The following is a 1,004,301-nucleotide window of genomic DNA, read 5'->3' on the forward strand; positions in this document are numbered from 1 at the left end:
GACTGCCTCTCCTGGTATGCCCCACAGAGGAACCTACGGTCTGCAAATAAAAACATCCTGAAGGTCCCAGGCCACAGAGAGGTTAGGCTGGCCTCAACTAGAGCCAGGGCCTTCTCGGCTGCGGCTCCAATCTGGTGGAATGCTCTGTCACAAGAGACAAGGGCCCTGCGGGACCTGACATTTTTCCGCAGGGCCTGCAAGACAGAGCTGTTCCACCAGGCCTTTGGTCAGGGCGCAGCCTGACTCCCTCCTCTGGCAACCTGCACAAAACTTTGCTTAACGGTTGCCATTAATTTGATTTTAATTAATTTTTATAATGAAATGTTTTTAGAATGTTGGATTATTTGATTGTTTGATTATTTGATTGTTGTTAGCCGCCCTGAGCCCGGCTTCGGCTGGGAAGGTCGGGATATAAATAAATTTATTATTATTATTATTATTATTATTATTATTATTAAAAAGAATAAGACTTTAAAAGGGGGGAGCTGCTGAGCTGCCTTTTGTCGTCTGTGTACTAAAAACCTGTGGACTGAGTCTAGGTGAGCGGACCTTGTAACTGTGGAATAGTTACGGCTAATGGTGTAGATAAGCCTGAGAAAAGCAAACCTAAAGACAGAAGAGGCTCTAAAGCACTAACTTTTGAAGAGTCGGTGATGCAAATGTTGACTGAAATAAAAATAGATGTAAGAGGAACCCAACAGAGCGTACAGGAGCTTAAACAAGAATTTGTAGATTTGAAAAAAGAAATTAAAGAAGTCAAGACAGAAGTTACAGGTCACAAGACAAGATTGTCGGAATTGGAAAGTCCCTCAGAGTCCCTGATGTGGAGAGGAACCAACAGGAAGCGCTTAAGGCAATTGCATTTTTGCCTGGAAGAATCTGGGACCAGAAAGAGGAGGAGACACAAGAAGATTGGAAGAAATTTAAAGAATATTTAGCTAAATATTGTTATATATGATAATGAGAAGTCACTTGAAATTAACAAATAGGCTTAGGACTAAAATATGAACGTGTGGTAAAATATGAAGGATTAGAATACTAATAAAAGAAACGAGGATAGTAAATAGGAGATCATTTTATTAGAAATATTATTTTGGAGAACTGTAACAAGGTGATCCAATGAAATTCAGTTGGGGGGGACTCGATGAAGTCAGTTAACAATGTAAGGTAAATTGGGTTTTGAAAGGAATAATTGTTTCTATGTTTTTCTTTTATATTCTAATGTGTTTTCTTTTGTTGTGTGTTGTGTTGTGTTGTGTAATGTCATTTCTTCTTAGAAATTTGGAAAAGCAATTAAACAAAATTGAAAAAAAAAATTGAGGAGGCCACCCCCCCAGGTTTTGTTTTTATTAAAAAAAAGCAACCTTTTATTCTTCCACAACTTGTCATACAATTTCTCTTTCAATTTGCCCTCTTAAAAAATTTAAAAATAAATGCACAAGGTCATTAGAAAAACAAAATACAAGAAGATACAAACGTGGACAAGTCCGATCTTTGCGGGACAAACACAAAAGTTGCTTTGAAGGAGGCTTTCCCAAAGTTGGGTCCCCAACAGCACCCGGACTACAGTTCCCATCATCCCTCCCCATTGGTCCTGTTAGCTAGGGATGATGGGAGTTGTAGTCCAAAAACTGCTAGAGACCCAAGTTGGCTTTAAAGGGAAAGTAGGCTGGCCCTGTGACACCCTCTGTTGGCTAATTGGAATTTATAGAGCGCAAAACTGAAGTTTGATCGGCACTTCTACCTCTAGGGAGCTTCTAGGTGCTTTCTGCACCACCTAGAGTACCCACAGAATTGTGGCTTCTACTGGCAACACACACAGGAGAACAAATGAATGACAAACACAAGAGGCAGGAAAAAACCTGGAAAGGGCCATACCAAATGGACATCGGTGTGAAGAGGTCACTTTCCCCACTGCTGAACAATGCCACAGGTAGAGGTGATGAAATGCTAAAAGTGTTCTCCGGGGCAAGGGGAGCTGCTGAGAAATGGAACTACGGGCTCAAAGTATTACTTTCTAAAAAGTTGCCATTATAGGCATTGCCATTCAAATGGAGTGCATGAATCATGTGATTGATAGTGCAAGGCGGGACTTACCTGGCCCCCACCAATATTTTATTCAAGTCGGCACCACTGGGTCGGGTGGTTTCCCAATTAAAAAAAAATACATAAATCTCCTTCCTTATACAATATATATTTTACAATATAAACATACAGGATAAAAGCATGGCTTTCTCAAAAACAAGCCAACCCAGATAAATCTCTCCATTTTTATTCTTTTATTTTCTTGGATGGAGTTATAAACTTTGTTGATCAGGGGCCTGCTGTGGAAATAGTGCATCTCGATTTCAGTAAGGCTTTGGACAGAGTCCCCTGCGACATTTATGTGAGGAAGCTGGTAAAATGAGGCTGAATGAGGTAACTGTTAGGTGGATTTGACTGACCAAACCCAAAGAGGACTCCTTCATGGTTCCTCCTCATCCTGGGGAAAAGTGACCAGAGGGGTCCTGCAGGGTTCTGTCCTGGGCCCGTTGTTGTTCAACGTCTTTATAAATGACATGGATGAAGAAATTGAGGGGATGCTCCTCACATCTGCAGACGACACCAAACGGATCATAATGGCACCCTCTCTCTTCTTCAGCAACAGACAGGAAGACAAAGAACAGTGCAAAAGCACAGCAGAGCGGAAGAGATAAGACTGACTTCTGTTCTTACACTTTCCAAGCCTAGGAAAGTAAACAGGGGCATGTGACATACTAGCCACATATCCAGCAACGGGAGGAGTGAAATGCTAACACAGCAGACATGATTGCAGGTGATATAAGGGAAAAAACCTGCTCCTTTTTCCTTATGGGGTACCCAAGGGCCCATATACAGTCCTTTTGTAGGTTCTCTATCGGTAGGAGAAAATAACAGAGACCAACCAGAGAATATTGAGAAGCAAAGCAGCTAGTAAGCCTGTTCTTTATTAACTTTTGCAACAGGGTTCTCCACCCACAAGCAGGAGAGAGGAGGAGGACCCCGAGCCATGCATGAAAGCCCTTCTATAGACATTTTTAATTGCCCGCCCTGGAGTCCAAGACCACCCCCAGATACATCATACATACATCACAGAAGGGGTGTAGCCCAAGACTACCCCCCAGATGCATCATACCTACGTCACAGAAAAAGCGGTCTACAACAGAAATCTGAGTGCGTTGTTTGTACCTTGTCTGCCAGGTTACCTGTTAATGGTCACTTGACTGGATTACCAGGGGAGCCTGGCCATTCTTTTGTAATGATAATACTTCATTCCTGAGCCAAGTCACAGGCCCACCCTATTCACACCTTAAATGTGCCCTTAAGGCAGCATTTGTGAGAACAAAGACAACGGGGAGGTTTTTGCATTTCCTTTGACCTTGTAGAGAAATATTTGAGGTGAGTGAAAGAGTCAAAATGGCTTTAGGGCTTTTCCTGTGGGTTTTGGACATGTGGTTTATATATTTATATATGTATTTGCTTGGTACATTGAGGAACATTTATATAATATATCCTAAAAAATTATTTTAACCATTTCCCCCTTTAGGGCTATATTTTTTTCTAAATAATAACAAATAATAACCTGGTTTGTTGTAAATGGATGCCTTCGTGTAAATTTTAAGAGACTTGCATGTCAGGCATCTTGAGAGCCAGTGTGGTGTAGTGGTTAAGAGCGGTGGACTCGTAATCTGGGGAACAGTGTTCGCTTCCCTGCTCCTCTACATGCAGCTGCTGGCTGACTGTGGGCCAGTCACACTTCTGTGAAGTCTCTCAGCCCCACTCACCTCACAGGGTGTTTGTTGTGGGGGAGGAAGGGAAAGGAGAATGTGAGCCACTTTGAGACTCCTTTGGGTAGTGATAAAGCGGGATATCAAATCCAAACTCCTCCTCCTCCTCCTCCTCCTCCTCCTCCTCCTCCTCTTCTTCTTCTTCTTCTTCTTCTCCTCCTCCTCCTCCTCCTCCTCCTCTTAAGGCTATTTGCACGTGTAGCAGTGCACATAGCTGGACATAGGATATCACATAAAAAAATAATACAGTTGAAGCGTAAGGTTCATAAATATGTAAGAAAAGACAGGTATATGTTCCTTTTTGTGTGTCTGTATATATGTGATAGAAACTTTAATCTATTTTACAAGATGTAATACACACACACACACACACACACACACACACACATATATATAATGCATTGCAAGGATATTAATAAAGCTGGGGGGGGAGGAAAGTGTGAGGCAAGGGGGAGGCGGTGCCAGAATTTGGCATCGTCCAGGGCAGCACCACCATTTGAAATGCCACGATCCGCCATTGCTCTGACCTCTAGGGTGTGTCCTTTTCTTACCCAGCACCCCAATCTCTGTGCAACAAGAAACTCCAGGGGTGCTTCTCCTTACCCGGGGTTTAGTTTTCTGGGAATGAAGGTTAGCAGAGACTGTGGCATCTTCAGGATACCTGGTTTTATTTGCACATATATGCAACCTGAGCATAGGATGGAGGGGCTCTTAGCACCTCCCCTTACAGATCTTGCTTCTGCATTAGGTTTCCCATAAAGCCCCAAGCCCAGCTTTGGAGTCTGGCACAGAGCAGGAAATAATTTCAAGAGGGGCAAATCTAAGGTTCTGCACACGGAGATCAGATTCTATCCAATTCAGTTTTCTTTGTGGGGCAGGTATAGGACCATGAGCACTCACCCCAATTTCTTAAAAGTCTTCCCACCACACTTTTCAATGCATTTACCCTTCATTTTCCAAACTGCAAAAAGGCCAGATTATTATTATTTTCTAAGTGGATTTCTTTATATATATATATATATATATATATAATATTTTATTAAGTTTTACACAAATAAAAAGCATGTAAAAAACAGACATAACATAAGAATAAAAGAAAAAATATACACAGATAAAAAAAAGAAAAAGAAAATTTTAGCATATAAAAAAGAACTCACATTCCAATTATAACATTCAAAACCTTATTTTCCTTCCTTCCACCCGCCTCCCGATCCTGTATTCTATGTGATAATTAGTTCAGCAAGATCATTCTTATTAATTTTCGTCCTTCATCCCTCCCTTTGTACTCTTATTTAACTTAATCACTAGAACCCCTTCTTTTCCTTTTCAATGTCCTCAACATTCAAAAATTTTACAATGTTTTTGTAAATAAAGTTTAAACTTCTTCCAGTTCTCTTCCACCTGCTCTTCTCCTTGATCTCGAATTCTGCCGGTCATTTCAGCCAGTTCCATATAGTCTATTACTTGCATCTGCCATTCTTCCCGGGTGGGTAGATCTTGCGTCTTCCAATGCTTTGCAATGAGTACTCTTGCTGCTGCTGTAGCGTACATAAAAAAAGTTCTGTCCTTCTTTGGCACCAATTGGCCGACCATACCCAAAAGAAAGGCCTCTGGTTTCTTCAGGAAAGTATACTTAAATACCTTTTGCAGTTCATTATAGATCATTTCCCAGAAAGCCTTAATCCTTGGGCACGTCCACCAAAGGTGAAAGAATGTCCCTTCAGTTTCTTTGCATTTCCAACATTTATTATCGGGCAAGTGGTAAATTTTTGCAAGTTTGACTGGGGTCATGTACCACCTATATATCATTTTCATAATATTCTCTCTTAAGGCATTACATGCTGTGAATTTCATACCGGTGGTCCACAACTGTTCCCAGTCAACAAACATGATGTTATGACCAACATCTTGTGCCCATTTTATCATAGCAGATTTTACCGTTTCATCCTCAGTATTCCACTTCAACAGCAGGTTATACATTCTCGACAATATCTTAGCATTGGGTTCTAACAATTCTGTTTCCAACTTTGATTTTTCCACCTGGAAACCAATTTTCCTGTCCAAATAATAGGCCTCTCTTACTTGAAAATAATGTAACCAGTCTCGCACCTTATCCTTAAGTTTCTCATAACTTTGCAATTTCACTTTATCTCCCTCCTGCTCCAGAATTTCCCAATATTTTGGCCAGTTAGATTCCATGTTAAGGTTTTTTCAGGGCCTTTGCTTCCATAGGTGAGAGCCACCTAGGGGTTTTATTTTCCAATAAATCTTTGTATTTCATCCAGACATTAAACAATGCTTTCCTGACAATATGGTTTTTAAATGTCTTGTACACTTTAGCCTTACCGTACCACAAATATGCATGCCACCCAAAAACGTTATCATATCCTTCCAAGTCTAAAATGTCCGTGTTTTCAAGAAGTAGCCAATCCTTCAACCAGCAAAAAGCTGCTGCTTCATAATATAACTTAAAGTCCGGCAGGGCAAACCCCCCTCTTTCTTTTGCATCAGTAAGAATTTTATATTTTATTCTGGGCTTTTTGCCCTGCCAGACAAATCTAGAAATTTCTTTTTGCCACTTCTCAAAACAGTCCATTTTGTCAATGATTTGTAGCGTCTGAAACAAAAACAACATTCTTGGCAATACATTCATTTTGATAACAGCAATTCTACCCAGTAAGGAAAGTTTCAAGTTTGTCCAAATTTCAAGATCTTTTTTCACTTCTGACCAACACTTCTCATAATTGTCCTTAAATAAATTTACATTCTTCGAAGTCAAGTTCACCCCTAGGTATTTCACTTTTTTCACCAATGTTAAACCTGTTTCTTCCTGAAACCTTTCCTTCTCTACTGCAGTCAAATTTTTCTCTAAAACCATAGTTTTAGATTTATTCAATTTGAAACCTGCCACCTGACCAAATTCTTGTATTATTTCCAGTGCTCTTTTAGAACTAGGGATTGGCTCCTGTAATGTCAATACTAGGTCATCTGCGTAGGCTTTAAGTTTGTAGTGTTTGTAGTATTTTTTAAGTGGATTTCACAGTTGGGGATGTTTAGCCTGGAGAAGGGGAGACGGAGACGTGACTTGAGAGCCGTCTTCAAATACCCAAAGGGCTCCCACATGGAAGTTGCAAGAAGCTTGCGCCTGCTCCTGCTCTGGAGACAAGGACCCAAATGACTTGCGAAAAAGGAGATTCCAACTAAAGAACTGTTGTGCATCCATACGGCTATGGAAAGGGTGAATGTCTTCTAGAATTCTCAGGTGTCACCAGAAGAGGAAGCCGTTCTTTTCAGTTAGGTCTGTTCTCAACTGCAGAGGATGAGTAGCCTTGGGAGCCTCTTGGGGAGATGGAAGTGATGAAAGGACTGAATCCATGGGGGAGAGCTACTTGCTCCGAGATGGGGGGACCTTCGGGCAAAGGCCAGCAGAGAAGGGATGCTGTTGGCCGCTGGTTTCTGTTCCTCCCCACTTTCCCAAAGGGCGTAACATCGGAGGTCCTGTGGGAGGAAAGATGCCTCAGAGTCAGGGGCCAGCCTGGGCCAAGGAGGCCCCCACTGCCCCCACCACAGAGTCCCTGGCATCCCTTTACCATCTCTGATGCCATCAGGACACTTATGTTAAGCAGGAGAAGGAAGTGTGGAGCGTTGGGGGTCTCTGTCAGAGCAGATGATGGAAGTGCCACTTCAGTTCCTGTGCGAGAGGCCCATGTTCAAGCCAGCAGGTCCACGAAGGGGAAGGAGGGAAAGAGAGAAGAGATTTTGAGCCCTGAGTGCAGTTGTGGAAGTGTGTGAAGAGGAAGAAGAAAGAGCCATGTCAAGAGAAGTCAAGACCAATGACAAACCTTCCTGTTCACCTCCTGTTCTTCCTTCAGGAGTGCCTCAAACCTCCTGCGGACTATTGCACTGCAGAGGTCAGAGGAGAAGTTTGGATTATGGGGCACTCGTCAAAACGCCCCAGGCGCCCCCGGATGTCCTGGAAGAGAGAAGGGGAGGAAAGTCAGGTCCTTCCGGGGGCATCAGGAGGGCACCTCTGCAATCCCCTGACAGCTCCCTCCTGGGGTCCCTCACACAACCAGAATGGACTCTGCAGTGTGATTCTTGGGCAGCTGGATGGTCCAAAGGCCCCTCAGTGCTGCTGCCTCAAAGGAAAAGTAAAGAGGACTAAGGACAGACCTCCCTGTCCTCTCATTCCTTCCCTCTAGTTGGCCTGGAAAGTTGTGTGGAGAATTGAGATGCCCATCTCTGAAGTGGAGGACCCCCCCCCCCAGCAGGCTCTGGAAGTGCCACTTCAGTTCCTGCGGGAAAAGAGAGAAGAGAGGTTGAGTGCTGGGTTAAATCTTGCAAGTGTGTGAAGAAGAAAGAGCTGAGCAAAGGGAAGTCAAGACAGAGGAGATACTTCTCTGTCCTCCACCTTCTCAGCCCCTTTCAGCACTGCCTCATACATCCTGTGCACAATCACATTGACCATATCTGAGCTGAACTTTGGCCTCATGATGCTCCAGAGATGAAGGGGGGAGAGGGTTAGATGCTGCCTCCTCCGAGTCTCCCTTGCCCCTTCTCCCTCCTGCCTGCTCTTCCCCACCCGGAGCTCCCCCTGGAGGTCTGCCCCCCACCCACCCCCACAACCCACCCATCCCAAAGACCCCCCCACCTCAGCTGGAGGAGGGCCTCCAAGGCCAGGGCCAGGCTCAGGGATTGATCCCTGAAGCGCTCCAAGTCCCCCAAGATGTCCTGGAAGAGAGCAGAGGAGGAAAGCCAGCTCTTTCGGGGGGGGGGCAGCCAGAGAACTGCACCCTGAGGTGCCCCCTAGCCCTTCGGTGTCCACACGTGCTCACCTATCACCACGGGGCTCCTCCGGGACTTGCAGCGGGGCCACCCTGTTCCTCCTCTGGCAGCTGAACAGGGCCCTGAACCACCTGAACCTAGAAGAGAGGAGCAGGGGGGAGAGAGCGACTCAGGAGCCCCAATGGGTGGGGTGTGTTTGTGTCTGTGCGGGGGGCTGAGATAGGAAGGTGGTGGAGTCTTCCTTGGAACCAGAGAGACCCCCATGAAGGGGGAGAAGGCCGATGGCATTGGGCAGCTGCAGAGATGCAAGATGGAGCCAGGGAGAGGGGTAGTGGTTGGAGGGCTGGACTAGGAGGACCGGGAAGAGCAGGGTTCGAATCCCCACTCAGCCATGGAGCTCCCTGGTGGACCTTGGGCCAGCCTGGCCTACTTTGCAGGGCTGCTGGGAAGATAAAAATTGGTGGCAGGGAGAACCATGGAGGCCACTTTGAGCTCCTGGGAGGAAAGTGGGCTAGGAATGTCCTAGTAAATGTAAATGATGAGAGGGGATAGAGAAGGAGAAGGCAGGGAAAGAGTGTGGAGGAGCTGAGCTCTCTGGAGAAGTCGGGCCGGGTCAATTTCCAGAGAGCCAAGACTGTGCAGGGGACCCCAGGACTCCCCCCCCCCCAGGAGACCGAGAAAGGGAAAGAATCCTACTTACTCTTAGGATATAGTTCCCTTCCACCTTAAATGGTCAGGCATGATTGTTGTGTGTCACATGCCTGTTTACTCCCAGCACTGTTCTCTCTGGGAACTTCCGTTTTGTATATAGTTTTTGTTCCGGCTCTTTTCCTGGACACGGATGCAAGCAGTCATGTTTTTCCTTTGATCTACGTTGAATAAAGCTGTAAATTTGCTCTCCTGTCTGAATCTTCCATTGTGGAGACTGCTGAAAAGGGTGTGCACGAGTCTTGGAATGTCTCTGAAGCTCGTGTTGCTAATTGACTGGTGCTGTCTTACGGGAGACCGGGAGTTCGTCCGGAGACGACGTGGAGGCCTGCCTGATTCCTTCGTCTCCCTGGCAGTATCCCAACCCTTACAGCCTGCCCATTTCGTCCAGGAAAAAATCCCACCTTCCTCTGCAGTTCTATGGGAATTATTATCCTGAAGGCAAAGGTGGCCCCAGAAGGTTTGTCTGTGTGTCTTTCCTCTTTGCCGAAGCCTCTTGCAGTTCTCAGCCCTGCCCACTTGATGTCGCAAAAAAACCAGCATTCGCTAGCAAGCGTTGGAGTGAAGCCTTCTAAGGCTCTGCGGTCACCACAATAAAACAACAAGAGCCATGACTTAAAACTGCCACCGCATTCCTGCTTTCCCTGAAGAGGGTCTCACATAGTCTGCAAGACCGTTCCCCTCAAGCCCTGCCTCCTTGACATCCGATGCAACTTCAGGTGTGGGGCAGGTGAGGCCATGACTTTCTGCAGAAACTCAGGAGGCCACAGGAGACAGTGATGGGCATCAATGGATTGCTGTGGGTTTGGGAGGGTCAGTATGGATGGGGCCTGGGAGCCTCTCCGCTTTATGCTTCAGTTATATATTTCTTGTTGTTGTTGTTTAGCCGTTTAGTCGTGCCTCACTCTTCATGACCCCCTGGACCAGAGCATGCCAGGCACTCCTGTCTTCCACTGCCTCCAGCAGTTTGGTCAAACTCATGCTGGTCGCTTTGAGAACACTGTCCCACCATCTCGTCCTCCGTCGTCCCCTTCTCCTTGTGCCCTCCATCTTTCCCAACATCAGGGTCTTTTCCAGGGAGTCTTCTCTTCTCATGAGGTGGCCAAAGCCTTGGAGCCTCAGCTTCAGGACCTGTCCTCCCAGTGAGCACTCAGGGCTGTATATATGTGTAAATGTGTGTGTGTGTGTGTAAATAAATCCATATAACCTAAAGACATCACAGTCTTTGCTGACCTTCCTTCTGAGAAAATGCAACCTGGAATCTCCCACAGCTCAGAGTATTGTACGTTTGACAAAGTCCCCCGTGATATTCTTGTGAAGAAGCAGGTAAAATGTGGGCTGGACAAGGTAACTGCTAGGTGGATTTGTAGCTGGTAACTGACTGAACCCAAAGAATGCCACTAATGGTTCCTTATCACCCTGGAAAAAGTGACAAGTGGGGTGCCACAGGTTTCTGACCTGGGTGTATTATTGTTCAAAATCTTTATAAATGACTTGGGTGAAGAAACTGGGAGGGATGCTCATCAAATTTGCAGATGACACAAAATTGGGAGAGGTAGGTAATGCTCCAGACGACAGAATCAAGATGGAGAACAGGGCCAAAATGAACAAAATGAATTTCAACAGGGACAAATGTAAGGTTCTGCACTTAGGCAGTGCAGAAAAGAGCCTGGAAAAGAGGAGACTGAGAGGAGATTTGACGGGCCATTGCATGGAAGAGGGAGCATGCTCCTGCTCTGGAGCTTGGGACCCAAAACAATGGCTTCAAGTCACAAGCAAGGAGATTTCAACTCAACATCAAGAAGTACTTTCTGACAGCAAGGGTTGCTTGGCAGTGGAACAAACTCCCCTGGGAGGTTGTCAATACTTGGAGGTCTTTAAGTAGAGGTTGGATGGCCGTCAGTCCTGGATGAGATCCTTGCATTTCAGGGGGTTGGACTAGATGTCCTTTGGAGTCCCTTCCAAACCTATGATTCTATGAGTGCATGTTAGTATGTGTAGCTTGGTATTGTGTATACCAGCAGTGAGCCTCCCGGTTTTCAAATGCCCGGTCTTCAAATGCCTCAGCGCCATTCAGGATCTGGCTTCCATAATCTCCCTCCCAGACTCTGGCGTATCACAGTGGCCAAGAGGCAGGTTTTTTAGAGTTCTGGGTGATCCTACTGCCCTCTGCCTCCCTGTCACGTGGGCGCTTTGCGAATGCTTGCAGCCCCGCTTTAGTTAATGAACTAATCCCTGCGTCTGTTCCGTTCACAGTGACGGAGGGGAATGCGTTTGGGCAGATGAGCTGCTGTTAGGAGCACCCCAGAGGGATGCTGTCTGGAGAGCCTGCATTCAGATCACCTGTCTTCTGCATGAGGTGGTGCCCTTTGCCTTGGGGACAGCCTCCTTGTCAGAGGGATGGAGTTGACACGATGGGCCCACGGCTCCCAACTGATTCCAGCTGCCCAAGAGGCAAGCATCCCTATCCATCCTCTCTGAGACGTGACAATCCCCTCCGATGCTCATCAGCTTGTTAAATAACAATTCGGCCAACCAATGGGATAGAGGCCGTGATGATGACAGCATTTTGACTGGACTGAGATGCGGGGTGGGGTGGGGAGGGCAGAGCAGGGTTATCTAACAAGCCTCAGTTCTCGTTAACCATTTCCTTAATGTGACATCTGGTTCATTTAGGGGGGAAAAAAACTGCAGCTGCAGAATGCAGGTCTATTCTCGTCGGTCCTTTTCACAATGTTGTTTTGTAGACTTCTGTGTTCCTTAATAATAATAATAATAATAATAATAATAATAATAATAATAATTTATTTCTACCCCACCCATCTCTGGGTGGCTTCCAGCAGAATATTAAAATACAATAGTCTATTAAACATTAAAAGCTTCTCTAAACAGGGCTGCCTTCAGATGTCTTCTCAAAGTCTGGTAGTTGTTTTTCTCTTTGACATCTAATGGGAGGGCATTCCACAGGGCGGGTGCCACCACCGAGAAGGCCCTCTGCCTGGTTCCCTGTAACTTGGCTTCTTGCAGGGAGGGAACCATTAGAAGGCCCTCGGAGGTGGACCTCAGTGTCTGGGCTGAAAGATGGGGGTGGAGATGCTCCTTCAGTTATACTGGACTGAGGCCAGTACTGGGCTGGCACCCACCTGTAAGTCTTGAGCCATTTTGGGTTGGGCATCAGTGTCAAACGTGCCCACGGCCTCCCTTTGCCAGCCCTGCCGTGCCTTAGCTTTTGAACTGGACCCATGCCAGCAGCAGCAGCAGCAGCAGCAGCAATTAACGCTTCACATGCTGAGAAAAGACATTTTCAATTAGATTTTTACTAGTACCCCAAGATCTATCAAATGGAGTCCTGATGCAACCCCCCCCCCAAAAACCAAAAAACCCATACACTTAGAATGCAAGAATTCAGAATTTCATGGAATCTTAGAGTTCGAGGGACCCCCAAGGGTCATCTAGTCTGACCCTCTGCAATGTGGGAATCTCAGCCAAAGCATCCATGACAGATGGCCACCCAACCTCTGCTTAAAAACTTCCAAGGAAGGAGGTTTTGTTCTGCATGCCAAAACTGAACAGAGCTCACAGGCCGCCCACCCCAGAACCTCCACTCCTGGTTACCCCTTGCTCTCAGCTTTGCTCTCAGCTTTCCCCCAGAGAATCCTGGGAAATGTAGTGTGTTAAGGGTGCCAGGAAACTACAGCTCCCAGGATTCTTTCCTGGGGAGCCGTATGGAATGTGCTGTACATTTACAGTAGGAATGCAATCATTTTAGCAATGCAATTCAGGGTGGTGGTGGGGTGTTATTTTTTGTGCCACCGTGCTTAAAAAAAATTGGGAGGCATAAATTTTTGTCAATCTAATTCAAGTCATCTAGAGATCTGCCAGTAGAGTCCTGTGTACCTCCTGCCCACTGCTGGCATCAGGAATGTTCTCCCCTCTTAAATATAGGCTGTGTTCTTGCCTCCCCAAGGGTTGGGGCTGGGCCAGCGGCCAGGGAGAGAAGGGGCTAAACTTCTGCCTTCTGTCATCTGAATCATCCAGGCAGGCATTTTCCCCACCCCACCCTAAATGGCGAATGACAGACTTTTCTGGAAATTCCCACAGAGGTAAGGTTAGCTGGGTGATAAAAATGGCGATTATCTTTTGCCCAAAATGCTTTGCTGCTTTTTCTACCAGTCAGTTTCATTGCAGCTGGAGGGGTTCGGGCGCAGATTTAGATTTGTGCAGTTAAAGTGTGTCAAAGCATGCCACTTTTATTTATTTATTTATTTTATAAAAAGTGCTCCACCCCCACCCACCGGTTTGGAAAACTAATTGAAGTGGGAAGCAGATAGCTCAATTGGGAGAGCATGAGACACATATTCACCCAGTGCTTTTCCAGCTGCACTGGCTCCCGGTGGAGTACAGGGTCAGATTTAAGGTGCTGGTTTTGACCTTTAAAGCCCTATATGGCCTAGGACCCATGTACCTACGGGACCGCCTCTCCCAGTCTGCCCCACGGAGAGCCTCAAGGTCCATAAATAGCAACACCCTAGAGGTCCCAGGCCCTAAGGAAGTTAGATTGGCTTCAACCAGAGCCAGGGCCTTTTCAACACTGGCTCCGGCCAGGTGGAACGCTCTGTCTCATGAGACCAAGGCCCTGCAGGATCTGATTTCTTTCCACAGGACCTGTAAGACGGAGTTGTTCTGCCTGGCCTTTGGCTTGGAATCAACTTGATCCCCTCCCCCTCTTTCTTTTTTCCTTTCTCCTCCTGTGATGAGGCTGCATTTTAATGTTTTAATGTTGTATTTTAATCTTGTTTTTTAAGTTGTATTTCAATCAACTTGTTTTTTATTATTGGTTGTTAGCCGCCCTGAGCCCGGTCTTGGCTGGGGAGGGCTGGGTATAAATAAAATTTATTATTATTATTATTATTATTATTATTAGGGTCAAGGGTTCGAGTCCCATGTTGGGCAAAAGATTCCTGCATGGCAGGGGTAGGGTTAGATTGCCCTCGTGGTCCTTTCAATGGTTCAATGGTTCTATGGCATGTAAACTGCAAGCCAGTCAAAATGGATGGATGTTCACTGTCCTATGATCTATAGCTGAGGGAGAAATTTGATTCTGTTGGCATTTTAATCCAGCTCTCCACCAGGGGAGCCAGAAGGTAGCTTCTCCTGCAAGTCAGCTATGCAGATCCACGTGTGTGTGTGTGTGTGTGTGTGTGTGTGTGTTAGTATTAGGTGCAAGCAGTGGGGCTCCCTGCCCCATCATTGCCTCCTCGGCCCCACCTGCCCCACCTCTCTGGGGTCAAACAGCCTGCTTTTGGAAAGCCCTACATTAATATAATAAAATGACCTATTGGCTGGGGATCTTTAATCTCCCCATGAAAATATTGACAGATGTTCTTTTTGTAGATTAACAGGATCCTCGGCACATGCTTTTCAGATGAACCCAAAGCACAGACTCAGAAGGAGGGCTGGCTGGGGTTTGCTGGCGGCTTCATTTATGGCCAAGCCATCCAGGCTGCGAAGAGTGGAAACTACCACTCACAACACAACACTTGGGCAACTCAATAGCTTTCATTGCAAGGATAGAACACAGGTATGGGTGTGGGTGTCACTGTAATAATAGCAAAAAGCAAAGCTATTGCAAATTTGGACAGAATCTAGCCTCTAAATCTAGGAATGCAGATACAGAGAGCCAGTGTGGTGTAGTGGTTAAGAGCAGTAGTCTCGTAATCTGGTGAACCGGGTTCGCGTCTCCGCTCCTCCACCTGCAGCTGCTGGGTGACCTTGGGCCAGTCATACTTCTCCGAAGTCTCTCAGCCCCACTCACCTCACAGTGTGTTTGTTGTGGGGGAGGAAGGGAAAGGAGAATGTTAGCCGCTTGGAGACTCCTTAGGGTAGTGATAAAGTGGGATATCAAATCCAAACTCCTCCTCCTCCTCCTCCTCCTCTTCTTCTTCTTCATAGTCCTGCTTTCTTTTGTCTTGGTCAGCCCACACCTGGAGTCCTGTGTCGAGTTCTGGGTGCCACAATTTAAGAAGGATGTTGACAAGCTGGAAGGTGTGCAGAGGGCAACCAAGAGGATCAAGGATCTGGAAACCATGCCTGATGAAGAACGATTGAAGGAGCTGGGTATGTTAAGTTTGGAAAAGAGGAGGTTGAGAGGTGATATGAAAGCCAAGCTTGTTTTCTCCTGCTCCAGAGGAGTGGATCCAAACCAGTTCGTTCAAATGACAAGAAAGGAGATTGTGACTAAGCATTAGAAAGAACTTAGAGGAGGAGGAAACATTGTCTCTACCCACTTGGTCTGTGCCAAGCATAATTTTAAAAATTTCCTTCATATTGCCTCTTACCTTTCCCCCCTAAATTTAAAAGTCCCAAATGCTGCAATCTTTCCTTACAGAGGAGTCACTGCCTCCCCTTTATCATTTCGGTGGTCATTTCCTAACAAGTTTAATTAATAATAATAATGTCAATATATACATTTATTATCCTTGCACTTATTTAAGAATGTATACATCCATAGAAGAGAGAATCTCTGCCAGATTAGGAACAGTGGAGCTGAAATGTAGACACGGGATCTCAAAAGAGAATTTGCACTACACCCTTTTTTTTGCACCCCCCATTGGGGAGAAGTCAACTCTGCACCAGGTTGGTGCAAAACCTAGTGGGCCATGAAGTTGGTTTGTCAACATTCTGTTCTGGAGATTTGCTGTGACGATGAGCCCCGAAAATCTCTGTTCACGGCAGATGCACCTTAATTTCTCAGTTCGGATATCGACAGCTGTTAAATGAAACATGCAAGACAGGATTGCTCAATTGGATTACACAACTTTCATCATGCATTTGTTTTTACCACAACTTTTCGCCAGGAATCTGCGTGGACATTTGGAAAAGCCTGTGGAAGGAGACATACCGTTCCGTTTGCAAAGCTTTTGCCCCTGAGAGATCTGAAGAGGCTACTTGTTCCCTTTTATCGACAGCCATTGCCAGAAAAGAAAGCCACACAACAACAAAACATTAAACACAATGCACAAAGGTTCTGCATCATACAGCACAATCCGTAATAATTAAACCAACAAAATCTGCAGGATAATTGTGGAGCCTCTAAAACAAACATCCTTTCTGGGTCCAGGACCAGCAGAAAAAAGCGTGATTAATAGCCAGAACAGTTTCTCTTCAGAAGACAGGCTGCCGAATTGTTTGCTTAGCCATTTCCCTCTTAATGCTCGATCTAGGGGACATTTCCATACATTATGGTGCCGGATTTCCTGTCCAATTCATATGGGCACATCTGACTTTGAAAACACAGCCTGCTCCATCATCGTGAAATTACAGCCGCTTGCCATCTGGCTGAAATTGCAGGGGGGTCTGCTTCCCTGGGTTTTAGAACTTAAGACAGTAGTAGCTAAGTAATGGAGACGGACTGTGCTGAAGTAAGCAACTTCCAGCCAGCAGCGCCTATCAATCAGTTATCTCAGTTTCATTGGATGCATAAGAAGCTAAGGAGAGCGTGCTGGGATCAGGCCAGTGGCTCATCAACAGATGCTTGTGGGAAACCTGCAATCAGGATTCGAACACAAGAGTAGCTCTCCCCTCCTGTGACTCCCAGCAACTGCTGTGCTGAATGTGGAGGCAGAGAAGAGTCATCCTGGCTAGTAGCCATCAATAGCCCTCTCCTCTATCAATTTGTCCAATCGTCTCTGAAAGCCATCTAGGTTGCTGGCCGTCACTGCCTCCGGTGGCAAGGAGTTCCATGGTTTAACTACGCACTGCATGAAGAAGTCATTTCTCTGTCCTGAATCTCCTCTGGATGTTCATGAGTTCCAGTGTTATGAGAGGAAGAAGAATATTTCTCTCTCCACATTCTCCGTGCTGTGCATAATTGTATAAACTTGTGTCAAGTCGCCTCTTCACTCGCCTTTCCTCTGAACTAAAAAGTCTCAAATGCTGCTGACACCAGTCAAGCTTGCAAAAATTTATCATTTGCCCGATAATAAATGTTGGAAATGTAAAGAGATTGAGGGTACATTCTTTCACCTTTGGTGCACATGACCAAAGATTAAGACCTTCTGGGAGATGAACTATAACGAAATGAAAAAGGTATTTAAATATACCTTCCAGAAGAAACCAGAGGCCTTTCTCTTGGGCATGGTCGGCCAATTGGTGCGAAAGGAGGATAGAACTTTTTTTATGTACGCTACAACAGCAGCAAGAATACTCATTGCAAAGTATTGGAAAACACAAGATCTACCCACCCGGGAAGAATGGCAGATGAAGGTGATGGAGTACATGGAACTGGCTGAGATGACTGGCAGAATCCGGGACCAAGGAGAAGAGTCGGTGGAAGAAGATTGGAAAAAATTTAAAGCTTATCTTCAAAAATACTGTAAAATTAAGGATTGTTAGAAAGATGTTGGAAAAAGAAAATTATGTGGTTTTGGCAGAAATGACATAAAGGATTAAGTAAAAATGAATTGGTGAAAGAGAGAACGTAAAATTATAGTATATTAAGACAAATTATTAAGATAAAAACAAGGTTGGAAGGATTTGCTGAAATAACAATTTGAATTAGAATACAAAAATGGGAGGTGTGAGGAGGTCAAGGAAACAAGTAAAGGAAAGAAAGCTATGTAAAGGTTCGATTTGTTCTTTTTTTAATTGATTGTATTTTTTCTGTCTTTTTTATTTTTCTTTTTTCTCTTTTTTCTTTTTGTAACCTTTAAAATTTGAATAAATATTATTATTATTTTTTTAAAAAAGTCTCAAATGCTGCAATCTCCTTTTGATAATTTTGGTTGCCCTTTTCTGAAACTGTTCCAGCTTTGCAGCATTGCATCAGGAAAAGACTGAACTCGCCGTTCCCTGGAAAGTTCCTGAGACAGTTCTCTTTGCAGAATGACATTATAAACCCTTACAATTCGGGACTCTCTCAATTTTAATTGTTATTCAAAAGCCACTTCTTCAAATGCCAATATGTGAAATTATCCTGGGTGGGAAACATCAAGTTGAGAATCTCTTTCTTTTTCTTTACCTCTGCCTCATTTGGTCCATTTCTTCCTGGCCTCCTTTGCAAACGTGGAAGGTCGGCGGGTCCCAGCAATGCCATCCAGCCTGACCTCTGCTAATTGAACAGCCTCCAGCCATATCTATATCCAGCGCCGCTTAAATCGTTCTTGGCTGAAACGTTTGTCTGCGAAGGTCAGCTGGCCTTGCTCTGATGGCTGCGGGTAATGGAGAATCTGTCTGTTCTGATGAAGATTTAAGCGGTGGTGCTTAAAATAAGACCTGTCTCTTTTTTTTCTAGTTTAGATTTCCCTGCCTTCAGCTCCTGGCTCTTGGCTGTTCTTTACTGCTGTCTTCTGCTGGGTGAAGGACTGGACCAGCGTGTGCTAAACTTTTTCTTTGCGAAGGTTTGTATACATTGCTGTTGCCAGAGGCGCTGAGAACATGGCTCCAGAGGGCACCAAGAATTGGGAACCGACTGCCCCTAATCTATCACCATTTTCTCTTTGGGTGAAGCACCCAAGATGGTCAGGAACAGCTGGGTGACAGAATGAATTCTTGCTCTACATTGGAACATCTCTCTCTACTGTGTCTCTTGGAAAGCTGTGTTATGCGCAGTTATTTCAGAAACGCACTTACCCAAGTTCTGTCTCCTTGGAATGAAGGTCAGCAGAGACTGTGGTGTATTTAGGATTTATGTGTTTGTGGGAGATTTGCAGCCCTATCTAAAAATGCACATTCCTGCAAGTTAGCATGTGAAGGGGTTAAGACCACAGAGCCACAGGCGGATCGGCAGGCCCAGACCATAGAAATGGAGCTGGTAGAAAGGGCTCTGTGTGATGTCATTTCCCCATCCCTCCTGAGGGGGAAGGAGCATATAGTACTGTATTTTTCTGTGTATAAGACGCCCCCTATTTTGGGGGACTCAAAATTAAGAAAATGCACCATGCACTGTCTGTGTATAAGACGGCTTCTTATTTTAAACTTCAGAAATTTAGGAAAAAATATAGTCTTATACACAGAAAAATATGGTAATTCCTATTCCTTTTCTCTTCAACCAATGATGGGAGCAGAAGTATGTATATTGCACTTGGGCAAAAAAAATGAGAGGCACAAATACGAGATGGGTGACACCTGGCTTGAGAGCAGTACATGTGAAAAAGATCTAGGAGTCTTGGTTGACCACAAACTTGACATGAGCCAACAGTGTGACGCGGCAGCTAAAAAAGCCAATGCAATTCTGGGCTGCATCAATAGGAGTATAGCATCTAGATCAAGGGAAGTAATAGTGCCACTGTATTCTGCTCTGGTCAGACCTCACCTGGAGTACTGTGTCCAGTTCTGGGCACCACAGTTCAAGAAGGACACTGACCAACTGGAACGTGTCCAGAGGAGGGCAACCAAAATGGTCAAAGGCCTGGAAACGATGCCTTATGAGGAACGGCTAAGGGAGCTGGGCATGTTTAGCCTGGAGAAGCGGAGGTTAAGGGGTGATATGATAGCCATGTTCAAATATATAAAAGGATATCACATAGAGGAGGGAGAAAGGTTGTTTTCTGCTGCTCCAGAGAAGCAGACACGGAACAATGGTTCCAAACTACAAGAAAGAAGATTCCACCTAAACATTAGGAAGAACTTCCTGACAGTGAGAGCTGTTCGACAGTGGAATTTGCTGCCAAGGAGTGTGGTGGAGTCTCCTTCTTTGGAGGTCTTTAAGCAGAGGCTTGACAACCATATGTCAGGAGTGCTCTGATGGTGTTTCCTGCTTGGCAGGGGGTTGGACTCGATGGCCCTTGGGGTCTCTTCCAACTCTATGATTCTATGATTCTATGATTCTATATCCAGCTACTGTACTCCAGCCTCAGGCAAATGCTTATAAATGTAAGTCTCTTGTCTGCGTTTATTTTACTGCTGTTGCTGCTGACTCATGACTATGAGTAAGTAAATCATATTTTAAACTTACATGTGCAGCTATGCAGAAATTAGAGGGGAATGTGCCTAAAATTCATATATTTGTGAAAATAACATGTATAAATGCCTTATATCAGTCAGTACCGCCTACTAAAACTTGATTGCTAAGAGAAATTTGCACCAACATTTTCATCAGGATTTTTGCAAACTGCTGCAGCAATATGCACTGAATTTAAAACTGGAAAAATGAGAAACTTAGAAAACCAAAATGGAGAGCTGTGCCTATCCCTAATCTGGAGCAGATCTCTCCATCTCTTTGCATCTCAGGCAATGCCAACTTTTGCAAGGTGACCCCCCAAATCCTGCTACCGGCCATATGTCTTTTATTCAGGGTCCCATAATAAGCATCAGGGAAGTGGAAATAATGGTCCCAGGTGTCCTGGGTCTATTCCAGGGCAGATCCTTGGCTGCATGGAAGAATATCAGAATGTGAAGGAAGCAAACAATTACTATATTGTGCAGGGTTGAGAAAGGCACACAGCGTGGGTTGCTATCTTTGGACCTGAAATGCCATGAAGGCTTCCTGGGTGACCTTGAAGCCAGTCACCGCCTCTCTGCCTGGCCTAACCTACCTCACAAGGGCGTTGTGAGGATTAAATGAGGAAGGAGGAGAGGCACCTTCAGCTCCTGTGAGAAAAATGGTGCCATACAAATGCAATAAACAATTAAATAGTCACTCTGATGCCTTGAAAAGAGCTCAGCTCAGATTTAGCAGAGTCCTAAATTGCCTCTTTAATTGCCAGTGACAAAAGACTCCTGCATGATGATTCTCCTGGGGTATCACCCATTGTCTTGTCTTGCTCTGTGGGTGGACCCAACAAGGAAGTCTGGGGAAGTGCTGGCAACTGAGCGATGCAGAGAGCTCTTGCTATTTTAGTTTCTTCTTCTTCTTCTGAGGCCGAGAAGAAAGAACGGGCAGCAGCGTGTCCTTCTCCTGTATTGAGCCAACTGCAGCTGGCTGCCTTGGTTGGCAGCCCAGGGAGAGGAAAAAGCCGATGCGCTCAAAGAGCGAGAGAGTGATGATGAATTGTCACTGTCTCCTTGGTGAGCGATCGCTTCCCAAATCCACTTTGTTCTAGCTTTTAACAGCAAAACAGAGCTGCCGCGCACTCAAATTCGGTTTTTCATTTGGCCACGCAGCTGTGTGCTCCTGGAATCTCATCAGTTCTGCTGGGATAGGAAATAAACCCATTTGCAAAGCATTTGGACCAAGCGTTTCCCAGTATCCAGAGCCAGGACTTTATGCCTTCATTTCCACCCCTTTCTAAAAAACTAAAAAACAAAGAGGGTAGTGAATCACAAACACAGAGGCATACACGCCACTAACATGTTCAAAGCAGGGCTTCTTGCTCGCTGATCAGTCCTCGCAGATTCTCAACCCCAAATCCCACTTCCATTGGGCTTCTCATATATGACACCAGCCCACATTAGAACATAGGGATGGCGCCATCTAGAGCAGTATCCTGCTGTCTCAGTGGCCAACCGGTTGCCTTTATGGGAAGCTTGCAATCAGGATTTGAACACAAGAGCCCGCTCCCCTCCTGCAGTTTTTAGCAACTGGTGTTCAGAAGCATCACTGCCTCCAACCGCGGAAGCAGATAATAACTCTAGATCAAGGGAAGTAATAGTGCCACTGTATTCTGCTCTGGCCAGACCTCACCTGGAGTACTGTGTCCAGTTCTGGGCACCACAGTTCAAGAAGGACACTGACCAACTGGAACGGGTCCAGAGGAGGGCAACCAAAATGGTCAAAGGCCTGGAAACGATGCCTTATGAGGAACGGCTAAGGGAGCTGGGCATGTTTAGCCTGGAGAAGAGGAGGTTAAGGGGTGATATGATAGCCATGTTCAAATATATAAAAGGATGTCACATAGAGGAGGGAGAAAGGTTGTTTTCTGCTGCTCCAGAGAAGCGGACACGGAGCAATGGTTCCAAACTACAAGAAAGAAGATTCCACCTAAACATTAGGAAGAACTTCCTGACAGTGACAGCTGTTCGACAGTGGAATCTGCTGCCGAGGAGTGTGGTGGAGTCTCCTTCTTTGGAGGTCTTTAAGCAGAGGCTTGACAACCATATGTCAGGAGTGCTCTGATGGTGTTTCCTGCTTGGCAGGGGGTTGGACTCGATGGCCCTTGTGGTCTCTTCCAACTCTATGATTCTATGATTCTAACCATCATGGTTAGTAGCCATCGATAGCCCTCACGTCCTCCATGAATTTGTCCAATCCTCTTTGAAAGGATGACCATCTGTCATGGATGCTTTGGCTGAGATTCCTGCATTGCAGGCAGTAGGACTAGGTGACCAACTTGACAGTTCTATTATCCTAAAGACATCTAGGCCATTGGCCGTCACATGACTATTGCAGGCACTACAGTGGTACCTCAGGTTAGGAATTTAATTTGTTCTGGAGATGCGTTCTTAACCTGAAACTGTTCTTAACCTGAGGTACCACTTTAGCTAATGGGGCCTCCTGCTGCCGCTGTGCTGCCAGAGCACGATTTCTGTTCTCATCCTGAAGCAAAGTTCTTAACCCAAGGTACTATTTCTGGGTTAACGGAGTTTGTAACTTGAAGTGTCTGTAACCTGAAGCGTATGTAACCCGAGGTACCGCTGTATATAACAACAACACATTATTATTATTATTATTATTACCCCACATATCTGGCTGGATTTCCACAGCCACTCTGTGCAGTTTCTGACAAAACATTAAACTACAATAATTCATCAAATATTAAAAGCTTCCCAAAACAAGGCTGCCTTCAGGTGTCTTCTAAAAGTCAGATAGTTGTTTATTTCTTTGACATCTGGTAGGAAGACATTCCACAGGGCTGGCGCCACTACCAAGAAGGCCCTCTGACTGATTCCATGTACCTTCGCTTCTCACAGGGAGGGAACCGCCAGAAGGCCCTCGGAGCTGGACCTCAGTGTCCGGGCTGAATGATGGGGGTGGAGACACTCCTTCAGGTATACTAGACCAAGGCTGTTTAGGGCTTTCAAGGTCAGCACCAACACTTTGAATTGTGCCTGGAAACGTACTGGCCAATGTAGGTCTTTCAGGACCAGTGTTATGTGGTCTTGGCGGCCGCTCCCAGTCACCAGTCTGGCTGCCACATTCTGGATTAGTTGCAGTTTCTAGGTTACCTTCAAAGGTAGCCCCACGTAGAGCGCATGGCAGTAGTCCAAGCAGGAGATAACCAGAGCATGCACCACTCTGGCAAGACAGTCCGCGGGCAGGTAGGGTCTCAGCCGGCATACCAGATGGAGCTGTTAGACAGCTGCCCTGGACACAGAATTGACCTGTGCCTCCATGAGTCCAAAATGACTCCCAAAATGACTATATACTGCAGCCATGTTCGGCTGTTAACCACCATTTTTTCTTCCTGATCTGAGAATGTCTTGTCCAGATTTTGAGCTAAACATTCTCAGTGAGGTCTCTTGGGCCTGGGCTCCTTGGCAGGAACTTGGCTGGAAAAAGAGAACTGCGAGCTGTGCCTTCTTTCGATAAACCACCTCTTAGCATTGCATCGACTCCCAAGGTGACAAATCACCAAGCTCCCATTCCTCAAGTTAATGAGACCTTCCGAGCTGGGGCCCTGGGCTGTGCGTCCCCATTTCTGGCCATTATGATCTTGCACTGAGTCATCGAAAGAGAACTGGCATGCTTAGTAGGCCAGTAAACCTTTGAACGCCATCAATTCTTTCCAGGTTGGCTGGTGTTCAGGCAGGCTTGCCTGCCAACCCAAAATGCAGGACAGCCCAGATGACATTCAATGAGAATTAGACAAAAATCCATGGAGGAGAGGGCTTCTATTGGCTATTAGCCACTGTGGCCGTGCCTCTGCCTCCACAGTTTGAGGTAGCAATGTTTCTGAATAGAAGTGGCTGGGAATTGCAGGTGGGCAGAGTGCCCATGAGTTCAAATCCTGCTTGTGGACTTACCAGAGGCATTTGGTCGGCCACTGTGAGAACATGATGGTGGATTAGTTGTAGAATCAGAGTCGGAAGGGACCATGGGGGAGGGGGGGGTCATGTGGTCCAATCTCCTGCAATGCAGCAATCTCTCCCCCCCCCAACATGGGGCTCAAACTCACAACCCTGCGACTCTAAGAATCTCGTGCTGCAGTGACTGAGCTAACCCAGCTTCTGTCCTGATCTGCCAGCGAGGCTCTTCTTACGGCATGTCCTTATAATACCCCAATTCTGCTGGTAAAGTGTGTTTCTGAGAGGCCAGGCACTCACAGAATCACACCAGATGGATATTTATAATGTCTGCCTGCCTCTTTATGTCTCGGCTGAAGCTCCAAATCCAGAGGTTCCAAAGGGCTTGAGAGGCTGAGATCTCAACAAGGAGGGTCTCCCAGGAGGTGGCCAGAATCATAGAATCATAGAATTATTGAGTTGGTAGGGACCCCAAGGGTCATCTAGTCCAACCCCTGCAATGCAGGAATCTCAGCTAAAGCATCCGTGACAGATGGCCTTCCAAGCTCTGCTTAAAAACCTCCAAGGAAGGAGAGTCTACCACCTCCCAAGGGAGACCCTGTTCCACGGTCGAACAGCTCTTACTGTCATAAATTCTTTTCACATCTTTAGTTGGAATAGCCTTTCCTGCCACTTGCAGCCATGAGTTCGAGTCCTACCCTCCAGAGCAGGAGAAAACAAGCTTGCTCCCTCTTCCATGTGACAGCCCTTGAGATATTTGAAGATGGCGCTCATATCTCCTGCCAGTCTCTTCTTCCCCAGGCTAAACATACCCAGCTCCTTCATAAGGCTTGGTTTCCTGTCCTAAATTCCCATCACCCCTAGAGCTTTTCGTTTTGCGGGCTGGTTTTAAGTCTCAAATAGCATGTGCCTATTCACCTTGCCGACAAAGGTCCATCTAGTTAAAGCTCTGGTTTTCCCAGTAGTGATGTATGGAAGTGAGAGCTGGACCATAAAGAAGGCTGATCGCCGAAGAATGGATGCTTTTGAATTCTGGTGCTGGAGGAGACTCTTGAGAGTCCCATGGACTGCAAGAAGATCAAACGTATCCATTCTTAAGGAAATCAGCCCTGAGTGCTCACTGGAAGGACAGATCCTGAAGCTGAGGCTCCAAGACTTTGGCCACCTCATGAGAAGAGAAGACTCCCTGGAAAAGACCCTGATGCTGGGAAAGATGGAGGGCACAAGGAGAAGGGGACGACAGAGGACGAGATGGTGGGACAGTGTTCTCGAAGCTACCAGCATGAGTTTGACCAAACTGTGGGAGGCAGTGGAAGACAGGAGGGCCTGGCGTGCTCTGATCCATGGGGTCACAAAGATTCGGACACGACTAAATGACTAAACAACAACATTTGCAAGCATCTATTTATGTAGCTGGTAAATCGCTTTCTGGTTAATTATAGGGGAAACCAGGGGAACTCAAGATTATGGGGAATGCTGCATCAGAGGGCATCTGAGCTGCAGAAGTTAGGACAGGATAAGTGATGCTGAATTCACAGAGAATGCTTCGGCAAACATTTTAAACAATAGCAGTTTGTTTTGTTTGTAATGACTGCATGCCAAATGTTTAAACAAGGAACATGGTGCCTCCTTGGTTAACCCAGAGTAAATACCACCCCATGTTCCCATACCCGCAGCTACTTAAATCCCTACTTTGTCCCTAAGCATGGAAGGGTAGTTTTGTGCAGTGGTTAGAGTACTGCACAAGGACCTGGGTTCACATCCCCACTCAGCCATGTAGCTCAGCGGGTGACCTTGGACCAGTCGCTGCCTCTCAGCCTAAGCTACCTCACAGGGTTGTTGTGAAGATAAAAATGAGGAGGGAAACTATATGTGCTGAGCTCCTTGAAGGGAGAAGTGAGATACATATGCAATGAACCAGCAAACAAATACAGTGGTGCCTCGCAAGACGAAAAGAATCCGTTCCGTGAGTCTCTTCGTCTAGCGGTTTTTTTGTCTTGCGAAGCAACCCTATTAGCGGCTTAGCGGCTTAGCGCTATTAGCGGCTTAGCGGCTTAGAAAAAGGGAGAAAAAAGCGAAAAAAATCGCAAGACTCGCAAGACGTTTTCGTCTTGCGAAGCAAGCCCATAGGGAAATTCGTTTTGCGAAGCGCCTCGAAAAACGGAAAACCCTTTCGTCTAGCGGGTTTTTCATCTTGCGAGGCGTTCGTCTTGCGGGGCACCACTGTAATAGTGAAATCCCTCTTTCACCACCCTGGGAGTAAGGCAGGATGTCTCAAGGGACAGACGAGGATTAAGTTATGGTTACCAGGCGTCCCCGTTTCCCAGGGACAGTCCCCGGATTTACAAATCTGTCCCCGGACAAAATATGTCCCTGGATTTCAGCGATTTGTGAGAGCGCCGGGAGAAGAGAAAGAGAGGTTTTGACAGCTGTCAAAGAGCTGTTAAAGCGGAAGAACAAAAATGAGAACTTTGTTACGAGGACTTTGCCGGTTACATTTGTTATAAATTGGGTACAAATTGCTTAAAACAAGGAATAACAAGTTATTTTGACTGGTGGGCGTGATCTGGAAGGGAACTGAGTTATTGCAATCCACCTAGAGGAGCTGAGGGATATTACAAGTATTGTTGGCTTGGAACTTGAATAGAACTTTTTATCTCCTGGGAAACTGCAGGAATGGAACACTATTTTGTCTACAGAGGTCTACACACTAAAGGAGACAATAGATTTATCTATTGAAGAATGGAAGGGACTTGGCATAATGTTTTGTTCCTGAATAACAGAGCCTCTGCAGAGGAATTAGCAGCTTTTGGAATTAGAACATTTGTGCAGGAGAGCAGGAAAAAAAAAAAGGAGGAGAGGGATTAACAAGAACAACAAGAACAACAAGAATTGGATAAAGTTGGAAGTGGGAACATTTGGGACATCCAGATTTGAAAAGTCTAAGAAATAAAATTGGAGTTTTAAATCTGGATGGAAGAAATGGGCCTTTTTGAGATAGACTCCTTCCAAGATTGGACATTCGAAATTAAAGATGACTGGTAAAGGACTATGGCCTAGATAGATGTGGGAGCTCCAGGAAGACACCAGACGTTGATGAACATTGGGAACGCAACCGGGAAAGGGGGGAGGGAAATTTGGAATCCAAAGGGTGTAAAATTATATTTGATTATCTTAATTATATTTTTACAATTTTATTTTAATTAATTATATTTGATTATTTTAATCTGTATTGTATATTAAAGGAGGGAACGCGCGGAAGGGAACAGGTCGATTTTAGGGGATGGGAAAATATTTTTAAAACTGGGCTAATGATAATAAGTTCAAAATCTGGGATAAGAATTTGCTGAATTCATTTGTAAGAATTGGAATACAAGAGGGGGAGGGGAGGGGAAGTCCTGGAAAGATGCTACTGAAAATAAGATTTCAAATTGGGATGTTTTGTTCTTTTAATTTTTTTTGTAATTGGAAATTTCTAATAAATATTATTTTTTTAAAAAAATATGTCCCTGGATTTCATTAATGTCCCCGGATTTATCTTTTAAGTGTTGTAGATTTAATAGTAGGGAATGAATGTTGCGTGATCAGTTCAGCGGCGCAAGACACATCGTATGGGGACTTCCGGCGAGGCAACATGGCGGGCGCCACGGCAGCGGGCAGCTCCTGAAGCCAGCCAGAGCTAACTGCGCTACCAGGCTGGCTCTGGGCTGCGGAGACTGCTGCTGCCACCGCCACTGCTGAAGGGGAACTGGGGACACCCAGCATGTCAACTGGGGGAGCTGCTGACCCCCCCCCAAGCCAAATTGAGTCCGGAGCAAGAGCACCCGGCCGACTGCCTAGCAGTGCTCTGGGACAGGAAAACCCTGGAGCCGATGCAAGGAGAAGGAGGAGAGGAGAAGGAGAAGGAAGAGAAAGAGGAAAGAGAAAAAAGAGGGGAGCCCTGACCTTGTTGCGCCACCGCTGAGGAGGAGAGGTAGGAGAGCAATGGGAGGGCAAGGACACGTGGCCGATCCCAGGCCTGATCCGAGCCTACTCCATGGTGGCTAGAGCCCCGAGAGAGCAGGCCGGGGCCCAGAGGAAGGCCATGCGACAGAGGAGACCACAGAAGAGAATATATTACTTCTTTAAAAAAATTAAATAACTTTTTTTTAATAACTCTTTTTTCTCTGGGGAGACCCAGCCACATGGGCAGGGTACAAATAATAAGTTATTATTATTAAATTATTATTCTCCTTTCAAAAAAAAAAAGTGTCCCCGGATTCTTTGAAAAAAATCTGGTAACCTTAGATTAAGTCATCCGAACCGTCAGCTCTGAATTTGCCAGGTGGGGGACAGTTAAATAAATAGTCAGAGTGGGAAAAAATCCTGGCATGGCTTATTAAGGTGATGAACAGGGAGGCAGAGAACAGGATTCCCTGCCCAGCAGCTGCTGGAGAGATGATGTGAGCAGTCTAGTCTTGTCACGTTAACGCTACGCTGTCATTGCAGAATTCTCTCTTTTTCCACGTTTCTTTTGGAGATGGAGGGAGGGAGCAGGGATTTGTGTCACGCCAACTTTCAAAGTCAACTTGTGCATCTCTCCCCAGCTGCCCCCACCAACCCAGGCCAACCCTCCAATTTGGGAAGAGAGCTGATTTTCTCCTCCGCTGGTCTCCAAGGGTGTCTCTCGGGAACAGCGAGCAGCACCGTGCAGTTTTAACCCAGGAACGCTCCAAACAATACGCACCAATTATTCCCATTTCGCGGCACATTTCACAAGTGGCACGTCAAGGCTTTGTGGCGACACTTTCCGGGCCAAAGGAATGGGGTGTCGTCGCTCAGAAGAGGGACGGGCTGGTGTGATTTCATGTACATAGAAGCTGTGCAATTTCACCCAAAAGGTACAGGGGACTGTTTGTCATCACTCAGTGTGTGGCAGGCACTCTGCACATGCTCAGATGCCCCCAGTATTATTTTTATCTCCCACTGTGAGAACAGGATGGTGAACCAGATGGGTCATTGGCCTGATCCAGCTGACTCGTGTTTTTATGTTCTTACATATTTATTATTTAAATTTATTCATTGCATGCAGGCTCTGTTAAGATGCCAGCTCCGTGATTGCAGTCATGAGATTGTTGTCTATCACATGACGGTGTATGTTTTGACTCCACGGAGTGGGAAGTGACGGAGACAGGATGTTTGTGTTCCTGTGTTCCGTGAAGTGGGACTATTGTCCTTTGTTCTTTTTCTCTTTGCTGTCTGATGCTAGAGAGAGAGGGATCCATGTTGCAGTGCTCCGTGTGTGTTTATATGTAAATAAAGTAGATTAGCCGATTAGAGTTGCTGAGGTCTGTCACACAAACCGCGAAGACTCTGTGGAACCCTAAGTGTGCCGATGTCTGTTGGCATCGGCCACTGTGATGTTCGGGCAGAAGAAAGCTTTTGAAGCTCCCAAACGATCGACCAGGAGAGAGAGAACATGCCAGTTGGGCGTGTGTCTTTGCCAGGGTCCTACTCGAGAGTAGGACGGGCTCCTGACAGGCTATACCTTTTTCTCCAAGCAGCTCAACGTTGCATACATGGTTCTTCCCTCTCCTCATTTAATAATATTAATAACCCATCTGGCTAGGCTTCCCCAGCCGCTCTGGGCGGCTTCTAACAAAAGATTAAAAATACATTAAAACATCAGTCATTAAAAACTTCCCTAAACAGGAAGCCTTCAGATGTCTTCCAAACATTGGATAGTTGTTTATCTATTTGACATCTGATGGGAAGGCATTCCACAGGGTGGGCGCCACTACCGAGAAGGCCCTCTGCCTGGTTCCCTGTAACTTCACCCTGTAATTTAACCCCCACAACGACCCTGTGAGGTAGGATAGGTGGAGAGGCAGCGACTGGCACCCAAGGTCACCCAGTGAGCTTCATGGCTGAGTGGGGATTCAAACAATGGTCTCCTGGGTCCCTTGTCCAACACTCTTAACCATTGGCCATATGTCTTTCAACTAACTAAGCCAGGGGTCAGCAAACCTTTTCAGCAAGGGGCTGGTCCACTGTTCCTCAGACCTTGTGGGGGGCCGGGCTATCTTTTTTTTGGGGGGGGGGAATGAACGAATTCCTATGCCCCACAAATAACCCAGAGATGCATTTTAAATAAAAGGACACATTCTACTCATGTAAAAACACGCTGATTCCCGGACCGCCTGTGGGTCGGATTTAGAAGATGATTGGGCAGGATCCGGCCCCTGGGTCTTAGTTTGCCTACCTATGAACTACGTCATTCACTTGCTAGACATTTCCCCACTCACTTTCCTAATTGTAAAATGGTGTGTGTGTGTGTGTGTGTGTGTGTGCGTGAAGTGTTAATTAAAGTGGATATGTTGCACAGAGGTGCTCAAGCACTTCGACCCACTTTAGCGGCTCGAGTCTAAATCTCAGGTGTGCACCTAAATCCCTTCTGCCTGCTGCTTTCAGCCTGGAGGGCCCCTCGCCTCCCGCTTGAAGGGCCGCTCTTGACCAGTGCTTAGACTGAGCCTCCTCTCCCCCCATCATCACCGCCTTTCCTTGAGCTGCCTTTCAAAGCACTCTGCTTCCCCATCACAGCAGAACCGGCCGCTCGCTGCTTCCCAAAGCCACCCCAGAGATATCTAGCGGGATTTATTTTTTCATTATGGCAGAGTGAGAGATTGTCTCATCAGGAGTGGAAGTCCTAGCCCTACCAGATGCCGAGCTTGCAGGAAAATGGGGGGTGGGTGGGTTATGGGGCACTTGGAGGGAGGGGGGCCATGGTGCTTAACCCCTCTCACAGCCACAGATCCCCCCCCCAAAATACCCCCCTCTCCCCAGATCACCTTCCTAGGCAGACTCACTTAGAGGTTTTAAAGCCTGACTAGGGGTGGGGGTGGTAAAACAACAAGGGCCTGTCTGAGTGTGTGTGTGTGTGTGTGTGTGTGTGTGTGAGAGAGAGAGAGAGAGAGAGAGAGAGAGAGAGAGAGAGAGAGAAAGAAAAGAATCAGGGACCAGGGAAATGCCATTTCTTGCCTGCTGACTGTCCCTTCCCAATTCTCCCTGTCTCTGGAAAAGTAGTGTTGTTCTTTTGATGCTCTTTACTTCTCTCTTTTTTGTTTCTGAATACTGTATTTTATTCTCTCATTTCCTCTGACCTGCCCAGAAAGCCTATGAAAAGTAATTAGATAAGCATTTTGTGGGTTTGCCGGTGTGTGTGTGTGTGTTTGTGTGTGTCTGTGTGTGTCAGCCTGGATGATGACCTGAGATCCTTCCCATTCTTGGGGGTCCTTATGCAGTGAGGGTTAGAATAGGGAGGTTTTAAATGTTTGAAGTTTTACTGTACTAAATGTTACAGGTTTACAGCTGTGTTGGTCTGCCGTAGTCGAAATAAAACAAAATAATAATAATAAAAATCCTTCCAGTTGCACCTTAAAGGCCAACTAAGTAAGTTATTGGTGTGAGCTTTCGTGTGCATGCACACAACAGTTTGTGCTTAATGTTTTTAATTTGTTGGAAGCCTCCCAGAGTGTTTGGGGCAACTCAGTCAGATGGGCATAAATTCATCATCATCATCTAAGAGAGCATTCTATTGCTGAACTGGTGAGACACGTTTCTTTGCAAGACCTCAGCTGGCCAGCACCCCAAAAAAGATGAACTGGGTTGCAAGGGTGACAACTAAGTGAGGGGGCACTGTGGGCAAATGGCTGGGCCTTTCTTCCAGCCCCCTCACCTATCTGTTGGATAGGAGAACAAGACCCAAAGCAGGGAGTGTGAGCTGAGCTGGAAAACAGACTGGAAGCTGGAGACACAGAGACCCGCTTGCTCTGTGCTGGATCCACAGCTGTGGCAAATGGAGAAGCAAGATCTGCTGGGCCCCTCCGTCTTATGTTCAAGTTGTATATATGCCTAAATTAAACCATAAATCCTAGAGACACCGCAGTCTGCGCTGGCCTTCGTTCCAAGAAAACTGTACCCTGGAATCTCTCGCTGCTCAGAGATTGGGCTGACATGGACCTGTTAGCCATACAGACATACACAGAGGGGACTCAGTTTCTGTCCAGGTGATAAATTTCTATTGGAAAGGGTGGTGTGTGTATGTTTCAATGCCCCCCTTTACATCCTGAGAAGGCCCATCGACATGGCTGCATTTGGGAGAAGGCAAAGGCTCATCATTCTGGGTCGCATGCATGCGCAGTCTGGAACAGGCACCATGTTTGGTATGTTGGGGACAGAAACAGGACCACTGGCTTGACAGGGGATTGTGGTTCGGGCAGAATCCAGAGGACCAGATGGAGAGGCCTGGGCTTGGGAGTCCCACACCCCTGCCCTAGAGGCAAGCCCGCCCCACAGTATAGAAAGGAGGGCACTGTACACATAGACCCTAGGCTCCACCTCAGCAGGACTGCCTCTGCCTTTGGCTTGACCAGGCATACAAGCCATACATTTTAAGCACAAGCCCCCCTCTGAAAAATCCCAGGAACCACAGTTTACCCACCGCAACACTACAATTCCCAGCACCCTTAAACTACAGTTCCTAGGATTCGTTTGGGATGGGGAATGTGATTTAAGTGCATGTGGCATGTAGACAGCCCCAAGACCGGAGGCACAGCTGATACAAAGTGTTTGGGCCAAAATGTCAGAGTGAGGCATTATAAGAAAACAGAGACGAAGGCCATTGTGAGCGTTAGCACACCCCGCCCCCCCTGAAATAATCGACCTGCGTTATTTCCCCCAAGATGAAGGCCGTCAGCAGCCTGGGTGGCAAGCCTGTTTTCCCTTTTTCTTCTCCCCGACATCCTTTTGAATAGCTGGAACTGTCAATAGGTTATAAACAGCGCACTGTCTGATTGCTCTTTCGGCGTGAAAGCAAATGCTCCGCTGTTACTCAGCAATTGCACAGAGTCCGCACAGCCATCCCCTGGAAGTGAGGTGATTTATTCGGGCACCACAGGGAGTGATTTCACGTGGGCCTGCAAGTGGGGTCAGCTGAACGAGATGGCCTGACTCAGGCACCAGGTCTGGGGATATCAAGAGAGGATCTGCTCAATGGCAAAACATGGCTATCTATTCAATGCATTGAATTTTTTTATGGTGTATGCAAAAGAGTTGCCATGGAGTGTTGGAAACTCAGATTTATAATGGCACCTTCAACCTGGGTCACAGCTGCAACCATGCAATGTCTGTCCACCGGAGTTTGGACCGGGGTACCTTCCAATGCCACAATTCTGCAATTCAACGATTCTATGACCTCAACTACATTCATACAGTCACACCTTGGAAGTCAAACAGAATCCGTTCCAGAAGTTCGTTCGACTTCCAAAACGTCCAGAAACCAAAGTGCGGCTTCTGATTGGCTGCAGGAAGCTCCTGCAGCCAATCAGAAGCTGCGGATGCCCTGTCAGACGTTTGGCTTCCAAAAACAGTTTGCAAACTGGAACAGCCACTTCCAAGTTTGCAGCGTTCGACTTGCAAGGCATTTGGGATCCAAGGTACGATTGTTTGCTCTTACAGTATGCAAGGAGGAGAAAAACAGACAGTGGAAGTGGTATTGAATTAAGTGCCATGAACTAAGGCAGAGGTTGTTAAACTGTGGCCGCTTACCTGGCACTCAGAAATCTCCACGTGGTTGCAATTAGTGCCAGTATCAAACGCATCTGGCTAATTTCTAACACTGCTGCCGGGTGGGCATAAGGACATCAACAGAGCCTGGATCAAGCCAAAAGTCCATCTGGTCTAGCATCCTGTTCTCTCGCAGAGGCCCCTGGGAAACCCACAAACAGGGCCAAAGGCAACAACACTCTCCCCACAACGCTCCCCAGGATCTGGTATTCAGAAGTAGACTGTGATGGAGCATAGCCCTGATGGCCAGCAGGAGTTGATAGCCTTAACTGCTATGGACAGGCCTAATCCTTTTTTTAAGCCAGCCAAGTTGGTGGCCAGTCACGTTCTAAGGATGATGGCAGGGGAATGGACACTGGGCACCCTGAACGGTCAAGGCCACAACATTGCTCCACATCTCATCTATTCTCATTCCTGCAAATGTTTCAGGAGCATATATAGCTTGCTGATATTACAAGTGGCTCACCAATCTAAATGGCCTGACTCCCCAGTGCAATTTATCCCACACCTAAAATCAGGACTGCTGCACCTCAGGGATGTGGCAAATGCTTTCCTGGCAAATGGCCACCCACAACAAACATTTAAAGCACTCCCAACGCACTTTGAAAGCATGTAATTTCACCCAGAGAACCCCGGGAAATGTAGTTTCTACCTTCCAGAGCTATAATTCCCAGCACCTTTCTTTTTTTAAAAAAGCTACAGCTGAGGGAATTGGGTATGTCTAGCCTGATGAAGAGGAGACTGAGAGGAGATAAGCTAGCCATCTTCAAATATCTCAAGGGTTGTCACATGGAAGAGGGAACAAACTTGTTTTCTCCTGCTCTGGAGGGTAGGACTCGAACCCGTGGCTTCAAGTTACAAGAAAGGAGAATTCAACTAAACATCAGGAAGAACTTTCTGACAGTAAGAGCTGTTCAACAGTCTCCCTCGGGAGGTGGTGGACTCTCCTTCCTTGGAGATTTTTAGGCAGAGGTTGGGCGGCCATCTGTCATGGATGCTCTAGTTGAGATTCCTGCATTGCAGGGGGTTGGACTAGATGACCCTTATGGGTCCCTTCCAACTCTACAATTCTATAGTTCCCAGGATTCTTTTGGGGGTAGTCCTGTGCTTTAAATGTATGGGGTGGATCTGTCCTGAAGGAATCAATGGCAGTGGATGATCTGCTTTCAATTTAAAACATTCACGAACATAGCCCACATCAAAAATATATACTGCAACCTATTTTCTTTCCAGTGCTTCAAAACCGATTTTTAACTGATGCTGGAAAACAAAACAACCTCAAATTTCTCTGAAAACAATCTCCTCACTAACAATGAAGGAAGCTGGAGAGAAAAGAGATGGGAGATTTTCATATGGCTGTCAGGACCACAGACAGGCACCATCTCTCCTAAATGCAACAATGTTTGTTTCCTGACTATCCTTCTTCTGCAGGGTGGATTGAGAACACAAGAAGCTGCAGGATCAGGCCAATGGCTCATCTGAGTCCAGCATCCTGTCCTCACAGCGGCCAACCAGATGCAGGATTCGAACACCTCTCCCCTACTGTGGTTTCCAGCAAAACGTATTCAGGAGCATTGCAGCTTCTGACCAGCGGCCATTGACAGCCCTTTCCTCTGTGAATTTGTCCAATCCGCTTTGAAAGGTTGGTGTTCATCACCGCCTCCTGAGGACGTTTGGACGTCCTTTTCCTGGTGCATTCACGATTCGCACTCATGATGCTATGGGGAGGTCACAGGTGACCCCACTTTCTTTCTTTTTTTAAATTTCTTTTTATTGTTTCACTTAAATCACCAAAAAAACCAAAAGAAAAAACAAAACAACAGTTTCAGAAAAAAGAAAAAAAAAAGAAAAAATATCCATACATAACACAAAAATAACATCAATTTCCGTTACAGTTCTATGTCTTATTCCTTGAACCTTTATATCTTTAGACATTTAGATCTTTCCTCTACACACCTATTGACCTCCTTCCCTCCTGATTTCGGGCTTCTTGATAAAAAAAAAACTTTTTTCTGCAGCTAATAATTATTGATGGTTTGCACATCATAAGGTTTATATCAGACCTGCTGTAGTTTTTAAATTTCTATAGTTTCCTTCAATATATACCATAAATTTATTCCAATCGCTAATAAACTTTGTATTTTTTTGGTTTCTAATTTTTTGCGTCATTTTTGCTAGTTCAACATATTCAAATAATTTTGTTTGCCAATCTTTGACCGTTGGGGTATTTGAACTTTTCCAATTTTGTGCAATTCATATTCTGGCCGCTGCTGTCGAATATTGGAATAGTGTCTTATCTTCTTTTTTAATTTCGTCCCCAATTATTCCTAATAAAAAGGCCTCTGGTCTTTTAGGAAAAGTGTATTTAAATATTTTTTTTAACTCGTTATAAATCAAATCCCAGAATTTCTTCATTCCTTCGCAAGTCCACCACATATGGTAGAAGTTGCCTTCTTTGATTTTACACTTCTAGCAGGCCTTATTTCCTGTTTTGTACATTTTTCCTAATTTTGCTGGTGTGGTGTACCATCACACCACAGGTGACCGCACTTTCAATCCTGCTTTTGCCTGCAAAGGCTTTGGGGTAAAGATACCCCTTCATTTCCAATCAGTGCCTAACCCGTAACTTCCAGCTGAAATCCCAAATCTTTTCACACCACAAACGTTCAGAGAAGCTGCACACAATGGAGGCTGCATTTCAGGCACACAAAAGCCAGAGGAGTCCACACAAACACACACCTCTCCATCCCTCCGCTCAGGCAAGGAAGAGGCATTGCCACAGTTCTAGAACACAGTCCATCCGGCACAAGTAACAGAAAGTGGGGGGAGGGACTTGGGAAGACCCCACAGGGCCAGACAGTGCTGCCTCGAGGGCCACCGGTGCTCTACAGAAGTGTCTTTATCCCCAGTTGAACGTATGAAGCCCATACGGTGTCAGACTATTGGTAAAACTAACCCAGAACTGTCAGCTCTGGCTGGCAGAGGCTCTGCAGACCCCGTGCAGTGACAGGCATTTCCCATCACCTGCAATCTTTTCTTCTTCCTCTTGTAATCTGGAGGTCAAAGTGGGATCTTCTGCAGGCAAAACAGGGGCTTGAACCCTGAGCTATATATGCACCCCCACCACAGAGATCAGAGTTCCCTGCAGATCCCAGCAGATAAGCAGACGCCAGATCAGCTTACTACACTTTTAGAGTGACCGACTTTCACCTCTTTATCTTCATGGCAATGCTCGTTTTTATGCGCAAGCTCTAGAAGCATGCATACTAATATAATTAATGAATTTCCCAACTGGGCTTCCTCCAGATGTTTCAGGTGACAGTTCTCATCAGCCCCAGGCCGAAACATCTGGAGAGCACCTGGCTGGGAGTCCTGGGACAAGGGACATAGGTGCCTCGGAAACCTTTTAAGGACTTTGGGAGATGGGCACTTAGGTGTAGCGCACCTGTGGCCGTCCTGATTTTGCAGAACAGCTCCTCCCATGAACCCCAGCAAACATGGAAGGTGCAGTCCAAAGGTCCCCCTCCTAGCAGAAGGAGGGAATCCAGCATTAGAAAGGAAGGGCAAGGAAGGTCCCAGGCCTCAGAGAGGTTAGGCTGGCCTCAACTAGAGCCAGGGCCTTTTCGGCTGCGGCTCCAATCTGGTGGAACGCTCTGTCACAAGAGACTAGGGCCCTGCGGGACCTGACATCTTTCCGCAGGGCCTGCAAGACAGAGTTGTTCCACCAGGCCTTTGGTCAGGGCGCAGCCTGACTCCCTCCTCTGGCAACCTGCACAGAATATTGCTTAATTGGTTGCCACTAATTTAATTTGATTTTAATTTTTATAATGAATATTTTGAATGTGTGATTATTTGATTATTTGATTATTGTTAGCCGCCCTGAGCCCGGCTTCGGCTGGGGAGGGCGGGATATAAATAAAATTTATTATTATTATTATTATTATTATTATTATTATTATTATTATTATTTTTGGGAAAGTTAGAAGACATCTGAAGGCAGCCCTGTTTAGGGAAACTTTTAATGTTTGATGCATTACTATATTTTAATATTTTGTTGGAAGCCACCCAGAGTGGCTGGGGAAGCCCAGCCAGATGGGCGGGTGTGTGTGTGTGTGTGTGTGTTATAAATAATTGATGATGATGATGATGATGATGAGGATGTTCATCCACCATGGATCATCAATCCAGACTGGTGTGTCCTAAGCAAAGAGAAGCAGCTTTTCCCAAAGAGCAAGAAACAGATCTAGATGAATTAGACAAGACAAGCAGCATGCACATGCCCACCAACAAGGAAAAGTGGGTTCATTAGTTAATAATGAATTTTTGTGACCTGGCAGTGCTCAAAACACACTAATTTACTCTTTGCTTGTGTGCCCCAAAGGTGGAAATGGCTAGTCAGGTTTTCAGCATGGTCCAGAAAGGGTCAAGGAAAAGCCAGCTGAAGTCAGTACCTGTTGGCCTGTGCCCATGGCATCACCGACACACCAGCAAGCCAACCCTGGAGCAGGGCCACAGCTGGCTTGCTAACAACACTGTCTTGGTTTTTAGCAGGAGATGGACACATTGCATACTCTTTCCATTGGAGGGAGACGTCCAACTGACGTACAATGGGGAGAGAAAACAGAAGACGGAGGCATCTCTTGGGCACGGGAAGCAAGACACTTCCACGAACACTCAGTAAAAGAAACAAGTCTGTCTGTGGTGCAGCATACCGGGGATAGCTCAGTTGGTAGAGCACGAGACTCTTAATCTCAGGGTCATGGGTTCAAGTTCCACACTGGGGAAATGATTCCTGCATTGCAGGGGGTTGGACTAGATGACCCTCATGGTACCCCTTCCAACTCTACAATTCTACGTCCAGGGGATTTCTTCCCAGCTCTGCAAAATAAGATCTATCAAGGGCATGGGACAATTCCATACAACAAACAGAACGGGATGTTTTGCTGGGCTGCAATTCCTGCGCCCCTCCTTCCAGCATCCAGAATCACATGGAGGCTAAAAATATAAACATCCCCCAAGTATGGAATGCAAACAGAGAGCCAGCCAGCCTTCTCCATTCTCCTTTCTGGGGGTTAACCGTGGATTTCAGTTATATTTGCATCAGCATAATGCATGAGCGATGCACATCACGTTCCAACATAACGCTGGTTTGCAAACCCACTACAAACCACAGCTTTGCTCCTTCTTTTACGAGGGGGATCTGCTTTGCATCGACTTACCTTGAAATAACTGTTGGTGCCAGGAAGGGAATGAAGAACGAGATGATAATTGGTTGTTATTCCCTTTTATCCTCCAGAAGGAGAAGCTATTCCCATCTCGTTTGTGATTTGCAAACCATGGTTTGTAGGGCAGCCCCCCCCCCAACAGCCACGCCAGAGAGAAAAAGCTAAAAGGAATAACTTTGCAGCAGCCGAGAGGGTATTCTGAAATTATTGCAATAAGCTTTATAGAAAAAAGTACAATACAGTTAAGAGATGCAAATTTCAATTTCTTTGCTCTAGGCAGAGACTAACAACGGCTTTCGGCATGACAGGTAGCGCCACCAGCCAGAGGAACTGTCGTGCACCGGGCTGGAGCTCACCCTGCCGTGCCCCAAAACCACGCTAACAGGCACTGTTCTAAAGCAAACTTGTGGAAGAATGAACTAGAACGAGCGTTTCAAACCCCCCCCCCCACACCTGATACAAAGATCAGCGAAAACGGCCCTAATCTAAGTCATCTGTCATTACTTCACAGTTTGGGAAATTAAGTCTTCGTATTTTATGCGTGCTTCAGAGTCATGCAACCAGCCAGCCAGTCTAAGTGGGGAGGGTTTGCTACTGTTGAACATTTGCATTCTCTTCTGTAGGGCAGGGGGGAGCACAACCAACCATTAATTTCCTCAAAGGAAAGCAAAGAGAAAATTACATCCTCTCTCTCTCAGGTCAGGTCCTTCCTCCGCAAATGTTTCTGTGCTGAGCTGCCTAACATTTGGGTAGTAGTTCTTTGGTGGCTGGGAAACAGAAATAGTATTTTGGGGTTTTTTTTGGGGGGGTGAGTTGAAGAGAACTGAGTCAGCTTCAACTGACGACAGTAAAAGCAGGGGGCGTGTTGGGGTTGCAGGGTTCCAGCCAATAGAACTCAGATTTGGTATCCCTCACTTTTGCCAGGGAAAACTGGCTTTGCTGGAGGAAACAGGCTGTGCAAAGGAGAAAGGGAATAGAGTTTTCTTGCTCTCCCAAAGAAAATCCAAGTTTTATATGTCCAGGGTTTCCCCCCATTTCTTTCTCCAACCATGAAGACCGTGGCTGCAGGTTGCACCCAAAGCTAGCAGCGTAGACCCTCTGGAATCAATGAGCCTGAGTTAGTCATGCCCATTGATTCCATTAGGTCTACTCTGAGTAAGGCTAGCACTGGAAGCAAGAGCCCAGCCCCCTTGTTCCTTAAACACAGGGGGATGGAGAGAGGCGAAAGAGGAAGGTCAGCTTTAAACTTTTTTCTCACTGCCCGGTGATTCCAGGGGACACTCCCCCCCCCCTGCAATGCAGTTCTAAAGGCAATTAAACTGCCACCCTAAATCCACTTACTTGTACAATAGCGACACTGAAATCCATGGGCCTACTCCAGAAAGAAGCTGTTTGAAGATGGCAGCTCAACAGCCTTTCTTTGGCGAACTACTGACTCTGGAGTAATTTGTCGATTTCAGTGGGACTACTCAAAAGCAAGGCAGCAAGACCTTTCTCTGCGAGGACAATGCCATGGTGGCGAGTGTGTGTGTTTGGGAGCAGAAGGGGAGATGATTCTGCTATAAACCTGTTGTTCCCTGAAGCTTGGAGGTCTGTAAGGAATCAATCCTGACCATGCCAAGGCAACTGCTGCGTCAGCCTTCTTCTGCGCCTAGAGCTGAGAATGGGGCAATGGGTTAGCGGCAGGCAGAATAATGTGGGGTTTTCATGCACCAGTTGTTGTTTTTTTACATGTTTACTTGGCAGCAAGTCCAATTTTAGTTCAACAGGACTCACTTCCAGGGGAGTCTGCTCAGGATCCCAGCTTTCCCCCTATTTGGGGGCAGATTAGAATTGGGGCCAAATAATTCCTAACACTCCCAGCTCCCCCTAGATAGGAGCCTATCGCTGCATAGTGCTGTGTCCAGAATGGGCAGATTCCTTCTTACTGGGTGACGGTTTGGGAGGCATTTTAAATTATAATTAGACAAAGCACACACAGACCCGATGTTGGGAGGGCTGGGCGTACCTTAGTGGGTAAAAAGCTGAGTGCCCCCAAGTAGGGTGCAACTGGAAAACGTGTCCTTTTGGTTTGTGGGAGGTGGGGGAGAGATTGCCCACACAGTCCCCTCGAGGCTGGCTTTAGGGTGCCTGCAGAGTCAGTCGTGAGCCACCTTTGGGGTTGAGGGGGTCCTCTGCACCTTGCCTGGGGCGATGTCCCTGCACCCCCCCCAACAGGTAGAGTTTTGGACAAGTTTGCAGAGCTGGGTAGTGGGTTTCCACTTGTCCGTCCATCCCCCCCACTTTGGAAGACCAGAAAGGAAGGTGTCACCACCGCCCTTCTCAAGTTGTTGTTTTTTTTTGGGGGGGGGTGGAATGAAGCTCCCCAAGGCCTGCTGCCAGCTTGCCTCAGAGGTCTCCGGGGCTGGCCCGTCGCGGGTCGCTGTCCTGCTCATAGCGGTAGTGATACCCCTCCATCTGGTCCCGGCAGGCTTCTCGGAGATTGCTGAGCCACCGCTTGATGCCCTTTCGGTTGAGGTAGAGCACCATGAGGAAGACAACGCCGATGAGCGCCAGGACGATGCCGAAGAAGACGTACGAGGCCGTCTCCATCTCCTCTTCCTCGGCGCCACCGGGCTCCAGCAGCGCCCAGTCCGCGCCGTCGAGGCATTCCAGCTGCAGGAGCCGAAGGCGCCACAGCAGCCGGTCGCGCAGCTGCGGCGGCGAGGCGCAGCGCAGCCGGCGCACCCCGGGCGCGCGCCACGTGGCGTTGCGCAGCCAGAGCAGCAGGGGCCGCAGCGAGGCGCAATCGCAGTGCAGCGGGTTCGAGTCCAGCAGCAGCCGCACGCGGCCCAGCGCCGCTAAGCCGTCCAGGCGCTCGGAGCGCAGCGCCCGCAGGGAGTTGTTGCGCAAGTCCAGCTCCTCCAAGCCCGGCGGCAGGGCCCAGGGGGCCGGCAGCTGCCGCAGCCGGTTGCCGGCCAGCTCCAGGCGCACCAGGCTTAGGTTCAAGAGCGCGCCGTCCAACAGCTCGGCGAAGGGCGGCGCCCCGGGCGCCAGCAGAGCCTGGTTGAGGCGCAGCGTGCGCAACCGCGCGCAAGAGGCAAAGGCGCCCGGCGCCACGGAGCGCAACGGGTTGTGGCTCAGGTCCAGCGTGGCCAGGGCGGGCAGGCCGGCGAAGGTCGCCTCCTCCAGCGTCTCGATGTGGTTGTGCGTCAGTACCAGCAGCGTCAAGTTGCCCAGCGGCCGAAGGGGCTCGCCGCGGGCCCAGCCTCCGGCGAAGGCGGCCGTGCGCAGCACCGTCAGGTTGCCGCCGACGATGGAGAGGTTGTGCACGGCCCGGGGCAGCTCGTCGGGGGGCTCGAGGAGGCGCACGTAGCGGCACTGCACGGTGTCCGGCGTGGCGAAGCAGAAGCACGACGGGCAGCTCCGGCCCGCCTGCAGTAGCGGCAGCAGAAGCATGGCGGCGACGCCGGCCAGCAGCCCGACGAGGCGGCGGCGCAGAAGGAGCCGTCCGGGGCGCCGGGCCATGCTATCCCCGCTTGGGCATCTCTGCGGGGCGCAGGGGACGGGTGGACGGAGCCCCCGTCGCCGCCGCCTGCTTCCTGCCCGCCTTGCAGCTCCTCCTCCTCCTTCCTCGGCGGTGCGGCGGCGGAGTTAGACGGTCACCAAAGCTCCTGTCGCTGCGAGAAGCAGCCGAGGCTGCCCGGAGCCCGAGGAGTCCCGGCGGTGGCGGCGGTGACTCATGGCGGTGCGCGGCGTCTGCGGCGAGCGAGCAGGACCGGAGGCTTCCCCCACGCCGGTTCCGAGGGGGCGGGAGGAGACAGGGGTCCTGGGTAGGGTGGGGGCGGAGGATCGCGGGCGTCGGAGGAAGGCGGCTGGCGATCTCCTCTCTCCTCTCTCCTCTCTCCCCTCGTCGTCTTTGGCTGGCAGGTTAGTGGCGCAGCGCCCGGACGGCAGGATTAGGGGAGAGACTCGCCCCTCCGCCGGCCAGGTGGTTTCTGGCTCGAGGTTGGGGCGAGGGAGGGGCCGGCAGCGGCTGCCTGAGATTGGCTGGCAGAGGCTGAGCGCAGGCCCGCTTCCCAGCCGGCCGGGACAGCTGGAGGGAGGCGGGGAAGAGGGCGTCCCTCGCCCGCAGGGGCGTCCCCCCGCCCCAGCCCTGAGGTGAAGCTGCGAGGCCTGACCTGGAAGCCCCCTCCATGAGCAGGAAAGCGCTCCCCCTGTCTGAGGCTGGCCCCGTCCAAGTTAAGAAGCCATCGCGGGGACTGCTTTCCGGGGGGGGGGGGAGGTCCACGAAGGGTCTGCGCCGAGCAGGGGACAGGGAGGGCACAGTGCCTCCCCCACCCCAGCCCTGCACTCCAGACCCTGGGAGCTCTGGGGCAGAGAGTTCCCCAGCCGTCTAAGTGTCTCCCCTGCAGCCCCTTCCTCCTGCCTTCCATACGAGTGGATGGAGACCTTTTTTGCGCCATTCGTGCCTTAGGCATAGCAGGGGAAGGCGTGCCAAAAATGCGGTCGGGGTGTGTGTGTGTGTGTGTGTGTGTGTGTGTGGTGGCGGCGAGGAGGACACCAGTAACCCCCCTCCTCTCGCGAGCCAACTCCACTATGCTCTGTTATGCACAAAGCGATGCATTCCCCGCCCCCCCCCCGTGTTTCCGTGCCATGAGGTTTATCTGCCATTTTATCCCGCCTTTCAGGATGCACGTTCTTTCAAGGCGGCTTACAAGCAACGTCTAAAAAACACCGCACCAACAAAACCCCAGCAAACAGTATCAAAATATAAGCAGTCGACAAGGTGGGTGATGGGTGGATGGGAGGGGTCGCAGAGGGGCTGGGGCAGGGGCAGACCAGCAGGCCTGGAGCAGCATCAAACAGCTGTCATTAGGGACGCTGGTGGCACTGTGGTCTAAACCACTGATCCTCTTGGGCTTGCTGATTGATCTGCGGTTTGAATCCTTGCGACGGGGTGAGCTCCCGTTGCTCTGTCTCAGCTTCTGCCATCCTAGCTGTTCGAAAACATGCCAGTGCAAGTAGATAAATAGGTACCACTGTGGCAGGAAGGTAAACGGCGTGTCCGTACACTCTGGTTTCCATCACGGTGTCCCGTTGCACCAGAAACGGTTTAGTCCTGCTGGCCACATGATCCGGAAAGCCGTCTGTGGACAAACACCGGCTCCCTCGGACTGAAAGCAAGATGAGCACCGCAACCCTGTAATCGCCTTTGACTGGACTTAACTGTCCTGGAGTCCTTTAGCTTTACCGTTAGGGTTGCCTGCCTGCCTCCCTTGCAGCTTGGCTAGGGCATTCCAGCAGCTTGGGTGGCCCATGTGGGGAGAGACAGGAGGACTGCTACACATTGTCAGAGTCTCTCTCTCTCTCTCTCTCTCTCTCTCTCTCTCTCTCTTGTTACTGGCTTCTAGGATAGGCAGCCTGACCTTAAAGACTCCAGCTGCATAATGCAAACTTTGTCATCTGCCACGCACCCCATTTGGGTAGCAAAGTTGTAGTTGGTGACAGATGCAGGATGCGGGCCTCCACAGGCTACAATGGTGATGGATTAACTCCATCTCCAACTGTCCGGATCCAAGTTGCATTCAAGTTGACTCAGGGTTATTCACACATGCATGCCAGAATGGAGAATGGTTGCATTTACATCCCACCTGAGTGGCACATGCGGTTCTCCTCCTCCTCATTTTATCCTCACAACAGCCCTGTGAGGAAGGTTAGGCTGAAAGGCAGCGACTGGCACGCAGGGTCACCCAGTGAGCTTCGTGGCCGAGTTGGGATTTGAACCCTGCTCTCCCAGTCCTGGTCTGGCGCCCTAACCACTACACCATGCTGCCTCTCAGCGGGGCCTGTTTCCCCCTTGCCATTCAAAGCATTTCACCCAAGCAGCTGGGGAAATGCTTTAGTTGAGAGCCCTTGCCTTGCACAGGGTTGGACTAGATGACCCTTGGGGGTCCCCTTCCAATTCTGTGATTCTAAAATTCTACGAATACATTTCTTAACCGGAGACCTTGAACTGCAGCTGTCATAAAATTAAGGAATGTTAGAAGGATGTTGGAATGAAGTAATGTGGTTTTAGCAGAAATGATATAAAGGATTAAGTAAAAATGGATTGTTAATTGATGAAAGAACAGAACGTAAAATTATAGTATATTAAGATGAATTATTAGGATAAAAACAAAGATATGAAATATCTAATTGAATCAGGATACAAAAAAGGGAGGTGTGAGGAGGTCAAGGAAATAAACAAAGGAAAGAAAGTTATGTAAAGGATTGATTTGTTCTCTTTTTTTCTTTTTTTTGTTCTAGTATTTTTCTGTTTAAATTGATATGTTCTTTATTCTTTCTTTTTGTAATTCTTTAAAATCTCAATAAAAATCTATTGGAAAAAAAATAATGAACTGCAGCTGTCAATCAGGGTGAACAATACTGGACGGACCAGCGATTTCACTCATCTCAGAGCATATGCTGAGCCTGCTGGCTCTGGCCAGTGGCAGGTAATCCAGCCCAGCATCCTGTTCTCGCAGGGGCCGACCAGATGCCTTTCCTGGGAAGCCTGCAAGCAGACCTGGACTGCAGCAGCGTGTCCCCTCCTGCAGCTTCCAGCGGCTCCTTCACAGGCCAAAGCAGCAGCTGGTGCAATCTGCCGCTCTTGTGGTTGTTGAGCTCCTTGGTTTTGTGATGGGATCTGGACAGAGCTGCAAGGCTTCAGCATGGAACTCCCTTCCAAGGGGAGGCAGGCATTCCCCCTCTTTTCCTTGCGTTCAGGAAACGTGCAAAGACTCCCTTATTTATCCAGGCTTTCGGCAGGCAGCTTTTATGGAGTTTTTACAGTGCTGTCTTTACAGGATGTTATAGGGCTGTTTTGATTCAATTATCGCGAGCTCCCCTGGGCTCCCTGCAGCGAGGAAGGGTGGGTGATAAATCTGAAATAACAACATGCTAACTGTTGCACTCGGGTCCTGCTTGTGGGGTTCCCATGGGTGCCTAGGGGGCTGCTGTGGGAACGGGATGCTGGACCCAATGGAACATTCGCCTGATCACAAGGGGCCTAGGAAGCTGCGTTGCGAAAAGGAAGGCTGCAAAGTTTGGGGCTTTTTCATTTGGAGAAAAGGCAAGGAAGAGGTGACAGGATAAAAGTTTGTGAAATTATGCATGGCATGGAGCAAAGGGCAAAGAGAAAAGCTTTTATTCCACCTCTCATGATGCCAGAACTTGTGGATCTCCACTGAAGCTGAGTGTTGGAAGACTCAGTGCAGATAAGAGAAAGTCCTTCATGCAGCGCATACTTAAACTATGGAACTCCTTGCCACAGGAAGCAGTGATGGCCACCAACGGGATGGCTTTAAATGAGGATTCAATAAATTCAGGGAGGAGAGGGCTATCAATGGCTGTTCCAGGATGGCTGTGTTCTGCCTCTAGGGTCAGATGCAGCGATGCTTCTGAATCCCAGTTGTTGGAAACCCCAGGAGGGGAGAGTGGGTCTTGGGCCTGAATCCTGCTTGCCTGGTTTCCCATAGGTATCTGGTTGGCCACTGTGAGAACAGGAGACTGGACTAGACCAGGGGAGGACTAGACCAGGAGTCTTTCTGTGGGATGTGAAACACAAGAGCAGTCAAGTACAACATTCCTAGAGTGAACATGTTTACACATGGGGAGGAATGTTTGTCCAGCCAGCAGGTAAACTTCCTGTTTCCTTCTGGGCTGGGACAGACTTCCTCTGCATGTGACTAGAGGTGGGCGTGGCCTCACCTGTGCAGGTAATGACAAAAGCACAGGGCAGGGCAGCCATCTCTCTTCTTTGACTACATGCATCGAAGAAGCAACATCTGCTTAGCCAAAGATGCTCTCTTGGCCAAGAGAGGACAAAGGGACTGTCTTCTTATGAGATAGTTTCCAGGTGTATTTTACTTTTCTAAGCTAAGTCTTCCTTCTGGGATCCAATTGTGAACAGAATGATGTGTGAGTAAACCTTTTTATACTTTTATAGAAGACTGTGTCATGTCTTATCTTTTATGAGGGAATAAGGGGGAAATACCAGAACAGTTATTCTAGAGGCTTTAGTGAGCCTTAGCAAACACATCCGCCATGAGTTTAAAAAGGGGAATGTTACTCTGCTAAATTGTGAACTTGTTAACACAAGTTGGAAAGGCTATAATCAGACAGTATATCCTCTCCTGCATCCCTGAACATTCCCACACTTTCAAATTCCAGCAGCGCCCTGGGAGAGGTCAAAATTCGGCACCCTCCCCACCTCTTGCCTTCTGTTCTGCTTAAGGCACTGCAACATGGTCACAGAATTGGACCTTGGGGTCCCTTCCAACACTATGATTCTGTGATAGCAGAGGTGTCCTGCAGCACCCCCTGGGATCACCTCCCAGTGTGGCAGAACCAGTTGCGCTGCCCCCAATCCGCCTCTGGCTAGATGAGCCATTGGCCTGATCCAGAAGGCTCTCCTATGACTACTTCCTCCTCCTCCTCCTCCTCCTCCTCCTCCTCTGCCTGCTGATCCTTTGAATGGTGAATGCCGAAAACTGACCCTGGGAACTCTGCATGCCAAGCAAATGCTCTGCCGTGCAGCTGTGGGAATGCCCTGATTGCGGGAGGGTGAGATCTTTTGAACACAGCAACCCATTTCCTTCTGCGGTGGGTGGGTGCGCCTGTCAATGGGGCCAGAGGCAATAATAATAATAATAATAATAATAATAATAATAATAATAATTTTATTTGTTCCCCAGCCATTTGACTGGGTTGGCTGTGGCCATTCTGCCTGGATTCCAACAAACTACAGTCATACCTCTTGTTACGTTCAGTTCAGGTTATGTCTTTTCAGGTTGCGTCCCACGGCGACCCAGAAGTACCGGAAAGGGTTACTTCCGGGTTTCACCGCTTGCGCATGCGCAGACGCACAAAATGACGTCACACGCATGTGCAGAAGTGGCGAATCACGACCGTCGTGTGCGCAGACATGCAGACCTGGGTTGCGTTCTGTTCAGGTTGTGAACAGGGCTCCGGAGCGGATCCTGTTCGCAACCAGAGGTACCACTGTACACCTCTTTTTGCATTGGATGTGAATGTTACCTTTGTACAAGAAGCTCATTTCTACACACACACACACTTCTGCCCTCCTTCTGGGCATGCGAGAGGCATCATCAGAATTCAAGGACACGGGTGCCTTGCCAGGGGGTTGGCTAGATGTCCCTTCCAACTCTTATGATTCCGTGACACATCCCAGCCCTGCAGAAGCACTCAGAGAAGGTGCAAAGCAAAGCTGGAGAAGTGCGTGGTCTGGAGAGTGTAGCAGGGGCCAGCAAGGGAATATGGGGGGGGGCACATTTTGCCCCTGTAGCTGAGGTGTCCCCCCCCCTCCGATGCATAGGATTGCACCACCTATCTGTGCTGGATTATTATTTTTTTAAAAGGGAAAGCTGGAATTTCAAAGAAAGGTCTGAGAAGGGGCCCAGGCCCTGCCGCCCACGTCCTCCAGCTGGAAGCAGCCCTGACCTCTAACGAACGCAGCAGCAGCAGCGTGTCTCTTGTTCCTCTCCCAAGGCTTGCCTTCCCTCCCCCCCCAAACCCCTTTCTTTATTTAGCTGCCTGAAATGTTGCACCTTTATAAAGATTTCATCAGTGGCCTTTCCAGAAAGAGCTTGGCTGGCACAGGGCAAGGGAGGAAGGAATGGGAGAAGCGGGTGTTGTATTGAAAGAGTCCCTTCTGTGTGAGCGCTCGTCCCCCACCCACATTATCCTGATTTATTTATCTCCTCCTCTTCTCCTCTTCTTGCAGGATTCTTCCCTGATTTAAGTCGCTGGCAGGATCCCTTCCCCCAAGCCCCTGTGACACTCAGCTTCTCTGCAGGCTCCAAATGGTGCAGCCCTCAGACAGTGGAGGAAATGCACAGGCATAAATGGGGCATAATAGAACAATGGGGTGCCATTGTGGAGAGGGGAAGGGAACCTCTAATTCTGCCCCCCCCCTGATGTTCAGTTGCTGGCCTTGGGGCCAGACTCTGTCTCTCAGCTGGAGAGTGACAGCCGGGGAAGGAGAAGAGCTGCGTTGGCTAAAAAGGTAAAGTCAAACATATTCAGGAGACACAAAGGAGAGTTTCCATATAATAGAGTTGGAAAAGGACCCCGGGGTCATCTAGTCCAACCCCCTGCAATGCGGGAATCACACAAACTCTGTTTGAAAACTTCCAAGGAAGGGCAGTCCACTCCGCTGTTGAATGGCTCTTACGACCAGAACATTCTTCCTAACGTTTATTCAGAAGCTCCTTTCCTATCATTTGAATTCATTTGAAACCTTTATAGGTTTTGACCTGTAAAGCCTTAAACGGCTCAAGACCACAATACCTCAAGGACTGCCTCTTCCCATATGAACCCTGAGATCATCTTCTGAGGCCCTCCTTCATGTACCTCCTCCTCGAGAGGTCCGGAGGGTGGCAACACAAGAACAGGGCCTTCTCTGCAGTGGCTCCCCGTCTGTGGAATGCTCTCCTCAGGGAAGTTCGCCTTTAGGTGCCAGGCAAAAATGTTCCTTTTAAACCAGGACTTTGGTTGATCTCATTGACATCCTATGCCCTTTTAAAACTGGCCAATCAAATCAAATTAAATCACATCACATAAATTCCGAATTACAAAGCCGAATTTTAATTTTTTGGGGGGGACCCATATTTCAAGATCCGAAGGGGGATTCTGATCATCTTCTTGCTACTGCGTTAATGTCCAAATCAGTCCAAACAGAGTTCATAATTCTATCCAGTCTTACCTTGCTGTTTCCACATCACATCTTGTTCATATATTTTCTCTTTTTTCTTTATGATCTCTTCTGATAGTCTCCTTAAGCCGATAAACACCAATAATAATCCTGTGTGAATTTTCCCGTTCTTCCAATCCTCAAATCGAGATGGTTTCCATATATCATCGCCTTCATAGATAACATCGCTCTTTCCATCATTAATCTCGCAAAACTGTCGCTCTTAAGTCCCACTGAGGAGTTTCACCCACAATATAAAAACAGCTCTATTTCTCTATTTCTCCTCTCAGACTTAAGTCCTCCGACAGAACTTCCCAATATGGCGACGGCATTTTTAACTGCGTCATTCCAAAGCCCTTATACATTCCACGCTCTTCTTAAAACATGCCTTGGTTCGAAAGTTTATCTCCACACAGCCTTAAATCCACAGCTTAAGTCCTTAAAACGACATTTCTGACTCGTGAGGGGGGGGGGATTCTTGTTTAATCACATAAGGAAAGAAAGGAAAGTTTTTTTCCCCCTCCCCCATCAGTCATTTGCCATACCGAGTCTTGGCGTATCGTCTCATGATTTCTCTTGTTCCTCCGACTCGTCTTATTTTATCAGAGATCTCTTCTGTTAACAGTCTTTACTCCCCCTTCTTCCTCGAGATATGTGCATTCCTTCATCCAAATTGTTTCTTTTGAAGTTCTTGCAGCTAGTGGCGCGGATCAGGGACGGCATCCAGGAGCACCGGAATCCCACAGGAGGGCTTTGTGCCTAGTGCCCCCATCCCCACAAATTCGGGGGTGGTATAGGGCACAGCAGGCAAGGCAGTCCCCACCACCATCCTGGGGGGGTAGGGAGGCTAATTACTCCCATCATAGCCTCCAAATTACCTCGTGTGGGTCAGAGAGATGCTATTGTCAGCCATCTTCCAATGCGCCCCCTAGTGGCCCCCCTGTTGGGTTGCTATTTTTATTATGTATTTTGTGGTTTTATACCTTGATTTTATTCTGTGAACTGCCCTGTGACCCCTGGATATAGGGTGGTATATAATTTCTAATTATTATTATTGTTATTATTTCTTCATTGGTTCAAGGCCTACCTTCTGGAGCAGTAGAAAACAAACTTACTCCATCTTCTGTGTGACAGCCCTTCTTAAATTGTGGTGCCCAGAACTGGACACAGTATTCCAAGTGTGGTCTGACCAAGGCAGAATAGAGTGGAACTATGACTTCGAACTATGACTTCCTTTGATCTGGATGCTAGACTTCTGTTGATGCAGCCTAGAATAGCCTTGGCTGTTTTTTTTGCTGCTGCATCGCACTGTGGACTCATGTTAACCTTGTGATCCACTAAGACCCCTAGATTTTGATCTTGTGGTTGCTTTGGGGGGCAGGACCTTGGCTGCAAATGATTAACTAATGCAACCAATAATTAGAATGGTGTTTGGGGTGTTTTTGCACTTCAAGCATTCAAAACGCTTTCAATACGATATTGCATTAATCTTTGCAACGGCCTTGCAAGGGGGGCCAGTCTAGGGCTGGCTTGGCTGTACAGTCAGGGGCCTAAGGCTGGCACAGTTCAAGAGATACCTGCCTCTCGAGGAACCCCATGTGCGTCTAGGCTGCCTTGCGTCCTGGCTGACTCCTGCTATGAATGGGCTTCATTCCAGAACAGTCCACGACATTGAGCTCCCAGGAGGTTTTCTGGCACACTTTAATTTTGCAAGCTGCCTCTGGCAATTCAACACAACTGCCTAAGCTTTAATTGCAGGTATGAAAAACCTAACAGTTAACTGATCAAGCCACTGGCCTGTTTTGGCTCCAAAGGAAATCCCTTGGGCAAAGGAGTGGAAGAGCTCAGGAAAAAAATAACCCAGAAAGCCACTCCCTAGCTCAGCCTTGGGAAACAGAATTCATTTTTGCACTGTCAGCTTTCAGGTTGCCAACTTTTCAAATAGACCGTGCTCCTCTGCCTTTAAGAGTAGCTTCTATTTGTATACATTTCACGGTGCTAATTCTGCCTCCTTTCTTTCATGGAAAGCCCCCATCTTCTGGTTTCTGTAGGTCGAGCGACAAATAATATGCTCTTATTTGTTCTTTGGGTATGGTATGGTATATATTAAAATCTATATTTATTATTATTGATTTTATATCAAAGGTTCACTTAGTCCAACCCCCTGCAATGCAGGAATCTCAGCTAGAAAATTCCTGGCAGACGGCCATCCAATCTCTGTTTTAAAAACCGTTAATGAAGGAGAGTCACAAGCCCCCGAGGGAGACTGTTCCACTGTCAAACAGCTGTTGCCATCAGAAAGTTCTTTCCTATTTAGTTAGAATCTCCTTTCTTGGAAGGAACAGCTAGACTAGTGACTTGGAGGGGCCGCTGAGGCCATATAACACTGGTCCTGAAAGTCTTGCATTGGCTCCCAGTACGTTTCCAAGCGCAATTCAAAGTGTTGGTGCTGACCTTTAAAGCCCTCAACGGCCACAGCCCAGTATACCTGAAGGAGCATCTCCACCCCCATCGTTCTGCCCGGACACTGAGGTCCAGCTCCGAGGGCCTTCTGGCGGTTCCCTCACTGTGAGAAGTGAAGTTACAAGGAACCAGGCAGAGGGCCTTCTCAGTGGTGGCACCTGTGGAACACCCTCCCATCAGATGTCAAGGAAATAATCCACGGCTTTTAGAAGACATCTGAAGGCTACCCTGTTTAGGGAAGTTTTTAATGTTTGACATTTTTACAATTTTTTATATGCTGTAAGCCACCCAGAGTGGCTGGGGGTAACACATTTATTATTATTATTATTTGAATCCATTGGTTCAGGTCTTCCCCTCTGGAGCAGCAGAAAACAAGCTTGCTCCATCATTCATGTGACAGCCCTTGAGATATTTGAAGACGGCTATTGTATCTCCTCTCAATCTCCTCTTTCCCAGGCTAAACATACCCAGCTCCTTTCATCTGCACATGTTTTAGTTTGTTAACATCCTTCTTAGATTGTGGCACCCAGAACTGGACACAGGACCCTAGGGAGGGTCTGACCAAGGCAGAATGGACTACTCCTATGACATACCTTGATCTGGACATTAATTTTTGATTTCTTCATCCTTCCTTTCTTTCCTGTGGCAATACAGTACTTGGGGACTTGGCAATCAGGTGTTTTTTTATTTTTAATAATGTGGAATTCTTCCTGAAAGTCTTGACACATTGCCAGTTTTCTTTTCAACCTCTGGAATTGCTAATGTTCAGGGCTCCCTGTCAAAAACGTCCCTGTGGGATGACAAAGGGAGGAACTTTGACCCCTCCCTCCCTTAGCACCCCCCAATATCTCATGATTCATCGTAAATCTGTTAGGGTTCGGGAGAGAACTCCTTTTCCTATGAGCCAGGGGCACGCAGCAGGCCCCTGTCCCTGAAAATAGATGCCGTTTCCGCTGCCCCTTCCACATTTCTGCCCAAATATTCCTGTGCCATGAATTATTCAGCCGGCCTCTAATAGAATCTCAAGCCCTGGGTGGCTCAGGAGCTCTTGGCAAGATGCAGGCGGCATTGAGTCGAGTCAGCCCTTGTCGCATTCAAATGTATCCAAACCGCCCACTCGCAGGGAGACTTTTCTTAGCTCCAACAACAATTAGGTCTCTCCGTCACCCCCAAAAGTGTGATATATTTAGCTGACCGATGCCTCTTTTGGAAGGGCACCCCCCTGCCCCAGCAGGCAGAGCTGACGGATTTACATCCCTGAGATGTTTTTCTCCTTCACGACCCTTGACAACGACAACAGCCACCCCCTTTCCAAAGCAAATACATTGGGGGTGTATTTGTGTGGCCGCCTTGGCCGAGGTGACTGAGTGCCCTATTTCTAATGGTTTTGAAGATGCACCGGTTTCCGTGTGAAAAGCAAAACCAGACTGGCCGCCGAATCTCCCCTGGGCCCTAGCAATGGTATCAGGTCCATCACGGCCCCTGCTTTTGGAAGTCACAGCAGCGCAGTTAGCCACCATGGCTACGCAAGTCCATCAGGGGGTTTTCAGCTGCTGTTCTAGCTGTGCAGGTGGTTGCAATTCTATGGTTCTACCTGCAATGTCATAAGCCGTGTGGCCCTGTTGGGATTGGGACTGGGTTGGCAGGCCCCAACACAGGAGGAGGAAGAAATGGGGGTTCTGATTGGTGGGAACCAGGCAGTGCCATAACTGGGGGGGGGGGCGTCTAGCTGGGTTTGGTGTTTTTTTGCCCCAGGTGAATCCTCCATTGAGGCTCCCAGCCTGTGTGTGTGTGTGTACACAAATTCATGAGAGCTGTGTGTGCCTAACTTAGTTTTTGACCTGGGTGAAATAAAGCCTAGTTTTGCCCCTGAGCTAGCTACTTCCTCCACTGATAGATGTGGGGATGTTCAGGGTGGCAAGAGAGGATATATTGTTTATTAATATCCTTCCTAACTTGCAATAACAAGTTCTCTTATGTAGCAGAGTTTACATTCCCCCTTTTACTTGCACAGCAGAGAGCTGGTTGCAGGCTTGTGTGAGCCTCTCACTATTATACAATTCAGTCTGTCTCAGATTGAATTGTACGTTCCTGGTAAGTGCCCTTGAATCCCTCTCAAAAGAATAAAGATGCCATAATCTTATTCAAAGTCAATAAAAGACGTTTACTCACTTCAGTTCATAGTTGGATTCCTGAAGGCTGACTTAGTTACAAATATGTACATGTGGATCTACCCCATATGGAGAATAATCCCAGTTACTGCAGGCTAGCAGTCCAGCAGTTCACACGATGAAAGGAAGATGGAAGAGGAGGAGGTGTGCTGTGTGACTCGTCCTTTTGGTACCTGAACAGGTTGGGTCACGCCCACCTTCTATCACATGCAAAAGGAAGGATGCTCCAGCCAGGAGGAACAGGAAGTTTCAACAGGCTGGACCAAACATTCCCTCAAATGTCTTCTCTAGCATTGCAAGGAATGTTGTACTTGACTGCCTCTCATGAATCACACCCCACAATAGGAACAGATCCACCCCCGAGGGAACATGCCTTCGCAGTTCCCATATTCTCACAAAGTGAGTGTTTCTTATAATTGAGTACACTGGACCTCATTTATTTATTTATTTATTTATTTATTTATTTATTTATTTTGCAATACATATGTGAGATCTTTACATATTGATACATATACATTATATTCATAAATTCACATTTTCACATTTCATTATGTACCAACATTTATCCATTTCTTATTTCTTGCCCTGTGCCTTCCCTTCACCCGTGCGCGACTTCCTTGTTATTATTTTGTAACTTTATTATTGAGATTGTAATTTTGTATCTTAATAATTAAACATTCAATCTTATATATCTGCTTAACTTAACTTTGTGAAATCAGTCTATACATATCAATGCATTCTTGTTGGAGCATCTTTTGATCATGTGTTCTTCTACAACATTTCCATTCCTGTTTGAGATTTTGATTAGATTGCATTCTAATTGTTGCCGTCATTTTTGCTAATTCAATCATTTCAAAAAAATTATATTTCCAATCTTTCAATGTTGGTACTTCTTCTGATTTCCAATTTTTTTTACAATCAATAACCTTGCGGCAGCTGTTGCATGTGAAAAGATTCTCTTCATGTCTTTGGGGTTGTCATCTTTAGAAGAACATTAGAAGAGCCTGCTGGATCAGGCCAGTGGCCCATTCAGTCCAGCATCCTTTTTTTTTTTTTTTTGGAATAAATTTTTATTAGGGTTTTTTTAAAGGTTACAGAAAAAAAAAGAAAAAATATACATCAAAACAGAACATTCAAAAAAGAAAAAGAACAATACATAAAAAACAAACATCATCCAAGAATAGAAAAAAACAAAACAAAAAAACAAAACAAATCAAGCCTTTACATCACTTGCTTTCATTCGCTTACTTCCTTGACCTCCTCGCACCTCCCATTTTTGTATTCGAGTTCAGTTAGATATTTCAGCAAATCCTTTCCATTCAGTCCAGAATCCTGTTCTCCCAGTGGCCGACTTTAGGAAAACTAGCAAGCAGGACCCAAGCCCAAGAGCAATACTCTTCCTCCCTGAGTTTTCCAGCAAGTGTTGCTGCCTCTAACTGTGGAGGCTGAGCCGAGCCATTGTTCTCTAAAGCTCGGCAGACAGGGCATGGAAACTGTTAGGACGTCCATTGCTTCCCTCCAGTTTGGAACGTCTTGCCTGATTCCTGAACTCTTCTGCCATGTCTCCACCAATAAGTATCACTTCGCCCTTGTTCACTTAAGAAATAAAGGGCTTTTTCTGAAGCGACTTACAGCTCAGTTGAGATGATGCAACAACCCAGTAATATGAGGAATCCTTCAAAAGTACAGTAGCAGTACTGGTGGCACCCTAAAGACCTGTGCTTGCAATGCAGGGACGGAGCACTTGTTTGTTTGTTGCATTTCTTCTCCACCTTTTCCTCCAAGGAGCTCCAGGTGGTGTGCACCATTATCCGTCCCCCTCATCTAATCCTCACAACGACCCTGTGAGGGAGGTTAGGCTGGGAGGCAGCGAATGCCCCGTGGCCACCCAGTGAGCTTTGTGACTGAGTGGGGAATTTGAACCCTGGTCTCCCAGGTCCTTGTCTGACCCACTAATAACCACTGCACCACACTGCCTCTTTTAGCTCCTCTTTCTACCTGTGTTGGGTGTGAGGCAGGGCATCTATGGTTGGAGGCAGGGAATCACAGGTGCAGAGGGCGCTGTTGCTTTCAGGTCCTGTTTTCAGGATTCTCTTTGGGGGGATCTGAATCGCCATTGTGAGAACAGGATGCTGTGATGGCCTGGGACTCTGGCTTGGGCTCGGAGCCAGGGGAGTCTCAGTCCGCACTGAACCCTTTGCCTCAGGCATCATCTGAACCAAGTCTGGGGCCTGATTCTGAAGAGCCCCAGTCTGCACAGGTTCCCCTGCAACAAGCACCAGCTGGGCCGAGTCAGGGGCCTGAGCCTGTCCTGGCTCCAGATGCGGGGATGACCTCGTTGCCTCCAGCTGGGCCATCACTTACAGCTGCTCCACTACCGCTTGGGTCAGGGGAGGCTGAGGCAGCCCCTGGGTCTGGTAACCCACCGATGTCTCCCGACCTGCAGAGACTCAGGTCTGAGAGAAGGAGAGACCTGAGTACTCACAGGAGGAGTGCTTGCCTTCAGGTGAGACAGGGAGGTGAGTCGCTGGGGGATCAGGACCGGCCACTACCCCAACAAAGATAAAAGGCTGTCGGACCCCACCCCAGGTTGCGGGAGCAACATTGCTGTTGGCCAGAACCTGCCTGTGAGCCTGTGCCTGACCTTGCCTGGTTTCCTGCCTTGGCCCTGTCGGACTGACTCCTCGCGGAACCCTTGGATTCAGGACCGGACCTGGACTGCGTTGCTTGGGTTACCCCCGGGCCCAGAACAGTTGCAGGACTTGATGTTCCACTGGCCTTATCCATCTCCTGACTGGACGCTGAACCTGTGCTTCTGTTCTGGTGTGGCATGATGAAGCTGCGCATGGAAGTGCAAGCAGCATTGAAATGATGAGCTCAATTCACCCACCAGCATCTGAGTGTGAACCTGTGAGTTGCCCTGTTCAAGAACATCCACCAACTAAAATGATGTTATCGACTTTTGCTCAAAACCCTTTGGCAACCAGCCCACAATTCTGGCTTTCACCCAAGCCAGAGTCTGGCAATGCTCCACAGAGTCTGCAACATGTTGTTGTGGGCCCCACTTCTTAAAAAAAAAAAAAGCCAAACTCCAGTTACGTGTCCATAGCTGTGTATTTTGGTAGTGAATTTCATAACTCCCGAAGGCAGGACTCAAACCAATGGAGTCAAAGGAAAGAAGATTCTGGCTAAACATCAGGAATAACTTTCTGACCATAAAAGCTGTATAACAGACTCTCCTTCCTTGGAGGTTTTTAAGCAGAGGTTGGATGACCACCTGTCATGGATGCTTTAGCTGAGATTCCTGCATTGCTGGGGGTCAGACTAGATGACCCTTGGGATCCCTTCCACCTCTACCATTCTATGAGTCTAAGCCCATTGCACGTTTTCTTGTGAAATTGTTTATTTTTACCTCTTCTAAACTTCTCGGCAGCCTAGACAGCTCAGCTCCAGTAATCCAAAGGTAAAGTGCCTTTGACTGGGCAGGATTCATTTTTAGCTCACATCCACCATTGCATAGGGCTGAGATTAAGGCAGGGGTCAGCAACCTTTTTCAGCCGTGGGCCGGTCCACTGTCCCTCAGACCATGTGGTGGGCTGGACTATATTTTTTTTTGGGGGGGGAGGAATGAACAAATTCCTATGCCCCACAAGTAACCCAGAGATGCATTTTAAATAAAAGGACACATTCTACTCATGTGAAAACATGCTGATTCCCGGACTGTCCGTGGGCCGGATTGAGAAGGCGATTGGTCCACACCTGGCCCCTGGGCCTTAGGTTGCCTACCCCTGGATTAAGGCAATGCTTTATTTATTTCTTATTTAAAACACACACACACACACACACACACACACACACACACACACCCTGCTGCGCTTTGAACCTCTGATCAAAGCCAAGCAGATCAGCTGAGGGAAAAGCAGGGTGGGGACATTCAGTTTATTTGTGGTTTACCAACTGGGGGGAAATGGCAATGGAGATGTTTGAAAATCGAAGCGAGTTCAGAGAAGGCTTTCAAGGGAGATGCAAGGCAGCTGGAGAAGGAGAGGTCCTCCACCTTTCATCGCCTGCTGGGGCTGTTTCAAGATGTTTTGCTGACTGCAGCGTTGTCTTTAACGGTAGTCCCCCCCCCCCCGCTCTGCGTTTTCTGCTCAGTTCTTGTTTGATTGTTCTCCTGGCTGCTATTTTCAAACAGACTTCCCCCCTCTTTTCATTAGGACGTGGCAGGAGGCTGGAGGGCCTTTGAGGAGGGCAGGTAGCTCGCTGGCGTGCCACTGCTCAGCTCAAAAAGCACCCAGGGCTGCTCATAAATCTCAAACACCCACATCACCCCCACCCCTCCCTGCCTCCTTCCAAATGATCTTTCCAAAACGTCAAAGGGGCAGCCATTAAACCTGACTCAGCAAGGCCAGGGTGGAAGGGAATAGCCGGGCTGCAGCCGCGGTCAAGAGGTCAGCCTAAACACTGAGTTGAGTTCACATGAGCAGCTAGCATGGTGTAGTGGTTAGAATGCCGGACGAGGACCTCAGAGGCTGGGGTTCAAATCCCCTGTCAGCCATGAAACTTGGGGACCTTGGGAATCAGTCACTTTCTCTCAGCCAAACCTACCTCACAGGGTTGTTGTGGGGGTTAAATGAGGAAGGGGACATTGTACGCTACTTGGAGGGGGGGGAAAGTGGGATATAAATCCATTAATCATAGAGAATCAGGCTTGGAGAGGTGATGAGAAAGTAGGGGGGGGGAATATTATTGCACACACCCCAATCTCCAAGAGACTCCAAGGGTTCCCACACTGACCCAGAATTTGATTTCCTTGGGGTTGGCCTAGAGTGTGGTTATGATTATGATTATTTATGATTATTTATGATTATTTGGGTGCAGAAAGGCATAGCTAGGTAGCTCAGGATCAACATGCAGAGAGCTGCTGCCGCTCCTGCTCCCCTTGTTGAAGGCAAGCTGACAGAGAGTAGGAGCTGTCCAGGGTCCTGACTGCTGCGTCTTGTATGCTAAGCCTTGCGGTGCTTGTCTTGAGCTGGCCAAACAGAGGCAACTTTTCCTTGCCTGCCTTGAGCTGGGACTGGTGTGGCCTCACCTATCATAATGCTGCCCTGCCAGTAGATGGTGCTGATCAGGCCCACTCCCCACCCCCAGCCTGTCTCAGGGCCAGGGAAGCTTCCAAAGAAGACCTGGATGCCAGACTGATGCGCAGGCAGGGAGTTTTTTGTGCTATCTGGAGGATATGCCCACCAGAGCTCAGAGAAGGTGGCACCCCTGCAAAGCAACAGAAGTTGACAGCTTGAAAGAGAGAGAGAGAGAGAGAGAGAGAGAGTGTTTTACTGTAAGGGGTGCTAAATCTCTGACTCTGGGGATGTGATGTGTGGCAGCGTATCTGACTCCCCCCCCAGGATTGCTTGATTTCACCTGCCTCCACTGCTGGTCTCCTTGTATATTTGCAACTTGCTATTGTTGGCATCCATCTGTCTTGAGAGACAATGGAGTGCGCCTCCAGGGGACAAGTCAAAACTCTGTGTGAGCAGCACCAAAGTGACTTCTAAAGGGTGCAAGACTGGGCCGTGTGCATGGAGGTCCTGGGCTCCCAGATGAGAAGACCCACCTCTTGGCCTCACTAAGGTGGTCCAAAGGAAAGCAGAGCAAGACATTTGGCACCAGCTTGGCTGCAAAGGTTGCTGGAAGGAGGCAGATAAGGCACCATCCAGCCGTCTTGGGGACTCCGCTCCAGATTTGTGTAGGCTTTTCTCCTGAGCCTTTCCCTCTCCTGAAGATATCCGTCAAGACAGTGGGTATGGATTTTTCCTTGGGGTTCCCCCCTGATCCTTTTCTTCTCCTGAAGATATCCTGCCAGGCAGCAGAGGTTTAGGATCAGAGTTTCCCTTCTCCTAGATGGGCTCCCTTCCCTAGCTGATGACCCTGGGAAGAGCAAATATTATGCAAATGTCTTACATCTCCTCTTCCTGAAATGGCTTCCCCTCCCCTTTTTAAATGGTTTTTATGGGTTTTAGAAGGCATATGGTAAACGTAGAACAATAGAGGCAAAGTGCATTAATGTCCGCAACAGCATTTGGAGTGGTAATACAGAGGTTCATATCTCAGATCTTCTGAGGAAGTGCACAGTGGAGCTCAATAAAATTTAGAGCACATGTCCCAACATTAGCAGAAGTTATTAAGCAGGATGTGAGCTCTCAAGTAGCGGCCTCTGCAATGCAAGCTGACCCATTGGAGGTTGCAGTAAGTGTTCGCCCTTGTTCACTTAAGAAATAAAAGGCTTTTCTGAAGCTACTTACAGCTCAGTTGAGATGATGCAACGATCCAGTAATATGAGGAATCCTTCAAAAGTAGCAGTGCTGGTGGCACCCTAAAGACCTGTGCTTGCAATGCAGGGATGGAGCACTTGTTTGTTTGTTTGCTTGTTTGTTGCATTTCCTCCCCACCTGTAGGAATGAAAATCACGACAGACGAGTAGCAGGTGTCATGAGAGGCGTCTGCCGGGGAAGCCCCGGGAACTCTCTTTTATTGAATATTACAAACATTGCCACAGGTGTGCTTGTGGCTGATTGGTTGATACAAACACAAAGAAACTAGTTGCTCATTGGCTAACATGAATACAAGGCGGGGATTACATGTGAGAGGTGGGAATTACATGTGAACATTTATCACCGATAGATTAAAGGCTGGGAAACGAGGTTGGAACCAGACAGGCATGAAACCTCCTAATTAAATTATAACTAAAGATTGATATAGCATAAAACAATTACTAATGATTGATCATAACATGAAAGAATATAATAATCAAGTTCTATAGATGTGGTCGGCTATGCATGGAGAACAGGTCAACATGAACTTAAGATGAACTGAGCAAAGGAAGGAATGTCTTGGTGTTTGGAACAGGTCTGTACAGTGTGTGCAGAAACAGGGCAGAAGCAGGAAAAAAATTATAAGCAAGACTTCCCAGAATGCAAGAGAAAAGAAGCAATGCTTCCCCATAATGCAACAGTTATGTGCAGAAGGAAAACATATGTGCAGAAGGAAAACTTCCCTTTACCCACCTTTTCCTCCAAGGAGCTCCAGGTGGTGTGCACCATTATCCGTCCCCCTCATCTAATCCTCACGACGACCCTGTGAGGGAGGTTAGGCTGAGAGGCAGCGAATGCCCCATGGCCACCCAGTGCACTTTGTGACTGAGTGGGGGTTTTGAACCCTGGCCTTCCAGGTCCTCGTCTGACCCACTAATAACCACTGCACCACGCTGCCTCTTTCAGCTCCTTTCTGGGCAGCCTCCAGACACTAGAGGTGGGCAGGGCCCGAGGCCAAAGGCAGGCCGAACAAAAAATGTAAAATTACCATTGTACCATTCGCTGGTCTCTACACACCCTCACGAGCCCCTCCCTGACCTCCGTGCAAGAGGCATGGTTTGATTTGAAGAGCACGTTCCAGCCAGCAAAAATAAATAAATCAGGAGGCTGTGAAGCAGGGCTGGAGAGGGGTGTGGCATGGGTAGGAGGTATAGCCTTAGAGTCCCGAGGGCCAGGTTGTGTGGCCTGCAGGGCCACATTAGCCCCTCGTACCTGATGCTCCCATTCCTGCTGCAGTGACTGGCCCCAAAGCAAACACGACGCTGCCTCCTTTATTTATTTATTTTTAAAGATCCACGCGTTCACCGCAGAACAATTGTCTATTCACTGCACAGCCACGGGTCCTGCACCTCCAGCTACTTCCCGGTGGCTCCAAAATAATGCCAGGCATGCAAATCCCGGCCCTGGCTCGACACAGCTTGGCCTGTGATATCTCATAAGCTCCCAGGCAGAAAATTGTTTTGACTGCAACTGGTCAATTCCCTCTCAAGAGGACTGCAGTGCAAAGGTAGGAAGGAAAAGCAACACAGGCAAGATTTGTTACTGGGGTTTTACAGGCAGATGTGATGTCCTTCCTCAATGCAACATTGCTGGAAGTTCACTGAGGTGTGTTGGGGTTACAGTGGCATGCGAAGCCTGCTCTAGGGCCTCTCGGGGGGGGGGGGCTGTCCAAAAATTGGATGCCGGTATGCTCATCACATCAAGAGTCAGGGTGCAGAGAGACAGGGGAGACCCCCAGTACAGCCGGTTGTTTTTAACCAGTCTGCGGAAGCCGGAAAAATACTGATGCCAACTTGTGTTCTCGTTGCCTTACAAAACCACCTGACAGTCTTACGGAAATGTTCACAATTTACAAATGCAAAAAAAAGCAGGGCTCTGCTCCCAAATATCACAACATGTTTTGCTTTTCTGAATGGTGCTGTTTGCAGCATATACATAATTAGGTAAAATAAGGTAATTTTGGAAAGCTGCAGAGAGGTATGTGCGATTTGGTTCAAATGGGAGGGAGCTGGTGGGTGAAGCGTGGACTTCATTAAGGAATCCCTTTCCATTTCCCCCATGATTTGAGCAATTATCAGTGACATATATATGTATATAGAAAAAATAAAAACAATCAGAATGCAATGATAAGGATAAAACTGATTCTAGAGAAGATGAGTAGCGGTGGAGGGAAGTTAAACAGGGTGGTGGGGTTATTTTATTTTGTTTATGTTTTTTTCTTTTTTCTTTTTTGGGATATTGTATAATGATTTAATGTATAATAATTTAGCTGCGTGCAAGGGGAGGAAGGAAGATGGCGTCCACCAGCCGGGAGGATGTGCTGCCAAGAGTGACGTGTCCAAACCATCCAAATTCCATATTGGTGGAAGATTACAGAGCTGGGAAATGACTGGCAGAATCCGAGACCAGGGAGAAGAGTCAGTGGAAGAAGACTGGAAGAAATGTAAAGACTATTTGCAGAAATATTGTAAAATTAATGAAAGTTAAAATGATGTTGGATTGAAACGAAGTGGTTTTAGCAATAAGGTTAGAATGAATTTGCAAAAATAGATTGATAACAGATGAAAATATAAAGTTACAATGTGTTAAGACATTGGATTAAGATTAAAACAAAGAGGGAAAGGATTTGCTGAACTAAATATGTGAATTGGAATACAGAAAAGGGAGGTGTGAGGGGGTCAGGGAAATAAGTAAATGAAGTATAAGCTATGAAAAGGTGGATTAGTTTTTAATTGTGTTTTTTTTCCTATTTTGTATTTCGTAACTTTTTTCTTGTATCTCTGTACTTTTGTATCTTTTCTTTTTTTTTCTTTTGACATCTATTTTGTAATCCATTTCTTCTTCTAAAACCTTAATAAATATATTTTAAAAAATGTATAATTTAACGTTTCTTTTCTTTTCTGTTATGTATTAATTCTCTTTTTTAAATTAAATTATATGACGGAAAATCTAGATAAAAATACAAAAAAATGCCAAAATAATAATAATAATTTGAGCGGGGGGGGGTCTCAAAGCAAAAGGGCCAATATGCACCCCCCCTTCTCTATTTCATTTAAATCAACAGGTGGTCATGGCCAGCTTAGTTTCTCCCCGTGATGCACATTCTGTGTGATTGATTTTATTCTGCTTTGGGAACGGAGAAATTTTGCACGGGAGGGAAGCCGGGAAGTTCTTAGAATGCATCCTGAGCGCAGCTGATGAAATACAGGTGGCAGCTCTGAGCGCCTCTTTCCAGCCGACGTTCCCCAATGTCCCAGTGGTCTTCAGCGTTTCCAGGCTAATGGGCTTGAGCAAATGGATTTGCTGTCCGCCTCCTGGCCATTCTCGCTTCTCAGTCTGGCAGCCGGACCTTCAGTGCCTCGGTTTATTTCCCCAGCGCTAGATTGTAATTCAGACCATGTCAGACCAAGGAGGAGATACCCAAGTGATGGAGGATGGGGAGGTTGGTTGCAGTGGAAGCAGGGAAAGCCCCGCACAACTTGGATGCAGGATACCTTAAGGGCCACCTTGCACCTTAGCTCAATAACTGAGATCTTCTGCAGGAGATCTTCTGCTAAGTCACTCCTCATGTTTCAGAAGCCCTAATGGCATCAGTTAGATGCATCAGTTAGAAATCGAGGATTTAGTGCCACTGTGTCAGGAGCCCAGGTTTCCAGCTTGATAACACAGTAAGCGTAGGTAATTAAAAAGGAGGATTCATTGCAAAAACAAACAAATAGCTCCGGATGGCTCTAACAAAGCCTCCGGCATCATTACTCAAGATAACGCTTCTGAAGACTCCTTCCGTCATCGACAGAATATATTGATCTTACTGTTAAGATTCCTGTTCTGTGATTGCAGTCATGGGATTGTTGTCTATCACATGATGGTGTATGTTTTAATTCCACAGTGTGGGAAGTGACGGAGACAGGATGTTTGTGTTACTGTGTTCCGTGAAATGGGATTATTGTCCTTTGTTCTCTCTCTTTGCTGTCTGATGCTAGAGAGAGAGGGAGCTATGTTGCAGTGCTCTGTGTGTGTTTATATGTAAATAAAGTGGATTAGCCAAAATGCTGAGTTGTTGAGGTCTGTTACGCAAACTGCAAACACTCTGCAGATTCCTAAGTGTGCTGATGTGTGTTGGCATCGGTCGCTGTGATGTTCGGGCCGAAGAAAGCTTTTGAAGCTCCTGAACGAATGACCAGGAGGGAGAGAACATGCTGCAACCTCTTCCTCTTCTGAGAGGCTGACTCTGAGTTTGTTCGTGCCATTTTTGTGCTTCCTGTGAGCTTTGGCTGTGTTCCAGCCCGCTCTCAGCTACTGCCTTATCCGCTGGCCTGTCTGCAGCTGCTGGCTCTCCCCTGCCTGACTAACACCTGAGCCTCTCTGTTCCTGGCTGCTTTCTGCAGTTGGCTGCTAACCTTCACTTGGAGCTGGCTCATTCCTGACACACTGGTCTCGTTGATGTGGAACCCCTCTTCTAGCAGAGATTTGGCAGAGGCATCCTCACTGTTGAGGCTACTAGACATGATAATATGACTCTAAGATTGGAGGCAGCAGTACTTATGAATACCAGTCACTGGAAACCATGGGGAGGGAAAAAGCTCTTGTGCTTGCGGGTTTCTCACTCTTAGCCACCGTGAAGACTGGAAGCTGCACTAAATGGGCCATTGGTCTGATCCAGCAAGATTGCCTTGCGTTCTTATGACTTTCAGGCAGTGCCAGATTTACGCATCAGCTAAACAAGCTATAGCTTAGGGCCCCACTCTCTTGGGGCCCCCCCAAAAAATGTAAAGGGGAAAACACCTGGATGTACATTTCCAAAATATAAGATAAAAAGCAAATAAAATAAAACCTACATACAGCAACAGAGTTTTGTTGTGATGTAAGTCATGGTCCCTAAAATATCCCTGGTTTGCTCCTTTCTGTATATGCATTCTGCATGGACTGGCTTCATGGCAACATGTACAAATTACTTTAGATACCTATTAGGTCCATAAATTACCATCTGGCATATATTCAGCACAAAAAAGTGACAATTTGTTGTTGACTAAGGACAGCTGGACATATAAAGGGCCCCATTACCTTCAGTAGCTGAGGGCCTCATCAAACCTAAATCTGGCCCTGCTTTCAGGTGTCTCCTGGAGAATTTTAAACACAATAAGCCCATTCAAAAAGTTGTTTAAACTTCCTACTAGAGAAGAATGGCAAACCAAGCTGATGGACTATGCTGAGATGGCAAAGCTGACTGGAAAACTCAGAAACCAAGAGGACAAAAACTTTATAAATAAAGAATGGGGGGAAATTATAAATTACGTAGGAGACCATTGTAAGCAGATGGCAACAAGAGCAGGATTTTGATTCACTTGTAGTGTAAAAAATATTATGGACAATATGGTTTGATATTAAAATTGGAGTACGAATGAAAATACAGTTGTAGATGTTCAAAATAAGACTTCACGGAGGGGATGGGGGGAATCTCAAGATTCGGAGAATCTCCTTATACAGATATGTTCTTATTAATTTGTATTTATTCTTACTTTGTATTTGTAAAACCAATAGAAATGATTTTTTAAAAAAGTTGTTTAAACTTTTTAAAGATGAGCCAGAGCTTTTTGTGACCATTCCTGTATTGTATTTGCGGCCATTTATTGCTTCATGGTACATTTTGTTGTATTTTACATGAAGGGTAGTCCGTCATCTTTGATAAACAAAATGAAATAAAAGTTGCAGGCTTGTGAGCGTTAGGGATTTGTTTTGTCAGGGACTCCTAAAAGGGACAGACCATGGCTCTGTGTGTAGAGCATCTGCTTTGAGTGCAGAAGCTCTGATGTTCAATCCCCAATGGGCTGTGAGAGGCTCCTGCCTTAAATCCTGGAGGTTTCATTGCTGCCAGTATTGAGCTAGAGAGACCAATGGTTGACCAGTTCCAACAACAACTTTTTAATTCTACCCTGGCCATCTTGCTGGGTTTCCCTAGCCATACGGGGTGGCTCCCAACAGAACAGTAAAAACACAATAAAACACCAGACATTAAAAGCTTCCCTAAACAGGGTCTTCTAAAAGTCACATAGTTGTTTATTTCCTTGACATCTGATGGGAGGGCGTTCCACAGGGCGGGTGCCACTACCGAGAAGGCCCTCTGCCTGGTTCCCTGTAACCTCACTACTCGCAGAGAGGGAACAGCCAGAAGGCCCTCGGCGCTGGACCTCAGTGTCCGGGCAGAATGATGAGGGTGGAGACGCTCCTTCAGGTCTACTGGGCCAAGGCCGTTTCGGGCTTAAAGGTCAGCACCAAATCACAGGAGGGGAGAGTGTTGCTCTTGTGCTTGAATCGTGTTTGCCACAGGCATCTGGTTAGCCCTTGTCAGAAGAGGATGCTGGACTAGATGGGCCACTGGTCTGATCCTGCAGGCTGCTCTTATGTTCTTGTAAAAAAAAAGAAGAAGATAAAGGACCTCTGACAGTTAAGTCCAGTCGCGAATGACTCTGGGGCTGCGGTGCTCATCTTGCTTTACAAGCTGAGGGAGCCAGTGTTTGTCCACAGGCAGTTTTTCTGGGTCATGTGGCTAGCATAACGAAGCTGCTTCTGGCGAAACCAGAGCAGTGCATGGAAATGCTGTTTACCTTCCCGCCGGAGCGGTACCTATTTATCTACTTGCACTTTGACGTGCTTTCAAACTGCTAGGTTGATAGGAGCAGGGACCGAGCAACGGGAGCTCACCCCATCGCGGGGATTTGAACCGCCAACCTTCTGATCGGCAAGCTCAACTCTCTGTGGTTTAAACCACAGCACCACCCACATCCCACATGTTCTTGTACCTAAAGTCATTTCCCAATACAGCTTTCTTCTTCTTCTGCTGCTGCTACATCCTGCCTTCCCCTCTCCCCCAGAGGGTCCCTCACAAGCAAGCCCTGCTTCTGCTGACTGCAAAAGGAGCAAGGAGCTAATAATATAAGCACTTCTTAGCTGCTGGCTAATGTGACACTGCAGCGATAATGGCCCAGGCAGCAGGCATGGGGATCAATGTTCCTTTTCTGTTCTGCATAGAGAGCATTGTGACGTTGCAAATGGATGCCAGATACTTTAGTTGTCATGGCTCCCCAACCCCAAAGGATCTGGAAGTGTAATTTATGGGGGAAGTACCATGGGGCGGCATCTAAGGCACTCGTTCTGTTAGTGCAGTGGTGCCTCGCAAGACGAAAAGAATCCGTTCCGCGATTCTCTTCGTCTAGCAGTTTTTTCGTCTTGCGAAGCAAGCCCATTAGCAGCTTAGCGGATTAGCGCTATTAGCGGCTTAGCGGCTTTTAGTGGCTTAGTGGATAAGCGGATAAGCGGCTTAGCGGCTTAGAAAAAGGGGGGGGAAGGGGGGAAAAGTCGGAAAAACTCGCAAGACATTTTCGTCTTGCGAAGCAAGCCCATAGGGAAATTCGTCTTGTGAAGCACCTCCAAAACGGAAAACCCTTTCGTCTAGCGGGTTTTTCGTCTTGCGAGGCATTCGTCTTGCGGGGCACCACTGTGTTAGGATTCACACTTACATATTGGGATGTCCCCCAACCATCTCCTCTGCCTGCTCATGCCCTGTTTGTGGGATGTAATCCATTGGTGCAGTCAAATGCAGCATTCCTTATTTCCCTAGCATGGGCACAGGCAGGGGGACATCCAGTCAATGTAACTTCCTGTTCTGCTGGTCTGGAGCCTCCTCCCCCTGCATGTAACCTGGGAGATGCGCCTGGCTCTGGCTGACTCCATAAAAGAGCCAAGTCACACAGCCATTTTCTCAGACTTGAAGTTGTCTTGTTCCAGTGTTGTCTTGTTCTCTCTTTTGCTGCCACGCTGCTCTCCTGCAGCCGCTTTGTTGTCTTAATGTAATCTTGCTCTCTGCTGGCTCTCAGCCAGTAGCACGTGAGTTCAGTCTCCCTATGAAATGAACTCAGTTTCTTTATGTAACTACCAAGTAAAGCCTGCCTTTCAGGGATCAAATCGTGAACTGAAATGTGAGTAAACTTCTTGTTACTTTACTCAGAAAGACTCTTGTGTCTTTATTCTTTTAGGAGGGTTCAAAGGGGACACCAGGAAATAATCTTAACTAAGAGATTCAGAGGGATCTGCAAACTAGCTTCCAGCTATATTGAGGGGGATCTGCTCTGCTACATCACTCACTAGCGTGAGAGAAGGAAGGATAATGCTTATTCAATATATCCTTTCCTATCCTCAGCATTCCCACACTGTTCACCTTTCCAGATCTTCTCCAGAAGGTAAGGGGGAAACCCAGAACAGATGCAGGAGGACAAGGGGGAAGTTCCATTATGCAAATGCATGCAAATCTTTGTGGTAACATAATGAATTCATAGATTCATCGAATTCTAGACTTGGGAGGGGTCCTGAGGGTCACCATATACCTAAAGCACCCTGCCACCAGCAAGAATCCTGGGAACTTTGGTTTGTTAAGGGTGTTGCATATCTGAAAGACTATATCCCCCCATATGAACCTGCCCTGGTTCTGGGGTCTTGCGGGGGAACCCTTCTCTCAGTCCCACCATCCTTACAGGGGCACTCGGTGGGGATGGAGGACAGGGCCTTCTCCGTGGTGACTGCTCCCAGGCAACTTTGGAACTCCCTGCTTAGAGAAGCCAGACCAGCTTCCTCCTTGCTTCCCCTCTGCCACCAGATGGAGACTGTTTTATTCTGACAGGCCTTTGGGAACCGACTAGGGGTTTGTTTTTTGTTTGGTTTTCTTTTAGGAAATGGCCTTTAAACAGTGCTGTTCTGTTTTTACTACCTGTATTTTAATAGATTTGTTTTTATACAGTTTTAATTCCGTTTGAGTCCAATTACTTTTCAACAGTTTTCTTTCCTGTGCTTCTAGCTGTTTGTATTTTAACTGTGTTGTTTTATTTTCTGTAAGCTGCCTTGAGTCTGGCGGGAACGCCAGAGCATAAATAAATGTAGCAATAATAATCTGTGGGGTGCAAACTGCCGTTCCCATGTTTCTTTGGGGGGGGATGTGCTTTAAAGGTGCTTTATTTTTATGGTGTGTATGATGCCTTAGACATCACAAGCCCACCCCTCTCCTCCTGAGCTAAGGAGGGGGAATTAGCATTCCTCCAGTTAATTATGGTTTTGGTGTCGCTGTCCCATTTAGGATAGCCCTTGACCCCTATTTCCCCTTGCCGCTGCTGGGTGACAAGCTCACAACAGGCATGCATCAAATTTCCTCCCCAATCATCATGAGCCAGCCTCACATAATGCTTAAGCAAGCATCTTTGCCTGCCTGCCTGGTCCTGGCACTCGGCTCCTAGGCGTTCTGCACCTCTCAGATTTATGAGCAAATTTAGTGTTCACGGAAACTGAAGGAGGGCAATTGCCGAGACAAGATCAACACTTGCCCATAAAACTCCACTAAGGCGCTCTGTTCCTGAAGTAGCCCTTGCCTAATAAGGATGTGCAGGATGGCTCGCCTTGCCATTTGTGCAGTCTTTAAAGCAAGTGTGTTTATGTTTGTGTGTGATGTGCCCATGCCCTTTTATTTTTTTACCTTACCATGCATGTGCTGAGGTGCCCACAGATTCATTTGCTTTGACAGGCCCGCAGGGAACACAAACTACTGTTTCTGGAGCAGCTACTAAGCCTGTTACCAGTTTTGAAAGCTTAATTAAAAATAAGGGGAGAATCTATCTATCATCGATCTATCTATCATCATCTATCTATCACACACAAGGAGACACTCGTGTAATTCATATCAATTAATCTATAGTAACTACTAACTTTCTGCTGCTATAAAATTTCTATCACACAGGAATATGAATCTCCATTTTACTTGCAGATATACACTAACTAGTTGGTGGGATTAGTTTCTCTTAGGGCTCATCCACACTTAAAATGCCCCATGCTTCTATGGTCTGTATCTTAAAGTTGTGTGTGTGTGTGTGTGTGTGTGTGTGTGTGTTGTTGTTGTTGTTGTTGTTGTTTTTGTTTTTGGCCCCTGTAGGTTCCCCAGAAAAAAATGCTCTTTACGGCTGAATCAGAACAAATATCAATTTGGTAAAGGTAAAGGGACCCCTGACCATTAGGTCCAGTCGCAAACGACTCTGGGGTTGCAGCGCTCATCTCGCTTTACTGGCCAAGGGAGCAGCCATTTGTCTGCAGACAGCTTCCAGGTCATGTGGCCAGCATGACTAAGCCGCCTCTGGTGAAACCAGAGCAGCGCACAGAAACGCCGTTTACCTTTCCGCCAGAGCGGTACCTATTTATCTACTTGCACTGCGCGCTTTCGAACTGCTAGGTTGGCAGGAGCTGGGACTGAACAATGGGAGTTCACCCCGTCGCGGGGATTTGAACCGCCGACCTTCTGATCAGCAAGCCCAAGAGGCTCAGTGGTTTAGACCAGTGTTTTTCAACCATTTTTGGGCAAAGGCACGCTTGTTTCATGAAAAAAATCACGAGGCACACCACCATTAGAAAATGTTAAAAAATTTAACTCTGTGTCTATATTGACTATATATATAGTAATTCTCTTGAATAGGAATCAAATAAACACAAAGAAAGTATTTTATAATTACTTTATTATGAAATAGTAAGTAAACAGAAATATGAAAAATTATAAAATACTTTATTTTTAAATCTTTTGAATTTTTCAATTTTTCCCACGGCACACCAGGCAACATCTCGCGGCACACTAGTGTGCCACGGAACAGTGGTTGAAAAACACTGGTTTAGACCACAGTGCCACCCACGTTCTGTTCCTGTCTGTATCTTATATGCTTTTGAACTGCTAGGTGGGGAGGAGCTGAGACAGAGCAACGGGAGATCACCCCGTTGAAGGGATTTGAACCACCCATCTTCTGATCAGCAAGCCCTAGGCTCAGTGGTTTAACCCACAGCGCCACCCGCGTCCCATAGCAATTCAGATTTCCCCGCAATTGCTGTTTGCTCCAGTTCAGTGGTAAAGAGCAGGCTATTGCGCATCTGGTTCGCATCTGAATAATCCTTTATATAGGTAGGGGGCACTGGGGGCGAGTTTATGGAACCAAAAATGTTCAGGGACCACAGCGATGGCAGATTGTATCTTCTGCCCTTCTGAGATCTGCTTTGCCTGAGCCTTTTAAAGAGCCATGAACAGCCTTTCTCTTTCCCCACCTTAAGCCCCTTTGAGAGCTTGGCTAATAAAAATAGCTGTCCTTTTCCGGGAGGGAGAGATGGGGTGCAGTCAGTCAATCAATTATCTGCAGCCCATCATAAAGCAGGAAACCACGCTGGCTGGGCGGTGAGGTGGTAAACAATATGGCAATGCAATCTTACCAATCTGTTAGCCGTGCATTACTGCCATGTCAGCAAGCCTCTGGGTGAGATCAACGGCTCCCCGGTCCGCCCGGAACATCTGTGCTGCTTTTGCATTTAACTTCTGCGTGGATCCAAAATTGGCCTCCACAGTCACTTACGGACTCACTGTTAAGACTGTGGGTAGGCAAACTAAGCCCCGGGGGCCGGATCTGGCCGAATCGCCTTCTCAATCCGGCCCATGGACAGTCCGGGAATTGGCGTGTTTTTACATGAGTAGAATGTGTCCTTTTATTTAAAATGCATCTAAGGGTTATTTGTGCGGCATAGGAATTCGTTCATTCCCCCCCCCCCCAAAAAAATGTAGTCTGGCCTGAGGGACAGTGGACTGGCCCCCTGCTGAAAAAGTTTGCTGGTCCCTGGTTAAGACTGTGTTCATGAAAGGCAATCTTACTCAGCTGCTGGGCTATTCTTCTTTGGCAATCCCTCGTAGCCGAGTAAGATTGTCTTCCATAAACACAGATTTAGCAGTGAGTTCATAAGTGCCAACCTAGCAGTTCGAAAGCACATCAAAGTGCAAGTACATAAATAGGTACCACTCCGGCGGGAAGGTAAACGGTGTTTCCGTGCGCTGCTCTGGTTCGCTAGAAGCGGCTTAGTCATGCTGGCCACATGACCCGGAAGCTGTACGCCGGCTCCCTTGGCCAATAAAGCAAGATGAGCACCGCAACCCCAGAGTCGGCCACGACTGGACCTAATGGTCAGAGGTCCCTTTACCTTTACCATAAGTGACTGTGGAGGCCAATTCTGGCTCCACATGTCCGTCCACACTGGGGACATTGGTTTCCGGGCAGGAGTTGATCACGGTGTGGATTTGCAAAGCATGCCTTCCTCTTAGCACGTTTCTCCCTTGCGTCCTGAGTTCGAGTGTCTTCCAAGCCCATGACACCTTTGGTCAAGGCTGTTCTCCAACTGGAGCGCTCGCAGGCCAGTGTTTCCCAGTTGTCGGTGTAACATATACTACATTTTTTAAAATTTGCCTTGAGAGAGTCTTTAAACCTCTTTTGTTGACCACCAGCGTCACACTTGCCAAGAGTTCAAATGCACCCACTTGGCCCCAAAGCTTTGTGAGTGTGACTTTGTTTTTTTTAAAAATAATTTTTATTAAGGTTTTCCAAATTAAAACAAATTAAATCCAATTTATAAACTTTTTCCAATAACTAGGACTTCCCCTCCCCACCCCCTCATGTATTCCAAATCTTCCAAATAAACAATTAGGTTCAACAAATTCTTATCCCCAAATTGCAATCATCCTCCATTACCCAGTTTAGCGTAATTCCCATCCTCCTAAGATCGATCTATTCCCTTCCATGAGTTTCCCCCTTTAATACAAATAAAAAACAACAACATAGAATTAAATAATAATTTTACAACCTTTGGATTCCAACTTTCCCTCCCCTTTTTCCCTGTTACGTTCCTCCTAGCCCTCCATCTCTAATATCTTCCTGGAGTTCCCACATTACATTAAACCCACATCCCTCTGATTCTTTGCCAGTCTTATTAATTGCGAATGTCCAATCATTTAATTACGAATGTCCAATCCTAAAAAAAAGTCTATCGAGAAGAGGGTCCATTTCTTCTATCCAGATTTTTATATCCAGGAGTAGAAACTCCAATTTTAATTCCATAAGCTTGTCAAATCTGGATATCCCAAATATCCCCTTTCCCATTTCTGTCCAGTTCTTGTTGTTTCCTTATTCTTGTCGGCCATTCTCCTCCTTTTTGTTTCTCTGTTCTCCCACAGAAATGTTCTTTCTCCAAAAGTTTCTAATATCCCTGCAGAGGCTTGTTGTTCAGGAACAAAACATTACATCATGATCCTTTCATTTTCCAACAGATAGTTCCATTGTTTCCTATAGTGTGTAGACCTCTGTAGACAAAATAATGTTCCATTTCTGCAGTTTCCCAGGAGATTAAAAGTTCTATTCAACTGCACAAGTTTCCTGTCAAAAACACATGCAATATCCCTCAGCTCCTCTAGATGGATTCCCATAACAAAGTTCCCTTCCAAAGCCCATCCACCAGTCCAAATAGCTTGTTTATCCTTATTTGAACAATTTGAAACAATTTATACCCAACTTATATCAAATGTAACCGGCAAAGTCCATAACCAAGTCTCTGTTACATTCTTCCGTTTTGACAGCTCCTTGACGGCTGTCAAAACCTGTCAAAACCTCCGTTACTCTTCTCCAGGCATTTTCACGAATCGCTCCAGGGATTCCGGGGGGGGGGGGGGTGTTGCTTTTTAATACAAATTCCACTTTTCTCCTCCGGCTCAATCTTATAAATTTCCCTCGCGAAGTTGCTAATTCGGTGAAATAAGGTTACTCTCGATCTTAGTTATCCATTCCTTTGTTTTGGCTCTTCTACAATTTAGGGGGGGGCTGACTTCCTTTTTTCCACCTCCCCCGTTCGCTCCAAATTTTAAAAATTTGTCCCCTTTTTTTTAGTCCATATTCCAATTACTCACGGGTTCTTCTTTTAGATCCAAATTTTCAATAGAAGAAGTCAGCGCTCTCTGCCGGATGGCATGCGGCTGCGCTCGGCAGGGATAGCAGAGAACTCAAGCACCACGCTTCTCCCCGGCACCCGATCCAGAGCCTTTAAAAAGGCTCCTTCACGAGTCGGGAGGGCGCTAACGGTGCCAGCCGAGTCTCCATGTCCACGGCCTCCTCTGGCCGTGGTTTTTAAGGGTCCCCGCATCGCCGGTGCGGTAGGACCCAGCCCCTGCCGAGCAGACTCCCTCCGGAGCTCGGAGGGAGTCCGCCATTCGGCGATGGCGCCAACCCGGAAGTCTGTGAGCGTGACTTTGGGGGCCAGTCACTTCCCTTTCTCAGCCTAGCCTACCCCACAGGGCCGCTGTGGGGATTAATTGAGGAGCAGAACCATGTATGCCACACAGGTCTGCTGAAGCTATCAAAGACCCCACTGATTTTGGCAGCATCAAAAAGATTTAAATTCTTTTTTTAGAAGTCAGCACAGCCCTGGGGTGTGGGGGCAGAGAGGCCTAAACTTCTCAGCTTAGCCCACTACCCTTATGAAGATGCTGTTTGCCCTCTCCCTTGTCATTGGATCAACCATTTGAGGTGTCGATCCGACCTGTATGTGTGCATCTATCCATTTATGCATCTGCCCATGCTCATTTCAAGGGCGGTTGTGCAGGATGGGTTCCTGGTAGATCGGTCCCTGCGGGTCAAATTGGTCCATCTCACACTCTGCTGCCTTTATCAGTGTCTGCATTTTGTTTCACCCTCCCCTCCCCTTCCCAAATTCAGCTGCTTCAGATGGACGGCCACCTCTCCATTCATTCATTCGTCAGCTGATGATGGAAATCATCTCCTGCTTTGCATCCAGCAGGGAAGACAAAATCGCATTCGGATGCGTCCAATTACTCTTAATCCCTCTTTTTCTTTGCTTCAGAGGCACTCGGGGATTCATTAAAGCAGGGAAACGGTGTTTGCTCTCTGAATTCACAGAGCAGAAAAGAAGACAGCTGGGTGGGGAAGGGCAGGGAGATTTGATGGTGATTTTTGACCACGGCTGTTTCCACACAGCCCCCCCCCCCGATCCCAATCATAATGAATAAAAAAGGTTTATTCATTGTGACTATGCATTGCACTCTGATGGATAGCAAAGGTATCCCTGCCAGTTCTGCCTCCAGAATTGTATGATCAATACCTGTCCAAGGGGCATTCTTGTAAGTGGGCTGTTTAAGATTCCTAGCCAACCAGTTTAGCCAAAGGCAAAACGGATATTGAAACAGACAAATGATAAAAATGGGTGGCCTTTGAAGGAGCTGGGCCATGTGACTTGTCTCTTTTTTTAACCTCATAATTAGGATTGGAAGAGAAGTCTGATTTGCATTAAAGGCCAAACTCATTTATTGTTTATTCACTTGGAATCACACTTCCCGAAACAACAAGCCATCCTTTGAAATTCCCACTTCTCTGAGTTCTGCAATGCAGCCAGCTGACATATGTACCAGACAAAATGGCACACAGAAATGGGTGTTTGTTTTGTTTCCTTTTTAGCCTACCTTGCCCCCCCCCCCCAGCAGCTTAAGGCGGTATACATGGTTCTCACTCCTCAGAACAGGGACCACAGCTGGGATACTGTGTCCAGTTCTGGACACCACAGTTGAAGAAGGATGTTGACAAGCTAGAAGGTGTGCAGAGGACGGAGACCAAGATGATCAAGGGTCTGGAAACCAAGCCTGATGAAGAGTGGTTGAAGGAGCTGGGTATGTTCAGCCTGGAAAAGAGGAGACTGAGAGGAGATCATAGAATCATAGAATCATAGAATCATAGAATTGGAAGAGACCACAGAGGCCATCGAGTCCAACCCCCTGCCAAGCAGGAAACACCATCAGAGCACTCCTGACATATGGTTGTCAAGCCTCTGCTTAAAGACCTCCAAAGAAGGAGACTCCACCACACTCCTTGGCAGCAAATTCCACTGCCGAACAGCTCTTAATGTCAGGAAGTTATTCCTAATGTTTAGGTGGAATCTTCTTTCTTGTAGTTTGGAGCCATTGCTCCATGTCCGCTTCTCTGGAGCAGCAGAAAACAACCTTTCTCCCTCCTCTATGTGACATTCTTTTATATATTTGAACATGGCTATCATATCACCCCTTAACCTCCTCTTCTCCAGGCTAAACATGCCCAGCTCCCTTAGCCATTCCTCATAAGGCATCGTTTCCAGGCCTTTGACCATTTTGGTTGCCCTCCTCTGGACACGTTCCAGTTTGTCAGAGCCCTCTTCAAATACCTCAAGGGCTGTCACATGGAAGAGGGAGCAAACTTGTTTTCTCCTGCACCGGTGGGTAGGACTTGAACCCATGGCTTCAAGTTACAAGAAATGAGATTCTGACTAAAACATTCGGGGGAAAAACTTCCTGACACTAAGAGCCGTTTGACAGGGGAACAGACTCCTACGAGAGGCAGCGGACTCTCCTTCCTTGGAGGTTTTTAAGCAGAGGATGGATGGATGGATGGATGGACATCTGCCATGGCTGCTTTAGCTGAGATTCCTGCCTTGCAGGGGGTTGGACTAGATGACCCTCGGGGTCCCTTCCAAATGTATGGTTCTATGATTTAATCCTCACAACAGCCCTGTGAAGTAGGTTAGGCTGAGAGGCCGTGACAGGCCTCCGAAGGTCACCTGGTGGGGATTCAAATTCAATGGAGTTTACTCCCAGGAAATTGGGCTAGGATTGTACAAGGGGATATACAAGTCTAATAAAGCAAATCAAATAAGTCAAAGTATCTAGAGGACACCAGGTTATATACTATTTATACGTACTATTTATAAATACAGTATAGGCATTAAAGCCTCTCCAGATATCAAATGCTAGAAGTTAAATATAAAATCTGGCCAGAAGCCAAATCATGACATTGAATGCTAGCTATCAGATATTTGACGGATATTGTCAGCTTTTGCTGCGATGGATTTTGAAGCTCAAATTCCTTTTTATCAGCGTTACCATTCCAAACCTCAAAAGCACCCAGAGGCGATGGAGGAGAGAGCTGAACAGAAACCGTCTTTCCTTTGCTGCCTCTGAAGTCATTCTGGGGATTTTTCCACTTAAAGAGGCACTTTTGCAAACTTTGTGTGCGTGCCAGATTTGCTGCGGGATATGCGTTTTCATAAAAGGTGTTCTCAGCACTTGGCCGGCCTGGAGCAAACATTTTCCCGGTCATCAGAAATGCACGTTCTTCCAGCGTCACCAACCGAGTCGGCATTACGCAAGGGACGTGGGCCTCCGGCGTGGCATTTTCTCATCTCTCGCTCTTTCTGTGAGAAATATGAGGTTCCTCCTTGCAACAGTTATGGGCTTTGGATACTTGGGCCTCAAGGCTCTTTGGGAAAGAAAGTGCAGCTTTTTTGGAGTCCTCAAGGATGACTCAACGTTTACAGATGAGACAGAAGCCCAGCACAGGGACCCGATCCAGCACCCCTCAGCAAATTTTTCTGCCCTCCTCCCGAAGATCTCCACCCCACCTTTCTGAATGCAGCAGGGATGTCTTACCCATAGAGGCTAGTGGCTCAGGGTGCCAGGGCGCCAAGTTCTGGAGAGCGCCAGGGCAGAGGCAGAGGCTGGACATGGCGCCTCCCAGCATCAGCTTGCCGGCCTTGCCCGCCTCCGCCATGCCACGCTGAAGCAGCGCTGTGCCCAGAGCCTCTGCCTGCCATGGCTACCGCAGCACAAAGCGGCCAGCTATCCCTGTCCAGGCAAGACTTTAGCTGGCATATCAGACAAAACTAGTAAAAAGCACTCCTGCCCACAGAGGAGACTTGGGTCTCTAGTCTGCCTCGAGGAGTACCCCCAAGCTACGTGCTTGCTCTTTTCCAAGGCATTTTCCCTTCACTTATTGCAGCTGATCCTTTGGGGAAGCGGGTTTCTTGCACGAGGCTGCAAATCAACAACAACAACAACAGCAACTTTGTTATTTATCATACTGCCCATCTGACTGGGTTGCCCCGGCCACTCTGGGCGTCTCCCAACAAAATATTTAAAATGCAACAAAACACCAGACATCAAAGACTTCCCTATAACAGGGCTGCCTTCAGAGGTCTCCAACTGCACAACGTGAATTTGCCTCCATCCCTCCTGAAAACAGTGGCAACCTGGAAGGGCCCTCGCAAAGAAGGTGGTGGTGGTGGAGGAGGAGGGAAACAGACTGAAAACACAAATAGGCTTGAGAAGCCAGCTCTAAAACAGAAGGATGACAGAGTTGTTGAGGGACCTGCAGATTAAACCGCCTTCCTTTCATTGCTCCATCGTAACCAACTTAGAAGAGAGAGTGTGAATGCAACTTGGAGAAAACAAACGGTTTCTTCCACATGTCCAGGGGACCTGATGCCTCGGTGCATACGTCTCAAATTTCAGTGTGACACTAACATTTGGCACCCCTGCCTCTCACACTCTGTCCTACCCTAAAACCATCTCTGATTGCTTATTCCCAGCAAAGAACATGCCCTGTTATCCCCAAATTTCTGTTTCTGTGATGCTGTATTGTTCTACTGAGCTTCCAGTTTCTCTGTTTTTGTGATGCTGTTTTCTTGTTTTTATGTATACCGCTTTTAGAAACATTGAGATTTCAAAAACTCTAAGGTGGCTTAAAAACGCTTCTGAATCAGTGCAGAATCTTTGCAAACCGTCTCAGCAAATTCGCCTAGCGATAGAAGGTGGACTTGTGTGAATTCATTCCTGTTCTCCTCCCACCCCCTTCCACTTCGCCCTGAGCAGAGTCCGGGCTGGTGGTTGCTGCATCCATTTTGCCAGGACTTCCCTGCAGCGATGAAGCCTTGGTCTGCGTGTGGGTGGAGGCAGGAAGCAGATTTCAGCCAAAGGACCCGGATCAATAAGCTGGCTGCCCCTGCAGTATCTCTGGACTGACAGAGGCAGAGAGGGGAAAGGAGGAGCTCTCTCCTGCTCATCCTTTGGGATAAACGGAATAGCCTTAAGCTTTTAAACCCATCTAGATTTCTGCATAATTACATGCAGCCAACCTGACTTGGACGAAGTTTGATTCGAAGCCTTAATTGAATGGGCCAGAGACAGAAGTAAGCTGGAGGGCTTGCCAATTAAAAGCCATCTGCTTCCGAGTAATCTGTTTCAGGCCTGGCATGCTGCAACCGGATTGGAGGACCACCCTCATGGGCTCTTCCAAGAGCTGTCCAGGAACACTGATGCTGGTTGCACCTCACAGAATTGTTGAGTCGGAAGAGACCACGCAAGGGTAATCTTCTCTAGCCCCCTGCAATGCAGGAATCACAGCTGAAAAATCCCTCACAGGTGAACCAGAAGCTTTTCTGTTAGGAATTACAGGAAGAGAAATCAACAGAAGTGACTATAAACTTTTTCAATATGCAGTGACTGTGGCAAGAATTTTAATGGCCCAAAAATGGAAACAAGAGGAATTGCCGACATTGGAAGAGTGGAGGCTGAAACTTATGGACTTTGCAGAACTAGATAAAATGACTGGGAAAATCAGATACCAGAAAGACCACAAGTTCACTCAGGACTGGAGAAAGTTTACGACCTATCTGGAAAATATTTGTGATGAAGAGACAACGCTAGTTGGATTTAAAGAGGCTTTGTGATGAGAAAGGGTATTGTAAAGGGAAAAGGAGCTGTAATAATAATAATAATAATAATAATTTATTATTTGTACCCCGCCCATCTGGCTGGGTCTCCCCAGCCACTCTGGGCGGCTTCCAACAGAGATAAAAAATACACTAAAATGTCACATATTAAAAACTTCCCTGAACAGGGCTGCCTTCAGATGTCTTCTGAATGTCAGGTAGTTGTCCATCGCCTTGACATCCGATGGGAGGGCATTCCACAGGGTGGGCGCCACCACCGAGAAGGCCCTCTGCCTGGTTCCCTGCAACTTGGCCTCTCGCAGTGAGGGAACCGCCAGAAGGCCCTCGGAGCTGGACCTCAGTGTCCGGGCAGAACGATGGGGGAGGAGACGCTCCTTCAGATATACTGGACCGAGGCCATTTAGGGCTTTAAAGGTCAGCACCAACACTTTGAATTGTGCTCGGAAACGTACTGGGAGCCAATGTAGGTCTTTCAAGACCGGTGTTATATGGTCTCGGCGGCCGCTCCCAGTCACCAGTCTAGCTGCCGCATTCTGGATTAGTTGTAGTTTCCGGGTCACCTTCAAAGGTAGCCCCACGTAGAGCACATTGCAGTAGTCCAAGCAGGAGATAACCAGAGCATGTACCACTCTGGCGAGACAGACCGCAGGCAGATAGGGTCTCAGCCTACGTACCAGATGGAGCTGGTAAACAGCTGCCCTGGATACAGATTTGACCTGTGCCTCCATGGACAGCTGTGAGTCCAAAATGACTCCCAGGCTGCGCACCTGGTCCTTCAGGGGCACAGTTACCCCATTCAGGACCAGGGAATCCTCCACACCTGCCCGCCTCCTGTCCCCCAAAAACAGTACTTCTGTCTTGTCAGGATTCAGCCTCAATCTGTTAGCCGCCATCCATCCTCCAACCGCTTCCAGACACTCACACAGGACCTTTACCGCCTTCACTGGTTCTGATTTAAAAGAGAGGTAGAGCTGGGTATCATCTGCATACTGATGAACACCCAGCCCAAACCTCCTGATGATCCCTCCCAGCGGCTGCATGTAGATGTTGAAAAGCATGGGGGAGAGGACAGAACCCTGAGGCACCCCACAAGTGAGCGGCCAGGGGTCTGAACACTCATCCCCCACCACCACTTTCTGAACACGGCCCAGGAGGAAGGAGCGGAACCACTGTATGACAGTGCCCCCAGCTCCCAGCCCCTCAAGACGGTCCAGAAGGATGTCATGGTCGATGGTATCAAACGCCGCTGAGAGATCCAGCAGAACTAGGAAACAGCTCTCACCTTTGTCCCTAGCCCGCCGGAGATCATCAACCAGTGCAACCAAGGCAGTTTCAGTCCCATGATGAGGCCTGAATCCCGACTGGAAGGGATCCAAATGGTCTGCTTCTTCCAGGCATGCCTGGAGTTGTTCAGCAACCACTCGCTCAATCACCTTGCCCAAGAATGGAAGGTTTGAGACTGGGCGATAATTGGCCATCGTGGCCGCATCTAAAGATGGTTTTTTAAGAAGCGGTTTAATAACCGCCTCTTTCAGCGGGTCTGGGAAGGCTCCCTCACGGAGGGAAGTGTGGGATGTAAACACAGGAGCAGTCAATGACAACATTCCTAGAGTGTACATGTTAGAACATGGGGAGGGATGTTTGTCCAGCAAGCAGGTAAACTTCCTGGGGACGGACTTCCTCCGCATGTGACCAGAGGTGGGTGTGGCCTCACCTGTGCAGGTAATGATAAAAGCACAGGGCAGGCAGCCACTCTCTCTCTTGCCTCTTGCCTCTTGCCTCTCTGCCATCTTCATCTTCTGAAGGAGCAACATGCCCTCTTGGCTCCCAGCCAAGAGAGGACAGTACTATCTTGCTACAAGATAGATTCTAACTGCATGTAACCTTTTTAAGCCTGCCTACCTTCTGGGATCATATTGTGAACAGAACGTGAGTAAACTCTTTTATACTTTTATAAAGACTGTGTCGTGTCTTGTATTTTAAGAGGGAACAAAGGGGAAATTACCAGAGTAATTATTATAGAGGTTCTAGCGAACCTGTGCAAGCGTTACCGTTGCGAACTTAAAGGGGAATGTCTATAAACTCTGCTGATATTTTGGGAACTTGTTAGTACAAGTTGGATAAGGATATAATTAGTCAATATATCCTCTCCTGCACCCCAGAACATTCCCACAAAGGGTTATGGGCCCCAGTATTGCATATTTCTGCGTATTTTTGAAGGATTGCATTGGATTGTGATTTTGAGTTGAGTAGTATTTTTCTGAGTTAACTTCCTGGTAAGCACATGGTCCTTTGTTCCATTGTGCAGTGGGGATTAAGCAACCCCCCCCCTTCCCTCAGAGTTCACAGTGACCCAAGGCAGTGAAGAATTGTTTTGTATTTTGAGATTTTTGAGATTTTGATTTTGAAATTTTGAAGAATTTTGAAATTTTTGGATTTTAAGATGGCTAGAGCAGCTTTTGATAGTGATGCAAAGCTAGGAATACCTGTGCTGAATGAACACAATTTCATGCACTGGAAGCAGCGCTTGATAGCATGTTTAGATTATAAGCACATTTTGGAAGCTTTAAACCCTCAACCTACGGGATCGTCTGAGGAAGCTTTAGCCAAGATAAGTGCTTGGAAACGCATGAACAGCGAAGCTAGACACATAATTTTGAGTGGACTTCGTGATGAGCAGCTATCATTAATAAATAGTACAGATGATGCATCTCAAATCTTAAGAGATATTGAGCGCGTGTATGGAGAATCTAGCATAAACTGCTTCAGAAACTTGGTGTGTAAATTAACCAGAGTGAGGATGAATTCAAAAGAGGAATTCACAGAGCACATCAACAAGTTTACTGAGATTATTCAAAGAATTGATTTGACTCCCAAAGCTTTTGATGAAGATACAAAGATAGCATTTTTGTTGTCATCACTTGGACCACGCTTTAGCGCATTTGTAAGTTTGATGGATCATAGACAAGGTCTGACTTTTAAAGACTTGATTGGTTATTTAAAAGAAGAATGCAGAGATAGAGCTGAATCTCCAGTGAGAAATGCTAGAAGCAAGGACAGCAGTTATGCATCTAGGCAATGTACAAAGTCCAAAGAGATGCCTAAGAAAGTGATTTGTTTCAATTGTAACAAAGAAGGACACATTGCAAAGAATTGCAGGGCTCCTAAAGCCAAGAAACCCCACCCCTTTGAGCCAAAAGGAGAAAAGAAGGGGAAATGTGAATGCACATGGCTACTGCAAGAAAGGAATTTAACTGTCCAGAATCGTGAGAATAGACGTAATAAATGGATAATTGATTCAGGTGCCAGCTCACATTTTTCGTATAAAAAGGACTATTTTAATGAGATAAATGATGAAGAAGGATCTGAAATTGAAATTGCAGATGGGAACATTGTTAAAGCAAAAGGTGCAGGTTCCATGAGTCTGAAATGCAATATAAACAATGAATGCATTGAGAACACAATCTCTAGAGTTTTGTATGTACCAGAGCTGAGCTGCAATTTAATCAGCGTGTCCACACTGGACAAGAAAGGTTTCCAGATCACATTTGGAAATGGAGAATGCAAGGTGACTAGAAATGGCAAAGTGTTTGCTCAAGCAGAGCTAATCAATGGTGTATATGAGCTTGATTTTTCAGAGAATCAGTCTGCAAAGGTGGCACATTCCAGCCAGAAGGATGAAGCAGATCTGGACCTGTGGCACAGAAGGCTTGGACATAGAGACACCAACGTCATTCTGGATCTACAGAAAAGAGATCTTGTAAGAGGTTTGCAGGTAAAGCAGAGCAACAAAGCTCCAGCAAAGTGCATAAGCTGTATTACTGAGAAGGCTGTAAAACCTTCATTTCCACGTTGTGCAGAACAAAGAAGCAACAAAGTGCTTGACATAGTGCACACTGACATATGTGGACCCATGAATGTTCCCTCACTGGGAAAGAATAGATATATTTTAATATTTCTGGATGACTTTTCAAGATTTTGTGTTGTGTATTTCCTCAAAGAGAAGAGTGAGACAGTGGACAAGCTCCAGGAATACATTGCCATGGTCAAGAACAAATTCCAGAGAGCTCCAACTGTGTTAATGAGCGACAATGGAGGTGAGTACTGCTCAAATGAAATGCAGGCTCTCCTGGCCAAGGAAGGAATTGCACACGTAACCACAATTCCTTACACACCACAGCAGAATGCCATAGCTGAGAGAAAGTTTAGGTCCATTATGGACATGACAAGGTGCATGCTAAAGGATGCATGTTTGCCACAGAAGCTGTGGGCCGAAGGAGTGTACACATCGGTCTATTTGCAGAATAGACTGCCAACTAGAGGTGCAGAGCGCACACCATTTGAACTTTGGCATGGGAAAGCTCCCAATCTGTCGCACATACGTGTGTTTGGAAGTCCGTGTTACTTCCACGTGCCCAAGGAACACAGACACAAGCTTGACTCCAGGGCAAAAGCAGGTATCCTGGTGGGATACGCCTCTGGAGGCAAAGGATATAGAATTATGGACTTACAAACTGGTAAGACAAATGCATACCATGCGGTTTATGTTGATGAATATGGAAAGGTAGACACTAAGAACACTGTTGTGGATTCTTCAGATGAGTCAGAAAGGACTCAAGAGTTTGTATATTTCCCTTTTGAGACCCCACAAAGTAATAATCTGCCTTCAAGTGTTACAGCGCCCCCTACAGGCGACGCACCAGAAGACGCAGAGGACCAGAACCCTGGCGGCACCAGAGACGAAGATGAGGACTCAGATGGGGACATGCCTGCGTTGGAGGAGGATGAGGAAGCTGATGCGGTCCCAGAACCAGAGGTCAGACGCTCGTCCAGAACCAACAAAGGTGTCCCACCATTACGGTTGTCCTACTTTGCAGGGTCGGCGTTTCCACAGGAACCTTCCACTTGGGAAGAGATACAGGAGATGCCAGCTGCAGAAGCCAGTCTCTGGAGGAAGGCCGCACAGGAGGAGATGGATGCACTGCATCAGAACAAGACGTGGACACTCACTGAGCTGCCTCCCGGTAAGAAGGCCATTGGCAGTAAATGGGTTTTCAAGGTTAAGAAGGGGTCAGAAGGAGAAGTGCAGCGCTACAAAGCTAGACTTGTAGCACAGGGATTTTCACAGCGTTTTGGTGAAGATTATGATGAAGTTTTTGCACCAACCGTGAGGTACAGCAGCGTAAGAATGCTTCTAAGCATTGCAGCCTCCAAGAAAATGAGAGTGAAACACATAGACATTGCTACCGCTTTTCTACATGGGCAGATTTCTGAAGAAATTTATATGAAACAGCCCAAAGGTTTTGTGAAACCACATGAGGCACATTTAGTGTGCAAACTGCAGAAAGGACTTTATGGACTTAAACAGGCTGCTAGAGCCTGGAACCAGAAGTTGCATAAAATGCTGACGCAACTTGGGTACAAGCAAGGCGACGCTGACAAGTGCTTGTACAGTAAGTCAAATAATGGACAATTCTCATATATCTTAGCATTTGTTGATGACCTGATTATTGCCACAGCAAGTGAGAAAGACTATACACAGATAGTAAAACACCTTAGCAAAGAGGTGGAGGTCAAGGAGCTAGGAGATGTCCAGTACTACCTCGGGATCCAGGTGGAAAGAGAAGAGGACGGCTCATTTCTTCTCAGCCAAAGACAGAAGATCCACGAGCTAATTGAGCACATGCAGATGCAAGACGCACATCCAGTTGCTACACCGATGGCTACTGACTTCCTGAAGAATCAGCAGGATTCGAAGCAGTTGCCAGACAACAATGACTACAGGTCGGCGATTGGTAAACTTTTGTATTTAGTTACCACATGTAGACCTGACTTAGCAAATGCTGTGGGGATTCTTAGCAGAAAAGTGAATTCTCCCACTGAGCATGATTGGGCAGGTGTAAAGAGGGTGGTGCGATATTTGAAGGGTACCATGAATTGTAAATTAAGGTTACCAGCCGTCAGAGACCCTAAGTTGGTTGGGTATACTGATGCGGATTGGGCTGGGGATAATGCTGATTATAAATCAACAAGTGGTCATGTTTTCATGTTTGGTGATGGACCTGTTTCATGGGGCAGTTATAAACAGAGCTGTGTAGCATTATCTTCCACAGAATCAGAATACGTTGCAGCAACAGAAGCCTGCAGAGAGATCGCCTGGCTTGATCAACTCATAAAGGACTTTGGGTTGGTGAGAAAAGGGCCTGTCAGCTTGCTAGAGGACAATCAAAGTTGCCTGAAGCTGACGCAGAGTGAGAAGTTCCTGGCCAGAACAAAACACATTGGGGTTAAATACCACTACATACGCCAGATGATCCAGGATGGACTTGTGGAACTATCCTACTGCAGCACCCAAGAGATGACTGCTGACATCCTGACGAAACCCCTACCAAGAGAGAGTTTCCAGAATCTACGTGTCAAGCTGGGACTCTGGGTGGTTGAATAAAGTTGTTTATGTTTTGTATAATGTTGTATTGCCTGAGAAGGGGTATGTGGGATGTAAACACAGGAGCAGTCAATGACAACATTCCTAGAGTGTACATGTTAGAACATGGGGAGGGATGTCTGTCCAGCAAGCAGGTAAACTTCCTGGGGACGGACTTCCTCCGCATGTGACCAGAGGTGGGTGTGGCCTCACCTGTGCAGGTAATGATAAAAGCACAGGGCAGGCAGCCACTCTCTCTCTTGCCTCTTGCCTCTTGCCTCTCTGCCATCTTCATCTTCTGAAGGAGCAACATGCCCTCTTGGCTCCCAGCCAAGAGAGGACAGTACTATCTTGCTACAAGATAGATTCTAACTGCATGTAACCTTTTTAAGCCTGCCTACCTTCTGGGATCATATTGTGAACAGAACGTGAGTAAACTCTTTTATACTTTTATAAAGACTGTGTCGTGTCTTGTATTTTAAGAGGGAACAAAGGGGAAATTACCAGAGTAATTATTATAGAGGTTCTAGCGAACCTGTGCAAGCGTTACCGTTGCGAACTTAAAGGGGAATGTCTATAAACTCTGCTGATATTTTGGGAACTTGTTAGTACAAGTTGGATAAGGATATAATTAGTCAATATATCCTCTCCTGCACCCCAGAACATTCCCACAGGAAGCATTTACCACCCCACGAAGCCCATCGCTCAGTCCTTCCCGGCTAGCTTTTATAAGCCAGGATGGGCAAGGATCCAGGAGACAGGTGGTTGCCTTCACTCGTCCAAGCAGCCTGTCCACATCCTTGGAGGTAACAGATTGAAATTGATCCCACACAACTTGACCAGACAGGACTCTAGCACTCTCCCGCCCCGGCCCTGCTCCCACGGTGGAGTCTACTTCTTCCCGAATCTGAGCGATTTTATCTGCAAAAAAATTTGCAAAATCATTGCAGGAGAACATGTGGCCCGTACTGGGCCCCGATGTTACAGGTGGTTCCGCTAAATTGCGAACCACCTGAAAGAGTCTCCTGCTGCTGTTTTCTGCAGATGCAATAGAGGCGGTGAAGAAAGTCCTCTTCGCCGTCGCTATCGCCACTTGGTAGGCTCGACGTTGAGCTCTAACCCGTGTCCGGTCAGATTCAGAATGAGTTATCCGCCACCGGCGCTCTAGCCGTCTCAACGATTGTTTCATTGCCCTCAGATCCGTGGAAAACCACGGGGCTCTCCGGGCTTCATGCAATCGGAGAGGGCGCTTCGGAGCCAAACAGTCAATAGCCCTGGTTAACTCCACATTCCAGCGGGCCACCAGGGAATCGGCTGAAAGGCCATCAACATGGGATAAAGCATCCCCAACCACTCTCTGGAAACCATTTGGATCCATTAAGTGGCGGGGGCGGACCATCCGAATCGGTCCCACCTCCCTGCAGAGGGGATGGGTCGCAGAGAAGTCCAGTTGCACCAGGAAGTGGTCTGACCATGGCACTTCTTTCGTTTCGCTTTTACTTAGTGTCAGATCACCAACATCCGTAGAGGTAAACACCAGGTCCAAGGCATGTCCGCGGCTATGGGTTGGGCCTGACTTATTCAGGGACAGCCCCATGGAGGCCATGCTTTCCACGAAGTCCCGAGCGGCCCCTTGTAAGGTCGTGTCGGCATGGATGTTAAAATCCCCTAGGACGACCAAGCTAGGTGTCTCCAGGAGAACATCCGCCACGACCTGAAGCAGCTCGGGCAGGGAATCCTTGGTGCAGCGGGGAGGTCGGTACACCAGAAGGAATCCTGTACTGCCCCTATTGCCCAACTTCCAGAACATGCACTCAGAAAACTGGGTCTTCCCAATAGGACGCCTGGTGCAAACTAATGACTTCCTAAAAATCACTGCAACCCCCCCTCCCCGCCCACATGACCTGGGTTGCTGTGCGTAAGAGAAACCTGGTGGACAAGCAGCGGCAAGGACAGGCCCATCTGCTTCATCCAACCAAGTCTCTGTTACACATGCCAGGTCAAGTCCTCCATCCATGATCAAGTCATGGATGGCAGTGGTCTTATGAATCATTGACCTGGCATTGCACAGCAACACTTTCAGGTCATGTGGGTATCCCTTGCTGATTCTAGTATTCATCCGGTCAGGACCAGACCCAGAGGCAGGGATAGTCCTCAGACAACGACTAAACCTGCCTCCTCTGTAATGACATGGTCTGGTCTTAGCGTAACTCCTCCTCCTACCCGTGATCACTGAGATCGGTTGTCCCAGTGCATTCCCCCCTGTGAAGCATATCCCAGCCATTTTGTGGGCTGGGGCCCATTCCCCGGCAGCCCTGACCCCTCCCCTTAAGAACAAAATAACCCCTTTAAAAAACAAAACAAAAAAACACACAACACAAATAAAACAATATAAACAAAAAACAATAAAAATTACAAAAATTACAAAAACATAAAATCAAACAAATTCCCAGGCCCAATGAACATCCACCGCACCCCCCCCCCACATACAAAAAATTCAAAATAAAAATTTTAAAACATTTTAAAAGCACTCTGCACCCCTCCAGCAGTAACAGCAACTGTTCTAGTGAGGCCCGTCAGGCCCTGCCCCAGGCCAGATGGTGAGTGGCAGGAAGGAGCAGGACCCCATACACTCACTGGCAATATAATTATAAAGGAAATGCGGAACAAATATAAAAGTATGAGGATTGTGGGGGGAGCTGGTGGAAGTCAAAAAATTGTAATGTGTTGAATATGACTGTGTTTAAATAATTTGTAAAAGAAAAATCTTTTTTAAAAAATTAATAATAAAAAAAGAAAAATCCCTCACAGGTGGATGTCCAATGTAAGGAGAAGAATCTGCTGGATCAGGCCCATCTAACTTTAGCAATCATAGAATTGTAGAGTTGTGAGGGACTGCCAGGGTAATCCCTGGTTCCTTCTTTGGCGATCCCTTGTAGCCGAGTAAGATGGTCTTCCATAAACACAGTTTTAACAATGTGTCTGTAAGGGACTGTGGAGGCCAATTCTGGATCCACACGTCCTTCCACAGTGGGGACCTAGGTTTCTGGGCGGGAGTTGATCATGGTGTGGGTTTGCCAAGCGTGCCTTCCTCTTAGCTCATTTCTCCCTTGCGTCCTGAGTTCAAGTGTCTTCAAAGGCCATGACACATTTGGTAAAGACTGTTCTCCAACTGGAGCTCTCGCAGACCAGTGTTTCCCAGTTGCCGGTGTTTATAATACATTTTTAAAAATTTGCCTTGAGAGAGCCTTTAAACCTCTTTTGTTGACCACTAGCATTATGCTTTCCATTTTTTAAGTTTGGAATAGAGTAGTAGTTGCTTTGGAAGACGATAATCAGGCATTCACACAACATGACCAGTCCAACGAAGTTGATGTTGAAGAGCATTGCTTCAACCCCGGATATCTTTGCTTCTTCCAGTACACTGGCCTTCGTTCGCCTGTCTTCCCAAGCAATGCTGGAATCTCAGCTAAAGCATCCATGACAAATGGCCATCCAAGCTCTGCTTAAAAACCTCCAAAAAGGAGAGTCCATCACCCTCCATCCCACAGCTGAACAGCACTTACTGTCAGAAAGTTCATCCTGATGTTTGGTTGGAATCTCCTTTCTTCTCCCTCCAGAGCAGGAGAAACCAAGCTTGCTCCATCTTCCATGTGGCAGCCCTTGAGATATGTGAAGATGCCCCTCTCCTCTCATAGAATCATAGAATCCTAGAGTTGGAAGAGACCACAAGGGCCACTGAGTCCAACCCCCTGCCAAGCAGGAAACACCATCAGAGCACTCCTGACATATGGTTGTCAAGCCTCTGCTTAAAGACCTCCAAAGAAGGAGACTCCACCACACTCCTTGGCAGCAAATTCCACTGTCAAACAGCTCTTACTGTCAGGAAGTTCTTCCTAATGTTTAGGTGGAATCTTCTTTCTTGTAGTTTGGAACCATTGCTCCGTGTCCGCTTCTCTGGAGCAGCAGAAAACAACCTTTCTCCCTCCTCTATGTGACATTCTTTTATATATTTGAACATGGCTATCATATCACCCCTTAACCTCCTCTTCTCCAGGCTAAACATGCCCAGCTCCCTTAGCCGTTCCTCATAAGGCATCATTTCCAGGCCTTTGACCATTTTGGCTGCCCTCCTCTGGACACGTTCCAGTTGGTCAGTCTCCTTCTTGAACTGTGGTGCCCAGAACTGGACACAGTACTCCAGGTGAGGTCTGACCAGAGCAGAATACAGTGGCACTATTACTTCCCTTGATCTAGATGCAATACTCCTATTGATGCAGCCCAGAATTGCATTGGCTCAATATCCCCTTGGGTGAAAAAAAGGATGCCCATGGAGAAGGCCCCCTTCTTGCTCTGTTGATCTTCCGCCTCCACGGGGACCCTGCTGCAGCTGTAATCATTTCTCTGATGTGGCAATTAAATTCGTTTCCTGCGTATATTACAAGCAGACAGATTAACTTCCCACTGCTGCTTCGCACTCAGCCCTCGCCATTCAATTCAATCTTCATTAAGAGGAACATACGCCTTTCGCAGCAGGGAAGTGGAAGGCTAATTACCAAAATATTTAAGGTTGTCTCCTGGTGGTGCCAAGACCTTTCAAACTTCCCTGCATGGGGCTGGGCCCCTCTGAAGCACCCAGCCCTTCTCTTCTAGGGTGGCAAATTCAAACACATGGTGTCATCATGCGCCACAATAAACCAGAGGCAATTTTGCAGAATGAGTCTCCGAAGATGCTGTGAATTTGCTCATGCTTTCATCTGCATCCCTTAATTATTTGTTTATTTATTTTAAACAATTTTTAAAAATAGGTTTTTAAACAAATGCAAACACAAAAAACAAGAACCATTAAACACTTATCCAGCGGTACATCTACTAGTGTTTTTTTATATCCCTTGACTTTAGACATAAGCCTACACAGTCCATTTTCAAACATTTACTTTTTTATTTTTAAACACAAAGGGTGCAGAAAGTCGTCAGAGCGAGGCTCTCACAATAATGGCATGCATAATTCTACATAGGTGTATTGAACTAGCCCATATTTCTTTCATAGGTGCATGTAAGGAGCTGTGCAAGTTATTGTTTGAAATGCAAGATTAAAAAAAAAAAGTCCCACCAAATTGCATAAAAACTTTATTTCCTTTCATCACTCAGACCTTGTGGGTTATCCTTCAGCAATTGTGAGGTTCCACAAGTTCTTATACCCCAACCCAAGAGTCAGATCATTTAAGTTCTTCCATTTTTGTGCAACAGGGAGACTGGCAGCTACCAGAAGCCAAGTTAGCAGTTCCTTCGAGGAGAATTATTTTAGAGCATTGTTACAAAAGTTGGGTGCCTCCCCTTCTCTCTGTAGAGATTCCTGGAGGTTCCAGGCACTCACCCCGGGTCTGTGGTCCTTTGGAGAATTGGGACACGGCAGAGTATTGTAGCTGTAAGAAATATGGTTGATTCGTCTATTTACACCTTCAGTCTGCATGGGGGGAGTCCAGATCTTACAGCATGGTCCTTTCAAGAGGGGCTCCTTGGGGTCCAAGGCATCTCTCCCAGCCAGCCAGCCTTCAGCCAACCTGCCCAAGATGGATCCCAGTCTTTCTTCTTCCTTCCTCTTCCCAGCACACTTTGCTAAGAACTCTCTTTTCCTGTCACCTCACAACATTCCAAACCCCCAGTCTCTGTTCACACCTCAGGGCAAGCGGGAAGGACAGTTTTCTCACATTGCCCATGGCTCTCAATGTCCCAGTATTGTTTCTTCATGGCCAGGTCATTTTGCACAGGCCAGCCCAGGAATTCCTCAGCAACTTGTATTTCTCCTTTCCCAAATCATCAAAATCCAACCATTTATAAATTTCTAGTATTTAGGGCAGCGGTCAGCAAAATTTTTCAGCACGGGGCCGGTCCACTGTCCCTCAGACCTTGTGGGGGGCTGGACTATATTTTTGTTTTTTTTTGGGGGGGGATGAACAAATTCCCATACCCCACAAATAACCCAGAGATAAATTTTAAATAAAAGCACACATTCTACTCATGTAAAAACACACTGATTCCCGGATCATCTGTGGGTCGGATTGAGAAGACGACTGGGCCAGATCTGGCCCCAGGGCCTTAGTTTGCCTACCCATGGTTTAGGGGGTTCCCCTCTAGCGCTGTGGGTTAAACCACAGAACCTAGGACTTGCCAATCAGAAGGTCGACGGTTCGAATCCCCACGAGGGGGTGAGCTCCCGTCGCTCAGTCCCAGCTCCTGCCAACCTAGCAGTTCGAAAGCACCTCAAAGTGCAAGTAGATAAATAGGTACCGCTCCGGCGGGAAGGTAAACAGCGTTTCTGTGCGCTGCTCTGCTTCACCAGAAGCAGCTTAGTCCTGCTGGCCACATGACCCGGAAGCTGTCTGCGGACAAACGCCGGCTCCCTCGGCCTATAGAGCGAGATGAGCATGCAACCCCAGAGTCAGTCATGACTGGACCTAATGGTCAGGGGTCCCTTTACCTTTTACTCCCCAATCTATAACACCATCATCCCATATATTCAATAGTGCTGTTTTTCTATTTATCTATTTTGCATTTGTATCCCACCTTTTCTTCCAAGGGGCTCCTGGTTGTGTACATGATTATCTCAGTCCTCGTTTACGACAACCCTGTGAGGTAGGCTAGGCTGAGAGGCAGCAACTGGGCCCCAAGGCATCTCTCCCGCTGAATGTCATGGCCCAAGAAGGAGAATTCAAATCCTTTTTTTTATATATAATGATATTTATTAAGTTTTCCAACATAAGAAAAATTACAAAAATAGAGAAAAAAAGAAGACAAGGAATACACAAAATACAAAATAGAAATAACAAAGAAAAATCAAAAAGAGTTAAAACTAAATCCCTGTTTCTATTATCTTACCACTCAATTGCTTATTTTCTTGACTTCCTCACACCTCCCTTTTTTGTATTCTATTTGATAATTGGTTCAGCAAATCCATACCCTCTTAATTTATCCTTAATTTCTTATCTTCACATATTATAAACTTCAATTTTTCGTCTAAAATCAATCCATTTTTACATATTCCTTTGCCTTATTGCTAAAACCTCTTCATTTCATTTCAACATCATTAACATTCAATAATTTTATAGTGTTTCTGTAAATAGTCTTTAAATTTCTTCCAGTCTTCTTCCACCGACTCCTCTCCCTGGTCTTTGATTCTGCCAGTCATTTCTGCCAATTCCATATAGTCCATTACTTTCATCTGCCATTCTTCCACGGTGGGTAAATCTTCTGTCTTCCAATACTTTGCGATGAGTATTCTTGCTGATGCTGTAGCATACATAAAAAGAGTTCTATCCTTCTTTGGCACCAATTGGCTGACCATGCCCAGGAGAAAGGCCTCTGGTTTCTTCAAAAAAGTATACTTTCATACCTTCTTCATTTCATTATAGATCATATCCCAGAAAGCCTTAATCCTTGGGCACGTCCACCAAAGGTGAAAGAATGTACCATCAGTCTCTTTACATTTCCAACATTTATTATCGGGCAAATGATAAATTTTTGCAAGCTAGCCTCTCTCAGGCCCTGCTCTGAAGCTCTAACCACTACACCACACTGCCTTCCTGATGCTTCATCCTTGCATTTTTCTTACGCTTGCAAGGCAAGCCACGATGGTTGTGTTCTATCTCCACTGACGATGGAGGAAGCCTTGCCTTGAATGCCAGTTGCTGGAAACCACAGGAGGGCAGAGCGTTGCCCTTCGACTCAGATTCTGCCTGCAGGATTTGCACTGGGGCTTCCAGCCGGCTGCAGGCTTGCTCTTCCTCCGCTGCCATTCTGAGAAACCTCTCTCCATCGTTTCATTTTTCAATTTTTTAAGGGAAGTTGAAGGGATGAATCAATAGGCTGCTGATATTTATTCCCCGAGATGAAGGCCCCATTAACGGGACGCAAGTGCTCCTCCGTGGCGGGGCCCAGATGGATTGTTACAAATGGCCCAGCTCAATATTCAATTACCTGTTCTGCAAGAGTGGCCCCAGGCAAGACAAAGGGAGCTGCCAGGAGGCGCCGTCCAAATGGAGACAGATCTGGGGGGGGGACCTGAGGCGCTCCATGTGGCTCCCCGTGAGCGAGGGAAGGCTTATCATAGAACTGTAGCACCCTAGGGTCATCTAGTCCAACCCCCCAATACAGGGATCCCAACTGAAGCATCCCTGAGGCTTCCCCCAAAGTGGAGATGTCGGTAGTGGCGCCTGCCCTATGCAACCATCAGATGTCAAAGAAATAAACATCCCATCAGATGTCAAAGAAATAAACAACTATCAGACTTTTTGAAGACATCTGAAGGCAGCCCTGTTTGGGGAAGTTTTTAATATTTGAGGAATCGTCGTATTTAATATTCTGCTGGAAGGCGCTCTGAGTGACTGGGGAAACCCAGCCTGATGGGCAGGGTATAAATAATATATGTGTTTCTTGTCCCTAGAATGCAATTCTCTCCCCATTCCAACCAACTACAGTGGTACCTCTGGTTGCGAACAGGATCCGTTCCGGAGCCCCGTTCGCAACCTGAAAGGAATGCAACCCACGTCTGCGCAAGTGCGGGTCGCAATTCACCGCTTCTGTGCATGCGCGTGATGTCATTTTGCACATCTGCGCATGCGCGAGTGGTGAAACCCGGAAGTAACTCTTTCCAGTAAATCCGGGTTGCCGTGGGATGCAACCTGAAAAAACGTATCATGAAGCAAATGTAACGAGGTATGACTGTACATTAAAATTAACCTCCACTTTAAGCCTTCCTGGTGTAGACAGACAGACAGACAGACAGACAGACAGACAGACAGACAGACAGACACACACACACACACACACACACACACACACACAGGAGTGTGGATCTTTGTAAAAAACCACTGCAAGGTCAAAAGATGTGGCTGCAGGGAGGAGGTGGAGATGCTGTTGGTCCAACCCAGGCTGTCCTGTCACTCAGAAATGTGCAAGCATGGCATGAGGAGGATATTGATAAATGGGAGGCCAAAGTGAGCTGGTCTGACACCCAAGCAGCTCCAGTCTATCATCCTTACATTTCTGCCCATTCCCCATCAGCAAGAAGCTTCGCCGATACATTCATCAAATGCCCAAAGGAATTAAGGAGCTGGATGACAAAGTCATCATCAGTTTAAGAAAGGCCAACGATCCCAGGTAGGAGACGGATAAGGATTGCTGTCCCGCAACACCGCATGAACATTCACGCTCGTGGAGGCTGTCTCAAGTAACCATCTTGTCAGGGAACTTTGGGCGGGAGGGACGAGTGGGTGTCTAAAAGAGAATCATGAAATTGTAAAATTGTAGAGTTGGAAGGGACCCTGGGGGTCATCTAGTCCAATCCCCTACAATGCAGGAATCTCAGCTAAAGCATCCATGACAGATGCCTGTCCGATCTCTGCTTAAAAACCTCCAAGTCAGGAGAGTCCACAAACTTGAAATATTTACATTGGCTCCCAGTACATTTCTGAGCACAATTCAAAGTGTTGGTGCTGACCTTGAAAGCCCTAAATGGCCTCGGCCCAGTAGACCTGAAGGAGCGTCTCCACCTCCATCGTTCTGCCCGGATGCTGAGGTCCAGTGCCGAGGGCCTTCTGGCTGTTCCCTTCCTGCAAGAAGCAAAATTACAAGGAACCAGGAAGAGGGCCTTCTTGGTGGTGGCGCCTGCCCTGTGGAACGCCCTCCCATCAGATGTCAAAGAGAAGAACAACTACCTGACTTTTAGAAGACATCTGAAGGCAGCCCTGTTTAGGGAAGCTTTTAATGTTTAACAGACCACTGTATTTAAATACTTTGTTGGAAGCCGCCCAGAGTGGCTGGGGAAGCCCAGCCAGATGGGTGGGGTATAAATAATAAATTCCATTCCATTCCATTCCATTCTATTCTATTCTATTCTATTCTATTCTATTCTATTCTATTCTATTCTATTCTATTCTATTCTATTCTATTCTATTCTATTCTATTCTATTCTATTCTCTCCTGAGGGAGACTGTTCCACTGTCTAACTCTCAGAAAGTTTTTCCATATGTTTAGTGAGAGTGCTCAGTATTTAAATCCATTGGTTTTGGTTCTCCCTTCTGGAACAGCAGAAAACAAGCTTGCTTTTTTCCAATAGTGGATGATGGCTATCCCATCTCCTCTCAGTCTCCTCTTTTCCAGGCTTAACATAACCAGTTCCTTCAACTGTTCCTCATAAGGCTTGGTTTCCAGACCCTCCATCGCCCTCCTCTGCACACCTTCTAGCTTATCAATATCATTCTTAAATTACGGCACCCAGAACTGGACTCAGGACTGCAGGTGGGGTCTGACTGGGGCCGTATTTATAGCCTCCTCTTCACTGACTCTTTTTTATCGCAGAGGAGGGAACAAATATACAAAATGTACAAAATCACACAAACAGGACCAAAAGACCACGTAACTGTTCGATCAAAAGGTAAGCAAGCAAGAAGATGACTACAAAAACTAATATTTCCAGTTTAACCAGATACCTAGTTGAAAACAAACAAAGCATTTGGATAGATTGAAACAGATTGAACCATCTTAGTGGTCTTAGCAACACTTCCCACTCTGTTTTCCACTTATGGCAGATCACTCAGTCCCCCGCTCTCTCACACACAAGGAGGGCCCCACTCTGTGGCAACAGATTCTTACTTTGATGTTTTGAGTAACTTAGCAGCATTCACCCTCACTCGCCTGACCTGGACCTTCAGCCCATCACCTGTGGTCCTTCTTTGTGTGTCTCCTCCACACAGCGGCGGAACTAGCTGCTCAGGCACCCGGAGGGGCGCACATGCCATGCACCCACGAGAGGGGCTCGCCCCCCCACAGGGTGGAGTGATCCACCCAGGCGGTGGAGCGATCCACCCAGGAGGGCGATCAGCATGGCAGTGATCTCCCCGGGGGGCTGATCGGCACGGCGGCGATCTGCCCAGGGGGGATTTTGTCACTCCCCTCTGGGATGACACCCAGGACGGCCCACCCCCATGCCCCCCCTTCCTACTCCCCTGCCTCCACGTGAGGTCTGGAGGGTGGCAACATGAGAACAGGGCCTTTTCTGCAGTGGCTCCTTGTTTGCTTGTGGGACACTCTCCCCAGGGAGCCTCGCCTGGTGCCATCGTTACATATCTTTAGGTGCCAGGCAAAAACATCCATCTATAATCTTCTGTAGTCTTTTAGAAGTGGGTGGGATGTTTTTAATGTATTTTCTCCCCTTGGTTTTAATGTATCTATGTAGGGAGAGGTTTGTCTTTTTAAAAGGGTCTTGTTAAAGTGCCCCAAAAGCTACCTCCTTCTTGTACCTCCTTGAGAGGTCCGGAGGGTGGCAACACGAGAACGGGGCCTTCTCTGCAGGGGCTCCCCATCTGTGAAATTCTCTCCCGGGAAGTTCGCCTGGCGCCTTCATTTTACACCTTTAGGCACCAGGCCAAAACCTTCCTTTTCAACCAGGCCTTGGGTTGATTTAATTGACATCCGACACCCTTTTAGAATGCGGCTTTTTTGGGGGGGGGGGTTATTGGGTTACTGCTTTTGGTTTGATTTTATATGTTGTGGTCTTCTTGTGAACCACCCTGAGACCTCCCGTTAGGACAGCGTATAAGTAGAATAAACAAAACACAACACAACACTTCTCCACAGAGTCCTGACATCAGCAGCCACCTCTGCAAGCGTTTTGGAGAGGCAATGGCTGGCAAATCCGTGGATCCCTTTCTGATTGCTTTCGGGCCACTTTGCTGCTGTTCTGCCTTGCACAGGAAAACGAGGAAGCTTCATCTGAAGTGGCCGTGCCAAGAGCATTCAGTTCAGGCTGCTGAGAGTTTGCTCTGAGCACACTGGAACCAGCAAAGCGGCTTACGGCTGAAAACAAGGGCCTGAAAACAGACACACTCCTCTTGCCAAAGTCCACTCTGGCGGATCCCTTTTCTCTTCTGGCAAGGCTCTGCGGCTTTTGGTGCAGCCTTGCCCAACCTGGTGCCCTCCAGTTCCCTAATAGGGATGCAGTCCAAAAGTGCACCAGGAGGGCACCAGATTGGGGGGTGTCTGGTTTAGGGCACTGGTGGTTAGGGCTACTTCTTCACACAGCACAAACTACGGAACTCCCTCCCACAGCTGCCTTTTAAAACGGGTTGGAGAATTCATGGAGGAGGAGAAGTCTAGTGATGGCTACCAGCAGCTGTGCTTCTGAATGCCTGTTGCTGGAAAGGGACACAGGAAGGGAGAGTGGCTCTTGTGTTCGAATCCTGCTTGTGGGTTTCCCATCTGGTTGGCCACTGTGAGAACAAGATGCCAGGCTCCATTGGCCATTGGCCTGATCCAGCCGCCACTTCTTACGTTCAGATTAAAACTGTTGCGGATGGGTGTGGACCACAACCTTAACACGAGTCAACTGTGTGATGCAGCAGCAAAAAAACCACACTGTGTCCAGTTCTGGGCACCACCATTTTAGAAGGCTATGGACAAGCTGGAATGTGTGCAAAAGAAGGGGGCCAGCATGCCCCACTTTGGGAACTACTGTGCTAGATGCTTAAAATGCATCTGTAATTCGGCATGCAAAATGTTTTTCTTTATCCGTTCGTGTTGCCTTGGTGTGATTAAAATGCAGAGCACATCAGGTGTGTTATGTGTGTGTGTGTGTGTGTGTGTGTGTGTGTATTTGGCCCTGCTCGAGGAATAAGCTGGTTGCCTTCGTAGCCGCACTGAGTAGAAGATTACAGGGAAACAAAAGCCTCCTTTCAAAGATCATATCTGGCTCTCTGCGAGGGAATCCGTGGGCGAGCCTGAGAACAGAATGCAGCCACCTTGGCAGGTAATCAAAAAAGATCTAGGATTGCGATTCCTACATTTTGTTCTCTCTGCGGAGGCTAATCTGATGGGGGCTTTTCGGTGCAACCCCGACATCATCACCTTTGAGAGTCAGGAGGAGACTGCCTGGCTAGCTGCCCCCACCAGCAACATTTGGGAGCAAGAGAGCAAGGGGGTTGGGATAGATCCGGCCCCCGGAGGCATGTTGCGCTCTTATGGCATGAACGGTTTGGACACAGAGGAACAGTGGGAGGCACCAGCTGGGGAACCCCCAAGGGAAGAAGGCTCAGGGTGGCCAGAGGGAGAAGACAAATTCCCCTCTCCCCTGGTTTCTCAGTACCAGGAGAGGCATGAAGCAGGAGCAGCAAAGGCAGCCATGCCAGTGTAGTCTCAGATTGCTTGGGGAAAACCCTGGAGAGGGGGAGACTTAGGCAGCTGTGGGAAGGCAGGACCCTTCAGTCTCTGGAACTTCCTCATAGGGGCAAGACCTATAAAGAAGAGTTGCTGTGCTCATTTGGCCCAGCACTCCTGAGCAGACCCTGCTTCTTCTAATAAAGACTTTACTTACTCTGTGTGACTTATTGCTGTCTTGCTTCTGTCATCCAAGGACCAGGCCTGCAACCCACGGCTGTCTCTCCCGACTAGGGTTGGGCATTTCACTTTCTCATTATTACCATCTTACGTTTGGCTCGCCACATTTCCACATCAGCAGGTCATTCTCTTTTTTAAAAAACCCTCCTGAAAATTCATTAGCATTTTAAGACAAATTTCTCCTAACGGACACACTTTTTTGGGGTGCAATTTGTTACCATGCATATGCATTTTTGCAAAGCCATTTCCCCTGATATAACACTGTTTTGTCTGTTATGTTCATGAATACTATATGCATTAATATACACACTTTACCCGGGGCCAGCCCAAGACATTTTGCCGCTGGAGGCAAATGAGAATGTGGTGCCTCGCTACCTGGTATTTACATGGAGAGTGCCCCAGAACCTGGGGCTCTGTTGCTTTCCCTTTCACTCTCCAAGCTCAGAGCAGTGAGCCTGGCAAGCTGGCAAGTGGGGAGCTTAACTTCCGGACCAAGACGGTCTCCAATAATGGGGTTGGTGTTCGCTCACCTTCTTGCTTGCCCACTCACCCACTTGTCTCTGTCTATTCCCCCACAAGAATATGATCTTTCTTCAGAGTGTTGGTGGTTCAGTCAATCACAGGGCTTAACATCCCACCTATTCCCCCTCGTTCAGCTTCCCCATTTCCTGAAACCCTTAGAAAGAAGCAAAATAAGTCAACACCTGAGCTTCTTGAGCTGTGCTTGCTCTCTTTAGAAATCAGACCTGTGGGAGGATGTGCAGCCAAAATCACAAATGCATGATTGCTAGATAGCCACAGCTAGGGGACTCTATGATGTCACTATTAGAATTCCTGCTCCGTGATTGCAGTCATGGGATTGTTGTCTATCACATGATGGTATATGTTTTGACTCCACAGAGTGGGAAGTGACGGAGACAGGATGTTTGTGTTCCTGTGTTCCGTGAAATGGGACTATTGTCCTTTGTTCTTTTTCTCTTTGCTGTCTGATGCTAGAGAGAGAGGGAGCCATGTTGCAGTGCTCCGCGTGTGTTTATATGTAAATAAAGTAGATTAGCCAAAATGCTGAGTTGCTGAGGTCTGTCATGTGCATGGTGCACAAACTCTGTGCATCCCTAAGTGTGCCAGTGTCTGTTGGCATCGGTCGCTGTGATGTTCGTGCTGAAGAAAGCTTTTGAAGCTCCCGAACAATCAACCAGGAGGGAGGGAACATGCCAGTCGGGCATGTGTCTCTGCCAGGGTCCTACTCAAATGTAGGCTCAACTCCTGACAGTCGTACCCTCTTAACTTGTGTGGTGGAAAAGGGAACAATAGAAACTTCCTGTCACTGCACACTCTTCTTCTTACCTGTGATGTGAACTCTCCCCTAGAGAGCACGCTCCATTTTGAACTGGACTATGGAATTTTATAAGTTTTAAGAATTATTCCCTGCCTGATTTTCGCTGCTGTTGAAGATGCTGGCAAGACTTCTAGTGTGAGTAAACCTTGTATTTTTTTGTTTTACTTAAACTGTCAGAGTGTTGTTGTTTTTTTGTTAAGAGGGAAACATAGAAGGGAGAAGGCAAACCAAGCCTGCCGATAGCATCCTTGCACATCATGATTGTTCTAGAAGCTTATGCAACCTTGTCCTAAATAACATCTAAAGATAAGTTGCACATGGATGGTGATTTTTCTCTGCTGACATAGGTATTTGCATTCTCACACAAGTGAGAAAAGGAGGAAGGATAATTACTAAATAAAACTTCCTCTCCCACCCATCAAAATTCATGCAAAAAAAGACCCTCTTCTTTTTCTGTGCAGGCCCAGAATTTGCAGCCGCAGACTCCCTTCCTCTAAATCCGTGCCCTGCAGGAAAGGCCAGCTGGCAGCTCTGGTGTTAAAAGAGGAATCCCATTAAACATGCATATGTTTACAGCGGGAGGGGTGGGGGAGCTAAATGGAAGTAAGTGCAAGTAAATGGGAGCCATTAACAGGGAGGCAAAGGGAGCAACTGCTTAATGCACACATTGTTAAATTCTCAGAGGGGAACCGTAATGGAGTCACGAGGAGGCTCTCCTCTGATGGGCTGGCATCCCATTGGCAACTGGCACCGGGAACAGGAGCAGGATCGTGCCGCGGAAGGGCTCCACCTGTCAGGCGTTTGCCTGCCTCAGTGTCGTGCCAAGCGAAGGCGGCGCAGGCTGTCAATTTCAGCATTTGGGCTGAGGAGTGAGAGCTGAAGTTTCAGCCCGGGAGAGAAGGGCAAGCAAGGACAGAGACTGCCGGCCAGTGTAGGCAATCCTGAGATAAGGCAGGTTCTTTTGCTCCCAGGACTCTCCCACTCTCAATGCCCTGGCACAGGCACCCAGAGGCCAAGATTCGAAAGAGGACGGAAACTCCGGGGGCCTTTCGAACTCACAAATCGTGCACGTCTGAACTTCTGGGAAACTTGAAAAATGCAAAAATCAACACTGCAGCCTCGAGAGCTGGCAACTCTGCAGTACTTATTTACCTCTCAGATTCATTTATCCAGCCAGAACATGGAAAGTCTAATCATAATGGCTAGCTTCCCAGAGATGCTGTTAAGGATTAATGAGTTTTTTTTTTAAAGGTTTGTTTTTTTTGAGGGAGGAAAAAAGACCCAGCAAAGTGCTTTTCATGCTCCAAGTACTGAGTAAATAAGTATTATTATTCACAGTGTTCTTAGGCTAATGTAGCAGGGAAGGAAATGGGGTGGCTGAGTAGCATCGTTCCCCAGGGGGTCAACTCATTAGTTCATGCGGGATTCAAAAATAATTTTAAGGGGAAGGGTTGCAGCTAAAGGTACAGCAGAATGTCACAGGTTGAACCCACAGCAGAATTTACACACAGGGCTGGGAATGCCCCTTCTCTGAAACCACGGAGAGAGGCTGCCGGTCTGTGCTGGCAGTATTGAGGTAATGGACTGAGCATTTGACTTGAAGTAACAAAGCGATAGAATTTGCAGAATTAGCAAACATAAGAGCCAAAATGAGGAACCAGGATGAGAGACAGATAAGGGGCGAGTGGAAAGCCTCAGGGAATATTTTAAAGGACATGATACAAAAACTAACCTACAGGTAGGGGCAATTTCACGAGCAACAGTCAACAACAGCAAAGGAATTAAAAGGGTGGGGGACAGGGTGAGAAAATTAGCAGGTAGGCAGCAGATGAATGCCACATATCTAGAATGCCACGGAGTGTTGGGTTGGGAAGTCTGCAGAGAAATTTCGTATGATGGAAAATGTATGATGTGTACATAGAAATATGGAAAATGCATAAATAAATGAGAGAGAGAGAGAGAGAGAGTCTGACTTGATGTAAATAATAATAATAATAATAATAATAATAATAATAATAATTTATCATTTATACCCTGCCCATCTGGGCAGCTTCCAACTGAATATTAAAAACAATACAGCGTCAGACATCAAAACCTTCCCTAAGCAGGGCTGCCTTCAGTTGTCTTTTAAAACGAAAATAGTTGTTTATTGCCTTGACATCTGCTGGGAGGGCGTTCCACAGGACGGGCACCACCACCAAGAAGGCCCTCTGCCTGGTTCCCTGTAACCTCACTTCTCGCAGGGAGGGAACCGCCAGAAGGCCCTCAGCGCTGGACCTCAGTGTCCGGGCAGAATGATAGGGGTGGAGAGGCTCCTTCAGGTCTACTGGGCCGAGGCCATTTAGGGCTTTCAAGGTCAGCACCAACACTTTGAATTGCGCTTGGAAACGTACTGGGAGCCATTGCAAGACTTTCAGGACTGGTGCTATATGGTCTTGGCGGCCGCTCCCAGTCACCAGTCTAGCTGCCGCATTCTGGATTAATTCCAGTTTCCAGATCACCTTCAAAGGTAGCACCATGTAGAGCACATTGCAGTAGTCCAAGCGGGAGATAACCAGAGCATGCACCACTCTGGCGAGACAGTCTGCAGGCAGGTAGGGTCTCAGCCTGCGTACCAGATGGAGCTGGTAAACAGCTGCCCTGGACACAGAGTTGACCTGCACCTCCATTGATGGCTGTGTGTCCAAAGCAATATCCTATCTTCCTAATAATTCCAGTAGGACATTGAGGTTGAGGCTGTCCCATTCTGGCTCCTAAAATCCTGCCGGTGGTTGGAAATACTACATAAAAGCTTAGGAACATAGGAACATAAGAACAGGCCAGGTGGGTCAGGTCCATGGCCCATCTAGTCCAGCCTCCTGTTCTCCCAGCGGCCAACAAGATGCCCCCATGGGAAACCTGGAAGCAGGATTCGAGCGCAAGAGGAACCCTCTCCCCTCCTGTGGTTTCCAACAGCTGGGATCCAGGGGCATTTCTGCTTCCAGCTATTGAGGGAGAGCACAGCCACTCTGGCTACTAGCCATCAATAGCCCTCTCCTCCAGGTATTTGCCCAATAATCCTTTTTCAGAGCCATCCTAGTTCATGGCCATCCCTGTCTCCTGTGGAAGGGAGTTCCACAGGTTAATTATGTAGGTGTTATGTGAAGAAGTACTTTTTAATCTGCCCGGAATCTTCCAACATTCAGATTTATTGAATCTCCATGATTTTTAGTATTATGAGAGAATGAGAAGAGCTCTTCTCACTCCACTCTCTCAGGGCCATGTATAATTTCTATGATGTTGCCTTTTCACTATGCTAAAAAGTTCCAAATGCTGCAACCTTCCTTCATAGGGGAGTCATTCCATCCCCTAAGTTTAGGGACCCTTGTTGTGCACATCCAAGTTCCTGAGGAGTGAGGTGTTTCTGCTTTTGGAGGCAGTCAATGGAGATTTATGGTGTTGATGTTTATTACGCCTATAAGTGAGGATAAGACGGTAGCTGGCAGCCTTAACTCGAACAGATATTTCTGCCCAGAAGATTTCTTGGGGAACTCCCAATGCGTCACGTTGGATGCTCACAGAGAGCAAGTCAGGCCTCTGGGCAAATCTTTGGTATTCCTCACACACGCAGGCATTTTAATGGCATAAATTCCATGGGAGATGGGCAGATGGGCAGAGAAAGACTTCCAGAAAGATTTCCAATCGTTAGCTCCTCTAGCAACAAATCGCCTGTCCTTGCCCAGCTTTCTAGATCTGCAAAGACCCAACAAAAGGGAACCTGCCAGGTTCAACTGATTTGGCCTCTTTTGCCGCTTCATTTTACCGCCAGGGTCTTGGAGTTTGGGGAGACCCTTGAGAGGTTATTCAGCACCACACCTGATCAGATAGGATATAATTCCCTCCATCATGACCAGGGCCGGATTTAGGTTTGATGAGGCCCTAAGTTACTGAAGGCAATGGAGCCCTTTATATGTCCAGCTGTCCTTTGTCAACAACAAATGGTCGCTGTTTTTGTGTGTTGAATATATGAAATCAATCCGGATGCATAAGACTCATGCCCTTAGTCTATGCTGCCTGATCATCAGTCTACAAGCACTTTTTAATATTAGATAACAGGTACAAGAGCTTTGGCCACCTCATGAGAAGAGAAGACTCCCTGGAAAAGACCCTGATGTTGGGAAAGATGGAGGGCACAAGGAGAAGGGGGCGACAGAGGACAAGATGGTGGGACAGTGTTCTCAAAGCTACCAGCATGAGTCTGACCAAACTGCGGGAGGCAGTGGAAGACAGGAGTGCCTGGCGTGCTCTGGTCCAGGGGGTCACGAAGAGTCAGGCACAACTAAACGACTAAACAACAACAACAGCTTGACCTACATTCAACTGTGCTGCGCTGTAGGCTGCAGCTACATGCTGCCATGCAACCCGTCCATGCAGAATGTAAGCACCCTATATATAGAAATGAGCAAACCAGTGATATTTTTGGGATGTGTGAGGAGGAAGGGATCGAGTCCTCCGATCCTAAAGTAATCATCATCATAATTCAGAAATGGTAAAACTGACCGGGAAGCTCAGGAACCAAGAAGACCGAAACTTTAATAGAGAATGGGGGGCGGATTATAATTTACCCAGGAGGCCACTGTAAGCAGATGGAAACATCAGCAGGATTGCAATAACACTTGTAATGAAGCAGGTACTATGGAGACCAAATGGAGTGATATAAAATATGGATTATGGAATAATATGCTGCCAAAAGGTTGACAACTGGACCCATGGAGGGGAAGGCAGGAAGCCCAGAGATCCGGAGAAATCTCTAAATATGGATATGTGTTTTGTATTGTTATAATTCTACACTTGTGAAATCAAATCAAAATTATTTCCATATATATATATATATATATATATATATATATATATATATATATATTTGCTTTCGTAGATTTTCACGGGTACAGGAATGCAGGTTTTGGTGTCCTCGGGTGTCTTCCCGTGTAAAAGTTGGGGTGTCTAGGCGACGTTTCGACGAGGTCTCACTCGTCATCTTCAGGCTGGTGCTTTCGAGCCGAAAGCACCAGCCTGAAGATGACGAGTGAGACCTCGTCGAAACGTCGCCTAGACACCCCAACTTTTACACGGGAAGACACCCGAGGACACCAAAACCTGCATATATATATATATATATATAATAAGATTGTGGGATCGAGGAATCATGGAATTGTAGAGCTGTGAGGGACCCTGAGGGTAATCTAGTCCAATGCAGGAATCGCAACTACAGGATCCCTGACAGATGGCCACTCGATCTCCAGCGAAGGAGATTCCACCAGCTCTTAGCATCAGGAAGTTCTTTCTAAAGTTCAGTCGGGGTTTCATGGCCTGTAATTTGAATCCATCAGTTCAGGTCATACCCCCCTGGAGTGGCAGAAAACAGGTTTTCTCCATCTTCCATGTGCTCCATCTTCAGATGTGGAATAAAAGCCTGTAAACAGATGACATGGCAGCCAGGAGGAGGCACGTGAGTTTTCCTGGAGGGAAAATGGAGGGAAAGTTGGCACCCTATAGACTCACACACACCCCCACCTCCAGGACTGTGGGCGATGAGGCTGAAGAGCTGATAATCATTCCTTTTCTCCTCGATAATATTCAAGATATCTTATGCTCAACGGGAAGAGGGTCTGTTCTGCAGCAGAGAGCGGAGTCTCATAAATATGTTCTTATCAACTGTCGAACTAGACAAGAGGGACTGAGGAAAGGAGAGATAAAGGATCAGCTATTAACAGAACATGCCCCAGCTTCGCAGAGTCAGAATAATCGTGCCATGGAGGGCCCTTTGCACGTGCAGCCCGTGAAATAAAAACACACCAAAAAAAACCCCAAACCGACTGACTGAGCGCCGTACCTCTACATCTGATTTTAAGCCTTGATTTACGGCCTGGAAAATTACATTTTAATTGTGCACGTCTCCATTTTTAGATGTACTTGTCTCCCATCCGCCCCACAATCAGTCAAGAAAAGATGTTCTTTTCTAGCGGGACGAGGGGGGGGGGGAGGGAGAGAGAGGGAGGCTGCATTTCAGATAGAAAGATGCTCTCCCCTTGGCTAAATTTGGATCGCTGGTGTCAGGTGAAAATGGCTCCCTCCCACCCCACTGAAGTCGATTGAGGCATAATTGGGTTTGCGAGAACAGCATTTGTTTTCTCAGACATAAAAGCAGACAAATTGCTGCTAGCAACACTCCACTCTGTGCCCCAAGAGATCAGAACTGGGGAGGGGGAGAGTTGTAAAACTCTGCTTTTTTGAGTGGTGGGCAATAGAGAATTTTGTTTCATCCCCCAACTTTAGAATCATAGAATTGTAGAGTTGGAGGGGAGGTCATCTGGTCCAGCCCCCTACAATGAATAATAATAATAATAATAATAATAATAATAATAATAATAATAATATTTTTTTATTTATACCCTCCTCCCCCAATTCCCGGTTCAAAAACCGGGCTCAGGGTGGCTAAAAACAAATTTAGAACACTTAATTGGAAAAGCAGCATAAAAGACAGTATAAAAACATGAATAACAATAAAATTCAAAAATCAAAAATCAATTAGATAATCCCCAGGGCTAGCTGGCTGAATTGGTCCTACTTGGGCCAGTGAGGAGGCCAGGGGAGAATTAGCTGTGGGGTCTCAGAGCAGGTGGGACATGGGTGGTGCTGTGGGTTAAACCATAGAGCCTAGGACTTGCAGATCAGAAGGTTGGTGGTTCGAATCCCCGCGACGGGGTGAGCTCCCATTGCTCGGTCCCTGCTCCTGCCAACCTAGCAGTTCGAAAGCACGTCAAAGTGCAAGTAGATCAATAGGTACCGCTCCGGCAGGAAGGTAAACGGCGTTTCCGTGTGCTGCTCTGGTTCTCCAGAAGAGGCTTAGTCCTGCTGGCCACATGACCCGGAAGCTGTACGCCGGCTCCCTTGGCCAGTAAAGCGAGATGAGCGCCGCAACCCCAGAGTTGTCCGCAACTGGACATAATGGTCAGGGGTACCTTTACCTTTACCTTAGAGCAGGTAATCTTCATAAAAGTGGAGGGGGAGGGAAGAGAAGGGAAATAAAAGATCAGACTGAATTCAAATTAAAGGCCAGGCAGAATAGCTCTGTCTTACAGGCCCGACAGAAGGAGGTTAAATCCTGCCGGGCCCTAGTCTCATGGGACAGAGTATTCCACCAGGTCGGAGCCATCACTGAAAAGGCCCTGGCCCTGGTGGAGGATAGTCTGACTTCCTTAGGGCCTGGGACCTCTAAACTATGGTAATTCATGGACCTTAAGGTCTTCTGCGGGGCAGACCAGGAGAGGCAGTGCAGTAGATACGGGATAATGCAGGAACAAAAAAGGGTAACTTTTCATATTTTTGTTTTTCAGATGCAGCATAGCTCAAAGAAGCCCCAGCAAATATTAAGGAAACAGAAGGAAAACATTGTAATATAGTACAGGGGTTGGACAGATTCGTGGAGGAGAGGGCTATTGATGGCTGCTGGCCACAATCCTTATGCTTTGCTTCTACAGTTGGAACTGCAGGAGGGGAGAGTTGCTCTTTCGCTCGGATCCTGCACGCTGGATTCCCACTGGGAATTCTGTTTGGCCACTGTGGCAACAGGATGCTGGTCTAGATGGGCCACTGGCCTGATCTAGCAGGCTCTTCTTAAGTTCATATGGATTGCCCTGAGACAATGGACCCTGTCCTGTGGAACACCCTGCCACTAGAGCAGGCATCCCCAACCTTTGGCCCTCCAGATGTTTTGGACTACAATTCCCATCATCCCTGACCACTGGTCCTGTTAGCTAGGGATCATGGGAGTTGTAGGCCAAAACATCTAGAGGGCCAAAGGTTGGGGATGCCTGCTCTAGAGGTTCAGAAGGCACTTCTGGTGCCTGTGCCAACTTTTAAATGCTTGCTGAAAACATATCTATTCTGCCAGGTCAATGCAGGCAAGTATGGGTACATCCTTCCACTGATGCCTGTTCGGGTTTTAATTTGCTTTTAGCTACTTAACAATTTCCCTGCATGCACTCTACGTGGGGCTACCTTTGAAGGTGACCTGGAAACCACAACTAATCCAGAATGCAGCAGCTAGACTGGTGACTGGGAGCGGCCGCCGAGACCACACAACACCAGTCTAGAAAGACCTACATTGGCTCCCAGTACATTTCCAAGCACAATTCAAAGTGTTGGTGCTGACCTTTAAAACCCTAAACGGCCTCAAAGGCCCAGTAGACCTGAAGGAGCGTCTCCTCCCCCATCGTTCAGCCCGGACACTGAGGTCCGGCGCCGAGGGCCTTCTGGCTGTTCCCTCCCTGCGAGAAGTGAGGCTACAGGGAACCAGGTAGAGGGCCTTCTCGGTGGTGGCGCCCGCCCTGTGGAACGCCCTCCCATCAGATGTCAAGGAAATATACAACTACCAGACTTTCAGAAGACATCAGAAGGCAGCTCTGTTTAGGGAAGTTTATAATGTTTGATAGACTATTGTATTTTTATATTCTGTTGGAAGCCACCCAGAGTGTCGCCAGATGGGTGGGGTATGTATAAATAAATAAATAAATAAATAAATAAATAAATAAATAAATAAATAAATTTATTATTATTATTATTATTATTATTATTATTATTATTATTATTATTTTATGGTTCTCTATTGTCGCAAACTGCTGTGATGTATTTTAATGACCCTCTCCTTCCTTGGAGGTTTTTAGGCAGAGTTTCGGTGGTCGTCTGTCATGGATGCTTTAGGTGAGATGCCTGCATTGCAGAGGGTCAGACTAGATGACCCTCGTGGTCCCTTCCAACTCTAAAGATTCTATGATTAGCATATCAATATTTCTAAATAAATAAATAATAAAAGGTGACTGGGCACACAGAGGCCACCGTGGAGTGGGTGGGTGGGGGTCAGTGGGGGTGTCACTCGTACCCTGAAAAATAAGGGCCTTTGCTGGGTATACCTTGACCTTGGTCTCCCTTGGCCAATTCCGTTCGGAGGAGCATTTATTTATATTCTGCGTCTCGTCTTTCCCGGGGAGTTTTTGCAGGAGACTCTAAGTGGAAGCCCATTAGAAGCCCTAGATTGATATCAGCAATGTAAAGGAGATGTCTTGGGCCGGGCGGGGGTGGTGGTGGAAAGGTGGGCATTTATAATAAATGAAAATAAAATAAATACAGGTCTTTTACGCAGCCGAGATCCGACGCTCGGGCCGATGCTTCTCATTTGACTGCCATCCATAATTTATAAACCTCCATCCGGCAGAAGCTTCCAGAGCAGATGAGTCTCAACTTTAAATAAATGGCGAAGGGGAAAACCTTTTGCAATATTGCATCACCTTCGCTTCTCTTTAACTTCTCAAAGCGCCTGCACGGTTTGTTTATTTCTTATGACGGTACCCCACCTTTCATTCGAGGGGCTCAAGGTGGCGCAGCTGGTTCTACTCTTCTGGTTGTCAACAGTCCTACAAGGTAGCTTCGGCTGAGAGGCAGTGACTGGCTGAAGGTGACCCAGAGAGTTTCCTAGCTGGGAGGGGAAATATAGAATTGGACGGCACCCCGAGGGTCATCTAACCCAACCCCCTGCAATGCAGGAATCACAGCTATTGAATCCCTGACAGGTGGCCAGCCAGCCTCTGCTTAAAAACTTCCAAGGAAGGAGTCCTTCTGAGGGAGACCGGTCCACTGTCTTCTTTTTCGTGTTTAAGTCAGAGTCTCCTGTCTTAAGAATCTGGATCCAGCAAAGCGGAATCAGGAGTCTCGCTCCCTTTCCGTTTCCCCCCAGTGAGGTCCGTCTGCTACTCTGCAAGGAAAACTGACAGCTGCACCCTGGGCATTCATCTCCACCCCCCTCTGTCAATTTCTCGGGCCTATTAACTCCCCACAGGCTCTTTCGTTTCCCTAATATCCAATCTCTTTGTGCAAATTGCATCCAAAAACTCTGCAAGCAAGGTTTGGTTATTGGCCTTGAACAGGCTTCCTCAAACTCGGCCCTCCAGATGTTTTTGGCCTACAACTCCCATGATTCCTAGCTAGCAGGACCAGTGGACAGGGATGATGGGAACTGTAGTCTCAAAACATCTGGAGGGCCGAGTTTGAGGAAGCCTGGCCTTGAATTTCCATGCTGAGGCGTTCTGTGCAGGGTTCCTTTCCAACTATAGAATCTCACACTTCTTCTTCTGTGGCGATGCCTCGTAGCTGAGTAAGATTGTCTTCCATAGACACGGTTTTAACAATGAGTCCGTAATTGACTGTGGAGGCCAGTTCTGGACCCACACGTCTTTCCACAGTGGGGACCTAGGTTTCCGGGCAGGAGTTGATCACGGTGTGGATTTGCCAAGCGTGCCTTCCTCTTAGCACGTTTCTCCCTTGTGTCTTGAGTTCGAGTGTCTTCCAAGCCCATGACACCTTTGGTAAAGGCTGTTCTCCAACTGGAGCGCTCGCAGGCCAGTGTTTCCCAGTTGTCAGTGTTTATACTACATTTTACCATTTTTCAGTTCAGAATAGAGTAGTTGCTTTGGAAGACGATCATCAGGCATCTGCACAACATGACCAGTCCAACGAAGTTGATGTTGAAGAATCATTGCTTCAACGCTGGTGATCTTTGCTTCTTCCAGGTCACTGGCATTAGTTCGCCTGTCTTCCCAAGTGAGGTGTAATTTTTTTCAGAGACATCAGAGTTCTGTGCAGGGTTCCTTCCCAACTACAGAATCACACACACACACACACACACACACACACACACACACACACACACACACAGCCAACCATGACATCACATCCTGCAGCTCCTGAGGCCACCAGGCTGTAGCGACAACCCTGCAAAGGGCAGTGAGAGACAGTGGCGTAGCGTGGGGGGTGCAGGGGGGCCTGGCCGCACCGGGCGCAAAATTTGGGGGGGGGGGCGCGCTCGCCGCCTCCGGAGTCACCGAAGAGCCTCGGGCGCAGGCTGTAGCAGAGCCCCATGTCTCGCGGAACCGACGAGCTGTGCGCGCGTCCGGGCTGAAGGCGTCCGGCAGGCAGCGGCTGTCAGGGCCGCGGAGGGCGCGCCAGGCAACCCCTCCTCACAGCCCTGCTGCTGCTGCAGCTGCTGGGACATGTTGCATTTTCCTCGCTTCTCTGCCCTCCTCCTCCGGGCAAGCGGCGTCGTTTGGGTGGCAGCGCCAGCGGCAACTCGCCTCAGATCACCTGACATGGACCCACCGCCTCCGCCATGGCTACCTTACCGTAAATACCCCAGCCCAGGCAGCAGCAAGAAGAAGCTGGCAGCGGCGGCAGGTTAGGGGTTAAATAGCATAGTTGCCTTTCTTGAAAATTGATTAGTACTCACACCAGAAGCCAACCTTAGGGTTCCCTTCTATCTTCCTGCAAGATTTCATCAAAAGCCCAACCTATTTCTTTTTTTCCTTTTTTGGGGGGGTGGGGGTAGGGGTGGGATTTTGAATTTTAGCCATATAACCCAAATAACAAAATACAACTTCAGGAGACAAAAACTAAACAGAACAGGACCAAAGCTGACATGGGAAGATACATTCACAAGAATAAATTATGAAGCTGGTTATCTGGATATTTGCGATAAGACGCAGACAGGAACAGGACATGGGGGGCGCCGTGGTCTAAACCACTGAGCCTCTTGGGCTTGCCAATCAGAAGGTCGGCTGTTCGAATCCCCGCGACAGAGTGAGCTTCCGTTGCTCGGTCCCAGCTCCTGCCAACCTAGCAGTTCGAAAGTACACCAGTGCAAGTAGATAAATAGGTAAGGTAAACGGCATTTCCGTGCGCTGCTCTGGTTTCACCATAAGCGGCTTAGTCCTGCTGGCCACATGACCCAGAAAAACTGTCTACAGACAAAGGCCGGCTCCCTTGGCCTGTAAAGCGAGATGAGCGCTGCAACCCCAGAGTCGTTTGCAACTGTACTTAACTGTCAGGGGTCCTTTACCTTTACCTTTTTTTACAGACAGGAAAGTGGAAGGTACTATCATAAAAAATGAGAAAGCAAGAAGTCTGGCCCACATGACTTACAAGATATACCGAAAAATAAACCTGTAGCTGAAATCACGGTGATGAATGGAAGAAATTTCAGGGAAAAGGGAATTGTGGATAAGCCCTCCGTTTGTGACAATTTTGCTTTGTTCAGAAGGGAAGCCTGACTTCTAGGGGGCTGACCCTTAAATTATTTATATCTGTTCCCTCTGCAATGTTATGTGGGTGGGGAGTGTGAATCCCATTCCATATTGACACGCAGACAATGTTGGATTCAAGGACAAGTCTTTAGGCACATAGATTAAGCAAATGCATTTCCTTCTTCTTAGAAGAATGTAATAAAGCATTACAGGAAAAAAAAGAAAAGATTAATAAGGTTATCAATAAAACATTATAAAACATTACAGAGAACAAACTACCATTACAAATCTAAAGTATAAATTATTGATGTAGAGCAGAGAAGGCTCCTATTAAATCATAATTACGTAAATCAGCAATGCTATTCTAGCAGAGATGCAAAGAGGGGTCTGGGACCTCTCAGGTGAAAGAGATGCTCAAAGTAAAGGATATTTATACCCTGTTTTTCCTTTGAAGGAGACGCGTTTTTCTGAACTTTCTTATTTTCCAATACTATCCAAATGACATGAAAGTGCACCACAAGACACACTTCGCAACTTTTGCAATAATTTTGATTAAACACCATCTACTCTCAGCAGAGGAAGAAAACAATTTTAGAAACATCTGATGAAACAACTTTGATATACAGTGGTGCCTCGCAAGACGAAATTAATCCGTTCCGTGAGGCTCTTCGTATAGCGGTTTTTTCGTCTTGCGAAGCAAGCCCATTGACAGCTTAGCGGATTAGCGCTATTAGCGGTTTAGCGGCTTTTAGCGGATCAGCTGATAAGCGGCTTAGCGGCTTAGGAAAAGGGGGGAAGGGGGGGGGAAAAACCGCAGGAACTCGCAAGACATTTTCGTCTTGCAAAGCAAGCCCATAGGGAAATTCGTTTTGCGAAGCGCCTCCAAAACAGAAAACCCTTTCGTCTAGCGGGAAAGGGTTCATGTTCCAAGAATGTGTCCGGCTTACTCAATGCTGTTTTTCTAGAAAAAGAGGTGCCAGAACTTACCATGAATGCCTCCCTTGTTCTCTTAGAATGGCAATAGCACCCACCTGAGAGGTGCAGGAACTGAGTTCCAGTGAGTTCCGGCTGAAAAAAGCCCTGCTTACACTAAGCCAGGCTACTGGTCCATGAAGGCCAATATTGTCTCCCCAAACTGGTAGCCATATTCCAGGGTTTTGCCGTCACCTGCTTCCTGAAATCCTTTTAAATGGATGGAGAAAAGCAGCAGTGCTGCAGCAGAGCAGGGATGAAGTGAAGCCTCTGGTTTTGTATTGTTCAACTGTGGAACTCTCTGCCACAGGAGGCAGGGATGGCCACCAACAGGAATGGTTTTAGAAGAGGATTGGACAAATTCGTGGAGGAGGAGAGGGCTGTCAATGGCTCCTCGTTTGCTGAATGGTTCATCAAAGCCCTGGGCAGGCTCCTTCAAGCTCTAAAAGTGAACTCTCTTTTTTTCATTTGTTAACAGTAGAGTGCCTCTCGTTTTAATTCAGAATCAAAAGCATGTCTCCTACAAGTGTAAAAACCATAAGAAGATCACTTATGGGTCAGGCCAGTGGCCCGTCTGTTCACACTGTGGCCACCCAGATGCCCCCCAAGAAAAAATTGCAAGCAGGATTCAAGTTCAAGAGCGACTCTCCACACTCTCAAGACCAGTAAGTGGTAAGCAGAGTCATATTGCGTCCAGCAGTGGAGAAGGAACATAGCCAATGCAATTCGCAGCTGTTATCACAGAATTGCAGAGTTGGAAGGGACACCCAGGGTCATCTAGTCCAACCCGCTTATCCTTACCCCCTGTTAATTGCCTTATCCTGCACACTGCCTCTAATGGAGGAGGTAGAATATAGCAATCATGTCTAGTAGCCATTGATAGCCCGATCCTCTGCGAATTTATCAAATCCTTCTAAAAAGCCGTGCAAGTTGGTGGCCATTACGACTGACCCTCCAAGTGTCCCTATTTTCCAGGGACAGTCCCGGATTTACTGAAGCTGTCCCAGTGTCCGATTTGACCCTGGAATGTCCCGCTTTTCCTTAGGGTGTCCCTATTTTCACGGGAGAAATGTTGGAGGGGATGGAATAGGACGTCCCTATTTTCACTGGAGAAAAGTTGGAGGGGATGGAATAGGACGTCCCTATTTTCATGGGAGAAAAGTTGGAGGGGATGGAATAGGACGTCCCTATTTTCACTGGAGAAATGTTGGAGGGGGTGGAATAGGACGTCCCTATTTTCATGGGAGAAAAGTTGGAGGGGATGGAATAGGACGTCCCTATTTTCACGGGAGAAATGTTGGAGGGGATGGAATAGGGTGTCCCTATTTTCACAGGAGAAATGTCGGAGGGGATGGAATAGGACACCCCTATTTTCACTGGAGAAATGTTGGAGGGGTTGGAATAGGACGTCCCTATTTTCACGGGAGGGTATGGAGTTATGTGACCCCTTAACCAAAGAGCTAAGCACATAACTATAAAAACTGAAAGCAGTTCTGTACAGTGGTAGCTCGGGTTACATACGCTTCACGTTACATACACTTCAGGTTACAGACTCCGCTGACCCAGCAATAATACCTCGGGTTAAGAACTTTGCTACAGAATGAGAACAGAAATCATGCTCCGGTGGCAGGGCAGCAGCAGGAGGCCCCGTTAGCTAAAGTGCTGCTTCAGATTAAGAACAGTTTCAGGTTAAGAACTGACCTCCGGAACGAATTAAGTACTTAACCCGAGGTACCACTGCATAGGGAAGGTTTTTTTTTAATGTTTAATGTTTTGTTATGTTTTTATATATGTTGGCAGCTGCCTAGAATGGCTGGGACAACCCAGTCAGATTGGCAGGGTATAAGCATTGTTATTGGTGTTATTGCTGTTATGATGATGATGATGATGATGATGATGATGATGATGATGATGATGGAATAGGACGTCCCTATTTTCATTGGAGAAATGCTGAAGGGTATGTTACTGCCTCCTGTGGGAGCAAATTGCTTACAAACGTAGACCAAGCATTATGTGAGGTCTGTAACAGCACCAGGTCTGCAGATCAAAGCTGCCAAGTTATGTCTCTGTAACTTTTGGATACAGTCAGATATGACTCCGTAACTCAAGCTACTGGGCTCTGGTTCCATCCATTTCCTTCAGAGAAAACAGGTCAATTATTTCTCTGCCTGGATTGCTCTCACTGGACAATACAATATTTCCCCAACTCTTTCCCCCCACACCTTCCCATTCCCATCTCCCCTAATTGTTCCTCGCAGGCATCTGATTCATGTACAGCCAATTTCTCTGCTGCTGCCACTTCCGCGCTTGACCTGCACTGAGAGCTTCCTGCGAAGTCAGGATGTTTTACTTCTGCCAAAGCCTCGCGGCTTTGTGAACAAATGGGGCAGCCTCCGTGTCTCTTTAGGTGAAAGTCAGGAGGGAACAAAAATGGCAGGCCCAGGAAATGAAATCCCAAGATTGTTCTGAAGAAAAAGTTGCCCAGAGGGAGAAATGCTTCGTTTCTGAAGATGAAGAAGATTTCTCAGGAAGGCAGATGAGAAAGAAATGAAGGGAGGAAGGTTAATTTTCAACCTCTGCCCCTAAAGAATATAATAATTGCGCAGCCTGGGGGTCATTTTGGACTCACAGCTGTCCGTGGAGGCACAGGTCAGTTCTGTGTCCAGGGCAGCTGTTTATCAGCTCCATCTGGTACGCAGGCTGAGACCCTACCTGCCTGCGGACTGTCTCGCCAGAGTGGTGCATGCTCTGGTTATCTCCCGCTTGGACTACTGCAATGCACTCTACGTGGGGCTCCCTTTGAAGGTGACCCGGAAATTGCAACTAATCCAGAATGCGGCAGCAAGACTGGTGACTGGGAGCGGCCGCCGAGACCACATAACACCGGTCTTGAAAGACCTACATTGGCTCCCAGTATGTTTCTGAGCACAATTCAAAGTGTTGGTGCTGACCTTGAAAGCCCTAAATGGCCTTGGTCCAGTATACCTGAAGAAGCGTCTCCACCCTCATCATTCTGCCCGGACGCTGAGGTCCAGTGCCGAGGCCCTTCTGGCAGTTCCCTCATTACGAGAAGCAAAGCTACAGGGAACCAGGCAGAGGGCCTTCTCGGTGGTGACACCCACCCTGTGGAACGCCCTCCCACCAGATGTCAAAGAGAAGAACAACTACCAGACTTTTAGAAGACATCTGAAGGCAGCCCTGTTCAGGGAAGCTTTTGATGTTTAATAGACTATTGTATTTTAATATTCTGTTGGAAGCCGCCCAGAGCGGCTGGGGAAACCCAGTCAGATGGGCGGGGTATAAATAAATTATTATTATTATTATTATTATTATTATTATTATTATTATAATATCAGGAGCTATTTTGGAAAGCCCTGAGACTGAACCTCTTCAGATTGCTAAGATGAGTCAGACTTCCCCAACCTAGTGCTCTCCAAATGCTTCAGATGCATCAGCCACGACCAGCATGGTCATATTCCAGGGGGTTAGGCTAGATGACCCCTGAGGGTCCCTTCCAACTCTACAATTCTAAGAGATGTTGGGGGCATGGTCTTGCTGACTGCAACTAATGGGAGCTGGAGTCAAAAACATCTGAAGGGCCCCTGGAGGTTGGGGAGGGCTTGGACTACTCCTGTAATGGATAATTTGTTCCCAAACTCGAAAAGAGTGCTGAGCTTCCCTTTGAGGCATCTAGTTGGCCACTGTGAGAAGAGGATGCTGGACTACATAGGCCATTGGCTGGATCCAGCAGCCAAGTTCTTTTGAAGCAACTGGATGCACAAAAAACTGACCCTTTTTGGAATAAAACAGTGTCCTGACCCATAACTTCGATTCAAAACTTTACTTGCAGAACTTTCTTCAATACAGAATGAAAGACAGTAAATGATGTGTCCAAACAGTTGTACAAAAATCTTGTGCATGCCCAGCCCAGGCTCAGCACCTTAAAAATAACTTTACTTCTTCCAGAAATCAAAATTGTGTCTCTCTCTCTCACACACACATTCCAGCCTGAATTGGCCTGTATCCTGCCTAAGGCTTCCTAGCGAGCCATTATCACAGCTTATTCCCACCCTAGCTGGGAACAAAAGACCAAAGGCAATTCGCTTCAAATGGCATTTTGCAATTGAATATTTCTCCTGTGTTCTAAGGTTAAACACTCATGTGTTAGGTAGTAGAGAACAACAGTTAATTATCAACCCATCTAGGTGCTTAGAGAGCTCTCTTTGCTCTTCTTTAGCTTCAATGGAATCTTCCCATTAAACCCTTTCAGCAAAACACACAAACATTCTCCATTTCAGCGTGAATTAACCAATTATACTTAACAGGGTGGCTCTCACCAAATGGGCTCTGGCCTGATTCATGGGCATCTAGGTATAACTGCTCTTTCCAATTTGCACCAAAGGTTGTTCGTCAGCCAGCTCAATGGGTCTTTGATGAGCACTGATAGGTCCAGCCAAATATGCATGGCACGGGGGGGGGGGGGACCTCTCTCCACTCTCTCCATGCATTGTTTTTTTTAAAAAATCTCACTCCTATTACTCACATTTTCTCTAAACTGAAAATCTCCAACTTTATAAGCTCTCCTCCCAGAAAAGCTGCTCCAGCCCCTTGATCATTTCTTTCGCCCTCTTCCTGAACCTTTTCAGACTTGATATAAAGATGGCCTTTTGCAAGGAGAAGAATCATAGAACTGTAGAGTTGAAAGAGACCTCAAGGTCATCAGGCCCACCCCCCTGCAATGCAAAACCTCTTTCATGAAATATCCGTGTTTAGGGTGAGAAGGCTGGGCAAAACTGAGATGGCTTGAACCTTAAGAAGCTGTTTGTCTGAAGACAAACCCATTAACGGGTTTCTTTATTGCAGAACAAACTGTTCTGTGGAAGTAATAATAAGCCTGGCCAGGAGCTCTTCTTAAGGGAGATGGATCTTGTGACGGATGGAAGAAAACAATTCAGAGATAGGCAGAGAGACAAAATCTGGGAAGGCCAGAGAAATGTGTGTCCAGGGAAGACTGTCAGCTGTCAGCTGAATGATGGAGCAGAAGGACGGGGCTGGGGGAAGCTTTCTCAGAGCTAGGAAACAGGCATTGCCCTTCATGGCTGCCCCTATAATGCCAAAAGTGTTCTCTCCACACGCACCCAAAAATATCAGGTCATAAATATAAGGAATATGTGGTATGGTCAGCCTGGATAGCTCAGTTGGTTAGAGCATGGTCCTGATAACACCAAGGTTGCAGGTTTGATCCCAGTATGGGACAGCTGAATATTCCTGCATTGCAGGGGGTTGGACTAGATGATCCTCAGTGTCCCTTCCAAATCTATGATTCTATAGTCCAACAGGTAGATCACGATCTACTGGTAGAACATGGGGTGTTCCTGGTAGATCTCTGGTGTTCCTGGTAGATCTCTGGCCCCTCAGTGATCTACTCCCCCCCAAAAAGCTCTATAACTTTGGCTTCCCCAAGAAAGCTCAAGAATTTTGCCTTTCCTAAAACAGTTCAACAACTTTGGTTTCCTAAAAAAAAAAAGCTCACCAACTTTTCTTCCTAGCAAAAGGTGGGCCATCACATTAAGTTCCACTATCGGACTGGGGATTCAGAACCCTCAACTGTGTTTTATATAATCAACTTTTGATTATGTTCTTTGTATATCGCAATGCTCCTTCAGTTCCATTCATTCATTTGCTCCCTAAAAACTCAACAAGTTTGATCCATCCAACGACAATGGGTAGATCACTGCCAGGTTTTTTTACACTGTGAGTAGATCTCAGTCTATTGGGAGTTGGACTCCCTGCTACAGTACAGTATATGAAGCTGAATGCTGGAAGATTCAGGACAGAGAAAATGAAGTCCTTCTTTATAGTTGAACTATGGAACTCCCTCCCACAGGAGGCCACTAACTTGCATGGCTTTAAAAAAATGATTAGACAAATTCGTGGAGGAAGGGCCTATTGATGGCTATTATCCATGACCCAGAAGCTGTACGCTGGCTCCCTCGGCCAATAAAGTGAGAAGAGCGCCGCAACCCCAGAGTCAGCCACGACTGGACCTAATGGTCAGGGGTCCCTTTACCTTTTTATCCATAACGTGGATAACGTGATAAAAAAGTATAAGGCAGCTTTCTGCATTCTAGGACTGGTTTGGGGGCTACAGTACTTTGACTACACCCTGCAGGAACATTAGCTTTTGCAAAGGCTGAAAACAACCACAAACCTCAAACCATGCCTCCCGCTAGCAGAGATGATATAATGTACGCTCTTCAAAGTTCTGTACATTCAGAGGCACAAAGCCTTTAGAAGTCTCACTGTGGGATCTGCGCTGCGCTGATGCTCTAAATCACGTTTTATTATTACTGTTTTTGCAAAAGGCAGGCGGTGATCCTGAATATTAAGAGGCCTATTAGCAAGGAAAAGTTGTCACACTATAAGCATTTGTTTATCCAGAAAGGAATGTGTGAAATCCCCTGGTAGTTTGATAAAGGACTCGCTGGTGCCTTGTGGTTTTCGTTCCCATAAAATCTCTTCCCTGTCGCTCTCTGCTTCTGGACTTTGGGCAGAACAGCTTCAGAGGCAAGCATTTAAAGAAATAGTTTACGTTACCTTACATTGGCCCTCCCTTTATAAATCTATCGTTTAACAGAAAGGTTGTACGTTAAAATGGTGGCGAGAGTGGACAGAGCATTGGGCAGGGTGGCAAGGACAGAGCATTGGGCAGGGAACGGGCAAAGACCATAGTTCATGGCGGGGGACAGGAAGCAGAATGAAGAAGCTGGGCTATTTTCAACCTTGAAGAAGAAGGATATTGGAATGTGTGCAGAGGAGGGCGACCGAAATGATCACAGGTCTAGAAACCAAGTCTAAAGAGGAACTGTTTAGCTTGCAGAAGAGAAGACTAAAAGGAGCTTTGACAGCCATCTTCAAATATCTGCTCTGCTGCCACATGGAAGATGGAGCGAGCTTGTTTTCTGCTGCTCCAGAAGGTAGGACTCAAAGTAACGGATTCAAGACTGAAGGTACATTCTTTCACCTTTGGTGGACATGCCCAAGGATTAAGACCTTCTGGGAGATGATCTATAATGAAATGAAAAAGGTATTTAAATATACCTTTCTGAAGAAACCAGAGGCCTTTCTCCTGGGCATGGTCAGTGCCAAAGGACAGAACTTTCTTTATGTATGCTACAACAGCAGCAAGAATACTTATTGCAAAGTATTGGAAGACACAAGATCTACCCACGCGGGAATAATGGCAGATGAAGGTGATGGACTACATGGAACTGGCAGAAATGACTGGCAGAATCTGAGACCAGGGAGAAGAGTCGGTGGAAGAAGAATGGAAGAAATTTAAAGTTTATTTACAGAAACATTGTAAAATCAAGGAATGTTAGAAGGATGTTGGAATGAAGTTACGTGGTTTTAGCAGAAATGTTATAAAGGATTAAGTAAAAATAGATTGTTAATTGGTGAGAATGTAAAGTTACCTTATATTAAGATAAATTATTAGGATAAAAACAAAGATGGAAAGGATTTGCTGAAATAGCTAATTGAACTAGAATACAAAAAAGGGAGGTGTGAGGAGGTCAAGGAAACAAGCAAATGAAATATAAGGTATGGAAGGATTGATTTGTCTTTTTTTCTAATTGTTTTTATTCTTCTGTTTTTTTGTTCTTTTTTTTCTTTTTTTTTGTAATCTTTCAAAACCTCAATAAAATATTATTTTTTTAAAAAACAAAGTAACGGATTCAAAAGACAAGGATATTCCGAATGAATCTCAGGAAGGACTAAACTGCTGAGATAATGTACATGGAGCACACTGGCCATTTTAATGCATTATTTCGATGCTTGTCATCATGAGGAGTCGGGAGTGTTGTTATACATTTGGATTGCCAAAATGAATTCTGTTTGGTTCTTCATCACCTCTTCAAAACAAGGTTTCCTGACTGGCAAGCTGCATTCATGACATAAATATAAAAATTATACACTGCTGGCTGTCCAATGTTTACTATTCCTGCGAAATGTGAATACCAAAAACCAGGCCCGGTTTGTGGAGGCAGATGGGCTGTAAAAGGAGTTTTGAAATCCCATTGGCACAGCCCAGAAATATTTTGAGAACATTCAAATTCATCAGCGTGGGTGGGGAGAGTGGAATTCATTCCCTCTGGACAGAGCCTCTTCCCCCCAAAAAAACACAACCTAGTCCTTTATTTCCCTTCTCTGTTCTCGCTTCGCTGTGTCCAATTCCCCCCACCCGTAATTAGAAGCTGTGGTATCTGGAGCACTTAAAAGTTTCGTGAGATTAATTTGACAGTCGTTTAGTGGAAGACGGATAGGGGACCCCTCCTGTAATGGGGAAATGTCTGTTTGTCCAAAGACGGATTGCTACAATGTGCTCTCAGCAGGGTAAGGGGCCGAGATTCCGGTTACAGGAGGGCAAGACTTGCTAGCAGCGCCAAGATGAGCATTAATTGTCTTAGCTTCACGAGGAGGTGCATATTGGGAAGAAGGCAGGGACAGGCAAATCCCCCCCCCCCCCAGCCAAAACAAGGTGGGTCCCATCCATCTTGGACAGCGTTCCATTTTGCAAACCATCCGGCCCGGCCTTAATGATTTGGGGAAACAGCCGATTGCAGATTGAACGAGCAAATCTTTAATTTATTTAGCCCAACAGATGGAGGGGATGGGATTGTGACTGGCAGATCCCAAATCTCCCTGGGCGCAGAAAACTGCAGGCAGACTGGCAGTGATGTTTGTCGGGGGTTATTTAAACGAAGCAATCTGGTGACATAGGTGATGATTGACACCCAGTGAAGAGAGGCACCGGCAGCTGCAGAGAGAAAACCCTCCCCAAGACACAGGCACCACGGGCCACGCGATATCGGCCTCCCAAGCCCCAAGGGTGAATTGATGCATGCTGGGTCAAAAAATATTAATTTCACATATATGGTCATGGAGTCTGAACCAGGGAAGGTGGAGCAGGAAAGAGACCCTGGGGTCACAATAGAAAGCTCGATGTTGAACCGGTGGGTGGCAGCTGTGAAAAAAAGGGCAAATTCCATGCTAGGGATCATTAGGAATGGAATTGAAAATAAAACTGCTGACATAATTCCTCAAGCCGTCAAGGACTGCCTCTTTCCATATGAACCTTCCTGGACCCTGAGATCATCATCTCAGACGATCTTCTTTGTGTGCCTTTTCCTTGAGAGGTCCGGAGGGTGGCAACACAAATATAGCTGACTCCCTGTTTGTGGAATGCTCTCCCCAGGGAGGTCTGCCTGGTGCCATCATCATCATCATCATCATCATCATTATTATAATTTTGAATTTATATACTGCCCTATACCCAGAGGTCTCAGGGCGGTTTACAGAACAAAATCAAAATACAAAATACAAAACCACAAAAGTTATAATCAAAATAAAAACAACTACCCAATTATACACCTTTAGGCACCAGGCAATAAAGTTCCTCTCTAACCAGGCCTTTGGCTGATTGACACCCGAGGCCCTTTTAAATGTGTTGGGAAGGGTGGGATTATTGGGTTGCTCTTGTTTTTATTTTTAGTATGTATTTTGTGTTTTTATATTGTGATTTTATCTTGTGAACTGTCCTGAGACCTGTGGGTACAGGGCAGTATAGTACTCCTACTCCTACTCCTAACAACAACAACAACAACAACATTATGCAAATATATGTTGTGACCACATTTGGAATATTGTGTACCGTTCTGGTCGCTTCATCTCAGAAAGGATATTGTTGAGTTGGAAAAGGTTCAGAAAAGGACAATCAAAGGGACTGAGCGACTCCCCCTATGAAAAAAAAGTTTGCAGCATTTGGGGCTTTTCAGTTTAGAGAAAAGAAAAGTCAGAGGGTTCCCAGGGACATCTGATGGGCTGCTTCTTGAAAAAACAGGACATTCCTCTCATGCTGTGAGTATCCTGATCCAAGAAATGCACAGACACACCCGTGCAGAGCTGATGGTCCAAGCCATGGGTAGGCAAACTAAGGCCTGGGGGCAGGATCCAGCCCAATCGCCTTCTCAATCCGGCCTGCAGATGGTCTGGGAATCAGCATGTTTTTACATGAGTAGAATCTGTCCTTTTATTTAAAATGCCTCTCTGGGCTATTTGTGGGGCCTGCCTGGTACCTCATGTAAAGAGTAGAGGTAAAGGTAAAAGGAACCCCTGACCATTAGGTCCAGTCGTGACCGACTCTGGGGTTGCGGCGCTCATCTCACTTTACTGGCTGAGGGAACTGGCATTTGTCTGCAGACAGCTTCCAGGTCATGTGGCCAGCATGACTAAGTTGCTTCTGGCAAACCAGAGCAGCACATGGAAATGCTGTTTACCTTCCTGCTGGAGCCGTACCTATTTATCTACTTGCACTTTGACGTGCTTTCGAACTGCTAGGTTGATAAAGAGTAGAATGTGTGCTTTTATTTAAATACATCTCTGGGTTATTTGTGGGGCATAGGAATTGGTTCATTTCCCCCCAAAAAGTATAGACTGGCTCCCCACAAGGTCTGAGGGACAGTGGACTGGCCCCCTGCTGGAAATGTTTGCTGACCCCTGGTCCAAGCAAAAGAGCTGCCAGTATTCCCAGAGTAACAGCAAAGCAAGGGAAGGGAAGTTCAGCATCCTAGAGAGGGAACAAAGTGTAGGTTTCTGCATGGCAGGGAGTAATCATAGAACCACAGAATCTTAGAGTTGGATTGGACACCCGCCCCCCCCCCCCGTCATCTAGTCCAACCCTCTGCAGTGCAGGAATCTCAGCTGAAGCATCCATGACAGGTGGACACTCAATCTCTCCATGTCAGGAGAGCCCACCACCTCTCGAGGGAGACTCTTCCGCTTTGAAATAGCACTTACTGTCAGAAATTTTTTTTCCAAATGTTTAGCCGGAATCTCCTTTCTTGTAACTGTTCTGGGCACCACAGTTCTGGGCACCACAGTTCAAGAAGGACACTGACAAACTGGAACGTGTCCAGAGGAGGGCAACCAAAATGGTCAAAGGCCTGGAAACGATGCCTTATGAGGAACAGCTAAGGGAGCTGGGCATGTTTAGCCTGGAGAAGAGGAGGTTAAGGGGTGATATGATAGCCATGTTCAAATATATAAAAGGATGTCACATAGAGGAGGGAGAAAGGTTGTTTTCTGCTGCTCCAGAGAAGCGGACACGGAGCAATGACTCCAAACTACAAGAAAGAAGATTCCACCTAAACATGAGGAAGAACTTCCTGACAGTAAGAGCTGTTCGACAGTGGAATTTGCTGCCAAGGAGTGTGGTGGAGTCTCCTTCTTTGGAGGTCTTTAAGCAGAGGCTTGACAACCATATGTCAGGAGTGCTCTGATGGTGATTCAGGAGAGGCAAAGGAAGTCCTTCTTCACACAATGCCTATTCATTTATTTATTTTTGAAATTTTATTGATTATTTTCACATAACAAATTATTTCAGCAATTATTTTTCCCCCTCCCACCCCCACAACCCCCTCCCTCCCCCCATGACTTCCCTCAGCTCCTCTTTCTGATTTATCAGCACATATTGTTCCCTGCATATTATAAAAATGTAAAAATCTCTAACTTATCCATCTATTATGTTAACAAATAAATTTGTGCATGTTTATTCAAAACCTGCCAAGGAGTCCAATTCATTTTGTTGTTTCTTTAAGTACTTTGTAAAAGGTTCCCATTCTTCTTTAAAGTCACAGTTGTCCTTGTCACGTAGTTTATGCGTCAATTTTGCCAGTTCCACATAGTCCATCAATTTTTCTTGCCGCTGTTCTTTTGTCGGGATTTCTTTGTTCTTCCATCCTTGTGCTATTAAGACTCTGGCCGCCGTTGTCACATACATAAATATATCCCTCATTTTCCTTGGCAGGTCTTTTCCTACAATCCCTAACAAAAATGCTCCAGTCTTTTTTTACAAATGTTAATTGGAACATTTTCTTCAACTCATTATACATCATTTCCACACAGTGCCTATTCAAACTATGGAACTCCCTGACACAGGAGGCAATGATAGGCTTTAAAAGAGGATTAGTCAAATTCATGGAGGAGAGAGCTGTCAATGGCTACTAGCCAGGATGCCTATGCTTTGATTCCACAGCAGTTGCTGGAAACCAGAGGAGGGGAGAAGACTCTTGTGTTCGAATCCTGCTTAAGGGTTTCTCGTAATGGGCATCTGGTAGGCCCATGTGAGAACAGGATGCTGGACTCAGAGGGCGACTGGCCTGATCCAGCAGGCTCTTCTTATCCTCAACCCAATGAGAACTGAGCACCTTTTACTTGGTATTATAAGTGAGGACATTGATAGACAAGACATTAAATTGTTTTTATATGCAACAACAGCGGCAAGAGTATTGTTGGCCCAGAAATGGAAGCAAGAAGAAATTCCAACGAAAGAAGAATGGCAGACAAAATTAATGGACTACGCAGAACTGCACAAGATGACAGGAAGGATTCGAAACCTGCTAGACCAGAGATTCACAGAAGATTGGAATAAATATGTGAACTATCTGAAGAGCAATTGTAATCAACAAATTACGCTAGTAGGACTACAAGAAGTCTTGTAAGGAGGGATATATGAAATATTGCAAAGAAGATAAAGAAGAGAGACATTGTAGCACCCTGCTTGTGGTTAACGCTTAGCTGGAATGAAATATTCAACGCAGCAATAGAGAAATTAAAATAATAATTTATTTGTCAGACAAATAAATGAGAGGCACAGTGGTATATGGTTACCAAGCTCTGTCCTGGCCTCCTGCCATTATGGCCAGCACTTATATTTCCTTAACCCAGCCCCCTTGCTCCTCCTGTGGCTGCCTCTGTCCAATCAGCCTGGTTGAAATTCCTATTGGCTGTTTGCTAGAACCAATCACAAAAGATACACCCATTTCCTTTTGCCTTTTATGGGAAATAAAAGCTATATATTCTTCTATCTATAAATGACAAATAAGTAGTCATTTATCTTACATTTGTCTCAACAAGGAACCTTAATTACCAGCTCACCTCTTGCCCTCCTTGCCCTATTGCCCTCCAAAACAGATGGTTTAATAGTTTTAAATTTTTATCTTAAACAGATGTCAAGGATCTTGAGTTCACATCATCATTGAAAGATCTCCTTCTTTTGGAGGTCTTTAAACAAAGGCCTGACAACCATATGTGTGCTCTAATGATGTTTCCTGCTTGGCAGGGGGGCTGGGCTGATGGCCCCTGTGGTCTCTTCCAACTATATGAAATAAGAATCTAGCATAAGGATAGATAGCTTTTTAGAAGAATAAACCTTCTCAAAGTAAAAAGGAAGGAACAGTTTACAGCCTCAAAATAAAATAGGAGGAAACCTCTTCTTCTGTTTACACCCCCCATTTCCAGCCAAGCCAGTTGCTTTTTCCATTTGCTCTTGACCTTTTAACCTTAGGAAAATATGGCTCAAGTTTAATGGGAGGCACATGGTTTTATTTTACTATTTACCAACTCTTAATTATGTTTTTCTCAGCCTTTTTTATATTCTGTAATATGTAGGGTCAGTGTAACCTTTGCTCTCAGCCTGTAATTCCCTTTTTACGACTTTGAGAATTGTTTTCTGCTATAAATCAGGGGGCCCCCTTGTCCAGGAGGATAAACATCTTGCCAAAGTACTTAGGCAGCTGGTCTTCTGCCTGGCATAAAACATTTGAAAATCTTTAAGCTCATTTTAAAATACAGGCCCTGATCGAAATATAAGCCTTGATAAAAATGCAGGCTATGATTAGATGCCTCAACATTAGTTATGATAATTAAAAGTAATAGTGAAAGTAAGAAATGTAAATTAAGTGGAAAAGGTTAGAAAATTTTCAGATGTGATTGACGGAAGTCAAAAAAACTGTATAAGATATAAAAGTATGTTTTATAATGTTGAAAATGATATGTTAAAAATCAATAAAAATATATAATAATAATAAAAAGAGAGAACTGAGCATCTTCAGCAGCAAACTTTTGCAGGGCGTGTGGGAACGGAATGGAGTCTTGCGCAAGAGGACACGGCTGGCCAGAACAGTGAACAAGAAAACGCCACCATGCAAGATCTGGTTGCTGCTCCTACTGGTTTTCCAAATTTGACCAGAAGCCAAGGAATTCTGCCAGCTCACCACCTGTCCAGACCTCCCTACAGGGCTCAGCTGACCCAGGAGGCCTCCCAGAATGATAAAGTCAGCCTCAGGGTCAGAGTGCAGCCGGCCACATTGCCTTGGCGTGAGCCATTCCGGGGGCTCCCTCCCGAGGAAGCAGGGAACCTCTCTCCTGACCGGAACCCGGGCTTCACTTTATTTTTGTTAATAAACTCTCCTTCGACCTTCCTTCCTCCCACCGAGAAACTTAGTCAGATTGCTGAGTCAAGGCAATAAATCCAGCGCATCTCGCTCAGGAAAGAAAAATGATTACCCGGCTCTCGATAATGAGTGAAGGTTTATGGCTCCAGCCTGCAGTGCGTGCCGCTGAGTGACCTCGCTTTGCTGCAGAAAATAATTCCTTTTTTCCTTTTCGCACAGGATGGCAGGTGCGGGGGCTGGAGGGAGGGAGGGAGGGAAAATCACAGTCAGCAAGGCTCAAACCTGGGAGGATTTTTTTTGGGGGGGGGGGACCTCCTCAAACATATTTCCTAGGCTGACCTCAGTGGCAAGAATGTAAGTTTCAATTCTCCAGGTTCTTTTATTTCTTCCTTTTAAAAAGAATTTGTGGATTCTCATAAATTGGGGGGGGGGAGGTTTGAGAGAGTGGAGTGCTTTGAAATGACCGCTTTCAAACCTGTCAGCAAGACTCAAGGTTCAGATTGTTGTTTGTATAAGTGTCCCCCCCCCCAAAAAAAAATGAGGATGGAGGTGCCAACATTTTAAATTTTTAAAGTTTGGGTTTGTGCCTATTTTCATTCCTGGCATTTGCAGATCATCTGAGACTGGATGTTCAATCTTAATCGAATGTGTTGCCCAGCTGGCCTGGTAGTGACCATAGAATCATAGAATTGTAGACCTCGTGGGTCATCTAGTCTAAGAACATCAGAGCCCGACAGATGAGTGAGAACACAGGCTGCTGCTGCTTTTGGCAAGAGAAGTTGATGAACTATGCAGAACTGGCAAAAATGGCAGATAGACTAAGAGAAAAAGACAACAGTGACTTTGAAAAAGATTGGGAACCATTCATATTACATCTGCAGAAACAAAGAAAGGCAATAGACTTGATGGCAGGATTTAAATAAACATTCACATTATCAGCATTTAGAATATAGTGAAATATGATGGTGTAGTTAGTTTTATTTTTATGTTTTTAGGCTTGATATTATGTAATTAATAACTTTTTTTCTGTTAAGAGATAGCAAAGTGGGTGAAAATAGAAACAAACGGAAGTTGGGGGAAGCCCTGGAGGGGAGGGAGGGAGGAATATACAGTGGTACCTCAGGTTACAGACGCTTCAGGTTACAGACGCTTCAGGTTACAGACTCCGCTGACCCAGAAATATTACCTCGGGTTAAGAACTTTGCTTCAGGATGAGAACAGAAATCGTGTTCCGGCGGCGCGGCAGCTGCAGGAGGCCCCATTAGCTAAAGTGGTTCTTCAGGTTAAGAACAGTTTCAGGTTAAGAACGGACCTCCAGAACGAATTAAGTACGTAACCCGAGGTACCACTGTATAGTAAATGTTAAGTATTTGAGATGTTTGCAATGAATGAAAAAGAAAAATGGTTTTGTTTTGTTTTTAAGAACACAGTCTGCTTTAATTCAGCATCCCAATGCCAAACACCTACCAGAAGCCGGGAAGCAGGTCCTGAGCACAGCAGGTGTCTCCTCGCTTGTGATCGCAAACAACTGACTTTTGCTTGTCTCGTTTTAATAAAGACATAGGGAGAGCCTGCTGGGTCAGGCCAATGGGTCAGCTAGTGTGGGAAACCCGCAAGCAGGATTTGAACACAGGAGCCCTCTCAACTCCTGCAGTTTCCAGCAACGCGTTCAGAAGCATCGCTGGCTCCAGATACGGAGACAAAGCATAGTCACCCTGGCTAGTGGGCCTCTTCTCCATTTCTCTCACCCTCTTTTGAAGTCATCCCTGCCTCCTGTGGGAAGGAGTTCTGTGGTGTGCTGGCCCCGGGGGTAACCCATGAAACGCGGTCCAGGACCGGTTAGGAATCCGAAGGTTCCGCTGGGAGTCAGTCCAACAGGGCCAAGGCAGGACATGAGGCAGGAAACCAGGCAAGGACAGGTACAGGATCTCAGGCAGGTTCCAGCAAGCAGCTCCCGCAACCTGGGGTGGGGTCCAACAGCCTTTTATCTTTGTTGGGGTAACAGCTGGTCCTGATCCACCAGCAACTCACCTCCCTGTCTCGCCCGAAGGCGAGCACTCCTCCTGCAAGTACTCAGGTCTCTCCTTCTCTCAGACCTCAGTCTCTGCAGCTCGGGAGACGTCGGTGGGTTACCAGACCCAGGGGCTGCCTCAGTCTCCCCATACCCAACCCGTAGTGGAGCAGCTGTAAGTGATGGCCCAGCTGGAGACAACAAGGTCATCCCCGCATCTGGAGCCAGGGCAGGCTGAGGTCCCGACGCAGCCCAGCTGGTGCTTGTTGCAGGGGAACCTGTGCAGACTGGGGCTCTTCAGAATCAGGCCCCGGACTAGGTTCAGATGCCGCCTGGGGCAAAGGGTCCGGTGCCAACTGAGCCTCCTCTGGCTCCAAGTCCGAGCCCGAGTCCCAGGCCATCATATACGGTATAACTATGTGCTACATGGATAAATCCTTTCTTTTATCTGTCCTGAATCTTTCAGCTTCCTTGCATGGCCACGAGTTCTAGTGCTGTGAGAGAGGGAGGAAAACTTTTCTCAAACTGTTTTCTCCATACTGCGTTGGTTCCCAGGGCTGTCTTTAGCAGATGTGGCCCCGGGGAGCAAATATCCGCCCAGCGCCCCCAAATTACCACGGATAGTGTTGGGGTGGCTGTAGCTGCGCACTGCCAGCCATGGGGGTGGGGTGCAACTCTCCCCCATGCTGCTGCGGGAGAGTGATCCCCGCAGAGGCTTGGGAGTGAAGTTGAGCCCCTCCCAAGCCTCCTCAGGAGGAGAGCGATCCCTGCAGAGGCTTGGGAGGCTTGGGAGGAAAGCTGCACGCCTGCCAGCCTTATGGTTGGCGGGGCACAGCTGGCGAGCGTGCAGGGAAAGGGGAGGCTGAGGGCAAAGCCATGCAGCTCCCCCACTTGCTGGGGCGCCCCTGAGAGGCCGACGCCCTCTGGGAAAGACGGCTCTGTTGGTTCCCTCTTGCAGAAACGCACCTTGGGTCTAATCTAGCAGAGCTCTTTTTGTGCTGAAGATGGAGAGTCAAGCACAATTTGAGAATGTGCAAATGTAGAAAGGGGCGGCGGGGGGGGGGGATATACCACTCCTCCTGTTTCTTTTGCTTTGTATTTAAATTTCATTCTGGAAGTGAACAGAGAACAACAGCTGAACAATGGCTCCAAAAGGCCAAGCGTTTGCACTCATTGAAGCCCCCTGGCACTTCGGAAGCCAGCATGGTGTAGTGGTTAAGAGCGGTGGATTCGTAATCTGGTGAACCGGGTTTGCTTCCCCGCTCCTCCACACGCAGCTGCTGGGTGACCTTGGGCCAGTCACACTTTTCTGAAGTCTCTCAGCCTCACTCACCTCACAGAGTGTTTGAAATTGAAATTGAAATACTTTATTGTCACTTGTACAACTTGTATACAGTGAGATTACACGAGCACCCCCCACTCAGCTCTCTTAGTCTTAATTCCCCTCGTTTACTGACACACACACACCAAACCTGAAAGTCAGTTGCCCTGTTGTTATCTTTTCATTCCGCAGCCTACCAGCCCACGGATAGAAGCTGTTCTTTACCCTGTTGGTGCGACTAATCCTGCTTCCATATCTTCTGCCTGAGGGTAGGAGATCAAGAAAGTGCCGGCCAGGGTGTGAATCATCCCTGAGAATTTTCCTCACTCTCCTGAGGCAATGTTCTTCCGCTATTTCATCCAGCGGATTCATGGGACAGCCCATAATGTCTTGTGCTGTATTCACCACCCTCTGTAGGCACTTCCTATCCATTGATGTCAAACCAGCGTCCCACACCATGATGCAGTAGGAAAGGACACTTTCTATTGTGGACTGGTAGAAGGAGATCATCAAATGTTGTTTGACATCGTTCTTTCGCAATACACTGAGGAAATGGAGTCTCTGTTGGGCTTTCTTAACCACCTGGCTTGTATTTATTTTCCAAGTAAGGTCTGCACTGAGATAAACTCCTAGGATTTTTTATTATTATTGTTAAAATATTTCAACATTAATACACATACAAACATACAAACATACATTTCATATAACATACCTACATACATACAACATACCTACACTCAATCCCACAGATAATTCCCATCACCCCCCCACCCCTCACCCTTTGTGTTAGACTTCCAATCTACTCAATTGCAATTTCTTTCCACTTCTATTACTTTCTTTCACACACCTTTAACCTAATTTCATGCTTCTTTTTCTGTTACACATTGCTATCCATCTTATTTAGTATTCCAATATTTGAAACGAAACTTGTTTATTCTAATAGGAGTTCTGATTTTTCGATATAGTTTTGCATGTATCTTTTAAACACCTTCCAGTCCCTGTCTGCCTTCTCTTTTGAGATCCTTCCAATTTCTCCCATTGTTTTGGATATATTGTAGTACTCCAATAATTTGGCAAGCCACTCTATTTTTGTTGGTACAATACCACTTTTCCATTTTTTTGCAATCAATAGCCTTGCGGTTACTGTTGCGTATAAATATAAGGTCTTGTCTTCTTCCTTTGGGCTTCCTGGTACTATTCCCAATAAAAAACCTTCTGATGCTTTCCTAAATGAATATCTGAACATTTTTTTCATTTCGTTATATACTGTTTCCCAAAATTGTTTGATGTTTAAACAATTCCACCATATATGTATCATAGTACCTTTTCCAGTGTTGCATCGCCAGCAGACATCGCTACAATTTTTATTCATTTTTGCTATTCTTTCAGGTGTTAAATACCATCTGTGTTGCATTTTGAGATAATTTTCTTTCAATATATAACACATAGTAAATTTCATATCTTCCTTCCACAATTTTTCCCATTGTTCAAACATAATATTTTCCCCAATATCTTGCGCCCATTTGATCATTGATGCTTAAACCAATTTATCCTTTGTTTCCCACTCTAAGATCAAATTATACAATTTAGTTATATTTTTTGATTTTTCTTGTATTAAGTATTTATCGAATTTTGATATTTCTTTTTCAAATCCTAACTTTTTGTCTTTTGCTAATCTGTACTTAATTTGAATATATTGAAACCAATCAATAATATGAGCTTTAATTTCTGTATAATCCTTTAATTCCAATTCTTCATTTTCTTCCTTTAATACCATTTTATAGGTAGCCCAGTTTCCTTTCATATTTAATTTTTTCACTGCGACAATTTCTGCTGGCGATGCCCACCAAGGAGTTTTCGGTTCTAGGAGTCTTTTATATTTCTTTCATATTTTATATATAGACTTTCTAACTATATGCCCTAGGAAGCCTTTATGCACTTTGACTTTTTCATCTATTAGATAGGCATGCCATCCAAATCTCGTCTCTACTCCCTCTAAATCCAATACATCCGAGTCATCTAATTTGATCCATTCTTTTAGCCAGGTCAGACCCACCGCATCATGATATAACTCCATGTCAGGGAGGCCAAATTCTCCTCTCTCCTTCTTATCTATCATTATTTTGTGTTTTATTCTTGGTTTTTTCCCTGACCACACGAATTTAGCCAAATCTCTTTTCCAATTATTAAAACATTTATCTCCTCCTAGTATTGGGATATTTTGAAATAAAAACATCCTTGGTAATATGTTCATCTTTATTACTGATAGTTTCCCTAGTAAGGAAAGATTTAATTTCCCCCATACTTGCAAATCATTTTTTATTTCATTCCATGTTTTCCCATAATTCTCGTTACTTAAATCTATAGTGTTTGATGTTAAATTTATTCCAAGATACCTTATTTTCTTTTTAATTTCCAATCCTGTAATTTCTTGTAATTTCACTTTATCGTTTTCTTCCATATTTTTCACTAGTATTTTGGTTTTCCCATAGTTTAATTTGAATCCTGCTAATCTGCCATATTCATTTATACATTCCAATATTCTAGGTGTGCATTGTAGGGGATTTTCTGTTGTGATCATAACGTCATCTGCAAAGGCTCTTAACTTGTATCTTTTTTCACCAACTACTATTCCTCTTATTTGGCTGTCCTGCCTTATTTTCTTGAATAGAACCTCTAATACTATTATAAATAACATTGGGGATAGGGGGCATCCTTGTCTTGTACCTTTAAAGATATTGATTTCTTCTCCAAATTCTCCATTAATAATAATTTTTGCTTTCTGTTGGTTATATATTGCATTTATACCTTTTTGGAATTTTTCGCCTAGACACAATTCTTTTAATAGTTTTTTCATAAATTCCCATGAGACTTTATCAAAAGCCTTCTCCGCATCAATTGAAATCAGGGCTGCTTGATAAACTCCTAGGAATTTAAAGGAAGAGACTCTGTTGTGGGGGAGGAAGGGAAAGGAGATTGTTAGCCGCTTTGAGACTCCTTAAGGGGAGTGAAAGGCAGGATATCAAGTCCAAACTCCTCCTCTTCTTCTTCTTCTTCTTCTTCTTCTTCTTCGCCTTGATCTTTATTGGCAAAGCAGAAATTAATCAAAAGGAAAGTGTAGCAGCAGCAGCAGCACATATATCCAAAGCTATGGTAGTGATGGTCACTGACTAGGATGGCTTTAAAAGAGGACTGGACAAATTTGTGGAGGAGGAGGGGGCAGTCTCTGGCTATTAGCCACAATGACTCTGCTCTGCCTCCACAGTCAGAGGCCGCAATGATTCTGAATACCGGTTGATGGAAACCAGAGGACTGTAGAATTGCTCTTGTGCTCAGATCCTGTTTGTGGGTTTCTCCTTGAGGCAACTGGTTGGCTACTGTGAGAACAGGATGCTGGACTAGTTGGGCCTTTGGCCTATTCCAGCAGGACCACTCCGGTTTTCTTATATTCTTAACCCAATCTTCCAGGTAATAGAATCAGACACTCATAGAAGAGCTGAATGGAGAAATATGTCCCAGATGGGGATCAAACCTGGAACCTTCGCATTATCAGCACCATGCTCTAACCAACTGAGTGGTCCTTGGGCAAAGAGGAGTTTTGCCCACTGTCTGCTGCCTGATGGATCCTGAGATTTAAGGGATTGATCCTGGCATGCTCTAAATCTAAAGGATGAGCTCTTTGCAGTCCTTTGCTGTGAAAGACTGCTGTTCCATCTTGAGTGAGCCGTCAGGGACAAACTGTGGATGTGTATTTTGAGATAGATATTTCAGTGTGGATTTGTGCACAGATTTTTAAAAATAAAAAAGGGAAGATCAACATAGAGATGGGTGGCCATCTGTCAGCAGGGGCGTTGAGTCCCCATTTTGCTGCCTGAGGCGAAATGGAAAAATAGCAGCAGCACCTGCAAAGAGAGGGGCAATGATGGACAGTTTCCGGTGAGATCCGGCAAGATCTTGTGGAGTGTGTGAGATCTCGTGAGATTTGAGCAAATCTCCCAAAATCTCTCCAGAAGCGGTTGCCAACGCTTCTTCTCCACCAGCGGTGGAGCTCCTGTAAGACTGCAAGAGATCCTCTGTGGGAGGATTTGCCAAGTCACAGATTGCATGACGGCTAGATAGTCTTAGACAGGGGACTCCATGAGTATACTCAGGTATACAGGCCTTGGTCCTGTATACCCGAAGGAGCGTCTCCACCCCCATCGTTCTGCCCAGACACTGAGATCCAGCGCTGAGGACCTTCTGGTGGTTCCCTCATTGCGAGAAGTGAGGTTACAGGGAACCAGACAGAGGGCCTTCTCGGTGGTGGCACCTGCCCTGTGAAACGCCCTCCCATCAGATGTGAAGGAAATAAACAGCTATCTTATCTTTAAAAGACATCTGAAGGCAGCCCTGTTTAGGGAGGTTTTAATATTTAATGCTGTATTGTTTTTAACACTTGATTGGGAGCCGCCCAGAGTGGCTGGGGAAGCTCAGCCAGATGGGCGGGGTATTATTATTATTATTATTATTATTATTTCATATCCTCTAAACATTTGTGATAGGAAGGGGAACAATAGAAACTTAATCTCTACTTCTTCCCAACGCTGACACTCCTCCTCCTACCTGTGATGGGGGAAGAACTATCTTTCCTCTCCTCCGGAGAGCAATCTACATATTGAACTGAACTATGGATATTTGTGGGACGCGGGTGGCGCTGTGGTGTGAACCACTGAGCCACTTGGGCTTGCTGATCAGAAGGTCAGTGGTTTGAATCCCCGCGATGGGGTGAGTTCCTGTTGCTCGGTCCCAGCTCCTGCCCACCTAGCAGTTCTAAAGCATGGCAGAGTGCAAGCATGTCAAAGTGCATATAGGTACCGCTCCAGTGGGAAGGTAAATGGCATTTCCGTGCGCTGCTCTGGTCCACCAAAAGCGGCTTAGTCATGCTGGCCACATGACCCGGAAGCTGTACCCCGGCTCCCTCAGCCAGTAAAGCGAGATGAGCGCCGTAACCCCAGAGTCGGTCACGACTGGACTTAACTCTCAGGGGTCCCTTTACCTTTTATAGATATTTGTAACATTTAAGGATGATTGCCTATCTGATTTTTATTGTTGTGTTTGTTGAATCCTGGCAAGACTTTTGATGTGAGTAAACCTCACATTTCCTTGCTCGCCTAAGAGTCTAAGTGTGGTTTCTTTATTAGGAGGGAAGCATAAAAGGGAACAAGGGACGCAGGTGGAGCTGTGGGTTAAACCACAGAGCCTAGGAATTGCTGATCAGAAGGTTGGCAGTTCAAATCCCCGCGACGGGGTGAGCTCCCGTTGCTCGGTCCCAGCTCCTGCCAACCTAGCAGTTCAAAAGCACATCAAAGTGCAAGTAGATAAATAGGTACCGCCCCGGCGGGAAGGTAAACGGTGTTTCCGTGCGCTGCTCTGGTTCTCCAGAAGCGGTTTAGTCATGCTGGCCACATGACCTGGAAGCTGTACGCCGGCTCCCTCGGCCAGTAAAGCGAGATGAGCACCGCAACCCCAGAGTTGGCCACGACTGGACCTAATGGTCAGGGGTCCCTTGACCTTTACCTTCATAAAAAGGAAAAGTTAATGCCTAAAGCATCCTTGGATATCATAATTGCTCTAGAAGATTATGCAACATTTGTCCTAACAGCCTCCAGAGATAAGCTGTGCATGGATGGTGGTGCTGAACTCTTCTGAAGCAGATATTTGCATTGTCACATAAGTAAGGAAGGATAATTACTAAATAAAATATCCTCTCCTACTCATCTAAATCCATCCAACTATCTCTACAGCAGCGGTTCTCAACCTGTGGATCTCCAGATGTTGTTGGACTACAACTCCCATCATCCCTGAGCTTTGGCTTTGCTAGCTAGAGATGATGGGAGTTGTAGTTCAACAACATCTGGGGATCCACAGGTTGAGAAAGGCTGCTCTACAGGTTCGACATGGGTGGCCCAGCCCTGCCTGTCCTGGGTGCTTTAGCTGAGATTCCTGTGTTGCAGGCTTTTGAAGGAGATGACCTCTGAGTCCTTTTCAACTCCACAATTCTATGATTCTACCAAACAGGATGAAATGGGCTCACAAGTGAAGGCGTACAGAAATGGCACACCCAGGAAAGAGACAGTTCTGCTGCAGCCTGACTGGTTGGGGGAGTCCTTCAAGCAGGGCTGTTTATCATCTTGCCCGCATGTGTTGGTTGCTGGGTGGGGAATCTTCTCTATGGGAAGATCAGGGAGGAGAGCTAAATCTCATGCTGTGGGCTCATCTTGACGAGCGCGTAGTGAACCGGAATGACATTTGCCAATTGGAAATCCCTGTGGCAAGTTACGCAACTGAATTATCCGTCCATATGGCAGACAGTGGAGTCCGCAGTTAATTGATTTAATCTAATCATATGCAGCCAGTCGCTAGTTGTACTCAAATGCACACATACGCAGCCCAAACAGCCACCCCCACCACGGGCACCTTAACGGGAGCCAAGGAGCCCAGCACATCATGTTCCCTTGCTTCACAATGACATGCGCTGCATCGTGAAAAGCTGCTGCAAATCGTCAGGGTGCATTAGGGAGTACAAATGGGGAAAGTGTCCACTTTTAATTGCATTAGAATTAGCATGTAATCAGTGAGAATGGAAAGGATTTTAAAAGGCAACCCTTCTCTCTCTTGTATATCTGAAGTGAGTATTTCTTGAGCGTTTCTAATCTCTGTTAATGTTGGCAGCGGACAAGGAAAGCTGGCATTTCCCAGTGCTTTTATTGTTTACCTCTTTGTAAAAAATACTTGTCATAGAATCGTGGGGGTGGAATGGACCCAAGTATTCCCAACAGATGACCTTCCATTTTTGCTCCTTAAATTCTCCCCAAATGCATTATGAAAGCCTGTATTCCTGGACATACACCACAACTCAAAACAGTACCCCATTCTGTAAAACCCATTCTTATTAAGTGATCCACAAGTTTCCACAAACCTTTGCAACTATCTACAGTAGTACCTCAGGTTACATACACTTCAGGTTACATATGCTTCAGGTTGCAGACTCCACTAACCCAGAAATAGTGCTTCAGTTTAAGAACTTTGCTTCAGGATGAGAACAGAAATCGTGCTCCAGCGGCACGGCGGCAGCTGGAGGCCCCATTAGCTAAAGTGGTGCTTCAGGTTAAGAACAGTTTCAGGTTAAGAACGGACCTCCGGAACGAATTAAGTACTTAACCCGAGGTACCACTGTATAACCCTAGGTGCTGCCATTGAGAGAAATACTATTGGTGTTTTTTCCCATCAATTCCTGGTTTATTAAGACCATGCAAATACAAATTCAGTAATGCAAGGTCTGAAGTCTTTGTGACATGCTGATGTATAATCCTACTTATTTCATTAAATGTTGTTGTTGCTGTTGTTGTTAGTCATTAAATACTTGTTCCCCCCAAAATTGCCACCTTTGGGCATGTCCAAAGAGCTGCCTTTCCCCAGTGCTGTTAATGGGAAAAATAAATTATCTGAGAAGGCCATCCAAAGGGGACATTGTTAAGAGGTCCCCAGGGGTCATGAAACCCTGACCGTTTCTCCTGGGGTCCCCAGATATCTTATCCCCTCCCTGCTTTTCCTGAAACTTATTTTTTTAAAAAACAAACCTTTGTTTACAGGATCTCCAAGAGCTGTGCTGGCAAGACTTTGCCCACCCACCTTAATTTGCAAAGAGGCCTGAATCTGTCTATTCAATATTGGCATATGCCAATATTTCACAAGTGTTTGTGATGGGGCTGAGCTTTCTAAGGGCCAAGGAATGTCCTTGATGCTCACCTATTCTGCTGGGAGGTCGTACACTCAGTGCTGTTTTTTCTAGAAGAAGAGGGGCTGGAACTTACCATGAACGCCTCCCTCGTTCTCGTAGAATGACAATGGAGCTGGAACTGAGTTCCGGTGAGCTCCAGCTGAACAAAAAGCCCTGCTTACAGTAAGCCAGGCTGCTGTTCCATGAGGGCCAATTCTGCCTCACCTAACTAGTAACCACATTCCAGGGTCTCAGACGGAGTGAGGGTCTTGCCATCCCCTGCTCCCTGAAATCCTTTGAAATGGATGGAGAAAGCCAGCAGTAGTGCAGCAGAGCAGGGATGAAGTGAAGCCTCTGGTTTTGCATTGTTCAACTGTGGAACTCTCTGCCACAGGAAGCAGGGATGGCCACCAACTTGGATGGCTTTAGAAGGGGACTGGACAAATTTGTGGAGGAGAGGGATAGTGATAGCTACTAGCCAGGATGGAGGCGGTTCTCTCTCATTGGGGCTCGAAGGAAAGAGGCCCTCAAAATTAAGGCTTCTTGGTTGTGTGTGCACGAGAACTTGCAGTATTGCAAGGCGGCTGGTTCAAACCTGGACCCCAAGAACAGACGGCACCTTTGCTCCTTCTCTGTTCCAATTAAAGCATCCCGCTCCAGCTTCATGAATTATGTATCTTCCCCTGCCGCTGCCGCTCGGCTTTCCTCCCGATTAATTTCTGCTTTCCCGATAAAGATTAAGGTGCTGAAGTGCCAGGAGGGTTTAATAAGTGCAAACGCCTGGCCTTTTGGAGCTATTGTTCAGCTGTTGTTCTCGGTTCGCTTCCAGGGTGAAATGTAAATACAAAGCAAAAGAAACAGGAGGGGGGGCGTATCCCCCCCTTCCTACTTTTGCAAAATCTCAAATTGCACCTGATTCTCCGCCTTTAGCACAAAAATAGCTCTGCTAGATTGGAGCCAAGGTACGCTTCTGCCAGAGCGAGCCACTGTGGTGTGGGGAAAGCAGTTTGAGAAAATGTTTCCTCCTCTCTCACAGCGCCAGAATTTGCTACTAACTTCAATAGCTTCTACAAAGGATTAGACAAATTCTTGGCCCAACACTACACACAACCTCTCTATTCATGGCAGTATATCTCCAGATAGCAATAAGGGGGTGAAGTCGCTTCAAGGGAGCCAGTGTGGTGTAGTGGTTAAGAGCGGTGGACTTGTAATCTGGGGAACCGGGTTTGCGTCTCCGCTCCTCCACCTGCAGCTGCTGGGTGACCTTGGGCCAGTCACACTTCTCTGAAGTCTCTCAGCCCCACTCACCTCACAGAGGGTTTGTGGGGGGGGGGGGAGGGAAAGGAGAATGTTAACCACTTTGGGGAGTGAAATGTGGTATATCAAGTTCAAACTCCTCCTCCTCCTCCTCTTCTTCTCCTTGGTGGTGTAACCTGGGGAGCACAGGGGTGGCTGTCCTGGGTTCAAAATTGTTAGGAGTGCAAAATTTCAACACCCGGTGCTACCTCAACACAGCTGATCACTTCCGTTTCTTCTCTGTTGGAAATGGCTTCTTGATGTGAACCAGGAAGTGACCTCTACAGACAACGGAACAACTCTTCTTTTCTTACCTCTGTGGCTGTGACCCCCTGGGTGTCATGGATGCTCTTAGGCAGTTGAATGCGCATGCGTACTGCGTCCGTTTCCTGCCCTCTCCCCACGGCCCTGGGCACTGGCAACCCCTTGCTACACCACTGATTCAACTAAGTCTTGCTTTATGGGCTTCTCTGTGGTATCTGAAAGACAGAAAGGACTTCTTAACACAGCGCATCATTAGACTCCCACAGGAGTGATGGCTATGGATGGCTACTAGCCAGGCTGGCTGTGCCACAGTTGGAGGCAGCAATGCTTCTGAATACCAGATTCTGGAAACTGCAGGAAGGGAGAGCAGCTGTTCCTAAGCTCTCATATGGCTTGCCTTTGCTGGAGAGAGAACGCAGGGTCCGATATACCCCTTGCATGCATTTCCCAGAGAGACTGTTCTTTGTCCTGATGTGATCAGAGCTGTACCAAAGGATGAACTTGCAGCTTGCTATTGGTTCGCCTGATGGTGGGAGAGACAGCGCTCATTAGCACCCCAAGGTGCAGTTGTGATATTGTCGTCAGCACCCTGCTGTGTTGCTTACCTTAATTACTGCGAAGAGAAATTGACAACGGCAAGTTATTGAGAAGACGCGGGTTTCTAGACCTCAGGGCTCTCTCCCCACTGCGGGAACCTAATCAAGAGGCGTGAATACCTTGCAGACTCCCCGGCCGGAGTGAAGCAACTGTGTGCAACATTGTCCTCTGCTGGACAGAACTGGGTGTGCCAGGGGCGATCAAAGGCTAATCGGCACCTGGAGCAGCGTGTCGGGGGCAGGGCAAACCGCCCGGTGGGGCATGTTCATGCGCCGTACTTGCTGATGGCGCTGCTCAACAGCTGTTCGGATGGCGGTGGGATCCTCCGCTCGTGGCGGTGCGATCCGTCACCCCCTCAGAGATGGCACCCGGGGCAAACCGCCCCCACCCCTTTCCTCCACCAATGGGGTGTGTTCACCTTTGCACAAAGCAGGTGAGATGATTTGGTGATCCACAGGCATCCTTTAGTTTTGACCTGAATGTGGTTCAGGTGAAGCTGGGTTAAAAATCCCTGATTGGACCATTCATCTATATCGAAAGTGTGTCTGTCTGTGGCTGGATACACACCGTACCCAAAGAAGCCTGGAAACTATAGTTTACCACCAAAAGAGATACAATTCCCAGCACAAGGGCTTTTTTCCCCAGGAGGAGCTTACAGGAACTCAGTTCTTGCACCTCTCAGGTGGGCACCATTGCCATTCTAAGGGAATGAAGGAGGGGTTCATGGTGGGTTCCGGCACATCCTTTTCCAGAAAAATAGCACTGCAACAGCACTCTTATCAAACTACTAGGCATGGACCAAAATGCAGCAAGCTGGAAAGGGGAAGATAGAGTTCTTTGGATTCTCAGCTGAAAGAGCTGGTTTTTGGAAAAGGTATGTTTTGGAGCCTTACACCATTGTATGTAAGAATAGCAACTTAGAAGAAGAAGAGTTTGGATTTGATATCCCGCTTTATCACTACCCAAAGGAGTCTCAAAGTGGTTAACATTCTCCTTTCCCTTCCTCCCCCCACAACAAACACTCTGTGAGGTGCGTGGGGCTGAGAGACTTCAGAGAAGTGCGACTGGCCCAAGGTCACCCAGCAGCTGCATGTGGAGAAGCAGGGAAGCGAACCCAGTTCACCAGATTATGAGTCCACCGCTCTTAACCACTACATCACAATGTATTTTTTATTGTATTTTGCAACATTTAAACCAAGTAACGCTTTAAAATTTTGTGTGTGTGTGTGTGTTAAGCTTTTATTTCTACACAAAACATCCCCTACCCCCAGGCTTATAATCTAAAAAACCTCCCACAACACACAAGGAAAAAGGCTCAGGGAGGGAAGAGGAAAGCAAAAATCAAAACTCTGCTACAACTCCCAGCATGGCTGTGTTGCCTCAATTCAAATCTGGTGAGGTCATAATTAGATTCAGGGGGGAATTCTTTCCAGGGCCACATCCCACCTGTGGAGCAGTATCTGGCCATACCTGGCCTAGGTAAGGTCTTCTCTGTTGGTAGAGGAAAAGGTGCTGCTTTGCCACCCTGGAGTCCCCAGGCAGCCCCTCCAGCATAAAGCAGGGCTTCTTGTTCTCTGTGTGAAGGTTTTTGGATTTGTAGGGCCCCTAGGTGTGGGGTACTTAAAATGCAGTCAAACCAACAATTCATGTCTTGCTAGATAGGCACGTGATGGGAGCTGAAGCTCACAGAGTTTTCCTGTAACTTTGCTAGAGAGAACTCTGTGAGAGACACTACCAGTGTGTCCTGACCATAGCTGTCAAATTTTCCCTTTTCTTGTGAGTAATCCTATTCGGAATAAGGGAATTTCCCTTTAAGAAAGGGAACAGTTGACAGCTATGGTCCTGACAGAGGGAGTAGCTATATACAGTGATACATCGGCTTACAGACGCTTCAGGTTACAGACTCTGCTAACCCAGAAATAGTACCTTGGGTTAAGAACTTTGCTTCAGGATGAGAACAGAAATCGTGTGGCGGCAGCGGGAAGCCCCATTAGCTAAAGTGGTGCTTCAGGTTAAGAACAGTTTCAGGTTAAGAATGGACTTCCAAAGAATGGACCTCCAGAACGAATTAACTTCTTAACCTGAGGTACCACTGTATCTTCCTGCCTGCCTGGGTAGAGCCTCTTCTTCTTTCCGTCTCTCCAGCAAGCCCTCTGTACTCTTGCAGGCTGCTTCCTGCTTTGCATTCCCTGTTTCCCCTTCATCTGGCACCAAAGGACAGAAAGGGCTCACAACATGAGTTTGACCAAACTGCGGGAGGCAGTGGAAGACAGGAGTGCCTGGCGTGCTCTGGTCCAGGGGGTCACAAAGAGTCGGACACGACTAAACGACTAAACAACATAAATGATTTCCTTTCCTCTTGGGTTTTTTGAGTTGTAATGAAAGCTGCAGAGGGAGGCGTGAAGCGCAGGGTAGGAATGTGGGAATCCCGCCATGCCCGGTTCTCCTCCTTTAGGATTTCCTCCTGCAAAATCCCTGCTCGAGCTCCAATTTAAATGCAGCTGGGTGGGGAATGTGCTGTTCCCACTGGACCTGCCCCAGTTGCCGCATTGCAGACAGGTAAGCTTGGCATTGCCAGGTCAGCAGCATCCCAGAACTTGCGCAAGGCCCCAATCCCTGCTGATGTCATGGGAGGAGGCCCCTGGCGATGGAAGTTAATTGGGAGAGGGAAGCGCAGGAACACAGACCCCTCCCTCCCCCCAAAAGGGTATGTGTACTATAATTTGCGGGACACGGGTGGCGCTGTGGTCTAAACCACTGAGCTTAAGGCTTGCCAGTCAGAAGGTCGGCGGTTCAAATCCCCGCGACGGGGTGAGCTCCTGTTTGTTTGGTCCCTGTTCCTGCCCACCTAGCAGTTCGAAAGCACACCGGTGCAAGTAGATAAATAGGTACCGCTCTGGCGGGAAGGTAAGCGGCGCTTCCGTGCACTTCTCTTGTTTCGCCAGAAGCGACTTAGTCATGCTGGCCATGACCTGGAAGCTGTCTGTGGACAAACACCGGCTCCCTTGGCCTATAGAGCGAGATGAGTGCCGCAACCCCAGAGTCGTTCGCGGCTGGACCTAATGGTCAGGGGTACCTTTATCTTTACTATAATTTGCAGCCAGCTCTTGCCAGGCTGATGCACACAAGCTGCAGTCAGTCTTCTTAAATCATCATCATCATTAAAGACCCACCCGAAGATTGAAGCCGTCCACCTGGCACCGGAGGAGGCTAGGCAACCTGGAAACTTCAGGTCAGACCTGGATGTCTGACAACCCCAGACATGTTCCCTGCCTCCTGGAGAAGGTTACTGTAGCTGTGATTCCTGCATTGCAGGCGGTTGGACTAGACTAGAGGACCCTTTAAGTTACCTCCAACTATGCAAGTCTATGATTGTATGAAAGAGGAGAGCCTGCTCTATGTCCATAGGCTCCTCTGAGGTTTTGTTCTCATGCCGGCCAGGCAGGGACATGACGGAGGTGGTGAGGCCAGCAAGAATGGCTCCTCTCTCTCTCTCTCTCTCTCTCTCGGCTGCAGCACAATTGTAAATGGGTGGCCCCCTCCCCTTGGCAGCACGGATGGCTGAGACACTTCCATCATTCTGGCGCCAAGTAAAGATGTCTCGCTTTGCCTGGACAGTTTGCAGGTTATTAGAGAACTCCTGTGCAATTTCAAATAGCTTTAGCATTGCATTTTTAGCATCTCTCACTATGTTTATAGTTTGGATGGCTTTTAAGGATCTGGGCTCATGTGCTATTTTAACATGTGTTTTTCACCCCACCCTGTGATTGATGACTTGGCTATAATTATGCCAAGTGGGCAAGCAAATGGAGAACAACCAAATGAGGTTTAAGGGAATTTTCGAATGCATTCAAGAATAAAGAAGATGTTTGCAGTACACTTGTTTCCCTATGGTAGGTGTGCTTAGGGATAAAAAGGGGAAAGGGGACACCCTGACCATTGGGTCCAGTCGTGGCAGACTCTGGGGTTGCAGCGCTCATCTCGCTTTACTGGCCGAGGGAGCCGGCGTACAGCTTCCAGGTCATGTGGCCAACAGGACTAAGCCGCTTCTAGCGAACCAGAGCAGCGCACGGAAACGCCGTTTACCTTCCCGCCGGAGCGGTACCTATTTATCTACTTGCACTTTGACGTGCTTTCGAACAGCTAGGTTGGCAGGAGCAGGGACCGAGCAACGGGAGCTCACCCCGTCACAGGGATTCGAACCGCTGACCTTCTGATCGGCAATTCCTAGGCTCTGTGGTTTAACCCACAGCGCCACCCGCATTCCTTGCTGAGGGATAAAGCAGCACATAATGTTGAGTCTGCGGGGATATCTGCCACAAGGTTCATTTTGTGCAGTTTCTCAACAGATGTACACATGCGAAGCTGTGGAACGCCATGCAAAACATAATCTTGGTACAGTAACATCCCCAGTTATCTTGAGATTGCTTTATTTGAAGGATGAATCCAGCCTCATATAACCTGCATGCTTAACTCTAGTTAATACATGAAGGGGTTAAGATCATAGAGTAAGCTGTCTCATCATGTTTTGCTAATTCAAACCCCCTCACCTTGGGAGGAAGGGTTACCAAACTTTTTGCCCTCTCTTTTTCCACCATATGAACACTACTACCAGGGAGGTCTAAGCTGGATGCTCCAAGCTTAGACCGCATGGCTTTAGCAAGCCATCTTTGTGTTTCTATACAAATAATTTTGAAGTATTCACCATTTTGAAACTAAGTTAAACTTCCTGTCTTCTCTTGCTGTTGTATAAAGCAGTTTTCCCACACATCATGGATTTTTAGATGTGCTTTTCTATTTTCATTTTTTTTTTTGCATGCACACTTTCTACTGTATGCATTTTTGCACATATTAGTTAGCTAGAGAACTGCACTGCAAAATTCAGAGAAGTGTGGCGTTCAATCAGCAGTTCTGTTTCAGTTTGCATATTTTTTCAGGAATTGCAAATTAGGTAAGTTGATCTTTAAATGCAACTTGTGTCAAAATCTCCCCTCATTGAAATGTGTCATGCTGTAGTGCTACAGCAGGGATCAGACTGGGGTGGAATCTACACACATATAAAAAACGTTGTGAAAAAGCTTTTATTAAAAAACGTTTTGAAAAAATATATCAAATTTTGCGTAGCTCACTGTCGCCATCTAGTGTCCCATCTGTATATTGCACTTTAGAACACATTTAAAATGTTATATTTACAGCTGTGTAGATGAGTCCTGGCAGTCCCCAAAATTCTCTCTTCCGCAATCTCAGGAAGTGAAACCAGCTCCCCTGCCCCCCTCCCAAATGCATCTGGTTTCCTTAATCACAGCCATTTCTCCAACCCAACACAGCAGCCTCTGAAGCCAGAAAGGCCATGATCGTGACTGGCAACACACACACACACACACACACACACACACACACGCATACACACACAATTATTCCCCTTCACAAGGCCTAGTGAGATTGCCCATTGTTCTGGCTTGAATGGCTAGCAAATTACTCCAGCCTTTCCTTGTCAGAAATGAGTTTCCTAATTTTGAGGTGGGTAATTGGTCCGGCTTTTTATCATTGCATCATGCAGACTGCAGCAAAATTATTGCAAAAGATGCCTCTTACTTTTTTGGGGGGGGGGGCATGGAATATTTGCAGACAATGCAGTTAGGCTCATTTCCTGCTCATTTCCGGCAATCGCCAGGACTAAAGAACAGCTGTGCCATTTCAATACAATATTCAGCCCATGCCTATCCAACTGTCTCCTGCTTGAAGCTTCTTCTTGCTCCCTGATGGATTTGAGCTCCAGCATTTAACCAGGAGTTACCTGGTGGGGTTTTTGAGGGCGCCTAAGCTCAGCCCTTGCACCAGAGTCACACATACTCTGTTCTAGCCAGGTGTTTTCCACTTTATGCAGAGTGGTTCTCTGATTCTCAGGGAGAGGGTCTTCCAGATCATTGGCGACAACCTGGACCTTTATAACACGGAGGTGAAAAGGACAGAAATTGAGACCTTCTGCATGCAAAACAGAGAAATTGAATTGCAGAGTTGGAAGAGACCCCAAGGGTCAAGTCCAATCCCCTGCGATGCAGGAATAAATAGCTTACCTTATTCCAGTGGTTCTCCATGGATGTGGCAGGAGAGCGTGGCAAGGGTGGCAGGAAGATTCAAGGACAAAGAAACATTTAAACATTTTAGCATAGTATCGTAAATTTGTTTGGGTGTTCACCCAGAAACAGTATCCACGCCTCTCTTCAAGAGCACTTTTATATTCTTCTACCATTCTCTATACTGTTGTGATCAGGGATTTTCAACTCTGACAGATATGCAAGATCAGAAAAGAGCAAGGCTTCTTTGCGCTGATGAGATGAGCATTTGTTTGTCCCAAGTCAGGCCTAATATACCGTACCTTTTCCGTGTACAAGACAAGGGGGTTTTTTACTCTAAAATTATGTTCAAAAACTTGCCTCGTCTTATACATGGAGAGTGAATGGGGTGGACGGGTGATTGGCTGCAGCTTCTCTAATTGGGTTGGTGATTGCCTTCTGCAGCAAACACTGCTGTTGATTGGCTGCCGCTGCCAGTGGACAGGTAATTTTTTTTTTTTTTTGCTGGGGAAGGGTCTGTTTGCGGTTGGTTGTCGCTCTGGCAAGTGGGCGATTGTATGCTGCTGGTGATTGTCAGCGTCGATGGTGCATTTGAGCAATTTGTGGCAATTCCCTCCCCCCCCAAAAGCTGTAAAAGCCTGGGCAATCCTCTACAAAAAAAGCTCAACAACTCTGAACCATCTCCTCCTGTCTTATAGACAGAAAAGTACGGTAAATGCGATTACCCAGCAAAGGGTAATCATCACATACAGCTCCCTGACTTAAGGTACATATAAGGTACACCTGACTTACATATAAGGTACACCTGACTTAAGGTACATATGTAAAAGGTTCGTTTATAATTATATTTTGAGAATGATCCCTGTTAGTCATCACATACAGCTCCCAAGTTAAAACAGTACAACGCATCATCAGAGATCTACAACCTCTCCTGGACAATGACAGTTCTCTTTCTCAAGCTCTGGGAGGAAGACCTTTCATTGCCTACAGACAGCCACCCAGTCTTAAACAACTCCTAACCCACAATAATACTACAACCAGACCTAACACGGACACTGGCACCAGAGCCTGCAATAAACCCAGATGCCAACTTTGCTGCCACATACACCCGGACAACACCATTACTGGCCCCAACAACATCACACATACCATCTCGGGACTATTTAATTGCTCATCGTCTAACATTGTGTATGCCATAAAATGCCAACAGTGTCCTTCAGCTCTCTATATTGGACAAACAGGCCAGACCTTACGCCAAAGAATAAACGGACATAAATCGGACATCAGGAATCACAAGACAGAGAAACCAATAGGAGAACATTTCAATCTCCCAGGACATTCTATACAAGATCTCAAAGTAGCTGTTTTACTACAAAGGAATTTCAGAAATAGACTGGAAAGAGAAGCTGCTGAATTACAACTTATCACCAAACTCAAAACCATGGAGAAACCTGGTCTGAACAAAGACCTTGGATTCTTATCTCATTATACATGACAAAGCCATTTTTCACCTTTTCACCCCTTGCTTTTTCCTGTAAGACCTATTGCAGTCGTTAAGAGTCGTCAACAGGCTCATCACAGCTATCTGCCAATCACCCATTCCCACCACCCTTCTGAGTAATACCCCTCCCCACCTTCTCACTATATAGAAGGGTCTGGAAACTTCTGTTTCAGTGTATCTGAAGAAGTGTGCATGCACACGAAAGCTCATACCAAGAACTGACTTAGTTGGTCTTTAAGGTGCTACTGGAAGGAATTTGTTTTGTTTTTACCCAGCAAAAGTAAGCTCACACCTCTCAGTGACTTTGTATATGTGCAGCTTGAACCTGTGACACAAACATGCCCTGCGATGTGCTGCCACAGAGCTTTGAGGACTCCCAGTCCCTTCACTGAATTTTTTTTGGGGTGCATCTGCTCCCCACACAATTGGCACACCTGACTTAAGGTACATATGTAAAAGGTTCGTTTATAATTATATTTTGAGAATGATCCCTGTTCTTATGTAGCTGCCTTGTTTTACACTTTCTCGATGCCCCATGATCACATTATAAAGTCGTGTCCTATGTTATAAACTGAGCGCTCCAAGTTCTTCCTTATTGTTTTCCAGTGTATTTCTTATCAATACAAAATTCAGGCTAAGTTGAAGGTGCTGGTTTTGGTGTGTATAAAGCCCTAAAACAGCTGGGGACTAGAAGACCTGAAAGACCACCCACCCCCTTATATACTCAATGGATCGCTGCCCCCTGCAGGTGAGAGACTCCTTTAGATACTATGTTATCAGGAGGTCCAGTCCCTATGGGATAGGAATCAGGTCTTTAGTGTGGGGGCACTGACCCTTTGTAATTCCCTCCCCCTGAATATTAGTCAGGCACAGACTCTGTAGTCTTTTCAGCACCCGCTGAAAACTTTCCTCTTCTAGCAAGCTGTTGAAGTCAAGATCTTTCCCAGGTTGCATCTGTACTGGAATAGTTTTAATATGTGTGTATCACTTGCTGCCCTGAGATCCTCTGGGAGGAAGGGCCGCCGAACAGAACTTACAAGAAAACAATGTTTTCATCAAGATATGCATTTTTACATACCTTATGTTTGGAGAACTGTGCCTCCAAATTTGGAGAAGTTTGAACTTTGGAGGTTAGGTTTTTCAGTTCGCTTATTGGTTTGGGAGATATGGATCGGGTAGGGTTGCCTACTAGCACATCTCTCTCCCATCCTTACTCCCTAATCTGGAGAGGGGACGGCTCACTGACAGAGCACTGGTTTTGCACTCGGAATTCCCCAGCTCACTCCCCAGGATTTTGACTCAAAAGGATTGCAGGATTGAGATACCTGATCAGCGGCTAAGAGCCAGGAGAGACTCACTGGACTGACTCAGGAGAGGGCAGCTTCATATGCTTACTCCCAAACCCCAGCTTCTGACCATCCCTCGACCCACACACTTCCAAGGCTCGCTTTTATTTTTTGAAAGGACAGTTGAGATTCTCCAGAAGTTGAATGAAGCAGCCCATACCCGTTCCAGCACTTTCCTGACCCAATCGTGGACAAAGTGTGATGACTTCTGTAGACTCCCCATAACATGACATGTTCCAAACAACACTTCCCCCTGGAGTCAGACTAACTTGCCCCAGTGTAACTGACACAAACTTTTAATAAACGCACAATGCCACAGGATATATTATTGTCAGTGTAAGCTTTCTTTTATACAAAAGCGATTACTCCTGGAAGGAATTATTCCAGCCCTTACTGGTTCTCTTCTTTGAGAGTCCATGTAATCCAGTAGTGACAGCGTCTGGCTTTAGAACAGCCAGTCCACCCGACTCTCTTGGACGAGGTCGTTATCTCAGTTCTCTGTCCGTAAAATGGGCACGTTAAGGTGCCACTTCCCTGTGCTGTTACTATACGTAAAGGGGATATCGTGATGAAATTGTAGGGCGTCGCTGCTTCCTCCATGAGGATAAGAAGGGTTCAACCACAAGGATTCTCCTTCTTTCTGTAGCAGACCAAGGCAGCCTCCTCTTGCTGCTGCCATTGCCCAATTTCCCACTGTTCTTCATCTTGAACCAGCAAAACAGAACCACAGGCTTCCCTCCAGGAAGGAAATATAAGACGTTGCACCCCAGGTGGTACGCAGCGTCTAATGATCAGCTTGGGGATCCTATTATTACTGACAGGTGGGTTATATGTTTATGTATAATATTTATATCTTGCCCTTTGCCAAATGGCACTTGGGCAGCTAACACCAAGTTGTATGTACAAAAGGAGGAACGGATAAAAGTGCCAAAACACAGCACGAGGAAGTCTCCTCTGTCTTCAGTCTCGTTCTGTTCACATAGCAGCTGGGACTCATGCTTAACCTCTGCAGCTCGGCCTCTTCTTTTGGTGGAATAGAAATTGGTTCTGGTGCATTGGTCAAGCAGCTGACTCCTGGAGCACTGACGGAGAGCTGGTGCCAGATTCTCTGCGGGCTCCACTCTCCTTCTTTTTTAACATGAAGTATAGAATGCACAGCAACGCAAAGCAGCTTGCTTCCAAAAAAATCTGAAGGCCAACAAACCTGAGGGCCCAAAAAATTAAAAGGAAGAAATCAGTGAGGTCAAAGGGACCACAGTGCAGCATCTACCTGCCTGCCTAGCCAGCCTTCCATTTTAAAATGGATGCTAGGCTTCTTCTCCACTCCCCAGGAATCCAAATTCGGCCACATGCCCTGCCTTGGGCTTGAAAGGACTACTGTGGCTAAAATTAAGATTCATACAACTAACCCTATCTTCTGACCTAGAGGAAACTTCTGAAAGTCATCGTTATCTGAAGAGATGGTCTGCACAGAAGGAAGAAACTCAGTAAAGCCAAAAGCAGTTGAAGGGCAAGTGTTATGCACCTGGCCACCTGAACAGATGGCCAGTCTTGTGGGACTTTACATCTATTTTGCTTTGTCTTGTTTTCACTTCTCTGTATTTTAAAATTGCTGTGCCATGAGATCAGTCGCAATGAGGGGCAGGGTATGCATTCTTTAAAATAAGCAAACTCCATCTTTTGCTGTTGCCTTTCAACCTGACCCTTGTCTGTAGATAGTATTGATGCCACAAACACACACACACACACCAAATTAGTGACCTGTTATGGGGACAAAGAGAGGGGCTCAGTAGGAGGCTTACCTGTGCCGGAATAATACATTGTTATAGTATCTGCAGGCTGTTCTCTTTTGGCACTTGTATTGCCACAGGACGCAGGCTGTGTCAATGAGGCTACCGTACACCACTGGCGCAGGCAACCAGGCTAGAAAAGCAAGCAAGAAGTTCATGCCACGTAAGAGTTGGCCTCCCCCAGACCTTTCCAACAGCAGCCCTGATATTGCCAGATTTCAGCCTGGACCACTTGGCCATTTTGCAGGTTTTGGAGAACTGAAAGGGGTTAGAGAAGCACTGCGCTGAAGACCCCCAAGCAGCTTGAAAAGTGCTTGCTGGCCTCTCAGTAAGAAATATGGAAGTAGCCAGGCAGTTTCATTGCAGGGCAGAAGAGAGTCACTGTACCACACGATGCATGGGGCCCCAATCATTGGCATCCTCTTTTGGAGCAGCCTAAATAAGGAAGGCACTTCATTATTACGTATGCCTGAAAGAGCAGCTTCAACTCAGTTTGATATTGGCTGATCTAGATAAGAGACACAGATGCCTCCACACCATATCTATGCCACTGCATGCTTACTGTACTCCATTGTAGTAAGAGCAATGATTGTATTTCAGGTCCCCTGTCCCTTCATGTGTGTCGTTTTATAAAAATAAAATAAAATTATTTGGTATGTGTGTGTCTTTAATTTGAGGGGCTCAGTAAAAGGTACTGGGGTAAGTTAAATTGCAATGGAAATGTACGTGGGGGTGGGGACACAACCACCTATCCAAGGTACTGGTGGGAGCCAAATGATCCCAACATGCTTAACACTTTGCTTTAACAGTACAATAGCTATATCTCCACATTTGGGGATGAGGTGCAACCAGAAGTGATTTTAGACACAGTTGGTGGAACTGCCTGAAGCTAAAAGAAACTGGCAAGAAACAACAACCAATACAAGATCTGTTTTGAAACTCCAGGTTCAGAAAGATTTCTGAATTTTTCTGTTTATGTAGTTGAAAAGTGCAACACCCAGTGAAGAGGGAAATTTGTTATTTCAGATAATAGTGGTAGCACCAATTCCATATGCAAAATATTGGTGGAGAAAGGAAATGCCCCCATTTGGCGGAATGTCACATCAAATTGTGGGAAATGGCTGTTTTGAGTAAAATTACTTGTGTTTGTTTCAGTTCCACAAGCAGAAAAAGAGGGTAAACAGATCTGAACAGGACTGGACACAACTTATATAACTTTGGGGTAGTAAGCAGGTGGAGGTTATTATAATTCTCCATTTTATGAAATGTGATTATGATTGCTTTTAAGGCTTACATTTTCTCTTTCTACTCATTTTTTAAATTTTACCACCTATTTCCCCCCTCTTTTTATCTTTTTTATAATTAAGAACTAGATGGACATTTCTATATTATTATTGATTACATATATTATAATCTCACGAATTGTGTGTGTGTATATCACTATTTACTATGATTTATTTGTCATTAAGAAAACTGATGATAGCATATGTTTGATTTTAAAACAAAACAACAACACCTACTTTATGTTGATGTGGCAGATAAAATAAGGCGGTGTTAGCTATTTCATATACAGTCATACCTCGGGTTGAAGTAGCTTCAGGTTAAGGATTTTCGGGTTGCGCTCTGCGGCGACCTGGAAGTAACGGAGCATGTTACTTCCGGGTTTCGCCGCTCGCGCATGCGCATACGCTCAAAATGCCGTCACACGCATGCACAGAAACAGTGAACCGCGCATGCGCGGACTGCGTTCACTTCATGATGCGAACGGGGCTCCGGAACGGATCCCGTTCGCATCCAGAGGTACCACTGTATTTTGGTTCTTTTTCTCAAGAAGGGTTTGAGTTGAAGAAAAACATTGCATTAGTAAGCAGGGGTCTGCCAGGCACAATGGGAATTACTGTATTTTTCTGTGTATAAGACTAGGTTTTCCCCCTAAAAAATAATGTCCAAAATGTGGGGGCATCTTATACACAGGGGCCATCTCCCCCATTTTCTTAAATTGGAGTCCCCCAAAATAGGGGTCGTCTTATACATGGGGGTGTCTTATAGATGGAAAAATACAGTAATATTGTTTGGGGGGAACATTACATTATCACCCCTGCATAATTGCGCACCTGTACTATAAAAAAACTTATGTTGTATCTTACATTTGGAATAATTATTCAGTATAGTGTGTGTGTGCTTTGACTATGAATTTATTGGGGCCTATTGGACCCCAGTCAAATCTGTAAATGCTTCTTGAATGTGTCCACAAGTTAAAATGCACAGAAAGCAAAGATTGCTCTGGCTTCTGAGATTTCACCCTGCACACTCAACAAGTGTTCAAGTTTTCTGTACAACCACCAAGGCTGGAAATTTCCTTTTCAGGATGCGAAATTCGCCCCCCAACAGCAAACTGACTGTGCCCCAAATACACACGCACCACTTGCCTCTGGCTTACCTAGAACTCTCTGCATGAGGAACTGTATCCCTATGGCAAAAGACTTATCTTCAGGGTCAACGTTTCTGAAAGAGAAAGCCAAAAAGGATTGGTGGGAGCCCAAGGGGCATGTCTGCAGAAGGCTGTGAGCCCTTGGGGACTCTTCAGGCTAGGTGATCTGCTGTTACGCTAGAAAACAACTGCTTGCGAAAATGTGCACATTAGTTGAAACTGCATGCAAAAATGTGCTTATTGGGAGAAATCCACAACAGAACATGGGTAAATTTTCATGAGGGTTAATAACCATATATATGCAAATTGCTGCAGAAATCTGGAAAACTGAATTTAAGATTGGAAGTTGGGGGGGGGGGGGAGTCAACTAAGAGAATTGAAATGGACAGATCCTTCCAGCCCTTGTTCCAGCTTTCTGCACATGAGGTGTATTTTTCAGAAGAGATTCTTGCTGCTCCTAATGCCTGGAACTTTTTTTGAAACACTTTGTGGTGGCACTTCCTTCTCGCTCTCTCCCTTAAAATCCCCCCCCCCCGAAACTCACTTTTCACAGGAGGCTTATGCCCTTATTCCTTACTCCCACTGAACTGAGCTCAAGAGAGAGCATTTAGCTGCATTTGTTCATATTCATATTTTTGCTTCCTTTGCCTTTCCCATTCCTGCCCCATAGCTGCCATTTCTTCCATTGTCAAAGTTTAGACTATAGGCTCTTTGGGGGCTGGGAGTCTGTCGGTGAAGTGCCATGTAATTCCCGGTGAACACTAATCAATAAACAACTGGGCATAAACTGTTGGCTGTTTTTTTTTAAATGAACCATCTCTTCCCTCCCCTTTGTGAAGGACAGACATTCAAATACAGCAGAGCCCACAAATGCATCTGATCTAGATTCCTTGACAGAGAAAGGCTGCTGCTCAAATGTTCCTAGGAAGTACTTTTAAAATGTCACGAAGTACCTCAGAACAAGCACAAAGCCCGGTGTGTGTGCGAGGCTCCCCAGGAACGTGGACAAGGAGGCGATGGTCACAAAAGGCATCAGGAAATTGGAACAGTGGAAGCTGCAGCTCCCAGGTGTAGCGTACCCATAGCCGCCGTCGACAACAATGCAGTTGCAACTGGTGTAGTTCTGAGGGAAGGGGCAGGAAGTCAGAGAAGGAACAACGGCAACAGTACCAGGGGCAGGTGGGAGGAAAGGTTAAGACTGATCTCCTCCTTCCCTTCTCCCCATTGCCATTCCCCCATCTTGAATAAGGAGCATCCATTAATCTAAAAGCATGAATCAAAGAAGAAGAGGAAGAGGAGGAGGAGGAGGAGGAGGAGGAGGAGGAGGAGTAGTTTGGATTTGATATCCCGCTTTATCCCTACCCAAAGGAGTCTGAAAGCGGCTCACAATCTCCTTTCCCTTCCTCCCCCACAACAAACACCCTGTGAGGTGAGTGAGGCTGAGAGACTTCAGAGAAGTGTGACTAGCCCAAGGTCACCCAGCAGCTGAATGTGGAGGAGCGGGGAATCGAACCTGGTTCACGAGATTACGAGTCTACCACTCTTAACCACTACACCACACTGGTGTGGAGTTGGAAGGGACCCCAAGGGTCATCTGGCTAAACCCTCTGCAATGTAGGAATCTTTTGCCCAGCATGGGGCTCATGTGTATTTCACATTAGCAGTGCCCATTTTCAAGCCTGCCTGAGGGATCCTGTATGTGGAGGGGACTGTGTGTGGTTCCGTAAGGCCTAACTATGTGTGGCAGGCAAGAGCATGTAGCGGACTCTGGATGACAAAACAAAAGAGGGCAATTTGCAGCAGAGGCACGGAAGAGGTAGGGACACCTCCCACCTGATGCTTCTCCACTCCAAGCCCACCACTTTCCTGACCACTTTCCTCTTGCAGGCTTCTTTATGAAGATCTAGAAGAATCTATACTCACCAGAACTTTCTGTGTTTCGGATTCGATATTTAGCCCCGTGCAGCCAGCGTAGCAAGGGGAGATGTATTCAATACCATTCGCACCGCACACAGGGTTATAGGCTGACGGGGAGCATTTGCACATTTGGTTACAATCGAAAATGTGTTCCTCAATTCCAGAACTGCAAAAGGAAGAGCACAGAATTAGGTCAGCAAGAGCATCATGGCCCTGGGACATTTTTGCATGCGCTTGCACAAAGGCTTATGCAAATATTTATTGGGGCTGTCATTCAGTACAAGACACCATAGTCAACTGATCGTATGAGTTTTACTTGATTAAATCGGCTTTCCTACAAAAAGCTTTCCTTCCTTCCTTCCTTCCTTCCTTCCTTCCTTCCTTCCTTCCTTCCTTCCTTCCAGAATCAGAGAGTTGGGTCATTTAGCCCAACCCCCTGCAATGCTGGAATCTCAACTAAAGCATCCATGACAGAGTCTTCGTATGTGATGCTTACATGTGTCACAGCGGGTGGCATCCCAGTGCCAGGAACCGCTGAGCACTGCAACATGTGCTGAGAGGCGTAATTGCAGCCCCTCAGGCTAGAACCTTCTCGATCTGGCCTGGCTCCATATTCCTAGCTTCCTTTATGAGCCGACCTTGTTGCTTGAGCTGTGGCTCTAGAGGACCTTTTCATTTCCAGTCTTCTTCTTCAGCCCTGACTTTCTCCATACTGCAGAGGTAAAATTCATGTTAAATTGCTGTTTTAGGGGTTGTTATTAAAAGTCTGGAACAGATTAATCCATTTTGCATTACTTTCTATGGGAAAGCTGCCTTGGTTTTGGAAAGCTTTGGTTTTGGAATGGATTTCTGGAATGCATTAAGTTTGAGAACCTAGGTACCACTGTACTTAATCGGTGTGAAGTGGAGGTCAAGGTATGGATAGGGGCAAACTTGATGCTCAGGTTTCTGCCAGAAGACCCCTCCCAGGTTACGAAATAGCTCTGGTGCATATATGATGTATGTATGTTGCTTCACTAAGGGTGTTGTGGGTAAAAAGGAAAAGTTATAAAAAAGGGAGCCATCCTTTGTTCGGGGCTTCTTTCTGCTTTTTCCATGTGGTGGCTGAAAGTCCTGCAACAGTCTTCTAAATAAAGATCAGTCCTACAGGCTGCTGTTTTGCTCCTATATTCCTAGCTGGTGTCTTTGTTTGGCAATGCAAGTGAGCCCAAAGATTTTCCTATAACAAGGTGTAGACAGAAAATGGGTTTCCTGCAGAGCAAAGAGGAGGGAGTGCCAAAGAAAAAAGGAAGACTTAAGGAAGGAGCCAGGAATCGAGGCATGTCAACTGAAAATCCCTACAGTTAAAGACTTTCATTTTTCTTCAAACCTAAACTTCTATGGCCTTAAACTGGATAACTTCCCCACATCTTCCTTTAAACAGGCATGCTTGTATACCTTCCAGAAAGGTCTAGTCCTGCCACCGTCTGCGTCTGGCAGCCCAAGAAGAAGAGCGGCACGTCACAGATGGTACAGAGACCCATGCTGATTACGCTCATCAGGGCGATCTGGGTGAGGGAGAGGCGGCAGTTCCTTATGATGGCACCTCCAAGGGCGATTCCGAACATGCCACTCGGGATGTTGACAGCTCCTGTGGGATGGTGGTGATGATTTGTTAAATTTGTATACCAACCTTCACACGAAGATTGCAACATAAAACTACAAAATCCGAACACAAAATACATTTTTAAAAAGCAACGATAACCCTGCCTGTTCCTTCTTTAAACTGCAGGGGTTTTGTTGCAATCAAGTGGTATGTGGATTTTGTTAGATATATAAACAATGCAGAGATCCACCAGCAGAACAACCTTTCCCTGCCCACAGCCTGCTTATTTTAAAGAAGCTTCTTTAAAAAGGGGTGGAACTGGGCGGGGGTGGGTGTTTGCAGTTTTTCCTAACGGTGCTTCAAATATACGTGATTTCACTGGTGTGCACGGTGCCTCGGGATGTAACCCCCTTGTAAATGGGGGGGGGGGGTTGGCCTGTACAGTTGCACCCACATTCCTGCACTTCTATTGGCCATGCATTTGCCATTTTAGAGCAGGCAGTCCACATACAACCAACAACAGATTGACAAGGGTTTCTGATTCCCAGTTGTTTAAGAACAGTGACCGTGAAAAGGCTCTTGCACCCACATTGAACCACTGAAAGAAATCTGGGTGGGAGGAAACCAGGAGTTCTTTTTGTGTCAAAAGCTCAGGCCTGGTACTGAAAAGCAAATTCCTGGGCTGAGCAGACACTCAGACTCAGATGCCCACCCCTACTTTCCTCTGGGCTCTTGGGAATCCATTAGATTCCCAAAGTACATCCTACAACAAAAGCCTAAAGACTGCTCACCACCTGATGCAGAGCACAATCCCTTCCCATCTCTTGGCAAAGAGATGTAGGGATAACATGGTGCATTGTTTTCTCTATTGATTTCAATGGGTTTACCCTGAGTAAAACTTAGCTGGATACCACTCATGATTTTTGCCCTGAAAAAATTGAACGCTGGCAAAATTTGGCACAACACTGCCCCTTACTAAACGCGACAGGAATGGGATCTAAATGACCTTGAGATCTTGTGATCTGGAAACAAGGAAGTAGCACACACCTAGGATCATGTTGGCAACAGATGCGGACAGGGAGAACTGTCTCTCCAACAGTTTGGCCATGAAGGTTGCTATGCCAGCAATCATGCCAGAGAGGTTGACCATAGCCAAGATGACCACAACCAAGATGGGGTTCTTCATCAGCCTCATGAAAACCACAGGAAACACTGCAACAGAAGAAAGAGTAGCAAATTATAATTAATAATAAGAATAGGCATTATTCTGTTGCTGTTTCTTGCTGCCACAGACTAAGTAGGTAGTTCTCAAAGTGGGTGCTTCTGCTCCTGGGGGGCAGTGGGGATACCTAAGGGGTGCTAAGTGGCAAGGGGACACCGGAGGTATAAATGAGTGCCAGACTTTGAAAAGCTGGTGTCACTGGATCAAGTTAATCAATTTTTGTTGAATTCGTTAAACTAAATAGTTTTAATTGGGTTTTAAATAAATTTGCAACTACTGTTTGGAATTCTGGATTTTGTTGTGTTATTATCTTCTTTGTGGGTTGTGCACACCATTTTTCTGAATAATGTTTTTTATCGGGTAGGGTAGAGGGAACTGGGTATAGGTTTATGGAACCAAGTGGGCGGTGGTGTGAAAAAATTGGGAGCCACTCAGCTAACTCTTTTTTGCCTTGAAGTGGCGGCAACAGCAAGTATGGTAGTTTAGGTAGTTTATGGTAGTTTAGGGCAGCCAACACAGGGCGGCAACGTAATGTATATGTAGGAAGGAATGGCAGTTTAGCCTGTCCAACCAAATCTGTTGCTCAGAATAAAGAACTAGCTGGGGCTTAAAAGGACTTAAAAGGGTACCGTATTTTTTGCTCCATAAGGTGCAGCGGACCATAAGGTGCACCTAGTTTTTAGAGGGGGAAATCAAGAAAAAAAATAAAAGGAGTCACACACCCTTTAAGGAACGTGCTTTTCTACGAGGAGGGAGAAGGGACTGACTGGCCACATCAGTCCCTTCTCCCTTCCGGGGAAAAGCCCGCAAGAGCCACGCGGAGCTTGTGTGAGGCTCTTGGGGGCTTTTCCTGCCTGCCTCCCCCCTGCATTCGCTCCATAAGACGCACACACATTTCCTCTTACTTTTTAGGAGGGAAAAAGTGTGTGTTATGGAGCAAAAAATACGGTATGTTTAGCATGGGAAAGAGGTGACTTGAGAGGAGATATGAGAGCCACCTTCAAATATCTTAAGGGCTGTCACATGGAGGAGGGAGCAAGCTTGTTTTCTGCTGCTCTAGAAGTGAGGGCCAAAACCAATGGATTTAACTAACAAGGAGTTTCTGACTAAATATTAGGGAGAAATTTCTGACAGCAAGAGCTGTTTGGCAGTGGAAGGGTCTCCCTCGGGAGGTGACAGACTCTCCTTCCTCGGATGTTTTGAAGCAGAAGTTGGATGAGCATCTGTCATGGATGCTTTAGCTGAGATTCCTGCATTGTAAGGGGCTGGGCTAGATGACCCCTGGGGATCCCTTCCACCTCAACAATTCTATGACTCTATGACCAGTGGAGCCAGTGTGGCCAGCCGACTGAGTGCTAAGTGAGGTGTTTGAGGCTTGTATGGCAGTTGACACCGTGCCCTTCAGGAACCTGCATTTCAGAGGACATGTGGTAAGTTACGCTGTCAGATGACTAAGAAATGGGGGGGGGGGGGAATCTGCAAGGCTCGCAGAGGAAACAGTTCCCTGGTGGTTGGGCCAGGAAGGCTCTGAAACCTAGCTGGTGGAAGCCCAGGTCACACAGAGAGACCCCCTTTCCCTACTTCTTTTTCCTTTTTATGGAAAAATTCCAATGGCAGAATAGTAGTGCCAGTGGTTCTGTGCAGCTCATTTCTGCTTGAGACTCTTGATCCACAGAGGATGATGGCATGGCCCAACGAGTCGGGCCACCCCTCACATGAGCAGACTTTGCGCTCAACATCATCCCCGCAAAGACTTCTGCCAATGTACAAGGTGTTGTTCCTTGGCAGTTCATCAGATATCATTTTATTTGTATGCCGCCTTTCCACAACTCAAACAAATGCTCAAGGCAGCCTACAACATGAAATACACACACACATAACTTCAACAAAAGTAGTCATAAACAGGAAGCAAAGCATTAAAAAACATATAACCAAACTGAACAATTTCCACATAAATCCTAACAGGATCTAAAACGAAGATACAGTGGTACCTTGGTTTGAGAACAGCTTAGTTTATGAACAACTTGGATTAAGAATGCTGCAAACCCAGAAGTAGGTGTTTTAGTTTGTGAACTTTGCCTTGGAAGCAGAACATGTTCCGCTTCCTGTTGAGTGTGTTCCATTGTAAATTGAATCCCCTGCTGCTATGGGAAAGTACACCTTGGTTTAAGAACACTTTGGTTTAAGAATGGACTTCTGGAACGGATTAAGTTCGTAAGCCAAGGTACCACTGTACAAAAAACCATCAACAACTCCTCAGCCCAAGAGTCTTTTGCAGTTCAGCTAATAAAGCACCCCCTTTCCTCTGGGTGGTAAGCTCAGGAGCTGCTGGATTCCTCTATTGCAGTAGAATGCTCTCTCTCTCTCTCTCTCTCTCTCTCTCTCTCTCTCTGGAATTTGTCTCCCTGGCTGATTAACATTTTCTTGGCCGTCCAGAAGCACAGTGGCAGATTGGAAGCATATTGTTATCTGATGGAAATAAAACTTGCTAGGCTAAAAGTAGGAACAGGGCATTTAGCTTAATCCGGAGGAGAAAGAGAGTGCTTTATTGGACCGGACAGCGAATGTTCCCCATTACTCTGCCTGATAACAGATCTCTAAATCAATCCTAAGTACACTGCATCCCGACAGAGCTTTAAAGCTGCAGTTTTACAGCGTGTCTGGAATTTCCCCTGCAATCGTGGAGAAAGTTATAGGCTCGTCTTTGGCCCTTTATCGCTTTATCATGATGCAGATTAGTAGTCTGGTGGCTGGTTAAAATCTGCCTGGTGTTACCAAGAAGAGCCATTCAGTTGGAATTCTCCACAAACCTATTTTTCCCTGAGCAAATGGACGCAGGGCCATTACGAAGGAACTGGAGGAAGCCATAGTGATTTCAGCCAAACCTCCTTCCAAAGCAGCAGTGTAAGTCTGAATGTTCACAGTGTCTACTACATGCCGGCCTAATTAGAAAATTATTGTTTGTAGATCCAGTTATTAATTCTGAAAAAAGCAACTTCACTAGTGATGGGATCAAGCCTAAATATACATTTCCCGGGAAATGTCTCTACCTTCTCCCATATGGGATCCTGGTAACCTGGATAGGTTTTTTGATTCTTATGTAACTAGATCCAGAATGTAGCCAACATTTCTCTTGGAGACCCGCCCCCCTCTCAAGAATAGGGATGGAGGAGAAATTTAATTCTATTTGCATCAGAAAGAACCATCTGACAGTGAGAGTGGAATCGTCTCCCCCGGGAGGTTGTGGACTCTTCTTCCTGGGAGGTTTTTAAGTAGAGGTTGGATGGCCAGCTGTCATGGGTGCTGTAGCTGAGATTCCTGCATTGCAGGGGGTTGGACTAGATGACCCTTAGGGGTCCCTTCCAACTTTCTGTGATACTATGATTTCATTGAGAAGCTATGTAATTCCCAGTTCCCAGATCAAAATGTGAACCAAACCACAGCCATCCTTAGAAATTTACATTTTAAAAAAAAATTCAATGACCCAACCAAATAATATGTACAATAATGCATATATTGGATGAAATGTGCATAAAATGCATACATTAGTAAAAGTAACATGGAGATGCATTATTTTAGCATGGGGAAATGCTTGCAGAAAAGTGCATATTAGCCAAAAGCACAGACAAAAATGTAAAAAAAAAATCCTTCCAGTAGCACCTTAGAGACCAACTAAGTTTGTTATTGGTCCATTTCATGTGGCTTAATGTGGTACCTTCCATAGTTCTAGTTACAGGTAGGTAGCCGTTTTTTAAATTTTGTTTTGACTACGGCAGACCAACACGGCTACCTACCTGTAACTAGACAAAAATGTGTTTATTAGGAGAAATCCGCCCTAAATGTTTTCTACACTAAAATGTTTTCAAACAGATTTTTTTAAAAAACACAAATCTGCAGGTTGCTGCAGAAATTAGAACTGAACTTCAGACTGGAAAAATGAGAAACTGAGAACTGAAATTGCCATTCATCCATTCCTGCTCAAGACACCCTGCAAAAGTCTGTCCTCTGCTTCTCTTTTTTCAGAGAAGAGAGAAGCAGGCATTCTCAGTAGTGGTGCCCTGTTACGATATGGATGCAATGCAGCTGCAAAGTGCTAGCTTGAAAAGTAAACATGGTGGGAATGTTGGGACTGCCCGTGGGAAACAGAGGGACAGTCAATTCACAGTGCGAAACACCGGAATTAGCTCAGAGTGTAATATGAGCTCTTCCGTTTATTTCCTGTCCAGGAAGTGTTTGTCACTTGACTGCTGGAGTTTGAAGAGAGCAGTCATGTTTTTTGTAATGCTGCAAAGACAGAAATAAAGGCATGTAAATACGTTTCTGTCTATCTCTTTCCCCTGCCGGGGGGGGGGGCAGGAAAGAGGGGTGTGTTCTTCTCACGCTGAGAAGGATCGCCTATTGCAACCTAGCCTGGATCTTGCTGGGGAATGCAGCCAGGGAGGTCAACAGGGAATCATGCCGGGTGCCTGGGAGAGTTGCCAGTTTCTCCTGATAAAGGCTTGATTTCCGACAGATTTCCCTTCAGATGTCAAGGAGACAAAGAAGTACACAACTTTTAGAAGACATCTGAAGGCAGCCCTGTATTAGAAGGTTTTTAATGTTTGATGTTTTTATTATGTTTTTAGATATGCTGGGGAAACCCAGCCAGGTGGTCGGGGTTTAACAACAACAACAACAACAATAATAATAATAACTCCTGTTTGGATGCCCATGCGAGCGGACCTCCTCAGCTCTCGTAGTCCTCCCTTCACCTTACTGCCTCTCCCCATCTCTCTGCCTCTTCTCTATGTTATAGCAGTTTAATCATGAAACTTAAAGGAACATTAGTGTGCTCTCTGGAAAACCTATCTTTTATACAAATAGAAATGGATTTCCATTGAAATTTTCTTGGACAAATAAGAAATACATAATAACAAACACAACATGCATAACAAAACAACAGTGAACTTAGTCTCAGTACTGATTGTTGATGTGCAAGAACAAACAAACAGACAAATAAATGAAGCAACCAGAAGACACAATAACAGGTAAGGTATAGAAACAGCAACCTGGAAGGCCAAAGGAAGAAATTTATTCATTTTTAAGCTGAAGGCCAAAAGTGTTTGGGTATTATACCAGTCCATAATGGGCAATGAAGATCTGTGGGGAGCACTGCTCCCTGCTGTCACAAAACAAATTAAACAAACAGAAACCAGGTAATTGAGCATGAAGTTTTGGATTTTGGATTCAATTTGGAAGGGTTCTAAGGCTGCTTACTTGGGACTGTAGGAAACCTACCCCTTTTCTCTCTATTCTCTGGAACAGTTAATTCCTGCCATTTCTTTTTTCTCTCCATCATCTTCATTTCCTAGATCTCACTATCTCTCTGTCCTCACGTAGTCCAAACCCAGGTTAATTGCATTTGAGCCTTCCCCTGATCTGTCTATGCCCCCATTTAACCTTGCCACATCACGAACATGTTCTGTGTAACTTATACAGCAGCAAACAGACTCTCCATCTCTGTCTACCTCTCTCTCTAGTAGTAATATGTTAGTGCTGCAAACTGCATCCAGTTTGCTTGCACACAAGACGTTAGCCACAATCGATATCCATCCTTGTCTTTTCTTTATGAAATATCACACTAAACTCACTTGGATCCAAACTGATAAACAATCTAGCTGCATTTTAAGCAGGTAATGTGTACACAGTTTAAGTACAAGTTCTTGGTAGGTTGGTTCAGGTTGTGTGGGTTAGGGTAGCCTGTGTATAATCTTGTTCTGCTCCAAAACTGCATTCGGTCCTTCAAGATGCAAAGCTATATTACTTGGGATTTATTTGTTTTGTAATTAAGTGAGTGCAGCAACCTGTGTGGTGTGCAACAAACTCTGGAGCAAATAGCCCAAAGATTCATGCCTACATGGGGAAACATGGGTGCCTGTGTAATGTGTGAACCAAGACATGTGTAGGCTTCATAACTTGGGTATGCAGAGACGAGCAGGGCTTCTAGATGGGCAAATAAACACAAGCTTACTTCCGATGAACTGTTTCAGAGTGTAGTCTTTCAGTTCTTTTTCTTTACTTCTTTCGGGTAGGAAGTCGTTGTTTTGAGCTTCTGAAGGGCTGTTCTGGGGCGACTCTTCCTAGAAATGGGCAAGTGACATTACATTAGACATGAACACAAGGCTATGAGTCAGTGTGGTCAGAGCGTCAGACTAGAACCTGGAAGAGCAGCTTTCAAATCCCCGCTTGGCCATAAAGCTCACAGGTGGCCTTGGGCCAGCTACTGCCTCAGCCTAAACACAGGGACTTTAGGGGGATTAAATGAGTAGGGGGAATAAACCACGTATGCCATCTTGAGCTCCTTGGAGAAAATGGGGGTGTGTGTGTGTGTGTGTAATATACCAGTAAATGCAATAAATAAAGAAACAGTAATATTCCTGGGAAACCTCTGGATCAGTCCACCAAAGCGAGAATCCTGCACAAAAGACCAGGAGTCCTTAAAGCTGGGCTTTGGTCTCTCCATAGTCCACTTTGTCAATCTCACTCCCAAACTCAAATGAACTCAACCTCACTTTTTATCCCCCCCGCCCCCCGCTTCAGTCAGAATTGCATCCTACTGCTGTTTCCCTTTTTGCTACGCCTCCTTTGCCACACGACCGCAACCCACTGTTTCCGCAGAGCGATGCAACCCCACTGCACACTTGGTATTTTATCGGTTTCCATTATAGGCCAGCTACTATTATATCAGCCAGCTACTAATCTGATAAGTTTAGCAGCTGGCTGATTCAAATCATTTTCCACTGGATTAGCTAACTGCATTCTGCTTCAGTCTGATCCAAACCCACCCACAGATTTCCATAGACATTTTCAGCAGGGGTATAACACACACACACGTGCACACAGAGTCAACCCACAGCTTCCATCCATTTAACCTGTGCAATTTCAGCTTTATGCATTTGACCAAAAAATGATATATTTAAAGGAGGGGGGCATCCAGGAAAAAAAGTCAGCAATCCCACCCACCGTTGTATTTGCCTTGGGATCCAGGAGTACCCACCCCCAAGCTACAAATCTGCTTCAGAGGAAGGGTAACCCCATCAAGAGCAGGTAACCTCCCAATCATCCAGTCTAAGGAACTGCCCCCTTAGGACTGAGCTTCTGTTTGTTGGGTTTCATCCAGTCCATTACAGAGGCAAGGCAAGACAAAAGTCCAGCACTTCCACTGCCCCACCTGCAGATGTAAAGGAGAGGTAGAGCTGTTATGTCATCAGCACATTGCTGACAACGTATTCCAAAGCTCTGGATGACCCCACCTAGTGGTTTCATGTAGATGTTAAACCTCCTAGGGCATAAAATTGAGGCCTGAAGAACTCAACACAGAAGGCTCTGTGGAGCTGAAGAGCACTCCCCAAGCATCACCCTCTGGAAGCAAGCATCCAAGCAGGACTGGAACCACAAAGCAGGGCCGCCGCCACCCCAACTCAAGACAGCTACTCCAGAAGGATATCATGGTTGGTGGTATCAAAAGTTGCTGAGAGGTTAAGGAGAATTAACAGGGACACATTTCCCATGTCTCCCAACAGTGGTCATCATATAGAATGACCAAAGCAGTTTCTGTGCTAAAACTGGCCCTAAACCCCAATTGAAATGGATCTAGAAAATCAGTTTCCTCCACCTGGTCCATAACCACCTGCTTAATAACCTGGCCCAAGAAAGGGAGATTGAAATCCGAAGACTCAGTGAGGTCGCTAACATAATACATCCTTTTATCACTCTGCTGCTTTTGTAATCTTGTTCTCCTCAAATCCGCTATTTTGCCAAGAAAAAGGCTAGAAGAGAGTTTTTGTCCTTCTCTTTGTTAAGGCTATTGGATCTCCTCTGTGGACTTTGTTACAGTGGACGGCCCTGTCCCCGAGATTCCCTAGGGGCAAATCAATTTGACTCTGTGCAAATAGCATGGCATAAAATCAAATGGATGCAGCAAAGTCAGCACTCCACTTAAAGCCAGAAAAGATCCATTTAAATATCCTTCCGTGGAGAGGTTAATGCCTGCGTTGTCTTTCTGGTGAAGTGACATTTAGCTGGCCTGGCTCTCAGCTTCATGGCACTTAGTAGCTGAATGCTGAATCTGGCTGGTACGAGTACAGTTGGTTTACTATGAAAGCTAAAACACTCATTACACGGAAGTGTGTGAATATGTATAAACCCTGACGATGGCTTGTTCTGGGAAGCAGCATCCGGAGGAAGAGACTTGGAGAAGCAGCAGGTCGGAATGCTTAACCCCCCCCCACTCCTGAAATCACTTCTTTCCTCTACTGCTGCTTACCCCAACCTCTACAATATGGTTACCAGACATCCCTGTCTCCCAGGGACAGTCCCCGGATTTACAAATCTGTCCCTGGCCAAAATCTGTCCCCGGAATGTCCCTGGATTTCATTTAACGTCCCTGGATTTATATTTTAAGTGTTGTAGATTTATTAGTAGGGAATGAATGTTGCGTGATTGGTTCAATGGCACAAGGCACATCACATGGGGACTTCCGGCGAGGCAAAATGGCAGATGCCACGGCAGCGAGCAGCTCCTGAAGCCAGCCAGAGCCAACTGTGCTACCAGGCTGGCTCCTGGCTGCTGAGACTGCCGCTGCCACGGCCGAGGGGGGGGGGCACTCAACCCCCCCCCCATGACCCAAATCAAGCCGGGTGTGAAAGTGCCCGGCCACCCGGCCGACAGCCCAGTGGCACTCTGGGGCCAGGGAAACCCTGGAGCCAATGCAGGGAGAAGGAGGAGAGGAGAAGGAGAAGGAAGAGAGAGAAAGAGGAAGGAGAAAAAATAGGGGAGACCCGACCTTGCCGCACTGCTGCTGCCGCCGCTAAGGAACAGAGGTAGGAGAGCACTGGAAGGGCAAGGAGACGGGGCCAAGCCCAGGCCTGGCCTGAACCTACTCCAGGGTGGCTAGCGCCCCAAGAGAGCAGGCTGGGGCCCAGAGGAAGGCTGCACAACAGAGGAGACCACAGAAGAGATTACTTCTTCTTCTTCTTTTTTTTTTTTTTAAAAATAACTTTTAAAAAAATAACTCCCCTTTTCTTCTCTCTTTTTAAAAAAAGTGTCCCTGGATTCTTTGGGGGGAAATCTGGTAACCTTACCCTACAAAGGCTTGTGAGGGTAAACATGTCTGGAATGCAGTTGGGGAAAGCAGTTGCATCAGAAAAACCAGAGGGGCAGGGAAGGGTTAAGCATCTGTCTCCCCCTACCACTGCCTCAGCTTCAGTTTGAGTACTCCTCACGAGGAGGAAACCATGACCGTCACATTCTTTTGGGGCAATTCTCTTGGGGCTTCTTGCATCGTGATGAAACTTTGCAGGCCACTTGGGCTGAGGCTTCCACTGAGAAATGCAGGTGGAGCGGAGGCAGGAAAAAAGCAATTACCCAGCTTGGGAAGTGGCCAGGACATCAAAACTTATCACTGCTGCTCTTACAGCGCATGCCAAGGGATTGTTAACAATCAGGAGCAACCAGGGTCTCGGGTTTATGTCTCACTGGAAAAAGAGCAATTCATTTGAAAATGCTGCTTTTCCTCCACACTTCTTGCAGCAAACTGTTTGCCAGTGATCACTCCGCAGAGCTCACAAAAAGCAGAAGATTGTATTTGCTTGATCTGATCTTTTGGAGAAACTGCTCTTAATCAAGGGGGAAGCAACTTAGCAAACAAATGAGACTTTTCCTACTGCCACCCTTCACAGCCCATCTTCACCTTCTCTAAGAATGCCTCTGGATCAGATATATATCTGTGACTCATCACCTTTCTTTCTTTGTTTCAGTGTTCTATTTCCTGGTGTTCTCTCACTAGGGCTGGCCCTAAAAAAAGGTAAAGGTAAAGGACCCCTGACAGTTAAGCCCAGTCGCAGAGGACTCTGGGGTTGCGCCGCTCATCTCGCTTTACAGGTTGAGGGAGCCGGCATTTGTCCACAGACAGTTTTTCCGGGTCATGCAACCAGCATGACTCAGCTGCTTCTGGTGCAACGGAACACGGAAACCAGAGCAGCGCATGGAAACGCCGTTTACCTTCCCGCTTTCAAACTGCTAGGTTGGCAGGAGCTGGGACTGAGCAATGGGAGTTCACCCCATCACAGGGATTCAAACCGCCGACCTTCTGATCGGCAAGCCCAAGAGGCTCAGTGGTTTAGACCACAGCGCCACCCACGTCCCTAGGGCTGGCCCTACCATTAGCCAAAATGGGGTGGCCGCCTCAGGTGGCAGATTCTGAAGACCAGGGAGTGAACAGAACTGATGTGCCTGCTCTGTGCTCCCTATGCTAGTCTGCTGCCCTCAAGTGTAGAGGAGGACACTGTCTATTTGCCAGTGATGAAGTAACTGGTCTTCTGTACGTCGTTTGTGGAGGCACCATTTTCACCTTCACTTTAAGCAGCAAAAAGGTTTGGGCCTTCCTTGTCTCTCACACAGGACACAAAGATAGAAACTCAGCCATCCTTCTGCCACATGGCCAGCACACTTTGTCGCGAGACTTGCACCCACTTCCACCTTCACGACTTGAAATTTGATGGTGCACCTACTCATGAAAGGCTTGTCTGGGCTTCCTGTTTCCGGTGTGCCAGGGGATGGACGCCTCTCCCAACACCGTGGAGCAAGATAGATGGAGATAATCAGAAAATGATGGGGGAAATTGCATTTTCTGCATTCCTCTTTGATTGGAAGAGGGACCTTGCTCTCACCCACAGTTTGCCTGGCGGTCTGGCACTCTCTTCCTCATGGAATGCGAGGGCAGGCAAAGGCACTGGGCGCGTGGAGTACTCTGGCTGCTGCGACCATGCCCCCTGCCCCCCCGATCCCTTTCCTGGAAGCACAGGTTATCCTGATAATTGGGTTTGTTTAATTGGAATAAACTACGGGCGCCTTCTAGAGATGGTGAGATAAAAAACTGTGAAAATGAACCCAGCTACAAGGATTTAAAAGGTTTAGATTGAGAGGGGATTTCATTCGGTGAAAGAGACAATGCGGGGAGAGGAGTTCACGCTTTGCTTATATCAAAGTTTTTCTCTACATTTATGATATGAAAACCCTCCCCTGAATGCAGGGTTTTTTTAAAAAAAAATCTGTACAAGTGTGGAAGGAAGAAATTGGAATATAAATGTGGAATTTAACAAAACTGGAACTGCACATGCGTGAGAGAAAGGAACTGAGAGGGAAGGGAGGGGAAAAACACTATGCTTCGAAAATATGGAGCAAAGTCCTCTCTAACCTCCTTTATCCACAAAGGAATGTGTTTGAGATAAGGACAATTGGCCATAAATCAGCAGCAGGGAAGAAAGGAGTCTACCAGCTGCGGGAATAGAAATTTTTGGATTAACTATTTGCAGTCTGAATTCAGACCATTCTTCCTAGGCTGGAAAAATGGTGAAGATGGCTTGACGAAGTGATGCAGTGACTTTTGGAAACTGAGATAACCGCTTCTCCCGAGACATGACGGGAACCATAAACAGTTGTAATAATGAAGGATATAACACCATATGGACAGGAAAACATCATGGGGTGGGGGGAGGAAAATGTCACACGCAAGAAAGAATAAGGATTACAGTTAGAGTTCCTCACTTGGAACTTCATAAATTACCTAATATACCAACATGAATGAAATCACAAGATTGTAGCTCTTATATAAGGAATTATTATATCTAAATGGAAAGTAATGGAATTTATTAAGATTTTGGAATGCAAGAAAAATGTCCACAACCCTGTGGGTTAAAAAGGTTAGACTAGAGTACCATGGTTGTTTTACAGGAGGGCACAAATCTGGATTCAGGTGTCTCTGGTCCAAGCCCAGCACCCTACCCACTAAGCCGAAGTGGCTCATGCGCCAGTGTTTTGAATTGCCTTACTTTCCATTTCAAGAGGAAAGAGATCGTGCCTTGAGAATAGCTATTCTCAAGCGTGTCCTTACCTCTCTAGGCAGCTCTTTTGGAAAGAAGAAATAAGGTATTGAAGCAATGGCGACCACGCTGGCGGAAATTATGAAACCGAGCCACCAGGCTCCAACCCATCGTGGATCTTTGTTATTAATGTGAATGTCCGCTGAAACACAAAGCACATGGAAGAGCTCAAAGATTCGCTTGTGCTTTGGTGGCTGATAGCACAACTCTCAGAGGCCTCAACAGCTGCCTACCCCTTTTGCCAGGAACATAGACTCGGGCTCATCCAGATTTGCTTTTACACCACCTTTTAAGGCATAAAAAGGCTGAAATAGATCTGTGGCGTCTGCCTGTGTCTGTCTCTGGAAGTGGCACAGGTGGAAGCTGCAGATCCATTCTGGTCTTTTTCTTCTGCCTGCATCTCTCTCTGTTGCATGGCTCTGTCTCCATCTCACCACTCACCACATTTTGCTTACACCTGGTGAGTGACATCTCATTCTCTAGAACAGGAAGATGAAGAAAATTTAATCTGTTTTGGTCAATTTGGGTTAGCTCATTATCTGTTTAAAGATAAAGAACATGAAAACTTACTGTATCACTACAGCAACACCTGATATCACTACAGCAAAATAATATTTTGTTGTCTAATTTTAAAGTTGGTATTTTTCAGGGAAAGTTTAGTTGTTAATTTAAAAACCAGTGCTTAGCTAAGTTTTAGTTTCTTTTGTTTGTTTGGTGAATAAAAATAATATCCTTTATGATTATGAGTATCAGTTCAATATTTTTTTCCCTTTTAGAGGGAATCAAATCCCTGGTGAAATGTGCTATGCATGTCTATGGGGTCAGGGCACAAATATCTTCATTTTAAACTGTGTTTGACATCCTATAATCCTGCACATCTTGTAGTGGCTTCCCGTGAAGGACGTCATTTGCTCAATGAGCCCGGGTTCTTTTAAACCCAGCTCCTACACTAGCAGATTCCATTTGCTCGCCTGTCTTTGTGTACATTTGTTTCTATGAAATCTGAACCCTGGTGGCTTAGGACTGAAGCAGTGGCGTAGCGTGGGGGGTGCAGGGGGGGCCGGCCGCACCGGGCGCAACATCTGGGGTTAGGGCAAATCCACGGGTTAGGGGGCGCAGGGGGCGCAAATTACTTGCCTTGCCCCGGGTGCTGACAACCCACGCTACGCCACTGGACTGAAGTCATAAACCTCCACTCTGAGACACAGGAAGGTCAGTAGTGCTGACTTCAGCTAAGTACACCTTCACTTATGGACTCATTGTTAAAACCGTCTTTATGGAAGACAATCTTACTCGGCTACAAGGGATCGCCAAAGAAGAAGAACACAATTACCAGACATAGTGATAGACATCAGAGCAGAAGCACAAATTCTGGCCCACACTTCCTTCCTTCTGTGTCTGCGAGATTTACTCACTCACAAAGATGCTCACACAGAACATTTGTTAACTCACCTGCGGGAATTTTATCAATGTCAACAAAATAGCGCAACGTAGCTGCCCCCACGATGAATGCTAATGCAGGACCCACTGTAGTTGCAGCAAAGAGGATTCCTGTAAAAAAGGAAACAGAACGTCTGCTCAAGTAGCAAGCCCACTAAGCATCTTTCAAAATTTGTCCCAATGAGTTTATTTAACATTTACTGTATATACCGCCCTGATTGTGGTAAAATCTATAAACTGTTTATCCTCTAAGTGGGGCTGGAATAATGAGGTGGATTCACACAACTCACTCTTTTCCAGGGGATTTCCAACCCTAGTTGAGATTCGGTTTGGGTATGTATGCATCATCCCAGTCTTGTGAATGGTTCAGTGTATGTGCAGATGCATATCCAGATCAGTGGCAAGTCCATGCCATGTTTTAAATTTTCCAGACAGAGGCTGCTGTACCCCCATCCAACCAAATGGTGGCAAATTCCTGCCCAGGCTAGCTAAAAAGGTAAATTTAGTATGGTGGTGGTGGTGGGAAGCTTCCTGCTAAGTAAAGAACTTCCTGACAGTAAGAGCTGTTCGACAGTGGAATTTGCTGCCAAGGAGTGTGGTGGAGTCTCCTTCTTTGGAGGTCTTTAAGCAGAGGCTTGACAACCATATGTCAGGAGTACTCTGATGGTGTTTCCTGCTTGGCAGGGGGTCGGACTCGATGGCCCTTGTGGTCTCTTCCAACTCTATGATTCTATGATTCTAAGGCCTGGTGGTAAAACGAAAAAATCAAAAAACAGTCAGCATCTACTCAAGGAAAGGAGATCACCTAGAAAAAACCACACACACATACCACCATTGCCTAGGGATAAGGGTCCATTTCAACCCAAAAAGTAAACTGTAAAGCCAGCCTCCTGACAGGCCTCTTGCAGCCTCATGTTCAACTGTAGCACCCACTACAAGGTTCATATCCTGCCAGCTGTTTTATTTTATGATTAAATTTATTTTATGCTTTGACTGCTGGTTTTGTAAATCACTTTGCGGGGGCTACAACAGGGGAGCAATTTTTGTTGGGACTGCAACAGAGAAGAAAAAGTTTAACTCCTTACTCACTGCAGGCCTGATGAAAATCCCTCCTCCCAGCTATTAACATTAACATCATTAACATTAACATTAACACATCTAGTTTGGCCTTTGGGTTCCTCCACACTTCCAGTTGTCCCGTGCTTTCAGTTTCCCATTCCATTCACAGGGAAAACCAGCTCTTTAGCGCTCAACTGGAGCAAACATCCATCTGGGGAAAACTCAAATTGCCATTTGCTCTGACTGAGTGCTGAAAAGCGGTTTTCCCCAGGGAGAAAACAGCAGGACAAGAGGATTAGTGGATAAGCCTCTTGTTTGTGGTCCATCCAGACAATCTGTTTGGGAACCACTGCTTTATCTCTTCTTTCCTTGGCTCAGGGCCCTCCTTCATCCATTCTCAGGTGCGCTGCAGGTCACAACTCAAGACAAGATGCCTATATGGTATAAGGCACTAGCCTGGGCAGCTAGCCTTTGTTTCTAGCATCTTACCTATATAGAGAGGGGAGTTGCTCTTACTGGCAAAATCATCAATGTATGAGATGCCGAAGGGCTGGATGGGGACCCCGCCAATCCCCAGCAGGGTCTGCCCAAGTAAGAGCAGCATCACAACCACTTGGGTTTCTTTCTTTTCGGATTTAGTGCATATTTCTGTCTCATTCCGGTTTGGGAGGCATATGTCTGAAGTGGTACTTTCAGAACCTGTAGAGGCAAAAGGAGATGCTATCAAGCTGCCACACCCATCTATTGTTTTACTGCTGGGTGAAACTCCCTTTGGAACTGGGCACAGCAAACAGAGCTATTGAGCAGCAGCAGCAACAACAACAACAACACAAAGCTGGTTTCTGTTCTCTTAGCATCTTCTCTTACCCGTCCCTACCCAGCCTCTATATGGAAGGATGCTACAGCAGCACACAGTCATGCAAGGAGGAGCATTCTGATAGGTGGCTTATGACCAGGTTACTTCAGAAACTGCCAAGTCTTTGAGACTGGCCCTGAAGGCCCTGCAGTGGTGGACTTTTGGGTCTCAAATACCGTGACACCTTGTGCCGGCACCAAAATTCTGCCTAGAGCTGTGTCTCATTCAGCTGCAGTCTCCGCATCCAGTTCTGGTACAGCAGGCTTGTTGAAGGTTTGGTGGAGGCAGTGATGGCCACCAACTTGGATGACTTGAAAAGAGGGTTAGACAGATTCATGGAGGAGGGAGCTATCGATGACTACTAGCCCCTTATGGCTGTGCACTGCCTCCACCAGTTGCTTGGAAACGATAGGAGGGGAGAGGGCTCTTGTGTTCGAATCCTGCTTGCAGGTTTCCCACAATGGGCATCTGGGTGGCCACTGTGAGAACAGGATGCTGGACTCGAGGGGCCACTGGCCTGATCCAGCAGATTCTTCCCATGTTCTTATGAATCATGGACCGGGAGAGAAGGGAAAACCCACTCTCATCACTGTCTCATGCTATTCGTTTAATGGAATGTGCACTGAGAGCCTCATTATTGCCCCCACCTCATCAGACTAGCTGAAATTGGCAATAGAGTCTAACGTAGCTTCCTGTATGGCTTTGGAAAAGAATTTATTGCCAAAATGTTTTTTTGTGTGTTTTTAAATGTATTAGTTTATTGGTAACAATGAATTTAAGTTTATGTTGTACAGTTGTACAGTATAATAAAACATAATTGAAAAACTAAATAAAATAAAATAAAAATGGAATTGGGTGTGTGTCAGTGTCCAACTCTTGGCTTGATTGTCTGTGGTTTTCTAATGCAAAATGAAAGTAGTTTTCCCCCCTCAATTCCAAATGTGAACCTCCATACTGAAAAGCTACCCAAGGAGATTTGGGTAGAGACTGTGAGGAGATATGTTAGCCATCTTCAAATATCTCAAGGGCTGTCTCACGGATGATGGAACAAGCTTGTTTTCTCCTGCTCTGAAGAATAGGACTCGAACCAATGGCTTCAAGTTACAAGAAAGGAGATGCCAACAAAACATCAGGAAGAACTATCTGACAAAATAAAAAATTGTCCAGTAGCACCTTAGAGACCCACTAAGTTTGCTCTGGGTATAAGCTTTTGAGTGCGTGCACACTTCTTCAGATGCATGCACACAAAAGCTTATACCCAGAACAAACTCAGTGGGTCTCTAAGGTGCTACTGGACAATTTTTTAATTTATTTCTACTGTGTCAGACCAGCACGGCTACCTACCTCAGCTATCTGACAGTAAGAGTTTTTCGACAAGGGAATGCTCTCCCTCGGGAGGTGGTGATTTTAAGCAGAGGTTGGATGGCCATCTGTCATGGATGCTTTAGTTGAGATTCCTGCATTGCAGGGGGGTTGGACTAGATGACCCTTAGGGGTACTTTCCAACTCTACATTTCTATGATTCTATGAATCAACAGTTTCCCCAATTCCAACTGCAAACCTTTGTGGTGAAAAGGTCCCCAAGGAGATCATACATAGGAAGTCCTTACCAGTAACGGAGCGATCATATTCGTAGGGTCCCGAGATAAAGTGAGGAAGTGACATGACCAGACCAGCAATGGAGACGAGGACAGCCCCATAGCCAATGAAGCGGGGCCTGTGGACTCTGCAGCCCATGTAACTCACAAAGATGATCAGCAGCGTGTTTCCCACCTGGGTAGTGAGATGAAAGGTTGAGAGGCCTCTTAGGACGTTGGGGAAGCCACATCCTTATGAAAGATAAAAGCAGGGGAGGAAAGATGGAAGCAGCAGCAGCAAAGGTGGTACCTCGTTGAAGGAGACCACGGTGCCGGCCATCTGGCTGGACAGTCCAAAGCGCTTCTCGATTGTGGAAATGGAGCTTTTCACAAGGCTAGACGTCATCAGCTGAGAGAACTGCAGAAACCCCTGGCAAAAAACGAAGAACTGCAGAAGGAGAGAAAAAGAATGAACAAAAATCAAAATGGAACCTGAGAAACCTGAGGCTGTTCTGCTGCACTGGGAGTAACGAGTCCTGACTCGCTCCTCACTCGGTAGTCTGTGCAGGGCACACAGCAGCTGCTCTCCAACCCACCTGCCAAGTCTCTGCCTCCTTTCCCTTCCCTGTCACAAATACCTGTGGTCCCAAACCCCAGTTCTAACTATCATGTTTTGTGATGTATCTGTGCAGAGTTAAAACTGTGGGATAACCAGTCTCAAATAACGGTCTAATTAATGCATGAAGGGGTTAATACTGTACACTGTCCTGCCTGGCTTAGCTATATCCACTCCCCTCACTTTGGGATGAAATGATTAATGAAGCTTTTGTTCCAGAGAAGCTCAATGTGTGAGGAGGTCTCAGCTAGTTGCTAGTTGCTGCAGCTCAGACTGCATGGCTCTTACAAGCCAGTCTTGAGTTCCTGTGCCAATAATTTAGGAACTTTCACCACTTTGGAAATATGCCAAGTTTTACTGCCTGTGCAACTTTTTATGAATGCTGTATGGAAAAGCACAAGAATATGACCTTCGGAGGGTTTGTAAGTAAACCATTTTTAACTTACCAAAGGTGTGGCCTTTTTCTGTGCTCAGGGAAAAGGGAAGTTTTGGAACTCACAAGGGCATATTTTAAAGGTCTTCCATCCTACATTTCCACACTTTATTTTGCTGCATGTTTTGTGATTTAAAATCTCTGTTTGGGTTCTCTGACCAAAGAGTAATTTTATTTCGGCACTGCATGTGGGTTGGGCTAGTTGACTCTTGCAGTCTATTCCAACTCTACAATTCTATGACTAATATGGCTCTTAGTCTGAGGCAAAATAGAGGGATTGGGAGCTCAAGGAATGAGTACGGTTTTTGTTTTTTGCCACTAACTGTGTGTGCAAATGCACAAAAAACAGACTGCTTGTGAGCCATACAGTGGTGCCTCGCAAGACGAAATTAATCCGTTCCGCGATTCTCTTCGTCTAGCGGTTTTTTCGTCTTGCGAAGCAAGCCCATTGACAGCTTAGCGGATTAGCGCTATTAGCGGTCTAGCGGCTTTTAGCGATCAGCTGAGAGGCGGCTTATCAGCGGAACAGCTGATAAGCGGCTTAGCGGCTTAGGAAAGGGGGGGGAGCGAAAAAACCCGCGGGAACTCGCAAGACTTTTTCGCCTTGCGAAGCAACCCCATAGAGAAATTCGTTTAGCGAAGCGCCTCCAAAACAGAAAACCCTTTCGTCTAGCGGGTTTTCCGTCTTGCGAGGCGTTCGTCTTGCGGGGCACCACTGTAAATACAAGATGGGAACCTGCATGTGTGATAGTCACACTAATGTTACATATTGACGCTGCCTTTCAAAATGGTGGTGCTTTTCTGCTGTCACACACCAAGTCTCAACAATCAAGGGTGGCTCCCTACAAACATCACTTTAGATACCCTCTTAAAGTTAGAAGATGATTTGACACAGACTTTAAAACCTGTGTGCATGGCTTTTAAAAAAAATGATCAGAGGTGTTTTAATTTCATGCCACTTATCTTGTGGGCTTTTAAACTGTTGCGAGCCACTAATCTGGAAGACTTAAAAACAGCCAGGTTATCGAACACTCAATTAAGTGCCATTATCATTGGATTTGTTTTGTTGCAACTTGAAATAATGGCAGGATGTGTGTGTGTCATTAACAAGGAACCATAATCGACTGGGGGAACCCTCATATGGTGACTTGAGTGGGGCTGCACAAAGGCCTCATCCTCAGCATGGGGAGGGTCCCACCAGAATGATCTACTCAGTGGTAGGCCCAGATGTCTGGCAATTCCCTGATGGTGACTGAGTCAGCAGGGTGGGGTGCGAGATAGCAGCCAGCAGTGGCACTGCCCGAGAGTAGGATCCTTGCCCTATGCCATACACACCTCTACTATCATTATAATAAATGAAAATGGTGCCAGACTGAAATATCCCTGAATATATAGGGAAACAATATCTGGGATACAGCAATGTCTGTATCCCAGACACAAGGAGGGCAATTAAGGGCAAAACAAATAGAGACACCTTCCAAGAAATGTGGACCCCTTTCTTTAACTATATTAATGACCAAAATCAAGACCTTCTTATACCAAATGCTGGATATTCTCAGCGGAGAGGTGATGTTAAGTAATATGTTTGAATGTTGAATGTGCAAGTGTATGTTTAGGGACAATGGATAAAACAAACACCATTAGCTATACTGCTGGATAAGTGTTTAATGGTTATTGTATTTGATTAAAAACCAATTGTTTAAAAAGAAAATGGTGGCGATGTTTAACCCATTCCTTAGCTCAGTGCGTTCATTGCTCACTCGCTGCACATGGCGCAAAATGTGGAAAGTTTTGAATACCAAGTGGAAACTAATTATAATCACTGCAAACTGAATAACATTTTCTCCACAGTTTGCCCCCACACCCCAGTTTAAAGAAAAGGGGAAGCAGGGAGCCAACCCCGGGGTGTTTTACATTTTTACACATGCAACGAACATCTATTTTTAAAAGTCCACTATCTTGGAAGCAGCAGCTTCCAACCTGCTTGGAATGTTTTTGCTCACAAAGGCAAAGATAAGAGTTCCTGGGGTTGCAGCCAGCTTGCCGGAACAGCCAAGCTTCCTCTCTGACACAGGAAAGGGTCAGGTGGGCAGATGGCTTTGAAGTGCCTAGAAGCAAGTTCTGGATTCAAGTGCAAGAGAGGCACTGAAGGTCAAGTGAGCCAGCAGGTAACAGATGTGCTCTGAGAGCTCAGGCACAAAAAGGCCACAGCGTGAGCTGCTTATTCTCATTTTGAGCTCTTCTGGAAGTTTGAGAAGAAACTTAAAACATGCCATGCGAAGCTGCCTCATGCTGCACCAGACTGATGTTTTGCCTAGTCTTCCCCCAAGCTGGTACCCTCCAGTTGTTCTGTACTTACAACTCCCACCACCCCCAGCCAGCCTGGCTGTGCTTTCATCAGTCATAGCACCATGCAGATGTGCAGGTTGGGGTTGACAGATGTAGTGCAAAACCTCTGGAGGGTACCTGCGTGGGGAAGGCCGACTGAACCCAATATTGCTTTCTCTGACTGAAAGCAGCTTTCCAGGGGCCCCAGCAGGAATCCTTTCCAGTCCTACCTCCTGAAATCCTTTCAAGCCTGCAATTCTGGGGACTGGTCACCAAACCAGTCATGAAGTTAAATGTGCTGTTTGAAATTGTGTGCATCATTTAAAAATGTTTTTGAAAACACAAAACTATAACCAGCAGACATCCTACAGGAGGGGGTTGGTTAACCTTGCCCTGGCATGCTATGGTTCTAATGAAAATCACATTATTATTATTTTTTAAAAAAATTAAATTAAATTTTACATAATGTACTGTATTTCCATTTAAACATATCAGTCACCTTTATATTTAGGATTCTCAGAATCCCTTGACTTCCCTTCACCCTTTGCTGATTTCCATTGTGCATCCCTTTTTATTCAGATTATCTTTTCTAAAAACTTTTGCAGGATTAGAACAATACACCCCTTCAAAGCTGCCATTTGGAAGCACCCACTGGCAGAAAGGAAACTGCACTTCAGTGTACTTTTCTTCCTTGGAGCTCTGATCGGGCAGAAGGGATTAATCTGGCTCCTGGTACTTACTTTGATAGTGAAAAATGAGCCTGCATGAGATATTCGTTTGAAGAGACGACTGCCCCCTTCGTCTGGCATTTTTTAAATGTGTGCTTTGTGTCTCTGCAAAAGAGAAATCAGGCTGTTAAACGCTGTACCTAAGTTTCTCCACCTGGTTTAGCACAGCATGACATTGTTCAGAGGGAGACTGTAAGCATCAACAGGACTCATGGGCAATCACAACAAACATATTTGTCAATAAGAACGAGCCCATTAATTGCTGGGGGTTATGGGGTGCTTTAGGGACGTGGGTGGCGCTGTGGGTTAAACCACAGTGCCTTGGGCTTGCCAATCAGAATGTCAGCAGTTCGAATCCCCGCGATGGGGTGAGCTCCCGTTCCTCGGTCCCTGCTCCTGCCAACCTAGCAGTTCAAAAGCACGTCAAAGTGCAACTAGATAAATAGGTACCGCTCCGGCAGGAAGGTAAATGGCATTTCCGTGCGCTGCTCTGGTTCGCCAGAAGCGGCTTAGTCCTGCTGGCCACATGACCCAGAAGCTGTACGCCGGCTCCCTCGGCCAATAAAGTGATATGAGTGCCGCAACCCCAGAGTCGTCTGCGACTGGACGTAATGGTCAGGGGTCTCTTTACCTTTACCTAAGGGGTGCTTGTCCCGCTGGGAATACTCACTGTTTACTGCTGAATCGGGGGGGGGGGGGGGAAACTCATGAATTAGTTTTTCTGTGGATTGATGCTTGTTCCAATTCAGCAGTATACAGTGGGTTTTCCCTGGGAAAGTGGCAGAACAAACACAAAACCACTCAGAGACATACCTAGAAAGCAAAGGAGAAATGGAAGACCTCTCGGATCCGTGCATGGGACAAGCAGAAGTGTGGCCAAGCCCTAAGTTAAAAAAAAAAAATGGCAGTGGGCTTTGGTTAAACATGCTAGCATGTAACATTCACTTTCCCCTAAGCACACCAAACTCCACCATGCACAGAGAACCTGGAAAGAGACAAATCACATTTCTATAAAAGTGTTCAGCAGCAGAGTACTCGAATCTCAATAGTTTCTATCCATTACTATTGAGTAATAGTTCTAGTACCGGAACCGCCTTGCCTCTGAGTACCAAATGCTGGGAACCATGAGTATGGAAAGTGATGTTGTGGTCATGCCCTGCTTGCAGAGTTGCTATAGGTATCTGGTTTGTGACGATGAAGGACGTGCCTGGACCAGCTACACTTCGAGTGGGTGGAGACTAGTCTTACGCTTGTCCAAGAGACACTGAAGCCTCACAGAGACCCTGAGCAACTGGCTCTCATTGCATCTCTCAGTCCTCAGGGATGAATTACAGACCCTCCAAGTGTCCCAATTTCCCAGGGACAGTCCCAGATTTACAGAAGCCGTCCTGGTTTCTGATTTGATCCCAAAATGTCCCACTTTTCCTTGGAAGGGACACCTCTATTTTCATCAGAGAAATGTTGGAAGGTGTGGAATTAAATGAGGACAGAGGAATTTGTTCCAGCACTTGTGGGTCAGGCCACACACCCCACACACCCAGTTGTAGAACGACAGTGGCAATTTCCTTATCCACCAATACAGACTCACATGTGTTAAGGTGTCATGGAAAAATCAATGCTGTTGATAATCACAGTTGCAAGAACTCTGAAGCCCATGAAGAATGCTGTTTTATTTCTATAAGGACATCATCCGAAGCACTAATGTGAATGTGGAAGGAGGAATATTTGATATATTATACTTCATTATTTCTCTATAATTCTCTTTGCCCCCTAAGAATGAGGAAAATTGAGAGGCTAATGCAATTTGATCACATTTCTGCTGTCAGGCTTGATCTTGTCAAGACAAGCAGAGCTGGATTAAACCATGATGCTTCTGTAACTCTTAGCAGAGAGAAAATGAGCACAAGGCATCAATCCAAGAACACACGCTGTATGGCATCAGCTGACACTTGTATATAGTTTTCATCAACTCCTGAATAGCGAGCTGTGGCTCTTTCAAACCTATTCAATTATAGGAGAAATCCAGAAGAGGGACTGAAATGGAAATGGCTTTAACTAATCACTCCACTTCCCCACAAACTACTGCCTGCAGTCATATGAGCCTATGAAGCTGCCCTTTTACACCGTGTCAGTCCATCAGCCTTCTTTTAGTGTTATTCATTAAATTTGCATCCCCTCTTTCTACCAAAAGCTGAAAGCAGCATACGTGGTTCTTCTCTTAGCCTGACAAGCATGTAAGGTGGGTTGGTCTAAGACTACGCCCAAGTCACCTATGAACTTCATGACTGAGTGGGAATTTGAACCCGGGCCTAGCCAGTTCCAGCCCAACACCTTAACCACTACACAATGCTATGTCCTCGCTTGGAGTGCTTTGTGCAGTTCTGGCTACTGCACCCCACAATGGACAACACAGAGGCTGAGTCTACCTAGCACAATGTTGACCAGCCTTGTCAACCATTCAGTCACCAGAGCTACCAAAAATGACAGACCTTTTCTCTGACAGTAGGTCTGCGTGTATATACATACTTTGCCACTGGGAGAAAGTTCCCCAAGGACTGCCCTGCAGTGTCAAAACAGCAAGCAACTCCGACTTGTTAATGTAATTAAATTGACTGTGCAAGTATCAACAAATTACTCACATGAAGCTAATTAAAAAGGGAGAGAATGTTCACATTGAAGCTTAATTACCTAGATGTTTGTACATAAATCGCTTTGCAACGCTCAGATGGCGAATGCTCTACACAGCACTGCAAATTTATCTTGCCTGTAATTTCTGGCTTCTCCTCAAGAACTGAACATAAATCTTGAGAGATTGTTCAGATCCTTTCAAAGAAGCAAGAACCGTAGCTTCGCTCTGAGTGCAGCGTCCCACTATCCCCTTTCCTGCAGCAACTGCGTGACAACAGCTCAGCTGTAATGACAGAGAGGAAGTAGGAGCTGGGCTGTCTATTCCTATAAAGCTTTGAAGGATTTGGGAGCAAAATACAGTGATGCCCCGCAAGATGAAAAACTCGCTAGACGAAAAACTCGCTAGACGAAAGAGTTTTCCGTTTTTTGAGGTGCTTCGCAAGACGAATTTCCCTATGGGCTTGCGAGTTTTTCCCTCCCCCCCCCTTTTTCTAAGCCGCTAAGCCGCTAATAGCTGCTAAGCCGCTAAGCTGCTAATAGCCGCTAAGACGCTAATAGCCGCTAAGACGCTAGGGCGCTAATAGCTGCTAAGACGCTAATAGCGCTAATCCGCTAATCCGCTAATAGCCGTGCTTCGCAAGACGAAGAGACTCGCGGAACGAATTAATTTCGTCTTGCAAGGCACCACTGTAATGCCTTCTTCTTCATAAGTCTGCTATCCCACAGTATTCTTCACTGGCGGTCTTGCTCCACATCCCACTGCCATCCAAAGACCAGTTTCCTGGGATACAGGAAAGGACATTTTCAGGCACATCACCCAGATAGTGGAAGTCACTTGGTCCCTTCCCTGTTGGATTTTCACTGTTTTGTAAACCATCCCTAGTAGATGGCTCCATAGCCTACTTCAACACCTGCAGTTTTACAGACAGCCCACCACCATCTCCCTAGGTCACTGGGTTCCACTGTCAGACTGCTCTTGCCATCAAGAGCTTTCTCCTAATGTTCAGGTGAAATCTCTCCTCCCATATCCTTACACTTACACCCTCTGGACAACAGAAAACAAGTCTTTGCCCTCTTCTATGCAACAACCCTGCTTTTTTGGCCCTCTCAGTCTTCTCTTCTCCAGCTTATACCCAGTTCTTTCAACCTTTCCTCAAAGAATCATATAATTGTAGAGCTGTAACCATGAGGGCCATCTAGCCCAACCCATCTGCAATGCAGGATTCTTTTGCCCAACATGGGGCTCAAATCCATGACCCTGAGATTAAGGCTAGATCTATACAGATATATTTTAAAAAAACAAACCGCTATTAAAAACTCTATATGAAGAAAAGACGTTCCCAGGCAATCTGCCATTGACTTTGGATTCTCCTCTACAGCGCCAACCGGTGTCACATTTTTAGAACACGTTTTTAACATTACAAATTGACCTGTGTTGCTGAGTCCGAAGAGACCCATGCTCTACTGACTGAGCTATCCCTGCTCTTTGGACTTGCTTTCCACATCCATTGCCATCTTAGTTCCCCTCATCTGAATTCACTCCAACTTTTCTATACTCTTTTTAGGGTGACACCCAGAACTGGACACAACCTCTGGATGAGGTTATAAAATGGAATATAGTAGAGCCGATACTTCGAAACCGTGGTTCTGTGAACAAATCCTCCTCTTCTTTGGTGATCACTCGCAGCCGAGTAAGATTGTCTTCCATAGACACGGTTTTAACAATGAGTCCGTAAGTGACTGTGGAGGCCAATTCTGGACCCACACGTCTTTCCACAGTGGGGACCTAGGTTTCCGGGCAGGAGTTGATCATGGTGTGGATTTGCCAAGCATGCCTTACTCTTAGCACATTTCTCCCTTGCATCCCGAGTTTGAGTGTCTTCAAAGCCCATGACACCTTTGTCAGCATCACCCCTGAGCCAGTGTCACCAACTGGACTCATGCACTTCAACCCCGACTGGGCTAGGCGAGCTGGGTAGCACTTCCAGAGACCACCTTTTACACAGGAACAGGTCAAAGTGCTGTGGACTCACAGCTTAGAGTTGTGAGCACTGGATTCACTTCCACAATACAGTCGTTGCACAGCAGAGTATAGCAGAGTCTAGCAGTGTATAAACAACTCAGAGAGCAGCTCTGTAGAATATCTTCTTTTATTCTATAACTACAACTATAATACAAAACTATATACAGAGCTAAATAGGTCTAAGCATAAATGAATGCTGCATTGAGTGTCTGCAGCTGCTCTTAGCAGCAACCTTATCTCTACACACGATCTCTAACACTCAGTCTCTCTCTCTCTCTGACACACTGACTGACTTGGTGCTGGAGCTGAATAAGTAGAAAGCAGAACACTGCTCCTCCTCTCTGGAGAATCAGCAGACTCGTCAGGAGATTCTTGGATATGGGAGGGGTGAAATCTCCTCAACCTTTGGTCAAAGCTGTTCTCAAAATCACATTCTCTCTCTCTTCATCACAATGCTGACACATGTTCAGTTGAAACTGACTGCCTCCCCAACAACCTTTTTACATATGCTACTCTCCAGTCAGTTGCTTGCTATGCCTGTGCACCTCCTTTTGCGGTTTTGGCTCAAATGCAGAACTTTGCTCTTGTCTGTGTTGCCCACTTGCTGTGTCTTGAACTGGTCGTCTTGAAAGACCCTGTGAGTCCACTAGTTAATTTCTGAAGCCTATTTCTGTAGAATTGCTTTTACTGGAGCAGTACAGTGGTACCTTGGGTTACAGACGCTTCAGGTTACAGACTCCGCTAACCCAGATATAGTACCTCAGGTTAAGAACTTTGCTTCAGGATGAGCACAGAAATTGCGCACTGGCGGCGCGGCAGCAGTGGGAGGCCCCATTAGCTAAAGTGGTGCTTCAGGTTAAGCACAGTTTCAGGTTAAGAACGGACCTCCAGAACGAATTAAGTTCTTAAGCCGAGGTACCACGGTATTTGGATAGCAAAATGTTGATTTGATTGTAGTATAGAGTTCACATAGCCCTGGATAAAGGACTAAATACTGCAATGCTCAAAAGGACTTGCCTCACTTTGGAAATGTAATCAGGAAGAAACTCTCACAGTGGGAGACATCAAAATGGCAGCAACGGCTGGGTCATTCCTTTCAAATGAAGACACTGACCCTATTACAGAGACCTTTCAAGCGGACAAAGTTTCTAAGAGACGTTGAAAACTGTTTACTTATCACACGCTTTGAAGTCAACTGGAGCTCCGGGAAATAAAGTTCAACTGCCATAAAAGTTAGTGGGACTTTCCACATTTTTGATAGGGGTTACGGTAGCAAAGAAAGTTACATTTAAAAAAAACATGAAAGGGCAATCAAATTTAACTTCTCAGAAGTGTTCTATAGAACAAGGTTTCCTTGTTTAAGGACAAAAGTGAGTGGTTTCCTCTTTGCAATCACTGAAGCCAACGACTCTGTGATAAGCAAAGCACCCATTGTTTGTTCTTTATGGGAAGAACATAACTTGCATCTCAGTCATGCAACATATACTTCAACACATAATTAACAAAGTTACAGAGTTTCAATTATTTGTTTGGCCATGGAGCATAACAGTGACAAATCTGCAGTTTAAATTATTTGTTTGGCCACGGAGTGTAACAGCAATTAACAATCAAAGTCAAAATAACAAATAAATAATGAAGTTTCAAGGATGTAAAATTCCAGCATTTCAGACATGGGTTTCACACTCCACCTCAGTCACCATTTCATTTATTCAGATAGCAAAAACACATTTTAGAGAATGCATGTAAATTTCATTCATCCGCAAATATCAAAATGCACTGGATGCTTGTTTGCTATTGCCAGAGCAAAGGTAGCTAGTTGCTTGCTGCATTGCCAACTTGTTTATCACTAGGGAACAGGAATTTGTTTCCCCCCCCGGTAAATTAGACCAATATTCACGACCTTTGCAGAGATGAGAAATTTTGCATATACACTGTCAAAAACAGGACAATCAAATAAATAGTGTGGAACATCCTCAAGGACTCCCTGTGTGAATTATATGGGATTTGTCAGCACTTCCCATATCAGAATCCTGAAGGCATTCATAATTCATACATAGATTTCATTGCCACAGTTGAACATAACTGGTAGGTGCGGGTGGGTATGTGGATGTGTGCATGGGTGTGGAGGGGTTTAGGGGAGGGGTAGCACCTCTGGTGAGGGGCACATCGTACTTCTTCTGGGGTAGTTGGTCCACCTTTGGTGCCCACTCAGCTCTCATCTGTGGCTCCTAGAAGCTGTCCACATGTGACAGGGGCCACACCCCAGGAGCAGCTTCAACTGGCCAGCTAAACCAGGTGATGGCTCTCAAAACCTTGGTAAGTTAGGGACTCCCCTGCATGCAAAGACAGGTTCTGGCAGATTGAGTGGATGAGACCAAGAGTGGGTCAAACAGTCAAGAAGGCAGTTTCTGCACATGCTGTAATGTAGAGGAAAATGATGGGCAGATGGGGCTTGTTAACCTAGGAAGGCAGCCCATCTAGGAGAAGAAATACAGTGGTACCTCGGGTTAAGTACTTAGTTCGTTCCGGAGGTCCGTACTTAACCTGAAACTGTTCTTAACCTGAAGCACCACTTTAGCTAATGGGGCCTCCTGCTGCTGCCGCGCCTCCAGAGCACTATTTCTGTTCTCATCCTGAAGCAAAGTTCTTAACCTGAAGCACTATTTCTGGGTTAGCGGAGTCTGTAACCTGAAGCGTCCGTAACCTGAAGGGTATGTAGTCCGAGGTACCACTGTACTCTGGTCCTAAACAGGGCCAGATTGAGGTTTGGTGAGGCCCTAAGCTACTGAAGGTAATGGGGCCCTTTATATGTCCAGCTGTCCATTGTCAACAACAAGTTTTCACTGTTTCTTGTGTTGAATATATGCTATATGGTAATTTATGGACCTAATGGGTATCTAAAGCCATTTGTACAGGTTGCCATACAACCAGTCCATGCAGAATGTAGGCACCCTATATATAGAAATGAGCCAACCAGTGATATTTTAGGGAGCAGGCTAGCAGGCAGGGCCCATTGCTTACATCACAGGAGCCTACACAACACAAAACACTGTTGCTGTCTGTAGGTTTTATTTTATTTGTTTTTTATCTTATATTTCGGAAATGTACATCCAGGGGTTCTTTTCCTTTAAATATTTTGGGGGGCCCCAAGTGAGTGGAGCCCTAAGCTATAGCTTGTTTAGCTTATACGTAAATCTGGCACTGGTCCTAAACTTTTGCTAGCTTGTGGCTATACTTACTCGTGAGAAACGCTTTGGGAGCAAACCCCAAGGAAAAATCCACACCCACTGCCTTGTGGGACATGTGCTGATGTGCTCTGAGGAAATCAATTTTAGGTGCCAAGTGTTTAGGATGCAACTCCGCCCACTGCCCCTTGTGAGATACTTGAGACTAGCTTCTAGCCCAGCCCAACAGTTTGCCCAAGGCCTCCGAAGGAGGGAAGGGCATTCGCTATCACCCATCCATTCTCCCAGCCTCCATGCTTCTCCTTTGGGCTTCCCCTCCTTTTCTCTAAAATTAAAGAATGACGTATTCAACCTAAGAGGCAAAAAAAATTGTTTCATATGAGTCAGGGCACCTCAGAGCACAGCAAAACACATTTGTAATGTGTGGCTCAGTCCTGAAAAATGTAAAGCAATAATCTCTACTCTTGTACAGAGTATATTACACTAGAGTAATCATAATCAGTCTCTTATGTCTGAGGTTAGGGAGAAAATACACAGAGCCCAACCCTTTCATTTTAGAATTTCACTGACCAACAAACAAAAAGCAAGCAAGAAATCATAACAGCAGTATTTTCCTCCAGTCTGCCTTCAAGATATTCTGAATTTACGCTGGGGGTGGACTGGAAATACTCTGCAATTGCACGTGGATCAGGTCAACCTGCCCAAAGGCTGCTGCAGCTTCTACAAGCAATCTAAACTATAGGAAGGAAGCCAGTTCAACAGATTATCTGTGATCCAGACAGCTCCATCAATTAATGAAGCCACCTTTTGTGAAACATATAGTACAACTTGCTCTTGGGTGCTGCTATTAACTGGGGAAAGGAGAAATGACTCCTTTTAAGAACTCTGGATAAAATATATTGTGAAGAAATTCATCTCAATGGCACAATGGCTCAGTGCAGACAACAGCAGTGAATAGCTACACTACAAATCAGGGGAAAGGTTATGGTACCTTTTACTGGCATAGGAAAGAAAAGTAATTGATTTAAAACTGTTTTAACTCAGTTAATGCACCTTGAATCCAGGATCCTTTAACCACACAGTTCAATAAGCCCCTGGGTCAATTCAACCTCAGAAGTGGTGATTTCTGAACTGGATGTAGTTGTGCTTATTCCATGACTGAGAGATGAGTCTGGATGTGGGCTGATCTGAACTCTGGTCCCATGGGTCCCAATCCAAAACTTTTTTTTTACACTAAACCGCAATATTACACAATAAGCCCTGGAGAACTGCAAAGAACTAATTGCCAGTGACTGTGATCCTCAAGCCACTTCCTCCACAGGGAGACCCATTTGCCACTAACCGGACTGCTGCAGGAGCTGCAAACTGTAGTGCAATTTTCAGAAGCTGCCAGCTTAATCTACGACGTTTGCTCTGCCATGTGATTTCAGCGACATCTGGATGAATGATAGGGCAGGCACTCTGTACTGTTTGTGGCAGAAATATTGTGCAGCTCCTGCAAAACAATTTGTTCATCTGCTGGTGCCATAATTAATTCATGTCACAAATGGGTGCCCTCCTAGCATTATTTAATAGGATGCAGAAAATGCTAATTAATTATGTATAGATGCTGTTTTACACACACACACACACACACTTTTCTTGACAGTGGAACTTTAGTCTGAGTGTGAACAGTGAAAGCAGGTGATGTCGAGTGAGGCGCTCTGTGGTATGTTTCATGTTATGGAATAAGCACATTTTGATCTTAACCACAGATCACAGTCCACTTGTTTCGGAATTTTAAGAAATATTATAGAAGAAGAAATCTAGGCCATCCCCTTTCATTTGAGGGCAGAGCTCCTACTTGAGAAAATTTTAGACTCCAGGAATGTGCTTGCTGGCATACTCAGACCTTACTGGCCAATCCTATGTATATTTGGTCTGCTTTCAAAAGAGCTTACTTTCAATTATTTGCACATTTGCTCCCTCCTATGATTCACAGATGAATCTAGGGACATGCTTGTGTAGGACCTGAATTTTGATACCATGAATTGCTGCCCAAGACACATATGCTATTATACACATTAGGGAAGGGTTTTGCTGAGTGCCGGAGCATTTCATTTGCATGCTGAAGAGCTACTGGGCTCAGTATCCTGCAACTCGTGTTATGGATTGGGAAAAACTCCTGTATGAAACCCTGGAGAGCCATTGCCAGTTACTGCAGGTAATACTAAGGTTGGAGGGCTAAAGGAAGATTTGATCGATATGAGGCAGATTTGATCGACTGCTCAAAATATTCCTCAGCAGCTGCAGAATGCAAAACAGCCGGCTAGACCCTGTGTGATGCCATTTCACATACCGTAGCTGCTGCAGAATATATTGAACTGTTGATTACATATCGTAGAGTAACTCTATTTTTCAGGCATATCTCGTAACAACAATAAAGAATAAACAAATACAGCAGGTGAGAAGGGCTTTCCACAAAAGGAACATAGGAAGCTGCATTGCTGTTGTTTAGTCGTTTAGTCATGTCTGACTCTTTGTGACCCCCTGGACCAGAGCACACCAGGAACTCCTGTCTTCCACTGCCTCCCACAGTTTGGTCAAACTCATGTTGGTAGCTTCAAGAACACTGTCCAACCATCTCGTCCTCTGCTGTCCCCTTCTCCTTGTGCCCTTCATCTTTCCCAACATCAGGGAGTCTTCTCTTCTCATGAGGTGGCCAAAGTATTGGAGCCTCAGCTTCAGGATCTGTCCTTCTAGTGAGCACTCAGGGCTGATTTCCTTCAGAATGGAGAGGTTTGATCTTCTTGCAGTCCATGGGACTCTCAAGAGTCTCCTCCAGCACCAGAATTCAATCAGTTGTTCCATATCGAGTTCTAACTGTAGCTTCTTGTCCCACATAGAGATTTCTCAGGAGACAGATGAGGTGATCAAGCACTCCCATTTCTTTAAGAACTTGCCATAGTTTGCTGTGGTCGACACAGTCAAATGCTTTTGCGTTGTCAATGAAGCAGAAGTAGGTGTTTTTCTGGAAGCTTCTAGCTTTCTCCATAATCCAGCACACATTTGCAATTTGGTCTCTGGTTCCTCTGCCCCTTCGAAATCCAGCTTGCACTTCTAGGAGTTCTCGGTCCACATACTGCTTAAGCCTGCCTTGTAGAATTTTAAGCATAACCTTGCTAGTGTGTGAAATGAGCGCAATTGTGCAGTAGCTGGAGCATTTTTTGGCACTGCCCTTCTTTGGGATTGGGAAATCCCAAATCCTCTGGCCACTGCTAAACCCTGCATGGTACTTTGCAGTGCAATCTTATACATGTCTAGACTACCGCAATGCACTCTCTGCGGGGCTGCCCTTGAAGATGGTCCAGAAACTGCAGCTAGTGTAGAATACTAAGTCTAATGGGACTATGTGTCACTGATACTCACAGCACTACACTGGCTCCCATTGAGCTACTGTGTCCAGTTCAAGATATTAGGACCAGCGCACAAAGCTCTATACAGTATTCAGATTAAAATTCAGTTGGACTTACTCTCAGGTAAGCATATCTAAGATTACAGCATTAGGGTTCATGCACATTTTTTAAAAAATTAAATTTTATTTAACAAGATTTGTATATCACTTTTTTAAAAACCCTCTAAGGAGTTTATATAAAATGGTATAAAATAGTCATTAAAAATAGCATCAAAAAGAAGCTTTAAAACAGATTCACTATAGATGCATCCATCCCCCATGCAGAGAATTAACTTCTAGAGACTCTGGCAGGGATACTAAACCCTGAAGAATGACAATGTTAGCAAATTACTGCTAGTTGAATTTCAACATGGCCTTTCCTTGGAGACAGAAATAGGAGCAGTGATTGTGATTTACCGGAGTTGGGTAACAGAAAACAAGGGCTGTCCTTGGCAAAGAGAGACAGCAGAGTGGCAGCCAAACATAAGACTGTAGCCAAATAAAATAATAATAATTTTTCAATTGAATTGTGTTATCTGGCACTTTGTATGCTTTTGTAATGTTGTGAACTACCATCAGCCAAAATATTTCATGCTCCAGGGAGACCTACAGAGCAAATTTGACATTTGTTAAAATTTCAAAATAATTGAAGGTGATACTGATGGTGGTGGACAGGCTGCCTTTCAGGGAAGCTTGTCTGCCATTAGTGATCTTCTCAATTGAAGAGCTCTTGGTAACCAGAATTTGATTAAACCACAGTCCTAGTTGCTGTTTGTCTCTAATGAGGAACATTCCTAGTTTTGCAAAATTGACTACAGTTGTGCTCCCTGCTCCACAGACCACCATTATCTCCCTAGTCCTTAAATCATCATCTCTCCTTATGAGGGCAATAATTTACTTTACTAGTTGACAGTTTCTGGAATATTGGATGAAAGGTAACTGAGAACCAGGAAGAATGATTTCCCACAAACTCCAAGGGCTCATTGCCCATTACATAAAAACAAAATACAGTGGTACCTCGGGTTACAGACGCTTCAGGTTACAGACTCTGCTAACCCAGAAATAGTACCTCGGGTTAAGAACTTTGCTTCAGGTTGAGAACAGAAATTGTGTGGCGGCGGCGCTGCAACAGCGGGAGGCCCCATTAGCTAAAGTGGTACCTCAGGTTAAGAACAGTTTCAGGTGAAGAATGGACCTCCAGAACGAATTAAGTTCTTAACCCGAGGTACCCCTGTATATGTATCTTTGTAAACAAAAGCGCTAAAAACAGATTTTTGCCATTCAGATATTGCAAAGAACATTACTAAATCTTCTGGCAAAACAGCAAGCAGCCTTTACGAATATGCGTCTAGGTTAACATCCAATATAGATTAGCAGTGAGTGATACCGACGACCAGAAATAGGAAACATAAATAATAAAAGAAGAAAATTTTGCATTATATATGGAATATCAAATCAATTATAATTAGGCATGTGCAGCAAGGAAAAATAAAAAAAAGAAGTAGCTTGTCTGTCTAGTCTAGCAGCCTGTTCTCTCAGTAGCCAACCAGGCGCCCCCAAAATAAATCTGAAAGCAGGAACTAAGTGTAACAGCAACTGCTCTTCAGGGCCATACTTCCTCCAGCACTGAAGAAAGCATTCATGTTCTTAATAGAACAGAAAGCTTCCCTAATACAAACTGGAGTTCTTGTTACAAAAGGAAGCATTTTCAGGAACATTCAGGAACAGAATAATTATCCATTTCACAAGCTCCTGGGATAATTGGCTACAAACCAGGTTCCTTCATAGGAACTCTGAAACGGAAGAAAATGTCTACAGTATAGTGTTGTCATTTTCTAAAAGTAGAGGAAACTGTATAGACAGCTGCCCTCTAACTGCTGACACAGCTGTTGTTATCACCACAGCCTGAGTTTAGCAAAATCAGTGCTGGAGGTTTTGCTGTATTTGCTAATTTGTGCTTTCTCTGACATGTAATCACTTTGCCCTCCTCTGGGGGCTGGTGGTCATTTTGCTGAGGCCATTGTACAAATGTTTGAGGGCACAGAATTACATAAATATCTGCTATTCTCAGCTCTACCCAAAGCCCTTTGCATTTCCCTTGAAAGTCCCCTTTTCTCCTGTTTACCTTATGTGGCTTGAGGAGTTATTTGGAGAAAGGTTAGGGTGCACACAGAGCAGCAGCCTGAGCAGCGCCAGAGTGGAAATCAACATTTGGGTTGGACATGAGTGCCACAGCAGTGCTCTGCTCCCATGTGGTTCCCAGCATCTGGTATTCAGAGTAGGGATAGGTCAACCTGTCAATTTTGGTTTCTCTTAGTTTCTAAGATTTCCAACCTTAGGTTTAGTTCTCCATAACAGTATGTGAATACATTTTTGTAAAAGTCCTCATGAAAATTAATCAGCATTTTGGTGCTAATTTCTAATATAATAATATAATTTATACACATTTTTGAATGAAATTTTACTTAATTAAAAAAACCATATTTGCAAAGCAACTTCAATAAAATGCTTTTGGTATGTTATTTTCACTAATATATGCATTTCTATGCACACTTTACTTGGGTATATGCATTTCTGTATACATTATTCAGCTGGAGAACAGGACTGCAAAATTCAGAATAATTGTGGATTTAGAAGAATGGTTGTGCCATTCACATATTGTTCTGAAAAGTGAAAATTAGGTAGGCTCACCTTTAAATGCCCCAAACCCCACCAGCTCTTGAGTACATTGGTGTCTCTGTCATTTGCCAGACCTATCATCTAGCCCATGGGTAGGCAAACTAAGGCCTGGGGGCCAGATCCGGCCAGATCGCTTTCTAATTCCGGCCCACGAACTGTCCAGGAATCAGTGTGTTTTTACATGAGTAGAATGTGTCCTTTTATTTAAAATGCATCTCTGGGTTATTTGTGGGGCATAGGAATTCATTCATATTTTTTTCCAAAATATAGTCCAGCCCCCCACAAGGTCTGAGGGACAGTGGACCAGCCCCCTGCTGAAAAAGTTTGCTGACCCCTGCTGAGTCTGGGCTGAAGACTGTGTTGGCACAGCAGCTGTCATGCCTCGTTCTAAATGCATTTCCAGACAAAGCAGGTGAGAACACATGTGCTTTTTAATAAAGATCAATAAAGATCTTAATAAAGATCAATAAAAGTTATGGAATGGATATCAGCCATAACAATCCTTACAAAGTTTCCAATAATAGAGGCAAGGTGAATCAATAACCCAGCTCAGTAGAAGGTAGATTCCGTAGAAGGTCCCTTTTGGTTATGCCTTTTGGAAACTTGGTGGAACTTCTGAAAGCAAAGATTAGAGAAGGGAAGGGCCATATAATGCAGTGGCAAAGCATCTCCTTCGCAGGCAGAAAGTCCCAGGTTCAGTACCCCAAGGTAGGTCTGGGAAAGACTCCTTGCTGAAAACCTGGAGAGCCTCTGCCAGTCAGTGTAGACAATACTGAACTAGATGGACCAATGGTCTGACTTAGTATAAGGCACCTTCCTATGTTCCTTCCTATGTAGATTTTAGTCCAATAGTTACCGAATGAGGGCGGGGGGTGGTTCTATCCTTTTCACTCCAGGTGAGTTCTGTAAGGTAGAACAAATGGGAATGTTAAAAACAGATCTATTAATGTTTTGGGGGTGTCAGACTAGATAGGACAGAGCAGTTGAAGAAACATTCCCTGAAAGTCTACACAGACTGAAAAGATATGCTTGCGAGATCTCTTGCATATGGACAGCAAAGAAACCCAAGCCACAAACAGCTTTAAAAGGCGCTATAAAGAAAAGCCAGTTAGATTTACCAGTTTTACCAGTTAGTTTACTTGGGTTTAGTTTTCATTGTATCTTATGTTGAAAACTCTCAATAAAATTAATTAAAAATAATAATAAAGAAAAGCCATTTAAGGCAGATTAGAGACCTAGAAAGACCTCCAAAGAAGGACTTGTTTTCTGCTTGGGAAGTGGGGCTCTTCAGTTAAGAACCAGGAAATTGAATAGCATTCTGTCTGATACTTACAATTGCTTTTCACCGTCTTACAGCTGCCTCAGCCAGCAGTTTATGGCTGGATGTTCACTTTAGCCCCAGTTAGAACAGGATCTCCGCACTGCCTTTCTTCCCCTTAAAAGTACGCAGAGCCAGTTCCCTCCCATTTGCCAGCAACATTTTGGAACCGAACTCAGAGAGGTGGAGTTAGTAGGCTATACTAGTTTATTTGGTTGTAAACCACAGCACTGAAGCAACCACCGTGAACTCTGTAGGGCTGTCCTTTAGCAGCAGCTTGGTGAGAAGAAAGCGCTCCTCAAATTCAGGCTTATGTGCCAGCCATAATTTGTGGCCACCGCTGTCTCCTTCCCCGCACCCTACCTCACAAGTCCTCTGGTTTGCTGGACAATTTGGCAGATGGGAAGGAGCACCCTCCATATCACACTGAGCTTTGAAACAGGTGGAAGCAGCCCAAGTCTCAGTGCAAGAATCTTCTGCCTGCTCCAAAGCCTGGCACAATTTGAGAGGGCCCCCTCCAGAGCCCGGGGAGGGGAAAGGATCCCCTCATTGCACTGAGCGGGCAACAAGGGCACTTGGTCCCTGGAAATTTGGCAAATGGATACATGGGCATCCCTAAGTACAGTGAGAAGACATTAGCAGGTGATGCTATTGATCTCTATGCTGAGAAATTAGCTTCAGTGGCTGATTTCTGCACATCCAGAAGCTGTTAAAGGCAAGAGAGCAGGCAAGGCAGGCTTTCCTGCTCAGTTTTGGATCTGTGCCCACACTCAAGGACTCCTCATTCCCCTCACAGCCTTTATGTTTAAAGGCTTTTCTTGTCTTGTCACTCTGTCGCAAGGGCTCAAGACAGACCTTGTTCCCCTTTATTTTTCACACCATGAACGTGTGAAGCAGATTAGGACAAGTCGAAACAGCATGCCCAAGGTCACCTGGCAAGCTTCACTGCAAAGCTCAGATTGAACCAGCGCCTCCACTGTCACAGCCAGTAGTTCCTCCACCCACCCACCATCGCTCAGCAAAAGAAGCAGAAGCTGATCTTTGCAGTTAGTCACTCCAGGAGAAAGAAACGAATAAACTATATTGGTTTGCTTGTGACTCCATCCCATAATTCACTCCCACAGCTCATTTTATGGTTCTAAATTTTGACAGCAGCTTCCACAGCTAGCAATGTTGGGTTTGAACTTACAATATGCTGATGACACTCAGCTTTGTCTCGTGTGTGTGTGTGTGTTTACTCAAAGATATACAGAAATACAAACCCATTACAAAGTATCTTTTTATAATACACTGAAATAAAACAGCTACTTAATCTTAAAAAGAACAAGGGCAGGAAGAATTCAAAAAAGGGGAAAAGACAGACCTAAAGAGAGAGAAAGCAAAAGAAGAGAAAGAGAGAGGAAAGATAAAGGGAAGATAAAAGGACTTCTGGGTCTCTGTCCTGCAGCTAATTAATTAAGATCCTGCCATTCTATCTTCTATAAACCAGTATTTTTTCAATCTTTAAATCCAGATATTACAAGTTCATTTTCTCTCTCACACAAAAAGTCTATAAGAAATTTCCAGCATTTTATTGCGAAAGTCTCCCAATAAATATATTTATTTGTTATTTATATTTATTTGTTATAAATATATTTTTGTTTGCAGTTTTGACTGATTTACAATTTTTTAACAGCAATTTCTCATAATACAATGCATTCTGTGTTATTTTCACTATCTCCATTTTATACACACTGTCCCCTAATATATATGGTTTCATACACCGTGTTTGGTTGGAGAACTGCATTGCAAAATTCAGATATATGCAAATATTGCGGGATAGCTGTGTTTCAGTTCTCATATTGTTCCTGAAAGTGCATACAGTATTTGATAGATGTGACGAGCCCTGCTCCCATTCCTAGTCAAGACAAGAGCTGGGAGCATCCAACATAGATTGGGATAGCATCTTAATAGAGCAACAGCAGTGGAAAAGGTTAGATACCAACTAACCATGGTGCAAGATGGAGAGTTAGGTACAGGACAGGCGCCAAGTTGACAAGCAACAGCAGGGGCTCACAGCTTAAAAGGAGGGCTTTGGAGGTGGTGGTGGTGCTAGCAAATGCTTACTTACAGTTAAGGCCCTTTTAAAGGAAGGACATGACTTGATTAACTGTCATGAATGTGGACTCTGGTCATTGAACCTTTAAGAGCAACCAGCCACATTTGCCATAATACAAAAGTGCTGTTTACAACTACATGCATATGTCACCTGCATAAATATGGAGAACCGAATTTAAGATTGGAAACTTGGAAAAATGAGAGAGACAACCAAAACTGACAGATCTTTCCATCCCTAGTCTTGGCCTAGCTTTGGCCCTGATTCCAAATCTCTCCTTCCTCCACTCGAGCATTCTCAGCTGTTAGCACCTGTTTACCCTGAGAGATCCTGCAAGGATTTTAGCCTCTGCAGCCACAATTATTAAGAGATCAACAGACTGGAAGCCTTAGGTTAGATTCTGGAAAAGAGACAAAATGACAATCTTGAATTGCACAACTCCGAGGTTCAACGAAGTGGATCTAAACAAGCCACAGTTTGGTTCCTGCAAAAGTCAAGCTCATCGCCTCGCCTTCCTTTTTTCAGGTCAAAAGCACTCAAGACACTTTCGATTCTTCTTCCTTAGCAGCGCTTCACTAGACTCCTGCTGACTCCCTAGCTTCTTGTTTCTGAGCATTAACACACCTACTAGCAGCAGATTCTTCCCCTTCCCTTCTTAAGGAGTCTGCAGGGTAGAGGAGTGGATGGCTGCCCTGTTGCTTTCTGCTGGAACACGCCGTTCTGCTCTTCATTCACAGCCTCTGGAGGAGGCTTTCTGAGCTTCCCAAGATTAGAAGTGCCTAATCAGGGGAGAAATAGCAAACGAGTAAAAAAGCAACAGCAGCAGCTTTTTATATCCTAACAGGAACTGGAGTTTGTTCCTAAACTTTGGAGAGTTGAATAATTTGGATCTTATTCTGAATATAAGACCTTTCTAAACATTACCTGCACCTGGGAGCTTTATTTATCAGACAAAAAGCCTCACACAGCTATATCTGAAAGCAGACAATTTTGCCTAAAATGGTCTGTGCCATTTTAGAAAGGGAGAAAGGGTATAATCTTCCATGTAACAGCCCTTAGGATATTTGAAGATGGCTATCATATCTCCTCTCAGTCTCTTTTCCAGGCTAAACATACCCAGCTCCCTCAACTGTTCCTCATAAGGCTTGGTTTCCAGATTGTCGTTCCTCATTGATTGTCTTGGTCCCCGTCCTCTGCACACATTCCAGCTTGTCAATATTCTTCTTAAATTGTAGCACCCAGAACTGGACACAGTATTCCAGGTGTGGTCTGACCAAGGCAGAATAGAGTGGTACTATTAATTCTGTTGATACAGCCTAGAATAGTCTTAGCTTTTCTTTCTTCCTTTTTGATGCTGCGTCACACTGTTGACTCATGTTAAGCCTGTGGTCTACTAAGATCCCTTGATCCTTTTCACATGTGCTGATACCAGGTGCCCGCCCCCCAGCTTATATTTGTGCATCTGGTTATTCCTGCCTAAATGCAGAACCTTACATTTGTCCCTATTTTTTTCCAGCTTCAAACATATTTTTTATTAAAGGTTTCTTGGTTTACAAAAGTATGTGCAATGTCTCTTTTTTCAAGTTACATTTTCTACAGATCAGTTTCATTTCTTGAGACATTAGTGTTACATTAGGAAGAAAAGGTGGAAAGAGGTGGAGGGGGGCATGGTGAGTGGCGTTGGGTGGCAAAGCTTCTATTCTACTTAATGTATGGGTGGGGTTTTGTGTCAACGTCACTTGTGCAGGTTCTCGCTACTATTCGCTTGTGTTACTTTGGTGGTGAGAGAGGTTGGGGTTGGCCTAGGGTGTGGTTGTTTGTTTGTGATTGGCTGTGGTGAACTTTGTTTCCATGTGTGAGTGGGGTGGGTGGGTGTTTTTGTATCAGGTTAGCCATATTGATTCATATGCTGTTGGCAGATTCTTGTCATTGTCTTGTTGGGCTGTGTATGTGATATAGGGGAGCCATACCGGGGTGAAGGCGTCTTCTTCTATTTGTCTCCGTGTCACATTCAGTTTATTGGTTAGTTTTTCTAATAAGGCTGTTTCCTATACTGTTTGATATCATTGATACATGCTTACTGCTGACAAGTCTCTCCAGTGTCTGGCTATGATGTTTCTGTTCCTATTGAAATTCATTTTGTTAGTTTGGGCCCAATTCTCCAATTTGTTCAGGTCATCTTGGATTCCAATTCTGTCTTCTTTCCATGTGCTCTGGCACTCATCATGGTCCTCCCTGCACCAATAACGGTTTAGTCATGCTGGCCACATGACTAAGAAAACCATCTGTGGACAAACGCCGGCTCCCTTGGCCTGAAAGCAAGATGAGCGGCCCTTAGTGGCCTTTGATTGGACTTAACCGTCCAGGGGTCCTTTACCTTTGTACCTTTTTTACCATCCACAGATTTGATGAGTATCCACTCAATACCTTCATCCAAATCATTTATAAAGACGTTGAACAACAGGCACAGGACACAACCTTGCACCACCCCACTTGCCACTTTTTTCTAGGATGATGAGGAACCATTCATGAGCACTTGGGGGGTTTGGTCAGATAACCAGCTACAAATCCACCTAACAGCTACATTGTCTAGCCCACATTTTAGCAGCTTCTCCATGAGAACATTGCCATGAATGGTCACCCACAGACACATAAGCAAAGCCATGCAGGATCAGTCCAGTATTCTGTTTCTCATGGTAGCCAGGCAGATGCCCTTGGCAAACCCATAAGAAGGACAAACCCATAAGCAGTTGCTTCCTGGCAACTGGGGTAACAAATTTGATAAATTGTTGACAAGTGGGATGCACGCAGAGACCAGGAGGCCCCCAGTTTGTGTCTCAGCTGACCCTGACAGGTAATTCCACCCAGTTCCAAGTGAGAAAAGGGGAAATCCTGTTTGGAAAAGAGAACAAATCCTTGCAACTGCTTGCGTGTCTCAGCCTTTGCTGAGGCGCTAAGCTACACACACTAGGACAAGTTAGGTTTGTTGGACTTGTCTGTGCAATTTGCTGCAAAACCTCATACTGAATAGCAGAGCAGAACAATGCTTTAAGAGGCTATAAAAACAAAATTATAATAGCAAATCAATCCTCCCAAGCAATCTCGCCCACAGGCTACGAACAGAGTACAATAGAAACACTAAAAGACATTGAATGCAACGCTGTGGTTGTATCTGCTGTGGTTCATCACTAGAATTTGCACTTGACTGGGAGAAATTCACATTAATGTTCTCCAACCAAACTAAATGATTAAAATATGGCTGGCAGGCATATCATTCCACCTGGGATTCCTGCAGGTGCAGTGCTTCCCATCAGCCTAAGTAAGATTTCAATGACCATCCACTATATTTTCTCATTATTTCTCTGTCCTGCTTCCTGCAGTCTGCTTAGGGAGAGATTGTGCAACCTTATTTGATGGGCCAGGAAGGACAGAGATATAGAGGATAAAGCATTTTGGGAAAGGTCACAAAAGTGATAATGAATTCACCAGAGGGCGAGTGTTACAAACTGCACCAAAAACAAAAGGGAAGCCTCCTAAATCAAAACAAGAAACAATGAGTTGAAATGAAGAGCAGTGCTTCTGCCAGGACAAAAGAAAATTAAAACGAAAAATGTTGCAGGAGAAAGAACTGCAGGCTCAGAGAGCACTCCTCGGTTTTTATTTTCACGAATGCTGCCACCTAAAGACCAGGAGTCACATTTACAACTCTACAGTTGAGAGATGCCGGGGGGGGGAACCTACAGCAAATACCGGTAGGCTCAGATAATCTGCTTCATTCAAGAGTGTTTGGACTTGAACTGCTACCACCATCTAGACCACCATCTAGACCACCAAAGAGGGGATATTTTGGGCTGAGCAATCTACTGGATCCAGAGAAGATTTATTAAGGAACGGTTGCACAACTGCCTTCTTCAAGGCACTTGGGAACACTCCCTTCCATAAAGTGGTATTAATAATCTCCCGGACACACACAGTCAATGCCTTCCCGCAAAATGGAAGTAGACAAAATGGGCAAGGACTGAGAACACAAGCACTTTACCTACATCCTCAGGCTGCATTGATTGAAACAGAGCAATTATTTCCTGAAGTTGAGATAAGGGGCAACAACATTATCCTTGCAAACAGAGGCACCAACATCTCAAGATGATTGAGGGGGCTAAAACGCAACAACCTGACATTGCGAGGAGCCAGGGGGCAGAGCTGAACACCCTCTGAACATTGAGGGGGCCCACCCCCCCAAAAAAACATGGTGTGTGTGTGAAAGTGCCTTGACCCCTATGAGTTTGCCTAGGCTTGCACAAGAACTTTCAACAGAAAGTTTTGCATTATAAATTAGGTCAAAAAGAAGAAGAAAAGAAGGTCTCTTGACAGCATCAGAAGTGATTCTTCATTATGGCTACTTATTATAGACTAGCAAGATTGTGATTATTCTCAGTTACCTGTTCCTCCCATTACAGCGTAACATTTCCATTAAAACCGTGCATCTTTAGAGAGTTGGCTGCTCTGTAGAGCCATTTATCATGCACCCAGAGCACATGGCAATATGGGGTGAAATGTCTGGAGACCAATATAAAGCAGGTCATTCTACAGGGAAAACTATAAAGAATAATACATCCGAGGAGAAGTGGCAGTGAAGTCACACCCTGTGGCCTAGAAGCCATTCTGCACATATCAGAGCTGTTTTTCAGTGCAGAAAGGGGGCATGACATTTTGTTCTGTCATGTACCATCTTCCACCTGCACCTCTCACAAGTCATTCTAGTTACAAGCTGGGAATTGAGATATATTTCAACCATTAAGGTGTCTGATGTAATTTTTATGAACTCTGGGTTTAAAGTTATACATGTATAATTCATGCAACCATATTAAATTGCTCTCTTATTACTCCTCTCTTCATTAATCTCCATCTGATTTATAATACTGGCTGGAAATCATCTGAGAACTAATGATAAAAGCTCAGCTGAAATTAGATGATCACACCATAAATTTCCCCCAACTTTGGAAAGACCGACAAATACAGAGCACTTTACTTTTCCTATGCGAACACATAAGTTCCAACTCCACGGCAATAATGAATACATTGCTTCAATGCTAATTTACCTAACACTTCAGCAAACTGTCTTTTTCCCCAAAAACACACACAAAACAAAACTGTTTTGTTGCAGTTTCACCCATTGAATGTATCCTAGCCTTTCACTGTGTGCTTGGGCCAAGGCATCTAATAACCCAAGAGCCCTCCTGAATCAGATCAAAGGTCTATCTAGACCAACATCATCCTCTTTCTACAGCAGCCAACTGGATGATGCCCCAATGGGAAGCCCATGTGCAGAGCAGGAAGGCAACATCACCCTTCTCCACCATTTGCTCTTTAATGACCATTATTTTTCAGAGATACAGGAATATCTGTCAGGGCTTAATGGTAGATCTATCCTTCATAGATAATCAAACGATGAGACATAGCTGAGTCAGGCTCAGTTCCCAAAATGGCCAAGAGGGCGTGGAGAGATCATCAGGAAGTGGGGCTGATAGGGTCTGGAAACAAATAAGAGTTGTAGTGTAAAGGTAATGAAAGTAGAACAAACCAGGACCGAGCATGGAATATAGACCCTGCAAGTGTCCCTATTTTCCAGGGACAGTTCCAGATTTACAGAAGCCATCCCGGTTTCTGATTTGACCTTGGAATGTCCTGCTTTTCCTTAGGACATCCCTATTTTCATCAGAGAAATGTTGGAGGGTATGCAGTTATGCGATCCCCAAGCCAAGGAGATAAGTAACTGTCCAACCTTTAGAAGGCATCTGAAGATAGCCCCTTTAGGGAAGTTATTGTAATCTTAAATGTTTTATTATGTTTGTATATATGTTGGAAGCTGCCCAGAGTGGCTGGGGCAACCTAGTCAGAAAGGTGGGGTAAAATAAAATTATGATGATGATGATGGAATAGGGCATCCCTATTTTCATTGGAGAAATGTTGGATTGTATGGGAATAGCTTTGTTAAGTTGGTAAAGTTTATAAAAGAAGACAATGTTTATTTGTTACAATGACACACACACACCCCGGCCAAAAAAAATTAATAATCTGGGACTAGAGCTGCCCACAAACATACGGTAAATATTGAGTTACAGATAGGTAGCCGTGTTGGTCTGCCATAGTCAAAACAAAATAAAAAAATTCCTTCCAGTAGCACATTAAAGACCAACTAAGTTAGTTCTTGGTATGAGCTTTCGTGTGCATGCACACTTCTTCAGATATCCGAAGAAGTGTGCATGCACACGAAAGCTCATACCAAGAACTAACTTAGTTGGTCTTTAAGGTGCTACTGGAAGGAATTTTTTTATTTGGTAAATATTGAGTTGACTTGGAACCCTCCTGCCTGGGAAAGATGTCAAAAATATTTCTAGTGGGGATACAGAGTTTTTTTTTTTTTAAAAAAGCAACATTTCTGAGAGAAATTCCGCCCGTTCTTGGATTTAATCCCTCAGAGCCTGCTTTCAGCCCTGCCAACTTTAGAGAAGAGCTTCTCCTGCTCAATAGCCCTGCTCCAAAAGGTGACTCCAAGGAAGGGGGTGTCAATGAGGATGAGCATCGAGGCCTTTTCAACTGTAACCTTTAGAGTCCTTCCTCAAATGTAGGCTCAGTTACTTAAAGCATTTCTGACTATCAAGGTCCTCCAAGGCAGCTTGCAGGTGCTCATTTTCATTAATATCAAAAAGCCGACCAAGTATTACTTTTGCTGTCCTTGCTTTTCAATGCTCTGCCCACACAAACATTTGAATTGAACAATGTTCTGTTAATGGGACGTTAGCTGCTGTAATGAGCCCTTAATGTTGCACTGTACTATAAATTGAAATGGATTATAGCGGCATGCTAGCTGGCTTATTCAATTTTAATATTTTTAGTTTAATTGTGTTAGGGTTGATGTATGGAAATGAGCCTCCTACGCTTGCCGATTGCAAGGTTGGCAGCTTGAATCTGTGCAATGGTGTGAACTCTGTCCCAGCTTCTGCCAACCTAGCAGTTCGAGAGCACACTAGTGCAAGTAGATAAATAGGTACTGCTGTGGTGGGAAAGTAAACGGCATTTCCGTGCACTCTGGTTTCCATCACGGTGTTCCGTCGCACCAGAAGAAGTTTAGTCCTGCTGGCCACATGACCCAGAAAGCGAGATGAGCACCACAACCCCATAGTCGCCTTTGACTGGAAAACCATCCAGGGGTCCTTTACCTTTACCTTTTACATTATGGAAATATGCTTTTAGAGATGTCTCTGTATCATACATAGAGCCCTGCTGAATACAACTGAGGGTTCACCTACCTACACCTGGAATCACAGAATTGTAGAGTTGTAAGGGACCATGGGAGTCATCTAGTCCAAACCCCTGCAATTCAGGAAGTTCTTAACCAACTTGGGTTGCGAATTTAAGCCGCACTTTTCACGGTCGGAATTTGGGGGGAAAGTGAGGCTTATATTCAGGCCAATACGGTAATCAGGGCTTGAAGCCATAAACACCATCCCATCAATGCTTTCCAGCAACTGGTGTTTAGATTACTGTCATGTACTTTATATGGGGCTGCCCTTGTGCTTGGTTTGGAAGCTGCAGCTACTGCAGAATACTGTGACTAGAGTACTGAGTGCGCATATTATACTGGTGTGCAAGGATATGCACTGGCTGGCTATTTGAGGTTTTGTTATTAGCACATGAAGTCCCAAACAACTTGAACCAGGATACCAAGCAAACTACCTCCTCTGCTATAAACTAGATCAATAGAAATGAACAACAACAGCCTTCACATTCACCAGAAGAGACTTTACTTGGGCAGCAGACTGCTTTCTGGAAACCTCTTTGTTGTTTTTAGTTTATAGCATCAACCCTCTGCATTTCTGTCCCACAAGAGGTTTGGGAAGCTCCATCTGTGGGATGTTTCAAATGTCTCCTAAAAGTTTGGTTGTTTACTCAGGCCCATTGGAGATGTTTGAGAGTGTTACCTTGTTCAGTGGCTGTTTTAAATGTTGCATTTGAAAAGTATTAATTGTATTCTGAACTTCTTTCATATCTTATTGTACTTTGATTCCTTTTCTGTACATCAGATGCAGATTTTTGTTAAGCGGTATATACATTTTCTGAATAAATAGTAAGTGGCATACTGAATCTGAAAGCTCCATGCGTATTTTACTTTTACAACAGCGGCATTTAAATGTTTTGGAGCAAGAGTGCCTAGGCCTAGGTAAGAATTGCATTCAGCCTCTGTCCTCATTATTTACTACATCACCAGATCTGAGACTATCATCAAACTTGAGAGAGACCATTAACAACTCTCAACTATTTTTAATTGAACAATTTGGCACCCGAGAGCCTGCTGTCCTCCTGCTACATTAAGGAAACAATTGCAGCTGTAAACATTTTGTAATTGGAACATTTGTTTCAAAACATGTTTGTTTCAGTTGCCTCAATTGGGCATCCTGGCAGGAAACAACTGTGCAAATTGGTTGTCTCTTAGTGCTGCGGATTTGTCCAATAGTATTGGTGCCATAATTAAAATCCAGGGATGGAGTGATTGCGTGCACAGTAGCAGGTTGCTGCTGCAGGGCCCAATCCAAAAAGCGCACTGACTTGGAAGCACAAGCTGATTGTGGTCAGATGGGGACTATGGAAAGCATTTATTCATGTAGACACTCATGGGTGGCTCCGGGGGGGGGGTGTGTGCAACCACCTTCCCCAAAACCAGAAGCTGCTTCCTCCACTTACCCTCCATTGCTGTACCCCTGTTATGAACATATACTGCTATTTTTCTTTCACAGATCCTAATATATGTGATACAACTCACCTACCTATAAATATGCTCTGCCCCTTCTGTGCCCCCCCCCAAGAAATTTCTTTCTGGTGACACCATTGTACACAATCCATATGAACAGTATAACACTGAAGAGGCTCTTTGCTAAACAATGACTAATATGTGTTTAGTCTTTAGTGTTTGTTGTATAAGAACTAGGAATCAGCCAGGTTGCTGCAAACAGAATCATAGATTCATAGAGTTGGAAGAGACCACAAGGGCCATGGAGTCCAACCCCCTGCCAAGCAGGAAACACCATCAGAGCACTCCTGACATATGGTTGTCAAGCCTCTGCTTAAAGACCTCCAAAGAAGGAGACTCCACCACACTCCTTGGCAGCAAATCCCACTGTCGAACAGCTCTTACTGTCAGGAAGTTCTTCCTAATGTTTAGGTGGAATCTTCTTTCTTGTAGTTTGGAACCATTGCTCCGTGTCCGCTTCTCTGGAGCAGCAGAAAACAACCTTTCTCCCTCCTCTATGTGACATCCTTTTATATATTTGAACATGGCTATCATATCACCCCTTAACCTCCTCTTCTCCAGGCTAAACATGCCCAGCTCCCTTAGCCATTCCTCATAAGGAATCAACGCAGGCCAAAATGTGTAGCTTCTCCATTCTATGAAACTAGGGTCTGGGTGGCCTGTGGAGGTCTTTTGCAAAATCAAGATTTATTTATTTATTAAATAAATAAATAAATAAATAAAAAGCTCTCCTAATGCAGGGGAGGTGGGGGGGGGGGAGACCCATTGTGCAATTGGAAATCCTTGCATGGGGTTTCTGCTGACAGGACATGAAATGTGAATCTTGCCCATAGTATTTGACAAAAATGGAACTGTAGCAGAAAGAAAACAGTGCTGATTGTGACAATATATGTCAGAAGGGAATCACCACCTTCTTACAACCCTAGTATTCAGCCATTGTTTTAGGAGAGCTGTGATCTTTCGTTAATCTCACTTTTTGTCATTCTATCAGGTGGTCCATGTTGAAGGTTCTGCTTATATATTCTATTTTAAACTCTCTAAAGCAAACCTTCTGCACTATTTTGTTAAAAACTCAAGTAAAATTATTGCTGTTAGCCAATTTCCAATTGATTGTAGAATGCAATGTGATAGAATCTTATTCTCCAATATGCCTATGATACAGATGTAGATTATATCTTTGCATTTGTAATAATGCTCGTTTGATTGTCAAAAATGTGATTGGATTTTGTTCTTATTGGAGGTTTTAAATCTGAGAAATAATGAAAAAGGCATTATCTCCTCATTTATTATTTCCTTATATATATGCAAATTATCTTAAAATTATATTCTGCAATTAAATGCTTAAAAACCAGCCTTCTGGTACTATTCACATTGTTCTGATGAAAACACTAAACAAAAGAGATGGATAATATTTGGGGAGGTAGTCAGGAGAGACATGGCATTTCACAAGTTTTTTCCCCCAGTGCATTCAGCACTCCTCAGTCCACCCTACACAAATTGCTGGGGGAAGCAGGGCTCTCTTTGCCCTAGCAGACCCCCCCAAACTTCCTAAAACCCAGGAACTCTGAGACCAACACACCCTGCGTTTCCTTGTAAGTTACTCAGTGTGTAAAGGTAGCCCACACTCCTTGAGGCTCTCCCAGATCTCAGAAGAGCATCCTGGTCTCATACAACAACTGACCCTAAACTTCTTGCAGCATGAATTCCAAGCCTCTAGGCTCATGGGGATTCCAGACCCCCTAAGTGTCCCAATTTTCTAGGGACAGTCCCGGATTTGCAGAAACTGTCCCAGTTTCTGATTTGATCCCCGAATGTCCCACTTTTCCTTAGGGGGTCCCTATTTTTATCGGATAAACGTTGGAGAGTATGGAAGCTGGTATTGGTGCGGAGGGAGGTTAGCCGGGGGGGGGGTACCCTATTGGTACAAATGGGGATGTTTCTCCCAATGCAAACAGCAAGGAGAAAAGTGTTAGATTTCCCGCCTAACCCTGATCCCAGTCATAATCAGCCCCCTTTTCCTGCTGATGCTATTTGCATTTGTAAGTACCTGCATGTCCAACAGAATGGTGCATTTAACCATCTGGTCCTTTAATTCAGTGAGTCCCTCGTTGCCCAGGGCTAACTAAAGTGTGAAACAAACAGCCTTTCACTAGCACTTTCTATAACAAACTTGTTCTGAGCTCAGTCATTGACAGTTCTTGGGTCCCTCTGCTGGACCATGCCTTAAAATGGCAAGCCGATATATCACATTCCAACAGAAATTAGCAGTAGCTAAGTCTCATTCTAGTACTTTGTACTGCTTAGGCATGCCTAATGCTTGCTGAGCTGTGTCCATGATCCATGTTGCTCCATTTTTATATACAGTAGATCACTATAATATATTTAATAGTATAGTCCATAGCATATGAGATCAAGATACAATGAGTATGATCCATCTAAAATTAACTGTTGCCAGCTCTTACTGAGGGAAATTTAAGCAGGTGCTTAACACTCCCACTGAAATCAATGGGATTTGAAGGATAATATATATCGTTTAATTCCACAGCAGTTAGCAAATATTTATCCTAATGTAAGCAGTAGGTGTTGGAGATATGGTGGGACATAAATAGGTTGTCAGAAGTTATTGAAAAGAAATTATAAAAAATATAGCAAATATGGTTTGCTGCTCCATAACACCAAACTCATTATACATAGCTTAGGGTATCTGAAAACTGAAATACAATTAGAACATTCTATTTGAATTGGGAAATTAATAATAGCAGCAAAAATACCGATCACGCTCACTGAAAATGAGTGATTTAAGCAAAATGGTATGTTGCTATGATATCCAGACTTACAGAATTTGTACATTTAAGAGAGTATGGCAAAGAACCATGCTGATTATATAAAGCAAATATTCAAGGCTGGGTAGGGAGCATTTGGCCTTGCCGATGTTGTTGGACTAAAACTCACATCATCTCTGACCATTAGACATGCTGGTTGGGGCTGATGGGAGTTGGAGTCCAGCAACATCTGGATGGTCAATTGTTTCCCACTCCTGATTTAGGATGATAGCCAGCTAAGTCATACTCAGAACTGAGACCCACTGAATTCAGTGCACTTTAGTCAACATTAAATTTCACTTGTCTACTCTGATTATATATTTATTTATTTACCAGTAGACCTTCACCGTGAGGTCCAAGAGGTGGTCCTCCACAAGGTCTGAGGGACAGTGGACCGGCCCCCTGCTGAAAAAGTTTGCTGACCCCTGATCTAATTTTATATATATATATATATACATACATACATACATACATACATACATACATACATACATACATACATACCCCGCCCATCTGGCTGGGTTTCTCCAGCCACTCTGGGCGGCTTCCAACAAAATATTAAAATACAATAGTCTATTAAACATTAAAAGCTTCCCTAAACAGGACTGCCTTCAGATGTCTTCTAAAAGTTTGGTAGTTGTTCTTCTCTTTGACATCTGATGGGAGGGCGTTCCACAGGACGGGCACCACTACCCAGAAGGCCCTCTGCCTGGTTCCCTGTAACTTGGCTTCTCAGAGTGAAGAAGGCCCTCGGCCCTGGACCTCAGCGTCCGGGCAAAACGATGTGGGCGGAGACGCTCCTTCAGGTATACTGGACCGAGGCCGTTTAGGGCTTTCAAGGTCAGCACCAACACTTTGAATCGTGCTTGGAAACATACTGGGAGCCAATGTAGGTCTTTCAAGACCGGTGTTATGTGGTCTCGGCAGCTGCTCCCAGTCACCAGTCTAGCTGCCGCATTCTGGATTAGTTGTAGTTTCCGGGTCACCTTCAAAGGTAGCCCCACATAGAGCACATTGCAGTAGTCCAAGCGAGAGATACCTAGAGCATGCACCACTCTGGCAAGACAGTCTGCGGGCAGGAAGGGTCTCAGCCTATGGACCAGATGGAGCTGGTAGACAGCTGCTCTGGACACAGAATTGACCTGCGCCTCCATGGACAGCGGTGAGTCCAAAATGACTCCCAGGCTGCGCACCTGGTCCTTCAGGGGCACACTTACCCCATTCAGGACCAGGAAGTCCTCCACACCTGCCCGCCTCCTGTCCCCCAAAACAGTACTTCTGTCTTGTCAGGATTCAACCTCAATTTGTTAGCCGCCACCCATCCTCCAACCGCCTCCAGACACTCCAGACTCCAGAGAGTGTCACAGGTACTCCAACCTGCATCCATACCTGCCACCATCTCATAGAATCATAGAATCATAGAGTTGGAAGAGACCACAAGGGCCATCGAGTCCAACCCCCTGCCAAGCAGGAAACACCATCAGAGCACTCCTGACATATGGTTGTCAAGCCTCTGCTTAAAGACCTCCAAAGAAGGAGACTCCACCACACTCCTTGGCAGCAAATTCCACTATCGAACACCTCTTACTGTCAGGAAGTTCTTCCTAATGTTTAGGTGGAATCTTCTTTCTTGTAGTTTGGAACCATTGCTCTGTGTCCGCTTCTCTGGAGCAGCAGAAAACAACCTTTCTCCCTCCTCTATGTGACATCCTTTTATATATTTGAACATGGCTATCATATAACCCCTTAACCTCCTCTTCTCCAGGCTAAACATGCCCAGCTCCCAATGTGCACTTGCCCTTGTCTCAAAGGCTGCACCCCCTGAGAGGCCAGGCAACCCTGCCCTCCTTTCTCAACAGACCCTTACTCACTTTGGCTGAAGGTAGACACATAGGAAAGCCTCCCCAACATTCATAACTCAATGAAGGTTTGTCACCTACCAGTAGCTGCTTCCTCCTCAGGTGTCGCCACTACTTATGTCTACACTTGGATGATGAGGCATGTCCTTGTGGCAAGTGTCCTTGAGCAACTTTTTTGACTCCAAACGTCAAAGGCATAAGTCCTTCCTCGGCACACCAACTTAGCTGAATTACTCCAGTCCACAGGTGAAAGAATTCTGGAAAAGGGTGAGTTGAATCAATGGGGGGGGGGGAGGCAAAGTGCTCTCCACTAACAGCCGGTCCCAATTTCAGACATGAGTTCTACCTTGATCATTCAACATATTTTCTTGTCCTGAGATGAGGAAAAGGGACAGAACAGCCCTGAAAAGAAGAAAAGAAAAGCAAAATATTTTTAGCGATCACAATGTTCCTGTTAATGATATTTATTTCAAAGCATTTCTACAATGATTTACAATGTCGTATTTTAAAAATCTCCAAGTGGCATACAGCATAAAACAGTAAAGAATATAATTAACACAAAAATATAACATTAAACCAGTAAATAGCAGTATGAAGCATATAAAAACAAATTAATATTATGGGTCAAGGAAAGCCTGGGCAAAAAGGCATGTTTTTATGAAACATCTGGGGAAACTGATGGCTGCTGTTTCCCACAGGGCAGGAGAAAGGGAATTCCATTGTAAAGGGGCATTAGTGGAAAATTAATTTTCTCATATATTTTAGTGGATTGTGCTCTAGAACTATAGATGTTGGAAATTTGAGATTTTAGGAGTTGAATGAAAAATTTCGGCCTAGCTTCATTACATTTTTTTTTTTAAAGTGGACTTCTTAGGTTTTCTTTGATAAACTGCTGCTGTTTCAGCTGTCTAAGTGCTTTTGAAAAGACACCAATTTCCATTGTATATACAAGTTACTAATAAAGGCCTACCCTTCTATAGACCTACATGAGCACTTAAATTATGTGTGGTGGGAAAGTCTATTCAGCGTACCCTATGGAATATTAAAGAGCGGTGACCCAAAAATGGGAATTTTCTCTTTCGCAGTCACCACCTAAATGAATGCAAGCTGCACAAAGACACAATAATAATTAAGACTTTTCCATCAAAGGGGCATTGTCTTCCATTCCAGAGATTCTGTGGGGCTGCGTTCTCTGATTTCCTCCATTTTCTACCCTTTACAATGTATTCATTATGTATTTACTTCACAGAGTTTACATGCACCTGATTGTACGGAAACAGCAACCACCCAAGTAGTTTACAACAAACGAATAAAGCAATTAAATTATCGGTGGAAACAGTTAAACAACACAATGTCGCCACCGTTTTGCAAGAGACCGTACGTATCGTGCTTTTCCGTGTATAAGACTGTTTTTATTTATTTTAAAAATTATATTCAGCATTGTGGGTCTTCTTATAGACGGATACAGTCTCCCCCCATTTTCTCAATTTGGAGTCTCCAAAAGCAACGGGCGTCTTATACATGGGGGTGTGTGATACACGGAAAAATACGGTATGTTTTGTCAGGTGGGCCCAACGGCCCTAAGTGGTGCCTACGCCTTCCTCTTTCGTCCTGAGATGTCCCATGCTACTCCCAGGGTGCTTGTGAGGAGGCGGCCATCACCCTAGGCAGGCAGGCTGGGGGCGAAATCCGGGACGTGCCGCCCCATGGCACCCCTCCAAGGAGCATTTCCTCGCAAGGGAAAAGGCCCTCTGCACATGGCAGGTGGCGCTTTGCCCCCGACGTGCTGCCTTTCCAGAGCAAGAGAAGCATGCATGCCACCCCGCCTTCCTCGGAAGGGCAGGAACTCTGCACATGCACAGAGGTGCCCGGCCTGTGCGGTGGGAAGCATCCATTTCCAACAAAAGGCCCCTTTCCGATGCAGATCCTCACGCTGCTTGAGGGCAAGGGGGCAATATTGCAGGGGGGAGCTGCTCTGGCCCCCTCGAGAAGGGCAGCCTTGGGGGGGGGTGTCCAAGCCACAGGCGCGCATGAAGGGTGGAAACCAACCACAAGGGTCTTTTCCTGGCTTGTTTTCTCTCTTTTGGTTTTGTTTGGTTTTGCTGAACAAATCCTGGCTCGGAGGGGGGAGAGGAAGGGGGGCAAGAGAGGCGGGAAAGGGTCTGGCCGGCCCCCCTGCTTCAGGCTGCGGCCTGGTGCGCTGCCTCACCTCCCTCGGCTGCCGCCCGGTTGCCGCGGGCAACGGCCATGTCAGCAAGAGGAAGGCCAGGCCATTGTTTCCTTGTGGGAGGGGCCAGATGTGGGAAAGGGGCGGAGCCTCAGAGCCTGGGCCAGAGAAGGCCACAGTGGGCCAGTGGGTGGGTGTTTATTCATTCAGTGTCGGCTTATTCATTGTTATATTTGCAATGTGTTCTTTATTTTCCAAAACAAATTCTAATAATACAGTGGTGCCCCGCAAGACGAACGCCTCGCAAGATGGAAAACTCGCTAGACGAAAGGGTTTTCCGTTTTGGAGGTGCTTTGCAAAACGAATTTCCTATGGGCTTGCTTCGCAAGACGAAAATGTCTTGCGAGTTCCTGCGGGGGTTTTCCCCCTTCCCCCCTTTTCCTAACCCGCTAAGCCGCTTATCAGCTGATCCGCTAAAAGCCGCTAAACCGCTAATAGCGCTAATCCGCTAAGCTGTCAATGGGCTTGCTTCGCAAGACGAAAAAAACGCTATACGAAGAGCCTCACAGAACGGATTAATTTCGTCTTGCGAGGCACCACTGTAATAATAATAAATTTTATTTATACCCTGCCCTCTCCAGCCAGAGCTGGGCTCAGAGTGGCTAACACCAGCAAAATTACAGTAAAAACATAATAGGAAAAGGAAAAAAGAATACAATTTAAAATACAGGTTAAAATGCAATTTAAAATGCAGCCTCATTTTAAAAGTAGCCCACTGACAAAGAAAAATACAAAGCGTTAATATCTCTCCCCCCCCCCCCTTGAACCAAATCAAGACTTTGCTATAGATACAATAGAAACACAAAAAAGGGAGGGGGGAAATAGAGAAGGGGAAAGAAAGAAAGATGATGTTGCTGTTGTTGATGATGATGATGAAAGAATAGAAAAGAGGTTAAAGGCGAAAGATAGAAAAATAAGATTCAGAGAATAAAGAACAGGCAGTGGGGCTTGGGAAGTAGCTGAGGCCATAAAAGAGAGAGAAAATCACCACATAAAAAAAGAGAGAGAAATAAAAAACAGCTACGAAACAAGGAAAGCTGGTAGCGGCACGATATACGCAGGCTGCCTCTGTTGGCTGTATAGCTCCGCGGACCTGAAAATGAATCAAAACATCTCTGCAAACATATGCAAACAGCAGGCAGGTTCAGTACACAGTAGCAGCACTACGGAGAAATGGGGGAAAGTGTGATAAAGCCAGAATGGCAGTTCCAGCTGAGGGCCAAACGTATTTAAAATGCATCTCTGAGTTATTTGTGGGGCATAGGAATTCATTCATTCCCCCCCCCCCCCAAAAAAATATAGTCCAGTCCCACACAAGGTCTGAGGGACAGTGGACTGGCCCCCTGCTGAAAAAGTTTGCTGACCCCTGTTTTAGATCCTGCCATCACTATTCCAGTTGTGTTTGCATGAGTAACATTTCTCTGCCAGCATGAAAATGCAATTACTGTAAGATACAACATATTGGTAGAAGTTGACAGCATCTGCCATAATTGCTTAGCATCTATAAGTTCTTCATGCACCTTATCTTCTTCTTATTGTTGTTGTTTTTAAATAATGTTTTGAAATTTATTTTTCATGGTACAGAATATATATTTTGAGAAACATTATTTTATTCCTGTATCTTTCACACACACATATTCCTGGAAGCGGACGTCTGTATTATAATGTCCATATGGCAGACTGGATGATTTGGATAGGCAGGAGGCTCATAGTTCTGGGTGAATGGATCATTATCTAGGGATGGGTTTGTGATGGATGCTAGGACCTACATTGGCTCCCAGTACGTTTCCGAGCACAATTCAAAGTGTTGGTGCTGACCTTTAAAGCCCTAAACGGCCTCGGTCCAGTATACCTGAAGGAGCGTCTCCACGCCCATCATTCTGCCCGGACGCTGAGGTCCAGCGCTGAGGGCCTTCTGGCAGTTCCCTCATTGCGAGAAGCAAAGCTACAGGGAACCAGGCAGAGGGCCTTCTCGGTAGTGGCCCCCGCCCTGTGGAACGCCCTTCCAGCAGATGTCAAAGCGATAAACAACTACCTGACATTCAGAAGACATCTTAAAGCAGCCCTGTTCAGGGAAGTTTTTAACGTGTGATATTTTACTGTATTTTTGGTTTTTATGCAAGCCGCCCAGAGTGGCTGGGGAGGCCCAGCCAGATGGGCGGGGTATAAATAATAAATTATTATTATTATTATTATTATTATTATTAGGACTGAATACTGACTTGTCTCCCCTAGTTACAAAGGTTGAGACTCTAAACTAGAAGAACTGGCTGATGCTGAGAAGAAGTCATCCGTTGTGTTGAACATTAACCACAATGATGTGGGGAAATCTGAGTTGTGAGGCCCTAGAACCAACCAGGGGGGAGGTGACCCAGGACTTAAGTGGCGCTAAGGACCTGGTGTGAGATGCAAGTGTCATTAGATCATGAAGATGCTTTATGAATACGCCTATAAATAAGTAAATATAGTTGTCAACATTATATAATAAGACTTTAAGAAACCTCAATCCTAAAGGTTGTATACAAAGGTAGTCCGACTCAGCAGAGACCCACAGAAATTAATAAAATTTATTATTATTATTATTATTATTATTATTATTATTATTATTATTATTAAATACAGCCCTATGTTCTTTAGTGATGCAGCTGACATTACAGTGGTACCTCAGGTTACATACGCTTCAGGTTACATATGCTTCAGGTTACAGACTCCGCTAACCCAGAAATAGTGCTTCAGGTTAAGAACTTTGCTTCAGGATGAGAACAGAAATCGTGCTCCGGCGGCGCGGCAGCAGCAGGAGGCCCCATTAGCTAAAGTGGTGCTTCAGATTAAGAACAGTTTCAGGTTAAGAACCGACCTCCAGAATGAATTAAGTTCTTAACCAGAGGTACCACTGTACCTTTTGCCCAGTGGAACATGGTCTAGGGGAGCAACAACTGAAGGCAGAAATGTGCCCATACTCCCATGAGAACCCACAATACCAGATTGGGATTATAGGATTATAGGATTACCTCTATGATCTCTTTTCTAGACACCTTGTGCATTCAAACAATGGAGAACTGCATCCTTACCTGTAGTTTGGTTCACTACTTCTTCATTTTTGGTTTTCCTAATTTTCAAGACCATCAGACCCCTTCTTCTTTTCCTTCTTCTTCTTGATATTTTACCTCTTAATCCTTGCCAGTACCTTCTCCATCATCCTGGCAGTGGTCACAGATGCAAAACTCCCTAACTAATCTCTCTTCTTAGACATTCTGCTCACCACCACAACTATTCCCAAAATGTTGGAAATGTTTTTGGTCAGTTCTAAGCATATCTATGCCCAGGGGTGTTTCCTGCAGATTTATTGCTTCCATGGGCTAGTGGTGACTGAAACGTTCCTCTGAGCTGTCATGTCGTATGACCACTATGAAGCCATCCGCAATCCTTTGCATTCCACAGTCCGAATGACAAAGAAGGTGAATATCTGGTTGGCAGCAAATGCCTGGTTCTCTGCGTTATTGGTCCCGATCCCAGCTGGACTTTAGTGGAACGCCCAAAGTTTATCATTGCTTTTGTGACCACTTGGCTGTTGTCCAAGCAGCTTGTCCAAATTCCTACACTTAATTTCAGAATTTTTTAGAATTTACTATTGCTATGATTGTCTCCCTTTTAGGTAAAGGCAAAGGGGCCCCTGACAATTAAGTCCAGTCGCGAACAACTCTGGGATTGCGGCGCTCATCTCGCTTCACAGGCCGAGGGAGCCGGCGTTTGTCTGCTTCCACAGACAGTTTTTCCGGATCATGTGAAGCACACGGAAACACCTTTTACCTTCCCGCCGGAGCGGTACCTATTTATCTACTTGCACTGTGTGCTTTCGAACTGCTAGGTTGGCAGGAGCTGGGACCGAACAACGGGAGCTCACCCACTGCTGACCTTCCAATCAGCAAGCCGTAGCCAGTGGTTTAACCCACAGTGCCACCCGCATCCCGTTTTACTTCTCTCCATTTCTTACACTCACATAATTATCTCTGTCATGCGCCTCAACTCCAGAGAAGGACGCAGTAAGGCTTTTTCAGCCTGCTTCTCCCACCTGATTATGGTTAGTATTTACTACGCCTCCATTGCCATGGCGTAACTCTCCTACAAAGCCAATATGCCCTTTGATGTCCATGTCATGATTAGATTAGATTAGATTAGATTTATTGCGGCCATTGGCCCATAACGAAAACAATACATCCAAATTTATCCATAAACAATACAATTTGAACAGTTCCAAGTTAAAACACCCATATAAAACCAATTTTACTTCAGTTAAGTAAACACTATACACAATAAGCTCCCTCTATGTAAACCGCAATTCAAATCCATCAAATTTGGGGGGGTATGCGTCTTGGTTCTGGGACTTATTAATGGTTCTTAAGTTTAGCTAAGCTGTCAGAGTCATACAGTGCTCCATTTCTCCTCTTTTGAAATAAAACATTAATCAGGTATCTAGCGACTGCAAGGGATCTACTTGTATCTTCGTCGTTTAATAGGTATATTATTTGGGCATCCTGAGGATTGTCAGCAATTCTCGATAAATATGGGGCCAGAAACTTGGACCGTGAAGCCGAATGTAATGGACAACAGAAGATTATATCATATAACGATTCTATAGATCCACTTTTACAGTCGCAGAGGAGTGAGATCTGTCCGTTGGAGAGTCTGTTACCCAACACATTTGATGGGAAAACATTGAATCTAGCCTTTATAAAGGCATACCTGTGCGTCACCACAGATAAGGTAGTTAAATAAGATGGAAGTTTCGTTGGAGGTGTTAAGCCAAGGTTTATCGGCGAACAAGTGCTACCACCTGTCGCAATATTAAATTGTAAATCCATCTCTAATTTGTGAGTTGTAATTCTCTTGGCAGAGATTAAATCCAATTTTAATAGTTCAGATGGAGATAGTCCAAGGGACACAAGTTTCCCATGTATTATTTTTGCCCAGGGGCTAGGGAAGTCATCTCTCCAGAGACACTGTATCAAGTGGAGATTTGGAAGTTTATGCCATAATGCCAACCAGTAACAGAGGATGCATTTCCGTAATGTGGTTTCTAGGGATGTAACATTTAGTTCCAGTCGTATAGTAGTATTGCTTACACACCTGGGTAATTTTAGCAACCTTCTTAGAAGCTGGTTTTGGATTACCTCCAAATGGGTTAGATTGACAAAGGACCCCCATATTGGGATTGCACATGCTATTGTTGCAATCACCTTTGCCTTGAAAACGTTTAACACTGATGGAATATGGAAAGCCCCATCTGAGAAGAAAAAACGCAGTAGCGCAAAGGAAAGGGCTTTAGCTCTATTTAATACATATGCCAGATGGACCTTCCAGCCCATGTTGTGTTGGAGAAGGACTCCCAAGTACTGAAATTTAAAGACTTGGTCAATAGCTTTTCCGTCTATTCTCCAATTATAGATTTTTCGACTCTTGGTGAAAATTAGGACTTTGGACTTAACATGATTAATTGTAAGAAAATTTGATTTGCAGTAAACATCGAAATTTTTTAATGCCCTCCTGAGGCCAACTCTTGAGAAGGATAGGATCACTGTGTCGTCTGCGTAGAGTAGAAGGGGGCAACGATATTGGGCAAGACGGGGGACGTGGATCGTTTCTTGAGAATCTATCTATCATGAGCAATGCAGTTTTTGCTATTTCAACCCCTTTGGTCAGTCCTCTCATTCATACCCTCAGGAATAAGGAAGTGAAAAGTGCTGTGAAGAAGTTTCTTATCGTCAGATTTTTTTCCTTCATGGGCTGAAGATGGAATCTGTTCAGGCACTGCAGGCAGTGCTTGGGAATGACGCATAAACACCCCAGACATAAGTTATTGGTGACTAACTGATCCTGTTACTCTCAATGACAATTCAGATTGGGAACACTGGCTATAAAGTTGTCTGTGAGGAATTAAACAGCAGGCTGCTATAACAGTGTCTGGAACTTATCTACCATCTGATTTGTTTGTCCTGATAAACAAATCTGTTTATCCTTGCAGCTTTGCTTTTAATGTACACTGTGTATTTTCTACTTTTAAAAATACTTTTAATTATTTAAGAAAGGACATGCATTTCAATAGCATAGAAGCAAGAGAGAAAGAAAGAAAGAAAGAAGAAGGGAGGGAGGAAGCAAAAACAATTCAACAGGGTTAAAATTAAAATTCAACATAACCACAAAATGCAAATTTGAGTCATTTCAGTCACAATCCCTGAAAAGAATTATTATTATTAGCGGGAATAGTAATTTTATTTTTTTCCTAAATAAGCAATAGCTTGCCTGTTTAACATGATATGGTCCATACCTTTCAAAAGAAAATGATGCAGAGTGGAGAGTTGGTTATTGCAGCAAGATATAAATAATGCTATGAATAATAAGATCATAATTGCATGGAAGCTCAGCGGAAGCAAATCACTTGGGCCTTATGGCCATCTGAGAGTGAAGTCAGTGATTTGCAGCTTCTAGCAAAATCTCTTCTAAAAGAGAGGCTCATAGATCCAGAGAACAATCTAGGAAAGCCGATAAATAAAATAAAATAATAAATAAATACAGTGGCATCAATCTTGCATGCTCAACCACAGAACTGCCACAAGCATAGTAGAAAGGTGTGGAGGAATCCCTTTTAAAAGTAAAAGGGGCATGCAGGTGATACTAGCGACCCAATCCTTCCACCCTCTCATGACTTACCTTACCTCGCACGCAGTTATATGAATTCTAAGGCCATATATATATATATATATATATATATATGCAGGTTTTGGTGTCCTCGGGTGTCTTCCCGTGTAAAAGTTGGGGTGTCTAGGCGACGTTTCGACGAGGTCTCACTCGTCATCTTCAGGCTGGTGCTTTCGGCTTCTTGTTACTGGAACAGAGCAGGATCTCAGTGTTTGAGTTCCTATAAATACTGTAGAGGGGGTGTGGTGTATAGCCTCCAATGTTCTGGGCAGAGAGGAAGTTCCCAGGCTAGTGTGCCTTTTCTTCTTTTGTTCCTTAATTACTTGAGAGATATCTTGAGTGATTTCTTGAGTGATATCCTGAGTACCACTTAGGTGGGTCATTAGGTGTGGATTAGTTGCTAAAGTCTTTGTGTCTTGACCTCTTGAACTTTGTGAAGAGTTTTCCTGAGAAGATGGCTGTACTGTACTTAGTTGTGCTCTGGCTTGGCTTCATGTATAGGGGCGAGCTGTGGTTTTGTGGCTTGTGTCAGCCAGATCTGTGTAGGGATTGCAGGGGGGTGCAGCATCCGGAGGTGCCACCATGGATTGGCTACTGGATGGTGTCTGTAATTCATCTGTGGAGAGGGTCTGGGTTTGGGTCTGGTGTGGTTGATTGGTGTTGGCGTTCTGTGTGCCTCTGGATCTGGTGTCAGTTTTTGTGGGGAGGGCTAATTTCCAGATGTCTGGCAAGCGGGATGTGTCGTCACGCTTGTTCATGTTGTGAGGGTGTTTCTCTATCTCGATGGCTTCCATGATTATTCTCTTGTGGTGATGTTCCGTGTTAAAGAGCAATTTGGAATCTGCAAAATTAATTTCGTGTCCTGTTTCTTTCATGTGTTGGAAAAGAGAGGAAGTTTTTTCTTCTTTTTTGACGGCATTCTTGTGTTCTGCGATACGTGCATTTATTCGTCTGTTTGTTTGTCCAATGTACGTGGCTGGGCAGACTTTGCAGGGTATTTCATAGATCCCTTGGTTTTCCAACTGGATTTTATCCTTGGGGTTTCTGAGGATATTGGCTATTTTTTGGTTGGTGCAAAAGGCTGTTTTGATATTGTGTTTATGGAGGATTTTGCTAATTTTATCTGTAGTGCCCTTGATATAAGGAAGGAGGGCCATGCCATTGTTTTCTTCTGTGTCTTGGTTTTTGGGGGGTGTTTCCTTTTGGATTAGCTTCGTAATCCTGTTTTGCTGGTATCCATTGGCAATTAACACGTTTGAGAGATTCTGTAACTCAGTTGTCAAGTGGTCTTTGTCAGCCAGGCGTTTGGTTCTGGAGATGAGAGTCTTGGCTACGGAGTTTATTTGTGCAGGGTGGTGGTGTGATTGTGCATGTAAGTAGCGGTTGGTGTGTGTTTTTTTCCGGTAGATAGTGTGTCCTAGGGAGCCATCAGGTTTTTTGTAGATTAGGACGTCAAGGAAGGGAAGTTGGTTGTTGGCTTCTATTTCCATAGTGAATTGTATTTTGGGGTGTAAGTTGTTGAGATGTGTGAGGAAGCTATCCAGTTTTTCCTTCCCGTGTGGCCAAATTACAAAGGTGTCGTCAACATATCTGAGCCAAAGTTTGGGTTTGTGTTCTGACTTGTCTAAAGCATTGGTTTCAAAGTGTTCCATGTACAGGTTTGCGATGACCGGTGAGAGGGGTGATCCCATAGGTGCTCCTTCTATCTGTTTGTATCTTTGTCCATTGTGGATGAAGTACGTGTTGGTTAGGCAGTGGTTGGTCAGGTCCAAGATGTATTCGGGGGGATTGTATTTGTTTTGAATAGCTGTCAAGGCTTCATTAATGGGCACTTGTGTGAAGAGAGATACAACATCGAAGCTCACAAGTAGGTCATTAGGATGTAGGTTTTGCTTCTTTATTGTTTCTATGAACTGGAAGGAGTTTGGTACGTGTGAAGAGATGGATTCTGCATAGGGCTGAAGTTGCTTGGCGAGAAATTTAGCGAGATTTTGTAGAGGTGAGCCTATGGAGCTGACTATTGGTCTGAGTGGTGTTCCTTCTTTGTGTATCTTGGGGAGGCCGTAGAGTTTGGGGCATCTGGATGATTTTTCTCTGGGGATGATTCTTAGCTGGATTTCTTCACTGATAGGAGAGGCTTTTATTTTGGATTTGGTGGTTTTTTCCAGGTAGGTGGTGGGATCTGTTTTTATAGGTTTGTAGGCAGGATCTTGACCCAAACCCAGACCCTCTCCACAGATGAATTACAGACACCATCCAGTAGCCAATCCATGGTGGCACCTCCGGATGCTGCACCCCCCTGCAATCCCTACACAGATCTGGCTGACACAAGCCACAAAACCACAGCTCGCCCCTATACACGAAGCCAAGCCAGAGCACAACTAAGTTGTGCTGGACCCGGGGGAAAGGTACCGTGAGCGTAGTCTGAGTCCACGCGAAGAGGGGCGAGGTCCGAGGCGGAGAGCCGGGCGGGGAACAGGAACGCTGGAACAGGAGGCCGAGCAGGGTACAGGAACACCGGATGGTCAGGAACAGGAGGCCGAGCAGGGAACAGGAGCACCGGATGGTCAGGAACAGGAGGCCGAGCAGGGAACAGGAGCACCGGATGGTCAGGAACAGGAGGCCAAGCAGGGATCAGGAACACAGGAAGGTCCAAAGCCAACAACGACGTTGCTCCCGCAACCTGGGACCGGGCTGACTGGGCTTTTATCCTCTTCTAAGGCCAGGGGTGGTCCCGGCCCCCAGGAGCCCCGCCTCCTCTGGCCTTAAGGCGAGCACTCCTCCTGGGAGCAACCAGTTCCCTTCGCCTCTCTGCCCTAAGCCTCTGCAGATCAGGAGAGGCCGAAGGGCTACTGGGCCCTGGAGGAGGCTCACCTGTAGCCACTGAGTCCTCAAGCCCCTCTGGGGCCTGAAGGGTTTCACCTGGGGCCAGCTCCTGGTACTCTGCCACAGGTGCAGGCTCTTCAGCATCTAGGCCTTGCCCCAGTTCAGCCGGCCCTGGAGGCGGGGACTCCTGTGCAGGCTGGGATTCCTCTGGTTCATCCTCTGAATCGGAATCCCAGGCCATCACACCATCCCCCCTCCCAGGCCCCCCCCTCAACCGAGGGTCCGGACCCGGCTTGCCGGGGTACGTCGCATGGAACTCTCGGAGGCAGGCAGGTGCGTGGACGTTGGCCGCTGGTTCCCAGGAACGGTCCTCCGGTCCGTACCCCTTCCAGTCAATGAGATACTGCAGCTTTCCCCTGCGGTATCGGGAGTCCAGGATGCGTTCCACCTCGTACTCAGGCTCTCCCTGAACCAACACTGGCTGCGGTCGGGGACGGTTCGGGTGGAACTCGTCGGGTGGGGCCACTGGACTCAGAAGGGACCTGTGGAAGACCGGGTGAACCTTCAGGGTTGCGGGTAACCGGAGACGGAATGCCACAGGAGAGACTTGGTCCACGATAGGGAACGGGCCGGTGAATCGGGCGTCCAACTTCCGCGAAGGTCGAGAGGGGTGGAGGTGGCGAGTGGAGAGCCAAACCAGGTCACCGACGCGAAGTTCCGGCCCCACCTGGCGGTGGCGGTCGGCCTGGGCTTTGTACGCTTCCTTGGCCTGGTGCAGTTGCTCCACCAAAAGCTGTTGCTGGGACTGGAGCTCTTGAAGCCACTCCGTCACCGCCGGGACCGCGGATGCCGGCAGCACATCTGGAAACAGCCGTGGATGATAACCGTAACTGGCCTGGAACGGGGTCTGCTGGGTGGACGCATTCACCGCGTTGTTGTAGGCGAACTCCGCCAATGCCAGGTGGTCGACCCAGTCATCCTGCTGGTAGCTGCAGTAACACCGGAGGTACTGCTCCAGCACCGCGTTCGCCCGTTCCGTCTGGCCATCGGTCTGTGGGTGGTAGGCTGACGAGAGGCAGACCTCTGTCCCGAGGGTCTGGTGTAATGCTCGCCAGAACCGGGATGTGAACTGAACGCCCCGGTCGGACACCACGCGCTCAGGTAGGCCATGCAGGCGGAAGACATGCTGAAGGTACAGCTGAGCGGTTTCCTTGGCTGTGGGTACAGATGGGCAGGGGGCGCAGTGCACCATCTTGGTGAAATGGTCGGAGAAAACTAGGAGGCAGGTACAACCACGAGACGGGGGTAAGTCCACTACAAAGTCCAACGAAACCGTGTGCCAAGGGCGCGGTGGAACTGGCAATGGCTGAAGTAGGCCGGGGGGTCGCCCGGTAGGGCCCTTGGCGCGCCGGCAGACATCACAACCAGCAACGTATCGAGCCACGTCAGCCTTCAGGCGGGGCCACCAAAACTCACGACTGACCAGATGGGTGGTCCGATACCGTCCAAAGTGCCCCGCTGCTGGGGCATCATGGGCCATCCGGAGAACCTCCAGCCGCAGTGGCCCTGGCGGGATGTACAGACGACCGTGGTGCAGCAGAAGGCCCTGATGCAGGACCAGCCCCGGATACTGTGGGCTGGACCCTTCAGCCAGCTCCTGGAGTCGTTCCTGGGCCCAAGCGTCGACCCGCTGCTGTTTCCGCACCCGAGCCTGCAGTGGCTCTGCCTCCTGGGTGGCCAGGAATGCAGCTGGAGGTAGGATCGTGGTGGGTTCTGCTTGCTGTACCGTGTCTGAGTTGTCTTCAGGTTTCCGGGACAGGGCATCCGCCTTCTGGTTCTGAGAGCTAGGGATGTAGCGGATCCGGAACTGGAACCGGGAAAAGAACAACGCCCACCGGATCTGTCTTTGGTTCAGCTTGCGGGTGGTCTGGAGGTACTCCAGGTTCCGGTGGTCGGTTCTCACCTCCACCGGATGTCGTGCCCCCTCAAGATGGTGGCGCCAGACCTCAAAGGCCACCTTGATGGCCAGTAGTTCCTGCTCCCACACAGTATAGTTACGCTCCGCTGGTAGGAGCTGGCGGGAATAGAAGGCACAGGGTAAGAGTGGCGCTTCAGGTCCATTCTGTTGAGACAAGACGGCACCGAGAGCCGTACTGGAGGCGTCGGTCTCCACCACAAAGGGTCGAGAGGGGTCAGGATGTTGTAAGATTGGCGCCCTCTGGAAACAGGCCTTCAACCCCTGAAACGCCTCCTCTGCCTCCTTGTCCCAGGAAAACAGCGTCTTTGGGCGCAGTAGCCGGGTCAACGGGGTGGTGCGATGAGCATAATCTGCGATGAAGGTCCGGTAGTAGTTGGCGAACCCCAGGAAACGCTGTAGGTCCTTGCGGTTCCGGGGTGCCGCCCATTCTCGAACCGCTGCCACCTTCCCAGGGTCCATCTGCACCCCATCTGGAGAGAGCCGGTGTCCAAGGAAGTCCACAGTCCGCTGATGGAACTCGCACTTGCTGAGCTTTGCGTACAAACGGTGCTCACGCAAGCGCTGCAGCACGGTCCGGACATGTCCCTCATGGCGAGCCGGGTCACGGGAGTAAACCAGTATGTCATCCAAGTACACCACCACGTACTTGTCTAACAAGTCCTGGAACACGTGGTTGATGTAGCGTTGGAACACAGCAGGCGCGTTGCACAAACCGAAAGGCATAACCAAGTATTCGAACTGCCCGTACCGGGTCCCAAATGCTGTCTTCCACTCATCCCCGGCTCGGATCCGAATCAAGTTGTAGGCCCCCCGGAGGTCCAGCTTGGTGAACACCTGTGCCCCTTGCACCCGCTCCAGCAACTCTGAGATAAGGGGCAAGGGGTACCGGTCTGGGATGGTAATTTTGTTCAGGGCTCGGTAATCATGGCAAGGGCGAAGTTCCCCACATTTCTTCTTAACAAAGAGCACTGGTGCCGCGGTAGGCGAGGTGGAAGGCCTAATGAACCCACGCTCCAGGTTCTTGCGCAAGAAGTCCTGCAAAGCCTCGCGCTCTGGCTCTGTTAGAGAATATAAGCGACTCACTGGTAAGGGCGCTCCGGGCTGGAGGTCTATGCCGCAGTCAAAAGGCCGATGCGGCGGCAGCTGGTCTGCCCCCCGTTCCTCGAACACGTCCTGGTAGTCCTGGTACACGGCTGGGAGCGTGGGTGCTGCCTCCTCCGTGGGCGCGGCCGCCAGCGTCTCGGATTGAGCATGGGAACATGGGTCTGGGAAGTGCACAGTCCGTTTGACCCAGTCAATCTGAACGTTGTGAGCTTCCAGCCAGTCCATCCCGAGCACGAGGGGGAACCGGGGCATAGAGGCAATGTCCAAAGTTCGCAACTCCCGGTGCTGCTGGAGACACAGGACCAGGGGCTGGGTCTCCTGAGTAACGGCTCCTGAACGTAGAAGCCGTCCGTCAATTGCTTCCACCTGGACCGGTTCTGGCTTGTTCCGAAGTGGCACCTGATGATGGGCAGCAAAAGCAGCGTCCATATAAGAACGGGTTGCTCCTGAATCCACCAAAGCATGGGTAAGAATCCAGGGCCCACCTGGAGGGTATAAACGTACCGGAACCATAAGATGTTGCAAGTCCATTGGTGCGGGCCCATTCTGCGCTGTTTGGGACCCCCGGTAGCTAGGGCCATCAGCTACTGGGGGTTGGCGGTTTCCCTGCGGCTGGCGTTTCTCAGGGCAGGACCGAGCGTAGTGTCCACTTCCGCCACAGTAGAGACATAGATTCCCCTCCCGACGCCGCACCTTCTCTGCGGGGGAAAGGCGTGGCCGCACTGCCCCGAGCTGCATAGGCTCCTCCGATAACTCAGTTGTGACCGTGGGGCTGCCGGAAGAAACTGGTGCCGAGAACTGGAGGTGTCGTCGGCCCCGGGCCTGGCGACGATCCTCCATCCGGTCGTCTATCTGTAGACTCCGTTGAATGAGAGTGTCTAGCGTGGTGGGGCGTTCCATTGTGGCCAGCTGGTCCAGTATCTCGTCCGAAAGCCCTTCGAGATACTGGTCCCGCAATGCCGAGTCGTTCCAGGTCAAGTCCTGTGCCAACAGCCGAAACTCCGTGGTATATGCGGCCACCGTGGACTCGCCCTGTTTCAACTGCCGAATCGCCCGGTTGGCTTGACTCCCTTTCTGGGGGTTGCCGAACGCGGCCTCCAAAAGATTGCAAAACCCCATATAGTCTGCCAGCAAGGGGGAGTCTTGCCGGAGTAGCGGCAACGCCCACTTGGCCGCCTGGTCCTTTAACAAACTAATCAAAAAGTGCACCTTGGTGCGGTCGTCAGGGAAGTTCCGGGCTCGCCCCTGAATATACAGCTTGGCTTGGGCGAGGAACATGGGAAAGCTGGCCGGGGCCCCATCAAATTTCTCGGGCAAAGCCACTGGGTACTTGCCAGGAGCCGGGGCGTCGGCCCCAGGAGCCGGTAGGGCTTCCAAGCGCTGCTGAAGTGCCGTAACCGCGTCGCTGAGCTGCTGCACGGTGTGAGTCAAGGCCTGGTTCTTCTGGGCCAAAGCCACCAGCGCAGCCACCTGGTCAGCCATGGCCTCTGGCTCTTCCCGAACGCACCCCAACGAAGGGGGAGTGCGGGTGTGGCGGGAGCAAACTGTGCTGGACCCGGGGGAAAGGTACCGTGAGCGTAGTCTGAGTCCACACGAAGAGGGGCGAGGTCCGAGGCGGAGAGCCGGGCGGGGAACAGGAACGCTGGAACAGGAGGCCGAGCAGGGTACAGGAACACCGGATGGTCAGGAACAGGAGGCCGAGCAGGGAACAGGAGCACCGGATGGTCAGGAACAGGAGGCCGAGCAGGGAACAGGAGCACCGGATGGTCAGGAACAGGAGGCCAAGCAGGGATCAGGAACACAGGAAGGTCCAAAGCCAACAACGACGTTGCTCCCGCAACCTGGGACCGGGCTGACTGGGCTTTTATCCTCTTCTAAGGCCAGGGGCGGTCCCGGCCCCCAGGAGCCCCGCCTCCTCTGGCCTTAAGGCGAGCACTCCTCCTGGGAGCAACCAGTTCCCTTCGCCTCTCTGCCCTAAGCCTCTGCAGATCAGGAGAGGCCGAAGGGCTACTGGGCCCTGGAGGAGGCTCACCTGTAGCCACTGAGTCCTCAAGCCCCTCTGGGGCCTGAAGGGTTTCACCTGGGGCCAGCTCCTGGTACTCTGCCACAGGTGCAGGCTCTTCAGCATCTAGGCCTTGCCCCAGTTCAGCCGGCCCTGGAGGCGGGGACTCCTGTGCAGGCTGGGATTCCTCTGGTTCATCCTCTGAATCGGAATCCCAGGCCATCACATAAGTACAGTACAGCCATCTTCTCAGGAAAACTCTTCACAAAGTTCAAGAGGTCAAGACACAAAGACTTTAGCAACTAATCCACACCTAATGACCCACCTAAGTGGTACTCAGGATATCACTCAAGAAATCACTCAAGATATCTCTCAAGTAATTAAGGAACAAAAGAAGAAAAGGCACACTAGCCTGGGAACTTCCTCTCTGCCCAGAACATTGGAGGCTATACACCACACCCCCTCTACAGTATTTATAGGAACTCAAACACTGAGATCCTGCTCTGTTCCAGTAACAAGAAGCCGAAAGCACCAGCCTGAAGATGACGAGTGAGACCTCGTCGAAACGTCGCCTAGACACCCCAACTTTTACACGGGAAGACACCCGAGGACACCAAAACCTGCACTCCTGTACCTGTGAAAATCTACGAAAGCATATATATATATATATATATATATATATGTGTGTGTGTGTGTGTGTGTGTGTGTGTTCATAAATGTACATGCAAACACATACAGAAGTATATGAACAACGTGTCTGAAAGAGTACAGGAGAACAATCCTGAAGCCAATTTGACTCTCCTAAATTGACCTCAAGTATTTCTCTGCAAGGAGGAAGGAAATGGGAAAAGCTTTCCAATTGTCTTTGGACTGTAGGAGCTTAGACCTCCCTGTAAATACAGTCTGGCAAGTGAGCACACTATTGATATGTGTAAGAGATTCAGGAACTAAGTATTTGCCAACTCAGAGGAATGGCCAGGCTACCCAGAAAAGGCAGTCAAATAAGGCATTCTCAGGTATCCTGGCAGACAGCAAAGAAGCAATAGACTCAAATTTCTGCTGGGGACCACCTCTTTCTGTGCTGTATGTATGATGTTTTGGGGGCATGGTCTTGAGCTACAGGGGAGGCAATTTCAAAAGTCTATATAAGGGCTTGCATAACAATGTTCTCTCCTCCCTCCGGCGTGTGGTGAGGGGAGCACCCTGTCGCAACAGATCAATAAAGATCAGGCTTACTAGCTGCATTGCTTCTCAATATTCTCTGGTTGGCCTCTGCTATTTTCTCCTACTGATAGAGAACCTACATAAGGACTCTATACTATGGTTACCAGACATCCCTGTTTCCTGGGGACAGTCCCCGGATTTACAAATCTGTCCCCGGACAAAATCCGTCCCCGGAATGTCCCAGGATTTCATTTGATGTCCCCGGATTTATATTTTAATTGTTGTAGATTTATTAGTAGGGAATGAAGCGTGATTGGTTCCATGGCACAAGACACATTGTATGGGGACTTCTGGTGAGGCAAAATGGTGGGCGCCACGGCAGTGAGCAGCTCCTGAAACAAGCCAGAGCCAACTGCGCTACCAGGCTGGCTCTGGGCTGTGGAGACTGCCGCTGCCACCGCCACTGCCGAATGGGGAACCGGGGACACCCAGCATGTCAATTGGGGGAACTGCTGACCCCCCCAACCTAAATCAAACCAGGAGCAAGAGCGTCTGGCCACCTGGCTGACTCTGGGGCCAGGAAAACCCTGGAGCCGATGCAGGGAGAAGGAGGAGAGGAGAAGGAGAAGGAAGAGAAAGAGAAAGAGGAAAGAAGAAAGAGAAAAAAGAGGGGAGCCCTGACCTTGCCGCGTCGCCGCTGAGGACGAGAGGTAGGAGAACACCAGGAGGGCAAAGACACATGGCTGATCCCAGGCCTGACCCGAGCCTACTCCATGGCGGCTAGCGCCCCGAGAGAGCAGGCTGGGGCCCAGAGGAAGGCCACGCGACAGAGGAGACCACAGAAGAGAAGATATTACTTCTTGTTTATTTATTTTTAACAACTTTTTTTTCTCTTTCCAAAAAAAAAAAAAAGAGAGAGAGAGAAAGTTGTTGCCGGATCATTTGAAAAAAAAATCTGACAACCTTACTCTATACGCACTGGCGGAGGAAGAGGAGTGGGGGGGGGGCGCACCGTCCCCAGTAGGGTGCCATGGCGGCTGTTCCCCCCACCCGTGCTGGGAGCCCCGCTCTGCAGGCAGAGCACCACGCCCCCAAGACGTGAGCCACGCCCCCATAATACCCGCCAGCCCCGCCCCTGCTTGCTCTCCGCCCTCCAGTGCCGGAGCATGAAGCTCTGTCACTGTCTATACGGGCCCTTGGGTGCCCAAGGGAAAGGAGTAGGGTTTTTTTTCTTATAACACACACCATGAAGCAGATCACAGTGGGGGTGGGGGTGGTGATATTATTATTATTTTATTATACCTCACCCAACTGGCTGGTTTTCCCCAGCCACTGTGGGTGACTTACAGCATATCTTTTGTTGTTGTTTAGTCGTGTCCGACTCTTTGTGACCCCCTGGACCAGAGCCCGCCAGGCACTCCTGTCTTCCACTGCCTCCCGCAGTTTGGTCAGACTCATGTTCATAACTTCAAGAACACTGTCCCACCATCTCGTCCTCCGTCGTCCCCTTCTCCTTGTGCCCTCCATCTTTCCCAACATCAGGGTCTTTTCCAGGGAGTCTTCTCTTCTCATCAGGTGGCCAAAGTACTGGAGCCTCAGCTTCATGATCTGTCCTTCCAGTGAGCACTCAGGGCTAATTTCCTTAAGAATGGATGCGTTTGATCTTCTTGCAGTCCATGGGACTCTCAAGAGTCTCCTCCAGCACCAGAATTCAAAAGCATCCATTCTTCAGCCTTCTTTATGGTCCAGCTCTCACTTCCATACATCACTACTGGGAAAACCAGAGCTTTAACTAGACGGACCTTTGTTGGCAAGGTGATGTCTCTGCTTTTTAAGACGCTGTCTAGGTTCGCCATTGCTTTTCTCCCAAGAAAGCATATATATAAAACAGTAAAACACTGAACATTAAATTGGGCTGCCATATGTCTGGATATTCAACAAGTTGTTGGTTTTTGCTTTTTGAAATATGGTGGTCCTACATTAAAGAGGAAGGGCACACCAGGAAGTACCTGGAAAGGGGCGGAGTCGGGAGCCGAGTGACAGCTTGAGCTCTAAAGGGGTGGGGCTTGGAGCAGCTGCAGCTGTTGCTAAGGTTTTATTTGGCACACTCTGCGTTGTTGGGCGGAGTGGCATTTGGCAGGACCGGAGCGGATTGGTGCCTTCGTTGACTTTGATTCTGAGGGGGCAGGATCCGAGTGCTCAACAAGCCAACCAAAGAGCTGGGAGGGAGGGACTCGAAACTGAGCCCGCTTGCTATTGGAGCTCTTGAGTCTGAGGAGGCAGTTTGAGTTTCGAACGGTGCAATGGGGGCTTTGAGGGGGCGGGCCTCCGGGCTGAGTGGCAGCGGAGAGCTTGGGATGCTGAAACCAAATGACAGTTGGACCACTTGAGGAGGGAGGAGGGGAATGTTTTGGCAGGAAATGGCTGAGGAGAAGCTGCTCAAGGCCTTGACTTGGTTTTCCCCACAGAGGCTGGGGATATTTTGCTCTGAGGTGGTGCTAGAGATGCTCCTCCTCCTTCTCCTTCTTGGAGCTGGTGTGTTTTTCTTAAAAATAGAATAAAATCCCATACCCTCAGTATAAAGGGTGCCTCCTACAAAGCAGGGATGAGGAACCTCTGTGTGGCCCTCCAGATGTGGCCCCCAGGTCCTGTCATCCCTGGCCAACAACATCTGGCAGGCACCAGGTTCCCCACCTGCTGCCCTGTGGAGGTGGGAAGAAGCCGAATGTTGGAAGAGTCAGGGCAGAGGAAATAAACTCCTGATTTGCGCAGTTCAGCTGTGGAACTCCCTGCCACAGGAGGCAGCGAGGGCCACCAACTTGCACGGCTTCCGAAAGGGTTTTTAGACCAATTTGTGGAGGGGGAGGCAGCTATGGATGGCTGCTAGCCGCAACGGCTGAGCTGTGCTTCCCGGGTTGAAGGCAGCAATGCTTCTGAATCCCACTTGCAGGAAACTGCAGGAGAGGAAACGGGTCTTGCGTTCGAGTCCTGCTTGCGGGTTTCCCACTGAGGCCCCTGCTTGGCCACTGTGAGAACAGGATCGTGGACTAGACGGTGGATTATAGTTTGGTCATTGTTTGTTGTTAATTGTTAAGAATGAATTATAGTTTAGTAATCATTTACGGTAATTGTTAAGAGTGGATTGTTAAGAGCTGATATTTTGAGAGTTGGTTTTATTCTGCACTATTATATCCCAATGGATTGTTGAATGTTGCTTTATTTGATATAATCTCAAAGTTAGGTTTTTATTATGACTTTTTTGGTATTGGATCTGATTGCTATAAGATGTGTGGTCTTTTGCTGGGTATTTTCTTGTTTCCTCAGCTTATAAACCACCTTGCGTATAGTATGTGATGTAGAAAATTTAAATGAAACGAAATGAAATTGGCCTGATCCTGCAGGCTCCTCTTATGTTCTTATGAATGGGCTGCTGCTGGGATGGGGGACAGTCAAGGCTATACCCTACTTTTCCGTGTATAAGACTAGGGCTTTTTTTTAATTTAAAAATTATGTTCAGAATTGTGGGTCGTCTTATACACGGATACAGTTTCCCCCCATTTTCTCAATTTGGAGTCCCCCAAAATGGGGGGGGTGTTATACACAAGAAAATATGGTAATTGTAAATGTATTTTAAAACTTTTGTTGGAAGCCGCCCAGAGTGACTGGGGAAACCCAGCCGGATGGGCGAGGTATAAATAATAAAGTATTATTACCGTATTTTTCTGTGTATAAGACTAGGGTGTTTTTTTTACCAAAAAATTAGGTTTCAAATTGGGGCTCATCTTATATATAGGTAGTGCTGAGGAGTGTTTTCTTAATTTGGAGCCCCCCAAAATAGGGGGCATCTTATGCATGGGGGCGTCTTAAACACGGAAAAATCCAGTATTATTATTATTATTATTATTATTAAAAATACGAGGACACTTCATTTCCTTCATTCCTCTCCCTTCCTCCATGGGGCTTTCCCTTTGCACCTCAGCAACGGCACTCGATTCTTTGCAGCTGAGCAACCAACAAATGCTCAGGTGCTCTCAAGATGCAAGTTTCAGCTCCCGTGGCATTTCCTTTGGCAACTGGAAGGCCTTGGGCCAAATGTGTGCTAACCGGCCCTCCAGCTGCCAGCCTAGTGTCATGATCTGGTTTATGGGCGGTCGAAGTCCCAGCTGAGGACGTCGGGACAGGGGGCAAGACAGCGGGGTGGGAGCAGGAACGGGAGTCCGGAAGCCAAGGGTCTGAGGGTCAGAGAGCCGGGAGTTAAGAAGCCAAGGGTCCGAGGATCAGGAAGCAAGGAGTCAAGAAGCCAAGGGTTTGAGGATCCAGAAGCAAGGAATCAAGAAGCCAAAGGTCCGAGGATCAGGAAGTAAGAAGCCAAACTCAGCAAGGCAGGAAGTGTGTTGCTGTGGCAAAGAGCCAAAGGGAAATGCTGACCTTATATCTCTTCCCGGCTCTTGCCACCAAGTGCTGTGAGTTACCAAGTGGCCTCACCTGTGTGGCCTTGCCTTGCCTTTTGAGAACAAACTTAGGAAAGCCCCAGTCCTACGAAGCCTTACCGGTCACAGGGCCTGGCTCCTGCACGCACTCCTGACACCTAGAGGCAAAGCGGCGTGAACAAAGTAGGCTTGCGGCAACAGAACGTAGTAGCAGAAGATGGAGACCTTCCTTTGAGGAAGACCTTTGGCTGGCTGGCCCTGCAGTCCTTTGTGCAGTTGGACTGCTGGAACAAAAGGAGTGAAGCAGTACAACCATGTAGAGGATTAAGCCATTGCAATTTGTTTGCACATGGGGCTTCCTTTCAAGATTTCCTGGAAACTCCAAAACAGATACTTGGCCAGGTCTTAAAGAGGTCTTACTCAGCGACGGAGGAAGCCTCTTGGACACCTGGGGCGGTGCACCCATAGGGGTGGGGCAAACCACTCATAGGGGCATAGGGATGTGGCATGGTACCGATAGGGACATGGCATGGTGCCCATAGGAATGGCCCATCCTTTTGGGCACTCTGTGCGTCCCACCCGCTGCCTCCCCCCCAGCTGTAGGGCAGTTGAGGCCCCACACCACGCCCCGTCCTTATGGGCGCCGGGTGTCCCTATTGTTGCGGTGGCGTTCCACCCACAGGGGCAGTCAGCGCAGTGATGATCCGCCCAAGGGGGATTTTGTCATACCCCTCCCAGGGATGATACCCAGGGCGGACCGCCCACACTGCACCCCCTTTCTCCGCCACTGCTCTTACTGAGCTGCCCCTTCATTTCAGGAATCAGGGTTTGATAAGTATTTCTGATAAGCTTTAAATGGCTTGCCAGCTGAAAGACTGCTTCCTACCATGCCAGCCTTCCCAATCCTTATTCCTAGTCCTTTCCTCTGTTATCCTGAAGCACGTGAAAGTAAGGTAGGTACCCACTTAGAGTGAACAAGGATCAGGCAGACACAGCTTTGGAGAAAAAGAAGGTGAGGTTTTATTGCTGAGCAATAAGGACCCAGTTGGAATCTCTTCCAAAGAACTGGGACCCCGAGAAAGACAAATCCTGAGGTCTTTATACCTGAGCAAATCACAGCAAATCACAGATCATGAGACAGTCATGAGACAGTCATGAACGCCAGCGCAAATTAGCCAATTAGCGTGCTTCTTGCCATGTTTACGGCTCCTGGTCAAGTGCAGAGTTCTACTCCCAACTTCTGCTTTCCGTCGTCTGCACAAATGATGCACAATGATGCACAATCTGACCTTTTCCCTAGTTCTGACAGAACAGGGAGTTTTGGAGTTTTTGTGGTTTGGCCCTTCCTGTTCTTGTGGATTATTTTAGCCTGCATTTGAGGGGGATTTTATACCAGTGTCTCTGATTCATGTCTTCCCCTTTGTTCAGGGTACAAGGATGTTTCTAGGGGAAAGGTCAGTTCTAAAGTTGCTGTTCCAAGCAGTTTGCAGTTAGCCAAGGCAAAAGCTTTCCTTTGATTCAAAATGGATTATAAAAATACTGTAAGCCCTGATTATGTGTGAGCATATGTGAATATATTGATTACTGATAACTGATTATATGAATAGCATAAGGGTAGCCCTTCTTTCCTTGCCTCAATCCCACCATCTATAGTCACACATGTGGTGGCTGGAGCAGGCCAGGGCACACCATCTGTGATAATTCTTCCTTGGGCAGGTCCATCTTGCCCCCTCTGGTGTCATTCTGGTGCCATGCCTACAGTTGGCACCAGACAGTTTTATTTGCCTTGGCTTTAACAAAATAAACAGTCTAGCTAAGATGGCTATAGGTTTATCTGTTCTGCTGAATTTCACAGGCTGTTTTTAATAGATTTTTTTGCTGCTTACTTTTATCTATTCACTTGTTGATTTTCATGTTGTTGCTTTAATTGCTATCTCTTGTTTTATCATGCTGTTGTAAGCTGTCCTTCACTGAAAGGTGGCATCAGAACCTTTTAAATAAAATTTGCCGCCTGGAGATCTAAGTACAGCTAAATTTGGCTCCAAATGTTGATTTCACTGTTCTGTTTCTTTGTAGGTTTTGTACAACCAACACAAAGATACATTTACTCTGAAGTAATAGTGCCAAAGCGGCTGGAATCAAGGGGTAGCAAAGTAATTTTCCTTTTGAATAGCATTTGAGTTGCTCCAGATATTTCTTAAAACTTAATTTCTTAAAATGCAATCAGTGATCTAGTACTTACTAGACCAGAGCTTTCAAAACTTTTCATGTTGGTGACACACTTTTAGACATGCATCATATCGTGACACAGTCATTATTATTAACATTTATTGAATTTATATATCGCCCTATACCTGGGGGTCTCAGTAATTCAGTTTTACTAGCAAACCGGAGGTTCAAATAAATCCTTTTCCAGCTCCAGGAGGAACATGGGGAGTGTCTACACGATACACACACTGCAGCGTCGCAACACATAGTTTGGAAAGCTCTGTACTAGAGTTTGGTGTGTGCGTGATATATACTATACTCATACTCAGACATATACATATCTTCTTTCTTCTTTGGTGTTCACTCATAGCCGAGTAAGTTTGTCTTCCATAATTCTGGACCCACACGTCCTTCCACAGTGGGGACATAGGTTTCTGGGCGGGAGTTGATCACGGTGTAGATTTGCCACGCGTGCCTTCCTCTTGGCACGTTCTCCCTTTCGACCTCAGTTTGAGTGTCTTCAAAGCCCATGACACCTTTGGTAAAGGCTGTTCTCCAATTGGAGCGCTTGCAGGCAAGTATTTCCCAATTGTTGGTGTTTATACTACATTTTAAGGGACGCGGGTGGCGCTGTGGGTAAAACCTCAGTGCCTAGGACTTGCTGATCGTAAGGTCGGCGGTTCGAATCCCCGCGGCGGGGTGAGATCCCGTCGTTCGGTCCCAGCTCCTGCCTACCTAACAGTTCGAAAGCACCCTTAAGTGCAAGTAGATAAATAGGTACCGCTTTATAGCGGGAAGGTAATGGCGTTTCTGTGTGCGGCGCTGGTGCTGGCTCGCCAGCTGCAGCTTCGTCAGGCTGGCCACGTGACCCGGAAGTGTCTTCGGACGGCGCCAGCTCCCGGCCTCAAGCGAGATGAGCATGCAACCCTAGAGTCGGACACGACTGGCCCGTACGGGCAGGGGTACCTTTACCTTTACCTTTATACTACATTTTAAAAGATTTGCCTTGAGAAAGTCTTTAAACCTCTTTTGTTGACCACTGGCATACATACATACACACTGATGGAGTTCATTGCTTGTAGAATATTATTTTTCTATTTTAATTGCTGGATGGCTGTGAGTTAACATTTACTATACCTATCTCCCTGACACAGTCTCTAGTCTGACATGACTTCACCTCCCTTTCAATCTTATTGGAGAGTTTGGGAAATTGTGCCTTGGCTGTTTCCAGGCCTGTTCTTCTTTAAATCACAATAGCATAATCTTGCTGAAACAAGTTTGGAGAAAGGAAAGGGGAACTAAAATGAATTCTTTTCTTCTCTGTACAAACACTAATTTTTAAAAAGTAACAACAAAAGATAATCAGTGTCTGATTTCCCTATCAAAATTTATTGCTAGTTTTGACATCATTTGCTCCCAGAATGTGGTACATAGAGGTATAGTCAGAACACTGATAGACATGAATAGGTCTAATCAAGTTTACAACCAACTGATTTATATAAATAAGTACATAACTGTTAGATTAAGCTTTTCTCATAAGCTCCACCCTCTCCAAGCTTGAACACATGATAAATTAAGAGTAAATTCTCAGGGAGGATGGTAATGAGAATTAATTAACTGTTCTGTATTCCCCCCCCCCTTGTCTAACTTTAGACAGATATATCTTATATTATTAAAATGGAAGAAAATGACAGAGTTGTTCATCTTAAACAGAGGTAAGTGGCGGCATCCATTGATAAATTGTTGAATGTGCGACTTCTGACCTGTAGTGGTTCTAGGGGTTGCTCGTGCGTAAACCGGTGCAACACCTGGCTGGGTTGCCTGAGTGAACCCATTCTGTCCGGACAGCCACTCACCTGTGGCTGTCTCAATCGCTGGCAGAATCCGTCAGTGGGCGTTTCCTGAACTTCTTCCAGCAAAGAAGCTCTTTGACGCCTAGTCTCCTCCTACTCTCTCTGCGTGAAAGCCTTCTGTGCAAGGAGGGCGTGGGCAGCGGAGGACCCCTACTCTCCCCGCTGGTCTCAGGCAAGGAGTCATGGGACCGCCTCGCCGATTCCCCCATCTGCCCGCCTTCTCCACTGGTGCTACGCTGATTTCCTTCCTCAGGAGATGGGCTGCCTCTCCCCATCCCGGGACACTCTCTGGAACCCCTCCGGAGCCCGCTCTCTCCCTCCGGCCCTGATGGCAGTTCCCTGACATGACCCAAGAGGCATTCCCTGTAGATGTGGAAGACTACTCTCTTTTTTTCTTATTAAGATATAATATAAGAATAAGATGTGAAAATAGAAATGAAAGTTTGAGCCCATCGCTGAACAAAGTAACTTTCAGAGGAGTAGCTATCTTAATCCATTGCAGTACTTTACCATGCCTCAGAGATTGCAACTAGCCAACTATAATTCTGCCATTTAATTTATTTTAAAACTTTCAGATCTTTTATAACTGCAAATATGCCTATTTATACATATAATGTGAAGGGAGACCGGATTGCAGATTATCCATATATTCAGGTAAATTTTATTCCATATGCACCCCAATAGTTTAAGGCATTAGGAAACATGTGCCCATTTTTTAAAAAATGGGCATGTGAAAATGTAATTTTTTTACGGTAAATTCTGAAAGTTTATGTAGAACTCAGTTAGATTTATTTTCAGTGTCTGGAGTATCAATACTTCTGGTTGAAACCCAATATCTTTTTCAAACTGTTCTGCATTTTGCTCCTTTTACATTTTTTAATATGTAATTGTTTTTAACTGTTTTTATATATGGAACTGTTTTATATACAGTGGTTCCTCGCAAGACAAAATTAATCCGTTCTGCGAGTCTCTTCGTCTAGCGGTTTTTTCGTCTTGCGAAGCACGGCTATTAGCGGATTAGCGGATTAGCGCTATTAGCGACTTAGCGGCTTTTAGCAGCTTATCGGCTTAGCGGATCAGCTGATAAGCTGCTTAGCGGCTTAGAAAAAGGGGGGAGGGGAAAAAAACCCGCGGGAACTCGCAATACATTTTCGTCTTGTGAAGCAAGCCCATAGGGAAATTCGTTTTGCGAAGCGCCTCCAAAATGGAAAACCCTTTCGTCTAGCGGGTTTTCCGTCTTGCGAGGCGTTCGTCTTGCGGGGCACCACTGTATATCATACTGTAAATCGCTTCAAGATGCCTCATGAGAAGTGATTCAGAAATAATAATGTGTGGGTTTTATGATGAATCACCTGGATTTGTGCAGGATGTCTAAATTATTAACCCTGAACTGAGCATGGTTCAATCATTTTGTCAAGCTGTTCTATTCAACTTCATTTGATTTTTTCCCAAGGATGTGTATTTGGTCCTTGCAGGATGACTGCTATTACGGTGGATATGTAGAAGACGCCTTAGACTCTCAGGCCTTCCTCTCTACCTGCTTTGGGCTTTGGTAATAAAGATTTTGGGGTAGAACTGAAAGAGAGCTATATACCATGAGCCTTAAGTTGTGAATAATTGTGCCTCTACAGCTATTCTCAGAGTAGATTTTATGCAGACCTCTCTCCATAAGAGTTGGGTAAAGCAACTGTCTAAGTTTAGTTTAGTTTTCATTTCTTGTATATGCAAACACAATGATAAGGCACTGTAGAAAGCAGGCAGTTTTTGGGACCCAAGACATACTTGTTATACCTTCAATTCTAAATATATTATACTTTCAATTCTAAGTAGCAAAATAACATCAATTCTTAAGGAGCTATATGATGAAATGATTCAAATTATGAATCTTCCAAGTACATGGAATGAAACCTCATAGCAATATACATAAAGTTGAATGCCACAGGCTGTTCTCCATCTTAAATGTGGATTATAAATTTTTGGTAATTATAACGGCAAACAGATTAAACTATGTTATAGGGCAGTACATCAATGAACATCAAAGGGCTTTATTAGGGAAATATCTCTCAAAGATAATATACAAGCCATGATAAATATATTAGACAATGCAACCCATACAACAAAACCTACTGTTCTATACTGAGTGGGAACTCACCTAAGCTAAAATTTGATTGGGCCAGCCAGATAAATATGATCCAGGACCATCAATTGCCTTTCCCTGGCTTAATGCATTTGCTGATTTGTTGACCCTAAGTCTCTGTCTTTTGGGTTTCCGCCCCAACCCCCCAGGGGACATGTGCAAATTGGGACTTTATGCTATGAAATTGAACCTATTGAGAATTCTTCCACATTTCAACACCTTATTTATCGAAAGACTCCAGAGGACCTTGAACCGTGCAGAGGAATAATTGAAGATGGAACATATTTAGGAAGTGAAGCTGGAGAAATAAGAATAGTTGACAGTGATGGCCCAATTCCTTCTGCCACGGGAGTAAGTAGTTTTTGGTTTTGCTGAATCCATACATTAAATTGATTTTATGTACCAAATGTGGCTTAAATATTCAAAGCCTAAGATCCTTCTTCCCTGTTTGGGTATGTAGAAAGATATGTTCCTGACTGCTGGTAGAAGGGAAATGGAAAAGCGCGGTTCCCACCATCAATTTTGATAGTTTCTGCCATTCCACATTGCTGCTTGGTGGGAAATAGATATTGGTGACATCCTCTCTTGCTGAATATGTTGCTCTTTGAAAGAGAGTAGGGATGGAAGTCTTAACTGGGAAGGATGTGGAGTGTGAGCAGGGGCACCGACTTGCCCCCCACATTGAGGGGGCCCGGCGTCACATGACATATGCACAACATCATGCGCTGCGTGGGAGGTGCCAGGGGGGCCGTTGCCCTGAGCGTGCAATCTGGGGAGATGCAAACCAGGTGCCCCCTGCAGAGATCCCCGTTGCGCCCTGCCAGCGGCAGGGGCTGAAGAGCACGGAGAGTGAAGATGGCCCTCTGTGCCTCGCCCCCGCCAGCACACAAGCGCAATCGGCAGTTGGGGGATGGGGAGCTCGGAGGGTGTGTTTGCAGGTGGGAGGCTGATCTGTTTGGGGGCCCCTCAATATTGGGGGGCTTGGCCCCCTACCCACAAATATTAAGGGGGACGAAGCCCCTTCTACCCTGTATAGTTGACGCTCCTGAATATGAGAAAGGAGAAGAAGGGAGACGATAGTGTAAGTTAGGGGCACATTTGGTTATTGTATCTGCAGAAGAAACGTTTTGAAAGAGGACGATCTCTAACACTTAACATACAAAGTTAAAAACAGTTTAAAACAACATTTAAATGTTTAAACTTTTTAATACTGCATTTTCAATTGTTGTAACCTGCCCTGGGAACTTTGAGTTAAGGGTATGTAATAAATTAAAATAATAATATTATTCATTTCAATCTATTGTTGCAATTCTTTTGTTGCATACGATTGTACTTTTATTGTAAGGGTGATTCTTAAGTTTGGTTCTATGTAAGCCACCTAGATAACTTCTCTTATCGGGTTATAAATAACTAAACCAATAAATTTAACTAGGGTAAAGGATGGATGAAATAGAATTATTGGGGTAAGAGCTTCTAGCTGAATAATGGGTATAGTTGTTTATTGTAAGGTTAATTTTAGGTGATAGGCCTGTTTAGGTTTCTTCTAAAGGAATATTCATGGTACATTTCTGCAATGAAACTTTGTTATATGTATTTTTTTTCCAGTTAGATGATCTTGAATATGACCTGCCTATCAGATATCTAGAATATTATGCTGTTGTTGACAAAAGCACGGTAAATGTTGCCACAGTAAATGTTGCCATATTTATTTACTAGCAGCCTCATATTTGGTGTTGCTCAGGAGTTCTGAGACCAAAATATCAATGCACTTTTTAAAAGTTTGATGTCCACTGTCTTGAGTCAAAATGTTGTCCAACTGTATCTAAACATAGAGAAAAACCTCCTAATGCAAAATTTTGTTATATATTAAGAGGTGTACAAATGCATATCAAACAGACCTTTCCACCTTAAAATATATGGTAGGCTTATTACCACTGTTTATATCCTGCCTTTCATGATATAAATCATGCCAAAGTGGCTTTCGAGTAACATATGTATAGTAATACACATGCACATATAAATACACTAAGGCAACAAACACCACTATTGCCTCATTACGTGAACATCACAACACACACAACAAACACCACAACACACACTTAACTAGCTGTAAAGTAACATAAACATGATATGTAATAAAACTGTAATTTTAATCGTCATATCAAAAAGCACAGTTCCTGATGGCAACATATAATATCTTCTATATGTACAGTGGTACCTTGGGTTACAGACGCTTCAGGTTACAGCTCCGCTAACCCAGATATAGTACCTCAGGTTAAGAACTTTGCTTCAGGATGAGAACAGAAATCGTGTGGTGGCGGCGCTGCGGCAGCAGGAGGCCCCATTAGCTAAAGTGGTACCTCAGGTTAAGAACAGCTTCAGGTTAAGAACAGACCTCTGGAACAAATTAAGTTCTTAACCCGAGGTACCACTTTATTGGTAGCGTACAGTCCAAGGATTGTCAAGTCCAAAGATTACAATGCAGTTCCTGTTGGCAACGCCATTTCATTCTGATATCTTCCTTCTGCGTCATCCTATGTCTGAAAGTGTGACAAACGGAACCGATTAGTAACAAAAGGCAGCTAATAGTAGAATAGTTGTCAGGATACACCCTTGTTTCACCCATTGGGCTTCTTCAGCGACAAGGTTACCAGGAAATTCCTCAGTGGGTTTTAGGGGTTGCTTCTATATAAGCATAGTTTTAATGGTTATTGACATTGAGCATCTTTGACTGGCAACTTCTGCGTTCCTGAGGACTACTTTCTACTGAAAAAAACCTACTGAGGCCACCTCACGAGAAGAGAAGACTCCTTGGAAAAGACCCTGATGTTGGGAAAGATGGAGGGCACAAGGAGAAGGGGACGACGGAGGACGAGATGGTGGGACAGTGTTCGCGAAGGTACCAGCCTGAGTTTGACCAAACTGTGGGAGGCAGTGGAAGACAGGAGTGCCTGGAGTGCTCTGGTCCATGGGGTCACGAAGAGCCGGACATGACTAAACAACTAAACAACATTGTGTGTGTTGTGGTGTTCATATACATACACTGACACATACACCCACCCCCACACCAATCAACATAAATATTACAGGTCTCTTTCAAGTTTGTTTTCAGGACTACAGACTTCCAGTTAAAACATATTGAGAATTTGAGTTATTAGGATGTGTATAGTTATCCTTGGCTAGCTAAATGGAATAATCAGGATACCGGTAGTTTATTGAGGGGGGAAATTATATTACTAATTTCAATAGTTGTTGAAAGATGCATATATCCCACACCTTTTTTTATATCGATTGTAGTTTCTAATAGTATGGAGTATTTGTATTCATTTAGAATCTTAGGTTTATGAAACTCTCAACATACGATATTTTAATGAAAATTATCCAAAGGAGTATTAATGATGAGGAGGGAATTTGAATGCATCTGAAGAACCCATGTCATAGTTAAACATTTTGTCTTTCATTTTCTCTCCTTTAGTTTATTCTCAATCATCGCAATGAAACTCAGTTAGTGTTGATAATGCTTCGTATGATCTCTGATGTCCACAGCGTGAGTATATTTTATAAGACCTTTTCTGTGAATCTCATGGAGAACTGATTGCTGCCCCAATGGAAAACAAATCAGATTGTATCCAATATTTTGGTTTAGCTTTGATTGGGGAGTAGTGTGTCCACCCAAACACAAATGGTAGCAGCAAACAGGGGTGTGTGGTCCGCCCCGGGTGTCATCCCTGAGGGCGTGTGTCAGAGCTACCCCAAGGTCCCAGCTCACAGAGGACCAACGCCAGGTCGTCGTTATGTACAAAAGTCTTTATTGAAGTTCAGTTTCCATTTCAAAGCCGCAGCGCGCAGCTCTACGTCTTAAACCCTAGACCGTCGAAGTCCCGTCTGAATCTCCTCCCCCCTGACACCAGTTTAAGATCCTAGCCCTGCTCCACCTCTTCCGCTGCTCTCTCCTCCTCTGGGTCCTCCTGCCCGCTGGGGCATTCCCCTTTCTGGACTCTTCTGACGCTGAGTCGCCTGACTCCTCCCCCTGCCTCCGGCGGGCTTTAGGACCTGGTTCCCAGTCCTCATTCTCTGCTGTCCCGCGCTCCTGTACATTTGAACTTGCCTCTCGCGCCAACCCAGTGACCTTCCTCCTGACCGTTACACTGCTTCTGTCACTGCTTCCCTCTTCCGGGAGGCTTGCTGGACTTGACCTCCCCTCCTTTGCCTGACTCTCCGATGGAGGCGTGGTCATCCCTGACTCATCTTCTCTCCCTGGTGGGGGGATACGCTGGCCCCGATACCTGGGACTCTTCCCCCCCACTATGCTCTGGTGGGGAAGCTGGTCCTGATTTCCAACTGCTGCTCTGGGAGTCCCCGCTGGCCCCTTGCTCCTGGAGTATCCCCCTTGGGAACCCCCTTGCCCTGGCCACCGGCGCCCCCTTCTGTGAATCTTCCGATTCGCTGGAGAGGCTCATGGAATCTCTCAGGCCACTGTCATCTTCTCCTACGCTCCCCTCGGATTCTTCCCCTTCGCTCTCCATCTCCTCCCTTCCCTGTGCTTCTGCTCTTGAGCCCCTGACAGCGTGTATAAATGGCACACTGTGGGGGGCAGCACTTACCGCCTGCAGCGTGCCCAAGCCACACGCCTCTTCTGCGAGTGGTGCGGTGGCTCAGGGCCCCACACTGCCTGAAACAGCAGTGTGGGGCTTGTGTCCGCCAGGCGGACTCGCCGCAGCACTTCCGTGCACAACTTGCCCCGCCAATGCCGCTCCGGGTGCCGGGGCAGCTAGCTACGCCCCTGGCAGCAAAGATGGGCCTTAGGATCTTTCTAATTCAGGTCTCATTACACACAGAAATGTGATTTTCTTCTGGATTTGTAATTAGAAATCTAGTTCATCAGGTAGAGTTCTTAATGGTTGTTTGGCCCTAATTTGGCCCTGCAAATATTCTTGTGTTTTTTTAAATCAATTTAGTGGTGCCCTAGAATTATTTCTTACCCTTAAACTTATTGTTTATATTTTATAGTATTTTTAAATAATGTTTTTCTTTGCATATAGTAAGTGTAGCCTCAGGCCATATCCAGTCTAAATAACAAACAGGTACACTTCCAGAAGACTAGAAAATTCAGGTGTGCCTTAAACTGGAGCTAACCTCTTTTAACTACATTGTTTTCTCCAAAAGAAAGATGTGAAACAGAATGATAACTGACCAGGGAGTCTCTAATCCCTTTGTTTGTGATTTCGTTTTCTTGAGAGATTCAGTCAAAAATGACCTATTTGAATTATTGTGCCCCAGTATTCTAAGCGTAATGTTTTGTCCTTCCATTTGTGCAAGTGGGAGGCACTTGTAGAGACAGCCTGTGAAGGTAGGGTACTTACTATTTATTATTTTTCACTTTATTTCATACCATGAATTTTCAGTCGTGAAGGGCTGTTAAGGTAGCTTACAAATAAGACCATAACAAATAATGTAATAGAACATAATACAATAAAGAATTTATAGCAGTAAAATAGCATAAAATATACTGCAAACAAACACTTAAAAAGCAACAGCATTATAAAAACAGAACAGCATCAGCATTCAAATTACTGAGGGATTAGTGTGATTTAGAGTACCACTATCAGGTTTTTTGGAAGAGAAGGGTTTAACAAAGAAAAAGGAAAAAAAAAGACACAAGACTACAGAACTTAACCCCAAAAGGGAATTTGAAGACAAGGGGAAAATACTACAAAGCATCAATCTCTGAACCATTGTTAGAAATATAAATTGGGAAAGCTATCTTTGAAAGAGTGGGGGTGAATGAGACAGACAGAGAGAGAGAATGTGTTGGAAAGCAAGGACGAAAAAGTGACGGGAGAGAGACAAGGAGATAAGGGGGATTGTTACCTGTCCCTAATCTGTTGAAACAAATGAAGAAGTACAGTAAGTATGCTTGGCAGCATATTACATGCAAAAATTGGACCAGCTGTTCTCAGGCTTTAGTAGGGCAACCAGAAGCAGAAGCAGAAGGACTGGGAGCATAGGTGTAGCCAGGATTTTTGTTGGGGGGGGGGACTTTGTTGGGGGGTGGCAGAACCAATGTGATTGGTCAATTACCGGTAGTTAAATATTTTTATTGTTTTACTTGATCTAGGGGGTCAGCTGCCCCCCTCTGCCCCCCGGCTATGCCCATGTCTAGGAGACCAGGCATCCCCAAACCAGAGTAGGATTTTCAGTGGGCATGAATGCAGGGTGTACACCCAGCTAGAAGTTCCAAGAGACATTGCTCTCAATAATACATCAAACATAGGAGTCCAAAAACAATTATAACCTTAGGAAAACAAAAGTATATTAAAAATTGTCTGCTGTAAAAGAAGTTCCATTGGATTCAAGTGGTTTGAAAGTGCCAGGGATGATTTCTGCAAATTGTTATAAAGGCTGTGTATAAGGTTTTGGTATGCTTCATCGAAAACTGGCAGAGTGATCCTTCAAAGAAATGTGGAGTTGGAAGGGACTCAAAGGGTCGTTTAGTTCAAACCCTAATGTCCCATTTCCTTGACATCCAAATGCAAACAAGATATTGTTCTGCAGCTTCCAAGTGCTGTGACATTTGTATCGATGTAGAAATTGAGGGGTTTAACTTATTTAAAAGGAATATACCAAACATGAAGGGAAGAAGAGTAGCATTATATGTAAAGGTGTACACTTGAGAAGCAATTCATGACTTGGAGCATGGAAGACAGATTGAGAGTGCATAGGTAAAAATTGTAGGAGAGGGAAATTGTGGTGTTACTGTGGGTGTCTGCAGTAGAACTCAAGCCAGGCTAAAACTTTGATGATGCCTTCCTAGAGCACATTACCAAACATTCAAAAAGGAGAGAGATATTAGTCATGGGAGACTTCAAGTACCCCAATATCTGTTGGAATTCAGACTCTGCCAAGAATGTAAGGTCCAACAAATTCCTCCATTGCCTTGCTGACAATTTCCTTTCCCAGAAGGTGGAAGAAGCAACAAGGGGATAATCTCTCATGGACCTGGTCCTCACCAACAAGAAGGAACTGCTGGACAAAGTGGAAGTCCTGGGAACCTTGGGAGGAAGTGATAATGTCCTCTTCAGTTTCATTATACAGAGGCAAGAGAAAACTGAGTGTAGTTGGGCATTCACTGGCAGATGGAGATCCAACCTCTGCTTAAAAACTTCCAATGAAGGAGAGTCCACCACCTCCTGAGGGAATCCGTTCCACTGTCAAGCTACTCTTACTGTCAGAAAGTTCTTCCTGATGTTTAGTTGGAATCTCCTTTCTTGTAACTTGAGTAAGAGTTGTTCTTTCTCAACAGGTCCCTTTCAACTCCACAATTCTAGGTTTCTTTGCTTAATCATAGCCGCGAGGGATGGGCACTGTTCCTGACCACCAGGCAACATTGCTGTTGGCTCTTGACACCATAACAACTATGAAAGGGAAAACTGGAGGTGGTGGGTGGGCCAAAATGGAGGCATTTTGGCAACAATACTATGCATTATAACTGCCCAATTTGGTGTTTTCTGTTTTCAGATATACTTGCCATTAGGTCTTCACCTTTATTTGGTAGGATTGGAGTTGTGGACAGAAAGAGACTACATAACAATTGATACTGAGAATCTTGGCGTGACTTTAGCTGCATTTTACCAATATGCCATCTCTGAGCTTCAGCCAAATGTGCATTTTGATCATTCAGGAATAATTACGTAAGACTATACAGTTTCTTTCTTGAAATTGTCTGCCTTCTTTTTCAACAATATGAAAAGGCCAGATTATTATTACATTATCTCATCATCATCATCATCATCATCATCATTATCATCATAAAGAAGCCCAGAGTGGCAAATACACAAGTAATGAATTCATTTGCACCCGTATCAGTTTATAGTAGGAACCCTAGCAAGGACCCTTCCCTTGTCTTTGGTCTTAGCTTATTTATTCATGATTATTATTGTTCATTCATACTCCAGCTTCTTACAAAATATACACAGGGAGGAAACTTACATTAAATCTGTAGATTAAAGGAAGATTAAAATGTTCTGTTCATAAACTTGGGCAAGATAGCTGCTCTGTAACTTTTGCAATGTTTTATAACTATAACATGTACAGTAATATCTTCTGTTATGTTATAGGGCTAAAGGGTTTCCTGCTGGACTTTCTTGGGGGGACCGGTTTTGTCTTTACACTCTAGTTTCAGTGTCTGCTATTCATGTAGGTGATTATCAGTATCTTTATTTTTGTCTTTGTAACATATTCCTAAAATTAGTAGACTGCCAGAGGGAGGAAGGTAAATAGGGGTTCAGCCACTAGTTCTCCAGACCTTCCTTTCCATTCCATTGCATTCCATTCAGGCCAAGCTACCTGTGACCTAAGGAAATTTGCTGCAGTTTTTTTTATTTTTTAAAAAAAGATGTAAATAACACAGCTGCCAAGGAAAGGAGATTTGGCTCAAATGTGGATTGTAGATTGAGGCAAGAGTGATAGTTCTATCACCATTCACCCCTTGTACAAATAAAACTATTATTTAATTAACTTATTAGTTGCTTTACACAAATGTCTCATAACCATATAAGAATAGGCAGCTGGATCAGGCCAGTGGACCTGAGTACAGTAGCACCTTGCCCTCCTGCAGTTTCCAACTGTTATTCAGAAGCATACTGCCTCTGACTGGAAGCAGAGCAGAGCCATTATGGCTACACCATGGCAGTAATCCAGCCATGAGGTTAGCTGGGCCTAGATCATTGAAGCGAGTTTATTCCCATCCAGACAGAGCTGCAGCTGGGCCACCAGCTGAAGCTAGTATAAGGCAATATGACCAGTTCTACACCCAGTGGCAAAAATCAATTACCCCCAAGCAGTACACTTGATCCTTCCGGGTGAGTGCAACCCCATTGAAAACATCTTTACTGAACCTATGCTGAGTAGGCACTTGGTTACAGCCTTCAGTGTCCATCCATCATTAAGAAGAAGAAGAAGAAGAGTTTGGATTTGATATCCTGCCTTTCACTCCCTTTAAGGAGTCTCAAAGTGGCTAACATTCTCCTTTCCCTTCCTCCCCCCACAACAAACACTCTGTGAGGTGAGTGGGGCTGAGAGACTTCAGAGAAGTGTGACTGGCCCAAGGTCACCCAGCAGCTGCAGGTGGAGGAGCGGAGACGCGAACCCAGTTCACCAGATTAGGAGTCTACCGCTCTTAACCACTACACCACATTAGCAGCTGAATCTAACCTGGCCCAGCACCATAGTTAGGGAAATGGAGGTGGCCTGCATGGGGAAGCACAGGGGCTTCTAATCAAGTGATGAGGCTGCAGTGCCATGGGAAAGGCCCCGACTAGCTCCATCTGAGTGAAAGTGATAGGGAGGAGAAAGAGTGATTGACCGGGAGGATGGGACCATGTCTGGCATCAGACCTCGGGCATGGATTGGGGTGGGGTGGGCGAGTGTTTGGAAAGGGAGCAGCCCGGGTTTTGGGTTATGTCTGTGCTGGTACCACAGCTGGCATCATTGGGGACTGCTGTGTAGTTTGGAAAGGTTCACAGGAGGTGGTGGATGACTAAATTTGTGTCTCCTCTGTCAAACTTGAGGGGATGCTGATGGGAAGGAGGATGAAATCTGGTGGCTGTTGGTCTAGGAAGTGGGGTGGGAATGGGTCAGGCAGGTCAGCAGGGGCTTTTGGTCTTCTGTCTCATGGCTGATCCCACTGAGAGTGGAGGAAGCAGCTGCTCTTCTTCAGGCCTCCATGTGAACTACTCAGCTTGGGACTGGGGGCAGAGTGGGCTGTTGAAAAAGAGGAAAGGGGCGAGGACAAAACAAATCCAGGTCTCAAAATGTATTAAGGCATAACATGGGGGGTGGCGGAGAGAAAGACAACTTCCTTTCAATAGCACAAATGCTGAAATCATCTTCCAAAAAATATAGTTGTAGGGTAGAACCCAATTGACATATTTTTAAAGCAGTTGAAATATACTCAAAGGATGTAAATGAAGTATGTATTTATTGAAAGTGTTTGATATTCTGATTACCTCAGTCCCTTCTTTCCTTTTCCTCATTGTATCTCAGACATACAGAAATCCTAAAGTTGATGCTGAAACAATTGCGCATGTGTTGGGTCATTCTCTTGGCTTTGGCCATGATGACACACCCTTAAACAAAGCTCGGGGCTGTGACTGTAATTGCACCAAGCCTGGCAGGTGTATAATGGCAGCAACCGGCAATCCGTGAGTAGTCCTTAATTGATTTCTTTCTTTCTAGTGTTTTTTGTCTGGGTTTGGAAAGAAAAGCTGGTCACGTTATATTTTTGCTCAGTTCATTTCTTGCCACTAAAGACATTCTGCTCGGCTGTCCTTCTTAGAGTCAAACTACAGATTACATTCAGTATCCCATTAGTGTTGTGTGCTTGACTTTCATTCCCCCACTGCAACCCTGATCTTAATTGCCCTTTTCATCAACAAGCATGATGACGAAGCTGCTAATTATGTGCTTCAGGTAACTTGTAGGCAGTTCCACCTGAAAGTTATTTTGTAATCCCTCTTGAAATAAATGGGAGCTATGCTAGAGTACGTCATTCTCAATAATTTTGTGGAGAACTGAACAGTTTCTTGGTAGATTTCCCACTGGAAGAACCTTCTACAGTACACACACATTAAGCTCCTTTGTGGATTTTCTTTGGAGAAGATAAGCAAGATAAGAATTCTCTTTAATTATCAGATAGATGAAATTAAAAAACTATATTTTTTTACAAAGTGTTGTTATGAGTTTGTGGGTTCTAGACACCCTAAATTCCTGGGTTCAGTAGATGACAGAATTTACCATTTTTTTTGCACTATAAGACTCACTTTTTCCCTCCTAAAAAGTAAGGGGAAATGTGTGTGCGTCTTATGGAGAGAATGCAGGCTGCGCAGCTATCCCAGAAGCCAGAACAGCAAGAGGGATTCCTGCTTTCACTGTGCAGTGATCCCCCTTGCTGTTCTGGCTTCTGAGATTCAGAATATTTTTTTTCTTATTTTCCTCCTCCCAAAACTAGGTGCATCTTGTGGTCTGGTGCGTCTTATAGAGCGAAAAATATGGTAATTAAGGCTTGGGGTGTCAAAAGCTAAGCTAGTCTCCTGTGTGAAGTGATAGCTAAACCTTGTATATTGAGATGTGTACTAAATACCGTATTTTTCGTCCCATAGGACGCTCCGTCCCATAGGACGCACCTACTTTTTTGGGGGGGAGGGGGAAATAAAGGAAAACTTTTTTTCCTTTATTTCCCCCCCAAAACCAGGTCGGGGAACAGTGGGATGGTGGCGCTGCGCCTCCCCGCTGTCCCCCGAGCTTGTGGGGCTGGCCGATGTCTGTCCGGCGCGCGGTGCGCTCTGCTTCAGGGCGCCGTGCGCGCCGGGCGGCAGGCTGCTATCCGCAGCGTGGGGAGCCCTGCGGGGAACTCCTGCAGGGCTCCTCACGCTGCAGATGTCTGTCCGGCGTGCGGGGCGCTCTGCTTAAGGGCACCCCGCCCGCCGGGCGGCAGGCTGTGGACACCTGTGCGAAGCACGGGGCGTCCTCCAAAGGTTGCCCCGTGCTCCGCGCTGCCGGCTGCCCCGAGTTCCCTCAGGCACGCAAGGCTTGCGGATAGCTTCCTGGAGCCTGGAGAGCGAGAAATGTCGGTGCGCACCAACGCCTCTCGCTCTCCAGGCTTCAGCGAAAACCTGCATTCGCCCCATAGGACGCACACACATTTCCCCTTCATTTTTGGAGGGGAAAAAGTGCGTCCTACAGGGCGAAAAATAAGGTACTTATAAAACATCTGGAATCAGGGTATGTTAACAGCTAATTAAGTCAGACTAGCCTCCCGGGAGGGGCAATTAGCCTTTAGAACAAAGGAACCCGGTATGAGATGGCAGGTGAGTGGGGCTTACAGTGTATTCCTCATTGAGTAGCAGCATGGTGCAGTTATTCCTGGCTTCCTTAGTCTAAGCATCTGGCTGTAACCTGTATTATTAAGGAATAAGTGGTTTTATACATTTTCTCCTAGTGTGTTTCAATATTTTGAGGATTTGAAATAATTTAACTATTTTTGTTTCTATCTATTGTTGTACAGCACCTTAGAAGAATTTGTACCCTGAAAGGCAAGATACAAATTAGTATAGTAAATATATTTAATAAATCATTTCATCATACTGGATAATAATTTCTCCTCTGTTACAGAACGTGCTCAAGGCTGAGTAACTGCAGCAGGAAGGTATATTATGATGCAATAAGAAAACCAGGAAAAGAATGTCTTATTGACATACCTAGCAATGTAATTATCAAAAAGAAGTGTGGAAATGGTGTCATTGAGGATGACGAAGAGTGTGACTGCGGCCATGATGAGGTTAGTCATTAAGACTGTTCTTAAAGATGTGCACAGAAGAATTAATAAAGTGTGGATGTATATCTTTTCCGAGCTGTGGAATTGCTCAGGAGGACAATGACCGATTCTAAATTTTCAGTCTGCTCCGAAATCTTCTGTTCTGTATTCTTAGCAAATCAATGCTACTGTTGTTTCATACTTAAATAAGTTAACAGAGCTTATTTAGACCAGCATAGCCTTATACTGTCTACTCAGATATAAGTCCTGTTATGTTAAATGCGACTTATTCCCCAAGGAAATGCACATAGGAATACAGCCTAGATCATTACTTTTCAGGACCAAATTACTTCGCTAAAACTGCTAGTCTGAGAGCCTTTTCTCACACAGAGAGAACAAGAGTAGGGTGAGAATTGTTTTTCTATGGTGTAATCTCTTCCGAGTAGGGAGTATTATTATTTTATTTATTTATATTCCACCTTTTCCCCAGTCTGTGAACAAGTGAAAAACAAAGAAAAGACAGTCATTAAAATGTAATTGGACACTAACAGAATTAAGATAGTATTAAAAGATCCATTAAAAACACAAAACACAGAAATAACTATAAAAACATAACAGCCCTTTCTCCTGCAACGGTATGGGCAGGTCCAATAGCGTAGGTCTTTCTCTTAGAATGGGTATATTTATTATATGAAAACATGCCAGTTAGGTATGAAAGAGCCAAGAAAATGGCTTTGAATACTCCACCCACACTTCACAGCTGCATAGAAAAATGGCTCCCACATCACTGAGAAAGGGGCCTCAATTTTCAGTTTTATTGAGTCAAGACATTTCCCCCTGAAAAACAATTACTGGATTACACCCACTTTCTTTGGCTGATAGGGCAAGGAATGATGTGAATCATAAGTAGGGAGATAGCAAGAAGTAGCTGAGCACAGGTTCAAGTTGCCCTTGCGACACATATTCCTACAAGAGGTATTAAGTAAGTTGGTGTGTGTTATTAAGTACATACATTAAGACTCTGTACACACCATACCTTTAAAGCACCCTTCACAAGAATCCTGGGATCTGTAGTTTACCCCCTAGGTAAAGGTAAAGGGAACCCTGAGCATTAGGTCCAGTCGTGGCCGACTCTGGGGTTGCGGCACTCATCTCGCTTTACTGGCCGAGGGAGCCGGCATACTGCTTCCGGGTCATGTGGCCAGCATGACTAAGCCGCTTCTAGTGAACCAGAGCAGCGCACGGAAACACCACTTACCTTCCTGCCGGAGTGGTACCTATTTATCTACTTGCACTTTCACATGCTTTCAAACTGCTAGGTCGGCAGGAGCTGGGACCGAGCAACGGGAGCTCACCCTGTCATGGGGGTTCGAAACACCGACCTTCTGATCAGCAAGTCTTAGGCTCTGTGGTTTAACCCACAGCGCCACCCGCGTACCAGTAGTTTACCCCCTACACAGCTATAATTTACAGGATTCTTGAGTGTGGGGTTGTATATTCATATGCAACTTAAGGTGACTTTAAAGAGAAGCTCATTGCAGTGGCACTCTGTCCCTGAGAGGCGGAAGGTTTGAAAAGCACAGGTACAGAGGAAACCCATCATCCCCACAAAGTTCTGTTTTGCAAATCTCTCAAGGCAACAACAATGAAAGAGCTGCTACGCTATAGCATTCAGTATATTTTTTTCTTCTTTTATCAGGAACTAGAAGAGGCAGGGATCCTGAATATATTTCTGCAGCCAATTACAAAACTTTCAGGGGCCAAAATACAGTCTCAGGTGAGTGGATAAAATATTAGTAGAATTACACTGTTTCCTACATCAAATTTTGCTACATGTCTTTGGGTCTCCCAGTAGTAGTAGTGTCTTTGGTTGTGTGATGAGGAATGCCAGCTGGCTAAACACCACATAGGTAGGCCATTAAGTTTTACCCTGTATGAAAGGAAGTACAAGGAAGTTTAGCTGCTTTTTGAAGCATGCGATAACAAAAAGATGTTTTGTCCCAGCTGGATATTGAAGTGTTCTGCTTTATTTACATGTTTCCACATAAATATCAGCTGTTCTGTGGACCATACTAGCAGTCTCCAAAGTTTCATGATGGGATTTGTTTGTCGTGAAACCCTCATGAAAATTCCCTTAGCAGTAAGAAAGCAGTCAAGATGTTGAGTGACTAAGCCACTGCCAAGAAGTTCTACAGGACACACCCCTGGAAGCTGTGAAGGAATTTTGGGGCTGCTTTGTGACTCTGCCAATGTTAACATAACAGATACAGAGCTGGACTTACATCAGCAGCCAACATCTTCACAGGAGAGGAGACATGCATTGACTGGGGGGGGGGGGGCGGAGAATCACTTTATTTTAAATATATTAGCCTTGCCTTTAATGATCTTGCTTGGAAGATTAAAAGCATCGCACTTGCCTCAGAAGCTGCTTCACACAAGTTAATGAAAATTGTAGTAATGGCTTTACAATGAATGATAGTTTCTGTATCTTGTAAAGGTTACGTTCATATATTTAAAAGAAAGTGATTTAGTCAGCCAATACATGTTTCAGAGGTTTTGCAATATTTAGATTTATTTAAATTGATTCAGTGGTAGAAGCCAGGCAGCAGTGTAAAAGAGTAAATGAAGTAAAGTGTTTTGTAACTCCCTTTTAGTTTTTTAGACAGTGGATGCAAAGATCAGAGAACCAATATTTGTTTGCTGATGACTCACGGTCTAAAGTTATGTCTGTAAGTTTTTGGTAAAATATTATTTAAATTATGTCATTTCTTGTCACACATAACGCTACACTGAATGTTTGCTACTATGTTAACTCATGTAATGTAAATGGCTTTTTGAAAAAAAATGTTAAAACAACTTGACAACGTTGATGTTGGGACTCTGTTGCGATCAGGCAAGCCTGGTTAAGAGAGTCATTCCAGCTGTGGTGGGGTGTCATCAGTATGGGAACTTGGATATCCCAGTACTCCACAATGTATTTAATCCTGCCCCAACTGCTCTCTGGGTACCAGTTAGTTTCCAGCCCCAATTCAAAGTGCTGGTTTTGACCTATAAAGCTTTAAACAGCTACGAACTGCAATACCCCAAGGACTACCTCTCCCCATATGAACAGACTCAAACCCTGAGATCATCCTCAGTCTTGGTCCAGTCTACCTGAAGGAGCGTCTCCACCTCCATCATTCTGCCCAGACACTGAGGTCCAGCGCCAAGGGCCTTCTGGCAGTTCCCTCCATGCAAGAAGCAAAGCTACAGGGAACCAGGCAGAGGGCCTTCTCAGTAGTGGCACCCACCCTGTGGAACGCCCTCCCACCAGATGTCAAAGAGAACAACAACTACCAAACTTTTAGAAGACATCTGAAGGCAGCCCTGTTTAGGGAAGCTTTTAATGTTTAATAGGTTATTGTATTTTAGTGTTCTGTTGGAAGCCGCCCAGAGTGGCTGGGGAGACCCAGTCAGATGGACAGGGTATAAATAATGAATTATTATTATTATTATTATTATTATTATTATTATTATTATTATTTATTAATGCTCTGAGTCCCTTCTTCATGTGCCGCCTCCGAGAGAGGTCTGGAGGGTAGCAACATGAGAGCAGGCTTTTTCTGCAGTGGCTCCCCACTTGGGAATGCTCTCCCCAAGGAGGTTCATCTGGTCTCTTCATTATACACCTTTAGGTGCCACGCAAAAATGTTCCCCTTTAACCAGGCCTTGGGCTGATTAACATCTTATACCCCTTTTAAATGTGTTTGTGGGAAGGGGTGGAGAGGGGGGTATTGGTTAGTGTGTGTGTGTGTTTAATTTTTGCTTTTATATTACATACATATTTTGTGTTTTTTATATTGTATTTTTATGTTGTGAACTGCCCTGAGATCTATGGATGAAGGGTGGTATACAAATTTAATAAATAAAAGAAATGTAAACTCAAAGGTACATTTGTTGCACCTCTGACCCATTTAGTCACATGCTGCTCTCCCCACTATTTCTTCCACTTCATCTGTTAGCTCTTACAGATTCTTCAGTATAGCCTGTCTTGAATTTTGTGGTGTCGCTTGCGATATGTCAGCCCTCTAGTTTAGGGCTGATCCTTTTAAATATCTGTAATCCTTCCTGGTTTTGTGACCTTCCTAAAGTTGCTTAATTGCACTGCCTACTCCTTCATTCAATGTTTAGATCAAGAAAGGGATCTGCAGGGCCTTGTTTCTGTACCATGAAGCATTCAGGAACTAATATGTGTTTCTCTGATATTTGAAAGTAGATACTATGAGCCATGCCACAACTCTTTCATTTTTTATAGGAAGAGGGTGAATCAGGGATCATCAGTTCATTAACGGATAGCAACTTTCCAGAATTCCAAGGGCCCAGTGTAAGTTGTAGATTAATAAGAAATTTAAAGACTATCTACAGAAACAGTGTAAAATTTATGAATGCTAAAATGATGTTGGATTAAAAATAAGTGGCATTAGTGGCAAAGTTAGAAAGAGTATGCAAAAATGAATTGATAAGGGATGAAAATATTTGAGTTGCAATATGTTAAGATATTGTTAAGTTAACGATGATAATTGAAAGAGGGCAAGGATTTGCTGATTTGATTATGTAAAAGGGAATACAAAAAGGGGAGGTGTGAGGAGGTCAAAGAAACAAGCTAATGAGTTTTAAAGTTAAAAAAGGAAAAATTGATTTTTTCTTTTTTCTTTCTATCTTTTTTTATTTTTGTATTTTGTACTGTATTTTGTTTTTTTGTTTTTTTCTTTTCTCGCTGTATTTTGTTCTTGTGTATTTATGATTTTGTAAAATCTCAATAAATATTTATATATATATATATATGAAAAAGTAAGTTGTAGATTAATGTTATAATGCTAAGATATGGAATGTCTGTATTCCTTAAAACGTTTTCCTTTTCCTTACAAGTGCAATGGTGACCAAACATTTTACAATCTCTTGATTAAAATATGGTACGCCTGCTGGGAAGTCAGATAAAATTGCTTTTGGCCGCAATCCCCCAGTTTCTTGACCTCATATAAGCAAAAAAAAAGACAAGCCCTTGCCTCAAAAGCAATCTGCAGTTTAAGTTTAGACTGAGGATGGAGGACATCTGGTGGTCCAGGCAGCTTGGCAAATGTAATAAATGAATATACCCGATGGCATAGTTAGTCTAAGAGACTGCACTTAAAGTACAGTATTGAGAGATAATTCCTTCTTTTGCAGGAATGCCAAAGGAATGGCTGTTGCCAAAAGGACTGTAAATTATCACCAGGCATTGAATGTCTTTATGGACTTTGCTGCGAGAGATGTAAGGTAATATAAAAAGGGCATATTTCAAATAAATGTAATAACTAGGGATGCCCTGAACTCCCCTCCTGCACCCACCCATGGCCAGCCCAATAGATATTTCTGCCCAAAGTGGAGCACTAATTTTTTTTACCCTGTCAGAGTAATGCTACATCATCATATAGCATTGTTTTTATGGCTTTGGGATGAAGGTGTTTATGCCCACCCATCCCACCCCCAGCCAGCCTTGTCAGAGGAATGCTATGCCAACATCTTGTGCTGTATCCCAGTTCCTGTTCAGGAGCTGGTTGCTCTCCATGCTCCGTACTCCCATCAGACCGGAAAAGCCCTGCTTGAGAAGAGGGGAGAGGATAGATAAAGCAGTCTGCCACTTACCACCAGTTACTAAACCCCCCCCCCCCTCAAGAGCCAGCCTCTACCTTCTTAGGTCTTCCTTTTCCATTACAGTGGTACCTCAGGTTACATACGCTTCAGGTTACAGACTCCACTAACCCAGAAATAGTGCTTCGGGTTAAGAACTTTGCTTCAGGATGAGAACAGAAATCGTGCTCCAGCGGCGCGGCGGCAGCAGGAGGCCCCATTAGCTAAAGTGGTGCTTCAGGTTAAGAACAGTTTCAGGTTAAGAATGGACCTCTGAAACGAATTAAGTACCCGAGGTACCACTGTACTCTTTCTGAAGCATATAAGCCATCAATCATCAGGAGGCTAGAGTCATGCAGCCTCTTTCCACCCACACCCATGGTCTATGGTTACCAGATTTTTAAAAATGAATCCGGGGATGCCTCCCCCCCCCCCTTTTTGGAAGCTGAGTAGAAACAGGGAGTCAGTAGTGGGGATGGTGAGGCAAAAGACCCTTGGCCCAAGCACACATGCATATTGTATAAAGGTGCAAAGCCCTGGGCAATGGCCGCCCACCCGCGACTCCTGAGCCTCCCCCAATCAGTCAAAACAAAGGGGGAAGGGGGCAGGAGATTGGGGGAGGCTCAGGAGTTACAGGCGCGCGGTGCGCCATTGCCCAGTTTTTAAAAAACTCTGCGCATTTATGTTTCACAGGGTGCAAAAGAAGGGCTTTACACCTTGCCCGGCAGAGAAACTGCGCCCCTCCTGGACAATGGTGTGCCACCTGCCCGCAACTCCCGAGCCTCCCCCGATCAGTCAAAACAAAGGGGGCAGGGGGCAGGAGATCTGTACCCCCGGATGTCCCCGGTTCCCCTGTGGCAACGGCAGCGGCAGTAAGCAGCTCCTGAAGCCAGCCAAAGCTAACTGCGCTACCAGGCTGGCTCCGGGCTGCTGAGGCTGCCTGCCGCTGCCACGTTTCCCGGGGACAGATTTGCAAATCTGGGGCCATTCCAGGGACAGAATTTGTCCAGGGACAGATTTGCAAATCCGGGGAAGTCTGGTAACCCTACCATAGTCAACATCCAGCCATCCTGGCTGATGACTGGTTAGGCTACTCGTGAGCAAGCAAGCAGTCTAGAAGCAGCTTCTCCACATAGTGTCATTCTCAGGTATTGGGGGAGGGGAAAGAAAATGGTGGCTCTCACCTGTGGCCACTGTGAGGTGCCCCATACCAGGATGGAGAATTTTGCCTTTCCTCAACATGGTCCCCTGACCCACAGATTTTATGAGAGGACTTGGCTCCCCTGTCATTGCCCCCCATTTGTCTGAAATTTTATCCCTTTCAAGGAAAAAATTCAGTCATTTTTAGAAAACTCCCAAACCCCTGGCCCCCCACATTTAGGCTGTACTTTGAATACATAGAGTACTTCCTAGCTGTCATCTCATTTGGCCACACAATGATCCTGAAGAGTAGAAAGCAATGGTGAATTGCCCCAGGCCATCTAGTGCATGAATGGCTGTTAGGCCTTGAATTCCCATGTCACTATCCACTGTGCCCCATGAGCTCCAAGAGCAATTTATGGCTACAGCAAGAATTCACTTCAGCTTTGTCTGATTTAATAAGATGCTCTTTGGCTGGGTTTCCCACACAATTTTGCACACAGCATAATTCCCCTTGATACTTGGGCTTCCAGCAGATTGCAGAATGGGCTTGTGACAGCAGCCAAACCACCAGAAGCTGTACATTATTGACAGAACCCCATGCTTCAGCGCCAGGGGACATGGGAGTAGGTTTTTATTCTACGGTGAAAGAGGAAATCTTGGAAGTCCAGTTTTGCCTATTTGAGGCATTGCAGGAGCTTCACTGAGCTCAAGAAAAGGACTAAAAATGAGACCTGAGGGTTCATTTACATGGTGCTTTGCGCTCAGACTCACCAAGGCAGATAGAAAATGACATTTATGACAGGGAAGGAAGCATTTGACATTTTTCCCACCTGCAATTTCCTATACTTTGAATTCCTCTGTAAGTTGTCCACTCATGCACACTGCAGGCGCATATATTTTCAATGCATTTCCAAGGTCATGCATGAGTTTTAAACCTCATTGAGGGAGCTGCTTGGGGCAGCCAGTGTTATAGCAGAGAAATGGCAGATACGGAAATAATTTTATTCCTCCACTGAGTTGCTTTGTCAGTGCCAATGCAACCAACATTGGGACTTTAATTTGTGTAATTTAGCTCCACAAGTAATTTCCGTTTCTGAAGGGAAAACATGACACGCCTCTGTTGAAGAGTCAGAATGAGAAGCTTCAATTGTTGTTTCCAACAGTTGTTAGAAGAGGGAACAGTGTGCAGAGAAGCTGTTTCCGAGTGTGACCTTCCGGAGTACTGCAATGGGAGCTCTCCTCTTTGCCCGCCAGACGTCCATAAACAAGATGGGATGCCATGTAGCAACAGTAACAGCTGTTTTATGGGGAATTGCATTGACCTCCACAAACACTGCACATCTCTTTTTGGCCAAGGCAAGATTAACCTTTGCTTCGGGAAGAAAAGGAAAAATCTGCTCTATTCCTTAACACATGAGTGCCATCTGGGAAGAGGGCTTCGGGAATCTTCTGCTACGTTGTGTGTCCTGACTAATTTTTCTCTTTAGCCTTTGCTTAGTGGATGTCAGACTCTAGGGTTCTCCCAAATTTATCCATGCTGTTTGTTGGCGTAATGAGGAGAGAGTTGAAATTCCCCAATCATTTGAGGGTGGGTGGAACAGAAACATTCTTTTAAAAGCCTCCATTGAGAAATTGCCGGCCACGTAATGATTAATGCAACTTTGTTGTTGGTTAATATGGGTGGCTGAAAGTAGTGGTGGGCTAAGAGGTTGATTTGAAGGAGCGGGGGGGGCGGGCCCCCTGATTCCTTCAACAATATTAAAATAGTATTAAATAATACTGAAACTGAATCCACAGTTATCTCAAAATCCCCCACCCCATTAACAAATGCTGAAATGTGGAGCTGTGGGGTTTCCTGAATATTCTCCAGGGAAGAATTGAAAGTCTTCAACAGTTGGGGAGGAACTCAAAAAAGTTTTGTTTTCCAAAAACTTACAATAGAATAATTTTTTGAGAATTTTCAGTCCAGCTTGCTAACAAGTGTTGGTGAGGAAATTCAGTGAGCCAACTTTATGGATACTGAATTTCCAGCTCAGCCAAATTCACAGATTTCTGCTCATTATAGGGTCCCAGGTGCAGAAAGCCCAGATGATGTGTTACACACTCATTTTAATAACAGTTAAGATGAACATTGTTACACACTCATTTTAATAACAGTTAAGATGAACATTGAAAGCTGATAGAAAGAACAGTACAATAAAACATGTCCTACATTTTCTATTTTTTCTGCTTCACAGGGGCATAAACATTCATGGTATGGTACATTGTAGTATCTACCCTTCAGTACTGCAGATGGGAGCACATTAAATTTAGCCTGAATTTTGGAATAGTCACCTTGATCAGATGATCATCAAGGAGAGCCCACCCTCTAAAAGTTGGAAAGATAGAAGCTACACTTAATATAATTTTGCAACTCGAAATCTCAGATGCATTGGCATATGTTTTCTTTGGCTTTTGCATAACTCATAGCAAGAATGGCATTTGGTTTAGTACTTTCTCATTTACTATCTTCTTCCACTGTTACTGAAATGTATCAGTAAGGGTTGGCAGTGGCGTAGCATGGGGGGTGCAGGGGGGGCCGGCTGCACCGAGCGCAACATCGGGGGGCACGCTCCACGGGTTAGGGGGCACAAAATCCACGGGTTAGGGGGTGCAAATTACTTGCCTTGCCCCGGTTGCTGACAACCCACACTACGCCACTGAGGGTTGGTAAGGGCCAGGGGGCCAGGCCTTCAGGCATGAATAACAGTTTTAACCAGAAATTTAACTTATATATCCAGATCTGAGACTCAATAGAAATTTGTCTAGCCTCTAATTGTGAAGGTTTGTTGGGCACACATCTTGGAAGGCTGAGAACAGTTCTCAGAAATTTTGTTTGGACAGATTCTGGAGTCTCAAAACTGTTAAATGTACACACTTCTGCTCCAAATAACATTTGTGGCAAGATCGTAACATTAAACACTTAGATAGCCTCTTTTATATGCCTTAATTTAGTTCTTGCCAGTCCTCATTTTTTCACTCCTTCCCCTCTCTGCAGGTGCAAAACAGGCCCCACTGACTTGTTTCAAGAAAGTGAATATGCGAGGCGACCAGGCTGGCAACTGTGGCAAGGATGGACTAGAATACAGGAAATGTTATGAAGAGTAGGTTATACCTGTGGGCAGGTATCTTATTTTCTTAGATTACTCATTCCATTTTCCATAACATTAAAAACAGTTTAAGACAAATTGCAGTCACAGTAGGATGGGCCCAATGTGTGTGTGTCTGTATCTCCCAAATGTCAAAGGCCATGGTGAAGATGCTCATCGTCAGCGCGTGGCAAAATCTGTATAATGAAGGTGCCAGATGCACCTGTGTGGAGAGGGAATGTTACAGCACAGCGGCTGCCATGGAGAATGCCCTCTTGCAGCCCTACTGCCAGGTTTCTGAAAGCAGTGGAACTATGAAGATATCTCCCTCTCCTGTTATTTTGGGGCTCATCCATGCTTACCTTTCCCCCTGTGCTTTCCTGGTTCATGTCCGAGCACTTTTTCTTGTCCTGCCAATTTCCCCAAGAAAACCTGCTCTTTAATGCTGAATTGGAACAGACAGCAATTCAAGTTTTCCACAGATTACCGTTTGCACCAAGTCAGTGGTAAAGAGTGGGTTTTCACAAGGGAAACACTGGGTCAAAAAAGTGTTCAGACACAGACCTGGAAAGCCCAGTCCTGTGCCTAGAAATGTGGAGAAAAGTTAATCGTGGATGAGCCCTTAAGCATGTGTATTTTCCCTCACAGCCTTCGGCCTCTTCAGTGAGCTGTTATCTCCTCCTTACTGTAAACTGTACCTCATCTGGATTCCTGGGTGGCCAGAGCAGCTGACACTGAGAATGGAGGAGATATACTTTTAAAACACATCCAGTGTGGGGGATAACAAGCCTCACATAACCAACATGCTTATGTTGAATTAATGCATGAAGGGGTTAAGACCATAGAGTAAACTGTCCTGCCAGGCTTAGCTTACTTACCTTTGGCAGGAACTATGTAATCAGACATACTGTTTTTTGCCAATCTACCTGAGAAGCTCAGTGTGAGAAGGGTTCAGACCTCATGACTCTCACAACTCACTGTTGAGTTCCCATACCAATAATTTAGGAACTTTCACCAAGTAACTAAGCCACGTTTTACTGCCTGTGCAACTTTTCTGACTTCTTCATGGAAAAGCACATGAACCTGACCTTGGAAGAGTTTGTAAGTACTGTAAATCATTTTTAACTTACCAAACGTGTGGTCTTTTTCTATGCTAGGAGTGGGAAGCTTCGGAATGAACTCGGAAGGGCATTTTTTAAAGGTCTGGCTCTAACAGCCTGTATTTCCACAATTTACTTTGCTGCATATTTTGTGATTTTGAGTCTCTGCTGGGGTTCTCTCACCAAAAGTATTTGCCTCAAACTTGAATCTTAGCATCCAGGAATTCTTCTTTTCTACCTTTATTTTTTATTCTGCTCCAACATGATGCACATTTAAAACACATGACTCCCCCCAAAGAATTCTGCAAACTGTCATTAAGGGTCCTGGGAACTGTAGCTCTGTGAAGGGGAAACAAAGGTTCCCCGAATTCTTTTGGGGAAGTCACATACTTTAAATGTGCATCCATTGTGCTTTAATTGTCTGGTATGTTGGAAGAATGGCAGATGCAAGTAATAGACTATATGGAATTGGCAGAAATGACTGGCAGAATCCGAGACCTGGGAGAAGAAGCGGTGGAAGAGGACTGGAAGAAGTTTAAGACTTATCTGCAGAAATACTGCAAGGTTTATGAATGCTAAAATGATGTTGGATATAAAAATAATATGGCATTAGTGATACAGTGTTAAAAAGTATGCAAAAACGTAATAGAAAAAGGGTGAAGGATTAAAGATATATTACGTCAAAAGTAAACAATATTTTAAAGGTGTTTAAACATAAGGAGGAAGGATTGGAGACATAATAGAAGTGATTTTAATAATTAGAAATGAGTTTTGAAAGAGGGTAAGGATTTGCTGTATCTGATTGGACAAAGAGGAACACAAAAAAGGGAGGCACGAGGAAGTCAAGAAAGAAAGTTTTGTAAACATAAATTTAAAAATTGGAGTTTTTACTTTTAATTTGTTTTTTTTTTGTATTTTGATATATGTTTGTGATTGGTTTTGCTCTTTGGAATTTTTTCTGTTTTTCTGTAAAAATAAATAAATATATTTTTTAAAAAAATAAATAAATGTCTGGTATGGATCTGCCCAAACATTTTTCCTTCCTCGCTTTTCTTTCAGAGATGTTCTTTGTGGAAGGCTCCAGTGCACCCACGTTAATAAAATTCCCAAAATGTTAACAGGACAAAGTGTAGTCCAGACTCCAGTGGAGGGTACATTCTGCTGGGGTTTTGAACGTCATATTGGCCAGCATGTTTATGATCTTGGAGCAGTGAGAGATGGAACAACCTGTGGACCTGACAAGGTAGCTTTGGCTGGATCCCTTGCTTGGCTCTGATTTCTCAAATTCTAACTTGGGATGGGGTGGCAATTTGCTTTGCTAGGGAGTACAGTCTTCTCTGAATATGGTTTCCTGATTTTTATTTATTTATTAATTGACTGATCTGGCAAGTCATTTGGTTGGCCTTTGGCAACAGCACTCCCTGCCTAGTTAAGAGTGTGTACAGAGCGGCATGCACAATTTGAGCAGTGAGCCCACTATGGAAGTGCAAGTCCCCACATTTTAGGCATGTATACGTTCTTCTCTGCCAGACTTAGGTCAGGGGAAACCTGTTCTTCTGCGCTGATTGGCTACTGCTCATTTTAGTCATCAGACCGCTTTCCCCTTTCTTAGGGCAGGACGATACACATTGCTGACTAGCTGGTCCTTAGGTCAATCAGGCAGCTTCCTCTCTGCTTCTCAGAGCAGTTATCAAAATATGAAAATGACCAGGCTAAAAGCAATAATAAAAAATAAAGCACAGAACAAATGTTCAAAAAGTTGGCCATGCAAGAAGCTTTAAAAAAATAACCACACAAGTGGATAGGTCACCTGAAACAAGGCGATGCTGGATCTGGAGCCCTTATGTGTGTCATTAATGAAGGAAAGAGTGGGGGAAGCACAGCTTTCTCTGCAGCAGCAGAACCCACACCTCCTGTTTCAAGGTCTGCTTGTGCACAGCCCAGGAGTATTCAGCAGGAGTCTTGGCTTCCAAACTGTCAGAATCCAAGCTGTTCGGCTGCCAGTGCACTATATAAAATTAACATTTCATACATCCCTTTCCAGATATGCATGAACAGATCTTGTGTTGACCGGGCCGTTTTGAATTATGACTGTGATTTTTCAAAATGTAGCAACAGAGGGGTAAGTAGTAAAAAAAAAAGGAAGAAAATATGCCATCCCTTGAGACCTGCTCAGGTTAATGTTGAACCCACAATTGATCTGTGGAAAGAGGCAATAACTTCAGTGTTTGACATGATCACCCTTGGGTGTCATGCAGAACATGGGCTCCTTGTTGTGAAGTGCTTAGGTAGGTGGCTAGAGTGATGGTGGGGAAAGGCATCTGACCAGGGGTTAGAGCATGGATCTGGCCCAATTGCCCTCTCAATCCAGCCCACGGATGGTCCGGGAATCAGTGTGTTTTTACATGAGTAGAATGTGTGCTTTTATTTGAAATGCATCTCTGGGTTATTTGTGGGGCATAGGAATTCGTTCATTTTTTTCTTCAAAATATTGTCCGGCCCTCCACAAGGTCTGAGGGACAGTGGACTGGCACCCTGCTGAAAAAGTTTACTGACCCCTGGATTAGAGCCCATTTTAAAGCCTATTGTGTTGTGATGAGGGTAACAAAGGAGTTGTTTTCAGTACTGTTGCATGCAGAGTATTGTTGGTAGAGGTTTTGTTGCATTCTGGAACCCAGGACACCAAGGGGGAGCCCGTAGCAACTTCCTATGAAGCATTTGCAAAAAAAACCCACGTTGACAAGAACATTCCTTTTACAACAGTGTTTTGTTTTGTTTCGTTTTTTTACATCTGCTGGCTTTGCTAGTGGCAAACCTGCACTTGCCATCCTTGTGGAAGTTCTTGTTTGAATACAATATTAGCCAAGTAGGTTATATGTGCCAGTTGCTGCTTGACACCCTTGATGTTTTCCAGGTGTGCAACAGCAAGAGAAACTGCCATTGTTCCTACGGATGGGCCCCTCCCTTCTGCTCCGGCAGAGGGTTCGGTGGGAGCATTGACAGTGGGCCGCCTCCGAGTAATGTGAGTAAGTATCCATTGGGTTTGGTACTTTGGCGTCTTCGCTTTCAAGGGGCTTTCCTAGATCCAGTCACTAAAGGACATTCTTGCCTGTGGTTCAGCTATGGATCCCCCAGCTCTGCAGATTATTTCAGGACATGACAAATGCTGGAAGTCGTGACTGCTTGCAGGTCTGAACGTATAAAATACTTCGTTCTTTCTCATTTTTGCCTGCAGTGGCTACCAGTCTCGTCATTGTGACAGGCACCCTGGCTGCGTTGCTGTTCCTTGCTCTGGGTTTTGTTGCCACACTTAAGAGAATGCAATTGGGGGCTTGGTAAGTAAATGATAAGGCTGACTGTGACTGTTATATCTTAAGACAGCTGTTAATTGTTTTGCTGCAACGCTGGAACCATATTGAAGGGCTACTAACTTCTCTGTGGTTTTCATCAATAGGTTTGCTAGAGTGATCTGGAAAAGAATAGGATCAGGAGATACAGTAAGTTACTGAAAGCTCTTTTCTGGGAGGTCCAAAAGACTTACAAATCCAGATTCTTATTACTGACCACAGAGGAGGAAGTCTGTGAATGTTGATGATCCACCAAGATTTCAAATATTTCCTTTAGAACATTGTCCTGCAAAACATAGATCTTAAGGTCAAATCTGTTCTCTTTCAAACATTCTATATCCGTTCCACTGACCTTTGCCAGACTTTGATCTTTGGAATAAAACAAAGTCCTGATCTAGGTACCATAAAGTGTGGCTTCACTGGGCTTCCTGTACCTCATCTTGCAAATTTATGCTTCATGATTGAAAAATAGTTAACATCATTGTTTCACTATCATCACAATGAGCTATATGGCCTTTAATGTTGCTCTCTTTAGACCCAAGCTACAGAAAGATAATTTTAGCCTACCCTTAGGGATGCTTGCAAAATTTCTCTCATTCAGATTTCTTCCTGGATTTTGGAGCTGAGAATTAACTTACCAAACTGGAACCAATGCAGTCAGAATTCTCCATTGTTCAGTTTTTAATACTCCCCCCCCCCAAAAAAATTAAGCACAGAGACCATCTATGTACTTATGGTGGTCTGAATTTCTCTCTGCATTTTAACTGGACCCACTTGAAAACAGAGAAGCAATTTTAGCACACAAAGCAAACCCAAAAGGAGCAAAAAAGGGACAAAGCAAAACAAACCAGGTTAAACACCTGGCTATCCTTAACTTAAACAACTTTCCAACAGCTTAAGACTGGCACGGATACCCTCTGGCCAAATCATTTCTCCTAGTGTAATGCACAAACATTCAAAACACTGAAGAGCAAGGAAGGACAAGTTTGGCTTAATTCCACCTGCAGACTGGCTTGCTCACATTCCAAACCATCTATGTGCTAGATCATAGAATCATAGAGTTGGAAGAGACCACAAGGGCCATCGAGTCCAATACCCCCCTAAAAAGATCTTTAGTTCTTTTTAAACTGTCCAGTTTCTTCACGCCATCCTATAAGTCAGGGCAGTCCAAGATGTGGCCAAGGATTTTTGGCAGCCCTTGGCAACATTTGACACACAACCCCAACAGCCCTTGTGCTGCCTTCCCAAAACCAGGTAAGCAAGGTGCTGGGCTTTGGGAAGGAGGTGTGAGCCTCTGACAGGCTCCTAGAGTCCTCCATTCACCTTCCCAAAGCCTACTAAGAAGAGTTTGAATTTGATATCCCCGCTTTATCACTACCCGAAGGAGTCTCAAAGCAGCTGAAATTCTCCTTTCCCTTCCTCTTCCACAACAAACACTCTGTGAGGTAAGTGGGGCTGAGAGACTTCAAGTGTGACCAGTGGCGTAGCGTGGGGGGTACAGGGGGGACCGGCCGCACCGGACGCAACATCTGGGGGGGGCATGCTAATCTAGTGGAAGAGACTCGAGTGCTAAAATCCATGGGTTAGGGGGCGCAAATTACTTGCCTTGCCCCGGGTGCTGACAACCCACGCTACGCCACTGAGTGTGAGTAGCCCAAGGTCACCCAGCAGCTGCATGTGGAGGAGCGGGGACGTGAACCCGGTTCTACCGCTCTTAACCACTACACCACACTGGCTCTTTCCCAGATTTGGGAAGAAGAGGGAGGGTTCTAGGACCCTGCCAGAGCCTTGCCCCAAAGGCCTAGAGCCTCCATTAGCCATTTTTGGGGAGGCAGCATGAGGGCTGGGGAAGGGCTCAAATTTTGGCCTTGTGCAACCCATGGGATCTCTGTCAAAGGCATCTTGCAGCCCACTTGGTATGAAAAGTTGGACTGCCCTGCTGTAAGTCTCTCTCTCTCTCTCTCTCTCTCTCTCTCTCACACACACACACACACACACACACACACACACTGATGGGACGGCACCTGTTTAACAAGGGAAAGCCTCTGAACTCAGCAGCAGTCAACTGCTCTTTCAAATAGGAAACAAACACCTTTGTTTCCTGTACAATGTTGCAGGGAGCAGCACTAAGTCATCACATAGTAACATTCTTGCAGCATCCTTAAAAGAGATTTTTAACTCAATAGCAGCCAGCTGCTGAGTGCAGCAAGTTATATGGGGTGGGGGTGGGGAGACAGTGATGATTCAGCCAACCTGTCTAATAGCGAGTACCCTCACATCCCAAACTTTTTACAACCTTTGTGAGAGTTCTGTAAAAGTGGCAGAAATTCTTCACCCACCTTCTCTGGAAAATGCCCTATAAATTCACCTCATCACTGTCCCAGCTGAGACATTTTGTGAGCCAAATGGGATATAGTAACCCTCATTTCTTATCTTTTAGGGATCACAAGCAAGCCTCGGGTCAGAATGTAGCATGTCACTGAAAAGCCGAGAGTCGGACATAACAACTGAAACTAGACTGTGCTGCTAGACAGAAGAAAATAACAGGTGCGCCCAAGAGAGATTTATTGTGTCTCATCAATTTCCTCAGTGTTGTTTGGTCTGCTTGAATCTTGTTGTTGAATCTTTCTGTTTTTTGCCTTCCCACACTTCAAATAAAATGAGCTCTCTCTTGAACATTGCACATTATGTGCCATTTATGTGGTCTGTTCTGCATGTGTATACAGTGGTACCTCGGGTTACAGACGCTTCAGGTTACAGACTCTTCTAACCCAGAAATTGTACCTCAGGTTAAGAACTTTGCTTCTGTTAACGGAGAAATCTGAGGGCTCCCTTGGACAAAAAACAAGAAGAAGGACACCAGCCAGGAATACCAGAGCAAAACAGCAGCCAGTAGGCTTGGTCTTTATTGAAGACTGTTGCGACAGGACTCCCACCTGCCACCAGGTAGAACAAGGTGGAAGCCCTGAACAAAAGAAGACCCCAACTTTTATTAGCTACTAATCCCCCATTCTACACCCCTAAGACTACATCATGACTACATCATTGACACATCACAAAGAGGAGGGGTTCAGGGAGGAGTTGTGGTGGTAACCTGAGTCTCTTGTCACCTGTCCAGTTCCTCCTTTCCCCCTCCCCATGATTAGAGGGAAGGGCTGGTCACTGTCCTTTGTTTCAGTCCGTACTGAATCCACTTCCATATGCAGGTCCTTTGTGAGTGTAAAGATCTTCTGCCTAGGACCATCAAGGTTGGCATGCCAACTGGGTAGGGCTCGCTGCAGATGTGTTGGCTGCCTTGTGTCAAGTCTCCCCTCTTTGATAGTCCTTCCTTCATGGTGTAAAATAAAAGTGGAACGGTACAGATCTGATGTATGGCTGATTTGTGTGAGTGTGTGTGTGCCGTGTTTGTACAAACTGAATGATTGGGGGTGGGGTTCCTGCAACAATTCAGGATGAGAACAGAAATTGTGCTCCGGGGCGCGGTGGCAGCAGGAGGCCCCATTAGCTAAAGTGGTCTTCAGGTTAAGAACAGTTTCAGGTTAAGAACAGACCTCCAGAACGAATTATGTTCTTAACCCGAGGAACCACTGTATGTCAGGCATGAGCTGCCACAGTGACTTGGAGAAAACAACATGTTGCATTCTTCTGTTCAAGGGATTTGTTTCAAAATAAATCCCCCCCCTTTCTGAATCTGGTTAAAGATGCCTGACTTACTTCCACAAACATCTAAAGAAGCAGGTTCTAAGCCACGGACCCTTAATGCCACAGGAAAAATGTATGTGATCCTTTAAAGCAGTGATGGCCAAACTTGGCCCTCCAGCTGTTTTGGGACTACAATTCCCATCATCCGTGACCACTGGTCCTGTTAGCTAGGGATGATGGGACTTGTAGTCCCAAAACAGCTGGAGGGCCAAGTTTGGCCACTGCTTTAAAGCCATCCAGTGTTTTCCTTACCTCTGAAGAAAAGGCACGAGCAATGGATCTGGTCCAATGTTTCAATCTCCTGGTTTTAAAATAGTACATTACTAGCATGGGGAAATATTCCAAGTGCATTCATCTATCCAGCCACCAGGTGTCACAGTTGCCTTATATTGACCATCCGAGAGAGCATTTTTCAGAGAAGGAAACATGGAGGCATGGCTGTATGTAATGAGCCCCCAATTTCTTTCAAAAATGCCACATCTCTTACTATCGCTGGCATGCTGAATGCAGTGCAGAACATAAAGAAATGACACAATCTCTCCCTGGAGGGCTTATGAGAAAACTAAATTGATTCCTGTTTTGCAGGGGGTTGGACTGGATGACCATTGGAGTCCCTTCAAACTCTAGAGTTCTAGGATTCTAAGGCAGGAGTGGGAGATAAGCTGGGCTGCCTTCTCTTCTCTTCCTACCCCCTTGCAGGAATCTTGTGTGTATCTCAGTCATGTGACAAAAAGAAAATCAGCAGGTCAACTCTCCTCATCATGAGGAAAATATTGGAAACTAAGCCTTATGAGGAACAGCTGAAGGAGCTGGGTATGTTTAGCCTCGAAAGAAGGGGACTGACAGGATAGCCATCTTCAAATATTTCAACGACTGTCACATGGAAGAGAGAACAAGCTTGTTTTCTCCTGCTGGAGAGGGTAGGGCTGGATGTAGACACCTCAAAGAAGCGATTCAGTTAAACGCATTGCAAACTCATACAGTGAAATCCGGGAGGGAAAGGTGGGACTCCATCTGGTGCCACAGTGTTATATATCACATATACAACACCTATAAAATGCTTTTTCTTTACCAATCTAAATCTAGCTGAGTCTTGTAGGACTTGAACCAATGGCTTCAAGTTGCAAGGAGTTTCTGACTAAACAGTGGCGTAGCGTGGGGGTGCAGGGGGGGGCGGCCGCACTGGGCGCAACATCTGGGGGGGCGCGCTCGCCGCCTCCGGAGCCGCCGAAGAGCCTCGGGTGCAGGCTGTAGCAGAGCCCCATGTCTCGCGGAACCGACGAGCTGTGCGTGTGTCCGGGCTGAAGGCATCCGGCAGGCAGCGGCTCTCAGCGCTTGCCGCGGTCCCCGCGTGCCAGGCAGCCCCTCCTCACAGCCCCGCTGCCGCTGCTGCTGCAGCTGCTGGGCCATGTTGCATTTTCCTCGCCTCTCTGCCCTCCTCCTCCTCTGGGCAAGCGGCATTGTTTGGGCAGCCGCGCCAGCGGCAACTCGCCTCAGATCACCTGACACGGACCCGCCGCCGCCACCGTGGCTACCTTACCATAAATACCCCAGCCCAGGCAGCAGCAAGAAGAAGCTGGCAGCGGCGGCAGGTTAGGGGTTAGGGGCGCAAATTACTTGCCTTGCCCCGGGTTAGGGGGCACAAATTACTTGCCTTGCCCCGGGTGCTGACAACCCACGCTACGCCGCTGTGACTAAACATACAGAAAAAAGCTTTCTGACAGAGCTGTTCGACAGGGGAACGGTCTCCCTCTGGATGCTTTCCGCATTCTGCTTTCTGCGATGTCTCCAGGGCCAGATTTAGGTTTGATGAGGCCCTAAGCCACTGAAGGTAATCGGGCCCTTTATATCATAGCTGTCAACTTTTCCCTTTTCTTGTGAGGAATCCTGAAATATACTCAGAGTGGCAAAGTAATTTCATGCTCTTTATTCAGCTCATAGTGGTGAGGAGGAATGAATGAAAATCCCCTCAATGTATCTGCTTTATATACATTATTTACACAATGGGCTGCACATGATTGGCTAATTCTGGAATTCTACTGTAAGCCAATCAGGTTGTGGATTCACTTCTATCTGGAGCATGATTGGGTGGTTCCTGCCAACCAATCATACTGCTGCATTGTTCTAGGACCAATCAGACTGCTGCAGTTTGGATCCTATTCAATTCAGTACATAACAAATCCTATTCGGAATAAGGGAATTTCCCTTTTAAAAAAAGGGAAAGTTGACATCTATGCTTTATATGTCCAGCTGTCCTTTGTCAACAACAAATTGTCGCTGTTTTTTGTGTTGAACACATGCTATATGGTAATTGATGGACCTCCAAGAGAGTGGCTACAGCTTGTTTAGTTTATACCCAAATCCGGCACTGGATGTCCTCCACTTCCAGCGCTCTAAGCCTCGCCGCCTCTTCCTCGGGGCGGAGACTCCGGGGGGATTCCCCCGCTCTGGCCCCACCCCTGGGCGTCGACGTCACTGGGAGTTCCCTCCCCCTTTGGCCGCGCGTCGCCCTTTGTCATCCGGGCCCCCGGGGCTGCCTCGGGGCGCCATGGCCGAGAGTGGCGGCGGCGGTGGGCGGCTGTGTCGCCGCTGCTGGAAGCGCCACATCGTCCGGCAGCTGCAGCAGCGGGATCGGGCGCAGAAGGCGCGCTTCCTCGACCTGGTGGAGGCCTGTGAGTCGGCGAGGCGCAGCCGGAGGCAGGGCGGGGACAGGGCCGGCGGTGCCTTCTGCACGTACCCAGAGGCAGTCTTGCCAGCCACTCCCCCTGCGGAAAGCGCTCCCGGGGAGCCCGTGTCGGGCGGCTGCGGAGGGAGCCGGGGGTCCCGGGGTGGGTGCGCAGGTTTGCGCCGCGGATCTCCGCTGGTGCTTAGCCAGCTCCCGTGCTTAGGGACCAAGTCCCGGGAGGCGCCAGAGCATGTACAGAGTGCAGCCTTGATTCAAGTCCGAGAAAAGGCAGCAGCGAGAGGGGGCAGCGCCGATTGCACAGATGGACATTTGCTGCCCCCCAAACCCTTAATAATGCAGTTATTTTACTGCCTGCAGGCAGTGGCGTAGCATGGGTTGTCAGCACCCGGGGCAAGGCAAGTAATTTGCGCCCCCTAACCCTATCCCTAACCCCCAGATGTTGCGCCCGGTGCGGCCGGCACCCCCTGCACCCCCCACGCTACGCCACTGCCTGCAGGGTTTTTTTTAGGTGTGTGCGTGTGTTTTGTTCTGCTTTCCGTGAGCAACAACCACCACCCAGAACGGTAAACATTTGTTGCGCTCTTCTTAACAAGCCAATCTTTTTGTTGCACCCATACGGGAAGACAACGCCACCAACTGAGGGCGGGATGAATAAGGAAAAGGAGAGAGGGTGGCATTAAAAGAAAACATTTCTATACTTGCTATCTTCTGCGTGCTTCTCTTCCCGGCTTCCCCATCTCTTGTAGCAGGGAATATCTTTTCGTTTTTATTCTAAACAAGATCCAAAAGGGCCACCCCCCAGGATCCTCCTAGGATTCCTCCTCATATTGCAGAGGATGCAACTCCTGAATCCTCGTCCAATTTTTGGACCCCACCATCTCCCTTTCCCTCCAGATTGACACCTGCTCGCTGCCTGGGTTGACACTGACCATGACTGATGGCACTGGAATGTTTAATTCCCCATTGGAGGGGGAAAGAAGGAGTTGGGTTTGATTCCATCGTATCTCGAGCCATATCCTTTATTAACAAGAAGCACAGTATCCCTTTTTTAAAATAGCAGCACAGTAATTTGCCGTCCATCTCAGTCACAGCTGCCACTAGGGAGAAATTACCTTGACACTTTAGATTGGATACCCTCTGGATGCAAGCTTGATGTAAAAAGATTTTCCAAGTTCGTTTTGGGAACATGTGGATGGCTGCACGCATGCAAGACTTAACACCTGTGCATGTGTTGGTCCTGGAAGACAATACTGTATGCTTGGTAGCTGCTTTTTTAAGTAAAAAAATCAATATAGTTTGGAAAAAAGGCAAAACAAAACCCAGAACATTTCCCAGAACTAAACAGGCATTTTGGTTTTAAGGTGGTGCCTTGTTGTGGCCAGAGTTTGTGCAGAGTCATGGCACACAAATAGCTACTTTGCAGAAATCATATGCACTGCCCCAACGCACCCTCAGACTCAGTCTAACCTAACCTAATATGTGATTGATTATGTGGGGCAGGGCTTACCTGCCCCCCCATATGTTATTCAAGTTGGCACCTCTGCTTGCATGCTAGCTTTCTGTCTGCAAGGATTTTTTTTTAAAAAAAAAATGTACGAACATTCCACAAAGTATGGTTTCCCCTCACAGTCTGAAATGGTACAGCCCAGAGACAAGTTTGCCACCTCAATGAGAACTAGGTGCTTGGCTGAACGACTACTTGAATCCTGCCCGAGTGCAACACTTGCACTCACTTTCTCTCTCTCATCAGTCTTTAGGGAAAAGAAATTGGGAAGGTGAACGGTAAAGAAGGGGGATTTTGATCTCTCCTTTTTAGCCCACTGTTTGCTTTCACTGATAGAAGTGTCCCCAAGTCACGGCTGCTGGATAAATAATTGCCAGAGAAATGAGGATTTGTACAGTTCAGAGAGAGGATGGTATCTTGGCTAAAGCATGGCTAAAGTTTGTGCTCCTGATTCATCCTGGTGTGACTCTATTTGGTTCCTCTATTGGGGGCGGGGGGGGGGGGGCGTTGCAGAGCCCTGAGGACTAGCTTGTTGGCACTTTATACATGGGAAGAGTTTGTAAGACCAAGTCGTCAGCACCTGGGAAAGATTCTTTCGTGTTGCAGGTCTGTTCCACTGTGAACAGCTCTTCTGAATGTTTAGTCAGAATCTCCTTTCTTGCCATATGATTCCACTAATTTGACTCCTACCATCCAGAGCAGGAGAGAACATAATGGCGCCATCTTCCATGTGACAGCCCTTTAGATATATCTCCTCTCAGTCTCCTTTTTTTCCAGGCTAAACATGTCCAACTCCCTCAACCATTCCTCATGAGGCTTGGTTTCTAGACCCTTGATCATTCTTGGTCACCCTCCTTTGCACACCTTCCAGATTGTCAACATCCTTCTTAAATTGTGGTGCCCAGAATTGAACACGGTATTCCAGGTGGGGTCTGACCAAGGCAGAATAGGTAAAGGTAAAGGGACCCCTGACCATTAGGTCCAGTCGTGACCGACTCTGGGGTTGTGATGCTCATCTTGCTTTATTGGCTGAGGGAGCCGGCGTACATGTGGCCAGCATGACTAAGCCGCTTCTGGAGAACCAGAGCAGCACACGGAAATGCCGTTTACCTTCCCGCTGGAGTGGTACCTATTTATCTACTTGCACTGGCGTGCTTTCGAACTGCTAGGTTGGCAGGATCAGGGACTGAGCAACGGGAGCTCACCCCGTCGCGGGGATTCGAACCGCCAACCTTTTGATCGGCAAGTCCTAGGCTCTGTGGTTTAACCTACAGTGGCAGAATAGAATGGTAGTATTACTTTCCTTGATCTGGACACTTGACTTTTGTTGATTCAGCCTAGAATAGCGTTTCTTCTTTTGCTGTTGCATCACACTGTTGGCTTGTCCCCATTGAAATTCATTTTGTTGGTTTGGTTCCATCTCTTCAACCTGTTAAGAGCATCTTGAACCCTGATGTTGTCACCTGATTATCTACCGCTCCCAGTTTTTGTGTCATCTGCAAATTTGACAAGCATCCACTTAATTCAATCATGAAAGTCAAGGAATTTTTGTTGTGGGATGGGCTGCTGAATATTCCCACCAGATCGCTGTTTCTCAGCCCTACATGTTTGCTAATTAGCAAAGCAAAAACTGCAGGAAGCCTGTGATTAAGATCTCTTGGTTTCTATCCAAGCCTTGATTCTCGGTAATCCACATGTTCAAAGGTCTCTCTGTTTTATCTACATCTATATAAAGATGACGCGAGTGGAAAACCCCATCAATTACATTATCACTTCTTCAATTAGTGCACTGATTCAATCTTCACTTTCTCTCTTGTGCGATTAAGAAATAACATTCGCCATGGTAAATAGAGACCCTGGCTAACAAAGAAGAATTGTCACAAGGGGAATGACCCATTAATTCATTTCCCTGTGTGATTTAAAACCGTTTTATCCCCTGGTTTCAACATCGCTAGAGAAAGGAGAAGTGAGCAGTTGGCATTTGTTTGGCCTCGCTGCTTTGTGACCACAAATGTCCTGCTAGCTGGAAGGATCCTCTCCTCCACCCATGTGATCCTGCCCATGTGCAAAGATCCTCGATAAAAGTAGCACTGCGAGACCTGCCTCTGTCTGAAGCAATGTTTTGCAAAATTCGCTCCCTGGGAATTGTCTGCTCCCTCTCATCTTCTACAAGCTGAAGAGCTCAGTCCTCCCTGAAAGGCATCTTGCTCTCTCTTTTCATAGGCTTAGCATGATTTCTCTCCAATTCCTGGGCTATCCAGCATCATTTAAAATATTGATGGTTGCAATTAAACTAAGGCTGGAAATGTAGCGCTGTCAAAATTATCCCCCCTCCCCCTGCTTACGAAAAGGGCAATGAGATCATCTTTGTTTTCCTGTCTGTTAAAAGCATTGCTAATTTGTACTGTTTGCGGATTAGTAGACCAATGAAGGGAACATTCCTTTAATCATCTTCATCATCATCTGTGTAAAAGGACATTCTTTGAAAAGGCAGAACAACGGCAAACAACTCTTGGATATGTTGGGGAACGCCTCTCTTCCTCTGAGCGGGCTTGAGCCAAGAATGGCTTTTCCTAATAGCTCTGCTTCCGTTTTGGTCTTGGACAGTCAGCCCAGAAAGGAGGCCTCAAATCTGTGCTGGTGATCATAGAATCATTGAGCTGTAGAGTTGGCAGAGACCCCAACAGTCATCTAATCCCCTGTTATGGAGGAAGCGAGGGACCTCCCTTACCTGCAAAGACAGGCTCTGGCAGATTGAGCAGACAAGACCAAGAGGGGGTCCAACGGTCATGAAAGCGGTTTCTGCACATGCTGTAGAGGGAAGTGAGGGGCAGATGGGATGGGAGCCTGTCTAGGAGAAGGAAAACTCTGATCCTAAACCTCTGCTGCCTAGTGGGAGAAGAAAAGGCTAAGAGGTAAACCCTACACAAACCCAGATTGGAATCCCTAAGACGGTTGGATGGCTCCTTGTCGGCCTCCTTCCAGCAACTCCTGCAGCCAAGCTGGTGCCAAACGCCTTGCTCTTTGGACCACATCAGCGAGGCTGAAAGGGGGGTCTTGTCATCTGATCAGCCCAGGATCTCCTGGGACAGGGGTCAGCAAGGTTTACTGGCCATGGGCTGGATCACTCCCACGGAGATCGTCCGTGAGCCGGACTGGCGCAGCGCAATGCCATTAACTGTGTCTCCGCAGAAGCGGTTTTCGGCATCTGGACATGCGCAGACGCGATTTCTGGTATCTGTGCATGTGCAGATGCCATTTCCGGCACCACTCGGTGAGTCCTGGCGCCGTGCTGCATTGCTTAGCGCAGTACGCGGGGGACTTGCCAAGCGGGTGGCTCGGTTTGTGGGTTGCTCATGAGCTGGTAAAACTGTCTTCGTGGGCTGCATCCGGCCCATGGGCCGCACGTTGCTGACCCCTGTCCTGAGAGGTCACAGCAGTTTGACTTCACCCCTAGAGGCACACTCCATTGCCTCTCAAGGCAGACAGATGCAATATGTTCCTCATCTTTTTCTGAGGGGCTCAGTTCTCCACAGGTATGGAGGTTTCACAAGCACCCTATAAGAGAGAGTGATTGACCCGTGGTCACCCTATGATCTTCATTGCTGGGAATTTGAACTCAGAACCCCGGGACTCTGGCAGCCAGATACCGGCATCACCAGCCCCTCTCAATGTGCTGCGGCGCCACCAAGGCAGATGGCCACAGGGAGGCATGGCAAATTCTGGCAAACCGCAGACAAACGGATGTGCAGGTTCCATTTTTGGGTGAGACCACACGCAGCAAAGTGCGGAAGGGGAAATCATTTTAGCATCCTCTTTTCTGCGGCATGTTGCAACGTTCGAAAGAGCAGTAGGAAAACAATGTAATGCAACGTAAGTCAGCCTCCTGGGAAGAAGGAACAGCCGCCGTTCTTTGGAGGAACGGATGCAGTTTCAAAAGCTGGCACTGCCCAGTTTCTGTTTTCGTAAAGGCATTGCAAAGATTCTGCAAGGAGGCTGCCATCTTGTATGCATGCACCTGAGAGTTCAGAAAGTCCCATTGAGCTCAGCAAGACTTGCTCCTGACCCAGTATGGATAGGAGCCAGGGTGGTCTAGTGGTTAGAATGTCGGACTAGGACCCGGGAGACACGGGTTCAAATCCCCACTTGTGGACGTGAAGCTCTGTCAGTGCCTCTCAGTATAACCTAGTAGCCTTCGATAGCCTGTCAACTTGTCCCACCCTCCTTAAAAGCCTTTCAAGTTGGGAGCCGCCACTGCCTCCTTAACAGCCGCGACCTGTAGGGAAAGAGCTGGTCTCACAGGTATTTGGGGATTGATGTGAGTTGGAGTCGAGCAGCAGCTTCTGCATCCTGATTTAAACTACTGCTTCCGTCCATTGATTCCGGTTGGTGTGCTCTGTGTAGTAATAATAATAATAATAATAATAATAATAATAATAATAATAATTTATTTGTACCCCACCCATCTGGCTGGGTTTCCCCAGCCACTCTGGGCGGTTTCCAACAAGGATTAAAAATACATCAAAATGTCACACATTAAAAGCTTCCCTAAACAGGGCTGCCTTCAGATGTCTTCTAAAAGTTTGGTAGTTGTTGTTCTCTTTGACATCTGGTGGGAGGGCATTCCACAGGGAGGGAGCCACTACCAAGAAGGCCCTCTGCCTGGTTCCCTGTAGCTTTGCTTCTCGCAATGAGGGAACCGCCAGAAGGCCCTCGGTGCTGGACCTCAGTGTCCGGGCAGAACGATGGGGGTGGAGACGCTCCTTCAGGTATACTGGGCTGAGGCCGTTTAGGGCTTTAAAGCCCAGCACCAACACTTTGAATTGTGCTCGGAAACGTCCTGTGTATGACCAATGTTGCTGTTATTGATACACCTTTCCCCTACCATTCCTCTAAGGAGCTCAAGATGGTGTGAAGATTTCCCCGCCCGTTCTTTGAGCCTCACAACAACCCTGTGACGCAGACTAGGTGTGTCGAGAGATGGTGCATAGCCCAAGGTCCCCCACTGGGCTCCATGGCTGAGTAGGGATTCGCACTCTGCTCTCCCAGGCACTGGCGGAGGCGGGGGGAGCGGGCTGCTCCAGGTACCATCCCGGGGGGTTGCTATTGCGGCTGTCTCCCCAGACGTGCAATGCGCGCCACCCTGCACCGGGCACCATGCCCCCGCGGGCAGCGGGCCACACCTACGGGACATGCGCCAGCCATGCCCCCGCCTGTTCTCCACCCCCGGTGCCCCCACTTCTCCCAGATCCCAGTGTGACACTCTAACCCTTTGGTTCTCAAACATTTTTCTCTGGGCCACACTTTCAGAATAAAAATTTGCTCGCCCCACGCCATTTTTTTTGCGGATAAGAAATGCACCGGAAAACAAAAAGCAACGACTCCCAGCAGCGCTGAATTTTATAACCTAGAACACGATGACTTTAAAATACAATCATGGGGCACCCAGAAAGTATAAAACAAGGCATCTACATAAGAACAGGAATCAGTCCCAAAGTATAATTAAAAAGAAGCCTCTTACAGATGTACTTTAAGTATTTTGACATTATAGATTGCCCTTCAATTTTACCACAGGCCTTGCCGTTCTCTCCTGCTATACCCTTGGAGAACCTGCTCTAACCACTGTCCTGCGTTGCATCCAATAACCAAAGAGTTTTTTGTTCCGCGCTTGCCCCCAGGCTGTGGCCACCCAGAAGGTTTTGGTGTCTGGCCAAGATTTGGTGCTGGATCTCAGCATCCTCTCTCCAGCTGCCTCTTTGCCTTGGGTAAAGGGACCCCTGACCATTAGGTCCAGTCGTGGCCGACTCTGGGGTTGCATCACTCATCTCACTTTATTGGCCAAGGGAGCTGGCGTACAGCTTCCGGGTCATGTGGCCAGCATGACTAAGCTGTTTCTGGTGAACCAGAGCAGCGCACGGAAATGCCATTTACCTTCCCGCCAGAGCGGTACCTATTTATCTACTTGCACTTTGAAGTGCTTTCGAACTGCTAGGTTGGCAGGAGCAGGGACCGAGCAACGGGAGCTCACCCTGTCACGGGGATTTGAACCACTGACCTTCTAATCAGCAAGTCCTAGGCTCTGTGGTTTAACCCACAGAACCACCCTACTGAGCAGTGAAAAGCATGTGAGGATGGCCACTGCGAGCAACTTTCGAACGGACCCTTTTTACATCCAGCTAGGCTGCCTGAGCATCTTAAAAAGTAGAGACATCACCTTGCCAACAAAGGTCCATATAGTTAAAGCTCTGGTTTTCCCAGTTGTGATGTATGGAAGTGAGAGCTGGACCATAAAGAAGGCTGATCGCCGAAGAATTGATGCTTTCGAATTCTGGTGCTGGAGGAGACTCTTGAGAGTCCCATGGACTGCAAGAAGATCAAACCTATCCATTCTGAAGGAAAACAGCCCTGAGTGCTCACTGGAAGGACAGACCCTGAAGCTGAGACTCCAATACTTTGGCCACCTCATGAGAAGAGAAGACTCCCTGGAAAAGACCCTGATGTTGGGAAAGATGGAGGGCACAAGGAGAAGGGGACGACAGAGGACGAGATGGTGGGACAGTATTCTCGAAGCTACCAGCACGAGTTTGACCAGACTGCGGGAAGCAGTGGAAGACAGGAGTGCCTGGCGTGCTCTGGTCCAGGGGGTCATGAAGAGTCAGGCACAACTAAACGACTAAACAACAACAAGGCTGCCTGAGACCCGGAGTTTGCACACGAGCCCCAGCTGTGGCCGGTTCCCTCCTAGCACTGGAGCATGCATGCGGGTAGACCTGAGCGTCATCCAAACACCATCTCAAGTAGCTGTTTTATCCCTTCCAAAACTGCACCTGTGCATATTTCTACTCAATGCAGAATCATGCCGCAATAAGATGACTCTGCACTGCAGCAAAAGAACGTTGTTAGAATCCTAGAACTGTAGCGTGGGGGAGGGGTTCCCAAAGGTCCTCTAGCCCAACCCCTTGCAATGCAGGAATCGCAGGTAAAGGATCCCTGACAGGTGGCTGTGCAACCTCTGCTCATTCTTTCCCCGCCACTAAAACTTGCACTAGTCCAGAAGTAGCTAAAGTCACTTGTATTTTTTGCTGCAAGGCGGTTTGCCCCGTTCATCCTGCGTACAAGCATTCAGTGCTCTGTGCGGCTTCGTAACCATGGCAACCGGTCCGAATCGGCAGGATCCGCTCAGCCCTCTGCTAGATTGGGGAGAGGTTTTTTATTCAGTGAGTGACTTCGTGTACCTCCTTGTCCTCTGGGCTCTTTTTACGGCTTATGAAATTACAAAATGCAGGCCAAGGTTTCCGACAATAAAACCAGTTATAAGCTACACAAAACAACAGCGGGAGAGGAGGCCTTGTAGAATACAGAATAATCGCAGCAGCATAAAACCAGCTTTACTAGCAAGGGGGAAGACGTTGGGGGAAGAATTTTTTAAAGCACCAGACGAATATGGCCATTGTTAAGTCTGGGAGAATAAAAAGTTCTTATTGCAAAAAAGGGCACATGTGTCGTGGCAATTATAGCAATGAACAATTGGAAAGTGAAATACTGTATTCAGCTATTATGGGTTGTAGCTTTGATTCCATCCTTTGCTCATTGTTTTGGCTCCTTACATCTCCCGTTGTTGTTGTTGTTGTGTTAGCCTGTTCAACAATAAACAGCCTCTTGCTCTGGGCCTACAAAGTACCGGTAAGTAATTTTGTGTTGTATGAAATAAGAACCTGCATTGCAGAGGGTTGGACTAGATGACCCTTGGGGTACATACAGTACCTATAATTCTATGATACCAAGAACTTAAGAGCAACCATGGCTGTTAAAGGCTGAGCTGGCATGAAGCCAGATATATCTATATATGAATTTTCTATTGTCCTAAATCAGCATAGATCTGGTTTAGTGTGCTAATGAGACTTTAGTAAAGAAGAGTCATGTCTTGATAATTTTGTATTGATTTGAAATACAGTGGTGGAAAAAGTTTCCCATTTGGAAAAGGAGTTGCACTAAAATATTAGATTGCGGGTGGGGGTGGGGGACGCTCAATCAAGTTCACTTGCGAAAAATGTCTCCTCAGGAGTAAGTTCCATTGAGTTAAATCGGCTCCTGTGCTGGTAAATGGCTATAGGATTGCAGCTTTGGTGGGGTTTCAGTGTTAGGTTTGAACAAATTCAGAATTTTACTTGGCTTTTAAAAATTAGAATTCTTGCAGCTACTTTAAGCATTTTCCTACGTTAGATTTCAAGAGGGGGAAAAAAAGAGGATTGAAAACTGTTAACTCACCAATTTTGCAATGCCTGAAGAGCTGAGCACACAATTATATTTGCTTCCTAGCAATAGGCACCTGGAAAAAGTTAATCATCAATTTGATTTAGATATGACTGCTCTGTTTGACCCGCATTGTGTTCTATTCACCATGCAACCTGTTAATTTATGAAACAATCAGGGCCGGTGTTATGTACTGTAGTTCGCACCCTGGGCCAGCAGGGGGATACTGTAGATAGTTATGCAAATAAGGGATTGAAAGTGATGTTCAATGATTGGATAGTTTTAGAAAATGGTTACAGTTACCGTATTTTTTGCTCTATAGGACGCACTTTCCCCCCTCCAAAAATGAAGGGGAAATGTGTGTGCGTCCTATGGAGCGAATGCAGGCTTCAGGCAGCTATCCGCAAGCCTTCTGAGCGCGGCGGGAGTTCCCGCTTGCTGTCTTGGCTTCTGTGCTCTTTGGGGCTAAATTTTTATTTCTTTATTCCCCCCCCTAAAAACTAGGTGCGCCCTATGATCCGGTGCGCCCTATGGAGCAAAAAATATGGTACATTGTACTGGAGCTCTATATAAGCAGGCTGACTGAACCCTTCAGTTCAGTTCTGTCCTGGCCTGTGAATAAACAAGAGCTGTTTGAAGAATCGCTGTGTCGTCTGATATGTTCATCCACAACTTAACAGCTGGATTTAGGTTTGATGAGGCCCTAAACTGCTGAAGGTAATGGGGCCCTTTATATGGCAGGCGGGGCCCATTACTTACATCATAGGAACCTACACAACATAAAATACTGTTGCTGTATGTAGGTTTGATTTTATTTGTTTTTTATCTTATATTTTGGAAATGTACATCCAGGTTTTTTTTCCTTAAAAATTTTTGGGGCCCCAAGAGAGTGGGGCCCTAAGCGATAGCTTGTTTAGCTTATACGTAAACCAAGCACTGGGAAACAATGTATTTCTAAAAGTAGAATATCTTTGGCAGAAAAAGTACGATGGGAAAGTCTTCCGTCCTGCATCGCTGCCAGTGGGAGATGTGTTGCCATAAATTCTCCAGGAATCTTATTCTTTGGTCTTCCCTTTCATAGCATCCATCTTCTTTATTTTCTTGTAGATAACAAGCTCTTGGAAAAATCCAACCTGGAAAACCTCACTGCAAAGCTGCAAGCAAAATCTCTGGATAACTTGCGAGGATTCCCTCCCAGGTATCAAAACCTCAGTTCTCTCCCTGTCTTTGTGTCAATATGTAGTTTAGTCCTGGCTTTAGTGGGTAGGAGTCGGGAGTTTCCTGTTGCTGTTCTGCTCTGTTTTTCTTATTTTTCTTTTTCTTGCTTCCTGTGACACCCGCGCTGGGTGATGGTTGGTAGGCTCAGAGGCCTCTTCTCTCTTCCCCCTCACGATGACTGTGCAGGAATTTTACTCAGTTGTGGAAGTAAACACACAGGCAACTTGTCTTGGCACCGCACAGGACCAAAATAACTCAGAATAGCAGCGGCTGTTCCTTGCACATTTACAATGGGCGCTTTTTCCCATTTGCACAAGTCTTGCAAGGCTAGTTCAGCTCTGCCTCTCTCCTGGGCAGAATCTGTGCTGAGTCAGGGACCTTGGCAGTACCAGGGTTGCCTTGGGAGGGTTGTGCGTTCAAATTCTGCTGGCTGCAGATTAGTAGTAGCACATCTGAATTTCCTTCTCATGCACCCAGTCCGAGTGCTAAGTGGGTGTCAGGGAACTGCCATCGGAGCTAGAGGGAGAGGGAGGGCTCCAAAGGGATTACGGAGAGCGTCCCGGGAGGGAGAGAAGCAGCCCATCTTTTGGGGAAGGAAATCAGCGTAGCACCAGTGGAGAAGGGGGGCAGATGGGGGAATTGGCGAGGTGGCTCCATGACTCCTCGCCGGAGACCAGCGGGGAGAGCTCGGGTCCTCCGCTGCCCACACCCTCCCTGCGCAGAAGACTTCCGCACAGGGAGAGTAGGCGGAGACTAGGCGTCAAAGAACTTCTTTGCTGGAAGAAGTTCAAGAAACGCCGACTGACGGATTCTGCCAGCGATTGAGACAGCCACGGGTGAGTGGCTGTCCGGACAAAATAGGGTTCACCCAGGTAACTCAGCCAGGTGTGGCGACGATTTACGCACGAGCAACCCCTAGAACCATTCCAGTAGGGCTGGGCGATATCTGGTTTTCAGTATCTTGATATACCACCGGTGTTATGAGAATTGTAAGCTCTAAGATATAAAACAATGTTCATAAATGTACCAGCCAAACACATACATAAATATATAAACCACATGTCTGAAACAGTACAGGAAAACAGTCCTGAAGCCATTTTGACTCTTTCAGGGACCTCGGCTATTCCTCCGCAGTTTGGATGGAAATGGAAAAAGCCCCGCCCCCCCCAATCTTTGTCTCTGTGCTCACAAATCCTGCCTTAAGGGCACAGTTGTGTATGAATAGGGTGAGCCTGTGACCTGGACTGGGGAATTCAGTATTTATCATCACAAAAGAATGGTCAGGCTGTCCAGGTAAACCCATCAACAGGTTTCCTGCCAGACAGGATTTCTGCTGTAGACCGCATCCTTCTGTGATGTATGTATGAAGTTATGGGGGGTGGTCTTGGGCTACAGGGTGGGCAATTTCAAAAGTCTCTATAAGGGCTTGTGCACCATTGTTCTGGGTTCCTCCTCCCTCCTGCGTGTGGTGAGTGAGGACCCTGTTGCAACAGTTTAATAAAGATCAGGCTTACTAGCCACTTTGCTTCTCAATATTCTCTGGTTGGCCTCTGTTATTTTCTCCTACCAATAGAGAATCTACGTAAGGACTCTATACTGGCTCTTGGGTACCCCATAAGGGAAAAGGAGCAGTTTTTTTCTTATAACACCAGCTAAGAATCACGATATACTGATATTTCACAATGTCTGAAATAGGATGGACTTAGGTAGAGACATTGGCTGGCTTCACGGTTTCCCCCACATTGTGATTTTTGCATAGCAGACACGCATACATCATGATTCAAGACATATTGCCAGGTCAAAAATCATGAAACTGATATCACGATATGGGCTGCAAACCGGTTTTCTACGATGTATCGCCTAGCCCAAACACACATCATGATTCAAGATATATTGTCAGGTAAAAAACTATGAAACCGATATCACTTCAAACCGGTTTTGGACGATACATCAATCGATCACCCAGCCCTAGTGATAAGTGTTTTTTCACTCTCTCAATTCACATAGAACTAAAGGAACCACCTCAGTTAGCTTCAAGAATAGTTTCTGATCTCTTAACCTCATGCCCCCATTGCAGCCTGCAGGGGTCTGTGTGTCTGCAAGCCTTTTATTTCTTGGGGCACTGCAAAGAATAGAATACAGAAGAACAGTCCTGTATACCTGAAGAAGTGTCTCCATTGTTCTGCCCGGACACTGAGGTCCAGCTCTGAGGGCCTTCTGGTGGTTCCCTCCCTGCAAGAAGTGAAGTTACAGAGAACCAGGCAGAGGGCCTTCTCGGTGGTGGCGCCCGCCCTGTGGAACGCCCTCCCACCAGATGTCAAAGAGAACAACAACTACCAGACTTTTAGAAGACATCTGAAGGCAGCCCTCTTTAGGGAAGCTTTTAATGTTTAATGCTGTATTGTGTTTTTAATATTTGGTTGGGAGCCTCCCAGAGTGGCTGGGGAAACCCAGGCAGATGGGCGGGGTATAAATAATAAATTATTATTATTATTATTAGTAGTAGTAGTAGTAGTAGTAGTAGTAGTAGTATTAGTATTATTAGTATTAGAGTTTTCTGGATCAGGCCAGTGGCCCATCTAGTCCAGCATCCTTGCGTCACAGTGTCCAACCAGAAAGAGGGAACATGCAGGTTTCTCACACAAAGAAGAAGTATAGCGTTTGTACATTTTCCTCAGGTCTTACCACTGCTAGAAACTTTCCCTTTTTCAAAGGAAATCTGGGTGTCTGAGGTTTTTGGTTCATCTGGGGCCGAAGGGGGCGGTTTCCCCCCACCCAGGACACCCACACCCAGTGTGTGTGTGTGTGTGTGTGTGTGTGTGTGTGTGTAAAGAGCTGCCACAGCAAAAGATGACGGAGAAAGTGGATTAAGAGAAATCTCTTTTACGACGCTGGAACTGAATCAATTAAATTGATTGGCAACAGATTTTGCACAGACAAAGGGAAGCCTGTCTTCAAACAGCACATAGCGGATGCACGGAATTCACTGGTTAGCGGCTTTGAATTAGAAACAAAAAGGCATTCTCCCGAAGTTGATTTTCCATGCCCAATATTAATTTCCATGACTGCAAGAACTGTGGGGTTCACACAGACTGTTGGTTGCACAGATTAATTCATGGAGCACGGATCTGGGAGCCTTGCTGTCTAAACAAAGCCTCTATTTTTTAAGGCAAAGTGCCTCTGGGTACCAGTTGCCAGGGAATATGATGGGGAGGGTTTGTTGCTTCCAGCCCTGCTTGCGGGCTTCTTCATGCGGTGCGTGGTTCAACTGTGGAACTCCCTGCCACAGGAAGCAGTGATTGCAACCAACCTGGATGGCTTTTAAAGAGGATAGGACAAATTCACAGAGGGCTATTGATGTCCAGTGGCCAGTCTGATTTTCTCATCTGATTTTGCTTGTGTTTTTGCAGACCCGTCCAGGAGACCAATGACTGTTTCTTGGGTGCAGTCTTGGGCTCTGCAGAAACAACAGAGACCCTGAAGGGGATTCATGAGAGACATTTGGCGGAGCTGGAAAGCATCAATGGGGAGGTAAGCTGGCACAGGATTGGGCCTGGGAATTTGGGCGAGACACCTCTCCCACATCCAAGGAACAGGAGAGGTCAGGGAAATGGGACAGAAGGGGTAAGCAGAATTATTCATTGGTCCATCACCCAGTGCTGAATTTACATATAAGCTAAACAATCTATAGCATGGGTAGGCAAACTAAGGCCCGGGGGCCGGATCCAGCCCAATCGCCTTCTCAATCCAGCCTGCGGACAGTCTGGGAATCAGCGTGTTTTTACATGAGTTGAATGTGTGCTTTTATTTAAAATGCATCTCTGGGTTATTTGTGGAGCATAGGAATTCATTCATTTATCCCCCCCCCCCAAAAAAAGTATAGTCCGGCCCCCCGCAAGGCCCCCTGCTGAAAAAGTTTGCTGACCCTTGATCTATACCTTAGGGCCCACTCCCTTGGGAGCCCCCAAAAAATTTAAAGGGGAAAAAACCTGGACGTTCATTTCCAAAATATAAGATAAAAAACAAATAAACTAAAGCCTACATACAGCAACAGTGTTTTGTGTTGTGTAGGCTCCTATGATGCAAGTAATGGGCTCTGCCTGCTTGCCTGCTCCCTAAAATATCCCTGGTTTGCTCCTTTCTATATATAGGGTGCCTACATTCTGCATGGACTGGCTATAACAGTTACTTTGATAAAATACATATTTTGTTATGTTCATATGACTTTAGATACCTATTAGATCCATGAATTACCATCTAGCATATATTCAACACAAAAAACTGACAATTTGTTGTTGACAAAGGGCAGCTGGACATATAAAGGGCCCCATTACCTTCAGGAGCTGAGGGCAGGCACCCCCAAACTCGGTCCCCCAGATGTTTTGGGACTACAACTCCCATCATCCCTAGCTAACAGGACCAGTGGTCAGGGATGATGGGAATTGCAGTCCCGAAACATCTGGAGGTCCGAGTTGGGGGATGCCTGACTTAGGGCCTCATCCACCCTAAATCCGGTCCTGCCATCACCCATTCCAGCTTCTTGTTTGCCCTGATGCCTTCACCTTCTCCAGGATGTCTCCCCTCCCAAGGCATGATCCAGTCTTTCATTGAAGGAGAAGCCTGCAGACCAGCTGACCAGGGGACTGCTCTCTGTTCTTTTTCAGCTTGCCTATAGCATCTATGAATGGAACTTGCAGCTCAAAGCGAAAGATGCCGAACTGGAGGAACAGAGGGGCAGGTAACGTTCCTCCGTCCGGCTCCTTCTATGGCGCAACGGCTCTTTTCGATTCTTTCCTTTTGGGGGGGGGGCAATGGTGGGAGAAGTTCTACCCTTCAGGTCCAGGACAGACATAATACAATGGTACCTCTGGTTATGTACTTAATTTGTTCTGGAGGTCCGTTCTTAACCTGAAACTGTTCTTAACCTGAAGACCACTTTAGCTAATGGGGCCTCCCGCTGCTGCCGTGCCGCCGGAGCCCGATTTCTGTTCTCATCCTGAAGCAAAGTTCTTAACCTGAAGCACTATTTCTGGGTTAGCGGAGTCTGTAACCTGAAGCATATGTAACCTGAAGCGTATGTAACCCGAGGTACCACTGTACAGTCATACCTCGGGTTAAATGTGCTTCAGGTTGAGCATTTTCGGGTTGCGCTCCGTGGCAACCCAGAAGTAACAGAGCGCGTTACTTCTGGGTTTCGCCGCTTGCGCATGTGCAGAAGCTCAAAATGACGTCATGCACATGCGCAGAAGCAGGTTGCGTTCGCTTTAGGATGTGAACGGGGCTCCGGAACTGATCCCGTTCGCATCCAGAGGTACCACTGTAATCCTTTGGGAGCCAGGTATGCAAGGCTGGGGGACGACCGCGATTTATCAGTTCCGCTTCCGAGTGGGAGCGGGTTGCGCTCGGGCTACCAAGTCCCACCACTGTCTCAGCGTGGTGGGGGGTAGCATCCTGCTGAGGGTGTCCCGGCCACGCCATTTGCCAGACGGCCAATTAGGGAGCTGTGGGGGCGTGGCCGGGGCCAATTTAAACCGTGGCTTGACTCGGAAACTCCTCTTTCAGCCTCTCGCCGCTGATCTCCTGCCCTCCACCCTCTTTTAGGAAGGGTCGCTGGCCTTGCTATGGACTTCGGTTGGTCACCACTGAAGGGTCTGGGAGGACGTTTTCCACTTGGCAAATCAGCACCAGCCACTTGGTTTTCGCCTACTTTAGAATGTATTTCAATTAATTGAGTGTGATTTTATGTAAACTGTGCTATTTTTACTGTTGTTAGCCGCTCTGAGCCCGGTTTTGGCTGGGGAGGGTGGGATATAAATAAAATTATTATTATTAATATTACCTCGTAGCAATCGTCACAACTTTGTAAGGTTTAATGGTTAGGCACTGGAATAGCGGTGTGGCGGGGAGGTAAGGTGCAGCCATCACCTGCCCCTCCATGTGTAAGGGTATTCTGTTAAAGCAGTGTTTCTCAACCTGTGGGTCCTCAGATGTTCTTGGACTACAACTCCCATCATTCCTAGCCAGCATGACCAGTGGTCTGGGATGATGGGAGTTGTAGTCCAACAACATCTGGGGACCCACAGGTTGAGAACCGCTGTGTTAAAGGAATCTGGGAGTGTGGATCTCTTCCAAAGCCCAGGGAGGGGCTAGGGCCATACCGCAATCCCAGCGGGAACCCAGGAGATCTTTGAGTCGATCCGCATCAGCTGGGCTCCCCCAACCGGTAGTTTACCCTTCCAGACTTCCTGCACGGGGAGCAGCAGTCAGACATCGTCTCTTGATGCCAATGCCTAAGCCAGTACCCCTCACATTATGTAACCAATCAAGTTGTGGCCTAAATTTTGGGCATTAACATTAAACTAAATTCTGTGTCCTTGTGCTTTTATTCTCCTGAGACTGGCTTGGGGGTCTTGAAGCGCAAACCAGGGTTGCCAAATTAAATAAATATTTTTGGGGGAGGGGGAAGGTGGGGGAGCTCCCCACAAATTTTGTTTATTTGTTTGTTGGTTTATTGTGGGCCCCGGCGCAGTGCCACCCCCCTCCCCGGGCAGTGGCTAAATGTAAGATGTGATGAATAAACTCAAGCAGACAATGATCAGGATGAGAAATGGCCACAACTTTATTGATTACAGATACAGTGGTGCCCCGCAAGACGAACGCCTCGCAAGACGGAAAACCCGCTAGACGAAAGGGTTTTCCGTTTTGGAGGCGCTTCGCAAAACGAATTTCCCTATGGGCTTGCTTCGCAAGACAAAATGTCCGCTAAAATGTCCGCTAAAATGTCCGCAAGACAAAAATCCGCTAAAAGCCGCTAAACCGCTAATAGCGCTAATCCGCTAAGCTGTCAATGGGCTTGCTTCGCAAGACGAAAAAAGTGCTATACGAAGAGCCTCACGGAACGGATTAATTTCGTCTTGCGAGGCACCACTGTACAGGTGGATTTTTGGCTCAGTCATTGGGTAAATATATCCATCCCAGCCCACCCAGACAAAACACAATACAGTCATACCTCGGGTTGAAGTTGCTTCAGGTTGAGCAGTTTTGGGTTGCGCCCCACGGCGACCCAGAAGTAACGGGACATGTTACTTCCGGGTTTCACCGCTTGCGCATGCGGTGAAAATGACGTCGCGCGCATGCGCAGAAGCGGCGAATCACGACCTGCAGATGCGGGTTGCGTTCACTTCAGGATGCGAACGTGGCTCCGGAACGGATCCTGTCCATATCCAGAGGTACTACTGTAATGATTTAATTTTGCAAAGGTAAGGAGACTCAGTCCTCCCAAATTAATGCTCAAAAAACCCCTCTCCCTGCCTCCACAGTTGATGGCAGCACTGCTTCCTGGAAATCACAGTTGGGGAGAGCTGCTTCTGTGTTCGAATCCTGCTTACGGGTTTCCCCTAATGGGCACCTGGTTGGCCCCTGGGAGAACCGGATGCTGGGCTGGAAGGGCCTCGTCCAGCTGGCTCTTCCGACGCCCTGCCTTCACCCTTTGCTTTGGTCTGCTCCAGGCTGGCCGGTCTGAGCGGCCACGTCTCTGAGCTGGAGGCCGAGCATCTCCTGCTGCAGGAGCAGGTGGAGGAGCTGAGCCGCAGGACCATCGCCATGAAGGAAGACTACGTCTCTCTGCACCAGCGCTACCTGCAGCAGGATGGGGAGTTCCGCCGGGCGGCCGAGAGAGGCCTGGAGCTGCTCAGGTGCTTCATGCAGAAGAAAGCGGAGGCCGCCGAGCACAGGAACAAGGCCCTCGAGAGGTGGGCGACCCCCCGCACGCGAAACGGAGAGGGTGGTCAGGGCATGGGGGGCAGCAGCGGTTCAGATCCGGAGAGTCTGGAACGGGGGAAGTGTGGGCTGAAGTGCCCCCTGCTGGCTAAATGAATGAATCTTTATTTGCGCCAGCCATCGGCCATAGCAATAAAACGCGAATACAATATTCAAAGAATAGAAAGAAAAAGGCAAGTACTGTATTTTTTGCTCTATAAGATGCACCAGACCACAAGACACACCTAGTTTTTGGAGGGGGAAAACAAGAAAAAAATATTCTGAATCTCAGAAGCCAGAACAGCAAGGGGGATCGCTGCACAGTGAAAGCAGGAATCCCTCTTGCTGTTCTGGCTTCTGGGATAGCTGCACAGCCTGCATTCGCTCCATAAGATGCACCCACATTTCCCCTTACTTTTTAGGAAGGAAAAAGCGAGTCTTATAGAGCAAAAATTACGGTATATAAAACACATTTTTAGGGTTTTGAATCCGTAGTCAAATAGTGGATCTTATTCTGATTGCCCCAGCTAAAAACCTTGCAGCCTTTGCTGTCACCTGCTCATCTTGATCTGCCAAGAGAAAGGACACGGTGACAGTGGCTGGGCGAACCGGAATGGACAATAAAATAGGGGTGATAAGTCTTTATAAAGAGTGCAAGCCAGAAGGGCATGCGCCGCCGATTCGTCACTGCCATCTTCACAGGGACATAAGCGTTTTTCGTGTGGAATCTGTTGGAATCGTCCCTCCAGTACAGCCCAGGGCAAGACATTCAATCTTGCCAAAGTAAAAGCGACCCCCTGCTGGCTGTTTGCAGGAATAGCCTTTGTGTCGCAAATGGGATAAGATTGGGGAGGTGTCAGGTGCTGACTCTCTCAGCACCAAAAGATACACGTCCCAATTTTCACCAGGGTTTTGAAATACGGTCTTTGAGCAGTGAGAAACTCTGGGGTTTAACCCAGGCACTTGCCCCAAGTTTGGTTTCCTTGGAATGAAGGCAATGGCATGCTTAGGATACAGTCGTACCTTGGAGGTCGAACGGAATCCGTTCCAGAAGTCCGTTTGACTCCCAAAATGTTCAGAAACCAAAGCACAGCTTCCGATTGGCTGCAGGAACCTCCTGCAGCCAATCGGAAGCCCCCTCAGACATTCGGCTTCCAAAAATAGTTCGCAAACCGGGAACCAAGCTGTTCGAAAACCAAGGTACGACTGTATATGGCTTTGTTTGTACATATATACAACCTGAGCCCAGGAGGGAGGGGCTCACAGCATGAACAGGAGCTGATTGAGGTTTGATGAGGCCCTAAGCTACTGAAGGCAATGGGGCCCTTTCTACGTCCAGCTGTCCTTTGTCAACAACAAACGGTCACTGTTTTTTGTGTTGCATATATGCTGTATGGTAATTTATGGACCTCATAGGTATCTAAAGCCATCTGCACGTGTTGCCCTACAGCCAGTCCATGCAGAATGTAGGCACCCTATATATAGGAATGAGCAAACCAGTGATATTTTAGGGAGCAGGCTAGCAGGCGGGGCCCATGACTTACATCAGGCATAGGCAAACTCGGCCTTCCAGTTGTTTTGGGACTACAACTCCCATCAACAGTGAGTGAGTGCTTTCCCCCCAAACCTCTGGCTATATATACAGTCATACCTCAGGTTACAGACACTTTGGATTGTGCGATTTCGGGTTGTGCACTGCACCGAACCCAAAAGTACCGGAATGGGTTACTTCCAGGTTTTGGCGCTTGCGCGTGTGCAGAAGTGCCTAATCGCGACCCACGTGTGCGCAGACGCGGTGCTGTGGGTTGCGAACACTGCGGGTTGTGAACGCGCTTCCCCCATGGATCACGTTCGCAACCCGAGCGTCCGCTGTACATGATTTACACAATGAGTCCTGTGTGATTGACTAATTCAACTCCCCTCCTGGAGCCTGATTGGACTGTTCCTGCAGGCCAATTAGGTTGCTGATTCACTTCCTCCTGGAGCTGGATTGGGCGGCTCCTGCAGACCAATCAGGTTTCTGCCTTCTAGGATCCTACCTGCCTATTGTTCTAGGATCCAAGCTCAGTACATAACCCGTGACCTCACCCCATCCTTGACAGAAGCACAGCCTTGTCTCCCAAAAGGACCTGGAAAATCTAGCAAGCAGAACATCTGGAAGGAGCATGTCTTGCGCACCCCCTGATGCCCTTCCTCTCCTTGCAGGGCAAAGCAAGACCGGCTGGCCAAGGAGCTGAAGAAGGCAGCCAGGACCCCGGTTGGCATTAAGGTGTAAGTCCTGCTTGTGGGTCCTCAAAGATCTTCGGATAATAAGAATAAGGATGATAATAATAATAATAATAATAATGAATTTATTTTATCATTTAAACCCTGCCCATCTGGCTGGGTTTCCCCAGCCACTTTGGGCAACTCCCAACAGAATATTATTATTATTAATAATAATAATAGCAGCAAAACATCAAACATTAAAAAACTTCCCTAAACAGGTCTGCCTTCAGATGTCTTCCAAAAATTCAGATAGTTGTCTATTTCCTTGTCATCTGATGGGAGGGCGTTCCACAGGATGAGCGCCACCACCAAGAAGGCCCTCTGCCTGGTTGAAAGGCAGAATATATATCTATATCTCTCTCTATAGCATCTATCTATCTATCTATCTATCTATCTATCTATCTATCTATCTATCGTCTATCTATCTATCTATCATCTATCTATCTATCTATCTATCTATCTATCTATCATCTATCTATCTATCTATCTATCATCATCATCTATCTCTATCTATCTATCTATCTATCATCTATCTATCTATCTATCTATCTATCTATCTATCTATCTATCTATCTATCATCTCTATCTTCTATCTATCTATCTATCATATCTATATCTATCTATCTATCTATCTATCTATCTATCATCTATCTATCTATCTATCTATCTATCATCTATCTATCTATCTATCATCTCTATCATCTATCTATCTATCTATCTATCTATCTCTATCATCTATCATCTATCATCTATCATCTATCTATCTATCTATCTATCATCTATCATCTATCATCTCTATCTATCATATCTATCTATCTATCATCTATCATCTATCATCTATCATCTATCTATCTATCTATCTATCTATCTATCATCTATCTATCTGTCTATCTCTATCATCTATCATCTATCTATCATCTATCTATCATCTATCTCTATCTATCATCTATCTCTATCTATCTATCATCATCTATCTATCTAATTTATCTAGCCTCATCTTCCCTGTCCCCCTCTCCTCTTGGTTGAGCTGAAACAAGTTGTTGGGCTGGCCACCGAAATGTTTGTATGTAAACCAGATTCTCCTGCTGACGATGCAGAGGGAGCTGCAAAGAGCCTGAGTTAATTGGTACGTTGATTGTTGTGTCCCCAGGGCTGCTGGCTAATTAAATACCCAGGGGGGAGGGAGAGAGCAAGACTGCTGCTGAAATGCACAATATTGGGCCCATGCTCCTCATGCTGAGCACAACACCTTTCTGCCAAGACCTAAAATGCTCCAAAGCTGCTAAGTGGCAGTTCACTCTCTCCGCAAGTCAGCCGGTTTGTCTGTGTCCCTCCAGGTGGCCTCTGGGACGAAGAGACCTTTTCCTGTCATTAGGAAGGCTCTGGGAATTCCCTCTGGCTTGATCTGCACCTCCCAGATTACGTGGACAGCTCTGAAACTTAAAAAAATAAATCATATTTTATTTGAAATACTTCTCTAAGCAAAGTATAGGAGGAAAGGAAACAAAAAGTACATAAAAAATTGTCTATTATGAAAGTATATAAGTGAAATTAGGGACACGGGTGGCACTGTGGTCTAAGCCACAGAGCCTAGGGCTTGCTGATCGGAAGGTCGGCGGTTCGAATCCCCGTGAGGGGGTGAGCTCCTATTGCTCAGTCCCTTCTCCTGCCAACCTAGCAGTTCGAAAGCACGTCAAAGTGCAAGTGGATAAATAGGTACCACTCCGGCGGGAAGGTAAACGGTGTTTCTGTGCGCTGCTCTGGTTCGTCAGAAGAGGCTTAGGCATGCTGGCCACATGACTCGGAAGCTGTACGCCGGCTCCCTTGGCCAATAAAGCGAGATTAACGCCGCAACCCCAGAGTCAGCCACGACTGGACCTAATGGTAAGGGGTCCCTTTACCTTTCCCTATAAGTGAAATTAGTATTCCAATACATAGACATTTATTTGCAAGCTTTCATATGTGTGTGTGTGTGTATGTAAGACGACCCCCCTTTTCTTAACATAATTTTAAAAGAAAAAAATCCTAGTCTTATACACGGAAAAGTACGGTTTGTGTGTGTGTGTGTGTGTGTGTGTGTGTGTGTGTGTGTGTGTATCTATCTATCTATCTATCTATCTATCTATCTATCTATCTATGCAATTCAAATGTCATTATATTTCCAGATTTGGAACTTGGTTATCCACCAGCTGATACACTTCCTGAATGCACCGACACAAGTTTTTAACCTTTCTAAAAAATAATAATAATAATTGAGAACCACTGTGTCAGACTAGGATCTGAGAGACCCAGATTCAAATCCCCACTCACTGCCTCTCAGCCTAACCTACCTTACAGGGTTGTTGTTGCTGTTGGAGGAATTAAATAGGGAGATCCGTGTGCTCTTCCTTGAGGCCCTTGGAGAAAGAAGGGGATCTTTAAATGCAATAAATACATTAAAATGTTGTTGATCTTGCTCTTGTGCTCCCTAATTTTCTGCACCTTTTCTCTTCGCCAGAGAGCCAGAAGTAGGGAAGGCTGATGAGCAAAAGATGTCCCACAGAGACGCCCAGGAGGAGCCTGGCGAAAAGATGTGGAAAAGGCCTTTTCGGTGAGGCATGAACTGTGGAGCTCATAGTTTTTGTATTGCTATTATTTGCATTAGCTTCCTTTTAAATTGGTTGGAGTTTTGCATCATTTCCTCCCATCAAAGTCTTGGAGCAAGAAAAAGAATGCAGCACATAGAAAACATGACAGTTTTTTTAAAAAATGCTGATAAAAACAATCATAAAAATCCATCTTAAGAGTTTCCTGCGTTTGAGGGATGCGTGCAAAGCCTACCATTGTCTTTGCTGTGGAGAGAGTGAAATTCTGTGTGGAATCTCCCCTTAGAATCTCGTCCTCGCAGGCAGAAAATTTGAGAGGGGCTTAGGCAGGAGCTACAGGAAGAGCCATCGTTTGAGGGGCTTGTCTGTGCATGTTTGTGGCACAGGAAAATTGCGAACTCTTTTTAAAAATAATATTTTACTGAATTTCCATTTTATAATTTGTAAATGTATCCTTACTTTTTGCTCATATGAGCTGGTCGACTCGCCCCCTCCACCTTGTGGTTCCCATAATTCCGTTCAGTATCATTGCATTTGTATCCCTTCCTATTTACCTTTCATCCATTTCAATTACTGCAATTTTAAATAAACATAAAAAGGTAGGAATCATAGACATTGCAAGTCTTCTTAAGTCAATTCTGCTAGTGTTGCTAATTGCAGTTGTTCTTCAAGCATTGTATAAATCCAGTCTTTTTGGAAAGCTTGATCAACGTTGGTTTTGGATTTTCCTAGGCAGCTTCGCTAGTTGTGCATATTCCATCATCTTCATCTGCCACTCCTCCATCGTTGGTAACCCCTGTTGCTTCCATTTTGGGGTTAAAAGAGTCCTTGCTGCCGTAGTTGCGTACAGAAACAATTTTTGGTCTCTCCTTGGAATTTCTTCCCCTACTTTACCCAGTAGAAATGCTTCTGGTTTTTTAAGAAATGTATTTTACGATCTCTTGCGGAACTAGGGAACAGCAGATTTCTCCCGGGTCCACTCTGTGGTTCTGCAGTTCAGCTATGGCACAGCTTGCTCTGGCAAGAAAGGAGCTGTTTAGAAAGCTGGAAATGAATTTTGCACATGGGAGGAACGAGAAACGAAACCCAAACCACTTTCCTGGAAGGAAAAAGTAGTTCTACCTTGTTTACACACTTTTGTCTACTTGAAGAAGCCATGTTCCAATCTGAAAAATACAAATATTTAGGTTACAAAACTATAAAAATAAAGAAAACTTAAGTTTGCAAAACAATAATTACCATGTGGTTAGGGTAGATCAACGTGTCAGTGTCCACTTATCTCCAGTGTAAATATGACATATCGGCAAAAGTCGAAAATTACAAGATAACTATAGCATGTACATGAAAATCGATTTCAGATTTGAAATCAGCATTGAAAGAACATATTCTCATGCAACAGAAAATGAATTTTTTTTTTTTGTTCCCCAGTGTAATTCCTGTGTTCATCACTTTTTTCCTCTTGACTTCTTGTTTTAGATCTGCTTCTGCCACTTCCATGACCCTCACCAGATACGTGGGTGTTTTCAAGGGTTTGTTTGAGTAAGTTGGTTGCTCCATTTCTATGCATTCAGAGTTACTTGGGTCTGGAGCGTGTGTTTGAATTGCCCCCAAAGAATCAAGATAAGATCCTGAATCATTTTGATGATACTAGCTTTTTATCTGGATCAACTGGGGGTAAGGTAGCAAACTTCAGTGTTGCACAGATCTCTTCTCTACGGGGATGGAAAATTGAATATATGTGTTGAATATAGGCTATATGGTAATTTATGGACATAATAGGTATCTAAAGTCATTTGCACATCTTGCCATACAACCAGTCCATGCAGAATGTAGGCACCCTATACAGTGGTACCTCGGGTTAAGAACTTAATTCGTTCCAGAGGTCCGTTCTTAACCTGAAACTGTTCTTAACCTGAAGCACCACTTTAGCTAATGGGGCCTCCTGCTGCCGCTGCACCGCTGGAGCACGATTTCTGTTCTCATCCTGAAGCAAAGTTCTTAACCCGAGGTACTATTTCTGGGTTAACGGAGTCTGTAACCTGAAGCGTATGTAACCCGAGGTAGAACTGTATATAGAAAGGAGCAAACCGGTGATATTTTAGGAGCAGGCTAGCAGGCGGGGCCCATTACTTACATCATAGGAGCCTACACAACACAAAACAAAACAAAACAAAACAAAACAAAACAAAACAAAACAAAACAAAACAAAACAAAACAAAACAAAACAAAACAAAACAAAACACTGTTGCTGTATGTAGGTTTTATTTTATTTGTTTTTAATCTTATATTTTGGAAATGTACATCCAGTTTTTTCCCCTTTAATTTTTTTGGGGGCCCCCAGGAGAGTGGGGCCCCAAGCTGTAGCTTGTTTAGTTTATACGTAAATCCAGCACTGATTACATAGAGGGCTAACAAATTCATTGTAGCCAAGAGTTTCTGTAGCAATGTCCATCTTCCCTCCCTCCTTCCCACTTCCAGAACTATAGACTTAAAAGTTTACATAACTGAAAGTCAAAACTGGCATTTTACTCCTCACCCCTGTGAAAGATTTGTCACTAGCTTCGTGCATTTTCACAAACTTTCAAATGCACAACCTTTAACTTGTATCCCCTGTCCGGGCAGCCTTCTTCCACGTTTGAAGTTGATCCATTTCCTGGTTCTCAGTTCCTTGTGGTTTTCCCTGAGGTCTCATTCAGAGCAAATAGGGTTCCTGCAGACCATGGTTGTATCCAAAGTGGAACTGGAAACTGCAGCTTCGATGAGGTCCCCAGTGCTTGTTTGCAGGCGAACCAGTTTACTTGATTTGGACGTCCTTCTAAGCAGCTTAGCTGTGTGGCTTTTGACTGTCTGAAGACAGAAGAACCTGTAATACTTAATTTGACGTCACAGCAAGTTCAAAATTGCTATGGTTTAGGGAAGTTCCCTGTTTAGGGAAGTTTTTAATATTTGATGTATTATTGTATTTTAATCTTTTGTTAGAAGCCGCCCAGAGTGGCTGGGGAAACCCAGCCAGATGGGCGGGGTATAAATAGTATATTATTATTATTATTATTATTATTATTATTATTATTATTAGGAAGTTGGAGGGAGGGGGAGAGCAAGAAATGCTAGGTGATAATGTCTGTATCCAAGACAGTGCAAAACTTTCACCTGTTAGTTTCAGGATGAAACGCGGAAGCTCCTTCAGCAACCCCTCGGAGGAACGGTACTATTACATTCCCTCCTGTGCGGCTGCCTGCCTTCCGTCAAGAGTGAGCGACGAACAGGTAAATCTGAAATCCCCAAGCACCAGGTGCCACCTCACCTGGGTGCCACATAAGAAGAGCCTGCTAGATGACTAAAAACAAGTAACGTGTATATAATTGTAAGTGCACAGGGTAAAATAAGACTTGGGAAGGGGGGGTGAGAGAAAAAGGAAAAGGAGAAAGAAAGAAAGAAAGAAAGAAAGGACACTCATATACAAAACAAAACAAAAGCAGAACTTATAAACATTACAAGATTGTTACTGTAGCTAACCCACATTTAATCTAATATAGAAATTAACCCCAAATATCGTTAAATTGGTCCATGGCAAGTCTACAGTGGTACCTCGCAAGACGAATGCCTCGAAAGACGAAAAACTCACAAATCGAAAGAGTTTTTCGTTTTTTGAGCTGCTTCGCAAGACGGATTTCCCTATGGGCTTGCTTCGCAAGACGAAAACGTCTTGCAAGTTTGTTTCCTTTTTCTTAAAACCGTGCATTCACTTCAAGGAGCAACTCATAGCACGCGGTGTGGTAGCCTTTTTTGAGGTTTTTGAAGACTTTGGTGATTTTTGAAGCTTTTCCAAAGTCCGTGCTTCGCAAGACGAAAAAATCGCAAGACGAAAAAACTCGCAGAACGAATTAATTTCGTCTTGCGAGGCACCACTGTACGTTTATACACTCATGTGTTGCAAATTTGTATATATCTTCTAGCCATTCGCCGAAGGGAGCTGCATTTTTATGGATGAACTGGGGAAAATAACTACTGCTATTATTTCTTATTGCATCTATACCCCACCTTCTCCTCCATGGAGCTCATGGTGGTGTGCAGAGTTCCCCTTGCCCATTCTGTCCTCACAACAACCCTGTGAGGTAGGTTAGATTGTGACTGTCATCCAGTGAGCTTTGTGGCCAAGCGGGGATTAACCCCTGATCTCCCAGGTTTCTAGTCCAGCACTCTAACCACTACACCACACTGGTTCCACGGGTGTCGGAGACAGTACTGTCTGAATGCGAGTTGCTGGGAACCGCGGGTGGCGAGAGGGCTCTTGTGTTTGAATCCTGCTTGTGGGCTTCCTATGGGGGCATCTGAGAACAGGATGCTGGACTAGATGGGCCATTGGCTGAATCCAGCTGCAGGGCTCTTCTTAATAATTCTTGATAATTTGTGCATCTGGCTCCTAGTCGTTTTCCTTGCACACGCTGACAGAAAGGGAACGCGACTGGAGGATGAGTTTGGGTTGCAATTGTCCCCACCGGCAGAATTCCCATATCTACTCCAGAAGAGAAACTTGTTGGACTTCCATGGCACCCCTGCCTGGTCTACATAATAATAATAATAATAATAATAATAATAATAATAATAATAATAATAATAATATATTTATACCCCTTCCCTTCCCAGATCAGAAAACCGGGCTCAGGGTGGCTAACAACAAATTTAAAACACTTAATTGATGCAACCAAAAACAGCATAAAATACAGTATAAAACGTGAATAATAAATTCAGAATTCAAAAATCAATTTAGGGGGGAAATCCAATAAACATTAGATGATCACCAGGGCTAGCTGCCTAAATTAGTCCCACTTGGGCCAGTGAGGAGACCAGGGGAGAATTAGCTGTGGGATCCCAGAGTGGGTAATCTTCATAAAAAGGGGAGGGGGAGGGAAGGAAGGGGAATAAAAGATCAGGCTAAGTTCAGATTGAAGGCCAGGCGGAATAGCTCTGTCTTACAGGCTCGACGGAAGGAAGTTAAATCCTGCAGGGCCCTGGTCTCCTGGGACAGAGCATTCCACCAGGTCGGAGCCATCACTGAGAAGGCCTTGGCCCTGGTGGAGGATAATCTGACTTCCTTAGGGCCCGGGACCTCTAAACTATGATTATTCATGGACCTTAAGGTCCTCTGCGGGGCATACCGGGAGAGGCAGTCCCGTAAATACGAGGGCCCTAAGCCACAAAGGGCTTTAAAGGTCAAAACCAGCACCTTAAACCTGACCTGATACTCCACTGGGAGCCAGTGCAACTGGTAAAGCACTGGGTGAATATGCTCCCATGGCAGGGACCCCACGAGGAGCCTCGCTGCAGCATTCTGCACCCGCTGGAGTTTCTGGGACAGTTTCAAGGGCAGCCCCGCGTAGAGCGAATTACAGTAGTCAAGCCTGGAGGTGACCATTGTGTGGATCACTGTGGCCAGATCAGGGTGGGAAAGGTAAGGGACCAATTGCTTTGTCCTTTTCCCCTTTCTCCAGGAAGGCCACGCCTCCGAAATCAACGCTGCCAGGTTCAGTCCCAATTCATCCGTGCTGGCCACTGGCGGGGCCGACAAGCTGATCAGGCTCTGGAATGTGGCAGGAGGTGAGCAGATGCGCAGAGGGGCATTAGTTGACGGTTGCACGCAGTGGGTAGCGCTGGGGTCTCAGCCACCGAGACTTGGGCTTGCCGATCAGAAAGTCGGCGGTTCGAATCTACATGACCGAGTGAGCTCCTTTTGCTCTGTCCCAGCTCTTGCCAACCTAGCAGTTCGAAAGCACGCCAGTGCAAGTAGATAAATAGGTACCACTGCGGCGGGAAGGTAAACAGCATATCCATGTGCTCTGATTTCTGTCACAGTGTCACGTTGTGCCAGAAACAGTTTAGTCCTGCTAGCCACATGACCTGGAAAACTGCCTGCGGACAAACACTGGCTCCCTCGACAATGAAAGCGAGATGAGCACTGCAACCCCATAGTCTACTTTGACTGGACTTAACAATCCAGGGATCCTTTACCTTTTACCTTGATAGGGACATGGGTGGCGCTGTGGTCTAAACCACTGAGCCTCTTGGGCTTGCCGATTGGAAGGTTGGCAATTCAAATCCCCGCGACGGGGTAAGCTCCCGTTGCTCTGTCCCAGCTCCTGCCAACCTAGCAGTTTGAAAGCACACCAGTGCAAGTAGATAAATAGGTACCACTCTGGCGGGAAGGTAAACGGCATTTCTGTGCACTCTGACTCTCATCACAGTGTCCTATTGCGGTTTAGTCTTGCTGGCCACATGACTCAGAAAGCTGTCTGCAGACAAACACTGGCTCCCTCGGCCTGAAAGCGAGATGAGCGCCACAACCCCATAGTCACCTTTGACTTAACCATTCAAGGGTCCTTTACCATTTTACCTATTGCACACTATTTTATTTTTTAATGTATAAAAGTATTAGAGATCTCTGCCAGCTGTCTGCTCGGGCTGGCAACTGTCCGACTCAAATCTCTTGAGATCACGCAATTGAGTTGCTGCCTCTGCCTTTATAAGAGATTTCTGGCCTCGGCTCTAGGCTTTGTTTCCGCATCAGTCTTTTCTTGAGGCTCGTTCATTCCTTAAACGAAATGAAACGAAACAAACAAACAAACAAAAAGTCTTGCCGATGCACCGGAAGTAGAAGCCACATTGGATCTTATCAGGTGTGCGAGAGATTTTGCTTAGCTGAGCTTCAGTTCTGCAGGTGAGATAAGATTTTCACAAGGCAGAGTCGTGGAACAAGGAGAAAAGATCTCAGATCCAGGGTGGGGGAATCTCTCTCTCTTTGGAAAGTGCACTGTCTGCTTCTTGCAGAGTTTCCTGGTGCTTTTTTCCATATTCAGGGAAGTGTCGGTTCTTATTGTTGCTGCTCTAGGCCACCTTGCCTGTTCTGTTTTGCCTTCCTGCAGGCCGAATGGAGAAGATGAAGACACTGCAAGGGGCTAACGGAGGCATCACCAGCATCGAGTTTGACCCATCGGTGAGTGTGAATCGCAGCAGGGCAAACGCCGCTGGTTGCTTGGAGGAGGCACCGTGGTTTGGGCTTGCCTGGAAGTTGCGCTCCATTTGCAAAGGCCCTTCCCTCCTTGCCTTTTACAGTGGTACCTTGGGTTAAGTACTTAATTCTTTCCGGAGGTCCATTCTTAACCTGAAACTGTTCTTAACCTGAAGCACCACTTTAGCTAATGGGGCCTCCCACTGCCGCCGCGCGATTTCTGTTCTCATCCTAAAGCAAACTTCTTAACCCAAGGTACTATTTCTGGGTTAGCAGAGCCAGTAACCTGAAGTGTCTGTAACCTGAAGCATATGTAACCCGAGGTACCACTGTACTGAACAAGCCAAGCGGTTTATCTAGCCCAGGCACATGCAACTCTATAGAGACTGCGATCTACTCCCAGTATAATAAAACTGGCAGTGATCTACCCATTGTCATTGCCCATAGCTGTTCAGCTTTTTTAGGGTGGGGGGAGCCCACAGTTGGTGAGCTTCTTTTCGGGGGGAGCCCAGAGTTGCTGAGGTTTTTGGGGGGAGGGTTGCCTTTAATCGCTTACCCAACAGTCCAAAGCCATCCCTTTGTCCCCCACTCTGCCCCCAGATGAAGGGAATAAAACCTTTCACAGCACCGCCAACGGCGACGATGGGGCATAGCGACAGGGGCGGGGCACCTCATGATCGCTCAGGAGCAACAGGGCAATCTCTTTTTTTACTCCCGTGATTGACCTGGAGAACCCTGCTGACCTACCTGTCGATTGTGGTCGACCGGTTGGACATTGCTGATCTAGCCCAATATTGTCAACTCGGACTGGCAGCAGGCCAAGGAAAGTCTTTCCCATCACAGTGGAGCAAAGGATACTAACTTCACATGTACTCTAACTAAAATCATATAAAGAATAAATTATTATTATTATTATTATTACTACTCACCAGCCTGGTTCCTTCAAGATGCTTTAGGCTACAGGTCCCATCAGCCCCAGCGAGCGCAGTAGTCCAATCCATTGGGAGGGCACTAGGAGACTGATCTGTGAGTTTCACGCATTAAAGCCTTATCTCTTGTTCCTGCACTGCAGAGGGTTGGGCTAGATGACCCCTGGGGGTCCCTTGTGACTCTACAGTTCTAGGATTTTAGCATCTGTACATTAGAGGAGTGTCAGGATGCTGGACTAGGTGGGGCATAGGCCTGATCCCACCAGGCACTTCTTATGTTCTTCCTCTTCTTCCTCCTCCTCATTTCATATCACTTCCGCTTTATTTTTTTTTTTGGGGGGGGGGGGCTGGAATCTCAAAGCAGTTTGCAACCTACATCAAGTAAAACAGTCTGGAATAAAACACTACTGACGAAAGTCAAGTACGTACACATTCAAAGCAACACAACTGGCTGGAAGCAAAAATATTATCTTAAAGATTTCCAAAAGAGGTCAACTGCAGATTGCACTTTGAACCCGGCAAAGTTAACAACAACAACGAAAATGATCTTAAACGTTTCAGGAGAGAACATTGCTCAATATAAAATGTCCAATATAAAATGCACGTTGAAAGCAGCATCATTCACGGGGGGGGGGGGCCCACTAGGGGCGCAATTGGAAGATGGCTGACAATAACATCTCTCCGACCCACACGAGGTAATTAAGAGGCTGTGATGGGAGTAAACAGCCTCCCTGCCCCCCCCAAGCGTGGGGGGGGACTGTCCTTGCCTGCTGTGCCCTATACCACCCCCGAATTTGTGGGGGTGGGGGCACTAGGCAGAAAGCCCTTGTGCGGATCTCGGCGCTCCTGGACGCTGTCTCTGATTCGTGCCTCTAGCTGCAAGAACTTCAAAAGAAACAATTAGGAGAAAGCTAATGCACATATTTCAAGGAAGAAGGGGGAGTAAAGACTGCTAACTGAAGAGATCTCTGATAAACAAGACGAGTCGGAGGAACAAGAATAAATCATGAGAAGACACACCAAGGCTCGGTATGTCCGGCAACGGGACTGGATGGGGGAGGGGAAAAAACTTTCTTTTCTCTATGTGATTAACCAAGAATCCCCCCCCCCCACAAGTCACAAGTCAGAAATGCCGTTTAAATGACTTAAGCTGTGGATTTAAGACTGTGTGGAGATAATTTTCTAACCAAAGCATGTTTCAAGAAGATCGTGGAAAGCATAAGAGCTTTGGAATGACGCAGCAAAAAATAGCGTCGCCATTTTGGCAAGTTCTGCTGAAAGACTTATGTCTGGGACGAGGAACAGATCTGTTTTCATATTGTGGGTGAGCCTCCTCAGAGGGACTAAAGAGCGACAGATTTGCGAGATTAATGATGGAAAGAGTGCTGTTATTTATGAAAGTGATGATATATGGAAACCATCTTGATATGATGATTGGACGAACAGAAAAATTCACACAGGATTATAATTGGTGTTTACCTGCTTCAGGAGATTATCAGAAGAGATCATAAAGAAAAAAAGAAAAATATACGAACAAGATGAGATGTGGAAACAGCAAGATAAGACTGGATAGAATTATGAACATTATTTGGACAGATTTGTGGATATTAACGCAGCAGCAAGAAGATGATCGGAATCCCCCTTCGGAACTTGAAATATGGGTCCCCCCAACAAAAAAATAAAATTCGGCTTTGTAATTCGGAATTTATGTGATGTGATGTGATTTGATTTGATTGGTCGGTTAATAAAAAATATTTTTTTAAAAAAAGAAAGAAAGCAGCATCATTCGCAAGAATAAAAAAGATTATCATAAGCACAGGACAGAGAGTCAGGGGTAGATCAAACATTACCTCTCAGCTGCAACCTTGCTATTTTAAAGGCGAGTGTGGCCTGGTCTAGACTGAACACCGCCTGTCTAATTATTTGTCCCCATGGTAAATTGTGAGGCTCTTAACCTCAGGGTCGTGGATTGGAGCCCAGTGTTTGCCAAAAGATTCCTGCATTTCAGGGGGTTGGATGAAATGACCCCTGTGGTCCCGTCCAACTCTACAAACATGTGATTCTATTATTCTAGGAACTGCCTACCAACTGTACCTCCAACTTATAGGGATCGAGCCACACTCTGTTAGCATTGTCATTTTGACAGATCAGGTAACAGAAGAAGGAAAAGACCCTCTCTCTGCCATAGTGTGCTGACCTTTAAAGCCCTAAATGGCCCCGGTCCAGTATACCTGAAGGAGCGTCCCCATCCCCATCGTTCTGCCCGGACACTGAGGTCCAGCTCCAAGGGCCTTCTGGCGGTTCCCTCACTGCGAGAAGCCAAGTTACAGGGAACCAGGCAGAGGGCCTTCTCGGTGGTGGCACCCGCCCTGTGGAATGCCCTCCCACCAGATGTCAAGGAAATAAACTATCTGACTTTTAGAAGACATCTGAAGGCAGCCCTGTTTAGGGAAACTTTTAATGTTTAATAGGTCATTGTATTTAGTGTTTTGTTGGAAGCCGCCCAGAGTGGCTGGGGAAACCCAGCCAGATGGGTGGGGTATAAATAATAAAGTATTATTATTATTATTATTATTGCCCCTGGTATTCGGAGCGTGCAGTGCCCAAATATTATGGAAGGGCTGAACTCCTGGTGTGAGACAGTTTCCAGTGGGGGCTCTTTGGAAGGGGGTGTTTCCTGCCCACGTCCACCAGGGGGCAGCACGGGGCTTCCTGCGGAGGCTGTTGCCATGCCAACGCGGTCCTTTGCAATCATCATTCCCACCCCACCAAAAGAGATTTCTCATCCTCCTAAGATAAGAACCAAAGGCAGGGAGGAGCTGCAGCCGCCTGGCGGAAGGGACTGCAGAATGAACTTTTCCAAGCTCATTAGTGGGATGAATGGCCGTCCCAAAAGTCAAACAAAATGCTAGGCCAGGCATGTCCAAAGTCTGTTTCGGGGGCCGAATCCAGCCGGCCGGCCAGTTTAATCTGGCCCCTGTGGCAATTTACAGTTTATTTCCTGGAGTAAAATCCTAAAAAAAGGTTAACATCTTTGGTCGGCCCTTTGGTTGGCCCTCACGACCCTTCACTTCATCAAATCTGGCCCTCTTTGAAAAAAGTTTGGACCCCACTGTGCTAGGCTGTTGGAAAAGAAGCAGGGAGAAGTACAGAAGGAAGCCCTCCCCCTCCAAAAGGGGGCTCTGCTCCCCACAATGAGTTCTCCTCTTAGAATCATAGAGTTTGAGGGGGACCTCGAGTGTCATCTAGTCCAACCCCCTGCAATGCGGTTCGACATGAGAGCAGGAAGGGTGGACTAAGCAGATGGAGAGATGTCGGCTTCCCTCGTACTCCTAGAACGTGGGGAAATATCAATTTCCGTGGAATGGCAAGAGCTTCAGGGGGACAGACATGCAGAAGGGCCTCATTACCCAGCTTAACTTACAGAATCCATTGCAAATTGATATTGTTGTTGTTGTTGTTATTTGAATTTATATACCTGGAGGTCTCAGGGTGGTTTGCAGAACAAAATCAAAATCAATCAATCAATCAATCAATCCAGAGACCCAACAAATCGTTACAAAGCAATGCACAATTCAGACAGCCTACCTCCAGGTTAAACAAGCATTCTGTTCAGACTTAAAGATAGGGATCATTGGTTCTTGCAACCACTGATAAAAACTTCGCCACTGCTAATGTTCTAGTCCAGGGGTCTGCAACCTTTAAGACAAAAAGAGCCACTTGGACCCGTTTCCGAAGGAAAAAAAACTGGGAGCCGCAAAACTCGTCATTATAAAAATAACTTTTTTGTCACTTTTTTAAATTATTTATTTGTTTGACCCCTCAGAATTACTCCTCCTCATAGAAATAAACGTTAAATTAACAAGTTACCTTTTTGTGTGTGTGTGTTCTTCACTCCCCTTCAAAACAGTGACCAGCGTACATGCCTCCTTTCAATGCAGTGACCAGCGTACATGCCCCTTACAATGTAGTGGGCGGGCGGGCGGGAAGGGGACGTTGGGACGGTGCGTGACTAACGCATGCACCGCCCCCGTGCGACGTCACAGCCAGTACAGCGCCCGCCACAGTGGGGAGTGTCGGGGCACACAATGCGCCTCCTCCCCTCGCTAGTATCCGCCCCGGAGCCGCGGCAAAGGTGTAAAAGAGCCACATGCGGCTCCGGAGCCGCGGGTTGCAGACCCCTGTTCTAGTGTTTGTTCGGTCTTCCAGTAGGAACCTGACATAGTGAGCCTCTGGTTTTCCCAGGAAAGGTACCAGCAAGGGTAATATCAGTTCGGCAGTGGCTTGCAAAATCAAAAACAGTGGCGATTGCCATTTTCTTTCCCCCCAAAGTCCCTGTTCCAAGGTGCTTTCTGAATTTTGGGGAATTCAAAATGGTTGCCGCTCACTGGCAGCTACCATGATAGTGGGGGGTAGCTGAATATATACAGAGACCCCACACGCTTCTGCAGAGCGGGTTCAGCCAGCAGCTTATTTTTTTTATTTTACTGTGTTCAATATCTCTTCAAAGTAAAAGTAGTGACTGAAGCAGACTTGTTTTAAAAAATGCATTAACGAGGCTGTGCAGTTCTGTCCATTCCTGCTTTTAATCCTGGACTACTAGGGGAAACATTTTTTGTGAGTCGTTTCGGTTCAGCCCCACTTGCCCGTCTTACAGATCTTGAAACAATCCCAGTGCCGAGCCAAGTCCCACAGCCAGGGCAGAGCAGAGGTGGCTGGTCTGATTACTCTCCAACCTCTCTCTCTCTTTCTCTCCCCGGCAGGGATTTCACGTCTTGGCTGCTACATACAACAATGCTGCTCAGCTGTGGAAGGTTGACGACTGCCGTTTCAAGGTGAGATCAGCTGGGTTCCTTTCGCTTGTGGCGGAGGGGTGCATTTGTGCGATGGGAAACTATTAAGCCAAGTTTCAGGGCCGATGAAGGAATCTGAACCCACTCTTTATTGTGGAATCGGAGCAAATGGCAGTCCATGGAAAAGCTGAATTGCCATTTGCTCCAATTCAGCTGCGGAGATCGGTTTTTCAAGGTTTACAAAATTGTGCCTGGCCTGGAGAAAAAAAGATAGAGAAAAGTTTTCCTCCCTTCCTTGTAACGCTAGAACTCATGGGCACCCAGTGAAGCTGAATGTCGGAGATAAAAGGCAGTACTTAACGCGGTGCTTGTTTAAACTATGGAACTCCCTGCCACAGGAGGCAGTGATGGCCACCAACATGAATGGCTTGAAAAGAGGATTAAACAAATTCATGGAGGAGGAGAGGGCTGTTGATGGCCACTAGCCAGGAGGGCTATGCACAAATTCTGTTTGTGTTATTTATTTATTAATCAAATTTATATACCGCCCTATACCCAGAGGTCTCAGGGTGGTTCACAGAACAAAATCAGAATATGAAGCCACAATATATATACAATCAAAATAAAAACAGCAACCTAGTAACAACCCCCCCCCTTTAAAAAAAGAACCACATTTTAAAATGTCAGGTCAATCAAATGCCTGGTTGAAAAGGAACTACAGAGAAGGCCCTGTTCTCATGTTGCCACCCTCCAGACTTCTCAGGGAGGAGGCACACGAAGGGGGGCCTCAGAAGGTGATCTCAGGGTCTGGGTGGGTTCATATGGAAAGAGGCAGTCCTTCCGCAATGGGTCTCTGGTTGGCCACTGTGAGAACAGGGCCCTGGACTAGGTGCACCGTTGGCCTGATCCAGCAGGGTCCTCTTAGCTTCTTATGTTCTCAGAGCTTCCATTCTTCATGCCCAATAGCACTAAAAAGCAACTAATCTCTTAACGCCCCAAACTCTTCTCTTGCCTAGGAGGTTCTGACGGGGCACACGGACAAAGTGACGGCGGCCAGGTTCAGAGCCACCCGGCACCAAGCTGTGACAGGCAGCCGGGACAGGACAGTGAAGGAGTGGGATTTGACCAAAGGGGCGTGTAAGTGATGGCCAGCTCTTCCTGTGGGGATGGAGGGCCCTGATCCAGCAGCACATCATCATCATTATTATTATTAAATTTCTATACCGCCCTATACTCGAAGGTGTCAGGGCGGTTCACATAAAATATCAAATACATAAAATCATTTTTTTAAAAATAATATTTATTATGAGTTTAAAGATTACAAAAAGAAAGAAAGAAATTTTAAACAAAACAATATAATACAATACCAAAAACATAAACAAAAACACAACATAGAACATTGAATTAACAAAACAAAACAAAAACAATTAAAAACACTTCCAATATTTTCAATCTTAACTTTCATACACTTGTTTCATCGACTTCCTCATGCCTCCCTTTTTGTATTCCACTTCAATTAACTGTTTCAGCAATTCCTTTCCATCTTCCTCTGTTTTCTGTCCTGTAATTTATCTTAACATATTCTGACCTAGTTTTTTCCCTTTAATACATTAACAATCTATCTGTACCTAATTCCTTATAACATTTCTGCCAAAGCCATATAACTTCATTCCACCATTTTTCTAAAGCTGCTTAATTTTACAATATTTCTGTAAACAATTTTTTCCAATCTTCTTCCACTGACTCTTCTCCCTGGTCTCGGATTCTGCCAGTCATTTCCGCCATCAAATACATAAAATCAAAACCAACAACCCAATAAAAAAAACTCCCAAGGAGGCAGCATTTTTTTTTTAAAAAAAAAGGGGGGGGCAGGATGTAGATCAAGTCAGGCAAAGGCCTGGTTGAAAAGGAATGTTTTTGCCTGGTGCCTAAAGGTGTACAATGATGGCGCCAGGCAAACTTCCCTGGGGAGAGCATTCCACTGACGGGGAGCCACTGCAGAGAAGGCCCCGCTCTCGTGTTGCCACCCTCCGGACCTCTCAAGGAGGAGGCACACGAAGGAGGGCCTCAGAAGGTGATCTCAGGGTCCGGGTAGGTTCATATGGGAAGAGGCGGTCCTTGAGGTATTGCAGTCCTGAGCCATTTAAGGCTTTATAGGTCAAAACCAGCACTTTGAATTGGGCCTGGAAACGAATCGGTAGCCAGTGCAGTTGGACCAGGATTGGTGCAATATGCTCAAACCGTCTTGCTCTGGTGAGCAACCTGGCCTCTGAGTTCTGCACCAGCTGAAGTTTCCCAACCTTTTTCAGAGGCAGCCCTAGGTATAACGCAGTAATCTAAGGTAATCTAAACAAGCTGGGCATGTTTAGCCTGGAGAAGAGGAGGTTAAGGAGTGATATGATAGCCATGTTCAAATATAGAAAAGGATGTCACATAGAGGAGGGAGAAAGGTTGTTTTCTGCTGCTCCAGAGAAGCGGACACGGAGCAATGGTTCCAAACTACAAGAAAAAAGATTCCACCTAAACATGAGGAAGAACTTCCTGACAGTAAGAGCTGTTCGACAGTGGAATTTGCTGCCAAAGAGGGTGGTGGAGTCTCCTTCTTTGGAGGTCTTTAAGCAGAGGCTGGACAACCATATGTCAGGAGTGCTCTGATGGTGTTTCCTGCTTGGCAGGGGGTTGGACTCGATGGCCCTTGTGGTCTCTTCCAACTCTAGGATTCTATGATTCTATGATTCTAACCTTGAGGTCACCAGAGCATAGACAACAGTAGTTAGCCTATCCCTGTAGTTAGCCTATCAACAGTAGTTAGATACACCCCTGATAGGGGCGTATCTGGGCCACCAGCCAAAGCTGATGGAAAGTACTCTGGGCCACTGAGACGACTTGAACCTTAAGCGACAGCAAAGGATCCAGGAGGACCCCCAAGCGATGAACCTGCTCCTTCAGGGGAAACTTAACCCCATCTAGAGCAGGCAACCTCTCAGCCATCTGGTCTGAGGAACCACCCGTCAACAGAGCTTCAATCCATATCTGGCTGCATCCCGGTTGTGTAGTTACCTATCCAGAGGCCCATCTCCTTTCCCTGATGCAACTGTCTATGGCTTTTCTGGCAGGCTACAGAACCATTGACGTCTTCTCCTATTGCAACGATATTGTGTGTTGCGACACCTTCATCATCAGTGGACATCACGACAAGACCATCCGTTTCTGGGACAGCAGGTGAGCCCACCAAGCAGCCAGATGATGATGCAACCAGGGTTGCGCCTTGTCGTTTGGCGGGGCCTTTTCAGTTGTGGCACCAATTTTTTTTTCATTACATTGTTTTACTTGGTAAAACCTGCACACCAGCTGACAGTTATTTTTTTTAAAAAAATGCATCAAAATGGTTTACAAAGAGAATAAAACAATGAATGTTTGGTAAAAGCAACTGAAATGATAAAATAAGCAGTAAACTAAAAGCAAGCATTCTACATGTCTGGCTAGGCTTTGTCCAACCAAAAGCAAGGGCCAAAAAGAGAACGGTAATGTCAATAGGCAGGGAGTTCCAGAGTGTCACAATGAAAGACTGATTTCTTTGGAATGCAGAACCGCAGTTATTTGGTACTGCTGGTTTCTGCATCTTGTCCACTGTCTTCCCAATGAAGATCTAGGCTCCATCTTCATGCTCTTTCTTCCAGCTTGTCGGAATGAGGGCTGCTGGGCTTTCGCCATCTGCTCAAAAGGGGACTGAGACCCCCTCTCATTTTTTCCATATTTCTCATTGCATCTGGTCAGCCCGGTAAGAAATGGATGCAGGTTTAGATGGGTCTTCATTCTCATCCAGCATCAGAGCTCTATTTATTTTCAAGATTCCCTGTTTATGATGCATCTGATGCTCCCATCTAATACTAATACTACTACTACTACTACTACTACTACTACTACTACTAATAATAATAATAATAATAATAATAAATTTATTCTTTATACCCCGTCCATCTGGCTGGACTTCCCTGGCCACTCTGGGCGGCTTCCAACAAAATATTAAAATACAGTAATCCATCAAACATTAAAAGCTTCCCTAAACAGGGCTGCCTTCAGATGTCTTCTAAAAGTCAGGTAGTTGTTTATTTCCTTGACATCTGGTGGGAGGGCGTTCCTACTGGGTAGGCGCCACCACCGAGAAGGCCCTCTGCCTGGTTCCCTGTAGCCTCACTTCTCACAGGGAGGGAACTGCCAGAAGGCCCTCGGAGCTGGACCTCAGTGCCGGGGCTGAATGATGGGGGTGGAAACGCTCCTTCAGGTATACTGGCCATTTAGGGCTTTAAAGGTCAGCACCAACACTTTGAATTGTGCTCGGAAACGTACTGGGAGCCAATGTACGTACTGGGAGCTTATTCTATGATACGTTTGTTAGTCTTCAACGTGCCAAGGCTCGTAAAGGTAAAGGATCCCTGTACGGTTAAGTCCAGTCAAAGGCGACTATGGGGTTGTGGCGCTCATCTCGCTTTCAGGTTGAGGGAGCTGGCGTTTGTCCACAGACAGCTTTCCAAGTCACGTGGCCAGCAGGACTAAACCGCTTCTGGCACAACAGAACAGTGTGACGGAATCCAGAGTGCACAGAAACGCCGTTTACCTTCCCGCCAGAGCGGTACCTATTTATCTACTTGCACTTTGACATCCTTTCGAACTGCTAGGTTGGCAGGAGCAGGGACCGAGCAACGGGATCTCACCCCGTCGCAGGGATTCAAACGGCCGATCTTCTGATCGGCAAGTCCAAGAGGCTCAGTGGTTTAGACTACAGCGCCACCCTCTATCCCTGCCCTGCCTCTCATTTATTACTGCTGCTGTCTTTGTTCTTGGCTGGGTCAAAGAGTGGTTTGGTGCTATTATTGTTTGGTGGTTTGGTGGTTTGGTGCTATTATTATTTGTCTGCTTCCTTTCCATAGTTAAAACTATGCTTGAGGCAGCTTACAACATGGACACATGGGCATAATTACAAAACTATAAGCAAAGTAGTCATAAGCAAGAAATAAAACCAAAAGTGAAATAATCCCCACCTAACTCATAATAAGATATAAAAACATTTCTATGGGTAACAGCAAAATTAAAACCCCTGGTTCTTGGGTCAGGCTTATTGAGTTGTTTATATTCTCAGGATCATGTGGAGCTCTTTAAGCTGAGTTGACCAATCCAGCACAGTGGGAGGCGGAGGAATAACCTCATCTAAGATTAACCTGTTGAGGTCCCTCTTTCTCTCTTCCTTTTGAAGAAAATAATGAGTAATTTTACTCTGTCTCCTTCTGGGGAACTGATTAACGGGACTGGCATGATTCCCAGATCTTTACAGATCTTTCTAGTACGTACCATAGTAAATATAGTTGGTTATCGACGGTTTGCTGAAGTCAATTATCTCCAAATACATTGGCCTTGAATTTACAGGGCCAGAGTCAGTGCCATCCAGCAGAAAAAAACACTTTGGGGGTTCACTGTAGCTGCCACTTGGGCTCGCTGGCAACTCTGACGATTAGGGTGTTTCTCTTCCTTAATTTATAGCTTGTCTCTAATAAAGTTTGACATGACCTTTCATTTGGCAGTGCCTGGCAAGGTGCTCAACCCAGCCCAGCCCAGCTTCTTGCAGCCTCACAATATGGGGGAGTTAGAGCAGTAAAATAACAAGATAAAACAATATTAAAACAACAAGACGCAGCACTAGAGGAAGCATTAAAAAAAGTTAAAAAGTACACTGGTATCTCTGGATGCGAACAGGATCCGTTCTGGTGCCCCGTTCACATCCTGAAGCGAACGCAACCCGCGTCTGCGCGTTCGTGGGTCGCGATTCGCCACTTCTGCGCATGCGCGTTACATCATTTTGAGCATCTGCGCATGTGCGAGCAGCAAAACCCGGAAGTTACGCATTCCGTTACTTCCGGGTCGCCGCGGAGGACAACCCGAAAACACTCAACCTGAAGCAACTTTAACCCGAGGTATGACTGTACAACAGAAGAGAGGGATAAAAACAAGTACTGAGAGTTGATTATAGAGCAAAAAACTTGCCTTGAAATGAGCCTTAGAGCTGAAGACCCTCCTTCCTCTCGTAAATCACTGCTTAAGACCTCTGAAATTAAAACCTGACCCCTCAACAAACCTCCCTAAGCAATTCCCTCTAACTTGGAATCCCTGTACTGCAGGGGGTTGGACTAGATGACCGCTGGGGCACCCTTCCAACTCTACAAGTCTCTGAGGGCCGCAAAATCTCTTCCCTTCCCCACCAGCCTCTTAACAGACAAGCAACAGGTTGCTGTTACTGCTGCTGCTATTTCCGTGCCTTGCCTTCCCTATTTATAGCTGCTGTCCTTTGACGGGTCTGTACTGCGTGTGACCCCCCCAACCGCCTCTCCTTTGTTACTGAGCTCTTGTTCTGTGAATCAGGAAGGTCAGGATGCTAATGGATGTCCTGCTATTTTGCCTGCATCCCTATGAGCTCAGAGTGCCATTCTCACAGAGGAGAGAGATCTTTACCTGGAAAGAAAAGGTCTGTGTGTGACGGCCTTTGAGCCAGGGAGATGCTTTTGTTGTTTAGTCGTTTAAAAAACCTTTTAACCAAGGATACAGGAACTTTTTCAGCAAAAGCTCCATAGAAATGAATGGGAGGTGCACAAGAACATGATTTCTTTACAAAATTGATATACAGCTTGATCGTAAAAACAAACAAACCTCAAAGCGGTTTACAACCCAAATATGTCAGGTTAACAAACAGAGTAAAACAATGCAACTGTTAGTAAAAACAATCAAAACATTCAAAAAGTGAATTCCAAATGCCATTAAAATTGGAATTAATTTTTATAAACAGTGTATTAGGTTAAGTTTGTTGTTGTTGTTGTTTAGTTGTTTAGTCGTGTCCGACTCTTCGTGACCCCCTGGACCAGAGCACGCCAGGCCCTCCTGTCTTCCACTGCCTCCCGCAGTTTGGTCAAACTCATGCTGGTCGCTTCGAGAACACTGTCCCACCATCTCGTCCTCTGTCGTCCCCTTCTCCTTGCGCCCTCCATTTCCCCCAACATCAGGGTCTTTTCCAGGGGGTCTTCTCTTCTCATGAGGTGGAAGTCTTGGAGCATCAGCTTCACGATCTGTCCTTCCAGTGAGCACTCAAGGCTGACTTCCTTCAGAATAGATCGGTTTGATCTTCTTGCAGTCCATAGGACTCTCAAGAGTCTCCTCCAGCACCATCATTCAAAAGCATCCATTCTTTGGCGATCAGCCTTCTTTATGGTCCAGCTCTCACTTCCATACATCACTACTGGGAAAACCAGAGCTTTAACTATACGGACCTTTGTTGGCAAGGCAATGTCTCTGCTTTTGAAGATGCTGTCTAGGTTTGTCATTGCTTTTCTCCCAAGAAGCAGGTGTCTCTTAATTTCGTGACTGCTGTCACCATCTGCAGTGAACATGGAGCCCAAGAAAGTAAAATCTCTCACTGCCTCAGGGAGATGCTAGGGGTCTGCATTTCATCTGCCCAGCTACCAGCCCTGCCTCTTCCATTGCCTGCCTCCTTCCTGGAGACCCTAATTCAGTGACTCCCAATTAGCTGAGTACTGCAGATCCCCTGTTTTCCAAAAGCCAAGCTATGGACTCTCTACTTTTGAAGATGTGGATATCTCTGTGGTAGTTTTTGTTCCCTGAATGGTGCCACAAAAATCCCCCAACATGTCTCAGCGCAAAACCCAGAGCGCTGGAATGTCATGGCAAGAAAGCACATTCCTCATGTCTACCAGCTTTAGGATGCCCAGAATTACTATGCAAATCATCTGAAGAGGTGTGCATGCATACGAAAGCTCATACCAATAACAAACTTAGTTGGTCTCTAAGGTGCTACTGGAAGAAATGTTTTTTTATTTTGTTTTGACTACAGCAGACCAACATGGCTGCCTACCCATATGCAAATTATGTTAATTACATGCAAATCAAGTTCACTAATTGCTTGCAGCTGTCTGGCTATTAATATGTTTGTAGTATGTAATCCTCAGTGTTAAATAAACTGCCTGGTGGTGTTATTGTTTTTAAATCATTATTATGCATCATTCCTGAATTAATTCATTCATTTAGACACCACTTAATGCCAAAATAGGTGTTTAAGCGGTTTATTAAAAAACTGTTCTGCAAACGTTAAAGTAAAAACCTGCAATTAAAATATGCACAGATAGGAGAAATTCCATGAAAACATTAAAATATAAGCACCTGTAATTTAAAATATGCAATTAAACAACCCTATGAAAAACAACACAGCAATTTAAACAGGAGTCTTTGGTCCAGAGTACTTGCACCAATAGGGACACCTCCTCTGGAAACCGGCAGAATGCCACTCCAGATGGGGCTCTCATATTTCAGCAAGATGTTTAATGACGACATGGTAACTCCACAATGCGCCCTGCCATTTTCTTCCTCCAGAGATCCCCGCTGCACACAGGTGATCCCTGTGGAAGGCAGGGTGACCTCCTTGAGCATCAGTCCCGATCAGATGCACCTGCTGAGCTGCTCCAGGGACAACGCCCTCAAAGTCATCGACCTTCGAATGCACAACATCCGGCAGGTCTTCAGGTGAGGAGCCAGGGACCGGGGGGGGGGGGGCATGGCGGGCTCCTGGGCAGCACTCAGCCAAATCCATAGGAGGTCAGGCTTGGACATGGGAGGGCTCCCTCTCTTTGGCGATCCCTCGTAGCCGAGTGAGATTGTCTTCCATAAACACGGTTTTAACAGTGAGTCCGTAAGCGACTGTGGAGGCCAATTCTGGACCCACACGTCCTTCCACAGTGGGGACATTGGTTCCCGGGCGGGAGTTGATCACGGTGTGGATTTGCCAGGTGTGCCTTTCTCTTAGCACGTTTCTCCCTTGCGTCCTCAGTTTAGTGTCTTCAAAGCCCATGACACCTTTGGTCAAGGCTGTTCTCCAACTGGAGCGCTTGCAGGCAAGTGTCTCCCAATTGTTGGTGTTTATACTACATTTTTGAAGATTTGCCTTGAGAGAGTCTTTAAACCTCTTTTGTTGACCACCAGCATTACGCTTTCCATTTTCAAGTTCAGAATAGAGTAGTTGCTTTGGAAGACGATCATCAGACATCCGCACAACATGACCAGTCCAACGAAGTTGATGTTGAAGAATCATTGCTTTGACACGGGTGATATTTACCTCTTCCAGTACAGAGCCCATTAGGCTCAACTTTGCCAGCTGCCCATCACCTTGATTCCAGCCTCAGTTCCCATCTGTAAAATGGGAACATTGTGACCCACCTACATAGGCCTGTTTTGAGGTGGAATGTGACAAGGGCTGCATCCATACATTTACCAGTGTTGGGATGCCAGAGCTGAATCTGTGCAGGATCAGGCCTTCCTTAAGACTTTCAGGATCATGTAGGTTTCAGGTGTGCATTCACAACATGGCTTGCTTGCACAGGGGGGAATCTTGCATGCAGATAAGTGCCACGGATAAAATAATAATAATAATAATAATAATAATAATAATAATAATAATAAATTATTTATATGCTGTCCAACCATTCTAGGTGGCTTCTAACAAAAGATTAAAAATACATTAAAACATCAGTCATTAAAAGCTTCCCTAAACAGGGCTGCCTTCAGATGTCTTCTAAACGTCAGATAGTTGTTTCTTTCTTTGACATCTGATGGGAGGGCGCCACCACTGAAAAGGACCTTTTGTGACTCCTTCAGACCAGCTGCTTGGCAGGATGTGAGACTCAGATAATAGCATCATCAGATTTGAGTATGACCACAGGAACTGGCTCAAAAACGAGAGTCCTCTCCAAATTTAATGGCAGAACTGCACAACATGAGGGTACCAGGAAGTTCCAGCCCTTCATGATCCTGATTGTGCTCATGGAAGAAGGGAGACCATTTTCAGAGAACCATCAGGCTTGGAGGAGAGTTGATCTTCGCACCCACTCCCCTTCCTTGCAATGCCCTCCCCATCTCTGTATCTGTAGATGTGAGTTCAGCACGTTCCTCTGCCAAAACAACGCGTCGTTCATTTCACCCCAACTCAAAACTGAACATGGACCTCTCAGGTTGAGAATTAAAATTGCTGGCAAGATATTTTCCAACCAGGACTCAGCTATCAGTGTAATTGCCTGCTGCCTTCAAAGAAGAGGCTAGAAGCACCCAAAATATTCTTTAGCTCAGATTGCAGTTGAAGCCAGAAAAGAATTTCTGGCTTCTCCTTGGTTTGAGGAAAGAGCTCGGCCTGTTTCCGAACCAAACCCACAGGCAGGTTTCTCATTTCTGTTCCTAACAGGGATGGATTTTTAAGATCCTTTGGTTATCGGGTATCACAGGAAAATCTGACCAGTATGTAAGTCGTTGAAACATGTGAACCTGGATGAGATGTCTCACTTTCTGTTTGCACGGAGTTGGCAAGGGTTTACGACCACCTTTTTGTTTCCATAGGGCTGAGGGATTCAAGTGCGGTTCCGATGGGACCAAAGCAGTATTCAGGTGAGTCTGGCACTTTGGAGTAAACAGGTAAGTAGATCATCCAGCTTTCCCCAGCCAGCCTGGTAACTTTCAGATGATTTTCACTACAACCAGTGCTGGATTTACGTATAAGCCAAACAAGCTATAGCTTAGGGCCCCACTCTCTTGGGGGCCCCAAAAAAAATTTAAAGGAAAAAAATACCTGGATGTTAATTTCCAAAATATAAGATAAAAAACAAATAAAATAAAGCCTACATACAGCAACAGTATTTTGCGTTGTGTAGGCTCCTATGATGCAAGTCATGGGCCCCGCCTGCTAGCCTGCTCCCTAAAATATCGCTGGTTTGCTCCTTTCTATATATAAAGGGACACGGGTGGCACTGTGGGTTAAACCACAGAGCCTAGGGCTTGCTGATCAGAAGGTCGGTGGTTCAAATCCCTGCGACGGGGTGAGCTCCTGTTGCTCGGTCCCTGCTCCTGCCAACCTAGCAGTTTGAAAGCACGTCAACGTGCAAGTAGATCAATAGGTACTGCTCCGGCGCGAAGGTAAATGGCGTTTCTGTGCACTGCTCTGGTTCGCCAGAAGCAGCTTAGTCATGCTGGCCACATGACCCGGAAGCTGTACACCGGCTCCCTCAGCCAGTAAAGCGAGATGACCGCCGCAACCCCAGAGTTGGTCACAACTGGACCCTATACCTTTACTTTAACATTCTGCATGGACTGGCTGCATGGCAACATGTGCAAAAGGCTTTAGATACCCATTAGGGTATATTCAACACAAAAAACAGTGACAATTTGTTATTGACAAAGGACAGCTGGACATATATAAGGGCCCCATTACCTTTGGTAGCTTAGGGCCTCATCAAACCTAAATCTGGCCCTGGAACCAGGTATCCCTCTTCTCCTTCATCCCAGTGATTGACAGGCTTTCCTTCCCTCTTTCTCCAGCCCCGATAAAAGCTATGCCCTGGTTGGCTCCGCAGACGGCGCTCTCTACCTGTGGAACATGGAGACGGGGAAGCTAGAGACCAGCCTGCCTGGAGTACACAGGTGAGAACCTTCTAGGGGTTGGAGTACACCAAAATCTGGATTATTTTTTTTAAAAAAGAGCCTCTCCGTTTTCTCTCAGGCTGTCACCCCCCCAACACACTTAGCTTTAACAAGAGTACAGAACTGTGTCGTCTACTGAAAGTACACTACAGTCTCCACTTATGTGCATTTAACTTTAACTGTGCGTGCTCTTGAAGGCAGGCTGGTTGAACATGTGCAAGTCAAATTATCCAAGCAAGGCAAAGAGCTTAAAAGGTCACAGAATCACCAAGTTGGAAGGGATCATCTGAGATTCATCTAGTTCTGCCCCCTGCAATGCAGGAATATTCAGCTGTCCCATACGGGGATCAAACCTGCAACCTTGGTATTATCAGTACCATGCTCTAACCAATTGAGCTATCTGTTGGGGTTACCTGGTGCTTAAAGAGCTTTGAAGGTCTCTGCTCTGCTTGGATGATGTGACTTGCATGATTTGACTTGTGCAATTTCAACCAGCCTGCACTTCAGTGCTCGAGGCCTCCTCGGTGGGCATCGAAGGCCACTGTCCTCTAGGAAATCTCTTTCCTGTCCTGGCCCCCCTTAGCCATCCTAGAGGGAAGCATGACAGCTTAACTATAAAAACAACCTCAAAGCAAAAGCAATAAAGATATCAATAAGAAAAACGAACAGCGAGATAATGCAAAACTTTCACAAATGGAAATAACCATCGGCTAAAAAAACTAAAGCACACGTCGACTTTCTAAACATCCAGGTAGGTTTGTCTAAACAAGAATGTTATTAGTGGGCACTGTAATAAGTACAGCGAATGCGCCTGCCTGACATCATGAGGCAGGGAGTTCCACAGCCACATGGCGGAACGGGTGTTTTGCAGTGCCTGTAGCAGTGCACGTTCCACCAGTTGAAGTGGTTGAGTCACCACATGCGGTGGGAGGCAATCTCACAGGTAACCTGGTCCCAAAGTGTTAAGGCAGCGGCTCCCCGTCTGTGGAATGCTCTCCCCAGGGATGTTCGCCTGGCGCCTTCCTTATACACCTTCAGGCGCCAGGCAAAAATGTTCCTTTTTAACCTTTTTAACCAGGCTTTTGGTTGATCTTATTGACATCCTGTGCCCTGTTAAAATATGCTGGGGTTTTTTGGTGGGGGGCTATTGGGTTGTTGTTTTTATTTTTACTATGTATTTTGTGGTTTTAGATCTTGATTTTATTCTGCGAACAGCCCTGAGACCCCCAGGCGCTGTGGTCTAAACCACTGAGCCACTTGGGCTTGCTGATCGGAAGGTCGGCGGTTCGAATCCCCAAAACGGGGTGAGCTCCCATTGCTCTGTCCCAGCTCCTGCCAACTTAGCAGTTTGAAAGCACACCAGTGCTAGTAGATAAGTAGGTACCGCTCCGGCAAGAAGGTAAACGGCATTTCTGTGCACTCTGGCTTCCGTCACGGTGTTCCGTTGCACCAGAAGCGGTTTAGTCCTACTGGCCACATGACCTGGAAAGCTGTCTGTGACCGGCTCCCTTGGCCTGAAAGCGAGATGAGCGCCACAACCCTGTAGTCACCTTTGACTGGACTTAACCGTCCAGGGGTCCTTTACCTTTTTTTTGCCTAGAATTTATGGACATTTGTGGTATAGGGTGGTATATTAATGATAATAATAATAATAATAATAATAATAATAATAATAATAATGATAATAATATGATAACAATTGTAAAGGTAAAGGGACTCTTGACCATTAGGTCCAGTCGTGGCTGACTCTGGGGTTGCGGTGCTCATCTCGCTTTATTGGCCAAGGGAGCCAGCGTACAGCTTCCGGGTCATGTGGCCAGCATGACTAAGCCGCTTCTGGCAAACCAGAGCAGCGCACAGAAACGCCGTTTACATTCCTGCCGGAGTAGTACCTATTTATCTACTTGCACTTTTGATGTGCTTTGGAACTGCTAGGTTGGCAGGAGCAGGGACCGAGCAACGGGAGCTCACCCCGTTGCGGGGATTCAAACCGCTGACCTTCTGATCGGCAAGCCCTAGGCTCTGTGGTTTAACCCACAGCGCCACGCCACCTAATAATGTAGCACCCTCTTAATATGGTGTGAGGAGTGGGTGTGATCTGTCATCATGGTGCCTCTCTGTTTTCCGTCCATGTGCCTCCAGCTCACCTGTGAATGCTGTGGCCTGGAGCCCCTCTGGAGCCTACATTGGGAGCGTGGACCGAGGCAGGAAGGTGGTCCTCTGGAGCTGAGCTCTCGCCCTGTGGCCACGTGGAGATGAGGACAATATCAGGCTCCTGTCTCCCTCTGAGGCTACCTGTGTCTGTTGCTGCTGGTCTCTGGGCTCAAGAGAATGCCCAGGGACGTCACAAGTCTGTGGGCTGGCTCCCCATGTTCAAGTAAGCACAGACCTCTGTCTCCAAGCAGCCAGGACAGGAAAGGAAAAGGTGGGCCTGGCACACAGCGCCTTCAGGTCCGAGAGAAGAGACTCCAGCCAGCCTGCAGACTTTTGGTATCTGAGACGGCTTTGCAAGAGAGCTGGACAAATTTGAGAGCAATTGGTGGAACCTAATCATTGCTGGAAATAATAGCTATACAGTGGTACCTTGGTTCTCAAACTTAACCCGTTCTGGAAGTCCGTTCCAAAACCAAAGCGTTCCAAAACCAAGGCGTGCTTCCCCATAGAAAATAATGCAAAATGGATGAATCCGTTCCAGACTTTTAAAAACAACCCCTAAAACAGCAATTTAAAGTGGATTTCACTATCTTAGAGACCATTGATCCATAAAATGAAAGCAATCAACAACGTACTGCAGTCACACAATCTATCAATCATTCAGTAGCTGAACAGTCACAGAAACAAAACCAAAAAAAGCTGCAGAAACAAAAACGCAAAATAAATACCAAAAACAGACAGACCTCATTGTAACACTCAAATCAGAAGTGTAACACTCAAAATGGGAGCACATTCGGCTTCTGAAAAATGTTCGCAAACCGGAACACACACTTCTGGGTTTGCAGTGTTTGGGTTCTAAGTTGTTTGAGTTCCAAGGTGTTTGAGAGCCAAGGTACCACTGTATTTAAAAGTTTATTGCAAACTGCCAGGAGAACTTTGTTGCCGGGCAGGAAATAAATATGGCAACCAAAATGGTCAAAGGCCTGGAAACGATGCCTTATGAGGAACGGCTAAGGGAGCTGGGCATGTTTAGCCTGGAGAAGAGGAGGTTAAGGGGTGATATGATAGCCATGTTCAAATATAGAAAAGGATGTCACATAGAGGAGGGAGAAAGGTTGTTTTCTGCTGCTCCAGAGAAGCGGACACGGAGCAATGGTTCCAAACTACAAGAAAGAAGATTCCACCTAAACATTAGGAAGAACTTTCTGACAGTAAGAGCTGTTCAACAGTGGGATTTGCTGCCAAGGAGTGTGGTGGAGTCTCCTTCTTTGGAGGTCTTTAAGCAGAGGCTTGACAACCATATGTCAGGAGTGCTCTGATGGTGTTTCCTGCTTGGCAGGGGGTTGGACTCGATGGCCCTTGTGGTCTCTTCCAACTCTATGATTCTATGGTTAGCAATAAAACAAGCAAAAGAGCATCCTTCCCCAGAGGCAGTCTACCTCTGAATTGTAGGTGCTGAGGACAAGGAAGTGAAGAAGATGACCAACCTCCTGCTTTGCATCCGAACAGCCACTTTTGGAAACAGGATACAGTTCAAGATCGGAGCCAGCAAACCAAAAGCAGGTGTAAGCGTCTGAGAATAGCCACACCTGCCTTGTGAGTCTTCCTTTCCACTATAGGCAGCTGTTCCAGCCAGTCAGATGCAGAGGTTGGGCTCGATGACCTTTAGTGGTCCCTTCCTACCCTGCAATTCTGTGATTAAGCAGTCCTTTCCCCCTTGTGTGCCTAGTGGCTTCTGGAATTGCGTGCCAGGTGAACCCAGGTCCAGTCCCCCGAGGCACTTCTGACGTCCAGCTTCATACCTGGCTGAGAACCATTGATTCATTTCTCGGGCCACCTGGGACAATCCCAGGCTCCGATGCTTGGGGAAAACACTCCTTGAAGAAACCGATGCCTTTGGAACTCCCTGCCACAAGTCAGGGGAGAGAAGCCTGTGAGAGTCGGAGAGCAATCGGATGGCTTTTATACTGGATGATGGGAGATGGAGCGACAGATGATGGAGCACTTTGTCCTTAGGGAAGGTAACTGCAGACAAACTGCAGAGTACTGTAACAGACTACACATTTTTCCAAATTTTGAAATGCAGTTTTCATTTTTTAAAAAAATGAAAAAAAATGTATATGGGATGCTTTTTAAAGGAGGGGTGCTGAGAAAGCATGTAGCTCTTTTTCTCTGTGTGTAAAATCCACAGCAAATGGGACAGAATAAAGACTGGGCACATGAAAATTGACATGGAACAGAACTAGGCTGGTCAACAGAGCTGCAACTAGAAGCTGGTAGAAGGTCCCGGCATCTCTGTTCAAAGCGCATGGCGTCTCTGCTGCATGCCTGGGAGAGCTGCGTCCATCAAGAAAGGCAGTCTTGGCCTGATTCTCTCCATGAGAGACCACAAGATCCTAGGCCCGTGTCTACGCAGAATACATGCTTTGAGTGCAGAAGGCCCCATGTCAAGTCCCATCATCTCTAAACAAAAAATGGATTTTGGGCAGTAGGGCAAGGAAAGAGCAGCTTTGGGGCTGCTGCCAGCCAGAGCGTGCAAGGCTGGGTTAGATGGGCAAAGCCTCTGACTCAAGCATCCAAACACTGCATTTCCTGCCAGCTTGAACTGGTCAATTCCGGTTTTCTCCCCATTTCTCATTTTTCCATAGTTCACATTTCTGGATCAGTTTGCAATTAAAAAAAAGAATAACCCAAACGTGTGTTTTTTCTCTTAATATACAGGTTTCTGTGTGCAGTTTTGCCTAATGAACATATTTTTTGCAAACAAATGCAATACATCATTTGGCTGGAATGTAGCCGGCTGTGCAAAGACAAGGAGTCAGATCCCTTGCTCCACCCTCTTTTAGCTCTGGCCCCGCCCACCTCTGGCCCCCACAAGGCCGCCCATTAAGGAATGCAGCCCTTGGGGGGATGAAAAAGCTCCCCCACCCCCTGATATATTGCTAAACAGTAATCCTATTGCCTGCCCCAAACCAGCAGCTTCCGGGAGGGTTTAGAATTCCGAATGTGTAATTCCAATATTTGCATCTGCTTTGCATGCAGAAGGTTTTGGGTTCAAATCCTGAATCTCCAAGAAGGGCTGGGAGAACCAGTCAGTGCAGGCATTGCTGAGCTGAATGGGCCAATGATCTCATACCGCAGTTTCCTATTCATTTTATTTAATCGGGTTTAGATACTGCTTAATCATCAAAACTGGCAGCTTAAAAAATAAAATACATGTCAACATTCCATGCCTGGGTAAGGTAGCCTGAACAGAAAATATTCTTAGCAGGTGCCAAAAACAATACGGTGAAGGGATCTGCCTTAATATCAATGGGCAGGGAGTTTCCAGAGCGGAGGTACAGCTGCATTTTTTGTTCCTTTTTTGTTGTTGTTTTTTTTAAAAGATATTTATTAAGATTTTACAATAAAAAGAAACATAGGTAATAGAAAAATAAAACAGACATACAACAAAAAGAAATACATCCAAAGAGAGAAAATACAAGAAAAAAAAGAACAAAAAACAACATCAATATAAACATTGGAAAGAAAGAAAAATCAAATTTTTAACTTCATAATTCTATAACCCTCTTTCTTGACTTCCTCACATCTCCCATTTTTGTGTTCCCCTTTACACAATCGAGTTCAGCAAATCCTTACCCTCTTTCAAACCTCATTTATGATTATATGTTTCAACCTATTATGTCTCCAATTTTTCTTCTCTTTTCGCATCAATTTTTACCTATTCTTTATAACTTAATCCCTTGTACCACTTTATATACATTTGACATAATATTACCTTGGTCTTTCCCCCCTTTCCTTTTTAATCATTTTTGCATACTCCTTTTAACCATGTCACTAATGCCATATTATCTTTATATCCAACATCATCTTTGTTCCCACCCTGCATATACACATGCACTCTCTCAAACCCCCACAACATGTTATTTGCAGCTGGGCTCACTGGCTTGAGTTACGCACTTTGGGGTGGGCCTTTGCGCTTGTGAAAGGGCTGGCGTCTGGCCTGCCCTGTGTTCGTTCAGGGTCTTCCATCACATCCTCATTGCTTGGTTTCAGTGAAAGTGCAAAAACGAGGAAAGCTTTATGGACAGAATGAGAGCGTTTCTCACAGAAGTTCATGCCCAGGTGTGTGGATTTAAGACAATATCAGAGGGGCAGCAGCAGGCACCTCGAATCCTGAGGCATGAACAGGCAGATGCCAACCATTAGCGGCCGAGTCTCTTACTCTCAGGTTCGTGGGTTCAAGCCCCACCGTGGGCGAAAGATCCCTGCATTGCAGCCGGTTGGAATTAGATGACCCTCAGGGAAGATTGCCACCTGTTCTTTATAATACAGGATTGTCCCATATTTCAAATGTCAAATGCCACGTCCTGTATTGATAGAGTTTTCTCCTTTATTTCAGGTCCCCTCTCTCCCCCAGGATAGGGGTCCTCTCCAAACGCATGTGTTTGAGAGGGTGTGCAAAAGGCCATGTATTTAAACTCTGGGTTGCCAAGCACAGACAGATCCACACATTCCTGTGTGTGTACCGGCACGTGTGTGACAAATTCCAGAGGGTCAGGCTGCAAGAGACTGTAATGGATTGCTTTGAAGTCACTTCAGCACCAAAGGGAAAAAATATCGCCCCTCCCAGTCCTTGATTTTGGCAACCCTCCTCTCGGGTCCCTCCCAGCTCTACAATCCTACGCATCTCCCCACCCGCCCCATCTTCCTTCCAGCCTGCCAGCCTTTCCGCCAGCCTCGCTCCACGCGCCCTGACCCCGCGCGCGCTCCTTTCCGCGCCGGGGCATCGTGTGAACGCGTCCCGAAGGCGCGCCGCGTGTCGAGATCAGGCGGGCAGGGCGGAGGCGAGCCATCCTTGGGATTGGGGGGTTTTGTTTGCCGGCTCGGCGGTCTGCCGCTCGTGACGCGCGCGCGGAGGAGGGGAATCCGGGGCGCGCGCCTGGGCTGCTGCTTAGCGGCGCCTCCTCCTCCTCCTCCTCCTCCTCCTCCTGCTGCTGGCGAGCGGCCGGTCCCTAAGCGGCGCGGGGGAGGCATGTCAGGGCGTCTCTAAGCGGGCAGCTCCCTCTCCGCCCCCGCGCGGACTCCTGCTGCGAGGCGGGCGCCGCTTCCTCTCCTCTCGCTCCGTCGCTGCGCTGCGCTCTGGCTGCAGCTGGTGGCTCCCGACGCGCAGCATCCGCCGCCACCGGGCGGAGCTCCGTCCCTGCCCTGCCCGGGCTGCGCAGGCCGGGAGAAGCCGAGCCCCATCGCCCGCCGACGGACGACCAAGGAGCGCGCCCCCGCCTCTCGCTTTCTCCGCGCCCGGCAGCAGAGACGCCAGCGGAGGCCATGGGCGACAAAGGCACCCGGTGAGTGCGCCGCGCCCCGCGGAGAGGGAGGTTGGCTGGCTGGCTGGGGGGGGGGTCTTTCTTGGGTGGGGGCTTCACAGGGCCGCGCCTGGAGGGAGATGCGGGTCCGGAGCGGGACTGCGGAGCAGCCGCGCTTGGGACCCGCGTCGGGCGCGTTCTGACGAGCGTTTGCGCCCCGGTATGGGCGACGTGGACCCAGCAGCAGCAAGCCGCGGTGTCTTCCCACCCGGAGGCTGCACGACGGCTCCGGTCACGTTGATGCAGTGTGTGCGGCACGTGTTTGGCTGCGTTCGCACTTGATACACGCGCGCAAAACGTAACGTGTGAAGAGGTGGCGCGGGTGGCGTCTGTTTGAAAAGCGGGCGGGGGGCGTTGGGAGACAGCTCGGGACTGATGTAAAAGGGTACTTGGAAAATACGAACAGCTCTGCAGGTGCGTGGCAAAGTAAATCGCGCTGGTTTTGGTGTAGGTTCTTCCTGAGTGAGTGTGTATCTGCTTTGCAGCCTCGCATGACTAGCACCAAAGAGGTGGGGGATTCCTGCTTTTATGCAAATTTAAATAACAACAACACCACTAATTCTCGAGAGAGCCAGAAAAGAAGGTGGAAGTCCAGGCTGGTATTCGGAACATAGGAAGTAGCTGCCTTCTGTTGAGTCAGATCCCTGTCCTGCCTAGCTTAGTATTGCCTGCACTGACTGGCAGCAATGACTCTCCTGAGCATCTTCAGCCCTACCTAGAGATCAAACCTGCCCCCTTTGGCTTGCTCTACAGTTGAGCTGTGGCTTGTCTGCCATGAGGTCAGGAGTCCGTGGCGGGATCAATGCTGCTCATGTGTTTTTCACAGCAGCCACACAACATCATTGGCACAGATATGCCAGCCTTTATTCCTTTAACCAGGATTCAGATTTTCTGTTGTTGTTATTTAGTTGTTTAGTCGTGTCCGCCTCTTCGTGACCCCCTGGACCAGAGCACGCCAGGCACTCCTGTCTTCCACTGCCTCCCGCACTTTGGTCAAACTCGTGCTGGTAGCTTCGAGAACACTGTCCCACCATCTCGTCCTCTGTCGTCCCCTTCTCCTTGGGCCCTCCATCTTTCCCAACATCAGGGCCTTTTCCAGGGAGTCTTCTCTTCTCATGAGGTGGCCAAAGTACTGGAGCCTCAGCTTCAGGATCTGTCCTTCCAGTGAGCACTCAGGGCTGATTTCCTTCAGAATGGATAGGTTTCATCTTCTTGCAGTCCATGGGACTCTCAAGAGTCTTCTTCAGATTTTCTGTAGAAAAGATAATAATATATCTATATATATAAAATTGCCCACGACCTGCTGGTCTCGCCAAGAAGCCTTCCATGTCTTGTTGGCTGCCAGTTAGTTCCCAGCAAGGGGCGAAATGACGTTGTAACTAATTGGGGCTGCATTGGCTCAACAGGCTGAGGCAGGTTGAAGGCTGATGGCTTTTATATCCCTCTGAATCATTTACGTTTTTATTTTTGTGGACCTGGGCCATGATAGTAAAACAGAACCTCCATGTTCAGGGGTAGTATACCGCTGGGAGTTGGGGGCAGGGGAGGTCAAGGGAAGTAGTAGTTCTACTCTATTCTGCCTTGGTCAGACCCCACCTGGAGTCCCGTGACCAGTTCTGGGGACCTCAGTTTAAGAAGGAAGGTGGGCAGAGGAGGGCAACCAAGATGATCAAGGGTCTGGAGACCAAGCCAGATGAGGAACGGTTGAAGGAGCTGGGTATGCTTAGGAAAAGAGGAGACCGAGAGGAGATCGGAGAGCCACCTTCAAATATCTCACGGGCTGTCACATGGAAGAGGGAACAAGCTTGTTTTTCTGCTGCTCCGGAGGGCAGGACTCGAACCCATAACTTCAAGTTACAAGAAAGGAGATTTCCGACTAAACATCAGGAAGAACTTTCGGATGCGAAGAGCTGTTTGACAGTGGAACGGTCTCCCTCGGGAGGCGGCGGAGGTTTTTAAGCCGAGGTTGGATATCCATCTCCCAGGGATTCTTCAGCTGCATTGCAGGGGGTTGGAGTAGATGGCCTTTGGGGATCCCACCCAATTCTGTGAGATGCAACGTAGAGTGTGGGGTTGCCGCTTGTCAGGTTATCAGACGCACGCTGGCTGCCTGCCTGCGTTTGGGGCCTGAGTGCTGGACCAGGCGGAGGTTTTTGCGTTTAGCAAGGCTCTTTCTGGCGTGTGTGTGTACAAATGCAGCCATTTCTCGAGCACATTCTCAAGTGCCTCTGGTGTGCTGCCCCTCTTCCTTGCGTAATGCCTGAGCTGGTGACAGATTGTGCGTTGTTCGGCACCGGGGCTGTGGCAGGGAGGAGAGCCGCTTAAAATTATGGTTGCCTTTGCTGACAGGCTCACTGTGGGCCTCCTTTTCCCAAACCCTAGGAAATAAAACGGTGGCCAAGTTCACGGCGTATTCGGGATTTGTAAAGAAAAATGGATTTGTGTATGGATTTACAGTGCAGTGATCACCATGTCTGCTCAGAATTAATGCGTGCCTAGTTCACAACAAGTAGAGAAGGACATGAGCTGAATGGCTTTCCTTTCTTTTTTTTCTTTCAAACGCTCCCTGTCTGAAACCCTGGAGAGACAGGGCTGCCAGTCAGTGTAGACAATAATGGGACCAGTCTGACTCGGCTGCTTCCTAGCCTGGTGCATGAGACTGCATCCTCAGTTTCCAGGGACAGCTCATTTATCTCCTTATTGCAGGCACCCCCAAACTCGGCCCCCCAGATGTTTTAGGACTACAACTCCCATGTTTTAGGACTACAACTCCCATCATCCCTAGCTAACAGGACCAGTGGTCAGGGATGATGGGAATTGCAGTCCCCAAATATCTGGAGGGCCGAGTTTGGGGGTGCCTGCCTTATTGGTTCCAGTTTTTCTTCTTTGGAAGAGGAGAAATGGATGATTAGCGTATTGGCCCGAATATATGCCTCACTCCCCCCACCCTCAAATTCCGACCGTGAAAAGTTAAAGTGCGGCTTAACTTACAAAAATTGGCTCTTTTACGATATCGCTGCTGAAACAGACATACGGTAAAACGGAACAGGTGTGAGTGCCTGCGGAATTTTAAGGGAGTGGCTTATATTTGGGTATTGTCTTTCTTTCTCTCCCCCCCCCCCCGAATTTTAAAGGTGTGACTTATATTCGGGTGCGGCCTATATTCGGGCCAATATGGTATTGTTTTTAATCTTCATGGCACTTGGTCGATGGCTGACGAGATTCTCTGGACGCCTTCACGGAAACATTGAAATACCAAACCCAATTCAAAATATAAACACTAAAACCAAGATGACGCCCCAGCCGCTCCCCTTCCTCTCCCCCCACCCTGCTTGGATATATGAGAGGCAGTGTGGCATAGTGGTTAGAGCAGTGGCCCTCAAAGGGTGTGGCAGGGGAGGGTGGCAAGTGTAGCGGGAAGGTTCAAGGACAATCAAAGAACCATTTAAACATTTCAGTGCAGTAGTATAGTATAGTTAGCATCAAAATTAGTTGTATTGGATATATAGCCAGAAACATTTTCCACACCTCTCTTCCATAGTTAACGCTAAAGACTTCACTTCTGGTTAGTGAGCCACCATATCTGCTAGAGGGCCATGAACATTTGTGTCCGGGGCTTTTAAGAGTCACCTACTCAGCTACTATCTGGAACCAAAGCATTATTTTCAGCTCTCCTACCCCACTGGAATAAACGAGGGCGTTTTCAATTTTCGAGAGGAGGATGTCGATGTTTGGGAGAGGCAAAGCGTCTCTGGGAGGAAGTTCCGCCCTGGACTCCTGGGAAAACAGGATGCTGGACTTGATGGGCCTGATCCGGCAGGCTCTTCTGATGCTCTTAACCAGGGGTCAGCAAACTTACTGTGCCCGGGCCGGTGTCTCCAGCACTGATTGCGCGGTGAGCCAGAGGGCGGGGGAGCGTGTGCCCATACGCGTGCACACATGCTATTTCCAGCGCACTTCCGGGTCGGAGGAGCACCGGAAATAGCTTGTGCGCATGTGCACAGGCCTCCTCTGACCCAGATGTGCACTGGAAATAATGCTTGCGCATGTGCAAATAATGCTTGCGCATGCGCACAAGCGATTTCCGGTGCTCCTCCGACCTGGACGTGGGCAGCTGTGCAGTGCAGCACCGGTAAGAGCAGGCAGCGGGGGTCTCCGTGGGCCGGATAAACGAGTCCCTCGGGCCTTATCTGGCCCACGGGCATTAATTTGGGGACCACTGCTCTTAACTGATGGTAGCAAAATTCCATTGCGCTTTCCCTTTCGCCTGGTCCTGTGTCTTCCATCATCGGGGTCCTTGGCTGTAGCCTGTCGTGCCAGTGTTGCAACCCAGGATTGATGCTGGGGTACACAAACTGCTTGGTTGGCACCCTAACACCATAAGAAAAGTTTTGCTGGATCAGACCAAAAGTCTGTCTAGTCCAGATATTGATTGATTGGGGGTCGCTTTTGCAGCTGGACCAGATTGTGCTGAATCGCATTGTGTGTGTGTGTGTGTGTGTGTGTGAGAGAGAGAGAGAGAGAGAGAGAGATATGCTCCATATCAGTTGTGTGATTCACCTGCCAGAATTCATAGACAGAGGAAGGTTCCATCAACATACAATGTCGTCTCCAGCAATCTTCCTCCTGTCTAGCTCCTCCTGCTTCTAAAACCTTCAGCAGATCAGAGGCCTTTACATTTGCCTCTTGTAGCGTCTGAGTTTATTATCACAAATCCTAAACCTGCTTCAAGCCAGGAGCCTGGGATTTGTGATGAACTGGTGAATCTGAAACAAGTCCTTGTGAAAACCAGTTTAGGGAACTTCCACTTTCATTGCCATTTATTTGTGTGAGGCCTTTCCATAGTTAAACCAGGCTCAAGTCTGCTCACAATGGAAAAAAGATTTAAATAATTGCAAAAGTATAACAAAAGTAGTCATCAGTAGGGCTGGGCGATATGTCATGCAAAACCTGTTTAAAGTCCATATCGTGATGTCGGTTTCATAATTTCTGTCCTGGCAATGTATCATGAATCGTGATGTGTGTGCTGTGCAAAAATCATAATACAGTGGTGCCCCGCAAGACAAATGCCTCGCAAGACGGAAAACCCGCTAGACGAAAGGGTTTTCCGTTTTGGAGGTGCTTCGCAAAACGAATTTCCTATGGGCTTGCTTCGCAAGACGAAAATGTATTGCGAGTTCCTGCGGGTTTTTCCCCTCCCCCCCTTTTTCTAAGCCGCTTATCAGCTGATCCGCTAAGCCGCTAATAGCGCTAAGCCGCTAAGCTGCTAATGGGCTTGCTTCGCAAGACAAAAAAACCGCAAGACGAAGAGACTCGCGGAACGGATTCTTTTCGTCTTGTGAGGCACCACTGTATAGGAAAAACTGTGCAGCCAGGCAATGCCTCTGCGTAGCTCCATCTTTATACTGATACATCACAATGTCTGAAATACCGCGACGTTTAGCTGGTGATATATCGCAATGTTGAAAACCAGATATCGCCCAGCCCTAGTCATCATCAGTAAATAAAAACATCTCAGTAAGTGTGCAGTAAAACTGAAGCACCTCCACCTAACTTGTAATCAGGCTTGGCAATAACAATTGAAAAAATAGAATACCAGCAACAGCAAAAATTAAGCACCTCCAAAATTAAACCCACCGAGTCTTGGCTTTGCAACTGGAACGTCCAGGAGCCACTCCTAGGCGTTGCCAACATCCCTTTGCAGCGGAGCCGTCAACACGCATGGTGCTGTGCTGTGGCCGCCCAGTGCTCTTCTTTCTCATTACTTGCGGCCTTTGTAAACACTCTCGCCTTGATCTCTCCGCCACCGAGCCATGTTTGTTTTCCAGCTCCCTAGCAGCGTTTCCCAAACATGAGGGGGGACGAGGGAGGTCGCGCTGGCTGTGCGTTCTGCTGCCACGCAGGCTGTGTGTTCCCTACATTTCCCGGAGCAGCATGGCAAACCCCGAGGACCAGAAGAAGTTAAGAAAGAGCCTGGCTGCTGGATCGAGCCCATTTAGTGGGGGGATCTTGTTCTCGCAGTGGCGACCCACATCAGGGAGATGGCAGGCAGGATCCGAGCTCAGCGGCAGTGCTCTGAAGACAATCCTTTTTTGCGCAGCGCACAGTTAAACAGTGGAACTTGCTTCTGTAGGAAGCTGCCATGGCCAACAACTTGGATGCCTTTAAAAGAGGGCTATCAGTTGTTACTAGCCAGAATGGCTATGCTCTGCCTCCATTGAAAGAGGCAGCATCGCTTCTCAATAGCAGTTTCTGGAAACCACAGAAGGCGAGAGTTGCTCTCGTGTTTGGATCCTGCTTGCTGGTTTACAACAACAACAACAACAACAACAATTTTATTATTTATACCCCACCCATCTGGCTGGGTTTCCCCAGCTACTCTGGGCAGCTCCCAACAGAACGCTAAAAACACAATAAAACATCAAACATTTAAAACTTCCCTAAACAGGGTTGCCTTCAGATGTCTTCTAAAAGTCAGATAGTTGTTTATTTCCTTGACATCTGGTGGGAGGGCGTTCCACAGGGCAGGCGCCACCACCAAGAAGGCCCTCTGCCTGGTTTCCTGTAACTTTGCGTCTTGCAGGGAGGGAACCACCAGAAGGCCCTCGGATCTGGACCTCAGTGTCTGGGCTGGACGATATGGGTGGAGACGCTCCTGCAGGGATACTGGTATCTCGTTGGCCACTGTGACAACAGGCTTCCGGACTAGACCGTTGGCTTGATCTAGCATTCTCTTTTTATTTCCTTATGATATTCAGGACAAACACTATTCTGTTGTAAGCTCACACTTGTGGAAAAGCTCTGTCTCTCCTCCCCGAAAGGGGCCACCATGTTGAGTCTTTCTCAAGCACTGTTGAGTGCGGGTTGCTACAAGGAAAGGAGGGTCACCATGGCGGAGCTGGGCCTAAGAACAGAAGAAGAGGCTGCTGGGTCCAGATTTGAACACGAGACCTCCTGCCCCTGAGCTGCCGCCTTCGCATGCCCATTCCTCCTCTTTTTTACCCTTTGCACACCCAGCAATGCCAGCTGCTGCAACATCCCCGAGCATTGCACTGAAATGTTGAGTGGGTTGGGTTTCCTTCTCCATTCAGTGTGTTCAAAGGAAATCGATGAAATCGCTTTAATATTCTGCTCTTGCCACATGGAAAGAAATAAAAAACCCCATAAATCTTCGAAACGGAGATCAAACAAACACCACTCAATTATCGGCGACTAAATGGAGTGATCCTTAGCTATGGAGCATCCCAGACGCGTGCCTAACGAGCTCGTTAGTTCCTGAGCCTAACCAGAGCGGCTGGCAGTGGTGAACTACCATGGCGGGGCAGGTGAGGCAGAGAGGCATCGGCAGAATAAGCTTTTGTGGCTCCGACTCTGGGGCCAGAACAATGACACCTGTGGCTCAGGTTCATTTGTGACCTCTCCCCCCCCCCCCCGGCCACCAATGATCATCATCACCATCATAATTTTATTATTTATATTCTGCCCATGTGGCTGCATTGCCCCAGCCACTACGGGCGGCTTCCAACACGTATAAAAACATAAGAGAACAAGCATAGGCAAACTCGGCCTTCCAGATGTTTTGGGACTACAACTCCCATCATCCCTGACCACTGGTCCTCTTGGCTGGGGATGATGGGAGTTGCAGTCCCAAAACATCTGGAGGGCCAAGTTTGGGGATGCCTGTAATAGAACATTATAAAGCTTCCCTATACAGGGCTGCCTTCAGATGTCTTCTAAAAGTCAGATTGTTTCTTTTGACATTGGGAGGGTGCCACCACCGAGAAGGCCCTCTGCCTGTTTCCCTGTAACCCTCACAGCGAGGGAACTGCCAGAAAGCCACTCTGGCCAGCTCTCAACAGAATTAAAAGCACAATAAAACATCAAACATTAAAAACTTCCCTAAACAGGGCTGCCTTCAGATGTCTTCTAAACTTCAGATAGTTGTTTATTCTCTTGACAACTAATGGGAGGGCGTTCCACAGGGCAGGCACCACCACCGAGAAGGCCCTCTTCCTGGTTCCCTGTAACCTCACTTCTCACAGTGAGGGAACTGCCAGAAGGCCCTCAGAGCTGGACCTCAGTGTCCGGGCTGAACTATGGGCGCCAATGAAGGTCTTTCAGGACCGTTGTTATGTGGTCTTGGCGACTGCTCCCAGTCACCAGTCTAGCTGCCACATTTTGGATTAATTGCAGTTTCCAAGTCACCTTCAAAGGTAGCCCATGTAGAGCGCATTGTCACTGCCTCTCAGCCTAACCTACCTCACAGGGCTTTCGTGGGAATTAAATGAGGAAGGCGAGAACCACTTGGTCTGCCAAGGTCTTTGGAAAGGTGGAATGTGGAGGCAAAAAATGAATCACACTATCTGGAGATTCAAGTGGTGCGGTCACTGGGCTGTACCACTTCACGTTGAAAGAGGGGCCGGTGTGCTGGACGCTCCTGTTTGCCCAGGAAAAATCCTTCACATACCTTGTGAGTTCGTTGGTGGAGGGAATGGTTCTGATCTGCTTTCGTCCTGACACAATAGCTTCATATCTGCAGGGACTTAAAAGAATTATGGAAGGCCACTTTTAGCTGGCATGAATAGTGTTGCCTTTTCAGCTCTAAGAACAAGTGGTATGAAAGGATGGTCAAGAGGTGTGAATGCTTCACTTTCGTTGTCTTGAGTACACAACTTAGGGACCCCTCCCGATGCCTTAAGATGAGGTCACAAAATCAGGTGCAGCTGTTTTATTTTATTTTTATTTTTATAATAATTTTTATTGTTATACATTTTATAAATTTCCATCCAATTTTTCGTTTAAACCCGCATACAACAAATCATAGTTATTTTTTGACTTCCTTCAGCGTCTCTGACAATCATCCGTGGTTATACCTTTAATACACATTCCCTTTTTTCGTATTGCCATTTTTCCTCCTTACTCCCATTATTTCTAATAAACAATACTTATTTTCTTTTTTTACAGTGCCTCTTTAAATCCCACTAGCGTTGTATTCACACCACATATATTTTTCAGATAATCCACAAATTTCACCCAGTCTTCGATGAACTTTTGATCTTTAGTATATCTGATTTTCCCAGTTAATTTATCCAGTTCTGCATAGTCTGTCATTTTTAGTCTCCATTCTTCTATTGTCGGTATTTCCTCTTGTTTCCACTTCTGGGCCAACAGGATTCTGGCTGCCGTTACCGCATACTGGAAAAGCTTACAGTCCTTTCTTCTGATGTCCTTTCCTACCATACCTAAGAGAAAAGCTTCGGGTTTTTTCACAAAAGTATATCTTAACATTTTTTTCAACTCATTATATATCATTTCCCAAAAACTTTTCCCAGGTGCAGCTGTTTTAGCGTACCTGAAGGTAATGACTTGTGAAGATTGCATTTCAAACCATGGCTTTTTTAAAAATCACATTGTTCATATTTGTTGTTGCAGATTGAATGCCCTTTCGGGCAGGATTTCTCACACTCCCCACCCAAACACTTTCATTGCGTGTATAGCATATCATGCAGGTTACATGTGACAACGGCTGGAAGCGTCCGTTTCAGCTGTACGCATGGGAGAAACATAAAAAACCGGTTACTAAAGTTGATACAGTGGTTATTATTGTTGTTTAGTTGTTTAGTCATGTCCGCCTCTTCGTGTCCCCATGGACCAGAGCACACCAGGCACTCCTGTCTTCCACTGCCTCCCGCAGTTTGGTCAAACTCATGCTGGTAGCTTCGAGAACACTGTCCAGCCATCTCATCCTCTGTCGTCCCCTTCTCCTTGTGCCATTCATCTTTCCCAACATCAAGGTCTTTTCCAGGGAGTCTTCTCTTCTCATGAGGTGGCCAAAGTATTGGAGCCTCAGCTTCAGGATCTGTCCTTCCAGTGAGCACTCAGGGCTGATTTCCTTCAGAATGGAGAGGTTTGATCTTCTTGCAGTCCATGGGACTCTCAAGTGTCTCCTCCAGCATCAGAATTCAAAAGCATCCATTCTTCGGCGATCAGCCTTCTTTATGGTCCAGCTCTCACTTCTATACAGCACTACTGGGAATATACAGTGGTACCTCGGGTTATGTACTTAGTTCGTTCTGGAGGTCCGTTCTTAATCTGAAACTGTTCTTAACCTGAGGTACCACTTTAGCTAATGGGGCCTCCCGCTGCCGCTGCGCCTCCGGACCATGATTTCTGTTCTCATCCTGAAGCAAAGTTCTTAACCTGAAGTACTATTTCTGGGGTTAGCAGAGTCTGTAACCTGAAGCGTCTGTAACCCGAGGTACCACTATAAGTAGCACAAGACATGAAGTGCTGAAACTGAATAATAATCCAGACCGATGGAAAGGCAGTTGGAGAATTTATTGTTTTAATTATGCACGGAGTCCTGTGCCCTGATGGCGATATGTAGATAAATGTTAACAATACTAAAATAAAAACGTGATTGTATGTCCCTGTTCCCTTTTTCTCCAAAATGGTTCCTTCTGTATTGCTTACTTCGTTAACTGTTCTTGTGACCACGACCGAACAGGGATTCATTTTTTTTCCTTTTTTTTAGACGTAGCTATCTAGATTTCCTGCCCTGCAGTCTTCCCCAACCTGGTGCCCTCCTTCTGTCTTGAACCACAACTGCTGCTTAAAAATATACAAGAACAGAAGGAGCTGCTTTTTGCCGACTCCATTTTGTCTACTCTGACTGGCAGTGGCCCTCCAGGGTTACAGGCCATAGCTTTTGCCAGCCCTGCCTGGAGACACCGGGAATTGAACCCGGTACCTTCTGCAGGGCAAGGCAGGCACTGAGCTGGAAGCCCTCCCTGGAGCTGCGCAGTATATTTGCAGGCCGACTGTGCCATGTTCACTTCTAAGCTTCTCAGCATTTGCGTCAAAATTTTGATAGGTCTTCAGAGGTAAAGGTTCTGTTTCCGCACAGAGAGTGGGGGGGGGGGGAGAGATTGCTGCCTGCTTCCCATAATCCACTTGCATGCTGGGAACAAAACATGATGTTCAGCTTCGCTTGGAAAGTTCAGAAATGTCGAAAGCTCTCTTCTTCAGGGAGGAGAGCGGAGCGAATTGATTTCCCCCAGTGCACTTCCTCAGTTAACTAACTCTGAGCCACACACTACCTGTGTGTGTGTAGGAACATCTCATTGCTGATATGCAAAATTTTACATGTTCTTTGTTTTTTCCCATATAGCAAGGCATTTTTCATCTTGTTTTCAAAGCCTCTGAGTAAGCCAGCTTGAGGCAGGCTTGAGATGTGTCATCTTTGTTACTTCAGGCAAGCAGTGTTAGAAACTCAGATATAGAAGCTAGGCACCAAATAAACCAGGGTTACAGTCCACCCTAAGCCAGGGTTGCTTGGGGCATGGGTGGCGCTGTGGTTTAAACCACTGAGCCTCTTGGGCTTGCCAATCAGAAGGTTGGCGGTTCGAATCCCCGTGGCGGGGTGAGCTCCCATTGTTGGGTCCCTGCTCCTGCCAACCTAGCAGTTTGAAAGCACAAAGTGCAAGTAGATAAATAGGTACTGCTCCGGCGGGAAGGTAAACGGTGTTTCCATTCGCTGCTCTGGTTCGCCAGAAGCGGCTTAGTCATGCTGACCACATGACCCGGAAGCTGTACGCTGGCTCCCTTGGCCAGTAAAGCGAGATGAGCACCGCAACCCCAGAGTCGTCCGCGACTGAACCTAATGGTCAGGGGTCCCTTTACCTTTAAGCCAGGTTTACAGTGACTAAATGACAAAAAAGTCCTCCTTAGATTGTGTTATGTAGTGAAGTTTCACCCTGGGCCAGCAGGGGGATACTGTATATAGTTTTCACTCAGGTCTGTAGATAGTTTTCCCTCAGGTCCGCGTCAGTTATTTTAGGCGGGAACTCTGGGCTGTTGTTGTTACAATGTTGACAGCCGGCTGCCTATAAAAGCAGGCCGGCTGAGCTGTTTGCAGTCAGTTCTATTCCAGCTTACGAAATAAAGAGCTACTTGGAGAAATCGCTGTGTCGTCTGCTATGTCAACCCACAACATAACACTGGCGACGAAGGTGGGATACGCGACGCAAGCTGAACGTCACGGTGCTCATTGAAGGAGCTCCATGTGACATGGAGATCGACACCGGGTCTGCCCTGTCCATCGTGTCGTGGAGCACCATCAAAAGACTGGTACCCAGAGTGTCCAAAAGGCAACTCGACTCTCACCGCGTACACCTGAGAGACTACCAGGGAAACGACATTCCCGTGGTAGGCGTTGGCCGGTTCCGGATTGCCTTCAAGGATTTTTCGGGCCTGCTCCGGTTGGTGGTGGTCGAAGGTCAGCGGCCAAGCCTCCTAGGGCTAGACTGGTTTGATGCCCTCGGCCTGGAAGTCACCGGCATCAACTGCATCTCTAACGCAGAGACTGAGGGTCTGGTCAAAGACTTTGCCGAGGTTTTTGACGGCACCTTGGGGCAATATACAGGTACGCCCATCTCCTTTAGCCTTGATCCACAAGTCGCCCCCATCAAGCTAAAGCCATGCCGGGTTCCCTTTGCTCTCAAGGCTAAGGTGGACGAACAACTGGACAAACTGATCGCCCAAGGAGTTTTGGAGCCGGTTGACCACGCCAAGTGGGAAACCCCCATCGTCACGCCTGTCAAGCCAGATGGGTCGGTGAGAATCTGCGCTGACTACAAGTGCACGATCAACAAGGCACTTCAGCAGCACGCTTATCCGGTTCCTGTTGTCCAACACCTGCTGCATTCCCTGGGTGAGGGTAAGGTCTTCGCTAAGCTGGACCTTGCCCAAGCCTATCAACAACTGCCCGTCGATGATGCCACTGCTGAAGCCCAGACGATCGTCACCCACCGTTGCCGCCGGTTGCAGTTCGGGGTGAGTGTGGCTCCTGGCATTTTCCAAAGCCTTATGGAGCGTCTCCTGCAAGGGCTTCCGGGCGTGGTACCATATTTTGATGACGTCTTGGTGTCTGCAGACTCACACCAGCAGCTGTTCGAGCGCCTCCGTGCCGTGCTGACCAGGTTCCAAGAGGCCGGGCTCAAGGTAAAGAGGGAGAAGTGCCAGATCGCCATTCCACAGGTAGAGTTCCTGGGCTATCTTATCGATGCCTCCGGCCTTCACCCGACCACATCCAAGATCCGCGCTATCCAGCAGGCCCCCACCCCAAAGAACAAGACGGAGTTGCAGGCATTCCTGGGGCTGCTGAACTTTTATAACATGTTCCTGCCCCACAAAGCCACAGTGGCTGAGCCTCTTCACCGACTCCTTAGTACAAAGACGCCTTGGGCCTGGGGTCATCGGGAGACGGCGGCCTTCAACGCGGTTAAGGCTCTCCTTTCTTCAGACAGTGTGCTGGTACAGTACAGTGAATCCAGGCCGCTGGTCCTTGCCTGCGACGCCTCACCTTTTGGCATCGGTGCTGTCCTTAGTCACCGTTTTCCAGATGGAAGAGAAGCACCACTCGCCTACTTTTCCAGGACACTATCTCTGACGGAACGGAATTACAGCCAGCTCGACAAGGAGGCATTGGCACTTGTGGCTGGAGTGAAGAGGTTCCATGAATACCTCTATGGCAGGACTTTTGACCTCATCACTGACCACAAGCCACTCCTAGGCCTCCTCACCGGTGATCGTCCAACTCCACCGGTCCTCTCGCCACGCATGCTGCGATGGACTGTTTTTGTGATGGCCTGGGATTCCGATTCAGAGGATGAACCAGAGGAATCCCAGCCTGCACAGGAGTCCCCGCCTCCAGGGCCGGCTGAACTGGGGCAAGGCCTAGATGCTGAAGAGCCTGCACCTGTGACAGAGCATCAGGAGCTGGCCCCAGGTGAAGCCCTTCTGGCCCCAGAGGGGCTTGACGACTCAGTGGCCACAGGTGAGCCTCCTCCAGGGCCCAGTAACCCTTCGGCCTCTCCTGATCTGCAGAGGCTTAGGGCAGAGAGGCGAAGGGAACTGGTTGCCCCCAGGAGGAGTGCTCGCCTTAAGGCCAGAGGAGGCGGGGCTCCTGGGGGTCGGGACCGCCCCCGGCCTTAGAAGAGGATAAAAGCCCAGTCAGCCTGGCCCCAGGTTGCGGGAGCAACGTCGTTGTTGGCTTTGGACCTTCCTGTGTTCCTGATCCCTGCTTGGCCTCCTGTTCCTGACTATCCGGTGTTCCAGTTCCCAGCTCGGCCTCCTGTTCCAGCGTACCTGTTCCCCGCCCGGCTCCCCGTCTTGAACCTCGCCCCTCTTCGTGTGGACTCTGCTTACATCCACGGTACCTTCCCCCGGGACCAGCACAGTTTGCTCCCGCCACACCCGCACTCCCCCTTCGTTGGGGTGCGTTCGGGAAGAGCCAGAGGCCATGGCTGACCAGGCGGCTGCGCTGGTGGCATTGGCCCAGGAAAACCAGGCCTTGACCCACACCGTTCAGCAGCTAAGCGATGTGGTTGCGGCGCTTCAGCAGCGGTTGGAAGCCTTTCCAGATCCTGGGGCCGACGCCCTAGCTCCAGGCAAGTACCCAGTGGCCTTGCCAGAGAAATTTGATGGGACCCAGGCCAGTTTTCCCATGTTCCTCGCCCAGGCCAAGTTGTACATTCAGGGGCGAGCCCGGAACTTCCCTGACGACCGCACCAAGGTGCATTTTTTAATCAGTTTGTTAAAGGACCAGGCGGCCAAGTGGGCTTTGCCACTGCTCCGGCAAGACTCTCCTTTGCTAACGGACTATGTGGGGTTTTGTAACCACTTAGAGACTGCGTTTGGTAACCCACTGAAGGAGAGCCAAGCCAATCGGGCGATTCGTCGGTTGAGACAGGACAAGTCCACAGCCGCCGCCTACGCCACAGAATTTCGGCTGTTGGCACAAGACTTGTCTTGGAATGACTCTGCACTACGGGACCAGTATCTTGAGGGACTGTCGGACGAGATACTGGACCAGTTGGCCATGATGGATCGTCCCACCACACTGGATACCCTCATTCAGCGGAGCCTGCAGATAGACGATCGGTTGGAGGACCGTTGCCAGACCCGGGACCGCCAGCACTCCCGACTCCTGGCGCCAGTCCTTCCCAGCAGGTCCACGCCCACAGCCGAGTTGCCAGTCGAGCCAACGCCGCTCGGGGCTGCGCGACCTCGGCTCTCCCCCTCGGAGAAGTCGCGGCGTCGGGAGGGGAACCTGTGCCTTTACTGCGGTGGGGGTGGACATTACGCCCGTTCCTGTCCCGAGAAGCTACCAGTCGCAGGGAAACCGCCAACCTCGGTAGCCGAAGGCCCTAGCAACGTGGGGTCCCAAACCATGCAAGAAGGGCCCTCACCAGTAGAATTGCGACATCTCATGGTACCGGTGCGTCTCTACCCTCCAGGTGGGCCCTGGATTCTTACCCACGCTTTGGTAGATTCGGGGGCAACCCGCTCCTATATGGACGCTGCCTTTGCCGCGCATCATCAGGTGCCACTTCAGAACAAACCAGAACCGGTACAGGTGGAGGCAATTGACGGACGGCTCCTGCGTTCGGGTGCCGTCACTCGGGAGACCCAGCCCTTGGTCCTGTGTCTCCAGCAGCACCGGGAGGTGCGAACCTTGGACATTGCCTCCATGCCCCGGTTCCCCCTGGTGCTCGGAATGGACTGGCTAGAGGCTCACAACGTTCAGATTGACTGGGTCAAACGGACCGTACACTTCCCAGATCCATGTTCCCATGCTCAGTCGCAGATGCTAGCGGCCGCACCCACGGAGGAGGCAGCACCCACGCTCCCAGCCGTGTACCGGGACTACCAAGACGTGTTCGAGGAACGGGGGGCAGACCAGCTGCCGCCGCATCGGTCTTTTGACTGCGGCATAGACCTCCAGCCCGGAGCGCCCCTACCGGTGAGTCGCTTATACTCTCTAACAGAGCCAGAGCGCGAGGCTTTGCAGGACTTCTTGCGCAAGAACCTGGAGCGTGGGTTCATTAGGCCTTCCACCTCGCCTACTGCGGCACCAGTGCTCTTTGTTAAGAAGAAATGTGGGGAACTCCGTCCTTGCCATGATTACCGAGCCCTGAACAAAATCACCATCCCAGACCGGTACCCCTTGCCCCTTATTTCGGAGTTGCTGGAGCGGGTGCAAGGGGCACAGGTGTTCACCAAGCTGGACCTCCGGGGGGCCTACAACTTGATTCGGATCCGAGCCGGGGATGAGTGGAAGACAGCGTTTGGGACCCGGTACGGGCAGTTCGAATACTTGGTTATGCCTTTTGGTTTATGCAACGCGCCTGCTGTGTTCCAACGCTACATCAACCACGTGTTCCAGGATTTGTTAGATAAGTACGTGGTGGTGTACTTGGATGACATACTGGTTTACTCCCGTGACCCGGCTCGCCATGAGGGACATGTCCGGACCGTGCTGCAGCGCTTGCGTGAGCACCGTTTGTACGCAAAGCTCAGCAAGTGCGAGTTCCATCAGCGGACTGTGGACTTCCTTGGTCACCGGCTCTCTCCAGATGGGGTGCAGATGGACCCTGGGAAGGTGGCAGCGGTTCGAGAATGGGCGGCACCCCGGAACCGCAAGGACCTACAGCGTTTCCTGGGGTTCGCCAACTACTACCGGACCTTCATCGCAGATTATGCTCATCGCACCACCCCGTTGACCCGGCTACTGCGCCCAAAGACGCCGTTTTCCTGGGACGAGGAGGCAGAGGAGGCGTTCCAGGGGTTGAAGGCCTGTTTCCAGAGGGCGCCGATCTTACAACATCCTGACCCCTCTCGACCCTTTGTGGTGGAGACCGACGCCTCCAGTACGGCTCTCGGTGCCGTCTTGTCTCAACAGAATGGACCTGAAGCGCCACTCTTGCCCTGTGCCTTCTATTCCCGCCAGCTCCTACCAGCGGAGCGTAACTATACTGTGTGGGAGCGGGAACTACTGGCCATCAAGGTGGCCTTTGAGGTCTGGCGCCACCATCTTGAGGGGGCACGACATCCGGTGGAGGTGAGAACCGACCACCGGAATCTGGAGTACCTCCAGACCACCCGCAAGCTGAACCAAAGACAGATCCAGTGGGCGTTGTTCTTTTCCCGGTTCCAGTTCCGGATCCGCTATATCCCTAGCTCTCAGAACCAGAAGGCAGATGCCCTGTCCCGGAAACCTGAAGACAACGCAGACACGGTACAGCAAGCAGAACCCACCACGATCCTACCTCCAGCTGCGTTCCTGGCCACCCAGGAGGCGGAACCACTGCAGGCTCGGGTGCGGGAACAGCAGCGGGTCGACGCTTGGGCCCAGGAACGACTCCGGGAGCTGGCTGAAGGGTCCAGCCCACAGTATCCGGGGCTGGTCCTGCATCAGGGCCTTCTGCTGCACCACGGCCGTCTGTACATCCCGCCAGGGCCACTGCGGCTGGAGGTTCTCCGGATGGCCCATGATGCCCCAGCAGCGGGGCACTTTGGACGGTATCGGACCACCCATCTGGTCAGTCGTGAGTTTTGGTGGCCCCGCCTGAAGGCCGACGTGGCTCGCTACGTTGCTGGTTGTGATGTCTGCCGGCGCGCCAAGGGTCCCACCGGGCGACCCCCCGGCCTACTTCAGCCATTGCCAGTTCCACCGCGCCCTTGGCACACGGTTTCGTTGGACTTTGTAGTGGACTTACCCCCGTCTCGTGGCTGTACCTGCCTTCTAGTGTTCTCCGACCATTTTACCAAGATGGTGCACTGCACCCCCTGCCCATCTGTACCCACAGCCAAGGAAACCGCTCAGCTGTACCTTCAGCATGTCTTCCGCCTGCATGGCCTACCAGAGCGCGTGGTGTCCGACCGGGGCGTTCAGTTCACATCCCGGTTCTGGCGAGCATTACACCAGACCCTCGGGACAGAGGTCTGCCTCTCGTCAGCCTACCACCCACAGACCGATGGCCAGACGGAACGGGCGAACGCGGTGCTGGAGCAGTACCTCCGGTGTTACTGCAGCTACCAGCAGGATGACTGGGTCGACCACCTGGCATTGGCGGAGTTCGCCTACAACAACGCGGTGAATGCATCCACCCAGCAGACCCCGTTCCAGGCCAGTTACGGTTATCATCCACGGCTGTTTCCAGATGTGCTGCCGGCATCCGCGGTCCCGGCGGTGACGGAGTGGCTTCAAGAGCTCCAGTCCCAGCAACAGCTTTTGGTGGAGCAACTGCACCAGGCCAAGGAAGCGTACAAAGCCCAGGCCGACCGCCACCGCCAGGTGGGGCCGGAACTTCGCGTCGGTGACCTGGTTTGGCTCTCCACTCGCCACCTCCACCCCTCTCCACCTTCGCGGAAGTTGGACGCCCGCTTCACCGGCCCGTTCCCTATCGTGGACCAAGTCTCTCCTGTAGCATTCCGTCTCCGGTTACCCGCAACCCTGAAGGTTCACCCGGTCTTCCACAGGTCCCTGCTGAGTCCGGTGGCCCCACCCGACGAGTTCCACCCGAACCGTCCCCGTCCGCAGCCAGTGTTGGTTCAGGGAGAGCCTGAGTATGAGGTGGAACGCATCCTGGACTCCCGATACCGCAGGGGAAAGCTGCAGTATCTCATTGACTGGAAGGGGTATGGACCGGAGGACCGTTCCTGGGAACCAGCGGCCAACGTCCACGCACCTGCCTGCCTCCGAGAGTTCCATGCGACGTACCCCGGCAAGCCGGGTCCGGACCCTCGGTTGAGGGGGGGGCCTGGGAGGGGGGATGGTGTGATGGCCTGGGATTCCGATTCAGAGGATGAACCAGAGGAATCCCAGCCTGCACAGGAGTCCCCGCCTCCAGGGCCGGCTGAACTGGGGCAAGGCCTAGATGCTGAAGAGCCTGCACCTGTGACAGAGCATCAGGAGCTGGCCCCAGGTGAAGCCCTTCTGGCCCCAGAGGGGCTTGACGACTCAGTGGCCACAGGTGAGCCTCCTCCAGGGCCCAGTAACCCTTCGGCCTCTCCTGATCTGCAGAGGCTTAGGGCAGAGAGGCGAAGGGAACTGGTTGCCCCCAGGAGGAGTGCTCGCCTTAAGGCCAGAGGAGGCGGGGCTCCTGGGGGTCGGGACCGCCCCCGGCCTTAGAAGAGGATAAAAGCCCAGTCAGCCTGGCCCCAGGTTGCGGGAGCAACGTCGTTGTTGGCTTTGGACCTTCCTGTGTTCCTGATCCCTGCTTGGCCTCCTGTTCCTGACTATCCGGTGTTCCAGTTCCCAGCTCGGCCTCCTGTTCCAGCGTACCTGTTCCCCGCCCGGCTCCCCGTCTTGAACCTCGCCCCTCTTCGTGTGGACTCTGCTTACATCCACGGTACCTTCCCCCGGGACCAGCACAGTTTTCCTGGCTGCCTACCACTACCGGCTCATCCATCGCCCGGGGAAATCGATGGGCCATGCCGACGCCCTCAGCCGTTGCCCTCTTCCAGCATTTGTGGAAGACCCGGCTCCAGCTTCATCGCTCCTTCTGATTGAGGATCTTCCGGCAGCGCCTGTATCAGCTGCCACTGTGGCCTCCGCGTCTGCCCAGGATCGCACCATCAGCCGGGTGCTCAACTGGGTGTGGAGGGGGTGGCCACAAGGGCCTTTTGCATCAGAGTTCCAGCCCTTCGCAACCAGACAACATGAACTCTCAGCTCATCGCGGCTGTCTGCTGTGGGGAGACCGCGTCGTGATTCCCCAGGGACTCCGTCAGCGCGTCCTGGAGGCTCTGCATGTTGGCCACCCGGGAATTGTCAAAATGAAGGCGTTGGCTCGGTGTTACGTCTGGTGGCCTAATATGGACGATGCCATCGCTGCCTGGGTGTCCGCCTGTCAAGCGTGCCAAGGGTCGAGACCTGCACCACCGGCAGCTAAGGGACACACCTGGGAGACGCCAAAGACACCCTGGTCGAGGGTGCACATTGATCTGGATGGCCCCTTTCACGGCCGGACCTTTATGGTAGTGGTGGACGCCTATTCCAAATGGCTGGAGGTCGCCCTGATGCCCTCCACCACTACCGAAGCTGTCATCCGGGTGCTGCGAGGCCTGTTTGCAACGCATGGGTGTCCTGATGTCCTTGTCTCTGACAACGGACCACAGTTCACGTCAGGCACGTTTGAGCGGTATCTTTTGGACTGGGCATCCGCCATGCCCTAACGGCACCCTTTCATCCATCCAGCAACGGGCAAGCGGAAAGAATGGTGCGCTCGGCAAAAGAGGCACTGGCGCGCCTGGACCGGGGAGACTGGCATGAGCGGGTCGCCGAATACTTGTTCGTGCAACACATCACCCCTCATGCGGCCACAGGGAGGAGTCCTGCTGAACTGCTTATGGGCCGCCGCCTCAGGTCACCGCTCGACCGGCTACACCCGGACTTTGCCGTGGCTGAACCCCCAGGCTGTGTCAATGCGCCACGGTCATTTGTCCCAGGAAACCAGGTCTTTGCCCGGAACTATGTGGGGGACATTCCTTGGGTGCCAGCCACAGTAGTGGGAGTCACTGGACCTCGCTCGTACCAGGTGGCACTCGAAGACGGACGCTTGTGGCGACGGCACATAGACCAGCTTAGGCGCAGGGTTGGGGACTTGGACACTACCGAGGTGCCCCCAACTGCGTTTGCGGCTCCAGAAGAGACACGTACAGATGGCGAGGCCCCACCTACACCTCCCTCGCAAACTGCCAGCGTGGAGCCGAACCAAGCCGCTTCAGAGGGTCTGCCAGACTTACCACAGACTCAGACCACTCCACTTGCGGAGGCTCCACCCACAGCAGCGGATCCAGGGGAGTTGGTTCCAACGCCACCTAGGGTCGCACCACAGCCTCAGCAAGAACTGTGTGGCCCTCCGGACTTGGCTACCAGTCCCCAGCGGTCTGGCAGAGTTCCCAAGCGCCCAACTTATTTAAAGGACTACGTTGTTGGACATGTATCACTGTTGGTCTAAGTATGGGAAATGTAACCGATATGCTTTTGTGCCTAATTGAACCATTACGCGTAGTGCTGTATATAAGGAAACCATTACGATTGTAACTAACGCCTTGTCTCGGTGGGGAGGGGTGTTATGTAGTGAAGTTTCACCCTGGGCCAGCAGGGGGATACTGTATATAGTTTTCACTCAGGTCTGTAGATAGTTTTCCCTCAGGTCCGCGTCAGTTATTTTAGGCGGGAACTCTGGGCTGTTGTTGTTACAATGTTGACAGCCGGCTGCCTATAAAAGCAGGCCGGCTGAGCTGTTTGCAGTCAGTTCTATTCCAGCTTACGAAATAAAGAGCTACTTGGAGAAATCGCTGTGTCGTCTGCTATGTCAACCCACAACATAACAGATTGGGGTTACGGTCCCCCTCAAACCAGGGTTACAGTCCTCCTTAAACCAGGATTACAGTTGTCAAAACAGAATGCTTAATTGCCATTTTGGGGCAAGACAGTTCTAAAGTCTTATTTTTCTTTTTTTTTTAATAATATTTATTAAGGGGTTTTTTGATTACAATACACAAAGAAAAATATACAAAGATATCACATATCATAACATATTTTCTTATCTTCTTTGGACTTCCTCACATCTCCCGCTCCTGCGTTCCAAATTTATAAAAATTAAACCAGCAATTTATCACCTTATCCCCACCTTACAATCTAATTTTCCAATGTTATGTCTTAAATTTTAGATACGTTTATTTCACTCTTTAAAACATTAAACTTAGCCTAATAATTATCTAAAAATTTGATTTTTTTCATGAATTTAACTTATCTTCATAGTTCACTTCGTCTGTTTCAATGGTGCCAAGTTGTTTATGATCAAACATCCTGCTTAACATTCATACAATTTACAATATTTTTGCAAATAAATCTTAAATTTTTTCCAGTCTTCTTCCACCGTCTCCTCTCCCGGGTCTCGGATTCTGCCCGTCATCTCGGCCAGTTCCATATAGTCTATCAGTTGCATCTGCCATTCTTCCAGTGTGGGTAGATCTTGAGTTTTCCAATGCTTAGCAACGAGTATCCTTGCTGCTGTTGTTGCATACATAAAAAATGTTCGATCCTTCTTTAACACCCCTTGGCCAACAATACCCAAAAGGAAGGCCTCTGGTTTCTTAAGGAAGGTATACTTAAATACCTTTTTCAGCTCATTATATATCATTTCCCAGAAAGCCTTCACTTTAGGGCAAGTCCACCAAAGGTGAAAGAACGTTCCTTCATTTTCCTTACATTTCCAACACTTATTATCAGACAAGTGGTATATTTTTGCAAGTTTGACTGGGGTCATGTACCATCTATATATCATTTTCATTACATTTTCTTTCAAAGCATTACATGCAGTGAAATTCAGCCCAGTAGTCCACAACTTTTCCCAGTCCTCAAACATAATATTATACCCAATGTCCTGTGCCCACTTTATCATAGCCGATTTAACCGTTTCATCTTGTGTGTTCCATTTTAACAGCAAGTTATACATTCTTGAAAGTACCTTAGTCTTAGGCTCTAACAGTTCCGTTTCTAACTTCGATTTTTCCACCTGGAATCCTAACTTTTTATCAAGTTTAAAAACTTCTTTAATCTGAGCATAGTGTAACCAATCTCGCACTTTGTCTTTCATTTTCTCCTGACTCTGCAATTTCCAGTTGTCTCCGTCTTTTTCTAATATTTCCCAATACTTCGGCCATTTGGCCTCCATATTGAGTCTTTTCCGGGCCTTAGCTTCCAATGGTGAAAGCCACCTTGGAGTTTTATTTTCCAATAAGTCTTTGTATTTTGTCCAGACATTAAACACTGCTTTTCTGACAATATGGTTCTTGAAAGTCTTATTAATCTTAACCTTGTCATACCATAAATATGCATGCCAACCAAACGCGTTGTCGAAACCTTCTAAATCTAATACATCAGTGTCCTCGAGGAGCAGCCAATCTTTTAACCAGCAGAAAGCTGCTGATTCATAATACAGCCTTAAGTCTGGCAGGGCAAAGCCCCCTCTTTCTTTCGCATCAGTTAGTATCTTAAACTTAATTCTGGGCTTTTTGCCCTGCCAGACAAATTTGGAAATGTCTCTCTGCCACTTCCGGAAGCACTCCATTTTGTCCACAATCTGTAATGTTTGAAATAAAAACAGCATTTTTGGCAATACATTCATCTTTACAGCAGCGATTCCGCCTAACAAGGAAAGTTTCAGTCTTGTCCAACTTTCTAAGTCTCTCTTAATTTCTGACCAGCATTTCTCATAATTATCTTTAAATAGACTCAGATTTTTTGCTGTTATGTTTACCCCTAGGTATTTTACTTTTTTAACCACATTTAACTCTGTCTCTTTCTGAAACCGTTCTGACTCTGTAACTGTCAAATTTTTCCCCAATACCTTAGTTTTCTGCTTGTTTAGTTTAAATCCCGCTACCCGACCAAACTCTTGAATCAGTTGTAATACTTTTTTCGTACTAGATTCTGGCTCCTGTAGGGTCAAAACTAGGTCATCTGCAAACGCTTTAAGTTTATATTGTTTCGCTCCGACCTGAATTCCTTCAACCAACCGGTCCCCTCTAATCATGTTCAAGAGCACCTCCAGGACCGAAATAAATAACAATGGGGAAATAGGACAGCCTTGTCGTGTTCCTTTTTCAATTTTGAACTCTTCTGTAATCACATTGTTGACTATCAGTTTAGCCTTTTGTTCTGAATAAATTGCGTCTATCCCATTTCCAAAACCCCGTCCCACTCCCATCCCTTCCAAATTTTCCTTCATAAATTTCCAAGAAATATTATCGAAGGCCTTCTCCGCATCTATGAAAATTAACACTGCTTTTGTATTAATATTTGTTTGCAAAAGTTCCAAAATATCAATAATGTTCCTTGTATTAGCAAACAAATGTCTGCCTGGGAGAAAGCCTGCCTGATCCTTATGAATTACCTGATTTAAAACTTTTTTAAATCTACTTGCTAAAATGTCTGCAAATATTTTGTAATCCACATTTAGAAGAGAGAGTCTTATTTTTCAAAGGGTTGACTGGCTGTGATTGATTCACAGTTGAACATCTGGCTAGTTCAGGTGACAACCTCGGTTAAGAACTTTGAGAACTTAAAGAAGAAAAGTCCCCCGATCCAGGGGAAGTCCACACATCTAGTGGCTTATTCCGGGCGTGTGTTGTTGTTTTTTTAAAATGATGGCACGGACCATTCATAACGTAAATACCGAGGGCAGGGGGCTGGGAAACCCAAAGGCAAGCAAGCCATCGCGATACCTGACTGGCCACCTTAGGGCTTGATGGCCCCTGGCTGTTTTCCAGCGGGGCTCCTTGACAAGGCAGCCTGAATAGAAGTGCATTTGTTGGGACGGTGAAGGGAAACTCCTATGTGGAGCCTAAGCCAACTGCTTTGAGCCAAATGGCGGCTCTGCTCCTGTTATGTACTGAAGTTCTCACCCTGGGCCAGCAGGGGGATACTGTAGATAGTTCAGGTCCACATATGCAAATAAGGGATCGAAAGTGGCGTTCAGTGATTGGATAGTTACAGAAAGTTGTTACAGTTACGTTGTACTGGAGCTCTATATAAGCAGGCTGGCTGAACCCTTCAGTTCAGTTCTGTTCTGGCCTGTGAATAAACAAGAGCTGTTTGGAGAATCGCTGTGTCAACTGATATGTTCACCCACAACAGGGGAAACTGTAGATAGTTCAGTACATAACAGCTCCCCCTTAGCGTTTGATGTTTGTCCAGTGCAGGGGTTGGCAACCTAAGGCCCGTGGGCCACAAGCGGCCCACAGGGTTTTTTTAACCAGCCCACGAGCCGCCCCCAAACTGGGCCGCCTGCTTGGTGAGTCCTTGCATGCTGTGCTAAATTGGTGCAGCACAGCACGGGGACTCGCTTCCGCGGCACCGGAAATCACGTCTGCGCAGATGCCGGAAATCGCGTCTGCCTGGCGTGCTCTGGTCCATGGGGTCACAAAGAGTCAGACACGACGAAACGACTAAACAACAACAACAATATGATTTGTTTAAATTTCTAATAAAAAATATTTTTTTTTAAAAAAAAATAATCACTTCTGCGCAGATGCAGATGCCAGAAATCACGGGCGGGCGGGCAATCCAGCCCACGGAGAGATCTCTGCTGGAGTGAACCGGCCCAGGCGAGGTCAACCTTGCTGACCCCTGGCCCAGTGCAACCGTCCTGGCTGCCGTCCAAGGAATGTGAAGAGGAAGGCAGCTCCGAGCTTTGCAGAGATGACCCTGCTGTTTGGGACCGGGGTGAACTTTTCAAAAGCTTCCCTTCGGCCAGATCCTTGCAAATTCAGAATCCCTGGGGGAATTGGCTTTGCTGGGAGTTTTGCTTGTTTCCGAGAAGGAAGCGGCAGCTTTCTGGGAAAAGCAATTTGCTCTTTGCTGTTTGATTGGAAGACCGAACCAGAGGCTCCAAACATTTCTGCAGGGCCTTTTTGGGTCTCAGTGCCAGGCGAGAAATACGGGGCGAAGAAAACAACACAGCGCTAACTTTTCAAGAAAGGCCGACCTCTGTGAGAGATCTGCTATCGTGTCACTAATATCCACTAACAATGGGCCGTCCTAATAGTTTGTGCTTTAAAATGTTGAGTGGGAAGTTCTTCCACGCACTGAAAATAATGGGAGAAGGTGCAAGGACGTGGGGTCATTTTTGTTTAGACTTGGCTACTCAGATATCTGGAATGCTGATGTGTTTTTAGCTTATTGCTGTTTTTAAGTTTTGAATTTTTAATTTTTTTTAATTGAAAAGTAAGTATGGAACTGTAAGTGCACAAGGTAAAATAGGAAGTGCAAACGATAATTTAAAAATAAACACCCATGTAAACAAACAAACGGAAAACCTAAACTTTACATGATTGTTATTGTAGTTAACCTAAACTTAACCTAATACACTGTTTACAAAAACAAATTCCAATTTTAATGGCATTTGGAATTCACTTTTTGAATGTTTTGGTTGTTTTTACTAACAATTGCATTGTTTTACTCTTTTTGTAAACCTGAGAAATTTGGGTTGTAAACCGCTTTGAGGTTGGTTGGTTTTCATGATCAAGCTGTATATAAATTTTGTAAAGAAATCATGTTCTTGTGCGTCTCCCATTCATTTCTATGGAGGTTTTGCTGAAAAAGTTCCTGTTTCCTTGATTAAAAGGGTTTTTTTAAAAAAAGAAAATTCAGTTTTAAAACTTCCCTAGCAAGACTATTTTTTAAAAAACACGATGACAATTTTTTGAGCATTTATCCTGATCTGTTTTCACCAAGCTTGCAGGAGGTCAGACGATGTCTGCTATTTACTGAGCGTTCATTCTTATATGTTTGCACGGAGGTTACACAGTGTTGCACCAAACCATTGTTATTGCACACTTTAAAGTGCTGTTTCCCATCGCTTTACTTACTGCAAGGAATTCGAGCTTTCAGGGGATTGGGTTTGCTATGCAAGAGTGCCAAATGGACTTCAATTCCAGTACAGTTGTACCTTGGTTCTCAGACGCCTTGGTTCTCAAACGGCGAAAATCCGGAAGTGTGTGTTCTGGTTTTCGAACGTTTTCCGGAAGCCGAATGTCAGATGTGGCTGTCGGCTATTGTTTCCGGGGCGCCTGCACCAATCAGAAGCTGTGCCTTGGTTTTCGGACATTTCGGAAGTCAAACAGACTTCTGGAACAGATTAAGTTTGGCGCTTTTGTTTTTGCTATTTATTTTGTGCTTTTGTTTTTGTGGCTTTTTCGGTTAATTTGTTTTTGTGGCTGTGTGGAACCCAGTTCAGCTACTGATTGATTGATTGATTGATTGATTGATTGACTGAGGAAATGGATAAAAGCCCCCCCCCATCCAAACAATGACTGTCATTTAATTTTAATTTTTATCATCTACAATACTGTCTTATTTATTTTATAGTACAGTACATTGATTATTACTTTCATTTAATGGATCAGTGGTCTCATTAGATAGTAAAATCCATGTTAAATTGATGTTTTAGGGGTTGCTTTTAAAAGTCAGGAATGGATTAATCTGTTTTGCATTACTTTCTATGGGAAAGCATGCCTTGGTTTTGGAACGCTTTGGTTTTGGAACGGATTTCCGGAACGGATTAAGTTTGAGAACCAAGGTACCATTGTATGTGACTGAATCAGACCTGAAAATAGCATCAGCCCCCCCTAATAATAATAATAATAATAATAATAATAATTTTTTAAAAAATGTTTTTGTCACTCTTTATGCTGCGTCATGAAGAGCTTCAAGTCACTCAAAAGCTCCCAGCATTTTGGATGCTGCCTAATCCAAGAACTGGCAGCCATCACCCTGTTTTGCTGCTTCTCGTTTTCTCTGCGACACCATCTGCTTCTCCCCCCCCCCCCAAAAAAAAGAACCGAGTGAATCTGCTGAATATTTAGGTTTCCTGGCTGACATTGCCCTTGGCTCTCCCCTCCCCCATCCTTTCTTTCTTTCCAGCTCTTGGACCCTGGAGAAAAGGCACTTTGACATTAAAAATCTTCTTCTGAGCCTCGAGGGTTGCTATTTATCCGAGACATTTCTGAGCAGAAAAACGTTCCGATCGGGATGTTGACAGCTCCAAGGATTTGCTAGGTTAGAGTGTCCTGCTCTTGGGCTACATCAGCCTTTCTTCCTGGATTTATGCAGCCTGTGTTGTGTTCTCGGTGTCAGAAACTCCTTGCTTCCTTATCTGCTGAGATTCCTGGCGTTTCTCGTCGCTCAGATTGTGCAAAACTCGGCCCGCTTCATTCGTCTCCAAGGGAGTGTTGGCTGCTTTGCAGACCTGCCCCTGTGCACACAGCATAAATCAGGACGGGGGCCTTTTGCTCCCGGGGTCTCATGTCCCTCCTTTCCTTAGCACCCTCTGCTCATCACGTCCTGCCTTGCGTTGCCAGGACGGATCTAGAAATGCAAAAAACGTTATCTGCCCTGCCTGCCTGCCTGCCTTTGCAAGGCACCAGCCGAATCGTAAAGCTGAGGTTTTGCGCCAGGGGACCCAAACGCTGCGCCAAGCAAAGTGGTTCGCTCACATATATTTTCCTAGCCTCTGCATAATTCATCCTGCATCTGTGTCCCTTGTGCGGGGAGAGATTTGGTTTTGCAGGGCCTTGACGCCTCCCAGCCTTTTGCTTTATGTTCAGGCCTGGAGAACAAGCTGTGCGCTGTTTTAAACTGGCACCTTACAATTCCTTAGAATCTTAAGGGTTGGGAAGGGACCCCATCAGGTCATCTAGTCCAGCCCCGGCTGCCGTCTCAGGGAGCTCACGGCTCCAGCACGCTGGATCCGTCACCACCCAGCCTCTGCGTAAAACCCTCTAGCAAATGAAAGTCCACCATCTTCGAAGGCAGCAGCTCTTACTGTGGCTTTTTTAAAAAAATAAGTGTCCTGCTTTGATTCCCCTGCCCACATGTTTTACATCGTTCTTTTTGCACTCTAGAAATTCTAACTTAAATTTTTTAAAGTGGGTATTTTGTTCCTATTTTTAAAAGACATCTGAAGGCAGCCCTGTTTAGGGAAGTTTTTAATATTTAATGCTGTATTGTTTTTAACACTCGATTGGGAGCTGCCCAGAGTGGCTGGGAAACTCAGCCAGATGGGCGGGGTATAACTAATGAAATATTATTATTATTATGACATATTCCAGGGGCTGGGAAGCTGGGGTCCAGGGGCCCAAATTTAGCCCTCCTTCCTGGACTCTCTATCAGGGCCTTGGAACCAGTGTTAGAAACTCAGGTGTTTAAGATAGGCTCCAAAACAGAATGCCTAGTTACCAGATGGTTCAAAAGTCTTACAGTGGTACCTCGGTTTAAGAACAGTCCTGTTTACGAACTATTCGGTTTACGAACTCCGCAAAACCAGAAGTAGTGTCCCGGTTTGCGAACTTTACCTCGGTCTAAGAACGGAATCTGAACGGTGGAAGGGCATCAGCGGTGGGAAACCTCATTAGGAAAAGCGCACCTTGGTTTAAGAACAGTTTCGGTTTAATTTCGTAAACCGAGGTACCACTGTATTTTTTTTCAATGCGGCTTTTTGGTTCCTGAAATTCTTTCTGATTGTGCAGATAAAAAATAGCAGAATACTACAGGATGTGTGGCTTGTGTGTGAAAACAGGCAAGATCCACGGATCCCCAGGCATGCGCCTCCAGATGGTGGAGACATCAGGCACCACCCTGGAACCTGGCCATCTTCACTTGGTTGCAAGTGGCCAATAAGGTAAAGGGTAAAGGGACCCCTGACCATTAGGTCCAGTCGTGGCCGACTCTGGGATTGCGGTGCTCATCTCGCTTTACTGGCCAAGGGAGCCGGTGTACAGCTTCCGGGTCATGTGGCCAGCATGACTAAGCCACTTCTGGCGAACCAGAGCAGTGCACGGAAACACCGTTTACCTTCCTGCCTGAGTGGTACCTATTGATCTACTTGCACTTGGACGTGCTTTCAAACTGCTAGGTGGGCAGGAGCAGGGACCGAACAACGGGAGCTCACCCCGTCGCGGGGATTCGAAGCACCGACCTTCTGATTGGCAAGTCCTAGGCTCTGTGGTTTAACCCAGAGTGCCACCCACATCCAAACATTACTTGATGCAGATGTTTTGGACTGCAGCCCCCATCCGAGGGAGGGCCGCAGGCAGGATTGAGAAGGCGATTGGGTTGCTTACCCCTGAGTAAGACCATTACCTCAGCTGGCCTCTTGAGTCACAACCCCTTCAAATTGAGCTTGGTTGCAAGAGTTACAGCGAAGAGAGTGTGGGTCAATGGGTGGGTTTTTCCTCCAGCCCCCTCAGCTATCTGCTGGGTAGGAGCGAGAGAGTTGTGTGAGAGCTGAGCTGGATGCAGGCTAGAAGCTGGATACAGAGACCTGCTTGCTTTGCGCTGGACCCAAAGCTATGACAGATGGAGAAGCAAAATCTGTTTTGGTGCTGATGCTGCGAACCCCTCCGTCTTATGCTCAGGCCATTTATATTTGCAAATAGGTAAAGGTAAAGGGACCCCTGAAAGTTAAGTCCAGTGGCGGACGACTCTGGGGTTGTGGCGCTCATCTCGCTTTATTGGCTGAGGGAGCCAGTGTACAGCTTCCGGGTCATGTGGCCAGCAGGACTAAGCCGCTTCTGGCAAACCAGAGCAGCGCACAGAAACGCCGTTTACCTTCCCGCCGGAGCGGTACCTATTTATCTACTTGCACTTGGACGTGCTTTCGAACTGCTAGGTTGGCAGGAACAGGGACCGAGCAACGGGAGCTCACCCCGTCGTGGGGATTCGAACCGCCGACCTTCTGATTGGCAAGTCCTAGGCTCTGTGGTTTAACCCACAGCGCCACCCGCGTCCTAAAGTAGCCAATAGCCAGGTGCAAAATGTACCTGGTGGATTTCGAATGCTTCTTGCCACACCCTTCGCGCTGCTTCGCCCTCTCAGCTATGTCCATATATTGGTGTAATGAAATTTATTCACTGCTTGAATGTAACAAACACACACCTCAATGTGGTTGACAAAGGCACGTCCCCGGCCCCGCATTGTCCTTCGAAGAGGAGGCCTGCGATCTTGAGGAGTGCGTTCCGGGCCTTGGATGAGTCTTTCGGAAGTTTTGAACAAACTGTTTACACAGCCGGCCAGGGCTTCCTAGCAATTGCGCTCGTTCCCAGGCCATTTGCGAGAGGTCGAGCGGCAAGCGCTCTCTGATTTATTAAAAGTCGGCTCCGGGCGGGCGGAGGATCACATCTTGCTCCTCCGAACCGTGCTTCTAAACCACCATCGCTGCCTATTGCACAACTAATTGCAACACTCTTAATGGCTTGGTTGATGTAAGGAAGGGGGACCAGCTGTTTGTAGCAGCTGCTGAAACCGGCCAGGATGGGAAAGGCTATGGGGAAGAGCCCTGCTTTTTCATGATGTCAAGTCCAGTTAAATGAGTGTTTGTTTGTTTTTTAAAATACCGTATTTTTTGCTCTATAAGACTCACTTTTTCCCTCCTAAAAGGTAAGGGGAAATGTGTGTGCGTCTTATGGAGCGAATGCAGGCTGCGCAGCTATCCCAGAAGCCAGAACAGCGAGAGGGATCGCTGCTTTCACTGCACAGAGTTCCCTCTTGCTGTTCTGGCTTCTGAGATTCAGAGTATTTTTTTCTTCTTGTTTTCCTCCTCCAAAAACTAGGTGCGTCTTGTGGTCTGGTGCGTCTTATAGAGCGAAAAATACGGTAATTTTTATTGAATGATTTTATGTTACAAAGAACATTACCGCCATGCGTACCCCACAGTGCAACTGAGAAATGAAAATTACATACATCAATATTTTGTTTGTTATTTGTTATTTACCGTCTTATTTCCTCCCAAACATTCCATACGAAACCCACACCTGTGCACACACACAGAGAAATAGATAATGATAATATTGAAAATAAATATTTCCCCCCTTTTATCTTACAAAATCTTTTCTTCAGTTTTGACTTCCTGTCAAGTCCCTCTGCATATGTTTTATCTTACAACTGAATGTACGCAAAACAATAAATCTTTCTATATAAATTTTCCAACACATTCTGAAAACATAATAAATCCTTAATTGTTATCCACCTCCGTTTACTTCCTTTGTCACTCGAATGCTAGCACGGAGTCAAAACTATTTTGTTTTTTTGAACATATCTTCTATAACCATTAAATGAGTGTTTTGAGAAGTGCATAAGAGCCAGATGTTGGATCAGGCCAGGGGCGCATCTAGTCCAGCATCCTGTTCTCACATTCAGTGTTCGAAATTTCCCAGGCGCCAGGTGCGTTTTGCAACCAGTGTGGGTCGAATTGCAGCCACACGGAGAGCTCTGGGCGGCAGGTTGGTGACTGACAAGTCTACCTGGCTGGCCTCCCCAGCTTTCTTAAGCAAGCAAGCAGAAGATTTGAAACCTGATCTCCCAGGTCCTGGTCCGACACTCCAACCACTATACCCCACTGTCTTCCTAGAGTCCTTCTGCCATGGGGAAGTACCGTAGATTCCGGCGTATTAGGCGACTGGGCGTATTAGACGACCCCCCCAAATTGGCAGCTCCATGCCGGGAGAAAGCCGTACCCAGAATATAAGACGACCCCCGACTTTTAAATCTCTTTTCCGGGGTAAAAAAGTCATCTTATAGACCGGAATCTATGTTAGGTAATTCATATGTGGAAAGCAAAATGTCCCTTAGAGACAGATCTGGAGTATTTTCCTGGAAGTGTGACTTTGTTTTACTCTGGATTGTTTGATGTTTGAATGTGTTATATACCACTTTGAGATCCCACCCCCCTTAAAATATAAAGCGTTAGAGAAATGAAATGAATATTAATAATAATAATAAGTCACGATTCCCGCATTGGTGGGGGTTGGACTAAATGACCTTTGGGGGCCCCTTCCAGCTCTACATCCAGTGATCCTAAGCCAAGCAAAATCGGGGAGCCTGTTTTCCAGATTTCCCGGACATGCGAGAGGAGAAGGCATCTTTCTTTTCACCAGGATTGCAGCTCCCGAGTGACTCTCTTTCTATGCAGTCAGCTGGCAGAGCTCATATTCGGCTGGAATATTGATTTTGCAATGTATACATTGAATAGCTTTTCCCCAAGGAGCTCCATTTATGTTTGAGAGGCACTGGGATATTTCAGAAGAAGCTGTTGATTGCAAATAATGGCCCAGGTTGTACGGTTCTTCTAGGATCTGTAAACTGCGGGTTTTTGTTTTGGTGTGTTTTTTAAGGGCTTTTTTAAAAATTTGCATTTTATTTATTTGTTAACACTCTTATATTACACCGGTAAACGTTGTCATATTACATTACAGGACTTACTATAATATAATTTCCAACATGCATACAAAAATTATATCCGAAAAACAAAAAACAATTCTCCTCCCCCCAAATCATATACTTACCAACACACTAGACTTCCTGTCTATCCCGCTGTATATTCCTTTTTTACAAATGAATGTACTCCTAATATTGTATACTTCTTTACATTTTATCTAATACATTCCTATATCAATATGTGCTCTTAGTCTTCTTTCTCAACTCAGTCTCACTCCAACATCAGTTAAGGGCTTTTCTAATCTCTCACCCTTCCTCCCATCCTGTCACACGCTGACGTTGAAACAAACACACTGACTTGTCTCAAGACAGTTCCCAGTTCAGAGGTATTGCAAACCTGGAGCGTCACCCTGAAACCACAACATGGTCTGGGGAGGAAGAGTGCTCCTGGCCCTGTAAACCGTGGTTTGTGAAACTGGAATGATCACCTGGATTCCTAAGAGCAGAAGAAGGGCTAGTTGCTGTATCAGGCCAGTGGCCCACCCATTGTCCTGCTCTCATGGCGGCCGACCAGATGCCAGTGGGAAGCCCAGAAGTGCAGGATCTGAGCGCAACAGCTGGGATAGCTCAGTGGGTAATAATAATAATAATAATAATAATAATAATAATAATAATAATAATAATTATTATTATTATTATTATTTATGTATACCCTGCCCATCTGGCTGAGTTTCCCCAGCCACTCTGGGCGGCTCCCAATCAAGTGTTAAAAACAATATAGCATTAAATATGAAAAACTTCCCTAAACAGGGCTGCCTTCAGTTGTCTTTTAAAAGTAAAATAGTTGTTTATTGCCTTGACATCTGGTAGGAGGGCATTCCACGGGGCGGGCGCCACCACCAAGAAGGCCCTCTGTCTGGTTCCCTGTAGCCTCACTTCTCACAGGGAGGGAACTGCCAGAAGGCCCTCGGAGCTGGACCTCAGTGTCCGGGCTGAACGATGGGGGTGGAAATGCTCCTTCAGGTATACAGGACCGAGGCCATTTAAAGGCTTTTATGGAAAATGCATCTCTGGGTTATTTGTGGGGTCTGCCTGGTGTTTTTACATGAGTAGAATGTGTCCTTTTATTTAAAATGCATCTCTGGGTTATTTGTGGGGCATAGGAATTCGTTCATTCCCCCCCCCCCAAATATAGTCCGGCCCACCACAAGGTCTGAGGGACGGTGGACCGGCCCCTTGCTGAAAAAGGTTGCTGACCCCTGGTCTTACTAATAAACTTGCCTGACCATTTCATCAGCCTCCTCTTAGATTCCAAACCTCTGCCTGAGCACAGGACCCCAAGTGTTGGAAAGGACACAGGGCACCATCGAAACGACCTTGACAGATTAGAGAACTGGGCCAAAACAAACAAGATGAATTTTAACAGGGAGAAATGTAAAGTATTGCACTTGGGCAAAAGAAATGAGAGGCACAAATGCAAGATGGGTGAGACCTGGCTTGAGAGCAGTACATGTGAAAAGGATCTAGGAGTCTTGGTTGACCACAAACTTGACATGAGCCAACAGTGTGACGCGGCAGCTAAAAAAGCCAATGCAATTCTGGGCTGCATCAATAGGAGTATAGCATCTAGATCAAGGGAAGTAACAGTGCCACTATATTCTGCTCTGGTCAGACCTCACCTGGAGTACTGTGTCCAGTTCTGGGCACCACAGTTCAAGAAGGACACTGACCAACTGGAACGTGTCCAGAGGAGGGCAACCAAAATGGTCAAAGGCCTGGAAACGATGCCTTATGAGGAACGGCTAAGGGAGCTGGGCATGTTTAGCCTGGAAAAGAGGAGGTTAAGGGGTGATATGATAGCCATGTTCAAATATATAAAAGGATGTCACATAGAGGAGGGAGAAAGGTTGTTTTCTGTTGCTCCAGAGAAGCGGACACGGAGCAATGGTTCCAAACTACAAGAAAGAAGATTCCACCTAAACATTAGGAAGAACTTCCTGACATTAAGAGCTGTTCGACAGTGGAATTTGCTGCCAAGGAGTGTGGTGGAGTCTCCTTCTTTGGAGGTCTTTAAGCAGAGGCTTGACAACCATATGTCAGGAGTGCTCTGATGGTGTTTCCTGCTTGGCAGGGGGTTGGACTCGATGGCCCTTGTGGTCTCTTCCAACTCTATGATTCTATGATTCTATGATTCAAACTGACCCCCCCCCCAAAAAAAACCCCACTACTGTCCAATAAGCTCCCTTGCAGTGGGTGGCTGCAGCAGTTCTTGGCAGTTGGGGGAAAGTCAAATGGCCTGGGTGCCCACTCTGGCTGGTACCCGAGGATCCTGGCTTCTGTTTTTGGAGCAAGCCAATGCCGACGTCCCCTCGATCCTCGTCTTGGCTGTTTCTCTGTGCCTGAACCACTGTTCATAATCTTCTGAGATAGCATTACTAGAATCCAAGCTCGAGTGCGGCTCATCCACAGAGACACCATTATTCGTGGCTTAAAGCCAGGGAAGAGGCTTTAATAGCATTATAAATAAAGGAGAGCGGAGAGATCAAAAGGCTCCTTTTGTCTGAACGCCGGCCGCCTGTGTGCGCTGCTCTTTTGCCGTCAAACCGGGAGCCAAAATTCCAGGACTAGACAAAAACCCACATATTTTGCAAGCGCACACCACAAGGGCGATAAATGATGCATGGGCCATTTGATTTGTGGGCAAAAAATGCCGCCTCGCAGATGCAGAGAGAGCAATCACTTGTTCAAGGAAGTGTCACCTGGGTTTGGTGTGGGAATATTTCTCTCTCTGTGTGTGCGCAATGGTTTTCCAGCTGTTAACTTTGCCTTTCTGGCAGCTGGAGGCAGGTAAGGCAGCAAACCGGCCTTCTGAGCAACAGCAGGATTTGGCCAAGCAGAAAGACGCAAGTGGGTGTCTGTAACATGCAATAATATTAATAATGATGGTGATTTTACGCATCACTTGAGAAGACAGGCGAACTAATGCCAGTGACCTGGAAGAAGCAAAGATCACCAGCGTTGAAGCAATGATTCTTCAACATCGACTTCGTTGGACTGGTCATGTTGTGCAGATGCCTGATTGTCGTCTTCCAAAGCAACTACTCTATTTCAAACTTAAAAATGGAAAGTGTAATGCTGGTGGTCAACAAAAGAGGTTTAAAGACTGTCTCAAGGCAAATTTTTAAAAATGTAGTATGAACACCAACAATTGGGAAACACTGGCCTGCAAGAGCTCCAGTTGGAGAACAGCCTTGACCAAAGGTGTCTTAGGTTTTGAAGACACTCAAACTCAGGACGCAAGGGAGAAACATGCGAAGAGAGAAGAAACGTTTGGCAAACCCTCACCATGATCAACTCCCGCCCGGAAACTTATGTCCGCATTGTGGAAGTATGTGTGGATCCGGAATTGGCCTCCACAGTCACTTACAGAATCACTGTTAAACCCCTGTTTATGGAAGACAATCTTACTCGGCTACGAGTGATTATCAGAGAATAATAATAATAATAATAATAATAATAATAATACAGTGGTTCCCCGCAAGACAAATGCCACGCAAGACGGAAAACTCGCTAGACGAAAGAGTTTTCCGTTTTGGAGGTGCTTCGCAAAATGAATTTCCTATGGGCTTGCTTCACAAGACGAAAATGTCTTGCGAGTTCCTGCGGGTTCCCCCCCCTTTTCTAAGCCGCTAAGCCGCTTATCCGATAAACCGATAAGCCGCTAAAAGCCGCTAAACCGCTAATAGCGCTAATCCGCTAAGCCGTCAATGGGCTTGCTTCGCAAGACGAAAAAACCGCTAGACGAAGAGACTCGCGGAACGGATTCTTTTCGTCTTGCGAGGCACCACTGTAATAATATTTATACACCACCCATCTGGCTGGGTTTCCCCAGCCACTCTGGGCAGCTTCCAACACATATAAAAATAAAATAAAGCAGAAAACATAAAAAACTTCCCTGTACAGGGCTGCCTTCAGATGTCTTCTAAAAGTTGTATAGTTCTTTATCTCCTTGACATCTGATGGGAGGGCATTCCACAGGGCGGGTGCCACCACCGAGAAGGCCCTCTGCCTGATTCCCTGTAATTTCGCTTCTTGCCGTGAGGGAACCGCCAGAAGGCCCTCAGAGCTGGACCTCAGCATTGTAGTGCTTCTCCCTTTCTCATAACACTAGAACTCATGGATCTCCAATGAAGGGGGCGGTTGGAAGATTCAGGACAGATAAATGAAAGTAGTTCTTCATACAGCGCAATAGTTAATCTATGGAACTCGCTCCGGCTGGAGGCTGTGGGCCTGGGTAACTCAGTTGGTTAGAACGGGTCCTGGTAGCACGAAAGTTGCAGGGTTGATCCCCATATGGGACAGCTGCATGTTCCTGCATTGCAGGGGGTTGGACTAGATGACCGCCAGGGTCCCTTCCAGCTCTGTTAGGGTTGCCATATTTCAAAAAGTGAAAATCTGCACAAAAAGGTTGTTCAGCGTTTTTTGGTAAAGTTGTTGAGGGTTGTTTTTTGGGGGGCTATTTTTAAGGAAATTTGCCAAAATCTACACGTCTGACACGGGTTGCCATTACGTCTGGATTTTCCTGGACATTTAAGCGCTTCCTGACCGGACACTGCTTCTGGCTGCCGTATTCCGGCTTCATCTGGGATATTCCTGATATCCCAGGATATCAGCCCTAAGGCAGCCCTAACCTCTAGGATTCTAGGTGGCTTTCAAAGAGAGCGAGAGAAATTCACGGAGGAGAGGGCTAGAACCACAGCAGGGAAGATTCCTGTTGTGCCCCGATCCTGCTGGCAGGTTTCCCACCGACCCTTGGTTCCCCACTGCGAGAGGATGGATGCTGGACGGGCCTTTTGGTCTGATCCAGCTACAGGGCTCGTTGCTCCCCCCCCCCCCCGGTGACGGTGAAGCCTCCCCAACCTTTTCCTGGGACCTGCCATCTTCCTTTCCGGGAGCAAATGCGTTGAGAGCCCGGTTTGCAGCGATCCTTCTAATTACGTTTCCAGCAATAAGTGGATTAAGGAGGTGAAAGGCAGTCCAGAGGAAACAGATGGAGTCTCTGTGAGATGGCGCAAGGCTTTTGAGGTGGCAGAAGGCTGCTTATGAGCGCAGCTGCTTTAGCTTTAGCTTCCTTCCCAGGAGAGTCAAGACTTGTCTGGTCTTCCCTGGTGGAGAAAAGTCTAGGAAAGAATCGGAATACCATAGTTGAAAACTACTGCTAGAGGACAAGAATCCCAAGACTGCATTAAATGTAGCTAAATTGTGTGCGGCTGCAATCAATCGCAGCAAGCATGTGGTAGCCCATAATGACCAAACCCCTAAATGTTAATTACAGGGGGCACGCTAATAATTAATTTTTAATTTTTATATTTAAATCCTTGTTATATTCATATTGTCTCTTGTAGGTATTTTTGATATTTTTTATGATCTGTGATATTGTGTGTGTTGACGCTGGTCTGTGACCGTATTAATAAATTCATTCATTCATTCATTCTTTCCGAATTCTAATAAGAAAGGGCTGGTGGGGATGGGCTGCAGAGACCAGCTTTGTAATGGTCTTTGTTGGGGGGAAATCTCCTCTTCCAGCATCCTCAACTGCTCTTTGTTTTTGTAGCCTTCATGCTTTAGGATTCCCTAAGCCGAATGCAGGACCGGGAATTAAACCAAGTAGCTGGCTGGCCTTTTTCTGCCCTAGCCAGAGACTGGAGCGGAAACCCACCACAAATTCGGTTTGATGTGTTGAATTTGTGCCCGGCTTCCATCTTTAAAAATCCCGAATTGAAAGTTCAGAAAATAATAATGTAATAGTAAAGCCAGGCCCTTGGGGTGGGGGTGGGGGGAGGATAATCAACTAAGTTTTACTTAGAGTCAGGGCTGGTCGATATATCAATATACAGTGGTGCCTCGCAAGACGAAATTAATCCGTTCTGTGAGGCTCTTCGTATAGCTGTTTTTTTGTCTTGCGAAGCAAGCCCATTGACAGCTTAGCGGATTAGTGCTGTTAGCGGTTTAGCGGCTTTTAGCGGATCAGCTGATAAGCGGCTTAGGGCTTAGGAAAAGGGGGGGGAGGGAAAACCCCCCGCAGGAACTCGCAAGACATTTTCGTCTTGCGAAGCAAGCCCATAGGGAAATTTGTTTTGCGAAGCGCCTCCAAAACGGAAAACCCTTTCGTCTAGCGGGTTTTCCCTCTTGCGAGGCATTCGTCTTGCGGGGCACCACTGTATATTGTCCTAAACCAGTCTATATAATGATAAGGGTTTCATAAATTTTGACCTGGCAAAATATCGTGAATCAGGATGTGTGTTAGGACTGGTTGATATATCAGTATATTGTCCAAAACTGGTTTCAAGTCCATATCATAATATTGGTTTCATAATTTTTGACCTGGCAATATATTGAGAAACATGATGTGTTTGTGTGTGCTATGCAAAAATCACCATGAAGCCATACAGTGCCTCTACGTGGCACTATCCTTATTTCAGACATTGTGATATATCGCTGTATCACGATGTTTAGCTGGTGATAGATCACAAAGCCCTACTCAGAGTAGACCTGTTGAAATTAATTGACCCAGCTTAGCCAGGTTCATTAATTTCAAGGTGTTTGCTCTGAGTGAAACGTGGCTGAATACCCTCCCATCAGCATTATAAAAAAATACATTTAAAAGTACAGCCTTGGGCTGGGGTCAAAGAAACCCTACAAGGTTCGTGCCCAGCGGGCCTCCTTGGAAGAAGCATCCCATAACTGAGCAGTCAGGGGGTCCTGTTCTCACTTCACCACCTTCCAGACTTCCCTCAGGGTTGGACCACTGAAAAGCTCATTGCGGCATGATCTCAGGGTCCAGGCAATCCTTTTATAGAGACAACACAAGGCAACACAAGGCGGCCTAGGACCCTCGTACCTACGGGACTGCCTCTCCTGGTCTGCCCCGCGGAGGACCTTAAGGTCCACAAAGGTGGTTAGACTGGTCTCAACTAGGGCCAGGGCCTTTTCAGTACTGGCCCCGACTTGGTGGAACGCTCTGTCACAAGAGACCAGGGCCCTGCAGGACTTGACATCTTTCCGCAGGGCCTGCAAGACAGAGCTGTTCCACCTGGCCTTTGGTTTGGACTCGGTCTGACCCTTATGTTTCCCTCCCCTTATGGTTTTGATCTATGGGCTACTATTAAAATGAGGCTGCATTTTAAATTGCATTTTAACCTGTATTTTAAATTGGTCCCCCCCCCCATTATGTTTTTACTGTAATTTTACTGGTGTTAGCCGCCCTGAGCCCGGCTCTGGACAGGGAGGGCGGGGTATAAATAAAATTTATTATTATTACTGCTGGGAAAACAATCATGCAAAGAAAGAGGGCTTCACATGTCATCCTCAGATGAAGGGCAGTATTGAATTCAATAAATAAAAATAAAAGTTGGCATCCGTCTGTCTCACGAGACAATGGAGTGCACCTCCAAGGATCTATAAGGCGCTAGGTGGCTTAGGCTCAGGCTATCTGAAGGACCGTATTCCCTCATCTGAACCTGCCCAGGATCTAGGGTCCCTGGGGGAGGCCCTTATCTCGTTCCCACCACCCTCCCAGGTCTGTTTGGTGCAGACATGGAGCAGGGCCTTCTCCGTGGTGGCTCCTCCTAGACCACTTTGGAACTCCCAGCCTAGAGAAGCCAGACTGGCTCCCTCCTCTCTGTGCAAGCTGTTTTATTCTGACAGGCATTTGGGAATTGACAGCCTTTTTCTTAAAATAAAAATAATAATAATGCAAGGGGCTTTAAATGGTGCAAAGCTCTTTGCCTTATTGCTATTACCTGCATTTTAATAGATGTAGTTTTTGTATTTTGTTTTAGTTATCTTAGATTTCAGTTTTCTTTTAATGACAAATTTTATACGCTTTTAGCTATTTTGTATTTCATCGGTGTTGTTTCAGTTTGTGTAAAAATGGCAGGCTATAAATAAATATAATAATTATAATAATTATGATACATGTGATTCCCAGCAAATGTGGAGTTAGAAGGAAGCTTGAAAGGCGCTAACCTAAAAACACGGACTTGGGAAATCGGGGGGCAAAGCCTGAGTTACTGCTTTGTTTTTTTGCCTCAACGCGCCCCCCCCCCCCGGCCAATTCTGAAACGGATGAAAATAGAGTTGGCCAAACAGTGCTGTTTGTTCCCAGGGAATTTATTAATGCTGGTTTACTTCAAAGTGGATTACAAATAAAGCAGATTAAGCTCCTTGCTCCGTCAATCCCTGCACAGCCACCTTCTCACTTGTCCCAGAACCTCCCCCCCCCCGCTTGCTTTCTCTCACATGTGCAAGGTTAAGGGGATGGGAGTGACTACCGTATGAAGAATGGTCGCAGCCTTTGGGCCTTGTTTAGTTTAGAGAAAAGACGATCGAGAGGCCATGTGCTAGAAGTTGATAAAATTACGCGTGGCACAACACCTGAATTTGTGAACATCTAAGGAAGCACGTTAAAGACCAACTAAGTTAGTTCTAGGTATGAGCTTTCGTGTGCATGCACACTTCTTCAGATACACTGAAACAGAAGTCACCAGACCCTTCTATATAGTGAGAAGGTGGGGAGGGGTATTACTCAGGAGGGTGGTGGGAATGGGTGATTGGCAGATGGCTGTGATGAGCCTGTTGACGCCTCTTAACGACTGCAATAGGTCTTACAGGAAAAAGCAAGGGGTGAGAAGGTGAAAAATGGCTTTGTCATGTATAATAAGATAAGAATCCAATGTCTTGGTTCAGACCAGGTCTCTCCATGGTTTTAAGTTTGGTAATAAGTTGCAATTCAGCAGCTTCTCTTTCCAGTCTATTTCTGAAATTCCTTTGTAATAGAACAGCTACTTTGAGATCTTGTATAGAATGTCCTGGGAGATTGAAGTATTCTCCTACTGGTTTCTCTGTCTTGTGATTCCTGATGTCAGATTTATGTCCATTTATCCTTTGGCATAAGGTTTGGCCTGTTTGTCCAATATAGAGAGCTGAAGGACACTGTTGGTATTTGATGGCATACACAATGTTAGACGATGAGCAATTAAATAGTCCCGAGATGGTATGTGTGATGTTGTTGGGGCCAGTAATGGTGTTGTCCGGGTGTATGTGGCAGCAAAGTTGGCATCAGGGTTTATTGCAGGCTCTTGTAGTTTGGAACCATTGCTCCGTGTCCGCTTCTCTGGAGCAGCAGAAAACAACCTTTCTCCCTCCTCTATGTGACATCCTTTTATATATTTGAACATGGCTATCCTATCACCCCTTAACCTCCTCTTCTCCAGGCTAAACATGCCCAGCTCCCTTAGCCGTTCCTCATAAGGCATCGTTTCCAGGCCTTTGACCATTTTGGTTGCCCTCCTCTGGACACGTTCCAGTTTGTCAGTGTCCTTCTTGAAGTGTGGTGCCCAGAACTGGACACAGTACTCCAGGTGAGGTCTGACCAGAGCAGAATACAGTGGCACTATTACTTCCCTTGATCTAGATGCTATACTCCTATTGATGCAGCCCAGAATTGCATTGGCTTTTTTAGCTGCCGCGTCACACTGTTGGCTCATGTCAAGTTTGTGGTCAACCAAGACTCCTAGATCCTTTTCACATGTACTGCTCTCAAGCCAGGTCTCACCCATCTTGCATTTGTGCCTCTCATTTCTTTTGCCCAAGTGCAATACTTTACATTTCTCCCTGTTAAAATTCATCTTGTTTGTTTTGGCCCAGTTCTCTAATCTGTCAAGGTCGTTTTGAAGTGTGATCCTGTCCTCTGGGGTGTTAGCCATGCTTCGCAGAGTTAAGCTATGGAACTCCTTGTCACAGTACGCAGGGGTGGCCACCAGCGTGGATGGCTTTAAAAGAAGATGGGACACATTCATGGTGGAGGAAAGGCTATCGGTGACTACCAGTCAGGGTGGCTCTGCTCTTCCCTCCCCAATCAGACGCAGCAAGGCTTCTGAAAACCCAGTTCCTGGAAACTGAAGGAGGGGAGAATTGTTCTTGGGCTCAGGTTCTGCTGGCTGGCTTCCCACAGGCCTTCTGCCTCTCTGCACCCCCTTCTTGCCCCCCACATTCATGTGTTCTGTGGCAAGTGTTGGTGCTGACCTTTAAAGCCCTAAACGGCCTCGGCCCAGTATATCTGAGGGAGCGTCTCCACCTCCATCGTTCAGCCCAGACACTGAGGTCCAGCTCCGAAGGCCTTCTGGCGGTTCCCTCACTGCGAGAAGTAAGGCTACAGGGAACCAGGCAGAGGGCCTTCTCGGTGGTGGCTCCCTCCCTGTGGAGCGCCCTCCCATCAGATGTCAAGGAAATAGGCAGCTATCTTATTTTTAAAAGGCAGCCCTGTTTAGGAAAGTTTTTAATATTTAATGCTGTATTGTTTTTAACACTCGATTGGGAGCCGCCCAGAGTGGCTGGGGTATAAATAATAAATTATTATTATTATTATTATTATTATTATTATTATTATTATTATTAGCGGAGTGTATCGGCAGGGAGCTGTTGGTGCTTTCCTCGCAGCCCTGAAACAAGCTGTTCCTCTCTCTGGGAAGCTCCCTGGGATTGATCTGATGGCAGATCGATGTTCATCTGTCACTTGTTTCATTAGGCCAACGATCAGGGCCTGGCAAGCTTCGGCGGGGGGTGGGTGGGGCGAAGGGTCTGTCCAAAGTTGGGTTGGGGTATTTTGGCGCTCATGTCAAGGACATTGGAAGTGGGGGCTGGGGGGGGGGTATTCTTTTGCAGCTCCTTTTTCTTGACTGCGCCCAAGAGGAATCGCAACAGGCTTCCTGAGAGCTAAACGATACCTGCGAGCGTGGCTCTGTGACATAAACATGCATTTGGCGCACTCCATGGGGAAAACATGCCTCTGTGCGTGGGGACTTTATTTTTCTTTTCGTGTTGCCTCTTTATAGCCTGTTTGCAACTACAGTCATACATCAGGTTGAAGTTGCTTCAGGTTAAGCGTTTTCGGGTTGCACTCTGCGGCGACCCGTAAGTAATGGAGTGTGTTACTTCCGGGTTTCACCGCTCGCACATGCGCAGATGGTCAAAAAGATGTCACACGCATGTGCAGAAGTGGTGAATCGCGACCCGCACATGCACAGAAGCAAATTGCATTCGCTTCAGGATGCGAACGGGGCTCCATAATAGATCCCGTTCGTAGTACCACTCTACAGTCAAACCTCAGTTCTCAAACTTAATCCGTTCCGGAAGCCCGTTCGGCTTCCGAAACGTTCGACAACCAAGGCGCGGCTTCCGATTGGCTGCAGGAGCTTCCTGCACTCAAACAGAAGCCACGTCGGATGTTCGGCTTCTGAAAAACGTTCAAAAACCAGAGCATTTACTTCCAGGTTTTCATCATTCGGGAGCTGAAACATTCCAAAATGGAGGCGTTCGGGATCCGAGGTTTGACTGTATCATGTTGCCCTTTCCTCTCCGTTTCTCTAAACTCAGAAGTCCCAAATGCTGCAAGTTTTACTCATAGCAGAGGGGGTTCTGTTGCTCCATCTCCTTGATCTTTCTGGATGCCCTTTTCTGAAGCTTTTTCCGACTCCTTCCAACATCCTTCTTGAGATGAGGCTTGAGATGAGGTGGCCAGAACTGCGCACCGAATTCTATGTGGGGTCTCACCATAGATTTACAACATGACGATACTGGCAGTTCCGTTTTCAGTTCCCTAGCGTGGAATTTGCCTTTTCCACCCCTGTCTGCGCATTTCACTGACTTTCCTTCCTGGCCACCCACCCTGCGCTTTGCAAGCCAAATACTCCCCCTCATCCCAGGGGGTTGGACTAGATGACCCTTTGGGTCCCTTCCAACTCTACAGTTCAGGGATTCCACCCCTCCCCCTGCCTTCCCTGAGCTGCTCTTCCACCCCCTCTCCTTTTCTCAGTGCCCTGTGCCATCCTGTCTGCATTTGCTGGTGCCAGGCGGACGGGGCGACATCCAGTCGCTTGTAAAAGGCTTGCAAAGGATTTTGTGCTTCTGACATGCTGTTCTTCAAGGTATTGGGTTGTCTCCTGTCTTTCGTAGGGGAAAGCAGAGAAGACGCTCTCTCATGCACCTGCCATCTTGCCCCTCTCATTTATTTTCTGCCTGCTTTTTTGCAAGAACCAATTTCTGTTTAACACACACACACACACACACACAGAGAGAGAGAGAGAGAGAGAGAGAGAGAGAGAGAGAGATCCACCTCTTCCTAGTCACGGTGCCCTAGACTTGCTCTCCTTTGCAAATCTGCAACCCTTCCTTTGAAGCAGCTGATTCCATCCAGGGCCGTCTCACCCATAGAGGGCAGTGGCGCGGGGCACCGGGGCGCAAAGTTCTGGAAGGCGCCAGGGAAGAGGCGGAAGCTGGACACGCCCCCCCGCCAGCATCAGCTTTCCGCCCTCGCCCGCCATGCCACGCCAAAGCATCACTGCACCCGGAGCCTCCGTTTGCCGTGGCCACCGCGGCACAAAGTGGCCAGCTGAGCCGGGAGGCGCCACGTTTGGCCTCCACCTCTTCCCCGCCGGAGGAACTGTCCTCCAGCCCTGCCAGCAACGCCCTAAAAAACTCTGGGAAATGGGGGTGGGGTGGGCTCTGGAGGGAGCTTTGCACCACGGCGCCGGATATGCTTAAGACGGCCCCGATTCCATCCACTTCTAATCGGTTTTCAGTGCTGCTCCTCAGTGGTGTAGCATCATTTGCCGGTGCCCGGGGCTCGTGTGAACACTGGACAGGGTGAGGGGTTGCATGTACTCTGAGAATGGGGGGGGGGTCTGCACCAGCCCAGCCCTCACCAATGATGTTGCCAGAGTGACCCCACCCTCACTGGGGCCACGCTGAGCCTCTTGCCAGTCAACGCAGTGGGGAGCCCGGCCAGGCAACACTGAAAGGCGCACCAGACTGGGCCTTGCTGGGGTTGCCTGTGTGGTTTGCACCCCCTCAATTGTGTGCGTGGGGCCCCCCAGCACCCCCCATGCTATGCCCCTGGTGCTCCTGTGCTGTGACTTAGAAAAGTTGCCCCCAGCGCCAGGATTTTGTGGCTTCCGGGAGATGGGCTTCTGACGTCCCCCTCTGCTGTCACAGCTGTCTTTTTCCCCAGGATATTGATAACCTGGAAGGTGTTCAGAGGAGGGTGACCAGGATGATGAAGGGTCTCGAAACCAAGCCCGATGAGGAACCTTTGAGGGAGTTGGTTATGTTTAGCTTGGGGGACCGAAAGGAGATAGGATGGCCCTCTGCAAATATCTGAAAGGCTGCTGCATGTGCTCTGGAGTTCTCCAGAACATCTGTAGGGCATCAGGTCTGCAAAGGCCAACTTGCAAAGATCACCAGATCACCTTTCCAGGGAAGCAAAAGGTTGGATACCCTTTAGGGATGTTTACTCCAGATGTACCTCTTGACTGTGTGAACACAGGAGAGGCAACTGAATAGTTGGGGCGTCTTTGCAAGATCAATCGCTATGTGAGCAGGTTGTGCGGCTGTCTTCCATTGGGTAGGAATGGTCTGTTGCGAGGCAGGTGGCCAATCTGCCTTGGCATCTGCTCCTGGCCTGTAGCAAACGTAACAGATGAAGTTAAGCAGTGGAACTCCCTGCCACCTGAGGCAGTGAAGGCCACCAACCTTGATGGCTTTAAAAAAGGATTGGACAGATTCGTGGAGGAGGAGAGGCCTATCGAGGGCCACTAGCCAGGAGGCCTAGGCTGTGCCTCCAGAAAGTCTTGTTTAGTTGCTGCGGCTTTGACCAACCACTCTGTCTTTCTGTCTTCTGCCTTGCTTCTCAGTCGTGACATGGCGGCAACCTACAAATACAGGTACCTCCTTCTTTTGCCCTGACTTCCTGCTCCCTTGAGTTTTCTGCATGCGGAATGCTGCACTTTTGCCCATTTGAAGTCATCACATTGGGGCCATGGACGTTTGGAGGGTGCTGGGTTGCATAACACCCCCCCTCCATGGTGCGTCTTCTGCTTGTGGGGCGGGGGGGGGGGGAGTCGATAGCACCACTGGGGCTGAGGAGAGCAGAGAGAGGCAGAATGTGGCGATCAAAGTGAAGACGCATTCTCACCATCACTATGTGCACTGAGACAACTGGTACATTTCACAATACGGCTTTGCAAATTTATAAAATTCTGCATGGCATGGAGAAATTGGATAGAGCAATGATTCCTCACCCCGCATCACACCAGAATGAGATGTGCCACGAAGCTGAACATTGGGAGATTTGGAAGAGATAAAAGAAAACACTTATTCACGCAGCACTTAGCTCAGGGGTCCCCAAACTAAGGCCCGCGGGCTGAATAAGGCCCAAGGGACTCGTTTATCCGGCCCACGGCAACACCCGCTGCCGCCACCCACTCTTACCGGCTCTGCGCTGTGCAGCTGCCCACTTCCGGGTCGGAGGAGCACCGGAAATAGCTTGTGCGCATGCGCAAGCGTTATTTGCGCATGCACAAGCTTTATTTCCGGTGCACATCCGGGTCGGAGGAGGCCCATGCATATGCGCACAAGCTATTTCCAGTGCTCCTCTGACCCAGAAGTGTGCTGAAAATAGTGTGTGCGCATGCTTATGGGCACGCGCTCCCCCGCCCTCCACCCGCTGTGCAATCGGTGCTGAAGACACCGGCCCAGGGGGGCGTAGGTTTGCTGACCCCTGACTTAGCTGAACTCTGGAACTCTATGCCCCAGGAAGCAGTCATGGCAGGCATAGGCAAACTCAGCTCTCCAGATGTTTAGGACTACAATTCCCATTATCCCTGACCACTGGTCCTGTTAGCTAGGGATGATGGGAGTTGTAGTCCCAAACATCTGGAGGGCCAGAGTTTGCCTATGCCTGAGTTATGACCTATCTAGATGACTTTAAAAGAGGATTAGATGAATTCCTGGAGGAATGGATGACTCTGCTCTGCTTCCTCAGTTGGAGGCAGTGATGCTTCTAAATCCTCGTTGCTGGAAACCGCAGGTGGGGAGAGTTGCTGTTAGAATCATAGAATCCTAGAATCATAGAGTTGGAAGAGACCACAAGGGCCATCGAGTCCAACTCCCTGCCAAGCAGGAAACACCATCAGAGCACTCCTGACATATGGTTGTCAAGCCTCTGCTTAAAGACCTCCAAAGAAGGAGACTCCACCACACTCCTTGGCAGCAAATTCCACTGTCAAACAGCTCTTACTGTCAGGAGATTCTTCCTAATGTTTAGGTGGAATCTTCTTTCTTGTAGTTTGGAACCATTGCTCCGTGTCCGCTTCTCTGGAGCAGCAGAAAACAACCTTTCTCTGGCAGTAAGAGCTGTTTGATGACGGAATGGATTATTACCAGAGGAGTCTACAGAATCAGGCTCATCTAGTCCAGTATCCTGGTCCCACAATGGCCAGGCAGATGCTGCAATGGGAAACCTGCAAGCAGGATGCGAGCCCATTGCATGTTGATTGCCCTCTTAGAAGACAAAGTCCAGCAACTGGAGGAACGTGTAGCTACGCTCCAAAGAATTAGAGAGCTGGAGCTCTTCTTGGAAGCAACAGAGCACACTGTCTCCACCAAGGAGGAGACAGGGGACTCCCCAGAGAAGGAGGCTAGTTCACCAACACAGGAGCCACATATATGGAGAAACGTGACTCAAAGAACTTCCTGACAGTAAGAGCTGTTTGACAGTGGAATTTGCTGCCAAGGAGTGTGGTGGAGTCTCCTTCTTTGGAGGTCTTTAAGCAGAGGCTTGACAACCATATGTCAGGAGTGCTCTAATGGTGTTTCCTGCTTGGCAGGGGGTTGGACTCGATGGCCCTTGTGGTCTCTTCCAACTCTGTGATTCTATGAGATTTCTTCTGAGCGAACAGCAGCTGTTGTGCTCATGTGCGGCTTGCAGACTTCCCAGAGGCGTCTGGCTGGACACTGTGAGAGCAGGATGCTGGCGTAGAGGCCCTTCTCTTGGTCCTGCCCCCCTCACAGGCCTGCTTGATGGGGATACAGGGAGAGGGTCTTCTGGGCGGCTGCTCCCAGACTTTGGGACTCCCTTCCTGGCTCCCTCCTCGTCGCCCTTCCTCTGGCAGGTGAAGACCTTCCTTCTCCCAACTGGCTTTGGGGAACCCCCTGCTTTTAATGAAAGGGCTGGTGCTGTTTTGGGGGGTCCTCTGCATTTTAAATAGATATTTTGTGGGGTGTCTTTTTAAGTGATTGCGCCCCCCCCATGTTTTTAGCTGCTCTTATTTTATCTGTAAGCTGCCTAGAGTCCCTGTCATGGGGATGATGATGAAGATAGACAGACAGATAATTTATTATGGTCAGAGACCAGCTCGCATAACACAATAAAAACAGCGTTCATAAAGATAAAATATACATTCGGTGCAGATTGCAGCAATAGCTCATGAGTTAAAATTGAGATACTGTATGTACATACACCTGTCCAACTGAGATTTGGGCTGCCATAAAAATTGACTCTGAGGCGCCCCAAAGGGTGACTTCTGCATTTCCCTGGTAAGCTATTTAATTCTAGAGGATGACCTGTGCCTACAAATCTGGGCGCAGAATCTGGCTACCAGCCAGGTCGTCTTGTGATCTTTGCCTAAGAGGAGAGAATCCAGTTTAGACTTGTCTGAAAGATGGTGATGAAGAGAGATGGTCCCCCTTTGACCTGACCCAGGTGGACTCATCTTATGGTCTTTTGGGTTGGTGGAAGAGAGAGGAAAACAAGCCCACCCGCAGCTTAGCTACCTTTATGCTTTTCCAAGAATGTCTCTGGGTGCTTTGCTTCCACACACACACACACCCTTTCGCCTGCAGCTGAGCATCTGGATCATATTGTGGCGCTCATTTCCCTCTGTTTACATCCCAGCTGGTCCCAACTCTTGCCAGTTCCCCTGGCTCCGTTCCTGGTGTTCTAGGAAGTTGGTTTCCCTTGGCAGGGCGCCCCGCAATGCGCGCTCTGCCTGCGGAGGAGGGCGGGCACCTGGGGCTTTTGTGGTTTGCAGCAGGCAGCACCTCCGGAAAAGAGCTGCTCGCATTCTGTTGAAGGACTCAGAGGCTCAGCACCCGGAATCCACCAGCAGCCCTGACGGTGCCGGACATAAGGAAACGTAAAGAGCCCCGTGGGATCAGGCCCGATGGGACCATCTCCAGCATCCTGTTCTCGCCATTCTCAGGGAGTCGCCTGGGGGGGGGGGAAACCAGAGAGCCCCGTTGTTCTTGGCATCTGTCTGTCTCAAAGGATAATGGAGCGCACCTCTGGGAGTGAAGTCAAACTGCGGCATTAGCAGCACCCTGAGGTGCAGGCCTGGGCAGTGTGTACGAAGGTCTTTCTGGGGTGCCCAGGCAACAAGACCCTCGCCCCCTCCCGGCCTCACTGATGTGGTCCAGAAGCAAGCAGAGCAAGACATTTGGCACCAGCTTGGCTGCAGGAGTACAAGGTGCCATCCCACCATCTTGCAAAGCTTCCCCATATAGTCATGTTGTTGTTGTTGTTGTTGTTGTTGTTGTTGTTTAGTCGTGTCCGACTCTTCGTGACCCCCTGGACCAGAGCACGCCAGGCACTCCTGTCTTCCACTGCCTCCCGCAGTTTGGTCAGACTCATGCTGGTAGCTTCCAGAACACTGCCCAACCATCTGGTTCTCTGTCGTCCCCTTCTCCTTGTGCCCTCCATCTTTCCCAACATCAGGGTCTTTTCCAGGGAGTCTTCTCTTCTCATGAGGTGGCCATTGGAGCCTCAGCTTCAGGATCTGTCCTTCCAATGAGCACTCAGGGCTGATTTCCTTCAGAATGGAGAGGTTTGATCTTCTTGCAGTCCATGGGACTCTCAAGAGTCTCCTCCAGCACCAGAATTCGAAAGCACCAATTCTTCGGTGATCAGCCTTCTTTATGGTCCAGCTCTCACTTCCATACATCACTACTGGGAAAACCAGAGCTTTAACTATACAGACATAACTATATGAAGTGTCAGACACAACTAAACGACAAAACAACAACAACAAACACACATGCAACAAACACACAAACCCACCAGCAGAATTCAGGCGCAACTGCTGAACTGGCATTCAGAAGCGGCTCCCTCAGCCGTTCCTCCCAAGGCTTGGCTTCCAGGCCCTTGATCATCTTGGCTCAAAGGCGCTGGGGTCAGAGGAAGAAATGCTCCAGCACCTCTGCTTTTTTCCTGTTGAAAATCAGGCCTCGTAATAACGCGAAAGCTTTCCTGGTAGAAGGAGACCCTGGGGAAGGGAGCTGCTGCTTGTTCTATCCTTGTATCATTAACGGAGATGAAATGGAAGCGAGCTTTTCTTGGAGGGTGGTAGGTGTCAAACAAGCTGGGCTTTGGCAGGAGAGCAAACACCATCTGTAGTTTCAAAACGTGTGCGAGAGAACAAGACCCGAGCCCAGTAGGCGGCGAAGAAAGGTCTGCGAAGATCGTCCGCGGAATCTTTGGCATGGGGCAGAATTATAAAAGCTTAGAACCTCAGTGTGAAAGGTGTCCCCCCCTCCCTCCCTCCTGAGATAATTACCCAAAGCAATTTCCGGGAAGGAAAAATGTCTGTGTAAAGTGGGGGCATTTGGTTTTCCTGCCTCCAATTGACAGCGGAAGACTTGTGGTTACGGATGCTACAGGGAGATGTGAAATTCACTAGCGCTGGGGGTTTCTTATAGACCACCGCAGAACCCAGGTTGGGATTGAGTTGCATCCCACCATCAAGGTCGTCATGCAGTTCAAGTTTTTTTGGGGGGGGGTCTTGTCCAGCAATCCCACCTTCTCCCCCCGTTCAAGACCAGTCTTTTTGCTAAAAGCCACAGCCACAGCAGAATGTCCCACCAATTTAGAAGAAGAAAGATAATAGAATTATAGAGTTAGGCGGGACCCCCAAATGTCATCTAGTCCAACCCCCTTGCAATGCAGGAATCTCAGCTAAAGCATCCCTGACAGATGGCCACCCAACCTCTGCTTGAAAACCTCCAAGGAAGGAGAGCCCACCACCTCCTGAGGGTAAATGTGAGGCAAAGGACCCCTGGACGGTTACGTCCAGTCCAAGGCGACTCTGGGGTTGCGGCGCTCATCTTGCTTTCAGGCCAAGGGAGCCAGCATTTGTCCACAGATTTTCGGATCATGTGGCCAGTAGGACTAAACTGCAACAGGACACTGTGACGGAAACCAGAGCGTATGGAAACACCATTTACCTTCCCGCCACAGTGGGACCTATTTATCTACTTGCACTGGCATGCTTTCGAACTGCAAAGCTGGCAAGAGCTGGGGCAGAACAACGTGAGCTCACCGTCTTGTGGGGATCCTGATTGGCAAGTCCAAGAGGCTCAGTGGTTTAGACCACAGAGCCACCCACATCCCTATCCAGGTAAAGGTAAAAGGTAAAGGACCCCTGAACAGTTAAGTCCAGTCAAAGGCGACTATGGGGTTGTGGAGCTCATCTCACATTCAGGACGAGGGAGCCGGCATTTGTCCACAGAAGGCTTTCCGGGTCATGTGGCCAGCAGGACTAAACCGCTTCTGGCGCAATAGAACACTGTGACGGAAACCAGAGAACACGGAAACACCATTTAGCTTCCCACCACAGCGGTACCTGCTTATTTACTTGCCCTGCCATGCTTTCAAACTGCTAGGTTGGCAGGAGCTGGGACAGAGCAACGGGATCTCACTCTGTCACAGGGATTCAAACCGCTGACTCAAGAGGCTCAGTGGTTTAGACCACATCGTCCCCCACGTCCCTACCTGCGAGGGAGTCTGTTCCAATGTAGAACAGCTCTTACTGTTAGAAAGTTTTTCGGAATGTTTAGTCGGAATCTCCTTTCTTACCACTTGAAGCCATGGGTTCGAGTCCTACCCTCCAGAGCAGGAGAAAACAAGCTTGTTCCCTCTTCCACATGACAGCCCTTCAGATATTTGAAGGTGGCTATCATATCTCCTCTCAGTCTCCTCTTTTCCAGGCTAAACATACCCAGCTCCTTCAACCGTTCCTCATCAGGCTTGGTTTCCAGACCCCTAATCCTCTTGGTCGCCCTCCTCTGCACATGTTCCAGCTTGTCAACACCCTTCTTAAATTGCCATGCCCAGAACTGGACACAGTATTCCAGCTGTGGTCTGACCAAGACAGAATAGAGCGGGACTACGACTTCCCTTGACCTGGACACACATACTTCTGTTGACGCAGCCTAGAATAGCATTCGCCTTTTCTGCTGCTGCTTCACACTGTTGGCTCATGTGGTCCACCAAGACTCATAGATCCTTTTCACATGTCTTGCTGGTGAGCCAATAGCCCTCTCCTCCTAACCTTATTTTAAAGCCATCCAAGCTGGTCGCTGTCACCACGTCCTGTGGGAGAAAGTTCCACAGTTTTAACCATGCTCTATGTTAAAAAGTGCCCTTTTATCTTTCCTGAATCTTCAGCTGATAAGAGGCCTGTCCTCCGTAAGGCAGGACACACATGGCTGCCCTATCTCAGATAGAGGCCTAATGCTCTTTGAGCAGTAGAGGGATGTCAGTGCCTAAAGTGGAAACAGACCCCTTGCCGGCCCCACATTCCAGCTTATGCGCAGCTTGGCTCGGCTTCCTCTGGGGAGCAGCGCTGCCCTCTGTTTTGAACTGACGTCCTCTTGTTCTGAATGTTAAATGTCAAGACATTCCGAAGCTGATTATTTGTTGATCTGTCCGCTCTGGAAAGTTTTATCTTGTCATCAAGCCCCGGCTTATGCACTTTAATATCTATACTGTTAATGGAGAAATCTGAGGGCTCCCTTGGACAAAAAACAAGGAGACCAGCCAGGAATACCAGAGCAAAACAGCAGCCAGTGGGCTTGGTCTTTATTGAAGACTGTCGCGACAGGACTCCCACCTGCCACAAGGTGGAACAAGACGGAAGCCCAGAACAAAACAGCCCCCAAACTTTTATTAGCTGCTCATCCCCATGTTACACCCCCCAAACATCACTAATACATCACAGTTACATCATGAAAGGGGAGGTCTGGTGGCAGTAATCTGAGCATCCTGGACCCTGCCCCATGGTTCCCCTTGCCTTCCACCAAACACTCATCAAGTGTAACGAAAGAGATATTTACATTTTCCTGTTTCCCAGCCAAGTTCATCACACCCTTTTGTCTTCATCTGGGTTTGTTATTTCTAGAATGCCTACCTGTCTGGCACTCGGGTATCAGGATGCCAGGAATTATCACTCAGGCAGAGGGGCTGCTGAGTAGCTGAGCTCACATGTCTATATGAATTTCTGAAGTTTTCCCAGTGAGCCAGTACACAGGTACACTGATCAGTGAATTCTTACATTTGGTATTCTGCAGCAGAGGCCCTTTGAATAGATAGGAAGAAACTGTGATGAATAGTTTTGTGGGGACAAACCACAAAAGTCACAAAAGTGATTGTGCTGATTTTGGTAGTGGGCTGCATGTGCATGAAATCTGCTGGAGGGGCAACCCCCCCAACCTATACATAAATTCCTGCAACAATACCAATCTGATTGCTCTGGGAGCCTTTTCGCTGTGCTGCATTTTAGCTGTGCAGAATTTGCATCAGATTCTTTTATTCCTCCTCCAACACCCCCCCCCTTATCAGATCTGCTGGCTAGCTTAATTTTAAATGCTGTTGTTATCATGGTGTAGATTCTAGGGCCCCTTCTTGGTAGTTGTGGACAGCCCTCTTCACTATCCAATCCTCTTTTAAAACCATCTAGGCTTGGTGGCCTCCTGTGGCAGAGAGTTCCATAGTTTAACTATGCACTGCATGAAGAAGTAACCTTCTTTTCTCCATCCTGAATCTTCCTTGGATGTTCATGAATTCCAGCGTTATGAGAGATGGAGAAAAACTTTTGAGATTCCTGCATTGCGGGGGGTTGGCCTAGATGACCTCTGGGGTTCCCTTTCCAGTCCACGATCCTAAACCTCTTTGTCCAAGTAGCACTCTCAGCCTATCAGGTATCCTAACATCAGGGGAAGCTAAAAGCAGGCTTACCTTTTTTTTGGTTCTGCTGCTGACCTAGCCTGGCCCTCGATTTTCAGCTTTCTCATGCAATGGATTTGCAGTGACTCAGAAGCAGCTGCAGGAGGTTTACTCTGTGTGCAAGGCAGAGTGACAGCTGGGTTTTATTTTTTTTAGTTTAGAGGAAAGGTGAGGAAGAGGCAACATGATAAACGTGTATAAAATTATGCATCTCGTGGTGAAAATGGATAGAGAAAAGATCCCTATCTCTTAACAAATCGACCTCTCACTGTGTAGATTTGCCAGCTGTTTTCCCCACCCCAGCCTTCCTCAGAGGGCTCCTTTCACTTTTTAATCAGCTGCGTGGCAGGCAGAAATCCAACTGGGGAAGCATTGCCAGCCCAGTGCTTTTCATTTGGGCAGGGGGGCGGGAGCCTGTTGGATTCCTGCTTCTCTGCAAGCAGGGCTGGTACTGCAGCCCAGAATGGCATCGATTCAGTCCGTAACTGGTTAAAGACTTAGGTCTGCGTTGAGAGTGGGAACCAAACAGTTCCTTTGTACTTTGAAAGCTGCTGCATGTTCAGGGAAGGGCCTCTGTTGTTGAGCTGGGCAGCCTCTCATGCCTGGGGAATTTGGGGCTTGGAAAATGTGTTTGCACTCCCAGAGATTTGCAAATGGGCTTCCTTAATTAACCAGCAACAGAAACAACAACAACAGCCAAGCGCTAGGACGAGTTGCCTTCCTCTCCCTCTCCCAAGAAACATGATCTGACTTATCAGAGCCACAGAAAATTAATTTCAAAGATCAAGCGTAATATACACAGGAAGTATACTTGTTCTTCGGAGACAGGTTCCATTTATTTGTTGCGTATGTAGCCCAGCTTCTTCTTTCCAAGGCGGCGTGCGTGGTTCTCTGGGCCCTCATTTAATCCCTCATTACAACCCTGTGGTGGGACGCGGGTGGCGCTGTGGGTTAAACCACAGAGCCTTGGGCTTGCCGATCAGAAGGTTGGTGGTTCGAATCCCCGCGACGGGGTGAGCTCGGTCCCTGCTCCTGCCAACCTAGCAGTTCGAAAGCACGTCAAAGTGCAAGTAGATAAATAGGTACCACTCCGGCAGGAAGGTAAACGGCGTTTCCGTGCGCTGCTCTGGTTCGCCCTTGGACAATAAAGCGAGATGAGTGCTGCAACCCCAGAGTCGGTCACGACTGGACCTAATGGTCAGGGGTCCCTTTACCTTTACCTTTACCTTTACCTTTTACAACCCTGTGAGGTAGGTTAGGCAGAGAGGCAAGGACTGGTTTTGGGGGTCGCTTCATCATGGCTGAGTGGGGGATTTGAGTTCAGCAGCACTCTAACCACTACACCACCCTGTCTCTTGACACACGTTCCTCAGCACACACATGAGCCAGTCCTCTGAGGGCAGGGCAGGGCGGAAATAGCCGTGTTTTCCTCCTCCTCTGCCCGTAAACCGCGGCTTGGCTCGCTGGCACGAGCAGCTGAAAGAACTTCCCTCCATGCCGTGAAAAAACCTTCGCTTACTGATTTCAGCGCAGAAGCACGCCAAGTTGTTTCTTTCTCTTAGTCAGCTGGCAGCCTTCACACCCCGATTTGGCTGCGTTTGGACTGGGCTCAAATAGCACCTTCTGAGATTTGTGCTACCGCATTTATATCCCATCTCCCCCCCCCCCAAAGGAGCTCGAGATGGAATGCAGAGTTTTCGTCCCACCACCCATTTCATTTTCACAGCAACCCTGTGAGGCAGGTTAGGCTGTGCTTCGTGGCTGACACTAACCACTGCACCACCGCTGCCTCTCAAGGCCAGACATCCTTGCACAGAGCGGTCCTGACAAGAGGCCCGGCAAAACTGATGTGCTTTTGATAAGAGACATGGGAGCCAGGCAGACGTTCAACAGGTGCAGCTTTTCCGCTGCAGGGAAGAGAAACGCCACCTTGCGCAGGAAGGCCTGCGACAGGAGCAGCGCCAGGAATGCAAATCCCCCCCCCCGTTTCCATGGCAATGGGAGAGCGATAGAGAGCTGCCACCATACCTGAACCTGCTACATTTACGGGGGCTTTTTCCCCTTTGGAAGGGGACGCCTGGGCGTTGGAAGAGAGCGCTTTCTCTCCCACATGACTCAGTTGGAAAACTACTGCGGGGAGCCTTGCTAGCTGAGTTTCTTTGCTGTTTCTGCTCCAAAGTTAATCCTCCCTGAGTCTCGGAGGAGCTGGAAGCACTTAGCGGATCGATAACCCGGAGAGAGATGAGTGAGTGGTGCAGCATGAGGGGCCCTGTTTGGCACACAGGACCAGCCGGCATGGAGAAGGCTTGGCTTCCTGGCCCTTTTTTTTAAAAAAAAATATTTATTAAGATTTTTAAATACAAGTATAAACATAATAACCAATATAACATGTATCGTAGCATAGTTTCATAACTTCTTTGGACTCCCTCACGTCTCCCGCTCCCACTTACATCATTGTAAATTTTTACCAGCAATTTATCATCTTGTTTACATTCTTGTGCCCCATTCATTTAAATATACTCTAATAGTTCTCCAGAAGATTTATATTTCTCACTTGTCATCCCAGCTTGTCATCAGCTTGGCTTCCTGGCCCTTGGACACCTGGGTCCCCACCTACCTTTTACCCCGGGGTGAGGGGGAACTTGTTCCGCCCGGGGCCGGATTCCCTTCCGACCAGCCTCTGGAGGGCCATGTCCTCAGGTAGGGGGAGAAGCAAGGCTGGTGTGCCCTGGGGAAAGTAGCAAGGGCCAAGTATGAAGGTATGAAGGGCCACATTTGACCGGCACCGGGTGTGAGGTTCCCCAGCCCTGCCTTACCCTACAAGCCACGACTCTTCCTTCTCCTGCCACCAGCCATATAATGCTGAGCTGCTGTGGCAGATTCGCTAAGAGCAGGCGGAAATCCTCTTTTTGGTGCAAATCCTCTTTTCTGCTAAATCTGCACCTTGGTCCGGCATGCTGTGTGTGTGTGTCTTTCTGTGTGTGTATGGCCACAGACGTGGATGGCTGCTAGTCATGATCAGGGCCGGATTGAGGTTTGATGAGGCACTCATCAGGTAATGGGGCCCTTTATATGTCCAGCTGTCCTTTGTCAACAACAAATGGTCGCTGTTTTTTGTGTTGAATATATGCTAGATGGTAATTTATGGACCTAATAGGTATTTAAAGCCATTTGCACAGGTTGCCTTGCAACCAGTCCATGCAGAATGTCGGCACCCTATATATGTTGTTGTTTAGTCATTTAGTCGTGTCCGCTTCTTCGTGACCCCCTGGACCAGAGCATGCCAGGCACTCCTGTCTTCCACTGCCTCCCGCAGTTTGGTCAAACTCATTTTAGTAGCTTTGAGAACACTGTCCAACCATCTCGTCCTCTGTCGTCCCCTTCTCCTTGTGCCCTCCATCTTTCCCAGCATCAGGGTCTTTTCCAGGAAGTTCTCTTCTCGTGAGGTGGCCAAAGTCATGGAGCCTCAGCTTCAGGATCTGTCCTTCTAGTGAGCACTCAGGGCTGATTTCCTTCAGAATGGAGAAGTTTGATCTTCTTGCAGTCCCTGGGACTCTCAAGAGTCTCCTCCAGCACCAGAATTCAAAAGCATCAATCCTTTGGCGATCAGCCTTCTTTATGGTCCAGCTCTCACCTCCATACATCACTACTAGGAAAACCATAGCACCCTATATATAGAAAGGAGCAAACCAGTGATATTTTAGGGAGCAGGCTAGCAAGCGGAGCCCATGACTTATATCATAGGAGCCTACACAACACAAAACACTGTTGCTGTATGTAGGTTTTATTTTATCTGTTTTCTGTCTTATATTTTGGAGATGTACATCCAGTGTTTTCCCCTTTAATTTTGTCCCCCCCCAAAAAAGAGTGGGGCCCTAAGCTATAGCTTGTTTAGCTTATACGTAAATCTGGCACTGGTCATGATGGCTGTGCTCTGAGTCCACAGTTGGAGAAAGCAGGGACCGGCAAGAGGAGAGAGGGCTCTTTTGCCCGGATCCTGCTTGCGGGTTTCGCACCAGAGGCATCTGACCAGCCACTGTGAGAGCAGGATGCTGGGCCAGGTGGGCCCTGATCCTGCAGGGATCTTCTTAGCTTCGTAACATCTAGAGGGCCTCAGTTTTTGCCCTCGGTGTTAGAGCCTGCTGGTGAATTTTTCCCCACACCCGATTTCCCTCTCCTCATCTGCCTCCCACCCTCCCTTCTTCCACCTTCCTGCGCATGAAAGCTCTGAGGCCTCCTGCAAAGCAGAGCTGCTCCGAGACAATTTGGCGCCGCCAGAGCGACTGGAGCGTGCCCCTCGATGGCACCGGTGGCGCTGCCACTCTTTGCAATGTCCTCAATCTCTTTGAGGAAGCAGGCATTGTGCCGGCAATTACTGGGCCCCCCACGAAAGTATGTGCTAAATGTTTCTGCCAATAGCTCCTCTGCCTATTAGGGAATTAATCTGTTTTGCTGTTCCTTTCCCTTTCATCACTGCCTGCTTTTCCTCTTTTGTTTTAGGCTGTGGAGGAGAAAATTAAGGAAGGATGGAGAGAGGAGGGAGGGAGGGAGGGAGAAATAGCCCTGTGCTGCCCTGAGGTTTGCTCTGCTGTTTTCTAGCGCTGGGGTGGGGGACCTCAGGCTGCACCCCTCACTTACCCAGCTTCATCCCCAGATAAATTTGTGGGCTCTTGACAATGCCTCTCACTTGTCTGGTGTCAGGAGTGGGTCAGCAACAAATCACACGGCGTCAGTGAAGTTGGCTCTTTATTCAAGGAAACGAAGTCAACTCAGGAGGCCAGCTACTCTTCCTGGTAGAACTTGCCCCAATGAGGCAGTTTGGGGGACTGAAGGTCCCTGCCTTCTGACAGATCTCTTGTCTTCTCCTCCCATGGATCCTTCCCAAGCAATCTGAGACTCTGCCATCCCCTCTCTCTTTCTCTGCTCCTCCCTCTTTCATACCTCTTCTGGTTCTGGGAAATCAGGGGAGAGGGGAGCTGGTTGCAAGAGAGGGAGACATCATGGCTTCTTCACCAGCCTGCCGCATCTCTACCTCTTGGCCCCACTCCTCACCAACCTCCATTTCTGAGTCTGGATTGCCCTCTGCCTCAGAGTCTCCCCACTCACTAAGCCCTGTTGCTTCTTCAGCTTCCGACGCCAACTCCTCCCAGTCTTCTCCTCCTTCTCCCTCTGACCACTCATCACCATCTCACCAGCACTCCCTGGGCTCTGAGTCATCTTCCCATTCCATGACACCTACTATAAAAAGATAGAATTTATGGCCCACCCACTTTTGACTTTGGCCACATTCACCCCATGACATGTGGTCCCCGGAAGATTTCTCAGGAGACAGAGTAGCCCCAGGGCTTAAAAACATTGTCTCCATCCCTCTGCAAGCGGTTCTGCTCTGCAAGGGATGGTCTTGCGAACTTGAGAGGCAGCATGGATCAGGCCAATGGCTGTGATTCCTGCATTGCAGGGGGATTGGACTAGATGACCCTCGGGGTCCCTTCCAACTCTATGTATCTGAAAGTGTCACAGTCAGGGAAGGGAAAGAGCCAGAAAGAGCTCTGATCCTGCGGTTTGCAAGTGCCTCCTTCCTTCCGATTAATGTCACTCCTGGATTTGAGGGGGGCGGGGGAGCGCAAGGTTTTATTTTTTATTTTTTAATCTCTTTTGGCTGGTTTCCATCCCTGACTTCCAGTGGCTACAGATGGAAGCCAAAAGCTGCTGCAGTGCCAAACTTCTCGGCTTATTGAATCAATAAAATAAAAAGCCTGGGGAAGAATAATGGCTAATCAATAATGGATTGAACGTGGGGCCGTTTCCTTCCTCTCTGCGTAAGCGGCCATCTGCCCTGAATTGGATTTGATATACTGCCGGCCTCAGTTGGTGGGCCAAGGGAAAAAGTGGTGTTGGGTCACAGCCTGGCTATTTAGTGTTTCCCTTAATATACTCAATGCCTGAGTGTGGATGGCGATTATTCGGAATACAATTCGGTGCCTAGAAAAAAATGGGTTGTGCAACTGACATCTGGGCCCTTGGTATCATACAGGGTTTTCCAAAGTTGGGGCTCCAGCTGTTTTTGGACTACAACTCCCATCATCCCTAGCTAGCAGGTGCAGTGTCAGGGATGATGGGAGTTGTAGTTCAAAAACAGCTGGAGACCCAAGTTTGGGAAGCCCTGGTATAATATGTTCTTTCTCTGCGAAGCAGGAGAGACGGTAAAACTAAGTGGGAGGGCATTTACAATTGTCTGCCTGAAATGCTGAAGAATTGGTCCCACTTAATATAGAACGTCCTGAGCCAGATGGACCCGTCGTCTGACTTGGCGTAATGCTTCTTAAATTCATATGCAACATATAATCACATATCCGTGCAGAGTTTGTGCAGATACACTAGGAAGTCGAATCCTGTTTTTGGGTTTCCCATAATGGGTATCTTGGGACGTGGGTGGCTCTGTGGTCTAAACCAGTGTTTCCCGACCTTGGGCCTCCAGCTGTTTTTGGACTACAACTCCCATCATCCCTAGCTAGCAAGACCAGTGGTCAGGGATGATGGAAAAGGTTGGGAAACACTGGTCTAAACCACTGAGCCTCTTGGGCTTGCTGATCGGAAGGTCAGTGGTTCGAATCCCCACAATGGAGTGAGCTCCTGTTGCTGTGTGTCAGCTCCTGCCAACCTTGTTGTTCGAAAGCACACCAGTGCAAGTAGATAAATAGGTACTGCTGTGGCAGGAAGGTAAATGGTGTTTCCATGCGCTCTGGTTTTTGTCACAGTGTCCCGTTGCACCAGAAGCGGTTTAGTAATGCTGGCCGCATGACCCAGAAAGCTGTCTGTGGACAAACACCGGCTCCCTTGGCCTGAAAACAAGATGAGAGCCGCAACCCCATAGTCACCTTTGACTGGATTTATCCGTCCAGGGCTCCTTTCCCTTTCCCTTTAATCTGGTTATCCCCTGTGAGAACAGGATGCTGGACTAGATGGGCCAATGGCCTCATCCAGTAGGCTCTTTTTAGGTTTCTAAAGCCCCCCGATTTTGAATTCTGGTGCTAGAGGAGACTCTTGAGAGTCCCATGGACTGCAAGAAGATCAAAATAATTCGTTCTGAAGGAAATCAGCCCTGAGTGCTCACTGGAAGGACAGATCCTGAAGCTGAGGCTCCAAGACTTTGGCCACCTCATGAGAAGAGAAGACTCCCTGGAAAAGACCCTGATGTTGGGAAAGATGGAGGGCACAAGGAGAAGGGGACGACAGAGGACGAGATGGTTGAACAGTGTTCTCAAAACTACCAGCATGAGTTTGACCAAACTGTGGGAGGCAGTGGAAGACAGGAGTGCCTGGCATGCTCTGGTCCAGGGGATCACAAAGAGTCGTGCTTAACTAAATGACTAAAGACAACCCCCCCCCCCGAGGTGCCTCGTTCTTGTGCAAAGAGGTTTGGGAAAAATGTGTAACTCTAACTTGGGCCTTCTGTTATGCTTAAACCCTGAAAGGCTCTCAACTAAATTTCCTGAGCCCTTGGACAGCTAAATGGAGCAAAGATCTGAAGGCCATTTCTGATGAAACACATTTCCGTTCACATGAATTTGCTAAACTGCATTTCGGACCTCCCCAACCTGGTTCCCTCCAGATGTTTTGCACTACGACCGGTGCTTTTCTTCTCGAAAAAATGGTGCAGGTACAATGTACCCTTGATAATTTTTTAAAAAACACCGATGATGACTCTTATCGGGCTCAGCCAAGCGCAGCACGATGAGAGCTGTAGTACAAAAACAGACAGAGCGCCCCAAGTTTTTCTATTTTTTAATTTTTATTTATTAGATTTATATACTATTAATATTAACAATACTGCCCTTCATCAAAAGATCTCAGGGCTATAGACTATATGGAATTAGCTGAGATGACTGGCAGAATCCGAGACCTGGGAGAAGAGACGCTAGAAGAAGATTGGAAGAAATTTAAGATCTACCTACAAAAATATTGTAAATTATATGAATGTTAAGAAGGATGCTAGAATATAAACAACTGGGCACCATTAAGTTAAATATGTGATATATGAAGATAAGTTAAATTTAAGAAAAGAAAAATTTTTGGAGAATTTTTATGATATATTTAATACTTTAAGATTTGAATAAAGGATATCTAAAATTAGAGATACAATATTGGAAAATTAGACAACAAGAATGAAAATAAGGGGATAAATTTGTTGGAAAAAAATTTTTTTGGTCAGGAAAGCAGGAGCGGGGGATGTGAGGGAGTCCAAAGATGATAAGAAAATTATGTTAAGAGATATGCTTCATTGTTTTGCTTATTGGTATTGTAATTAAACTAAAAAATTGTTAATAAATATATTTTAAAAAAACACACAAAAAAAACACAAAAGATCTCAGGGCGGTTCCCAAAATAAAGAAAGTTGGGGACGGAGACTGAAAGGAACGCCTTCCGCTCAGCAGGGTGAGGAGAGAATTTGCTGCTTGTGCATCGGCAGAAAAGAGTGTTTGTTCGCGCTATCAATATCCATCACTGAGCAAACACTCTTTCCCACGAGTTTACCTAAGTGCTCAATGAGCAGAGCAGAAAAAGATAGCACAGCTGTTGTGAATTGGGATCGATTCACCTGGTATACAAAGCAAGCCGGCCGACCTGAGTTCACCTGCTCCGTTCGGCAGCGGTTTCCCCCATGTGTGTGCGCGGACGCATGTAGCACGTTCCATGCGTCAGGCTGAGTGGTTTGCGCTAGGGAGAGCTTCTGCCACCAGGCACTGAGTGCTTTCATCTCTCCCTGCGCTCATTAACATGCCCCAGCTTGCTCCACTCTCGCTCTCCCTGTAATGCAATAATCTGATGCTTGAAACTTCCTTATCAGATTTGCTGGCTTTAAAGAGATTTCGGCTGCCAGAGGTTCGGGTGCTCTGTTTGATGTGCCTCATTTGCATAAGGTGGGAGGGAGAGACGACAGCAGGAGGAGGGAGGAGGGGGCACATCGAGAGGCCTGCAGGAGCATCAGTCCAGACTGCTCATTATCATCCGCTGAAGACTTACATCACAGCCCCCAGCAAGAAAGGAGGGAAGAGAAACACTCACAGATAAGGAAAGCAGGCTGTCAGAGAAGCCACAGGAACCCCGTATGTGCCAAAGCCCTCCAGAGGCTGCTTGCCAGCCAGCATATGGTGTCAGCCACATGGGGCAATGCTATGAGCCACTACCACAGCTACGAGATGCATACCTGCTAGGGACAGGCTGGGCCCAGGCGTGGAGGAAGGGGGGCGGTGGGGGCGGAGCGCCCCGGGTGTCACCACTGAGGGGGGTGAAAAAATGCCGGGTGGCACTCACCAGTCGTACTTTGGAAGCCGGACGGCTTGGCTCCCGAACGAGTCGACTCCCAAATGATTGAAACCCAGAAGTGAGTGTTTCAGGATGCTCCTGCAGCCAATCGGAAGCTGCACTTTGGTTTTCAAACCATTCTGGGAGTCAAACGGGTTCCCAGAGCGCATTCTGTTTGAAAACCAAGGTACCACTGTATCTGAGTTTCTGACAGGCTCCGCACTGTCGCTGCAACTACATCCCAGGGGCCCAGACCTGTGGTTGGTTGCGATTCATGTGCAGAACGGCCATACCTGAGCCTCAGCTGATTCCCTCCCCCCTGGAGGCCTTTGGGCAGAGAAGTCTCGCCAGGTGCTCCAAAGGTGAGCCGCTGCCTCCTTCTTTCCTGTCCTCTCTTGACACCTCAATTTGTCTAATTAGTTAAGGCTCCGTTGTCAGCCTGCCTGGAAAGCAGCCTTGCTAATTTCCTATTGAGCGCCAAACAAACAGAGAGAAATGCAGGGCTCTCAGCCGCAACCGGGCAGCAGCTAAGCTCGACCTGCCGCAGGAGACCATAAACTACTTTGGTCTGTTTGCACAGGTTCCCTCCCCCCCCAAAAAAAAATTCAGGCGAGAGATGTGGAAGCTCAGGACAAGCCGCGTGGAGAATCGTATTTGCTGTTCCGCAATTTATGATGCGTTTCAAACAACCTTGTCTGCAGCACGCTTAGCCGGCATCTGTCAGCAAGACCCAAATTGCCCCCACAATATTTATTTCGAAGGGGGTTTTCTCTGGCAATGTTTTCAGCCTGATACATCAATATTAGGTCCTGTTTTCCGAAGTTGGGGTGGGGCATTTTCTGAAAGCAGGGTCCCCTGGGGTGCTGTTCGAATGAATCCTGCAGCTTTTGAGTCGACCTCATCAGTTTTGGGAGACTTGTAGCTTCTGAGAGTTGTCAGCCTTTGCCTCGCCCTGGAGCCACAAGTCACTGAGCAAGAAAATGTCACAGTTGTGAATCATTATTAAATCACAAAGCAGCACACAATTCTCCTATAGGGTCAGGTGATGTGTAGATACATTATCCAAAATTGGTCTGAAGTCCACATCATGATAACGGTTTCAAAATATCTGACATGGCGATATATCATAGAATCATGAATGTTTACTTGGAATCTCCTTTCTTGTAACTTGAAGCCATGAGTTCGAGTCCTATCCCCTGGAGCAGCAGAAAAACAAGCTTTCTCCCTCTCCCATGGGACAGCCCATGAGATATTTAAAGGTGGCTCTCCTATCTCCTCTTGGTCTCCTCTTGGCCCCAGGCTAAGCATACCCAGCTTCCTCATTCAACCGTTCCTCATCAGGCCTGGTTTATAGGCCCTTGATCATCTTGTTCACTTTCCTCTTCCCACCTTCCAGCTTGTCAACATCCTTCTTAAATTGTGCTGCCCAGAATTGGACACGGTATCCCAGGTGTGGTCTGGCAAAGGCAGAATAGAGTGGAACTATTATTTCCCTTGATCTGGACACTTGACTTCTGTTGACGCAGCCTAGAATAGCATTCACTTTTTTTGCTGCTGCATCACACTATTGGCTCATGTTAAGCTTGTGGTCCACTAAGACCCCTAGATCCTTTTCACATGTACTGCTAGTAAGCCAGGTGTCCCCCGTCCTATATTTCTGCAGCTGGTTCTTTCTGCCCAGGTGCAGAACTTTAACCTTGTCCGTCTTGAAATTCATTTGGTTAGCTTGCGCCTCGTTCTCCAATCTGTTAAGGTCATTTCAAATTCTTATTCTGTCTTCTGTGACATTAGCTACCCCTCCCAGCTTGGTGTCACCTGCAAATTTAATGAGCATCCCCTCAATTCCTTCAGCCAAGTCGTTTATAAAGACGTTGAACAACAGCGGGCCCAGGACAGAACCCGAATCGCAGTTGGTATGTGTTTGTGATGTAAAAAAATGCTGTGTGGGGGAAACTGTCAAACTGGTCATCACTTAGCAATATAGAATCGTAGAGTTGGAAGGGACCCCTACGGTCATCTAGTCCAAACCCCTGTGATGCTGGAATTTCAGCTAAAGCATCCAAGACCGCCCTCTGCTTAAAAACCTGCAAGGAAGGAGAGTCCAGAACCTTCAAAGGGAGACCGTTCCACTGCTTCTCTCAGGATTCCTTCTGCCCCTGTTGCTCTGTACTATAAAATAACAGTTGTAATATTTTGATGTATTTTTAATTTTTGTTGGAAGCTGCCCAGAGTGGCTGGGGAAACCCAGCCAGATGGGTGGGGTACAAATAAATTATTATTATTATTATTATATGTTAAATGCAAGTAAAATGTATCAGCTTTAAACTACTAAATACTAGAAGTTGCCAGTAAATTAACCCGTTTGCCTCTACATAGTTCCATCCTTATTCCAGGCATTGTGTTATCACAGTACATCACAATGTTTAGCTGGTGAAAACCAGACATTGCTCAATCCTAGCTCCACCTCATGGGAGGGCTGGGTTCAGGAATACCAAAGAAGAATATCAATAACTCTAGAATGATCGGTTGCAGAGCTTTATTAAAAGAAGGTCTAGACTTCCAGCAAATCAGCCTACCGGGTCTCCCAGTCTTTGCAGACACGGGACGGACACCACAGCAAGGAGATGGCTTGTCCACAACCAAGCTAACATGCATTTATGCACAAAACAGCATACACCAGTTTGCCCAGACCCTCCCCTCCCAACTGGCCGGTGAGGCCATAGGTGGCAGCTGTCCAGAACTTCTCCCCTCTCTGGGCCTCGAGCCCAGTATCCCAAAGCCTAACGATAAGTGCTGCATCAAAGCCAGCCAATTAGCATACATCAAAGCAAGTGAATGCATAAGCATGTATGAGCTCACTTGTGCAACAACAGCCAATTAGTTCGGGGTTATCTTGACTGCCAAGATGGCGTTTGTAGGCCTTCCGGAATGTTTCACATTTGGCTCAGCAGAACCGGACAAGGAAATAAGAACATAAGAAAAGCCTGATGGATCGGACCACTGGCATGTCCAGCCCAGCATTCTGTTCTCACAGTAGCTACCCAGATGCCCATTGTGGACAGCCCACAAGCACAAGAGCCCTCTCCCCTCCTCTGATTTCCTGCAGAGCGAAGAACATTGCCATCCTAGCTAGTAGCCGTTGATAGACCTCTCCATGAATTTGTCCAGTCCTCTTTTAAAGCCATTCTGTACGTTCTTGGCTTGCCATCTGCATGTGGAGCATATTTTGGAGGCAGCCATGCTTCTGAATCACAGTTGCTGGAAGGCCACAGGAGGGGAGAGTTGCTCTTGTGCCCAAATCCTGCTTGAGGGTTTACCATGGGGCACCCGGTTGGCCACTGGGAGAACAGGATGGATGGCCTAGATCAGCCTTTCTCAACCTGTGGGTCCCCAGATGTTGTTGAACTGCAACTCCCGTCACCCCTAGCTAGCAAGGCCAGAGCTCAGGGGTGATGGGTGTTATTGTAGTCCAATAACATCTGGGGACCCACAGGTTGAGAACCGCTGGCCTAGATGGACCATTGGCCTGATCCAGAGCAGGCTGTTATGTTCTGTGATTCTTATGACCAGACCTGGACTCCCTGAAGGATCAGCTTGAAACCTTGGAGCCCAGAAGGAGCCCAGGGCTACAAAGGATGTTGTTGGCCTTTTAATGGGCCACATGCAGCATTCAGAGGGTGGAGCCTCTTGTCAATGAATCTGTAGCCCAGGCTCTAAAGATCTGCCACTTGGCCCAGGACATCGCTGAGACAACTCACATCTTCTGCCTCAGCAGTAGGGTTGCTAACCATAGTCCTGAAACCTACACCATGGCCCCTCTCCAAGGTGCTGATCCTCACGTTGTCTAGCCCAGCGGTTCTCAACCTGTGGGTCCCCAATGTTGTTATTGGACTACAACTCCCATCATCCCTGAGCTCTGGCCTTGCTAGCTAGGGGTGATGGGAGTTGTAGTTCAAAAACATCTGGGGACCTGCAGGTTGAGAAAGGCTGGTTTAGCCCAATGGTGGAGACCCTATGGCGCGCATGCCAGAAGAGGCACTCAGAGCCCTCTCTGTGTGTACGCGCACCGTCGCCCCAACCCACAACCGGCAGAAGGCGAGGGCGGCCCATCGAGTCCCCAGCTCAATTTGTGTCTGAGTAGAAGCATCTTGGATGGGGTGTCAGGGGGTGCAAATCGGAGCCACAACCTTCAGGCCTGCATTTTCCCTTGGTGAGCCTTGGCTGTGTGGGGGGAGGGTGCAGTGCTCTGCACGCGCTCAGAGGCACACTGCCACCTTGGTGGGCCACCAAGAGTTCTGAGCAGCCACCTTCCTCCTGCTGCTGCTGCGAGGTTGAGGCTTTACACACCCTCCGGCCAGGGCCAACGGGAGGTGCCAGCCAGGGCGTGTCACACGGGGGCCAGCAGGGGAGGACGGCATTGCTGGCGAGCCTTAAGAAGCCACTTTGTTTGGGGCCAGGTAGCCAGGCAGGGCCGGCTCCGTCCCGTCCTCGTTGCCCCTCGCCCCTCACTTGCATTTTTGGAGGACACTCCCTGCTGCAGCCCCCCCACACAAACTCTGAGACAAGCCTAGCAAAATTTCTCTGTGCATCTGTTGACTCCCTTGAAAGGCGCTGGACTCTCCTTCCTTAGGGGTTTTTAAGAAGAGATTTGATGGCCAGCTGTTGGGGATTCTTTAGCGGAAGTTCTTTTTTTTTTAAAAAAATAAATTTTATTAGTTTTTTAACATATCATTTTCAACAACAATTAAACCTACTTTTGTATCTTATACAATTTTTTTGTCTTCCATCAACCACATCTGAAAATTTTCCAATCTATTCACTGAATTTACAATTCTTACTTTCACTATTGCATTTAAATCTCATAACTAATATCTCTATTCCTTCTCTACTTTGCAATGTTTCATATATTCCTCCTTACAAAACTTATTGTAGTCCTACTAGCATAATTTGTTGTTTACAGTTGGTCTTCAAATAGTTTGTATATTTCTTCCAATCTTCTGTGAATCTCTGGTCCCACAGGTTTCGAATTCTTCCTGTCATTTTATCTAATTCTGCGTACAGTGGTACCTCAGGTTAAGTACTTAATTCATTCCGGAGGTCTGTTCTTATCCTGAAACTGTTCTTAACCTGAGATACCACTTTAGCTAATGAGGCCTCTTGCTGCTGCCGCGCCACCAGAGCCCAAGTTCTGTTCTTATCCTGAAGCAAAGTTCTTAACTTGAAGAACTATTTCTGGGTTAGTGGAGTCTGTAACCTGAAGCATATGTAACCTGAAGCGTATGTAACCCGAGGTACCACTGTAGTCCATTAATTTTGTCTGCCATTCTTCTTTTGTTGGAATTTCTTCTTGCTTCCATTTCTGGGCTAACAATACTCTTGGCGCTGTTGTTGCGTATAAAAACAATTTAACATCTCGTCTATTAATGTCCTCACCTATAATACCAAGTAAAAATGCTTCTGGTTTTTTTAAAAAACGTATATTTCAACATCTTTTTCATCTCCTTATATGACGCTGCACTTCTATGATCCGGCTGCAAAAGAAGAGGGAGGAACTTACTTCATATTCTCCCCCTGAAATCTCACCCACAGGCCAAGTCCTGATACGCCTTGTGTCAATTTGCGTTGCAGGGAGTTGGTTAGTCACTATTCCTACATGGCAGGGGGGTTGGACTAGATGACCCTTAGGGTCCCTTCCAGCTCTACAATGCCAAGATTCTAAGTGATGCCCTGCCTGCTTCCATTTCAGCATGCTTTCCCCCTGCAAAAATAGCACTCTCGGGGACAAACTAGACATTTGGGAGCGTTTCCTCCCGAGATTTCAGAGGAATACTTTCCATTGGGAAATCTTTTTTAAAAAAATAATATTTATTGCTTTTAAACACTACAAAGAAAAAGAAAGAGAAAAGAAGAAGAAGAAGAAAGAAAACAATACAATACAATGTATAAACAACACACAACACAACACTAACACAATAAACTAAACAAAACCAAACAAAAACAATTTAAAACACACATCTTACCATACCAATATCTTAACTTCCATTCCCTTATTTCAACGACCTCCTCACACCTCCCTTTTTGTATTCCACTTCTATTAATTGTTTCAGCAAATCCTTTCCATCTTCCTCTATTTCTGTCATATAATTGTCTTAACATATTTTAACCTTATTTTCCCTTTAATACTCTAATAATCTATTTATACTTAATTCCTTATAACATTTCTACTAAAACCGTATAACTTCATTCCAACATTTTTCTAACACTCATTAATTTTGCATTATTTCTATAGTCTTTAAACTTTTCCCAATCTTCTTCCACCATCTCTTCTCCCTGGTCTCGGATTCTGCCAGTCCTTTCCGCCAATTCCATATAGTCCATCAACCATTGGGAAATCTTAACAGGGTGGTTCAGCAGGACTTCAAAGCACACACAGAGTTCCCACCCCCTTCACCTGGGAGCCAGACACCCTCCCCACTTGTTGGATTGAAAGTAAAGGATTTTCAGTCCTTCTGCCCTGGTGACTCTTATCTTATAAACTCTGGTGCTTTAGCGAGGATGAGTGTCTGGCTGTTAGTTCTGCGATAAGGGGCTCCGTGAAGCATCTGCAACCTCCTTTTATAGATTTCTGGTTTGTAACGAGCTGCTTAAGACGATAGCTGCGCCTGTACATCCTCTGGTGGATATTAACAAGGCTTTAGCGAAGGTGGAGAAATGATTTAAGGAACATAGATAAGGATGCAGAGACCAGCCGCCACACAGGCTGCGAAGGCTTTGAAGTCGTGCTGTTGGAAAATGGACAACGTGTTAAAAGATGAGTTTCTGCAAGAAGAGAGAGAGAGAGAGGAGCGCAGAGGGGCCATGCCTGCACATCGCAAGAATAAGGCTTTGTTTCCAGTAGTATTGCCTGGCTTATTGGCCGTCTTAACAGGGCGATGCAGCAGCAAAAAAAGCTAATGCTATTCTCGGCTGCGTCCACAGAAATCTGGAGTCCCAATCGAGGGAAGTCATAGTCCTGTTCTATTCTGCCTTGGTCAGGCCGCACCTGGAATACTGTATCCAGTTCTGGGTACCACAGTTTAAGAAAGCCACTCCCGGCTGCATCACCCTCTGGCCAGCCAATCGGCTGGCTCTGGGGGCGTGGCCTGCCCTATTTAAGGCAGGCGCGGCTGGGAATCTCCCTCTTTTCCCACCTACCAGCTGTTCCTGTTTTCCCACCCTCCCACCCTATAAGGTTCTCGTTCCTTGACCTTGCTATGGACTTTGGTTGGTCACCATTGAGGAGCCTGTTAGGAATTTTTCCGCTTGGCAAATTGGCACCAGCTACTTGGTTTTCGCCTACCTGGTAGCAAACCGTCACAACTTTCTTGGTCTTGGCGGTTAGGCATTGGTATTGGTATAGTTCTGTAGATGGAAGAGGGGAGGTAGCATCATCACCTGCCCCACATATTGAAGGGTACTCCGATAAAGGATTCCAGGGGGCATGGCCCTGTCTGAAGTTCAGGGACAGGGCCTAAGGCACGCCCCCTATCGGTGACCCTGGAGGAGTTCCTAGTTGATGTGCATCAGCAGGACTCCCCCTACTGGTGGTTAACCCTTCCCGGACTTGAAGCGGATGGGCTGAAGCCGGATATAGTCTGTTAGGACCAATGCCTAAGCCAAAACCGCTCATCACCTGTAACCAATAAAGTTGTGGCCTTATTTAGCCCATTAACCTTAATAATTGTGTCATGTGTCATTATTTCCAGTGGCGGGGGGGGGGGGGACACTCACCACGCAAGGATATTGACAAGCTGGAAGGTGACCAAGATGATCCAGTATCTGGAAACCAAGCCTTGTGAGGAGTAGTTCAAGGAACTGGGTATGTTAAGCCTGGGAAAAAGGAGACTGAGAGGAGATATGATTGCCACCTCCAAATATCTAAAGGGTTGCCACATAGATGGAGCAAGCTGGTTTTTCTCCTGTTCTGGAGGGTACAAGCCAAAGGATTCTAGTGGCGAGAAAGGAGATTCTGATTAAACGCTAGGAAGAACTTTCAGGCCGTAAGAGCTGTTTACAGTGGGAGAGGTTTGTTGGGCTTGAATCCTGCTTGCAGGGGTTCCCTGTAATGGGCACCTGGTTGGCCACTGTGAGAACAGGACACTGGACTAAGATGGGCCTCCCTGGGCCTGATCCAGCTGGCCTTTCTTAAGTTTGGATGTCCTGAGCTCCTGTCAGGGTTGTGGGTTCGATCCCTGCATTGGGCAAAAGTTTCCTGCCTTGCAAGGCTTTGGACCAGATAACCATTCCGACTCTACAATTCTATGAGTCTCCAAATGCCACGCACTGGATCCGACCCCTTCCCCAAATTGGCCCCCCTGCCAAAACGGTACTGGGTCTCTCCCCTCTTCCCCATCCTTGCCCTCAGATGCCTCTGTCTTGCTGCTAATTTGCATGGCGAAGAGCTTCCCTTAATGAGCTCCCTGGTAGGGAAACAGCTGTGGCTGTCATGGCAACTGCCGGGCTTTGACATCCCTCCTTGGGAGGAGTCTCAGCAGGTGCTTTGGGGGGGGATCCCCCCTCCCTGCCTCTGCTCCTCCCCCAATTCATCAATCTCCCCTTTTCGGCCAGGTATGGTGTGTGTGTGGCTGTCTCTGTTGGGGGGGGGGTTCCAGATGGGGAGAGAGAGTCCCCTTGCCTTGCTGGGCACCCAAGCTCATTAGCGTTTTTTATTTCCTAGGGAGGTCGCGCTAATGATTTACTCAAGTCACTTTGATTCTCATTTGGGGAGGGGGGAGTGCCGTGCAAGAGAGAGAGGGAGCACAGCAATGAAAAATTCATGGGACCATGACTAAAACATGACAGCCCGCAAGGTGTCTACAGATTTGCTGGGAACGCATGGTGCCAACGGGGGAAGGGGAAGTGATGCTTTATTGCAAATAATTTGTTGTTGTTTAGTCATTTAGTCGTGCTCGATTCTTCGTGACCCCCTGGACCAGAGCACACCAGGCACTTCTGTCTTCCACTGCCTCCCGCAGTTTGGTCAGACTCATGCTGGTACCTTCGAGAACACTGTCCCAGCATCTCGTCCTCCGTCGTCCCCTTCTCCTTGTGCCCTCCATCTTTCCCAACATCAGGGTCTTTTCCAGGGAGTCTTCTCTTCTCATGAGGTGGCCAAAGTATTGGAGCCTCAGCTTCAGGATCTGTCCTTCCAGTGAGCACTCTGGGCTGATTTCCTTCAGAATGGAGAGGTTTGATCTTCTTGCAGTCCATGGGACTCTCAAGAGTCTCCTCCAGCACCAGAATTCAAAAGCATCCATTCTTCGGCGATCAGCCTTCTTTATGGTCCAGCTCTCACTTCCATACATCACTACTGGGAAACCCATGGCTTTAACTATACGGACCTTTGTTCGCAAGGTGATGTCTCTGCTTCAAGTTACAAGAAAGGAGTTTCTGAATAAACATCAGGAAGAGCTTTCCGACAGTCAGAGCTGTTCAGTGGTGGAACTGTCTCCCTCCAGAGGTTGTGGACTCTCCTTCCTTGGAAGTGTTTAGACAAAGCTTGGATGGCCATCTGTCAGGGATGCTTTGGCTGAGATTCCTGCATTGCAAGGGGTTGGACTAGAAGGGACCTCAGGGTCCCTTCCAACTCTACGATTCTGTGATTCTATGAGCCCAGTACAGAAGGTGCTAAGAAGATGGCAGGCCGGGAGGAGGAGGGGTTCATCTGAGGCAGAGAACTGGCAGAGAAAAGGGCTGTGGTTCAGTGGCAAAGCCTCTGTTTCAGATGCAAGAGGTCCCAGGTAGCGCTGGGAGGAAACCCAGAGCGGCTGCCAGTCAGGGTGGACAATATGGATCTCGATGGACCAGTGACCTGATTCTGAGGGAGGCAGATTCCCTCCCTGCTTCCCTCTGAAGCTGCAGAGACGTGGAATGCTCTCTTGCTTTTGAAACATCCGGCTGCTTCTTGGGCTGTGGCCGGGTGGTTTGTTTTCGTGCTTCTCTGGAAGCAGCTGGGTTGTGACGAATAATAGCGGGATTTCCTTTGCACCGCCGCCTCAAGAAAAACCTTTGAAGGCCCGTGGGCTGGGAAGCGGCTGCTTGCTTGCTTGCTTGCATCCCAGCCTCCCCCCCCCCAATACCTCGCCCTGGCGTTCCAGCTGAGAGCTTTCCGTGGATTTGGGGAGGCCCCCTTGAGACCCAGTCAAGGAACAGCTTTCTCTCTCTCCCTCCCTCGGTCGTGACTGCTGCCGGCTGCTCGCTTGGCGAGCCGGAGAGCCCTGATGAAGGGGGCGCAGGGAGATTCGGCTAACAGGCCCCCCCTTGGCTTCAAAGGCAGGGATGGAGTCTTCAGGAACGCGGTTACAGAAGACTTGACAAAGCGGTAAGGGATTGTGCGGGGACGAGATCAGAGGATGCCGCAGCCAGAGCCTAGTCAAGGAAAATCATTCCCCGAGAAGGGAGGCACAGCGCCGGTACAGCAGATTTATTTTTCCAGAGCAGCGGTTTCTTTTTCTTACTTGCGGAGATGCATCAATTGCTGTTTGCTTTTCGTCTCCCGCAGCTGTCCCCCGGGAAATGAAGAGGGTTGGGTTTTTTTTGTAGTATCACCCAAAGTCTTAAGTACCTAACGATGTCATTGGGCTTCTACCTCTTTGGGGTGCTATTGGACAGTGCCTGTGACACCACTGCTGGCTGGCACTCAGGGTGGTCCTCACCCTCTCTCGTGCTGCGCATTTTTGGAAACTTAGAAAAGAGTTTTCTTTTCTTTTTTTAAAAAAAGCAGTAGGTTTGTCTTTTGGTAAAATCCTTGTTCGCTTGGGTGGATGAGCTATCCAGCAAGCTCTTCAAATGCGGGAGGGGAGCGCTTCAAAAATAACACCCTTCCTCTTTTTGCTTTTTATTAATGCATTTTCACTCCAGTTTCCTGAGCTAGAGTGCAAGAGAAAGAAAGAGAGAGAGAAGGAGAGAGAAAGGGAGGGGGGAATTTATTGGACAGAAAACACGTTCTCCGTAAGAAAAGAGCAAACTGTGTGTTTTTTCCTAGGGCAGCCTTTCCCAACATTGTACCCCCACCCAGATCTTGCTGGACTTCAACTTCCAGCACCTGTGCTGACTGGGGGGGGCGAGTTGCAGTCTGGCAACATCTGGAGGACACTGGGTTGGGAAAGGCTGCCTTAGAGCAGAAATGCAATTTGCCTGTGTTCATCTCTGGGATTGCACAGGCACTAGGAAATGCACACCTGTGAGGTAATGCTTAATAAATCTCACATGAGCGAGACTGTTCATTAAGACCCCCATCGCAGACCCACTGCAGGCACCTCTGCCTTCAGGCTCAGGCTGGTAGCAACTGGGGGAGCATGGCCTTCTTGGTGGTGGCCCCCTCAATTAAGGAGCGCTTTCCCCAGGGAGGCTTGCTTGCCGCCTACTTTACTCTGGCTAAGGCGAAAGGTGAAGCTGATTTGAATCTCTTGTGGTGTTTCAAATAATAGAACCATAGAAGTGCAGAGTTGGAAAGGACCAAAAGCGTCATCTAGTCCAACCCCCTACAATGCAGGAATCTTTTGTCCAATTGGGGACTCAAAGCCACAACCCTGAGATTAAGAGTCTCATGCTGTACCAACTGAGCTATATTGTAGTGAATATCATTTGTTTGGTTTTGTATATTCTCAAACTTAATCCGTTCCAAAACCAAAGCGTTCCAAAACCAAGGGGTGCTTTCCCATAGAAAGTAATGCAAATTGGATTAATCTGTTCCAGACTTTTAAAAACAACCCCTAAAACAGCAATTTAACGTGGATTTTACTGTCTAACGAGACCATTGATCCATAGAATGAAAGCAATCAACAATGTACAGTGGTACCTCGGGTTAAGTACTTAATTCGTTCTGGAGGTCCATTCTCAACCTGAAACTGTTCTTAACCTGAAGCACCACTTTAGCTAATGGGGCCTACCACTGCTGCCGCGCCGCCGGAGCACGATTTCTGTTCTCATCCTGAAGCAAAGTTCTTAACCCGAGGTACTATTTCTGGGATCGCGGAGTCTATAACCTGAAGCGTATGTAACCTGAAACATATGTAACCCGAGGTACCACTGTATTGCAGTCACACAATCAATCGGTGGCTGAACTGGGTTCCACACAGTCACAAAAACAGAACAAAAAAGAGCCACAAAAACGCAAAATAAATAGCAAAAACAGACTTCAGCGTAACACTCAAAACAGAGCACAAACGGCTTCTGAAAAAAGTCCACAAACCGGAACACTTACTTCCGGGTTTGCAGTGTTTGGGTTCCAAGTTGTTTGAGTACCAAGGCATTTGAGAACCAAGGTACCACTGTATAATGTTACTGTTGGTCTCCTTTTCTGTTTTCTTTGTGTGCGCATTTCAAATTGTGTCCATTGCAAATGGATTGGTTTGAACCTTTGACACGTGGAGGCGTTTGCCTCCTTGGTGGATTTTGATTGATTGATTGATTGAAAGGCTGGATACAGTCATAAGCAGAGACCTGCAGCTGAATCAGGCCAGTGGCCCCTTCTAGTCTAGCATCCTGTTCTCACAGTGGCCAACTAAATTCCCAGTAATATGAGAAGCCTGCAAGGGGGATCCAAGTGTAGACCCCTCTCCCCTCCTGCCATCTCCAGCAATGGGTATTCAAAAACATTGCAGCCTCCAAAAGTGAAAGGAGAGCAGAGCCATTGTGGCCAGGAGCCACCAGTCGTCTTATCCTCCAGGGCAGAATGGTTTTAAATCGATCGATAAAAGCATTCTCTAGAAATGCACCTGCCCTTCTTGGTCCAGAAATTGCTCGCAATTTCATCTCTTCTCTGCTGATGTAAGCTCCTTGCTTAAAGGTAAAGGTACCCCTGACCATTAGGTCCAGTCGCGGACGACTCTGGGGTTGCGGCACTCATCTCGCTCTATAGGCTGAGGGAGCCGGCGTTTGTCTGCAGACAGTTTTTCTGGGTCATGTGGCCAGCAGGACTAAGCCGCTTCTGGCGAAACCAGAGCAGTGTACGGAAACGCCATTTACCTGGAGCGGTACCTATTTATCTACAGTGGTGCCTCGCAAGACGAAAAGAATCCGTTCCGCGAGTCTCTTCGTCTAGCGGTTTTTTTGTCTTGCGAAGCAAGCCCATTGACGGCTTAGCGGATTAGCGCTATTAGCGGTTTAGCGGCTTTTAGCGGCTTAGCGGATAAGCGGCTTAGCGGCTTAGAAAAAGGGGGGGAAAGGGGGAAAAACCCGCAGGAACTCGCAAGACATTTTCGTCTTGCGAAGCAAGCCCATAGGAAATTCTTTTTGCGAAGCACCTCCAAAACGGAAAACTCTTTCGTCTAGCGAGTTTTCCGTCTTGCGAGGCATTCGTCTTGCGGCGGGGCACCACTGTACTTGCACTTTGACATGCTTTCGAACTGCTAGGTTGGCAATGGGAGCTCACCCTTTTGCGGGATTTGAACTGCCGACCTTTTGATCAGCAAGCCCCAGGCTCTGTGGTTTAGACCACAGCGCTACCCGTGTCCCACCCAAGCTCCTTGCTTAGGTACAGCATAACAGAGGAACACAAGGAGAGTCTCCTGGATCAGGCCGATGGCCCCTTCTAGTCCAGCATCCCATTGTCACTGGGACCAACCAGGGTTAGGTAAAAGGTAAAGGACCCCTGGACGGTTAAGTCCAGTCAAAGGTGACTATGGGGTTGCGGCGCTCTTCTCGCTTTCAGGCCGAGGGAGCCGGTGTTTGTCCACAGACAGCTTTCTGGGTCATGTGGCCAGCAGGACTAAACCACTTATGGCGCAATGGGACACCATGATGGAAACCAGAGCGCACGGAAGCAGCGGTCTCTATTTATCTACTTGCACTTTGACGTGCTTTCGAACTGCTAGGTTGGCAGGAGCTGGGACAGAGCAATGGGAGCTCACCCCATTGCAGGGATTTGAACTGGCGACCTTCTGATCGGCAAGCCCAAGAGGCTCGGTGGTAGACCACAGCACCACCCGCGTCTGTGTACAGAACATTGTCCATGCACACTGCCTCCGGCTCAGTGGCGGATTTACATATAACCTAAATAAGATATAGCTTAGGGCCCCGCTCTCTTGGGGGCCCCAAAAAATTGTAAAGGAAAAAAAAACCTGGATGTACATTTCCAAAATATAAGATTAAAAAACATAAAATAAAACCTACATACAGCAACAGTGTTTTGTTTTGTGTTGTGTAGGCTCCTAGGATGTACGTCATGGGCCCCGCCTGCTAGCCTGCTCCCTCAAATATCACTGGTTTGCTCCTTTCTATATATAGGGTGCCAACATTCTGCATGGACTGGTTGCAGGGCAACATGTGCAAATGGCTTGAGACACCTATTAGGTCCATGAATTACCATATAGCATATATTCAGCACAAAAAACAGTGACCATTTGTTGTTGACAAAGGACAGCTGGACATATAAAGGGCCCCATTACCTTCAGTAGCTTAGGGCCTCATCAAACCTAAATCCGGCCCTGTGTGCTGCCCTAAATCCTTTTCTGCTGTGGAGGCAGAGATAGCCATAGCGGCTAGTAGCCACTGACAGCCCCCACCTTCTCCACAAATTTGCCTCTTGAAGCCATCTAGGTGGCTGTCCATCTCTCCCTCCAGTGGCAGGGAGTTCCATAGTTTAACTATGAGCTGTGTAAAGGAACTCCTTCCTTTCCTCTGTCCCAAATCTTCCAACATTCAGCTTCATTTAGATGCTCGTGAGTTCCAGCGTAATGGGGTGGGGGTAGGAGGTTAGGAACATTTCTCGATTTGCTTTTCTTCACACAATGCATAATTTTGCAAACTTCTCCACCCCCTCAATCCCTCGGGATGAGGCGTTGGCCTGAAGCCCTCACCGCCCTGCTTTTGCATTAGCTTGCAAACCGTTTCCCCAAAACAAAACAAATTCCTTCCAGTAGCACCTTAAAGACCAACTAAGTCAGTTCTTGGTATGAGCTTTCGTGTGCATGCACACTTCTTCAGATTCCCCAAAAGTTGCACTTAAGGGCATGTTTTAAAATGTGAAAAGGTTATTTCTAAATGTTTGGGCGCAGGCCGGACGGTAGAGGAAAGGGAAGCTGGGGGGTAAACAAGAGGGAGAGAACAAGGTGGTTTGTGCCATTATTTTAAGTTGCAAATCACCCCGCGGGGCACAGACGGAAATGTAGTTTGTGCATGTGCTAAATAAATAAATAGCAATAAAAATACAAAATTCTCACCTGCATCTTCAGGATAAGGCAAGCTGCAGATTAAAATGATCAACGAATAGTGGTGGGTCAGGGGTGGGGTTTGGACAATATCTTCTGGTGTGGTCACTTTCTCCAGTCTCTTGCTGTGTCTTCGCTTCCTTTTCCATCCTGGCATCCTCCAGATGTTTTGGACTACAAAACCTCTGGCGGGCATCAGGTTGGCAGGGGCTGCTGCCCTAGGGAGCAGTCAGCGCAGTCCCCTAGAACTGATGGGAGTTGTAGTTCAGAACTTCCAGGGCAGGGTCAGAAACTCAGCTATAGAAGCCAGGCGGCAAATGGCTTCTTAAACCAAGGTTGTGGTCAGCAAAACAGAATACCTAATTACCATTATGGGGCAAGTCTTATTTTTCAAATGGTGGACTGACTGTGATAGATTCTCCATTAAATATCTGGCTAGTTCAGAGGACCAGTAAAGAGCTTTGAAAAATCAAAGAAGAAAAGTCTCTTGATCCAGGGACAGCCCACATATCTATTGGCCTATTCCCACCTCTTTTTCTTCGTGACCATTCATAAAGCAACAATTAACTACAACTTTGTTCACTGCTGCTGCTCAGGCTGCACATAAAAAGCAATTTGCTTCCTGAAATTCATTCTGATAGTGTAAATAAAATAGAACGGATAGAATTCTACAAGATGGGATCCTAGTGAGTGAAAACAAGATCCACAACAACAACAACAACAACAACAACAACAACAACAACAACAACCCCTTCATGGATCACTGCCTTGCCGTGGCGAAGGGGCTTGAATAACTCGGAGAAGCTATGAGCTATGCCGTGCAGGGCCACCCAAGATGGACAGGTCATAGTGGAGAGTTTTGACCAAACGTGATCCACCTGGAGCAGGAACCGGCAAGCCACTCCAGTATCCCTGCCAAGAAAACTCCATGGACAAAGACAACAGGCATATAAAAGCTATGTTGGGAAAGATGGAGGGCACAAGAAGAAGGGGACGACAGAGGATGAGATGGTTGGACAGACAGTGTTCTCGAAGCTACAAACATGAGTCTGACCAAACTGCGGGAGGCAGTGGAAGACAGGAGTGCCTGGCGTGCTCTGGTCCAGGGGGTCACGAAGAGTCGGACACGACTAAACGACTAAACAACAACAACAACAACAACAACAACAATTCGATTGGGAACAATTCGAACACTCGATTGGGAGCTGCCCAGAGTGGCTGGGGAAACCCAGCCAGATGGGCGGGATATAAAAAATAAATTATTATTATTATTATTATTATTATTATTATTATTATTATTAGACTGTGCGCTGCACAAAGAAGGGCGCTTCTTCCTTTTATCAGTCCTGAGTCGCCAGTTTGGGGTTGTTGGCAGCGGCGGCGTCTGGCTTGCGCAGGAAGTTTAGATTTTCTGATGGCAACGGAGGAATGGAAAACCCCAGAGGGAAATCCCCGGCTGTCATTTACCGCGCAGCAATAACGAGGACAAACTAGATTGCCACCAGCTTGTTCATTTGCCTGCTCGGCAAAGCTTGTCACTTAACGATGGAAATCTCAGTTTGACTCTCTCATTACTGCAGTCAGGGATGTCGTAGAATCGAAGAATCGAAGAGTTGGGAGGGGATCCCAGCGGTCATCTATTCCAACCCCCTGCAATGCAGAAATCACACAGTGTCTGTATCTGTATTGGAGTCAAACTGGGGTCTGGTGTTGTTGTTTTTGAAAAGGTGCAACTTGAGAAATCAGTTGCTCCAGATGTAGCACTCCGGGTTCTCTGTGGGGCGGTGTGTGTGCCGCAGCCCTGATTGACTTCTCGCAAAGCGAGGGGTGGATTGGGTCACTCCATTGAGCTGAATGAAGAGGCTGTGGCAGCTCAAGGGATTCTGTTTGCCTGACTCCTCCTATTATTCATTTTTCTTTATTTGTGTAGCCGAAACAGCTGCAAAGCAAGATACATAAAGAAAAGATAAAATACAAAACAAAATAAAAAAATTCCTTCCAGTAGCACCTTAAAGACCAACTAAGTCAGTTCTTGGTATGAGCTTTCGTGTGCATGCACACTTCTTCAGATACACTGAAACAGAAGTCACCAGACCCTTCTATATAGTGAGAAGGTGGGGAGGGGTATTACTCAGGAGGGTGGTGGGAATGGGTGATTGGTAGATAGCTGTGATGAGCCTGTTGACGACTCTTAACGACTGCAATAGGTCTTACAGGAAAAAGCAAGGGGTGAGAAGGTGAAAAATGGCTTTGTCATGTATAATGAGATAAGAATCCAATGTCTTTGTTCAGACCAGGTCTCTCCATGGTTTTAAGTTTGGTGATAAGTTGCAATTCAGCAGCTTCTCTTTCCAGTCTATTTCTGAAATTCCTTTGTAATTTCGTCAACAGGCTCATCACAGCTATCTGCCAATCACCCATTCCCACCCCCCTTCTGAGTAATACCCCTCCCCACCTTCTCACTATATAGAAAGGTCTGGTGACTTCTGTTTCAGTGTATCTGAAGAAGTGTGCATGCACACGAAAGCTCATACCTAGAACTAACTTAGTTGGTCTTTAAGGTGCTACTGGAAGGAATTTTTTTATTTTGTTTTGACTATGGCAGACCAACACGGCTACCTATCTGTAACTAAGATAAAATACAGTCATACCTTGGGATAAATATGCTTCAGGATAAGTATTTTTGGGTTGTGCTCTGCGGCGACCCAGAAGTAACGGAGCATGCGCGGAAGTGGCGAAACGCGCTGTTGCGTCTTACGTTCCGTTCACATCCCGAGGTACCACTGTACACTGCAAAAGTTGAGATAATAATGATAATAATGATCATACTAGTAATACATTTTTATTTATACCCCGCCCTCCCCGGCCAGAACCAGGCTCAGGTTAAAAATTACAATAAAACGTAAAAGAAAAAGAAAAAACTGTTAATTAAAATACGGGTTAAAATACAGTTTAAAATGCAGCCTCATTTTCGTAGTAGCTCATAAATCAAAACCATAAGGGAAGGGCAGTATAAGGGTCAGACTGAGTCCAAACCAAAGGCCGGGTGGAACAGTTCTGTCTTGTAGGCCCTGCAGAAAGATGTCAAGTCCCGCAGGGCCCTGGTCTCTTGTGACAGAGCATTCCACTAAGTCGGGGCCAGTACTGAAAAGGCCCTGGCCCTAGCTGAGACCAATGTAACCACCTTGCAGCTTGGGACCTCCAAACTGTTATTTGTGGACCTTAAGGTCCTCCGCGGGGCATACCAGGAGAGGCGGTCCTCTAGGTATGAGATAATTATTCATACCAGGCGTTCTGTCCAATAAAAATGAGCTCTACTTATAATCCATGCAGACCTTTCTCAGAATTGCCACTGTAATGGCAAAATGGACTGCCTGCTCAGAAATGTTAAGCGGACCTAATAGAAAGTTGATCAGTTATTTATTTCAGAAAATTTATACGACTCTTGATCTCTCTCTCTGTGTGTGTGTGTGTGTGTGTGTGTGTATCAAAGCAGTTCACATGAAGTTTCAACAATAACACCAGGAAATTTTTTGCAGCCATACTTTAAAACTTAGAAAAGTTGAAATACTAAAACAGGTGAGAACTACCTCAACTTCCTAAACATCTAATTATCCAGGATATGTGTCAGCTGAGAGTTTTAAATCTTTGAAGAAAGCTGTTCTTAAGTCCCCATCAACTGGGCAAACAAGCAAGTGATGGGGTAAAAGTTCAGACACGTCACCCAGTCAGGGAATTCTCTGTGAATTGTTGGGATTTGTGAACAGAATATAGAGTTCTTGGTGGTGCGCAAGCTTAACATGACTCAACAATGGGATGCAGCAGCAAAAGAAAGGCTAATGCTATTATGGGCTGCATGGACAGTAGTATAGTGCGTCCAGGTCAAGGGAAGTCATAGAGCAGTTCTATTCTGCCTTGGTCAGACCACACCTGGAATACTGTGTCCAATTTGGGACACCACAATTTAGGAAGGATGTTGACAAGCTGGAAGATGTGCAGAGGAGTGCAACTAAGATTATCAAGGGACTGGGATCCAAACCTTATGAGGAACGGTTGAAGGAGCTGGATATGTTTACCCTGAGAAAGAATAGACTGAGAGGAGATAGGATAGCCATCTTCTAATATCTCAAGAGTTGTCACATGGAAGAGGGAACAAGTTTGTTTTCTCCTGGTCCTGAGGGTAGGACTCGATGTTCAAGTTACAGGAAAAGAGATTCCAATTAAACAAGAAGAATGGTGAGAGCTGTTTGACAGTGGAAAGGGGTGGACTCTCTTTCCTTGGAGGTTTTTAAGCAGAGGTTGGATGGCCATCTGCCATGGCTGCTTTAGTTGAGATTCCTTCATTGTAGGGGGTTGGACTAGATGACCCTTGGGGTCCCATCCAAGTCTACGATTCTATGCTTTGCACATTAGTTCCTGTGTGCTGAAGGTCTCTCTCATTCCCCCTCGCTCACCTTTTCCTTCCTCTTTTTTTTTCAGGGTGTTCAAGAAAGCCAGTCCCAATGGGAAGGTAAGCTGTACTTCTTCGCCAGTTCTTTGGGTTTCTTTCTTTTGGGGAAGTGGGAGAGAAGACGGAGGGGGAGGGATTTTGTTCTCATTATTTATTTCTGGGAATGGGGAACTTGCATCCTCCCTCCCTCTGGATGCAGGACTCAGACTCGGAAGAAAGCCTTCTGCTAAAAGCTTTAAGGCATCAATGAGTGTGGCAGGTCATCAAGGCAAGGCACAGCAGGTGTAAGGCATTGCTACACAAGCTTTGCATATTCTAGATGGATTGTTGAATATTTCGTTATTTGATACAAGTTTTATTATGACTTATTTGCATTGGATCGGATTCTTATGGGGTGTGCAATCTTTGTTGTATATTTCATAGAATCACAGAATCATGAAGTTGCCCGTCTGGTTCAACCCCCCGCAATGCACGAATAATATTTTGCTGTTTCTCCTTCTTACAAGCTGCCTTGTGTATTTGTTTAGTCGTTTAGTCGTGTCCGACTCTTCGTGACCCCCTGGACCAGAGCACGCCAGGCACTTCTGTCTTCCACTGCCTCCCGCAGTTTGGTCAAACTCATGCTGGTAGCTTCAAGAACACTGTCCCACCATTTCGTCCTCCGTCGTCCCCTTCTCCTTGTGCCCTCCATCTTTCCCAACATCAGGGTATTTTCCAGCGAGTCTTCTCTTCTCATGAGGTGGCCAAAGTATTGGAGCCTCAGCTTCAGGATCTGTCCTTCCAGTGAGCGCTCAGGGCTGATTTCCTTCAGAATGGAGAGGTTTGATCTTCTTGCAGTCCATGGGACTCTCAAGAGTCTCCTCCAGCACCAGAACTCAAAAGCATCCATTCTTCAGCGATCAGCCTTCTTTACTGTCCAGCTCTCACTTCCATACATCACTACTGGGAAAACCAGAACAGAACAGAACAGAACAGAACAGAACACAACACAACACAACACAACACAACACAATACAATACAAGCTGTGGTGGATACTTGCTTCTGCCCCTTCACATAAATATATCTTTCTAGTTGTTTGTTTTTGACTGTAAGCTTCCTTGAGTCCCTGTCTGGACTCAATAAATAAGAATTATGTGCAGCTTTGATTATTCTGCGAACCACCCTGAGATCTTGTGACGGTCCATAAATCTAATAAATAAATGAATGTCAAAAAAGGAGACCCCGACTAAACATTAGGAATAACTCCCTGGGCGCAAGAGCTTTGACTCCCTCGGGAGGTTGTGGGCTCTCTTTGCTCGGGGGATTTTAAAGCAGAGGTTGGGTGGTCAAGGGTGCTTTAGCTGCAATCTCTGCATTGCAGGGGGTTGGTCTGGATGAGCCTCGTGGGCCCCTTGCAGCTCTACAGTTCTGTGATTCTAAGACTCTTTGCATCGCTGTGGCAAGAAAAAAAAGCAACTAATGGCTTTAATAAATAATAATAATAATATAATAATAATAATAATAATAATAGTGAGTATACTGGCAAGCTTGTTCAGAATGCCAGGAAACACCATTTGGGCCGTCCTTCAGCTTGCCAGCAGGCTAAGTGCTTTTCATCCAAGGCAACAAAAGCCTCCTTGCATACTAGCATCTTGTTGCTAGGCGAGCTCACCTGTGCTGCCTCAGCCTGACCCTGATACATATCACTCAGTGCTCTTATAAGAGGGGAAGGAGGATGCTGGATCGGATTGGCTGAAGGCGGGGAGACAATCCCCAGGCCTGGAGGGCTTGCATTATCCTGACTGTGCAAGGCTGGGAGAGATGGCTGTTAACTGTGTGAGTGTCTGGAGGCGGTTGGAGGATGGATGGCGGCTAACAGATTGAGGTTGAATCCTGACAAGACAGAAGTACTGTTTTTTGGGGACAGGAGGTGGGCGGGTGTGGAGGACTCCCTGGTCCTGAATGGGGTAACTCTGCCCCTGAAGGACCAGGTGCGCAGCCTGGGAGTCATTTTGGACTCACAGCTGTCCATGGAGGCACAGGTCAATTCTGTGTCCAGGGCAGCTGTTTATCAGCTCCATCTGGTACTCTGGCTGAGACCCTTCCTGCCCACAGACCACACTGTCAGAGTGTTGCATGCTCTAGTTATCTCCCGCTTGGACTACTGCAATGCACTCTATGTGGGGCTACCTTGGAAGGTGACCCTGAAACTGCAGCTAATCCAGAATGTGGCAGCCAGACTGGTGACTGGGGGCGGCCGCTGAAACCACATAACACTGGTCCTGAAAGACCTACACTGGCTCCCAGTACATTTCTGAGCACAATTCAAAGTGTTGGTGCTGACCTTGAAAGCCCTAAACGGCCTCGGCCCAGTATACCTGAAGGAGCGTCTCCACCTCCATCGTTCTGCCCAGACACTGAGGTCTAGCGCCGTGGGCCTTCTGGCGGTTCCCTTGCTGCAAGAAGCCAAGTTACAGGGAACCAGGCAGAGGGCCTTCTCAGTGGTGGCACTCGCCTTGTGGAATGCCCTCCCTTCAGATGTCAAAGAGGAAAACCACTACCAGATTTTTAGAAGACATCTGAAGGCAGCCCTCTTTAGGGAAGCTTTTAAGGTTTAATAGACTGTTGTATTTTACTATTCTGTTGGAAGCCGCCCAGAGTGGCTGGGGAAACACAGCCAGATGGGCAGGCTATAGTGAAATTATTATTATTATTATTATTATTATTATTATTATTATTATTAACATTTTCATTATTCAGTTTGGGCAATGAAAACGAAAGACTCGGCTGGGTCGCTGAAGACTCTTTCTGACTCGGCCGCGGGGCTTGCCTCTGAGCTGACTCCAAAATTGCTTCGTTGCATTTTGAATACTATTCCCCCCTTCCCTTTTTCCATGGGACATGAGTTTCTCCAAAGCAGGACTCTTGCTTGCTGTGGGTGGGTGGATAGCGGGGCTGAACCCCACACCTTTTGTGAACTAGGAAACACTGTTTCTGCAAATTCAGAACAAGAGGAATAAAACAGGCAAACACCCAGAGCTTTCTCAAAAGGCATTCTGAGTATTGGACGGGACCGTGGTTCAGTGGTAGAGCAGCGTTCAGCGGGTTCAGTCCTGGAGCGTCACAAGGGTGAGGTGGTGGTGCGTGGAGGACATTGTTTCAGAGAGCTTCGGCTCTGTGGATATTTCCCTTTGATAAACAATAGGTCTGCATGGAACAAAGAGGGACAGGCCGGAATTGGGGCAGCCAGCCTCAGGGGGTGGTAAAGGGGTGCAACAGCAGTGGGAAGGTGTCAGGATGCCTGGGTCCCCAACTCCCTTCCAGGCAAGGAAAAGGCAGTTTTCAGTGGGCTCTCTGGATGACCTATTTAGTGAGCATTCATCCTCATTTGCCTGCACTAAGCTTTCCAGGATGTTGTGTTACATCTGGTGTTGACATTTGTTGCGATTTGTTTGTGGGGAGCTTATACAACTCTGAGCGCGCCTCCTGCCCTCCATCTTTATTTGCTTGTGGCATGTTTACACATCTCCCCATGAGTCATTGGTTGGCGTCTCGCTTTTCCAAACAGCAAAACGTCCAGCTGTTTTGCTTTTTGAAGCAGTTTTGTTTTGCCGTGTGGCAGAGCACTTCGATCCACTTCAGCTGTGTTAAACTAGCTGTTGCACAACACCACAATGTCTGAGAGGGAGTCCAAGGCTTCACTTTCCTTGGAATGGAGGTCAGATGAGACTGCGGTGTCTTTAGAATACAGTGGTGCCTCGGTTTACGAACTTCATCCGTTCCAGAAGTCCGTTCTTAAACCGGAACCGTTCTTAAACCGTGGCGCACTTTCCCTAATGAGGCCTCCCACTTCCAGTGCCCTTCCACTGTTCGGCTTCCATTCTTAGACCAAAGTAAAGTTCGCAAACCTGGATACTACTTCCGTTGAACCGAATCGTTTGTTCTTAAACCGAGGTACCACTGTATCTGCTTATACAGTAGACGCTCAGGTTGTGAACGTTATCCGTTCGGGAGGCACGTTTGCAACCCGCAGTGCCATGCCTGTGCACGCACAGGTTGCGATTCGGCGCTCATGCGCAAAGCGCGATTTAGCGCTTGTGCGCATGCGTGACTGCTGAAACCCAGAAGTAACCCGTTCTGGTACTTCCGGGTTTCGGCACGTCCATAAACCGAAAAAACACAACCTGAAGCATCTGTAACCTGAGGTATGACTGTATTTCCACACATATATATAACCTGAGCATAAGATGGAGTGGCTCAGAGCATCGATACCCCAACAGATCTTGCTTCTCCATTTGCCACCATTGTGGATCCAGCCCAGAGCAAGCAGGTCTCTGTGTCTCCATCTCCCAGCCGGCTTTCAGCTCAGCTCAAACACAACTCTCTCGCTCTCGTTCTCCTACCCAGCAGATAGGTGAGGGGCCTGGAGGAAAGGCCCAGCCATTTGCCTGAAGGGTACTCTTGCTTAGCGGCAGCTCTTGCATCCCAGCTTATTCTTTGGGGATGCTGTTGAGGACACTGAAGTGGACAGCAAAGGCCATTGTCCTGCAAATATTGTGCTGATGCCTGATTATCGTCTTCCAAAACAACTACTCTGTTCTGAACTTTAAAATGGGATAAATAAAAAAATTTAAAAAATTGTCCAGTAGCACCCTAGAGACCAACTAAGTTTGTTCTGGGTATAAGCTTTCATATGCACGCACATTTCTTCAGATAAATGGAAAGCATAATACCAGTGGTCAACAAAAGAGGTTCAAAGATGCTCTCAAGGCAAATCTTTAAAAATGTAGTATAAACACTGAGAATTGGGAGACACTGGCCTGCGAGCGCTCCAGTTGGAGAACAGCCTTTACCAAAGGTGTCATGGGCTTTGGAGACGCTTGAACTCAGGACGCAAGGGAGAAACGTGCTAAGAGGAAGGCACACTTGGCAAATTCACACCGTGATCAACTCCTGCACAGAAACCAATGTCCCCACTGTGGAAGGACGTGTGGGTCCAGAATTGGCCTCCACAGTCACTTACGGACTCACTGCTAAAACCGTGTTTATGGAAGACAATCTTATTTGGCTACAAGGGATCGCCAAAGAAGAAGAAGACCTACAAATAAACATGTCTGAGCAGCACAGCAACATCCTCTGTTAGATTCCAACCTTCCTTGGGTACAGGACCCAAAACATTGGAGGGGACTCCAGGCATCATCCAGACTGACCCCACCCCAAACCGAAAACATGATGTTTTGGTATGCACTCGAATCCTTCTTGCATGATAATGACACCTTCACAACCACCCTGCGAGGTAGGCTCGGCTGAGAGACGCTGACTTTTCAATTCCCACATGGGTGCCTCTCCTGAACAGAGAAGCAGGTGTCTGCCCACCTGGGCTGACAGACGGTGACCCAGGCCTCTCCAGGGGCAGACAGACCTTCCTGGCGGAGGTCGTTCCAAGGTTGCCGTTGAGCTGCATTCACAGCTGGAGCTTGGCCTTCAAAGAGATTTTGAGCCACCCCTGGTGTCCTTCGCAAGGCAGATTCGTCAGCAGGCGACTCTTTTGATAACCGGAGTTGTTTTCCTCCCAGATGTCGGCTGCCGGCGACGGTGAGTCATGCAGCCGCCTCCCGAGCCCAAGCCCTCGAAATGTGATTGAGATGGAGGCTTATTCAATAACCTAATTGGATGAACTGCAGGGTCAGGGAGCTAATCAGCCACGCCTGGAATTCCTGGGGCTTTGCAAAAGCAAGACTATCGCGCTTCGTACGGCTGATGCTGAAGCCGGGGGGGGGGGGGCTGGGGAAGGGGGAGATGGAGACAGAGTCTGGGGGAATAAGGGGAGCAGGTGCAATGCAAAGAGCCCTGCTAGATGGCTGATTGTAGAATCGTCAAGTTGGAAGAGTCCCCCAGCGGTCAAGCACCAGATCTCACGAGATCTTGGATGCTTTAGTTGCTGGGAAAACCCAGCCAGATGGGCAGGGTGAAAATAAAATAATAAATTATTATTATTATTATTATTATTATTATTATTCTTCTTCTTCTTCTTCTTCCGGTTCCTGCATTGCAAGAGCAGTGGACTGGATGATCCTTGGGGGTCCCTTTCCATTCTTGCCAGTCCTGGGCTGGGCAGCCCAGTGGCCTGACTCATCCTAGGGCAGCTTCCCGCAGCTGGGCTTAAGAGTCAAGAGTATTCATATGTGGTTCTTGTGCTAATAATAGTAATAATAATAATAATTTATTATTTATACCCCACCCATCTGGCTGGGCCTCCCCAGCCACTCTGGGCAGCTTCCATAGAAACAAAAAATACAGTAAAATATCACACGTTAAAAACTTCCCTGAACAGGGCTGCCTTAAGATGTCTTCTGAATGTCAGGTAGTTGTTTATCGCTTTGACATCTGGTGGGAGGGCGTTCCACAGGGCGGGCGCCACTACTGAGAAGGCCCTCTGCCTGGTTCCCTGTAGCTTTGCTGCTCGCAGTGAGGGAACCGCCAGAAGGCCCTCGGCGCTGGACCTCAGCGTCCGGGCAGAATGATGGGGGTGGAGACGCTCCTTCAGGTATACTGGACCGAGGCCGTTTAGGGCTTTAAAGGTCAGCACCAACACTTTGAATTAGGTAAAAGCTTGCTAGGAAATGATATATAATGAAACAAAAAGGATGTTGAAAATAACCTTTGTTGAACCCCCCCTCCCCCCAAAAAACCCCAGAAGCTTTTGGGAATTACAGGGCCACAACTACTTAACCTGTATAGAAACTTATTCATATATGTTACTACAATGGCAAGAATGTTACTCACCCAAAAATGGAAAGAAGCAAAAGCCCCAGTAAAGGAAGAACGGATACAAAAATTTGTGGAATATGCAGAAACGGCAAAACTTACCGGAAGGATAAGAAATTCAAGATAAAAACCTTTTTTTAATAAAAGACTGGAAATGGTTTATTGAATACTCACAGATAAACTGTGAGCAGATAAGAACATTGGCAAGACTATTGTAATAACCTGCCGTTTCATAAGAGTTTATATTTAAAGAAGACGAATAAATGAGCAAATTAAGTCAGTTTGGACGTGCAGAAGATATTAAAAATAAATTTAAGGAACCGCAGAAAGAGGGGGGGGGGAGGAAGCCAAGTTTTGAAATGTCAAAATGATTGTGAAATTAGTGAAATGTATAAACTTGAAAAGCATATCTTTAAAAAAGAGAGTCGAGGGTACCTGCTGATGCCCCTTTCCACACCTGCTTCTCTCTCCCTTCCCACTTGAGAGCTGGGCTCGTAATTGTTTTTAATGATGCGCCTGATGTAGCCGCCCCTGTGATTAAAACCCTTTAATGTGGTCCTGTTCAGGCAGCGCATAAAGGTTTGAGAGGAGCTCTCTGGCCTTCCATGGACTGCTTATCTCTAGCCTTCCTGGAGGCTGGAAGGGAGGAAGGCAAGGTCTGCATTTGAATTTGAATCAAGTGGATGACTCACTGCCTCTGCACCAGGAGCGATTCCTGGAGTGCCTGTCGCTGTTTCCGAAGGGCCCTATCCTGCACTGCCTCCCTCTCCACTGGGGCGGCTTCTTATGGCAGCCTCATGGGCACTCTGCGCTCAGCAGACACCCCCACAACTGAGGGTTTCACGTACCGGTTAAGCAGGAAGATAGTCTGCATCAAGTCTGGTCCTGATGTTAGTGAGGTTTAGGCCTGGGCAATCTATCAGTGAGTGAGAGCAGGGAGAGATTTTACTTTCTTGGGCTCCATGATCACTGCAGATGGTGACAGCAGTCATGAAATTAAAAGACCCCTGCTTCTTGGGAGAAAAGCAATGACTAACCTAGACAGCATCTGAAAAAGCAGAGACATCACCTTGCCAACAAAGGTCCGTCTAGTTAAAGCTCTGGTTTCACCAGTAGTGATGTATGGAAGTGAGAGCTGGACCATAAAGAAGGCTGATCGCCGAAGAATTGATGCTTTTGAATTCTGGTGCTGGAGGAGACTCATGAGGGTCCCATGGACTGCAAGAAGATCAAACGCATCCATTCTGAAGGAAATCAGCCCTGAGTGCTCACTGGAAGGACAGATCCTGAAGCTGAGGCTCCAATACTTTGGCCACCTCATGAGAAAAGAAGACTGCCTGGAAAAGACCCTGATGTTGGTAAAAGATGGAGGGCACAAGGAGAAGGGGGCGACAGAGGATGAGATGGTGGGACAGTGTCTTCGAAGCTACAAACATGAGTCTGACCAAACTGCGGGAGGAAGTGGAAGACAGGAGTGCCTGGCGTGCTCTGGTCCAGGGGGTCACGAAGAGTCGGACACAACTAAACAACAACAATCTATCAATATATCATCCAAAACCGGTTTGAAGTGTGTATCGTGATAACCTGCCTCATAATTTTGGACCTGCCAATGTATTGCGAATCGTGGCATGTGTGTCTTCTCTGAAAAAATCACGATGTGCCAACATGTATAGAACAAAAAATGAATGTTGGAAATGTAAGGAGAAGGAAGGTACTTTTTATCATATGTGGTGGACATGTAAAGAGGTAAAAGCATTCTGGGAAATGATATATAATGAGTTAAAGAAAATGTTTAAAAACACCTTTGTTTAAAAAAACCAGCAGCTTTTTTATTGGGAATAGTGGGTAGAGAGATACCGAGACAAGATAAAAAATTATTCTTCTGTGCAACAAGTGCAGCAAGAATTTTGTTAGCCCAAAGATGGAAACAACAGGTGCTCCAAACAAAGGAAGAGTGGCAGTTGAAAATGATGGACTTTGCAGAACTGGCGAAACTCGGGGAAAGAATCCGGAACCAGCGAGACCAAGCATTCCGAAAGGACTGGAACACATTTATATTATATTTGAAAGACAACTGTAAGCAATTGACATCATTAGCAGGGTTATCTGCAGATCTGTAAGGTGAAATTGCTACCTATTCAGGTTGAGTAATATAATATTTTAGGTAATGATACAACAAGGATAGGAAACGAAGCAAAATGTAAAGATGTAAAGTTTAATTTTGTAAACCATCAGACGGGAGGAAGAGAAGTTGTTGAGCTCAGTCGAGCCAAAGAGAGAAAACAAGAGGGTTATGATGTTACGTAATGTGATTATACATAAATCCAATAAAAATCGTTTAGAAAAAAAGAAAATGTGTCTCTCTATTCCGGCAGCCCCCGCTAGCTCAGCCGGCTCAGCTCTCCCTGCGTCCTGCAGCGGGGCCGAGAATCACAATGTGGGTGGAACCGTGCAGCCAGCGAATGCCTCTATATAGCTCCATCCTTATTTCAGACGTTGCGATCAATATATCGCAATGCTTAGCTGGCAATATATCACGCTGCTAAAAACCACCTATCGCCTAGCCTTGGTGAGGTTGATGCTTCTGGTGGCAGCTGATGCCACTGGGGAAGAAGACGTCTACACGCGGCACATAGTTGGAACTGTGTAACTCTCTCCTGCAAGAGGCAGTGAGGACTCTGCCATTGTTATGTACTGAGTTGAATAGGATCCAAAATGCAGCAGTCTGATTGGTCCTAGAACAATAGGATCCAGAATGCAACAGTCTGATTGGTCCGCAGGAGCCACCCAATCCAGCTCCAGGTGGAAGTGAATCGCAGCAAACACTCTTTAACATTCTGGATGAAAGAAAATATGATGTGACTCTGACTGAACTCCTTCGGGGTCTTAGGACCAACAAAGAGAACTACCAACATAGTTGGCAGAGAGGGACTGACAGAGAATCAGACGCCTCGGATGTGAGGAATCCGGGCTAAGAACTATTTTTTGTTTGTTTTTTTTTAGACATTTGTCTGGGAAGGGACAGAAACCGGGGCGGGGGGGGGAGAGAATAGAACTATAAAATGTTTTGTTTTGTTTTACTTGGTCAATGTGACCTATAATTAATAGAATAAAGGGAAAATTTGTGGAGGGGAAGTTAGATCGACCTTAAAAAAAAAGAAATTAATGATTATAAGAGAATTGGATAAGTTGAATATAGATAAACGAAAAGAATTTAATTTTTAAAAACAATATGAATATCTTTAAGAGGTTAGGTAAGAACTTGCTGAATTAATTTTGGAACTGGGATGTAAGAGGAGGGGGTGGGGGGAAGTCAATGAAAGTGGGTAAAGAAAATTAGGGTATGTAATTGTATTTGTGTGTTTGTGTGTTCTTGTCTTTGTGTGTGTGTTTGTTGTTATAAAATGTAAAAACCCAATAAAAATTATTTTTTTAAAAAAACAAAAACAAAATGCAGCAGTCTGATTGGTCCTAGAACAATAGGATCCAGAATGCAACAGTCTGATTGGTCCGCAGGAGCCACCCAATCCAGCTCCAGGTGGAAGTGAATCCGCAACCTGATTGGCCTACAGGAGAATCCCGGAATTAGCCAATCACATGGAGCCCATTGTGTAATAATGTATATAAAGCAGACACTTTGGGGGGACTTGTATTCCTCACTACTATGAGCTGAATAAAGAGCATGGAATCCACACTCGACTCCGAGTATATTTCAGCCATCCTTTCTCTCTCTGCTCCTCCCTCTTCATACCTCTTCTGGTTCTGGGAAACCAGCAGGGATGGGAGCTGGTCGCACCAAGAGTGGGGGAAAGCCTGACTTCTTCACCAGCCAGATTCCTTGCTGCCTGTCTGCCCCCCTATTCTCCAGCTTCCCCTTCTGCCACTGATTCTGGACTGCTGTCTGTCAAAGACTCTCCCAGCTCACTAAACCCTGTTGCCTCTTCAGCTTCCAACACCTCCTCCTTCCTGTCTTCTCCCTCTGACCACTCATCACCCCCAGTCCCCTGGCTCTGAGCAAAATTGAGGTTTCTAGAAAGTGTGTTGAACTGTAGGCATTGAAAGTCTTCTGACCATTGAGTAATAAACAGTGTTTATCCTTCCAGGCATGGAGCTTAAGTCTCTTGGTGGCCATAAAGACTTGCAAAACCCGGATAAAGCTGCTTTGGAGCCCTGGGGGAAGGCTGATCTTTGCCAGGTTTACAAGAAACCATTCCCCTCCATTGCCGATTCCTGTGATCCCATGGGGTTGAGATGGATGACCCTTTGGGTCCCATCCAGCTCTACAGTTTTATGGAACTAAGAGCACACAGGCCCGTTTTGGCTGCTGGCGGGTAACTGAGCGATTAGGGCCGGACGGCTATAAAGCGGGAATTGAACAAAGCCTGCCTGGTTTTCCGCCACAAGCCTTGTAAATCTTTCTTCCTAAATGCTGCGTAAGATGGATGAGCCTCTGAAAACTAGACATGGTCCAGCACAGCAGTAGGGAAGATCATGCAAATTCTCCCTTAAGCTCCTCTCGGAGCCATCTGTCCGCCAAAGAAGTGCTCAGCTTAGGTTGCCTTTGTTAGTCTGCCCTCCTTTCTTCAAAGCTGTTGTTTTTGTCGTTTTAATTTGAAGTTGATCGAGGAAGAGTTTACAGAGAGCAGAGCTCACCCCTGCCCAATTTTTATTAGCAAAGCCCTCCTTACTCTGGGAGTAACTTGGCAGCAAATGTCAGCAGCAGAGCGCAGGCTGGGCATATAAGAGACCCCACATCCTACCCTCGGAATCTCCAGCAGAGAACTGGAGGTTTGGGTAAACAGTGGAACAGTTTGTCTGCATGCAGGTTCAGACCCCAGTAGGACTGGGTGATATATCAAAATATCGCCAGAAACAGGTTTGAAGTCCATATTGTGATATCGGATTCATAATTTTTGACCTGCCAATATGTCAATAATAATAATAATAATAATAATAATAATAATAATAATAATAATAGTAATAATAGTCATATCTCAAGTTGAATGTGCTTCAGGTTGAGAGCGTTCAAGTTGCGCTCCGCAGCAACCCGGAAGTAACGGAGCATGTTACTACTGGGTTTTGCCGCTCGCGCATGCGCAAACGCTCAAAATGACGTCACGCCCATGCGCGGAAGCGGCAAAACACGACGCACCGTCACGTCTTGCATTCCATTTGGGATGCAAACAGGGCTCCAGAACGGATCCCGTTCGCATCCCAAGGTAATAATAATAATATATTACTTATACTCTGCCCATCTGGCTGGGTCTCCCCAGCCACTCTGGGCGGCTTCCAACAAAATATTAAAAATACAATAAAACATCAGACATTAAAAACTTTCCCTAAACAGGGCTGCCTTCAGATGTCTTCTAAAAGTCTGGTAGTTGTTTATTTCCTTGGCATCTGACGGGAGGGCGTTCCACAGGGCGGGTGCCACCATCGAGAAGGCCCTCTGCCTGGTTCCCTGTAGCCTCACTTCTCGCAATGAGGGAACTGCCAGGAGGCCCTCGGAGCTGGACCTCAGTGTCCAGGCTGGACGATGGGGGTGGAGACGCTCCTTCAGATATACTGGACTGAGGCTGCTTAGGGCTTTCAAGGTCAGCACCAACACCTTGAATTGTGCTTGGAAATGTACTGGGAGCCAATGTAGATCTTTCAGGACTGGTGTTACGTGGTCTTGAAGGCCGTTCCCAGTCCCCAGTCTAGCTGCCACATTCTGGATTAGTTGTTGTTTCCAGGTCATCTTCAGCCCCACATAGAGCGCATTGCAGTAGTCCAAGCGGGAGATAACCAGAGCATGCACCACTCTGGCGAGACAGTCCACAGGCAGGAGGGGTCTCATCCTGCGTACCAGATGGAGCTGGGAGACAGCTGCCCTGGACACTGATGATGCAAATCCTATATCAGTTATGTCACAGTGTTTAGATGGTGATAGATCACAAAGCTGAAAAGCAGATATCGCCCAGCCTTAACCCCCAGTGGCATCTTCAGGTAGGGATTGTGGAGACCCCCCAACCCATTGCTGCCAGCCAGTGTAGGTAGTACTGAGGCAGATGGACCTGTGGCCTAACTCAGAAGCTTCCTATGTTCCTACGAACTGCTTTCTAAAAACTCTGGAGAGTTGCTGCCAGCCAGGGATGACGCTGGCTCAATGGTTGGGATGGGACAGATTTCTGTGCCCCATTGAAGTGGCAGCAGTGGTTGCTGTTATGTGCAATTGCTGCGTGTGGTGTTTTACAAGAAAGTAAGAGCCTGTTGGATCAGGCCAGTGGCCCATTGAGTCCAGAATCCTCCTCCCACAGTGGCTAACCGGATGCCCACTATGGGAAACCCTCAAAGCAGGATTCAAACTCAAGAGCAATTCTCTTCTCCAGCAACTGACACTGAGAAGCATTGCTGCTTCTGACTGTGGGATTATTTATTATTTACTTGTTTAGATTATGTATTTATTCATTAAAGTTATATACAGTCATACCTCGGGATAAATACGCTTCAGGATAAGTATTTTCGGGTTGCGTTCCGCGGCGACCCGGAAGTAATGGAGTGCGTTACTTCCGGGTTTCACCGCTCGCGCATGCACAGTCAAATGACGTAATGCGCAGAAGCGGCCAAACGCGACCCGCGCAGTCGCGTCTTATGTTCTGTTTAGGATGCAAACGGGTCTCCGGTACGGATCCCGCTCACATCCCAAGGTACCACTGTACCACCTTTTTTTGAAATTTTAATAAACATCTTTGTTGATTTAAAATACTATCAAATACATTACAAATGGTTACAACAGAGTTTCACACGAAAATGAAAAAAAGAATAACAAGAATAAAAATAAAGAGCAAAAAAGAGTTAACGTTAAAATAAAAGAATATCGGTTGTATTATCATATCATGACCAATAAAGTCTTCTGGAACAAAAACGTCCAATCATTCTCATCGTACTTTTTCTAATATCTTGATTTTATTGCACAGTTTATTTTAGAGCTTTTCCTACATATTCTTCTAAGATATTTTTTCCCATTTATTTATTATACACAAGTATCATTCAATTCTGCCAGGATAGTTTCATTTTTACAGTGTGATCTTATATACTCCATGAATAATATCCATTCTCTATATACTTTTTGATTTAGGACTCCCCTAACTTTTCCGGTCAGCTTCGCTAAGTGAATATACTCTACCATGAGTGTTTGCCAGTCTATTATTGTTGGTATTGTTTCACATTTCCAACTTCTGGCTACGAATATTCTTGCAATCATAATTGTGTATTATGATTGAATACATAAACAGTGGTCTTGTGTTTTGCTTTATTTCTGTTGGTAATATTCCTAGAAGGAAAATCTCCAGTCCTTTTTTTGATGTTAAGTTTAAATAATTTTTTTAATTCGTCATATATGTTATTCCAAAACTCGCTTATAACCATACAAGTCCACCACTATATACCGCCTTTCATCATGAGACCACAAAGCAGTTTACAACATAAAAACAAATAATATTAAAAATCACACACACACACACACTTTAAAAGGCCCTATGTGTATTAACGGCTGAAGGCCTGGTTGAAGGGGAATGTTTTCTCCTAGCATCTGAAAATATATAGTGAAGGTGTCAGGCGAGCATTCCACGAGCGGGGACCCACTGCAGAAAAGGCCCCTCCTCGTGTTTTCACTAGATGCGATCCTGCTGTCATGCCTCTCACAGCCCATCTGCTTTGCTCACATTTTAAATGGCTGATGGCGCTTGCGCGGCTGTGTGCGCATGCGGACATTGGTTGATAACATAGTGAGAAACCCTACTGTTGAATCAGCTGGGTGCTGACAGCCGCCTTATGCCTTTGTGTCTCCTCTCTGCAGCTCACCGTCTACCTGGGCAAGAGGGACTTTGTGGACCACATAGATGTCGTCGATCCAGTGGGTAAGTGAGCTCTGGGCTGGGTCCGGCGCCCGCTGAAGTGCCGCAGACCGCCCTCAGGCGCTGTTCTCTTGAGACATCCGTCTCGTGGGTCCGGGAGATGGTCCTACAGACCTGCGATGCAGCTGCCTTGCCGAAGCAAGAAAGGATTCCTTCATTGCAGAGGGTTTGGCCAGATGACCCTCGTGGTTCCTTCCAGCTCTGCAATTCTGTGATGCTATTGTTCTATGGTGTGAAGGGCTCAGATGGGAGATTACCTGGGAGGAGGGGAAAAGCAACAACAACCTCAGGCACCGCTTCTTTAAAAAGTCACAGTTCTTCTTTACATTCATATGTGATGTCGTTTCGCGGCATCGCAGTGAAGGCGGTGAAGGTCCTTTGTGAGTGCCTGGAGGCGGTTGGAGAATGGATGGCGGCTAACAGATTGAGGTTGAATCCTGACAAGACAGAAGTACTGTTTCGGGGGGAAAGGGGGCGGGCGGGTGTGGAGGACTCCCTGGTCCTGAATGGGGTAACTGTGCCCCCGAAGGACCAGGTGCGCAGCCTGGGAGTCATTCTGGACTCGCAGCTGTCCATGGAGGCGCAGGTCAATTCTGTGTCCAGGGCAGCTGTGTCCATTGTTCTGCCTGGACACTGAGGTCCAGCTCCAAAGGCCTTCTGGCGGTTCCCTCCCTGCGAGAAGTGAAGCTACAGGGAACCAGGCAGAGGTCCTTCTCAGTAGTGGCTCCCTCCCTGTGGAACGCCCTCCCACCAGATGTCAAAGAGAACAACAACTACCAGACTTTTAGAAGACATCTGAAGGCAGCCCTTGTTTAGGGAAGCTTTTAATGTTTAATAGACTATTGTATTATAACATTCTGTTAGAAGCCGGCCAGAGTGGCTGGGGTATAAATAAATAAATAAATAAATAAATAAATAAATAGCTCAGCAAGGCAGTGGGGCTTCCCAGGCTGCCCCTGTGGGGCTGGGACCTGGGACCGGCTAGGGTGAAAACAGTTCATGTCGTCCGAGGAAGCACGTGTCGATGGTGGCACTCATCTCTCGGTTTCTGGGAAGATCACAAATCTTACTCATGGTCTGGGGCATTCGAGGCTTCTGCTGTGAGTCACACTTAGGCTGCAGATGAGAAACCCACTCTGGCCAAAGGGGTGAATGAAATAATTCACACAAAATGCAGTCTGGTTGTATTCAGGCACAGCTCTATCTATCACGCTGCTTCTTAGTTACAGAGTTCTTGGGATGGAAAGATAGAGGGAGAGATGAGGAGTTAAACATCACTGGGCTTAAGCCCAGAGCAGGTGGAGAGGCCCTCCAGCCCCCTCTCTCCCACTCTCATAGAAATCATCAGATTGTTGAATTGGAAGGTATCTAGTCCAGGAATTGCAGGTGAAGAATTCCTGATAGATGACCATCCAACCTCTGCTTAAAAACCTCCAAGGAAGGGGAGTCCGCAACCTCTGGAGGGAGACTGTTCCACCGTTGAACTGCTCTTACTGCCAGAAAGTTCCTCCTGGTGTTTAGTCAAAATCTCCTTTCCCCTCATTTGAATCCATTGTTCTGGGTTCTCGCCTCTCCTACGCAACCTGATGGAACGGCTGGTTGCCTCACACGTTAAGCTGAATCGGATCCTTGTGTTTGTGTGTCTCAGTGGAGAATTCCTTGCAGGAAGTTTTAGCTTGCCTTGTTTATCATCCAAATATAAACATCTAGATAGGAGGCAAGGTGATGCCACGGGCAGAGCCCCCAAATGTTCATTTTTCTCTGCCGTGCCAATTCAGACAGATCCAGGTTTTAAAGCTGATTGGCACCAATTAGCTCCAAAAGTGCCACAGCCCGTACTGGAGTCCGTAGCCCTATTGCGCATGCTGCAACAGTGCCAACAGTTCCTCGCTCTGCGGCTTTGTGTGCGTGGTGCTTTCTGCTTCCTCCGGTTATTTATTAAGGCCAGCGGGCTTCACGGAGCCTCCATCACCTCTGATCCGGAGGATTCCTGTTGCGGATGTCGGGTGTTTTGCTTTGTTCTCTGCCCCCCACACCACCACCCACTATTTAATTACCGCCCTTCCTCTGGTGGCACATTGAACCAGCAGCAAAGGCTTTTTCCTGTCTGCTAATTTCTCCACCCTGGAAATCTGCAAAGCCTGACTCATCTCTGCAGCAACCTTTGCTCCGACGGGAGCTGATCCTGCGGATTTGACGTTCCCCAGCAGCTCTCAGTTCTGTCCTGTCTTCACAGAACCGTAGAGTTGGAAAGGGACCCTTAGGGTCATCTAGTCCAACCCCCAGGAATGCAGGAATTGGCAGCTGTCCCATACGGGGATTGAACCAGCAACCTTGGCGTTATCAACACCAAGCTCTAACCACCTGAGCTATTCTCCCCATTTAAGAAATTAATTGGCTTCAGCATTTAGAAGGGGAGGGGGGAAGGCTCAAACTTCTCCATCTCATCTGTGCTTCAGAACTTTGAGGTTTCCATATCAGGGGCAAATCCTGATACAGTTGCATATGGGCAGCTTTAATTACTGCCACAAACCACCCAATCTATGAGTGGCAAAAGGTTCCAGGCACTCACCTGGGTTCCTTGGAAGGTCAGCAGAGACTCTGGCACCTTTAGGATATCTGGTTTTATTTGCACATATATAAACCTGAGCATGATAGGGACGCGGGTGGCACTGTGGGATAAACCACAGAGCCTAGGGCTTGCCAATCAGAAGGTCAGCGGTTCGAATCCCTGCAATGGGTTGAGCTCCCGTTGCTCGGTCCCTGCTCCTGCCTACCTAGCAGTTCAAAAGCACACCAAGTGCAAGTAGATAAATAGGTACCGCTCCGGTGGGAAGGTAAATGGCGTTTCCATGCTCCTCTGGTTCACCAGAAGCGGCTTAGTCCTGCTGGCCACATGACCCGGAAGCTGTACACCGGCTCCCTCGGCCAATAAAGCGAGATGAGCGCCGCAACCCCAGAGTCGGCCACGACTGGACCTAATGGTCAGGGGTCCCTTTACCTTTACATTAAACCTGAGCATAAGGCTCGGGCTCACAGCATTGACACCCAAAGAGACCTTGCTTCTCCATTAGTCTCAACTGTGGATCCAGCCCAGATCAAGCAGGTCTGGGTGTCACCATCTCCCAGCCAGCTTTCAGCTCAGCTCAAACACAACACTCTGGCTTCTCCTACCCAGCAGATAGGTGAGTGGGCTGGAGGAAAGGCCCAGCCATTTGCATGAAGGGCACTCTTGCTTAGTAGCAGCTCTTGCATCCCAGCTTATTCTTTGGGGATGCTGTTGAGGACAGCAAAGGCCATTGTCCTGCAAATAAACATGTCTGAGCAGCACAGCAACATCCTCTGTTACATTCCAACCTTCCCTGGGCACAGGACCCAAAACATTGGAAGGGACTCCAGGCATCATCCAGACTGACCCCACCCCCACCCGAAAACATGATCAAAATAATAATAATAATAAATTGTCCGGTAGCACCTTAGAGACCAACTAAGTTTATTCTGGGTATATACTGTTTGTTCAGATATACTGAAACAGAAGTCACCAGACCCTATATATGGGGGGAGGGTGGGGTGGGGTTTTTCTCAGAAGGGTATTTGGAGATGCATGATTGACCCAGTGGGTATGGTAAACCTATGGACAAACTGTTAACACCTGCAATTAGTCCTACAGGAAAAAGCAAGGGATAGTATGCAGATGGCCAAAAATAGCTTTAGCATGTGTAGTGAGACAAGAATCCAGTATCTTTATTAAGACCAGGTCTCTCCATAGTTTTCAGTTTAGTGATAAGTAATTCAGCAACTTCTCTTTCAAGTCTGTTTCTGAAATTCTTTTGTAATAAGACAGCTACTTTGAGATCTTGTATAGAATGTCCTGGGAGACTGAAGTGTCCTCCTACTGGTTTCTCTGTCTTGTGATTCCTGATATCAGATTTATGTCCATTTATCCTTTGGCGTAGGGTTTGGCTTGTTTGTCCAATATAGAGAGCTGAAGGACACTCCTGGCATTTGATGGCATACACAATGTTAGAAGATGAGCAATTAAATAGTCCCGAGATGGTATGTGTGATGTTGTTGGGGCCAATAATGGTGTTGTCCGGGTGTATGTGGCAGCAAAGTTGGCATCTGGGCTTATTGCAGGCTCTGGTGCCAGTAACAGATAGGTAGCTGTGTTGGTCTGCAGTAGTCGAAACAAAATTTAAAAAAATAAAAAATTCCTTCCAGTGGCACCTTAGAGACCAATTAAGTTTGTTGTTGGTATGAGCTTTTGTGTGGATGCACACTTCTTCAGATACTGGTTCTCTGGTACCAGTGTCCATGTTAAGTCCGGTTGCTGTATTATCGTGGGTGACTTCTGTTTCAGTGTATCTGAAGAAGTGTGCATGCACACGAAAGCTCATACCCAGAACAAACTTAGTTGGTCTCTAAGGTGCTACTGGACATTTTTATTTTTATTTTTTCCCGAATGCGTCAGACCAACACGGCTACCCACCTGAATCCAAAACATGATGTTTTTGTATGCACTTGAAACCAGATATCGCCCAGCCCTTTTCATCCCCACATCCCGGGTTCTGAGACTTCTCAATACTCCCACTGTTCCTCTGCATCGAACCAAGACGTGTCGCCTGCTATGTTTCCGTGGACAGAGCTGGGAAGCTATACTAACCCATGCAGAGCAGAAGTACCAGTGCTGCATTGCCTTCATACCTGCCTCTCGTTCCTTTTGCAGATGGCGTCGTGCTGGTCGATCCAGAATACTTAAAAGAAAGGAAAGGTAACTCCGGCGTTTATGTGTGTGGGGGTACCTCAGGCTTTGGGGCTGGATGCGGCCCTCCAGACCTCTCTGTCTGGCTCTTGGGAACCTCCCCAGGTCAGGACCCCTTCCCAGGCCACGCCTTCTCTCCTCGAGCCGCACCCCTCACAGTCCTTGCCCCACACCCTCCGAAAAGGCTTTTGACTGGCTAGAATGGGCCCTTGAATGGTCAGAGTGCCTCCTTGCTTGTCTGGATGGAAAGGTGGGCGATGGGAGGGGTGGAAAACTCTGACCTGCGCCTGGAATCCTGCAAAGGTGAGTTTTGTGCCAGTTGCCTGCTTTATTACCGTATTTTTCGCTCCATAAGACGCACCAGACTATAAGACGCACCTAGTTTTTGGAGGAAGAAAACAAGAAAAAAAATATTCTGAATCCCAGAAGCCAGAACAGCAAGAGGGATTGTTGCGCAGCGAAAGCAGCGATCCCTCTTGCTGTTCTGGCTTCTGGGATAGCTGCACAGCCTGCATTCGCTCCATAAGACGCACACACATTTCTCCTTACTTTTTAGGAGGGAAAAAGTGAGTCTAATAGAGCAAAAAATACGGTATTTTATTATTTACTTATTGCCCAATTTTCCTCCAAGGAGCTCAGTGTGGTGTACGTGCTTCTTTGCTCCTCACAACAGCCCTGTGAGGTAGGTTAGGCCGAGTGACTGGCCCAAGGTCACTTCGTGAGCATCATGGCCAAGCTGGGAGTTGAACCCCCGTCTCCCGGGTCCTAGTCCAGACCTTTAACCACTACACTACCTGACTTTTGCCTCTGGCTTTGCTCACACCTGGCAAAGCGGCCCCCGGAAAGCTTCCCTCTGCTGTCTTGTACTTGCAAAGGCTTTCTTGTTCATTTCTTGTCTACATGGTCCTCCTCCCATCCTCACAACAACCCTGCGATGTAGGGCAGGCTGAGAGGCAGCACCCAAGGTCACACCCAGCGTGCTCCGTGGCCAAACGGGAATTCAAACCCAGGCACTCTAACTACTACACCAGGCCCAGGGCCTTTTCAGTGATGGCTCCGACCTGGTGGAATGCTCTGTCCCAGGAGACCAGGGCCCTGCAGGATTGAACTTCCTTCCGCAGGGCCTGTAAGACAGAGCTATTCCGCCTGGTTTTCAATTTGAACTTAGCCTGATCTTTTATTCCCCTTCCTTCCCTCCCCCTCCTCTTCTTATAAAGATTACCTGCTCTGGCATCCCACAGCTAATTCTCCCCTGGTCTCCTCGCTGGCCCAAATAGGACTAATTTAGCCAACTAGCCCTGGTGATCATCTAATGTTTATTGGATGAATTTCCCCCCTAAATTGATTTTTGAATTCTGAATTTATTGTTATTCATGCTTTATATTGTATTTTATGCTGTTTTTTGTTGTTGCATCAATTAAGTGTTTTAAATTTGTTGTTAGTTGCTCTGAGCCCGGTTTTTTGAACTGGGAAGGGCGGGATATAAATAAATTATTATTATTATTATTATTATTATTATTATTATTATTATTATTATTATTATAGTGTATTTAAAAATGGGGTTTCAGAGGTTTTTTTAGGGGTTTTTGAATGTTTTATGTAGTTTTATGTAGTTTTGTGGTAGTTTTATGTATTTTTTATGTAGTTTTATGTAGTTTTTCAATTTCATTGTTCTGCAAGGGACAATGACAATAAAGATATCATTATCGTTATTATTATTATTATTATTATTATTATTATTATTATTATTATAGTGTATTTTAAAATGGGGTTTTAGAGGTTTTTTGGGGGGTTTTTGAATGTTTTATGTAGTTTTATGTAGTTTTATGTAGTTTTGTGGTAGTTTTATGTATTTTTTATGTAGTTTTATGTAGTTTTTCAATTTCATTGTTCTGCAAGGGACAATGACAATAAAGATATCATTATCGTTATTATTATTATTATTATTATTATTATTATTATTACACCACACTGCCTCTTGGCAATGTCCGATGACTCCATGAGCTCGGCTGTTGGCGGCTGCCCCATTTCTCATTCTGCGGTTGTGCTGCGTCGCTCGAAAGCCGCCTTGGGGTTCGGAGGGCAGCGCAGAAACGCGCCGAGTCCGACACAAGCCCTGGGCGCGGGTGGGCAACGGGGGCCACATCCGGCCCTCTGTCTTGTCCTTTGTGCCACATGCCTTCCTCTCTGCCCCGCTTGCAGTTTTCGTGACCCTCACCTGCGCCTTCCGCTACGGCCGCGAGGACTTGGACGTCCTGGGGCTGACCTTCCGCAAGGACCTCTTTGTCGCCAACATCCAAGCCTTCCCTCCGGTCACTGAGGAGAAGAAGCCTCTGACGCGGCTCCAGGAACGGCTGATTAAGAAGCTCGGTGAGCAGGCCTACCCTTTTACCTTCGAGGTACGGATCCTACTTTCTCCCCCCTACCTTTAGCTCCCCTCTCCCCCCCAGCCCTCCTTCGCCAGTCGCCCCACCCCAGGCGACGCTTGCACCTCGTCGACAAAAAATTCTCACAATTGGGCAAAATTTCTGGCCACCCAAGGGCCACGCTTTCTGCTGGGCGGGACGGGTAAAAGGGGGTTGGGCTGGATGACCCTCGGGACCCCTTCCACCTAGACAGTTCTAGGATTCTGTGAAAAGGCCACCCTTCTGTCTGCGGTGCATCATTAGCCTGTGGAACTCTCTGCCACTGGAGGCAGTGAAAAGCATGGTGGCAGGTGGCTGGCAGGAAAGCCAAGGGACCCCCCAGGAGTTTAGCCCTGATCCAGAGTTTCTCACGTTTTGGAGCTGTGCCATTTCTTTCTTTTGACTACTTACGCTATGCTGCAATGATGTCTTTTTTTTTCATGATGCTTTGAACTATATAGAAAGGCAGCATATGAATAAAAATATGTATGTAGAGTTAAACTATGGAACTCTCTGCCACTGGAAGAAGCAATGGCCAGATACCTAGGGGACTTTAAAAGAGGATTGGACAATTCATGGAAGAGAACAGGGCTATCTTATGATGGCTACTAGCCAGGTTGGCTATGCTTTGGCTCCATGTCGGAGACAGCAATGGTTCTGAATGCCAATGGCTGGAAACCATAGAAGGGGAGAGGGCTCTTGAGTTCGAATCCTGCTTGTGGGTTTCGCTTTGAGCCACCTGGTTGGCTGCTGTGAGAGCTGGCTGCTCGACTAGATGGACCCTTAAAAAGGTAAAGGGACCCCTAATCATTAGGTCCAGTCGCGGACAACTCTGGGGTTGCGGCGCTCATCTCGCTTTACTGGCTGAGGGAGCCGGCGTACAGCTTCCAGGTCATGTGGCCAGCAGGACTAAGCCGCTTCTGGCGAACCAGAGCAGCGCACGGAAACGGCGTTTACCTTCCTGCCGGAGTGGTACCTATTTATCTACTTGCACTTTGAGGTGCTTTCGAACTGCTAGGTGGGCAGGAGCAGGGACCGAGCAACGGGAGCTCGACCCATCGCGGGGATTTGAACCACCGACCTTCTGATCGGCAAGTCCTAGGCTCTGTGGTTTAACCCACAGCGCCACCCGCGTCCCTAGATGGACCCTTAATGAAATGTTAATACATACACAGACTTTGGCATTGTTGGTCAGCCTGGTGACGCTGTCCCTTACGCGGGACATTTTTCCCGTTCCAGATCCTTCCTAACCTTCCCTGCTCGGTGACGTTGCAGCCGGGACCCGAAGACACAGGAAAGGTAAAAAAAGAAAGAAAAGGAAATAAAGAGAGGAGTAGGGAAAGGGTGCCGACGACAGCCCTGGTAAATTGGGGCAGTTTCAAGACATCGTAATGCTCCTGCACGGAAGGCAGAGGCCCCTTCTTTTCTTCATGCTGCCTTTCCCCAACCTGGTGCCCTCCGGGTGTGTTGGGCTTCAGCTCCCATCAGCCTCTGCAAACTTGCTTGACAAACAGGGATCATGGGAGTTGTAGTCCAATGAACCAGTTTGGGGGAAGCTGCCTTAATGCATTATTTTGGGAGCTCTCTCAGCAGGCTTTTGTTTCTTTCGGTGTGTTCCTTTAAGAGACCACAGTTGACAACAGCGCCGTTTGCTGGCCATTAATTTCAATGCCATGCAATGTACTTCAGTCCACTTAAGGGTTGTACAGTTCATCATTACATGTCTTTCGGCGCCAGGTGAAAATATTCCTCTTTACCCAGGCTTTCGGCCATTAAAAATAATCTATGACCTATTAAATGTAGGGGGGCATGTTATTATGCTGTGTATGTCTTTAATGTTGTACACTGCCCTGTGAACTTTGGTCAAAGGGTAGAATAATAATAATTATTAGAATAATAGTGATAATTAGAATAATAGTGTGTTGATTCCAAGGATCATCAAGGCAGTTTTCCTTTTTGAGGCCTTTTCCTAAGGCCAACAGGTCAAGATAAGGGGAAGCAGAACTTAAAACTGGTTTAGGATTTATTATTTATTTTTTTCATACTACAGTGGTACCTCGGGTTACAGACACTTCAGGTTACAGACTCCCGCTAACCCAGAAATAGTACCTCGGGTTAAGAACTTTGCTTCAGGATGAGAACAGAAATCGTGCTCCAGCGGCACAGCGGCAGCAGGAGTCCTCATTAGCTAAAGTGGTACCTCAGCTTAAGAACAGTTTCAGTTTAAGAACAGACCTCCAGAACGAATTAAGTTCTTAACCCGAGGTACCACTGTACTTATACACCGCTTGGTTGTAGGAACAAACCTCAAAGCGGTTTACGAAAAGATGAAGCGGTAAAACCGAGAAGAATTTAAAACCGTATGTTTTAAAAAAGTACAACAATTTAAAATGCCGAAGCAGATTGAAATTCACATCAAGAGTCTCAGCATCTGGGTGGTTGTTGTTGTTTAGTCGTTTAGTCATGTCCGACTCTTCGTGACCCCCTGGACCAGAGCACGCCAGGCACTGCCTCCCCCAGTTTGGTCAAACTCATGCTTCGAGAACACTGTCCAACCATCTCGTCCTCTGTCGTCCCCTTCTCCTTGTGCCCTCCATCTTTCCCAGCATCAGGGTCTTTTCCAGGGAGTCTTCTCTTCTCATGAGGTGGCCAAAGTCTTGGAGCCTCAGCTTCACAATCTGTTCTTTCAGTGAGCACTCAGGGCTGATTTCCTTCAGAATGGAGAGGTTGGATCTTCTTGCAGTCCATGGGACTCTCAAGAGTCTCCTCCAGCATCAGAATTCAAAAGCATCTGGGTAGGCGTGTGTAAAAAAGAATTTTTTGAGCAGACACCGAAAAGAGTACAGTGGACGCACGGGTCGCGAACGTGATCCGTGCGGGAGGCACGTTCACAAGCCGCAGTGCCGCGTCTGCACGCACGCATGTGCAGGTCGCGATTCGGTGCTTCTGCGCTTGTGCAAAGTGCGATTTAGCACTTCTGCGCATGTGGAAGTGCCGAAACCCCGTAGTAACCCGTTCCAGTACTTCCGGGTTCTGCGCGGTGCACAACCCGAAAACGTGCAACCTATAGCGTCTGTAACACGAGGTATGACTGTACATCAATAAGCAGGGAGTTCCAAAGTGAAGATGAGCAGAGGTGCTCCTCTTGGTTTCACCGCTGCCCTCAGAAGTGTGGCAAAAGGCGGCCTGGGAGAGGGCTTCCTCTGTGGTGGCCCCCAAATTGTGGAACACCCTCTCCACCGAGGCTTGCCTGGCACCTTCCTTGCGAAGCTTCTGCCCTTTTATTTTGTGTGGCCGGACTCCTCGCAATCTGCCAAGGATGCTTTAGTTGCTATTTCTGCATAATGGAGTGGGGGGGTTGGACTAGATGTCCTTTGGGTTCCCTTCCAACTCTATATCTCAGTGATTCTTTGGCTTAATCTGTTCTTGCTTTTGTTCCAAACTGCTTCTATCTGCCATCGTTCTTGACGCTGCTTCTGCTTCCTTCTCTTCCCTCCTAGGCTTGCGGTGTTGACTATGAAGTGAAAGCTTTCTGTGCAGAGAGTCTGGAGGAGAAGATTCACAAAAGGTGGGTGCAGTGACTCTCCGGGTTTTGCAAAGGTAAAGGGACCCCTGACTGTTAGGTTCAGTCGTGGACGGCTCTGGGGTTGCGGCGCTCATCTCGCTTTATTGGCCGAGGGAGCCAGCGTACAGTGTACATGTGGTCAGCATGACTAAGCCGTTTCTGGCGAACCAGAGCAGCACACGGAAATGCCATTTACCTTCCCGCCGGAGTGGTACCTATTTATCTACTTGCACTTTGACGTGCTTTCAAACTGCTAGGTTGGCAGGAGCAGGGACCGAGCAATGGGAGCTCACCCCGTTGCAGGGATTCGAACCACCGACCTTCTGATCGGCAAGTCCTAGGCTCTGTGATTTAACCCACAGCACATAGATACATTGATCAGTGAATTCTTACATTTGATATTCTGCAGCAGAGGCCCTTTGAATAGATAGGAAGAAACTGTGATGAAGTGTTTTTTGGGGACAAAAGTGATTGTGCTGGTTTTGGTAGTGGGCTGCATGTGCATGATATCTGCTGGAGGGGCAACCCCCCAACCTATACATAAATTCCTACAACACCCCTCAATGTCCGCTCTCCCGCACCCCTGCAGGAACTCGGTGCGCTTGGTGATCCGCAAAGTCCAGTATGCGCCGGAGCGGCCGGGGCCACAGCCAATGGCCGAGACCACCCGGCAGTTCCTCATGTCGGACAAGCCCCTGCACTTGGAAGCTTCCCTGGACAAAGAGGTATCTTGTAGGCCTTCATTTTGTGCCCGTTTTCTAGAATCCGCTCTTGCTGTCTTCCCTTCCGGGATTGGGTTGTAGTTTGGGCCAAGTCCTGACTCCACTCGGAGGCTGCCTGCTTGTTTCGGGCGGACTCTCGGGGGTGGCCTTGCCCAGGGTCTGATTTAGGTTTGATGAGGCCCTAAGCTACCGAAGGTAATGGTTTCTCAAACTTGAGCATCCAGCTGTTTTGGACTACAAATCCCATCACTGGTCCTCATAGCTAGGGATGATGGAAGTTGTAGTCCAAAAACAGCTGGAGACCCAAGCCTTCATCCCACTGCCCAGGAGAGGCTTTGCGTGGCTATCCCAGAAGCCAGGACAGCAAGCAAGAGGCTATCCCAGAAGCCAGATCCCTCTTGCTGTTCCGGCTTCTAGGATTCAGAATATTTTTTTTTCTTGTTTTCCTCCTCCAAAAACTAGGTGCACTTTTGGTCTGGTGCATCTTATAGAGCGAAAAATACGGTATATTAATAGTGAAATACAATTAAGAAGAAGTGTATTAATAGTGAAATACAATTAAGAAGTATATGAATAGTGAAATCATTATTAAGCTCTAACTTAAAATGATTTCTGATTCATAACAAACTTAATAATGAAAACACATTGGCATTTGGCAATAACAAAAGTTCCCTTAGAAACACAGTTTACAAAGACTCATAACCTAGTCTCTAGAAATTTGCTATAACATGAAATAATAATAGGAATATATGATGCAAACTACTAATAATGATAAATAGCAGAATGTAGGAACCCTATATATAGAAAGGAGCAAAGCAGGGATATTTTAGGGAGCAAGCAGGGCTCATGACTTACACCATAGGAGCCTACACAACACAAAACACTGTTGCTGTATGTAGGTTTGTTTGTTTTTTATCTTATATTCTGGAAAAGTACATCGAGTTTTTTTCCTTTAATTTTTTGGGGGCCCCCTAAGCTATATCTTGTTTAGCTTATACGTAAATCCGGCACTGCGATGCCTGCTTGTACAGGGGACTTTTGGGGACGGTCTCGCCCCGCAGACCTTGGCCCCGCAATTGCGCTTCTCAGGTGGGGCGCTGCTGATGGAGAACTGCGTGCCCCGGAGCTGTGCTTTGTTCGTACACAAAACGGGACTTCTAGTGTTGCTCCTTCAGCCCTCTGGAACAGTGTTAATTTAGAAAGCCCTGAACAACTTAGGGCCAGGGCACCGCAGAGATCGCCTGAAGCCTTATATTCCAGCTAGTTCACAGAGGTCATCTGCAGCACCCTTGTTGGTCATTCCTCAAGTTCGTGAGCCTTTGGTGTCTTTGGCCTAGCCCTGTGGAACTCTGTGCCACTGGAGATCCAGCAGGCAACTTCTGTGCCAACTTTTAAATCCCTGCTGAAAACTTTTCTGTTCCACCTGCCTTATGCAGGCAATTAAGAAGTCATCCACCAAATAAAGAATGGGGAAAGTTTACAATCTATTTTTTTGGGGGGGGCTATTGTAAACAATTACACACATTGGTAGGATTGACAGAAAACTTGTAGTAATAATTTGAACTACGGAATGATAAAGGATTTATAAGAATAGGGCTATGAAACAGATGCAGAGGGGAAAATCATTATATTAGGATCCACAATATGGGGAGGGGGAGGGAAGTCAAAGGGGATTTTATGTTTTTATTTCGCTTAGAAAATGCAAAAATAAACTTTTTTAAAAAGAGAGATTTCTCTTTTAAAAAAAAGAATACATACTTCACAGGGGTTAACTGATGTATTTCTATAACTTTGTAATTGTTTTTATTGTGTGGTATTATGTTTAATTGCTGTAACCTGCTTTGGTCTATTTTTTATGACACAGCAGAATACAAGTTTTATAAATTTATAAAATGAGAGAGGTTTTTAATCAGGAGGTTGGATGGCTGTCTGTCTACGCTTTTTTGCAATCAAATGGTATGTAAATTTTATGAAATGAAACAAATGAGTAAAACAAACTTCATTAACTTCTGGCTGTGAGGTGGTTTATAAATCTGTTAAATAAATAAACTCCCATGGTGATTCTTTCCAAGAGTGAATTCCAAGGTGCATCTGCCGGAATTGTCAGATTGTGGGCGCCCTTTCCTAAAATCTCCTCCCTGAGGACTTGTCACTTGTGTTCTCTGTAGATTTACTATCACGGGGAGCCGATCAGCGTCAACGTTCACGTGACAAACAACACCAACAAGACGGTGAAGAAGATTAAAATCTCAGGTGAGCCTGGATGCCTCTCGGGGATCACTTACCTTGTGGGTGGGTCAAAGGAACAACCAGGCAAAGGAGAGGTGGCTTGAGTTTTTGGGGCTGCCCCCCGTGACTTGGTTCCAGCCCCAGTATACCTGAAGGAGCGTCTCCACCCCCATCATTCAGCCCAGACATGGAGATCCAGCTCCAAGGGCCTTCTGGCGGTTCCCTCACTGCAAGAAGTGAAGTTACAGGGAACCAGGCAGAGGGCCTTCTCGGTGGTGGCACCCGCCCTGTGGAATGCCCTCCCATCAGATGTCAAGGAAATAAACAACTATCTGTTTAGGGAAGCTTTTAATGTTTAATAGTCTATTGTATTTTAATATTCTCTTGGAAGCCGCCCAGAGTGGCTAGGGAAACCCAGCCAGATGGGCGGGGTATTATTATTAATAATAATAATAATAATACAGTGGTACCTTGAGTTACAAATGACTCAGGTTACAAATGCTTCAGGTTACAAACTCTGCCAACCTGAAAGAGTTACCTCTAGTTGTGAACTTTGCCCCAGGATGAGAACGGAAATTGTGTGCCGGCGAAAGCACGCCTCTAGTTAAGAACTGTTTCAGGTTAAGAACGGACCTCCAGAATGAATTAAGTTCAAAACTAAAGGTATCACTGTAATAATAATAATAATAATAATAATAATAATAATAATAGCATTATTCTGAACAGTGGTTTGCACACCCCACTAAGGAAGATAATAACACAATAACATTCAAAACCACTGATCTAATGTCCTCTCTCTCTCTCTCTCTCTCTCTCTTTCTTTCTTTCTTTCCTTTCATTTGCAGTTCGCCAATACGCAGACATCTGCCTCTTCAACACAGCCCAGTACAAATGTCCCGTCGCAGTGGAGGAAGCAGAGTGAGTATTGTCGTTTGGCTTTCTCCATCCACGTGGGCACCGTGTAGCAGACAGGACTCTGCCCGCAAGGGGCTTACAGTCTGAAGAAGCCCCAGCCAACATGTCCAGGAAGGATATGGGCTGTGATTAAGCAGCGTCTCGAGGGCACCAGGTTGGGGAAGGTTGAGCTGGAGCCTGAGAGGCAAAAGTCACCAGAGGGTTGACTGTGAGGAAGCCAAGCTTGCTTTGATTTTGTTATGAATTGAGGTGAGGACTGTTGGGATACTGCCAGGGAGACAAAGTCCATCATGGCCCCCAAGCCGCCTCCGGACATCCATCGATCTCCCGTAGACAACGCAGTATCATTCAATTAGCGACACGAGCTCCAGAAATAGCTTGCCACATTCCAGAGCTCATGCATGCTCTATCAGCAGAATTCACACAGCGAAAGATGCACGCAGGAGAGCATTATTTACAACTTTATTCAGCGTTGGTCAGAACAAAGAAAACATGACTGCCTGCTTCGGTATGCTCAGGCAGAGAGAGAGAGAAACGAAAGCAAAGACACAACAGAAATATCCTGTGAACAGGAAATACGCAGACTCTGTGACTCACAAAGCCTGCTCCCTTTTAAGGTGGAACGGAAATATCCTAACATCCTCCCCCTTTCCGTGTAACCTGTAGTACCTGTGGTTCAACCCAATTGCAACCTCTGTACGTAAACCTTAAGTTGTTCTCTGTTAACAACCTTAGACAACAGATCAGCAGGAATTTCATTTCCTGGCATGTAGGACACCTGAATGAGTCCTTTCTGAATACACTCTCTTGCACGATGTAGCTTAATCTGCAAGTACTTGGTTCTTTGCTTGGAACTCTCTGAGTTCAGCAAAGCCAAACAGGATCTATTGTCTTGATACACTTGTACAGTATAGGACATTTCACAGAAACCCCAATGTCCTTAAACAGTTGCATCAACCATTCACAATCCATGAGTGAAAATGACAGAGCATTGAGTTCTGCTTCACAGGAACTTAGGCTCACTGTCGTCTGCTTCTTGCACAGCCAGTCAAACAGACAGTGGTTGTACATGTAGCATACTCCAGAAGTGCTTGTACCATCCGTGGTGTCACTTCCAAAACTAGCATCTGCAAAGATTTCAAGACCTCCAGTCTTCTGACTGGTGAACCTCAGCCTGCAGTGCAAAGTCCCTTTCAAATAGCGGGCTATGCGCTTCAGAGCTTTCCAATCCTGAACAGTAGGATTGTTAGCATGTCTGCTAAGCAGGTTAGTGCTTACAGCTGTGTCAGGTCTTGAGCATCTAGCAATGAAATTCAACTTGCCTAGAATGCAAGTGTACAGCGTAGTGTCAGAAAACGCTTCAGCAGTACTATCTACCTGGTAACCTGTCACCAGCGGTGTGTCTGCTGGGTTTGCATCAACCAAATTCAACCTGGTTAATACATCAGCAATTTTCTGTGTTTGGTGTACCAGAAAATTACCTGCTTGGTCCCTCTCCACCTGCAGAGAAAGATAGTTGGATACCTCACCAAGATCCTTCATGTCAAAGTGCTCCTTCAGCTGAGCTAGGGTGCTTTGGTACAAAGCCTGATTCTTCCAAAACATCAGAAGATCATCAACAAAACATAAACAATATAGTTTGTTTTGCCCCTCCTCCTTGACAAACACACACGGATCAGCTTTGCCCTGGTGAAAACCTAGAGAAAGCAATGTCTCAGTGAGTTTTGTGTTCCAACACCTGGCACTCTGCTTGAGACCATATAAGGATTTCCGAAGTTTACAAACCATTCCCTTCTGTATCTGCATTCCTTTTTTTAAAAAAAAATTATTAGCAGGCCAATCACATCACATTATTCAGATCACATTAGTTCCAGATTATACAGCCAAATTTTAAATTTTGTTGAGGGTACCCATACATCAAGCTCCGCACGAGTCCAAAATTCCGGATAACTCCAGGCATCACTTATTTTACTGCATTAATTAGTCAGTTCTATCCAGTTCGATCTGGATAGTCTTTTATTACTTTCTTTCTCATCTTGTTGTAGTCATATATTCCTTTCTTTGCGATCTCTGATGATTCTCACAAGCAGACTGAAAGCTGGTGTCTCTGTGTGGGTTTTGTACTCTTCAAAAGCAATATCTCTCTGGGACAGCCTCTGTTCAACGCTTCCATAAACAAAGTTAATCTTCGGTCTGTCCTTTATTTTTTCTCAGGCTAGCCAAATAAATCAAATAGATCAGGGGGCTTTGTCAGGTCAAACTTACATTCCAACACTCCTTCTTTTTCGAACAATCCTGATTCTCCTCCCCCCTGTCCTTCTTTCTCCGACAAGCCCGTCTTGGTGAGACGCCATTTTTTAACTGCGTCATAAAATTTTTCCACTTTCTCACTGTTCACCAATCTTCTCTCCTGTTGTAATCCATTCCCACACAGTTCTTAAAATCCTGCTTATGATTAGTAAAAACGCGACAATCTTATTTCTTTCTGGGGTGAAGGGTTATTTTTATCACATCGTACAAAGAAAAAAAGGGAGTTTTTCCTCCACCCCCCCTTCGTTCCAAACATACAGTCTCCTGGTGGTAACTCATCAAAAGATTTACTTATCCATCCGTCACTCCTGGTCACAGAGATCCAAAAAACACAGCCCAGTGGGGAATTAACCACACACCGTGGTAGCAGAATACCGGTCGGCCATTTGGGGGACAAACAGAATACTTCACGGTTGAGGAAGGGGAAGGGAGTGGAATACTTGGGAGATAGCACTGCACGCTGCAACATCTTGTTGCAGTTCCCTCCTACTGCAGCCAGGCTTCCTACTGGGAAACATGGCTGCCAGGCAGCTGCAGCGATGTGCAGTCGAGGTTTGAGCCCGCTGCACCTTGTTCTCTTTCTCTCCCCCCCCCCAAATAATCTTTATTAGTTTTCCGGTTACATACTCAACATACACATAATGTGTTGCATTTTACATTTATACTTCCTCCTAAGTGCTGACTTCCCTCCTTCCTTCTTCTGGTTTTTTATATCACATATAATTTTATGGCATTATTTTCGTCCATTTTGTATATTGTTATTTATTTTCCATATTTGTCCATAGTACGGTGGTACCTTGGGATGCGTGTGATGTCATTTTGAGCATCTGCGCATGCGCGAGCGGCAAAAACCGGAAGTAATGCACTCCATTACTTCCAGGTTGCCGCAGAACGCAACCCGAAAGTACTCAACCTGAGGCACATTCAACTCGAGGTATGACTGTATATCCACAAACAAATCAATCCTCCTGTTTATACAATTCTTGTTGTCCGTCTGCATTCATTTACAACTACTGTTAGTTATATTAATCTCTTTATACATTTTGCTTTGCGCCTTGCTGTCTTTCACCCATCTGTGGTTTTATCCCCGTCTCCAGCGACGTGGTGGCTCCCAGCTCCACCTTCTGCAAAGTCTACACGTTGACCCCGTTCCTCGCCAACAACCGGGAGAAGCGCGGCCTCGCCCTGGATGGGAAGCTCAAGCACGAAGACACCAACCTGGCCTCCAGCACACTGTGAGGTTTTTTCCTACCTACCAGCAGTTGGGGAAGGAGGAGGCAGCTGGGTTCCTTTGCTGAGCATACTGCGGGTGGAGTTTGGTGTTTTCTGTTTTCATGTAGCACCCAGAGCTAAGCAGTTAAGAAGGAGAGGCTGCAGGATCAGGCCAGTGGCCCATCTAGTCCAGCATCCTCTTCCCACCAGATGCCCATTACAGGAAATGCGTGAGCAGGGTCCCAGCACAAGAGCCCTTTCCCCAATTGCAACTTGAATTAAGAAAGCTTGTGTGCTGGTCCCGTGGGCTACCCGAGAGGCTAGATCCAAGTCCGGTCCGTGGTCAAAGGTGCAACGTGGAGGCAGTCTGTAGTAGCTGAAGCTGGGTGCGGGGCAGGGAGTTGGGTGAAGTCAGGAAGAGGCTTGCAAGCAGGGAGCCAGGGCGGGTCAGGAGCTCAGGCAGGAACTAGCAACCAACAATGTTGCTCCCGCAACTGGGGACTGGGGCTGGCCGGCTTTTATCTGCCCTGAGGCATAGGGCGGCCCTGATCCTCTGGTGACTCACCTCTCCTGGCCTGGAGGCAAGCACTCCTCCTGCGGGAACTCAGTTCCCTCCGCATCTCTGCCCTGAGCCTCTGCAGCTCAGGAGAGTCTGGAGGGTTACCGGACCCAGAGGCAACCTCAGCTTCCCCTGACGGGGCTGAGAGTGGAGCACCTGCAGGCAATGGGTCCTCTATCACCTCAGGAGCCAGAGCAGACTCAGCTGGTGCCTGCACCTGAGGATCCAGCACAGGTGAGGACCCTTCAGGCTCAAGCCCCAGCCCCGACTCAGCTGGTTCTGGAGGCGGGGAATCCTGCGCAGGCTGGGATTCCTCAGGTTCAGCCTCCGAGTCTGAATCCCAGGCCAACATCTTGATTGCAATTTTCTTTCAAGATCATATCCAATATTATTTTGACCCGTCATCGTGGGGCCCCTAAAAGGTGTGGGGTCCACAGGTCGCTTGCCTGCTCTGCCTATTTGGTAATCTGGGAATGGGAAACGCTCGTTAGAAAAGACCACCCCGGAGGAACGTTGTACAAAGCTCACACAGGTTTCGAACACGGCAGTAATGATAATAATAATTTTTTATTTATACCCCTTCCCTTCCCAGTTCAGAAAACTGGGTTCAGGGCAGCTAACAAATTTAAAACACTTAATTCTAGAAGCAGCATAAAATACAGTATAAAAACATGAATAACAATAAAATTCAAAGTTCAGAAATCAATTTGGGGGAAATCCATCTAATAAGCATTAGATAGTCACCAGGGCTACCTGGCTGAATTGGTCCTACTTGGGCCAGCGAGGAGACCAGGGGAGAATTAGCTGTGGGGTCTCAGAGCAGGCAGTCTTCATAAAAGGGGAGGGGGAGGGAAGAGAAGGGAAATAAAAGATCAGGCTGAATTCAAATTAAAGGCCAGGTGGAATAGCTCTGTCTTACAGGCCCTGTGGAAGGAGGTTAAATCCTGCAGGGCCCTGGTCTCATGGGACAGAGTATTCCACCAGGTCGGAGCCATCACTGAGAAGGCCCTGGCCCTGGTGGAGGATAGTCTGACTTCCTTAGGGTCCAGGACCTCTAAACTATGGTTATTCATGGACCTTAAGGTCCTCTGCGGGGCAGACCAGGAGAGGCGGTGCCGTAAATACGAGGGCCCTAAGCCACAAACGATCACTTTGACTCCATGCTCTTTTTCACACTCTCACTCCTCCAGGTTGAGAGACGGCGCCAACAAGGAGGTCTTGGGCATCATTGTCTCCTACAAAGTGAAAGTGAAGCTGGTGGTCTCTCGCGGCGGGTGAGTGCTGCTCAGTTCTGCAAAGTGCCATAATGCCTTCTTTCCGCTTTGAGGGATTTGGGGAGAGCTCCGAATCGCTCCTCCGGGTCCCTCTTCCCTGGAGTCCACAATCCCTGGCAGCAGCCCTAGAGACAGCCTCCTAAGGATGCCCCATTGAACTTGAGGGGCGGGCATCTAAATAACAGCTGTGTGGTGGCCAGGGAATTCCGACCCAGCAATTCCGCATGCTCCCATGTGCCGATGAGCCACCAAGCCAGTTGGGTAACCCCGCCCCCTTGCGTCATGCCCCACGCCACCCCCAGTGATGCCCTCTGTCTTGGTGGCGGCACCAGGAGATCTGCGCCATGAGGCTCCGCAAACCGGAGGCTCCAAAACGGTGTGGGGTTGTCGAGCTTGCACGCAAATCCCAGTCCCCTTGACTGTGCCGCTGTGATTGTCGCAACCTCTAACCAATTCTCTCCATCTCCTTTGATAACACCAGCCTGCTGGGAGACCTTGCCTCCAGGTAACGCCCTCAGACTCCGCCTGCTGCGGCTGACCGTGGCCCCCACCCCAACCCAGCATGCTTGGGGAGCCCCCCCACCCCACTTTTCTCATCTTCCGCTCGACATCTTTTTCTCCTTTTTATTTTGCCATCTCCGTCATTTCTCTTCCTCCATCAGAAGTTTTCGTTTTGCACTTGGACCCCTCCAAGCTGCCACATCAGACCAGCCTCAACACCCCACCCGGTGCCCCTCCAGATACTGGTTCTCTAGTCCAGGGGTCGGCAAAAAAATTTAGCCGTGGGCTGGTCCACTTGTGGCAGGGAGCTGGAAGAAGAGGCGACAGGGGCAAACAGTCAGCCCCAACTTCTGCACTTACCTTCCCAGGGGCTGCCACCGTCGCTGCTGCTTCTCGTGAGTAGGCAGAGCAAGCGCGTCCGCTCTGCTCTCTGGCCCACAGGAGCACCAGGGCGGCGGTGGCGGATGAGGAGGGAAGATGATTGGCGTGAAAGGGCTGGATAGGAGAGGGGCTGCTTAAAATGGCGCTCAGCCAGCTCAGTCCAGCCTCCTTCCTCCTCCATGTTGCAAAATATGAGTCAGCAATATCAGAAGCAACACGATGCCCAGAAGCAATAGCAATCTGAAAAACTCTATGGAATAAATCAAAACGTCAAAACTAACAAACCGAAGTCTCTGAAAGTCCTTAAATGAATCACGGTGCCAGACTTTACCCAGCGGAGAGCAAGCTGTGAAGCTTTGTATAATCAATAATTTGCCCAATTCTGATGTTCAGCTCTGAACTCTGCTGAACGGACAGTCCGCCGGGTGGATCCTGAAGGCCATTGGGCCTGATCCAGCCCGCGGACCTTAGTTTGCCGACCCCTGCTCTAGTCCAACCCTCTTCAGTGGACGAATCTGGGAGCCCCTACATGGCAGGTGGCCATCTGAGCACTTTGAAAGCTCCAAGGAAGGAGAATTCACCTCCTCTTAGGAGAGTCGGTTGCGCCGTCTGAAAAAACCTCTCACCGCGTGGCTCTGCTGAAGGTATCTCCACAAATCCTGCAGCTGTGCCGTCACCTTATGGTAGCTCGTAATGCAATCCTGTAGCTCTTGGAATCATAGAGTTGGAAGGGACCTCCAGCGGCCATCTAGTCCACCCCCTGCAGTGGAGGAATCACAACTAAATCATCCAGGGCAGATGGCCACCCAGGCCCCCTTTGGGGAAAAAAACCCTCCAGGGAAGGAGACCCCCCTAACTTCCAAGGGAGTCCATTCCGTGGTCAAACAGCCCTCCCCACCAGAAAGTTATTCCTAAGGTTCAGTGAGAATCTCTTTTCTTGCAATCGGCTTAAAATTCCCTTCCATCCCCAACCAAGGCCTTTTGTGGCCTTCCCAGAAGGATTTATGTGTTGGAAGCCACCCAGAGTGGCTGGGGCAACCTGGCTAGATGGGTGGGGTATTAATAACAGTAATAGAAAGTTAAAATTGGAAGGAGATAATATAATGTATGTAAAAATCCCGAACTCGAATAAAACTTCAATAATAATAATAATAATAATAATAATAATAATAATATGGTTTTCCACCATTGGCAACAAGATGGGGTCTGGGTCTGATCCAGCACAACTCTCTCTAGATACATAAAGGGGAACAGGCAAATTCATGGAGCTCTTTATGGATGGCCAAATGAAGAACAGGAGGACACAAAAAGGGCTCACTTGTGGCCCATCCTGCTCTCCCGGGGGCCAGCCAGATGCTCCATAGGGAAACCCGTAAGCAAGATTCAAACCCAGGATCAAACTCCCCTCCTGCAGTTTCCAGCAAGTGGTATTCAGAAGCATTGCTTCCTCCAGCTGTGAAGAAGAGCCTGGCCGTCCTAGTTAGTAGCCATTGATAGCCCCCCTCCATGAAATGGTCCAGTCCTCTTTTAAAGCCATCTAGGTTGGCGGCCACCACTGTGCTTCCTGTGGCAGGGAGTTCCGCAGATCAACTGTGTGCAGAAGTGCTTTCATTTATCCGTCCCAAATCTTCCAGCCTTCAGCTTCATTGGACGCCCATGAGTTTCCACGTCTTGTCCTCCCACCCAGAGGTGTTCCGGGTGCAAATGCTCCAAACCTCTTGCTTTTCCTGGCTTGAGAGCAGTACATGTGAAAAGGATCTAGGAGTCTTGGTTGACCACAAACTTGACATGAGCCAACAGTGTGATGCGGCAGCTAAAAAAGCCAATGCAATTCTGGGCTGCATCAATAGGAGTATAGCATCTAGATCAAGGGAAGTAATAGTGCCACTGTATTCTGCTCTGGTCAGACCTCACCTGGAGTACTGTGTCCAGTTCTGGGCACCACAGTTCAAGAAGGACACTGACAAACTGGAACGGGTCCAGAGGAGGGCAACCAAAATGGTCAAAGGCCTGGAAACGATGCCTTATGAGGAACGGCTAAGGGAGCTGGGCATGTTTAGCCTGGAGAAGAGGAGGTGAAGGGGTGATATGATAGCCATGTTCAAATATATAAAAGGATGTCACCTAGAGGAGGAAGAAAGGTTGTTTTCTGCTGCTCCAGAGAAGCGGACACGGAGCAATGGCTCCAAACTACAAGAAAGAAGATTCCACCTAAACATTAGGAAGAACTTCCTGACAGTAAGAGCTGTTCAACAGTGGAATTTGCTGCCAAGGAGTGTGGTGGAGTCTCCTTCTTTGGAGGTCTTTAAGCAGAGGCTTGACAACCATATGTCAGGAGTGCTCTGATGGTGTTTCCTGCTTGGCAGGGGGTTGGACTCGATGGCCCTTGTGGTCTCTTCCAACTCTATGATTCTATGATTCTATGATTCCTCGCTGTCTCCAGCAGATTTCGCTTTTGAGAGGTTCCTCCCGTTCCAGGGGCTCAGCATCCTCTCTCAGCCACCCTGATTCATTGATGACAGCAGGCAGCATAAAACTGAGATGCTGCAGCGAGTTAAGGGCTCAAGTCCCAAGAAGATGCATCCCCAAAAGCAGCTCCCTCTGATCAGCTGGGTGCATCTTGATCTCAGATCTATGCAGCAAGAGAGATTTAGCTCAATGCCGCCTCCTGCTGGCAGAGAACAGCCAGCCCATTATTTTCCTCTCCTGGGCAATAACTTTACACTTGTACTCCATTGGAACTGAATTTGCAGAATCATGGAAGTTGTAGAGTTGGACGGGACCAGTTGCATGATGGGCGCCATTTATTTATTAACAACTTTTATATATCCCTCGACCGTCAGAAGACTTCAAGGCAAAAGCACAGCGTAAAACATTTAAATCGTGGATTACAACCCCGCACACAGTTACAAACCGGTGTTTATAAGCATTCGGAAGGCGATTTCAAAAATCAACTCTAGCTAAAAAGAAATAAAAAGCCTGTGATGTCCATGTGTCTGGACAGGCTTAGCTCAGGTGATTAGAGCGTGGTGCTGATATTGCCTAGGTTGCAGGTTCGATCCCCGCATGGGACAGCTGCATATTCCTGCGTTGAAGGGGGTTGGACTAGATGACCATTGGGGACCCCTTACAACTCTACAATTCTATGATTCTGTGGTTCAGGGTGGATAAAAGAAAGTACTTCTTCACGCAACACAATGAGAAAAGTCATCTAAAAGAAAAAAATGACAGCAATAGTTTAAGACTTTCAAAAAGTTAGCAATAGACTAATTCAAACTCAATGTTCTAGACATCTGGCTAGGCTTGTCCAAACAAAAGCTGAAAAGGGCACCGCGAAAATGCCTTCCTCGCGTCAACAGGCAGGGAGTTCCAAAGTGCAGGTGCCGCCATACCAAACAATCAAGTTACAGTGGTACCTTGGTTCTCAAACTTAATCCGTTCCAAAACCAAATTGTTCCAAAACCAAGGCGCGCTTTCCCATAGAAAGTAATGCAAAAGGGATTAATCCGTTCCAGACTTTTAAAAACAACCCCTAAAACAGCAATATAACATGGATTTTAATATCTAACGAGACCATTGATCCATAAAATGAAAGCAATAATCAACGTACTGCAGTCACACAATCAATCAATCAATCAATCAGTAGCTGAACTGGGTTCCACACAGTCACAAAGACGAAACAAAAAAAGCCGCAAAAACGCAAAATAAATAGCAAAAACAGGCAGACCTCAGCGTAACACTCAAAACGGAGCACGTTCGGATTCCAAAAAAGGTTTGCAAACCGGAACACTTAACTTCTGGGTTTTACAGTGTTTGGGTTCCAATTTGTTTGAGTACCAAGGCGTTTGAGAACCAGGGTACCACTGTATTGACTTTTGGAACTGCAACCCCCCCCCCCAATCCCAGCAAAGCAGTCCCCCTCCTCCTTGTTCAAGCCCCTCACAGCTATTCAGTCGTGGTCCCAAACATCTGGGGGTGCTGCAGGCTGCAGAAGGCTTCGCTAGAGCCTGAGCAAACTAACTCGGACTGTTTTGGGGCGCTCCTTGGGGCTGCTCACTCTCTTGTCTCTCTTTCCAGCGACGTGGCGGTGGAGCTGCCATTCACCCTCATGCACCCCAAACCCAAGGAGGAACCTCTGCAACGGGATGGTGAGTTGAGTGTCTGCCACACTCCGCAAGGGGGCTCTGCTTGGCGGGGGTCTCGTTGGTGTGGGAATGTTCAGGGTGGCAGGAGAGGATAGATTGTTTATTAATATCCTTCCTAACTGGCGCTAGCAAGTTCTATAACTCAGCAGTGTTTTACATTCCCCCTTTTTACATGCACAGCAGATTGGTTGCAGGCTCGTGTGGGCCTCTCACTATTATACAATTCAGTCTGTCTCAGATTGAATTGTACATTCCTGGTAAGTTGCATGGCAAGTTCCCACCCCCCAGCCCACCCCACCCCCCGTGGAAATAATGACATATGACACAATTATTAAGGTTAATGGGCTAAATAAGGCCACAACTTTCTTGGTTACAGGTGATGAGCGGTATTGGCTTAGGCATTGGTCGTAACCGACTATATCCGGCTTCAGCACGTCCGCTTGAAGTCCAGCAAGGGTTAACCACCAGTAGGGGGAGTCCTGCTGATGCACATCAACAGGGAGAAATGTAAAGTATTGCACTTGGGCAAAAAAAATGAGAGGCACAAATACAAGATGGGTGACACCTGGCTTGAGAGCAGTACATGTGAAAAGGATCTAGGAGTCTTGGTTGACCACAAACTTGACATGAGCCAACAGTGTGACGCGGCAGCTAAAAAAGCCAATGCAATTCTGGGCTGCATCAATAGGAGTATAGCATCTAGATCAAGGGAAGTAATAGTGCCACTGTATTCTGCTCTGGTCAGACCTCACCTGGAGTACTGTGTCCAGTTCTGGACACCACAGTTCAAGAAGGACACTGACAAACTGGAACGTGTCCAGAGGAGGGCAACCAAAATGGTCAAAGGCCTGGAAACGATGCCTTATGAGGAACGGCTAAGGGAGCTGGGCATGTTTAGCCTGGAGAAGAGGAGGTTAAGGGGTGATATGATAGCCATGTTCAAATATATAAAAGGATGTCACATAGAGGAGGGAGAAAGGTTGTTTTCTGCTGCTCCAGAGAAGCGGACACAGAGCAATGGTTCCAAACTACAAGAAAAAAAATTCCACCTAAACATTAGGAAGAACTTCCTGACAGTAAGAGCTGTTTGACAGTGGAATTTGCTGCCAAGGAGTGTGGTGGAGTCTCCTTCTTTGGAGGTCTTTAAGCAGAGGCTTGACAACCATATGTCAGGAGTGCTCTGATGGTGTTTCCTGCTTGGCAGGGGGTTGGATTCGATGGCCCTTGTGGTCTCTTCCAACTCTAGGATTCTATGATTCTAACTAGGAACTCCCCCAGGGTCACCGATAGGGGGCATGCCTTAGGCCCTCACCTCCCTATGCTTCGGATAGGGCCACGCCCCCCAGAATCCTTTAATGGACTACCCTTCAATATGTGGGGCAGGTGATGGCGCTACCTCCCCTCTTCCATCTACAGAACTATACCAATGCCTAGCCGCCAGTACCAAGAAAGTGATGATTTGCTATGAGGTATTCAAAAACCAAGTGGCTGGTGCCAATTTGCCAAGTGGGAAAAATTCCTACCAGGCCCCTCAACGGCGACCAACCAAGGTTCCATAGCAAAGTCTAAGAACGAGAACCTTATAGGGAGGGAGGGTGGGAAAAGCAGGAATAGCTGGCAGGTGGCAAAGAGGGAGATCCCCGGCCGCGTCCTGCTTTAAACAAGGCAGGCCACACCCCCACAGCCAGCTGATTAGCTGGCCAGGAGGTGATGTGGCCGGGAATCCCCTCAATCATGCGGGGGCTGGGGCCGTGAAGCCCACAACTCCACCTCCTCCGAAAGGTGGAGTGGCTTTCCCTTTAATCCCTCTTAAAAGAAAAAAGACACGACAATCTTATTTAAAGTCAATAAAAGAAGTTTACATCAGTTCACAGTTGGATTCCTGAAGGCAGGCTTAGTTACAAATATGTACATGTGGATCTACCCCATATGGGGGAATAATCCCAGTGCTTCTGCTAGCTAGCAGAGCACTCCTAGCTAAAAAGCTGGTCCAACGAAGATTGAAGTGAAAAAGGGAGAGAGTTCTGGGTGACTCGTCCTTTTGTTACCTGGACTGGTAAGGTCACACCCACCTCTAGTCACATGCAGGGGAAAGGGATGCTCAAGCCCAAGAGGAACAGGAAGTTTCGACTGGCTGGACCAACATCCCCTTGCATGTCCACTCTAGGAAAACAAGGAATGTTGTACTTGACTGCTCCCAGCAGATTACATCCCACAGTTGGGAGCATCTCGCTTTGGAAGGACCCAGTTTCAGCCATGAGGCTGGAAGCCCGAACTTGTTCCACGGCAGCGCGGTTGTTAGGACGGAGCTTGTGCATCGACGGGACCTGTGCCCCAGAGCAGCCTTCCCAATGTCAACCGGCAGGGAGTTCCAACGTTTAGGTCCTGCCATACCAAAGGACTGAGTTCTTCCAAACGGTAGAACGAGCCAGTTTCACAGGCTTCGGACTCCATCTATTGTTGGACTACAACTCCCATCATTCCTAGCTAGCAGGACCAGTGGGGAGGAATGATGGGGGCTGGTACCCCCCCCCAAAAAAGCTCAATAACTCTGGGCAATTTCTCCTCTAAAAATTTATTTGTTGCGGTCCCCAAAAATACATGAGGGGGTGCTATACACAGGAAAATATGGCAAACAGTGGACGCTTGGGTTGTGAATGTGATCTGTGCGGGAGGCACATTCGCAACCCGCAGTGTTCACAACCCGCCGCGTCTGTGCATGTGTGGGTTTCAATTTGGCACTTCTGCGCATGTGCAAAGTGCAATTTTGCACTTCTCTGCATGCGAGGCTGCCGAAACCCAGAAGTAACCCGTTCTGGTACTTTGGGTTTTGGCGAGTCCGTAACCCCCCCCCCCCCAAAAAAAACAACGTAACCTGAAGCGTCTGTAACCCGAGGTATGACTGTACTGTGATCCTTTTATTTGAGTCCTTTGAGTATAGGGCGGTATATAAATTCTTAATAATAATGATGGTGATGATGATGTTGGGGAAATAATGGCTGACTTCCGGCGCTCGATAAAACTAACCGTTTCCCCCGATTCCGTTTGTTCAGTTCCAGAAAATGAAGCTCCGATTGACACAAATCTCATAGAGCTTGATACGAAGTAAGCCGGACTCACTGTGGGGGGAGGACGATGGGGGGCGGGGACGTCCACATGGGGAATCCTGCATCCTTTGCATGTCTCTCCATCATCTGCATGTAGCTCGATAGGGAGTCACTTCACTTCCTCCGCATGCCGCTCGCTAACCGACTAACTTGCCATCCTCCATGGAAAGGTCTGCGGCAGCCTCTTTCTAACGCTCTTGCATGTAACACGAAATCTGCATTTTTTTCTTCTCTTTCCCCCCCCTCCCTTCCTTTGCATGTTCCCAACCATCGCCTCTTCTGCATGTCCCACGGAGCAGGAAAAACACAGTAAGAGCTCTCCTAATCTCTGCCTTTGCTCAGCGGTTGCTTCTGTGTTCCCTTGGGCAGGGCGAATCCTGCACTGCAATCGGGTTGGGCTAGATGACCTGGAGAGGTCCCTTCCACCGCTACAATTCTTGGGCTGTGCCCAGGCTTGCTGCTTCTGAGCAGAAAGTGGCCTGAGAGAAGCTCTGCGCCTGACACTTTCGCCCCTGACTTTTCACCTTTGATCCAACAGGCTTTGCAGGTTTCGGAAACAAACCGAAAACATGCAGCACCTGTTTGAGCAGAGGCGAAGCATCGGTTAGATCTTGCAGCTTGACTTCGCTTGCTCAGGTTTCTGGTAGGACAGAAATTTGGGGGTTGGGGCAAATAATCTCTCCCCCCCCCACACACCCAATTCAGGAGACGTCATAGAACAGCCCAGACAAATTCTTATCAGGGTGCACAAAAGTTTGCTAAAAGTTTCATAAGGAAACAAAGAAAGTTTCTCAATGGGAAAGGAGGAGAGGAAGACCACAATTTTATATCATGTTTCCCAGTCTCTGTCTGGGTGCCTCCAGATGGGGGTTATTATGGGATGGGGGCTCCTCCTGCACTCAGGGGTCTGCAGTGCCCACAATATATTGTTGTCATCAAAACGCACGTATTTCCCCCAGTTCATCTGGATTTAGCCTTTTTTGGAGGAAATCTGTTGTTGCCCATGACTTGCTTGCAATTCATCATGATTATCGTTATTTTTACTGCACGTTTACGTCGATTTCTACAAAATATGTCTCTAACACGGTGTACAAACGTCAACAAGTGCCCGGCAACTTGTGAATTGTTTAAAGCCAAAAGCACGGAATGAAAGAGAATGCAACGGAGAAAATAAATTAATATTAGGGGCCACCCCCAGAAAAGGCCCTCTCCCAGGCTGCCATTCTCCCCTCTTCTGAGCGCAGTGGAACAACCAAGAGGGGGCCCCTCTGCCCATTTTCACTTCTTGCCTAGTGATCTCGCCCGGGTATCGCTTCCACCTCTACATTTCTGCGCTTCTGCAACTGCCCCAGAGGTACCTGCCTAGTCCTAGCCCCACGTCCTCATCTTTTGCGGCTCTTCGCCCATTTTCCCCTCTCACTTTCTCTCTTCCGCTAGTGATGACGACATCGTTTTTGAGGACTTTGCCCGCCAGAGGCTGAAGGGGGTGAAAGACGAGAAGGAGGAGGACGACGACGGGATGAGCTCCCCACAGCTGAACGACAGATAAACTGGATCTCCTCCCCGTGGGTCTCTCTCTCCGTTTCCAAGTCCTGACACCTGAGCACTAGGCTTCTTATCTTTTGTATAAAGGTTTCTTTCTTTTTTCCGGGTTTGGGGTGGGGGTCGAGTTCCTTTGTTTTTTAAAACACTGACCAGGAACCTGTGGGGTGAGTCGGGGAGCTTGCAAAAGCCTTGGGTTCTTTTCCCACCCGCTCTGCGAGCCACAGATTTTTCTGGCGGCCTCCAAGGAGGGCGAATGCCCACCCCCCTGTGAGCCACGCTGGATGGGGGGCTGTGTGTGCGTGTTTTCTGTCGTTGTCGTCGTTTGCCCAGGAAGGAGCAGCGGCCTTGCTTGGTAACTGTGCTCTGCTTTCTGCTGGGGGCTCCATCCCAGTGTCCCCACCCCACTGGCTCCAGGCCCTGCTTCTTCGCACCTCGCTCCGTTCACCTGCGGAACCCCCTGCCACAAGATGCGGCAATGGGCGCCTCTCGCCCTGACAGTTCCCAAGGCGATTTTGGAGGCCTGTCGGCTGTTAAGCCAGGAGGCGGCACGCCTAGAGCTGGCTGCCGTGGTCTTTGGGTCGGATCCAGTCGAGTGCTGTACTGTCTTCCCAGGTTTTCCATCTCTTGCCCCAAGGGCCTTTTTGAGATGCTTAGAATATTAGAATATTAGAAGAGTTGGAAGGGACCCTGTGGGTCATCTAGTCCAACCCCCCTGCAATGCAGGAATCTTTTACCCAATGTGGGGCCCTGAGTTCAAGAGTCTCATGCTCCACCCACTGAGCTGTCCCAGGTCCAAGGAGGGGCTATGACTCAGTGAGGGAGTTTATCGGCAGGCTCATTCCCCATCATCTCTAGATAAATGGAACTAGAAAAAGATGCACAAGTTGATGGAATTGAGATGAGGGGTGAACAAAGGCAGCAGTCCGGTTTTGCAGAATTGGAGAATTCTCCCTTCCAAACCCGTATTGCATGTTCTAGACGCTTTAGCTTCATAGAATCGCAGAGCTGGAAGGGAACAATAAAGATATCGTATCGTATCATATCGTAACGTGCAAAAGATGTTCGGTGAAGTTGCTCCGATTCCAGCTCCTGAAAAGGTTGTGCTTTGGGGCAGCTGCAGCTCCCAGGAGTTACTGCCCTGGGTTCGAATGCCGTGATTTGCTACATTCGGCTCCGAGAAGCCAATCTGGACTGGAGGGCAAAACCTGCCACTCATGTTTCCATCGCCAGGCCAGCATGAGGGGTCTCTTTCTTCACACAATGTGATTTCAGTGAGCAAGGACTATGCATTTGTTATCTTATTAATTCCATAAAATATATACAGCTTGATTGTTCAAACAAGCAAACCTGAAAGTCGTTTACAAAGAGAACGAAGCGATAAAATTACCAGTAAAAGAATCTCTTTGATATTTTGAAAGAGAAAGTATGTAATAAACTGAGAACATACTAAAACATGCATTGACGTTCCACCTGTCCGGACAGGCTTGTTTATAAATAAGAATGGTTTGGGCAGGCACCGAAAATAGGACGGTATCAATGAGCAGGGAGTTCCAAAGTGTATGGGAGCCGACACATTAAAATGTTGATTTCTTACCAGTGTGGAACAGGCACCTGTAGCATTGCCGGTTTCTGCAGGTTGGCGCGGTCGGAAGGACACCTGAGGTTGGTGCCATTATCACAGACAGGCTGTCTCTCTCTCTCTTGAACAGGCAAAATTTCCTGCCAGGAATGCTGTCTTTTTATGCTGTGAACTTCCCTGAGCTCGACAGGTGAAACCTAATAAATTTAATAATAAATCTGCAGAGGTGGGCTCTGGAGTTGAAATTTAGTAACAGCAGCCTTGGTTCATCCAGCTCAGCACTATCTGCACTGGCTAGAGTCCCCCTCTCTCTCTCACCTGCGAATCCCCTCCCGCCGTGCGTTTACCTGCCTCACACCTGATGCCATAAACCAGCTTCAGGTGTAGGGTCAGGTGGGTGTGGTCTGGCCAAAACAGCCTCATGGGCCAAGGGGGAAGGCGTCATGGGCCAAATTCGGCCTGAGGCCCCCCCCCATTAAATATTGTTGTTCTTTAGTTGTTTAGTCATGCCCGACTCTTCGTGACCCCATGGACCAGAGCACGCCAGGCACTCCTGTCTTCCACGGCCTCCCGCAGTTTGGTCAAACTCATGTTAGTAGCTTTGAGAACACTGTCTCACCATCTCGTCCTCTGTCATCCCCTTCTCCTTGTGCCCTCCATCTTTCCCAGCATCAGGGTCTTTTCCAGGGAGTCTTCTCTTCTCATGAGGTGGCCAAAGTCTTGGAGCCTCAGCTTCAGGATCTGTCCTTCCAGTGAGCACTCAAGGCTGATTTCCTTCACAATGGATCGGTTTGATCTTCTTGCAGTCCATGGGATTTTCAAGAGTCTCCTCCAGCACCATAATTCAAAACCATTAAAGATACAGGGACCTAAGACTTCTCTCAGGTGCGATATTTGTCCAGCTGGTCTCTCAGGGACTTGGGCAAAGGATCCCAGAGCCTGGCCCTTTCTTGGTGGGAGACGCCTTTGGGGTTGGAGCCTTGGGAACACTTGCATGCAAAGGAGTTAGGCTCTTTTGCTACAGCCCTTTTCGCCCTATGGGAGAAGAGGAGCAGCTGGTTGATGCTAGAACTGGGAAGAAAGAGGAATTGCAGGAAATGAACAATGGCTGCATGAGCTGATAGAATTTGCAGAACTAGCAAATGACAGCCCAAAATAAGGAACCAAGGCGGCAGGTAGATAAGGAGCAAGTGGGAAAGCTTCAGGGGGGGCATTTAAAAAGATTTGTTCTTTAGTCGTTTAGTCATGCCCGACTCTTCGTGACCCCCTGGACCAGAGCACGCCAGGCACTCCTGTCTTCCACGGCCTCCCGCAGTTTGGTCAAACTCATGTTAGTAGCTTTGAGAACACTGTCCCACCATCTCATCCTCTGTCTTCCCCTTCTCCTTGTGCCCTCCATCTTTCCCAACATCAGGGTCTTTTCTAGGGAGTCTTCTCTTCTCCTGCGGTGGCCAAAGTATTGGAGCCTCAGCTTCAGGATCTGTCCGTCCAGTGAGCACTCAGGGCTTTAACTATACAGACCTTTGTTGGCAAGGTGATGTCTCTGCTTTTTAAGATGTTGTCTAGGTTTGTCATCACTTTTCTCCCAAGAAACAGGCGTCTTTTAATTTCGTGACTGCTGTCACCACCTGCAGTGATCATGGAGGCCAAGAAAGTAAAATCTCTCACTGCCTCCATTTCTTCCCCTTCTATTTGCCAGGAGGTGAGGGGATACTACACTAAAATTTCAAGTTAGGGCAACTTTATGAGCAACAGTGAGCGAAGACATGAAAGAGGAAAAAATAGGGGGGATGAATTATTTGATATGCAGCAAAACAAGTTAATTCTAGAATGCCTTTTGGGAGTCTTGGGTTGGGAAGTATGTAAATATTGCATGATGGAAAAGTATGCCGTGTGTATTGAATACAGTTAGACCTCGGGTTGAAGTAGCTTCGGGGTGAATATTTTCGGGTTGTGCTCCGTGGCGACCCGGAAGTAATGGAGAGTGTTACTTTCAGGTTTCGCCGCATGCGCAGACGCTCAAAATGACGTCACACACATGACGGAAGCGGCAAAACGCAACCCATGCACACACATCTTACGTTTACTTCAGGATGTGAATGGGGCTCCGGAACAGATCCCGTTCGTATCCAAAGGTACCACTGTACTGGAAAATACTTTAAAAAATAAAAAAAGGAAGAGGGGGAGCAGCAAGGCTTTCTCCAAATGACCCAGAAGCGTCAGGAAGGAGGTCTGCTGTCAACAAAAGGATGGCAGGCAAGATTTTTGTCTATCCCAAAAAAGGATGTGCTTTTACTAATCTGGCACGTAGAGCCTCTTCCGCTGCCATTTGTCAGCAGAGGACTGGGGACCGGTTCCCTGAATTTCTCCAGGGGATGAATCATAGCATTGCAGAGTTGGAAGGGCCCCCAAAAGCTGTCTAGCCCAACCCTGCTATGCTAGGGAAGATTTGGAGACCGTTCTGCAAAGCAGCCTTCTTTCCCCAAGGAGCTGAGGAAAAGGGGAAAGCGGAATAGATCTTCTTCGCAAAAAATGTTTTCCAAGATGTTTTGGCTCAGCTGCACCAAAGTAGCATCTGTGTGCCTCGAACACTTGCAGAAATCAGCTACCTGGAAAAGCTTCATGTACTCCTCGTTCCATTTACAAGGGCTAGATTTCAGTTTTGCACGCAGATCAGATATTACCACTGCAGTCGTAGTTACTATTATTAGAGTATGAGAAATCGGTAGAAACAATTGGCCAAGTATGTATATTATTCATTATTAAATTTGCATGCCACCCTTCATCTGAAGACCTCAAGGCAGTTCACAACGTAAAAAATACAAGAGAAAAGCACAAAACACGTAGTAATATGTAGAATGCAGTATGCTGAAACGGTCTTCCTCTAGTGAACAACCTAGTGAGGTTGCCCTCTGACCAAGAGGGGAAAAAATCAGGTCCTTCCTACTTCTGTGCTTTTAGAAACAGTTTGATGGGCAGAATCGTGCCACTGAAGTGTGGAGTGAAATCAAACCAAGCTGCCGGTTAATGAAATTCCCTTTAGAGTCAGTCTTAGGCAAGAGAGGCCATCTCAAGAAAGCGGCGGCGGAGTTTTCACAAAACCGCTTTCCAATGGCTTTCTTTTCTTCTCGCAAAAAGCACTCTATTAAATACCCCCAATAAATATTCCTGCATAGCAAGGGGGTTGGACTAAATGGCTCCACAGTTCCCCTTCCCAAGCTTTCTGCAAAAGCAGCAGCAGCGGTGGCAACTGCGCCTGTCCAGGTTTTGTGTTCGGTCCCCCCCGCGATTGTGTTTCACGTTGCTGTGTTTTGCAGCTTCCACATTTGCTTAGAACCGTTTTGGGTCTTGGAGGCCCCTGCTAATAAGTGTGCATTTGGGGGGTTTGAGAGGCAAGCAGAGCACAGTTACGGCTGCCCCTTTCCCTGGGAAAGAGGGGGAGGAAGGATGAAGGCATCCTGGGCGAAGGGAGCCCTTTGCAAACTCTAGCTAAGCAAACCAGGCAGTCCGTTTTGTAACGTGGTTCCTTTGTACTGTTCTTTAAGGGGGGGGGTAGGAAAACACGTTGGCTCCCTCCACTGTATCCGTGACGTTTTCTGTGTTTTTGTCAAATAAATTATTCTAGTTTATTAATCTTAGAAAAATACAAAGTGCTCTCGCAGGGTCCCTGACTTTCTTTGTGTCTCTCTTACTTGAACCGGAGTTGTTTTGCCAGAAATGCCCACAACAGACACTGGGAATGCCTTTTTTGTTGTAGTTGGTCAGGTATGACTAAAGCAGCCCACCCCCGGCCTGGTGTCTTCCAGATTTTTCTCCCCCACCTCAACTTCCTATCAAATATTTTGTTGCATGTAGTGTCAGCGCTGAAAAAAAAGAGAAAAGTCCCCATGGAAAACAGTAATGCGGAGCGGCGGGGTGAAATAAAAGCTGCAAACCGTTGAACCAAATTACAGGTATTTTTGACTACAATTCCCATCATCCATAGTATGACAGCGCTGAATGATGGAGTTTGTAGTCCAAAACTTCTAAAAGGCTCCTGGCTGACTATGAAGTCCACACTTCCCTTATCTCAGTCCATGGAAGGATAGATTCCGAAAGCAAAATGATACTAGTGTTTTGGAAAAAAACAAAACTTCTTGCAGGTTACATGTACACACACCACAGGAAACAATAGGAGCAGAGTGTTGTTGCCCCAAACCCCATTCCCTCCAGGGAGTTCTCCTGTTTCCCCCTTCATGGTTATTCGTTGCTTCCATGGCAGAGTGCCACAAATTCAAACATCCATCTCTGCAAACGTCTTCTTCCCTGATGTGGCATCCCAAGTTGGTGGTGTCTGTTGCGATGCGACATCTCCTCATCAACTGCCTCCCTCCAGAGTCCAATTTGTTGCTGTTATTATTGCTGTTATTATTATCCTCCCAGGAGTTCAAGGGGGCGTACACACTGCTCCCCATTTAATCCTCAGAATAACAACCCTGCGAGGTAGGATTAGGCTGAGAGGCAGCGGCTGGCCCAATTTCACCCAGGGAACTTCATAGCTGCGTTGGGATTTGAACCCCTGTCTCCTGTGTCCTTGTCCAGCACTCTAACCACTACTCCACACTGGCTGCCCAGCGTGCCAAAAACATCAAGTTTCCACCCTCCTTCCTCACTGAGTCTGGCAGGTTTCTCTGCTCTAAAGAGAGTGGTTTATTCCTGGCTCAATGACAAAAACCGGGGGGGGGGGGGGGAGACACTTTTTGCATGTTTGGCTAATGGTGAACACTCACTTGGGGGTAGCCCTAGAAGGTGCCACATTCAAAAGGCTTCAGGAAGAAAATTAAAACCTCCCAGCTTAGGAAAACTCATTTATTGTTAAACTTAAGTACAGCATTCCAACTGCCAGGGCTTCACTGGTAAGTTGGTCTTTTGTTTTATTCACTGCTTCGGATTGTGTGTGCGGATTGTATGAACAAATAGAGCCATAAAATGGGTACCTAGTGATAAGGGAGGTCTTCGGGGGAAAAGAGTGATGAGGGGGTCTACACCCCATTTTACAGGGCTCTGTGTAGTTTGCACAAGCCCAACGGGCAAAGCTTAAAAACCATCCTGCACGCAGCCCGTAAAACTGTTTGAACGTGACGTCCTAAGGGCAGGCAAGGACCCTCTGAGACCCCCTTCCCCTGCTCCTAAGGGGGAAGAACGGAACAGCCCATTTGCGTCCTGGAGGGTCACTAATCTCACCTTGATCTTGGCCACCCCTGAAAGCCAGAATGCAAAGATGGCTTCTACTGAACAACTTTGACCGTACCTACAATCTCTTTAAAGGGGGGGGGGAGCAAATGCACTGCAGTAATACTTAAGAAGCAGAAGGGGAGGCAGCCCACAAACGGTTTTCCCCTTTGCTGATGTCCGCAGCTGAGACCTACAGAGCCTAATTCTCTCCCCTGCACAATGCCTGCATCACCAATTTATTTAACTCCTATATTGAGCCACCACCGGACGAAAAAGTCCTCTGGGTGCGTAGGAGCCAACTTCTAGGGGCTGAGGGGTCTTCGCACCCCCATAAAATATTTGAGGGGACCAGGCCCTTCCAAAGCTACTGGGTATTGCCATTCAAATGGGGGGGGGCTGCATGCTACACATTGCAATCGATTAAGGGGGAGTAGGGCTTACCTACTGCCCTCCCCAATATTATATTCAAGTTGGCACACCTGTCCGGGTGGGTAACAAGTAAAAACCAGAAATATAAAACAGAACACCGAAATGTAACGCAGGAAAAAATCAGAAACGACACTGGTACAACAACTGTAAAAAGAAGGACAAACCTGGTACCTTAAAAGGTCATTGTGTGGGCATCAGGTTCTCTTTTGGGGGGGGGCAACACTAAAAAGACCCCCAGTTTTGTAGCTAGCCTCATTTGCTTCGTTTTGCCCACTCTGTCCTGCGTTCCTATGTGACACAACTGGCAGAGGTTTGCAGCCACAGAGTACTGAAGATATTGGGCTTGGACCTTCTCAAATCATTAGGAAGAACTGCCGCGCAGGGCGAGCTCCACAAAGATGCAACCCCCCCCCCAAAAAAAACCCCCTTCCGTTGCAAGATATCCAATTGCTTCCAGGGGGTGCGACTGGACCCCTTCATTTCTCCAATGTGCAGTGTAGAGAACTGGGCTAGCTGGCCGCGCAGAGCTCAGACCAGTCCCACACGTGCAGCGACCCATCGCTCGCCGCTGACAGCAACGTCCGGGGCTTGGAGGGGTGCCAGGCGTGGGTTGTGACGACCGGGGCAGCGACTCCAGCTTTGCCCGCCCCGCTGAAGACGTGCCCTTTGTGGACGAAGGCCGGTTTGGCGTCCTGCACGGACGGGACCCAGTTGTGTGTGTCGTAGACCCGCACAGTTCCGTCGAAGCCTGCAAAGGGGGGGGGGAGGGGAGAGGTGAGCACTTCCCAGCACAGAGGAGGGAGAAGAGGGAAGGAGCATGGAAAGTACCTAACAGGATCAGGGCCCTGGCAAGGGCAGTATCCTGCTCTCTCACAAGCAGGGCGCTTCCATCGCCTGCGGTTCCCACCTGCTGGTAAAGGTAAAAAGGTAGAGTACCCCTGGATGGTTAAGTCCAGTCAAAGGCAACTACGGGGTTGCGGCACTCATCTCAATTTCAGGCCGAGGGAGCTGGCGTTTGTCCACAGACAGCTTTCCGGGTCATGTGGCCCGCAGGACTAAACCACTTCTGGCGCAACAGAACACCGTGATGGAAACCAGAGCACAAGGAAACGCCGTTTACCTTCCCGCCGCAGTGGTACCTATTTATCTACTTGCACTTTGACGTGCTTTTGAACTGCTAGGTTGGCAGGAGCAGGGACCGAGCAGCGGGAGCTCACTTCGTCGCGGGGATTCGAACCACCGACCTTGTGATCGGCAAGCCCCAGAGGCTCGGGTTTAGACCACAACCTACCAGCTGGTATTTGGAGGTGAAACTGCACCCCAAATGCGGAGGCTGAACAGGAAAAGGGGTGCAGGCCCCTGTGGCTGCACCTGAGCATGCGACAATTGGAGAAATGTTGCTCCAGCCATGCTCAGAGATCGTGGACCTGCAGAACTGGAAAGGACCTGAGGGTTGTCCAAATTCCACCCTCCCTACACATTTTTAAAGGGCATAGGATCCTCACCACATTTAAAATGTTTCTCAGCTTTGAAGTGAGGTTTTGCTGCAGAGCCTGGCAGCTGGGCAAGAGGCTACTGTAACCCAGCCCAAAGGGCACCTCTCCACTGGATCGGATTCCCATTTTACAGAAGCGGAGAACCGTGGCTGTTTTGCCAAAAGCTCCCCTGTCAAGTCAAAAGTTGTGTCTCCAACCAGATAGGGCCCCTGAGGTGGTTGACTTGCCCCCACACCCCATTCCCTCAGTTTTTCGGTAGCCCTTGAGCCAAGACTAGGACACCGGTGGCACTGTGGTCTAAACCACTGAGCCTCTTGGGCTTGCCGATTGGAAGGTCGGCGGTTCAAATCCCCGCGATGGGGTGAGTTCCCGTTGCTCTGTCCCAGCTCCTGCCAACCTTGCAGTTTGAAAGCACACCAGTGCGAGTAGATAAATAGGTACCACTGCAGTGGGAAGGTAAACGGTGTTTCCGTGCGCTCTGGCACTCGCCATGGTCCTCTGTACGGCAGTAGCAGTGTAGTCCTGGCCACATGACCCAGAAAACTGTCTGTGGACAAACGCTGGCTCTCTCGGCCTGAAAGCGAGATGAGCACAACCCCAGAGTTGCCTTTGACTGGACTTAACAGTCCAAGAGTCCTTTACCTTTAAAGCCTAGGCAGCATGACACTAGCAACTAAATTTCTCCCCACCCTCCAAATTCTGGCACAAACAGGACCAAAGAATTACCGAGATCTCCGCCCCACAGGCTTACCTGAGATGGCCAGGTGTTCTCCAAGCAGAGGGGCAAAGGAGACCGAGAGGAACCCTGCCCCACAGTGGCCACCCGTGGACACACAGCACTGAGCCATCTTCACAGCTCTCGTGGGGTTTCTGAGGTCGGTTAGCATGACACGGCCGGCAGAGGAGAGGCGGGCCACCAGCCGCCTGTCCCCAGAGGATGGCAGGGGGCCGCAGCAAACTCCAGCACACCAGCTCTGCCCAGGCAGCGCCTCAGAGACGTGGGCATCCTCAGCGACCCGCAGGAGACCCTGCGGCTGCCTGGTGTCAGCCAAGAACAGCTGCCCCTTCATGCCGCAGGCCAGGACGGCAGCTTCGTCCAGGAACTCCAGGGTGGCAACCTCATCGGTGTTTGTGGAGCCTACAGAAGGAAACAAGAGCACAAGGGGGTTGTGGAATTGTATGCTTGGAAGGGACCCCCAAAGGTCATCCAGTCTAACCCCCTACAATGCAGGAATCTCTCTCATATATATATATATATATATATATAAATTTTTATTAAATTTTTCCATTACAAATAAGTCCATACGACCATGTTTACAAATTTCCAGTTTTTGAACTTCCACCAGCACCTCCATCAATCATCCATTTTTCCTATCTTCACGCATTTTCTATATATAATATTGCCAGTTAATATTATCTTTCCATCTCTGTTTCTTTTTTACAATATACCTTGTACTATCACAAAACCTCCTTAAAACCCACTAGCATTGTCTGTTCATCACATATAGTTTCCAGATAATCCGTAAACTTTCCCCAGTCCTCGATGAATTTGCGATCTTTCTGGTATCTAATTTTTCCAGTCATTTTAACTAGTTCTGCGTAGTCCATAAGTTTCATTCTCCACTCATTCAAAGTCGGAATGCAGGAATCTCAGCTAAAGCAAACAGGACACATGGCCGTCCAAACTCTGCTAAAAACCTCCAAAGAAGGACAGAGCAACACCTTGAATGGCTCTTCCTGTCAGAAAGTTCTTCCTGATGTTGATTCGGAATCTCTTGTAATCTGAAGCCAACTTTTGAGGGTTGGATCAGTAGCTGGGTAATGGGACTCTTAATCTTAAGAAGACTCTCTTTTTTAAAAAAACCCAAAAACTTTTTAATTGATTTTCCAATAAAAAAAATCCAATTAATATATCCAATCATAATACTCCAATTAAAATAAAAAACTAAAATAAAAAAGACCAAATTATAGTCCAGATTATAATTATTAATTTTTCGGAGCTCCCCACATCTCCACATCTCAGTCCTGCCTATTCTCGCTGTTTCCATATTTTCCACATCTCGATTTTAACGCTTTGTAATTCTCTGTCCCTGAGCCCAGGATTCTCGATCACGTCAAACGTCATCTAGAGGGGGGAGAGTGCGATCTCCAAAGGCTGAGCGATCTCCAAATGACTGATATTTGTGGAATACGATTTATCTATATTGCAAACAGCTTTGCCTAACATTCAGATCGTGGGAAGTCAAAAATATTAAGATTACAATTTGGAAGACAACTGGACTTTTTATTTTTGTTTGTTTTTATTGCGTCTCCACCCGCATCGTTCAGCCCAGAGACTGAGGTCCAGCTCCGAGGGCCTTCTGGCGGTTCCCTCATCGCAAGAAGTGAGGTTACAGGGAACCAGGCAGAGGGCCTTCTCGGTGGTGGTGCCCGCCCTGTGGAACGCCCTCCCTTCAGATGTGAAGGAAATAAGCAGCTATCTTATTTTTAAAAGACATCTGAAGGCAGCCCTGTTTAGGGAAGTTCTTAATATTTAATGCTGTATTGTTTTTAACACTCGATTGGGAGCAGTCCAGAGTGGCTGGGGAAACTCAGCCAGATGGGCGGAGTATAAATAATAAAATATTATTATTATTATTATTATTATTATTATTATTATTATTATGGGTTTTATCCCACAAGACCGAAGGCTACCTGCCACGAAGATGGTTCTCCTGGATTCCATCTCGGTCACCTGAACATCGCTGACCCGCAGGCCATGAAGGACCCACGCCGATTTGGAGAAAGCAGTTGCAATCTTTGCCCAGCAGTGCTCCTTTCCTTGCGTGGTGCGGACAGCGTAGAGGGGCTTAATAACATCTGGGGGAGGAAGGGAAAAGACAGTTACTGTCAGCATCGCCCTTGAGCCAGTGTCACCAACTGGACCCATGCACTTCAACCCCGACTGGGCTAGGCGAGCTGGGTAGCACTTCCAGAGACCACCAGGTCAAAGTGCTGTGGACTCACAGCTTAGAGTTGTGAGCACCGGATTCACTTCCACAATACAGTCGTCGCACAGCAGAGTATAGCAGAGTCTGGCAGTGTATAAACGACTTGGAGAGCAGCTCTGTAGAATATCTTCTTTTATTCTATAACTACAACTATAATACAAAACTATATACAGAGCTAAATAGGTCTAAGCATAAATGAATGCTGCACTGAGTGTCTGCAGCTGCTCTTAGCAGCAACCTTATCTCTACACACGATCTCTAACACTCAGTCTCTCTCTCTCTCCGACACACTGACTGACATGGTGCTGGAGCTGAATAAGTAGAAAGCAGAACACTGCTCCTCCTCTCTGGAGAATCAGCAGGAGATTCTTGGATATGGGAGGGGTGAAATCTCCTCAGTTATCCCCAAGATATGGCTGTGTGTGTCTCTACGCTCTCTACAACCCCCACAATCCCTGAGCACTGCCTGTGCTGGCTGGGGCAGCTGGGAATTGAAGTCGATCAATATTGGGGTGGGGTCTCTATACAAGCACCAGCAAACTGGAATCTGGAACCCAGAAGCGCCAGTTACGGCCGAGCGAAGTCGGTCGGGTTCGAACTGGAAACTCACCACTCTTGCGGTGCGCGTTTAAGGAATCCCGATTTAACGGCTGCAGAAAGGGAGATGTAATTGTGGATTGGAGAATCTCATGACCTGGAGGAATTGGGTGGAGGAAAGCTTTCCTGTAGGGGTGCAAATATCCAGAGTGTGGGGGTCAGGTGGGATTACTATGAGGGATTGTGAAATGTGGAGCAAGCCATTGTGTCCGCGATGAAAGCATTGCGTCGACTGGGTTTGATTCATTGACAATAGTTTCTGATCGAATCCCACAAGCCTCTGCACCTCTGCCATTTGCTTTCTCTACGCCTGACAGGCACGTATAAGCATTCTAAATACACAGACCAGTTGCCGGTTGCTTCATCAGGCATCCTGGGTCATAAAGATAGAAGGTAGTTTCTTTGACGTAGCTATTGTTAGTTTTGTTAATCTTAGGGCCATGAAGAGAGTTCAGGAAGAAAGTTCACAAAGAGATGTTAAATACTACCCATCCTTCCTCTCCTGTTTACTGCTGTCTATGATCTCTGGAGTTTGCTAAAAGCATTCCTCCTTGCTTCCTATTTTATTTACTCTGAACTACATATGCATGCTCAAGTAGGAAATAGTTTCTTTGTAGTTAAAAGAATTTCTTCTGATCTGACTTTGTCCCACGTGGTTTTTTTTGAAATCCTCAGAGGAAATCTGAACACTGTGTAATAAGTTCTTTTGTGAATAAAATGACCTGGGCCAAGGGGTGGAGAGAGAATTATACACACTCCTCCCAGAGTCTTGCTGGTCAAGCCCCGTATGTATTTTATTAATCCTTCCTTACTTTGGGAATGCCACACTCTCCTCCCTCCTTTTATAACACATGAACTCGCAGACATTTGGTGAATGTCGGAGAACTCAGGGCATGCAGCAGAAAGCTGTTCTTCAAGAGTTAAACTGTGGAACTTCCTGCCACAGGAGGCAGTCATGGCCACCTGCTTGGGTGGGTTTAAGAGAGGATTAGGCAAATTCAAGGAGGAGGAGAGGGCAATCGAAGGCTACTACTCCGGATGGCTCTGCTCTGTCTCCAGAGTCAGAGGCAGCAATGTTGCTGAATCCTAGTTGGTCGAAGCCACAGGAGGGGAGAGTTGTTCTTGTGCTCAGATCCCACTTGTGGGTTTCCCAGAAGAGGCATCTGGTTGGCCCCTGTGAGAGCAGGAGGCCTGGACTAGATGGTCCTTTGGCCTCATCCAGCAGCCTGGCTTTTGTGACATTATCATGCAGCAGAGACCCCTTATGTTAATTATAAAGTAGAAAATATTAGTTTCAGCCTTTCGCGCACGTGGCAAGCCTCATGGTGCAGTGAAAGGAAATAATAATAATAATAATAATAATAATAATAATAATAATAATAATTTATTATTTATACCCCGCCCACCTGGCTGGGCCTCCCCAGCCACTCTGGGCGGCTTCCATAGAAACCAAAAATACAGTAAAATATCACACGTTAAAAACTTCCCTGAACAGGGCTGCCTTAAGATGTCTTCTGAATGTCAGGTAGTTGTTTATCTCTTTGACATCTGCTAGGAGGGCGTTCCACAGGGCGGGCGCCACTACTGAGAAGGCCCTCCACCTGGTTCCCTGTAGCTTTGCTTCTCGCAATGAGGGAACCGCCAGAAGGCCCTCGGCGCTGGACCTCAGCGTCTGGGCAGAATGATGGGGGTGGAGACGCTCCTTCAGATATACTGGACCGAGGCCGTTTAGGGCTTTAAAGGTCAGCACCAACACTTTGAATTGTGCTCGGAAACGTACTGGGAGCCAATGTAGGTCTTTCAAGACCAGTGTTATATGGTCTCGGCGGCCGCCCCCAGTCACCAGTCTAGCTGCCGCATTCTGGATTAGTTGTAGTTTCCAAGTCACCTTCAAAGGTAGCCCCACGTAGAGTGCATTGCAGTAGTCCAAGCGGGAGATAACCAGAGCATGCACCACTCTGGCGAGACAGTCCGCGGGGAGGTAGGGTCTTAGCCTACGTACCAGATGGAAATAAACTATGGAAAATAAACCATGTAGGTTTTCTTTTGAATTAGGGGTTTTTGTACTGGAAACTGCCCTGCAATCTTCAGATGCAAGGCACTATACAGGTGAATTTAATAAATAATAATAATAATAATAATAATAATACATCAAGCAGTGACTTGCTGACTGACGCACCTGTTTCATCCTGCCCCACGTGCCACACCTGCAGGGAGCCGTCTGATGGGCCACTTGTCACCAGCAAGCTACAGCCACAAGCAAAAAAGAGTTAGGAATGCTTGGGAAAGGGGACACAGGTGGGCTTCCACTCACACACAAACCCCAGAAAGAGGCATCCTTGACATATTGTCAACTGAGAACTCCAGTTCGGGATGACCAAGGCTCCCGGCTCCCGAGGCTGTCAGCACAGTCCGCTCTGCACTGCAAGGACACTAGAACTACCGTATGTTTCCGTGTATAAGACAAGTATTTAATACATGTTACGGAAAAATCTAGGTGCGAGGCTGCTCAGTCCCCCAGCTGGTTGGGCAGAGCCCGCGAGTCCCTGCGGAATAAAAGAAGGAATCCAGCCACCAACCGGAGCAAATAGCTGTAGACCAAAGTTTATTGCGCAACAGGTTCAAAGAGGAATTTCGAAACCCGAGGATGGGGTGACAAGGACTTTTAAAACTTTCCCACCATATCCCAGAATACAGTTCGTACAGCATCATTGATACATCACTGACATGTCACAAAAGGGGAGGGGTAGACAGGGGTTACACTAGTTTAACTTTGGCAAACATGTTCAGACAAGTCCTTGGTACAAGATTAGCATAAGCAGACATGGCAGGGCAGGACTCAGGTATAAGATTAGCCTAGGCAAACACCTCTGAAGTCCCACCACCCAAAGTCCAATAGAACTTCCTTTGCATGTCTGGACCGCCTGGCAGGTCTGGTGATGGGATTAGGCTTCCCTTGGAGAACAATTAGCTTACCTCTGGGAACTTCCTGGGGTAGGAGGTATGGGCAAAATAGGTCCGCTGGTTATTGGCTACTGTGGCAATTGGGTGGGTGATTGGCGATTACGTTTTTCGAGCGTGCAGATGATTGGTGGCTTTGCCGATGTGTGTGTGATTGGCTGTTGCGGTCCTGCGGGAGAGGGATTTTTGGCAACCCCCCCCCCCAAAAAAAAGCTCAACAACTCTAGCAATCTCTCCCAAAGAAAGCTCAACAACTCTGTGCAATCTCTCCCCCCCCCCAATTTTCTCTATTTTGAGTCTTATACATGGGGGCGTGTTATACACGAAAAAATACGGTAATTTAGGTACCACTTCTGTACCGAATGCTCTAGGCAGGCTTTGCACACCTAGATAACCAGCAATCAGAAAATAAGGATTTTCTAAATCTTATTTTTCTTTCTCTTTTAACCTATTTTTGTTCTCTTTATTTCTAACCCCACCCCCCAGCTTTTTGTGTTTTTATTGTATCTAGATAATATTCCTTTAAGAAAAGGAAAGGATATTAAGTTCTGTATTTTTCTCTAGAAAACCTTAATAAAATTTATATATTAACCAGCAACCGAGAGGCCAAGTCCTTTTAGCACCACTGACCTGGTCTTTGGCACATGCTTCAGCATGCACACCGGGTGATCGGAAAATCCACCATGTTCAACCTTGAAATCTCTTTCTGGACATAAGCCCTGTTTAAAAATAAATAAATTAAGGAGTACAGTATATTAAGATAAATTATTAAGATTAAAACAAAGTTGGAAAGGATTTGCTGAAATATCTAACTGAATTAGAATACCAAAATGGGAGGTGTGAGGAGGTCAAGGAAGTAAGCGAATGAAAGCAAGTGATGTAAAGGTTTGACTTGTTGTTGTTGTTTTTCTGTTATTGGATGATGTTTGTTTCTTATGTATTGTTTTCTCTTTTCCTTTTTTGATTGTTCTGTTTTTGACCTATATTTTCTTTTTCTGTAACCTTTAAAAAAATCCCAATAAAAATTTATTCAATAATAATAATAATAAATAAATAAATTAAGGGTTCCACCCGAAAACCATCCTGCAGCTAAGGATCCATGCCTGGGCCTCAGCCGAAAAGAGACCCAGGAGAGCATTTGCACAAACATCTATCTCTTCTGAAGTTGGGGGGTGGGCCCAAATGGGGAGGGGAAATCTCCAAAGTATTATCATTAACATTACCCGGTTCTCCTTTGCGTAAAGTCGCTGAGGCAGCAGAAGCTGAAGGATTTCATTCCTTCTTCCATTTTCATACCCCGCCACACAAATACCTAAAGAAATCAGACCAACATTGTTCCTTTTTAAAACATTAAGTTTTTTGTTTTTTAAAAAATATGGGGGATCAAGAAAAATATGGGGCGTCGTGCCCAACTGTCAGCTGGTAAAAGGTAAAGGTAAAGGACCCCTGAAACTGGTAATTGATCAAATTACTAGGAATCTGAATTCGTAGAAAACAAAACAAAAAGTGGAAGCAAAAAAAATGCCAAAGAGAAAGAAAACAAAAACTCACTTTTTTCTCCCGTCCACTCAATGACTCTGGTGGGATCGTGAAGCTCAAACAGGTGGAGATCGTTGTACCTGGAAACACGGGAAAGAGAAGTGGGAGAGAAATACAATGAATGGATGGATGGATGGATGGACAGACAGACAGACAGACAGATGGACACTGAGTGACTGGGATGGCTCAAAGGGGCAGAGCAGCCCTTGCTCCCCAGTGGCCACGGAGGCAAAGTGGGAGCCCAAAGCAGGACCCACCTCTTCTCCCCTCCCAATTCCTTTCTCTTCCCCCCTCCCCTCCCTCTCCCCTCTTCTTCTCCCCCATCTCCTCCCCTCCTCCCTCCCCTCCCTTTCTCTTTCCTTCTCCCTCCTCTTCCCCCCTCCCTCTCCTCTCTTTCCCCTGCCTCTCTCCCCTCCCCGCTTTTTCTCCCCCATCTCCTCCCCTCCTCCCTCCCCTCCCTTTCTCTTTCCTTCTCCCTCCTCTTCCCCCCTCCCCTCCCTCTCCTCTCTTCCCCCTGCCTCTCTCCCCTCCCCTCTTTTTCTCTCCCATCTCCTCCCCGATCTCCCCTCCCTCTCCCCCCTCCCCTCCCTTTCTCTTTCCTTCTTCCTCCTCTTCCCCCCTCCCCTCCCTCTCCTCTCTTCCCCCTCCCTCTCTCCCCTCCCCTCTTTCTCCCCCCATCTCCTCCCCGATCTCCCCTCCCTCTCCCCTCTTCTTCTCTCCCCTCCCCTCCCTTTCTCTTCCCTCCTCTTCCCCCTCCCCTCCCTCTCCCCTCTTTTTCTCCCCCATCTCCCCTCCCTCTCCCCCCTCCCCTCCCTTTCTCTTTCCATCTTCCTCCTCTTCCCCCCTCCCCTCCCTCTCCTCTCTTCCCCCTCCCTCTCTCCCCTCCCCTCTTTCTCTCCCCCATCTCCTCCCCGATCTCCCCTCCCTCTCCCCTCTTCTTCTCTCCCCTCCCCTCCCTTTCTCTTCCCTCCTCTTCCCCCTCCCCTCCCTCTCCCCTCTTTTTCTCTCCCATCTCCTCCCCGATCTCCCCTCTCTCTCCCCTCCCCTTTCTCTCCCTCCCCTTTCTCTCCCCCCTCCCTCCCCCCCCCCCGCTGACTCACAGTCTCAAGGACTCCAGCAGCCACTCCTCCTCTCCCTCTTCTTCCTGTTCTCCTTCTCCCTCCATCCTCCTTTCCTCCCAAAACTTGCAATCGGCGCGGAGCCAGGGCGGCCCGTCACGTGAGAGCGCCCCGTCACGTGAACCGGCCTCCTCCACGTGTCCGCCCGCTTCCCTCCAATCGCCGGGCGCGCGGGGTGGGCGGGGCCTCGCTCGGAGAAAGCCCCTCCCCTCCCGGCCAGCTGCGAGCGGAGGAGCCTCTCGCCCCAGGCGGGACCTCCGCGCTGTCCTCTGGGGGTCCCGCGGGTTTCGTGGCCCTTGGGGGATCCGAGGGGGGGGGCTCGCGTGACTCTCCCTCCCCCGCCCTATTTCATCCATCACAACAACCCTGCAAGGTAGGCTAGGCAGAGAGGCGGCGACTGGACCCCCAGGTCTCGCCTCCTGGGGAGATTCGAACCCGGGTCTTTCCCAGAACCGCTGCTCCACACTGGCTCTTGGTGGGCTGGGTGGGTCTTTGGCTTTTCTGGGGGTCCTGGGTTCAAGGTGTTGCAGGATTTTATGTATAGGTGGGGGGGTTGCCCCTCCAGCAGATATCCTGCACATGCAGCCCACTACCAAAACCAGCACAATCACTTTTGTGACTTTTGTGATTTGTCCCCACAAAACAATTCATCACAGTTTCTTCCTATCTATTCAAAGGGCCTCTGCTGCAGAATACCAAGTGTAAGAATTCTCTGATCTATGTACCTGTGTACTGGCTCACTGGGAAAACTTCAGAAATTCATATAGACATGTGAGCTCAGCTACTCAGCAGCCCCTCTGCCTGAGGGATAATCCCTGGCATCCTGATACCTGAGTGCCAGACAGGTAGCCGTTCCAGAAATAAACCCAGATGAAGATAAAAAGGTGTGATGAACTTGGCTGGGAAACAGGGAAATGTAAATATCTCTTTTGTGACACTTGTAACAAAAGTGTTTGGTGGAGGGCAAGGGGAACCATGGGGCAGGGTGCTCAGATTCCTGCCACCAGACCTCCCCTTTCATGATGTAACCATGATGTATTAGTGATGTAGTTGGGGGGGTGTAACATGGGGATGAGCAGCTAATAAAAGTTTGGGGGCTCTTTTGTTCGGGGCTTCCATCTTGTTCCACCTTGTGGCAGGTGGGAGTCCTGTCGCGACCGTCTTCAATAAAGACCAAGCCCACTGGCTGCTGTTTTGCTCTGGTATTCCTGGCTGGTCTCCTTGTTTTTTGTACAAAGGAGCCCTCAAATTTCTCCGTTAACAAAGGGAAAGTGGCAAGTGATGGTGCCCACCATGGGTGACGCTGTTGTTGTTGTTGTTTAGTCTTCGTGACCCCCTGGACCAGAGCACGCCAGGCACTCCTGTCTTCCACTGCCTCCCGCACTTTGGTCAAACTCGTGCTGGTAGCTTCGAGAACACTGTCCCACCATCTCGTCCTCTGTCCTCCCCTTCTCCTTGGGCCCTCCATCTTTCCCAGCATGAGGGTCTTTCCCAGGGAGTCTTCTCTTCTCATGAGGTGGCCAAAGTCTTGGAGCCTCAGCTTCACGATCTGTCCTTCCAGTGAGCACTCAGGGCTGATTTCCTTAAAAATGGATCGGTTTGATCTTCTTGCAGTCCATGGGACTCTCAAGAGTCTCCTCCAGCACCATAATTCAAAAGCATCCATTCTTCGGCGATCAGCCTTCTTTATGGTCCAGCTCTCACTTCCATACATCACTACTGGGAAAACCAGAGCTTTAACTACAATGGTGCCTCGCAAGACGAAAAGAATCCGTTCCGCGAGCCTCTTTGTCTTGCGGTTTTTTCGTCTTGCGAAGCATCCCTATTAGCGGATTAGCGCTATGAGCGGCTTAGCGGCTATTAGCGGCTAAGCGGCTATTTGCGGCTTAGCGGCTTAGAAAAAGGGGGGGGAGCGAAAAAAATCGCAAGACTCGCAAGACGTTTTCGTCTTGCGAAGCAAGCCCATAGGGAAATTTGTCTTGCGAAGCACCTCGAAAAACGGAAAACCGTTTCGTCTAGCGGGTTTTTCGTCTTGCGAGGCATTCGTCTTGCGGGGCACCACTGTATACGGACCTTCTTAGCTTGGGAGACGTTAAGAGGGGCAAATTCTTGGAGGAGGAGGCGGCCATTCGGTGGCTCCTCGCCAGGGCGGCTGCGATCTGCGGCAGTGCTTCTGGCTGCTGGGAATCCCAAGCAGGGAAAGGGCAGCTGAGATCAGGTCTCGCTGCAGGCTTCCCACAATTATTATTTCATTTATTAAATTTGCACACCGCCCACACTGTGAGAACAAGATCCTGGACTAATGATTCATCAGTATTGCGTTCAGGTGTCTTTTGCACAACAACCCTGCAAGGTAGATGCAGCCGAGAGATTGACTTTATACCTACTGATGTGACTCAGTTTTTTTTTTTTAAAAAATATTTATTAAAGTTTTGAAAGTTACAGAAAGAAAAAAGAAAAAGAATTAAACATAACAAAACCATACAATACAATACAATACAAAGACAAAAATATTACATATACATAACATAAAACAAAAACAATTAAAAAAAAGAAAAAAGAAACACCACCAATACTTTCAATGTTATCAACTTTCTTTTACTTGTTTCAGCGACCTCCTCACACCTCCCTTTTTTTTGTATTCCACTTTGATTAATTGTTTCAGCAAATCCTTTCCATCTTCCTCAAATTTCTATCCTATCATTTAACTTAACAAATTCTAACATTATTTTTTTCCTTTAATCCAATTACAATCTATTATACTTAATTCTTTATAACATTTCTGCTAAAGCCATGTAACTTTGTTCCAACATCTTTCTAACATTCCTTAATTTTACAATATTTCTGTAGATAATATTTAAATTTCTTCCAATCTTCTTCCACCAACTCTTCTCCCTGGTCTCGGATTCTGCCAGTCATTTCTGCCAATTCCATGTACTCCATCACCTTCATCTGCCATTCTTCCCGGGTGGGTAGATCTTGTGTCTTCCAATACTTCGCGATGAGTATTCTTGCTGCTGTTGTTGCATACATAAAGGAAGTTCTTTTTTTAAAAAATAATATTTATTATCATTTTTTTGATAATGATAAAGGAAGTTCTATCCTTCTTTGACACCAATTGGCCGACCATGCCCAGGAGAAAGGCCTCTGGTTTCTTCAAAAAAGTATATTTAAATACCTTTTTCATTTCATTGTAGATCATCTCCCAGAATGTCTTAATCCTTGGGCATGTCCACCAAAGGTGAAAGAATGTACCTGATGTGACTCAGTTGTTTGCCAACCTGGTGCCTCCTCCAAATACTCATGGGGGACTGTCCCGAAGTGTCTGCAGTCCTTCCCTGACCCAGCATCTCTCCCCCCCACTGCCCCACTGCCCCTTTTCTCCCCGCCATTGCAGCCACTCGACAGCATTTAGAACGAAAATGGAGAAAGAGGGAGCAGGTGCAATGTTAGGGGTTGGTCTAGATGACCGTCAGGGTCCCTTCCAGCTCTACAATTCAATGGTTCTTTGTGCATGGGGGAAAGGGCAAAGATGCACTCATGTACCAGCTAAACCAGCTTTCTTCTTCCTCTTCTGTGGCATAGCTCAGTTGGCAAAGCATGAGAGTCTTGATCTCAAGGTCATGGGTTCGAGCACATTGGGCAAAAATAAAATAAAATCCTGCATTGCAGCGGGTTGGCCTAGATGACCCTCAGGGTCCCTCCCAATTCTATGATTCTTTCCTTGGGTTCTGCTTCAAGTAGCGCTTGGGAGCAGGGTTTCTCTCTTCGTAGGCTTTGCACCACCGTGATCTGAATGTATACCCTGCCTATTTTTCAAATCCGTCTGAAGCAGTAAAACGACAAAATAATATATAAAATGTCTGCGGTACATAAAAAGTAATGGTGTGAAACCTTGGTTAATGTAGCAAGCCCAGAAATCAATTAAGCAAATGGAAACAGCAGTTCATAAAGCAGCGGTTTAGAAAGAGAGGGAGAGCGAAAACAGACAATGGAGCAGAAAACACTCCTCTAGAGGTCTTTCTTAAACAACCAAATGCCTGGCGATGGGTTTCATGCGGAAGGGCATTGCACAAGGCAGGCGCCATCACCGAGAAGACCCTGTTGCTTATCATTGCCCCTGCCGTCCCTCTCACCTGGAGCCAGGCCTCAGATACTGGATGGAGCAAGCAGAGAAAAATAGATGAAATAAGGTGGGCAGCTCCTAAGCTGTTTGGGGCTTTAAAGACACCATTTGAAACAAATGACACACATCTGTTTAGTCCTGCCTTCCAGCATAGGGTTGGGGCATGTGGTCTTTGTGTCCAGGACTCAGCCAGAAGCCTAGAACCAGTTCACTTTCCTGGCAATTCTCAGGGCCTGGGAAAACAAAGAGTGACCTTTGAGCAGTAGGGTGAGAACCTTTTGACATCCCCCCCAAAAAAAAAGATTATTTCCTATATCATAAAGGGATAAACTTATGCTTAAAAGGGGTCTGATTCCTCTCAGTTGTGAAAAAAGGGCACCCCAAAATGAAAAGTTGGAATCACCATATAGGTAACATTACTACTCATAAGTATAAGCACTGTAAAAAAAAAAAAAATACAACTTAATGGATCTGTTTAGAACTTTTACATCTGTCTGGAACTTCCTAAAACTGTTTTGGAGAATTGCCGGATTCATCCATCCAGATCGCAGGAAGTAATCGGTGCACATCACACAATCAAAGCAAATTTTATTGCAGCAGAAGCAAAGGCCAACTGCAACCTCGGTTTATTCTAAGCAACAATGTACAAAACATTGTGCGAGTATTAGAGAATTTGCCAGCTCTATTTTTCCTGTATTATAAGACACGCTCTGCATATTACACAACACGTTGTACAGTTACATATACAAACACTGATTGATTTCGAAGTGAGCTTTTTCCAAGAGATTTGGAAATGACAGTTCATTCCTTTGTTTTTTAGGCAAAGCTGGCTAAGCTACAGGAACACGAGGTTGTTAAAAGTTGCAACCCTAGTGGGCAGCTTGTGGGGCAGATGTGGGTCAGTAGACCGAGGAGCCAGACTTAAGCTCTGGGGAAGAGTGTTGCGAAAGGACCTTGTTGTTGTCCCAGCCTTCATGCTGCAAGAAGGCCACTTTGGAGTGATATAAGACCATAGCGAGAAGCCAAAATATCCAAAGAGGAAAGTTAAATTTAACGTTAGAAGAAAACAGACATGCATGAGGCGTGAGGTTGATGTGTGATTTATTTCTCAGAACTGAAGTGTCGATTTGTGCCTGGAGCAGACCAGTGACAAATATATACAGCACTGGAAGACGGAACACTTTGTTCAAAGGCAAATGATGAGATTGGGCAAAGAAACAAGAGATTCAGTAGCGGAAGGGGATGCTGGGTGAGCAGCCGGCAAAGCAGCAGGCAGAGGGGAGCGCCCTCCCTTCTCCACCACAAGCTCCCCCGCAATCTTCAGGTATGAGAAATGTCTTCTGCTGCACGAGTTAGCCAGACTCAAGTCCGCAGCAGAGCAACATGCCCTCGGTTGATTGTTGGCTCTCCGTTGACCCCTAAAAGATGAGAAAGGAGGGGTTATCCTGGACTAGGTGGCTTTCTGTTACAGGGGAGTTCTGAGTTCTTTACAACAACAACAACAACAACAACAACAAGGCATATCTAACTCTTGTTGGGGACGCAGGTGGCGCTGTGGGTTAAACCACAGAGCCTAGGGCTTGCCGATCAGAAGGTCGGCGGTTCGAATCCCCGCCATGGGGTGAGCTCCAGTTGCTCGGTCCCTGCTCCTGCCAACCTAGCAGTTCGAAAGCACGCCAGTGCAAGTAGATAAACAGGTACCACTCTGGCGGGAAGGTAAACATTGATTCCATGCGCTCTGGTTTCTGTCACGGTTTCCCATTGTGTCAGAAGCGGCTTAGTCATGCTGGCCACATGACCTGGAAAGCTGTCTGCGGACAAACACCGGCTCCCTCGGCCTGAAAGCGAGATGAGCGCCGCAACCCCATACAGTGGTACCTCAGGTTACATATGCTTCAGGTTACAGATGCTTCAGGTTAAAGACGCCGCTAACCCAGAAATATTACCTCGGGTTAAGAACTTTGCTTCAGGATGAGAACAGAAATTGCGCGGCAGCAGCAGCGAGAGGCCCCATTGGCTAAAGTGGTGCTTCAGGTTAAGAACGGTTTCAGTTTAAGAACAGACCTCCAGAACGAATTAAGTTCTTAACTCGAGGTACCACTGTAGTCGCCCTTGACTGGACTTAACCGTCCAGGGGTCCTTTACCTTTACCTTACGAGGCCCTGAAATTTGCCTGACCTTCCGATGCAAGCCACAATTTGCAGGATATGCAGAAGTCCCCGTGGCCCCCTCCCCCCCTTCTGCCTTGGTTCCTTCCTGGGAACTGACCTAAGCAGCGTCCTCCGCAAGGTTACAGAGGGATGGTGTGTCAGTCGCTCTGTTCCTCTTCATCGCTGAGCTGCTCCTGGAATGAGGAAAGCAGGCATGAAAATCATGTGTGATGTCACACCCCACAACTCCCCATTTCGCCCCTAGTATAGGCTAGGTAATCCTTCAGCTCAGATGTAGTTTTAACTAGATTTATGGGATACAGACCACTCCCCCCGCCAGCAGACCCATACAAGGGACTGAAAACCACATGCCAGACCTGCAGTGATTTGACTCTGCAAAGTGATGCAAGCCGTGCGAATAGGAAGCTGAACCAATTGGGCCCTTGGCCTGATCCAGCCGGCGCTTCTTATGTTCTTAAGCCATTGTTTGCCCAGATGTGCCTGAATGTAGTGATCTGGGAAGCGGGGGGGGGGGGGCTGACCTCCAGGGTAATGATGGACGGATGATGTGTCTCTCAAACTCGGGTCTCCGGCTGCTGTTGGACTACAACTTCCATCACCCCTAGTCAACAGGACGAGTGGTCAGGGATGATGGGAGTTGTAGTCCTGCAACAGCTGGGGCCCTGAGTTTGAGAGATGTTGGAAGGGCTTATTCACACATATGTTTTTCATTTTGGCCCTGTACTTCCCTCGTAGAACATCACTCTTTAAAGCTGAATCAGAGCAAAAGTCGATTCGGGTTTTCCGCAGGTGGAGGTTTGCTCCGATTCAGCTTTAAAGCGCTGGTTTTTGTGGGGAGAAAGGGTGCCTGACCACAGAGCTTTGAATCGTGAACTGTGCCTGGAAAAAGCAAAGGGAAGTGTGGCCCAAGCCCTTCGCTCCACCCCCTTTCCACGTATCCCCATAGCTTAATTCACTGCACCCCATTTCTGCATTTAATGTGCAGCTTAATAATAATCATAAGATTAAGATTTTAACATTTTACATACCAGGAGACCTGGAAAAACGCAATTGTCACTTGCTCTGGCTGCACCCAGAGAAAATGGGGCTGGGAATGCCCCCTGGGAAGCAACAGGATGTGACCATGTCCCATTGCTCACATGGACACCCTACAGCAAAAAAAGACGGCTAAACCCATTTGGGGGATATTTTTTGCCTTAGGTGGGCCCTGTATGGCAAGGAGGGGGAAGGGGGTAGGTATGTGCCCGGGCAAGTGACAGGGTGCCATCCTATCCAGTCACTTTGGGGGCAGCATTTGTGACCCCCATTTAACAGCGCATGGCAGTAACCAGCATGCAGTCATGGTGTGGTTTTAAAAGAGGATTAGGCAAATTCATGGAGGAGGTGAGGGCTACCAATGGCTCCTAGTCACAGAGGCTCTACTCTGCCTCCACAGTCGGAGGCAGCTATGCTTCTGAACACCACTTGCTGGAAACCGCAGGAGAGGAGAGTATTGCTCTAGTGAGGTCCAGCTCCGAGGGCCTTCTGGCGGTTCCCTCCCTGCGAGAAGCAAAGCTACAGGGAGAGGGCCTTCTTGGTAGTGGCACCCTCCCTGTGGAACGCCCTTCCACCAGATGTCCAAGAAATAAACAACTACCTGACATTTAGAAGACCTCTGAAGGCAGCCCTGTTTAGGGAAGTTTTTAATGTGTGACATTTTAATGTATTCTTAATCTTTGTTGGAAGCCTCCCAGAATGGCTGGGGAAACCCAGCCAGATGGGCGGGGTACAAATAAATAATAGTAAGTGCAGGGGTCAGCAAACTTTTTCAGCAGGAGGCTGGTCCACTGTCCCTCAGACTTTGTGGGGGGCCAGACTATACTTTGGGGGGGGGGAATGAACCAATTCCTATGCCCCACAAATAACCCAGAGATGCATTTTCAATAAAAGGACACATTCTATTCATGTAAAAACACACTGATTCCTGGACCCTCTGCGGGCCACATTTAAAAGGCAATTGGGCCAGATCCGGCCCCAGGGTCTTAGTTTGCCTACTCATGCTCTAGTGCTTAGATGCTCTTCCATTATATATTTTTTAAAAAAAGAAAAGAAAAGAAAATGGAAAGCCCAGCGAGAAGGCCTTCTGCTCTCGAACCTTCTAGGAACTTACAGTACTTTCCGAAGCAGAATCGATGGGTTTCGGAGATATTCTATCACTGAATAGTCTTCCAAACCTGTTGTGGCGAAACAAGAAGAGTTGAATGGCCGACTACATGGAACTGGCGGAAATGACTGGCAGAATCCGAGACCAGGGAGAAGAGTCGGTGGAAGAAGATTGGAAAAAAATTAAAGTTTATCTACAGAAACATTGTAAAATTAAGGAATGTTAGAAGGATGTTGGAATGAAGCTATGTGGTTTTAGCAGAAATGTTATTAAGGATTAAGTAAAAATGGATTGGTAATTAGTGAAAGAGGAGAATGTAAAATTATAGTATATCAAGATAAATTTTTAGGATAAAAACAAAGATGGAAAGGATTTGCTGAAATATCTCATTAGAATACAAAAAAGGGAGGTGTGAGGAGGTCAAGGAAATAAGCAAAGGAAAGAAACTTATGTAAAGGTTGGATTTGTTTTTTTGTTTTTTTAATTGTTTGTATTTTTTGTGCTTTGTTTGTTTAACTTTTTCTACTTTTCTTTCTGTAACCTTCAAAACTTTAATAAAATCTATTATAAAAAAAGAAGAAGAGTTGAATGGCCATTCTGACTGTTAATCAGTTAATCCCTGCAACAACCCTGTGAGGTCTTTAAGAGACTGGTGACTGACTCCAAGGTCTCCAGTGAGCTTCATGATGGAATGGGGATTCGAATCCTGGTCTCCCACATCCTAGCCCCACACTCTAACCACTACTCCACACTGGCTTCCTAGAGGACTTCTGCTGTGGGGCAGCACTATACATTATGTAGGCAAGTAAATGTGGGAAAAGCAAAGTGTTGCTTAGAGAAGGATCTGAAATATTTTCCTTGAAGATGGAATTTGCTTTTTTCCTGGATTGTTTTATTGGATGCTTTATGCTTTTTTCTTCTTCTTTGAAATATAAGGCAGTACAGAAATGAAAATAATACTAATAAGAACAACAAAACCCCACTGGAAAAAAGGCACCTAGACGTTTGTTGTGGCAACCATAACCCAGGTTTAAGGCGCCATTTGGCAATTATCTTATATATCTGAGTTTCTAACATTGGCGGCGCAGACATGTTTTTATCCCGTGGAGAAAGAATGGAGGAGACTTTTCTTACCAGGTCTGTATAGAGTTCCTGAACATTATAACAGTAGCCAGCAAAAGCACGCCAATCCCAAGCATAGAGCTCAGCATTACAACCCTCCTAGTGCCTGAGAGAAAGAGGAAGAGAGGGAATTAGTATTCTGCACTTCAGTGCTAAAGGGGACACACGGACACACACACACACACACACACTTAAGCCATCAGCAATCCTGGATCTCATTCTTGTACTTCCAAACTCTGGGCTCATCCCTCTTCCCTTCCACTTTCTTCCAGGAAAACCCACTCTTTAGCACTTGTTACAGATAGGTAGCCGTGTTGGTCTGCCATAGTCAAAACAAAACAAATTCCTTCCAGTAGCACCTTAAAGACCAACTAAGTCAGTTCTTGGTATGAGCTTTCGTGTGCATACACACTTCTTCAGGGACCCCTGACAGTTAGGTCCAGTTGTGGACGACTCTGGGGTTGTGGTGCTCATCTCGCTTTACTGGCCGAGGGAGCCGGCGTACAGCTTCCGGGTCATGTGGCCAGCATGACTAAGCCGCTTCTGGCGAACCAGAGCAGCGCAAGGAAACGGCGTTTACCTTCCCACTGGAGCAGTACCTATTTATCTACTTGCACTTTGTGCTTTCGAACTGCTAGGTGGGCAAGAGCTGGGACAGAGCAACAGGAGCTCACTCCGTCGCGGGGATTCGAACCGCTGACCTTCTGATTGACAAGCCCAAGAGGCTCAGTGGTTTAGACCTCAGCGCCACCTGTGCCCTCTTTAGCACTTAAGTTGCAGCAAATGCCATTCCAGAGAAAACCCAATTGACATTTGCTCTGATTCAGCGGTAAGCTGAATTCACTTGTGCTTTATCTTGTATTTTATTCTGTGAACTGCTCTGATACCTTTGGTTGAAGAGGGGTATATAAGCCTAACAAATAAAATAAGCTGGGGGGGGGTCTTGGGGGCAAGCGAAAGTGCAGAGGAGCCCACTGTATCACCTGCGAGCGTCTCATGGAGACAACGAATTTCAAAAGCCCCAAGATGGATGGAACATGTTGCATCCAGCAGGACACCAACTGTAATGTAATTTATATAATTGAATGCAAAAAGGGGGGCGTTGTTCCAGTGCATAGGCAAAGCTGCAACTGACCTACGGGCATTTTTTTAGGAACCGCAAATCGGCATTTTAGACAAAAAATATATATAAGAGGAATCTGTTTCCTTCGATTCTGAGAACTGCAGCTTGCTAAAGAGATGCCAAATGGATCCAGCAATGTTTGCAGAAAGGGAGGACTTCTGGAGAAAGTTTGGGAACCACTCCTTTAAGAATCTAGGATGGATCTGATGCAAGATGTGTCAGCGGTCCAGAGATTTCCTTGGACTGTTCAGGGAAACAGCACAGGTGTGAACTTCTCTGCCGTAAGAGCAGCAGCCAGTCCCTGGGGATGACCACAGGAAGAAGATACTCACTCGATAGTTCCGGAGCGGGACCGCTGTCCAGGCTTCCTCCAAATCCCTTGCCAGCACAATAGGGAGGGGCCCATCCATAACTGCAGTGGCAGTTCTTGTTGCTGTTGCAGAACTGAAATACACCAGGCATTTGAGCAGCAAACAAAGGATTTATTTCCAAGATCTTTTCCATGTTCTACAGCTCCGACGCAGGAGGCTGCCTTCTCCTGAATCAGACCGCTGGGTAGCTCAGTACTGCCACAGCGATGGGGGTCTCTGGGGTTTCAGGCAGGGGGCCTCTTCCCCAGCTCTACCTGGGCTTGTCATTGGAGAATTGGAACCCAGGACCTTCTGCTTGCAAAGCAGCTGCTCTGCCACTTGGCTACAGACCTTCCACAGCATCCTATCTCAGGTAGTGCAATGGGACAGAGTGTCTGGCTGTTGACTGAGGACTCCCTGGTCCTGAATGGGGTAACTGTGCCTCTGAAGGACCAGGTGTGCATTCTGGGAGTCATTTTGAACTCACAGCTGCCCATGGAGGCGCAGGTCAATTCTGTGTCCAGGACAGCTGTTTATCAGCTCCATCTGGTACGCAGGCTGAGACCCTACCTACCTGCGGACTGTCTCGCCAGAGTGGTGCATGCTCTGGTTATCTCCCGCTTGGGCTACTGCAATGCGCTCTATGTGAGGCTACATTTGAAGGTGACCCAGAAACTACAACTAATCCAGAATGCGGCAGCTGGACGGGTGACTGGGAGCGGCCGCCAAGACCGCATAACACCGGTCCTGAGAGACTTGCAATGGCTCCCAGTACGTTTCCGAGCACAATTCAAAGTGTTGGTGCTGACCTCGAAAGCCTTAAATGGCCTTGGCCCAGTATACCTGAAGGAGCATCTCCACCCCCATCATTCAGCCCAGACACTGAGGTCCAGCTCCGAGAGCCTTCTGGCGGTTCCCTCGCAGTGTGAAGTGAGGTTACAGGGAACCAGGCAGAGGGCCTTCTCAGTGGTGGCACCCACCAGATGTCAAGGAAATCATCAATGATTTGAATTTCAGAAGGCATCTGAAGGCAGCCCTGTTTAGGAAAGCTTTTAATATTTGATGAATTATTGTATTATAATATTATGCTGGAAGCCACCCAGAGTGGCTGGGGAAGCCCAGCCAGATGGGCAGGGTATAAATAATAAATTATTGTTGTTGTTGTTGTTGTTGTTGTTGTTGTTGTTGTTGTTGTTGTTGTTGTTGTTGTTGTTGTTGTTATTATTATTATTATTATTAGAAGGTTGGTGGTTTGAGCCCACCCAGGGACAGCTGTGGCCAGCATTCCTGCATTGCAGGGGGTTGGACTAGATGACCCTCGGTGTCCCTTCCAACTCTACGATTCTGTGCTCCTATGATACTTACCCCCTGGTTGTTACATCTTGTGAAATTGCAATCATAATTCAGAACTTTCAGGTCAACGCATTCTCTTTTTATGCATATCTAGGAAAAAGGATATATAAATGTGTTAATGGGCAGCAGCAAAGCCCAATTTCTTCTACTTTTGCAGAAATCCAGAAAACTGCTGAGCAGATGCATCCTGTGGCAGATGGTTGTGTTGACCTTTCAATTCCACCTTAAGGAACAGGCATGAGATTGTTGTGTGTCTGTTTACATTCCAGCATAGTATGCTGGGAACTTCCGCTTGTGTATAGCTTTGCTGTTCTCTCTGAGATGACATGAGGGAGAGACGACATGTTTCTTTGTTCTGATTTATGTTTAATAAATCTGTAGTTAAAGTATGACTTCACAAGCCTCACACCTATTCTGTGTGCGCAGTACACTCTGCTAATAGCATGCCCTGGCTTCTGAAGTCTGGGTTGCTGGGCAGGTGGAAGGAGACGGTACAGCTGGGGCTTATCAGCTAGCCTCCCAGCCGACAGGTTGATTTGCAGAGCCACAATATTACAGTCTGGCCATCTCTAAACATATTATCTAGTGAAGTCAAGGCAAACCCTTCGGTGGATACTTATTTATTGAGTCTAGCCTACTCTTAACCAAGACAATATATAATAATTAGTGCAGCATTTTTTGAAAGCCACGGATTCCTGGCAGCCCAACCAGGTAAAAAGACTAAACGCCACAGCACGCCCAGCTGAGAACCATCTGCAGAAGCGCTGTAGGCAATCTTGCCTCCAGGCATGGTGACCTCTAAAATGGCCATCCGCTAAACCAGCAGTTCTCAACCTGTGGGTTGTTGGACTACAACTCCCATCATCCCTAGCTAGCAAGGCCAGAGCTCAGGGATGATGGGAGTTGTAGTCCAACAACATCTGGGGACCCACAGGGTGAGAACCACTGCCCTAAACCCTCCAGGACTTGCCCCTTCAGCCCTACTCAGAGGTAACCGACGTCACCTTGTTGTCCCCACACACTGATCCATCTGCTATCGCTCCAGCGTCATGCATGTCGTCCCCTTTGTGGGAAACTATGCCCCAACACAATAGGTTGTCCGTGGGAGTCTGAACTACAGATTGTTCAGCTGCAAATCTTGGGATTTTATTGATGTTGATGCATTGGATTCTTCCGCAAAGGACATCTCTGCAACGAAAAGTGAGAAGGGAAAGAGAGAGTACATACAGCTCCTTCTCCACTCAGAGCAACCGTCCCGGGATGCCTGGTGGCCCGATTCAACCTGGCTTGTTAATCTCACTAAGGACAAAGCATGGGGAACTTTTTATTTTTATTTTTTTACCAACAACCAAAACACAAACAGTGAACAGTGGCTGATATATTGGGTATACATAATCAATAATAACATATTTAAATCAACCATATGTACAATTCTATATACCTTAACACTCCTCCATCCACAAGGTTTATTTAACTTTTAACATTTTAATTGCCCCAAATTGTTCAAACCTACCCAAATAGTTCAATATCTTCTCAAACCAATTCTCCCCTTTCTCACTGACCTTAAATCCTTTTATTCTGTGCATCTTCACAGTTAGATATTCTAAAATTATAATATTATTCAGTTTTTTCCTCCGTTGGTTCACCCCTAGCTCTTCTGCATTTTTCCAGTTACTCGCTATAACCTGTCTGCCTGCAATTACCATCAATTTTACCCATTTACATTCCTCTTTTGTTTTTAACTCGGTGCTACTCAGACGAATAAGAACCATTAATTTAGATATTCTGCATGGGGAACTTTTATCAGCTCTTCAGGGACAGCAGCGGCTCTGGACCAGGAGAAAGGGACCCTGAACTTTCAAAGTCATCCTAAGGAAAGGGAGCTTTAGGCTGGCTATTTTTACCAAGGCCCAACAAGATACCCCTCCTGCCTCCAGTGTCAATGACGACGATGTGTTTTTAAAGGTTAATGACTGATTTTAAGAATGGTTCCATCTTCATGGTTTAAGTGGGAAAATCCAGTCCCCTTAAGATGGATATATCTGTTGCCAAAAATCTGGGTCCTAAAACTGAGTAAAAACTTGAAATTCCAAAAAAACAAAAAGCAACTACAGTTAGATTTCTCTAGGAAGTTTCCTAGAGGAGTCGTGCCTTAATTTAAGACCACTGGGCACTTGGAGCCAATATTTTCCACGCACGATCTTCCTAGTAACTTCCCCCACCCCTTATTTCATACGCTGTATAACTTAAATGTATGAGTATGCCTTTTTCTTGCTAACTGTATTAAATCTGAGAGGGAATAAAAAAAGTTCTTATATGTACCGTATTTTTCGCCCTATAGGACGCACTTTTTCCCCTCCAAAAATGAAGGGGAAATGTGTGTGCGTCCTATGGGGCGAATGCAGGCTTTCGTTGAAGCCTGGAGAGCCCCAGCGCCAGCCCCACAAGGTCGGGGGACAGCGGGGAGGTGGAACGCTGCCATCCCGCTGTCTCCCGATGTGGTTTGGAGGCTGACGGGGAGAGACGCATGCTTCTCACCACCGCCAGCCCCGCAAGCTCCGGGGACAGCGGAGAGGCGCAGCGCGTCTTCCCGCTGTCCCGGACCTGGTCTGAAGGCGGGCGGCGGGGAGAAGAGTGCTTTTCCCCGCTGCCCGCCCCACAAGCTCCCGGGACAGCTGGGAGGCGCAGCGCGTCTTCCCTCTGTCCCCGGACCTGGTCTGAAGGCGGGCGGCAGGGAGAAGAGTGCTTCTCCCCGCTGCCAGCCCCACAAGCGCCTTGGGGGGGGGGATATTTTTTTTTCCTTTCTTTCCCCCCCCCCAAAAAAACTTGGTGCGTCCTATGGGCCAGTGCGTCCTATGGGGCGAAAAATACGGTATATATTTGTTTATAGCCCTCCTTTTTCCCCTGACAGGGACCCAGGCAGCTAACAGATAAACCTAAGAACTTCTAAAGAAGAATCTTTCAAAAAATAAACTCTGATAAACTTAAAGCTATATGCATATCTGCCACAACTGCAGCTGCCCACCAAGGAGAACCAGCCAGGAGCTTGCCGAGCTGAGAGGGCGAACGCAGGGACTGGCAGGCGACCGCCACAGGAGCACAGCGAAGTCTACCTGTTGCCTCGCACATGACGCCCCCAAGAAGGTTAGGGGGCGCAATCCTTGTCTCGCCCCGGGCACTGGCAACACACGCTACGCTACTGATCAATCGCTCCCTTTGCATCGGACCCAGCAGGTTGGACCCCTGCCCCCAGGTAGAACCTACTCTTCTTTGCATTTCTTGTACCCAAATTTATTCCTGCCGCAGTTGCCAATCCGATCTCCTCTCACGTTGACTTTTTTGTAGCAACTCAGCGGAGCACTTTTTGCACCTTCGGATTTGGGAGAAAGAGGAGACAGAGAAAAGAGGGGGAAAGAGGGCATATGTCAGGAGCAAAGTGTGTGTACGTTCACAAATAAGACAAGGAAGGCATCCCCCCACCCCATCCAAATAATCTGAATTTATTTAAATGGCTAGCTCTTAAAATGGTTGGCCTCTTTTCTTTCGCATCACATCTCTAGCAGGTAAACAGTGATACCCAAAAGCAGACCCACTGAAATCAACAGACTTAAGATACTGAAATTTGGGACATAACTGCAGCCTGACCTCCTGAACTTCAGATTGAAGTCCCAAACAACCCTGCTTGGGCAATAGCCTCCACCCTAGGGTTGCCACACATCCAGACATAGCCAGTATTTGGACCTTGCAAACAGCGTCTGGCCGGAAAGTGTAGGGTGTTTTTTGTGTGTGTGAATTTCATTAAAAATAGCTCAAGAACTTTTGAGATTTTGCAGGAAAAAAGCAACAACGTTCACCTTCTGAAATATGGCAACACAGGTGGTGCTATGGTCTAAACCACTGAGCCTAGGGCTTGCCGATCAGAAGGCTGGCGGTTTGAATCCCCGTGACGGGGTGAGCTCCCATTGCTCGGTCCCTGCTCCTGCCAACCTAGCAGTTTGAAAGCACACCAGTGCAAGTAAATAAATAGGTACCACTCCGGCGGGAAGGTAAACGGCATTTCCGTGCGCTGCTCTGGTTTGCCAGAAGCAGCTTAGTCAAGCTGGCCACATGACCCGGAAGCTGTACACCGGCTCCCTCGGCCAGTAAAGCAAGATGAGTGTCACAACCCCAGAGTCGGCCACGACTGGACCTAATGGTCAGGGGTCCCTTTACCACGGGTCCCTTTACCACCTTTTTACCATGGAAGAGTATTGGTCATCATGTGCATAGGAGGTGCATATGGGTTCTATACCACTTGCATGATTTGGGTAAGTTACAACCAGATTCCTCTAAGGACTTGGGTAAAATGTCTCTCTCCCATCCATAACAATTTAAGAAACCCCAAGGCTCCTTCCAAAAGCATAGCCAAGTTAGCTGAAAGTTCTACTGTGGCGGTTTCCTTCATGCAGCTAGAATAATTTGTGCCCAATCTGTGTCATTGCAGCAGCTCAGCCAGCGGCTGAAGGAGCTGGAACGCAGGAAGGCTGGTCCCAGGCAGTTTCAGTATTTGTTGATTTGTGCATGAGAGGGAAAGAATCGCGAGCGAGAAATTCAGTGTGAGGTTGCCAGAGGGAACCTCATTGATACAGCATTTGTCCCTCCTAGGAGAAGGCTCACAAATTCCTGATCACAGAGGTGGAGATGGGGTAGAAGTTCCTTAAAGTCCAGTTCGCCCTTAAATGTGAACCAGCCCAAATCACACTTTCTGAAATGAGGGGCAAACTGAAACACAACCATCCATCAAAACTCACACCTCTCTGGAGGTTGCAATGCACTTTTCCCATCAAGGAGGAGAAAATGGATGTGCTCTGGCAAAGTGTGCATAAAAATTAGCCAAAATATGCAAAATTGCATTATGCTAAGGGAAATTACTTTGCAAAAATGTATATTAGGAGAAAGTAGCTCTGAAATGCTGATTAAGTTTCGTGAGGATCTGGAAATAATAATAACAATAACAATTATTATTATTATTCACAAGCTGAAGTGGAAATGTGGAGACCCGAAGATTGGAAAACTGAGAAACCGAAAAGTTCAGATCTGCCCTCCCCTATTCAGAGGCACATTTAGGGACACTTTGTACAGGACAACACAAAGCTGCTAGCTATTTTGTATTAAATCATGCCAGCCTTGCCTTTGCCGAAGATCTCTTCACACTGCTGGTGAGCATTGAAGCATTTCCCCGAATAGCAAATGTCATTGGTGCCGCACGGCATCCCGTTTTGCTTGTACACATCCGGGGGGCATTTGGAGGAAACCCCATTGCAGTATTCAGGGAAATCACATTCAGAAGCCGCTTCCCTGCATTCTTTCCCTTCGGTGACAATCTGTTGGAAAGAAGAACCAAACCCCACACTGTGGCTGCTTTCTCAGAGGATGCAGAAACATTTATTATTGTTACTATTACAGTGGTGCCTCGCAAGACGAAAAGAATCTGTTCCGCGATTCTCTTTGTCTAGCGGTTTTTTCGTCTTGCGAAGCAAGCCCATTGACGGATTAGCGGATTAGCGCTATTAGCGGTTTAGCGGCTTTTAGCGGCTTTTAGCGGTTTATCGGCTTAGCGGATAAGCGGCTTAGCGGTTTAGAAAAAGGGGGGGAAGGATAAAACCCCCGTAGGAACTCGCAAGACATTTTCGTCTTGCGAAGCAAGCCCATAGGAAATTCGTTTTGCGAAGCACCTCCAAAACGGAAAACTCTTTCGTCTAGCGAGTTTTCCGTCTTGCGAGGCATTCGTCTTGCGGGGCACCACTGTACTGTTCAAATTATTGACTGCCTACATACAAGAGGCTCTGGCTTTGTAACACCACATGGAAATAGGCACATAACAGACAAGATGTGGAATAAAATGTTCCTGGCATCTGTCTGCCTTGAGAGACAATGGAGTGTGCCTCTGGAGGGGAAGCCAAACTGCTGGGGAATCACAGCGTCTGCTGCGGCCGCAGAGGCCAGTAACTTGTAGCTGCGGCCTCCCACTTTGTTTTTGCTGCCTGGGCTGTGTGTCTGGAGGTCCTGGGCTGCCCAGACGACAAGACCCCCCTGTTGGCCTCGCTGATGGGGTCCAAAGGAAAGCACAGCAAGATGTTGGGCACCAGCCTGGTGCAGGAGTTGCTGGAAGGAGGCGTACAAGGTGCCAGCCAGCCGTCTTAGGGACTCTCAAAGGACCTGTTGATGGCATTTTACCACTGTACTGTGGAGAGTGTATTAACTTATGGTCTGTGTGTGTGGTTTGGGAGCTGCATGGCCAGGGGAAAAACAACGCTGTCCAGGGTTGTAAAGACTGCGGAGAGAAGAATTGGGTGCACTCTTCCCACCTTGGATCAAATCTATGCTTCCAGGTGTCACAAGGAAGCTGCAGAGATAGCGCAGGATAGTGCGCACCCCGGAAATGATCTCTTCCAGCTTCTGCCTTCTGGAAGAAGGTCCAGGGTTATAAAGACTAGGACTAGCCGCCTGAGAAACAGTTTCTACCCAAATGCAATTTTGGTTTTAAACACAGTGTTAAGGTAGTCTCTATGGGAATATATTGTATTTAATTATGGGGTATCAGAGTTTTTAGGGGGCTAACCAGGATGGGATAGCTGGAATAGCAGGCTTGTTGGTTTTTGAATGTCTGATGTACATTTTTTCAATTTCATTGTTCTGTATGGGACAATGACAATAAAGATTATTGTATCGTATCATTCTGGATTTGTGTAGCGTTTGTTCCTTAGGCTTTTCTTCTCCTGACGATGTCCCACAAGGCAGCGGAGGTTTAGGATGAGAGTTTTCTTTCTTAGCCTCCCTTCCCAGGCGGACGAGCCCCATCTGCCCCCGTCTTCCCTCTTCATCTCGTGCAGAAACTGCCTTCTTGGCCGTTGGACCCACTAATGGTCTAGTCCTCTCAATCCGCCAGAGCCCAACTTTGCAAATACAGTGGTGCCCCGCAAGACGAAATTAATCCGTTCCATGAGGCTCTTCGTATAGCGGTTTTTTCGTCTTGCGAAGCAAGCCCATTGACAGCTTAGCGGATTAGCGCTATTAGCGGTTTAGCGGCTTTTAGCGGATCCGCTGATAAGCGGCTTATCAGCGGATCAGCTGATAAGCGGTTTAGCGGCTTAGGAAAAGGGGGGAAAAAGGGAAAAAACCCTGCAGGAACTCACAAGACATTTTGTCTTGCGAAGCAAGCCCATAGGGAAATTCGTTTTGCGAAGCACCTCCAAAACGGAAAACCCTTTCGTCTAGCGGGTTTTCCGTCTTGCGAGGCGTTTGTCTTGTGGGGCACCACTGTAAATACAAATAATCATGCAAAGAAGAGAAAGTGCATCAGTGTGGGATATGCAAACAGATCTATGCAAACCTGGGTTCTCTAGCTCAGCAAGTTCCTTCCTGGCTGGCAGTGTTGGACTTGTTGAAAAACAAGGCTCTTAAAAATTGTATTGCCTACGATGAGCGCATTTTGTTTGTAAAATGGTGCTGCGTTGGATGTAATCATAAAATAAAATGAGGATGGGTAAGTATTGGGGGGCGCTAAATAAGAAAGGCATAAATGCAGATAATGTAGCATATGTTTGGCCTTCCCCAACTCGAGATGGAGAAGAAATTCGACCCAAAGAAAGAGACCACGTGCATTATCTCATGAATAAGATAACTATCTGCACAAGGATGTCACCAAGGCGTTTGTTGGAGATTTGACAGACCCAGAGAGTAAGGATTTTAAGCACCAAACCAGAGGCTAATGACAGCTGCTGTGGCGATCTTACCTTGCAGTTGTCACAGCAGAGTCCATGAGTACACACTGCGTTTGGTTTCCGCCTGCAATCCTCTTGGCAGCAATCATTTTTCTGGCACTCCTGTCAGAAAAGATTGTAGGCTAGTTAACAGCTTCTTGGACCAAAAGCACCTTCCAGATCTGTTCCTCTCCCCCTTCTCTTCGCCCCCCCACCCCCGCCAGACCTGACCTGGGAGTGGAAGCTGTGGCTGCGCATGAAGGAGATGTCAGATCTAGGTTCAAAACGAAGGAGCTTCTTGTGGGGGTGCCTGGTCATGCTCTCTCCAAAAAATGCACCCGGGGCCACAGCACCCCTCCCAGTCTCCCCCCCCACACTACACTAAACCTCTGATCGCAGAGCCTCAAGCTCAACTTCATTCATACACACACACACACACTTTATTGAGATTAAAAAGAAGTAACAAACAAAAGGGTTATCCAGAAGAAAGAAAGGAAAATGGTAATATTAGTTACATCACATCACAATATGTTCTTCTTGAACTTCTAACAACTTCCCGCCACCCCATCATGCACCTGCCTCTTAGTCTATCTAGCGCACTATTTAATTTCGTTTTCTTTTGTTAAGTTTCGTCAGTATTATATTCTCCTACCATTATCCATCATACCACAGAAGTCATTCAAGGGCTGCCACTGACGTCATGTTATTACAGTAATCCTTAAGGTATTTTTTTTGTACATGTTCCCATTTCCTGATAAATGTTTGGTCAGTGTGAACTCTCTGTTTTTCTGTCAATTTTGCCAACTCGGCATATTACAACAGTTTATTTTGCCACTCCAGCTTTGTCGACGTTTTCTCTCCTTTCCAATTTGTAGCGATTCATACTCTTGCAGCTACTGTGGCATACAAGAATATTTCTCTCGCGTTTTTAGGTATATCTGGGTCTAGTACTCCAGGAGGAAAGCATCCAGGTTTTTTAAAATGAAATAAAAAAATTCCTTCCAGTAGCACCTTAAAGACCAACTGAGTTAGTTCTAGGTATGAGCTTTCGTGTGCATGCACACTTCTTCAGTGTGTATCTGAAGAAGTGTGCATGCACACGAAAGCTCATACCTAGAACTAACTCAGTTGGTCTTTAAGGTGCTACTGGAAGGAATTTTTTTATTTTGTTTTGACCATGGCAGACCAACACGGCTACCTATCTGTAACTTTAAAATGAAAGATACCTTAATCATTCTTTTGAGCTCATTATAAATTACATCCCAAAATTCCTTTATTTTCTTACAGGTCCACCACATACCGTATTTTTCACTCCATAAGACACACTTTTTCCTTCCTAAAAAGTAAGGGGAAATGTCTGTGCGTCTTATGGAGCGAATGCGTGGTCCCTGGAGCAAAAAGCAGATCGTGCTCTTTTTTTTTTAAAGAGGGAAGTGGGTGTTGAAACAGAGTGATTGGGGAGAGAGATAAGGGAGGCTAGAGATAAAGGAGGCTGCCTGGGAGGCGGGAGGTAAAGACAGCAAACTTGCAAAGGGGGGAAACAGGAAGACTAAAGCAATAAGGAGAGAAATTAGAAGAACAGGAGGAGCAAAAAACTGCTCCATCTAAGGAAAAGACACTAAGGCAAACAAGAGGGAAGGGAGTGTTGAAAGGAAACAGCGGATTGGTGGGATCGGAAGAGAGATAAGGGATGCTAGCAGAGGCTGCCTGGGAGGGGGGAGGTAAAAGCCCATGGATCCTCAGGATTTTTGCATTGGGTCACCCCAAATTCATCAGATCACATAGCATGTCCATGGCTACAGCCTGCAGCAAAAAAACCACACACCCACTGTTGCGTGGGGCCGCAATGGTGCAAAAACGTGGTTACAAAGCACGGATCCACATGGATCCTCAGGATTTTTGCATTGGCTCACCCCAAATTCACCATCAGATCACATGTCTGTGGCCGCAGCATGAACCACAAAAATCATACATCCACTATTTCGTTCAGAATTTTTTTCTTCTTGTTTTCCTCCTCTAAAAACTAGATGCGTCTTATGGAGCGAAAAATACGGTATGTGGCATTCAGCCTTCTGCTTCCCCACATCTCCAGCAGTTACTTGAAATGTTCTTATACATTTTAGATCGTTTTAGTGGTGTCAGCTCAACTTCCAGCTGCCCTCAACCCTCACTCCCAGTGGGCCACTCGCCATACAACAACGGGAAGATCTACATTAGGCTTCGCAGGATCTGTGCAGGCTCCATGGGGCCAGAGCAGTGCTCTTGAATGACAGCAACAAAGGGCAGTTGGGTTTAGCCACAACTTACCTCCAGCCTCTTCAGTTCTTGTACTCTGCTTTCCGATAGCGAAGCAACGTCCTGCAGTTCTTTTAGGTCCTTTTCCAAGAAAGAAAAAAGAAAATTACAGAGTCTCCCGTCTCACCCACGCTTTCATTTCTGCCAGTTTTAAAATACAGTGGTACCTTGGTTCTCAAACGCCTTGGTACTCAAATGCCTTGGTTCCCAAACGCCAAAAACCCAGAAGTAAGTGTTCCGGTTTTTGAATCTTTTTCGGAAGCCGAGCATCCGATGCGGCTGTCGGCTATTGCTTCCAAGACGCCTGCACCAACCGGAAGCCGCGACTTGGTTTTCGAACATTTCGGAAGTCAAACGGACTCCCGGAACAGATTAAGTTCGAGAACCAAGGTACCACTGTATTTTGTGCTTTTGTTTTTGCTATTTATTTTGCGTTTTTGTTTTTGAGGCTTTTTTGGTTAATTTGTTTTTGTGACTGTGTGGAACCCAGTTCATCTGACTGTGTGTGATTGTGTGATTGTGGAAATGGATAAAAGCCCCCCATACAAAAAATGACTATCATCAGTGCAAGTAAGGTGGGCGGGGGGATTTTATTTTTATTATCTACAATACTGTCTTATTTATTTTATAGTACAGTAAAATGATTATTGCTTTCATTTTATGGATCAATGGTCTTGTTAGGTAGTAAAATTCATGTTAAATTGCCATTTTAGGGGTAGTTTTTAAAAGTCTGGAACAGATTAATCCGTTTTGCATTACTTTCTATAGGAAAGAGTGCCTTGGTTTTGGAACGCTTTGGTTTTGGAACGGACTTCCGGAACAGATTAAGTTTGAGAACCAAGGTACCACTCTCTCTATAAATTTTTTAAAAAACCTTTATCATTCTGTGGGTTGGTTTGTGAAACAGAAAAACAGGAGATACTTGTGAGCATTCATCTCAGTTGGTTTGGACAAAGTTTGTAGGGAGATTCTACTACGTTTGCTGTTTAGTGGGCATTCATTCTGATTTGTGGATGTGGATATCATTTTACAAAATTTATTATACTGCTTGATTGTAAATGAACAACTCCTCCTTGCCAAAAATATAAAACGAAGCATTAATATTCCAAAAATGATTAAAATAAACAGTAGCCAAAATGTATTCTAAGTTCTAATCTGCCATCAAGTCACCAGGGGATTCTCAACCAGAGAAGACACATTCAATCTATATGCTTCCCCTGGAATGTATTCCAGGATTTGGGATTTTAAAATGAGAATTAAACTGGAGATAATGTGCCTGGGAAGCAAAGTTAAGTTCATGTTTTAACGAAAGGAGTTGTTAATTTGCTAACAAAACAGGATGCAAGAACCTTAGGGCAGATTAAAAAGCAAGGAAACTCCATGCCTGTCAAAGCAGAAAACATATATATTTAATAACACCCCCTGCACACATAAACTCTAACCTCAGGCCTACCACAGTCACATTCTTCCTCGCCTTCCACCACTCCGTTCCCGCACATCTTTATGTTAAATGTATCCTTAGAGTAGCTTTCAAATGAGTCTCTAGGCAGATTCAGCAAACAAAATTTTCCCCGGTTTGCTAGGAATTCGTAATATGCATTTTTGCTGCAGTTACTAAATCGGTGACACCCTCTGCAATAAAAGACAACAAACTGTTAGCAGAACAGCAGACCTTTTATTTTACTTTTTATTTCCACGCTGCTCGTTAACAAACAAAAAGGCTTCCTGGGTGCTTGACAAATGAAAGTTAAAACTGCAGCATGTAAAATGGAGCGCGGCCATAAAATCCAAAATGATTAAAAGAGCCTGAGAATAAAATAGGCAATGGAAAAGAATGGCGCAAAGGGCATAAAAATAACTTAAGCCTGGGGAAATGAAAAGGACCCTTGCCTGCTCCTGAAAATACCTCGTTGGCGACGGAATTCCACAACCTGGGGGCCACCATCAAGAAGGATCTCTCCCTGTGGCACCTGCCCCACCTCATCACGGCTAGGACCCTCGTACCTATGGAGTCGTCTCTCCTGGTATGCCCCGTGGAGGACCTTAAGGTCCATAAATAGCAACACCCTAGAGGTCCCGGGCCCTAAGGAAGTCAAATTAGCCTCGACCAGGGCCAGGGTCTTTTCAACACTGGCTTCGGCCTGGTGGAACACTCTTGTTCTTAAGTTATACTTTAATCAATTGTTTTAACACCTGGTGTTAGCCACCCTGAGCCCAGTCTTGTCTTGGCTGGGGAGGGCATGGTATAAATAAAATTTATTATTATTATTATCATCATCATCATCATCATCATCATCATCTGGTGGAGAAGAGGCTCTGGAGGTGATCTTGAGACTCAAGCAGGTATATATTCCTTCAGGGAATGTGGACCCAAAACATTCAAGGTTAAGACCAGCTTTGGAAACAGACTGGTGTGATATGATCATATTGGTCAGTCCCAGTTACCAATCAGTTCAACTGAAATCATTGGGTCGTGCTTCCCCCCCAAAATAAATATGTCTGAGGGGGGTTGACTGGTCAAGTTAAAGGACCCCTGGGCAGTTACGTCCAGTCTAATTTGGCTAAAGGGTGTGGCGCTCGTCTCTGCTTTCTGGCCAAGGGAGCCGGTGTTTGTCTGCCGGCAGCTTTTCAAGGCTGACTGGAGAATATAACCAACAAAGATGCTGTATTTCCAGGTTGAAAGAGCACTGACCCCCTACTTACGCAACGGCTGAATGCATGATGCAGCGGCCACGCTCCGAGGTGCAGGTGCAGTCACACCTTCTGCCTTTAAGCTCTGGAAGGTCGTCATGGACAAAGCCAAAGACCGCGTGGCCCAGCTGATGGGCGGCTGATACGCCGTCATTTGTTAAAGACAAGGATGTCTGTATGCAGGGAAGGAAAAAGAAGGACAGGGAATTGAGCCCAAAGGCGATTGAAACCTTTCTGAGAATGCGCAGCATTTGAGGAACTTCAGTAACAGTTGCAAGTTAGACATAAGAGCTAAGATATAGTAAGAAAAAGTTAAATGATGATAAAACTGTGTATTGGCAATAAGTAATATGAAATTGAAATAAGGATGCAATTGAAATAAGGGTGCAATACTCTCCCCAATGCTTTTTAACATCTTTATGCGCCCCCTCGCCCAGCTTGTCCGGAGTTTTGGGCTGGGCTGCCATCAGTATGCTGATGACACCCAACTCTATCTGTTGATGGACGGCCACCCGGACTCTGCCCCAGACACACTGATCAGATGCTTGGAGGCTGTGGCTGGATGGTTACGTGGGAGCCGGCTGAAGTTAAATCCTTCGAAGACAGAGGTCCTCTGGCTGGGACGGGACGACAGGGGGCTGAGGGGGCAACTCCCATCTCTTGCGGGGGCGCAATTAGTGCCAGCACCGTCTGTTAAGAGTTTGGCTGTAATCTTCGACACCTCCCTTTCCATGGAGGCGCAGATTGCAGCTATAACAAAGGCGGCATTCTTTCATCTCCGCCAAGCTAAGCAGTTGGCTCCTTACCTCTCACGCCCCGACCTAGCCACTGTGATCCACGCGACGGTCACCTCCAGACTGGATTATTGTAACTCGCTCTACGTGGGGCTGCCCTTGAGACTGACCCAGAAACTCCAGCGGGTGCAAAATGCTGCAGCGAGACTCCTTACGGGGTCTTCGCTTAGAGATCACATTCATCCGGTGCTATACCAGCTGCACTGGCTCCCGGTGGAGTACAGGATCAGGTTTAAGGTGCTGGTTTTAACCTTCAAAGCCCTATACGGCCTAGGGCCCTCGTACCTACGGGACCGCCTCTCCTGGTATGCCCCACAGAGGAACTTACGATCTTCAAATAAAAACATCTTGAAGGTCCCAAGCCACAGAGAGGTTAGGCTGGCCTCAACTAGAGCCAGGGCTTTTTCGGCTGCGGCTCCAACCTGGTGGAACGCTCTCTCACAAGAGACAAGGGCCCTGCAGGACTTGACATCTTTCCGCAGGGCCTGCAAGACAGAGCTGTTCCACCTGGCCTTTGGTCAGGGCGCAGCCTGACTCCCTCCTCTGGCAATCTTTACAAAACTTTAGTTTATGGTTGCCAGCAATTTTGATTTTAATTCATTTTAATCCATTTTTATAATGTTTTATAATGTTGTACTGTTTTAGTGTTGTTAGCCGCCCTGAGCCCGGCTTCGGCTGGGGAGGGCGGGATATAAATAAAATTTATTATTATTATTATTATTATTAAGGAATAGACGGGAGGTCAGGTCTATAGTGTTAAGACCAACTTATGTTTTATTGTTTGTTAAGAAAATTTTGTGTTTATTGTTATTCCTGTGTGTAATTCTGTATCTGTGTTTTCTTTTCTTTTCTTGCTGTATCAATCAAAAATAAAATAAAATAAAATAAACCTTTTTGAGAATGCAGGAGTGCAAAGGACTGCATGCGAATTGTGGTTCCGCAGGGAGAGGAGATTATCCAACGCTTTTTGCAAAAAAAACCAAACCCATTTTGGGTTGCACAATAAAGCGGCAAAACAGCAGCTCCAGGTTTATGCAGGGTTAACTCCATAGGCATCTGGCTGACCCTCGTGAGAACAGAATGCTGGACTAGATGGGCCATTGGCTTGTGGATCCAGCAGGGCTTTTCTTACATGGTCGATATAAATGTTATCACAGGGAAAATCAAAGAAGTTTATCACCATGTTGTGACTTGTACACAGAAATTGGAGGAAATAGATAAAATGTTGAGTCGTAAAACAAAGGTCTGATTTTTCAGTATCCAATGGTCATACGGTTTCATTCTGTTCAGTTGGTATTTTGTACTGTTGGTCTTGTCATTACAGTGGTGCCTCGCAAGACGAAATTAATCCGTTCCGTGAGGCTCTTCGTCTAGCGGTTTTTTCGTCTTACGAAGCAAGCCCATTGACAGCTTAGCGGATTAGCGCTATTAGCGGTTTAGCGGCTTTTAGCGGATCAGCTGATAAGCGGCTTAGGGCTTAGGAAAAGGGGGGGAAAGGGAAAAAACCCCGCAGGAACTCGCAAGACATTTTCGTCTTGCGAAGCAAGCCCATAGGGAAATTCGTTTTGCGAAGCGCCTCCAAAACGGAAAACCCTTTCGTCTAGCGGGTTTTCCGTCTTGCGAGGCGTTTGTCTTGCGGGACACCACTGTATTATTATTATTATTATTATTATTATTATTATTATTATTTCAGACTACTATGGAGCATCACTGAAAACCTATTAATTTTAAAAGTAGTATACAGTGGTACCTCGGGTTACAGACGCTTCAGGTTACAGACGCTTCAGGTTACAAACTCTGCTAACCCAGAAATAGTACCTCGGGTTAAGAACTTTGCTTCAGGATGAGAACAGAAATCTCACGGTGGCGGTGCGGCGGCAGTGGGAGGCCCCATTAGCGAAAATGGTGCTTCAGGTTAAGAACAGTTTCAGGTTAAGTACGGACCTCAGGAACAAATTAAGTTCTTAACCTGAAGTACCACTGTACAGAGAAGCCGCAAGCAGCCTATGTTAGCAGCTGGTCAATATAGGAACAACTGTCTAGAAACTGGTGCTGGAATTTTGAATTTAATTTCCCCCTTCCCTCCTTGTCCCCTTCGCCTTGTGTATTGTGTTTTTATTAATTTCATTCTTTGTTTATTAGAATATGTAAGCCTGTCTTGTTTGGATTTCACGTAAACTGCTCTGGAGGGAGTCTTTTTGGCTGGAAAGTGGGGTACAAATAAATATGCATCATAGCTTAACGCTAGTGCATAAAAACATGGAACTGGCAAGGTCACATGAAATAATGTGCCACACCACTTACTCTGACAGAAGAAACTGAGACATAATCCTGAAGACAAAAACGTTCTTCCCACGAGTTCCCAAAGGAATTATGTTGACCCACAGCCCTGGAAAAGAGAAGATGTTGACATTCAGGGCATAACTGGATCCTTAAATGATAGGCGCAAGGATGGGTACAATCAGCACCAAAACCACTTGGACCAGCATCATCTGATGCTGTGCTTCTTCCGTGACACTTATAGCATGGCATTAGTGCCCCAAACGCAGCCAAATTCCAACCATGAAGTCAACCGGGCATTGTTAGACTGTGGCACTCCCTGCTACAGGAGGCAAAGATGGCCACCAACTTGGATGGCTTGAAAAGAGGAGTGAGGAGATGTGTGGAGAAGAGTTCTTTCGATGGCTACCAGCCTTGATGGCTACTCTCTGCCTTTACCGTCGGGGGCAGGAGTGCTTCTGAATGCTGGTTGCTGGGAACCGCAGAAGGGGAGAGCGCTCTTGGTTGGCCCCTGCAAGAAGAGGATGCTGGAAGAGAGGGGCCATTGGCCGGATCCAGCAGGCTCCCATTTTTTAAATTTTATTTTTGAACAGTTTTATTTGAGTTTGGGATTTTTACGTACAGTATATTATCCCCTTCCAATTTTTGAATTTCCCATACATTTTTTTCCTTTCCCTCCCTTCCACACCACCACCACCCATATGCATTGGAAGGGTTCAAACAATTATCCTCAGCCACGGGCATAGTGTCTTTAGTTTCCACCGAATGTCTTTTGTTCCAGTAGTTTCTATCCATTGAAGATAGAGGTTCCATCTGTTCCTTATCGTGGTGGGCTTGACCTCCCACGTTGTTTCTTGTGACACGACTGAGACAACGTCAGACTGAATAAGTTCAAACCAATAACTATTCCATGCCTCTACTGTCCATTTTCCTCTCTCTTTCCAACCTAAAGCTATCGTTGCCTTTCCCACTAATATAGCTTTGAAAATAAACTGGTCCCCTTTCTCTACAGGCGTGTTTCCAAGAATACCCATTGTCATGAAATCAAAGTCTATTGAAAGCTTCACTTTAAACAGTTCATTAATAACCTTTAGGGTTTTATTCCAGAATTCCTTTACCTCTAGGCATTCCCAGTAGGCTGTCATTATGCACCTAGCCAGCAGGGAGCATTGCGCTTAGCGGCACTGCTAGCCAAACACCCAGACTGTCAGGATGAGTTCATCCTACACTGGAGTAGGACCCTGGCAGAGACGCATGCCCGACTGGCATGTTCCCTCCCCTCCTGGTCGATTGTTTGGGAGCTTCAAAAGCTTTCTTCAGCCTGAAAATCACAGCAACGGATGCCAACCGACACCGGCACACTTCAGGATCCGCAGAGTTTGTGCGTCATGCGTGGCAGACCTCAGCAACTCAGCATTTTGGCTAATCTACTTTATTTACATATAAACACACACGGAGCACTGCAACATGGCTCCCTCTCTCTCTAGCATCAGACAGCAAAGAGAAAAAGAACAAAGGACAATAGTCCCAATTCACGGAACACAGGAACACAAATATCCTGTCTCCGTCACTTCCCACTCTGTGGAGTCAAAACATACACCATCATGTGATAGACAACAATCCCATGACTGCAATCACAGAGCAGGAATTCTAACACAGACTGCATCCCCTCCAACACTTTCCCCAGCGAAAACAGGGGAGTCCTATTCTGTTAGATTTGACCAGCTCCGGCCCATCTGGAGCTGGTACAGGCTCGTCTTATTTTGAGCCCAAGCAGAGCGTCGTCACACAGCAGAAGGATAAGCAGGTAATGTGCTACATGCTGAAGTTTATTTACAAGCTATGCTGAGAGCATACAAACATACATCTTGCCTCTGTGAGAGCAGAGAAGCAACTTCCCTCTCGACAGAAAGAAACCAAAAGAACACTGAAAAACAGGAAACCAGTGTACGTCACATCCAGTCTCCCATTCCCGTGGGAACCCAACAGTAACTTGAACTGTGGAATGTAAACATTGTCTTGTGACATGCAGTTGCTGCTCAGTGAGGGAAATAGAAACCAACATATTCCTCCCCTCCACCATTTTTCCAGTGAAGGGAATCCAGTCAGAAAAGGCAGGTTGGGGTAGAGATGATGGATGTTGTACATGGAGATGGCTAGAGAAAAGTGTGTCTCCCTCTCCTAATAGTGAAGCCCAATGGGACCATCCTGTGAAGTGAAATGGCTGGGGCTGGACTAGATGAGTCTTGGGACCCTTCCAACTCAACAATTTTCTATGCTTTGTAGGAAGGTTCAGAACAGGCCAATGAGTACTTCACACAGGGCATAGTTGTTGTTGTTGTTTAAAAATGTATTATTAAATATAGTGCCCATAATCTATAATATACTATACATTCAGATATTGAATTTCTAAAAGAAATGGGGGAAATGTTGATATTCCTTGGGGGACAGGAGACGGGCAGGTGTGGGGGACTCCCTGGTCCTGAATGGGGTAACTGTGCCCCTGAAGGACCAGGTGCGCAGCCTGGGAGTCATTTTGGACTCACAGCCATCCATGGAGGCGCAGGTCAATTCTATGTCCAGGGCAGCCTCCATCTGGTATGCAGGCTGAGACACTGTCTGCCCGCACACTGTCTCGCCAGAGTGGTGCATGCTCTGGTTATCTCTCGCTACTGTAATGCGCTCTACGTGGGGCTACCTTTGATGGGGACCAGGAAACTGCAATTAATCCAGAACACGGCAGGTAGACTGGTGGCTGGGAGTGGCTGCCGAGACCACATAACACCAGTCTTGAAAGACCTACATTGGCTCCCAATACATTTCTGGGCACAATTCAAAGTCTTGGTGTTGACCTTTAAAGCCCTAAATAGCCTCAGTCCAGTATCCCTGAAGGAGCGTCTCCACCCCCATTGTTCTGCCCGGACACTGAGGTCCAGCTCCAAGGGCCTTCTGGTGGTTCCCTCATTGCGAGAAGCAAAGCTACAGGGAACCAGGCAGAGGGCCTTCTCGGTAGTGGCGCCTGGCCTGTGGAACGCCCTCCCACCAGATGTGAAGGAAATAACCAGCTATCTTATCTTTAAAAGACATCTGAAGGCAGCCCTGTTTAGGGAATTTTTTAATGTGTGACATTTTGATGTATTTTTAATCCTTGTTGGAAGCTGCCCAGAGTGGCTGGGGAAACCCTGCCAGATGGGCGGGGTACAAATAAATTATTATTATTATTATTATTATTATTATTATTATTATTATTATTATTATTATTGATATTAGCAGCAGCAGGCAGGCAAAGCAGGGTGACCAAACACTCCCAGCAACGCAAATGGGGAAGAGTCTCACGTGAATAAAGAGGCGTGGTCGAAATGGACTTGGGTCCGGAGCTCAGAGGTGATGTAGTCGTGAAACGCTTGCAAACCGGCATCGCTGCCTGCCAGATCTTGCCGTGTCCACACCTCTATTCCTGTCAAAACAACGTGAAGACCTATGTCGTCATATATCTGAAAACAGAAAATAGGAAATCGTGTGCTTATAAAAACATACTGATAATATAGAGAGAGAGACACATGTGCATAAGATAGCGTGAGACTCTTAATCTCAGGGTCATGGGGTTCAAGACCCGTGTGGCGCAAAAGACCCAACCCCCAGGGTCCCCTTCCAGCTCTACAATTCTATGGTTCTATAGGCAGACATAGTTATAATAATGCTGATCTACCTTACAGGGTTGTTGTAAGACAAAGCATGTGTTAAGTGTTTTGAACACATTACCATCAATCAGATGTTCATTATTAATAATATTTATTTACAGTGGTACCTCTGGTTGCGAACGGGATCCGTTCCAGAGGCCCGTTCACAACATGAGCAAAATGCAACCCGTGCCTGCACATACGTGGATCGCGATTCGCCGCTTCTGCACATGCGTGTGACGTCATTTTGCACGTCTGCGCATGTGTGAGCGGTGGAACCCAGAAGTAACCCTTTCCGGTACTTCTGGGTTGCCGCGGGACACAACCTGAAAACGCTCAACCTGAAGCAAACGTAACATGAGGTATGACTGTATTTATTTATTGTTATTATTATTAAATACATTTCTATGCCTGATGCCCTGGCAGTTCACACCAAAGTAATCAATTTATGTGTTCAGAGTCTCTCCCACCTGCTACGCTGCAGAGCTCAGTCTTAGAATCATAGAATCATAGAGTTGGAAGAGACCACAAGGGCCATCGAGTCCAACCCCCTGCCAAGCAGGAAACACCATCAGAGCACTCCTGACATATGGTTGTCAAGCCTCTGCTTAAAGACCTCCAAAGAAGGAGACTCCACCACACTCCTTGGCAGCAAATTCCACTGTCGAACAGCTCTTACTGTCAGGACGTTCTTCCTAATGTTTAGGTGGAATCTTCTTTCTTGTAGTTTGGAGCCATTGCTCCGTGTCCGCTTCTCTGGAGCAGCAGAAAACAACCTTTCTCCCTCCTCTATGTGACATCCTTTTATATATTTGAACATGGCTATCATATCACCCCTTAACCTCCTCTTCTCCAGGCTAAACATGCCCAGCTCCCTTGTAGTTTGACTACAGAAAGTCCCCAAGCTACAGGAAAGTGGTGTATCGAGTCAAGGCTTGAGACACGCAAGGCAACTTGTTAAATCTTAGACTCATAGAATTGTAGGGACCCCAAGGGTCATCTAGTCCAACCCCCTGCAAGGCAGCAATAACTGCTTACTACTCACCCTATACATTAGGAGAGACTCTCACCCATTATGCAAAAGGTGTGGCAGGAGTCTAACCTAATCAGGTCACACCAGGGACATTTTATTTGATTTAATTCACACAGAAAAGGGGAACTACTTCCTTATTAATGAAAGTTTAAAATGGAAAATGCTTAAATGGTGTATCGCTAACACTGGGTTTGCCCCACAGTAGTTAACACAGTAGAAAACTACTGTGGACTCTGAGCTCTTGCCGAGCTGATAATTAACTGTTGTTTGCTGCTAGCTAACAGGTGAGTGTTGTAACCTTAAATCAGCTGAAAAAGGCATTGAGCTGCAAATTCGCCTTCTTGAAAGGGTTGTGACTGTTAGTTTTTCTCTGAAAGCGACAGAGAACAGAAGTATGTGATAATGGCTCTCCAAGAAACTGGAATGAGGGAGAGAGACACATTTTGATTTCTGGAGTTATCTTTTATTGTAACATGCTGAGCCTGTGCTGGACAGCACAATACATCGTAGGGATGTTTTGGGTGTATATTTGATGTTTTAATTCTGTTATGAAGAAAGTTCTGAAAGTTCTGCAAGTGAAAGTTTGGATAATGTTTTTATGGGCCAGGACAATGATTTCTTCCAAAAGGAGCCAGTTCTTATGCTTCCAGTTCCTTCAAACTGCACAGTATTAATACCTGCAATATGTTCAGCTTATCACCCTTTTCATTTGACTATTGCGGCAAGAAAGTTTTGCTCCCGCTAACACATAAATCCCCCTTCTCCCTCTTTGCAAAAGGGAAACTCTTCCCCAAAGACCAGAGTGTCTCACAGTGCCTTTGCATGCAATGTGCCCTTTGTCCTCCGTTCTTGAAGTTAAGATCGTGCTTTTCACCTCTTTCCTCTCCCAGGCAAAACAAAGAACATTATTCAGAAATTTCCAATAAACATACTTACATTGTGAAGGACAGATAGAATCTGAAGCACCATCAATATCACCTGAGTCACGTTTTTCTTTTTCTGCTGATACTAAAATAAAAGAAGTTCTTTATAAGCTAGGGCTGACATCTTTCTTTATTGCTTTTGACCCCCCTCCAACCCCAGGCGACACCCAAGTGGAATAATGACTCAAGATAGCGTGTTATGGGATTAAAATTTTGGCCACAACTTTATTAAAACTTCAGATGTAGGAAGACCTTGGCTTAGGCATTGGGCATTTATTCCTCCCAGTCCCCGGCTGGAGATCTGGGGAACATCAGGGCTATCCAGAATGTGTGGGGATTGGGCTGGCTCTGGAGAAAGTCTGTTCAAGCAGAGAGCCCATCCCCCAATTCGCCACTACATGGGGGAGACCAATGACAGCCTCTCGGCTTATGGCCAATGACTCCCCTCAAAACAACCGCTTTAACGGGGAACCCTGGGATCGACGCCACGGGGGGCGTGGATCACCGCTTCACGCCCCCCCATTTAGGGGAGATAGACTAAAGCAGGCACATCCAACAGGTAGATCGTGGTGATCTACCGGTAGATCACTGGACGTCTGTGGTAGATCACTGGTAGATCACTGGCTCCCCTAAAAAAAGCTCAACATTTTTGCCCTGCATGGCTTTTCCCCTCTCTAAAAAAAAAGGAGGTCAACAACCTTGACTTGAACCCCCCAAAACAGGGTAGATCACTGTCAGTCTCTTGGGAGTTGGCCACCCCTGGACTAAAGGATTCTGCCCAAGGCCTGAAACCGCCAAAGTTGTGGCGTTTTGCTACGGGGAAGGCGAAACCTGCCAATGCAGGAAAATCCTTTTCCGGCCCTTCAACAGCTACCATGGCGTAGCAGTGCCCGCATACCTGTGAAGAAGAGGTTAACCTGTGAAAGAAGGCTTAACTGAGGGAGGGCAGGGTGGGAGGAGCTCGACTGGAAACTCCCAGGTAAGTTCCGCCCACTATTGTGTGGGCAGGGCAATCCCTCCCCTTACCCGGCCAACTCTTTCCTGGCAATGCCTCCCCAGCTGGGATTGGGTAACTGGCAGAGTGTCCAGCCTGGGGGGGGGGCGCAAATCCAGGCTGCACTGCCGGGAGCCATATGGGGTCGTGGGGACTGCGCACAACCACGCAAAAGGTGTCCCCCCCCATTTGATGTGGGGAGCGGTCATTCTATTGCATTTTATCTTGAAATGCTTTTGAAGACTGCCAAAACATGCCACACCACAGGGCATTCCAGGCAGGTACTGTCTTTCGATAAAATTCCACTGTCAGGGTAAGTACAGTGGTGCCTCGCAAGACGAAAAGAATCCATTCCGCGAGTCTCTTCGTCTTGCGGTTTTTTCGTCTTGCGAAGCACGGCCATTAGCTACCTAGCGGATTAGCGCTATTAGCGGCTTATCGGCTTAGCGGATCAGCTGATAAGCGGCTTAGTGGATCAGCTGATAAGCGGCTTATCGCCTTAGCGGATCAGCTGATAAGCGGCTTAGCGGCTTAGAAAAAGGGGGGGGGAGGAAAAAAACCCGCAGGAACTCGCAAGACATTTTCGTCTTGCGAAGCAAGCCGATAGGAAATTCGTTTTGCGAAGCACCTCCAAAACGGAAAACTCTTTCGTCTAGCGAGTTTTCCGTCTTGCGAGGCATTCGTCTTGCGGGGCACCACTGTAATTAGGCTCTCTTCAGCCAGTGTGGTGTGGTGGTTAAGAGCGGTGGACTCGTAATCTGGTGAACCGGGTTCGCTTCCCCGCTCCTCCACATGCAGCTGCTGGGTGACCTTAGGCCAGTCACACTTCTCTGAAGTCTCTCAGCCCCACTCACCCCACAGAGTGTTTGTTGTGGGGGAGGAAGGGAAAGGAGAATGTTAGCCGCTTTGAGACTCCTTAAAAGGAGTGAAAGGCGGGATATCAAATCCAAACTCTTCTTCTTCTTTTTATATTAACTTTTTCAATCCACTAATCAGTGAGAAGAATTGCTTGTCCTCTAATCTGAAAGTCGATATCCCTCTTTCTTAAGCCTATGCTGTTGAGTGGACTTAAGCACTACAAGGAAGCTGCTAAGCAGGCAGTCAGACATGCATAATAATAATAATAATAATAATAATAATAATAATAATAATATACGCCCATCTGGCTGGGTTTCCCCAGCCAGTCTGGGTGGCTTCCAACACAATATTAAAATACAGTAATGCCTCAAACATTAAAAGCTTCCCTAAACAGGGCTGCATTCAGATGTCTTCTAAAAGTCTGGTAGTTGTTTATCTCTTTGACATCTGGTGGGAGGGCGTTCCACAGGGCAGGTGCCACTACCGAGAAGGCCCTCTGCCTGGTTCTCTGCAACCTTGCTTCTCACAGGGAGGGAACCGCCAGAGGGCCCTCGGAGCTGGACCTCAGTGTCTGGGTAGAACAATGGGGGTGGAGACGCTCCTTCAGATATACTGGACCGAGGCCGTTTAGGGCTTTGAAGGTCAGCACCAACTCTTTGAATTGTGCATAACTCTTACAGGCGGAGAATCCAGGTTATCGCCACTTACGATGGAATTGTCGCAAACAGCAAAATACTCCAGGTATCTGGATGGTGCATCAGGTCCGGGAAACTCTGTCTGAAATGAAATGCACACAGCTCAGGGTTTGTGTGTGTGTGTGGGGGGGGGTGGGAATCAAAGCAATGTAGAGCTGCAGACATTGTACCACTTCCGCAGGCAATCCATCGGGCTGGAAGCGGAAGATGCAGCTGACAAATCTGATGGATCTAATCTTGGGTGCAGCCCAGTCAAGTCCATCAGGAAAGAATCATAGATTCATAGAATCCTAGAGTTGGAAGAGACCACAAGGGCCATCGAGTCCAACCCCCTGCCAAGCAGGAAACACCATCAGAGCACTCCTGACATATGGTTGTCAAGCCTCTGCTTAAAGACCTCCCAAGAAGGAGATTCCACCACACTCCTTGGCAGCAAATTCCACTGTTGAACAGCTCTTACTGTCAGGAAGTTCTTCCTAATGTTTAGGTGGAATCTTCTTTCTTGTAGTTTGGAACCATTGCTCCGTGTCCGCTTCTCTGGAGCAGCAGAAAACAACCTTTCTCCCTCCTCTATGTGACATCCTTTTATATATTTGAACATGGCTATCATATCACCCCTTAACCTCCTCTTCTCCAGGCTAAACATGCCCAGCTCCCTTAGCCGTTCCTCATAAGGCATCGTTTCCAGACCTTTGACCATTTTGGTTGCCCTCCTCTGATGGATCTAATGTTGGGAGCAGCCCAGTCAAGCCCAATGGGAAACAGTAATGATAGACTGGGCGAGAGACTTTGGGTGTAATATACAACTTACAGCATGGGAGAAGTTATGGAATTGGGATTTAAAATTCACAGCATGTTACACGTTGAAAGAAAATTATATGAAAAGCATGTATTGAAACATCCTTCACGTTAGAGAGGCATAAATGTTACTTCATGTACCTGAGGCTGCTTAGAACATTGTTTCCCAAACTTGGGTCTCCAGCTGTTTTTATTTTTGTTTTTTTAAATGATATTTATTAAGTTTTTAACAAGAAAAAGGTTACAAAACAGTAAACAAAGAACACACAAAGAAAATACAAAAACCAAAAATTTAACGTAAAAGGAAAAAAAATAAAAAAATAAAAAATAAAAATCCCTCTTTCTAATATCTTACCACTCATTTACTTATTTTCATGACTTCCTCACACCTCCCTTTTTTGTATTCCATTTAAAAATTTACTCAGCAAATTCATACCCTCTTAATTTACCCTTGATTGTTTATCCTCACATATTATACAGTAACTTCAAATTTTCATCTAATATCAATCCATTCTTGCATATTCTTATTTTGCCTTATTACTAGAACCACTTCGTTTCATTCCAACGTCATTAACATTCAATAATTTTACAGTGTTTCTGCAGATAGATTTTAAATTTCTTCCAGTCTTCTTCCACCAACTCTTCTCCCTGATCTCGGATTCTGCCGGTCATTTCCGCCAGTTCCATGTAGTCCATTACTTGCATCTGCCATTCTTCCAAGGTGGGTAGATCTTGTGTCTTCCAATGCTTTGCAATGAGTATTCTTGCTGCTGCTGTAGCGTACATAAAGAAAGTTCTCTCCTTCTTTGGCACCAATTGACCGACCATACCCAGGAGAAAGGCCTCTGGTTTCTTCAAAAAGTATATTTAAATACCTTTTTCATTTCATTATAGATCATCTCCCAGAAAGCCTTAATCCTTGGGCACGTCCACCAAAGGTGAAAGAATGTACCTTCAGTCTCTTTACATTTCCAACATTTATTATCGGGCAAACGATAGATTTTTGCAAGCTTGACTGGAGTCATGTACCACCTGTATATCATTTTCATAATATTCTCTCTTAAGGCATTACATGCCGTAAATTTCATACCTGTGGTCCACAACTGTTCCCAGTCAGCAAACATAATGTCATGTCCGATATCTTGTGCCCATTTTATCATAGCAGATTTTACCGTTTCATCCTCAGTATTCCATTTCAACAGCAAGTTGTACATTCTTGATAGTATCTTAGCTTTGGGTTCTAAGGGTCTCCAGCTGTTTTTGGACTACAACTCCCATCATCCCTAGCTATCAGGACCAGTGATGGGATTTGTAGTCCAAAACTGCTGTATGCTCAAGTTTGGGAAACCCTGTCTTAGAACATGGACCCGCCCCCCGGTGGAATAGAGTTTCCACTGACTCCTCAGGTTTCGTGGACGAAAGCTTACCTTCTCCTCGGAGGACACTGTGGCTGGAGTAAATTCTATCTCATGCCTTGGCAGCTGCTTCTGGGGGTCAGGGATCCCTCTGCATGGCTCCTGCTGCTCTGGGGCCATGCGGTAGAGAAAGTGTTGGTGCGTAGAGGAACCCTCAAAAGGATGTATCTCATACTGCAGTTGTCCAATCTGTATATGTCCCCTGAAAACCAAAATGAAAGGATAATTAGGAGTGGTTCGGCAAGCTCTACAGTCGTACCTTAGATCCCGAGTGCCCTAGAACTCAGATGTTTTGGCTCCCAAACACCGCAAACCCAGAAGTGCTTGTTCCGGTTTGTGAATGTTGGAACCAGAATGTCCGACAGGGCTTCTGCGGCTTCTGATTGGCAGCAGGAACTTCCTGCAGCCAATCAGAAGCTGCGATTTGGTTCTTGAATGTTTTGGAAGTTGAAACGGACTTCCGGAACAGATTCTGTTTGACTTCCAAGGTATGACTGTACAAGGAATCCAATAATAATAATAATAATAATAATAATAATAATAATAATAATAATAGCTTATTTTATTATTATTGTACTTTTTCATGCAATGGATAAGGGAGAAGCTTTTGAGAGACCTTGAGCTCCGCTGAGGAAAGGTGGGATACATAATAAAAGTCTGGTCGGTCTACATAAAAGCACAACAACATTCAATACAATGAGACGTGAGACAGAAAAAAGATACGGGCTTGTTGGCAGGCGAAAACTGTATGTGGAAGTTTTGGTTCCCACCTCAAAAACAAGTTCCAAAGGACATTCTTAGAGAGACAAAAGATGCTCTGCCCATTAGCCGCAATGTGGGAAGCATCTTCCCCCTAAGTACTGGTACTTAATGCCTCCTTTATCCTAACCCCCCCCCTCCCATCAGCCACAATATTTTCAACGCCTTGGAGATAAGGACATTACCAAAGCCCATGGCAGGTAGACAGGATGACGTTGGAGTCTGGCAAGGCTTCCACATATCCTCCGTAATAGCAGTCAACCTGGAAGGTTCAAAAACAGCCCTTTGAAACAGGTCGGAACAGAACTGAATTGACCAGGGTTCCTTCTACCCAAAGGAGCCACTCAGTAATAATAATAATAATAATAATAATAATAATAATAATAATAATAATATTTATTATTTATAACCCGCCCATCTGGCTGGGTTACCCCAGGCACTCTGGGCAGCTTCCAACAGAATATTAAAATACAATAATCTATTAAACATTAAAAGCTTCCCTAAACAGGGCTGCCTTCAGATGTCTTCTAAAAGTCTGGTAGTTGTTTTTATCTTTGACATCTGGTAGGAGAGCATTCCACAGTGCGGGTGCCACCACTGAGAAGGCCCTCTGCCTGGTTCCCTGTAACTTGGCTTCTCGCAGTGAGGGAACCACCATAAGGCCCTCAGCACTGGACCTCAATGTCTGGGCAGAACGATGGGGGTGGAGACGCTCCTTCAGATACACTGGACCGAGGCCGTTTAGGGCTTTCAAGGTCAGCACCAACACTTTGAATTGTGCTCAGTAACATACTGGGAGCCAGTGTAAGTCTTTCAAGACTGGTGTTATGTGGTCTTGGTGGCCGCTCCATGTCACCAGTGTAGCTGCCGCATTCTGGGTTAGTTGTAGTTTCCGGGTCACCTTCAAAGGCAGTTCCACATAGAGCACATTGCAATAGTCGAAGCAGGAGATAACTAGAGAATGCACCAATCTGGCGAGACAGGCTGCGGGCAGGTAGGGTCTCAGCCTGCGTACCAGATGGAGCTGGGAGACAGCTGCCCTGGACACAGAATTGACCTGTGCCTCCATGGACAGCTGTGAGTCCAAAATGACTCCCAGGCTGCGCACCTGGTCCTTCAGGGGCACAGTTACCCCATTCAGGACCAGGGAGTCCTCTACATCCGCCTGCCTCCTGTCCCCAAAAAACAGTACTTTTGTCTTGTCAGGATTCAACCTCAATCTGTTAGCCGCCATCCATCCTCCAACCGCCTCCAGACACTCATACAGGACCTTTACTGCCTTCACTGGTTCTGATTTCATAGAATCATAGAGTTGGAAGAGACCACAAGGGCCATTGTGTCCAACCCCCTGCCAAGCAGGAAACTCCTTTATCCTAATTTGAAAGAGAGGTAGAGGTGGAGCTCAGGGCTCAAGGACAGGAATCTTGGCTAACCGACACACATTGTGGTTCGTAACTAACCTACAAGCTGATCGTTTATTAATGAAACGGGTGGAATTTATGGCGAAGGAACTGAACTGCATGGTTGAAGTCAGAGGGCAGAGATGGCAAGAACCTGATGGGACGGGATTCTTTTTTGATTTCATTTCCATTAGACGGTTACAAAGACACTTCTGCTCCAAGAGCAACAGTGAGGAGCAGGGAGCTGCTGTATTCACAAAGTCCTCACACTGATCTCTGGCAATATTGTTTGAAAGCAGGAGGCGACACAATGGATGGGTGTCCTTCTTCCCTTCTCAGCTTTCAAGCAGATACTCAGGAGTACGGACCATTATCCAACTGGGGCTATGATTGCGGGATGGTGTCAGCAAGAGGCTTAAAAGCCCCACAAATGCCACATGTACATGCCATCCCCTCACTAGATTTGGGCACCTGTGCTTAAATACTGCCCAAGACAAACCGAGGGCAAGACCAGACCCTCCTGGAAAACAGGGACAGTCCTGGATTTACAGAAACCGTCCCAGTTTCTGATTTGATCCCAGAATCTCCCGCTTTTCCTTAGGACGTCCTTATTTTAATCAAAATGTTGGGGGGAGGGTTGGAGTTATATGACCCCCGGGCCAAGGAGATAAGTAACTCTATGACCTCTAGAAGACATCTGAAGGCAGCCCTGCATAGGGAAGGCTTTTTTTAATGTTTAATGTTTTATTATGTTTTAATATAGGTTGAAAGCTGCCCAGAATGGCCGGGGCAATCCAGTCAGATGGACGGGGTATAAATCACATCTAATAATAAAAATAATACAGCCATACCTCGGGTTGAATGTGCTTCAGGTTGAGCGCTTTTGGGTTGCGCTCCACGGCAGCCTGGAAGTAACAGAGCGCATTACTTCTGGGTTTCGCCGCTCGTGCATGCGCAGACGCTCAAAATGACGTCACACACACACGCATAAGCGGCAAAACGTGACCTGCGCACACAGAGACGCACCGTCGTGTCTTACATTCCATTCAGGATGAGAACGGGGCTCCGGAACGGATCCTGTTCGCATCCTGAGGTACCACGGTAACAATAATAGAATAGGAGGTCTCTATTTTCATCGGAGAGGGGCTACCTGAAATGACTGTGAACTACATTATGATCCCATCTTACACAGAGGTTACATTCCAAGGACGGCGCATATAAGCGCATTGAACCTGCACATGCATGCTTACCCTTCTGGAACCAGCGCACTGCGTGGGCTCTGGGCTGCTCTTGCGAGATCTCGCCAGAGATTTTGCGGGGCCGTTCCCAGGCTCCCAGCCCAGTGAGCAGGACAGAGAGCTTAAAAGCTCTCTCCATGCCAGGAAAACTTTGCACGCATTTAATTTGCACAATTCCAATCGCACAAGGTTGAAATGGCGCAAGTCAAAAGGGAGATCTCCCTTTTCCGGAAGAAAAGAATGGCCAGTGGCATCAACTTGGGCCCCAGACTCCAGATATTAAATCTCACTCTATATTTATTAAAATAATCCATGTTTAATGTCATCTTTGCCCTTCTAAAAATATGAATAAAATGAACCTGGATATATGGGTTCTGCACTTGACGTTTTCCTTCTGTATTAAAGGAGTAAACAGGCATATTTCGAAATATAAAGAATCTGCAAATAGAAAGCTTGCATTAGAAATGCAGGGTGTACTTGCAAAATGCTGCGTCTAGACTCAGCAAACGATTTCTGATTATTGCCACTTCTGCTTGTCATTCCAACAGAATGTTCCTATTGACATTTTGCTATGAAAAAAGCAACCACTTACTTCTGTCGAAGGTGAATAGTTCTGTCAGATCCTTCAATTCTAATTACATAAGACACTTCTTTCTAAAGGATACAAATGAAATATATATATATATACAAATTATGTCTACAGTTAGACTATTCTGTATACTTCCATAATAGAATTGCTACTATTCTTTAGCTCCCTCTCTTAGTCTTAAAAAAGCAGTAATACGGACTCAAAAACTGTTCTTCATTTTGGATTGAGGTTTTTCTTTCTTTCTTTAAGGGGTTTTTATTGCAGATATAGGGAATGTTATTAATTGCTGTCCTCCCCCATCTGGGCATTGTGTGATATCGCCCCCTAGAGTCCATATTTAGAACTGCTGCTTTTAACAACTGACAAAGCCTTAGCATCTAGAAACAGGGCATTGGTCGGTCGGCCCAGTACAGAATATCGAATGCTATTTAGATCACCTTCCTCAGAATAAAATAAAATAAAATAAAAGCCTCCTTCTGGCTTTGTCCTCTGCTGCTGCCTGGAACTGCAGTCTGGAGGGCAGGGCAGGGTCATGGTGGGGGCAGTGACGGATTTACGTATAAGCTAAACAAGCTATAGCTTAGGGCCCCCCAAAAAAAATTAAAGGAAAAAAAACTGGGCGTACATTTCAAAAATATAAGATAATAATAATAATAATAATAATAATAATAATAATAATAATTTTTTAAAAAACAGCAACAGTGTTTTGTGTTGTGTAGGCTCCTATGATGTAAGTCATGGGCCTCGCCTGCTAGCCTGCTCCCTAAAATATCACTGGTTTGCTCATTTCTATATATAGGATGCCTACATTCTGCATGGACTGGTTGCATGGCCACATGTGCAAATGGCTTTAGAGACCTATTAGGTCCATAAATTACCATCTAGCATATATATTCAACACATCACCTTGCCAACGAAGGTCTGTCTAGTTAAAGCTATGGTTTTCCCAGTAGTGATGTATGGAAGTGAGAGCTGGACCATAAAGAAGGCTGATCACCGAAGAATGGATGCTTTTGAATTCTGGTGCTGGAGGAGACTCTTGAGAGTCCCATGGACTGCAAGAAGATCAAACCGATCCATTCTGAAGGAAATCAGCCCTGAGTGCTCACTGGAAGGACAGATCGTGAAGCTGAAGCTCCAAGACTTTGGCCACCTCATGAGAAGAGAAGACTCCCTGGAAAAGACCCTGATGTTGGGAAAGATGGAGGGCACATGGAGAAGGGGACGACAGAGGACGAGATGGTTGGACAGTGTTCTCGAAGCGACCAGCATGATTTGGACCAAACTGCGGGAGGCAGTGGAAGACAGAAGTGCCTGGCATGCTCTGGTCCAGGGGGTCACGAAGAGTCGGACACGACTAAACAACTAAACAACAACAACAACATATATTCAACACAAAACCAGCGACCATTTGTTGTTGACAAAGGACAGCTGGAAATATAAAGGGCCCCGTTACCTTCAGTAGTTTAGGGCCTCATCAAACCTCAATCCGGCCCTGCCCGCAAGGGATGGAACCATCCTCCTGATACAGGGGCTTCGGCTGTACGCCCACAACTCTACTGGTACCCTACCTCATCCCTGTCTCACAAAGAGCAGCAGTGAGTAGGTGTTGGGAGCGCCCCCCCCCAAATCAAACCTGCTGCTCCTACTTTTTGTTACGATATGGATGCAATGCAGCTGCAAAGTGCTAGCTTGAAAAGTAAACATGATGGGAATGTTGGGACTGCCCGTGGGAATCAGAGGGACAGTCTATTCACAGTGTGAAGCACCGGAATTAGCTCAGAGTGTAATATGAGCTCTTCCGTTTATTCCTGTCCAGGAAGTGTTTGTCTCTTGACTGCTGGAGCTTGAAGAGAGCAGTCACGTTTTTTTGTAATGCTGCAAAGACAGAAATAAAGGCACGTAAATACGTTTCTGTCTATCTCTTTCCCCTGCCGGGGGGGGGGGAAGAAAGAGGGGGGGGTGTTCTTCTCACGCTGAGAAGGATCGCCTATTGCGACCTAGCCTGGATCTTGCTGGGGAATGCAGCCAGGGAGGTCAACAGGGAATCATGCCGGGTGCCTGGGAGAGTTGCCAGTTTCTCCTGATAAGGCTTGATTTCCGACACTTTTCACCTCAAAATCATCACGGCCTCAAAATGTGAAGGGAGCATAGCCATAGCGGCTAGTCACCCTTGATAGCCCTCCCCTCACCGCGTGAATTTGCCTAATCCCCTTTTAAAGCCACTCAAGTCGGTGGCCATCCCTGTCTCCAGTGGCAGGGAGTTCCGCAGATTACATGCCACCCAAAAAAGCAGTCAGTCACCCCGGGGGTATTACGAGGTGAGGTAGGCAATCGATCGATGAGTTCGGACAGGTGGCGTGTCAGCAAAATTACCTTAGTGGAGAAGCCAGATTTCGGATCAAGCGTTTGTGGGATCACCACTTCGGAGTAAAGGTATTTAGAGGCTTCCATAAGTCCTGGGAAGAAAAGCAGTTTTTCAAAGGGCAAAAAGTGTGTTCAGAGACTTGCCATAAGCACACTGCCTTTGGAGCCAGAGAGGCAGGGCAGATGATGCTGAAAATTGCTCGGAACGCCTTTCCTGATTGGCTGGGAGCTCTGGACCATTTCACCCCTATTTCTTAATTATATAACGCTCTGTAGTTGCTCAGAGACACTCTTGGGTTTCTTATTTTATCTGCTCCAGAGCCAACACAAGCTAGCAGTGGTGTGGTGGTTAGAAGTGTTGGGCTAGGACCTGAAAGACCAGCGTTCAAATCTTCCCACTTGGCCGTCATGAAGCTCTCTGGGTGTGACGTTGGGGGCCAGCGACTGCTTCTCAACCTAGCCTTTTTTTCGGGGGGGGTATTAATATTTTATTGAAAATGGTTCAATTTTAAAGAAATAAAGTGATACAAAGAGAAGAGAAGAAATATAAAATGGCACAAAAATGTGTAGAAATATATATATATGAAAAATACCCTAATCCATACATTATTTTATAAATTTGATATTATTATCCTAATACACATGTAAATTAAGGTTACCAGATTTTTTTCAATTAATCCACAGACACTTTCCAACTTCAATGGATTTTGTATGGGGACTGATTTGTAAATCTGGGGACTGTCCCCGGGAAACAGGGATGTCTGGTAACCTTAATGTAAACATTAATAGCCTACTACATTTTGTATAAACTCATTCCAAATACTGTCACATTTATCCAAACAAAGTCTAGCCCGGTAAGCAGTCTAATTATTGTTGTTGTTATTTTGTTGTTTATACCCCACCCATCTGGCTTTGTTTCCCCAGCCACTCTGGGCAGCTTCCAGCAAAATATAAAAAATAATAATGAAATGTCAGAGATTAAAGACATAAGCTGCAAGCATCAGCAGATTGTTGAGGGGGATCCTATCTAGGCCTATCTGCCTAGCCTACCTCACAGGGCAGGTGTGGGGATTACCGTATTTTTTGCTCTATAAGACTCACTTTTTCCCTCCTAAAAAGTAAGGGGAAATGTGTGTGCGTCTTATGGAGCGAATGCAGGCTGCGCAGCTGTCCCAGAAACCAGAACAAGAGGGATCGCTGCTTTCACTTCTGGGATTCAGAATATTTTTTTTCTTGTTTTACTCCTCCAAAAACTAGGTGCGTCTTGTGGTCTGGTGTGTCTTATAGAGCGAAAAATACGGTAAATGTTGAGTTCCTTGGGGAGGAAAAAGTGGCGTATATAAATGCAATACATAGGACAGGAGACAAATAAACAAACAAACCGGATTCGGGGACCTGAGCATGTATGGACCCCTGGAGCTCCTCAGCTGGGATCCACAGAAGGAGAGACAGGGGAGGGGAGGGTCTCCCCCTTGAAACCCCCCCACACTTTTTACCCACCTGGGCCAAGGAGGAGAAGGATCAGGGGCAGCACCCCCGGGACCGACATGCCCTGCCCTGGCCGAGGCAAAGGGGGCCACATTCCCGGCCTCCAGCAGCTTTTGCCCCCCTCGGGTGTCTCCCGGCAACGGGCCCCTCCCCAGAGCTCCAACTGTCACTCGGTTCCGATTCTGAACGCTCCGCCGCCAATCAAGCCCCCCTCAAGCCCCGCCTCTGGTCCCAGGGACCGCCCCCTGAAGCCGCCGCCAGCCACTCGGGCTGCGAGCCTCTTGGGACGCCTGCCTGCCCATTAGCCCAAACTCCTGCCCTACCCCAACCCTCAACCCTCTGATGGCCAACAGCTGCCAATCAGTGTCAAGCCCCGCCCTGTACGTACTATGGGGTGTATAACCTATAGCAGTCAAGTACAACATTCCTACAGTGGACGTTTTAGGGGATGTTTTGTATGACAGGTGGATATGTCGAGAATATATATATAATAGTGCAGTGGCACCTTAGAGACCAACTAAGTTTGTTCTTGGTATAAGCCGATGGGCAGGCGAACTAAGGCCTGGGGGGCCGGATCCGGCTCAATTGCTTTCTCAATCTGACCCGTGGATGGTCCGGGAATCAGCGTGTTTTTACATGAGTAAAATGTGTGCTTTTATTTCAAATGCATCTCTGGGTTATTTGTAGGGCATAGGAATTTGTTCTTTTTTCTTTCTTTCCCCAAAATATAGTCTGGTCCCCCACAAGGTCTGAAGCACAGTGGACTGATCCCCTGCTGAAAATTTTTGGTGAGCCCTGGTACAAGCTTTTGTGTGCATGCGCACTTCTTCAGATACACACAAAAGCTTATACCAGGGTCAGCAAACTTTTTCAGCCAAGGGCCAGTCCACTGTCCCTCAGACCTTGTGGGGAGCCAGACTATATATTTTTTGGGGGTGGGATGAACGAATTCCTATGCCCCACAAATAACCCAGAGATGCATTTTAAATAAAAGGACACATTCTACTCATGTAAAAACACGCTGATTCCCGGACCTTCCGTGGGCCAGATTTAGAAGGTGAATGGACTAGATCTGGCCCCCGGGCCTTAGTTTGCCTACCCATAGCTTGTACCGAGAACAAACTTAGTTGGTCTCTATGGTGCTACTGGACATATTTTAAATTTTTTATATATGTTTCGACTGCGTCAGAGCAACACAGCTACCTGCCTGAAGGTGGATAAGTGTTTATGTTTGGGGATGGACCTGTTGCATGGGGTAGTTATAAACAGAACTGTGTCGCATTGTCTTGCACAGAAGCAGAGTACGTCGCAGCTGCAAAAGCATCCCGAGAGGTTGCCTGGCTGGATCAACTCATGACGGACTTTGGGTTGGTGAGCAAGGGACCTGTTAAGCTGCTAGAGGACAATCAGAGTTGCACGAAGCTGTCTCTGACTGAGAAGTCCCATGCGAGGATGGAACATATTGGGCTGAAGTACCACTACAGTGGTGCCTCGCAAGACGAAAAGAATCCGTTCCACGAGTCTCTTCGTCTTGCGGTTTTTTCGTCTTGCGAAGCATCTCTATTAGCGGCTTAGCGGATTAGCGCTATTAGCGGCTTAGCGGCAAAGCGGCAAAGCGGCTATTAGCGGCTTAGCGGCTTAGAAAAAGGGGGGGGGGGAGCGGAAAAAATCGCAAGACTTGCAAGACGTTTTCGTCTTGCGAAGCAAGCCCATAGAGAAATTCGTCTTGCGAAGCGCCTCGAAAAACGGAAAACCCTTTCGTCTAGCGGGTTTTTCGTCTTGCGAGGCATTCGTCTTGCGGGGCACCACTGTACATGCTCCCCTTCTGGGAATCTTGATACAATACAGTTCATTGCAGTCTAGATCTCTTGCCCTGATGAATGAAGCTCGCAATCTTTTTTCTTTTTTCTTTTTTCCTTTTCTAGAGGGTCTTTGCTGAAATACATATAGGTACAGTTTGGGACGAAAAATTTTTTTTGGGTAATATCATTTTGACTGACGCTGCCTAACTCACCCAAGGGATAGAAATCTTTTGACCATCTTTCAAGATCCCCTTTAACACTTTTCAGCACGGGTAAAAGTTAACTTGAAATAATTCTGCCCATGATTTTGAGATGTTGATTCCGAAATATTTACTATATTGTGGGCAGAGCTTAAAACTCATATCAGTTTGTTTCTTGGCTTGTGCTTCTGAGGGGACATTCAAACGTAATACAAGGTGTGACCGGAAAGATCGGTGAATGGTCATAGAAATCGGGCAGCAAGAAATATTCAAACATACAATCAACATCGGAAACTCATGAGATGCTCAATTGCATAGGGAGATGAAGCTGGAACTGGAAAGACAGTGTATGAGTGCTTTAAAAATTTTCGTGAAGGACGGCAAACCATCGAAGATGACCCTTGGTCTGGCAGACCACCGACAAGCAGAACGGTGGCAAATGTTGACAGAGTCTGTGAGTTATCGATCGGCGTTTCTCCATCCAAATGATGGTGGAAGAATCGCATATTCTGCGTGAAATAGTTACTGAGGTTACTGAGTTGTCCCACCCTCCATATTCTCCCAACCTGGCCCCACCTGATTTCTTTCTTTTCCCAAACCTACGATGATCATCCTCAGCAATCACCTCTGAGCGTCCAAGCTGTTGTGACGAGGGAAATGAAAGCAGCACGAAAAGCGGACTTCTCCAGAAATTTCCAACTGTTCTACGAACGTTGTCAATGGTGCATTGTATCAGAGGGGGCCTGCTTTGAAGGCCTGTAAGCCATGTACGTTTGAATGTTTCTCGCTGTCCGATTTCTGTGACCATTCACTAAACTTTCCGGTTCCAAATTTGTTTTACTGGCGGACAGGCCAGCTATTTTCACAAATGCTTCAATTTCACTGACGGCCTCCGACATGTGGGTCTGAGACCACCAGGGCGATATCATTAGCAATGAGGTATTCTGTGTCCATTTCTTAATATTCATTTTATTTTCTGAGTGGTTTGGAGAGCATCTGCCAATGGTTCCATTGGGAGGGCAAATAAGAGAGTTGATAAGGGGCCTTCTTGTTTGGTGTCTCTTGGTATGCTTAGGCATCCTGAATCTTGTCCGCACCCCCGAAATACTGCTATAATGTAAATATAAATTCATTTTCAAAGTTCATTTTAGATAATACAGTGGACGCTCGGATTGCGAACGTGATCCGTGTGGGATGCACGTTTGCAACCTGCAGCGTTCTCAACCCACAGCGGCGCATCTGCGCATGCGCAGGTTGTGATTTGGTGCTTCTGCGCATGCGCAAAGCATGATTTAGCGTTTCTGTACATGTGCGACCGCCGAAATCTGGAAGTAACCCGTTTCAGTACTTCCAGGTTTCGGCGGTCCATAACCCGAAAAAACGCAACTTGAAGGATCTGTAACCCGAGGTATGATTGTAATTTGAATGAATAATCCCAATTAACTTTGTCAAAAGCCTTATGAACATCTATGGAGGCTATTACACAAGGTACTCCTATATGATTTTCTGGGTCTTTACTTGGTCTTAATATCCCAACAATTCTAGAATCTTTTCACTACTTAGGCCCTGCCCTTCTATTTGTCTTTGCACATGGGGCATTTGATAGAAATAATAAAAAAATATCCCGGTAGGCCATTCATGGTGCTCTATGTGGTTTACGTTTCTTAATGGCTCAATAAATATCCTCCACTGGTGTTACCAAGAATTGTTTTTGTTCACTGGTGATTTTCTCCGACCTATTAGTTTCTATATATTATTGGATTGAATCTAGGTTCAAATTTTCCTTTGTATATAGTTTATTGTAAAATAATTTGAATTCTTTTCTAATCTAGAGTCGAATATTTGTGACCCACTGCTCACTTTTACAGAGTTGGTTCTATTTTGGAGATTTCGCTGTTTCAATTTATATGCTAATAATGTTGAATTTTTGTAACCAAATTCATATAATTTTTTGTTTGAGTATTGCATTGAGATGGATATTTTCTCAGTTCCTAATGCTTGCAATTCAAATCTTTCCTGCATTATGTTGCTGTATTTTTGTTTTGTTTCCAGTTCGTTTATGCAGTTGTTCAAGTTTAATTATCTCTGCCATTAGAAAGTCTCTCATTTTGATTCTTTTTAATGCTTGCGCTTAGGATTTCACCTCCAAGAAATGCCTTTAGGATGCTAGTTTCTCATAAAGAGGTGCATTGACCCCCAACTTTCCTCTAGCATTTCCCTGTAAATTTTTGGGGTGCAGGAGGGGAGACAGGCCTCCCTTGAGAGCAGAGGGAAGTGGAAATAAATTGCAGTAAGGCAGGCATGTCCAAAGTCCGTTTCAGGGGCCTAACTTGGCCCCTGTGGCAGTTTATTTCCTGGGGTAAAATTGTAAAAAATGCTCAACAAGTTCAATCCCAAAATAAAGTTCAACAACTTTGGTCGGCCCTCACACATGTTCACTTCATTAAATCTGGCCCTCTTTGGAAAAAGTTTGGACACCCCTGCATTAAGGGAAAGGAATGATTTTAAACAGAATGCATAGTAAAAGAAATAAGGGTTTAATAATGAAAATAAAGGTGATAATACAGTGGTACCTTGGTTCTCAAACTCCTTTGTACTCAAACAACTTGGAACCCAAACACTGCAAACCTGGAAGTGCCGTAAGTGTTCTGGTTTGTGAACTTTTTTTTGGAAGCCGAACGTGCTCCGTTTGGAGTGCCACACTTCCATTGTGAGTGTTACGCTGAGTTCTGTCTGTTATTCCTATTTATTTTGCGATTTTGTTGTTGCGGCTCTTTTTTTTTGTGTATGTGACTGTGTGGAACCCAGTTCATCTACTGATGGATTGTGTGATTGCAGTACACTGTTTATTGCTTTCATTTTATGGATCAGTGGTCTTTAGATAGTAAAATCCATGTTAAGTGGCTGTTTTAGGGGTTGTTTTTAAAAGTATGGAACGGATTGATCCGTTTTGCTTTCCTTTCTATGGGAAAGCACGCCTTGGTTTTGGAACAGACTTCGGGAACGGATTAAATTTGAGAACCAAGGCACCACTGTAGAATGAAAGCAGATTCTTCCAGGTCCCAAGAGAAGTGCATAGAATCATAGAATCCTAGAATCCTAGAGTTGGAAGAGACCACAAGGGCCATCGAGTCCAACCCCCTGCCAAGCAGGAAACACCATCAGAGCACTCCTGACATATGGTTGTCAAGCCTCTGCTTAAAGACCTCCAAAGAAGGAGACTCCACCACACTCCTTGGCAGCAAATTCTACTCTCAAACAGCTCTTACTGTCAGGAAGTTCTTTCTAATGTTTAGGTGGAATCTTCTTTCTTGTAGTTTGGAACCATTGCTCCATGTCCGCTTCTCTGGAGCAGCAGGAAACAACCTTTCTCCCTCCTCTATGTGACATCCTTTTATATATTTGAACATGGCTATCATATCACCCCTTAACCTCCTCTTCTCCAGGTTTAAACATGCCCAGCTCCCTTAGCCGTTCCTCATAAGGCATCGTTTCCAGGCCTTTGACCATTTTGGTTGCCCTCCTCTGGACCCGTTCCAGTTTGTCCGTGTCCTTCTTGAACTGTGGTGCCCAGAACTGGACACAGTACTCCAGGTGAGGTCTGACCAGAGTAGAATACAGTGGCACTATTACTTCCCTTGATCTAGATGCTATACTCCTATTGATGCAGCCCAGAATTGCATTGGCTTTTTTATCTGCCGTGTCACACTGTTGGCTCATGTCAAGTTTGTGGTCAACCAAGACTCCTAGATCCTTTTCACATGTTAGTTCATTGTAATCCTGGCCACCCACCTGCACCTGCACCTCCACCCACTGTAACCAGGGGAACTCCCTTCTGCTTGGGATAATAAAATGAAAAGCTCCACCCACCACCTTTCCTCTGGACTGTAAAAGAACAACAAGAACTCTGTGTGGTGTAGCGATTAGAGTGCCAGAGACCAGGGTTCAAATCCCCCACTTGGGCTGGAATTTGGTCTTCGGCCGGTCACTGCCTCTCAGTTTGACCCACCTCGCTGTGCTGGTCCCCTGGGTTACCCGAGAGGCGAGGTCCAAGTCCGGTCCGTGGTCAAAGGTGCAACGTGGAGGCAGTCCGTAGTAGCTGAAGCTGGGTGCAGGGCAGGGAGTTGGGTGAAGTCGGGAACAGGCTTGCAAGCAGGGAGCCAGGGCGGGTCAGGAGCTCAGGCAGGAACTAGCAACCAACAATGTTGCTCCCGCAACTGGGGACTGGGGCTGGCCAGCTTTTATCTGCCCCCAGGCACAGGGCGGCCGTGATCCTCTGGTGACTCACCTCTCCTGGCCTGGAGGCGAGCGCTCCTCCTGCGGGAACTCAGTTCCCTTCGCCTCTCTGCCCTGAGCCTCTGCAGCTCAGGAGAGTCTGGAGGGTTACCGGACCCAGAGGCAACCTCAGCTTTCTCTGACGGGGCTGAGAGTGGAGCACCTGCAGGCAATGGGTCCTCCATCACCTCAAGAGCCAGAGCAGACTCAGCTGGTGCCCGCACCTGAGGATCCAGCACAGGTGAGAACCCTTCAGGCTCATGTCCCAGCCCCGGCTCAGCTGGTTCTGGAGGCGGGGAATCCTGTGCAGGCTGGGATTCTTCAGGTTCAGCATCTGAGTCTGAATCCCAGGCCATCACACTCACAGAGTTGTTGTAGGGATTAAATTAGGAGGGTGGGAGGCCCATGTGCATTAACTTGAGCTCCTTGGAGAAAGGGGCAAGACGTGAATGTATTGAATAAATAAGGACCAGAGACTCCAGAGATCTGCATATGAAATTTATTAGGAAAAGAGAATCCTCGTTTTTGCCCCTTCACATCTATTCAGGGGAGGAAAAGGAGGCAGCCAGCCCCCCTCCCAAAAAACCCAGAATGAATCAACTATCATTAAGAAAAGACAGGAAAGCAAATTGGAAATATTTTTTAACACGGCCCCCCCCCCGCCCCACGCAAAGAGAATATCCCTACTGACCTGACTCTCTCAAACAGTATCTACATGTTGGGATATATATTGTGTATATATATATCTGCAGATACACACACACACACACACACACACACACACACATGACAACACACCCACCCACGTTGAAACCAGTAAGGATATGGCCGCAATGGGCAAACACCAGTGTCACACAGGACACCTCGGCATTGCTCTTTGTGGTGTTGTTATTAAATACAGGACAACTATGCAGCAGGATTCGCACAGACCACTCCTGTCACTCGTGGGGAGGCAGGGAGGGGGCAGAGGATCATCATTTTTATTATTATTATCATTTTGTAATAAATGTGTAACACTTGAATGGTTCTCGGGAGCCCTTGGGTTGTTGTTTGAGTGAGAGAGGACTGATACCGAAAAAGACCCGTTTTTTCCCAAAGATAGAAACTGGCAGTGATGACGGGAACCAGCCGGTGCAGAAAGCCAAGGAAATCTCAGCAAAGATTCGTGTGAGCCGCGTTGCAAAAGGGACCGTGTGCGAGTGCAAAATGAAACCGGCTGCAGAACTAGGGCATCCATTTGACAACCAGGCGCCCTTCAGGTGTTATGTACTACAACGCCCATCAGCCCCTGCCAGCGCAGAGGGGATGGCTGAGGACGATGGTCGTTGTAGTCCCAAACTCCTGGTGGGCAAAGACTGGCCTAGCGCATTAATGCTCGAGGCTGTAAAGATGACGTTGTCAATCAACGGACAGAGCTCAAATGTTCGATTGAGAATGTGAACTTTGACATTCCTGCATTGCAAGGGGGTTGGACTACGTGGCCTCTGGAGGTCCCACCCAGCTCTACAATTCTGTGATTCAGAATGTCCAGAGTTACAAACAGGATGGGTATGGAAGGGGGCTTTCTCTTCTTCAAGCGAAGGAGGAGACCCCACTCTCTAACTTTGATACCCTTTTTGAAAACAGCTCATTTGAAAGTAGCTCGTTCCTGCTTTGCAAGGGGTGGACTAGATGAGCATTAGGGGGCCCTTCCAAGTAGACAAATTCTATGACGCTGCCCAAAACTCCGCCGGTGCCCATTTATGCTCCTTCTCCATGCCATGTCCCCTCTCTTTGCCCTCGAGGTGGTTCTCGGCCTCATATTCCCACACTGCGATCGAACCACCATGGCCCAGGTAAGCCACGGGACTTTCTTTGCAAACACCTTGGCAAAAAAAAAGACACGTGGACCACTGTATCGCCAGCAGGCAGAGAGGGGCCCGCAGGGAGAAGGGAGGTGGTTTGGAAAAGTGCCAACATCTTTGGCGCAGAGATGGCAGATGAAGTTGATAGACTTATATGGAACTGGCGGAAATGACTGGCAGAATCCGAGACCAGGGAGAAGAGTCGGTGGAAGAAGACTGGAAAAAGTTTAAAGATTATTTACAGAAATACTGCAGAATTAATGAATGTTAGAAAAATGTTGGAATGAAGTTATATGGCTTTAGTAGAAATGTTATAAGGAATTAAGTATAAATAGATTAATAGAGTATCAAAGGAAAAAATAAGGTTAGAATGTGTTAAGATAATTATAGGATAGAAAACAGAGAAAGATGGAAAGGAATTGCTGAAACAGTTAACAGAAGTGGAGTACAAAAAGGGAGGTGTGAGGAGGTCGCGGAAATAAGTGAATGAAAGATAAGATACTGAAATTATTTGATGTGTTTGAAATTGTGTTTTTTTTTTTGTTAGTTTAAATGTGTTGGTGTTGTGTAGTGTTTTTGTGTTGTATTGTATTGTTTTTATTTTTTGTAGTGCTTAAATTGTTAATAAATATTATTTTAAAAAAAACATCTTTGGCGCAGAGAGATGCAAAGAAAGCAGGGGAGACAGGGATGGGAAGGTGATTTTCAGCGCCCACAAAACTTTCCCAAAACAAGGCCAGTTTCAGCAGAGATCTGTTTTTTAAAATTTGGTATTTTGAAGGGAACCCCCCCCCCCATGTGCTTTGGGCACTCGCACAGCCACCGGCTGCTGGCAAATGCAGGAGGGGGGGGAATTGCTCTTGAGGTCGAATCCTGATCGCCAGCACCCAGCTGGCCACTGTGAGAAGAGGGTGCTGGACCAGATGGGCCATCGGCCTGGTCCAGCAGGTTCATCTTAGGTTCTTAAACAAGTTTTCAGGAGTGGCACCCTACAGCTATCATTTCCAGCTATTCATCACTCTGTTCTTGTGTTTGGTCCAGAGTGGAGACTCAAGCAAGGAATCATCCCTCTGCCCATCACTTTTAAGAGAAAGAGGGGAGAGGGTGGGAATCACGCTGCCTTACCACTGCTGCAACACGCCTCTCTGGCTTTGCTCCTCGTCCTGAGATTCTCTGCCAAGCGGCTTTCGAAATGGCAATTTAGCGAGCGCAAAAAGGCCTTCGGCAGCATCAGGAATGCAAATCACACCCCTTCTTCTTTTAGCCTGGCATCCTTCAACCCAGAAGTCCCAGCCATACTTGGGTGCTGGATAGTTAAACTATGGAACTCTCTGCCACAGGAGGCAGCGATGGCCATGAACCTTGATGGCTTTAAAAGAGGATCAGACAAATTCATGGAGGAGGCTATCGGTTCTGTTGATGCCATTCTAGGCTGTATCAACAGAAGTCTAGTGTCCAGCTCAAGGGAAATCATAGTCCAACTCTATTCTGCCTTGATCAAGTCACACCTGGAGTCCTGTGTCCAATTTGGAGCACCACAATTTAAGAAGGATGTTGACAAGCTGGAACGGGTGCAGAGGAGGGCAACCAAGATGATCAAAAGTCTGGAAACCAAGCCTGATGAGGAACGGTTGAAGGAACTGGGGATGTTTAGCCCGGAAGAGAGGAGACTGATATGACAGCCATCTTCAAATATCTCAAGGGCTGTCGCATGGAAGATGGAGCAAGTTTGTTTTCTCCTGATCTGGAGGGTAGGACTCGAACCCACGGCTTCAAGTTACAAGAAAGGAGAGTCCGACTTAACATCAGGAAGAACTTTCTGATGGCAAGAGCTGTTCGACAGTGGAACTGTCTCCCACAAGACCTGGTGGCCATCTCCTTCCTGGGAGGTTTTTAAGCAGAGGTTGGAGGGCCATCTGTCATGTACGATCCAGTTGAAATTCCTGTGTAGGTGGGGGTTGGACTAAATGACCCTGAGGGGTCCCTCCTGAATTCACAGTTCTATGTTTCTATAAAATCGCACCGCTTCTTTGAGCCTGACATTCCTCAACCCAGAAGTCCCAGCCATATTTGGGTGTTGGATAGTTATCTATGGAACTCCCTGCCACAGGAGGCAACAATGACCACTATCCTAGATGGCTTTAAAAGAGGATTGGACAAATTCATGGAGACAGCTATCAATAACCACTAGCCTCGATGGATGTGGTCTGCCTGCAAGGTTAGAGGCAGTGATGCTTCTGAACACCAGTTGCCTTTGAATTTGGCTTAGTGTGTCATCTGAAGCTGGGACAATAGGTTAGATCTCTCCACCTTAACAACCTGTAACCATCGGTCAAACCTTGGCTACAGATTGTGGTTATGGATGAGTAGGGGTGAGGGAGAAATTCAATTCACATTGCAAGGTGAATCTACTTAATTTACAGTTTCCGAAGCAATACATAAACTGAAGCACAGCTACCTTTCGAAATCTGCACTTCTCCGAATTTTGCAGATCCGCTTTCCAGCCAAAGCATAGCGTACAAAGATCCCCACGCTCAGCCGACGTGCGCTTCAAACTGCGTATATCGGTGAAAATAATTTGCAAAAGTGCACGTCAGGCAAAATCGCGTACAAAAATATTCACACGGGGGGGGGGGGGAATCTGCGCTGAAATGGCGATGGCTTTTCACAAGGACGATATTGCAAACTGATGTGAAAATGCGGGGAATTGAAGATTGGGGGAAATGAGAAATTAAGAGAAGCTGGAATTGTCAGACTCGCCCATCCCCAGGGAGGAAACGCCTTAATCAAGATCCTGGGTTTGGATGGCATGCTAAGCCAAACCATGGTTTAGTTTTTATGCACCTAGCAAGTTTCCTGCATTGATTTCCTGGTCTGAGCTTTGTATTCTCCAGCAAACTCTTGCTTTTCCCATAACCTGCTAACACCCTGCCCCACAAGTACCCGCAGCCCAGTCCATAAAGGCTTCAAATTGTCAACAGCACCCCCGTTACTGCTCCCACGGTGTCGTGCAATTCAGGGCCTGCCAGGCACCGGAAGCCTGTTCTGGACCCAATCCAGGAACAGCAATACCTTTCCGGGGATCAAGAGGATGCCTGAGGAATTAACCTCCAAATTATTTGTAGAGCTGTCTAGGGTGGAAGAGAGAGAAGGCAGCCCACCACTGACTCGACTGTTTGGGCCCTGTACTCCGAATGGCTTAGCAACCTGAAAGTTCAATGCCAGGAACGAGAATGCTTTGTTTCAAAAGAAGAGGGAGAAGAAACTGGAAGCCTGAACTCAGTGAACCACAATTTGCTAAAGGGGGATGAATGGATCTCCTTCGACTACAGACCTGGCTTGTTCGGTTTAGAATGCCGAAAGAGAAAGGTGTCCTTTCAAGCCTAGAATTGGGCCAGAACAGGATTTCCCAAACTTGGATCTCCAGCCGTTTTTGGACTACAGTTCCCATCATCCCCGGCCACTGGTCCTGCTTAGCTAGGGATGATGGGAGTTGTAGTCCAAAAAAAAAAAAAAAGATGGAGACCCAAATTTGGGAAACTCTGGACTAGATAGTCCTCGGGGTCTCTTCCAACTCTGCAATTCTGTGGTTCTCCTTTGGCAGTGGGTGGCAAGTGCCAGGTTCAACCCTGGCATCTCTAGGTAGACCCCTGGGTGGGTCACTGCCAGCCAGTGTGGGCATTGCTGAGTGTGTGGGACCAGAGGCGCAAGACAGTAGTTCCATGTGAAACAGCTCTCAGCCCAGACTATGAGAAGGAATTGCATTTCTGGGTATAGGAGAGGGGGGTGAGGTGGGCTGCATTCTGCCAGGGCAGTTTTACCTGTTGCTGATCACATTTAGCAATTAAAGCCCTAAACGACTCTGCTACCAGAGCTGGGGAACACACGCACATCTCACCAGGCTACCCAAAGATGACTTTGCCTGACCAGATGCTGACGACGAGCGGGTGAGTCAAGTGGGTTGGGTGGTGTGGGGCAGGGGGGTCGTGCATTCATCCCACTCAACTGCGCGAGGAAGCTTAGAAACGACAGCAAGCTGGCAGGCTCCTAGTCCTCATGGAGGAAGCCGGTCTGCGAGGTGTTGAGGGGTGAGGTGGGGTGAGGCGTAGGTGTCTGACAGAAGGAGCATGGAGAGTGGGGAGAGGGAGGTGGGGGGCGATGGAAGGAGATGCCTGCGGCGGGGAGAGCACATTGTATATATAAATAAGAAGAACCCCCTTTTTTTTTTGTTTCCAAAATCAGCCCCGTTGTTTTCCCGGAAGGGAACAGGGTTGCAAAGTTGCACTTGTGTGTGTCCGGATTCCTCCCCAAGTGGGGAGGTGCCTGGGGGCGTCATTCTGCCTCCATGTGCCCGTCTTCCGAGTCCAGGCACCCGTTCATCTTGAGGCCGTTGTTCTCGCCCATCGTTTGCAGGTCGTATTCCTCGTCCAGAAAGTCCAGGGAGTTGTTGCTGGGGAGGCCCCGGATCGTGAATTTGTGCGAGACCTTCATCCAGTGTTCCCGGTTGCTGGCCACCCTCTCGTACAGCTCGGCCGATTTGGGGAAGAGGTCGTTGAGGACCCTGGGGGGAGGGCATGGGGGAGAAAGAGAGAAACAGAAGGTCCAACAACATCCATGTCGATGAACGCACAATCTGGAGTCGTAGCTATGAGCTGATGATGATGATAATAATAATAATAATAATAATAATAATAATAATAATAATAATAATTATTCAGTCATAAAGGTAAAGGGACCCCTGACCGTTAGGTCAAGTCATGGCCGACTCTGGGGTTGCAGTGCTCATCTCACTTTATTGGCTGCGGGAGCTGGCGTACAGCTACCGGGTCATGTGGCCAGCATGACTAAGCCGCTTCTGGCGAACCAGAGCAGCGCATGGAAACACCGTTTACCTTCCTGCCAGAGTGGTACCTATTTATCTACTTGCACTTTGATGTGCTTTCAAACTGCTAGGGTGCCAGGAGCAGGGACCGAGCAACGGGAGCTCACCCCGTCGCGGGGATTTGAACCGCCGACCTTCTGATCGGCAAGTCCTAGGCTCTGTGGTTTAACCCACAGCACCACCCGTGTCCCTTAATACAGTCATACCTCAGGATAAATGTGCTTAAAGTATTTTTGGGTTGCGCTCTGCGGCGACCCAGAAGTAACGGAGTGCATTGATTCTGGGTTTTGCCGTGTGTGCATGTGCAGACGTTCAAAATGACGTCACGGACATGCGCGGAAGCTGCAAAACGTGACCCGCACATGCGCAGACACGCGGACGCAGGTTGCATTCGCTTCAGGATGTGAACGAGGCTCTGGAACGGATCCCGTTCACATCCCGAGGTACCACTGTAATAATAAATTTTATTTATACCCTGCCCTCCCCAGCCAAGACTGGGCTCAGGGCGGCTAACACCCGATATAAAAACAAATTGATTGAAATACAACTTAAGAACAAGATTAAAATACAGCATTAAAATGCAGCCTCATTTCAGTAGAAACTCAAATCAAAAACTTTTTGGGGGATGAAAACGTCAAGTCTTCACCAAGGCCAACTATCCAGACTGGTCCTACGTGGGCCAGAAAAAAGCCAGGGAAGTCCCCAAATAGGAGTTCCATCACAGAAGGAGAAAGGGAAAAGGAAAGAGGGGGAGGGAATCAAGTTGATTCCAAGCTGAAGGTGAGGCGGAACAACTGTGTGGGGGATCCTTCCAAATCTACAAATCTATGTGGTTGTCCCCACAAAACAGTACTTCTGCCTAGGGCCTTTGGCTTCAGCCAGCAGACCAGCTTTTCTTGTCAATAATAATAATAATAATAATAATAATAATAATAATAATAATAATAATAATAATTTACTATTTATACTCCACCCATCGGGTTGGGTTTCCCCAGACACCTTGGGCGGCTCCCAACAGAATATTAAAAACACGATCAAACATCAAACGTTAAAAACTTCCCTAAACAGGGCTGCCTTCAGATGTCTTCTAAAAGTCAGGAGGGCGTTCCACAGGGCGGGCGCCACCACCAAGAAGGCCCTCTGCCTGGTGCTCTGTAACCTCACTTCTTGCAGGGAGGGAACTGCCAGAAGGGCCTCGGAGCTGGACCTTAGTGTCCGGGCAGAACGATGGAGGTGGAGATGCTCCTTCAGGTATACTGGACCGGGGCCGTTTAGGGCTTTAAAGATCCGTACCAACACTCTGAATTGTGCTTGGAAACGTACTGGGAGCCAATGTAGGTCTTTCAACACCGGTGTTATGTGGTCTCGGCAGCTGCTCCCAGTCACCAGTCTAGCTGCCGCATTCTGTATTAGTTGTAGTTTCTGGGTCACCTTCAAAGGTAGCCCCACATAGAACGCATTGCAGTAGCCCAAGCGGGAGATAACCAGAGCATGCACCACTCTGGCGAGACAGTCTGTGGGCAGGGAGGGTCTCAGCCTGCATACCAGATGGAGCTGGTAGACAGCTGCTCTGGACACAGAATTGACCTGTGCCTCCATGGACAGCTGTGAGTCCAGAATGACTCCCAGGCTGCACACCTGGTCCTTCAGGGGCACAGTTACCCCATTCAGGACCAGGGAGTCCCCCACACCCACTCACCTCCTGTTCCTCCAAAACAGTACTTCTGTCTTGCCAGGATTCAACCTACTGGGGTTCAACATACTGGGAGACAATGTAGGTCTTTCAGGACTGGTGTTATGTGGTCTCGGTGGCCACTCCCAGTCACCAGTCTAGCTACTGCATTCTGCATTAGTTGTAGTTTCCGGGTCACCTTCAAAGGTAGCCCCACATAGAGTGCATTGCAGTAGTCCAAGCAGGAGATAACCAGCGCATGCACCACTCTGGCCAGACAGAGCTTTACTCCAGACTGCAGCCCCCCTCCCTCCACAACCCTCTCCCGCCCCCCAGGGGCTCACTTGTAGATGGGCATGGCAATGTGCTCCATGAAACTGATCTGCAGCTCCGGGATGTAGGCTTTTTCCCGGTCCATCATCTCCATCGGTCGGTTGCCCATGGCCTTCTCCTGCAGAGAAATCGGGGTGTTCAAATTGACAAGGCACAGCTCATTTCCCTGCTTTCCTGTGAGCCCAGAGAGCTGAGGAATGACACCCCCCGACTTTCCACACTCTCGGGGAGAAACAGAGAGCATACCCCCTCCATTTGTTGAACCCTAGCACCCACCAGCCCCGGCCAGAATGGAAGTTGTTGAGGAGATTTCACCCCTCCCATATCCAAGAATCTCCTGACGAGTCTGCTGATTCTCCAGAGAGGAGGAGCAGTGTACTGCTTTTTACTTATTCAGCTCCAGCACCATGTCAGTCAGTGTGTCGGAGAGAGAGAGAGACTGAGTGTTAGAGATCGTGTGTAGAGATAAGGTTGCTGCTAAGAGCAGCTGCAGACACTCAGTGCAGCATTCATTTATGCTTAGACCTATTTAGCTCTGTATATAGTTTTGTATTATAGTTGTAGTTATAGAATAAAAGAAGATATTCTACACAGCTGCTCTCCGAGTCGTGTATACACTGCCAGACTCTGCTATACTCTGCTGTGCGACGACTGTATTGTGGAAGTGAACCCGGTGCTCACAACTCTAAGCTGTGAGTCCACAGCACTTTGACCAGGTGGTCTCTGGCAGTGCTACCCAGCTCACCTAGCCCAGTCGGGGTTGAAGTGCATGAGTCCAGCTGGTGACACTGGCTCAAGGGCGATGCTGACAGTTGTAGTCCAGTGACAACTGGATGATAAAAGGCTCCCCTTTCTTGCACCATGGAATAACCAACGGACTCCCTTGGAAGATCATGAAGTCTCCTTCATTGGAGGTTTTTAAGCAGAGCTTGGGTGTCCATCTGTCCAGGACGCATTAGCCATGATTCCTGCATTGCAGCAGGTTGGGCTAGATGACCCCTGAGGTCCCACCCAACTCTAGAATTCTGTGACCCTCCGATCTTTCCAAATCCAGCCCAGAGCAGGAGATAATTCTCAGTCGTTTTTGAATGTGGAGACATCATTGCAATGTTTCCACGTGATGCTGCAATGCAGGGGCATTCTTGCGAGCATGGATGAGTTGAGATCGTAACTCATCAAACGCCCTGGTCTGGATGTGCTTAACTAAATTCAGATGAATCCCAAGTTGGGGGGGGGGCGATTTTGTCTAAGGAGAAGAGAGCCCCTCCTCAGCAACACGGTCTTCAAAAAACGCTGCAGACAAGCATCTCCTGTGAGTGAAACGATGTCTCTAATTTCACCGTTCGTGGAAAACCTAAGGCTGTACATACTGCTCTGTAACCAAATGTCTCTGAGAAGTTTGTAATAATAATAATAATAATAATAATAACAATAATAATAATAGTAATAATAATAATAATTTATTTATACCCTGCCCACCATCTGGCTGTGTTTCCCCAGCCACTCTGGACGGCTTCCAACCAAATATTAAAAACAATACAGCATCAGACATTAAAAACTTCCCTAAACAGGGCCTTTCAGTTGTCTTTTAAAGTAAAATAGTTCCTTATTGCCTTGACATCTGATGGGATGGTGTTCCACAGTGTGGGCGCCACCACCAAGAAGGCCCTCTGCCTGGTTCCCTGTAACCTCAATTCTGGCAGCGAGAGAACCGCCAGAAGGCCCTCGGTGCTGGACCTCCGTGTCCAGGCAGAACGATGGAGGTGGAGACGCTCCTTCAGGTCTACTGGGCCTTTGAGGCCATTTAGGGCTTTCAAGGTCAGCACCAACGCTTTGAATTGTGCTTGGAAACATACTTGTAAAACCCTGAAAGTTAAACTTCCTGGAACGAATACAAGCCCAGAGGCACAGAGAGATCTGCCGCCGCCCAGTGTTGAATCAGGAGTTTACTGTTGCAATGCACAGCCAGAGAGGGGCACCTGGTGGTGCTGAGCCTCCTGATTGCCTGGTTTGGAATCCAAACCTTTGCAACTCAGAAAGCCTCCAACTGGAGAGATGCAGGAGGACCCAAGAGAGCTCTCCTGGTTCAGATTGTCATCTAATTCATTCCCTCTCATTTACCCATCCAGGATCTGCAGCAGCAGCAGAAGTGGGAGCAGGCAAGGTCTTTTCCCCATCTCTCCATGTCAGCTCAGATGGTGCTTAGCAAGATCCTGGGCACCCTGGGAAATCTGATCTTCCCAGGGCACCCGATGTTCTTTCTACGAGGGAGATCTGGGATCTGCAGCAGCAGCAGCAGCAGGAGGAAAAGTGGAAACAGGGAAGAAGGTTTCCTCCTCAGCACACTCTCCTTCTCTCCTTGACAGCTTGGATGAGGTTTAGCAAGATCCCAGGCACCCTGGGAAATCTGATCTTCCCAGGGCACCCGATGATCTTTCTACGATTGAGACCTCCCCACCAGGCCTGATAAGGGGTCAGCAAGGATTTGGGCAAGGGGCTTATGGGGGAGAGGTGTACACGCATTGTCTTAGGAGCGTTTTCTTACGTACCAGATCTCCTTGGGAGAAGAACTCCTTGTAGATCAACTCCTGGAAAGCAAAAGTCACGGTTTAGGCAAGTTTTAATTAATTTTCCTCAATGTGAAGTCATCTGGCCACCTTCTTCCCTGCTCAGGCGAGCCAGCACGCTTGGCGGTTATGTGCCCCCGACTGTTTGCCCAAATTTCAGCCTCCGACTCTGACCATTGGTACACGCAACCCACAACTGTTTCCTCTGCCTGGAAGTGGAGCCCCAGAGTCTTGGGAAGGTTTTTTTTAATAATAATAATAATAATAATAATAATAATAATAATAATGATAATGATAATAATAATTTATTTATACCCCGCCCTTCCCAGTTCAGAAAACCGGGTCCAGGGCGGCTAACAAGAAATTTTAAACACTTAATTGATGCAACAAAAAACAGCAAAAAATACAGTATAAAGCGTGAATAACAATAAATTCAGAATTCAAAAATCAATTTAGGGGAAAAATCCATCCAATAAACATTAGATGATCACCAGGGCTAGCAGGCTAAATTAGTCCTATTTGGGCCAGCGAGGAGACCAGGGGAGAATTAGCTGTGGGATCCCAAGAGCGGGTAATCTTCATAAAAAGGGGAGGGGGAGGGAAGGAAGGGGAATAAAAGATCAGGCTAAGTTCAGATTGAAAGGCAGGTGGAATAGCCCTGTCTTACAGGCTCGATGGAAGGAAGTTAAATCCTGCAGGGCCCTGGTCTCCTGGGACAGAGCATTCCACCAGGTCGGAGCCTTTTAAAAACAGAGATGCCGTGATTTAACCTGGCACATTCTGCATGCAAAATTCAGGCTACTAGTAGAGCATCAATATGGTTCAAACAATATCCAAGGATCCCTAAGCAATTATGGCAACTCCTTTTCTAACCTCCTGGCAGCAGTGCAACAGGTAAATCTTTTCTAGGCATGGAGAAACAGGCACCCAGATGTCTGTGGGAAACTCACGGTCCAACAGCACCCTACCCTCTTCTAAGCTTTCCAGCAAAATTAAATTAAACAGCAAAATGAAAGTATGACTGCCTCTGACTGTACAGGCAGAGCACAGCCTCTCTCATGGCTTGCAGCCACCAATAGCCTGGTCCTCCTTCAATAATTTGTTTAATCTTCTTTTAAAGCTTTCCATGGTGGTGGCTATCACTGCTTCCTGTGGCAGGGAGTTCCACAGTTTCGTTTCGTTTTGCTTTTAATTTGCACACCGCCTTTCTATATTGCTACACATGAGGTGGTTTACAAGCTGCAAAAAGCAACAACAAAATGGGCAGCAAAGAACACACACCTAATAACAATACAGTGGTACAAACCCTTTGGTTCTCAAACTCTGAAAACCCAAAGTAAGTGTTCCGGTTTTCAAACAATTTTTGGAAGCCAAACGTCCGATGCGGCTGTCGGCTATTGTTTCTGGAGCACCTGCACCAATCAGAAGCTGCGCCTTGGTTTTCGAACATTTTGGAAGTCAAACGGACTTCTAGAACGGATTAAGTTTGGCGCTTTTGTTTTTGGTATTTATTTTGCGTTTTTGTTTTTCAGGCTTTTTCGGTTAATTTGTTTTTTTGACTGTGTGGAACCCAATTCAGCTACTGACTGACTGACTGATTGATTGATTGATTGATTGATTGATTGATTGATTGTGTGACTGTGGAAATGGATAAAACCCGCCCCCCTCCCATCCAAACAATGACTATCATCAGTGCAGGGAAGGAAAAAAATAATTTTTCACTTTTATCATCTACAATACTGTCTTATTTATTTTCTCGGCCAGTAAAATGAGATGAGTGCCACAACCCCAGAGTTGTCCACGACTGGACCTAATGATCAGGGGTCCCTTTAACTTTATCTTACACTGATTATTGCTTTCATTTTATGGACCAGTGGTCTCATCAGATAGTAAAATTCATGTTAAATTGCTTTTTTAGGGGTTGTTCTTAAAAGTCTGGACCGGATTAATCCATTTTGCATTACTTTCTGTGGGAAAGCACGCCTTGGTTTTGGAACAATTTGGTTTTGGAACAGGCTTCCGGAATGGATTAAGTTTGAGAACCAAAGTACCACTGTACAAAAAAGCCACAATAACTTTAAAATAAACAACCTATATCAAATTAAGCAATATTCAACAATCCATTAGAACATAATAGTAAGCAGCAGAATTACATATCAGCAAATAATAATGAAACAGTTTACCCTTAACAATTCCAATAAATTATAATCAATAAGAATCTTGGCAAGTCACAATGCATTAAATGCCACAAAACATATAGAAAGAAATTCTGAATCTTCCAACATTCCCCAAGTTCTTGTGCAGGCATAGGCAAACTTGGCCCTCCAGATGTTTTGGGACTACAATTCCCATCATCCCTGACCACTGGTCATGTTAGCTAAGGATGATGGGAGTTGTAGTCCCAAAAACATTGGAAGGGCCGAATTCGCCTATGCCTGTTCTAGTGTTATGAGAGAGGCAGAAAAACCCTTCTGTTCCCGACATGCCACGCGTGATTTTACGCACCTCTGACTTGCCTTTCCCCAGAACAGAAAAACCCTGGAGGTGGCGACCATTCCTCATGAGGGTGTAGAGGTGAGAAGGCTACCTTGTCATGTATAATCTGGTCGAGATTCCTGCATTTCAGGGGGCTGGACTGGATGACCCTGGGCCCCCCCCTTCCAACTCAACAGCTCTAGGATTCCCACACTCACCGCGATCTTGCGGGTGGTCTTCCAGCCTTTGGTCTGGTCCGAGAGGTCGCATGAGGTCATGAGGAGGCAGAGCAGGAGGCTGTGGTGCTGCTTGTTTTTGGGGTCGTAGCCAACTGCAAAGGGCGAGAGATGGAGGAGGCCTCCTTTTTTGGACTCCGCAGAGACAGCACAAGGCCAGCAAGACCCTCTCCCCAAAGAAATGAGGTGTGGAAGGTGTGGGGTCTCTGTTTTATCCCCCCCCCCATGGCCCTTAGGAGAATCACACCTTGGTTTTAAATACAGTTACAGATAGGTAGCCGTGTTGGTCTGCCATAGTCAAAACAAAATAAATAAATTCCTTCCAGTAGCACCTTAAAGACCAACTAAGTCAGTTCTTGGTATGAGCTTACGTGTGCATGTGTATGAGCTTTCGTGTGCATGTGTATGAGCTTTTCATGTGCATGTGTATGAGCTTTTCGTGTGCATGTGTATGTGTGCTTGGTATGAGCTTTCGTGTGCATGTGTGTATCTGAAGAAGTGTGCATGCACACGAAAGCTCATACCAAGAACTGACTTAGTTGGTCTTTAAGGTGCTACTGGAAGGAATTTGTTTTGTTTTGACTTGGTTTTAAATGCAGTGTAAGGTTTTAAATGCAGTGTAAGGTTTTAAATGCAGTGTAAGGTAGTATCAGGTTTTAAATGCAGTGTAAGGTAGTCTCAGGGATGTGGGTGGCGCTGTGGGTTAAACCACAGAGCCTAGGACTTGCTGATCAGAAGGTCGGCGGTTCGAATCCCCGCGATGGGGTGAGCTCCCGTTGCTCGGTCCCTGTTCCTGCCCACCTAGCAGTTTGAAAGCACGTCAAAGTGCAAGTAGATAAATAGGCACTGCTCAGGCGGGAAGGTAAACGGCATTTTCGTGCGCTGCTCTGGTTTGCCAGAAGCGGCTTAGTCATGCTGGCCACATGACCCGGAAGCTGTACGCCGGCTCCCTCGGCCAATAAAGCAAGATGAGCGCCGCAACCCCAGAGTTGGCCACAACTGGACCTAATGGTCAGGGGTCCCTTTACTTTTACCTTTTAAGGTAGTCTCTATGGGAGTATATTGTATTTAATTATGGAAGTATCAGAGTTTTTGGGGGGTTAACCAGGCTGGGATAGTTGGGATAGTAGGCTGCTTGGTTTTTCAATTTTCAATGTAGATTTTTCAATTTCATTGTTCTGTATGGGACAATGACAATAAATATTACCGTATCGTAAGGGATTCAGAATCACACTCCATTGCCTGTGATTGAATCCCCACCCCCCAAAAAACAGAACTGGGTAAAAATAAGTATTTGGGCCGCAGAAAGAAAGCAGCTTCTCAAGCCAAACAGGTGCCACCTGACTTTATTAACTATAAGCCCCTATTGTCAGAAACGTGAATTCTGGTCCTGCATTGCAGAGGTTGGACTAGATGACCCCGGGTCCCTTTCAACTCTCCGTTCCACGACATGGGAAAAATAATCACTTTTTGGAAGAGGGCCATGAAGATTTCTAATGCAGAAGACTGGAAATCTAAACAAAATATAAGCCGTTGTAGGAACTTTTGTTACTTCTGATTAGATGTTATTGTTATTAGATTCTTTTGTGATTTCTCTCTCTTTTGATTCAATAAATGGTTTTTAATTTTGTATTTCAAATTGTTGCAACCTGCCCCGGTTCCTTAGCACGAAGGGCAGGTAATAAATAATAATATTATTAATAGCACGAGACTCTTAATCCCAAGGTTGTGGGTTCAAGCGCCACATTGGGTGAAATATTCCTGCATGCTGGGGTTGGGCTGGATGACCCTCAGGGTCCCTTACAACTCTACAATTTTTTTTTATTTCGTGATTCGGCGCTTCAAAATCTGGTTTCTTTAGGACTTTGCCTTTTTTTCTTTCTAGCTCTCATACCCTTAGGGATCATAGTTTTCAACTTTTTTCCCTTTTCTTGCAAGGAATCCTATTCGGAATAAGGGAATTTCCCTTTAAAAAAGGGAAACGTTGACAGCTATGCTAGGGATGTGTCTGAAAAGACAAAGGAGGAGGGAGCAGTGTGTTTTAAATTTTTGTGGGTTACTGGAAAACTGAGCTAACTTCTTCTATGGTTCATACCTAATATCTCCTGTGGGCTAGACTGAATTGTGTATTCGAGGAAGATATTTCAACACAAGAAAGCCAATAGATCCCAGCCCCGGATTCTGCTTCCTTGACATAAGACAGGAAGAAGTTGTTTGTGTGTGTGAGTTTGTAGCTTTTATGTAGGGAGACTCCTGTCCAACTTTAGAAATCTGGTGGCCATGCCCTTCACATCTGGCTCCACCTGGTGGACTGGTCAACCCCTGGTTACCTTCTGCCATTTTCTGGAGGTCTTTGAAGATCCTCAAGTGGTGAGCAAGGTCTGTAGCCAGGATAATGTCTCTCATCAAGTCCAGCATCCTTTGGTAATCCTATTGGAGCAACAAGACTGGAAGTTGTGGGGTGTGAAATCACCAAAGCAGTCAAGTACAGCATTCCCTTTTTGCCCAGAGTGGACACACAGGGGAATGTTGCTCCAGCCAGGAGGACTTCCAGGAGGACTTCCTGTCACACCTGGTCCAGAGCATATCCTCCCCCTGCGTGTGACCAGGTAGATGGCCGTGGACCCTATAAAGGGGCTAGTCACACAGCCATCTTCCCTTTACTCTCTTGCTCTTGCTTACTCTTACTCTTGATGCTTTTTGGTGTCTGCTGTCTCTGAAAATTTTCACACATCACTTGGGAAGACAGGCAAACTAATGCCAGTGTACTGGAAGAAGCAACGATCACCAGCGTTGAAGCAATGATTCTTCAACATCAACTTCGTTGGGCTGGTTCTATATGACAACCTCCTGAAATGATGTCAGCTGCTGGTGACAAACGAGACAGCTGCCAGTCATGCTGGTTGATGCTGATGGTAGTCGTGGTCCTGGAGTGCACCAGGTTGGAAATGACGGAGTGTTGAGAAATGACCGGCTTTAACCATCAATGCTTTTTGCTATGAGACCCCGGGAACTGCTGGCCCTCTCCTGACTCACCTTCCGAGAGAAATGATCGAAGATGTTGCAGCCGTGGGTGTTTAAGATGGCGATGGCCTGAGCAAAATGGTGCCTCTGTGCAGAGAGAAAAACATGCCCTTTTAGTGTCCCGGTTCCAGCCCTCTGGAATCAGTTGCCAGCTGAAATTAGACAGGCGCCCCGCATCATGGGGTTTAGGTGCCTACTGAATATGTTTTTGTTTGAAGGAGCATCTCCAAGCCAAGTTACAGGGAACCAGGCAGAGGGCCTTCTTGGTGGTGGCACCCTCCCTGTGGAACGTCCTCCCACCGATGTCAAAGAGAAAAACAACTACCAGATTTTAGAAGACATCTGAAGGCAGCCCTGTTTAGGGAAGCTTTTAATGCTTGATGGACTACTGTATTTTAATATTTTGTTGGAAGCCGCCCAGAGTGTCTGGGGAAACCCAGCCAGATGGGCGGGGTATAAATAATAATAAATTGTTGTTGTTGTTGTTTTAAAAGATGCAGCCAGCTTGCTTTCAGCTGCTCCAGAGGGCAGGAACCTCAACACGGTTTTATTTTCAAGAAGGAGCCAGTTCTCATGCATCCAGCCACTTCAAACTGCACGATATTAATATCTGTAATAGTTTTACCTCCATCACTGAGCCTTCTGAGCTGTACAGGGCAGCCAAGACCGATTTCTAAAAAGAGAAAATAAAGAGACATCACGTCAGGGAACCCAAGCTGCTGTCCTAATCCAGGACGATACGAGACCCCAAACCTCTCCCTCCCTTTCTTGAAGACGGGTTCTGCTTGAATATTTTTGTTTCCCCTTCACATTGTTGCAAGGAATGTTCTTTTCGGCAGGGACACAGGCGTGTTTGGTTTGGAAAGACTGCAGAAACATTTTGAATTGGCGCCATCTGCGTTGCTATTTTGCATTTGCAATATTGCATTTGTATGTTTGTTCTCGGGAGCCTTTTGGGCTGAAAGGTGACATACCGTATTTTTCGCCCTATAGGACGCACGTTTTCCCCTCCAAAAATGAAGGGGAAATGTGTGTGCATCCTATGGGGAGAATGCAGGCTTTCGCTGAAGCCTGGAGAGGGAGAGGGGTCAGTGCGCACCGACCCCTCTCGCTCTCCAGGCTTCAGGAAGCTATCCGCAAGTCTTGCAATCCTGGCGGGAGGTCCCACGGACTCGCAAGGCTTGCGGGCAGCAACCTGCAGCCCAAAAGCTCGGGGGACAGCAGGGAGGCGCAGCGCCACCACCCCGCTATTCCTCGACCTGGTCTGGAGGCTGGGGGGGGGGAGAAGCAAGCTTGCTTCTCCCCCCCGCCAGCCCCACAAGCTCGGGGGATAGCGGGGAGGCGTAGCGCTGCCACCCCGCTATTCCTGGACCTGATCTGGAGGCTGGCGGGGGGGGGGGAGAAGCAAGCTTACTTCTCCCCCCCGCCAGCCCCACAAACTCGGGGGACAACGGGGCAAGCCGCTGCCCCACGGAGGCTAGAGAGGCTGTCCCTGAAGGCAGAAGAGGGAGACGGAGCGCTCGGTCTCCCTCTTCTAGCTTGGGGATGGCTGTGCAAACCTGGGGGGGAAATAAAAATTTTTTCCTTGATTTCCCCCCCCAAAAACTAGGTGCGTCCTATGGGCTGGTGTGTCCTATAGGGCAAAAAATACGGTATATATAAACCGTAATGCGGAATAAATAAAAAATCGTACCGAAGCCACCTGGAAGGAGTTGTTGGTGCCTCTGTGGTCCAGGTCGTGGCACATGCAGGAGATGAACAAAGCAAAGATTTCGATGTCTCTGTCGAAGAGGAAAAAAGCAAAAACCACGTATGAGCTGCGGAAGGGCTCTGAGATGCCTGGGCTGCTCCCAAATTGGGCAGTAGAGGAGGCACCCCATATGCAAACCAGCCCCAGGGGAGTTGGAGGTGGCGTCTTTGCTCAGCCTCCCCAACCTGGTGCCCCCTGCCAACCAAGCACACCCTCAGATCCGAAGTATTTCATTTTCTTAAAGCAGAGGGGGAGGGGACCTTGGCAAGCAGCCAGGGAACACGGGAGCAAGAGGTCAGTATTGGATTCGGAGTCAGGTTGTAGGTCATTAGCTCAGCTGGTAGAGCCTGAGATTCTTAATCTCAGGGTTGAGGGTTTGAGCCCCATGACTGGTCATGTTGTGCGGATGCCTGATTGTCGTCTTCCAAAGCAACCACTCTATTCCGAACTTAAAAATGGAAGGCTTAATACCAGTGGTCAACAAAAGAGGTTTAAAGATTGTCTCAAGGCAAATATTTAAAAATGTAGTATAAACACCAACAATTGGGAAACACTGGCCTGCGAGCGCTCCAATTGAAGAACAGCCTTTCCCAAAGGTGTCATGGGCTTTGAAGACACTCGAACTCAGGACACAAGGGAGAAATGTGCTAAGAGGAAGGCATGCTTGGCAAACCCTCACCGTGATCAACTCACGCCCGGAAACCTATGTCCCCACTGTGGAAGGATGTGTGGGTCCAGAATTGGCCTCCACAGTCACTTACGGACTCATTGTTAAAAACGTGTTTATGGAAGACAATCTTGCTTGGCTACGAGGGATCGCCAGAGAAGAAGATACCCCACCAAGCTCTGCATCACCAGGACACCCCCCCCCCCGTCGCTGCCTCCATGCGCTCTGCGGCTGATCCCTGGCATAAACTCGGCCCCCCCTCCCTTTGGCAAGCAAAGCACCGTCCACCTACTCCAAGTAATTGACCAGCTCCAGATTTTTGTAGAGCAGGTAGCAGAAGTGGGAGACCGAGAAGGCATGGGTCCAGTTGTGGTATGGGGGGTCCCTGTATCCCTTTTTCACCATCAGGCAGAACCTGTGAGGAAATCCCCCCCCCCCCAAAGAAGCCCATTGGTGAGAATGACACTGGTTATTTTCATTTTTATTTAATAGATTTTGCACTCCATTTGGTCATAAAAGAAGCCAACTACTAAGTAGTTTACATTCAATGTACATTAAAATTCAGGATAAATTCAAACATTAAAAAAGCACCAAAGTTAGTCTATTCCTCCCTCCCCCCCCCTCAAAATATTCACGATAAAATGAAGTAGCATATTAATCACATGTCTGGGTAGGCATGCTTAAACAAAAAGGTTTTTTTGTTTGTTTAGCCAATGCTGAAAATACAACAGCAAAAGGCCCTGATATCAATTGACAGGGAGTTGCTAAGCGCAGGTGCTGCCACACTGAAATACCAATTTTGTGCCGCCCTTGGCTCCTTCTGAGGAAGCGTGCGGGATTTAAATGTATAATGGATTTATACATTTATACATTTGTAATAATGGTGATAAGTCTGGAGTGAAAATTATGTGGCACTCTAAAAAGCTTGGCGGGTGAAACCCAGCCATTTGCAAGACTGTTGTTCCTTTAAAAGTGGGCACCTCTTGAATTGCTCTTTCCAAATAACTGAGTCTGCACAGCCAGTTTGGGGCATCTGGTTTGGGCGCTCTCGGTCGCAACCCAGGGGCCAGGCAAGCCCCAGCCTTCCTCCTCCCAGTGGCGGACTGGAGAGTGGAGAGGCAGCTACTGGAGAGAGACCCAGGGCCATCTTACCCATAGGCACCACAGGTGTGGGGCACCCGGGCGCTGGGCTCTCAAGGGTACCAGGCTGAGAGTCTGGGGCCCGAGAGTTGAGTCCGGGGAAGAACCCGTGCATTGGCCGCGGCAGACTCTTCTGCTGTGGGCATGTGCGCCGCGAGTTCGGGGGCAACTGAGCCAGTGAGATGCTGAGAGAGCTTGCTAGCTCAGCCCTCCTGCATGCCTGGGAATGGGCCATTGGGGGGGGGGCGCCAGGTGGATCTTTGCACCCCGGCACTGCATATGCTTAAGACAGCTCTGGACAGACCCTTGCCCCTTCTGCAGCTCCGAGGTTGTGGGGATGGCTGGGGCTCATTGGGGCTGCCAAGGGCCACAGGTGTGGCAAGTGAAAACACGGACCCTCCTGGCTCTGACTTTGTTCCCAGCGTTTGAGTTCAATGGCTCAGCTTCGTCGTGGCCCCGGCTCACGCTAAGCCTGGTGCGCCACAATGGAAGGGCCTTCTCTGTGGTGGCTGCTCCCAGGGAACTTTGGAACTCCCTGCCTAGAGAAGCCAGACCCTGTCCTTCTGCTAGCAGGTGAAGATAGTTATATTCCTGCAGGCATGGCCGGATTTAGGTTTGATGAGGCCCTAAGCTACTGGAGGTAATGGGGCCCCTTTATATGTCCAGCTGTCCTTTGACAACAACAAATGGTTGCTCTTTTTTGTGTTGAAAATATGCTATATGGTAATTTATGGACCTAGTAGGTATCAAAAGTCATTTGCACATGTTGCCATGCAAACACATTAGTATTTGGCAATAACAAAAGTTCCTATAGAAACACAGTTTACAGAGACTCATAATCTAGTCTCTAAAAACCAGTCTCTATGCAACCAGTCCATGCAGAATGTAGGCACCCTATATATAGAAAGGAGCAAAGCAGTAATATTTTAGGGAGCAGGCTAGCAGGCGGGGCCCATGACTTACATCCTAGGAGCCTACACAACACAAAACACTGTTGCTGTATGTCGGTTTTATTCTATTTGTCTTCTATCTTATATTTTGGAAATGTACATCCAGTTTTTTTTCCTTTAGATTTTTTGGGGGCCCCAAGAGAGTGGGGCCCTAAGCTATAGCTTGTTTAGCTTATACGTAAATCCGGCACTGCCTGCAGGTCTTTGGGAACTGGCTGGTTTTTGTTTTTAAGGAAAGTGCTTTTAATAGCACTGTGCTGTTTCTGTTTTTTGATGCTAACTGAGTTCAATTACCTTTTAATAAAGATCTTATACGTTTCTGGTCTTTTGTATTTTATCTGTGTTGTTTTGTTATAAGCCACCTTGAGTCCCAGTCTGGGGGAAAAGCCGGGTGCAAGCAACAGCTCAGTCGGCAGAGCACGAGACGCTTAATCTCGGGGTCGTGGGTTTGAGCTTTACGTTGGGCAAAAAGATTGCAGAGGGTTGGACTAGATGACCCTTAGGGGTCCCTTCCAGCTCTACAATTCTATGGTTCTAATGTGTGAGTCTATGAAAGGGAGAGAAGAAAAAGACAGTCCTCTTGACATCTTACCTGACAAGGGTCTGGCGGTTGATTTTGTAGCTGCTGATGAAATTCATGTCCTGCAACATACTCAGAATGGCCTGTGGAGGAGAGAGAGAGAGAGAGAGAGAGAGAGAGAGAGAGAGAGAGAGAGTATTCAGGAGGTACGCAGAAGCAGCCAATCCCAACTTGATGCCCTCCTTTGGACTACAACTCCCATCAGCCTAAGAGAAAAAGGTAAAGGACCCCTGGACAGTTAAGTGCAGTCAAAGGCGACTATGGGGTGGCGGCACTCATCTCGCTTTCAGGCGGGGAGCCGGCGTTTGTCCACAGACAGGTTTCATGTGCCCAGCAGGACTAAACTGCTTCTGGTGCAACGGGACAATGATTGAAACCAGAGCATATGGAAACAGCATTTACCTTCCCCCTGCAGTGCTACCTACCATATTTTTCGCCCTATAGGACGCACTTTTTCCCCTCCAAAAATGAAGGGGAAATGTGTGTGCGTCCTATGGGGCAAATGCAGGCTTTCGCTGAAGCCTGGAAAGCGAGAGGGGTCGGTGCGCACCGACCCCTCTCGCTCTTCAGGATTCAGGAAAGCCGCAGCGCCAGCCCCACAAGGTCGGGGGACAGCGGGGAGGCGGAACGCCGCCATCCCGCTGTCTCCCGATGTGGTTTGGAGGCTGACGGCGGGGAGACGCGTCTTCCCGCTGTCCCCGGACCTGGTCTGCAGGTGGGCGGCGGGGAGAAGAGTGCTTCTCCCCGCTGCCAGCCCCGCAAGCTCCGGGGACAGCGGGGAGGCACAGTGCGTCTTCCCGCTGTCCCCAGACCTGGTCTGCAGGTGGGCGGCGGGGAGAAGAGTGCTTCTCCCCGCTGCCAGCCCCGCAAGCTCCGGGGACAGCTGGGAGGCACAGTGCGTCTTCCCGCTGTCCCCAGACCTGGTCTGCAGGCGGGCGGCAGGGAGAAGAGCGCTTCTCTCCGCTGCCAGCCCCACAAGCGCCTGGGGGGGGGAAATAATTTTTTTTCTTTATTTCCCCCCCAAAAAACTTGGTGCGTCCTATGGGCCGGTGCGTCCTATGGGGCGAAAAATACGGTATTTATCTACTTGCACTGGCGTGCTTTTGAACTGCTAGGTTGGCAGAAGCTGGGACAGAGCAATGGGAGCTCACTGTGTCACAGATATTTGAACCGCCAACCTTCTGATCAGCAAGCCCAAGGCTCAGGGATTTAGACTACATCACCACCTTTGGACTACAACTCCTCTCAGCCTAAGAAAGCACAGAGGGCATATGTTGTAGCGGTGGAGATCTCCCTCACAAAACCTGGAGCCAATTTCTAAGGAACCCTGTGTTTTGCCTTGTTTTGGAAAGTACAAAATAGGTACGTCTCTCATTAAAATGCAAACCCAACCAAATTTCTCCTCCGCCCTCAACACTCACCATAGATGTGTCGTCCTCCGGAAGGGAACGTGGGGTGTAGGTGAATTTGGCAAAGTTCGGGTCAATTTCTGAGACGGGCACGATTCCTTCGTCGAGGAGCTTGGTGTATTCATCATCTGAAACCTGGAAGACGAAGCAGCGCTTAGCTTTTCAAAAGGAAAAATAGCTGGTGCCTTATTGTTATTATTATTATGTGGAGCAAGCTGTTTTGAGGAGGAGAAATGGTGACGATCAAGACTGCCGGGGGTTAGACTAGATGACAACTGGAGTCCCTTTTCAACTCCATAGGAAGATGTACTTGCAAACTGGCCACAATCCCAACTTTAAGCTAAACTGCCAACACTAAGTCACCTGTGTTAGCATGTTCATTTTCCTGTTTATCAACACATATGCAACCTGGTGCCCGCCGGAGGTTGTTGGAGCACAACTCTTCTCAGGCCCAGCCACGGTGGGAGTTGTAGTTCAACAATGCAGGGGGCCAGGTTGCAAAGGCTGCCATAAGTGAAATAGGATGACAGGAACCTAGGCAGCCGGCAGGTACAGAGTCAGAACCATGGTCTACCCACCTAAGTATTTCCTAGTATCTGCCAGCAGCAGATTCCTGCATTGCAGGGGTTGGACTGGATGACCCTCGGGGTCCCTTCCAAGCCTATGATTCTAACTCTCCAAGGTCTTCCCCAGCCCTACCTGGGCGGTTGGAGGATGGATGGCGGCTAACGGATTGAGGTTGAATCCTGACAAGACAGAAGTACTGTTTTTGGGGGACAGGAGGTGTGTGTGTGTGTGTGGAGGACTCCCTGGTCCTGAATGGGGCAACTGTGCCCCTGAAGGACCAGGTGTGCAGCCTGGGAGTCATTTTGGACTCACCACTGTCCATGGAGGCACAGGTCAATTCTGTGTTCAGGGCAGCTGTCTCCCAGCTCCATCTGGTACGCAGGCTGAGACCCTCCCTGCCTGCAGACTGTCTTGCCAGAGTGGTGCATGCTCTAGTTATCTCCCACTTGGACTACTGCAATGCGCTCTATGTGGGGCTACCTTTGAAGGTGACCCGGAAACTGCAATTTATCCAGAATGCGGCCGCCAGACTGGGGGCGGCCGCTGAGACCACATAACACTGGTCCTGAGAGATTTGCATTGGCTCCCAGTATGTTTCCGAGCACAATTCAAAGTGTTGGTGCTGATCTTGAAAGCCCTAAACGGCCTCGGCCCAGTATACTTGAACCCCCATCGTTCAGTCCAGACACTGAGGTCCAGCTCCGAGAGCCTTCTTTGGGTTCATCCCTGCGAGAAGTGAGGTTACAGGGAACCAGGCAAAGGGCCTTGTCGGTGGTGGCGCCCGCCCTGTGGAACACCCTCCCACCAGATGTCAAGGCAATAAGCAACTATTTTACTTTTAAAAGACATCTGAAGGCTTAGGGAAGTTTTTAATGTTTAATGCTGTGTTGTGTTTTTAATATTCTGTTGGGAGCTGCCCAGAGTGGCTGGGGAAACCCAGCCAGATGGGCAGGGTATGTATAAATAAATTATTATTATTATTATTATTATTATTATTATTATTATTATTATTATTATACCTGAAGATGCTGCCAGGGTTCGAACTCAGAACCTCCTGCATGCCAGGCAGATGCTCTGCCACTGAGCTACGCTATCAGTATGCTGCTGCTGGAGATAGCTCAGGTCTACCCCCCTCAAATGGCCCCCAAGAGGCGGGTGATGCAGCAAGAGGGAGTCAGCTTGTTTTCTGGCGCTCCATAGGGAGGGACTTGGACCAGTGGATTCAATTAACCAGAAATGCAACTGAATATTAGGAAGAACCTTCTGACTGTAAGAGCTGCTCAACAGTGCAATGGTCTCCCTCAGAAGGCGGAAGACTCCACTGGAGGTTTCTAAACAGAGGTTGGATGGCCACTTGCCAGCAATTCTGGAGCTGAGATCCCTGCATGGCAGGGGGTTGGGCTGGATGACCTTCAGGGTCCCTTCCAACTCTACAGTTCTATGATTCCATGATGCCAAAGTAAGCCGGCCTTACCTTCATATGGTACATCATCATTTCGTTGGCCAGGTGGCTTCGGTACTGGGCTTCATGGACCTTCTTGTAGAGCAGAGACTGGAGTGAAGGAAAACAAGAGGTGAGTAGGGAATATGTTAATACAGGGGTCGCCAACCCAGTGCCCACGGGCACCAAAGCACCCATGAAGGTTTCCAGTGGTGCCTCCTGTTAGAATTCCTGCTCCATGATTGCAGTCATGGGATTTTTGTCTATCACATGATGGTATATGTGGGAAGTGATGGAGACAGGATGTTTGTGTTACTGTGTTCCGTGAAGTGGGACTTTTGTCCTTTGTTCTTTTTCTCTTTGCTGTCTGATGCTAGAGAGAGAGGGAGCCATGTTGCAGTGCTCCGTGTGTGTTTATACGTAAATAAAGTAGATTGGCCAAAATGCTGAGTTGCTGAGGTCTGTCGCGCAAGCTGCGAAGACTCTGCGCATCTCTAAGTGTGCCGGTGTCTGTTGGCATCAGTCGCTGTGATGTTTGGGCTGTAGAAAGCTTTTGAAGCTCCCAAATGAACGACCAGGAGGGAGAGAACATGCCAGTCAGGCAGGTGTCTCTGCCAGGGTCCTACTCGAGTGTATGGATGCTTTTGACGTATCTTGGATGCTTTTGTTTTGTTTCTCAAGAAAGCTCTGCAAGTAAAAGCTTGAAAAACCTTTTTATAGGATGGAAATGCATCTCTGTCTTAATGGATCAAAATCTAGTGATCTTCAGCAAGACGGCTGGCTTTGCACCCTCTTTCCTGGAAAGAATACAGTCCATTGCAGTCTCCCCCAACCTGGTGCCCTCCCAGCTGGCGCAGTCGTGGGAGCTTCATCCAAGGCTTCTGGAGAGCACTAGGTTGGAGAAGGCTGGTCCACTGCGCAAGGGAGATGTACAGCTCTACCCAGAGTGGAGAAAAGAGCCAGGGGAACCCAAAGGATCCGGCTTACGTGAGCGATGCTGATGCCGCAGTAGATGGAGAAGGCGGTGGCTAGATCCTCGTCAAACTTGCTGAACCAAGGCCCGTTGATTTTGTTCACCAGCTCAGCCACTCCAATGACCTCTGGAAGAAGCGGAGAAGAAGACAACAGGTGAGTTCTGGCGTTGGATGGGCAGGAGAAGGAACACACCCGATTGCTGTGGGATGCGATACACAGATAGCAGTCAAGTACAACATTCCTTGTTTTCCTAGAGTGGACATGCAAGGGGATGTTTGGTCCCACCAGTCGGAACTTCCTCTTTCCTCCTGGGCTGGGACATACTTCCTTTGCATGTGACTAGTGGTGGGCGTGACTTTACCTGTCCAGGTAACAAAAGCACGAGGCACACAACACTCCTTCTCTTTTCCTCTCTCCTCTCTTTGACTTCCTCCATCATTGGAGCAGCGTTTTAGCTAGAGATGCTCTGTTAGCTTGCAGCCAGCAGAGGACACTGGGATCATCCCCATACGGGATAGATCCACATGTAACTAAGTCTGCCTTCAGGGATCCAACTGTGAACTGATGATGTGAGTAAACTTCTTTTATATACTTTAAACAAGATTGTGGTGTGTTTATTCTTTTAAGAGGGATATAAGGGAACTTAGGTAAAGGTAAAGGGACCCCTGACCATTAGGTCCAGTCGTGGCCGACTCTGGGGTTGCGGCGCTCATCTCGCTTTACTGGCCGAGGGAGCGGCATACAGCTTCTGGGTCATGTGGCCAGCATGACTCAGCCGCTTCTGGCGAACCAGAGCAGTGCACGGAAATGCCGTTTACCTTCCCACCAGAGCAGTACCTATTCATCTACTTGCACTTTGACATACTTTCGAACTGCTAGGTTGGCAGGAGCTGGGACTGAGCAATGGGAGCTCACCCCGTCACGGGGATTCGAACCACCGACCTTCTAATCGGCAAGTCCTAGGCTCTGTGGTTTAACCCACAGCGCCACCCGTGTCCCTTATAAGGGAACTTACCAGGAACTTAATAGTGAAAGGCTTACACAAGCCTGCAACCAGCTATCTGCTGTGTGTTTAAAAGGGGAATGTAAAACTACAATTGCAGTGCATAGTTAGACTACGGAACTCTCTCCCACCAGAGTGAGTGGCTTTCAAAGAGGATTAGATAAATTCATGGAGAAGGAGAGGGCTATCAGCTGCTACTAGCTAGGAGGGCTCTGCTTCTGAATGCCAGTTGCTGGAAAAGAGCAGGAGGGGAGAGGGATCTTGTGTTCGAATCCTGCTTGCAGCATTCCCATAATGGGCATGTTGTTGGTCTGATCCAGCAAGCTCTCCTTATGTTTCCCTTTCTTTCTCCCTTCCAAAGGATGCTCCAATGATGTGCCTTCTTCTTGGCACATCAAGAGGCAAGGGAGCTGTCAGTTACTCTCGAGTAAGTTGGTGAGCCCAGGTGGAGGCGAAGGGGGAAGGGACGTAGATCCTTCTCCCACTTGGGGGAGCACGGAAGACGGGGCACAAGGGGCTTCTCAAACATCTCATTCGCGTGGGGCATTGTGCACACCTGGTGTTGCGCTTCTTCCACACACTCACCCTGGTTCTCGTCCTTGATGGGGAAGCAGAGGATGTTCCGGGTGCGAAAGCCGGTGCTGTCGTCCACCCCCCGGTAGAAGAGCGGGTGCGAATAGGCGTCCTTGATGTTGAGGATCTTCCCCGTGGTTGCCACGTGGCCCGCGATGCCCTGATCGGCCGGAATCCGGAATTCGTGGCTCTGAGAAAGGAGTGCACAGCAGAAGGAAAGCGGGTTACTCCACAGTCTCGTGTGTGTGTGGAACTACCCGCCACCAACCAGCCTTGTTACTGGAAGGGCATCGTTGAGGACTGAGAGGAAGGCCAGCCAATACCCAGCCTTTGGGTTGAAGCCAACAGACATTCTGCCTCAATAGGTAGGAAAGGAGGGGATGGAAGCACAAACTGGTTGGGAGGAGAAGCGGGGAAATTGTCTTCCTTCCATTGAAGGAAATCAAACAAATTGACAGAATAAAAATAACAGAAGTTCAAAAAAAATCAGTGTGGTTTATCCGGAAAACACGTAATATTAACCAGGAGCAGACTATTAAAAGATACTGAAAATTTATCTGCTTGAAATCTAAAGGGATAAATATCTTAAATAAGTGACTTCACCATTGCTTACTTTTCCAATAAAGTGTTATCGGTCGGTAGAGCACGAGACTCTTAGGTTTGTGGGTTCGAGCCCCGCGTTGTGCAAAAGATTTCTGCATTGCAGAAGGTTGGACTAGATGACCCTCGGGGTCCCTCCCAACTCTGCAGTTCTACGATTAGGCTGGTAGACTGCATAAGACCATTAGGAAAGCCAAATTTCATGTTGCACTGTGGGGAGGGAGTCCTAGGTGTCTGTATTTGCTGTATTTAAGATAAAATCCCACCAAACAACTTAGAATTTACCAGGGTCCTCCAAGCCTTTGGCAACATGCAATATGTGACTTGTTATCTTTCAGCTAGTGCTAAATGTCACCTACTTTTGCACCAAAGCGAAAGTCACAAGTGAGGTTTTCAAGTTAGGGGGCAACTGAGGCTCTCACAGCTGCCAGAAATTTGGAGAATTCCTGCGCAGAATTTCTTTCCATTTTTCTCCCAACCAGTGGAGGCTTCCTTCACCAAAGCGTTGGTGTAAAATTGACTTCTAGCTTCCACCCAAAGGTCAGTTACTGCCAAAAGCTTGGCTTGAATGTGCTGGGATTTAAAATGAATTCAAATTCTCCCAATTCTTTTTATTTCATTTTTGCAATAATCTCTCTGGATTCAGACGGTGTAAGAATAAGAGAAGGGATGGGAATTGAGTTTGGCAAAAGATACCTGGAGCCTTAAAAACCACACCGGTGCCAAATTCTCGAGACAACCAAGAAACGAAATATTAAGAGCAGTTTAAAAGAAGTTACATGGATAAAAATAAGGTGGTTCCCACAATTATATCCCCATCCCTTTAGTTCAGGGGTGTCTAACCTGCTGCCTTCCAAATATTGTTAGACCCCCCCACCTCCCAGTAGTCCCAGTGTGGCCACTGGTCAGGGATGAGGATGGTTGGAATTGTGATCCAACCATATCTGGGGGACCAGAGATAGAGATATGAAGCGGGGGTGGGGACTTGGGGGGGGGAGTTTCCCTTCCCCATTTTCCCTATCCCCCCCTTCAATTTGTCCCTAAAAAACTGGATGGAAAACTGGAGAAAAATGACCCCCATTTCTCCACTCCCACTCTCACTGTAGTCTCCCCCCTTTCCTTCCGGTGTCCAGGGCTGGATTTAGGTTTGTTGAGGCCCTCAGCTCCTGAAGGTAATGGGTCCCTTTATATGTCCATCTGTCCTTTGTCAACAACAAATAGTCGCTGTTTTTTGTGTTGAATATATGCTATATGGTAATTTATGGACCTAATAGGTATCTCAAGCCATTTGCAAATAACAAAAGATGTATTTTATCAAAGGAATTGTTGAACTGAAATACAATTAAAAAGTATATTAATAGTGAAATACAATTAAGAAGAAGTATATTAATAGTGAAATAATTATTAAGCTATAACTTAAAATGATTTTTTTATGCATAACAAACACATTGCAAACACATTGGCATTTGGCAATAACAAAAGTTCCTTTAGAAACACAATTTACAGAGACTCATAATCTAGTCTCTAAAAACCAGTCTCTATGCAACCAGTCCATGCAGAATGTAGGCACCCTATATATAGAAAGGAGGAAACCAGTGATATTTTAGGGAGCAGGCTAGCAGGCGGGGCCCATGACTTACATCCTAGGAGCCTACACAACACAAAACACTGTTGCTGTAGGTAGGTTTTATTCTATTTGTTTTTTATCTTATATTTTGGAAATGTACATCCAGGTTTTTTTCCCTTTAATTTTTTGGGGGCCCCCAAGAGAGTGGGGCCCTAAGCTAGAGCTTGCTTAGCTTACACGTAAATCTGGCACCGCCTGTGGCCCTTACCTCATCATCCACCACGCCCCCGTCAAAAACCTTGGCCACCAGTTCGTGGCTGCTTCTGTCCAGCAGGAATACAGAGCATCTGCAAAAGAACAAGCCAAGTTGAGATACGGGCTCGATAAACCACCGTCGCCAGGATCCTGACCGTTCTCTGGGACAAGCGAGGGGGAACGCAACCTCTGGGCCTGCGCATGGGTCAAAGTGGTGGTGGTGTGAGAAACGGTGAGGTCCCAGAAGCATCATGAGACAACCACGTATCTGATAAAGGAGGAGATAATTGCCACCATAGCAGGGACACCCAAGGGACTCATCCCTTTCGGGGGTGGCACTTTAGGGATGGAATGAGGGCGTGAGTCAGCCCCCCATGTTCTAAAATTATAGTTTCGAAGGGGGTGTGGTTGGTAACTTGGGTGTTGTTTATTTGGGGTAGGGTGGTTTTAAATTGTTCTCTATTTGCTAATTTGTATTTGTGATTTGTACCTTTTGGTTTTGTAAGGTTGGTTGATATTCTACAGCCTTTTAAATGTGTTGCAGGAGAGGGTGTTATTGTCTCATTGTTTTTGCTTTAACCGTTTACTGGAATGTTTTTTTACCTTGTATTATTATCCTGAAATCTTGTGACAATATATACCGTATTTTTCGCTCTGTAAGACACACTTTTTCCCTCCTAAAAAGTAAGGGGAAATGTGTGTGCGTCTTATGGAGTGAATGAAGGCTGCGCAGCTATCGCTGAAGCCATAACAGCAAGAGGGATTGCTGCGCAGCGATCCCTCTTGCTGTTATGGCTTCTGGGATAGCTGTGTGAAGCCTCTTCAGGGCAGCGGGAGAGTTCCTCTCGATGCACTGAAGAGGCTTCGCGTTGCTTTCACTGAAGTTTTGCCTTGCTTTCTTCAACAACATTTGATTCAGAATATTTTCCCCCCCTTGTTTTCCTCCTCCAAAAACTAGGTGCGTCTTATGGTCGGGTGTGTCTTATAGAGCGAAGAATACGGTAACTCTAAAGATAAATACAAAAATCTAAATAACTGGGCTGCAGCCATATGCTGTTTATTCCAGTTCCCCGAAAGGTTTCCCTAACTGTTCATTTCCGCATTTCCGCATTCTGCCTGAGCCTTTGGATCGCATGAGTGCCACTTCCGGAAATATAGCAGAATACAGTCGGGGGCAGAGTTTGGTCTTTCAAATTCTAGCAGAGCCCTGTGCAAGCCCAACATTTGGCGCCTCTTGCTTTCTGTTCTGCTCAGTTCCCTACATCATAGTTGCAATGCCCTGTGCAGGGGAACACATCTTGCCGCCCTAAATCCGTTTCTGATACAATACGATCACAACTTACCGTATTTTTTCTGTGTATTAGACGATGTTTTTTGACTAGTACGAAAGAGGCTGCCCATATAAGATCAGTGTACACAGTTGGGCCTGGTGAGCATTTACGGTTCCCAACCCAAGTCCTGCGGAAAGCCATCTAATTCAGATTTTAATTTTATCCTGACTTATTTTTAAGAGGTGATTTAATTATTGTTTGATTTTATATCAGTGTTTATATTTGATGTTAGCCGCCCTGAACCCGCTCTCAGCCGGGGAGGGTGGGATACAAATAGAAGTTTATGATGATGATATCAAAAAAACTGGGGTCATCCTATACATGGATAGTGGCATGGGGGGGGGGAATCTGCACACCCGCCAGCCAGCTGTTTGGTGGGCACGCAACTCCCCCCCATGCCGCTGCAGGAGGCACGTGCCAGCAGTGGCCAGGGGGGGCAGCTGCCCACTTTGCCAACCCCCAGCAACGGCCCTGCTGGAGTGATGGCGTGCATGCAATTCCCCCTAAAAGCTCAGCGACTTTGGGCCCCCTCCCTTCATTTTCTTTAAATTTAGTCTCCCCAGATAGGGGGCGTCTTATACATGGGGCGTCTTATACACGGAAGAATACGGTATGCGGTGGTTCGGCTGCAGCGGTTCCATGCCGTCACAAAAACTGTGTATACCCAAACCGTTAGATCTGCCTTGTGGCTAGAAGCTGAGGAGGAGGAGGCGGAAGGAGAAAGAATCCCCTGAACTTCCAGGATCCACATGCCGAGTGGGCCTTGCCCACCAAACAAGGTGGAGAACTTAAAAGCTCATTTTGCACCAGGTAACGCAAGAAGACCTGGCAGAAAAAAACACACCTGCTGAGCCATCTGCAGAGCTGGATTTAAGTTTGATGAGGTCCTAAGTCAGGCACCCCCAAACTCAGCCCTCCAGATGTTTTGGGACTACAATTCCTACCATCCCTGACCACTGATGATGATGGGAGTTGTAGTCCCAAAACATCTGGAGGGCAAAGTTTGGGGATGCCTGCCCTCAGCTCCTGAAGGTAATGGGGCCCTTTATATGTCCAGCTGTCCTTTGTCAACAGAAAATTGTTGCTGTTTTTGTGTGTTGAATATATGCTATACAGTAGTATCTTGGGTTACAGATGCTTCAGGTTACGGACGCTTCAGGTTACAGACTCCCCTAACCCAGAAATAGTGCCTCGGGTTAAGAACTTTGCTTCAGGATGAGAACAGAAATCGTGCTCTGGCGGCACGGCGGCAGCAGGAGGGCCAATTAGCTAAAGTGGTGCTTCAGGTTAAGAACAGTTTCAGGTTAAGAACGGACCTCCGGAACGAATTAAGTTCTTAACCCAAGGTACTACTGTAAGGTATTTATGGACTTAATAGGTATCTAAAGTCAATTGCACATAACAAAATATGTATTTTATCAAAGTAATTGTTGAACTGAAATACAATTAAGAAGAAGTATATTAATAGTGATTTTTTTGGGGGGCCCCAAGAGAGAGGGGCCTTAAGCTATAGCTTGTTTAGCTTAAACGTAAATCCAGCACTGGCCATCTGCCTTGCTTGGGGAGCAAGCCTCCTCAGTATCCCAGCTTTGGGAGGCTAGGGATCTTGTGCGAAGTCTTGTGGGAATTCAGATTTGTCCTGTGGGATCTCGCACGAACATCCCAGAGTTGGTGCTGTGAGCAAGCCAGGCCTCGCAAGTGAGGCAGAGAGCTTTTAAGCTCTTTAAACGCCCTGTAACCCCGAGTGTGGCTGGAGCAACCCAGCTAGATGGACAGGGTATAACTAATACAATTATTATTATAAGCAGAACCGGAGCAAAAGGAGCTTTTAATCTCTCTGTCTTGCTTGGATTTAACTTGGGCGGTTTCAGCCAACCTGCCTTCAGCTGCGTATGGTTGATATAGGGCAAGTTACACGGGTGCAAGAGGTGACTGTACTGCCTGGTGCAGGTTAAGCGCTCATTTCCACGTTATTTAGAAATGGATTTTTGCCGGAAGCAAATAGCGCAGAAATGCATGCCAAACTTGTGCTATATTCCACTTGATTTCCGGAAGCAACTTCTGCATCACGTGAAAGTTGGAACAGGATGTGGAAACTAAGAGATAGGGGAATATGGGTGCACTAAAGCCTCCTTTAAAACGCAGGTGGCACTGTGGGTTAAACCACTGTGCCTAGGACTTGCCTATCAGAAGGTCGGCAGTTCGAATCCGTTACTGGGTCCCTGCTCCTGCCAACCTAGCAGTTCGAAAGCACGTGAAAGTGCAAGTAGATAAATAGGTACCACTCTGGCGGGAAGGTAAACGGCGTTTCCGTGCGCTGCTCTGGTTCACCAGAAGCGGCTTAGTCCTGCTGGCCACATGACCCGGAAGCTGTACACCAGCTCCCTCGGCCAGTAAAACGAGATGAGTGCTGCAACCCCAGAGTCGGCCACGACTGGACCATTGTCAGGGGTCCCTTTACCTTTACCTTAAGCTTCCTCTAGCTCATTTCTCCAAAACAACCCCAAATTCATTTAAAAATAAACAAAGAACAGGGAGAGGGAACAAATTCCTTGTGGGGGTGAGGCATTGGGAATCCAAAGTCAGTCCAAACCCGTATGGCTAAATTCAGAAATGAAGTGTGTTTGTCCTGCTGTTCCCACACCATGTTGGAGGCAATTTTCCGGGGTGGTGTGTGTCTGTTCTAAATATACCGAGCCATGAAAAGACCCGCCTGGGATCCGTCCCTTGGCCAGAGGGTCTGGTGTCTCAGGGCGGGGGCTTGCTTTCAGGAATGTCAGCCCCCCTGGCTTCACGTTCCACCAGAGGGAGCTCCGTGCGGGAGACTCACATTTCGGCGTTGCTGAGATTCCGGGCCTCTGTGATGATCTCTTGCAGCAGCACCGAGACGTCATCTGCGAAGGGTCAGAGAAGCAGTCAGTTAGGAGACCCAAAGGCCACTGAGCGGCTTGTGGAAGATTGTTCTTATTATTGGTTATGGCTAATCTTAATTATATCCCGGCCGGGACTCGAGGAGGGTTGTAGAAATTAAGAGGAAGTCGGAATACAAAAAAGCTGGAAACATATTGAAGGTGATTGTCGAAAAACAACTGGACTGCAGCAGAGCTAAAGCAATATAAAGATCTATGAAAATACAGTGAAAACGGCACAGCGCTGTTGAAAAGCCCTTGGAAAACAGGCAGTTTTCCAGGCCTGCCAGAATAAAACAGTCTCCCGTGGCTGTTGGCATGACAGCAAGGAAGGAGCCAGTCTGGCTTCTCCAGGGAGCGAATTCCAAAGTTGTCTGGGAGCAGAAACCCCCGAGAAGGCATAACCTGCCAAGCGCCCCAGAAAAAACGGGGGTTTTTTGCACGAGAGCACTGTGCCCATTTTGGGTGCTGTGATTTTGCGCAGTGCCCAGAAATGCATATGTGAGATTTTGCCCTGAAAAAGGCATTTTTGGGGGGAGGGGAGCGAGAGTGAGGCATGGGTCACATGACTCGCCCGGGAAGATGTCCTCGAAGACAGGCACCCTGGTTTTGGGAAGGTATGAGAAGGCCCTCTGACACGTCCCCACCAAGCGGGGATTCAAAGAAGAGCATCTCTGAGCATCTCTGAATATCTCAGAGCCCAGGAAGGAGAAGGCCCATCTTGGACCTAAGCCATACAGGGGGAAGGGGGAGAGTGCGGTCTCCAAAGGCTGATCGATCACCAATGACTGATATTTGTGGAATACAGTTTATCTACATTGCAATATTGCAGTTTTGCCTAACAATTTAGCTTGGAAGGTACTGGTTCAATAAAGCTCAAAAGGAAGGTTTGGACAATTAATGATTGGGAGTTGCTGCGCCATTAAGCTCCAGATAACAGACTTCGACAACATCCCGGATTGGAACGGAGTCAGAGGAAGCTGCACTGATAAAAAGACAGTTGGAAAAATATACACTAACAAAGCTGTATTCGACAGATGAAAGTACATGGTGTTTGACATGATTGAGAATCGTGGACTCAGGGACGGAGAATTCTAAAGCATCAAAATCGAGATGTGGAAAATATGGAAACAACGAGGAGAGGCAGGACTGAGATGTGGGGATACGCTTCAGAGATCCAGACCGTGGGGAGCTCTGAAAAATTAATAATTACAATTTGGTCTTTTTTATTTTAGTTTTTTTAATTTTATGATTGGATATATTAATTGGATGTTTTTTATTGGAAAAATCAATAAAAATGATTAAAATAAATAAATAAGCCATACAGGACTTCCATCACATCAGCTGGAAACTCCAGGCTCAGTTTCTATCCCATCATCTTCCTTCGCTCAGCACAAGAGAGAGCGTCAAGCTGTGGCGAGTCTCAAATGCGGAGAGAATTCTGGGGTCCAGAGGGAGGACCAGAAAGGCACCCCTTTTCCCTGCAGCCCTTTCCCCCCTTCAATGTATTTAATATTATCACATTTAGACTCCACCTGTTCATAAAAGAAGCTCGAGGTGCCATGCAGGATTCCCCCCCTCTTTTCCCATTTTACCCTCCCGACAACCCTGTGAGGTAGGAACAGTGCATGGCTCAAGGGCACCTGCTGAGGTCAACGGCTTAGCAATGGCCTGGCATAGTCCATTGAAAATGTTCCTCGTTGAATATCATGACTGCGGGGGCACACAGAGGCCTTTTTGGCCCTTCAGGATTTCATTGCAAAGCTCCCCCATTGTTTGTTGTTGTTGTTGCTATTATTCCCATTTTACAGATGGGGACTGAGTCCCAAGACTATACTGGGGGCAGCTATGGAGGAGGATACCTACCGAGGTGTGTGAAGAGATTCTTGGCTACTTGCAAAAGAGCCTGAGGGGAGGAGAGAGAGAGAAGGAGAGAGAGATGAAATATATAAATCTTGCTCCTTAATTCTGAAATGAAAAGCAGGTGATACCTTCCCTCTTCATTATTCATACGACGCAGCATCGAAATGACAATGTAATTAGAGTTACAACACTATGTAGTATATGAGGTCCTCCCAACCTTCCTGATGTGGTCTAAAGAGCAATACGTTTGGTACTAGCTTGGCTGCTAGACAGGGCCGGATTGAGGTTTGATGAGGACCTCAGCTCCTGAAGGTAATGGGGCCCTTTATATGTCCAGCTGTCCTTTGTCAACAACAAATAGTCGCTGTTTTTTGTGCTGAATATATATGCTTGATGGTAATTTATGGACCTAATAAGTATCTCAAGCTACCATGCAACCAGTCCATGCAGAATGTAGGAACCCTATATATAGAAATGAGCAAACCAGTAATGTTTTAGGGCAGAGGTCAGCTAACTTTTTCAGCAGGGGGGGCGGTCCACTGTCCCTCAGCCCTTGTGGGGGGCCAGACTATATTTTGAAAAGAATAATAATGAAAGAATTCCTATGCCCCACAAATAACCCAGAGATGCATTTTATGTATGGAGGTTTTATTTTATTTGTTTTTTATCTTATATTTTGGAAATGTACATCCAGTTTTTCCCCCTTTAAATTTTCCCTTTAAATTTCAAGAGAATGGGGCCCTAACCTATAGCTTGTTTAGCTTATATGTAAATCCAGCACTGCTGGAACAAAAGGTGGACAAACCACCCCAGAAGGAACACAATGGTTTTTAAAATCCAGCAATTGGTGTATAAATTTTATGAAACAAACAAACAAATAAATCCTTCCACGCCAAATCAATTTCCATGTGTAGCAGTATTAGCAATAAATCAGCTTTGCTCCTCAGCCAATGCTATTTATTGCCCTGCAGCACCAGCTGCTGCCACAAGAGGGTGCTCTTTGCACGCAGTTGGCACAGAAATATTTTAGAGTTGAGAAAGCCGTCCTTTAATATTTTCCTTGATTTTTGCCACCTGTTTGCTCCAAGCGACAGTGAATGGTTCTCCTCCACCCCTCGCTTTATCTCCGCAACAACCCTGCGAGGTGACTGGGCCCAAGGTCAGGCCCAATGAGCTTCATGGCTGAGTTGGGGAGGGATTTGAACCCAGAACTCTTCCTGGTGCACTCTAACCACTGCAGGGGGTTGGACTAGATGATCCTCGGGGTGCCTTCCACCTCTGCAATTCTGCGTTCCCATGTCCTTGCTGTATATATGCTCCTTGGAACCTAACTTTCAAACCAGAGGTTTCCAAACAGAGGTTGAGCTGTGATTCGAGCATAGCGGGGGTGTGTGTGTGTGTAGGACTGGATGACCTCTGGGGAACCCTTCCAGCTCTAAGGTTCTAGGATTCCTCGATTCCTGCCCCCTCTTCCGCAGCAGCCTCCCAGGCTCTTTTGATCTCAGCTTGCTTCCCGGAACCTGCTTCCGTCCTTCCCTTTCATATCGTCACCTGGCTGGCTCTAATGAGGCCGGGGGCCTTTGAGAAGGCGACTGCCTGCGTCCCCCTTGCTGCTTGAGCTCAGCGGCCGCTCTGTGAGATGCCCAGGAGCCTGCAGAGAGCATCCCTTGATTCTGATTCTAGCGTCAGCAGGCCAGCAGGTGGGGAAAAGGAGACCAGCAGCATCTACAAGAGTTTCAGTCGGCAGGTCAAAAACTTTGCCTGGCTCCGGCAAAGGAAAGTTCCCCCCATGCCGGGCGGGCGTTTGGCAGTAGGACCAAGGAAGGTGAAGTTTCAAGGGTGGGGGGCAGATGAGAGTTTGCTAAAGAGGCGGACGTTCAGAAAAGGGCAACCTTTCGGACATGGTAACCCCGGGGTCAGCAAACTTTTTCATCAGGGGGCCGGTCCACTGTCCCTCAGACCTTGGGGGGGGGCGGACTAGGTTTCGAAAACTATAAATACCCTGCAAGCCAGTCCTGAAACTGCCTTCGGACCTGGAGGAGGAACGCACTCTGCACGCGCACAGGAGCACATCTCAGCGCTGCCCACTCACCGGCATTGTTGACAGACAGCAGCCGCTCCCATCGGCCTATCCCTGCGGAGCTCCTAGGCGGTGTGCACTATGCGCTGCAGCCTGTTGTTTGAGGACAGGTCGGTGGACAGGCCGCGCATGCAGAGCACCGGACAGGCAGCACATAGCTCACCCTCCAACTGCTCCAGCGTGGCCGCCGAGAGCGCCACCAGCAGCAGTGCCGACATGGGTGTCAGGGGTGGGGCCAGCAGGCGCACCAAGCTCTGGCTGAAGCCCCACAACGTGCCCATAGAATCATAGAATCATAGAGTTGGAAGAGACCACAAGGGCCATCGAGTCCAACCCCCTGCCAAGCAGGAAACACCATCAGAGCACTCCTGACATATGGTTGTCAAGCCTCTGCTTAAAGACCTCCAAAGAAGGAGACTCCACCACACTCCTTGGCAGCAAATTCCACTGTCGAACAGCTCTCACTGTCAGGAAGTTCTTCCTAATGTTTAGGTGGAATATTCTTTCTTGTAGTTTGGAACCATTGCTCCGTGTCCGCTGCTCTGGAGCAGCAGAAAACAACCTTTCTCCCTCCTCTATGTGACATCCTTTTATATATTTGAAGATGGCTATCATATCACCCCTTAACCTCCTCTTCTCCAGGCTAAACATGCCCAGCTCCCTTAGCCGTTCCTCATAAGGCATCGTTTCCAGGCCTTTGACCATTTTGGTTGCCCTCCTCTGGACACGTTCCAGTTGGTCAGTGTCCTTCTTGAACTGTGGTGCCCAGAACTGGACACAGTACTCCAGGTGAGGTCTGACCAGAGCAGAATACAGTGGCACTATTACTTCCCTTGATCTAGATGCTATACTCCTATTGATGCAGCCCATCACGATGACAATGGCGTTGCCCAGACCCGCTGCCCACCCGCCAGCCTCTCCATCCATGGCCGCACCGGGTTGACCTCAGCCACGGGGAACTTCCTGCAGGCAATCTGAAGCCCTGCCGGCATCACCATCCACCCAGAGCTGCCCGCAATTCGGATGGGCCGCAGGAGCTTTCTGCAGCTGATCTGAAGCCTCGCCAGTGTTGCCGCCTTCCCAGAAGCCTTGCCAGCGTTGTGGACGTCAGTCCCCGCGTGGCGAGGTATCTGCAGTGCATGGGGACTGACCGAGTGGGCAGCAGGGTCCGCAGGCTGGATTTACGAGCCTGGGGGACCGCATCGCACCAACCCCTGCTGTAACTACTACACCGCGCTGCCCTGCCATATCAACAAACTACAGTGCCTTTGTAACAGTTGAACTGATGCAAGCACGTTGTCTGGAGATGCCCTTGAGATGCAGAGCTCCAGACCCACGTCTCCAGCGCTGCCCTAGAGGACCCTAGGTGTGCCCGCCTGCCTGCCCCTCACCTGACACTCGCATTTCAGCTTCTGCTCCTTCTGGAAGGCCAGTGTGCTGGTCAGCACCGTGGAGGTGTAGCAGAAGCAGTGCTGGATCTTGTGCTCGTCCATTTCTGAGTAGCTACAGGGGGGGGGGGGAGAGAAGAACAGCAACCATGTTAATTCTGTACTGCGGAACTACCCGCCGCTGGAGTCGCATTTGCCACCATCCCTCCCCACTTCTGTAGCAAGCTTCCATAGAAAGAAATTTCAATGGCGCTTTTGTGGAAGCTCCCCCCGCCCCAAAGAAAACAGCAACCAGGTCACATCAGTTATGATTTTGTTGCAAAATATATTCCTGGCAGGACTGAGAGTCTAGACTGAGAGACCATCAAACTTTGCAGGGGAGAATCCTTGGCAGCGGCTCTGTTCTGACTCCTGTCCGCAGCCGGCATGGAGCCTCAAACTCACCTCTCTCCACCGAGCTTGTTGAAGGCACAGGCCAACGCCACAACTTGCGAGGTGGCTCTGCTGATCACCGGGACGCACAGCATGGCGGTCACCTCAAAGCCCAACATACTATTCAGCTGCTTATGCTCCTCCTGGTGGGGAGAGACGAAGGGCTGGTCATCCGGGGGACGGGAGCAGAGTTGGCAGGTTCCCTTCTATCTGTGGTTGGCTTGGTGGGGTGGGGCGTCTCGGTCTCGAGGGTTGAAACATCACAGACCCTGAGATATTAGGGTCCAAACCTGAGACCCAGGGAACTCCCCTGGCATTCCCTCCAACATCCCTCAGATAAATGCTGGGATATGGTTGCCATATTTCAAAAAGTTTCTGAGCTTTTTTGGGGGGCGGGTGACAAAGTTGTTGGTTTTTAAAAAACTATTTTTAAGGAAATTCGCCCCCAAATCAACACCTCCGATATGGGTTCCCATATGCCCAGATTTTCCTGGGCATTTTACCAATACAGTCATACCTTGGAAGTCGAACAGAATCCGTTCTGGAAGTCCATTCAACTTCCAAAAGGTTCGGAAACCAAAGCACGGCTTCCGATTGGCTGCAGGAATCTCCTGCAGTCAACCGGAAGCCCTGTCAGATGTTCAGCTTCCAAAAATAGTTCGCAAAACGGAACAGTTACTTCTGAGTTTGCAACATTTGGGAGCCAAAACGTTTGGGAACTAAGCAGGGTAGAAACTAGTTCTATTTCCCCCTTTTAATCAAACCCATCCCCGTCACAACCGCCAGAGCCAGCCTGTGGCGCCTCGGCAAGCTCTTTTGCTCGGCCGATCTGTCATCCATGCCTCAGTCAACAAATAGGGCAGGACGGGGAGTTAAACACATTTCTGGCTGGTCCAAAATCGCAGGACGCCAGCCTTGCATGGACACTGCCTGGCAGCCGACTGCCAAAGCAGAAAAAGGGAGAGGGCCGGCACCCTTTCCCTGACCGGCCAGATTTCCCTGCGTCCAGCCAAGCCACCGCATGATTGAGACGTGATATTAGTCCACCCTGGAGCGTGACAAATCTAGCCGAGAGAGAGGAGGTCTGGGGCGCGAGAGGGCTCTTTAACTGGGCCAAAGTGGTTTGAGCTGAGCACATTGCGCTTAAAGAAGAGGTGCAGGCTGAATGGATCAGTGGTCTTGTGAGATAGTAAAATCCATGTTAAATTGCTGTTTTAGGGGTTGTTTTTAAAAAGTCAGGGACGGATTAATCAGTTCTGCATGACTTTCTAAGGGAAAGCGCGCCTTGCTTTTGAAACGCTTTGGTTTTGGAACGGACCTCTGGAACGGATTAAGTTTGATAACCAAGGTACCACTGTGTGTGTATATATATTCCAGGAAGATCTGCCTCCGTTTTGCAAACTGAATATGAAAGGGCACATTCCAAACAGCCCCTGCTGGGTTGGCGGTTCACATGCATCTCTGTAATCCTGGCTTCATTCAAGAGCAGGCAGCCGGAGAAATAAAATGTGAATCGTGCTGGAGCCACAGCATGGGAGCCCCAGTGACATGCGTGACACGTGCTGAAGAAGCCCAGGGCAGAGTCGGCCGCACGGAAAGACCTACCAAGCTGATGTCCTGCAGGGTGATCGATTTCTTCTCCTCCACAACCTTCCCCAGACGCCCAACCGTTAACTGCATGGGGGAAAGAAAGAGAGAGCATTGGGAAAGAGGCGAAGGCTTCAGAGAATCACAGAATTGCAGAGTTGGAAGGGAAATATGGACACTTACCCAGATAGGTGTGGGGTATAAATAAATTATTATTATTATTATTATTATTATTATTATTATTATTACTTAGAGGATTGTAAAACTGCAATCACCACCTCAAGTCACCTTGAGTCCCTATCAGGGAAAAAGGTGGGATAAAATAAAAATAAAAATACCGTATTTTTTTGCTCCATAAGACTCACTTTTCTCCTCCTCAAAAGTAAGGGGAAATGTGTGTGCATCTTATCGAGCGAATGTAGGCTGCGCAGCTATCCCAGAAGCCAGAACAGCAAGAGGGATTGCTGCTTTTACTGCACAGCGATCCCTCTTGTTGTTCTGGCTTCTGAGATTCAGAATATTTTTCTTGTTTTCTGCCTCCAAAAACTAGGTGCGTCTTGTGGTCTGGTGCGTCTTATAGAGCGAAAAATACGGTAATTAGGAGAAGAGATGCCTCCTAAACTGCAAGGCACAGTTTTTTAGGGAAAAAAGCACTGATAATGATGATGATGATCCACTCACAGGGAAGCTGATCTCTTCCTCCAACACTTTGTCTCCAACGACCTGCAAGAAACAAGAAAACAGGGATGTGGGAAACAGGAATGAATCAAAGACTTTCCCATCTTCAAAGACACAGCAGCATTTAAATCTCAGATGCTGTAGGAGCCACAGGTCGTTTCTTAAGGCTTGTAGACCAACATCTCACTGAATGGTGGGCTGGGTGGAAGGGAGCAGCAATCACTTGAAATATTATCCACCTAAAGATAACACACAAGTGGGAACGGCAACAAAATGTTGCAGCGTACAGCGATACCATCCAACTACTCCATTCTGACAGCTCTATGTGGCCACAAAGTATGTTCAGCTCTCACTGGTGTGATTTTGGGGTTCCCCTCTTAATTTTCCCCACCCCAATTTTTTGCACTTCTTAAAATCTCAGAGGTTGTCCAGACTTCCTGGAACTACCCCTTTTTCTGCATAGATTATCCAGTTTTGGCTGCATAACCAATGGTGCCTGATCACCAGAAACAGAGGGGATGGAATATACTGTTTTAGGTTTTTAAGGGGGGTCAGTCTTGGACAATGCACCAAGTCCCTTCCAATTTTGGGGGTCCTCTACCCAGTGAGGGATAAAATCTAATGGAAGAGGTGGCTGCAATGGTCCGACAAATTATTCATAAGACAATGACCTTAGGGAGGAATAAGTAGTTCCATAAATTCATCCCCAGTACCCCCCCCACCCCACAAAAGACATTATTCAGAACAGGGGTTTGCATGACCCACCAAGACAACAACATAGAGAAACTCAAAACAGTGACAAAGCTATTTAGTTTCAACAAAACCGGCAAACTTGAACCTTCGATTCCAGCTTTTCAAAGTCTGATAGTCACAAATGTCCTCGTCTGCGCCCATCACTGAGCCTGCAGCCATACATCCAAAATGCCTCCTGGCAGGGCCGGATTTAGGTTTGATGAGGCCCTCAGCTACTGAAGGTAATGGGGCCCTTTATATGTCCAACTGTCCTTTGTCAACAACAAACTGTGGCTGTTTTTTGTGTTGGCTATATGGTAATTTATGGACCTAACAGGTATCTAAAGCCATTTGCACAGGTTGCCATGCAAGCAGTCCATGCAGAATGTAGGCACCCTATATATAGAAAGGAGCAAACCAGTGATATTTTAGGGAGCAGGCGAGCAGGCGGGGCTCATGACTTGCATCCTAGGAGCCTACACAACACAAAACACCGTTGCTGTAGGTAGGTTTTATTTTGTTTATTTTTTATCTTATATTTTGGAAATGTACATCCAGTTTTTTCCCAAGAGAGTGGGGCCCTAAGCTATAGCTTGTTTAGCTTATACATAAATCTGGCACTGGAAGTTGGGATTTGTGGGTTGTCTGGCACATTTCGTAACACAGAGGAAAAGTTTTCCAGTACGCAGGATGTGATTTTGCTGCTGTGATGCTTTCCTCCAGCCTTGTCCAGGAGAGATGCACTGATCTTGCTGTCCAGAGATCAGGACCCAGTTCCCACCCACCGAAAAAACGCAACTTGAAGGATCTGTAACCCGAGGTATGACTGTAATTGGAATGAATAATCCCAATCAACTTTGTCAAAAGCCTTGTGAACATCTAGTGAGGCTATTATACAAGGTACTCCTATATGATTTTCTGGATTTTCTGGGTCTTTACTTGGTCTTAATATCCCAACAATTCTAGAATCTTTTCACGACTTAGGCCCTGCCGTTCCAGCTGTCTTTGACATGGGGCAATAGATAAAAATAATAAGAAATATCCCGGTAGGTTATTCATGGTGCTCTATGTGGTTTAGTCTGATCTACAGCATAGCTCAAAAATTAGGCAGCCTCGCAAAATCTCTGCGTAGGGGAATAATTGGGAGCAGTGATTCCCTTAGGGCAGGCAGCTTCCGGGTCATAGAATCCTAGAATCATAGAGTTGGAAGAGACCACAAGGGCCATCGAGTCCAACCCCCTGCCAAGCAGGAAACACCCTCAGAGCACTCCTGACATATGGTTGTCAAGCCTCTGCTTAAAGACCTCCAAAGAAGGAGACTCCACCACACTCCTTGGCAGCAAATTCCACTGTCAAACAGCTCTTACTGTCAGGAAGTTCTTCCTCATGTTTAGGTGGAATCTTCTTTCTTGTAGTTTGGAACCATTGCTCCGTGTCCGCTTCTCTGGAGCAGCAGAAAACAACCTTTCTCCCTCCTCTAGGTGACATCCTTTTATATATTTGAACATGGCTATCATATCACCCCTTAACCTCCTCTTCTCCAGGCTAAACATGCCCAGCTCCCTTAGCCGTTCCTCATAAGGCATCGTTTCCAGGCCGAAGGCACTGACCTGGCAAAATAGCTGGTGGTTGTCTTCAGAAACCAAGAGGAGGCAGCAACATGGCGACTGGGTCTCTTGCTTCAGCTGCGAGAGAGGGAGAGAGAAAAGTGAGCCATTCCCAGGAGGGGGAAGCCACCCACATCCCAGCCGCTCCCAGACCTTCCAACTTCTGTTCTCCATAGAATCATGGAATTGGAAGAGACCCAAAGGGGTTATCTAGTACAGCCCACTGCAATGCAGGAAATGAAGGTTGTCGCAGCTACAAGGCATCATTCCCTTCTCACTTTGCTGGAAACGGCTTCCCAGGTGTCTGTGGAAGACAAAATGACCCCTCTTCCCCAGCAGGGATCGAGCAGGAAATAAGCAATGACTCCTTTTTTTTAAGCAGAGGTTGGGTGGCCATCTGCCCTGGGTGCTTTAGCTGAGATACCTGCATTGCAGAGGGTCAGACTAGATGAGACTTGGGGATCCCAGACTTGGGGATCCCACCTCGGCGATTCTATGATTCTGACAGCCAGGCTCCAAAATACTCACGTAATTAATAACTTTGAGCTGGAGTGAGGCGGCATCCAAGTCGTACAGTTCGCCTGCAAAAGCAACAGACCGGGAGCTGTGAGTTCCTGCTACGAGATTAACAAACGTAACCAGAACTGCTTATTTCATTTCTGAATCACTTCTGCTGAGGAACCCGGAACTGATTCATAAAAACATACAGAAGAATATGTGTTTCAGGCCACCCTGGTCTCTGAGAGGTGAGAGTCTCCAATGCTTTCAGGCTTTTGCTCAGGTTCGGTTTCCCTGGAATGAAGGTCAGCACAGACTGCAGTGTTTTTAGGATTTTTGGGTTTTTTTCCAACCTCGTCAAGGGATGGAGGAGCTCACTGACTGCATCGCATCTTTCTTCTCCATGAGCGGGAGCTTTGGGTCCAGTACAGAGCGAGCAAGTCTCTGCGTTTCCAGCTCCCAGCCGGCTTTCAATCCCAGCTGACACACACTTTCCTGCTACAGTGGTACCTTGCTTCTCAAACCCAGAAGTGAGTGTTCCGGTTTTCAAACGTTTTTAAGAAGCCGAACATCCGGTGCGGCTGTCAGCTATTGTTTCTGGGGCGCCTGCACCAACCAGAAGCTGCGCCTTGGTTTTTTAACATTTCAGAAGGACTTCTAGAACGGATTAAGTTTGGTGCTTTTGTTTTTGCTGTTTATTTTGCGTTTTTGAGGCTTTTTCGGTTAATTTGAGGCTTTATCGGTTAATTTGAGGCTTTTTCGGTTAATTTGAGGCTTTTTCGGTTAATTTGTTTTGTGACTGTGCGGAACCCAGTTCAGCTACTGATTGATTGTGTGACTGCAGAAATGGATAAAAGCCCCCCATCCAAACAATGACTATCATCGGTGCAGGTAAAGAAAAAAATATAATTTTAATTTTTATCAACTACAATACTCTCTTATTTTATAGTACATTGATTATTGCTTCCATTTTATGGATCAATGGTCTCGTTAGATAGTAAAATCCACGTTAAATTTCTGTTTTAGGGGTTGTTTTTAAAAGTCTGGAATGGATTAATCAATTTTGCATTACTTTCTATGGATAAGCGCGTCTTGGTTTTGGAACGCTTTAGTTTTGGAATGGATTTCCGGAACGGATTAAGTTTGAGAACCAAGGTACCACTGTAGTGTTCTCCTAGCTAGCAGATAGGTGAGGGGGTGGAGGAAAGGCCCATCAGGATGGCACCCTCACTTAGTTGTAGCTCTTGCAACCTGGCTTCTTCCTTTGAGATGCAAATGAGGATACTTAAGCAGCCAGCTAAGGTCTTACAAAGAAACTGGTCCGACCAGTTCAGTGATAGCATCCTCCCTAACCAGCACTTGGGTACAGGAACCTCCATGAATTGGGAGGGACTCGGGGCATCATCCAGACTGACCCCACCTCCCACAGCAATATATAAAAACAACTAAAATAATTGCATATTTATATAAAGGGCTGCCATATGTCCGAGTTTTTCGGCCCAGGAAAATGACATCCAGTGGGAAGTTTCAGAAATCGGCAAAATGTCCGGGTGGGAGGTGGGAAGCGCAATAACTTTGTCCGGATGTTCACTTTTGGCAATATGGCACCCCTAAATATAAAAACAATTGTTGAAAATGATATATAAAATAATGTACAGTATATTGTTATATATCAGAGCACGCCGTTGGCCGCCTCGCACCCTTACCGCACAGTTGGAGGATCTTGCGGTCCAAATCGCTGTAGCTGTTCTTGGGGGGCCCCTCGGTTTTTGCTAGAGAATTCTGCGAGGAACTGGTGGACAGGCTGACCTGTGGCCAGGGCTGCAGCTTCTGCAAAGCTTGGGTGCGCTTGTAGGACACCAGGATCTGCAAGGAATTGCATTTTTCAAGCAGGAAAGGGAAACGGATGGGTGCGAAGGACAGAAGCTTTGCAGTGGGATGAGGCCCAAAGCACAACCCCACCCCCATTTAACTTGCCCTTCTCCCCTTATTATTATAAAATGTTATTATTATTATTATTATTATTATCATGATCATTCTTCAGAGGGCCTTCTTGGTAGCAGTGGCGTAGCGTGGGGGGTGCAGGGGGGCCGGCCGCACCGGGCGCAACATCTGGGGGTTAGGGTTAGGGGGTGCAAATCCACGGGTTAGGGGGTGCAAATTACTTGCCTTGCCTCGGGTGCTGACAACCCACGCTACACCACTGCTTGGTAGTGGCGCCTGCCCTGTGGAATGCCCTCCCGTCAGATGTCAAAAAAATAAACAACTATCTGAATTTCAGAAGACATCTGAAAGCAGCCCTGTTTACGGGGAAAAATTAGATATTTAAAAGACCAAAGGTTCATTGAGGACTGGGGGAAATTTGTGGAATATCTGGAAAATATAAGTGAAGGTCAGATAACGCTAGTCGGGTTTAAAAAAGCTCTGTGAAAAGGTTGGAATATTGTCTAAAGAGAAAAAGAAGGAAAGAGAAAATAATGTCAATATAAGCTAGGATTTGTGTGAATTTGTTAAATTAGGGTATGGATGATTTCAGGGGAAGCTGAAGGAAGTCTTATAGAAAGAAATCTGTGACAACAAGGTGTGAACTGTTTTATTTTCTTGTTTGTTATGATTTAAAAACAATAAAAATTATGCGAGGAAAAAAAAATGAAAGCAGCCCTGTTTAGGGAAGCTTTTAATGTTTGATGAATTGTTGTATTTTAATATTTTGTTGGAAGCCGCCCAGAGTGGCTGGGGAAACCCAGCCAGATGGATGGGGTATAAATAATAAGGTAGCCCCACGTAGAGCGCATTGCAGTAGCCCAAGCGGGAGATAACCAGAACATGCCTCACTCTGGTGAGAAAGTCAGTGGGCAGGTGGGGTCTCAGCCTGCGTACCAGGCGGAGCTGGTAGACAGCTGCCCTGGACACAGAATTGACCTGCGCCTCCATGGACAGCGGTGAGTCCAAAATGTCCAAAACCTTGATGATCAGAGGATGAGGTTTCTAGGCAGGCTTGAATCCTGCAACCCGCTACCCCAGGTTGCAATTGCGGTGCTAGCCAAACCTCATGGGGTGTGGAGCTCATCTTTGCAACAGCAGCGCCTTGTCTCTTGAGTGGCAGGTGGGCTCCTCATTATCACAGCCTCGAGAAAACGCAGGCAGATGGAGAGGGAGAGCGGCTTTGAAGGCTTCCGTCTTCGCAGCAGCCTCCCACCCGCTCCACCTGGCAGGGTTGGCGTTTCCTTGCAACACTCCCGCACAGGTCTCTCCGTGTCAACTATTCTGGTCTCCTGTTGCCGGCTGATTAAGCCGGACGGGAGTTTTCAGATCCGCAAGGCGAGAGCAGGGCTTGTGTGTGGCTAGGGATGTAAGATGGATGGATTTTTACTGTTCCCCAGGAGGCCTGTTAAGAGGAGCGATGATGCTCTAAGGAGGGAGACAGGGCGAGGATGAATGAGACATTGGGTTTAGAATCATAGAGTCAAAAGGGATGCAAAGGGTCACCTATTCGAAATGCCTGCAATGCAGGAATCACAGCTTATGTCATAGGAGTCCTGTGTTCAATTCTGGGAACCCCAGTTTAAGAAATGTGGGATGTAATCCTCTGGAGCAGTCAAGTACAACATTCCTTGTTTGCCTAGAGTGGACATGCAGGGGATGTTGGTCCAGCCAGTCAAACTTCCTGTTGCACCTGGCTGGAGCATCCTTCCTTTGCATGTGACCCATAGGTGGGCGTGACCTTTCCAGACCTGGTAAAAGGCCAAGTCATGTAGCCATCTTCCCTTTCTTTCTCTTTTTCATCCTGCCTGCTTCCTGCTTCACCTGGACTGCACTCTCAGCCAGCAGTCCCTGGGTTATCTCCCATACGGGGTAAACCTATTTGTACATATTTGTAACCTTAAGCCTAAAGTCTGCCTTCAGGAATCAATCACACTGTGCTTTGCCTGATCGTGAGTAAACTTCTTTTTGTTACTTATGAACAAGACTGTTGTGTCTTTATTCTTTTAAGGAGGGAATCCAAGGGGTCTTCCCAGAAATAATAGAACTTAAGAGATTCTAATGAATCTGCAACCAGATTCCTGCTGTGTAACAGGGGAATACGCTCTGCTATGTAAAGAAACTTGGTAGCGCAAGTTAGGAAGGAAAATATTAATCAATATATCCTCTTCTGTGACCCACAACATTCCCAGAAGAAGGATATCATACAAGCTGGAAAGTGGAAAAGAGAAGGCTGAGAGGTGAAGTGATAAAAAGGTAAAGGTAAAGGACCCCTGACAGTTAAGTCCAGTCGCAGACAACTCTGGGGTTGTGGCGCTCATCTTGCTTTATTGGCGGAGGGAGCCGGCGTTTGTCCACAGACAGTTTTTCCGGGTCATGTGGCCAGCATGACTAAGCCGCTTCTGGTGAACCAGAGCAGCACACAGAAATGCCATTTACCTTCCCGCCGGAGCGGTACCTATTTATCTACTTGCACTTTGACATGCATTCAAACTGCCAAGTGGGCAGGAGCAGGGACTGAGCAATGGGAGCTCACCCCATCGCGGGGATTCGAACTGCCGACCTTCTGATCGACAAGCCCTAGGCTCTGTGGTTTAACCCACAGCGCCACTCGTGTCCCCTGATACTGGACTACCCAGGGGGAATTGTCCTGATTCTGAAACCAGGCTCTCCTTATATTCTTATGTTCACTGCGGTAGATGAGATGCTGGAGTAACAACTTGGTAAATCTCCACCCACTCAAGAAGATGGCATATTATCCGCTAACACATGTAAATGTCTTCCAGGGAGAAAGATGATGGAAGGTGAGTCTTAAGAGATGGCAGCAGAGTCCCCGCATTAAAACGGTGTCTAAAGCAGGTCGACGGGTAACAAGGACAAGGGTAAAGAATATCTTGATCAAAGTGCTGTTGGTAGCAGCAGACACACAAAGAGTTTAAGGTATTCTGTACTGGTGAGTAGCATCACACAAAGATGATGATGATAATAATAATAATAATAATAATAATAATAATAATAATAATAAATTTTATTTATATCCCGCCCTCCCCAGCCGAAGCCGGGCTCAGGGCGGCTAACAACACTAAAACAGTACAACATTATAAAACATTATAAAAATGGATTAAAATGAATTAAAATCAAAATTGATGGCAACCATAAACTAAAGTTTTGTAAAGATTGCCAGAGGAGGGAGTCAGGCTGCGCCCTGACCAAAGGCCAGGTGGAACAGCTCTGTCTTGCAGGCCCTGCGGAAAGATGTCAAGTCCTGCAGGGCCCTTGTCTCTTGTGAGAGAGCGTTCCACCAGGTTGGAGCCGCAGCCGAAAAAGCCCTGGCTCTAGTTGAGGCCAGCCTAACCTCTCTGTGGCTTGGGACCTTCAAGATGTTTTTATTTGAAGATCGTAAGTTCCTCTGTGGGGCATACTAATAATAATAATAATAATAATATTACTAATAATAATACTTACGTGCTTCTCTAAAGCGTGAAGGTTCAGCTCATCCGATTCAGAGAGTAGACTGCAGTGTACCTGAAAAGGAGAAGGGAAGAGTGTTAAAGCGACAATTTCAAGGTCAGCTTTCATCAGGAAGATGTTTCTGACCGTAAGAGTTGTTTGTCAGCAACACGATGACCGTGTACATAAGCAACAGATAATCTTTATAGAATTCCTTCAAACCATAATAAGTGCAAAATGAAATTGTTAGTCTCAAAGTCTCTGAAAATCTTTAAATGAAGCGAGATGGTTCGGGAATCAGCGTGTTTTTACATGATTAGAACGTGTCATGTTATTTAAAATGCATCTCTGGGTTATTTGTGGGGTGTGCCTGGTGTTTTTACAGGAGTAGAATATGTGCTTTTATTTAAAATGCATCTCTGGGTTATTTGTGAGGCATAGGAATTTGTTTCCCCCTCTCAAAAAAAAAAAAAAAAAATAGTCCGGCCCCCACTAAGGTCTGAGGGACGGTGGACTGGCCCACGGCTGAAAAAGGTTCCTGACCCATGGGTTACGCTTTGGGTGAGTGCCCTCTCTGCTTCCCTGCGCGAGGCGAGCATCTCTCAGCAGAGAGTTAGACACAAATGAGTTCGAGAAAGCAGGGACAGATAACTACAGTCCCAGGGAGATAAGGATAATGAGATGCAGAAAAGGGGGGGTGCTCCTCGCTCCCCGTCATCCCAAAGCCCTTGCCTCAAGGTCCTTTTGCCTAGCAGAAGCTCCCACATGCTAGAGTTCTTTCTGACTTGTGGAAGGAAAGGCCCAAGCCAGCCCAGAAAACGGGCTCTTAACAGGGGCTGCAGAGATGGAGGGGGACAGCAGTGACATAGGATAGTGACAGAAGCCTCTGGTTCGGATCTGGCCTTGGACACGGACTCGTGAAGCAGCAACAGGCACTGCTCCCAGCCTTATGGCCACTGATGCAGCCTGGGGGCAATATAACTTGGGTCTGCTTTATGCAGCTGCTGGAAGCTGAGCTTGTGTCACCGTTTACCACCCCATTTTCTCAGAACCTTGACAGCTTATCCAAACTACGCAGCAGTAAAAGTGCTGCAGCAGACCATCGATGCAACTGTTTGAGAACGACAGACCACAAACAGCCGAACATTAAGAGCATTATATATATATTCTTCATAGCTCAGTTGGTAGAGCATGAGACTCTTAATCTCAAGGTCGTGGGTTTGAGCCTCACGTTGGGCAAAAGGATTCCTACATTGCAGCGGGTTGGGCTGGATGACCCTTGGGGTCCCTTCCATTATTACAATTCTGTGATTCTATGTCTAGTTCTGGGCAGCACAGTTTAAGAAGGATGTTGACAAGCTGGGAAGCATGCAGAGGAGGGCGACTAAGATGATCAAGGGTCTGGAAACCAAGCTTCCGTACGACCGAGCTGTAATGGCTCTCCTCCTCGTCGTATCTTTGGAATCCATCAACCTCTGCTCCGACGGTGATTAATGACCTAAGCCTTTAATGAGACTTCAGGTACGCTCCCATTACGCAGAGTACCCAAACAGAAGAGTTTGGATTTGGATTTGATATCCCACTTTATCACTACCCGAAGGAGTCTCAAAGCGGCTAACGTTCTCCTTTCCCTTCCTCCCCGACAACAAACACTCTGTGAGGTGAGTGGGGCTGAGAGACTTCAGAGAAGTGTGACTGGCCCAAGGTCACCCAGCAGCTGCATGTGGAGGAGCGGGGAAGCGAACCCGGTTCACAAGATTACGAGTCTACCGCTCTTAACCACTACACCGAGCCAGAAATATGTGCTACATTGCTACGTTTATTTCTAACTACGCAGGACAGAAAAGAATATGTGTCTGCTCTCTGTGAGAGACAGAGAACAACAAGAGCAAAGAAAACGGGAAACCAGAACTTCAACATCCGTCTCCCATCTCCCATGAGACTTCCAACAGTCTGGAATGTCAACAGAGTCTTGCGACTCCAAAAACTGCACAGTGGCATAACAGAAATCTAACAGAGGAATGGTTGAAGGAGCTGGGTGTGCTTAGCCTGGAAAAGAGTTGACTGAGAGGAGATGGGGTAGCCATCTTCAAATACCTAAAGGGCGGCCATGTGGAAGAGGGAGCAAGCTTGCTTTCTCGTGCTTTGGAGGGTAGGACTCGAATCCATGGCTTCAAGTTCCAAGAAAGGAGGTTCTCACTAAACATCAGGAGGAACTGTCTGGCAGTAAGAGCTGTTGGACAGTGAAACAGTCTCCCTCAGGAGGTGGTGGACTCTCATTGGAGGTTTTTAAACAGAGCTTGGGTGGTCATTTGTCATGGATTCTTTAGCGGTGGTTCCTGCCTGGAAGGGGGTTGGACTAGATGAGCCTTGGGGGTCCCCTTCCAATTCTGCTGTGCTGTGATTCTATGAGAGGTGTTATGCCACTGGAGGACCCAATGGCTGGTCAGAATCTCCTTTATTTTATTTTTTCCTTTTCAATATTTGTTTTAATTTAAATTTTTATTGAATTATTATGCAGATGCAAATGAAACAAAGTATACAAATATTTCAACTGAATAAAAAAAGGAAAAAAGAAAACAGCAAAACAGAGCAAACGCAAAAAGTCAGAACATAAGTATAGTACAAGATAACTATAATAGACATCCCTGAATGTCATTTCTCTACCAAGAAGCTGACTCTTTTAGAGTGGATTTCTTTTTATTAATGGTTTTTTTTTACTTCCATCGACCTCATGGTGGTTCATTTCCTGTAACTAAAACAATTTCTCTGTATTTCAATATATCCCTCATCTTGGTATAAGGAGACATTTCCCCACTTACGGATTTATTCTAAACACAACCAAATCTTGGTTGTTGAACCTTGACTCGATAGGTAGGTATTTAGGCATTCCCATTCCTTCTGGGCTATTTTATTTGACTTGTTCCTTAAGGCTTCAGTCAACTTAGCGAGTTCCAAGTATTCGCTCAGCTTTTGTAGCCATTTTTCTCTAGTTGGTATATGGTTACCCTTCCAGTACTTGGCTATTAATATCCTAGCCACCGTTAACTGCATAGAAAAATAATTTTAATCTTTCTTTTGGAATATTGCCAGTTAGAATCCCAAGAAGGAATGATTCCAGTTTTTTTTGTAAAGCTGGAGTCTCCTTTATTGACACTTTAATGCATTGGTTTCGGTTTTGCCCTTCCACGTGACAGCACTTCCGATCTTTGAAGATGGCTATCCCATCTATCTTGAAGCTACCAGCATGAGTTTGTTACGAAACTGTGGGAAGCAGTGGAAGACAGGAGGACCTGGCGTGCTCTGGTCCATGGGGTCACGAAGAGTCGGACACGGCTAAACGACTGAACAATAACAAATCACATCTATTCTGTTTCTTCTCTTCTCCAGGCTAAAGATACCCAACTCCTTCAACCAGACAGTCCTCACACACTTTCTTTTTTCATTTTTATATAAACGACATTGTTCGAGAACTGAGAGGTCTAGAATATTTTCCTGTTTCTATTCAGAATGTCAAGCTCTCAGTTCTTTCGTATGCTGACGATACTGTTTTGATTTCTGCTGCCTTAACTGGGATGCGGAGACTTTTGAGGAAATTGAATGTGTTTTGCACAAAAGAACAGTTAACAGTCAACCGTTCTAAAAGGAAAGTGGTGATTTTGGGGAAGAAGAGAAAACCTCACAGATGGGAGTTTGGAAAATAAACCAGACAGTGCGCAGTTTTAGCTCCCTCTGCCATAGACTGAATGTATGTTTGTGTGTGTGCAGGGCCGGACTGAGGTTTGATCAGGCCCTCAGCTCCTGAAGGTAATGGGGCCCTTTATATGTCCAGCTGTCCTTTGTCAACAACAAATGGTTGCTGCTTTTGTGTTGAATATATGCTATATGGTAATTTATGGACCTAAAGATAAAGGTAAAGGGACCCCTGACTATTAGGTCCAGTCGCGGACAACTCTGGGGTTTTGGCGCTCATCTCGCTTTACTGGCCGAGGGAGCCGGCATACAGCTTCTGGGTCATGTGGCCAGCAGGACTAAGCCACTTCTGGCGAACCAGAGCAGCGCATGGAAACGCCGTTTACCTTCCTGACGGAGCGGTACCTATTTATTTACTTGCACTTCATGCTTTTGAACTGCTAGGTTGGCAGGAGCAGGGACCAAGCAACGGGAGCTCACCCCGTCATGGGGATTCGAACCGCTGACCTTCTGATTGGCAAGCCCTAGGCTCAGTGGTTTAACCCACAGTGCCACCTGCGTCTCAATTTATGGACCTAATAGGTATCTAAAGCCATTTGTACAGGTTGCCATGCAACCATGCAGAATGTAGGCACCCTATATATAGAAATGAGCCAACCAGTGATATTTTAGGGAGCAGGCTAGCAGGCGCGGCCCATTGCTTACATCATAGAAGCCTACACAATACAAAACACGGTTGCTGTATGTACGTTTTACTTTATTTGTTTTTTATCTTCTATTTTGGAAATGTACATCCAGGTGTTTTTTTTACCTTTAATTTTTTGGGGGCCCAAAGAGAGTGGGACCCTAAGCTAGAGCTTGTTTAAAAAGGTAAACGGACCCCTGACCATTAGGTCCAGTTGTGGACGACTCTGGGGTTGCAGCGCTCATCTCGCTTTACTGGCCGAGGGAGCCGGCGTACAGCTTCCAGGTCATGTGGCCAGCATGACTAAGCCGCTTCTGGCGAACCAGAGCAGCACACGGAAATATTGTTTACCTTCCCGCTGGAGTGGTACCTATTTATCTACTTGCACTTGGACATGCTTTCGAACTGCTAGGTTGGCAGGAGCAGGGACCGAGCAACGGGAGCTCACCGCGTTGCGGGGATTCGAACCGCCGACCTTCTGATCGGCAAGCCCTAGGCTCTGTGGTTTAACCCACAGTGCCACCCACGTCCCAGAGCTTGTTTAGCTTATACGTAAAGCTGGCGCGCTCTCTCTCTCTCTCTCTGTGTGTGTGTGTGTGTGTGTGTGCAAATTAAACTGTAATGCCCTCTTGCCACTGAATTACACTAAGAATGTGTAATGGTTCTAGGGGGGTTGCTCGTGCATAAGTTGGCATCACACCTGGCTGGGTTACCTGGGTGAACCCTTTCTGTCCGGACAGCCACCCATCCGTGGCTGTCTCAATCGCTGGCAGAATCTGTCAGTGGGCATTTCTTGAACTTCTTCCAGCATAGAAGTTCTTTGACACCCAGTCTCCTCCTACTCTCCCTGCGCGGAAGTCTTCTGCGCAGGGAGGGTGTGGGCAGCGGAGGACCCGTGCTCTCCCCACTGGTCTCCTGCGAGGAGTCCTGGAGCCTTCTCTCAGATTCCCCCATCTGCCCCCCTCCTCTACTGGTGCTACGCTGATTTCCTTCCCCAGCGGATGGGCTGCCTCTCTACCTACTGGGACCCTCTCCGGCATCCCTCTGGAGCCTTCCTTCCGCCTCTGGCTCCGATGGCAGTTCCCTGACAGAATGCTTCCACAGCGATCCTGGCAATGAATGCACAGCATTCTTCTCTTTCTCTACTTCGTTCCTTCCATTTGCAGTTCTCCCTAGAAAAGTGCCCCTGTCATAAATCTCCGGTTAATTAGCACTGAGTTCTCACCAGCCTCACAGAGACCTTAGCCAACCCCACCAAGCCTGCCAGGAAGAAATGCAACACAAGCTCCCTGCTCTGTAATTCTGACAAGCAAGCTGCTAAAAGCAGGCCCAGTCCAACAACTGGGGAGCATGAGATCCTGCAGAAAGGAGCCCAGTTCTCCCTGTCAATCAGCCCAGCCACATTCACACCATCCCTTTAAAACACAATGATGCCAGTTCAAACAGCCATGGCTCTCCCCCCCCCCCCGTAAAGAATCCTGGGAGTTGTAGCTTGTTTAGGGTGCTGAGAGTTGCTAGGGGGTCCTCAATTCCTCTCCCAGAGCTACATTTTCCAGAATTCCCCATGCAGAGGGGTGGATAGTTAAACCCAGGCATAGGCAAACTCAGCCCTCCAGATGTTTTGGGACTACAATTCCCATCATCCCTGACCACCGGTCCTGTTAGCTAGGGATGATGGGAGTTGTAGTCCCAAAACATCTTGGGGGCAGAGTTTGCCTATGCCTGGTTAAACCACTCTGGATAGTTTATACTGCCATCCTTTTGCTGTCATACTTGATCTTTATTTATTTTAATTTATTTGATTTTATAAAATTTGTACGCCACTTGATTGTTAAAAAACCCTCAAAACTGTTCACAAAAAAAGATAAAGCGATAAGATTAATGATAAGAAAACAACAACAACAATTTAAAACTTTTCAAAAGTTTTTTTAAAAAACCCCCCAAACAGATTAAAACTCACAATTTCTAAAACCGCTGGACTGGCTTGTCAAAACAGGGGTGTTTTTAGCAGGAGTGGAAAAGAGGACTCTGAAGGTACTTGCCTGATTTCAAGTGGCAGGGAGTTCCAAAGTATATAGCAAGCACTGCCACACAAAACTATCAGATTCTTACGAATGTGGAACAGGTGATACGTGGAGTGCCAGTTCTGCCAGTCAAAGCAGCTGGAGGGGTGTATATGGGGCGAGGTGATCTCACAGGTAAACCGGCCCCAAGCTTTTAACGGCTTTATATAGGAATAGCTGAGTTTCCTGCATTGCAGGGGGTTGGACTAGATGACCCTCTGGGTCTCTTCCAACTCTTCATTTCTATTATTCTAACACCCAGTTGCAAAGCGGCGGCCAGCGCCAATCTCTGAGCACAGATGTTGTTCATCTGAAGGCAGCCCTGTACCGGGAAGTTTTTAATGTTTGTTGTTTTATTATGCTTTTGCATTTGTTGGAAGCCGCTCAGCTGGGGCAACCCAGCCAGAGGGGCAGGGTATTTATTATTATTATTATTATTATTATTATTATTATTATTATTATTATTATTATTCTGACAAGGCCTCACTCCTGCCAGCAACTGTAAAGACCAATGCAGCTTAGTGGAAACGAAGGGCGCCTGCCATGTGGTCCCATCTCCCTGTGCCAGCAGGGAAAGGTCAGCGCCTCTTAATCATCTTAATTCCTTTTTAATAAGCGCTGGTGCGAATTTCGCAGATGTGGCACCAGAGCACCAGGCGCTAATCCACTTAAGCCCTTATCTCCCCGGCTGCCGACTCCGTCACCGCAACCTTGCTGGGCGCTGGCAAGAGAAGTCGGGCAGCTCCAGGGCTTGGTTAACCTCGCCACTCGCCTCGCCGCCTCCGTGAAGGGAAAGTTCTGCAGAAATCGCATCCCGGTTTGACCCTCCGGCTCTTGGGGCTTGAACGAGGCGGCTTAATTGGAGTGCCGATAATGGCCGTGTCAGAGAGGCTGCCACGAATGACCTCTTCAGCCTCTCTTGCCACACACTGCTGAGCCGCCAGTCTGGGTTTCTGGGTAAAGCCCTCTCAAGGCAGCCTGGATAAGCAATTAAAACCGCAAACTATGGCTAAAATAATCTCGTTACAGGTAGAACAAGCTGAAAGCAGCAGTCTGAAAAAACGTTACAGAGCCCAGCCAAGGAATTAAATGCAAAACAGCCCAGCTTGGCGCTGTGGATGCCAACTGGAGCAAGGCCTTTTCGGCATCTAATTGCTGCTCAGAGTTCTACACTGGGCACCAATCTGTTGCCAAGCCAAGTTCAATGTGTTGCTATTGGTATCTAAAGCCTTTTGGGACCAGTTTACCTACGAGAACACCGTACCCCATATACCTATTGCCCACTCGACTGCTTCAGTTGGTAGAATTGGCATGGCCACAGCTGCTACATAATACCTGCTGTGCATTTGTAAGAACTCAATTGCTTAGTGTGGCAGCACCTGCCCTGTGGAACTCCCTGCCTCTTGATTTTCGAAGGTCTGAAATTATGGGTGCTCATTTTTCGCCATGATAATTTAACTGCTTTAGCCTGTTCGTGAACCGCTTTGAGGTTGTGGGTTTGTAAAACAACAACAACCGGGAGGTGTATATATTTTGTGAAATAAATAATGCCTCCGTCCACAAAGACCTGAGTAGAACGCCTCCTTCCCCGCAGACCCTCTTAGGTGTGAATACCTGTGGACTTACCAGGATGACACAGACCACGGTCCCTGCATCTTTGTCCGCCAAGGGGATGATCAGCACTGCAAGACAAAGAGGACGGGACCCCATCAGGACGAGAGTTTAGCAAAGGGGGAGGCAGGAAGGAGAAGGAAGCAGGAAGACGGGGGGCTGGAGATAAGGGGGGGAGAACCCTTTGTACCCCACGAGATGGAGGAGAAAAGCAGCGGGGACAGGGCAATGCCACCCAGATTTGAGAAATGGGCAAACCTTCCACTGTCACCTGGGTAGGGCAGCCATTTTGCCAGGCTGCACCTCTTTGCCCCTGAACCGAGCCAGCTCTTCATTATAGGAACAACTGCTTAGAAACTGGTGCCTGGTTTGAGGTTTTGTTCTTCCTCTTCCCTCTCCAGCCCATTCCCCTTGCGTGTCGTGTTTCTGTTCAGATTACAAGCCCGTGCTTGTTCTGATCGTATGTAAGCTTCTCTGATATTTTGGGCTGAAGATCAGGATATTAATCCTCCAAATAAAATAAAAATCAGTTCCTTGTTTCCCCATTGTTCCGTATTAAGTGAGATAGCTCAGTTGGTAGAGACTCTTAATCTCAGGGTCGTGGGTTCAAGCCCCACCACCGGCTGAAAATTCCTGCATTGCAGGGGGTTGGACTAGATGACCCCCTGTGGTCCCTTCCAACTCTGATTCTATGATTTCCACGTCGTTTTTAAAAAATAAAATTCTCATGAAGGTTTGCAAGCATTTCCATACAAACTTCTCCAAACGGACACATAGCTACCCAAAGAGGCTGGGGGCAAGCCAGTCAGAGGGGCGGGATACAAAAAAAAAAAAAAAAAAGTATGTAATTTTAATTTTGCCTTATTTTGTTTTGCATTTAAAGCCTCCCTTTTCCTCCCAGGAGCTCAAGGTGGCATGTGCAGCTTCCTCGTCCTGCGTGGTTTATCCTCACGACAACCCTGTGAGGTAGGGTATGCTGAGAGGAGCAGAGACTGGCTCAAGGTCACACCCAGTGACCTTCATTCACGGATGGGTGGGAATTTGAACCTTGGTCTCCCAGGTCCTAGTCCAGCACTCTAACCACTGAACCACACTGCCTCTCCAGGTTCCCCAGCCATGCACTATTTGGGCAGAATGGGGGGGGGGATATTTTTATTGTTACTATTTAATAATTTTTTACACCACCCTATACCCATAGATCTCACCAAGCTAAACTAGGGTTACCAGACATCCCTGGTTCCCGGGGACAGCCCCTAGATTCACCAATCTCTCTCCGGACAAAATCTTGTTGGGAAACTGTGTACGTGCAGCTACTCACACAGAGTCAATTAAGGTTTGGCAGACAGCCAGAAGGCAATCTGAAGGAGTAAGTCTGCCTGGTGATAACAGAGACATGGAGACTGCTCCCTGATTGGTCAAGCTCTCTCAAGGAGTGATAATTAATGGCCTACTAACTGGAATCTGTTAGTTCGGAGTTCGTGAGTTCAGAGTTCTGTGTGTCAGTGTAGGAGCTGTGAGTTGTGTCAGAGAGAGCTAGCAAAAGAACCGTGTTCTGTTCCTATAAATAGTCCACTGTATATAATAAACACCTAACTACAAGTTCCTGGTTCCTGCTTCGTCTATTCTGTCTGCAGCCAAGCCGCCAATTGCTTCCGTGGATTCTGCGTTTACTCTGCTAGGTCTGGCTAAGGTCCTGCATCTGGCCAGAAAGTTGCAAAACACCAAATAGGTTTTACCAATAAATCTGTCCCTGGATTTTAATTAATGTCCCTGGATTTATGCCTGGGGACTTCCGGCGAGGCAACATGGCGGGCGCCATGGCAGCGAGCAGCACTGGAGGTCCCAGCCATGCCAAAGTTCCAGCCAGCCAATCCGCTGGCTGGTTGGCGTGGGAGCTATTTAAACCGAGGCGTGAGCCAGAGAGCTTTCTTCTGGCTCGGATCCTCGATCAACGCTCACCCCGAACTCGCGCAGAGCCGCCTGCAGCAGAAGAGCCCACAGAGCTCCAACGGGCTCTGAGCCGCTCGGCTGCCTTGTGTGTGTGTTTTAATGCGTGTTTTCCCAAGACCAGTGAGCGTCTTTACTTAATCTCTCTCCACACCCCTCCATCTCTCTTTTTGGGGGGCATTTGTGTGTTTGTAGATGGGCTTCTCCAACTGCCTTGTGTTGAGATGCGCGCTCGACAACTTTGGGGTTCCCCCCCAAAAAAGGTCAAGAACTCTGGGCAACCCGAACAGCTGGTGGGTGGCAAAAGAGGGAGATCCCTGGCCTGGGCAGGCCACACCCCCAGAGCCAGCCGATTGGCTGGCCAGGGGGTGACACAGCCGGGGATTCCCCCAATCGTGTGGGGGCTGGGCTCCAGCCACCGCACACATGGTGGGGCTGTGAAGCCCGCAGAATGTGGCAGCTAGACTGGTGACTGGGAGCGGCCGCCGAGACCACATAACACCAGTCTTGAAAGACCTACATTGGCTCCCAGTACGTTTCTGAGCACAATTCAAAGTGTTGGTGCTGACCTTGAAAGCCCTAAACGGCCTCAGTCCAGTATACCTGAAGAAGCGTCTCCACCCCCATCGTTCAGCCCGGACGCTGAGGTCCAGCGCTGAGGGCCTTCTGGCGGTTCCCTCACTGCAAGAAGCCAAGTTACAGGGAACCAGGCAGAGGGCCTTCTCGGTAGTGGTGCCCGCCCTGTGGAACACCCTCCCACCAGATGTCAAAGAGACTTTTAGAAGACATCTGAAGGCAGCCCTGTTTAGGGAAGCTTTTAATGTTTGATAGGTTATTGTATTTTAGTGTTTTGTTGGAAGCCGCCCAGAGTGGCTGGGGAAACCCAGCCAGATGGGCGGTGTATAAATAATAAATTATTATTATTATTATTATTATTATTACCTCACCTCCTCTGCAGGGCGGAAGTGGCTTTCCTAAAATAATAAAGCATGAAATTCAAAAAAAGAAAAAGGAAAGAGAAAAGGAAAGTGTCCCCAGATTCCTTGAAAGAAATCTGGTTCTTACCTTGCTTATCCGGGGCTAACGGGGCGGCCAGGCCAACCATGGGCTTGCCCTGCAACTCCGCCGATGGGAGCCCTTTGCAGTCCACCCTCTTCTGCTGCAGGACGGCATCTCTGAAAGGACAATTAAAAAAGAAAGCAGAGCTGAAGGAGAGCTGGTACAAGAATGAGGCGAAAGGCTAGAGTGCCCCGCAAACACAAAATGGTAAATTAGCTTTGGAGAAATGCCCAAGGATTCCAGGCACCTCCTTCATGAGAGGTTCAGAGGGTGGCAACACGAGAACGGGACCTTTTCTGTAGCGGCTCCCTGTTTGTGGGACGCCCTCCCCAGGGAGACTCTCCTGGCACCATCTTAAGGCTCCATCTTTAGGCATCCCGGTTTCTGATTAGATCCCGGAATGTCCCACTTTTCCTTATGAAGTTCCTATTTTCATCAGAGATGTGTTGGAGGGTATGGAACAATAAGTAACTAGACAACCTTTAGAAGACATCTGAAGGCAGCCTTGCCTAGGGAGGTTTTTTAAAAAAATGTTTAATGTTCTCTGATGTTTTTATATCTGTTGGAAGCCGCCCAGAGTGGATGGGGCAACCCAGTCAGATCATAGAATCCTAGAATCCTAGAATCATAGAGTTGGAAGAGACCACAAGGGCCATCGAGTCCAACCCCCTGCCAAGCAGGAAACACCATCAGAGCACTCCTGACATATGGTTGTCAAGCCTCTGCTTAAAGACCTCCAAAGAAGGAGACTCCACCACACTCCTTGGCAGCAAATTCCACTGTCAAACAGCTCTTACTGTCAGGAAGTTCTTCCTAATGTTTAGGTGGAATCTTCTTTCTTGTAGTTTGGAACCATTGCTCCGTGTCCGCTTCTCTGGAGCAGCAGAAAACAACCTTTCTCCCTCCTCTACATCCTTTTATATATTTGAACATGGCTATCATATCACCCCTTAACCTCATCTTCTCCAGGCTAAACATGCCCAGCTCCCTTAGCCGTTGGGTTGGGCATTATTATTATTATTATTATTATTATTATTATTAATAATAATAATAATAATTTTATTTATACCCTGCCCTCCCCAGCCAGAGCCGGGCTCAGGGCGGTTAACACCAGTAAAATCACAGTAAAAACATAATTGGGGGAGGAAACCAATTTAAAATACAGGTTAAAATTCAATTTAAAATGCAGCCTCATTTTACATAGATCAAAACCATAAAGGGGGGGGGACATATAATAATATATAATATAAAATATATATATTATAACATTATATATATATATATATATATATATATATATATATATATATATATATAACACATATAATAATAGTAATAATAACTGTTTCTCCTTTAGAGAAACAGAGCCCTGGTGTTCTCAAAAAAGCTCTCAAATATGCGATGAACACTGAGCATAAAGAAAGGGGACCTCTCCAAGCTGAGGGTGGGGTGCTCAGAGGCGCCATTCAAAAGCCGGGAGCAAGTCCCATTAGCACCTGCTTGTTGGCGCTTCCCAATAAAGAACCTTGGCTTAGAATCAGAGTGTTAAGTGGTCATTCTCACCAAGCAAAGATTTTTCTTGGCTGAGTGTGAAGGGAAAGTGAGAAACAGCCTCCTGGCCTTTAAAAAAACAACGGTCCAGCTGAATGTAGCCCTTCGGCCCTCAGAGGCTATGGGGAAGCGGGTCTCCTCTGTGGCGGCCCCTAATCTGTGGGACTCCCTCTGCAAGGATTTGTAACTGGCACCTTAGAATCATAGAATCCTAGAGTTGGAAGAGACCACAAGGGCCATCGAGTCCAACCCCCTGCCAAGCAGGAAACACCATCAGAGCACTCCTGACATATGGTTGTCAAGCCTCTGCTTAAAGACCTCCAAAGAAGGAGACTCCACCACGTTCCTTGGCAGCAAATTCCACTGTCGAACAGCTCTTACTATCAGGAAGTTCTTCCTAATGTTTAGGTGGAATCTTCTTTCTTGTAGTTTGGAACCATTGCTCCGTGTCCGCTTCTCTGGAGCAGCAGAAAACAACCTTTCTCCCTCCTCTATGTGACATCCTTTTATATATTTGAACATGGCTATCATATCACCCCTTAACCTCCTCTTCTCCAGCTCCCTTAGCCGTTCCTCATAAGGCATCGTTTCCAGACCTTTGACCATTTTGGTTGCCCTCCTCTGGACACGTTCCAGTTTGTCAGTGTCCTTCTTGAACTGTGGTGCCCAGAACTAGACACAGTACTCCAGGTGAGGTCTGACCAGAGCAGAATACAGTGGCACTATTACTTCCCTTGATCTAGATGCAATACTCCTATTGATGCAGCCCAGAATTGCATTGGCTTTTTTAGCTGCCGCGTCACACTGTTGGCTCATGTCAAGTTTGTGGTCAACCAAGACTCCTAGATCCTTTTCACATGTACTGCTCTCAAGCCAGGTGTCACCCATCTTGTATTTGTGCCTCTCATTTTTTTTGCCCAAGTGCAATACTTTACATTTCTCCCTGTTAAAATAGTTTAAGGAGGATGCTGAAAACCCCCCTGTCCACTTTTGAACCTCGAGGCGTACGCTTTAAATTGTTTCTAACCATCGAATTGCTGAGTTGAAAGGGACCCCTCAAGGTCCTCTAGTCCAACCCCACGCAATGCGGGGATCACAGCCAAGCATACGTATGCACCAAGTAGCTCATGTTTAACCTCAGAGCAGCCTGCACAGGTGTAAGAATGGATCCCAGGTAGAGAAGGAAGGAAGCTGTACAGCCAGCGGAGTAGCATGGGTTGTCAGCACCTGGGGCAAGGCAAGTAATTTGCGCCCCCTAACCCGGGGCAAGGCAAGTAATTTGCGCCCCTAACCCCTAACCTGCCGCCGCTGCCAGCTTCTTGCTGCTGCCTGGGCTGGGGTATTTACGGTAAGGTAGCCACGGCGGCGGTGGGTCCGTGTCAGGTGATCTGAGGCGAGTTGCCGCTGCCGCCCAAACGGCGCCGCTTGCCCGGAGGAGGAGGAGGGCAGAGAGGCGAGGAAAATGCAACATGGCAGCAGTGGCGGCCGCGGCGGGGGGGGGGGCTGTGAGGAGGGGTTGCCTGGCGCGCCCTCCGCGGCCCTGACGCGCGGGGACCGCGGCGAGCGCTGAGAGCCGCTGCCTGCCGGACGCCTTCAGCCCAGACGCGCGCACAGCTCGTCAGTTCCGCGAGACATGGGGCTCTGCTACAGCCTGCGCCCGAGGCTCTTCGGCGACTCCAGAGGTGGCGAGCGCGCCCCCCAGATGTTGCGCCCAGTGCGGCCGGCCCCCCCTGCACCTCCACGCTACGCCACTGTGTACAGCCAATTCTGCTGAGCCACAGACTATTTCATTTTAATTTATATCTGTTTATTTATTAGATTAAAATACCACCCTTCATCAAAAGATCCCAGGGCCGTACACAAGATAAAATAATAGATTATAATCTGGGTTTTGGAAGAGACATGGTTTCAGCCTTTGCAGATTAGATTGCTGCTCAGATCTGGAGTTGTGGATGCCATGCAACCTTGATAATGATGATGATGATAACAACAATAACAATAACAATAACAATAACAATAACAATAACAATAACAATAACAATAACAATAATATATTACTCATACCCTGCCCATCTGGCTGGGTCTCCCCAGCCACTCTGGGCAGCTTTCAACAGAATATTAAAAACACGACAGAACATTAGACATTTAAAACTTCCCTAAACAAGGCTGCCTTCAGATGTCTTCTAAAAGTCAGGTACAGTGGTACCTCTAGATATGAACGGGATATGATCCGGAGCCCCGTTTGCATCTAGAAGCAAATGTAACTAGTGACGGCACGTCTGTGCACGCACATGCTGCTTTTCGCCAATTCTGCGCATGCGCGTGACGTCATTTTGAGCGTCTGCGCGTGCGCAAGCGGCAAAACATGGAAGTAATGTGCTCCGTTACTTCCGGGTTGCCGCGGAGTGCAGCTCAAATGCACTCAACTCAAAGCATATTCAAACCGAGGTATGACTGCAGTTGTTTATTTCCTTGACATCTGGTGGGAGGGTGTTCCACAGGGTGGGTGCCACCACCGAGAAGGCCCTCTGCCCAGCTGTAACCTCACTTCTCAGAGGGAGGGAACAGCCAGAAGGCCCTTGGAGCTGGATCTCAGTGTCCGGGCAGAACGATGGAGGTGCAGACGCTCCTTCAGGTATACTGGACCGAGGCCATTGAGGGCTTTCAAGGTCAGCACCAACACTTTGAATTGTGCTTGGAAACATACTGGGAGCCAATGAAGATCTTTCAAGACCGGTGTTATGTGGTCTCGGCGGCCGCTCCCAGTCACCAGTCCAGCTGCCGCATTCTGGATTGGTTGTAGTTTCCGAGTCACCTTCAAAGGTAGCCCCACCTAGAGTGCATTGCAGTAGTCCAAGCGAGAGATAACCAGAGCATGCACCACTCTGGCGAGACAGTCTGCGGGCAGGAAGGGTCTCAGCCTATGGACCAGATGGAGCTGGTAGACAGCTGCTCTGGACACAGAATTGACCTGCGCCTCCATGGACAGCAGGGAGTCCAAAATGACTCCCAGGCTGCGTACCTGGTCCTTTAAAGCCCTGGTTTAGGGCTTTAAAGGTCAGCACCAACACTTTGAATATATAACTATGTTTATATATATTTGCTGCTGGGACATACTGGCCATTGCGTTTCTCCTTCCCACCTGATTTCCCTTCAGCTAGCAGAACAGCTTGTGATGTGTGTGTCCCTCCCTCCCTCCCTCCCTCCCCCTTGCTACCTTGTAAGGATTACTGCCAAATCCCCCCTGGCATTTCGGAGGATTTGACGGTAAGCTGCTACAGCTGCCCACAAGGTCCAGTTCTCCCTTTGGGGAGGTGAGACTTCCTGGTGAATCAGAAGCTCCCTAAAAGAAGAACAGCAGAGCTGGAAAAGAGACCGAAGCTCCTAGATTCATAGGATGCTCGGGCTGGAAGGGACCCCCAAGGATCATTCCGTCTGTTATGTACTGAGCTGAATCCTAGAACAATAGGATCCAGAATGCAGCAGTCTGATTGGTCCGCAGGAGCCACCCAATGCAGCTCCAGGTGGAAGTGAATCAGCGACCTGATTGGCCTGCAGGAGCAGCCAATCAGGCTCCTGCGTGAAGTGAATCAGCAATCTGATTGGCCTGCAGGAGCAGCCAATCAGGCTTCTGGAGGAGGTGAATCCGCAACCTGATTGGCCTACAGGAGCAGCCCTGAATTAGCCAATCACGTGGGGCCCGTTGTGTAAATAATGTATACAGTCATACCTGGGTTGAAGTAGCTTTGGGATGAATATTTTCAGGTTGCACTCCGTGGCGACCCAGAAGTAATGGAGCGCGTTACTTCCGGGTTTCGCCACTCGCGCATGTGCAGATGCTCAAAATGACGTCACATGCATGCGCGGAAGTGGTGAAACGCGACCCGTGCATGCGCAGATGCGCAGTCGCGTCTTACGTTTGCTTCAGGATGCGAATGGGGCTCCAGAACAGATCCTGTTCGCATCCAGAGGTACACTGTATATAGCTAGACGTTTTGGGGAAAGTTTCATTCATTGCTACTACAGTATGAGCTGAATAAAGAGCACGAAATTCACACTGGACTCAGAGTATATTTCACAGTCCCACCCCCTGCAACGCAGGAACAGAAGATAAGGGATTGTTTGTTGCTGAAAGAAAGGCAGGGAGCCCCATGCATTTCTTGTTGACTGCACCAGGGCCTGTTATGAGCAGAGAGTGTGGCAGGTGGGCTACCCTGAGGGGAGCAGGCCCCTGCGGAAGACGCCGCTCCAGAGAGCTCTAGCAAGGAAGGCAAGTTGCATCCCATAAGAGATGTCAAATACGAGAAAGTGGGAAAGAAGGATGGCTGAAGGTGAGAGAGAGCAGAGCAAAGAGGATTAGGTTTTATTTCGCTGTGATTCCTGCATTGCAGCGGATTCGACTGCTAGATGACCGTTGGGGTCTCTTCCAACTCTGCAGTTCTATGATTCTGGAAGGAAGGGGCTGAATTCCTGATCAAGAAAGAAGGGGGAGGGGGAACCAGCATAACGGATCTTAGCAGGGCATAAAAGGCAGGGAAAGGTCACTATGAATATTTCTTGCTTGGCTCCACCATTCATTCATTTAATCCTATTCATTAATCGCGTCCCACAAATTATCTCAAAGCTGGTTCACAGCAAAGACATCAATGGTTAAAAACGATTCCATAGATGGAAGCAGTTCCCTATGTTTAAAAAATCAGTATATGCAAATGGTTAGAAACAAATTCATATACGAAAACAAATTCGAATCCAATACAGCTGCAGGCTGAGCTCCCACGGGTGGGGTAAACAATGTAAAAATACAATATTGCAATCAGTTAAACCAAACTGCAGTCAAGAGAATAGGGTGGATCCTAAACATCTATCTATCTCAGGTGCCTTGGGGCACACTTTTGTGGCTGTCAACAGCACACCCTCCAGAGACAGAGGAAAGTTAGTGCCTGTTCCCTGCCCCATATGGCATATTGGTCTCTTTCCCCCTCTGACTCCACTGTTTACAAACCTCCCCTCACCCCCTTGTGTGGGAAAAGAGGTGCTGGAATTCACCATGAACACCTCCCTTGTTCTCTTGTAATTGCAATGCTGCCAACCTGAGAGGTGCCAGAACTGAGTTCTGGTAAGTTCCGGCTGAAAAAAGCCAGATATGGCTTTTTTCAGAATATATATCAATGCAGCCCAAGATAGCAGTTCATGCACTGATGAAGTAGATCAGCAGTGGAGAACCAGATGCCCTCTAGGACAGACCTTTCCAAACTTTTCATGTTGGTGAAACACTTTTTTAGACATGCATCCGTTTTACTAGCAAACTTGAGGTTAAACCTTTCCAGCCCTGGGAGGAGTGCGGGGAGCGTTTGAACAGCACACCTACACAGTACTGGATTTACGTATAAATCCCAACTTCCAGTGCCGGATTTATGTATAAGCTAAACAAGCTATAGCTTAGGACCCCACTCTCTTGGGCCCCCCAAAAATCAAAAGGAAAAAATCTGGATGTACATTTCCAAAATATAAGATAGAAGACAAATAGAATAAAACCTACATACAGCAACAGTGTTTTGTGTTATTTAGGCTCCTATGATGTAAGTCATGGGCCCCGCCTGCTAGCCTGCTCCCTAAAATATCACTCATTTGCTCATGTCTATATGTAAGGTGCCTACATTCTACTATTTATCATTAGTAGTAGTTTGCATCATATATTTACACCTATTATTATTTCATGTTATACCGAGTTTCTGGAGACTAGATTATGAGTCTTTGTAAATTGTGTTTCTCAAGGAACTTTTGTTATTGCCAAATGCCAATGTGTTTGCATTGTTAAGTTTGTTATGAATCAAAAATCATTTCAAGTTGTTGTTGTTTAGTCGTTTAGTCGTGTCTGACTCTTCGTGACCCCATGAACCAGAGCACGCCAGGCACTCCTGTCTTCCACTGCCTCCCACAGTCTGGTCAAACTCATGCTAGTAGCTTCGAGAACACTGTCCCACCATCTCGTCCTCTGTCGTCCCCTTCTCTTTGTGCCCTCCATCTTTCCCAACATCAGGGTCTTTTCCAGGGAGTCTTCTCTTCTCATGAGGTGGCCAAAGTCTTGGAGCCTCAGCTTCAGGATCTGTCCTTCCAGTGTGCACTCAGGGCTGATTTCCTTCAGAATGGATCAGTTTGATCTTCTTGCAGTCCATGGGACTCTCAAGAGTCTCCTCCAGCACCAGAATTCAAAAGCATCCATTCTCCATCGATCAGCTTTCTTTATAGTCCAGCTTTCACTTCCATACATCACTACTGGGAAAACCATAGCTTTAACTATACGGACCTTTGTTGGCAAGGTGATTTCAAGTTAGAACTTAATAATTATTTCACTATTAATATACTTCTTCTTAGCTGTATTTCAGTTCAACAATGACTTAGATAAAATAAATGTTTTGTTATGTGCAAATGGCTTTAGATTCCTATTAGGTCCATAAATCACCATATAGCATATATTCAACACACAAAAAAACAGTGACTATTTGTTCTTGACAAATGACAGCTGGACATAAAAGGGCCCATTACCTTCAGTAACTATCAAACTTAAATCTGGCCCCGCACCTACACAGTGCCGCCGACACACGGATGTGCCATGCAGTGCTAGTTGGGGATGATGGGAATCCACCAACTTGGGCAGCTTTAATGCCTATTGAGATTTAATTGAGATTCCTGCATTGCAGGGGGTTGGACTAGATGACCCCCCCCGGCTGTCCCTTCCAACTCTGCAACTTGATGATTCTATGATTTTCTTACTTCCAGGATTAGAGACAGTGGGCGTACCAGTTGCTGGGAATCCCAAGACTCTTGTTGCACAGGTTCCCCCTTGTGGGTTTTCCATTGTGGGCTCCTGCTTGGTCATTTTAAATCAGGATAGGGGACTAGGAGAACCCCCTCTGGACTGATCTAGCAGTTGGGATTCCCCAAGGTTAACATACTTTTCTGCACTAGGATCCTTTAGCGCAGCTCGTGGCACTCCTCCTGCACGTTCAGCTGGCAGTCTTTTAGCTCCGCACTTAATATAACCATATATTTCCCATAATGATCCTGCAAAGGCCATGCCCAGGGGGAAGATCCTGATACATGTTTCCTCATAAGTACTCCTCTTTGACTTAAATCCCTGTTTCGCTGCAGGCCTTTGAATGAGCCATCTCCTCTTGCCTCTATTCCTTTAAATCATTTTCGGCTCCCAACGCTACTTCCTCTTTAATTAGTGGTTTCCTGTTACTTCTGGCTATGGGATTATTGAATCATCCCATTAAACAGTTCCCTACTGCTTTTTCATTGCTCAGTTAATCCTTGCACATCCGGATCACTGCAAAGCTCATGACAGGCCAGAACAGGACAGACAGCCCCTATCCCCCCACAGCACTGACCAGGGCTGTACAGTCCAAGGGCTCCATCTGTTGGGCAACTGAACTTTTTTTTTACAGAGAAGGATGATGGGTGTCCCAGCCTATCTCTGTAACCATGAGGGCTGGAAGCAGACTTTTATTTAAACCCAAAAGCAAAGATGAAAGCTTGGACTCTCAGGATTCTGGGGCCTCGGGAAGATTCTGCAAAATTCCGTGCCGTTGGACAGGTGTCAAACAAAACGAACTGCATGCCTCCTTCACAATCCACGGGGTTTGTTGTTGTTTAGTCGTTTAGTCGAGTCCAACTCTTCGTGACCCCAGGGACCAGAGCACGTCAGGCACTCCTGTCTTCCACTGCCTCCCACAGTTTGGTCAAACTCATGTTTGTAGCTTCGAGAACACTGTCCAACCATCTCGTCCTTTGTCGTCCCCTTCTCCTTGTGCCCTCCATCTTTCCCAACATCAGGGTCTTTTCCAGGGAGTCTTCTCTTCTCATGAGGAGGCCAAAGTCTTGGAGCCTCAGCTTCAGGATCTGTCCTTCCAGTGTGTACTCAGGGCTGATTTCCTTAAGAATGGATCAGTTTGATCTTCTTGCAGTCCATGGGACTCTCAAGAGTCTCCTCCAGCATCTGTTTTTAGTTTATTGCTGGTTTTATTTATCTCAATAGTTGCTTTTACTGATAATTTTATTCTCCTAATAAACCGCTCCGGTGTGATTTATTTACAACTGAGCAGTGTATAAATGCTGTGAAACAATAGATCATGAAACAATAAAACAATGTACGCTGTCGCTGTGCTCCTCTCCAGAGGTAGCTGCATTTCAATCACACCTATTCAGAGTCTTGTTTGTGCAGAGGTTTCTCAGTTCCCCAGAGAGAGCTGGTGTTTCCTGGGAGCCGGAAACGGTCTTTCAGAGCAAAGCTCCGTGGCTGCCGGCATCTGCTGTGCCGCTTGGAAGCAGAAAGGGAATGCAGAATGAACAACCCACCGAGGGGTTACTGATAGCAGCTGGCCATGGAAACAGACATCTCTTCTGCTGGAGAATATCTGCAGGAGGCATGGCAAGTCCCTCAAAAACCCACAATGAGCCCTGCATTTGATATCCAGCTACATTTTGATTTATGGCTGGCGGAATTTCTCCTCCTAAAGCATCTCTCAGTCGCTGCACATCCTTATCTGTGGCATGTCAATGGAAACTGATTCAAGCTGTTCCTTCCCTCCTCTGTAGGCCTGGGGTGAGATAGGAGGAGAGCTTTCAGGGACAAAGAACATTGGAAGCAGCCTCAGACAGAGGTGGAACATCAGTCCACGTAACTCAGTATTGTCCACACTGACTGCCAGCAGCTTTCCTTCCAGGGTGTCAGACAGGGATTCCTTCTCAGCCATACCTGGGAGGTGACTCTGGGACCTTCTGCATGTAAGGCACGTGTTCTACCTAGCCGTTCTCCTCCAAATTATGAGCCACGTGGAGAACACAGGAAGCTGTGGCTGATCTTTGGTTCAGCTGGCTCAGTAACGTCCACACTGGCTGGCAGGGTTTCAGAAAGGGAGCCTTTTATAGCCTTACTCCAGTGGTGGCCAAACTTGGCCCTCCAGCAGTTTTTGGGACTACAACTCCCATCATCCCTGGCCACCAGTCCTGTTAGCCAGGGATGATGGGAGTTGGAGTCCAAAAACAAGTTGGGCCGCCACTGCCCTACTCGAACTGTGTTGCACCTGCTTCTGTTTCCTTGGAGATGATTCTTCCGAGGATCCTCAGGAATCTCAGCTCAACGATCCCTGACAAATGGCCTCTGCTTAAAAACCTCCAAGTCAGGAGAGTCCACAAACTCCCAAGAGAGACTCTTCCACTGCTGAACAGCTGTTACTGTCAGAAAGTTCTTGCTGATGTTTAGTCGGAATCTCCTTTCTTGTAACTTGAAGCCATGGGTTCGAGTCCTACCCTCCTGAGCAGGAGAAAACAAGCTTGAGACGGTAATAATTTCATTATTTATTCCCTGCCCATCTGGCTGGGTTGCCCCAGCCGGCCTTTCCTGTGGCAGCCCTTTAGATTTCTGAAGGTGGCTGTAATCTCTCCTCGCACTCGCCTCTTTTCCAGGCAAAACATTCCCAGCTCCTTCAAGTGTTACACACAAACACACACATTTGTGGTGCTGACTGTAGTTTTACAGACCCTCTAAGTGTCCCTATTTTCCAGGGACAGTCCTGGTTTTACAGAAGCCGTCCCAGTTTCTGATATGACCCTGGAATGTACCTATTTTCGTTGGAGAAAGGTTGGAGGGTTTGGCATTATACGAACCCTGAGCCAAGGAAATAAGTAACTGTACAGTCCTGTATAGTTTTATTATGTTTTTTTTATTTTTTAAAAAAACATATTTTGGAAGCTGCTTAGAGTGGCTGGGGCAACATAGTAAGATGGGTGGGGTATGATGATGATGATGATGATGATGATGGAGGAACAGGACCACCCCATTTTCACCGGAGAAATGTTGGAGGGTATGGTTTTAGATGTATTTGTAAGCTGCTTTGAAGAGAAGTGAATTTGAGGAAGAGACGGGTTAAATGTATCAAATAAATAGATAAATATGGCCAGGCAGGGTGGGATTTAGGTTTGATGAGACCCTAAGCTCCTGAAGGACGATACTGTTTTGATTTCTGCTGCCTTAACTGGGATGCAGAGACTTTTGAGGAAATTGAATGTCTTTTGCACAAAAGAGCAGTTAACAGTCAACCATTCTAAAAGTAAAGTAGTGATTTTGGGGAAGACGAGAAAACCTCACAGATGGGAGTTTGGACAATAAACCAGACAGTGCGCAGTTTTAGCTCCCTCTGCCATAGACTGAATGTATGTTTGTGTGTGTGCAGGGCCGGATTTAGGTTTGATGAGGCCCTAAGTTCCTGGAGGTAGTGGGGCCCTTTATATGTCCAACTGTCCTTTGTCAACAACAAATTGCCACTGTGTTTTGTGTTGAAGCCCTGTTTAGGGAAGCTTTTAATGTTTGATGTATTACAGTATTTTAATATTTTTTTGGAAGCCGCCTAGAGTGGTTGGGGAAGCACAGCCAGATGGGCAGGGTATAAATAATAAATTATTATTATTATTATTATGAATAAATGCTATATGGCAATTTATGAACCCAATAGGTATCTCAAGCCATTTGCACATAACAAAGTATGTATTTTATCAAAGGAATTGTTGAACTGAAATATAATTAAGAAGAAGTATATTAATAGTGAAATACAATTAAGAAGAAGTATATTAACAGTGAAATAATTATTAAGCTCTAACTTAAAAGGATTTTTGATTCATAACAAACTTAATAATGCAAACACATTGGCATTTGGCAATAACAAAAGCTCCTTTAGAAACACAATTTAGAGACATTCAGAATCTAGTCTCCAAAAACCAGTCTCTATGCAACCAGTCCATGCAGAACGTAGGCACCCTATATATAGAAAGGAGAAAACCAGTGATATTTGAGGGAGCAGGCTAGCAGGTGGGGCCTATGACTTACATCATAGGAGCCTAAATAACACAAAACAAGGTTGCTGTATGTAGGCTTTATTCTATTTGTTTTTTATCTTCTATTTTGGAAATGTACATCCAGTTTTTTCCCCTTTAGATTTTTTGGGGGGCCCAAGAGAGTGGGGCCCTAAGCTATAGCTTGCTTATATGTAAATCTGGCACTGAGGCCAGAAGAACAAGAGCTGATGGCCTTCCTTGGCCATCTGGACAGGAAAAGGATTTTTGCCAAGTGAATGCTGGGAAGGAGAGCACCAGGCAGGTGACTTCGTAGGAACGTGGCTCCCAGCTCTCAGCCCATCCCTGTGACTGATGGCCCTTCGAGGGGACAGCGCACCTCGAGATAGGCTCTGCTTAATGGGCTTCCTTTCCCAGCTGTGTGAGAATAATGATGTTCTGATGGATGTCTCAGGCGCTGACATCAGTCACTGCCAGTGGCTATGGGTCCCTGCTTAATGGCCTGGAGAGTCATGAACTCATCTCTCCTCCAGGCCTGCTGAAGCTCTTCATCACAGACAAATGGCAAGACACCGGTTTGACGGCTCTCGGTGTCAGCCTCTCTGTTTATGCTGAGATGATCCTATTGCCTCGTTGTTTTTTTTAAAAAAGCGACAGCAACCCCTCTGCTCTCCCCACCAACCTTCATGCAGAGCAAGGTTGTGAGGCTTTTGGAAAAGCTTCAGTAGCTGTGTTGTACCTCTGATGTCAGGGACGTGGGTGGCGCTGTGGTCTAAACCACTGAGCCTAGGGCTTGCCGATCAGAAGGTCGGCGGTTCGAATCCCCACGACGGGGTGAGCTCCCGTTGCTCGGTCCCTGCTCCTGCCCACCTAGCAGTTCGAAAGCACATCAAAGTGCAACTGAAAGCACATCAAAGTGCAAGTAGATAAATAGGTACCTCTCCGGTGGGAAGGTAAATGTCATTTCCGTGCACTGCTCTGGTTTCGCCAGAAGCACCTGAGTCATGCTGGCCACATGACCCGGAAAAACTGTCTTGCAGACAAACGCCGGCTCCCTTGGCCTGTAAAGCGAGATGAGCGCTGCAACCCCAGAGTCGTCCACTACTGGACCTAACAGTCAGGGGTACCTTTACCTTTACGTTTTTACCTCTGCTGTCAAATGTTGGGTGCTGGTTGCTGCTCTACATAAGAACATAAGAAAAGCCTACTGGATCAGGCAAATAGTCCCACCTAGTCCATCATCCTGTTCTCACAGGGGCCAGCCAGATGCCTCTGGGAAACCCAAAAGCAGGATTCGAACACAAGAGCTCTCCTCCTGTGGTTTCTAGCAACTGGTATTCAGAAGCGTTGCTGCCTCCAACTGTGGAGGAAGAGGAGCAGAGCCACCCTGGCTAGGAGCCATCAATAGCCCTTTCCTCCTCCATGAATTTATCTAACCCTCTTTTAAAACCATCCACATTGCTGGCCATCCCTGTCTCCTGTGGAAGTGAGTCCCACAGGTTAACTGCAACAAGACCAGCCTAGATAGGACCAGCTTCCTGGCTGCAAATTTTCAGATTATTTCACTGCAAACAGGGTTTCATTTGGAGTATTCCGAAGACCTCACCTGCTGAAAGACTGAAACTCTCTGCAACCCTTTCTGAATAACAAGAATGGGTGTACGTATTTCTGAAAACCAAGATCATCTGGTGTGCTCTGGAGGATCAAGCAATTGAAATGCAAATAAAAGAAACCCGAAATGCATTTTTTAAGGGAAAAGGAACCCCACGACATAGGAGTCCATTGTTTGAACATGCAGAGACCTGATGAATGAGATCTGGCTGTTTGTGTTTGGCAGCTGGGGATTTTGCTTCTCCTTCATAGAAGAGTGAATCTAAGTATGCACAAAAGTACATAAAAAACCCAGGAACTGCAGCATAGATTTCCCCTTGGAGCAGAGGAGGAGCCCACCTTCTTCCTGTGCCTTGAATTCCAATGGCAGACATACTAACTGAACACTGATTCAGTTTACTGCCCAGCCCTCTTCACACGCTGCCTCCTTTTAAAAAGAATAAGAATTTTAAAAGCACAGCATGTACACTTGATTCAGTTTTGTTCCTCCTTGGGGAAGGGGGAGGAAATAGGTTTTGCAAAAGTTTGAAAAACAGCTCCAGGGGAAGTGGCTGTGACAACATAGGGAGGGAACAAATCAGCACTGTGCACAGCCAGATTCAGCTGTGAGCTGGCCAATCAGGGCTGTGGCCAGCCAGCTTCAGCTGCCAACAGGAGGAATAGGTTACCTCTTCCCTTCCCTCAGCAGTCACAAAATTAAAAGACAACTGGTTCTTGGGAGAAAAGCAATGACAAGCCTAGACAGCATCTGAAAAAGCAGAGACCTCACCTTGCCAACAAAAGTCCGTATAGTTAAAGCTATGGTTTTCCCAGTAGTGATGTCTGGAAGTGAGAGCTGGACCATAAAGAAGGCTGATCACCAAAGAATTAATGCTTTTGAATTCTGGTGCTGGAGGAGACTCTTGAGAGTCCCATGGACTGCAAGAAGATCTAACCTCTCCATTCTGAAGGAAATCAGCCCTGAGTGCTCACTGGAAGGACAGATCCTGAAGCTGAGGCTCCAAGACTTTGGCCACCTCATGAGAAGAGAAGACTCTCTGGAAAAGACCCTGATGTTGGGAAAGATGGAGGGCACAAGGAGAAGGGGACGACAGAGGAAGAGATGGTTGGATAGTGTTCTCGAAGCTACCAGCATGAGTTGGACCAAACTGCGGGAGGCAGTGGAAGACAGGAGTGCCTGGCGTGCCCTGGTCCAGGGGGTCACGAAGAGTTGGACACGACTAAACAACAACAAGCCCTTCCTTCCTTTCAAATCATTTCACAGAAGGTTGAACATCTGAACAAAACTAACACAACAGATGCACCACTCAAATTATATATGCCTGGATGCACCCATGGATTTTGAGATCTGGCGCCTATTCTGGAGCCCAGGCTTTCAAGTTTGGTGCTGATGGCACCAACTTGTTCAGGATAGTGAAAGCAAAGAGGGATTGCAGAACCTCTCCAAACTGAGTGGGTAGGTGGTAAAATGGCAAATGCAAATCAGTGTCTGCTGATGCAAATTTATGCATATTAGGGCAAAAAACAACAACCCCAAAACCTTAGTTTCACCTCTGTACTCCTGGGGTCTGAACTGGCAGTGACAGCTTAGGACTGAGACCTTGGGGTCCATGAAATGATTGGTGCAGCATGGAGCAGCTGTGAAAAAGGCAAATTACATGCTAGGGGCCGTTAGAAAAAGGAACTGGAAATAAAACTGCCAATATCATAATGCTGTTACAGTGAATACAATTAAGCACAGTGTGGGGGAAAGCAGATGGAGAGAAGCTTTTCTCTTCCACATAATATTAGAACTCTGGGACAGACATCCAATGAACCTGAACGTTGAAAATTTCAGGGCATACTCCCCCCCCAACCCCAACCCCCCAACTTCACATAGCACAGAGTTCACCTATGGAACTCACTGCCACAGAAAGTAGTGATGGCACCAACTAGGGTGGCTTTAACAGAGGATTAAGCATACCAATGGAGGAGGCTGGGAACCACAGGGAAGGAGAATGGCTGTTGTGCTTGAATCCTGCTTGTGCGCTTCCCATGATAGGCATCTGGTTGGTCACTGTGAGATCAGGATACAGTGGTAAAGGTAAAGGGACCCCTAACCATTAGGTCCAGTCGTGGACTCTGGGGTTGCAACGCTCATCTTGCTGTACTGGCCGAGGGAGCCGGCATACCGCTTCCGGGTCATGTGGTCAGCATGACTAAGCCGCTTCTGGCAAATCAGAGCAGCGCACGGAAACACTGTTTACCTTCCCAACGGAGCGGTACCTATTATCTACTTGCACTTTGACGTGCTTTTGAACTGCTAGGTTGGCAGGAGCAGGGACTGAGCAACGGGAGCTCACCCCGTTGCGGGGATTCGAACCTCCAACCTTCTGATTGGCAAGTCCTAGGCTCTGTGGTTTAACCCATAGCGCCACCTGCGACCCCGATACAGTACTGGCCTGATCCAGTAGGCTCTTCTTATGTTCTTGTGTCAGTGAGCGGGAGGGACATTGGTCCAGGATAGGATAGGGTGGTGGTGGAACTTGTAGCCCTCCAGAATTGCTGTTGCCCTCAGGTCCTGAGAGTGGTCTTGCCAGAAGAGACATCTGATTGCCCACTGTGGGAACAGGATGCTGGGCCTTTAGGGCTCATCCGGAGTTGCTTTTGTGCTGCATTTCTGGGCACACCCCCATGCTTTAAAGATCCCTTTCAAAGCACATACACCCCCACTTCACTTTCCCCACAGAAATCTCCTATATGTCACTGAATAATAATAATTTATTTATACCCCACCCATCAGGCTGGGTTTCCCCAGCCACTCTGTGCGGCTTCCAACAGAATATTAAAATACAATAACCTATGAAACATTAAAAGCTTCCTAAACAGGGCTGCTTTCAGATGCCTTCTAAAAGTCACATAGTTGCTTGTTTCCTTGATATCTGATGGGAGGGGAGGCGCCACTACCGAGAAGGCCCTCTGCCTGGTTCCCTGTAACCTGGCTTCTCACAGTGAGGGAATCATCAGAAGGACCTCAGCACTGGACCTCAGTGTCCGGGTAGAATAATGGGGGTGGAGACGCTCCTTCAGGTACACTGGACCGAGGCCATTTAGGGCTTTAAAGGTCGGCACCAACACTGAATTGGAGCACTCAACAATCCATGGGAAACCGGAATCGCTGTTTGCTCCAATTCAACACTGAAGAGCAGGTTTTCCTGGGGAAAGTGGCAGCAGGTGTGTGTGTGCTCAGACATGGACCAGGAAAGCGCACACTCGTGCCTAAAAAACACAAAGGGAAGGAACGCCCTGGTGCATCTGCGTCAGCACAACTGGATGCCTTCATCCAGAGGATGAAGAGGAGGAGAAAGAGGATGAAGAGGAGGAGAAGAGGAGGTTAAGGGGTGATATGATAGCCATGTTCAAATATATAAAAGGATGTCACATAGAGGAGGGAGAAAGGTTGTTTTCTGCTGCTCCAGAGAAGCGGACACGGAGCAATGGTTCCAAACTACAAGAAAGAAGATTCCACCTAAACATGAGGAAGAACTTCCTGACAGTAAGAGCTGTTCGACAGTGGAATTTGCTGCCAAGGAGTGTGGAGGTCTTTAAGCAGAGGCTTGACAACCATATGTCAGGAGTGCTCTGATGGTGTTTCCTGCTTGGCAGGGGGTTGGACTCAATGGCCCTTGTGGTCTCTTCCAACTCTATGATTCTATGATTCTATGATTCTATGATTCTATGATTCTATGATTCTATGATTCTATGATTCTATGATTCTATGATTCTATGATCTGCCCTGGCTGCAACAAAACATGTCTCTCCTGTATTGGCCTCTGCAGCCTCAGCAGGCGCTGTAACTCTCTGATGGTTTGACTTCACCCCCAAAAGGAACACGCCTCCATTGGGATAATGCCCTCAGTGCAATCCCCCGGGCACCTCCTTGCGTTCTCAGGGGACGGGTTGTGGTGCCTTGGCTGGACTGCTGCTGGACTGCTTCAGCACCCTGGCGATGCTGGACAGCTCCTTGGCCTTGCGGATCAGAAACCAAGCCCCACTGCGGAGGAGGGGGCAGAAAGTTAGAGACAACTGCAAATCCATTCTCAGTCTCCCTCCCTTGACATTCAGGGGCTGGAAGCTCAGCTCGGCAGCCTGCAGGTTGCTCCCGAATTTCCACGATCCTAGGGCTGGTTTTTCCATATAAATTTTTATTGGTTTCCCATCGATTATACATATATACAGTCTAGATTGCATAAGTTGCATATAACATAGCTGTTACAAGAATCATATATATAGTACACAGTTATTTTGGGCTCCACCGAGCCTCGGACCTCCCTTCACTTCATTGGTAAGTATCAGATAATTTCTAAAGTTACGTGTTTTATCTCCTTTACATATTTGCCAAACACTGTTAGAGTTGTTCCAACCCTGCCAGAGTCATCAAAGTTCTATACTTATCTCTTATATACGTCAGATATTTGTTCCAATTTTCATGAAACTTCTGGTCATCCTGGTCTCTTAGTCTTCCTGTTATTTTAGCTAGTTCAGCATAATTTATCATCTTGATCTGCCAGTCATTTATAGTAGGTATTAATTCCATTTTCCAGCTTTGGGCTAAAATAGTTCTAGCGGCCGTTGTGGCATATAGAAACAGATTTTTGTCCTCTTTTTTGATTTCCTTGCCAACTATTCCTAGCAGGAAAGCTTCAGGCTTTTCGGGAAAAGTATACTTAAAAATTTTTTTAAGTTCGTTGTAAATCAGTTCTCCTAGGGCTGGTTTTTCACGCTGCCGATCAAAAGACATGTTCTGGCTGTCTCTTGCTGCTCTTGTGCTTGAATCCTGCTTGATGGCTTCCCAAAAGGGGCAGCTGGTTGGCCTGTGTGAGAACAGGAAGCTGGAATAGATGGGTCTCCTTTGGCCAGATCCAGCAGGCTGTTTTTAATGCACTTATTTGGAGAGCACCAGGTTGGCAAAGACTGATTTTTAGCATGTTATGAATCTCTCCCTCTCCCTCTCTTTCCCACAGGCCATTTACTCATCCCAGCCAATTAATCATCTGCCTGTCAAACAGCATCTGCCACAAATCCCAGCCACGCAGGCCATCCAAAGTGGCCATATTGGGCCCACAGACTGAGGCAGACCAACTGTCGTCATTCCGCAGCGCTGAGAGCCCCCTGTCGTCTTAGGCACAGGCCTCTGGGCATAGATGGTTGCAAACCGAGAAACAAGACTTTTAAAGAAGTTTACATTTCTGTCTCAGATCGAAGGATCATTATTCCCTGCCCCCGCCATGAAAACAACCGCTCAGAGCCATGACTGATGTGGATCTGAGAAGGAAACCAAGTGACAACTCAGCCTATGGTTTCCATATGATGAAGTGGCTCACAATAGCCACTTATCTTTTCCACCAACAGCCGAAGAGGAGGAAATCGATTCCTTGCTGCATTAACAGAAGAAGAGCCATCTGGATGATTGCAATGGCCCATCTAGCCCAGCATCCTGTTTCCACAAGGGCCAACCAGATGCCCGTTATCCTGCAAGCAGGATTCGAACACAAGACCCCTCTCCCCTCCTGTGGTTTCCAGCAAGTGAGATTCAAAGCATTGCTGCCTTCGAACATGGAGGCAGAGCAGAGCCCTTGTGGCTCATGGCCATCGATAGACCTCTTGTGCTCAGTGCTTGGCTGCTCCTTCTGGGGGAGAAGAAAGCCCTCTGCAGTGACCAAGTCAACCAGAAGTTGAAATTCAGGCTGGCCAGGCCAGCGCCATGATCGAGGGCACCAACTCTCCTTTTTTAGATTTTAATTTATTAACTTTTCACAAACAAAAGACAATTAATCAAACATTTCCCAGTAAACATTCACTTTGAAAAGTCGACTTCCTTCCCCCCCCTCCACGTTTTCTCATGGTTAACCTTTGCTGCAGTGTATCAAAATGAATCTATAACTTCTTTTCTCAGCTTTATTGCAAAAGAACTTTAACTGCTGAACTTACTCCAAACCTGCTAGCATGCCAATATGTTTACAATATTTTTTTTAAAAAATAACCTACAAACATTTTCCAGTCCTCCTTGAAATCTATTTCATTTTGCTCTCTGATTTTGCAAGTTAAACTTGCTAATTCTGCATATTCCATCAGTTTCAAATGACAATAAGGGGTGCCAACTCCTAGGGGCACAGGTCCCTTTGTCACCCCCCACCCCCGAAACAAGGCCAGATTTAGGTTTGATGAGGCCCTAAACTATGGTAATGGGGCCCTTTATATGTCCAGCTGTCCTTTGTCAACAACAAATTGACGCTGTTTTTTGTGTTAAATATATGCTATATGGTAATTGATGGACCGAAAGGTCGGCGGTTTGAATCCCCACGATGGGGTGAGCTCCCATTGCTCGGTCCCTGCTCCTGCCAACCTAACAGTTCAAAAGCACATCAAAGTGCAAGTAGATAAATAGGTACCGCTCCAGAAGCGGCTTAGTCATGCTGGCCACATTACCCAGAAAAACTGTCTGCGGACAAACGCCGGCTCCCTCAGCCTATAGAGCGAGATGAGTACCGCAATCCCAGAGTCGTCTGCGACTGGACTTCGTGGTCACAGGGTCCCTTTACCCCTTTACCTTTAATAGGTATCTAAAGCCATTTCCACTTGCAGAATGTAGGCACCCTATATATAGAAATGAGGAAACCAGCGAGTGTTAGGCTAGCTGATATCTCTCTGGAGAGGGGCAGGAGTTATGTGGGGGCAGGGAGAGGATCCCATCTCAGGGCCCAGCAAATTCCTTGACAAGGAGCTGAGCTCAACCGATTCCCAGATCTCATTTGGTTTTTCTGGCCGTCAATGGATCTGCAGCGAGACAGTCTCAAACGCCCAAAGCATCCCACTGCTATGGAGGACATGCAGTTCCTAAATGCTCCTTTGTCGAAAGATCTGAAACCTTTCAAGCAGCAATTGCAAACTCCGGGAGTCCCGGGGAGCTGGGTTAAATGTGCAAACCCGCCGTGCTAATGAAATATTCCCAAAGCACCGTGGCGGCTTGCAAATCACACCTTTTGCAGAGAACGGAGAAACAGCAACCTTAAGAAAAAAGAAAGATTGCAATTAAGAGATTAGAGAAAGCGGTTTGTTCCATTTTTCTTCCCTGCCAGTTTGTTTTTTCACTGCTCCATCTCAGCAAAGTTGCGGAAGGGGGGCTGGCATTTAACTACAAATGGCATTGGATGAGCACAGAGCAAACTCTCTTGAACTTGAGCTGTGTCACCAGCTTCACCAGTTTTTGATTGGGTGATGATGGGAAAACTTTTTTTTTTTTTTAATGATGTTATCAGTTTTTCAGGAGGTGGGCAGGGGTCAGTCTGGCTGATGCCCTAAACCCCTTGCCATTCCTGGAGTCTTGTGCCCAGGGAGGGTTAGAATCTAAGAGAAGATACTAGACTGTTGACTGGGGGCAGCCACTGAGACCATATAACACCGGTCCTGAAAGACCTACATTGGTTCCCAGTATGTTTCCAAGCATAATTCAAAGTCTTGGTGCTGACCTTTAAAGCCTGAAACGGCCGCGGCCCAGCAGACTTGAAGGAGCGTCTCCACCCCCATCATTCAGTCCAGACACAGAGGTCCAGCTCCAAGGGCCTTCTGGCAGTTCCCTCATTGCGAGAAGTGAGGTTACAGGGAACCAGGTAGAGGGCCTTCTCGGTGGTGACGCCAGCCCTGTGGAACACCCTCCCATCAGATGTCAAGGAAATAATCAACTATCTGACGTTTAGAAGACATCTGAAGGCAGCCCTCTTTAATGACTGTTTTAATGTACAGTGGTACCTCGGGTTAAGAACTTAATTCGTTCTGGAGTTCCATTTTTAACCTGAAACTGCTCTTAACCTGAGGTACCGCTTTAGCTAATGGGGCCTCCTGCTGCCATTGTGCCACCACCATGTGATTTCTGTTCTCATCCTGAAGCAAAGTTCTTAACCCAAGGTACTATACTTAACCCAAGGTACTATTCTTAGGTTGCATACACGTGCAAATAACGAGCATGTATCCTAAAGGCACCGCTGACCTTTATTTCAAGGAAGATGAACCCTCAGGAAGGGCCTGGGAACCCTGGATTCTCTCACTGCTCAAAGGTTAGGGTAGTGTAAAACACCACAATAGGGTTTTCCCGTTTTGCTAGAGTTCCAGTCGACTGCACTAAATTAGCACACAAATCTCATCTGTAGTCACCACCTAAAATTAATATCTAGTTAGAGAGATAGGACTGACTTCCGTTCTCACACTTCCCAAGCCTGGAAAGTAAACACAGACATGTGACGTAACAATCACACATCCAGCAACGGAGGAGTGAAATGCTAACAAGGGGAGCACAAGGGTCATCTAGCCCTGAACCCCTGCAACGCAGGGAGCATCCCTGACAGATGGACGTCCAACCTTGGCTTAAAGCCTTCTAGGTTGTTACTCATCACTTCCTCCAGTGGGAGTGAGTTCCACAGTTCAATTCTGTGCGGACGGACCTTTTCCTGCCCGTCTGCTTCTGCCAGGCAGGATGGCACCCCCAGGATTTTTCTGGGAGATGAAAGCAAAGCCTACACTGCAGGAGCCCAGAAAGTGTGTTTCGAAGGTGACAAAATAAACCCGCGGCCAACAACCTTGAGGGCACGGAAGGGAGGCGCACGTGTGATACAGAGGCACAGATCTAGCTGTCTTCCTTTTCATGTCAGTCTCCATTTCCAATTTATCTCCGGTTCCGTTTGATGTGTTCTACGGATGCAATTAACAGCGGCTCGCCACGCAGCTAAACGAGATGAAATATGCCTTGCTGGCAAAGGCGGGGTTGGCATGAATCATCTCTGTCGGTTTTTAAAAGAATGCAAATCATAAACACACACACACACACACACCCTTTGAAAGTTGAACAAAAATGATCGCGCTGTATTCTTGCGCTTTCTCGCCTCCTGGGGTAGCACTGCCATCCCACACACTTAAAAAAAAATAATCAAAAATCAGATGCGTGTTGGATTGGCTGCCCATTGTACTTCGCTGCCTACATGCCTGCCCCCTGTGTGTCAATCTGAAGCGCAACATGCTTCTCTTGACAGCGCTTCAGAGACAGGTTTTCCTCCGCCCCTCCCTCTCTGCAAAAGTGACAGAAACAAATCAAATCTCTCCCTCTCTCTCTGTCTCTAATTTGTTGCTATTATTATTCCCAATATGCGCTTATTGCCATGCTTCACAGAAATGGGCCCTGCCGTTTGGCGGAGGGGTAATTCGCCGCTTTCCTGATCGCCCACGGCAAGCAGCGATTACCCCCCAGGCGAGCGAGCGAGCGAGCAAGGAGCGGGGCCTCCCTTCTGGTCCTGCCCTTCTCCCTCTATTCGGAGAGTTTAGTGGTGGCCATACCTCTTTATAACACAGGGAAGGGGGAGGAGAGGGGCGCGAGCCCCATTTTGGCCCTTTTGATCCCTGGGGAAAGATCACTGCTGGCATTAGAGGACTTGGTGGCTGTGAGCTATTGACACCGTTGGACTTTTTAGAGCTTGGCTGCATCTTTTGGTCCAGGTTTTATTTTGCAGGGTGGTGGGGAAGTGACAAAGACACCCCACGAAATTGGGAGGCAGTCAAATCTCACTGAAATTTCAGGGTTTTGGAGATTTGGCTGGCCTTAGACAAGAGGGCTGAGGGCATTTATTTTTAAAAATTTGACTTTTAAAGAAATGGGTGGGCATTTGGTTGTCGGAATCCCAGGGAAGTTTGCCTGCACTTTGCACACGTGGTATTACAGTGGTGCCACGCAAGACGAATGCCTCGCAAGACGAAAAACTCGCTAGACGAAAGAGTTTTCCGTTTTTTGAGGTGCTTCGCAAGACGAAACGTCTTGCGAGTTCTTGCGAGTTTGTTTCCTTTTTCTTAAAGCCGCTAAGCCGTTAATAGCCGCTAAGCCGCTAAGCCGCTAATAGCCGTGATTTGCAAGACGAAAAAACCACAAGATGAAGAGACTCGTGGAACGGATTAATTTCGTCTTGCGAGGCACCACTGTATTTCTCCCTTCCAGATGGAGCCAGTGTGGTGTAGTTACAGAGAGCCAGGGTGGTGTAGTGGTTAAGAGCGGTGGACTCGTAATCTGGGGAACCGGGTTCGCTTCCCCACTCCTCCACCTGCAGCTGCTGGGTGACCTTGGGCCAGTCACACTTCTTGAAGTCTCTCAGCCCCACTCACCTCACAGAGTGTTTGTTGTGGGGGAGGAAGGGAAAGGAGATTGCGAGCCTCTTTGAGACTCCTTTGGGTAGTGATAAAGCGGGATATCAAATCCAAACTCTTCTTCAAAAGGTCCCAGGTTCTGTCCCAAATGACTTTTCTATGTAGGGCTGGGAAAGTCCCCAGACTGAGACCTTGGAGGCATTTAGGCAGGAAGAACCAGCTGCACAGATATAGGATGGGGGACACCTGGCTTACTAGCAGTACATGTGGAAAGGTTCTAGGGGACCACAAGCTGAATATCAGTCCACAGTGTGATGTAGCAGCAAAAAAAACTAATGCTGTTCTAGGCTGCGTCAACAGAAGTCTAGTGTCCAGCTCAAGGGAAGTCATAGTGCTCCTTTAATGATCCTTAGTCAGACCACACCTGGAGTCCTTTGTCCAGTTCTGGGCACCACAATTTAAGAAGGATGTTGACAAGCTGGAAGGTGTGCAGAGGAGGGCGACCAAGAGGATCAGGGGTCTGGAAACCAAGCCTGATGAGGAGCGGTTGAAGGAGCTGGGTATGTTTAGCCTGGAAAAGAGGAGGCTAAGAGGAGATATGAGAGCCATCTTCAAATATCTGAAGGGCTGTCACATGGAAGAGGGAACAAGCTTGTTTTCTCCTGCTCTGGAAGGTAGGACTCGAACCCATGGCTTCAAGTTACAACTAAACATCAGGAAGAACTTTCTGACAGCAAGAGCTGTTTGGCAGGGGAACAGTCTCCTTTGGAAGCTCTTGTTCCTTGGAGGTTTCTAAGCAGAGGTTGGATGGCCATCTGTCATGGATGCTTTAGCTGAGATTCCTGCACTGCAGGGGGTTGGATTAGATGGCCCTCGGGGTCCCTTCCAACTCTGTGATTCTATGAGAGCTTCTACCAGTCAGTGTAGACAATACTGAGCTAAGTGGACCAAAGGTCTGACTCACAGAGGGCAGCTCCCTAGGGCAGAGGAGGGGCCATGGCTGGATGAGATAGCATCCATCCACCTTGCATAATAATAATAATAATAATAATAATAATAATAATAATAATAATTTATTATTTGTACCCCACCCATCTGCCTGGGTTTCCCCAGCCGCTCTGGGCGGCTTCCAACAAAGATGAAAGATACACTAAAATGTCACATATTAAAAACTTCCCTGAACAGGGCTGCCTTCAGATGTCTTCTGAATGTCAGGTAGATGTTCAGTGGTGCCCCACAAGACGAACGCCTCGCAAGACGGAAAACCCGCTAGACGAAAGGGTTTTCCGTTTTGGAGGCGCTTCGCAAAACGAATTTCCCTATGGGCTGGCTTCGCAAGACGAAAATGTCTTGTGAGATCCTGCGTGGTTTTTTCCCTCCCCCCCCCTTTTCCTAAGCCCCTAAGCCGCTTATCTGCTTATCCGCTGATAAGCCGCTTATCAGCTGATCTGCTAAAAGCTGCTAAACCGCTAATAGCGCTAATCCGCTAAGCTGTCAATGGGCTTGCTTCGCAAGACGAAAAAACCGCTATACGAAGAGCCTCACGGAACGGATTAATTTCGTCTTGCGAGGCACCACTGTTTATTGCTTTGACATCTGATGGGAGGGTGTTCCACAGGGCAGGTGCCACTACCGAGAAGGCCCTCTGCCTGGTTCCCTGTAACTTGGCTTCTCGCAGTGAGGGAACCGCCAGAAGGCCCTCAGAGCTGGACCTGAGTGTCCGGGCAGAACGATGGGGGAGGAGACGCTCCTTCAGATACACTGGTATACTTCAGATATACTGCAGGCAGATAGTCTCAGGTCCAGCCTCCAATGGCATCTGCAGGTAGGGTGGAAAGGCCCCCAAAGCCTGCACAGATGCTGCCGGTCAGAGCAAGCAGTTCTGAACTAAGTGGTCTAAAGGTTTGATTTAGTACAATGCAGCTTCCTGATGAATGTCTTTTGCAAAAGAAGCCATCCCTGAAACGAGGGGAGCAGTTTCATCCAGGTGCCAAGAAAGGGTGAAGAAGTGAGCTCCTCTCCGCCCCCCACCCCCCGCAGCCTCATCTGCTATCTCCAGAAAAAAGTGCTGAAAGGCCCTATGAACAAACAGACCTTAAAATGAATAGCAGGCCATAAACCTCCGGCAGCTCCCGTGTGTACAAGGCTATAAAAGCCCAAGAAGTGTCCTGATAAGCAAACATTTGCCACCAGAATAGCGGCTGTGCAACTGAAGGACTGTTAAAATCACTCCTGCAGCTGCACCCCAGTGCAATGTGACCGTCAAGGGATGGCCGTTCACCATTCCTTTAAGAGCAATTCATTAGCCAGCTAAGTTCTTTGCTCCCGTTTGGGCTGGCAGCCCTGGAATCTCATCCTGAGATGGAGAGATGGTGCCGCTTGCACCAAGGTGCCAGGGCAACTGGCAGCTTTTATAAGGCCAATGAGAGTCAGGTGGGCTCCTTCCACCATCTGACCCCTCTGAAGCTGGTGGTTGCAGTACCACCTGCCGGCCACATGCAGCAGTGGGGCTGCAGCATAGCCAACATTCATATTCCCTGATCTTGCCAGGCAGTGTGTGGTTATAGGAATCGGTTTGCTCTGCTTATCAATCAGTTCTTCCCCAAGCAGGGAATTTCTGCTTGCCCAGCCAAGGAGGCTCTGGGACCCTCATGACCAAGGGCAGCTAGGAGCAATCTGACTTAGCTGGACTGCAGATTTTAACCTGCATTGCAGGGGGTTGGGCTGAATGACCCGTGGGACCTCTTCCAAATCTACAATTCTGTGATTCTAACATAAGACACCCTCAAGTCTTAGGAAACCAAGCCTTATGAGGGAACCTTGCCGACCCCTGCTCTAAGTTGAGCACTGCTTGTCTGTTTATACGGCTGATTTGCAACTTGCGTGGGGCTTACATCCTCGAACCACACCCTTGGAGCAACCTTACCTTTCTTAATCTGCTGCACTGGAAAGGTCTTCAACCCTATGCAAGGCAGAGAGCTTTTAAGTTCTCCTCCTTGCTTAAGAGGCTCTGGAAGGCTCTCACAACATCTCACAGGACCAGCCGAGATCTCAAGGGATTTGCTGGATGTTTTTAAGGAGAGGTTGGATGGCCACCTGTCACGAATGCTTCAGCTGAGATTCCTGCATTGCAGGGGGTTGGATTAGATGTTCCTCAGGGGTCCCTTTGCAACTCTACAATTCTATAATTCTATGATCTCACGAGAGCCTCCCAGAGCCCAGTGTGCCAGTCCGAGAGCTGCAAAGGGGCTGGGTGTGGGCAAGCTGACTCCTGGCCGACGGAGGCCGTCTTATCCTCTGAGGCAGCAGAGCAATATCCACGGAAAACGATTTGTCTGCCTGCCGCTGACTTGTTTGCAGTAGATAACAGCCAGGGGCTGTAAACAGCCTGGGGAGGGCATTAATCTGCCGCTGGCAACTGGCACCTCTCCCAGACTGGCTGTCGGGTTGCAGCCGAGTAGCCGCAAGCGCACCAAAAAGGGCTGGCACTAAGGAGGAAGAAGCAGAACAGCTGCCTCTGGTCATTTAGGAGCTGTAGTTAGGATGCTGGCGCTGGTGGGAATTATAGCGCAAAGTACCTGGAGGGCGCCAGGCTGGGAAAGCGTTCTCTAAATCTCCTCGGGGAGATTTCAGCTCTTAGATTTCTCCTTTCTGTCCTAGTCAGTGCAATAGAGCAGGGCAGCTGAGTGGGAATTAGCTGTATATGCAGTTTAATGAGGGGAATAGAATAAAAGATTTTGAGTCATGGGGGTGTGGAGAGTATGGTCTTCTGGTTGCTATTTTGCTAATGGTGTTAAATATTGTTTCATCAGTCATAAATGCTGTCTTGATTTGTTAATCATATAATAAGACTTTTGCTTTAATTGCAATATTTAGCTCATTTTTTGGTTGCTGCTTTCTTTGCAGTGTTAATTATTCTATATGATTTGGGACGTACTTGTGATGCCCTATTATGTTCTACCTGTTATTTCTCATAGAATCACAAAGTTGGAAGAAAACCTGAGGACCATCTAGTCCAATCCCCTGCAATGCAGGAATACAGTATGTCAGAATCACACTCTAACCAACTAAGCTATTATAAGGTGCTTTTGGAAACATTTGAAAGAAAAACAGCATAGAAATATCATCCATCCATCCATCCATCCATTCCTCTTGCTTTCTGGTCTCAGTGGTGGTGTAATAGTTAAAAGTGTCAGTCTAGGGCCTGGGAGACCAGGGTTCAAATCTCCACTCGGCCGCTTGAATCTCACTGACTGACCTTAGGGCACAGTGGCTGCCTCTCAGCTTAGCCTACCTCGCAGGGTTGTTGTGAGGAGGAACACAAAAACTGTGCATTCCCCCTTGAGCTCATTGGAGGAAACATAAAGGTAAAGGGGCCCCTGACCATTAGGTCCAGTCGCGGACGACTCTGGGGTTGTGGCACTCATCTCGCTTTATTGGCCGAGGGAGCCGGCGTACAGCTTCCAGGTCATGTGTCCTGAATGACTAAACCGCTTCTGGCGAACCAGAGCAGCGCATGGAAACGCCGTTTACCTTCCCGCCGGAGTGGTACCTCTTTATCTACTTGCACTTTGACGTGCTTTTGAACTGCTAGGTTGGCAGGAGCAGGGTCTGAGCAATGGGAGCTCACTCCGTCACAGGGATTCGAACCGTCAACCTTCTGATAGGCAAGCCCTAGGCTCTGTGGTTTAGACCACAGCGCCACCTGCATCTCTTGGAGGAAAGGTAGGGCATTAGTAAAATAAGTAAATGAAATCAATAGCTACCTGAGAAGGCTGCCCTTGACCTGCAGTGGCTTTGACCAAGAAGACTGCATATTGTGCTTGGGTTGAACAGACCCTTGGCCTGTTCTTGGCAGGCTTTAGCAAAGGGTTATAAAACTTCGTATCTTGTATCCACACAGCGAGAGTGCCTTTATGTGCATCTATCTATCTCTGTGAGGTCACTGAAGTGGATGCACTTTATAGGTCCAGATGGGACCAGGAGAACATGCCGCAGTCGAGTGAATCGTAACTCAGATAACAAGTTATTTTTGCAGAGGGAGAGCAATCGCCTTCCCCATAACTGGTTTGTTGACGGTGGCAAGTTGATTTGCAAGTGATAGACCGGCGGCCTCAGATAAAGCAGGGCGATTTGGAATCATTATGGGCAGTTTTGCATCCTTTCCTCTTTCCAGCAGAAACACAAAGCCTCTTATTTTTAATAAAAATAATAAAAACCCTCAATAACGTTTGAACAAAAACAGATTTAACAGTTACAGCGGAGGAGCAGGTTTGGAACCAACACTTCCTTCATTGCACATGTATTTTTCCCCCTCACCAGGGTCAAGCTAAAAATAAACAGGTTCTTCAAATCCGCTGCAAAACCCAGCTGTGAAGGACACCAATTGGCCAGCACCTGTGACGTCACGCAAACACCTGCACCGTGTTTGGCTACTGTACATTCTCCAGTCAATATGGAGAATTCTCTCTTCTCAGTATGCATAGCCTTCAAGAAAAATGCTCTTTCCCTGTCCTGGAGTTCAGAGGTGTGTAGTCTGTGGCACCCACCCCGCAATCCCAATCTGCAAAAATAAAGTAAAAATAAGCAAATAAAAGGTACAATCAGAAACCACCACCAGGAATTAGCTGTTGTGAATTTGACTGACACAGCTGTGGCTGAGTGAGCTTGTGAAAAGCCAAAGGCTTTGTGAAAGGAAATTTGAGAGTGATCAGACCGGCATTTTCACGTTAAGACCGAGAGGAAAGAAGGCAGCAAATGGGCTGAAGTTGTTGGGGATTTTTTTTTTTTTTTTTTTTGGTATTAGAGTGCAATCATAGAATCATAGAATTGTAGAGTTGGAAGGGACCTCCAGGGTCATCTAGTTCAACCCCCTGCAATGCAGGAATCTCAACACGCTGTCCCCCCCTCCACTTTGAAACCATACCAGAGCCAGCTTAAAGGTAAAGGGACCCCTGACCATTAGGTCCAGTCGCGGACGACTCTGGGGTTGCGGTGCTCATCTCGCTTTATTGGCCGAGGGAGCCGTTGTACAGCTTCCGGGTCATGTGGCCAGCAGGACTAAGCCGCTTCTGGCGAACCAGAGCAGCGCACGGAAACGCCGTTTCCCTTCCCGCTGGAGCGGTACCTATTTATCTACTTGCACTTTGATGTGCTTTCAAACTGCTAGGTTGGCAGGAGCAGGGACCGAACAATGGGAGCTCACCCCGTTGCGGGGATTCGAACCGCTGACCTTCTGATCAGCAAGTCCTTGGCTTTGTGGTTTAACCCACAGTGCCACCCGCGTCCCAACAGAGCCAACTTAGCTTTGCCAATATGCTAGCGGTTTCATTGCTGCACCACTAGGACTATATTTGTAGTATATTAAAAGATGGGAAAATAATGAGAACATTACACCCGATACGCTCTCTTTCTTGACTAATAAAATCAGTATCACATTTTCCGTCATAGCACAACTCTTGCGGAAGATGGTAATGCTGGTGTTACTGCGATCTCTTTATATGAAATCCACCCCCACATAAAGATGATATAGCTTACCCAAGCTTTCCCTCCTGTGGCAACTCATGTGGTGGGTCGTTGCACGTCAGCCGGGTTTCCCCATCCAGGAGGTAGACGTACACTCTTTCCTAAGGGTTAAAGAGTACAGATTGTTATGCCATGTTAAGCTATTGCAGAATAAGTCACAGCGACTATCAGTTAGCTGCTGGGCTAAGTTCATGGTGCTGGTTTGCGTGAATAAAGCCCAGTACAGCTTGGCACCAGAACATCAGAAGAGCCCTATCTTCCTATATACATAAAAACATAAGGCTGTCGTCACACAGCATCCAATGGAGGATTTGCAGTGCCTCATCAGAATCCTAGATCCACATTAAGTTGGGGCCTGATCTGGCTGCTTTTCCCAAGATGAAACAGCGCTGCTTCTGGCTCCAATTAACTCTGATTTGGACATCCGCTCGAGCCTATTAAGTGTGTCAGGGAGGCTGGCAAAGGCGCCCAGGAGACGCCAGGCCATTAGCGCCGAGAGAAGAGGGGGATTGTGGAGGGCAGGCGAGAGGCCACAGTACACAGGCGCTGTTGGCACAGCTTTCCGGAATAAAAACCCAACTTCCTGTGTGCCTCCACCCCACCCCATGCCCCAGATAGCCAGCGTCTTGCAACCTCCCGGAACAGATTAATACTATTTTGCTGCTAATTGTCTCCCAATGTCTTCACCACTGAGGAGCCTCACAATTAAATCCTCTTCAGGGAGGCTTAGCTGAATGGGCTGGTCTGGCTGTTCTCTTGACCGACTGGCTGTTCTTACCTCCCTCTCTTCTTATTCAATTGCATTGTTTTCCACTGCAGATGAGAATCATTTCCCCCAAAACAAATTTGGGAATTGCCGGGGGTTGGACTGGATGACACTTGAGGTAATAAGAATAAGAATATTTATACCCCGCACATATGGCTGGGTTTCACCAGCCACTCTGGGCGGCTCCCAATGGAACACTAAAAACAGAATAAAACTTCAAACATTAAAAAACTTCCCTAAACAGAGGTCCCTTCCAACTGTACAATTCTACAATTCTAATGGTCCAGGGCAAGCATAGGCAAACTTGGTCCTCCAGATGTTTTGGGACTTTGAAATAGCTCTTACTGTCAGTAAGTTCTTCCTGCCAGAGTGTTACCTATTTATCTACTTGCACTGGCGTATTTCTGAACCGCTAGGTTGGTAGGAGCTGGGACCGAGCAACGGGGGCTCACCCCATTGCAGGGATTCGAACCGCTGACCTTCTGATCAGCAAGCCCAAGGCCCTGTGGTTTAACCCACAGCGCCATCAACTTAGATGGCTTTAAAAGAAGATTGTTACTGTTACCCCTGGACAGTTAAGTCCAGTCAAAGGCGACAATGGGGTTGTGGCGCTCATCTTGTTTCCAGGCCGAGGGAGCCATCGTTTTTCTGCAGACAGCTTTCTGGGTCAGGTGGGCAGCAGGACTAAACCGCTTCTGGCGCAACGGGACACCGTGATGGAAGCCAGAGCTCATGGAAACGCCATTTACCTTCTCACCACAGCGGTACCTGATTATCTACTTGCACTGGTGTGCTTTCAAACTGCTAGGTTGGCATTAGCTGGGACTGAGCAATGGGAGCTCACCCCGACGCGGGGATTCAAACCGCCGACCTTCCAATCGGCAAGCCCAAGAGGCTCAGTGGTTTAAACCACAGCGCCACCCGCATCCCTTGTGCTGTGGGCACCATAGCTGTGGGCAGATGGGGTCCCCAACCCCAGAACTCCAGGCCTGCCGCAGACAACGAGGCAGAGAGGCATGCTGAAGTCAGTAAGCACAATTCATGCCAGTCGAGTGGGGCGCGGAGCTATTATCTTTAGCTAATATCGGAAATAATGCAGTCGCCGCTGAGTGATTTGACGTTCTGGTGCCACAGAAACATGCCCTCTGTTTTGTTCCGCCTCAGCTGTTCCCGATCTCTGAGGCCCTGATTTGTCCAAATCACCCCTTCCAGACAAATGAAGGGTTCAGCAGTCTCCCTCCAGGCAGAGCAGCGCCTGCAAATTGCTCGCTCTCCATCCATAATAGTAACGTCTGTAATGAAGCTGTGCTTAATTTGGCCACGGAGAAGGGCACTTTGTGACAGGGGAGCAGTGAAGCCGAGCGTTGGAGGCTGGGTGGGAAGGAGGCAGCGGACGTGACGCTGCCACACCGGGGGTAGAGGGAGGTGGAGATTGCTCAGCATCGAACCATCAGGACCTTGGTTCATCTAGCTTAATACTGTCTACACGGACTGGCAGCAGCTCTCTGGGATTTCAGGCAGGGCTCTCTCCCAGCCCAACCGGCATAAGCCCCATGGGACTGAACCTGGGACCTTCAGCAGAAATAAGCTTTATTTATGTATGTATGTATGTATGTATTTATTTATTTATTTATTTATTTATTTATTTATCCTATCTGTATAACACTTTTCAGGCAAACATGCATTGCTGTTGTTTAGTCATTTAGTCATGTCCAACTCTTCATGACCCCCTGGACCAGAGCACGCCAGGCACTCCTGTCTTCCACTGCCTCCCGCAATTTGGTCAAACTCATGCTGGTAGCTTCAAGAACACTATCCAACCATCTCGTCCTCTGTCGTCCCCTTCTCCTTGTGCCCTCCATCTTTCCCAACATCAGGGTCTTTTCCAGGGAGTCTTCTCTTCTCATGAAGTGGCCAAAGTCTTGGAGCCTCAGCTTCACGATCTGTCCTTCCAGTGAGCACTCTGGGCTGATTTCCTTCAGAATGGAGAGGTTTGATCTTCTTGCAGTCCATGGGACTCTCAAGAGTCTCCTCCAGCACCAGAATTCAAAAGTATCCATTCTTCGGCGATCAGCCTTCTTTATGGTCCAGTTCTCACTTCCATACATCACTACTGGGAAAACAATAGCTTTAACTATATGGACCTTTGTTGGCAAGGTGATGTCTCTGCTTCTTAAGATGCTGTCTAGGTTTGTCATTGCTTTTTTCCCAAGAAGCAGGCGTCTTTTAATTTCGTGACTGCCTACAAAGCGGTTTATGGCAACAAGTAAAACATTCCAGAATATTTTTTTTTAAAAAATGCAGTTACGGCTACCCCCTCATGCCGTCCTAGAATTGTAGAATCAGGAGGGACCTCCAAGGGGCATCTAGTCCAACCCCCCTGCAATGCAGGAATCACAGATAGAAAATCCCTGACAGATGGCCAGCCAGCCTCTGCTTTAAAACCTTCAATGAAGGAGAGTCCACCACCTTCCAAGGGAGACTGTTCCACTGTTGGACAGCTCTTACCCCCAGAAAGTTCTTCCCAATGCTTAGTCCGAATCTCCTTAAAGCCATGGGTTCGAGTCCTACCCTCCAGAGCAAGAGAAAGCAAGCTTGCTACTGTATCATATATCCTCTTTCCCAGGCTAAACATACCCAGCTCCTTCAATCGTTCCTCATCAGGCTTGGTTTTTCCAGACCCCTGATCTTCTTGGTCGCCCTCCTCTGCACACCTTCCAGCTTGTCAGCATCCTTCTTAAATTGTGGCGCCCAGAAGTGGACACAGGACTCCAGGTAATCTTATTGTATTAACCACCTTGGTGAATTTTATGGATCTCACACCATGTTGCAATCTTCAAAAAGCAGCACAGCTGTCTTTTTAAACTAATAAATGGCCTAAGCAGGAACCCAGGTCCTTTGAGAGTAGGGACAACATTCTTCTTGCAGTTTGTGTGTGACACACAGACATTGACTGTTCCTGGAGCACCACCAGAGTGCAAAGCAGTGTCTCTGGGCTTTGTGATTTGTGTCAGTGAAAATAATAGCACAAATGTCCCTTTTCTGAAAGGCCTTTACTTTGATAGATGAACTTTGCAGCGTATGCCTTAAAAACAACTGCGGTTTGTTTCAGATGGTTTCCCCCCACGATTTTTTAAATGTTTCATGTATCGATTGGCAATTGCCATGAGAGCTTTTCTTTTCACTGTCTTGCAACTGAAGTATTGCAACGAAAGGGAAAAAGCTAAATAAGGCTAAAAGGATTCTTCAACACTTGCTGGATAGCCCAGGCCAAGCAACAGAGAAGAAATGTGTTATTAAAAAGAAGATCTCTCCAAATTTCTCTAGCAAGTGAGCCATGCTGCACTCTGGGAACCAGTTTTGATCTTTTTGTTTTAGATTTCTGGGGGGGTGGGATGGGGGCTAAGCCCTAGAAATTAATAAATAGTAGGGTTTTGATTATTTGGGGCGTGAAGGGAGAAATGCAGGTTGAAGGAATTCCTGGGTTAGCCTACGCAAAATGACCTGGCCAAGATACAGCCATTAAGAAACAAGAGAGGGACTTGATGACAAGATGAAATTACATAATCGAATATAAATATTGGTTGGAAATGGATGTGTATAGTGAACACTTATCTACTTTTAACATTTTCACTTTTGATCTTTTTCTCCTACTTCTTTATTTTCTCTTTGTTCTTTTTCTCTTATAATTTATCTTTCATTTCTCCTCTTTATTGTGAATAGTATTTTATAGAGGTATAAATAACTGTAAATATGAAAAGAGGCAAAATGTTTTCTAATTTTTTCCTTGGTTACATGCATTTTCTCTTTCTTTTGTATTTTCTTTTTTTGTATATTTGTATTTTTTTCTAATTTGTACTCAATAACATTTATAGAAAGAAAGAAAGAAAGAAAGAAAGAAAGAAAGAAAGAAAGAAAGAAAGAAAGAAAGAAGAGAGGGCCATTGAGGACCATTGGCAATGTGGGAGAACTGTCCTCCCCACTTGCCCTGAGGTGTGAACAGAAACTGGAGGTTTGGAAGGTAGCCAGGATAACTGGGTGTGAGGTGACAGGAAAAGACAGTTCTTAGCAAGGTGTGCTGGAGGAGGAAGGAAGAGGAAAGACTGGGCTCCATCTTGGGCAGGCTGGCTGAAGGCTGGCTGGCTGGGAGAGATGCCTTGGACCCCAGGACTGCACAAGCCTCTCTTGGAAGGACCATGCTGTAAAAACAAGGCTCCTTCCATGCAAACTGAAGGTGTAAATAGGGGACTAAGCCACATTTCTTAAAGCTAAGACAGTCTCCGCTGCGTCTCAATTCTCCAAAGGACCACAGACCCTGGGTGAGTGCCTGGAACTCCCCTGGACACTTGCCACCGCTCAGCAGATAGAGGGGGAGGCACTAAACTTTTGTAACATTATTCTGGGATCTAATTTAGCGGATCACCCAGGGCTGTGGGCACACAGAACAGTTGGGTTGTTTTAATCCTGCTTTTTGAAAAACGGGGCCGCCTTTTAGATTTTGCAATGCTTTGCTTTGTGATGGTTTTAAACGTATATTGTTTATTTATTGCTGTAAGTCATTTTGGGTTGCACCGGGGGTGAGGGAAGCATTGAATATGTTTAATGAAGAATACCCCTTTCTCCCTCTCTCCAAATGGCCCATGCAAATTTCATCTTTTCCACAAGCACTTGGTCCTGGAAGCCCTTATCCCACCTACAACAAAGCCAGATATACATGTCGCTGCATTTGGTCAGATTCAGCGCCCTAGTGCCTTACATTAGACTGTAAGCTCCTTGGGGCAGGGATATGATTTGCCCCCTCCCCCTTTTCTCTTCCAGCAGAATGCCAAGCATATCAGCCATGATGTGTTCACAACAAGAGCTTCAACACTTCAATGATTCTTCAATGATTCTTCAACATCAAAAAGGATGGACACAGGGGGAAGGAGGTTTAAGGATGGAGGCACTCATGTCAAAGGGGACCATGTCACCCTGAATTTCCCCCGAAGGCACCAGTTCCGAATCCTGTCCTTGCCACGAACTCACAAGGTGGCTTCAAGCAACCTCACTCTCTCTCGTAGTACAACCACACTGGGAATATTGCACTGGTCACCGGATATTGTAGTGTTGAGAAAGGTTCAGGGTGCCCATATGATCAAGGAGATGGAGAAAGTCTTTCTATGAAGAAAGTCTGCTGTGCCTGGGACAGGATAGAAGTTTATGACACGAGAAGGTAGACAGAGAAAAGCTTTTATCCCTCTCTCGTGGTCACCCAATGAAGCTGAATGTTAGTACGTTTCCGAGCACAATTCAAAGCGTTGGTGCTGACCTTTAAAGCCCTAAATGGCATTGGTCCAGTATATCTGAAGCGTCTCCACCCCCATCGTTCTGCCTGGACACTGAGGTCCAGCTCCGAGGGCCTTCTGGCAGTTCCCTCCCTGCGAGAAGCCAAGTTACAGGGAACCAGGCAGAGGGCCTTCTCAGTGGTGGTGCCCACCCTGTGGAATGCCCTCCCATCAGATGTCAAAGAGATAAACAACCACCTGACATTTAGAAGACATCTGAAAGCAGCCCTGCTTAGGGAAGCTTTTAATGTTTAATAGGTTATTGTATTTTAATATTCTGTTGGAAGCAGCCCAGAGTGGCTGGGGAAACCCAGTCGGATGGGCAGGGTATAAATAATAAATTTGTTGTTGTTGTTGTTGTTGTTGTTGTTGTTGTTGTTGTTGTTGTTGTTGTTGTTGTTGTCGTCATATTCAGGACACATAGAAGGAACAACTTCTTTGTGCATAGACTATGGAACTCCCCGCCACAGGAGGCAGTGATGGCCACCAACCTGGGAGCCTTTAAAAGAGGACTGGACAAATTGATGGAGGAGGAGAGAGCTTTCTGTGGCTTCTAGCCACATTTGCTTTGCTCAGCTTGATCCAGCAGACTCTTCTGACATTCCCACCCCCCCCACGCCCCATATATATCACATGGGGATTATTAATAGTGACCTACCTTACAGGGCTGTTGTTAGGATTGCAAGAAAATACTCTAAACCTCCCTGAAGTGCTTTATCAATTGCCGCTGTCATCGTCTAACAACCTCCAGGGCAGCGTGCTTAAATGACGGCGATGGCACTACATCTTTCTGAGGAACACGGCTGCATCTCTTGCCTATATTTATCTGAGCCATTGATTTATTTGGGAGCTGACAAGGACTTCCGCTCAATTTCACGCTCAATGAAGCTCATTACAGAAGAGGCGCTTTGCCTCCTCACGAAGGAGGAGACGATAACGGAGTGGCGCAATGCCAGAGTCCCAGTTGGCACCGACGGGGACAACCTGGGGAAGATGTTAAGCAGGTGGGAGACGGGCAATTTGGGGTGAGGCACACAGGCGGATGCTGAACCAGGTCGCTGCCTTTGCAATTGAAGCGGGAGACCCCACTGCTTAGGGCTAGTCCTTCGCAGTCAGTGGGCAAACCTGTGTCATCTTCCAATATCAAAAGGGCTGCGAAGTGGAAGATGTGCAAGTTCTGCCGCTCCAGGGCGGAAGATCTGAACCGATGGATTCAAATGATAAGAAAGGCGATTCTAGCTAAACTATAGGATAAACTTTCTGGCGGTAAGAGCTCGCTGACAGTGCAACATCTCACTCTATAGGCCGAGGGAGCCGGCGTTTGTCCGCAGACAGTTTTTCTGGGTCATGTGGCCAGCATGACTAAGCCGCTTCTGGCAAACCAGAGCAGTGCACAGACGGAAACAACGTTTACCTTCCCGCCGGAGCGGTACCTATTTATCTTAGAAGGTGGCGGACTCTCCTTCATTGAAGGTTTCTTCATTGAAGGTTTCTAAACTTGGGATGCAGGTGGCGCTGTGGTCTAAACCACAGAGCCTACGGCTTGCCGATTGGAAGGTCAGCAGTTCGAATCCCCACGACTTGTTTGGCCCCAGCTCCTGCCCACCTAGCAGTTTGAATGCACACCAAAGTGCAAGTAGAGAAATAGGTACCGCTCCGGCGGGAAGGTAAACGGCGTTTCCGTGCGCTGCTCTGGTTCGCCAGAAGCGGCTTGGCATGCTGGCCACATGACCCGGAAACTGTCTGCGAACAGACGCTGGATCCCTTGGACTATAGAGCGAGATGAGTGCTGCAACCCCAGAGTCGTCCGCAACTGGACCTAACGGTCAGGGGTACCTTTACCTTTACCTTTGAAAACTGAGGTTGGATGGCCACCTGTCAGAGATTATTGAGCCATGATTTCTGCATTACAGGGTGGGCTGGGCTGTGTGGACTAGATGACCACTGGTTTCCCTTAAAATTCTTCTATGATGAGCTAGGTTGCAGCAGGACCAGAGGGCAATTTTGGAATTGTCTGAGTCTGTTCATATGGGAAGAAGCGGCCCTTGAGGTCTTGCCATCCTGAGCCGTTTAAGGCTTTATAGCTCAAAACCAGCACTTTGAATTGGGGCTGGAGACTAATTGGCAGCCAGTGCAGTTAGAATCATAGAATCATAGAATCCTAGAGTTGGAAGAGACCACAAGGGCCATCGAGTCCAACCCCCTGCCAAGCAGGAAACATCATCAGAGCACTCCTGACATATGGTTGTCAAGCCTCTGCTTAAAGACCTCCAAAGAAGGAGACTCCACCACACTCCTTGGCAGCAAATCCCACTGTTGAACAGCTCTTACTGTCAGGAAGTTCTTCCTAATGTTTAGGTGGAATCGTTTTTCTTGTAGTTTGGAACCATTGCTCCGTGTCTGTTTCTCTGGAGCAGCAGAAAACAACCTTTCTCCCTCCTCTATGTGACATCCTTTTATATATTTGAACATGGCTATCATATCACCCCTTAACCTCCTCTTCTCCAGGCTAAACATGCCCAGCTCCCTTAGCCGTTCCTCATAAGGCATCGTTTTCAGGCCTTTGACCATTTTGGTTGCCCTCCTCTGGACATGTTCCAGTTTGTCAGTGTCCTTCTTGAACTGTGGTGTCCAGAACTGGACACAGTACTCCAGGTGAGGTCTGACCAGAGCAGAATACAGTGGCACTATTACTTCCCTTGATCTAGATGCTATACTCCTAAGCCAGGATTGGTGCAATGTGCTCTCTATAGATGAGTGTGGCCTTTGCTAAGGACCTCTGAACTTCCCTGGAGTGGAGAGAGGATGTTCGTGGCACCACCAGTGCTTTTTGACTTATTGTGGCAAGAGGCCACAAGAATACTCCTGTACAATGCATTTTGTGAGCCAATAATTGAGTGGTTTCAGATTTAATTGTTTTTTTTTTTTCCTTGTTCTCCAAAAGATTAGCTTAAAAGATCTGAGAAGGGAAGAAATACTCAGCCTCCCTTTCCAGTAGTCTTTGTCGGTGTTTCCCGCTTATTTACTCTTGTGCTTGCAGTATTTATAGACTGCCTCTTGACAGATGTTCTCAAGGCAGTTTGCAAAATGGCATTAAATTGGAGGGGGAAACTATTACAAATTAAACATCTTTGATAAAACCGTTTCAAAAGAAGCATCGCTGGCAGCAGAATACACTCCTAAGGCTCAGTGGAACAGAAACATCTTTGTGCACCTCTGGCAGAAAAGGAGCAAAGGCCATTCTTCCCCAACCTGGTGCCCTCCAGCTGTTTTGGACTACAACTCCCATCAGCCCTGGCCAACACAGCCCTTTTGGACTACAACTCCCTTCCGAGCCAGGAAACACAGCTGTGTGATGTTTTGCCATTGGGTGGCAGGATTAAGAAGCTCAGCGGTAGAGGATCTCCCTTGCAAGCAGAAGGCCCTGGGTTCAAGTCCTGCTGGCATCTCCTGGAAAGGCCGGGAGGAGGGACTCCTTGCCTGAAACGCTGGAGAGCTGCTGCCAGTCCGTGTAGACAACACTGAGTTGTATGGACCAGGAAAAACTTTCTGACAGCAAGAGTTGTTTGACTGTGGAACGGTCTCCCTCAGGTAAGCTGGGATCTGTGTGGCTTGTTGGTGGGAAGGTATACAGAGGAGGGTGGCCATGGTGGAAACTGAGCCTTATGAGGCTTATGAGAGAGAGTTGAAGGAGTCGGGTATGTTTCATCTGGAGAGGAAAAGACTGAGAGGTGATAGCCATTTCCAAATATCTCAAGGGCTGTCACATGGAAGGTGGAGCGAGCTTGTTTTTTTTGCTTCTCAAGAATAGAGGACTTGCCCAAGGTGTCAGGAGTGCATGCAGGAGCCAGGCCCTGTGACCGGTAGGGCTTTGCAGGAGTGGGGCCTTCCTAAGTTTGTTCTGAAGAAGCAAGGCACGGCCGCACAGGTGAGGCCGCTTGGTAACCTGGTGGCAAGAGCCGGGAAGGGATATAAGGTCTGCATTTCCCTTCAGCTCTTTGCCACAACAACACGTTTCTTGCCTTGCTGTGTTTGGCTTCTTACTTCCTGATCCTTGGACCTCGGCTTCCTGACCCCCTGCTTCTCGACCCTTGGACCCTTGACTTTGTGACTCCCTACTTCCTGACCCTCAGACCCCTGGCTTCTGGACTCTGGTTCCTGCTCCCACCCCGCCATCTTGCCCCCGGTCCCGATGTCCTCAGCTGGGACTTCGATCACCCGTAGACCGGACCATGACACAAGGGCTTCAAGTTACAAGAAAGGAGGTCCCAACTAAAGAGGAAGAACTTTCTGACAGTAAAAGCTGTTCGGCAGTGGAATGAACTCCCTGGGGAGGTTGTGGGCTCTTCTTCCTTGGAGGTTTTTAAGCAGAGGTTTGTGGAGGTAACGCTCCGCTTTGCGAAGGCAAACCTCGCACCAGACATGCAACAGTATGGCAAGGAGTGTTGCACCTGCTTTCCCTGACATTTTGCCTTCTTGGCTAGAAAACAGGGTTTCCCCCCCTGACCTTTTGAGCCAGCGTGGTTAAGAGCGGTAGTCTCGTAATCTGGTGAACCAGGTTCGCTTCCCCGCTCCTCCACCTGCAGCTGCTGGGTGACCTTGGGCCAGTCACACTTCTCTGAAGTCTCTCAGCCTCACTCACCTCACAGAGTGTTTGTTGTGGGGGAGGAAGGGAGAGGAGAATGTGAGCCGCTTGGAGACTCCTTCGGGTAGTGATAAAGCGGGATATCAAATCCAAACTCCTCTTCTTGTTCCTCCTCTCTCACAGTTTGTTTGCTAGACATAACGCTTGGCTGGAACATGACCGGGAACGCAGACGTAATCTAGTATCGGGGGGAATATCTGAAGGAAACACCTGCTGACACGTGTATTTGCTAATGCTGGAAATGTGCTTAGATAGAAATACGTTAAGTTCAGGCTGGTTTCACTACTGTTTCCAATTGCTGACTTCTGCTAATAAAAGGAGCCTCGGCAGAGCTAGCCGGCAGCTTGCTTGGAGCATACTTGCCAGCGTGCTTCTGCACAGCTCACCTGCATTCAACCTCCTGTGGTCTCCATTATTCTTACAGAGGTTGGGTGGCCATCTGCCATGGATGGTTTAGCTGAGGTTCCTGCAATGAAGGGTTGGATGATGCTTGGGGTCTGTTTCAACTGTGCACTGGACTCTCCACTATTGCTGACCAGGGTAGAGGGTCTCCAACATTTATTTATTCCATTTACATCTCACCTTCCCTCTGAGGAGCTCAAGGGAGCAGGCATAGTCCTCCTCCTCCTCCTCTCCATTTTATCCTCATGTGAGTGGCCCAAGGTCACCCAGTGAGATCACCATGGTGGAGTGGGGGATTTGAATCCTGGTCCCCAAGTTCCTGGTCCAACACTCAAACCACTGCACTGCGCTGCCTCTCTTTACATCTGTACAGACCTCCCCCTTGTGGGCCACTCCCTTCAACCCATCCCTCATTCATAGTTGGACTCAATGACCCTCGGGGTCCGTTCCAACTCTGCAATTCTATAGTTCTATGATGGGAAACCATTCCCAGTTCCTTCCCTTCTCCATCTGTGCTTTCTTCTACCTTCTCCCCTCCCAGACGCCTTTCGGAGTCCGTCTGATGACGGGTTCTGCAATCTGCGCAATGCACACCGGAGGGGAACATGGTGGGCGGACACTTCAGTTGACCAGCTTCAAAGAACTGGTCATTGTTTCGCCGCCTCGATGAAATGAGAGGGCTTGGAAGAGGCTTCGGGAAGCTGTTAATCTCTCCTTCTGCACGGAGGCAGGGTTAATTAAAGCTAAGCTCTGCCTGTCCAGTTGAGGAATGGAAGCCCCATTTATAACCTGCTGTTCTGCCGTGTGACATGTGAGGAAGGAAAATGCAACAGCAGCCCAGACCAGTCATTTCCTACCCAAATGATTCCACAGGCGGAAAATGTCATTATACAAATCTGTAGATTACACCATTCTACGGCGCGACTGCCTTTGGCATATTGTATCCTGTCCTGACCTCCACTTCTCAGAAAGGACTCCATCATAGCCAGGGCCGGATTTAGGTTTGATGAGGCCCTCAGCTCCTGAAAGTAATGGGGCCCTTTTTATGTCCAGCTGTCCTTTGTCAACAACAAATGGTCGCTGCTTTTTGTGTTGAATATATGCTCTATGGAAATTTATGGACCTAATAGGTATCTAAAGCCATTTGACACTGTATGTAGGTTTTATTTTTATTTTTTTATCTTATATTTTGGAAATGTACATCCAGTTTTTCTTTCCTTTAATTTTTTTGGGGCCCCCAAGAGAGTGGGGCCCTAAGCTATAGCTTGTTTAGCTTTTACGTAAATCCGGCATGGATCATAGCACTAGGCAACCAAAATTATCAAGGGGAAGCACCCCCAAAAAAGGAAAAGCCCCAGGATTTTAGTTTAGAGAAACTGCAACGTCCCACAGATGAACACATGACTCTTTGCCTTCATGTCCTCAAACACAATATGTTCCACTTAGGCGGCAATCAAGTGATGAGTGTCCGGTCCGCTGCGGCTCATTGTCACTTAAAATGACAATGCATGCTGTGGTTGTCACATGAGGAGTTGCGGCAGCCATCATGTGATAAGCGCAAGCCAGCCCTTTGTTGCTGTTCCACATGCGGTCACCCACTTGGCAGTACCAGGCAGGTTTTCCTGTTGGCATCAAGCCTGTATGGAGTGACAGGTGTTGCTTATTGAGCCATTGTGTGGAGCAACAGTTGTTCCATAGGCCGGCCAGCTAACCTGCCTGCTTTCCCCCCCTTTTGAACAGGTGATCAGTACCTGTGCTGAGAGCTTTGCGCATTGGTTTCTGGCAAACAGATGCTCCGTGTGTAATGCCTGCTGAGCACAGATGCTAACCCAAAGGATGGGAAAGGAGACCACTGATTCATGCCATTGCTGTGTACCTGCTGGCTAAGGGATGTGGGTAGTGCTGTGGTATAAACCACTGAGCCTCTTGGGCTTGCCGATTGGAAGGTTGGCGGTTCAAATCCCCACAATGGAGTGATCTCCCGCAGCTCTGTCTCAGCTTCTGCCAACCTAGCAGTTTGAAAGCATGCCAGGGCAAGTAGATAAATAGGTACCATTGCGGCGGGAAGGTAAACAGCATTTCCGTGCTCTCTGGTTTCCGTCTCGGTGTCCCATTGTGCCAGAAGCAGTTTAGTCCTGCTGGCCATATGACCCAGAAAACTGTCTGTGGACAAACACCGGCCCCCTCAGCCTGAAAGCGAGATGAGCGCCGCAACCCCAGAGTCGCCTTTGACTGGACTTAACCGTCCAGGTCCTTATACCTGGTGGCTCCAGCCTCGGGCTGGATAGGTGCGAAGGAGGCAGAACTACAGGACTAGCAACAACCCAATGCCTCTCTCATCAAACTGCGGCCCAAGGCCTCTTCATTATTCGGGTTGTCAGCTTAAATTAACCGATGAGTGCAATTAACTGATTAAGCTCAGATGCAGGAAGGGTTCGATGTGCTAGGAATGATTGCCTCTTGATCAAAGATGTTGGGCATATTTTTGCATTGTTTCCAAACAGAGCTAGCCCACCCATGAAGCAAGCAGAAGGCATTGTCTCAGACTGGGGGCCCTTGGGAGGGCTGGGAAGAAGGCTCAGAGCCAGGGGATAGGTGGTGGGGTGACGATGAGTGGTCGGAGGGAGAAGCGGGGCAGACTGGGAGAAGAAGGTGTCAGAGCAACAGGCCTAGATGAGCAGGAAGAGGCTGGGGCAGAGAGCAGTTCAGACTCGGCAGCAGGAGCAGAGGGACCAGGAGACAGAGATGAGGCCGGTTGCTTAAGGGTCACCCCGCCTGCTGCAAAGAGGGAACAAACTTGTTTTCTCCTGCTCTGGAAGGTAGGACTTGAACCAACAGCTTCAAGTTACAAGAAAGGGGATTCCCACTAAATATCAGGAAGAACTTTATGGCAGTAAGACAGGGGTCAGCAAACTTTTTCAGCAGGGGGCCGGTCCATTGTCCCTCAGACCTTGTTGGGGGCCAGACTATTTTTTTGGGGGGGGGGAATGAGCGAATTCCTATGCCCCACAAATAGCCCAGAGATGCATTTTAAATAAAAGCACACATTCTACTCGTGGAAAAACACCAGGCAGACCCCACAAATAACCCAGAGATGCACTTTAAATAAAAGGAAACATTCTACCCATGTAAAAACACGCTGATTCCCAGACCACCTGCGGGCCGGATTTAGAAGGCGATTGGGCCAGATCTGGCCCCCAGGCCTTAGTTTGCCTACCCATACAGTAAGAGCTGTTTGACAGTGGAACAGTCTCCCTCTGAAGGTTGTCAACTCTCCTTCCTTGGAGGCTTTTAAGCAGAGGTTGGATATCCACCTGTCATGGATGCTTTATCTGAGATTCCTGCATTGCAGGGGGTTGGACTAGATGACCCTTGGGGTCCCTCCCACTCTATGATTCTATGACCCTCCCCCCTTGGATTCCCAGGACACACAGAGGGATGAAGAGGGCAGAGCAAAGAGAGACTTGACGAAGGAGACTTCATGAGGCATCAGTGGTTTTAGTAAAACACCAAAATAGGTCCTTCAAGCCCACCCATGGCCTGCCCTGACTGCCAGCAGGTCTCCAGGGTCTCTTAGGTAGAGAACCAGGACAGCGCACTTTCCTTTCAACTGTTATCCGACGACCCCTTCTTAACTGGAAATGCTGTCAGGGATCACACCTAAGATCTACTGTGTGTAAAAAATGTACACTATCTGCTCAACTTCTTTTCCCCCTTTCCCCTTCCTGCTTCAGTGTACAGTGGTACCTCGGGTTACAGACACTTCAGATTACAGATGCTTCAGGTTACAGACTCCGCTAGCCCAGAAATAGTACCTCGGGTTAAGAACTTTGCTTCAGGATGAGAACAGAAATCGTGCTCTGGTGGCACGGCAGCAGTGGGAGGCCCCTTTAGCTAAAGTGGTACCTCAGGTTAAGAACAGTTTCAGGTTAAGAACGGACCTCCGGAACGAATTAAGTTCTTAACCCGAGGTACCACTGTACAAGTTTAACACCCAGTGGTCTATATGGGACTGGCTCTCTCACAAGGACCACCACAACCACCAGCAGCAGACAGGAACACAAGGTGGTCTCTCTATGGAGGGCTTTCCACCGTGGATGTAAACAACAAAGCACCGTTTCCCACAGAGGAGGTGCCTTTGTTTTTGCAAAAGACAGAGCTCTCATCTTGAAGACAAACTTTTTCACAGCTTCCTCCAAAAGGGTGCTACAGTGTCTACAAGTTTTGCAAACGGCGTTAATTAAATGTATTTAATTGGGCAAGGGCAGGCTGAAAGATCTGCAATAATTAGCTGGCACGGACCCAATAACACATTCGTTATCATTAATTATATTGGCACCCAGTTGCCAGGAAGTGAGTCAGAGCATGAAAGCAACGTCTGCCGACTGGAGGGGGAAAGGGGGGATTTGAGGGAGGTTGCCCGATAATTGGTGGGTTGAAAAACTTCCTACTTTACATTTGTCTGGCGCTTGCGAGTGTTCTGGGGACTTTGCACCGGCGTTGTCTAGCTGCAGAGCTTACAACAACCCTGTAAGGTAGGTCAATATAAGAATCCAAAGGCCCTAGGGAGAGCTTGCAGGATCAGGGCGCCCTGCAGCCTTGAAAGTGCCTCTGTGCCTCTCTAACACAAAAACAGCCCCTGCAATTATCTTTTCCAGCAACAAGGCAAGGGGTTTTCACTCCCACCCCAATGCAGCAAACGAGTCTCTCTCAAAGCTGCAAAGCGTGGATTTCTGTTTTACAAAGAATAGCCATTCTGATCTTGGCTTTTTGAAAAGAATTTAATTAACATGCGCACTCACACAAAGCTCCCTTGCTAACAGGCGCTCAGCAATAATTGCACTGCGTGAAAACAGGAGAATGAAAACGTCCTGATTTATTTCTCTCCCTCTCTATGCGTGTGTGAGAATCGGGGACAGAGAGAACATTTATTATTATTATTAATAATATTACAACTTATTACCTACCCATCACTCCAAAGTCTCAGGACAGGTTACAGCAATGGAAACACATTCAGCATGATATTACACAATATTCTGAAAACAGGCTATACTACACCCCCCTCAACTCCTGCAGATTATTTTTTTTTGAAATAAATATTTCTGAACAAACTTTAGCCCCTCGGCTTCCGTTTGGACACTATCTCCTTGCCCGCTGGGGAAAAGCAAGGACCACTTTCAAAATCATTTATTCTCTGAGAAGCAAGCTCTGCCTTCTCTCAGACACTTTTTCTGCGGTTTCCTCACTTCGTTATTTTGGGGTTTTTTATGGCAATACGTGTGTGTGTGCTCCTTCTGGAGCTCTTTCTCCCCCCCCCCCACCCCGATCCCCAAATATTTTAGTTTTCCCACTTATTTGCAATGGTTATATACTCAACGACCCCACCTGCCACAGAAGCACCAAATGTCTCTGTTGAAACAGCTTAAATTAACAAGAATAAGGTGGGTGCTAAAAATACACACTTTGAGTGTGTGCAGGTGTATCTTCAGCATTTGCTGAAACCTATACCATGAAGGGGCCAGAGGCATCTCTTTGGGGTGGCCGTTCTACAGCTCAGGGACCACCATGGAGTAGGCCAGGGGTAGGCAACCTAAGGCCAGGGGGCCGGAAGTGGCCCAACTGCCTTCTAAATCCGGCCCATGGACGTTCTGGGAATCAGCATGTTTTTACATGAGTAGAATGTGTCCTTTTATCTAAAATGCATCTCTGGGTTATTTGTTGGGCACAGGAATTCGTTCATTTCCCCCCCTTCAAAATATAGTCTGGCCCACCACATGGTCTGAGGGACGGTGGACCAACTCACAGCTGGAAAAGGTTGCTGACCCCTGGAGTGGGCTCTCTTCTGGGCTGCCACTGCCTGAGTTTATCAGGGTGGTGGAGCAATTAAGAGAGCACCCTACAGAAATCTCAGCACCCAACGGGGTCTGTGGGGAAAGAAACAGCCTTTCATGTTTCGGGGGGCCTGAGTCATTTACATTTACATTGGCTCCCAGTACATTTCCGAGCACAATTCAAAGTGTTGGTGCTGACCTGGAAAGTGTGGGAATGTTCTGGGGTGCAGGAGAGGATATATTGACTAATTATATCCTTATCCAACTTGTGCTAACAAGTTCCCAAAATATCAGCAGAGTTTATGACATTCCCCTTTTAAGTTCGCAACGATAACGTCTGCACAGGTTCGCTAGAGCCTCTATAATAATTACCGTATTTTTCACTCTATAAGACGCACCAGACCACAAGACGCACCTAGTTTTCGGAGGAGGAAAACAAGAAAAAAAAAATTCTGAATCCCAGAAGCCAGAACAGCAAGAGGGATCGCTGCGCAGCGAAAGCAGCGATCCCTCTTGCTGTTCTGGCTCCTGGGATAGTTGCGCAGCCTGCATTCGCTCCATAAGACGCACACACATTTCCCCTTACTTTTTAGGAGGGAAAAAGTGAGTCTTATAGAGCAAAAAATACGGTACTCTGGTAATTTCCCCTTTTGTTCCCTCTTAAAATACAAGACACGACACAGTCTTTATAAAAGTATAAAAGAGTTTACTCACGTTCTGTTCACAATATGATCCCAGGAGGCAGACAGCTTTAAAAAGGTTACATACACTCAGAATCTATCTTATAGGAAGATAGTCCCTTAGTTCTCTCTTGGCTGAGAGCCAAGAGGGCATGTTGCTCCTTCAGAAGATGAAGATGAGAGAGAGATATATGTCTGCCTGCCCTGTGCTTTTATCATTTACCTGCACAGGTGAGGCCACACCCACCTCTGGTCACATGCGGAGGAAGTCCGTCCCCAGGAAGTTTACCTGCTTGCTGGACAGACATCCCTCCCCATGTTCTAACATGTACACTCTAGCAATGTTGTCATTGACTGCTCCTGTGTTTACATCCCACAGAAAGCCCTAAACAGCCTCGGCCCAGTAGACCTGAAGGAGCGTCTCCACCCCCATCGTTCTGCCTGGACACTGAGTTCGAGCGCCGAGTGCCATCTCGGTAGTGGCACCCGCCCTGTGGAACGCCCTCCCTCCCATCAGATGTCAAAGAAATAAACAACTACCTGACTTTTAGAAGACACCTGAAGACTTTTAGAAGACATCTGTGACATTTTAATGTATTTTTAGTCTTTGTTGGAAGCTGCCCAGATGGGCGGGCTACAAAATTATTATTATTATTATTATTATTATTATTATTATTATTATCTTTAAGCACTTGACTTGATCAGCAACTGATAAGGCAAGCTCTTGCTAGATTATAACTGCTTTGTCTCAGAAAAAAATTATGCATCACTTGGGAAGACAGGCAAACTAATACCAGTGTACTGGAAGAAGCAAAGATCACCAGTGTTGAAGCAATGATTCTTCAACATCAACTTCGTTGGACTGGTCATGCTGTGCGGATGCCTGATGATCGTCTTCCAAAGCAACTACTCTATTCCGAACTTAAAAATGGAAAGCGTAATGCTGTGGTCAACAAAAGAGGTTTAAAGACTATCTCAAGGCAAATTTTAAAAAATGTAATAAAAAAAAATGGCAATTGGGAAACACTGGCCTGTGAGCGCTCCAGTTGGAGAACAGCCTTTACCAAAGGTGTCATGGGCTTTGAAGACACTCGAACTCAGGATGCAAGGGAGAAGCGTGCTAAGAGGAAGGCACGCTTGGCAAATCCACACCGTGATCAACTCCTGCCCGGGAACCAATGTCCCCACTGTGGAAGAACGTATGGGTCCAGAATTGGCCTCCACAGTCACTTACGGACTCATTGTTGAAACTGTGTTTATGGAAGATAATCTTATTTGGCTACGAGGTATCGCCAAAGAAGAAGAAGCAGCTTACCTCACCCCTATGAGCAGACCCAGAGGCACAATTCCATATTTGCATTAAGGCCTAAGGGCGGTTTCACATCTGTCTGTCTGTTTATCTATTTATCTATCCATCCATCCATCTCTCTATAAATTTATTTATTTGGTTTTTCAAATTAAAGTTTTACAATCAGATATCCAACATATATCATAGAAACAAGATTCAACAGAATCTCCTAGAATTCTCTCCTCTCCTTTGTGGCTCCTATTTTTAATCATTTCCTCCTGCATCTTTTATAATAATCCAAACCTTTTACTTCGCCATTATATCCAAAATTCACCCTTAAACTACAAGTGTTATTCCAATCCTAACTGTTTACAGTGGTACCTTGGGTTACATATACTTCAGGTTACATATGCTTCAAGTTACAGACTCCGCTAACCCAGAAATATTGCTTCAGGTTAAGAACTTTGCTTCAGGATGAGAACAGAAATCGTGCTCCAGCAGCGCGGCGGCAGCAGGAGGCCCCATTAGCTAAAGTGGTGCTTCAGGTTAAGAACAGTTTCAGGTTAAGAACGGACCTCCGGAACGAATTAAGTACGTAACCAGAGGTACCACTGTACAATGATTTCTGAGATGAATTATAAAGCGGTTTCACGTCTTAAGGCGACACGCAGGAACTGCATCCTTGTGCCACTGGTGTAACACGCATAGTATAGCCCGCACTGAATCTACTAGGAGATGCCAGAGTTCAAACCTGGCACCTAGAAAAGAACATAGGGACAAAAGGTGAGCCTGCCGGATCAGGCCAGTAGCCCATTTAGTTCAGCATCCTCTTCCCACAGTGGCTACAGCATGACTCCTGCACAACCAGGGAAGCAATGCAGAGTTATAAAAGGTTCAGACAAGGGCCACCGAAATGATCCAGGGGATGGAGCAACTATCCCACACAAAAAAGGCTGCAATGTTTAGGACTTCTGAGCTTAGAGAAAAGGCAAGCAAGAGATCAGTTTTAAAAAATCATGCACTGCATGGTGAAAGCGGATAGAGATTCTCTCTCTCTCTCTCTCTCTCTTACTACCAGAGCTTGTGGACCTCAAATGAAGCTGGATGTTGAAGATTTAGGAAGTCTTCCTTCATGTAGTGCACAATTCAACTGTGGAACTCCTTTCCGAAGGAGGCAATGAACTATTGATGGCTACTAGTCACAATGGCTGCTGTCACTGCAGATGCCTGCTTCTTGTGAGAAGGGCAATGACAGGCCTAGACAGCATCTTGAGAAGTAGAGACATCACCTTGCCAACAAAGGTTTGTAGAGTTTGTATAGTTAAAGCTCTGGTTTTCCCAGTAGTGATGTATGGAAGTGAGAGCTGGACCATAAAGAAGGCTGATTGCCGAAGAATGGATGCTTTTGAATTCTGGTGCTGGAGAAGACTCTTGAGAGTCCCATGGACTGCAAGAAGATCAAACCGATCCATTCTGAAGGAAATCAGCCCTGAGTGCTCACTGGAAGGACAGATCCTGAAGCTGAGACTCCAATGCTTTGGCCACCTCATGAGAAGAGAAGACTCCCTGGAGAAGACTCTGATGTTGGGAAAGATGGATGGCACAAGGAGAAGGGGGCGACAGAGGATGAGATGGTAGGACAGTGTTTTTGAAGCTATCAGCATGAGTTTGACCAAACTGCGGGAGGCAGTGGAGGACAGAGGTGCCTGGTGTTCTCTGGTTCATGGCGTCATGAAGAGGCGGACACGACTAAACGACTAAACAACAACAAAAGTCACAATGGCTCTCCTCTGCCCCCACAGCTGGAGGCAGCAAAGCTCCTGAATAAGTTTCTGGAAACCTCAGGAGGGGAGAGCGCTCTTGTGTTCGAATCCTGCCTGCTGATTTCCAACACGTATCTGGCCGGCCACTGTGAGAGCAGGATACTGGACTCAATGGACTCCCATGGGCCTGATCCGGCAGGCTCCTCTTATCTTTCTAAGGGAGCAGCGCCGGTACAGCCGCAGCGCGGTCGCCCGTGCCGCCTTCTGGAGGAGCTCATAGCTGAGATTAAGCACTAATAGACTCTCTGAGGGGGAGGGGGGCCTGCGCAAGGTGTTATTATTATCCTGCGGCATTAATGCTGTAATGCCAGGAGATTAGGAACACAATAGTTTGGAGACGCAGCAGGGATTTGGCATTGTTGAGCGCTGCGCTATCGGGGAAAGAGGGAGGGAGCGCGCGGGCGATTAGCAAATGTCAGAAAGAATGATTTCATGTTCTGAAATGGCTAACAGCACATCAAAGCAACATGCCCACGAGGCAGAGGACAGGGAGGGATTTAAAGTGGTACAAGCACATACTCGCGCCGTCACTTCAGGACGTTTCCAAGGTGACCTTTGCTTTTATGTCTGGCATTCGGAAGATGCAGGAAACAGTCATACACCAGGTCTGTCTCCCCATCTATCATGCAGTCCATCCATCTGCATTTAAAGCAGGGCTGGCCCAAGACATTTTGCCACCTGAGGAGGACCACGAAATGGCCCCTTCCCAGGAAAGATCTAGTCCAGGAACAGGTGGGGAATAAACTTCTACAGGGGTGGGTGGGGGCCTCGGTCTAGAATACCTGAAGGAGCGTCTCCACCCCCATCGTTCTGCCCAGACACTGAGGTCCAAGCTGAGGGCCTTATGGCGGTTCCCTCACTGCGAGAAGCCAAGTTACAGGGAACCAGGCAGAGGGCCTTCTCGGTGGTGGTGCCCACCCTGTGGAACGCCCTCCCACCAGATGTCAAAGAGAAAAATAACTACCAAACTTTTAGAAGACATCTGAAGGTAGCCCTGTTTAGGGAAGCTTTTAATGTTTAATAGGTCATTGTATTTTAGTGTTTTGTTGGAAGCTGCCCAGAGTGGCTGGGGAAACCCAGCCAGATGGGTGGGGTATAAATTATTATTATTATTATTATTACCTCAAAGTGTCTCACAATCTGCTTTCTCTTCCTCCCCCACAACAAACGCTCTGTGAGGTGCATGAGGCTGAGAGACTTCAGAGAAGTGTGACTGGTCCAAGGTCACCCAGCAGCTGCATGTGGAGGAGCGTGGAAGCAAACCCGGTTCACCAGATTACGAGTCCACCACTCTTAACCACTACATCATCCTGGAAACCTGGGTTGTGCCTTATCAAGCATGGCTGTTACAGCAAAACGCAGGGGATGAAGCAGACAAGGAGGAGAGGAGGAGGGAGCCAAGAAGGGGGAAACAGTGGGATAACAACAACAACAACAACAACAATAACAATAACAACAGCAACAACAACAATAATAATAATACAGTGGTACCTCGGGTTAAGTACTTAATTTTTTCTGGAGGTCCATACTTAACCTGAAACTGTTCTTAACCTGAAGCACCACTTTAGCTAATGGGGCCTACTGCTGCTGCCGTGCCACTGGAGCACGATTTCTGTTCTCATCCTGAAGCAAAGTTCTTAACCCGAGGTAATATTTCTGGGTTAGCGGAGTCTGTAACCTGAAGCGTCTGTAACCTGAAGCGTCTGTAACCCGAGGTACCACTGTACAGTCATACCTCGGGTGACAGTTGCTTCAGGTTGTGTTTTTTCGGGTTACAGATGCGCCAAAACCCAGAAGTACCAGAACGGGTTACCTCTGTGTTTCGGCAGTCACGCATAGAAGAATCATAGAATCATAGAATCCTAGAGTTGGAAGAGACCACAAGGGCCATCGAGTCCAACCCCCTGCCAAGCAGGAAACACCATCAGAGCACTCCTGACATATGGTTGTCAAGCCTCTGCTTAAAGACCTCCAAAGAAGGAGACTCCACCACACTCCTTGGCAGCAAATTCCACTGTCGAACAGCTCTTACTGTCAGGAAGTTCTTCCTAATGTTTAGGTGGAATCTTTTTTCTTGTAGTTTGGAACCATTGCTCCGTGTCTGCTTCTCTGGAGCAGCAGAAAACAACCTTTCTCCCTCCTCTATGTGACATCCTTTTATATATTTGAACAGGCTACGGGTATATATTTGAACGGGTATATATTTGAACGGGTATATATATTTATATATTTGAACAGGCTAAATTGCACTTTGCACATGCACAGAAGCACTGAATTGCAACCTGCATGTGCACAGTTGCGCCGCTGTGGGTTGCGAATGCTGCGGGTTGCGAACATACATCCTGCACGGATCACATTCGCAATCCGAGTGTCCACTGTAATAGGCATGGGTTGCCCTCGGAACCATGGCAAGCTGCCATGTGCGGGTTTTAGGAACAGGTGGGACTCATTGAACTGCATCTTCCTTTGGTAGTCGATTGCTTTGCAAGACAAACCTGAGCAGTTTCGCCCTTGTGTGGCACACATTAGCTCAGGAAAGACCTGAGCAGCCAGGCAGCAGTGCTTTGCTTTGAACTGGCCAGCTGAACTCCGGGACCTGAGTAATCCCCAAGGAGCTGCTGGATCAAAGCACAGCCTCACAGCTTGCACTCTGCTGAACCTGAGCTGCTTATGAATCCACGCAGCCAGATCTTCCAAGAGGTGCCACGCTCAAAAGAGAGGGAGAACAGTGTTTTTCTGGCTCACAGTCTAGCCACGGGAAGTGTCTTGGAACTTGACAAAATGCAAATATGAAAACGCCGTGACTAATATTTTTACTTTCATCGTGGGTGAACAGCCGGGTGGTCAATCATTCCCAAGAATATTAGTGCATTTATCAACTGAGATTTAATATGCATGTTTCTAAACAGTCAACGGAAGCATCTTTTTCAGATGCAGATATGTGAGATATTACTTAAAATATAAAACACCAAAGCTACCACTTATTGCTTAAAGGAGGAGCTATTTCTGACTTCCTCCCCCGCTCTCCATTACCTGCTATGGAAACACACCTGAACTGAACTGAAATGGAAAGACAGGTCAAAATAAATAAATAAAAAATAAAAATTGTCCAGTAGCACCTTAGAGACAGGGACATGGGTGGCGCTGTGGGTAAAACCTCAGCGCCTAGGACTTGCCGATCGTATGGTCGGCGGTTCGAATCCCCGTGGCGGGGTGCGCTCCTGTCGTTCGGTCCCAGCGCCTGCCAACCTAGCAGTTTGAAAGCACCCCCGGGTGCAAGTAGATAAATAGGGACCGCTTACCAGCGGGAAGGTAAACAGCGTTCCGTGTGTGCTGCGCTGGCTTGCCAGATGCAGTTTGTCACGCTGGCCACGTGACCCGGAAGTGTCTGCGGACAGCGCTGGCTCCCGGCCTCTAGAGTGAGATGAGCGCACAACCCTAGAGTCTGGCAAGACTGGCCCATACGGGCAGGGGTACCTTTACCTTTTTACCTTAGAGACCAAATAAGTTTGTTCTGGGTATAAGCTTTCATGTGCATGTACTTATACCCAGAACAAACTTAGTTGGTCTCTAAGGTGCTACTGGACTTTTTTTATTTATTTCGACTGCGTCAGACCATCACGGCTACCTACCTGAATCTAGAATCTTGAAAGACAGGTGTGCCCTTAACCAAAAGCCCTGCAGAATAAAATTGGCCCCTACCAATTAATCAACACACATTTCAGTTGATTAAGCTGCTGGCCCTTATTGAGGAGAGGGAACAAGAAGAGGAGGAGGAGGAGGAGCTGCAGGTCAGTGGCAAAGGGAATGTCAGGTATGTTTCGAAGGTCCTGGGTTCAAATCTCGACATCCCCAACTGAAAGGATCTTGGGTAGCAGGACAGCAAAGCCCTCCGGCGTTGAGAAAGCAGCTGTCCATCCCAGCAGATAATGCTGTTGTTTGCCACCCCAGTTTCCAAGCAGTGAGAAATTCCAGGGCTTCCAGGAGCTTGCCCTGGTGTTAGGTTTCCTTGGAATGAAGGTCAGCAGAGACTGTGGTGTCTTTAGGATATCTGGATTTATTTACACACCCACACACACAACCAGAGCATAAGATGAAGGCGTTCCCAGCATTGACACTCTAATAGATCTTGGCTCTCCATTAGTCAGATCTTTGGATCCAGCACAGAGCAAGCAGGTCTCTGCATCCAGCTCCCAGCCTGCTTTCAAGCTCCGCTCACACATATTTCCCACTATAGTTCTCCTACTTAGAAGGCACTTGAGTGGGGTGGAAGAAAGAACACACACACACACACACACACACACACACACACACACACACCCCAGCCTGGAGGGCACCATTCCTTAGCTGTAGCTTTTGCAACCTAGCTCATTCTTTTGGGATGTTGATGAGGACACTTAAGTGGCCAGCTAAGGTCATTGTCTCCCCCCAAAACCTGCCTGACCCGTTCAGCAACAGCATCCTCTCTTAGATGCTAACTCCCACTGGGTACAAGACCCCAAGACCTGCAAGGGATTCGGGGCATCACCCAGACTGACCCCCTCCAAACCCACAACAATACTGAAGAAGATGGATCTAAACATAACCAAGTAGAAAGCAGTTTCTGGCGTTCTAGCCAGGAACATGAAGGCAAGCAAATGAAGAATCTCCAAAGATCTGCAGACAAAACCTCCAAAGATGCTTCAAAGCAGACTGGGACCTGTTGAGATTTCTATTCCACCTGAGATTTCTATTCCAACTGTAGTTGTAGTATGCTTCCACAAGCCTCACACCTATTCTGTGTGCGCAGTTCTCTCTGCTCATAGCATGCCCGGGTCACTGATTTACGTCGGAGCATGGGCCAATGGAAGGAGATGGCACAGCTGGGGCTTGCCAGCTGGCCTCCCGGCCCTCTACACCTGAAAACTCAGTTTCTGTCAAAAGGGAGCCCCCTCCTCCCTCTGGCCATTTCAGCTGCACAGATTAATCTGGAAGGGGAAAGAAGCTGCCCGTCCTTGAGGCCACCCCCCTCCTAAAATAAAAACTGACTGCTCTACTTACCACTTTGGGGAGCACCGAGGCGATGGCATCTTTGATGACTTCCCGGAGGCTGGAGACATCAATGACAGAGCCCAGGCTCAGCAAGGCATCCTGGGAGAAAAGGGAAAACAGCAGGAGCTTTAGCACAGGAGAACTGCCCTGCCGGTTCAAAGACCCATGCATTCTTTATTGTTTTTAGGAATTATTCATTTATTGCACGTCTATCCTGCTTTTTTCACCAAGAAGCTCCAGGTGGAGTCCATGGTTCACCAATTTAATCCCCACAATGACCCTGTGAGATAGGTTAGCCTGAGAAGCAGTGACTATAATGGGATGGGAGAGCTTAAAACAAAGCCAAAATATTTCTGATCTGGCAAGGAATGCATTTCTTTGCTTTCACATAGTACATCAGAAAACGAGTCTAAAAAGCCTGGGACACACATTTTCACGGCCCTCCAGCAGCTGTGGTGGCTCATTGGCCAAAAGGAATGTATTTAGCATTAAGTCTGGAAGTGTATGGGACGCGGGTGGCGCTGTGGTCTAAACCACTGAGCCTAGGGTTATCGATCAGAAGTCTCCCAGCTCCATCTGGTACGCAGGCTGAGACCCTCCCTGCCCGCAGACTGTCTCACCAGAGTGGTGCATGCTCTGGTTATCTCCCGCTTGGACTACTGCAATGTGCTCTACGTGGGGCTGCCTTTGAAGGTGACCTGGAAACTGCAACTAATCCAGAATGCGGCAGCTAGACTGGGGACTGGGAGTGGCTGCTGAGACCACATAACACCAGTCTTGAAAGACCTACATTGGCTCCCAGTACATTTCCGAGCACAATTCGAAGTACTGGTGTTGACCTCGAAAGCCCTAATCGGCCTCAGCCCAACATACCTGAAGGAGCGTCTCCACCCCCATTGTTCAACCTGGACACTGAGGTCCAGCTCCAAAGACCTTTTGGCGGTTCCCTCTCTGCGAGAAGCGAGGTTACAGGGAACCAGGCAGAGGGCCTTCTCTGTGGTGGCGCCTGCCACATGGAACGCCCTCCCATCAGATGTCAAGGAAATAAACAACTATCTGGCTTTTAGAAGACATCTGAAGGCAGCACTGTTTAGGGAAATTTTTAATGTTTGATGTTTTATCATGTTTCTAATATTCTGTTGGGATTCGCCCAAAGTGGCTGGGGAAACCCAGCCAAATGGGCAGGGTATAAATAATAAAATTATTATTACTATTATTATTTAAATATTTGGAGTGTAGCGCTCAGTCTTTTTTGCTGTCCTCTTCCTCTCTGCACTAGGAGTCACTATTTAGCTGGGGAGTGACTGGAGGAGAACATCCCTGCTTTGAGATGCTGAAGGTGTGCATGCAGATCGCTAGCAAAACGATCTTTGAAAAAATCTTGATTTGTTAACAACAAAAACCTATCAAAAAGAAAGAAAACAAAGAATCAGACATTTCAGCCATAAAGCGTCAGAGCTGGGAAGGACAAAAGTCGAAAGACAGTGTGCAGCATAGAGTATTAACTTGTACAAAGATTCCCTTCTCAAACAATAAAGAAATATAAAAATGGAAGCATTATCCACCTGTGAGTTCATTATTGTGAATAAAGGTTCTATGTGGTCTGAAATGAGCCAGGCATTTGCTTCTACTGTGGACACTGAGTGACCATGTGCCTCATTTTGCTACTGTATAAGAAATGAATCCATGCCATTAAAAAAGAAAAACCCAGTCGTTCAAGCCCTGCTCTCTGGAGACATTTAGTCATTGAGATATATTTTCAAAAGGGGCAATTTGCCAAACCCTTGAATGCCAGCTATCTAAATTACTGATATTAAAGGTAAAAAAATACACGACCATTTTGCAAGGAATGGACTAACGCAGGCAAAGTGCGCTAATAGAGATCGGCTTTTCAGAGGTGGCCTCACTCTGACCCACAAGAGGGCAGAGAGGGCTCTCTCTTTCCTGCCCTGCTTAAAGGATTGCAGAATGGTTTAATAGAGTACGGGACAAAAATATCTTACGAGGGGCTTCTACTGAAACCAGCAGGCACAATGGGTGGGGGGACTTGGCTGGATCCAGTCTGGGAAGCAACATTCAATGGCTTTGAGCACATCAATGATATCTGTGTTTTCTTGGACATGAGGGAAATTGCTCCTAGAGCAGACTGTGATTCTGAGACCTGGGAGAACCCACATTGCAGCGCCCCCACGACCGATGGCCAGACAGGGTACTGCAGCAAAGGTCAAGTGACCCAGATCACCAGTTGGCATCTTCTCTTCTCTCTCTCTCAGGGCCGGATTTAGGTTTGATGAGGCCCTAAGTTGCTGAAGGTATCGGGGCCCTTTATGTGTCTAGCTGTCCTTTGTCAAAACCAAATTGTCACTGTTTCTTGTGTTGAATATATGCTATATGATAATTCACGGATCTAATAGGTATCTCAAGCCATTTGCACATAACAAAATATGTATTTTATTAAAGTAATTGTTGAACTGAAATGCATGGAGAATGTCAGCAACCTATATATAGAAATGAGTAAACCATATAGATCAGGAGTAGGCACACTAAGGCCCAGGGGCCAGATGCCAGAATTCTTTGAGAATTCCTGGAGAACAGGCGAAGTCCCGGCAGACTGGTGGAGGGAAAATGTTGTCCCTATTTTCAAAAAGGGGAAAAGAGAGGACCCAAATAATTACCGCCCAGTCAGTCTGACATCAATACCAGGGAAGATTCTGGAGCAGATCATTCAGCAAACAGTTTGTGAGCACCTAGAAAGGAATGCTGTGATCACCAATAGTCAGCATGGATTTCTGAAAAATAAGTCATGTCAGACTAACCTAATCTCGTTTTTTGACAGAATTGCAAGCCTGGTAGATGAAGGGAATGCAGTGGATGTAGCCTACCTTGATTTCAGCAAGGCATTTGACAAGGTGCCCCATGATATTCTTGTAAAGAAGCTGGTAAAATGTGGACTTGACTATGCTACCACTCAGTGGATTTGTAACTGGCTGACTGACCGAACCCAAAGGGTGCTCATCAATGGTTCCTCTTCATCCTGGAGAAGAGTGACTAGTGGGGTGCCACAGGGTTCTGTCTTGGGCCCGGTCTTATTCAACATCTTTATCAACGACTTGGATGATGGACTCAAGGACATCCTGATCAAATTTGCAGATGACACCAAACTGGGAGGGGTGGCTAACACCCCAGAGGACGGGATGACACCTCAAAACGCCCTTGACAGATTAGAGAACTGGGCCAAAACAAACAAGATGAATTTTAACAGGGAGAAATGTAAAGTATTGCACTTGGGCAAAAAAAATGAGAGGCACAAATACAAGATGGGTGACACCTGGCTTGAGAGCAGTACATGTGAAAAGGATCTAGGAGTCTTGGTTGACCACAAACTTGACAAGAGCCAACAGTGTGACGCGGCAGCTAAAAAAGCCAATGCAATTCTGGGCTGCATCAATAGGAGTATAGCATCTAGATCAAGGGAAGTAATAGCGCCACTGTATTCTGCTCTGGTCAGACCTCACCTGGAGTACTGTGTCCAGTTCTGGGCACCACAGTTCAAGAAGGACACTGACAAACTGGAACGTGTCCAGAGGAGGGCAACCAAAATGGTCAAAGGCCGGGAAACGATGCCTTATGAAGAACGGCTAAGGGAGCTGGGCATGTTTAGCCTGGAGAAGAGGAGGTTAAGGGGTGATATGATAGCCATGTTCAAATATATAAAAGGATGTCACATAGAGGAGGGAGAAAGGTTGTTTTCTGCTGCTCCAGAGAAGCGGACACAGAGCAATGGTTCCAAACTACAAGAAAGAAGATTCCACCTAAACATTAGGAAGAACTTCCTGACAGTAAGAGCCGTTCGACCGTGGAATTTGCTGCCAAGGAGTGTGGTGGAGTCTCCTTCTTTGGAGGTCTTTAAGCAGAGGTTTGACAACCATATGTCAGGAGTGCTCTGATGGTGTTTCCTGTTTGGCAGGGGGTTGGACTCGATGGCCCTTGTGGTCTCTTCCAACTCTATGATTCTATGATTCTATGACGAGGAAGGAGATTTCAGACAAGCATTAGGAAGAACCTTCTGGTGACAAGAGCTGTTAGACAGAGGAGTGGACTCCCTTGGGAGGTGATGGACTCTCCTTCCTCGGAGGTTTTTAAGCGAAGGTTGGGTGGCCATCTGTCAGGGACACTTTTAGCTGTGGTTCTCGCATTGTAGCGGGTTGGACTAGATGACCCTCAGGGGTCCCTTCCAACTCTAGAATGCTGTGATTCTACAAGCTGATTCCCACCCCCTGCAAAAAAAATCTGACAGCTGCTGCTGCTGTCTCTTTTGAGAAGGATAGAAGGAAAGCTGACAGGCATCAAAGAGAAAGATTGAGAGGGACTATACAAATTGGAACACATTCCATGCACAAAGGGCATTGCATGGGTGGGGGGGGCGGCTCCCCCCACAGCTGGAGAGGGCATTTTCTTACGTCTACGCCTGCCCCGACCTTTTGCCTTTGCGTGGAGCTGCTGTTGTTTGTTCCCCAGCTGTGATTGATGCTGTGCTATTGTGCCCTCCGAAAATGTCACCGCGGGAGCACTGCGAGATCAGCAATGCTGGCAGATTGAAATCGGAGCCGGGGGCCGATGTGCCCATCATGGCTGGGAATCAGTGCAGATTACTAAGGAGCCGCCATGTACAACACTAGCACCCCTATAAGGCTGCCGGGGAGTCTCAGGGCACCCCATGGCAACCCGAACAAGACCCCTCCAGACACAGATTATATCAGTAGCTACATCAGTATGAACAGATCTACACAAATCTATTTAATGTGCCTAATTCAGGTGAGAAACACAGAACGGAAGGGTCCCTTAGGGGGAGCTATTTGGGTTTTTATTTTTGTAGGATGTGAAACACAAGAGCAGTCAAGTACAGTGGTACTTTGGGTTAAGAACTTAATTTGTTCTGGAGGTCCATTCTTAACCTGAAATTGTTCTTAACCTGAAGCACCACTTTAGCTAATGGGGCTTCCCGCTGCTGCTGTGCCGCTGCTGCACAACTTCTGTTCTCATCCTGAAGCAAAGTTCTTAACCCAAGGTACTTTTCTGGGTTAGCGGAGTCTGTAACCTGAAGCATCTGTAAACCAAGGTACCACTGTACAACATCCCTAGAGTGGACATAAAAGGGGATGTCTGGACCAGCCAGTTGGAAATTCCTGTATCTCCTGTCTGGGACAGACTTCCTCTGCATGTGACTAGAGGTGGGCATGGCCTCACCTGTGCAGGTCACAAAAATATAGGACTGTCCGCCATCTCTCTCTATGACTACTTTCGTCGAAGAAGCAACAAAGGGACTGTCTCCTTATAAGATAGTTTCCAGGTGTATGTTACTTTTCTAAGCTAAGTCTGCCTTCTGGGATCCAACTGTGAACAGAATGTGAGTGAGTAAACTCTTTTTATACTTTTATAGAAGACTGTGTCATGTCTTATCTTTTATGAGGGAATAAGGGGAAAATACCAGAACAGTTATTATAGGGGCTTTAGCGAGCCTGAGCAAACGCATCCGCTGTTAGTTTTAAAAAGGGGAATGTTACGCTGCTAAATTGTGGAACTTGTTGGAAAGGCTGTAAACAAGCAATATATCCTCTCCTGAATCCCTGAACATTCCCACAATTTTTGCAGAGCTCACCCAAACAGCCAGGAGTGCTTTGAAAAGGATCTTGATTCTTTTTTGCTCTCTTTCCAACTCTGCAATCCGGTCAGCTTAGCTGCTCTTGCATTCCTTTTCCGAAGATGGAGGTTCCTGTCGCGACTGCCAGGTATCGAAAGCGTCATCCTCCATGAATTTGATCAACTCCCTTTGAGAGCCATCTAATCTATCATCCATCTTCTGCAGATGAACTATGGCTGTATCCACAACTGGTATTCAGAAGTATTCACTGCCTCTGTCCATGGAGGCACAGCTTAGTCCTGATGTCCAGCAGCCATCTCTAGCCCTCTCGTCTTCCATGAATTTGTCCAATCCTCTTTTAAAGTTGGTGGCCATCACTGCCTCCTGTGGCAGGGAGTTCCATAGTTTAACAATGTGCTGCAAGAAGAAGGACCCCCTTTTATCTGCCCTGAGTGGTCCAACGATCAGCTTCGTGGGATGCCGACTAGTTCTAATGTTATGAGAGAGGGAGAAAAACTTTTCTCTCTCCACTTTCTCTCTGCCATGCATAATTATATCTTATTCTTTGGCGATCATTCAGAGCCAAGTAAGATTGCCTTCATAAACACGGTTTTAATAATGAATCCATAAGTGACTGTGGAAACCAATTCTGGATCCACACATCCTTCCACAGTGGGGACATAGGTTTCTGGACAGGAGTTGATCACGGTGAGGGTTTGCCAAGCGTGCCTTCCTCTTAGCACGTTTCTCCCTTGCATCCTGAGTTTGCGTGTTTTCAAAGCCCATGACACCTTTGGTAAAGGCTGTTCTCCAACTGGAGCGCTCGCAGGCCAGTGTTTCCCAGTTGTCAGTGTTTATACTACATTTTTAAAAATTTGCCTTGAGATAGTCTTTAAACCTCTTTTGTTGACCACCAGCATTACGCTTTCCATTTTTAAGTTCAGAATAGAGTAGTTGCTTTGGAAGACGATCATCAGGCATCTGCACAACATGACTAGTCCAACGAAGTTGATGTTGAAGAATCATTGCTTCAACACTGGTGATCTTTGCTTCTTCCAGTACACTGGCATTAGTTTGTCTGTTTTCCCAAGTGATGTGTAAAAATTTTCAGACACCATTGATGGGATCTTTCAAGGAGTTGGAGATGGCGTTATAAGTGGTCCATGTTTCACAAGCATAAATTAAGGTTGGTAGTACAATAGCTTTGTAAACAAGTATTTTGGTTTCCCTGCAAATGTCCCGGTCCTCAAACACTCTGCACTTCAACTGAGAGAAAGCCGCACTCGCAGAGCTCACGCGATGCTGGATTTCGGCATCAATGTCGGCCCTTGTGGAAAGATAACTGCCCAGGTAGGAGAAGTGGTTAACATTTTCCAACGTTATATAAGCTTCTATCATGTCACCTCTTTCTCACTTTCCCAAACGCTGCAGCTTTTCACTCCATCTCCTTGAGCATTCTGTTTGCTCTTTTCCAACTCTCTGCCACCTCCGTTTTGAGGAGAGGTGACCAGACCGGATCTATCATGAGCACCCAAAAACACCCTTGCTGTTGCCCTCTTCAAGGGCAGTGCTGTGTTTTGCAATGGACCCACGTCTCCTTCTCAAGAGGCGCTGCTCTCTGTGTGTGAGTTAGACCCCATCTGACAAAGAACCGAAGTTCTCCACTGACAGTGCACACCGCTTAAGGCAACTGTTAATTTTTTAAGACGCTTGGATGAGACCGAATCCAAAATGTACCTTTTGCATTTTGAATATTTACTGGTAGGTTGTAACTTTCCAACCCCCCATACTCCTCGGCGAACGCAAGATGCAATATTCATAGGACTGGCAAAGCGTGCAAGAGCAGGTAAGCACACTTGAGTTGGAGAGGGAGTGAAATAGAACCAGGCTCCTCTTTGGAAATGGGTTGGCAGGTTTTTTTGGGGGGTGGGGGGGCATATATCCAAATTACACACTAAGGAACTGCTGAGTGTTGTGTCTCAAGCCTAAATCGTGCACATTAAATTGATTTGTGCGTATGTGTTCAGACTGTAATCATCTGCTTCTGATATGAGGTGGAGGAGATTTAATTGCTGTTTTCCCTGCAAATCCCCCCTCCCTTATTTCTTTTGTCACACTGTAAAACAGTAAACTCAGATGCAGACAGGATTGGAGCCACTGAGGGTCCAGGGGGAAGCAAAAGCATTCTAAGGGGAACCTCGAGGTTTGCAGTACAATAAACAGTAAAAAAACAACAACCCTGACTGTGCACTGTGTGAAGAAGGCCTTAATTTTATCTGAATCTTATATGCTTAATAAAGTATTTATTCAGAATGCCACTAGGTCAGTCGTGTAATGCAGCAGCAAAAAAGGCTAATGCTATTCTAGGCTGCATTAGCAGAAGTCTAGTGTCCAGATCAAGGGGAAAAATAGTACCACCATATTCTGCCTTGGTCAGACCACACCTGGAATACTGTGTCCAATTCAGGGCATCACAATTTAAGGAGGATGTTGAGAAGCTGGAAGGTGGGCAGAGGAGGGCAACCAAGATGATCAAGGGTTTGGAAACAAAGCCGGATGAGGAATGGTTGAAGGAGCTGGGTCTGTTTAGCCTGGAAAAGAGGAGACTGAGAGGAGATAGGATAGCCATCTTCAAATATCACAAGGGCTGTCACATGGAAGAGGGAGCAAGCTTGTTTTCTCCTGCTCTGGAGGACTTGAACCCATGGCTTCAAGTTACAAGAAAGGAACTTCTGACTATACATAAAGAAAAACTTTCTGACAGTAAGAGCTTTTCTAAAGAGGAACAGTCTCCCTCGGGAGGTGGTGGACTCTCCTTCCTTGGAGGTCTTTAAGCAGAGATCGGACGGCCATCTGTCATGGATGCTTTAGTTGAGAGTCTTGCATGCAGAGGGTTGGACTAGATGACCCTTCGGGTCCCTTCTAACTCTACACTTCTATGATTCATTGGCCCTTTGGGAAATTTTGCAGGGGTGCAAATCCTGCTTGAATTCTCCACCAGCAGCAGAGTCCCAGGTGAAGCTCCACTCAGCAATTATTCCTTCCTTAAAAGGCTGCTCCATGTCTATCCATTTGCAACCGCCCTCCTTTTCTAGGTTGGGTGCAATGACCCGTGCATTTACTCTAACTGCTCGCTGTCAAATCTTGTGCATTAACAGCCTACGACCTTGACTCCAAAGCTGCCTCTCCAAACAGCGAGACGTCATTGGTGAGCTCCATCCGATGCAGAGTTAGGAATGCCATGAACAACGGGCTAAGTTGTCGTGGCTGAGATGAAAGCAGGGGTTATCAGGCTGGCCTCCAACAGGGAGAGGAGCTGGCAGCCAGCCGAGCCTGGTCAAGGTCAAGGTCCTCCCAGCATCCCCACCGAAGTCTCAAGGCTGGGCTGGGCCAGGGGCTTTTTCATACAACATAAGAGCACCAAAAGAGCCCTTAAATGATCAGGCTAGCAGCCCATCAAGTACAGTATCCTGTTCTCATGGCCGCCAATTAGATGCCCATTATGGGAAACCAAAACCACTAGAATGCCTATATTGTGCAAATCCATATGATTTAGAACCACGCACAACTGATGAAGCCCCTTGGGGCGAAACAGAGGAATATCCAGGAATCTTTGTCTTGCCTACCTGTGCCAGCATCTACCAGTGCCAGTTTCTTATGTCCAACAACCTTATCATCTTCATTAGACATTTACTGTACAAGACTATTTCATGGTACTCTTCTAAGAAATACATCAGAGAAAAATACAAGAGAAGATGAAGAAATTAGAAAGGAATGCACTATGGGACTGACAAAATAGGAATCTCATTTTGTACATACAGTGGTACCTTGGGTTAAGAACTTAATTCGTTCCGGAGGTCCGTTCTTAACCTGAACCTGTTCTTAACCTGAAGCACCACTTTAGCTAATGGGGCCTCCCGTTGCCGCCGTGCCGCCATCATGTGATTTCTGTTCTCATCCTGAAGCAAAGTTCTTAACCCGAGGTACTATTTCTGGGTTAGCGGAGTCTTTAACTGAAGCGTCTGTAACCCGAGGTACCACTTGGACTTGGTGGTTAACTGAATAAGCTACATTTTAATATGTTAGGTCACGATGTTGATTTTGACATTATGAGAAAAGGTAAAGGGACCCCTGACCATTAGGTCCAGTCGCGGACGACTCTGGGGTTGCGGTGCTCATCTCGCTTTACTGGCTGAGAGAGCCGGCGTTTGTCCACAGACAGCTTCCGGGTCATGTGGCCAGTATGGCTAAGCTGCTTCTGGTGAACTAGAGCAGCGCACGGAAATACTGTTTACCTTCCCGCCAGAGCAGTACCTATTTATCTCCTTGCACTGTGTGCTTTCAAACTGCTAGGTTGGCAGGAGCTGGGACTGAGCAACGGGAGCTCACCCCATCGCGGGGATTCGAACTGCTGACCTTCTGATCGGCAAGCAGTTTCCAATTGTTATTATACAGCCTATTACATTTATGTCATTATGGGAAACTAGCAAGCAGGGTTCAAGCACAGGAATAGCACTCTCCCCTCCTGTGGTCTTTGGCAATTGGGGTTCAGAGGCATCACTGCTTCTGACTGTGAAGGCAGAGCAAAATCATTGTGCTTAGTAGTCATCGATAGCCCTCTCCTACTCCACGAATTTGTCCTGTCCTCTTATAAAGCCACCTGGATTGGTGTTTGTCATCACTCCGTCCTGTGGGAGGGAGTTCCGCAGTTTAACTATGAACTTTCCTTCATCAGTTCCGAATCTTCCAACAAATATGAGTTGGGGAAAATATTGCAGGCAGATCTATCCTTGGCTACTAGCCAGAATCACCCAAAGGGCAACTGTCAACATTTCAGCTTTGCAGGCATAATGACAGAGGGTGGGTGTACTGATCTTCCCTGTTCGTAAGACTTCCTGGGGACTCTCCTGTCTGCCTGGCCGTTGTGGGTGGAAAGAACAACGAGCCAGGAAGGCAGGCCTGTCACATTTGTCCTCTTCCTGGCAAATTGTTCGTCTTGAACTTGCAAATTTGCCATTATTCATGAATTATTCCCTCATTTGCAATGTCACAATCTGCCGTTCTGTTACAGGGTGTTTTCTTTCCTTCTTTTCCTATTCCTTCTCCCTGTTTTCTAGCACACTTTAGGCTTCTTCCTTGACGTCTCTCAAGCCAAGGTGGGAACTCTCAGAATGTAGTTTGTTTGAATTTAAGATCCGGAATCAGCGTGATGACCTGCTTCAAAAGGACTGGAACAAATTTATATTTTACATGAAAGAAAATTGTAAACATCTGAAAATGTTTGTAGGCTTGAAATGAAATGTTTTGTAATGTATACATAAGGAACTGATTTACTGATAAGGTGAAATACTACAATAAGATAGAAGGTAAAATAAGTGATTATAGAAATGCTAAGAATATAGACAAACAAAGCAAAGCAGAGACATCACCTTGCCAACAAAGGTCCGTCTAGTTAAAGCTCTGGTTTTCCCAGTAGGGATGTATGGAAGTGAGAGCTGGACCATAAAGAAGGCTGATCGCCAAAGAATTGATGCTTTTGAATTATGGTGCTGGAGGGAGACTCTTGAGAGTCCCATGGACTGCAAGAAGATCAAACCGATCCATTCTGAAGGAAATCAGCCCTGAGTGCTCACTGGAAGGACAGATCCTGAAGCTGAGGCTCCAGTACTTTGGCCAGCTCATGAGAAGAGAAGACTCCCTGGAAAAGACCCTGATGTTGGGAAAGATGGAGGGCACAAGGAGAAGGGGACGACAGAGGATGAGATGGTGGGACAGTGTTCTCGAAGCTACCAGCATGAGTCTGACCAAACTGTGGGAGGCAGTGGAAGACAGGAGTGCCTGGCGTGCTCTGGTCCAGGGGGTCATGAAGAGACGGACCCGACTAAACGTCTAAACAACAACAAGAAGAATATAGAAAGAGGTGTGGAAGTCAGAAAGAGGGAGGGAAGGAGGTCGATGCTCTTATAGAGTAATGTATTAAGCTACAGAATTATGCAACAAAATGTGAATATGATAAAAGTGGAAAACTCAATAAAAATTTCCAGTTATAGATAGGTAGCCGTGTTGGTCTGCCATAGTCAAAACAAAATAAAAAAATTCCTTCCAGTAGCACCTTCCAGGAGCTACTGGAAGGAATTTTTTTATTTTTTTCTTCAATAAAAATTATTTTTAAAAAAGAAAAAGAAACTTTGATGTCTCTCAAGCCAAGGTGGGAACTCTCAGGATGTAGTTTATGTGTGGATTTAAGGACTGCAACTGTGCCAAAATTCCCCAGAAGGCAATTTTCTGAGCTGATTTTTCAATGCCAAACTGTTCCGACTGCCCCCAAAGAATACCCAGCAAAATGCCCCCAATGTCACAGAATGGTAGAGTTCAAAGGATTTGAATTCAATGGTAGAGTTCAATGGTAGAGTTCAAAGGACTCAGTGGATTTGTAACTGGCTGACTGACCGAACCCAAAGGGTGCTCATCAATGGTTCCTCTTCATCCTGGAGAAGAGTGACTAGTGGGGTGCCACAGGGTTCTGTCTTGGGCCCGGTCTTATTCAACATCTTTATCAACGACTTGGATGATGGACTCAAGGGCATCCTGATCAAATTTGCAGATGACACCAAACTGGGAGGGGTGGCTAACACCCCAGAGGACAGGATCACACTTCAAAATGACCTTGACAGATTAGAGAACTGGGCCAAAACAAACAAGATGAATTTTAATAGGGAGAAATGTAAAGTATTGCACTTGGGCAAAAAGAAATGAGAGGCACAAATACAAGATGGGTGACACCTGGCTTGAGAGCAGTACATGTGAAAAGGATCTAGGAGCCTTGGTTGACCACAAACTTGACAAGAGCCAACAGTGTGACGCGGCAGCTAAAAAAGCCAATGCAATTCTGGGCTGCATCAATAGGAGTATAGCATCTAGATCAAGGGAAGTAATAGTGCCACTGTATTCTGCTCTGGTCAGACCTCACCTGGAGTACTGTGTCCAGTTCTGGGCACCACAGTTCAAGAAGGACACTGACAAACTGGAACGTGTCCAGAGGAGGGCAACCAAAATGGTCAAAGGCCTGGAAACGATGCCTTATGAAGAACGGCTAAGGGAGCTGGGCATGTTTAGCCTGGAGAAGAGGAGGTTAAGGGGTGATATGATAGCCATGTTCAAATATATAAAAGGATGTCACATAGAGGAGGGAGAAAGGTTGTTTTCTGCTGCTCCAGAGAAGCAGACACGGAGCAATGGTTCCAAACTACAAGAAAGAAGATTCCACCTAAACATTAGGAAGAACTTCCTGACAGTGAGAGCTGTTCGACAGTGGAATTTGCTGCCAAGGAGTGTGGTGGAGTCTCCTTCTTTGGAGGTCTTTAAGCAGAGGCTTGACAACCATATGTCAGGAGTGCTCTGATGGTGTTTCCTGCTTGGCAGGGGGTTGGACTCGATGGCCCTTGGGGTCTCTTCCAACTCTATGATTCTATGATTCTATGAAAGGGGTTCCCAAGTGTCACCTAGTCCAACCCCTTGCAATGCAGAAATCACTGCATGCAAAAAGGCTGGAGAATTTGGGGAGGTCACATTTATATGACACGATACATTACAGCTGCTGCTACAGCAAAGCCCACACGCTTTTCACCTGCCATCCCATCTCCAAGTCAGTCTCTCCCACCATTGGCTGGATTGCTGTGATGTCTTGGCATGCTCACAAACACCCCAACTGCTGAGGACAAAACTGCCAGAAAAAGAATACAGTGGTACCTCTGGATGCGAATGGGATCCGTTCTGGAGCCCCGTTCACATCCTGAAGTGAACGCAACCCGCGTCCGTGCGTCTGCGCATGCGCAGGTCACGATTCGCCACTTCCACGCATTCTGAGTGTCTGCGCATGCGCGAGTGGCGAAACCCGGAAGTAACGCGCTCTGTTACTTCCAGGTTGCCGCGGAGCGCAACCCGAAAATATTCATCCTGAAGCTACTTCAAACTAAGGTATGACTGTACTTGCAAACAGTTCATATTTTGTGCGAGAGGCATGAAAAGTTGGGTGAGGTGGTGTTTATGCATGCGTGCGTGTGGTGGGGACTAATTTCACACAACTGTGGGGTCAGGAGATTATTTACTAACTTACTTTTTTTATTAAAAAAAACTTATATTCTACCCTTCGTCTTATGACCTCAGGGCAGTTTACAAGGTCAAAACAGTTAAGGTAATCAGTAAAAATAAATTATGGAATCAGAGACTCATAGAATTGTTGAAATCAATTGGCGGAGATGACTGGCAGAATCCGGGACCAAGGAGAAGAGTCGGTGGAAGAAGATTGGGAAAAAATTAAAGTATATCTTCAAAAATATTGTAAAATTAAGGATTGTTAGAAAGATGTTGGAAAAAGAAAATTATGTGGTTTTGGTAGAAATGATATAAAGGATTAAGTAAAAATGAATTGATGAAAGAGAGAACGTAAAATTACAATATATTAAAACAAATTATTAAGATAAAAACAAGGTTGGAAGGATTTGCTGAAATAATAATTTGAACTAGAATACAAAGATGGGAGGTGTGAGGAGGTCAAGGAAATAAGTAAAGGAAGAAAGTTATGTAAAGGTTTAATCTGTTCTTTTTTTAAAAAAATGATTGGTTTTTTTGTGTTTTTTCTGTCTTTTTTCTTTTTCTTTTTCTTTTTTCTTTTTTCTTTTTTCTTTTTTCTTTTTGTAATTTTTAAAATTCTGAATAAATATTATTTTTTTAAAAAATAGAATTGTTGAAATCTCAGCTAAAGCATCCATGAAAGATGGCCTTCAACCTCTGCTTAAAAACCTCCAAGGAAGGAGAGCCCACCACTTTCCAAGAGAGACTGTCAAATGGCTCTTCCTGATGTTTAGTCAGAATCTCTTGTAATTTGAAGCCATGGGTTCGAGTCTTACCCTCCGGAGTGGGAGAAATCAAGCTTCCTCCATCCTCTGTATGCCAGCCCTTTGGATATTTGAAGATATCTCCTCTCAGCTTTCTCTCTTCTGGGCTAAACATACTGAATTACATAATACAATTGAATAAAACACCAGCTCTCTGTAAAATACCAGTAATCAGGCCAATGTCTTAATTATGAACTGCCTGTGGAAAAAAGAGAGGATTTCAGGCAGCACCCAAGAGTTAGCAGAATTGGTGCCAGCTGAATCTCCGGGGAGCGGATTTCACGACTGGGTCACTATTGCTAGAAGGTCACGGATCCTGCTGAGGAGGTACTCCCTAGCAGATCTCGAATCATGGGCATTTATCCTGGGGGGAGAGCTCTTTTATTTAAATGGGCCCTGAGGCATCCAGGGCTTCATATCAGCAGAATAGTTTGTGGACAGGCAGGAAGATGGAGAGCTGAGAAGCCAGAACTCTCAGTTTTGCTCTAGAAGGGTCAAATTGTCCTTGAAAGTGCCTTAAAATCACATCTGCTGGAAAGCAAGCCCTGCTGAAGTCAAGAGGGCTTATGCAGTCAGGTAAGCAAGGTTAGGATTGCAACATCAGATCTCTCCATCCTTGCTGACACCTGTTTTGCAGCTTTCCGTTTGTTGCCCAGGAAGCGTCAGGTGGGAGAGAAAGTGGCGGCAAAATGGGAGCCTCCTTCTCCCAAAACACACATTGACATTCTCCTTTGCATACGCCTGCCCAGAAGCTATTTTCTCCAGCAGTGATAACAGCTGGCAAGTGACGTGGCTCTGATATGCATTATGTAAGACAGCTGCAGAGAGAGAGAGAGAGAGAGAGAGAGAGAGAGAGAGAGAGAGCGAGAGAGCAAGAGGTGACAGGATGAAATGCTGGCCAATCAGATAACTCCAAAAGGCCACAAATAGGGTGACAAAACAGCATTTGTCCCCCAGCAACTCAAGTGATACACTGTGTCGGAAGAGGGAGGCTCCATTATTCTGTGTACCCCAGTTTAAGAAGGAGATTGACAAGCAGGAATGTGTGCAGAGGAGGGCGACCAAGATGATCAAGGGTATGGAAACTAAGCCTGATGAGGAACGGTTGAAGGAGCTGGGAATGTTCAGCCAGGAAAAGAGGAGACTTAGAGGAGATATGAGAGCCATCTTCAGATATCTCGAGGGTCGTCAAATGCAGGGCTATTTTTCTACACCAGGGGTCAGCAAACTTTTTCAGCAGGGGTCCGGTCCACTGTCCCTCAGACCTTGTGGGGGGCCGGACTATATTTTGGGAGGAAAATGAACAAATTCCTATGCCCCACAAATAACCCAGAGATGCATTTTAAATAAAATGACACATTCTACTCATGTAAAAACACGCTGATTCCCGGACCATCCGCGGGCCGGATTTAGAAGGCAATTGGGCCGGATCTGGCCCCGGGCCTTAGTTTGCCTACCCATGTTCTACACAAAGAGGTGCCAGAACTCACCATGAACGCCTCCCTTGTTTTCTTACAACGGCAGTGGCGCCCACCTGAGAGACGCTGGATCTGAGTTCTGGCAGGTTTTGTCTGGGGGGAAAAGCCCTGGTCATGTGGAAGATGGAAGAAGCGTGTTTTCTCCTCCTCTGGAAGGTAGGACTTGAAACAATGGGTTCAAATTACAAGGAAGGAGATTTCAACTAAATATTAGGAAGAACCTTCTGAAGGAGAGGACTCCTTCAGAAGGTGGTGGTCTCTCCTTCATTGCAGGTTTTAAAAGAGAGGTCGGATCACCACTTTTTAGCTGTAGTTGTCTCATCACAGGGGGTCGGACTAGATGACCCTGGGTGTCCCTTCCAACTCTACAGTTCTATGGTTCTCAAATGTGGTGCCCTAATGAGAGTTGTTTGGGATGAGAGCTCCCACCAGCTCTGGCTTCTGCTTGTTTGTACATTGTCAGGTATATGGCACTTTTAAAACAGAAAATGCCTGCCAAATTCAAATATCTTGGCATTTGGAACCGGACTTAGTTACTTTCTCCTTCATCAGGCCAGATGGTTCGGGCAATCAACAATGTGCAGACAGTTTGAAGTTGGAGCTGCCAAACAATGAATGAATAATGAAGCAGAGAAGGAACGAAACCGCGGGAATAACTAACACCTAAGTTTTCAGCCCGAGAAAATGCTTCTTCGCTTGTGAGCGCTTCAGACTGAGAATCACAAACACAGCAGACGGAAAGTGCTTTTAAAAAAAGAAATCTAATAAAATAATGATTTGTCAGAGTTGTTGTAGCAGCAGCGCTGAGGAGAGTAATTCAGCAAGGTTTCACGACAAAGCAGACTTTCTCGCAGGTGCCAAGAGCAGAATATTCAACGTAGCCAAAATATCCATCAGGGATATTAAGCCTCGTGCGTTAAAATGTCATTCATGTTCCTGGGATGAAGTTGCTCCATCAAAGCTGGAAGGAGAATGGCTTTAAATCAGGGATGCCAAGGAAACCTGGCTCTCCCCCCACCCCCCGCCTCCCCCCTGGCTAAAATCCAACACTATGCACATGACAGCTAAGCTGAAATCCTTGGCCCTCAACTGCAACTTTGCAGCCATTCCGTGGTCTGATTCTGCTGTTACATTTTTGTGCTTCCTGGATCTCTTTCCGAAGTCCCTGTAGTCTTCAGTATGCTTGTGAAACATGGACCACTTATAAACACCATCTCCAACTCCTTGGAAGATTCCACCAACAGTGTCTCCGAAAAATTTTACACATCACTTGGGAAGGCAGGTGAACTAATGCCAGGGTACTGGAAGAAGCAAAGATCACCAGTGTTGAAGTGATGATTCTTCAACATCAACTTTGTTGGACTGGTCATGTTGTGTGGATGCCTGATTATCGTCTTCCAAAGCAGCTACTCTATTCTGAACTTAAAAATAGAAAGCATAATGCTGGTGGTCAACAAAAGAGGTTTAAAGACTCTCTCAAGGCAAATCTTTAAAAATGTAGTATAAACACCAACAATTGGGAAACACTGGCCTGCGAGCACTGCAATTGGAGAACAGCCTTGACCAAAGGTGTCATGGGCTTTGAAGACACTCGAACTCAGAACGCAAGGGAGAAACGCGCTAAGAGGAAGGCACACGTAGTAAACCCACACCATGACCAACTCCTGCCTGGAAACCTATGTCCCCACTGTGGAAGGATGTGTGGATCCAGAATTAGCCTCCACAGTTACTTATGGACTCATTGTGAAGACCATGTTTATGGAAGACAATCTTACTCGGCTACGAGGGATAACCAAAAAAGAAGAAGCCCCTCTCTTTGTACAATGGATACCTGCCCGAATTAATGGCTTTGTTGTTGTTTACATTTATATAACACCTTTTCCTACAAGGTTCCTGATCAACCAGTCATCAATTTGAGCCAAGCGAATTTGTGCATCATTCATAAAGATATATGTGATACCCACAAACATATGACTTCCTTCCTTCCTTTCTTTCTTTCTTTCTTTCTTTCTTTCTTTCTTTCTTTCTTTCTTTCATTCATTCTCTAAGGAGCTGAAGGTGGCGAGCATGGTTCCTCCCCCTCCTCATTTAATTCCCACAACAACCCTGCGAGGTGGGCTAGGGTGAGAGGCCGTGACTGGCCCCCAAGGTCACACCTAGTGCGCTTCATGTCTGAGTTGTGGGCATTCGAACCCCGCTCTTCTCCCAGGTCCTAGTCCGATGCTCTAACCACTACGCCCAGCCACCGTGTTATGAATGATGTGGAGGAAAGAAAGAGAGCGAAATGAAGCCTGTCTGCCTCTCTCACCCACACACTAGAGCTGAGGACAATCCAGGTTCTCTCTCGAAGTGTAATTAGCCAATTAGCCTATCAAATCCATCATCGTTCCATGACAAGAGGCTTTTAAAGGGATTAGCTATGTTTGTGGAGGATACGTCCATCAGCTGCCGCAGCTCCAAAAAGAGCCTCCGTATCGTGAGCCAGGGCAGCTCGGATTTCCAGGTGTGGTGGATGATGAACGTCCTGAGATATCAGGCTTTGCAGAGACACCTGAGCAGCCACTGTCATGAGGCGCTGGTGGCTGGGTTAGATGGGCTTCTGGGAAAAACCACGCACAGATGTTCTGGTGTTTTCAAGATTCTGTCTCTGAACCATCAATGTGTTGGAAACAACACATTTGCAATATGAGAAATGCTCTGCTCTTCTGCGGTTAAGATCCATGGTTCCCAAACTGCGGTCTGCAGACCACCAGTGGTCCATGACCTTCATTGGCGAGAAAGCCCTTTCCGCCCCTTCCAGCGGAGAGGGTGTTGCGTGCAGGATCCTCCCACATTCGCGGGGGCTTCCCTTGCCCCGCGAGACTTGGGGGAATCCCCGGGCGTGACTGCACCCAGCCCGCCAATCGGCGGGCGGGGGAGGCGTGGCCCGGGCTATTTAGGGCCAGGCACGCCCGGGGATCGCCCTCTTTTCCCCCTTGCCCAGCTGAGGAGCGGTTTTCCCATCCCACCCACCCTTAGATTAGGCAGGCTTGGCGTTGCTATGGACTTCGGTTGGTCGCCGCAAGGGGCCTGGTGGGAATTTTTCCAAGTTGGCGCAATTTCCGGCCTTTTGGTTTTTTCGCCTACCTCGTAGCAATCGTCACAACTTTCTCGGTATTGGCGGTTAGGCATTGGCATGGGGCAATGTTAGACAAATGGAGGGGGGGAAGGAAGCGCCATCACCTTCCCCCAATGTGAAGGGGTAGTCCGGTAGAGGACTCCGGGGGGCGTGGCCTTGTCCGAAGCCTTGTGAGGTAGGGCCCCCGGCACGCCCCCGAGCGGTGACGCCCGTGGGATCCTAGTTGGCGTACTTCAACAGGACTCCCGCGATTGTGTTCAACCCTTCCCGGTCACCATGCCGGGTAGTCAATAGGAGCCAATGCGTAAGGCCAATACCTTCAATTTCCGTAATCAATAAAGTTGTGGCCTTTTATGCCCATTAACCTTACATCATTGTGTCCGTGTCTTTATTTCACTGGGGGAGGTGACTTGCCACGCAAAGGAGCGACAGGGTGGAAATCTCTAAAACGTGCAATGATTCAATGGGCAAGAGATTTTAGATATATCCTACAATTGGCAGCATGGGAAAAGCTTTGGGGAGAGGAGCTAAAATTTACAGTGCGTTATACACTGCAAGAAAACTATATGAAGATGATGTGCAGCGGGTATTTAACACCCAGTAAGTTAGCGGAAATGTGTAGGACTGTTATGTACTGAGTTGAATAGGATCCAAAAGGCAGCAGTCTGATTGGTCCTAGAACAATAGGATTCAGAATGCAGCAGTCAGACTGGTCGTAGAACAATAGGATTCAGAATGCAAAAGTCTGATTGGTCCTAGAACAATAGGACCCAGAATGCAGCAGTCTGATTGGTCCACAGGAGCCACCCAATCCAGCTCCAGGTGGAAATGAATCCGCAACCTGATTGATCTACAGGAGACTCCTGGAATTAGCCAATCACGTGGGGCCCATTGTGTAAATAATGTACAGTGGTGCCTCGCAAGACGAAATTAATTCGTTCTGCGAGTCTTTTTCGTCTTGCGATTTTTTCGTCTTGCAAAGCACGGACTTTGGAAAAGCTTCAAAAATCACCAAAGTCTTCAAAAACCTCAAAAAAGGCTACCACACAGCGTGCTATGAGTTGCTCCTCGAAGTGAATGCACGGTTTTAAGAAAAAGGAAACAAACTCACAAGACAAAGGAAACAAACTTGCAAGACGTTTTCGTCTTGCGAAGCAAGCCCATAGGGAAATTTGTCTTGCGAAGCAACTCAAAAAACCAAAAAAAACTCTTTCGTCTTGCGAGTTTTTCGTCTTACAAGGCATTCGTCTTGCGAGGTACCACTGTATATAAAGCAGACATTCTGGGGGAACTTCCATTCCTCCTCACCACTATGAGCTGAATAAAGAGCATGAAATCCACTCTTGACTTTGAGTATATTTCAAGGACTAACTCACATGTCTGTTGGAAACGTAAGGAAAAAGAGAACACTTTTTAACCACATGTGGTGGAATTGTAATAAGAGAAAGGAATTCTGGGAAATGATATATAATGAATTTTTTTGGGGGGGTGTACCCATTTAAAATAATCTTTGTTAAAAGACCAGAAGCCTTTCTCTTAGGAATTTTAGGTGCAGATATACTGAAAGACTTGAGAAGACTGTTCATGTACGGGACTATAGCTGCAAGGACGCTGTTCGCCCAGGGATGGGAAGAGCATAGGATGCCAACAAAGTCAGACTGGCAGGTGAAATTACTGGACTATGCAGAGATGCCAGATTGACTGGGAAAATCAGAAACCAGGAGGATCAAAATTTCAACAGAGAATGGGATAAATACAGATTGTATCCAAAACTGAAAACACAGATGGCATCTAACATTGTAAACACCTGAACTCTTTGGCAGGGTTTCAATAACTCTTGCAATCTTACAAAGATTTTGAACATATTGGAGCACTATAATTTGGATGAACAATAATATGCAGTTGATTATGATATTGAAAAGACCCACGGTGGGGAGGAGGGAAGTTCTAAGATTCAAAAGAATTTTAGTTCTATTTTAAAATGTGAATGTGTTAACTGTGAATTATTTTGTAAAACTAATAAAATTTATTTCCAAAAAAGGAGGAAATTTCTAAAATGTTGCATGACAGGGAGAAAGTGGGTAGAGAAAATGTTTTCTCCCTCCCTCTTAACAATAGAACTTGCAGACATCCCATGAAGATGAGTCTTGGAAGATTCAGGAGAGATGAAAGAAAGTCCTTCTTCATGCATTGCTGAGTTAAACTGTGGAACTCCCTGCCACAGGAAAAGTGACAGCCACCAACAGAGGATTGGCCAAATTCATGGAGGAGGAGAGGGCTATCAGTGGCTACTAGGAAGGATGTTTTAGCTCTGGCCCCACACTTGGATCCCTCTCCTCCATAAATTTGGCCAATCCTCCTTTAAACCCAGCCAGGTTGGTGTCAATTCATGCTCTTGTGCATGAATCCTGTTTGCTGATTTCCCACTGGGGCATCTGGCATGTGTTTGGCCACTGGGAGAACAGGATGCTGGCCTGAGATGTGATCCAGCAACCTCCTCTGATCTTATTGTATTCTTAAGGCAGCCTCACATAAGCACTGCAGACATTATTCTTCATGTCTTGTGGATTCAGCGTCACAAAGTATGTAGCTCCTGTTCTTGTTTCCGTTAACTGAGTTAAGATTAAATGGTCAAAGGCCTGGAAACGATGCCTTATGAGGAACGGCTAAGGGAGCTGGGCATGTTTAGCCTGGAGAAGAGGAGGTTAAGGGGTGATATGATAGCCATGTTCAAATATATAAAAGGATGTCACATAGAGGAGGGAGAAAGGTTGTTTTCTGCTGCTCCAGAGAAGCGGACACGGAGCAATGGATCCAAACTACAAGAAAGAAGATTCCACCTAAACATTAGGAAGAACTTCCTGACAGTAAGAGCTGTTCGACAGTGGAATTTGCTGCCAAGGAGTGTGGTGGAGTCTCCTTCTTTGGAGGTCTTTAAGCAGAGGCTTGACAACCATATGTCAGGAGTGCTCTGATGGTGTTTCCTGCTTGGCAGGGGGTTGGACTCGATGGCCCTTGTGGTCTCTTCCAACTCTATGATTCTATGATTCTACATACTTTATGGGTTTCATTTCGTATTTTTATGTTGCGAACTGCCCTGACATCATCGGATGAAGGCTGGTATACAAACTTAATAATGATGATGATAGGAATGGCATTATATGCAATTTGACTATTCTCCAAACCTGCCCTACTGCACCATTGAGAAAGTCTTTGCAGAATTCAGCTGCACCAGTGTTGTCTAGAGTTGTTGCACCAGCACTGGGAAGCACCACAACTCGTGTGTGTGTGTGTGTGTGTGTGTGTGTGTGTGCATGTGTGTGTGTGAAAAGGTAAAGGTAAAAGGCAAAGGACCCCTGGATGGTTAAGTCCAGTCAAAGGCAACTATGGGGTTGCGGTGCTCATCTCGCTTTCAGGCAGACAGCTTTCCGGGTCACGTGGCCAGCAGGACTATACTACTACTGGCACAACGGGACACCAAGGCAGAAACCAGAGTGCACGGAAACACCGTTTACCTTCCCGCCGGAGCGGTACCTATTTATCTACTTGCACTGGTGTGCTTTCGAAGTGCTAGGTGGGCAGGAGTTGGGACAGAACAATGGGAGCTCACCCTATTGTGCGGATTCGAACCGCCAACCTTCTGATCGGCAAGTCCAAGAGGATCAGTGGTTTAGACCACAGCGCCACCCGCAGCCCTTGTGTATGTGTAGCAGCCAGGGAATGGCCTCATCCACTTTCTGCTCTGCCTAGCTGAGAATAGAGCCCTTCTCTAAAAACGCCTATAAATCAAATCTCCCCTATATCAATGGCCACAGAAGACCTGTGAGGCAACAGTGTGTACCTGGAGGTGTGCCACAATTTGGTTGCATAACCACAGATATCCTGGGGAGGTGGACTGGCGGGGGTGGGGGTGGGGAATAAGAAGCTTTTATAAATGGCTCAGAGCAATTTTTCTACTTTTAGAGGACAATGGGGCTCTTGCTATTTTCAGAGCATCCTTTTTCTTTTCTTAGGACAGGAGCCTATTTGGGAGCAGAAAAAAAGAACGAAAGTAATTTTTCCATGATCGCTGGCTCCAATTTTTCATAACCAGCCAGATATAGCAGGGCAAAAATAATGGGCTTTCCTTCTGATATGAGAAAGAATCTTCTCCACGGACCGCACGATCTTGGAGTTAAGTTTGACGCACAAAGTTAACTCTTCTCTGCTTTGCACATGCTTCTAATTTGTGGAAATTGAAGGCGCTCCTAGGCAGGGATGGTGATAAGGGGGGGAAGGTGGAACAAATTATTGGGGCCTGGGGGTCCAGAAGGAGGCTTGGGGTCCAACTAGATCAGTCACCCCCAAACTCAGCCCTCCAGCTGTTTTGGGACTACAATTCCCATCATCCCTAGGTAACAGGAACAGTGGTCAGGGATGATGGGAACTGTAATCCCAAAACAGCTGAAGGGACGAGTTTGGGGGTGCCTGAACTAGATTATAGGATATGTTTTATGTAATTCCTAATAATATATCTATTTATTTCCTGTTCAGTGCATGCACAGTTCTGAATCACGGCGTGCAAACTTTTGCTGTGAACTGAGTACTTCCAACTCTCTAGGAACATTCACTCCTGTGTTTTGATCCGGCACAGTCTCATCTTGTTATTCACAGTCGCATTTGCATGCTTTCATAAGTGAACCCTGTGCAAATTCAACAAGGTGTGATGTCCACTACATTGTGGTACACATGCACATTCAAAATTTAAAGCATATGCTTAGTTCAGCTGCAATCGTGTGAGCACTTATATTATTGATATCAGTCACTAGGATCTTAATATTCACAACAGGTAAGAATATTATCACATGAATTCTCAACACAAAAAAAAATGAGATTTGGATGAGTTTTGGATGACCATGTTTCAGGGGTGCTTTACGTGCGATTCCTGCATTGCAGTGGGTTGGACTAGATGACCGCTGGAGGATCCCTTCCCTGCAACTCTTTGATTCTAACACCACACATTTACTTGATATCCCCTGTAAAGATTTCTAGTCAGTTTACCTTTGCAGGAGGGTCATGGACTACTGTTGCAGTGGTGGTCAGGAGAGAACAGATATTGCATTGATAAGCAGTGGAGGGCAGGCCCCATTTGGACTTGTGGGGCAGAAGGCAAGACAGCCTATGGTAGGCGGAGCCACAGCCAAGGAGAGGCGGAGCCAACAGATTTCAGCTTGCCAGATGCAATGTTTCCTTCCCCACACATCACACACTCTTCCAGAGGGTTCTCCTCACACCCACACACCCAGGAAGCCAGCTTTGCTTCTCCGTGGTGAAATAAGATTCTGGCAGATTCCGTTACTTCTGGGTTACCATGGGATGCAAGCTGAAAACACTCAACCTGAAGCAGTGGCGTAGCGTGGGGGGTGCACGGGGGGCCGGCCGCACCGGGCGCAACATCTGGGGGTTAGTAATAATAATAATAATAATTTATTATTTGTACCCCGCCCATCTGGCTGGGTTTCCCCAGCCACTCTGGGCGGCTTCCAACAGAGATAAAAAATACACTAAAATGTCACATATTAAAAACTTCCCTGAACAGGGCTGCCTTCAGATGTCTTCTGAATGTCAGGTAGTTGTCCATCGCCTTGACATCCGATGGGAGGGCATTCCACAGGGCGGGCGCCACCACCGAGAAGGCCCTCTGCCTGGTTCCCTGCAACTTGGCCTCTCGCAGTGAGGGAACCGCCAGAAGGCCCTCGGTTAGGGTTAGGGTGCGCAAATCCATGGGTTAGGGGGCGCAAATCCACGGGTTAGGGGGCGCAAATTACTTGCCTTGCCCCGGGTGCTGACAACCCACGCTACGCCACTGACCTGAAGCATCTTTAACCTGAGGTATGACTGTTTTGAACACAAAAAACAGCAACCATTTGTTGCAGACAAAGGACAGCTGGACATATAAAGGGCCCCTTTACCTTCAGGAGCTTAGGGCCTCATCAAACCTAAATCCGGCCCTGGGAACATCCTAAGGAACAGTGGGACGTTCCAATATCAAATCAGAAACCTGGATGGCTTCTCTAAATCAGGGACATGGCTGGAAACTGGAGATACCTGGAGTGTCTGCTAGATGACCCTGGGGGTCCCTTCCAACTCTACAATTCTTTGCTTCTTTGTCCAGAGTGCTTTTGCCTCGCCATTGATTAACTGCAGCCATAAGCCATAAGCACCTGAAATTGAAGAGAGAGGCTTCGAACGAGCTCCGTCTCTCTCGCACACACTCCTTCGCTTTTGTGCAAGCATCTGCAGCCTGCGAGCATCTTTGCTGTCCCTCGAGGCCGGGTGTCATTGATCATCAGGACATACTTTAGCTGTGTTGTGATGCTTATGGACGGATCGATGCAGCTCACAAGCCCATCGCAGGGCCTAGTAATGAACTCAGAGAGCAGGCGCTGCAGGGAGGGTGTGGATTATAGCTTAGCTAGTGAGGAGAGGCTGAAAGGCGGCGGAGACTGGGGGAAATACGTGGAGGGCAGGAGAGAAAAATCTGCAGCAGGGAGGCAGGGCACCCTAAATATTTTGGCACACCACCCCAATCTCCAAGTGGGGTGAGATTCCAGGGGTTCCTGACGCTTGCCCAGGGTTTGGGTTTCCTTCTGGGAATGAGGCACAGAGGAGACCACAGTGGCTCGATGATATATGGTTTGTTTACAGCATAGTTGGCAAACTAAGGCCCGGGGGCTGGATCTGACCCAATCGCCTTCTAAATCCGGGAATCAGCGTGTTTTTACATGAGTAGAATGTGTCCTTTTATTTAAAATGCATCTCTGGGTTATTTGTGGAGCCTGCCTGGTGTTTTTACATGAGTAGAATGTGTGCTTTTATTTAAAATGCATCTCTGGGTTATTTGTGGGGCATAGGAATTTGTTCATTTTATTTTATTTTTCAAAATATAGTCCGGCCCCCCACAAGGTCTGAGGGACAGTGGACCCGCCTCCTGCTAAAAAAGTTTGCTGACCCCTGATTTACAGGTATATACAACCTGAGATGATGGAAGGGATCACAGCATGAAGGGGTTTGAGAGCCAGTGTGGTGTAATGGTTAAGAGTAATCTGGTGAACCAGGTTCGCATCTCCGCTCCTCCACCTGCAGCTGCTGGGTGACCTTGGGCCAGTCACACTTCTCTGAAGTCTCTCAGCCCCACTCACCTCACAGAGTGTTTGTTGTGGGGGAGGAAGGGAAAGGAGAATGTTAGCCGCTTTGAGACTCCTTAAAGGGAGTGAAAGGTGGGATATCAAATCCAAACTCTTCTTCTTCTTCATTAACACCCCAAAGCGTCTTGCTTCTCTCACAGCTGCAGCCTTGAATTCAAGCAGAAATCAGGCATGGCTCCTGCTTCCTGGCTTCCCAGCCTGCAGCTTGTTTATAGCTTGCACACAACTCAACTCTCAGTTTTGGCCTTTGTCTTTCCAACTACATGACAGTTGAGAAAGGGAGGGGACCCTTTTTTCTCTCTCTGGCACAGAGCCACTTCCTTTGTTGCCTTAATGACCCCTGCTTAGGCCATTACCTCACCAGGAAGCTAGCCTGGCTATTTCAGGAATTTGAACCCTTGTTTAGATTTTAGCACTTGCTGGAACCAGGAATTAGAAGGGTCTCGGAATACAACTGACTGTGGGAGAAGCAACACCCTTTTGGGCTGTTGATGCTGCGAACCCGTCCATCGTAGCCTCAGGTTGTATATATGTGTAAATAAACAACCTCTTCTACAGACACTGTAATCTCTGCTGTGCCTCAATCTCAAAAGGAATCACAAACCCTGGAACCACTGGAATCTCACAGAACTCGGAGATTGGGGGGTGGGGGCGGGACCTGCAACAATTTATTTCTTGCGTGTGTCCTAATGGAAATGTTCTTGCAGACACTTTGGGCTCTGCTTGTGAGCCATCACTAAATAAAGTCTGGCCACTTGGGAATGGTGTGAGCCTCCATTCTCGAACCCCAAAGGGAAGCTTCCCCCACACCGGCCCCTTTCTCCCCACCCCTAACCCCCCCACCCCATTCCATGGGAATGTTGTTATTCCTGTCCCGCAGCCCAGTGCCTTGCCCCAATGTCCCAATATTCCTAAAGGGTCCTGGAGCATCCAGTTTGAGAGGAGAGGCCGAGAGGTAGTACAGTGGACTGTACAGTGGCCTGGCATGCTCTGGTCCATGGGGTCACGAAGAGTCGGACACGACTAAACGACTAAACAACAACAAGTACAGTGGACGCTCGGGTTGCGAACGTGAAGCACGTTCACAACCCGCAGCGCCGCATCTGTGCACGCACGGGTTGTGATTTGGCGCTTCTGAGCATGTGCATGTGCTGTAACCCGTTCCGGTACTTCTGGGTTCAGCACAGTGCGCAACCTGAACTCACGTAACCCGAAGCATCTGTAACCCGAGGTATGATTGTACTACGAAGTTCGCTCTGGCCTGGACTCACATTCTACCATGTCCCCAATACTCAACAACATGTCGACATCTACTTTGGCAAATCATAGAAGAAAAAGCTGGACCTGCCCATCATGCTATGAATAACAGCACGAGGCTGAAAATGGAAGAGATGCCTTGTACTAATTTTGCATTTGAAACTGGGTATGTATTTTTGCTTTAATAAATCAGCATATAATCAGTTTAATGTGTCAGTGAGACCATATTTTAAAATATTAAGTCGATCAGCTGTGTGTCATCTAGCCTGTATGCCAGCTGCATGTCATCTGCTCCTTCCCTCTAAATTATAAGACAGTCTCCTCAGAGTGCAGCAAGACCAGTACCAGAAGAATTCTTGTTGGTTCACTTTTGTTTTACTTTGTAGTTATATACTTAAACATTGAATTGGTGGGGTTTGTTAGTTTGTTTTGGTAACACTGATTTATTCTGCATTTGTTGAATTGTTGATTTTTGTCATTTGACTTATTAACATGTTCTGTAATTTGCACAGTGGTACCTCAGGTTACAGACGCTTCAGGTTACAGATGCTTCAGGTTACAGACTCCACTAACCCGGAAATATTACCTCGGGTTAGGAACTTTGCTTCAGGATGAGAACAGAAATCACGCGGTGGCAGCAGGAGGCCTCATTAGCTAAAGTGGTACCTCAGGTTAAGAACAGTTTCAGGTTAAGAACGGACCTCCGGAACGAATTAAGTACGTAACCAGAGGTACCACTGTATGTTTGTATTTTCAAGGCTTTGGAGTTTTTGAATGTTTGCTGTGAGCTGCTTTGGGCATAGCACATTGTGGAAAAGCAGCACACAGTGCTGCCCCGCAAGACAACGAAAACGTCTTGCGAGTCTTGCGAGTTTTTTCCCTCCCCCCCCCCTTTTCTAAGCCGCTAATAGTCGCTAATAGCGCTAATCCGCTAAGCCGCTAATGGCCGTGCTTCGCAAGACGAAAAAACCGCTAGATGAAGAGACTCGCAGAACGAATTATTTTCATCTTGCGAGGCACCACTGTATAAGTAAGCTAAATCATTAGTCAACGTCATCAGTCCCACTGCAAATACCTGAGAGACGGATCCCTTTGACGCTCTTGGCTCTGGCTGTTATTCCGACAGGGCCGTATCTCCAGCTGCTCAAAAACACTGGAGACACATGCACTGTAGAATACAGCCAGGCCTTCCTTGCCGTGGGCTCCGTCAGGTGCTGCCCGTTTGGGGGCTCTGTTTCTGGGTGAGGCTCCATCCGAGATGCTGCCTATCCCGTCCCCAAAGCCTGCCTAGGGGACCCGGAGGCACCAGCAACAAGAACCCTGAGCATTTGCACCCATCCTAGCCCAACCCGACGCTTTGCAGAACACTTTCGGGAGAAGAAGAGGCTCAAATCCATCGGTTGGGTGGCTCCTCAAATGCCTCCTTCCAAGCTGGTGCCCAGCGTCTTGCTCTGCTTTCCTTTGGACCACATCAGGGAGGCCCAGAAGGAGGGTCTTGCCATCTGGGCAGCCCAGGACCCCCAGACACGCTGCCCAGGAGGTCACTTCGGTGCGCAGCAAAAGCAATGCGGGGGGCAGCAGTGAGGAGCTACTGGTCTCTGCAGTCACAGCAGGCATTGGGATTCTCCAGTAGTTTGACTTGACCCCAGGGACAAACTCTGTTGTCTCTCAAGACAGATGGATGCCAACACCGACCCAACCCAGGGGTAGCATATGGCTGGACTGAGCTACCTTCAGATGGAAGGGATGTGATCCATGAGAGGCAGTCAAGTACAACATTCCTTGTAACGCTAGAGAAGACATGCTAGGGAATGTTTGGTCCAGCCAGTCGAAACTTCCTGTTCCTCCTGCCTGGAGCATCCTTCCTTTTACATGTGCTAGAAGGTGGGCGTGACCTAACCTGTCCAGGTAACAAAAGGACGAGTCACGCAGCACACCTGTCTCTTTTTGACTTCCTTCTTCGTTTGACCAGCTTCTAGCTAGGACTGCTCTGCCAGATCTCAGCTAGCAGAAGCACTGGGATTATTCCCCCATATGGAGTAGATCCACATGTACATATTTGTAACTAAGTCTGCCTTCAGGAATCCATCTGTGAACTGATGTGAGTAAACTTTTATCATCTTTGAATAAGATTGTGGTGTCTTTACTCTTTTTAAGAGGGATTCAAGGGAATTTACCAGGAACGTACAGTTCAATCTGAGACAGAATTAATTGTATAATAGTGAGAGGCTCGCACGAGCCTGCAACCAGTTATCTGCTATGTGTGAAAAGGGGAATGTAAAACTCTGCTAAGTAAAGGAACTTCCTAGTGCAAGTTAAGGAAGGATATTAATAAACAATATATCCTCTCCTGCCTCCCTGAACATTCCCACAATAGAGACTTCAGGTCTCTCTGTAAGTTTTCTTTTTCTTTATTTTTTAAAAAATACGCAAGCAGAGGGTAAACAAAGCTTGTTGAAACAGCACCTGATTTGCTAACAGAGCAGTGAATCCCCACTTGGCCATCATGGCACTTGCTGGGTGTGGCCTGGGGGGGGCAAGTTGCTGCCTCTCTCAGCCCCTCAGGGCTTCAGTGAGGAGCATAGCTGTCAAGTGTCCCTTATTCCAGCGCCATGTCCCACTGCTGTCCCTTATTGATGGATGTCCCTTAAATGTCCCTTAAATGATGTCCCTTAAATTTCAAAGGAAGCAGCTCCTCTCCCTCCCTCCCTGCCAACCAGGGAGGAGGGAGGCTCCAACTGTGTTGCTTGGCTGTGTTGCTCACCCAATAAGAAGTCTAAGAACGACTGGGGGGTGGAGCTTGCATGCCTTGCGTGTGGCTAGTTAATGCAAGCTGAGGAGGTTTTTGAATGCTGGACGCCATTTTGTTGCACGTGCTGCTGCAAACTTTGCAGTGCAAAGCCAGGCCGGGGAGCCATCTTAAGTTGAAGCTGCATAGGCCTTGTGGTGCATGTGATTCAGATTCTAGTCAGTTGAACCTCTGGTTACAAAGTTGGTTGGACAGTGTTCTCGAAGCTACCAGCATGAATCATAGAATCATAGAATCATAGAGTTGGAAGAGACCACAGGGGCCATCGAGTCCAACCCCCTGCCAAGCAGGAAACACCATCAGAGCACTCCTGACATATGGTTGTCAAGCCTCTGCCTAAAGACCTCCAAAGAAGGAGACTCCAGAGTTTGACCAGACTGCAGGAGGACAGGAAGACTGGAGTGCCTGGAACAGGTGAAGCTGCAGGTCCCTTATTTTGGCTGCTGGTCCCTTATTTTCAAGGCTGCTGGTCCCTTATTTTCAAATCTGTAAGTTGACAGCTATGGTGAGGAGTGGGATGGAGAGCTGAGTAATGCCACCCTGAGCCCCATGGAGGTAAGGGTGGGGTATAAATGCAATAAATAAGAATTAAATAAAAATGCTGGGCTGGATAGAAAACGAGTCTGAGCCGGCATTAAAAGACATCTGAAGGCAGCCCTGTTTAGGGAAGTTTTTAATGTTTAATGCTGTACAGTATTGTGTTTTTAATATTTGGTTAGGAGCCACACAGAGTGGGCGGGGTATAAATAATACATTATTATTATTATTATTATTATTATTATTATTATTATTATTACAAATACTTTGGACAATATGGATAGATTTAAAATATGGATGATGAAATAACATGCAGTTGAAAATGCTGACAATAGGACCCTTGGAGGGAATGGTGGAAAGTCTATAGAGATTCAGAGAAATCTCTAAATGAGTATGTATTTGATGCTGTTGTAATTTCACACTTGTAAAATCAAATAAAAATTATTTATGGGGGGGAAAAGCAGATTCTGGCGCAACAAAGGTGACCTGATTCTTAGTCCTTTGAATGAAATGCCTACTCCCTCCCTTAACCCTTAGGGGTGCACAGATTGAAATGGAAGCAAGAACTCCTAACATTCAGGGTGAAAGTGAATGTGATCCCTGTACCCTGTCCTAATGGGACGGCTGTAGTGAGCCCTGCCACAACACATGCAAATAATAATAATAATAATAATAATAATAATAATAATAATAATAATAATTTATATCCTGCCTTCCCCAGCCGAAGCCGGGCTCAACACTAAAATAGTGCAACATTCTGAAAACAAAATCCCCTGTCCTCCTAATGGGGTGAAGACTTCTTCATCTCACTGCACAAACCCATGTTTTTTCACTCCAGTCGGGCAGTCAGGGATGGTTAGGGAGCTTGTTTGAGTATCTGCTCCCCATTAGGGACCCAGCTAGATGGAAAAGAGGAAGGAACACAAGGGAAGGCAGGAGGCTGTCCGTAAATAATGAAGCTCACTGTTCCATTTCTTGGTGCACAGCGGAGGCTGCCCAGGAGAGAAGCAGGCGCTCGCTCTCCTGTTGTTGCAGAAGGATTTATGGCGCCAAGGAGGCCTATTATATTTGGGAACAGGCAGGCTCTGAAAATAAGGTGGCGTTCCTCGCCGCCCTTGTCTTTTGCCATCGCATTCCTGTGCCTGGAGGGATAACTTCTGCGCCTCATTCTACCGCTAAGTTTATTCCAACCTTTTCCCCACAACAATTTATATGTCACTTAACTTCATAGTCTCTAAACAGCGCCCTGTGAGTTTACAAAAGGTAAATCAACTGGGAAACTTGCTTAAAATGGCTGCTTCCATAAATAAGTCACCAAGCAGCAGAGGCTAGACTATGGAAGAAGGAAGCAGTGGTGGACATCAACTTGGATAGACTTTAAAGCAGATTAGACACATTCATGGAGGAAGGGCTATTAGAATCATAGAATCATAGAGTTGGAAGAGACCACAAGGGCCATCGAGTCCAACCCCCTGCCAAGCAGGAAACACCATCAGAGCACTCCTGACATATGGTTGTCAAGCCTCTGCTTAAAGACCTCCAAAGAAGGAGACTCCACCACACTCCTTGGCAGCAAATTCCACTGTCGAACAGCTCTTACTGTCAGGAAGTTCCTCCTAATGTTTAGGTGGAATCTTTTTTCTTGTAGTTTGGAACCATTGCTCCGTGTCCGCTTCTCTGGAGCAGCAGAAAACAACCTTTCTCCCTCCTCTATGTGACATCCTTTTATATATTTGAACATGGCTATCATATCACCCCTTAACCTCCTCTTCTCCAGGCTAAACATGCCCAGCTCCCTTAGCCGTTCTTCATAAGGCATCGTTTCCAGGCCTTTGACCATTTTGGTTGCCCTCCTCTGGACACGTTCCAGTTTGTCAGTGTCCTTCTTGAACTGTGGTGCCCAGAACTGGACACAGTACTCCAGGTGAGGTCTGACCAGAGCTAGCAGCCACGATGGCTAGCAGCCACGATGAAGGTTATGTTCTGTCTCCACATTCATAATAATAATAATAATAATAATAATAATATCTTTATTGTCATTGCCCCCTCTCGGGGACAACGAGATTACTTGGCTGCTCCATCCACCCAGGTAGGGCACTCCACACAAAATCAAAACAACTCTAAAAACACTAATTAAAACAATACAGTATAATACTGCAAGGAAGATCTTCATTGCAGATGCGGAGACACTCACAATTTGTGCAGCACTTACTCCATAGCCGAATAGATAACATGTCCTGCCGACTATAAACAAGTCTATTTTGGCAGGACAAAAAAGCCAAATTCTGAGTTGAGGAGCAACCAGCCGCTGCATCTACACGTGCCGCCATCTTATCCTTATCGCCATCTTATTCAGAGGAAGAAATGCTTCTGAATACCAGTTGTTTGAAACCGCAGGAGGGGGGGAGGGCATCTGTGCTCGGATCCTGCTTGCGGGTTTCCCATAATGGGCATCTGCAGGAACAGGATGCTGGACTAGATGGGCCCTTGGCCGAATCCAGCAGCCTCTTTCTTACTCTGCTCCTAAGTTCAACAGGGAGGAAGGCCTGTCCGACCTCATCAGGAGAGGGAGACTTCTGCAGAATTAGGCCCATAATGTTGAACAGGTGAGCAGGTTTACTATGCAGCTGACAAACGCTGCTTCTTTCCCTGCATGAAACCAAATGCACATTTTAGAATTTTGCAAAGCAGGCATTAACCCGATGTGAAACAGAATGCACCTCTGAGCGAGGATACGTAAGGGTCAGAGGTGCAGCTAGATAATTTCAGATCCTGAATTTTGTGGGATGTGATATGTAAGTTGTTCAATAGTGGGAAAGATGGACGAAGGACACAGCTCTGTCAGATTCACAGCTCTTTATTGCAGCAGTTAGAACTGCTCCTGGAGTCAGACTGACTGCAGCCTAGCTGGCTGCTTTCTATAATACTAAGTAACTTGTAACAGTAGCAACGCCCAACTAGCTAACCAATCAGTGAGCGACAGTTCTCAATCCTTTATTTGCATACTGGTGGCCCTGAGTGAGAACTGCAGCTAATCTTAATACATAAGGTAAGTAGCAGTCAAGTACAACATTCCTTGTTTTCCTAGAGTGGACATGCAAGGGGATGTTTGGTCCAGCCAGTCGGAACATCCTGTTTCCTACTGGGCTGGGACATACTTCCTTTGCATGTGACTAGAGGTGGGCGTGACTTTACCTGTTCAGGTAACAAAAGCACAAGGCACGCAGCACTCTCTCTCTGTCTCTTTGACTTCCTCCGTTGTTGGAGCAGCTTTTTAGCTAGAAATGCTCTGTTGGCTTTTAGCCAACAGAGGACACTGGGATTATCTCCGTATGGGATAGATTCCACAACGTATATACTTTGTAACTAAGTCTTCCTTCAGGGATCCAACTGTGAACTGACGTTGTAAGGAAACTTCTTTTATTGACTTTAAATAAGATTGTCATGTCTTTATTCTTAAAAGAGGGATAAAAAGGGAATTTACCAGGCACATAAAATTCAATACTGAATTGTATGATAGTGAGAGGCTTAATAAAACCTGCAACCAGCTACCCGCTGTGTGTTTCAAAGGGGAATGTAAAACTCTGCTAAGTAAAGGAACTTGCTAGTGCAAGTTAGGAAGGCTATTAATAAACAATATATCCTCTCCTGCCTCCCTGAACATTCCCACAAATTTAGTGATCCCCATGGGCATTCATTCAGCTGTGAAGCATTCAGAGGCATCTTGCCCGCTGCTCACCATCTTCCTGTGCCATGATTTGCAAGAGCCACTATATTCCTAGAATTCTAGAATTGTAGAGTTGGAAGTGAGCTCAGGGGTCATCTAGTCCAATCCCATGCAATGCAGGAATTTCAGCTAAAGAATCCCTGATAGGTTATCCCTCATACAATAGAGCAACAAACAAACAGTTTCCCAGCCCTGGTTGTTTTTTAAAAAATCATTCCCCAGAGTTCAGCATCCTTTTCTGGCTCCTCTCAGCCAAGGCTACAGACCCTTCCGACTAAATACAGGACATGGAGGGGTGGTTAAGAGGGGAGATTCCCCCCCACACACCATCTAGTGCTGAAGAAGCTTCAAAGCAACCCCTTACAACTACTGCAGCCTAACAGGATGGCCCCTCTGGAATTTGTCACACACATGCACATGAATGTGTAAATCTGTCTGTGCTTGGCTACTCAGAGCTTAAATACATGAACTTTCACAAACCCCTTCAGAATCAGAAGAATCTTTATTTGCATCAGGCACTAGCCATAGCAATAAAATAAAATAAAACGTACTGAAAATGGAGGTAAAAACTTAACTACTGTATATTCTCGAGTATAAGCCAACCCGAATACAGTGGTACCTCAGGTTACATACGCTTCAGGTTACAGACTCCGCTAACCCAGAAATAGTACCTCGGGTTAAGAACTTTGCTTCAGAATGAGAAGAGAAATTGTGCTCCGGCGGCGCGGGGGCAGTGGGAGGCCCCATTAGCTAAAGTGGTGCTTCAGGTTAAGAAGAGCTTCAGGTTAAGAACGGACCTCTGGAACGAATTAAGTACTTAACCCGAGGTACCACTTTATAAGCCAAGGCATCTAATTTTAGCACACAAAAAACTGGGAAAACTTATTGACTCGGGTATAAGCCGGTTCACCACACCACAAACCTGGTGGTGGCGGCAGCGGTGGAGGAAGAACAAGCAGCCAGAAAGGGCTCCTTTCAGGCCGCTCGTCCCTCCGCCGCCCTCCTCACTCAAGTATAAGCCGAGGGGGGCTTTTTCAGCATAAAAAACGTGCTGAAAAAGTCAGCTTACACTCGAGTATATACGGTATAGAAAATACATTTTGGGGTTTACATCAATAATCAAAGAATAGATCTAATTCTAAGTGCCCCCACTAAAATCCCTGCAGTTTTTGTTGTCACCTGATCATCTTGATCTGCTAAAAGAAAGGACACAGTAGTAATGGCTGAGTGACCTGGAATGTACAATAATAGAGGGCTAATAACCTCACTCCTCAAATCTTTATAATGGGTGCAAGCCAGAAGCACATGAGCCACTGACTCACTCATCTTCACAGGGACATAACCGTTTTTCCAGTGGAATTTTTTGAAACCCCTTCAAACACATGCATTTGGAAAGGATCCCTAACTTGGCAGAGGGAGAGAGGGAGGGAGGGAGGGAGGGAGGGAGGACAAAACCATGTCAATACAGGACGTAGCATTTTGCATCAAAATACAGGATACAGGACAGGTGACAACCTCACATGGTGGAGATGGAGACGGTCTTGCTTCCCTTAAGCCCTTCTTGCTTCCCCTCCACCCTTTTGTGGGGCGGCAGCGGCTCCCTAAATCACTCCCCCCTTGCAGGGCCGACCATAAATTTGGAGGATTAAAAGGATGCCAGGCTTTCCACCAGAGCTCTTTCTTCTCCATCGAACTCATCAGCCAGGGGAAAGGTCATGGCTGGCGGCTCAGAACAACCCGAACGTGCTGGATGCCTTCAAAGCTGACAGATGCTTTGAAGAAATCGTCAAGCCCCAAGGTTTGTTCACAACAACACCACCATCACAACACACAGCCCTCGGCTGCCCGCGCTCGCAGCGGAGAGGAATCGCTGGTGACAGCCTGGGAGAGGACAGCAGGCATGCAAAGCCTGTAACCTTGCCCTCCCTCCCGACAGCTGGGGAGCCCCGTAGGGAGGAGGAAGTGGGTTGTGTGGCCTAGTGAGCTAGTCGCAAAAATGGGGCTATGTCTTCAAGGACACGAGAGAGAATCCCTGGCTCAGATCAAGCTCTGTTTAACTGGGCTTAAGCAGGACCGGTGCAGAACAGGACAGTCTGGCTGGACCTTTTCATGGCTGTATTGAGCATTGGCAGATTGCCAGGGTACGTGCAAAGATGCTGAAGGCAAAAGTGGCCACCTGTCAGGATGCCCGGCCCCCAACGTCACCTGTCTCTCTTTGAGCCCTGGTCATCCCTGGCTGCCAAAGGTTCTGGATCTGACCAGCAGCACATCTACACCCCTGTGCAAATTAATTGAAACAAAGCCTGTTTTCTATCTTACTCGTAATCCTGTACTCAAAACAAACACGAAAAGTCAGTTGGTCATTATGGTGTCGGAAGCCTGCAGCCAATAGAAGGAATGATGCGCTCGCCACAATATATTGAGGTTCTACGAAAGAGAGTTATTCCAGAGCTGGAAAAGAGGTATCCTGACAGTACTGGGATATTGCAGCAGGACTTAGCCCCCTGTCACACATCAAAAGTCGTGAAGAAGTTCATGTCAGTGCAGCAAACACAGGTACTTGATTGGCCAGGGAATTTCCCAGATGTAAATCCCATTGAGAATTTGTGGGCTGTATGCAAAAGTTGCCTCCGTTCTGTAGACTGTGTGACTGGAGAAGCTCATTCAGGCGCTGATTCAAGTGTGGTACAGGGATCCGAAAAACAACAGTGACTGTTCAAAACTATTAAACACCATGCCAAACCGTGTTCAAATGCTGCTTAAAAATAGTGGAGGTTATATCCATTACTAATGTATGTATATGTGAGTTTTGTACATGTATATGTGAGATTTATACAATAAACTACATTGTTTGTTTCAATTAATTTGCACAAGGGTGCAGCTCAATGTCATGGACGCTGAGGAATGGTGGGAGGAAGCAGCTGGGGGACCCCCAAGGGAAGAAGGCTCAGAGCCTGGGAAGTGGTGGTGAGACGAGGATGGGCGGTCAGAGGGAGAAGAGAGAGAAGCCTGGGAAGAGGAGGTGTCAGAAGCTGAAGAGGGAACAGGGCTCAGTGAGCGGGTGGAGTCTGTGGCAGAGAGCAGTCCAAGATCAGAGGCAGAAGCTGAAGCAAGAGAGTGGGATGACGGAGGCCAAGAGGCAGAGATGAGTCAGGCCGGTGAAGAATCATGGATGTCTCCCCCTCCTGCTGTGACAAGCTCCATGCCTCCCTGGTCTCCCAGAACAAGGTGAGGCATGAAAAGGGCAGAGGAGAGGTTGGCTTCACACAGGCACAGTCTCCGAATGCTTGGGAAAAGCCGTGGGGAGGAAGGGACTTAGATGGCTGGGAGGAGATGGGGACATTCAGTCTTGGCAACTTATTTTCATGGAGGAAGTCCACCAGGAATGAGCTGCTGTGCTCATTAGGACTGACACTCAACCAAGGCTGTGAAAAAAATTGGTAATAAAGATTTAATTCTAACTTTCATGGTGTGATTTACTGTTGGCTCGCTCCCAACACCCAGCATCCTGTTCTTTTAGTGGCCAAACAGATGCCCATCATGGGAAACCCAAAAGCAAGACTTGGTTTCCAGTAACTGGTATAGAGCAGCATTGCTTCCATTGACTGTGGAGGGCAGAGCGGAGCCATCAGAAAGGGGTGAGTGTGTGTCAGAGAATGTGCGCACGCATGCTGGTCCATGATAGTGGCTGAGAGAGGTACGGAGACCGAATGTGTGCCATGAACTTGTGAACCTCTAGGGGTGTAAGGAGGCTCCATCCTGTCCTGGGTTCAGCACCATCAGCGCTGCTTCCATTCAGCTCCACTTCAGCTTCCACTAAAACCTGCATCATTCATCTCACTAAATGAGCATCATGGAATACGAATTTCCATGGGAAAGGAAACTTCAAAAACAATGCAGAAAACAGTGTGTAATTTTGCAGACTGATAAAAGAAAGGCAACAAACCCCTCTCCTGTTCGCCTGTGTGAGTTTCATTCATGACCTCGGACACAGATGCGAACTGCAGCCATCAGTTAGCCACTGTGGGAAGTTTGGCTAGATGGGCGACTGGCCTTATCATAGGAAATCATAAAATTATAGAGTTAGAAGGGACCCTGAGAATCATTTTGTCCACACCCCCCCCCCTGCAACGCAGGAATGTGCAGATCAAACCTGCAACCTTGGCGTTATCAGCCGCCCATTCTAACCCAAACTGACCAGCTATTATGTTCTCTCTTTACTACCTTCCCCCCTCCCCACATGAGGGAGAGAAAGGAAAGAACTCCCGGAAATATTTGCATCACTGGCTGCAAATATTTCAAGGAGCTGCAAACACTTGCTTTGTGCCAAACCTGCAGAGTCCGCGGAAATCTGCCCGAAATTCAGAGAGTTGCCCTGGATCACTTGGGGACACTGCTGGGGGTCAGCAGCTCCCCAAACACACCAGCACGCCAGCCCTGCTGGTCTGGGCCCATTCTCAAGTGCCTTGCCAGGGGCTCGCATACACTGATAAAGGTGTGCCCATATGTCTCATGCGCACTCCTTGAGATTGTTATTGATGGAGCCATTTAGGAGATTAGAGAAGGGAGAGGAGGGGAATCACGTCCTCCGAGTGGGTGGCAAGGCCATGGCAGCAGCAGCGGGTGGGGAGGGCGCTTCCGCAGCGACGCCTACCCCATTGACAGCAAGGTGACAGCAATACTAACAATGACAGTCTCCTGGCTAGCCTGGATGGGGCAGCGAATGAAAGGCAGCGCTCTTCCTTTCATAACCTCCTATCTGATCTCTTCTCCAAAGGGTGGCGTTGATGGCGGCGGGTGATGCTCGGCGCCAAATAAGAGGACACAATAGCAGCCTTATCGCGGACAAGATAGGGCCCTGCTTTCATTAGGAGGGACACAATGCGGGAACATGCGTCCACTTGGGGAGGGGAGGGAAACCACCCACCCGTTTCAATAGAGAATGTGCTGCATTTTCAGAGCATCCATGTCGGGTTAATGGGAGCAGATGGAGAAGCAGAGAGGAGACAGGAATCATCAGTTAAGAAGGAAAGAGCCTAAGAAGGGCCTGCCGGATCAGGCCATTGGCCCATTGAAACCAGCACCCTGTTCTCACAGGGGCCAACCAAATGCCTGAGAGAACCCTGAAAGCAGGATTCGAACACAAGAGCTGTTATGTAGTGAAGTTTCACCCTGGGCCAGCAGGGGGATACTGTATATAGTTTTCCCTCAGGTCTGTAGATAGTTTTCACTCAGGTCCACGTCAGTTATTTTAGGCGGGAACTCTGGGCTGTTGTTGCTACAATGTTGACAGCCGGCTGCCTATAAAAGCAGGCCGGCTGAGCTGTTTGCAGTTAGTTCTATTCCAGCTTACAAAATAAAGAGCTACTTGGAGAAATCGCTGTGTCGTCTGCTATGTCAACCCACAACTTAACAAGAGCCATCTCCAGCCCCTGTGGGATTCAGCATTGCTGCCTCCAACCATGGAAGCAGTGTGCAGCCAGCTTGGCTTCTCGCCATCAATAGGCTTCTCCACTGTGCTGGGCCCGGGGGTAACCCGAGCAACGCAGTCCAGGTCCGGTCCTGAATCCAAGGGTTACGCAAGGAGTCAGTCCGACAGGGCCAAGGCAGGAAACCAGGCACGGTCAGGCACAGGATCTCAGGCAGGATCCTGCATACAGCAATGTTGCTCCTGCAACCTGGGGCGGGGTTCAGCAGCCTTTTATCTTTGTTGGGGTAGTGGCCGGTCCTGATCTCCCAGCGACTCACCTCCCTGTCTCACCCAAAGGCGAGCACTCCTCCTGCAAGTACTCAGGTCTCTCCTTCTTTCCGACCTGAGTCTCTGCAGCTTGGGAGACGTCAGTGGGTTACCAGACCCAGAGGCCGCCTCAGCCTCCCCTGGCCCAACCGGTAGTGGAGCAGCTGTAAGTGATGGCCCAGCTGGAGGCAACAAGGTCATCCCCGCATCTGGAGCCAGGGCAGGCTCAGGCCCCTGACTCGGCCCAGCTGGTGCTTGTCGCAGGGGAACCTGTGCAGACTGGGGCTCTTCAGAATCAGGCCCTGGACTAGTTTCAGCTGCCGCCTGAGGCAAAGGGTTCGGTGCGGACTGAGACTCCCCTGGCTCCAAGTCCAAGCCCGAGTCCCAGGCCATCGCATCCTCCAGGAATTTGTTTATTCCTCTTTTAAAGTAATCTAAGTTGGTGACCTTGACTGCCTCCTGTGGGAGGGAGTTCCACAGTTTCTCTGCACTGTGTGAAGAACAACTTTATTTCGCCTGTCCTTGATCTTCCAGCATTCAACTTCACGGGATGTCTGCAATTTCTAGGGACAGCCCTCTCCTTCATGAATTTGTCAAATCCTCTTTTAAAACAATCCAGACTGCTCAAACTGCTGGTCCTTGCCTTCAAAGACATCAAAGCCTTTCAATCTGAATGCCTTCACACGGGGCTGCCAATACATCAATATATTCTTTGGAGGTGCTCCTGCTGTCTCAGGTGAGGTGGTGCAAATGAGACCTGCGGCCTTCTGAGTAACAGGCCAAAACTGCACGGGTTGGACTAGATGACCCTCGGGGTCCCAACTCTACAATTCTATGAAAAAACAACATTTTAATTTTCCCAGGCCTTTTATCACTAACCCTTGATAACACAGCTAGGGTGGGTCACAGGCCTGATCGATCAGGCTCTTCTTAGGTTTTTAAATTCATTCTTAGGTTCTTAAATTCATTCATTCATTCATTCATTCATTCATTCCCTGGCTGCTAGTCAACTGATTCTCCACCTTGGCCAATTATGCCCGGCTATTGCTATGCGATCCCTTCTGCTTACCTGTCTCTCCCTGCTAATTTTAAAAAAGAGCACACACTTTCAATGCTCCTTGAAAAATCACCCTTCCCCAAGCTGGTGCCCTCCATCTGTTTTGGACCACCTCTAGCGTCAGCCATAGTTCATCCAAAACAGATGGTGGGCACCAGCTTGGGGAAGGCTGGCTGAGATTGTGACGCTTGCGGGTTAACTTGATAAGTCCTTGACATCCGACAATCCAATCAGCCTTCATCAGCCTGTCTTTCTGCTCCCTGCCAGCTTCTCAATCAAGGAGAATAGCAGGAGACGCCGGAGGGCAAAGGAGGAAGGGAATGACTCAACCGCACCCCTAGACGTCAAGTAAGACAAGCAACGCCAGGGCTGGAAGCAGGCAGCGCATAGATGCTCCACCATAGCATCACACCCTGGTGTTTTGTTTGAGCCAGTCCAGACTGTCTACCTCCCCCTGCTCCCAATCCTGAACATAAGAACGATCATAAGAACTGAAGGAGAGTCTGCTGGATCAGGCCCAGAATCATAGAATTGTAGAGATGGAAGGCCATTGGTCCTCTAGCCCAACTGGAGAAAACGGCAATTCAGATTCTCCTCAGATTGACATCCAATTGCAGAGTTGGAAGGGACACCCAGGATCATCTAGTCCAACCCCCTGCAATGCAGGAATTTCAGCTAAAACATCCAGATGGCTACCCAACCTCTGCTTTAAAACCTCCAAGGGAGTAGAGTCCACTGCCTCCTAAGGGAGTCTGTTCCCTTGTCAAACAGCTCTTACTTGCAGAAAGTTTTTCCAGATGTAATTAGTTTTGTAACTTGAAGCCATGGGTTCGAGTCCTACCCTCCAGAGCAGCAGAAAACAAGCTTGTTCCCTCTTCCATGGGATAGGCCTTCAGATATTTGAAGATGGCTATCGTATCTCCTCTCAGCCTCCTCTTTTCCAGGTTAAACAGACCCAGCTCCTTCAACCGTTCCTCATTAGGCTTGCCTTCCAGACCCTTGATCGTCTTGGTTGCCCTTCTCTGCACACCTTCCAGCTTGTCAACATCCTTCTTAAATTGGACACACTATTCCAGCTGTCTGACCGAGAGAGAATATGAAAGCCCTTGAGATATCTGTAGGTAGCTGAGATCACCTTGCCAACAAAAGTCCATATAGTTAAAGCTCTGGTTTTCCCATTAGTGATGTATGGAAGTGAGAACTGGACCATAAAGAAGGCTGATCGCCGAAGAATGGATGCTTTTGAATTCTGGTGCTGGAGGAGACTCTTGAGAGTCCCATGGACTGCAAGAAGATCAAACCGATCCATTCTGAGGGAAATCAGCCCTGAGTGCTCACTGGAAGGACAGATCCTGAAGCTGAGGCTCCAATACTTTGGCCACCTCATGAGAAGAGAAGACTCCCTGGAAAAGACCCTGATGTTGGGAAAGATGGAGAGCACAAGGAGAAGGGGACGACAGAGGATGAGATGGTGGGACAGTGTTATCAAAGCTACCAGCATGAGCTTGACCAAACTGCGGCAGTGGAAGACAGAAGTGCCTGGCGTGCTCTGGTCCAGGGGGTCACAAAGAGTCGGACATGACTAAACGACTAAACAACAAGCTGAGCTGTTTTGGGACCCCTCCATATTTGGGGGAGGGGGCCCACCCCCCCCCCACATACAGGACTCAGGGTGCTTCAGCATGCATTTCAGCAACTGGCTTCCTCCCAACAGCAGGGTGTGGGGTGCTTCGACCTGGGGTGCAAAATGGTGCCCAGCTTTCTCCCTACTGTGGCGCACTCTGGGGGGGGCACGGGGGGCTTGGCGTGTGGCACAGGGCATGTGGCTGCCTTCTCCCAACCACACCAATCATGTCACAAGCACTTTGTGCACATGTGTGGGCAGTGATCGACAAGAGGCAGTCAAGTCCAACATTCCTTGTAATGCTAGAGAAGACATGTGTGGGAATGTTTGGTCCAGCCAGTCGAAACTTCCTGTTCCTCCTGGCTGGAGCATCCTTCCTTTCGCATGTGATAGAAGGTGGGCATGACCTAACCTGTTCAGGTAACAAAAGGACGAGTCACGCAGCACACCTCCCTCTTTTTGACTTCCTTCTTCGTTTGACCAGCTTCTAGCTAGGACTGCTCTGCCAGATCTCAGCTAGCAGAAGCACTGGGATTACTCCCCCATATGGGGTAGATCCACATGTACATATTTTTAACTAAGTCTGCCTTCAGGAATCCAGCTGTGAACTGATGTGAGTACACTTCTTTTATTGGCTTTGAATAAGATTGTGGCATCTTTATTCTTTTGAGAGGGATTCAAGGGAACTTACCAGGAACGTACAGTTCAGTCTGAGACAGTGTGAGGCTCACACGAGCCTGCAACCAGCTATCAGTTGTGCATATAAAAGGGGGGATGTGACTCTGCTACATAAAGGAACTTTCTAGCGCAAGTTAGGAAGGATATTAAGAAACAATATATCCTCTCCTGCCACCCTGAACATTTCCACAAAGTGATGTCACAAGAGCTCATTGCATGCCTGCAACATTGGACCTCCTCAATCTTTGGCTCAAAGTGGCTTGCCATCATTATGATTGGAAACTGGTCCTTAGGGGTTTGAGGATTAAGGATGAACCCAGTTCCCCAGCCTGTGTTATGAAACTTCTCTCTCGACTTTTGAGTCCTCCATCTGCCTGTCTCTACATGTTGACGTACCTGATGGAGAGCAGCCCAGCCCACCTGCTTTCTGTCTCCGCTGTCTGCCTGATTAGAACTGGCTCTCTTCAAGGCTGGCAAGGCTGACATGCAGCCACCAGCCAAAGCTAATTCCTTGCAGCTACTCCTTGCCAAAACTTTGAGTGATTACAGTTGACTGCTCCTCAAGTTGCACATATCACTATTAAGCCGGCCGTCCATCTGCAGCCTCCTGAGCCCAGCGGTGAGATGATTCTTAGCACTCTCTCTTGCGCGCTTTCCTGGACTTAAATCTGGTGTAGAAGTGTGGTTAAATCACCTCCCTGTTGGCAGGACGGAGGAAGGCAAATAGTTTGCCAAGCGCTCGCAAATGGTGCACGTCAAACACTTAGCAAATGAGCGCCTGTGATCTCGTGCGATGAGCGTGGACAGCTCTCCATCGACTGGGCTCTTTTCTCCAGCCAGCAAAAGCGCAAGCAAAGTGCTACCAATGAGTCGACAGGGTGCAAGCAAAACGCTGTCCCCTCGCATGACTCGGCAGGTGACAAAACCGTCTCCCGTCAGTCAGCAGAGTTTGAGAGAATGATCTCCATCTGCAGCAACCTTCATAAATGTCACAATCCAAGCAGTGAAAAGACCTGAACGGTATCAAGGAAACATACAGGCACACACAAAGAAACACGAACAGTTTCGCAATTGCAGAATGTTTGGGAGTGGTCAGTCTGGATGGGATCTAGGTCCCCTTATAACAAACCTTCAATCCTCTACCTGCGAGGATGGAGTGTATATGAGGAAGCCTTTCAAATTGCTCCCTTTGTTGAGGTATGGTCTTAGCTCAAGGTGGCACATAATAATAATAATAATAATAATAATAATAATAATAATAATAATTTATTTATACCCCACCCATCTGGCTGGGTTTCCACAGCCACTCTGGGCGGCTCCCAACAAAATATTAAAATACAATAATTCATCAAACATTAAGAGCTTCCCTAAACAGGCCTGCCTTCAGATGTCTTTTAAAAGTCTGGTACTGTAGTTGTTTTCCTCTTTGACATCTGGTAGGAGAGCGTTCCACAGAGTGGGTGCCACTACTGAGAAGGCCCTCTGCCTGGTTCCCTGTAACTTGGCTTCTTGCAGTGAGGGAACTGCCAGAAGGCCCTCGGAGCTGGACCGCAGTGTACTGGCGGTTGAGGGCTTTAAAGGTCAGCACCAACACTTTGAATTGTGCTTGGAAACGTACTGGGAGCCAGTGTAGGTCTTTCAAGACCGGTGTTATGTGGTCTCGGCGGCAGCTCCCAGTCACCAGTCTAGCTGCTGCATTCTGGATTAGTTGTAGTTTCCGGTTCACCTTCAAATGTAGCCCCACATAGAGCGCATTGCAGTAGTCTAAGCGGGAGATAACCAGAGCATGCGCCACTCTGGCGAGACAGTCCACGGGCAGGGAGGGTCTCATCCTGCGTACCAGATGGAGCTGGTAAACAGCTGCCCTGGACACAGAGTTGACCTGCGCCTCCATGGACAGCTGTGAGTCCAAAATGACTCTGAGGCTGCACACCTGGTCCTTCAAGGGCACAGTTACCCCATTCAGGACCAGGGAGTCCCCCACACCCAGGTCTTTTCCTCCTCTTTAATTGTCACAACAACCCTGTGAGGTAGGTTAAGCTTAGAGGCAGTGATTGACCCCAAAGGTTGAGTGAGGATTTAAATCCAGGTTTCCCAGGTCTGACACACTAACCACATTGGCTCATCTGAACCACCACCCTCATTTACAGGCTTCTTTTCAGTTGAAGGAAAGGGCAAAGGGGTTAGACAAGTGGTTTGCAAACTTTTGGGGGCTACAGCCCCCCATTGAAAGAAAAATAAATACATTTCCTTCCTCTTGAACTAATGCATGTGCTACACGAGGGCACTGTTTGTCTAACTCAGTGGTGTCCAAACTTTTTTCAAAGAGGGCCAGATTTGATGAAGTGAAGGGCCGTGAGGGCTGACCAAAGGGTTAACCAAAGTTAACCTTTTTTTAGGACTAAGTTGCTGAGGTTTTAGGATTTTACCCCAGGAAATAAACTGCCACAGGGGCTGGATTAAACCAACCAGTGGACTGGATTAACCCCCCCCCCATGGACTTTGGACATGCCTGGTCTAACTTGCTTGTAGCGTCTTCATCAAGGTTACCTCCGCCCCTAAAAGCTGAGTCATGTTTTGGTTTTTCTCTCTCCCAACTTGTTGAGACAAGATGTCTGTTATTTCTCTCTTTCATCTCTACTCAACCTGTGAATGCCTCCTGCATGAATAAGGCCTTTGAGCCCCAGAAACTGCAAGTGATCATTTCAATCCAATTCACCAAGCTGCAAGCTCTCCTAACATCCCATTCATTCCATTAACTCATCCCCAGCGCCCCCTTACCCTACCCTATAAAAACCATTGTTCAGAAGAGCGGGTTGCAAGACCCACTAAGGAAGATAGGAATGAAAACAAATGTCAAAACAGCAACAATTACTTATACATTTATTCAAAACCAAATTAAAACTATCTAGTTTAATTCATTAAAGAAAACAGATGGATTGGATGCAGTGGTATCAGTGAAAGTCATTTGCACTTCTAGCTCTCTGCAAGAATCTTGGTTCTCCTATCTGCATCCTGTGGTAGGGCCACTGGCTCTGAATGACAACATGCACCAGTGCGCTAATATGGCGTTCTCTGGCCCGCTTTCATTCCTCAACATCATGCCTTCTGTCATTCCAAACCGAGATCACACCTTCCTCCTCGCCAGCTCCATCATTCACACCCTTCAAGGTTTGACAGGAGAAAACAGACAGTGTTTTGCATCCACTACGAATTTACAGTATGGCAGGGAGCGAGCCGCTTCTCTATTAGTCTGGGGGTGGGTGGTGGGGGGTAGGGACAGATTGCTGTTATTTCAGCACGTGTCTTCAAAGGCAAGCTACAATGATGTGCATCTTTTAAGAACATAGGAAGGGCCCGCTGGATCAGGCCAATGGCCTACCTAGTCCAGCATCCTGTCTTCACAGTGGCCGACCAAATGCCTGGGAGAAAACTGCAAGCAGGATTCGAACCCAAGAGCAACTCTCCCCTCCTGTGGCAACTGGTATTCAGAAGAAGAGTTGCTCTTGGGTTCGAATTCTGCTTGCAGGTCCCCCCCCCCGAGTCATCTGGTTGGGCCACTGTGAGAACAGGATGCTGGACTCGCTGGGCCATTGGCCTGATCCAGCAAAGGCTCTTCTTGTGCTCAAAAGCCTTCTGTGTCCTCTCAGCCAAAGGGAACCAGACCCTGCCTAACGCCACCCTTGCAAATTCCTATCGCGTGGAGAAATGGCGAAACATGCAACAATATCTGCGTACCATCGGCTGTGGTGAGGACTGCAGGGCCTGCTCCCTTCCAAGGCCTTTTCCAGGCCCTCAGACGCCCAGCTACAAAAGGACTCCTGGGGCAATGCCTAGAGAGTGGGGCTGGACTCATTTGGAACAAACTCTTGGGGAAGTCCGGGGTTCTTCTGCTATTGCCTCCCTGTTCCAAGTGTCTAATGTGGCTTAAGTTACAGATAGGTAGCCGTGTTGGTCTGCCATAGTCAAAACAAAATAAAAAAAATCCTTCCAGTAGCACCTTAAAGACCAACTAAGTTAGTTCTTGGTATGAGCTTTCGTGTGCATGCACACTCTGAGTGTATCTGAAGAAGTGTGCATGCACACAAAAGCTCATACCAAGAACTAACTTAGTTGGTCTTTAAGGTGCTACTGGAAGGAATTTTTTTATTTTGTTTTAATGTGGCTTAAAACGTCCTTAAGCAGTCGGTGGCATTTTAAGCACCTCACAGGGGCCAACCAAATGCCTGTGAGAAAACTACAAGCAGGATTCGAACACAAGACCCTCTCCCCTCCTGTGGTTTTCAGCAACTGGTGTTCAGAAACATTGCGGCCTCTTCAGAGGTGAAGCAACCTGCTCCAGTACCTGGAGCGGCGCTCGTCCCAGAGGGCGTGGCGTGCGTCCCGGAGGGTGCCGCCGATCAGGGGTCAGTGTCAATTACTTCCTCCTGTGGCAGGGAGTTCCATAGTTTAACCATTTGCTTTCTTTTATCTGCCCTGAGTCTTCCAAAATGCAGGTGCACGGGCTGTCCACGAGTTCTACTGCTACAAGAGAAACTTCTCTCCAGCCTCTCTCTCTAGGCCACGCATTTTAGTCCCTTCTAGCATGTGCCCTGTTACTCGCCTTTTCTCTAACCTGAGAAGTCTCGAATGCTGCAACCTTTCCTTGACCAAGTGTATTGCATGTTGCAACAGATACACAATGTGGGGAACATTAATGGCACAAAAATGGAGCAAGACGAACTGCCGACGAAAGAAGAACGGAGGGTGAAGTTGATGGACTATGCAGAACTGGATAAATTGACAGGAAGGATTCGAGACCTGTGGGATCAGAGATTCTTAGAAGACTGGAGTAAATATATGAATTATCTGAAAAGTAATTGTGATGAACAGATTGCGCTAGCAGGACTGCAAGAAATTTTGCAGTGGCGTAGCGTGGGTTGTCAGCACCCGGGGCAAGGCAAGTAATTTGCACCCCCTAACCCGTGGATTTGCGCCCCCTAACCCTAACCCCCAGATGTTGCGCCTGGTGCGGCCGGCCCCCCCTGCACCCCCCACGCTACGCCACTGAAGTTTTGTAAGGTGGATTATTTGGAATATTGCAAGAAAGACTACGAAGAGAATTATTAGTTAAGGACAATGAAATGTAATAGGAAAATAAGAAATGCAGAATAAGTGATAAAGAACGGAAAATCATCAGAGGTGTTGACGGAAGTCAAAAATATTGTATAAGATGTGAAGATGACTGTTGGAACTGATATGTTAAAAAAAATCAATAAAAATGTATATATAGATATTTTAAAAGATCCATAATGGGGGGAGGCTCCTGCATGGATTGATGATGCACAAAGCACAAGTCTCCCCACATTATGGATCTTTGAAACAGATCCATAATGTGGGGAGACTTGTGTGTTGTGCACGTTCAATCCATGCGGGAGCCCCCCCTCCAGGGAGGAAAGCCCCTTCCCCTGCACACAGAGGGGGGGAGCTCTTCTCACCTGACGGATCACTCTCTCCATCCCTCAAACATCAGATTCAGATGCTGCCTCCGTGCGAGAGCTTGTCTGTGAGCCGGGTACACGGAGAGCCACGTGTTCGGGGTCACGGAAAGGCCACGGCAAAATGCCACTAAAATGCAGCGCTGATCACTACCAGAAAGGTTCCCTGCTGCCGGCACCTTTCTTAAAAGGCACTTCCAAGTGAGCGAAGCCGTCGGTTAGCAAGGGAAATGTTACTCCACAGCAGGAAAGCAGCGACAGCAAGCTGTCAGCCCGATCGTCAAGGTTCCCAACAGCTCTCAAAAGTGCATACCCTCAAATGTTTCTCCAGTTAATATAGGGACAGCCTATTCAGTTGTTGTTGTTGTTGTTGTTGTTGTTGTTGTTGTTGTTGTTGTTGTTGTTGTTGTTGTTAATACTCTGCCCTCTGGGTTGCCCAACATACAGTCATACCTCATGTTACGTTTGCTTCTTGTTATGTTTTTTCAGGTTGCTTCCCGCGGCAACCCGGAAGTACCAGAAAGGGTTACTTCCGGGTTTCACCACTCGCGCATGCACACTAGCACCAAATCACGCCGTGCACCTGCGCAGATCCAGCGCTTCAGGTTGCGAGCTTTGCACATTGTGAACGGGCCTCCTGGACGGATCCCATTCGCAACCAGAGGTGCCACTGTACAGTCGTACCTTGGATCTCGAATGCCTTGGCTCCCGAAAAAATCGGCTCCCAAATGACTGAAACCTGGAAGTGACTGTTCTGGTTTTTGAACATTCCTTTGGAAGGTGAGCGTCCGGCAGGGCTTCCGCAGCTTCCGATTGGCTGCAGGAGCTTCATGCAGCCAATCAGAAGCTGTGCTTTGGTTTCCAAAGGTTTTGGAAGTCAAACAGACTTCCGGAATAAATTCCATTTGACTTCCAAGGTCTGACTGTATATAAAAACATAATAAACATTAAGCATTTAAAAAGCTGTTTGACAGTGGGACAGATTCCCTCGGGAGGTGATGGACTCGCCTTCCTTGGAGGTTGTTAAGCAGAGGTTGGGTGGCCATCTGTCTGGATGCTTTAGCTGAGATTCCTGCATTGCAGGGGGGTGGCCTAGATAACCCTCAGGGTCCTTTCCAATTCTACAATTCCCTGGCAGGGAGAGACATTTTGCGGTTCACCTCCAGTGCCCAAATGTCTTGGGTTGGCCCTGATGGTCCCCATATATTTGCTGCCCCCCCTTTCAGGTTTGCAGTTTCACAGGGAGTATGAAATCCTTGAATGCCTTTTTAACCTTTTCTCTAAATGATGCCAGAAACCTGGGAAGGCGATTTGCCAGCATCTTGACTCCGGCACCCGCTGAGAGGCAAAATAGAAAGAAAGAAGGAAGCTTAATTCTTTGTTTTCAAACTTCTGTAACTACTTTCATCATCACCATTAATCATGTGTTGCTTCCACAGAATTTTCAGCCTGCACAAAAGCGATTTGCCAACCTCCTCTCCGACACCCTCAGAACGCAACTCCTTGACAAGTTTCATTAAGTTTCCTATTTTACAGATGAGGAACTGAGAATTGTAAAAACAGAGACATGGAAGGGACTCGTCAGGAGAGCCTGACTGCTGCATCAGGCCAGTGGCCCACTGAGACCAACACCCTCTTCTCAAAGTGACCAACCACATGCCCGAAAGCGAAACCTGCAATCAGGATTCGAACACAACTCTCCCCTCTGGTGGTTTCCAGCAACTGGAATCACGAGGTGGGAATGTGGGGATAAATTCAAGTCAGTTCACATTTAAAGATCAACCTGCCTAATTCACCCTTCCTGAAATAAAATGCAAACTGAAAGACAGACGCCCTTTGAAATTCGCCCTTTTCTGAATTTTGCAGCGCAGTCCTGTAGCTGAGTAATGTGCACAAAAATGCATATACTTGGGGAACTGTGGTGCAGTGGTTAGAGTGCTGGACTAGGACCTGGGCAAACAGGATTCGGATCCCACTCAGCTATGAGGCCCACTGGGTGGTCTTCTTTCAGCCTAGCCTACCCCACAGGGCTGGTGTGAGGATAAATGTGGAGAGAGGCAGAAGAACGACACTTTGAGTTCCTTGGGTGTGAAAGGTGGGATATAACTATGAATAATAAAAATAAATCAAGTGTGTGGTAAAAAATGCATATGCTGGTGAAAAAGTAACATACCAAAATATTAGGGGAAATTGCATACCAAAATGTGTCTACTAGAAATCTGTACCAAAATGCTAGTGTTTTGTTTTTTAAAAATGTATTTTGTGTTTTTATATTGTGATTTTATGTTGCGACTACCCTGAGACCTGCGGTTATAGGGTGGCATACAATTTAAATACATGCGTACATTTTCATGAGGACTAGCAGCCCACAGTATAGTTAAAGCTCTGGTTTCCCCAGTAGTGATGTATGGAAGTGAGAGCTGGACCATCAAGAAGGCTGATCACCGAAGAATGGATGCTTTTGAATTCTGGTGCTGGAGGAGACTCTTGAGAGTCCCATGGACTGCAAGAAGATCAAACCGATCCATTCTGAAGGAAATCAGCCATGAGTGCTCACTGGAAGAACAGATCCTGAAGCTGAGGCTCCAATACTTTGGCCACCTCATGAGAAGAGAAGACTCCCTGGAAAAGACCCTGATGTTGGGAAAGATGGAGGGCACAAGGAGAAGGGGACGACGGAGGACGAGATGGCTGGACAGTGTTCTCGAAGCTACCGGCATGAGTTTGACCAAACTGCGGGAGGCAGTGGAAGACAGGAGTGCCTGGCGTGCTCTGGTCCAGGGGGTCACGAAGAGTCGGACACGACTAAACGACTAAACAACAGCAGCAGCAGCCCACAGATGATGCGGAAATGTAGAGGACTGAACTTAACACTGGGGAAATGGGAAACTGGGAGAGCTAAAAACAGATGGATCCACCATCCTTAGAATCAGAGGTTGCATGGTTGAAATGCTTGCTAAAATAGGTGGTCAGTGCCCCCGTTCCCCCCTCCCGCACGATCAGCCCACATCATTCATGTCACTGGCTGCCACACCCAAAAACATCAAACAACACCTGTGAAGCAAACATGTCCTGTGATGACCCACAGATATGGGCCACAGGATTGTCACTAAAGGTAAAAAAGGTTTAAAAAGTAAAGGATCCCTGGATCCCAACAATGACTATGGAGTTGTGGCACTATTCTTGCTTTCAGGCCGAGGGAACTGGCGTTTGTCCACAGACATCTTTCAGGGTCATGTGGCCAGCAGGACTAAACCGCTTCTGGCGCAATGGAACACCATGACAGAAACCAAAGCGCACAGAAACGCCATTTACCTTCCTGCCACAGTGGTACCTATTTATCTACTTGCACCGGTGTGCTTTTGAACTGCTAGGCTGGCAGAAGCTGGGACAGAGTAATGGGAGCTCACCCCATCGTGGGAATTCGAACCACCAACCTTCCGATCGGCAAGCCCAAGAGGCTCAGTGGTTTAGACCACAGTGCCACCCGCGTCCCTTAGGGCTGTCACTAGCCCTCGCTGATCCCAGCTATGGTAGTCAGCTGGGCCACTGAGTCGTCTCAAGGGAAAATATTGCTGAATTACCAGCCAGGAGTCGTCCTTTGCAAAGCTCAGCTCCGGAGCACCCGGAGCAGCGCACATGTCGTGCACCTGGGGGCGGGGCGATCACACCCGGGGGGATTTTGTTGCCCCCCCAGATGACCCCTGGGGTGGCCCGCCCCAGCCCCCCCACCCCCCCCACTCCCCCTTCCTACACCCCTGGAAAAGCTTGTCTTTGCCATCCCTTCTTTTCTTTACTTTTTTGGTATGCCATCTTCCCACAGTTAAAACAATGCTCAAGGCAGCTTACAATATGAAAAGACTTACATACAGTGGTGCCCCGCAAGACGAATGCCTCGCAAGATGAAAAACCCGCTAGACGAAAGGGTTTTCCATTTTTCGAGGCGCTTCGCAAGACGAATTTCCCTATGGGCTTGCTTCGCAAGACGAAAACGTCTTGTGAGTCTTGCGATTTTTTTCGCTTTTTTCTCCCTTTTTCTAAGCCGCTAAGCCGCTAATAGCCGCTAATAGCGCTAATCCGCTAAGCCGCTAATAGGGATGCTTCGCAAGACGAAAAAACCGCTAGACGAAGAGACTCGCGGAACGGATTATTTTCGTCTTGTGAGGCACCACTGTAAATGCAAATATAGCAAAGTAGTCATAAAAATGAATAAAACTCATTGAAAACCACATAACCCAACTGAACAATTTCCACATAAAAAGAAAGACACAAAAAGTTAATATCAGTAACAGCAGCAAAAACTCCCGACCAAACTTCCCCCACAATACCCCAGTTCTTGCTGGGCAGGCGCTGTCGCCACAGTCCTAATGAGCCCTGCCAGGCCCTGCCCCAGGCCAAGAGAAACAGTTGCTTTCTCCCCTCCGAAATATCACTGCCCCTTCCACCTTCTCACTGAAGGTCCGGTAGAGTTTCTGTTGCCACGGTGTGATGCCGGTCGCCTAGCAACATCCCGACGAAATTAGTTCTGGAACTATTTATGGGAGGAACAATACTCCTGGCCACCTCGGTTTGGGTGGGTGTGCCTGGGAGGCGGGTGCGAGTGGTGGAAGGTGCTAGGGATCGTTAGGAAAGGAATCGAAAAATATAAGCGCTGGGATCATAATCCTGCCACTCGGATCTCTGGCGTGGCAGCATTTGGAGACAGGTGTACCCCTCTGTTTGCCTCACCTTAGAAAGGTGGGGAAGGTTTGGGAAAGGGTGACCAAAATGATCAAGGCAATGGAGAGAAAACTTGCAGCATTTGGGATGTTTTAGTAATGCGGGAAGCAAAATGATAGGAGTTCATAAAACCATGGAGAAAGCAGATTGAGAAAAGCGGTCCCCCCCCCAACATTATAACTGGTGGAAGCTGAATGTTGGAAGAGTCAGCACAAATAGAATAAAGGACACAGTTAACTGTGGAACTCACTGCCACAGGAGGTAGTGGTACCCACCAAGCTAGATGGCTTTAAAAGAGGACTGTACAGTTGGGAGGGACCACAATCTGGTCCAGCCCCCCTTGCAAAGCAGGAATCTCAGCTAAAGCATCTATGACAGAGACCATCCGACTTCTGCTTAAAAGCCTCCAAGGAAGGAGAGTCCACCATCTCCTGAGGGAGACTGTTTCACTGTCAAACAAAGCCACTTCCACCCTGCAAAGGAGGTGGAGTTGTGGGCTTCACGGCCTCACCACGTGCGCGGCAGCTGGAGCCCAGCCCCTGCGAGATTGGGGGAATCCCCGGCTGCGTCACCCGCAATTGGCTAGCTCTGGGGGCGTGGCCTGCCCTATTTAAAGCAGGCGCAGCTGGGAATCTCCCTCTTTTGCCGCCTACCAGCTGTTCCTGCTTTTCCCACCCTCCCGCCCTCTAAGGTTCTCGTTCCTTGACCTTGCTATGGACTTCGGTTGGTCGCCGTTGAGGGGCCTGGTAGGAATTTTTCCACTTGGCAAATTGGCACCAGCCACTTGGTTTTCGACTACCTCATAGCAAATCGTCACAACTTTCTGGTTATTGGCGGTTAGGCATTGGAATAGTTCTGTAGATGGAAAGAGGGGAGGTAGCGCCATCACCTGCCCCACATATTGAAGGGTGGTCCGGTAAAGGATTCTGGGGGGCGTGGCCCTGTCCGAAGGCATGCCCCCTATCACACACCTAAGACACGCCCCCTATCGGTGACCCCCAGGGGAGTTCCTAGTTGATGTGCATCAGAAGGACTCCCTCTACTGGTGGTTAACCCTTCCCGGACTTCAAGAGGATGGGCTGAAGTCAGATATAGTCGGTTAGGACCAATGCCTAAGTCAATACTTGTAACCAATAAAGTTGTGGCCTTTTTTAGACCATTAACCTTAATAATTGTTTCATGTGTCTTTATTTCCACTGGGGGGGGGCGGGAACTTGCCACGCAACTCTTAGTGTCAGAAGGGTTTTCCTGATGTTTAGTCAGAATCTCCTTCCTTCTGACTTGAAGCCATGGGTTCGAGTCCTACCCTCCAGAGCAGAAGATGACTATTGATGGCTCCTAGTCATGATGGCTCTGCTCTGCCTCCACAGTCAGAGGCGGCGATGTTTCTGAATGCCAGCTGCTGGAAACCGCAGGACGGCTCTTGTGTTCGAATCCTGGTTGCGAGTTTCTCATAATGGGTTGGCCCCTGTGAGAACAGGATGCTGGACTGGAGAGGCCACTGGCTCTTTTGAGGTTCTCATGTGGAATGAAGTCCCCTTGTCTCATGCAATACTCCTCTCCTTCTTGACGGAAAGCTTTGCCACCGAAAATGAACTCCTTTGCTCTCGCATACTGCCAGCCAGCTGCTGCTACTGTTGCTGCTGTTGCTCCCAGCCACCACCTGACGGAAAGTGTATCTGATCTACCCTGTCAGCTCTTTGAAATGAAGTGTCCCGCACTGCCGTGAATTGAAAGGAAACATGAAAACGGCAACTCCCAAAGGGAAGCGATGAGGAAACAAAGCCCTGAGACATGCCTGTCAACAGCCGGTTCTTGCAAAAAAGGCTGTGAACAGAGAAGATCCACTGGCGTCAAGAGGCCAAGCCTGCGGGGACCGGGGGACAGGAGAACCAGCCAAGGGGATTCTTCTGGATCTGACCCCATCACTGTCGACTCAGCCAGCCACAATGGCTAGGAGGGCCTTTTCCCAGTTCCAGCTAGTACACAAGCTACAACCCCTTTTGGATGAAGATGTCCTGGTCGTTGTACACCAAAGAATCACAGAACTGTAGAGTTGGAAGGGACCCCAGGGGTCATCTAGTCCAACCCCCTGCAACCCAGGAATGCATGCTCTGGAAACGTCCAGGCTGAACTACCGCAATGCGCTGTGCGTGGGACCACCTTTGAAGATGACTCAGAAATTTGGTCCTAAATGGAGCAGCCAGGTTGCTGCCTGGGGTTCTGTGTTGATCTCACACAACCCCTGTTGTTTTTTTTAAGGTTGTACCCGTTGCCAGCTCATTTTCAGGCCCAATTCAAGGTGCACATATTGGTATCGAAAGCCCTAAACCAGGAGTCAGCAAAAAATTTTTAGCAGGGGGCCGGTCCACTGTCCCTCAGACCTTGACTATATTTTGGGAAAAAAATAATGAACGAATTCCTATGCCCCACAAGTAACCCAGAGATGCATTTTAAATAAAAGGACACATTCTACTTGTGTAAAAACACGCTGATTCCCGGACCATCCTTGGGCTGGATTGAGAAGGTGATTGGGCCGGATCCTGCCCCCAGGCCTTAGTTTGCCTACCCATGCCCTAAACGACCCAGGCCCCAAATATCTGAAAGCCCACCTCCTTCCCTATAGATGACTGTTTCTCAACCTTGCATCCTCAGCTGTTGTTGGACTACAAATCCCATCATCCCTGACTGCTTGTTCTGCTAGCAAGGGATGTTGGGAGTTGTAGCCCGATGACAGCTGGGAAACCAAGTTTGAGAAACACTGCTAGACCCTCTCAGGTGCTGAGATTGGCAGAGGGTGGCCTCTTGGTAGTTCTTCCACCCTTAGAGACTTAGGGGGGCATCCCAAGAGGGGGGGCATTCTCTGTGGCAGCCCCTGTGGACCTCCTTCCCCATGGAGTTCTCCACCAGGAAGACTAGATGACTCTCAGGGTCCTCTTCTATAGTCTTCTATAGTCTTTATAGCCCTATACAGCCTAGGACCCTCGTACCTACGGGACCGCCTCTCCTGGTATGTCCCACGGAGGACCTTATGGTCTTCAAACAAAAACATCTTGGAGATCCCGGGCCACAGGGGGGTTAGGCTGGCCTCAACCAGAGCCAGGGCCTTTTCAGCTGTGGCCCCGATCGGGTGGAACGCTCTGTCATGAGACTAGGGCCCTGCGGGACTTGACATCTTTCTGCAGGGCCTGCAAGACAGAGCTGTTCCACCAGGCCTTTGGCCAAGGCACAGTCTGACCCCCTCCTTCGGTAATCCTCATAGAACTCTAGCCCAATGGTTGCCATTAATTTGATTCTGAACTGATTTTAGAATGTATTTCAATTAACTGATTGTGATTTTAAGAAAACTGTGTTATTTTTACTGTTGTTATCCGCTTTGAGCCCGGCTTCGGCTGGGGAGGGCAGGATATAAATAAAATGTTATGATGATGATGATGATGAAGAAGAAGAAGAAGAAGAAGAAGAAGAAGAAGAAGAAGAAGAAGAAAAAGAAGAAAAAGAAGAAGAAGCACACAACTGGGGGTGCAGTGCAAGTCAGGCCCAGCCTGAGACTTCCATCCCCCTGCCCCACAGAGGAGGAGGAAAGGATTAGCACATCCTCTGGCCCAGGAACCTTCTGAGGTCCAGCAAGTAGTAGGACCACCAAGCATACTCTAAGATTATTTGGTGAAACAGCTGCACAAGGAAGTTCCTCTGCCAGCTTTGCTGACCCAGCTCTGGTCCGATGATGGGTCCAGACCTCTAGCAGGGAATCTCCCAGCTCATTTGGCCATGTGTGTGTGTGTGTTTGTGGCAGGAGTCCTGAAGAACATGCAATCCGGCCTCTCTCTCTCTCTCTCCAAGGCAGCCTCCCTACTGATTTCCTGATTCAATGCCATTTTCTTGACCCACGGACCATTAAATTGAAAGAACATGAGAAGCATCACCCAGCCTTGCTTTTAATGGAGAGGGGACCCCCCCCCCCTTGCTCCCCAGGAATACCATTATTATGTTTCTTTTCTTTTTCTGGCAGTTGAAGCTTTGCACGTTGATACGAAAAAGCTATTTTTTCACAAATGGAAGGAAGACCTACAAAGAGCAACTACAGCAAGTTCTGGGACAGAACAAGCCAAATTTTATTAAGTTGTCGCCTCATACGCCAGCCAGGAAGTCAAAGAATCATAGACGTGTAGAGCTGGAAGGGACCTCCAGGGGTCATCTAGTCGAACCCCCTGCAATGCAGGAATCTCAAGCATCCATGACAGAGGGCCGACCAACCTCTGCTTAAAAGCCTCCAAGGAAGGAGGCTCCACAACCTTCGGCGGGAGTCCATTCCACTGTCAAACAGTTCTTACCATATTCCCCCCCCCTTTTTTATTATTTTTATTTATACTTTTCAAGTTTATACATTTCACTAATTTTACAATCCTTCTGACATTTCAAAAACTGGCTTCCTTCCCCCTCTTTCTGCGGTTCCTTACATTTATTTTTAACATCTTCTGCATATTCAAATTAACTTAATTTGCCCATTTATTCATCTTCTTTAAATATATACTCTTATGAAACTGCAGGTTATTGCAATAGTCCTGCCAATGTTTTTATCTCTTTACCATTTATCTGCAAATATTCAATAAACCATTTCCTTTCTTTTATTTTTTTAAAAAATGTTATCTTGATTTCTTATTCTTCTGATAAGTTTTACCATTTCTGCATATTCCATAGGTTTTTGTATCCGTTCTTCCTTTGCTGGGGCTTCTGCTTCTTTCCATTTTGTGGCATGTAACGTTCTTGCTGCTGTATACATGAATAAATCTCTATACAATTTAGGTAGTTCTGTCCCTATAATTCCCAAAATTCTCTTCTTCCTTTCTCTTACAGTATTGCACAGTATGGCTTATGAACATGGTTGTACATGGGGCAGGGACTTTTCCTACTTGCTTCAAGGTAAAGGGACCCCTGACCATTAGGTCCAGTTGTGTCCGACTCTGGGGTTGCGGCGCTCATCTTGCTTTACTGGCCGAGGGAGCCGGCATACAGCTTCCGGGTCATGTGGTCAGCATGACTAAGCCGCTTCTGGCGAACCAGAGCAGCGCACGGAAACGCCGTTTACCTTCCCGCCGGAGTGGTACCTATTTATCTACTTGCACTGGCGTGCTTTCGAACTGCTAGGTTGGCAGGAGCTGGGACCGAGCAACGGGAGCTCACCTTGTCACGGGGATTCAACCGCCAACCCAAGAAGCTTAGTGGTTTAGACCACAGCGCCACCCGCGTCCCATAGAATTGTATAAAATGCCCACAGCACAGGGTGTTTTTATGGGGCAATGCCTCAGAAAGCATTGAAGATGCTTATTTTACCTAAAAAGTTGAGCATCATTTAAATGCAGAGCTTCTCTGCGCGTTTTTTCCCAAGACACCTGTGTGAAAACGGGATAGGATGCTTTAGCACCGGTGAAACGAAAAGAGAGGCTGCTCAGTCCGTCGCTGGTGACAAGTGCAGTCCCAGACATGAAGGCATCCTTGCAAGGCAAGGGCCAGAGTCAATCCACACCTCAGCTCATCTGACAAAGAGGAGAGACTCAGAATTAATCAGTGGCTGCCAGTCAAACGGGAGGGCTCCCTGCATTATTGCCACTGCGGCAGGCCACATAATCTGATGCCATCCCAGCAGTGTAATAGCAGAGAGTGTCAGTGTCACTTCCCTCCGACACCTCTGAAGGGCCGAGACGGAGGAGTTCAGCTGCCAGTTATGGAATGCGACACACTGAGCCAACAGCGTGACGCGGCAGCTAAAAAAGCCAATGCAATTCTGGGCTGCATCAATAGGAGTATAGCATCTAGATCAAGGGAAGTAATAGTGCCACTGTATTCTGCTCTGGTCAGACCTCACCTGGAGTACTGTGTCCAGTTCTGGGCACCACAGTTCAAGAAGGACACTGACAAACTGGAACGTGTCCAGAGGAGGGCAACCAAAATGGTCAAAGGCCTGGAAACGATGCCTTATGAGGAACGGCTAAGGGAGCTGGGCATGTTTAGCCTGGAGAAGAGGAGGTTAAGGGGTGATATGATAGCCATGTTCAAATATATAAAAGGATGTCACATAGAGGAGGGAGAAAGGTTGTTTTCTGCTGCTCCAGAGAAGCGGACACGGAGCAATGGTTCCAAACTACAAGAAAGAAGATTCCACCTAAACATGAGGAAGAACTTCCTGACAGTAAGAGCTGTTCGACAGTGAAATTTGCTGCCAAGGAGTGTGGTGGAGTCTCCTTCTTTGGAGGTCTTTAAGCAGAGGCTTGACAACCATATGTCAGGAGTGCTCTGATGGTGTTTCCTGCTTGGCAGGGGGTTGGACTCGATGGCCCTTGTGGTCTCTTCCAACTCTATGATTCTATGATTCTGTGATCTCACCCACCCCACCCCCTCCCACCGGCATGTGTCACTCAGGAAATGACATCTCCTGCTCTGTTTGCTGATGAAAGGAGGCAGGCGGATGATGCAGGCAAGGTGGAACTCCCATCCACAAGTGCGCCAAGCCCAACTCACAGGTGGCAGAGTTGCAAGGGGCCCCCAAAGCTCATCTAGCCCAAGGCGGAAATCACAGCTCATGCAAATCCAGATGCGCTGCTCCTTCCTTTCAGTTGAGAAATCACCAACTTCCAGAGAGGAGTCAAGGAATGTACCGATTTTTTTCCATGTATAAGGGGGACTCATGTTTAAGAAAATGGGGGGAAGATGGCTCAGAGTTGTTGAGGTTTTGGGGGGAGATTGCTGAAAATTGCTCGCCTGCACGCAGCGCAAAAGCTGCCTCACGCCTGCCCCCTCGCTGGCAGAAGCTGCCAATCGCCCACCCAATTGCTGCAGTGTCAGCCAATCAACGCCAGCCCATGACGCAACAACCAACAACACGCCCAATAGCTGCTGACAGCCGTGGCAGCGATCAATCAAATGTCCACCCTATGCACTATCCATGTATAAGACGACCCCCACTTTTTAGCATGATTTTGGAAGACAAAATCCTAGTCTTCTACAGTGGTACCTTGGGTTAAGAACTTAATTCGTTCTGGAGGTCCGTTCTTAACCTGAAACTGTTCTTAACCTGAGGTACCACTTTAACTAATGGGGCCTCCTGCTGCGCCGCGACCACTTGATTTCTGTTCTCATACTGAAGCAAAGTTCTTAACCCAAGGTACTATTTCTGGGTTAGCGGATTCTGTAACCTGAAGCATCTGTAACCTGAAGCGTATGTAACCCGAGGTACCACTGTACACGGAAAAGTACGGTACATTATTCATTCATTCATTCATTCATTCATTCATTCATACCCCGCCCATCTGGCTGGGTTTCACTCATCTGACTGGCTTCCATCAAAATATTAAAAATACAATAAAACACCAAACATTAAAAACCTTCCCTAAACAGGGCTGCCTTCAGATGTCTTCTAAAAGTCAGACAGTTGTTTCTTTTCTTGACATCTGGTGGGAGGGCGTTCCACAGGGCAGGCGCCACCACTGAGAAGGCCTTCTGCCTGGTCTCCTGTAACCTCGCTTTTTTCAGTGAGGAAACTGCCAAAAGGCCCTCGGAGCTGGACCTCAGGGTCTGGGTATTAGTTTGATACCACCCCCTCAAATTGCACCATTAATAGACTGTGCTAAGTGACAGGGGAAGCCAATTCTTCACTGGGGATGAGCAAATCTGCTTATTTTGGTTTTTCTCAGTTTTTCATCTTTCCAGGCTTAAACTCAGTTCACTGACCAATTCAGTTTGTTTGTTTTAAATTAGCATGAAAATTTCACCAGCATTTTCCTGCGAATTTCTCCTAATGCTGAGGTTCCCAACGTGGGGGCACACAGCCCACTGGGGAGGGCGGCAATTTTATTTTTAAGGGGGGCAATTTGAGAATGAGTTAGACCAAGTTGAAGACCTTTTAGGCTTCCTCCACATGAATAGGAGTTCGCTTTTTGAATAATAAGAATTATATGTCACAAGGAGGGGGCATCAGGATTTTAGAGATGCTGAGCTGGGGCTTGGCCAAAAAAAAGGTTGGAGAACCAATTTCCTAATGTAATGCATTTGTGTGCAATTTTGCCTAAGCAACACATTTTTTGGACAGCAAGATCCCCTAATACGATGCATTTTTTCTATATGCTCCACAATCAATGCGTTTTTATCTACACTTTGTCCCAGGAGATGCATGTTTGCCTGCATTTTTTGAATGGAGAAACCCATATATATGGAAAGAGCAAAACCATTTTTGTGTTTCTGGCTGTCAATCTCTGCTTGCAACGTTTGGCCAGTTAGCAGGCTTGCTTCAGAACTAAAAGCAGAGAATTGCCTCCAGGCTGCCCAACTTTCCTTCTAAGAGAAGTTGTTCGTCAAGAAAACATGCACATAAGTCTTATTCCCTCGGCAAAAAGTATCAATACCAAAGGGCTTGTCCCTGCTTTCGCTTGTGCCATGCCTAGAAAGTGAAGGTCTGAGCCGTTTTCGCCTTGCTCTGCTCCTTTCCAAGGGAAAACCCGCTCCTTAGTGATAGATTGAAAAAATGCAGGAAGAACCAATGCACAAATATAAGATGCATGGGGAGATCTGGCTTACTAGTAATACACGTGAAAAGGATCTGGGAATCTTAGTAGACCACAAGCTTAACGCAAAAAAAAAGCTAACACTATTCTAGGCTGCCTCAACAGAAGGCTAGTGTCCAGATCAAAGGAAGGAATAGCCCCACTATTCTGCCTTGGTCAGCCCACACCTGGAGTCCCGTGTCGAATTCTGGGTGCCACAATTGAAGAAGGATGTTGACAAGCTGGAAGGTGGGCAGAGGAGAGCAACCAAGATGATCAAGGGTCTGGAAGGCAAGCCTGATGAGGAATGGTTGAAGGAGCTGAGTATATTTCCCCTGGAAAAGAAGAGGCTGAGAGGAGATATGATAGCCACCCTCAAATATCTCAAGGGCTGTCATATGGAAGAGGGAGCATGCTTGTTTTCTCCTGCTCTGGAGGGTAGGACTCGAAGCCATGGCTTCAAGAAAGGCAATTCAGACTAAACATCAGGAAGAACTTCCTGACAGTAAGAGCTGTTTGACAGTGGACCAGTCTCCCTCAGAAGGTGGTGGGCTCTCCTTCTTGGAGGCTTTTAAGCAGAGCCGGATTGAGGTTTGATGAGGCCCTAAGCTACTGAAGGTAATGGGCCCCTTTATATGTCCAGCTGTCCTTTGTCAACAACAAACATTTTTTGTGTTTTTTTGTGTTGAATATATGCTAGATGGTAATTTATGGGCCTAATAGGTATCTAAAGCCATTTGCATATGCAGAATGTAGGTACCCTATATGTAGAAATGAGCAAACCAGTGATATTTGAGGGAGCAGGCTAGCAGGCGGGGCCCATGACTTACATCCTAGGAGCCTACACAACACAAAACACTGTTGCTGTATGTAGGTTTTACTTTATTTGTTTTTTATCTTATATTTTGGAAATGTACATCCAGTTTCTTTTCCTTTAAATTTTTGGGGGGTCCCCAAGAGAGTGGGGCCCTAAGCTATAGCTTGTTTAGCTTACACGTAAATCCGGCACTGGTTTTAAGTGGAGGTCATCTGTCATGGATGATTGAGTTGCCATGCAGGGCATGGACAAGATGACTCTTGAGGTCCCTTCCAACACTTTTTTAATTCTACGTTCTCAGGTCTATTGCAGCTCACTCTGCTGAGGTTTTTGCATTGCAGAGGGCTGGACTAGGAGTAGCTAATCCTTGGGGTCCATTCCAACGCTACATTTCTATGATTCTATAAAATGTCAATATGAGGAAAACCTGAATTGCTGTTTGCTCTGATTGAGCACTAAAGAGCAGTTTCTCCTGGGAGAAAAGAGGGCATGCGGATAAACCCCAAGTTGCACTTTAGCCGGGGACTGCCTCGGTTTCCCCAGTGGGGGAGAATCGATCCTTGGCCATTTGGAAAGTACACAGGTTAACTAATCACCACCAAAGCAATTTCAGGTGCTTGGCTGGCAGAGGCTGGATAAACCGACTTGGACGCAGATGATGTTTTTCCTCGCCGCTTTCGATTCAGCTGTCAGAATGAAACGTTCAAATCTTTGAAGGGCTCCCGGAAAATATGCCAGGTAGGAGGAAATGCTTTGCAAAAGGAGGTGGAATAAGGTGCAGCGATTGCAGTTTTTTAAAAAAATGAAAATTGGAGAGCCATGGTATTTAAACACACGCAGAGAGAGAGAGAGAGAAACACACATTGTGGCTGCTATTTGCAAAGCCTTGGTGCGATGCAACTTGACCTCTATTAAGCATCTATTCAAATTCCTCCAGGAAGCCAAAAGAAAGGTGAGCACTTTGCTTCTGATAGAAGGCTGAGTAATCTCCCTTCTCCCACCTGGGCCTCTCTCCAGAAGTGCTCGCAAAAGCCAAGGGACAAAGCCAGAAAGAAAGAATAGCCCATCTATCACTCCTGCCTCCTCTCCAGTGAGTTTGTCGGAAACTTCCACTCTGTTGCAAACTCGGCGTCTCAAAGGAAGGGCTAAGCAGAGCCACAGTTAACCAGGCTGCTTCACTGCAGCAGCCAACTCCCTTTTCGGGTTACCCAGAGAGACGGTATTTGTGCTCCTTGAACTGGCAGAGGCCAGCCTCGGTTGTCCATGCTCGGCTGCACTACTGCAATGTGCTCCCTGTGGGGCTGCCCTTGGAGACAGTCTAGAGCAGTGGATCCCAAAACAGGCAGTGGGGTTACCTGGGGAGATGCTAAGGGGCAAGGAAGCAGCAGGAGGGCACTGGAGCCCCCCCCCCCAGTTGATCACATATACAATTAAAGCTCTGGTTTTCCCAGTAGTGATGTATGGAAGTGAGAGCTGGACCATAAAGAAGGCTGATCGCCGAAGAATTGATGCTTTTGAACTGTGGTGCTGGAGGAGACTCTTGAGAGTCCCATGGACTGCAAGAAGATCAAACCTCTCCATTCTTAAGGAAATTAGCCCTGAGTGCTCACTGGAAGGACAGATCCTGAAGCTGAGGCTCCAATACTTTGGCCACCTCATGAGAAGAGAAGACTGCCTGGAAAAGACCCTGAGGTTGGGAAAGATGGAGGGCACAAGGAGAAGGGGACGACAGAGGACGAGATGGTTGGACGGTGTTCTCGAAGCTACCAGCATGAGTTTGACCAAACTGTGGGAGGCAGTGGAAGACAGGGGTGCCTGGCGTGCTCTGGTCCAGGGGGTCACAAAGAGTCAGACACGACTAAACAACTAAACAACAACAACAGTTGACCAGGCTAGTTCCTAGAACAAAACATCTCCATTACTTCGTATTTAACATTTTCCTGCTCTTATCACTTTGAAAGCTATTGCTTTTTCTTTTTCTTTGTATTTACAAATTGTCACAAGATGGCCAATTATTGTTCTTCTTATTAAACCGTACATCTGCGTCAGGGGACAGTTTGTGCATATTTGGTAAGCAGTTATGTATGTATAAACATGTTATGCTAGAAATTTCCTTCACCCTTATGTTTGCGTTAGTAGCAATGCGTATAAATACTTTTCACACGATATTCTTAGCTGTGCGTTCTTTTTTTAGCTACAGGGTTAGGCCAGAGCACATATTTTTGTTTGCATGTATTTATTTTTGCATAAACGTGCAGTTAATTGTTACCGCTTTGAATTTAATGGTGTTGTTGTCTTCATTAGCCGGTCATGCAAACTGCTGTTCTGCATAATGCTTTCCATAGGGTGGGGTGCATTAGGGATGAGTTTATGGAAAGAAAGCGAGGGGTTGCCCCCCCCAAAAAAAAGAGTTTGGGGAATGCTGATCTTGAGGCTGCTGATAGTGCAGAATGTGACCGCCAGCTTGGAAGTGGGCAGCCCAATTGAATTACGTGTCACTGGTCCTGAAATCGCTATGCTGACCACCGGTCAGCTAATGAGCCCAATTCAAAGTATTAGTAGCTATGTGGCATGGAACCTGAGTACCGGAAAGGTTGTCTCTCCCAGTATCAACCATTTTGGGCCTTATGATAGACAGGAGAGGGCCTATCACTGATGTCTCCTGCCCAGTTCTCTGTTGCCATTCTGGGTCCTTGGGTCCTGGAGCTGTAGCCTGGATGTGCAGTGTGATGCTGTGTTGCGGTGCGCGGCAGACAGCTCAGCAGGATCCCACCTTCGTCGCCAGTGAAATATACTCAGAGTCCTGTAGTGATTTCATGCTCTTTATTGCAGCTTGTAAAACAGTGGTTGAATTGCCCCCCAAACCTCAGGCTTTTATATACATTATTTACACAATGAGTCCCGTCTGATTGGCTGATTCTGCTTCCCTCCTGGAGCCTGATTGGTCCTTTCCTGCAGTGCATTCTATGATCCTACCAGCCTAATAGGCTGAATAACTTCCTCTTGGAGCCTGATTGGTCTTTTCCTGCAAGCCAATCAGTTGTTGCATTCTAGGATCCAAGCTTAGTACATAACACATGGCCTTCTAGGTGGTGGCTCCCCATTTGTGGAATAGGCGTGCCGCATCTGCCCCTTTCTTCATTAGCACTCAGGAGAGACTTCATAGAATTATAGAATCATACCGCTGTAAACATGGAAGGGAGCTCAAAACGCTTCAGGGCAGCTAAAGAATCCCCAACAGAAGATCATCCAATTGAAAACCTCCAAGGAAGGAGATATTGAGGAAAGATAGAAAGAATGGATTTCTTCATGCAGTGCACAGTTAAACTATGGAACTCCCTCCCTCAGGAGGCAGCAATGGTGGAAGCCAGAACAATCCTGATATCTTAGAATCTTACCAGTTGGAAGGGACCTCAAAGTTCATCTAGCCCCAAACCCTGACAGATGACCACCCAGCCTCTGTTCGAAACTTCCAGTGAAGGAGATCCCACTACCTACTGATGGAGTCCTCTCCACTGTCGAAAGGCTCTCCCCCTGCTGAAACACTGAGGTGAGCAATCTCTCTGCTCTTTCCCCAGGAATGAACGTCCTTCGTTCTAAGGGCCCAAGGTGGCAGTTTGCTGTTTGCAGAGCCAAAGGAACAGAGGACATAGTTTATATTTCAACGCATGGTTGGGGGGGGGGGTGAAGCGGCTACGTCTTGTCCTGCTGTAAAACTTTCTCTCCAGTGAAAGTTCTTGGGGCCTTCTGCTGACATCAGCCCCTGCTGTGCCCCCAGCCGGAAATAGGATTCATTTTCACTTCCTCCACCTGCCTCCTGACATTTGACAGATGGAAATAGGTGCCTTTGTTTTCCATTATCGGAGCGCAGCTCATCGACACTCCAGCAGGGGCCGAAGGAATGAATTCTAGTCACCTTTGCTCCGAAACATGCTTGTTCTTGCCATGCTCAAAGGTGTGTGGTATGTCTGGAGATAGGCTTTTGTTCTGAGCTGGATAGCAGTACATGTGAACAGGACCTAGGGGTCTTAGAAGACCGCAAGCTTCACATGAGTAACATATTGCAGCAGCAAAACAAAAAACAAAAAAGTCAAATGCTATTCTAGGCTGCATCAACTGCGGTAATAATGTAAAGATCAAGGGAAGTCATGTTGTTGTTGTTTAGTCGTATCCGACTCTTCGTGACCCCCTGGACCAGAGCACGCCAGGCACTCCTGTCTTCCACTGCCTCCCGCAGTTTGGTCAAACTCATGCTGGTAGCTTCGACATCACTGTCCAACCATCTCGTCCTCTGTCATCCCCTTCTCCTTGTGCCCTCCATCTTTCCCAACCTCAGGGTCTTTTGCAGGCAGTCTTCTCTTCTCATGAGGTGGCCAAAGTCTTGGAGCCTCAGCTTCAGGATCTGTCCTTCCAGTGAGCACTCAGGGCTGATTTCCTTCAGAATGGAGAGGTTTGATCTTCTTGCAGTCCATGGGACTCTCAAGAGTCTCCTCCAGCACCAGAATTCAAAAGCATCCATTCTTCGGCGATCAGCCTTCTTTATGGTCCAGCTCTCCCTTCCATACATCACTACTGGGAAAACCATAGCTTTAATTGTATATGTGATCAACTGGGGGGGGGGGCTCCAGTGCCCTCCTGCTGATTCCTTGCCCCTTAGCATCTCCCCAGGTAACCCCACTGCCTGTTTTGGGATCCACTGCTCTAGACTGTCTCCAAGGGCAGCCCCACAGGGAGCACATTGCAGTAGTGCAGCCGAGCATGGACAACCGAGGCTGGCCTCTTCCAGTTCAAGGAGCACAAATACCGTCTCTCTGGGTAACCCAAAAAGGGATCTGGCTGCTGCAGTGAAGCAGCCTGGTTAACTGTGGCTCTTCTTAGCCCTTCATTTGAGACGCCGAGTTTGCAACAGAGTGGAAGTTTCCGACAAACTCACCGGAGGGGAGGCAGGAGCGATAGATGGGCTATTCTTTCTTTCTCATGCTAGTAGCTTTGAGAACACTATCCAACCATCTTGTCCTCTGCCGTCCCCTTCTCCTTGTGCCCTCCATCTTTCCCAACCTCAGGGTCTTCTCCAGGGAGTCTTCTCTTCTCATGAGGTGGCCAAAGTCTTGGAGCCTCAGCTTCAGGATCTGTCCTTCCAGTGAGCACTCAGGGCTGATTTCCTTAAGATTGGATAGGTTTGATCTTCTTGCAGTCCATGGGACCTTCAAGAGTCTCCTCCAGCACCAAAATTCAAAAGGAGCTATTCTTTGACAGTCAGCCTTTATCCTGTCGCACCTGGAGTCCTGTGTCTAGTTCTGGGTGCCATAATTTAAGAAAGATGTTTGACAAGCTAGAATGTGTGCAGAGAAGGGCAACCAAGACGATCAAGGGTCTGAAACCAACCTTTACAGATTGACAGAATTGTAGATTGGAAGGGACCCCAAGGGAAATCTAGTCCAACCTCCTGCAACAGAGGAATCTCAGCTAGATTATACACGACCCATTAGCATCTCACCTCTGATTAAAGAAGGAGAGTCCACAATGTCCCAAGGGAGACCGTTCCACTGTCTTTCAGAAAGTTCTTCATGATATTTAGTTGGATTCTCCTTTCTTGTAACTTATGAGGAACAATAGATGGAGTTGGGTATGCTTAGCCTGGAGAAGAGGTGACTGAGAGGAGATACGATAGCCACTTTCAAACATCTAAAGGGCTGTCATATGTAAGATGGAGCAAACTTGTTTTCTCCTGCTCCAGTGGGTACCAATGGATCCAAGAAAGAAGATTCCAAACAGACATTAGGAAGAATCTGTTAAGATTCCTGCTCTGTGTTTGCAGTCATGAGATTGTTGTCTATCACATGACGGTGTATGTTTTCATTCCACATTGTGGGAAGTGACGGAGACAGGGTGTTTGTGTTACTATGTTCTGTAAAGTGGGACTATTGTCCTTTGTTTTCTCTCTTTGCTGTCTGATGAGAAAGAGGCAGGAGGTAAGTTGGAATGCTCCGAGTGTATTATATGTAAATAAAGTAGATTAGCCAAAATGCTGTGCTATTGGTTTTGTTACGCAAACTGCGAATACTCTGCGGATCCCTAAGTGTGCTGATGTCTCTTGGTATTAGTCGCTGTGATGTTTGGGCTGAAGAAAGCTTTTGAAGCTCCCGAACGATCAACCAGGAGGGAGAGAATATGCCAGTCGGGCATGTGTCTCTGCTAGGGTCCTACATGAGAGTAGGACGCTCCTAACAGAATCTTCCAACATTCAGCTTCATTGTATATCCACAACTTCCAGTTTTAGGACAAAGGGAGAAAAACTTCCGAATACCAGTTGCTGGAAACCATGGGCAGAGAGGGTGCTCTAGTGGTCGAATCCTGCTTATCAGTTTCATATGGACATCTGCTTATCCACCCTGAGAAGAGGATGCTGGACTAGATGGGTCAATGGCTGTTCTCATGTTCCCTATCCATTTTCTCCTTGCCGTGCAATAGTTTTATGGACTTTGGTCATTTTCGTAAAGTGTCAGCTTTGACTAAGCTTGCAAATGCTGTCCTTGCAGGAATGCTTCATAAGCCCTCCTCCCCCAGCTCTCTCTTGCATGCCCACCCAACCATCTTCCAGCCCCATCATCCATTATGGTCAGGGGAGGGCTGCTCCTTTTCTAAAGAAGGGGATAATAAGCTGGGCTGCGTGGATTTACCAGCTCAGAGATGGAATCCCTCGGAGATCAAACACTGCCAGGCCAAACCCCGCAGCCACGGACGCTCACGTCAAAACTTGGAAGGAGCTCGTTGCTGCCTTCAGGTAATCCAGGTCGGTGTGTCCAGCTCTGAACTGCCTTGCACTAAAGCTCTTGTCACTTTGCCGGCAAAGATAAGGCAGGGCCTAATCTCTCCATACAATTGAACAAGCAAGTACTAAATTGGCATGTAGAGTCTACTGCGTGTGCGTCTTAAAAATGGACTGAAAAAGATTTCCAAGGAGGTTTTGCCTGTGGCTAATTTGCTGTTTTCAAATGTTCATTGCTGTCTTTTTTACTTAAAACATTTAATTATTTGCTGTCTATTTACTTAATATTTCATATCCCGTCTTTCTCCCGAGATGGAGATTCAAGGAGGCTTCCAGCATTTTAATGAAGCAGCGAAAGACAATAGCTAAAACCCGCTGGAACATGTTTAGAACTGGCGACTAAAATACAGTTCGCCCCGACAACAGCCAGGCGGTCAGTCTTATGGGTCAATGGCTGCTCTCTGCCCCTACCTGGCTCACTCACTCTCTCTCACTGCAGTGCTGGCTGTGCGAATCCGATCCGAGCTGCCGCGTCGCCGCCCACTGTGGAGGGGGAGGGGGCCAGGCATGCGTTGCGTTGCGCTGCAGTGCGGAGCAGAGCAGAGAGAGAGCGAGGGAGGGACTATCTGGGGGAGGGACAGTGCAGCGGCCGCCCAGCGCAGCGCTGAGCGCGGGAGAGGACCACACCCGACCAGCCCAGGCAGCAGCAAGAAGAAGCTGGCAGCGGCGGCAGGTTAGGGGTTAGGGGCGCAAATTACTTGCCTTGCCCCGGGTTAGGGGGCGCAAATTACTTGCCTTGCCCCGGGTGCTGACAACCCACGCTACGCCGCTGGTCTGAACGAGGACTTAACCTGTAGGTGGGAGGATAACAAGGAGGGAGCCTGTCTTGGGAGGGAATTCCGCAATCGGGAAGCAGCCACGAAAGAGGCTCTCACCCTTCTGTCACTGCCAACAGTATTTTGGATGCTGGTGGTCCCTGAGAATGAGACTCAAAGCTGCCTGGGTTCCATAGTATGGCTGGGTCATGTGCCCTCAATCCCATGCCCTGAGCTACCCTTGACTGGTGGGAAGGAAGTAGGAGGGCTTTGGAAGGGTGGGGTGGCCTATGGCCACACGCATGAGATTTGGGGCTTTGCTGCTGCTGCCCCGTGTGGCAAGCCACTGAACTGCATGCTTCATCCCCCGCAGCAAGGTGATGTGTTGGGTGGCTGGTTTCGCCTCTAGAGTCTTCCATACAGTGGTGCCTCGGGTTACAGACACTTCAGGTTACAGACTTTGCTAACCCAGAAATAATACCTCGGGTTAAGAACTTTGCTTCAGGATGAGAACAGAAATCGCGAGGTGGCAGCGGGAGGCCCCATTAGCTAAAGTAGTGGTACCTCAGGTTAAGAACAGTTTCGGGTTCAGAATGGACCCCCAGAACAAATTAAGTTCTTAGCAGGAGGTACCACCGTACTAGACTCCACAGCACAAGGCAGGGACACTCCCGGATTCACAGACTTCTCAAGGTAGAAGAGACTAAATCACAGCCCAGTGTTTAGGATGGGCTTCTGAATCAGGGCCTGGTTAGATTTCCACTCTGTAACTGGTAAAGCAGCTTTCATTGCAGAGCTCAGGGCACAGCAAAACCTTTCTCAATCTCCCGATACATCTGTATCTGCCTGCTGTTCTCTTTATCCCACATGCTGAGCAGCAGCAGCTCAAAGAAACTTAACATAGATGTCCGAGGCGCTGCTACAAAATTTAGTGTGCTTTTTATAGACTGCTGTTTGGATGGATTTCAGAGAGGATTAGGCAAATTCCTGGGAATCAAGGCTATCAATGCTACTAGCCATGGCAAAGGCTATGCTCTGCTTGCAAAGTTGGAGGCTGTGATGCTTCTGAGTAGCCATGGCTGGAAGCCACAGGAGGGGACAAGAGGGCTCTTGTCTCCAAGTCTTGCTTGTGGGGTTCCTGCAATGGGCATCTGCTTGGCCACTGTGAGGACTAGGTTGGCCAGTGGCCTGATGTAGCAGAATTCTTTTCGCGTTCGTAATACTTGTCTGGAGAGACGCTTTGCAAATGGCTGCGTTTCAGTTCATGAATTGTTTGGGGAAATGTATGACAGTAGAACCTCGGGTTATGTACCGTCCTCCTTATGCACACTACGGGTAACGAGCTCTGCTAACCCAGAAGTAGATGCTCCTGGTTGCGAACTTTGCCCCAGGATGCGAGCGGAAGTCGCGCGCCGGCGGCACGGCAGCAGTGGGAGGCCCCATTAGCGAAAGCGTGCCTCATGTTAAGAACAGTTTCGGGTTAAGAACGGATCTCCGGAATGAATTGAGTTCTTACCCGGAGGTACCACTGTATTAGTTTTGCCTTTCATTGAGAGATGAATCTGATTTCTACCCGACTAGATATCAGGAAGAACTTTCTGACAGTAAGTTTGACAGTGGAACAGGCTCCCTTGCGAGGCAGCGGACTCTCCTCCCTTGGACGTTTTTAAGCAGAGGTTGAATGGCCATTTGCCAAGGAAGCTGTAGCTGGGTCCCTTCCGACTCTACACTTCTGTGATTCTATAGCCTCTCAATACCAGCCACTCACAGAGATGCTCATTTGGACCCTGAGTGAACATTTCAGGTGAGGAAGCTGGCTGCCCCCAGATCTGCAAGGAAACCATGTCAGCCCGCAGGGCAGAGCGAGTAAACACGTCTGCTTGACTGGCCCCTTTGGACAACCATTTCTTGAATCATCCTTCCTGTGATTCTCATATTCCGTGGGGTTGGACTAGATGACCCTTCGTGTCCCTACAATTCTGTGATTCCTTCCTTCCTTTTCAGCAAAGCAGCAGGTGATGCCATGCTCCGGAGCATCTCCTCCTGACTGACAGCTCCTCATTTCACTAAGAAGAGGGTGGGCGTCGAGTTCAAATCCCTTCGCAGAATGGCAGCTCGCCTTAATTACAGGCTTAGCATTGCCCCCTGCTCTAGAATCATAGAATCATAGAATCATAGAGTTGGAAGAGACCACAAGGGCCATCGAGTCCAACCCCCTGCCAAGCAGGAAACAGCATCAGAGCACTCCTGACATATGGTTGTCAAGCCTCTGCTTAAAGACCTCCAAAGAAGGAGACTCCACCACACTCCTTGGCAGCAAATTCCACTGTCAAACAGCTCTTACTGTCAGGAAGTTCTTCCTAATGTTTAGGTGGAATCTTCTTTCTTGTAGTTTGGAACCATTGCTCCGTGTCCGCTTCTCTGGAGCAGCAGAAAACAACCTTTCTCCCTCCTCTATGTGACATCCTTTTATATATTTGAACATGGCTATCATATCACCCCTTAACCTCCTCTTCTCCAGGCTAAAACAACCTTCAGGTCTTTCAGGTGATAAAGCTGGCCGCCCCCAGATCTGCAAGGAAACCATGTCAAAGCTGCTTGGTCGGCCCCTGTGAGAAGAGGACACTTGAATAGAGAGGCTCCCTTTAGTCTGACCCAGCAGTCTCTTAACTTCTTCTGCTCTTATGAATACACCCTTTACAAGACGGGGCTGGGAAAGAGACCGGCATCCTTTTACATGCTTTGTCTTACCAGCCTGGGGAAGGCTGCTTCTCTCAGAAGATGCTGCAGGCTGAATCTGAGACTTCCGACATTCAAAGTATGCATGCTGCGACCACTGAGTCACGCTGCCCAGCAGCTCCGCCAAATCCCACCCAGCCTTTTGCAAAAGTTCGGCTGTGATTCACTTTGCAACCCATCCCATGGTGCCAGCACACTTGTGGCTCCTTGCTCTTCAGTTATCTGCTGGCGTAGCTGGAAACTTGCGGTACGTCAGAAACAATTGGAATTTGCCCATTCCATGCTGGGCAAAGCACAGTGGGATGCCAGGGCCCTGAGTGTGTGCGAATTCATTCTTGGTGTTGCATGAGCCATCTGCCTCTGGAACTCAAAATGAAGTACGTGACACAAGGCAGCGGAGCTGAGTTCGTTTGGGGGCCACCTTCCACTTCGGAAGGGGTATACAGGGAACACTTTTAGTGCAAGAGCAAACATGCTGCTGCTCAAATCCCATAAGATGAATGAATTGTAGAGTTGGAAGGATCCCAACCCCCTCCAACACAGGAACCCGTGATCCAACCTCTGTTTAAAAACCTCCGAGGGAATCTACCACGGCTCTTGCCATCAGAAAGTTCTTCCTTGTCATTTGAATTCTTTCGTTTGAAAAGGAAACAAGATTTTCAAGCAGAGTTTGGAGCGCCATGTGTCTGAGGTTCTTTAGCTGGGATTCTTGCATTGCATAGGGTTGGGCTAGATGACCACTTGCCCTCCAATTCTACGATCCTACCCTCCACTGCAGGAGAGTCCACCACTTTCCAAGGTAGCCTCTTTCCTACATTGAAAGACCTACACTGGGTCCTGGGACGTTTCCAAGCACAATTCAAAGTGTTGGTGCTGACCTTGAAAGCCCTAAACGGCCTCAGCCCAGTACACCTGAAGGAGTGTCTCCACCCCCATGGTTCTGCCCAGACACTGAGGTCCGTCTCCGAGGGCCTTCTGGTGGTTCCCCCCCTGCGAGAAGTGAGGTTGCGGCGAACCAGGCAGAGGACCTTCTCGATGGTGGCGCCCGCCCTGCGGAACACCCTCCCATCAGATGTCAAGGAATTATACAGCTATCTGACTTTTAGAAGACATCTGAAGGCAGCCCTGTTTAGTTAAGTTTTTCATGTTTGATCTTTTATCGCTTTTATTATTATTAATAATAATAATACAGTGGACCCTCCAGATACGAACTTAATTCATTCTGGGGGTCCTTGCACAACCAGATAAGTCCGCAATGAGGTGCTGCTTCTGCGTGTAGCGAAACCCAGAAATATACACTTCCGGGTTTGCAGCATTCACAACCCGAAAGTTACGTTAGCCGAAGGTAACGTAACCTGAGATACTACTCTATTCTGTTGGGAGCATCCCAGAGTGGCTGGGGAAACCCAGCCAGATGGTCAGGGTATAATAGTAGTAGTAATTATTATTATTATTATTATTATTATTATTATTATTATTATTATTTTTTCCACTGTCAAATGGCAGAGAGATCTACATTCATTTCCCCACTCCACCAACACAACCAGCAAAGCAAAGTTTTAAAAAATACAGATGCACAATGCCACAATTTCCATATTCCATTCACTTTGCAGAATTCTGCAGGTCTCCCATCTTTTCTCCAAAGGGCATTCGATTGAGAGAGAGAGAGAAAGAGAGAGAGAGAGAGAGAGAGAGAGAGAGAGAGAGAGAGAGAGAGGTAACAGGGCGTAAAACCAAGATGCCTTTTTTCCTTTTTCGGCAGGAAAAGCCCTAACTTCTGTCACAACCAAACCCTCCAAGTGGGGGGGCTGAACATCCTGGAGTCCCGCCCCCCCCCGGCCCCGGACCTGCCTCTCACAAGGCCACCTCACAGCACCGCTCTTGGCCTCTGTCCCAGCAGGAAAGAACCTTCCTTCTGGCATCCTGAGCTTGATGGGAATGGGAAAGGGAAACGATCCATTAACTCAGCCCCTGTGGCTGTCCTGGGACTGCGGAGCTGAAGAAGAGGCTGTTTTCCAGGGGCATCCCTGATTTAGAGAAGCCGTCCCAGTTTCTGATTTGATCCTGGAATATCCCACTTTTCCTTAGGACGTCCCTATTTGCATTGGAGAAGTGTTGGAGGGTATGGAGTTATCTGACCCCCGAGGCATCTGTAGGCAATCCTGTATAGGGAAGGAGTTTTTTAATGTTTAATGTTTTATTATGTTTTTTATATATGTTGGAAGCTGCCCAGAGTGGCTGGGGCAACCCAGTAAGATGTGTGGGGCCTAAATGGTAAAAAAATATAACTATGGAATGTGACCACAAACTTGACATGAGCCAACAGTGTGACGCGGCAGCTAAAAAGGCAATGCAATTCTGGGCTGCATCAATAGGAGTATAGCATCTAGATCAAGGGAAGTAATAGTGCCACTGTATTCTGCTCTGGTCAGACCTCACCTGGAGTACTGTGTCCAGTTCTGGGCACCACAGTTCAAGAAGGACACTGACAAACTGGAACGTGTCCAGAGGAGGGCAACCAAAATGGGCAAAGGCCTGGAAACGATGCCTTATGAGGAACGGCTAAGGGAGCTGGGCATGTTTAGCCTGGAGAAGAGGAGGTTAAGGGGTGATATGATAGCCATGTTCAAATATATAAAGGGATGTCCCATGGAGGAGGGACAAAGGTTGTTTTCTGCTGCTCCAGAGAAGCGGACACAGAGCAATGGTTCCAAACTACAAGAAAGAAGATTCCACCTAAACATTAGGAAGAACTTCCTGACAGTAAGAGCTGTTTGACAGTGGAATTTGCTGCCAAGGAGTGTGGTGGAGTCTCCTTCCTTGGAGGTCTTTAAGCAGAGGCTTGACAACCATATGTCAGGAGTGATCTGATGGTGTTTCCTGCTTGGCAGGGGGTTGGACTCGATGGCCCTTGTGGTCTCTTCCAACTCTAGGATTCTATGATTCTATGACATCCCTATTTTCATCGGAGAAATGTTGGCGGGTATGCACATGTGAGGGGGAAGGACAGTAGCTGAGACGGAGAGAGGAGGACGGATGGGAGGAAGACCCTAAACCATGTCCCATGATTTACTTTACTTATCTTTTTTTCATAAAATGTATACACCCTTGATTGCAAAAAAAAAAAAGGCCTCTCAAAGCTGTTTGCGAAAAGATAAAACCAAGAAAACATACGAAAAGTTAAAACGTTAAAGCAGATTAAAATTCACATCCCAGTGGATTGCTTGGTTAGTTACAGCCTGGTGCGGATAATGCCAAGGGTGCAAGTTCTGTTCCCGTATGGGACAGCTGCATATTCCTGCATTGCAGCCTGTGATCAAACTAATGCCAGTGAAATAATGGTGAACTAATGCCAGCAAAGAAGAAGCAAAGATCACCAGTGTCAAAGCGATGATTCTTCAACATCAACTTCATTGGACTGGTCATGTTGTGCAGATGCCTGATTGTCGTCTTCCAAAGCAACTACAGTGGTACCTCAGGTTAAGTACTTAATTCGTTCCGAAGGTCTGTACTTAACCTGAAACTGTTCTTAACCTGAAGCACCACTTTAGCTAATGGGGCCTCCTGCTGCCGCTGCGCCACCGGAGCAGGATTTCTGTTCTCATCCTGAAGCAAAGTTCTTAACCCGAGGTACTATTTCTGGGTTAGCGGAGTCTGTAACCTGAAGCGTATGTAACCTGAAGTGTATGTAACCCGAGGTACCACTGTACAGTGGATGCTTGGGTGGCAAACGTGATCCATGTGGGAGACACATTCGCAACCCGAAGCGTTCGCAACCCACAGCACCGCGTCTGCGCATGCACGGGTTGCGATTCGGTGCTTCTGCGCATGCGCATGCACGACCACCAAAACCTGGAAGTAACCCGTTCCAGTACTTCTGGGTTTCGACACATCCGTAACCCGAAAAAACGCAACCTGAAGTGAAGGAATATGGTCATTTGTCCATAAGAGCATGGGCAAAAGTTTATTATTGCAAGGATGATTTCATAGCAGAAAGCATTGCTTGGAAGCATGAGATGGCGGCTAACAGATTGAGGTTGAATCCTGACAAGACAGAAGTACTGTTTTTGGGGGACAGGAGGCGGGCAGGTGTGGAGGATTCCCTGGTCCTGAATGGGGTAACTGTGCCCCTGAAGGACCAGGTGCGCAGCCTGGGAGTCATTTTGGACTCACAGCTGTCCATGGAGGCACAGGTCAAATCTGTGTCCAGGGCAGCTGTTTACCAGCTCCATCTGGTACGTAGGCTGAGACCCTATCTGCCTGCGGACTGTCTCGCCAGAGTGGTACATGCTCTGGTTATCTCCCGCTTGGACTACTGCAATGCGCTCTACGTGGGGCTACCTTTGAAGGTGACCCGGAAACTACAACTAATACAGAATGCGGCAGCTAGACTGGTGACTGGGAGCGGCCGCCGAGACCATATAACACCGGTCTTGAAAGACTTACATTGGCTCCCAGTACGTTTCCGAGCACAATTCAAAGTGTTGGTGCTGACCTTTAAAGCCCTAAATGGCCTCGGTCCAGTATATCTGAAGGAGCGTCTCCTCCCCCATCGTTCTGCCCGGACACTGAGGTCCAGCTCCGAGGGCCTTCTGGCGGTTCCCTCACTGCGAGAGGCCAAGTTGCAGGGAACCAGGCAGAGGGCCTTCTCGGTGGTGGCGCCCGCCCTGTGGAATGCCCTCCCATCGGATGTCAAGGCGATGGACAACTACCTGACATTCAGAAGACATCTGAAGGCAGCCCTGTTCAGGGAAGTTTTTAATATGTGACATTTTAGTGTATTTTTTATCTCTGTTGGAAGCCGCCCAGAGTGGCTGGGGAAACCCAGCCAGATGGGCGGGGTACAAATAATAAATTATTATTATTATTATTATTATGATGATGATGATTGGTCCACGTAGTATAACATGATCAACTGCGTGGTCTGGTGTGAGAACATGAGACTAATGTATTGTATTGTCTTTTATCTGCTGACTGAGGCAAAGCTCTCTCCTTGAATTTGTATCTTTTCTTCGGCACACAATAAAGGTTGGGGCTACAGCAGCTTCTAGAGCAGAGCTGCGGCCAGATTTCTGCAACCCATCTTGGTGTGAGACTGATTATTTACGGATGGCGAGCAGGTTCTCGTCACTGAAGTGTCTGTAACCCAAGGTATGACTGTACTCTATTCCAAACTTAAAAATGGACAGCATAATGCTGGCGGTCAACAAAAGAGGTTAAAAGACTCTCTCATGGCAAATCTAATAGAATGTAATATAAACATTGACATATGGGGAACACTGGCCTGCGAGTGCTCCAGTTGGAGAACAGCCTTTCCCAAAGGTGTTGTGGGCTTTGAAGACACTCAAACTCAGGATGCAAGGGAGAAGCGTGCTAAGAGGAAGGCACGCTTGGCAAATCCTCACCTGGATCAACTCCCGCCCGGAAACCAATGTCCCCACTGTGGAAGGACGTGTGGATCCAGAATTGGCCTCCACAGTCACTCACTGCTAAAATGTGTTTATGGAAGACAATCTTACTTGACTACAAGTGACCACCAAAGAAGAAGAAGGACAAGGATTAAATGTAAGGTATTGGTTGTGTTTAGAATAGATTTATGAAAGATTTAGAAAACTTATTGATAAGACAAATAATAAATGTTGGAAATGTAAAGAAAAAGAAGGAACATTTTATCATATGTGGTGGGAATGTAAGAAAGTAAAAAACTTCTGGGAAATGATATATAATGAGATGAAAAAGATGTTGGAATATACATTTTTTAAAAACCCAGAAGCATTTTTACTTGGTATTATAGGTGAGGATATTAATAGACAAGATGTTAAATTGTTTTTATTTGCAACAACAGCGGCAAAAGTATTGTTAGCCCAGAAATGGAAGCAAGAAGAAATTCCAACGAAAGAAGAATGACAGACAAAATTAACGGACTACACAGAATTAGATAAAATGACAGGAAGGATTCAAAACCTGCGGGACAGAGATTCACAGAAGATTGGAAGAAATATACGAACTATTTGAAGAGCAACTGTAATCAACAAATTACATTAGTAGGACTGCAAGAAATATATGAAATATTGCAAAGTAGAGAAAGAATAGAGATATTAGTTATGAGATTTAAAGGTAATAGTGAAAGTAAGAAATGTATATTAAGTGAATAGACTGGAACATTTTCAGAGGTGATTGATGGAAGTCAAAAAAAACTGTATAAGATGTAAAAGTATGTTTAATTATTGTTGAAAATGACATGTTAAAAAAAAACTAATAAAAATTTATATATATAAAAAGAAAGAAAGCGACTTCATTCCAGGCCCTGTGGTGATTTATTTCCCAACGTAGCTTAGTTTGCAAATTAGATTCCTGGAATCAAATCAGGCAGCCACAGCCTGCAGCTGGAGGTACCACTCCTAATTGCGTAACCTTTGATAATGGGATAACGAGAACCAGTGCCAAGAAAACTCTTTCTGCCTGGGGTCCATCTGCCCCGCAATGCCATTTCTCTGGGCTCAGTGACCAGACTTTAAATGCTGCCCCGCCTGCCAGGAGAGGGGCTTAACAATACAGCCCCCATTATTTGGGTCAACTCTCTTATATTGCCTACTGAACCTCAGGATCCGCTCTACATATGGTCCCCCCTCTCACTTCCCAGCCACGAGTGGAGCTGCTGTGATGTCACAGAATGCACATGAGCATTCCAATGCTGCCAGGCGGTGGGGAGTGGAAAGGATGAGCTGCGGAATGTTGACAGGGTGTTGGGAGACCTGGGTTCGAATTCCCACTCAGTCATGAGGCTCACAGGGTGAGGCAGTCACTTGCTCTCAGCCTAGGTTGTTGTGGGGGTAAATGGGAAGGAAAAGAGCTGTGTATGCCACCTTGAGCTCCCTGGAGGAAATGTGGGGTATTAATATTATTAATAAGTCACCTAACATCGCTCAACACCCTTGAAAAACAGAATTCCCAGGATTCTGTGAGGGAAGCCATGACTATGTAAAGCCATGGTGCTTTCAATATATGGAGGGGTCAGTGCTCCAAATGTCAGTTTCCCACACCTCCTCTACAAATCTCAGCCTTCGTGGCAGGTTCAGCAATTGTCATTAAACTCAAAGCACACCTGCCACCTTTCCAAACAGCTGAAGCTGACACCCAGCTTGCCTAAGAACCTGAGACCCTCCAAGTTTCCCTATTTTCCAGGGACAGTTCCAGATTTACAGAAGCCATCCCGGTTTCTGATTTGATCCCGGAAGGCCCTGCTTTATCTTAGGGCAAGACTCTTGATACCACGAGGATGGAAGAATGAGGAAACCCTGACAAAAGAGCAGTGGCAGGAGAAATGAATGAACTATGCAGAACTGGGGAAACTGACATGTAAATTGCGAGACAAAGACAACTGTGACTTTAAAGAAGAATGGGAACCTTTTTGCAGTCTATTTAAAAATACAGAAAAATGAATTGGACTCTGTGGCGGGTTTTGAATAAACATACACAAATTTATTGGGTCAATATGGTGGATAGGTAATATAAGGATGTATACAATTTTATAATATGCAGAGAAAAATATGAGATGAGAAAGCAGAGAGAGGAGCTGAGGGGAGTCCGGGTGGGGGGGAGGGAGGGAGGGAGGGTTTGTTGGGGAGGTGGGAGGGGGAGAAATGGGAGGGGGGAAACAGCAAAGATGATTTGTATTCTTGATTTGTTTCACTGAATTTGTTAATAAAAAAAAAACTTTTTAAAAAGGACACCCCTATTTCCATTGGAGAAATGTTGGAGGGTATGGAATAATGTGACCCCCCCCCCAGCCAAGGAAACTAGACAACTAGACAACCTTTAGAAGGCAGCCCTGTATAGGGCAGTTTGTTTTTTTCAATGTTTAATGTTTCATTGTGTTTTTATATATGTTGGAAGCCGCCCAGAGTGGCTGGGGCAACCCAGTCAGATGGGCAGGGTATAAATAACAAAATTGTTGCTGTTATTGTTGTTGTTGCTGTGGAATAGGATGTCCCTATTTCCATCGGAGAAACCTTGGAGGGTATGTCACCGTGCCCGGATTGTGGGAGGCTGCGTCAAAAGAAGGCATCCGTCAGATCTCCTGCGGCACATTGTGTCCTCCCCCGAGGGCAGGCAGAAGCGAACACGTGCTCCTACGTTATCTGGCTGTGCCCATTTGGCACCTCGGGGGCCACCTCCTCCCTCCCTCCCCTTGCAGCCTTGCCCCAGCTGGACATCGCCCGCGTCAAGCGCCCAGCTGAACACAAAGCCTCGAGGGCAGCGATTAAGAAAAGGGAAACAGAGAGAGCCCGTGTCAAGGCCGCATCCTGTTGATCCTCAGCTGTCGGAGAGGACAAATGGTGCGGCGGACGCCTGGCGTCCCTCTTCAAGGATTTCCCGTCGCGCAGAACATTGCGCTCTCCCTGGAAGTGAACACTGTATTATTATTTGCCGCTCACAAGACGGGGATAAGGCGGAGTCATTGGGGTGGCTCTCCAAGAAGGGGCAGGAAGTCGTTGATTTAAGAGGTAAACAAAGGATGGAGAAGAGACAAGTGGTTCTGGGTGCGAGAGGCGTGCCGTACCTCCCCAGCCCTGGACATCAAAATAAACTGTTTGCCTGGCCTTGAGAAGCACTCAAGACATTCTTTGCGCACATGCAGCCCACTCCAGCCCAGTTCACGCCCAGCTGCGAGCCAACTTTTGTTTTCAGGAATGTCAAGCAAAGCAATTCATCGAGAATAAAGCTGTCAAGAATCTAGGCAAGGCCATGGCGGACGGGACTAAAGGTTAATCTTCCCCTGTGCTGTGACTCCAACAGGGGCCAGCTGCCAGGGTGTAAACAGGAGGTGATGGCCAGGAGGTGATGTTCGTTCCCAACATCCTTGCTGTTTTGCTGGGGAACAAAAGGGACAAGGAGCACAATCCTTTTCTGGACCTCATTGGAGGTGTGATTTGATGTCTTCTGCAGGTCGTCTAGTTCCTTATCTCCTCGGTTCAGGGGTCGCATAACTCCATACCCTCCAACCAATCAGAAACCGGGACAGCTTTTGTAAATCCGGGACTGTCCCTGGAAAATAGGGACATTGGAGGGTCTGGGAGAGAAAAGGGAAGGCCATGTGCTCCTCTCTGTGCGAGTGTCAGTGCGCAACGATCAGTGGTTTTGCAGATGTGGCCAAAGCAAGTGCACACTTTCCCCTTGGAACCGCAAAAACATCTCTCCCACACACACAACTCTCCACTGGCTAGCTTGTGCACAATGAAAGAGGGAGGGGAGCACACACAATACCAAATGAAGTTGTTTATCCGTGAGCGCATTCCCAGGAGAGTGCAAGTTCTCAGCCACATCAAAGGCAGCACGTCCATCCCCAGCTCAGGCGGCGCAGCTAGAAACCGGACAATTATTCTGTTTAGCTGGCAGGGCTGCCCCCATTGTACAGCAGGGTAGCTTTCAGAGGTTCCCAGCCGGGCTAAATCACAACATGATCCCACTGGAAGCTCTCCGATACGAGCCCTCAAGCACTTTCTTCCAACCTTGATTGATTGATTGCAATTATTAGTCGCTGTTTTTTTATTAACAGAAAGTAGCTCAAAAAAAAAAGGGGGACATACATTAAAACCCACATGAAGCTAGAACAGAATAAAAGCTGAAAAGACATTCCTACTAACACGCCCACTAAACAAGGTCACAGAGGTCTGGTAGGAGAGAAAACTTTTTGCCCGGTGCCTAAAAACAGATAGTGAAGGTGCCAGGTGTACCTCGCTGGGGAAAGGGTTCCCCAAGCAGGGAGCCACCACCAAGGAGGCCTGTTCTCATGTCGTAAAGGTAAAGGTAAAGGGACAGCATGCTAAAAAGCAGAGACATCACCTTGCTGACAAAGGTCCGTATAGTTAAAGCTCTGGTTTTCCCAGTCGTGATGTATGGAAGTGAGAGCTGGACCATAAAGAAGGCTGATCACCAAATAATTGATGCTTTTGAATTCTGGTGCTGGAGGAGACTCTTGAGAGTCCCATGGACTGCAAGAAGATCAAACCTCTCCATTCTGAAGGAAATCAGCCCTGAGTGCTCACTGGAAGGACAGATCCTGAAGCTAAGGCTCCAAGACTTTGGCCATCTCATGAGAAGAGAAGACTCCCTGGAAAAGGCCCTGATGTTGGGAAAGATGGAGGGAACAAGGAGAAGGGGACGACGGAGGACGAGATGGCTGGACAGTGTTCTTGAAGCTACCAGCATGAGTTTGACCAAACTGCGGGAGGCAGTGGAAGACAGGAGTGCCTGGAGTGTTTTGGTCCAGGGGGTCACGAATAGTCGGACATGACTAAGCAACAACAACAAAGGGACCCCTGACCATTAGGTCCAGTTGTGGCTGACTCTGGGATTGTGGCACTCATCTCGCTTTACTGGCCGAGGGAGCTGGCGTACAGCTTCTGGGTCATGTGGCCAGCATGACTAAGCTGCTTCTGGTGAACCAGAGCAGCGCACGGAAACGCCATTTACGTTTCCGCCAGAGCGGTGCCTATTTATCTACTTGCACTTTGAAGTGCTTTCGAACTGCTAGGTGGGCAGGAGTAGGGACCGAGCAACAGGAGCTCACCCGGTCGCGGGGATTCAAACTGCCGACCTTCTGATCAGTAAGTCCTAGGCTCTGTGGTTTAACCCACAGCGCCACCCGCGTCCCTTCTCATGTCATAGAATCGTAGAATTGTAGAGATGGGACCCCAAGAGTCATTTAGTCCAACCCCCTGCAATTCAGGAATTGTTGCTGAAGAATCCCTAATAGGTGCCCATCCTGGCCTCTCTTTAAAAACCAGAGGAGAGCCCACCACCTTCCAAGGAAATTCATTCCACTCTTGAACAGCTAAGTTCAAATTGGAGAAATTGAGAGAGAGAGAGAGAGCCAAACCAGCAGCATATCTCTTCTTCCTCATATCCAAGAAGGCAAGAAGGGCTTTTACACTCGCCAGAAGTTCTGCCCTTGCTGGTCCTGGAAGGAGCCTTTAAAAAAGTCCCATATGCTGAGAGATTTTGCGCCTGTTCATTGGGGGAGATAGGAAGCCCAGAGCACTTGTTCTTTAGATGTCCCTTTTATGAAGAGGCATGTAGTGAGATCATTGATCCCCTGCTGGTGAGGCTCTCTGACCTCCCGGAAAAGCAAAAATTTGACCTTCTCCTGTTAGGCAAAGATCATAAGACGACCCGGATGGTCGCCAGATTTTGTGTACAAATCTGTAGGTGCAGACCATCCCTCAACCCAAACTAGTTCGTTAAGAAAATCCCCCAACACAGTTCCATGGGTGACTCTGGGTCATCTCTCTGCGGTGGCTTATCTTAAAGTTTAAGTGTCTATACGATTATCGCATTTATAAATTTTAAATTTATTATTGTACATTGTGTTAAATGTTTGTTTTCCTTTTGGGATTGTACCCCCAAGTGTGTTTTATAAGCTGTTCTCCGACCGTAATAAATTATCTAACAGCTAAGTTTTGTTTAAGGACATTCAGTGACGGAGAACCCAACATCCCCTGTCGAACGGCTCTTAGAAAGTTCTCCCTAATGCTTAGTCACAATCTCCTTTCTTGCCCTTGAATCCATTGGTTTAGGTCCTCCCCAATGGGGCAGCAGAAAACAAGCCCTTCAGATATTTGAAGGTGGCTCTCATGTGAGAGCGCTTTAGATATTTGAAGACAGCTATCATATCTCCTCTCGCGGGACGCGGGTGGCACTGTGGGTTAAACCACAGAACCTAGGACTTGCTGATCAGAAGGTCGGCGGTTCAAATCCCCACGACGGGGTGAGCTCCCGTTGCTCAGTCCCTACTCCTGCCAACCTAACAGTTCAAAAGCACCTCAAAGTGCAAGTAGATAAATAGGTACCACTCTGGCGGGAAGGTAAATGGTGTTTCCGTGCGCTGCCTGGTTCGCCAGAAGCGGCTTAGTCATGCTGGCCACATGACCCAGAAGCTGTATGCCGGCTCCCTCGGCCAATAAAGCGAGATGAGCGCCACAACTCCAGAGTCGGCCACAACTGGACCTAATGGTCAGGGGTCCCTTTACCTTTTACCGATCATATCTCCTCTTGATCTACAAGCTAAATATCCCCAACTACCCCAACTGTTCCTCATAAGGCTTGGTTTACATCTTGTCTCTGCATCTTCCAGCAGAGAAGGAACAGCGCTGGTTGTGATAAAAACAGTGCTGGTTGTGATAAACACCTCCTCAGCTCCCTCCAGGCTTCAACAGTTTGCAGCAATCCCCACCTGTTCCTAGCTTTTTTCTATTGCTTATCAGATGAAGAGATGGAAGGGGCACATCAGGCAATGGAGATGATGGCTTCAGAGCGAGCCTGAGAGATTTGGCCAAATCTGCCGATGCACCTGGAATCCAGAGAGCGTGAGCACACAAGGCCTAATGAGAAATTAGAGAGCCCAAGACCTGGAAGGAGGGAAAGAGAGCAGGGAGCAATGCTAAGCCTGTAATTAAGGGGAGCTGCCATTCTGCGAAGGGATTTGAACTCGACGCCCACCCTCTTCTTAGTGAAATGAGGAGCTGTCAGTCAGGAGGAGATGCTCTGGAGCATGGCATCACCTGCTGCTTTGCTAAAAAGGAAGGAAGGAATCACGGAATTGTAGGGACACGAAGGGTCATCTAGTCCAACCCCCCGGGATATGAGAATCACAGGAAGGATGATTCAAGAAATGGTTGTCCAAAGGGGCCAGTCAAGCAGACGTGTTTACTCGCTCTGCCCTGCGGGCTGACATGGTTTCCTTGCAGATCTGGGGGCAGCCAGCTTCCTCACCTGAAATGTTCACTCAGGGTCCAAATGAGCATCTCTGTGAGTGGCTGGTATTGAGAGGCTATAGAATCACAGAAGTGTAGAGTCGGAAGGGACCCAGCTACAGCTTCCTTGGCAAATGGCCATTCAACCTCTGCTTAAAAACGTCCAAGGGAGGAGAGTCCGCTGCCTCGCATGGGAGCCTGTTCCACTGTCAAACTTACTGTCAGAAAGTTCTTCCTGATATCTAGTCGGGTAGAAATCAGATTCATCTCTCAATGAAAAGCAAAACTAATACAGTGGTACCTCCGGGTAAGAACTCAATTCATTCCGGAGATCCGTTCTTAACCCGAAACTGTTCTTAACATGAGGCGCGCTTTCGCTAATGGGGCCTCCCACTGCTGCCGTGCTGCCGGCGCGCGACTTCCGCTCGCATCCCGGGGCAAAGTTCGCAACCAGGAGCATCTACTTCAGGGTTAGCAGAGCTCGTTACCCATAGTGTGCGTAAGGAGGACGGTACATAACCCGAGGTTCTACTGTCATACATTTCCCCAAACAATTCATGAACTGAAACGCAGCCATTTGCAAAGCATCTCTCCAGACAAGTATCAGGAATGTGAAAAGAATTCTGCTACATCAGGCCACTGGCCAACCTAGTCCTCACGTTGGCCAACCAGGTGCCCATTGCAGGAACCCCACAAGCAAGACTTGGAGACAAGAGTCCTCTCCCCTCCTTGGCTTCCAGCCATGGCTACTCAGAAGCATCACAGCCTCCAACTTTGCAAGCAGAGCATAGCCTTTGCCATGGCTAGTAGCATTGATAGCCTTTATTCCCAGGAATTTGCCTAATCCTCTCTGAAATCCATCCAAACAGCAGTCTATAAAAAGCACACTAAATTTTGTAGCAGCGCCTCGGACATCTATGTTAAGTTTCTTTGAGCTTCTGCTGCTCAGCATGCGGGATAAAGAGAACAGCAGGCAGATACAGATGTATGGGGAGATTGAGAAAGGTTTTGCTGTGCCCTGAGCTCTGCAATGAAAGCTGCTTTACCACAGTTACAGAGTGGAAATCTAACCAGGCCCTGATTCAGAATCAAGGGAAGTTGCAGTACCAATCTATTATGGCTTGTTCCGACCACATCTGGAGTCCTGTGTCTAATTCTGGGCAGTACAATTTAAGAAGGATGTTGACAAGCTGGAATGTGGGCAGAGGAGGCAACCAAGGTGATCTGGGGTCTGGAAACCCAGCCTTGTGAGGAATGGTTGAGGGAGTTGGGCATGTTCAGCCTGGAGAAGGGAAGACTAAGGGGGTGATACGATAGCGATCTTCAGATATCTAATGGGTTCTCCCATGGAAGATGGAGCAATCTTGTTTTCTCCTGCTCCAGACAGGACCCAACCCAGTAGATTCAAGTTACAAGGTAGGAGTTTCTGAATAAACATCAGAAAGAACTTTCTGAAAGAGCGAGCTGTTCGAGAGGTGGAATGGACTGTCCTTGGAGGTTTTTAAGCAGAGGTTGGATGGACATCTGTCGAAGAGGAATATTTATGCCCTGCACCTAGGCCCTAAAGGTGTATTGCAGACATAGGTAAACTCGGCCCTCCAGATGTTTGGGGACTACAACTCCCATCATCCCTAGCTAACAGGACCAGTGGTCAGGGATGGTGGGAATTGTAGTCTCAAACATCTGGAGGGCCGAGTTTGCCTATGCCTGGTGTATTATGAAGTGCCTCATGAGCCTCTCTGCACAGACGGGGAGCCACTGCAGAGAAGGCCTTGTTCTCATGTTGCCTCCCTGCAGACCTCTGGCAGATGAGGCACATGAAGAAGGGCCACAGAAGATGATCTCCGGGTCCAGGTTGGTGCATGTGTTCTCATGTACTTTCAAAGAGAGACATGAGATATCTCCATTGCCATACAAGCAAACAGGTTGCTAAAGCCAGCTGATGCCACATTCAGATGTAACAGGATCTGCCCTCAAGGCATTTATTTCTGGCCGGAGGGATTACTGCCCTGAAGCAGAAACCCTGAGATTGTAGCTGTGGAATGCAAAGCATTAATCTCAGCTGTTCTGTTCCTGGAATCTTGGGACGGGTAGAGCGTGGGGCTTGGGGCTTTTCTGGGGAGAGCAGAGGGCTAGCATCTCATGGGCTGCATGCTATATGTGGGATAAAGAGCTATGCTGCAGCATTCTAGGGCATGGGCATTGTTGTCACAGGAGACAAAAGGATTTTTCTCACTTTGAAGGGCAACCAGCGCCCAGACAGCAGAGTCATATTTATTCTGGCACATGTACTTTGAGGTCTGCGCAAGATCAGTTTCCCACACCTCCTCTACAAATCTCAGCCTTCGTGGCAGGTTCAGAAATTGTCATTAAACTCGAAGCACACCTGCCACCTTTCCAAACAGCTGAAGCTGACACCCAGCTTGCCTAAGAACCTGAGACCCTCCAAGTTTCCCTATTTTTCAGGGACAGCCCCAGACTTAAAGAAGTACATTTTGATCCTGGAATCTCACGCTTTTCCTCAGGGTGTCCATCATTCCATCGGAGAAATGTTGGAGGGTATGGAGTTATGCAACTCTCGAGCCAAGGAGGTCAGTAACTAGACAACCTTTAGAAGATATCTGAAGGCAGCCCTGTATGGGGAAGGTGTTTTTTTTAAAAGAAAATGTTTAATGTGTTGTTATGTTTTTCTGGTGTTGGTGCTGGAGGAGACTCTGGAGAGTCCCATGGACTGCAAGAAGATCAAACCTCTCCATTCTGAAGGAAATCAGCCCTGAGGGCTCACTGGAAGGACAGATCCTGAAGCTGAGGCTCCAAGACTTTGGCCACCTCATGAGAAGAGAAGACTCCCTGGAAAAGACCCTGATGTTGGGAAAGATGGAGGGCACAAGGAGAAGAGGACGACAGAGGACGAGATGGTGGGACAGTGTTCTCGAAGCTACAAACATGAGTCTGACCAAACTGCGGGAGGCAGTGGAAGACAGGAGGGCCTGGCGTGCTCTGGTCCAGGGGGTCACGAAGAGTCGGACACGACTAAATAACTAAACAACAACAACATGTTTTTCTATGTTGGAAGCTGCCCAGAGTGGCTGGGACAACCCAGTCAGATGGGCAGGGTATAAATAATAAAATTATTCTTATTATTCTTCTTCTTATTATTATGCGATAGGATGTCTCTATTTTCATCGGAGAAATGTTGGAGGAGATGTGAGAAGCGTCTGCTGGATCAGGCCTATGTCACATCTAGTCCAACATTATAATAATAATAATAATAATAATTTATTATTTATACCCCGCCCATCTGGCTGGGCCTCCCCAGCCACTCTGGGCGGCTTCCATAGAAAGCAAAAATACAATAAAATATCACACGTTAAAAACTTCCCTAAACAGGGCTGCCTTAAGATGTCTTCTGAATGTCAGGTAGTTGTTTATCGCTTTGACATCTGCTGGAAGGGCGTTCCACAGGGCGGGTGCCACTACCGAGAAGGCCCTCTGCCTGGTTCCCTGTAGCTTTACTTCTCGCAATGAGGGAACCGCCAGAAGGCCCTCGGCGCTGGACCTCAGCGTCCGGGCAGAATGATGGGGGTGGAGACGCTCCTTCAGGTATACTGGACCGAGGCCGTTTAGGGCTTTAAAGGTCAGCACCAACACTTTGAATTGTGCTCGGAAACGTACTGGGAGCCAATGTAGGTCTTTCAAGACCGGTGTTATATGGTCTCGGCGGCCGCCCCCAGTCACCAGTCTAGCTGCCGCATTCTGGATTAGTTGTAGTTTCCAAGTCACCTTCAAAGGTAGCCCCACGTAGAGTGCATTGCAGTAGTCCAAGCGGGAGATAACCAGAGCATGCACCACTCTGGCGAGACAGTCTGCAGGCAGATAGGGTCTCAGCCTACGTACCAGATGGAGCTGGTAAACAGCTGCCCTGGACACAGATTTGACCTGTGCCTCCATGGACAGCTGTGAGTCCAAGATGACTCCCAGGCTGCGCACCTGGTCCTTCAGGGGCACAGTTACCCCATTCAGGACCAGGGAATCCTCCACACCTGCCCGCCCGATGTCCCCCCAAAACAGCACTTCTGTCTTGTCAGGATTCAACCTCAATCTGTTAGCCGCCATCCATCCTCCAACCGCCTCCAGACACTCACACAGGACCTTCACCGCCTTCACTGGTTCTGATTTGAAAGAGAGGTAGAGCAACTATGTTGTCATAGTGGCCGACCAGATGCCCCCAAAGGAAACCTGCAAGCAGGATTCGAACACAAGGTTTACTCACTTCATTCGGAAGGTTCTCGCGTGGGTAGGGGGCTCATAAAAGCTTGCTGCCATTGTACTCCACCCCTAGCCCTCCTGGGCAAACTGAAAATGGACAGAGTGAGGAGGAGGAAGAGAAGAGAGCAGATCCTAGACTCCTTGACAGAAAGACAGGATGGGACCGGTGGGGAAAGGAAAGGGGGGCTCGGAAGTGCTGGAGAGAAGGGTCTCACAAATGTTTGGCTGCATCGGAAGAAGGAAAAGGAGGTGGGGCAGTAGATACTCAAGCTGTGGCCCAGCGCGGCAGAGGGTGGGGTGGCACAAACTGGGCAAAGTTTCTAGTCCTTAGAAGCCACCCTGTGAAAACAAGACAGAAAGGGCTGCAGAGAACAGGGGAAAGCGGACCAATGTGGGCTGTTTTTGTGTGTGGTTTTAAATGAAACCCCTACAAGAATGAATCAGCCTTGATTAAAAGTAATTATCAACGACTGTCGATGACGGTTGCTAGGCTCTCCATCTGCTTCGGGGGAATGAGTCGCCAAGTTATCTTTTATTAGATCTTCGCTGGACAGCCTGGATTGTTCTGTGTCTGGGGAAAGCAGCAACACCCCCCCACCCCATTTAAGCCTTTTGCCTTCCTTGCTTCCACCCCCCATTGCCCTAGTCTGGCTGCAAAGCGATAAAGCCGAGCTCATTGCTCAGCAACAAAAGAAAAGCGAGTCCAATTCTGGTCGGAGTCAACAAAAGTATTGGGGGAAGGAACAGCGCCTTGCACCATCACAGAAGATGCTGGACTCTCCTTCATTGGAAGGTTTTAAACAGAGGATGGGTGGCCCTCTGTCAGGGAGGCCTTAGCTGGGACTCCTGAATTGCAGGGAGTGACCTTTGGAGTCCCTTCCAGCTTGCAATTCTAGCATTTTAGGGTTCTGCCTTGGTTGGACCCCCACCAGGAGTATCTGCAAAAGCGGTGGGCTTGATCTCTCCCAGATCTGCAGGTAATCACCGGTATTGATCAACCCTGTGCTACAAGAGGCAGGCAGAAAGCGAAGTCTCACTCTCCACTCTGGGATGTGACCCATGAGAGGCAGTCAAGTCCAACATTCCCTGTAATGCTAGAGAAGATATGCAAGGGAATGTTTGGTCCAGCCAGTCGAAACTTCCTGTTCCTCCTGGCTGGAGCATCCTTCCTTTCGCATGTGATAGAAGGTGGGCGTGACCAGCCCACCTCCTCCTCTTCCATCTTCCTTTCGTCATGTGAACTGCTGGACTGCTAGCCTGCAGTAACTGGGATTATTCCCCATATGGGGTAGATCCACATGCACATAGCTGTAACTAAGTCTGCCATCAGGGACCCAACTGTGAACTGTCGTAAGTAAACTTATTTTATTGGCTTTGAATAAGACTGTGGCATCTTTATTCTTTTAAGAGGGATTCAAGGGAACTTACCAGGAACGTACAATTCAATATGAGACAGATTGAATTGTATAATAGCGAGAGGCTCACACAAGCCTGCAACCAGCTATCGGCTGTGCATGTAAAAGGGGGAATGTAAACTCTGCTACATAAGGGAACTTGTTAGCGCAAGTAAGGAAGGATATTAATAAACAATATATTCTCTCCTGCCACCCTGAACATTCCCACATCCACTTGTAGCCAGAAAAGACAAGTCCGCCCTCAGCATCTCTGGAGAAGGGAATAAAGAACCTCAGGCTGCTCTTCATGCGAATAATGAGAGTGAAGAAGTGGTCCCTCAATATTTCCCCGCCTCCTCCGCTCATTACTGGGAGCTGAATGGGATTTAATTTGATCACCTCCTGCAACTGAAATGGGTTTGTTTTTTTTCAGTGAAGAGGACGGGAGAAGAAAGGTCGGTCCAGCGACCTTAGCTTTTTCTATATATTCTTAAGAGGACAGGTGCTCTCTGCAAGTAAATACGCAGCATAACTTTAGAGAAACTGGACATTAACGTCAGAAGAGCCTCCTGGATCAGGACAACGGCCCACCTAGGCCAGCATCCTGTCTTCACGGATGCCTATGGGAAACCCGCAAGCAGGATTCGAACACAAGAGCACTTCTCCCCTCTTGCTTTTCCCAGCCACTAGTATTCAGAAGAATTGCAGCCGCCAACTCTGAAGGCAAAGCTTAGCCATCGTGGCCTGTAGCCATTGAAAGCCTCACCCCCCCCCCCCGTGAATTTGTCCAGTCCTCTTTTAACGCCATCAAGATTGCTGGCCATCCCTGCCTCCAGTGGCAGGGAGTTCCATAGTTTTAAGAGGGACTTCTTTTGTCCTCAGTCCTTCAACATTCAGCTTCATTGCATGGCCACAAGTTCTAGCGCTATGAGCGAGGAAGAGAAAAACTTTTCTCTATCTGCTTTCTCCTTACTTTGCATTATTTTTTAAACTTCTGCCATGTTGCCTCTTCCTTGGCTGTTCTCAGAACTGAAAAGCCTCAAATACTCCCCTTTCTTCACAGGGGAGTCGCTCTTTCCCCTGGGTCACTTGACTTGCCCTTTACTGAAAAATTTCCAACTCTATAATATCCTTTTTGGGGTGATATATCTTCCCTAAAACTTTTGCAGCTGCAAATACTACTGAAAGTGGTGTTGCGTGTAATTGCTCTGACACCATCGTGAGCACAATTTGTCATAAGGAGAAGGGCTATCTGGAGGGACCCTGGGATTTCCATTTGATTTAAGTATATATATAAACATACAACCAAAAACAGTTCTGAATCCCAATATCAAGATTGCTCTGAATCTTTTGACTTTCCCCCTATCCCTTTCGTCCCTTGGGTCCTAAGGGTATTATTTAGTACTACTACTATTACTACTACTACTAATAATAATTTATTATTTATACCCCGCTCACTCTGGGCAGCTCCTAACAGAATATTAAAAATAGAACCAACCATTAGAAACTTCCCTAAACAGGGCTGCCTTCAGATGTTTTCTAAAAGTCAGACAGTTATTTCCTTGACATCTGAAAGGAGGGCATTCTACAGGGCGGGCGTCACCACTGAGAAGGCCCTCTGCCTGGTTCCCTGAATCCTCACTTCTTGCAGGGAGGGAACCGCCAGAAGGCCCTCAGAGCTGGACCTCAGGGTCTGGGCTGAACGATGGGGGTGGAGACGCTCCTTTAGGTATACTTATCAATACTTATCAAAAAATGTAATCCTTCTAAATTATCCCTGCTTTCCATTACTTTACAAGTGTGGTTAAAATCCTGCTAATGTTTTAACCTGCTTGCAGTGGTCTCTTAAATAAATTATAAACTTTCCCCATTCCTTGTCAAAGTTCTTGTCTTCTTGATTTCTGAGCTGCCCAGTTAATTTTACCATTTCGGCATAGTCCATGGGTAGGCAAACTAAGGCCCAGGGGCCGGATCCAGCCCATTCGGCTTCTAAATCCGGCCCATGGACGGTCTGGGAATGAGCGTGTTTTTACATGAGTAGAATGTGTCCTTTTATTTCAAATTCATCTCTGGGTTATTTGTGGGGCATAGGAATTTGTTCATCCCACCCCCCCAAAAAATATAACCTGGCCCCCCACAAGGTCTGAGGGACAGTGGACCGACCCCCTGCTGAAAAAGTTTGCTGACCCCGGCATAGTCCATCAACTCGGTTTGCCCGGGACTCTGGGACTTCCAAGCATTAGTGCAATAATTCTTCCTTCCTCTCCAAAGTGTCACTTAGTCACAAAAGGAGCTAGCAAAGCCCTCCTTGCCAAAATAAAGTGTTTCTTAACCTCTCTCTCCCCCGCCCTTTTTTTCTCCAGTTCCTCAAATGGCAACAACTGCACAGCCCAGAGTATTTTCACTTTCCGCAGCTCATTTCTGTGTGGACCTAGTTCTCCGCGGGTGGTTTAATCACAGTGATTATGAAGACGCAGGCGCCTGGTGGAAAACATCAGGAATATGAAGAATTGCTCAACTGCGGCCCTTGAGTTGGAAAGAAAGGCGATTAACTCCTTCCCAACCTGCGCCTGCAATAATGTATATAAAATGTGGCCGCCTGCCTTAAGAGAGAATATTATGAAAATGATTTATAGGTGGTACATGACCCCAGTCAAGCTTGGAAAAATTTATCATTTGCCCGATAACAAATGTTGGAAATGTAAAGAGACTGAAGGTACATTCTTTCACCTTTGGTGGACATGCCCAAGGATCAAGGCTTTCTGGGAAATGATCTATAATGAAATGAAAAAGGTATTTAAATATACCTTCTCGAAGAAACCAGAGGCCTTTCTCCTAGGCATGGTTGGCCAATTGGTGCTAAAGAAGGACAGAATTTTTTTCATGTATGCGACAACAGCAGCAAGAATACTTATCGCAAAATATTGGAAGACACAAGATTTACCCACTCTGGAGGAATGGCAGATGAAGATGATCGACTATATGGGACTGGCAGAAATGACCGGCAGAATCCGAGACCAGGGAAAAGAGTCGGCAGAAGAAGACTGGAAGAAGTTTAAAGATTATTTGTGAAACACTGTAAAATTAATGAATGTTAAAATGATGTTAGACAGAAATTAAGTGGTTTCCAGCTGTAATGCTTAAGAGATATGAAAAATAAGGTTCAGAAATAAGTAAAAACTAATGGAGAGGATTTGCTGAATTAACAATTTGAATTGGAATATAAGAAAGGGAGGTATGAGGAGGTCTGGAAAATAAGTTAAAAGAAAATAAGTAAATGGAAATTTTATGTGTTTTTTTAGTTGTTTTTATTTTTGTATTTTTGTTTTTTTCCTTTTTCTGTTTTACATTGTATCATATCTGAAAATTTTAATAAATATTCTATAAAAAATAAAAATAAAATGTGGCCGCCTGTTGCCGGATCTGGAGATTAAGCCCATCCCACTTAGCAGTGGCTGAGAGAGAGCAAAAAACAGGAAGAAAATAAAAACAGACGGTTAAGTCAACAAGAAAGAAAGGGCCCAAACTGTGCCAAAAAAGACTTAACGTATGAAGTTGTTGTCTGCTGAATCGGACCGTTCATTGCTCCCCTCCATCACTGCTTCACCTCCTTGGGGTCTCGGGCAGAAACAGCATCTTCTCCATCCCTGCTTCTTGAGATGACTTTTAAATCATACAACTGTAGAGTTGAAAGGGACCCCTAAGGGTCATCTAGCCCAACCCGCTGCCATGCAGGAGTCACAGCTCAAGATTCCCTGATGGATGACCACAAGCCATCAACCTCTGCTTAAAAACCTCCACCACCTTCTGAAGGAGTCCGTTCTGCTATCAAACAGCTCTTGCCTTCAGAAAGTTCTTCCTTGCAGGACTCTCCTTCCTCAGACGTTTTTAAGCAGAGGCTGGATGGCCACCTGTCAGGGATCCTTGAGCTGTGATTCGTACGTTGCTGGGGGTTGGACTGGATGACCTTCAGAGGTCCCTTCGAACTCTACAACGCTATGATTCTGTGATGAGGACTGTGGCATATTGTGAGTCGCAGGACCTTTTCAAAGAAGCTGCTCACGAATTGGCCCAGCCCTGGACCCAATGACAATGCAGGTAAGTTTGTCTTCTGGATCCGGCCCCAATCCCCTGTTCCTCGTCTTCCTCTTCTCAAACATCGCTCTGCTTCAGTCTCTGCCCACTTGCAAATTTCCATCCCTTCGTTTATTTAAATGCACATGCTGTTCATCCCACTAAGATTCTCGCTTCCCATAGTATAAAAAAAACCATGTATAAAATATCAACCCCCCCCCACCAAAAAAAAAACCAAATCTAAGAAGAGCTAGCACATCAATACAAGCAGAAGAAGAGAGATTAAAAACAAAGACTGGAGGGCAGAAGAACAGATCCATAATTCAGGGCTCGGCTCCGTGTAACAAAGACATCTTTAAGATGCTCAGGGGAGGTAGCAGACAGCTACTAACATCTCCTTGCAGAGTTCATTCCACAAAGGAGCTTTAGACTAGAGAAGTGGGAACCCTTTTTGCCCAAGAGACATAGCCGGTCCTTTCAAAGGTCACCCAAGAAGAGCCTGCAGGATCAGGCCAATGGCCTGCATGTACAGTAAAGAAAATGAGCTGAGCTTCCAGGGACTGTGGTGGGATGAAAGATGGTGGGGCGAAGGATAAAGTGCGAGATTGGCTTCATTATTTTCAAATAAGGGAGGCCTACAATCTGGATAAAAAAATTGGCTTCCAGGTGGAAAAATCAAAATTGGAAACAGAATTGTTAGAACCCAAAACTAAGATACTATCAAGAATGTATAACTTGCTGTTGAAATGGAATACTCAGGATGAAACGGTAAAATCTGTTATGACTAAACGGGCACAAGATGTTGGACATAACATTATGTTTGCTGACTGAGAACAGTTGTGGACCACAGGTATGAAATTTACGGCATGTAATGCCCTAAGAGAGAATATTATGAAAATGATATACAGGTGGTACATGACACCAGTCAAGCTTGCAAAAATCTACCATTTGCCCGATAACAAATGCTGGAAATGTAAAGAATCTGAAGGTACATTCTTTCACCTTTGGTGGACGTGCCCAAGGATTAAGGCTTTCTGGGAGATGATTTATAATGAAATGAAAAAGGTATTTAAATATACTTTCCTGAAGAAACCAGAGGCCTTTCTCCTGGGCATGGTCAGCCAACTGGTGCTAAAGAAGGACAGAACTTTTTTTATGTATGCCACAGCAGCAGCAAGAATACTTATCGCAAAGTATTGGAAGACACAAGATCTACCCACCTTGGAAGACTGGCAGATGAAAGTAATGGACTATATGGAATTGGCGGAAATGACTGGCAGAATCCGAGACCAGGGAGAAGAGTAGGTGGAAGAAGATTGGAAGAAATTTAAAGACTATTTATTGAAACATTGTAAAATTATTGAATGTTAAAATCATGTTGGAATGAAACGAAGTGGTCTTAGCAATAATGTTAAAAGGAATATGTAAAAAGGGATTGATATTAGATGAAAATTTGAAACTATAATATGTGAAGACAAAGAATTAAGAGAAAATAGAGAGGGTATGGATTTGCTGAATTAAATATCTGAATTGGAATACAAAAAAGGGAGGTGTGAGGAAGTCCTGAAAATAAGTAAATGAACTGTAAGATACAGAAAAAGGGATTTGTTCTTTTAACTATCTTTGTTTTTCTTAGTGTTTGTAATTTTTGTGTTTTCTTTTTATCATTTTTGTAACCTTTTTCTTGTGGAAACTTTAATAAATATTACTTTAAAAAGAAAGAAAGAAAAGAAAGATGGTGGGGCGAAAGAGTGCTAAGTTCATGTATATTTTTCCTATAGAGAGTGTATCATCATGAAGTGATCTTGCAGACTTTGCCCTGTAACACATTCCTCTGAATAAAGCCTAAGAAGTAGAGAACTTGGGGTGGTTATACTGAACCTCCGAAGGCAATAAAGGTAAAGGTACCCCTGCCCGTACGGGCCAGTCGTGTCCGACTCTAGGGTTGTGTGCCCATCTCGCTCAAGAGGCCGGGGGCCAGCGCTGTCCGGAGACACTTCCGGGTCACGTGGCCAGCGTGACGAAGCTACAGCTGGCGAGCCAGCACCAGCGCCACACACGGAAACGCCGTTTACCTTCCCGCTATAAAGCGGTACCTATTTATCTACTTGCCCTTAGGGGTGCTTTCGAAATGCTAGGTGGGCAGGAGCTGGGACTGAACGACGGGAGCTCACCCCGTCGCGGAGGTTCGAACCGCCGACCTTACGATCAGCAAGTCCTAGGCACTGAGGTTTTACCCACAGCGCCACCCGCGTCCCAAAGGCAATACCCCTGCCCTACTGCAATCTCGTGGGTGGCCGCACTGTGGGGATGTTGTGGTTAACAGGAGAGGATATATTGATGAATATTATCCTTCCTAACTCGCGCTAACAAGTTTCTTTATAAGGCAGACTGCATTCCCCTATTAGATACCAGGAAGCTGGCAGCAGACTCGTGTGAGTCTCTTAAGGCAATAGGCAATTCAATCCGGCTTGCCCAGAATGAGATACCGTATTTTTCGCCCTATAGGACGCACTTTTTCCCCTCCAAAAATGAAGGGGAAATGTGTGTGCGTCCTATGGGGCGAATGCAGGCTTTCGCTGAAGCCTGGAGAGCGAGAGGGGTCGGTGAGTACCGACCCCTCTCGCTCTCCAGGCTTCAGGAAGCTATCTGCAAGCCTTGCAAGCCCAGCGGAAGGTCCCGCGGGCTCACAAGGCTTGCGGGCAGCAGCCTGCAGCCCAAAAGCTCAGGGGACAGCGGGGAGGCGGAGCGCCGCCACCCCACTATTCCCCGACCTGATCTGGGGGCTGGCGGGGGGGAGAAGCAAGCTTGCTTCTCTCCCCCCCGCCGCCAGCCCCACAAGCTCGCGGGATAGCGGGGAGGCAGAGTGCCGCCACCCCGCTATTCCCCAACCTGATCTGGGGGCTGGCGGGGGGACAAGCAAGCTTGCTTCTCCCCCCCCCCGCCAGCCCCACAAGCTCGCGGGATAGCGGGGAGGCGGAGTGCCACCACCGCTATTCCCAGACCTCATCTGGAGGCTGGCGGGGGGGAGAAGCAAGCTTGCTTCTCCCCATCGCCAGCCCTCAAGCTTGGGGGACAGCGGGGCAAGCCGCTGCCCCACGGAGGCTAGAGAGGCTGTCCCTGAAGGCAGAAGCGCTCTGTCTCCCTCTTCTAGCTTGGGGATGGCGTCCTATAGGGCGAAAAATACGGTATGTTCTATTATTCCTGGTAAGACCCCCTTTGATCCCTCCTAAAAGAATAAAGACACAACAGCCTTATTCATAAGTAACAAAAAGTAAAAAAAAAATTCCTTCTGGTAGCACCTTAGAGACCAACTAAGTTTGTTATTGGTATGAGCTTTCATGTGCATGCACACTTCTTCAGATACCGTTTCGTGTGCATGAACATGAAAGCTCATACCAATAACAAACTTAGGTAAAGGTAAAGGGACCCCTGACCGTTAGGTCCAGTCGCGGACGACTCTGGGGTTGCGGCGCTCATCTCACTTTCTACTTGCTTTCTACTCAGCTATTTATCTACTTGCACTTTGATGTGCTTTTGAACTGCTAGGTTGGCAGGAGCAGGGACTGAGCAACGGGAGCTCACCCTGTTGCGGGGATTTGAACTGCCGACCTTCTGATCGGCAAGTCCTAGGCTCTGTGGTTTAACACACAGCACCACTCACGTCCCTACAGTAACAAACTTAGTTGGTCTCTAAGGTGCTACTGGAAGGAATTTTTTTATTTTGTTTCGACTACGGCAGACCAACACGCTACCTACCTGTAACAAAAAGTAGTTTTACTCACGATCAAGCAAAGCACAGTGTGATTGATTCCTGAAGGCAGGCTTTAAGTTACAAATATGTACAAACAGGTTTACCCCATATGGGAGATAACCCAGGGACTGCTGGCTGAGAGTGCGGTCCAGGTGATGCAGTCAGGACGAAAAAGAAGGGAGGTAGCTACAAGACTTGACTTTTTTCTAGGTCTGGAAAAGTCACGCCCACCTACTAGTCACATGCAAATGAAGGATGCTCCAGCCAGGTGTAACAGGAAGTTCGACTGGCTGGACCAACATTCCCCATGCATGTTCACTCTAGGCAAACAGGAAATGTACTTGACTGCTCCAGTGGATTACATCCCCCACCCACCATTGTCAGGATTTTTTTAAAAAAAATGGTTTGTCTGTCTTTTTTTGGGGGGGGGGAATATTGATTTTGTCTTTTTTAAAAAAAATATATTCATTTTGTTGTATTGATTTGATATGCTCGTTTGCTGCTTGCCCTGTTTGGGGGGGGGGGGAAGCAGCTGAAAATTAATTAGAACAAACCAGTGGAAGTTCAAGAGGTGAATCTGGGCAACTTGCATCCCACTGCCAGGTTTTTTGGGGGTGGGGAGGGAGGAGGGAGTTCAGTCTTGGAGAGGAGCAGATACATCTGGAGTTAGGGTTGTGCCAGAAACTTTTTATCCTGCGTTATTTTTATTCTTTTCTTCCCTCCATGTATTTATGAGGAAAGGCGCTGCATTTGAAAATTATGAAAGGAGAGAGACAGGCTTTGTGAAATGCACAGGTTAGGATAGGGTGGGTGAGAACCCTTCATGCAACAAATCTTATCTGCAGGGGTCCGCATTCTGCAGACCACCACCCACTCCTGGTGGCTGCATTTGCTGAAACCCCAAGGAAATCCTCACCCGAGTGTAAACATTGTCTAATTGATTTTTGATTTTTGAATTTTATTGTTATTCATGTTTTTATACTGTATTTTATGCTGCTTTTATAATTAAGTGTTTTAAAGTGTTTTAAATTTGTTGTTAGCTGCCCTAAGCCCGGTTTTAAAACCGGAATGGGCAGGGTATAAATAAAAATTTATTATTATTATTATTTAAAGCCCTAAACAACCTCGGTCCTGTATACCTGAAGGAGCGTCTCCATCCCCATCGTTCAGCCTGGACACTGAGATCCAGTGCCGAGGGCCTTCTGGCGGTCCCCTCATTGCGAGAAGTGAGGCTACAGGGAACCAGACAGAGGGCCTTTTCCGTAGTGGCACCCGCCCTGTGGAATGCCCTTCCATCAGATGTCAAAGAGATAAACAACTACCTGACATTCAGAAGACATCTTAAGACAGCCCTGTTCAGGGAAGTTTTTAATATGCAATGCTGTACTGTTTTTAACACTTGATTGGGAGCCACCCAGAATGGCTGGGGAAACTCAGCCAGATGGGCGGCGTATGAATAATAAATTGTTGTTGTTGTTGTTGTTGTTGTTGTTGTTGTTGTTGTTGATTAAACATGGGAAGGTCCATTGGAGGTTCCTATGCAGAGGCTGGCTGGCCATCTCTCAATTCCTGCATTGCAGGCTCTTGGACTAAATTGGGGTCCCTTCCAGCTCTAGAATTCCATGGTTCTAACATGGGGACATAGAAAGCTGGCTGATCCTGAATCGGACTCTTGCCCCATTTAGCTCTGGCCACAGTGATCCATGCAACGGTCACCTCCAGGCTTGACTACTGTAATTCGCTCTACGTGGGGCTGGCCTTGAAACTGTCCCATAAACTCCAGCGGGTGCAGAATGCCGCGGCGAGACTCCTCACGGGGAGCATATTCACCCAGTGCTATACCAGCTGCACTGGCTCCCGGTGGAGTACAGGCTCAGATTTAAGGCGCTGGTTTTGACCTTTAAAACCCGTTGTGGCTTAGGGCCCTCGTATTTACGGGACCGCCTCTCCTGGTCTGCCCCGCAGAGAACCTTAAGGTCCATGAATAACCATAGCTTAGAGGTCCCAGGCCCTAAGGAATTCAGACTATCCTCCACCAGGGCCAGAGCCTTTTTAGTGATGGCTCCAACCTGGTAGAATGCTCTGTCCCATGAGACCAGGGCCCTGCAGGATTTAACTTCCTTCCGCAGGGCTTGTAAGACAGAGCTATTCCGCCTGGCCTTTAATTTGAATTCAGCCTGATCTTTTATTCCCCTTCCTTCCCTGCCCCTCCCCTTTTTATGAAGATTACCCACTCTGGGATCCCACAGCTAATTCTCCCCTGGTCTCCTCACTGGTCCATGTAAGATTAATTCAGCCAGCTAGCCCTGGTGACTATCTAATGCTTATTAGACGGATTTCCCCCAAATTGATTTCTGAACTTTGAATTTTATTGTTATTCATGTTTTTATACTGCATTTTATGCTGCTTTTATAATTAAGTGTTTTAAATTTGTTGTTAGCCGCCCTGAGTTTTTGAACTGGGAAGGGTGGGGTATAAACAAAAAATTATTATTATTATTATTATTAATTATTATTATTATTATTATTATTATTATTATTATTATTATTATATATTTATTATTATTATTATTATTATTATTATTATTATTATTATTATTACCACCACCACCACCACCTGCACTGACTGGCAGCAGCCCTGCAGGATCTCTTAGAGGCTGCCTGCCTGCCTGCCTGCCTGCCAGCCTGCTTTCTTAAGGAACATAGCAGTTCCCAGTTCACCCAACACTGGGAGCACCACCTCATTTGGGAAAGGGGCTTCCAGTTCTTCAGAAAGTGGTAGACTCTCCTTTGCTGGAGGTTTTTAGGACGAACTTGGATGGCAACCTGTCAGGGATGCTTCAGTTGTGATTCCTGCATTTCGAAGGGTTGGACTAGATGGCACTCGGGAGCAGCGGCGTAGCGTGGGCTGTCAGCACCCGGGGCAAGGCAAGTAATTTGCGCCCCCTAACCCGGGGCAAGGCAAGTACCAGTAATTTGCGCCCCTAACCCCTAACCTGCCGCTGCTGCCAGCTTCTTCTTGCTGCTGCCTGGGCTGGGGTATTTATGGTAAGGTAGCCATGGCGGCGGTGGCGGGTCCGTGTCAGGTGATCTGAGGCGAGTTGCCGCTGGTGCTGCCGCCCAAACGACGCCGCTTGCCCGAAGGAGGAGGAGGGCAGAGAGGCGAGGAAAATGCAACATGGCCCAGCCGCTGCTGCAGCAGCAGCGGCGGCGGGGCTGTGAGGAGGGGCTGCCTGGCGCGCCCTCCGTGGCCCTGACACGTGGGGACCGCGGCGAGCGCTGGGAGCCGCTGCCTGCCGGACGCCTTCAGCCCGGACGTGCGCACAGCTCGTCGGTTCCGCGAGACATGGGGCTCTGCTACAGCCTGCGCCCGAGGCTCTTCAGCGACTCCGGAGGCGGCGAGCGCGCCCCCCCCCAGATGTTGCGCCCGGTGCAGCTGGCCCCCCCGCACCCCCCACGCTACGCCACTGCTCGGGAGGCCCTTCCAGCCCTACAGTTCTCTGATTCTGTGAGTGCAGCAAGAGCACTTCCCATTCATCCCCAAATGCTCCATGCTGTGTTATGCCCGCCTCCCCTTTCTGCATTTCAACTCCTGATGTGTGGAAGGCTTGGAATAAATGCCCTATTTCTGCCTCTGCCCTTTGTCTCCCTCCAGGCAGAAGCTCTCTGACTCTTTGGTGTAGGCAGGAAGAGGAGACCCAGTGACCTCCTTTCTCTTCTGGAAACAAACATCTCTGAAAAGCACTTTGGGATGGGTCAGAGGTCAGGATGCAGAACCTGCCACAGCGGGGCAGGCTTGCATTCCCCCCCCCACTTCCTCTTGACAGGCAAGGAGATCACGAGAAAGCAGTGTTTGGACGGGGGAAGCAGAGAGAAATCACCCCAGTCATTTCAAAACCGAAGTGAAATGTAAAGTATTGCACTTGGGCAAAAAAAAATGAGAGGCACAAATACAAGATGGGTGACACCTGGCTTGAGAGCAGTACATGTGAAAAGGATCTAGGAGTCTTGGTTGACCACAAACTTGACATGAGCCAACAGTGTGATGCGGCAGCTAAAAAAGCCAATGCAATTCTGGGCTGCATCAATAGGAGTATAGCATCTAGATCAAGGGAAGTAATAGTGCCACTGTATTCTGCTCTGGTCAGACCTCACCTGGAGTACTGTGTCCAGTTCTGGGCACCACAGTTCAAGAAGGACACTGACAAACTGGAACGTGTCCCGTGGAGGGCAACCAAAATGGTCAAAGGCCTGGAAACGATGCCTTATGAGGAACGGCTAAGGGAGCTGGGCATGTTTAGCCTGGAGAAGAGGAGGTTAAGGGGTGATATGATAGCCATGTTCAAATATATAAAAGGATTCCTTCCAGTAGCACCTTAAAGACCAACTAAGTCAGTTCTTGGTATGAGCTTTCGTGTGCATGCACACTTCTTCAGATACGAAGAACACTTCTTCGTATCTGAAGAAGTGTGCACTTCTTCGTATCTGAAGAAGTGTGCATGCACACAAAAGCTCATACCAAGAACTGACTTAGTTGGTCTTTAAGGTACTACCGGAAGGAATTTGTTTTGTTTTGACTATGGCAGACCAACACGGCTACCTATCTGTATATAAAAGGATGTCACATAGAGGAGGGAGAAAGGTTGTTTTCTGCTGTTCCAGAGAAGCGGACACGGAGCAATGGTTCCAAACTACAAGAAAGAAGATTCCACCTAAACATTAGGAAGAACTTCCTGACAGTAAGAGCTGTTTGACAGTGGAATTTGCTGCCAAGGAGTGTGGTGGAGTCTCCTTCTTTGGAGGTCTTTAAGCAGAGGCTTGACAACCATATGTCAGGAGTGCTCTGATGGTGTTTCCTGCTTGGCAGGGGGTTGGACTCGATGGCCCTTGTGGTCTCTTCCAACTCTATGATTCTATGATTCTATGATTCTACCTAAGAAGAGCCTGTTGGATCGCCCAGGATCATGATCTCCCAGGGCCTGACCAGATGCATCAGTAGGAAAGCCGCAAGCAGGATCCAAGCACAAGGGCAACTCTCCCCTGCTGTGGTTCCCAGCAACTGCAATTCAGAAGCATTGCTGCCTCCGACTGTACAGTGTTGTAAACAAAATCTGCCCTTTTCCCTTATGAGGTACCCAAGAGCCCATATAGAGTCCATACATAGGTTCCCTACTGGTAGAAGAAAAGAACAGACCAACCAGAGAATATTGAGAAGCAAAGCAGCTAGTAAGCTTGATCTTTATTGATCAGTTTCAACAGGGTGCTCCCCTCACACGCAGGAGGAGGAGGAACCCAGAACAAAATTGTGCCTGCCCTTATGTAGACATTTTAAATTGCCTGCCTTGGAGTCCAAGACCACCCCCAGAAACATCATACATACATCACAGAAGAGGTGTAACCTAAGGCCACCCCCCAGATTCATCATATCTACATCACAGAAAAGGTGGTCTACAGCAGAAATCTGAGTGCGTTGTTTATCTCGTCTGACAGGTTACCTGTTAATGCTCACTTGATTCGATACCCTGGGGAGCCTGGCCAGTCTTAGTTCCTGAGCCAGGTTACAGGCTCACCCTATTCATACACAGACATACCCTTAAGACAGGCTTTGTGAAGGAAAAGACAATGGGGAAGCTTTTCCATTTTCCTTGACCTTGCAGAGAAATCATTTGGTCAGTTTGGGAGTCAAAATGGTTTCAGGGCTGTTTTCCTGTACTGTTTCAGACATGTGGTTTATATATTTATGTATGTGTTTGCTTAGTACATTTATGAACATTTATTATATATATAAGACCTTACATTTTTTATTTCAGTTGACCCATAAGAACTCACAGCTCATTTTGGAGGAAATACCTGACAAAGGCAAAGAGGGTGGCAAAGTGGGGCATAAGCCTTGTATATAAGGGCAAGCGGAACTATCACAGAATTGTAGAGCTGGAAGAGGACCCCTGAAACCATAAGGGTATGTCGTGTGTATGAACAGGATGTGAGCCTGTGACCTGGCTCAGGACTAAGTATTTATCATTACAAAAGACTGGCCAGGCTCCCCAGGGTATCCAATCAAGTAAGCATTAACAGGTAACCTGCCAGACTGGAGGTAAACAACGCACTCAGATTTCTGTTGTAGACCACCCTCTCTGTGATGTAGGTATGATGTTTCTGGGGGTGGTCTTGAACTCCAGGGCGGGCAATTTAAAATGTCTATATAAGGGCAGACACACCTTTGTTAGAGGTCCTCCTCCTTTCCTGCGTGTGGGGGGAGCACCCTGTTGCAACAGTTCAATAAAGATCAGACTTACTAGCTGTTTTGCTTCTCAGTATTCTCTGGTTGGCCTCTGTTCTTTTCTCCGACCGATGGAGAACCTGCAAAGGACTCTCTAAGAGCTCTTGTGTCCCCCATAAGGGAATAAAGGCAGATTTTCGTTTAATACACAACACAGCTATCGTTTCATTTTTATGCTACTGAAAAACAAAGACCTCCCTAACAGGCCCCCTTTCCAGTGGCTGGAGTCACCCTGGTGCCATAAAGTCACAGCTGGGCCTTCCTAACTGACAATGAAAAGATGCCATGAGAGAGAAACATAATGAGCCATCATCACCCAAGTGTGAGCGAGACCCTGAGCATGGGACGGGTCCCCTGGGTTTTGTGTTGGCCCAGAAACAGAACCCAAACTGCGAGAAGCTAGACAGGAATAGCAACACTCAGGATCAACAGCGCTCATTCATCCAAGGAGCTCTCGACACGGATAAGAGAGCCAGGCAGATATTCTGGCATTGTATCAAGGCAGAAGAATCTGCAGCTCTTCGGTCAGGTGTGCAAGAAGGGGAAAAACACCTAGAGCAGCTGTTCCCACAATGCTAGCTCTGCTATGCTCAGTTTTGTCAGCGCTGAATGGAAGCAGGGAATTGCAAATCAAAAGGAGAACCGGCCCGACCTGGAGATGCCTTCTCCATGCCCAGCGAGTGTTCTGCCACCGAACCACAAATTACCGTATTTTTCGCTCTATAGGAGACACTTTTTCCCCTCCAAAAATGAAGGGGGAATGTATGTGTGCCTCCTATGGCGTGAATGCAGGCTCCTTGGCTTCAGCGATAGCAACGGGAAGCCTCCGAAGCGCAGAGGGAGCGCTCCCTACGCACTCCGGAGGCTTCGCGTTGCTTTCGCTGAAGCCTGGAGAGTGAGAGGGGTCGGTGTGCACCAACCCCTCTCGCTCTCCAGGCTTCAGGCAGCTATCCACAAGCCTTTGGAGCGTGGCGGGAATTCCCGCCACGCTCCTGCAGCCTGAAGCCCAGGGACCGCAGCACCAACTCCTGCTGCGTTCCCCAGGCTTCAGGCAGTTATCTGCAAGCCTTAGGAGTGCGCCCCTATCCCCGCAAGCGCCAGGAGTGATGGCAAGGTTGCGCGCAACCTTGCCACCGCTCCCAGACCTGTTCTGGGGGCTGGTGTTGGGGGAAGCTCGCGCTTCCCCCGCCCCAGCCCCGCGGCTAAAAACGAAGCCACACGCAGCCTCTCCCGGCTGGAGAGGTTGTGTGTGGCTAAAGAGGAAGCCAAGACAGCCAGCGGGATGGATCCCGCTGCATGCCTTGGCTTCTTTGCTCTTTGGGGCTGGCAGGGGGGATTTTTTTTTCTTTATTTCCCCCCCCCCCTAAAAACTAGGTGAACCCTATGGTCCGGTGCGCCCTATGGAGCAAAAAATACAGTAGGCGTGACATGGAGTATTTTGTAAGCTGGCAACTGAATTTGGGACTGGCCATTGGTCCAGCTAGCTCTGTAATGTCCACACAGACTGGCAGCAGCTTTCCGGGATTTTAGGGCTCCCCCACACTTGCATTTGCCCCACAGCTTTCCTTCTGCAGTTTAGCACTGAATCAGAACAAACAGCAATTGGGTTTTCTGTGAAATTGCCTCTTATTCTAGCCAGAAGCATTTTTGTTAGGGATTGTAGGGAAAGACCTGCCAAGGAAAGTTGCAACAACGGCGGCAAGAGTCTTAATAGCACAAGGATGGGAGAACAGTGGCAGGAGAAATGGATGGATTATGCAGAACTGGCGAAATTGACATATAAATTGCGAGATAAGGACAACTGTGACTTTAAAGAAGAATGGGAATGTTTTACAAATTATTTTAAAAACAACAACAAAATGAACTGGACTCCTTGGCAGGTTTTGAATAAACATGCACAAACTTATTGTTACTAATATAATAGATAGATAAGTTGAGGAGCTCTACATTTTTATAACATGCAGAGAATAATATGTGTTAAAATATCAGAGAGAGGGGCTGAGGGAAGTCGTAGGGAGGAGGGAGGGGGAGGGGGAAAACAGGGGGAAATATAATGAAGATGTTTTGTTGGAATAATTCGTTATGTGAAAGCATTCAATAAAAAATTATAAAAAAGGAATTGCCTCTTATTATGATTTAGCACCAGAGAGCGAATTTTCCACAGCAAAAAAAAATCCTAGTGCAACATGCATTGCAGGGCGTTGGACTAGATGGCCGTTGGGGGTCCCTCGCAACTCTATCATTCTATGAAAGAAGCAGGGCAAAGGCACAACTGCTCACGTGTGCCCAGAAATCATGGGGAAAGTGGAAAGCCACTCAGACCTATGCTTTCTGGGTCAAGCGGAAATGTGAATGAGCTGTCAGACAATAATATTTTCCTGGCCCTGCCCAGAGATGTTGTTGGCGATTGAAGCTGGGATTCCTGCATGCAAAGCATGTTGGAAGATTTAGGGCAGGTAAAATAAAGTCCTTCTTTGTGCAGCACATACTAAGGAATTCTCTTCCACAGGAGGCAGTGATGGCAACCAACTTCAATGGTTTTAAAAGGGGAATAATAATAATAATAATAATAATAATAATAATAATAATAATAATTTATTTATTTATACCTCACCCATCATCCCTAGCTAACAGGACCAGTGGTCAGGGATGATGGGAACTGTAGTCCCAAAACAGCTGGAGGGCCGAGTTTGGGGATGCCGGATCTACGCATTCCTCTTTTTAAAAAACACACCATGGCCCTGCATGTTGAGCCTCTCCCGCTCTCCACAACTTCTTTACTCCAAGGCTCCTTCAACCTGAGTGCAGTTTGTTTTGTCAACCCTGGAGGGTGAGCCAGGCGCTTATCAGAGCAGCGAATGGGGCTGCTAATTGCCTCTCACTGCAAATATCTCCTCCTGGCTTCAAAAGCTCAGGGAGGAGGAAAGGGGGAAAGCAGAAGGCAATTAGAACCAGGAAGAGTGCTTTTCTCCATATATTTTGGGGGGTGGGTTGCATTTTTTTTAAAGTTTGATAACACAGTTCATCCCCTGTCCCCTAAAAAAATTCCACAGTGGTTTTGCAATGAAAAAGCAGCGCTAAGCAAAAATGGGGAGCTCTAGATGGCATCCAATGGCTTCTCTCTCTGCTTTCCAATGGGTCCAGACAGCTGCACAGACCCCACTGAACAGGACCATTGTTTGCGCCTCCAAGGGATCAAGCAGGTCAGCTGGGTTGTCACCTACATGAGAAAAGCCACGTCCTCGTGCGAAATAGCAAGGCTGGTTCAAAGCAGCCAGAGGAATCCGACAGGTCTCCAAAGACATCAAGCCTCCCAAAGATGGAAACACACACACACATACACACACACGAACATAAGAATCACCTGCTGGATCAGGCCAATGGGCCATCTAGTCCAGCATCCTGTTGTCACAGTGGCTGACCAGATGCCCATTGTGGGAAACCCGCAAGCAGGATTCGAACACAAGAGCCCCCTCCCCTCTTGGTTTCAGAAGCATCGTGAAATAAAAAAATTAAGGTCTTTTTTATATATATATATATATATATATATATATATATATATATATATATATATGCTTATATATATATATAATAAATGTTCATAAATGTACCAACCAAGCGCATATATAGATGTGTGGACCACATGTCTGGAGCAGCACAGAAAGACCGCCCGGAAACCGTTTTGACTCCCAAACTGACCAAATGTTTTCTCTGCAAGGAGGGAGGGGGTGAGGGAACCTTCCCATAGTCTCAGGAACTGGGGAATCGCCATCTCAAAGGAATGGGCAGACTACCAGGAAAGGCAATCAGATAAGGCATTATCAGATAACCTGGCAGACAGGAAAAACAACAACATTCAAATTTCTGCTGTAGACCGCCTTTTCTGTGATGTAGGTATGATGTTTGTGGGGGTTGGTCTTAGATTACACCCCTTCTGTGATGTAGGTATGATGTTTCTGGGGTGGTCTTGAGCTCCAGGGCAGGGAATTTAAAATGTCTATATAGGGGCGGGCACACCATTGTTCGGGGTCCTCCTCCTTCTCCTGTGTGTGAAGGGGGCGCCCTGTTGCAACAGTTCAATAAAGATCAGGCTTACGAGCTGCTTTGCTTCTCGATATTCTCTGGTTGGCCTCTGTTCTTTTCTCCGACCGATGGAGAACCTACAAAGGACTCTATAAGGGCTCTTGGGTCCCCCAAAAGGGAATAAGGGCAGATTTTTGTTTATTACAATTGCTTGCACCTGACCATGGAAGCCAAGCTGAGCCATCAGGGATGGTAGACAAGGGTGAAATAGGCTCTTTCTTTCGTTCTTTCCCTCGGGTCAGGCTGGGAGCCTCAGTGCCTCTGAAGGCTTCACACAGGGCAAAGAAACTGCCTAGCCTGTCTCTCCCCCAATATAGCTACAATTCTGCTTTCTTGTGGACCAGAACCACGAGGCCTTGTCATCTGGGCAGCCCAGGACCTCCAGACACATTGCCCAGGCTTGCGCCCCTGTAAGGACAATCTATCTGGAAGATATTTGTATTTTGAGGAGTTAGCGATCTAACTCGGTTGCCCTCTTCCTGCCCCCCTTGTTCCTTCCTTTTCCCTTTATTTTGTTAAGCTCTTTGATGGCTGAGAACAGCCTTTAATGTCCTAGTTCTAATCTGTTGGAAGGAAGTGAATATTGGTGGGTACGTTCTTTTGATGCTGGACATTGTTTGAAGAAAGTGAGGCATTGGGAGAGGGTGGCTAATAAATAATCTGCACGTAGCTAGTAGCACACAGCCAGTTAGGCAAGCTACACAGGCTAACAGGCTATCTAGCTGTCTTGCCTCTGAATCTCATCTGAGAAGAACCACCTGGCATTTGGCAAGTGAGCCCCCAAGTCGTTACTTTGGTGCTGCTAAAAACAACGCAGGAGGCAGCAGTTATGAGTTGCCGGTCTCTGCAGCCACAGCAGGCGCTGTGATTCTCCACCGATTTGACTTTACTCCTGTGGGCTGTAGGAATGTTCAGGGAGGCAGGAGAGGATACATTGTTTATTAATATCCTTCCTAACTTGCGCTATCCAGTTCCTTTATTTAGCAGAGTTTACATTCCCCCTTTTACATGCACAGCAGAGAGCTGGTTGCAGGCTCGTGTGAGCCTCTCACTATTATACAATTCAATCTAAGACAGATTGAATTGTATATTCCTGGTAAGTTCCCTTGAATCCCTCTTAAAAGAATAAAGATGCCACAATCTTATTCAAAGTCAATAAAAGAAGTGTACTCACATCAGTTCACAGTTGGATTCCTGAAGGCAGACTTAGTTACACATATGTACATGTGGATCTACGCCATATGGGGCAATAATCCCAGTGCTTCTGCTAGCTGAGAGTTAGCAGAGCAGTCCTAGCTAGAAGCTGGTCGAGCGAAGAAGGAAGTCAAAAAGAGAGAGGTGTGCTGTGTGACTCGTCCTTTTGTTACCTGGACAGGTTAGGTCACGCCCACCTTCTATCACATGCGAAAGAAAGGATGCTCCAGCCAGGAGGAACAAGGAAGTTTCGTCTGGCTGGACCAAACATCCCCTCTAGGAAAACAAGGAATGTTGTATTTGACTGCTCCCAGTGGATTACGTCCCACAGAGGCCCACTCCATTATCTCTTGAGACAGATGGATGCCAACCGCAAAAAGGTGGTGTAGTGGTTAGCGTGTTGGACTAGGACCTGGGAGACCAGGGTTCGAATCCTCACTCATCCATGAAGCTTGCTGGGTGTGAAGCTCGTTGGGCCAGCCACTGCCTCTCAGCCTGCCCTACCTCACAGGGTTGTGGGGAGGATAAAACAGAGAGGGGCAGAACCACGAAAAGACACCTCGAGCTCCTTGGAGAAAAGGGTTGGATATAAACGAGGCGAATAAATAGATAAATAAATTGTGAATTTGACAGAATTGTTGAGGAGAGGTCGAAGAGGTTAATGGCCGGTGTACATTGCCCCCCTTGGCTGAAGCTGGACACATGCTTCAGGGCATATCTCTGAGGCTCTTTAGCAAGACAGAGGAGACTTGGGGGGCAGGGAGGTTTAAAGAGGGTTGATTTAAATGACCCCCCCCCCCATGGCTGAATAGGCGCCTGTAAGCATGCAACAGTCCCCATGGCAACTCCTTGCAAGGTGGGTGTTCTCTTCCTGTCAGCCAAGTACTCCATCCTGCCACATTCATCCAGAACAACTCAATAATTTGTAATTTCCCTAGCAACGCCTTAACTACCTTCAGACAATGCTGGGGGAGTTTTCTTCCCTCCTCCCGTAACTCTCCTCCTCCCAAAGGTTTTGGGGTTTGAGACGGGTGAGAAGGTGGCATCTTTTGGTCCCTCCCAAGCTGCACCCAACCCAACACTCCCGAATTCTCAGGTCCTTTTCAGCTTTGATGTCCAATACGGATATTTCGGTGCCAAAGGGATGATCTCACTTTTCTGATTCCCATCCAATTTGCTTTCCACCAAGAAGTGTGGGAAGCTGCCTGGTGGCTGGATGGGAGATTCAGAATGGGTTGGGTCTCTCCTAACATGCAGATTGTGATATGAAACTTCAACTAACATTTTATTCATATTTATTTATTAAATTTGTACACCACCCCCCTTCATCCGAAGATCTCAGGACAGAGATATACTGGCCTAATATACTGGCACTGTTAACAAGTGCCACATAACACCCGCGTTTGTTAAAATAAAAATAAAAACACTCTTTTAGCAAAGTGGCACATACACATTGAACCATAGGTGCTGGCTCCCTGGGGCCCTGGGTGCCCACAGAATTCCCCATGAAGGGGCCAGGCACCCACAAATTTTGGCACCAGGGCCATACATGCTACATGACACCCATGGCCCCGGGCACACACAGTCACAGGGCAAAGTTGGCACTCCTGCATTGAACATAAGAATCTGCCGGATGATGCCAATGGCAAAAGCATTTACTGCCCCCACCAACCAGTGTTCAGGAGCCTTGCTGCCTGACCCCCAGTGCTGGATTTACGTATAAGCTAAATAAGCTGTAGCTTAGGGCCTGACTCACCTGAAGTTCCCTGCAAAAAATTAAAGGAGAAAAAACTGGATGTACATTTCCAAAATATAAGATAAAAAACAAATAAGAGAAAAACCTACATGCAGCAACACAGGGTGAACTCCCGTTGTTCGGTCCCTGCTCCTGCCAACCTAGCAGTTCAAAAGCACTTCAAGTGCAAGTAGATAAATAGGTACTGCTCTGGCGGGAAGGTAAATGGCGTTTCTGTGCGCTGCTCTGGTTCGCCAGAAGCGGCTTAGTCCTGCTGGCCACATGACCCAGAAGCTGTATGCCGGCTCCCTCGGCCAATAAAGCGAGATGAGCGCCACAACCCCAGAGTCGGTCACAACTGGACCTAATGGTCAGGGGTCCCTTTACCTTTACATACAGCAACAGTGCTTTGTGTTGTGTAGGCTCCTATGATGTAAGTCATGGGCCCCGCCTGCTCACCTGCTTCCTAAGATATCACTGCTTTGCTCCTTTCTATATACAGGGTGCCTACATTCGGCATGGACTGGTTGCATGGCAACACATGCAAATTGCTTTAGATACCTACTAGGTCCATAAATTACCATCTAGCATATATTCAACAGAAAAAACAGTGACGATTTGTTGTTGACAAAGGACAGCTGGACATAGAAAGGGCCCCATTACCTTCAGTAGCTTAGGGCCTCATCAAACCTCAATCTCTATAGGACACACTTTTTCCCCTCCAAAAATTAAAGGGAAATGTGTGTGCGTCCTATGGAGTGAATGCAGGCTCCTTGGCTTCAGCGATAGCAGCGCGAAGCCTCTGAAGGGCAGAGGGTGCGCACCGACCCCTCTCGCTCTCCAGGCTTCAGGGATAGCCGCCTGAAGCCTTCGGAGCGCAGCGCGAGGTTCCGCTGCGCTCCAAAGGCTTCAGGGATCTTTGAGGCTGGCGGTGGGGGAAAGCAGCGCTCCCCCCCCCACCCCCAGCCCCACAAGCTTCTCTGTTTCTCCTGCCGCTTTGCTGAAGGGGTGCTGAGCAGAGAGGGGGAGAATTTTTTTTCTTGTCTCCCTCTAAAACAAGGTGCGTCCTATGATCCGGTGCGTCCTATAGAGAGAAAAATACAGTAAATCTGGCCGCCCTGTCCCGCCCTGCCCTGCCCCCACCTCTGGCCTGGAAGAGATCCTGTATTTCAGCATTTACCACAATGCTAGACGTTCCCCAACTTTTTCTGGCAACTGCACACTTGGTTCAATAAACATATCCTCAATGCGCCCTACCCTATCGGAGTAATTTTAATTTGTTTTAGCATTTTAACTTTTGTATGTTTTAAAGTATGGTTGTGGTTTTTCTTCTTCTCAGTTTTATTGTTTTATCTTTCAAAAAAAAATTGCTTGGAGGTGTCGTTGCTGTTGTTTTTATAATCAAGCAAGTGGCACATAAATTTTCATGAAATAAATAAATAACTCAGAACAGCGATCCGCACAACCCGTTCAGGAATATAGTAACATAATAAAATTCAAAACAGCAATAATTAATTGCACCCTTATTCAAAACCTGATTTGTAGGTATAAGTTCTCAGAAAAAGTAATTTGGATAAATAAATTTATGCTCTGATCTGATCTTGTAGTTTGTTTGTGTGTTTTTTTTTAAAAAGGTATATGCAGCAAAGAGTATTGCATGAAAAATATTTTTACGCATTCTTGCGTAATTTATAGCCTGAAACATTCATATAAAACTACTTACCGAACCTTCATCTGTACAAAGATGTACAGTAACTAATTTATACAACATTGAGCAAGGCAACAGCTTTGAAAGTAAGAAGAGCAGTAAAAGTTTAAATAAGGAAGATGTTTGGCTCTGGGCTCTAGGCTGGTGAATGGAAAATAATTGATCAGTGCACTTGGAGGAAGCCGTTTCCAGTGCCTCCCCCCGCTGCCTCCTTGCCTCTAAGGCAGCCATAGGCAAACTCTGCCCTCCAGATGTTTTGGGACTACAACTCCCATCATCCCTAGCTAACAGGACCAGCAGTCAGGGATGATGGGAACTGTAATCCCAAAACAGCTGGAGGGCCGAGTTTGCCTATGCCTGCTCTAAGGGCCCCCCAGGTGATGCCACTGTACCCCCAGGGGTGGGACCCCCCCCCCCACACACACTTTGGGAATGGAGACAGACTGAAGTTTGGGCCCCCAACTTCTGAGCAACTGCAGAGGCTTTGTGGAAACTGAGCTCTTCCAGTTTGATCATGGCATCCCCAACCGGCAAAGCGACCAAGGTTGCGGTGACCAGTTGAGACGGCCACCAGTTCCTCATTTGTCTCTCCTTAAGCAGCATCTTAAAAAGCAGAGACATCACCTTGCCGACAAAGGTCCGTATAGTTAAAGCTCTGGTTTTCCCAGTAGTGATGTTTGGAAGTGAGAGCTGGACCATAAAGAAGGCTGATCGCCGAAGAATTGATGCTTTTGAATTCTGGCGCTGGAGGAGAATCTTGAGAGTCCCATGGACTGCAAGAAGAAGAAGAGGAGTTTCGATTTGATATCCCGCCTTTCACTCCCTTTAAGGAGTCTCAAAGCGGCTACCAATCTCCTTTCCTTTCCTCCCCCACAACAAACACTCTGTGAGGGGAGTGGGGCTGAGAGACTTCAGAGAAGTGTGACTGGCCCAAGGTCACCCAGCAGCTGCATGTGGAGGAGCGGAGACGCGAACCCGGTTCTCCAGATTACGAGACTACCGCTCTTAACCACTACACCAAACTGTCTAGCAAGAAGATCAAACCTCTCCATTCTGAAGGAAATCAGCCCTGAGTGCTCACTGGAAGGACAGATCCTGAAGCTGAGGCTCCAAGACTTTGGCCACCTCATAAGAAAAGAAGACTCCCTGGAGAAGACCCTGATGCTAGGAAAGATGGAGGGTACAAGGAGAAGGGGACAGCAAAGGACGAGATGGTTGGACAGTGTTGTCAAAGCTACGAACATGAGTTTGACCAAACTGCGGGAAGCAGTGGAAGACAGGAGTGCCTGGCGTGCTCTGGTCCAGGGGGTCACAACTAAACAACTAAACAACAACAACAAAGCACCATTTCCTCTCATGACTCTTCAGGCTGGTGGTGATAAATGCGAGGGGAAGGGCGGCCAGGGAGCCTGTGACTTCATACAATGACATGGAAAGCTTGGTCTCTTCCTGGCTTCCCAGAAATGGGTGTGTGCGGTGACCCCACATAATGTAAAAAGGGAGATACGGAGCCTTTGCCTGACACAGGAAATCAGGAAGGACCTACACAACACACACACACCCCAAAACCCCAATGGCCCCTAGACCAGCTTTGATCCGATTTGAAAACGTAAGGAACACAGAGACAGGCAGGCCTCCAGACCCTCCAACATTTCTCCGATGAAAACAGGGGCATTCTATTCTGCACCAGGAAGCTTCTCCCATGTTTGTATATAAAACAAAGATTATTGAATTTTCTGTCTTACATTGGAGAACAGGCATCCCCAAACTCAACCCTCCCGATGTTTTTAGGACTACAATTCCCATCATCCCTAGCTAACAGGACCAGTGGTCAGGGATGATGGGAACTGTAGTCCCAAAACATCTGGAGGGCCGAGTTTGGGGATGCCTGTTTTAGAATATTCATTTAAACATCCAGAGAATATCAACGACTTCCCTTCTTCTCTTTCCATGGTTCATTTTACATAACATAAATCCCTGCATATTTTACAGAAACTATACCACTCAGTATTCCATTATTCCATCCATCACAACTTATTTATACCGCTGAATTTATCTTAACGCTGCTAGCGTTTTCAGCTGTACACAGTTATTTCCTATATATTTTCCAATCTTCTCTAAACTTACGCTCTTCTTGTTCTCTCATTCTATATGTGAGGTCTGCAAGTTTTGCATACCCTGTCAGCTTAAGTTGCCATTCTTCTTTGCCTGGGACCTCGCTCGTTTTCCATTTTTGGGCTAACAAAACACAGGCCGCAGTGGTGGCATACATAAATAACCTGATTTGACACCTGGGAATTTCAATCTGAATTATCCCCAACAGAAAGGACTCTCAGTTTTGGGGGGAAAGTAATTTTAAACATTTTTCCCCCCAAGTCATTATGGATCATCGCTTATCGCTTCTCCCGCTTTTGATCTTGCCGCACACATCTTGCCACCTGGGATTTTTGAAGGGTCTCCGCCTTCGCCGCGGCGGCAAGACCCGATTTTGGCGGAGCAGGTTCCTCTGAATCAGAGGAATTCCGCCATTGCCTATGGCGCTAACCCGGAAGTCCCCATAGAAGTCAAATATACATCAAGATCGGTCACCTTGAGCCAAGGAAAAACCTCTCCACCAAACCTACCTTGCAGGACTGTTGTAAAGGAAAAAAAATGTATGAAAGAAGGGATCATGTACAACACCTTCCACAGATAAATGGAATGAAATGTTGCAGTAAGCTGCCTTGCATGCCTGCCAGGGGAAAAGGTGAGTAGTAGTAGTAGTAGTAGTAGTAGTAATAATAATAATAATAATAATAATAATAATAATAATAATAATGATGGAAACTGTGAGAATGATGAGGAACATAGCAGAGCAGGACTTAAGGTAAAGGTAAAGGGGGCCCTGACCATTAGGTCCAGTCGTGACCGACTCTGGGGCTGCAGTGCTCATCTCACTTTACTGGCCGAGGGAACCGAAGTTTGTCCGCTGACAGTTTTTCCGAGTCAAGTGGCCAGCATGACTAAGCCGCTTCTGGCAAACCAGAGCAGTGCACGGAAACGTCACAGAGCCTAGGACTTGCCAATCAGAAGGTTGACAGTTGGAATCCCTGCAATGGGGTGAGCTTCCGTTGTTCTGCCCCAGCTCCTGCCCACCTAGCAGTTTGAAAGCACCTCAAAGTGCAAGTAGATAAATAGGTACCGCTCTGGCGGGAAGGTAAACAACGTTTCCGTGCGCTGCTCTGGTTCGCCAGAAGTGGCTTAGTCCTGCTGGCCACATGACCCGGAAGCTGTACGCCGGCTCCCTCGGCCAGTAAAGCGAGATGAGCGCCGCAACCCCAGAGTCAGTCACAACTGGCCTAATGGTCAGGGGTCCCTTTACCTTTACTTTACCTTTAAAAAGGCTTAGGACTGCAGTGTAAGGCTACACAGTCTTTACTGGGTTACCTGGGAGTAAGCTCAACTGAATACAGTGGGACTTACTTCTCGGTAGACAGTGTCAGGCTCCACTTACAATAAAGGAATAAACACTCCTTGCATTTCCTAAGAGATGGCTGGCTGCGGAAGCATTGCAATGAGAGAATTTAAAGTGGATTGCTGACGTCTCCCTTCAAAATTATAGGAAGGACTTCTTCTGCCAGCGTCACCATTTCCTCCATTTGATGCAGGGATTTTATGTTCAGGATAAACAGGACTCCGGTCTTGCACCTACAAACGCACACTTTTTATTGTTCTCTGAGACACGGAGGGGAGGGGAAAGGAAAAGTGGGACATTCCAGGATCAAATCCGAAACCGGGACGGCTTCTGTAATTCCGGGACTGTCCCTGTATGCTGAACATACAGCAGGCAACTTGGAAGCGTATTCAGCCATACTGGTACATAGCATAAGACCATGCTAGGATATTTTCAAGAAGGGTCTGATATGGTTTCAATTGGATGTGGGACCGTGTGTCAAAAAATATGTTAGAAAAACAGTTTGGTTTGAAAATATGTAAAAAAAACAAAAACAAAAAGTTAGATATCTGGGAATCTAGCTCACAGTAAGAAATCTCAACTTCTTTGGAAATAATTATGTTAAACTGTGGGAAGAGATTAAGAAAAAGTTGGGAGATCTGGGAGAGAGAATGAAGCTCTCCTTGCTTGGCACTATCTCAGCCACCAAAATGAATCTACTGCCCAAGAAATATCTACTGAATTATTATAAATAATTATAATTATAAATTATAAATAATTATAAATAATAATAATTAATAATTATAAATTATTATAAATACTTCAGGTTGCTTCAAAGAATGGAAGGAGGATATTTCCTATTTCATCTGGCGGGGCGGGGGGGGGGAGCCAAGAATTAAACATAAAATTATGATAGACATAAATGAAAGAGGAGGCTTTGCCCTGCCAGACCTGCGAATGTATTATGAGGCAGCCTACTTGTGCTGGTTAAGAGAATGGATTACATTGGACCTGGACCTGGAGAATCATGACTTAAAATCTGGCTGGCATTTGTTGAGATTCGTACATTTCAGGGGCTTAGAGGACCCTTGTGCTCTCTTTCCAACTCTTCAACTCTCTGATTCCAGGAACCTGCTGAATCAGGTCAAAGGTCCACCTGGTCCAGCCTCCTGTACTCACAGTGATGGAGGAACAAATGCCCACAGGAAACCCACAAGCAGGATCTGAGCACAAGAGCAACTCTCCTTCTTGCAGCTTCCAGAAGCTGGCATTCAGAAACATCTCTGCCTCCAGCTGTGGAGTCAGAGTGTATTCACCATGGCTGGTGGCCAGATAGCCCTCTCCTCCTCCATAATGTTGTCTAATTCTCTCTCAAAGCCATCCAGGGTCATGGTCATCCCAGCTTCCTGTGGGAGGGAGTTCCGCAGTTTAACTACGTGCTGCATGAAAGACGGACTTGTTTTCTCTGCCTGGAACCTTCCAACTTTTAGCTTCCTTTTGGGGGGTATCTGGCTGGCCACTGTGAGAACTGGCCACTGGACTAGATGGGCCTCCTTCGGCCCGATCCATCTTCATAGCTTTTGTGGATTTATGTTCTTAAGTCAAGTGCAGATGCACTAAGACAGCCTTTCTCAAACCTGTGGGTGCCTAGATGTTGTTGGAATACAACTCCCATCACCCCTAGCTAGCAAGGCCAGAGCTCAGGGATGATGGGAGTTGTAGTCCAACAACATCTGGGCACCCACAGGTGGAGAACCACTGCGCTAAGATAACTAGGCAGCCACCCGCATGGCTGTTTTACACCTTGCAGCTGCCGAGTCCTGTTCCGAACTGTTGTAAAACCTTGCGGAGGTCAGTTACGTTTTTCTAGCATATCATCAACCCAGAAAACAAACATCCTCTGGCTTTTAGATGGGCAGGAGACAGATTACCGTTCAATCACCAAATACAGCTGATACCAAACAAGGGTGTGGGAGGGGAGCAGGGAGGAACTGGTTCCGGCTCCTGAATGAACCTTGCCTTGTCGCCCCAGAGTGCTCCCAGATTCTCACTGCTTGCGGGTGGATTCGGCAACCGCAAACCAGAAAATTCAGTCTGTGCAATTATTCAGTTTGTGCAATTAGAGCTGGAAGGGAATTGTGGAGCTGGAATTTTGAGCAGTGCTTCCTGCATTGCAGGGGGTTGAGTAGATGGCCCTTGTGTGCCCCTTTTCAGCTCTACAATTCTACGAGTCTAAGGCTGGAAGAGCGCCTCTGTTTTCAAGAGCCTGAAATTAAAGTCTGGAGCCTGAAATTATAGTCTATACCATGGGTAGACAAACTAAGGCCCGGGCCCCGGATCCTGCCCAATCGCCTTCTAAATCTGGCCCATGGATGGTCTGGGAATCGGTGTATTTTTGCATGAGTAGAATGTGTCCTTTTATTTAAAATGCATCTCTGGGTTATTTGTGGGGCACAGGAATTCATTATTATTTTTCAAAATATAGTCCAGCCCCCCACAAGTTCTGAGGGACAGTGGACCGGCCCCCTGCTAAAAATGTTTGCTGAACCCTGGTCTATACTATTCTAATGATTGTTGAATATTACATTTTTTATGTAGGTGGCTTATTTTAAAGTTATGTTTTATTATCACATTTTTGTATTGCATTGATAGTTATAAGATGTACATTCCTTGTTTCTGCAGCTTGTAAACCGCCTTGAGTATTGTAAGACAGAAAGATGGTACTGTATACAAATTAAAAGTGATGATGATGTTGATGATGATGATGATGATGATGGATGCTCTCAGGGTCTGCACAGCTGAAAGGCGGGCTTCAACTTTGCAAGCTAAAGAAATGGATTTTTCTATGGAGGTTTTGTGTTTGTGTGTGCGTGTGCAAGGACAACAAGAAGCCTTTCCCCTCGGCTGCCTGCACCTCTGTAAGCTGTGCTCCCCTCCCTGGGATGAAAATCAAACCCAGGTGTCCTGCTGCCATGCCTGCTCTTCACACACTTCTGCATAGCAGGGACTAGATGACCTTTGGTGGCCCCTTCCAATTCTATGATCTGCTGCTAGGTCCATCCTCACCGCCCTCCTTCCCTTAACAAGAAAAACCTCCTCCTCCTCCTCGATAGGCACCATATTGGCAGAAGGGCTAATTACCGAGGCAAGCGGCAATTCACCACCATCATTAGATCTGCTAAGGAAGCGCGTTTGTAACAATCATGTGCAGAAGGAGACGGCTCACATTTCAGTTAGTCATGCCGCAGTAGGACGCCGTTTCACTGAAGAGGGGCTGCCTGCAGTTCAGGTCACACCTGTAGAGATGGGTGGGACCCAAAGGGTCTCCTCCCCTTTGCACCCATCGTGGGTTTGGCGGACCGTTCACAAGTGCAGCTCACACCTGCAGAGGATTCTCTTTGAGTCCTGGAGGTGTGCACATACGGGTGGAGAACAGCCTTTACCAAAGGTGTCATGGGCTTTGAAGACACTCAAACTCAGGACAAAAGGGAGAAACGTGCTAAGAGGAAGGCACGCTTGGCAAACCCACACCGCGATCAACTCCCACCCAGAAACCAATGTCCCCACTGTGGAAGGACGTGTGGGTCCAGAATTGGCCTCCACAGTCACTTACGGACTCACTGTTAAGACCGTTTTCATGGAAGACAATCTTACTCGGCTACGAGGGATCACCTAAGAAGAAGAGAAGAAGTTGTGTGGGGCAATTGAAGCTCATCTAAGCCCACAAGGAGGAGACAGTCCATCGATTCCACACCAATCTATGAGGACCAGATGACAATCATGAGCCAGGATGATGCAGCAGTTGGAGGTTTGTTTATTTGCTCATTTGCAAGATCTCTTATCTGACCTTTGCCATAATGTCCCCAGAGTGGGATACCAATATGTGATATAAGGATCACAGAATTGTAGAGTTGGGAGGGTCCTGAAGGTAATCTCCTCCAATCCCCTTCAATGCAGAAAACTCAGCTCAAGCATCCATGACAGATGGCCGCCCAATCTCTGCTTAAAAACCTCCAAGGAAGGAGAGTCCGCCGCCTCCCGAGGGAGACTGTTCCACTGTCCAGCAGGAAAAATGCACCAACTGTTATGTTCTGAGCTGAATTCTAGAACAGTAGGATCCAGAATGCAGCAGTCCGATTGGTCCGCAGGAGCCACCCAATCCAGCTCCAGGTGGAAGTGAATCAGTGACCTGATTGGCCTGCAGGAGCAGCCAATCAGGCTTCTGGAGAAAGTGAATCCGCAACCTGATTGGCCTGCAGGAGCAGCCCGGAATTAGCCAATCACGTGGGGCCCATTATTGTGTAAATAATGTACAGTGGTGCCTCGCAAGACGAAAATAATTCGTTCCACGAGTCGCTTCGTCTTGCGATTTTTTCATCTTGCGGAGCGCGGATTCCCCGGGTATTAACGGTTTTACGAAAAAGGAAGCAAACTCACAAGACGTTTTCGTCTTGCGAAGCAAGCCCATAGGGAAATTCGTCTTTGGAAGCACCTCAAAAAACGGAAAACCCTTTCGTCTAGCGAGTTTTTCGTCTTGCGAGGCATTCGTCTTGCGGGGCACCACTGTATATATAGCTAGACTTTTTGGGGAAAGTTTGATTCATTGCTACTACAAGCTGAATAAAGAGCATGAAATTCACACCAACCGAAACAGAACAAACCTGCAAAAGACGCAGGTCTGCCAAAAAGCAAAGCATCCTCCTGGACTTCCACTCTCCGCTTTGTGGGTCCTAACTTAATGATTTCCTCCCACATCTTTTTTGATGATCCAAATCTTTTACTTCTCCATTGTCACATCCCTGATACAGCTGTGGGTTTCACTAGGTGGCCAAGACAGGTAAAACAAAAGTCATTTGTGGGGAAACTGATCCCCCCATTAACCCCGTTATTCTTGCGTTGCAAATGTTTGGACCCATGGGGATCCCTTCCAACCTTGCTATTCTACGATTCCGTGATTCTAACCCAGGGGTCCCCAAACTAAGGCCCGTGGGCTGGATAAGCCCTGAGGGACTCGTTTATCCGGCCCGCGGTGACCCCTCCCGCCTGTGCTTACCGGCTCTGTGCTGCGTGGCTGCCCAATTCCAGGTTGGAGGAGCACCGGAAATAGCTTGTGTGCATGATGCACAAGCAGCGGCGTAGCGTGGGTTGTCAGCACCTGGGGCAAGGCAAGTAATTTGCGCCCCTAACCCCTAACCTGCCACCGCTGCCAGCTTCTTCTTGCTGCTGCCTGGGCTGGGGTATTTACGGTAAGGTAGCCACGGCGGCGGCGGGTCCGTGTCAGGTGATCTGAGGCGAGTTGCTGCTGGCACTGCCGCCCAAACGACACTGCTTGCCCGGAGGAGGAGGAGGGCAGAGAGGCGAGGAAAATGCAACATGGCCCAGCAGCTGCAGCAGCGGTGGCGGCGGTAGGGCTGTGAGGAGGGGCTGCCTGGTGCACCCTCCGTGGCCCTGATGCGCGGGGACCGCGGCGAGCACTGAGAGCCACTGCCTGCCGGACGCCTTCAGCCCGGACGCGCGCACAGCTCGTCGGTTCCGCGAGACATGGGGCTCTGCTACAGCCTGCGCCCGAGGCTCTTCGGCGACTCCAGAGGCGGCGAGCACGCCCCCCCAGATGTTGCGCCCGGTGCAGCCGGGCCCCCCTGCACCCCCCACGCTACGCCACTGTGCACAAGCATTACTTGTGCATGCTCAAGCCTTATTTCCAGTGCACATCTGGGTCGGAGGAGGCCCATGCACATACAGTGGTGCCTCGCAAGACGAAATTAATTCGTTCCGCAAGTTTTTTCTTCTTGCGAGTTTTTCGTCTTGCGAAGCACGGTTTCCCACAGGAATGCATTGAAAATCAATTAATGCGTTCCTAGGGAGACTGCCTTCAGACCAGGTCCGGGGACAGTCTGTCCCCGGACCTCTTCTGAAGGCTGGCGGGGGGAGAAGGACTTTTCTCCCCACCGCCAGCCTTCAGAACAGCCTTCTGAATGTTGGCGGTGGGGAGGAAAACCTTCCTCCCACCGCAAGTCTTCAGGACAGGTCCGGGAACAGAGGAGAAGCGCTGCGCGCCTTCTCCTCTGTTCCCGGACCTCCCACCGCAAGCCTTCAAGACAGGTCCGGGAACAGAGGAGAAGGCGCGCTGCGCTTCCCCGCTGTCCCCGGAGATTTCCCTATGGGCTTTCGTCTTGCGAAGCCGCTAAAAATCAGAAAACCCTTTCGTCTTGCGGGTTTTTCGTTTAGCGAGGCATTCGTCTTGCGGGGCACCACTGTACGCACAAGCTATTTCCGGTGCTCTTCTGACTCGGAAGTGCACCGGAAATAGCATATGCACACATGTATGGGCACGTGCTCCCCCCACTCTCCAGCCCACCTCGCGATTGGCACTGGAGACACTGGCCCGAGGCGCGGTAAGTTTGCTGACCGCTGTTCTAACCGGCAATGTCAGGGAATCAGGCAAGGCATACTCCTGCTTCAGCAGAGATGTGGGGAAGCCACACAAACGCCCTTTGCCAAGGGAACGCCCTTTCGGAGTTGCCCCTCTCCTGTGCTACCCATTTCGAACCAGACCTGTGAGCAGCGCTCTTGCCAGCACTGGCAGAGGCACGCTCATCCCTTAATGACTGCAACATCACATGGCAGGGCTGGCAAGAGTCCAGGCCGCTCGCCAAAGACAGAGCGTCGCTGTCACCCTACATCGCCCTCAGAGGCAGCACACTCAGTGGAGACTGTTTACACGGACAGCCTGAGTGATGATGCCAAGGAGAATATGAGCAGAAATCTGGGGAAGGAGCCAAGAAGTGGGTAAGGTCCTCCTCCGTCCTGGAAGAGATGATGATATAGATGGAATGGTTTGCCAAGTGGTCGGCAGCAGGAACCTCTATGCACCTTCCTTCCTTCCTTCCTTCCTTCCTTCCCTTACCTCTTCCCTTTCCTCTCCTTGCAGCTGATCCAGAAGCTGCAGTTCATACAGAATGCTGCAGTCCAATTGCTGAACAGGTGTGAGGCCTTGCCAGCAAATAACACCTGGGCTCAGAAATCCGCACTGCTTGCCGATTTGCTGCAGGGACAAGTTCGGGGTGTTGTTATGAGCATGTAAAGCCTTTAGCAGCTTGAGACCGGTTTACCCATGAAATTGACTGACCCCCCGTATGCACCCCCTCGAACCCTTCGATCTGAACTGGCCCAGCAGCCGCATTTTGTTCCACATTTGTGAAAACGTGACGTTTCATTCCACTAGGCAGCACCTGCACTTTGGAACTCCCTGCCACTTGAACGCCAGACAGGAGCCTCCACTGCTTTCGGCACCTGCTGAAAACATTTTACCCAGATGTATAGAAAGCTGATGCAAGCTTTAATCTGCTTTTAGTCTATTGGAAGTATTAAACCATTGGATTAGATGGGCCTGATCCAACAGGGCACTTATATGTTCTTAAGACTTTAGTTCTGAACCCCATTTCCTGTGGGGTTACCAATGTCAATAAATCGCCAAATCCATGTTTGGAATCTAGCTGTATTTAGGAAGTCACCACAGACCACGCTTCCTCGACCTGGTGCCCTCCAATGATCTTGAACTACAACTCCCATCTATCTGCCCCTGGGAGTATGGCCACGCTGGAACAGGAATGATGGGAAATATAGTGCAAAACATGAGGGGGGAGGTCAACTTTCTGCTGTCCATTAGGCAATAGCTTTTCCCACCTGCCCTGCCCCACCCTCCAGCCTCAGGAGTCTTTCCCAGACCACAGCTTTGAAAACAGCAGACGCAGTTCAGGGATATTTAAAAAAAACATTTTTATAAGTTGTGTGTCCTTGTTTCTCAATTTGATCCTTTCACATGGTTTTGGGTGCTTTGTGGTATTTTATGCACTGTGACGGGCTATTGTTTTTATTGATTATACTTTAGTAATTATTTATAGCAAAGGATAAGTGTACAGTGGTACCTCGGGTTACAGACACTTCAGGTTACAGACACTTCAGGTTATCTGAAGAAGTGTGCATGCACACGAAAGCTCATACCTAGAACTAACTTAGTTGGTCTTTAAGGTGCTACTGGAAGGAATTTTTTGTGTTGACTATGGCAGACCAACACGGCTACCTATCTGTTTCAGGTTACAGACTCCGCTAACCCAGACGTAGTCCCTCGGGTTAAGAACTTTGCTTCAGGATGAGAACAGAAATCGCACAGCACGGTGGCAGCAGGAGGCTCCATTAGCTAAAGTGGTACCTTAGGTTAAGAACAGACCTTCAGAATGAATTACGTTCTTAACCCAAGGTATCACTGTAAACCGCTTAAATGTTATTTGCTGATGTCTAATTTTACTGTTTACTATTACATTCCGATGGATTAAGTTGTTTATTTTAAAGTTAATGTAGCTTTTTGTATTGGGTCAGATTGTTATGAAGAGTGTGACTTTTGCTGTCTATTTTGTTGTTTCTTCAGCTTTGTAAGCTGCCTTGTGCATAGTAATATAGAAGAGTTTGGATTTGATATCCCGCTTTATCACTACCCAAAGGAGTCTCAAAGCAGCTCACTTTCTCCTTTCCCCTTCCTCCCCCACAACAAACACTCTGTGAGGTGAACTAAGTTAGTTCTTGGTATGAGCTTTTGTGTGCATGCACACTTCTTCAGATACACTGAAACAGAAGTCACCAGACCCTTCTCTACCGGACTACCCCTTCTCCTTGGGGGAAGGTGATGGTGCTCCCTTCCCCCCCTCCATTTCCTAAAATTTGCCCCATGCCAATGCCTAACCGCCAATACCCGGAAGTTGTGACGATTGCTACGAGGTAGGCGAAAAAACCAAAAGGCAGGAAGTGCGCCAATTTGGAAAAATTCCTACCAGGCCCCATGCGGCGACCAACCGGAGTCCATAGCAAGGCCAATTCTAGCTAAACCTGAGGGTGGGTGGGATGGGAAAACCGCTCAGCTGCTGGGCGAGGGGGAAAAGAGGGCGGTCCCTGGGCGTGCCTGGCCTTAAGTAGCCCAGGCCGCGCCTCCCCTCGCCCGCCGATTGGCGGGCTGGGTTGCAAGCACGCCCAGGGATTCCCCAGTTCTCGCGGGGCCGAGGGAAGCCCCCGCGAATGTGCGAGGAGCCTGCCCGCAACACCCTCTCCTCTGCAGGCTCGGAAGGGTCTGGTGACTTCTGTTTCAGTGTATCTGAAGAAGTGTGCATGCACACGAAAGCTCATACCAAGAACTAACTTAGTTGGTCTTTAAGGTGCTACTGGAAGGATTTTTTTTATTTTGTTTTGACTATGGCAGACCAACACGGCTACCTATCTGTAACTCTGTGAGGTGAGTGGGGCTGAGAGACTTCAGAGAAGTTTTACTAGCCCAAGGTCACCCAGCAGCTGCATGTGGAGGAGCGGAGACGCAAACCCGGTTCACCAGATTACGAGTCTACCTCTCTTAACCACTACACCACACTGGCTCTTCATATAGAAAGGCGTCATACAAATTCTAGTTCTAATTATTATTATTTGTCAGGGGTTCAGGGAGAGAGGCGCAGATGAGGGAGGAGACAGAGAGCGAGGGGGAAGGATTCCAGGGTGACGAGGAAGAGGACGACAATGACCCAAGATTGTCCATGAGTCCGTCCAGTGAATCGGAGGACTCCCAAAAGGGAGCCCCTCTGGTCAAGCCAAGGGGAGCTAGAGGGGGAAGCAGTCAGGAGCAGGGAAACGAAGGGGGAACCCCCAGTGGGAGTTGGAGATCGGGACCGGCTGCTCCGCCGGAACGGAGTGAAGGGGGTGGAGTGACCAGTGTGTCAGAAGGAGCAGAACAGGAAGCAGAGAGGGGAAGGAGATCGGGGCAAGACGTCCTGCCGGAAGGGGAGGAAAGTAGTATCGAGAGCAGTGTAACTGTCGAAGGGAAGGTCAGGAGCAACGTACGCGCGCCAAGTTCAAAATGGGAGGCGCGCGGAAGTGAAGAGAGTCCTGGGGAGGAGCCTGGTCCCAAAGCCCGAAGGAGGGGGGAGGAGGCGCCAGAGGATTCAGCCTCTGGGGAGTCCCGAAGGGAGAGAACACAGGGGGGCAGAAAGACCCTGCGGAAAAGGAAAGTGAGGAAGAGGTGGACCAGTACAAGCCTCTTAAACTGGTGTAGAGGCGGGACTGACTCAGAGGGGACTTCGGCGGTCTAAGCGTAACAGACGTAGAGTCACGGAGCTCGGATGTGAAGCTAAGAATGTTCTTCAATAAAAGCTTTTGTACATAAGCCGGACTGGACTTTGGTCTCTTGTGAGCTGGGACCACGGGTGACTCTGACATTATTATTTATTTATTTATACATGCATGCATACATACATACCCCACCCATCTGGCTGGATTTCCCCAGCCACTCTGTGCAGCTCCCAACAGAGTATTAAAAACACGATAAAACATCAAACATTTAGAAACTTCCCTAAAAGTGAAATGAAAGGAACGTCTTCTTTGGGAAAGGCAGCCGTTCAGAATCTGCTAAACCTTTGGAAGTTTCAGATACAGGAAGCCTGGCTGCCGCTCGGAGCAATTTACATCTCTGCCCCTTCTAGGTGGGTGTGGCTTACAGCTAACCTCTAGAACAGCGATGGCCAAACTCGGCCCTCCAGCTATTTTGGGACTACGACTCCCATCATCCCTAGCTAACAGGACCAGTGGCCAGGCATGATGGGAATTGTAGTCCCAACACAGCTGGAGGCCAAGTTTGGCCATCACTGCTCTAGAACAAAAAGAGAAGGTGGTGGTCAGTTGGTCCTTCCCTTTGTCCTTTTGACATGCTCTTTCTGTGCTCCCCTGGCTTGGAAACAAGAAAGGAACTGCAGCAGCAGCAGCAACAGCACCAGGGACTCACAATCAGATTATTTCCCATTTAGGCAGGCTGCTAACACATATCAATTAGGGTGTGATTTATCGGAGTGTCACTGACAGTGGTTAATTGCATTGAGCTGCAAGCCGAGAGATCTAGCCAGTGGCTGAAGAGACTAAAGTCATGGGCTGCGGAGAGAAGGAGGGGAAGAGAGAGAGAGAGAGAGAGAGAGAGAGAGAGAGAGAGAGAGAGAGAGAGATTCGTCCCATTAAAGCATGACTTCCCACTGAGTTTTCGACTGACGGTCCCCAAAATTATGGCCCCAAAGTAGGTAGGAAATGACTCCCTTAGGAAGTCCAAAGGAGGGAGAGTCCCTCTGAGCAAAACCAAATCCATCCAAACCCATGGATGCCTTCCAGGATATGCTCCAGTTGTCGGGGATAGCCAGAGGTAGCAACCTCAAATGTGGTTCCCATCTGCGCCGGCCAGAATGGCCAGCGGTCCAGGTCAATGAGAGTTTCTGTTACCTTTGTTTATGTCCTGACTTTCCCCCAGACCCGAGGCAGCTTAAAGACATTAAAATGATGCAGGGAAAATACAAAGAGCTGAAAACAGGGAAGTCATTACAAAGGTGATTAAATTCAAATAGAAACAATATTAAAAACAAATCTATTAAAATGCAGATAATAAAAGCGTTGCGGTGCTTCTAAGGCCCTTTCCTAAAACCCAGTCTGCTCTCCCTAAGGTTCTTGTTGGCATACATCTGTCCTAGAATACAGAATCGTAGAGTTGGGTGGGACCCTGAGGATCATCCAGCCCAACCCCCCACAATGCAGGAATATGCAGCTGTTCCATATGGGGATCGAACCTTCAAACCTTGACATTATCAGCACCCTACTGTAAGCAACTGAGCTACCCAGGGCGATAAGAGACATTGCCTTATTGTGACAATGGAGTGAGCCTCTAGGGGAGAAGTAAGAATAACACCTGGGAGGCAAATGTGGCCCTCTAAACCTGTCTATGCGGCCCTTTGGATTCTGGCCACACCCCCTCTCCCAGGGCCCCCCCTCTCCATCCCTCCCCCCCCCCCCGCGCACTGCATTGTTCTGGCTTGGCCAGATTACATGCTTGGACTGCATTGCTGCTTCTTGCCTGCCTGTGTGGAGAGGGAAGTCTGTAGGGGGAGACCTCTGACCTTTGCATGCTTGTGAATGCACTGTATTGTACAAAAGGCAAATAATAATAATAATAATAATAATAATAATAATAATAATAATAATAATTTATACCCTGCCCATCTGGCTAGGTTTCCCCCAGCCACTCAGGGAGGCTCCCAACAGAATATTAAAAACATGATAAAGCACCAAACATTAAAAGCTTCCCTAAACAGGGCTGCCTTCAGATGTCTTCTTGTAGTCTGGTAGTTGTTTTTCTCCTTGACATCTGGTGGGAGGGCGTTCCACAGGGCGGACTCCACCACCGAGAAGGCCCTCTGCCTGGTTCCCTGTAACCTCACTTCTCACAAGGAGGGAACCTCCAGAAGGCCCTCGGCGCTGGACCTCCGTGTCTGGGCTGAACGATGGGGGTGGAGACGCTCCTTCAGGTCTACTGGACCGAGGCCGTTTAGGGCTTTCAAGGTCAGCACCAACACTTTGAATTGTGCTCGGAAACGTACTGGGAGCCAGTGTAGGCTCTGGTACTGCTGTACCCACTTTCGCCTCTGGCCCTGACTGGCACATGCCCCCTAGAAGATAGCCCATGAGATAATATGCCCCCAGGTCGAAAACATTTCCCTCCAGCTGTATGGTGGGGGTCCAAGAATATCTGGAATTAACCATGCTGGTTTCCCCATTGTAGAGAGGGGAGGCCTCTGGAGACTGGCCATCTTTTTGTGTTGCTGGATCAATTTATTTGCAGGAGAGAGGTTGCGGTGGATATTTATCTTTCTAAAATAATTTCTGTTGGGATTTTTTAATGACCTTGAGATTTAGAACATTGCAGAGCTGGCGCAGAAGGGAAGAAGGGGGAACAGGTTAAACAACAAACCAGGAGGTCCCCAGTTTGAACGTCTCATCTGCCGTGGGCTCCCTGAATGGCCATCAGAAATCCCTTTTCTTTTCAAGCTTTGGCAACTCTGAAATATGAGGAGATCATCTGACTGACCTACGCCCGATTGCTGTAAGGATTACAAGGTACTATACATGAGAAGTCCCCAAAACACAAATGAACCCTGGAGACCTTGATTCTCTTGCAATAAAACAGGGTTTTCTCCCTATTCATGAGGACTAGGAAGTTACTTTTGTAAGAGACTGGAGGTCACAACGAAATCCTCGTGATATGGTGAAGAATAAGGATATCAGCAGTTGGGCTGGAGAGATGTTAAGAGTGGCATTTCCACTGGAAGTTTGGTCACTAGTCACTAGCAATGTGCTCATTCAGCTTTCCCCAAGCTGTTGCCCTCAGAGTCTTTTGGACTACAACTCCCATCAGCCCCAGCCAGCACGCTGATGGGGGTTGTAGTCCAAAGCATCTCTCTGGCCTCTGCTAACTGGGACTTCTCTGAGTTGCAGTCCAACTCACCCAGAGGGCACCAGGTTGGGCAAGGTCCTGTGCTAACTCCTAGGCCCTGCTGCTTATTTTCAAGAGCAGAGAACAAACAGCTTGCAGGCATCTTTGCAAGATTCAGTGGGGAACTCTAATTTCTCCTGTCGCGGGAAGAGGTGGCAGCTTCTGCCTCTTCCTGGCAGGGAAAACGAAGAAATTCTGCAATGAGTGTTACAGAGAAGCAGGGAAACAGGAAGTGCGAGATCTCACGCTCAAACACTCAGCATCTGCAAATTTTGCATTTCATTTGCCTCTGCTCTGACCATACTGCTTGCAGTTACACCCCACCCTCACACAATGTGCATCTGAGGATCACACTTCGCACCTCTGAGGAAGGCCGACTCCGGTCCTTGGCAGTGTGGGATGTGAAACACAGAGCAGTCAAATACAACATTCCTAGAGTGGACATAAAAAGGGGATGTCTGGACCAGCCAGTCAGAACTTCCTGTTTCCTCCTGGGCTGGGACAGACCTCCTCTACATGTAACCAGAGGTGGGCATGACCTCACCTGTGCAGGTAACAAAATAGCACAGGGAAGGCTGCCATCTCTCTCTCTGACTCCACTGTTCGAAGAAGCAACATCTTCTTACCCTGAGAGGACAAAGGAACTATCTCCTCATGGGACAGATTCCAGGTGTATATACTTTGTAACTTAAGTCTGGCTTCTGGGATCCATCTGTGAACAGAATGTGTGTGAGTAAACTCTTTTATACAAGACTGTGTCGTGTCTAATCTTTTATGAGGGAATAAAGGGGAATTGTCCAAGAAACTTATTTTAGAGGCTTAAACAAGCCTGGCAAAGACATTATCCACTGGTACAAGTTTAAAAGGGGAATGTTACTCTGCTAAATTGTAGAACTTGTTAACACATGTTGGGAAGGATATAATTAAACAATATATCCTCTCCTGCCTCCCTGAACATTCCCACAGGCAGCATGAATATGAGAAGAGCCTGCTGGATCAACCCAATGGCCCATCTAGGTCAGCACCCTGTTCTCACAGGGGCCGACCAGATGCCCCAATGATAAGCACCCACCTCCGCCTCACAGGGTAGCTGGCATGAAGCTGGCATTAAGACACTGAACGACTTTGGGAACAGATTTATAACGAATTGAAAAAGATATTTAAATACACTTTCCCGAAAAAGCCGGAAGCTTTCTTGCTAGGCTTGATGTGAGAGGAAATAAAAAAAGCAGACCAAAGGTTATTTATGTATGCTACGACTGCTGCCAGAACTTTGTTAGCCCAAAAATGGACAGCACCAGAATTACCAACAATAGAGGGGTGACAGACGAAGATGGTTGATTATGCAGAACTAGCAAAACTGACCTGTAGAATCCGAAATCAGGAGGAAACAAAATTCCAAAAAGACTGGAGCAAATTTATGGAATACATAAATAATAACTGTAGAAATTTGAAGACTCTGGCAGGACTGAAATGACTCTGAAAATGTCGATAGGATTGGATACAATAAGAAACTGTGGAAAAGTAACTGACATAAGAAAACCTGTTGAAGGGAGGGAAGCCAATGCTCAGCAGTGTGGGTAAATGACTGTTGAATTTTACTGTATTTTGTTTGTTTGTATTAAATGAAACACCAATAAAAAGCATTTTTTATAAAAAAGACACTGAATGACTCCAACTCCCATCAGCCCCAGGCAGCAGGGTCAAGGATGATGGGACTTGCAGTCCTATAAGATCCGGAGGGCGCCATGTTGGCTTCTTCAGTCACAGGCTATCCAAGAGGGTGGTTCTGAAGAAAGGGGCAGCTGCATGGCATCATTGCACCTCAAAAGACCGACAAGACTTCACTCAGCAGACAGTTGACCTATGGAACTCCCTCCCACTGGAGGGTGATGGCCACCAACCTGGATGGTTCTAAAAGAGGATCAGAGAAATTCATAGAGATTGGAGAGGGCTGTCAAAGGCTACTAGCCAGGATGGTTTTGGGCTGCCTCCACAGTTGGGGTCAGCAAAGCTTATGGGCCACAGTTGCTGGATACTACAGGAAGGGAGAGGACACCTGCACTCAGATCCTGATTGCAGTTTCCCACAATGGGCATCTGGTTGGCCACTGTAAGAACAGATGATGGACTAGCTGGGTGGTTGACCTCAGCCAGCAGCAGCCCCTTCATATGTTTCTGTGGAATGAATGGTCAATAAAGTCTGGACATCAGCTAATAGTCTGACAACAAAGTAAGCAAATCAGGATAAATACTGAATAAATCAGTCTGAAGTAGCCCTGGGTATGTTTCATGTGGCAGACATCAGCAAACCACCCAGGCTCCCTTAAAAAAAACCCCATGAAAGGTCAGAAAGAAACCGGGGTTTAATGCCATCGTTTCTCACTATAGTTATCACACAAGAACATGTTTAAGAAGCCTCAAAGCTTTTCTTTAAATGTCAAGCGCAGAAGCAATGAGAGATTGGGAAGGGTGGGGGAGCGAGAAGACGAGCTGCAAACCCTTTTCCACAGCCACCGTCCTAACCCCCCCCAAAAAAAATCATGTCCCCACACCCCTTGACTTGGTCCACAACTCCACACACACAAACCCCAGACCAGAAGGAGTGTCCTTTCAGTAGCCGAGTCCCTTGGAGGTTTGGCGTCTCCAACAGCTTCTTAGTATTGTTTAGGATTGCAGTCAGATTATTTATCGATTTATTTTTATTATGCACACCTATTTCCACCCTCAGATTGCAGGCCAGGTTATGACACCAAACGGCGTAGACAAGAAACACAGTCATCAGCAAGCTAAACCGCGGGGACCTCTAAAAACCAGCTCGATCGTGGCATTTCTCTGTTTCTGGCATCTATGAAACAGTGGTGTGGTAAATACCATGCTGTGACTCTCCCTAAACCAAACCACATCCCTTCTTCCAGGCAACCCCCCCATCCCACCCCAATCCCATTGGATTGAAGTATGCCTCTTGGTTTCCTAAATGCAGAGCCAGGGATGTGTAGAAACCTCTGGCCTTTACATGCGCATAGTAAACTGTGTTTTACAGAGTCAGACCATCGGCTCACCGAGCTCATATTGCCTAGAGTTTCTCATACTTGGGTCTCCAGCCAGTGGCATAGCATGGGGGCAGAGAGGCCACGGGGCAGTTCCCCTGGGCGCAAAATTCTTAGGGGTACAAAATTTCAAAAGACAAAAAAGTAGGAATAAAAAATAGCACATCCTCCCCCTCACAGAGAAAATCTCCTGACGATCGCGTGGGCAGATGGAGGAATGAATTTGAGTGACAGCCGCTTTGCTAGGGCACCCTCTGCACAGACTTTAGAAAGGTAATCACTCTGAGCAATCTCCCATCCCACTCTCCTCCGTGCTCATGGGGCACCTCGGCTGCCACTCAGGTCAGTCGCTGAGCTATCGCCCCTCCCTTCCACCCTATCAACAGGCAGCGCTGAGAATTCTTGCCTTGCTCCGGGTGCTGGCAACCCACGCTAAGCCACTGTCTCCAGCTGTTTTGGGGCTACCACTCCCAACATCCCTGGCTAGCAGGACCAGGGACCAGGGATGATGGGAGCTGGAGTTCAAAATCAGCTGGAGTTGGGGAAGCCCTGGTCTACCCTGACTGGCAGTGAAAGTTCCAGGAGTTCAGGCAACATTCTTTGCCAACCCTACCTGGAGATACCGTTGGGGATTGAACCAGGGCCTTCTCTGAGCTATGGCCCATCTGTGTGGCTGAAATGGCAGCTGTACAAAGGTGAGAGTGACAGCTGTCACTCTTCCTACTTTTGCACCCAGCCCCGCCCACAAGTATGACGAATGTTCCCCACCGGTGATTGACAGTCGCTCATTCATAATGATACACATGTCCGCTTAAGCCTTAAAAAGGCTTTGCCAACCCGGCGCCCTCCAGATTCCAGATATTTCGGACTACGACTTCCAACAGGTTGCCAAAGGCTGCCTTGGAAAGCTACAGCTGCTACAGAGCTGCTTCCTCTTAACCTCGCACCTCGCCAGCACTGACCAAAAGCACGTTGCATGTATACGTTGCAGTAAATGAACATCTCTGCCAGAATCACACAATCTTGGTCCGGAACGGACTCCGGTCAGGAAATCAGGGAACTGGAAGAGATCCACAGCCAGCAGGGCTTCCGCCCATCAATTCACATCACCCACAGGCTGCTGCTGCAGGCAGAGAGCAGAAGGGATGGCATTTGTGCCAAGATGCTCCAGCGATCAGACCATTTTTCAGAAAACAGGTCTGAGCCACATGCTGCTCCAAAGAGCTTGAGGAGGCACAAGCGCGATTCTCTCCCCCTCTCCATGGTAACCTCACAACAGCCCTGTGAGGGAGGCTGGGCAGAGAGATGGGGACGGGCTCAAAGTCACTTCATGCATAGCTGTCAACTTTCCCCTTTTCTTGTGGGGAATCCTATTTGGAATAAGGGAATTTCCCTTAAAAAAAGGAAAATATTGACAGCTACGGCTTCATGGCTGAGTGGGGATGAGAACCCTAATCTCTGTAACATGCTGGTGCCAGAGCACAACAATGGGAATGGAACAAATAAACACCCCCTCCAATAAATAAATAAAACCACAACAACCCACATTAGCAGTCTAAAAAGTTACAGGGTTTCAACGGGAAGTGCCCCAGTTTGGAAAAGTCGCAATACACCCACCCTGAAACTTTTGCACGCTCAAACAGAATTAAAGTGGGATTACCGTATAACCTCCCTGATACCATCAAGGGCGCAAATCATGACAACCGTACAATAAAAGAGGCCTCTCGGAGGAGGTGTCCCCTGGCAGACGTTTCATCCCCAACCTGAAAAGCAGCGCAGAACAGGAAGGAAGGAAACACCCAAGTCCAAAAACTTTTACGCTCAGAATCATTTTCAGAGAATCTCAGGGCCAACGGCGAACAGTTATGTCCCTGTTTTAGGCATAGGGGGTGTTTAGCTGTGATGCCCACGCGGAATCGGAGAGATCTGGGGGCAACAGCGGGAATATGCCCTGGCAGGGCAGAGGGAGGTTTAAGGTGGGTGGATCTGCCGGGATCCCGGACGGATCAAGCACTAAGGAGCAGCCGTTCTCGCTCCCAGAAGGCAAGGAGGAAATGTTCCTCCGGCTGTCCTGAAATGCTCAGCCTCGCCACCCACCATGCTCCGCAATGCTCAGTCAGTCACCTCGACTTCCCCAGCAGAAAAACGCACACGCAACCGGAGCACAGTTGTTACGCTTGCACACGTGCACAAAGCCCTAAAGCAGAAAGGCCGGCAGGAAGGAATTCCGGAGCCCTCTCGGGAACAGGGGACCCCCTCAGCAAGCTGAAGTCGGGCGTTCCTTCTCCCCGAAAAGGATGTGAATCGCAACTATAATAGACTAGGACAAGGAAAAGAGGGAGACAGGCTTGCAAGCTGGAGAGGCAGGGAGTTTGGGAGGCGCAGCCGAGCGCCCCTCAAAGCGCATCGAGTAAAAACGGGTCCTTACACTCTCAGAGAAGGTGCCCATGTCCGGAGCCCATCACCTGCGATCCGGCCAGCCTGCTGGGTCCCTGGAAAGTGGTGCTGAGGCTGCGGGGAGACGGGGCTCAGCTCGGCTGCCCTGGAAGAGGGAGTCTCGTCCTGCCCATTTCCTCCAAGCTCCGGCTGGAACCGCTGCGGTCTGCAAGGCGGCTCTCCCTCGGCGCGAGAGCGCGCGGCTGCCTCTCTCTGTGCGAGGATGATGCAGGAGGGCGAGGGAGGCAGGAACGGGGCGCCGAGCCAAGCCAAGCCCGCCCCCCCCCCCGTTCCCCAACTCATCAGCCGTGCCTCGCGCGGGAGCCTCGTTCACCAGGACCAGCCTGGGTTTTTGCGTGAGTTGGGAAGCACGGTCCACAAGCGCTTTAGTGAACAGAACGCGAGAGCGCAGCTTCTCTCCACCCGCCTCTCTAAGTGAGATTGAAGCTCTCTTTTATATTGCAGAAGGAGCTGTGGCTCAGCTGCTTTGAATGCAGAAGGTCTCAATAATATATCCAGGCAGGGCGGGGAAACCCTGGGCAACCTGCTGCCAGCCAGAGCAGACATTACTGAGCTAGATGGACACCATGGCTCTATATCATAGAATCATAATTTGAAGGGGTCCCCATGATCTTCTAGTCCAATCCCCTGCAATGCAGGACTATGCGAATTTACCATACGGGGGTCGAACCTGCAACCATAGCATTTATCAGCCCCACGCAACCAATTGAGCTACCCAGGTACTGTATAACGCAGAATAAGGCAGCTCCTGTTCAGTTCAACTCTATTTTCTTTTTGTAGAACCACAGAGACTAGAATCTGTTGTTGTTGTTGAGGGGAAGGTCCCAAGTTCAGTTCCACCACTGGCCTCTCCAGACAGGACAGGGGAAAAGCCGTCTCTGATACCCTGGAGAGCTGCTGCCCGTCCGTGTGGACAACACCAAGCAAGATTGACCAGTGTTCTGATTCAATGTAAGACACTTACCTCTGTTCCTATGAAATAAGTGGCTTGCATTCTGACAGAGGCACATGGCGGCAGGGGTTTTGTAGGGCGAGATGTCAGCCAGGGACTGCTCTGTGGCCTGACTCTGAAAGCAAAAGTTAGCAGCCCACAGAAAATTCTCCTCATCCCTACATGGTCCCTATTCCTGGGTGGTCTAGGGCCAGTCACTGCATCTCTCAGGTTGTTGTGGGGATTAAATGGGGAGGGGGGAGGAGAGGAGAACCACCTACCTTGAGCCCCCTAGAAGGAAAAGTGGGCTAGAAATGCAATACTAATAATTCTGCAGCCAAGAAAGGGAGGGGGCTGAGAGCCTGAAGTCGGTTCACCATCAACTCCCTGCATCATAGAGTTGAGAGGGACCCATGGGTCATCCAGCCCAACCCTCTGAAATTACTACATACTCCTCTGGGTACTTGTCTGAAATGCTTCTTTGCAGAATAAGCCTGCAGAACTCACTGCCACGGGAGCACACATGAGTGGAGATCATTTTGCTGCAAGAGAAATCTAGTTCACTGAAAGGTGTCCCTGTCCATAACTTGTGCTCAGACCAGGCATAGGCAAACTCGGCCCTCCAGATGTTTTGGGACTCCAACTCCCATCATCCCTAGCTAACAGGACCAGTGGTCAGGGATGATGGGAACTGTAGTCCCAAAACATCTGAGTTTGCCTATGCCTGGCTCAGTTTGCCTATGCCTGGCTCAGACACACATCCTTATGAAACAACCCATGCTCTTTCTAGAGAAAGTTGGGGGGAGAAGTGACTCTTATCATCTCCCCCAATGCTACAATTCGGGGTCACTCCAGGCCTCTTTATTGTCTTCTTGTCCTGATGCTTTGAGCTCCAACTAGCTCCTCAACACTGCCCCTTGTCAGTGGAAACCGCCCTCCCTGCAATGTCACTCACAAGGTTGGCCAGGGGCTTGACCAGCCGTCCTCTGCAATGTCAGGGGCAGATCTATGTGAAATGGCATGTGTGTAAAATATCTAGGTTCAAATCCCTACGCAGCCAAGGTGGCCAGTGAATTTGGGCCAGTGAAAGCCTCTCAGCCTTGTGAGATATTCTCAATTCACGTTTTGCTATTTCCTCCTTTCTTCCAAGCCCTTGTTAAATTTCAGCTGGTCTGTAAGCTCGTTATGCAGCCACACCGGTTTCCTTAAATGCTTCCCACTTCTCTTTCTTGCTGGTATCGTCTGCATTCGGGCCTTCAATATTTCTCCCATACTCCCATCCATCCTGAATGAGTCTATGATGCCATGTTACATATGCACATGACGGGAGCTGAAGCTCGCAGAATTTTCCTGCAAATTTGCTAGAGAGAACTCTCAGAAACACTCCCTTTGTGCCCTGAAAGCAGGAGGACTCAGCTGTAGCTTCTCTTACCTGCCTGGGCAAAACCTCTTCCCATCTCTTTCTGCTCTGCCAGCAATTTAGTCTAGGTCCATGTCTCCTCTGACACATTAGAAGAGTTTGTTTGGACTTGATATCCCGCCTTTCACTACCCGAAGCAGCTCACAATCTCCTTTCCCTTCCTCCCGCACCACAATCACTCTGTGAGGTGAGCGGTGCTGAGAGACTTCAGAGAAGTGTGACTGGCCCAAGGTCACCCAGCAGCTGCATGTGGAGGAGCAGAGACGCGAACCCGGTTCCCCAGATTAGGAGTCCACCGCTCTTAACCACTAAACCACGCTGTAGTCATCTGGTCAAGAGTCATCTACGTAGTTCAGCCCCCTGCGATGCAGGAACCGCAACTCAGGAATCCCTGACAGATGCCCATCCCACCTCTGTTTGAAAGATTCCACCTAAACATTAGGAAGAACTTCCTGACAGTAAGAGCTGTTCGACAGTGGAATTTGCTGCCAAGGAACGTGGTGGAGTCTCCTTCTTTGGAGGTCTTTACGCAGAGGCTTGACAACCATATGTCAGGAGTGCTCTGATGGTGTTTCCTGCTTGGCAGGGGGTTGGACTCGATGGCCCTTGGGGTCTCTTCCAACTCTATGATTCTATGATTCTTCTATGATTCTATGAAAGCCTCCAAGGAAAGACAGTCCACCACCTTCCGAGGGAGCCTATTCCACTGTCGACACCATCCCGGGACATCAGGAAATCAAAAAATGGTGATCTCAGCTTTGCCATGTATCTTCTACCTTACTGCCCTCTCCTTTTTCAGAGACCCATCCAAGGTCAATAACCTAAGGTTACCAGATTTTTTTCAGTGAATCTGGGGACTAAATAAATAAATAAATAAATGGGATGTTGATGCTGCAGCAACGGCAGTGGCGGAGGGACGGCCAACGCCTTGACCTCAACCACCATGTTTCCCCTTCCTCTGAAGCTTCTATCTCCTTTCTCCATGAGCCTGGGTGGCAACAAGACTCGGGCAGCGCAATGCCTCCTTTCCCATCAGAGCAGCCCCAATCCCATTCCTACTTGCGTGCAAGCAGGAGGGGGCAGGGATCCCTCGGCTGGGAAGGGAGGCTTACCGTTGCCTAAATGAGAGGTCCCTGCCCCCTCCTACTTGCACTCAAGCTCTGATAGGCAGCGTGAAGCCTCCCTTCACAGCTGAGAGATCCCCGCCCCGCTTGCACGCAAGTAGGAGTTTGGAGGCTGTTCTGATAGGCAGCCTGAAGCCTCCCTTCACAGCTGAGTTGCTGGGCTCAGGGAAGGTGGAGGCAGCCCAGAAGCTGCACCTGAGAGCCCCTGCACCACCATCAAATGGGAACTTCCTAGCAGCTCCTGAAGCCAGCCAGAGCCAACTGCTCCGGGGTGCTAAGGCTGCCACTGCTGCGTTTCCCGGGGACATTAGATGAAATCCGGGGACATTCCGGGGATGGAATTTGTCCAGGGACTTATTCGCAAATCTGGGGACTGTCCCCAGGAAACAGGGACATCTGGTAACCCTACAATAACCCAGCCTGTTTTGCTCCAGGTGCAACAGTGCATCAATATCACAGTTGTGAGATTTTCAGAAGGCTCTTCCCAGGCCCCTCTGCTAACAAAGCGCTTCTCAAAGTGGGTGCAAAGCCATTTATTTAAGAGTGGATAGCCCAGCTCTGCTCATCTGACCTGCCTCTCTCTCTCTCTCTCTCTCTCTCTCTCTCTCTCTCTCTCTCTCGGCATTGCTTTTTCTGCCTGCTAAACTAGAAGCAACAGAAGCAGCGCCACGCTGCCTCCCAGCGTGCGCACGACCCGCTGGATGGTGAGCAAAACAGCACCAGAACCAAGCATGGGAATCTTTGCCTCCTGGCTGCATGGCTGAGATCAAGTTGGAAAAGCTTCAGGGAAGAGCAAACAAGATGAGCCAGGAGAGGGGAGTGATTCCCCTGCGAAGAAAGGTTGCAGCATTTGGGAGTTTTTAATTTAGAGGAAAGCAAGGGAGCAACCTGATAGAAGTTTATATGTTGGAAATGTAAAGAGAAAGAAGGTTCTTTTTATCATATGTGGCGGTCTTGTAGTAAGATTAAAGCTTACTGGGAAATGATATAGAATGAATTGAAAAGGATGTTTAAAATAACATTTGCGTAAAACAAAGAAGAAGAAGAAGAAGCTTTTCTTTGGGGAATTATAGGGACAGAACTACCTAAACTGTATAGAAACTTATTCATGTATAGGTGGCAAGAATGTTACTCACCCAAAAATGGAAAGAAGCAGAAGTCCCAGCAAAGGAAGAATGGATACAAAAAGTTATGGAATATGCAGAAATGATGAAACTTACCGGAAGAACATTGGCAGGATTATTGCAATAACCTGCAATTTTATAAGAGTGTATATATTTAAAGTAGGTGAATAAATGAGCGAATTAAATTAATTTGGATATACAGAAGATATTAAAAATAAATTTAAGGAAATGGAGAAAGAGGGGGAAGGAAGTCAAGTTTTGAAATGTTAAAATGATTGTAATTAGTGAAATGTATAAACCCGAAAAATATAAATAAATTTTATATATATTTTAAAAAAAGTTTATAAGATTGTGCATGGCAGAGAAAAGGGGGAGAGCGAAAGGTTTTCCTTTGTCTTCATAGCACTAGAACTCATGGACTTCCAATTAAGCTGAACACTGAAAGATTCGGGACACAGAAAAGGAAGTGCTCCACACAGCACATATATAAACTGTGGAACTCCCTGCCACAAGAGGCAATGATGGCCACCAACATGGATGGATTTAAAAGAGGATTGGACAATTTCATGGAGGAGGAGACAGCAATCGGGTGCGCTGCTTCTAAATACCAGTTGCTGGAAACCACAGGAGGGGAGAGTTGCTCTTGTGCTCAAAACCTGCTTGCCAGTTTCCCATATAGGTATCTCACTGGCCACTGGGAGAACAGGATGCTGGGCTAGGTGAACCTAGCTGAGTTTCCTGCATTGCAGGGAGTTGGACTAGATGAACCTTGGTGTCCCTTAAAGGTAAAGGGACCCCTGGCGGTTATGTTCAGTCACAGGGGTTGCGGCCCTCATCTCGCTTTACTGGCCCAGGGAGCCGGCGTACAGCTTCCGGGTCATGTGGCCAGCATGACTAAGCCGCTTCTGGCAAACCAGAGCAGCGCACAGAAACGCCATTTACCTTCCCGCCAGAGCGGTACCTATTTATCTACTTGCACTTTTGTGCTTTTGAACTGCTAGGTTGGCAGGAGCAGGGACCAAGCAACGGGAGCTCACCCCGTCGTGGAGATTCAAACTGCCGACCTTCTGATCGGCAAGCCCTAGGCTCTGTAGTTTAACCCACAGCGCCACCCGCGTCCCCCTGGTGTCCCTTACAACTCCACAGCTGTATGATTCTATGAACCATCACCTGATCTAGCAATGCTGCCCATTGGCCTAATCCAGGAGACTCTTTGAATGTTCTTCATTTATCCTGAATGAAATACCAATTACAGTGGTACCTCGGGTTAAGAACTTAATTCGTTCCGGAGGTCCATTCTTAACCTGAAACTGTGCTTAACCTGAAGCACCACTTTAGCTAATGGGGCCTCCCGCTGCTGCTGCATGATTTCTGTTCTCATCCTGAAGCAAAGTTCTTAACCCAAAGTACTATTTCTGAGTTAGCAGAGTCTGGAAGCTAAAGCGTCTGTAACCCGAGGTACTACTGTAATACGTTTGCTTGGGAAAATCCACCTGTGAGAATATATTGCATGAAAACAGTGGGTTTCCCCAGCAGTCCCTCTTGACACCTCCAGAGTCTGTTCAGCCTGGCTTTCTGCAGATAAAGCTTGCCAGTCGTGCCCCCTCGGCCAGCTCCAAGAGCAATAAAATAGCCACACATCCCATTAAGCAGAACAAACAAGAACACCTCTCTGCTGCCACCGCCTGCCTGCCAGCCCCGCTGTCTTCCTCAGGTTCCAGTTACTCTCCCCAGCAGAAGGAGAGCAGCGTGTGCTTGTTGCCAGAATAGAACGGAATTCCTGACAACCAGGCAGAGCCCGCCTTCCAGGGCTGCTGTGCGTCTTGGATGCCGACAAGCCACACGGGCGGGTGACCTTCTCAGCTGACTGGCGCTGCCTCCTCTCATGCGCATAGCACTCCTTTTGTGGAACAGAACATTTGCCTGCCATAAAACCGGAGAGGCGCAGCCAACAGGAGGATGTCGCCGGTGCAATTTGCCATTTTTTAATTGGCAACGCGCTTTAGGAGTCTTTAGCAACCCTTCGAGGGCAAAGTCAATTACTCTCATCTAGCAGATAGCGGACTTTATTGCTCTCTGTTACTGGTGCTGTGTGCCGCCAACGGGGATGGCTTGCTGGAAAGGATAAGGACATAAAAAGAGGCTGCTGGATCAGGCCAGTGCCAGCATCCTCTTCTCACGGGTGGCAACCAGATGCCCAGGCTGAGGAACTCCCTCCTGCAGAACTTTCCTGGCACCTTCATCATGCAACGTCTGGGGCACGCAGAAGGCTTTTAAACTCTTCTTAATGTTGTGCTATAATGTTGCAGCCTCCTCTGATGCCTTAGGAGGAAGAATGAGCAATGCATACATGCAGAATGATCTGGAACAAAGAACCATAGAACTCTAGAATTGGAAGGGACCTCAGAAGTCATCTAGTCCAACCCCTTGCAAGGGCGGGATCGCAGCTAAAGTATCCTGTATACCAGAAGGAGCGTCTCCATTCCCATCGTTCAGCCCGGACACGAAGGTCCAGCTCTGAGGGCCTTCTGGCGGTTCCCTCCCTGTGAGAAGTGAAGCTACAGGGAACCAGGCAGAGGGCCTTCTTGGTGGTGGCACCTGCCCTGTGGAACACCCTCCCACCAGATGGCAAGGAGATAACCAATTACATGAAGGCAGCCCAGTATTAGGGAGTTTTGAATGCTTGATGTTTAGTTGTGTTTTTATATTATGTTGGAGATCACCCAGAGTGGCTGGGGAAACCCAGTAAGATGGGTGGGGTACAGATTGATTATTTATTTATCCTGCATTGGAGGGGGTTGGACTAGATGACCCTCAGGGTCCCTTCCAACTCCAGGATTCTGTTGTTGTTGTTGTTAGTAGGAGTAGGAGTATTATACTGGAGAGGTGGGTACCCAACCTCTGTTTAAACACCTCCAATGCATGTTTAAAAACCATTGCTGAATGTCACCTGCTTCCAGACAAGGTACCCCTTGATGCTATCAAGGCCAGTCTATTCCACTGGCAAATAATCCCTCGGAAGCATCTGAACATCATTATCTCCTCTTTGGACAAGTCCCACAAATTGAGGTTGACGCAAACATCCTCGAAACCTCAAGCCAAACGATTGCCATCTGGACGAATTGATGAGGTGCAGAGCTGGGGTGTCTCGCTCCATGTGAAGGGGACACAAAGTCCAGCCAGGTTCTGCGGCACAGAAAGGTTATGAGCACTGAGTGTTTTCAAAAAATATTGACAAGCTGGAAGGTGTGCTGAGGAGGGAGATCAGGATTGAAAATGGTCTGGAAACCGAGCCTTACGAGGAATGGCGGAGGGAACTGGGAATATTTAGCCTGTGAAAGAGGAGGCTGAGAGGAGATCATAGAATCATAGAAGAGTTGGAAGAGACCCCAAGGGCCATGGAGTCCAACCCCCTGCCAAGCAGGAAACACCATCAGAGCACTCCTGACATATGGTTGTCAAGCCTCTGCTTAAAGACCTCCAAAGAAGGAGACTCCACCACACTCCTTGGCAGCAAATTCCACTGTCGAACAGCTCTTACTGTCAGGAAGTTCTTCCTAATGTTTCGGTGGAATCTTCTTGTGGGAATGTTCTGGGGTGCAGGAGAGGATATATTGACTAATTATATCCTTATCCAACTTGTACTAACAAGTTCCCAAAAATATCAGCAGAGTTTATAGACATTCCCCTTTAAGTACGCAACGGTAACGCTTGCACAGGTTCGCTAGAACCTCTATAATAATTACTCTGGTAATTTCCCCTTTGTTCCCTCTTAAAATACAAGACACGACACAGTCTTTATAAAAGTATAAAAGAGTTTACTCACGTTCTGTTCACAATATGATCCCAGAAGGTAGGCAGGCTTAAAAAGGTTACATGCACTTAGAATCTATCTTGTAGCAAGATAGTACTGTCCTCTCTTGGGTGAGAGCCAAGAGGGCATGTTGCTCCTTCAGAAGATGAAGATGGCAGAGAGGCAAGAGGCAAGAGAGAGAGGCAAGAGAGGGAGTGGCTGCCTGCCCTGTGCTTTTATCATTACCTGCACAGGTGAGGCCACACCCACCTCTGGTCACATGCGGAGGAAGTCCGTCCCCAGGAAGTTTACCTGCTTGCTGGACAGACATCCCTCCCCATGTTCTAACATGTACACTCTAGGAATGTTGTCATTGACTGCTCCTGTGTTTACATCCCACATACCCCTTCTCAGGCAATACAACATACACAAAACATAAACAACTTTATTCAACCACCCAGAGTCCCAGCTTGACACGTAGATTCTGGAAACTCTCTCTTGGTAGGGGTTTCGTCAGGATGTCAGCAGTCATCTCTTGGGTGCTGCAGTAGGATAGTTCCACAAGTCCATCCTGGATCATCTGGCGTATGTAGTGGTATTTAACCCCAATGTGTTTTGTTCTGGCCAGGAACTTCTCACTCTGCGTCAGCTTCAGGCAACTTTGATTGTCCTCTAGCAAGCTGACAGGCCCTTTTCTCACCAACCCAAAGTCCTTTATGAGTTGATCAAGCCAGGCGATCTCTCTGCAGGCTTCTGTTGCTGCAACGTATTCTGATTCTGTGGAAGATAATGCTACACAGCTCTGTTTATAACTGCCCCATGAAACAGGTCCATCACCAAACATGAAAACATGACCACTTGTTGATTTATAATCAGCATTATCCCCAGCCCAATCCGCATCAGTATACCCAACCAACTTAGGGTCTCTGACGGCTGGTAACCTTAATTTACAATTCATGGTACCCTTCAAATATCGCACCACCCTCTTTACACCTGCCCAATCATGCTCAGTGGGAGAATTCACTTTTCTGCTAAGAATCCCCACAGCATTTGCTAAGTCAGGTCTACATGTGGTAACTAAATACAAAAGTTTACCAATCGCCGACCTGTAGTCATTGTTGTCTGGCAACTGCTTCGAATCCTGCTGATTCTTCAGGAAGTCAGTAGCCATCGGTGTAGCAACTGGATGTGCGTCTTGCATCTGCATGTGCTCAATCAGCTCGTGGATCTTCTGTCTTTGGCTGAGAAGAAATGAGCCGTCCTCTTCTCTTTCCACCTGGATCCCGAGGTAGTACTGGACATCTCTTGCCTCTTGCCTGACATCTCCTAGCTCCTTGACCTCCACCTCTTTGCTAAGGTGTTTTACTATCTGTGTATAGTCTTTCTCACTTGCTGTGGCAATAATCAGGTCATCAACAAATGCTAAGATATATGAGAATTGTCCATTATTTGACTTACTGTACAAGCACTTGTCAGCGTCGCCTTGCTTGTACCCAAGTTGCGTCAGCATTTTATGCAACTTCTGGTTCCAGGCTCTAGCAGCCTGTTTAAGTCCATAAAGTCCTTTCTGCAGTTTGCACACTAAATGTGCCTCATGTGGTTTCACAAAACCTTTGGGCTGTTTCATATAAATTTCTTCAGAAATCTGCCCGTGTAGAAAAGCGGTAGCAATGTCTATGTGTTTCACTCTCATTTTCTTGGAGGCTGCAATGCTTAGAAGCATTCTTACGCTGCTGTACCTCACGGTTGGTGCAAAAACTTCATCATAATCTTCACCAAAACGCTGTGAAAATCCCTGTGCTACAAGTCTAGCTTTGTAGCGCTGCACTTCTCCTCCTGACCCCTTCTTAACCTTGAAAACCCATTTACTGCCAATGGCCTTCTTACCGGGAGGCAGCTCAGTGAGTGTCCAGGTCTTGTTCTGATGCAGTGCATCCATCTCCTCCTGCACGGCCTTCCTCCAGAGACTGGCTTCTGCAGCTGGCATCTCCTGTATCTCTTCCCAAGTGGAAGGTTCCTGTGGAAACGCCGACCCTGCAAAGTAGGACAACCGTAATGGTGGGACACCTTTGTTGGTTCTGGACGAGCGCCTGACCTCTGGTTCTGCGACCGCATCAGCTTCCTCATCCTCCTCCAACGCAGGCATGTCCCCATCTGAGTCCTCATCTTCGTCTCTGGTGCCGCCAGGGTTCTGGTCCTCTGCGTCTTCTGGTGCGTCGCCTGTAGGGGGTGCTGTAACACTCGAAGGCAGATTAGTACTTTGTGGAGTCTCAAAAGGGAAATATACAAATTCTTGAGTCCTTTCTGACTCATCAGAAGAATCCACAACAGTGTTCTTAGTGTCTACTTTTCCATATTCATCAAAATAAACCGCATGGTATGCATTTGTCTTACCAGTTTGTAAGTCCATAATTCTATATCCTTTGCCTCCAGAGGCGTATCCCACCAGGATACCTGCTTTTGCCCTGGAGTCAAGCTTGTGTCTGTGTTCCTTGGGCACGTGGAAGTAACACGGACTTCCAAACACACGTATGTGCGACAGATTGGGAGCTTTCCCATGCCAAAGTTCAAATGGTGTGCGCTCTGCACCTTTAGTTGGCAGTCTATTCTGCAAATAGACTGACGTGTACACTCCTTCGGCCCACAGCTTCTGTGGCAAACATGCATCCTTTAGCATGCACCTTGTCATGTCCATAATGGACCTAAACTTTCTCTCAGCTATGGCATTCTGCTGTGGTGTGTAAGGAATTGTGGTTACATGTGCAATTCCTTCCTTGGCCAGGAGAGCCTGCATTTCATTTGAGCAGTACTCACCTCCATTGTCGCTCATTAGCACAGCTGGAGCTCTTTGGAATTTATTCTTGACCATGGCAATGTATTCCTGGAGCTTGTCCACTGTCTCACTTTTCTCTTTGAGGAAATACACAACACAAAATCTTGAAAAGTCATCCAGAAATATTAAAATATATCTATTCTTTCCCAGTGAGGGAACACTCATGGGTCCACATATGTCAGTGTGCACTATGTCAAGCACTTTGTTGCTTCTTTGTTCTGCACAACGTGGAAATGAAGGTTTTACAGCCTTCTCAGTAATACAGCTTATGCACTTTGCTGGAGCTTTGTTGCTCTGCTTTACCTGCAAACCTCTTACAAGATCTCTTTTCTGTAGATCCAGAATGACGTTGGTGTCTCTATGTCCAAGCCTTCTGTGCCATAGGTCCAGATCTGCTTCATCCTTCTGGCTGGAATGTGCCACTTTTGCAGACTGATTCTCTGAAACATCAAGCTCATATACACCATTGATTAGCTTTGCTTGAGCAAACACTTTGCCATTTCTAGTCACTTTACATTCTCCATTTCCAAATGTGATCTGGAAACCTTTCTTGTCCAAAGTGGACACGCTGATTAAATTGCAGCTCAGCTCTGGTACATACAAAACTCTAGAGATTGTGTTCTCAATGCATTCATTGTTTATATTGCATTTCAGACTCATGGAACCTGCACCTTTTGCTTTAACAATGTTCCCATCTGCAATTTCAATTTCAGATCCTTCTTCATCATTTATCTCATTAAAATAGTCCTCTTTATATGAAAAATGTGAGCTGGCACCTGAATCAATTATCCATTTATTACGTCTATTTTCACGATTCTGGACAGCTAAATTCCTTTCTTGCAGTAGCCATGTGCATTCGCATTTCCCCTTCTTTTCCCCTTTTGGCTGAAAGGGGTGGGGTTTCTTTGCTTTAGGAGCCTTGCAATTCTTTGCAATGTGTCCTTCTTTGTTACAATTGAAACAAATCACTTTCTTAGGCATCTCTTTGGACTTTGTACATTGCCTAGATGCATAACTGCTGTCCTTGCTTCTAGCATTTCTCACTGGAGATTCAGCTCTATCTCTGCATTCTTCTTTTAAATAACCAATCAAGTCTTTAAAAGTCAGACCTTGTCTATGATCCATCAAACTTACAAATGCGCTAAAGCGTGGTCCAAGTGATGACAACAAAAATGCTATCTTTGTATCTTCATCAAAAGCTTTGGGAGTCAAATCAATTCTCTGAATAATCTCAGTAAACTTGTTGATGTGCTCTGTGAATTCCTCTTTTGAATTCATCCTCACTCTGGTTAATTTACACACCAAGTTTCTGAAGCAGTTTATGCTAGATTCTCCATACACGCGCTCAATATCTCTTAAGATTTGAGATGCATCATCTGTACTATTTATTAATGATAGCTGCTCATCACGAAGTCCACTCAAAATTATGTGTCTAGCTTCGCTGTTCATGCGTTTCCAAGCACTTATCTTGGCTAAAGCTTCCTCAGACGATCCCGTAGGTTGAGGGTTTAAAGCTTCCAAAATGTGCTTATAATCTAAACATGCTATCAAGCGCTGCTTCCAGTGTATGAAATTGTGTTCATTCAGCACAGGCATTCCTAGCTTTGCATCACTATCAAAAGCTGCTCTAGCCATCTTAAAATCCAAAAATTTGAAAATTCTTCAAAATTTCAAAATTTCTCAAAATTTTAAAATCAAAATCTCAAAAATCTCAAAATACAAAACAATTCTTCACTGCCTTGGGTCACTGTGAACTCTGAGGGAAGGGGGGGGTTGCTTAATCCCCACTGCACAATGGAACAAAGGACCATGTGCTTACCAGGAAGTTAACTCAGAAAAATACTACTCAACTCAAAATCACAATCCAATGCAATCCTTCAAAAATACGCAGAAATATGCAATACTGGGGCCCAATAACCCTTTGTGGGAATGTTCTGGGGTGCAGGAGAGGATATATTGACTAATTATATCCTTATCCAACTTGTACTAACAAGTTCCCAAAAATATCAGCAGAGTTTATAGACATTCCCCTTTAAGTACGCAACGGTAACGCTTGCACAGGTTCGCTAGAACCTCTATAATAATTACTCTGGTAATTTCCCCTTTGTTCCCTCTTAAAATACAAGACACGACACAGTCTTTATAAAAGTATAAAAGAGTTTACTCACGTTCTGTTCACAATATGATCCCAGAAGGTAGGCAGGCTTAAAAAGGTTACATGCACTTAGAATCTATCTTGTAGCAAGATAGTACTGTCCTCTCTTGGGTGAGAGCCAAGAGGGCATGTTGCTCCTTCAGAAGATGAAGATGGCAGAGAGGCAAGAGGCAAGAGGCAAGAGAGAGAGGCAAGAGAGGGAGTGGCTGCCTGCCCTGTGCTTTTATCATTACCTGCACAGGTGAGGCCACACCCACCTCTGGTCACATGCGGAGGAAGTCCGTCCCCAGGAAGTTTACCTGCTTGCTGGACAGACATCCCTCCCCATGTTCTAACATGTACACTCTAGGAATGTTGTCATTGACTGCTCCTGTGTTTACATCCCACACTTCTTTCTTGTAGTTTGGAACCATTGCTCCGTGTCCGCTTCTCTGGAGCAGCAGAAAACAACCTTTCTCCCTCCTCTATGTGACATCTTTTTATATATTTGAACATGGCTATCATATCACCCCTTAACCTCCTCTTCTCCAGGCTAAACATGCCCAGCTCCCTTAGCCGTTCCTCATAAGGCATCGTTTCCAGGCCTTTGACCATTTTGGTTGCCCTCCTCTGGACACGTTCCAGTTTGTCAGTGTCCTTCTTGAAGTGTGGTGCCCAGAACTGGACACAGTACTCCAGGTGAGGTCTGACCAGAGCAGAATACAGTGGCACTATTACTTCCCTTGATCTAGATGCTATACTCCTATTGATGCTAGCCATCTGAAGAGCTGTCGCATGGAAGATGGAACAAGCCTGTTTTCAGCTACTCCAGAAGGGAGGATTTGAACCAATTAATTCAAATGACAAGAAAGGAGATTCTAACTCAACATTGGGAAGAACTTTCTGACAGTGCAGCAGACTCTCTCAGAAGGTGGATTCTCCTTCATCCGAAGTTTCTGAGCAGAGGTTGGATGGCCATCTGCCAGGGGTTCTTTAGCTGTGTTGTAGGGGGCTGGACTAGATGACCCACGGAGTCCCCCTCAACTCTACAATTCTATGGGTAAAAGATGTTTTCAAAAGTGCTAGGGAAATGTGCAGCACAGAAGGGAGAAATCACAGGGACTCAGTTGGCTGGTGGTAACAAAGGGAGCGCTGAGCAGAGATGCTCAGCAACAAGAGATCTAAAGTAGACAAAAGTGTTCTAGGTCTTTGTTCACATGATATCATTGATGGGGACTTTGAATTAATCTATGGAAAAACTTCTGGGAAATGATATATAATGAGATGAAAAAGATGTTGAAATATACATTTATTAAGAAACCAGAAGCATTTTTACTTGGCATTGTAGGAGATATTAATAGACAGGATTGTAAGTTGTTTTTATATGCAATGACAGCAGCGAGAATATTATTGGCACAAAAATGGAAGCAAGAAGAACTACCGATGAAAGAAGAATGGAGGATGAAGTTGATGGACTATGCAGAATTAGATAAATTAAATTAACAGGAAGGATTCGAAACCTGCGGGATCAGAGATTCTTAGAAGACTGGAGTAAATATATGAATTATTTGAAAAGTAATTGTGATGAACAGATTACGCTAGTAGGACTGCAAGAGGTTTTGTAAGGCAGATTATTTGAAATACTGCAAGAAAGACTATGAAGAGAATTATTAGTTAAGGATAATTAAATGTAATATAGAAATGAAGAAATGCAAAATAAGTGACAAAGAACGGAAAATCATCAGAGGTGTTGACGGAAGTCTAAAATATTGTATAAGATGAGAAGATATGTTGTATGACTGTTGGAACTGATATGTTAAAAAAATCAATAAAAACATGTGTGTGTGTGTGTGTGTGTGTGTGTGTGTGTATGAATTAATCTATGGAATTCAGAAGCACAAGGCGTGGCAAGGGCTGCTAGCTGAGGAGGTTGGGAAAGGATGTTTGTTACACCAATTCATGGAAAGGAGGAGGAGGAGAATATCAATGGTAATTATCAATTATAGCTCTGTAGAAGCCCCAGGGACAGGGGCAATCTTTCACCTGTTAGAGGGCAAGGAGTAGGGGTTGTTTATTGCTTGTGGGCTTCCTGGAGACACTGGACCAGCCAAATAGTCCTCACTGTGGCCATCCCAATGCCTGTGAGAAGCTCGCAAATGGGACCTGCCAAGCCCTCAAGCATCTTGGTTGCCGTTGTCTGCATCGCAGGGGGTTGGACTAGATGAGCCTATGTGGGATGTGAAACACAAGAGCAGTCAAGTACAACATTCCTAGAGTGAACATGTTTACACATGGGGAGGAATGTTTGTCCATCCAGCAGGTAAACTTCCTGTTTCCTTCTGGGCTGTGACAGACTTCCTCTACATGTGACCAGAGGTGGGCGTGGCCTCACCTGTGCAGGTAACAAAATACCTGAGCGGAGGCCGCCATCTCTTTCTGACTCCATTCGTCGAAGAAGCAACATCTGCTTAGCCTAAGATGCTCTCTTGGCTTCCAGCCAAGAGAGGACAAAGGGACTGTCTCCTTATGAGATAGTTTCCAGGTGTATGTTACTTATCTAAGCTAAGTCTGCCTTCTGGGATCCTATTGTGAACAGAATGGTGTGTGAGTAAACCTTTTTACAGTGGTGCCCCGCAAGACGAATGCCTCGCAAGACGAAAAACCTGCTAGACGAAAGGGTTTTCCGTTTTTCGAGGCGCTTCGCAAGACGAATTTCCCTATGGGCTTGCTTCGCAAGACGAAAACGTCTTGCAAGTCTTGCGAGTTTTTTTCCTCCCCCCCCTTTTTCTAAGCTGCTAAGCCGCTAATAGCCGCTTAGCCGCTAAGCCACTAAGCCGCTAATAGCCGCTAAGCCGCTAATAGCGCTAATCCGTTAAGCCACTAATAGGGATGCTTCGCAAGACGAAAAAACCGCTAGACGAAGAGACTCGCAGAACGGATTACTTTCGTCTTGTGGGGCACCACTGTATACTTTAAAGAAGACTGTATCATGTCTTATCTTTTTATGAGGGTATAAGGGGGAAATACCAGGACAGTTATTATAGAGGCTTTAGCGAGCCTGAGCAAACACATCCGCTGCAAGTTTAAAAAGGGGAATGTTACTCTGCTAAATTGTGAACTTGTTAACACAAGTTGGAAAGGCTATAATCAGACAATATATCCTCTTCTGCATCCCTGAACATTCCCACAGCCTTTAGGTCCCTTCCAACTCTACAACTCTGTGAGAAGCAGGCATGGCTTTCAATTCCTAGAACTCTTCTGCCGGCAAATGTTGTAGAACGCCTTTGCATTCAATGCCTTTGCATTCTGGCTGGAATCTACCCAAAATAAACTTGCATGCACTATCCCACATGTCAAAGGGCCCAGTTCTGATTCCTTATTTAAAATAATAAAAAAACCTGTATTTTATTGATATTCAGATATAACAGAACTAAGAAAATAATAACATTATTGCCAGTCCACTCCCTCCCCCAAAGTACAGAGACGGCATTAAAAAATAGTACATTGGAATCAAGATGCAAAGTGCTGCCACACAGCAAGAAGAAATCAACACAAAATGTTCTTCCACAGAGTCCCGTGAGAAGCTGGTGCACAGAAGCCATCTTCAATAAAATATTGAATAAACTTTAATAAAATTAAACCACACCATACAGAAAGCGGTGCTTCTCTTTCCAATATGGGGTTCTCTCTTTAGCATGATGTTAGCTTATCTGTAAGAATTAACTACTGACCAAATGGCCAACTCCCTGCGCACAACACAACAGCTTTCAAGAAAGGCCAAAGTTTTGCACCAGCAATGCAGAATCACAGAATTTGACGATTCACCCCAGGAACCAGCCTGCGGGTTTCAAAAGACCCAGAGCTGCCTGTGGAGAGCCAGTGCGGCGTAATGGTCAGAGCGTCAGATTATGACTTGGGAAACCAGGGTTCAAAACCCGTTCGGCCATGAAGTTTCCTGGGCGTGACCTTGGGGGCCAGTGATAGAGAATTCTAGAGTTGGAAGGGGACACACAAGGGTCATCTAGTCATACTTCGCCCAACGTGGGACTTGAACACACAACCCTGACATTAAGGGGTCTCATGCTGTACCAGTTGAGCTATCTGTCCCTGCCTCTCAGCTTAACCTACCTTGTAGGGTCGTTGTGGGAACTAAATGAGGAGGGAAGAGAATCGTGTACACTACCTTGAGCTCCTTGGAGGAGGAAAGGAGGGATATCAAAATAATAATAATAATAATAATAATAATAATAATAATAATAATAATAATAATAATAAAGATTTGCCACCCATCATGCACACAGCTTTGGGGTGCTGGCGGGTAGAGAAGCAGGTGATTGGAAATAGAAGAATGGTGTGGGGGGTGGGGTGGGGGGGGCCCGCAGAGTCCTCTGGGTGCTTGCAGAGGAGGAGAGGGAGATACAGACGCCAAGCCAATGCTCTGAAGCTGCTTCTCTGCTTGCCAACAGCACCCAGCAACTTTCAGAGACTTCCAGGGCCTCTGCTCTGCTGGCAGGAGCGGTGCTGTGCTGAGCACGCCTGCATTGCAGCGAGCCCGTTCTGCCTGCGGCTGGCAGGAGCGCGCCACGCGCCTCCCGGGCCCTGCCGAGCCGCCGCGAGGGTCGTGGCTGGCAGCCTCGGTGCCCCGCGAAAAGGGGGTGCACTGGGTGCCCGCGGCGCAAAGAACTCCTCCATTGACAAACTCAAGCAGAGGGAAATCAGGCAAGGAGAAGAGGCGACGGAGCCCCATAGACTGTCCAATAAGAGGAGAGGGAGGGAGGGAGAATAGGAAGGAGAAGACATAAAGGAGAGGGAAAGGATAAATAATGTGAATAAAAGGTGTTTTAGCCAACAGAGGAAGGGAAGGGAAGGGAAGGGAAGGGAAGGGAAGGGAAGGGAAGGGAAGGGGAGGGAAGGGAGGAAGGGAGGAAGGGAGGAAGGAAGGAAGGAAGGAAGGAAGGAAGGAAGCAGTGGCGTAGCGTGGGGGGTGCAGGGGGGCCCGGCCGCACCGGGCGCAACATCTGGGGGTTAGGGTTAGGGGGCGCAAATCCACAGGTTAGGGGGCGCAAATTACTTGCCTTGCCCCGGGTGCTGACAACCCACGCTACGCCACTGGAAGGAAGGAAGGAAGGAAGGAAGGAAGGAAGGAAGGAAGGAAGGAAGGAAGGAGAAGGGATGTTGTTGGTCAATTACAAACAGGACTTGGTCGCTTCTGAAATAGCAAGAGAGCGCACTGCCCCTACTCAAAACTCAACCGGGCAGAGATGGAGGCACCAGCGATCCTAGGTATTTTCCCATGCTTAGTTGAGAACAAATATTTTGGCGCTGACATGCTAGCGGGACAACAAAACTGTAAAAGCTTCGCAGTGCCTCTGGACGAACCCTGCTTTGGGGGCCGCGTTAACAAGCGCCACCCTTTGTCCCAGCCAGCTACGAAATGATCTATTAGGGATGGGATCAAAGGATCGCCTTCAGGAGAGTTGCCTTCTGTTTATGCCACGCATGACCTTCACTGTGCTTGCGCCATGTCCACTTAGGAAGAATCAAAGAGTTGGAAGGGAGCCCCCCCCCCCCCGCAAGGGGTCGTTCAAACCGAATCACAGAGATTTTCAAAGTGCTAAGATGCTTTGGAATATCTTTTGAGACATCCCAAAGTCATTTGCGAAGTTAGCCGCGAGTTGATGGATGGAAGGAAGGATGGAAGTGGCATTCGAAAGGGACATTCCCTTATTCCGAAGAGGATTCCTCGCAAGAAAAGGGAAAAGTTGACAGCTATGCTTAGAACACAGTAAAACAAGTTAATTTTTTTGGGGGGGGGGCGTGGGGAGACCAACTGGGCCGATCGCCAACAAGAGTTCCTCAACCGCAATCAAGAGTTCACCGGGCCACGTACAGAGCGCCGCGAGAACATGCAAAAGGCGGACATCCCCAGCACGCGAAGAGAGTCACCACCGTTGGGGACCACCCTGCCCCACCCCCGAAAAAAAGGGGGGAACCGAAAAGAGCGACCTACCTGTAGCGTGTCCGAGCCTCGGGCCGCCGCCTCCTCCGCCTTCAGGAAGACCTGCTGGCCCCGTCTGAAAAAGTGAAGGGCAGCAATGAGAATGTGCGGCAGGATCAGGACCATCCTGTCCCCCCGCCGGCTGAGGACCGAGCGTGGCCGCCGCTGGAGCCGGGAGACTTTTGCAAGCGAGGAACAGAGAGAGAGATCCAGAGCTAGAGCGCGCCCGCGTCCCCCCTCCCGGTGGCCGGCCTGCCTCTGACACACACACACACTTGGCTTGTCATGCACACCTGCTCCCGGGAGCGCGGCTGGGCATCGCTCTCTCGCTGCCAAGCAGAGGGAGAAGCAAAGAGGAAGACTTCGCAGGCTGGATGCAAGAAGCAGCAGAGCCCAGGGGCTTCCCCGGGTCCTAAAAACCTGGAGAGACGGAGAGGGGGGCTGCCTCCATCCCCCAGACCTCAGCGCCTGCTGCTGTAGAAGTCCCGTTGCTTGTTTGTTTTTTTACACCATGGCTTTCTTACCGATCGCTCATAAGCAGTGATTCTTACGCAGCTTTTTATTTTATTTTGACAACCTGCCCCCCGCCCAGAAGCACCCAATGTCTCTTTAACTGCACGCAACTGTTCAAGTTTTGAACAATGGCACCCTCAAATAAATAAATAAATAAATAAATAAATAAATACATAAATAAATAAATAAATAAACAACAACAACAACAACAACTTTTTATTTATACCCCGCCCCTCTGGCTGGGCTTCCCCAGGCACTCTGGACAGCTCCCAACAAAATATTATAATACAGTAATGCATCAAACATTAAAAGCTTCCCTAAACAGGGCTGCCTTCAGATGTCTTCTAAAAGTCTGGTAGTTGTTGTCTTTGGCATCTGATTGATGGGAGGGTGTTCCACAGGGCGGGCACCACCACCGAGAAGGCCCTCTGCCTGGTTCCCTGTAACTTGGCTTCTCGCAGGGAGGGAACCACCAGAAGGTCCTCGGAGCTGGACCTCAGTGTCCGGGCAGAACGATGGGGGTGGAGACGCTCCTTCAGGTATACTGGGCTGAGGCCTTTAAGGGCCCCCACATCCCCCCAGAAATGAACTAAGAATATTCAGTCCAAGCAAAATAGAGACTGGGAGGCAATCCTTCCAGAAAGCAGCAGAGACCTTTTGGTGTGTGTGCTGCTTTTGGCAACATCTGACCACCCTCCACTCCAGATGTCTTGGCCCACAATTCCCATCCCCCCCCCCCCGCCAGCTTGGCCATGCTCCCATTTGTGTGGGAGTTGTAGTTTACGACACCGTGTGGGCACCAGGTTGGGGAAGGCTGTGCAGTGGAATGGCAAAGAAGTGAGTAAACCAGGGAGTCAGGTCAACAGTTCCCGAAAGGATTTTGTGAACGTGTGGTTTTGGATTTCCTTGGTGGGGAAATGGTGCTTAGGAAGAGGTGTAACGGCAGGTGCTAGTCTAGACTTTTTACATGGTTTATTTCTATGGATCACGGCATCAGTGCAGCCGATCTCTGACCCTGGTACAAGCTCTTATCTCATACATGACCTGCAGAGAACAACTAGCTTCTGGACCGCCTAACAGTTCCAGAAAAGATCAGAGTGCTAATCCTTGCCTTTGCCAGGAAGATCTAGTTATCAGACTCCTGTAGGCAGGAACCAGGCCTCAAATGGAAATGGAAGATTGCTTTTAAGGTCAATTTATGATTCAGGAACTGCAATGATAAGACGCCGTCTTCCCTAAATTAAGGCTGCGCCATTCTCACTTCAGACTTACTCTTACAGAAATGAAGTAGTAAGCCAGAAGGAACCAGCAGCAATTCAAAGCAAGCGCTCTCCTCTTTCCCCGTAGAAGTTCAAATTTAATTTAGTATGTGTAAACCTGAGAGGGGTTTGTTTTTTTTCCAATGGTTAGCTAGCTCACAGCTCCAGTGAAGAAGAGGTTTGAGGTGGTTGCTCCAGCTCAACTGCATGCACTCAGAAGCCACTCCTGAGTTCCTATACCAATAAATTAAGAACTTTCATCACTTTGTACCTAAACAAAGTTTTACTGCCTGTGCAACTGTTTCTGAATGCTGTGTGGAAAAGCACATGAATCTGACCTTTGGAGAGTTTGCAAGTAAACCATGTTTAACTTATCAAACATGGTCTTTTTCCATGCTAGGGGAAGAGAGGGACTTTGGAAATAAACTTTTAAAGGGGGTCTCCAGCTGTTTTTGGACCAACTCACATCATCCCTAGCTAGTAGGACTAGTGGTCAGGGATGATGGGAATTGTAGTCCATAAACTGTTGGAGACCCAAGTTTGGGAACCCTGTTTTATTGTGTACTGTATAAGGTTTAAAGGTAAACATACATTTGACAGAAACACACAAAAGGTTCCATTGGGCTGATTGCCTTTGCCTTCTCTAGCCTAGTTGTTTAGGCTAGAACTAGATATCCTACAATAAATTAATTACTTCCTACAATAAATTAATTTGTTTTTTTTTTGCACAACAAATCTCTCTCTCTCTCTCTCTCTCTCTCTCTCTTTCTCTCTCTTTCTTTCTCTCTCTCTCATCTCTCTGTGTGTGTGTGTGTGTGTGTGTGTGTGTGTGTGTGTGTGTGTTTGCAACAGACAAAGGCCATTAACCATACAATGCTTACTCGCATACTAAAGAACTCCAACAGATAACTGGCCCAGTCATTCAACAGGGAAGATGTGTAAACAGACCGCAAGCAAATCAGGATGATTGTAGGATGAGTGATCATTGTTTAACCACCCTGTAAGCAAATCAGAACATATGCTCGATAAAGGCTGGGCATAGTCTAAGTAATGCACAACGCTTTCTGCAGGCAAATAAGATGAGCGGGGGAACAAACACGTCAATGGAGGATGCCTGAGATGAAATAATAAACCATTTGACTCTAAAGCTAACAACATGCATGTTTTCCATGTGTCCTTAGAAGGAAGTTCCACACAGTCCAATAATTTTGTGCATAGGTTTGCAGTCAATTAGAGCATGTGGAGCTGAATGTTAGAAGATTCAGGACAGATTAAAAAAAAAAAAAGATTTCTCCATGCAGCACGTATTTAAACTATATGGAACTATTGTCTTTAAACGAGGTCTTTAAAAGAGGATTAGACAAATTCATTAGCCTTGATGGCTGTGGACTGCATCCAGGGTCAGAGGAAACAATGCTTCTGAATGCCAGTTACTGGAAACCACAGGACGGCTGTGTGCTCCTCTGCTCAAATCCTGTCTGGCCACTGTAAGAAGAGGATGTTGGACTTAGTCTTAGAGCTATTGCATGTGAAACTGAACATATCAAGCTGTCCAGTTCTAGCTCAGCACTGCCTGTTCTAAACAGCACCCGCATTCTCTGCAGATCCCCTGCAAACAAAGTTCTTTCTCCCCATCACGTGAAACCTGGTCCTTTTCACCGAAGATGCCCAGGTTCACAACCTGGGTCCTCCGACATGCAGAGCAGGTGTTCCCTCCTTCAGCTGTGGCCTGTGGCCCAAAAAACCTATTTAAACCAACAGAAACAGAATATAAATTTGAATAAACAAAACAAATTCCTTCCAGTAGCACCTTAAAGACCAACTAAGTCAGTTCTTGGTATGAGCTTTCGTGTGCATGCACACTTCTTCAGATACAAAGAAGTGTGAAGAAGTGTGCATGCACACGAAAGCTCATACCAAGAACTGACTTAGTTGGTCTTTAAGGTGCTACTGGAAGGAATTTGTTTTGTTTTGACTATGGCAGACCAACACGGCTACCTATCTGTAACTATAAATTTGAATGTAATTGAAAGAAAAGACAAATTTTGGATAAACAATATTTCAAATTAAGATCTTAAAAGTGTGATTTAAATTCTAAAATTTGAGATTTAATATTGGATAATTATATGATATGAATGGAAACAAGTAAATAATTTGCTAGCAAAATTTGTGAGTTCAGAATGCAGGAACAAGAGATGTGAGGAAGTCCAAAGAGGAGACTGAAATGTGGAAATTTGAAAAGACTATGTTATTATGTATGTTTTTTGTTTATTGTTTAAAAAACTTTAATAAATATTATATAAAAAAATAATAATAAACCAACAGAAACCGCATCTTAAGCGGAATTATTTCTAAATGTGCTGAGGATCAAGCGTAGCTTGGCTGGAATTAAAAGCTAAAGAGGAGAGCTCTGTAAGTTGATGGATGGAATTTGGAAAGTGGAAATAATGACCAATCTGGTAAAGTTAAGAAAGCTAATGAGAATTGGGGGGGGGGGGGAGGGAGAGAGAGAGAGAGAGAGAGACTCAAACATATAATAATAAAAAGATATGATGCCTCAGTTTTTTAAGCTGTCTTTGTACTCGATTCCTATTCCAGATTTCATCACCAAACAATTGGTTTCCAGCTATTTGAGCCAGTGAGTTATCGTATATCCAGAACAAATACAATTACTATTAGGAACAGGAGTGGCAGCTTGGTCCCGTGACAGTGGCTGCCATGCAACATACATGGCCCTAGTTCCTGAAATTTGTAGGTGCTTGACCCCTTCATGGGGAATTTTGTGGGTGCTCAGGCACCCAGGACGCTGGCACCTACGATTAAGCGCATAAGAACCACCCTGTAGCTGGATCAGACCAATAGCCCATCTAGTCCAGGATCCTGTTCTCAGATTAGCCAAGCCAGGTACCCTAGTGGGAAATCTGCAAGATGGACCACAGCACAGCAGCGACTCTCCCCTCTTGTGGGTTTCCAGCAACTGCTATCCAGAAGCATTTTTGCCTCCATCTGTGGAGGCAGACAAAGCCATCCTGCCCAGTAGCCATTTATGGCCTTCTCCTCCATGAATTTTCCAACCCACTTTTAAAGCCATCCAAGCTGGTGTCGATTGCTGCCTCCTGTGGAAGTGAGTTCCGTAGGCTAACAATGCACTTTCTTTTATCCGTCCTGAATTTTCCAACATTCAGCTTCATTGGATGGCCCTGAATTCTAGTTTTATGAGAGAGGAGAATTCCTCTATTCCCTTTCTCCACACCATGGACAATACCTATTTATCTACTTGCACTTCGTGCTTTCGAACTGCTAGGTTGGCAGGAGCTGGGACAGAGCAATGGGAGCTCACCCTGTCATTGGGATTCGAACCCATAGCTGTCAACTTTCAGATTTGAAAATAAGGGAGCAGCAGCCTCAAAAATAAGGGATCAGCAGCCTCACCTGTCCCGGGGACTGTCTATGGGATATCTAACAATCTGGGATAGCAGCGGGAAGCAGCGGGAAACGGCACTGGAATAAGGGAATTTCCCGCAAAAAAAAAAGGGAAGGTTGACAGCTATGTTCGAACCACCAACCTTCCGACTGGCAAGCTCTAGGCTCAGTGGTTTAGACCACAGCACCACCCGCATCTTTGACTAGCCAGGATACATGAGCTTATATATGAAACTTGTACAGAAACATTGTAAAATCAATGAATGTTAGAAGGATGTTGGAATGAAGTTATGTGGTTTTAGCAGAAATGTTATAAGGGTTTAGGAAAAAATAGACTGTTAATTGGTGAAAGGAGGGAAAGTAAAGTTACATTATATTAAGATAAATTACAGAACAAAAAGTGGAAAAGATGGAAAGGATTTGCTGAAATAGTTAACTGAACTAGAATACAAAAAAGGGAGGTGTGAGCAGGTCAAGGAAACAAGCAAACGAAAAACAAGTTATGGGAAGATTAGCTGTGTTTTTGTTTTGTTTTTCTTTTTTTCTTCTGCTTTCTTATTGTGATGCGTTGTTTTGTTCTTGTTTGATATGGTGTTTTTACTTTTTCTTTTTGTAACCTTTAAAATTTTAATAAATATTATTTATTTTAAAAAAAGAAACTTGTACTTCAGAATGCAAATCTGTGATTGATAGCATACTTGGAATGTTGCGTACAATTCTGGCTGACTTGCCTCAAAAAAGGATATTGTGCGGCTGGAAAAGAGGGTGGAACAACAGTTACAGCACTTGGGGAGTTTTAGTTTAGGGGGAAAGGCAATTAAGAAGGCACTCAGGGGGTAAATATCTGGCCTGAGGTCACCCAGTAGGGACTTGAACCTGGTTCACCCCAGAAGCGTCACTAATGAAAGAAGAGGGTGACTAAATCACGAGCAGAGTTCCTTTGCCTCATCATAGCACAACAAACATTGCAGGGGGTTGGATTGGATGACCCCGGGACGCCTTCTTTCAACTCTACAGTTCTATGATTCCATGAAGCAGTCCTCTGCACAATGGGGATTAGGAGGGGGGACACAACGTCAGCCGGGCTCTAGTTCTGACATTTTCATTTTGTGAAGATTACGCACAAAAGGATCAAAACCAATCTTAACTGGTCACCTCGCATTTAAATTATTGCTGCCCCTCTGAGCCTCGGGGATGAGGGGATTGCAAATAAATAATTCTTTTCCAAAAGTGGGAAGCAGGGATCTGCGTTTGTGAAATGGACAGGGGGAATTATCCCCAGGTACTGGGGACAAGATGACAGCCATGTCCACTCCACACGTGGAATCCCTTTTAATCATGCAAATCAGCTCGTAGAGAAACACCCCTCCCCCCATCGCGCAGAAGGCTGGCGAGACCCGATCAATAAATGAAGTTGATGTGGCCAAACTCTTTGCAAAACAGCACACACAGCCCCTCTGGAATAGTCCATCTCGCCTTGGGTTCAAATGGTGCATTTCCTCTCCATTTTGTTTATTATTCATTGAATCGAGACAATAAGAAACGAATCACCCTGAGCGCACAGGTAATCCAGCTTAATCAAGATTAAATGCTACAAATGAGCCCAGAGTCCCGGGTTTGTGTTCTTTTCCTACGCAGCAAACAAATTTGTCAAACTCTGCAGGGAGTCTCGCTGAGCAGGCCTGATAACTTGAGGCTGAGCTTCCATTTCATTTCAGTTATTGGTTGGCCGTCGAGCCTCTCCCAGATGCTAACCGTATTTGTCAGCCTGGCCACCTGGGCCAAGATCCACGCTTCCTTTCATTATGTGCTTTGAGCGGGGATGTTTGCCAAGTGACTGCTATCCTAAGCAAGGTTAATATGCTAAAATAAAATAATAATAATAATTTTTTATTTATACCCCACCCTTCCCGGTTCAAAAACCGGGCTCAACAAATTTAAAACACTTTAAAGCACTTAATTATAAAAGCAGCATAAAATACAGTATAAAAACACAAATAACAATAAAAATCAAAAATCAATTACCGGTAGATAATCCCCAGGGCTAGCTGGCTGAATTGGTCCTACTTGGGCCAGCGAGGAGACCAGGGGAGAATTAGCTGTGGGGTCTCAGAGCAGGGAAGGGAAGGGAAATAAAAGATCAGGCTGAATTCAAATTAAAGGCCAGGTGGAATAGCTCTGTCTTACAGGCCCAATGGAAGGAGGTTAAATCCTGCAGGGCCCTGGTCTCATGGGACAGAGCATTCCACCAGGTCGGAGCCATCACTGAGAAGGCCCTGGCCCTGGTGGAGGATAGTCTGACTTCCTTAGGGAACGGGAGAGGCAGAGAGAGATCAGAACACAGGGAAAGTCTGTTGGATCAGGCCAATGGCCCATCTGGTCCAGCATCCTCTTCTCATGGTGGCCATGCTTTAATGGAAAGCCCACAAGCAGGATCCAAGCACAAGAGCCCTCTCCCCTTATTGTGGCTTCCATCCACTGGCATTCAGAAGCACTGCTGCCTCTAACTATGGATGCAGAGAGCAAAGCCGCTGTGGCTAGTAGCCATCAACAGCTCTCTCCTCTTTTGTGAATTTGCTGAATCCTCTTTTCAAGTCATCCAAGCTAATGGCCATCACTGCCTCCTGTGGGAGTGAGTTCCATAGGTGAACAATTCCCTGCAAGAAGGAGGACTTTCTTTTATGTGCCCTAAATCTTCCAACAGCATGTGCCCAAACCTTAGACACACAGAAGACTTTACAACATTTTTTTTACATATGCATGAGGGTAGAATGAATGACAGGTCCTGAAGCTGATAAAGGTCCATATAGTTAAAGCTCTGGTTTCCCCAATACAGTGGTACCTCAGGTTACATACGCTTCAGGTTACAGACTCCGCTAACACAGAAATAGTACCAGGTTAAGAACTTTGCTTCAGAATGAGAACAGAAATCGTGCTCTGGCGGCGTGGCAGCAGCAGGAGGCCCCATTAACTAAAGTGGTGCTTCAGGTTAAGAACAGTTTCAGGTTAAGAACGGACCTCCAAAACGAATTAAGTTCTTAACCCGTGTTACCACTGTAGTGATGTATGGAAGTGAGAGCTGGACCATAAAGAAGGCCGATCGCCGAAGAATGGATGCTTTTGAGTTCTGGTGCTGGAGGAGACTCTTGAGAGTCCCATGGACTGCAAGAAGATCAAACCTCTCCATTCTGAAGGAAATCAGCCCTGAGTGCTCACTGGAAGGACAGATCCTGAAGGTGACGCTCCAAGACTTTGGCCACCTCACGAGAAGAGAAGACTCCCTGGAAAAGACCCTGATGTTGGGAAAGATGGAGGGCACAGGAGAAGGGGACGACAGAGGACGAGATGGTTGGACAGTGTTCGCGAAGGTACCAGCATGAATTTGACCAAACTGTGGGAGGCAGTGGAAGATAGGAGTGCCTGGTGTGCTCTGGTCCAGGGGGTCACGAAGATTCGGACACGACTAAACAACAACAACATAATGAATGAGTAGCTTTCCAAACCAGTTCCTTTTTCGGGGTAGTTATGTACCACAAATTAGTATCTCCAAAGAAGTTGCTCTGTTGCCACAGAAACAAATGGGTAGGATCCTCTTTCCACCCACTTCACCAGGCTGGTAAAGGTAAAGGTAAAGGGACCTCTGACTATTAGGTCCAGTCATGACCGACTCATCTCGGTTTACTGGCCGAGGGAGCCGGCATACAGCTTCTGGGTCATGTGGCCAGCAAGACTAAGCCGCTTCTGGCGAACCAGAGCAGCGCACGGAAACGCTGTTTACCTTCCCACCGGAGCGGTACCTATTTATCTACTTGCATTTGATGTGCTTTCAAACTGCTAGATTGGCAGGAGCAGGGACCGAGCAACGGAAGCTCACCCTGTCGCGGGGATTCGAACCGCCAACCTTCTGATCGGCAAGCCCTAGGCTCTGTGGTTTAACACACCAGGCTGGTAGTTAGAGGAAAAATAGCCAGAGGTGTTGAGTGTATGTGAGCCCAAAGCTGGATACTGGAGAGAGACAGAGATATAACTTGATCCGTGCTGAGCATAAGCTAGACTTGGGGGCTCCCCTGGAAACCAAAGCAAGATCTGTTGGGGTGTTCATGCCGTGGGCCCCTTCACCCTGTGCTCAAGTTGTATATAAATAAAACCACATATCCTAAAGACACCACAGTGTCTAGTGACTTTCATGCCAAGGAAACCAAACTCAGAAAAAGCACTTGGAATGCCAGTGGGAGACCCGTAAGCATCTATTCAAGATACAATATAAATTCAATCAACAAAAAGCCTAGGGGTCAGATGTGTTCTCATAGTTTTCCATGTCTACTCAAGCTCCAAAATGCTGGAAAATCACACCTCATAAATTAATCAATAAATCAATAAATAATAATAATGTTTTAGTTTATGCCCTGCCCATCTGTCTGTGTTGTGGTACTAAGAGCCGCACCTGCAATATTGATATAGGGCAGCCTTTATCAACCGGTGGGTCCCCCCAGATGTTGTTGGACTACAACTCCCATCACCCTTAGCTAGCAAGGCCAGAGCTCAGGGATGATGGGAGTTGTAGTCCAACAACATCTGGGGACCCACAGGTTAAGAACCTCTGATATAGGGTGTGGTATTGGTTCTCATAGCTCATTGGTTTTCAACCAGTCTGCCGTAGCACCTTGGGGTGACTTGAGGAATGTTTAGTGGAGTCCTGGGGGAAGGCATTCCATTCATTAACTTTCAGCCTATATCTTCCTGCATTCTCTCTCTGAGGAACATCCACATGGCTTCCTAGGTTCCTACGATGGTTTGCCATTTACTTCCAGTACTGTATAAAATTACACCAATATTCCCTCAAACCCCTTTTGCTTTCACCTCCCTCCCAAAATGTCTTACGCTACATCAACACCCTGTTCCAAAGACTTTTCCTTTCCAGTCTAATAATAATAGTAGTAGTAGTAGTAATAATAATTTATGACTTATACCTCGCCCATCTGGCCGGGCCTCCCCAGCCACTCTGGGTGGTTCCCAACAGAATATTAAAACACGATAAAACAGCAAACATTTAGACATCTAAAGGCAGTCCTGTTTAGGGAAGCTTTTAATGTTTGATGTTTTATCGTGTTTTAATATTCTGTTGGGAACCACCCAGAGTTGTTTATTTCCTTGACATCTGGTGGGAGGGTGTTCCACAGGGCAGGCGCCACTACCGAGAAGGCCCTCTGCCTGGTTCCCTGTAACTTGGCTTCACGCAGTGAGGGAACTACCAGAAGGCCCTCAGTGCTGGACCTCAGTGTCTGGGCAGAACGATGGGGGTGGAGACGCTCCTTCAGGTATACTGAATAACAGAGGAATGAACACTCTGCTCATGCTCAAGAGTCCTCCTGTTCGTATCTTCCAGCACTGAACTGTGGCACTTGAGGCCTAGGCACAGCACTCAGCCCAAGTTCACTCTGGCTCATCGAAAACACCGTCTCTCTTCCGCTTTGCCAGTCTCTCACCTGTGAGACACACGCTCACACTCTTCCAGGGATGAGGTCGTGCGTGCAAAGCAGCTGCTGCGCATCAGCCCGATTTGCATGCTTATCTGCCCACATGACGGCGTCCCAGGGATCCTGCATGCTTGTTATGGAAATGACCGCGTCGCGCAGAGGCTCCGGCCTGTGGATCATCCGTGTGGTCCAAGAGGACAAGACCCGAGGCCAAAGTGCAAAAGCAGAGCCAGGGAGATCTCGTTCTACTGCTCACTCTTCAGCAACTTCTCCCTCCCTGCAGTCAGGCCAGGCCTGATCTGCCAACAGGGACAAATCCTGCACTCACACAGGAAGAACCAGATGCACAAATAGAAGATAGAAGATGTGGGGTTGCCCGGCTTCATAGCCATGAAAAGAATCTAGGGATCTCAGTTGACCACAAACTTGACATGAGTCCTATTCTAGGTTGCATCAACAGAAGTTGAGTGTCCAGATCAAATTATTATTATTATTATTATTATTATTATTATTATTATTATTATTATCCCACCCTCCCCAGCCAAAGCCAGGCTCAGAGTGGCTAACCTCAGTAAAAATAGCACAATTTACATAAAATCACAGTCAATTAATTGAAATAAATTCTAAAATCAATTCAGAATCAAATTCATGGCAACCATTGGGCTAGAGTTCTGTGGGGATTACCGAAGGAGGGGGTCAGACTGTGCCTTGGCCAAAGGCCTGGTGGAACAGCTCTGTCTTGCAGGCCCTGCGGAAAGATGTCAAGTCCCGCAGGGCCCTAGTCTCTTGTGACAGAGCGTTCCACCAGATCGGGGCCACAGCCGAAAAAGCCCTGGTTTTGGTGGAGGCCAGCTTAACCTCCCTGCCGCCCAGGATCTCCAAGATGTTTTTATTTGAAGACCGTCATAGTCTCTCCCTCTCTCTCTTCTGCCTTGGTCAGGCCGCACCTGGAAAGCCATGTCCAGTTGTGGGCACCACAATTTAAGAAGGATGTTGACAAACTGGAAGATGTGCAGAGGAGGGTGACTAAGATGATCAAGGGTCTGGATACCAGAGCCGTCTTTCCTATTGGGCTTATTGGCGCGTTGCACCAGGGCGCTGGCCTCTTAGGGGCGCCCCAGCGAGTGGGGGAGCTGTGTGGCTTTGCCGGCAGCCTCCCCTTTCCCTGCACACACACCAGCTGTACCCCGTCAACTGTATGACTGGCGGGCAGGCAGATTCCTTCCCAAGCCTCCGCAGGAGGAGAGCGATGTGGGGTGTAAACACAGGAGCAGTCAATGACAACATTCCTAGAGTGTACATGTTAGAACATGGGGAGGGATGTCTGTCCAGCAAGCAGGTAAACTTCCTGGGGACGGACTTCCTCCGCATGTGACCAGAGGTGGGTGTGGCCTCACCTGTGCAGGTAAATGATAAAAGCACAGGGCAGGCAGACATATATCTCTCTCTCATCTTCATCTTCTGAAGGAGCAACATGCCCTCTTGGCTCTCAGCCAAGAGAGAACTAAGGGACTATCTTCCTATAAGATAGATTCTGAGTGTATGTAACCTTTTTAAAGCTGTCTGCCTCCTGGGATCATATTGTGAACAGAACGTGAGTAAACTCTTTTATACTTTTATAAAGACTGTGTCGTGTCTTGTATTTTAAGAGGGAACAAAAGGGGAAATTACCAGAGTAATTATTATAGAGGCTCTAGCGAACCTGTGCAGACGTTACCGTTGCGAACTTAAAAGGGAATGTCATAAACTCTGCTGATATTTTGGGAACTTGTTAGCACAAGTTGGATAAGGATATAATTAGTCAATATATCCCCTCCTGCACCCCAGAACATTCCCACAAGCGATCCCCGCAGAGGCTTGGGGAAAGGTCGACAACTCTGGGAAAGGGGTAGGGCGCCGGAGGGGTCTTTGAACCACAGCGCTGGATATGCTTAAGATGGCCCTGCTTTATGAGGAGCAGTCGAAGGATCTGGGTGTGTCTAGGCTGGAAAAGAGGAGACTGAGAGGCAATACGATAGCCAAGGCTGTCACATGTTTTCTGTCACTCCAGAGGGCAGGATCCAAACCAACGGCTTCAAGTTACGTGAAAGGAGAGTGACTAAACACTAGGAAGAACTTTCTGAGACCAGGAGCTGTTTGGCAGTGGAATAGGCTTTCTCAGAAGGTGGCCAATTCTCCTTCCTTGGAGGTTTTTAAGCAGAGCTTGGGTGGCCATCTGGCTCAGATGCTTGAGTTGAGATCCCTGCATTGCAGGGGGTTGGACTAGATGACCCTCAGGGTCCCTTCCGACGCTACAATTCTATGGCATGCTTGGCTGCTCCAAACGGTTGCATTGCGCAATCATAGGGATGTGGGGAACTGCCTTCTACTGAGCCAGACGACTGATTCTTCAGCTTCTGGGGCAGGAAACCTCTAGGGTTACAGGGAGCAGAGACTTCCGGGTTGGCGTCCCCGGCAATGGCAGAGCTCCTCCGATCGGGAGGAACTTGCTCCGTGAAAAGTTGGGTCTGAACCGCCACGGCGAAGGCGGAGACCCATTGAAATCACAGGCGGAAGAAGCCTGTGAACCTGGGATTCGGCTGGCACCTTTTGCGCCTCCCCTACTCGCGGGGAAACCCTGTTTTGGGGATCCGGAGCGACATGGGGTGAGCGGCGCGGTGCTTTGAATCGACCGCTTCTTTCACGGAGTGAAGCCGCATTGCTGTTGCCGGAGAGCGCTGACTTTTTCTTGTGGACAATTGGATTTTAAATAACAACCCGTGAGTAAAAAGGAAAATTAGATCTTTAAATATCTTAATTTGGCATCGAACGGGGAAGGTTCAAAACAGGAAGTCCGCCTTCCCCTTTTGTAAATAGACTGAAGCAAAGAGCTTACAAGTTAAGGTCTTGAAAAGCCTTATGTAAAGGATTAAACTTCCATCGATTGAAATTATTAGACCCCCCCTTGGAAGCAGGAGAAGAGGGGGAAAATTTTGGACTGTGTATCCTGCAGGAGAGAGTGATTAAAATTAAATTACCACTGCTCTGAACCTGGGAACGGGCTCCCAGTGATTGACGTTTTGGGAGAGTTCATTGACTGTGAAGAGCACGGATGTTGACAGTTAAATAAGAGAAATATATTGTTTCCATTGTCCGCTTCTGCGTTTAAAAGGGAGGAAAAGTATCTGAAAATTGAAACTATCTTTACTTTCTGATCTGTGTCGGAAAAGATTGATACAAGTGGAGACTGTTCCCCTCTAGAGGGAGCTTTTGAAACTGTTACAAGAGTGGAGCTGGGAAATCTCCAGCTGTTTGATAAGAACTGTGGGGACTAGAGACTGACCTTGGATATTCAAGAATGTCGACAGGAGAAGCCTTATGGACTGCATTTTCTAAGATAAGGCACCTGTTGGAACAGCTTCATAAAAAGATGGATGCTATGACTACTAAAATTGACATTTTGGAACCAAAAGTGAGCACCAATACAGAAATTATTCAGGATTTGGCACAGGAATCTATTTCAACAGGACAAATTGCTGAAAAAGAGAAGGAGAAAGTTGCTGTTGTTGAACCTAAAGTAACACAAGGGGGAGCCTTAGCCTTACAGAGGCAAATTGAGGGCTACAAGTGGAGGCCCTTTATGATTGAGACTAGAAAAAGTCAGATTTTGATGATCGGAGCCTGGCCTGGACTAGAAAAGGAAAGTTGGAAAGATCCCTCTATGCAGGGATTAACTGACTTTTGGAATATGGACTTGGGTCAGGAGGAGATTGGAGTTCTGGGGTCCTTTGGATTTGGAGGAATTTTGAAACATGCCCTGAAATACTTTATGGATCCTAGCTTTAATTATGGAAATCTGGCTGATCTGTCGAGAAGGAATACAAGTATCGTTGGATTGGAGTTTCCCCGAGATCTGCTCTTTAGCATCAAAGAATATGAAGAAGACTGGCAGAAGGGACGTGGAAAAGAGTTAAGAGCCTCGGACATAAGATCTCCAGGTTGATGGACTGTATGGAGTTGACGGAAGTGGCTGGCAGAGTCCGAGACTGGGGAGAGGAGATGGTGGAAAAAGATTGGAAATTTAAAGTCTATATATAGAAATATTGTAAAATTAATGAGTGATAGAAAAATGTTGGAAGGAAATTTTATGGCTTTAGCTGAAATGCTATAAGGAGTTAAGCTTAAATAAGTATATTAATTTTAATGGAAATAAGATTAAAAATATGTTAAGACATTTATATGATAGAAAATAGAAAAAGATGGAAAGGAATTGTGGAAACAATTAATGGAAGTGGAATACAAAGAGGGAGTTGAGAGGAGGTCAATGATACAAGGGAATGAAAGATAGAATATGGAAAAGGTATGATGTTTGTTTTGTTTTGTTTTGTTTATTGTGTTAGTTTAATGTGTTAAGGTTGTGTTTTGTATTGTTTATGTATTGTATTGTTTTTTCTCTTTTTTGTTCTTTTTGTTCTTTTGTCTTCTTTTTTCCTTTTCTTTTTTGTAAGCTTTAAAAGTAATAAATATTATTTTTTTAAAAAAAATAGGGTTACAGGGAGCAGAATAATAATAATAATAATAATAATAATAATAATAATAATAATAATAATAATAATTTATGTATACCCTGCCCATCTGGGTGGCTTCCAACAAAAGATTAAAAATACATTAAAGCATCAGTCATTAAAAGCGTCCCTAAACAGGGCTGCCTTCAGATGTCTTCTAAAAGTCAGATAGTTGTTTATTTCTTTGACATCTGGTGGGAGGGCGTTCCACAGGGTGGGCGCCACCACCAAGAAGGCCCTCTGCCTGGTTCCCTATAACTTGGCTTCTCGCAGGGAGGGAACTGCCAGAAGGCCCTTGGCGCTGGACCTCAGTGTCCAGGCTGGACGATGGGGATGGAGACGCTCCTTCAGGTCTACTGGGCCGAGGCCGTTTAGGGCTTTCAAGGTCAGCACCAACACTTTGAATTGTGCTCGGAAACGTACTGGGAGCCAGTGAAGGTCTTTCAGGACTGGTGTTATGTGGTCTCGGCGGCCACTCCCTTGCTGACAGCTGGCTTCCGACCTGTTTCTGGGCACAGTATAAAGTGCTGGTTATGACCTGTAAAGCCCAATACAGTTTAGATCCAGTCTATCTGAAAGATCATATTCTCCTGTATGAACCTGTCTGTATGAACCTGTAATAGTGCCACTGTATTCTGCTCTGGTCAGACCTCACCTAGAGTACTGTGTCCAGTTCTGGGCACCACAGTTCAAGAAGGACACTGACAAACTGGAACGTGTCCAGAGGAGGGCAACCAAAATGGTCAAAGGCCTGGAAACGATGCCTTATGAGGAACGGCTAAGGGAGCTGGGCATGTTTAGCCTGGAGAAGAGGAGGTTAAGGGGTGATATGATAGCCATGTTCAAATATATAAAAGGATGCCACCTAGAGGAGGGAGAAAGGTTGTTTTCTGCTGCTCCAGAGAAGCGGACACGGAGCAATGGTTCCAAACTACAAGAAAAAAGATTCCACCTAAACATTAGGAAGAACTTCCTGACAGTAAGAGCTGTTGGACAGTGGAATTTGCTGCCAAGGAGTGTGGTGGAGTCTCCTTCTTTGGAGGTCTTTAAGCAGAGGCTTGACAACCATATGTCAGGAGTGCTCTGATGGTGTTTCCTGCTTGGCAGGGGGTTGGACTCGAAGGCCCTTGTGGTCTCTTCCAACTCTAGGATTCTATGATTCTATGATTCTTAGACCTCGGCGGGAGGCCCTGATCTTGCCGCAGTGGAATAAGTAGTGGTCTGACTTGCATAGCACCCCACACCAGAAGTGGCTCTTCCTCGAAGCATTTGCTGACCAGGATTCTGGACTTCACGACTTGTGAATGTCATTGAAAAGAGGGAGGAAGCGGAAGGGCATGGTTTTAAAACTGCAAAGTACATTCTAGCCAGAGCGGGATTTCTATTTATCTGCAGACGCAGTAAATGCAGAAACACAATCGGAAATAGATGGCAATTTTAAGTAGTGTCACTTAAAAAAACAAAAACAGCATAGATAGACTATGGAACTCCCTCCCACTGGAAACCTGCTTGCAGGCTTGCAGAAAAGGGGCATCCAGTTGGCCTCTTCTATCGCTCTTGCACTGTTGATAGAAAGAGTTCCTGAAGCTCTGCTACCACATCCTCACCTCCCCTTTTTAGAAGTTAATGAGGAAGAAGATGGGGACAAGCGCCTGTAGCTCAATGGCAGAACAGATGCTTTGAACGTGGAAGGCCCCTGGTTCAAACTACAGCAGGACTGAGAAAAGCTCCAGTGTCGGAAAGCCTGGGAGAGCAGCGATGCCAGGCTCTCGTTGATCCCAGGGTCTGACACAGCAGAAGGCGACCTGTGATGTTCTGATGCAAATAAAACCCAAACTTTTTCACAGGGGAACTAGCAGAAACTAGCAGTGCAGTTTACCCAGAAGGAAGATCCATCTTCTACCTGCCTGGTGCTCTGAGCTGTCCCAGAGCGCCCCCTTGTGGCGGAATCTTGCCTTCCTCCAGCCAGAAGACTAACAAGCAGCAAGCACAAAACTCACCAGGAAGGGCAAAAAAAAGCACCAGAAGAACAACCCCCTCCCTCAAAATCCTAGAATCATAGAGTTGGAAGGGACCCCCGAGGGTCATCCATACCAACCCAGGAATCTCTGCTAAAGCATCCATGACGGATGGCCACCCAGCCTCTGTTAAAAAGGTCCAAGGAGAGTCCACAACCTTCCGAGGGAGACCGTTACACCATCAAAGAGCTCTTGCCGTCAGAAAGTTCCTTCAATGTGTTTAGTTGGAATCTCCTTTCTTGCAACTCGAAGCCATGGGTTCGAGTTCTGCCCTCCAGAGCGGGAGAAAACAAGCATGCTCCATCTTCCATGCGATGGCCCTTGGGATATTTGAAGATGGCCATCTGGTCTGTTCTGCCATTGGACGTTGAACCTTCTGGCAGCAACAGCTGTTGGACAGAGAAATGGTCTCCCCAGGGAGGTTGTGTGGGCTCTCCTTCACTGGAGATCCTTACGTAGAGATTTGATGCAGATCCACCAGGGATCCTTGAGCTGTGGTTTCTGCATTTTGGGGGTTGGACTAGATGGCCCTTGGGGGTCCCCTTTCAACTCTCCGGTTCTACAATTTTTGTGATTCTAGGGAACACAGCTGCCCTCTGGTGGCTGTTGGGTGGAGGTGAGGCTCCTTCCTTCTTCCTTCCTTCCTCCCACCTTCGGCTCCTGTTCCTGTTAATGAGCTGCCTCTTTCAGTCATCTCTCTTTTTGCCAACAACCTGCCTCGCCCAACAATCAAATCAGTTGTCTCTTGAACCCCGGTAGGAAAGGCTTTGGCTGCGCACCAGACTCTGGGGTCCTCCACAGCCCCCCTAAATCAGCATCAAATTGCCCATCTTCTCTCTGAGTGCCAAGCTCCCTTGAAAACAACTTCTCATCCTCCAGGTGGCATTCATGTTCCCATTAATTTGGGTTGCTGTGTGCTTCTTTTTAAAACACACACACACACACACACACACACACACACACACACACACACAGCCTACAAAACCCAATAACTACCGCCTGCATGGCGTTGCTTTTCTACAATGCTTTGTGGCTCATTATCCTCTCTCGCGCGTTGGCTTTCATCTCCACAAGTGGCAATTTCATAACTGAACTCCTTCTTCTCCCTTTTTTTCTCCATTCTCTGGTGCAGATCGTTGCCAAGGAAAGGGGAAAGCAGAGTGAGGTCAAACGTTCAGTCGGCTCTAATTAGCTTTCAAGGATGCTGGTTAGTCACTCTGTCGTCACAAATGGACACGGCTGGCTTAAGCAAGGGAGGCTCAGATGTAACCTTCCACCAAATTCATTGTTGTTTAGTCGTTTAGTCATGTCCGCCTCTTCGTGACCCCCTGGACCAGAGCACGCCAGGCACCCCTGTCTTCCACTGCCTCCCGCAGTTTGGTCAAACTCATGCTGGTAGCTTCGAGAACACTGTCCCACCATCTCGTCCTCTGTCGTCCCCTTCTCCTTGTGCCCTCCATCTTTCCCAACATCAGGGTCTATTCCAGAGAGTCTTCTCTTCTCCTGCGGTGGCCAAAGTCTTGGAGCCTCAGCTTCAGGATCTGTCCTTCCAGGGAGCACTCAGGGCTGATTTCCTTCAGAATGGAGCAGTTTGATCTTCTTGCAGTCCATGGGACTCTCAAGAGTCTCCCTCCAGCACCATAATTCAAAAGCATCAATTCTTTGGCGATCAGCCTTCTTGATGGTCCAGCTCTCACTTCCATACATCACTCCTGGGAAAACCAGAGCTTTAACTATATGGACCTTTGTCGGCAAGGCGATGTCTCTGCTTTTTAAGATTAGAACTAGAACCCAGTAAAGCTGAATATTGCTGTTGTTTAGGAACTCTGCTCCCTCTGTTGATTTTTGCACTCTCATCAAAGTCAACCCCCCCCCTCCAGAGGTTTTGCTCTGCAATTCCCAACCTTGTGCTCTGCAGTCGTTTCGAACTAGAACTCCCATCAGCTCCCGGCCCAACAGAACAGCATTTAAGGTTGTAAGGGTGCAAGAAGAGTGCCGCTGTGATGGAAACTTTTACCATATGTGGTGGACTTGTGACAAAGTAAAAACATTTTGGGAACTGATCTATAATGAATTTAAAAAGATGTTTAGATATACCTTTCCCCCCAAAAAATCCTGAAGCATTTTTGCTAGGTTTGATGGGAGGTTGGTTTGGATTTTGCCTATGGGTCCCACACATGCCTCTACCACATGGGGGTCTATAGGAGAAACTGAACTAGTCAAACCATTTTCTTTTTCCTATCTGGCCCAGTTAAGTACCCCCCTCTGTACGACTGAAGAGGTTGCCATAGAGACAGCTGGGAGAGGATGCTCTCAGAGGGGGGCCGGCCTTCCTTCCCACCTGGTTGGAGACAGCATCTTCTTGCAAGTAGGAGAACAATCTCCAGAGTGAGTGCGCTTCTTCTTGGCCGGGGGCTGAAAGGTGGAAAGGCAGAGAGGCCAGACTTTCTATCTCTGCTGACACCAAAGCTAAGGCTTCAGAGGGATCCCCCCCCCCAAAAAAAAATATCAAACAGAGAAGCAAGATTTTCTGGGATGTTAATGCTGTGAGCCCTTCCATCCTATATATGTGCAAATAAAACCATACGCCCCCAAAGTACTAGACCTTCATTCCAAGGAAACCAAACTTGGGTAAGAGCTGGAATCTCTCACCACTCAAATATTGGAGCGCATAAAGGTAAGGGGACCCCTGACTGTTAGGTCCAGTCGTGGCCGACTCTGGGGTTGCGGCGCTCATCTCGCTTTACTGGCCGAGGGAGCCGGCGTACAGCTTCCGGGTCATGTGGCCAGCAGGACTAAGCCGCTTCTGGTGAAACCAGAGCAGCGCATGGAACACCATTTACCTTCCCGCCGGAGCGGTACCTATTTATCTACTTGCACTTTGACGAACTGCTAGGTGGGCAGAAGCAGGGGCTGAGCAACGGGAGCTCACCCTGTCACGGCGATTCAACCTGATCAGCAAGCCCTAGGCTCTGTGGTTTAGACCACAGCGCCACCCGCGTCCCATTGGAGCGCATACAACATTATTAATCAAGAGAGCATGCACAGAACCTCTTAATGCTCACAGCAAAACCAACATGTGCAAAAAGGGAGGGTGGGAAACCTGCTCCCCCAACCAGGTATTGTTGAACCATCACCAACAAAGCCATAAATTATTTGTTGCCAATTCTCCTCCTCCCCCCCTTGATAATTTATTAGTGTGATAGAATTGCAGAGTTGTGAGGGACCCCTAAGGGTCCTCTAGCCCAACCCCAGGCAATGCATGAATCTTTTGCCCAATGTGGGGCTCGAACCCACGACCTAGAGATTGAGAGTCTCATAGGCTTGTTTGTTTGTTTACCATCAAGCGGAGTACAAATCCAGTAAAGCAAATAAATGAAATGGCATAGATGGGCCCACCTTTACAAGAGAGGCTGCTCCACTGGGCTCCCTTTTCTTTGAATCATAGCACTGTGGAGTTGGAAGGGGACCCCAAAGGTCATCCAATCCAACCCCCGTCCCAATAAACGCCAGCTCTCCCCATCCCATTGCACCCCAGTCTGACGCTTCAAGGCTGGCCTGACCGTCTTTAACTGCCTGTGATGTTTCGTTTGCCTTGCAGTTGTGGGGAGGGGGCTGTTGGAAGATCAGGCAAGAAAGCCCTAGAGCCCCCCCCTCCTTTCTGGATTTCCCCAGAGCTGGCAGGTGTGTGGAGCAGTGTTACTCACACTGCAAAGGAAAGCTATCCTTCGCAGTGTGGGAGTGTTCATTGTCAGCGGTGAGTCAATCCGTGCTGTGCTAAAATTAGAGTCCCACCCCCCCACCCCACTCCCCGCTTGCAAAAAGAAAAATTAAAAAGGACGCAATGCTCTTTCGGGTCCAGAGATATAGTAGAACCTGGATCCAGCTGTGCTGAAGGGGGTGCCTGGGAGCGGGTGGTAGGGCTGTTGTCCGAAATCAGGGTTGGGTACAGGGGCAGCTCAAAAAACAAAAGGGAGATTGCTAGCCAGTGAGCCAGTCAAATATTTTGATCTGCCTCACTGTTACTTTATGCCTCTGAAAACAGCTGGCAGGCGGAAAAACTTGAACAGACAATTGTTGCCCGATTTTCTTGTGAACAGAAGAAGGAAAGTCCTGGCTACATCTGAGTCCAGGACCCCATTCTCACAGTGGCCAACCAGATGCCCTGCTAGGAATCTGAGCCCAAGAGCAGCGCTCTCCCCACCTCCGATTCCCATTGCCCAGGGATGCCAAGTGCTGGAGCCCACCCTGATAGCACCCACTGAGGTTGTTTCTGCCCTCAGATATTGCAAAAAAAGAAAGGAGGGGGTCGACATTTCTGCAAATGTGGTTTCAGTGGGCAGCAAAATTGCTTTACTATTGCATTTCTGTCCCTCCCTCCCTGCTTTCCTCACAACAACCCTGCAAGGTAGTTCAGGCCGATGGTTGGAGTTGGAAATCCTTCCCATTTGACCTTTGGTAAAGTGGAGCCCCCATTTCAACCCCCCTCTCCCTGAGCTGCCTGCAAGGATCTGTGCCTTCTGCAACCATTGCTAGCAAAGCCCTCTGGAACTCGTCTGTTTCCGATTTATTTCCTTTTCTCCATTGCCTTTCTATCCCAAGGAGCCCAAGGTAGCATACATGCTTCTTGTTTCATCCCCACGACAACCCTGTAAAGTAGCTTCATGGGATTCGAACTCAGGTCCTAGTTCAGCACTTTAGCCTCTACACTGGTGGGAGTCGCTGGAAGGAGAGTATTATTTTCAATTTCCCAAAACGGGGGCTGGGGAAAGGCTCGAATCAGCCCAGCCTCTCCCAGCTGAGAGCTCCGTCCCTTTCCCTCCCAGAAGCCTCGTCTTTCTGACTCATAAAGCTGTAAGCCAAGCATCCGAGCAGCAAATGCACCTTTCGGTAATGAGGGAACATGTGTCGAACATCCTTGCTCTGGCACAAAGAGCAGCGGCCTCTTGCCAGCAGTGCAGCACCACTGCTCCTCTCTTCAAAAGGAAGGAATTCACTCTGCCTCCCAGACAGCTCGCCTGTCAAGTCATTGGCATGCTAAGGAAGGGAGAAGAGTTGGCTGGATCTGAACCACCTTCCCGGGCTGGGTGGCGTCAGAGTCAAAAGTGAGCAGAGAGCATGGAAGGTGTAGCAGGAACCCCCCCACCCCAATCATTCTGTTTGTATAAACTTCACACACACACACACACACACACACACACACACACACACACACCACATTTCTGTTATAAATTCATAGAAAATCAACCATACATCGGATTTGCACTGTTCCATTTTTTATTTTACTCCATATGACAAGAACTAACAAAGGGGGGTGACTTAGTCCTGGTCAGCCATAATCCCTTCACTGTCTCAGCACATACACAGGAGCCCTGCCCATGCCAACCCTGATGATCCCAGACAGAAGACAATCAAGATCACAAAGAACTTGCATATGGGAGTAGATTCAACATGGACTGAAACAAAGGACAATGATCAGATCTTCCCTCAGGGGGCAGGAAACTGCAAACTCCCCTTTGTCTCCTGAAGTGACTCAGGGGGAGGGGGGAAGGGAGGAACCAGCCAGGTGACAAGACACTCAGGTTACCACCAACTCCTCCCTCAGCCCCTCCTTTCTGTAATGTATGCCTCCCTCAGCCCCTCCTTTCTGTAATGTATGCATGATGTTCCTGGGGGTGGGCTTGATCTAGAGGAGGGGAATTTCAAAAGTTTTTATAAGACCTTGCACACTATTCTTCTGGGTCTTTCCTCTCTCCTGCACGTGAGGGGAATACCCTGTTGCAACAGTTCAATAAAGGCCAAGCCTACAGGCTGCTGTTTTGCTCCAAGTTATCCTGGTTGGTGTCTTTGTTTTGTCCAAGGGAGCCCTCGGATTTTTCCTGTAACAAAGGGAACTTGGCAGGCAGGGCAATGCCCAGGCAAGAGGGCTCTGGTGCTCCAAGGCTGCTTGTTGGTTTCCCATTGAGGCACCTGGTTGATGTTAGAATTCCTGCTCCATGATTGCAGTCATGGGATTGTTGTCTATCACATGACGGTGTATGTTTTGACTCCACAGAGTGGGAAGTGACAGAGACAGGATGTTTGTGTTCCTGTGTTCCGTGAAGTGGGAATCTTGTCCTTTGTTCTTTTTCTCTTTGCTGTCTGATGCTAGAGAGAGAGGGAGCCATGTTGCAGAGCTCCGTGTGTGTTTCTATGTAAATAAAGTAGATTAGCCAAAATGCTGAGTTGCTGAGGTCTGTCACGTGCAAGTTGTGCAAACTCTGTGCATTCCTAAGTGTGCTAGTGTCGGTTGGCATCAGTCACTGATGTTCGGGCTGAAGAAAGCTTATGAAGCTCCCAAACGAAAGACCAGGAGGGAGGGAACATGCCAGTCGGGCATGTGTCTCTGCCAGGGTCCTACTCAAGTGTAGGCTGAACTCCTGACACTTACAAACCATCCCACCACCCAGGAAACACATGTGCTATGCTTTGCCAGGCCAAAATAGGGAGCCACATCCCTCCCATTTTCGCAGTACCTTCAGGACCACTGCGGCCCAGTTGCGCCCTTCTGAATGTGCAGCCAGGACAGTGGCCCCTGCTTCCCCCCACCCCACACACGTGCAATGCCTCTGTCGGTGGTGAAACATCTGCTTTTGCTTTCTTGGGAGAAATGGCCCCAAGAACACGTCAGAAGAGTCCTGCAGCAGGATTAGGCCAATGGAGCATCTTGTCCTCCCAGGTGCCTCAACGGGAAACCAGCAAGCAGCCTTGGAGCGCCAGAGCCCTCTGGCCTGGTCATCGCCCTGCCCGCCAAGTTCCCTTCCATGCTCTCTGCCCTGACAACCAATGCCAAAGGAAAGCTCGTTTTAAACTGGCATTCCCCCGCTCTTCATAATCTACTCTCCAGGTTTTGAGGCTCTCCCCTTTGAATCCTTTTTTTTTTCCAGTGGCAAAGAAATAAATTGGAATTCTAATCTGGGCGCATGAAAAAAAGAATACTGATGCTGAGCGGAAGATTTGTGAAGGTCTTTCTGTATTTACTAGTAATAATAATAATAATAATAATTTATTATTTATACCCCGCCCATCTGGCTGGGCCTCCCCAGCCACTCTGGGCGGCTTCCATAGAAACCAAAAATACACTAAAATATCACACGTTAAAAACTTCCCTGATCAGGGCTGCCTTAAGATGTCTTCTGAATGTCAGGTAGTTGTTTATCACTTTGACATCTCGTGGGAGGCCGTGCCACAGGGCGGGGGCCACTACCAAGAAGGTCCTCTGCCTGGTTCCCTGTAGCTTTGCTTCTCGCACTGAGGGAACCGCCAGAAGGCCCTCGGCGCTGGACCTCAGCGTCCGGGCAGAATGATAGGGGTGGAGACACTCCTTCAGGTATACTAGGTTTGGCAGCATCGCTTCGCCCCGTACAGTATGTTTTGCAGAATCCAGCCTCTTCCCTCCTTTCAAACGTCTCACCTTCTGCACACCTTCTGAGGGAGCTTTGGGGCTGCTGCTATTTTGGGGTGGGCAGCGATTGGCTGAGCTGCCCTGAGGACAGGGAAAGCAAAGGGAATCTCAGCTGCCATATTGGAACCTTGGTCCAGTATACCTGAAGAAGCGTCGTCCGTCCCCCCCCCCCCCCGGACACTGAGGTCCAGCTCCGAGGGCCTTCTGGCGGTTCCCTCGCCACGAGAAGCCAAGTTACAGGGAACCAGGCAGAGGGCCTTCTCGGTGGTGGTGCCCACCCTGTAGAACGCCCTCCCACCAGATGTCAAAGAGAAAAACAACTACCTGACATTTAGAAGACATCTGAAGGCAGCCCTGTTCAGGGAAGCTTTTAATGTGTGACATTTTAATGTATTGTTAATCTTTGTTGGAAGCCGCCCAGAGTGGATGGGGAAGCCCAGCCAGATGGGCGGGGTACAAATAATAAATTTATTATCATTATCATTATCATTATCATTATTGTACCGCTTCAGGCCATTGGTGCCTCTAGTTTAATATTGTTTGCACTGACTGATAGCAGCAGCAGCTGCTCTCCCAGATTTGGAGCAGGAATTCTTCCCAGCCCCACCTGGAGTTGAACCCGGGACCTTTGGCATGCAGAGGCAAGGTGAGGCGACTGCCTCGGGCGGCAGCATCCACCAGGTAGCAGGGCCCCTGTGCTGGGGGCAAGAGGGTTATTGTGTTTGGGTTCTTCTTGCCCGTTTCCTAGAGGCGTCTGGGCGGCTATGGTGAGAATAGGATGCTGAAACAGAGGAGCCATGGAAGGTAAGAACCGTGCAATGTATCTTCACTGCAGCAGTCAAATACACCACTTCCTGTTTCCTGCAGTGGTCACACAGGGGAATGTTGCTCCAGCCAGGAGGACTTCCTGTCCGGAGCATCTGCCCCTGGCATAGATGGGACGTGACCAGGTAGATGGGCGTGACCCTGGCAGACCCTATAAAGGTGCTATTCAAGCAGCCATCTTCCTCTTGGCTCCTCTTGGCTCTTTGGCCACTGCTCTTTTGCTCTCTCTCCCCCATGTCCTCCCCCCCATGCTTTTCAACATCTACATGCAGCCGCTGGGAGAGATCATCAGGGGGTTTGGACTGGGTGTCCATCAATATGCGGATGATACCCAGCTCTACCTCTCTTTCAAATCAGAACCAGTGAAGGCGGTGAAGGTCCTGTGTGAGTGCCTGGAGGCGGTTGGAGGATGGATGGCGGCTAACAGATTGAGGTTGAATCCTGACAAGACAGAAGTATTGTTTTTGGGGGACAGGAGGCAGGTGGGTGTGGGGGACTCCCTAGTCCTGAATGGGGCAACTATGCCCCTGAAGGACCAGGTGCGCAGCCTAGGAGTCATTCTGGACTCACATCTGTCCATGGAGGCACAGGACAGTTCTGTGTCCAGGGCAGCTGTTTACCAGCTCCATCTGGTACGCAGGCTGAGACCCTACCTGCCCGCGGACATTCTCGCCAGAGTGGTGCATGCTCTAGTTATCTCCCGCTTGGACTACTGCCATGCGCTCTACCTTTGAAGGTGACCCAGAAACTACAACTAATCCAGAATGCGGCAGCTAGACTGGGGACTGGGAGTGTCCGCCGAGACCACATAACACCGGTCTTGAAAGACCTACACTGGCTCCCAGTACGTTTCCGAGCACAATTCAAAGTGTTGGTGCTGACCTTTAAAGCCCTAAACTGCCTCGGTCCAGTATACCTGAAGAAGCGTCTCCACCTCCATCGTTCTGCCCAGACACTGAGATCCAGTGCCGAGGGCCTTCTGGCGGGTCCCTCGCTGCGAGGAGCCAAGTTACAGGGAACCAGGCAGAGGGCCTTCTCGGTAGTGGCACCTGCCCTGTGGAACGCCCTCCCATCAGATGTCAAAGAGAAAAATAAATACCAAACCTTTCTAAAACTTTTCTAAAAGACACCTGAAGGCAGCCCTGTTTAGGGAAGCTTTTAATGCTTAATAGGTTATTGTATTTTGGTGTTTTGTTGGAAGCTGCCCAGAGTGGCTGGAGAAACCCAGCCAGATGGGCGGGGTATAAATAATAATTTATTATTATAAATTATTATCTTCCTTCTGCTGGGTCTTAGCCAACAGCACATGGCTCATCCTTACAGAGGATGGAAGGCACAAGGCAGAAAATCTGAGGCCTAGCTCAGGCTTCTTTTCTCTACACGCGTACAGTGGTACCTCGGGTTAAGAACTTAATTTGTTCTGGCGGTCCGTTTTTAACCTGAAAGTGTTCTTAACCTGAGGTACTACTTCAGCTTAATGGGGCCTCCTGCTGCCTAAGCACGATTTCTGTTCTCATCCTGAAGCAAAGTTCTTATAGCTGAGTCTATAACCTGAAGCGTCTGTAACCTAAGGTAGCACTGTACCTGTAACTATAAGATAAAGCCTGCCCTTCAAGGCAATATTGTGAACTGAATGTAAGTAAACTTTACCATTACTTTTAAAAGAAGACTGTCATGTCGTTACTGGTTTTAAGAAGGAACTAAAGGGCATAGCTGTCAACGTTTCCCTTTTTTAAAGGGAAATTCCCTTATTCCGAATAGGTATCCTCGCAAGAAAAGGGAAAAGTTGACAGCTGTGACTAAAGGGGAATTTGCCAGGAATGACCTAATCCTGACAAGCCAGACTGGATTGCTCAACTTATATGATGGTAACGAATCCATCAACTTGCTTCCAGCAATGTGCAAAGGAATGTGCTCTGCTACCAGCCCACTAGCGTGAGTGAGGAAGGATAATATTTAATCAATATATCCTCTCCTATTATCCACAACCTTCCCAACAAGAACATCAAGATTCTGGCATTGCAGAGGGTTGGACTAGATGACCTTCGGGGTGTCCCTTCCAACTTTACAATTCTACGAAGAATCTCTTGCTTTACAGTAACTATGCTCTGCAGGAAGAAGCACTTTCTTTAGCCTATCCCCAACCTTCCAACCTTGGCCTAACCTAGCAGGCTCTTCTTACGCTCCTATGGTCTGTCTTCTTAGCTCAGTAGCTCCCACACTGACTGGCAGCGGCTGTCCAGAGTTTCATTCAGGAGTCTTTCGCAGCCCTCCCTGGAGATGCCAGCCACCCAACCAGGGACCTTCTACATGCCAAAGCAGGTCTGGAATTTAGTGGTGGCCAAGATGCCTGAAGGAAAAGGGCTCTCTGGCTACCATTGGCAGAGCTGTTTATTCGTCCAGAAGGGCCATGGGAAGGCAACCTCAGAGACACAACGGTGGAGGGGAAATCTAGGAAGATGGAGGAGCTGTGTTTCCCAGCAGTGCTCGAAAGGCTCTTTTGAAGGATCCTAGAGAATGCCTTTGGCACCTGTCTAGATGCAAATGCGCCGTGGCAGCAGAAGCCGCTGTGATGATAGGGTACGGTAAGTAATAGCTGGGCTGCCGCTGCTTCCCCACCCCTGCTGGCAGTGACAGCCCCCTGGCAGGTAAAGTGTAGCGCTCCAGCTGCCTGAAATAAGCACTTTTCGACAACAACCCAGAGCGGGAAATTGTGGCAGAGCAAAGCGGGCGTTCCTGCTGGTTTTGTGTGCGCTCGAGAGAAACCTAAGTGGCGGCTTGGAAGAGGCGTCAACAAGGGGAAGGCACCGGACCCAAATGCGCTGGAATTAAGGAGGAGGAGGAGGAAAATCACAGAACTGCAGAGTGGGAAGGGTACCCTAGGGTCATCTAGTCCAACCCCCTGCGACGCAGGCATCTCAACTAAAGCATCCAAGACGGAGGACCATTCAACCTCTGCTTAGAAACCTCCAAGGAACGAGAGTCCACCATCTCCCGAGGGAGACCATTCCAGTGTCAAACAGCTCTTTGGACTCAGCTATATAGCTGCAAAGAAAAGGTTTGGAATGTGCTGTGAAGTGCAATATACAGTTGTGGCACTAGATGGCAGCTGAGAGCTATAGCAAATTCAATGCATTTTTTAGAACGATTTTTAAAGAAAGCGTTTTCACAACGCTTTCAGCATGTGTGTAGATCCCACCTTACTGTCAAAGTGTTTCCTGATGTTATGTTGCGGGGGTGCAATTAGTGCCAGTCAAAGTGTTTCCTGATGTTCTCTTGCGGGGGTGCAATTAGTGCCAGCACCGTCCGTTAAGAGTTTGGGTGTAGTCTTCGATACCTCCCTCTCTATGGAGGCGCAGATTACAGCTATAACAAAGGCGGCATTTTTTCATCTCCGCCAAGCTAAGCAGTTGGCCCCTTATCTCTCTCGCCCTGACCTAGCCACTGTGATCCATGCGACGGTCACCTCCAGACTGGATTATTGTAACTCGCTCTACGTGGGGCTGCCCTTAAGACTGACCCAGAAACTCCAGCGGGTGCAGAATGCCGCGGCGAGACTCCTTATGGGGTCTTCGCTGCGAGATCACATTCAACCGGTACTATACCAGCTGCACTGGCTCCCGGTGGAGTACAGGATCAGGTTTAAGGTGCTGGTTTTAACCTTTAAAGCCCTATACGGCCTAGGACCCTCGTACCTACGGGACCGCCTCTCCTGGTATGCCCCACAGAGAAACCTACGGTCTGCAAATAACAACATCCTCAAGGTCCCAGGCCTCAGAGAGGTTAGGCTGGCCTCAACTAGAGCCAGGGCCTTCTCGGCTGCGGCTCCAATCTGGTGGAACGCTCTGTCACAAGAGACTAGGGCCCTGCGGGACCTGACATCTTTCCGCAGGGCCTGCAAGACAGAGTTGTTCCACCAGGCCTTTGGTCAGGGCGCAGCCTGACTCCCTCCTCTGGCAACCTGCTTAGAATCTTGCCTAATTAGTTGCCATTAATTTGATTTTAATTGATTTTTATAATGTAATATTTTTAGAATGTGTGAATATCTGATTGTTTGATTGTTGATTGTTGTTAGCCGCCCTGAGCCCGGCTTCGGCTGGGGAGGGCGGGATATAAATAAAATTTATTATTATTTATTATTATTATTATGTTGGGATCTCCTTTCTTGGAAGGAGGAGGAGGAGGAGGAAAACCCTTTGCATTTGGCCCCCATTTGCTGCCAGAATAGGGATGGAGGAGGAAATCTATTATGTTTGCATTTCATTGAGAAACCACCAAATTCTCTCATACGCAAACGCAGACGGAAACACAGACCCCACCTGCTTCACAAGTCTCCATGTGATGCGGCAGCAAAAAAAGCTAATGCAATTCTAGCCATCTTCAAATATCTGAAGGGCTGTCATATGACCTGCTGCTCTGCTCAAATGACAAGAAAGGAGTTCCCAACTAAACATTAAAACACATTAAAATCTAAACCAAAAAAAAGAAAGAAAGAAGAAGGGGAAAGAAGAATGCAAAGTCTTCACTCACAGGTAGATCTTGTCCAACACAATAAGATGTGAACCGTCCCAACTTTCTGACAGCAAGAGCTGTTTGACAATGGATCAGTCTCCCTTGGGAGGTTGTGGACTCTTTCTTGGAGGGTTTTATACACAGGTTGGGAAATGACCTGCCAGGGATACTTTGCTGTAATTCCTGCATTGCAGGGGGTTGGACTAGATGTCCTATTGGGGTCCCAACTCTACAATCTATTGTTCTGATCAGGGCACTAAAGTGCTCAGCTGCTGTTGTCTTTGGAGAAACTTGCCTGACTCGTTCCCTAACCTCCCCCAAACATATAGTATTATGACGAAAAGGGATATGAGTTGGAGGCCATCTCCACCTCCTCAAAAGATTACACCAACGGTGTCTCCGGAAATTTTTACACATCACTTGGGAAGACAGGCGAACTAATACCAGTGTACTGGAAGAAGCAAAGATTGCCCTTGTTGAAGCAATGAGTCTTCAACATCAGCTTCATTGGACTGGTCATGTTGTGTGGATGCCTAATTATCAACTTCCAAAGCAACTAATCTAACTTAAAAATGGAAAGCGTAATGCTGGTGGTCAACAAAAGAGGTTCAAAGACTCTCTCAAGGCAAATCTAAAAAAATGTAGTATAAACACCAACAATTGGGAAACACTGGCCTGCGAGTGCTCCAATTGGAGAACAGCCTTTACCAAAGGTGTCATGGGCTTTGAAGACACTCGAACTCAGGACGCAAGGGAGAAACGTGCTAAGAGGAAGGCACGCTTGGCAAATCCACACCGTGATCAACTCCCGCCCGGGAACCAATGTCCCCACTGTGGAAGGACGTGTGGATCCAGAATTGGCCTCCACAGTCACTTACGGACTCACTGCTAAAACCGTGTTTATGGAAGACAATCTTACTCGGCTACGAGGGATCGCCAAAGAAGAAGAAGTGGAGGACCCATCACCCCACATTGACCTTTCTGAACTGTCATGGGCAGATTCATGATGGTGGCTTCTGACCCCATTGTGCTCTGCAAAGGGCCGCTAACTGTCAGGAGTGCTTGCAGGAGCCAGGCCCTGTGACCGGTAAGGCTTCGCAGGACTGGGGCCTTCCTAAGTTTGTTCTCAAGAGGCAAGGCATGGCTGCACAGGTGAGGCCACTTGGTAACTCACAGCACCTGGTGGCAAGAGCCGGGAAGGGATATAAGGTCCGCATTTCCCTTCGGCTCTTTGCCACAGCAACACGTTCCCTGCCTTGCTGTGTTTGGCTTCTTACTTCCTGATCCTCAGACCCTTGGCTTTGTGACTCCTTGCTTCCTTGGACCCTTGGACTCTTGGCTGCTTGACTCCCAGCTCTTTGACCCTCAGACTCCTGGCTTCTGGACTCTCATTCCTGCTCCCACCCTGCCATCTTGCCCCCGGTCCCAACGTCCTCAGCCAGGACTTCGATAAGCCTAACATCTCAAGAGTGGCAGAGGTGAGCCAGCATTTGCAAATCAATATCCATTATTGGCTAAAGCTTATTTTCTTCCCAGTTGGGCTGGCACCCTTAACCTTATTAGATACCTACCAATCCAGATGGAAAGCTACACTGCTGGAAAAACTTAAAGGCTTGGGGATCCCACAGCAGACCCTGATAGCGACAGGCTTCGAGAAAGCCAGGACTACAATTCGCCAGCGTATCTGGGACGTAGAATTACAATGCCACATGAGCGAAATGATCAAACATCCAGCAATAAGGGACCATGGGAGAAGTTTCTCTCCAGCTAACTATCTGTCAGGTCTTCAGGTACCCAAATACAGACGGTCTTTTACCCTCGCCAGATTTAATGTTCTCCCTTCTGCCTTACTTCAGGGCAGATTCGAGGGTAAACCACACACAGCACGGGTCTGTCCTTGTGGCTCATTGGACGTTGAAACTGCTTCACATGTATTATTATGTTGTTGTCTTTATGAGGATATACGTTTGACTTTTATTACACCTGTTTTGCAAAAGTCTAGGAAAGAATCGGAATACCATAGTTGAAAACTACTGCTAGAGGACAAGAATCCCAAGACTACATTAAATGTAGCTAAATTCTGTGCGTCTGCAATCAATCGCAGCAAGCATGTGGTAGCCCATAATGACCAAACCCCTAAATGTTAATTACAGGGGGCATGCAAACAATTAATTTTTAATTTTTATATTTAAATCTTTGTTATATTCATATTGTCTCTTGTATTTTTGATATTTTTTATGATCTGTGATATTGTGTGTGTTGACGCTGGTCTGTGACCGTATTAATAAATTCAATATCCATTCCCCCACTTCCCACAGCAGACAAGTGTGCATTAATCCCCAGCCCCCTCGGTACGCGACGCCCCGTGCAAGACCCCGCTCATATATCACATTTCGATTAGGCCTTTCCTTCCGCGCAGAACCTGCTATGCTCCCTCTGGGCATCATTTCATCCACCAGCAGAAGCGGAGCTACCAGCCTGATTTGAAAGACTCGACATCTGACCCAGCTGGCCTCTTTGGACGGGGAGGTGGCCCCGAGGGGAGACGGAGGAAGCCCATTGGGGGAGGCAGATTTGAACTCGGGACCCGCAAAACGGCAGCGCGGAGGAGCCATTTCTGGTAGGTGCCTCTGAGTCAGCCTTTGGCAACCTGGTGCTCTTTGGAGAGAATCAGAATTGCAGAGTTGGATGGGACCATAAGGATCATTCAGTCCAACCCTTTGCAATTAATAATAATAATAATAATAATAATAATAGTAATAATAATAATTTATACCCTGCCCATCTGGCTGGGTTTCCCCAGCCACTCTGGGCAGCTTCCAACAGAATACAGTGATACCTCGGGTTACATACGCTTCAGGTTACATATGCTTCAGGTTACAGACTCCGCTAACCCAGAAAGTGGTACCTCAGGTTAAGTACTTAATTCGTTCCGGAAGTCTGTTCTTAACCTGAAACTGTTCTTAACCTGAAGCACCGCTTTAGCTAATGGGGCCTCCTGCTGCTGCCGCGCCGCCACTACACGATTTCTGTTCTCATCCTGAAGCAAAGTTCTTAACCCGAGGTACTATTTCTCGGTTAACGGAGTCTGTAACCTGAAGCGTATGTAACCTGAAGCGTATGTAACCTGAGGTACCACAACACTGCCATTCATCTGTAGATCTCTTGGTGATATACAGCATAAACATACAAGATTAAAAAAGCCACACAAAAGACGTAATAATAAAACAAAAACTAAATAATAACCCTGCCTCCCTACCCATCAACTGCCCCAGAAAAACCGGGACATCCCTTTTTTCAATTAAAGAGCATGGCAGCCATTTGGGGCACCTTGCTCTAGCACAGAGATCTCACCCGAAGAAAACATTTGGGGTTTGCATCATGTGCTTTTTGGGTGTCCGTGATCTCTTGTGGGTCACGTGACTCATGCAGGATTTCGATTCCGGAAGACGGTGTCCAGGATTTGGGTTGTGTCGTGTTGGAGGGTATTCTGTTCCTACACACCACGTACCACAACATCATTTAGAAGGGTATCAGATGCAAATCAGCCCAAATCAGCCTGGTTGAAGAGGTACATTTTCGCCTGGTGCCTAAAGATGTATAATGAAGGCACCTGGCGAGCCTCCCTGGGGAGAGCATCGCACAACCGGGGAGCCACCAGAGAAAAGGCCCCGTTTTCATGTTGCCACAAAGGTGGTGGCATGCGAAAAAGGGCCTCAGGCTTGCTGAATGTCAGGGACATCTCTGAGATGTTGTGGGTTTGTTGTGGGTAAAAAAGGCATCCGGGAAAATTTTGCCAAATTGGCAACATGTCAGGGAAAACCCAGATGTATGGCAACGCAACGGAAAAAAACAGAGAAACAACTCAAAAGGCTTAGAATCACTATTTTGGGGTTAGGTTTCCCCAAAAAGCTCCGCAATGTTGAGGTCTTCCTATTAAAAAAAATAATTCAACAACTTATTGGGTGTCAGGAATTTTACCTTTTGAAATATGGCAACCCTGGGAGAGGCGGTCTTTTAGATATTGCAGTCCTGAGCTCTTTAAGGCTTTATAGGTAAAAACCATCACTCTGAATTGGGCCCAGAAACTAATTGGCAGTCAGTGCATTCGGGCCAGGATCAGTGCAATGGGCTCCAAGCATCTTGTCCTAGTGTTCCCCACATTTCTGTGGTTCTATGGAAGTCATAAGAAGAGTCCGCTGCAGGATCAGGCCAATGGCCCATATTGTCCAGCATCCTGTTCTCGCAGTGACCAACAAAAAGGCCTGTGGGAAACCTGCAAGCAGGATTCGAACACAAGAGCCCTCTCCTGTTACTTTCAGCATGGCTACTTGAGACCCACGGAGGCAGAGCTAGTTGCCAATGACAATAATGGGTTAAGTCTTGGGTTAGGGAGATTCCACCAGTCTGAGGCGAGTGAGAAAGCTTTCCATCACCAGCTCCTCTCTCAGATCTAAAGTGGAAAGATGCCGGGAAAGCACTGGAGTCAAATTCTCCTGTTGCTTAGCTACAGGAAAAGGGTAATCAATAGAAGCTGGGTACTCCCTGCTCCCCCCACAGGCAATTTCTGCGCAGAGAGTCAGCGGTGCTCCCATTTGGCCAGAGACCACCATCACCTCTGGCCAGAAATGCTTCCCCACTACCCTAGGCTGGGTGGAATTAGCATTTTTATTTATACCCCGCCCTTCCCGGTTCGGAAAACCGGGCTCAGGGCGGCTAACAACAAATTTAAAACACTTAATTGATGCAACAAAAACAGCACAAAATGCAGTATAAAATGTGAATAGCAATACATTCAGAATTCAAAAATCAATTTGGGGTGGGGGGGAAATCCAGCCAATAAACAATAGATGATCACCAGGGCTAGCTGGCTAAATTAGTCCTATTTGGGCCAGCAAGGAGACCAGGGGAGAATTAGCTGTGGGATCCCAGAGTGGGGAATCTTCATAAAAAGGAGAGGGGGAGGGAAGGAAGGGATATAAAAGATCAGGCTAAGTTCGAATTGAAAGCTAGGCGGAATAGCTCTGTCTTACAGGCCCTGCAGAAGGAGGTTAAATCCTGCAGGGCCCTGGTCTCATGGGGCAGAAAATTCCACCAGGTTGGAGCCATCACTGAGAAGGCCCTGGCCCTGAGGGAGGATAATCTGACTTCCTTAGGGCCCGGGACCTCTAAACTATGATTATTCATGGACCTTAAGGTCCTCTGTGGGGCAGACCGGGAGAGGGGGTCCCGTAAATACGAGGGTCCTAAGCCGGTAGCACTGGGCCAAGTTGAATTAATTAAACTAAATAGTTTTAATCATGTTTTGAACATATGCGCAATTGTTACTGTTTTATTCATGTGATTATCTTGTGGGTTGTGCAAACCCCCATTCTGACTGATGTTTTGTTTAGGGGACACTGGGAATATGTTTATGCAATGATGGCCTGAAAAGGTTTGGAATCCACGGATTTGCTCCATCACCACGCCTTTCTCACAGAATCGTAAGGTTGGCTGGAAGGGACCCCAAGGGATATCTAGTTCTACCCCCTGCAATGCAGGAATCACACCTAAAGAATCTTGCAGATTATCATGTCTGCAGATCTCCCTGGTCAAAACTAGCGCACAGTTAGGGTTGCCATATCCCCCAAAAGTGAAAATACAAAGTTGGGGTTTTTTCAAAGTTGTGGAGCTTTTTGTGGCAACATCCACCCAAATATAAAGGGACGCGGGTGGCGCTGTGGTCTTAACCACTGAGCCTCTTGGGCTTGCCGATCAGAAGGTCGGCAGTTCGAATCCCCGCGACGGAGTGAGCTCCCATTGTTCGGTCCCTGCTCCTGCCAACCTAGCAGTTTGAAAGCACACAGTGCAAGTAGATAAATAGGTACCGCTCCGGCGGGAAGGTAAACGGCGTTTCCATGCACTGCTCTGGTTCGCCAGAAGTGGCTTAGTCCTGCTGGCCACATGACCCAGAAAAACTGTCTGCGGACAAATGCCGGCTCCCTCGGCCAGTAAAGCGCGATGAGCCCCGCAACCCCAGAGTCATCCGCGACTGGACTTAACAGTCAGGGGTCCTTTACCTTTGCCTTACTCAAACATGTGATGTTGTGGGGCTTTTGGGGGAATGTTTGTGGATTTAAAAATAAAATTTAGCACAGCCCTTTGAACAAGATGTTGCCTTCCTCCGACAGACATATCTCTGCATATGTCCCACCCAACTCTAAATGCGCATGGACGCACACACACTGTGCCTGCACACAGCAGTGCTGAGTTGCAATGCAGCCCTCTTCCCTTCATCGAGTCTTTTAATGCTTTTCTGATTGCCTCTCAAGACCCCCGTGGGGACATGACTGCTGTGCGGCAGCCGGTGCCTCCCCAGAGCCGCATGGATCTCAAACTCTTTGGAGAGGTTCATCAGCCGCCTACAGCCCCCCTGGGGGAGGCCAGCAATTAGCACTTCCCATGAAACCCTCCAGCAGGATCACTTTCAGAAAGTGTGGCAGCCCCAGTGTGAATCAGAGAGAGATTTCAAAGCTTTGCAGGAGACACTTTCTATAAACTCTGCTTCTGGGCTCCCTCGACCTTAGGCAGAAGAGGGAGCTGAAGAGATTATTAAACAGCGCTATACATTTTAAACTCAGTTTGGAACAATGGTGTGCGGTCCATAGGCTAGGAGGACTAGACTAGTCCTCTAAATGTTCCGGGTAGTGTTTTTCTTCTAAAAAAATGTTTAGGGGTGTGGGATGTGAAACACAAGAGCAGTCAAGTACAACATTCCTAGAGTGGGCATGTTTGCGCATGAGGAGGAATGTTTGTCCAGCCAGCAGGTAAACTTCCTGTTTCCTTCTGAGCTGGGATAGACTTCCTCTACATTTGACCAGAGGTGGGCGTGGCCTCACCTGTGCAGGTAACAAAATACCTCAGCGGAGGCCGCCATCTCTCTCTGACTCCATTCGTTGAAGAAACAACATCTATTTAGCCAAAGCTGGAAGCCAAGAAAGGACAAAGGGACTGTCTCCTTATGAGATAGTTTCCAGGTGTATGTTACTTTTCTAAGCTAAGTCTGCCTTCTGGGATCCAATTGTGAACAGAATGTGAGTGAGTAAACTCTTTATACTATTATAGAAGACTGTTGTGTCTTATCTTTTATGAGGGTATAAGGGGGAAATACCAGAACAGTTATTATAGAGGCTTTAGCGAGCCTGAGCAAACGCATCCGCTGCAAGTTTAAAAAGGGGAATGTTACTCTGCTACATTGTGAACTTGTTTACACAAGTTGGAAAGGCTATAATCAAATAATATATCCTCTCCTGCATCCCTGAACATTCCCACACCTGGGACTGTTGGAGTCTCTCAGCACTCTGTGATTGGGACAGCAAGCAACAATACAAAGCCGAGTTTGGAAGCTGGGCAGAACGATGGGGGTGGAGATGCTCCTTCAGGTATAAAGGACTAAGGCCGGTTTAGGGCATTAAAGGTCAGCACCAACACTTTGAATTGTGCTCGGAAAAAAACTGGACAGCTTTAAAAGAGGGTTGGATAAATTGATGGAGGAGACAGCTATCAATGGCTACTTGGCACGATGGCTCGGCTCTGTCTCCGCAGTCAGGAGGAGCAATGCTTCTGAAAGCCACTTCTGCAAACCACAGGAGGGGAAAAGATGCTCTTGTGCTCAGATCCTGCTTGCTTTTCCCCCATTGATACATCTGTATGGCCACTGTGAGAACTGGATGCTGGAGGAGATGGTCCCTCGACCTTAGGCAAAATATGCAACTGAAAGATAAAGGCACGGGCTCTGGGATGAAAGCTGCAGGTCAGTTCTTCTTATCTTACTTGCCTTTCATTCTAGGCCATGGGTAGGCAGCCTAAGGCTCGGGGGCCGGATCTGACCCAATCACCTTCTAAATCCGGCCCATGGACAGTACGGGAACCAGCATGTTTTTACATGATTATGTTTTACCATTATGTTTCCCTCCCCTTATGGTTTTGAGGCTGCATTTTAAATTGCATTTTAACCTGCATTTTAAATTGTGTTTTTTTTTTCCTTATTATGTTTTTACTGGAATTTTATTGGTGTTTGCCGCCCTCACCCGGCTCTGGCCGGGGGGGGGGGCTGGGTATAAATAAAATTTATTATTATTATTAATAATATTTGCAATGATTTTGCAAAGTTTTTTGCAGATAAAATCGCTCAGATTCGGGAAGAAGTAGACTCCACCGTGGGAGCAGTGCCGGGGCGGGAGAGTGCTAGAGTTCTGTCTAGTCAAGTTGAGTGGGATCAATTCCAATCTGTTACCTCTGAGGATGTGGACAGGCTGCTTGGACGAGTGAAACCAACCACCTGTCTCCTGGATCCTTGCCCATCCTGGCTTATAAAAGCTAGCCGGGAAGGACTGGGCGATGGGCTTCGTGGGGTGGTGAATGCTTCCCTCCGTGAGGGAGGCTTCCCAGACCCGCTGAAAGAGGCGGTTATTAAACCACTTCTTAAAAAACCATCTTTAGATGCAGCCACGATGGCCAACTATCGCCCAGTCTCAAATCTTCCATTCTTGGGCAAGGTGATTGAGCGAGCGGTTGCCAAACAACTCCAGGCACGCCTGGAAGAAGCGGACCATTTGGATCCCTTCCAGTCGGGATTCAGGCCTCATCATGGGACTGAAACTGCCTTGGTCGCACTGGTTGATGATCTCCGGCAGGCTAGGGACAAAGGTGAGAGCTGTTTCCTAGTTCTGCTGGATCTCTCAGCGGCGTTTGATACCATCGACCATAACATCCTTCTGGACCGTCTAGAGGGGCTGGGAGCTGGGGGCACTGTCATACAGTGGTTCCGCTCCTTCCTCCTGGGCCGTGTTCAGAAAGTGGTGGTGGGGGATGAGTGTTCACACCCCTGGGCTCTCACTTGTGGGGTGCCTCAGGGTTCTGTCCTCTCCCCCATGCTTTTCAACATTTACATGCAGCCGCTGGGAGAGATCATCAGGAGGTTTGGGCTGGGTGTTCATCAGTATGCGGATGATACCCAGCTCTACCTCTCTTTTAAATCAGAACCAGTGAAGGCGGTGAAGGTCCTGTGTGAGTGTCTGGAGGCGGTTGGAGGATGGATGGCGGCTAACAGATTGAGGTTGAATCCTGACAAGACAGAAGTACTGTTTTTGGGGGACAGGAGGCGGGCAGGTGTGGAGGATTCCCTGGTCCTGAATGGGGTAACTGTGCCCCTGAAGGACCAGGTGCGCAGCCTGGGAGTCATTTTGGACTCACAGCTGTCCATGGAGGCACAGGTCAAATCTGTGTACAGGGCAGCTGTTTACCAGCTCCATCTGGTACGTAGGCTGAGACCCTATCTGCCTGCGGACTGCCTCGCCAGAGTGGTGCATGCTCTGGTTATCTCCCGCTTGGACTACTGCAATGCACTCTACGTGGGGCTACCTTTGAAGGTGACTTGGAAACTACAACTAATCCAGAATGCGGCAGCTAGACTGGTGACTGGGGGCGGCCGCCGAGACCATATAACACCGATCTTGAAAGACCTACATTGGCTCGCAGTACGTTTCCGAGCACAATTCAAAGTGTTGGTGCTGACCTTTAAAGCCCTAAACGGCCTCGGTCCAGTATACCTGAAGGAGCATCTCCACCCCCATCATTCTGCCCGGACGCTGAGGTCCAGCGCCGAGGGCCTTCTGGCAGTTCCCTCATTGCGAGAACCAAAGCTACAGGGAACCAGGCAGAGGGCCTTCTCGGTAGTGGCGCCCGCCCTGTGGAACGCCCTTCCAGCAGATGTCAAAGTGATAAACAACTATCTGACATTCAGAAGACATCTTAAGGCAGCCCTGTTCAGGGAAGTTTTTAACGTGTGATATTTTACTGTATTTTTGGTTTCTATGGAAGCCGCCCAGAGTGGCTGGGGAGGCCCAGCCAGATGGGCGGGGTATAAATAAATTATTATTATTATTATTATTTATTATGAGTTGAATGTGTGCTTTTATTTAAAGTGCATCTCTGGGTTATTTGTGGGGCATAGGCATTCATTCATTATTATTTTTTCAAAATATAGTCCGGCCCCCCATACGGTCTGAGGGACAGTGGACCGGCCCCCTGCTGAAAAAGTTTGCTGACCCCTGCTCTAGGCTCCCAGGGCACATCACAGCATTTTAAAGTGCAGTTTAAAGCAGTTTAAAAAAAACTCGCAATTAAAAAACACAGTCACACAAAACAGAGCGGGTCTTGAACAGGTATACGTGTCAGGTGTCAAAGCCCGTGGAAAAGACGCAGAGGCGACGAGAGAAAAGCCTTGTGTGATTGCTAGATGCTGACAGGAAGAATTAGACAGGCGTTGCTCAAAAAACAGGAAGGAGCCCTGACAGGCAAGTATTTCCATCTGCCTGATACGGGGAGGCAATTTTTGTTTTGCTGGGCACCGCTCACCTAGCACAACTTTCCGGTGTTTTCCTGACAGCTCAGACATCTCTCAGAGAGGGGAAAGTGTGAAATCCATTTGCTTCGCTGAGAGGCCGAGGGGAAGAAATCAAGTCTGCGTTTGCTGCAGAGCATGAAGAGAACATCTCTGCATCCTCCGCTAAATTTCCCACCTCTGAGAATAGCATCTTCATAGAATCATAGAAGTGTAAAGTTGGAAGGGACCCCTGGGGTCATCCAGTTCAACCCCCTGCAATGCTTGTATCACAGCTAAAGCATCCATGACAGATAGGCATCCCAAGTCTGCTTTTAAACCTCCACCGAAGGACCTTCTCAGGGAGTCCTCATTCTTTTAGCACCTGCCTTGCAGAGGGTTGGTCTGGATGTCCCTTGGGAGCCCCATCCAGTAATACAATTTGATGACCCACCTCATCTCTGTGGTGGTGAAGCCATTTTAAGCTGCTTTTAGCATTGGGTTATTATTGTCATAATGTACTCTGGGACCTTAAGGTGAAGGCTGAGTAATCAATCAATCAATCATTTTTCTGCCCAAGTATTTGTATGGCAAAAATTCCATTATGAAATAAAGGGAACCCATTTTCCACGAAGGCATGCCATTTCTCACCCTCCCTCTCTCCCTCTCTGTTAGTCGCACAGCTAATTCACAAGCCTGAAACAGATTCAAAACGTGACACACACACACACACCCCAATAACATTTGGCAAAGCCGCTCACGGTCCTAATAGAGAGTAGGCTATTATGAAAATATCTCTTGCAGCTCTTCCCGGAAGAAAAGGAGGAGCTGAAATGCCAAGGTTTTTTCTGACCTCCATTTACACAACAGCACAGAGTAATGACCTGACATAACTGTATTACTGGTATCTAAGGAAATGATTTTACCACGATAAGCAGAGAGAAACCTAATGCAGTCTTCTTAGGCTCTGCCAGTGCAGGCAGTAAATGCGTCTCCCTGACTCCAGGACAGGGTTTTGCTCTTTCCCCGCCGTTTAATTATTATTTTTGAAAACAGTATTCGTGACAGATGAGTCGAGAGGTGTAGTTCGAAAAGGGGACAGGTAGTTGGATGTAAATTTCTGGGCAGGATTAACTAAATGCAAACATATCCTTACTTAATCCTTAAAGGTACCCCTGCCCGTACGGGCCAGTCGTGTCCGACTCTAGGGTTGTGCGCCTATCTCACTTAAGAGGCCGGGGGCCAGTGCTGTCCGCAGACACTTCCGGGTCATGTGGCCACCGTGACAAAGCTGCTCTGGCAAGCCGGCACCAGCGCAGCACAAGGAAACGCCGTTTACCTTCCCGCTATAATGCGGTACCTATTTATCTACTTGCACTTAAGAGTGCTTTTGAACTGCTAGGTGGGCAGGAGCTGGGACTGAACGACGGGAGCTCACCCCGCCGTGGGGATTCGAACTGCCGACCATGCGATCGGCAAGTCCTAGGCACTGAGGTTTTACCCACAGCGCCACCCGCGTCCCTACTTAATCCTTACATAAAGGGAAAAGGGACCTTCACTCAGCCCACTTTTGGTACCAGAGTCACAACATGCCCCACCCATGCCAGTGGGGTGGGATGGTTAGGTTGTCAGACTAGGACCTGGAAGGCCAGGGGGTTCAAATCCGCCACAGCTGTAGAATCACAGAAATGTAGAGTTGGAAGGGACCCCAAGGGTCATCTAGTCCAACCCCCTGCAATGCAGGAATCTCAGCTAAAGCATCCATGGCAGATGTCCATCCAACCTCTGCTTAAAAACCTCCAAGGACAGTCCATCCCATCTCTCAAGCAGCTCGCTCTTTCAGAAAGTTCTTCCTGATGTTTATTTGGAAACTCCTACCTTGTAACTTGAATCTACTGGGTTGGGTCCTACTGTCTGGAGCAGGAGAAAACAAGACTGCTCCATCTTCCATGGGAGAACCAATTATTATTATTATTATTATTATTATTATTATTATTATTATTATTATTATTGGTTCTCCCATGGAAGATGGAGCAATCTTGTTTTCTGAGGGCGTTCCACAGGGCGAGTGCCACCACCGAGAAGGCCCTCTGCCTGGTTCCCTGTAGCTTTGCTTCTCGCAATGAGGGAACCGCCAGAAGGCCCTCAGAGCTGGACCTCAGCCTCTGGGCAGAATGATGGGGGTGGAGACGCTCCTTCAGGTATACTGAAGATATCTGAAGATCGCTATCGTATCACCCCCTTAGTCTTCCCTTCTCCAGGCTGAACATGCCCAACTCCCTCAACCATTCCTCATAAGGCTGGGTTTCCAGACCCCAGATCACCTTGGTTGCCTCCTCTGCCCACGTTCCAGCTTGTCAACATCCTTCTTAAATTGTGGTGCCCAGAATTGGACACAGGACTCCAGATGTGGTCTGACCAAGGCAGAATAGAACGGTACTATTACTTCCCTTGACCTAGACACTAGACTATTTGCACTTTGGGTTCTTCCTGGCCACATGTAGAACCTTACTTTTGTCCTGATTAACAATCATTTGGTTCATTTGGCCCAGTTTCTCCAATCTGTTAAGGTCATCTTGAATCCTGATTCTATTATTGTCTCACCTTTCCGTCTTTTCTCCAGACTCAGAACACCCAACCATTCCTCATAAGCCACAGTTTCCCTGGTTCCTCTTGACTTCTGGCACCACCCCAGAACGTGGGAACATGAAAAAATGGATGCCTCCTTCTCCTTTAATTTAGACCCCCCCCCCTTGCAAAAAAAAAGAAACCCTGCTCTCTTGGAAAGCCTCTACCTTTCTGAATTCCTCAGCATGCTCTGCTGCCCTTAAACTGCCACATTTTGCAGTGCTATGCAAATAAACACCTCCGTGCGAAAAAAAAAAAAAATGGGGAAAAACACTCCTGAACAGAAAATGCAGATAAGCGCCCTGGATGATTGGCATAATCATTTCATGCAGTGGCTCATTGTCTCCAATTTCCACCGCCCCCAAACCAAGCTGCAGCTCTGAGTTAGCAACAAAACATGGGAGCTGGGTGAGTGATTCTGACTCACAGAATTGAAGAGCTGAAAGGGAACCCCAGTGGTCATCTAGGCCAACCCTCTGCAATGCAGAAAAGTGAGGCACTTGAGATGGCAGGTAGAACAGCGCACTCCCATCATTCTGCCCGGACACTGAGGTCCAGCGCCGAGGGCCTTCTGGCGGTTCCCTCATTGCGAGAAGCAAAGCTACAGGGAACCAGGCAGAGGGCCTTCTCGGTGGTGGCACCCGCCCTGTGGAACGCCCTTCCAGCAGATGTCAAAGCGATAAACAACTACCTGACATTCAGAAGACATCTTAAGGCAGCCCTGTTCAGGGAAGTTTTTAACGTGTGATATTTTACTGTATTTTTTGTTTCTATGGAAGCCGCCCAGAGTGGCTGGGGAGGCCCAGTCAGATGGGCGGCGTATAAATAAATTATTATTATTATTATTATTATTATTATTATTATTATTATTATTACTCCCGGAAGTCAGCTGCCTGGCTCGGGGTGGCTGTCATAGTCCTGCGCTGCCAGACATGGCAGAGGTCAGTGGAGGCAACCAGGGGGTACTTACCTGGGGGCAGAGTTCAGTCTTAAGGCTAGGAGTTTCGCAGTTCACATAGTCAGACGATCCGTGGGTCAAGAAAGTCGAGGGTCCAAGGCCAGCAGAAGCAGCAAGGTTGGGACAGGGACAACTAATGTGATTTCCAGCAACTGAGTGAGACTGGAAACGCTGCTTCAGAAAGCTGGAGCCAGCTGGTTCTCATCAGGAGCAATAAAGGCTGATCAGCAACAAGTGGAGCCCCTTCGCCCGCTGCTGCTTCAGGCTGCTGCTCAACAGGTGAAGCCGACTCCTGGCCCATGACAATGGAACAATTCCATTCCATTCGCATTTAAAAACAAACGGGCTGGGATAGCTCAGTTGGTAGAGCACGAGACTCTCGATCTCAGGGTTGTGGGTTTAAGCCCCAAGTTGGGCCAAAGATTCCTGCATTGCAGGGGGTTGGTCTAGATCATGGGTAGGCAAACTAAGGCTTGGGGGCCGGATCCAGCCCAATTGCCTTCTAAATCCGGCCCAAGGACCATCCAGGAATCACTGTGTTTTTACATGAGCAGAATGTGTGCTTTTATTTAAAACGCATCTCTGGGTTATTTGTGGGGCATAGGAATTCGTTCATTCCCCCCCCCCCCAAAAATATAGTCTGGCTCCCCACAAGGTCTGAGGGACAGTGGACCGGCCCCCTGCTGAAAAAGTTTGCTGCCCCCTGGTCTAGATGACCCACACAGTCCCTTCCAACTCTGCAATTCTACGATTCAAATTCACAGGGTTCAAAACAGTCTCCAACCTGATACCCAGCTGTCGTTTGAAACCTGCAGTGTTGCAATGCAGTTATTCGGCTTGTGGGTTTCGCTTTGGGGCATCCTGTGAGAATAGGATCCTGGCCTGGACGGGCCATTGGCCTGATCGAGCAGGCTCTGTGATTCTTATTTTCTTATGTTCGTAAGAACAGCAGCAAGGAACAATAGTGGGCTGCTCCTGCTGGCAAGTTACAGATTGGTATGGAATTATACATTTCAGAACCAACCCCTAACAAATTGCTTTGTTTTTCCGTTTAACGGTAACAGGGTATGGCGCTCCTTCAGTCTGCCCGTTCAGCAACATCACTGTAGGACTCTAAATCGAATATTAAAAACCTAAGGCTGAATTTCACACTTTTTATGCAGGAACAGCCTTGGATGTGGTGAATGCCAGACTAGAATCAGTCAGGCTTTTTCATCGATGACCATAACAGAAAGGAAAGTATAATACAAAAGCGGAACGTTCTCTAAACAGAAACCAGAGTCTCTGGGGGTCTTGGCCAATACGGTCAATATCTTCTGCTATGTATTTCTGCTTGGGGTGGGACTTTTCTCTGCGGGCTGCCAGCCAGCAAAAGCCAGACAATTTGTTTTCTCCCATTGTTGAATGTTGTGGTGTCTTCGCCCCGCACAAAGGATCGTTCGCTTGTGTGCGTTGTAGCAGGGAGGGAAAATGCAACGAGTATGGCTCGAATTGCGCCAACTGTATTGCAGACCCTCCAAATGCCCCTTTGCTGTCACCCCCAGGGTGGGTCTTTGGGCACACCAATCAGCTCAGAAAGGTGGCGACGCCAGGACAGTGTGGCTGAAGTCCCACAATTTCCTCCCTGGCATACGAAGGGGCTCCATATTACGAGCCCAAAATAAGCCATCTGAAGGCAGCCCACTCACGGATGGATTTCCTTTCATCTCCTCCTGGGGAACAGCTGGACCACAGTCGCCTAACTGGGTCAATTTACATTTCAGCAAGTGATTAGCTCCTAATTTCCATCCCAAATTACCATTTAGGAATAACTTGCCAAGTCCCATTTATTTCCTCAAGCTGGCGCCAAGGGCAGCGGGTTAAAATTAGATGTACAAACTGAACCGGTGGCTCGTGGAAGCCAAAGGCCTCTGAATGAAGATGGCTCAGTGTCGTCATTGAACTACCTGGGACTGTACCCCCCCACCTGAAGAGGGGGACGGAGAGGACTGCATCATTTTGGGCAGCAAAAGGGCAAATGTTCTCTTTCATCCCTCCCCCGCCTCAGCCACCCTCCCGCTTAAAAGGACAACAGTCAATGGAGCTCCTTGCAAGAGGAAAGCTAGCAGCTATGGGAGAGTGGCCCTGCTCTGGCTTTCTCTACGTTAAGCTGCATATTCTAGGATTCCCCTAGATGGAAGTGATGCAGTCAGTTCCGCCATCTCGTTCGCACCCCACTCTGCAGAAGTTGCAAAGACTTTCTTGGCAACTCAGAGGGATTTAATAGGCTCATGGAACTGTAGAGCTGGAAGAGACGCCAAGGATGGGGAAGACAAATGTAAGGTGTGTACATAGCCTCAGTCTCCAGCTTGTGTCATCTCTGACCGCTGGACATGCTGGCTGCAGCTAATGGGAGTTGGAGTCTGACAACATCAATAGGAGTATAGCATCTAGATCAAGGGAAGTAATAGTGCCACTGTATTCTGCTCTGGTCAGACCTCACCTGGAGTACTGTGTCCAGTTCTGGGCACCACAGTTCAAGAAGGACACTGACAAACTGGAACGTGTCCAGAGGAGGGCAACCAAAATGGTCAAAGGCCTGGAAACGATGCCTTATGAAGAACGGCTAAGGGAGCTGGGCATGTTTAGCCTGGAGAAGAGGAGGTTAAGGGGTGATGTGATAGCCATGTTCAAATATATAAAAGGATGTCACATAGAGGAGGGAGAAAGGTTGTTTTCTGCTGCTCCAGAGAAGCAGACACGGAACAATGGTTCCAAACTACAAGAAAGAAGATTCCACCTAAACATTAGGAAGAACTTCCTGACAGTAAGAGCTGTTGGACAGTGGAATTTGCTGCCAAGGAGTGTGGTGGAGTCTCCTTCTTTGGAGGTCTTTAAGCAGAGGCTTGACAACCATATGTCAGGAGTGCTCTGATGGTGTTTCCTGCCTGGCAGGGGGTTGGACTCGATGGCCCTTGTGGTCTCTTCCAACTCTATGATTCTATGATTCTAACATCCAAAGGACCACATTTTCACCATCTCTTTTTCTTTTCATATTTTTCTTTCAATTAATTAATTAAGTTTATTTTGACAAAGTAATAATCATACATAAATAAGAATAAAAATGTGCACCTCACCACCGAGACCACTCCATTGTAACTATCCAACCTCCCAAAAATTTCAACACCTCTTGTGATGGTTTGGCCCCTTTCTGCAAACACCTTCCATATTTCCTCAAAATCATTTCTCCAGCACATGTTAATTTATCATTAATAGCTATATCCCACACCTCTTTATACCATTCTTCCGTTTTATATTCTGCTTGCCCCTTCCACTTCCTAGCTCTCATAATTCATGCAGCTGCCAATAAATTTGTGAGCAAGTCCTTCGTAGCCTGAGAACCTTCCCCATCTCCATCATTTAATCAGCTACAACACACACACACACACAAATCAGTGTGGGACATTACTGAAGTCCAGCCAACAACACATCCTTTGCTAGATAGGCACATGAAGGAGCTGAGGTTCATGGAGCTTTCCTGTGAAATTTACTAGAGAGAACTCTGTAAGATCACTTCCCTTTGCCCATTGGCGGCGGAAGGGGGTGCGGAGGATACAGTCTGCCCTGGGTGTCATCCCTGGGGGGGGGGACATTCTGCACGGGGAGGAGCTATGCCTCTTTGCCAGCGGCATTCCCCCCTTCCCCCTTCGTTTTGACAGCTGGGGGAGGCTTGGTGTCACGGGCAGGCGGCGTGCCAAATGTCAGCCATCGGCAGCTTGCTCTGCCCCCATGGGTGGCTCGCTCTGCCCCCGGCCGCGGGGCGTGCACCGCTCCGTGCACCCGAGTGGCTATCCCACACCTGGGTGGGCACCCTTTGCGCCCCGCACCCCTGGGGAGTGCACCCACTTTGGGCAGAGTGGGCATATGCTCTGCTGCTGCCTTTGTCTGCCTTGGGGGGAAGTTGTAACAATACATACTTCTACCTACGGGACCACCTCTCCTGGTTTGCCCCACGGAGGACCGTAAGGTCCACAAATAACAACACTTTGGAGGTCCTGAGTCGCAAGGTGGTTAGATTGGTCTCAGCTAGGGCCATGGCCTTTTCAGTACTGGCCCCGACTTGGTGGAATGCTCTGTCACAAGAGACTAGGGCCCTGCGGGATTTGACATCTTTCCGCAGGGCCTGTGACACATAGCTGTTCCGCCTGGTCCTTGGTTTGGACTCAGTCTGACCCTTATGTTTCCCTCCCCTTATGGTCTTGATCTATGGGCTACTTTTAAAATGAGGCTGCATTTTAAACTGCATTTTAACCCGTATTTTAATAAACTGGTTTTTTTGTTTGTCCCCCAACCCCATTATGTTTTATTGTAATTTTATTGGTGTTAGCCGCCCTGAGCCCGGCTATGGCCAGGGAGGGCGGGGTATAAACAAAAATTTATTTATTTATATAATAATAATAATAATAATAATAATAATAATAATAATAATATTCTTGCCTAGGCATCTATGTCTTTCTTCGTCATGCTTCCAAGCTGAGCCCATGTGTATGTCGGATGTCTGCAGCTCAGACACAAGTTTGAACTTAGATTCTTGTACTTTTGTAACTTATATAGTAGTTATGCTATTGTTTAGTTGTGTCCGACTCTTTGTGACCCAGAGCACACCAGGCACTCCTGTCTTCCACTGCCTCCCGCAGTTTGGTCAAACTCATGGTCAAGCTCTGAGTAATAGTAGTTATAAACTTCCCTTAATATTGCTTTTGTAACTGCTGCTTCGATACCTCGGTTATGTAAGTAAATACGACTTTTACTTCTCCACCAAACAGTGTGCGTGTGTGTGTGTGTGTGTGTGTGTGTGTGTGTGTGTGTGTAAGAGAGAGAGAGAGAGAGAGAGAGAGAGAGAGATTGTTGTTTTTAAGGAGGAGAAAAGGGATAATACCAGGAATATCTAGCCTTAAAGCATCCAAAATTACCATTTCTAGAAGGTTAAATTGTTAGGGTGTGAAACCTTAGACGCTGGCAAGTTAGCAATGTCATGTGACTTTAAGTAGTCAAGCTCGTTAAGTTGTTAAGTTGCTCAGTATATAAAGAGTGTTTGTTTTCTCTGCCTGGGGGGCGTGAAGCAAAAATGTCTGAAAGCTCCGGAGGTGTTTTTGTTATCTTCCTGCAATAAACCTGTCTTTGGAAAGACAGGCTTCCCTGTGTCGTTATTTCTTTGCTGCTGAGACTCTGAAGCTTGTACTGCAACGAGAATCTCTGCACTGGACTTAATTAATGCTCTGCAAAGAGAACTGTTGCTGGTTGCGCAGCGGAAGCGTTTACTGGACCAGTACACAAACTCTCTTATAAATCAACCTTGTCTTTTCCAAGTTTAAGCTGCAAAAGATGGAGTGAGCAAGGAATAATAATCATAGAATTGTAGAGTTGGAACAAAATATCCTCTCCTACTGTCTAAATCCATTCCTACAATCAGCTACATGCACCCGACAATGAGGACAATCAGAAACTAATTGCACTCCAGAAAAAAAGGAGGAATTCTAATTTTGGAGCTCTGATCCAGCAGACCTGAGTTCTGAGGTGGGTGGTCTGAATTGTGCCACACAAAAACTTCAGGAAATCCCAGAGAAATGTGGAAGGGGTTGGGGCCAGGAGTTGGGGACATAAGAAGAGTTTGCTGGATCAGGCCAATGACCCATCTAGCACAGCCTCCTGTTCTCACAGTCGAAGACCCACGAGCATAATTTGAACAGGAGGGCCCTTTCTCACATACTGCTGTATCCAGCAACCGATATTGTGATAGGAATTTTTTGGTCTTAGATACAGTGGTGCCTCGCAAGACGAAATTAATCCGTTCCGTGAGGCTCTTCGTATAGCGGTTTTTTCGTCTTGCGAAGCAAGCCCATTGACAGTTTAGCGGATTAGCGCTATTAGCGGTTTAGTGGCTTTTAGCAGATCAGCTGATAAGCGGCTTAGGGCTTAGGAAAAGGGGGGGGAGGGAAAAACCCCTGCAGGAACTCGCAAGACATTTTCGTCTTGCAAAGCAAGCCCATAGGGAAATTCGTTTTGCGAAGCACCTCCAAAACGGAAAACCCTTTCGTCTAGCGGGTTTTTCGTCTTGCGAGGCGTTCGTCTTGCGGGGCACCACTGTATATGGTAATGTTCATAAGTGTACCAACCAAGCACATACATAGATCAGCACAGGAAGACTGACCTGGAACCATTTTGATTCCTAAACTGAGCCAATGTTTTCTCTGCAAGGTCAAAGTGGGAAACCTCCCCATTGTCTCTTTCCTCACAAATCCTGTCTTAAGGACACATTTAAGATATGAATAGGGTGTGAGCCTGTGACCTGGCCCAGGAACTAAGTATTTATCACTACAAAAGACTGGCCAGGCTCCCCAGGAAATCCAATCAAGTAACCTGCCAGACAGGAGATAAACAAGGACAGGAGAAAAACAATATTCAGATTTCTGTTTTAGACCGCCTTTTCTGTGATGGAGGTATGATGTATCTGAGGGGTGGTCTAAGGTTACACCCCTTCTGTGATGTATGTATGATGTTTCTGGGGGTGGTCTTGATCTACATGATGGGAATTTCAAATGTCTATATAAGCCCTTGCACAGCATTTTTCTGGGTCCTCCTCCTTTCCTGCATGTGAGGGGAGCACCCTGTTGCAACAGATCAATAAAGATCAGGCTTACTAGCTGCTTTGCTTCTCAATATTCTCTGGTTGGCCTCTGTTATTTTCTCCTACCAATAGGGAACCTATGTAAGGACTCTATATGGGCTCTTGGGTACCCCATATGGGAAAAGGGCAATTTTTGTCTACAACAGTATTCAGAAGCACTATTGCCTCTGATCGTGGAGACAGAGCACAGCCATCACGGCTAGTGTTGTTGTTTTTCGCAAAGTTTTTTTTAATGAAAAAATCCATTTTATAATGTAAGCAAAACATACAGCTCAATTATAAAAACAGATGTAAATTGACAGATGAAAAGCAAAACTACAAAACGGACACGTAGAATGTACACAGTTAAACATGGGTTTTAAAAAGATCACCTCTAAGATTATCAGCACTATCAGATTATCGAATATACTTCCCGATTTTCCAGGCCTGCGACGAGGGTTGTTTTGAAAATGGTGGTTCTGCTGGAAATGTCATAAAAGAATGCTAAATCATATTAAAAGTGGAAGTGCTAGTCCTTGTCAAAATTTCAAATTATGCATAATTTTTTCCATTATACTTCTATTCCAGAATGAGTGGTGCCAAGTGTCCTCCATAAAATGTTGAGATTTCCTCCATGAATTTGTCTTTTAACCCCCCTTGAAACCATCCAAGTTGGTGGACATCAGCAAGAGTATTCTTAGCCCAGAAATGGAAGCAAGAAGAAATTCCAACGAAAGAAGAATGGCAGACGAAATTAATGGACTAAATGACCGGAGAAATTCGAAACCTGCGGGACCAGAGATTCACAGAAGATTGGAAGAAGTATATGAATTATTTGAAGAGCAAATGTAATCAACAAATTACGCTAGTAGGACTACAAGATGTTTTGTAAGGAGAAATATGCAAAATGTTACAAAGTAGAAAAAGATGGAGATATTGGTTATGAGTTTGAAATGTAATAGGGAAATTAAGAAATGTATACTAAGAGATTAGATTGGAACATTTTCAGACAGGACTGATGGAAGTCAAAAAAATTGAATAAGATGTAAAAGTATTTTAATTACTGTTGAAAATGATATGTTAACAAACTAATAAAAATTTATAAAGATATAAAAAAGTTGGTGGACATCACTGCCTCCTGTGGCGGTGAGTTCCATAGTTTGTGCTGCATGAAGATGTCCTTTTTCTCTGTCCCAAATCTCCAACATTCCTTGGATGTCCATAGGTTCTACTGTTCTGAGAGAGGGAGAATGACTTTCCTTCTTTCTCTTTCTCCCTGCCATGCATCATTTTACAGACTTCCCTTAGTCCTCTACTCGTCTTGTCTCCAAATGGAAAAAGTTCCAAACTCTGCAGCCTTTCTTCATAGGGAAGTCATCCCAGTGCATTAATTTGTTCTCCCTCCCCATTCGCACCCCACGCCCCACTGGCTAGCATGAACTCTGCTTCCCGGTAGACCACTTAGAGGACGTAAATTAGCATTCGAAACAGCCAGCCAGGTCCTGTTCTTCCAAGGGGACTTATGCAAATTGTGATAAGACGCTGGCGATATCACAAATAATACTCGACTATAATTACATCAGGTATGGTGCCAGGGGAGACCATCCCGGGGAGGAGGGACTAGCGCAGCAAAAGCAACCGGCATGAATACAATGAGTCACGGAATGACGGTCCCTCCCAGGGAATAGGCTAAGGATGCAGCTCAAGAGTCTTTGGGAATGCTGTGTACGGTTCTGGTCGCCTCGCCTCAGAAAGGAGTTGGAAAAGGTTCGGAAAAGGGAGACCAAAACTGTCATGTACTGAGTTGAATAGGATCCAAAATGCAGCATTATGTACGCTACAGCAGCAGCAAGAATACTCATTGCAAAGCATTGGAAGACACAAGACCTACCCACCTTGGGAGAATGGCAGATGCAAGTAATGGACTACATGGAATTGGCGGAAATGACTGGCAGAATCAGAGACCAGGGAGAAGAGTTGGTGGAAGAAGATTGGAAGAAATTTAAAGTCTATCTACAGAAACACTGTAAAATTATTGAATGTTAATGACGTTGGAATGAAACGATGTGGTTCTAGTAATAAGGTAAAACAAGAATATGCAAGAATGGATTGATATTAGACGAAAATTTGAAGTTATAATATGTGAGGATAAACAATTAAGGGTAAACTAAGAGGGTATGAATTTGCTGAACATATTTTTAAATGGAATACAAAAAAGGGAGGTGTGAGGAAGTCATGAAAATAAGTAAATGAGTGGTAAGATATTAGAAAGAGGGATTTTAATTTTTTATTTTTTCCTTTTATGTTTGATTTTGGGTTTTTGTATTTTTCTTTTACTGTTTTGTAACCTTTTTCTTGTTAAAAATTCAATAAAAATTATTTAAAAAAACAAAAACAAAATGCAGCAGTCTGATTGGTCCTAGAACAATAGGATTCAGAATGCAGCTGTCTGATTGATCCTAGAACAATAGGATTCAGGATGCAGCAGTCTGATTGGCCCTAGAACAATAGGATCCAGAATGCAGCAGTCTGATTGGTCCGCAGGTGCCACCCAATCCAGCTCCTGGTGGAAGTGAATCAGCAACCTGATTGGCCTACAGGAGAATCCCGGAATTAGCCAATCATGTGGGGCCCATTCTGTAAATAATGTATATAAAGCAGACATTCTGGGGGAACTTTCATTCCTCACTACTTTGAGCTGAATAAAGAGCATGAAATCCACACTCGACTCTGAGTATATTTCAAAAACGAATAAGGAGATGGAGCGATTCCCTCGTGAGGGAAAGGTTGCCGTGTTTGGGACTTTTTACGTTAGAGGAAAGGCAATAAAGGGCTCCGCTACGCTTCGTTTTGTGCCGCTGCTCAAAACCAGGAAAACCACTCTTGAGCACTCAGTCAGAGCAACCAGTAATTTTGGCTCTCTCCGGATTGATGTTTGCTCTGATTTAGCACTAAAGAATGGGTTTTCTCTGGGAAAGGTGCAGGGTCTGTTCTTTCTAGCCACTGGACAAGCAGAAGTGTGGGCAAGCCCTACGAGGAGGCGTGGCGGATGTTTGTAAAATGACGCATGGCGTGAAGAAAAGGATAGAGAAAAGTTTTCTCATAACCCTAGATCCCGGGACCTCCAACAAAGCTGAATGTTGGAAGAGCCAGGAAAGAGAAAGGAAAGTTAAACTATGGAACTCCCTGCTACAGGAGGTGTGAAGAGGGCCCTCTGCTCTCTGGCACTAGGCCAAGATTAACCTTCCCTTGCGATGCAAATCAGGTCCCTGCTGAAAATCTCCTGTTGGCTACTGTCCCAATCTCAGCATAGGTCAATTCAAGGTAAAGGTAAAAGTAAAAGTAAAGGAAAAGGTAAAGGACCCCTGGATGGTTAAGTCCAGTCAAAGGCAGCTATGGAGTTGCGGCACTCATCTCACTTTCAGGCCAAGGGAACTGGCGTTTGTCCACAGACAGCTTTCTGGGTCATGTGGCCAGTAGGACTAAACTGCTTCTAGCGCAATGGGACACCGTGACGGAAACCACAGCGCATGGAAACGCTGTTTACCTTCCTGCCACAGTGGTACCTATTTATCTACTTGCACTGGCATGCTTTCGAACTGCTGGATTGGCAGGAGCTGGGACAGAGCAACAAGAGCTCACTCTATCGGGATTTGAACCGCCGACCTTCTGATCAGCAAGCCCAAGAGGCTCAGTGGTTTAGACCCCTCAAGAACCCTCTGAAATTCACTAGCCACCACCCCCACACCCCGGGCAAACATTATGGCTATGTAGCTTTGGTAACCAGATTTGTGGGCTTCCTACTCATTTTCCTGATGCAAAAAAGGCTCAGCTTCCAGAAACGCAAGGGAAACTCACAACCGAATAGCTCTCGTTTTGTGGGAAGAAGACTGCAACTCCTCTTACTTGCCTGAGTGGGCTAGTCCATCCTCACCCACAGTCTCTCAATTCCCCTCTGTAACATCTCTTTGCAGCTGAGCCTGGATCAATTTCAGGAAAGCTGCAACTGTTGTGGAGACAGGCAAGGGACCAAGAGGGACTCCTTCCTTTTGTTCAGCTGCTGGTGGAAAGGGGAATAACTCTTCTCTAGCCTCTTTCTCCAATGCAAGGCATAATTCTGTAAGTTTCTATCCTGCCATCTCTCACCTGCCTGTTCTCTGAACTAAGGAGTCCCCAATGCTGTGCTCCAAATCTGGCCAAACCATAGATTTGTATAATGACCTTAAGATTATTAGCAGTTTTATTTTCAATTCCTTTCCTGGTGATCCCTAGCCTAGAATTTGGCTTTACGATTTACACAGTGGTGGGAAGAGAGGGAAGTGCAGCCTCTCACCTTTCCCATGAGCGCATGAGCACATTTTTGGAGCCTTATCTCTTCTTAAAGCAAGGGCTTTTTGATCCTCGAACTGTATTTAAGAATTCTCTCTGCCCGCAGGCAGCGTGGCGATGTACATCGTTAAAGCACAGAACATTGTGTTGTACAAAAGACCTGCTCCGGGTTGTTTCTCAGGCGGATTCGAGGCTGCTGCTTGTTTCAGGTGGGATTCAATCCCAATTCAGGCAATTCAAGTCCGCAGGGAGCGCTTGCAGGACAAATCCAGGCCCCCCTCCCCAAAAAAATGGTTTGGAAAATGCACCTGAACATGTTGTACGCTGAAACAAAACTATATGAAAATGATGTACTGGTGGTATTTGACGCCTACTAGAGTCCCATGGACTGCAAGAAGATCAAACCGATCCATTCTGAAGGAAATCAGCCCTGAGTGCTCACTGGAAGGACAGATCCTGAAGCTGAGGCTCCAAGACTTTGGCCACCTCATGAGAAGAGAAGACTCCCTGGAAAAGACCCTGATGTTGGGAAAGAAGGGGATGACGGAGGATGAGATGATTGGACAGTGTTCTCGAAGCTACCAGCACGAGTTTGACCAAACTGCGGGAGGCAGTGGAAGACAGGAGTGCCTGGCATGCTCTGGTCCAGGGGGTCACGAAGAGTCAGACACGACTAAACAACTAAACAACAACAAACAACGAGACCATCAATAAACAATGTACTGCAGTCACACAATCAATCAATCAGTAGCTGAACTGGGTTCCATGCAGTCACAAAAACAAAACAAAAAGAGTCACAGAAACCACAGAATAAATAGCAAAAACAGACAGAACTCAGTGTAACACTCAAAACAGAAGTGTGGCTCTCAAATCGGAACTGCAACGCTCAAAATGGAGCACGTTCAGCTTCCAAAAAAAGTTTGCAAACCGGAACACTTACTTCCGGGTTTGCAGTGTTTGGGTTCCAAGTTGTTTGAGTACCAAGGCGTTTGAGAACCAAGGTACCACTATAAATAAATATTGGGGGGGGAGAGAGAGAGAGAGAGAGAGAGAGAGAGAGAGAGAAAATGCACCTGGAAAGTGTGGTATAATATTTGCTTGATGCAATGTCATTTTCCATCAAGTCAGAATGGAATTTGCATGCTTGGCAAATAATTTGCATAACATGCAAGTTAGGCCTCCCAGATTCGTGGATGGGGAATATGGTGACCCTCAGTACAGACCTGAAATGGATTAAATGGGATTATGTGCTCTGTACATCTGCCAAAAGCACAAATTCCTTTGCTTCCGTGCAAGGCAGGGCTGTGCTGTGCTGATAATATTGCCAGAGCTGTTTTTATTTTAATTTTTTTTATTTACTGGGTTTATTTGTCTGCCCCCATGGAAGGAGTCTTTCTGGGCGGCTCACAAAGCAAACAAGGAAAGGAACCAAAACAACCCCCTGTTTTACAGTGTAAAACAATAAAACTAATTTAAAAACCAAAACACAATTATGACACTCGTTTTAATGCTATTAAGATATTTTTTTAAAAAAAATTCACCATATTCTTAAAATAGACCACTGGACTACATTTTAACCCTCATGCTTTTGTGTTCTTTCCTCTGCTTCCAAATCTGCAATGGCAGCCCGGAAATGAAACCCAACCATCAGAATGTTGAAGGTGCCATTCTTGAGCAAATCACAGTGGACATTTTAGCAGTTCAGACCTTTGGCTTCCCTGTCCACTTTTATGTAATCAAAGAATAAAATTAAACCTAACCAGTATCTCAGAGATGTTTCCCATTGCTCATTTATATTTATTCGTATATTTCATAAAATTTGTACACCACTTGTATGTAAAGAACTACGGTAAACTAAATTAAAACAGGTGGTTTTTTTCTTTATTTATGCTTATGCACAAAAAGAATTTATTCCACATTTTACCAGTTTTCTCACAAGAATATCAGAGGGAGCTTTGCCAAAAGCCTTGCTGAAATCAAGATGCACTATGTCCACAGCAGCAGATAGGTAGCCGTGTTGGTCTGCCATGGTCAAAACAAAATAAAAAAATTCCTTCCAGTAGCACCTTAAAGACCAACTGAGTTAGTTCTAGGTATGAGCTTTCGTGTGCATGCACACTTCTTCAGATACACTGAAACAGAAAGCCAGGAAGAAACAGGATTGCCAAAGGATTGCCAGGAAGAAACAGGAAGCCAAAGGTCTGTTTCAGTGTATCTGAAGAAGTGTGCATGCACACGAAAGCTCATACCTAGAACTAACTCAGTTGGTCTTTAAGGTGCTACTGGAAGGAATTTTTTTATTTTGTTATGTCCACAGCATTCCCCTGATCCATCAAGTGTGTAACTCCATCAAAAAAAACAAGAAATGAGATTCATTTGACAACTTATTTTTTGAGAAACCGATATCTGAGATTCCTGCATTGCAGGGAGTTGGACTAAATGATCCTTGGGGTCCCTTCCAACTCTACAATTCTGGGATCCAAGAGAGTTGGGGGGGGGGTAGCCTGCAGAAGAGAAGATGGAGAGCTCAACATGAGAGCCACCTTCAAATAGCTGAAGGGCTGTCACATGGAAGAGGGAACAAGCTTGTTTTCTCCTTCTCTGTAGGATCCAAACCAATGGATTCAAGTGAGAAGATTCTGACTCAACATCAGGAAGAAATTTCTGAGCATAAGAGCTGTTCAACCATGGGATGGACCCCCTCAGAAAGTGGAAGGCTCTCCTTTGTTGGGGGTCTTTCAATTGTTGTTGGGATGACCACCTATCAGGGATTTTTTTTAGTTGTGATTTTGGCATGGGTTGGACTGGATTGTTGATATTTTCACCCCTCCCATTGACAGAACTTCCTGATGTGATGTTTTGAGAAAGGAAGGGGAGGAAACTGCTCTTCTCCTCATCCACTCCTGACTGACTGCCCGACTCTGTGTGTGGAGAGAGTCTTATCTATATAGTGACCAGATGGCTGAGTGGGAGCTGTAACACTCATGCAAGCCGGTAGTTCGTTAGTTTGTAGTAGCTACAGTGGTACCTCTGGTTACATACTTAATTCCTTCCGGAGGTCCGTTCTTAACCTGAAACTGTTCTTAACCTGAGGTACCACTTTAGCTAATGGGGCCTCCCGCTGCTGCTGTGCTGCCAGAGCACGATTTCTGTTCCCATCCTGAAGCAAAGTTCTTAACCCAAGGTACTATTTCTGGGTTAGCGGAGTCTGTAACCTGAAGCGTATGTAACCTGAGGTACCACTGTATTGGAAAGAAAAGAAGTTGCGCTTCACAGCTAGCTTCCGCATTATTTATACTCTGCATGAGTCTGGTGCTCACAATGCACAGTTAAAACAAAATAAAAAAATTCCTTCCAGTAGCACCTTAAAGACCAACTAAGTTAGTTCTAGGTATGAGCTTTCGTGTGCATGCACACTTCTTCAGATACAACAACTCACAACAATGCACAGTTGTGAGTCCAGTGCACTGGGACCTGTTTTCCAGGATTGGAAGGTCTCTGAAAGTGCTCCAGTCGCCTAGCCCAGTCGGGACAGAACCAGTTATTGAGCCCAGTCGCTGACATTGGTTGAAAGGCGTACTGACATGGATTACCTCTGGGGTGTAAAAGGAGGTTTTAAACAGAGCTTGGACGGCCATCTGAACTGTTTTTCCTGCACGGCAGGGGGTTGGACCCTTTCAACTTTACAATCCCATGATTTGAGGAGGCTAAAGAACTGCTGACAAGCGTACATGTATTTATTCCATTTCTATCCCACCTTCCATCCAAGGAGCACAAGGTCCCTTCCAGGGACCTGCACTTCTGTGCTTTCATTTAACAGCAACACAGACCTCTCCTGACACCACACATGGTCTCTCTCCTCCCTCCCTCCCTCCCTCCTCTTCTAACGCTTTGCCAAGCAGTTCAACCTGGATTAAAAAGGGATCATTTCTCTCCAATTAATTCATTCAATATTTATATTTCCAAATTAATTTGCCGGGGTGTCGTGCTGAGAGGAGCTGCGGAAAGGGGATCGCATTTAATGAGACCGACGCAGGAGCCTTGGGAAGGAAAGCGAGAAGCAGAGAGTGTTAACAATCAGATTTTCTTTCTTTCTTTCTTTCTTTCTTTCTTTCTTTCTTTCTTTCTTTCTTTCGACATGACCAGAATGATAGGGCTCTGCGGTGCAATTGGCCGCTGGCTCTCTGGAAATGGAGGAGGGACCTGAGAGCCAAATTTGTTCCACGAACATTTGCTCTCTGTTCTCCACGGGCTTCGGCAGAAGTCCTTTTTATTGCTCATTTGCCATGATTTGTGCTCATGATGCTATCAGGAGGGTTATATCTACCGTCCTGCTTTTAATACAGTTTGCACTTTGCAGAAATTATGGGATGGATGCACTGATTTGGTCCCAGTTGGTGTATGTGCACAGCCCAGCTCATACCTGGAATAACTACAAGGGGGGGGGGTGGTGTAGGAGATGCCATCATATGCCTTTAATGTGTTTATTTACGATAGCTATGTGCCTCCCAATAACATAGGTTTTCTGGACAGCTTCCAATAGGAAATTAGAAGACAGATAAATGCAACGAGGAGCATGAAATCGAAATTAATGAATCTACGACTAGGTAGACCTAGGCAGTGCCGGATTTACGTATAAGCTAAACAAGCTATAGCTTAGGCTCACACTCTCTTGGCAGCCCCCAAAAAATTTAAAGGGGAAAGAATGGGTGTACATTTCCAAAATAGAAGATAAAAAACTAATAGAATAAAACCTACATACAGCAACCGTGTTTTGTGTTGTGTAGGCTCCTGTGATGTAAGTCATGGGCCCCGCCTGCTCCCTAAAATATCACTGGTTTGCTCGTTTCTATATATAGGGTGGGGACGCGGGTGGTGCTGTGGGTTAAACCACAGAGCCGAGGGCTTGCCGATCAGAAGGTTGGCGGTTCGAATCCCCGCGACAGGGTGAGCTCCCGTTGCTCAGTCCCTGCTCCTGCCAACCTAGCAGTTCGAAAGCATGTCAAAGTGCAAGTAGATAAATAGGTACCGCTCCGGCGGGAAGGTAAACGGCGTTTCCATGCGCTGCTCTGGTTCACCAGAAGCGGCTTAGTCGTGCTGGCCACATGACCTGGAAGCTGTACGCCTGCTCCCTTGGCCAATAAAGCGAGATGAGCGTCACAACCCCAGAGTCGTCCGCGACTGGACCTAACGGTCAGGGGTCCCTTTACCATTTTATATATAGGGTGACTACATTCTGCATGTGCAAATGGCTTGAGATACCTATTAGGTCCATAAATTACCATATAGCATATATTCAACACACACAAAAATTGTTGTTGACAAAGGACAGCTGGACATATAAAGGGCCCCATTACCTTCAGTAGCTGAGGGCCTCTTCAAACCTAAATCCAGCCCTGGACCCAGATTCAAATCAATGCTCAGCCATGAAGCTCATTTTGGGCTAGGCTTAACCTAGTCTACCTCACAGGGTTGTTGTGAGAGGGAGAAGCACACATGGGACACAAGTGTAATAAAATACACATTTCCTACATTTAGGGGGGGGGTTCCTCCCTTTGGGGCCTGACGAAGCTCTGCCTTCCCTGTTTCCACCAAAGGGTTAACTTGTGCCGAGGGTGCACTGTGGCAGCTAAAAATATACAGTGACTTTTCTGTACTTGCTGTAATGAGTCATCCCTTTTAAGTCATTTACTGCGAGTTATATAAATGCTTTAATATGCAGTGCCAGAAAAAGGGGGGACTGAATTAAAGGGAGGGGGGGAAATATTTTTAAAGGCAATTTAGACGCTCTTCTATCAAAATAATAATTACATGCTTTCCATCTTTTGTGATGCCAAATCTACTTTTTTTATTTTTTCTTAAGGGAGAAACACCTTTGGGAAGGAAGCTAATAGTTTCTGCTATGAGACAGGGAAGGAAGGTCTTTGCCTCCATTAGCAAGGCAGCCTTTTGCTCGCGTTAGGAAGAAGCTATTTCAAGTTGGTTCCACTTAACTAAGGACGGAGCAAAGTCACCCCTCTGTCTCCAGGTTTCAGCATCTGGTTTCCAGCTTCTGGCTCGCACACCCTCAACCACCTTGGCTATTGTTCTTCTGCCTTCAAGACAGGTAAGTGGGGTCTCCATGGCAACAGAGCAGCCTCCTTGATGATGCTAAATCACGGTACTTAACTAACCAGACCTGTTCGACGGTGGGACTGACTCCACCTGAACATGGCTGCCCCCCCCCACATTCATTGGCGGGGTTAAAGCAGAGGTTAGATTCTTCTGCTGTGATCCCTGCATTGCAAGGGGCTGAGCTGGATGACCTTTGGGGGACCCCCTCCCAACGATCCAATGAGAGATGGAGCTGGTGCGTAAAGATGCACGAGAGCGGGGAGACTCGCCTCCCATTCCCACGCTCATTTCTCCGTCTCCCGCCTGCCCGCCCACACTTAATAAAGACGAGCGAGGCCTCTCCCTGTCTCCCTGCCACAGAGATGTCATATTTCACGGTGCGCTTGGCCTCGTCAGCCGCGCAGCACAAGCCCGGGGAGCCAGTGCGCTGGAGCAGCTGCCGTGGCAGGCTGAGCGTCGCTCGCGAGAGAGCGATAGAACATCCGGCTGACAGCTCAGCCACGGCGGCCGGCATGCCAGCCTTGTCATTATTACTGTAACACGCAATGAGCTGTAGCAAATCGCCTTCCTCTCCGTGTCCCTGCAAACACGAACCTTTACAGCCGCCGTATTTTATCCCGAGACGTGGAGCTGTAAAGAAAGTGGAATCCAGGGCGACCGTCTGGCAAAGAGATAGAACCATCACTGACCCAGCCCAGAGCTGCTATCAGGGGCAGGAGGATCATAATCCCGAGATCATAGAATTAAGGAATTGGAAGAGTTAGAAGGGACCTCGAGGGTCTTCAACCCCCTGGAGTGCAACGGAAGCATCCATGAAAGCTGGTCATCCCAGCTCTGCTTAAAAACCCCCACCACCTTCCATCCCACGGTCAGACAGCTCTTGCTGTCAGAAAGTTCTTCCTGATGTTAATCGGAACCTCCTTTCTTGCGACTTGAAGCCATGGGTTCAAGTTCTACCCTCCAGAGCAGGAGAAAACAAGCTTGCTCTCTCTTCCATGTGACAGCCCTTGAGATATTTGAAGATGGCACTCATATCTCCTCTCCTTCTTCTGTTCTCCATGCCCAGTTCCTTCGACCGTTCCTCATTTTCTGCTGCTCCAGAGAAGCGGACACGGAGCAATGGTTCCAAACTACAAGAAAGAAGATTCCACCTAAACATTAGGAAGAACTTCCTGACAGTAAGAGCTGTTTGACAGTGGAATTTGCTGCCAAGGAGTGTGGTGGAGTCTCCTTCTTTGGAGGTCTTTAAGCAGAGGCTTGACAACCATATGTCAGGAGTGCTCTGATGGTGTTTCCTGCTTGGCAGGGGGTTGGACTCGATGGCCCTTGTGGTCTCTTCCAACTCTAGGATTCTAGGATTCTATGACTTCTGTTGATGCAGCCTAGAATAGCAACAGCTTCTTTCGCTGCTGCATCACACTGTGGACTCATGTTAACCTTTTACATAACATACGTTGTTTAGACCACAGTGCCAACCGCACTTACAACAACTGCACTGGCTTTCGGCAAGCAGAGGGTCGCAAGGCCAGCTGGCTAGCCCCAGCTGGGCCGTCTCCTTCCAGACATCCTGCTGCGAAGACTATTGCCTCTGCTCTGACGTAAATCAGCGACCCGGGCTTCAAAGCCAGGGCACACTATCAGCGGAGTGAACTGTGCACACAGAATAGGTGTGAGGCTTGTGAAAGCATACTACAACTACAGATTTATTAATCATAAATCAGGACAAAGAAACATGTCGTCTATCTTTCTCTTCGTCTCAGAGAGAACACGAAAAGCAAAAGCTATACACAACGGAAGTTCCCAGCAAGCTGTGCTGGAATGTAAACAGACATGTGACAAGCAAAAATTCCACACGTCTGCTCCTTAAGGTGGAATGGAAATGTCAACATCGGCTAACGGTTAGTTTCCAGGCCCAATTCAAAGTGCTGGTTTTGACCTATAAAGCCTTAAACAGCTCATGACCACAATACCTCAAGGACTGCCTCTTCCCATATGAACCCTGAGATCATCTTCTGAGGCCCTCCTTCGTGTGCCTCCTCCTCAAGAGGTGCAGAGGGTGGCAACATGAGAGCGGGGCCTTCTCTGCAGTGGCTCCCCGTCAGTGGAATGCTCTCCCCAGGGACGTTTGCCTGGTGCCATCATTGTACACCTTTAGGCACCAGGCAAAAACGTTCCTTTTCAACCAGGCCTTTGGTTGATCTGATCAACATCCTACACCCTTTTAAATTATGGCTCTTTTTTGGGGGGGGGAGTATTGTTGGGTTATTGTTTTCATTTTTATTTTATATATTGTGATCTTTTTTTGTGAACCTCCCTGAGACCTCCGAGTATAGGACGGTATAGAAATTCAATAAATAAAATAAATAAATAATACTCCCTACACTGACTTGAAGAGAAGACTCCCTGGAAAAGACCCTGATGTTGGGAAAGACGGAGGGCGCAAGGAGAAGGGGACGACAGAGGACGAGATGGTGGGACAGTGTTCTTGAAGCTACAAACATGAGTTTGACCAAACTGCGGGAGGCAGTGGAAGACAGGAGTGCCTGGCGTGCTCTGGTCCAGGGGGTCACGAAGAGGCGGACACAACTAAACGACTAAACAACAACACAGTGACTAGAAGCTGCTCTCCAGTCGCCCCTCCCAGCACTGAATGGTGGTCCAAGGAGTCACTCTGGCATGACTCCATCCAATTTTGGCACGACCAGCCCAAACTCACAATTTACACTATCGATTTAGGAATCACAATGTTTCTGGGTTTCTTAACATTTCTGGACAGCGCTGGGCACTTGAATCAAGATGCCAGACCAAGGCCTGACTTTGATGTGACTGTGCCCATTTTTTGGCCACCGGTGATATATTGTGATATAGTTTTTGTTTCTGAAAATTCCCAGGCAGTTCCAAGCACTCCCGCTACTGCTTAAGCATTGTACAGTGGACGCTCGGGTTGCGAACGTGATCCGTGCGGGATGCATGTTCGCAACCTGCAGGCATTCACAACCTGCATCTGCATGCCTGCACATGTGCGGGTTGCGATTCGGCGCTTCTGCGCATGTGCAAAGTGCGATTCAGTGCTTCTGCGCATGCGCGACTCCGAAAACCCAGAAGTAACCCGTTCCAGTACTTCTGGGTTTTGGTGGTCCGCAACCTGAAAAAAGGCAACCTGAAGCTGCTGATATCTGAGTAAATCGGGATGGATTTCCAAGAAACAGGAAGTTCTGATGGCAGAAATGACTGGCAGAATCCGAGACCTGGGAGAAGAGTCGGTGGAAGAGGACTGGAAGAAGTTTAAAGATTATCTACAGAAGCACTGTAAATTGTTTGAATGTTAAAATGATGCTGGATACAAAAATAATATGGCATTAGGGATACAGTGTTAAGAAGTATGCTAAAACGTAATAGAAAAAGGGTGAAAAATTAAAGTTATATTATGTCAAAGTAAATAATATGTTAAAGGTGTTTAAACATAAGGAGGAAAGATTGGAGACATAATAGAAGCGATTTTAACAATTGGAAACTAGTTTTGAAAGAGGGCAAGGATTTGCTGTATTTGATTGGACAAAGAGGAACACAAAAAAGGGAGGTGTGAGGAGGTCAAGAAAGAAAGTTATGTAAATATGAATTTAAAAATTGGAGTTTTTATGTTTAACTCTTTTTTCTTTTTTGATTCATGTCTGTGATTGCTTTTGCTGTTTTGTACTTTTCTGATGTTTTTCTTTTCTTTTCTGTTAAAAAATAAATAAATATCTTATAAAAAAAAGAAGAAACAGGAAGTTCTGGAGGAGCTCCTGGTGCCACGGAGACCCTGATCCCTTAACAGAGAGGGTGCTGGGTACCTGTGGTTAACCTGCAGCTCAACGCCATCTGCATTTACTCTGAAGTCACCTTGATTTCAATGGGATTTGCTTCCCTGCACATCTAGACTTGCCTGCTTAGTCAATGAGGCGAAGTGTAAAGTGGGTCCTTATGGCTCCATTAACAGGTCTGCTCCTAAAGAGCTGGGAGCTGCTTTCAAACTCCTTGTATCTCTTTTGTCATCAATAAAGAAAAAAGGCCACATGTATCATTAATTAGTCTATAAAAAGCCAGGTCCTTGATGCAGAGAGAGGCTTTGCAGGATGTCCTCCTGCTGTGAATAGAGAATCCTGGAGAGGAATTGGAAGAGGGAGGAGGAGGGAAAATGAACCTTTCTAGCGCTCCTCTTTCTCCTCCACCAAGCTCAGCAGTTTTTTTTTTTTAATCCAAAGAGATTTCTGTACGCTTTTAAAAACATAAAACAAGCCCTGCTGGGCCCATCTCTAGTTCCAAACAGTGATCTATAGGGCTGGGCAAGATCTCAATATATCACGCAAAACTGGTTTTAAGTCCTTATGTTGGTTTTATAATTTTTGACCTGGCAATATATCGCAAATCATGATGGAAGCCGAGTAAGATTGTCTTCTATAAACACAGTCTTAACAGTGAGTCCGTAAGTGACTGTGGAGGCCAATTCTGGATCCACACGTCCTTCCACCAGTGGGGACATTGGTTTCAGGGCGGGAGTTGATGACGGTGTGGCTTTGCCAAGCATGCCTTCCTCTTAGCACGTTTCTCCCTTGTGTCCTGAGTTCGAGTGTCTTCAAAGCCCGTGACACCTTTGGTCAAGGCTGTTCTCTAGGTGCTAACTATTAATGGTCAGCTTTGCTGCTCTCTCTCCTTCATGGTTCTTTCCTCTTTTTTTTCTAATAACCATCACTTTATTAATGCAGCAAAATGAGTACTCCCAAGACATGTGCAAATGGATCTGCATTGCCTGAGAAAATAGTCCTCTCTGTTGAGGGCGTGCACCTCTGTTTTGCAAGAGGAGCTCTGAAGAGAGGCAATAACCTTTCACCAAGGAGGAGACATGGGTTGTGGGTTTTGCAGATAGGACATCACTACAGCCGAGATAGACAACATGAAGCTGCTCATCATCTGTTTGGTATCTTCTGAACTCTGAGAGTTGGCAAAGCTGATGAATGAACAGTAGACAGCAATCCAGGCACACCACTTTAGCTTCAGCATCAAGCCACACATACTAAAAATCATTCCCAGTAGATTCATGTAGTCTGGTGTGGGGTCTTCCAGGGTAGGGTTATTCTCTGTGGATGGAGGTTTGTATCTGAGAACGCGATTTGGCCGCCGCGGGTCCATTACGTTGTTACCGGCCATCGTGCACCGCCTCTGGCTAACTCCGAGCAGCGCCCCCCCCCCTCGGTCGCCGCCGCCGCCACACCAACTTCCACTGATGCTTCTTTCCTCTTTAAAACAAAACAAATTCCTTCCAGTAGCACCTTAAAGACCAACTAAGTCAGTTCTTGGTATGAGCTTTCGTGTGCATGCACACTTCTTCAGATACAGAAGTGTGCATGCACACGAAAGCTCATACCAAGAACTGACTTAGTTGGTCTTTAAGGTGCTACTGGAAGGAATTTGTTTTGTTTTGACTATGGCAGACCAACACGGCTACCTATCTGTAACTTTCCTCTTTAAGCTAGACTTGGAGCTTATCCACTTTTCTGTTTGTCCCTTGATTTCTAGCCATGATTTCTTTTTCCCCACCTCTTTCCCCAGATAGACCCTCTGTTTACTGCTGAATTGGAGCAAACGCCAGCTGGCTTTTCTGCAGATTGGCTTTTGTTCTGACCCAGTGGGAAACAGCGACTTCTCCTGGGAAAGCAGCAAGATCATAGAATCATAGAAGTGTAGAGTTGGAAGGGACCCTGAGGATCATCTACTCCAACCCCCTGCAATGCAGGAATATGCAGCTGGTCCATACAGGGATTGAACCTGCAACCTTGGTGTTATCAGCACCATGGTCTAACCAACCGAGCTATCCAGGCTCATCATAAAAATAGAGAACCGGAAATGCGTGCAGCAACAGACCGCTTCTGCGCATGCATGCGCAGCGAAACACTTCCGGGGGTGCTGGTAACATCACCCAAAGTTTACATTACCCAAAGGTAACATAACCCAAGGTTCCACTGTATAAGCTAAATAAGCTATAGCTTAGGGCCCCACTCTCTTGGGGGCCCCCAAAAAAATTAAAGGGGGAAAAACTGGATGTACATTTCCAAGATATAAGATAAAAAACAAATGGAATAACACCTACATACAACAACCGTGTTCTGTGTTGTGTAGGCTCCTATGATGTAAGTCATGGGCCCCGCCTGCTAGCCTGCTCCCCAAAATATCACTGGTTTGCTCGTTTCTATATATAGGGTGCCTACATTCTGCATGGACGGGTTGCATGGCAACACATGCAAATGGCTTGAGATACCTATCAGGTCCATAAATTACCATATAGCATATATTCAACACAAAAAACAGGAATAATTTGTTGTTGACAAAGGATAGCTGGACATATAAAGGGCCCCATTACCTTCAGTAATGGTAAGGGTGATGGTAAGTAATGTGAATAATGGTAAGGGACGCGGGTGGCACTGTGGGTTAAACCACAGAGCCTAGGGCTTGCCGATCAGAAGGTCGGCGGTTCGAATCCCCGCAACGGGGTGAGCGCCCGTTGCTCGGTCCTGGCTCCTGCCAACCTAGCAGTTCGAAAGCACATCAAAGTGCAAGTAGATAAATAGGTACCACTCCGGCGGAAAGGTAAACGGTGTTTCCGTGCGCTGCTCTGGTTCGCCAGACGCGGCTTAGTCATGCTGGCCACATGACCCGGAAGCTGTACGCCGGCTCCCTCAGCCAGTAAAGCGAGATGAGCGCCGCAACCCCAGAGTCGGTCACGACTGGACCTAATGGTCAGGGGTCCCTTTACCTTCAGTAGCTTAGGGCCTCATCAAACCTAAATCCAGCCCTGCTTCCAGCTAATGGAGTTGCAATGCCCCTTCCGATCGTCAGGAGGAGGGGGGGTTGCGGGATCACGACCCCGCCCACACTCGCTCTCGCGAGGCTGGCGCCAGCCTCGCGGGAGGCAGGGATTCCCCTAATTAGCATCCCCTGTGACGCCAGCCAATCGGCTGGTGGCAGGGGCGTGCCCGTAAAGACCACTTAAGGTCGGGGCAGCCCTTGGCTCGCCCCTTCTTTCCCTCGGAGACGACGCGGTTTCCCACCCACCCGCCCTCTAGGTTGCCACTGACCTTGCTATGGGCTTCGGCTGGTCGCCGCAAGGGGCCTGGTAGGAGTTTTTCCATTTGGCGAATTGGCTGGTTTTGTGAGCCACTTGGTTTTTTCGCCTACCTCGTAGCAATCGTCACAACTTCCTTGGTTTTGGCGGTAGGCATTGGCCGGGGTATTGTCATGCAGATGAGGTTGGGGGGGAGGAACGCCATCACCTCCCCCAATGCTTGAAGGGTAGTTCGTTAAAGGACTCCGAGGGGCGACGCCTCGTCCGAAACCTACGGAGGCTAGGGCCTAAAGTGCGCCCCCGAGCGGTAACCCCTCGGGGAGCGCCTAGGGATACGCATCTCGGGTGGCTCCCCCTGTTGGTGTTTAACCCTTCCCGGTTAGACCGGATAGTCGGTTAGGGGCCAATGCCTAAAAGCCAATACCCTTCTTTCCTGTAATCAATAAAGTTGTGGCCATTTTCGCCCATTAACCTAAAACTCTGTGTCGGTTATCTTCATTTATTCCACCTGTGGGGGGGAGGGAATAGCCACGCAATAGCATATCCAAGAATTTAAGACTTTGTGAGGTTCAGCTCTACCATTTGGCGCGCGTCCTCGCACTCACAAACACACCCTTCACTCGCCTGAATTCCGATTGTATTTACTCGCCCTCGGTTAAGCCGTTTGCTTTGTGCTCCTGTTAAGTTGGAGGGGAAGCAAAAGAAGAGAAAAATCTGCCAGCTCGCATTTGCAGACTAGGAATTACGAGGCTGAATGTTTTATTTGTACAGAAATGTAATTATGTTAATTAAAGCTTAGCTGCAATTACCGCATTTAGTGGCCCATACGTTCGTGCACTATTGTGGCGATGAGCACAAGCATGCGCCCTCTCTGCAGATAAAAGGGGGCAAGGCGTGAAGGAACCCAGCGCCCAGTCCTTGAAAACACTTTCCCATTCTCAATTCGTGGAAGATCAGGCTTTCGACGGCCACAAGCCACAATGGCTATATGCTACCCCTACAGAAGCAAGCACCATTCCTGCTGGAAAAGGGCCATAGCTCAGCGGCGGAGCACCTGCTCACATGCAGAAGGTGCCAAGTTTGATCACTGGCATCTCCCAGCAGGGCTGGCAAAGACTCCTGGTCTGAAATCCTGGAGAGTCGCTGCTGCCGGCCTGTGTCAACCATACTGAGCTAAGAGGTGAGCCAAGGGTCTGACTCTGCAGAGGGCAGTTGATGCTGTTCCTCTGCAATGCCAACCACACAACCCACAGCTGCCACAGGGCTCTTGCCAGGCCCAAATACCATAAGCCCATGTATGCCGTCCTGAGCTCTTTGGAAAGGGAATATCAACAGACCTGCCAGCGGTTCCTTCTTTCAAGGAAGAGCCATTAAGCAGCATTCAAACGTAATATCAAATGAGGAACTAATCTGGGGTACAGCATGAGGCCCTTCATGTCAGGGTTGTGGGTTCAAGTCCCGTGCTGGGCAAAATATTCCTGCATCGCAGGGGCTTGGGCTCGATGACCCTCGGGGGTCCTGTGACAAGAATGTTAAAGTCTTAGGTATATAATAAATGTTCATAAATGTACCAACCAAGCATGTACATAGATCAGCACAGGAAGACCAACCTGAAACCATTTTTCATTCCCAAACTGACCAAATGTTTTCTCTGTAAGGTCAAAGGAAAATGGAAAAGCCTCCCCATTGTCTTTTCCTTCACAAATCCTGTCTTAAGGGTATGTCTGTGTATGAATAGGGTGAGACAGTGACCTGGCTCAGGAACTAAGTATTTATCATTACAAAAGACTGGCCAGGCTTCCCAGGATATCCAATCAAGTGAGCATTAACGGGTAACCTGTCAGATGAGATAAACAACGCACTCAGATTTCTGTTGTAGACCACCTTTTCTGTGATGTATGTATGATGTTTCTGGGGGTGGTCTTGATCTACAGGGTGGCAATTTCAAAAGTCTTTATAAGGCCTTGCACACCATTTTTCTGGGTTCCTCCTCTCTCCTGCATGTGGTGAGTGAGGACCCTGTTGCAACAGATCAATAAAGATTAGGCTTACTAGCTGCTTTGCTTCTCAGTATTCTCTGGTTGGCCTCTGTTATTTTCTCCTACCAATAGGGAACCCACGTAAGGACTCTGTATGGGCTCTTGGATACCCCACAAGGGGAAAAGGGCAGATTGATTTTGTTTACAACAGTCCTTTCTATGATTCTATGATTCTCCAAATTAATGCGTTCATAAATAAAACCCCTGCACTTCAAGAGCGCAGTAGTAGTGGCACATCTTGGCTAAAGGGATGTAGCTTAGCGACAGCATCTACTTTGACAGGTTTGAACCCCCTTAGCACCTCCAGGGAGGAAAGACTCCCTGCATGCATTCCTAGAGAGCCCCTGCCAGTCCGTGCAGGCTGTACTGAGCTAGGTGGCCCAAGGTCAGCACACAAGGCGGTTTCTGCTCTACCTCTGTGAGGCCCACCACGCTGCTGCCCACACTCTTCAAGTCGTCTCTGCGCAATTATCTCAATGTGCAAAGCGCACAGCTGTCAACGTTTCAAAACCCCAAGTAAAGCAGCTTTCGCATTCTCCCCTTGGCTGGCGCTGAATGCAAACCCCGGGAAAGTAGGTCAGGAATCGTAGTGTGGGGTTTTTCTGCCATCATTTGGATCATTTATGCAGGAGAGAGAGAAACATGTCTGAGAATGGCCTATTTTGGGCAGCAAATGAGTCTTTTTTGGGGTTCAGTGGGGTGTAATTTGCACAGCTAGGCGAAAGGCTCTGGGAGGAAGTTTGGGCAAGAGCAGAAGCTGGAAAACACAGCAACAACAATTTTATTATTTATAACCTGCCCATCTGACTGGGTTTCCCCATCAACTCTGGGCAGCTTCCAACATATAGAAAAACATAATAAAACATTAAACATTGAAAAAATTCCCTAGACAGGGCTGCCTTCATACGTCTTCTAAAGGTTGTCTTGCTATCTCCTTGGCTTGGCGGTCAGATAACTCCATACCCCCAAGAATTCTCCGATTAAAATAGGGACGTCCTTAGGAACGTGGAGCTTGGACTACTGCAATGCACTCTACGTGGGGCTACCTTTGAAGGTGACCTGGAAACTACAACTAATCCAGAATACGGCAGCTAGACTGGTGACAGGGAGTGGCCGCTGAGACCACATAACACTAGTCCTGAAAGACCAACACTGGCTCCCAGTACATGTCCAAGCACAATTCAAAGTGTTGGTGCTGACCTTTAAAGCCCTAAACGGCCTCGGTCCAGTAGACCTGAAGGAGTGTCTCCACCCCCATCATTCTGCCCGGACACTGAGGTCCAGCTCCGAGGGCCTTCTGGCGGGTCCCTCACTGTCAGAAGCCAAGTTACAGTAGTGGCACCCGTCTTGTGGAGCGCCCTCCCAACAGATGTCAAATAATAATAATAAAGTGAGTAAAGTGATCTCTCCTTGCCCCCATCAGGGGCTGGCGGCAGGGCAGGATGAGCAAAGTTATGGTGAGCTCAGAGTTGCTGGACCTGCCAACCCCCATTCGAAAAGCACAAGGATTCTGCCAAGAACACAATTGGGGGCTGAGCCAAAGAGCTTAAGACAGGAGCCTGTTTTCCAGAGTAAAGGCTTGAACGACTTCCATTTTCACAATTAGCCGTGCCTCTTGGGGATTTTTCACCACTCCTTGCAAGAAACCTCCGCTCCTTCATTTGCACCGACCTCAATGACTTCATTGCCTAACTAGGTCAGCATGAGGTCAGCTCTGGGACCTGATGCTGTTGGCAGCGTGATTCCTGGTTGTGTGGGATCATCCATGCAGCTAATTCAGAAGTGAGGCAGGAGCAGTTACCAAAAAGCATGGGGGCGTGTACAGCAAAAGCAACAACAGCACCAGCCGGGATCGGGGCAAAACTCTGGATCCTTCAGACACTTGAACCCCACCTAAACTGACCTTTTCCGCTTGAAGGTAGAATTGGGGAGAGCAGAAACATGGCTGCTTTATTTTCCGAAGGGCTGAAAAAAATCCTGTTAAAGGACAGCATGTTGGGTCATGATAATAATAATAATTTATTATTTATACCCCGCCCATCTGGCTGGGCCTCCCCAGCCACTCTGGGCGGCTTCCATAGAAAGCAAAAATACAGTAAAATATCACACGTTAAAAACTTCCCTAAACAGGGCTGCCTTAAGATGTCTTCTGAATGTCAGGTAGTTGTTTATCGCTTTGACATCTGCTGGAAGGGCGTTCCACAGGGCGGGCGCCACTACCGAGAAGGCCCTCTGCCTGGTTCCCTGTAGCTTTGCTTCTCGCAATGAGGGAACCGCCAGAAGGCCCTCGGCGCTGGACCTCAGCGTCCGGGCAGAATGATGGGGATGGAGACGCTCCTTCAGGTATACAGGACCGAGGCCGTTTAGGGCTTTAAAGGTCAGCACCAACACTTTGAGTTGTGCTCGGAAATGTATGATTTGCTAATAGGTATGAAATAAAAAAATTAAGGTCTTATATCTATAACAAATGTTCATAAATGTAGCAAGCAAACACGTACATAAATATATAATATCCGCCCTCCCTTCCCCACAGGTGGGCGGGGTTTGCGGCGCCAAGCGAGGCTCACCTGGGCAGGTGCCACCCACCTGCCTGAGCTGGCCTTTGACCCGCCCTCGGCCAGGGAGGACAATGGACGGCCGGCCGGGGGTGGGCCTAAGGCCAAAAGAAAAGAGGCTGACCCCTGAGCTCAAGCCTCTTTTGCTGCTCTTCGTTCTGGGAAGTCTAACATCAAGTTGGTCTAACATCAAGTTGGGGGGGATGCATTCATGCTCCCTCCCCATGTGGCGGCGCTTGCAGGGCCCGTTAAAGGGCAAAACTGGGAGTCCCTGGCCCTAGAGCGGCGGCATATAGGTCAAACTCCCCGGAGGAGGTGAGTGGAAGGGCATGCTGTGTAAGTTTGCGCTTTGCAGTCCCCTCTCACTGGACCTCATCTGCCTGCTGATACGGAAAGGGGGGGGGCATGTCTTCTTCACCTTCTTCTTCGCTACAATATATCCATTTATTTCCAATTGTCAATGTCAAAAGGGACTAAAATCTATAAAATTCATAGAAACTCAACGTGCCAATTTGCTCAATTTCTCTAGGACTCCATGACACCTCCCCTGTCCTCCATAATCCCTCAAGCAAGGTGTCAAGACCCTAATCCTGTCAAATCACTCTGCCAAGCCTTTCCTCCGGGCAATGCCAGGTGGCAGACTATACATATTTGGACCATTGTCTTCTCATCACCGGTACTCAGGATGTGCTTACCTGCACATATCTCCAGCTCTGCATATTCCCCCCTCCCTCCTCCATATGTTAATCCTGTATAACCCAACCTCTTCTTAATGTATTCATGATGTAACCTGTGTAACCCAACCTCTTCTTAATGTATTCATGATGTAACTGGGATGTATTTTGCACTGTATTCTGGGACATGGAGGGAAGTTTCAAAAGTTCATGTCACCCCTTTCTCACGGTTCAATCTTGCCTTGAACCTGTTGTGCAATAAACTTGGATCTTCTGCAGCTTGCTCCTGTCTCCGGCTGAGCTCATTTTCCTCTGCAGGGACCCGCGGACTTAGTCCAACGAGCTGGGTGGCAGAGCAGCCTCGCACCCAGATTTTTACCGTAACACTGCATATCCTCAGCCAGATGGGCTGAGAGGGTTACCTGCCAAGGCCTGTGCCAAGTTTCCCACTTCTGAAGTTCAATAAAGTTGTGGCCAATTTGAACCCGTACTCTGGTCTCTTGTGTTATCATTTGGGGAAAGGGGTAGGCACCACAGACAGGGTTTAGCGCGTGTGCCCGCAAACCACATGTCTGAAGCAGCACAGGAAAACAGCCATGAAGCCGTTTCGGCTCCCAAACTGACCAAATGTTTTCTCTGCAAAGTCAAAGGGAAATGGGAAAGCCTCCCCATTCTCTTTTCCTTGGCAAATCCTGTCTTAAGGGTATATCTGTGTATGAATAGGGTGGCTCAGGAACTAAGTATTTATCATTACAAAAGACAGGCCAGGCTCCCCAGGCTATCCAATCAAGTAAGCATTAATAGGTAACCTGCCAGACAGGAGGTAAATAATGCACTCAGATTTCTGTTGTAGACCATCCCTTTCTGTGATGTAGGTATGATGTATCTGCTCTTGAGCTACACCCCTTCTGTGATGTATGTTTCTGGTGGTGGTCTTGGACTCCAGGGCGGGCAATTTTAAAAGTCTATATACGGGTGGGCACACCTTGGTTCTGGATCCTCCTCCTTCTCCTGCGTGTGAAGGGGGCACCCTGTTGCAAGAGTTCAATAAAGATCAGGCTTACTAGCTGCTTTGCTTCTCGATATTCTCTGGTTGGCCTCTGTTCTTTTCTCCAACCGATGGAGAACCTGCAAAGGACTCCATAAGGGCTCTTGGGTCCCCCATAAGAGAATAGGGGCAGATTTTCATATATTACAGGTGAAAACACCCCAAACTACTGTAGCAGGTCTTCTGTGACCAGGCACCCTCCCGTATGCTTTGGACTACAATGCCCATCAGCCCCAGCCATGCTAATCTCAATGGATACAGGATCTCAAGCCTGAAACGTACCCATGCATATAATCCAAATTGACACCACCCCTCCAAACTTTTAACAACATGAAACAGGGCATGGAGCCGCCAAGAAGTCATCCTTTTTCTTTGCTATTGAGGGATATGTTGCTACTGGCTATGGAGGTTCCACTTAGCTATCATGACGACCGGCTACTGACAGGCCTCTCCCCCTCCTCCATGAATTGGTCCAGCCCAGTCTTCCCCAACCTGGTGCCCTCCAGAACGTAACTCCAATCGGTCCCAGCGGGAGTTGTAGTTCGAAAGATCTGGGCAGCGCTGGGTGCAGTGGAGGGAAGTTGCCATCCATAAGATCTGGGAGGGCACCAGCTTGCAGAAGGAAGGTCGCACTGAAAGCATCTTCGAGTGCTGTTACGGAAATTACGGGGGGGGGGGGCCTCATCTTTAAATTGTTAAATGTTACAAATATTATGCATAAAGGTATCCTTTCGACTTGACAGCTCAGGGAAGTTGCCTAGCTTTAGCAATCATATAAAATCAACTCCTTTGCCAGTTTCCTCCATTTCAACACTATTTTGCCCTCGGAAAAAACGACTCTTTTCCCTGCCACCTCCCCAAGTGTGAGGACCTCCTACCCCAGGAAATGCCCAGAGGTGACAATTGCTGGACTCATTGTTCTCCAAGGGAAGCCTAATCCCATCACCAGACCTGCCAGGGGGTCCAGACATGCAAAGGAAGTTCTATTGGACTTTGGGTGGTGGGACTTCAGAGGTGTTTGCCTAGGCTAATCTTATACCTGAGTCTTGCCCTGTCATGTCTGCTTATGCTAATCTTGTACCAAGGACTTGTCTGGACATCTTTGCCAAGGCTGAACTAGTGTAACCCCTGTCTACCCTCCCCCTTTGTTGACATGTCAGTGATGTAGCAATGATGCTGTACGAACTGTATTCTGGGATATGGTGGGAAAGTTTTAAAAGTCCTTGTCACCCATCCTTCGGTTTCAAAATTCCTCTTTGAACCTGTTGCGCAATAAACTTTGGTCTACAGCTATTTGCTCCGGTTGGTGGCTGGATTCCTTCTTTTATTCCGCAGGGACTCGCGGGCTCCGCTCAACCAGCTGGGGGACTGAGCAGCCTCGCACCTAGATTTTTCTGTAACAAGCGCAAATTACACACAATTTGCTCACCATGCGCATAAATAGAGCCTGACCTAGTGGCCCGAGCTCTGGAAAATGTCACCACCACCTGACCTCCTACAGCCGAGGAGGTCAAATAAACCACACGAAGGCTTCAAAGGGAGTCTTGACTGTGTCAAGAAAAGCCGGCAAACTTCTCTCGGCAGCCCTCCAAGGAGGAGAAAGAGCAAAGGCCAGTGGCAATTGCATGGGAAGAATGGGACCGTAACACCAGAGGCTGTGCGAGTTGCTCGAAGGGTCAGGCACTGTGTCAATCAATGCCAGCGTGAGTTTTGACCTTGGAGGCTGCAACTCTCCATCTCCTGAGATTCTTCCAAAACCTACTTGCTCTGTGTTACGGGGTTGGAGAGGCTTTCTCATAATGCAGCTCATCTCTGGGACGAAGCTGCTGTTGGAGCAATGGCCAGCTCACTGATAACCTCATGGAATCATAGAGCTGGAAGGGACCCCCAAGGGTCATCTAGTCCAAGCCCTTGCAATGCAGGAATCTCAGCTGAAGAATCCCTGACAGAGGGCCGCCCAACCTGCCTTTAAAAACCTCCAGTGAAGGCTCAAATCGGAAACTGCGACAGCTTCTGTAAATCCAGGACTGTCCCTGGATAATAGGGACACTTGGAGGCTCTGAGATATTATTATTATTATTATTATTATTATTATTATTATTAATAATAATAATAATACCTCGCCCTCCCCGGCCAAAACCGGGCTCAGAGCAGCTAACATCAAGTGTACAACACATTAACTTGAAATCAGGCAATCAATTAAAATACATCCTAAAATCAGATCAGGATCAGAATAAAATCCAATCAGATGGCAACCCTCAGATTAGGATTGGGGACCTTAAATGCTCACCAGGCCCAACTTTTGGGCTGGAATTGAGGTGGCTGGAAAAAGGTTTGGGAATTGGAGCCTTAGACTTTATGGTGCTGCAGAATTCTTGGTTGCCTATGATGATTATGATGATGATGATGATTTCCACAGGGGCATCAGATCAGTAGATCTTCATTCACCCCTTATTCCATGGCTCGGTGGGCTATTTTGTGGTTCGCATCCGGTGCCAAAATGTCTTGGGCCAGCCCTGCTTTATGGGGAAGTTTCCCAAGAGCCCCTGGACCAGAACCCCACTCGGCTGCCTTGGCTGGGTTGGCAGCTGTCAATCCTGAAGATGTTTGCCAAGGATGCAGGGGCTGCAAAACATGCTGGAGGCAGTGCCGGTGAGCGCAGCACCGTTCCCGATAACCTGCGGCCGCCCAGCGCACTTAATTAGGTTTCAATTCTTGCCGAGAGACAGCCTGAGCATTAATTAGCCCTCGTTTCCTCATCAGCCTAACGGCCTCGCTCCCAGCCCTACCCCTCCCACCCTGCTCCTTGGCTGGTGTTTATTAGGAATAATCTCTCCCCACAATTTCTTGGGGATTCAGGGTGGATTGTGCAGAGAAATCGAGCACCAGAAAGGGCTGTTCTGATCAGACCAGGGCTCCATCCGGCCACCTCACCTTGAAAACGATATTGTAGAGTTGGGGAAAGGGTCAGAGAACGACAACAAAAATGATCGAGGGGGGTGGAAAAACTCCCCTGCAAAGAAAGGTCTGGGGCTTTTGAGTTTAGAGAAGAACAAGTAAGAGACTCCATGAAGATTAGAGCCATTGATGGAGGAGGAGAGAGATATTGAGGCCTACTAGCCCTGATGACTATGCTTTGCCTTGTGAAGGAAAAATTCTGGGGTGAGAGACTACTCAACAGTCCAGCTCATCGAGGTGCAAGTCCCCCACAGGTCCATGCAGTCAGTAAAAGAAGGAAGTTCCAGCCAAGTAATTTGGAGCAAGACAGCGGTCAGTAGACCACGATATTTATTGTTGCACAACAGGTCCCCACACAGAGCAAGAACCCCAAACATGAGTAAACATCCTCTTTTAAAACTTCCCTCTTTCCCCCAGAATACACTTTGAGCAGCATCATTGATACATCATCACTACATCACTAAAAAGGTAAAGGTAAAGGTACCCCCTGACCGTTAGGTCCAGTCACGGATGACTCTTGGGTTGCGCGCTCATCTCGCTCTATAGGCCGAGGGAGCCAGTGTTTGTCCGCAGACACCTTCCGGGTCATGTGGCCAGCATGACTAAGCCGCTTCTGGCGAAACCAGAGCAGCGCATGGAAATGCCGTTTACCTTCCTGGTGAAGCGGTACCTATTTATATACTTGCACTTGACGTGCTTTTGAACTGCTAGGTTGGCAGGAGCAGGGACTGAGCAACGGGAGCTCACCCCGTCACAGGGATTCGAACTGCCGACCTCCCGATCAGCAAGCCCTAGGCTCTGTGGTTTAGACCACAGCGCCACCCGTGTCCACTCACTACATCACTAGCATGTCACAAATGGGGAGGGGTATACAAGGGTTACACAAGTTCAACATTAGGCCACTTTATCAGACACCTTTCCCAACACCTCTTAGGTAAAGGTAAAGGTAAAAGGTAAAGGACCCCTGGAAGGTTACGTCCAGTCAAAGGTGACTCTGGGGTTGCGCGCTCATCTCGCTTTTCAGGCCAAGGGAGCCAGCGTTTGTCCACAGACAGCTTTCCGGGTCATGTGGCTAGCAGGACTAAACCACTTCTGGCACAACCAAACACCATGATGGAAACCAGAGCGCACGGAAACACCATTTACCTTCCTGCTGCAGTGGTGCCTATTTATCTACTTGCACTGGCGTGCTTTCAAACTGCTAGGTTGGCAGGCGCTGGGACAAAGCAATGGGAGCTCACTCCGTGGTGGGGATTCGAACTGCTGACCTTCTGATCAGCAAGCCCAAAAGGCTCCGTGGTTTAGACCACAGTGCCACCCACATCCCAACCTCTTAAGTACCCATCACCGAAAGAACAATAAAACTCTTTACATCTCCTTGCCTTCAGGACTTGTCTGGGGATGGGCTTTCAGAACACCTGACTTGCTAAACTGCCTCTGCAGGTGTCTAGTGTTGCCCCCTTGGTCACTCCCTGGGTGGGGGGGCCCTGTACGTGCTCTCACGCTTGGGGAATTATGGCGGGATGCCCTGTTCCTGCTGCCCACGTGACTTCCCACATCTTGGTTCATGGAGGGAGGTGGAGTCCAAATTCACCTTTCTTTAAGGGTTAAAATGGCGTTGGAATGAGGAGAATCGTTAAAGTATGGATTTTCTACGAATTTATAAAGCTAGGTATCTTCCCTGAGCTGTCAAGTCGAAAGGATACATTCAGGCATATTTGTAACATGGCAACAACTTTAGGCAATCAAAAGATGTGTGTGTTGTGCTTGTGTGACTGATGGCGGGAAGGGCTTGGGCTCATCATCCCGGGGCTTAAGAGTAAAGGGGTGAAATATACTCGGAGTCGAGAGTGGATTCCGTGCTCTTTATTCAGCTCATAGTGGTGAGGAGGAATGGAAGTTCCCCCAGAATGTCTGCTTTATATACATTATTTACACAATGGGCCCCACATGATTGGCTAATTCCGGGATTCACCTGTAGGCCAATCAGGTTGCGGATTCACTTCCACCTGGAGCTGGATTGGGTGGCTCCTGTGGGCCAATCAGACTGCTGCATTCTGAACCCTATTGTTCTAGGGCCAATCAGACTGCTGCATTCTGAACCCTATTGTTCTAGGACCAATCAGACTGCTGCCTTCTGAATCCTATTGTTCTAGGACCAATCAGACTGCTGCATTCTGAATCCTATTGTTCTAGGACCAATCAGACTGCTGCCTTTTGGATCCTATTCAACTCAGTACATAACAAGGGGGGAGGCGGAAACCCGATCTTAAAGATGTGCCCCCCCCCTTGTCATTTCCGTAACAACTTGCACAGTCACAGAATCATAGAGTTGGAAGGGGTACCCCGAGGGTCATCTAGTCCAACCCCCTGCAATGCAGGAATCTTTTCCCCAACGTGGGGTTCGAACCCACAACCCTGAGATTAAAAGCTCTCAATGTTTCCGAACCCCAGTTGCTGGAAACCATAGGTGGGGAGAAGCCCTCATGTACCCACGTCCTACTTGTGGGTTTCGCATTAGAGCATCTGGTGGTCTAACGGGGTTTGTGGTCCAGAACACACAGAGGGCACCGAGTTGGCGAAGGGCCATCTCCTGCCGCTTCTATTTGGTGACTCTGAGTTCCAATGCGATACGAGTGGGAGGGAAGTTTCCCCCTCGATAAATTTGCAAAAGCCCCTATAGAGAGGCGTCTTTTGAATCTAAGCCTCAAAGCCTCAAAGGCTGCAGCTGTTCCCTACAGAGAAGGTGTTCCAACTCCTTGACTTCCAGTGTACTTCTGCTAGCTGCGTGGAACTCGCTATCGGAGATGATTTCCCCTTGAAAGCCGCAGGATCAAAGCCATGTCATTTAGGAGAGGGGTGTAGGCAGTTCGCAACTCTTTCTTTCTCTCTTCCAAATAAGCAACAAGGAAAACCCCAGTCCGGAAAAGTCAGAACGTCTCAGTTGGGCAGCTTGTATTTAAAGTCCTGTCCTTTGCAGGGGCTTAACTGCCACTAGATCTCTCCACTCAGTAAATTTTATAGGGGCTGCCAAAGAATTAAATGGGTTTGTAGTCGATAAACGAATTTGTGAGATGCAAATCTTCAGGTGCCTCTTTGTGGTTGTACGACATAACATCAAAAGGGCATGCAGGATCAGGCCAATGGCCCATTTGGTCCAGCATCCTGTTCTCGCAGGGGCCAACCACATGCTCCAATGCGAAACCTCACAAGCAGGATTTGAGCAACTCTTCTCTCCTGTGTTTTCCAGTGTTACGGGAATTCTAAGGTCTCAAGTATAGAATAAATGTTGATAACTGCACAAGGTAAACACACATATATAAGTTTGTAAACCACGTGTCTAAAATAGATTCAGGTAGGTCTGACACAGTTGAAATACATTAAAAAATTGTCCAGTAGCACCAGTAGACCAACTAAGTTTGTCTAAAACAGTGTCTAAAATAGTACAGGAGAGCAAGCTAAAAACCATCTTGGCACTCCTAAATACTCTAATCCCCCTTGCCTGGGAACACTTAGGCCAGGGGTCCCCAAACTAAGGCCTGCAGGCCGGATAAGGCCCGAGGGACTCGTTTATCCGGCCCGCAGTGACCCCCGCCGCCTGCTGCCGCCACCCGCTCTTACCTGCGCTGCGCTGCGCTGCGCTGCGCGGCTGCCCACTTCTGGGTCGGAGGAGCACTGGAAATAGCTTGTGTGCATGCGCAAGTGTTAATTTCTGGTGCACATCCGGGTCGGAGGAGGCCCATGCACATGCGCACAAGCGATTTCTTTTTTTCATGCATAATTTTTATTGGTTTACATTAGTCAAAATACAAAACAAACAATATACAAAACAAACTATAATATTCCACTTAATGTTTCACAATTTTTTTTTTTAAGAGTGACTTCCTTCAACCTTTCCACAAATCGTTCGTACTAATGAAAACAAATAATTCCGCATTTCTTGTTTTGTAGTGCCATTAATCATTCAATCATTTGTAGTGCCATTAATCATTTTGTAGTGCCATTAATCATTCTAGTTCACCTGTTTTTCTTTAGACAGTACCCTTTGCTTCTTACAGAGCACCCTTAAAGCCCACTAACGTTATCTGTCCATCGCTTAAGTTTTCCAGATATTTCGTAAAACTTTCCCAATCTTTTGCAAACCTCTGGTCTTTTATATATCTAATTTTCCCTGTCATCTTGTCCATCTCCACATAGTCTAGTAATTTTGATCTCCAATCCTCAATTGTCGGCAGACCCTCTAATTTCCAATTTTTAGCTAATAAAACCCTTGCTGCCGTTGTTGCGTACTGAAACAGCTTATAGTCTTTCCTTTTTATCTCCCTTCCTACCAATCCCAGCAGGAATGCCTCAGGTTTTTTAACAAAAGTATAACTTAAGATTTTCTTCATTTCATTATACACACTCTCCCAGAACCCTTTGACCTTTTGGCATTCCCACCACATATGGTAGAAGGTCCCCTCTCTCTCCTTGCACTTCCAGCATTTGTTACAGGATCCGTACATTCTGGCTAATTTGACAGGTGTCATATACCAACGGCACAAGCGATTTGACAGGTGTCATATACCAACGGCACAAGCGATTTCTAGTGCTCCTCCAACCCGGAAGTGCGCTGGAAATAACGTGTGCGCACGCATATGGGCACCCGCTCCCCCGCCCTCCGGCCCGCGGTGTGATTGGCGTTGGAGACACTGGCCCGAGACGCAGTAAGTTTGCTGACCGCTGACTTAGGCAGATAGCAATCAGGGGAAGTTCCTGAGGAGATTCCTCTCTTATATCTATGAACCTCCTTGGTATGAATTGTCATTAAAGTTACCAGTTTTTTCCCCCCAATGAATCCGGGGACACTTCACCCTGCCTTCCAGAGCAGCCCCATCCTAACTCCTACTTGCGTGTAAGCAGGAGGGGGCGGGGATCCCTCAGCTGGGAAGGGAGGCTTCCTGTTGCCTAACTGAGAGGTCCCTGCCCCCTCCTGCTTGCACACAAGCTCTGACATGCAGCGTGAAGCCTCCCTTCACAGCTGAGATCCCTGCTCCGCTTGCACGCAAGTAGGAGTTTGGAGGCTGTTCTGATAGGCAGCATGAAGCCTCCCTTCACAGCTGAGTTGCTGGGCTCAGGGAAGGTGGAGGCAGCCCAGAAGCTGAATCTTAAGAGCCCCTGCACCACCAATTATATGTGGACTTCCCAGCAGCTCCTGAAGCCAGCCAGAGCCAACTGCTCCGGGGTGCTGAAGCTGCCGCTGCTGCGTTTCCCGGGGGACATTAGATGAAATCCGGGGACATTCCGGGGATTGTATTTGTCCGGGGACTTACCGTATTTTTTGCTCTATAAGACTCACTTTTTCCCTCCTAAAAAGTAAGGAGAAATGTGTGTGCGTTTTATGGAGCGAATGCAGGCCGCACAGCTATCCCAGAAGCCAGAACAGCAAGAGGGATTGCTGCTTTCACTGCACAGCGATCCCTCTTCCTGTTCTGGCTTCTGAGATTCAGTATATTTTTTTTCTTGTTTTCCTCCTCCAAAAACTAGGCGCGTCTTGTGGTCTGGTGCGTCTTATAGAGCGAAAAATACGGGTATTCGCAAATCCAGGGATGTCTGGTAACCCTATGGTAGATTGCTAATAGCATTGTTCTTAACTTTAAAGCAGGCAAAGGCAAATTCAGCCCTCTAGATGTTTTTTGGGACTACAACTCCCATCATCCCTAGCTAGTAGGACCGGTGGCCAGGGATGATGGGAATTGGAGTCCCAAAACATCTGGAGGGCCGAGTTTGCCTATGCCTGCTTTAAAGAGCCCGCAGGAGTAGAGATGCGGGCATTGCAACTACTAACACACATGTGACCACAGCCGCCACTCCTCGTTGGGAAGAGGGCGCTGCGGAACGCTCCCACTTCATTCATGAAAACGGCGAGGGGTGTATAAGACATGTATAAGACATGTAATAAGTGTTGGAAATGTAAAGATAAAGAAGGTACTTTTCATCACATGTGGTGGGAATGTAAGAAAGTGAAAGACTTCTGGGAAAAGATACAATGAACTGAAGAAGATCTTAAAATATACATTTATAAAGAAACCAGAAGTCTTTCTGTTAGGAATAGTAGGAAATGAGATAAAAAGAAAAGACTGTAAATTTTTTCAATATGCAGTAACAGCAGCAAGAGTGTTACTGGCCCAGAAATGGAAACAACAAGAAATACTGACTGTGGAAGAATGGAGAATGAAACTGTTAGACTACGCAGAGCTAGATAAACTGACAGGGAAGATTAGATACTTAAGAGACCAAAAGTTCATCGAGGACTGGGGGAAATTTGTGGAATATCTGGAACATACAAGTGAGGGACAGATGACGCTAAAGGGATTTAAAGAAGCACTGTGAAAAAGTAAGAAGTATTGTCTAAAGGGAATAGGGAAAAAGAGATAAATAATGTCAATATAAATTTGAGAAATGCGTAATCAAAATTATAACTATGGATGATTTACGGAACAGCTGAGGGAAGTCCTAAAAAAGAAATAAGTTGTGAAAAACGATGTGAAATTAATATGTTTTGTTTTGTTTTGTCTTTTGATGTTAATTAATAAAAATTTATATACAAAAAAAAGAGAAAACGGCGAGGGGTGGGATTTGTTTATTTTTTTAAAAAAAAAATGAGTTAGTGTAAGCCAAAGAAAAAAGAAAAAAAGGACATTTTGCCAAATTTTAAAAATCCACCCGAACAGAAATTTTTAATTCTGAAAAAGTAAGACATGTCCCAGAAAAAGAGAACTTATGTCAACCTACAATCTAGGCAATTATCTTTATTTTCATCTCTTCCTACTCTTCCCTTCTTCTGCTGAAGGGATCTCTTAATTGAAAGATGAACAGGCAGGTTCCTAAATGTTGCATTTATTAAACCCCCGGTACATTCGCAGCAGGGAGGAGAGGAATTAGAGGTAATCAGGCACCTCCATTATCTCTCCTCGAAGGACGTATCCTGAAGCAGGGCCTGCCATGCAGAGAAGTCCCCTCGCTCCTCTCCCCACAGTCGCAGCTCAGAAAAGCACCTTTCTCACATCCCTCAAGTCCTGCTTATTTATCGACCTGAGCGTCCTCATTAGAATGAATCAAAGCGGGCGAGACGGCTGGTGTTTGAATCCCATTATTTATCCAGGGCTCTGTTGCCTTCTCTCCCCGTTTCCTTCCAGGTTGCTGCCGTCAGCTGTTTTCACACTCCTGGGAAAGCATTCACCATGTATGTATTTACGATCAGAAGCACAGCAGTGATTAATGGGGCTCTCAGCCAGTAAGGAACCCTGCAAAGTGCATTATACCAAGTTGGAGTCTTTTGGTCCATCTCACTCCATATTGTCTACTCTGACTGGCAGGGTCTCTTCAGGGTTCAGAAAATGTAAGAGCATCAGAAGAGGCTGGTGGATCAGGCCAATGGCTCATCTAATCCTGCGTCCTGTTCTCACTGTGGGTAAATGAAGGCGGTGAAGGTCCTGTGTGAGTGTCTGGAGGCGGCTGGAGGATGGATGGCGGCTAACAGATTGAGGTTGGATCCTGACAAGACAGAAGTACTGTTTTGGGGGGGACAGGAGGTGGGCAGGTGTGGGGGACTCCCTGGTCCTGAATGGGGTAACTGTGCCCCTGAAGGACCAGGTGCGCAGCCTGGGAGTCATTTTGGACTCACAGCTGTCCATGGAGGTGCAGGTCAGTTCTGTGTCCAGGGCAGCTGTCTACTAGCTCCACCTGGTACGCGGGCTGACACCCTCCCTGCCCGCAGACTGTCTGGCCAGAGTGGTGAATGCTCTAGTTCTCTCTCACTTGGACTACTGCAATGCGCTCTATGTGGGGCTACCTTTGAAGGTGACCCAGAAACTACAACTAATCCAGAACACGGCAGCTAGACTGGTGACTGGGAGCGACCGCCAAGACCACATAACACCGGTCTTGAAAGACCTACATTGGCTCACAGTACATTTCCGAGCACAATTCAAAGTGTTGGTGCTGACCTTTAAAGCCCTCAATGGCCTCATACCTGATGGAGCCTCTCCACCCCCATCGTTCAGCCCAGACACTGGGGTCCAGCTCCGAGGGCCTTCTGGCAGTTCCCTCGCTGTGAGAAACCAAGTTACAGGGAACCAGGCAGAGGGCCTTCTCGGTGGTGGCGCCTGCCCTGTGGAACACCTTCCCACCAAATGCCAAAGAGAAAAACAACTACCAGACTTTTTGAAGACATCTGAAGGCAGCCCTGTTTAGGGAAGCTTTTAATGTTTAATAGATTATTGTATTTCAATATTCTGTTGGAAGCCGCCCAGAGTGCCTTGGGAAACCCAGCCAGATGGGTGGGGTATAAATAAATTATTATTATTATTATTATTATTATTATTATTATTATTATTATTGATTAAAAAAGGTGATCACAAACTACTTTTGGGGGGGTATTTGCCTTAAGCACCCTTTGGGTCAAAGAGGAGAACCCCCAAATCTCTCACTGCTGGTATGCAGCTCTCTTAAAGGACGAGGCTGAGACAGTAGGAATTGGTGGGGAAATTGCTTCAGTTTGTATTTGAAAGCAATTTCCCGTCATTCTCACTCCCGATATGCGACGCCACTCTCCTTTGGTATTCACACTTTTCCAAATTTTGCAATGCTGCACGCATAAGTAATGTATATAGAAAAACTCTCGACAGGGTAGACTGTGCGCAGAATGCATATGCAAAGAACATAAAAAAGTGCACTGCATTAGGATGAATTGCTTTGCGGTAATGGGCAGATGAGGCAATGGTGTGAAAAGGTATGTATGTTTGGATGCGAAATGCTCCTGAATATTCACGAGATCTTGCGTTTCTCAAAATTTGCAGCTGATGTTGAGAGCCGGACTTAAAACTGAGAGGAACCAAAATGGGCATATTTGCCTCAGAGGCAAGCACAATATCTCAGCTTGCCAGCTCTGTTGCTCCTTCAAGAACTCAGACACATGCCTGAAGGATCTCAGAGCAGCCCAAAATCAGAAAGGCAGTCATTTCCTTCTCCAGCATCTTCACTCCCGATCTAAAAGGCAGAGAGGTTTCTCCTCTGTGGGCACCTGAGGCTCAGCCTCCTTCAAAGGAGTCGGCAATGCGTCGCCTTCCATTAGGCCCCGGCCTCCAAAGCGTTTCGCTGAACTTTGGCGACAAACAGCCCCACGTGGCAGGAGCTGAAGGCAGCCAAGAAATGTTCTGCAGTTAGCACCAGCCTCAGATTCGACCCTTGCTCTTTCACTGCACAAATCAGGCCGCTTCCCGAGCTGGCAATTAAAAGGGAGAAAATAAACAGGTGGGTTTTTGACACAGCCTGGAAGGGAACAGAATGCAGCTCAGCTGCTGGGTGTTTTTTGTTTTTTAAATCTCGCTTCACACTCCTACACTGCCATGAATCTCAAAGAAAAGGGAAAAGCCCCCTCCCTTTGCAGGGGCAACTCCCAGCATGCCTTGCTGCAGCTGATGCTCAGGTAGCATGACGGAGCTGAAACACCACAGGTTCAGACCCTCCAAGTGCCGCCATTTTTCAGGGACATCCCTGATTTAGAGAAGCCATCCCGGTTTCTGATTTGATCCCGGAATGTCCCTCTTTTCCTTAGGACGTCCCTATTTTCACTGGAGAAACTGGTTTATTTGACACTGAAGTTGGACTGTGTATTGGTGAAAAGGTTTTAACATGGCAATTTTCCATGGGGCTATATTAAGAGCAAAAAGAGCTGTGTCTGAGCTTTAACTAGTTGATAATTAACTGTTGTTGTTTCCTGCTAGCTAATACGTGAGTAACCTTAGATTAGTTGGTGGTGGTATTTGGTTGCAAATCTCCATTTTGAAGGGAGTAGTCCTTGATCCCTTTTTCTCAAGACTTTGTGGAGTGAAGATGCAAATGAAGCTCTCAAGGAAAACAGCTCCAGGCAAAATGGGTGCTGAAGGAGAGACACCTTTGCTTATGGTTCTGTTTGAATTATTTCATATTTTCTAAGATGCTGAGCCTGTTCTGGGCAACACAAGATATTCTATGGATATTTTTTGATGTACATTTGATGCTTTAATTGTGTTATGAAGGAAGTGTTATGAGAATTATAAGGTCTAAGATATAAAATAAATGTTCATAAATGTACCGGGCAAACACATACATAAATATATAAACCACATGTCTGAAACAGTACAGGAAAACAGTCCTGAAACCATTTTGACTCTCCCAAATTGACCTCAAATATTTCTCTACAAGGAGGAAGGAAATGGGAAAACCTCCCCATTGTCTCTTTGCTCACAAATCCTGTCTGAAGGGCGTATCTGTGTAGGAACAGGGTGAGCCTGTGACCTGGATTACCATCACAAAAGAATGGCCAGGATGCCCAGGTAAAAGCAATCAGTGAGCATTATCAGCAATCAGTGAGCATTATCAGGTCCTGGCAAACAGGATTTCTGCTGTAGACCGCCTCCTCTGCTGTTGACTGCCCCCTTCTGTGACGTATGTATGATGTTTCAGGAGGGTGGTCTTGGGCTACAGGGTGGGCAATTTCAAAAGTCTATATAAGAGCTTGCACACCAATGTTCTGGGTTCCTCCCCCCTCCTGCACATGGAGGTGAGCACCCTGTTCAACAGTTTAATAAAGATCATGCTTACTATGTAGCTGCTTTGCTTCTCAATATTCTCTGTTTGGCCTCTGTTCTTTTCTCCTACCGATGGAGAACCTACACAAGAAATCTATACAGGCTCTTGGGTACCCCATAAGGGAAAAGGAGCAGCTTTTCTTATAACAAAATTTCTGCAAGTAAAAGTCAAATAGTATTTTTATGGATCTGGACAATTATTTCTTCCAAAAGGAGCCCATTCTTATGCTTCCAGTTGCTTCAAACTGCAGAATATTAATATCTGAAATATAGATGACCATTGGGGTCTCTTCCAAGTCTACAATTCTATAATCTGTGGTTCAGACGGCACTCCCTTGAGCCAATTCCTCCTTCTCCTCAGTGGGAGCAACCCAGATCCTTGGGAAGATGAGCAAGAATGAAAGAAGTAAAAAAAGGAAGAAACTTGCTTTGGAAAAAGAACGCAGAGATTTCCTAGGTGCTGAATTCTGCACCTGCCCACTAATCTCTAAGCTCCACGCAGTGATGAGATCTATTCCAGCCCTGTTTTTAAAACTGCATGTAGTTGCTACTGCTCTGCCTTTCTCATACTGGCCTGCTGAAGGCGATTCACTGCTCTGGAATGGCAGACTGAATGTCTGGCAAGCTTTGCACCAAAGCCTTTCTGGTTTCCAGAGGCTCTAGCTGTGATCCTCTGAATTACGGAAATCTGAAAGAGTCCCACATCTCCTTGCCCCAGGCGGGATATCAACCAGGACTTTGATTGAAACATCCCCTTTGGGTGAAACATGTGCTACTTCTGATGCTGGGGCTGCCTCTGACGCATCAGTCAAGGCTTTGGATAAATGGGATGCAGGGTTCAAGCCCCACATTGGGCAAAAAGATTGCAGGGGGTTGTCGATGAGGATGCTCACGAGGTCTAGCTTTACAAGAGAGGGAGGAAAGTTTCTCTCCAGGCAAAATTTCACAAACTTCCATCATGTCGCCTCTCACTTGCTTTTTTCACAGGAGAGTCGCTCCCCTTGCCTTCATCACGTTGGCTGCCCTTTCCAGCACCTCTCTATAATAGCCCTTTTGAGGTGAGCCCGAAGCAGCCTGCAAGCTTTGATATAATTAGCAGCGTTTAGAGTTGTTGTCACCAGTAATTTTACAAGTGAGAGGCCAGGTACGATGAACCTTCTCATCTCATCAGCGGTTGTTTTGGGAGGAAATGGGAGGTGGGGGAGGGGGGCTGTACGTGCAAGGATGGAGCAGGGAGTTTGGAAAGGTGTGCCGCTCGGATCGCGGATACAATGGGAGGCAACGGTTGCTGCGCTCCAAAGATATCATTGTAATTAACGCACTGCGATGCGCTTCCAGAGGAGTTTAAGAGATTAATGCGATGCAAAGTACAAGAGGAGAAATATGGGGGGCATGAGGAGACACCTAATAAAGACTTGATTAGCAAAACTCATTTGCACTCTTGTGAATTCATAAAGGAGCCTGAGATTGAGAAGCAGCTTGGCTGGCTGGCTGTGGCCTGGATGGGATGAGGATCTGAGGATTTGAGGGCTGGCATCCCAGTGAATATGCCCATCGTGTTGCTGCTGCCTCTAGGCTCCTGTTCCATGCCCCAGTGGACCGCAGTGAGTGAGAAGAAGAGACACCTGCATCCTTACACTTGCCAGGGATGCTGTGCCGGATATGCCACAGGCACCCTGGGGCGCTGCATGCGAGTCACTGTAGATATATTTACCAAACAAACTGGTTCAAACGCACGCTCGCTCTTTCTTCCCAGGGAATCAAAAGAAGGTAAGCAGAGCCTGCTGGATCAGGCCAAGGTGGCATCTAGTCCAGTTCTCACAGGGGCCCACCAGGTGCCACCCTGGAAAACCTACAAACAAGAACCGAGCACAAGATCAATTCTCCCCTCCTGTGGTTTCCTGCAGCTGATACTCAGAAGAAGAAGAGTTTGGATTTGATACCCCACTTTATCACTACCCTAAGGAGTCTGAAGGGACGCGGGCGGCACTGTGGGTTAAACCACAGAGCCTAGGACTTGCCGATTAGAAGGTCGGCAGTTCGAATCCCCGCGACGGGGTGAGCTCTCGTTGCTCAGTCCCTGCTCCTGCCAACCTAGCAGTTTGAAAGCACGCCAAAGTGCAAGTAGATAAATAGGTACCACTCTGGCGGGAAGGTAAACGGCATTTCCATGCACGGGTCTGGTTCTCCAGAAGCAGTTTAGTCATGCTGGCCACATGACCCGGAAGCTGTACGCCGGCTCCCTCGGCCAGTAAAGCAAGATGAGGGTCGCAACCCCAGAGTCATCAGCGACTGAACCTAACCGTCAGGGGTCCCTTTACCTTTAAGGGACACCAAGGTTCATCTAGTCCAACCCCCTGCAATGCAGGAAACTCAGCTAGGTTCACCTAGCCCAGCATCTTGTTCTCCCAGTGGCCAGTCAACCCCAGAGTCGTCCGCGACTGGACCTAATGGTCAGGGGTCCCTTTACCTTTTAAGGGGAAAATACCAGAACAGTTATTATAGAGGCTTTAGCGAGCTTGAGCAAACACATCCGCTGTAAGTTTAAAAGGGGAATGTTACTCTGCTAAATTGTGAAACTTGTTAACACAAGTTGGAAAGGCTATAATCAAATAATATATCCTCTCCTGCATCCCTGAACATTCCCACATTTCCAAGTAGGGATGCGGGAGATTCCTGCCGGAAACCCTAGCGAGCCTCTGCCAGTCCGTGTGTAAACAATGCTGAGCTAGATGGACGAACGGTCTGACTCAGAATAAGGCAGCTTCCAGTGTAGCTATACAGTTCTAAGAAATGATCTTGAGAAGCGCAGACCTCAGTTTCCGAAGGGCCGAGAGCTCGAATGATGGTGTGGCTGAGAATTCAGAGACGCCAGGAATCCAGAGTCCGTGGCGAGATCAAGAGACAAAAGCTTGTGCTCCAAGGAAGAAGTCTCCAGGTCTGGGAGCTGCTTCCTCCTCCTCCTCCTCCTCCTCCTCCTCCTCCTCCTCCTCCTCCTCCTCCTCCTCCTCCTGGGAGTCCTCGCCCCCCCCACCTCGCCCCCCTTCTTCCAAAATAAAACAGAGCTTTCACAACTGGTATTAGCCAGCCACCCTGGCAGGAACCCTGCTGCCAGAAGCTATCGTGCAGAGCCTGTGAAATGCACAAGATTTCCAGAGGGAGCCCTGGCATCTTAATCCCAGCTGTCTGCCTGGGAGATGTGAGTCAACTCTCCGGTAAGCCCATGCGCAGTGATATTTCCGTGGTGCCAACAGGGGGGAGAGAGAGAGACGTCACCCACAGAGGTGGGGAGAGAGGCCCCTCCAGGTGCGCAGGCTGAGGGGTTGTGGATCCCTTCTGCTTTCACCTGGGTCCACTGTTAGAGCATCTACCTTGCTTGCCCAAAGGGTGGACAATATTGAGGTAGATGGACCAATGTGAGCATTGGTTCGCAGCTTCCTCTTTGCACATTTCCTCCCTTCGATTCACCAACTTGGTTAACCTCTTGGGGAATAAAAAAATTGTAGCACCTTAAAAAAAGATAGAGAACCCCTGTCAGTTAAGTGCAGTCCCAGACAACACTGGGGTTGCAGCGCTCATCTCGCTTTACTGGCCGAGTGAGCCGGCGTACAGCTTCTGGGTCATGTGGCCAGCAGGACTAAGCCGCTTCTGGCGAACCGGAGCAGTGCACAGAAACACCGTTTACCTTCCCGCCGGAGCGGTACCTATTTATCTACTTGCACTTTGACGTGCTTTCGAACTGCTAGGTTGGCAGGAGCAGGGACCGAGCAACGGGAGCTCACCCTGTCGTGGGGATTCAAACCGCCGTCCTTCTGATCGCCAAGTCCTAGGCTCTGTGGTTTAACCCACAGTGCTACCCGTGTCCCGGGTAGATATAGAATGTTTCGTAAACCCATCTGCAGTGACTACATTATTACATGAGCTCTGTTCCACAGCATTTGATATTTTCATTTATATACGTTCATTTGAAATAAGATGGGTTTGACAGTGGAACAGACTCCCTTGGGAGGTGCTAGACTCTCCTTCATCAGAGCTGTTTAAACAGACATTGCATGGCCAGGGATCCTTTAGTTGAAATTTCTGCACTGCAGGGGGTTGGACTAGATGACCCTTAGGGGTCCCATCCGACTCTGCAATTCTATAAAAAGATCCCCATTGCTTCAGCCTCTGAAGATGAAATCTGGGCAGCTTGAGTTTTAAATGCAGTAGAGGTATGAGGAGGAGAATCCACAGGGAAGAAATGGGGAATGCAAGCTGGGAATGGGGCGGAATGGATTCTGAAAGCTCCATGCATTCCCAACCCCCTCCATCGCTTCTGCCCATCCTCTCTGAAGGTGCAGCGACAACAGCCTCCTCGCCGCTGCTCCTGTCTGAGCTTCTCCAGAGAGACTCCCGGCAGCTTCTTCCTCTCCAGCCCTGGCGAGGGCCCAACACACCCATCAGCCGGCCACGTGGGAGCCGAGAAGGAGACAGAGGAAAAGGCAGAATAAAAGCTCAGAGGCTGAGAGGTGCCGGGAGGGAGATGGGGATAGATTCCTGGAATCGGCGGCGTGAGATCATTAGTCTCTGCAGGTCCCTCCCTCCTTGGGAGGCAAAAAGCTATTGGCTTGCTTGGACAGTACAGTCAAGTACAGTGGTACCTTGGTTCTTAAACTTAATCTGTTCCAGAAGTCCGTTCCAAAACCAAGGCGCGCTTTCCCTTAGAAAGTAATGCAAAAGGGATTATTCCGTTCCAGACTTTTAAAAACAACCCCTAAAACAGCCATTTAACGTGAATTTTTACTATCTAACGAGACCATTGATCCATAAAATGAAAGCAATAAACAATGTACTGCAGTCACACAATCAATCAATCAGTAGCTGAACTGGGTTCCACACAGTCACATACACAAAAAGAGCCACAAAAACACAAAATAAATAGCAAAAACAGACAGTGTAATCCTCAAAACGGAAGTGTGGCACTCAAACTGGAAGGGTAAAAGTGAAAAATGGAGCACGTTTGGCTTCCAAAAAAAGTTCACTAACTGGAACACTTACTTCCGGGTTTGCAGTGTTTGGGTTCCAAGTTGTTTGAGCACTAAGGCGTCCCAAATTGTTGAGGGTTTTAACTTGGCCAAGTAGAAAATTGGCAACCAGGGCAAATTATGTGTTCTGTGCTGACAAGGCCTCACTCTGGTCAGCAATCATGCTGCAGCATTCAGCACCAACTACAGCTTCCGGATCAGGCGCGGGAGAAGCCTCACACAGGAGCACATTGCAGTGAAGGTGACCCGGAAACTACAACTAATCCAGAATGCAGCAGCTAGACTGCTGACTGGGAGCAGCCGCCAAGACCACATAACACCGGTCCTGAAAGACCTACACTGGCTCCCAGGACGTTTCCAAACACAATTCAAAGTTACAGATAGGTAGCCGTGTTGGTCTGCCATAGTCAAAACAAAACAAATTCCTTCCAGTAGCACCTTAAAGACCAACTAAGTCAGTTCTTGGTATGAGCTTTCGTGTGCATGCACACTTCTTCAGTGTGTATCTGAAGAAGTGTGCATGCACACGAAAGCTCATACCAAGAACTGACTTAGTTGGTCTTTAAGGTGCTACTGGAAGGAATTTGTTTTGTTTTGACAATTCAAAGTGTTGGTGCTGACCTTGAAAGCCCTAAACGGCCTCGGTTCTGTATCCCTGAAGGAGCGTCTCCACCCCCATCGTTCTGCCCAGACACTGAGGTCCAGCTCCGAGGGCCTTCTGGCGGTTCCCTCCCTGCGAGAAGTGAGGTTACAGGGAACCAGGCAGAGGGCCTTCTCGGTGGTGGCGCCTGCCCTGTGGAACGCCCTCCCACCAGATGTCAAAGAGAAAAACAATTACCAGACTTTTAGAAGACATCTGAAGGCAGCCCTGTTTAGGGAAAGTTTTTAATGTTTGACGTTTTATTGTGCTTTTAATATTCTGTTGGAAACCACCCAGCGTGGCTGGGAAAACCCAGCCAGATGGGCTGGGTATAAATAATAATAATATATTATTATTATTATTATTATTATTATTATTATTCCATCTTGATATGGAATCAAAGAATCACAGAGCTGGAAGGGACCCCGGGGGTCATCAAGTCCAACCCCCTGCAATACAGGGATCTTTTGCCCCATGTGGAGCTTGAGCCCATGAACCTGAGACTAAGAATCTCGTGCTCTACCAGGTCAGCTATTCCAGAACTTCATTTTGGTCGAAAGGAACCAGCGCATGAACAGCTTTCCCAGTCTAGTAATGGCCATAGCTCTCATACCACTTGTAACTGGCAAAAGGCACTTCTAGCCACAGAAACCCTCCCCAATTTGCTTCCCAGAACAGGGTCATAGGCTGCATTCACACACAGTAGCAGCAGCAAAGCCTGTTTGCTCCAGGTTTCTTTTTGAGAAAGGACTCAGCTACTTTAGTAAAAAAAACGCAAATTATAAATGCGATATAGCACCGTGACACCAGATGGCGATGTAGAGCTGAATTCGGAACTCGATGAAATTTTCCATTGTGAGCTTTAAAACGTGTTTTTTTTTCAGAGCGGTGTTTTTTACAGCTGTGTAGATGCAGCTAAAAATGGCCCTCAACCACTATTACTAACGATAAATGCCTTTAGGACCATGTCTGTTTAACTGAACAAGCAAATGCACACTTTCCAGATCACTTGGGTTGTAATAGCCGTAACCCAGGGACATTTCAGATTGCATTCCTGCAGGCAAAAGCCTGCCATTTATTTTTATCTTTGACCAGCACCTTGCCAACCCTTTCTTGGACGCTTTATAAATAAGAATATATCTTTTAAAAGATGATATAGTTCACATTAAAAATTCATGTTCCATGTGCTATATCGAGTCAAGCTTTTTTAGGGGGAGGAAATATATGCCACAGACAAAAATGACATTTGTAACATCACTTATGAAAGTGACCTCCCTGCTCCAGAGACACTGTCGCACGCCACCCCAATCTCTGAATGGGGAGGGGTTCTGGATTTCAGACACTTACACAGGTTGGGTTTCCTTGGAAGGAAGGTCAGCGCACACCGTGGTGTGTGCAGGAGATATGCTTTTATGCACAGGTATATACAACCTGGCAAAGCATCTTAAAAAGCAGAGACATCACCTTGCCAACAAAGGTCCGTATAGTTAAAGCCATGGTTTTCCCAGTAGTGATGTATGGAAGTGAGAGCTGGACCATAAAGAAGGCTGATCGCCAAAGAATGGATGCTTTTGAATTCTGGTGCTGGAGGAGACTCTTGAGAGTCCCATGGACTGCAAGAAGATCAAACCGATCCATTCTGAAGGAAATCAGCCCTGAGTGCTCACTGGCAGTTCAACAACCTCTTCCATTAGAAGCTAACCATCGCTGCACACAGAACCCCAAGAACTGGAAGGTGTTAGAATTCCTGCTCTGTGATTGCAGTCATGGGATTGTCGTCTATCACATGACGGCATATGTTTTCATTCCACAGAGTAGGAAGTGTCGGAGACAGGATGTTTGTGTTGGTGTGTTCCATGAAGTGGGACTATTGTCCTTTGTTCTTTTTCTCTTTGCTGTCTGATGCTAGAGAGAGAGGGAGCCATGTTGCAGTGCTCCGTGTGTGTTTATATGTAAATAAAGTAGATTAGCCAAAATGCTGAGTTGCTGAGCTCTGTGACGCAAAATGCGCAAACTCTGTGCATCCCTAAGTGTGCCAGTGTCGGTTGGCATCGGTCACTGGGATGTTCAGGCTGAAGAAAGCTTTTGAAGCCCCCGAACGAAAGACCAAGAGGGAGAGAACATGCCAGTCGGGCATGTGACTCTACCAGGATCCTACTGGAGTGTAGGATGAGCTCCTTACAGAAGGGACTCGGGTTATCATCCAGACAGGCCCCCAAACTCATAACAATACAGTCTGACACTTGGCCAGCAGATCGCCGAAGAATTGATGCTTTTGAATTCTGGTGCTGGAGGAGACTCTTGAGAGTCCCATGGACTGCAAGAAGATCAAACCGATCCATTCTGAAGGAAATCAGCCCTGAGTGCTCACTGGAAGGACAGATCGTGAAGCTGAGGCTCCAATACTTTGGCCACCTCATGAGAAGAGAAGACTCCCTGGAAAAGACCCTGATGTTGGGAAAGATGGAGGGCACAAGGAGAAGGGGACGACAGAAGACGAGATGGTTGGACAGTGTTCTCGAAGCTACTAGCATGAGTTTGACCAGACTGTGGGAGGCAGTGGAAGACAGGAGTGCCTGGAGTGCTCTGGTCCATGGGGTCACGAAGAGTCGGACACGACTAAACGACTAAACAACAACTTGGCCAGCACTTTCCTTTGGCTTTCTCAAAGCCAGGCGGGCGGATCTTGAAATTGCCTCTGCTTGCGGCCGCATAAAAGCCATGTGCTCTGCTGAGCAATATCAGAGTTAACCAAGCCTTCATGTGATTCAGTCTTTCCCCTGAACTGAAATAGTAACTGGTTGCTTGGAAGAAGAGCCAAGAAGTCTTTGCAGGCAAAGCAGCTCAACACATCTCCTCTGGCTCCTTCTCCTGTGTGTGTTTCCCTCTCTCTGAGTCTATGAATCAAAGGCCTTTGTGTCTGACTCTTGCCCAGCCACCATTTAAGAACATAAGAGCATAAGACCTGCAGGATCAGGCCAGTGGCCCATCTTGTCCAGCGTCCTGCTCTCACAGAGGCCAACCAGATGCCTGTGGAAAACCTGCAAGCAGGATTCAAGCACAAGAGCAACGGTGGAGTCAGACCCATCCTGGCTAGAAGCCATTGACAGCCCTTTGTCTAATCATCTTTTAAAGCCATCTAGAATGGCGGCTGTAGCTGTATCCTGTGGCAGGGAGTTCCACAGTTTAATGATGTGCTGCGTGAAGAAGGACTAACTTTTATCTGACGTGAGTCTTAATATTGTGCTGGGTACGCATGATGGCTGATGGATGGATGCTCTCATGAGCACCACAAATTCAGGGGATGCATTAGGAAACTGAAAAAAAATGTTCTTATTTTGCAGGCAGGAAAGCAGACAGGGTGAGGCTTGGCAAGGAACAATTTCAGATGTCCTTTCTGCAACCGGTAGGCTACAAGTCACTGCTGCGCCTCTGGCTTCTCTCTTCGGATGGGAAGTGAGAGCAATAATTAAGGGTGCATTGCTGGAGGGCATTGTTGTGGCATCTTCCTAGTTTTGAGTATGCATGAGATTCAGGAAAGATCCAAAACAGAAATAAAGAGCGGAGAAGTTAATTCAAGCATGGGGAAGGCGAGTGCAGAGCTCAAGGAGACCTGAATTCTCCCAGTTGGGCACTCATGAGCTCAGTCCCCTTGACATCAGAGTGACTAAGTTTGTCTTCTGGCAGCAGCTAACTACCAACCTGTTTCGGGATCTGTGATTTGGGGAAATGTAGAGACTTCTCGAGGCACTGGCTCCCGGTGGAGTACAGGGTCAGCATTAAGGTGCTGGTTTTGACCTTTAAAACCCTATGCAGCCCAGGACCCTCGTACCTACAGGATCGCCACTCCTGGTATGCCCCACGGAGGACCTTAAGGTCCACAAATAACAACACTTTGGAGGTCCCGAGCCTCAAGGAGGTTAGATTGGTTTCAACTAGGGCCAGGGCCTTTTCAGTACTGGCCCCGAATTGGTGGAACGCTCTGTCACAAGAGACTAGGGACTTGACATCTTTCTGCCTGCAAGACAGAGCTGTTCTGCCTGGCCTTTGGTTTGGACTCAGTCTGACCCTTATGTTTCCCTCCCCTTATGGTCTTGATCTATGGGCTACTTTTAAAATGAGGCTGCATTTTAAATTGCATTTTAACCTGTATTTTAAATTGTTCCCCCCCCCATTATGTTTTTACTGTGATTTTATTGGTGTTAGCTGCCCTGAGCCTGGCTCTGGCCGGGGAGGTGGGGTATAAATAAAATTTGTTGTTGTTGTTGTTGTTGTTGTTGTTGTTGTTGTTGTTGTTAAGAGAGTGAAATGAAGTGTGTCAAGTTACTGATGAACGGGGCACAGCATCAAATTCATTTTCTCAACAGGTTTTAACCTATTGCTTCCCGAACCATAGAACCATAGGACTGTAGAGCTGGAAACAGGGCTGTCTTTACCCCAGGGTGCAAGGGGTGCGGGGCATGCGGGCGCCGAATTCTGGCAGGTGCCAGGCGCCCGCTGCTGAAGCCTCCTAAGCTCTTACTATCTACCTTTTATGAAGTAATAAATAATTTTGATCAAGCTAGAAAACCATAAATACATATACAGTGGTATCTCTGGTTGCGAACGGGATCCATTCCGGAGGCCCGTTCGCAACATGAGCAAAACGCAACCCTCGTCTGCGCATCTGCACATGCGTGGGTCACAATTCACCACTTCTGCGCATGCGCATGATGTCATTTTGCACATCTGCGCATGCGCGAGCGGCGAAACCCGGAAGTAACCCTTTCTGGTACTTCCAGGTCGCCGCAGGACGCAACCTGAAATTGCTCAACCTGAAGCAAACACAACATGAGGTATGTCTGTATACCTAGGTATTACCAAAATGTCTACCTACTGTTTCACTAAAGGACTTTACCAAAGACCCACTGCCCCAGCAGTGGCACTTGTCAGACTCAACAACGGCGCTTGTCATTCACAGTGGCTTGCAAAATTAACTCTTACATCAAAATATTATGTTACGTATTGTATTGAGCTGCTATTCAGCTGCGGGGTTAGTGGCCCTTTGACATGACTGATGTTTCTCCTAAGTAGGTACCTAAACAATACTTACAACTTTAAGTGTGGTGTGGTGGTGTTGTATACTTAAGTACAGTGGTACCTCGGGTTAAGAACATAATTCGTTCCTGAGGTCCGTTCTTAACCTGGAACTGTTCTTAACCTGAAGCACCACTTTAGCTTCAGGGCCTCCCGCTGCCGCCGCACCACCGGAGCACAATTTCTGTTCTCATCCTGAAGCAAAGTTCTTAACCCGAGGTACTATTTCTGGGTTAGCAGAGTCTGTAACCTGAAGCGTATGTAACCCAAGGTACCACTGTATAAGTGCATTGTAAATAAATGAGCAAATAAAAAAGTTTGTTTCTTTTTCCTCCCTTCTTTCGTAAACAAGATTATTATTATTATTATTATTATTATTATTATTATTATTATTATTAATTTATTATTTATTATTTATACCCTGCCCATCTGGCCGGGCCTCCCCAGCCACTCTGGGTGGCTTACATAAAAACAAAAAATACAGTAAAACCAAAAATACAGTAAAATACAGTAAAAAAGAGAGATAAGACATAAGCGTGGTTGTCAGGGCTGCCTCTAGGTCCCAGCTCACAAAGGACCAACGCCAGGCTGATATTATGTACAAAAGTCTTTATTGAAGTATAATTTCCATTTCAAAGCCAGAGCGTGCAGCCCTACGTCTAAACTCTAGATCGGCGAAGTCCCGTCTGAGTCTCCGCCCCTTCCACACCAGTTTAAGATCCTAGCCCTGCTCCACCTCCTGCGCTGCTCTCTTCTCCTCTGGGTCCTCCTGCCCTCTGGGGCATTGCCCTTTCTGGACTCTTCCGACGCTGAGTCGCTTAGCTCCTCCCCCTGCCTCCGGCGTGCTTTAGGACCCAGTTCCCAATCCTCACTCTCTGCTGTCCCGCGCTCCTGTACATTTGAACTTGCTTCTCGCGCCAACCCAGTGACCTTTCTCCTAACCGTTACACTGCTTCTATCACTGCTTCCCTCTTCCGTGACACTGGCCGGATCTGACCTCCCCTCCATTGTACGACTCTCCGAGGAAGGCGTGGTCAGCTCTGCCTCGTCTTCTCTCCCTGGTGGGGGAAGTACTGGTCCCGATGCCTGGGACCCTTCCCCCCCACTCTGCTCTGGTGGGGAAGCTGGTCCTGATCTCCAACTACTACTCTGGGAGTCCCTGCTCCCCCCTTGCTCCTGGGGCGTTCCCCTTGGGACCCCCCTACCCCTGGCCACTGGCGCTCCCTTCTGTGAATCTTCCGATTCGCTGGAGAGGCTTATGGAATCCCTCGGACCACTGTCTCCTCCTACACTGCCCTCTGATTCCTCGCCCTCACTCTCCATCTCCCATCTTCCCTGTGCCTCTGCTCCTGAACCCCTGACATAAGCATAATAAATGTTAATTTGGGGGCTAAACTAAATTTGGGGGCGCTGGGTGGATCATTGCACCCCGGCGGTGCATATTCTAAAGACAACGCTGGTTGGAAGGGACGCCAAGTTAGGGTTACCAGACGTCCCTGTTTACTGGGGCCAGTCCCTGAATTTGCAAATTTGTCCCCGGACAAATTCCATCCCTGGAATGCCCCCAGATTTCATCTAATGTCCCCAGGAAATGTGGCAGCAGCAGTGGCAGTCAGCAGCCCGGAGCCAGCCTGGTAGCACAGTTGGCTCTGGCTGGCTTCAGGAGCTGCCCACTGCCGTGGCGCCCACCATTTTGCCTCACTGGAAGTCCCCATATGATGTGTTGCGCACAAGACACATCATATGGGGACTCGGTGTAGGCGTGACTCGTCCTTTTATCACCTAGACAGGTAAGGTCACGCCCACCTCTAGTCACATGCAAAGAAAGTATGTCCCAGCCAGGAGGAAACAGAAAGTTTTCAACTGGCTGGACTAAACATTCCCCCACATGTCCACTCTAGGAAAACAAGGAATGCTGTATTTGACTGCTACTTGTGTATCACATTCCACAGCTGTGAGGCTTCCACTCAGTATAAGTGACCTCACTGGTTGACTGAAGTATTAAAAATTGAGGCTGTGTATGCTGTCTTGAGCTCTTTGGAAGAAGAGAAGAATGTAAATAGGCTCCCCATCCCACCTGTTCCTTATATCAAGGAACAGTCCCTTCTTTAGAATCATGGAGTTGTAGAGTCGGGACCCTCAAAGGCCAACTAGCCCAGCCCCCCTACAATTGAGTTACGTTAAAATGTAATGTCAATAAGGAGACATTCCTTCAAATCAATGTCAAACCTACTCAGTACAAATAAGTACTTTAAACCTCCAAATTAATGCATTAATAAATAAAAAATACTAGAGCGCACCTCTCCTCTCCAAGAGTCCCGTAGTAGCAGAGCGCTTTGGCCCTGAGCACAGGGAGTGTATCTCGGTGAGGAGATCATCTGCTTTGTGTCCAAGAGGTCCCAGGTTCAAGCCCCACCATCTCCAGTAGGTCTGGGGGACACCTTTGGGTGAAATCCTGGAGAGAGAGCCTGCCAGTCAGTGTCTGCAATGCTGATCTAGATGTGCTTCCTTTGCTATGTTCTTTGGGCAGGAGAGGCTTTAAAAAACAACCACCTGGCTCCCTGCCCCTTCGACAGCAGCCTGATCCACACACAAAATCGGTCTTTTATTTTTCTTCGCTTCAAAGCAAGCTGGTGCGGAAGCCTTTATTGGCTTAATGTCTACCTGTTGAGCACCTGTTAAAAGTCACAAGGGCATAGGCTGCATATAAAGGAAACTGGACCGGCATATGAGACATGCTTTGTGGACTGGCGTTGGACAAAATGGAATATGGGGTTCCTTCCAAGCCACATGATCCTATAGATCTTTGAACAATGCGCTCTGTGTGTGTGTGTGTGTGCGCGCGCGTGCCACAAACGCTCTCCATGGCAACCAAAGGGAAGCCAAGAAGAATGGGTTTAAATTGCAGCAAGGTAGACGCTAAGTTATGTTCTTGCTTCCGAGAGCCCTCGAGGGGGACGGTGGTGCCTCCGTTACGAGGAGGTTTAATAAAAACAGGCTGGTTGGAAACTTGCCGCTGAAATAAAGCACCTATTGTCTTGTGAAAGTTAGGCCTGTATTTTAAGAGTGGGACTAAAGCGGAGGTAGATGAGGGGTGGCTGCGATGTCACGTCTGCACAGAGTCACAGAGTTGGAAGGGACCTCAAGAAGTCATCTAGTCCAGCCTCCTGAAATGCAGGAATCTCAGCTAAAGCATCCCTGACAGATGGCCGTCCGATCTCTGTTTAAAAAACCCCAAGGAAGGAGAGCCCACCACCTCCCAAGGGAGACCGTTCCACTTTTGAACAGCTCTTACTGCCAGAAAGTTGTTCCTGATGTTTACAGTGGTACCTCGGGTTACAGACGCTTCAGGTTACAGACACTTCAGGTTACAGACACTTCAGGCTACAGACTTCGCTAACACAGAAATAGTACCTCGGGTTTGCTTCAGGATGAGAACAGAAATCGCGCGGCGGCAGCGGGAGGCCCCATTAGCTAAAGTGGTACCTCGAGTTAAGAACAGTTTCAGGTTAAGAACGGACCTCTGGAACGAATTAAGTTCTTAACCCGAGGTACCACTGTAGTAGAAATCTCCTTTCTTGCAACTTGGAGCCATTGGTCCGACTAAACATCAGGAAAAGCATTCTGACAGTTAAGAGCTGTTCAAAAGTGGTGGGCTCCGTTTCACTAGAGGTTTTCAAATGGAGGTTGGAAGGTCAGGAGTTGTTTAAATGCGATTCCCATAGAACTCTACGATTCTATGAGTACACCAGGAACCTCCCTGCGGAGCTACCATCCCAAGCGCGCCCGTGTTTCCCTGCAGAAACAGAGTCATGCTTGCAGCGCCCCTGTTCCCAGGCCAGTGCTGACAGCTCCCTCCCAAGCCATCACCAAAGGCTCTCCTCTTCTTGATTTGCGGGAGTCATTGCCTCTGATAATAGCCTGTCTTCCACCAATTCAAAAGACAAGGTAGCTAAAGATGCAGCAGGAAAACATCGCTGCCTGACATTAGGCAGACACACTTCAAAACATGCCTTTGCTGCTGCAGTCTGTGCTAATAATAATAATAATAATAATAATAATAATAATAATAATAATAATAATAACAATAATATTTATTTAGTTAGTTAGTTAGTTAGTTAGTTATACCCCACCCATCTGGCTGGGTTTTCCCAGCCACTCTGGGCGGCTTCCAACAGAATATTAAAATACAATAGTCTATTGAACATTAAAAACTTTCCCTGAACAGGGCTGCCTTCAGATGTCTTCTAAAAGTCTGGTAGTTGTTATTCTCTTTGACATCTGGTGGGAGGGCATTCCACAGGGTGGGTGCCACCACCGAGAAGGCCCTCTGCCTGGTTCCCTGTAACTTGGCTTCTCGGAGGGAGGGAACTGCCAGAAAGCCCTCGGAGCTGGACCTCAGTGTCCGATGGGGGTGGAGACGCTCCTTCAGGTCTACTGGGCCTTCGAGGCCATTTAGGGCTTTCAAGGTCAGCACCAACACTCTGAATTGTGCTCGGAAACGTACTGGGAGCCAATGTAGGTCTTTCAAGACCACAGCAATATATATATAGTCATATTATCAGCAGGGTGGATTATCAGAGCCAGCATAGTGTTGCAGTAGAGTGTCAGACTAGGACCTGGGAGAGACTAGGGTTCAAATCCCCCACAGCTATGAAGCTCCCTGGGTGGCCTTTGGGCAGTCACTTCCCCTCAACCTGGTCTGCCTCGCAGGGTTGTTGTGGGGAACAGCGACTGCTCCTTGCAGAAAGTGGGATATAGAGTGGTGCCCCGCAAGACAAATGCCTTGCAAGACGAAAAACCCGCTAGATGAAAGGGTTTTCCGGTTTCGAGGCGCTTCGCAAGACAAATTTCCCTATGGGCTTGGTTCGCAAGACGTTTTCGTCTTGCGAGTCTTGCGATTTTCCCCCCCTTTCCCCCCCTTTTTCTAAGCTGCTAAGCCGCTAATAGCGCTAATCTGCTAAGCCGCTAATAGGGTTGCTTCGCAAGACGATAAAACCGCTAGATGAAGAGACTCGCGGAACAGATGTTTTTCGTCTTGCGAGGCACCACTGTAAATGAAATTGTGTGTTTGAGCACCTTAAGCCCTTAAGCTCCTGGGGGGGGGATTGGGAGTGTAAATGAAACCCCCCATGCATTGAAGGGGGTTGGACTAAATGACTCTTTGGGTCCCGGCATGGTGGAGTGGTTCAGAGCGGTGGATTCGTAATCTGGGGAACCGGGTTCGCTTCCCCGCTCCTCCACATGCAGCTGCTGGGTGACCTTGGGCCAGTCACACTGCTCTGAAGTCTCTCAGCCCCACTCACCTCACAGAGTGATTGTGGTGGGGGAGGAAGGGAAAGGAGAATGTTAGCCGCTTTGAGACTCCTTGGGGTAGTGATAAAGCGGGATATCAAATCCAAACTCCTCTTCTTCTTCCCTGAAATATAGTCAAGATTGGATTTCATGCTCTTTATTCAGCTCATAGTGGTGAGGAGGAACGGAAGTTCCCCCCAAATGTCTGCTTTATATACATTATTCACGCAGTGGGCCCCACGTGATTGGCTAATTCCGGGATTCACCTGTAGGCCAATCAGGTTGCGGATTCACTTCTACCTGGCACTAGATTGGGTGGCTCCTGTGAACCAATCAGACTGCTGCATTCTGGATCCTATTGTTCTAGGACCAACCAGACTGCTGCATTCTGGATCCTATTGTTCTAGGACCAACCAGACTGCTGCATTCTGGATCCTATTGTTCTAGGACCAATCAGACTGCAGCATTCTGAATCCTATTCAACTCAGTACATAACATTCCCGACCTACAGTTCTATGAGCATGAACTCTACAAGACAATGACAAGATCCACCACCAGCATACGAATCAATATGACTGATTCAAAAACACCCACCCGCCCCACTCACACACAAAAACAAAGTTCACCACAGCCAATCACAAACAAGCAACCGCACCTTAGGCCAACCCCAATTTCTCTTGCCACCAAAGGAACACAAGTGAATAGCAAAGAGAACCCCCACGACCCCCACCCCCCTCACCTTTCCCCCTCCACCTCTACCCCCCCCTTTTCTTCCTAATGTAACCCTAATGTCTCAACAAATGAAACTGACCTATGGAAAATGTAACTTGAAAAAAAGAGACATTGAGCATACCTTTGTAAACCAAGAAAACTTTAATAAAAATATGTTTAAAAGAAAGATAGAAGTGAGGCATGCTGTTTAACTTCGAGGAATCCAGGGGGCGAAGGAATTGGACCCTGAGAGATACCAAGTCGCTCACAAGGCTCTTAGAATTCCTGCTCCATGATTGCAGTCATGGGATTGTTGTCTATCACATGATGGTGTAAGTTTTCATTCCACAGAGTGGGAAGTGACGGAGACAGGATGATTGTGTCCATCTAGTTAATGCCATGGTTTTCCCAGTAGTGATGTATGGAAGTGAGAGCTGGACCATAAAGAAGGCTGATCGCCAAAGAATGGATGCTTTTGAATTCTGGTGCTGGAGGAGACTCTTGAGAGTCCCATGGACTGCAAGAAGATCAAACCGATCCATTCTGAAGGAAATCAGCCCTGAGTGCTCACTGGCAGTTCAACAACCTCTTCCATTAGAAGCTAACCATCGCTGCACACAGAACCCCAAGAACTGGAAGGTGTTAGAATTCCTGCTCTGTGATTGCAGTCATGGGATTGTCGTCTATCACATGACGGCATATGTTTTCATTCCACAGAGTAGGAAGTGATGGAGACAGGATGTTTGTGTTGGTGTGTTCCATGAAGTGGGACTATTGTCCTTTGTTCTTTTTCTCTTTGCTGTCTGATGCTAGAGAGAGAGGGAGCCATGTTGCAGTGCTCCGTGTGCGCTTATATGTAAATAAAGTAGATTAGCCAAAATGCTGAGTTGCTGAGGTCTGTCATGCAAAATGCGCAAACTCTGCGCATCCCTAAGTGTGCCGGTGTTGGTTGGCATCGGTCGCTGTGATGTTTGGGCTGAAGAAAACTTATGAAGCACCCGAATGATCGACCAGGAGAGAGAGAACATGCCAGTTGGGCATGTGTCTCTGCCAGTGTCCTACTCAAGTGTAGGCTGAACTCCTGACAAAGGCGTCACATTTTTTAACAAGGCCAAAACGGGGAGAGCATTTCACGTGGCACAGCAGGTAAGAGATCACAAAGAGATCACATGGGCAAATGGGGGCAGGTGGAATGTGTTAAGTCTAGCACAGAGTGGGGTGGGTGGGTTTGGGCAAGAAGGCCTCAGCAGAGCCCCCTCCCAGATTTAAGCCCAGCAGCGTAAAGCAGCAGTGGGAAAGCTGATGCAATTCTAGGTTGCATCGACAGCGGTCAAGTGTGCAGCTCAAAAGTGCTGGTCTTGCTACTACACATCTAAAAATGTCCGTAGGCAGATGCAGCCTCTGAAGCCAGCTGACATGAACACCACAATTGTAACCCGTGCCTGGCATTCGGTGGTGGAATGACGACCATGGCATCAGAGGCCGGGAAGGGCAGCCCATTGCAAATAATAAACCCCATTGTTTGCCCCTCCTGTTTCATGAAGACACCCCCATTGCGGAGGCTGCCGTGCATTTCTCGCATCAGAAATGCGTGCGCAGAGGCCTCACGGAAATATCCCTATCCCATCATGTTTTGGAAATCCAAGCAAAGGTCTTTTCTGCAAAGGACGGGGGCTACCACTCCCCAATGCTGTGTGCTGTGGCTCCGCTCTTTCTGCGGCCTCTGCGCCATCCGGAAGAGGCAGCGTTGTGCATTTGCTTAGATGCCAGAGCCATAAAACACTTGGATAACCAGATAATCAGGGAGGAAAATGTCCCCCACGGAGGGACAAAACTGCAGGGTTAGCTAAGAGGCAGTGATTGAGGGCTGGAATCACAGACTGACAGTGAAGCAGAGGGAAACAGCAGGAGCCAAGGCTATGAGTCTCCTTTTTATTCTCCCCACCCTCATGCACAGCACAATGCAAATCTCCAGCTGCAAAGGCACACAGAACCATAGAATTGTAGAGTTGGGAGGGACCCCGAGGGTCATCTAGTCCAACCCCCTGCAATGCAGGAATCTCAAGCATGCAAGACAGATGGCAACCCAACTTCTGCTTAAAATCCTCCACCTTGTGGACTCTCCTTCCTTGGGGGTTTTAAAGCAGAGGTTGGATGGATCCTTTAGTTGAGATTCCGGCATTGCAGGGGGTTGGGCTAGATGACCCTCGGGTCCCTTCCAACTCTATGATTCTGTGAATTTAATCCTCTTTGGAATCCATCCATGTTGGTGGCCATCACTGCCTCCTGTGGGAGGGAGTTCCATAGTGTATCTACGTATTGTGTGAAGAATGACTTCTTTCTATCTTTCCCGAATCTTCCAGCATTCGTCATCATTGGAGGCCCATGAATTCTAGTGTCGTGAGATGATAGATAGATAGATAGATAGATAGATAGATAGATAGATAGATAATAGATAGATAGATAGATAGATAGATGTTTCTCTATTCACTTTCTCCATGCCATGTATAATTTTATACATTTCTATTGTGCCACCTGTTACAGTGGTACCTTAGTTTTTGAGCAGCTTAGTTCATGAACAACTTGGAACCAGAACGCTGCAAAACCGGAAGTAAGTCTGCTGGTTTTTGAACTTTTTTGGGAAGCCAAACGTCCCCCATTTTTCGTCCCCCTGTGTTTCCTGTTGCGCTGCTAATTTGCGTCCCACCCATTGTAATTCAAGCCTTCTGTTTCCAATTGCAGTCTTCTGAGGTGATATTTGGAGCTTATATTTGGTGCTTTTGTTTTTGCTATTTATTTTGCATTTTTTAGTTTCAAGGCTTTTTCCAGTTCATTTGTTTTTGTGGCTGTGTGGATCCCAGTGCAGCTACTGATGATTGATTGATTGACTGATTGATTGATTGTGTGACTGCAGAAATGGATAAAAGCCCTCCATCCAAACAGTGACTATCTTCAGTGCAGGTAAGAAAAAAAGTAATTTTAATTTTTATCATCTACAATATTGTTTTATTTATTTTACAGTACAGTACATTGTTTGTTGCTTTCATTTTATGGATCAATGGTCTCGTTAGAAAGTAAAATCCATGTTAAATTGCTGTTTTAGGGATTGTTTTGAAAAGTCTGGAATGGATTAATCCGTTTTGCATTTTGGGAAAGCGTACCTTGAGTTTGGAATGCTTTGATTTTTGGAATAGATTTCCGGAATGGATTAAGTTTGAGAACCAAGGTACCACTGTCCTTGCCTTTTCTCTAAACTAAAAAATTCTAAGCATTTCCTTTTTCTTCTAGGGTTCTTTTTTTGGGCATAGACCATGTTCCTCTTTGGACATTTGGCTTTTTAAAAAAAATCTTTTGTCAGTCCTCTGTACTCTTTTCACAGACCGAAATCACCCTGAGGCCTTGTGGGAGACATTTTGGCCTCCCTCCGCACCCAGGCGGCTTTGCAGTGTCACAGGCAGAGCAGACACAAAAGGATCCCTTTTCTTCCTTCTTCCTCTTTTGCTGTTCTATGAAAACCCCTCCGGGTTTTTTGACACGCTGTCAGTCACGGCCGGTGAACCAAGTATGGGACAGTAACTGTCTCCCCCCCCCAAAAAAAACACACCCTTGAAAACTTGAAGGAGTTGCATTTCCATCACTTACGTTCTGGTGAATTTGCAGTTTCCTATGTAAGCAAGGCAGTCAAGCCTTAAACTAGCTCTGGGTATGGCCCAATAAAGCAATTATTCACTCTGGGGTCTCTGTTGTCTTGCAACTCATTTATTAAGCATAATTGCTCTGATAAGATGTGCCTCCATGCTGCATAAATACATGATAAGCTGCCTTGATATTATGTTCCTTTTATCACACCATGTCAACCGATATTTCAGCATCCCATCCCACAGATGTTCCTCTCTCTCTCTCTCTCTCTCTTCTCTCTCAATCTCTCTCTCTCTCTCTCTCTCTCTCTCTCTCTCTCTCTCTCATCCCATCAGTCAAGCAGAAAGAGGGAGAAATGAAGGGATTGTTAGAATATCAAGGATGTGTCTATATTAATAGAAGGAAGCATCTTCAAAGCAGACTTCTGTGAGGCTGTGGGTGAACTCGTGGGCACCTCATGAAGCTGAATGCTGGGAAATTCAGGACCGATAAAGAAACTGCATGGTTAGACTACAGAACTCCCTGCCACAGGAAGCAGTGAGGGACACCAATGTGTATGGCTTAAAAGAGGATGGGAGAAATTCATGGAGGAGGAGGGGGCTATTGATGACAATGCTCTGCCTTCCACAGTCAGAGTCAGCAATGCTTCTGAATAATAATAATAATAATAATAATAATAATAATAATAATAATTTTTTATTTGTACCCCGCCCTTCCCGGTTCAGAAAACCAGGCTCAGGGTGGCTAACAACAAATTTAAAACACTTAACTGATGCAACAAAAAACAGCATAAAATACAGTATAGAACGTGAATAACAATAAATTCAGAATTCAAAAATCAGTTTAGGGGGGAAATCCATCCAATAAACATTAGTTGATCACCAGGGCTAGCTGGCTGAATTAGTCCTAGTTGGGCCAGTGAAGAGACCAGGGAAGAATTAGCTGTGGGATCCCAGAGCGGGGAATCTTCATAAAAAGGGGAGGGGGAGGGAAGAGAAGGGGAATAAAAGATCAGGCTGAATTCAAATTAAAAGCCAGGCGGAATAGTTCTGTCTTACAGGCCCTGTGGAAGGAGGTTAAATCCTGCAGGGCCCTGGTCTCCTGGGACAGAGCATTCCATCAGGTTGGAGCCATCACTGAGAAGGCCCTGGGCCTGGTGGAGGATAGTCTGACTTCCTTAGGGCCTGGGACCTCTAAACTATGGTTATTCATGGACCTTAAGGTCCTCTGCGGGGCAGACCAGGAGAGGCGGTCCCATAGATACGAGGGCCCTAAGCCACAAAGGCAACAATACCAGTTGTTGGAAACCACAGGAGGGCAGAGATGCCCTTGTGTTCGAATCCTGCTTGTGCTTTTTCCACAGGCATCTGGTTGGCCACTGTGAGAAGAGGGTGGTGGACTAGATGAGCCACCAGCCTGATCCGGAAGGCTTTTATGTTCTTACAGATGATGAAGAGATCAAGGGAGCCTGGATAGCTCTGTTGGTTAGAGCACGGTGTTGATAATACCAAGGTTGCAGGTTCGATCCTTGCATATTCCTCATTGCAGAGGGTTGGACTAGATGATCCTTAGGTTCTTTCCCAACTTTATGATTCCAAGTGGTAAATGTGGACAAGCTTTATTGCATGATACAGGTCCTAACCTTCACCACGCATTAGAATTTATTGCAAAAAATAATAATTAAACAAATGACGCCACATTTTGATTAATAGAGATAACCAAGCAAAACCATTGTCTGAAACTTTACTCCTGGGTGAATCGGGCATCTGGGTGAATCGGGCATCTGGGTCTGCAACAACCTCAAGGCTAATGGAGAACATCGTACCCTACTTTTTCAGGTTAAGTGTCCTCTCCTCTGTTGGTAGGTAGGAGTCCACACGGGCCCACTGAAAATTATGATGCAGTGGGGTCAGAATAGGACCTGGGAAAACAGGGTTCAGATTCCCTCTTGGCCATAAAACTCACTGGCTCAACTTGGACTGGTGGCTGCCTTTCAGCCTGGACTACCTCACAGGGTTGTTGTGATGATGAAATGGGAACTACAACCAAAGGAGGCCAAGGTTCTAATTATCATTTGGTGATGAAGCTCACTGGGTGGACCTGGAGGGGCAGCCATGGCCATACAGCCTGACCTACCTCACAGGGAAGAGAACCATGTGACCCACCCTAAGTTCCTTGGAGGAAAAGGTGGGATAATAAAAAAAAAAAATTATTTATACCCCACCCTCCCCAGCCAAGACCGGGCTCAGGGCGGCTAACACCAGGTATAAAAGCAATTGATTAAAATGCAACTTAAAAACAAGATTAAAATACAGCATTAAAATGCAGCCTCGTTTCAGTAGAAACTCAAATCAAAAACTTTTTGGGGGATGAAAACGCCAAGTCTTCACCAAGGCCAGCTATCCAGACTAGTCCTACGTGGGCCAGAAAAAAGCCAGGGAAGTCCCCAAATAGGAGTTCCATCACAGAAGGAGAAAGGAAAAAAGAAAGAGGGGAAGGGGATCAAGTTGATTCCAAGCCAAAGGCCTGGTGGAACAACTCTGTCTTACAGGCCCTGCGGAAGGAAATCAGATCCCGCAGGGCCCTGGTTTCATGAGACAGAGCGTTCCACCAGGCCGGAGCCAGTACTGAAAAGGCCCTGGCTCTGGTTGAGACTAATCTGACTTCCTTAGGGCCCGGGACAGCTAGGGGGTTGCCATTTATGGACCTTAAGGTCCGCCGTGGAGCATACTGGGAGAGGCAGTCCCGTAGGTACAAGGGTCCTAGGCCGTGATAAGTACAGAAACATGATAAGTAAATAAATGTACAGAAAGAAAAGGAGAGAAAGAGTTTACAAAGCGGGGACAAAGGGCCAGTCAATGGAAGGAGCAATTGCTGGATGTCCCTGCAATGACCATGCAATGAGTGCGGAGGAAGACACGATCCAACACATGCAGTGTGACCTACTTCCATCCAGCAGCCGCTGGGGGTAAGTAAGCAGATCAAGACTCAGAGCACAAAACACCTCGGGCTGGATGCTTAATATTGCCAGGCTGCTGGCTGCAAGAGCCGGGGAGACACCCTGCTTCAGCAGCCGGCATATGATTTTCGAAAATGGTTCCAGTGGGTTCTCATTTGCAAGGCAGGGAGACTGGCAGCATCGTGCGAAAGAGACACCGAGAGAGTTGCACCGACGGCCTCAAGGCTTGTGCACAGAAAGTGAGCAAGGCACTCCAACATCTGGAGGGAGCAGGGGGGAGCCTAGAGAGACGGGCCCTCTCCTCCTGAGACTAAAACCTCGCCCTGCCCCACAGTTTAAGGAGGGTGTGGACAAGCTGGAAAGTGTGCAGAGGCAGGTGGTCAAGATGATCAAAGGTCTGGAAACCAAGCCCTATGAGGAACGGTTGAAGGAGCTGGGTGTGTTCAGCCTGGAAAAGAGCAGATTTAAGGAGGCGATCTGAGAGCCATCTATGCCTCTCCTCGTGTGTATGCTTTATGTGTGTGAGAGAGAGTTTAGTTATGGTTAGAATAAATTAGCTAATTCTCTCAAACCAAAGAAATGTAGACATTTGTTGCTGGCTGCTCCCCATTACAGCAAAGGATGTCTATATTTTGATGTTGTATGCATGTTCCATGAAGATTATCCCTCTGTTAAGATGCGTATGAGTGTCAGTTTCGGTATAAATCTGCCAAGAAGAGACACTTTTGCTGCTGTCTGAGGTTCCTAATTCAGGAGCCTCTTATAACACCTTTATGCCAACAGTACTTTCTGCCAAGAGAGATCACCTCCTCAAAGCTAATAATAATAATAATATCTCAGCTTTCTCCCAAACCAGGACTCAAGGTGGCTTCCACAAACCATAGCCACACAAGTAAAACACAAATAGCTTAAAATATATCAGACAGTACCGTTAAAAGAATTAAAACAATATATTTTTTTTAAAAAATCTATTGAACCACAGATAATAAAAATCAGCACAGCACTCTTTAAACTCCCTTTCCTTAAAATGCAGTCAGTTGCCAAAGACCTGTTGGAATAAAACTGCCTTCACCTGTTGGTAGAAGGAAAGCAGGAGTGAGCCAGTTTGGCTTCTCTAGGGAGGGAGTTCCAAAGTTGTTTAGGAGAAACATTCTGCTCTGGTCAGACCTCACCTGGAGTACTGTGTCCAGTTCTGGGCACCACAGTTCAAGAAGGACACTGAGAAACTGGAACGTGTCCAGAGGAGGGCAACCAAAATGGTCAAAGGCCTGGAAACGATGCCTTATGAGGAACGGCTAAGGGAGCTGGGCATGTTTAGCCTGGAGAAGAGGAGGTTAAGGAGTGATATGATAGCCATGTTCAAATATATAAAAGGATGTCACATAGAGGAGGGAGAAAGGTTGTTTTCTGCTGCTCCAGAGAAGCGGACACGGAGCAATGGATCCAAACTGCAGGAAAGAAGATTCCACCTAAACATTAGGAAGAACTTCCTGACAGTAAGAGCTGTTCGACAGTGGAATTTGCTGCCAAGGAGTGTGGTGGAGTCTCCTTCTTTGGAGGTCTTTAAGCAGAGGCTTGACAACCATATGTCAGGAGTGCTCTGATGGTGTTTCCTGCTTGGCAGGGGGTTGGACTCAATGGCCCTTGTGGTCTCTTCCAACTCTATGATTCTATGATTCTAAGCCACCACTGAGGAGTCCCTCTTCCACATCCCCATCAAATGTCCCTGTGAGAGTGGTGGGACTAAGAGAAGGGCTTCCTCAGAGCCCAGGTAGGTTCATATACAGTCTTTCAGATAGCCTGGACTTAAGCCTTAAAGGGCTTGATAGGTCATATCAGCACTTTGAATTGTGCCTCAAAACAGACAGGTCACCAGTGGAGCTTTTGCAACATGGGAGCCATGTGCCATAACCAGCTTTTGAGTCCATGTTGTATGCTTTAGCCACACAACTCCTGCAGGATCAACCATGGGACAATGGATCAATGATCCAGACTCAGGAACTATCCTCCCACAGTGCCTCCATCTCACCAGGATTCAAAATCTGTTTACTGGCCCTCATTCAGCCATCGCTGAGTCCAGGCACCGTTCCAGGCCTTGCACAGCCTCTTGTGATTAAGATGCTCCAGAGAAAGAGATCTGGACATCGTCAGTGTGCTGATGACACCTTGCCCCAAACTGCCTAGTGAGATGACTTCATATATGCATGAGCTGAACTGGTTCTTGAAGTTTAGCTGTCATTTTAACAGTCTGATGTGTTTCTATTTATTCCCTGGCTGTGTGTTTTGCTCTTATATATTCATATATGTAGGACACCACACCTACTTCGCCTAAAGGCTTTACAAGAGTCTACAAGCAGAGCAGCTGGTTTACGTGACCTACGTAAATAGCGGAAGAGCGGTGATGACATCATTAGCACAGTGGGTCACACAACAGGTTCTTGTGCAACTCCCACAACCCCTAGCATGACTGCCAGAGACCTGACCATGGTATGCCCCCACTTCTCACGTTATATTTCCCACAATGCGCAAGTCATCCTAATTATCTGGAAGATGTAGGCAAGGCAGAACTTTCACGTGGGCTCAAAGTATCAAAGCATAGCACAAAAAATAGGCCTTTGAAGGTGAACAGAAGGCCTGTTTACCATAGAAAGGATAGCGAGGATGGTTCTGATCAGTGTCTTCAGTGGGTACCATTTAATGGGGCCTGCCTGCCTGCCTTCTTCTAGAGGACTAGCTGTGCTGGAAGGCTGCCAAGCTTCAGAGCATCTATGAAAATTGTCACCTGAACCACTCGAAAACTTCTGAGATTTTAGTTTTATTCTATAGGGCTGTTGGTGTGCAACTGCTTGTACTTTATGCTGCAATACCTGTGGTCTGTTGCACCTGTGGGTCTTGGTAAGAGGCAGTGTGGCATAATGGTTAGAGTGTAGGCCTAGGGCCTGGGTGACCTTGGGCCAGTCGTGGCCTCTCAGCCTAATCTACCACACAGGATTGTTCTGGAGGTTGAATTAGGAAGGGGAGAACCACTGAGCTCCTTGGAGAAAAAGGAGGGATATGAATGCAACAAAAAGATCATCACCATCATCATCATTAGTGATTGCACCCCTGCAAGAAGTGTATTTTGTCCTGCTCAAGATTGGAGGTGCTGCTGTCACTCCTTTGACTTGTGCCTTCCCACACCCTCTTCCTCACCATTTTGCACACTTGCACCAGAGCATTTGCACCACTCGAGACAGAGCAACTCCCTGGGTGTTGCACCAGTGCAACTCCATGCCATGCAAAGGCCTGAGCCTTTCCACTTTTCAACTGGCACAACGAACCACACCATCAGATCATGGGAGATCACAAGAGCATTTGCTCCTTCAGCTTAAAGATAAGAGGGGAGAAGTTTCTTGATCCTGGGCACTGGATAGCAAGTAATGTATTCCATTTCCATCCTCTGCCCTTCATTGAAGACCATCAAAGTGATGTGTTTCTTCTGAGGCAAGCCACATACTGCAATCTAAGCAGAAATAACAATATCTTGGTCTTCCTCCCTTTAGCCCAAGAGCACCCAAAACCAGCTGGGGCGGGGGGGGGGGGAGAGAGAGACTTTGTTTATAGCCATAACCAAACTGAGGCTTCTTCTCAACATGGTGCCAACCATCCAGCACTCTGGATGAAAGAGATGCAAAGCTTAAGACCACAACAAGGTTGCAGCCACTCACTGGACCACTTTCACCTTTCACTCTTTATGACATGTCACTTTAAATGCTTGCAAACATTAAATGACCACTCTTAGGGGAATCCGACTGACACCCTCCACACACACAAGATCCAAAGTAGCCCTTCCATAACTCACAATCCACACCTTTCCATGCATTTCTAGTTTTGAGCAGCAACCAAACTTTGAGGAATGTGGTTCCCTGTATAAACGCTACAAGGGGAGCTCTCCTTACCGGTGGAACCCTTTTCAGGCTCCTCTTCCCTCAGAGGATGTCCCCCACCCCGCCCTGCGCCAGCATATCCTGGAGGAAACGGAAGGCAGAACTTGACCAAAACCGTTTTACCCCCACCCACCCCGACCCCAAACTGTTGCCTTCTTTGCACGCGGCCCGCCGACCATCACAGTGACACCGACTCAACCCCGGAGGAAGGAGCAGCCCAGCTCAGCGAGGGGAATCCCAGCTACCTGCCCAGCCGCATCCTCAGGTGTCTCCGCACCTGGCAAAGTCGCCCATGTGGAGCCAGCGTCTTCCTCCCTCTTGCCCTTCCCCTCGCCAGGCGCTGCAGGCGCTCCGCCTCGCTCCGCGCAACCTCCCGCCTTCAGCACCACGGACAGCGCTCGCCGAGAGGTACCCAAGGGCGGCCGGCGTGGGATGCAGGGATGCTCTAAGGCAGGCGGAGCACAGCATCCCTCGGCGTCGCCCTGGCAACCGCTTGGGGAGGGGGATGCCGCGCGCCCCACTCCCTTCTACCTTGGACAGGTGTGCCTGCAGCCGAGGGACCAGCCCAGAGGGGAGCAAAGCCCTCTTGACTTTTTTTTTTTTTTTTTTGTCCCGCTCGACGCTTTCCACCCGGCTGCAGGCAGAACTTTTCTCTCCACACACACCCTCTAAATCCCCCCCTTTACCCCCTCTTCCACCTTCCACATTCCATCATCCTTTCCCCCCTCTACCTCCCCTTCCACTCTCCCCCCCTCCGCGTTCCCATCTCGGTCTATTCACTCTTCCCAGCGCTTCTGTGCGCGCGCGCCCCTCCCCGCCATCTCGCTCTCTTTCTCCAAAGCCTTTTGTTCTTCCTGGCTGCTATTTCCGAACTGCCTGCATTCCTTTCCAACTCTCTCCACCTCCCGATTTCGCCTCTCTGTCTCTCTGTCTCTCCCTGCCTCTCCGCCAGCCAGGCTCCTTCGGCTCCGGTCCCGTCCGCCTCCCTCTCCCCCTCCCAAATTCCCCATAAGTCTCCGAACTCCTGGCGGCGGCCAGGGACTCCCAGGGAAGGACGAACCACTCACAAGGCAGATGCCGCGGGCTGGTACTGCTGGCTCCGGCAGAGGATGGAGTGGCCGCAAGCTTGGCCCATGACTCCTCATCCTTTCGTCAGCCTCGCCAGAAGGAGGAAGAGGAGTAGGCGGGCGGGCGGAAAGGCAGGGGCCGGTGGCCAGGGATGCCGCCCCAGTGGCCCCCGGGGCGAGGCAGCCGCCGCTCGCCTCCACCCAAGAAGGCAAATGATGGAGCTGTGTTAGGGACTCTCCTCTCGCTCGCTCGCTCTGCTCTGCTCTCAAGGCTGATGCTGTAACGGATCCTAATGCAGGTTGCCGAAGCATGCAGAAGGAGGGGGGGAGTGAGCGAGAGAGGGAGCGAGAGAGAGAGAGAGAGCGTGGATGTGTGGCGCGTGAACAAGCGAGCGAGGAGCCCGCTTTGGCGAACCCGCGGGTCGGTTTCGTGGCAGCTCTTTCGTGGTGTCGCAAAGCAGAGAGGGTTAGAGGCGTGTTGTCGCCTCTGCCAGGACTAGGCGGTGCGGAAAGGCTGGCTCTTGCTCACTGACACATCTGGGTTTGTTTAAAAAAAAGGGAAAAGTGGGGTATAGAATATGCACCACCGCCCTGAGCTGTTGACAGCAAGCCCAGCAGCATTTCACAACACTGCAGGGGTGAAGGCGCAAAGGCTTGTTGGAGATCAGCCCCCAAACCTGAACACAGGAATCAAGGAAACAACAATACAGAAGCGGGGGGCCTCTGACACTCTAAGGCAGCCTTTCTCAACCAGTGGGTCCCCAGATGTTGTTGAACTACAACTCCCATCACCCCTAGCTAGCAAGGCCAGAGCTCAGGGATGATGGGAGTTATAATCCAACAACATCTGGGGACCCACAGGTTGAGAACCGCTGCTCTAAGGGATGCGTTTCCTCGAGGTGCTGCCGCCCAGCCTCCCCATCTCCCCACGTATCTAGGATGTGGGCCTTCCAGTTGTGGGGTCCAGGACAAAACTGGTGTTTGCTCCAGCCCCTCTCTGTAGGTCAGTGAGTAAGCAACACTAGGTGCATGAGCTTGGATGGCCCCTACCCCAATGGCGGGGGTGGGGAGGACAGGACCGTTCCCTTCACTTGGCCTTCCTATTTATTAGTTATCCTTTATAACATTTATATTCCAGCTTTTCTCCAAAGACCTCAGGGTAGCTACACACATTTCTCTCCCCCCCCCCTTCATTTTTATCCTCACAAGAACCCTATGAATCATAGAATCATAGAGTTGGAAGAGACCACAAGGGCCATCGAGTCCAACCCCCTGCCAAGCAGGAAACACCATCAGAGCACTCCTGACATGTAGTTGTCAAGCCTCTGCTTAAAGACCTCCAAAGAAGGAGACTCCACCACACTCCTTGGCAGCAAATTCCACTGTCAAACAGGAAGTTCTTCCTAATGTTTAGGTGGAATCTTCTTTCTTGTAGTTTGGAGCCATTGCTCCGTGTCGGCTTCTCTGGAGCAGCAGAAAACAACCTTTCTCCCTCCTCTATGTGACATCCTTTTACATATTTGAACATGGCTATCATATCACCCCTTAACCTCCTCTTCTCCAGGCTAAACATGCCCAGCTCCCTTAGCCGTTCCTCATAAGGCATCGTTTCCAGGCCTTTGACCATTTTGGTTGCCCTCCTCTGGACACGTTCCAGTTTGTCAGTGTCCTTCTTGAACTGTGGTACCCAGAACTGGACACAGTACTCCAGGTGAGGTCTGACCAGAGCAGAATACAGTGGCACTATTACTTCCCTTGATCTAGATGCTATACTCCTATTGATGCAGCCCAGAATTGCATTGGCTTTTTTAGCTGCCGCATCACACTGTTGGCTCATGTCAAGTTTGTGGTCAACCAAGACTCCTAGATCCTTTTCACATGTACTGCTCTCAAGCCAGGTGTCACCCATCTTGTATTTGTGCCTCTCATTTTTTTTGCCCAAGTGCAATACTTTACATTTCTCCCTGTTAAAATTCATCTTGTTTGTTTTGGCCCAGTTCTCTAATCTGTCAAGGTCATTTTGAAGTGTGATCCTGTCCTCTGGGGTGTTAGCCACCCCTCCCAGTTTGGTGTCATCTGCAAATTTGATCAGGATGGTCTATGAGGTCCATCTTGATCTATGAGGTAGATTATGTTGAGAGGGAGAGTGACTGGCCCACAAGGTCACCCAGTGAGCTTCATGGCTGAATTGGGGATTTGAACGCTGATCTCCCAGGTCCTAATCCAGACTCTCACCACTATACCACGCTGATTCTCTTCTGTCATTGAAGCAGCTCTGTGGGATAGTTAATAAGGAGGCTGCTGTGCTTAATGAGATCATGTTTATGCTCCAGAGCAGGTGTTGGGAGCTGTTTTCATGCTGAAGACCACATTGCCCCATGAGGAACCTACTGGAGGTGGTCATATATCAGGAAGATTTTCAAGTCTGATGTTTTAGTACTCTTTTATATTTGTTGGAAGCTGCCTAGAGTGGCTGGGGCAATCCAGTTAAATGGGTGGGGTACAATTATTATTATTATTATTATTATTATTATTATTATTATTAGTCAAATGCCAGATGTGGGGGGAGGCAAAAAAAGTGGATGGAGAAAAGGGTGCGGCTCTTTATTTTAATTTATTACATTTATATCCCACCTTTCCTTCAAGGAGCTCAAGGTGGCGTACATGGTTTTCCTCCTCCCCATTTCATCCTCCCAACAACCCTGTGAGGTTGGTTAGGCTGAGCATGACGGACTGGCCCAAGGTCACCCGGTGAGCTTGATGGGCTGAGTGAGGATTCGAACCCAAGTCTCCCAGATCCAAGTTTTACCCTCTAAGCACATACTCATTACCTTTGCACAGCAGGTGACCTCTAGAGTATGCAAATTAGGCAAATTGACACAGGCAGTGTCAGTTGACCGATCAGCAGCGATTAGCCAAAACAGCCAGAAAGTTGCCTCTCTGTTCAGTAGCAATATGCTACATTGGCAAAAGCAGGTGGGGACAGACACTCTGCCCTGCCTCTTCGCTGAGCTGTCTGGCTAGTCTGTACTGGAGATCACAGGACTGACCAAGCAAGGTATCTCTGTTTGGGCTCTTGAGTGCATCTCCTGTGTGTTGGAGGCATTGAAAGGTGCTTTGAGGACTTCAGGTGAAAAGTGGGGTAAAAATCTCCCAAATAAATAAATAAATTCCAGCCACACCTGAACCACAGGTTTCTGCACCCGTGACTCTTCCCATTTTCCATCCAGGCAGGAGGAAGAGGCAGGATCACAGTTCAAGAGCACATGGCGCTCAGTCAAATGCGCCCAAGGAGAGCAGAGGGCAGGGCCAGTGGGGGGCATGGCCTGGGGAAAGTCCCAAAGGGCCACATGGAGGGCTATGGAGGGCCTCATACACCCCCAGGGGCTGAGGCCTCGTCTTGGAGGTTGGAAGATGCAGCGATGGCCCCCAACTTGGATGGCTTTGAAAGAGGGTTAGACAAATTGATGGAGGAGGAGAGGCCTATTGATGGCTTCTGGCCAGGATGGCTCTTCACATTCAGAGGCAACAAGTCTTCTGAACACCAGTCGCAGGAAACCTCGCACTCAGCTCCTGCTTGTGGGTTTCCCATTAGGGCACCTGGGCTTGCTGGGCTCCCATTGACCTGACCCAGCAAGCTTCTCTTATGTTAACTTGACTTAAGCTGCTGGGCTGGATTCAGACATAATGCCAGGCCACGGTTTGATGAGCCTTAGCTTAGCCCTGCATGTGAACCAGGCCATAGAGTGCCGGGAGCTGGACTGGATTACTGTGAGAGGAAGCAACGCTTCTGAATACTAGTTGCAGGGAATCTCAAGTGTGCTACTCTGCCCAGGGCCTACTTGGGGGCTTCTCTTTGGGGAATCTGCTTGGCCACTGCGAGAAGAGGATGGTGGACTTGATGGGCCATATGACTAGTCCAGCAAACTTCTCTTACAGTGTGTGTCTGTTTATGCAGATGCTGGTTCGTTTGTGTGCCCAATAAATCCTCTTCTCTGGCTGGAGCATCTGAGCCATTGGGTTTATTCAGTGGCAGAGCTTCATGCTCCAGAACCGGTGGGTGGAAAGCAGGCAGGGACAGAGCTGGCGTGCAGCCCAGGGGCGTGGCATGCGTCCTGGGGGCGTGGCATGCTGCCTGCAGGGGCGGGGCACCCAACGCAGGCAGGGGGGCAGCCATGATGGCACCCTACCAGGATCGCGCTGCTGGGGGCTGCGCATTCCCCCCGCACTCCTCTTCCTCTGCCAGTGGGTTTATTTACAGCACTTTGCAGCTGAGAGTCAAAATACACAGGCAGGCAGAGACTCGCTATATTACCCTACGGCCGTCTTCTTTGCACTTGGTCTCCAGCCAAGCCCTCCCTGTGCCCCTCACCTCCCCGACTCCCGGTTTTTATTTCTCCCAGAGGACCCTTCTTGAATATCTGGTCCCCTTAGAACAGGGTTTCCTAAACAGCTGTTTTTGGACTACAACTCCCATCATCCCTAGCTAGCAGGAACAGCAGCCAGGGATAATGGGGCTTGTACTCCAACATCCCGAATTCACAGTGGCCAACCAGATGCCTGCAGGGAAGCCTGCAAGCAGGATCCGAGCACCAGAGCCCTCTCAATCCTGTGGCTCCCACAACTGGGATTCAGAAGCAGGCCCATCTTACCCACAGAGGCTAGTGGTGTGGGGCACCAGGGCGCCAAGTTCTGGAAGGCGCCAGGCGAGAGTCCAGGGAACACCGAACGAGCGCGCTGAGTGAGCGAGGGTGCGTGCACCACTCTCACTGAGTGTCAACTCGGTTTTTTCCCCTTTTAGCCTGCAGGCACTGATTCTGCGGGGCGCCAGAAGACTAAAAGGGGAAAAAACGAGCCGACGATTGGCGGGAGTGATGCACGAGCCAAGAGGTGCCGCTTCCAGCCTCCACATCTTCTCCATCATAGGAGCCGCCCTCCAGCAGCTGCCCGCCTCCTCCAGCCCTAAAAATGGTCAACTCTGGGAAAGGGGCAGCGTCGGAGGGATCTTTGCACCACGGCGCCGGATATGCTTAAGACAGCCCTGTTCAGAAGTGTGGCTGCCTCCAGCTGTGAAGGGTTCTCTCCTCTCCTGTCCCATTTCAAACCGGTGTTCCTTCCCTCCTGCTGGGATCAAGGACCCTGCAGGAATCCTCTCACTGCCCCTACCCACACCTTCAATGCGCACACACCACCGCCAGTGCGCCAACCCATCTCCCTCTCCCCAAAGCAGCCGCCTTGAGCCTGGCTTGGGCCAAGAATGCCTAATTGTGGCTAATGAGTGAGCTGGTCGATTTCGGGGCTGCTGTTCCACTGCTGAAATCGCTCTAGCTATTATTAGCCGGGTGCATGTTGGTAATTTAATTCGCGCAGGGTTTTTTTTTTTTTCTTCTTCTCCTCCTCGCATTGCTACAATGGAGAGGGAAAGGAGCCGCTGTGTATGTTAATCCGTTTTTCGCTGGCAGACTGTAAGAAACAGGGGGAGCCTCGGAAATCGGGTCAGGATGATTCCTGATCACAAAGGCCGGTTGGGGAGAGGCAGCTCAAGCTGCGGGAGCAAATTGGGGTTGTGGTGGTGGGGAGGAGAGGAGAGGAGCCAGACGACATCGGATTAAGCAAAAGAGACATCAGGGCATAGGGAGAACTCTGCCGATCAGGCCAATGGCCCTCCTAGTCCAGCATCCTGTTCTCACAGGGGCCAACCTGCAAGCAGGATTAGAGCACAAGAGCATCTCTCCCCTCCTGTGGTTTTCAGCAACTGAGATTCAGAAGCATTGCTCCTCCAACTGGGGTAGCCATCAACAGCAGCCCTTGAGCCCGTGGTGCTGCCCTTGAGACTGACCCAGAAACTCCAATGGGTGCACAAGGCAGCGGCAAGACTCCTTATGGGGTCATCGCCGTGGGATCACATTCACCCAGTGCTATGCCAGCTGCACTGGCTCCCGGTGGAGTACAGGATCAGGTTTAAGGTGCTGGTTTTAACTTTTAAAGCCCTATACGGCCTAGGACCCTCGTACCTACAGGACCGCCTCTCCTGGTATGTCTCACGGAGGACCTTACGGTCTTCAAATAAAAACATCCTGAAGGTCCCAGGCCTCAGAGAGGTTAGGCTGGCCTGAACCACAACCAGGGCTTTTTTGGCTGTGGCCCCGATCTGGTGGAACGCTCTGTCACAAGAGACTAGGGCCCTGCGGTACTTGACATCTTTCTGCAGGGCCTGCAAGACGGAGCTGTTCCGCCTGACCTTTGGCCAAGGCACAGTCTGACCCCCTCTCTCCTTCTGTAATCCTCATAGAACTCTAGCCCAATGGTTGCCATTAATTTGATTCTGAACTGATTTTGGAACGTATTTCAATTAATTGACTGTGATTTTATGAAAATTGTGCTATTTTTACTGTTGTTAGCCACTCTGAGCCCAGCTTTGGCTGGGGAGGGCGGGATAGAAATAAAAAAATATTATTATTATTATTATTATTATTATTATTAATCATCCCCTCCTCCATTAAGCTGTGCAGTCCTCTTTTGAAGCCATCCGAGCTCCTGGTCCTCACTGCCTCCTGTTGCAGGGAGTTCCGTAGTTTAGCTCTGTGCTGTATGAAGAAGTCCTTTCTTCTCTCTGCCCTGAAAGGCTGCAGCTTGCTATGACAAGGAGAGATCAGGACACTTATGCTGTTCTTGGCAAAGAGGGCTCTCGTCCGGTCAGCCGGGCCCTGGCGAGTCTGTATGTGAGCTCAACCTCTTTCTGGGGATGACACAAGCTCTATTCAGACTCTGCCTTTATTTAATCATGAGTGTGTTTTTCCCTTTCTCTTGATTTGATCAACAGGCAGACGATGAGCCAACCTCTCCCCACCAGGCGTCAGTGTGATCAGGGCAGTGCTGGGCAGAGGACCACAAGATCTTAGCCAGGGGTCAGCAATTTTTTTCACCAGGGGGCCAGTCCACTGCCCTTCAGACCTTGTGGGGGGCCAGACTATATTTTGAAGAAAAAAAAATATGAATGAATTCCTATGCCCGACAAATAACCCAGAGATGCATTTTAAATAAAAGCACACATTCTACTCCTGTTAAAACACGCTGATTCCCGGACCATTTGTGGGCCGGATTGAGAAGGCAATTGGGCCTTAGTTTGCCTACCTATGATCTTAGCCCTCAAAGGGCCCCTCAGATGCCATCTAGTCCAGCCCACTGCCAGCTGCCAGGGACCCACTGCTGCAACATCCCTGGCAGGTGGCCACCCAGGCTTTTGTATCAAGAGCCCTAACCGAGGCTGCCTCCCCCCATGACTGAACAGCTCTTACCTTCAGCAAGTTCTTCTCTAAGTTTTGTCTAAGTCGTAGGATCATAGAATTGTAGAATTGCAAGGAGCTCCCCAAGGTCAACTGGGCCAGCCCCCTGAAATGCAGGAATCACGCCTAAGGAATCTCTTTAACCTTTGCTTAAAGACCACCAACCAAGGAGAGTCCATTGCCTTCCAAGAATGTCCATTGCACTGTCAGATAATAATAATAATAATAATAATAATAATAATAATAATAATAATAATAAATTAATTAATTTATACGCCACCCTCCCCAGCCAGAACCAGGCTTAGGGCAGCTAACACCTGTAAAATTACAATAAAAACATAATGGGGGGAGGGCCAATTTAAAATACAGGTTAAAAATACAATTTCAAATGCAGCCTCATTTTAATAGTAGCCCATAGATCAAAACCATAAGGGGAGGGAAACATAAGGGTCAGACTGAGTCCAAACCAAAGGCCAGGTGGAACAGCTCTGTCTTGAAGGCCCTGCGGAAAGATGTCAAGTCCCGCAAGGCCCTGGTCTCTTGTGACAGAGTGTTCCACCATGTTGGGGCCAGTGCTGAAAAGGCCCTGGCCCTAGTTGAGACCATAGCTGTCTCTCCCCCCCCCTTTTTTTTTAAGGGAAATTCCCTTATTCCGAATAGGAAAAGGGAAAAGTTGACAGCTATGGTTGAGACCAATATAACTACCTTGCGGCTTGGGACCTCCAAAGTGTTGTCATTTGTGGACCTTAAGGTCCTCTGCGGGGCATACCAGGAGAGGCGGTCCCATAGGTACGGGGGTCCCAGATGGCACTTACCTTCCTAATAGTTAGTCCGAATCGCCTTTCTTGCAATTTGAATCGGTTTGTGTCTTGGCTCCGCAGGGGAAATCCATTGCCACAGCACAATTTGAATGCTCCTCTGTTCATTTCCCCACTGAGCCGTGTTGTTTTTCAGCAAATGGACACGAGCAAATTTATAATATATCGTCCCCCCCCCAAAAAAAACCCCCACATCACTATGGCTCTACTTTGTTCTGTGGGGAAGCCATCTAGAGCTCTTCCTTTCATTGGGCCTGGGTCTAACTCTGACTCAGTTTTAAAGCCCAGAAGATGGAGGCTCTATTTAACCCAAAGTGTCGCCATTATGGCAGAAACTCAGCCGTGAAAAGCCTTGATGGAATTGAAGCCAATTTGGGGCACTTTGTGGAGAGGGTTCGACCTCCCCTTCGTCTTCTTCTTCTACTCACTCTCTCTCTCTCATTAGGTCCCTAGTCCAGAGAAAAGCCCCATGGATTATACATTCAGCACCTTGTAATGCTGCAAAACTCGATGCAATTATCCTCTGAAACGTCTTGAGAGCAGAGCTAATACCAAACTGGTTTCACTTAAGTGTGCAGGCACCCAAAAGGGTGTATTATGTCATTAAGTGATGCTTTAGCTCATCAAAATGTGATTAATTCCACATCCCTCCTTGAGTAAGGAGAATATTTTATTGTGCTTCTGGAAGCCTGATCTACGGCTTCTGCTGTTCTGACTGCAGTTTTCCATGTTAATTGCTTTATTTAAATTACCTCGACTGATTTATATCTGGACCTTTTTTCCCCCGGCTACAAACTACCAGTGATAAAGCAAAGCCTCCTGGCAAGGTGTGAGCATGTTTCCAGTTAGCAAATTCAGTCTTGCCTAGAACGCTCTTCCCCAACCTGGTGCCCGCCATATGCTTTTTGGACTACAACTCCCATCAGCCCCAGCAAATGTGCTCACAGGCCTGAAAAGAGCAGCAACCCCTCTTTCTGCTCATTTTCCCAATCTTGCAGTCCCTGCTGCCTTCCTGCGTTACATCCCTCCATAAGCTTTAGTGACATCACAGCAAGTCAAGAACTTAAGAAGAGGATGCTGGATGATGATGGTGATGATAATAATAATAATAATAATAATAATAATAATAATAATAATAATAATTTGTTTGTACCCCACCCATCTGGCTGGGTTTCCCCAGCCACTCTGGGCGGCTTCCAACAAAGATTAAAAATACATTAAAATGTCACACATTAAAAACAGTTACAGATAGGTAGCCGTGTTGGTCTGCCATAGTCAAAACAAAACAAATTCCTTCCAGTAGCACCTTAAAGACCAACATTTGTTTTGTTTTGACTATGGCAGACCAACACGGCTACCTATCTGTAACTGGAACTATGGAAGGCACCACATTGAGCCGCATGAAATGGAAGTCCATCAACCTCACCAAGAAACTTGCACAGGTACAGACTGTGTTGGTCTTTAAGGTGCTACTGGAAGGAATTTGTTTTGTTTTGACACATTAAAAACGTCCCTGAAGTCTTCTAAAAGTCTGGTAGTTGTTTATCTCTTTGACATCTGATGGGAGGGCGTTCCACAGGGCAGGAGCCACTACCAAGAAGGCCCAGTGCCTGGTTTCTTGTAACCTCGCAGTGAGGGAACCGCCAGAAGGCCCTTGGCACTGGATCACAGCGTCCAGACAGAACGATGGGGGTGGAGACACTCCTTCAGATATACTGGACCGAGGCCGTATACTGGGATGAGGCCAATGTCCCATCTAGTCCAACATCCTGATCTCACAGTGGCCAACCAAATGCCCCCAGGGGAAACTCCCAAGTAGGATCCAAGCACAAGGGCCCTCTCCCCTCCTGTGGTTTCATGCAGCTGCTTTTCAGAAGCGTAGCCAGGGACAGCGCTCTCCTCCGTGAATTTGTCTAATCCCCTTCTAACGCTATCAAAGCTGGTGGCTATAACTTCCTCCTGTGGGGGTGAGTTCCACAGGTTAACAATGTGCTGCATGAAGAATGACTTCCTTTTCTTTATCCTGAATCATTCTAGTGTTATGGGGGTGGGTGTGATTTTCTCCATGCAAGGCATCATGGTTGGGCTGTGGTCTAAACCACCAAGCCTCTTGGGCTTGCTGATCGGAAGGTCGGCAGTTCAAATCCCCACAACGGAGTGAGCTCCCATTGCTCTTTCCCTGCTCCTGCCAACCTAGCAGTTCAAAAGCATGCCAGTGCAAGCAGATAAATAGGTTCTGCTGAGGTGGGAAGGTAAACGGTGTTCCCGTGAGCTCTGGCACTCATCACAGTGTTCTGTTGCGCCAGAAGCGGTTTGGTCCTGCTGGCTGCATGACCCAGAAAGCTGTCTGTGGACAAACACCAGCTCCCTCAGCCTGGATGAGCGCTGCAACCCCATAGTCGCCTTTCACTGGATTTTAACCATCCAGGGGTCTTTTACCTTTACCTTTTTACCTTATAAACTTCTATCATGTTGCCTCTTCCTTGCCTTTTCTGTAAACTAAAAAGCCCCAAGTGCTCCAACTTTTCTTCCTAGAGGAGTCGCTCCACCCTCTTGATCATCATCATCATCATCATCATTTATTTATATCCTGCCCTCCTCAGCCAAAGCCTATTGGTTGCTCTATTCTGGACCTTTTCTGGACCTTGCAATATCCTTTTTGAGGTGAGGCAACCAGAACCACCCACAACCAAGGGCTGAGGAGCACTGCCATACCAACACACGACAACAGCTCTCTCTCATAGCTATGATTCCTGCATAGCAGGCGGGTTGGGCTAGATGACCCCTGGGATCCCTACAATTCTACAATTCTATGATTGCTCACCTAAACTTGTGCCTTCCTAGTTTATGTCTTTTGCTTTCTGCAGATAAAAACATAGGCTATTCCTTCTCCGCTTTTATTTGGCATGTCAGTTAGAGCTCCGTTTGCTCCAGTCATGAGAAGCTCTCACACAGATGAACATCCACACAAATTTAGAAATAGGATATAGATTGGATGGCTGCTCATAACGCTTTCTGCCTGTCAATTTTGCTTTTGATGTTTCTCTGTGCTGATGTAGCAAGAAAAAAAGGGTAGATCTTTATGTATGGTTCCCCCCCCCCCCCGCACTGTAACAGATCAATTTAGCTGCACCCATTCTGCCTATATGACAATCCTGACGCAAAAACTCTCTGCATTTTTGCTTCCTCAAATCCTTTCATTTGGGAGATTGCAATGCCCTGCTTGGCTTGTGTGACAAATGGCTATCTGTTAATCAGATCCAATCCCCCACGTGGATGTTCCTAATCCGAGAGGCAAAACAGTATAAATGCCACCAAAGCAAATGCAATTATATTCTATCAGTCAGGGGTTTGGGGGAAATGTGTTATCCCGGAGGGAGGATGAGGTGAAGTCACAAGTCGAGGCTATTAAAAGACTCTTAAATCGCCTTTTACATCCCACATTGTCTCTTCAATGGCGTCACTCCAGGCTTCATTATTTAGAGACAACTGTCAATGGCTACAAGTTCTGTTTTGAAAAATAAAAAGGAACATCCATGGAGGACGAGGAAGGCTTCGGAACCAGACAAATATTGCCAGCACACAATGTGAACCGCTGTAAAGACACTGTTTCGAAATGCCTTGAAAACCAATGCCTATGGTAAAGAAAACTGGATAAACAGTTAAAAACAGCAAAACCTGCCATTTCCTATCCTGAGAGAAGCATCACGTCTGCTTCTGTACAGCATCTGTCATGGATGTTTTAGATGAGGTTCCTGCATTGCAGGGGAGTGAGACTTGTGGGAATGTTCAGGGAGGCAGGAGAGGATATATCGTTTATTAATATCCTTCCTAACTTGTGCTAGCAGGTTCCTTTATTTAGCAGAGTTTCACATCCCCCTTTTTAAACACACAGCAGATAGCTGGTTGCAGGCTTGTGTAAGCCTCTCGCTATCAGGTTCCTGGTAAGTTCCTTTATATCCCTCTTAAAAGAATAAACACACCACAATCTTGTTTAAAGTAAATAAAGTAGTTTACTCACATTCAGTTCACGGTTGGATCCCTGAAGGCGGACTTAGGTACAAAGTATATACATGTGGATCTATTCTATCCCATATGGGGATAATCCCAGTGTCCTTTGCTGGAAGCCAACAGAGCATCTCTAGCTAAAAAGCTGCTCCAACGACAGAGGAAGTCAAAGAGAGAGAGAGTGCTGCGTGACTTGTCCTTTGCCCACCTCTAATAATAATAATAATAATAATAATATTTTTTTATTTCTACCCCGCCCTTCCCGGTTCAAAAACTGGGCTCAGGGCAACTAACAACAAATTTAAAACATTTAATTATAAAAGCAGCATAAAATACAGTATAAAAACATGAATAACAATAAAATGCAAAATTCAGAAATCAATTTAGGGGAAATAAGCATTAGATAATCCCCAGGGCTAGCTGGCTGAATTGGTCCTACTTGGGCCAGCGAGGAGGCCAGGGGAGAATTAGCTGTGGGGTCTCAGAGCGGGTAATCTTCATAAAAGGGGAGGGGGAGGGAAGAGAAGGGAAATAAAAGATCAGGCTGAATTCAAATGAAAGGCCAGGCAGAATAGCTCTGTCTTACAGGCCCTGCAGAAGGAAATTAAATCCTGCAGGGCCCTGGTCTCCTGGGACAGAGCATTCCACCAGGTCGGAGCCATCACTGAGAAGGCCCTGGGCCTGGTGGAGGATAATCTGACTTCCTTAGGGCCTGGAACCTTTAAACTATGGTTATTCATGGATCTTAAGGTCCTCTGCGGGGCAGATGAGGAGAGGCAGTCCCATAGATACGAGTGTCCTAAGCCACATGCAAAGGAAATATGTCACAGCCAGTAGGAAACAGGAAGTGACCCCCTGGACCAGAGCACGCCAGGCACTCCTGTCTTCCACTGCCTCCCACAGTCTGGTCAAACTCATGCTAGTAGCTTCGAGAACACTGTCCCACCATCTCGTCCTCTGTCGTCCCCTTCTCCTTGTGCCCTCCATCTTTCCCAACATCAGGGTCTTTTCCAGGGAGTCTTCTCTTCTCATGAGGTGGCCAAAGTATTGGAGCCTCAGCTTCATGATCTGTCCTTCCAGTGAGCACTCAGGGCTGATTTCCTTCAGAATGGATCGGTTTGATCTTCTTGCAGTCCATGGGACTCTCAAGAGTCTCCTCCAGCACCAGAATTCAAAAGCATCCATTCTTTGTCGATCTTCCTTCTTGATGGTCCAGCTCTCACTTCCATACATCACTACTGGGAAAACCAGACCTTTAACTAGACAGACCTTTGTTGGCAAGGTGATGTCTCTGCCTTTTAAGATGCTGTCTAGGTTTGGGGGAGCTGCTAATGAGGACATTCTTTCCGGCAGTTTGGCAAGGAAATCGGAGCACAATCACAGGCTGGCAATATGCACAGACAGCAGAGTGCCGGCCCCTGATCTGAGTGCAAGATCCCCCACGGGGCGGCAGCGTCCCACGTGATCCCCGCCTGCCCTCTTCAACTCAAGCTTTGGTGTGACCCACTTTTTGCTCCAGGCAACAACTGGTCTCAGAGCTGGATTGGGAGACATGAGGGGGGTGGGCTGTGTTGAAAGGGGGGATTCCACTGCCATCCGCTCTCCCCCATGCTTTTCAACATCTACATGCAGTTGATAGCCAGCTATACCTCTCTTTCAAATCGGAACCAGTGAAGGCGGTGAAGGTCCTGTGTGAGTGCCTGGAGGCGATTGGAGGATGGATGGAAGCTAACAGATTGAGGTTGAATCCTGACAAGACAGAAGTACTGTTTTGGGGGGACAGGAGGGGGCAGGTGTGGAGGACTCCCTGGTTCTGAATGGGGTAAGTGTGCCCCTGAAGGACCAGGTGTGCAGCCTGGGAGACATTTTGGGCTCACAGCTGTCCATGGAGGCGCAGGTCAATTCTGTGTCCAGGGCAGCTGTCTACCAGCTCCATCTGGTACGCAGGATGAGAACCTTCCTGCCCGCAGACTGTGTCACCAGAGTGGTGCATGCTCTGGTTATCTTCTGCTTGGACTACTGCAATGCGCTCTACATGGGGCTACCTTTGAAGGTGACCCAGAAACTACAATCAATCCAGAATGCAGCAGCTAGACTGGTGACTGGGAGCTGCCAACGAGACCACATAACAGATGTCTTCTAAAAGTCAAAACAAGATGTATCTGAAGAAGTGTGTATGTACACGAAAGCTCATGCCTAGAACTAACTTAGTTGATCTTTAAGGTGCTACTGGAAGGAATTTTTTGTTTTGACTATGGCAGACCAACACGGCTACCTATCTGTAACTGTTCTAAAAGTCAGACAGTTGTTTATTTCCTTGACATCTGATGGGAGGGCGTTCCACAGGGCAGGCACCACCACCAAAAAGGCCCTCTGCCTGGTTCCCTGTAGCTTCACTTCTCGCAGTGAGGGAACCGCCAGAACGCCCTCGGAGCTGGACCTCAGTGTCCGGGCAGAACGATGGGGGTGGAGACGCTCCTTCAGGTATACAGGACCGAGGCCGTTTAGGGCTTTCAAGGTCAGCACCAACACTTTGAATTGTGCTGGAAGCATACTGGGAGCCAATGTAGGTCTTTCAGGACCAGTGTTATACGGGGTGAGTTGGCTGAGATTCCTGCACTGCAGAGGACTGGACTAGATGACCTTTGGTGGTCCACTTCCAGCTCTACAGTTCCATAGAATAATGATGGGGCATTTACAGATTCCACTGAGTCACCCTCCAATTTCTTTTAGAAGAATCTGTTTCCTCGCAGGGAAATGTCACCTTGTTGTGACACCGTGGCAGCGTCAAAAATAGATTATGTAAGCTCGCCCTTAAGATTCTGTGCCGGCTAATTGCCTTCATGTCAGACAGTGTTGCCCGCACTCCGCAGGGAGAAACCGGGAGGGAGCCAGGCAGCAGTGCACGCTCTCAGGCCCATCGGCCGACCCACCCCAACCCCCACGCCGGAAGCCCCAGAGGATTGATTGATGTTTGCTGATGTGGCACCATGTTTGGACCAAGTGAGTCAGCTGCAGCTGGTCAAAGCACCAATTGCCATAATCAGAGATGTTAAAACGAGAAGTGATTATGGTGTGTGCACAGAACTTGGCAGGGCTGCTGGTTTGTTGGGGGTGGGGGGTGGAGAGCCTGGTTAGCTGAGCCAAGGAAGGAAGAACCAGGAAGATAAAGAAGCTGAGAAGTTGGATGAGAAGCCAAGTTCCAATTTGCCACAAAAGACAGACTGTTAGAAACAGCTTGCTCCACATGTGTGTTTGTGTATTTCCCTATACTTCCAGAAGGAGGTGTAAGCTGGAAATAAAAATGCCCCTGGCCAAAATAAGACCGTTCCCCCTCTTTAGGGATATATGGGTCAGTGTGGTGTAGTGATTAGGTAAAAAGGTAAAGGACCCCTGGACAATTAAGTCCAGTCAAAGGCAACTATGGGGTTGCAGCTCTCATCTCACTTTTGGGCCAAGGGAGCCGGCATTTGTCCACAGACAGCTTTCTGGGTCATGTGGCCAGCAGGACTAAACCGCTTCTGGAGCAACAGGACTCCGTGGTGGAAACCAGAGCACACGGAAACGCCGTTTACCTTCCCGCCGGAGCAGTACCTATTTATCTACTTGCACTGGTGTGCTTTTGAACTGCTAAGTTGGCAGGAGCTGGGACAAGGCAACGGAGTAGGTGTTGTGGGGATAGGCCACAAGAGTGAAGTTTTTGATAGACTGTTTTAAGCCAGGCACTTTTATGGGAGTCTTGAAGTACTAGGGATAGTAAACCGGGGAGATTTGAGTTTAGGCGGAGCCAGAAGTTAAAGTTCTTTGCCAAGTTCGTACATCTACTGAAGGGAGACTTGCCTCCAGTCACAATGATGCATTTGGGACGCATGGTGGTACAGAAAAAATCTGCCTTAGAAACTTGATTGAACAGCTTCCAAAGTGCTAAGGTGGTTACCATTCCAAATCTGAGCCCCGTATAGTAGCTGTGCTAGGGGTTGAGCTTGGAAGACTTCTAGGGCTGATGATATATGTTTGCCACCCGACAGGAAGGGAGATTCTGGACTTACCTTTCCTCCATGCTTTTCAGGCATGAACTACAAGCCCGTTCGGGTCCCTCCAACTCTACAGTTGAGTGATACTCAACTACTGTTTCCTTTTGACCCAGGTGTTCTGCAAAGAGGGGATAAATACGTCCTCAATCAAACCATCTTTGTGCTGTCAGCAAGCCCATAATTGCTTTCTTGATGGCTTAGTAGTTTTGCTGAATTAAATTCCTGGAAGCTGCTTTCCTCCACAGCCTTCTTCCCGTGCTCCCTGCCTTCGCCTGGAGACGATGGGCTAGGAAGAACACCCACTCTGGGCGAAGCTCCGATTGGAAATCTCCGATTGGAAATCTCTACAGCCATTAGCGCTGGAAAGTCACACTGCGGTGAATTGATTTGTCCGAGGATCCATGCGGGAGGCATAGATGCTCAACGAGGTCAGCTGTTTATTTAACTTTGCAGCCTGAGCCAAAAGACAATGGGAGTCCAGAGAGGGCTGTGTTTGCATCTGTTTCTCCCCAGGAGAAGCCAAGCCACGTTGCTACCTGCCAATCACCACCATGCTGGCAAAGAGGACACTTCTGGGCTTAAGTTAAGAGTCCACACTAAGTCCTAGGCTGCGGAGAAGCTTCTGTCCTGACCAGATGCCCTTTGGCATATTGCAGAAATTAATATGAATATTGCACAGTTAGAAGCGAAGGTGCTGAGCTCTCCTTCCTTGGAGGTTTTTAAGCAGAGGTTGGATGGTCACCTGTCAGGGGTTCCTGTGATAGGAATTTTGAGGTCTTAGATATATGCTAAATGTTCACATGTGTACCAACCAAGCACGTACATAGATCAGCACAGGAAGACCGACCTGAAACCATTTTTGATTCCCAAACTGACCAAATGTTTTCTCTGCAAGGTCAAAGGAAAATGGAAAAGCCTCCCCATTGTCTTTCCCTTCGCAAATCCTGTCTTAAGGGCACATTTAAGATATGAAGAGGGTGTGAGCCTGTGACCTGGCTCAGGAACTAAGTATTTATCATTACAAAAGACTGGCCAGGCTCCCTAGGCAATCCAATCAAGTGACCATTAAACAGGTAACCTGGCAGACAGGAGGTAAACAAAGCACTCAGATTTCTGCTGTAGACCACCTTTTCTCTGATGTAAGTATGATGTATCTGAGAGGGTGGTCTTGAGCTACACCCCTTCTGTGATGTATGTATGATTTATCTGGAGGTGTGGCCTTGAGCTCCCGGGCAGGGAATTTAAAATGTCTATATAAGGGCGGGCACACTTTTGTTCTGGGTTCCCCATCCTTTCCTGCATGTGAGAGGAGCACCATGTTGCAACAGATCAATAAAGATCAGGCTTACTAGCTGCTTTGCTTCTCAATATTCTCTACTTGGCCTCTGTTATTTTCTCCTATCAATAGGGAACCCACATAATGACTCTATATGGGCTCTTGGATACCCCATAAGGGGAAAAGGGCAGATTTTTGTTTACAACATTCCTCAGCTGTGATTGCACAGGGTTGGGCTAGATGACCCTTGGGGGGCCCAGCTCTACAATTATATGATTCTGCGGTCCATTGTTTTGGGAAGTCGCTCTGGATGATTCACGGAAAGTGATTCATAAAAGCAAAGAGGTAAAGAAAGACAGGCATACATAAACATTAGTCATTTGCACTAGCTGAATGACCATTAATGTTATGTACTGAAGTTCTCACCCTGGGCCAGCAGGGGGATACTGTAGATAGTTATGCAAATGAAGGATTGAAAAGCGACGTTCAGTGATTGGATAGTTTTAGAATGTTGCAACAGTTACAATTGTTCTGTAGCTCTATATAAGCAGGCTGACTGAGCTCCTCAGTTAGTTCTATTCCAGCTTACAAAATAAAGAGCTGCTTTGGAGAAATCACTGTGTCATCTGCTATGTCAACCCACAACTTAACAATTAACATCCCAGGCAATCGCTCCTGCTACTGTGATTAGGAACTGGGTCTCTGCTCCTGTGTGGTGAGCCCTGGGCTCCTGATGTCCTATTTGCACCCACCTCTGTTTGTGTGGATAATCTCTCTGTCAGTCGAGGATAAACTGCACTCCTATAGTTCACAAAAGATGCAATAAATCTGCTTGATCGAGGTGCTGCCACCAGTCGCTTTGTTTCCTTCTTCCTGCTACAAGCCGGTATGAATGAGGACCTTGTGTCTGTGCATACCCTTTGATAAGTATGTCTTCCTGTTAGGGCTGGTGGGGAGGGGGTGTTTCCACCTCCCAGGATCTTCTTCTTTTTCTTCTTTGGCGATCACAATTTTAACAATGAGTCCGTAAGTGACTGTGGAGGCCAATTCTGGACCCACACGTCCTTCCACAGTGGGGACATTGGTTTCCGGGCAGGAGTTGATCACGGCGTGGATTTTCCAAGCGTGCCTTCCTCCTAGCATGTTTCTCCCTTGCGTCCTGAGTTTGAGCGTCTTCAAAGCCTTTGGTCAAGGCTGTTCTCCAACTGGAGCGCTTGCAGGCCAGTGTTTCCCAATTGTCAGTGTTTATACTACATTTTAAAGATTTGCCTTGAGAGAGTCTTCAAACTTCTTTTGTTGACCACCAGCATTAGGCTTTCCATTTTCAAGTTCGGAATAGAGTAGTTGCTTCAGAAGGTGACAATCAGGCATCTGCACAACATGACCAGTCCAACAGAGTTGATGTTGAAGAATCATTGCTTCGACACTGGTGATCTTTGCTTCTTCCAGTACACTGGCATTAGTTTGCCTGTCTTCCCAAGTGATGTGTAAAATTTTTCGGAGACACCATTGATGGAATCTTTCAAGGAGCTGGAGATGGCGTTTATAAGTAGTCCATGTTTCATAAGCATACAATAAGGTTGGTAATACAATAGCTTTGTAAACAAGCATTTTAGTTTCCCTGCGAATGTCCCAGGATAATCCAAGCCTGATTCTACCTCAGGGAGCCATCTAGGAATGAAGGAAGTTCAAGAAAAGATTGCAATGCTTTTTTCTTGGGTGTTCCTTTGCTACGTTCCTTTTGTTCTCCACACATGCAGACACCCCTCTAATGTGCCCACATTCTTTGGGGTCCCTTTAAGGCTTGCTATCTGCTCTTTGCCATTACAATTGCACTGACTTAAAACATTATTGTTGTAAGAAAAAGAAAACAGCTCCTTTTCCCTTATGGGGTATCCAAGAGCCCATATGGAGTCCGTACGTAGGTTCCCTATTGGTAGGAGAAAATAACAGAGACCAACCAGAGAATATTGAGAAGCAAAGTGGCTAGTAAGCCTGATCTTTATTAACTGTTGCAACAGGGTCCCCACTCACCACACACGGGAGGGAGGAGGAACCCAGAACAATGGTGCACAAGCCCTTATATAGATTTTCGAAATTGCCTACCCTGTAGCCCAAGACCACCACCACCCCAAAAACCCCCAGCATACATACATCACAGAAGAAGGTGGTCTACAGCAGAAATCCTGTTTTCCAGGATACCTGATAATGGTCACTGATTGCTCAACCTGGGCAGCCTGGCCATTCTTTTGTGATGGTTAATAGTTTAGTTTCTGAATCCAGGTCACAGGCTCACCCTATTCATGCACAAATACGCCCTTTAGAAAGGATTTGCAAGAGAGGAAGGTTTTCACCATTTGCCTCCCTACTGCAGAGGAATATTTGAGGTCACTGGGAGAGTCAAAATGGCCCCAGGATTGCTCTCCTGTACTATTTCAGACACATGGTTGATATACCTATGCATGTGTTTGCCTTGTACATTTACAAACATTTAATTTGTATTTGAGGCCTTAGAATTCTTATAACAATGTCAAGAGGTTTAGTGCTGACAGGGGCTCTCCAGGATGTCAGAGAGAGATCACAGAGTTGGATGGGAGCTCAACTAAAGGCTCCAAGAGAGATGGCCATTCAACCTCTGCTTAAAAACCTCCAAGAATAATAATAGCAATAATTTGATTATTTATACCCCGCCCACCTGGCTGTGTCCTCCCCAGCCCAGCCACTGGGTGGCTTCCAACACATAGAAAAACATACAGTGGTACCTCGGGTTACATACGCTTCAGGTTACATACGCTTCAGGTTACAGACTCCGCTACCCAGAAATAGTGCTTCAGGTTAAGAACTTTGCTTCAGGATGAGAACAGAAATCGTGCTCCAGCAGCACAGCGGCAGCAGGAGGCCCCATTAGCTAAAGTGGTGCTTCAGGTTAAGAACAGTTTCAGGTTAAGAACAGACCTCCGGAACAAATTAAGTACTTAACCCGAGGTACCACTGTAATAGAATATCAAACAGGGAGGTAAAAAGAAATTATGTAAGAAATATGTTACTGTGCAGTATAAAGTAATGGTACAGTGAGATTAATTGGAAGCCAGTTTAAAATTTCTTCTCTATAAGTTTTATAATTGTGTTCAGTATCGGGAGTATATATGATAATTATATTAATCTTCTTGTATCTTATAGTGTGGTGGTTTGTTTGATTTTTCTGTTATTTGTTTGATTGTATGTTTATTTACTTGTATGTACGTCTGTTTTCTCATAAATGTTTTTATTTTAAATTAATAAAGATATACTGTATTTCTGAAAAAATCAAACATTAAAAACTTCCCCTTACAGGGCTTCCTGGGACCTTCTGAATGCCAGACAGGGGCTCCTCCATGGAGTTATGACGGCTTCCTCATTTTAGAGGTTGATCTGTTGAGTCATTCCTGGCAAACCTTCCTCTCCCAGGGCCTCCAGACACCCTGAGAAAGATGAAATTCTCCTTCCCCAAACAGTCCTGCTGTTTGCTGGCCCGTTTTTTTCATCACCAGTTTGTGTGATGGCAACACGTCCTTGAAGATTCGCGTTTATTGCTGTTATTGAAAAGTTCCATTTAGAGCTCTTTGGGTGCAGAGCACTTTCCTTGCGTGCCACTAATGCTTTTCGCAACTGGGAGATTTAATTAAAATCTCGGTGAAAATGTTCAGATGAAAAACGCACTGGCTCTGCGATGGGGGTGATGACGAGTGCCTCTGCCTGACCTCTTCAGGCGAGCGAAGGAAGCGCGGCTTCTCAGAAAGGAAGCTAGTCTTTAAAATACCGTATTTTTCGCTCCATAAGGCGCACTGGACCATAAGGCGCACCTAGCTTTTAGAGAGGGAAATTGGGGCTGCCGATTCACCCCCCAGCCCCAAAGAGCGGAGAAGCCAAGACAGCGAGCAGGATCTATCCCACTCGCTGTCTTGACTTCTGCCATAGCCGCGCGCAGCCTCTCCCGGCTGGAGAGGTTGTGGGTGGCTAAAGAAGCCAAGACAGCGAGCGTGATCCATCCCTCTCGCTGTCTTGGCTTCCTCTTTAATTCCCCCACCTCCCGCAAAAGCCCACAGGCGCCATGCACCCTTTAAGGAGCGTGCGGCTCCTGCGGGCTTTTCTACGAGGAGGGCGAAGGGACTGACTGGCCGCATCAGTCCCTTCTCCCTCCCGAGGAAAAGCCCGCAAGAGCCGTGCGGAGCTTGTGTGCAGCTCTTGGGGGCTTTTCCTGCCTCCCCCCCCCCGCATTCGCTCCATAAGACGCACACACATTTCCCCTTACTTTTTAGGAGGGGAAAAATGCGTCTTATGGAGTGAAAAATGTGGTAAAGAAAGGCAAAGTTTCTGGAGCTGAGAAAAGAAATCTGGAACAGGTCCTTGTTTGAGTCTCCTGCCTGTTCCTGTGGAAGAAAGAGGCTATGCTACCTGTTGTGGTGTGGTGGTTAGACTAGGACAGGGGTAGGCAACCTAAGGCCTGGCGGCCGGATCTGGCCCAATTGCCTTCTAAATCTGGCCCGCAGACGGTCTGGGAATCAGCGTGTTTTTACACGAGTAGAATGTGTCCTTTTATTTAAAATGCATCTCTGGGTTGTTTGTGGGGCATAGGAATTTGTTCATTTTTCTTTTTCAAAATATAGTCCGGCCCCCCACAAGGTCTAAGGGACGGGGGACCGGCCCCCTGCTGGAAAAGGTTGCTGACCCCTGGACTAGGACCTAGGAGGCCTGGGTTCGAATCCCAACTCAGCCATGAAGCTCACTGGGTGACCTTTGGAGCCAGTCACTATGTGGGTACATACACAAACAGTAGAGGTTTGCACTGAGCATAAGCTTCAGTTCAGACCCTACTTCTGAAAAGAGCTAAATTTAGTCCAAAGGACTTTGGGGGCTGCCCAGCTCAGCTTAAAGCCCAAATTCTAATCCTAATTCAGAATAGCAAAGCTGTTTAGGGAAGTTTTTTAATGGCTGATGTTTTAATGTATTTTTAATCTCCTGTTGGAAGCTGCCCAGAGTGGCCAGATGGGTGGGGTATAAGTAATAAAGTATTATTATTATTATTATTATTATTATTATTATTATTATTATTATTAATCTCCCCTATGTTACCGGAAAAATCTGAGGGCTCCCTTGGACAAAAAGTAAAGACACCAACCAGAGTAAATTGGAGCAAATCAGCAGCCTGTAGGCTTGGCCTTTATTGACTGTTGCAACAGGGTGCTCCCCTCACTTGCAGGTGAGAGGAAAGACACAGAAAAATGGTGTGCAAGACCTTATAAAAAACTTTTGAAATTCCCCTCCTCTAGGTCAAGCCCACCCTCAGAAACATCATGCATACATTACAGAAAGGAGGGGTTGAGGGAGGAGTTGTGGTGGTAACCTGAGTGTCCTGTCACCTGGCTGGTTCCCTTCTCTCCCCCTCCCCATGAGTCACTTCCAGGAGACAAAGGGGAGTTGGCAGTTTCCTGCCCCCTGAGGGAAGATCTGATCATTGTCCTTTGTTCCAGGCCATGCTGAATCCACTCCCATATGCAAGTTCTTTGTGATCTTGATTGTCTTCTGTCTGGGACCATCAGGGTTGGCATAGCAACTGGACAGGGCTCCTGTGGATGTGCTGGGATGTTCAAGGGATTATGGCTGCCCTGTATCAAACCTTCCCCATTTTGTAGTCCTTCCTTCATGGAGTAAAATAAAAGTAAACAAATTCCTTCCAGTAGCACCTTAAAGACCAACTAAGTCAGTTCTTGGTATGAGCTTTCGTGTGCATGCACACTTCTTCAGATACACTGAAACAGAAGTCACCAGACCCTTCTAAATAGTGGGAAGGTGGGGAGGGGTATTACTCAGAAGGGTGGTGGGAATGGGTGATTGGCAGATAGCTGTGATGAGCCTGTTGACGACTCTTAACGACTGCAATAGGTCTTACAGGAAAAAGCAAGGGGTGAAAAGGTGAAAAATGGCTTTGTCATGTATAATGAGATAAGAATCCAAGGTCTTTGTTCAGACCAGGTTTCTCCATGGTTTTAAGTTTGATGATAAGTTGTAATAAAAGTGGAACAGTGCAAATAAAAGTGGAACAGTGCAAAACCGATGTATGGTTGATTTTCTATGAATTTATAACAGAAGCGCAGCGTATGTAGTGTGTGAGTGTGAGAGTGTGTGAAGTTTGTACAAACTGAATGATGGGGGGGGGCTTTCCTGGTACACCTATAAACTTTTTATAGGGTTTGTTTATTTTTAACCTCTACCCCTTGCATGTTTTGCAGAATTGGATGAAATTTGCAGGCACATTATACCCTCCATCACTGAATAATACCTGCCCAAAACCAGACAAATATATCTTCTGCTGGACACTTTTGAAATCTGAAATCCCACCCTGATTGGGGGGGGGAGGGGACCTTTCTCATATTTCTTGGAAGAATTGGGTAAAAATTGCAGACTTATTAGCATCTTCTGGAGCAAATGAATCCTGTCAAATTTCATAAAGTATCTGCAGTTTTGAAAGGAACCATTTAAGATCTGCTATTGTTTTGTGGGTTATTTGTATGAAAATAGCCTACTGAGAGAGGTGCCCCTAGGTAAGAAATCTCACAAATTTTAGGTTTAAGTTTTGTGCTAGGCACTTTTAAAGTTGAGGGAAGAAAGTACTTTAAAAAAAATAAATGGAAATTTATTTACAACATAATATAACCCCCCCCCCAATACAGAAATCCAACCTCATTAAACATGAACATAACACACAGTGAGCATAACCTACAACAATACAAACAACCAAATAAAAGACTTCCTTTATCCTGTATCTGGCCTCCTTATTTACTTCCTATAAACTGTTTCCTTTATGAATAATTATTAAGATTTTTCTAATTATAACTTAAATATCCACAAAGTCTCCTGCAGACATTAATCGAAACAAGTCCAGGTATGTATTTTAGGGCACTGTTTTGCGAAGTGTTCTCTGCATTTTCCCCATGCTTTTTGAAACTCTTGTCTAGTGTGATCTCTCATTGCCTCTGTTACTCTAGCCAGTTCAAGATACTCTAACAGTTTGTCTTGCCATTCCTTTTTTGTTGGCACAGTTCCTTTTCCCCAGTTTTTGGCAATTAGGATCCTTGCCGCTCCTGTGGCATAGAGGAATATTTTCGGATCTTCTCTTGCTATACCTGTGTCCATTATCCCTAGTAGAAAAGCTTCTGTATTTTTCATAAAGTTATACTTAAACATTTTTTTAAGCTCCTCATATACTGTGTTCCAGAAGCTTTTGATTTTTTCACACCGAACATGTAGAAGTGTTCCCTCTGTTTTACCACACCTCTGGCACAGATTTGTTTTCGTCTTATACATTTTAGCTATTTTGGTAGGTGTTAAGTACCATCTAGAAAACATCTTGATTAGGTTTTCCCTCAATACTTCACGGGCTGTAAATTTCCAGTTCTTTCTCCATTCTTCTTCCCATGCTGTTAAGTTAATGGTTTTCCCAATATCTAAAGCCCACTTGATCATTACCTCCTTGACCTGTTCGCCTTTGACCTCCCACTCCAATAATGTATCACACATTTTTGATATTACCTTGGTTTGGTTTTGTAATAAACTGTGGAACTCCCTGCCACAGGAAGCAATGAGGGCCACCAACTTGGATGGCTTTAAAAGAAGATGCAGGGAGGAGGAGAGGACTATTGATGGCTTGTAGCCAGGATGGCTATGCTTTGCCCCCATGTCTGGAGGCAGCGGTGCTTCTGAATCCCAGCTGCTGGAAACCACAGGAGTCTTCCCATGTGTTCGAATCCTGCTTGTGGTTTCCCATGGGGGCGTCTGGTTGGCCACTGTGAGAAGAGGATGCTAGGATAGATGAGCCATTGCGCTGATCAAGGAGGCTCGTCTTAAGTTCTCAAGAACTCGAAACATGTGTCTTTATTTTTTTGTCTTCCCTGTGGTTTTGTGGGCAATGATTTCATTTCTAAAATGGCCTACATCGTGGAGGTGCCCCAGGAGCAGAGCCTGCAAAATGAGGTCAGGGGCTGGGGAGTGACGGGGAACGAAATCAGCCGCTGCAGGCTTGCATTCTGCTCAGTTTGGCACCAAATGTCACATAAACCCTGTGCAAACCTGATTTGACAGGTGTGGATGTTAGAGGCATATGGCAGATGGAAGGACTTGGAAGCCCAGCTTTTCCTAAGTGAGCAAGGCTAGCGAAGAACGTAGAAGAGCCAAAATTGATATATCCGCATCCCTTCCCAAAGGCACTGCGATTGGACAGCCCTGGTGAGATCAGTCCTTCGGATAGGATGCTGTTTGTGTCAGTCACAAAGAAGCTCCACGCCCCCTTTCCTACCCCTCTGGTGCTCTCCTTACCTGGCAAGTTTGGAGCGATAGATGTAATTTTTTTGCAGACACACAACAGCATTTTTCTCCTTGATGTCCAAATCTCTGAGCCCTTTGGAAAGATCCCCCTTCAGGGCAGAAAAGTCCCAAATCTGTTTCAAACAGCTTTGTTTATTGATCTGAGATTCATACAAATATTCTGCAGCCCCTAATAAGGGATGCCAAAGGTTATCGAGTCCGTTGTTTGTTGTTTGGTTGTTTAGTCGTGCCTGACTCTTCGTGACCCCCTGGACCAGAGCACGCCAGGCACTCCTGTCTTCCACTGCCTCCCGCAGTTTGGTCAAACTCATGCTGGTACCTTCGCGAACACTGTCCAACCATCTCGTCCTCTGTCGTCCCCTTTTCCTTGTGCCCTCCATCTTTCCCAACATCAGGGTCTTTTCCAGGGAGTCTTCTCTTCTCATGAGGTCGCCAAAGTCTTGGAGCCTCAGCTTCAGGATCTGTCCTTCCAGTGAGCACTCAGGGCTGATTTCCTTCAGAACAGAGAGGTTTGATCTTCTTGCAGTCCATGGGACTCTCAAGAGTCTCCTCCAGCACCAGAATTCAAAAGCATCAATTCTTCGGTGATCAGCCTTCTTTATTGTCCAGCTCTCACTTCCATACATCACTACTAGGAAAACTATAGCTTTAACTATATGGACCTTTGTCAGCAAGGTGATGTCTCTGCTTTTTAAGATGTTGTCTAGGTTTGTCATTGCTTTTCTCCCAAGAAGCAGGCGTCTTTTAATTTCGTGGCTGCTGTCACCGTCTGCAGTGATCATGGAGCCCAAGAAAGTAAAATCTCTCACTGCCTCCATTTCTTCCCCTTCTATTTGCCAGGAGGTGATGGGACCAGTGGCCATGATCTTCGGGGGGTTTTTTTAGTCCAGCTGCCTGCAATGCGGGAATCTCAACACGCAGTCCCCCATCCAATTTGAAACCAGACCGGACCCTGCTTAGCTTTGCAAATCTGCAAGCAGTTTTATTGCCACACCACAAAACTGAGAGGAGGTACAATCACCATCTTCAAATATCTGAAGAGCCAGCCACCACACGAATGATGGAGCGAACTTGTTTTCTTTTGCTCCAGAGGGAAGGACCTAAACCAATGGATTCCAGTGACAAGGAAGGATATTTCAACTAAACATTAGCAAGACCTTTGTACCAGCAAGAGCTGCTCAATGGGGGAACAGAGTCCCTTGAAAGGTGAAGGTCTTTAGGCAGAGGTTGGGTGTGTGGGATGTGAAACACAAGAGCAGTCAAGTACAACATTCCTAGAGTGAACAAGTTTACACATGGGAAGGAATGTTTGTCCAGCCAGCAGGTAAACTTCCTGTTTCCTTCTGGGCTGGGACAGACTTCCTCTGCATGTGACTAGAGGTGGGCCATCTCTCTCTCTGTGACTACTTTCGTCGAAGAAGCAACATCTGCTTAGCCAAAGCTGGAAGCCAAGAGAGGACAAAGGGACTGTCTCCTTATGAGATAGTTTCCAGGTATATGTTATTTTTCTAAGCTAAGTCTGCCTTCTGGGATCCGATTGTGAACAGAATGTGAGTGAGTAAACTCTTTTTATACTTTTCTAGAAGACTGTGTCATGTCTTTTTTTAATAAGGGAATAAGGGGAAAATACCAGGACAGTTATTATGGAGGCTTTAGCGGGCCTGAGCAAACGCATCCGCTGCAAGTTTAAAAAGGAGGATGTTACTCTGCTAAATTGTTAACTTGTTAACACAAGTTGGAAAGGCTATAATCAAACAATATATCCTCTCCTGCATCCCTGAACATTCCCACAGGGTGACCATCTGTCAAGGCTTCTTCTGACGTGATTCCTGCACTGCAGGGGGTTAGATTAGATGACACTTGAGGGTCTCTTCTCCTCTGCAATCAGTGCCAAATTTACGTATCCCCAAAAACTGGTATTTACAAACTTCCCAAAACCAAAGGGCTTTCTTACAGGGAAAGATCGAAGAATGAGCTCCTTGAACATTCTGAATGACATACTGCCAGGCGCAGTAAAGCCAAATGATATTACTTCTGTAGATTATTTGCATCATGATGGCTGTTCTATGAGAGCAATGATCACATTTAGAGACCTGAATCTGGCCAAGTTTATTTACAGATCAAGACATATATTCTTAAAGGCCCAGATACAAATTCTCAGATTTTTTGAAAACAAGGCACCACTGAATCCCCTTCTGGAAGCTAAGCACGCAAACCTTAATAAGGAGAAACAACCTCCCAAAACCCGGCCTGGTCCTCAGAAACAAGTGCCTCTAAAACTAAAAAGGAAAGACGTTCACCTGCAAGACCCGCAATTCCAAGCGAACGAAGATGAGGACCCCTTCTCTGTGGAAGAAAATACCTTAATCAGGCAATTTTGCCAATTTCCATCTCCAATACAAACTGAAAGATTAGAAAGATTAGACATGCTAAGAATTAAGCTGGCTGGGAGAGATATTAATAAGGAAATCAATGTGGATGCCCACAAAAAGGACCAGACTTCCTTTAATTTGAACTCTATACAAGAACAAAACCCGGCGGCCTGTCGGCCACGTTACCTTCAGACAATGGCTGAGATTAATCTACTTCCAATCAAGGAAGCCCAGCACACCTAAGAGTACACTACACCACCTCCAATAGGGAGAACCATCCCCAAGGTGAACTCACCAGGCTCTTGGGACAAGCTGAGGTACCTAGACGAGACAGAGTTAGGCCACAATCAAGTCCCGGAAGAACACCTACGGAAAGAGATAACACACTTCAAAGGCCCGGTGACCACTAATGTCAGTATTCAACATTTACCAGCCGAAACTATAGAACATTTGGCCAGTTTACCATGCCCGGAAAACAATGGGCCGGCTCATAAAAGAGTAATCCCTAAAAGTTCCTTGGGAAATAATTGACAAAGATCAGACCAGAGGCAAACACCAGCCGGCTCCCTATCTCCGCGGAAATTCGACACCATTAGAAACAAACAGGCTCAATCCTTACCCACAAATCAAGCAAAAGTAGTTCTTTCCCTGAAAGGCGCATCCAACCCACCCCAGAGCCTTAAAATTGTCTCCTGGAATGTTAACGGCTGGGCGACAAAGCAAATGGATCCTGAGGCAATAAACTTTATCTCTTCTTTTGACATTGTGTGCCTCCAAGAGACCTGGTCTCAACAAAGTATCGCTCTCCCAAATTATTGTTCCTTTAGCTCCTGTGCTCGCAAACTAGCTAACAGGGGTCGCCCTCAAGCTGGCCTCGCCTGTCTTATCTCAACCAGCTTATCCCTCACTATCTGCGAGGAACTTAAATCTTCCCCTTACTTTCTCACTATAAAGATCCACCTTCCAAAGACCAAAAGCCCATGGTTGATAACTACAGTATATCTGCCTCCAGCAATTAATGATTCCGACCGTAATGAAAGGTGGTCTGAACTTTCGTCTTGGCTCCATGATCTTCAAACAACTAACCCAGGACTTCCTCAAATCCTCTTAGGCGACTTTAACGCAAGAATAGGTCCCAACGACTATGCTATATTATCTTCCGCAGCACTCCTGGACAATCCCCTGCAGCCCCCCTGGGGAAACAGATGCTCCCTTGATCCCACAACAAATGCGTCGGGGAGGCTGATGGCCCAATTGGCCATCGAAAACGATCTCTGCATCGCAAATGGCAATGTTACTCCCTTGTCCTCGCAGCAGTTAACGTGCATCTCTTCCCGGGGAACCAGTGTTGTCGACTACATTCTATTGACGCCGGAGCTATTCTCAATCTCTACAAAAATGGAAGTGGCTGAATATTTTGGTGGTGACCACCTTCCATTGACTTTAATGTTAAACCTAATAGAGCCATTCTCAGTCCCCTCAAACTATAGTTCCACCGTACAAAGCTACCCTGTATATAAAACAAAGAAATGGACAAGCCTCAGTTCCTCTCTTGCCCTGGACATACAAAAATCACTTGATATGCCTACAGTTCTTTCTGACTCAATTCCGCCCGCTGACCAATACCGGAAATTAATTGATGCTTTTTCAACAACTTACATAACCATCACCTCGCCTACCCACCAACGCTTCTTCTCTGAATCACCTTGGTTTGACAAGGAATGTAAAGTCCTAAGAAGGCGAATTAGGAAAATGGTCAGAATTATCAAATTTTCCAGCGACCCCCAAACCTGTGCAGAGCTTCGAGATATTAAAAGGATATACAGAAACATGATTCATTGCAAGAAACAGCAACACATCCTTGAGGCTTGGTCCACTCTTCGTTCGGCTGTAGAGAGACATGACTCCCGCTCCTTCTGGCGCTTAGTTAGGCCTTCGGCACCACTCAATTCAGCTACCCTGATTTCCGCTGACGAATGGATCGCCTATTATTCAGCCAGTTTCGCTTCTCCAAATCATCCTACAGATCACCTTCAAAACCCGTTGGACCTCTGTTCCTGTTCTCTTAGTTCCACCTCCTCAGTAAATTTTACCTCAACCCGCATCTTCAACATCATAATGTCCATGCGTAGGAATAAGGCCCCCGGCCCAGACATGGTCCCGTTGGACCTTTTCCTGACTGATCCTCTTTGGTGGAGTGAACAGCTGACTCCTGTATTCACCGCTATCTCCTCCGCCTTAGACATCCCCGACTCCTGGAGAGAAGCTACAATAGTTCCGATTTTCAAAGGCGGCCAGCCAAACATCCCTAGGAACTATCGCCCCATCAGCTTACTATCTATTCCGGGGAAAATATTTGCCGCTGTCTTACTGGAAGAACTTCTTTCATGGGTCCATGAGAGAAACATTCTACCACCAGAACAGATTGGCTTCCGGAAGTCAGCATCAACCATGGACCACTGTCTAACTCTTTATCACCTTGCCAGTAAAGACACTGCACCAAGGCAAGGCCACCTGTTTGCCGCTTTCATGGACCTGGAGGCCGCCTTTGATTCCATTCCTAGGCAGAGATTATGGTCCAAACTTGCCCATTTGGGAATTGATCCGCACCTCCTTTCCCTAATTATTTCCCTTTATTCAAACACCACAGCTCGCATTCGAATTGGTCCCAACGGCTACCTTACCACTCCATTCCCAACGGCCAGGGGCGTCCGACAAGGTTGTCTCTTGGCCCCTTTACTGTTTAATCTTTATCTTCATGATGCCCTTTCCCCTTTGAAGCTAGCAACTAAGTACCCTCCTCACTTAGCAGGCCACCCCGTTGCTTCCCTTTTCTATGCGGATGATGCCGTCATCTTATCCAGAACAGCTGCGGACCTAGCAAATGCAGTTAATGCATTTATCGCCTATTGTAAGGCGGAAGCTCTTAATATTAATTATAAAAAATCGAAAGTTCTCCACTTCACTCGTTCCCGCAAACTCAAGCTGGAGCCGCTTAAGATCACAGGCGGCTACTTAGAAAAGGTAAAAGCCTTTAAATATCTAGGCTTAATATTTACTTATAATCTCTCCTGGACCACCCATCTACAATCTGCCTCTCTTGCTGCAACCACGACCTCTAATGCCATTGTCCGATTTTATCACCAGAAGGGCGGCAAACACCTTCCAGCAGCAATTCAAATGTTTAATGCCAAAGTTGTCCCTAAACTATTATATGGCTGCGAAGTATGGACTACAGCAATATCAGGTAACTTGGATCGCCCACTTCACATGTTTCTGAGATCTCTTTCCGGCGTCCCAAGATGTGTCTCAGGTGCAGCCCTACGACTTGAGTTCGCCCAGCCCTCAATTGTAAAACGAGCATGGAGTCGAGCCATTTCCTACAGCTCCCACCTACTAGCATCGGATCCTCGAATTAGAGGTGGTTTCTCCAATCTGATCCTAAGAGATATTCATAATTCTCCTTGGAAAACTACAATTAATCTCAAATTCCACTCTCTTCTCAATTTGAACCGCAAAACTGTTTTTAATTTAGAGTGTATTAGCCCGGCGGCCCTACCTCCAATCAAAAAGAAGCTACAGCAACTTGACTTCTCTAACACAGCTTCCCATGCAAGAGGGCCGTGTTCAGGCTTAGCCCTAGCTATTCCACCCCCTGAAGGGATCCCTCTATACTGCTTTACAATTCCTTCGGAGGCTAAACGAAGGGCCTTTACCTGTGCCCGTCTCAACTGTTTTCCTACAGCAGTTCTGTCGGGTCGTTACTCCAGAGTTCCCATCGCAAACAGAACATGCTCCTGCAATGACACGGCTCTGGAGACTATGGAACATGTAATGCTCTTCTGTCCCAACTGGACAGATGAAAGATCTCGGTTTCTAACTCCTCTCGTGAACAAGCTTCATCTCCCAATCCAGCCTTGGATAGTGTCCCTTCTTCTGCAGGATTCTGATTGTTGGATTACCGAGATGACAGCTAATTTCCTGCTTAGTGTGATGAAGAGGAAAGCGGCACCAACTCCTTCCTCAATACCACAGATGTAGTCGATACGCCGCACAATCGAACCTGTTTTTTGTATTCTCTGTCACTCGATGTTTTAAATCCCCCGTTACCTTGGTTATCCCCATTCTCTCAAAGTATTCGCCCAGGACGACATACACTTTTATCTCCCCACCCCCATTTTATGTTGTTATTTCTATGTATATTATGCTATGGCCGCATGGCTAATGCAATAAAATCATTATATATACGTATAAGCTAAACAAGCTACAGCTTAGGGCCCCACTCTGTTGGGGGCCCCCAAAAAATTAAAGAAAAAAACCCCTGGATGTACATTTCCAAAATATAAGATAAAAAAAACAAATAAAATAAAACCTACAATTGCATTGTACAGGTTATAATGCTTAATTTCATATTAATAAATCTATTCATAATTATTACTAGTTTGCATCATATATTTACACCTATTATTATTTCCAGAGTTTCCAGAGACTAGATTACGAGTCTTTGTCAATTGTGTTTCTCAATGAGCTTTTGTTATTGCCAAATGCCAATGTGTTTGCATTCTTAAGTTTGTTATGAATAAATAATCAGTTTAAGTTAGAGCTTAATAATTATTTCGCTATTGATATACCTCTTCTTAATTGCATCTCACTATTAATATACTTCTTCTTAATTGTATTTCAGTTCAACAATTACTTTGATAAAATACGTACTTTGTTATGTGCAAATGGCTTTAGATACCTACTAGATCCATAAATTACTATATAGCATATATTCAACACAAAAAACAGCAACCATTGTTGACAAAAAAGCAGCTGGACATATAAAGGGCTCCATTAACTTCAGTAGCTTAGGGCAGGGGTAGGAACCTAAGGCACTTAGGAACCAGATGCAGCCCAATCGCTTTCTAAATCCGGCCCACGGACGGTCCAGGAGTCAGCGTGTTTTTACATGAGTAGAATGTGTGCTTTCATTAAAAATACATCTCTGGGTTATTAGTGGGGCATAGGAATTCGTTCATTATTATTTTTTTCAAAATATAGTCCGGCCCCCCACAAGGTCTGAGGGATGGTGGACCAGCCAGCCCCCAGCTGAAAAACATTGCTGACCCCTGGCTTAGGGCCTTATCCGGCCCTGCCTGCAATTCTACATTTATATGATTCCCTGTAGGTTTTAAAGAAGAGGCTGGATGGCCATCTATCAGGGATTCATTCTTCGCGTGTGATTCCTAGATGACCTGTGAAGTCTCTTCCAGCTCTACAATTCTACGATTGTGCACCCACCCCAAATCTGGGGTCCCATGGATTCTGGTGGGCATTTTTGCCACAGGCTGGGATCTACCTGGTGGTTCCAGTTCCTGCTCAAAGGAGGCTGAGAGCAGCCAAAGTGATTTTTCCTTCCGCTGATTCCTGTGGGGCTCCCAGCCCAGAGAGCCATCAGTGCTCTAAGTGCTCGTGTCTCTTTCTTCGAATACAAGAGGCTTTATCGGCACGGCTCCATGTCATGCGTCGGCTGATCAGCTCCGCACAAAGGCCTCCTTTATGCCGCCTGGCATTGATTCCAGGCACTCCATTACTGCCCTCCTGCACATTTAATTGACGGCTCAGCACTGCGCCGATTGAGCTTTTTGTTTTCTTGGACAGCGAGTGAGCAGGGAGGAAAGGAGGGAAAGAGCTATCCTGCAAACCGTGGAGACGCCGAGATTTCGGACTGAGAGCCAGCATGCCAGCGTGGTTAGGGAGACGGAATAAGACCTGGGAGAGACCAAGGTTCAAATCCTGCACTCGGCCATGAAGCTGATGTGGATGATCATGGTCCAGCCAGTGCCTTCTCTCAGTGTCACCTTAAACTTAAATTACAGTTGCCACAACAGAATGGGGTTTAACTAGATGGCCCTTGGGGTCCCTTCGAATGCTACAATGTGTTGCAAAAGTTTGGTGCCTCCCCCTCTCTCTGCCAAGTGGTGGCAAAAGTGTCAGGAGCTCATCCTGTGCTTGAGTAGGACCCTGGCAGAGACACATGCCCAACTGCCATGTTCTCTCCCTCCTGGTCTTCCGTTCGGGAGCTTCAAAAGCTTTCTTCAGCCTGAACATCAGAGCGGACATACACATACCAACAGACATCGGCACACTTAGGGATCAGCAGAGTCTTTGCGCCTTGCGCGACAGACCTCAGCAACTCAGCATTTTGGCTAATCTACTTTATTTACATATAAACACACACGGAGCACTGCAACATGGCTCCCTCTCTCTCTAGCATCAGATAGCAAAGAGAAAAAGAACAAAGGACAATAGTCCCACTTCACGGAACACAGTAACACAAAAATCCTGTCTCCGTCACTTCCCACTCTGTGGAGTCAAAACATACACCATCATGTGATAGACAAAAATCCCATGACTGCAATCATGGAGCAGGAATTCTAACACCATCCAGTTCTTGGGGTTCTGTGTGCAGCGAGGGTGAGCTTCTAATGGAAGAGGTTGTTGAACTGCTCAGACGAGGATTGGTTTTTTTTTTGTTTTGGTTAGACACTGACGTTCGCCAGCCGTTTAAGTGTTCTCATCAGCATCCCAAAAGAATGGGCTCTGTCGCAAGAGTGACAACTAAGGGAAGGTGCTCTCTAGGAAAATGGGTGGCTTGTTCCTTCACCCCCCTCACCTATCTGCTGGGTAGGAGTTGTGCATGAGCTGAGTTGGGAGCTGGAGACACAGAGACCTGCCTTGTTCTGTGCTGGATCCAAACCTGTGACTAATGGGGAAGCAGGATTTGTGGGTTGTTAACGCTGGGAGCCCCTCTTCCTCATGCTCAGGTTGTATATACCTGTGCATAAAAGCCTATCTCCTGCAGACACCACAGTCTGCCCTGACCTTCCTTCCAAGGAAACCCAACCTGTATAAGTGTCTGAAATCCAGAATCTCTCCCCATTCTGAGATTGGGGTGGCATGCGACAGTGTCTCTGGAGCATCATAAGTGATGGTACAAATGTCATTTTTGTCTGCGGCATATATTTCCTCCCACTTCACGGAACACAGAAACACAAACATCCTGTTTCCGTCACTTCCCACTCTGTGGAATGAAAACATACACCATCATGTGATAGGCAACAATCCCATGACAGCAATCATGGAGCAGGAATTCTAACAAAGTGTCCAGGGGATTCCAGGCACTCACCCAGGATCTGTGGTCCTTTGGAGAATTGAGGCACGGCAGAGACTGTCTAAGCTTTAAGAAAGGTGGCTTAGTCCCCTATTTACACTTTCCGTCTACACGGAGGGAGTCCAGATCTTACAGCATGGTCCTTTCAAGAGGTATTTGTCCCCCATAGCAGTGCAGACCTGGAGACCAAGGCATCTCTCCCAGCCAGCCAGCCTTCAGCCAGCCTGCCCAAGATGGATCCCAGTTTCTCTTCTTCCTTCCTCTTCCCAAAACACCTTGCTAATAACTCTCTTTTCCCATCACCTCACACCCACTTCCCCTGGCAACCTTCCAAGCCCCCAATCTCTGTCCACGCCTCGGGACAAAGAGGAAGGACAGTTCTCCCCCATTGCCAATGGCTCTCAATGGACCTCTCTTATTTCTCAATGGCCCTAGCTTGGCCAGGTCATTTTGCATAGGCTAGCTCTGGAACTCCTCTGCAGCTTGTATCTCTCCCTTCACATCCCAAATCATCAAAATCCTGCCATTTATTAATTTCTAGGGTTTGGGGGAGGTCCCGCCTTAAAAGGGTCAAGCATGACTGTTGTGTATCACATGCCTGTTTCCACCTAGCACTGTCTGCTGGGAACTTCCATTGTATGTTGTTTTTGTATCACGGCTGTTTTGCTGGACACGAAGGCAAGCAGTCATGTTTTCCTTTCTTCCTGAACACGCCGAATAAATGCTGTAAAAATGCTTGCACAACTCTCTCTATCTGTATCTTCCATTGTGGATGATTTATACCCTCTGCTGACAGAGTGTGCACGGGTCTCGGAACGTACCTGAAGCTAGTGTCACTAATTGACTGATGCTGTTCCACAGGAGACCGGTGATTGTCCGGAGCCAGCTGGGGGCTTTCCTGATGCCCCTGTCTCCCTGGCAGTATCCCAACACGGCCCACCCACCCAATCCATAACAAATGCTACAATTCTACATTTTACATCCTTAAGATATCAGTGACTTCTCTTCTTTTTCAGCAGTGGCGCCCACCCTGTGGAACACCCTCCCATCAGATGTCAAGGAAATAAACAACTATCTGAGTTTTAGAAGACATCTGAAGGCAGCCCTGTTTAGGGAAGTTTTTAATGACAGATGTTTTATCATGTTTTTAATATTCTGTTGGGAGCCGCCCAGAGTGGCTGGGGAAACCCAGCCAGATGGGCAGGATATATTATTATTATTATTATTATTATTATTATTATTATTATTATTATTAAATCCAATATTTTTCACAAAAATATGTATTTTGACTTCTCCCCCCCCCCCACACACACTCCTTTTGTGGTTTATTATATTTTTAAATTTATAACACTGCATCTCCTTCATTACTCCAGTTAACAATTACTCCCCAGTTTGTTTGGTTTAAGTCAGGCATGTCCAAAGTCAGTTTCAGGGACCTAATCTGGCCTGCTCGTTGGTTTAATCCAGCCCCTGTGGCAGTTTGTTTCCTAAAAAAATCCTCAACAACTTCAGTCCTAAAAAAACAACTTTGGTCGGTCCTTTGGTCGGCCCTCACGGCCTTTCACTTCATCAAATCTGGCCCTCTTTGAAAAAAGTTTGGACACCACTGGTTTCAGTTAATCCTGCTAATGAACTTATCTATGTATACAATAACATTTCAGACAATCCATGAATTTCCCCCAGTCTTTTATAAAGTCCCCCCCCCCGTCTCTTACTGGTGCCCGTAGGTGCCCGTAAACTGCCATCTTCCTTCCCCTCCGCTGCCCTGCAAGCAGACATCCTCTCTGGCCTGTTCAGACCTTGGAAGAAGCATGCATAGCCTGGATGAAAGACGAGGGCAGCCCATCCCTTGACACCCAGGGCAAGGCATGGGGCGCCCCCTGCCTCTGAGCACGTGGGGTCAGCTGTCACAACTAGCCAAGGGTCCTGTCTCCCAGGAAACCTGACCTTTCCAGGAAGGACCTTTGCTCTCACGCTGAGCGAAGCACCTTTGGCCTGGCTGTCAGTCAGCTGGAAGGGGGCTTGTCATTTGGCAGGACCCCACGACCAACTTCCCAGGCGTGATGCCCCTTGGATCTTGAGCGCTTGCAGCTGACAGGTTCTGAAAAGGGTCGCAAAGCACTTTCTAGATAATAGAATAATATGAGGGTGATGGCAGTGAAATAAAAAAATTAAGGTCTTATATACCCTATTTTTTGCTCTATAAGACTCACTTTTTCCCTCCTAAAAAGTAAGGGGAAATGTGTGTGCGTCTTATGGAACGAACGGAGGCCACGCACCCATCCCAGAAGCCAGAACAGCAAGAGGGATTCCTGCTTTCACTGCGCAACGATCCCTCTTGTTGTTCTGGCTTCTGAGATTCAGAATATTTTTTTTCTTGTTTTCCTCCTCTAAAATCTAGGTGCGTCTTGTGATCTGGTGCGTCTTATAGAGCGAAAAATACGGTATATATATATAAATGTTCATAAATGTACCAATCTAGCACGTACATAGATATGGGGACCACATGTCTGGAGCAGCACAGGAAGACCGCCCTGAAACCATTTTGACTCCCAAACTGACCAAATGTTTTCTCTGCAAGGAGGGAGGGGGTGAGGGATCCTTCCCATAGTCTCAGGAATTGGGGAATCGCCATTTCAAAGGAGTGGGCAGACTACCAGGAAAGGCAATCAGATAAGGCATTATCAGATAACCTGGCAGACAGGAAAAACAACAACATTCAAATTTCTGTTGTAGGTCTGTGGTGTAGGTATGATGTTTGTGGGGGGTGGTCTTGGGATAAACCCCTTCTGTGATGTATGTATGATGTATGGAGGGTTGGTCTTGAGCTCCAGGGCAGGCAATTTAAAATGTTTATATAGGGGCGGGCACACCTTTGTTCGGGGTCCTCCTCCTTCTCCTGCGTGTGAAGGGGGCACCCTGTTGCAACAGATCAATAAAGATCAGGCTTACGAGCTGCTTTGCTTCTCAGTTTTCTCTGGTTGGCCTCTGTTCTTTTCTCCAACCGATGGAGAACCTACAAAGGACTCTGTAAGGGCTCTTGTGTTCCCCATAAGGGAATAAGGGCAGATTTTTGTTTATTACAGCAGCTACATTCCTCAGGCTCCTAGTCTTCTTCTCTGGCAATCCCTCGTAGCCAAGTAAGATTGTCTTTCATAAACATGGCTTTAACAATGAGTCCATAAGTGACTGTGGAGGCCAATTCTGGATCCACACATCCTTCCACAGTGGGGACATAGGTTTCCGGGCGGGAGATTTGCCAAGCATGCCTTCCTCTTGGCATGTTTCTCTCTTGCGTCCTGAGTTCGAGTGTCTTCCAAGCCCATGACACCTTTGGTCAAGGCTGTTCTCCGACTGGAGCGCTCGCAGGCCAGTGTTTCCCAGTTGTCAGTGTTTATACTACATTTTTAAAAATCTGCCTTGAGACAGTCTTTAAACCTCTTTTGTTGACCACCAGCGTTACGCTTTTCAATTTTCTTTTACGACTGCTGGGCAGTGACCCCACTGGGCGTGGTAAAAGGGGAAAAGGGAGGCAGACTATGTGGAGCAGTTAGCAGACCCTGAAGCTGGCTCTCCGATTCTGCCCCCCTTTGATATCGTGCAGCAAAGACCCTTTGAATAGATAGGAAGAAACTGTGATGAAGTGTTTTGTGGGGACAAATCACAAAAGTCACAAAAGCGATTGTGCTGATTTTGGTAGTGGGCTGCATGTGCATGGTATCTGCTGGAGGGGCAACCTTCCTTCCTTCCTTCCTTCCTTTCTTTCTTTCTTTCTTTCTTTCTTTCTTTCTTTCTAGAAAGTATTAAGCAGTTGGTCCCCCCCCCCAACCTATACATAAATTCCTGCAACACAATAATCAAGCCTGGAGGTGACTGTCGCATGGATCACTGTGGCCAGATCAGGGCAAGAAAGGTAAGGGACCAACTGCTTAATACAAGAAAGAAAGAAAGAAAGAAAGAAAGAAAGAAAGAAAGAAAGAAAGAAAGAAAGAAAGAAAGAAAGAGGAGAGAGAGAGAACACACCTGTTGATGCTACAGGTACAGGCCCTCTGCCCGGGTGCAGAAGATGCTCTGTTGAGCATCCAGTTCTCTGCGCCTTCATCTCCGCAGGAAGCTAAGAAAGTATTAATGCCAGCCCACTGCCCAGCGAGTGGCTTCAAGGTGCTCTGCTACTATTATTATCGGTGTTATGAAACATGTGCTCTTGCGCACATGGAAGGCCTGTTGCATCCACATCCCCAGTAGGTTCCGGTTGCCAAGGTCCCCCAGGTAGCCATGGAAACCTCCCAACGGGATACTGCTCTGATGGCAACCAATCCCGAGGGAGCCTGTGGGAAAGAATGGCTTTTCTCCCTCGTTGGGGGGCTTGCTTGTTTGTTTCTCCTTCATGGTTGGAGGTGAAGTTGGTGGTGGAGGTGATGATGGACTTGGGAGGCTTACGCAAGCACAGCGCTCCCTTCATAGCATAGCAGGGACGGCTGATTCCCAGAGAAGGGGCCTGTTGCCTTCAGCCTCAGAGTTCCATCAAATTTGGGCAGCAAAATTGAGGGTGCAAAGAGGTTTAAACCTCTCCACACGGCCCAGTGCCCTGAGGGGGAGACAAATTGCCTCTTCCCCCAGTCATCCAATTTATCATTTGATGGGTGCTGATGTCTGGGGAGCTTGCATGTATTTCTGTGCACCTGCATGCATGAGAATGTGGGGTAGCTACACCTACGACTGGGAGGGATTGGAAGCCACAACCCTGACCCAGAGGGCTGGCCACAGGCCAATTCAAACTTAGCCAGCCTTCCTTTCATGGAATCATAGAGCTGAGTTGGAAGGGTCCTCCAGTCCGACCCTCTGCGGCGCAGAAATCCCAGCTTTATAAGTGACAGAGTTTGGAACTCGGGGCTTGTCCTCCCCACAAGGCCCCTCTCTACAAATACCTGCTTTTCCTTCTAAAATTTTAAGAGTGTGTGGCTAGCTCACCCAACCAGCAAGGCCACTTTTGGCCAAGATTACAATGGGCTTCAGAAGACAGGTATGAACCTGCATTGCGCTAACTTGAGCCAATGGCCCAATGCTGTCCGCTCTGACTGGCAGCAGGCTCCAGCAGCGAGGTCTCCTCTCGGCTCATAAGAGACCCATCTTCTGGACTAAGATCTTCAGGTGGGGCCTTGCTCCAAAACTCTTTCAGCATTAGAGAAGGGGCAGGGCGTTTTTAGTGGTGGCACACTCCGGATATCATTCCATCCTCAGCAAAGCTCAACAATGTCCTTCCATTGGCCAAACTTTGTTGCTGTTGCTGTTGCTTTTACTAGTTGGGATCTAGCAGCTGCATTTAGTACTTCGCTGTGCTTTTTAAAAAAAAAATCGCTGATGCCCTGTCAAGTCATGCTGTCTTTGCTATGTGAAGATTGATTTTTTTATTTTAGACGGTTGTGTGTTTGCTAGATTTATGATTTGCCTGTGCAAAAATAGCCTCTAGCTGACAAACAAGGTAAAATAGATAAGCAGCAATCTAACAAATCATAGAATCATAGCACTGGAAGGGATCCAAGGATCATCTAGTCCAGGCACGTCCAACAGGTAGATGGTGATCTACTGGTAGATCACTGGACGTCTGTGGTAGATCACTGGCTCCCCCCCAAAGAAGCTCATATACATCCTGCACCCCACGAAAATGGGTCTTTCCTACTCCCTAAAAGAAACTCAACAACTTTGACCTGAACCCCTCAAAAAGGGGTAGATCACTGCCAGTCTTTAACTGTGAGTAGATCACAGTCTCTTGGGAGTTGGTCACAGCCTGATCTAGTCCAACCCCCCTTTAATGAAGGGAGTCCTTCAAGCTTTCAAACAGCTTTTACCTTTAGATAGTTCTTTCTAAATTTTAATTGTCCCTACCCATGTGACAGCCCTCGAGATATTTGAAGATGGCTCTCGTATCTTCTCTCAGTCTCCTCTTTTACAGGCTAAATGCACCCAACTCCTTCAACCATTCCTCATCAGGCTTAGTTTCCAGTCCCTTGATCATCTTGGTTGCCCTCCTCTGCTAACTTCCCAGCTTCTCAATATCCTTCTTAAACAGTGGTGCCCGCAGTTGAATCAAAACTATACATTCAAAAATTCCCAGGAACCCATAAATGTCCACAGCTAAATTGATGCGTGTTGTAGTTTTGCTGGGTTTGAGAAGAGGAGGTTAAGGGGTGATATGATAGCCATGTTCAAATATATAAAAGGATGTCACATAGAGGAGGGAGAAAGGTTGTTTTCTGCTGCTCCAGAGAAGCAGACACGGAGCAATGGTTCCAAACTACAAGAAAAAAGATTCCACCTAAACATTAGGAAGAACTTCCTGACAGTAAGAGCTGTTTTACAGTGGAATTTGCTGCCAAGGAGTGTGGTGGAGTCTCCTTCTTTGGAGGTCTTTAAGCAGAGGCTTGACAACCATATGTCAGGAGTGCTCTGATGGTGTTTCCTGCTTGGCAGGGGGTTGGACTCGATGGCCCTTGTGGTCTCTTCCAACTCTAGGATTCTATGATTCTATAGGGTTCTTGCAATCTACATGGAAAGATGCAATAGATTGACTGAACGAATCAGTATGAGCCAGCCTTGCTCTTTGAGATCTCAGAACTGAACTGGGGAACCTTTGACGGTTCCTTGCCTGACACTAAACCTTAAACCAGTTCCTGAGGCACCAGGCGACCCTCAGCCATGGCCCCTTGGGAGTCCACACTTGGCCCTTTGCATAAGAACATAAGAAAAGCCAGTGGACCTGATCTATGGATCAGGTTATCATCTTCTCTCTTAAATCTGGGGTGAATCTTCTCCTTGACAATGAAGATGATGCCTGCTGGGATGATATTTGGGCCCTGGAATGAAACGCAGGAAGAAGCCCAAAGGGTGTGTGGGGTTTAGACCCAATGGTTGTCCCCGGCACCTGCAGGAAGGGAAGAAGATAGGACCCACTGATCCCTCTGCCCACTACAAGGTGGGAAGCGTGCCCACACAGGGGCAAGGCCGGTCCCACCTCCCCACCCCCAAAACAACCAAGTGCTGCACTGGTTGGATTTCGACCTGGTCGAAAAACTGCTCATGCTACAGCTATTGAGGCTGGTGGCAGGAGCGCTGCCCCTGCCCGGAAGCAAGCCCTGTGAGAATTACCTCTCCAGTTTCATGGGGACTAACTTTAGCACAGGGTCGGGCGAGGTAACCCTCAAGTCGGAATCATTCTCTCGTAACAGCAAATATTGAGATGCAATCGTGGGCAGGGGCGCTCCAAGATTTAAGCAGCCTCTCTCCTCCCTTGCCCCCAAGGTGGCATGACCTGGTCTCCCTCCTCCTGGTTCCTGGTTTCCACCCTGAGCACACATTGATGGTCAAGATCTTGTCTTTGATGGTGGATTAGTGGCCATCGTCATTCATGACCTGAAGGGTTTCAAGAGGAATCATGGAAGTCCCTGAGTGAGTGGCCACCGAGACCATATAACACCAGTCCTGAAAGACCTACGTTGGCTCCCAGTACGTTTCCAAGCACAATTCAAAGTGTTGGTGTTGACCTTGAAAGCCCTAAACAGCCGTGGCCCAGTAGACCTGAAGGAGCGTCTCCACCCCCATCGTCCAGCATCATAGAATCATAGCACCCCCATCGTTCTGCCCGGACACGGAGGTCCAGCTCCGAGGGCCTTCTGGCAGTTCCCTCCCTGCGAGAAGCCAAGTTACAGGGAACCAGGCAGAGGGCCTTCTCAGGTGGTGCCCACCCTGTGGAGCGCCCTCCCATCAGATGTCAAAGAGATAAACAACCACCTGACATTTAGAAGACATCTGAAGGCATCCCTGCTTAGGGAAGTTTTTTATGTATGACATTTTAATGTATTTTTAATCTTTGTTGGAAGCCGCCCAGAGTGGCTAGGGTAACCCAGCCAGATGGGTGGGGTACAAATAATAAATTATTATTATTATTATTATTATTATTATTATTATTATTATTATTATTATGGCCTTGAAAGCCCTAAATGGCCTCGGCCCAGTAGACCTGAAGGAGTGTCTCCATCCCCATCGTCCAGCATCATAGAATCATAGCAGTGTTGGAAGGGACCCCGAGGGTCATCTAGTCCAACCCCCTGCAATGCAGGAATCTCAGCTAAAGAATCCATGATAGATGGCCATCCAGCCTCTGCTTAAAACCCTCCAAGGAAGGGGAATCCCTCTTCTCACAATGGCCAACCAGATTCCTGTGGGAAACTCGCAAGCAGGATCCGAGATCCAGTGCCGAGGGCCTTCTGGCGGTTCCCTCACTGCAAGAAGCCAAGTTACAGGGAACCAGGCAGAGGGCCTTCTCGGTGGTGGCACCCACCCTGTGGAACGCTACCCATTAGATGTCAAGGAAATAAACAACTACCTGACATTTAGAAGACATTTGAAGGCAGCCCTGTTTAGGGAAGCTTTTAATGTTTAATGGACTTTTGTATTTTAATATTCTGTTGGAAGCTGCCCAGAGTGGCTGAGGAAACTCAACCAGATGGGAGGGGTATAAATAAATTATTATTATTATTATTATTATTATTATTATTATTATTATTATTATTATTATTTCCATTTGGAGGTGGCAATCTTTGGCTTCACTAGGAGCACCCTATTGCCAAAGATGACCAAAGTCTTTCCCTGTAGGATAAAAGCTTTTCTCCATCCACTTTCTTTCCCCGCCCCCGACCCCCCACCCTCCGCCAGGTTGGCATGGTCCTTTGAAAGCAAAAAAGAACCCAGGGAGAGAAAGAAGGAAATAGTTTTTTTGCCACCTGTGGATTTGACTGCAGCAGCTGCTCTTTCCAGAGCCGGCGAGCGAAAACAGCTCGGTGCAGACAGGGCCCCGCAGGCAGAGCTTGCCAAGCAGGCCGCACTAATCTGGGCTCCGTTATTTAAAAATAAAGCGAAATCCAATGTCTGATTAATGAAGATAGACAAACCCGGCGAGAGGCCGGCAGCTCCCGGTTCCTGCAAACAGTGGCGAGGTGAGGCGAGGAGCAGGAAGGAGGGAGGGCAGCTAAACCCCCACCCGCTGGGAGCATCAGGGCAACCCTGGAGGGTCAGATTTTGGGTGCTTCAAGCCTGTGGCATCTTCAAATCACTGCAGCCTAACCTACCTCACAGGGTTGTTATGGGGAATTAAAGGAGGAGGAGGAAGAGAAACATGTACAGCCAGACCTCGGATTACAGACGCCTGCGCATGTGCAGAATCACTAAATCACGCTTTGCACATGCGCAGAGGCACCGAATCACAACCCGCACATGCGCACACGCGGCGCTGTGGGTTGCGAACCTTGCAGCTTGCGAACGTGCTTCCCGCACGGATCACGTTCGCAATCTGAGCGTCCACTGTATCTTAGACCCCCCAAGGACCCCTGTTTTCCAGGGACTTCCTTGATTTAGAGAAGCCATCCTAGTTTCCTATTTGATCCCAGAATATCCCACTTTTCCTTAGGACATCCCTATTTTCATTGGGGGACGCTGGTGGTGCTGTGGGTTAAACCACAGAGCCTAGGACTTGCCGATCAAATCCCCGTGACGGGGTAAGCGCTCGTTGTTTAGTCCCTGCTTCTGACAACCTTGCAGTTTGAAAGCACATCAAGTGCAAGTAGATAAATAGGTACCACTCCAGCGGGAAGGTAAACGGCGTTTCCATGCGCTGCTCTGGTTCGCCAGAAGCGGCTTAGTCATGCTGGCCACATGACCTGGAAGCTGTACGCCGGCTGCCTCGGCCAGTAAAGCGAGATGAGTGCCGCAACCCCAGAGTCATCTGCAACTGGACCTAATGGTCAGGGGTTCCTTTACTTTTTACTATTTTCATTGGAGAAATGTATAGATGGATTTATCCAACCCCTGAGCCATCTGAAGACAATCCTGTACTGTATAGGAATATTTTGTTATATTTAATGTTTTATTATATTTTTATATATTTTGGAAGCTTCCCAGAGTGGCTGGGGCAATCCAATAAGATGTGTGGGGTATAAATAGTAAAATTATCATTATGGAATGAGACGTCCCTATTTTCATCAGAGAAATATACTGGAGGGTATGGTATCTTGAGCTACTTGCGGGGGGCCGGGAAGGGGATATAAAGGCAATTAATAAATATTTTTAATATACTTAAGTTCTTGTAATGTGATCACATCCCAGCACCTTGCCTTCCTTTATTTAAAAGCACCAGAGGACATGATCAACTTGCTTAGGTTTGCAAAGATAGCTGAGAAAGTTGCACTTGGCTCCACCTCACCCCAAAAAATGTTGGCTTTGAATACACGACCCCCACACTGGTGGCCAAACTTTCCAATGCTCTATCTTTTGGGATCCAGTTTGAATTGTCCGCAAGGGGGAAAAAAGCTTGCACATTTGCGGGGTGAGGAGAGATGTTGCATATACTCTAACATTTCTCCAATGAAAATAGGGACGTCCTAATAGGTCCATATAGTTAAAGCTCTGGTTTTCCCAGTAGTGATGTATGGAAGTGAGAGCTGGACCATAAAGAAGGCTGATCGCCGAAGAATTGATGCTTTTGAATTCTGGTGCTGGAGGAGACTCTTGAGAGTCCCATGGACTGCAAGAAGATCAAACCTCTCCATTCTGAAGGAAATCAGCCCTGAGTGCTCACTGGAAGGACAGATCCTGAAGCTGGGGCTCCAATACTTTGGCCACCTCATGAGAAGAGAAGAGAAGACTCCCTGGAAAAGACCCTGATGTTGGGAAAGATGGAGGGCACAAGGAGAAGGGGACGACAGAGGACGAGATGGTGGGACAGTGTTCTCGAAGGTACCAGCACGAGTTTGACCAAAGTGTGGGAGGCAGTGGAAGACAGGAGTGCCTGGCGTGCTCTGGTCCAGGGGGTCACAAAGAGTCGGGCACGACTAAACGACTCAACAACAACAAGGAAAAGTTGAGCGTTCTGGGTTCAGATCGGAAACAGGGGCAAAGGGACACCTGGAGGGTCTGGATGTTCTGGGGAACGCCATATTGGGAGGCATAGATCTGGAACGAGGAGGCCCGATCCGAAGCAAAACGGAGAGACGGGCTGAGTAAGCGATCCATTCTGGCAAGGAGAGCTGTCATCCTGACATCTCACGTGCAATGAAAGAAAGCAATGTGTGGGCAGCTAATGGAGAGGAAAGCGCGAACACAGGGGGAGGGGGGCCTGTGGAGTCTGAAAGGGTTTTGAAGGGAGGGGGCTCGCTTTCCCTTTCTGGCACGCTTAAAAGCTTTCCCAGTGTACAAGTACACAAGTACACACACACACACACACACACACACACACACACACACACTTGATTTCCTGCCCACATACATCTTGACTTTAATAAGATTTAAGTTAACTGTTGCTGGCTACTGGTGCCGCTATAATCTCTCTCTTTCAGAGAACTCGGGGCAGCAGACTTGGTGCCAATCACGGCTGCCAATCAGTGCAGACAGAACTGGCCTAGATGTGCCAGGAATCTTACTTAGCTTCTAGGTGCCTGCGCTTTAGGGAGGTCGTTTATCACGTGCTTAATGGCTTTGTGGTTGCTGGCTTCCACAGCCAAAAGGGGACGCTCATCAAATTTGCAGATGACACAAAACTGGGAGGGGTAACTAAGGCCACAGAAGACAGAATCTGAACTCAAAACGATCTGAACAGATCGGAGAGTAGGGTGCAAGCTAACAAAATGAAATTCAATAGGGACAAAGTTAAAGTTCTGCACTTAGGAAGAAAGAACCAGATGAACAAGTATAGGATGGGGGACACCTGGCTTTCTGGCAGTACATGTGAAAAGGATCTAGGGATCTTGGTGGACCACAAGCTTAACATGAGTCAACAGATCAACGCTCTAGAAACTAAGCCTTATGAGGAACAGTTGAAGAAGGTAAGTATGTTTAGCCTGGAAAAGAGGAGATATGAGAGCCAGCTTCAAATATCTTAAGGGCTGTCACATGGGAGAGGGAGCAAGCTTGTTTTTCTGCTGCTCTGGAGGGTAGGACTCGAACCCATGGCTTCAAGTTGCAAGAAAGGAAACTTTCTGACAGTAAGAGCTGTTCAGCAGTGGAACAGACTCCCACGAGAGGCGGCGGACTCTCCTTCCTTGGAGGTTTTTAAGCAGAGGCTGGACAGCCATCTGCCATGGCTGCTTTAGCTGAGATTCCTGCATTGCAGGGGGTTGGACTAGATGACCCTTGGGGTTCCTTCCAACTCTAAGATCCTATATGATTTTATGAATTGAAGAAGGATGCTGACCAGCTGGAAGGTGGGCAGAGGAGGGCGACAGAGATGAGCAAGGGTCTTGCCATCATGGCTAGTAGCCACCAGTCATCCTCTCCTCCCTAAATGCTTTTGCCCTCTTCCCTTGGCCATCTCTTGGGATTCCTCCCAAATTTGCAGAGAAGCCACCCAAATAGCTTTGCTCTGCCTCTTCAGTTGCAGACAGCAATGCTTTCAAATAACAGTTGCCAGAAGCCGCAGGAGGAGAGAATGGCTCTGGTGCTCAAATCCAGCTTGCAGTTAATAATAATAATAATAATAATAATAATAATAATAATAATAATTCATTATTTATACCCTGCCCATCTGGCTGGGTTTCCCCAGCCACTCTGGGTGACCCCTGTGATAGGGTTGCCATATTTTGAAGAGCAGAAAAGAGAACACATTTGCTGACCTTTACTTTTAATTATGGATCACTGTGATGACTCTCCTTTTACCTACCCATGAAAAGGAGGACGTTTCCTACCAATGAAAAGGAGGACCCATGAAAAGAGGACATATGGCAAGTTGGCAGGTCCTTCCCTCCCTGAATGGGACAATCTTTCTATATATATATAATTTTTTATTAATTTCCACAAAAAGAATACATAACGCATCACATTTTCAACTTTAACAAATTTTCCAGTTTTGGACTTCCCTCAGCCTCTCTGACAATCATCCAAATTTAATTTTTAAGTACACAGTTCTTAAATTCACTATTGCCTTTCAAAAAACCATTTGAAACCTCTTTTTCTTTTTTGCAATATTTCTTTAACTTTTACAGGGCTTCTTTAAATGCCACTAACGTTATTTCTCTATCACTTATACCTTCCCAATAGTCCACCAACTTTCTCCAGTCCTCGATAAACTTTTGGTCTCGTAGATATCTGATCTTCCCTGTCAATTTGTCCAGTTCTGCATAGTCCATCAACTTTGTTCTCCACTCCTCTAATGTTGGTACTTGTTCTTGTTTCCAGTTCTGGGCCAGTAGTATTCTTGCCGCTGTTACTGCATATTGGAAAAGTTTACAGTCCTTTCTATTTATTTCATTTCCTATAATTCCTAAAAGAAAAGCCTCTGGTTTCTTAGCAAATGTATATTTCAACATTTTCTTCAGTTTATTATAGATCAGTGAATGGGACAATCTTTCAGGAGAAGGAAGGGTTAATCCTCACTCTCACGGTTGCAATCTTTGTGATTTCTTTATTTTAATTTTATGAGCTTTCCCATCACGGAACTGTAGCGTTGGGCCAGGATCCCCAAGTGAGGCACCTAACCATAAGCCTGCATTTTTATCAAAGCTTCTATATATTTCAATCAAGGCTTGTATTTAAAAATGAGCTTAAAAAGGATTTTCAAATGTTTCATGCCAGGCAGAGAAAACCTTGGCCATTCTCCTAAGACAAGGGGGCCCCATTGATTTATAGTAGAAAAACAATTCTCAAAGTCATAAAAAGGGAGAATTACATATGCTGCCCCAAGGCTGAAAAAACACCATTAGGAATGGGGTAAGATAACACTAATGTGCCTCCCAGTAAAATGAGCCAGATCTTCTTTCTAAGGTTGAAAGGCCAGGAGCAAATGGGAAAAAAACATTTAGCTGACAGAAAAAGAGAACATTTTTGAAAAGTCTCTTCTAAAGCTTTTTCTTAAACTGAGAGAGTTAAAAAGGTTAAAATGTGTTAAATGTTGGAAAGGCAACTGGCTTGGCAGAAGAAGAAGCTTCTTCCTATTTTATTTTGAGGCTGGGAAAGGAGGGGGAAAGGGGGAGGTGTACACTGAAGAGGTTTCTGTTTAAAAGTTGTGTTTTACTGAGTTTCTTCCTTTTTACTTTGAAAAGCTTTATTCTTTTAAGAGGCTACCTATGATAAATGTATGAAATATATTAGCTTAAATATATTGGCTTAAATGTAATTATGCAAAGGATTTAAGAAATGCTAGATTCTTATTTCATAGAGTCATATTGCAATAGGAGACCAGAGGGGCAAATGAGCCTAGCCCCCCTGCCAGACAGAAGACGCCATCCAAGCAGTCTTGATATATAGTTGTCAGGCATTTGTTTAGAAACATTAAATGAAGGAAATCTTTCAATGTTGATGTGAAACTCAAGATCCTTGACATCTGTTGAACATAAAAATGTAAGATTAAACATTTGTTTTAGAAGGCAATAGGGCAAGGAGGGCAAGAGGTGAGCTGGTAATTAAGATTCCATGTAAGATATATTATTACTTATATGTCATATATATAGCTCTTTGTCTCCCTTATAAGGGCAAGGAAATGGGTGTATCTTTTGTGGGTGTATCTTTTGTGATTGGTTCTAGCAAACAGCCAATAGGAATTTCAACCAGGCTGATTGGACAGAGGCAGCCACAGGAGGAGCAAAGGGGGCTGGATTAAGGGAATATAAGTGCTGGCCAGAATGGCAGGAGGCCAGGCCAGAGCTTGGTAACCATGTACCGCTGTGCCTCTTATTTATTTGTCTGACAAATAAATTACTATTTTAATTTCTCTATTGCTGCGTTGAATATTTCATTCCAGCTAAGCGTTAACCACAAGCAGGGTGCTACATTTTATGGTGCCCTGTGACTCGGATAAGTGGTCTGCTGGAACGCAGCCCCTTCGCCCTACTGGGCAGGGTACAAGAGAGAGGACAACTGCTTACCCAAAGCGCGCACTGGTAAATTTTTCCAGGGGGAACGCAGAAGACTCGTCTGTCTGATACCCTGCTCACTGGCGGCGACGGACCGGGGGAAACAGGGAACCAACCAAGGGTAAGTGCACAAAGGGATTTTTGGCCCTCCAATTAATTAGGAGGAAGAGAAGTCTTGATCAAACTTCTGCGTCTCAGTAAGGGGAAACTGAGTACGCTAGGTGGTTGGGTACATCAGATGGTGGTCTGGTGGAGGAAAAGGGAAGGATTGGGAGGTAGAGTGTGGTGAAGTATCCAGCGCATTGTATGTGTGAGAAAGTACAGAGCAATCTGTAGCTGACCTGAGTGTGGAGTGGGCAGTACTTCGGTTCCTAGTGAGGCGACTCCATCTAGGCAAGGAAACCCACAAAGCGCGTCTGTGAGTGACTGAGTGGATACTTCACAGGGCCATACAATGGGAGTTGGGGGTTCAAAGGGGGAAAATACACCTCTTGAGTGTATGTTAAATAATTTTAAGAAAGCCTTCTCAGGGGCATACGGAGTCAAAATGACGCCAGAGCGCTTGAGAACGTTATGTGAACTAGAATGGCCAAAACAAATTACTGGATGGCCATCCCAGGGAACCTTTGATATAAATTTAGTGAGCAAACTTTGGACTGATATCGCCAAAGAAACTGGAGGGTGCCCAGAACAATTTCCATATATAGATTCCTGGCTGAGCACATTAAATAAAAATCCTCCATGGATAAGGGAATGCAAAGTCAAACGATGCAAATTATTGGCTGTAAAAGCCGAAGCTAGGAAAGGAATCTTGCCAAATAAACTCAAACCCATTTTTGAGGGGCCAGAGGAAGAGGTGCTTCCACCTCCACCCTATGCTCCACATCGAAGGGAGCTTAATCCAAACACTCCACCAGTTGTAACCCCAAGGCAAGAAACTGGAATGAATAATGGGAGTGGAGTCACAGAGTTTGATTCCTTGATAGATTATGATAAATATCTTCAGGAGGCATTGGAGTCCTATAATAAAGCCCAAGCAGAAGTGGTTATTCCACCTGTGACCCCTAATAGACCTCCATCTACAGTCTCCTTTAGTGGAACAACTGATTGCCCACCCCAAACCCCTGTACATCCAAGTCCCAGAGAAATGTTACAGAAGTTACAGGGAGACCTTGCTCGGTCAGCAAGCAATACAGCCAGGCGTATAAAGCTGCTAAAAGAACGCCTTGCGACAGATACCATCCCCTATGATTTGAGGCCCCTAGAGCAAAGTGAAGAGAAAGATCACATAGTAGCCCCTCTTAGAAGAGTATTTGATGCACTTGAGGAGCCTGCGCTGGTTAATGGGCAACCCGGACCACGGCCACCTCGAACTTCGACCCTGCAATATATTCCATTCACAACTACAGATCTGATGAATTGGAAAACACACACCCCATCTTTTGCAGAAAAACCTCAGGCTATGATGGACTTGGTGACTTCAATAGTAAATACTCATAGCCCTACTTGGACAGATTGTCGCCAGCTCCTAAATACTCTGTTCACCACTGAGGAAAGGAGAGACATAATTGAAAAGGCACAGATATATTTGCGTGAGCAGGCCAGAGTGGGAAATATTTATAATATTGACCGTCATCTCCAAGATAACTTTCCCTTGGAAGATCCTAATTGGGATCCAAACAATGCAATTCACCTGGCCAGACTCACCACCTACCGCCAGACACTTGTGCAAGGTATCCGTAGGGCATGCCAGAAGCCCACTAATATGTCTAAAGTCTCAGAAGTAGAACAAAAACCAAATGAGAGTCCGGGAGACTTTTTAGAGAGGCTGCAGGAAGCCTATCGTATATGGACTCCTTTTGACCCTGAAGCCCCTGAAAACAGTAGAATGATTACTGCTACATTTGTGGCCCAGTGCGCTTCTGACATTCGCAAGAAAATTCAGAAATCAGAAGGATGGGAAGGGATGCTGATGAGCCAAATTATGGCCATTGCACGCCAAGTTTATCGGAATAGGGATGAGGCTGAGAAGCAAGAGAAGAAGAAGTGGCAGAAGGAAAAGATGGTAATGCTAGCCACAGCAGTGAAGCAAGACCACCGCCCCTTAAATGGAGGGCGAGGGCGAGGAAGGAATCCACCACTGGGAAGGAATCAATGTGCAAATTGCAAGAAGGAGGGTCATTGGAAGCGGGAGTGTCCTGAACCCCTGAGGTTGGAAGAAGTACGCCCAGGCCCAGGCCCAGGCCCAGGCCCAGGCTCCGGCCCAAGAAACCAGGGACGGGGACGGGGAATGATCCGAGATGGAAGATATCAGAGACCAGGACAGGGACGGAGTAGAGACAATTTCATTGGACTGGCAGAAGAGGATTTTACTCAAGACTAGGAACGACCGGACTCCATAAAGTTAGGCTTCCAGGAGCCCACGGTCACGATTCAATTAGGAAGCCATTTAATAGATTTTATGATTGATACTGGGGCTGAATACTCAGTACTCCCAGAACTATTGCAGAAAAAGGCATCCAAAAGTGTAATCATTAAAAGTGCCACTGGACAGTCAGCTAAGAGGTCTTTCCTCCAACCTTTGGAATGCCAGATTGGGGGACATCGTTTAACCCATCAGTTTTTGTATATACCTGAGTGTCCAATACCTCTCTTAGGCAGAGATATGCTGTCCAAATTGCAGGCCCAAATCACTTTCACTCCTCGAGGTCCAGAAATGAAACTGCCATCAAAAGCAGCAGGAATAATTACCCTCTCAGTACCTAAGGAACAATCATGGCGCCTAATGTCAGCCTTGCAAGTCCAACCCACATTGGATACAGAATTAAACAAGCTCCTCCGAACTCTACAGGTGCCACCAGGAGTATGGGCCGAAAATAGCCCACCAGGAATGGCTAAGAATATAGCTCCAATTGTAGTAACCCTAAAACCTATGGCTACCCCTGTATCTGTAAAGCAATATCCCTTACCCCGGCGAGCAGCAGAGGGCATCCAGAAACATTTGGACCGCCTATTAAAATATGGTCTGCTTAAGCCTTGCCAATCAGAATGGAACACACCCCTTTTGCCTGTTCGAAAACCTGGGACAGATGAATACAGGCCAGTGCAGGACTTGAGGCTCGTAAACCAGGCTATCGAGACCTTGCACCCAAATGTACCAAACCCATATACCTTGCTGAGTTTGATCCCACCAGAAGCAACATTTTTTACTGTATTGGACTTGAAAGATGCATTCTTCTGTTGCCGGCTGGCACCACAGAGCCAACCTATATTTGCCTTCCAGTGGGAAGACCCTTTGACAGGAACAAAAGGCCAGCTAACCTGGACAAGATTGCCCCAAGGATTCAAAAATTCCCCAACTTTATTTGGCACTGCCTTGGCGAGGGATCTAACAAGTTACCCCTCAATACCGGGAGAAAAGGTGGTTCTGCAATATGTGGATGATCTTATACTAGCTGCAAAGGATTTTGATACCTGTAAAGAAGGGACAGAGGAACTGCTCCACTTGCTCTGGGAAGCTGGCTACCGAGTTTCCCAGAAAAAGGCACAGTTATGTTTAGAAAAGGTCAAATATTTGGGCTTTGACATCTCACACCAACAACGAGCATTGAGACCAGAGAGGAAAGAAGCTATTTGCCTTATCAAGGAACCTACCACAAGAAAACAACTTAGGGGATTCCTGGGAACAGCAGGGTTTTGTAGACTATGGATACCTGATTTCAGTAGTCTGGCCAAGCCCTTACATGAAAGCACTCGAGGTGCAGAAAAGGACCCATTCGTATGGGGACCTGAGCAGAAACAAGCCTTTTTAGTTATCAAACAACGACTTATGGAGGCACCAGCCCTTGGATTGCCTAATTCGGAAAAACCCTTTCAGCTGTATGTACATGAACAGAATGGGATTGCAGCGGCAGTCCTGACCCAGAGATTAGGAAGTTGGAACCGTCCAGTAGCTTATTTGTCTAAACATTTGGACTCAGTAGCAAAAGGATGGCCTCCATGCCTAAGGGCAGTAGCGGCCACTGCGAGCCTTGTCAAAGAAGCTGATAAATTTACCTTTGGCCAGACGATGTATGTGAATGTACCTCATGCTGTTCTGACACTCATGGAATATAAGGGTAGTTATTGGCTAACGAACCCAAGGATGGCTAGATACCAAGGCCTATTGTGTGAAAATCCCAGGATTCATCTACGAGTAGTGAATATGCTCAATCCAGCGACTTTGCTGCCCCTACCAGAGGTAGATGATGAGGAATCACATGATTGTCTCCAAGTAATGGATGAAGTTTATTCCAGTAGACCTGATCTGAAAGATGAGCCATTGAAAAATCCAGATGTTGTATATTATACGGATGGTAGCAGTTACCTGCATGAAGGTGCCAGACGAGCAGGATATGCTGTGGTCACCAATGAGGAAGTTGTGGAAGCTGAGGCTTTGCCTGCTGGCACCTCAGCACAAAAGGCTGAACTTATAGGTTTAACTAGAGCTCTGCAATTGGCAGCCGGATGTAAGGCAAACATCTATACTGATTCAAAATATGCCTTCTTAACCCTGCATGCACATGGAGCTCTATGGAAAGAAAGAGGTCTAATCGGAGCCCACGGGAAGGCTTTGAAATATGGACCTGAAGTAGAAATCCTGTTAGAAGCAGTATGGGCTCCAGAACAGATTGCTGTAATGCACTGCAAAGGTCATGGACGAGGAAGGGATCCAATAACCAGAGGAAATCATGCTGCTGACAAAGCAGCCCGAGAGGCAGCCCAAAAGCCTGTGGGAGGATTTATAGCAGCCCTCATACCAGAGGTAGTTCCAGAAGATGTTAAACCTCACTATACCCCAGAAGAGAGGAAGTGGGCTGAACAGGAAGGAGCAGTTGTGAAGGACGGTTGGATGATCCTGCCGGACAATAGGATTTATGTACCTCATCATCTGGCAGGCACAATTGTAAGAAATTATCATGAATCTACTCACCTTGGCGGTACTGCAACTAGAGAGAGTCTCAGTCGGAAGTTGTATATTATTAATCTATCACAATTAGCAACTTGCATTTCACAGAAATGTGTTCTTTGTGCTAAAAACAATCCCAGGCAGGGACCGGTACAACCTCCTGGAATTCAGCATGTGGGATACGTCCCCATGGAAAGCCTAATTGTGGACTTCACAGAGCTGGTCCCTTCTAAGGGATTCAAGTATCTCCTTGTGTTTGTAGATACTCTTACCGGATGGGTTGAAGCTTTTCCCACCCGAACTGAAAAGGCACGAGAGGTAACTAAAAGACTCCTCACTGAATTGATCCCAAGGTTTGGATTACCTAGATGCATTGGAAGTGATAATGGGCCAGCGTTCATTGATCAAGTAGTACAAGATGTATGTCGAGTCCTACAAGTAAAATGGAGACTGCATACAGCATATAGGCCTCAGAGTTCAGGGAAAACTGAAAGAATGAATCGGACTCTGAAAACCCAATTGGCAAAATTAACCCAGGAAACGGGATTGGGATGGGTAGATGTGTTACCCATAACACTGTTTCGTGTTCGGTGTGCACCCACAAAAAGACTTAAGTTGTCACCTTTTGAGCTCCTGTATGGGAGACCGCCCTCCTTTGTTCAGGATATTCCAGCTGACCTTAAACAAATAGGAGATCATGTGACACAGGGACAAGTGCAATCTCTCTCCCGTGTTTTTGTTTCTCTTAACAGGTGGGCCCTCGAGCGCACGCCGTGCAGCATTGCCGAGCCGATTCATCAGTTCCAGGCTGGCGATAGCGTATGGGTGAAAGAGTGGAAACGTGATCCACTTGCACCTAAGTGGCGTGGACCTTACACCGTCTTGCTCTCTACTCCAACAGCGGTGAAGGTAGCTGAGGTGACCCCCTGGATTCATCACTCTCGTTTGAAGAAGTCCGAAGGCAGTTGGACGTGCAAAGGTGACCCCTCTAATCCTTTAAAACTAACTCTCTCCAAAAACCCCTGTATCTAGCCCTACCGGGAACGGGCTAGGTCACGGGCAACATTTGACGACCGGCCTGCTGCAGCCACAACCTGGAAGCTGGCTGACCTGCGCACGCCTGAAGCTTGAGGAGCGTCTGAACCAGCGACTGTGAACGGAAAGATTCTCTAATACAATTGATTGACTGCCCCCCCCTTGTGGAACAATTATCAGAGATATTACTCATTGGGGATCCTCGGGATATATGTTTTGGTCTTGGTGGTTCCCCATTTCTGTCACTGGGGGAATTATATTGGGGCTAATAATTATTTGCTATCACAATAAGGTAATCTTTTGTGGAAGGAATGCATATACTAGACATCAACATGATTTTATTATTAATCCTGATCCCTTGGGAAGGGGAAAGGTCCTTGAATCTGACCAAATTGGCTAAATATGGATTCAGCCATGACCACAATATGTGGGTAGGTTTAGCTGAAATGGTAGCTAATGTTGCAAATAGGACCAATTGCCTTGTTTGCTCTCTTGGGCCAGATGATTCAGAGGGAGGTATGCCCTTATTACCGATACCATTAGATGCTATTGGTATGGTAAGCGAAATGCCACACCAAACTGAAATACAGAATTTCCCCGGATGGAACTCAACTAAACCATTACGAGTTATACCTGTACAAGGGGAATTCTGTGTACATAAATCATCAGATGCAGCTGATTCTCCCATGATAGGCTCTTCTCATTGTCACTATACTTGGGATTATAAGAAGAATAGTCATACCTGGGCACACGGTACTACCTATCGAACTCGGAATACCTTGCCCTGTGCACCTCCTTTTATTCACGCATGGAAAGTGGTGTGGAACATAACTGTGACAGAAAAAGGCAATCTAACATACTGCACTGTGAACTCTCTACCCCTTTTGGTATTTCGCCTTCTGTATTCCCCGTACCAAAAACCTCAGACCCGATGGTTGTGGTGGATATGTGGAGAATGGGCATACAAGAAACTCCCTTCCAAATGGAGTGGGACTTGTTTCTTGGGTTGGGTATTACCACCAATGTGGATTATGCCCACTAGTTCGGCCAGGCGAACACGAAGGAATGCTGATATTTCTCATATAGCAGGAGGAAGTACCCAAAGTTGGAGCGGTACTGATGATTGGCCGCCAGAGCGCATTATAGCCTATTATGATCCTGCCTCCTGGAATCCTGGTGAGCTCATACAAGGGGCACGGGATCCTATTTATAATCTAAACAGAATAATTCGATTGCAAGCAGTAGTGGAACTTGTAACCAATGCAACGGCCCAGAGTTTGAGACTTATTGCACAACAGTTGGATGAAAGTAGAGCCGCCATTTTGCAGCTGAAAATGGGAATGGATTATGTACTTGCCAGGCAGGGAGGCCTATGTGGAGTCTTGAACTTGACAGGGAATGCCTGTTGCTTTAACATTTCTGATAATGGTGAGGCAATCCGTGTGTTGGCCACAAAGATGGAGAATATAGCACATGTCCCAGTACAAACATGGGAAGGATGGGATATGGGATGGCTCACCAATTGGTTACCTAATGTCACAGGACTCAAAGGGATACTATTGTCTTGCTTGTTTTTCTTGACAGTAGTAGTATTGGTTTTATGTATGATGCCATGTATCATTTCATGTTTTAGAAGTACAATTAGCAAGATGGTTTCAAATGAAACTCTACCTCATATCATGGCCCTATACAGAGCTTTACCTCAGGAATATGATGAAGGTCAAGCTATCAAGGACACTTGGGATGAAGGTCCTTGAGCTTGAAAGGGGGGAATGAGGCACCTAACCATAAGCCTGCATTTTTATCAAAGCTTCTATATATTTCAATCAAGGCTTGTATTTAAAAATGAGCTTAAAAAGGATTTTCAAATGTTTCATGCCAGGCAGAGAAAACCTTGGCCATTCTCCTAAGACAAGGGGGCCCCATTGATTTATAGTAGAAAAACAATTCTCAAAGTCATAAAAAGGGAGAATTACATATGCTGCCCCAAGGCTGAAAAAACACCATTAGGAATGGGGTAAGATAATACTAATGTGCCTCCCAGTAAAATGAGCCAGATCTTCTTTCTAAGGTTGAAAGGCCAGGAGCAAATGGGAAAAAAACATTTAGCTGACAGAAAAAGAGAACATTTTTGAAAAGTCTCTTCTAAAGCTGTTTCTTAAACTGAGAGAGTTAAAAAGGTTAAAATGTGTTAAATGTTGGAAAGGCAACTGGCTTGGCAGAAGAAGAAGCTTCTTCCTATTTTATTTTGAGGCTGGGAAAGGAGGGGGAAAGGGGGAGGTGTACACTGAAGAGGTTTCTGTTTAAAAGTTGTGTTTTACTGAGTTTCTTCCTTTTTACTTTGAAAAGCTTTATTCTTTTAAGAGGCTACCTATGATAAATGTATGAAATATATTAGCTTAAATATATTGGCTTAAATGTAATTATGCAAAGGATTTAAGAAATGCTAGATTCTTATTTCATAGAGTCATATTGCAATAGGAGACCAGAGGGGCAAATGAGCCTAGCCCCCCTGCCAGACAGAAGACGCCATCCAAGCAGTCTTGATATATAGTTGTCAGGCATTTGTTTAGAAACATTAAATGAAGGAAATCTTTCAATGTTGATGTGAAACTCAAGATCCTTGACATCTGTTGAACATAAAAATGTAAGATTAAACATTTGTTTTAGAAGGCAATAGGGCAAGGAGGGCAAGAGGTGAGCTGGTAATTAAGATTCCATGTAAGATATATTATTACTTATATGTCATATATATAGCTCTTTGTCTCCCTTATAAGGGCAAGGAAATGGGTGTATCTTTTGTGGGTGTATCTTTTGTGATTGGTTCTAGCAAACAGCCAATAGGAATTTCAACCAGGCTGATTGGACAGAGGCAGCCACAGGAGGAGCAAAGGGGGCTGGATTAAGGGAATATAAGTGCTGGCCAGAATGGCAGGAGGCCAGGCCAGAGCTTGGTAACCATGTACCGCTGTGCCTCTTATTTATTTGTCTGACAAATAAATTACTATTTTAATTTCTCTATTGCTGCGTTGAATATTTCATTCCAGCTAAGCGTTAACCACAAGCAGGGTGCTACACAAGGGCTGCTCAAATATCCTTAAGTTATCAATTAAAGGAATAAAGTGGGTAGAGGAAAGTTTTCCTCCCTCTCTTCTAACGGTAGCTTCGAAAAATTTTACACATCACTTGGGAAGACAGACGAACTAATACCAGTGTACTGGAAGAAGCAAAGATTGCCAGTGTCGAAGCAATGATTCTTCAGCATCAACTTCGCTGGATTGGTCATGTCGTGCGGATGCCTGATGATCGTCTTCCAAAGCAACTACTCTATTCTGAACTTAAAAATGGAAAGCGTAAGGATGGTGGTGAACTAAAGAGGTTTAAAGACTCTCTCAAGGCAAATCTTAAAAAATGTAGTATAAACACCATCAACTGGGAAACACTGGCCTGCGAGCGCTCCAGTTGGAGAACAGCCTTTACCAAAGGTGTCCTGGGCTTTGAAGACACTCGAACTCAGGACACAAGGGAGAAACGTGCCAAGAGGAAGGCACGCTTGGCACACCCTCACCGGGATAAACTCCCGCCCGGAAACCAATGTCCCCACTGTGGAAGGACGTGTGGGTCCAGAACTGGCCTCCACAGTCACTTGCGGACTCATTGATAAAACCATGTTCATGGAAGACAATCTTACTCAGCTATGAGGGATCGCCAAAGAAGAATGGACCTCTGTTTGCCCCCTGTGAGAACAGGACGGTGGACCAGATGAGGCACTGGGCTGATTGAGCAAGCTGTTCTTATATTCTAATTTCTTTTTTCTTCTCTTTACCGTCATCAACAAAACTTCCACCAGACCTTAAATCCTGCATTCCCACATCCTGTCCTGTCCTTCCTTCTGGATAGGACTTTAACCACCCCCAGCCCAATTTCTGGTCCCCATTCCTTCTCCAGCCCCTCCGATCGTTTTCTGCACAAAAGAGGGGGGTGTGAATTTTCACTTGCGTGCAGAGCTGAGCGCTGAGCCCCCTGCCGTTGAAGCCCGTGAAGATGCCCCCCCCCCGCCTCCCACCCCAACCCACGCCGAAGTAATAACTGCTGCCGATTAGGAACAGCGTCTCTTTAATAGGACAGCCGCCGCGCTCTGCCAGACTTTAAAACAGTCATTATTTCATCAGACGCCCCATTAAATTGTCAATTTTCCCCACACCCTGCTCCAACTCGCTTTCCCCACGGCTGCTCGGCATGACAGCATCCAGGCTCGGCAAAGCCTGAAGCACAAAAGTGGCTTCCCCCTGCGGTCCCAGGCGGCAGTCTCCTCGCCACGGCACCCTCCTGCTTCACCTGTTGGATGTCCAGCCTGTGGGCTTGAGCCAACATTCAAAGGCCAAAAGATGGAACCCTCGTCTATCTATGTCCCACCTCCCCCCCCCCAAGTTGCTCAAGGTTCTCCTTCGTCCCATTCCAATCTCACAACAACCCTGTGAGGTAGGTTAGGCTGACGTCGCCCCGTGAGTATCAAGTGGGGATTCTAACCCTCGTCTTCAAATACAATAATAATTTTTTATTTATACCCTGCCCTTCCTGGTTCAAAAAAACGGGTTCAGGGTGGCTAATAACAGATTTAAAACACTTAATTGATGCAACAAAAACAACAACATAAAATACAGTATAAAATGTGAATAACAATAAATTCAGAATTCAAAAATCAATTTAGGGGGGAAATCCATCCAATAAACATTAGATGATCACCAGGGCTAGCTGGCTAAATTAGTCCCACTTGGGCCAGCGAGGAGACCAGGGGAGAATTAGCTGTGGGATCCCAAAGCGGGTAATCTTCATAAAAAGGGGAGGGGGAGGGAAGGAAGGGGAATAAAAGATCAGGCTAAGTTCAAATTGAAGGCCAGGCGGAATAGCTCTATCTTACAGGCCCTGTGGAAGGAGGTTAAATCCTGCAGGGCCCTAGTCTCATGGGGCAGAGAATTCCACAGGGTCGGAGCCATCACTGAGAAGATCCTGGCCCTGGTGGAGGATAATCTGACTTCCTTAGGGCCCGGGACATCTAAACTATGATTATTCATGGACCTTAAGGTCCTCTGCGGGGCATACCGGGAGAGGCAGTCCTGTAAATACAAGGGCCCTAAGCCACAAAGTGTTTTAAAGGTCAAAACCAGCACCTTAAACTTGACCCGATAATCTTCTAACCTCTGGCTTCCCATTCAGGGTTGTTGTTGTTTTCTGGTATGAAATCGAGGCAGCTTTGCAAAACATTACTGGCACAGTGCCTCCAGGGCTGGCAAAACAGCGTCTAGACTAGAGATTGGCAGAAGGTAGCTGAGGTAGCTCTCTGGGTGAGACATTGTGGTGATCGTGGGGGACTCGATGAACGTGTGCACGCAGTGTGTGGCCACTGTGGAAGAGGCAAATGCCATGCTAGGAATCATTTAAAAAGGTTGGGGGGGGGAAACTGCCCAATGCCGTAATGCCATTATACAATAGACTAAATATAGCTACTCCTTCTCCCTGCCAGGGCACAGCGAGAGTGTCTTTCACAGAGTCCTCTTACAGGAAAACTCAGTGAGCTCCAGCTTCTATCATGTTCCTATCTAGCAAACATGCGTTGCTGGTTTTGACTGCATTCCAAATACCCCACAATCTGCCCCATCTGCAACAAAACATCTCTCTCCCGGATCGGTTTCTGCAGCCACAGCAGGCGCTGTAACTGTCAGGAGCTGGCTGGTGGCCGGCTTGAGAAAACAGCACGCAAGAGGTAATTCAACAGTAGATTTATTACATACAAGCAATTAGCCTCCGACCGCTCTCTCCAAGAGACCATCTATCACAATCAAGTTGACGCTTCTGAAGGACGCTTCCGGCTACTGCAGAAAATCTGAACCACCTATCCTTACGTTTCTGGGGTCACACTGCATCACTCTGTGGGCTGATGTTGAGCTTGTGGTCCACCAAGATCCTTTTCACATGTACTGCTATTAAGTCAGGTGTCCTTCATCTGATATTTGTGCGTCTGGTTCTTCCTGCCTAATCTAAGGCTCGTGTCACAATGACCTGGTGCCAAGTGATGAACACAGGCCCCGGTACCTCTGGGATCAAATGGGAGGTGATGCAGACTTCCTGACATTTCCTCAGCTGTTTGAGGAGCTACACAGGAGAAAAAGAGAGGACACTGCTCTTGCAGGTGCAGGGAGAAAGCTGTCCCTGGCCATGATCCCAGGCTGTTGAAGAACACTTTCTTGTGTGAACTAGACAGTATGGCTGAGCTCAGATCGCTCTTCCTTTGTCAGTACACTGCACTTCAAAATTCAATGTTGTTACTGTAGCACCCTGCTTGTGGTTAACGCTTAGCTGGAATGAAATATTCAACGCAGCAATAGAGAAATTAAAATAGTAATTTATTTGTCAGACAAATAAATAAGAGGCACAGTGGTACATGGTTACCAAGCTCTGGCCTGGCCTCCTGCCATTCTGGCCAGCACTTATATTCCCTTAATCCAGCCCCCTTTGCTCCTCCTGTGGCTGCCTCTGTCCAATCAGCCTGGTTGAAATTCCTATTGGCTGTTTGCTAGAGCCAATCACAAAAGATACACCCACAAAAGATACACCCACTTCCTTGCCCTTATATGGGAGACAAAGAGCTATATATAAATGACAAATAAGTAATAATATATCTTACATGGAATCTTAATTACCAGCTCACCTCTTGCCCTTCTTGCCCTATTGCCTTCTAAAACAAATGGTTTAATCTTACATTTTATGTTCAACAGATGTCAAGGATCTTGAGTTTCACATAAACATTGAAAGATTTCCTTCATTTAATGTTTCTAAACAAAATGCCTGACAACTATATATCAAGACTGCCCGGATGGCGTCTTCTGTCTGGCAAGGGGGGGGCTGGTGGCTGACAATTTCAGGATAAATACAACTCTTACAACCATATGAAATAAGAATCTAGCATTCCTTAAATCCTTTGCATAATTACATTTAAGCCAATATATTTAAGCTAATATATTTCATACATTTATCATAGGTAGCCTCTTAAAAGAATAAAGCTTTTCAAAGTAAAAAGGAAGGAACTCAATAAAACACAGCTTTTAAAAGAAGCCTCTTCAGTTTGCACCTCCCCCTTTCCCCCTCCTCTCCAGCCTCAAAATAAAATAGGAAGAAGCTGCTTCTTCTGCCAAGCCAGTTGCCTTTCCAACATTTAACACATTTTAACCTTTTTTAACTCTCTTAGTTTAAGAAACAGCTTTAGAAAAAGACTTCCCCCAAAAATGTTCTCTTTCCAGCTAAATGTTTCTCCCCATTGCTCCTGGCCTTTTAACCTTAGAAAGAAGATCTGGCTCATTTTACTGGGAGGCACATTGGTATTATCTTCCCCCATTCCTAATGGTGTTTTCTCAGCCTTGGGGCAGCATATGTAATTCTCCCTTTTTATGACTTTGAGAATTGTTTTTCTACTATAAATCAATGGGGCCCTTCTTGTCTTAGGAGGAAAAACATCTTGCCAAGGTTCTTTTAGGCAGCTGGTCTTTTGCCTGGCATGAAACATTTGAAAATCCTTTTTTAAGCTCATTTTTAAATACAAGCCTTGATTGAAATATATAGAAGCTTTGATAAAAATGCAGGCTTATGGTTAGGTGCCTCATTCCCCCCTTTCAAGCTCAAGGACCTTCATCCCAAGTGTCCTTGATAGCTTGACCTTCATCATATTCCTGAGGTAAAGCTCTGTATAGGGCCATGATATGAGGTAGAGTTTCATTTGAAACCATCTTGCTAATTGTACTTCTAAAACATGAAATGATACATGGCATCATACATAAAACCAATACTACTACTGTCAAGAAAAACAAGCAAGACAATAGTATCCCTTTGAATCCTGTGACATTAGGTAACCAATTGGTGAGCCATCCCATATCCCATCCTTCCCATGTTTGTACTGGGACATGTGCTATATTCTCCATCTTTGTGGCCAACACACGGATTGCCTCACCATTATCAGAAATGTTAAAGCAACAGGCATTCCCTGTCAAGTTCAAGACTCCACATAGGCCTCCCTGCCTGGCAAGTACATAATCCATTCCCATTTTCAGCTGCAAAATGGCGGCTCTACTTTCATCCAACTGTTGTGCAATAAGTCTCAAACTCTGGGCCGTTGCATTGGTTACAAGTTCCACTACTGCTTGCAATCGAATTATTCTGTTTAGATTATAAATAGGATCCCGTGCCCCTTGTATGAGCTCACCAGGATTCCAGGAGGCAGGATCATAATAGGCTATAATGCGCTCTGGCGGCCAATCATCAGTACCGCTCCAACTTTGGGTACTTCCTCCTGCTATATGAGAAATATCAGCATTCCTTCGTGTTCGCCTGGCCGAACTAGTGGGCATAATCCACATTGGTGGTAATACCCAACCCAAGAAACAAGTCCCACTCCATTTGGAAGGGAGTTTCTTGTATGCCCATTCTCCACATATCCACCACAACCATCGGGTCTGAGGTTTTTGGTACGGGGAATACAGAAGGCGAAATACCAAAAGGGGTAGAGAGTTCACAGTGCAGTATGTTAGATTGCCTTTTTCTGTCACAGTTATGTTCCACACCACTTTCCATGCATGAATAAAAGGAGGTGCACAGGGCAAGGCATTCCGAGTTCGATAGGTAGTACCGTGTGCCCAGGTATGACTATTCTTCTTATAATCCCAAGTATAGTGACAATGAGAAGAGCCTATCATGGGAGAATCAGCTGCATCTGATGATTTATGTACACAGAATTCCCCTTGTACAGGTATAACTCGTAATGGTTTAGTTGAGTTCCATCCGGGGAAATTCTGTATTTCAGTTTGGTGTGGCATTTCGCTTACCATACCAATAGCATCTAATGGTATCGGTAATAAGGGCATACCTCCCTCTGAATCATCTGGCCCAAGAGAGCAAACAAGGCAATTGGTCCTATTTGCAACATTAGCTACCATTTCAGCTAAACCTACCCACATATTGTGGTCATGGCTGAATCCATATTTAGCCAATTTGGTCAGATTCAAGGACCCTTCCCCTTCCCAAGGGATCAGGATTAATAAAATCATGTTGATGTCTAGTATATGCATTCCTTCCACAAAAGATTACCTTATTGTGATAGCAAATAATTATTAGCCCCAATATAATTCCCCCAGTGACAGAAATGGGGAACCACCAAGACCAAAACATATATCCCGAGGATCCCCAATGAGTAATATCTCTGATAATTGTTCCACAAGGGGGGGGCAGTCAATCAATTGTATTAGAGAATCTTTCCGTTCACAGTCGCTGGTTCAGACGCTCCTCAAGCTTCAGGCGTGCGCAGGTCAGCCAGCTTCCAGGTTGTGGCTGCAGCAGGCCGGTCGTCAAATGTTGCCCGTGACCTAGCCCGTTCCCGGTAGGGCTAGATACAGGGGTTTTTGGAGAGAGTTAGTTTTAAAGGATTAGAGGGGTCACCTTTGCACGTCCAACTGCCTTCAGACTTCTTCAAACGAGAGTGATGAATCCAGGGGGTCACCTCAGCTACCTTCACCGCTGTTGGAGTAGAGAGCAAGACGGTGTAAGGTCCACGCCACTTAGGTGCAAGTGGATCACGTTTCCACTCTTTCACCCATACGCTATCGCCAGCCTGGAACTGATGAATCGGCTCGGCAATGCTGCACGGCGTGCGCTCGAGGGCCCACCTGTTAAGAGAAACAAAAACACGGGAGAGAGATTGCACTTGTCCCTGTGTCACATGATCTCCTATTTGTTTAAGGTCAGCTGGAATATCCTGAACAAAGGAGGGCGGTCTCCCATACAGGAGCTCAAAAGGTGACAACTTAAGTCTTTTTGTGGGTGCACACCGAACACGAAACAGTGTTATGGGTAACACATCTACCCATCCCAATCCCGTTTCCTGGGTTAATTTTGCCAATTGGGTTTTCAGAGTCCGATTCATTCTTTCAGTTTTCCCTGAACTCTGAGGCCTATATGCTGTATGCAGTCTCCATTTTACTTGTAGGACTCGACATACATCTTGTACTACTTGATCAATGAACGCTGGCCCATTATCACTTCCAATGCATCTAGGTAATCCAAACCTTGGGATCAATTCAGTGAGGAGTCTTTTAGTTACCTCTCGTGCCTTTTCAGTTCGGGTGGGAAAAGCTTCAACCCATCCGGTAAAAGTATCTACAAACACAAGGAGATACTTGAATCCCTTAGAAGGGACCAGCTCTGTGAAGTCCACAATTAGGCTTTCCATGGGGACGTATCCCACATGCTGAATTCCAGGAGGTTGTACCGGTCCCTGCCTGGGATTGTTTTTAGCACAAAGAACACATTTCTGTGAAATGCAAGTTGCTAATTGTGATAGATTAATAATATACAACTTCCGACTGAGACTCTCTCTAGTTGCAGTACCGCCAAGGTGAGTAGATTCATGATAATTTCTTACAATTGTACCTGCTAGATGATGAGGTACATAAATCCTATTGTCCGGCAGGATCATCCAACCGTCCTTCACAACTGCTCTTTCCTGTTCAGCCCACTTCCTCTCTTCTGGGGTATAGTGAGGTTTAACATCTTCTGGAACTACCTCTGGTATGAGGGCTGCTATAAATCCTCCCACAGGCTTTTGGGCTGCCTCTCGGGCTGCTTTGTCAGCAGCATGATTTCCTCTGGTTATTGGATCCCTTCCTCGTCCATGACCTTTGCAGTGCATTACAGCAATCTGTTCTGGAGCCCATACTGCTTCTAACAGGATTTCTACTTCAGGTCCATATTTCAAAGCCTTCCCGTGGGCTCCGATTAGACCTCTTTCTTTCCATAGAGCTCCATGTGCATGCAGGGTTAAGAAGGCATATTTTGAATCAGTATAGATGTTTGCCTTACATCCGGCTGCCAATTGCAGAGCTCTAGTTAAACCTATAAGTTCAGCCTTTTGTGCTGAGGTGCCAGCAGGCAAAGCCTCAGCTTCCACAACTTCCTCATTGGTGACCACAGCATATCCTGCTCGTCTGGCACCTTCATGCAGGTAACTGCTACCATCCGTATAATATACAACATCTGGATTTTTTAATGGCTCATCTTTCAGATCAGGTCTACTGGAATAAACTTCATCCATTACTTGGAGACAATCATGTGATTCCTCATCATCTACCTCTGGTAGGGGCAGCAAAGTCGCTGGATTGAGCATATTCACTACTCGTAGATGAATCCTGGGATTTTCACACAATAGGCCTTGGTATCTAGCCATCCTTGGGTTCGTTAGCCAATAACTACCCTTATATTCCATGAGTGTCAGAACAGCATGAGGTACATTCACATACATCGTCTGGCCAAAGGTAAATTTATCAGCTTCTTTGACAAGGCTCGCAGTGGCCGCTACTGCCCTTAGGCATGGAGGCCATCCTTTTGCTACTGAGTCCAATTGTTTAGACAAATAAGCTACTGGACGGTTCCAACTTCCTAATCTCTGGGTCAGGACTGCCGCTGCAATCCCATTCTGTTCATGTACATACAGCTGAAAGGGTTTTTCCGAATTAGGCAATCCAAGGGCTGGTGCCTCCATAAGTCGCTGTTTGATAACTAAAAAGGCTTGTTTCTGCTCAGGTCCCCATACGAATGGGTCCTTTTCTGCACCTCGAGTGCTTTCATGTAAGGGCTTGGCCAGACTACTGAAATCAGGTATCCATAGTCTACAAAACCCTGCTGTTCCCAGGAATCCCCTAAGTTGTTTTCTTGTGGTAGGTTCCTTGATAAGGCAAATAGCTTCTTTCCTCTCTGATCTCAATGCTCGTTGTTGGTGTGAGATGTCAAAGCCCAAATATTTGACCTTTTCTAAACATAACTGTCAGGGTTTCTGGGAGAAGTGAGGAGATGGCAGAGGAGACGGAAAGCGAGTGGGAGGAGGGAGAGAGAGACGAGGAAGAAGATGACGGAATTCGAAGGGAATCTATGAGCCTAAGCAGTGAGTCAGAGGATTCCCAAAAGGGAGCTAGCATGATCAGGCGAAAAGCAGGAGAAGAGAGAAGCTGTGAAAAGTCAGGAAAGGAGGGGAGAAAGCCCAGTGAAGCACAGACGCTGTCAGAGGGGTCTCAGCCGGAACGGAGTAAAGGGGGTGGAGTTGTCAGCCTCTCGGAGGGAGGAGGAACAGGAGAAAACAGAGAGAGGGGGTTGGAGCAAGGTGTTCAGCCGGAAAGGGTAGAGAGTGGAACAGGGGGCAGTATAGAGGACGAAGGAAAGGTCAAAAGCAACGTACGCGCGCCAAGTTCAAACATAGAGGCGCGCGGAAGTGGGGAAAGCTCAGAGGAGGAGCCCGGCCCCAAAGCCAGAAGGAGGGGGCAGGAGGCGGCAGAGGATTCAGCCTCAGGCGAATCCCGGAAAGAGAGAACCCAGGGGGGCAGAAAGACCCTGCGGAAAAGAAAGGAGAGGAAGAGGTGGTCTAGAGCCAGGCTATTAAGTTGGTGTGGAGGAGGGGAGGAGTCAGAGGGGGACTTCGGCGGTCTAACGTGACAGACGTACAGCCACAATGCTGAACTGTGAAAGAAGCAATTATCTTCAATAGACTTTTCCTGTAAGTAAACTATAACGGAGTAGGGTCTCTCGTGAGCTGGGACCCACCTGGGTGGCTGTGACAGAAAGTCCCCCTCTCTCTGAAAGCAAAAATTTTTTTTGCGAAGCTCACGAACGGGGCAGCCATGAGTGCTGAGGAACAGCTGGCTGCACTCCGGGATCAGATTACCACTCTCACAACGGCAGTCATTGCTTCGCAGAAGAAGAATGCTGACTTGGAGAAAGCGTGCCAGGATTTGCAAGCAAGGTGGGAAAATGCGGACAAGGCGGGGACCCCGGGCTCCAGAGCGGAGGGCATTGCGCTTGGAAGGAGGGGGGGTGCCCTAGTTTCGCATTTTAATGGCAACTTGCAAGACTATCCCAACTTCAGGGCAGATGTCGTGTATGCACTGCATTTACTCCGTCATGATTTTAGAGATGAGGAGGAGAGAGTGGGATTTATTGTTTCGCACCTGCATGGGGAGGCCAGGGCTTGGCTACGCAATCTGTGGCGCGAAGATGGACCAGCCCGTCGCAATGCAGATGCGTTTATCAAGGCAATGGATGCTTGTTTTCAATCCTCTGTGGATAAGGACATTGCGCGCCGGCAGATGCACGGGCTGAGGCAGGGGAGAGCCACTGTACGCCAATATCATTCTAAATTTTTTGCATTGCTCACCGCCTTAGATTGGCCGAAGGACAGTCTACCGGTCAGGGATCTTTTTTGGGAGGGATTGAGCCCCTCCGTCAAGGATGAGATCGCAAGGGGGGACAGACCCCAGACCCTGGAAGACGTGGTGCAACGGGCTTTGGCTATAGGAATTCGACATGAGGGACGTCCGTGGCACGAGGAGGGGGGGCCCCAAGCGCGCGCGCAAGCAAAAACTCTCCCTTTTGTGCACAGGGATTTCAGCCGTGCGCACCCCTCACCAATGGGGAAGGAAGGCGAAGAGCCAATGGAGATTGGTGGTGCTAGGGCTCAAAAGCCATCCCAGAGCCCCATCCCTGCTGCAGCCAAAGCGAAGCCTCCTAGAGGGACCAGGAAGTGTTACATCTGCGACAGTGCACACCATATGGCGAAAGAGTGCCCCCAGAGGCTCCAGAAGCACACTGCAGCACTAGCAACTGTGACAGCAGAGGTGCAATCAGAGGAGCAGCTTCAGGGAAACTGCAGTGCCTGGCTGGAAGCAGAGCTACTGGGGCTCAGCCAGGCGGATCTGTAGAGAAGTCCCCAGCATCCTTGCAGCGCATGGACCCTTTACCTCCCAAACCAGCAGTTTTACTCACAGCAACACTCCAGCTGCCTGATGGGCGACTTCTCGAGGTTCCAACAACCATCGATTCGGGAAGCAACGCCGATTTCGTGGGATTAGAGTTCGTCAAGCAGCATAACATAGCGCTCCTGCCTGCAACGACGCCTCTGAACGTGGTCACGGTAGACGGCAGGAAGTTGCTGGGGGGGCAAGTGGTGCAGCAAACCCCTCCCATGATGATGCAAATTGGAGACCATCGAGAGCTTATTAGTTTCAATGTCACCCACTTATCGGACACGCCCATCGTGTTGGGCATGAGTTGGCTGGACAGGCACAGTCCCGCGGTTGCTTGGTACCAGAGGCAGATCACCTTTTGTTCATCGTATTGCGCCCAGAATTGCATCCAAACCGATCAAGGAGGAGAAGCCGAACAGCAGCTGCATCTGAGTATGGTGCAAGCGGTTCCTCACAAGTACGCGGAGTTCTTGGAGGTTTTCTGCGAAAAGGAAGCTGACAAATTGCCGCCTCACAGACCTTACGACTGCGCGATTGACTTAGTGCCAGGCGCGCAGTTGCCAACTGCCAAGCTGTACTCCATGTCGGAAGACGAGCTGCAAGAGCTTCGGGAGTTCATAGAACACAACCTCAAGCGCGGATTCATCCAGGAATCTAAAGCAGCGGGAGGCAGTCCTGTTTTCTTTGTGAAAAAGAAAGACACGCCCCAGAAGAGGCTCATTGTGGACTACCGGTTCATAAACAGACTAACTAAGCCCAAGGCCTTCCCCATGCCCAAAATTGACGACCTTTTGGCTACAGTCAGGAGGGGGAAGATTTTTACCAAGCTGGATTTACGTGGAGCTTACAACCTCATCCGCATCAGGAAGGGCGACGAGTGGAAGACGGCCATGTTCACTCCTTTGGGCACGTACGAATACAGAGTTATGCCCTTCGGTCTACAAAATGGCAGCCATGTTTTCCAAGCATTCATGCATCACGTCCTGGCAGGTCTCCTCTACAAGAAGTGTGTCTGTTTTCTCGACGATATCCTGATTTTCTCGGAATCGCCAGAGGATCACGATAAGGACGTGAAGGAAGTTCTGCAGAGGCTGAAGGAACACAGGCTGTACGCCAAGTTGGAGAAGTGCCAGTTTGATGTGAGAGAGGTAGATTTCCTTGGCTACAAGCTGTCCGACGAGGGACTGGCCATGGACAAGACTAAAGTCCAAGCGCTGTTGGACTGGAAGAGCCCTCGAAATCGGAAGGAGGTCCAGAGGTTCATCGGCTTTGCCAATTTTTATCGCAAGTTTATTAAAGGTTTTGCAAACGCGACGGCGGCAATCACTGACACCCTCAGTTCCAAGAAGAAGAAGTTCGTCTGGACCGAACAAGCAGAGCGATCCTTTCGGAAGCTTAAAAGCCTTTTCGCCTCCGAGGAGCAGCTGCTGCACGTGAATCCTGGCAGGCCCATGCGGGTAGAGACAGATGCATCAGACAGAGCAGTTGGGGCCGTCCTCTTGCAAGAGGATTCGCAAGGCAACTGGAGACCGGGTGCATTCTACTCCCGGAAGCTCAGCAAGACGGAGCGCAACTACACCATATGGGACAGGGAGTTGTTGGCCATTCATGCAGCTTTCAAAGCGTGGCGACACTTCTTGATAGGAGCCAAGCACACGGTGCAGGTCCGCACGGATCACAAGAACTTGGAGTATTGGCGGACGGCTAAATTGCAAACCCAACGACACATGCGCTGGGCGGAATTCTTTGCGGATTTCGATTTCAAAATAGAATACATCCCTGGAGACTCCAATGTTATAGCAGACGCGCTGTCCCGAAAGCCTCAATACCTGGAGGAAGTAGCTCCAATCGCAGCAAAGTACATTTTCGCACCGCAGGCGTGGACGTGCGCTACCATCGCAGTCGACCTGGACGCGGTGCGACGCGCGCTGCAAGAGGATCAGTTTGCACAATCCAAGATGGAGGAGCTCCGCAGAGGGTCGCCTGACAACAATGAGTTTCAGTTGCAGGATGGACTTTTGACTCGCAAGGGCGCCCTTTACGTGCCCACCGACGAGCTTCGCGCCACGGTTTTGCAACAATTGCACGATGCCCCGAGTGCGGGCCATTTCGGCAAAGAGAAGACGATGGAGTTGGTGGCAAGGGACTTTTGGTGGCCCCAGATGAGAGGAGAGGTGGCGGACTACGTAGCCAGGTGCGATATCTGCCAGAGGTCCAAACCAGTGCATCAGAAGCAGGCGGGATTGTTAGAACCGCTGGAGACACCGCAGCAACCGTGGGAGAGGGTAGCGTTGGACTTTGTTACAGACCTGCCCAGCTCCAGAGGTAAGACGGCGGTGTTAGTGGTTGTGGACTTGTTCACCAAGATGGCGCACTTCATTCCTTGTGCCAAGGTGGCGACGGCAGAACAGACCGCAAAGCTCTTCATCGATCACGTCTTCAGAGTGCATGGACTACCGCAGTCCGTCTTGTCCGACAGGGGGCGCCAATTTGTTTCCACTTTCTGGCGGAAGCTTCTGGGCATCTTGCACGTCAAGATCAACCTGACGTCGGCGAGGCATCCACAGACCAACGGTCAAGCGGAGAGGGTCAACGCGATCATGCAGCAGTACCTACGGTGTTACGCCAACCAGCGACCCGCGGCGTGGGTGGACTACCTGCCGATGGCTGAGTTCGCCTACAACAACACGAAGCACGCATCCACCGGGGTGACGCCTTTCTTCGCGAACTATGGACGTCATCCCAGAACCTTCCCGAGCTTTACAGCACCTGAAGGGGGGGGACCTCAAAATGCCGACCAGTTTGCAGCAGAGTTGCAAGAGGTGCACGAGGAGCTGCGGAGACATTTGGAGCTGGCAAAGCAGGCGTATAAGGTGCAAGCCGATAAACACAGAAGGGCGGGGGAAGACATTCAGGTTGGGGACTGGGTATGGTTAGCAGCCCACGCGATGCCGGCCAGGTCGTTGGCCAAAAAGAAGTTAGAACACAGGCAGCTAGGACCATATCAAGTTGAGGCTAAGATCAATCCGGTGGCTTTTCGCCTAGCCCTTCCGGAGGGCTCCAGGGTGCACCCGGTCTTTCATAGGTCGGTGCTCACTCCCTACAAAGCCCCACACAGGTTTCAAGAGTCAGGAGCACCTCCAGAGCCACGTAGAAGGGCGCCTGAGGGAGGGGAGTCGCCAAGACCAGAACCTCTTAATGAGGTCACAGAGATACTGGATTCACGATGGGGGGAGGAGGGAGTTGAATATTTTCTCGCCAGGGAAGGCACTCCAGTCTCTGCAAATAGCTGGGTGCCGGGTTACGCTTTGGACGAACCCCTGTTGAAGGAGGAGTTTCATGCAATTTTTCCGCACAAACCCATGCCCGAGGAGTATTTTGATGATTGGCTTTTCACGCCCACCTTGTCGGGCAGCACGTTCGGGGGTTTCTCCTCGCCCGAGGGCTCTACGCCCAAAACAAGCCCGACCAGGGATCCCCGCCTGGGGGGGGGAGAGACAAACCCTTATTGGTGGGTGGATCAGCCGAGGGAGGTATGGAGTCAGAGGTGGATGATAGGTCCTTGGCAGGCAGCGCCAGGAGAAGCAGTGAGGGAGGAAGAGACTGTGATGCCTTCAGGGGGGGAACCCGAGTTCGAACACACGTATACGGAGCTGCCAGAGGAGAAGATTGACGTGGACACCCGGTATCCTGAACCGACCCAGGAAGAACCACATTTCCCTCAACCTGCACCCAGCGACCGGGAGGGGGGAAGGGGGGGCTTCGAGGGGGGGATGGATGTCAGGGTTTCTGGGAGAAGTGAGGAGATGGCAGAGGAGACGGAAAGCGAGTGGGAGGAGGGAGAGAGAGACGAGGAAGAAGATGACGGAATTCGAAGGGAATCTATGAGCCTAAGCAGTGAGTCAGAGGATTCCCAAAAGGGAGCTAGCATGATCAGGCGAAAAGCAGGAGAAGAGAGAAGCTGTGAAAAGTCAGGAAAGGAGGGGAGAAAGCCCAGTGAAGCACAGACGCTGTCAGAGGGGTCTCAGCCGGAACGGAGTAAAGGGGGTGGAGTTGTCAGCCTCTCGGAGGGAGGAGGAACAGGAGAAAACAGAGAGAGGGGGTTGGAGCAAGGTGTTCAGCCGGAAAGGGTAGAGAGTGGAACAGGGGGCAGTATAGAGGACGAAGGAAAGGTCAAAAGCAACGTACGCGCGCCAAGTTCAAACATAGAGGCGCGCGGAAGTGGGGAAAGCTCAGAGGAGGAGCCCGGCCCCAAAGCCAGAAGGAGGGGGCAGGAGGCGGCAGAGGATTCAGCCTCAGGCGAATCCCGGAAAGAGAGAACCCAGGGGGGCAGAAAGACCCTGCGGAAAAGAAAGGAGAGGAAGAGGTGGTCTAGAGCCAGGCTATTAAGTTGGTGTGGAGGAGGGGAGGAGTCAGAGGGGGACTTCGGCGGTCTAACGTGACAGACGTACAGCCACAATGCTGAACTGTGAAAGAAGCAATTATCTTCAATAGACTTTTCCTGTAAGTAAACTATAACGGAGTAGGGTCTCTCGTGAGCTGGGACCCACCTGGGTGGCTGTGACAATAACTGTGCCTTTTTCTGGGAAACTCGGTAGCCAGCTTCCCAGAGCAAGTGGAGCAGTTCCTCTGTCCCTTCTTTACAGGTATCAAAATCCTTTGCAGCTAGTATAAGATCATCCACATATTGCAGAACCACCTTTTCTCCCGGTATTGAGGGGTAACTTGTTAGATCCCTCGCCAAGGCAGTGCCAAATAAAGTTGGGGAATTTTTGAATCCTTGGGGCAATCTTGTCCAGGTTAGCTGGCCTTTTGTTCCTGTCAAAGGGTCTTCCCACTGGAAGGCAAATATAGGTTGGCTCTGTGGTGCCAGCCGGCAACAGAAGAATGCATCTTTCAAGTCCAATACAGTAAAAAATGTTGCTTCTGGTGGGATCAAACTCAGCAAGGTATATGGGTTTGGTACATTTGGGTGCAAGGTCTCGATAGCCTGGTTTACGAGCCTCAAGTCCTGCACTGGCCTGTATTCATCTGTCCCAGGTTTTCGAACAGGCAAAAGGGGTGTGTTCCATTCTGATTGGCAAGGCTTAAGCAGACCATATTTTAATAGGCGGTCCAAATGTTTCTGGATGCCCTCTGCTGCTCGCCGGGGTAAGGGATATTGCTTTACAGATACAGGGGTAGCCATAGGTTTTAGGGTTACTACAATTGGAGCTATATTCTTAGCCATTCCTGGTGGGCTATTTTCGGCCCATACTCCTGGTGGCACCTGTAGAGTTCGGAGGAGCTTGTTTAATTCTGTATCCAATGTGGGTTGGACTTGCAAGGCTGACATTAGGCGCCATGATTGTTCCTTAGGTACTGAGAGGGTAATTATTCCTGCTGCTTTTGATGGCAGTTTCATTTCTGGACCTCGAGGAGTGAAAGTGATTTGGGCCTGCAATTTGGACAGCATATCTCTACCTAAGAGAGGTATTGGACACTCAGGTATATACAAAAACTGATGGGTTAAACGATGTCCCCCAATCTGGCATTCCAAAGGTTGGAGGAAAGACCTCTTAGCTGACTGTCCAGTGGCACTTTTAATGATTACACTTTTGGATGCCTTTTTCTGCAATAGTTCTGGGAGTACTGAGTATTCAGCCCCAGTATCAATCATAAAATCTATTAAATGGCTTCCTAATTGAATCGTGACCGTGGGCTCCTGGAAGCCTAACTTTATGGAGTCCGGTCGTTCCTAGTCTTGGGTAAAATCCTCTTCTGCCAGTCCAATGAAATTGTCTCTACTCCGTCCCTGTCCTGGTCTCTGATATCTTCCATCTCGGATCATTCCCCGTCCCCGTCCCTGGTTTCTTGGGCCGGAGCCGGAGCCTGGGCCTGGGCCTGGGCGTACTTCTTCCAACCTCAGGGGTTCAGGACACTCCCGCTTCCAATGACCCTCCTTCTTGCAATTTGCACATTGATTCCTTCCCAGTGGTGGATTCCTTCCTCGCCCTCGCCCTCCATTTAAGGGGCGGTGGTCTTGCTTCACTGCTGTGGCTAGCATTACCATCTTTTCCTTCTGCCACTTCTTCTTCTCTTGCTTCTCAGCCTCATCCCTATTCCGATAAACTCGGCGTGCAATGGCCATAATTTGGCTCATCAGCATCCCTTCCCATCCTTCTGATTTCTGAATTTTCTTACGAATGTCAGAAGCGCACTGGGCCACAAATGTAGCAGTAATCATTCTACTGTTTTCAGGGGCTTCAGGGTCAAAAGGAGTCCATATACGATAGGCTTCTTGCAGCCTCTCTAAAAAGTCTCCCGGACTCTCATTTGGTTTTTGTTCTACTTCTGAGACTTTAGACATATTAGTGGGCTTCTGGCATGCCCTGCGGATACCTTGCACAAGTGTCTGGCGGTAGGTGGTGAGTCTGGCCAGGTGAATTGCATTGTTTGGATCCCAATTAGGATCTTCCAAGGGAAAGTTATCTTGGAGATGAAGGTCAATATTATAAATATTTCCCGCTCTGGCCTGCTCACGCAAATATATCTGTGCCTTTTCAATTATGTCTCTCCTTTCCTCAGTGGTGAACAGAGTATTTAGGAGCTGGCGACAATCTGTCCAAGTAGGGCTATGAGTATTTACTACTGAAGTCACCAAGTCCATCATAGCCTGAGGTTTTTCTGCAAAAGATGGGGTGTGTGTTTTCCAATTCATCAGATCTGTAGTTGTGAATGGAATATATTGCAGGGTCGAAGTTCGAGGTGGCCGTGGTCCGGGTTGCCCATTAACCAGCGCAGGCTCCTCAAGTGCATCAAATACTCTTCTAAGAGGGGCTACTACGTGATCTTTCTCTTCACTTTGCTCTAGGGGCCTCAAATCATAGGGGATGGTATCTGTCGCAAGGCGTTCTTTTAGCAGCTTTATACGCCTGGCTGTATTGCTTGCTGACCGAGCAAGGTCTCCCTGTAACTTCTGTAACATTTCTCTGGGACTTGGATGTACAGGGGTTTGGGGTGGGCAATCAGTTGTTCCACTAAAGGAGACTGTAGATGGAGGTCTATTAGGAGTCACAGGTGGAATAACCACTTCTGCTTGGGCTTTATTATAGGACTCCAATGCCTCCTGAAGATATTTATCATAATCTATCAAGGAATCAAGCTCTGTGACTCCACTCCCATTATTCATTCCAGTTTCTTGCCTTGGGGTTACAACTGGTGGAGTGTTTGGATTAAGCTCCCTTCGATGTGGAGCATAGGGTGGAGGTGGAAGCACCTCTTCCTCTGGCCCCTCAAAAATGGGTTTGAGTTTATTTGGCAAGATTCCTTTCCTAGCTTCGGCTTTTACAGCCAATAATTTGCATCGTTTGACTTTGCATTCCCTTATCCATGGAGGATTTTTATTTAATGTGCTCAGCCAGGAATCTATATATGGAAATTGTTCTGGGCACCCTCCAGTTTCTTTGGCGATATCAGTCCAAAGTTTGCTTACTAAATTTATATCAAAGGTTCCCTGGGATGGCCATCCAGTAATTTGTTTTGGCCATTCTAGTTCACATAACGTTCTCAAGCGCTCTGGCGTCATTTTGACTCCATATGCCCCTGAGAAGGCTTTCTTAAAATTATTTAACATACACTCAAGAGGTGTATTTTCCCCCTTTGAACCCCCAACTCCCATTGTATGGCCCTGTGAAGTATCCACTCAGTCACTCACAGACGCGCTTCGTGGGTTTCCTTGCCTAGTGAAGTCGCCTTACTAGGAACCGAAGTACTGCCCACTCCACACTCGGGTCAGCTACAGATTGCTCTGTACTTTCTCACACATACAATGCGCTGGATACTTCACCACACTCTACCTCCCAATTTTTCCCTTTCCCTACACCAGATCACCATCTGATGTACCCAACCACCTAGCGTACTCAGTTTCCCCTTACTGAGACGCAGAAGTTTGATCAAGACTTCTCTTCCTCCTAATTAATTGGAGGGCCAAAAATCCCTTTGTGCACTTACCCTTGGTTGGTTCCCTGTTTCCCCCGGTCCGTCGCCGCCAGTGAGCAGGGTATCAGACAGACGAGTCTTCTGCGTTCCCCCTGGAAAAAATTACCAGTGCGCGCTTTGGGTAAGCAGTTGTCCTCTCTCTTGTACCCTGCCCAGTAGGGCGAAGGGGCTGCGTTCCAGCAGACCACTTATCCGAGTCACAGGGCACCATAAAATGTAGCACCCTGCTTGTGGTTAACGCTTAGCTGGAATGAAATATTCAACGCAGCAATAGAGAAATTAAAATAGTAATTTATTTGTCAGACAAATAAATAAGAGGCACAGTGGTACATGGTTACCAAGCTCTGGCCTGGCCTCCTGCCATTCTGGCCAGCACTTATATTCCCTTAATCCAGCCCCCTTTGCTCCTCCTGTGGCTGCCTCTGTCCAATCAGCCTGGTTGAAATTCCTATTGGCTGTTTGCTAGAGCCAATCACAAAAGATACACCCACAAAAGATACACCCACTTCCTTGCCCTTATATGGGAGACAAAGAGCTATATATAAATGACAAATAAGTAATAATATATCTTACATGGAATCTTAATTACCAGCTCACCTCTTGCCCTTCTTGCCCTATTGCCTTCTAAAACAAATGGTTTAATCTTACATTTTATGTTCAACAGATGTCAAGGATCTTGAGTTTCACATAAACATTGAAAGATTTCCTTCATTTAATGTTTCTAAACAAAATGCCTGACAACTATATATCAAGACTGCCCGGATGGCGTCTTCTGTCTGGCAAGGGGGGGGCTGGTGGCTGACTTAATTTCAGGATAAATACAACTCTTACAACCATATGAAATAAGAATCTAGCATTCCTTAAATCCTTTGCATAATTACATTTAAGCCAATATATTTAAGCTAATATATTTCATACATTTATCATAGGTAGCCTCTTAAAAGAATAAAGCTTTTCAAAGTAAAAAGGAAGGAACTCAATAAAACACAGCTTTTAAAAGAAGCCTCTTCAGTTTGCACCTCCCCCTTTCCCCCTCCTCTCCAGCCTCAAAATAAAATAGGAAGAAGCTGCTTCTTCTGCCAAGCCAGTTGCCTTTCCAACATTTAACACATTTTAACCTTTTTTAACTCTCTTAGTTTAAGAAACAGCTTTAGAAAAAGACTTCCCCCAAAAATGTTCTCTTTCCAGCTAAATGTTTCTCCCCATTGCTCCTGGCCTTTTAACCTTAGAAAGAAGATCTGGCTCATTTTACTGGGAGGCACATTGGTATTATCTTCCCCCATTCCTAATGGTGTTTTCTCAGCCTTGGGGCAGCATATGTAATTCTCCCTTTTTATGACTTTGAGAATTGTTTTTCTACTATAAATCAATGGGGCCCTTCTTGTCTTAGGAGGAAAAACATCTTGCCAAGGTTCTTTTAGGCAGCTGGTCTTTTGCCTGGCATGAAACATTTGAAAATCCTTTTTTAAGCTCATTTTTAAATACAAGCCTTGATTGAAATATATAGAAGCTTTGATAAAAATGCAGGCTTATGGTTAGGTGCCTCATTACCTCGTCTTGCAAACATTTTCCCTGGCCTTATTTATCTTCTTTGTCTCCCACTCGTAATAGAGTTTTGCTGAAGTGTTATTCTGGCGGATGCTAACAAGAGAATTTTATTTGGTGGCGGGGAGCGTCTTCTGGAGGAAGGGGGGGGTGATAGTTATTTCTTCTATTGTCATTTGATCTATTTTGCATCCCTCAACCTTTGCAGTAAATGTTACTGACTAAAAAATGACAAATACCTGCACTGCTGAGGACATTTCTGTTATCCTGTCCCTAGATATTACACTTGAAAATGAATAAAAATATACGAGGGAAGTAATACTGCCACGGGGGTTTATTGGATTAGGGTTGCTACCTTTGGCCGGGCAAAATAAAGGACGAGAGACTGTCTGCTTTGTGGGGGGCTGGACTAGACGGTCTCTGGGGACCCCACTCTACAGTTCTATGAGTCTCAGAGCAGTTCTGCGGCTGCCAGAGAGGCCCCAAGGAAATCAGCACAAGGCGCCTCATTTCTCCACTTCCCCAATTCCGCGGCGCCTGAGAAGCCGGGAGCAGCTGGTACGCTAAACCCAAAGTGGCAGGCAGCGGCTCTTAAGGGATGGGGTTCATGCAAGGCTGCAAATGAGTTGGCCGGGGAACTCCTCAAGAAGCTGGAGGGAACGTCTCCAAGAAAATCGAAGTCGAAATCCAGCTTTGGAGGGTGACGAGATGCAGCTTCGAGGGCCACCCGCTGCGATGTTACTGCCCAGCGCTAATCTGTCCTGGCACGCTTTGCCAGCGCTGCAGGGCTGCAAATGGAGCAATAGAAAGGGACACTGAGGTTGGGGCAGGGAGCAGAGGGCAATTATTTACAGCGAAGAAAGAAACACGCCTCTGGTTTCTTCCTTTTTCGGTAAAGGTGGTTTTTTATTATTATTTCATTTTGTAATCATATAAAACCATTATAACAACGGAGGGAAATTAAAAGATGAAAAGCAAAATGATGAAACTGGCACATGGGTTTAAGGAATCACAAAGTCCAGCTGATTATCAAGCTGAGATTCCTACCTTGCAGGGGGTTGGACTAGATGACCCCTGGGGTCCCTTTTAAGATTTTATGATTCTAACCACAGCTGCAGACCTGGTCTTCTTCCACAGAGCGCTGCTACCGGCCAGTGCCTGCACATGAAGGAACAGCGAAGCAGAGTTGCCATGGCCAACTGAAAGCATCTCAGATACTTTTGACTCTTAAGTCAGACCTGCTTTTGTGAGACAGGAGATCTCCCCCTGCGCTTAGGACCAAACTTGTCTCTCCAGAGTTGGGATTCATTTAATCATCTCATTTACATGAAGCTCTGTCCCCTCTCATCCTTCTGAGGTCAAGGCTCTGAGAACTGTCAGTACGTTCCGTCTTATCTTCGCAGAGATCTGTTTTTATTTTATTTTTTCAAATTTTAACAAAAGCCCACACTTATCTGAGCTTTCTGGCAAATTGGATTGCTTGCAGCTTTAACTGTCAGCTACCGGTCAAAGATGTCGCCATCTGTTAAATGCATTGCCAGATGTAGGCATGGGGAGAGAAAAAGAGAAAGTCTGTTGGGTTGAATGTTTGACGGCTCAGGGTACATCGAGAGGAGCTGAGGTGTGTTTGCTTCTGCACAATGGGCAACCACATAACCCTGGGGTGTGGGGGTGTTTGGAGAATAGCTGTCATGGCTAGTAGCCATCGATAGCCCTCTCCTCCATGAATTAGTCTCGCTGCATTTGCAACACTGACATCGAATTCCAGGCATTCCACTGACATTTATTCCAGAGGCCAAAGGCTCTGCAACAACAGGGGCACCGTTTTGTTATTACGTGCCTCTTTTGTTCCCCCCAAAATCCCTTTTGCGCAAACCCTTCTGCCACTTTCCATTCCTGGCGGTCATTGCAAACTCCGCGTTAATTGGTTCAATTGATCAAGATACAGATAGACCACCATTTTGTTAAAGAGAGATATCCGAGCGATGTGCTGCACATCAAAATCAAAGGTTGCCAGCTGACTGTAGCAGATTCCCCACACTCACTTTAATTGTCTGGATAAGCCTGGTGGCACAGAATCATTGAGCTGTAAAGTTGGGAGAGACCCCGAGGATCATCTAGTCCAACACCCTGTGTTGTAAACAAAAATTTGCCCTTTTCCCTTATGGGGTATCCAAGAGCCCATATAGAGTCCTTACATAGGTTCCCTATTGGTAGGAGAGAATAACAGGCCAAACAGAGAATATTGAGAAGCAAAGCACCTAGTAAGCTTGATCTTTATTGATCTGTTGCAATAGGGTGCTCCCCTCACACGCAGGAGAGGAGGAGGAACCCAGAAAAATGGAGCGCAAGGCCTTATAAAGACTTTTGAAATTACCACCCTGTAGATCAAGACCACCCCCAGAAACATCATACATACACCACCATCATACATACACAGAAGAGGTGTAACCTAAGACCACCCCTCAGATACATCATACCTACATCACAAAAAAGGCAGTCTTAAAACAGAAATTTGAATGTTGTTTTTCTCCTGTCATTGTTTATCTCCTGTCTGGCAGGTTACTTGATTGGATTGCCTGGGGAGCCTGGCTAGTCTTTTGTAGTGATAAATACCGTATTTTTCGCCCCATAGGACGCACTTTTTCCCCTCCAAAAATGAAGGGGAAATGTGTGTGCGTCCTATGGGGCGAATGCAGTCTTTCGCTGAAGCCTGGAGAGTGAGAGGGGTCGGTGCGCACCGATGCCTCTAGCTCTCCAGGCTTCAGGAAGCTATCCGCAAGCTTTGCCAGCCCGGCGGGAGTTCCCGCGGGCTCACAAGGCTTGCGGGCAGCAGCCTGCCGCCCGAAGCACGGGGAGCCCTCAGGAGGGCTCCCCGTGCTTCGGGCGGGTGTCTGCAAGGCTTGGGGCTGCAGCCGCGGCTGGGGGGAGGAAATAAATTTTTTTTATTCATTCCCCCCCCCCCAAAAAAAGAACGAGGTGCATCGTATGGGCCGGTGCGCCCTATAGGACGAAAAATACGGTAGTTCCTGGGCCAGGTCACAGGCTCACACCCTATTCAAACGCAGACATACCCTTATGACAGGATTTGTGAAGGAAAAGACAATGGGGAGGCTTTTCCATTTTCCTTTGACCTTGCAGAGAAATCATTTGGTCAGTTTGGGAATCAAAATGGTTTCAGGTCAGTCTTCCTGTGCTGATCTATGTACGTGCTTGGTTGGTACACTTGTGAACATTTAACATATATCTAAGACCTCAAAATTCCTATCACACCTGCAAGGCAGGAATCAAATGTTTAAAAACTAATACTGAAGATGCCTGCCGAGTCTCTGCTGGAAGCAGATTCCACAAGACTAGTTCGACAGCTCAAGGCTTGGTTATGTGTTGACATCAGGCGAGATTCAGCCTCTCAGGGGACAAACAAAGATGATCTCAGTGATCATTCGAGAGAGAAAATGCTTCAGGCAATCTCTCAGCCGCTCTGGACTGAAGTACTTCAGGGCTTTGTAAATTTACAAAAGAACCTGACTCTGCAGCAGATGGGCAGCCGGAGCAGATGTTTTTAAAATGATGTCCTGTGTTGCTAACTGGTCCAGTCTGCAGCCTTGCCTCTGAATCCCTGCACCAGATGGAGCTTCTGCACCCAGCTCAAAGGCTGCTTCTTCATATTTGGCGATCACTTGTGGTGTTATGTACTGAGCTGAATCCTAGAACAATAGGATCCAGAATGCAGCAATCTGATTGGTTCACAGGAGCCACCCAACCCAGCTGCAGGTGGAAGTGAATCAGCGACCTAATTGGACTGCAGGAGCAGCCTGGAATTAGCCAATCACGCGGGGCCCATTGTGCAAATAATGTATATATAGCTAGACGTTTTGGGGAAAGCTTCATTCATTGCTACAATGAGCTGAATAAAGGTAAAGGTAAAGGGACCCCTGACCATTAGGTCCAGTTGTGGCCGACTCTGGGGTTGTGGCGCTCATCTCGCTTTACTGGCCGAGGGAGCCGGCGTACAGCTTCCAGGTCATGTGGCCAGCAGGACTAAGCCGCTTCTGGCAAACCAGAGCAGCGCATGGAAATGCCGTTTACCTTCCCGCCAGAGTGGTATCTATTTATCTACTTGCACTTTGACGTGCTTTTGAACTGCTAGGTTGACAGGAGCTGGGACTGAGCAATGGGAGCTCACCCCGTTGCAGGGATTTGAACCGCCGACCTTCTGTTTGGCAAGTCCTAGGCTCTGTGGTTTAACCCACAGCATCACCCATGTCCATGGGCTGAATAAAGAGCATGAAATTCACACTGGACTCTGAGTATATTTCATGTAGCCAAGTAAGATTGTCTTCCATAAACACCATAAAGCTTAGGGGCAGCCCCACACAGAGCGCATTGCAGGAGTCTAGCCCCAGGGTTTTCTCCAGCTCTGGAAGGTAGGACTCGAACCCATGGCTTCATGTTACATGAAAGGAGATTCCAACTCGGACACCAGGAAGAACTTTCTGGCAGAAAAAGCCCAAACTGGGGCATGAGATGACGTCAGCCTCAGAGAACCAGGTAGCTAAGAGACTTAAGTAGATTTATTAACTCGTACCATTGGCTGTTTGTTCACCTCGTCTAAATTTAGTATTTTGGAACGGCATTGTATGAGCTGTCACTTAAGAAGTTAATTCAATATTTGTTAACAATTAGAACTTCTGTTAAAAGAAACACAGTTTCTTCGTCACCCACATTCCAGGCTTCTTAATTTGATCACACGTTATCACGGCTGTCACAGCTTCTCTGCTCGGGAAGAAGCAAAGGAAATATTTTCAAGCCACAAAACTAACTCAATTGTTAAGGCAGGGAGGGAGAGGGACTCAAACCCGGGGGCCAAAGGAAGAGATATTTTTTAAATGGTTTGAAACATAAGAAGAGCCTGCAGGATCTGGCCAATGGGCCATGTAGACCAGTTCTCACGGTGGCCAAACAGATGCCCCAAAAGCAAATCCGCAGGCAGGATTCGAACGCAGGAGCCTTCTCCTGTAGTATCCAGCAGCTGGCATTCAGATGCATGGAGGCGCAGGTCCATTCTGTGTCCAGGGCAGCTGTCTACCAGCTCCATCTGGTACGCAGGCGGCTGAGACCCTCCCTGCCCGCGGACTGCCTCGGCAGAGTGGTGCATCTCCCGCTTGGTGGGTTATCTCCCGCTTGGGCTACTGCAATGCGCTCTACGTGGGGCTACCTTTGAAGGTGACCCGGAAACTGCAATTAATCCAGAATGCGGCAGCTAGACTGGTGACTGGGAGTGGCTGCCGAGACCATATAACACCGGTCCTGAAAGATCTGCATTGGCTCCCAGTACGTTTCCGAGCACAATTCAAAGTGTTGGTGCTGAACTTGAAAGCCCTAAATGGCCTTGGCTCAGGATACCTGAAGGAGCGTCTCCACCCCCATCGTTCAGCCCGGACACTGAGGTCCAGCACCGAGGGCCTTCCGGCAGTTCCCTCCCTGCGATAAATGAGGTTACAGGGAACCAGGCAGAGGGCCTTCTCAGTGGTGGCGCCCGCCCTGTGGAATGCCCTCCCACCAGATGTCAACGAGAACAACAACTACCTGACTTTTAGAAGACATCTGAAGGCAGCCCTGTTTAGGGAAGCTTTTATTGTTTGATGCATTACTGTATTTTAATATTTTGTTGGAAGCCGCCCAGAGTGGCTGAGGAAGCCCAGCCATTTATATTTATATATAAATAATATATTTATTATTATTATTATTATTATTATTATTATTATTATTGCTCCCTCCTGGCTAGTAGCCTTTGATAGGCCTCTCTTTGTCTAATCCTCTTCAAAAGCCATCTAGGTTGGTGGCCATCACTGCCTGCTGTGGCAGGGAGTTCCAAAGTTTAAACATGGATTAGAAAAATGATGCCTCTTGAGAATTCCCCTCCTCATTTTGGGCACCCCAGTTTAAGAGGGATATTGACAAGATGACCAAGATGACCCCTGTCAGCCAGGAAAACTGATCTCCCAGGACGGCCAGTCGGTTCTTCCTTTGGGGAGCCAGAAGTCGGTCCATACTTCTAGGACTCCTGCTCTCGTAGACCTTTGCAGCATTTTTTCCTGCATTGCAGGGGGTTGGACTAGATGGCTTTCAGAGGTCCCTTCCAATGCTGGGATGCCACGATTCTCTCCTGGTAGGCTCTCACCCTGGCACCTGGAATGACTCCTCCATTCAGGTCACAAACCACGCAGGGGAATTCAACGCTGGTTGTCGGCTCATTAAATCACT

At 47.2% G+C, this 1,004,301-nt stretch overlaps 9 protein-coding genes and 3 long non-coding RNA genes across 27 annotated transcripts; 4 read left to right on the forward strand and 8 right to left on the reverse strand.

The window, feature by feature from the left end:
- Positions 1 to 6,888: 6,888 nt before the first annotated feature.
- Positions 6,889 to 9,705, reverse strand: LOC309340846. The gene is made up of 3 exons (XR_014156126.1): positions 8,458 to 9,705; positions 8,203 to 8,302; positions 6,889 to 8,101 (listed from the first exon to the last, which is right to left on the reverse strand). It is a non-coding gene; the product is annotated as an uncharacterized lncRNA (long non-coding RNA).
- Positions 9,706 to 39,932: 30,227 nt separating this feature from the next.
- On the reverse strand, positions 39,933 to 43,014 carry TPBGL (trophoblast glycoprotein like). Its single transcript, XM_081859335.1, has one exon. The coding sequence runs from the start codon at positions 42,533 to 42,535 to the stop codon at positions 41,417 to 41,419; it is 1,119 nt and encodes a 372-aa protein (XP_081715461.1). The 5' UTR covers positions 42,536 to 43,014; the 3' UTR covers positions 39,933 to 41,416.
- Positions 43,015 to 151,222: 108,208 nt separating this feature from the next.
- Positions 151,223 to 213,926, reverse strand: SLCO2B1 (solute carrier organic anion transporter family member 2B1). Of its 4 annotated transcripts, XM_081860397.1 has the most exons (18): positions 213,703 to 213,926; positions 212,000 to 212,055; positions 211,735 to 211,910; positions 181,616 to 181,685; positions 180,815 to 180,907; positions 177,008 to 177,145; positions 176,731 to 176,893; positions 174,754 to 174,963; positions 173,218 to 173,316; positions 171,777 to 171,907; positions 165,855 to 165,963; positions 159,670 to 159,834; positions 158,475 to 158,667; positions 157,044 to 157,203; positions 156,074 to 156,243; positions 155,130 to 155,194; positions 152,702 to 152,822; positions 151,223 to 152,103 (listed from the first exon to the last, which is right to left on the reverse strand). In XM_081860397.1, exons 5-18 carry the CDS (start codon positions 180,881 to 180,883, stop codon positions 151,959 to 151,961), a joined length of 1,938 nt encoding a protein of 645 aa, XP_081716523.1. In that variant the 5' UTR covers positions 180,884 to 180,907; positions 181,616 to 181,685; positions 211,735 to 211,910; positions 212,000 to 212,055; positions 213,703 to 213,926; the 3' UTR covers positions 151,223 to 151,958. The 4 variants fall into 4 exon arrangements, with proteins under 4 accessions (XP_081716523.1, XP_081716522.1, XP_081716524.1 ...); XM_081860396.1 differs by having other exon boundaries at positions 211,735 to 212,055; XM_081860398.1 differs by lacking the exon at positions 181,616 to 181,685 and having other exon boundaries at positions 211,735 to 212,055.
- A 17,978-nt stretch (positions 213,927 to 231,904) lies between these two features.
- Positions 231,905 to 269,641, forward strand: LOC309340957 (disintegrin and metalloproteinase domain-containing protein 21-like). 6 transcript variants are annotated; one of them, XR_014156143.1, is made up of 24 exons: positions 231,905 to 232,185; positions 236,157 to 236,233; positions 237,942 to 238,003; positions 238,717 to 238,795; positions 239,617 to 239,693; positions 240,428 to 240,629; positions 241,884 to 241,952; positions 243,754 to 243,825; positions 247,797 to 247,969; positions 248,396 to 248,474; positions 250,323 to 250,480; positions 252,450 to 252,615; positions 254,291 to 254,368; positions 255,246 to 255,320; positions 256,886 to 256,954; positions 257,797 to 257,886; positions 260,547 to 260,739; positions 262,421 to 262,526; positions 264,671 to 264,854; positions 265,656 to 265,733; positions 266,526 to 266,633; positions 266,847 to 266,946; positions 267,066 to 267,108; positions 269,399 to 269,502. XR_014156143.1 is itself a non-coding variant. In XM_081860267.1 (24 exons), exons 1-24 carry the CDS (start codon positions 232,056 to 232,058, stop codon positions 269,486 to 269,488), a joined length of 2,562 nt encoding a protein of 853 aa, XP_081716393.1. In that variant the 5' UTR covers positions 231,907 to 232,055; the 3' UTR covers positions 269,489 to 269,641. The 6 variants fall into 6 exon arrangements, 5 of the variants coding, with proteins under 5 accessions (XP_081716394.1, XP_081716393.1, XP_081716395.1 ...); XM_081860267.1 differs by having other exon boundaries at positions 231,907 to 232,185; positions 266,526 to 266,637; positions 269,399 to 269,641; XM_081860270.1 differs by lacking the exon at positions 231,905 to 232,185 and adding an exon at positions 233,887 to 233,956 and having other exon boundaries at positions 266,526 to 266,637; positions 269,399 to 269,641.
- A 3,524-nt stretch (positions 269,642 to 273,165) lies between these two features.
- On the forward strand, positions 273,166 to 323,655 carry ATG16L2 (autophagy related 16 like 2). Of its 2 annotated transcripts, XM_081860435.1 has the most exons (18): positions 273,166 to 273,332; positions 284,211 to 284,301; positions 287,732 to 287,852; positions 288,986 to 289,059; positions 291,830 to 292,072; positions 294,285 to 294,350; positions 296,845 to 296,937; positions 298,409 to 298,471; positions 300,090 to 300,198; positions 302,425 to 302,530; positions 303,853 to 303,923; positions 309,631 to 309,702; positions 310,677 to 310,797; positions 312,777 to 312,882; positions 318,091 to 318,240; positions 320,101 to 320,148; positions 321,076 to 321,177; positions 323,320 to 323,655. In XM_081860435.1, the coding sequence occupies exons 1-18, from the start codon at positions 273,209 to 273,211 to the stop codon at positions 323,405 to 323,407; spliced, it is 1,848 nt and encodes a 615-aa protein (XP_081716561.1). In that variant the 5' UTR covers positions 273,166 to 273,208; the 3' UTR covers positions 323,408 to 323,655. The 2 variants fall into 2 exon arrangements, with proteins under 2 accessions (XP_081716561.1, XP_081716562.1); XM_081860436.1 differs by lacking the exon at positions 291,830 to 292,072.
- A 4,701-nt stretch (positions 323,656 to 328,356) lies between these two features.
- ARRB1 (arrestin beta 1) lies at positions 328,357 to 464,021 on the forward strand. Of its 3 annotated transcripts, none has more exons than XM_081860551.1 (16): positions 328,357 to 328,679; positions 412,140 to 412,170; positions 426,699 to 426,759; positions 431,483 to 431,527; positions 433,721 to 433,917; positions 435,163 to 435,222; positions 437,424 to 437,491; positions 438,078 to 438,213; positions 440,379 to 440,463; positions 441,285 to 441,357; positions 444,762 to 444,899; positions 446,626 to 446,709; positions 447,191 to 447,214; positions 451,669 to 451,739; positions 454,790 to 454,841; positions 456,281 to 464,021. In XM_081860551.1, the coding sequence occupies exons 1-16, from the start codon at positions 328,660 to 328,662 to the stop codon at positions 456,390 to 456,392; spliced, it is 1,257 nt and encodes a 418-aa protein (XP_081716677.1). In that variant the 5' UTR covers positions 328,357 to 328,659; the 3' UTR covers positions 456,393 to 464,021. The 3 variants fall into 3 exon arrangements, with proteins under 3 accessions (XP_081716677.1, XP_081716675.1, XP_081716676.1); XM_081860549.1 differs by lacking the exon at positions 328,357 to 328,679 and adding an exon at positions 402,573 to 402,829; XM_081860550.1 differs by lacking the exons at positions 328,357 to 328,679; positions 447,191 to 447,214 and adding an exon at positions 402,575 to 402,829.
- Positions 448,736 to 451,264, forward strand: LOC309341372. Its single transcript, XR_014156275.1, has 2 exons — positions 448,736 to 449,332; positions 450,035 to 451,264. It is a non-coding gene; the product is annotated as an uncharacterized lncRNA (long non-coding RNA).
- WDR73 (WD repeat domain 73) lies at positions 462,802 to 474,441 on the reverse strand. The gene is made up of 8 exons (XM_081860598.1): positions 474,294 to 474,441; positions 473,206 to 473,273; positions 472,878 to 472,966; positions 472,285 to 472,373; positions 470,873 to 470,940; positions 467,801 to 467,965; positions 465,858 to 466,244; positions 462,802 to 464,358 (listed from the first exon to the last, which is right to left on the reverse strand). Exons 1-8 carry the CDS (start codon positions 474,356 to 474,358, stop codon positions 464,120 to 464,122), a joined length of 1,170 nt encoding a protein of 389 aa, XP_081716724.1. The 5' UTR covers positions 474,359 to 474,441; the 3' UTR covers positions 462,802 to 464,119.
- Positions 474,442 to 479,521: 5,080 nt separating this feature from the next.
- Positions 479,522 to 520,909, reverse strand: LOC309341295 (disintegrin and metalloproteinase domain-containing protein 9-like). Its single transcript, XM_081860897.1, has 23 exons — positions 520,751 to 520,909; positions 519,260 to 519,342; positions 516,887 to 516,948; positions 516,654 to 516,732; positions 513,842 to 513,918; positions 512,910 to 513,099; positions 510,698 to 510,766; positions 508,151 to 508,222; positions 505,838 to 505,995; positions 502,526 to 502,610; positions 499,440 to 499,600; positions 498,179 to 498,368; positions 496,749 to 496,817; positions 494,475 to 494,564; positions 491,870 to 492,062; positions 489,964 to 490,069; positions 487,704 to 487,887; positions 486,712 to 486,789; positions 485,329 to 485,440; positions 483,886 to 483,979; positions 482,758 to 482,821; positions 480,706 to 480,781; positions 479,522 to 479,855 (listed from the first exon to the last, which is right to left on the reverse strand). The coding sequence occupies exons 1-22, from the start codon at positions 520,830 to 520,832 to the stop codon at positions 480,746 to 480,748; spliced, it is 2,334 nt and encodes a 777-aa protein (XP_081717023.1). The 5' UTR covers positions 520,833 to 520,909; the 3' UTR covers positions 479,522 to 479,855; positions 480,706 to 480,745.
- Positions 520,910 to 532,635: 11,726 nt separating this feature from the next.
- Positions 532,636 to 918,888, reverse strand: PDE2A (phosphodiesterase 2A). Of its 5 annotated transcripts, none has more exons than XM_081860195.1 (31): positions 918,490 to 918,888; positions 802,126 to 802,189; positions 645,623 to 645,712; positions 619,836 to 619,924; positions 589,128 to 589,237; positions 586,131 to 586,186; positions 578,079 to 578,138; positions 574,337 to 574,496; positions 572,661 to 572,713; positions 572,136 to 572,210; positions 569,797 to 569,838; positions 569,134 to 569,202; positions 567,541 to 567,671; positions 567,100 to 567,211; positions 563,632 to 563,671; positions 561,687 to 561,750; positions 557,539 to 557,617; positions 555,116 to 555,293; positions 553,540 to 553,652; positions 552,586 to 552,663; positions 550,557 to 550,679; positions 549,148 to 549,218; positions 546,758 to 546,880; positions 545,742 to 545,829; positions 544,674 to 544,721; positions 544,061 to 544,135; positions 543,355 to 543,454; positions 541,007 to 541,119; positions 538,296 to 538,334; positions 535,758 to 535,864; positions 532,636 to 533,420 (listed from the first exon to the last, which is right to left on the reverse strand). In XM_081860195.1, exons 1-31 carry the CDS (start codon positions 918,555 to 918,557, stop codon positions 533,192 to 533,194), a joined length of 2,847 nt encoding a protein of 948 aa, XP_081716321.1. In that variant the 5' UTR covers positions 918,558 to 918,888; the 3' UTR covers positions 532,636 to 533,191. The 5 variants fall into 5 exon arrangements, with proteins under 5 accessions (XP_081716321.1, XP_081716323.1, XP_081716324.1 ...); XM_081860197.1 differs by lacking the exon at positions 918,490 to 918,888 and adding an exon at positions 917,668 to 917,696; XM_081860198.1 differs by lacking the exon at positions 918,490 to 918,888 and adding an exon at positions 802,638 to 802,679.
- Positions 692,227 to 700,233, reverse strand: LOC309341348. Its single transcript, XR_014156246.1, has 2 exons — positions 699,166 to 700,233; positions 692,227 to 692,524 (listed from the first exon to the last, which is right to left on the reverse strand). It is a non-coding gene; the product is annotated as an uncharacterized lncRNA (long non-coding RNA).
- On the reverse strand, positions 867,877 to 868,422 carry LOC309341286 (PAT complex subunit Asterix). Its single transcript, XM_081860880.1, has one exon. The coding sequence runs from the start codon at positions 868,351 to 868,353 to the stop codon at positions 868,033 to 868,035; it is 321 nt and encodes a 106-aa protein (XP_081717006.1). The 5' UTR covers positions 868,354 to 868,422; the 3' UTR covers positions 867,877 to 868,032.
- Positions 918,889 to 1,004,301: the final 85,413 nt, after the last annotated feature.

The sequence above is a fragment of the Podarcis erhardii genome (genome assembly GCF_964252035.2).
Source record: "Podarcis erhardii genome assembly, chromosome: 4".
NCBI lineage: Eukaryota > Metazoa > Chordata > Lepidosauria > Squamata > Lacertidae > Podarcis > Podarcis erhardii.

What these genes read in the sequence shown, in the direction of transcription:
- PDE2A (XM_081860195.1), bottom strand. Translation starts at nt 918,557, where the DNA reads ATGGGCCAAGCTTGCGGCCACTCCATCCTCTGCCGGAGCCAGCAGTAC. An exon ending in AGCTCAAAGTTATTAATTAC is followed by an intron (nt 572,211 to 572,660) that starts GTGAGTATTTTG and finishes CCTCTCTCGCAG; the next exon opens with CTGAAGCAAGAGACCCAGTC. An exon ending in CAGAAGGCTCAGTGATGGAG is followed by an intron (nt 544,136 to 544,673) that starts GTAAAACTATTA and finishes CTCTCTGCACAG; the next exon opens with AGGCACCATTTTGCTCAGGC.
- ARRB1 (XM_081860549.1), top strand. Translation starts at nt 402,729, where the DNA reads ATGAAGGGGGCGCAGGGAGATTCGGCTAACAGGCCCCCCCTTGGCTTC. An exon ending in AGATGTCGTCGATCCAGTGG is followed by an intron (nt 426,760 to 431,482) that starts GTAAGTGAGCTC and finishes TTCCTTTTGCAG; the next exon opens with ATGGCGTCGTGCTGGTCGAT. An exon ending in CTCATAGAGCTTGATACGAA is followed by an intron (nt 454,842 to 456,280) that starts GTAAGCCGGACT and finishes CTCTTCCGCTAG; the next exon opens with TGATGACGACATCGTTTTTG.
- SLCO2B1 (XM_081860397.1), bottom strand. Translation starts at nt 180,883, where the DNA reads ATGCCAGACGAAGGGGGCAGTCGTCTCTTCAAACGAATATCTCATGCA. An exon ending in CCTCATGCAGAGAGTTCTAG is followed by an intron (nt 152,823 to 155,129) that starts GTAAGCCAGAGG and finishes TTGCTTTTCTAG; the next exon opens with CCTGGTTGCCTGCGCCAGTG. An exon ending in AATGTATTATTCCGGCACAG is followed by an intron (nt 152,104 to 152,701) that starts GTAAGCCTCCTA and finishes TTGGGCCCTCAG; the next exon opens with GTTTGTTGGCCTTCAGATTT.
- ATG16L2 (XM_081860435.1), top strand. Translation starts at nt 273,209, where the DNA reads ATGGCCGAGAGTGGCGGCGGCGGTGGGCGGCTGTGTCGCCGCTGCTGG. An exon ending in TGGAAAGCATCAATGGGGAG is followed by an intron (nt 287,853 to 288,985) that starts GTAAGCTGGCAC and finishes GTTCTTTTTCAG; the next exon opens with CTTGCCTATAGCATCTATGA. An exon ending in ATGTGGAAAAGGCCTTTTCG is followed by an intron (nt 296,938 to 298,408) that starts GTGAGGCATGAA and finishes TTCTTGTTTTAG; the next exon opens with ATCTGCTTCTGCCACTTCCA.
- TPBGL (XM_081859335.1), bottom strand. Translation starts at nt 42,535, where the DNA reads ATGGCCCGGCGCCCCGGACGGCTCCTTCTGCGCCGCCGCCTCGTCGGG.
- LOC309341286 (XM_081860880.1), bottom strand. Translation starts at nt 868,353, where the DNA reads ATGGCCGGTAACAACGTAATGGACCCGCGGCGGCCAAATCGCGTTCTC.
- WDR73 (XM_081860598.1), bottom strand. Translation starts at nt 474,358, where the DNA reads ATGGAGGGAGAAGGAGAACAGGAAGAAGAGGGAGAGGAGGAGTGGCTG. An exon ending in TGAGTGGACGGGAGAAAAAA is followed by an intron (nt 472,967 to 473,205) that starts GTGAGTTTTTGT and finishes TGATTTCTTTAG; the next exon opens with GTATTTGTGTGGCGGGGTAT. An exon ending in CGTGGGGCAGGATGAAACAG is followed by an intron (nt 467,966 to 470,872) that starts GTGCGTCAGTCA and finishes TTCCTCCCCCAG; the next exon opens with ATGTTATTAAGCCCCTCTAC.
- LOC309340957 (XM_081860267.1), top strand. Translation starts at nt 232,056, where the DNA reads ATGTTTTGGCAGGAAATGGCTGAGGAGAAGCTGCTCAAGGCCTTGACT. An exon ending in TGGAATCAAGGGGTAGCAAA is followed by an intron (nt 236,234 to 237,941) that starts GTAATTTTCCTT and finishes GTCTAACTTTAG; the next exon opens with ACAGATATATCTTATATTAT. An exon ending in CACATCTCTTTTTGGCCAAG is followed by an intron (nt 260,740 to 262,420) that starts GCAAGATTAACC and finishes CCCTCTCTGCAG; the next exon opens with GTGCAAAACAGGCCCCACTG.
- LOC309341295 (XM_081860897.1), bottom strand. Translation starts at nt 520,832, where the DNA reads ATGTGGCCCCCTTTGCCTCGGCCAGGGCAGGGCATGTCGGTCCCGGGG. An exon ending in ACTATTCACCTTCGACAGAA is followed by an intron (nt 516,733 to 516,886) that starts GTAAGTGGTTGC and finishes TTCTATTTGCAG; the next exon opens with ATTCTTTATATTTCGAAATA. An exon ending in TTCTATCTGTCCTTCACAAT is followed by an intron (nt 505,996 to 508,150) that starts GTAAGTATGTTT and finishes TTCTGTTTTCAG; the next exon opens with ATATATGACGACATAGGTCT.